This window comes from Peromyscus maniculatus, chromosome 14 (assembly GCF_049852395.1).
Source record: "Peromyscus maniculatus bairdii isolate BWxNUB_F1_BW_parent chromosome 14, HU_Pman_BW_mat_3.1, whole genome shotgun sequence".
NCBI lineage: Eukaryota > Metazoa > Chordata > Mammalia > Rodentia > Cricetidae > Peromyscus > Peromyscus maniculatus.
Window position 1 is genome coordinate 51463192 of NC_134865.1, and position 1153433 is coordinate 52616624.

Genomic DNA, 1153433 nt, shown 5'->3' on the forward strand with positions numbered 1-1153433 from the left:
CTTGAGAACAGGAGGACCAGCAATGTCCAGCCGCATCGTTACAGCCCTGTCTGATTTACAAGGTATCATAAACTTATTTTATAAAATTTATTTCTTGCTTTCATCTCAGTACCCTTTTAGCTTTGATTTAAACAGGTTTCATTTTATTCACTTTCTTACAAATAATTCTTTTTCTATCTCAGAAAATTACATCCATATTTGGGGTTTTGGTAAACGAGCTACCTACATATAAATAGTCAATTTCACAGAGACAGAGAGTCCAGTGGAGGGGTTACCAGGGGGTGGGGGAATTTTTGTGAGTCATTGCCCAGGCCACAGTGGGCTCTTCAGGGATGTGATTGCCAGAGATCTCCCTATGCTTCTCTTAGTAACCCCAGTACACTCACTGATTCACCTAGCTCCACTTCAGTGGAATTATTTCTTTGCTCTGTCCATCAGTACCATAGGCCAGGTGAATATATGTTTTTCCACATCTCCCCCAAGAAAAATAACGCAACATAGGAGAGAGGGTTAGACCAAGAAGAGTCCGTTTCTGCCAGGGTAACGTGACTATTGATATTTACTTGCCTGGGTATTAAGAGTCTAATTGCCTATGATCTACTTTGCCTAAGCCTCTGCCAAAGACATCTGGCAACTTAGCCTGTCTCGGGTTTCTAAACATAGTGCTCATCTGTCTTACATGCAGATGGGATGTTCCAATATTCTTTGTTGTGACATGTCTTTGTGTCACGGCCACAGCAGATGCTCCCAGGTCTCCTTCCACCCTTAGCATTTGTTTGCCGTATTTGATTCCGTTTTGTTTTGAAGGAGAACTCGGATGGGCTCACATGTCTGGGGAAAGATGATAAGAGCAGCGATGGGAACGCCCTCAGCTCAGGTATCATTCTGCAAACATACGACCCAAGGGGAAAGACGAGGAGTTTTAAGCTTGAGTTTTGCTCTTCTCAAATACCATACAGGTAGTTTAAAAAAATCCATAGATCAGTTGATAGTAAAAACATAGTTGGCTATTTTTTTTTTTGTCATGCTAGGAATCACAAAGTTTGAAAAATGGCAATTAGCTTTTAAGAAGGTCTCAGGGTGCCATCTGTCTCCCATCACCTGAGCAAGAATCTATGAACTTGAGACCCTATCTCAAAAACAACAACAAAAATCCACGAAGCTTGTGAATTATTGGGGGGTAAGAATGGTGGGAGTGGGAGGGTGAGCAGACACTCTCCACCCCATTGACGGGAGAGTAAACTGCTATGGAAGGTGGCATTATTTACCAAATGCACCTGTCCTCTGACTCAGCAGCATTCACTGCAGCATAACTTGTTGTGGAAAAATACCCTTGCACCCTTGCCCTGGGACTAAACACTAGACACGGGTAACACTGGTCGCCTCTGGGAGCGACAGAGATGGAAGGACTTTTCATGTTTCTCCTTATACTGTATCACCTATCTCCACCACTTCTCCTAAAGCAGACAGGAAACATACTAAGTTTTCTGGTGGTAAAGGGTACACTGAGAGGATTTTAAATTTGGCTTTATTTTTTTATGGTGGAATTGGGGATTGAACCCAGGACTTTACACATGCCAGGTAACTGCTGTACATTGAACCACATTTGTAGCACATTAATAAAACAATACTTTACAAAAATAATTATTTTTTTTTAATGTATTTGGGTGTTTTGTCTGCATATATGTCTGTACACCATATGTCTGTGCCTGATACCCTTGATGGAGAGGAGAGGGTGTCATATTCCCCGGCTGTGGAATTGTTGGGAGGCCCTCCTGGTTAGAGGTTGCAGTCTGCCATGGCCTGGCAGCTCCCTCCAATCTCAGCAACATGGAGGACTCCCTCTGCCTGGAGGGGGCTTCCTGCTGTCTTTCTGATCGTATTTGGAGAATGTCTCTGGGCCCGGATCCCTGACTTACAGAGGAGGTAAGTGTGACCCTTGACAGTTCCCTGCAGAAGCTGTCCCCTGCTGCCCGTATGGTAATTACACAGAGTGCTGGGAGCACTATGATAGGACTGTGCTTCCACGGGTGATAACTAAGACTTGTACTAGGCGTTTTATGATAGGAACCTGCCGTTTGGTGCAAATTAGGTGATGCTCCGGCCACCGTCCCCATTCTTTATTCCTCACCCTGGAATAAAGCTGCGTGGTCTCACTGAAGCTGTCTTGTGGAAGGCTATTTCCATCATGTTCACAGGCCAGCCAAAGCTTTCTCTTGTTGCTTCTGCCCCTCTGTCCTTGTAGACTGGTGGCCAATGGACCATGAGGGGAAAAAAAAAAAAGGGGACTCCACGTGGAGTTACAGATGGTTGTGAGTCTGTAGGTAGGTGCTGGGATTAAACCCATGTTCTCTGGAAAAACAGCCAATGCTCTTAACCCATCAGCCATCTCTCCAGGCCCAAAGGGAGATGAGCAGAAGCATTCATGCTTTCCTCTTTTTTTTTTTTGAGCAGTGTCTCACTATGCAGCTTTCCTGGAACTATGTAGATGAGGCTGGCCTTGAACTCAGAGATCCTTCCATCTCTGGCTTCCAAGTTCTGGGATTAAAGGTATGTACCACCATGCCCAGCCCCTTCCTAAGGTTTTAAAATTTACTAATATTTATGTGGCTAGTGTGTGTGTGTACGTGTGTACACACACTCATGCCATGGTGTGTATATGGAGGTCAGAAGACAATCTGAAGAGTCAGTTCTTTCTTTCCACCTTTGCATGGGTGTCAGGGACCAAACTCACGTTGTCAGGCCTGTGTGGCAAGCGCTTGACCCACTGAGACACCTCCGTGGCCCACTAGTCATTTTTTTTTTTTTTTTTTAATACATAGGGAATTTGAGAAAATCCTAGCTGAACGAAAAGTCACTAGTCACTACAGGAATTGTTCAAGAGAAAGTCACTCAGCAGAACTTTCGTTCCCTCTCATCTTTTCTTCCAAGGAGCATGGAGGCAAGAGGACCAGGAGTTCTAGATCATTTTCAGCTATACAGCACGTTCAAAGCCATCCTAGCCTACATGAGACCTTGTCTCAAAACAAACAGAAGTCATGGGTTGGAGACATGGTTAGGTGGTTACGAGCACTTGTTCTTACACAGGACTTGGATTCAGTTCCCAGCAACCCTATCAGGCAGCTTACAACCACCTGTAACTCCAGTTCCAGGGGACCCCTGTGACTCTTCTGGCCTCCACAGGAGCCAGGCATGTGTGTGGTACACATATATACACACAGGCGCTCACACCAAACTTTTAAAACCGTGTGTTTATATAAATAAAGCCATGAAGCCGAGGAGTAGGTAGGACAGACAGTTTATTGTGGCTTGGTTGTAGTGGAACACACACAACTCCTTGACGTGTACAATTGTTTGGATGTTACTGTTGCTTTGCTGGAGACCACAGTGTGATGTCTTAGGTCTGCAGTCTTCTGTTAACCTGGTCAATGGTTACCTATTTTACAGTTCAAGTTAGGAAAGTCAGGGAAATCTGGTTGTGACACCCTAAATCAAGGGCTGTGACTTACAACCCAGTTATGTAAAGTGCTTATTCTCAGTGCAAAAAAGGTCAGCCTTGAGTGTAAGCGGACACCAGGCAATGGGGGTTCTTAGGAGCTGGGTGGTGTGTTCTATGACTCAAGTTAGGGAAAGCCACTGTCCGACTGCACCCTTAGGAGATCTAGTATTATACTTCAGCCTTTCTTCTCCAATAGGACCAAAGCTTTGACTCCGACAGATGTCCATGAACAGTTGTTTATTAAGAAAAACTTGGTTCAGAAGAAATGAAGAGGGCTTCTAAGCACCAGAGACACTGAGTTCAGTTTCCAGTTCCTGTTGCCTTGGCAGTAAAGGGGAGACCAACAGGCTGAGGTCTGCCTGTGGGAGACTTGGGGCTCCAAGCCTTTCTTTAGGGCTCTCATTTGCAAATCAATCACTGAATGACAGACCCTTCCTCTCGAGCACTGACTCATCTCAGGTGGGAAGATAAGCAGATGCTTATTAAACCCTCGTCTAGTTCCCCACCATTGGATGGGACTTATTTCTTACCCCCTTGTTCTGACTCATCTACAGACTTAACTGTGATGTGAACCCCATTCTCTTAGTGTACCGCTGCCTCAATGAGCCAGGTCTTTGCATATTCCAGCCCATGGTCCTCAGGAGACTGAAGGGAAGCATAAGGGATAGAGAAATGGTTTCTTAACTAATTCAAGAGGGACAAACAGGAACGGAACTCAAATAGGCAGAGTCCGTCCACTCATTCACCCCCAGGATCCTGGCTACCATCTCTTTCCCTAGACTCTGAAAGAAAAAGTCATGTGTCCTTACCCATCCATCCTGCATCAGGGATACTGATAAGAGCCAGCTTGGCTTTTTCCTCCCCTCTGGATGAAGGGGATGGGGCCTGGCCTCCGCGTCCCCAGATCTGACCATTGATGCCTGTCACCAGAGCTTTCAGATGCCTGCACCTGAAAACCTTGTGCTTGTGAGAGATGCTGCCGGGAAAGCTGTCACACTCCACGGGCACACTCCCAGTGCTGTCTCGGGATTGTGGGAAGGGAGAAGAGGCGATCTTTTTGGCATTGCTTTGTAATTCTCTGTTAAGCCCTCCCGTGAAGAGGGGCTGCTAAAGCGTGTCTGCACAGTAGGGAGGAACTGTGGACAAAAAGAATGACCTGGGCCAAGAACCAAAGACGCAGGGAAGGTTTTCAGACCAGCGGAAAGTAGAAAGTAAAGTGCCTCTCTTCAACAGAGGAGTCTCATTTGTTCAGAAAATGCTTGGGCGTAAACATGAGTGCACACACGCGCACACACACACAGTCACTCTGAGGTAGAAAGATGGCTATCTCCAGACAAACACAGATTCTACAACTTTACACGGCACTTGTGTGAAGGGACCTGCTTTTGCCCACACAGGCAAGTAGGGTCCATCCTGCTCCCTCCAACCTAGGGCAGGGCCAGAAGTTCCACTCCACAGGAAGACGGAGATGGAGGGCATTGTGTGGCATTGCGCCTGTGGCCGTAGCTCCCAGGCTGCGGTCTCTGGGTTCTGCTGCCCAGGGTCACTTCCTGGAGCCTGGGCCATGGGCACCACGGGAGTGGCTTGTCAGAAGCCACTGGGCACAGATGTCCTGCACTACAGAATCTCCACTGCTTTTGGCAGCCTGCTGCACCTGCTGGACGAGGGCGGCGGCCTGTGAGTGTTCTTGCTTCACGGCGATCAGGTAGGCAGACCGCAGTTTGCAACAAGTCAGGTAGGCTCGGACCTAGTGATTGAGTACGAGACAGTTGAGAAGAAATGATCCCCAAAGGAAGATCAACAGACATAGAGAGCACCGGAAAGATCTGGCAGATAAACAATACTTCTCCCTCATCAAACTGATAGCTAGGTCCTCGCTTTTTATTGTTTCCCAACAACTTGAAATGTCCTAGACATCAAGCTATTGCATGGCTGTATGTTCTGATGTAAGGAGCTACCGCAGATAGAACAGGAATTGAAAAACCAAGGTGGACAGGCAGAGTCGGGTCTCTATTCCTCCTGTGTCTTTTTGGAATCAGAACTAGCATTGCCAGTCTCCACAGGTTGTGATTTTATAGTTGTCTGTTGATTAATTGATATTCTTGACTAGACAACAAGGTCCATGAGAGCAAGAACAGTATATTCTTTGTGCCTTGCATGTAGTCAGTGTTCAATAAATGGGCCTCACATGGGTGAATGGATGAGTAAATAATCATACCTTCCTTTTGCAAAGGGGTTACAGATTCCCCCTTTCTGTTTTGAACATGCCGAATTAAAACAAAAACAAAACAAACAAAAAAACCTTTAGGTGGGTGGTCCTGGGGACTGCACCTGGGCCCCATGCATGCTAGGAGGCTATTCTACCATTGAGCTATTTCCAGTCTGGAACTGAAAGCCCACTGACAGATAACATGGGGGGGGGGATGGATACCCACAATTGGAAAAGGTCTAGTTAAGATACCACCCCAGTGAGACTTGAATGGACTCCTCTTGTTTGGGGCCAAGGCAGCTCAGTGTGGGGGATACTATATCTCCACACTCTCCATCTCACGACTCAAGAACCCTTTCTCCTTGGCTCTGGTTTCACCAGGCCTTCATCACTCTGGGCGAGCACTAACAAGGTCTCCAAAAGCTGACCTCTCACGGGCAGCTTCCCTTCTGCTGAAACAGTTATTTCTCAGTCGGAGACATTTTTTGCTGTGTATAAAATGCTTCATCTTTTTGGGATGTGTGTGGGTCTTGCTAACCAGTCTCTCTGGATTGATTTCAGATAATTTCTCAGTACAGAAAATATCTGGTGTGTTGTGAGCTCACTGAAGCAATTGGGTACTGCTGTTGGGGGACAGGTAGGTCACCCTAGGGAGTGAGCCCTCATTTAGCATTCAAGAGAATGCTATTGCTAGAATCTAGAATAAAAAAATGGATCAAACCAGTGTTTGGCAAGACCTGTGCCCTGAGGTCCTGAAAGTACCTTAGAATAGTTGCTTAGAGAAACAACTGTCTCTCTTGACTCCTGGGTTCTCATTCAGATTGTACAAAAGTAACTGTTGTTTTGGAATGTGGGAATTTCATCCTTTCCAAGGACCTCACTGGTATGTTGTACAAATGGTGAAGAAATGTTTAGAAGATGCTCTCCTTAGGATCTAGACTAGAAAAAAAAATGGTCAGCAGGTTCTGCCTGGGGCCTGACGAGGCTACAGTGGAGCAGCGCCGTGGTTGTGGAAGAAGCCATTGCCTGACACTAGTTTTCATCCCAAGGGACTCCACAGCTGGAAAATTTGTCTCCTGATGGCCAGCTGGTCTGGCTTTGGTTTTTCAGGACCCTTCTAGCCCGGAGGCCTTCCTGAAGATGGCAGGATGATGGCTCCCACGGCTAGCCACAGTCAGTGACACTGATGAGGATAAACTGGCTGACACTTCTCACAGAGGTAATGTAGAACAAAAGGTCCAGTCATTGCCCAAACAGGGAAGAGTTCTTGGGCCCCGAGGGAGCGCTGTCCTCCAAAGGGCTGAGTGGATGTTTTGGTTTGAATGTGAAATACACCTCACAGGGTCATGTGGTGGAACAATTGGTTTGTAACTGGTGGTGCCATTTAGAAGGTTGTGGCACCTTTGGAAGGTGGACCCTTGCTGGAGGAAATGGTCACCTGGGGTGGGTATTGCCATTTTAGGATCCCTGGTCTCTCTCTGCTTTCTATCTTTTTTTAAACACAGACAGGGTTTCTCTGTGTAGCTTTGCCTGTCCTGGAACTCGCTCTATAGACCAGGCAGGCCTTGAACTCACAGAGATCCACCTACCTGTCCCTCCTGAGTGCTGGGACTAAAGGTGTGTGCTAAGACCACCCAGCCTTTCTGTTTTCTACCTCTGGGTGCAATGTGAGCAGCCAGCCGCCACCTCTTGCCACTTTTCCTTCCCCAGTACAATGGACTTTATCCCTTAAACTCTAAGTTGGAAGACATCTTTCCTCCTTAAATTGTTTCTTGTTAAGTATACAGTGGGTTTTTCTTATTGCACTCTTTTTCCCTCCAGAATAAGGTTTCCCTCATACAGTCAGACAGCCTGAAGATGGAACTGAGATTGCCTATGGCTATCTGACGAGACGTCAGAATAACACGGAGATTCAAAAATAGTCTCAGGGATAAAGAATTGGGAAGGCAAAGGCTTGGGCAGTCAGTGTTCATCTGCCTCTCTCTATCCCTCTGGAGCTTTTAAAGTACCGTCTAGGTCCTGGATAGCAAAGAAACTGAAGCACAGGACTGTGGGGGGCAAGGGGAGCCTCCGTGCATCCATTCAGTAAATCACCAGGGCAGGAGACACTTGGGGCCAGGAGACACTTCTGCTCACCTTGTTGTCATCGCTGTGTATGGCCTGGATCAGTCCCTCCAGCTCCTGTGTACGACAGAGACATAGATAGCAGCTGTGGAAGGCAGAAGAACCTCCCACCTGGGAGCCTGGGCTCTATCCGGTCCAAGGCGGGGTTGCCTGCTTGATCCTTCTCACTACCTCAATTCCCACTATAAGAATAAGGAGTGAAGGCTAATGACAATACCATGCTTGGGATTGGGGCAGAAGGAACAACATCCTAAGAGGCCCATGCTGAGCTTTCACAAGTGGATGTGGTTCTGTTCACCCCACAAGCATGTCACAGGGAACAGATGTGCAGGCAGCGTGCTTCAAGGGCCACCCTAATCTATCTCATCAGAATGCAGACATTTCCAAGTACACACTATTGGACAAGAGCATGCCGAGGGATGCCTTCTGGAGACAGACATCAAAATCAGGACCTCTACCGAGGGGGAGAGTTGTTAAGAGACCATGAGTGCAGAGAGTCAGAGAGAGAGAAATGGATCTTGCAGTGAGGAGGAGGATGGGATGATCCTGAAGCAGACAGTGGACCCGAGAGGTCCAGGAGTGAGCGCACCTGCGGCGGGATTCTCTTGAAGGCTTCCAGGCAGTTGAGGAGGATGGTGTCGCCGTCGCTTTTGGCTGCCATGCCCGACTCGCTGACACACTTGAGCAGCTGCCGGATCTCGCCGTATTTCTCCCTCTCCACCAGCTGCCTCGCGGCTCTGCAGTAGGTTGCGGCAGCATCCAGCTGGAAGTCCTAGGACAGACAGCACAGGGGATGGTGGGCTCGGGGAGGCGGGAGGCGCCCACAGTGGGAAGTGACCGCGGTCACAGCAGGGAATGCAAACATAACAAAAAGGCGAAAGCAAGAAAGGCTCTTTCTGGAGTCAGGCAAACACTTCAGAAGTGAGTATAAAATCCGCCTCCTCAGTATGCGAAATGGTGCATCCTACTTGCTTCCAGGGGCCTTTCTTTCCTTCAGGACAGGGTCAAGGCTGGACTTCAGTGCCTGATTTTCCTGTCCCCACTTCCCAAACACTGAGATTCCAAGGTGCACCACCATGCCTGGCTCCATGGACTCTCAGAGATGTTCTACTTCCTTCCTAAGACCAGGTCTCTCTCCCTTGACTCAACTTTCTCTGAGAAATGGGGCATGGAGCTGGTGTTTGTCTGTTAAGAGCTGTACAAGTGTTGAAACAGATCATCAAGACTCACTGCTGAAACCTGTCAGATAAATGCCTTAAACCCAGTCTTGATTAGCCCTTATGCCACAGGACTACTCCTTCTGGACATGTTCTGCTGAGCAGATGAGTGACATTTCTGCAGTAAACCAGTTGTGGGGAGCCGTCTTACGTGTGCTCCTTGACACCTTTTGAAATGCTAAGGTTGGCTTTTGGCACAGTGGCACAGACTCTGGCATCTGACCCAGTTCTGATTTCCTCCTTAACGCACATGTAAATCTGCTCTTCCTGGGACAAGAATCAGCCTTTCCCAGAAACGTCAGGTGTGGGTTCCCTTGCCATACTCTTAAATAATACACCATACCTGCAGAACACGGAACGCAATTCCAAATCCATCTTCCACATTTTTCCCTCCCAGCATAACCTGGAGAGACAGGGAGATATGCTTAAAGGAATCATAATTTTTTTAAAAAAGATTTATTTATTTATTTATCTATTTATTTATTTATTTATTTATTTATTTATTTATTTATTTATTTATTTATTATAAATAATAATTCTGTCTGGAAGCATGTCTGCACACCAGAAGAAGGCACCAGATCTCATTACAGATGGTTGTGAGCCACCATGTGGGTGCTGGGAATTGAACTCAGGACCTCTGGAAGAGCAGCCAGTGCTCTCAACCTCTGAGCCATCTCTCCAGCCCCAGGAATCATAATTATTAAAATAACTTCTCAATAAAAAAAATCAGGGTCTCTATTTATCTTTATCATCATCATCATCATCATCACTATTATCATCACCACCACCACCACCACCATCACCATCATCAAGTTTTTGTGGAGACAGGGTCTCCCTACACAGCTCTGGCTGGTTTAGAACTCACTATGTAGATCCACTGTGAATTCAATTCATAGTGATTCTTTTACCTCTGCTTCCCTAGTGCTGGGATTACAGATATGAGCCAACACGCCAATGGATTTATTCAGTTATTAAATACATGTTGAGACTTTACTGAGCATCCAGGCACCAGAGATACAAGTGACCCAATGGACTCTATTTCCCACCCGAGGCACGCATTTCAGTGGGGAGGAAGCCACCAAACAAACAACTGAAAAAATCAGATCATTACAACTGGGCTAGGCATTCTGGAAGATGCGAGCAGTCTGTCAGAGAAACACTACATGTACCTTGCAGGCCACTTCCATTTTCATGGGGTTATTTCCAAAGAGTGTTGGCAGAGGCAAAGCGGTGATCTGAGAAGTCCCAGCACTTTCACACCGATGTAAGAATCTGGTCACTTCCATCTGCAGCTGAAGCGTATTCATATGCCTACGGGGACAGGACGGGCATGGTCTAGCCTCATCAGGCTCTCAGAGGAGTGGGTATCTGGGGCTGGGTGACTGGTTCATAAGAAGATGGCAACGGAAAGACCAAAGAAATGGCATGAAGGGAAGAGGCTTGAAATACCCTCCCTCCAAACAGCTATGGTAGACAGAAAGAAAGACCACCCCCCCCCCAGACATACAATAGTTAGGGCGCATTGTGGGACTGGACAAAGTTCCGGCACTGAATCAACAAATATTAACGGAGCATCTTCGTGGCAGGTACAGGAGTGGGAAGGGAGGCTTGGGCCCTGCTCTCCCAGCTCATGGGCTTGAGGAGAGATGGGCAGACACAGAGGAGGTTTAGTGACCGAGTCGAAGAAGACAACAAAGGAGAGTGGTGGAAGATTTGTTTATATTATTATTATTATTATTATTATTATTATTATTATTATTATTTTGAGACTAGATCTAGCTACACTGATGGCCTAAAATTCCCGACTCTCCTGCTTCAGCGTGTACTACCATGCCTGGCTAAGCATTTACTTTAGACAGTACGTTCTAAACAGACAAGCATAAAAGAAGAAAGCACTTGGGCTAAGGATGCTGGAGGCCAGTGGCTGACGTGTACCAAGGAAGAAAAGAGATCAGAGAGAGAGACTGCGCTGGACCTTTTTTGCTCATTGTAAGGAATGTGGGGTTCAGTCTGGCTGCGGCATGGGATCCTAATCCCTTCCTGCAGTAGCTTTCCAGGCTGTAGCAGACACTATCATCCAAGGCTGATGTCTTTTCATCTCCAGTGACACTCGGCCCCAGCCTTCCTGCCCTGCACGGACCGTCTCCCCAGCCTTGCCATACCTGGACACATGCCCTGCACGGACCGTCTCCCCAGCCTGGCCATACCTGGACACATGCCCTGCACGGACCGTCTCCCCAGCCTGGCCATACCTGGACACATGCCCTGCACGGACCGTCTCCCCAGCCTGGCCATACCTGGACACATGCCCTGCACGGACCGTCTCCCCAGCCTGGCCATACCTGGACACATGCCCTGCACGGACCGTCTCCCCAGCCTGGCCATACCTGGACACATCAGCAGCAGTCATCTTCTTCCGGAAGAAGGTGGCTTTCTTCCTTCCGGAGCTGCGGGATGTTTCTTGGAGGTAGATCTTCAGGTGGTCCTTGGCCTTAAGCAACCACGAGAGCTTCTCTCCCAGCTCTGTGTAGGACTTTGCTTTGTGACTGAAGAACCGAATACAGGTCATGGCAGCCCGGACTTGGTCCTAGGATTGGAAAGTGAATGTTAGGTTTAGGAGAGATCAGAGATGTCGGGGGTGGGATGGTAGGGTGGGTGTCATGAGCATCCTGATCTGATTCTCCCTGTTAAAGCAGACCTTCAGGTTCTGGCCCTGTGATGTCTTCATCCCTGGAGCCTCGCTTCCTCCCTGAGGAAGCACCAGTGCCTACCCTATCACCAGCTGAGCAGCATTTTACGTCAGTGATTACGGGGTCCCAGAGACCCTAAAGTGACTGCCTGTCAAGCTCTCGGGTGGGATATTATCTCACCACTGTGGAGGTCTCAAAGAAGATCCTTCCCATTCTCCATTAAGTACAAATTCAGTCTTAACTTGGCATCAGGTGATCTCATTTCTTTGAGATTACAGTACTGAGAATCTACAGAGAGGGGAAACTTGGTCCTCCTCCTTTCATTCATTTCTTCTAATTTTAGCTTTCCAGAACATCATTCATCTGTATCTTCTTCCTTCCTTTTTTCTTTCTTTTCCTCCTCTTCTAATTCTTGTTCACCTTGAGTTCTTTTTTAAAAATTATTTTTATTTTATTTTATTTTATGTGTATGAGTATTTTGCCTGCATGTATGTCTGTGCACCACATGCATGCCTGGCATCCGAGGAGGTCAGAAGAGTGGATCAGACCTTCAGGGACTGGAGTTATAGATGATTATGAGTCACCATGTGGGGGCTGGGAATTGAACCTGGATCCTCTGGAAGAGCAGGCAGTTCACTTAACCACCGAGCCATCTGTCCAGCCCGATATTTTTTGAATTATGAAGAGTGCTATTATGGACAAGATTAAAGTTTGGCTCTAAGTGTAGGATGAAAGTCTAAATATTTAACAATGTTGAAGAGCATGGTGGATTTATTTGCTCTCTGGGGTCAAATACCAAGGTCAGGGATCAAATGACGGTCCTGTTCCCTCATCTTGCACAGCCTCTCCTGCATGACAAAGCACCGGTGACTGGAATGGAAGGGAGGATGGGCTATTATCACTTACCTTCATAAACTGCTGCAGCTCATACAGAATGTGGTAGTAGTTCTTCTTCTGCAGATGCTGGCAGGCGGCCATCAGGTATGTTCCCCAGCTCTCCAAGGTTGGATCAATGGATTCCAGTAGGTTTTCCAAAGTGTGTAACTTCCCACTTTTATAGCTCGGCTGGAAGATGCCTTCGATGAAGACTTCTGGGGGGCTTTCCTGGAGCAGGAGAGAAGGAAGGTAAAAAGACACAAGTGTGGGACTGGTCCTGGCAGTCTAGGACTTGCTCTGAACCTCAGCATCCTCCTAGGGCAGTGCGTCCTCGCCTCTGCATCACAGGTTCCTGAGAACCCCCTCCAGTGATGCTCCACTCCTCCCTTGAATGGCTCTCTACACTCACTGCTCTTCTTCCTCTCCTAGGATTTATCCCAACATCATTTTTGCCCCCAAATGCAATTGGCGCTGCACGCTAGCTAATAAGGAATCTCTACACTGTTAATTCTATCAGTTTCAGTTCTTTGTGGTGTTGAGGATCAAATCCAGAGCCTCTCAAATGCTAGAAGACTGACTTACTGTTCTTAGTGGGCTCAGCAGCTTTTGACAGAATAAGGACTTCCTCCTCCTTGAAAAATTATAAGCTGAAAATTTTCATTTTTAATTGAGAAAAAATTTTCTTTACTAGAAACCAGCCTCTCGAGGTTTTCTTTTAACATCTCTGGCCACTCAATTTCCTTAGCTGGTTCCTCTCATCCCTGTAGGACGCTTTTTCTATCTCTACTTTCCTAGTGATGTTATCCAGTCTCGTGGCTTTCCATGCTGTGTGTGATGATATCCACACCTTGATCTCCAGCCTGCTCATCTCCCTGGACTTCCTAAACTGCATCTCCTGTGGGACCCAGCTGCCTCTCAACATGACTTCCCACAAAGCCAACAAATCCAACACACAAAAACTGCATTCTTGATTGTTCTCCAAAACCTGCTCCTCCCACACTCTCCCCTTTCTCAGTCATGATGCCATCCTTCCAGGAGCTCAGGTCAAAAGTCTCAGGACCATTTTTCTCCTCAAACTCTGATATAAAATACATCAGCAAGGTCTACCATTGAAGCACACGCAGAAGCTGCCTGGTGATATTTTATTTGTACTGAAATATGATTTTAATTGTATGTTAATAAATAAAGTTGCCCTGGGGTCAGAGCTATTAGAGCCATAGCAAGAGCGTGGTGGTTAGAAGAGCTAGGTAGATTTCTGTGTGTTCAGGGATACAGCCAGTATTGGAGACATACGCCTTTAAGACCTGGAGGGCGGTACTTACAGGCAGTGACGAGGCAGTCATGTGGTTGGGTTTACAACCAATGAGAAGGCAGAACAGAAAGACTATTTAAAGACAGACAAACGGGAAGAAGTTCTCTCTCGGGGAAGCTAGGAGCACTGCAGGAGGTAAGATTTTATCTCTGAGCTCTGACCTCTCGGCTTTCTCTTTTACATTGGCTCTGTGTTTCTTATTTTAATAAGACGATTGGTTACATCTACAGCTGCCCACGTCTCACACCCACAAGGTGACTCACACCACCGTCACGCTCACCTGGATTATCGAAAGAGCCTTCTCCATGCTCTACCATCTCCCACTCTGTCTCTTCCACAGAAAGTCAACAAATGCATTTTGTTGACCCCTGAGTCAGATGAAGTTACTCTTCTGTTCACGATCTCTAGTGATCGTGTTTCTCATGAACTATACAGGCCAGGTCCTCACAGTGTCTACATATACTACATGATTTAGCTATTGTCCTCCCAATGGTACCTGGCGCTACCCTGTCCCCTGGCTTCAGCCACGCTGACCTCTGTATTTGCCACTTCCTCTGCCTAGAGCAGAATTCCTCCAGTTGTTCTTGTGTCTTTCAGCCCTTTACTCAGATGCCACCTCCTCTGGGCACCTCATATAGTATTTTATAACCCTACTCTTCGTCTGCCTCCTCCGCTGCCCTGTCTCCTCTCCACCTTTACGCCTCTGCCCTCTTCTGCCTCCCTCTCTTCTTTCATGCTCTTCCTCCTCTTCCTCTTTTGATACAGGGCCTTTCTACACAGTCCTGACTGTCCTGGAACTTGAAATATAGACCAGGCTGGCCTTGAACTCACAAAACTCTGCCTGACTCTGCCTCCCAAGTGTGTACTCCTGTTCTATGGATGTTTAACCTCTGTTATACTTGAAAGGATGAACAGAATTTCTCCCAAGAAAACAAGGAGGGGCAGGGCATTCTGAATAGATGGAACAGTGCATGAAGACTAATAAAGATAATAATGTTGACATTTTGGTGAGTCTGGAATACGGAGTATCAATAGCATTTGTGATAAAAAAAAATCAGAAACCTGGGAGATGGATCTTGAGGTCCAGCTGCATGCTAAGGAGTTGGCTTTCACCCTAATGATTTGCGAAGGCCCTTTCTTTAGGGAGAGGGTGTGATGTGCAGGAAGTTCACACGGAGGGCAGTGTGACAGGAAAAGGAACACACAGAAACGCTACACACAGTAGGTGCTCAAGTGTCATTTTCGGGGCATTCTTCTTTCTGCACCCCTATTTGCATGAGGACAGAGGTGGGGCTCGTGAACAAGTTCGAGGGTAGCTGATGACGGGGACAAGAGAGGAGGCTTCCTTCCTGGCTTTGTCAACTGCAAAGCAAGGGCAGCGCTGCCGTCAGCTTCCACTCCGGCAACAGATAAGCAGCTTACCTCCGGCTGCACTTATCCAAGGGAACAGGACCTGATACTTTACACTCTCAGTCTGTGCCTGGTAGAAACATCTTTACTTCTCAACTCACGTGGAAAGGGAGGGAAAGGGAATATTAAACTCCAAATAATCAGACTCATTCAATACAGTTCTTAAGACATGCTTAGCAGCTGAGACACAGTAGTAGCCACGCAACAGTCTCCCCTTCACTGTCCTGTAAGGGTCTGATTATGATGCTGGATTTCTCTTGGAGTCATCTAGAAGAAGTGTCTATTTGTAAACTATTGTTGGATGCTGTTTCTGATTTAGTATGGCTGAACAACGTTAGCCTGGTAAGCTCCTTCAGTTTCCTATGGAATTTGGTAAATATCAGTCACCTTGTCAGAAGGTTACCATTGGAATGTTGAGATAAAAAAGGAATTCCAGGGCTGGAGAGATGGCTGAGAGGGTAAGAGGTCTTGTTATGCAACCTGACCACTGACTTTGGTCCTTGGAACCATGCAATAAGCAGGCGCGTGTATCTGTAAGCTCGGGACCCCTAAGGAGAGATGGGAGGCAGACACTGAAAGAAGCTTCTGGGCCAGCTAGCACTGCAGAACAGTACAGAGACAAGACTCCCCGCTTCAAAGGTGGAAACTGACTTCTGGAAGTTATCTTCTGACCACCACATGCACCATGGCCCCTGTGTACAGACTCACTCTCTCCCCCTCCCTTTAGATAAGTAAACAAAAGGGGGATGGCTGAGCAAGTAATGCTCTTGGTGATCTTGCCTCCAGTGGGAGGAGGCAGGGGAGTGAGAGAAAAACAAGGAGAGGCCATGCTGCTTCCTCACGTACACGTGTGGGGGGCTCATCTCTGTAACGGCTCTCGGTACACGCTCTCCTAGGCCAGGCGGAAACCAAGAGGTTCAGCAATGTGCCTGAGATTCCACGAGACTCCCACTGAGTGACCAGGCTGATTGTCTCACTGTGCTCTACGCTGTGGGGGAAGGGATGGATTTGCTATTGCTGGTCAGGAGGGAAACTTGGGATGTAATTTAAGACTTGCAGACCTCATGCGATGACTGTATAGGCCGAGCCTTTTTGACCTGACTCTGCTGGAAATGACCTCGCAGCTGGACACTGAGTTAAGTCTACGGGGCGGTCAAGGCGGGCGGCCACTACCCTTGGACCGCGTCTGGACGACTCACCTTGTTGAGCAGGAACAGCAGGGCTTCCCGAAGGCAGTTGTGCCTCATGTAGAAGCTGATGATGGCCAGGTTGGTGCCATAGTTGTGCAGGTAGAAGAGACACTCTTGGTAGTAGGTGTTGTTCATGATCTTTCCGTCAGGAATTACCTCGAGGGAGAGGCTCTGGGTTCGAAGGGTGGCTTCCAGTTCCCTCAGGGTGGCAAAGTAATCGTCATCCTGCTGGCAGGAAAAGAGGATGTGAGAGAAAAGGTGGAGAGCACTGAGTCTGCGCAGCTGCTAGAAGTGAGGCCCACGTGCCTCTGTGGGAAGCCTGAGGGACACTTAACACATTTAACAGGGTGGAGGAAAAATACTCCGGTTTTAAGAGTAGAAAAATAGGTAGGACACAAAATTCTCTACAATAGGGTACAACTCAAGTTTCATTCAAAAGCATAAACCCAAGAAATTTATTTCCATTTTTGTTGTTTATTGAGACAGTCTTCCTGTGTTATCCCATTTGGCTTTGAACTCCAGGGCTTAAGAAGTTAAGAAGCGGTTCTCCCTCTTCCAACGCCCCCTCGGCCCCCCAGCTTCCAAGCAGTGTGGACTATAGGCGTGCATCAGTAGGCCTGCCTCTCAACAAATCTTATCACTCGATGGGCTTGGCAGTGTACACAAGGCTGAGATCTAGGATTCATGAGTTCAAGGCTGTTCTGGATTATACAAAATAAAGCCAGGCACCGGGAGATGGCTCAGTGGTCAGAGGGCTTGCTGTGTGGCTGTGGACCACAGCACCCATGTCAAAGATGGCCTACTGGTGTGCATTTATCACCCAGTGTTCAGATAGGCAGATTCTAGGGGCTAGGGGCTGACCGGAGAGTTAGTCTACTGGGAACGGTGAGTGCCAGGTTGAGGGACAGACCCTGTTTGGGAAGCAAAGGAAGTGGAGTGCGGCAAGATGGGTCTGCCCGTAAAGGCATCTGAAACCAGCCTGACCTTTGAACTTGATCCTGGGAGCTCACTGGTGGGAGGCAAGAACTGACTCTGCAAGTTGTCCTCTGACCTCCATGAGTGGACGGGCTCACACACATACACACACTCAAAACAAATGTAAAGAGTGATAGAAGAAGGCTGCTAACAGCAGCCTCTGGCCTCCACACATGCACATATAGGTGAGTACATATGCACACACACGCATACACTACAATACACTCAATGCACAAAATGAAAAAATGAGCAGCCACCCGCCCACCTAAATTGAATATTAAAACTAAGTAATCTGGGTATGTGATTTTGACTTTTTTGTACCTCTATAGTTTCTTTTAAAATATTGACTTTGGGTTACTTATCTAACCATATAGTCACTTATTTAACTACACATCACACACACACACACACACACACACACACACACACACACACACACACACACACACATACACACTAGCCTAGCAGCCTCTGAGCCCAGACACTATTAACTGAACTGAAGCCAGTCCTCTGCCTGGATTCTTACTGTTCCTAGCCTCTTACTGGACAGGGCACTATGCCTGCTTTGCTCTTACCAAGGACACGAGGGGCCTCACTGTGGACTCCAGGTATTCAACCACATCCTGGACTAGCCTGGAGCCATGACTCAATTGATTGAGGTCAAGGGGAGGCTTCAGGCAGCGACTGAACTTCTCCCGCGCAGCAGTGAGGTTCCCAGCTTTGAGGCAGGCCATGCCCCAGGCATGCCACGCCCCTGTGGCATCAAGCCCGGTCTTGGTAGAGACCTGGAGGAAAAATTGCTCCATCTGTGAGAAGGGTCTACCTTCAGGTCTAAGAGTCTTCCCAAGCCGTTCTGTTCCTTTGCCCCAACCACCGGGCCACCCTCCACGGGCTGTGATTCCCACACTGGCAAGCTGTTTGTGCCCTGGATGCGTCCATGATCCGGACAATGGAGAGCTGGCGAGGCCCGTTTCCAAGGCTGAGCAAAGGCCATTCGCGACAGTGGGGTAGGGTAGAAGGATGCTTTATCTTTGCCTCACCTCAACGCCCAGTTGGTAGTACTCAGCTTCCAGGAGCTGGTTCCTCAGTCTGGTTACTGCAGCTGGCTGCAAGATCTGGTCTAGAGACGGCACCTGGCGATAGGCAGCAGTGACTAGGATATGCAGGACGTCTACTTTGCTGATGTAACTGCAGGGAGAAAGAGGACACCGCAAATGAGGCCGGGCTGAGTTCTGGAGCAACCGTTGCTTGAAGGTTTTCTATTTCATCTTCAATGTTAACTGTGATCATGAGAACAGGTACTCCGAAGGTTCCAGAGTCAGACTCTTTTAACCCCACTTCAAACTTAATAGCTCTGAGACCTACCTCAACTCACTCATCTGTTAAGTGGATATAAAGCAGAAATTTTTAAGTATAAAATGAAATGTGTCAAATGAAGAGTTTCGGGTAGTGTCTGGAACTTGGGTAGCACTCACATTTTAGTTTATGTTTGAGTAGGGATGTCCTGGGTTTCTGTCTGAGACAAGGCCTCTATATTGAAGACTGGAGCTCACAAGTTACCCATTTGCTTTTGGCTCTTTGGAAACTTGCTTGGTTTCAAGAGGATATGGAACAAGAATCATTGACTCAGGCTGGAGAGATGGCTCACCAGTTAGAAACACTGGCTGCTTTTCCAGAGGACCTGGGTTTGGTTTTTAGCACCCACATGATGGCTCACATCCACCTGTAACTTCAGTTTCAGGGGACCTGACTCCATCTTCTGGATTCTGTACGCACCTGGCACACTTGTGGTACACATACACACACAGACCAAACATTCGTGCATATAAAATAAAAATAATTCTTCAGAAACAAAACACAACACCCAGTGACCCACATTCCTCGTCTGGACAGTGGAGCCGGCACCAGCAGAGGGTCCTTGGCCCCTTCTAGTCTGGGCTCCTGGACTCAGATTTTCTCTCCATGCCAAGAGTGGCCTTTCTTGTATCCCACTGACAATCTTACTCCTTACCCCTTTGGCAACCTTACTCCTGATACCTGAGGACTGGAAAAACCTTATCAATACAGAGCCCGGCGGGCTACACCATTCATTCTGCCAGATGTGGCAAGCTCACACCCACGGTTCCTGGGCTCTCTCTCAGAACTACAGCAGAAAACCTGTGGCTCCTGACTCGTCTGCTTAGCAGTTTTTTTTGATTCCACACCTTTAGTGATACTTAACCTGGTAGAGACAGGGTAGGAGAAAGGACAGTGTGCGAAATCAGATTCGAAGCCATACTTTAACTCTCCATTTGGAAAATGAAAACATTTGAACTAGATGATGTGTTTTTCGTTTGTTGGTTTTGAAATATATTCATTTTTATCTGTTTATCCATCAGAAGGGGGCATAGTTAAAAACACAATAATTTGGTTTGTAGGGTAATAGACAGCAGAGGAGAGTCCTCTCCCATGGATAAAATGACATGAAGTCATCATACGAAAGCATGTGAATGTAGGGTGAGGGAGAAAGAAGGTATGATTTCAAGTCAGTGCTGTAAATCGTCCGGGAATCCCACAACTGCTTGCAGGGGTGAGAACTCTGTTGGAGTGAGGGCTTCCTCGATCTCCGCCACCCATAGGGGCCCATGGGGTTAGCAGCCTTGTCTGAGGTTAGAGTGTTAAGAGGTGATGGAGCGGGCCTGTGCTCTGAGCTTGAGGGGGATATTTATGTTTCAAAGCACTCTCTGTCCCTGGCTCCCGGGTTGGGAACTGGTGCCAGCCTCACTTCATGAGTCATGTCTCTGGGCGGATAAGGAGGAATTAGGAGTTTTCATTGTCAGGTTAATGAATGGAGTCAAAGCAGGTTGCACAGGAATCTGAGGGAGAACAGCGGCCTGAGCACCAGTCACATCTTCCCTATTTCCACAGATGACTCACAATCCTACCATGAATCAGGAGCCCACTGCTTCCCCAATTTAAAAAAAAACAACACACTTCTTTCTTCTCGCGTGCGTGTTAGAGCATGCTGGCGCCACGGCATGTGTGTGGAGGGCACAGGGCGTGTGGGGGTCGGTGCTCTCCTTCCACCGTGTGGGTCCCAGGGATCAGCTTCAGGGAGTGAGGCGCGGCGGCCCCAAGATGTTTTTATAGACGCTTGATCCAGAAGTCCTAGAGGTCACAGTCAAGACTGGGGTGGAGTTCTGTGTAAGGTTAATCACTAAAAACCAGAGAGTTCCACAGACACAAAAGCTACTTCCCGCCAGGCGGTGGTGGTTCACGCCTTTAATCCCAGCACTTGGGAGTCAGAGGCAGGAGAATCTCTGTGAGTTCGAGGCCAGCCTGGTCTACAGAGTGAGATCCAGGACAGGCACCAAAACTACACAGAGAAACCATGTCTCAAAAAAACAAAAAACAACAACAAACAAACAAACAAAAAGCTACTTTCCTAAATGACTTTAATGACAATTTAATGACAAATTATCTAGTTAAGGTCCTTCCTTGCTTTGTGCAGGGAACCCATGTGCTGGCTAGTTTTACGTCAATTGGACAGAAGCTGGATTGATTTGGGAAGAGGGACTCTCAATTGAGAAAATGCCTCCAGAAGATGGGCCTAGACAAGTCTGTAGGGTATTTTCTTGATTAACGATTGATGTAGGTGGGCCCAGCTCCCTGGGGGAGGTGCCACTCCTGGACAGGTAGTCCTGGGTGGTATAAGAAAGGATGTGCAGTGCAGTGCAGTAAGCAGTGTTCCTCCATGGCCTCTGCTTCAGTTCCTGCCTCCAGGTTCCTGCCCTGACTCCCTTCTGGGATGGACTGTGATGTGGAACCGTATGCTGAATAAGCCCTTTCCTCCCAGAATTGCTTTTAGTCATGGTGTTTTGTCATAGTAACAGAACGCAGGTGAACACAATCTGTTTTTGAGGGCTCTGAAAAAGGAAAGGACACAGGCTGACAAAGGGCGAGGACAACCAGGTACTTACATTTCATTAACACCAAAATGTCTTGTTAGAGAGGATGGGAAGATGAAAAGTCATAGTAGGGTCAGAAGAGGAAGCCAGATAAAAACTGCCACCAGGTAAAAGAATGGAGGCTCACCTGGCGGCAGTGGCACTTGCCTTTAATCCCAGCACTCGGGAGGCAGAGCCAGGCGGATCTCTGTGAGTTCGAGGCCAGCCTGGTCTACAGAGCGAGATCCAGGACAGGCACCAAAGCTACACAGAGAAACCCTGTCTCGGAAAAGGAAAGAAATAAAGAAGGAAAGGAGGCTCATTCTTAAGTACCTGTCACAAAGAGCCAAGTCCTGGCTTTGGCCAGCCTTGACGAACATCATCTTGGCGCTGAACAGCAGCTGCTTCATGATGTCAATGAGCAGCCCTGCATCCAGCTCGGGGTTGGTGAGGCCCTTGGACAGCCGGCAGCAGTGCTCGATCAGCTGGTGCCCGCAGGCGATGCTGTCCCGGTGCAGGTGCAGGATGGCGATGCACAGGGAGGCGCTGGGGGCCTGCTCAGGGCAGGGAGGGAGAACAAGACAGTGAGAGCGCTGTTCAAAGGCAGCTGCATGGCAGAAACCACCATTCCCACTTCAAAAGGCTGGAGACCACTGCAGGAGGAAGCCGCACAGTCCACAGCAAAGCAGAAGCAGAGGCCAGCCACATTTCAGATGCTCAAGGTTTCATTGCCGGAGCTCTGGCTGTTAGGTTTTGTCACACCATGGGAAGGCGACAGCTATGTCTACGATTCCTACTTCTTTTTCTTTTTTTTAAAAAGATTTTATTTATTTATTATGTATATTATTCTGTCTGCACATATCCCTGCAGGCCAGAAGAGGGCACCAGATCTCATTACAGATGGTTGTGAGCCACCATGTGGTTGCTGGGAATTGAACTCAGGACCTTTGGAAGAGCAGTCAGTGCTCTTAACCTCTGAGCCATCTCTCCAGCCCCTACTTCTTTTTTTTTTGAGACATGGTCTCTCTACATAGCTATGGCTGTCCAGGAACTTACTTCCTACTTCCTGACAACATCCACAGGTGGCCTCCTTTTTCTGGTCTCCTGTCCCACAATTGCAATCATTCTTATTCTTATCAGTGGCTTAGATGACAGCAGTCAATCACTTAGCTGAAGTCACCGTTTCAAGTCCTGAACACGCTGCTGCCAGATCAATAACTCTAAAGCATTATCTGTGAAATTTCCTCGGTGACTATCAAATAGTCATTTCTTACCTTAGAATTCATAGTTTTATATATATATATAAATAGTCTTTCTCAATCTTACCATATTACCAATACTTCATCAATACTGTCTTCTGATGTCCTAATCATGCCCTGTGATTTTTGACTCAGTGCCTTGGCTCAGATATTTTAGTTTTGTTGTTGTTGTTGTTGTGTGTATGTGTTTGTGTTGTGGTTATACATTTGTGTGAAGGTGTGCATGCACTTGTGTGTGCATGTGTGTGTCAAGGCCAGAGGTTGATATTAGGTATCTTCCTGAATGGCTCTCCATCTTATTTTTTTTGGAGTCAGGGTCTCTCACTGAACCTGGAACTTGTTGATTCAGCTAGAACTTGCTAGGCAGGAAGCCCCAGGGTTCTGCCTGTCTTTGCCTCCTCAGGGCTAGGACTATATAGGCACATGATGTTGCACTTGTTTTTTTTTTTTTTTTTAATGTGGATGCTGGGGATCCAAACTCAGGTTCTCATGCTTGCATGGGAAGCACTTTACCATTGACTGGGCCATCTCCCCATTCCACACACAGCTCAGTTTGTGCCTACCTTCACCCCCTTGCAATTCCAAATTTCTGCTCCCCACATTCTTACCCCTCCTCCTGGTTTCTTCCTGTACATCTCCCGAGATGTTCCTCATCTGCTGCCTAGCTGGTTTACTTGTTGTAGCTCTCATATAATTGTATAATAAGCAAGCAAGGACCAGGCTGTGGTTAGAACCTCTGTATTCCCTGTTATACTGTCGGACATCATAAAGAACCTCAAGTGACCATCACATTTTATCGTCGTTACCTGCTCATAGTAAAATTCACTCCGAACCAGCTCGTTTTCTTCCTCATTCAGACTCAAGATCCATTCCACCTCAGCTGCTTTGGGGACTCTCACCACAGCTGAATATGGAGGGCTTTCATTCTTAGAGCTGTCTGAAACTAAGAAGAGAGCTGTCAATCACATGTTAGTCACTCGGTCATGCAGTCTGACAAGCTGGTGTGTGTCACAGCTAGATATCTCCCTGCTGTCTGAGGGTCCCTTTCTCTCTCCTTGGTCCCTTTTCTGTCCTTTTTAAAAGATTTATTTACTTGTTTGTTTGTGCGCCTGCAGGAATTTATATGTACCATGTGTGTGCTTGTACCCGCAGAGGCCAGAAGAGGGCATCAGATCTCCTGGAATTAAGAGTTACAGGCAGTTGAGTTACTCAGTTTGGGTGCTGGGAACCAAACCTGGGTCCTCTACAAGAACAGTAAATGTTCTTAACTGCTAAGACATTTTTCTAGCACCCTCCCCACTTCTCCTTTGTTTTCTTTAGGAGACACCATTAGCTACTTCAGGTCCTCTTCCCCAGGCATAGGTCTGGGATAAATGTCACAGTATTTGTGACATGACTGATGCTTCACCCAAGAAACCCTGAAAGACATGGCTCAACCGTTGGCTACTCCACAAACTAACCTGCTGTGGAAAGATATTGGCCAAGCTGCTAACAGTGATTATCTGAAGGTAAGAACAGAGAACTGGATGATAGGACAATGGAGGAGGGGAGCAGGGGTGCAGCAGATGGGGTAGCTTACTAAAGATAAGCACCAGATTCATTGGCCCTTGGCCTTCCTGGTGCTGGAAGCTAATGGGCCTTGATTAAGGTTAATGTGAAGAATGTCGAGGGAAACAGTGATAGAGAAGCTACCAAGTGGACTGAAGTGCCGTACGGCTGTCAGCTGAGGCCAGTGCAGTGACAAGGGAGCCAGCCCCTGCCCATACACAGAGCCGCAGAGAATGCCATCGGGCCTTACCTTCCGACTGGCACGGGCTCTCCTCTGGTGCACTAGAAACACAGAAAGAAAAACGAAATGCCTCAACCACTGCTTCTCCCCTTTGGCTTAGTGAACGACAGTGACATTTGCTCTATCGGTCACTGATCAGGGGGTCAATCATGCATTAACTCTTTCTCTCCCCTACTGGTCCCAAGCATCTCTTGCCCTGCTCTGTCCACTTTATCTCTTACATAGCCATTTCAATGTCCCCATCTCTCTGTGTCTGAGGGGGACCTCACCATTTTTTTTTTTTTTTTTCAGTAACTCTCTCTGACTTTGACTACCTAGCCTCTGCTTACCGCTAATAGCAAGAGTTCAAGAATTCAAAATCTGGTCCTATTCTGCTTCTGCTGAAGAATCCTTCAGAGGCTGCTCAGGTTGAAAGGACTCCACATTCACAGCTGAGGAGAAAGGCCCTTGAGACCTGCCCTGACTACCTCTTTAGCGATCTCCTTTCACCCATGACCTGTCCTCAAGCTGTGAAGGTCCCCTCGCTCCACCACCAGCTCTGGTCAGCTTCTATTGGTGCCACCAAGGATCAAGTTTAAAATGAGTACAAGGAACATGCTGGGCAACCCCAGTCCATGATGGCACTAGGGAGCAAGCCCAAGTCTTGTGCCAGTGTTTAGGTCTTCTGGATTCGGCTGCCAGCTTTAATATAGGGTTCGCTGATCAGAACCCCATCCTGTCACCTCCCTGCTCACAGCTCCTCAATTGGTCAATCTCTTCTCCTGGCTCTCTCTGCCTTTGATGTGTCTCTCTGACCTCTGGGCAGAAGGTTTCTTTTCCGTTCTGTTCCTTTTCAGGTTTCTTTCCTACCAACTCCTCATTCTCGAAGACTCATTTCCTGGGGTCCCCTCCAGGAAACTCTGCTGCCTATCTGGCCAATCTGTGTGTACAGTCACCACTGCACTTACCCAACCACTTTGTACTGTGTTTATTGGCTGTCTCTCTAGTAAAACGGGGGCTCCTTTAGGGTAGTTAACTACTGCAGAGTGACCGCTGGTCAAAGAATCCCCATCAATATTGACTGCTCACTTCCATCCCCGTAGGGACGGTGTTTGGGTAATCCCTTTCCTACACCTGACAGAGGAAGGCACAGCGTGGTATGTTAGGGTTTCAGGAACTGTACAATGTGTATGGCATGTCTTCCTTCCTGCGCAATCAATACTCATTATGGCAAATAATGGCCCACACTGCTAATGAGAAGAAAAAAATCTAGTTAAGTCTGCTAAATGAAATAAAACATGAGAATCTAAAGCAATATTGCTTTTTTTTGTATGGATGATTTCCCCCAGGTGCCCTAGGAGCCTTACACTTCACACTCTCATTGAGAAGTAGTAAAAAAATCCAAGTCAGAAAACATTGTCTTCATCTATCTGCCTTGCCAGAAGGAGGGACAGTTTCTGAAATGTATCTGGAGGCTAACCATATGTAAGAAAGTGTAAGGGCTTGTCTATGAGTCACAAGCCAAGACGATCACTCAGTTTAGAGCTGAAGCAAATGAGCCCAAACATTCAGTGGGTGTGGACGTGTCCCGAGTCCAACTGGAGCCAAATGGAGTAACCAGGAAACAGGAGAGGTGACCAAGTGAGATTGTGACCTCAGTGTGTTGAACAGCCAAAGACCAAAGTGTCTTGGTTTCAGAAAAACCAGCCTGTAAGAACTCGGAACACTTCCTTCTCATCCCTACTTCCCATCTAGAAGCTTCTCTGACAAGGTCATTCTGTAAGCATTTCACAGTACCGTTAACAATGCTGCCAGCGTGCATGTTAAAGAACATCTCTGTGAGTGTAACAGGTTCAATACACTGCTCAGTGGGAGTGCCAGGAGTGTAAGGGCCCTGGTGAGATGACAGGACACTCACTCTTTGTTGTAGTAACCGTAGCACTGGTCACACACGCGAGCAGGGTTTTCTCTGCAGCCGTCCACCACCATTTTCTTAGTGGAGCAGGAACCACACACTAGACGCCCGCAGCGGCGGCAGTGATGACGCCTGTTAAACTGAGGACAGCCAATGGAAGGAAAGGGGAGAGATGAAAGTGAGATTACTGCCCAGACATTTATACTTGGTTTTTGTCAACCACGGCTTATTAAGAATACCAGGCACTTGGGCTTTCACTGAAAATGAGCGCACTAGCCCTTGTCCTAGGAAAGGCCACGTTGAGGGGATTGGGGATTTAGCTTAGTGCACAAGGCCCTGGGTTTGATCCTCAATGCCTCCTCCTTCTGTTGGAGGCCAGCTCTGACCTGTGAAGGGTTCTTCGGGGTGGGGGTGGGGGAGAGAAGAATGAGGAAGTAGTAGGTAGAAATATAGATGGAGACGAGAAAGACAGAGACACAGGACAGCTTCGGGAGGGCCCAGGGTTGATATCCAGTCCTCTTGAGATTTATTCTAATGGGCTTTTTATACACTACCAAGGGGAGAGGCAAAAGACCACACCCATTCAAGATCAAAGCACAATGTACAGCCAGGTGTAGACTCTTCCAAACACCTGGTAACCACACCCTGGCCAAATCATCCCATTACACAGCCCTGCTGGGCAAAGCAAGCTCAGACTTTCTGACCTTAAGTAAGGCCTTACTGGGGAGCCTCTGTGGGTCCCCACACCCTTCCCCATACACACACAAGAAAAGGAAAACAAAACAAACAAAAGCCTCCCAAACTGAGGGACAAATGTTCCAAGTCCTGGGCAGTCTGCCGTCAACAGCTCCTGAGAAGGGTGGCTTCTGTGTGGAAGCAACATTTGGAGACATTCCAAAAAGCAACAGGGAAGGTGGGCATGGTGGCTCACTTCTATAATCCCACCACTTGGGAGGCTGAGGCAGGAGGATTGCTGAGAGTCTGAGGCCACCCTGGGCTACACAGTGAGTTCTAAGCCATCCTGAACTACAACAAAACCCAGGAGGGGACCCCGGAGTCCTGCTCTCTCGACCATTTAGCAAAATAACTGCTGAGCCCCTTCTGGATGTGGCCGTAGTGCAGGGGACTGGAGACTGGGGAAACGGGTGCTGAAACAGTGGCCGAAGCTGAGGCCTCCTAGGAGCTCACGGTCTGTGCGGACAGCGGAATCTTCACTGAAAACAGCTAATCTTCATTATTAACAGATTCCGCGTTTAGTAAGCCAAATACAAATTTAAAAATTCAGTAAGGAAGAAGAGCTATGCTTAGCCAGTGAGGACCATGCTTCTGTAGCTGATGACGGTAAAGTGAGGAGGCAGCCTTTACCAAGTGGTTTAGGACATTAAAAGTTTAGCCGGGCGGTGGTGGCGCACGCCTTTAATCCCAGCACTCGGGAGGCAGAGGCAGGAGGATCTCTGTGAGTTCGAGGCCACCCTGGGCTACCAAGTGAGTTCCAGGAAAGGCGCAAAGCTACACAGAGAAAGCCTGTCTCGAAAAACCAACCAACCAAACAAACAAAAAATAAATAAAAATAAAAGTTTAAAGCTTTATTATAGTTTTATTTATGTGTCTCTGTCTTTGTCTTTGTGTGTGTGTGTGTGTGTGAGGGGGTGAGCATGTGAGATTGGTGCCCAAAGAGGCTAGAAGAGGGCACATGATCCCCTAGAACTGGAGTTACAAGAAGTTGTGAGCTGCCTGGTTTAGGTGCTAGGAGCCGAATCTGTAAGAGCAGCAAGCATTCTTAACCACTGAGCCATCTCTCCAGCATCTATCTATCTGTCTGTCTATCTATCTATCTATCTATCTATCTATCTATCTATCTATCTATCTATACATCTATCTATCCAGTGTCTCTTGTAGCTCAGGCTGGCCCCAAACTCACTACATCACTGAGGGTGACCTTGAACTACTGATCCTCCAGCCTCTACCTCCTAAGTATGGGAGTTATAGATGTGGCTCATCACATCCATTTTAAGTGGTATTGGGACTGAACCTGGCTTTGTCTATGGTAGGCCATCACTCTACCAAGAGAGTTGCATACAGAGGCCCCTCCAACTATTTTTGTTTTTAAGGAAGTATTGCTTCATTTAATTTTTGGAGGTTGATAGTCATTCTGTACTCTTCTATAGATGAAGAGATACAGAGATTACATCACTACTGCTGACATCAGTGCTGAACTGATCCTCTAAATAGGCGCTGGTATTAACTGTGCTATCATATGCAATCCTATGTAGTTTTAACAGCTCCATGAGCCAACTCACACGTCATCCGTAGCTTACAATAGGCTTATGAGATAAAAATGTTTATAGTCACATTGCTATTAGGAAGCAGGAATTGAGTCTTCTTTCTTCAAGTTAGTATATATAACCCACTACCAGGTCACTGTCTTATTGTGAAAGACCTAGGAACTAAATACGAAATCTCCAAAGACATGGTGCCTCCTGCCTGTCTTTATTATCCAATGAGAATGTCAACGGTTTTATAATGTAAAGCTATTTGAGGATGCCTACCACATGAGTGGATCCTGAAAACACATTCAGGTCAGGTCAAAGGTAGATCCAGTCGTAGGTTTGGTTATCTGAAAACATCACGGTCCTCTTGGGGACAGGTGACCGTGAACTCAAGCTCACAACCTGGCACTTTGCTTTTCTTTCCCTGGAGTGCGGCTGAGGAGGGACACTGCTTACCATCGTGAAGTGCTCTCTGCAGCAGACCATACATGTACTCTCAGTCTCGTCTGGGACCCACTGATCCCTGGCAGGGGGTGCTTCTGGGGGCACAAACTCCAGCAGCGGCTGAGTCTGAGGGGAAGTCCTCTCCTTGGGGCTGGGGGAATGGACTAAGGCACTTCCTGGAGTAAGAAGTCAGAGAAAAAAATCTCCTAAGTGCAAGGAAAGACTGAATTTTACGATGTTATAAGGCTCTCCTGGAGTGATCGATCCAGGTGATAATCAGTGGCTGCTTGAGTCACAAAAGAGAGACAGGTGTCATTGTGTGTCCCCCACTGGAAATGTACAACAAAATCTATCAAATATGATTAATCAAAACCATTAAGCCTTGGGGGGGGGGGCAGTGACGGTTCAGGCGGTAAAAGGTGCTTGCTGACAAACCTGATGGCCTGAGTTTGATCCCTGGGAACCACACAGGCAGAAGGAGGGAGCTGACAAGTGCTATGGCATGTCATTTAATCATTTAACAATGAAAAGAAATGTAACTTACAAAATACTGAGCCCACATAGAGATAAGCCTTAGATCTAACTACCAGCGCACTCGAAACTTAGGGACACAGACCCTTATTGTCATAAAAGGAAGTCAGCAAAGTCTAGCATGTGGGCCAGGGTGGGTGGCGCACACCTGTGATCCCAGCACTTAGGAGACAGATGCAGACTGAACTCTGAGTGCGAGGCCAGCCTGGTCTACAGAGTGAGTTCCAGGATAGCCAGGGCTGCAAAGAGAAACCCTGTCTCAGAAAAAAAAAAAAAGAAAAAAGAAAAAAAAAAAAGAAAAAAGAAAAAAAAAAAAGAAATCCAGCACTTGGGATAAATGGCCTAGTTTCTTTCATAAAGAGGTGGGGCTGACTAATTAATTAAACAGATGTGAGATACTTTAGCCAAATGCCATGTGTGGATGTTATTTGGAACTGGATTTAGAATAAGAACAACTGTAAACAAACAAACAACAGTATGTGACAACTGAGGATATTTCAATGTCGACTAGATATTTGATAACAATCATTTTTAATTTGAGTTTAGGTCCAATAATAGCATTGTGGTTTGATTTTTTTAAAAGATTTTATTTCACATTATGTGTGTGTCTATGTGTGTGTATACACACATGTGAGTGCAGGTGCCTACAGAATCCAGAAGGGGGTGCTAACTCCCCTGCAGCTGGAGTTACCACCAGTTATGAGTCAGTTATTAGCAGCTCAGCCATCTCTCCAGCTCTCAATGGTTTATACTGTAAAAGCATTTGCCTTTTGGGAATTTATAACAGCATATTTGCAAGTGAAATAATGTATATCTGAGATCTATTTGAAAACAACCCATTAGAAGGATAGGCACACAGATGAAACAAGAACACACACACACACACACACACACACACACACACACACACACCCCAAAGCTGCTCCAGTTGCCTCACACAGATGCACAAAGCTGTTTAGATACCCAGAGTCTGGGCCCTCCCTTCAGGCCTACAGGTTATTGTGAAGCATGGCCAGGAAACGGCAGGGTTTTTGCTTTACGGTATCTAAGATTTCTTATTGTCTAGAAGAGCAATTTCAGCACCCGTAGAAACTGAAGAGAGCTGAAGACAGTGCTTCTTAGCAGTGCCCAGACTCCTGCTCTCCTCACTGTTTGGCAAAACAACTGCTGAGCCTTTTCTGAATAAGGGTCATCATGCAGCAGGCTGGGGACTGGGAAAGAAGGGTGCTGTGGAAAGGTGACAAAGCCTAGTTCAGGCCTCCAAGGAGCTTGTCCTTGCTGTTGTACAGACAACAGAAGTTTCATGAGGGCTAACTATACCTAATCCTCATCAGTAACAGATTCCATATTTATAATGTTTCTGGTCACTAAATGTGCAACCTCAGAATCAATACTCTTGTGCTGGCTGGTTCTGTCAACTCGGCGCAAACTAGAGTCACATGGGAAGAGAGGCCCTCAATTGAAGAACTGCCTCCATTAGACTGCCTGTGGGCATGTCTGTAGGGTCTTTTCGGGATTAATGATGTGTGTGTGTGTGTGTGTGTGTGTGTGTGTGTGTGTGTGTGTGTGTGTGCGCGCGCGTGCAGTCCAGCCCACTGTGCCACCCTTGGGCATATGGTCCCGGACTGTATCAGAGAGCAAGCTGAGTAGGCCATGGGAAGCAAGCCAGTAAGCAGTGTTCCTCCATGGTCTCTGCTTCAGTTCCTGGTCTAACTTCCTTCAGTGATGACCTGTTACCTGGAAGTGTAAGGTAAAGGAAACCCCTTCCTTCCTTCTCAAGCTGCTTTTGGTATTTTATGGTAGTCTCAGAAGCAAACGAAGACAACTCAAAATCAATACTCCCTCAGCGTTTATAGCTACTTGTGGGCATGTCTGGACTGGAGAGAGTTTTCAAGTCACCCAACATTCAGGTTCTCAGTAGAGGCTGACTAAGGTGACATTCTTTCCTCTTGTCTCAGCTCTCACGTGGCGGTGAGAAGATTATGGAAATAGTGTGGGGGGGGGCAGGGTAGGACTGGGCGAGCAACTCTGGTTCCATATAGATGGACAGATTTTGAATTCCGACCTGGGTACTTGTTAGCGAGGCAAGTCACTTCTGAGCCTCTTTTGTGAGACAAAGAATGCAGAATCTTCTAGGATGAGTTACTTTGTTAGATTTTAATAAGATAATCTATGTAAGGTGTGTGTGTGTGTGTGTGTGTGTGTGTGTGTGTGTGTGTGTGTGTGTATACATGCCCATATATAGAGTTTCCTCCTCTTGGAGCAATAGCTCAGGACTCACTGATACAGACTTTTATAGACACATTGTCACAGATAATGAGTCAGCTGTATGCTGAATGTACTGGGAAATTTAAAAGGTGGAGTAAATTATAAAAAAAAAGAAGAAGAAGAATTTCTTAAGTGGGAATGGAGAAAGAGCGAAAGAATGAGGCGGTCAGAATAAGACGTTCTTACCAGGAGCAGCAGCAGCAGAGAACTCAGCTGATGATGATCTAGACAGGGTCTCAGAATCTGAAGTTTGGTGGACAAGTTCCTGGAGGTGAGTCACAGAATCTGTGGAAAGAGAAAGAGTGGGTCTACCACAAGCATCTTTATTCCCATGCTACACATTTAGTGCAAGTCTCTTTCGACTTTGTTGATTGTGGCATCATGATTATATTAAATATAAACAGTCTGGTAAAAGAACTTCTAAGCTGGCTGGGCGCTGGTGGCACACGCCTTTAATCTCAGCACTTGGGAGGCAGAGGCAGGCGGATCTCTGTGAGTTTGAGGACAGCCTGGGCTACAAAGCCAGATCCAGGATAGTCAGGGCTACAAAGAAAAACCCTGTCTTAAAAAAAAATCAAAACCAAAACCAAAGCCAAAAAAAGAACAAACAAAAACCCTTCTAAGCCAAAGATGTATGCTTTTTAAATTCCACAAAAAGCAAACAAAACTATCAAGCCAAGTTTGAGGCACACGTGACAACGGAGCAGATTTTTCAATAAATTTAAAAATGCCCAGAGAGTGGAAGACACTTAAATAAATGATGCCCCTGGGGGATAGGAAGGTGGCCAGGAGCATCATCTAGTTTTTTCTTCTTCATTCTAGAAGAAGTTGAATCAGCTCCCAGACAACTGATGTCTGCTGTGACCCTGGAAATGAAGCATACCCCACTAATGAAAACGATAGCACTTAGGAGCCCACTGTCAAAGCCAGACCAATTTTTCCAGCAACGTCTGGTTTTCCACCCTTTTGTGTTATCATGCATAGTGTTTGAGCCTTCTCCTCAGATCCAGATCTTGCCTAAATATCAAAGAGCTGTAGCTCCCTTTCAGTCAATAAGGAGAGAAGACTGAACCCAAGGGTAGTGTAGCATTTCTTCTGAAGTGAAGAACTGCTGTCTAGCACGCAGCCGGTCACCTGATCGCTTTTCCCTCAGAGGGTACGGGAGGTCCAGGGCTTTCCCTGCATATCTGGAGAGCAAGGAGTCAACCTCGTCCAGGGTGAAGCTGCTCTCCTGTCCGGCCAGCAGCTGGTGCAGAGTCTGCACGGCCACGGTGGCCCAGTCCACCTTCATGTTCATCAGCAGTTGCTCCAGCATGAGCAGGGGGCTGGAGGACAAATGGGCGCAGCTGGCTCGGTGCTGTTCAGGCAGAGTCAGGAGAACCTGTGTGCAGGGTGGAGCGAAGAAAACAGCACACAATTTCAGGAGAGGCCTGCTTGCAGGGAAGTCAAAGGGTTACAGAGACTGAGCCCTATTGCGGCCCCGGCCCCGCTAGCGGTCGTTTGGGAAGCAAGGTTGAACGTCTGAGTCCTCTGGGTGACGTGTCCTAGGACCTTTACCTGGACAAGCGGTTGCTAATCTTTTTCTGTAAGGGGTAAGAGAGTAAATACGTTAGACTTTAGGACTTAAAACCTACTCAGCTCTGCCAATGCGGCATGGAAGCAAGCATAAATGGATATATGAACAGATGTGTCCTGTGTCAACACAACTTGACTTACAAAAACAGGCTGAGGACTAGACCTGGCCTACAGGTGGTAACCTTGGCCTCGACCCTCCAGGCATCGTTGGGCTTTGCCTAACCCATGCTATCAGTCTATGTGAGGTTTTAGTTAGAACGAACAATACAAGGTGATGCTAGTAGGCTGCCCGATCCTGGCAGCTCCAGCGTCCTAATCATGAAAGGTGGATCTAAGTGCCCTTTAGCGGTCAGTCATGAGGCCTGAGATAGGGTCACTGGTTCTGTTCTGCTCACTACCATTTCCCTATTTCCCCCCAACTAATTAAGTGACGTGAATAAAAATGAAGAGCTGAGCATGGTAGATGGCGCCTGACACCCCAGCATATGGAAGGTAGAGGCAGAAGGATAGGGAACAGCTTGGGCTACATGTGACTGGGCCACCAAAAACAAATGGACAGACAGCCAAAACCTAACAACCCAAAAGTTCTCTCTCTCTCTCTCTCTCTCTCTCTCTCTCTCTCTCTCTCTCTCTCTCTCTCTCTCTCTCTCTCTCTCTCTCTCACACACACACACACACACACACACAAAAGAAAAAAGAAAAAAAAAAGGAAAAACAATCTCCCGAGGGCTGTGCCATGGCACTCTTGGCACTTGTTCATTTTGTGGGCCGTATATATGAAAAGTCAGAAGAATTAGAAAAGAGTTGATGGTCCCATTGTCTCTCCAAACCCTGGGTCACTGGACTAATGAGTCTTGTTTGTAATGTCTTCTATTGGTGTCTCTAACCTATCTTCTCATTTAATTATTGAGACAAATAACCCTCTTCTATGAGTATAGACTATCATGCAGTAATTTTAATTTTAAAATTTATGTGTGTGTATGTGTGTGTGTGTGTGTGTGTGTGTGTGTGTGTGTGTATACCTGCTTGTCTATCATGCACCATATGCATGCAGTGCCTGTGGAGGCCAGAAGAGGGTACGCAGTAGTTGTATGCAGCCTTACAGGGATGCTGGGAACTGAACCCAGGTCCTTTGTAAGAGCAGCCAATGCTCTTAACCACTGAGCCATCTCTCCAGCCCCTCAAGTAAATAGTTTTAAATCCTTACATCCAAATTATTTTGGAAGAGAACTAGTCCCTGTCCCATGACCACTTTTAATTGGTCTGGTGTGCATGTCAATTACTAATATTTTTTTTTTAAAAAGGCCAGTGATCCTAATACATGGTCAGGCTTGAGGACACAGTGATACAGCATGTGCCATAGAAAGCCTGAGACGACTGGGCAAATCTCTCCTTGGAGGAAGCGTAGAAAGACTATGACAAGTCCTGGAACACTCACTTAGGACATGGTGAGCTGCCAGGTTAAGTGTTTATACAGCACAGGCCAAGGGTGGCAGGCAGGCGCCTGGCACAAGAGCCTATACATGGTCAGATTCTGAAGCGGAAGTGAGTCCAGCAATCCCCGCTTCAATCATCATTGTCTCCAACCCCTGTCCTCACCTTAGATCCCATGTACAGCGCCTGGATTTCATGGTGTCGGTTGGTGGTCAGCTCTCCGTAGAAGTGGGAGGTGAGGTAGTTGGCCAAGAAGTGTGAAGTGGTTAGGCTAGGGTGCTGGTCAAGGGACCTCTCTGTGACCTCAAGGCACATGGTGCGATCAGGGATGCGTTGCAGGAGCTGCAGCAGAGGGTAGGGAAAGAGGTGAGCCCTGCAGAACTCTCAGGTCAGCCTCTTTTGGTGGGAGAAGATAACATTTAGGTTCCTTTATTTGGGGCTAATTATCTTTCTCCACTCATTTGTTGCCACCCCATACTTAACCAATGTGCTGTGGCTTTGACAGGACCCAGACGCTCCATCTGGCACTAAGGTAGACGTAGGTACCTAGCTCAAAATGAGTGTAAGTGGTTCCTGCAGCATGGAAGGGGCAGGTCTGCCATCGTCAAGACTTTGTATAGGATTCAGGAGGAAAGAGGGCACCTGAGAGGACTAGCCTCGCCCCTCCCCTGATGAAAACTGTAGAGACTCAGAGCTTACTTGAAGAGCCTTTTCATGTTCTCTTCTTTCCAGCAGGTGGAGAAGATGTTTGTGGTGCAGACTGATCAGATGTTCCCTTGGAATGGAGTACAGATGGCCCCACTCCTCACATAGTTCATACTCCTGGAAGGAAACACACGCTGTCAATCAACTCCTTTCAGTTATTAATGGTCGGGGCTGAGAGTTGGCTCAGCAATAAGAGCACTGCTCCTCTTCCAGAGGACTTAGGTTCAACTCCCAGCACTTACGTGGCAGATCACAAGATTCCAGGTACTCTCACACAGACGTACATGAAGGCAAAACATCAATGCACATAAAATAAAAATAAATAAATCTTTAAAATAATTAAATTTTTTTTTTTTGAGATAGAGTTTCTCTGTGTAGCTTTGTAGCCTGTCGTGGAACTTGCTCTGTAGACCAAGCTGGCCTCGAACTCACAGAGATCCAAAAGGTGTGTTCCACTACTGCCCAGCTTAACATTCTTTTTGTTGTTGTTCCTGTTCCTGTTCCTGTTTTTTGAGACAGGGTCTCTCTCTTATGTTGCTCTGGCTGTCCTGGAATTCACTCTGTAGACCAGGCTGGCCTTGAACTCGAATAGAACCACCTGCCTCTGTCTCCGGAGTGATGGGATTAAAGGTGTGTGCCGCCATATCCAGCGTCATAACATTGTCTAGGATCCCTCTCTATGCCTCTGCCCTGGTCTGCCTTCTGGGTCAGGTGCCCTGTCTGACTCTGAGCTAAGCTTTGTCACTTGATATTTTATATCAGAATCACCTCAGATGCACCTTACATTGCCTTTCCCCCTAAAATGTGAGTCACTCAAGGGCAACAACTAAGCTTAATTATCTTTGTCTCATTTAGCACAGTGCCCACCAACATTCTAAATGTTTCCTGAATGACAGTTCGAATGCGCCTCTACGTTTTGAATTATGATGCATCGGCTTCTTAAAAGGCAGATACATTTCTATTAGTGCCAAAATGGTCACTAAACACAGGAAAGAGATTCTCACTAATGAGCAGTCATGGAAATGCAACTTGGATCACACACACACACACACACACACACACACACACACACACACACACACACACACACACTGGACAATATAAAGAGTTGGCAAGGACATGGAGAAATTGGAAATTGAGTGAGAATTGACATCTGATTTGATGAGACTTGATCCTAGTAAAAAGGGATGCTCATGATTGCTGTGGATATCGTTGTATATAAATAAAACACTGATGGCCAGTGACCAGGCAGGAAGTATAGGTGGGACAAAGAGAGAGGAGAATTGGGGAAACAGGAAGAAGAGGGGAGAGACACTGCAGCCACCGCCAGGACAAGCAACATGTGAAGACGCCAGGAAGCCACCAGCCACGTGGCAAGGTATAGATTTATAGAAATGGGTTACTTTAAGATAAAAGAACAGTTAGCAAGAAGCCTGCCACGGCCATACAGTTTATAAGTGATATAAGCGTCTGAGTGATTATTTTATATGTGGATTGTGGGACTGCGGGGCTTGGGGAACCTGGAGAGAAGCCCTCCAGCAACACATGATGAACAGCAATTCCATGTGTAGGAACATTCCACTCACAGTGTAGAAAATCTCACACAAGAATGCCATGGTGATGGCATTATCCTATCTTCCTGTGTTTTGGCAAATCTCACAATTAAAAGAAGGAAAGATGATATTGTAGTTATAAAAACCTGTGGATATTGGTACCTGCAAAGGACTCTATCCACACAACCAGCTAAAGAGCTAATACAGTTCAGGAAGGAAGATAAACCAATGCTGGAAAATGTTACCTGTGCTTCCAGAATCATGTTCATGACAGACAATGGGTCTTCGGTACAGCAGCTCCTCAGGGTCTGCCAGTCACACCACACTGGGGGATCCTGCAAACCTAAGACCTAGGGAAAGACAGGCAAACCCATAAGCCACCTGGCAACTTCTGCCTCCGTGAACATGTCATCCGCACATCCACGGAAGCGCCATCCCCCGAGCTGTCCCAGAGTCAAGCTGTCTGAACGTTCCAGGAAAGTGGGGGAAGAAAGCAGAAGGGGGAAGGTTGTTTGGTGACAATAAACCTCTTCAGAAGTAAAAATGGGGGACAGTCTGACCGGCAGCTAGGACAGAAGTTCTCACTGGTGAGGACAGTTCTCTGAGGCTCAAAGCCTGTCCAGCCTCCTTATGTTCCCTCTCATCTGTCCCAAGTTTCTCCACCTCAGCGCTCTACCCAAGGAGTTCTTCCAGCCTGAATGTTCCGTGAGTCATCTTTCCCACAGCATTTTAGCTTAGTATGAAAACTGTTCAAGAGGCACAGGAAGGAAACCTTTCCCCTCACTGTGCTCACCTTGCCTGGCGAGCCACAGGCTCTGTTCCAGGCCACAGGGGAAGGTTCGCATATGTCGTACACTGGTTAGGCAGCCAGACCTCCCAAGTCTCTCTCCCTGAGCTTCATCAGCTTGCACAGCACACACCCCACAAGAATCTTTCACTGTTGAAAGACTCAAAACGGCTCTAGAAATTTAGCTGAGCTTTAGGATAATCTCTAAGAACAGACACGATGAAAGCAGGATTTACACAGAGCTCTCCCATGCATGGGAAAATACCTTTGTGAACTGTGCAGCAGCATCCCAACGTTCATTTTATTGCTATCCTTCCTCGATGCAAATGTATTTAAAATAGTAAGAGTAATAACGCAGAGCTAGATAAAAGGTCTCCTTTCATTCATTTAAGGACAGAAGCCTGATGCAGAGGAAAAGCCCAGCCTACATTTCCTGTTTCTTACAATACCCCATCCTAAGAGAATGGGCTGCGGGGAAGGCGGGTAAGAGGCGCATCTTCTACCCTTGTCGCCACAGCCTGTACCTTCTGATAGACCCGCAGCTCCGCCAGCTTCCTCTGCAGCTCAGATTTCAGTTCTCCTTGGACAGCCATGTCTGAAACACAGTAGGCCAGGATCTCCAGGCATGACTCCAGGGGCCACCTGTCCACGAACCGCAGGGCCAGCTGACTTCTCAGAGACGCATCCTTCACAGGAAACAGGTATTGCCAACCTTCCTTGTCTGTAAGACAAAACAATGTTCAGCGACCCCGCCCTGAAGGAGCTTAAAGACCCCCAATTACTTAAGAGGGCTTTGTTCTATCTTATGACCCAGGAGCTTGCCGGGGGGGGGGGGGGGGGGGGGGCAATCCTTGTGACTATAACTAGGTCTTATACCTGGAATATTACATGACAGGAAGAAACCCTCTACTCCTAGTACTTCTTTATGCAAACCTATCACAGTCACGGTACTTTCTGAAGGAAGAGAAGGAGGGAAGGACAAAGGAAAGGGGGGGAGGGGAGGGGAGGGGAAGAGAAGAGAGGAGAGATGCTTCCCACATTTTTTTCCTGCTGCGCATTGGTACCCTTGCAAATTCATCTTGTCAGTAAAGCGTGAGTGTTCCCTGCAATTTCCACTCTGCATCCTATATAAAAGTTACTGGAGTAAATGAGCCTCATTCCCTAAATATCCTGTCACTAGGTGGCTCTCTCTCTCTTTCCCACACTCATTCATAAATCTGATCTTGGAGACACAAAAAGATAGAGCCCAAGCAATTAATATCATACAGCTCTTCTACTGGATTTCTTAACCTTCGTGGGGGGCGTTCTCCTTTCAAAGAGCGTCTCTGCCTCTACTACAAAGCTACCCTGTACACACACCTGTCTATTGCTCTCTCTAGTGGAGGAAGATGGCTCATTGATTTTCTATTTTGATTATACATGAAAATCTTGCGTGTGTGTGTGTGTGTGTGTGTGTGTGTGTGTGTGTGTGTGTACATGTGGAGGTCAGAGGTTGATGTTGGGTATCTTCTATTGGTCTCCACCATAGTTTTTATTTTTATTTATTTTATTTTATTATTATTATTTTATTTTCAGAGCTGAGGCCTGAACCCAGGGCCTTGTGCTTGCTAGGCAAGTGCTCTACCACTGAGCTAAATCCTCAACCCCTGATCTCTGCCATAGTTTTTAAACAATCTCATTTATTATTGTGTGTGTGATATGTGTGCATGTTAGTACAGGTGCACACACGCCATGGTGGAGGTCAGCCTTGGGAGTTGGCTCTCTCCTACTTTTCTGTCGGTTCTGGGGATCAAACTGAGATCACCAGGCTTGTGTGGCAAGCACTTTTAGCAGCTGGCCAGTTAGTCCCCAGGATCTACTTGTCTCTGTCTCCTAAGTAAGTACTGGGGTTACAAACGTGTGCTGGACCACAGCTGGCTCTTCCGTGGGTGCTGGGGATCCAAACTCAGGTCCTCGTGCTCCAGCAGCAAGCACTTTGCCCACCCTGCCATCTCCCTAGCCCCTTTTGTTTTGAGACAGGCTGGCCTCCAACTTCCTATCCTCCTGCCTCAGCTTCCCAAGTGCTGGGCTATCAGCACTGACCACCAGGCCAGCTCATGGTTCATTAGCATGTGGATGCTGCAGTCCTTCACGCTGTCCTGGCAGCATGGCGTAGCTGGAACAAAGGTCATGTGACCTATAAAGCACTCTGCAGAAAAAGACTGCTAACTTCTCTTCTTCAGTCACCACTTAATTGAACTCCATCCTGGACCTCTGAAGGCAGGACGTGGGTTGTCATTTATATATCTGACAATCATTCTGATACGCAGGATTGGAAAGGCTGAAACTGGTCCTAGACACCCATTCTAAGTCACACAGGCTTGGGTTCTCGACTCCACTCTATTCACGATCCCGGGTAAATTTTCTAACCCCTCCAATCTTTAGTCTAGTCCCAGGAAAGAGAGATCATGGTGACAGAGTCACTCTCCCTAGAGCCCCTGTGAAGACTAAATGTGCTCCTGACACAGTGAGGGAGGCGGAGCGCCCTGCTTACCACATGCTGTAGCACAGCTCAGCACCGCGTCCCTCACACGGCTCAGGTCGTCCAGGTCTCGCCCATACACTTCAATAAGCTGAAGGGCCCGTGGCCAATCTCTGGCCACCAAAGCTGCCTCAAAGGCCTCGGTTAGTACATCCAGGGCCACAGGAGAGTGCAGGCCCAGAAGTACAGTGGAGAGACTGGCCTGTCCACAGAGACTGGCTGCTAGACTCTGTCCCGGCTCGGAGGCTTGGTGCAGAGGCTCCCAGGCAGCCAGGAGGGCAGCCTCAAACACAGGAAACTGTTCCAGAAGGTGCTCACACTCCTGGACTACCTTCTCTGCAGTCAGAGGTGCCTCCCTGCGACCACGCAATTCCTTCCAAGACAGGCTAGGCTTGCTGACCTTTGTCCCTCGGGAGGCCCGCAGGCAGGCCACTGTGGCCAGAATCTTTGAGCGAGACTTAAGGAAGGCCAAGGCAGAGGAGGTGAAGGCTGGGAGTGATGAGTCCTTGGGGGAGGAACAAGACTTTCTCTCTGACGAGGGATTCTTGCTTGGTCCAGGGGAGTCCAGCACAGAGACGGGCAGGCCGTCCAGAAGGTGAGAGGCGTGCTCCTGAGCCAGCATGCCCAGCTGGGTCAGAAGGGATGAGGCCTGCTGGCTTTGCCGAGAAGGGCAAAGAGTAAGGGGCTCACAGCAGCAGCTGACAATGACCTGGGGCACACTTAGGCTGAGACCTTCCTGGGCAAGAAGGGCTGCCAACCTGGAGGAAAGGAAGCAGAAGGCACGTGAGGCCTGAACACATTGGCATCATTGGCAATCTTACAAATGCATTCATTCATTCATTCTAGACCAGGTCGTGTTGGGTAGTCCTGGCCGGCCTCATCATTCATTCATTCTAGACCAGGTCGTGTTGGGTAGTCCTGGCCGGCCTCAAACTTAGTGCCTTTACTTCCCAAGTGCTGGGCTTCAGGCAGGTGTCCTCACATAGCAAAGAGAAATAAAGGCAGTTGATCAATCCCTCTGAATAATAATATAACAGGCAGTTATTTCACCAGACATACTACTCAGCTCCATATCACTTCATAATCTGAGAGATCTGTCCACAGCCCTCTATAGGGAGGTGATTTTTCTATAAGTATAAAGCATTATATGACATAATTTATCCCATCTCAGCAGATCATGGAGCCTTCTGGTCTATTGCACATGTAACCACTTTTCATCTGTACAACCAAGAGTCAGGATAAATTTCCTACATGGATTGCTAGGTTAAAAGACCTATCAATTTGTTTAATTTTTTTTTTTTTTTTTTGAGACAAGGTTTCTCTGTGAAGCTCTGGCTATGCTAGAACTCGCTCTGTAGCCCAGGCTGGCCTAGAACTCAGAGATCCACCTGCCTCTGCCTCCCAAGCGCTGGGATTAAAGGGGTGCCCCACCTCTGCCTACAAATACCACACAAAATAATAGATTTAATTATGGTGTTTTCATAGTTAGCTTTTGTAGACCATCCTCTTTGACTTGTCTTCTCTATCTGCTGATTCCCAACCCTTTCAACTTTAGTAGGTCCCTCCCTCCTCCTTCTCTCTCTCCTCCTCCTCTTCTTCTTTTGGGTTTTTCAAGACAAGGTTTCTCTGTATATTCCTGGCTGTCCTGGAACTCACTCTGAAGACCAGGTTGGCCTTGAACTCAGAGATCTATCTGCCTCTGACTCCTGAGTGTTAGGATTAAGGGCCCATCACAAAAACCTCTTCTTCCCATCTTGTCCCCTTTCTAGTTTTATGATCTATGATCATACATATATACTATTACCTATAACACTAACACACACACACACACACACACACACACACATTTTAAAAGCTAGGATCTGTACATGGAGAGAATATGTTTTATTTGTCTGAATCTGTTTTGTGTTATTAAATAAGATAATTTGAGATTCATCCATTTTCCTGCAAATTTCATTTTTCTTTACAGAGAATTGGCTTCCATTGTGCACATGTAGCACATTTTCATGGTCCATTCACTTCTTGATGAATACCTCAGCTGATTTCATTTCGCTGTTAACTGTGAATAGGTCAGCAACAAACACCACAGTGTTAAGTCTCTCTGTGGTGGGATAGAGAACGCTCTATGCACGGGAGTGGTGTAGTGAGGTCATATGGCAGTCCCATTTTTAGCTCTTGGAGAAACCTCCACAACTGATTCCCACAGTGGCTGTTCCGGTTTATCCTCCCACCAGGACTGAACAGGCTCCTGTCTTCCCACATGCTCACCAGAATTTGCTGTCATATAGCAGATCTATGATAGTAGACTAGGGTGAGATGGACCCTCAAAGGAGTTCTAATTTGCAATTGCCTGATGGTGAAGGATGTTGACTACTTTTACAAATATTTATTGGTCATTTGTGATCAATTTGTAATCTTAATAGATACTGAGAAGATGATCTGCCATGGTAGTTATAGCAACTTTTATACTTTACCAGCAATGCCTGAGGATGGTTATTTTTCTATAGCCTACATGGCCATTGTTGCTGAACCTCTGGCTTTTGCTCATCTGTGAGTGAAGATTCACCATTAGCCTCCTACCTATAACACACACTAACAGTGGCAAGAGAGTCAAAAGATAGAAGCATGTTGAAATTTTTTTTCTTTTGGTTTTTCGAGACAGGGTTTTGCTGTGTAACTTTGGAGCATGTTGAATTTTTTTTTTTTTTTTTTTTTTAAGATTTATTACATATACAATATTCTGCCTGCATGTATTCCTGCAGGCCAGAAGAGGGCATCAGATCTCACTACAGGTGGTTGTGAGCCACCATGTGGTTGCTGGGAATTGAACTCAGGACCTCTGGAAGAGCAGCCAGTGCTCTTAACCTCTGAGCCATCTCTCCAGCCCCGGAGCATGTTGAATTTTAATATACTATAAAAGAGTAAAAGCACCACAGGTGACACCTACCTGTCTGGAGGAACTTGTCTCTCAAGCAGGAGATGGGACACCAGTTGGGAAGAGCTCTGCTGCAGGAGAACAAAGGGATTTCCAACCTTGGCCTCCACGTTATCTGAGAAAGTAAAGAAAGGGTCTTTTTTGTCCTGCTGGGTTGCAACCGCTCAGGGATCCGTCTCAGAGAACAGATTAGTCACATTGTGAATGGCAACGATGACAACGTGAAGATCCCTTCTGTGGATTCACAGTAGGTTAAAGGTACCTGGATACAAGTTTATTTACATCTTACAGTGCTAAAGACTTCCAATCCAGCAAACTTCAGTGGCCAGTCTAACTACAGACAGCATGCAGCGCTCACTCCAACCTGACTGAAATTGAAGTTGACAGCTTGAGCATCCTGTCTCCGCAACACTTGGGACTAGACGTGTTTCGGCTCCTGGACTGTTTGCATGCACAGATTAGGGTATCGAGGGATAGGATCTAAGTCTAAACACTGATGTTTCATTTACATCTTATATACAGAACCCAAAGGTAAGATTAGACAGTATTTTCATACATCTGTATTTTAACTATGAATTGTCAAATCATTTATGGCATCAGGTTGGTGGTTAAAAAGGTTTGGGATCTGGAAAAATTTAAGATTTCAGATTTTTTATCCATCTACTTGGAACTTGCTAAGAACTCAAAGAATCTGAGACTCAAGTCAAAGGTTTGATTTTTCTGCTGGACTCTCAGATCTATGATGGAGCCCAGGTCTGACAGATTTTTTGTTCTGTTTTGTTACAGGGTATTGCACAGCCCAGGCTGGCCTGGGGCTCCTGATCCTTCTGCCTCTGCCCCGAGTGTGGGGATTATACGTGTGTACCACCGCACCTGGCTTCAAGGACATTTTTTGAGGCACCGATTCCGTGAAACGTTATTGAGGACTTCCATGTGCTGTATAATTTTACTTAACACAAAGATGCAAAATACAGACAGATGAGTAAGAGAATGCTACAAGTCTGGTACCCTTAGTTATTGTGTGCCTAGAGTGAGCTTCTTAAGGAAGCATGCCCCCTCTTCCTTTCCCTAAATAACTGCCCGATGAGTCCGTATGTGTTCTCACTACTTACCAGGGTCAGAGCTCAAACTCCGAAGAAGGACTGCAGCCAGGGTGCTGCAGTAGCTGAAGAAGGCTCCCACATAGTCAGCCTGCCCGCTGCCTGCCAGCACCTGCTTCCCCAGGGTCTTCTGGAGGAGCTGACTTTGGACGTGCACAGGGTGGGCCTCTGCCTCGGGGGCCTTCTGGGCCGCCTGCTCCACTAGGGAAGTGAGTGGGGTACTCTTGGGCTCTGAGAGGAATGGGGGAGGGTGGGGGAAGAGACAGGGCTTTAGACTCTGCTTCTAGCTTTGGGTTCATTTCTAAAATTAAATATTTATTTTATTTTTTATTCTTATATAGGTGCATGTGTATGTGGATTTGGGGTTCCTGCAGAGGCCAGAGGATGCAGGACCCAGTGGAGCTAGAATTATAGTTGTATGTGAGCCACACAATGTGGGTGCCGGGAACTAAATTTGGGTCTCTGGAAGAGCAGCAAGTAGTCTTAACCACTGAGCCATCTCTCCGGCCCCTCAGCTTTGGGTCAGCTTTTGATCCAATGTAGGAACTGAGCTTCCTACAGAGTGCACTGGGTTTCTATGGGACATAGGTGACTATGTGAGCCCCCCACTTAGAAGGTGGATAGACAAAACAAAACAGACAATTCAGCCACGTGGGCAAGCGATCTCAGCCAGGAATAGCCTGGAGTCTAAAGCCATCAGACTATACAGTTGTTTTACCCTGTTCGGGGTGAAGCAGCTTTATGAAGAACACTTTCGGGGAGGGTTGACCAATACCAACTAACTACCAGCTGGGTATGTTTTTCACCAGCAGTGAAAAAAATGTACCTGCTAGCGAGAGTGTTAAGTATCCTTTCAAGTGAGAGTTGGGGAAGAGGGAAGTGCGCTTCTGAATGTGTCTTGTTTAGCTAGAAAGGGCCGACCAAGCCCAGCGCCAGAGTGCAGAGTCTCTGCTCCAAAATGCTCATACATCCTCAGCTGTCTCACCTCCCTCGCTCAGTTCTTCGGTTTATCTGTCCCCGTGCAGGCAGACCTGTACCTGGTAGCTCTAGTGCCTCTCGCAGTGACTGGAGAGCCTGATCCAGTTGCTGGGAAAGGCTGGTCTGGCTGGCCACACAGTCCTCGGTGAGGCTGGGCCAGCATGTCTGAAGCAGCTCGGAGATGCTGCATCGTGGGGCGCCTCCTCCCCTTTCTTCTAGGGTCTCTATGGAAAACATGTGAGAAAGGAAGAGGAAAAAAAGGTCTGTTGATGCACTATTCCAAGTCCAGGAAAAACAAAATTGGAAGACGAGGTGGTGTAGTAAAGCATCTCACCAGGTTTCGCTTGTCCCGTTAAGGTAAGTGGATAATTGAGAATCTTATTAATTTGCTGAAGGACCACAGGAAAACCTCGAATACCATCGGGATGGAGGACAACCTGGTCTAGGCGTCGACCTGAAATTGAAGAAGGCAGAGGGATGCTGGAAGAAATGGATTTCCAGAGGTGGATGCCCAGCTCCTCGTGTAACTTGATCTTTTCTAAGAGTAAGTGTGAGGTACACACTGTGTCACTTTGGGTGACAACGGGCAGAGCTGGTGTACGCCATGCCTGAGCTTCCAGGACTGCCTCGGCCATCAACGGCAGATTCAGAATCTCTGGCATTTCTGTGGCACTTGTTGACCAAAGCCAAGGGACACTTGCTGTGGATTTGCCTTCCGACTGTCTTCAGCCATGGACCTGAGCTGGAATCAGATTTCTATTTTCTAATCGCCCAGGTAGATCATCATACCCGATTCCTCTAGGCCAGTGGTTCCCAACCTTCCTCACGCTGCGACCCTTTAACATAGCTCCTCATGTTGTGGTGACCTCTAACCATAAAACTAATTCATTGCTACGTCATAACTGTAATTTTGCTACTGTTATGAATTATAATGTGAATGTCTGTGTTTTCTGATGGTCTTAGGTGACCCCTGTGAAAAGGTTGTACGATCTCAAAGGGGTTGCGACCCACAGGTTGAGAACCTCAGCTCCTAGGACATTTCCCTTTACCCTGGTTTGCAGAGTCATGGCAGTCCCAGGCGAGGGTCAAGGCCAGGCGAGGGTCAAGGCCTTCACCCAGGAGGGGACTGCAGTATAATGGCACTCATTCACTTGTCCCTTGGTTTTTGTACGCTAACAGATCGAACCCAGGGCTCAAGCATGCTACACCCCCACCCACCCATTTGTAGCATCCTTGAAAGCATGTTTCTTTCCTTCTTCTTCTTCTTCTTTTTTTTTTTCAGAGACAGGATTTCTCTGTGTAGTTTTGGTGCCTGTCCTGGATCTTGCTCTGTAGACCAGGCTGGCCTCGAACTCACAGAGAAGCCTGGCTCTGCCTCCCAAGGGCTGGGATTAAAGGCGTGCGCCACCGCCACCCTGCCCTCTTGGTTGGTGGGTTTCTTTGTAGCGTCTTCCTACCACGTGCCACTGCACTTCTCTCCTAGTGCTCCTCCTCTCTCGACTCCTGTTGTGGAGCCTTCTTCCTCCCTGCCAGCCTAGCTGTCCTGGGACCTCCCTGCTGAGTGTGTGTCTCTTCCTTCAATTTTATGATAAATTAGAAAAGCATTTCCTCGAGTGACTGCAGACTGCTGTCTATGAATATGAGCCGCCCAACATTTGTATTTATGCCATTAGGATGAGGGCATCAATAATGTTTAATTCTTTCTTTTACTCTCTCCACAACTTCTTCAGGTTTGCTGAGCTCATCGCTACAGCTGATATGAATGAGTGAATGGATGGATGGATGGATGGATGGGTAGATGGATGGATGGATAGGAATGGAGAGAGGTGAACGACACCCACTTACCCCGGCTCTCCAGGCTGCTGCTCAGTCGCCGCTCGGCTGTCTCTAGGAGCTGTTTGCAGGTCTTCCAGAGCTGGCACTGGCAGCAAGCCAGGTCAAAGGCAGCCATGGCAGGGGGACTGAGGTCTTCCAGAACTTCTCTAAGAGGAGTGGTGGGCTCCGTCAGAGCAGCATTTATCCAAAAATCTTCCTGGAGTGTGGGGATGAGGTCTTCGGAGGGGCTGAGGAGCTTGTCAGTCACGTCGGAGATGGAGTAAAACACCATTCCTGGACATGGCAGCGGGGAAGAGCAAAAAGCAAGGGTTACGGTGAGTCTAGCTACCACCGTAGTGTGAGGAGTAGTTTGTCTGGGGTTCTTGTGCACAGGATCTCTGCACACACTAACACTTTCACTAGGGCCTGCTCTGACAGAATCAAAACAAAGGTAAGAAAAAAAGGCCACAATAAACCCGGGAGGTAGCAGTGAAGGAGCGCTTCTTCCCAACAGGATCTGATGCAGGCGAGAAAGACGCGGAGAGGGTAGAGCAAGTGGAAACACTCTATAAACAAACACATCGCTAAGAAAGCAGAGTAGACAGCATTACTGCTGTAAGAGCCCCTTTCTAGCAAAGCCATTGAAAAGATGTGCAGGAGTATGTTGTAAAGAGGGGCTGGGGAGAGGCCAGTGTCAGCTCAGTGGGTAATGGCCCCTGCTGAGCAAGCATGAGGACCTGGCTATGTATTTTAAGTAGGCCTGGAAAGTTTCTGGAAGCATTTGTAAGGGGGGACACATGATGGTAACCTGATACATGGGGCCTGGGGGGCAACGGGAGGGGTGAGAACGTGGCACAGAGAAAGAAGAGGAGGCAGCTGTTGGAGTGGGCTGCCGCAGCTGGGAACTGACAGGTGGTCCCCAGGCCACAAACATTAACCAGCGGCTTTTCACTTCAGGAACGGCCAAGTAATAAATACACTTTACCACTGAATAACTGCAAGAGAAAGGAACAACTCATAACAGTCCTCTAATGCCCCAGTGAGGGATCCCAAAATGCACTGGGCCAACACTCTTGCTCTTTAACTTAAGTTGGGTAGGATAAGCAGGATTGGCTTGAGTGACAGGCCTGTGGCCACCTAGTCAGGGAGGCTGGGGACAGCTAGGAGACTGCTTGGAATGTGTCGGGATCGCTGGCTTTGGGGACAGGTGTCCTGCTTTCCGTCTCTGGCGACTTCCCATGACGATTTGGGTGGTTTCTTCCCTTCCGCCACCACCCCAGCCACCTCTCCATCTCTGACGTCAGCGTGGAAGACCGACCTGCCGCTGCGGCGCTGCCAATGGCTTGCAGAGTGGAGCGCCCACTGCCAGTGCGCCGAACGGCGTTGTTACCCGCATCCGAATTCTGGTTTTCAATCTTGTGCTCGACCCGGGCCAGTTCCTGGATCACCTCTTGGTAACGCTCTACAAACATCAGCTCCCCGGCACTCGGGGAGGACTTGAGGTTGAACATGAACACCACCTGTCACGAGAAAGGGAGGGGTGTGGTGGCGGTGGTGGGTCCACATAGTCTGGGAACATCTCGTGATAGGATGCCGGGCCGATTCAGGAGACCATGGTCCCAAGATGGCCATTTTAGAGCATCAGGGAGTTTTTCCTTTAGAGACACAGTTTTTTCGGTGTAGCACTGGCTGTCCTAGAACACACTATGTAAACCAGGGCAGCCTGGATCCACCTGCCTCTGCTTCCCAAGCGCTGGGATTAAAGGAATGCGCCACTCACTACACCCAGCTAGCACTGAATGTTAAGAAGAGACCAACTACAAAACAGCTCATAAAAGTCCATAAATAAATCACCAAAGGTCAGAAGGAAATAGCAAATGTTGCCGGTGACTTCAGAGGAGAAACCTATAGGAAATACACAAACAAGAACATTTTCTTCCTGACCAGGAATTTAAGCAACTGATACTGTTTTAGTTGTTGTGATGAAACACCATGACCAAAGCAGCTTGGGCAGGAAAGGGTTTATTTGGCTTCACTTCCACATCGTATTCCATCACTGAAGGAAGTCAGGGCAGGAACTCACACAGGGCAGGAACCTGGAGGCAGGAGCTGATGCAGACAGAGGCCATGGAGGGGTTCTGCCTACTGGCTTGCTCAGCCTGCTCTCTTATAGAATCCAGGACCACTAGTCCAGGGGTGGTACCACCCACAATGGGCTGGGCCCTCCCCCATCAATCACTAATTTAAAAGCCCTACAGGCTTGCCTACAGCTCGATCCTATGGAGGCATTTTCTCAGTTGAGGCTCCCTCGTCTCTGACGATTCTAACTTGTGTCCAGTTGACACAAACCAGCACAGATGCTATTTAATACCTAACACACTAACAAAGTGTAAGAATAAACCCTCCAGGGGTGTGCCACAACCGCCGGGGATAGTTTGGGAATCTTTTAAATGTTAAAAATGTATTTTTAAAAACATTTTTAAAATAATTACGTTTATTTATTTATTTATTTGGATGGAATGTGTGTGGGTACATGAGTACCACAGTACGCATGTGGAAGTCAGAGAGGAACCTGCAGGAGTTAATTCTCTCCTCCAACCATGTGGGTGCCAGGGGTCAAATTCAGGTTTTCAGGCTGGGTGGCAAGTGCCTGTTCCCACCGAGACATTTTACTTGCCCTAAAATGTGTTTTGATTTAGTAATTTAGGTGAGACCCCTTTTCTTCCCCTCCCATCCTCCCACTCCACCCCTTTGTTGAGGCGGGCTCTTATTCTATAGCCCAGGTTGGCCTCAAATTCACAGCAATCCTCCTGCTTCAGTACTGGGCTTACCAGTGTGAGCCACCATACCCAGCCTATGAGAACTTTCCGTACAGAAATAATTTCAAAGGCTTTACCCATAAGGGTGATCATGTTTCCAGAGCATTATTATAATGCTGAAAATAATCTGTGTGTTGGACAGAAAGAAAATGACTTAAATGTGATGATGATCATTGGAAAGATATTGGCCAAAAATACACATCTCTAACATTGGTTGCTTCTTTTTTTTTTCCATTTTGGTTTTTCAGGACAGGGTTTCTCTGTGCAGCTCTAGCTGTCCTGGATGGAACTCACTCTGTAGACCAGGCTGGCCTTGAACTCAGAGATCCGCCTGCCTCTCTCTCCTAAGTGCTGGGATTAAAAGCATGTGTCACCACCACCTGGCTTACGTAGGTTATTTCTATATGATAGCGTTAAAACTAATTTTATTTTCTTGTTAATACTGTTTGTAATACGTAGAACTTGTTTCGTAACTAGGTTAAAAAAATAAAGCGCGCACACCACACCCACACCAAGGTTTAAGGAAAGGAAGACAAATGCGTGGTGTTTAGGGGAGAAAGGACCATGCAAACTGCTAGTTGTTCAGCTTGAAGAAAGGCTGGGAAGCAGCAGCAGCAGCAATAGAACAATGGGACCGGGATCCGTTTTGGACCCAGGAGTTAACTCACTGTAAAGCCCAGCACATGTGAGAGCCTTGGTTCAGGTCTCAGCACGGCAGAAACAACATCAAAGGAAAGCGTGTGGTGGGGGGATCCCCTGCCTTGTCCAGAGAATCCTCATCATGCAAGCAGGAACTCTAAAGGGAACAGGGGGAGTTAAGGAAAGACCATCTTAGCATGGAGATTTCCCCCAGGTCTACTTAATACCTGGAGTCGCGCCATAGAAAATTCTAACCTAGATGTTCAGGGACCGGCATTAAGTTTCAAAAAACTCTTGGAGCGTTTGAAGCACAGAAGAGTGGTACTTAATGCTATTGAGATTCAACAACACAGGATTCCTGCATTTCTCATGGCTCCTGTATAATCTTCTTAACCTTACTATGAGTGGGGGATGCAAGAATTATACTGAGCTACAACTGTCCACAGAGGATCAAGGCTCAGAGAGCTTGAGACGTTCTGACCGCTATTCCAGGGTTGTTTTCCCTGCATCCTACGGCACTCCAGTTTGCTAGCCCTGATGCTGTATGCTGAACTGAACTGCCGTTCTGTGTACTACCAAGAGCTATCACATTATGATTTTTTTTTTAAAAAAGATTTATTTATTATGTCTACAGCATGTATGACTGCAGGCCAGAAGAGGGCACCAGATCTCATTACAGATGGTTGTGAGCCACCATGTGGTTTCTGGGAATTGAACTCAGGACCTCTGGAGGAGCAGCAAGTACCCTTAACCTCTGAGCCATCTCTCCAGCCCCACATTAGGATTTTTTAACTATATAGAAACACAGATATGATCACAGGAGTATGAAGAAAGAAACAGAAGTTTCCCTGTTTGGAGGTGGTGACATTGTGGTTATTTTATTTTGTTAAAATGCTGCTTGTATTAAGAACACAAATAACGCTGGGCGGTGGTGGCGCACGCCTTTAATCCTAACACTCAGGAGGCAGAGCCAGGCCTCTGTGAGTTCGAGGCCAGCCGGGTCTACAGAGTGCGATCCAGGACAGGCACCAAAACTACACAGAGAAACCCTGTCTCAAAAAAAAAAAAAAAAAAAAAAAACCAAAAAACCAAACAAAACAAACCAAAAAACCAAAAAACCAAAAACCCCACAAATAACTCAATGTCTCTCAACCCGAAGTACCAAGCACTGAGCCTGCACATTTTTTTCTGCTCAGTGTGACCCCCAGCAAGCCCTCTCAAGTACCTTTGGGGTCCCATGCATGTTTAGCTTTCCCGGAGGCCCAATATGCCAGCCCATCAGGGGCTGACTTGGCACACTTTACCACGACAAGTCTCCCTTTACCTGACGGGCTTCTGCCAGGTTCCCCCTGAGGATACAGGACGCCAGCAGGGACTCCGGTGGGGAGAACATCATGGGGATGATTGAACTCTGAGGCTGGGGCTGTGACCGGCTGTCCAGCTCCACCTGCCCGGACACAGCACTCAGACTGCCTTCTGTGGGGTGTAAGAACATTGGACAGTCAGGAGAAAACAGGGAGCTGTCACCTCCCTCCTCACGCCTACGTTTCCTCTGAAAGATCTGTAAATGGGTCTTGGTTTTTGTTTAAACGAAGGGTAGAGATTTATTACCATTACAGGGACCAACTACCTCCCTTGACTAGCCACCTGCTTCTCTCTGCTGCTGCTGGGTAAGTTAACTGAGAGAGAAAAAGCCTTTACTCTTTTCCCGGCTGGCATCCGCTCCGTTGTCTACAGAATGAACCTGGAACAGAGGTTCTGTTCTGGTGTTCACACCGCAGGGGACGGCGAGTCTGGACGGGGCAGAGCTGCCTACAGTCAGTGGCAGGGTGGGACCCACATACCTGAAGTGCTGGTGCTCAGCTCGCTGCTTGTGTTCTCCAGGGACGGTGGGTTGGAGCCTCTTTCCCGGCCATCTAGAGGTACAAGAGTGAAATTCGGTCACCAACTCCTTATAGTGTGTAAACTGCAAAGCCGGCCTACGCGCCGAGATCTGGGTAGACTGAGGATAAAGGGTGACCACGGCAAGGATGGACGGCAGGTACGATGTGGTCCCGGAGCTCTCTGGGTAGCAGTCTATACCAGCGGTTTTTACCATGTGGGGGTCTCAGAGTCCTCAGAGCTAGTGATCACCATCTGCTAAGTATTAGCAATGGCTTCGTAAAATAAAAGCACAACTAATCATGACTAGAAAACAGTAGGGCGCAAAGAGGAGTCATGACGTTTTCTGACATAGGTGGGTGACAAAGGCCACCCTGGTTAAACCCAGGAGAAGCGGTTCAGCATCAGCTTTCCTAATGCTGAGACTTGCCAATGGAGGCTGGGGGTCCCTTAGCGTGGCCTTGTGGAGGCTGTATCACCAGTCAAGGGAGTAGTCCCCTTGGCCTGCTGCTGAGGCTGCTCTGAGGAAAAGGAAATGGAATGCATGTTCTGGGGCTGGATGACTCAGGTGGATGCAAACTCGGCCCGTGTCCCAAACCAATCAACTGGGCGGCTTCACGTAGTTTTCCCAGGTTTCTCTCATGGTGTCCCTCACCTCACCCAGAGTGTTTATAGCGTGCGTGCGTGCGTGCGTGCGTGCGTGCGTGCGTGTGTGTGTGTGTGTGTGTGTGTGCGTGTGGTGTTATTACGCATATGTGAAGGGATATGCATGTTGTGTTGTGTGGGAAACTTCTGGATGGCTAGGTAAGAAACTGTTACGTCCTGACTTGGGAAGGGGTGGGACTAGGAGGACCTTCCACTTTTGTTACGTTGACTGTGTGCTCTGCCTAGAGGGACATTAGACAAGCGCCAGTATGCCTCTTTGCCAGGTGTATGAGGACAAGATTTGAGGAGAGAGAGTTTTGTGGATCACCTGTCCGGGTCCTTCTAGTCCGACGACCTCGGCGGAGACTAGAGTACCTTGTGGCAATGGGCCGGTATCTTCGGGAGGGCTGCTCTTCTGGAATAGCAAACACAGGCACGGTGACCAGCTGTGATGTGGCACCTTGTGGAAACGGGCAGGGGCAGTCTTCACTAAGCTCTGAGAGGTCATAGTCCCTGGATTAGGGTGTGGCTCCCACGTGCCTGCCCCTTGCCCAGGTTGCCAGGACTTTTCTCCTTTCCTACTTTCTAGACCTTCTAGTTCTGTCTTCCTCCTCTCACCTGAGCCCTGGTTGCTTGTTACCACCTTGTACCGCCACTGGGCCTCAGAGAGAACCTTCGAGAACCGGTGCAGGCGGCCCTGCAGTCCATCCCTGCCTGCGGCGGAACAGCTCTGGCCTTCTAGCAGCTTCGTCTCCTCGGGCGTGCTACGGCTGCTGATCTCATCGAGCTGCTCCTGAATAAGGCCGAGGAACGCTCCCATTGCAAACTCGTCAGCCAGGAATCCACTCAGGCCACTAGTAAAGTGCTTTAGGTCCAAGAAGCTGTGCTTAGGAGGCCCTGGCGAACTGTCTTTTGGCTCTGCCTTTGGACAACTTGGCATTGTGTGAACAAGGCTCCTGGGCCCCCCCAGGGAACCCCGCTCTGACCTCCTCTCAGGAGGGGCTATGTGCTGAGGACTCTCTGACGGAGACCTCAAACCCAAGGAGCCTTTCCCCTCAGTGTCCTCCTCCTCGGCATAGTCCTCCGGCAGGTGAGGCTCTGGGTGAAGGTCGGCAGAGGTAACGAGGAGCAAAGAGAAGATGTTTTCGAGAATTTCCAGGCACAGAGAGTCGGGGATACTGCGTAAATACTGTCGGCATCTGGCCAGGTACGTTGGGAAGAGATGGGAAGCACCTAAGGAGGATGAATAGAGAAGAGGCCAGAGGAAGAGAAGAGAGAGGGAAACATTAAAAAGCATAGCCCACTGAACACGCCCTGTGTTTCTGCTCTTCAGTTGTGACATTATTCCTTACCGTATTTCAGTTCTAGGAATGAAGGTAACATGGACTCCTTACCCCTCAATTCTGTTTTCACCTCCTGTTACTATAACAACAACCTCAGGCTACCTAGGTTTCTTAAACATTTGATATTCCACAAGGGTGTGGTAGCACAATTCTGATCCCAGTATTCAGGAGGCTGAGGCAGGAGGATTGCCACAAGTTTAAGGCCAACCTGAGCTACAGAATGAAACTCTGCCATAAAAAAGAAGGTGCTGGGGCGATGGCTTAGCAGTTAAGAGCAATGGCTGCTCGTCCAGAGGACCTGGGTTTGATTCCCAGTGCCCACTTGATGGCTCATAACCTCTGCAACTCCAGTTTTAAGGAGATCTGATGTTGTGTTCTGGCCTCCGTGGAAAGCGGGCATGGACATGGTGCACAGACATACATGCAGGCAAAACACCTACGTGTATTTAAAAAAAAATCTAAAAAATAAATTTAAAAGAAGAGAAGGAGAAGGAGGAAGCAGAATTAAGCATGGTATTTCAGGACTGTTATCCCAGTGTTTGGGAGGCTTAAGAGTTTGAGGCCAAGCCGGGCGGTGGTGGCGCACGCCTTTAATCCCAGCACTCGGGAGGCAGAGCCAGGCGGATCTCTGTGAGTTCGAGGCCAGCCTGGGCTACCAAGTGAGTTCCAGGAAAGGCGCAAAGCTACACAGAGAAACCCTGTCTCGAAAAACCAAAACAAAAAAAAAAAAAAAAAAAAAAAAAAAAAAAAAAAAAAAAAAAAAAGAGTTTGAGGCCAAGCCAGGCTACATCAATTTCTATTTGTATGACACAGTACAACTTGGAAGGAAGGGAAAAGGGAAAAAAAAAATTGTAAGTATTTTCTATTTGGAGTACTGTTTCTCAAAACAAAGCTTCAATTTATATATCACATATATAAATGCACTTATTAATCTATTAACTTATGTATTTCATGAATGTGGGTGTTTTATCTGCATGTACATCTGGACATCAGAAGAGGGCATCAGATTCCATGGGACCACAGTTACAGATGACTATAAACTGCCAGGTAGGTGCTAGATGTTGAACTCAGGACAGGAAGAGCAGACAGGGCTCTCTCTCTTTTTTTTCCCTCTGTGTAGCCCTGGCTGTCCTGGAACTCACTCTGTAGACCAGGCTAGCCTCAAACTCAGAGATCCAGCTGCCTCTGCCTCCTGAGCCAGTGCTCCATCTCTCCAGCCCCCGGAATGCTATTCTTACCATGGTGTCTAGTTACACAAAGGGAAACATTTGGCAAATACTATGCCAGATGATCAGAGTAAGATCCGTTAAGATGTAAGCAGGTCCCTTTGATGCAGAGGATAAGATCAGTCCTGTGTGCTTTCAAATCAAGGGCGCTCCATCCTGGAAGGGAATGGTGACCACACAGAGCGGTCACGGGGGAAGGTGTCTGCATAAGCCAGGGACAGGGAAGCTCTGTACCTGCGGAGGGGAGGCAATCATTGCCTGGTTCCACCACGGCCAGGTCCTCGGAGGCGCCGTCTCTGCAGTCCTGGCATTGAGCGTGCTGATGTGAGTTCACACAGAGGGCGTAGACGGCATACTTCATGGCACAGAAGCCCTGGTAGAGGGTCAGGCTCTGACGCTGGCTCAGGTGCTCAGGGACTGAGGCATCCTGGGTACCTGAAGCCGAGAAACAGGCAGAACGTCACAGTTCACCTTTTCAGGCAGGAGCAGCAAGCATGGCTGAGGGAAAGGGGGTTGATCTGTAGTTCTTGTAGTTCTTAGCGTCCTGTGCGTCTGACCTGCAACTTCCCAGGCCTCTCCCCTAGTCAGTACCAGCTGTCCTCTTTGCTTTTCTGCACCAGTCTGCCTTCTCTATGATGCATGGCCTCCATTACCTGGGCACTAACTTATACTCCATATGGTTTGGACCCCAGCCATGGTCCTGTTACTGTTACATGGCCCTTTTTCAAAGTCAAGTCCCAAGCTCCAGGTATATCTCAATGGATTTAACATGGCCAAATGTCAAATACATCATTGGAAGCCTTTGATACTTGTAGGTGGGAATCAGAATTCTAGTTCTTCTAGGAAATTTGCCAAACAAGTTGCCTATCTTTCTGGAGGTGGGGTGGGGAGAAAAGGAAAAAAAAAAAGAAAGAAAAAGGAATGTGGAAACACCGGTTTGTGGTTTGTCCTTTTGAAAAGCAAATCAAAACAACATCTCCCTACTGGAAACATCTGCTCTCACCTGAGAAAGGTCCCTGACCTGTGGGACACACTGTGAGGACACTATGGCCAACTCACCATGTTCTCGCTGGAGGTCCTTAGCTGGCACCTTCTGTAAGAGCTTGAGGACTTCTTCCTCTCCGAGGGCTGGAAGGTTGGTCAGGTGGTGGAGAGAGTAGAGCACTGAGTGACTGTCTCCGCCATGTAAGTGACATAAGAGCTCTCTCTTTGGTATGAGGCTGCTGAAACAGAAAGTTGGAAGGATGGACAGGAAGGCAGTTTTTATTACTGCCCTGTAAGAGACAACTCTGTTTCCTCTTGTTCTTCTTCTCTGGCCTATAATATTCCACGCTTCACTTTCTCAAACTATATTTTACTAGGTCTAGGATAAAAGGTAACAAGTTAGCTGCTTGTCTAGAAAGGATCTAGGAAGGGCCTTTCTAACCAGTGGAGTCTACGAAGGGCCCGAAGATCCCAAGATCCTAAGGTCTATTCTCTCTGTAGCTCTGAAACAGGCTTTCTACTCACTCCTCCTGCTACTTTCTAAGCACTGGTGAGAAGCAGAAGGAACAAAACGGAAACTCAGATCTAGGCTACGGCAGGTCTCACTACGGAACCTTGGCTGGCCTGGCACTCGCTCTGTAGACCAGGCCGGCTGTCAACTCCCAGAGATCTGCCTGCCTCTGTCCCCCAGGGGCTGAGATTAAAAGTGTGAGCCACCATGAGTGGCCCTTAGCGTCCCACATTCAAAGCAAGAATCGCGTCTGTATCTACTTCACCGGAATGTTGTAAGGGGCTTAGAACAAGGCCTGACCTATAGTACATGCCTAGTGATGGTGAGCTGTTGTTCTTTCAGATGCCAAATTATCCTTTGGCTGTGACGTGATGGTCACAGATGGAAGCTAATCATTACTTGTGTTTCCTCCAATCCCTGGTTTAACGGATGGAACAGTCATTTCAACATTATCAATTTTTTTTTTCTGAAATAGAGCACAGGGTTGAGTGTGCCCCAGGTATGGTATAACGACTTGACAGGGACATACCTGCTTTGCTGTACACACCACTCCAGGACCTCTAAATGAGCCCACAATCCTTCACAGGCGTCCCTGAGAAGCTCGTCATGGCCTTGGTCCTAGTCGGTGTAGAAGAAACAAAAGCTGACTCAGGCATCAGGTACTGTAGCTGACTGTGAGACTCTCAACTCTTCTAGGCCCAAAGCCCCTTGGCATTCGGTTCTGGAGCACCCCGAGGTGCTGAATGAGTTACCTGGGTCCTGTAGAGGGTTTGGAGTAATTGTTTAGCTGATTCAAGGCTCTGGCAGTGTGTCCAGCCCAGGAGTACGAGCAGGTGACTGAGAGGCCTGAATTCTCTATCAAGTAGGTGTCCAAGGCTTGGGAAGTCTTCCTCTTTCAACAGGGTTAGCGCTGTTACCTGTAAGCCAAAGGTCACCTGGTTACCCGAACTTGAAAGAATGAGTTCCAGTTTCCTTAGGGTAGTTGGTTACATAAAAAGAAATGTTCACCAAAGCACAACATTCTAAGCATTTTGAAGTGAGGGACTGGCTTCTGTAGTAATCCGGTCTCTTAGCATAGCACACAACCTACAAGTTGGGATTCACAACTATCTTTTGAAGTAAATGAGGTTCAGTTGCAGTTTGGAAGGCAAGAGTTAGAGTAATTAAATTTCCCTGCCAGTTAGGCCTTGTACTGCTGCCGTGGCCTCTGCTTTCTGCATCCTCCAGAGAGCGGACACATAGCCGGTATTTCCTTCCTACCAAAGGTTCCACATGAGGTGACTGCAGCATCAGTTATGACTGGAACTGGGTGTTCTCACACGTCCCTCTCACCCTAGGGACTTGGGTATGACAACCAGATGATCTGTCACTGATTAGATGGCAGGCGCCGGATACATGAGTGGGAGAGAAACCAGAAAACCGAAACAGCCCAGGGAGGTTCTGGATTCTTCTATGACGGACAGTAGTCAAGCCTGACTTACCAGGATCTGCTCCAGGAAGTGTTTGTTGTTGCTTAGGCAGTAGAAAAAGGCCATTTTCCAAGCATCGGCTGGGTCGGGAGTGGAGAACAGGGCCAGCATTGCCCGCTCAGGATCCCGATGATCTGGGGAGACTGAACAGCCCATCAGGACGGTTACTAGGAAACAAAGAGCTCCTTTTTCTCATGCTACAGTCCACACTGAAAACCAACCAATCTGAGACTAGGCGCTTGTATTTATTTGCTTAAGATTTATTATTGTTATTTTTATATTGTGTGTGTGCCTGTGAATATTATGGGGTCCATTCTTTCCTTCCACTTTTATGTGGGTTACGGGGCTCGAACTCAGATCACTGGGCTGGTGCTATCTTTCTAGCCCAAGAGTAGACTCTTGTAAAAGTTAAACCCAACTGTTTGCACTTTATCTTAAAGATGCTTCATTCCTCTTAGTAGCTTCTGCAAAGCTTTTTTTCTGTTCCTGTTCTTTTCTTAAGCTCTGATGTAAACAAACAACAAACAAACAAACAAACAACACTAACAATAAAACAGGCTATGTGGTTTTGCTTAGCCTCTCCTGTCTTGGACAACAAGCAGGTACAATTCTAGTCCAGAACTTCAGAGGGCACACTGGAATTTACTGAAGCACAAGGAGAAACAGCCAAAGGAACACACCTTTTCCTGGAAGTGTGGCCTTGGGTGGCCTTTCCGCCACCTTCTCTGCATAGGTTTGGCCGTAGAGGGACAGCAGGCTCCGTCCGGCCTTGTGCAACAGGCAACCAAGCAGACGTTCCTCCTGCAGGGGACTGCCCTCAGCCCTGCAGGTCTCCAGCAGTTCCTCACACAGGACACGCCATTCACTCTCCGGGGGCTCAAGAGTACAACACAGAGCCTGCAGGGCTCCACAGACAGCGTCGGCCACCCCAGGCGGCTGAGGGGCGGGGTCCCGGAGGGTCTGCAGTCCCTTTCGAATGAGACCCAGCAGCGTCTTCTGCAGAGGACTGGGACAGAGGCTGGCGCTGTGGTGATCCTCAAGCAGGAGCTCCAGCAGGGCCTGGGCGAGCTGAGGGGCTTGCTTGAGAAGATTCCAGAGCACGGAGACAGCTTCAGGGCTGAGCTGAGGGGCCCCACTCTCCCACCTCTGGCTTCTGTCAGGTGTACTGCCTCCTGGGCTTTGGGCTAAGGTTTCAAACAGCTCCTGGGAGGAGAATGAAGACGGGGATTGTAGTGGCCACCAACATGGCTATGACTGTGTGCTTGACGGCTCGGCAGCAGTAACAAACATTTCTACAGGCATGTGCATAGCTAGTCACTGTTCAAGGCTCTTCACGGAAGAACCAAATCAACCATTATGATAGTCTCCAGAGGAAGATACTATAGTTATTCCCATCTTACTGATGAGACTGAGGTTAAAAACGATTAGCTCAGTTACCCAAGTCCCACCCCACTCTCCTCAAAGTATATATTGGTGACCTAAATTAAGACTATGCATTTATAGACTAGGTGGGTAAGGCATTATGCACACCTAAAAGCAAATCAATTTATCCATTTATCCATTTATCCATTTATTTATTTATTTATTTATTTATTTATTTATTTATTTATTTATTTTTGAGACAGGGTTTCTCTATGTAGGCATTATGCACACTTAAAAGCAAATCAACTTATCTATCTATCTATCTATCTATCTATCTATCTATTTATTTTTGGTTCTTCGAGACAAGGTTTCTCTATGCAGCTTTGGCACCTTTCCTGGAACTCACTCTGTAGCCCAGGCTGGCCTCACAGAGATCTGCCTGCCTCTGCCTCCCGAGTGCTGGGATTAAAAGTGTGTGCCACCACCGCCTGGCAAATCAATTTATTTTTGAAAGAATACTACAGATCAGCTTTTAACTACTGATCTGAATTCTGTCCATGTTTTAAGGTATAGTCCATTTTTTGTCCTCTCATAAAACCCTTCTGCTATGGTGTGACTGTGCACCTTAAAAGTTCACATGTCAGTAGCCAGGCATGTAGCACATACCTGGAATCCCAGCACTTGAGAGGCTGAGACTTTGTGGCCAGACTGGGCTGTGTGACAAGACACTGTCTCAAACAAACAACAACAAAGTAGTTCATGTGCTGGAAACTTAATCCCCAATTTCACATGTTAGTATTTAGAGACTGAGCCTTTGGACGAGAGTTAAGATGAGATGGCATCTAATTTCAAGGCCAATTCCCATGATATGAGCAACTTTGTAAGAAGAGAGACCCCCGGGTTAGCACACCTGTGCGCTCTCCCTTTGTGATGCCCTCTGCCATGTTATGGTGCAGCAAGGAGGCTCTTCCAGATGCCGGGCAATCACCAGTGCTATGTTATTCTTCCCAGTGTCCAAAACATGAACTAAACACATCTGTTTTACAAATTATCCAGCCTGTGGTATTTAGTTTTAGCAACAGACATCAGAGACACTCGCTTAATGTTTTCAATCCACACACCTTCGAACAATTAAATGAGTACCGTATGGTTCATTAAAAATATGTCTCCGATGTATTAGCTCAATTAGGTATGGAGTCTACCTCCTCAACTAGACTGTTAAAAGCATGATTCTCTATAGTCTGCTTGTATGGGGCACGAGGATGTGCACTGTTTCCCACATCTGTAGATGCTGTTCAGGGATGGCTTTTTATTAATTGCTAGTCTATGAGCCCTTAAACGAATGCAAGTCAGTTCTTAGATGAGTCCTATATGTCTTATCTGGTAGCAGGGTCTTAAGAAAACAAATAATGGGCTGGGGTGTGGATCAAGGACAGAGTGACTGTCTAGAATGTGTAAGACCCTGGGTTTGATGCTAACAAGAGTTAAAATAAATAAATGAAGTACTGAGTCTTAAGCACCTAAGAAGCAACTGATACATATGTGTGTGTGTGTGTGTGTGTGTGTGTGTGTGTGTGTATTTCTATATAGATATAGTTATCTATATCTCTCTATAGAAAAAAGCTAGGAATCTGATAGATGATATAGTTTTCTATATCTCTCTATAGATAAAGATATATATCTACAGATATAGATAACTATATCTATATATTATCTATCTATTGATTGCTAACTTTTTTCTGGGGGTGGCAATAGAGACAGGTTTTTACTATGTAGCTCAGGCTGGCCTCAAATTCTTGATTATTGGCATATACAATCATGCTTATCTAGACAAAGACAACATTTAGCTGGAATCTGCCCCTAGAAAGTTGTTGTAATGATTAGCTATAAAACATTAGTGTGTCTGTTATAGAAGACAAGTCCATCAAATATTAGTTCCTTTCTTCCCTCAAACTCTCTATCATCTACTGGTCAACAATTCAAAAATCTTAAACCCAAGCAATGAGTTCCATCTAGGTGAAATGCAAAGAACAATTGAGTGCCTGCTATGATCAGTACTGCTGGGCAATCTGCTTCCAGAATTCCAAAACCAGGCAAGTTATACTCACTCTAAACTCCCCTTGGAGGGGCCTGTCTATTGCTTCTCTGAAAACAAAGGACAGCCAACGTCTTAAGAGACCTGTCTCCTCTATGGCCCTGAAAGTTGACCTTGTTCAGTGACTGCAGATGGCCCTCAGGCTCTCTTACCTTGAGGATGTTCTCTGGAATGTCACCGTGGAGGTCTTCTGACAAAAAAAGAAACTCAAGTTTCCTCCGAAAAACAGCAGAAAGTAATTTCTGGAGGAATAATAAGCAATTATAGAGGTCAGGTATATGCTTTGCTTAACAAATACAGTTCCTCTTTAGTTACTCTTATTTCTGCAATTTCTCTAAGATCAAGTATCTTTAGCCATTATCCCCTGGATACAATTTTTTTTACAAGATTAATGTTTATTTTTATGTATATGGGTGATATATGTATGTCTGTGCACCATGTGCAAGTCTGGTGCCTGCAGAGGCCAGAAAAGGAATCAGATCCCCTGAGACTGGAGATACAGATGGTTGTGAGCTGCCATGTGGGTACTGGGAATTGAACCCAGGTCCCCTGGAAGAATAGCCAGTGCTCTTAATCTCTGAATCATCTCTCCAGCCCTCCTGGCCATGTTTTTAGATGCTTTCCTTTGGAAATAAAGTTGGCTAAACTTGAACATTCTTTAAATTAACATGCAGGGGCTTGGAAAGATGGCTCAGTTCGAAAAGCGATTGCCCTACAAGCATGAAGACCTGAGTTCAGATCCCTAGCACCCACATTTGAAAAAAAAAAAAGGGCTGGGTGTGGTGGTATATACCATTAATCCCAGCACCTGCCTTTAGTCCCAGCACTTGGGAGGCAGAGGCAGGCAGACCTCTGTGAGTTCAAGGCCAGTATGGTCTACATAGTGAGTTCCAGGTCAGGCAGAGCTATAGTGAGACCCTGTCTCACAAAACAAAACAAAACAAAACAACAAAAACCCAATATCTGGACTGGAGAAATGGCTCAGTTGTTAAGATGCACAGACATATGTACACCTATATACATAAACACAAACATCACAACAACACAATAACAAACCAAAGAACAACAATAAATATCTAGGGTTAAATGTGTATAATCTCAGCACAAGAGGGTCCTGTTAGCTTTCTGGCCAGCCAGGGTAGCCAAACTGATGAGTGTCGGGTTCATTGAAAGACTTTGTCTCAAAAAACAACCCCCCCAAAAAACCAAACTGACCAACCTAACAACAACAACAACAACAACAACAACAACAACAACAAAAACCCAAACAAACAAACAAACAAACAAGGAGAGGCAGGAAGAGACCTAACTGACCTGATGTTGATTTTCGACTGCTTTATGTGAGCCGCACACGCATGTGCGTGTGCTTGGGTGCGCGTGTACGTGTATACACACACACACACACACACACACACACACACACACACACACACACGTTAAAGCCTACACTGATTAAACACCAAGGTTTGTTCATTTCATGTGGTCCTTCTTTTCCTCTTTCTCTGTTTGGAGACACGGTCTTGCCTGGTAGCCCAGGCTGGTCCTGTACTTAGGTCCTCTTGCCCTATTTTCCTCCTGCTGGGATGAGACCACACCATAACCTGACTCCTCTCTCTTTTTGAAAAATCACTCATTTTTTTTCATTTTCATCAAGAATTTTTGTTGCTGTGGCAAAACAGCTACAGGAAAGCCTTGGAGGGCATTCCCTCATAATCCTCTTTAATCCAACCGTGCTTCTGGTGTTCATTATCCTTTGTATACCAGTTGTTGAAAAACAAAACAAAACAAAACTAAAGGGAAGGATCCAATGTCTATTTAGCAAGCATGCCTGGCAGAGGGTGCTGTATTTCATTTCCAGTTCAAAGAAACCCATGGCATGAAGCTATGTGGTTTTCTTTTTTGTTTTTGTTTTTTTTTTTTGTTTTTTTTGGAGCTAGGGTTTCTTTGTGTAACAGCTCTGGCTGTCCTGGAACTTACTTTGTAGACCAGGCTGGCCCCAAACTCACGGAGATCCACCTGTCTTTGCCTCCTGTGTGCCACCACTGCCTGGCTGAAGCCATGTTTTAAACAATAATCCTTACTGGAAGTGAAATAATTAAAGAGTATTTTATAATCATTCCAAACATAAAAATTTTAAAAAGATATATTTTCTTTTCTTTTCTTTTTTTTTTTTAGGTTTTTTGTTTTGTTTTGAGACAGGGTTTCTCTAGCTTTTTGGAGCCTGTCTGGAACTCACTCTGTAGACCAGGCTGGCCTTGAACTCACAGAGATCCGCCTGGCTCTGCCTCCCAAGTGCTGGGATTAAAGGTGTACACAACCACTGCCCAGCCTAGTGATATATTTTTAATCTATAAAAATTAAAAAATATAACTATGTAAATTATAATATAAAGTATAATATATAAAACTTAAAATCAACAAAGGAGAAGTATGATTAATGACACTGAAAATTTATTTACCAAGCCGGGCGGTGGTGGCACATGCCTTTAATCCCAGCACTTGGGAGGCAGAGGCAGGCAGATCTCTGTGAGTTTGACGCCAGCCTGGTCTACAGAGCCACATCCAGGACAAGCACCAAAACTACACAGAGAAACCCTGTCTCAAAATACCAGCCAACCAAACAAACAAAAATTCATTTACCACATAATTTTGAACAGCGGCATAGAGTATTGCATATAGATATGCTTCCATTTATTAACCAGGCCTGTGTACCATGGACAGGGTGATTTCTAGCTTTCCTTTCTTAGTAGCGGCTTATCAGCAAACATCTCTGTAGCTAAACCTTTATACACATGCTTACACATGTAGGCCTAAACCACTGCAAGATAAAGAGACAGAAGATAAAAGTGAATGAAGGAAAGGAAAAGAGCAGGACTGCTTCACCTAACAACTAGAAGGCAGCCCTTGGCAGGCGGTGGGAGCCTGTGAGAACAAGCAGCTCTGTGTGTCCAGAGCACGACACCACACCTGTCTCTGTAGTACACTCCCAAGTGCACCCGAAGTCTTGGTCCTCACAAAACAGTTTATGGTTCGCCAAACAACACAACTAGTCCTAGCACTGTTTAAAGAAGCGAATCACTGGAGCTTTAAGGACTACGTAATCTGTCTGATATTGGCCAAAACAAGAACAACTCCCCGTCTGGCCTAAGGAGCCAGGGAAGTGAAATCCACCACCTGATGTTATTGAGCAACCTTCCAGAGAATAAGCAGCCAATGAGGTCACAAGTAAGCAAGCCAGCAGACCTCTCCCCCCAGAGGAAAGGTCAGTTAGTTCAACAGGATTCCTGTTTGTAATAGGGAGATCCTTATTCAGTAACAAAGCCTCTCCATCCTCCTCCCTTCCAAGATGCTAGTGAATCTTCTTTCTCTTTCTTTTCTACTTTACTTCATTTTTGTTACCTTTTTCTCTCTTTTGTGCTGACTCTTATTTATCCTAGGTTTCATTATTTGCTTACTCTTGCTCTTTCTGCAATTTCTCTTCGCTAGACAACCAACTAAATGTCTTTCTAAACAATACAGTAGTGGTGGCACACACCTTTGATCCCAGTACCAGGGAGGCAGAGGCAGGCAGATCTCTGTGAGTTCAAGGCCATCCTGGACTACAAAGTGAGTTCCAGGACAGCTAAGGCTACACAGAGAAACCCCATCTTGAAAAACAACAACAAAAAGATACATTTAGATCAGGAATTTTTGGTAGAGTTATGGGAGGGATAAATGTGCAAAAATTGGAACTAAACAAAAAGTTAATTCTGATGAATGAAAGCAATAAACACAAGGAAAAAATGGTGGACATTTAAAATTTGAATTTCTTACTCTGAAGTCCATGTAGGCTAAATATAATACTGAAGGGGAAAATGGACAGGGTTTGGGGTAGGTCAGATCTTGGTTTCATCTCTGGCTTTGCTGGAGTCATTTTCTTGAGTCAAATATTCCGTGTGTGTGTGCCTCCCACCCCACCCGTCTTGGCATAGTCACTGAACTCCACAAAATTCTCTTCAAGAGCAAGACTTCTAGAGATATTTAACAAAATACTATTACTCCTAATGATATTATATGCTAAGGTACCAGGGTAAATTAATAAGCAAATCATTTCCACAGTCGATACTGAGAAAGACCACAACCAACCACGAAATAAAGGAAGTAACAGGAGGAAAAGCCTAACTCCTAAGTTCTTCTCAGTCCTGACCTCAGGGAAAAATTTAAATGTAAACCCACGTACTTTTTCTTGGTTCCACCATTTTTCCAGTACGAGAAGCCAGAGCCAGGCTAATCTTTGAGGGTTGATATCTGGCCCGCATCTGAAAAGGAAAAGAAAGATTTAGTAAGAGAGGAGTTTCACTTGACCCTTTCTCTTTTGTGATTCGAGATTTTATTTCAGTTTTCAGTTTAGTCTATTTTAAACCTGAACAGGCAAGTCCTCATGAGAAATTCTCAAATGCAAGGAACAGTTCAACAAAACAGAACCCTGTAACTTCCAGCTTCCACTAATGTCTGGACCACCTTATCGAATTGTATTTTATCTTCCCAGCTGGAGTGTTCTTGGGCTGGAACTCCGGGCTCAGGTGATTCTCCTCTGTGTCTGCCTCCAGAGTGTCTGGAGCTACAGCCACAGTCTCAGAATACCTGGCTCAGTCTTATCTGTAGGAATACTCCTACAGAGAAAGTCACAGTCCATTTGAAATACATCCGCCACTCACTGTTTTGAGACAGGGTCTCATACTGCATAGCTCAGGCTGGTCTTGAACTCATAGCAATCCTCCTGCCTCAGTTGGGATGCATGGGTTAAACTACCATACCCAGGCCCTAAGTGTACTTCTGAATACCAAAAATTAACCAAATACAAAAGAATAAAAGGAGTTCATAGAAATTCATTTGTAACTATATAGTTACAGGAATTCATAAGCCTTACTTTGAAGTCAGTCATTAGGGGAGTAACAGCCTGGGACCCAAATTTAAGGGGAAAAAACAACGGAAGAGTGATTTGCTTCTCTGGTTTTTATGTGCTAATCCAATAATTCCACAGGCTTATAACAGAAGGAACAAAATAGCAGTACATTTGGCTGCTATGACACCAGTTCACAGCGCTGCTAAGAATTTAAAGATCTAGAATGGAGAACTGTGGTTACCAAGAGGCAAGGAGGGGCAGTAGTGTAAATAGAGAGCATAAGAGCAAGGAGTGAGAGAATTCATATGTAGTGGTGAGTACTTCTGGATTTATATTACAGTGGGGTTACCTCAAGCCTCGTACGGGTAAAACTGCACAGAATTACAAGTAAAAAGCAAATATAGAGTTAAAAATGGTAAAAAATCAAGTAAGCTCTTTACTGTAGTTAATGAACTGAGGTCAATTTCCTGATTTTGATATTTTACTACAGCAGGATGAGAGGTCACAACTGGGGAAGCTGGAAAAAGGGGGTACCCTGAACGTGATTATTTTTCAACTTTTTGTGGGTCTACACTTATTTCAAAATACAAAGTTTTAAGTTAATGCCCTTTCAGTCCTTTGGTAAAGCAACAGCACATCACTCTTGTAAGCAAGAGGAGAGGGTAGGTTTGTCTTTTGTCATGCGGTTACAGCATCTTCTATTGATAATAAACAAGGAGTGATTTCAGAAACCTTTTCGTAGCCAGACTTAAACTCGGCTCTAGAGGGTAATCCAAGGCCGGTGGAGTGTATTAAATGTAAAATTATTACAGAGATAAAACTAGTCTACTTGTGCTAAATTTCTGTCTCTCCTTTTTTTTTTTTTTTTTTTTTTTTTTTGAGACAGGGTTTCTCTGTGTACCTTTGCTCCTTTCCTGTAACTCACTCTGTAGCCCAGGCTGGCCTCGAACTCACAGAGATCCGCCTGCCTCTGCCTCCCGAGTGCTGGGATTAAAGGCATGCACCACTACCGCCTGGCTAGTTTTGCTAAATTTTTAACTGAGTAGTTGACTGGGGGCATAAAAACCAGAGTACAAATACTGAACATTGTGTCTTCCTCTCTGAGATTCTGGTAAGAAGGGAGGTCGCTTACCTTAGCAGAGCGGGACACTGCACCAGCGCCTGTAGTATGTCTTCCACCTTTTTGGGGATATCCCCTTGTCCCTTGTGTAGCTGAGGTACACATGCCTGTGCCAGCTCCCAGTCGCCCCTCCGCAGACACTCACAGAAAAATTCAAAAAGCTGCTCCTCGGTAGCGGTTTCCTCTTTTCCAAATGGGTAACTCATTTTCCCAGCACAGAGTGCAGGGAGGTAGAAAGAGAGGCCTTAGGCGGAATACATTTTTAATTTTCTCGTGCGAGGAGTACCTCCTAGAAACAAGACACCAGCTGAGAAGAAACGAAACTGTTTGGATAAACCACCAGCTACTAGCCCGAAAGAAAAAGGCAGAACTTACTTTTCTAATTATTGTTTTGGGTTTAATTTGACCTGTTACTAACTCCTCTTGAGATCCGTCTCTTTCTCTAAAGGGGTGGATCCCATCTCCTAACGCGGACCCAGTATATAATAATCTTAATATCTGTGTTAGCCTGGAGCGCAGACACATAAATTTACTTCCGCATTCGCTCCTAAACATTTTGCCAGTCGGATAACAAATTTCTAGGTGGGTGCTTTGTCGGTAAGGATGAGCACTCCTTTGGTTTGAGCCTTCTGTTAAGGCACAGGATTAAAGATCAGGAGATCAATCTGGGACTGAACCGGAGAGCCGGGAGGCTGGGGGACAGGGATGCTCCCCCTAGCGGGGTCGTGGACAGCACCCTTGCCGTCTTCCCTGCGCTTTACACTCACCTGCTCCGGGAGTCAAAAGCATTTTAGCTTCCAGGGCAGCCATGTTTGAGCCCAGTCAGGTGACAGATCTCATTGCGAAGAGTGGTGGAAGGGGCTGGGATGACGAATGAGAGCGCCACTCCTATTGGCTTAGGAGAAGGAAGATGCAAATCAAGTACCGTAGTTATTCGAGTCACGTGACAGCACCGGGTCGCTGTGGTGAAGCTACGTAAGAGTTAAGTCCGCTAGCTGCTGGGCTGAGGACCCTTCTTAATCATGATTGCTTCTCCTTGCAACACCTTTAGTTACGCATTTCGGGGGAATTGAGGCCGGGAATAGCTGTGTTTCACAGCCCCGCCACTATCTCAGTGCCAGCCAGTGACAGATGCTGGGGATGTCTCCAGGAGTCCTGGATCCTCCTGCATCATTATTCCATCTACTTGGGATATATATTCATTTATACATAACTATCATGCATATATTATATATTATAACATATAATTATGTATAAATCAGAAGATCGAGGTCGACACAGAAGAGTTGTGCAATCGAAAGCAAAGCGTGAGCAAAGGCTTTTCACAAATTCAGTAATCAAGACAGTTCTTAAGTTTTTCTTACCGCGAATGCTTTACTATTAAACCTACTTGATTTCCTTTATTTCTTTTTCAACTACACTCAGTGGTTTTTTTTTCAAATGTATATTTTAGTTTGAGAAGCTTCAGTTAGCTTCAAATTGCAAAGCAAAACGAACACTAAGCTCTCTTTCCAAAACTGAAATAGGCAGATAGCCCATCCTTTCTCCAACTCCTCAGCCCCAAAAGACGTTTCTTTGGCCCAGAAAGTAACTTAAAATTCGATTCAATAAGGAAAAGAATTTCCAGGCAAGGTTTTCCCTGCTTCACACTCGTCTTGAGAGGTTCTTCCCCCTCGATTTTGATAATCACTACAACGGTGAAATTTAATTGGATTAAGAGGCTAGGCTGAGAGTATGAACTACAATTCCCAGAGCGCAGCGGGGCCAACCCGAACTTTTGCCTGTTTCTGATTGGATGAGTTGGCACAGGACCGACCAACCAGCACTCCAGTTGTTGCCAAAAGTGCGCGCTTTTCGCGGGTAATTGTGTGAGGGCGGGGGAAAGTTTGAAAGTTCGATGCTGCTGACCTGGTACTGGAGTTTTCCGAGGGGGGCAGTTGTGGGGAAGTGGGTGTGCTCATTATCTCGTACCTTCTCTCCGGGCCTGTGGATGTTGATACCGGGTGGCAGAGAGTCCTGGGTACCGGGCACGCCCTCTGCTTCCCGTCAGGGCTCGTCCCTGGAACCCCGGCTTGGGTCCTGGGCTTCCGACTTTCTCAGGGGTGGGTGATGCTTGGAAGCTGCCCTGTTTTATTAGTGCGTTCTGCATGAGGTTTTCTACCTCTTCATGTCTCTCCCTCCGCTTCGGAGCAGTTAGGGATCTAGGCAAGTTTAGGGACTGCCACGCTTTTGGAATCTAAACTCAGATGTCTGGACCGAATGCGGGCTCCATCCTTGGCTAGTCTGCTTGGTTTTCAGCTTAGTGCCTCAGAGTATCCTTATGTGTAAACCGAAGTAAAAACATCAGAAGCATTTAAAACTAGAGTTTTAAACAAAAGTTTAAAACGCGTATTAAGGGCCCAACAAATAATTAGCCCCCCCAAACCCCCTAAAACAGCTGTTTTTGTTACTTCCCCATTTTTATTGAGCGCCTAACATAAACTCAGTCTGAGTTGCCATCTCTTTCTTCAAGACAGACGGGGGAGGGGCGGGGAGAGAGAGAGAGAGAGAGAGAGAGAGAGAGAGAGAGAGAGAGAGAGAGAGAGAGAGAGAGAGAGAGAAGAAAGGCAAAAGCTATAATAACACACAGATAAGATTAAGGAAGATGTAAGTGACAAGTGTCACAGGAAAGGAAGGGACCGATTGTCAAGGCTTTGTGTGTGGAAGTGGCAGGTTAACCTAACCTTGTGGATGGTCGTGTTAGAAGTACCACATGTTTGTCTATGACGACTGCCTACTTTGAGCATTATGCACTAGCTCTGGAGTAGAAACTAGAATCGCCCTTATTTTACACACGAGGAAAACAGTGCTCTAGGAAATGAAGTAACTTTGCCAGGAAGGCAAATCGGATTGAGCCTTGCAATCTGATATTTGAATGAGAGCTAAGTAAGGGACCCCCCCTTTTCAAGTTTTTTTTTTTTTTTAAATGTGATCCTAAAAGTTTGGAATTGTCATGTGGTCCGGTGGTCCCGTGAGACAGTTTAGGCAATGGAACTGACTTTTAAGCAAGCTACTTCTAGCTGGATTGTGACATTCAACCTACTTTTTTTTTTTCAGGCCAATTTGAGACTTCTCCCTGTCTGCTTCTTCAGCAACTACAACTATACCTGGGGCATAGTTGTAATTATTTGAGTGTGTATCCCTCCACCTTTCATTTGTAAGTATGAAAAAGAGAGGAAATGACTTTAAGGGTTCTTAAAACACTGGGCTCAGCAGAGTATGTGCTTAAGAAATATTGGCGAACAAAACAAACAAATTGAGAACGTTATATTGAGAGAATTTATATTATATTTGGGAGAGTAGGGAAATAACTCGAAGCCATTAACAGTGAGGGCAAGTGATGGGAGTGGTATTATTAAATCAGTGGTTATTGCTAAGGTCTTTGTAATTTTGGCTTGTGTGTGTGTGTGTGTGTGTGTGTTTTGTTTGTTTGTTTGGCTTGAACTTACTCATTAAGTGATGTTATTGCCTAGAACTGCCTTATCTGAAATGCAGTAAATAACCGAATAGCAGATGAATGTTCCTTGGTAAATTTTCTCCTAAGGAAACAATCAGCCATAAGAAATTCCCATTGAGAGAAATAAAGGGAATATGTTTTGTTTCTGTGGAGAAAACAAAAGAGAAGAAAGTAGGAGATGAAGGGAGGGAAGAGAGAGGAGGGGTTTCATGTCATTCAGATGATTTAAGTGTTAAACAGAATTGGGCTATAGTGCTGGTAGTAGATATCATAATTCTTGTATATAGATTTGTTCTTTGACATATAGTTATTGATTGTTATTACTTCATTCCATAGAATAATGAGTTCCTATTCTAGTATTTCTGGAGGACACTTTGCCATATCAATGAGATACACAGCCTCTTCTTTGCAGGCATTATTACAGAGATTACAACAGTTCTAACTCCCCCAAAGACAAGTATTTCATGAGTCTCAGTTGCAAGGTACAAGACCAGACTTTAATTCCACATGAGACAGCAATCAGCTAGTATAATAAGGACACTTTTATTGCTAACACTTATAATAGTAAAGTCTCATTTGATTGAGATTTGTTCTGACTCTTAGAAAAAGCAAGGGTTAAATAAGATTTGTGGTCCTACAATAGCAGTGGTTAAGAGGATTGGTCAGACTGCCTGGGTGGAATTCTAAATCTGCTGTTTATTTTTTTTTCTGATGATAGTGGATAGCTGACATTTGCAGAGTAGCTTTCTCATGTGTAAAAAAGACCACCTACTGTCATCATAATCTGTTGAGAATAGTAATAAATATGTCTATTTATTCTTGTTGAGAGCATGGTTGGTATGTAGCAGATGTCTGTTTGTCCTTGTTACAGTTCAATGCAGAGTTGCTATTTGGAAATGCGTCTTGAAGATTACACAGCCAAATGAAATGTGTAAACAACACTCAATGTCTTAAGATTGTTACAGGTGATGGATCATGTTGGTAGTCAGCTTGACACTTGACACCCCTGAGAAGAGGGAACCTCAGTTGAGGAATTGCCTCCATCAGATTAGCTGTGGGGACATTTTCTTGATTGGTATTGGGTAGAGGAGGGCTCAGCTCACTTTTGAGTGGTCCTACTCCTGAGCCAGAATGCCCGGTGAGCAAGCCAGGGAAGCAAGCCAGTGAGCAGCCTTCCTCTGTGGTCTCAGCTTCTGTTTCTGCCTCAAGCTCTTGCCTTGAGTTCCCGCCCTGGCTTCCACTGACAATGGAATATAGTTTGTTAGCCAAGTAAACCCTTTCTTCCCAAGTTGCTTTTGGTGGGCATTTTATCACAGCCACAGAAGGCAAACTAGCCTGCAGTGTAAATATGAAGTACTGTTACAGTCATGTAATATCAAAGAATTGGATGGAATGTGTTTTCTGAGGTTGCTTTCTTTCTCTGTGTACATGGTCGATAAGCAAGTGTCTCTCCTACTCTTAGTAGCAATCTTTCCGTGTTTTGTTTTGCACATAGAGAAGTTTGAAGGACTTTTTATTTTATAGGGTGTTTTGTATAGTCTGTCCACTATCATTTTTATTACTTTCTGATGTTTTTCAAGATTCTTCTTTGGGAGATCTGGAAAGATGAGCAGCAAGAAACTAAGACGAGTGGGTTTACCACAAGAGCTGTGTGACCGTTTGACCAGACATCAGATCGTTAATTGTCAGGTAAAAATTTATGTATTTGTAATACATTTTACGTACAAATTAATTTTAAGTTTACATTAATAACTGTTAAACTTGGGTCATGAAGACTTAGGGCTGTAGGGGCTGGGGAGATGGCAGAGTCAGTAAAGTTCTTGCCACGAAAACGTGAGGACCTGAGCTCTTATCCCCAACCTGGTCATAAAAGGCCAGGCCTGGCAGTGCACACTTGAACTCCCAACTCCAAGGAGGCAGAGACAGGAGGATCCCTGTGGCTTACCGGGTAGCCGGTGTAGCCAAATTGTGACCTCCACGTGTGTCTCAGAGGTCAGATCTTAAAGAGTGACTGAAAGAGGCATCCAGTGTTGACTTCTCGCCTCTACAACACAAAAATAAAAACGTAGATGTACAAAAACAAGTGAAATAATGGTGCTCCCTGTACATGATTTAGGTTGCATTTGCAGCTGGAATTTTATGCACTGAAGCCCATTGGTTTTGTATTTTTGGGAGAGAATGATCATGGCGTGAGGAAGAATGCCTGTGTCATTAGTTTGGGGTTCCTGAGAAGTTTCACCCACTTAAAATGATTATTTTTATTATTACTTGAGAAATATGACTTAAATGAGATTCCTGCGAGGATGATTTCTCTTAGGAGAGACATTAATATTAGAGTTATTATTATGATTTACTGATGTTAGGCACTGAGCCCCAGGTTTTAGTGTTTGCAGCTGAGTAATCCCCCGCCCAGCAGTAAATTTTTAGGACTGGCTTGATAAATGTATACAACAGAAGTTGCCTTTTTTTCCTTGTTTTCTTTTTCAGATGCTACATCTTTTAAGTACAGTAAAGAAGAATGTCCCTCTTAGGAGGGTAAATTAGGGTTAAAGTTTTATTTTAGGATTTTTGTCTTGAATGAACATATTTTCACAACATATAATTTTTGGGGATTGTTTATTTTCGGGATATCTTTATTCTGTTAATACATTTAATAGTAATGTCTATATTTTAAATGGTTTAAAAGTATGAATTGAACATTTTATTCTGTATTCTAAATTAAACATTAAACATCCCCATTCTCTCAGTAGTCAAATCCTTTTCTCTGAGTTAACTTTCAGCCTAGAAAGCCAACACTTGTAAACCTGATTCTTTCGGGCATACATTTGTACCCAAATTCAAGTGCAGTGCTCATCTGAACTTGGACTGGGTGGTGCTGTGTGTCACATTGCTTGGTGTATCTTCTGATACATGCTGCCTAGACTGTGTAAGAGTGTAAGAATGCCTCACTGAGTTAAGGCATACGTAGGGTGAAACTCAGTGGTAGGATGTAAAAGAAGCATACATCTTCTGTCTGCAACAAATTTCACCTCTGCCTAGAGATGAACAGCAACTGGAAGTTTCTTTTTGTTTTATATCTGCTTTTCTTTTAAAATTAAAAAAACCACGATGAAAATTTCTTTGTAATTCTTAGATCTTGGTTACACATGCATGTTAAATATCTACTTTTCCTTTTTCTCTTCTTAGGACTTTTTAGGTCTCTCCCCACTGGAACTTATGAGAGTGACTGGCCTGAGTTATGGAGCTGTCCATGAGCTTCTGTGTGTGGTCAGCAGGGCCTGTGCCCCACAGATGCAAACGGTGTGTGTAACGTGGACAGCCCCCTCCTGAAAGCAGTGCTCTAGCTCAGATGGGAAGGATGAATAGGGGAGACAGGCGAAGACACCGGGGATGGAGGCGGGGTGGGGAAGTGCCTGGCCGCTGGGATAGCAAATGCACAGGCTATGGGAATGAACGCTTGTTCAGTGATTAGCCTAGGCTGTGCCAGTGGGACACAGTCAAGAAGAGAGTTGCAGAGATGCAGCCAGTGAAAGAAGCAGGAGGCAGCGTGGGGTCTTGCAGACCATGCTACGGATTTGGGACGTTATTCCAAAAGTGGTAAATCATAAGAGGGGACAGTTGGCGCATTTGAAAAAGATAGGTCTTGAACGCACATTGAAAACAAGCAAGAAAACATTCAGAGTCTACTAAAATACCTGTTACTCTGTTCTGGAAATGGTAACGGGCTATTCGTGTGGTATCATAGCAGAGGCTGGAGTGCTGATCACTATGAGGGCAGTTTAGGAGGGTGAATTAATAGGAAAAAAGTCTCAGTCTCACAGATGAGAGACTTAAAATGAAAGAGTAAAACCTAAAAGAAAGAAAAGATGGGGGAGAGAGATGCCCCCTAATGTTTAGTCCCCCAATATAATACCAGTTCACCCCTTCCTGGTTGCCACTCCCCATGACAACCCGGATTTACTACAAAGGGGAATTGTCTGCATGCCACGCAGACTCTTTGTATATCTGATTGTATAATGGCTCAAACTGAAACGTTGGGGTAGATGTATCAGGTGGTTCTGATGGTCACAGAGGATCGATCCACAATTGGAACTGCTGCCTGGCACACAAAAGAACCTTTGTAGATGACGGTTGAGTACAGAGAGTCACTTGGTACAAGTGTTTCGCCATGGCCGTGACTGCGGTGACCTTAAGTGAAGAATCTGGAGGCTCCCTGGAGTCCGGTCAAGCTCCTCTGCTTCCCTCAGGCCGTCTTTCTCTGTTGCCAGTTTGTGAAGCACGGTGTAGCGTGAGTTCCCTCTGTTCGCTCTTTCGTCCTGTTGTGAGCCAAGAGTGTGCGAGTGTGCTTACACTCATTACTTTCTGATGGTGATTTGCAAATTAAAAAAAGAAAAAGAATTTGTCGTATTAAAAACCCTTCAGATTCGTGGTGCGGCACTCAGGAGTACTCTGTTTTATCCCCTCCTCTGTGACTCGCCTGCATGTGGTACCACAGACATACATGCAGGCGAAACACCCATCTACACAAAATAAAAATTAAACAAAAATAGGGTAATTGGTTATGTTTACCACAAATGGGTGGATTTAAGAAGAGAAAGTTGTCTCATAGTCTGGCTCAGGCACAGCCGCACCCTCTCCAGGGTATCTAGGGGAGAATCCCTTCCTCAACTCTTGCAGTTGCTGAAGAATGTTGGCATGCCTTGGCTTGTGGCCACCTCTGCTCCATCTTCACATCATTGTCTTCTACTGAAGCTGCCTTTGCTTCTGTCTTAGAAGAATACTTTTGTTGGCATTTGTGGTCCGCACACATAATCCAGGATTATCTCCTCGTCACACTGTCTTTAAGTGAGTCCCATCTGTAGAGAGCCTTTCACCTTTAAATATAGTGACATTCACAGACAGGCTTTAGGGATTTGGTGTGGATATCTTTTAGGGGCCATTTCTCACCCATCTCTCCAGCCTGCTTTAAGCTGTGCTCCACAAATCAGCCTGAGTTCGAAGTGATCACATGGCCGTGTGGCCTCTGCCCCAGGTCTCCTGGTGTGAGGCTCCTGCTTGCTTCCCCAGCCTTGTCCCAGTCTGTCTGTCAGCCATCCTAAGTGAACTCCGTTGAATTATTTATGGTTTGCAGTTTCCTTTAGCTTCTGCTGCTTCCCCATTTCTCGGTCTTTCTGTGTGTGTCCTCGTCTCTTTGGCAGGAGTGTTCGCTTTCCTTTTGCTCATCTAACAGTGGATTCAGAGTTTTGCACAGATACCCAGCTCTTCCGTGAAGCCCTCCAGACCACCATGTCTGGGTCAGGTGCAATTCGTTTGTAAGTCTAATAAGTTTGTAAGTTAACAATGTTGTAATCACCCAGTGTTTGAATCCCACAGTCCTTTGTTTTCCGATAAGCTTGTGAGCAAGGTAACTGTTTGTTATTGTCCATCCTTATAGTTTAGCATGGTCATCGGCACTGGGTAAATATTCACTAGTCAAATGAGTAATAGAGGAAAGAAGGCTGGGTTATGGTTACAGAGTTGATTTCTAACAGCTGAGTGGAACTTAATGCTTTTCTTGTTCAGGCTTATGAGATGAAGATGCGGAGGTCTGCTGATCTCTCCCCAGCCTTCCTGTCTACTACCCTTTCTGCGTTGGATGACGTCCTGCATGGTGGTGTGGCTTGTGGATCGCTTACAGAGGTAAAGGAAACCCGTACCTTCTTCTGTAAGTGTCAGAGCTAGGAGGAAAGGTTAGTTAAAAAAGACACAAATGACCTCATGAAAACGAATGTGAGCTAAGTTGTAAGAACTTTGCTGGGGTAGTCCTCCAGCCAGGGTCAGCGCAGCTGCTTTATAAGCAGAGGCATTACACAAATCCTGCTGACTGACTAGATGTGGCCCGGCTTTTGTTTCTTTGAATTGCTTCAGAAAGTGGTGAGTATTGGGCTGAGTGGGCAGAGTCCTTCTGCTTGCCTTACAGTCATGAGGGCCCGAGTCGGGGTCACCAGCACCTGTGTAGAAGCCAGGGGTAGTGGTGTTTGTCTGTAATGCCAGTGCACAGGAGAGGAGCCAAGTCTGTCTCAAAACGCAAGATGGAGTGAGTAGAGGAAGATGTGGAGTGTTGATCACAGGTCTCAATCACATGCACACACACCTGCACAGGTACACATGTGCACGAATACACACACACACACACACCACACCACACAATATTATGAAATAGTATTAGGAAACAATTTGCATGAATTAAAAAAATAATCACTACTTAGGATTTCTAGTATGAGTCAATTTTGATAATATTTGAGCAAATAACATATTAAACTATAGGGAGCTATTTTTGTTTCCTGTTATTGATAGCATTTGATTCTAGGAAGCAATAACTTACAGTATTATTTTATGTTGTTGCATACTGAATTGTCCTCAAGCTAAGTGGCTTGAAGCAACAAGAAACACTGACTTCACAGTGTTTTGGGAGTGTCTGAGCGTAGGGACATTGGTAGTGCCTGCAGTCAGCCACAGTTGAAGATGCCCAGAGGAGCTGACTCCCAGGGGCTCATTCACTGGCAGGCTGGTGCTGTGTTCTTCCCTAAGTGGGGGCTTCACAGTCTGTATCTTCTCATGACATCCCTGCTGGTTTCACTCAGGGTGGGTTGGCTAAAAGATAGCAAGGTGGAAGTGGTGGTGTCCTCGGTGATTACGCCGCTGCCTATGACAGGTTCTCTTCATTGTAAGTGAGCTGTAAGCCCAGCTCAGGGTCAGGGAAAGGAAGTTTAGGCTCTGTCCTTTGAATGAAGTTTCAGAAGCAGAGAGCACTTCAGGAGCTCTGTGGCTCTTTTCCTTGAAAGGGGCATTGGTGTGCATGGGTGTGGCATCTGTAGGCTGCTTATCAGCATCCTGAGAATTTCTTGCCTGAAAATTTCAGAAGCAAACTTCAAAGAGCAGACCCATTGTGTGTGTGTGTTTATGTGTGTGTGTGTGTGTTCCTGGGTATCAAACCCAGGACCTTAAGCATATTATGTAATGTCTGACTCACCGAGCTACATCCGCAGTGTTTTTTTTTTTATAGTTCTCATAATCATAATTTAATTGTAATTTTTTCTTAAAGATAGGAATCCTGTTTTAGGGAATGTTTTATTTCCTTTATTCCTAGAGAGATTTAAAGAATGCTGTGTCTAGTAGATATCTATTAAATAAATAGTTGATGAATGAATAAGCTAATTGAAGGGCTTGTTGTTGTCATTGATTGCCACCAGATGGTGCCAGAATTACACTTTACACACAATCCTTTTGAGGGTTGGCTGGACCAGGTCAATTAAGGACTATAGTACTGATGGAGTTATAAATTTACTTATACAGAAAAACAAAACAAAACAAACATAAACAAACAAAAAAACTGAATCTAAAGATGATTAACCAATGCATGTGTTTTATCCTTGAGTTTTATAGTGATTTCCCCCACCTTGTTCCTTTCACTTCACTTGTGAATTATTTGAATTCAAGTGAAGTCACAAGCCTTTTGGGTGTTTTGTTATGATCATAAGGCTGATTAGTAACAAAGTCTCTACTTTCTGCCCTGGTGTAGGTCATTTCTAAAGTCTTTTGGAGGCTTTCAGTTGAATTCAGGGAATAGCTTACCTCCATTTTTACTGTTCTCTGTAGTTTCCTTTTACTTTATAGTTACGTGGGAGGTATAGAGTTTTTGTTTTGCTTATTTTTGAACTTTAAAAACCATGTATCTGTGATTAAGTCATCTCTCATGTCTCCTTATGAATTGCTTTTTTCATTTAACGTTGTTTCTAAGGTTTTTTTTTCATGTTGCTTCAGTTAGCAAGAACATAATTTTTCTGCTGTGTTATTTTTCATTTTGAGACTGTGCCACAGTGTCCTGCTTTTGTTATCAGTGAACGTCTGGGTTGTTTCTCATTTGCTGCTGGTAGGAGTAAGTCCTGTGAAAACTTTTGCACAGGCTGCTGGATAGCGTAGGGAAGTTTCCCTCCGGGTCAGGGATGGGAGAACCACCACCCAGCAGTTAAATTCAGCTCACTGCCTGTTTGTGGAAATAAAGTTTTATGGCCAAGCTCATTTGTTTACATTTTGTGTGTGGTTGTCTTGTGACATAAGGGCAGAGTTTAGTTAGTTGTGACAGAGACCATATGGTATGCAAAGCCTGAAGGATTTTCTGTGTGGCCACTGCCTGGAGTGTCTGGCCTGGAGTGGTTTAGTGGTTGCAGTGTATGCACATGGGGAACCTCACACAGTCAGGACCAGTTGTCCTCCCGAGTGCTGTGCTGGCTCAGAATCCCACCAACCAAGTGCAGACATCCTGCCAGGCTTCTATCTTCTTGCCTTGGTACAGTCAGAATTCTGTCCATCCTTAGATCTTAGTTTTATTTTTCCTACCGACTATTGATCTTTTAGCTGTTGTTTGGAGACGTTGAAAACAACTCTCTCCGGGTATAATTTAAATACCTAGAGTCCAGGCTTTGTCATCGTCCAGCTGTGCAGTCCCCACTGCCGTCCCCTTCAGGAGGCCTCCATCTTCTTTGTTCCACTTGCAGGGAATCCTCACTTCCATCCTAGGCCCAGGCAAACACTGATCTGTTTTCATCCTCTATAATTTGCTTCCTGTAAGCATTTCACATAAATGAACTCATGCAATTCGTAGTCAGTTCTGTTTAGTTTCTTTCACTTGGTATTTTTAAGGTAACTAAATGTTGTAGCACATCTAAGGAATTTGTTCTTTTTAATCATTAATATTCCACTGCACAGATAGGGCATATTTTGTTTACTGTTCATTAGTTGACAGGTATTGGATAGTTTCCAGTTTTTAATCTATCATAAATAATGTAATATTTATGGGTATGTTTGTATAAAATAGGTTTTTGTTAGTCTTGGGTATATACTTACCTAGGAGTGAATGGAAAGACTGGATCGTATAATGTACTTGGCTCTTTGAGAATCTGCCAGACTGGTTTCCAAAGTGACTGTAGCATTCTGCATCCTCACTGGAATACACAGTGTTTTTATTCAATACATTCTCACAAACACTTAGCATTTTTTTTTTTTTTTGATGCCAGGTTTTGAACCTAGGCCCTCACACATGCTAAGTACACAGGCTGCCATACATCTATGTCAGTGTGCACCAATGCCTGTTTGTGTTTTATTTCAGTTCCTCTCATGAATGTATGGGTTATTTCTTTGTGGCTTTGTTTTGTATTTCCTATGTGATTACAGGTGTGCACCATCATACCCAGCTTCTTATTTTCTAAGAATAATCTTTTGCTTTTATTTTTTAAACTTGTTTTTATTTTATGTGTATAGGTGTTTGCCTGCATATGTGTATGTGTACATGCGTGCCTGGGGCCTGCAGAGGCCAGAAGAAGGAGTTCGATTCACTGAAGCTAGAGTTACAGATAGCTGTGAGCCACCATGTGGATGCTGGGAACTGAACTCAGATCCTCTGGAAGAGCAGCAAGTGCTCTTATTTGTTGAGCCATCCCTTCAGCTCCGTATCTGTAACTTTTTTTTTTTTTTTTTGAGACAGGGTTTCTCTGTGTAGCTTTGCCCCTTTCCTGGAACTCACTCTGTAGCCCAGGCTGGCCTCGAACTCACAGAGATCCACCTTCCTCTGCCTCCTGAGTGCTGGGATTAAAGGTGTGCGCCACCACCACCCTGCTCATATCTGTAACTTTTAATTGAATTGTTAATATAGTTGGTTAAAATTGTATTGGGGCCAGTGAGATGGCTCACTGTTTAAAGAAGCTTGTCATTCAGCCTGGTGTTCCAAATGTGATCTCAGGAACCCACATAGAGATGGATGAGAAAGCCATCTTCAGGAAGTCTTCTTTGTACCTCCACATGTGTGCACAGACACAGTAACAATACACAAATTAACTAAAATAATTGCTGTAGATGTATGTAGAATAATTTCACACCCTTCCTGGTTTGAAAAGGATTACTCTTCTCATATTTCATCATTAAAAATGATGGTGAGTCTTACTGAATCAAGTGATAGAAATTAGCAAACTGAACAATGTTAGGTTACTGAAGCTGTTAATTAATTGTACTATGATTATGTAAAAAATATTAGGAAACATACACTAAAATATTTAGTGAATAACTTTGATATATACAGCTAACTCAGATAGTTGAGAGAAATATGTATCTTACACATACATATGTAGACTTGAGAGAGGGCAAAAAAGGATAAAAAAATGGGAAATGAATTCAAATGGCTTCTGATATTCTGTTGTTACTATTACAATTTTCCTATAAGTTTAAATTTCCAGATAGAAAGTGAAAGAAAATCATCCAACCCATAATATTTGCTGTAGGTATTTGAGACTCATCCTTGGTCAGAGTCAAGGAAATTTTCTTCTTTTCCTAGGTACAGTATTAGTTTGGTGTTGACTTGTACCAGGTGCCTTTTTTTTCATGAATTGAAATGAGCATTTTCTGTGTTGATCTAACATGAAGTGAGTAACATTTCCAGGTCCTCTAATAGTAAATCATCATTGTCCTTTGGGACAAGCTCAATCATGACATATTATTATTTTTTAACTCTTGGATTCAGTTTTCTGATATTTGACATTTCTATATCAATACTCATGGTGGATCTTGGGATATAAGTATCCCTTCTAGTAGTGACTGTCTGCGTTAGAATCTATACTAGTTTGGTGTAATGGATTGCGGAATGTTGTCTCCATTTTACATTGAGTGACAGCATTCACACAATTAACATTGTTTGCTCTTCAGAGCCTCAAAGATTGTTTGGTATTGTTATTTTCTTTGTGGGAAGATTAAAGAGAAAAGAATTCAGTTCCTTTAATGATTATAGGACTACTTACGGTTTCTATTTCTTTCTGAGTAGTTTTGGCACATGGTATTTTTAGGATTTGAGTGAGTGAATGAGTGAGTGTGTGTGTTTGAGATAGGGTTTCACTATGTAGTCTTGGCTATCTGTAGACCAGACTGGCCTGAAACCCACAGAGATCGACCTGCCTCGGTATCCTGAGTGCTCAGATAAAAGGTGTATCTACCACTCCTATGGCTAATATGGCTAACATATTTAAGTTTTCAAATTTATTATCATAAAGTTATTAATTTTCCTATGCTTTAAGTGTGATTTTATATTTGGTTTTGTTCTCCTTTCCATTCTCAAGTCTACTTATTTTGTCTTTTCTCTCACACTTTAAAAAAGATATAGTCAGATTTTGAATATTTTATAGTCTTCAGGTTTTTTTGTTATTGTTCTTATTGGACTTCTAATTCCTTTGTCTTCTATTCATTTATTTTTTTGCTTATTTCTTGTTTTCTTCCAACTACCTTTCTCTGTAATTATTGTTCTTTAAAATTTTTCATAAACATTTAATATATTACTGTTCTGTTTTTCTTTGTTTTATACTCTTACATTTAAGTTTGTCTTTTGGGAAATGTGTTGGGCCAGGGAACTACCCTCGCAGTCCAGATGTTCTTTCATGCATAGTGTTTTCATTTTTATCCAGTTTTAAAATGTATCTTATAGTTTCTGTTATGGTTACTTATTTGCCTCATGAGTTTATTTGGAATTTAAAAAATTTAAATTATTTAAAACAATTAGTTAAATTCTTGCCTTGATTGCATTTTTGTCAGATTATGATGTTCAAGTCCCTTGTCAAGATACTTCTCTCTTTTTTCTTAAAATGGAGTCTTCCTATCTGGGGTTCTTCCTATGCTTGGATTATAGGTTTGTGTTCCTGGCCCCTGAGACTTTTTAAAGTCTAAAAATACAGAATACAGATTAGCTTTTGTAGTTGTTCCATATGTACTTAGACAGAATAATTGTTTGCTAATTATTGGTTGCTCTGTATATGATCATTAAATTATGCATGTCCTTAAAAAGTTATTTACAAGGGCTGAAGAGATGGCCCAACAGTTAAGAGCATTGGCTGTTCTTCCAGAGGATTTGGGTTCAATAACCAGTACCCACATGCCACTCACAACCATTTGCAACTCCATTTCCACAGGATCCAACACCCTTTTCTGGCCTCCATGGGTACTACACATACATGGTCCTTAGCCATGCAGGCAAAACACCTATATATGTAAAAGGAAATAATAACAATAAATATTTTAAGTTATTTAAATCTACTTTACTTTATCTTTATTGATCCCTCCCAAGTTGATATACTATCTCTTCAGAGAGAGTTATTTAGCCCATTTCATTTTTGGATAGACAAATTTTGTTTCTTTTGGTTGTACATATTTTGAGCATTTTAAATTAAAGACATTCAGAATTACCATGTACTCCTGGAGAGATGAAGGACATGGCTCTTCTGTGTAGCACTTGTCCCCATTACACTTTTACTATTCATGGGATTAGTTAATGTGTATCCTTTTCACTGCACAGTAAATGTCAAGGGGCAGTGATTGTGTTATTAGTTTCTTCTTAGTCCAGTTACATTATTAACACACATACATGGTACTTAATAAATGCCCATGAATGAAGGCGTTTGGTTTTCTTTCTTAACTTCTTTGTTTTCTTTCTATATGTATCTCTGGCTGGCTTGGAACTGAACTGGCTATGTGGACAAGGCTGGCCTTGAATGCAGAGACCTGCCTGCCTCTGATTCCTGAGTGATGGGATTAAAGGTGTGTGCCAGCATGCTTGGCTTCTTTCTTTATTTTTAACACTTGTCTAGTTCTTGTTTACTCTGATGATTTGGTTCCTGTTGCCTATCCTACACCCTTCCCTTTGATCCTGTAATTAGCAAGGTTTAGGAGGTTTTTTTTTATTGTAAAGATTTTTTAAAAATTCTTTAAAGGTGTGTGTGTGTAGGTAGGAATGTACACATGAGTGCAGGTACCCTCAGAGGCTGGAGGTGTTGGATCCTGTGGCACTGGAGTTAGAGGAGGATGTGTGTGCCAGGAATTGAACTTGGTTCCTTTACAAGAGCAGTATGTGCTCTTAACTGCCAGTCCATCTTTCCAGGCTAGTTTTAGATGGTTTAAATGTTATTACAATTCCAGAGTATAATAGTCTATTTTTAATATTTATTTATATACATTTAATAATAATTTATGTAAATTTGTTTTAAAATTATCGCAATAGTGCACTTAATTTTTTTTCTCGAGACAGGGTTTCTCTGTGTAGTTTTGGTACCTGTCCTGGATCTCACTCTGTAGGCCAGGCTGGCCTCGAACTCACAAAGATCCATCTGCCTCTGCCTCCTAAGTGCTGGCATTAAAAGTGTGTGCCACCACACCTGGCAAAACCCTTAATTTATTAAGATACTAGGTCTCTGTTCTCAGAGACATTATATCAGGCAGAATTTCTGAAGTGGCTTCCTGTGGTGGTTTGAATAAGAATGACTCTCATAGGCTCATGTATTTGAATGCTTAGTCATCAGGGAGTGGCACTATTTGAGAATTTAGAAGGATTAGAAGGTGTGGCCTTGTTGGAGGAAATGTGTCACTGGGGTCAGCTTTGAATTTTCAAAAGTCTGTGCCAGGCCCAGCGTCTCTCTCTGTCTCTCTGTCTCTGTCTCTGTCTCTGTCTCTGTCTCTGTCTCTCTCTCTCTCTCTGCTTGTGGGTCAGGGCGTAGCTCTCACATACTCCTCCAGCACCGCACCTGGCTGTCATCGTGCTCCCTACCATGATAATGGACTAAGCTTCTGAAACTGTGACCAGCCCCCAATTAAATGCTTTCATTTACAAGAGTTGCCATGGTCATGGTGTCTCTTCACAGCAATAGAACAGTGACTAAGACACCTCCCGATGACATTGCATTCTCAGCCCTGGTCCTGGGAGTATGATGAGATGTCATTGCCATGGTGAAGGTATATTTGATGGCACAGTGGCTTTCAGATAGGCTCTCGTCCCGGGAACTCTCCAAAGCAGTGATCATTCTCTCACTGCTACGAAGAGGACAGAATAAAAGCATGGGGAGGACTGATGGTGCTGCTGGCTTGGAGAGGAGTGGGCGCACGTGCAGGAATGCATGTGGCCACCAGGAGCACTAAGGATGTCCCAAGCTCTCGGATGGCAGAGAGAAAGAAACCTCAGACCAGAGCCGCAGCACAGATTTTGCCAACAGCCCGACTGAGCTTGGGAGTTGACACTGATTTTTCCAGACTGGAGTGCAGTGCAGCTGATACCTTGATTTTAGCCTGGTGAGATACTGAGCAGAGAGTTCTGTCAAGCCTGTCAGGACTCTGACCTCCAGACTTTGAGATAATGAACGGGTGTCCTTTCATGCTTTTCAAATCCCTGGTGATTGGGTATGGCAGTGGAAAAGTGGTACAGGTATGGACGGAGGTCCCCGCTTGCATTGTGCAGTCTGTGGTTCTCATTCTGGAGATGATTGAGGGAGTCAATGTGAATCTGGAAACATTCTCTCGCCATTTTTTTTCCCTTTTTTTTGTAGTTGTCCTTTCTTAGCTTTAAATTTACAGTCCCAAAATGTACTTATCATCAACTTTAGCTTACACGAACTCACTGAGTCCTGGTCTGGTTAGTTACATCATCAGTTACGGCACCAGGACAGGAAGTGGAATCAGAGGCGTTCTCATACAGAGGGGGCCTCAGAGACAGCAGTGGTGCTGAACTGCTAAAGGGGTGAGCCAAGGGCTTTGTCTTATTGCTGACCAAAAAAGGATCCCTTGCTTGTGGAATATATAGGCAAGTAATTCTGGATCTCTTATAATGGAAAAGGAACAGTGAAGATAAGTTGGAAGCCTAAGCTTCAGAAGTTTGTGTTATGTCAATGATTATCAACCATTTTTACATTGTCATCCATTAAAGAGCCTTCTAAGTGGTTTTTTTTTTCCTCTCTAACCCTCTTCTATCTTCATTGTCCATGGAAATTTAAATGCTGTAGACACACTGCATTTGTTTCTGTAATTTGTGTCCATCTGTGCTAATGTAAAAGAATAAGCCACTGTTTTCTCAAAACCCAAGTCTCACCCCAGGTCAATATCACCCCTGCTAAAAGTCCACAGGATAGGTGCTATTGTGAGTAGGTAGAACTGGAGTTGTCTTTAAAGGTGTTGCCAGGGGCTTGCAGGATGGCTCAGTGGGTAAAGGTGCTTGCCACCAAGTCTCCTGACCCCAGTTCCATCCCTAGGACCCATATGGTAGATGGAGAGAGCTGACTCCTGCAAGTTGTCCTCAGAGCTCTACACACACACACACACACTTTGATGTACCCGCAATAAATAAATAAACGTAAAAGAAATTTAAAAAAGTGTCACCAAAATAGAGTTTCAGTTTGTTTGTTTGTTTATTTATTTATTTGTTTGGGTTTTGTTTTTTGAGACAGGATTTCTCTGTGCAGCCCTGGCTGTCCTGGAACTCACTTTGTAGACCAGGCTGGTCTCAAACTCAGAAAGATCCATCTGCCTCTGCCTTCTGAGTGCTGGGATTAAAGGCGTGTGTGCCACCACTGCCCAGTTTGGTAGTTTCATTTTATATTCTAGAGATTATAGTCTAGGGAACTGGTCCAAGCTCTTGTCAGTCAAAAGATGGTCACATCTTTGTATTTTGGTTCAAAGAGTACCTCCAGAAGACCAGCCTGTGAGCACTGCTAAATATTTGCAATGTTTGTATTTCCTGGGTTTTATAAGCTTTAGTTCATGATTTGAGATCAGTGCATTCCTTCCATGGGGCAGGTTTGATTTGGGATAGATTCTTCTAATGTTACCAAAAGGAACCAGAGTCCTGATTTGACACCCCATTTTCCCTTGGGTAAAAGTCATATTACAGGGTTTTTCCCCCCTCATTGACAGATTGGTGTGCCCTACATGGTTCCAGGAGATAGTAGAGCAAGGCTTGTAAACCCAGATACCTGCAGGTCCTACAATAGAAAAGGGTAAGGTTTACATGGTCAGTAGATGACTTGGCTGTTGACAGCTGCAGCCGATCTTAATTTTTCTTTCTGTGGACCTCCAGGTCTGTGGAGATGGGTTTTGTCTTGTTCAGTCACAGTTGGGTTCGGGTGGCCCACTTGTGGTTGTAGTGGTGGAAGAAGTAGGGAGCGATTTCAGGTAGGGATCTCTTATGGATGATACACTCATGATTTGTTTGCCCGACTGACTTCTGTGATGGGCTCCAGGCACCACAAGACTTTAGCATGCACTGTTGACTTCTTTGCTCATTCTTATTTTAGAAATATACTTACTTCTAATGGTTTCTTCGGATTGTTCATATAGCGTGTTCAGGAAATGCTGTTCAATGAATGGTTGTTTGTCTTCATGCTGTTTGATTTTTATTGTGCAACTGGCAATATTTGTCATTTCCATATCCTCCTTTTTCCTGCTCTGGTCCTTTCCTCTCTGTGTGTGTGCATGCACGCACACATGCACACACATACACACACACAGTAGCCATCAATATATAATAATGGTGGAGAGAGTCTTGGCTATAAACTTCCACACGCTGGCGTTCTGTAAGTTGAGATCCAGTTTTCTTTCACAAGGCAGAGTGCAGCAGCCTTTCTGAGATTCCTGACTCTTTAATTTTTGGTTTTAGGATTGGGAGAGGTAGTTAAAAAATGAGTTATGTAGGTCTGAAGACCTAATCATATTTTTGCATAATTCTTGAGCAAATACAGACATGTTCCTAGATGTTAGGTCACTAGAGAAAAAGAGAAGTTCCCAGGAGCTGTCTTGTTTCAGGTCAGGGCCGGAAAAGCCTTCATTTTCTTCTACCAAGTAGTGGCTTGGCGGATTGCACCATCTTGCTGCCCCAGTCCTGAATGTGCAGAGTTAACTTGTTTAGATGGGAGATTCCTTATGTCCTCTTCCACCGTGAACTTCAGGTTGAAGTGAGTTGGTTTCTCTCTCTCTCTCTCTTTTCTTTCCTTCCTTTCTTTTTTAAAAAAGATAATTAGATTCTCTTTGTTGGGAGTAACATGCTTCCTCCTCAAGCGAGTCACTGTTTTTGCTGTCTTGCTGATATTTGAATGGTCTTCATAGGGATTTTCCTTCAGACGTGTTTGCATTTCTCATGGAGAGGTGCTAAGGTGTCAGCCTAACTATGTGCAACTGGTTGTATCTTACAGGGTTTCTGTGTGCAAATGTTTCATTCACTCTGAGTTTCCAAGAAGCAAATGACTTTTGGCTGTTCTGGCTTGGCAGGTTTTTTTCTTTCTAACCACCATTGGGTTGAAGCTGGAAACTGAACACAGCTTGAAATCTTGTGGTTTGGATGCTGGAATTCAGGGCTAAACTGTCTACAGCTAAAATTATTAATGTTGAGATATTTTCCCCCAATAAGTAAACCTGAAAAATAATGAAATCTAACTGTTGGCAGTCCATAAAATTGTATATGGGTGTATACACGCACACACGCACACACACACACACACACACACACACACACACAGCTAGCAAGAAGAAAAATATACTAAGAATATATTAGAAATAGTTACTATAGTTTAATTCAAACTTGAAAAAGCCAAAACAAACCTAGATATGATGTTGTGTTTCCCCAGACTGGACGAAGGCAGTTAGTGAGAGAAAAGGACACTTCACTTTTCAGCGTTTTAGGTAGCTAGTTTAGAAGAAGGAATAGTAAAATTAATACTGTCCACTTTCATGGTACCTGATACTTTACTGAATAATTTCATATATGTCATCTAAATTACATTCCACTAAAATCACCAAGCATTTAGCAGTTTTAATCTCATTAAATCAGAGAATATATCCAAGACCTGGCAATAGACAACACTCATAGGAAGACATCCAAACCTCCATTTTTCCATCCATTCACACTCTAGCATGCACACATTCCTTTGGTTTCAAGATTCATGTGTAGCTTTTACCAACTGGAGTTTCTCTTGTGACATATAATGAACTAGTTGATCTGTGTTGCCTTTGGTAATGGTAAAGACCTGTGAAGTTTCAGTGATCAAAACGGATAGTTCAGTTTTGATCAATCAAAGGGAGAACACTATACATTTAAAGTATATTCAAAAAATATTTATGACTAGGTGTGGCACATGCTTTTAATGCCAGCACTTAGGAGACAGAGGGAGTTGGGTTTTTGTGAGTTCAAGGTCAGCCTGGTCTATATCGTGAGTTCTAGGCTAGCCAGGACTACTATAAAGTGAGACCGTGCTTTAAAATAAAAGACTTTAAAGGGGGCCTATTGAAATGGTTGAGAGAGTAAGGTGTTTGCCACGCAAGCCAAAACTTGAGTTCAATCCTCAAATCTGGTGGAAGGAGAGAACCTACTGGCTAAGTTTCCTGTTTGACCTTCTCATGTGGGCTATGCACAATATGTAATAATAATAATAATAATAATAATAATAATAATAATACATGTGGGCTGTGTATAATATGTAAGAATAATAATAATAATAATGATAACAACAATACTAATAACGGTAGAAATAATAAAGATTGTAAAGTATAAATGTTTTTCTAGTATGGTCTAGATTATCTGGTTGGCTAAATTCTGTTTCAAAAAATGAAGTCCGTTAAGAACTACTTTCTTGAGCATATGTCCTTGAGATAAAAATGTTGACCTGGAAGGTATATCCTCAAAGATGAAAGACTTCCTGCACATAGATGGTCTTTGTTTTGTTTTTGCAGCAGTGGACATGCTTAGACAAACACTTGACTGCTGAGCAGCATCCACTGCCTTCCTTTCACACTGCTCATTTTGAGATATAATGTTGCCTAGGCTGGCCTTGAACTCACTCTGTAGTTCAGATATATCTTGATTCTTTCTGTCTCAGCTTCCCAAGTAGCTAGGATTATAAGCCCTTACCATCAGACCTGCTAAGACTTCTTGACTAGAAAATAATGTGTGAGGGCACTTCCTGGGAGTACTAATGTTTAATTTGATAGGAATTTAGATTGCATATATTGGGCTGGAGTTATAGCTCAGCATTAGAATACTTGATTAGCACACATTGCCCCTAAATTCAATCTCCAGTACCATAAGCAAATAATTCATAGGTGGCATATGTGTATGTTTCTTAGTAGTCATCAAGTATTTGCAGTTTTCATTATGAGAAATTCAAAAGGAAAAACACTATACATATTAAACTGTAGAGACTATGTATGCAGAATTGTTTGGAGAAAGCATGTTGATGTCTTTGGCTTACTTTGAAATATAAAAAAAAGCAATCCAAAATGTATTGGTAAACAGGTGGAGAGATGGGCAGACAGATTAATATGGCATAAGATAGCATAGTAAATACAGTAAAAGGGTAATTGTTGAGGGAGGGGGTGGGGTATGGATTCACATGCAACTTTTACCGACTGGAGTTTCTCTTGTTGTGACATGTGAAACAATGCATTTTAGCATTTATTCTTAGGCAGCTGACAACACAGAAGTTAATTTTAGATGGGCAAAAGAGTATTTCAAATGATACCAGTTTTGCTAGATTTTATAAAAATCTGTTTGAGTTTATTACTATACCATTTACCATAACAAAATATTGGAGGTTGGATACTTGTTTATAGTAAAGAGATTTATTTGGCTCATGATGTGGTGGCTAGAAGATCCAAACAACATGGCCATATCCTGTTGGTAAAACTCGCCTGGCTGTGTCACAGTATGGCAGAGAAGCAAGGAGGAAAACACTGTGTGCAGAACGGGCCTGTGAACTAACACATTCCATGAGAGGCACAGTAACCCTCCTGCTCTCCTGTCTGGCCCAGTTGTCTTCCATCAGCCTTCCCGTTAAAGTTTCCACCTTCTCAAACTGAGGACAAAGTTCTAAGGGCGAGAGCCTGGGGGAGAACACTCGGGCTGTGAAACAGAAACCCTAAATCTCTGTGCTACTGTCAGGAGATGAGGACTGGTGGTGAAAATCCACTGAAGCACAATTCATAGCAAAGACTGTGAAAGAGCTGTTGAGCCGACAGGAGGAAGAACTTACACACACACACACACACACACACACACACACGCACACGCACACGCACACGCACACGCACATGCACACGCACATGCACACATATATATGATAAGCAGCTGGAAGTGGTGGCACATTTGTTTAATCTCAGCACTCAGGCAGAGGCAGACAGATTTCTGTGAGTTCTAGGCCAGCCTGGACTACATAGCAAGTTCTGGGCCAGCCAGGGCTATGTAGTGAGACTCTCTTTCAAAAAATAAAATAAAGATAAAAAAAATAAATAAAAAGAGAGAAAGGACAGAGAAGCTATGTGCTATGTCATATCTGCCAACTCTCTTGGAATGACAAATAGCTGTGCCATCTGCTGCCTAGAAGATTAGAAGACCCCACCAAGAAATCAGTCTTCAGTAGTATTTTCCCGGTGTTATTTGTCAACACCAGTGTGTACAGTGAGTGAGTGCGTCTTCTAGCCTTTCTTCATTGTAGCTTCACATCTGGTAACGAAGCACAGAAGATGATAATTGAGCATTTTCTCATTGCCCCCAAAGATATAAATCCCAAAGATACACCAATAAGGCAAAAGTTAGTTTGTTACATACAGTGAGTGTCTTAGGGAAGTAGGACTTAATTCTCTCCTGGAACCCAGGTTCATTGGATTGTTTTTTTTTTTTTTTTTTTTTTTTTTTTCAGCAAATCCTAAAATAATTTTCTTTGGTTAGCTTACAGTGTTTATACAGATTTTATAGATAACATGCACTTTGTTTTTTAGATTACAGGTCCACCAGGTTGTGGAAAAACTCAGTTTTGTATAATGATGAGTGTTTTAGCTACATTACCCACCAGCATGGGAGGATTGGAAGGGGCTGTTGTCTACATTGACACGGAGTCTGCGTTCACTGCTGAAAGGTAGGTTGTTGTGTTTTCCATTCTAATGCTTTGCTTTTATAGCTCCTGTGCACCATGGGACATTGACAAATAGGTCAACGTTTAGTTTTTAAGAACAAAGGGTGCTAGATACTGTTCTTAAAGGTTTTTTTTCTTTTGAAATTGATACAGGAAACAGATTGTTTTCTTCCTCTTCTATCCCCTTCTTATTGGTTTCATTGGGCTTCCTGTGTAAGCTCTGTTTTGTAGAAGGTTGAGAAGCAACAAGATGAAGGGGGGGATGTTAAGTAGAAAATGGGGAAGAGGGAAGACTAAAGAGGAAAGGGTAAGCTGCTTTACACGTTATTTCTAGAAGGAAGTAAAGTCTTGGTGAATGGACATTCATCAAATAGGAGGTTATGCATACGAATATCAATTCTTATTGCTTAGTCAAGATACACTGTACATATTGTTTTTGGACTCTTTGTCATTACATCATTATGAACAATTCTCTTCTTTATTTCTCCCTAAATATTAGTAGATCAAAATGGATCTGATGAGGGGTGATATTTAACATGGATCTTCAGCCTAACAGGATCTGGAATTACCTAGGAGACAAGCTTCCATGTATGCCCATGGGGGATTATCTAGGTTAGGTTAGCCTCTCTGGTCAGGCTTGAGAAGGATTAACTTGATTAGGTTAATTGAGGTGGAAAGATTCACCTTAAAGGAGTGTGGCCAACTGAGTCCTGGACTGAATAAAAAGGAGAAAGCTACCTGTGAGTGTTTATCATGCTGGGCTTCCTGACTGTAGTCAGACTTTCTTGTTGGGACCATCGGCCCCCAAATAATGACATGGAGACTTTATTACTAATTATAATTAATTTATTATGAAAGCTTGGCCTTAGCTTAGGTTTGTTTCCAACTAGCTCTTATAACATAAATTAACTTGTTTTTTTTTTCTACCACATGTCTTTTGACCCCTCTCCCATTCTGTATGTCTGACTTTCTCAGTGTCTCACTGGTGTCTCCTGCTGTGCCAGATTTTTAACCCCGAGTTTCTCTCTCTCCCCAAAAGTCCCATACTTAGCTCTTTATTAAACCAATCACAGTGATACATCTTCACACAGTGTAAATAAAAATTTAAGTAAAAAAGGAAAGGTTTCTAACTCTAACACGTTAAAATTATATACAATAAGAACAATTATTGTAACTTTTATTACCAACCTAAAATATCTTTTTAAACCTTAAAACATTTTTTTAGGTAAAAAACTTAAACTTTTATGTCTATCAACCTTTATAAATTTTACATCTCTTTTTGGAAGCTTCTTTTCTGAATTTGGTAACAAAGAAAATAGCATAACTATCTTTGGTGATATTTTATTTGTGCTGAAATGTGGTGATATTTTATTTGTGCTTTAATAAATAAAGCTTGCCTGGAGATCAGAGAAATAGGAACAGCCATTATAAGTAAACAAAGAAGTCAGGTAATGGTAGCACATGCCTTTAATCCTATCACTTGGCAGGCAGGAATCTGTCAGGATCTCTGTGAGTTCAAGGCCACACACTGGAAACAGAGCCACGTGTGGTGGCACATGCCTTAAATTCCAACACTAGTTAACCATGGAGGTCTGGAGGTCTGTACAGACAGAAAGGATGTGCCAGAGCTGGGCAGGAGGAGGAAGTGATGTAGCTGGACAGAGAGAGCAAATCAGATGGCAGAACAGCAAGGCATATAGGCGTGGGTAGACAGGAAGTAACTCGCATTTGGAAGCTGTGGAGTTGGTAAGGTAAGGTTAAATGCTTTCCCTATTTCCCTGATCTCTCTAAGGCTTTCACCCCTATATCTGGCTCTGTGTTTTTTATTTAATAAGACCGTTTAGAAATTCATCTACAGCTATCTAGTTTTCAACCCCATCAGAGACCTAAGAAGGATAAAATATTACCCGAGTAAACAGGAAGTGCAGATCAAACAACTTCCAAAACTATAGAAATGGTAGAGACATCTGGCTACCTGGACAGTCACCCAAAGTTCCTCTGCAATGTGGGGGCATCCATCTTTGGCCTGCTGGCCACAGACTTCTGTGTGAAACAGAAATTTTGAAGGACTGTCCTACCTTGTCTTGGCAAAGTTTGGCAGTCACCTTCTTTTGTGTCCTGCCTGTCCAATTTGGATAGCATACTGTCAGCCATCCAGGCAAGGGCAGTTTTTTGGCCAGTGGCTAATTTTGCCACATATGAAAGCAAACTCTTTATGGAGGTTCTTTGATGCTCCTCATTTTTTTTTTTTTTTTTTTTTTTAAAGCAGATTGGTGCTTCCAGGAGCAGACCTATCTCACTGTCATGAAAAGCCTTATGTTATTAAAATATCTTAAATGCCGTATTCTGTAAATCTCTGAAGTGTTTGAAGACCACCTATCTATCTAAAATATATCTATTTAACCTTGAAAACATACCTAATGTGACTACAAGTTTGATTGTTATAGATGACTAACAACTAACCTGCATTTCTTAATTATCCTAAATAGTTTGTAATAATAGCTTTTAAGGACTAGAACATTACATTTTAAAATGAGCTGCATAGGTACAATACCTTAAACAAGAGTAGAAACATATATATAGTATGTTAAAACATGGAGCCTACTCTTGAGTGCCTGGGTATGTGTTCTGTGTTCTGTTGCAGGTCCGTTCAACCCTGTTAGAAGTACAGGAGGAGGTTGGTCAGTGAATTGTGTAAGCTTTCTGCTGCAAATAAACGGAACATTCAAAGAATAGTGGCTTTAACAAAATGGGTTCATTTTTCTCACATGTAAAGATCTGATTCAGCTGTTCATTTATGACAGGGACCTAAGGAAGTTAGTGAGAAGAGAAAGGCCTAGCCATACCTTTCATCAGTAAAATATCCTTTAAAAATTTTGGTTATCTATCTATCTATCTATCTATCTATCTATCTATCTATCTATCTATCTACTTTTGAGACAGTGTTTCCACATAGCCCCGGATATCCTAGAACCCTCCTGAGAGCTGGGATTAAAGAGGAGCACCATCATGCCCCCCTCCCCCTTTAAAGGATGCCTGCTTTTCTCATCTTCTTATCTGAAGATGTTTTCTTAGACAGTAAGTCTCCAGGTTTCTCGCTGGACCACTTTTCTGTGGGAGTATGAGAAATCGAGGGCAAAGATTATCTAGCAGTCATGATGAGTTGTGAGGACCTGTTTGTGCCACTGTTTAAATAAAAGTGAGACTCTGAGCATGAGGAGCTGGAAGTGGCTTGGGCCGGTAAGTTGCAATGTTTAACCATAGCTTAGATTCTTTCTAGATTTAGAGAAGAGATGGATCAAGGAATAGGAGGCTCAAAAGGAATTTGAGGAAGTGCAGAGATGCTGAGTTGTGGACACCATCCTCTGGATTATTCAGAAAAATGCCTGTTTCTATTTGTTTTACCTACTAGACATCTGCTTCAAACACAGCATAGTCTTAGATGCAACCGTAGGGTTAGGTACATCTTGACAATATGGGTAAGTAAATAATCCACTGACCCAGATCTGTATCCCAGCCTATGGAAATCTGACAGCTGTGAGAATTCCCGTACCTATGAGTTGAATTAGCATCCTGTTATGTTTATTGACGATGAGTAGGAAAAGACGGAACTGGTAGCAGTGCTCAGAATACAGCTGACTTTAGCCTGCAGAGTTCTCCTCGAGGGACCTTCACTGGCGGTGGCTGGAATTTGACTCAAGCTGCAGAAAGACTTTCACCCAGAGTCAGCAGGTAGCAGGGTTGGGATTCATTAGGGCAAGGAGGTACTGCATTCTTTAGACGTGAGAGGGAGAGGAGAAACCCCCAAGTGTCTTAACAATAGCTGTATGTATGGTTTGTGGCTTGTGGAGTTACATTGCTCAAGGATGTAATTTATAACCAGGGCCAAAGATGAACTCAGTTTAAAAACTAAGTAAAAGGAAAGAGTTGGTTTGCTTATTTCTCTTATCTTAAGGAATTCATTTTGTATGTGGGATTGTGGGGTGGTTGCTGGTGCATTATTCAAGTTCATGGCCGAGGAGGGTTGATGAGGTGAAAGCCGAAGGTCACACATGCTTTGCCTTAAGCGTGGTTCGTTAGTGGTTTGAACGTTCTTGTTTGAGATGTATCTCAGAAACAGTATTATCTCAGTAGGCATCCGTTATAGCTGTTTTGATTTTGTTATTTATTAGTTATTTATTTTAGTTCTTGATTCTGTCAAGAGTATGTGCATGCAGTTGTATGTGAGTACCTGTGCTAGTTTTGTGTGTGTGTGTGTGTGTGTGTGTGTGTTTATCTGCATGTGGACCCCAGATGACGGATAACCTTGGGTACCATTCCTCAGGTGCTATCTACCCCCTTTAAAAAAATTATCTTATGGGTGTTTGCCTGTATGTATGTCTGTCACTTGTGTGCCTGGTGCCCGAGGAGGTCAGAAGAGAGCACTGGATCCCCTGGAACTAGAGTTACAGATGGCTGTGAGCTGCCATGTAGGTACTGGGAATAGAACTTGGGTCCTCTGGAAGAACAGCAAGTGCTCTTAACCATTGAACCACCCCCATTTTTTTTCATTGAGATAAGGTCTCTTACTGGCCTAGTCTGGCTCTCTAGGAAGCCCCAGGGACCTGCCTGACCCTGCCTCCCCACCTCTGAGATTATAAGCCTGTGCTATCACTCCTGGCTTTTTCATATGAGTTCTGAGGATTGAGCCCAGGACCCCACGCTTGCAGTGCGAACACTTTACCAACTGAGTTACCGTCCTAGCTCTTCTTTGTTTTTGACCCAGTCTTGCTGTATAGCTCAGGTTGTCTCCTCTTTCCTTTATAGTGCTGGGATCAAGGCCTCGAGCCACTCTAGCTCTTAGTCTTAAGCTGTAGCTCTTCAGTTCTGCTGTTATAGTGCAAAAGCAGCTGTAATACGAAGTGAACAAATAGGTGTTCTAATAAGACTTTATTAACAAAACCAGGTTATTTTCTGGTTTGGGTCAACAGTACATAGTGTTTGACAACCTCTGTTTACTTATTTAAATAAATTTATGAGATTGCAAATAGCTGTTTCTGAGGGCTTTAATAATGCCATCATCTGTAGATTTTCTGGTCTTTTGTTAGTGATTTACATGCCTAGTAATTAAACATTTTAAATTTTTCTGTGTATGAGTGCTTGCCTGCATGTGTACATCTGTGCAACAGTCCTTGGTGCCCACAGAGGCCAGAAGAGGGCATTGGATCCCCTGGAACTGGAGTTACAGAAAGCTGTGAGCTTTCATGTGGGTTCTGGGTTGAAACTGAGTCCTTTGGTTCAACTCTAGAGCAGACTTTAAAAAAGAGATTTGTTATTTTGTATTTTATGTGTATGAATGTGAGCCCGCATGTGTGCGCTGGGTTGAAACCGAGTCCTTGGGAAGAGCAGCCAGTGCTCTTAACTGCTGAGCCACCTCTCCAGCCCCTTTCTTAATAATTGCTAAATTGGTTGTTAGACATATTATGTTAGATGCTGGACTTAAATATACAGCTTTAGAGTGTTAGATTTTTGTTTTAATATACAGTTAAGATTATTTTGATTATTTTCAAGCTGGCCCTTCACATTTGTTACAGCAGATCCCAAGTGGTCTTTGAGAATGATGGAGCCTCAGTACTGTGAAGCCCTGTGAGGGCTCCGCCGGTTGCTTAGGGTATAATGAGATCTCTGCACTCCTTGTTGACGTGGGAACTTGCACTGTTCTCATTGTGTGTGGGTTCTGGGAAGTGTTTAGTCTCTGTGTTGTCTCCTGGTCCCTCCTGAGTAGTTTCCTTCCATCCATTATGTGTATTAGTTCTGGAGTGTACCGATCCACAAGTCCCCGCCAGACCTCACACCTCCTCTTTTCTGCCCTTGAGTCCTACCAGCTTGGCTTTCCCAAACTCTGATCTCATCTTCACTCAGGTCCCACCAGCCTTGCTTTGGCTTCCCTTTTTTGTTTTGTAGAATGGAAAGTGCCTCTGGTGTGAGCCTGGGACACACTTCAGGTTCCTTTATTAGTTTCCTTTCTCATGAGCGTCAGTTTTGAACTATTGTTCAGTGTGTGAAACGGTGATTTCAGATATTTTGTCTGCTTTTCCAGTTGTTGAGGCTATCAGGGCCATTCCCAAGCCAGTTAATCTTTTGTGCACAGAAGTAAAAATCTCCCTGTTAGTTTGTTTTGAATTCATTCCATCCTGGCTTTATCTCCTAGTCCTAGAGTGAAATTGATTTTCAAAACTTTAACTCAGTGGTATTTAAAACACAGCCATGCGTTGCTTAATGGTGGTGGTATGGTCTGAGAACTCTATGACTGGACAATTCATCCTGTGATTCTGTTACAGTGTCCGTACACTGTACAGTACATAGTGTGTGCTTGTCATGATATGGCCTCTGTATACAGTCAAGAGACATGGTGAGCAGAAATAATATGAAGCTGCTGCACTGTGTTTTACAGAACTTAAAAATGCTACAGTAATGATTGCTAGCGGAGTAAACACAACCAGAATCATAGCTGTCCATTGTCATTACCAAGTGTTGGATACTATGCATAATTGTACATACTGTGCTTTTGCATGGCTGATTAACAAAGTGAGTCTGTGTATAACAATATTACTATAAACCCATGAAAAATGTGTTGTCCGTGGATAGCATGTCAGCTGTGACATCACTAGAAAGTAGGACTTTTTAGTCCGTCATGGAACCAGCATGTGTGTAGTCTTGTACACATGTAGCCCTGTTGATTTCTCCCCTCTTGAGCAGTTGTTCCTTTGGGTGGCTTCTCAGAAGCGGTCAGTCTCTCTTGATTCAATCCCTGTCTTTGGACTACCTCTTTAGTGTGTTGGTGCGTCCTCCTCAGTGTTTCAACTTCTGAGCCTTGGGGAACCCTAGAACTCAGGTTTGGGATCTTGTTCCTCCTCTGTCTGTCCTCAGTCCCTGGTTTCCAATCTCATGATTTTAACAGGATTCTTGATTGGCACAAGGGTCATGGGTTCATGTTCTGAGCTTTCCCTCAACCCCAGATTCATATATATTTGCCACGTGACCTAATAGCATGTTATAGTTATGTTTACATATGTGGATAACTTGATATATCTGAAGATGAATTCTGGATTCCCCCCTAAAAAAAATAGAACACAGGAAGAACACCAATAACTAAACTCCTGACTGAATCCCCATTCTTCTAGATATTCATCCAATCAATCGAGTTCTTCCTGCTCCCCCTTTGAATTATGCTTTAAATCCAGGTACTCTAATTATCTGAGGTATTATTTCCCTAGGTCAGGTCACCATCATTTCTTGTGTGGACTGAAATATTTATTCATTTTGTTTTCCCCCCTACCCTTTCTATAGCCTTTTCTCCTTCTGACATCTAAAGCAATCTCTCTCTCTCTCTCTCTCTCTCTCTCTCTCTCTCTCTCTCTCTCTCTCTCTCTCTCTCTCTGTAGGAGTGTGTGCTTGTGCCTGATTATGGAGGACAGAGGAGGATGTTGGTGTCCTGATGTACCATCCTTTCCCTAATTCCCTTGAGACAGGGTTTCTCCCTGAACTTGGAGCTAGGCTAGCAGCCCTCAAGCCTCAGCCATCCTCCAGTCTCTGCCTCCATAGCGGGGATTTGAACTCAGGGCCTCATGCTTCTACAGAAGCATTCCTGCCTGCTGAACCATCTCCCAGACTCTAGAGCACACTTAAAAACAAAGAGAGATTTATTTATTATTTTGTATCTTGCATGTATCAATGTTTTGCATGTAGGAGCAACGTGTGTGCCTGATGCAGTGGAGGTCAGAAGAGGGTGGCAGCCCCCAGCCCAGATCTGGAGTTAAGGATGGTTTTGAGCCACCACCTGGGCGTTGGGAAATGAATTTCATCTTCTGAGAGAGCAGCAAGTGCTTTCTAGCACTAAGCCACCCCCCCCCAGCAGTCTTTTTATTTTTTTATTTGTATTTTTAAAAATTTTGAAGAAACCTACTGGGATGTGGTGGCTGAATGGTTAACGTAACGGACTGTTAAAAAAGTAAACCTGATGTCAGTTCTGCTCCTAGACTTTTCGTTTTTCTTAATAAACTCCAAACAGATGACCATAGATCTGAGGCTCTGAGGGGACCTTGATCTCTAGCTGCTTCTCTGGCTTTCTTTTAACCTTCCCCTGCTCCTGTGTTCCAACTGCTTTACCTCTTCCTCTGCCGGTGCTGCAGGGGGTCATATCTGCAGCAGTTCTGTTCTTCCAGACAGTGCATGCTTCACTTACTCCTCTCTAATCTTTGTTCAAATGTCTGCACAGCTCTGCACGAAATGCCACTTGTTTTCGCCTTCTGTTTCCTCATTTTACTCCAGTGCTCTTTAGAGTGCTGTAGCTGGCCTCCAACATGTTTATTTGCTTTTCTCTCCTTCCGGAGTGTCTTAGTTAGATGAAACACATGACCAAAAAGCAAGCTGGGGAGGAAAGGGTTAATGGGCTTACACTTCTGCAACACTGGTCATCATCAAAGGAAGTCAGGACAGGAACTCAAACAGGGCAGGAACCTGGAGGCAGGAGCTGGTGCAGAGGCCATGGAGGGTTGCTGCTTACTGGCTTGCCATGGCTTGCTCAGCCTGCTTTCTTATGGAACCCGGGACCTCTAGTCCAGGGATGGCCCCACTCACAATAGGCTGGGCCTTCCCCCATCAATCACTAATTAAGAAAATGCTCTGCAGGCTTGCCCACAGCCCAGTCATTTGGAGGCATTTTCTCAGTCGAGGTTTCCTCCTCTCAGATGACTATAGTTTGTGTCAAGTTGACATAAATCTAGACAGCACACCGAGAATGTAGCTTCTTCCTTTCTCCCTGTGTTCCTCATTTCCTCTTTTGAGATGTTGTAATGCCATATGCTCAGTACTTACAGTAGTGCCTGGCACAGGGTGTAGGTCCTCAGTCAATCTTGAATGAATGAATTGTATTTTCTCTTATTAGTTTTTGGTTTTTTGAGACAGGGTTTCTGTGTGTAGTCCTGGCTGTCCTGGAAGTTACTCTGTAGCCCAGGCTGGCCTCATACTCACAGAGATCCTCCTGTCTCTGCCTCCCGAGTGCTGGGATTAAAGCGTGCACCATCAAGCCTGACTTACTGAATGAATTATAAATGAATCTTTTCAAAGGAATGCGGTTATTAAAAGATCACCAGTAGGTGGCACTGTTTCCAAACTTTCCGTGTCTATGTTGGAGGAAAAGAGATTTTTTTTCTTTTGCCTCCCCTGAAAAACAAGGTCTTGTGAAGATTGTCACAGACCACTGGGAGATTAGTGGGATTAATACCAGGCATGCAGAAAACTTAATTTATATTTAGCTTTGATTTTTATTTTTTAAAAAGTTTCCTAAAATAAAAATTATTTGGGGAAACCTATAGGAAGTTGTAACATTGATTGGTATGTTGCTGACTCTTCAGTATAGTTATTCAGCATGGCAAATGTGAACAACTGTAACTCCTGTCCACACACTGAGTGCTGAGCTTACTGCATAGTTGAATAATAATAACAATAACAACAATAATAATGATAATTACTACGGTTCTGACAAACCTTCCCGACTTGCCCAATGCCATATCATTTCTCTGCTTTCCTTACTTCCTGTCCTTCTTCCTTGCGCCCCTCTGCCTCTGCCAAGCTCTCCTCCCTTGAAAACCTCTTTAAATAGTAGTTGTTCTCTTGAAGCATTTGGAATCTTGTCTTATTGAACCAAATTGTATATTTTTCCTTTCGGTTTACTGAAAATACACTTAAAAGGTCATTGATGGTTTTTATTTTTCTCTTCTTTTTCCTGTTTTAGGTCCCCCACCCTTGCTTCTGATTGTAGCATATTTAAGGGATTTGTTTTGTTTATCTACTTGAAGTTCTCAGCCTCTTCTCAGAACCCTGTAACTGTGTGGACCCTGATCTTTTGTACTTCTGTGTTTCTGACTTGAACGTCGAGTATGGGATGGCCCAGTGTTTACAGTTTCTGTTCCAGGTCCCCTGGGTGACTAAGAAGGGCTGACAAATGTCATTTTAACTGGGATACAGTTATAACCTGAGTTTTGTTTTTGACTTTTAAATCCTATACATTTGTAATTTCTAGTAATGCTTTTATTCCTCGTGTGCCTCATGCTATCATTTCTGTTTTGATTTATCACTCTTCACTTGACCTGCCCCCATATTATATTTAGCCCTGGGGTCTGAATTCAGTATTTAAAAAATAACTTTTTGTTTACTGAGAAGTCACTGAATAACATGTACTTGTTTAAATAATAATTTTCTGTTTTCCAAGGAACTGCTAGATAGCACTAAATTTTAATTGAGAAAACATGTTTTTCTGGAATGAGAAATGCCAACTTAGATAAAAGTTGTCATTAAGATAATATACTATATTTATTGAAATAGACTTTGTTCATTCAAGCAACTGAAAGCTTTTTCTTTTTCTTTTCTTTTTTTTTCTGGAGCTGAGGACTGAACCCAGGGCCTTGTGCTTGCTAGGCAAGCGCTCTACCACTGAGCTAAATCCCCAACCCCTGAAAGCTTTTTCTAATTTCAAATATGTTAATTTAGCTGCTAGACGAAAATGTTCCTGTAAACATATTATTTCCCGAAAATGAAATCTTGGAGACATGTTGCTTGTTGGAAGTTTGGGGAGACCCAGAGCCCTTGTTGGCTTCTGTTGACAGCTGACCTCTGCCGATGCGTGCAGAGGTCACGTGCATTCCAGCCTGGGTTTGCAGCCTACACCTGGCGGGTGGAAAGGCTTAGGGATTTCCCGTGTAGAATGGAGACTTAGCAGTGTGGCTTCAGTATTCACCGTTTTTCTCTTGCATTCTTTTCCCTTTCCTCCATAGACTGGTAGAGATCGCAGAATCCCGTTTTCCACTCTATTTTAACACTGAAGAAAAACTGCTTCTGATGAGCAGTAAAGTTCGTCTTCACCGGGAGCTTACCTGTGAGGGAGTTCTACAGAGGTAGGCAGTTTCAGATTTTGATGTTTTTGTAATGCTTTGAAGGTTTTTTTTCTTCTTCATATTTTCAGTTTCTAAGTAAAGAATTCTTATATAATAGAATTAAGGAAATACTTATTCTGTACTCTTTATTTGTTGTAGTTTTTTGAAATGTTTCTTTAAAATGGAAAAAAAACCATTTAAATGAATATTTTAGAATCTAAGTGGTTTATTAATTATGTGTTGTTTTGTTAGCAAATTACCTCAAAATGTAGCAGCTTAAAACAACAAATACGTATTTTCTGGGGTCTGGGCACCTGGGAGTGGCCGAGCTGGGTGTCCTGCCCTGCAGTTGTCCAGGACTGGAGCCGTCTCATGGCTCAGCGGGCCTGGCACCTGTTTCCAGCCTCACTCCTGGGACGTTGGAAGGCCTGCTTTCTTACATGTGGGAGTTGTGGTCTTTGTGCCTACTGTCTGGAACAAGAGTACCACTGTGTTGTCAAAGCTTTGGTCACACAGCCCAACTCTTGTACCGCGTGGGAGGGCATATACGCACAGGGAGGGTATATTCATTCACACAGAGATGTGACAGGCCAGGACATGGGAAGAAGAGGAGAGGAGGCCATTTTGGAGACTGGCCACCACAAGTAGTTTTACTTTAAAATTACAGCTTTTATAGAATTGTAGGACAACATGAAAACACTCTCTCTGTTTCCATAAGAATGCAATATGAGAGGAGTGCTGGATTTTATGTCACCACTGTAACTTAGGGAAGTGTGTGTGTGTGTGTGTGTGTGTGTGTGTGTGTGTGTAGCATGAATCTTAAAGAGTCTTATTAATAAAAACAAACCTAAGATCAGTTATTGGGGTGAATGCTGGAAGATCAGAGAAGCAGAACAAGCCACAGCTTCCTCACCTTGCCAGTTCCTCAGCTGATCCTGTTTCCTCAGACTGGAAGCCTCTGAGTCCTCATCCAAATGGATCTCAGCTGAACTGCTGCTCAAAAGCCTAAAAGCTTAACCAGCCAAACGCTTCTAATTTCTGGTCTTCACGCCTTATATATCTTTCTGCTATCTGCCACCACTCCCTGGGGTTAAAGGCTCACTTCTTGGGATTAAAGGCTTGAGTCACCATGCCTGGTTGTTTCAAATGTGACCTTGAACTCTCAGAGATCCAGAGGGATTTCTGCCTCTGGAATGCTATGATTAAAGGTGTGAGTGCCACCATTTTCTAGCCTCTGTATCTAGTGGCTGTCTGTTCTCTGACCCCAGATAAGTTTATTAGGGTGCACAATATTTTGGGGAACACAATACCACCGTGTGTGTGTGCACGCACGCGCGCTAGTTACTAGGATTGAACTTAGGGCCCAGTGTGTATCAGGCAAGTGCTTTACCAAAGAGCTCCATCTCAGCCCTTTTTAAATGTTTTATTTTGAGACAGGATCATGCTTACGTTACCCAGTTTGGCTTTGTACTCCCACTGTAGCCCAGTTTAGCCTTGAACTTGCAAACTTCTTTCTTCAGCTTCTTGAGTAGTGAGGCCTACAGATCTGTGTCACCAGGCCTGCCTTATCGTTTTAAAGCTCATTAACCTTTTTAATGTTTTAGTGTTGTTGTTTTAGATTTATTTATTTTATATTTTATGTATATGCATATTTGCCTACATGTTTGTGTGTACACCCTTTGCATGCCTGATGCCCTTGGAAGAGGGGGTAGGACTCCCCTGGAACCACCATGTGGGTGCTGGCAGCCAAACCTGGTCCTCTGTAACAAGTATTCTTAACCATTGAGCCATCTCTCCAGCCTGTTGACTCTTTGTAAAAATGATGTCTTGGCAGTTGCTTACAGATCTTCCATGTTCAGCCTGCTTGCTTTTCTGAGTTCTAATCCAAGAGCATGACTTTCCCTTTCCCCACTTTCTTACTCTTTTCTGGGTACCAACCAACAAACTCCCAGTCATGCTTGTTCTTAGTGTTCTCTCTGACCCTCCCTTGCCCTCACAGATGCTGTAGACCTCCATCACTGACCCTGACTCGAAGGGCATGACGTTCTCTCTTCTGCCCTAGCTCCCTCCCCCCAGAAGCTGCCAGGTTTCACAGCTTGCCCATCCTGTGGTTAGCTTTTCTCTCAAACCCTAGTACAGTGTTCTTCCATCTTCCTTCTAAAAAGAAAGACCAAGAAATAAATCATGTCTTAAATTTGTTCACTATTTTATAAATTCTACTTTCTTAGGCTTGAGTCTTTGGAGGAGGAGATTATTTCCAAAGGAGTTAAGCTTGTGATTGTTGACTCCATTGCTTCTGTGGTCAGAAAGGAGTTCGATTCGCAGCTTCAGGGCAACATCCAGGAAAGGAACAAGTACTTGGCCAAAGAAGCATCCTTACTGAAGTACCTGGCTGAGGAATTTTCACTCCCGGTAAGTGTTTGCTTTTCCTTCTTTTTCTGAAGGTCATGACCTCACAGGATCGAGTAATAAACTTAGAGAAGACTAGCAAGCAGGTGACCTTTTCAAGTTTGATTGCTCTAGCAGATAACTGGTTTCGTAAGTGACTCTGTCTGCTGAGATTATTTCCCCTTTTTATATCGTGACGCTGGGTCACATTGAAGTGTTTTGGACAGTTTCCATGACCACTTTCCTTATTCCTTCTCATTGTGTCCTCATTCTGGATGCTTCGGATCACATCTGTCATGCTGAGGTCACTGTTAAGCAGTGCAGCTCCCAGAGTTGCCTGGATCTGTTTCTGTGAACTCTCTTTGCAGTGGCAGGGTACCCTGTAGATTTTGTCAGCTCCATCGTCAAAATGTTACTGTGTTTAGCGCTGTTCTGGTTTGCTTCTGGTGGGCAGAGGTCAGCCGTGCCTGGAAAGAAAACCTTGAAAGAGCTGTTGGAATGGCTTTCTGTTGTGGGCATTGTGATCGGGACGTCTGCGGGGGAACTGTCTGGGTTTGTGGTGCATAGTTGACAGCAGACAAGTGCAGAGTAAGTTCCTCCCCACTCGGCTGCTGCATGTGGGAGGGCTGAACTGCTTCCCAGCCTCAGGAACACTGAGCACTGTTAGGCTTTCCTTTGCTTTTTCTAGACAGTCTTGCTGTCCATCCCTGGCTGTCCTCCCCAGACCTTCCTGCCTTCCCTTAGTGCTGGGGTTACAGGTGTTGGGTCCACACACTGCAGGGCTTTTCAGTTTCAGCCACGTCCCATCCAGACAAGGCAACTCTTTAACCTGAGATTAAAATTTGCTTGAGACTTTATAATTGTCATTTGTTTGGGGGAGATTAAAACTTTGGGTCTTTGTATCAAAAATAATACATTACAAATTATGTGAGCCACCATGCAGCCTTTTGTTTGCAAAGCCAAGCAGGAAGTCAGGGAGTAGATGTCATACATGTACATTCTACATATTTTAATGCCTCTAAAACTCATAATTTAGGTTAAAATCAGCCACTGCAAAGTTTATCTTGAGAAGTGTTTTCTTTTAAAAATTTACAGCTGCTTAAAATGATATATTTGCATTTCTGTTGTTCCTATTTAAGTAGACTAGAAAAAAAATAAAGAATATTTCAAAGAGATACTTAATTGAATGGAAATTTAAGATTAGTTGCATACTTATTTTATTAATTTAGTATTGCTTGACCTAAGCCCATGTAAAATGTAAAAATTCACTCTTTAAAACTTGCTTTTCTTTTTTTGAATAGCAATTATAGCCTGAATGCTTTGCAATTTACTAAGATAATTCACCTTTCTGAGTAAGAAAAAGGACTCTACTTTTCTTTGTTTTAGCAGAGCTCTCAGAAACAGCAGTTCCTCAGTGTCTGCACTCTGAAAGAACATGAACATGCTTGTGATCTGACGTATGATCGTTATTGTCAGTCCCTAATCTAGATCCTTCTCCCTAGGCCCAGGACTCCAGATCTGATGCTGCGCTAAGCACAACCAGTATCCTATGGAGTTAGGAGGTGCGCATGCCTTTAATTCTAGAAGGCAGAGGCAGGCAGATCTCTTGTGAGTTCAAGGCCAGCCTTGCCTACATAGTGAATTCCAGGCCAGCCAAGGCTGTACAGTGAGACTCTTGTCAAAAAAAAGGGGCGGGTGGAGGGGAGGAAACGTAGAAATCTAATGGTTTCTTGTATTTTCTTGTGTTGCTTCAAGGCACTGACTCCCCCTTTTTCACCATTTAAGGAATTTTTATTAGAGCAAGAATTTTATAATTCAAATTGTGTTTCTGTGCTCAGTTATCAGTTCTGTTACTTAAAACAGAATGGACAGCCTGAGTTACTCCATATTAGAGAATTACAAGCTCAAAGAAAGGGATGCTTTACATTTTTGTACTTTGCCGAAAATTCTTCTTTATAGTCTATAAAACATTAATTTGTTTTTATATTTTACCATTTTTTTTTAAATCAAGTAATCCAGGACTAGCATTGTTTGCTAGACCTGACATTTGCTCAGTACAAAAGGTTCAAGGTTTCCTTTCCTTTCCTTTTAAAATTTATTTTATATTTTGCAATTTTTTTCATAATATTAACGATTTCAATGCTTAGATATTTTTCTTCCACAAAGCATGAGGCTGTTTTTGTGTTTGTTTGTTTCTGTGGTCCCTGATTAAATTAAGCCGTTTGGCGCCCCAGTGGCACTGTCCACTGCCTTCTGGGGACCCTCATTTGCTTGGGGTACTTGTAGTGTCAGCCTTTGAGTAGGGAGACGCTGGACGCTCAACTGTGAAGGAATTCTACAGCCTGCTTGCTGTTCATGGTCAAGGTCAAGAACCTTTGACTGCTTCCATGTTGGCCTCTGCACCCCTTTGAGGGCAACAGCAAATGCTGGGTGAATGGGTGTTTTCTCGTACTCAAGCCATGCACCCTACTCTCGCAGACATTCTCTTGAACCCCCATTGCTGACTGTAGTGTTATTACCACAGGAATATGATGAAATATGAATAATACTTCATAACAAATGATACTTACGAAGTAAATCATCAGCTGTGCTGCATTTGTAATCAATAAAATGCTGTACAAATAATTATGCTAATTTAATGTTATAGATGATAACTTGATAGGTTTATAGGTTTATAATATGCATATATTAACCTATGTTATAGCTTCTTTTGATTTTAACATCCATGAGTTAATGTGATGACTCAATTTTTTGAGCTCCTAGAGAACCTTTTGTTTGTGAAGGGTGACATCATTTGGTCCTCATGTGGACATGCATGTGTTTATATTTTAATTCTGTTATGGCTCTTGTCTGCACTAGTCATCGACCATCAAAGAGGTTCTAAGTGACACCACTTTATTGGAAACACACATATTATTATGTTATAGAGGATTCGAGTTATAAAATTAAACATTCTCAAGAGAATTTTATAGACTTGAATACATGAAGACTGTGGCTTGAGAAGCACAGTTACAGAAGTCTGGTGGAATTTTTCTCTCTGAAGCTTTGGGGAGCTGAGAGGCATGCTGCTGTGGGGAGCATCGTTTTTAAAGCATGTTCACGATGGTAATGGAAGAAGTAGTAGATTCTAAAAGTGTTTATAGATGCTTTGTGGAAATAACATGAGGAAAGGATTTAGATGCTGCCTTCTAAAGTCAGTGGAGACTGTGGTTGTACCACCTGTCTGCTGCTGCTTCTGTCCACCATCTGCAAAGCAGTAATGTCACGTCGTGAGTTGCGTAGGTGGCGTAGGTTAGGGTAATAGGACATTCTTGTGAAAGGTAATGATTAGACCATTCACAGTAGCCCACCTTTCTGTTTTAGGAGGAGTGGCTTTTTCTTCACCTGTAGGTGTTAAAATTCAGATTATTGTAAGACATGACTGTGGCCATGTTTTCTATGGTTGCCCTCTGTGCTCTTGGTTCTGTGCTTTTGGGATTATGCCTAGCTCTAACTTATTGCTTGTCAAGGCTTCTTTTGAAATAATAATATCTGTTTTTATGCTTAAAACTTTAGAAAAATGAATGAAAATATGTGTATTTCTTATTTTGCTATTTAAAGGCATCTAGATTTAGGATCATCAACAAGAAGAAACTTTTTGTTTTAAGTGAAGAAAATACAATAAGATTAAATACTTTATTATTTGAAAAAGGCATAGATTTTTTTTCCCTTCAAATTAATATGACCCAACTTTATATGAGCCAGAATTAGTCTTTTCTTTTACCTTCAGCTGTTTCATCATGCAAGGTAGGTTTAATCTTGAAGATCATACCTTATCATTGACAACTAATAAATGTTAAAAAATTAAATTAGTGGGCAGTTCATTAAATAATTAAGATTTTGTTAATTACAAAATTCTCATATTGTGTTTCTGACTTGTGGCATAGATTTATATGTCCAATTTTGCTGTTTAGTCTTTTTATGAATGTTTGGAGCTTACATTTTTCGAGAGTCTCATGAAATTGCTCTATGAGGTAGAAATCATAAATCCTTGATGTGTTAAAACACTGGAGTCAGAGTTCACACCGTGTGTCTTTTTTATGTGACTTTTCTGGAAATCAGGTCTTTGGGGTTCAATCTGACTGTTCATAGGAATCACTGAGAACAAACACCTCGGACTTGGAGATGAGGAGGGCTCTGTGGACCTTCTGTTTGCTCACACCGAAGACCATGCTATTTCAGCCTTCCACTTGCTGTCCATGGCCTTAAACTCACTGTGTAGTAATTAGCCTTTACTCCATCAGCTAATGGAGTCATGGAAATCTTCACTTTCCTTTGTGTAGCTCTTTCTGATGTGGGAAACTTTGGTTTTATTGTCAGCTAAAGTCAGAAGCTAGAAACAGCGTACAGGTTAATGAGTAGGTGATTGGCGAGGTAGCATTCGTGGTCTGAAGGGTGGCACCTCATGCAGTGGTGGGATGAATCAGGTAGCCCAAGAACACACTCACAGCGAAGGAAGGGCTAACTCAACTGTCTCAAGTTGCTCAAATCTAGCTCATTTCCAGAAAAAAGTCTTCCCGTGGGGCCTGGCCCTTGGCTGGACCCTGGGAGATGAGCTTCAAGCCCTGGGGATATTCTACCTAGTAAGTATTTTTGTGTGTGTGAGGGTTGAGGTCACAGGTACCAGTTTATGCAAGCAATGTGGTTTGTGGTAAGCATTGATTTTGTTCTAGAGACTGGAGTCTGATTAGCTGAGGTCATTTAAGTGGGTGCTGCATACCTCCTGATTGACCCCTAATAAAAATGCTGGACACTAAGGGTTGAGCCAACTTTCCTGATTAAAACCACTTTGCACATGTTGCCCTGCGTCACTGTTGTTGAGACAGTTAAGCACATCCTGTGGCGCCACTGGGAGGGGACACTGGGAGCTTCTACCTGGTTTCCCTGCGCTTTGTCTTGCTTTTCTTTGCTGATTCCACCCCTCTGTCTCTCAAAAGTCATAGCCAAGGGAAGGGAAAAGAAAGGATGGGGAGAGAGAAGGAGCCTTAGCTGTAACATCTTCTCTGAGCTTATGTTTTTAAAACTATTTTTATTATTGTATATTGATATTTTTATAAAATTTTAATTTTATCTATTGATGGGATCCAAAGCGATGTTATGATAGTTTAATGGTAACTGTTTAAGACGGGCAAGATGTAGCTAAAAGTGTTCCAACAAGCTTAATTCACTAGCTTTGATGATGTACTGAGATGTACTAAGTGAGTGAGATGGTAGGAGGAGCTGGGAGAAGAGAACTCTGTATTCTCTTTGCAACTTTATGGTAAATCTAAAATGATTGCAAAATAGGCAGTTTTTAAAAAGGAGGTAAAGTGGGTGGTTTTCTTTGCCTTAGCTGGCCTGCAAACTCATAAAAACACTGTACTGGCTGTGTCTGGAGAAGGGGACGTGCATTTGAGGTACTGGCTCTCCTCCCTTTGACCATCTGCTTCTATAGATACTATCTGATACCTCCTTATTTTTAACACCCTTTTTATCTTTCAGCAAATTCTCCTGGCTCCATTTCCATAATAAATTCAGTGTCTGCCTGCTTCCCCACCTCAGTCCTACCTCCCTGGGTTCTGGTAGAATATAGCACTGGCTGTTTGTAGTCTGACTTTTCTTTGGGCTGCCAGCTCACAGATAATGACATGGAGACTTATTTATTCTGAAAGCTTGGCCTTTACCTTAGGCTTTCCCCCCACTAGCTCTTATAACTTAAATTAACCTGTCTTTATTCATCTACGTTCTAACACGTGGCCCCGTTACCGCTCTTCTTACCATTATGTTTGACTTCTTCAGAGTGTCACGGGTGTCTCTCTACCTCTCTTCCTCCCACAGTTCTCTCTCTCCCCAGAAGTCCTGCAAATCCTCTCCTGCCCATCTATTTGCCATTCTGCTCTTTATTAAACCAATCAGAAGGCAGAGACACATCTCTAGAGCATACAAAAAGATTATCCCACAACAGTTTTGGATTTAGACGTTAGTTTGAGTGATAGTCTACTCTTGCTTATATTAAGACCTTGAGTAAGTGTGTATGCTGGCTCTAACTCTTAGTTTTCCTGTTTGAAAAATGGGTATACTATCTGACTTGTAAAGGTGCGGGGATTAAATGAGATGTCTGTAATGTTCTTCACCCAATACTTGGTCATTCTGTGAAAGGCAGCCATTAATTATTAATTTTAGCAATTACCTCATTTCAGATGCTTTGTATACTTTCTATCCTAATATTTGTACAGTATTAAAATGATAAGGACAAATTGTGCTGTAGTTTTCATTGTTCCCTTCCTCTGTTTTGTTGATAGATACTAATATATAATACTGCCTGAAACCTCTTGTACCCCATATCTCCTACTTCTTTATATTTCATACTTTCTTCTTCTTTTCCTTTTTAATTTCATCCTTAGTAATTGTGTCCAGAGCTCTGTGTGAGGCACAGTGAGGTCACGAAGACAAACATAGTCTCTGTCTTAAGTCTTCTGTAAACAAGTCACCTGCAGAGACAAATAGCTCTCTGTGGTATATCGGAGAATAGAGTGAGGATCTTGTCGACTGCTCTTTTTCTGTTTCTAACTGATATGTAAGAAGCGTGGCACCTCCATTCTGTCATTGGGGCTACAGATTACACAGAAAATAACGGGAGAGTGGGGACCTTCAGTTTCCTGTGAAAGCCTTTCTCGAGACTAACCCTGACCCGTACTGTCTCTCCCTTATTCAGAAAAGGAGTGCTCTTTTGGAGGTCGGCACTTGGTAAACTGAGGAAGAGGGCAGCAATGAAAGGAAATTGCAGCCCTAAGGTTGTCCTGCACGTGTCCCCCAGTCCCCCACGTGCTGTGTGTTTTCCGGTGGAAGATCTTAAGCTGTGGCTGAGTGGCGACCTTTAGTTTTCCAGTGAGAACAGGGATACAGTGAAATGAGGTGACTTACTCTAGACTGCATTATATAATTGAGTACATGTCATTTGCCACTTGTAGCATGGGTTTTTATTCAGTATTTAGTTGGTTTGTTTCTGAGTTTCCTGCTTAGATAATGGTGTGATACACATCAGTGCAATGTAACTTTCTCCAAGTCTATCTCTGACCACATCCTCTGCTCAGAAGCATTGTGTGGTATTATGTATAATTCAAGTACCAGACTGTAAGCACAATAAGGACCAAGAACTTTCACGTCTTTGGTCCGGTATATCCTTCATAACTGGGTCAGAACATTTGTTGATGGATTGCGTTCCTGATAAGGCACTCAGGAAGACCCTTCTTTCTGGCTCCAGCACATTCTTCCTGTCTTGCCTTTTTCTGTGCATGTAGACTGCTGGTCTACCTCTGCTTTCTAACTAGTTCCACTTTCCATTGCAGTACAAACATTGTGAACTTCTCTTTGAAACTTAAAGGATGTATATGCCTTACAGTGTCATTAACTTTTTGTGTGGTTGTGTCTGAGCCCCTGAAAACAGGACTATACACTCGCCATAGCTACCTCTCTTGAAAAGTGTCTCATGTTAAGTAGGTATCCAATACATATTTGTAGGATATTTTATATTTTTAATTATACAATTTCTGAAGTGCATATTTAATTAAATGCTTATTTAATTCCTATGCTGTTTGAAAGGACAGCACTCTAGTAATGCTTCTAAAGTGTGCAAAATCACCTGGAAACTAGGGCTTGGTGTCCATCCTTCTTCTTTACAACTGAACATAGAGGTTGGCTGATGATTGGAAAACTCTGTTCCTCTAATGCTCTGAGCTGCTCAAAGTCCTCTGAGATGCCGTTAGCTACAGTTTTATATCAAAAACTGTAATGTAAGAATTCAGCATCAGTGTTCTGTACAGAGTGCTACGGTAATGCCTCACTCCTAAACCATGGGCAACAAAACACAGTAAAATGGGACTGTATCAGACTTCAAAGCTTCTGCCCAGCAAATGAAATAGCCATCAATGACCTGAGAAACAGACTATGGAATGGGGAAGTATTCAGAAATCATGCATCTGACAAAGAGCTAATATCCACCATGTATAAAGAGATCCTCCAACTCAATAGCAAAGCCTGGGCAACAGCAAAAACAAACTGATTACAAACTGGCTTTAGGACTGAGTAGATCTTCCTCAGAGGACGGACATAGCCCAGTGTGGTGGCTCATGCCTGTAATCCCAGCACTTGGGTGGCTAAAAGCAGGAAGATTGTGAGTTTAAGGCCATCTCAGCAATATCAGGATCTCAAAGCGATGTCTGTGCTCCCAGGTTCATTGTAACATCATTTCCCCAAAGCCAAGCCATGGAAACAGTCTAAATGTTCATTCATAGGTGAACGGATAAGAAAATTTGGTATATACACATGATGGAATATTACTCAACCTTAAAAAAAACTACAGTTAGTGATAACATGGGTGAATGTGGAAGATGCTATGCTAAATTAAATAAGCCAAGTGTAGAATACATACTACGTGATCCCATTTACTTGTGGAATCTAAAATAGTCCAACTCCTAGAAACAGAAAGGTGATTATCAGGGCTAGGGGGACTGGATGACAGGGAAGTATTGGTCAAAGGTGCAAACTTCCAGATATTAGAATGAGTTAGTCTTGGATGTGCGTACATAACACATTGTTTGAGTTAACAACATTGTCTTGTATACTTGAAAATTGGTTAATCTTCTGTTTTTATATACATACACAGCGAATAGTGGGGGGAAATTTTGGAACTAACAAATGTATTGAGTGTAATAATTATGGAAACAGTTTAGTGAAAACACATAACAGCTGTGATTTAAAACCTTTCTTACTGGGGCTGGAGAGATAGCTCAGTGGTTAAGAGCACTGGCTGCTTTTCCAGAAGACCCAAGTTCAGTTCCCAGCACCCACATGGCAGCTCACAACTGTCTGTACCTCCAGTTCCAGGAGATCTGGCACCTTCACACAGACATACATGCAGGCAAAACACCAATGTATAGAAAATAAAAATTAAAAAAGTTTTTCTTCTAGTACTACTTAGACACTTTAAAATAGAGCATATGAAAAGTTACATAGTTCCCATTTGAACAGTTTATTTACTCCCCCTGTGCCTTCTGTTATTAAAATTTGTGTTGTGTATGTGTGAGTGTACAGTGTATGCATTCGTGTGTATATAATGGTTCACACAGCTGTATGTGTGCACAGAGCTCAGAGGAGGATGTGAGCGGTCTTGTTTTATCATTCTCTACCTTACTCCCTTGAGACAGTCGCTAACTAACCCTGTAGCTAGGTTGGCTGGCCAGTAAGCCCCAGCAATTCTCCTATTCCCTCTCTTACTATGTAGTGGGGTTACTGGCAAGTGTATGACCACACCCTGGTTTTATGTGGGTTCTAGGGATTTGAACTCAGGGCATCATGTTGCACAACAACAGCTTTTACCTGCCAAGCCATCTCCCCATCCTTAACTTACTTATTTATTTACTTCTGGTGCTGGGAGTTGAGCCCAGGATACTGTATGTGCTAAATTATTATCTCACTACCGAGCTATATTCCTGTCTCCTGCTCTCTGCTTTTCTTTGATGGTGATAGAGATAACCTTATCAATTTCACATTTCCTTGTTTTCATTTTGATTCTCTTAATGTTGCTTCACTGTCTATTGGGAAATGTTATATTGGGTTTTGGTATTCTTAAAACAGAAATGGCAAATGTTTGTACTAACTTAAATCTTGTGATAAATGTGTTACCTTAAAATAACTTCTAAATTCTTTGACTTTACACCTCTCTTGGAGAACACCTGAGATCTAGATGGCCTCCTAACATCCTGTTTTGAGGTTTCATGAAAACCCAGTATATGCTGTTAGTATGCAGAAGATGTTTCACTTTTATGGTTTGTAGCCAATGAAATGGCCTACTTAGGAATTTATCTTAAAGCTTCTAGGGACTTAAAACATAAGGTAATTTTTATAGTCATCATGACTCAAAGACTTTTTCCTGTACATAAATGCTGTATATGTGAGGAAGGGGTAGTTATGACTTGAGCTGGATAAGTGATATCCATAGTATAGGGATAAAAATATGGTATTGTGTGTGTGTGTGTGTGTGTGTGTGTGTGTGTGTATGTGTGTATGTGTGTGTGAGAGAGAGACAGAGATAGAGAGACACAGAGAGAGACAGAGAGTTGGTGCACCAATGTGAGTATGCATGCGCATGTGTGTGTGTTTGTGCATGAGTGTGAGGTGTGTGTGTGTGTTTGTGTGTGAGAGAGAGAGAGGGAGGGAGGGAGGGAGAGAGAGACAGAGAGAGAGAGCGAGAGAGAGAGCGAGAGCGAGAGCGAGAGAGAGAGAGAGAGAGAGAGAGAGAGAGAGAGAGAGAGAGAGAGAGAGAGAGTGTTCATCCTTCAGTGTTGATCCTCAGGAACCACCCACCTTATTTTCTGAGGCAGGCTCTTTCACTGGCCTGCAGCTTGTTGATTAGGCTGGGCTAAATATGGACTGAGTTATCTCTCCAGCCAAAAGCATATTGTTTTAAAGAAATTATTATCGTATGAAGTTTTTATTCTTCTAGTTAAAGCCATGAAAGTTAGTTCATTTCTTAGACCATATTATAATTATTTGCCTTTGTTACTCTTTATGATCTTTAGCTTAGTCTACTGGAATGTCTGGTAACATGGGATGGACTGCTTGGTGGTTTTGGAAGTAACAGATCTTTGTCCAACAGAACAACTTTCTTTCCAAGTTCCTCTTCCAGTCTTTGGGAACCACATTTTGATGGTTAAGGATTTCATAGCAACAGCATGATGCAGTAGAAGAGACCCAGAATTTTCGGTTAAAAGATAAGCGTTTCAGTAACAAATGTGTTACAACTGGCTGTATGATCCTGCTCTATGATCAGTTCTCTCTTCTGATACTTGGTGTCCTGTTATGTGGGAAGGGATTAAATTCCTCTATTGCAAAGCCTAATATTATTAGTAATAATATTAATAAATGAATAAGAACTTAATATGTTGCTGGATTACTAAATTTATTTTTTTACAATTTATAAATTACTTCATATATAATTTTGCAAGAAGACATGTTTATATATAGTTGTTTTAAAAGAATAAAAATATTATGTGTATATGAGTGTTCTTTCATTGATTTATGCACATCAGGTGTGTGCAGGTACCTATGTAGGCCAGAAGAGGGTGTTAGGTCCTCGGAGCTGGGGTCACAGGGATTGTGAGCTGCCCCATGTGGTTCTGGGAACTGAACTCAGGTCCTTTGTAAGAGCAATGAGCGCTTTAACTGCTGTGCCATCTCTCCAGCTCTTTTTGTCTGTCTGTCTGTCTGTTATTGAGCCCTGGCTGGCCTAGAACTCACCATGTACATGAAACTGTCTTCAGAATTCTGGCAGTCTTCCTGCCCCTGCCTCCTGAGCTCTAGGATTAGAGTCAGGAACCACCAAGGTTGCAACCACTTGGAGCAACTTTTTTTCTTTAAAACTATACTCTGCCTTGGTTATTAATTTTTTTATAGTAATAGATTTGTATGGATTATTTTCAGCTTTAGTTATTTGATTGATGGATTATAGTTTCCTAAACTTAGAGAATGTATTTAATGCATTTTATTTAGAGTTTTGAAATATTATGTGAGTAGTATTAATATTTCTTTAAAAACAACTTCTAATGGTTATGAATGATCAAAAGTAGTAGTTCCTAGTGTCATTTTTGAGGGCTATAACGAAGTTCTCTTTTTACTAAGAATAAGATTGCCATCTAGTAATAACTCAGTGTGGTTATTTAAACATAAATATTTAGCATTTGTGTTTATAGAGTACTCTTCAGTTGTTAATTAGCCTGAAACAGTGTTTATCTCTGTAAATGTCTGGCAAGTGCTTGTGTAAGCCAGCTTTGGGCAGGATTTCCAGTCAGCGTTTGGAGAACTTTTAACTCTGGAGTTAGCTGATATTTGTCTGTATACTATGGAATCTTCAAAGTATATTTGATTTTTTAACTATACCAACATTGTTTTAGAGAAATTTTGAAATATTGCCATTCCAGATGATAAAATCTTTTGTTTCAATGTGCTTTTGTTGCTATAACTGAATGCCACAGAGTAAGTAGTTCATAATGAATAAAGATTTTTTTTCAGCTTGTGGTTCAGGAGGTTGGGAATTCCAAAAGCATGTCTCTAGCAACTGCCGGGGGCCTTCTTGATCCACCACAATGTGCTGGATCCAGAAACTCACACCTTCCAGGACCTAAAAGTTAAGTGTAGTCCAAATATTTCCCTTTATAACTTGGCATTTTTAAGAACATACACCACTGAAGACATTTTGTATTGAAATAACCTGCTTGATGGTTAATAATGGCTGTTGGCAGGGTATAGAATCACGTAGGAGACAGATGACTGGGCATGTCTGTGGAAGTTTCTAGATTGAGTAAATATAGATGACACCTTTCCATGCGCTGAGGTCTCAGACTGAATAAAAAGGATAAAGTGAGCCAAACACTAACATTCATCCAGTACAATCTTTGTTGTTCTTTTTTCCCTTCCTTTCTTCTTCTTCTTTTTTTTTTTTAATATTTAGTTTTTTGAGACAGGGTTTCTCTGTGTAGCCCTGACTTTCCTAGAACTCACTCTGTAGAACAAGCTGGCCTGGAACCTGGAGATCTGCCTACCTCTGCCTCCCAAGTGCTGTGATTAAAGGTGTGTGCCACCACCGCCTGGCTGTTCTTTGTTTTCTCAATGATATACCTATTGTGGAATATTACTTTAACTAGGCAAAGATGTGTTACATTTGTTTATACTGCAGAATATTATTTTAACTGTGTAAAGGTGTGTGATGTTTGTTCCTGCTGCCTTTGTTAATGATGTGAAGATGTGTTTGTTGCATATGTTTATGCTGTATTTGTTTAATTATGTAAAGATGTGTTGCTGTTTCCCCTTGCCTGCCTAAGGCACCTGATTGGTCTAATAAACTGAATGGCCAGTAGCTGGGCAGGAGGGGGATAGGTGGGGCTGGCAGGCAGAAGGAATAAATAGGAGAAAACTAGGAGAGGGGGGGGGAGGGAGGAGAGAACGAGTGAGGGGGGCATGCCAGCCAGACACAAGAAGCAGTGAAAGACAGACAGACGACACAAAGAAAGGTAAAATCCCCAAGGAAAATGTAGCTAAAGAGAAACTAGAGTGAAAAGAGCTAGCCAGAAAAGAGCCTAAGCTAGGCTGAGCATTCAAAACTAATATTGTCTCTGTGTCATGATTTGGGAGCCGGCTGGTGGTCTAAAAGAAAGCCTGCTACAGACACCCATTCCGAATGGGGTGAGATGGAATTTCACTGTAGTTTTGATTTGCATTTCCCCGATGTCTAACCTCTAATTTCTGAGATTTTTTTGAATTAATATTTTGTGGGTCTTAATCTCTTGTTAAATAGCTGGCCAAGATTTTCTTACTTTGCATAGGCTGTTTCTTCATTCTGTTGTTTCTATTCCTGTGCGGGAGTCTTCTGATTCAATGCAGTCCTGATTGTGAGTTCCTGCTATGATTTCCAGAACTCTTGGAGTCCTGTTCAAAACACATTGCCTGTATCTTGATGTATTTTCGCTTTAACACCGTAAATATTGGTAGATACAGACACCGACAGCTCCGCAGACTCCTCAGTGAGTTTTGAAGGACGTAGAAGGTGGAGCTAAAGCGGTCGAGAGCTGCTGCTCCAGAGGATAGGTGGGAGGGTCCGGAGAACCAGAAGTTTGCTACAGTAACCCAGATGTGAGGGACAGGGACTCCAACTAGAGTAACAAGCGACAGGGGCGCGAGAGGCAGAGTCTATAGATGTTGAAGACTGGAGAAGATGATAATATCCAGTGTCGGTTATTGTTTGAGAGGTGGAGACTGCTAGCGAGCATGTGACCTCTCACTCGTCCTCCTGGAGGGCAGCACGGCACAGTTTACTTTAGGCTGTGAAAATGGACCTCTCTGCAACGTATTCTTCCTTTGTAATAAGTGAGGATGCTTTTGCAGTTTTATGGATACAAACTTGAATGGAAGTGTCTGTCAGCAGAGCCTGGCTAAATGTGTTACATTCATTCCTTGGAATGTGTGTATGCAGTAAAAATGGGGCTGATGGAGAGTTAACCATGCACACACTGCATTTAAGAGGTCATTTGCATAATATGGTTTCTCTATTACCAGTTTGGCATGCATTGGTTTAAGGTTTATGCTTAGAAGTACCTCTTTTGTAAAACCTCAGGTCAACCAATAAGTATGATGTTTAGAGAATTATTTTTCCCTCAACCATTCCAGCCTTTGGCCCATTTTTAAATTGTAGGCCAAGTTATTCACAGTAGACATTTTGCTTTTATGAATATGAATATAACATTAAAAGACACTGTGTGACAACCCTTTCAGAAACGATTGTTGCTGCATGTTTGACTAAAGTTTCAGGGTCTGCTTTACTTAGAGAAGCATCATGTTGCAGGGAGGTGATGTGTATCGTACATTAAAAACAATTAGAAAGCGAGTGTCCTGCTTGACTCTGTCATCGCTAGCTTTTCAACATTTATGGTCAAGGTTGATAATCTGTACATTTTCATCTCATTAGATTATGTACCATGTTTGGGCAGTGATCTGGACTAGTTTTCAGTTAAATTCAGGTCGAAAAGCATAGACCCACATCTGAAGAAAGTCTTGTACAGTAATGTATACTGTGTGTCATTCTTTGAAATAAGAATTCTCCCTTTCTTCCCATGGTAGTGCTGAATCCTCGGGGAATGGTGAGCCCAATCTGCTTGCACTCCTTTACATTATAATTACTAGTTCTTGAAGTGTGTCTGGTCAGCGGGCTAATCATGCCTGGGATGTTTGCCTTTATGTTGTGTGAGTGAACAGATTGCTTTTTACTGAGAAGCTCCACTCCGAGCCGCTGTGCTGTAGAGCAGCGTTCTTGAGCATGACTCATTCATTTTTCCTCTTTCCATCTCCCTGCCTTGCCTCCATTTCTTGAGTTTTGGGACTGCAGGGGTGCTCCGTCGCGGCTTATGTGGTTCTGGAGAAAAATCCTGGACTTGGTGTAAATAGGCAAACATTCCCCTGACAGAGTTGCAAACCCATTCCCACAGTCATGTATTTGGTATTTCTTTCAAAGGGGTCTCTGATGTAGTTTATCCGAAACTGTTTCAATTAAACAGATGATATTTGGCATTGACGACATACGTGTCTAAAGTATCTTTTTTCTTTATAAGATGTTCTCCATACAATTCTTGGAGGAAAATAATTTTAAAAACTATCTTTGTTTATTTTGTGGTGCTGGGAATTGAACTCATGGCCTTGTTTATGCTAGACAAGTGTTCTGTCTCTAAGCTACATCCCCCCTTGCCTTTGAGACAGGATAATGTTATGCAGTTTAGGTTGACCTTCTGCCCACTCTGTAGTTTGATGTGGCTTTGATCTTGAGTTCCTCTTTTCCGTGCTTCCCAAATGCTGGAATCCTATGTTGTGTCTGACAAAAAGCAGCCTTACTGAGCTGTAATTTCCCATACCATCAAATCAATTTTAGGAGACCATTTTGCTTCCGTGGGAAAATCAATAGATTTAAGACTACCTCATATATTATTGATCATTTGTTTGTGCTTCTGAAAACAGGCATTTATTTCCTCCTTTATTGTTAGGTAGCTATAATCTTGTTGCTCTTGCTATCGTTATTGTGTTGTAGTTTTAAATATTTTGAAATAAGCTTCCTAAGCAGACAGGACTACAGATACAGCTTTCTCTGCTATTTTGTACTGGCAGAGTATTTTGAAATGACTTTATCAGTTGTACTGTGCATGTTGGCATTATTTGCACTGCTGTGGATGAATCCCAGGGACTCACTTAGGTGGTAGTCAGGCGTCTGTCACTTCAGATGCAGCTCCGGCATACTGTAGCATGAGTTTGAATAGATGGAGGAATGAAAGACTTCTTAGAGAGTTCAGTACACGTCTTAGAGGTGTTCTAGTGAAATGGATTTCAAGAATAGGGAAAGCTGATGCAGTGAGTTCAGAACTAAATGATAATGTTGCTGGATGGGGGAAGGGAGACGAAACAGTCTGTGTCATTGGCTGCTGTTTCTAGCCCGTGAATCATCTGTTCTTTTCTCCTTGTTAGTGCTCTCATGACCTTTCTCCTCTTGGTCCCTTCTCTTCTGTGCACGTGTGTCAGGAAAGCTGACCCCATCCTCATGGTGGGCTGATTGTCCAAAGATCACTTTGACTCTTATCCACCAGCACTTCACATATGAGCATATGATCCAATTCTGGTGAGTGGGATGTCAGAAAATCTTTTAAAAATATTTATTTATCTTATTTTTTAAAAAGATTTTATTTGTTTATTTATTATGTGGACAGTGTTCTGCCTGCATGTATGCCTGTACACCAGAAGAGGGCACCAGATCTCATAATTGATGGTTGTGAGCCACCCTGTGCATGGGAATTGAACTCAGGACATCTGAGAGGAGATCACTGAGAGAGCAGCCAGTGTTCTTAACCTCTGAGCCATCTCTCCGGCCCCATTAGAAAATCTTTTAAGCGTCTGGGGATATTCTTGTTGTTGAGTGAGATCTGTTGGATACCGCTCTCTTTCCCAGGACATGTCCAAGGGTATATGACCACTAAGTCCATGATGACATTAGTGAAAAGTCTTATTTCTAGTTAGCATTTACGTTTTTTAGAGGAAAATTTAAAATATTTAATTTTTGTATGTGTGTATGCACACGTGTGTATGCGGGTGCCCATAGGGGCCTGAAGGGGACACTGGATCTTTTAGAGATGGAATTACAGGCATTTGTGAGCTGCCTGTTGTGGGTGCCGGGATCTGAACTCTGGCCCTCTGAGAGAGGTCAGTGCTCTTCACCACTGAGCCATCTCTCCAGCTCCCATATGTTTGTTAACCTGTGTATTTTCTTGTGCTCTAAGTTCTTGGGATTGAAATTACTGTCCATAGACTATCAGCAGCATCCTCTGAGGGCTTGTAAGAATTTCAGTCCCTCCCTTTGTCCTACTAAATCCGAGTCTCTGGCTGATTCCATGTGCATAAAAGCGTCAGAGGCATAGTTTAAGCCCCCTCAGCTTGGGCTTTTATTTACTGGCAGCTTGGAAACATCCTGTTCTATTTTCATTTCTGTTGCTGTGATAAAATACTCTGACCAAAAGCAACACAAGGGAGTAGAGGGTTTACTTGGCTTATATTCTAGGTTATAATCCATCCTTGGAGGGAAGCCAAGGCAAGGAACTCAAGCAGCTAGTCACATCACATCCACAGTCAAGAACAAAGAGAATAAACATATCCTTGCTGCCTGCTGGCTTGCCTATGCTCAGCTAGCTCTCTTCACTCTTACACAGTTCAGCATTCAGGCTGGGTCCTCTTACATCAATCAACAATCAAGACAATTCGACATAGACATGCCACTGGCCAACCCAACTTCGAATATTCTCCAGGTGAGGCTCTCAGATGATTTTAGGTTGTAGAAAGTCAACGGTTAAAAACTAGCTGGGCACAGTGGCACTAGCCTTTAATTCTAGCATTTGGAGACAGGCATTTGTGAGTTCAAGGCTTGCCTGGTCTACATAGCAAGTTCCAGGACAGCCAAGGCTACACAGAGAGACTTTACCTTAAAAAAGAAAAGAAAAAAAAAAAACCTAGCCATCACACATCCTCTTATAATATTCTAGACTCTCTTCCTCTGAGGAGGCTCCACCTTTCCCATCATGCCACATAGAAGCAGGGTAGGGCACTATTTCCTACTCTAATAGAAACATCAATTATTGGATCATTGTATAAACATACTTTCATCTTACTTTGAATGACATATAGCTTTAAAACCTTTTAATAGTTATTTTTGGTTGAAATATAAAACTGTAGTCCTTACAACTGTGGTCAAAAGGACTTTAATGTTGTTTTTGGCAAGTTAGGGGCTATGAGCTTAGCTCTGCTGGCTGCAAGTCAGCTTGGAGAATCACATTTTACCTCCCTAAGGATTCCTCCTTTCCACAGTCTCCCAGCTCTGTTCCTATTTCAGCTAGACAGGGTTCTGAACTGCATTTCTATTCTAGAATCATACATCTCCAGGGACCAACTCGTGGAAACTGCTGACATGTGCATTTCAGCTGCAGAGGTTTATTCCTGCTGGGACTGTGTCCATTAAGACCAAGAGCAGGGAGGAATGAATCTACCTGCAATCTAGAAATTATATTTAGGTTTTCTTCTGCTCTTTACATAGATGCCATATTTCAAAAAAGCAAAATGCCTTTACAGTTTTTCTTTCTTGTATATCTGTCTGGAGATCTTGAGAGTATCAGGTAGGATACATGGAATTCTTCAGAGATTAGACTGTTATTCTGTAATTAGTAGATGGCAAACCGTCTGTGTTATGCTTCGCAGTGAGAAGTCACTGAGGCTTCTCTGAAGGCAGTACTTTTAAAGAATGTGTGACTATGGCGATTGATTTTATTCTTGTAATGTGCTAGTTTTCCCGTGTGCTGGGTTTTACGGCAGAGGCTGTGAAAATGAAGCTCAACGGCCATCTTAGACACGATCAAATGGAGGCCTGGAAAGGGAAGTAGCTCAGAAGAGCCTGTCAGGAACCTAGAACTACACGCCCCAGCTCATTGGCTCCTCAGGGCTGCAGGGCAGGTGGGTCTTCTGAAGTCTGATTATCGTCAGGAACGCCTTTGCTGCTGTCCGGGTTGTGTATTAATGCTTATTTTCTTGAAACACTGCTTTTATTTGAAAAAAAAAAAAAGCAATCTGGTTATTTAGATTTTGATGTCTGGAGATATTTTTTTAAAAAAAAGAACCAAAATGAAGTTTTCATTGCTAATAATAAAATCTAAATTTTGAAACAAAAGTGGTAATTTGTAAAACACTGAAAAACATTTCTGATGAGACTGATAATGGTTGACACGTGAACATTAGGAAGATCTTCATAACATCTTTCACATGATTGATGTGTGGATTATAAAACATTGGTTAAAGATCTCTTTGGAGTACAAGGTGTAGAACAATAGATTTTAAAATAAGTTCATTTCTCTGCAGAGTTGGTAGGGCAACTACTTTTTAAAAGTTGGCACTTGTTGAGGGTTGCTGTGTTTTCAAGTAAACATTTCTGTAGTTATATGAAAAAGCCATTAAAACACTTCTTTTTCCAACTATGTAGGTAAAGCCGTATTATCTTCCATGACACCAGCCAAAGCAAGGTAGTGCAACAGATTGCAGATGTAAACATGGGAGCATAGTTGTTTTCTATTGTGATTTGCAGACATTTCTTTTAAAAATGTATTTTGGGGCCTGAAGAAATGGCTCAGTGGTGAAGAGTATTGACTATTCTTCCAGAGGAAGTTCCCAACCTACATCATGGGACTTATAAGTCCAGTTCCAGGGATCTGATACCTTCTGGTCTCCAAGGCACCTGCATGCACATGTTCATACACAGACAGAGATAAACATACACATTAATAAAGGTAAAAAATGTATTAGATGTATTAATTAAATTAACGTGCAGTGAGGCTTTAATTAGAATAATTAAACAATGCATTATCATATAAATAATAAAGATTTCAGGTGGGCATAGTTCACATGCTTATGATTCTAGCACTTGGGAGGTGGAGATAAGAAGATCTTATCTTCTGATAAAAGTCAAGGACATTTATTTGAAGCTGTACATGAAGTCTGAGACCAGGCTGGAATATATAGGGCTCTCTGCCTTTAAAAAAGTACATAGCTACTTAATTGGAATTTGCTTTATTTCAAATATGGTAAATATCAGTGTGTATGTAGCCTAGATGTCTGAAAGTTCTTTGGGAACCTTAGTAATTTTTATAAGTATAAAGCAGTCTTGGTGGATGAAGACAATTTTTAGTGTTTATCAGATAAAGCTCCAACTTTTAAGTTGCTTTTAAGGCCTTCTGTAATGTGATCCTAACATACTTTCTCCAGATTTCCTTTTTTTTTTTTTTTTAAATATTTCATTAATTTTTATCATGTACATGAGTATTTTGTCTGCATGTATGTATATCTGTGCACCATGAGCGTGCCTGGCACCTGAGGAGGGCATCAGATCCCCTGGAACTGGACAGATGTGAGCCACCATGTGGATTCTAGGAATCGAACCCGGGTCCCCTGGCTTAACTGCTGAGCCATCTTTCTAGTCAGCAAATTGCATCTTATATTGGCCTAAGTACACCCTCTATAATATTCATTTGAGCGCTCATTCCGTAACACATTTGTTCGTTCATGTTTTCATTCAGCAGAGACAAATCCTTATCCTCACTGTATCTGTATTTGAACACTACAGTGTCTAAAATAGTCCTTAGCCATAGGAAGCTCGTCACCTAAAATTAAATACATTAAATAAAACTGACAATTCTGTTCTCAGTGGCCACATTTCAGGAGCTCATCACATGTTGGTAATGCTGGACAGCATGGAAAGCATACCCGCATTGTGGAAAAGTACTTTCTTATAGTGATCCTCTGTTACGTGTTTGTATGTCTGTGTGCACACATGGAAGAGGTCAGCTTTAGGTGCTGTTCCTTAGGAGGCATTCACTTTGTTTTTCTCTTTTAAAAGGTTTATTTATTTTTATTATACATGTTTGAGTGTTTTTTTTTCTACATGCATGTCTTTGTCCCATATGCATGCAGTGCCCCCAGGGGCCAGAAAAGAGGCATCAGATCCCTTGGAACTGGAGTTACAGATGGTTGTGAGCTACCATGTGGGTGCTGGGAATTGAACTCAGGTCCTCTGGAAGAGAGGTCAGTACTCTTAGCAGCTGATCCATTTCTCTATTACCTTTCCTTGTTCTTGAGACAGTGTTTCCTTGGGAGCTTGCTGAGTATTTTGGGCTGGCTGGCCAGGTAACTCTAAATTCTTCTTGCCTCCCCTCCATAGCCTCTCCTGTACAGAAGTGAACTAGTTCTCCAGCCTTATGTTTTTGTTTTTTTTTAATAAATATATGTGTGTGTGTGTGTGTGTGTGTGTGTGTGTGTGAGTGTGTGTGTGTGTATACACATGTACACATGAGTACAGGTGCCCACGGAGGCCAGAAAAAGACTTTGTATGCCTTGGAGCTGGAGTTTCAGGTGGTTTTGATCTGCTTACATGGGAACTGAGAACTCAGAACGTCTGTCAGAACAGTAAGTGCTCTTTGTCTGATGAGCCACCTCTCTAGCCCCTTGTATTTTTTTTTTATTGGAAATAGATTCTTTTCATATAATATGTTCCAATTACAGCTGCTTCCCCTCCCCTAACTCATTCACAACTCCCTACTTACCCAAATCCACACCCTTTTTTTCTCTTTCTCATTAGAATACGAACAGGCATCTAAAAAATAATAAGATAAGATAAAATTGAAATAAGATGAAATAAAAACAAACAAACCTAAATGAAGCAAACGAACTAACAGACAAAGAGCCAAAGGAAAAGCACAAGAAACACATACTGATGCAGAGACACATTCATACCCACAGAAATCCCATTAAAAACCAACCCAGGAAACCATAATATACATGCAAAAAACCTGTAAGGAAAAAAATGATGAGTAGACAAAACATTATGATACAAGGAATCCCTAAAATGCCATGGAGTTTATTTTGTGTTGGCCATCTACTCCTGGGCATAGGTGTAGTTTTTTTTTTTTTTTTTTTTTTTTTTTACTCTTTTGGGGCCCACCACCCAGCTCCCAAATAATCACACATGGAGATTTATTCTTACTTATGAATGCCTGGCCTTCGCTTGGCTTATTTCTAGCCAGCTTTACTTGATTATTATTTCCTCTACCTTTTGCCTCTGGGCTTTTACCTATTTCTATTTCTGTATGTCTTTCTTCCCTTCTTAGACCATGTCTACCTGTGTGGCTGGGTGGCTGGCCCCTGGCATCCTCTTTTCTCTTGCTCTTCCTCCTTCTTGGTCTCTCCTTCTATTTATCCTCTCTGCCTGCCAGCCCTGCCTATCCTTTCTCCTGCCTTTCTATTGGCCATTCAGCTCTTTATTAGACCAATCAGGTGTTATAGGCAGGCACAGTAACACAGCTTCACAGAGTTAAACAAATGCAACATAGAAAAATGCAACACATCTTTTCGTTATTAAACAAATATTCCACAGCATAAAAGAACGTAACACATCTTTAACTAGTATTCCATAACACATGGGATCTGTCCTTAAGAATAGTTTGTATACCCAGTGAGACACTGTTGAAGAAAACTAATTTTTCCTTTGTGAATGGTTATTAATTGGAGATAGCTTCTGAATTGGTGATGGGGGCTTTTGATTGGGAAAACCCTCTCAGCACTGGGACCCCATCTGGCTTAGACCCATGCAGGCCTTTGCATGCTGCCACAGTTCATATGTGCATTGGTCCTATGTTTAGAAGATCTTGTTTCCTTGGTGTCTTTCATCCCCTCTGACTCTTAGACACTTTTTTGCCTCCTCTTCTGTAGGGTCCCCTGAACCCTGAGGGGAAGGATTTGATGGAGACATCCCATTTTGGACTAAGTGTTCCAAGGTTCTCTGCTGTAGGATGTTCTGTATGCTCTAAATGTGTTGTTCTGATTGGTTGATAAATAAAAAGCTGATTGGCCAGTATCCAGGCAGGAAGTATAGGCGAGATAAACAGACAAGGAGAATTCTGGGAAGAGGAAGGCTGAATCAAGGAGACAGCCCAGTGTCCAGGGAACAGCATGTAATGGCACACAGGTAAAGCCATGGAAAACATTGCAACATGTAGATTAACAAAAATGAGCTGAGTTTAAGTGTAAGAGCTAGTCAGTAGGACGCCTGAGCTAATGGCTGAGAAGTTTTAATTAATATAAGCCTCTGTGTATTTACTTGGGTCTGAGCAGCTACAGGACCAGGCAGGACAGAGGAGAAAATCAGCTACAGTTCTCACTCTCTATACATTGTTCCTTGTAGGTCTCTGTTTTTCTTCCCATCTGCTGCAGGAGGAAATTTCCTGATGTTGCCAAGCAAGACACTGATCTATGAGGATAGCAGAAAGTCATTAGAAGTCATTTTATTTTATTTTATTCTTTAGGTTTTTTTGAGACAGGGTTTCTCTGTGTAGCTTTGCGCCTTTCCTAGAACTCACTCTGTAGCACAGGCTGGCCTTGAACTCACAGAGATCCACCTGCCTCTGCCTCCCGAGTGCTGGGATTAAAGGTGTGTGCCACCACTGCCCGGCTTACATTTACACACACACACACACACACACACACACACACACACACACACACACATATATATGTATATATGTAAATTTATATATATATATGTTAGCAGAATAGTAGATATGTCCCTGACCTATCTGGTCTTAGGTTCTCGGCCACCTAAACAGTGTTGGGTATGGATTCCATCTCATGGAGTAGACTTGAAATCCTATCAGATGGTTGGTTACTTCCACAAGCTTTGTGCCAACATTGCACCTGCATATCTTAGCGGCAAGTCACCATTGTCAATAAAAGGTTTGTATCTGGGTTAGTGCTTACCTTTCTCCTCTGGTAGTATGCAGAGTACTTTGTTTTGGTTTGAGATGGTCTCAAACTTGTGATTCTTTTGTCTCAGGCTCCTGAGTGCTAGGACCACAGGCATTTACCACAATGCCTGACTGATAGTGCTTGTCTTACAGATAGTCTAACTTTGTCATTCCTACCCAGATCACTTTGCATTCTCCCTTTCTTCAGCTCGTCTTAGCCCCTCGCACACCCCATTTTGACTCTCTATCACATACCATTTCTGTCCTCTAATTTTATGGCATTCTTCTTATCTTATTTTTATTAAATACCAAATCTTGACACAATGCTAATTACTCTAGATGGATAAATTTTTATTTCTAGTTTAAAATATTAGTTTCATTCTGTGATATTTTTATCCTGATCTGCCTTTGACCTCTGGCACGGAGGAGGGAAAGTTAGGATGCTGCTTACCAAGTTCACTGAGGGTAGGAATTTTGTGCAGTAGCCGTCTGCTGTGTCCTAGCTGGCAACTGTAAACAGAAGGATGGAAAAAACAAAACGAAGCACAGGTGGACCAGATGAGCAATGAATTTGATGATTTCACAATTTTATTTATACCAAAAAGCTCTCCTAGGCACATCTATCTATAAGATGGTTAGGATTTCCTAGGAATACGAATTTTATTTCTATTGGTTTTCTTCTTTTGGGCCTCTTTGCAGTTTCTGACCCTACCTGAGGTATGTCTTCTCGGATCTCTCATAGACACTTCAGATTCATTATGACTAAAACTGAACTTCAAAGGCATTGATTGACTCTTTTCTGCCATGATCAGGAAGTTTGAGTCTCAAACCAAGAGACAACTGCAAAATGGACAGAACTAGTTGAAACATTTAACTTGTGAGAAGCCACCAAACAAACAAACAAACAAACAAACAACCCCCCCCCAAAACACAACCTGTCATTAGTTACTGAAAGAATGGCAAATTCAAGTAACAAATTAAGCATCTGCTCCGATTATAATATTAACTGGGAAGCTTATATTATTTCAGGGAATCAAGTAGTAAGGAATTTACAGAAAATTCCAGCTGATAAATTTAGAAGACCTATAGAGGTTTTCAGACCATCAGTTTTCACATGCTAAAAAAGTAGTGATTTAGGGAAAAAAACATCAATGGATGAGTATTGAAGGCAAGGTTGGTTGTGATACACATCCTAGTCCTGGCCTAATATGCATAAGGCCTCTTTACCTAAATGGGCATCTAAAATAGTACAATGTACCTGAGCTTGAGTTTGCTCATAAGATGCAAGTCACCCTCTGTTTGGCAGGTATCCTATTGATGTGTGTTCCTTTTAGTGTGTAGCAAAAGACACACAGTCAAAATCTGTCCTGATGTGTGTTCCTTTTAGTGTGTAGCAAAAGACACACAGTCAAAATCTGTCCTGCTGGTGCAATTAACTTGGATGGCTTTGTTTAGGATGTGCCTGTCCAGTTTCTACACTACAAAGTTACTGCCTTCCCGTTTGTTAGGAGACACTCTAAGACTGTGTGTTTATTCTTAATATGTTTTATTAATTTGTTATAAATTCTTAATACGTTTTAGCATTCACTGATACTCCTCATCCAAATCACAGGTTGAGAGTTCCTAATGTCACAGTTCAAAATGTCCTAAAATTCCAAACATTTTGGACACAATGTAAATTAGCTTTCTCACCACCGTGACAAACTCTTGAGAAAATCTAAAGGGAGGATTGGTGTCTTAGGGTTTCTATGGCTGTGAAGAGATACTGTGACCATGGCAACTCTTATAAGGAGAACATTTAATCGTGGTGGCTCGCTTACAGTTGCAGAGGTTTCGTCCACTATCGTCATAGTGCAGAGCATGGCAGCACACCTGCAGACACGGTGCTGGAGAAGGAGCTAAGAGTCTTCCATCTTGTAGGCAACAGCAAGTAGTCTGAGTGTCATACTGAGGGCAGCTTGAGCAAAAGAGACCTCAAAGTCCACCCCCACAGTGACCCACTTCCCCCAACAAGGCCACACCTACTCTAATAAGACCACACCTCCCAATAGTGCCACTCCCTGTGAGATGACGGGGGCCAGTTACGTTTCAACTACCACAGCTGGTGTGTTCTGGCTCGGAGTGCCAGGAGTTTCAGTTCAGGTCAGCTCACTGTTTCTGGGCCGTGTAGAGAATGATGCTGGGTAGGTTGGTAGGGGCAGAGCTGTCCACTTGTGGCCACCACAGAGCAGTGTAGAGAGAGGAACAGGACAAGACATGGATCTTCAAACATGCCCCGCCCCCAGTGACCTACTTCTTCCACGTTGGCCCTGCCAACTCCCAGATTTAGAGACATATTGTTTCTCTTGTGCTTTAAAAATTTTCTGACAGAAGAGAGTGTTTTGTGCTCATCTTGTAGTTTTCCAGTTCTAGCCCTAGAACCAGTCCTTGGTCCTTAAATTGACTAACTGGGCTAGAGGTCTCATGGTGCAGTCACTTATCAGTGATTGAGTCTACAAGCTGTGACCAAGCCTTCAACACATGAGTCTTTGTTAGGGAATGTCACTTCATATCTGAGCTGTATCAAGCACCCATCACACCTCATGTCATGAGGAGTGACATTAGAAACGGCCACACTGGGAATATTTTATAAAATTTTCCTCCCGCTATAAGTTGTAAATGAAACAAGTGAATTTCATATTAGAATTGGGTTTCATCCCCAAGACATCTCATTATAATCTGTAGAGATCCCCAAATTTTAAAAAAATGCTGAAATCTAAAAGCAATTTGGTTTCAAATAAATGCAATAAATAATTTTTTTTTAAAACTCTGTTCTTAGAGCCTCCTTGTTCCTTTTAGGAGACAGTAATGTTCAGGAGCCCAAAGCTGTGCTTGAGCTCACTGATTCTAGGTCGTCTATGGAGATGGGACAGGGACAGTGTTGGGTGTGTGTGTCCATGTATTCCTTTGCACCTGTCTGTCTGTATCTTTACCCATTTCCACGTCTCCCTATATAGTCCTGACCTCGTGCTGACACGTCCATTTCTGATCTAGTATCGCGGCCTGTTTAGTCCTCTCCGCCCCCATGTCTGTAACTCCCTTCCCTGGGACCAAGAGACACACTTGCACTGCTCAAAGTGTATTTACTTATTTTTTCAATTTTAGACTATACAGAAAATAGTTTCAGAATTGCGAATTTATTCCTCTGGGGGAAGAATCCACTGTTTAGATTGTGCAATTTATTTGGAGTTAAAAAACAAACAACTTTGACCCCAGGGAATATATTTCAAAGACTATGGTTAAAAGTTGCTTGGGTTGCCTCTCCCCAGAGCAACCGTCATACATTGGAAATGTAGTGCTATTAGCATCCCATGTTAGGATTGGCTTCCCACTTTTATGTGTTTATGTTAATGTAATCTAAAAGTCAGAATTGTGCAACAGGGTGCATTCGGGCGCCATATACCCTCCTTCTCTTAGTTCCATCTGTTCCATTCTCCTGCATATCATGTCCTGCCAGTCCATTATGTCTGTCTGTCCACCCCTTTACATAAGTTTCTGGGTCATCTTTTCTATATTCTTGCTCTTATTTCTTATAAAGTCAGCATACTAAGGATGCTCTTTTAAAAATTATGTTGAGTTATATAGTTCATACACTGTAGCATTCACTTTTGTACAAACACCACCACAGTTTCATTCTAGAATGTTGCCCCCACTCTGAACAGGACTCCTCCTGGTACCCCTTAGTAGTCATTCTCCACCCTCAGCTCCACCAGTCAGTCTCTGTTGATTTGTCGTTTACAACTATTTTCTATAAGAGGAATCCTACAATATGTAGCTATTCTGTACTTTGATTTATTTGCTTAACTGCAAATAACTTCCCCAGCTCATAGATATCTCCCCCACTAAATCTACTCTCTCATAATCAATTAAATGAGCCAGTTTGAATTCTGTTTATCATATATAGAAATTTCCTGTCCTCACTTTTTAATGTATATGCTAAATAGTTCATATTTAAAAGCATTTTAAAATTACCTCATGGAATCTGATAAAATCTTATTAAAACATGTAAGTGCTCAATGGAAAGCATATCACTGAAAGAATAATAACACTCAACAGATGACTGAGGGGCCAGCTAAGTATTTTCTAGTAAATATGCACAACATGGGCTTGCGAGATGGCTCAGCTTTTAAAGGCACTTGCCTCCAAACCGGGCAGCCTGGATTTGATCCCTGGAACCCACACAGCGGGAGGAGAGAACTAGCATCTGAAAGTTGTCCTGTGACCCACACGTGTGTGCTCATGCCTGTATACACACACACACACACACACACACACACACACACGAATAAACATAAGCAAATATAAAACATTTAAATGTTTACAACTATATAAGTTCTTGCTAAAAGCTTAGGGACGTACTTTGCAAACCATAATTTTCTTAGTACCACCTTTTCTTTTTTCTTCTTTGTGGTTGTGTGCCTGTGTGTGGTGTGTGTGCGTGGTATGTGTATGTGGTCTGTGTGTGGTGTTTGAGGAGTATGTGGTGCATTGTGTAGTGCGTGCTATGGTGTGTGGTGTATGTGGGGGTGTATGTGTGGTGTGTGGTATATGTGTGTAGTGTGTGTGCTGTGGTGTATGTAGTTTGTGTATTGTTTGGGGAGTATAAGGTATATGTGTGTAGTGTGTGGTATATGTGGTGTGTGGTGTGATGTGTCATGCATGTGTGTAGTGTGTGTGCTGCGGTATGTGGTGTGTGTGGTGTAGTGTGTGGTATATGAGGTATGGATTTAAACTCAGGTCCTCGGTAGGTAAGCACTTTTGTCCACCAAGCCATGGCCACAGCCCCATCCTCCTCCCCTTTAGATCCAAATTCTTTCATTAGGTCTCCCTACCCCCCTCCCCCCCCTTTTTTTATTTTTTTGTTTTTTGAGACAGGGTCTAATGGATCCCAAGATGGCCCCCACACTTGGCTTGTATTCAAGTCTGGCCTTTAAACTCCTATTCCCCTGCCTCTGTCTCCTGAGTTTTACTCTTTTCTATCATTCCGATGTAAACATTATAGCTTCATAGCACACACGGCAATGGTAACATTTAAGAGCATAAGCACACACATCTGAAGACTACTCAGTTTTCTTGAGTCTCAGCAAATAAAAAAAATATTTCACTTAGATCTTTGAGAGGAAAAATAGTGTGCTTTGTTTAAAATAAGAATTCCTGTAGTAATATTACATTTCCCAAGTGTTTACAGAATAGATTTTCTTTCTCTCATTAAGATGCTTCTAAAGTTGGGATGATTCCCACACATACCCCTGCTCCTGCAAGATAGCCCTGACCTTGACCAGTCTGCTCCCCTCTCTGCCCTGAGCCCCTAGAGGTAGCCGCGACTGCTTTGGAATTCTCCAGAGGTCGCTGGCATTTCTCTGCTGTTCTCCCGTATCTACAGTCGGAACCTTCTCTCCACCCATGGAGGGCTCAGTTGGGTGCTTGCACTCTGCGCTCGGCCATGCTTCCCTTACAAAGACCTGTCTGTGCTTTTTGGGTAAACTACTAACGTCTTCCATCATTTTCCTTTAGATTTTAAATGTTCTTTCCTCTAATTTTTGCTTGTGGTGTACCTTCGGAAAGGTTTATTTTCAGTTTTATGCACCTGTGTAGGTATGTACATGGGGGTGCTGGTGCCCCTGGAGGCCAGAGGCATTGGTTCCTGTGGAGCTGGAGTTCCAGGCAGTTGCGAATTGCCAGATGTGGGTTCTAGGCAGCAAGTTCAGGCCCTGCCCTGGAGCAATATATACTCCTAACCCCTGAGCCATCTCTCCAGCCCTAGTGGTTTTTTTTTTTTTAATCTATGATGTTTTGTAAACAGTTTCCCTGTTCTTTGCCAGTTTCCCCCTATGCATAAGGTTTTTTTTGTTTAACTTTTTCTTTAAAAAATGATTTATTACTTTGTGTGTGATATTGCAGGGATAGGGGAGGAGGCATGCCATGGCACACATGTGGAGGTCAGAGGACAACGTGTTGAGTCAGCTTTTGCCTTCCACCTTTGTCTGGGTCCTGGGGATTGAACTTGTTGGTTAGGCTTGCATCATTGGGTGGCAGAGGCCTTACCCACAGAAACATCTCACTGGCTCCAGGTTTCTTATTTATATGTAATCAAATGCATCTGTATTTTATTGTGCTGGGTTTGAGTCATACTCATGTTTTCTGCAAGTGTGCATATATAGTTGATCCTCATTGTTTACAGATTCAGTGTTGTGAATTTGCCTCCTCATAATCACCAAATTAACATTCTTGGAACTTTCTGGTCATTTTCAGACATGTACCCTGCCCTCCAAGTGCCTCCAGTGTTGAGCTGGCCAGAGGCTCCCAGCACCCATCTCTTTAGATGAAGACTTCATTATGTAGGCAGATTGATGATGTCACTGGCCATGGAGAATCACTAACTTTCAGGCCTTTTCTCCTCTCTGGAGGTAGAGGCGTGAGTCCCATTCCAGTTAGTTAGCATACCTTAGTCCCCATCTTGAAGCTATCTGGGGCTCCCAGCCATTAGTCCTCTTATCAAACTAAGGGTTTTTTCATCACTGTGAAGAGTCCAAGGGTTTCTGGAGCTTTATCTTAGAAAAAAGGGGCAAACCCCAAATCTGTGTTTCATATTCTCCCGCTTTTGTAGTTTCTGATGATTTGCTGGAGACTAGTGTGTGTCATGTGTCTGCTGTGTCAGTGGGGACTTGTCACCCTTGTTGGACTATTTTGACACTCGACTCCTATTTTCAGGGATGCCATCCCTCCAATAACACATGTCTGCGAGTTGTTTGGGGGTGTTAGACTTCCAAATGGGGTCTGATTCCCAGAAGAAGGGAGTTTAGGTATCAGACAGTCAGGAGCAGCTGTTTACCGAAGTATCTGGGTAAAGCTTATTGGGTAGGCTTGAGTTGAGTTAGTACATGGGTAAATTGTGGTATTTCTGAGAAAGGAAAGGTCCAGAAGGATTGGGGCGGGGGGGGGGGGGGGAGGCGGATTCCTTTCTGCTTGTTTTCCATCGACTTTGGCAGTAGCTGACTGTTTCAGGACTGCTTATTCTAGCTTTATGGGCTTCAGTCATCCTTGCTGGAGGGAAGTGACGTCAAGAAAGGGCTGAGTGTGAGGGAAAGCAAGCAGAGGGCCCTGGTGCCTGCAGCTCTGTCTTGCCTACCAAGACACATAAAAGGCCTTCCTCTTGACTCAGGGGGCAATGTGTCATTCTTACATAACACAGAAAACATGTATCCGATTGCACACTTGTACCACAGGAGTTTGGTTCTTCTTGTTAGTATTTGTCTAAAGTTACAGCATGTAAAAACTCTTTATCCTACTTTCTGAGCTTGCCAATACGGAAAAAAAATATATTAAGGAACATTTCCTTTTGGAGCCTGGAGCGTTTTTCCTCTCTAGCTCTTATTTAAAGAGAATATGTAATTTAGATGTTTGAGTAAGAATAGGGGAAGTGGCCAAAGCCTTTTCAATAGACTGGCTGAAACACACGACTGTTTGCATCAGTGAGAACTCATACAGAGCACAGTAACCTTGGCGTCCCACACGGCTCTCTGGTGGAGTTTGGGCCTCTCAGGATGAGTTCCATCTCCTGGGTATCCTTTTTCTCCCCTCCCCTCTCCTGCGTCAGAAAGGATACAGAACGAATGATATGTCCAAGTCACAGGAGTGTTAGACTCCGCCCATCCTTTTAATGGACTTTTTTCTCCACGTGGGAGCGTTGAAACTGAGCTCGCCCTCTTTGTCCTCCAGTGGCTCTGGGCCTCTCGTCAGACAGAACTCGGCAGAGCTGTGTTGGGCTTTGGACGCTGGGTTTTTCTAGCAGTCAGTTGTCCACCGTTTGCGGTCTTTCTAGACACCGCGCTGGGTGTTACCGTGCTTCCACACCCCGCGGCTCTGCAGCGGCCATCTTGGAACCGAGCCGCTCCTTCCCGTAGACATCTTCACCTCTGAATCTGTCCCCCTGCCCGTGCAGTGCCCATTTCCTTCACAGTGCCAGGACCGCCCGGTGAGCTTCCCCAGCTTCCTCCCGACCTGGTGAATGCCCCCACTGAGCCCAATACTTCACAGCGGACTCGGTGGGAGGCATCGGAGCCTGGCTGGTCGGATCCTTCCACCGCTTCTTGTCTCTCTGTGGGCCCTAGTCACTGTGCTGAGGCAGGGGGACAGCGGCAACCTCGCCTCTTCTTGAACTGTGATCAAGTGCAGGGGACATTATTGCAGGTAGAGGAAAGCGTGCTTAGGTTTTTGTTTCATAGGGTTTAAGTTTCTATTAAGTAAAAGGTCTCTCTATCCTTGGGCTGTTGATGAGAAGAAAGGAACCACTGGTAAGAAGGAAAATCCGACAGGAATCCTTTCTTGCTGCAGCAGCTTTCAGGTTCCTGCACCTTAGGGATAGAAGGGGCTACACCACTAGGGGGCGCTTTTTAACTAGAAAATGTTATGCCTTCCATCCCTGCTACTACTGAGACATTGTGACCTGCTCAGTAGCGAAGCAATCGCCAGTGACAAGAGCTGGTGGCAGGTTCCTGAAACCTAAGAAAGATTTCAAGAGAGGAAGGAAGAAATGAAGGGAAAAGAGAGGAAAGTAGTATGAGGGCAAAAGAAGAGAAAATAGCCAACAGTTGTGCAGGAAGTAATGGCATGTAGTAGTGCCCTCAGGAGTGTGGTATCAGTACCATCTGTGGCCTGCAGCTGGCTTGGCTCTTAGTTTATCGATGCACCTTAGACACCTGTGTAGTGAGAGTCAGGGTTTCTATTGAGATACCGTGGTGGACAGGATGCTGTTCCCAGCCTCTCAGACTTTACAGGTTAAGGGGTTTTAAAAAGCTGAACTTAAAATGTTGATGTCCTTTCTCATCGATTATGTTAAATAATATAGAAGAGAAAACTCCTTTGTTTTGGGTTGCTTCATATTCTCCATTCCATTCTCTTACCAGAAAAGAACAACCATGATATTAAAAAGCAATCTTGTTGACATGCGTGGGATATTGGCTTTCGGAGGGCAGGTATTGTTTTAGACTCTAGAGCATGTAGTCAGATGCCCAGCCCTTACTAAGGAGGTAGTGCATGCATGTGTGTCTAAAAAGCATTCTGTGTTTCTCTGTAGTAGTGAATTATTTTACAGTAATGCCCACTAGTAACTTGAATTATTTATATAACCATGTTTGTAAGACTGTATGTGCTCAATACATTTTGGTTGAGTTAATAAGCGAAACTGACTAGTTACAGTATCCTTGGTGTAAGATAGCTCTCATAGGATCCTTTCCGAAAGGCAGTTTTGAGACATGCCAGAAAAACCTGCCTTTAACATCCCACATATCTGCTCATGTATAGGCAATTGCCTTGAAGTCTAAGGCAGTTCATTTTTAGAGATACCCAGAAGACAGAGTACAGTGTCCATTCTGTAAATACATCTCGTTTCCATTTTAATATGGGTTCTGTTCTTTCCTCATGGATACACAGTCTAGGTGTGGCTTTCGTGTTTCTGAACTAGGGCCTGATGACACTCATGAGGCCTGCTAAAGCCTTCATTACAAAGACAAGATAAGCAAAAGATAGCAGAGGGCAGTTTCCCTGTAGCTGAGCTCAACTATATCGGAGTCCAGTGTCTGTGGATTAGATTTGTTCATCCTCACCTGAGAGGCTGAGGCAGGAAGACTGTGGCAAGTGCAAGGCCAGCTTGGGCTCCAAACAGAAACCCTGTCTGAACCAAACCAGACCACAACTCCAAATACCCATTCATTGAGTGCCAGTGTTTTTATAGTCAAGAATACAGAAACGAACACCAGGTCAGACCTTTAATGCATGCTATTTTCTAAAGAACAAATTTCGGAATCTTTATAGAACAGAAAGTTTAAAAATAGCTAGTGGTGATTTTTCTAGTTTCTTTTCCATCCCAGGCTGGCCTTGAACTCGATGTACTGGTCCTCCCACCTCTCCCTCCCAAGTGCTGAGGCTACAGTTTCTGCCCCACCTGCCCAGTTTATGTGGTGCTGAGGATTGGAACCAGGGCCTCATTCATGCTTGGCAGGAACTAAGTCCCCGCCCCTAGAGTAGTCTATTGAGATATAATTCACGTGCCGTGCCGTATTGCCTCTCTGGGTGTGCCATCCCATTGTTAAGGGTAATCTCAGATTGTGCAGTTGCCACTACTCTCGACTCCCCGAGTTTCTGTCACCGCCAAAAGAAGCCCTGGGCTCAGCAGCAGTTACTCTCCGTTTCTACCTACCCCTCAGCCTTTGCACACAAGTTTTTGTCTCTATAGATTTGTCTATTCTGAAAATTTCACAAAAAATGGACTCAGACAACATCTCTATTGTGACTAGTTTCTTTCATTAAACATCACGTTGACTTAAAATTTGTCTATATTGTAGCATGCTACCAGTACTTTATTCTTTTTCTTTATACAACAATATGCCATTGTATGAACAGACTTCATTTTATTTATCTACTCATCAGTTGATTGACATTTGTTATTTTGGATATTATGACTTACAGAGTTATAAACATCCATGTTCAAGTTTTTGCGTGATCACATGGTTTCATTTCTCTTGATTATATACTCAGAAGTAGAATGGCTGGATTCAACATTTGAGGATCTGCCAAACCATTTTCCAAAGTGGCTTTACAATATTACCAGGACTAAATCAGTGTCCTATCACTGTACATTTTCATTAGCACTTACTACTGCCTAAAAAATTGCAGCCATATCTCATTGGGGGGATGAGGTAGTCATCTCCTTGGGATTTTTCTTTGCATTTCCTAGTGCCTGGTTACACTGGCAGTCATGTCCTTACTGGCCATCTATGTATCTTTTTTTTTTTTCTTGAGAATATGTTTTAAAATTTTGTTCATTTATAATTGGGTTATCTCTATTACTGAGTAAGAACACAGTATATATTAGATACAAGTCCCTTATAAAATAATTGTCTTCCTCCTATCTGTCTTTTTGCTTTTTATTGACGGAAGCATTTTTACATTTATTTATTTATTTTGAGTGTGTGTGCACCTGAGCATGCACACACATGCGTGCATGTACTCACGCATGCCATGTGCGCAGTGGAGCTCAGAGCACCACTTTTTTGTAGTGGATTCTCTCCTTACTGTATGGGTGGCTGGGACTGAACTCAGGTCACCGCTCGGCAGCAGCCCCCGTCCTACCGAGTCATCTCACCAGAACTACTTTCTTTAAAATTTTTAAAAAGCAATTCTTGGACAGTTTCCTACATTTATAGTGTAATTTGATCATATTCACCCCATCTCCTCTCATCTCACCCACTCCCACTGAACCCCGCCTTCTTTCTTGATAGTATTATTTGAAGCAGCAATGTCTTCTATAGATACAGTAAGTGTTTGCTTTAGAAGCGTAGTGTTCTATTAGTAGGTCGTACAGAGAGGTAACAGCTGTCTTTACTGGGACGCTGTGCCCTTGTGCAGGATGCGGAACAATGAGAAGGAGACAGGAAATGGAACCTGCTTAGTGAGGCATAGCCACCTCTAGCACCTCACACTCTATCCCAAATGCAGAGGTTAGGGCAGTAAGAAGAGAACGGCTCTTTTCTCCTTTTGTGGCACAGCAAGAGGTCCTGTCAGAAATGTCTCTCAGAAGTAAAACCACTCTGAAGGGCGCCCTGGTTCCAGCAGGAGTGATGGCCAGCATCCTCTGAGGTGTTCCCTCACAGGTGGTCAGGACACAGCCGCTGCTGTCCTCCTCTCCCATTAGGTACGGAAGAGTAACGGACAGTGGTTCGTACTTCAGTGGACTGGGGTAGGTGGGAAAAGTGGACTGTGTCCCTGGCGTGGTCTGAGTGCAGATGTCCCCCATTGGTAATTGAGAGCTGGATGGCCTTGGGGAGTGTGGATTGCTGAGATGGGTACCAGAGCTTGTCCCCCACTGGCCGTTCTCCCCCAGTACTTCAGGCGGAGGTTCTGAGTCCTTTTCCCCCCGATCTTCAGCTTGACGTCAAACCCAGTGACGATGTGGATAAGGATCGATCATGAGCAGCTAGTTAGAGGCGTGATGAGTGGTTTTCTCTCTTTTGCCTGAGCGGTTTGATTGTTAACAGACCTTAGAAAAAGTTGTTCTTTCTCCTCACGGCTTTCCCCTTGAATTGCCCATCAAGGTGGTGAGTGTGGACTTCTGACTCTGGCTTTTCAGTTGTGTATGTGAACAGATGCAGGTTTTGTGAAGTAGCCTGTTGTGTGTTCTTTACAATGTACATATTTGCAGTCTTGCAGCAGATATGGCGGCGTGCCTGTAATCTCAGCCACTCCAGAGGCTGAGGCAAGAAGACTGTGAATTCAAGACCGGCCTGGGCTACATCACAAGCCCCTGCCTCAAAATCAAATAAGATAAAAGACAGGGAGGGAGGGAAGAAGAGAGGTAGATATCCTTTGACTGGAGTCTTATGACTTGTTTAAACCTTCAGCCGCTTTCTCGAGTGCTGATTCCTCTCCACACCCAGAAAGTGCCTTAGACAGTCTTGTGCTTTGAGCACAATAAAGGGTGAGTCAGAGAAGGTCTTACCCTGACGACGATCTTCGGGAGGGGCTCATGCAGCCTTATTTAGAGTCTGAAATGGCATGAACTGCCACTCTTGCTCCTTTGAGAAGTTCGTAACATGAGAACGTTGCATAAGGCTGACCTAATTGAGGGTGTAGGCTGCCTTCAGAACATAGCCCCCAAGAGACTGCCGAGTACAGAATGTAAAGATGCTAAGACGACTAGGGACCTCTTGGCTGCCAAGTTGCAGGGACGTCTCCTCCAGTCTGTGTATCGTCTGCTTTATAGAGGATGCTGTTCTTCAGAAGGAGGCCTTTTTATTGATTTGCTTCCTTTTGGACCACATGTCCTATTGGTACCTATGATTAAGAATAGTTCAGAGCCTATGAAATGAAACAGTCACGTGAGATTGTGTGCTTGCCCAGACTAAAGGTCAGCCGTGTGTGACTAAGGAAATCATCTGCTTTTTATCAATGGGTGCTGAGGTGATGAGATGAGCACTGTATTGATTACAGTCTGGGGAGGTAACCGGTAAACAAGGATCTGGGGGTAGGAAGAGGCGTGCTAGATAAGAAAAGCAGTCATCAAAGGACCAGTATTTGTTGTTGATCAGCTCTGCCTGTGAAGCCTGTAAGGCACTTGGGCTGAGATGAGCTGAGAGACGCTGACTTCATACTCAGCCAGTTATTGTGAACTCAGAGCCAAGTCACCCGTGATCCCTTGTCCTCGGGCCTTAGACGATGAGAGACAGTGTAGGCCAGTACTTAACCATGCTGGGAGAAAGGCGCTGCACATGCTGTCTCTTAAAATCCCCTTTCCAGTGTGAAATAGACACAAAGGGGAGCACAGGAGGGGTGGCAGCAGACCTATTTTAGGCGCATAGCTGTACCCAGCATGTGCTGTGTGTCACATTGCCCTGGGATATAAGCTTTAGAAAGGGAGGCGCCCATGTGCGTGTCTGCACTGTGGCAGACCCAAGACTGACAGTGTAAGAGGAATACTAAATTCCTTAAACGAAACCCCAAAAGCTGTGGCCCCAAACCATTTTTTTATAAGAGGCAATAATGACATAGATGCATAGTTCAGAATAGCGATGACCGTGGAGAGGCTGCCGTGTGGGAAGATGGCTTTGCTGCTGCGTTGTGACTTGTCAGCTAGAGCCACGGCAGCACCACGGACTGGGTGGAGGAAGCAGCCGGAGAGTGAGACCTGAGTCCCGTGAGGTCAGGTGCTGGGCGGAGGCCGCCTTCTTCCCGGTGTTTTTGCTTCCAGCTTCAAGGCCTGGCCTAACCGGGCCCCTGTCAAAAGCTTCATGGACTCTCACGCCATCACATCAGGGATTAGGGCTTCAGAAGATCATTTTTGGGAGGGATGTAAAAATTTAGTCTACAGCAGATTACCAGATTGGAAATTTCCCCCAGCTCCTGTCCTCCTTTCTCATTGCCGAGGACTGAACCCAGGGTCCTGGGCATGGTAGGCAAATATCCTGCCACTGAGTGACATTCTTAGCCTTTGAGACTGGTGGGCGGGTTCATAGGCGTGTATTCTAATAGCTGTGCTTCGTAACCCACACGGTGTGTGTGTGTGTGTGTGTGTGTGTGTGTGTGTGTGTGTGTGTGTGTGTGTATGTGTTCTTTTGAATTCATCAAATGTTTAGTTTTTTTTAAAAGTCATGATATTTCGGTAGACATTTTCCGATCTGAGTTTTTCCGGAGCTTTTGCTTATGTTAAGTTGCAGGAGAAAATGTTGAAGACACAGACTTAGCCAAACTGTCGTCTCCTGTCTCCCCCTTTATAGATCTGTTCACTTTTCTTTTTTTTCTTACTGTAACTTCGTTGAAGCAAAGTTACAGTCTACTGAGGAGAGGTTTTAACAGAAACTTAAGTGTGGGAAGTGGAGAGAGACAAAGGAAAGGAAAGTTGTTGCTCTCCCTTTAATCCTGGAAACACACCAGTAATGTAGAAATCTTTCACGTGGTCTGTCTCCTGTGTCTCTGCCCCCCAGTTTCCATGCACTGTCCTCAGACCCAGCTTCCAGGTCAACAGCGTTCTGTCTGGGCTCACTGGCCAGACATCTAAGTATTCATTACCTCAGTGAGGGCATGCGTATCTGTATTTAATGATGTTTCTGCTTTGCTTACTTAGGGCTTTTGAAATCTTTGCAGGGTTTCCCCACTGAAAGGCAGTTTTGGAATTAAGGGTCATCCATGGGGGGGCGGGCAACCAAACAGAACAACACTGTTTCCTCTTTCATCTGTGTCCCATATTATACAAATGTTCCCTGAAAATAGCAACAGTTTTCTGGGAAAGGTCCCGACAGAGGCTGTTCTCACCCTTTACCCTCTGCTCTCCGATTCATGTTTCCTTCTTCAGTGTGGTCATGTGCTGGCCCAAGCCTGGCCCATGAACCGTGTAGGATATTCGTGGGGTTTTGTTTTTTAAGCCATACACTGTGCACATGATGCAGTATTTAATTTGGAACGAGCTCCGACTTTAGTCACACGTGCTCCTTGTGGTGTTTATCTTGGAGTCCACAAGTAGGAGGAAAGTATTTTTGCATTTATACATCTGGACACTGTTCATGGTCTTTCTGGGACTTGGGAATTGTGTGTGGGGCAAAATCCAAGGAACAGTATTAAAATAACATGGAGTTATAATGAGATCTGAGTGCCGCCCCTTGAGAGCACCCTTCTGATCCCAGCAGAGTTTGAGTTTTGAGGCGGTGAACTTTTCAGCTGTGTGGTTCACTGGTGGCCCGAGCAGAAGATGGCTGGGATTGTAAGTTACCTGACACCTCCCATGCAGTGCGTGTGCTGCCAGACAGGAAGTCTGCAAGTCTTTGGCAAATTTGGCTCTTTCAGGAGAAGATCTGGACTTGGTTTTATATGGGGCAAGATAGGCCAAGGGAATTCTGCTCACCGCTGCTCTGTCTGCTAGTCTACTGCATCTTAGGAGACCTTTTGGGTCTCTCCAGTACTCATTCCATCCTGCCTCTCAGTTCATGCATCCCAGAACTACCATGGTCCAGAGACTGTCTCAGGCTGTGTGTGAGGGCTGAGGGTGATGGTGGTGTCTGCCGACTTGATCCTTTCATGAGCTCACACAAGAAGTTGTTCTTTGAGATGGGGTCAATATGATGTAGTACAGTACCACCTTCTTCTGGGTGGGGGTCTGCTAGAATGGAAAAGGCGAGGAGGGGTGTTTCCAGTAAGTGAGCCTGCAGAAGGACAGTGTTGCTTTTTTGGCCTCAGCCTAGTTTTCTTTCACTTCCATGTCTCGTCTGAAATGCGACTGCAGAAGCACTCTGGGGGAGCAGAAGGAAGCCCCCCATGAATTTGCACTGGGATAAAAGAGAGCGGTGGTGTTCTTCTGTGTTGTCCATAGTACAGACATTTGGGTGGAACACAGTTTGGGCTTTTACTTTCAATCTAAGGGCTGTTTGCTTTTCCTTCTTTTAATGCAGTAAGGAGAAGAAAATCTAATTAAAGTAATTGGACCTGCTGGTTATAATTCATACAGATTTTTCAAGTGTGTTTACTAGAGGTCTCTCATCCAACTATAAAAAAATAACTAATTGGAGAGAAAAGGTCAAAACTGTGTTCAAGTTTGAGAAGCAGACAAGTCTGAGAGGCAGTTTGAGTGACTGGGTGGACGGCTCATCTGGGAGCTCTTGCTTTGTGCTGCCTTTGGGGTCTTTCTTTGGGGATTTTCCCCCCTTTACCTTTGTAATGCATTTTGCAACTTTCAGTTAAAAAAAAAAGCCATCAAAATGTAAATGTTAACAAATAAACACATTGTAGTTCTGTGGTGGGAATCACTAGGTGGAAGAGAATGGCCTGGCTTCATTTGAAGAGAGAGAGGTTCATGGTGGGAAGTGCAAGAGTTGACACCAGGCTCATGCTTGGTTAGAGTGTTATTTCACGAGTCCCAGAGGAAATGGTGAAATCTGCTGATGACACCAAATTGTTCTGCTTGATCCTAATAGGGCTTTCTGGGAAGCTGCTTTGTAGTATTGGAAATAGTGGATGGGTTGGGCAATGTGGGCAGACGCGCTGAACTTGAAGTGGAGGTTATGTGAATATAAGGAGTACATCAGTGAAGTTTCAGAGCCTCCCCCCTTCCCGAGGAAGACTGGAGTCTCCAGAATGTGAAGACTAGGACAAAGAACATCTCCATAGGAAATGAAAGCTGCTGTGGTGATAGTTAGAAGCTACAGTGATGGAAAAATATGGCAGCTGAGCATCTTTTTGGAGGCCAGAAGTAATATATACGAGTGGATGTTATTTCCCCTTAAAACAACCAGAGCATATTTTATACTTACTTTCTATATGCTTGTTCTTTTGATGGGAGGGTCTAAGCCCTTCATGTATCCTTTTAACTATCTTCTGTAGTTTGTAGATTATTTTTTTTTATTTTCAAAGAGTCAACTGTCATTTAGAATCTGAGTAAGATCAAATTTAATAATAGATTTAAAATGTAAATGAAATATAAAGTAATAAAGTGAATTATTTACTTCCAGGACTTGTTCTGAAGGAAATTACCATGAGATATTGCAAGGGTATTTGTGTAATAGTAGTAGAATAAGTTCTTAATTGAAACAGTTCACAAATGACTCATTTAAATATGTAAATTATAGAGCCATCTTAACATACCCACTTCATTATCTTATAGACTCAATATAATCATGGGATTAAAGCCAGCACATTATGCATGTCAAGAGCATGTTACCACTGAGTCCCAGCCCCAGCTCCACGCATCACATCTCTTCCACAGACTACTTCTCTGTCTTCAGTCATTATTCTTAGAAGTGGGATGTACAGTACCTACAGATTCCCTTAGTTCATCGTGTTTTCTGCCTAGAAATCACTTAAAATGAGAAAATCAGGAGACCCTCTACCCAAAAGTAGAGGAATTCCTTTCTTGAGTAATATCATCCTGAATAGCCTAACCTCCCCCCCTCCAAAAAAAAAAAAATCTCCATGGTTCTAGATGCAAGGCCTCAGCCTGGTTGCCTCAGAATCACTGGAGGCCACTTGTTAAGAACAAAGATCTCCTATTGTAGGGCTGCTGATGTAGCTCAGCGGTGGAACTCTTGGCTAGCATGTGCAAGGCCAGCATTTGACCTCAGCACTATAAAAACTGAAAATGACGAAAGGCAAAAATGACTTCAATTCCAGTTTTGACACCCTGAATTAGAACCTCCGGAATAGGGCTCCTGTGTTTTAATACATTCTCAGCATAAAACAATACTTTCTAAACATAGATGTATATTACACTCCCACCCCAAACCAAAGCAATTGGAAAATAGAAGGGTGCTAAACTGTGTTAAAATAAATATTATGTTGTAGAGCTTATTCTCTGAAGTTCTGGTGACCGGGGTGTGATTAGTAATGATTTTGAATCCACCGATAGCAACAGAAATATTGGTATTGTGGTGAAAACATTTACTCTGAGGCCAGAACATCTCATCACTTGCTGGTTGTGTGACTTCAGCAAAATGCTCAATAACTCCTCAGCAGTTCGTTTTCTTTACTGTAAACTAGAGATTTTTGCATTTGATCCTCAAACCCACAAAGGCGAACACACACACACCAAACAAAATGGATGTTACTTCTGTTCCCCTAGCATATAAAGGAACTATCTGGTCTCTACTGTGATGCCCTTTTTTTTTTTTTTTTTTTTTTTTAATACTGTCAGTCCTATTCAATAGGAAGGTGACAAGAAAAGCCCAAGAATATTATCCAGAAGTATATGCTGGGGGTAGACGGGCCTCTTGTGTCTTTGGAACAAGTCTTTCAGGTGACATCCCGAATGTACTGTGCTTTTCATTTCTGCAGTGGTCTCTGCTCCAGAGACCCGTGATGGAGCAGACACAGCAGATGGCGCTGTAGACTTAGTTTTCAAAGAACCGAGTGTGGGGTAGAGGTGGGGGAGGGACCGCAGCACACTCCAGTAAGCTCCCCCGGCCAAGACCTCCTCTCTGCGTACGTGCCTCCACGAAGTAACTTTTTTGGGGGATAGAGCTAGAGAATAACATCAGCAAAAATAAATCTCTCAGTTGCTATATTTGGGTGAGTTTTGTCACTTGGAAATTATCACTTGTGCTTTGAGCCATTAAAAATATAAAAGAGTTATTTTCTTTCAAAACATTTCCTTATTTATGAGGGTTTCCCCCCAATTGTCTTTGTATTTTAATATTTCTATCCCTTCGTAGGTTTTTCTGGCCTTTTTTTTGTTATTTAATAAAAATGTGATTATGAAGTTAATTTGAGTAACTCCAATTAGTTATGTTTTTTTTTTTTTTTTTTTTTTGGTTTTTTCGAGACAGGGTTTCTCTGTGTAGCTTTGCGCCTTTCCTGGAACTCACTTGGTAGCCCAGGCTGGCCTCGAACTCACAGAGATCCGCCTGCCTCTGCCTCCCGAGTGCTGGGATTAAAGGCGTGCGCCACCACCGCCCGGCTAGTTATGTTTTTAAAAAGCCACACTAAATACCCATTCAAACAGTATATGCCACATTAAGGATAATTTAGTTTTAAATTTTGTTTTGTTATGTGTATAGGTGTTTTGCCTGCGTGTATGTCTGTGCATTGTGTGCCTGCTTGGTGTCCAGAGGAGGGTGCCAGATTCCCTTGAACTGGAGTTACAGCCAACTGAGCTGCCCTGTGGGTCCCCTAGAAGAGCAGCCAGTGCTCTCAACTGCTGAGCCAACTTTCCACCTCCAATATAATTTAAAAAAAACAACAAAAACCAGTTTTCTCGTGTGCTTTATGCAGTTGGTCTTGTTTAATGTTTGTAATAACTCAGAGAACTGTTATCCTCATTTCTAGATAAATTGTCTTGGAAATGCTCAGTAAATTGATAAATTCCCATACTTCATGCTTGAACTGTAGCTGCTGTAGAGTTCTGTCTGTGCATTGAAGTTGCAGCTTTTGAGCACATCTTACTATGTGCCAGGTATGCTGTATGCTAGGCATACAACAGGGACCAAAACTAATGTGGGTGCTACCATGATGGCCCTTACAATCATGAAATGGCCAACAGAGTTCTTTTGAAACCTGATGCCTTGAGAGGGGGTGAAATAAACAAAGGGAGATGGGTCAGTAAAGGGAGGTGACTTGCCGTGCAGTCATGAAGACCTTAATGAAAACTCCAGAACCCACAGGAAAAAACTAGGTGTAATGGCCTGTGATCATACTTTCAGCTCTGGGGAGATGAGGATAAAGGGGTCCATAGAGCTTGCTGGCCAGCTAGCCTAGCCAAATTTACTACGTCTGGGCCAAATGAGAGACCCTGTCTCAAAAAATGAAATGGATGGCACCTGAGGAACATCTGAGATTGACCTATGGCCTCTACACACTTGCATACATACATATGTGTATACTCACACCCACATATGTAACACCACCCTCCACACACACCCACCCACGCACACAAAGATGGGGGGAGATAACACAAAGATATGTTCCAGTCTCTGGTTATTGAGTAGGTCAGGGAGCTGCACGTTCTTCAAAGAGAAAGAATATACCTACCTCGGATGTATGACTATACTAATATTTATTTGGATATACTTCTTTTATCCAAGGAATGAGCAAGACCTTCTTCCTTCCTCAACTCTGACAGTTGGAATATGAAATCAGGGCCCGGGGAGGTTGCATAAGGGAAAGCACTCACTGTGCAAGCCTCAAGACTCAAGTTCTAATCCCCAGACCCCAGTAAAAGCTGGACACCGTCCTCCTGTAATCCCTCTGCTGGGAGGCAGAGACAGGAGGATCCTGGGAGTTTGCTGGTCAGCCAGTCTAGCCAAAATGGTGAGCTTCCGGTTTAGTGAGACCCTGCCTAAAAAGTGAGGTGACATGACTGAGGAGAGACACCCCAAGGTTAACCTCTGGCTTCCCACAGGCATCTGCATAGGTCAGCCACCTGTGTACACACCATATACATGCACACAGAATACTAGTCTAAAAATTAGTAAATCAGGAGTGAGAGAAAAATAAGGTAAAACTGTCTTCTAGATTAGAATCAGGAAGAATAAGTAGAACCAAACGATAATCTTCCTGCTGATTAAATGGCATTATTTAAAGCAAGGTATTAGTAGTGGAAATATACAAGATTGACTTGTGCAGTCTAAAATTATAGAAATGTTTAGATTGTTCCTCCAGGGCTATTTAATGAGACTTTTGGTATCCAGCCAGCCTAGGAGTACCCCACATTGACTCGTACCCCTTTCTTTGATTTTTGGACATTTGACATATTTCTTTCTATTGGCTTTTCTTGAATAAGTGTGAACTTATTTTCTCATATGATACCAGGATTTCTTTCTTTCTTTCTTTCTTTTTTTTTTTTTTAAAGATTTATTTATTTATTATGTATACAGCATATGTGACTGCAGGCCAGAAGAGGGCACCAGATCTCATTACAGATGGTTGTGAGCCACCATGTGGTTGCTGGGAATTGAACTCAGGACCTCTGGAAGAGCAGTCAGTGCTCTTAACCTCTGAGCCATCTCTCCAGCCCCAGGATTTCTTGATATTGAAGGAAACATGGCTGATGAGAAAATGTAGACCAGTCGTTTTTAACTGATATCCTTTGACCGTGCTTTAGGCCTCCTGAAATTATGGAAAGTATTCGGTGTAGACTTCGGAAGGGAAGTTCTGGGAAGGGAATCCACAGCCTTCATGAAGTTCTCTGTGACTTTCATGAACCTCAGAAGGTTAGCAGTTATAATTGTGGCTTTACTGAAGGGGTCTGCATGATTCACTGCTTCAGGGCTGTCTCTTCCCAATTAGACATTGTAGAGAGGACGAAGGCCCTGAGGTTCTGAGTGCATTTGGGGTGTGAAGTGTGTGTGTGATTCCCCAGTCTGCGGATAGCCTGTTTGGAGGTGAGGACTGCCTTGAGTCAGATGAATGGTTACTTTTTGGAAATGAAATATAAAGGGAATAGTAGGAAAATAAACACCTGGAAAAATTAATTCCTAAACCTTAACTTTGCATCACATTGAAACAGTACATCAAAGCACTTTGATGCCAAGCTTGGCTACCTGAGTTCATTCTCTGGGACCCAAGTGGTGGACGGAGAGAACCAGTTGTCTTAAGCTGTCCTCCGATCTGCAGGATACTTATAACTTAAATCTGTAGTTACATCCTTACCTCTGACTAAGTAGTTAACACTGGGTCTAGATAAAAGAAGCAAGAAGTAGAGTTATACTTTATTAGTTGGTCTATTTCAGTTCCTTATTGTGATAGTTTCTTTTTTTTTTCTTTCTTTAGTTTTCCAAGACAGGGTGTCTCTGTGTAACAGCCCTGGCTGCTTCTGAACTCACTCTGTAGGCCAGGTTGGCCTTGAACTCAACACACATCTGCCTGCCTCTGCCTCCCTAGTGCTGGGATTAAAGGCGTATGCCACTGCCACCCAGCATTAATAGAACACTTTTGTTCAGTGGTCTGTTCTGGGAGGATAGCTTGAGTCCAGGAACTGGAGACCAGTGTGGACAATGTGGCAAGACCTGGCCCCATACAAACCAACCAACCCAGTGATATTTTAATACTAAGCTTGTCATACAGATATAAATAGGATTTTGGTGAGGAGTAGATGGGATAACAACTAAATATGTAAAAACTATAAATGGTGCCATGTCAAGAGCTTAACTACCTATTGGTGTTGTCATCAATACCGTTTACATTGTATATTCCCATGACTGAGTGGATGGTGTCAAGCATAAATGATAAAAACCACCCACAGATGTAGAGGAGAGGAAAGGTCAATCTGATGTGCCTCTTGTGACAGGGATTTGAAAAGAGTTTCTTTTTATTTTAAGTTTTTATTTTTATTTGTTGTGTATGAGTGTTTTGCCTACACAGATATTTGTGCACCATGTGACTGCAGTGCCCACTGAAGCCAGAAGGGGGCATTGGATTCTCTGGGACTGGGTTAAAGATGCTTGGGAGCTACCATTTGGATTCTGGTAATCAAACTTGAGTCCTTTATCCGAGCAACCAGTGCCCTTCACACGGAGCTGTTTTTCCAACCCTCTGAACAGAGTTTCTTACAAGACATATCACTTTTGCTCATGGATGAATGGTGATAGAGATAGTTCTTTTGTTGTGCCAAAACTCTAACAATGGGATCATATAAGTTAGAAGCTTCATAAGGACAGGGACAATAGCTGTTTTGTGACCTTATCTCCTTTGCTCCCATTTTAGTCTCCGACTAAGGAAAGTATTGCATTAAATGCTTATTTTCCTCAGTGTTCTTCTTTGTCTTCCTTTTAGCTTTAAAAAATAGTCGATGTTTTTATAACCAACATTTTTGCTGAAAGTCAAATCAGTAATTTAACCACTAGAATTGATGGTTAAAATGGGATCTTTCTTGGAATGAGGTTGTTTTGTTTGAAGCAAATGACTTGGGAAACAAGATTTAATTCAACTTAAGACTATTTAGACTTGCAGTGTTTATGTTAGTATGCTCTCTGTTTTTAGAACAGAATACCTGAGATGGAGCAGTTTATAAAAGAAGTTTATTTTTACTTTGATTTTGGAGGTGGGGGTGTCCAAAAGCATGGTGTTTGTATGTTTTGACTTTTGGTGAATGCTTTGTGCAGCTTTAGCATAATGGTGGGAAGTAATAGGGCAGCTGGGCTGTGTAAAGGAAAAAGAGGGGTTTGACTTCTGTAGTCACTAACCCATTCCCCCAAGAAACCATTAACCCACTCATGGGAGTGTGGCTGACATGGTCTGAGCCCTCTTACTAAGCTCTGCTTTCCAGCAGTTTCACATTTAGGGGAAAAAGCCTTAACAAAAATTAATAAATTTCACATCATTGTAGGTATGTGTGTGTGTGTTGAAAATGTAGTTTTAAAAACAATAGATTTTTATTTAAATTTGAATGAGCATTAGGCAGTACTTAATATCAACCCATAAATTGCTTTGCATTAAAAATACTTATGTGATAATGGAAAAATCTGCCAAACAGTCTGGTTTGTCCCTCTCCCCTCCCCTCCCCTCCCCTCCCCTCCCCTCCCCTCCCCTCCCCTCCCCTCCCCTCTGGGTATTGAACCTAGAGCCTTATATGCACTAGGTAACTGATCTGTCAGTAAGCTGTACCCCAACCCAGCTATGTTTTCAGTAAGGTATCATGCCGCTCTCCCTGCCACCCATTCAAGTCTCATGAAGTGTCAGTGTTTCTAAGCTGGTCAGGAACCCCAGGGTTCAAGTGATCTTTCTCCTCAGCTCCCCAAGAAGCTAGGAGTATGGGTTTGTACCACTGCACCTGGCTAAGAGTGTTTCTCAAGTATTCTAAGTCTGCTACAGCAGTGTGTGTCTGTACTTCCAGGCACTTGGGAGCCTGGTGCAAGAAGGTTTTAAGAGCCCGGGGTCTCAGGGCCAGTCTGGGCTATATAGTGAGATCTACTTGGAGATAAACAAACAAACATTTTACTTAAAAAAAAGTTGATTTTGCAGGGCCAGTCTGGGCTATGTAGTGAGATCCACTTAGAGATAGACAAACAAACAAACAAACAAACAAACATTTTACTTAAAAAAAGTTTATTTTTATTTCAAATGTTTGAGTATTTTGCCAGCATATGTGTATGTGTACAACATGCATGCCTGGTGCCCTCTAAGGCAAGAAGAGTTTGTCGGATCTTCTGGAACTGGAATTACAGTTGGTTGTGAGTTGTCGTGTGGGTGCTGGGAACTGAACCTGGGGTCCTCTGCAAAAGTGGCAAGTGCTTGTAACCCATTGTAGCTAGAGTTTTCCTGCCTGGCCCACAGTCAGGACAAATCTTTGTCACCCGCCAGTCCCACAGCCGCTCAGACCCAACCAAGTAAACACAGAGACTTATATTGCATACAAACTGTATGGCCGTGGCAGGCTTCTTGCTAACTGGTTTTTTATTTTAAATTAACCCATTTTTATAAATCTATACCTTCGTTGGTGGCGCACGCCTTTAATCCCAGCACTCGGGAGGCAGAGCCAGGCGGATCTCTGTGAGTTCGAGGCCAGCCTGGGCTACCAAGTGAGCTCCAGGAAAGGCGCAAAGCTACACAGAGAAACCTTGTCTCGAAAAACCAAAAAAAAAAAAAAAAAAAAAAAATCTATACCTTGCCACGTGGCTGGTGGCTTACTAGAGTCTTCACATGCTGCTGGTCATGGCGGTGACTGCAGTGTCTCTCTCCTCAGCCTTCCACTTCCCAGAATTCTCCTCTCTCCTTGTCCCACCTACTTCCTGCCTGGCCACCTACTTCCTGCCTGGTCACTGGCCATCAGTGTTTTATTTATATAGAACGATATCCACAGCAACCCATGAGATCTTCCCAGGCCCAAATAAACACCCCTGACTCTCCCATCTTAGAGGAAAATTCTACATGGCTCACTTGCCAATATATCTTGGGTATTTCCAACTATAGGAAACAGCCCGCCGTGGCAGAATGTGACCAGAGCTGGTCCTGTTTTAAAAATGCACATTCACGTGGTATAGCTGGTTTGAGGAATACCCAAGACTGACTTGGGATGTGGAGACATTTTGAACTTCTCTGGTCATAGAACCCCTCTTTCCACATTGTCTACAAATATGCGATGAACTTTGGACATGTTGTGGACAGAGTGAAATGGAACCTATCTCAGGCAAATGGAGCCAAAGTCTGGAGATACAAACTACACAGTACTTTCAGTATTTTTGTTTCGATAGTGAATTTTCTTACTGTTTATGCAGTTGGAATCCTGTGATTTATAATCTACTGAAAGGCAATACCATTCATTTGGTCTGGAATCGGGTGAGGGTTGTAATAACAACGCCATCCTCTGCTTATCACAGACGTGGGACCTTTCTTTTTGCTCTGGTAGGTAGGTTGGTAATGTCAAGTGAAATTTTTATAAACCTTTAAAAATAGAGGTTGAGTATTAAGTGGTTTATTTACCAAGGAGAATTACTTTTAGCTTTTGATATAGTATCCATTTTTTACTGATTGAAAGGCTTGGGTAGGGAGGAGTAACAACACAGATAGAAAGGGAAAATAGAGTCTGTTTGCTCTTGATCCTGCAACCCAGGAGTCAGAAGAGTAAGGCAGAGACTCTGAGCATTACTTCACCGGTGGCGATATCCTGGGCTTATCTGGATTTAGAACATACTTTAGCAGCACTAGTGGTAATTCATGTAAATAACAGTTGACGTTATGCTACGCTCTTGTTTTGTGAGGTGACCTCATGTGGTTTCTGAGTTGTTTATGGTCCACCCTGAAGGTTCCCCATTGTCACTGTCATAGGGTCATATTTCATAGCTTACTGCTCATTTGCAAAATGGTGACACTTTTCTCTTGTCTTATTAAACTGATGGAACCACTTTGTAGCATATGGAAACATTTTTTCCCCTCATGTTCTTTTAACAAATAACCCCATGTGACTTACAAATGTTGTGAAAGCAGTAGGTATTTGCAAATGCTTTGTGAGTGATTAAACTAATACATACTTAGGTACTGAAAAGGGCATTCTCAGAAACAAAGAAGGCCAGAGTGAAGTGTGGCCACGCTTTCAAAGAAGCCTAGCTCTTTCCATGCTAATTCCAGAATCTCTTTGACTTTTTTTTTTAATTGTTCCTATCATACCAGTATTTTCACAAAAGATGTAAGAATCATCTTTCCCTATGTGTACAAAATTTTCTCCAGTTTCATTTATTGAAAAAAATGATAACTGGAATTAAACACTTTGGAACTTCTGAAATGAAGTAATATATTTTGAAGTATCATTGTCAATATTAAGTACACAGGAGTATAGTATTTCAAACAGTAATAAAATCTATGCCTAGAAGAGTAAATGAAGAGTGTGTCTGTAATATTAATGAAGGGACATATTGTTGGTTATTTGCGGCGCTCTTACCCTGCGAGGAAACGTCACAAAACACAACAGAATCCACTAACAAGAGTTTTATTAAGATCAGGTAAAGAGACAGAGGTGCACAGGCCTGTGGAAAAGATATGTGAGTAAAGATGGAGTCGGGAATCAGGGCACCGGCTTATAAAGGCCGGGCCGCGCCTGCGCACACAGGCCCATGTGGCTATTCCACGCCCGCGCGTAGATCACATTGTTGTGCTGCGTGCTTATGCAACCACACAAAGCCACGGGGTCCTAGTCACTCAAGTTTGACCCGGAAATGACTAGGCGGAAGTGACTAGGTCCCGCCAGGCATGCGCAACCATGCCCAACTGTGGGGGCGTGTTGTGAATCCATATCACATATAATGAGAGAAGTAATGCTAAATTTTGTTAAACATTTGTCAAGTGTTTACATTTAACAAATGATGTACCTGAACAAAACAAGACTACTTAGAAAGATTAGGAACATTTTATTGAAATTGGGTGCATGTCTTGTGGTTTTAAATGTCTTGACATTTGGCTGTGTCCAAAAATAACTTTTGAAGGACAGATTGTATAGTTGCTGTCTTCAGAGTGGGTGGGTGGGTGGGAGCAACATTCATATTAAACCTAATATAGAGTACGGCGTTCCTCTGAAGAACTGGCAAGAAGGGGGAGCAGAAGAGGAGGATGAGGGAAGAAGCACCTTACTGAACAGAAACTGAAGCAGAGTTGGAAATATCACTGTGTCTAGCATTCAGGATTGGCGGGAGAGTGCCACTTTCTCAGGATTCTGGGAGCAAAAGAATAGCATTTTTTTTTTAATGTGATTTCTGAATCAGATGTTCTTTGACATATTTTTTTTTTTTTTCCTGAGACAGGGTGTCTCTGTGTAGCTTTAGAGCCTGTCCTGGGTCTCGTTCTGTAGACCAGGCTGGCCTCAAACTCACAGAAATCTGCCTGGCTCTGCCTCCTGAGTGCTGGGATTAAAGGCAGCTTTGTATTTTTTTTTTTTTTTTGGTTCTTTGACATTTTGAACAATACCTGTAATTACATCAGCTGTTTTGTGACTTCAGTAATTCTATAGATATCCTAATCCCACCTAGCAAAGAACATTATCCTAAGTGTTGCAGAAAGAGCAAGATTAAGAAGATATTGCATCCACCCTTGGAGAACGTCTTATCTAGCAAAGGGAAAATGAGTGTTCAAGCATCTATGGAGCAGAGAGGACTTCATCATGGGGACGAGACAGGTTTGGCTCTTTCATTATTTCATTTGGCTTTATGGAGCAGGGGTGCGTGAATGGGCAGCATGTGGAGAATGTGGGTGAGGAAGATGGGCTCAGGTTGTGAATGGCACCGACTGAGAAGGAGCTAAGGGAGGAATGTGAGGCTTGATATGGCGGAGGATGCTCAGTTCAGATAGCACAGCACTTTCTTTGTTGTTGCCTCCAGGAATTTTGTTTTGTTGTGTTTTTTTTTTTTTTTTTTTTTTTTGAGACAGGGTTTCTCTGTGTAGGTTTGCGCCTTTCCTGGAACTCACTTGGTAGCCCAGGCTGGCCTCGAACTCACAGAGATCCGCCTGGCTCTGCCTTCCGAGTGCTGGGATTAAAGGCGTGCGCCGCCGCCGCCGCCGCCGCCGCCGCCGCCGCCGCCGCCGCCGCCGCCACCACCACCCGGCTTGTTGTGTTTTTATCCCTTGCTCTTAAACCAAGAAAAAAAAAAAAAACCAGATGGTGTATTATTTCAATCTGAGCCATAAATATCTCCATTCAGCTTAATGGAATGTTAAATATCTTTAAAATGTTAACTATTTGGTATATGCAAGATGATTATGAACAAGATCTAATTCCTGCCCTCGGAATGCACATAATCAGTAATGAGAAATTTCACTTATGAAATAATGTGAATTATATCAGTAAGCTTTGCTTCAAAGTTCAGTATGTATAAAATGTAAGCAAGCCAGGTTGTGTGTAATGTTTTATATTCCCATTGAGACTCTAGAGTTAAATTGTTCAATATGTTCATCACTAACCATATGTGACTAGTGAATGAACATTATATACAGTGAAAAGTTTAGTTGCACAAGTTAGGTTTCAAGTGTTGAGTAGCCTCATGTGGCTAGTGACTAGAGTATCACCCAGCATAAATATTAGATATTACTAGTTTTGCAGAATTCCCCACTTGGAAATAGTGTTCTAGAGGTGTATCAACATTCTAATTCTGTCAGTCATATGAGTGGCCTGTCATTCATCTATGCCACCAAACTTCGCTAAATGCTGCCGTGGTGGCTGGTGCTGTCAACTTGATAGAACTAGAATGACCTGCGAGGTGGGCCTCTAGGTGTGCTTGTGGGCGATTATCTGGGTTATGTTAATTGAGATGGGAAGACCCGCCCACTGTGGGTGTCACCATTCCCTGACTGGCATCCTGGGCTATAAATCAATGGAGGGGAAAGAGCAACATGCATGCACTCATTCTCTTCTTCAGGATGCAGATGCCATGTGACCAGTTGCTTCAAGGTTCTGCTGCCTGGACTTCCCCTCCAGGATGAACTGTACTCAGAATGATGGGCTAAAATAAACTCCTTGATTTTTGTCAGGGTGTTTTACTACAGCAACAGAAAAAGAAACTTAAGACAGAACTTGGTACCAGAAGTGGGGTCATTGCTGAACCTGACTATGCAGTTTTTAGGCCTTTGGAACTGGTTTTCATGAGGAGCTGAAAGACTTTGTAACTCCAGGCTAAAAATGTCCTTGAGTACTGCAAGCAGATCATAGTGGGGCGTTTAAATGGATTAAATTCTTGAAAGACAAGAATGCTGAGAGAACTGTGTGTAGTGGAGGGCTGGCTCGTGAGGTTTGATGGGGAGAACAAGAACACTATCAGGAGCTCTGCTGGGGCCAATAGTGTGATATTTGGGGCCAGAATCTGATTTTATTCTGCCTGTGTCTTGAGAACTTAAGTGAAGTTGATTTTGAAATGAATTGGCTAATTTGTTTGGCAGAGAGGAAGGATTTCAAGACAGTAGAGTGTAGGCCAGTGCTGAGAAAGCAGCTGTCATTGTTAAAATGATCGGTCCTATTAAAAACAAACTTTAGTGAAGGTGTTGTGAGGGCAAAATCCCACTTTTTGGTCATGTCATCTTGTAAAGATCCAGGTTTATTTGAGAGAAGAAAGCCTAAACCGAAGGAATTCCCTGCTCCTCAAAAGCAACTGCCCAGGAACATGTTCCCCAGGGGCAGCACACAGAAACTGATGCATCCTAGGGGACCAGGCTCTCTGCACAGCTGGCGGCCAGCTTGGCCAGATCACATATATCGTACTGGTGTTGAAGGCATGGAAGATGTAAGGCTGAGGGAATCATGGTGAAAAGCTGAGGCTAGGCAATGTGTGTCAGGGTCGGAGTCCCTCCAGAGAGGTCCTGAGAGGAGCTTGTACGAAGGAGGCAGTGACAGCAAAGGCTAAAAGTCATGGAGGCCCCGGGATGTCGGATCTGCCAGAGCCCTGGACCTCTGCCAGGCAAGCTGAATTCTCTGTGGAGCAGTTAACTCCAAAGAGTGGGACGTGCTATAGGCAGCAGAGCTGTAAGGGTGAGGTTTCCTGAGCTCTTTGGAGCTTAGCCAATTTCGTCATGAGTCCTAGGTGCCAGATAAGAAGCTATAGGATTTGGTGTTTGCCCTGCAGGGTTATGGTTTTGCTTTGGTGTGACTCTTTTCTTGCTGTGCCCTGGTTCTTCCATTTTGGAATAGGAATGTTTACTCTGTGCCATTATATTTTTGAAGTGCATAAACTTATTTTTGATTTTATAGGAGCTCACAGTTAAGAGACTTTGGAACGTTAATAACTATGAGTACTTTTAAGGTTGGAATGTATTTTACATTCTGAGATAACATGAGACTGAGGGAAAAGGAATGGAAAGTTATGGCTTAAAAGTGCTGTGTTAAAAAAAAAAAGTGCTGTGTTTTAAGTGTCGAGCTGATAAGGGGTAGAGTTGTGATGGACAGTGTTGTCAACCTGACAGACTCTAGAGTCACCTGGGAGATGGGTCTGGGTGTGCCTGTGGGGGATATCTGAGCTGCTCACTTGGGTACCACATTCCTTGGTTGGCATCCTAGACTGTGTAATTGGAGAAAGTAAACTGAGCAACATTCCTGCATTTATTGTTGTCTTCTTCCGGCTGCAGATGTAAAATGACCAGAGCTGCTTCAAGCTCCTGCTGCCTTGAGCTCCCCACCGTGGAGAACTGTGGGCAGAAACCCCTCTTCCTTCTTGAAGTTGCTTCTCTCAGGGCATTTTATCACAGCAGCCGAGAAAGAAACAAAGACACTATGCGGCTTTCAGTCCTGTGAGAGGTTGAGAGCAGGGAATAGAAGATAAAATGGGATCTGGCAAGCAAGCACCAGCCTAGAAGGGAAAAGAAGGTCTAGAAAGGTCTGAGAAGTACAAAAGCAAAACTCAAAGTCTTGCCCCTAGGGAAAGTTGAGTAAGGTTTGGCTTGGTTACCTTTGGCTTGATTAAGTCGAGGAGTAGAACTCGTGATTAAAGCCATGTAAAGCACCTGGATGTGAAAGCGCATGGCATAGTCGAGGGAGTGAATGATGTTCATTGTGCCTGCAGCCCAGGCAGCCCCAATGTCTCTGCAAAATTTGTCTTTCTTAGGACGCATTTCAAAACCAGAGTCTTTTCCTTCTCCACACCGAAGATAGTCTGCCGTAGGGGAAGCACCCACATTCCCAGCTGCTTGGGAAGCTGTGTCAGGAGGATTACTCGAGCCTCGGCATTGGTCAACTGGCGACAGAGTCAAATGTTGTTTCCTATTAAAAAACAAAAGCATACATCCTTGATGAAAGGACCCTGACTTCTTCCCACTATTTGGGAAGCTTCTTTATTATTTTTGAAAGTGTTTTATTGAGCTGGTGTTCATGTGTGTTCATGTATGTGGGTGTTACTTGCCATGTATGTGTGGAAGTCAGAGGAGTCTGTTCTCTCCTTCTGCCATGTGGGTCACAGCAGTTGAACTCGGGTGAGTCTTGGCAACAGGAACCTTTACCTCCTGAACCAATTTGACGACCCTTGGGGGCCTTTTCATGTTTATTTTATATTTGTAGATCTCACAGTCAAAGAAGGACAAGAAAAACCGAAAAGACAAAATCTAGAGGGGCTGGGCAGTGGTTCTTAACCCCTGGAGGGCTGTGGAATGACCATTTCATAGGGGTCACCTGAGAACCTTGGAAAACACAGGCATTTATATTACAGTTCACAACAGTAGCACAAGTACAGTTATGAAATAACAGTGAAAATGGTTTGATGGTTGGGGGTCCCCACAGCGTGAGGAACTGGATTTAAGGGTTGCAGCTTTAGGAAGGTTGAGGACCACTGGGAGAGAGATGACTCAGTGGTGAAGAGGACTGGAGTTTGGTCCTCAGTTTCCAATCATCTGTAACTCCAGTTCCAGATCTGAAGATCTGATGCCCCTTTCTAGAGTCTACGGGCACCTGCAGTGTGTGTGTGTGTGTGTGTGTGTGTGTGTGTGTGTGTGTGTGTGTGTGTGTGTGTGTGTGTTTTAAAGTTCTACTTGCCAGGCATTTTATTATAGTCAGTTTCTCACGAAAAATATTATTAAACTTTATTGGCTATACTTCCTGGAAGTATATTTGCTGTCTATTCACAGTGTGTTTTGAGTGAATAATCATTTAAAAGTTTAAATACTTTATCTTCGTGTCAGCTTTGGTAGATTTCAAGTAAAATTAGAATTGATTTTTTTTTGAAAAAGTGATTACAGTCTTATCCTAGAAGTAATAAATTTATTTCTGCATCTCCATCTATCTGTGTACACTTGTGAATTTTGTCTGGAATGATTCAGTGATTGCTGGATATTTTCAGTGATGAGATTTTTAGATGGTCTGCTGCATTGTTGGGGATATATTCTATTTGAGTATTTGCAATGAGGGAACTTTAATGAAAATGCTGTAGTGAATTTATTATTGTGAAAAATGAACTTGTGCTTGCACAGTTTAATGCCTCTGTCTTTTAAAATTGACTGTGATTTCCTCTTTCTGTAACTTTTACCAGCAGCATGGTATTTTAGGGTGTGCTGTATTTCTTTCAGTCCGCATCTCAGCTTCTTTATTCGTAATGACAGAGATGGATGTGACTCTTTCTCAGTGGTAGCTGCTCTCTCATAAATAAAACAATTTATAACTCCTGACTGAGCCCCTCCCACAGAATATGGTCAAAAGCTATGCGTATTTAGATAATTGTAACCAGGTTTTGGCCAGATTCCCCATGTCACCCCCACCTTTTTCTGTGGACTAGGCATTGTACCCAGATCTTTTTGCACGTTAGGTCCACCCTGAGCTAAACTCAGTGCTTAGTTAGCATCAGTGTATTGAAGTTAGAGGGGTCTTTGCAAACCACCAGTCTTTTCCCGACATTAAGTTCTTAAGTAACACCCTCCAGCCAAGGGAAGTGAATGAAATTGAGCCTCTCTCGCCTGGCTTCCTATGTTGTTGTTTCTCCAAAGGTAAACATGAATGCGCTCTCTCTCTCTCTCTCTCTCTCTCTCTCTCTCTCTCTCTCTCTCTCTCTCTCTCTCTCTCTCTCTCTCTCTCTCTCAAATACAGAGGGAGTGCTTTAGAGAAGGATCAGTTGGTAAAAGCACTTGCCAAGTAAAGCTGACAACCTGTGTTTGGATCCCCAGTACCCACGTAAAATCTAGACGTGGTAGCACACATCTGTAATCCCATGGCTCCTACAGCAAGGAGGGAGCTGGACAGAAGAATTGCCTGGCAGCTTGTGGACTGCCTAGTTTGGTGTAGAGAGCAGAGCAACAGAAGTGAGAGGAACTCTGCCTCGAAATAAGGTGAATGGCCAAGAACCGACTCCTTGAAGGGGTCCTTTGACTTCCGCGTGCCCATCAAGGTGTGTGAGCATGGGCGTGTGCACACCGATGCAAACAAATGAGCAAATAGAAAAGTAAGAGCGGCAGACAGAGAAGATGAGAACGGTATAGTAGCCCCCTTCACGTGTATAGCCATGTAAATATCCAGGGATGTCCTTAATATATAAGCATTTTCTTCATCACAAAAAGAGACTAGCTGTTTGGCCGTTATTGAACCTTCAAGGTCCAGGAATTAGACAGGAAAGTTAATGGGATTCTGGTGAGGAGGAGAGCAGTCACTTGTAAAACATTTGGAATTTACCGTGGTTACTGAGATTAAATAAAATGAAAGTTTCAGTTGGTAGAGGGTTAAAAACAGAGTTGCTCCCAAGTGTGGCAGTCCTGGAGAAGATGCGTCACTCGTTTCTTCTATGAAGCCGTCACTCAGTCCTTCAGAGTGGTGGGGGCAGGGAATATTGCCTCTTTGTTTCTGGAGCTGATTTATTTAGTTATGATTTCAACATGCCTACAAGGCAAACCCCAGAAAACATTGCACAACAACATTAACCAGAGCAAATGGTGCCTTTTTTTCTATACCTCCCGCAAGGCCTTTAAAATAAAACAGCAGTGAGGTTTCCATCTCACCACTCCTTTTTCCCCCAAGTTGTTTAAATTGCTCGGGTTATGTTTGACCAGTGGGTGTGGAGGCTTTAGAATCCTAAGTGGTAGTACAGGTTCCCGAGCAAGAGAGAGAATGCAAGGTGATGTGACTCCATTGTTGGACCTTGTAGAAAGTGAAGGAGTGAGAGGCACAATGGTCTATGCAGGCTGCTCTTAGCAACAGAACTTCTTACTGAAAGCCCTATTGTTATTGCACATTTATTTTGGAAAGCAAAAGAAATTTGACAGAGAAGTGAAACAGACCCTTTTGTCTCCTCTTTTCTTTCCACACAACCACTTTGAAGAGATACTGTCAGGTTTTGATTCTCCTGGCCCAGGTTAGCATGATTGCCGTTCTCCCAGACTTGACTAAAGCACACATGGCATTTCACTGGGTACATAGCACAGGGGAAATTAGCAAATGAGAGCCTTATCCTTAGGAGCTTGGTAGGAATTCGTATCCAGCAAGCAGTTGAGCAAACTCCAAGCTCATTTTTCCATGCACACGTCATCCATCCACCAGCCCTCTTCCCATATTCTCTGTCTTCATTAATGACTTCCGCATCCTCTCCATGGAAACCTCACATTCATCTTGAGTCCTCATGTTCCCTTCGTCTCCACAACCGATCTATCAACAAAGTCCTCTATCTCAGAAGCTGCCTTTGACCGTGTTCCTTCTCTTGCGCCATTGCCTTGGACAGCCCCTTTTCATCATTCACTGCTGTTCTTTGGCAAGCCTCTTATCTACTTTCCGTCCGTCTAGTTCCCTAAGCTCACTGTTTCCTTGTGCTTAAAAGGTTATGCTGGTCCTTGCCCCATGCACGCAGAGTCCTCCGCCCTGGCTAATACATTGCTGCTAGTATTGGAAGAACTGAGGAAGCCAGGGATTTTAAAGAATACTGTTAGCTGGGAATGAATGGTATATCTGTAGTCCAGCTCTTGGCTTTGGCAGGAAGATGGCCTTGAAATTGAAGCCAGCCTGTACTCCAATGAGTACCAGGCCAGCCTGGGCTATGTAGCAAGACTGTGTCTCAAAAAACCAAAACCAAACGACAATGGCAATAAAAATAAGCCCAGATATGACAAAAGAAACAGCCACTGGGCATCAGAGGCAGGAGTCAGAGCAGGTTCAGACCAGCTTCAGACTTGTGGGGAAATCGAGAGGCAGCTCTTATTTTTGCAGATGGAGCTGAAAGAAAAGAGCCGCCGAAGATTCTTGGGGTGGTGATTGGGTTCAAGAGTGAAGAGAAAACTCATATCTGCACCTACCTACGGTTTCTGCTGTATCTTACTTTTCAAGGGAGACCGAGTAGTTAAGAAGCAAGAGTTTCACATTAATGCATTAAAAACTTAACAGTTTTGGGGGTAGGGGTATAGCTCAGTGGTCAAACACAAGCCTAGCTATGTGTGAGGTCCTGGGTCCTATCTCCAATAAAAACAAAACAAATAAAAACCAAACCTCACAAGCTGGGTGTAGTGGTTCACACCTCTAGTCCCAGTGTTTTGAAGGCTGAGGTGGGAGAATTGCTATAATTTCTGGGCACTAGTGAGTGCTAGTCTAGCCTGGGCTATTGAGTGAGTACCCTGTCTCCAAAGAACCATAGCCAACCAAACAAAACAACAACAACATATCAAAAAGACCCAAATATGGTGACTGTAGAATAGACACAATGAAGGACAAGAGAAGCTTTGACCTGGAGAGGAAGGGGACCATTCTCACACCTGTGCCTAGTCCTGCTGACTCATGCAGAAACACGTTCAACTCTGCCTTTTTATCCACGTCTTTCAAACAAGTTTTATTATAAAAGTAGTGCGCTACTATATACAAATATTCAGAATATCTCAGAAGTTCCCCTGACCTCCATCATGACAACAGTCCCTGTTTTGTCCCCACAGTCGATTGAAATCGGTGCCACTGCCGCTTGGTTTCTGTCCTGTGGACCTTTCCTTGCATCCACTTGGGGAGGATGTGCGAATGGATGAGCAGGCTCATTCAGGCGTGCCATTCTGCCATGTGGGAGTGCTCCTCACAGAAGCATACTCTGGCTCTCCTCCCGAAAACTTGCTTTCTTTGAATCTAGATTATAACGTCACCATGTCCTGTGACTACATACGGATGGTTTAATTGCTTTTTTATTTATTTACTTTTTTTGCTTCTACACAGTAGAGTCTTTGGGGTTTTCTTAATTCTATCTTTTCATAGTAATTGCACATGCACAACTAGAAGGTAAAAATGGAAAAAATTTAGTAAGTCAGTATTAGGTTTGAGGCCAATTAAAATATGAAGAAAGTTATAATTGTTGGCTCAGGGAGACAGTTTTCCTTAAAAATTAGACCATATTAGACACTGTTGGATTAAGTTCAGAGAGATTAACACTGCTAGACCCCCCAGTCCTCAGTTACTGCTGCTGCTAACCATACCTGAGACTTTGGTGGTATGTCTACACCTGCTTTCCCCTTTCCCACATGCGGTGACTTCTCCCCCCTCAATTGCCCTGTTAGCACAACAATTCCCAAATTAATTCAAGAAGTAAACTTGAAATCTGTGAAAAGAGAGGACTTCTGTAATCGTTCACAGCTCTGGGATTCACTTAAGCTATTGGAATATTTTCCGAGAATATAGTTTGCTAAGCAGAAACTTTTTATTGTTGACTTAGGTTGTAGCTAATTGTGAACATAAATGATGAAATTGATGAAACCTTGCCACTTATTGCTACCCTTTCTAGGAGAACATTAGCCACGATCATGGAATGTTCTAAGCAAACCTGCCAAGTTACTTAATAATCGTCAATATTATTTTCAGCAAACTCTTGACTTTTTAAATCAGACTGCTGCTATCTGATTGTTGTTATTATATAAAACTAAGAAATAGAGGAATATGAGTTTCTGAGAAAGTGCTTGTCAAAGGTTTGCACTCAATATGTTTTGACTGTCAGAATCTTTGGAGGCACCATCGGTAACAGAGCAGAGGGTTGGGGGCCTAAAATGGAGACTTATTCCCAGGCCATTACTCTTACTTTGTAGTTGCAAATACTCCTTGTTTATTTGTAGCATGTGGTAAATTATTTTTTTCAAGTATGTTTTGTGAAATGATAAAGACCATCACTTTGAGTTATTTTGTGCTCCCCAAAAAAGATGCAATTGAATGGTGGTAGTGGATAATTGTTACATTGTTTAAGATCCTTTTTTTCCCACCAAGACAAGGTTTCTCTGTGTAGCCTGGCTGTCCTGGAACTCACACTGTAGACCATGCTGGCCTAGAACTCATCGAGATCGGTCTGCCTCTGCCTCTGCCTCTTGAGTGCTGGTATTAAAGGTGTACACCACCACTGCCTGGCTTTTAAGATCATTCTTGAAAGCAAGTACTCAGAGCAGGTCACATCAGTTTTTATCTCTTGGAGGCAAAGTGTGTTCTGTCAAATAGAACTTCCTCATGGAAACCTGCACACATGCTGAGGTCTAAGGCTCCTGCAGCAGCCATTCTGTGATGCATTTAGCTCATGCCAATTCTAACATCTTAGCTGCTCACCTGTTGGCCTTCTATAAAGTTCTATTTGTATGGTTATTTTTGCTAGAATATTCTTCGTGAGTTCTGTCATTTAGGTACCCTCCAAATAGAAAATCATGTAAACTTTCCCTATTTCTCAGTAGAATGTGCTTTGTGTTAGAATTACTGCCAGATTCTCTTTCTAAATTCCATTTTTTATCGTTTCTGATTGGTTGCTTGGTGTTATAAAACCATGAAAAAGACTCTTACCCTGTTAATGAGAAATAACCAGTTTATTTTCTCATAAAGGAAAAACAATTGCACATAAAGGTGGATATTTTTTGTAGGGACCCGTTTAAATAAATTCCTTTTTTTCTTTTTTCACTTTCTTTTTTCCAAGGTCTTTCAGTGTTTGGTGTGGACTTGGGGAACAAAGATGACCCTTGATTGCCCGAAATCCCATAGCCGCTGCTGTGTGTTTTCTGCATCTGGGGTCTATTTTGTTACCATATACAAATATTAAACACTGCAATTTAAAACTGTATGTTTCACAACCAAGTATTTCTAAATACACATGAAACTTGTTGCAAGTATAACCTGTACTGAGATAGGATGCCATGTTTATAGTGTGGAGGTAAATCACTCCGGGATGTTTCAGATCAGGCTCAGTGGCTGCTCGATAGTTGGAACTGATGTTGTAAGAAGGTTTTTTGTTTTGTTTTTCTTATTCAGCCAGGTTACTGTGAACTAAAACTATAGCTTGTATTTGATTAGTTTACAGCTTACGTTTCTTATACTTATTATGTCAATAGAATGTTTCTTTCTGTCTGTAGATTTAGCGTTCTTCATAGACTAGGGTTGTGTGGGTACAAAAAAAAAGGTACTGTTTTGATTTCTCTTCAGCTTAGGAGCCGGTCAGGAAGCAGGGATGCAGCTGGAGAGGAGAGCCACGGGCTTGCCTTGCATCTTTGTTTCTTCTTGGTCTGCAGATGGAAACTGACGAGAAGCTTTATGCTCCCGCACAAGTTATTGTGGCCGAGTGGCTTCAGGGCAATGAGCTGCGGTGGACTGTGCTTGAGTTTGAACTGAGTCTTGAAGAACACCTGGTTCTTGATACTTTCCAGACTGCTCCTGGGACAGGTTTTTTCTTGTGTGGTTGCTAAATGTCATGTGACTGTTTGCGGCATTCTGTCTTGGTGGAAAGACGTGCTGTTTATTTTCTAACTACAGTGGAGTCTTAACACATTGCCATGGGTGAATCAGATCATTTTGCTTTGCCTCAGTTACTCCCTTTGTTAAATGGCTGTGTAATTTGAGATTCATTTAATTTATTGGAACCAAGCTTTTTAAAGCCGTGTAGAACTAGCTTCAGTATGAATGAATTGAAGACGTAGGCTAGTATTGCCTCAGTAGTGCATCCCTCCACTTTTAAGGAGTCTACTGCCTGTTTCTTTATCTGGAATAAACACAACAGTTAGGCATCTAAAATTGTTTGAATGTCCTGTGCATGTCCTTGCTAGTAATAGTAATCTTAACCATTTTGTACTCGGCATCTGATTTCTATGTGAGATGCCTATAATTAACTAGTAGCACTTCTGAATCTTGTTTTTTAGGAAGGTTCATCATATACTTTAGGTGGTGTTAAACCTTAGGCAGAGGATTGAAAAGTCTCTCAGCTAGAAAAATTTTGTCTCCATGATATTGATACTGTTAAAATAAAATGTTTAAAAAATTGCTTTCCCTGCTCATTTGATGGCAATATTGCCTGAACAACCAAAGAAACTGAAGTTTCTTTGGTGTAGTTTTAGAAGTTTAAGACAGATGGGAAAAATTCCGTCTTTACAAGGGTCAGCTTTAAGGTATTCAAGGTATGCAAGGAAAAATTATTGGGTTATCTTCTTTTCATGTGTGTATTTGACAAAGTAAAAAAAAAATTAGAGACCAGAGTTAGTTTTAGTAAAAGTATTCATATTTTATCTTCCCAAGGGCACAATGACTTTGTAATATATGTAAAAACTCAAATACTTTATATGTAATATCAAATAAGGTGAGTCTGTTTCTTGATTAGCATTCAAGTTGGTATACATCCTTTGTGTGTGTGTGTGTGTGTGTGTGTAGCTAGAGAACAAATCTATGCTTGTGCTTGTCAGAAAAGCATTCTACTACTGTGCTCCATCCCCAGCCCTGATACATGTTCTTATTTCTGTGTTTTGTTTAATCCTCATTTACCAGAGAAATGTTGTTAAATACAATTGCCTGAAATGAAACTTGATAATCACATTAGACTCTTTTGGTTGGAATTATTATCACACCATGAAGAAAGAGCTACTTAGTCAACCCGCTCATTTGGAAAACTCTCATCTCACATTTTGCTTGAAACCCATGACTTCTACTGGAGGGAACATGATGAAAGGCAACACTAAATTTCTAGGTTTAACTCTTTTCCTGAAAATCTCAGTGGCCAAATTGCTTTGTTTGGGCCAACATAAGGCTAGAGATTGGTTAATTTCAAGTTTAGCATTCTTCTAGGGCTGGGTCTATGAGAGCTAGACTTGTAGAAAAAATATATTAACATGGTGGTGACAGTGTAACTAGCCGTATCTATCAACAAGAGACAATCAGTCCTAGCTGAGGCCACTGAAATGGCGGTAGTGACAATTCTGGCTCTGCCCATGGGAATGAATGACCTCGAGGGTTTGGGATTCCAACCTACAAGAGGGTTTGAATCTGACCTGGAATCTCCTTTCTACTTGTAAGTAAATAATGTGCTAAGTTATGAAACTAAATCACAGAGAAGCTTACTGATTAAATATGTTGTGAAAGAGTGAGAATTTGGCAGGAAGAAGTTTCAACAGACAAATGTGTGCCACTACCAGACTTAGACAGCAAACAACAACAAACTCTGCACACTGTTGAAGTGGATGTTATGTCAATTATTCATGCTAAACATTCCCTGTATATATCTGTTCCCCTGTACTTCTCATTTGATGAAAATTTCAAACTGTGGTTTGATGGGGGGTGGGGGGTAACCCCAAACCCAAACCGCGTAGGACAAATTGAATTACAAACCTGGTGTGGTCCTTTAACTCATTTACATCTAATTTGTGTTATTTTAGTCATCCTGGGGGGCAGCTGTTTTGTGTAAGAGCCCACAAACATTTTCAATGTAAGAATTTGTCCTGATTACAACTTCTTAAGATTGGTAGTGGCCTATTTATATTTTAAGTGGCAAAATTGTAGATTAATTTGGGACCACTTTAAAAATTAAAATTTTGTTGTTCTTTGAATAAACTTAAAAATTGAGCATTCAGTGTTCACTCTAAGTATCAATTTTTAAACACTCTATTTTCTTATGCTTCTTAAGTGTCTCTTAAAAGCAGTTTTCTAATTACTTCAGGTAGTTATCACTCATAAAAGTCCTTTGATATTTTAACCCCCAATTTAGGATAATTGGGGAAGAAAAACATGCAAGATTATGAATTTTGGATCCTATAGGTCAGTATAATTAAGATGGAGGACTGGGTTAAGATTGGGTATGGGGTGAGGTGAACACTTAAGCCTTCCTGCAAGAGCACAAAGAGTTTCCAGAAAACCCACTCAAACACTGTCTTCAGGGCAGTAATTCTGGTTCCCGCCTGCTTTCTCCATGTCCCCTTGCTGGCTTCAGTCCATATTAGTTATCTATTGGTGTAACAAACTGCTTCAAAGTTAATCTTAAGGAACATTTGTCACCCCCGTCTCTGTGGACCAGGAGTACCCCCTTTGTCTTATGTAGGGCCTTATGATAAAGTTGACAGTTAGTAAATGCCGACTGCTTGCTAAGTGGACACTCTCAGTCTGAAGCGTTTGGTGCTCCACGCGTATGTAGCTTCGACAGCTGCTTTGCTGGCTTCTACTTTTTGTCACATGTGGTTTTTAAAACCATCCTTTCCAAAGAGACTCATGTCGCAGCCTCCCTGGTAATAATCAATTAGGACTCACCGATCTAATCTTCAGGTTTATATCTGCCTCCCTGGCATTCAAATCCTACCATAAGCCAGACTTCCTCCATTTGTTCAATTGTGTTTCTTTTTAAAAAACTATTTATTAAAAATGTATGCCCATGAGTGCTTGCTTCCGTGCGTGTGTGTGTGTGTGTGTGTGTGTGTGTGTGTGTGTGTGTGTGTGTACACCACACATGTGCCTGGTGCCCACAGAGAGAAGAAGAGGGCTTTGATCTCCTGGAAGTGGAGTTATGGACAGTTGGGAGCTACCATGTCGGTGTTAGGAACCAAATCTGGGTTTTCTGCGTGATCATCAGCAAGCTCTTCTAACCATCACTCCAGCTCCTCAGCATTTTTGTTTTTTGTTTTTAAACAGACCCCTCCTTTACTTAATTGCTTCCACCTTAGGCTGACCTCTGTCCTGATCCCCACGAGCACATGCAGCTATCCGACTTTGCTGCTTTTCTCCTTCCTTACACTGTCTGCCCTCCCGTCTTTTCAACTCTTACTGATTCTGTCCACTCAGATCTCATTATGGCTTTCCACTCTTATAAAGCCACTTTAGACAGTTCTGGCCCAGCTCGTTCCTACACTTCAAATTCCTGATGTATTAACATGTCATGCCAAACAGTTGACTTCTTTATTTTTAATTAGTTTAAGTGAGTTAGTTAATTTCTCTTTCCAAAGAGAATTCCAGTTTTCAGAAAGCAATATCCTTTACTTCCTGTGTGCCTTTTGCAGGGTTCTCTGTGTTTATGCCGGTGGATTGAGAAGTTAGGAACCTGGACTTGGCTGTAAAAACTGCTCCTTGTGATGCTGATGAATGATGGATGACTCCCAGAGCCGCTCATGGGGATTAGCTGACTTCAGTACAGTGTGTGGCTACATTTCGTCATTTTCTCAATGAATTGCTATATGAAGGGATTAATTAAAGAAAAACTTTCCCTTCTGGCTAAGGATCAGAATTGGCATTTAGCCTTGAACTGTCAAAGCAAAAGTGTACTCGTTGCCTGGAGCAGGACAGATGCTAACTAGCAAGTAGCTCAGGCCCCTGTCCTGCTTCAGTGTGAGCTGGGCTAGCCCTTTGGCTGAGATAAGCAGAATTTACTTCTGTCTTCTCTTGAAAATTTCATGAATTAGATGTGCGCGCACACACATGCACACACACACATGCACACACACACGTACACACACGCACACAAAGGGCAAATAACTGAAATTTAGTTTCAGCAGCTTCTCATTCTCTGAGAAAAGTTAAAATAATAATAATAATAATAATAATAATAATATGAATTTACAACCTGAAGCATAGCCTATAAATAATTTGGCTGATTGTGTTCCATAGCATTCTTGGCGTTTCTAGTACAGCCCTGTAGAATGAGGCGAGAGAGACAGAGGTGGTGGGGAAGAAGGCCTGGGTTCTTCGGGTGACTTTAAGTTCTATGTTTTTGCTAAGACATAACTCTATTCATGTTATGAGTTCTACTAATATTCTTCAGGTTTTCCTCCTCTTCCCCTTCCCCCTCCCCCTCTCCCTCCTCCTCCTCCATTTTCCATCCTCACTGTCTACTCTTCTGTTCTCCTACTTTTCACCCCTAAAGACAGAGGAAGAATGTTTGGTTAAAGTGAGAATACAGAGGCACATTTGACTGTTTTTAATTGAAAATAGATTTTTTTCATACAATATATTTTGATCATTGTTTTTTCTTTCCCATCTCTTCCCTAATCCTCTCCATCTCTCCACCTATCCAACTCCATGGCTTCTTTCTCTCTTTAGAAAACAAACAGAAAATAAATAAATACCCCCAAACAAACCAGCATTAAATAAAATAAAAAAAAAGGAAAAAGCACATGAAAAGCACAGACACATATCAAACAAAACCCATAAAAACACAAAAATGAGAAACCATAATATAAAAGCAAAAGACCAGATAATAAAAAAATGCCCAAATAAAGCAACATGAGACCAAAAAAAAAAAAAAAAAAAAAAATCTACAAAACTCCTGCTGAAGTCGTTTCGTGTTGACTGTCTGCTGTTGGCCACGGGGCCTAAGTGGGTTATATACCTAGTGAGACTCCACTGGAGAAAACTGATTTTTCCTTTGCAAGCGGTTGCTGTATCCACTGCTTCTTCTCGAGGCTGAGACCCCAATCTGGCTGGAACCCTTGCAAGGCCCCATGCCTGCTGGAGCACTCTCTGGGAGCTCATTTGTGAGTGAGTCCTCTTGTGTCTCCTCAGTGTCCTCTATCCCTTCTGGCTCTTAGTCTTTCTGCCTCCTCTTCTGCAGAGCTCCCTGGGCCCCGAGGGGAGGGCTTTGATAAAGACATCCCCCTTAGGCCTGAGTGCTCCACAGCCCCTCCCTGTGCGCACGGCCCAGCTGCAGATCTTTCCTCCGTAGTAGGGGTAGTCGTTCCCATCGACTTCGTGAGGCCCCTTGTCTGACGATGCCCGAGTGAGACACGGATTCAGCATTTGACTTTTTCCATTCTCGCCATCACATACCCTGTTTAGGCTTGGTTTTAGGATTACTTATAATTTGAGTCTGTGATTCAGATTATTATTTGGACGTTTTTGGTTTCCTTGTGGCTAAATTACTGGTGTTTACACAAAACTAAAAACCAACAAAACAAAACAAAAACCAGTCTCTCCCTGTTATTTGTGCATATGTGTGTTTAAGAAAAAAAAATTCCTTACTTTATTGCGGAAACACTTGAATTAGAGAAACTTAAGGACTAGAAAAGGTTACACCTTTTGAACCCTACCTTTGATCCTTACCGCTCATGACTTTTTGGGGAGCATGTCCTTGGGAAGGCAAGACGCAGCAGATATGCCCTTGCCTGTTTGCTGTCTGATCTCCTCTGTTGGCACCTCCTGCCTGCAGCCAGTCCTCCCATGGAGCACCCTGCTGCTCCCCCCCCTGTGTCCCCCCCCACCCCCCCGCTGCTGCTCTGCGCTCTCTGACATTTCTGGGTTGGTTGTCCTTCATCAGGACTGCACTCCACAGGCACGCATGTGTCCCCCTCCCTGGTGTATGGAAAGGAGGTAAAGAAGGCATGGAGTGTCTCACAGGCATGGAGTGTCAGGAAGGAGCATGGCGAGGCTCTCTGAGGACTCTCCTCAGCCCTCTCTATCTGCTGCCCCATTCAGCCTCATCCCTTTGACCGCCACTTCACTATTTGGATTCAGAATTTAAAATAAAAATTAGCTCATTTACTTGCAAATTTCTAAAAATCTCCCAAGTCCTGAAGGAGTTTTTACTCAGTTTCCATCTCCCTTGATCACTCTGCTGCATTTTAAACGAATTTGAACATTCCCTTCTTCACAAAAGGGAAAGGATTTATTGAATGCAGTGTTTGCCACATGAATCTCTGTCTAATCAAGCTGACTTGAAAGTGTACATTTCACTGAATGGCATTTGCAAATTGTTTTCCTCCCTACCCCGCCAGAGCTGACAATATGAAAATGCTTCCATATGCTGAAAGCTGATGGATTTATCTTGCTAGAAGGGTGTGTGTGTGTGTTTGGGGGTGGGTGGGCAGTGTACTTTACTCCCTAGTTATCATCTATACATGAAACTGCAAAGTGGGCAGAGTTTGCAGTGAAAACCCAGGGAGTTCACTGCAAACATCTCCAGAGCTCCCTACTGTTGAGAAGTGTGGAGAGTGGTTTTTACCCCACAAGAGTGAAATTTGAAAGTGCAATTATGATTTGCATATGGCTTGGAAATCTTTAATTGAGTGCAGTTAGAACAGAGCATTCAACTCTAATGTTGAACAGGCCTGAACATTTCAAGTCAATAAACGCTTTTGCTTGACCACCTCAAGGCTTTCAGAACTGCCACTGGAGGCTCCTTCTCTGTGATCTTCCTAGTGTCAGCTGCTCCCCTCTCCAGTTGCCCTGCCTGGTGTTAGCAGCGTGTTATGCTCTTTCTTCCCATTGAGTCCATTTACCCTGACCTCATCACCGTTCCTCTCCAAACCTGACTTAGTTTCCTTTAGAGAACCTTCATAATAATCCTACCGGGTCTTATTTTCCATAGTGTTTGTGGACCACATATTTCCTCTGTTATTTTTATGTTGATTTACTATTGATCTTTGTGAAGTGAATTTATATCTGTACTTTATTTCTCAAGTGGAGTTCAGTGCAGTAGAAACACTGTCTTCTATTGTCATTGAATGGAGTTTTGCACTCCTTTAAGCATGTAATAGGTGTTACATATGTAGTCTGTCACTTCCTGTTATTAAGTTTAAAATTAGGACTATTTAAATCACAAAAATGATCAGATATAAGCTGAGAGATGGCTTCTGCAAAATGCTTAACACTTTGCAGGAGAGTATTGCCAAAATGTGCACTTTTTGTGCCTTAAAAACTTGTTATTTATGCTTAACATTTAGAATTGAGAATCCATTATTTAATTTCCATTACTGTAGTAACAGACAAAACTTTTTTTTTTTTTTGTGAAGAACACCTTTAAATACAGGTGTGGTGATATATATCCCAGCACTCTGTGAAGGGCTGAGGCAGAAGGATGGCCATTAATTCAACACCAGCCAGGACTCTGTAGAGAGTACCACTCTGTGAAGGGCTGAGGCAGAAGGATGGCCATTAATTCAACACCAGCCAGGACTCTGTAGAGAGTACCAGGTCAGAGAGAGAGAGAGAGAGAGAGAGAGGGGGGGGGGGGGGAGGGGGGGAGGGAGGGAAACAGAGAGAAACTGAGAGAGAACACCAAAGAGAACCAACAAATAAACAGGACTTCCTCTTTCCTGATTGAAAGATGGATGAGGCTAGAGTGACCAAGGCAGAGTCTAGAATTGCTGTAAAGGCGGAGGAACAGATCAATGGAGTGTGGAAAGTCCCGGAAGAGATGCATAAATAGATGGGCAACTTAGTATTGACAAAAGTATGATGACTTTTGTATGGAGAAAGGCTAATCTTTTAAATTTAAAGAGGTGGTGCTGAAATAATTGGATGTTTATGTGAGAGAATTATTCAAATTACTCTTTGTATAATATGTAAAAATTAACTCAAATGGATGATAGATAAAAGTATAAAATTTGTAAAAGGATAAATAACATTTTTGTTGCCTCAGGGCACAGGGCACAACCTATAAAAGAACCAACAGATACCCTGAACATCAAAATTAAATTTTTATCTTTCCAAAAAAGAATGATAAACCATAGTCTGGGGAGAATATTTGCAATTCTTATAATGAATATGAATAGATGAGATGGGGACTTAGAAGCCGAATATACAAATTCTTGCCATTAAAATGGAAAACAAATGAACAACAAAAATTATGCACATTCCTGATGTAAGTAATTTGAGAATATACACAATTTTAGTAGTTGTGCCATTGAATATGTATGGATGACAAACACAAAAAGAAGCTCAGTGTCAGTATCAGAGAAATGTAAATTAAAATCACAGTGAGATGCCACACCTATTTGTAAAGCTAAAATTAAAAAGACTCACCATACAAAGTATTGGTGAGTATGTGAAAGAACGCAACTCCTCTCTTGTAGACAATGTAAATTGGCACAATGACTTTGAAAACCTGTTTGACAATGTTTTAAAAATATTAATTATATACCTACTATGTGATTTAATCATTCTATTTTTTAATACAAGATAATTGAAAACATATTTGCTCTTCCACTCAACCCCTTCCCCAGCTCAACCATCCTGTTCTCTCATGTTCTCACCCCCCATACCCTCCCCTCTATTGCCCCCCCAACCCCAGTTTACTCATGGAGATCTCCTCTGTTTTCCCTTCCCAAGGTGATCTATATGTCCCTCTTAGGGTCCTCTTTATTTCCTTGCTTCTCTGGAGCTGTGAGTTGTAGTCTGGTTATCCTTTACTTTGTATCCAGTATCCACTTATGAGTGAGTACATACTATGTTTGTCTTTCTGAGTCTGGGTTATCTCACTTAGGATGATATTTTCTAGTTTCATCCATCTGCCTGCAAATTTCATGATGTCATTGTTATTTACAGCTGAGTAATACTCCATTGTATATATGTACCACATTTTCTTTATCCATTCTTTGGTTGAGGGGCATCTAGGTTGCTAGAGGGAGACATTATGTGGTAAGGGAGAGACCTGATTCTAGGGAAATTCCCTGGAATCCACAAGGATGACCCCAGCTTAGACTATTAGCAATAGTGGAGAGGGTGCCTGAACTGGCCTACCCTGGTAATCAGATTGGTGAATACCCTAACAGTCATCATAGAGCCTTCATCCAGTAACTGATGGAAGCAGATACAGAGATCTACAACCAAGCACCAGGTCGAGCTCCAGGGGTCCATTTGAAGAGATGGAAGAGGGATTATATGAGTAAGGGGAGTTGAGATCATGATGGGGAAATCTACAGAGACAACTGATCCAAGCTCATAGGAACTCACGAACTTTAAACTGACAGCTGTGGAATCTGCATGGGACCAGACTAGACCCTCTGCATATGGGAGACGGTTGTATAGCTCGGTCTATTTGAGTGTGATCAGGATCTCTCCCCGGTGCATGAGCTGGCTTTCTGGATTCCAATTCTTATGTATGGTCAGATACTTTGCTCACCCTTGATGCAATAGGGAGGGGCTTGGTCCTGCTTCAACTGAATGTACCAGGCTTTGCTGCCCCCCCCCATGGGAGAATTTATCCTTTTGGATAAGGGGTTCGGGGGAGGTTAGGTGGGAATGGGGGAGGTGGAAGGAGGGATGAGAGGGGGATCTGTGGTTGGTTTGTAAAATGAATAAAAAAATTTAAATAAAAAAAGAAGAAAACATACATTTGTTCAGGTCAGTATGTGATTACTGTAGCAGCTCTATTTGGTATAGCCTAAACCTGTGAAGTCATGCAAAGACCCACAAACAGTAAGTGGATGAACACATTATACCATATACATACAATGGAACGCCACTCAACAATTATAGGGAACTATTGTTAAATATAACAACAATATACTTTGAGAGTGAATAGCTCTCAAAATAATGTTGCTGAATGAAAGAAACCAATTAAAAGAGAATATAAACTATGTTTCACATATAAAACTTCTAGAAAATGAAAAATAATCTATACGAATGTCAGATTAATGGTTCCCTTGCAGTGGGAACAGAGAAGAGGAAAAATTACAGAAAGACACAAGGAAACTTTTCGGGGTTAAGGATGTTTTGTCTTAACTGTGACTATAGATTTTTCAGGCATGTACATAACTCAAGATTATCAAATTATACATTTAAATTTGTAAAATGTACAGATTTTTATAATGCAATAAAATTATTCCTTAAATACTGCAAAGAGACAGTTCATCCATAAAAGCAACAGTATTTACCATTTATGTTATTGTTTTATAAGCATGATATAAATATAAAATTAACAACATATATCATGGATGAGGGCTGAGGATTGTTTATGAGCTTTTATTTTATGGTGTTGTTAGAATGTGATTAAAGAAGACAGTTTACAAAATTTACTGTACCCTGGTCATCCATTTTTTTTTATGGAGGATTTGTACTTCTATTTAATATAGAAAGAATTGCATCTATTTTTTATTATGTTAGACTACCTCAATCTTTATGGAAATACATATTCATTTGTACTTTCTTGAAAGCCTTTTATTTTTTCCTTTTCATTGTGGTCTCTTAACAAAAATCCTTACAAAAAGCAGGTGGATCTGTAGGAGCTATGTAATGCTTTTATACCATGAGGTGGTTTGAATGTAATTGGCTCCCATAATCTCATAGGGAGTGGCACTGTTAGGAAATACGGCCTTGTTGGGGAAGTGTGTCACTGTGGGGGCAGTCTTTGAGGTTTCCTATGCTCAGGGTACTTCTCAGTTACCTTCCTGTTGCCTGCAAGATGTAGGACTCTCGGCTACTCCTCCAGCACCATGTCTGCCTGCATGCTTCCGTGCTCCCCACCATTGATGGAACCTCTGAAACTGTAAGCTGCCACCTTGCTGAAATGTCTTCCTTTATAAGAGTTGCTGTGATCATGATATCTCTTCACAGCAATAGTAATCCTAAGTAAGACATACTGTACTGGTTAAGTGACACATTTGTAGTATAATTTGGGGAAAGAAATTTTTGCATTTTACCACAAGTGAGACTCAACCAAAGTAATACAGTAGTTATAATGAGAAATTAAGTCAAGGAGAGTATTATCATTGTATTTCATATATTGTGCTTAATTTAGCCACTAGATGCCATTGGCCTCTTTATATAAAAAGAAAAACAAAAGAGGAAAAAGAATACTATGAAAGCTTCTTGTGCCAGTTTGAATGAGAGGAGATAGTGCATTTATGCCAACAATGACAACACTGGACAGCTCTCCATTATTGTATCACATTATTGGAAAGTCAGGCAATTTTACTCTTGTTGAAGCTATTAGTAATTATTTTATGCATAAAATGGCATTTACTGAATATTTATGGGGGGGCTGGAAATGTATAGCTCAGTGGTATACTGCTTACCTAAGACACACACAGGCATGGGTTTAAACATCATTTTCATCATCATCACCATCATCATCATCTTCGCCATCATCATCACCATCATCATCATCTTCACCACCATCACTATCATCATTATCACCACCATCATCATCTTCACCACTATCATCACCACCATCACCACCATCACCACCATCATCACCATCATCATCATCACCAGCAGCAGCAGCAGCAGCAGCAGCAGCAGCAGCAGCAATACTGTCACCACCAGCACCACCACCACTACCACCGTAAGAACACAAAGTGAGAGTGACTTACACTTACTTAAAAGTTCTGTGATGATTTGTCTAAGATGAGTTGGCAGAGCTAATAGTTCTTAATCTTAAAAAACCAAAACAAAAACAAACCCCCAAAACTCTACCTCAGTTATAGTAACAAGCACCAAAGATGACCTTTAATTTTTTTTTAATATTTTGGGAGAAAGAGTGTGTCAAGCTAAAAATTTTGTTATAAAGTGACATTTACAAACCAAATGGAGTACACTAAAAATTTCTGAGTGTTATCCCTTGATGGAAAAGCACTTTGGTCATTGGTAGATGTGAAATAATTACATAATTTCTGCAAGTAAACTAATAGGCTGAGCTAGGGTTTTTCTTTTTCTTTTGGTGTGAGCGTACGCATGCGCGCATTTGTGTTTGTATAGATTCATGTGAATGTGTACACGTGGAAGCCAGAGGTCAACCTTGGGTGGTGTTGTACATTTGGTGTCTGTCTACCTTCTTTCCTGAGACAGAGTCTCTCACTGGGTCCTGGGACTTGCCAATTAGACTAAACCAGATGGCCAGCGAGCCCCAGGTCTACCTGTCCCCATCTTCCCAGCACTGAGAATACAAGCTTGTAGACTATACCATGCTTTTTACCCTCCATGTAGGGTCTGTGGATTGAACTACGCTCTCATGATTGTGGGGCATGCATTCTTTGAGCTATTTCTCTAGCCAAAGCTAGGTGTTTATTCAAGATTCCATTTGTTCTTAGAGGTCACAGCAGTCTGTTATAAGTAATGGAGTAATAACTTACCCGTCTCTCTGAATTTATTCTGTAAAACATGTCTATGGATTATCCATAAACATTGGCAGTTTCATGACCCATTCTTACTGGAATCCTTTCAAAGTCACTCTTTACCTAAGGAGTTAGTAAACCCTCCTCATTTTATTTATTTTTATTAATGTTTAAGTTAGCATGCGCAGTAGTGTGTTTCTGTATGACATTTTCAGACACATATGTCATTATACATTGTACTTATTCACTCTCTCCCAACATTCCTTGCTTTTGTATTCAAAACTTCTAAAAATCTGTTACTAAGCTATCTTTCTTCTTTTTCCTTCTTTTTGTCCAGAGTGTCTTGATCTTCCTGCCTCAAGGGATCTTCTTAGACCCCTTCTAATGCTTCCTGAGCAGCTGGAACTAGAGGGGTGCACCCCTGTGCCTAGTCTGTGAGGTTTTATTTTAGCTTATATGTTCATGAAGGTAAAAAAAAATTGAAAAGGTGAAAGTTCTAAGTATAATACAATCAAGTCTTATAAGCCATTCACATATTTTTATCAATTGTTAACAGTTTGCTGCCTCTCCCTCCCCCCAGTTTCTTAGATACACATCTACATACAAGCATGCATGTATAGTACTGTACCTTTTCTCCGAGCCAATTGTTGGTAAATTGCAGAGGTTATGATCTTTACTATAAATACTTTAATGTGTATCTCTTAACAAGTGTATTTTCTTATACTATTATGGTATAGTGATCAAATTCAATATATTATTATTATTATTATTATTATTATTATTATTCAATATATAGTTTATGTCCAGTTGTTACTTCTTGACCTAGTATGACCCTTTGTAGCAACATTTCACCAACCTAAGTATTGAGAGAAAAATTTCGTTGTCAGCTCTCTTTAGCTTCCTTTAATAGATCAAATTCTTGGCTTCCCTCACAGATATTTATTCTGAGTATGAATTCTTACTTTTGTATAATGCCTCATTGGGATTTGTGTTACTGTCTTCACTGGATCTTGTTTTCTTTCAGGATTTTCATTCTGTTGTGTGCACCTGTGTGTTACTTTACACTTTTGCTTACGATATGTCTTCCTTTCTAGATTATACATTCTTTGTAGGTGAATGATTCATCCAGTTAGCTTTCACTCTTCATATTTATAAGAACACGTAATGCATAACATCATAAAAATAAATATACCCATGTCAAACATCCTTATTGTTCTGTAGATTGAGGTGTTACTTAAAACAAACAGAGAGTGACATACCAAATTGATAAGCTCTCAGCACTAAAGATGTCAAGAGTTGTCCAGGGAACAATGGAAGTGCGATGGTCTTTTTCTTTTTTTTTCCAGTATGGAAGGACAGTGGATAGTACAAAGTATAATACATGGGATGTGCACAGAACACTGAGAATTCTGAGCTCACTGACCTGTGCTGTTCCTTCTTATTCTTCCTTTGAGGAAACCTTTGCAGTATTGTTTGACTGCCTTCTCATAGGCAGGTTCCAAGAGCATTTCCAGGTGCCCCAGCATTGTAATGGGCAGTGAAATTAGCATGAAAGACTTTTGACTTTTAAAATATCAAGAGTGGAAATATCTTAGGGATAAGGGTTTTTTTAAATTATCCATTTGTTATCAACTTAAGAACTTAAGAAAGTGACTAATTCAAACTTTTAAAGATAATTTCAAGAAATTCAAGAATATCTATTTCCATTTTTCATTTCAGTCAATATCTGAAAAGATAGCTGTGAGAGGCCCTGATTTCCCTACAGCTATTCACTTGCTTGAAAAGGGACACAATGAGCTTACATTTATCGTTTAAGACTATTTAGGATTTTAAGTCTAATTATTCAGAAACCTTTTTAACAGTGTTTTGCCTGTTTGAGTGAGGATTATTGAATAGCCAGATCCTTTTCACTGTTGGTCTTTGCAGCCATCATCTGGGATGATCTTTTCTCAGTTGAAGTTCTGTTGGAACTGTACATCCATCTCTACTGACTGGAGAACTAACTCTTCATTACTCAGCACATACTGGAGCAGAGTCTGAGGAGTAGCGGCTGACATTCTCCATATTGTGGTTTGTCTGTGTGCATGTGCCTGTGGATAACTTGGCAATCGTTTCCCCAGTGAAGTAACAGCCAGTGTGGTTCAGCCAAAGTTTAGAGGAATAAAGTAACTGAAGTGGGAGTCTATTTATTTATTTATTTGAATAATGCCGAGTGACACTACCCTTGACTGTTTTTCATTGAAGTGTGGCGTCTACTTATTTATTTGAATAATTCCAACTGATACTACCATTGGCTGTTTTTCATTGAAGTGCTTAGGAGGTAGGTAGTGTTTCATGGACATGGCAGATATTGAAAACAAAGCAAGCAAAGAAAGAAAGCACTAACAAATGGGGGGGGGGGGAACCAGGCAATTCAGATGTCTACTCTCTTGCCATGAAGCTGAGGACCTTCCTGTAACTCAAACACTCAGATCAGAATCTAATGTGGAAAATGAAAAACAACATACTATCTTTTCCCCAGAGTCAAATTTAATAGAAAACTATTTTTCACAGATGTGACTTGAGAACATTTTATATGCTTGTGATTTTTCTTAAATAGGCTTCTTTGGGGGCTTATTTCAGCTGCAGTAGAGGAGACTCTGTGATTCACCAAATTGTGTGAATTAAAGGCATGATCAAGGAACAGGCCATTGAAAATGATGGCCCCGCAGTAGTAAAAGCACTTTGATCTTTTGTTTTGACACGTTGAATTTATCTTTAATTATATGTGATGACATTTGATTACTGTACACTTAGGCTATTATAATGTGGCTTGTAAAATGTAGTTTATAGTATGTAATAACTTCAGCACTCATTTTTCTATACTTATGAGTTTGCAGAGTGATGTTTTAGTTTTGTGTAAGTGAAAACTATTACTCTTCTGAATTAGCAGACTTTTAATGTAAAATCTTCAGCATCTAGGCAAAGTATGATTCCTGTGTACTAAGGTTTGTGACTTACAGAGGCCACAGAATTATGTGTGGTGGTTTCCTGATGTGTCCACTAATTGCCAGCTTTACTTCAGGAAAAGCACTTAAGTTCCCTGAACTTTAGAAAACGGAAAGCCTTAGACTAGATGATATTCAGAGTTTCAGTTAGGAAATGCTATGATTCTCCTCTGATTTCTTTGGTAGACATACTGTCTCCACATATGATAGGTATTTCAGACACAGTTTCTAGAAGGGTATTTTAGAAATACTGCAGGTTAATGATTTTTTCCTCTGTGTTTGGTAGAGAAATGAGATGCTGGGGGAAAACGGAAAGAGCCTTTTATTGTTCGCTTTGAGGGCGGGGCTCTGCAGTAGGCAGCCCCCATAGGCGCCGCTGTAGAGAACGTTCACTTGGAATTCCCTGTGTTAGGCCAGCACCATCGCCCGAGGTCCGGGTGTTTTTCTTTGAAACCTGCTTTGCTTGCGTTTAGTTGCTCAGCCTGGGGTTTATCCCAGTCCAGGCAGTTCTACGTCCTTTCTGTGATGAGTCTTTTTAAGAGCTTAGGTTTGATCCTAATTAACTAGGGAGAATTACAAAGTTATTCTGTCTTTGCAAATAGCAGTCATCCGAGTGATTTGACTTTTAACATTATTTAATCAATTTGGCTCATTTTCCTTTTTGTTTGTTTTTGTTTTTTGAGATAAGGTCTTTCTACATAGCCCCCACTGTCCTGGAACTTGCTCCCTATGTAGACCCAGATGGTCTTGAACTCACAGAGATCTGCCTGCCTTTGAAAGTGCTGGGATTAAAGATGTGTCTTTGCCCAACTTTCTCATGTTTCTTATACGGAAATCAGACAAAAACAAAACAAAACGAAATGCAACAACAACAACAACAACAACAACAACAAAAAACCCACATTTTTTTTTTATTTTTTTTAAATTTTTTTATTTTTTATTTTTTGGACTACTAAGAATTCTACAAGTCTAGTAGCTTAGTTACTGAATTCTGTCAGCAGGTATGGTTTTTTGTGCTCTTACCCCGAATTTTGCTTTTTTCTTCATATAGCCAATTCTTTTGCTTGCTCAGGGGGTTGTCTCTTAACGTCAAAAGTCTGTTCCACAGCATTATTGAGTGTCATGATTTATTACCTAACGTTAGGCAGCGGTGTTCTCAGTTCTGCACTGTGTCGTCCCAGCATGCTTGTCTGTCATAAGCACTTGTTTGTGATAAGGAGCTGACAGTGTGGAAGGCCCACTCCTGAAGAAGGTGTTGCCCTGCAGCTGCAGATGAAGCTGCTCTTTTGCTTTAGATGATGGCCAAGGTTTGAACATTTAGGTTTTTCTTAGAGAGGGTGAGAAAGGGAATCCTCGCTAGAAACCACTTTCAAGATTGCTAACTCCAGATAATATGCTACGGGAGAAGAAAAGCAGTTCCAAGAAACCAAAGCATTAGATAACTATCGCTCCTCTCGTTCGTTATGAAAACACGGAGAAATGCAGTTGGCAAATAGGAACTGGATGCTTACATCTGGAAAGCCCATTTTTGTTCTGTTTTTATGTTAATTGTGTAAGGTAATGGATTGCATCCTGGCATTTTCATTTTTGTATGTAAGGTACTTTGATAGCATCTAGCCCTTATTATCCTTACTGGCCTGCTCTCCCTACCTCTTGCTGGTCCTTTCTCATTCCTTCACAGTCCTCCCATGCTCATGTCTTTTATTTTTTAAAGATCTAATTTATGAAGGAAAACATTTATATTTGTTTTTCCGAGTCTGGCCTATTTTACTTTAGCATGGTGATATCTAGTTGTATCCATTTTCCTGGCATGATTTCATTCTTTATGGCTGAATAATACTCCCATGTATATATATACATACATATATATATATATATATATATATACATACATACATATACATATATATATATATATATATATATATATATATATATATATATATATCAAATTGCCTGATCTATTCATGGGCCGGTGAACACCTAGGCTCACTTCATGACTTAGCAATTGTGAATAGGGTTGCAGTAAACATGGGTGGACACATACCTCTGTCGAATGTTGCTTTTGATCCTTTAGCTATAGACCAGGAGTAGTAGAGCAGCATAATATGGTTGTTCTGTTTTTAGTATTTCTGAGGACCCTCCATTCTAGTTTCTGTAGTGGCTACACTACATCTCAGCAACAATATGAAGGATTACCTTTTCCTGCATCCTTGACAACATTTGTTAGTTTTAATTTTCTTGATGCTAACTATTCTGACTGGGGTGAGATGAAATCTCAGTGTAGGCTGGGTGTAGTGGCATACACCTTTAATCCCAGTGTTTGGGAGGCAGAGGCAGGTGAATCTCTGTGAGTTTGAGCATTAGACTAGAACATAACAAGTCCCAGGACAGCCAGGGCTATGTAGAAAGACCCTGTCTCAAAAAACATACAAACAAACAAATAAATAGAAGCCTCAGTAGTAGTTTTAAAACATTTGATTGTGTGTGAATACGTATGTATGGATGTATGAGTGTGTGATTATGTATGTGCACATATGTGCACATGCATGTGGATACCAGAGGACCACAGCAGATGTCTTCTATAATTGTTCTCCACCTTATTTGTTGAGATGAAGTCTCTTGCTAGATCTGAAAGATGTTAAATCTTTTTTCTAACCCTACATCTAACTTATCTCTCCCTGACTCCCGAGTCAAGCATTATTTACTACACTATAAACCTGTCCTCAGTACATTTTATCATATTGTTCAAGCCAGGTCTTGTTAAACCTTTCATCTAGAATTGCCTTGGACAGAGTCCCTTGGCCTCCGGTAGACAGGTGGTGGAGAAAAGAAGAGCGGGACAGACACCCAGGCAATAGCCCATGTAGGTTGCTTATCTTGTTCCCTGTTCACCAGGCTGGTGAATCTGAAATGAACCGTCAGTAAGATTCTGATTAGGCAATTTTGCAGAGATCTGTGAAATACTTAGAAGCAGCAAATGATCTCCAGGAATCAACCCGAGTTTAAGAAAAAAGTGTGCTAGATTAGGCTGACAGTATTCTTTTTTTTTTTTTTAAGTTTTTTTGAGATTTATTTATTTGTTTTTATGCATATGAACGTTTTGTCAGCATGTCTGTCTGTGCACCACAGTGCATGTCTGAGTTCACGGAGGCCAGAAGAGGGCTTCAGATCCGTGGATCTCGATTTCCAGATGATTATTAGCTGCCATGTGGGTGCTGAGAATTGAACCTGGGTCCTCTGTGCTCTTAACTGCTGAACCATCTCTCCAGCCTCTGATTTTATTCTTTTAAAAAAAGATTAGTGTGTGTGTGTGTGTGTGTGTGTGTGTGTGTGTGTGTGTGTGTGTGTGTGGTGGGGGATATGCGTGTGTGCACAGGAGCATTCTGGAACTGGAGTTACAGGCTATTGGGAGCTACCAAATGTGGGTGCTGGGACCCAAACTTGGGTCCTCTGCAAGAGCAGTAAGACCCTTAACTGGAGAGCAATCTCTCAGCCCTCTAGGCAATTCTATTCTTCTCTAGATTTGCTCCTAATCTATAACAATCTGACTATTATCAATCTTTTTGACTTGGTCTATTATATAATATCATTGAGACTGATAAAGAGTGAAAGAATAATATCATTTTATTTTATATGTAACTGGTTTAATAACCATATGAAGTGATAATTGATTTATGTTAGCCTAGAAAGAGAACCTTGAGATACTATAGGAATCTCTCTCCTCTTTCCTGTTATATATGAAAAAGTTTAGAAAATATAGCTGGCATTTTGATCAGCTTTGAAGTTGATACTTACTTGGAAGGGATGGCTAAATTATTAGGTAATAGATATGGAAATCAGGAAGAGTAAATCATGCTGAGCTGATGGGCTTGGCCCGTATGATAAAATTAAACGAGGATGGGTTTATGATATAACATATAATGCTGTGTTTTTTGTTTTGCACTTAGGAGAATATGGCTTAGATGTAGAGGTAGAAGAAAAGATCTTATATCATTCACTTAACTACAAACTCAATATAAATAACTTTGTCATGTTCTTTTACAAAAATGCATTATGATCTTGGACTACCTTAACAGAGTGTCTAGAGCAAGATTGATGATAGCCTTTTAAAATTATGAGTCAGATTACTCTGTCACATTTTAAGAGTGTTAAGTCTCAAGCATCTATAAGAAAATGGCTAAGATGATAAGGGCAATTCCCTCATATAACCAAGCTAAGGAATAAAGGACTTGCCTTATAAAGGGTCATAATGACTGCCTCCAAATACTTACTGGGTAATTCTAAAAAGGGAGGCTACAGTGAGATTGTGACATTCCAGAGGCAAAATGATGACCAGCAGAGAGAGATTTTCCTTTTGCTCCATACAAATGTAAATTTTTCTGTTTCATAGTACTCTTAAACAAAAAACAAGAAAACAAAATAAAAATGAAGGAAGAAAGAAAAAGGGGCAGTGGACTAACCTGTGTGCTGGTGTTGGGAATTAAATAGTGTGATCTTCAGGGTGTTTGTTGAACTACCTCTGGGCATGAAGCAATAAAAGAAATCTATGCATCAAATGGCAAATAAAAGTAGGTGAGTTATAAGATTCAGGCTTGTTCATTTTGGCACTATGCTCTCTACTTTTTGGCAGTTAATCTTATTCCCTACCATTTTGCTAAGAAGTAGAGAATGTCTGTGGCCGAGAATTGATCAACAGAAATCATTAGTGTAGTTGCTATTAAAACATGCCCCTCTGCTTTGCAAGAAAGTATTCCTGAATACTCATTTCTAAATACATTCCCGAAGTCAAAAGGAGTTTAGAAGGGAACAAAATTCAGGAGATGTTCTTCAAATTTCCCACAGTTCACCAAATCCAAGACGATCAGATTGCATCAGTGAGATCAAGCAAGCACATGAGAAGAACTGAGCTTGCTGGTTCATCCGTTAGTTGTGTTTGCTCATTCGTTAATGTACAGACGTTGTTGGTTATCTGATGAGCTTCAGTCATTCCTCTGGGCTCTAGGGAAGTAGATATTTACTATATTTTCTTTGAATGTTTAGTTAAAAAGCTTTTACTAGGCTTGTTTCTTACACCCTGTCAAGCATTTTTTTTTTATCAAAATAAAAAAAAAGTACTGCTCTTTATATTTGTACTTTTTTATGTTGTAAAGTATTAAAACAATACCAGAAACCTTGATCTTAGTTCTATATGGTAGCTACTATATGTGTTCATACAAAAATTCACACTCAATGTGTGTCTTCAGTGTTTACATTACTTTTCTTTTTCTTTTCTTTTTTTTTTTAAAGATTTATTTATTTATTATGTGTACAGAAGAGGGCGCCAGATCTCATTACAGATGGTAGTGAGCCACCATGTGGTTGCTGGGAATTGAACTCAGGACCTCATTACAGATCGTAGTGAGCCACCATGTGGTTGCTGGGAATTGAACTCAGGACCTCTGGAAGAGCAGTCAGTGCTCTTAACCGCTGAGCCATCTCTCCAGCCCCTACATTACTTTTCAAACTGAATTTTAAAATAGATCTTAGTCATTTTTGATTGTGAAGGAAAAATAAAATGTTTGTTGAAGGGTTTAAAAGTATACACTAACCACTATTATTTTTAGGACAAAGTAAAGTATTCTTTCTCACTTGGCCAAATATATTTTTAAGCAGATTAAATTTCAGTGTGCATCATTGCTAGGTGGGCAATAAGGATCTTGAAATGAGAAAAGCTTTTGAAGGATTAACAACAACCAGCATTTGCCTGTGGAATGTTAACAGTTGCACACATTCAGTGCTTAAATGGTCAGATTTTTTTAAAGATTTGTTTTTATTTTATATGTAGAGGTCATTTGTCTTCATGTATGCCTGTGTACCATATGTTTGTTTGGTGCCTGTGGAGGCTGGAAGGAGGGCATCAGTGCCCTGGGACTGGAGTTATAGGAGGTTTTCTGCTTCCGTGGGGGTGCTTGGAACAAAAACCCTGGTCCTCTCCAAGAGTAGCAAGTGCTTTTCACCACTGAGCCGTCTTTGCAGGCAGAAAGGTGTGAATTTTAATAAATCACAGGTTACTTTGATGCACACTGACATTTGAGAGTCACTCTTCTGCATATACTGAGGGTTTCCTGTCAGGGTCTGACTTCTGCAGTCTGTGTAATGCTTTAGCTATTGAATGAGGTCTCTGCCTTAATTGACCACATATCCCACAATCTTGTGTGAGCTCTGAAAATTGTTTTGTTTCTAATCAAAATCTGCCATTTGTGGTCCTTTGCATGGCTTTGCCCAGCGTGCTCTGTGAATACACAGTTTAGTTTTCCCCCGCAATCTCCCGTGGGCAGGCTGTGTGAGCCGATCTCTGCACAGCTCCCTGCCCTCTGGTGTTCCGTCCTCAAGATTCCATCCTCCCTGCCCTCTGAACTCTGAACTTTGCCGCCCCAGCATGTCATGACTGCACTCTGGCATTGTTACCATTCTCTGGTATGCTCTAGGTGATTTGGGGCTTAATTTTCATTCTTTTTCAGACCACAATTCTATTCTGACTTTTGTCCAATGTGTGACAATAATTCTTTTCAATATTTTTCCCATTTTGTTGTTTTCAGTAGGATGACAAATAAGTTAGAGTGTTAATGCTGGGATTTTAGGTGCTTTATTTGTGTGTGGGGGGACATGCATATATGTGTGGGCATGTGTGCATGCTTGTGGAGGTCTTAGGTCAGTGTCCTGTGTTTTCCTCAGTCACCTCTCCCTCTTATTATTAGCCGTAGGGATCATCCCATCTCTACTTACCAAGTGTTGTGATTATAGGTATATAGTGCTGTGCCATACTTTTTTATCTGAGTGTTGGAGATCTGAATTTAGGTCCTCATGTCTGTGTAGGAGGTATGCCACGTGAGCCATCTGCCCAGTCCCTTGGGTACTTATCGGCTTTGTGATCATGAAGTTATATAGAAACTAGTTATATGAGGGAATTAACACTGATAATTTCTTCAGATGACTTCTGACATTACAGGGGCACTGACATACTGTTATGACAGGACTATTCAGGCCTAGACAGGGCTTTGCCCTCAAACAGTGTATAACCTACAAGATTAGGCTGGTGTACAAATGCATTCTAGTTGAGTTTATAATATAAGGACGCCAAAGAGGGGCATAATGAAGTTGTGTGATGATCATGGGCTTTGAAATGAGATGGGCTTTATTTAAATCTAAAATCTGTGGCCCTGTTGTTATATAACCTCTCTTCTTTAGTTTCCATCATGTGATATAAATGATAATGATTTATGGAACTATCAAGAAGATTAAGATGAATTTTTTTGTAAAACCTTGGCATCTAGTAGAGATTCACTAATTTGATTACTGGTTTCTTTATCCTTACAGTACATTTAAGATGTAGAAGCAGTTAATTTTATTACTGTAACAATTTTTAGGATAGAATTGACATTTAAATTGTGCCTTGAATGTTGAATAGGACACTGATATACATTACATGAGTTACATGCATATTCACTTTATTTTTTTTAAAGATTGCTTTTTAATTATGTGTATGCATGTACATCTGTGTGTGGGCATGTGCATGTGAATGCAGGTATGTGGGCAGACCAGAACAGGCTGTTGGATCCTCTGGAGCTGGAGCTACAAGCAACTGTGAGCCTCTCCACATGGGTTCTAGGAACTGAACTCATGACCTCTGCAAGAGCAGTACATGCTCTTAACTGCAAAGCCATCTCTCTAATCCCATTCTCTCTCCTTTTAAGAAACATGGGTTTCTTCAATGAACATGGGTTAAAACATGTAACAAGTGGGAATCCTGCATATATATTTATGAAGTTAGCATAGTGTAGAGCTTTAAGAGAGTAATTTTTTGGCTGGGTGTGGTAGTTTGTGCCTCTATTCCCAGCACTTGGGAGGCTGAGGCAAGAGGGTTATCCTGAGTTTCAAAGTATTTGGGGCTACAAAAAAGTGAGACCCTATCTAAACAAACAAATGAACAACAAAAAGAAAACTATATCTTGAAAAAAAATCAAAGTAGTGGGGAAGAAAAACAGAATAGGCATCTAAACCATAATAAAAGTGTACTCACTGGGCCATTCCTCTTGGCTGCCATGACTAACACAGTTGAGAACGCCTGTGGGAAATTCCTGTGAGCTAGTACTTTCTGAGCCACCATTCAAGGCTTCTGTCAGCTGGTGAGCTGAGCTGACGGCTTCATTAATGAGCAGTTTTTCTCTCTTACCCATTTCCTCTCTTGTTCTCTCCCTTTCCTGACGATTGGTTCTCTAGGTTTTCTGAAGGGGAATGTGGAACCTTCCAGAGGCTTTCCTTGACTCTGGCACGTTCACTTAGTGTGAGCGCTGTCATGGGCGTTGTGAAATTGTACCTAACCTGCTTTCTGCGCTTCTTAGAGTATGGGGTTCTAACCTTTGGGATCTGACCTCATTGAAGTTAATACTTGTCTTAAGGGTTATGTGTTTGTTTTTTTTGAGGCTGTAGCTCAGTGGTAGAGCACTTGAGTAGCAAGCACAAGGCCCTGGGTTCAGTATCCAGCTCCGAATAAAGAAGAAAAAAAGAGAAAGATTTCTTTCTTCTTTCAATATTTATTGTACTATTAAGACTCAATGACTTCTTGACCTGTTTGATCTATTTGTTCAGTGGGTAACTCACCTGACCTTTGACTTACTCTTATTTGGTTTGTTTTCTGAAGCTCTGTAGTAATTTAGAAGACATAATAGGGTAAGAATTGTTTTCTCTGATACTGATAAGACCAGAAATGCGATAAATAAACTTCATATATCACCCTTGAAATGTGGGATTTGATGTTTTAAAAAGTTTTTGTCTGTGTCTGGCACTAATCATTTGGGAATCTGTCTATCACCCTCTCTGAAGTGCTCACACTCGAAGTCCTCTTCGAGATGTATTGGAATTACTTTGAAATCATAAGCTGAGAAGATTATGATATTGTCATGAAAATGGTTTATTCTCTACTTCAGAGTATTTTATGGAGAATTCCATCACCAAAGACTTTGTACATTATTTTCTTGTTACATTTTGTCATGATTTTAAATATTCTTTTTTAGCAGGAGTTATTTTTAATTACATAATCAAATTGATGTAGAAAGATTGGTTTTTCTAGGTAGATTTGAAGTCAGAAAACTTAGCTTTCCTAACTTGTTAAAGTGGTTTGTAAACTTCCTTGTGTTTTCCATGGGGAGAATCACATATGCAGTGTAAATTCTTTTCTATTTTGCAAAGGATGAGTCCAGATCTCATACTTTATCATTTTAAGTATGCATAGTGATAATGGGGTCTTATTTTGTCTGGATGTGGAAAAGACCCCTCACATAGAGCTTTTCATGTTAGAAAGTTTTATTGCTGCTAAATTTTTTTTCCTTAAGTAATAAAACAATGTGGGGTTTTATAAATGTCTTCCTAGCTGCAGCGATAAATCACATGGGCTTTTGTTCTTAATCTACTACTGTATGAAATTTATTAATAGATTTTTCTAGCATTGAACCACATTCTCAGATATAATGATTTGTCAGTGGATTTCTGTTGTCATTAGTTTTCAGGAATGGCCTGTAGATTTTTCTCTATAGCACTGTACTTTTTTAGATCATAACTATGATGGTTGATTTCATTTGTCAGCTTGGTAGAATCTGGAGTCACCTGGGAGTGAAGTTTTAATGAGGTTGGTTGGCCTGTGGGTCACTTGTATTGTTGGCTTCATTGGTCTGTGAAGGTCTGTTCTGGTTGTGAGGAGGATTCCGAGCTGTGAGCGGAGAGCTGAGTACTAGCCCGCACTTTCTGCCCTGACTTCTGCCTGGGGATGTAATGTGACCCCTTTTAAGCTCTGGCTTCTGTGACTTCCCTGCCATGATGCACAATAATGAATTTCTCTTGTTCAGGGTATTTTTTTTTTAAATAACATCAAGGGGAAAAGAAACAAATATGGTGTCCTTTGGAACAATTTTCTGTCCTTTCAAAATTTTAATGCAACAGAATTCATCTCTTCTTGAAAATATTGTTAAGCCCATCTTTACAGTCATTCCTGGTGAAGTTTTGAGGTTAACATCCCTTTTCTTCTTAAAAGATGTTTTAGTTGAATATAACACACATAGGGAAAGCATACACAAGTCATAACTGTGCAGATCCACACATTTTCTGGATAAACCAAACAATTCCAGGTGACCAGAATCAGTGTCAACAAAGTGAAAATTGATTGCCCAGAGGCCCCTGTTCTATGACCCTTCAGTCAGTCCCTTCCCCCAAAGTGACCACTATTCCAGTGTCTGAATCATAGATTAAGATTTTTGTTTGTTTTAAAACTACATATAAATAGGGTCCAGCAGGATGAATTTGTATGCGATTGCTCCCTCACAACACTGTCTGTGATCTTTATTGTGTACTTTATTAGCTGTGGTTCTTTTGGTCTGTTGTACATTTTATGTGTGTATTACGCTGTTAATGGAGTCTTGGTGGGTTTTTTTTTATGTTATGCCTAATGAAAATAGGGCTTATAAGGGCCTTTTTGCAAATGTACCATGTATTATCTTCAACCTAGGATTTGAATTATTGGGTCGTTAAGTTTGTGTATGTCTGTAGTCAGGAGGTTTCCCTGGTCCTGCCCTGCCCCGTGGTCCCACAGCCACTTATGAAGTAATCACTCAGAGGCTTATATTAACTATAACTGCTCGGCCATTAGCTCGTGCTTATTACTGACTAGCTCTTGTATTTAAATTAACCCATAATTCTTATCTATGTTTAGCCACGTGGCTTGGTACCTTTTCTCAGTTCTGCCTTGTCATCTTGCTTCCTCTGTCTCTGGCTGGCAACTCCTTGCTCCATGCTTCCTCTTTTCAGAATTCTCCTAATCTGCTTGCCCCGCCTGTACTTCCTGCCTGGATACTGGCCAATCTGCATTTTATTAAACCAGTGTACAAGAGCATTACCCCACAGAATTTCCCCTTTTTTCTTTAATTAAAAAGGAAGGTTTTAACTTTAACATAATAAAATTATATATAACAAACAGTTATCAAGCAACAATTACAGTTATAATGTCTAGTCTATTTGTATTTGGCAAAATTAAAATCGACTATCCTATATTTGTGAATCTAAAGTTTCATGTCTAATTTATCTTGTGTCATAACCAAGGAAAATTATAATTATAACTATCTAGTCTTCAACTATATCAAAGACCCCAGAAGGATATAATGTTACCTAAGTAAACAGGAAGAGCATTGTAAGCAACTTCCAAAAATCTAGAATGACACAGACAGCTGGCTGCCTGGACAGTCACTCTAGGTTCCTCTACAACATTGGGGCATCCACTTTCAGCCTAAAGACCTAGTCTCTCAGTCACTTCTCCCTGTGTCCTGTAGAATGTCTGGAGTCTCCTGTGAAGCAGGAACCTGAAGAAACATCTCATCTTGCAAAGTTCAGTGGTCACCTTCTTATGGGTCCTGCATGTCCAGTTGATACAACATATTATCAGCAGTTCAGGCAAGAGCAGCCTCTTGCCCAAATGGCTATTTTTGCCAAGAAGAAGATAAACTCCATGTGAAGTGTCTTCTATGCCCACCCTCCTCTCTGAAGTAAATTGGTGCTGCCAAGAGCAAATATGTCTCATTGTCCAGAAATTCTAAGGTTTTAAAACATTTTAAATGCCATATTCTATAGGTCTTTGAAGTGTTGAAGATTACCTACCTAATTGAAATATATCTATGTATACATAGAAAACTTAACTAAGATGACTGTAAGTTTGATTATCATGGATGACTATTAATCTGTATTTCTTAATTATACATTACAATTTCAAATGAGTCGCACAAACAATACCTTAAACAAGAGTAGAAATATACATAGTATAACAAAATTAAATTTAAATTTGTATCAATAAACTAAAATCTATAGTATTATAAAACATTTCAGACAAGTTATTGCTCTTTAAAAGTAGATTCAATAATCTACCCTTTCATCCTATCACATCTATATTATCAACCCTTTTCTTCTTTAGAAAGAGATTGTATTAATAATCAATCTGCTTTAAATAAAAATAAACATTCATAAGCAATATTTTTGGAATTTGGGCATAGCTTCTCAGACTACTTCTGACTGGTTGGGGGCACTGCAATCTTATGGGACACAAAGAAAATTTTAGAATTATGGTCAAGTCCTGAATGGAGTAGTCTGTGATGCTGTATTCTCTGAGCCTGTTGCCTTGAAGCTGTTCTGGATGTTGGATCATCTGGAGACCTCTCTGGGGTCTTGGCTGATCAAACCATATTAGCCTAGAAGTAGTCCACAGGTTCTCATCTTCTGTGGAAGCAAAATCAGAACCTCTTTTCCAAAGCAGTGTATCCTTAGACACAAATTTTGAAGTCAAGATACTATATATATATGTTTGATTCAGCAGCCTTTACAATCAAATGTCTTTCTGCAGTTAAAAATCCCAAAGACAATATAATCCAGACTTCCAAAAAATCTAGAATGACAAAGACAGCTGGCTACCTGGACAGTTATCCAAAGTTTCTCTGCAACATTGGGGCATCCTTCTTCAGTCTATAGGCCTAGAGTCTCTCAGCCGCTTCTTTCTGTGTCCAGTTGCTTCTGGGAAGCAGGAACCTGAAGGACCATCTTGCCTTGCAGAGTTCAGTGGTCACCTTCCTATGGGTCCTGCATGTCCAGTTATACAACATCCTGTCAAGCAGTCCAGGCAAGAACAGTGTTTTGCCCAAGTGGCTATTTTTGCCAATAAGTTAAACTCCATATGGAGTGTCTTCGACGCCCATCTTCCTCTTTGAAATAAATCAGTGCTGCCAGGAGCAAATGTGTCTCATTGTCCAGGAAAGTCTAAGTTTTTAAAACATTTTAAATGCCATATTTTGTAGGTCTTTGAAGTGTTTGAAGATTACCTACCTAATTAAAATATATTTATGTATAACTAGAAAACTTAACTAACATGACTGTAAGTTTGATTATCATGGATGACTAATTATTAATCTGTATTTCTTAATTATACATTACAATTTCAAATGAGTTGCACAAACAATACCTTAAACAAGAGTGGAAATATACATACAGTATAACAAAATTAACTTTCAAAGCATTCTTTATAGGAATATTTATAAGATGATGATAGGTATCTCTGAAGTATACTTAAGTCAATGAGGAAAAAATTCTAACTTGTAATAGAAAAATGATCACATGATATATATCTTTTAAAAATGACAGAATATAACTGGAAAATGGGAAAAAAAAATATTACACAAATAAAGTAAATCAAATTAGAGTGATTTGATGTTACATCTCATGTTTGAAGAACTTGATGTCCTTTCTGGGTGAGTATGGGATGACATGCTCAGATAAATTTGGCCGTAGAAATGGAAGTGAGGACATTTGATGCGACCAGCAAAGATTGACACGTAATCTGAATCAACACTTTTACTTTTTGGATATTTATTTTTTTCATAAGCAAAGCCAAGGCCATGTGCATGCCAGGCAAATGCTTGACTTAGTAGTTACTCAGCCCTCTTGTAGCCTATCCCCAGATAATGTTATTTACATGTACTAAGAACAGCAGTGTTCTCCCTCGCCTCTTTGGTAAATCTGGACTCAACAGTGGAGGATGGCTGCTTTTTTATAGTAGAATATTTTGCCTTTATTAAAACTCATATCTTAAGGCAGACAAATTCTTCTCCATTGTTAATTGAAAAATTGTTAAGATATAAGACTTTGTTAAAAGTATAAGTGAGCTGGGGTGATAAACCCCAGAATCTCAGAGGCTGAGGCAGGAGGATCATGATTTCAAAGCCAGCATGGAAAAAATTTTCAAAAAATTTCTGAAGCCATACAAGATTCATCACACACACATATATAGAAATGAATGGAAACAAACATCTGTCGTACTGACAGACATAGCCTTCTGAGGGTGCAGTAAGGTTGATGTATTCTTCTTTCTATAGTTCTGAGTCTTTTTCTCTCTCTCGCCTTTTCTCTTTCTCTTTCTTTTTTTGATAATCAAGAATGGGTATATATCGAGAAAGAATATATATTGCTTTGTAATTAGTAAAAAAGCATAACACTTATGAATAATATATTTTCATACAGATTAAACACATTATTATGGTATGGTGAGCGTTTTTCCCATATGGTTCTGGCATTTTCTTTATTTGCTAATGTGTTGGCAGTTGTGGACTAGATTGCTAAGTGATAGGAAGCAGCTTTGGAATGAACTATTTTAAATCCCAAGAATTGCAACAGAGAAAATGTTGGAGCAGAGAGGACCAGGAAATCCCGATGTGTTTTGCTAACCGGTCACTAGTTCAGTTAATGTCTGTAATGGTGACTTTGTTTTACTTCTTTGTCCCTTGTAGGCCTCATCTTCCCCCTTCCCAACCCCCTCTATATGTTTTTCTGTTGATGGGGTGAGCACTGGATTATTTGAACAGATCTCTTTCGTTCTGTCCTTCTTTGAAAACATCAATTTTTCCAGTAAGTTGTGCATTTTATTTGTTGTTTTTAAACGGGAATTTCCCCCAAATATCTCCTTACCTTTTAATCATGCCTTTTTAATTATAATGGAATTTTTGTGTTTCATCCAGAGTGGATATTTCACTTTCCTCTGTCATTTTCTCCTATACACTGTCATACTGTTTTGAGGGCATTTCAGAGAATTTACCCACAGTCCTTGTCACCCATGGTTCTCTTTGGAGACTTTTTAGTATAAGGAACAGAATGGCATATTAATAAAACAGTGAGATGAAGTATCACTTTGTGTGTTTAAATGTATGTCTTATAATTTAGTAGTTTGTCCTTTAATTTCTCAGTATTTTTATCTGTACAGCAGAGGCAACATCTCTTTACTCTCTTTGTATTTTTCTCTTCTCTTCAGTGAATTTATTGATTTCCTTTTCTTTTTTATATTTGAGACAGGATCTAAATGCAACTCAGGCTGGCCTTGAATTCCTGATCATCCTTTTCCCACCTCCCAAGAGCTGGAATTACAGTCATGTGTGCCACCATGCTGTCTGATTTTTTTTTAATTTGTGAAACATTATGCATTTCATTGAATCATGGTAATGCATTGCTGTGGATATTACTCTATGTAAATAAAACACTGATGGCCAGTGACCAGGCAGGAAGTATAGGCGGGACAAAGAGAGAGGAGAATTGGGGAAACAGGAAGAAGGAGAGAGAGACACTGCAGCCACCGCCAGGAGAAGAGCATGTAAAGAAGCCGGTAAGCTACCAGCCACGTGGCAAGCTATAGATTTATAAAAATGGGTTAATTTAAGATATAAGAACAGTTAGCAAGAAGCCTGCCACGGCCATACAGTTTATAAGTGATACAAGCGTCTGAGTGATTATTTTATAAGTGGATTGTGGGACTGCGGGGCTTGGGGAACCTGGAGAGAAGCTCTCCAGCAACAATGCATAGTCCTTGCGACCCCTAATCTCTTTTGTTCATTTATGTATTTCTTGCATCTTGTATGGGATCTTCAGTATATTGGCTCCCAGCAATTCTATCCCTACACTCTTCCTGCATATAGCCATATAGCTGATCTTTGTGTTATATATAGTTCTCTGCTCAACTATTACATTAATAGAAAGGTTTTGCTATGCAGCCTTTTCTAGAAAATAACATTCTCAATTCTTTCCATCTTGTTTTTTTTTTCATATCACTCAAACTACTTACACCATAGTGTATATATATATATACACACATACATGTATGTAGTTTTCTTGTTTATTTCTGTCTTTCCCTCTCAATTATAAGATCTGCAGTCTCGACGGTTTTGTTTTGTTCAGTCTTTTACCTCCAGTTTCTTACCAGATGTGTATTGGCGCTTTGACTGAATAAATGAATGAAAACCATTACACTTATGAATGAAGAAATAAAGGAATGTCATATCCTTTATAAAGTTGCTATGGAGATCAATGAAATCCTTTCCTTGTTGCCATGACCACCACCTGATGCAAACCACTTGAAGGAGGAACCTTTTGTTTTGACTTGTGGTTTCAGGAGGTTCAGTCCATCATAGTAGGGGAGGCATGGCTGAGCAAACCACATCACGATTGAGAGGAAGCAGAAAGAGCCTTGCTGGTCCTGGCAGAACTTTTTGCTTTTCCCCATTTGATTGAGTCTGGACTCTTAGACCATGGGATGGGTCTACCCATTGTCAGCCTGGGACTTCTCAGCCCATTTACTTCTCTCTGGAAATGCTCCCAACAGACACCCCCAGAGGTGTGCCTCATTGGTCTTCTAGGTGATTCTAAATCTAGTCAAGGTGACAGTGGAGATTAGCCATCGCAACCTTCCATAGTGATTTCTGTAAGTATGTAGCTGAAAGTTTTCCTGTGTCCCACCTGGTCTGCAGCCACTCAGACCCCAGTAAACACACAGAGGCTTATATAAATTAAAACTGTTGAACAGTACACATGTGGAGTGTATCATCACTGTAGAAGTATTGTTTGGAGAGCATTGCTGAAGACAGTCAACACAGACAAGCTAGGAAGACTCTAGCCAACCAATACATAAAATTATAGAGCATCAAAAAAAGGTGTTAATTATGTTTGCTCTTTAAGGGGGCCTGCCACCCAGCTCCCAAATAAATCACTCACAGAGGCTTATTTTTACTTACAAATGCCTGGCCTTAGCTTGGCTTATCTCTTGTCAGCTTTTCTTAACTTAAGGTTTTCCTATTTCTATAAATCTTACTCTTACTCCGTGGCTTGCTGTGTAGCTGGGTGGCTGGCCCCTGGAGTCCTCCTCCTCAGGCTGCTCCTTTTCCTTCTTTTTCTTCCAGAGTTCTTCTATTGATTCTCTCAGCATGCCAGCCCCACGTATTTCTCTTTCCTGCCTCACTATTGGCCATTAAGTTCTTTATTACACCTTCAGCTGTGTTAGACAAGCACAGACACACAGCTTCACAGAGTTAAACTAATGCAACATAAAGAAAAGAACCACACCTGAAAATAACACTCTACAACAAAAAGGAGCTTAAAATTTCCCGAATTATAGACATTCAAAAATGGGGTTGCTCATTGCTGTTCTAAGCTGATTTGGCTTAAAAGACTCACTAGGCTTTTGCTTATGGATGTAAGCTTCAGTGGCCTTGACTTTGACTCGGGATACAAAATCAGAAATCTCAGCAGGCTTGCGGAGTCTATGAATATAGACTAAACAATTATCTACTGTCCTTTTATCTAGGCTCTGAACATTTATATTGATTACCAATTATGTAATAAAGTGATCTTTATGGATCTATAGTCATCTTCAAAAAATATGCTGACATTTATGTACTCTCTCTACTACTAAAACTTCACACAAATCCTCACATCACTCCCCTCCCCAGAGACTGGCTTTGTTTCCTCAGATTCCATCAGCAAGAGTACAGATGGACTTGTCCAGTGTTATGTCATGGCGAAGTGATAGAGCTGGCCTGGAGTCTTAGAGTTTCTGGTGCCGTAAGCTAAGTATTCCGTGGTCTTGACAAGAAGGCCATGTCATCTCTTTAACTAGGGTAGAGTGATTTGAAATTCTTATGACCAAATTTAGAGGAGCTCAGGTGAAAGGTAGGAGAGGCCTTAGAGAAGTGATTGATTTTCAGAGTCGTTGGTGGTCTCTGGGCAGCAAGAGTGGCACAGTGAAAGGTGTCTGGGAAGTCTTTGGAAACTGACCTGATTTACTTGGCTCTCATAGTTTGTTTGATGACGTATCACAGGTGAAAATGCCAGTGCTTAGACTTTGTTAGGACAGAGAGATTTAGGGGTGGATCAAGCTATGTTTTGAAGAGAGAGTACCCTGATTTGGCATAAGTTACTTTCACCATCAATCATCTTGAAATGTTCTGACTTCTACTCAGGATTGATTGTATCATCTTCCAGACCCGTAACATGTTGTTTACATGTATGTGATAATTCCCGCCATTGTCAAACTTCACAATTTTTATGGACTTAGTCTGCCTGATGTGTTATGTGTACCTGGAGAACTAGTTGATTTTATTTTATTTTTTTTAGTGCTTTGGGCAAATTAAGATCTTAAGTCTTTGTTGCACCAAGGTATTTTCAGCCATTCTTTCTTACTCTGTTATTTAGTAAATTATTAATGTTTTTGGTGTTTGTCTATGTGTGGTATGTTGTCTTGTCATTGGCACAGTGGCCGCACCTGAATCTACTGCTGTTTCAGCTACTGACTGAGGCTCCATAATCACTGCCCGGCTGCTCAGGCCGGGGCCCAGGCCTGGCTGGACTTCAGCATCCTAACAGAACCACCTCTGCCTGCAGCCAAATGTTGTTTTTAATTAAGTCTATATCGTTCTATTTTACCAATAAAGACTCAGGAGTCTTACTGGGATGAAAGCCTGCTGAGATTAGCTCAGAGAGGCCAAGAAGCAACCAGCTGACCTCCCTCCTTAGCCAGAGACCCAACAAGAAAGAGTCTCTTCTGCTGTCCCCAACCAAAACCTGCCAAACTCAGAGTCCCTCCCTACTACTTCCTGTGCACTTTTCTATCTCTTCTCTGAACTCCTCTAACTCTCTATGGCTTCTTCCTGTCAACTAGTTGCTGGTTCTGCCTCCTGACCCAAGGTTTTATTTAATTCAAACTCGGGGTTCAAAATGTGATCAAATAGCCCGCAACAGTTGTACATGAGTGCACATGTATCTCTGTGTGTGATCACGTGTGCAGATGTGTATGCACATGTGTTCTTGTGTGTATGGAGGCCTGAGGTCAGGTGTCATTCTCAACTGCTGCCCACACAAATGGTCATTCTTTGACTGCTGATTGTCTGCATATTCTCTCAATCTGTTTGGTTGTTTCTGCTCATTTCTGTTTTTTCCTATTCACTCACAGGTCTGCCATCTCTTTGCAACAACTGGGTAGTGACTATTATAATTTGGCTTTGTTTTTCTTCTAGTTTCTCTAATTCATCATGCCTAAAATATCTGGCGTACTTTCAAATATTGCTGTTGTAATGTCACTGTTTTCCAGTGGCTGGCCTTAGTCCACTGAATCCATTGTCACTAAGGGCTAGTCCATCGTCACCTGAGCCCGTCCTCCTGCAGAGTTAGGAGAGGGATTGTCCATACCTGTGACCTCTCTGTGGGTTTAAAAAGATCTAAGAAACACGGAGAGAATTTTAAAAATGACTTAAAAGTAATAGTCACCTGCTCTACCACGTGACTCAGCCTGTAAGTTCTATGGAAAGATTATTGAGACTTTGGGTCATCTGACGTTGTTATTGTTTAAGTCCCAAATTGTTTATTCATGTTGTTCAGACCAAATAGCTCCCTGTGTTTGTAACACAGCTTAAAATTTAGACTTACAGCCTCGGCTTTGTCATTGTGGGAGTATTGCTCATGCTGGGAGATTCAGGTCTCATATATCCTTGCTTAAATATCATTAGGTCCTTTGCCAGCACTGTGAAAGTATGTCCTTAGAGTGTTTTCTTCCGGGCAGATTTTGCTGTGAGTACTTGGTCTAAAGTCATATTGGATTAATATGAGGAGAAGTAGATTTTGGCAGATTTATAGCACTTAAATATGTATTGTAAAACTTAGGTTTCATCCAAGGGATGGCCCAGCTTAAGCACAACTTATATGTGTAGTTTGTCAGTTAAATAGTAGTGTAAGTTCAGGAAGTGTTAATTATGTGACTGGCTAGATTTTTCTCTATGTTTACTTGCTCCGTTTTTGCCTATATTTCACCGTTAGGATGATCTCCTGGGTAAACAATTGTAGATGTACAAAATAGGAAAAATTCAGATGCCCTAAGGTAATACTTTTAATTTTCTATGTCTTTCTGGTAATGGAAGAAGTATATTAGAAGGTTGTGAATTTTAATTAATGGGTTGTTTATTCTCTGCTGATTAACTAATTATCTGATTATTCTTCAGGACAGCTTATTTTTATTACCATGACATGTCCTGTCTTTCTTACCAATAATCAATTCCTAGCTATTCAAAGTCTATAAAGATGACTATGTTTAAACTTCAGCTTAGGAATTTTTACTTTATTTTTACATTCTTGAGTGAAGTGAATAAATTTGTTTTTATACACATGAGTTCATTTCCTCACTCCCATACTCATTCCAGTTTCTAAGGGCCTTCTGATTTATAGGCTCTCAAAAATTTTTCCCTTCCAATTTAAATTGCAGTAATTAGCTTCTTCCTAATTTGGAACTTCAGTCTGAAAGCAGTTGTGTTTGGTTTGGAATTAGACTGGGCATCTCAGTGAGTGAGGTCACCAGACTCAAGCCTCGATGATCACAGGAGCAGGCCCCGAGCAGCATCCTTGGCACACTGAGGAAACAGAAAACAACTTTGCTCCTTGGGTTGAGTCGCCTTGGCAGTCTTGAAGTGCAGCTATGTTCTGGCTTACCAGTCCCAGTTTAAGTAACTGGACTCTGAACCTGTGTTGGGTATGATTAGAGAGTTTCTGTATATGTTTAAGAAGAGAGACACAATCTGTGAACAGCTGTCAAGGCTGTCGAGTTTGTTAAGTTGTATGTAGACAAATTTCTATTGGTTAATGATTCCCTAAAAATTCCAGTTCACTTACACATGAAAGTAGTCTGGCTTTTTCTTCCCATTTTCTGTAATTTCCTGGCAAGAATAGTAAACATTTTCTTGCAAAGCAGGGACTCTAAAGGCTAGAAGCAGTCAGTGTTTTATCAGTTACAGCAGGCTGTCACAAAGCTCAGTAAACCAACAGACACGTCTGTGTACGCACTTGGAGAAGCAGCTGGAGCCAACAGAGGTGATTTCCTTCAGACAGTATTCTAGTGAGTGTCAACTTCGTGTGTTGTAATGGGCATGATGAATGGTTTGGCCTACATTTTCTTTATCAAAACAATACAGGGAAGTGTGTGCTTTTAGTGTATAATAATAGGCTGAACAGAAGAGAGGGAGAGAGATTAATTTGGTATATGGATTCTGCTATGTAAATTACAATAAGAATGACTCTACTAATTTAATCTTAAATTATTCAGTATCACCTTATCATGGTTTCTTAGATAAATTATGAACTTGGGGGAGGGCAGCATATTTTGTGGAATCTGTAAGGTAAAAATAGTTGTACATTTAAAAAATCCTTGTGACAAATAAAATCCAAGAGGAATAAGCCAAAAAGACTACATAGAGGATAAGCCAGGCATGTTGTTGGTGCAAACCTTTAATCCCAGCACTTGGGAGGCAGAGATAGGTGAGTTCAGGGCCAGCCTGGACTATAGAGCTAGTTCCTAGACAGCCAAGGCTATACAGGGAAACCCTGTCTCAGGGAAAAACAAAACAAAACAAAAACAAGAAAACAAACAAAAGAAACAAAAATGAAATAAAATTAAAAATAAATAAAAGTAAAATAGTATATGGAAGAAATCTTTAAAGCCGAAATTATTTTTTTTTGTCATTTAAGAAAACTCCCCCTCCCCCATTCTAACACTATCATACATTTTTCGTTTTTTGGTGGTTCATAAGTGCATATATATGTGTATATATATATATATGTATATATATACACATATATATATTTGATAGTGAAAGTGTGAAATCCAATGTGAAGCTCTACTCATTCAGAATGCTGTTCTAACTGTAATGAAGTTCATTGAGATGTGTAGATTTTGGCCCTGGTTAATTTCAGTGTTTGATGTTTTCTACTTGCAAGCTTTTTATTATAAAGTTTATAAAAATTAAAAAGAAACACTGGAAAGTTTCTGTTTTTTTATTAGTAATAGTCACGAATATGATTAAATGATAAAGAATACAAAATATGCCATCAATAAAGCAAGGTGAAAATATGTTTTCATAGTGTCAGTGTTAGGGTGGCATTTCTTGTTAGAGTTTTATGTTTCTTATTTGTATGTGGCATAAAGAATTGAGGTAATAATAGTGTCCTTACAGCATTACATCTTGGTTTTTGTGTGTCTTACACCCGAGGAACAGTGTCCATTAACTGAGTTGTTGAAGTGCTCCTCCCGCCTCTTTCATACATACATGACCGCATACAAATAAAAGTTTTCAAAAAGCTTAAGAATTTCTTCATGAAGTGATCCAAATGATTAAGTTGTGAATATTATTTTACTTGACAGTCTTGGACTGACTTATGAAACTTTCGTAATGAATCAATCCTTTGTCCTTTTATGAATGTCTTACAGTGATAGTTACTTCATGGCTGTCCTTTCCTTTGTTGGTATTCAAATCAAACTGCTGATCGTGAAGGTGAGCAATTTGGGTTATAGTTCAGTTTCCATTATCATTAAGCTATTTTGTCAGAGACACAGTTGGCTCTTCCCTCCCCACACCACTGTCAGGTGATGGAGACATGTTACTTTGTATGAATGATTGCTGGGAATATTTAAAAGCTTATTTATTCATTTTTTCATTTGTTGAGTCTGGTAAATTTGGAGTTTTACCCATTTCTGAGCAAGTTGTTTGGAGTTTTTCCAATCTTATTTTTAAACTCAATGTTGTATTTTAGGCATGGGCTGAATGAAGCAACTTCCACCCTGCTCTATTTGTGGCACATTTACACCTGTATCTTCTTGTCTTTGTATGTAACACAGTGCAGCATACACCATCAAGAAAACAGTATTCGTGTTATCTTGTATAGACTCAAGTGAATCATCTAAAACACTTTTAGAATATTTCAGTGGTATTTCCTTTCTAATTAAAAAGCTAAGACTATTCTATAAAAGCCATCTGCATTAGGGGGAAATGGAAAGAAATTCATATAATCAAAACTTGCTAGCTGAGACTCACATTTTACTTTATTTTCTTTACTTTGGGTATCTAAGATAGAGATCTGTGCCCTTTAAATGTGGGGGAGCCAGGCAGGAGGGAGACACAAGCCTGAGGCCTCAGCACTCAAGAGGCAGAGGCAGTCCTCTCCTGAGGTCAAGGTCAGCTGGGGCTACAAGGGGAGGTTTTGTCTCAAAACAAATCATAACAAAATAAATAGAAGTAAAGGAAAATGAGCTCCTGACAGTGACTGGCATACATAATTCAGAAGCACACCATTCATGCAAGAGTGAATTCCTTGAGAACAAGCACAGCTTCTCCGAGTGATGGAAGCTGGAGGGGCAGGTACTTGGTGAGGAGGGTGAGTGTGCAGACCACGAACACACTCCTGAGATGACTGTGTATTGATCTGAATGTAAGGTGTAGCATCTGCCGAGTTTTACATTTAACACTTGTGTTATCCTTTAATTAGAAGAATGAATAAGAAGGACAAACTTTAAAAATTAAAACAAAGAATGAATATTTGTTTCTCGCTAATTAGACTCCCAGTGCTCCACCTGGGGCCTAGCTGTGCATGTCTGCATCCAGATTCCTCAGTACTTGGATGGGGTTTCTGGCACAACTATTAGGGTGTTTGGCCATCCCATCACCAGAGTAGGTCAGTCCCGTCTGTCTCTTGGCCATTGCTAGCAGTCTTTTGTGGGGGTATCTTTGTGGATTTCTGTGGGCCTCTTTAGCACTTTGTTTCTTCCTTTTCTCATGTGGTCTTCGTTTACCATGGTCTCCTATTCCTTGTTCTCCTGGAGGGTTTATATGAGTGAGAATTGTTGAAGCCAAGGTTGGGTAAAGCACAGGGACAAATAGCCAAACAAATGGAAACACATGAACTATGAACCAAAGGCTGAGGGGCCCCTAACTGGATCAGGCCCCCTGAATAGGTGAGACAGTCGATTGGCTTGATCTGTTTGGGAGGCATCTAGGCAGTGGTACCAGGTCCTGGTCTCGTTGCATGAGTTGGCTGTTTGAAACCTGGGACTTATGCAGGGATGCTTGGCTCAATCTGGGAGAAGGAGACTGTACCTGCCTGGACTGAGTCTATCAGGTCGATCTCAGTCCTCGGGGGAGACCTTGATCTGGAGGAGGTGGGAATGGGGGGTAGGCTGGGGGTAAGGGGAGGGGGCCAGGAAGGGGGAGAACAAGGGAATCAGTGGCTGTTATGTAGAACTGAATAGTATTGTAAAATAAAATAAATAAAAGAAAAAAAAGAATGAATATTTGTAAAAGGATATCTGTACTTGGGTACTGAATTGACACTGCTCATTCATTTCTTTTTTTTTTTTTTTTTTTTTTTTTTTTTTTTTGGTTTTTCGAGACAGGGTTTCTCTGTGTAGCTTTGTGCCTTTCCTGGAACTCACTTGGTAGCCCAGGCTGGCCTCGAACTCACAGAGATCCGCCTGCCTCTGCCTCCCGAGTGCTGGGATTAAAGGCGTGCGCCACCACTGCCCGGCTCATTCATTTCTTTTAAGGAATCCAATCCTAACCACTAGCCCTCCATGGACACTACATTTTTTTGAGAGATGGTGTGAGGATCATTTTTTGTCAGTTTGATACAAATGAGTCACCTGAGAGGAAGGAGCCCAACTGAGGACATGCCTCCATCAGACTGGCATGTGAGCACATTTATGTGGCATTTTCTTGATGATTAATTGGTATGGGGTCAGGGTAGGCAACTGTGGGTGGTGTTACCCTTGGGCAGGTGGTCCTGGGTTGTGTGAGAAAGCAAGTTAAGCAAGCCATGGAGAGCAAGCCAGTAAGCAGCAGTTCTCCATGGCCTCTGCTTCAGTTCCTGCCTCCATTTTCCCACCTTGAGTTCCTGCCCTGGCTTCCCTCAGTGATGGAGTGTGACTTGGTAGCTATAAGATCAGATAATCATGTTTCTTCTCCTAAGAGCTTTTGGTCGGCGTTTTCTCTCAGCAACAGAAGCCAAACTAGGCCAAATGGCGTGACCAAGTGGTAAAGACCAGAGGCTCGAGGGAGCCTGGCCGAGCTACCGTCCAGACTGTCAGATTGCTGGGCTGCTGTCTCCTTAATCTTAGTCTCCTTTCTTAGTCACTCTCTGATTTGCTCATCTGCGGAGTGGCTGGGTTTTCCTCTGGATAAAAATATCACGCATGCATGGTGTTATTGGTAAAAATAGTTCAGTTTATGAAAATGCTCGGCATGTCATCAGCCCAGAAACTGAACTCTTGTTCATCAAACTGTTTTCAGTCACTCATTAAAGACACATTTATTGAACGTCCACTCTAATGCAAAGATCAGTGAGTATTTAGGAGAAGAAAGAGGTCTCTTCTAACCAGTGCAGCCTTGGTAGAGGGTGATGTGTGGCAGTGTTTGAAGAGGAACAAGAACTGTTTTTTTCCTCTCCAGAGTCTATACATGCAGGGCCAGCTCTCTACTGCTGACCTACATCCCAACCCCAAGTAGGGAGTTTTTTCTCAGCCTTAAACACTTATTTCACTTTTGGGTGATACCATTTATAACTCTAAAAATTCTTTATTTTATAGACATTTAAAAATTCTTCAACACGATCTATCCTCTTTTCGCATCCTTGCATTATTTTATGGTTTGGCAAGTCTCATTTTCTATCTTCAGTCATCACTTTGGCCTGTCAGAGGCATTTCTGTTTCTAGCAGCTACTCAGCACTCTTCTCTCAGAATGCTTTATGGTGTGACTGAGTGACAGGGAGCCAGGCTGATGAAAACACTTAGATGTCAGCCGCTGCTGCCCTCTCTTTAAAGTTTATTGTAGTCACAGTTCTCCTACAGTATTTTTAAATATTCATTCATCCATGTGGAAGGCACACATGGTGCGGCACATGTGTGGAGCCCGGAGGACAAGCGGCAGGAACTCGTTCTTTCTCTACCACATGGGCTCAAAGGGCTGAACACAGCTTGCTGGTGGCAAGAGCCCTCACCTGCTGAGCCATCTCACCACCCCTGCTCTTGAAAGGTTTTTAAAAGGCATAAATTGGTAGAAAAATATTCGGGTGAGGGTGAAATAAACCAAATGCCGGTATAGTTCACTGTGTGAGCAGTCAGGGCAATTTCCTGGGGTTATATGGGGATGAGAAACCACAGTGAGTAGCATTTTCCACTTTCTAGGATATGAATATTTGACATGGACAGTTCAGGTCATTGGCATGATGTCACTGAATATGTAGTTGGGAAGAGGTGTGCAGCAGGACACTGTTGTATACCGTTCCCATCAAATAGATGCAGCTGGTGCAAATGCCCACCAGCAAAATAAGAGGAAAGTAGAGTTGCGTGAGAAATAAGTGATGAGTTTATAATCTTTGATATCACTTATATAATTGTGCATTTACAGAATTTCATTTTTACTGTTGTCTGTATTTAACAATTAATTTAGAAAAGTTTGAAATAGTAATCATGAACCCCGTATAGCTAACTACCTTCACCTCGTGTGACTGGGTTGAAATTTCAGTACTAGCAATTCTACTAAGGAAATCACCTACACATTGTATAAAGCACAAAGATATTCCAGATGGCGTTATTAATAACAGCCAAGAAACTGGAAGCAACCCAATTATTTAAAGTAAATTGTGGTTAAATAAATTCATTGGAATGCTCCCTATAATTAGAAGTGACTTCTTTGAAGTAACAACAGGAAAATGCCATAAGTCTAAATGACAATGAAAAAAATAAAAAAGAATGTTGAATAGCTGCTTCATATAGAATGGAAGCATTTTACATAAACATGTTAATAGCAGAAGTAAATGTTAGTGTTTAAAGATCATAAGAACATGGCTTTATGCTCTTTATTGTCATCTAAATTTTCAATAATTAGTGTTCCTCATATGTATGATTAAAAAATAGTATCATCTTTTAATCCTAAAATGAACTTCTAATATCCCTAGATTTTTGCTGCATTTAAGGATATTATAAAAACTATATATCTTAATTTTAGAAATTAATTATTTTAATCTAACAGTCAAGAAAATATACACAAAGTGAGTTGACTTTTTAATAGATTAATGTCCAATTCCTTTTCCATAGATTATAGATTTCCATGAGGGTTTTGGAATTTCTATAAAAATGCTACTTAAATTTTTAAAAGTTCGTAAGTGCTATTTTAAAACTGTATTGTAACTAAATAGTTAGTTGTCACTTAAGAAAATTGAAGGTGTATGGTTCTAAAACAGCCTGGGTCCCGTGAATTCTACATCCCTGTCTAATCTGTGTGTGGCTAAAATTTTATTTGCATTTATAGCTTGTCTCAGTTCATGAAGGAATTTCTCAGATCTTTTCAAATTATCTTCAAATACAGATAATCTAATTTCACACACTTCTAGAAAATAGTTTTAACTATGCTCTCTGTCCTTTTTAGTCAATAACGGGTTAATTTTGGCAGACAAGCTAAGCTTCTGTCTAATTTTCCCCTTCAAGATTAAGATGTGATGAAACAAATCCCCGTAGCACATGGCATAGAAGGAAATGCCTTCTTGATGACTTAGTAAAGGCACTAATTTAAACGTCAGAGCAAGCCCCTGAAAGCTTTTCTTCATCCCAAAGTTGGAATATCTCTTCCACTTTATTGACTTGCTGTGGACAGGTTTCAACAGGGATTTGGTTTTAAAAGTAATTCTTAGGGTTTTTATAGAGAAGAAACAGAAGCATTCCGTGATCTCCTGAGTTCAGTGTTCTTCCCTCCTGGGAACTCCTGTCGCTTTTTTTTTTTTTTCATGTACTGCTATTACTTTTTAGAATCATTCAATTTTTTGTTTATCTTGATGATGATCTCTTCCTGAAGCACGGTCATCTTTTTGAGAGACTTGTAAGTCAGGCGGACAGTATGAAAAGTACTTTGGATTTTATTTACTAATAATGCAAGGATCCAAAGTTTGGTCTATCCAGTTACCAGCTGTGAGACCCTGGATAATTATTTGGGCCTTAGACACATCTCTTGAAATTAAGATAATTTCCCCTATCACTGAGAGGCCTGTGGATAAAGCATGTACTAGTCCTGGCATATATAAGTATTTTGTAAAGGGCTAGTTAATTATCAGTCTTTTGTTTATAGTTGAGTGAATAATTGTTTGGGGGCAAAGTTTTATTTTCAAAATAGCCTTTAAACACACACACACACACACACACACACACACACACACACACACGCACGCGCACGCGCACATTCACACAGATACACATGCATATGCACACACATGCACGTGCACACACATGTGTGCACATCAAGACACACACTGTCTTGATCAGCACAGTTTAGAGGGTTGGCTCCAGACGGTCAAGGAGCCTTGCACGGAAACTGAAAAGAAGTGCAGAGAGGTAGGAGAAAACTTGACAGTGGAGTGACGGGTTTTGAAATGTTGTAATGGTTGGCATGGCAGATCCTATAGTCAAGTCAAATAAGGAAAAATTGGTCATCTTTGGATCTGATCATTAATGATTTCTGTTAGCATGTTTATTATATATATATATATATAATTATGTTGTGTATGTGTATGTGGTGTATGCATGTGTACATGTCTCTGGATGTACTTGTCTGTGGAGGCCGGAGGTTGATGTTAGGTGTCTTTTCCTATCACTGTCCACATTTTTTTTTTTATGAGACAGTGCCTGTTACTGAACCCAGAGCTTGAAGATTTGACTAGACCTAGATCAGCTGGCCAGGAAGCCCCCGGGGTCCTCCTGTCCCTGCCTCCCCGGTGCTAGGATTGCAGTTGTGCACCACTGTGCATATTTACAGCTTTTACGTATGTGCTGGGGATCTGAACTCAGGTCCTCATGCTTGAGTGAGAAGCATTTTACTGACTGATTCATTTCCCTAGCTTAGGTCTTTGTAAACTTGTTGATAAAGTAAAGGGATGTAGCACATGCTTGGAAAGAAAATGATTTAGGAGGCAATAGCATCAATTAATATTAGGACAAAATTATAACAAAAATGAGACAATTGTATTATTGCTTCCTTGGCCTTAGAGTTTTACATTGTGGTTCAAGATGGTCGCTAGAACATCCTCTATCTCATCAGTATTACTCCTGGCAGGAAGAGAGGGACAAGAGAGTGCCTCCTGCTTTTCAGAACTTTCTTGGAAATTGTACACAGCACTTGTCTTTGGCTAAAATTTGTCACATGGTAACAACCAGCTTACAATTCAGGGGTCTTGATTGGATGCATTTTCTCTGCCAGTTCGAATTAAAAGGCAGGAAATTTTTCTAGTACAACAGGTAGTAATGGGGGAAATCTCAGACACAGTAGACAGCAGAAGACCAAGAGAATCAGCCAGTCGAGAAAGGCTTTTATTAGAGGTGAAGAAGCACACACAACAAGGCACAGACAGAGAAAGACACAAAGCAGAAGGAGACTCAGGAAGCCTCTCCTGTAGATGGGGCTTTAAGGGTCTTTGAAGGTATCTTCTTCCCCCAACTTAGGGTTGACCAGTTGGAACAAAAACAGAGAGACCAATAGGTCCACATATTTGGGGTAAACATGTTTGCCTATCAGGGACTCTGTCTAACTCCTAGTCCCTCATAACTACTAATGATGATGAGGAAATACTATCTGTAGGGGATTCTCATAACTGGGACGAAGGGGGAAACTCGGCCCCAAGCAACAGTAATTTATGTTGCAGTAATCTCTCTTTTTATTCTTCTCTCATATATTTGGTATAGATTGCAGTTTCTCCTCACTCCCCTTCCCCTATCTCCTCTCCTTCTCCCCCACATTCCCCTCGCCCCTATAAAAGAGCTGGCCCCTCAGGGACGTTAACCAAACATGGCATAACAAGCCACAATAAGACCAAATAGGCATATACCATCACATGAAAGCTGGATGAGGCAACACAGTAGGAGGAAAAGAGTCGTACCACAGGCAAGAGTCAGCTACAGTTCCCGCCCCCCTTGTTAAGAACCCAGTGGGAACACCAAGCTGTGTAGCCACAACATATATGTAGAGGACCTAGGTCAGACCCCTACAGCCTCCCTGTTCTCTGAGAGCCCCCACGAGTCCCAGTTAGTTGATTTTGTGGGCTGTGTTCTCATGGTGTCCCTGAACCCTCTGGTTCCTCTGATCCTTCCTTCTTCCTCCACAGAGCTCCCAGAGCTTTGCCTAGTGTTTGGCTGTGGGAATCTGCATCTTCTCCCATCAACTGGATGAAGTCTCTCTGGTCTGTCTCTTTGATGATGAGCAGTAATCTCTTTTATGGTGTAATAGTATTTATTAGCAATTGGTGTGGCTTTTTTTTTTATTCTATAAACAAATAGGAACGTTGAAGTGCTTGAAATCATTCATAAACTTTCTAGTCCAATTCTAAGTATGATAATGAGTGTGGCTCCTAATCCTCCTTCTCTTTTTCAATTTTCAAACTGCCAGTGTCTAAAAAATCATTTAAAATTAGAAATTTACACTGGGAACATATTTTCTTTTAGGAAAAACTAATCAAGAAATATAGAGGACTAAAAAGTAGGGGGAAAATACCTAAATTGAACTGTCCATTGTTAACATTTTTGGCGTGCATCTTTTTGTATTTAATATTCATAGTATGACGTTGGTACTGGAGATGGATAATGGTGGTGGTCACACAACCATGTAACTGTGTTCCATTTCACTGAACTATACTCGAGAGTTTTAAAATAATATACTTTATGTATATTGAACTATAATAAGAACCAGGCTGGCCACACAGCTCAGTGATAGGTTGTTTGGCCCAGTCACCATCACCACAGAAGACCAAACAAAACCCTGGATTGATTACAAAAACGATACCATACTCAGCATATTGTATTATCTTGTACTGTACCTTTTGTGTTCAAAAATGAGAAGAGAACACCTTTGCATGTGAATAAAAACAATGTGCAGCATGGTTTTGTAGCTGAGTATTTACTTTAACCTTTGGGTGGACCACCTTTATTGAGGGGATGTTGAGCAAATAAAAAGGAGCAATTGTCTCGTCCTTTTAACGTAGATTTACAGAGAGCTTTGTGATGCGTGGAGAAGACTGAGGACATAACCAGATGTGGCAACAGGAACTTGCTTGGGTCCTTAAATGGTGTCTGCTTGTTCAGTCACCTCTAAATAAATCTCTGCTCAGCAGAGGTCAACATGGCACTTTCTATTACTTTAATTGTTTATTTTTTTTATATAAAAGGTGTTCTTTTTTTTTTCTCTCAGACTCAGTTTTCTTGGATCTCTTTCCAACTAAGCTACTGTGATGTTAGAAAAACCAGGGTGGGAGAGAAGCATACATGGGCATCACAGTTGGAGAAACAGTTCCTAGGCACAAGCATCGGATGCCAACTGAGGCAGGCACAGCTCCAGTCTTGGCATTGGCAAGCTACTTTCAGAATCGTCCTCCCTAGGCTGAGGTCTGGCTGTCCCCTGAGATACTGATTTCCTCCAGCTACTCTGAGGGGATGGCTGCTGTCTTCTGTGTTCTTAATTACTGTCGTGGGTTTTCATCCTCCCAAATCCTCCCTGCCACTTTTAGATCATCACTTTCCCCCCACTGCTGGAGACGCTCTGTTGGAGGATGCGTTTGCAGCCCAGCTACACTAGCAGTTACTTCTCTCCCAGCAGTCCTTAACAGTGGACCTCTAGTTCAGCAGCTCCTCTCTGCCCTCTGCCTTCTTGCACCTTCGTTCTCCCATAACTCTTCTAGTACCCTTTGTATCTTTTTTCTTTAAAAAACCACATCTTTCCAGGAAACGTAGAGATCACAGCTACATGCAGAAGCAGAGAGTGGGAAAGGGAAGTGCAGCAAGGCTGTAACTCTCAAAGCCCACCCCTAGTGGTGTACTTCCTCCAGCAAGCCTCCACCCACACCCTCTCCCAAGAGCACCACCAACTAGGGACCAATTGTGAGCCTATGGAAGACATTTCTCACTCAGTCCCGTAGGTAAGGGCTCACAGAGATTTGCAAAAGAAGCAAGATAACTTTATTTAGAGCAGAGCAAAACATTTTTTGGAGCATCCCTCTAGAAAATGGTTACAATTGACAGCAGGTCACCTGAGGGGGAACTCACAGGCCCAGGTTGCACCTTGGGGTCTGTTTTTATTGGGTATAAAGGAAGGTGGGACTAGTTACTAAGGGGTATAGTTCAGGTGGTTCTCTACTGTGATTGACAGATTAGGTCATATGTTGACATTTCATAGTGCACATATCTCTTCCTATATTGTATTTGATTTTAGAAATATGCACACACAGCTATACATAGGCATAAGATGATAAATAGGGGATTCTCCTTAAAACTTTTCTAGATATTTTGCTTAGCTGCACATCATGCAAAACCAGTTTAGACCAGGTCGGCCCTTCTATTCTTCATATCTGAATACATTGGGCACACACTTAAATAGAAACTATCTAAATTTGATTGTTACTATGAGTGGAGAAACCCCTGTTCAGAGATGGGAGTATGTGTAGCCTGATGCAGGCTGGGGGTTGAGGTTTTTAGCTTGCTAGGTCTATTGTTTGGAGAGGGACATGTGTGCATAGAACATACAGGTGAAGGAGCTGGGTGGCAAGTGCATTGTTACAAGAGGATGTATGTGTATATTTATAATCCAAACTCAGATAGGGTCCTAAGCTAAATCATCTCCTGCTCATGGCTGCCTCAGACAGATGGAACTGACTCCTGCAAACTGTCCTCTGACCTCCCCAAGCCCATCATCTCACATGCAGGCCCAAACATATACACCCACATATGTACATGTTTAATTAAATCAATGTAATTAAAAAAAATCCACATCTTTGATACCTTTTCCTTCTCTGACACATTCCTCTTTCTGTCCTCCACCACCTCTTCATCCTGCATGCTTTTGTCTGTGAACGTGTGGGCACGTTTCCCTTTCTGACCGTAACTTCCATATCTTTCCAGTGTATGCAGCAGCTTCATCCTGAAGGGACCTTGTGTTTTCTGCAGAATAAGTTCTGCATGCGCGATCCTTCCCACCCTGGTTTATATGTCACAGGCAGCAACTCTCACTTCTTTCTTGCCAAATATAACTCTTGTGTCCAGTTGCCAGTTATATCTGTCTGGTAAGTTCCTAGCAGTGGAGGACATAGATCTTTCTGCAGTTGCTCCTGAGCTGCTCAGTTCATTGAAGAAAACAATAGTGTGAAATTCATGATCTTATATGTACATGGACACCCACCTCATCTAGCCCCTCAGTGTTAATCAGCTTTCATTAATAATTCTCTTCATGTCTCCATGACAACGTGTTTCCAATGGACATCCGCCAGTCCCAGCTGTGTCTACTTCCTCACACATACTTTCCCATAACACCTTGTGCAAAACAGTTTTCCCTGGATGCTCAGTCCTATTGTCCTTTTCCTTTTCCCCGTATCATACAGGAAAATTATGTGTTTAACTATTCATTCTAGATGGTTCTCTACAAAAAAAAAAAAGATCATGGGAAAGGAACCTTTCCCCTCCTTCCCTTCTCCCCTTTCATCCCTGCTTCCATCTCTCCTCTTTTCCTCTCTCTCTCTCCCCTTCTTTTCTTCCTGTTTTCATTACTGGTATAACCCAATCCTTAGCATAGTATCCATTGTGTAGTAGGTACTCCAGAAGCATTTGTTCAATGAATGAATGAACTTCAATCTTCTGAACATCTCACATGTCAATTTTGTTTTGATGGTCAGCAAGCTACTAAGTCTACATTGATGGAAAGATAGGAAATCATCAGATGGAAAACTCCATCTACTGTCAGGTCTACAAATCTTCACATGGGTATTTTTCTTTAATTCTTTCTTTTCTTTTCCTTTTTTTTTGTGCTTGTGTATGTGTTTTGTTTTTTAGACAGGGGTTTTCTGTGTACTCTGGCTGTCCCAGAACTTGCTCTGTAGACCAGGCTGGTTTTGAACTCAGACATCAGTGTGCCTCTGCCTCCCAAGTGCTGGGATTAAAGGTATGTGCCACTGTGCTCAGTCCCCACTTTGGTTTTAGTTTAAGATCTGCTACTATGAAATATTGGACAAGGTATATGAGATCTCTTAGCCTCAGTTTCCTTGTGTGTCAGATGAAGATAATAATGCCTGTATCAGGGGTTGATGTGAATATTAAAAGGGATAAAATGGATTCTGGGAGATATCTCAGTGGTTAAGAGCATTGACCACTCTTCCAGAGGACTCAGGTTTGGTTCCCAGCACCCACATGGGGCCCCAAAGATATCTATAACTATAGTTCCAGGATCTCTGAGGGCAACAGACATGCAAATCGTGCATGGATACATGCATGCAGGCAAAACAGAGTACAAACTTTTAGAAAAATATAGACAGTGATAAAACACATGAAAACAGTAACTCTGTGGCTGGTTTGTTGAAAGATCTTCTGCTATGATCACCCTTCTTTATATTGTGACCCCACCTTATTCTTTCACACTAAGAAAATTTGTCTTACTTCAACTGGGAACTAACTCTCTCGTAACTTAGCACAGCTACCCCAAGCTCTTTATGTCCTACTCATTTTGGAGTCCACTTCTGTCTGGCTTTGGAGGCATTCCAAAATTTATCCTTAATCTAATTACTTCACCATCCCTCCCCCTTTAAGCCTGTTCTGCCTCCCATGACCTCGGTGGGTTCAGATCAGAAGCCTGTATCTTTTTTCTTTTGGCCTCCCTACATTCCATTATCAAACAAACTTCTATTAATATGATCTTCAGGTAGTTCCCAACATTTTCTCCATCTCCCTTTTGTTTACCATCATTCCAGTCCAAGGCCCTATCTCCTCCACAGCGTTGGGGCAGTAGACTTCTACCATTCATCCCATTGATAAACTATTCCGATACATTGTATGATATTCTCATAAACGCAAAGCTGACCATGTTGGGTCTCCTTTTTAAATAGTCAAGGGACTTCCTTCTGTTCTAAAGGCAGAGCATCTTGACTAGGTCGCATTCACCTCTTAGCTGTCTTCCTGTTGCCCTGTCCATGCATTTGTTCCATCGGGTTTAAGTTCTTTTCATTCCGTCCAGCTGTCAGTTACCTATTGGCTGTCTACACAGTGCTCCTTTGCATCATTCAATGTCCATGTGTTTTGATTCTTACCCAGATTCCTACCCAGTTTATCAACCTAAACTTGATTTTCTCGTGACTTTCTTATAAGCTGCTGTCTCATGGCTAACCCATACTGCCTTATCATCATAGCATTCGTTGACTGTATATTGTTTGTCTCTTCCCAAGATTCTGGAGAGCAGAGGCTGTGTCTTTTTTGGTTGTCAGTGTATCAGCTCTGTTCTCCAGAGTGGCACCTGGCTTTATAGTAAGACACATTGTAAATGGTGACAAATTCTTTAGTCAGGAGAAATCCACCTTATATAATAGCACATGTTAAGATTTAGAGCTATGGATGGTATCCTTGCATTTAGTTTTGAATATTTCTCTAAGCTTAAGTGTGAGAAAAATAATAATGCTTCTTTTCAACACATGCCCTTATTTTTCTATTTTCACACATTCCCTTGCTTTCAAATCTTTTATGTTTGTTTCCATTCTGAATGACAGACACTGACATCTTTTTTCCTACTTGGACACTTTTGAGAGCAAAATGTCTTTTGATTTTCTGCCAGCTTTTAGTCACCTTACTATATTTGGATGATATCTACATGGGTAATTTTGTGAAATTTTTCAATGAAGACTTTGAATTTCTATTGTGCAGTCTTCAGTTCAGCATGTTCTCAAAGAGAATGAAACCACTAAGCTGTCAGATTCTCCAAGAAGCTGAGTAGAAAGCACTTGGGGGCTAGATCTAGGCTGTGGTCTGCTCTGATTTGGCCACCTCACTGCCTCTCTAACGAGCCTCTGTCCTTGTGGGGACTTAGTGGGGTAATGTCACTAGCAATCCATGGAGTCTGCTTAGTGATCAAAGGAATTTATTTGGGGGTTAACTCATGAGACAGATTATAGGAATTTATCACAGGACCTGGAAGGGTGAGGCATGGTTCAATGCTGTTCTCTGGTGAGCTCTGCCCTGGTATGTCTTAGCATCCAAAACCATGAGGTAGTGAAGAGCTGCATATGTGCATCCCAGGTCTGAAGGGTGCCCCCCCGCACCCCCCGCAGCCATGCCCTTGGGGCATGTACCTTAAGGTCATAGTGAGGTGTAAGTAACAGTTACCTGCTACCTCGGTACATCAGGGCATGGCACAAACAGCTACCCACTACATCTCCCCCTTTTGTCTAAATAAGAAAGTTCTAACCTAACACAAAACTATATACAGTAGAAGTGATTATTGAGTATTGTCCAGGAGAAATAATGGGTAGTGACCTAAGCAAAATGGAACTACAACCAACAAGAACAACATCAAACAATAGACATGTAATAAAATCCAGAGATGTCCAGAACATAGGTTAATGGTATGTTAGAGAGATTTTTCCAAAAGCTGTTCTATCCTGAAGAATCTGAATCTAGTACTTAATATGTTCTAGCTAAGATACAAGAAGATTGTAATTGTAATTATTAGTCTTCATCCTCATCAAAGACCTGAGAAGGAATAGAACAATACCTGAGAAAATGAGAAAATACATGCAAGCAATTTTCAAAAATCTTTCGAGAATAGACAGAAACAGTTGGCAGCCTGAACAGTCACCTGAAGTTTCTCAGCACTGTTGGGGCATCCAATTTGGCTACAGGCCTAGAATATCTAACAGACCATTTTCAGAAGCAGGAATTTTAAAAGACCATCTTACTCTGTCTTGGCAAAGTTCAGCAGTTGCTTTTCCTTGTGTCCCGCTCATCCAGAAAGGACAGCATTGTACTGTCAGCAGTCGAGGTAAGGGCAGTTCTTTGCCCAGCAGGCCATCATTCACCAGGAAGAAGACAAACTTCCAAATGGAGTGTCTTAAAAGCCCAACATTCTCTCGGGATCAGATTGGTGCTGCCAGGAGTAATCGTGTCTCAACTCAGCAGAATTCTAAGTTATTTAAATGCCCTATTTTCTAGGTCTATGAAATGTTTGACGATTACCTGTCCATCTGACCTATGTATCTGTAAATCTGGACAACCTAACTAACATAACTATAGAAATGACAAGCATGAGTGACTATAAATCTTTAAGTTTTATCTGCCTAAATAACCTAAGGACTAAGCCTTCATGTAAACAAGGTAAACAGTCTGTAAACAAATGTATAGTATAAGGGCAATGACCTCAAAATTGTGACAATACATTAAATGTCTTAAACAGAGGTAGAAATGTATAGTGCAATATACAATATAACAACAATCCTAAATATGTATCAGTATACAAAATATCTTAAACAGAGGTAGAACATACATACAGTATGACAAATGTGATTTTACATTTGTATCAATATACAAGATATTTCTAATAGGAGTAGAAATATATGTACAATACAAGAAATATAGTTTTGTATTTGTTTTAATATATAAATTATCATAAATAGGAATATAAAAGTAGTTTACATTTGTATCAACATACAAGAATCCATAACCATGCAAATTATCTAAGGCTGATATTTTACCAAATTGCTTTACTAGTATATATAATAATCTACCTTAATATCCTATACCTATCGATTCCCCTTTTTCCTTTTCTCAAGGATATTCCCAACCAACGAGGCACAGTAGTATCTGTCAGTCCAGGAATCTAAGCTGCCGCTGGTGCTTATACCTGCACGCTGGTTGTGCACAAAGTCTGTGGGCGGGGATCCGTGGAAGCTTTCTGGGTTGGTAAAAGGCCACAAATGGCCAACCCATGCTCCCACATGGGGGAATTGAGCGCTAGAAAATGGGATTATATCGCTAGCAACCCATAGAGTCTGCTTAATGATCAAAGGAATTTATTTGGGGTTTTACTCACAAGACAAAAATAAAGAAATTTGCCTCAGGATCCTGGAAGGATGAAGCATGGTCCAATGTTGTCTCTGGTGAGCTCTGCCATGGTCTGTTCCAGCATCCAAAGCCACGAGGTAGCAAAGAGAGAGCCACATATGTGCATCCCAGGTCTTAAGGGACCTCCTCCCCCAGTGGCCATGCCCCAGGGGCATGTACCTCAAGGTCATAGACAGGTGTAATAGTTACCCTACCTCACTAGGGGCAGTGCTTCAGGGCATGGGCCAAACAGCCACCCACTACAGGGACTGTTCAAGGGTGAACATGTTGATGGATTAGCGATTCTTTTCTTCTTACTCACCACTATTCTGGACTAGATTATGGGGCAGACTCATCCCTGACAGGGCCCAGCTCTGGGATGACTTGGGTAATATACACTGTCTTCCCTTGTCTGTGGTGGTGGTTTCTGTGCATTCATTTACTCACGCTCAATTGCAGTATTAAATATCAATGGAAAATTCAAGAAACAAACAATTCATAATCTATTAAAGATTAAAATTTTTTATTTATGTGTCTATGTCTGTGTGAGCATATGCCACAGATATGCAGAAGATGATGCTGGATCCCTGGATCTGGAGCGGTTGTGAGGCACCCATTTTGGGTACTGAGAACCAAGCTCAGGTCCTCTGGAAAAGCACTAAGCCCTTTTAACTGTGGGCCATCTCTCCAGCCCCTATAGTAAGTTTTTAATAACACGTAGAGGATTGATAGCATTGTTCTGTTTACTTGTTAGTTGTTAATCTCTCGCTGTGTCTGGTCTATAAATTAGATCATGATGGGTAGGTTGCATAGGAAGGAACACAGTAAATGTCAAGTTTATTACTCTCCTTAAGTAGCATCCTGGAACACACCCTCAATGGGAGGGATGGGGATTAAAGTAATTTAGCTGAGAAGCTTCGTTTTAGTCCTGGTGTGGTGGCACATTCCAGGATCTCTGGAAGTTCAAGGTTAGCCTGATCTACATCGTGAGCTCCAGGGTAGCCAGAGTTACACAGCAAGACCTTGTCTCAACAACAACACAACATAAAACAAAAAAGAAGCATTTTCTTTATTTTTGAAAAATTGATAGAAAATCATTTACTGATTGAGCTTGATTATGTTGCCTCTTAAAATATCTTTTGTTTTATTTATTTTTGTTTGAGGTACAAAGGAATCACTCTATATTAGTTTTCCTTGACTTTTTGGTGTGATGTCTGATATTTAAGTATCTGGTATGGTACTTTAGGGGAGAGTTGGTACACTTCTTGCTGTACTTTGAATTAAAACGTTAGCAATACCTCTAGTCTCAAAGGTGCTGGAGGGAAGGACCTGTCAGCACTTATTGACCCAAAGATTAAACAGTTTTGCTTTTTTTTCCCATTTACTTTTATTTCTTTATTTTTGTTTCCTGAGAGAGGCTCTTTGTATAGCACAGACTGACTTCCCTTTGGTCTCATTCATCTCTTGCCTCTTCTCCTGAGTCTCAGGAGTGCAAGCCTGGGCCACCATGCCTGGCTGTTTTCAGTAAGGATAGTTTACCTACAAGAATGCTAAGAGTGTATGTATAACCTCATTTGATTCCGAATCAACGTGAAAGAGATAAGTAATGGAAATAATGAATGTGTCCTGTATAGTTTTAGGATAAAGATCGAATTTTTAGCCAAAATGGTAAGTCCTCTTTAAAGTTCCAGGAGGAGTTCCCCAATCCCAGTCCTCCAGGAGGAGTTCCCCAATCCCAGTCCTCCCAGAGGAGTTCCCCAATCCCAGTCCTCCCAGAGGAGTTCCCCAATCCCTGTCCTCCAGGAGGAGCTCCCCAATCTCAGTCCTCCAGGAGGAGTTCCCCAATCCCAGTCCTCCGGGGAAAAGGACAAACCATGCCATTTCCTCACACTCTTCTCTGGTAAGAGTCTACATCTGAAGAACCTAGAGGCCTCACAGCCTCAACAACATGAGGACCTTAAAGACCAATAAGACAAAAAATAAATAAATAAATAAATAAATAAATAAATAAATAAATAAATAAAAGGCCAAAACAAAGCACAATGAAACAAAGCCCACAAATATACCGCCAGTTTGTTCTGGGTTGGCCAACCACACCAGCCCTGCACAGGTTCAAGCCAGACAGGATTCCAGCACTGAGAGGAGGAGGTGGACACAACACACCACCCCTTCCCAAGGTATAACAGCAGTTGGTGCCTGTTCTGTCTACATACTCATATACTCATGAAAATGACTAATAAAGGAATGCTAGTGTCTTTCAAAATGAACACATCTGAGATATAAATATAGAAAAAGCTTTACATGATTCTTCTCTTGTTGAGTACTAATATGCAAGAAGAGACTTTCCTTAGAATTGCTTTACCACGTTAACATTCCAGGAAAGGATCGGAGCTGCCATTTATAATCCTGTTTCTGTGAGAAAAATCTATCCAGAGCTCACCAGGGAATAGGAAGCAATCAGCACATTTCCCCATCTCCCCACTTCCTGACAGTACTGCCCCTTGTCATATAGTAGTTATTAAGTGTCTGGCATTTAAGATGTGTGGAGTATTGTAACTTAAACTTCAGGGAACATAAGAGCTAAGCTGTTGCCATCATTATACCTTCATAGTTAAAAATGGAAATTATATGAATTACAGACCTGAGAGCCTTTGGAGAGAAGATCCAACGGAAAACACTGTGCACCAGCCCTTAATAACTTAAATGCAAATACTGGCAGATGTCCAGAAACTAAGTTTCAATTAAGTGTAATTGTTCCATCTTACAAAGTCTTGTTCCCACCAAGAAATCTTGGCAGACATAGTGATGACTTCTCCTGGAAGAGGCAGGAGGGGGCTGTAGAGAGGCCTGATGGAGTCTTAATAGTAACTTTCTAATTCTTCTTCTAAAGTGAGGAGCGGGGTCTAGGAATCAAGCACCCTGATTTTCCTCTGGTTTTCTAATCACGAGTCTATTTTTTGCGTGTCTCCGGCTTGTTCAGAAGTTGTAATTTGTAGCGAGGGCTTAAGTGGATGTTGTAGAAAGTGGAAATGAGATACAATCTAGATGGCAGTTTGTGGGTTTAGTTTCAAAGACCGTATTTATCTAGAAAATAAGCAAGTCGGGTCGACAGGCATTTTCCCGTGAGCAATATCTGTTCCTGGCATTTTACCTTGGCCACCATTGATGTCCCCACGATCTCTCAAAGCTCTCCTGCTTTGTGTCGGAACACCCCACCAATAGATCAAAGCTTTCATGTGTGTCACTGTAGCCTCACATTGTTCTGGTACCCTGTGACTCTGTTTGTAAAGCCAAGTGCAGACCAGGTAAAGCTCCTCGTTTGGATCATACAGTGAGGCAGATGTAGCGCCAGAAAGACCGCTTAGTCACCCTGGCCCTCAGCCTTCAGGCGCTGCTGACCCGCCTTGCTGGAAACAGACCTTTGGCGTGTAGCATGTGTCAAAGTGTGTGCCCCCGTCCCAGTGCCTGGTACTGTCACAGACTGAAGAAAACAACGCTTGGGCCTCCTGTCAGCAGCACTGAGCTGAGCTTTGGGCAGGGAGGGATTTTATTTTGGGGAGCACTTTTCTTTTTGCTTGATTTGGGATTTTTTCCTCAGGTCACTGCTGATGAAAATTTGGGGAAGTTTGATTTTTTTTTAATTCATATTTCTTTGTGGAAGCCAGACTTTTGAAACAATATATATTTCAAAACTAGGCCCACAATGTAAGAGAATTGTAAGATTATACTTTTTAAAATTAATTTTGAGAATTTCTTACATGAACACTATGTCTACCTACCTCCCTCTCCTTCACCTTCCCCCATCCTAAAATTCTACATTTTAAAGTGAATTTTCATAAACCTTACAATTTAGCAGCTTACTCTTAGTATAAAGTCTGGATTTTATTGGAAATCTAGATTAAATTTTAAGTTTTTAAAAATACTAACCTGTTTGCCTTGTATTTTGTTATAAAATCGTGTTCAGCTATATTCTCTATTCAGAAAGCACTCAACCTTATTTTAAAGTTTCAGTTTTTACTTTTTTGAAATAATTATTTTAGTATTCATAATACTTATTTGGAATTCTTAGTGCAAGAGAGAAACTGCTTTTTTTCCTTTTTTTTTTTTTAAGGTCTATTTCTCATATTGACCCTCTGCTTTACACCAGTGCTGTGTCTGTGTTTGTGAAGCCCAGGTGAGCACTGTGTCTGAGGGGTGCCCTAAAGGTTGCAATTCCCATACACGCTTCCGCCAGCCCAAGCACTTTCAGCTGGTGACTGCTTCTCACTGTCTTGAGCCCCGTTTTTTTCTTCCGCACATTTGTTTTGCAGCGTAATAGCACTCGGCAGCTGTAAATCTTTCCATATGTCCCGTCTTGTAGAGATAAACATGTCCCTCGGCTTTGAACACTTACTTTTGAGATAAACAGCGCCAGCGGACTTTATAGTAGGTTTTGGAAAGTCCTCACATAAGCATGCCCTTCGTGAAATGGAAGGTGGTTGACTCTCCACCCTTGTAGTATACACTGGGTAACTGAACTTTTCCAGGGCACTAGGAGTGCCTTAATAGGTTTTTGTTTTTCAAGGATTTGCCAAAGCAGTGCAGACCCATGTTTGAAAGTTTTTAAAAGTACTAGTTAACACCATAAGTGACTATTTTATGCAATATAAATTCTTTAATTCACTGAGTGATTTACTTTGCCTAAAAGGATTAGTGAAATAGCTTTGGATTTGCTTCTAATTTCCTCTTTTATCTTTTACAAATTAAAAAGTTGGTATTGTATATAATGATGCCATCAAAAGCATATTTTGGAAATCATCTTAGAGAAAACATCTTTATGATGTGTTTTAAGTAACTGCCTCTTTGATTTTTGTTCTCTTAATAAATCAAAATTTTCTGAGAAGAAATATCTTTATTCTTAGCTTGATGACCCCGCTCCCCAGAGCAGTATGTTCATGTGTTACTTCACTACCCAATGTGGATATAGGAACTTTTATTATTTGGGAAGGTAGACATGTTTCATAAGTTTTCCAGTTAACTATAAACTCAAGTACATAAAACATGAATACTTATAGATTTATTTTTTGTTATGATTGTCAGTCATCTCCTTAGCACACAGAATTTATCAGTTTTATTCAAGAGATTTTTTGATTTTAAGAAGTCGGAATTGGCATGTAAATCTGGTGTGTGGAATGTGGTTCACAGGCAATGTGTGCCCAGACTAGGCTCTTCTGGTCTCTGAAAGCTAATGATTAAACTTTCAGAATTTGTATGAGCTGGTTATCATTAGATATTAAAATATAAAACTTACCACTAAATAAATTATTTTGAATAGTACTCAGAAATCAATATTTTGTAATTGTCTTACTACATTTTATTTTTATTTGTTAATTTGAAGTTATTTGTGCCTGTTGTGGGTACAGATCATTGGAAACACTATGTAATGGTATTTAAAACTCTGATTTTCTATGCAGCTTCATATTCACTGACATGTTTGCATTTCAAATCAGTCTTGGTAGAAGTAATTACATTGTGGAAATCAGCAAGCATAACAAATCAGGATTTGTTAGCTTTATTTTCCAGACTTCAGACTGATGGGGGAAATGTTAATAATGTGTATTAAATTTAAAAGAATATCATGTCTATGTGGCAGTTATCTTACAAATATAACAAAAATTGAGCAAACAGTATTTCAGTGTTTGAAAGCTATTTTCTAGTCATGAACAGTGTGGCCGTCTTACGAACAATTGAATGAGTGAAGTTCTGGCACACATTTGTTCTCCTTTCTCATCAGCTAGAACAAGTCTATCAGCCACATAGAAAAGAACTATAGTAAACATGCGTTGTTTCAGGCATTTCAGCTATCAGATGCCAAAGGCACCAGGATACTGTGTAGTTCCTTTTGAGAACAATACTCGTTAAAACATGATGCCTCCTTTTGAAATCTTATATGGCCCCAGATTTCCTCTTTGCTCTAAAGATTGCTATTAAAGGGTACAGTGTTTATAATATGCTCACTCATCTACATGGAGTGGTATTGTAAAACTTTTATGGGAAAAGAGAAACACTGAATATAAGAAACCATTCCTTCCCTTTCCTTGGGAGAATAATTCTGTTATTTGTCTCATTTGGGGGTGGTAGTTTAAATTGCTTACATGTTAGAGGGGAAAATCGTTATATCTAACAGGATTTGTTTTCCTTAATCTTCTGGCTCGATAGTGTAGCTGTGCAGTACGAGACTAAGTATGGGCCATCCATTGGTTGAAATACGGTTCTAAGAGTTAAATGATCAGAAGCCCAGTACTCCAATGCATCCTCTGGGCTTGTTGGTAATGAAAGCCTGGTGCTCCCTCTACTTGCCTTGATCAGAATCTGGGGTTTAATCCCCCAGCTGATTCTCCCACATATGAAAAGCTGAGGATCCCTGACACCTGGGTTCTACCTTCTGTGACAGACAGATGTCCTGGTCCCTGGTTTGGCATACTTTTACTCTCTGTAGTATTATTTTCTTTGTTCTATAATTTTCTGAGTTACAACTATCTTTGAAGAAATTTGGTATTGATGGGATGGTAGGAGATACTATTCCAAGTCATTTTGATTATTTTTCTCCCCTAATGTCATCTTTTGTCCATTTTCTGTAATTGGGGCACTGAGATGAGGCCTAGAGGTCATCCCTGCCATTGTTTCCTTCCCTAGAATGTGTGCCCTTGGCACAGCCTAGTTATCTTCGCCTTCTCCAAACATTGACCCCGAGAATTGTTTGAAGACTAAGTGCTAATTCTTGGTTATTCTTGGAAGGTTTTCTTTTTCAGCTTGGATTATTATCCTGATTGTTTTGAATGCTGGGGGTTAAATACAAGGCCTTGTACAGGTAGGTTAGTGCTCTCCTACTGAGCAAACCCAACTTTCTTGGAAGGTTTTGATAGTACATACGTACATATGTCATCCTGCCTTGGTCTTGTTCTCTGGCACTCAGCTCTCAACGATGTGGCTACCTTTGCATCCATGAGGCCTGCTTTCCTTTTACCATGCATCCTTCTGCTTTTTGCCTTCTCTGCTTCTCTCATAATTGTATGTTTTCTATAATCAGCAGGCTCGGGAGACCCTGTAAATGCAGTCTTCTGGAAATGGTCAAAGTTTGAGGAATTTGATGGTTAGAACCCCGTAATGGTAATCTCCTGGAAGCAGTCATTGTGTTGGAAATTTGAAGGCTGAGTGTCTGTGATGGATGGAGCTGGCTGCTTATTCTAAACTGTTCTGGTACATCATCAGGATTCTATCAGTGTATTGTCTTTGTGGTTTCCTTATATTTTTCCTTTGAATCCTGTATCCACAGGGTTTGTAAACTGTACCAAAAGTTTCTACAGTTAGAGGCCCTCTTTCTTGATGGTTATTTAGTTGTTTGTTCTATCTCAGAAATGATTAGTTATTTGAGACTAGAAATCAGGCGTATTCCTGAGACCAAAGCTTACTTTCTTGGCCGTTGGTGGCCAGATTTATGGTATATATAGTACATAGTGGTCCTATATATTGTATTTCATGTTTTAAAGTTTGAATGGGACTAAAAGGGAGTTAACTCATTTGAATTAAAGAAAGTACTGAAAGAAAACTTGTATTCATTGTCAGAACAGTGGAGGAAAAACCCCACTATTATTCATTACATTTTGTAAAGCAAGAAACGAAGCCTAGTTGTTTCTTACCACAGTCATTTCAGACGCGAGAGGTTTGTTTAGTAGCCAACTCCAGACAAACCCCTCTCCTGAGCCCAGACTTCTTTTAATGGCCTTCGATTTTGCAATCATTTAGAAGTGAGTTTTTCCCTTTTCTGCTGCATGTTTTAGTCCACACCCTCTCCCCCCCTCTCTGCCATATTTCTGTTTCCCTGAGAAAGGAGAGTCCCCCTTGAGAGCACAGAATAAACATGTCTTTGTGAAGTGTGACTTATTTATGCTTCAGGGCTTGTCAGTGTGTACACAATGGAGAAGGCGATGGAGGCTTCTAGGCATGCCAAGTCAGCACTTGGTGCGTGTTGGGGCCAAAGCTCGCTTTAAGAAGGCTGAAAAAAATTTTAACAAGTCAGAACATTTTTACAATTTCCATATTTATCAAACATGTCAGGGAATGGAATCGTAAAGCCTTCCAGGGATTAACTGATTGTAGGTCTTGAGTGGTTTTGTTTAAGATGGAGGAAGCCACCTTCCCAGGACCAGTGATTTGCTCTAATAACCACAAGAGTGAGACTGTAGGTGAGCCCTGTTCGATGAGAGGTAATCCAGAGGCTAAAATGCTCTTTGAATGGGGAAAAAAATCTTTCAACAGACGAACTGTGTGAATCTTTCTGCCAGAGCTCAGCAGATTGACGTGTGTTTACCCAGAGCTCCAGTTTTATTAGCTCTCTGCTTGGTGGTTCTTGACCTTTGACACAGACTACGATGTGAGTAAAAGGAACCAAGAAACATGCAGATGTTCCCAAGCACAGGTCGCCATTGGTTTTTAGGACTTGGCAAAACATGCCAGAGGTCTTATTTGTTTTCAGACGTTTGGGGTTTGGCAGACTCCGGCTTGCATTTTGCCAAGCCCTTTCCTTTGAATTTTAATTCAGGAATATCTTGGGTGGAATTGAATTGGTGATTCGTTTGCATGATACGAGAATGCTGCCTTCAAAAGGATGTGTGAGAAATATTAGGAGCTTTATGTATGGTTTTTGATGCCCCCTTTTCCAAGACTGGGAGAGTCAGTCCTCGAATATTTTCTCTAAGATTTGGAAGTTAGAATCTTTAGCTAAGGAATAGTCTCCAAATCTATGTGGAGATCTTCACAGAGCAAACCAGACTTTACCTCTCTGGCACGGTCTGTGAACCTTTAGAAAAATTGCAGGATTGACCTGCAACCCTGGGCCAATAGTTAATTTGAAAATTCGTGTTTAAAAGGGGTTACAACAGCTAGCTGGGGAAAGCCACCCCCTTCTAGGAAATAAGTACGACTTTTTAAAAAAGGACAAAACCCAAAGTTGTCACAAATGTTTGTGACACCAAAGCCAAGCGGCTGGAGATGACAAAACCCTGACAGCACTGGAGTCACATCCAGTGCCACAAGGTGACCTTTCTATTAGCGCTGGCAGGAAAAGGAGGTGCATGCTGCAAAAACTTTGTGAGTGGGGATTAAGCCCTAAGCTTTAAAAGACAGAAGATAAGGTGTGGTGAAACATGGCGCCCAACTTGTGACTGGCTCTCAGGTTGCAGGGGAGTGTGGTGCCGGAAGCAGGTTTCTCCTTGTCCTCCAGCAGCTTCCTGTCATCTGTAACCCCAGACCAAGCAGCACTAGCATCCCCAGTGACCATGGCAGCCTCCGAGCACGCACTGCGTGATCCCCCAGCAGAAGGAAGTATTGGGGGCAAATTGATGGGGTTATTTTGAAGCCAAGCAGCCGGAAGTATTGGGAAATTGTAGCTCTGCACTGTTCACACGAGAGAGGCACAGACTCTTCGCTTCTCTCAGTGAGGGTCAACTGATGATTGACCACTGTCTGGGTCAAGCTTGATTTTCTTCTCTGTGTCAATGTGTTCTTCAAATGGCTGACAATGTCCCAAAGGCAGAGTCTGGTTTAAGTCCCTGATCTTATCCCAGCACTGATTTAGCTGGTCAGAATATAAAATGATCTACAGAGAACCACACTGGTTTAGGTCTAAGACATTGTCTACATGCATGTGTATTTGATTTTGGCATACAAAAAAAATCTATGGTTTTCTTTTTAAACTTTTGTCATGGTTATATTAAAACAGACAATTCAGAAAATAATGATGACCCCTCCCTTCTCTTTCTTCCCTTAACCTGTGATTTTTTTTCTTTTTTCTTTCTCCCCTTCCTTCCCTCTCCTACTAATTTTAACTTAACGAGGGCATATCACTCACTAGTGGCAACACTTGCGTTTTACACGTTCAACTGTCATCTGTTGCAGTGGGTGCAGCTTGGTGAGGTTGGAAGGCAAGGGCGGGTCTGTGAGTCACATTTTAAAGTGCTGAAGTGGATCGTCACACTGCGAAGGAGCACCTTAGGCTTAGGCTCTGGTAATAGAGACGCCTGGTGACATTTTCTACGAAGCTCTCGCCCTGCGCTTCTTGTCTGCCACAGTGCTGTTGTATAGGAGGGCTCGATTAAATCATTGCTGCTTTTAATTCAGTTAAGTTTTGAGTGTGAAGACGGGTGGTTTAGTTCTGCACCTTGAATATATAATTCAGAATTGAATACTGCTTTATGCCAAAATCCATTCACTTTGTTGGAAATAAAAACTAACGAGGATTGTCTAAGAGTTGGGAGCAATTCAATTTAATTTTTACGTGTTGACTTGTACGTTTTGAAGTCGTCTACTTTTCAATTACAGTGGAGAAGTAGAGCCTTCTCATGAGTGAATATTTAAAAATACCTTAGCTCTGTATTGCCATTCTACAGTGCGCACTAGTGACCCGGCGGAGACAGGCCTTGTGTCACTTAGACCTGGAGAAGCAAGAGCAAGACAGACACACCCTCGGGGTGACGACATGGTGTCTTCATGACACTCAGAAAGATGATTAGTTGAAGGAGCAGGTGAATGTTTTCTCTCCTGGAGCTCGGAAGCAGACTCTCCTGTGTCCTTTCCTTGGTGGTGCCGCAGGGGGAGCCTCACTAGCCCTGCTATGGCTCCTGGGGAAATGCTGGTTTATCTTGTTACGATTTAGCGCACTGCTCTAAAAGTGTTTAAAGCCATCTGTACACTTTCTGTGGTTTTCAGTATAAAAATAGTACTGTTGATACTTCTCAGTGAATCAGACCTGTACACATTCTGTGGCTTTCAGTTTTAAAATGGGCCTAAGTATTGATACTTCTCAGTGAATTGGGTGACATGAGGCTGAGGCTTGGTGTAAGCACAGTATTTGTACTAAGTGTATCGAACCTTTTTGAGGAAAAAAAATAAGGGTAATGGTGTCATCCTTTCTGTGTCTCTTTCTTTTTCTGTCTGTCTCTCTCTGTGTGTCTGTATGTGTAATATTTACAGTTTCCTGTTTACCCGTAATACTAAAAGATTTCATATATTATACTCAGTACAGGAGATTTTATTATAATATATATGTATATAAGTGAAGGCTGTTCTTAGAAGTAAGCCTAAAGTCTGTGTGTATGTGTGTGTGTACAGTTTAAATGATCATTCTCTAAGACTGTAAAGAGTAGCAATTAGGTAACCTTTGAAGAAGGACCCAGTAGTAGAGAAGGAAAGTAAGATTCACAAGGATAGGGGTAACCTCATCCTTGAGGGAGCCAAGGCTTCAAACAGAGAAACTTCTGTCAGTCTGTACTTGCCAGGGCGGGAAATCCCCCTCTGGCTCCTCTTATGTGTAAAGCCCTGCAAAAATCGGTTATTCAAATAGTGATTATAAAAGAAAGGCATTTGCATTGTGGGAAATTTGAAAAGAATAAGGAAAAACAAAGAGCAGCTACCTCTTTCCCACTCCCAATAAGTGACTCCTAACTCTTAGTGTATTGCTTTCCCCTTCCTTTTCTTTAGTTATTATTGTTACATGTATGCACACGTAGAAATAGATAAATACAACTCACCGAGTTCATTTAGTGGTCTTTTCTTTTTAGTTTGTGTAATTCGTCAAAAAGCTGCGTTTAAAATGTCCCTGGGCTTCTGCTGTGTGCGTAGGAAAGTAGAAGGCTTACTACTTAAAAGGCAGCTACGGCAAACAATCAGGTACTCGGGAAAGGGCTTCCTAGGGCCTCACAACCATGAAGGAGTTTAGCCTCGACATAACGGGGTGCCACCGGTGTGGTGGTGCCGACAGACGAACCTGTGTTGCTCACATCCGGGAACCCAAAGCAGCCTCTGCCTTCTGCATGGTGCTGTGAGACTGTCAGGATGTAGTTCTGGTTGGAGTTTCGTTGTTAGTTGTCCTAACACTGTTCCACAGATCACCATAAGGCCTGTGGTTTGACTTGATATGGCTTCATCAGTCTGATGAGCAGGAACAGGCTGATGGTTCGAGCCTGTTGGAAGGCAAACACCTCATACAGAGATTCTCCTTGCCCTGATATGACATTAGGGTGGCCGTGCCCATGCGCAGGTGGCGTAGCTGCTGCTGCTCATCCCTGGTGATGTAGGACATTGACACACTCCTTGGTAGCCCCACTGTCCAGATCCACATAGGTTTTGAAGTCCACTGATGCCACCTCTAGCTCCATTGATGAAGCAAGCCTCGACCAGAATGTCTTTCCTGACTGTAGGGACCTAGGGCCTGTGCCGAGCTGGCTGTTGAACTGATGGACTGTCCTAAAGGTACCCAGGTGGGCTTGGCCTCTCTGCATGCTTGGCCACTCTCAGGCAGGGGCCGGGGACAGCCATCCTTCTGCTGGTGTATTCCTTTCTAATCTTTACAAGGAAATTTTGTTTCATTCATTCATTGATTAGTGTGTGCGCACGCGTGTTGATGTAACCAATCGTCTTATTAAAATAAGAAACACAGAGCCAATGTAAAAGAGAAAGCCGAGAGGTCAGAGCTCAGAGATAAAATCTTACCTCCTGCATTGCTCCTAGCTTCCCCGAGAGAGAGCTACTTCCTGTTTGTCTGTGTTTAAATAGTCTTTCTGTTCTGCCTTCCCATTGGTTGTAAACCCAACCACATGACTGCCTCGTCACTGCCTGTAAGTACCGCCCTCCAGGTCTTAAAGGCGTATGTCTCCAATACTGGCTGTATCCCTGAACACACAGAAATCTACCTAGCTCTTCTAACCACCATGCTCTTGCTATGGCTCTAATAGCTCTGACCCCAGGGCAACTTTATTTATTAACATAAAATTAAAATCACATTTCAGTACAAATAAAATATCACCATACACGTGCATGTGCGTGTTCGAGTGTGTGTGTGTGTGTGTGTGTGTGTGTGTGTGTGTGTGTGTGTACATGCAGCTGTTCCATGCTTGTGTGTGTTTGCCAGAGGACAACTTGCAGAGCCAGTTCTTTCCTTTTACCTCGTGGGTTTAGGGGGTCAAACTGGGGTCATCTGGCCACACGGGCCTTTCCCCGTTGAGCCACCTTGAGGGCCCCCTTTCTAGTCTTTGTCCATGTCACTGTACCACCACTGAAATAATGCTAACTAACTAAACGCTTGCTTGGCCTGCTACGTCTTTATAGTATTTTTGGCTCTCACTCTGAGTAATTACAGTGTGCCATTAAGCAGTTTACAAATACCATCTCTCAAAGTGAGAAGGGCATTGTAAAGTCCTGAGCTTGTGTTTCAGGGAGCATCTGTACATCAGTCTTAAGTGCAGGAAAGAAAGCTAGACATTTTTCATGAGTGTTTGAGGTTTAATATTGAAGGGAAAAGGAACAATCTTCTTTAAAGAATGGGATATTTTCAACTGAACCCTTACCTACAGTGTTTAATATGTCAACCCATTGGATTTTTTAAATCGGAGTAAAAACTGCTTTGAAAATGATAGGGAAATGTTTATTTGGTGTTCACTCCTCCAGTGCCTAGATACCAGGGAGGAAATGAATGTTACAATGTTTAGACAGTGACTAATCAGCACTCTTGAGGTATTTAATAAAGGTTTAAGTTCAGCCTACCTGGAGCTTAGATGGCAGAAGTAGGTCTAGAATCAGTCGCTTGGACACTTGGTAGCTGTTAGAGACCCTGGGCAGCCTTGTGCTCCCCGACAGGAGTGTTGGCCACATCAGAGTGGGTAGAGGTTGCGCTGGTCCAGCTGAGGACCACAGCCCCGACCTCCTCCAGTGCTTCTTTCTCCCTTTCCTATCCCGACTCTACACTTATCATTGAAGATATTTCTTTCCTGTCATTCCTCGGCCAAGAAGGCCTTGGGCATCTGCTTGTCCCTCAAGGCCCTCTGTAAGCAAAATGCATCTTTTTCATTTCTTACTCTGTCTTAAAGCTCCTTTGTGGTCCAGTGGTGTAGATTTTAACTTGTGTGTTTTTCATGGTGTCTGCTGCCTTAGGTCTGGAAAACTTTACATTTTAATCTTCTGGTTCTCTTCCTCTATGAAAACATTTCCTAACTCAGATTGCTTAACTTATTCCATTCTCTGTACATCCCTGAGACAGCATCTCACAGGAAGACACATTTTTTTCTGGAAGTTATCTTCTCTGCTAGATTATGAATTTTATCACTGAAGTGGCAATAGTAGAATCAGGCACCATTTTCAAGCCCTTCCTTTTTTTTTTTTTTTCCCCAAGTATAACTGTTCTTGATTCCTTGTGGATTTTACATCATGCATCTTGATTCTACTCATCTGCCTGTCCCTTCCCATCTGCCCTCTACCCTTGTAACCTTCCGTCCCCCAGGATAAAACAAGATAAAATTTAAAAGGAAAAAAAAAAAAAGAAGACAAGACAGATCTCATTGTGGAAGCTGTAGTGTGACACAGTGAGTCACACAGTCCTTTAGTCTGTATAGTGTTACTTGCAAATGTCCATTACACTGAGTCGTTGGTCTGGTTTGAGGTCTCGGGTTTTTGCTACATTATCAATACTGGGCCCTCGCTGGGGCTCCTCTTGGATATCCTATTGTTGTCCTGTCTCATGGAGATCATGTAATTTTGGATTTTCAGGACCAACCCCTTCACATACTCCAGCAAATCATAGATGGGGCAGATGATGGGATGGGCCAACTCATAGTTCTGGTTCTGGGTCTGGGTGGTTGCTGGGTTGTTTTGCCTACATGTATGTGTGTGTACTGTGTGCATGCCTGGTACCTACAGATTTCAAAAGAGGGCACTGGATCCCCTGGAACTGGAGTTATGGATGAATATGAGCAACGATGCAGGTGCTAAGAATCAAACGTGGGCGCTCTACAAAGGCAACCAGTGCTCTTAACCATTGAGCCATCTGTCTGGCCTGGAATATAGGAAATGCTCACTGTGAACACTTTGGTTACTGTCTATTTACACATGCACACATGCAGTGTACTGAAGTACTGGTCTGCCATGTGATAAGCACCCACTGGATACTCAGCAGTGCCCCATGTTGCTATGATGTGGAGTGGGTTAGGATGGGTTTGTCAGCATACAACACCAAACCAAGTCTGGAGTATCTCTAGTAGCCTTGCTGTCTATGGACCTTACTCAGCATTTTCCCTCCTGATGTACCCACAGGCCACCCTGATCTAGACACTCACTAAGACTCCCTTCCCAAGTGACTCGACTATCAAGTGGACAAAACTAACCATCACGGGGGCTGCAGTGATGGGTCAGTGGTTAAGATCACTTATTGCTATCGCAGAGGACCCAAGTTTGGTTCCCAGCACCCACAGGGTGGCTCACAACCATTCATAACTCCGGTTCCAGAGCCTCTGACGCTCTCTTGTGATCTGTGCAGGCACCAGGCACACTTGTGGTGCACTTACACCATCATGGGATTTCAACAAGAAAGCTATTACTTGTGTTGAGGATAAATTTTTAGTGCAAAAACTATGTTAAAGATATGGGGGGGGGGGCACAACAGGCTGTTGTCTCGATGGATAAAGCACTTTCCCTGCAAACCTGAAACAACCTGAGTTCAGCCCTGGAGCCAACTTCACAGAGGTGTCTTCTGACCTTGACATATGTGCTGCGGCATGCACACTTACAGATTTGCATCTTATGCACACAGGAATAATAAATTTAATTGTTTAAAATTGTACTTGGTTAGTCCTTATTCTCTGCTTTCCCCCTACTGTCTCCCATGTGGTTTTGTTATTTGAAGTAAAAAAATTGGTTCTTTTCTTTCCATTTAGATTTCATTTTACAGTTTATTCTCATCCTTTGATAGCTGTGTGGGTGTGTGGTTGTAAAACATCACCATGTAGGCCGGGCGGTGGTGGCGCACGCCTTTAATCCCAGCATTCGGGAGGCAGAGCCAGGCGGATCTCTGTGAGTTCGAGGTCAGCCTGGGCTACAGAGGGAGATCCAGAACAGGCTCCAAAAATACACAGAGAAACCCTGTCTCGGAAAACAAAACAACAACAACAACAACAACAACAAATCACCACATACTCAAAAGTCTGTGCAGAGAAATGTGCCCAGGGAAGGACCAGCCCCCCTTCCTGCCGCTTTCAACCCCTCTACCCTGTAGCTTCCATTTCGCCTTTACCCTTTCTGTGCTTGCTTTTGCTGGTGGTGTATACAGTTCTTATTTGAGCATGTCCTTGGGTTTGCTGTCTTCTTCCCACGGAATGGTATTCTGTGATTTTACTTAATAATGCATCTTTTCTCTAAATTATTCCATATCAATCCATAGGGATTTCTCTCTCTGGTTCTTCTTTACAACATAACAGTCCTCCACTGTGCAGGGTACCATAGGAAGCTGACAGCTGCTGCACCAGTCTCTGTGTTGAGCTTATGCCCACCCACACCCCCTGTTAAATGACAAGAAATTTGGAAAATTAGTTGGGTCTTAATGAAAGCAGTACAATATTGCAATCCCTCCAAACCCAACAAGTTAGGAATAAACTGCTGTTCCTGTCCAGTGAAAAACGCTTGTCTGAGAGTGTGGAGGCATTGGTTCACGTGATCTGTAGTATCTTTCTCACATTTAATATTAAAAGCTCTATTGGTGGTTCAGGTCTGTAATCCCAGCTTTGGGAGAGGCTGCAGTAGGAGCAGCGTAAGTTCAAGGCTTGCCTGGGCTACTCAGTGTGTTCACAACCCCTTCGTGAAATCCCATCTCAACACAAAAAGAAAAAAGTGTGGTGGGGAGGGGCACTGGGATGTAGCTTGGTGGCAGAGCTCTGGCTGGGTTCAACCCCCAGTTTAAAAACAAAACCAAACTCCTGTCGTGTATCCAATACATTAAACATGAATATATAAACGTATTTTAAACTCTTTTAGGGATAATTTTGCCTTTATTGATAGGTGATTTTCCCCATAATGTATATAGTAAATGATTTAAACTAATGCTGTTTACCTGCAGATCAGTAAGAATGATCAGTTTCTCTAATACTTGTTCATGTGTAAAAAAAACAAGTAAACAGATGCTCTTTCATTCCCAGAAGCATTTCATCAAGAGAAGACATGTAATATAGCCAAAATCAGTAAGATGCTCTAGATGTAGGAATCTTTTTTTTTTATTTTACAATACTATTCAGTTCTACATAACAGCCACAGATTCCCTTGTTCTCTCCCTTCCTGCCCCCCTCCCCTTACCCCCAGCCCACCCCCCATTCCCACCTCCTCCAGATCAAGGTCTCCCCCGAGGACTGAGATCGAACTGATAGACTCAGTCCAGGCAGGTCCAGTCCCCTCCTCCCAGATTGAGCCAAGTGTCCCTGCATAAGCCCCAGGTTTCAAACAGCCAACTCATGTAACGAGCCCAGGACCTGGTCCCACTGCCTAGATGCCTCCCAAACAGATCAAACCAATCGACTGTCTCACCTATTCAGAGGGCCTGATCCAGTTGGGGGCCCCTCAGCCTTTGGTTCATAGTTCATGTGTTTCCATTCGTTTGGCTATTTGTCCCTGTGCTTTATAGATGTAGGAATCTTTAAAAATGTAAGGATTTGATTTTTGACCTTTGTTTGAGTGACCTACTGCTTGCAAGAAATTACCTCACAACATGGTATTTAAACATGATGACAATAGTTAGGAAAGCTCACATTTCTGGCCAGGTGTTTCTGGGGCTGGATCCTTGTTGAATTGTGAGGTGGAGCTCATTTCTGTAAAATCATCCACAGCTTAAAAGATCTGTAGCTGGAAGATTATGACGGCAAGTTGAAGCTATCTGGTGGTACTGGCTCTGAAGACTGGAAATGTTAGAGACCGTGGAAGCTACACACTGTCACTATGACTGTACCTTATTCCTTATATAGATCAGCTCTGACTCTGTGGACTAGGGCTACCTGAGGAGCTGGAGACGACTTTCAATGACCGTTTTTTGTACCTTAAAAATATTACCCAAGTGGCCTCCACTGTGATAGTTCTTTTCAGTTAACAAAGCCTTTTTAAAATTTTTCTTTCAACTCAGTATTAAAGCCTTGTGTTTACTGAGGAAATACTGATTAATGTGGGTGGAGTAGACTCACAAACATGGATGCTCTGAATGGCCCCAGATTCAGGCGGGAACTGTTTAAACTTAGTTTATAACAAAAGAGATAAGCCTGCTGGTTTAAAAGAGAGCCAGGGAAGAAAGAAGAGGGCTTTCAAGAGAAGATGGAAGCCATCACCAGCGACCTTTGCCTCTTCCACCATAATCAGCAGACCTGCCTTTCTGAGTTCTAGAGTGTGTTTATGGAAACTTCAGTAAACATGCTTTCAATGCCAGTTGCTGACTTTTAAACATATGCTTGCAGCTTTAATGAAGTTTAAAGTTGTGTATAATTTTCTGAAAAGCTTTACGAATTAGTTTGGATACAGGAGATGAGATTTGAAATCAAAATCATGTTATGAAGTTGGGCAGTCTTAAAATTTTCATTTAACATATAAAATATGTCAAATACATTTATAACCACTTGAAAAGTAACTCTGAATGTATTTATGGTCCATTTAATATTGAAGTTTTTTCAGAGTCTCACAGATGTGCACTGCATTCTTTTCTCCTTCAGCAGAAACCCTGATGGCTTCTCCTCCTAATAGGTTCAATCATGCTTTCGTAATTAGAAAAACATTAAATGATGATGCATATAAAACCTGCCATCTTCTCAATGATGCAAATAAAACCTACCATCTTCTCAACTTAAAAAATGTATTTTCTTTTAGATTTTGTCAAACAAATAGCTTTTTAGTTTTCTTTTCTTTTTTCCTTTTGAGACAGTCTTGTGTCTTGTATAGCTCTGGCAGGCCTCAGACTTGTAATATTCTACTCCACATCTCAAGTGCTGGGTATTCGACTGTCCAAGCCTGGCTCTTATAGGGGAAAGTGTGTGAAAAGTTGTTATGGGACTAAACAAAACACTTATGTTTGTTTCCAGACATTGCTGTGAAGCCCACGCTGACCTCCAACTTGCAATCCTCCTGCCTCGGCCTCCTGAGTACTGAGAGGTAGAGGCATGAGCCATCATGTTTGGTTTTGAGCAAGAATTTTACTCCTATATTATTGTATGATACTCAGTTTTATTTACAGTACATTGAAGGAAAGGTATTTGTCTCTAAAAAGAGATAATTGGAGCAGGCCAGGCTTTTTCTTTAACCTGTATTTGATAAAAAGTCCATGGCTGGTTGTATGGGTCCATTTTCTTTAATAATAACAGAATTCCCAAGGCCTGGTACTAAATTAAGGAAAAGAGGTTTACTTAGCTAAGGGTTTTAGAGACGGACAGCCTGAGTTTGACTCTGGTGAGCATCTCTGGGTGTGGCATATGTCAGTAGTTGCCATGATGACAAGTGTGTGTGCAAAAAAGAGAGCTCATGTGGTGGGACAGGAATCTAGGGAGCAAGGTAGGGCCAGTCCTGCTGCTTTATAGCAACCCTCCCAGGAGAACTAACCAAGATTTCATGACTTTTTAATCTCTAGTGCTTGGATGGGACATTGCAATTCATACTGCAGAATACAGGCCACTGACCTCTTAGAAATGTGTGTCTTATAAAAGCAGCATAGTCAGTTAAATAATAGATCCATCTTCTCAGAGAATGTCCTTGTGTCTCTGTGCTGCAGTCCCCACCCTGTCCCCAGACAACAGTCAGATCTTCTATCACAATCAAATCGTTTTGTCAGTTTTAGAATTTCATGCAAATGGAATCAATAATATCTATTCTTTTTGTGTCTGTCTTCTTTTGTTCAGGATAATGATTTTGTGGCATGGCTGAGTAGTTTGTTTTTAATCACTGAATAGTACACTGTGTACAAATAGGTGGTCTTTTATCTCCTTAGTGCTAACAGACATTTTGCTCATCTCCATTTTGGCATTACAAATAGAAGGTTCTTAATTTGTGTGCGTCTTTTATAAATACGTGTTTTAATTGGGAGTAAGTTGCTGGATCCTGTGGTGGATTATAGTTAATTTTACCAGCAGCTGATGAACTGTTTCCACAGTGGTCACTCTGCCACTGATTATTACTTTATGTCCTTGCTGCCCTGGCTATCCTGGAACTCACTTTGTAGCCCAGACTGCTCTGGAACTTACATCCACCTGCCTCTGCCTTCCGAGTGCTGGGATTAAAGGTGTGTGCCACCATGCCTGGCTTGTCTTTATTTTCTTGATGGCCTCTGTTGAAGAACACCAGGTTTTAGTTTTTCAGTTTTGATGAAGTCTAATTTATCAGTACCTGTGGTTAAAGGGCATTAATATCATGACATTCATTTTCATCAAGAATAACAGTAAATTGAAAGTTGTGTGTGTGTGTGTGTGTGTGTGTGTGTGTGTGTGTGTGTGTGTGTTTGGGATAATTAGATTATGTAGTCTGAAAACAGTTCCTGCTAATAATGCCTTTTGTTCCATGCTCCTCTAACTTTATTTAAAAAAAAAAACTCTTTCCTAATTATTTTGACCATTTAATATTATTAAAGAGCTTCCCCCTCTTCCTTTTCTATTTTCTGATCTTTCTTTACTTTTCTCTTAGAGTTTACTTTTCACTTCTGCAGTAAAACATTCCTCTGTCTATATTGTTATTCCAAGTACAGTGACATTTGTCTTTGTTTTCTTCTGATGTGACTACAGGAAAAACATTTGAAATCCCCTCAAACTTACATCAGCTTTCACTCTGATGATACTTGTCAGTTTTGAGCACAAATAATTTTATTTAAATTTTTTCTTTATTTTTATGTCTGTGTATTTTGCTTGTATGTATGTTGGTGTGCCATGTGCCCTTGGAGGTCAAAAGAATGTGGATCCCCTGGGGCTGAACTTACAGCTGGTGGTGAGACACCCTCTGGGTACTAGAAACCAACCCAGAACTTCTGGAAGAGCAGCCAGTGTTCTTAGACGTAAGCCGCTCGTTCCAGCCCTGTTGAGCTCATGTGTTTTTAGAAATCAGTGTTGTGTTGCTGTTGAAAATCCCCTGCACAGTGAATGCCTGCAGCAGTGGGAGAGAACTAGGGAAGAACTCCAGTCAGACTGACGCAGTTCCTAATAGAGAGAATTTCCCCAGCCTAAGAGTGTGCCGAAAACAAAGTGAAATTTTAATAGAAATATTGGCTGAAGTGTAACACATTTAAATCCAGAAGTCATTATTTTCAGACGTGAAAGGCGCATTCCAAGTTTACCTTTCAGTATTTTAGCTTGTTTGAAGACAATACCTGACGCTGAGTGTCTGGGTGGAGATGTGAAATGACCAAGTGTGACTCGATGTTGTAACAGCGCAGGCTTAGGGTGCACAGTGGGTTGTTTGACTTCATAGTTTGTTTGGTTTTTTGAGACAGGGTTTCTCTGTGTAGTCCTGGAGCTCACTCTGTAGACCAGGCTGGCCTTGAACTCACAGAGAGCTGCCTGCCTCTGCCTCTCAAGTTTTTTGCTATAAGAAAATATCTCCTTTTTTGTTTTTTTCTTTATTAAGAACTTTTTAATTCATTTTACATACTAACCACAGAAGAAAATATGCCTTAAAGATATGATATTTACGTGCAAATATAATTTACGTGCAAATATAATTTACTTAGATTTGTAGATCTTTGTAAAAAAGGACCAAGCTGTTAGAACTGGCTTCTTCTTCTTCTTTTTTTTTTTTTTCTCCGAGATAGGGTTTCTCTGTGTTGTTTTGGTGCCTGTCCTGGATTTTAGACCAGGCTGGCCTTGAACTCACAGAGATCCTCCTAGCTCTACCCCCTGAGTGCTGGGATTAAAGGCGTGTGCCACCATTGTCTGGCAGAACTGGCTTCTTTAGTTCAAAAATTAGTTATCCTGAGCCACTTTGTAGGGAAGCTACAGAAGTTTTCCCGAGTGGGAGGGATTTGAACTGACAAACTCAAGGGTAATATTTTGCATGCATTTAAATGACTCAGAAGAGAACAGTCTGCTTTTTAATTTATTTTATAAACAAGTGTTGTTGTTGTTTGTTTTTTGAGATAAGGTCTCACTGTGCAGCTGGCTGGCCTGGAACTTGATGTGTAGACCAGGCTCAATCTGTCAGCGATCCCCTGGCCTCAGCCTCTCAAGTACTGGAGTTATAGGTGTGCGCCACCATGTCTAACACTTGCTTTTATTCCTTCCTATTATTTTCTACCTCAAAGTGAAATCTGCATGGGGCCCTCTCAGGATTCAAGGAACTGTTAAAAGAAAGGCCCCTTCTTCACCTGCAAGGGGCTAACACAGCGGTTCTCCACCTTCCTAATGCTTTGACCCTTTAATACAGTTCCTCATGTTGTGGTGACCTCCAACCATAAAATTGTTTCATTGCTACTTCATAAGTGTACTTGTGCTACTGTTATGAATTGTAATGTAAGTATCTGATATGCAGGATACCTAATATGTGACCCCTGTGAAAGGGTTGTTTGACCGCCCCCAAGAGGTCACGACCCACACGTAGAGAACCACTGGGCTAAAATACCTCAAAAAAACTGCAGAACTTTTGCTTTCGTGTCTGCCAGTGAGAGGTTCAGCTTTCACCTGCCTAAGTACCTAAGTAGGAGTTGAGAGTCTCAAGTGTGATGCTCTGGTTTTCTAAGTTTGAGCCATGAGTCTATCTTTCATTTAGCTATGGTCAAAGTGTAGGGCCACGTCATAACAATAGGGCTGAAATGAGGGTAGGGATCAGCTCTTGTCTGAGTATTTGTTAGCATTTCTAAGAGGGGAGATGGAATAAGTTATGGGCTAGACTCCAAAGGAAGTTTCCAAATGCCAGTGGTGGACAGGGCAAGATGTTGGCTTGTATGATTCTGTTTCAGATCACCAGTCTGTCTTATAGACCATAGCATACAAGGTGCCATGCTGAATGATGAGCAGGATGTAGAGGACGACATATACTTTCTGTTCTGTGTTTTCTTACAATCCCTTTGTTAAGTAGAGTGTTCATTTTCTAGTTCCATCTGGCTTGGCTCATATATGGGAAGAATAGCCTACTGATTTTATTGTAAGGCTCCATTTAAACTTCTGGAAAAATTCCAAGTTCAATATTAAACACATTTGCCTTTTTAAAAAAGTATCTACACATGTAATCTTTATACAGGTCATTCCAAAAAGGCAATAAGCTTAAACAACAATTTCATTACCCACCTTTTTTTTTTTTTTTTAAACAAAGTCTCACCAAGTACCCCAGGCTTACCTTGAATCCACAATGTAGCTTAGGCTGGCCTGAAACCCATGGCAATCCTCCTGTCTCAGCCTCCTGCATGCTGCGATCACTGAGGTGTACCATTGCACCCAGCTCCAACTTCCTCTTCTGAAACAAAGAAAAATTTAAATTGTATGTTTTCTTAATTACTTTTGTGTTGCTGTTACAAAATACCCGTGGGAAACAGCTTCTGAGAAGAATCGATTGTTCTGGTTTGAGACGACCTAAGACCATCCTGGCTGGGAAGGCATGGTGGTGCAGGTCAGCCAGTGATGGCAGAGGTGTGTGGCAGAGGCTGATCACATGGCTATGAATCAGGAAGCAGAACAGGTTGGCATCAGGGGCCAGGCAATAAGTTCACAGACCTGCTCCTCCTACATACTTCTGTTAGCCAGTCCCCATCAGTTAAAGATTTCATAGCCTTCCAAAATACCACCACCAGATGGGGACTACGCATTCAGAATATGAGGCTAGGGCCTGGAGAGATGGCCTGGGGGTTAAGAGCACCTACTGCTCTTGCAGAGGACCTAGGGTTAGGTTCCCAGAAACGGCATTAGGCAGCACAGAGCTACCAGTAACTGCTGCTCTAGAAGGTCGATTGCCTCTGGCCTCTCCACAGGTACCTGCGCTCATGTGTACCACCCTGCCCCCACATACGCATAATTAAAAGAAATAAATATTTTTGAAAAACCCAAAAGCATGAACTTATAGGACACATTTCAGACTCAAGCCATTTATCTTGCATTGCTTGGAATGCACCTCATCGAAACATGTGCTTGCACTAACTCATGAATAAGATAAAAGTTAATAATGGTTTTACGCCCATGAGCTACCCACAACCCAAGTATGTCACATGATGTAGAGGTATTCTATGTAGTGTTATGATCATAAAATTTATTGTTAGGATGTGTTCTGATTGAGTAAGTGAGAATTTCTTATTTCTGTATTCATGATATATTTAGGTTTCAAAATGATCATTTCTGACCTGCTTTCAGCTTTAGTTCTTTCTGTCAGTGGGATCCTTTTTCAACAAAAGGCGATAAAGTAAAAATAGTATGACCTGTGTGTTAGGCTTTACATCCCCCACCTTTCTTTACCTTCCCAGATGGGGTGCAGAAACTTGTCTTGTTACAATGTCATGTTAGAACCTTTAAAGATAATTAATAGCTGACTTAGGGTATTGCTGGGATGTTTCCCAAGAGCCTGGCTTTAGCTGTGATGCAAGACATACTTGATCTTGAGTTGAATAGGTCACTGGCTCTAGCAAGGCTATTTAACTATAACTTGGTCTATTTAAAATTCTATATTTGTTTGAAATGGTTATTAAACTTTGGTATCACAAAGGAGTTATGTGCTGTCCTTTTTTGGTTTGGAAATCTCTCTGGTTTTAGGTGTTAATCAGTTTTTGTGACAAGAAGAATCATTTTTTTTTTTTTTTAGAGGCTAATGTTTGGTCACGTTGTTTCCCACTGTTTACATAGTGCTAACTTTCCACTGTGCAGATAGAACTTTAGGAAAGATCAATTCAGGCATGTTTATTCAAAACATTTGTAGGTAAATTATGGCTCATGTACCTTTTTTTAATCTCATGTAATCTTGGCAAATCATTATTAAATTATATTAAAATGTTGCTTTAAAGCAAATTCTCCCATTGGTTTGCATACTGCTTGGTCATTTAAACAAGTGTCTGCCAGTCCCACTGTAATTTCAAGGTCTTCCTGACAGCATTGAACATTTCCTATTTCCTTCTTACACTGATGGGTTTAGGTGCCTCTTTAGCACACAGTAGGTGGTATCTCAGTCATATACTGGTGTGTTTGAGAAAGCAGAGTCACGTGATAGTGTTTTCACCTCCATTGCTTGTTGAAAGATATGATACTGTTAGTTGTATAAGTAAAAATTTAGAATTACCAAATCTATATTTTTAACTAAATATGAATATTTTGTTTTCTCTTATCCTTACTATGCCCAGTGTTATTTAGTCAAAGTATATTGAAAAAATAAAAGGCAAAAGACTTTTTTAAGGCTAGAGAGATGGCTCAGTGATTAAAATCATTTGCAATTGTGCTTTCCTAGAGGACCCAGGTTCAGTTCCTGGCACTGACATGGTGGCTCACAGCTGCCTTGAGCTCTAGTTCCAGGAGATCCATCATTGTCTTCTGGCCTCCACAGCACCAGGTACTCACACACAGCATGGACATGCAGGCTGGCAAAGTCATACACAGAAAATAAAACACATCTTTACATTTTTAAAAAATGTATTTGTTTTTATGTGTATGGATGTTTTGCCTGCATGTAAGTCTGTGCACTCTATGTGTGCAGTGCTATTGAGGTCATAAGAGGGTGTCAGGTCCCCTGGGACTCGAGTTACAGATGGTTGTGTCAAGAACCGCCTTGCGGGTTCTGGGAATTGAACCAGGGCCTTCTGGAAGAGCAATTAATGCTTTTAACCACTGAGCCATCTCTCCAGCCTAAATAAATCTCAAAAATAAGTTTTTCAAGTGTGTATTTTTTTTCTCGAGATTACAGCCGTGCCATCAATTTTGATATTGATTTTATTCATTTTCCTCTATTTCCATAAAGGTGTAGGGTTGTATGTGTTGTCTCCTGCATTCACTTACATGCACTCTTTCTCTCTAACACACAGACCTCCTGAAGTCAGTGATTATGTTTTCTCCCCATTTTGCCTATAAGTTTTAGCCCTGTCCCAAATTATATTCTGCATTCATAAAAGTGAAAATTACTTATAACGTGGGAGTTATTAGGAAGGCCAGAAATGTCCTGACCAAAAATAATAACAGCTAATGGGGTGCGTCTCTGGAACAGGGGGGAATAGTTTTGAACGGCAGCAGGTGATGTGTCCTCACGGTTCCTGTCAATCCTTCCCATGAAAACCTGGAAACCCTGTTGTCCTCTCTTCCCCTTGTATCTGCCTTTCTCATTCATCCAGGAAGATAGAGAGCTGCTTTCTCTTGTACTTCTTGGGGATCTAAAGGACAATGGGGCTGGTATTTCCATCCCCACATGTGTTAACTTAATCTTGTTTATTTTCTGTCTGTACGTCTGATTCCATAATGTCCAATTGTGTATATATATTTCCATTCCTTTATTTACATACTTTTCCTTCTCTGGATTTTTTTTTCAGAATCAAAGTATGTTAATCACATTTCATAATGCACTTGAGTACCTAAGATAATCTGCAGATATGGGCAAATGTTTGAATAGCTGCATTTGCTTTGGAGTGTCTGTAAATCCCAGGCCCAGCCTATCAAAAAGCATGGCAAGAGGGGTGTTCCTAGTCTGAGAGGCAGACTGGTTTGAAGGTGAGTGCTCTCCATAGGTTTACTTTCAGAAAATGCACACCTTTTCTGAAAGCCCCTCTGGCGTCTGCTCAGATGCCTTCTTTTGACCTCCATGCTTGCTTTTGAAGTGGTGCCCTGAATGGTGGCTGAATTTGACCAGTATGGGTTCTCTTTGAGAGCATCAGCTGAAAGTCTGGTGTTGTTCCTTTGGCAACCAGATGTTTTACCACCATCCTCAACAAGCATGTGCCTTGTCTGTCTGCTATTGACCGAGAAAAAGAAAAATAGCTTAGTCGTCTGTATCTGGTATCACCAGCAATCTCATAAAAACTATTAATAGTTCAACCTCAACACCAGAAAGGAGGACATTAAAACTTAGAGACATAGTATTCATTGATAGAAATACCACAGAACCAGAGCCAAAGTAATACATAGCCATTGATAAGGCTGTCTGCAACCCTGATCTGGGGCTTGTCTGCTTTAGTGTGATACAGCAGGGGCTTGGCTGGCGACCCAGAACTTTGTAGCATGGCCTGGAAGGAGTCACCCTCTTGCTGGTTTTAAAGACAGGAGTTAAATGATTATAATTATAAATCAATAATAAGAAATTTGATATGGCTTATAGAATTTGGAAAGTTTTATCTTAGAATAAGATACCTAAAGGACATAGTTGTTTGGTACTGATATTTTGAGTACTAAAGAGCGTTCCATAGATGATAGACTTTGGGTTAGATTACTGATGAGGGGCGTGTGTATGTGTGTGTGCATGTGCGTGCGTGCGTGGGTGCGTGCGTGCGTGCGTGGGTGCGTGCGTGCGTGCGTGCGTGCGTGCGTGCGTGCGTGTGTTTCCCTGTTAGAAGATGAACAGAAACTCAAATGCTTCCTGAGATGCTTCTTAGAATGTTCCATCAGGGCATAGTCCCAATCCAGAAAGGCATCCTCAACTTCTCTTTAGGCCACAGGAAGCATGCCTCGGTCACACTAGTCTGTCATTAAATCATGAAGGAGAAGAGCTATGACTGAGGCTTACTTTATGGGATTTAACTGTGTAACTATGTTTGTCCAAAATGTATATATTTCCTAACATAATAAACATTGAGTTGTAAAGGAGAAGCTTCATTTCCGAAGTTTGTCTTGGACTTTGTGTTGTACCAGGCACACAAGCTTGTGGTGACTTTTGAGTGACAGCTGTCACAGACGCTTTGGGGAGTCTCAGAGGCTACCAATGGACAAATAAGTCAGGGATAGCGCATCTTCAGATTGTTTTCTTCTTTTGAAAGTAGGAAAAATAAACTCTATTAGCAGTCTTAATTGTTTTATATACTCTTTGTTGCTGTGATAAATACTGGGCGGAAGCAACTCAAGGAAGCAGAGGTTTGTTTTGTCTCAATGTTCGGGGAATGCAGTCCATTGTGGCTATGGAGGTGTGGCTAGAGGCCACTGAGGCGGAGCTAGAGTATGGTTACATTGTGGCAGCTGATAGTAGACAGAGACCTGTTGTGGAAGTGGGGCCCGGCTGTAATTCTTAGGCCTACATCTAATGATTCACCTCCGCCAGCCATGCCTCCCATTCCCAAAGCTTAGCAGCTTCCCAGAGAAGTACCACCGCCTGGAGACCAAGTATTCGGTACCTGAACTGACTGTGTGGTGGGTGCTTCCCATTGGAACTGCAACACTGCTCCACCCTACCACCACCTGCTTTTCTTTGTAGATACCACTGTGATTTGTAAAGAGAGTTTGCAAGAGAAGAAATCTGCCATACATACGTTTTTAAAGTCGGTAATGTATGCACTTTTCACATAATTTTAAAAAACAATTTATCTTTAAATTTATAAATGTATTCACCTGGTACAAATTTCAGAGATGTGAAACGAGCCATTTTGCTCACTCTTATTCTTAAGCCGCTCCGTTAGTTTTTCCTTGTAGGTAACTCAAATTACTGGTCTCTTGTATTTCATTTCACACGTACTTCATGTGTGTAGAAGATATGTGTGTTTTCAAATAAATATAAATTTTCCCTCTTTTACACCACTGCTTGGTTACCGCAACCTTGCTTATTTTCCCCTGCACTCTACTGGCTTCATTAAACAGCAGAACTTGGAAATCAAGTGCTTCCTCACTCTTCCTTGAGATGTCTATAATGTGAATGAAGCATTTTGGTTTAATTGGCACCTCCTGATGTGCAGCTACGTTCATTCAGTTATTAACATTTCTTTTTGTTTAGTCTTCCATTTTGAATTCATTTTTCCAGTGTTAGTGAGGGATTACAGTATTAGTACCAAGAAATAGGATATTGGGCTAGAGAGATGGCTCCATGATTAAGAGTGCTCGTTGCTTTTCTATAAGACCCGAATTCAGTTCCCAGAACCCACATGTCCATTCACAACCATCTGTAACTCCAGTTCCAAGGGATCTGATGACCTCTTCTGGTCTCTGGGGCATCAGGCACATATGTGGTACAGAGACATACATGCAGACAAAGCACCTATACACATAAAATGATTCTTTCCAAGGCTATTTATTCTGTTCTAACGCCTCTGAAGGTTGACCTGTCCAGGTCTAGCCCCTTTCCTTGGGAAACTCATCTCAAGTGTTGCTTGTTGTTATGGGTTTCAGCACCTACTGGCAAACTAGGAAGTCTCAACCTCTTACGTGTGATTTTGATTCCTCTCGCGTAGGCCCTTATTTCAGTTGGAAGAAACAACCCTTCCCGGGTGAGGTGCAAATATAACCTGTGTCATTGATTAGGTTGGACTGACAAAACATGAGCCACCTCAGTTTATTGGGAATGCTGACTACAGACTGTCAAAAACAGTGGTACTTTGATTTCACACCTGAGTTTATGATCTCACTTACCTCAAAGAGCCCTGCACAGAACACAGCTGGTATATTTCATGGCCAATGTTCCTAAGGTAGTGATTGAACATAGTAGCCAGACGACACAGTCATGTAATGTGCTGCTGGCCTGTAGCTGAGTGCTCTAATTGTGGATCATATCATATGCAGGAAGCAGAGAAAGGAATATAATCACAGTAATCGAGGGAGCTTGTGATGGTCAGTCACCAGAGTTTGCACTTGTATTGTTAGCTCCTGCTCTCTCAGCCTGCTCTTATTTTACAAAAAGCTTCATTTCTTAAAATGTGGTATTTAGGAATAAAACTAATAGAAAAAAGCTCTTAGGGGAGACTGGGGGGGAGTGGGAGGAGGGATGAGAGGGGGATCTGTGGTTGGTATGTAAAATTAATAAAAAAAAATTCTTAAAGGAAAAAGCTCTTAGACACAAGTTGACATGATACTGGAATGATGGCTGTTGTTTTAAATGGAATATTTCTTCTTTTGTCATGGAGAGAAACATGAAAGAAGAGAATATTGCTTTAGAATTTTTGTTTTTCTTCTGTGTTTGTTTCTCCAGAAAAGCAGAAAGGTCTACATACGTACTTTTAATCTTGGGGAAAGGGAGCCCATGAAGTGTGACAGACAATGAATTTTACTCCCTACCCCTATTGAGGTTTATTAAATAAAAACAATCAATCAGATGGAAGTACCAGAAGAAACAATTTTTTTTGTTACCAAAAGGTATGAGGAGCAATGATAAAATACTGTATGTGCCTTTGGAGGTCTTTGTTACTGTTTACTTGGGTAAAGAGGATGAGTAAGTAGAGAAAGGAGTCATCCACAAGGAATTCGTTATTAGGGGTTCTTGTACCCATCTTTATTCTGATTCTGTGAACTCTAAGTCATTATTTAATTTGTCTTGTCTTCCTTTGACATTGGAGACAGTCACCAGCCTTCACTCTGAAAAGGGGAGTGGTCAGTTCTCCTGCTACAGAGGAAATAAACAAGTTTGTTGTTCCATGATGACAGCCTCACCCTGTAGCATTTTTTTGTTTAATTATTTTAAGATAGAGTCTCACAATGTAGCCCGTTCTGGTCTCAAATTTGTGATTCTTGTGCCCCACTTCCCCAGGCAGCGGCATCATAAGCACGTTGTCACCATACTCAGGTTGAGTGACATTTCAAAGTGCTGCCATGGCAATGCCTTGCCTTCATAACTGCAGACTCTGATGCCTGCCATTGGCATGTTAGACTTGGTCGTTTCTTAGAGGGTCTGTTCTGGTGTTTAGCAGCCTTCCTGGCTTCCACCCACTGGGGGGCAGTAACAGCACCCCACTGGGAGACAAAATCATTTCTACTGGACAACAGCTACACTTAGACCATACCTTGTGGCCCTGCATACTTAGCTGAGAGGTCAAGTGAGGTGAAAACTAAGACGGTGACTTTTACAATTAAAAAATCTTCAGCAACTTTAATACGAGGTTTAAAGGATTTAGTTAATTTGTCTAAGGTTGGGAGTGAATGGGAGGAGCCGAAATGCACAGTGGGTGCAGGCTGTGCTCTGGTGTATTTTGTCTATGGAAGAAGAATGGAGGGTAAGAAGGCAGGGCTTGGGGGGGTGGGGCTTGTGGACCTGAACATATTCAGATGATCATAGGAAGGAGTCAAGGAGACAGAGGTCCATAGAGAGGAGAAAATGGGGATGGGCAAGTTGAGGTAGGATGAATCCGGAACATAGGGAGAAGCATGAATTTTAGGACTGATGCTCTCCAAACCAGAGACTCATTTGTGATGAGGAAGATCTATATTTTACTTCTCTGATTGGCTTCTAATTTGGGGGCCTTCCAAGGGAATAATAAGTCTGAGGTTTTCTCAAGACTTGGGACTGTTGACACAATCTCCATGATTTCTGGATGTTCTGGAATCCATCGATTCCCCAGACCACATGGCTCTGTTCCGGGTATCAGGCCTATGTTAGAATGCTGCACTAGGGCTGTGCATTAGGTTAGGGTTTGGGGCCCAGTCGCAGCCTAGAATTCCAGACTTACCAGGTGTCACAGAATCTACCTGTGGCTCACCTGCAGCCAGCCTGCCTTATATTAACAGAGAGGTCATTCTCATTCCGTTTTCAAACTCTTCATTACATTTGTTCATTTCATTGAGAGGAGAGGGAGGGACCGGATAACCAGAGCAAAGTGGGAGAGATGGGAAGAGAGAGAGAGAGCAGTGTCGAGGGTAATTGTGCTGGTGGCTGTTCTGTTTTGTTTTTCCTTCTTGAGAGAAGTTCAGATGTCTGGCTCTGGTTCAATTGCTCTGTGGGCGTAACTGAAGAAGGGGCCTGAGGAGGGCAAAAGCAATTAAAACCTTGAACATCATAAATGCCCTTCCTAATTAAGTGGTAAGGATGGAAAATCAAGTAGCTTCTTGGGCTGTGTGTCTGTTCTTTTCAAAGTTTGCTGAAAGGCCGGCCAGTTGTTCATGTCTTTTAGAAAGGACAGAACTTTCAGAATAACCCTGAGAAAAAGTTTTAAAGTTCTTTCATTGTCTTACGCTTTTTGATGAACCTTCGCATTTCATTTCCTGGGCCCTTTTACCTGTAACCTCCCGCCCGGCTTCCCCAGTCACTCCAGTGTTGAAGCGCCAGACCCGATTCTCTAGTGTATTAATGGAGACAGTTCAAGTATCTAACTGCTGTTTCCTTTGTTCAAGTTCCTTTTGGTCCTTGCTGGGAACTGCTCTGAAAACTGAACCGGGGACTGAACACAAAAGCCTGCCGATGTCGTCCCTCCCGGTAAACGCACTGTGTGATGTGTTCCCTCCTCCTGTTCACGACTCATTAGTCCCTCAGTACAGAAAAGGTTGCCCCTCCGGAATAAAGGGAATAGACGTAACTCGGAGTCCTTTTTCGCCCTTTCCTGTGTTTTATTTGGGTGCACTCACAGTTCTCCATCTTCATTAGTGACCCGGCAGGGGGCTGGCACAGTGCTGAGACTAGCCTTTGCTCGTTCCCTGGAGTGTATCAGAGACCTCAGAACTCAATACCCCACTATAAAAATAAAATACTGTGCTTCAAACGACCTTTTGATGGAACAAAGCCATACATCCCAATCTGCCTGGGCCTCTGGAATTGCATCCTTGCCAAGCACCTCCTTTATATTTTGCACATGCCTTCCCAGCCCCCACTTCCTTGGGATATGGTGCTTTTGGTGGCCTGTCTGTCGGGAAAATGTGTGTGTGTGTGTGTGTGTGTGTGTGTGTGTGTGTGTGTGTGTGTGTGTAAGACCTGGTGTCTTTCAAGCATGAGCACAGTAGCTTCTTGGGAGAGAGAGCGGCAGCAGGTATTAGTGGGCTTTCACACTGCCAATGAGAGGCCCCTCAGGGCCGCACCTACAGTTCAGGGAAGTAGGTGAAAGCTAGTGAGGCTAAAGTGAGTTACAAGGCTAGAGAGATGGACCAGCAGCTAGGAGTTTCTACTGCTCTTCCCTAGGACCTCGGTGTGCTTCCCTGAGCACACGACCGTAGGTTCACAAACGCCCGGGACTCCAGCTCTAGCAGATGTGACAACTCTGGCCTCCAAGGGTACCTGCCCTCATGTGTACACAAACACATGTACATGTATTAAAAATTAAAACCACGAAATGAGTTACATGTTTCGAATTCAAGTTAAGTTTCTAGATTTTTCATGGTGGCCTAATTCTCCTGGAGTTCCTAGAGACCTTTCCCTGCTCCAGAGCCACATGTGTATGAATTTCATAATCCAGTGTAATGCTGACATGAAAATGATCCTCATTAGACCCTTCCAGGGGGTGTTCGGAGTCCCTAGAGCATTGCATGTTGTTAAATGTTTTGCATTTGTATGTTCCAGCTCTTGGAAACTGCTTGCAATGCTTATTTTAAGGTAGCATGGGAAAGTAAACACAGAGACTGTTTGGGGTTGAATGATCTACCTAACCTGGAATACTCAACTCTTCTACCCTTTGATTGTTATCCCTCTGTAGTTGCCGTAATAGACTCCGATGAATGGACTTGACAAGTTGTTTTAACTTCCTTGAGCAAAGTTTCAAAGTATATTGCTATTGCATTTCAACGATACTTTATTATTGTGTATGTATATATGTATGTATATATTATAAGGGTAGGTAGGTATGTGGGCACACATGTTCCACATGGAGAACAGAAGACAACTTTCAGGAGTCAGTTCTCTTCTTCAGCCATGTGGTTCCAGGCTTGAACTCAGGCTCTTTCTCAGGCTTGAGAGCAAATGCCCCCCTTACCTGTTGAGCTGTCTTACTAACTCCTAAATAGTGTTTTAAAGATTGTTTGGGATATTTAGGGTCTTAGCTTCTATAAATTACTTAAAAATTTAACAAAATACATTCTAATTCTGTAAAAATACAATGCATGCAAATATGAAGTGCTGTTTTCTACATACATTGTATGGTTGACTCTTTGTCTTAGGGATCCAATCCACAGCCTTGCTTGGGCTAAGCAGACATCCCCAGCTCTAGACTCTTTTTAAAGCAGTTTCTGGAGATGAGAGATAATTTCATAGTCTAGCTCTAAATCATTTCATTTTATATTTTAAAATGATTGTCTGGTCTCCGTTATCACAAACAATGGTGTGAAGATAGCCTGCTTTTCTCTGGATATGAACTGAAGAATAGAATTGCAAAGTCCCATTCTGAAGGTCACTAAGTATCACCAGGACTGCCAGATTGCTCCCTGGAGTCGGGGCACGGATAGCATAGGGACATTTCCACTGTTGTACTCGTTAGCCAGCACTTGACTTTCAGACTCTCATTTTCCAGAACTAATTGGTGTAAGATGGTGTTTAAATTTAAGTTCTGTGTTTACTAGTGAAGTTGAGCACTTCTCTCTGTACATTGTTTGCTATTTTAATTTCACCACTGTGACTTATTGGAGATGTATTTGTAGATCTTGATTTTAAGTTAGTTAAACATCTTACCTTTCTAAAAATGAAATTAAAGTTCTTAAGCATTTATTTAGTGTGTGTATATGTTGTATATGTACGTGCAGATATTTGTGTATGTGCCCATGTGTGCCCAAGTGGAGGCCAGAAGTTGATGTCATGTGCTTCTCTATATGTACCTGATTTTTGAAGACAGGCTGTCAGTGAACCTGAGCTCAAACTTGAGGATCTGCATAGCTCCGTCTTTCTGCATTGGGATTGCAGGCTAACCTTTGTGCCCAGTTTTTATGTGCATGCTGGGGACCCAAACTCATGTCCTCCTGCTTACACAGCAGACACTTCCCCCTTACAAACTGTCTCCCCAGCTCTGCACACTACTTCCTTTTAATCTTCTAGTTTATGCTTTTAGGATCCAGGACCCCAGGGTTAATCACATTTATATTTAAGCTTTACTTTACCTATAAGGCACCTTCGAATATAGAGACATTATTTGACATAGGAGAATCATATTTTGGAATAAGATGTAAGTTTAGTGTGAACCAGAGGACCATACTGTATTATGGGTACAATTTGAAGACTTGTTTGAAAAATATAGAAAAGATGGTTCATAGCACATGATTATATGTAAAGTTTAATACACACATATGTGCATGTACACATGTGTACACATGTACCCATGTGCATACATACACACACACACACACACACACACACACACACACACACACACACAGCTTAATATTTTCAGAGAAACAAAGACAGATGCCAGGAAATGAAGCATTTGATTATTTGGTATATAGAGTAGGGAATAATGAAGATGGAGACAAAGATAAAACCCATAAAAATACCTAACAGAGGGGCCTCATTGAGATTGGCAGTAACATGTGCTGGATAAAGGAGGGTCAGCTGTGAATTTGAAATAGGGTCAATAAAATTTAGGAGAGGTGATACAGAAAATACGTCAGTGGTAAGCCAAAAAACTTGGATCGAAGACAAGGTGAAATAAAATATTTTAAGTGTTACAATTCATAAATGAAACTTCTAAAAAGAAGAAAAATGCTCCTAAATGGCTACATCTGGGTGGTTTTTTTTTTTTTTTTTTTGTGGGAGAAATGGTAATTCCTCCTTTCTTGCATAGGTATCTATAAGAAAGAAAGCAGATGTGTCTTCAAGCATGTGTGCACCTGCCATGAAACAAAATGAGTAGTTACTTTGGAAAGCTGGCTCTGGTTGTTTTTTATGTTGCTTGTTAAATTACAATTCTCTTCCTGGCAAGTACAGGTTTATAATTAAGTCATTTATCATACATGTCCTTTTGACTACATTTGAAATTTGATGATATACAGAAGCAATATGTGGGTGGTTTCATAGAAATGAGATGAATGAGTTATTTTATTAGCATTCATCATTGATGTATAGGTTCTTCCTGTTTATACCAAACACGGAATGCTGACTAATTATGTGCAACTGAAGGAAGGTGAAAGGTCTTGGTCCTGAAAATACACTGAGAATTGTATTTTCAACCTACTAACACTCGAGGAATATGGTGTGTAATAGAGCCATATTCTATTGGCAACATGCTAAGGAGTCATCTTTGGAGATAGGGATTCCGTATTTCTTACCTTTAATTTCACAGATGCTTTTTTTTTCTGAATTTTTCTCCTACTACTCATGCTCCTATCCCCATTTATTTTGAAGTTCACACATCCAAAACTATACTCACTTAAAATTATATCTTGTTTGGTACTCTTTACATCCTGCATATTATAGATAAAATAAGCAGGTCTAGAAAGACCAAACAGATTCCTGTGTTCTTACAATTTTGACTAGCAGGACTGGGATTTGGAACCACATCTTACTCCAAATTTTACCATTTATCTACCTGCTCATACCATATTTTTTCATGGGCTATATCCTGAAATTCATATCTGTAATATGGTGTCCTTCATTAGGTGTCTTAATTTTTAAAAAAGGATATCTGAAAGATCCGAAGGATGTGAGCACATTTAAGTTGCATCATAGAAATATATATTTATCTGAGTGTGGTCGTACACGCCTTTAATCTTAGCACTCAGGAGGCAGAGGCAAGCAGAGCTCAATGAGTTCGAGGCCACCCTGGTCTACAGAGTGAGTTCCAGACTTGCCTGGTCTACATAGTGAAACTGTGTTTATAAAGAAAGAAATGACAGAAGAGTGTAAAGGAGGAAGGAGCAAGGGAGGGAGGGGAAAAAAGAACAAAGGAAGGAAGACAGTCTCCATTCAAGATCCTTTTAGATTCTAATGTTGAACCTCTGCTGTTCAGTTGCTGAAAACCCAGCTCATGTCAAATGGTATTATTCTCCATCTATGTCTTTAAATTATCTGCAGTTTAGTTTTAGGCTAGGTTATAACATCAGAAAGCCAGGTACCTGGACTCAGCCACTTACACTTTTTGTGGAAATCCATCTCCTTCCCCCACCTTCCCTCCTCCTTCCCATCCTTCCCTACGTCTTCCTCCTTCCTTTTTTTGTTTTGTTTTGTTTTTTTGTTTTGGTAGTGGGGCACTTAAGTCTTCAATTATGGAGTCTATAGGACAGTTGAGTAAAAATCACTGTTCTCTGTGATTTATTTTTCTCGAGGGGGCCACATAGTATGTTGTACTACACTACACCACACTGCTATTGAAATGGCCTGAAGATGAAATCCTCCCAGATCTGAATTCATGGACTTCCTATGAATCTCCCATGTGGTTGTGTTTCCTCCGTTGCCTTGGCTGGGTAGGAAGACTAGAGCTGTGTTTGCAGGCATCACTTAACAATTGCTCAGGAGTTCAACTGCTGATTTTTTGTCTGTGGGTTTCCTAATTGTTTATGTTATTTGTGTTGGGTGAATTTGTATAAGCTACTGTAGTCATTTTGCTGGTGATGGATATAAATGTGTAAATGACATGTGAAGGACAATTAAATTCTCCTGAGTTGATAGGTAAATCACATTTTCCTGGGTGAGGGGAGGTCATATACTTACATATCTCTTCCTCATTTTCCATTGTTAATTTTGAATTTCTCATTCAGTTAGTCTATTAGTTCAGGGTTGTTGTATTTAAAGAGCTGTTTTCCTAAAAAGAAATTGGTCTTCTATGTTTTTAGTTCATATTTCTTATTAAAGATACATACTTAACTTTTATGAATAAGTCTCATTTCCCCAAAGAAATTTAGCTAAATTGAGTATGTTTTTGAATAACATAGAAATAGGGAAATTTGGAGTCTCAAAGGTATGCCAACCACAGAGGCATATATAACAATAATTTTCAGCATCTGTTGTCTGAGTGTTCACATGGCACTTCAGACCATCTGAAGCTTCAGATACTTTTTTTTTTTTTTTGTACAGGTTAGCCTTTCTCTGCCCCACACCATTTCCTGTTTTGGTGAATGGCACTCCTGGACCTGTTCTTATATGTCATATATGTGACAGTCCTGTCACCCTGTACTAATTGGTCACCTGGTTTTTAAATTCTACCTACATGTGGATTTGTAGTTGACTGTTTTTATTTTTTGCTATTACTTTCCCCCCCGTGCTTTCTATGTGGTCTTTCTTAATAAAGCAAGCACTAAGAATTTTTGGTTGGGTAGAAGAAAAGAATCAATGGATTCAGAGATGGATGTTTTTAGTTTCATTGTTTCTATCTGAACTACTACAAACCCTCCTTTTCTGCCCCCTTCCCGTGTGTGTGTGTGTGTGTGTGTGTGTGTGTGTGTGTGTGTGTGTGTGTGTGTGTGTGTGTATATGTGTGTGTGTGTGTGAGTGTGTAAGCAACTCTAAAGAGGAGACCCTGGAACAGAAACTTGAGTGAAGTGAGGAGCCATGTTCCTGCTCTGGCGTTGGGGAGGGATGGTTCTGTTCAGAGAGCAAAGCATTCCTATGCAGTTGTTCTGGGGCAGACACTGTTCTAAGGGCTCTGGAGACAGCAGTGGACTCAACTGTTCAACATCAGCATTGTTTATTGTTTAACTCTGCCATCTGGTCTTTTTCCACAGTATATACCATGATTCAAACCCTTTGTTTCTTTAATTGCTGATGTTTTTGAAGTTGGAAACCCCAACATGGGAAAGTCCCTTTGTTCCCCCCAACTGCTTATCACTTCATATTCTTTCCTGCTGGTTCACGCTGACACCCTGGGCATGAAGGACACTGCTTCAGGCTATAAACCCTCACTCTACCTGTATTAATCATCATTCTTAAGGATGTGTGGATGGGCGTCTGTTAGATTTTCAGTGTATGGGTTTTGACCCATGCTGTAGATGCATAGAAAATTCCCTCATCATAATTAGATATGGATGCTATTTATTGCTGTTGCTCAGCTGCTCACAGCTGTCTGTACCTATAGTCCTGGAGGATCTGCCTCTCTCTCTGGCTTCCATGGGCACCTGCACACACAAGTTTACAAATACACATGCAGAGAAATAAAATAAATACATCTTTTAAAAAGGACACTCTTAAGCGTGTGTGTCTGTGTGTGTGTGACCCGCCTGTGACCCTTTGTCTTCAACAGTGGAAATGCACACACAGTCATAGTTTGCGATTCTGGTTTTCCCCCTCACCTTCCTACTGCAGTCCAGCGGGCTCTGTGGCGTTTTCAATAGCCAGAAGGGTACTCTTCTCGGTAAGCTGTAAATTCATCTTTAATAAGTCCCCATGCCCTTGACGGGTAAGAGCTCTAGGAATGAAGAGGAGCAAGGAGAGGGGAAAGGGGGGAGAATGAGAGAGAAAGAGCAAGAGACCTGTGCGAATTTGCAAAGCTGCTGTCCTCTGGTGGCAGCTGACAGGTAGAGTGACAGCCTAACCTGTAACACTAGAGCCATTGTGATGTGAGGGAACCCAATACCGCTATTGTTCGTTTAGATGAGACTCACGTGAGGTTACCCTGCTCCCGCACTGATAACGCCCATTTGAGCAGAAGGGGTTTGGTTTCTAAGTTTAGAGCTGCCAGACAACTGAGGGGAACTGATTAAATCTGGAAGGAGGCAGCTCACCCCACAGGCTTCTCCGGGAACCCCAAGGAGAATCAAAGATAAATAAATACTGTTTTATGAGCAGAGTGTGAGGCGAGGGGGGCGGGGGCAGGACAGGAGTTAACATTTCAAAGGAGAGGGAAGTTCTCCAACTCTCTTCCTGATCAGACATTTGTCTTATGATTCTACTTAGGCTTGGAATAGTTTGCCCATGTAAACATGTGTGAGTTTTCTTGGCAAGGGAGAAGACAGAGTCTAGTGTCCTTGTTATAAAGGGAAGCATGATCAAATATAGAGGTTTTTATTATGAAATGAAGCTTTAAAAACCAGCTCACACCTGTAATACCAACACTTGGAAGACTGAGGCAGGAGGATTGCCAGGAACTCAAGGCCAGACTGTGCTACATAGAAAGTTAGCCAGCCAGGGATATATAGGAAGCCTCTGCCTTAAAAATAGAACAAACAACAAAAATGTCCTATTTTATAAATCACAACTGATGTTTACTTGCTTATAGATTTCATAGTATATCACATAGGAAAATTCTGGCCCATTGCACAAATGTTTAATTTTGGAAGACTACAATTTTTTTTAAGGCAGAGTTTATTCTTCTAGTATGGGCCTTCTCTAGAGCTCAGTAAGGTACCCTCTTGTTTCTTGGGTGTAGATCTTGGTCTCATCCTAATATTGTGCCTTGAAAACTCTTTATGTATAGTTTTATTTAATGACTAAAGGTAATCCAGAGGGGCTTAGAGGTAGTTAGCTGGCTAAAAATAATTCATTATTGTCATAGGTTTATAGAGCCTTGGAGCTCTCTCTTCCTGTTGCCCTAGTCATTTCCCCCGTGTTGAGGGTTAACTGAAGCCCTAGGAAGAGTTAATGGCCTGGGGAGGAACTTTCCATCAGAGCATAAGCATTCGGGAACTCCACCCACACTATGACCCCCATACTGTTTTTTCAAAACCAATACGTGTCATCGGAAATGCCAAGAGCTCAATATTATGTACAGTGAAGGAAGCTACAGCAGTTCACTTTATTGACTTATAGAGGCGAGATTAATAATATAGATTAGATTATTGAATTCCCAGTTCAGAACCTCATGAGTCATCAAAATAATTTCAGCCTCTTGCCATCATATCTTTTATAAGAAACTAGGAAATAAATCATCACATCGAGTTCTAATTTGTTGTGGTTTTAGTTCCTGCTGTGGAAAGTAGGATGATAAAAAAATGAAACCAGTGGTCCAAAGTCTGGCAGCCAAAGGTGGAGAACAAAGGCAGAAGGATTAGATTAAGGACCTGTAACTGGAAGACAGGATGACTTGCTGTGACTATGGTTACTGTGCTTTCTGTCTGGCTCCACCCCTACACTAATTTCTCCTTCTCTTTTCTCCCAGCGAACAAAGTCAATTTAAAATGTTAGTATAGAGAAAGGGAGGAGACTATATTACTGATTAATTCATACAGACCAATTCAGATAGGGATCAGTCTTTAAAAATTAGGGAGCTGGAGTGATAGCTCAGTGGTTAAGAGCACTGTTTTTCCAGAGGACCTGGGTTCAATTCCCAGCTCCCGTACAGCAGCTCACAACTGTCTGTAACTGCAAGATTTGGCACCCTCACACAGACATCCCTGCAGGCAAATACACCAATGCACCTAAAAATAAATAAATTTTAAAAAATTAAATGTAAGGGTGTAAGGAGATGACTCCCTTATTAAAGTGCTTGTCATGCAAGTGTCAGGATCTGAGTTCAATCCCACCCTCCACCCTACCTTCATAAAAAACAAGCAAACAAAAAAACTCACTGGCGAACAAAGAGAGTACCAGTATGTAATCCTCGTGCTAGGGAGGCAGAGACAGGAGAGTCCTTGAGGCTAGGTAGCGTAGCCTATTTGGTAAGTTCTAAGTTAATGAAAAGACCCTGTCTCTGAAAAAGAGGCGAGTGGGGAGGGATGAGCTGGTGAGCTATCTCAGTGGGTAAAGGCATTTGTCGTCAGGCCTGGTGATCTGAGTTCAGTCCCTGGAACCCACATGGTAGAAGGAGAACCTGTTCCTGCAGATTGCCCTCTGATTTCCACACGAGCACAGTGGTAACAGCACAGCCACATACTCAAAGGAAATACATGGACCTAAAAAAGTAAATAAAAGCAATGTGGAACATCATTAAGGGAGAAACCCATGTTGTATGATCGCTCCAGATGCATGTGGACACACATGTACCTACACACAAACATGTGCATTAAATTAAAAATGTATTAGGATCATCATTATGTATGAACAATATAATTAATCAGTGCTGTAAAATTATAGGGGGTTTCACAGGTTAGGTATATTTTGTTTTCTGTTAGAAATACTAGTTGGTAAAAAAAAAAAAAAAAAAAAAGGGCCGGGCGGTGGTGGCGCACGCCTTTAATCCCAGCACTCGTGAGGCAGAGGCAGGCGGATCTCTGTGAGTTCGAGGCCAGCCTGGGTTACCAAGTGAGTCCCAGGAAAGGCGCAAAGCTACACAGAGAAACCCTGTCTCGAAAAAAAAAAAAAAAAGAAATACTAGTTGGTGCCTTTAGTCCCAGCACTGGGGAGGCAGAGGCAGGAAGATCTCTGAGTTCAATGCCAGCTTGATCTACAAAGGGAGTTCCAGGATAGGTTCCAAAGTTACACAGAGAAACCCTGTCTTGAAAACAAAACAAAACAAAAGTTAAATAAATTATTTAAAAAAAAAAGAAATACTAGTTGACATTTGTCAGGATTTGCATTGTGACTTGGGGTCTCTCCTTCTGTGTTCGTGTTAAGGAAGAGGGTTCACCTGGTCATTTTTGAGAAGGGTCAAAGTGTCCTCCTTTGGTGTAACTTTAGTGCTGTTTATCTTGGAGAGAGTTCCCAGAAACCCGAGGGAATGGCATACACAGAGGAAGAGTTGTATCTGGGAGATTTTTATTTGGCATTTTTACTGCATACAGTCTACAGAAGTTTCAGTGCAGCATGCCAGGCAGGCTTAAGGGGTCGTTTTCGATTTCTGTATGACTCTGAAAGGTTTAAAGCATCAGCAGACAGTTATGTAACATGGACTGGGGAATGACAACTCTGGCTTCTCTAGAACCTCTCTAGGTTCTGCTTTGAGGTGCATTTGTGCTTGTCTTGAAAGACCTCAGAAAGGAATAGTAGTTCTTTGAACAAAGTCTTTGTCGTATAGACTTGGGAGTACTGCCACTCCAATAAACATGACCATGTCCGATTCAGAAAGCAGGTAAACTGAGCAACGGTACTTGGAAGGTTGTCCTCAGCAGCACTGTGAAGTGCTGTTATCCAACTGCCAGTCACTGCACATTCTACCCTGGCCTCTGAGTCCCTTGTCAGTGTAGAGGGGCCTCAGGAAACTCAGCACCATGTGGGGCCAGGGGCATCTCTAGACACCATTGACATCTTGTCTCTTCTCACATACTGCCTGGGTGAAATCTAGCCCATGGGATTCTTGTAAGTGGATTACAAGAAAGCCATCATGGATTTCATTCACTCCGGATGAATCTGAGAACTTTTTCTTCTTGCTCTTCTTAATGAGACCGTGCTATTCTTTTTATCACACAGGCGGGCAGGTCGGGGCTTGTGAGTGCTCTGCATTCTTAAGATACTGAACTGAGAAAACTAAATCCATGATTTTACTGTGTGTGCTCAGGAATTAGCTAAATTCGTAAGGTTTATATCTGCTTTTTACTTATTAGCTTAAGAATACAGGTGTGAATACATCTGTTAAGTCTTCCCAGGAGGCAGAAGTGTTGTTTTGAAAGAAGCCATATTACTTGCTCCTGCCTCATGCTCCAAGCAAATACATTAAAACAACAGAAAAAAGTTGAACAGTTTGTTACTTCTTCAGTTTAACATCCCCTCCCCCCACCCCATTGAGAAAAGCATTCTGGGTCTATTAATACACAGCAAGATCTTTAAATACATACAAGGAGCAAAGTGCTAGGGCTTCAGTGGTGTTAGTAGAGCTCTAGGAGTGCCTGGCTCTCCACAATTCGCCTCATTACCAGAGCTATGAAACAGGAGCCTGGAAATGGTCTCTGATGTTACGTCAAGCTCTCCGGGTCTCTGATCACTCTTTTAGAGTCCAACAATGATACTAAAATGAGAGATGCACGTTATTTTGTCAATATGAAATTTAAGTTTCTCTGTATATGTTTGAATGGTTAGACTTGCCTATGTGCCGAAAACTTGAAGCTGCTTATAATAAATAGTGGTTTCAGGCCTGGAGAGATGTCTCAGTGGTGAAGAGCGAAGAGTTGGGTTCAATGTTGGCACCCACATGGTGGTTAACAGCCACCTGCGACTCCAGTTCCTGGGTCCCTGACATCCTTTTCAGCACACATGATGCCCAGACATACAAGCAGGCAAAACACTCATAGGCAGAAAATGAATAAACCTTAAAAATAAATATAAATAAATAAATAAATGGTGATTTCTTTGGGGGGTGACTATAGGCCTGAAGATCCAGGAAGGACATTTTTAGATTTGCTTTATGCTTTTGATTGCTTATGTGTGACAGTTTAGAGCATCATCGCCTTGGATTTGCATCCATGAGAAGGAACTAGGAGTGGTAAAAGTGATTTTCAGACCAGTCAGTTAGTAATGAGTAGAGCCAAGGTTAGGGCATTCCAGAGTGTTCCTGCTAGTAGCTCCCCCAATCTTTTTCAAAAGAGAAAATGTCGGGACTTGAAAAAGTGCTCGGTGGAAACATGATAAGGCATTTTCTTCGTCTGCAAATGGTCATCTGGACTTGAACTTTGGTTTGTGCATTGATGGTTCTGTTTCCTTATTTCTAACATTGAACATTTCTGTGAGGTTTTGAGAATTAGAAGACTGCAGGAACTGGATGTGTCTGGTCAATTTTATTTGTGGATTTCTTCTTTTAAATTTTTCTATTTTTCTTTTTATGAACTTAAGAAAATTTGCTAAAAATGACAACCTATAGATAATTTGATTCTCGTTTTGAAAAAAAATTAGCACTTTGCCAGCACTTCTAATGTAATTATGCCATTACCCAGTGTGAAGCCGACATAGTGTTTTGTGTTTTTGAAGTTGCTCTGTGATCACTGGAACATGGTCCTTGTCTGGCACAATATTCTTAGCTTTCCCCATATCGAACAATATCCAGAAAGCTTAACTTAATTTAAAGATGACTACAGTGTTGGTGTCGCAGTGGAGTCCTTCACATTCTCATTTATCTCAGATTTGCATTGTCTCTAGCTAAATTTATGTGTATTTACACACTTGTAGAATTGATGTGTGTGCACAATGGCTCATTTGTGGAGGTCAAAGGACAACTTTTTAGGGTCAGTTTTGCCCTACCATGTGGGTTCCAGGAGTTGAAACTAGGTCATCAACCTTGGCAGTAAGGACCTTTTTGCACTGAGGTATCTGACTGACTCCAGTCTTTTTAGAGTATGGCATCACTGTAGTTCAGTCTCGTTCTTACTTCACCAGAGCAGCACGTTATTGATGCTTGGGAACTCGTTAGACCCTAGGTGTTCATCTAGGAGTTAGAGGGTAGGGATGATAATCATTATTGTGAGAAAGCCTTGGCTCTTACCTAGCTTTGCCATGTTGCTTCTAATCTGTGTAACATCCTCAAGAGTAGGTAGCATTATAATTTTATGGATAAGCAGAGCCTAAAGAAGAACAGTTTTCAGATTCTGTAGCCTGGAACTGACCAACTTTTAGTTTAACCTGTTATCTGATTCCAGTTTGTACTTGACTCTGTTCTGTTGCTTCAGGGTAGACCAGTAGTCTGTCTCTCTTTATTAAGGTGTTTGTTAAAGAATCATCTGGACATGCATGGCCATAGATATGATTGAATTGTCAGGGATATAACATGGGCTACGGCTGGCGGTGGTGGTGCATGCCTTTAATCCCAGCACTTGGGAAGCAGAGGCAGGTGGATCTCTGTGAGTTCGAGGCCAGCCTGGTCTAGAGAGTGAGATCCAGGAAAGACGCAAAGCTACACAGAGAAACCCTGTCTCGAGAAACCAGCGAGAGAGAGAGAGAGAGAGAGAGAGAGAGAGAGAGAGAGAGAGAGAGAGAGAGAGAGAGAGAGAGAGAGAGAGAAAACATAGGCTATGAAGCTCTGAGCTATAAAGAACATTTCTTCTTTAACCTTGGTGCAAGAGAACCAGAAAGGACAGTAGATAGAACTTCTGACTTGGAACAGTGAAAAAATGCAATTCTTAGCAATAAATTAACCCCATATTTGAAATATTTAAGTACTGGAAATGATAAAATATTCTTGAAAAATTTAAAGGTGCTAAAGTGAAAGGAAAGGTATCTCTTATTCACAGAAATACATTCCAAATTGATCTGCAGATTTAGCTGCTGCTAAAATTCACTGAGATCCAGAACATCCCACACAATCATAATACAATCTTCAAAAAGAATAGCATTGGAAGAATTACACATTGCTTTTAAAATCCACTGTAAAGTAATAGTCATCCGACAGCATGGTGCTGACATGCAGAAAAGATGAATTAGAATGGAAAATTGAGAAGTGAACTCCTCTTAAGGCCATTTGATTAAAAGAAAGTTAACAATTTAAGTTTTATGTCTATGGGTATTTTGCCTGAATCTGTGTTTGTGTACCATGTGTATGCCATGTGCACAGAGGTCAGAAGAGGATGATGGATCTCTTGGAACTGGAGTTACAGATGATTGTGAACCACTCTATGGATGTTGGGACCAAACTCAGGTCCTCTGGAAGAACAGCCACTGCTCTTAACCAACCATTGAACCATCTCTCTAGTCTACCACTTGCTTTTTGATAACGAGTCCCAATGTGAGGAAAGAGTCATCTCTTTAAAAGATAACACTGGTAGAATTAGACAACCACATGCCAAAGAATGGAGTTGAGCAACTTCATACCATGCACAAATGGATCGATACTTTAATATGAGGGCTGCAGCTGTTAAACTAGTGGAAGGAAGTATAGATGTAAAATTTATGACTTTGAACTAGGTAATAGCTTCCCAGATATGACCTCTAAAACAACCAACATGAAAACATGACTGCATCAAAATTATTATCTTATATTTCACAGTACCTCATCAAGACACTAGAAGTCAATCCATAGAAGAAAAAGATCACAAATTTACATGTAAAGATTTAATACCCATAAAAATACAAAGAATTCTTATATCAATGCAAAGAAAATAATCAGTTAAAAGCAGGCAAAGTATTTGAATAGATATTTCTCAAAGAAGATACACAAATCACCAGTTAAACACACAAAAATGATACTCAACTGCATTATTCACTGGCAGAATATACATGTAAAACCATAATAAAATAGTAGCTTATTACTAGTATGTGGCTGTAATTTTAAAAGATAGGCAATACTAAGTATTGGCAGGAATGTACAAAAAAACTGGAAATTTATACATTACTGGTGGAAGTGTAAAACAGTGTAGCCATAGAGAAAATTTTGACAGTCTTTTAAAAGTCAGAGTTACCATATGACCCAGCAAGTCCACACCTAATATATGCCCTAGAGAACAGAAAGCATTCCCACACAAAACTTGTACATATTCACTGTAGCATTTATTTGTTACATTCGGAAAGTAGAAACAACCCAGGTATCTATTAACTAACAAATGGATGAACAAGGTGTGGTACATCCATAGTTTAATATTATTTGGTGATGAAAGAAATGATACCTGCTAGATGAACACTGTACTATGTAAGAAAGACCAGTTCCACACAATTACTGTACTGTACACTTGCATGCATATGAAATGTTCAGAATAGGTGAATTTATAGGAACAGAAAAGGCATTAGTCATTGCCGCACTCTGGAGAAAGGGGAGACTGTTGAATGGTCTACTAAGGCGAGTGTTTTGTTTTAATTGGGGCTATGAAAATGTTCTGTAATTGGGCATTAATAATGGTTACAAATCTCTGCATATACTAAAAACACCAAATTGTATACTTTACAATGTTACGTGATTATATATCTTAATAAAACTGATACATAGATACATATATTTAAAAATACCTGTTACTTTGGCTTTGGGAGTTTGGATTCAATCTAGTATTTCAAGTATCTGTTTATAGATGAATTATTTCAATTCAAACTGTAATCTCAATCTTCATTATCAATTAGGAACTCTATTTTTCTTTATTATTTTAATTATTTGTTTATTTTTTGATAGGCTTCACTATTCAGTCCAGGTTGCCCTTGGACTGCCTCTCCCTCCCAGATTCTGGGATTACGGATTTGTGACATTGTGCCTGCCTCTTAATTTTCTTTACGTTTATCTGCATTTTCTGTTCCCTTACTTAATACCTGCTAGCCTTATTGTATACCTGATAGAAAGCAAAACCTGACGGAAGACAATATGATGTCATGTTTCCTTCTTGATCTTTTAAAACCCTAATTGTATAATAATTGCCAAACCAGAGTATCCTATTATGATTACATCATTTGCAAATGTTATTTCCAAGAGTACACATTTGATTTAGAATCTTCTTTTCCTACATTTTTTTCTTTATTCCTGGTGCTTGATGACCACACATTTGAAATATTCCCTGGCTAAAGCCCAGGCATCATAGATGTCAGTGTAGAAATGATTCAGTTTGATAGAACGTAGTCAGGTTGAATATGACTTTTATAATGTGACTGCAAGCCCAGCTTATGATATGAATTTATACATTGCCTTTCTTTTTTAAACATGATATTCAAGTAGGTTTTATTTTTCTTTTTTTTTTTTTTTTTTTTTTTTTTTTTTTTTTTTTTTTTTTTTTTTTTTTTTTGGTTTTTCGAGACAGGGTTTCTCTGTGTAGCTTTGCGCCTTTCCTGGAACTCACTTGGTAGACCAGGCTGGCCTCGAACTCACAGAGATCCACCTGGCTCTGCCTCCCGAGTGCTGGGATTAAAGGCGTGCGCCACCACCGCCCGGCTGGTTTTATTTTTCAAGGGCTTTGGCACAGTGCTAGTGGAGAATAGGAGTGTCCTACCCAAAGCATTATAGAACAGGAAGCAACATTTTCTGAGGGAAATAAGGAACTTAGAAGACAGAAGATAAAATCTCAACTGAAGACAGTTCTTTTCCCTCGGCATTCCTGCATGTTCCCAGGGGTGTGGCTGGGCATCCTCTGCTGTAATGCCTCCTTATTGAGAGTGATTGGATAAAGAAACCAGTTATTTGGGGCCTGGTGTGTAGACAGCAAGGAGCCATGGTTCTGGATGTGGTGTTTGGCCTGGGCATCCTCACTAGTGATGAAAATGTGGGGCTGGAGGGGAAAGACTGAGCAGTAGTACTTGATAACACAAGATGTTGGCACACCACCTTCATTTCTGGTACTCCCTCTTAAAGTAGGTTGTATTTTAGATTCTTGTCAATTGAATGTTGAACATCCCTATAGACAGTGCCTGCGTACTTGGGGAGAGTTCTACACCACAGCCGCAGTTTGTAGCCACATTTCAATTGCTAAGTTTAATCAGCTATTTTGCTTTTCCCAGTGTTTCCTCTTCATGGTCAGTCTTCCTTCCAAACTCAATCGATAGAACCCTCCAATTTAGCTCCCTTAGCTCTTGATTCACCTTTTAGTTGTCGGTTCCAGTGGTTTTAAGTGGAGATGGCATATGTAAGATTGGTTTTACTGTTTATTATTCAAATCAGTTTTGAATCTAGATGAATAGGTAATCCTTTTTACCTACACCAAACTAGATTAATCAGCTTTTGAAGTTGGCAGGAGTGAGAGGTATCCTGGCTAGTCCTTCACGTGAGTTTCTAAAGGATGATCTGGTTTCGGGTTGGAAAGCATTTCATTGTTACACCGTCCTGCTCTTCAGTACAGTCATAAGCTATCATCACCTTGTTCTTAGCAGAATGTTTCATCTGCAAACATCCTAAGATAATAATAGTCTAGTAATTAAAAAAAATTTTTCTTCAAGAGCTAACTCATTCCACTTGCCATTTTTCATACTAGAGAAATTGTGTTTATAAAATTCTTGCATCAATTTCCTCTGACAAGGTTAATTCAGTGTTCTCATTTATGCTTTCTTATTTTATTAGGTAGAAATTAAATATGTGTACTCCCAATATGAAGCAAGTCATTCCTTCATACTTTGTGCTAGATATTTCACCACTAAATACAGAAAATTCTCTTGTACAAGACTATGGTCAAGACTGTATAATGGTACAAGTCTGAGATCCCAGCACTTGGGAGACAGAGGCAGGAGGATAACCACAAGTTTGAGGTCTATATAAAGAATTCTAGGTCATCCAGGGTTATATAACAAGATTCTGTCTCAATAATACAAGCTATTCCATATTTGCCTTCCAGATGTATGTTATTGGAGTTTCAAAGTTGTGCTTGAGTTGGGCATAAGAAGGTCAAAGAGTCTGACATGGGGTTACATGCCTGCAAGCCTGTAGTCCCCAAGGCTGGGCCAGGGAGGTGACAACTTTGAGGATAGCCTGGGTTATATAGCAAGACTGGGGCAAAGCAAAACAGAAGAGTAATGTGAAGGAAAACACATGAGAACTCTAGATTTTATAACCTTGAAAGCCGACATACTATTAAACTTAGGAACTCTAACCATAATTCCACCCAAGTTCCTAACTAGAAATCTGCCATCCTAGGGCTGTCACATGCAGGAGTTACTTAGAAATTATTAAAGTTGAGTAAAAGTAAATTTAGATTTTCTGTGAAGGGTAGAAATTTAGGATAGGGACAGAGCTGTCTGTAAGAGGCACCACCAGCCCTGTTCTTAAGACACCCTGTGCCATTCAAAACTCAGAATCGTGCAATGAGCATAAGAGGGCTCGGGAGCAGTTAAGGACGAGGTGATTAATTATGGAAAGAAACTGGGTGTCACCTTGTTCCCTGGTCTCTGCGTGCTGTGGCTACGTTGGTAAAGGGATGAACAGAACCTGTCAGGTCCATCTCAAGGTTGCCTCTGAATCTTGGGTAAGGGAAGCAATGTTTTCTAGGTCTTTGGATCCAGAATTTTGTTAATGGAAAAATTTTTTTTCTTGACCATAAATAAAATAGTAATTATTAGTATTTATTGAACATAAGAACTGTGCCAAGCTCTTTAATGACATTACTTAATCTATACAACTTTATTGTATAATTTCTCAACTGGTTAAAATATTTAAAGAACTTTGAGTAGTATCTGGAGTATAAGTGTCCAAGAAATAATGTTGATGGAGACATATGAAGAATACCTTCGATCTAATAATTGCACAGTATTATGTTTCTCCTTCAAGAAGCCAGTTGTGGTGTTTGTTTGTTTGTTTGTTTTGGTTTTTCAAGACAGGGTTTTGTAGCACGAATCTTTTTTTTTTTTTTTTTGGTTTTTTTTTTCGAGACAGGGTTTCTCTGTGTAGCTTTGCGCCTTTCCTGGAACTCACTTGGTAGCCCAGGCTGGCCTCGAACTCACTGAGATCCGCCTGCCTCTGCCTCCCGAGTGCTGGGATTAAAGGCGTGCGCCACCACCGCCCGGCATGTAGCACGAATCTTAAAAGGTCTTATTAATAAATTCAAACCTGGAGCCATGTATTGGGGTGAACGCTGGAAGATCAGAGAAGCAGAACAAGCCATAGCTACCTCACCTTGCCAATTCCTGTTTCCTCAGACTGGAAGCCTCTGAGTTCTCATCCAAATGGATCTCAGCTGAACTTAAAGGCTCACTTCGTGGGATTAAAGGCATGAATCACCATGCTTGGCTGTATCCTTGAACACACAGAGATCCAGGTCGATCTCTGCCTCTGGAATGCTAGGATTAAAGGCGTGTGCTATCACTGCCTGTTCTCTATTTTTAATATTGTGGCTGTTCTGTTCTCTGTCCCCCAGATAAGTTTATTAGTGTGCACAATATTTTGGGGAACACAATACCACCACAGGGTTTCTCTGTGTAGCTTTTTACCTTTCCTGGAACTCACTCTGTAGCCCAGGTGGGCCTTGAACTCACAGAAATCCGCCTGCCTCTGCCTCCAGAGTACTGGGATTAAAGGCATGCGCCGCCGCTGCCGCCACCGCCACCACCTTGCTATCCTCTTATACATTCTAGGGTCACACTTGTTTAATTCTATTATCTGACTAGTTCCATTTTGAAACTTGTAAACTCTGTGCTTGCCCCCTCCCATCTTAGGGAAGTTCATTTTTCATATTAACAAGGTCTGGGTCAAATTTATTTATTGAGAATGTGTATTTTTATATTTTTAGACAAGATTTACAAAAGACAAGTAAGATAATTGAATGAAAGGATCTGCTCAGGCTCCTGTGGTGTGGCGGTGCCAGTGACCGTTATGGCTGCGGAGCCAATGGCGGCAGCAGCAGCAGCGTGGTGGTGGCGGCGATGGTGGTGATGAACAACACCACTCTGGCACCACCACTTGCCCAACTCACCATTTTGGCAGGATAGCCAAATTTCAGGCCGAAGTTCAACTTTTTTCTTTTTAATTGTTAAATTCTGCCATGGTCCCCAGGAAACTAGAGAAAATGAATTCTGCACAGTGTGCTCGGGCATGCAACTTGAAACCGCTTGCACACTAAGTGAAATTCAATGAGAGCCAGCTGTTTGGGGAAGAGCTGTCAGGAGCCGGTGGGGTTCTGTGAAAGGAGGATTGTCTAGGAATACATGTTCAGAAACAGGATATCCGCCGTAGAAAAAGCCAGCACATCTCCGTACTCAAACTCTCGTGTGATCACACTGTTGTCTTCTCAGCCCCTCCATCTCTAATTATTATTTGTTCTTGGTGGGTAGGTGTCTGCTTTCAAGGCTTCTCTTCACATGTCAAGTGTGTGGCAGTTCCTCCTTGTCTGAGAAGTAAATAGAGCCCCATCTACTACCGAGTCCTAAGTACTTTGATTTTGGTTAAACTGAAAATGCACATATGTTTACCAAACCATTTCCTTTACCCAGTACCTCTCTGTTCTTGCCAACAACACCCAGGGAAGGACCACCTTGGGCTGCTTGCCAGAGGTGCCATCCAGGTCTCCTGAAATGGTTGCCAGCAAGAAGGGAACAATTATATCCCAGAACAAACTCAAAGCAGATGGCGGTCCGTGATGAGGAATGTCAGTCGCGTCACCAAGCCTTTGTTTTGGGTTGTTCTTTGTGCTTCCTGGGTACTGAAGTTATGTTACCTGTGTGATGTTCCCCCTGCTCCCGGGGTCTTGCTGCCCATTGTATAGGGCCCATCGGCACTAGAAGCCTCACTCAGATCCTTGACCACCGCTCGGATAGTTGTTGGCTCATGACAGGAACTCTGCCAGGCCTTCCAGCAGACCTATTCAGTATACATGGCCCTGCCTTTAAAAGAAATTGTAGAAAGCCTTTTTGGGTTTTATTATTAAAGCATAACCCATCCACTCAGGAAATTCAGTTAGCATCCAGAGTTAGGAATCCTCGGATACTGTTTCACTCATGCGCCTTTTATCTCTGGAGCGTCTCTTTATGTTGCCTTTTTCCATTTTCAACCCCATTTAGTCTTCCGTAAATCATTTGAGCCCCGTCTCAGCTGCCTGCCTTGGAGGTCTTGCTTTTCCCTTAGCATCTTTTTTTTTTTTTTTAAATTTAGAATGCAAACCCACAGCCCCTCTTTGGGCTAAGATTGGAAGTCACATGATCACGGAGTGCTCATTTATAGCTCCTGTTACAGTGTGTATCCCGGGGTATCTGCTCCTGGGTTTCTAGCAAACTGGTAAATGGCACCAAGCACAGGGGTGCATTCAGACGGAGCCGTAGGAACCTCCCAGGATCCCGCAGTTTCCCATTTACAAAGCCGTATTTAGAAATGAGAGCGCGAGGCCAGAGTGTCACTAGGCCTTACTTTAGAGCCAGGCTTTTCTTCACCCAGGAGACAGGCCATCTGGAGTAAATGTGCCTTCGGCATTTCCCCCGCCTCTCCGCTCTGACTGCACTATCAGTGTGAGCGAGCGAACCAAAGGCAGTGTGGTGACTGGGTGGTGGTTGTGTCTCCGCATCTGCTCTCACCCGGCGAATTTCACCCCCATAGAGTGACGGGGTGGGCGCTGGGTCAGAGGTGCCTGAAGGTTTCTGTCTTCCAAAGCAGAGGCATTGACTGAAAGGAAGTTGTGGATTTGCCAGTGTCTAGTAACTTCTGGTAACTTCCGTGAGCGTCTTTCCCTTTTCTCCCAGTTCAACTCCACAGTAGACTGTCAAATAGTCTTCCTAGTAATCAGGGTATCCTGAAGCACCCATTCTCTGTGTGGTGGTTTGAATAAGAATGGCCCCCGTAGGTTCATATGTTTGAATGCTTCGTCATCAGGAGTGGCGCCACTTGGGATGGATTAGGAGGTGTGGCCTTGTTGGAAGAAGTGTGTCAGTGGGGGGTGGGCTTTGAGCCAGGCCCAGTGGCTTTCTCTCTCTCCTTCCTATCTGTGGACCTGGATGTAGAACTCTCAACTACTTCTCCAGCACCATGTCTGCCTGCGTACTGCCATGCTCGCCACCCATGATGACAATGGACTAAACCTCTGAAATTGTAAGCCAGCCCCAAAGAAATGCTTTCATAAGAGTTGCTGTGGTCATGGTGTCTCTTCACAGCAATGAAACACTGACTAAGACAGTGGAAAGGTGAACATTCTACTGATTTCTCTGCATCCCAGAGTTCAGTCCACCTTGCTCCATCATCTCCTAGAGCGCCATTTATATCACTTCCGCTCCTCCATTGCTTATCATTAGAATGCTTTTACTGAGCACGTCTTATGTGCATGATGTTGTGCTAGGACTAATGTCAGAGAACTGATGGGCTATGGCCCCTGTTCTTCAGAAGCCAGTGATCTGGATGACATGGGGGAAGTGGTTTTCTGAATGTCAGTGTCAATATTCCCTTTGCTCTCCACCCGTCTCAGTGTAAGCAGTCCGTTAGGATGAGATGACAAAACGTACGCGGAGGGAGTTATGGCCACCTTAGATGTACTCCCTCAGTCAGAGTCCTTCTGAATTCTTCACATGGTTTACCGTGGTGAGCCTCGGTTGTAGAAATTTGGATTTAATTCTCATGTGCTTCAGTGAGGGTGTTTCTTTTTGGTTCAGCCATAGGAAATCAAAGCCAGCAGCTAGGCTGCAGCTGTGTCTCAGCGGGTTCCATCTGAGTAGAATTCCGAAGGAAAGATGGCGGCGGCCCCTCACTTCAGGCCATTGTCTTTGGTTATAGCAGGCAGGTACATCACAGAGGCTTTTGAAGCCAGTACAGTTAACACTCAGGAAGTGAGACTTCAATAAAAAACGGTTAAGAATATAGGATATAGTATATGTTCAGAGGGTATAATATCATTGTTTTACTATTTATGCTTTTTTAAGGATTTAGTGTATGTTTCTATCTGTCTGTCTGTCTGTCTGTCTGTGTGGGACATGTGCCCTCAAGTCCACATGCCCACTGAGTCCAGAAGAGTCTGGGCCTCCGGGAGCTGGAGTTACTGGCGGTTGTGAGCTGCTCGATCTAGGTGCTGGGGCTCTAGCGTAGGTCCTCTGCAAGAGCAGAGGTGCTGCTGGAGTCCTCTCTGCAGCCCTCTCCAGTCTTAACCAAATGTGGTTGTTAAGTGTTTGGTCTCCTACAAAAGGGGTCCCACATACACTGCGTTAGCCTTCCTCTGCAGAGCAAATCTAATGCATAGTGAACTCAGTTCTGTCTACAGCCTCCCCATGAAGGACCAACAAAGATTTGATCTGGCAAAGAGTTTTTATTTCCTTTCCCATCTTGGGTACATACATACTCTTTCTCCCCTGATGTGCTGGGAGTTATGGCACCTGCTTGTTTGATTGTTTTATCTGGAATATCTGTGATAAATATTAGTGACAAGCATCCACTCCTGAGTGGTGGTGGCTCCTACGCCCGTACCGCACATTTGGTTTGTACCTATGCGTGTGTATAATACCTGAAACTCGTCAGGTAGAGGTGCAGTGTTTTCACTTACGTCATTTAAATTGTTCCAGATTACATGATTAGAAACCATTTGTGGGGCTGGAGAGCTTGCTTAATGGTTAAAAGCACTTGCTGTTCTTCCAGAGGATCCAGGTTCAGTTTCCAGCACCCAAACCACACAAGTACCCTTAACTCCAGTTCCAGGGGACCCCCAGTCCTTTTCAGGCATGCGTGCAGTGCCGCACCCTTGCAAACATGCAGGGAAAACACTCCTCTGACCCATTTGTATAGACATCACACTGTCTAGCCCATAGAATAAAGCCCTTACCATGCAATCTGTGTGGGGCAATTGGATGGCAGTGTTTTTTCATCTGCTCTTTTTATACGATAGTTCGTCATCGGTTATTATTTGTCTGTGTGTGTGTGCCACGGTGCACATGTGGAGGTCAGAGGACAGCACGCAGGAGCTGTTTCTCTCCTTCCACCAGGGGTTCTTGGGGGCTCTAACAGGTTGTCAGGCCTAGTAGCAGGTACCTTCCTCGTGAGTCATCCTGAAGGTCTATGGTGCTCTTCCAGAAGGAGCTTTGGAGGGATACACGCAAGACTTTGGAAAATTTATGCAGTTACCCTTAATGGGGTCTGTGATTTGTTTTCTACCACATCAGCATAATAGCACCACAGCAAGAGCAGTCGTTTTGACAGCTTTATCCCTTCCTGGGGGTTTGTCCTTGTCAAATATGGGTTAAATATTTCCCAGTTTGTGTTTCACAGTCATGCCTCCAATATAGAAGCAGAGATGCTGATATTTGTCAGTCTTCAATAATCAAACATCAAAGGATCTGATAGAATTATTAATTATGTATTTTATGTGCATTACTGCTTTGCTTTCCTTTCTTGTGGGGGGAGGTTTGAGACAGGGTTTCTCTGTGTAGACCCAGCTGTCCTGGAACTATAGACCAGGCTAGCCCCAAACTCACAGAGATCTGCCCACCTCTGCCTCCTGAGTGCTGGGATTAAAGGCGTGTACCACCACCACCCAGTCATGACTGCTTTTCAGTTCCTTTTTTCATTTATTTTTAAGACACCATAAAAATAATGGTTTCTTGCTGTGGGACGGTCTGTATGTCAAATTGCTCTGATTGGTCAATAAATAAAACACTGGTTGGCCAGTGGCAGGAAGTAGGTGGGACAAGGAGAAAGGAGAATTCTGGGAAGTGGAAGGCTGACACGGAGAGACACTGCAGCCACCGCCATGACCAGCAGCATGTGAAGACGCCGGTAAGCCACCAGCCATGTGGCAAGGTATAGATTTATGGAAATGGATTAATTTAAGCTATAAGCACAGTTAGCAAGAAGCCTGCCACGGCCATACAGTTTGTAAGCAATATAAGTCTCTGTGTTTACTTGGTTGGGTCTGAGCGGCTGTGGGACTGGCGGGTGACAGAGATTTGTCCTGACTGTGGGCAAGGCGGAAAACTCTAGCTACAGTTTCTGTCATAGGACACTTACATACTTGGTTTTGCCGACCATTGTCCCCCTCTCTTCCCCTCCCTGTCTGTCTGCAATCCTCCCTCTTCTCCTCTATCGCATACTCCACTTTCACGTCACATGTATCCCAAGTTACTGTTTCTTGATTGCTTATACCTATCAGGTGCTGTGCGGGATATTCCACTTAGGATCTCACTTAATTGTGTAATTTTTGGTATAAAACTAGGCTTTTAACTTCTTAACAGTTTCAGTCTGGCCATGTAAAGGTGGTAATTCATCAAGAAAGTGAATAAAGTTAGAACAATGGAAGCCAAGTCGATTAAATCTTGTTCAGATATAAAATTGTCTTTCATCCTCAGAAGAGTATACACATTGACTAGTGAGAAAATGCAGTCTGATTTTGAAGCAGAACGTTCAGAAACCGAGGCACTTTCCCGAGAGCATTTACATCTATTAGGTCTCTGTTAATTCCTCCATTTCTGTTGAAATTCCCAGCTGGACATGCTGAATGAATGTGTCACCTTGATGCATGTGGCATGTCCACAGGCTCAGAGGTCAGTCAGCACTGGTGGGCTTTGGTTCAGCCCGTATGTGTTTTCCTGGCTCTGCATCCTATTGAATTGGACTCTGCTTATATAAGGAAAAGTCTGTGAAGCCACAGGCAAGAAAAGCTGAGATTTCTTCCTTGGGGAAATCTCAAATGTAGAGTTATAAGCAAATATTAAGGTTCAAAGGAGACAGCATAATGAATACATTCAAGGAAGGAGCAAGCACTTATATATAACATTTTGTGTTTGCAAAATGTTTTACAACTTTATTATTAATTTCCTTAAGTCTCCTGGAAGGTAACAATGTTATTACATACATTTTATATGCAAGGCAGGCAAATTAAGTGGCAAAAAGGAAGAGAACTTCAGATACTGACTTTAAGGTTTGGATTTATATCCTAAACCACACTGCTCATAAGGAAGATAAAGAAATGAAATGATTCTGTTCCATTCTGGACTGGGGAGTGGTGCCCATTTGGGCAGTTGTTTCTGTGTGTTTATAAACAGCGGTTCAGTGACTCCAGTTTGTGTTCCAGTGAATGCTGAGCCGAGTCTTTTAACTAATGGTTATAAGTTCTCAGTGAAATGTGGCATGGCTGACAGATTAGTTCCTAACTAGGGGACACTTGATTTGGTCTAGCTAGAGTCACCACGAGACTGACAAAGGTGTGGCTTGGTAGAGCTGACACTAGTGGCTGTCCACTGGCTGTCCACTGGCTGCCCACTGGCTGTCCACTGGCTGTCCACTGGCTGCCCACTGGCTGTCCACTGGCTGTCCACTGCTTCTCTGTCACCGTGTTTCCTCTTTTTTTCCCTTTCTCCACCCACAGAAAAGCAAATTTATATTAAAAAGCAATAAAAAATTTTCAAAACTCCCAAAGGGTAAAACGTACGGATTTTTCCATAACAGAAGAAATTGAAAATAACTACGACCCCTAGAAGGCAGAGGGAGAACTGATAAATTGTTGCCTTCAGATAGCTTTTCTTTCATTTACAGAGTATCCAGAAACTACTTTCACACCCTGAGGTGTGAGCAGAAGGTAATGAAGAGTGATTTTTAAAAATAAATATTTCATAAGGTGCCCTGGCTTAAATGAGCCCTGTTCTTTAACATAGCCACACTTGAACTGATCCAATGATGTTGTCAGTACAAAAAATATTTTTAGAACTTGTCTTTTGGATGCCTTATATAAGTCATTTATGAACTGTAAAAGAAAACAGTCTTGCATATTTTTTAATTAGCCCCTCCTTTGCAAAGAAATATATTACTCAGATAGATTACTGACTTTCTTTTTAGCCTTTGTTCTACATCAATTTTTCTTTTTTGTTTTGTTTCCAAAATCAAGTCTATTATTTAAAAAAATAGCAATTTTAAACTAGTGAAGAAATTTATTTTAAATTTCTATTTTGAAATACTTTGGACTTAGAAAAAAGTTATGTAATAGTATAGTTTCCATATATCATTCATCCGGCTTCCTCTAATTCCCTACTAAACTTTCCTTCCTTCCTTCCTTCCTTCCTTCCTTCCTTCCTTCCTTCCTTCCTTCCTTCCTTCCTTTCTTTCTTTCTTTCTTTCTTTCTTTCTTTCTTTCATTCTCTCTCTCCCTCCCTCCCTCCTTCCCTCCCTCCCTCTCTTTCTCTCTCCCTCCCTCTCTCTCTCTCTTTCTTTTTCTTTCTTTCTTTCTTTCTTTCTTTCTTTCTTTCTTTCTTTCTTTCTTTCTTTCTTTCTTTCTTTCTTTCTTTCTCTTTCTTTCTCTCTCCCTTTCTCTCTCTCTTTCTCTCTCTCTTTCTCTCTCTCTCTCTTTCTTTCTTTCTTTCTTTCTTTCTTTCTTTCTTTCTTTCTTTCTTTTTTTCCCCCGAGACAGGGTTTCTCTGTGTAGCTTTGCACCTTTCCCAGAACTCACTCTGTAGCCCAGGCTGGCCTTGAACTCACAGAGATCCACCTGCCTCTGCCTCCTGAGTGCTGGAATTAAAGATGTGCATCACCACCACCTGGCCTGAATTTCTTTTAAAAATGTAAATGTCTATGTTGTAGAAGCCTTTAAATGTTTATTTTGAAGTATAAAGTTGCTATCAACTAAATTTATCCTGAGGTGATAGAAAGGTTAATTTACTCATTTAATTTTACACACACACACACACACACACACACACACACACACACACACACACACGTACGCACACACGCACACGTATGCACGCACAAACTCACAACAGCAAACTGTGCTCTGTAAATAAGTACAAATATGACATCAATTAAAAAACCAAAAATGAGACTAGTGAGATGTCTCAGCAGCTAAAAACATGGATTGTTCTTACAGAGGACCCAAGTTTAATTCCCAGCACCCACACTGGGTAGCCTGTTACTTCAGCTTCTGAGGATCTGATGCCCCTGGATCTCCTAGGGCACCTGCACTCTCATACACACACCCTCCAACCCCTGAACACATACTTTAAAAGAATAAAAATTAATGACAAGAAATTAAGAAAGTATCCATGTATATGAATTTAAAAATCTGTACCTTCTCACTCTCAGTTAAATGAGAGATTTGTCAATTTTATTAGTTTCTTCAAGACTAAATTTCTAGCCTTTTGTTTTTATGGCACTATGGATCACATGCAGGGTCGTACACGTGTTAGTGTTCTACTTATGGATTTTTAAATGCTCTCTATTGTACCCCCCCCCCCATTTCATTCATGCTGTTTTCCTTATTTGGGCCTTCCTCGTGTGTGTGTATTACCTTTTGTTCTTCTAACTCTTTTCTTCTTTGCTCATAGTTATTTTTTTGTCTTTTAAAATAATGATGCAAGACTGTACGTTTTCTTCTAAGTACCATTGTAGCCACACTTCCCAAATAAGAATCTACAGCAGTGTCATTAACGTCTGAGTCAAAGCATTTTCTGCTTTTCTTGTGATTTCTTCTTTGTCTTAATCCTCGCAGTGGCCTTGATTGTAGGAACCTTCTGAGAAGTTCTGGAGGCCAGTGTGTAGAGTATATTCTTTCAGGATCTCAAGGGAGGGGAGATTCCTGTTTGCCTCTATCAGGTACTTGTGAACACTGCACCTCAAGAGATGCCAGCAAACCAATACTCTAATGCTAAAGCTTTTATCTGTGCCTGTGCAAGTGTTGTAAATTTCTTACCCTACACCAAATCAGCTAGGCTTTAGTTAGAAATTTTCTTGGGGGAATTTGTTACTTGAGATCTTTATTACCCAGGGGTAGAATGTCTCCTGACACGAAACAGGCACAAGGGGAATATTTGTTGAATGAAGAGTGAATGAATGGAGAGGCCCCCCTTTTCTCTTTGTCAGCCTGGAGCCATCACTAAGAAAGGTAGGTCTCTTCATCAGGCATGTTCCTCCTACCTCCCTGAGGCTTTGGAATCGCAGTCTAAAGTAAGGGTTTACTCTCCTCTTACTTGTTTGGGTCCTGATTCTGTCTTCTGTCCCCCACCTCTGAGTGTACCAGCTGCCCAGTGCAAGCCAGGCTTTAGTTCACTAAGGACTGACAGCTACTCACAGGTGAGAATTCTTCCAAAATTTTTCTTTCTGAGATTTTTTTTTCTCATTGTTTCTGACCTATATTGTGGTGGTATTCTAATTTTACTGAAATGTGATTTTGATTGTATGTTAATAAATAAAGTTGCCCGGGGGTCAGAGCTATTAGAGCCATAGCAAGAGTATGGCGGTGGTGGCACACGCTTTTAATCCCAGCACTTGGTAGAAGAGCTAGGTAGATCTCTGTGTGTTCAGGGATACAGCCAGCATTGGAGACATACGCCTTTAAGACCTGGGGGGCTGTACATACAGACAGTGACGAGGCAGCCACGTGTTTGGGTTTACAACCAATGAGAAGGCAGAACAAAAGACTATGAAAAGACAGACAGACAGGAAATAGGTCTTTTTCGGAGAGCTAGGACCACAGCAGGAGGAAGGGTGAGATTTTAGCTCTGAGCTCTGACCTCTCGGCTTTCTCTTTTACATTGGTTCTGTGTTTCTTATTTAATAAGATGGTTGGTTATATCTAGACTATATTTCATCTCTAGCTGGACCATATTTCTAAAAATTACAATTTGCATTGTAACTGGATGGGTTTTTTTTTTTTTTTTTTGTATTTTAGGTGCAACATTGTCTTCTATTTAATTGTTAAAAGGAATATTCTTTGTAAGAACTCATTTAGAAGAGAAATGATGTAGAAGTAAAGAGTGATTTCCCCATGATAAGAGAGCAGTGATTGAGTTTGTGACATGACCTATGGGTTAGAGGGCCTTTTCCCACTTGTGTGTTGTAAGTTCAGCACTCCTCATAAACTCATAATACCAACTGACACTTATTGTCTCTTGTACTTCAGAAAAATTTCTCATGTTATCACTAGTCCTTAGAAGTAGCTTTGAGCCATGCTTTGTTAGCTTTTCTGTAAGTGAAAAAATAAGTAGGAGCACTCCTCACACTTTTCCAGTGGGTCCAGGCAGAAAAGACTCAGCACGTGCCCTGTGCCATCTGCCTACTTACATACTTTGAAGGCACATTACTTCATCCTGTTGAGGGGTAACAGCCAGAATCTGTGCCATATGAACCCACCCCTATGTATCAGACAAGTAGATGACAGGTACTGACTTCACCTGCAGACCCCCAGTCCATGGGCTGGTCATCCCCTCTCACCAACGTCAAAGCTGATCCGGGCAAATCATATTCTTCCTCTTCTGGTCAAATCGTCTTTAAAAAGCAAGTATTTGCATTGGGAAGGACATATGAATAGTCCTTGAAAACAAAAAAAAAAAATAGCACTGTATTTTTCAGTTACTTCCTTTATAAGTCAAGTATTCAAGTCAAGTATAAATAAGAATTACAGCTTAAGGGAAAGGGCAATAATGTCTTCTGTAAAGCTGTTGTACTGCTTGTTAAACCTTCAATATTTTCATTAATTAAATTTATTCATTTATTTTATAATCTGCAAGTACTTTTAAGACCAGAGGAAGTAGGAATACAGGTAACTGTACATTTAATATTTCCCTGCTCAAAATGATTCAAGTTTAAAGCAGTTGTAGGATATTGACGTGGGTTTTTACTATGTCAGAAAGATCCAAAGTCAATTAATAACACTAAACAAAGATGCATTAATTACTTTCAGTTATTTCTAATTAATATGTTCACTCAGTAAATCAGTATTTGTTAAGCACTTTCTGAACTCAACATTATGCTAATCTCCACAGATAGAGCAATTAACAAAATGTATTTGATTTGTGCCTTTATATACTTCTATTTACCTTGAGAAACAGATGTTGAACAAATAATTACATAGATCATTACTGAATTATAGTAGCAAAAGGACTATCAAAAAGAAATAAGATATCTAATAGAAGGACTAGAGAACAAAGAACTATCCTTAAAAATACATGTTAAATCTCATTTATTATGCATACAAGAGTTTAAGAATGAATATTACAAGCCGGGCGGTGGTGGCGCACGCCTTTAATCCCAGCACTCGGGAGGCAGAGGCAGGCGGATCTCTGTGAGTTCGAGGCCAGCCTGGGCTACCAAGTGAGTTCCAGGAAAAGGCACAAAGCTACACAGAGAAACCCTGTCTCGAAAAACCAAAAAAAAAAAAAAAAAAAAAAAAAAAAGAATGAATATTACAGATAAATCTCACTCATTGTGTGTGAAAAACCAAATAAAATCTTTTTTTTTTTTTTTTTTTGGTTTTTCGAGACAGGGTTTCTCTGTGTAGCTTTGCGCCTTTCCTGGAGCTCACTTGGTAGCCCAGGCAGGCTGGCCTCGAACTCACAGAGATCCGCCTGGCTCTGCCTCCCGAGTGCTGGGATTAAAGGCGTGCGCCACCAATGCCCGGCTTCCAAATAAAATCTTAATGAAATGAATTCAGCACCTTGCAGAGTAAGTAATGTGGCCAGATGAGATTCATTGTAGGAATGAAAGGGTAATTCAATATTAAGAAATCTCAGAATAACTAACCATGTCAAAACATCAAAAGAAAATTTATGTTTTCACCTCTATGATAAAAGATATTTTTTTATTTTTAATTCTTTTACATGTATTCATTTATTCAAGGGAGAGTTCCCAGCTTGAGAGTGAAAGTCAGAGGATAATCTGTGGTTCTCTCCTACCATGAGGGTTTCTAGGGATGGCACTTAGGCCATCATGTTTGGCTATATACCCCCTTCTCACTGAGCCATCTGGAATGCCCATTAAAAAGCATTTTATGAACTTGACCATCTAAGTCATGTATGTGTGATCTGTGTGTATGTTGTATGCATATACACATGGCAGTTCAAATTTGACTTTAGATCTCTCCATTTTATTGGGGCAGGGTCCTTATGAACCCTGAACTTATTGAGTCAAGCTAGTGTAGCTACCCAGCCTGATCTGGCGAATCCCCTCTATCTCAGGACTTAAAGCAGGCACCAACTTGGCTGGCTTAAGATTTATTTTAATTATGTATCTGTGTTTTGGAAGGTGTGCATGTGCAGGTACCCTTTGGATGGCTGAAGAAGACCTTGGGTCCCCTGGAGCTGGAGTTACAGGCAGTTGTGACCCTGATGTGGGTGCTGGGAATTGAACTCAGGTCCTCTGGAAGAGCAGCAACAGCTCTTAACTGCTGAGCTATCTCTCCTCCTCAGGCTCGCTGAGCAAGGGCTGGGCAAGGGCAAGAGCCGTCTCCCTAGCCTACCATTGAAGTCTTGATTAAGATTCTTAATATCCAGGCACCATAGTGCATGCCTCAGTTTCAGGACTTAGATGGTAGAGGCAGGAGGTTCAGGAGTTCCAGGTCATCCTCCACTACGTAGTAAGTTGAAGGCCAGTAGTGGGCTACACGAGATCCTTTCTCAACTCATGATGACAGTATGGGGTTTATTGACTGCATGTTACATTTTAAGTACTTCTCTAAGTACAGTGTGGACTGTACCTCCTCTAAACCTCCAGAAAGCCAGTTTCCGCTTAACTGCAGCAATATTAATACCTTCAGAGTGACCACACAATTTATGTGTAGAACAAGTTCGTTCTGAAGTCTGCTTTTAATCACTGTGTTATGTTGTCTTCCATGTAGGGTACTGACAGATAGCTTTATCCTCAAATAGCAGAGCAGAATAATGATTTAATTGGTAAAAACATAATCAGGTATTTTAGGGGAAAAAAGTCAGACCATTTAAGATAATCTCTGCATGAGAAAGGCTTTTCAATGTATAATACAAAACCTACATACCATAAAATAGACTATAATCAAATACTTAAGAAGATTAATGTATAGCTAGAGAATCCATTGTAAGCCGAGTCAAATGACAAATGAAAATCTGGGGAAAATATCTCCCACCACAGACTTCTTTTTTAAAGCAGAAGAGACTTTACAAATAAGCAAGAAAGTAGTGATCAACAACCGAGACCCAAATTTGGTAAAAAGCAGAGAAAAATCACAGAAAAATAAACATGAATTTTTTTAATTTTTGAAAAAAAGATGCTACCTCCTCTCATAGACATAAAAATTCAAATATTTTATTACAAATCAATACTCATCTATTAGGTTATTGGAGATACTTAAATTTTGCTCTAGACTTGGTTGGCTTATGTTTAGGGCCACACTATTGATGAAGTGCTAAATTGTTTTATCTTTTTGGATCTCTTGTTAACTTTAATTGCATGTATCCTTTCACTAAGTAATTCTACTTTAAGGAATTTTTCTTCATTTTACTCTCACTTGAATGGTATGCTTGACATTAGCATAAATATTACACTATTGCATGGAATAGCAGAGGATTATGGGGGATGGGGGTCGTGGGGTGGGGGTGGTGACAGTCAATGTGTGAGTGACCAAATAGGTTGGGGTATGTCATGGAATAGTACAGAAAATTGTATTACAATAACGTGGGATTTTTTTTTTTACAGTAATGAGGAAACAAAATCCAAGATGCATTGTAAATAAAACAAAACCAAGAAACCTATGTGCTACCATTTTGCGTAAATCACACACTATTTACTTATTTATTTTTCCAACCAGACCTCTTCTCCCAGTCCCTTCCTCCCACCTCCCCTCTGCCCCCCCCATCAACTCCTCCTCCATTTTTATTCAGAGGAGGGTAGGCCTCCCATGGATAGTGACAACACATGGCATACATATCAAGTTGAAGATTGGATGAGGCAATCAAGTATGAGGAAAACGGTCCCAAAAGCTGGCAAAAGAGTGAGAAACAGTCCCAGCTCCCACTGTTAGGAGTCCCACAAGAAAGACCAAGATACACACTGGTGATACATATATGCAGAGGGCCTAGAACAGTTCCATGCAAGCTCCCTGGTTGTTGAGCATACACTTTCTTACAAACAAAGTTCGTTTTTGTTACAAGATTATTTCAGCATGGGGAACTGGTCTCTGGAAGCAAGTGACATCAGGAACTCCCTTTCACTGTCTATCTCTTAATATTTTGTATCATGTTCAGGCATTGCCCATTCCACTAAAATAAAATTAACCATAGACATGTAAAGAATTTAACCTTTTGAAAAGTGGGATTATAATCAATTCATGGTGGAATGTGAAAAGTTTCATTGAAAAGCTCTTTGTGCACAGGAAACAGCGTGGGATTTCATTTATCCTTCTTGGACAGCAAGCTAAGTTGGCCATGTTATGATCTGACTCAGTGTTGCTACAAGTCCTGAGTATTTTGAAATGGTTCATTAGCTCCCTGGGTTCCATGATTAGTGGTCTGTGGGCCGGAGACCTGTTTCATGCTATTTAATGTTCTGGCAGGAGTAGATGTTTGGAGGGTGAAGCACCTTTTCTCACTTTTAGAAGAAGTGTGATTTCAGGGGAGGCACATCTTATAACAAGCATGTATGAAAAGCAGAGCCTTCATTTTGGAAATGTCTTGATGGAAAGAGAAAATTGCAACTGGAAATCCCACCTGACAGTGGGGGTTCAGCCTTGTTTTTCAGTTCTTACCACTGAGCTGTGAGAGGACTGAGTAAGCAGCCTCATCCCATTTAGTCAAGCCCAGTGACAGAGTGGATGTTAGGTAGTATTGTTGTGTTAGTTAGTATTCAGTGGCAGATTAGTAAGATACGGTAACTTCTGGTTTCTAACTAGACAAAGGAGGCCTCTATGTACCAGTAATGTGACGTCGCACTCAGATGGTTCATGTGACGGCTTGGTTCTTTGAGGTCACAGAGATCTTTTTCCTAAGGTGGAAGAGTAGACTAGCTTCTTGGTGTCACGGAGTGTGCAAATGTTTTTGTTCATTTTGAATGATGAGTAGGCCTTGCAAGTCAGTAATAATAATAATGAGGAAAAAAGAAGTCAGGTGTTCTTACTCTTGTTTTAAAGATGAGATAAATGTACAGTTGAAAGGGATTATGCAACTTTCCCAAGCTCTCATGAAAAACAGGTGACAAAGCTAAATTTTCCCACATAATGTCATATTGGGATGAGAAATGTGTCCTTACTTAGAATATTACATCAGTGAATCATATGCCTTACAGAGCACTCAGGCCAGTGCGAACACCGCTGAACCTTATCCCAGGCACACAAGAAAACGGTGTGGCTGTAGGATGGTGAATATAGCATTCATTTACACAGCATGCAAAACGAAATTAATTCTGTATCGTGCGCTTGGCGTCGCAGACCATCAGGGAGTGAGGAATTGATGGTCCTGTGTTTACTTCTTGCTTTATCCCCTCATTTTCTCTGGTTGATGCTCTTCTCAGATGCCAGAGGCCAGTCGTTGCTGCCAGATGACTGGGCTCTGCTGGCTCATCAGGGGGCTGTGGCAGCACTTGTTTCCATGAGAGCTGGAAGAACAGATGCAATGGAAAAAGCACAGGCGGTTGTTTCTAAGTAGCTGGCAGCGTGATTCACAGTGCCCTGTATAATGGGAATGGAATCCGATAGCTCTTGGAGCCGGGCTTCGTGAGTAAAGTTACCATGGCTGGTAAGGCGAGCAGAGGCCGAGCATTTGGTTAACATGTTCACATCCGGGCTTTTAGGAATAATGTGTGCAGTTCAAATTCAGCTCATTTTAGTTGTCCAAGTAAACTAGATATGCCTGGAAGGGGTGTTGCCTAATTTCTAGGGGTATTTCAGAGATGTGATTTTGAAGGCAAAATCCCTTTTTTGGGGTTGAGTAAATCAACGTTAAGTATTCCATAATCTGCCATGAAATTTGATGGTAGCTTGTTCTTAGGATTCTACTTCTAGACAGGCTTGGTGGCTTATGCTTGTAGTCCTACCACTGGGAAGGCTGAGGCAGGAGGGCCCAGGAGTTCACGGTAAGCCTAGGTAACATAGTCAATCCTTGTCTCAACAACGCCAAAACCAAACAATGGTGAACGCTTCCACTGCTACTGAAGCCCATTCTCAGAGTCATTTAAAAGGTGTAAGGCATATAATAGGTCTCGAGGGGCTCATAGGGTCATATGAAAATGAGTTTGCAAAGTAGTTGTTTAACTACCCATGCTGTCAAAACAGCATAATAATTAATAATAATCCATATATTTCCCCAGGGATTTTGTGATGCTAGCTCTGACTTTGACACAATAATTGTAAATAAATGGAGGCTGCATTATATACATCTATGTTTTATAGTCATATGGTTTCTTTATGCTGATGCTGTTGTTCCCTATAGTAACAACAAAAATATTCTCATCAAACTTTAAATATTCATAGCCATATTTAGTCCTTTTCTTGTTTATCTGGTCTTATTTCCTAACACATTCACTGTCTTTTTCTTTTTCTGAATAACCACTTAGCCCTTGTATACAAGGGGAAAAACGCTCTCAGTAATTGCAAAACCACTTGCCGTCTTTATGGACTAATCTGTATTCTGTAGTCCTAACTCATCACAGGCATTATTGTAAGTCACAGTCAGAAGAGTTCTAGGCAATTGAAAATGGGTTTTATGTTGCGACACCTCTGTCAGTCTACAATTGCTGAGCTGAAGAAGAGGCTGTGCAATGACTCTCAGGACAGCTGAGGTGCTTTTTCCTCCCTTAATGCCTAACCTCCAGCATCTGGTCCATACCCAAGAGTGAGCAGCTTGTTTCCCAATCACGGCGGATTCTGCAATTTGACCTGTTTTGGAAATTAGGTACACTTTCCAGCATATATGCTTAGAGGCCCTTGGGTATTCGAACCATTTCCTAGTCTCCTTTCCCAGACATAAAAGATACCATGTGTGAAGTATGTGGAATGGAAATGTTAAGGTGTTTGGGTGGGTTCTTTCTATAGAAAATAGAGTTGCTTATTGCAGTTTCTCTGTGAAGACTTTAAACTCAAGGACGGGTTGAAATCACCTCTGCAGGGCTGAAGTAATTTACGTCTGCTGTATAAATAGAACCTTCTAGAATATAAACTGATGAGCCACCTCAACTACCACCTCCTTTATGAAGCCTGTCTCGGTGCCCTTGTTAGAAAGAGTGCGGTCATCTGCACCGCTTTTCTAAAGCCTGTTGACCTTTCATCCCATATCTCAGTCAGTTCTGTCATCTCTTTCCCATCCACTTTTGAAACTAGAGTAGGAATTTCATCAGGCTTGCTCTTTTAAGTTCCTCCAACTGCACGTCCGAAGTGTTAGATTAGCTTCCCCCGACTCTACCTAGTTTCCTCTCTGAAGGGGTCTACTCACTGCTTCCTCGTTGCTGGGATTGTATGTTCTTTAAAGCACCCTCCATTCACATACTGTGGGATGACTTGTTTATGTAGCTGCCCCTTCTGTTAGACTGTAACTTCCATGGGGGTAGAAGCACACTCTTTCATCTCGGTTTCCCCATGGCCTAGCATAGTGCTGGAACACAGAATATTCATTACATCTAGTGAATGAATGCTGGACTTAATTCAGTGGGCTTGACCTGAAGTATATTCATTTGGAAAGGTACAGGCCTATTTTCCACAGTTAGCTGGACTGCAAAACAGTTAACTTTCAGTTAACCATTTCATCTTATAATATACATGCACCTCTCTGGAGAAATGCCAAAGAACTGTGGTGCTTCACTACAGTCAGTATTTCATGGCAGGAAAGCTATGTTTGTTTCCTTTTACTTCAAAACCCAAAGTTGATAATCTGTCATCTCTCATAGAAGATTAAAAGTTGATGGTTGCAATTTTTTAATTTTTTGAGTTCCCATTATATCTAATGACAGAATTGCCTGTTAAGTGGACTGTTCCTCCCATCTCCTACATAAGAAATATAAGCATCCTGCATGTAGCATCTCACTTTATGCCCAAGTTCTCACCATAGTGCCTAGAATGTGTGGGAGATGATCAGTAAGTATCTACTGAATGAAATGTTAAGTTGAATCTATGAGCAATCAAAAAACAAAAAACTATAGAATTTCTTAACTTAAAAGTAGAAGTTCTTGCCAGGTGTGGTGGTGCATGCCTTTAATCCCAGCATTCCACAGGTAGAGGCAGGTAGCTCTGAGTTCTAGGCAACCTGGTCTACAGAGTGCATTCCAGGACAGCCAGGGCTACACAGAGACTCTGTTTAGAAAAACATAACACACAAAAGTAGAAGTTATTTTTGCTGTTTGGGAAGAGTTGGTAAGGTCTAATGGCTTTGCAGAGAGATGCTGGAATTGTCTGAAGATGGTATTGCAGACCTAGAATGTGAGTCCGGTATTAGCTGTTCCCAGGTTCCTCCCCCAAATGATGCTTTATCCTTCCTTTAGGAACTTAATCTTACTTGTATTCTTATTGCTTAAACATCTCCCCAGTGAAACAGACCTTCAGAAAAGGTAACCCAGGAGAAGCCAACTGGATCCCTGAAGGTCTCCAGCCATTACATCTTCTGTAACTTTCATGTCAGTTCTGATAACTGTGCAGGTTTCCTTGTGAAGGGCTTACTTTTAGTAATTCTCTTATTCTCAGCAGCATGAAGAATGTTAAACTCTCAAGCTGGTTTTAGTAACTCCCTATTTTAAAATGTAGTAAGTAGTTTACCATTGAACTATTTCTTTACTCCAAAGATAACTGCCTAGATATGAAGTCTTCTTCTCTTGGTTGGGATGAACCAAGCCACTCAGAACTGTTGCTACTTTTTACCTTTTTCTTGTGGTCTCAAGGACACTGGCCTGCCTTTGGAGGAAACTACAGAAAGATCTAGTTACAGTAGACATTAGAGATCACCATTTTGGGCTTTTTGTTTTACCAGTGAGCAAACTGAAACCCTCAAGTCTTAAATCTGGAAGATTACACAACCCATCCTTGGCTAGGTCTCTTGAGAGCTAATTCAATACTTGCTTTTCTGTTATGACTCATGGGATTTCTCTATGTAGCGAGGAAGGATGCTCACTTCCAGGCAAACACTGGCTTCTGAAACTGTAAAAATTCTGTGGGTTAAGACTTCAAAGGGACAACACAGAGCTAAAAACCATTTAAATATATTAAATTATTCTTTAGGTAGAAAGCCACATAGTAAGGGGAAACCTACACAGCACAGGTAAACAAGATGTGTGCTTTTCACTAGTGAGGGAAATGATGATTGTGGTTTATTCAGAAGTCAGACGTGCTAAGCCACAGGATATTTTTCAACATTTGTCTTGAAGAGTGTGATCCCAAAAGGACAGAGCTGACTGAAAAGTAAACAGCAGGTATTAACATTCCCAAGGAAAGAGTGCGTCAGTCCGAAAGGATTGTGATTGGCTCGAGCAGCACAGTCCGAGTGCCTCCTCCCCCACGTGGGCTGCAGCACCTTTTATCCAGTGTGCCTTAGAGTCATTGAGAGGGATTGCCGAATACAGAGCTGGAGGCCTTGTTGCCAGATCTTGATGTCCCAGAATTTGCAACTTTTAAAAGTTCCTATGTGAAGGGGCTGGAAAGAGGGCTCAGCAGCTGAGATCCCATGCTGTACTTGCAGAGGACCTGAGTTTGATTTCCAGCACCCATACCGGGTGGCTTACCACCTGTAACTCCAGCTCCAGGGCATCAGATGCCTTCTGGCCTCTTCAGGCGCCCACATGCACATGCACATACCCCTCACACAGGTAAACATACATACCCATAATTCAAACTTAAAATAAATCTTACAAGTTCCCATATGATATGTAGTCTAGTTGGTGAACTATGATTTGGGGGACTAGAAAAATGGCTTTAAAATAAAATAACTGGACATTCAGTTTGAATTAATATGAAGTTTTTCATTTTGATTTTGTTTGTGGTTTTAATTTAAGAACGTCTATGCAGTAGGAAGTGGACAGGTGGGGAAGTAAAGCAACTGACTTCGTTGATAGGTGTGTCCGTTTCTGTCAAAGTGACGTCACAAACCTTGCAGCTTCAAACAGCACTCGTTCACAGCTCACAGCTCTGGGGGTCATGGGTCTGGAGGCGGTGCTGGCCAAGTGCTCTGTTCAGCCTGAAATCCAGGAGGTGGCCAGCAGTTCTCACCCGAGGGGGTTTCTATTATTGGAGTAGTCATTCTCAGGCAGCTGGAAGCGTGAAGTCTTGTCATCTGTCCTTCTATCCTCTGGCGATTGCTTCCTGCTCCTGAACCTTGCTTGGAGATCCACAGAGGATGCCTCTCAAGGGAAAGACATATACCTGTCTGACTGACTCAGGAGTCCCTGGTTCTATAGTAATTGAACTTCTCCCAGGAGATTATTAATGATTTTGCATTGTTACTGTGTTCATTTGCCGCTGTGAATGTATTTGAAGTGGGTCTCCTGTAGCTGTGTTGACAAGATTGGGTTTTAAGACTAAGTTTAGTCTTCAAGATTAAACTCCCTAAGATGAAACACAGTGTTGGGAACCAGTCAAGACAGCTTATCTACCCTCTTAGGCATCATCTCTTTATGGCTTTACCATCATTCTTGTTCTTCCAATATATCAGATTAAAACTAAGATCAACATTAAAAGGGGGGAATTTCTCAGAGATTCAAACTTAGTGTCCAAACTTAGATTTTTTTTTTTTAAATCAGTCTCTTGAAACTTTCTCTGTGTGAGATTTGATTCTTCGGTTTTGAGATCTCCGAGCAATATAAAATTTTTGAACAGAAATAATATCCTGAAAATAAAGTAATTAAATGTGAAACATTGATAAGTTCCTTCTCATTTGAATCCTTGGGCTGCTCAATAGTAGACAGTGATGGAGTGAATCAGAGGTTCTCAACCTGTGGGTCACCATCCCCTCAGGGGCCACACATCAGCTATCAGACATTTACATTATGACTCATAACAGTAGCAAAATTAGTTATGAAGTAGCAATGAAATAATTGTGTGGTTGGAGGTCCTGAGGAACTGTATTCAAGGGCGAGAACCACTGAAGTAAAGGACCTGCCATTTTTAAACACCTAGTCTAAGTGCCTGAATTGTGTGTGACTTTTCTTTGCTGTATCGTTTCTTTAGCCACTTGGAATTTTCTAGCTTTACTTATTTGAATATTAGTGGACCAAGGATTATTCTACATACGTTTACTTAGTTTATTCTTTTTTTTGAGGGGGAGGGTTCGAAACAGGGTTTCTCTGTGTTGTTTTAGTGCCTGTCCTGGATCTCGCTCTGTAGACCAGGCTGGCCTCAAACTCACAGAGATCCGCCTGCCTCTGCCTCCCAAGTGCTGGGATTAAAGGCGTGCACCACCATCGCCTGGCTACTTAGTTGATTTTCTTTAAGGGTTATAAGTGTTACTTTTATTAGTCTTTTAAAATTTTTTTATAATTTTATAATTTAATTTAATTTTACATATTAGCCATGGATTCCCCCTGTCCTCCCTCCTTCCCCTCTCCCCCCAATCCACCCACCCCCATTAGTTGATTCTTATATGTAGTACAGACATCCAAATGTAGAATTCCTTTAGAGAACACTGGTAAATAGTCATTTCTCATACTATCAGAGAATGAAACTGTCAACCTTTGTAGACTTAGCTAAGACTAATGGGCTGAAGTGTTAAGATGTTAGTGTTACAATTTAAGCTGTATTTTAAGATGTAAGTGAGATAATGTAGGGCAGCATTTTTTTTTTTTTTACAAAAGTTAGTGTCAACAAGACTAAAATATTTAGCTGGCTATAAACTAAAAATCTGCCATCATGACATGTGCCATGGACTTCAGAGCTCATTAATAGAAGCATGGCTAGATCAAAGATGAACTTGGTTCTTCCTATCGATGGGAAGGTTGCACCATTTTTCTGTGACTGCTGTGTGTGGACAATGGTTTTTATAAACAAACGATTTAGGTGAAAATAAATGAGATTGCAGATTAGAAATCAAGGCACAAGAAATTGTTTTCAACAGCGTTCTTAGCCCACAAAGAGAGGAGAAATCTTAGGGGATATAAGGAAGTTAGGACTCTGCTGCACAGTGGCGTATCTGATTGGATGCCTGAGTTAGCTTTAGTATTGGAGTAGCCCCATGCTCAGTGACCTTTTTTTAGCCTTTTTTAAAAAATCTTTTCTGAATTCAAAACTGGATACCTTTGTTAATTCTTCCATTGAAGAAAGATAACATCCATTTTTCGCTTGAAGAAAGGCAGGGCACCTTGACTGCAGTTTCAGCAGGCTGCATTCAGTAGGGTAGAGATTCCCAGATTAATGGGCGTCTAGCATATAGAAATAATGGTAAGGAGGATGGTAGGCTGTAGTCCAGGCAGGCTTTCTGTGTTCTGTCATGAGGAAGAGCATTGTAGCAATTAGGGCTGCACCGTAACGTTATGGACTTTCCATCTATCGTAGGTTATTCTTTTGATTACATCTGATAGAAGCATGACCTTAGGGTTGTTCAAAGAGAAAAGATACTATTAAGTACTTATTAGAAAGAGTCTATAAATATCTCCTAATAGAAAGGGTTAGACAGTCAAATTGTGGGAGGGCAGGCATCCTCTGGGCCTCACAAATTACTGGAGGCAGAAACTCAAAAGCAGCTGGCCTTATTCCTCTTTTTTTTTTTTTTTGTCTCTGCTTCTCTAAGAATTGTCTTAGTTTTCTTGCACAGCAGTCTTGATTTTCTGTACATCATGTGGGCCATTCAGAGTGAGTGCCGAGTTTCCCCTCTCACCGCGCTACAGAGAAACACAGTCATATTTAATGAGAAAGGTCTTAAGACCGGTTGAACTTGACTCTGGTGCTCAACTCTGGACAAAGCAGCCAAGGTGCAACTTCAGCAGCCTTGGCTATAGTTTTCATGCCTTCTTAGGACAGACCTGAGGTCACTAGGTCCTTAGTAACCACACTGCTTTTTGTAGGGCAGGAAAGGTACCCCTCATTGAGTTTTTGTTTGGGAGTATCCCAGAGACCTTCAAAAATATATAGGCTTTGCCATTGTTCTTGGTTGTCCACAGGAGTTTAATGGTAAGACCCTGTTGTTGGACATCCTCACACTTTGGTCACAGGACATGGAGAAATCAAGCTGCTACTTACTGGGAAGCTTCCTCTGTAGTGGGTAGCAATTCCAGCTTTGGTCTGGAAGTTCCAACCCCCATTGAGGCTTTGGTAATTATCACGCCTACAAGGCGGTGCCAAGGGAGGGCCCTGAAGACCCAAGATCGGGATGCGCCACACTCTCTTGTTTCCTGGACCTTGGACGCTAGAAGTAGACCGAGGAGAGCCCTTCATTTGTAAGTTACCCACTAAAATAAATATCCCTTTTAACTACATGGAGTGGCCTTAATAATTTCTCCAATATCTGGTGCCCAATGTGGGGCGCCATTTGTAGCTGGAGAATTTCTCTCCAGCTCCAGCGAAGTCCTGCCAGTCCTGGATTTTCTGTACATCCGGAGTCCCACTTATAAAATAAACACACAGACTCTTACATTATTTAAACTGCTTGGCCATTAGCTCAGGCCTATCATTGTCTCGATCTTACTCTTATATTTAGCCCATTTCTATTAATCTATACTTTGCCACGCGGCTCATGGCTTATTGATACCTTACATCTTCTTTGTTCTGGCAGCGGCTCCAGGCAGTCTCCCTCTTTCTTTTTTGCTTTTTTTCCATTCTCCTCTCTGTTAGTCCCACCTATACTTTCTGTCTGGCTATTGGCCAATTAGTGTTTTATTTATATAGAGCGATATCCACAACATTCCTCTCTACTAGCTTACTGGCTAATGTTGTTGAAAATCTTCTCTTGTGCTTACTGTCATCTGTATGTACCTTTGGGGACATGTCTGCTTCTTCTCTAATTGGGTTGTTTCTAATGTTGAGTTTTGAGAGTTCCCTTCATAGTCTAGATGTAAATCTGGCTGAATAAGTGCTTTGCAAATAGTTTCTCCGGATGTATTCTTTTTTTTTTCTTTTACCCTTTAATATGGTTGTTCACAGAGCCAAAGCCTTTGTTAAAGACAGTCTCCATCCTTGAACTTGCTATTTTCTTGCCTTAGTCTCTTGAGTGCTGGATTACAGATGTGCATTGCCAACTTGGCAAGTTTTAACTTTTGATGAAGATGTCTATTTTAAGTAATGAAAAATAGATTTTGCACATTTACGATTGAGCTAAAGAATTTTAGATTTCCACCTTCTTCAGCCTAGAAGTAATGTTACTGATGCAGGTGTAGTTAAACTGGAGATGAGTGGAATCATTTAATTAACAATATTCAAATGCCAAGGAGTTGTGTATCTGTGTCTCTGACTCTGTTGAGACACTGTTTTTCTCTTTTGTGGTGTTTTATTTAAGGAGAAAAGGAAAATTCAGTTCCATTAAGGAAGCAAGATGTCTTTACAGACTAAATGGTTCTGCTTGTACTGCTGACTTATATAAATAGACACCTCACACTAAAGAAATGCAGCTTTGTTTATATGTGCTTTGCTTTTGGGCTCTCCTGAAGGGAGCCTGCTGGCCTGTTCTAAAAATATAGACCATCCTCCAGTGTGTTGGAATTGCACACCCTGGACTGTGATGGTGAACAGAGTAGATGTGGTACTCTGACCACAAGCTTACCACTTCATTCTGCAGCTGCTTCTTTCCCGTAGGTCTGTGATGTCTGTCAATGATTCCCTGATTCAATTGATGATCCTCATTTCCCATCTATCTATCCCAGGATCTTCATTGCTTTTTCCAAATGTAGCCTGTCTTAAATCATAAGTGAATGATATAAATGCTTTCGGGGTGGCTACCTTCTGTGACGATGAAAACCAAGCCAAGCAAGTAACTCTTACAAGAGTGTACATGAGGATATATAATAAGGTGGAAACTGTCACACTAAGTATTCATTCCAGCTGGAGAAATATTTTCGCAAAGCCATATGTTACCTTAGGGTGATGGAAAATTCTAAATATGAGATCCCAAAGCCCATCATTCCCTTTATTATATACCAAGAAGCTTAGCCACTTGAATGGGCCAGATAGTCAAATCCCTCTTTCATAGTTTACATTTTTGTTTCAGATGCTAATCCCATATCATTTATAAAAACTTGATTCCATTTTAGTCCTATAGATTAGATTCTTTTTCCATAAACTGGCTGCCTTATTTATAGTCTGGTTTTGTTATGATTTGCCCAAGTACAAGAAAAGATTCTATGATAGCTTCTCAACTATTAGCTAAAGGTTGACATTAGTTATGAATGAATATTCTGAAGTTGAATGTGGTTCCACATGCCTGCAATCTCAGCAATCTGGAGACTGACAAAGGCGGATGACCCTGAGTTTGAAGCCAGCCTGGGCTACATAATAAGTTTAAGGTCAGCTTGAGTTATGTAGTAAGACTCTATTTAAAAAAAAAAAAAAAAAAAAAAAAAAAAAAAAAAAAGTCAACATTCTAAATGGAAATTTAGTTTAGGGTTAAATTGTTATCTTATTAAATAACAATTTTATTTTTGCCTTTACTTTTTTGTTTTGTTGTAAGCAGGATCATATATAGCAAACATTAGGATTTTCACATTATTGTAGCAAAGATATATTTTGTGGTTTTTGCAAATCAAATTCTCATGATAAACCTGTAAGAAACATGTTATTAGTCCCATTTTGTAGATGATGGAACTGAGGCACTCCAGAGCTAGGAGCATGCTCCAAGTAACACAGTTACTAAGAGCCTGAGTGGGCTCCAAATCTAGTTCCTCTAGTTTCAGACTTTGCTTTTGACATACTCAATAGTCCCAAATTGTGGTTAGTCAGGCATTTTCCCATGGAATATAATAAAGGCATTGAACTAAAGCTTGAATGGCCATATAGAAAAACAAAGTAGATAAAAAATTTTGATAGAAACAAAACTAGACCAAGAGTCAGAACATTTGTACTCTTACATAACCAATCCAGTGAAGGCCACTTTAGTTTCTTATTGGTACCTATCACACATTCCCATAGATTTAATAGTACAAAGCAACATGAATTTTCTCTATTAAAAATTCTGGAGGTGAGAAACTTAAAGGCAAAGTGTTGGCAGGGCTGTGTTCCTGTTGGAAGCTGGAGGGAAGAATTCATTTACTCATCTGCCAGCTTCTAGAGACTGCCTGCGTTTCTTGGCTCCTGGCCCCACCTCTCTAAAGCTTATCACTGCCATCTCTAGCTCCATTGTTACAACTCCTTTCTGTTCTTAACCCATCACACCCTGCCCCCTGATTAGAGATACAGTCTTTTTCCATATCCCAGGCGGTCCTTGAACCCAGTCTGTATCCCAGACTGGCCTTATTCATGGAAATTCTCCTGCTTTACCTCAGAGTACTAGGATTCCAAGCATATGCCTCACCCCCTCCTCCCTCCAATGAGATCTCTAGTAGCATTGGGTCTTTCTGGTTGACCCAAGATGATCGTCCACTTCAAAATCCTTAACATAATCGTGCCGCTTTCTCCATGTAAGATAGCATATTTGGACATGAGGATGTGAACATCTATGTGGGCTGTTTTATTTTTTAATCACTTTATTTTTGTGAACCTCACTTCCCTTAATTGTAAGGTGAAGGCACCGATCTAATTCTGGTCATTGAAGTGTCTTGTTCCCTCCATTGAGTGGAAAGTTTCATGACTAAAATCTTATTTCTAGAATATTTTTTCTTTTTTTCATTTCCAATTTCAAGGTGAAAGTGCTAGGTTAAAAATTAAGAAGAGGAAGAAAGAAAGACAGAATGAAAGAGAGAGAGAAAGAAAGAAAAGAAAAGAAAGAAAGAAAGAAAGAAAGAAAGAAAGAAAGAAAGAAAAAAGAAAGAAAGAAAAAAGGAAAGAAAGAAAGAAAGAAAGAAAGAAAGAAAGAAAGAAAGAAAGAAAGAAAGAAAGAAAGAAAGAAAGAAAGATGCTTATGTCTGTAAGAGTGTGCTGAGATTTGAGAGGAAGATGCTGGGTACTGGAGGGGTCTTAAAGATCTTTTAAACAATATATTGGTGGATTTAGACTTCTTTTTTTAATTTTTTAATAGTGTGTGTGTGTGTGTGTGTGTGTGTGTGTGTGTGTGTGTTTTGCTTGCATGTGTGTATGTACATTATGTGTGCCATAGTTTTGGAGGCCAGAATAGGGCATTGTATCCCTGAGACTTGAGTTTTGGATAGTTATAAGCTACCGTGAGAGTGCTGGGAACCAAACCCGGGTCCTCTGCAAGAGTAGCAAGTGCTCTTAACCACTGAGCTGTGTCTCCAGGCCCTGGAATTCTTTTATTATAGAGTAATAAAAGCTAAAGTTCAGTTATTAGTTTGTATCACATAAAAATTCCATCTCTAAATGTCATAAGCCATAAGGACATTTGCCATCTTATTCTACAATGAAGGTACAGAGTTGGTAATACTTCAGCTCAGTTGTTTCATTCCACACTCATATTTTTTCCATGGCTTACCCATTTTTATGAAGTAGGCTTTGCTAGCTACACCAGCTCCCATAATGCCTCAACATTCTCATCTTGTCCTAAATTGACACTGTCCATTACTGAAGATAGAACAGCTGTCATGTGACTTGTTTGCTTCACTTGATCAAAAACAACTTTTTTGCAAATAGCAGGAATGTTCTTTATTTATACTGTCAACACAGTAAGCCATTAGCCACACATGGCATTTTTTGAGCACTTAAAAGAAAATGGCTACTGTAATTGAGAAACTAATTTTTTCAAAATTCAATTTATAGAGCCATATGTGGCCAGTGGACTGGACTATGTATGACTAGATCAATCATCTGGAGAAGATAGGTGTTCGATAGTCAATTAAAATGTTCATTTGTCTTTAGATTTCATTCTAATTATTGGCCCATACAAAACCAAATAAATAAAACCAATGTATACACATCTAAAGGCTAACAGTGACCCCATCTTCATGGTAAAGGATAAGATGAGAAATGCTGATAGATCAGAAGGTGGAGTCAGCATATGGCACAGTTGAATAGTGGAGATTTTATTGAGGCTCCACTGGATAGGAACCCTGCTGCTAAATGTGCTCTTCTCACTTGGGAAGCTGGTTTTTGTTTGAAGGCTATTCATTGTCCAGGCTGTCTTGAAACACATTCTATGTCCCAGGCTAGCCACTCCAAAGCTGGCTAGCCTTGGAAATCATACAGCTAGGAAAGTACATAGATGACATCTGGGTCCATTCATCCAATTACTGATTACAGTCATTTATTGTGATCTAGGTATTGTTCTAAGTATTGAAAAGATGGCAAATGGGACAAGATCCCTGTTCTTATGGCACTTGGAAGTATTATAAGCAAATGAGTAATACAATTTCAAATTGTGATGAATATTAAGAAGCAAATAAAAACAATGAGACTGAGTGAATGAAATAACCTGTAACGGATGTGTAAATCCATAACTCTCCCAGAAGAACTCAAGTGATTTGGGTTTTTTTCTCCAGGAAGAAGATGTTTAGGCTTATTTACTTTTACATAAAAAAAGGGCTCAAACATTTGCTATTTACTAAAAGAAGGAAAAGTCAAATGAGTTCATGAGAAGGCACTGATTTCCTGTTATGCAAAGTTGAGTTTCACTTGAGATGTTCTGGTGAACCCTGCGTAGCCCAACATAGAGCAAAGCTTATTTCTCGTTTGTGTTCCCATATATCATTTGCTTTGTCTGGAGAACTTTGGCTATCTATAGTGGGTTTCTGGCCTCCAGCTTTCTCACCATAAAGTAGGATTATCATCATAATATTTATGAATCATACAGTTCTGGAAAGATCTGTCATTAATCAAAATAATTATTAAATGTCTCATAAAACTTGTAGGCCAAAGAAAACATTTAACATTTTTATTAAAATTGTGCAAATCATTCAGCAAGGTCAGGTTTTAAATTTTTTTCCAATTTTAAAATAAAGGAGTTATAGGATTGTCAAGAATGATAAGAACTGGATCCTCACAGGAATGGTAGAAGTAGAAACAAGCACAGCCTTTTCTGAAGAGCCAATTGGCAGAACAACAGACAAATCTCCAAACTGTTCAGATTTACATCTTTGCCCCAAGTATAAAATTGAATCAGTGTTCAAAGGCCTATGTTTGGGGGCATTCATCATAATGTTGTCCATGCTGGCAAGAGACAGTATACAGCTTGGCTGTTTAACTATAGGGACAGTTGAGTTGTGTGTTCAGTGTGGAATTTTGTGTAGCTATTAATGTGATGGTGGCATTAACAGGAATTAATGGACTTGGAAAGAAGTTCTCAGTGTACTCGCATTTACAGTGTCTGTACTGCTTCTCTCTGAGAACTGCTGTCAGGAATGGTTGATTGTGATCCCTTGTAAAATCCTGGACATTATTGCATGTTACCGTGGAGTGCTGAAGTGTCCTGGGCAGTCTGCTGAGTTTTGCTCAAAGGTTATCTCAGCAAACTTTCATCCTAGTTCTCTGAGCAGGCAGTTTGGAGTCTTACCTTGTAGATGAGGAAGCCAGCTCTTAGAGCAACATAGTAACTTAGGTAAGGCTTTATACTCAGCAGAGACAGCACTTATACACAAACATTTGTCTCTCGAACCCATATTCTCAAAGTTTACAGAGAAGCTGTCTGGCTTCTTTATAGCCTGGAAGAATATCATGAAAAGCATATTGTAGAGAACTCCTTTATGTCATTTCCTGTAACTGTATCTTTATTTGAGGTCCACATATGTGGCAGGGAAGAGGTGGGTTAATATTTAATAAATACACAGGTCAGCAAATAATAATTCATGGGTCAAAGCCAGTCTGATAGTGGTCTTTGTAAGCCATGTTTTATCTCAGCACCACCATGCTTGGTTATTATATGTCATCGCTTGCTGCCTCTGCACCTTATTGACAGAAATGATTAGTTTCAATAAAGATTTTGTGACATACAGAGCCTAAAATTGTTACTATCAGGTCCTCAAAAGAAATAAATTCCAAGGCCTGCTTTATTTAATACATTGAACCCTGGAAGGATGTCGATCCTGTTGGAATGATTGCTTTTCTGTTTACGAGTTCTTGTTCTGCAGTAGGTGCAGACCATGGGTGTCCAGATAGTTGGTGAAGGTTTTTTGAGAAGGTGAACCCACAGCATATTTCAGAACTTCTGAGCCCCTCTGTGCATGGCTGACTGGCATTCCCTAACTGGGCCCTCTGTGTTGCCCTGACAGACTGTTGCTGCTCCTCTGAGATGGAATGTCTATTCACAAGCGAGGGCTCCATTAGTCACGGTGAATTTCCTGGGCCCTGGAGACATGGCCATGACATCACTAAGAGCCAATGAGAAAGGAGCCTCTATAGTGCCAGCCTTCAATCCTCTTTGGAAGACTGTAGACTATGTGTTCTGTTCCTAGCCCTCAGGGTGTGATTTGAGACTGCCTCCTTCATCCAGCCATATTCTGGGCACCAAAGTCTAGCTTCCAGACCCAAGAGGCAAGGGCAAGCTTGAAAATCTGCAGAGCTGGAGGCAGATTCCCATTGAACATTTTTTTCCAGAGCTCAGGTTTTTCTTCCCAGAGTTTTCCACTCCAAATGACGTTGTTGCTTTATGTGGCGAAGGGTGGGTGGTGAAGGATGAAGTCTGCATTAGATAAAAGATGGTTGGCACTTAAAATTTCTGGATAAGTATAGGTTGGTAGCATAACAAAATCAGAAGCATATTTCGCTGTTTTGTTATATTGCTTTTGTGTGTACTCTAACAGCTTTTAGCAGCAATTGCTCCTAGCAAAATTGGTGTGGCTTAAAAACAGGGCAATTACCCAAGGAGCTTTGCTGAGGGCTTAGGAGTACCTCATTAAATCTTTTATCTTCATGAAGAAAAGAGCCCCCCTTCTCTCTTTTTTTGAGATTTAAATATTTTAGATTTACAAGCCTCTTTCTTTTCCTTCTTTTCTCCCTCCCTTTCTTCTTCCCCTCCTGCCTCCCAATTTATGAAAATAATTTGTAGAATTTAGTTTTAGGTGTAACTTTGTTAACCCTGTGTTCAAGAACATCCAATAAATATGTGTTTCTAATTGGTTCAATATCTTGTTAATAAGCTATAATAGTAAAACACTTTAAAAATTGTTAAAGGCTCATATTTATAATCCTAGCACTTCTGAGGGTGAGGCAGGAGGATCTCAAGTTCAAGGTCAGCCTGAGCAAGACCTTGTCTCAAAATAATAGTCATCATCATCATCATCATCATCATCATCATCATCATCATCATCCTGGAAATTGAAGCTTGGAACCTAAGGCAGGCATGTAACTTGTGCCTATAATACTTAAGAGTCTTAGACTGGAAAATTGACAAAAGTTCAGTGTCAGCCTCGGCTTTAGATAGTGAGATCTTTCCTTAAAACCAAACTGAGACAAACACAAACAATCCCCCAAACAACAAAAGCAACAACCCCCCAAAAAATCCATCAACCAAAACCAGAAAAACTCTTTCTGTGGGCTTCATGCAAACAAAGTTTTATAGTTTACTCCAGTAAATGAAGCCAAAAATTATGCATAGTCAATCTATTTGATCCTCTTTCATGAAATCAAAGATAAAGTGGTAGAGTAGCCTTCATTATTAGTTCACCTGCTGCAACTACTTAACACTGCCTCTGCCATGTTAAATTTGTCCTTGTACCTGCAAGATGAACATAATGATCTTGTGTGATTAGAGGGGTTTTTATTTTAGAAGCATCTTGAAAGCACAAGAATTGATCCTTATTTTCTGAGACATACATAACTCGTCACTAGAAGCACTTAAAAAAAAAAAAAGCCACTGTAGAGTTCTTCCCTTAAAAATCTTCATGTCCAGGACTAGAGAGATGGCTCAGTGGTTAAGAACACCGGCTGCTTTTCCAGAAGACCTGGGTTCAATTCCCAGCCCACATGGTGGCTGAGAACCACCTATAACTCCAGTTCCAGGGGACCTGACACTTTGTTTTAGCTTCTACAGGCACCAACTATTTATGTTGGTGCCTATAGGCAAAATACTCATACACATAAAATAAAAATTAGAAATTAAAAAAAAAAATCTCTGTGCAACTCCAAACATGAATCATTAAAATTTCAAATGCCTGTGATATATTCTAAATGATTTTTGTTTTTATAGGTGAGGAAACTGAGGTATAGGCAGCTTGGCCCTTCTACCAGATGTCACTCACAGAAGTCGATACTGAATGGGAAAATCCCATTGCTTTCTCAAAGCCCTTATGAGAACAGCCTTTGGTGAGATTCCATACATTTGATCCTGTTTTCCTTGGATACCTTAAAGCTTTTCCTTATGAACAAATGCTCATTGTTTACAACCCTCTGATTGGTGTGGTGTAGTCAGAGCTGGGGCAGGCCCGCTAAAATGGTAGACTTTTCTGTGTGCTGGCTGCGCTCTGTCAGCTCTCCCGGGGCCGAGTTCTTAGCCGAGTATACATTCTACTCACCCACACCCCAGTTTTCCCACCTGAGCTAATATTTACCACCTCTTTACTCAGATGGTTGTCATGACTACTGATGACTTGATGTTGATAGCGTGCGTCAAGGCTTTCAGAAGAAAGGTCTTGGCGAAGTGTACAGTCAGCGTTGGCCCCTGAGTGATCGCCAGGTGCTTGCCAATCAGGTCAACCCACTCCTGACTTTGGTGAGGCTAAGACATAGAAGAAATTCTACCTGCTGCTTTGAGAGAACACAGGTCCTCTGGTTGGGATGCTGGAAACCAGGTGAATCCTAGAACAGCCACACAGCGAGGTCTCTTTGCTGCTTTTGTGTTCTGCAAATTTGGGACGCAGCAGATGCCTCCCTCAGAAAACTCCCCCGGAGGGCCAGCCTGCTAGGTCGAGCATCCCAGTAAGCCCTAAACCTTGCTTGCAGAAGAAAAATTCTCCCAAGTTCATTCCAGAATATGGCAGTGAGCGGTCATGACAGACAAGCAGCTGAGTGTAGGAAAGTTAAAGAGAAGCCATGTCACTTTAAAAGGGCCGGCACCGACTTATTCCAAAAAGCAAACACAGGAGGAAGAAAAGCCTTTAGTCTCATTAAGGAATCCAGACAAAAATCCCACTTAATCTGTCTGCTTTTCCTTTTCCTCCAGTTCAGCTGGTGTGCAGGTGTAGGGCAGCCTTGGCAGAGGCTTCGGACACTTGGAAAAAGGAGTCATTACTGAAAGTCACTGACACACACTTCCCTTGGAATGCTGCTGATGTCATGGAAAACCAGGACCTTAGCAGTAACCCCTAACAACCAGAGCTACGGTAAACACTAAATGTTACCTCCACCAAGGCATTGGTTTTTAAAGACTTTTAACAGGCTAGGGCTTGCCAGCCACAACTCGTAAAAATGTTCTTATAATTTTGCCCTCCTTACTAAAAGCCCTGGATAGCTGCTAAGGTTTCTTTGGCACTCGGGGATGCAAAGCCAAATTCCCGTCGGTTTCAAAGTTCACTAATCAGACTTTACAGCACTTCTTTCCCAGTCTTCTTCATACCCCCTGCCGTGCTCCTGGGGTTAGGCCTTGGCAGACTTAATGTTGCTTCAAAGAAGTCCCTTGTCTTACTGTATTGACTCAATTTCTGGTGGCGAGGTGAACTGGTGTGCAGGGTTTTGCCTAATGTTTTGTTAGACTAGTGGTTAACTCAGTCTGTTAATTGGTAGCTTTAATTTACAGGTTACATTTCGACCAGTTTGAGACATTTGAGCAAAGTGACATCCTACCATTCAAACTCTAAGTAAGTAAAGGACAAGCAAACAGCATGGGCTGCTGTAGAGAACTGTTCAGACTGGCAAAAGACACAGAACCTGAGAGATTGGCAGTAGTTTTCTCCCAGTGTTGGTGAAGTATTATTTAAACAAAATCCGGTGTGGCTTCTTTCTGCCTATCCACAGAGTGAAGATACAATACAATACAGTACAATCCTTGTATTGCTTTTAAAGGGCATCTTCAAGGTTACTGTAAAATTTATCACCAAATTAGGATAGTTTTGAGAATTAAGGGGCTCTTTTAATAGATGCCCTGTTTTAAAAAACACCCTGAGACTTCCCAAGCAAGTAAGGCATATGGTCACCCTCTTCATGGGTGCTAAACCCCATTTATCCCAAGCCTTTTGAGAAGGCAATGGTCACAGTGCTAGAGACCAGGCCATTCACACAGCTCAACTTCTCTATTTACAAGATAACTCCAATCTTAGAATTACAAGATGAAGTCACGGACTCTGCTTCCTATGTTAAAGCTGCAAGTAAGTCTGAATCCACACGCCTAGTTTGAATATTCACTTCTATTGCTAGGGGAACCATAGTTCTTTTTTTTTTTATTTTTTTTCTGTTTTTTTTTTTAAATATTTATTTTGTGTGTATATGGATGTTTTGTCTGCATGTATATCTGTTTGCCACACATGTGCCTGGTGCCTGGTGGAGGTCAGAAGAGGGCATCGGATTCCCTAGAACTGGAGTTACTTGTGGGTGTGAGCCACCATATGGATGCTGGGAATTGAACCTTGGTTCTCTGCAAGAGCATCCAGTGCTCTTAACCACTGAACCATCTCTCCAGCCTGGGAACCATGGTTCTTAACATGTGATCTTGGATCCCTGGAGGCCACTGAGATGCTTGCCGGAGGCCTGAGAGGCCAAAGCATTGCTCATTAGCATCAAAAGACATTATCTACCCTTCTCGTTCTTACGCTTCTCCCTGATGCCAAGGCTGATCTTAGAAGCCAGCTGACCTTAAACAGATTTTAAGAATGTAAACGATGTTACTCTTTCACTAAGTCTTGTTTTAGAAAATAGATTTTTCTCAATATAAAACATGTTTTCTCTATTAAGGTGTTATGGGCTTCTTTTATATTATGATTTTAACAGAATAAATGCCTTAAAAGTCATCAGCTATGGTTTCTAATATGGTACACATAGTCTTTAGGAGTAAAATCTCTGCAGAGCTCCAGCAATTTCCACAATGTTTAAGGCCGTGCCTCTGGACCTTTATTTCTCTCCAGGAAGGGATTTGCAGATAAAATAAATTCCATGATGAGAAAGACCAGCCACTCATCATGTGTCTAGCACAATGACTTGTGTATGGCTCATGTTCTCATGTAAATATAGATAGGCCAAGCTTCTCTGGTAGTTGTGAAGTTTCCATGTTCTCTGATGTTTAGGTATTACGATCATTTACATTGTTACGCTCTTGAACTATTGGTGTATGTGTGTATATACATGTATGTGCATTTGCACACGTGTGCATGGGAATTCAGAAACCAGAGGTTGGCACTGAACATTTCCCTTGATCACTCTACCTTATATTTTGAGTCTCTCACTACCGCTGGCACTTAGTGACTGGTCGGTAAGCTCTGGAGAACCGTTGTCTCTGACCCCATGGTACTGTGGTTCCAAACATGCCAGAGGTCCTCCTGCTGCAGACACTTTACTAGCTGGGCCGTCTCCCCAGCTCCTGTCCCGTCTCTTGATATTTAACTTTATAGTACTCCTGTTAGTCTTATTTTTTTTTGGGGGGGGGGGGTGGGTTTCGAGACAGAATTTCTCTGTGTAGCTTTGCGCCTTTTCCTGGAACTCACTCTGTAGACCAGGCTGGCCTCGAACTCACAGAGATCCACCTGGCTCTGCCTCCCGAGCGCTGGGATTAAAGGCGTGCGCCACCGCCGCCGCCGCCGCCGCCGCCACCACCCGGCCCTGTTAGTCTTATTTTTAAGTTAACAATAATGTCATTTTTCCATCAAAAAGGTTTATGGAGTACATCAAATTCTCATGTACAGTAAGTACATTAGATAAGAAAATATGAAAATAACAGGAATGGGGTTCTTTTCTGTGTGAGGCCCTGGAGACTGAAGCTGGGCGCTCCTTGCTTATGCTCAGCATGTGCTGTCCCACCGAGACGCTCAGTCCAGGAAGGCTTGTTGTTTATTTTAACCTACCTCGTTCGAGTCCCCGTCATTTGGGCTGTCCCCTTCTGTTTTCCTTCCTGGACAGGAAGCCAGGCTGACCCAGAGCCCGCCCACTATGTTTCTTAGCCCCCTTTATCACTGTGCCTACTAATCTGCCTTGGCCCACTCACATTTTGGTTTTCCTCAGTTCATTTCACATGCCTTCATGTCAGGAGAGAAACTTTTTTCTATTTTTCCCAGATGTGAATACAGCTGTTCTTCCTTCTCTGCAGGGACTATTTTCCAAGATGTTGCTTGGGTGCCAGAAACCAATGACAGCAGTAAACCTTGCATGTTGTTTATATTTCCCCGTGTGTGTGTGTGTGTGTGTGTGTGTGTGTGTGTGTGTGTGTGTGTGTAAGATTGACTAAAAACTGGGTTAGAAGGGACTGCTCTAGTACATAATAAAATATTAAAGAATATTTGAGTTTAAATACACAGCAAGAAGGAAAACGTGAGTGATTTCACTGCTCTACTAAAGTGTTATTTTTTTAGTGTCACGTGACATGATTCTGTGGTTCTGGAAAATACTCTTCTTTTGGAGTAAAAGAAATCAGACTGAGGAAAGAAGACAAGTTTCATTTTGTATTCAATTTTTGGCGTGCGTGTGTGTGTGTGTGTGTGTGTGTGTGTGTGTGTGTGTGTATTCACACGTGTGGGTGTACATGTGTGAAGATATGTATGCCTATGTGTGCCTACAGAGTCCAGAGACTGACATCCAATGTCTTTCTCTGTTTCTCTCCAGTTTATTTACTGAGGGAAGGTCGCTCTCTGAATCAGGGCTCAGTGATTCCAGTCTTGCCAGCCGCCTTGCTCTAGGGATCCCCTATCTGCCTCCCGAGTGCTGGAATCACAAGTGGGCAGCTACACCTGCCCAGCTTTTATGTGCTAGAGACCCAGTCTCCAGTCATACTTACTTCCTCCACGGAGCCATCTTCCCAGTCCCTCCTCTGATTTTTAAAATTGTTCCTTAAGTTAGAAATTCTCTTCTTCATACCTACTGTGCTGACTAGTGATATGTCTACTTGACACACGCTCAAGTCAGCCAAGAGGAGGGAACCTCAATTAAGAAAATGCCTCTATAAGACTGGACTGCAGGCAAGCCTGTAAGGCCTTTTTAAATTGTGGTTGATGGGGGAGGGTACAGTTCATTGTGAGTTGGGCCATCCCTAGGCTGGTCGCCCCGGGTTCTAGAAGAAAGCAGGCTAAGCAAGCCAGTAAGCAGCACCCCTCCATGGCCTCTGCATCAGCTCCTGCCTCCAGGTTCCTGCCCTGTTTGAGTTCCTGTCCTGACTTCCTTCGATGATCAACAGTGATGTGGAAGCCCAGTAAACCCTTTCTTCCCCAGGTTACCTTTGGTCCTGGTGTTTTGTCACTAAAATACTTAGTTAATTGGAAAGATGTCTCCAAGGCTTGAAATTAACCTGTCACTTTTCAAATCAATAGGACAGGGGAAGCTGAGGCCATAGCTTATTTGAATAGCAACTTTATCTTCATGTGACTGACAATTACATATGATAAATGAAACTCAAAATCATAAGTTTTATCTTGGCAGCTTTTAGTGGACAAGCATTTTTGCGTGGTTTTAGGTTCATTGGCTTCTAGTATTGTGAAATGATATATGTCTCTAGGCTTGTTTGTTCCTTTCTTCTGGGGGAAGTAAAACCAGTGTTAACAAGGAGGATGGAGTAGATTCTCTTGCCTGAAATGAAGCCTGGAAGAAAAGTGATGTTCATGGACAGGTCCCTGGCTCCCTGTAGGGTGGGGGGACTGGGGGTTTCTCCCTTCTTTGCTGCTCTTAAGTATTCGTGTGGTGTTAGCAAGTCCCCCTGTTCCTCCTAACTAGTGTTAATTTGCCCATCTGGAACATGGGGTAGGAGCGACCGCTTTCTGATGTCCCGTACAGAGAAAAACATCTCCTATTATTTGCTTTATAATATGTCATGAGTTCCCACTCTCCAAGTCCTTGGTTGACAGATATGGTGTGTGAGGAAACGATGCACAGTGCAGCCCTGAGTAACCCAAGTGGATTCTGACCACACTGATGTGCTAATCCCCGAAGAAGAAGAAAACACAAAACGGGCCAGGGATTGAACATGAATATGGTGACAGTGAGAAAAACATCGAAGCCGACAGCTGAAAGCTTCATTTCCTGGCCCGTCTGCCATGAGAAAGGCCAAGCCTGCCAAGTCCTTGGGGCCGTCCAGGCCCAACACTTTGGCTAGCCCTTATTTTCAGCTTCCCACACCACATGCCCAAACCACACAGGGAAACTGTCTCTCTCCCTTCGTGCTTGTACCTTCTGGCTCCACTTCTGTTTATGCCAAGCCCTTGCCTGCCTCCCTTCCTTCCAGCTGTCCCTGTGTCCTGGCTGCTGCTTTCTGGGGGCTTCAGGGAGCAACCACAGTCTTCTGGGGCCGGGAACAGGCTGCTGGGGATGGTGACAGGGTGTTGGTAGAGTGTGTGGACTCTAGAACTGCAGTCGTTTCTACCTGGTTTCTAGACGGTCTCAACGGGACTCTCAACGCGTCTTGGCAAATGCTAGCTAGCACTGATGGCTTTCATTTTTTCCCTCTCCCTCCCTCTCGGGGAGTCCCCACCCCCCTGCACATTCTTTGGCAGCTGGGTCTGTGAACATCCTGTGGAAGATTTGGTTTGTCTTATTTTCTTTTGCCAGACTGTTCATCATCTTTTCTTCTTTCACACAAAACGTATTTATCTATTGAGAGACTTTCAGACTGATAAGACTAAGATGGAGCTGCTGGCCTCCCAAGTTTGGAAATGTGACTCCTCCTCCGCCTGGACAGTCCGTCCCACACCGTAAGGTCCCCCAAGGCCCTGCACACTTCCTGGGGCCACTGGTTGTCCATCCAGCCCCAGCTGTTGTGGTGGCCTTTCACCTCTGCCCTGTGATGCTCTCCCACCTGCATCCACCTCCTATAGGCTCTTAGTGATGGCGGCTGAGCAAAGAGGCGCTTTCTCGTTGTTTTAGAAAACCCAGGAAGAATCGGGAAATGTGACTGAAGACTCTTGGCTGCTTAGAAGGAGAAGCCGCGGGTTACCAAAGTTTTTCAATTGTTCTGCCCTGCTTGGTCTTTGTCTGCTGGCTCAATGTGGAGAGCCAAACAAAAGGCCCACACAGTCACTGTCTTCGGTCTCCGAGCATTGTCTTGTGGATGAGTAGAGCTTTCGCAGAAACAATGGATTGTTCTTCTCTTCCACTCTCTAGAGCCTTCATGAGCTGCTCTGCTCTACACCTGCCAACTCCAACCCACACTTGGTTCTAAGGGGAAATCCACAGTTTTCAGAATCTCGTTCAGCAAAAAACAAACTCAAAGTATGTTTGTACTTGGGTTTGTCTGATATTTCCTCATGTCTGTCTGTATTTTGTGTTTTACTTAAATAGTTAAAATATTGCTTGATGTTAAATTGAAGCAGAACAGTGTAGTTGGTAAAACCTTTGGTTATAGGTTTGTTTACTTGGTATGTATTATGTAATGTCTTCTCCATCATCTTGGTAATATAGTCCTACAAAGCATCTCTTCTGTCATTTCTACCTGACCAGTTGGTTTGGCTGTATTGTGTCTTGTACCCAGTTAAATTTTCTTTTATTTGTCTTTCCCCAATGCCATATGTTTGCGTGGTATATAATGCATAGAATCATAGTGTGGTAAAGCTATGAAGAGTTGGAAGGAATTTTAGATGTTAGTTATCGGAATTCCTATTTCACGGATGAGAAAAAGAAAGCCAAGACATAGAAGAGGTTAAGGTCACACACTTGCCAGAGCCTTGCTCTCAAGCTTCACAACCATGATCAAAGGTTTCCCCACTGTGCCACCCAGTCTAATGTGTCAGGAATTTTCCAAGGCACTGATAATAGTTCCTCTAACTGATAGGAGGCCATCCTATGGGAAAGGACACAGGCCCTGGAACCCCACAGATTTGGGCTTGAGTATCTGGTCCTGCCACCAGCTGCCAGGGTGACTTGGGCAGGTCACTCTGGATTGTTTGGGGGAACTTTGTTTCTTCCTTTGTATTCTAGGAATATTAATAACATTAATACTTTGGAGTTACTGTAAATATGAAAGTATATAACTTATAATAATGTACCTGCTATATATATCCTGTTTAACAAATGATTATAAATGTTTCTTGATCATTTAAATAATAACTTGAAGTAGTCATCTTATTATTGAGCAATTTGGGCCTCTTTTGTTCAATAATAGTTTTCTAATTTAGTGTTAATATATGGATGGAGTGAGTTGTCTGGAAATAAATTCCTGAAATTATTTATAGCATAACTGTGTATGCATTTCCTGTTCTTTATGGCTTTCATCTGGATTCAGCCGTAGTGCATCTTGTCCAAATTTTTCTGTACAAGTTAAACTCACCCAAAGAAGACATCTAAAGTATCTTTGGTCTTGGCCTCCCTTTTTCATTTAGCCAAACATTCCATTGTAAACCTGGAACATAATTTGTGTAAAATGTTTCATTTAGGCTTTTGAGAAGTTGGGAAATTTAGTATTGTTCTGATACATATAGAACTCTGTGAGGACTGGTTTCAGTGTAAAATCATCTATACTGGTTTGGAGTATAAGAAGTTGTAATTTATCAAAAAGGTGTCCAAAACTGCTCTGTTAAAAGGAAGTCAACTGAGTTACTGAGTTTGACAGCATTGGTCAGGAGGGTGAGGTACAGAACCAAAGCTGTGAATTAGCCAAGACCGAATGCACCAAGAGGAAGCCCAGGGGATTTCTTCTGAGGACTTCTCGGATGGCCTGAACGATCAGCTGCCTGGAATGGACTTGAGCCTGAATAGAGGGAAAAACTTTGAGAAACTAGATAGAATAACAAAGAGCTCAGTTAACTTTGTTTTCAGAGAGAAATTAAGTGTGACATGCTAGGCAACATAGTGCATGTTTTTGGTTCCAAAAAACTCAAGGAGGCTGAGGCAGGAGGATCCTTGAGCCTGGGAATTCAAGGCCATCCTAGTCATCAATGTAAGACCTTATTTTGTCAGTTAAGTACCACACAAACACCTGTCACCTAGTGGCTCTTTCTTATGGAACTTCTGGCTGCCAAGGGACTCTGAAGCTCATTGCCATGGTTATGAAGGAAGCTGTAATCTCTTCAAGGTTTAGATAGAAGTTTTAGTTAGGGGAAAGAGCACATGTAGCAGGAGAGAGCAGAGAATGTTCCTTGTGCCTGTTTGGAACTCATGCCGTAGTACATTAAGAGCTCTGGCTGGCGATTCCTTCAGGACATAAGCAGGCATGAATTTGGAGGGATATTGGATAATCAAATACAGCTGGAAGTAGATGGTGCTATTTGGCTATATTTTAGGTTCATTCAGATTCCGGATCAGACCAGAGGAATTTGGTAAGCACCAAGACTTACCACTTAAAACCACACTCAAATAGTTGTGGTAGCAAAAGAATTTCTTCAGGAGTCCTACTCCGCTTGAGGCATAACAGCCAGAGGTTTCTGGCCCTAAGTCCAAAGTTGGCAAATTTTAGAAAACTCAACTGAGATCTATAAACCCATGAGAAATGATTCAACCAAACGAGAGTATATGCTTTTGTAATTTTCATAGAGAAGAATATTGTGAGTACCTGTGGTATAGATGCCACACTATGACCAGTTCTTCCTTAATCTCGTGGCCTCCCACTGAGATTTAATGTACTCTAATTTAAAATGAGAACGTCATTAAAAAGATAAACTTTAAGACTCTCTGTTTGACATCTGTATTGTTGAACTTCTGACTTACTAACCTGGCCATGTCTTCCCCTCTTTCTTCTCTCGCCTGCTCCCCTCCTCTTCCTTTTCTTTTCCTCCTTCTTTTCATTCTCTTTTTTGGAACAGGATCTTGCAATGTAGCCCTGGCTAACCCAGAGCTCATTATGTATACTAGACTGGTCTCAAACCTGCTATAATCCTCCTGCATCTGCCTCCCAGGTGCTGACATGACAACAGGTGCTACCATGCCCAGCTGATCTTTCCATGTCCTAAGGCTTTTTGTAAAGAGCGTTCATGATCGTAAACTTGGCCTTCCTGTTCAGTCATCCCTGAGCATTTTTAGACTCTAGAGAAGAAAATGACACCTGCCATTATGCCTCATCGTCATCAGTACTCTTTATCCCTTATGATTTGACAGCATTCCTACAGCATCCAGGGGTTTCCAGTCTACTGGCTTACATGTAATAGATTTTTAATGAGTCCTTTTAATTTAATGATGAATACAGAAATAGTTTGTGTTTTACACAACTGACTATCATGGAGAAAGATAACACAGGAAGTGCTTTATTTAAAATGTGAACATATATATGTGTGTATATGTATATATAAAATATTAATAGTCAAATAAAAGAGGCTATCAATTTAAGAGTGAGGGGGTATCTGGGAAAGATTGGAGGGAGGGGATATGGAAAAGACTGGAGGAAGGAAAAGGAGAAAAGGGAAAGTGATATATTTTAATTAAAATATATTTAAATAAAAATTGAACATAGGCCGGGCGGTGGTGGCGCATGCCTTTAATCCCAGCACTCGGGAGGCAGAGCCAGGCGGATCTCTGTGAGTTCGAGGCCAGCCTGGACTACCAAGTGAGCTCCAAGAAAGGCGCAAAGCTACACAGAGAAACCGTCTCAAAAAACCAAAAAAAAAAAAAAAAAAAAAAAAAAAAAAAAAAATTGAACATAGAACTAACACAGGAAATTCAAAGGACTTTTTAATGTTTTTAAACAATAATACTGAGTCATTATTGGCATCTAATACTCATTTCAAAAAGGATTAGTAAAACTTGGTAAGTTTTGGCGTATGTATGTATATATGCATTAGATCATAACCACAGTGAAGATAATGAATATGTTCATCATCCTCAACAGTTTCTACATGGCTTGCCCATCTGTCACTCCTACCATCCTCTTCAAGTAGATAACTGGCATATTTTTGTTATTCTAAATTATATTTCATCTGCAAGAATTTTATGTAACTGGGATCAGACTGTTTAAGTTTTTTTGGTCTTGATCTTAAACTCAGCTTAATTGTTTTGAGATTTATTTATGCCGTTTGTATCAGAATTTCTTTTTTTTTTCTTTTCTTTTTTTTTTTTTTTTTTTACTGCTAAGTAATGTTTCACCGTGTATACACATCACCTATGCTAGCCATTCTTCTGTTGATGGCTATTTTGGGCTATATTATAAATAAAATCACTTTTACTGTCTGACTATAAATTATTAAATGAAGTAATGCTTCCTTTTCCTGTGGGTAAAATGACTAGATTACGGGATAGGTGTTATGTTTAGCTTTGTAAGAAACTGCCAAACTAGCCATTTTGTATTCTCTCCAACCGTGAATGAGTAGAAGCTCCTGTGACTCCGTGTCCACACCGGCATCGAGAGTGTCGCTGCTTTGATTTTAGCCATTTCTGGTAGATGTGTAGTGGTTTCTCATTCTTTTATTTGCAGTTATCTAGTGTCATATACTTATTTATCCTTAACCAAATTTCTGCTAGTGGGACTGGGAATTTTACCCACTAACCCAGGGTTGTTTAAATGATAAGAAAACAGAAAACCGAGAGAGAGAGAGAGAGAGAGAGAGAGAGAGAGAGAGAGAGAGAGAGAGAGAGAGAAGTTCTTAACTATGGAGCTTTATCCCCAGCTTTTGTTGTTATTTCTGAGTTTTATTCTTCAGTATATTTTGTATATAAATCCAATATCATATTTGCATTTTGAAAAAATACTTCTTCCAATCTTTGGATTATCTGCTCTTCATCTTAACATTATCTTTCTATATGGAAGATGTGTTTAATTTTTTAAAAACTTTTAGTATTTTTTATTTTATTATACTGTGTGTGTGTGTGTATGTGTGTGCCATATGTGTGGGGGTGATGGTGGAGGCCAGAGAGGGAGTTGGAGCTCACCCCCAAAAAGCTGGAGTTACAGGCAGTTGTGAGCCACCTGATGTGGGTGCTAGGAATTGAACTCAGGTCCTCTGGAAGAGCAGCAAGTGCTCTTAACCATTGAGCCATCACTACAGCCCTGAGAAATGTTTAATTTTATTAAGACTCTACCTGTCATTTATTTTTGTGGGTAGTGTTTTTGATGTTCTATCAAAAAGCTCTGTGCCAAGCTCAGGTTACCTATCCTTCCTTTGTTGTTTCTAAACTATTGTTCCTGTGATGAAATACTCTGAGAGACAAGAGGGTTAAGGTTTGAGGTTACAAGTCCCTCAGGGCAGGGAACTCAAAATGTCTGTAGCTTGGAGCTACTGGGAACATTGCCTCCTTAGTCAGGAGGAAGAGAGCAGTGAGTGCTTATGCTCAGTTCACATCCTCCTTTTGATACAGCCCAGGATTCGAACCCAGAGCATGGTGCTGCCCACAGTGAGTGGTCCTTCCCACCTCAGCTAACGTCATCATATACTTACTTACACGTAATTATACGTGAGTTATAAAATCCTACTCTACACTCTTGTTTAGGCAACCAGTTGCTGTTGAAATATATTTAAGTAATAAAGATGTATAGTTATCAAAAGTTACTATTTCCAAGGTTGGAGAAATGGCTCAGTGGTTAAAAGCACTGGCTGTTCTTCCAGAGGTCCTGAGTTCAATTCCCAGCACACACATGGTGGCTCACAACCATCTGTAATGGGATCTGATTCCCTCTTCTGGTATGGATGAAAGCAAAGCACTTATATACATAAAAATAAACAAACACTTAAAAAAAGTTACCATTTCCAGTGATTACCAAACCTTTGTGTACACCCATATTTCCACCACTTTGCTGAATCATAGGCATTTAGCTGAAGGAATTCCTTCCGTTTCTCCTTCTCTTTTTTTTTTTTTTTTTTTTTAATAGAATTTTTTTTTTTTTTTTGGTTTTTCAAGACAGGGTTTCCCTGTGTAGCTTTGCACCTTTTCCTGGAACTCACTCTGTAGCCCAGGCTGGCCTCGAACTCACAGAGATCCGCCTGGCTCTGCCTCCCGAGTGCTGGGATTAAAGGCGTGTGCCACGCCCTGCTCTCCTTCTCTTTCTTTATTTCTTCCTTTTTGTAGTAGGCAGAATTGTCTACCTTTAAGGTGTATCTCTTGCCTTTTTTCCATCTTTTGTTTTGAGATGGTCTAACTGCGTTGTATTTGCTGGCCTTAGACTCAGGCTGTATCCCGGGCTGGCCTTGAACTCATGGTCCTGCTGCCTCAGTCTCCCTAGTAGCTGGCATTATAGGCTTGTGCCACTAGGCCTACAACATCAGGCCTGTCTTATTATCGTCTAGTTTAGGTTCACTCACTGGTGATCATTTTAGCTTTTGTATGTTTTAAAGTGTTTATTTTACTTTAAAATACTTTCATTAATTCTTTGAGAAGTTCATACTATATATTTTGGTCATATTCACCTCTCTCCCCCAACTCCTCTCAGATCTACCCTCTCTACCCTCACCTATCTGCCCATCCAACTTTGAATTTTCTTCTTTTATTTGTTGTTTAAACCCATGGAGTCCATTCTGTGTTGCTGAACTACTCTTGGGAGTACAGCCTGCCCTTCAGGGGTCACACCATTAAAGAAAACTGACTCCCTCTCTCTGAAGCTATCAATTGTCACCTTTGCTTTTGAAAGATATTTTTGTTGGATATAGAACTCTAGGTGAATTTTATTTTCTTCCACTTTTTCAGAATCAATTTTTAGGCGGCTCTTCTTTTTTTCCTCTGTTTTTCTGGGTGAAAATATATGTAGGGGTGTGTGTGTATATACACCCCCACACACATTTGCCAAAAGTGATGAAAGCACACCTGTAATCCCAGCACTTGGGAGGGTGTAGGAGGATCTAGAGTTCAAGTCAGCCTCAGCTACACAGTGAGTGTAAGGCCAGCCTGGACTACATGAGACCTTGTCTCAAAACAACAGCAATATGAGTTTTGATTGTTTTAGATGGTAGATCAGTCTTGTTCCATCCCTGTTGTTCCATCTTGGTCAGAAACTCAAGTTCTGTAGGGTGCTACCTGTAAGTTTTCAGTAGTATAGAAATGACCAGTAACAACAGAGTCAGTAATGGAGAATTAGAAAGGGAATTAATTTCAGGATTATGATAATATATTCTTCCACACACACATCCTCCACATTTACATAACAGATTTCCTTGTCTGCACTGTGAACCACACCAATGGGTAGGTTTTTGGGTTGTGCAGGAAAAACATGCTTAAGCTACTAGAATGGGAAGTTTTCATGGACTGTGTTACATAAAGAGGGAATGATAAAAGGGATCCTCATTGAAGTCATAGTTTAGTGCTCATAACCTTGAAACAGTAAATGGCTCAGAGATTTTTGTTTGTGTTTATTTTATTTTGTTAATTTTGGGTTTTCCTTGGGTAATCAAATGACTTGTGTTGTTGTTTTTGTTTTGGGGTTTTGGTTTGTTTTTGTCTTTGTTTTTTTTTTTTGTTTTTGTTTTTTTTTTTTTAATTTTGTTTTTTGGCAAGGGGGACAGGAAAAAAACCTAAAGAAATGCAAATTATCTTTTTCTTGCTCTTATATCCCCTTGTAATGTCAGCTAAATCAGTGTCTGTAAAATCCAACCTTCTGTATTTTTATAGCTTCAAAGGTAGAGACATTCATATGTAGCACTAACTAATTGCAAAGTGTTAACCCAGATTTTTGCAATTTGCAAGTGTGAGTTTGGGTTTGACTAAGTCCTCAGCGCAGAGATGCCTAAACCTGGCTAGTAACGCATGAAGGTTTGGAGGTCACACTGCCCACTTATGTGACTAATTAGCACACACTCTTTTAGAAACCATTGAAGTAAGAACCAGATAAATGGGAGATTTTTCTCCGTGTCATGTACTGCGTAGAAGAGGGACGCGGGGTGTTGGACTGCAGTGAACAATGAAGCAGACTTTAAAGTTAAGTCCTTAGCATGCTGTTTACTCCCAGGACTGCTCTGTTGTGGCTTCCCCAGGCCCGAAAGAATGCTGTTTCTGTGTATTTGTTTGCCTCTCCCCAATTTCCCGCGTCATCACATTTTTTGTGAACCAAGTGTTTGAGGTGGATGAAGCTGTTGGGGCCCTTACACAGTGGAAGAGGTTCATCTCCACCAGGAAAAGCCTTTGGATTTCAACTTTTACAATTCCAGATCGTTTGGCTGTTAGTGTTCTGTTTTTCTGTGCTCTTTGTGGGGGGAAGTTACACTGCCTTCTGTTAGCCTTTAGGAAGAAGCCTCTTAAGTCAGGGGAGCATTTGAAGAAACCATCTCTAGCCTATATGAAGCTCTTAGTAGCTTCCCTGGCCCCGCTTGGGTCTTATAGTTTGGCAGTTAAGATGTATATGCAGTGTTCTCAAAGACTTATTGTTCTTGGTGTTACCCTTATGATAAGTCATATTTAAATATAATTCTGATGGGCTCATTATATACTGTGTAGTGTTTATTCATGAAGTGTTTGGGGGAAAAGCATATGTTTGAGCTTAATGAATTACAAATGCTCCTTATTGATAATGGTGCCCCCAAGTTGATTCTTGACAGTTTCGAAATGGAAACCTTGATAACATTGATTTTTCCTTCAGAAGCATTTCACACCCCTTTACATGAAAGTGTAAGCCTTTGTCCTTAAGCATTCCTAATCTGACTCTGCAGCATCTCCTGGATTCGAAGTGGTGGTGTGGTTTATACAAGACGCACCTTGTGTGCTGCTGTTGGGAAGGTGAGGAGCAAAAGGGAGAAAGGGAATAGTCAAGTGTTTAGAGCCCACTGTAGGCCAACTCTCCAGAGATGGCTGTTCTGAACCTCTGAAAATGGCCCCCAGTGGGATTTGGAGAACTAGAAAAACCTTGCTTTTCTTCTGATTTCCTTTTTCTACTCATATCCATAAACAAGAGCTGTGTGTCAGTTTTTACACTCTAAGCGGCATTGTGAAAAATGAAGATACTGCATAGAAGTCATATAGTAACAGTTACTGAGTTAGGTAATCTGAGCATTTTGCAGCGAGAAGAAAGCTCCGGTATCTCTCAGACCACTTAATGTAAGTTGCTGGGTGAAAAAGCTGCTGTCCTGAAGTGTTTCAACCTTGCCAACAGAGCTGGTGAGTGCAGCATGAAGATGGGGGTCTGGGCTGTCCGAGTGCCCGCTCACTTCTCTTCCCACCACAGCTTGACTTTCTCTCTTACCCAAAATGCTGGCACCCAGAAATGTTTCAAATTTCAGACTACTTTGAATTGTGGAATATTTGCATCTACAGGATGACATATCCTGGGGATGGGAACCAAATCTAAATGTGCAATTCACCTGTGTCTCATAGAGGCCTCATTCACACAGCCTGGATATATGCCTGACAGCCTGTCACTTGAGGTCAGGTGTGAAATTTTCCACTCGTGGCATCATCCTGGCCTTTAAAAAGTTTCAGGTTTTGGATTTTAGGATTAGGATAGCTGAACCTGTAGATTTTAGTTCCAATGTCTGTTGTGTTTTAGAAAATAACAGTTTACAAGAGCTCCACATCCTAAAGGAAAGCAATCATGTTGATAAACACTAGTTTTTAAATATGTCTTAAGGCTCTTTGTTTTGGACTTTTTAAAAATTTGTTAATTTGCATTTGGTTTGTCAGAAAGCCACGGTATTACTTTCCAAGTTGGCGAGAAGTTCCTGGAGAAGACCCCTCTTATATAACCTTTCAAACTCCTCATCTGAGGGTTTAATAAGCTGTGATTTCTCTATGACAATCCTAGAAGACAGTGCCCAACCACAGCCAGCCCCTCTTGAGATCATAGAAGAAAAAGCCTTCTGCTTTTGGCATATCCCACGAGATGACTAACAGACAGCTTTCAGGGAGACTAGCTCATGACGGACTTCCCACCACACCCTGTGCACGGCTTTCCCCTGCCTCTCCTACCAGATCCCAACGTGCCTTGACTAAACTCAGTGAACAAGACCATTGTATGAATCGGAAGGAAAATGTCTAAAGTATACAAAGTTCTAATGACTTGGTAAAGGCTGTAAAAGCTCCCTGAGCTGGAAGTTGCATCACTTACGCCTGTGGCACTATGGAGTGGGCCCAAGTGGTATAATTCTTCAGTTTAACACTGAGGTAATTTTTGCATCAGCCAAGTAAATGGTTTAAAGTTTCAAGCCTATGAAATGGCAAGCTATAATTGTTCAATTCCAGGGAAGCACAGGTGTGTTTAATTTTCCTCCTTTATTTCTCAGTGTCTTCTTTAGGTGAGCCAAGCCAAGCAAGGAGTGTGCTTGTCTGGATCTACAAAGTGAGCTTTAAAGCCAGTGAATGCATTCGAATGCCCATATATTATATAACACACTTGTCTTTTAACTGTATGAAACTCCTTAGAGTCTATTTCATTTAGAGAAAAGAGTTGTTTTTGCATGGTAACAATACAAACGATGTATAGTGATGATAGAGCACAGAGAATCAGAAAATATGGATTTATTTTGCCTTCACTGTCGATTTTTCTTTTGATATGGATTCAGTGATTCATTTTGTAAAATGCTAAAAGTGAATGCTAATATTTTCAGTGGCCACAAAGAGGTGCTGGGAGAATGAAAAATAAAATTTCCCCAGAACACATTTCTGTTGCCAAGAAGAAAGACCTATTTAAACAACAGTCGATTTCATTTCCCATCTTACTTTATAACAGCCACCTATCACTGAGAGAGCTTTTAAATGCTTGGTCATTTTTCATAACTTCATGTGTAGAGGTTAGAATAATTGCTCGTATTTTGCAAATATGGTAACTAAAGCTCCCAGGACATTTGCGTTTAACTTAATTTGAGTTTAGAATGAACATTCCTTCATGAGTTTAGATAAAGGTACTGCAGTTACATGGAATAATACTGGCCAAGAGTTGATCATTCTTGAAACTTGTGTATCGAATGGACAGCAGCTTCCCCTGCCATATGGACGTTGTCTGTGCTTGACATTTTGCATGTAAATATTGACCTTTTTTAAAAAAGATAATTCCTGTTTTCATTATGACTTTTGTTTTTAAATTGCTGAGCTCACCTATCTCAGTGACGAGTTCTTTACTTTTTAAAGTTCAGCCAAAATAATTGATCAAAGTTTGTATGCATGGAAGCGGAACCCAGATTTTAGTTTTTCCCGTTCAGCCTTTCTGACTCGCAGTACTGAGCCCCCTGCCACTTTTAGCACTTGGGCCTCGACGTCTGAGAAACTGCTTCTCTTTTTTTTTTTTCTTATTCCTGCTCCTGCTTGTCACCCTGCTGTGTAGCTGTTGATCTTAGATTTTCATTTTCCTATCTGGAAATTGTTGGAAATTATAAGCTGTCATTTATTAACCCGGTTGCTTTCTGCTTCAATGGACTTGTCAGTGGGTGGCCTTGTGAATTATTTCAGCTTTTAGAGACACAGATCAACTGTGCCACCCTCTACCCACAACACAAAGCTGCCGCCTTCTCTATTGTAGGACCTTTAATTGAATGGCATTTGAAACATGTATGAGCACTCCCTCCTCTTCCCCCCCAAATAATGCTTAACCTGGGTTTTCTTTTCTTAGTAGACTTGAATAGTTGAAACTTGTCATTCTGTGAGCTCCCTGAGAGCACAAGCGTTGAACAGGAATTACAGCATTACTTGGTGTCATTTATTTCTGGTCATCAAAAGCAATCAATTTTACAGTAGAATTGTAAAGCCTCAGAGCTAGGTGGAACTAATAACCAGGTATAGGCCTTTCAGTTTATTTAAGAAAAATCTCCAGATCAAAAAGGCTAGGTGATTTGATAACACTGCATTCTTTAGTGCTGGTGAAGTTGAGACTTGAACCTGGGTTTCTTCACTTCATTCTTAACTAGGCTACATCTCCCATGCTTCTGAATCCTTGACTCTGCCTTTGAACATTAGATCATGTCTCCACTTGGTACAGTTTAGAAATGTGATTGTATTTGCTATTCCCTGCCAGAGCTATATTGGAGCCTGAGTCCAAAATTAAAGGCTAGCTATCTTGACTCTGTCTTTATCATGGACTTTTTAGCATTAATTTTTAAAATTTTATTAAATAATTATCTTAATTAGTAAATGATTCATTCAAGTCCTGATTCTATTGCTTTACTTTAATTTACAGACTACAAATCCCTTCTTTCAGCCTTCTGAAATAAATGAGGATGTTTGGGGATATTTTCAAGTTTAGTAAGAAGTTGAAGTTAAGTCAGGGGATCTGTTGTTTTCTCCTTCACTGCACTGTGCTTTGAGCCCTGGTGTAGTAGTGTATGTGTGATTTGTGTGGATTCAGAATTGAAGGAAGCTCTTTGTAGGCCCATTACCTTCATTATTATGCCCGGTTCTCTCCACAAATGTTTGAGATAGGTATTATATTGGGTAAGATTTTTTTTTCTAAGTGATTAGGTCTAAATCACACAGACTTACAATGAAAGAAATAAGTCACCCATCACTACTGATGTGTCTGGGCATAGGTCTGACTTACAACATTAAGCATCATTTCTTATTAAAGAAGGTTCTACTTTCTTCTTTCCCCACTTTGAAGCTCCAAGCTTAACACTCTACTAGCTGGGCAGCTGAGCAGAAAGAGAACCTCTCCTGATTGCTCCAGCAAGAGGTTGCAGAATTGAGTCTAATTGGCCCGCCATAACTCACATGCCCATCCCTGAACCAGACATTAAGGCTTGGGGATGCATTTATTTCACTAGTCAAATATGCTTCTTGTGCTCTACCCTGGGGCAGAGTCTTAGGACCAAGAGCAGAACAGATGTAATTCTTCTAAAGAAAGAAAGGATACCATAAACCCCTCCCATATGAGATACTAGAGCTAAGCCTGTTGGTCCCGGCCTGTAATCCTAAGCATTGAGGAGGATCTCTCTGTTTATGTCCAACCTGAGCTACAGAATCCAAGGCCACACTGGACAACTTATAGAGGCTGGCCTCAAAATAAAAAATAAAAAGATAGCTGAGGGATATAGCATGGTAGTAGAATGCTTGCCTGGTGTGATGGCTAGTTTTAATTATCGACTTGACACAGATAGAATTACCTAGGAAAAGACTCTTAATCAGGTTGGCCTGTGGGAGTGTCTGTGGGGAATTGTCTTGACTACAATAATTCATAAGAGAAGACCCCAAATTAAAAATAGGTGGTACCATAACCTGGGGTTGGTTCTTTAATTGTATAAAGTATGTAGATGAATTTCTAAATGGTCTTAATAAATAAATAAAAATCATGGAGCCAGAAATTAAAGCCCTAGAGAAAGATCAGAGGAATAGGACAAACCATGAGCTAACCTTACCTCACTAACTCCACAGCTTCCAAAGAGAGCGACTTCCTGTCTACCCAGGCTTATATGCCTTGCTGTTCTGCCATCTGATTTGCTCTCTATCTAGCTATATCACTTCCTCTTCCTGGCCAGCTCAGTTACTTCCTGACTGTACAGGCCTCCAGAACTCTATGGGTGGTACTGGGATTAAAGGCATGTATCACCATGCTTGTCTCTGTTCCCTAGTGTGGCCTTGAACACACAGAGATCCTGCCTGTTAAGTGATAGGATTAAGGGCATGTGCTACCACTGCCTGACTTCTTTGTTTACTTAAAATGGCTTGCTATTTCCTCTGATCTATGGGCAAACTTTATTTATTAAAGCACAAATAAAATATCACCACATTTCAGCTCAAAAAAATATCACCACAAAAGTAAGCTGAGAAATAAGCATGCATGCATTCATTTTTCTCTGCTCTTGACTGTGGATATGATGTGACCAGTGTTTTCAGTTCTCATTCCCTTGGCTTCCCTGCTATGATGGACTGTAACCTAAATTGTGAGTTGAAATGAGCCTTTTCTCCCCTACGCTGCTCTTTGTCAGGGTAGTTAATCACATCAACAGAAGTGAAACTAGAATACCCAGCATGTGTGAGACCCTCATTTCAGTTCCCAGTACTTCGAAAAGGTTTGGGGGTTGGTATCTGGGCAGGCAAAGAGAAATGTCTACTATAATGTAGTTATTCCCTTTCTCTTCTGAGGAAGTTGGGGGCTCCTTAAAATAAGAAGCCCAAGACCACACAGCTAGTGAGTGATAGGACCCAAATTTCATTTCATAGCTGACTACGTGTAAAGCCATTCTCTTTTCCCAGTGCTTTGTTGTGTCTGTAGACACTCGAGGTTGTGACAATTACCATTCCTTACATCACTCCTTTCCAAGGGAATGGTTTTGCCTCTAGAGGATATTTGGCAGTGTTTGGAGATGGTTTTGGTTGTGGTAAGTATGTATGGAGGTAGTAGGCATGCTGGTGGTAAAGGCCAGAGATGCTTTTAACACACTACAGTGCATAGTTCAACTCCTCCCAAGAAAACCTTTGCCTGGACTGCAATGTTCACAGTGCCAAGGGTAAGAAACCCTGCTTTTTAGGTTCTGTTTCTAGACTAATTACCATTAGCCTAAATTTTGAAAGAAAGAATTAATATTGAACAAGGTTGAAATAATTTTAACATCTAAGTAAAATTAGATGATAGCCTTATAAGTCAATTTTCTTTAAATTTCATAGCATCCAGCTTTAGAATATTGATTCTCACTTAATGAGTAAATTTAAATAGAGCATAAATTACTTTTAAAATTAATTTATACAAGTTAACTACCCAGAAATAATTTTTATTCAAAAATAAGCCATATAATTTTTCCTCAATGTAAATCTAAGCTCAAATGTATTGGATCAGGTCTATAATCCCAGCATTTAGGAGACAGGAGAATTATTGTTCAAGGCTAGCCTGGGCTACAGAATGAAAAGAATGAGGTCTTAAGTATTAACCTTTCTCTCTCTCTCTCTCTCTCTACACACACACACACACACACACACACACACACACACACACACACACACACACACACATATGTGGGGGTATTTTAAATTTAATAATGGATGCTTTTAAACAAATATTTAATTAAAGTTATCTTGGAAAACCTTTAAACATTTTAAATATTCTACACTTGAGGAAAAAATATGACAACTATTTTAAAAACTCTTGGCCAAAGCATTTTTAAAAAATTTTGATGACAATAAGATACTTCGTTACACTAGACAATGGTCAGAATGTTTCTTGCTATGAGTGAGTGCTTTGTCTTGTCTCCAGGACTCCACGTGCTAAAGCTGGCCATGTAGAATCAGGTGCTTTGTGGCATCTCCAGGACTCCAGGAAAGCTGGCCGTGTGAAGGCAAGTGCTTTGTGGAGGAAAGATAGAGGAGTGACTTCAGTGCCTTCTAGCTGTTTAGCTCTTCAGAGAAGTCAACCTCCATATGTAGTGACAAGAAAATAGTTGATACCATTGACCTCCTTGATACTTGATTTGACCAGATATATCCAAATGAAACCTGGGAAGTCAGACCACAGCTGGTTTTCCAGTAAAATAGTTGAATGATTACGGTGATACCACAAATGGCATTCACAGAAGAAAATTTCCACCAGCCAGTAACTCACAGTTATTGTTGGAGTTCGATTTGAGGCTTTTCTAATTCTGCCAGTTTGGGACAAATAATTTCTTAGTGCTACATTCTAAATCCTCAGGGCTGCTCCTGTGTAGAATTATTCACGGAGTCTTCTTGGATTCTTTTAGTCCCTGTTGGGCCCTATCCAGAGCAACTAACATTTTCTCAGACTTCAACCAGCAATTCTTTCTTGCCTTGCTTTTCACATGGCTGCCCTCCCCTCCCCTCCCCTCTTCCCAGCCCTTGATGCTCCTGTGACACCCCGCGCGTGGGGTGGCCTCACTCCTTCACCTGACTGTACCATTTAATCCCAGAATGCTCACTGTTTTTTCTGTTTCTTCTCTTTTTCTTTGGCCTCTATTCCCTCCTTAGTATTAAATTCCCTTCTTGCCTATTATTCCTACCTCCTTCTGTTTCTCAACCCCTAATTACTGGCTCCATATCCTTAGGCTTCCCAGCTTCTTAGTTCATGTCCTCATCCACTAAGGTATCTGGTGTCCACCCACCTAGTGTGTGTTAGTAAGGCTTGTGTGTTCCGGAGAGGCAGTCTATTCATTGTTAATAGAATCCAATTTGCAGTTTCCTTAGAAACAGGGCAGCTGCTGATCTTCAGATTACCACGGTTTTCATGCAAATTCCTCTGTCGAATTAGGAGGAGCAACATTTATCTACAAAACATGTCAGAAAAATACCTTAATAAATGGTGTGTGGTAAAATGACACAATTTATTATTGATTCGAGCTTAGTGAGCTTACTGTTTTTACTTTGAGGGGGAAATAAAAAGGCCTTGAAGAGCTGGCATTCTTATCTCTGATTGGCAAACCCTTTCCCAGCGCTGTCCGAGGGCACTGCTCCTCAGCCCAGTGTTGCAGTGTGGGTTTTATTTTTTACAGAGCCTCGAGATGAGAGGTCACTTGACAAACAAGTGACTTGTTTAGGATTTCACAGCAAGCTAATTGCAGAGGCCTTGAGTTTCCTGCCTCTTAACTCCTGTTACATGAATATAAAAGAACTTATTATGTATTGCTTATTTATATGGATGCCTCAGAGCATTTCCTTTGCTTTAATAAAATTGTGAAAATTATTACCCAGTAAAGGAATTGATAGAATAGGAAACAAATAAATTGGACACAGGGGCACCTGAGTTTATTCCTGGTTTTTCATCTGACTAATGGTGGAAGCTGTTAGTTCCTCGGCTTCTTGAACCTTGAAAACTACACTCATTTTATTCTGCACAGTGAAATTCCTTGAAGTCCCTTAAAAACCACAAAAACAAAATTTCAAGTACAAAATGCTATTATTGATTAACTCAAACTGCTCCTTGTTTGTTTGCAAAGTTCCCAGGACTCCACGGGGCAGGGAATTCCCAGTGGTGAGTTGGTGAGTGTCCTGTGAGAACCAAGCGTGTCTTGGTGATGTGTTTTGGATTTCTGAAAATGTCTTTCTCAGCAGACGCTGGGTTGAGGAACCAGCTTGTGGAAGTGCTCCTGGTGCTGCCAGCAGAGTGTTTGGGACCAGAGCACACATTCCAATAGTATGTCATGGTCAGGAAATCAAACCCTTACCAAAGGTAATGGCTCCCACTAGCATTTTCGGTAATGAGTACCAGATGTGGGTAGTTAATTATTCTCAGATCTGATAGGTACCTGCCAGCCAAGGCTAATTTTATTTTCAGTAAACAGTGGCCAAAGGTCCTAGCTGTTCATTTGATAGGATAGGGCCTGTTTGCACTTATCTATTAATAAATGCACAACACTCCTTTCGTTTTCCTTTCCCAGGGCCAGATAAAACATTTCAGACACTCAAAGTATTTGTCTTAGTAAATCAGACAAAGTAAACAAATCTGGTGATTAACTTGGTAAACAGAAAGTGGCTAAGTGTTACCTTTGGAGTTTAACTCAATGCCAAATAAATAATATTAATCGCATGGCATTTTCAATAACCTTTATGAAGTAAGACAGAGAGGATTTCCCACCCTCTTTTAACCACCAGGGGTGTAAGTGTATCTCTTAAGTGCTTTCAGATGTCTTTTTGTAGGGGGACTGTGAAAATCACTTTAAAATGAGATTTACTCTTATGTACCATGAGTAACTCACTGGGAACATTGTACCAGTTAACATTGTGTCTAAACCTGGGAACCTCTGTGGTTCATCCCAGAGGGAAGACTGCCCAGTGACATGCCGTCTTTCTCATACAGAGGTAATAGCCTTCTAAAGGTTTGATTTGGACGGAGCCCTCAGAAAATGGTCCCTTTTTATGCTAGTAGGGGGGATAGGTAATGGAAATTCATTCTTTACTCATCTAGAATTTTGTCTTTGGAGCAAAGAATTCCTTTAAGAATTGAAGTGTTTGCCGGGCGGTGGTGGCGCACGCCTTTAACCCCAGCACTCGGGAGGCAGAGGCAGGCGGATCTCTGTGAGTTCGAGGCCAGCCTGGTCTACAGAGCGAGATCCAGGAAAGGCACAAAGCTACACAGAGAAACCATGTCTCGAAAACACCAAAAAAAAAAAAAAAAAAAAAAAAGAATTGAAGTGTTTATTTTGTGATGTACATGATTGTCTGGTGAGAACTAGTGAGAAACAGACCAGTTACTTCCTACTTGGTAACACAGCACTATGGTATCAAAGTAACTTCCATTCACTCCAAACCTCAACTGGATTTCACTGGGGACCCGACACCTCTGTTTCCTGCCACCTTTTCTACCATTACACTTTCTTCTTTCCTCTGATCAAAACATGCCTGCTCTGCCAAAGGTAATATCTTTGTGTTGGCTTTGTACTTGATATTGCAAGTAGCTCATGAAATTCTTTGTTGTTTCCCATGATATATCATAATCCTAATTTACTAAACATTGAGCAGGGACACATAGCTGGAATGCCTTAGAGAACAGTACCTTATCTGCATGTCTCCATTTAGAGTATCTCTACCTTGGTGTCTTACTCCATCGGAGTGTGTTCTGGCACACTGCCATGAGTGTAGTGCGGGTACTCGGTGGGAACATCGCAGGAGTGATGGCTGGCACTAATAGCGTCGGGGAGACAGTGCAAACCTGGAGTTTGAAATCTGTTTTGTTTTTCCAGCTTCTCTTTAATGACCTGCTGGGAGACCAGGTGCATTCCTTATACTCTTCTTATGTTTTAGTTTCTGCAGCTGTGCAGAGAAGTTAAACACTCGATCCATTTACCTACCTGACAGGCATGTCCTTAAAACTAATGAGGGAAAGTATCAAGTTCTTGTTGCTTAAAGGTAGAAGTAGAAAAAATAGAAAAATATTACTACTGCTACTATTTACACACTCTGAATTTTTCTTTCATACTACTCATTATTTTCTGTTACACACTCTGAATTTTTCTTCCATACTACTTATTATTTTCTGTTACATTTACTAACATTTTTATATTATATACTAATAATCTTTATATTATATTTAGTAAATAAGCGTCACACTTATTTTATCCAATTATATTTACTTGTATTTAATAATCATTTGTCCTATTTACTTTTTTCTTTCCTTCTTGTTATATATGTATGGGTATGTATTTTAATATGAAGTCTTGCTGTGTGACCCAGACCCCTACCAAGCTCCTGTGCTGAAGGTAGTCTCCTATTTCTGCCCTCTAACTACTGAGACTATTTAAATTAGAACCAGATTGTAGTAAAATCCATAGCATGTCTTTCTGAAGGAGCTCTTTTATTATCTACACTAACTCTTCACTTAAGATCCTTTTAGCTATAAATCTGGTTGCAGCTTCAACATATCTTTGATTATAGATGATTAGATACTACTTATATGGTAGAATAGGCTAACTAAAGTGATGGCGGGGAACTGTTAAAAATGTGGTAAAACTCATAATGCCAATGAGCAGTAACCTGCAACTGATTCCCACATTTGTATTTCTATACCAGATCTTTTTCCTGCTCTCCAGACCTATAAGTCCAACTAACCAGTCAACTTCTATACTTGGTTATGCTGCAACATTTTCTAGTGTCACATATAAATTTAATATCCTGAGTTTACTTTTCTTTTCCGTTAAAATCACCATCCCCCCCCTCTCAAGAGAGCAAACCCTCACCATATTCCCTTAATGTCTGTGCATTTTACCACCTTAATGTTTTATGTCCTTTCTGTCCGTTCTTTGTTTGTTTGTTTGAGACAGAGTTTCTCTGTGTAACAGTTGTAGCCGTCCTGGAAATTGCTTTGTAGACCAGGCCTGCCTCTGCCTCCCGAGTGCTGGGATTAAAGGTGTGTGCCACCACAGCCCAGCAGGCCTCTGCATTTGCAGGCGTCTTTTCCTCCCTAACCCACTGCCTGTTGTTCATTTTTGAATTTCCATGTTGAGATCAGTGGCTGAGATAGAGGTGGTTGATTGATTAAACCAGTGCATTTAAATCCTGTAGCATATCTTCCTACTCATATTTACCTCATTTTCAGTGTTGGATTGAAATGGCTTCAGAAGAATTCAGATTAGGATTCGATGTGGTGGATAGAATAGATCTTTTCTTAATTGGTATGATTGGAGGGTCAGTCATATCAATCCCTATACCTACCCATAGATTTCATAATCTGAAAATTAACCATGTGGACTCATTTATTAAGAAGCTACTTAAACAGCTTGGTGGTGGTGGCTCACACTTTTAATCCCAGCACTGGGGAGGCAGAGGCAGGTGGATCTCTGTGAGTTCAAGGCTAGACTGGTCTACAGAATGAATTCCAGGACAGCCAGAACTACACAGAGAAACCCTGTCTTTGGGGGTAGAAGGGAGCTCCTTAAACCTCATACCTTTTTAGAAAGTCCTTCCATAAGCATTATCTTAATTTTCAAAATAATTATGTTGGATAATTTTTATTAAATATATTTTAGAGATTAAAAAATATAACTTCAGAACAATTCACTGACATCCTGAGGACATGTCATGACAGAGTTTGAGCCTGGATCTACTGATCTTCCTAGCATCCTTTTCGTAGCTTCTTGCCTTAGAGAGACATATCAGTTTGCTGCTACACGCTACGTCAAGTGTACATTAGTGAAACAGGTAGCATTCTTCATGTAAGCTCACCAAGAGCAGAATTCTGAAGAAATTCAAACTTTGACTACTATACCGAGAAGGAAAATTAGTCTAAAGAATAGACAGAAGATAATTTTGGAGCCCAAAGAAGTTTGGCTTTGGTTTTCTGTGACAGTGACCGTAGGGTGGCTCCTAATATGATGTAAATGAGCCAAACTTATATTGCTTCATTAATCACTCTTCTGGGGAGCTCAGTTTAATAAAATAATTCTACCTTTACATTATTGTATAGATTTTATTGAAGTAAAATGCCAAATATTGAAAATAATCTTTTATGTGTATTCTTAGAAGTGTTTGACTGGTTTATTGAGAACATAGATTTTTTTTTTTTTGAGGTAGTTAACACCTTTGTGGTTATGATTTGTTCTTTGTTTTTCATGTTGTAGACTTTCTTCAAAAGTCTGATGATGTCAGGCAACCATTCCACATCCAATAGTAAAGGTCCATGCACACACATAAATTAGAACCCCTGTGTACCAGGCCTTTTCTTTTAGGCCACCAACTAGCTCCCAAATCATGACATGGAGACTTATTAGTTTTGAATGCTTGGCCTTAGCTTAGGCTCATTTCTTGAGAGTTCTTATAATTTACCCTGTTTCCCTTCATTTTTTTTCCCCCTCAGGGCTTTTTCCCTTTTTTCCCTTCTGTATATCTTACTTTCGCTGCTTCTCCTGTGTGGTTGGTGGCTGCCTGGCTTCTGGCCCTGGGTGTGTCTCTCTCTTCCTAGTTCTTCTCTTCCCTCATGAGCCTAGATTTCTCCTCCTATTTATTCTCTCTGCCCAGCCCCACCTATTACTCTCCTGCCCTGCTATTGGCCACTCATCTTTTTATTAGACCAATCAGGTGCCTTAGGCAGGCAAGGTGAAACAAATGCAACACATCTTTACATAGTTAAAGTAATTTTCACAACAGCCCTGGGTGTGGAGACAGGTTTGTTAACTGATAGGATCCTTTTTCAAACTGTCTAGTGAAACTATTGTTTTGTAGGGGACTTCCAAGTATCTGTGTCAGCAGCATGTCATGCCATCTGTTTGTTAGAGAACGTCCTAATTTTCGGTGACTCTAAAACAACTGATTGCCAGAGTTTGGAGGGCTGAGGGCGAGAAAGGGACAAGACGTGAGCACATGTTCTTTCTCAGGATGTAAATGTTCACTTTATCTCATCTCAGTTCAGGTTCAGTGCTCTCTGAGCCCCAACTTCTGCCACATCTAGTGTGTCTGAGTTTGCAGCTCCTTTAGATCCACTTTTCCAGAGGCCAAAGAGCTAAGCACATGTCGGATATAACATCTAAACTTGTGAAATGTGTGTAGGATTTGAACCCAAGGGGATGAGAAAGTCTTTCCGAAAAAGGAATTATGCAAAGAAGGAAGCTGGTGGGGGGAAAAATAACAGGGTAAATAGGAAATTGCAAGTAATGCAGTTTACTTAGAGTGAAGCAAGCCAGAGAGAGGTGTGTTGAGGGGGAAATAGGGCTAGAAACAGAACCCAGAACTTCAAAGACAAAACAAGAAGCCTAGAGTCGTCCGTCCCCCTTCCCCCGCCAGCCCCCAGAGGTGCTAAGTGCCAACCTGTGCACAGTTCTTCACTAAAAAGTGCTCAAGAGTCTAAGTGCCAGGGTCACCAACGGGTCCTTAACACGTGAGGAAAGCTGAGGTGCTGTGACTTTGACATTGTGCAGAATTTTTGCAGTTGAAGTCAGAACAGGAATGTCATATATATATGGAATGTGAGCTTGTAGAGTCTAAGGCTAGCTTATGAAGCATGGTTTGTCCCTCAGTTTGTTCTCTCTCTCTCTCTCTCTCTCTCTCTCTCTCTCTCTCTCTCTCTCTCTCTCTCTCTCTCTCACTTGGAAGTGGTGGCTGTGAGTTTAGTCCGTAGATGTTATTAGAGTGCAAATGTCATCACTGTCATGGGCCAGCAGAGACCCTTGGATGAGAAGAGGTCCAAAGGAAGTACCACTTTGTACCTGGAATGTTATTACTTTTAATAGAAATGCCTCTCTATTGGAATTTTATTCCATCTAATCTGGAACAAACTATAAGGCAGAACTTTTGTTTATTACCCAGCATACTGCTCAGCTGTGTAGAAGTCAGTCATGCTTTCAATGACAATATGAGTGATGATTTAGAAGCCGTCTCTCTTCCCCCCCCCCCCCCCCCCCCCCCGCCCCACCCAGGGTTAAGCAGTTTTCTCCTTTTTCGGTCTAGGAGGAACAGTATTTGTATTGATCTCAGATACAAATTTCTCCCCTTCAGACTATTTGCCTGAGCTAAGAATGTGGCAGGATTACATAAGCACTCTGGAATTTAAATTAAACAGCATTCAATTTGAAAATCTAATCACATCATCTAAATATCATTAAGTTATAATAGGCTGATTGATAGGGACCAAAGCCGTTTCAGCCTGGTCTGCATGCCTTTCACTCAGCCAGGCTTTTCAAACCAAGATGTTGATAAAGGGGTCTATAAATCTTAATAGTTGGAGACAGTTTAAAAGCATAGTTCACTGGGCAAGGTCACACCCACTTAAGTGACCTATTTTGTATACTTTTCAAAAATAGGTTAATTAACTTAATAGAAATAATAGGTCTCCGGTATTGATGTGCAATTACTACAAAAACAGCTTTTTTTTTTTTTTCTTTTTCCTTTCCAAACGAACACAATGTTCATGAAATTGAGGGCTTAATAGCTGTGACAAAAACCAGGTTTAGCTAGGCAAGTCATGTTCAGCAAATACATTTCAGACTTGCCCTCTAAAATCCACCTTTCCCCAGGTCCTAGGACAGGGGCACACCTCCCAGAGCGCTCTGTTCCTGGCACTCTCCTGCTGCAGTTTTTAAGAGGGCTTACTCTAGCAGTTGTTATTTCCCCAATAGCTGTAACAGCAGTTTCTATGGCTTTTGTCCCCTGGAGCCTCAGCAGGCAGAGTGCAGTGAATGTTGGCCTCTTTTCCTTTCAAACCCAGGGCGTTTTCTTTGTCGTTATAACACATGGTTCGTGTGCTGGTGTAGTTTCAGGGAAGGATACAGTGGAGAGGCAAGGGATGCCCAGTCCAGAGTCCTGTTTGGGCCAGGCTACAGCTTCCTCATGTATCCCGCTTTATTCTAATGTTGGTATTGTTTGGTTGTTTTTATTGTTATAATTTGGTACTCAAGTCATTCTGCCAAACTATTTCATGCTTCCCTTAGTTAAAACAGATGTACCCTTTGTTTCTATTATTGGCTACTAAAATGATGCAATTTGATTTCTCTGTTCATGTGTTCCTTAAGACCTAAAACCTTAATGTCTTGTGGAAAGGGATGTTTATTATATTGTTCTTTAGAGCTTTTAAATGCATTTTAATTAGAATATTCTGTTTAGAAAGTTAACTCCAGGCCAGGCACAGTGGCAAAATACGTGGGCTTTATAGGGAGACTTGGTCTCAGAAAAGAAGGAAGAAACGAAGAATGGTGGGATAGAGAAAAAGATAAACTTTCTTTCCTTCTTCTCAGTCCGATATGTGTATCACACACAACTCTCTAAATAGATATTGCTGGGTTCCAGTGGGTTGTTTTTCACTGTGGCCTGTGTATCCTGCAGAGCAGAAGTGATATTAAGTCATGTGAGGCTCTTGCAAGGCGCTTGAGATGGGTACATTTTGTTGATGGGTGTATTTTTAACAGATAGGTACACCAGAATTCAGAACCCTGCTCTAGGAATTCCAGGTAGACTCCTTGGCCACTGTATAGCAATACCACCACTCACTTGCTTGTGCTTTTTCCTACCAGCCCAACCTTTCCTTTTCCAAAAAATACAATATTTTTGTTTATTCTTGGGCAAATTTATACATGCATGCAATGTATTTGTATTCCTTCCCCTAACTCTTCCAAGACATACCTCCAACCCCCTATGTTTCCTTTTTAAAAAATAATCTGCCTTCTGGGTGCTGGTGGCGCATGCCTTTAATCCCAGCACTCAGGAGGCAGAGGCAGGCGGATCTCTGTGAGTTCGAGGCCAGCCTGGTCTACAGAATGAGTTCCAGAACAGCCAGGACTGTTACACAGAGAAACTCTGTCTTGAAAAACAACCAAAAAACCCCAAAAACCAAAAAGTCCCCACCAAGTCCAATTTGTACTGCCCTTTTGCTCATGGGTATGAGGCCTTCCACTAGAGTGTGGTTGACCTATATGGGGCCACATCCTTAAAGGAAACTGAATCTCCACTTCCAGAAGCCTTCAATTTTCATAGCTCCTCAATTAGAGGTAGGGAGTTCAGGATCCTCCTTCCACTTCATGCTGGAATGTTGATTGGCTTGATCTGGTGCAGTCAGTCTTGTGCAGGCAGCCATAACTGCTGGGAGTAAATGAGTATGGTGGTCCTGCCAGGTCCAAAGACACTCACTCTGCTCCTCTCCAGTCTCTGGCTCTTACAGTCTCTCTGTCCCTCTCCTGGTCCCAAGCCTTGGGGAGAGATTGCAGTATACATGTTCCATTTATGGTTTAGCACTCCACTCATGCCCGTCCTCTTCACTTTGACTGTGATTTTCCCTATGAACCACTGTCCACCACATAAAGAAGCTTCTCTGATGAGGTCTGAGAACTGAGAACAAGTTTAGAGAGCAATTTGATACTCTGATCATTTAACAAAATAATAGTAGTCAGTTCACCCCTGAAGTTTAGGAGCTCCCCATCCATGAGTTCTTGGCCAGATTTACAGTACTAGGCATGCTCTTCTTCCTGTAGAGTAGGCCTTAAGTCCGATCAGAAAGTAGCTGGTTACCTCCATAACATTCATGCCACTCTGCAGGCATCCATAGGCATATCTTATCATGCCTGTTGTTATTGTAGCTCACAGGGATGACCGCTGACTAAAACTGTTGGTGGCTTCCCCCATAGCAGTCTATATAACACCCTTTGGTAGAGCCCAACATTTTCTAAACAAGACAAATCTTGTTTGTATAAGTGTGTGTATAAATGTATGATTTTAAAAAAAAGTCACAAATTATATTGTTATGTGGAATCTTAGCTGTGGTAGAAGAGCCTTTAAAATCCCTGCCTTGGTTGGTTCCTCATCGGGAAGATAGGAAGACACCTTCTAACAGGGAATTGTAATGATGCCTTGATGCAGCACAGACAGGTGAGAGAAGACTTTGGTTTTGTGTTGAGTAATGGAGTTGTTCACTCTTCAGTACTGGGGGTGGTTAAGAAGGACCAATTCAACTAGCATTTACTCTTCTATTTTACTCCTGTTTCTGTGTGGTGGTTTTCCCTTCAAAGCAAACCTGCCCCCGCCCCCCAGTTTAGCAGCATCCCTTCTTTTAAAGCAAAGACCACATTTCCTGTTTGTTTGTTTGTTTGTTTGTTTTTTTATCCTCTAATTTGCCCAGTATAGGGTCCAGTTCAGAGCAAACATTCATTAAGAAAGTTTTAGTTAATTAACTACAAAGTACCTGGCTTGAGCTGGGGAAAGAAGGACAGATTGGGTAGAGGAAATACTGACACACGGGGAAATTAAAATAAAGAGAATATTTCCCCTATTAGTTTTTTTTTTTCTGATAATGATAGCCCTATCCATTCCTTATAGAAATGGTGGAAGAACAAAACTTTAAAATAGAGTTACACAGGCACTTCTAAGATAGCCCTAGGAGACCTGAATGAAGTTGTCCAAAAATGTTGGTGGCATTATTCACAATGTCAAAAAATGTTGAAACAACCTAAATGTTCACCAGTGATGAATGAGTAAACAAAATATGGAATACACATGCAATGCTGTGTTGTTCGACAATAGGAAGATAGGAATTATGGGTACATGGTCAAAATGGGTGAACCTTGAAAATAAAGTGCAGAAGTTTATATGATGTCAAGGAAATCTGTAGAACAAAAGTGAAATTAGTGGTTGCTTAGTCCTGGGGAGAGGGATCTGTGGGTAATGGGGAAAGCATATGGACCTCCCTGCTCTGCCCTTCCCCTCCCTTCTCCTTCCCTCTTTCCTGTCCCAAAGTGCTGGGGCCCAAACCTAGGGCTTCCTGCATGCTAAGTAAGGCTTTCATTCCTGACCATGCTTGCAGCCCTGTAATTCTTTTTGACGTGATGACACTGTTGGAAGTAGATGGTGGTAATGATTGCACAGCTCGGTGAATAACTGCAAAACTTTTGAAATGTTTTCAATGGATGAAATGTTGGGAATGTGCATGGTATCTCAATGAAGCTGCTATAAAAATTAATCAAAGCCTCACCCTGAAATCACTACTGTTAATAGCATCTGTCGTATTTCTTTCTAGAAACATTTTATACAAATCTAAAAATTTTATGTAGTTCCGCTCATACTTCACATGTAGTTTTTAGATTTTATTTATTTTATTTTTATGAGTATGGGTATGGGTGTTTTACCTACATCGATGTCTGTGTACCACATGCATGCAGTACCTGTGGAGGCCAGAAAAGGGCATCAGATCCCATCGAGCTGGTGCTAACTCTGGTTGTGAATCACCATGTGGGTGCTGGAACATGAACCTGGATCCTCTGGAAGAGCAGCCAGTGCCCTTAACTACTGAGCCATCTCTCCAGGCCCTTGCATATAATATTTTTTCAAGATAGAATTTTTCTATGTAGCCCTGGCTGTCCTGGAACTTACTCTGTAGACCAGGCTCACCTCGAACTCAGAAATCCACTTGCTTCCATCTCCCAAGTGCTCCCTAAAAATTATATTGCCTGGCTATATAATTTTTAAATAGTAGTTTTCACTTACTATTCTATCATGAATATTTTCTCTTCATAATAGAACCTCCTCCCTTGTAAACATTCTTGTAGAAGGAACATCATAGTTGATCTCATAATTTCTACCACCATTCTTCTGTGGGTTAGACCCTTAGATTACACCTATTTTATCATGGTTGTAAATAGCAAGTTTCAGTTTGGAAGACTGTGAGGCTTGTCTTCTCATTCCTGAACATACAAGTCTGATGTAAGAGAAACAACCAAAATGTATGGGGAGTGGTGTTTTCACTGAATGTTAGACCAGGGCTTGAGGAGATAGAAGCTTCATGTCTTAGTTATGAACTTTGAGCAGAACAAATGAATTTTCATCTGGTGATGCCCATGGGAAAAAGCCTCTGGACAGGGTATCCAGGCCCCTCCTGTACCCACAAGTACAGAAGAGTCTTGGCTTCCATGCGAACAGGGCTCTAACATGTTCTCGGCTTGACGGCGCCATGACTGTATAGCAGAGGTTCTCATTCTCTTGAAGAGGTTTTGAGTTATTGATTCATCATTTTCTCTTACATTGTAAGAGCAAGGATGGATGGGAAGGAAATGAGGTATTTCTCCAGTAAAATCTTCCTTGATGAAAAAAGGTTCAGGACCATAGAATTTTTCACTAGAAAATTAATTTTCTAGAGAAAATATTAAATACCATGGTATAGGTATGAATTATCATTCATCTTATGTACTATAGTTTACATCAGTAATTTAGGCTGATGGAAATATTAAAAACCCAACACTTCTGTTATAGCCACTCAAATCTGTGCATCTACCAGCTAATATTTTTCCTGTTCTCCTTCCCTCTTCCCACCCCCCTCCCCCCCCTCCCCATACATGCTAGGCAATCACTCAACTCACTGAACTCCACCTCAGCCCAGTCACACAGTTTCGGTGTGCTTTCATGGCGTTCTGTTAGGTCTCTGAGGTAAATAGTACCTCCTGAAATTTCCCTCTGTACCTCCTTCCCTCTCCTCTGCAGGCAGAGTTCTCACTTAAAAGAGGTTAGGAAATATATTGTGAGTTTCTGAGAGGAGGATATAAATCCTATAGTTTATAGTTTTCCTGTCCTTACATTCTTAATCAACTACAAATGTGTTCTTCCTGTTCTTATTGACTTGAACCCTGGTCACTTTGCAAAATATAAATATCTTGCTTAAGGAAGGAGAGATAGGGTTTATCTCTTTGCTATCCAGAGCCTAGTTCACAATTACTATTTTCTAACTTGGGGAATAAATGGCTTAACTAGATGAAAGGACTTTTCTAATCAACATAACTGCTTGCAAGCAGTTAAGACCAAGAAAAAGAAGGCTTGCCCAAACTCCTCTACAAAATCCAGAAGCGTGTGGGAGCTCATCCATATGATATGTAAGAAGTTATAGAGGGGAAAATCATAATAATCGAATCTCTATACAGCCCCATTGAACCGGTCTACCACTCCAGGGTGATGGGAGCGCAGTTCCCTCAGTGTCTGGTTATTTCTTTTTAACCATTGATGGTGCTTTGTGCTTAGCTGGGCTCACTTCCAGCTAGTCAAGCCTATGTTATGAAAGAGAAACAAGACACTTAATCCCGAGAATGATTAACCTGCATTGGCTGCCTTCCCCAGTAGCTTGCCCTTCTTTTATTGTAGTCTGTTTACTCATTCTTGAGTCAAATCTCCAACCACTCTTATTACTGAGCCCAGGGACACCTGCATCCCAGGGAGTTGGACCTTTGTTTTAGTCTGAAGGGGAGCTCCTGACATTTTTTCTGTTCCTCTTATTTTATTATTTATTTATTTATTCATTCATTTTTGAGACAGGATCTCATTACATAGCCTGGGCAACCCATGTTGGTCCTGAACTATCTTCCTTCGCCCTCTTAAGTGCTAGGATAAGAACATGTTCCATCACACCCAACTTTACAAGTTTCAAAAGCATTTTCAAGTTCATTGCTTGCAAAATATCATGATTTTAAATTTGATATACAAGGAAGTCAGACTTCAGAAGTTTTCCATGCCAAAGGCTCCACAGCAGAATTCAAACAAATGTACACTCATATATTTATCTCAGTGTCTGACTCAGGGACGATAGTTTTAGTTTTGATTTGTAGGGTCAACTAAGGATGTCTAGAGTCATTTGTAATTAACACATTTTTCTTTTTACAGAAAGCTCTGCAGTGGCGAACTAGAATCATGCTGTTGTACTCTTTGCAAAAGGATGATTGTCATCTTGGTTTTTTGCCTACTGGAGCCTTGACCTTAGAACCCATGACTTATTTCCCCAACAACAATCAGTGTGTGTGGTGACACCTAACTGGGACTTGGCCCTTATGCTGAAGATTTTGAATAGAAAATCCTATTCAGTATTTCAGAGATGACAAGATCAGGGTAATTACTCACTGGATTTAGATCCTTAGATGTAGGAATGTTCTATGGGATTAGAGTCACGTGAAATATGAGTGATTTTGGTAGTACTTGATCCAAGGGCATGAGCAGGGTTAGTCCTTCAGTAAGAGGAACTTGGGAAGCTTCTGAAGAGCAGTAGCAGTATATGAGATGCTATTCATGTTTGCTGGCTTCTTTCCTTGAGCAGTAGACTGCACAGATAAATATTCACTCAAGGAAGAACATAGTGTTGGAAGAGCAAAGCCTTAAAATGGCTAAAATACACAAATCACTCTTACATAGATCCTTATATTGACATCTGTAGCCACAAATTGGTCAGTGAAGGGGAACCCCTAGTCACTGGAACCCCAGCCACTAGAAACATGCTCTGCAGGGCATCTTGTAATTATGTCATTGACTAGCCCCACTCTCAAATTATCCCTTCATGTCCTTTCCAGTTTCACAGTGACTGTATATATTATTAACAGCTGCCTATTAATTCCTGCTTTCCTTGTCTTCCTAATGACCTTCATTTTGCCATTTGCTTTTATTTAGTATATTCTACTTTTACTCTGCATGTTTAGAGTGATGGAGATGCTAGGGAATTGTACTTTCTGGTTGATTTCAGAGTCCATTATGAGTGATGGATAAACATAAGAATAGTGGGAAAGCAAACAGTATCATTTTGACTAAGATAAGGATATGGTCTCAATAGACCTCAGTGTCTCAAGGCTAAGATAAGAGCAGCTTAGGTGTAGTGCCTAAAGCCCTTTAATGAACATTATTTTAAAATAACACAGTATAGGTTATACTGGTAATACTGAACAATGCTGGCGTGGAGCCAACAGCATGTGGGTAGGACTATCCAGTGTGGCCAAGACCAAAGGGCATTTGGTTGGATCAAGATTAGTGACTTAAATATTCCCCCCCTGATATGCACATGACTAGCTCCCTCACCCACTTCAAGTTTCTGCTCAAATGTTACCTTCTCCAGTGAAGCCTGAAAACCTATTCTGATCCACCTATTTAAACTCAGAATAAGTTGAAAGAACTAATTGAAACCTCATGCTGATTAATCCTCTTTTCAGGGCCTGAGCTGCATTACACAAGAATATTCAACATTATAGTTGGTGAACTCAGTGATACAACCCACATAGAAGTTTTTAGCTTTATTCGCCTTTGAAATAATAGTATTAAGTTTATATAAATATTAATGTTTGTCCATGAAAAAGGAACAGAATGTTCTCTCTTTCTGGCTATATTTTGAATCCTGGAGATCAGTATTTCCCAGAAAGATTAAATTTTAAATGAAATGAAGCAAGAAGTTGGTTCAGTTGAAATATTGGTCTTTTGCTATATGAATATATCACATTCTTCCCTGTAATGTTGTTATTTTTGTTTTGTTTTTTCAATCTCATGGCGTATAATGCCAACTCTCCTTTTTTTATCTTTGCTGTTAAGAAGAGGGAAGGAATTCAAGGTTCATTTTCTGATCCTGTAGGACATGAGTATGTTCATAGTAAAAATCAAACATACCAAGGAGATCTAGTATTTGAGTTTCACCAGCCAGGAAGAGTAATTTAAGTATTGAATGTGCCAGAAGGATTATTTTCATTTTATTCGTTGTTGGCGTGGTTTACAAAGGGGTGGTAGGTGCACCTGTCCATGGTCATCCCACCTGCTTTGGGGATGAGTTCCCTAGAGGACCCAAGTGTAGCTGACTGAGAGCAGGTCTTGGGCTGGAGAGGATGACTAAGGAACACCCATTTTCTAATATGTAGATGAGCTTTTGCTGACATCTTCCAGGATGCTTTTCTTTCTCACGGAGTACTGGGCATGCTGCTGAGGGTACCAGTGCCTCAGTAGTTTATGTTCTTGTGTGGTTCCCTAGCCAAATTCAAATTCTACAGTGATGTTGTCTGTTTACATTTCAGGTGGTAACCTTAAGTTAGCTCTCTTATACTTGGAATCACCACTGCATACTAAGTTCAGAATACTGGTAGGAAATATGTGCCTAATTTGACCTTGGTTCAGGCCTGTCTACTCCCTCTGATCATGTGAATTCTCCAGAATGAACCTCTCTGGGCCTTCACTTTCTCATTTGTGAAACCCAGGTGTTCAAGTGAGTGTAGGACTTTTCAACTACATATTAATTTTCTGGAAAAATTGCAATAGAATTTGTAATATCTGTTGTTGAGACATTGCCAGTTTCTCCTTTGCTAGCTCTTCTACCATGATCAGTGGCAGGAAAGCCTGCTTACTCCTTTATTAGTGAGTTTCCAGGCTTGTGAGACAATGGCTGATCCTCCCACTGTGCCTGACTCCATGGAGATGCACTATTCCATTGTCTGGACTCTGAATGTGGGCAGACTTTCTCAACTATCTAATCCTAAAAATATCCCCAGGAGATGAGGTGGAGGCAGGCTTGATCTCAGGCATGACTCTGGGAAAACACACCAATAACACTAATTTACTCTTTGGGGCTTTGGAAATTGAAGCACAGAGAGGTTAAGCTGAGACCCATAAGAGCAGGTAGAACTGGGATTCATACCTTGATCTGGCCAGTTCTAAAACATTAGTCTTAATCAATGCTATTCTCAAAGGATTAGCTTTCAGATCCTTCGTCGTCGTTTCTGGAAATCAGATAATAAAATCTGGTGCTCTGATAGTGAACCAGGAGGTTTAGATTTCCTTCTGAGCTGTGCCGGTGACTTCACCCTTGGCAGCACCAGTTGTCATCTGATTTCTCCATGAGGAAGGGAGGGTCGCAGTGGCTGTCACTTAAGAGTAAGTAAGCATTAGAAAGTAAAACTTAATAGCACCTGTGGAAGTCCTGATCTCCAGAGAGCATGGGGATTGTGTGGACTTACAATCTTAATATTTCATGGTGACAACTTCTCAAGTAGAGGTGATTTGAGCACACAAAGGTAAATTCTGGACCTCGCATTTCCAGATTCAGAGAATTAAGTAGAACCAAGCATAACACATCCAGTCACAGCACTGTGGAAGGAGCTGGATAATGGAACATGATCACCTAGGTAACTTCCAGCGAAGAAGGCCTCTGGCTTGTTTCAATGAACAGAAAGATGACGTATTCCAAGGGCCCAGCACATATTAATCAACCCACAATGCCAACACTGAGTTCTAAGAGATCTGTTCTAAATCTCTCTGTTTGTTATATTGTCATCAAGTTTGCCATCCACAATGGAGGCGCGTCACTGAGTGAGCAAAGGACGTCTCCCAGCCAGAGTATAAGTACCAGGCCAGCCAGCCAAGTAACACAGAGGATTAAGATTTGTTTCTATAAAAGGGTTTTCTTGAAAACTAGAATGCCACCAAGTGTTCGGTGCCACATTGAACTCCAGGGGCAAACAGCATGAAATCCTATTCATAAACACATTCGGTGATGTTTCCCCTTTAAACCTAAGAAGGACCATTTTTTTGTAGGTGCTAAGAAGGAGTTCAGCCTCTCCACAGCTTCCTCTGTCTGCACTCGTCTCACCAGTGGCTTGCATGGGTGTGCACACCCATACCCATGTGGATGTGCACGTGGAGGCACCTCGCCATTTTGTTCTTGTTTTATTAGCATGATCTTTGATGTTGGCCCGTAACCAGAATGCTCTAATTACACACGTCACTGGTTCCTTGTTACCAAACCCATCTTTCGAAAGTAAGTCCATTTCCTCAATGGCCTTTTCTATAAAAACACGCAAGTAGTCCCAAGTGGTTATCTCTTCTCTCACCAGGAAAAACCTCATGTCCATTTACAAGAACATCTGGAAGACTGCTCTAATTGTGGCATATCACAGAGCTTCTCCAAGCTACTTCAATTGATTAGGGCACTAGTGAGGTGAAGAAAGAAGAGGAGACATGGAAACAAAGGGCAATTAAACTTGAAAAAAGTTAAGTTCCTGGCAACACATATAAACAAACAAATAAGCAGTCTTGTAGCCAGGTGTGGTGGGGAGCTCCTGTAATCCAGCACTATGGAGGCAGACATCATGAGTTACTTAGACGTTCTAGGCCAGCCTAGGCAACACAGAAAAACCCTATTCCAAAAAGCCAAAAAGGAAAAAAAAAATCACATTTTAATGCTTAAAATTATTTATATGGTTCAGATCTTCTAGCCTTTGACTAATCATTACACTGTTCTGTTTATTGTTGAGCCACTATTGAGAGGACCAGATGTACAGTGCTTAGAATAATACTACATACCAAGTTACCTTGCCTGGCATCATTTGCATACTCAAGCATCTTAAACTGTTGTGCACCTGGCCTTGGCCTGGCTTAAAGGGAGGCCACTCATTCAAGTAGGTAGACTTGGTCATCTCCACACTGTCTTCCTCATGGCGGTTTCCTAACTTTCCTAAACTGAGAGGGTGACCTTGCTACATTCTGCATGTTTGTGGTAACTTAACTAAAGTTGTCTTCTTCCCTTCCATGCGTCTTCCTGCCTGCCCTGAGGCTGTTTAACAACAGTTTATATGAACTTAAACTCATATTTCTCTTCAGAACTTACATGATAATTAGATGTAACTTTTTATAAAATATGTAGCTCTGGGCCCATTTATCACAATGCTAGTTTTAAATGATTGCTTCTTAGTAACTCAGTTAATCATAATTGTGTCTGTGTTAGGAAGCCTAATGAAGCCTAAGTCTCACCTAGCCACTATAAAGACTGTGCACTATGCACTAGTTACACATAGCTTGCTATACATAAGAGAAGACTAATATGCTTCAGAAAGTTATTGTTAGTTTATCCCTTCTCGCTTTTGCAGTGTTCTGGGCATGCTTCTTTCCTTTCTGTGTTTGTTTTACTAGCCACTTGCATGAACAAAGAAGGGGTTGGCTATCTGTGAATAGCCACGTGAGTAGCTGCCATTGGAAATGGGATAAAGTCTTTGGTTGTTCAAATAATTGGACTATGATTAGTTGGTTGAACTATAGTCCTCTCAAATTTTTCTGGCTTAAAAGTTTGGTGGTAGGGATCTTTTAAGTCTTCCCTTGTTGCAATTAAATTAACAAAGGAATTTGAAGGCTGATTTGGAGGGTGTGACTTCCTGGTGTTGGCTGATAGCTAGCATATTGCATTTTGGCAGAAGGTAAGGTGAAATTACTGCATCAGTTCCATTGCCTGTTTTCATATGGCTCCTGCCTGATATTATTTGAGGTTGTTAAAAAACTACAACCATCTTATCCCACTTGGCGAAGCAGAATTTTTTGAGGGTGGAATTAGCACAGAGCATTCAATGATGTTGAAGAAGCTGAAAACACTTTGATGGAGAGGTGTAGAAACCACTGCTCTGGTCTGAGTCACAGGGAATGCCCAGGATTTGATTGTACAAGGGTTGTGGGAGGGTGTGTGCCTCTTGGCATTTTGACAAAGAACAGGCACAATCAGTGCCACCTTGGTGCAAAGCACTCTAAGATGCCTCCTTCAACTAGTCCTTTAAAGACCCAGGGGCCGATTGGCCTGTATGTTACACATTCCTTTTCCAACTACATCACTGCTGATTGGTGTGTGATTTTCTCCCTGTAAGTGCTATGTGGTAAATGTTTGTTTGGTTTTTTGTTTTTTAATCTAGCTGTAGACTTCAGGCTTGTTTTTAGGATGAAGCTCTGTTAGTGTTCCCCTTTATGGCAAGACTTTCCCCTGATAGGATACATTTTATGCACCAAATTAAAAAGAAATATTTTAAATTCTCTTTCTTATCAAAAACATTCAAAGCACTTGGAGCCGAGGTCATTTGTCTGAGGCCAATTAATTGATTTTACCTCTTACTTGGAGGGAAGATGTCAAGACATAGAATATTAACCATCGTAAATACTCCGACTCTCAGCAGACTCTGAGCCATAGCTCTGTGGGAGAGAGTTTTGTTTGATGGAATTCACGTGGTGTAGGGAGCATCATCTCATTCATTTTCACTTCGATCTAGTGCAATGTTTTGCCCAGATCTGTTTCTCCTACAGCTTACTCACTAGTGACTCAGTTTCCCCTAGGTAATTGTGGTTTGGGAATATGAGATCATCTTGCCTTCTGTTAGATGAGAGGGTGTAAAACACAAAGGCAGAGGAGCGCCCTCACTGAGGGAAGCTGGATTTGGTCATGAAGGTGTCGCCACAACCCTCACCATGTCCCTCTGACCTCTCATTTTGGTCTGCTTTCACTCGGTCTTCCTATTATGTGTCTCTGGCTGTCCTGGAACTCGCTCTGTAGACCAGACTGACCTCAAACTCACAGACATCCACCGCCTCTGCCTCTGGCTTGTGCCACCACACCTCTCGCTCCTGAGACGTTAACATTTCAGTTAACTCATAAGACGATGAGACCCTTGTCTTAGAGTTTCTATTGCTCTGATAAAAACCATAACCCAAAGCAACTTGGGGAGGAAAGGGTTTATTTCAGCTTACAGTTGTAGCTCATCACTGAGGGAAGTCAGGGCAGGAACTAAAGGCAGATGCCTAGAATCAGGACATGAGCAGAAACTGTGGAGAGATGCTGCTTACTGGCTTGCTCCCCATGCCTTGCTCAGCCTGTTTTCTTGTATCATCCAGATCTACCTGCCTTGGGCCCACATCAATCATTCATCAAGACAGTGCTCTACAGGCTTGCTTACAGGCCAATTTTAGAGGACCCTTCTTCTCAGATGAGTCTGTTTGTACCAAGTTGACAGAAACTAACCCCGCCCCCCAATCATCTACTCCATCCTTATAACAAACTGAAGCAGAGTAGCTGTTTGCCTTTTGCACGGCATTGTTAGGCAGTGGACTTCAGAGCCAGAGTGCAAAACCAGAAAGTCTGGCTCTGAAGGCCGGGGCCCTTGTGCTCTACTTCTTCTCTAGGTAGCCATGGGGAGGGCCAGCTTTGTGAGCAGGTGTGTAGTCACAGCCATCACGGTGGCTGGGTGAGTCTGGGGCACAGGGCAGATAAAGAATGCGCGAAGGTGAAGGATTGTCCTGGGCTGGGGCAGCCATTCTGGCCATCATGGAAAGTTGGCACTTGCTGGTGACCGCAGTAAGACTTTTCTGGACTAGTCCTGGCATGAAGTAGGGGCAGTGGCAGGGTGAGAAGCACTAGCATCTCTCAGCATGGTACGTGAGGAATGAGAGCAGACAGCAGAGACACTGCACTTGGGTGAGCATGCTGCTGCTAAAAGGAAAAGCCAGGGCCCCTCCGGAGAGCTGTGAGAATGACTGAATCTAAGGGCGGGTCTCGGACTTGACCCTGTGCCACAGCAAGCAAAATGAACGTCTCCTTGAGCCAAGATAATCAACATGAAAGTGTGTTTATACAGACGAACAGTGGGATTTAGCCAGGATTTGGGGAGGTAATCCCTGGGTTCAACACTCCATGAATAGCATGCCATGTTCCTAAGCTGAGAAATTACTGTGAGCTTTTACGAGAGTGGATTGTGGGAATCATCTAGGTGAAACGTACCCGGTTTCACCTTGAGTCTAAGGCCTCCTAATGCACTCCAGGTGTGCAGGCTCCTCAGCCTCTCTGTTTTGGAAGCTCAAAGAAGAACTCACAGCCCCACAGGGAGGCTTTGAAGAGCACCAGGGACCTTTCTGTCTCTCCTGGTGTTTTGTATTCTTTCAACCCTCATTTGGTAACTGGAGATAGGCGTGGTGTTAAAACCGGACTTGTTCCTTCGGAGCCTGCCCCTTCAACGGTGAAATCCTAAGCCTGTGGCTTCAATTGTGCTGCCGTGCAGTGGTGATCTCGCAGCAATGTCCCTCCAATGTAAGAGGAGAGCAGCTGAAACACTAGAAAGGGGGTTATAGGAAGTCACCCAACAGCAATGTTCCATGTCTATAGACGCTTTCATTTGAGGGCAGGGGAAGCTGGAGGGGGACCCACAAAAGGAGTGGGCACACAATTTAGAATGCTCTGGTTATAGACTAAGAACTAAATCAAAGGGCTGGGTCCTCTGAATTACACAGTGAGTCACTGGAAAAACTGAGTACAAGTCAGGCATCCTGGTCTCTAGTCATGGCTACTAAGTGCAATTGGCTTTTAAGTAGTACCTGTATTTTTTTTTTCACTTAGACCCAATCCCATCCTAAGGAATATAATTATGTGTACATTGTAGATTGCCAAGCCCTAGAGCACTGTGAAGTATTTTGCCATGATAACATGGTGGCTGAGGTAGAAAGGTAATGAGAAGCCACACATCTGATGTGTGGTCCCTGTGTTCCCAGGGGACTGTGACCTTCTGTACAACCGCTAGTCCAGCCATCTCATGGATTCAATTTAGAGGTTCTCCTTTAAGAGAGAATATTTCCAAAGCTAAATTGACAGTGGTAGAGTGTGTAAGCCACTGACTTTCTACAACTTTGCTGTATGTCTCTTCATGTGTTGCCTACTAGTTTATACCAACTCCATCTCGAAAGGTAGTAAACGGTTTAACATATGATAGACAAAGATGTTTGCAGTTAAAAGTGACAAGATTTGCTTGAACAGATAACATATAAGAACTGTAAACGTTTTAATATTCCATTTAAATGGATTTTTTGTATGCCCCCGACACATGCCAGTCTTTGAAAATAGGTGACTGCTTTGAAGACCAGGTGACCCAAAATGAAGATGACTAAAACGTGTGTGCTGTGTGTGTATGTATGTGTGTGTGTGTGTGTGTGTGTGTGTGTGTGTGTGTGTGTGTGTGTGTGTTAAAAGATAGCCATCGAAATCTTCAATCTCCTTCCCACTGGCTGGGAGATGGAAGGGCAGTTCTCAGAAATGAGTTCTCAGGCACCTCCCCCAAGTGAACTGGAAGAGGTCATCTCCTGGGGCAAATATGCTTTGTTTCTTAACTGTGGACTTAGTGAGTACATCCAGAGAAGTAAGACAGAGGGCAGTCAGTACTGGGAACATTCAGGAAGTGTGTTGGGGTCAGGGGAACTTCCTCAGCTCTCTTGGGATGTGTGCAAATACCTAAATAGCAAAAGGACAGCAAATATGAACTCCGAGCTGGCTAGATCAGGGTTTAATGCCGCCCTGCCACTTTGCAGATGAAGAATTCTGAGTTGATCATTTAATTGCTGTGAACCTTCGCTACCTCTTCTACAAAAACTAGGATGGTAGTAACCACATAGGCTTGTTGGGAAGATTAAGTAGAAACACGTATGTAAAAGCTTCAGGGACAGTTAAGGCTCGGTATATGTTAGTTTTGTCTTCTCTCCCTCCCTCCCTTGTTCTCTCTTTTTGTCCCCCATCTCCCCTTTTCTTCCCCTCCCTCCCTCCCTTCCTCTTTCCCTCACTCCCTTTCTTCATGCAGAATTATATGCCATGATTTGTTTTAATTCTGGCCCACTGATATTATCAAAATCTTCTCCAAACTTGAATGGGCATTTGGGTGGTGGTTTATCTTTTATTTTTTAACATAAACACACTTCTGTATGTCAGTTGGTAGTCTGAACCTGGTGAAACTCATGGAGAGGAAGAGTTCGCTGACAGAGGATAATGTGGCATGGGTTGGCATTTGTCTAGCAAAGCTTGACCAGCAGGTACAGCCCTAGACTCATGAAGACAGGCTGATCCGAGACTATATAGAATATGGCTTTGCCCACATGGCTGAGCCATTTGTCATCCATGAAGAAACCTACAATACTTGTCCTTGTAATACATTCCCCTAAATCGCAGTGCCTTAGTACTTACAAAGTTATTTCTTCCTCAGGTGAAGTTTAATCAAATGCCAACGATCATGATTGGTAGGAGACTCCTCGATAAGCAGTAATTCTCAGAGTGGGTTTCTCAAAATGTGACTCTTCTGCTTTAAAAAAATGACCTCCATAGTTGCACTGGAAGAAGAGAGCCTGTGAAGAACGATCCTGTAGAAAGAGCAGATTGGAAGTTTGGAGGGGAGCTGCCTTACACCCTTCCTGTCCACATTGCATTGCTTGGGAGTTACCTAACCAAACTACTGGAGCTAGAAATTGTGGCCTGTCTTTGTGCCTAGGAAGGGGAGGAAGCAGTTTGTGAGCAACCAGCAACCTCTGACCAGGGGCTGTTGGCTCAGCCTCCCTCTTCTGGATCCAGATTCCTTTTCCATCTTTCACTGATTCTCATCCCAGTTTATAATGTTAGGTTATGATTTCAAGTTTAGTTTGGTTCTGGGGCTGGAGAGATGGCTCAGTGATTGAGATTACTTGCTGTTCTCGCAGAAGACCTGACTTTGGTTCCCAGCTCCCACATGGTAGCTCACAACTGCTTGTAACTCCAGTTCCAGGTATCTGATCCTTCTTCTGACCTCTGCGAGCACCAGGCATGCATGTGGTGTGCAGTCATCCATGCAGACAGAACACTCCTACAGATAAAATAAATTACATACATCTATTTTTTAAATTTAGTTTGGTTAACTCTTAATTGGGAGAGGGATGTTTGCTGACTCACCCTCATCTGATAGCCTACTGATCCAAATTCTTGACTTCTTGGACATACTTCTATTCAGAGAAAATTAGAATTATTTCTGAGTTAAAGAAAATCTTAGGGACATTTGAGTTTTGACAATCATTTTCATAGTAAGGTTGCTTCTCCCTAAAGATTATTGTTAGCTTTGCTTATGAATGGAAATAAAATAGAACATGTTAAAAGCTGTATTTGAAGTTTTCTTCTTTATAATACCTGGGCATTTTGAAAGACAGGTGAGTCAGAGGAGGGATTTCCAGGTACAATGAAACAATATTCTTGGCTTTTAGCCCTGATGAGCCATGTAAGTGACTCATCTTGAAACAGTTCTAATAGACTACAGAGACTAATTGGAAATATTGGAAGTCTACATATCCAAGTAAGTAAGAATGTTCCATATGGTTGTAGAACTGTGAATAGTTCCTTGTTTGGTTCCCTTTTTGTTTATAACTGTTTATTTCCCCTCTCATTTCTGACTTTGGATACATTCTCTCTGTATTTTCTTGCCTTCCCCCAATCTTTGTTCAAATGTGAAAACCAAGAACAGAAAGGGCAAGCACGATGTCTAGCCTAGGCTACCTCATGGGGCCAGTGCTCTGTTTAGAATGTCTGAAACAAGGTGGAAGAGCACACATTGAAGGGTGTAGACTCAGTCCAGGATGAAGCATTTCCAGCAGGTTAAGCTTTACCTGAAATCCAGAGTTTCTGTGAGGCAAATAGAACAGCTGGCCCACGGAGTACTTGAAGCTCTTGTATTTGTAGCTTTGCGCTCCTCCAAGAGACTGCAGTCTTGAGGGCCCCACATGCAGATTTAGTTCTCTCAAAGGCAGTAATTCAAGATTGGCTGCCAGTGCGAATTCATCGGCATTAAATGATCCCACTTAAGCTGCAAAGAGAGAACATCTTCGCAAGCTCACACATTGTGTTCTGGGGTAAGCTATCGGGATGGTAGAAGGCGCAGTAGGTGAGCCTCGCCTGCTAACCCTAAACTCCTGTTCGAGGATGTCGTATCGACCACATGGAAATTCGCAGAACCTGCTTGTTAGTGGTGACCGTCACATGGAACCGCTTAGTTAATTTATCTGGCTTCCCACAGCCTTTGTGATTACAGGCCACCATCAAGAGATCTTATTTAAATTAAGGTGACCTTTCGTATGTTTTCCTGTTTGTAAAGTAATACATAATCATAAAATTCCATCCTTTAAGAAATATATTATGGGAAAAGTCGCCCATAATTTTCAACACACTTGCTTTTAGCATGCTTTTGTATATGGTCCTTCAAGTAATTTCAATGGATATGTTAACATTTTACTATTCATTTTCTTAATAATAGTTGGGCTTGTGTGGTCTATATAGTTTCTCATATTTTCCCTATTATTACATCATAGATTATAGCAGGATTTTCTAAGACAGTTTTCCTTTCTCATTTATTCAGGATCCCATAGTCCCATTGGGTGGTATATAGTCTAGAAAATTAAAAAGAAGAGCTCTGGATGGTAATTATTTTCCCCTACCTCCCCTTCCTCCTCTCCTGTAAGAGATTTTTAAAGAAAGGTCACTTGAAAACACTTCTAAAGGCAACAGTATTAGGTTTGTCTATGGATCTTCTTTCCTATTGGCCAGTTATTACTTCTGGTTGTTGTATTGATAGTGTGTTGCATGAATCGATGACTTCAGAAAGACAGAGTTCCCACTCTGACATTCTTCCCAGCAATAGGCTTGTAGAAGCTAATATAATGTAGAGGTGGTGTTCCTGTCTTCTAGAAAGATGAGATGAGTTGTCTATCTAGAGAAAAATCGAGCCCTGTGAAGGATACAATCCCAGTTCATTAGATGGCTTTGCGTGGTTTTCTTGGCCTGATTCTATGAGATCAACTTCCAACACCCCATTCCATGTGCCTGTGCGTTAGACATGTTGTTTCTTACTGTTTGCTGCCTCCGTGTTCTGACTGGCTCTCCCTCTCTTGGGATGGACGCCTTCTGTTCCTTTTGTTCAGTGAAGCTTGCATGCTCACAGCTCTGTGATGAGACATCACTAGACTCCCAGGAAGACTCTTTATTCTTGCTCTCTACTTGTTTTGTGTGGCTCTGATGTTACGTCATATTTTATCTTACCTGTCTTAATTAATTAATAATTAATTTTTGTTTATGTTGTACTAGGGGTATACCACTGAGCTATATCTCCAGCTCTCAGTTAGTTGTATTATGGTGTAATACACACAACGCAAATTTCACAAAGCCTGATCAGGTGACTGATTTATCAGCTCAGAATTTACACCTGAACTTCAGCCATCAGAACATAGAAATATGTTTTCCCATTTTTCTGTTTCCAGAGGTAGCTCAATAAGTTCTCAAATGAATATGACTGATGTAGCATGAATCTTAAAAAGTTCTTATTAATAAGATCAAACCTGAGCTAGGTATTGGAGTGAACTGGAAGATCAGAGAACCAGAACAAGCCACAGCTACCTCACCTCGCCAGATCCTCAGCTGGTCTTGTTTCCTCAGACTAGAGGCCTCTGAGTCCTCATCCAGAATGGGTCTCAGATGAACTGCTGCTCAAAAGCCTGAATGCTTAACCAGGCCAAATGCTTAACCAGGCCAAATGCTTCTAGTTCCTGGTCCTCACGCCTTATATATCTTTCTGCCTTCTACCATCACTCCCTGGGATTAAAGGCGTGAGTCACCATGCTTGGCTATATCCTTGAACAGATGGATTTCTGCCTAGCTCTGCCTCCCAAGTGCTGGGATTAAAGGCGTGTGCTACCACTGCCTATCCTCTATGTTTAATATTGTGGCTGTTCTGTCTCTGACCCCAGATAAGTTTATTAGGGTGCACAATATTTCGGGGAACACAATACCACCACAAACTGATGACTGGTAATTTTGCTCATTCCATCCAGTGTGGATTTCTTATAAAGGGTTTTTTTTTTCTCTTACCAAACTAAACATTTATTGCCATTCATTTCAGTTCTTAAGAGAAACAAAGTAAATTACTGATTTCTCCAGTGGCAGTTATGAGTGACTTATGAATAAAACACAGGTTCCATTTTTCAATTCATTGATAAAGTTTGATGTCTATTTGATGTTTTATTAAGAGATGTTAATCTCAAGATGAGATATTAAACAGAAAGATGTGGTTTATTGTTTATTCCTTATAGAAAAAAATCAATTCTTTCTTCTTTTATATCCCTAAATCTAGATTTTTGAAAAATAGAATGATGTTCTATTTCAGGTTTAATTTTCCCATGAAGAACTGATGATACATTTTTATAAAAGGTACTTATACATTTTTTTAAAGCCAGAAAACAGAACATTTGCTCAGAGTAATTTGATTCAACAGAAGGGCTTAGTGGTCTTCCTGGAAAGATGATCCTGAGATCAATCCCTTTCGTTTACATTAGGCTCAAAGGAGGTAAACACAGTTCCCAGTTCAGAAGGCTGGCTACTTCTGCCTACAGGCGGAGACAGAATTACTTGGTACTGCCTGAGGTTCTCAGCTCTTCTTTGAGAGCTATATATGGAAACACCACCAATGGACCTGGATAGCTGATCTCTTCTCAGCTTGTCCTTGTATGTTTTATACAATTGTCTTTCTGCATTAATTAGTTGATTAATGAGCTCATTCATTCACATAACCTGTCATTATCAGTGCCTTTTATTTCCAGTGTGTTCTTTGTCCTTGGATAGTGTATTAAATTTTGTCGACCATTTTTACAAAGGCAGTTTTATTCCTTGTAAATAATTGACTTAATTAAACAAGTATTCATTTAGAATCTTCCCTGTGCTCAGTTCTGTTCAAGATCATAAACTACAATCTCTCTAGAAGGTAGCATGTTATCCCATTGATTTAAATAATAGCTGAGTTTTAAGTTCTTTGTGTGGTTGGCTTTATAGATTTCATTGGTAATTATGAAATGAAAGATTCAAACATCCCCCCCCCCCGGAACAATATATCTCATTAGTTCTTAGAATTAATTATCTAAATACTCATTACTAGTTAATGCCATATTGCTTCAAGCATTTGTGTGTGTGTGTGTGTTAGTGTGTGTGTGTTATGTACACATGTTTGTATACATGCTCATACTTGTATGCCCAAAGTTGATGTCAGGTGTCTTCCTTGACTGCTATCTACTTTGTTAATTGAGGCAGGGTCACTTGCTGAACCCAGAGACCGATAATTCCAGCTAGTCTAGCCAGGGGACACCTGAGTGATACTATTAGAGGTGGGCACCACACTCCCTAGCCTTACATGTTTTCTGGAGATTGGAACTCTGGTCCTCGTACTTGAGCAATTGAGTAATTTACCCATTGAGCCATCTCTCCAGCCTGCTGCAGGTCTTTTAAAAGGCAATATCCTTGTTTTAAAAGGATATTGTAAATATAGAAAGACTTATTTACATTAAGAACACATTATGTACTTTTGTAGAAAATCCAGAGGATTGTTGACAGGTTTGTGAGAAAAATGCAATTGCTCAGCTCTTAAATTGAGTACTCATACTTAGAAACCCACCTACTATAATGTCAATATCTGAACTAGGGCTAAGCAGGCCAAAATTAAGTGTTTGTACTTGGATCCTGGTTTTGGAGAGGCCATAGATCTGCTGTATGGAAGCTTGAGCTTCTATGTAGTTGCATTTGGAACCACTATATGATCAACGTGTTTAATGGACAATCCAATAAAAGATAACAAGGACCTGTGATAAGAAAGTATGTACTAAGTGGTATTTACTTATCACCTGGAATGAGAAAAGTAAGGCTCTGCCTTTAGTTTCCATCCCAGAAGGACTTGGGAATGATAATAATTAGAATTGGTCCCTCTACCTGCCTAAAACTTGGGGAACTCCGAAGGCTTTCAGAGAATGCTTTCTAAGGACAAAACTTAAGTATGCGCTTGGATCATGGTTTTGGAGAGGCCGTAGACCTTCCATAGTCATGGAAGACCCTTTCCTCTTGTCTTCTGTGGTCTCTTTTTAAAGCCTAAGTCTTACTCAGAAGTAACTTCTCAAACTCAGAAAAAAACTTAGATCACTTTGGTCTTTGCCTGTAAATCAATAGTTGACACTTTTTAATGTGTTCTCCTTTAGAGAGTTTTGCCCTTACTAGAGGGCAGGGAAAGCGTCTATGTCATTAATTAGAGAGAACTGTTTACCACTATAATCTAGAGGGCACTTGCCCATGGCAGGCAGTAAAATTACCTTGGTTGTGTAAGCATGGTTTGCTTAGACTGGCCCCAAATGTTTGGGAATTATTCAAGAGCTGTCTGAGACTGACCAATTAACTTTTTTTCACTGTTCTCTTCAAATTCACCTTTATACCTTCCAATCACATCGACAGGATTGGAGGTTCCAGAAATGGCAACATTACTGACTTCCAGCCATGTGACATAGGATTTCAGACACCAAGTTAAATTTTAAGCCAGACATTTCTCTTCAATTCAGGTCACCTACAGGCCAGACAAAGCCAAGGTCATATGTTGAACTAATATAAGAGTTCTGTTTGTTCCAGTAACTCTCCTGTTGTTCATAGCTTGAAATACTATACCATGGTTAATCATAAGTGTCAGCTGCTGTGTCCTTTTATTTATGAGCCCTTAATCAGGAGGACACAGCAAGAATCACTGTTCACGAGGAGCCTTTCATGGGGCCTTTTGGACACTCCTTCCTCTGTATTCGTGAAGAGAAGAGGACTTGATGTTAACTTGCAAAAAACGTTGAGTGGTATGTATTGGCCTTTCTGAAAGCAACGTTTTCTGTGCTGGGATTGAGTGATCAATCTGTAACCTTTATGTTGCTGCTGTTACAAAACAAACAAGCAAAAATCACTAAGCCATGTCTCCCCATCTCTGTGGTGTAGATACACAGTTTTGTAAAAATTCGAAACAGAAGTTTTGTCTTTGTTCAAAGAGGACCAGGAGTTTAGATAGGATCATTTTATGAGTAAATACCAGAATAGAATTTGTAGTCACATAATTGAGTCATAGTTTATATTTTCATATTTCTATATTTATCAGCTTATTCTCAGATTTATAGCACAAAAATTACTTGCAGTTCCTCTTTTTTGAGGCACTCAGGATGTTTCTAAACTTTAAATTCATGCTTACCTCTTCGAGCTAACATAGTTGTGGATTTCATTCCTGTGGACTTTGTCTCCTCACTCAGTGATCCCATGTGAATCCTCCACTCCAGCCACAAAGGCTGTATGTGGTTACCTGAGAACAGCATGCTTTTACCCATCTCTCTGTTACATGATGCTGTTCCCCCCCCCTCCCCTCTTCCCTCATCGCCTTCCAGACAACATCTCAGTACCTGCTTCCATCATTCCATTTGCTCTATACGTGAAAGGCAGTGCTGCTCCATGTACCACTTCGTCCGCCCTGTTCCCGAAGTCCTCCATTCTACCTGATGGCTTAATCTTCTTTTTGGTTCGTGTTTCCTCGAACAAACAGCAAGCAACAAGGGGCATCCACACTGAGGACCAAGGCCATATTTTCCAAGCAGCATCCAAATGGCTGGCTTGGCACAAAATTACATATTTCTCTTGTTTTCTCATCCATAGATGGGAAACATTAGCATCTGGTTTCTCAGAACTGCTCTGAGGAAGGTCAGAGAAACTGAGAGTGAACTCAGAATTCTCTTAAAAGTAGCTAGTATTTCTTCCAAAAGGATTACCACAAGTGCCCAGTGACAGCTGTGTGACACAGCAGCCTGACTTTTCTACAGTATCTAGAAGTAAAAATGGACAATCAACCACAGTAAAAGGTGATACACTTACCCTTTGCCTCTAGTCTGTTTAACCAAGCCAAGATGAAGCAAGAGTGTCGGGAAGTAAGCTTTTCTGAGTAGTGTATTTGTTTAGGCTGCTTCCAGCTTCTTAACCTCCGCTTCCTCTCCACGGTGTCCACCTTTTCAATGCTCCTTTTGTGTAGGATGGCATGGTAGCTGTTAGAATAATAGGGATCACGCCAGTCATACCAGCCATAGTCTGCCCCAGTGTGCTCCCATTCACGGGACTGCTAACCAGCAGGAGCTCAAGGGGAAAGGACTTGGGACATTAAACAAATAAGTCAGCTAAGAGGGCTGTCTAGGCCCGAGGAGCAGAGTTTCTGGATTTGTTTAAAGAATTAAACTTATGCACTGCACTTTCCCCCTTTGCAACCAAGATAGAAATCTTCGCTGGAGGAACATTTCAACATCCCAGCTGCAAGTCTGACTTGCAATGGAAAATGTTTTTGAGTTTGGAAAGAGGCTATTGATTCTGTAACGAAAGACAAGGACGACTAGGGAGCAAATGTGTTCAAGATTGATGTTGCTTGATGAAGGGAGCAAAGTTCTTGTTAGTCCTTGAAGTTAGGAGATCTCTGTTTTCTTCTTATTGTCAGATTGGCCAGGAGCTAGCCAGTGTCCACTGTGTTGAGAACTGTTAAACATCACGAGCATCACAGTAATAGTAGAGGACACAGTTACTGCCCTTGAGGGAATGCACATTGAAAAGGTAACTGATAGAGAGTAAGACCAGCAACAGAATGATGCAAGTCAGGTAGATGTAATCAGAGAGCCCCAGACAAACTACAGACCAGAAAGGAATGAATGGATTGCTGTGGGCTCTCCTGCTACGTAGCTGTAAGTGTCTTGGATATCCTCCACAAACCATACCTTTTCTTTTAAACAAGATTGTGTGCGCCCTTTACCAAGGACAGTATTTTCAACTGTGAATGTAGAACTTCAAGTCTCTTTCAGGACTGTAAACAGAGTACAGATGAGCTCCACTGGTGTGACAGAAGAGGGCTTTGGAGACCAGCTACTCTCCTGCAAAAGGAGTCGGGGTGCTTAGAACTGCGACTGTCGTAGAGGTGATGTCCTTTTCCACTCTGTAAAATGTGGCTTTTGGTTCCAACTTCAAAGAAAAAAAAAAACTATTCTAGGTTGGTTTACTTTCCTTAATTTAAAAAATAGAGAATTTAATTTCCCCCTAAGTCTGTTTTCATTTTAATTTGCTCCACTTATTGGTTTATCCAGCACATAATTACTCTTGGCAGGCTTCTATCCCTTTCGCCCCATGTGTATAAGGACAGGGACCAGGGCCCTGTCTGGACAAAGCTGGGAAAGTGAAGGGGTGAAGCCCATGCCTGCAATTTTAACTTGTTAGGATATGTGTGCTTTCTGTAGTTAATTTTGAAGAAAACACTAATTTTAGCTAGATTTACCATGTCCTGTTCATTACTTATTTGTTCATGAGCTCATTCATTCGTTTTTTTTTTTCAAGTTAATAATTGCTAGAAATTTAACTTGGAGTCATCATTGACATCCCCTTCTCATCACGTTCTTTCAAATGTCTCTCTCCAGAATGTTCTGACTCTATTTTCAACACCAGCTAGCTGGTCTCCTAATTTCTGTTTGCTTCCCTCTTCCAGTAAGTTTCAAACTTGTTCACTGGGAGTCACTGTAAGAACCGCATTCTGATAGTCACTGGTGGTAGTCATGTGCTACTGTGGATCTGTGAGTCTAAAGCAAAACATTCATGAAATAATATATATCTTTATATGATTCATTCTGTATTGTTTTAAGTTTCATTTTCTTTTTCATGCTTGACATGGTCATCCAAGTTCATTTCATGAATACTAATGGCTTGGGGTGAACTGTTCAGTCCTTTTCATCATAGTATACCTGGTGGCTTTATATCATGTCCTTGTCTGGAGTCTTTTATTGACTTCCAGTTGCACTCAGAGGGTTCAACGGAGAAACTACTACATCATCTATGAGGTCCTACATGGCCCTAACACTGCCTCTCCTCTGCTCTTTCCTTCATCACAGCACCTCTACCCAGGTTCCTTCCTTTTCATGGAGTGATCATTTTCCCTCTAGTTTTCACCCTCTCAACTCCTATTGCCTCTTGCAAATTTTTGCATAGAGATCACTCTCTTAAGAAAATTAGATTACCACTCATAATTTTTGTTTCTCTTCTCTACTTTTTATTCACCGAGGGTTGATGATTAAGTATTTCTTTTATTTCAGTGTTTGTGGGATTTTTCTAAGTTGCCAAGGCTGGCTTTGAACTTATAGTCCCAGCAGGCCTTGAGCTTCTGGTCCTCTGGAGTGGCTGATATTACAGGCCTGTGTTTTGTTTCTCTGTATGTCTTTTTGAGTTTTGTGGAATATCTGTGGCTTCTGCCAGAATGCAGGTTTGGGGGATACAAAGATGGCTCGATTATGTGATGTGATTTAGATATCTTTAGACAAGATATCTAAAAGGCAAAATGGTCATAGTCATATTTGAGAGGTCATTAGAATGTTGTATATCCTAAAAATAATGCATTCTTGAGTTGAAGATTCTAACTTGGGAAGGTTTTCCTTATTTACTCAAAATATGTGCCCAAGACTCTACAGTGTGAATAAAATCTCTACTGATTGGAAAAAGATTTAAGACACTAATTTGTACTTCTTAATGTTATTTCTCTATCATTATGTTGTTCACATGTTCAGAATCTCAAGACATTCCATAATAAAACCAAATTTAAGCAATATTCAACTATAAACCCAGCCGTACAAAGGGTGCTAGAAGGAAAACTCCAACCTAAAGAGGTTAAACTACACCCAAGAAAACATAGGGAATAAATAATCCCAGACCAGCAAATCAAAAGGGAAACACACACATACACACACACACCACCACCACCAACAAAAACAACAGCAACAATAACAACATAACAGGATCCAACAAACACTGTTCATTTATATATTTCAACATCAGTGTTCTCAGTTCCCCAATAAAAAGGCACAGACTAACAGAATGGATGTGAAAATAGGATCAAGCCTTCTGGTGCATTCAAGAAACACACCTCAACATCAAGGATAAACATCACTACTAGATAAAGGGATGGAAAAAGATATTGTAAGCAAATGGATCTAAGAAGCAAACTTGTGTAGCCATTTTACAGTCTAATGAAATAGACTTCAAACCAAATGAATCAGAAGAGATAAGGAAGGGCACTACATACTCATCAAAGGACAAATCCACCAAGAGGACGTTGTAGTTCTTAACATCTGTGCACCAAACATAAGGGCTCCCAATTTCATTTAAAAACAAAACAAAAAAACCCACTACTATAACTTAAATCATATATTGACCCTTACACACTGACAGTAGGAGACTTCAGTACCTGACTTTCACCAATATGTAGGTCATCCAGACAAAAACTAAACAGAAATGCTGGTGCTAACTTATGAACCAAATGGACCTAACATATATGCAGACATTTCACCCAAACACATAAGAATACACCTTCTTCTCGGCACCTCATGGAACTTTCTCCAAAACTGGACATATACTTGAACACACATCAAGTCTCAACAGATACAAGAATATTGAAGCAACACCCTGCGTCCTATCTGACCACCATGGATTAAAACTGGATAGCAACAACAGAAACAACAAAAAGCTTACAAACTCATGGAAACTGAACAACTCGCTACTGAATGAAAGATGAGTCAAGAAAAATTAAAGACTTCTTAGTGTTGAATAAAAATGAATACACAACATGCCCAAACCTGTGGAGCACATTGAAGGCAGTTCTATCAGGCAAGTTCATAGCACCAAGCGCTATTAAAAAAAAAAAAATTAGAGGGATCTCATACCAGTAACTTAACAGCACATCTGAAAGCTCTACAACAAAAGAGAAGAGATCACACCCAAGAGAAGTACATGTCAAGAAGTAATCAAACTCATGGGTAAAATCAATCAAATAGAAACAAACAAAACCCAATAATACAAGGAACCAACGAAGTAAAAAGTTGGTTCTTTGAGAAAATCAGTAAAATTGACAAACCATTATCCACTTAACTAAAAGGCAGAGAGAGAAAGAATATCCAAATTAACAAAATTAGAAATGAAAAGCAATACATAACAACAGACACTGAGGAAATTCAGAAAATCATAAGGATATACTTTAAAAACTTGTACTTCACCAAATTGGATATTTTAAAAGAAATGGGTAATTTTCTTGATACATACCACTTACCAAAGTTTAATCAAGATCAGATAAGCAATTTAAACAGAATTGCAACTCCTCATGAAATAGAAGCAATTGTTAAAAGTCTCCCAACCAAAAAAAAGCCCAGGGTCAGATGGTTTTAGTGCAGAATTTTACCAGACTTCCAAAGAAGAGTTAATGCCAATACTCTGCAAATTATTCCCCAAAATAAAAACAGAAGGAACACTGCCTAGTCATTTTGCAAGGACACACTTACCCTGATACCCAAACCACATAAAGATCCAACAAAGAGAATTACAGACCAGTTTCCCTTATGATATGTGTAAAAATTCTCAATAAAATGCCAAATCCAAAAACACATAAATATCATTCATCATAATCAGGTAGGCCTTGTCCCAGAGATGGAGAGATGGTTCAATATACAAAAATCAATTAATGCAATCTACCATATAAACAAACTGAAAGAAAAAAACACATAATCATCTCATTAGATGCAGAAAAGGCCTTTGCCAAAGTCCAAGATCCCTTCATGATAAAATTCCTGGAGAGATTAGGAATACAAGGGACATCCTCAACATAATAGAGACAGTTTTCAGCAAGCCTAAAGCGAACACCAACTTAAATGGAGAGAAACTAAAAGCAATTCCATTAAGATCAGGAACAAGACAAGGCTGTCCACTATCTTCATACCTATTCAATATAGTACTTAAAGTCTTAGCTAAAGCTATAAGACAACTGAAGGAAATCAAGGAGATACATTGGAAAGGAAGAAGTCAAAATATCTTGATTTACAGATAATATGATAGTATATGTAAGTGAGCCTAAAAATTTCACTGGGAAATTTCCACAGCTGAAACCAGGTGGTGGTAGCACATGCCTTTAATCCCAGCACTCGGGAGGCAGAGGCAGGTGGATCTCCGTGAGTTTGAGGCCAGCCTGGTCTACAGAGCAAGTTCCAGGACAGGCTCCAAAGCTACACAGAGAAACCCTGTCTTGAAAAACAAAAACAAAAACAAAAAAAAAACAAAAAACAAAAAACAAAAAAACAAAAAAAAAACAGAGGAAAGAAATCCCTACAGCTGATAAACATTTACTGCAAAGTAGCTGGTTACAAAATTCAGTCACAAAAATCAGTAGCCCTCCTATATTGATATGAGAAAAGGACTGAGAAAGAAATCAAGGAAACAACACCATTCACAGTAACCTCAGATAATATAGAATGTCTTGGAGTAACTCTAAGCAAGCATGTGAAAGACTTCTATGATAAAAATTTTAAGACATTGAAAAAAGTAATTTGGGGAGACAACAGAAGATGGAAAGATCTCCCATACTTATGTATCTGTAGGATTAATATAGTAAAAATGGTTATCTTCCAAAAGCAATCTGCAGATTTAATACAATTCTTCACAAATCTTGAAAGAATAATTTTCAGCTTTATATGGAAGCAAAAAAGCCCAGGATAGCTAAAACAATCCTGAATAATAAAAGAACTGTAAGAGGTATCACCATCCCTGATACACATCAAATTGTACTACAGAGCTATGGTAATAAAAAACAGCATGGTATTGGCACAAAAACAGACACATTGATCATTGGAATCAAATTGAAGACCAAGACATAAATCCACACACTTATGTGCACCTGATTTTTTTTTTAATAAAGAAGCCAAATATTCCCACTGGTGTTGGTAAATGGTGCTGGTAAAACTGTGTGTCTGCATGCAGAAGAATCCAGATAGATCCATACTTATCACCCTGTGTGAAACTCAGCTCCATATGGATCAAAGACCTCAACATAAAACCACATACACTAAACCTGATAGAAGAGAAAGTGGGGAATAGCCTTGAACTCATTACACAGGAAAAGACTTTCTGAACAGAGCACCATTAGTATAGACACTGAGATCAGCAATTAACAAATGGAACCTCATGGAACTGAAAAGCTTCTGCACAGCAAAAGACACCATCATTTGGACAAAGCAGCAGTCTACAAAATAGGAAAAGATTTTTACCAGCTACACAACTGGTAGTGTTGTAGAATATTATTTTAAGATGTGTTACATTTGTTTGTGCTGTGGAACATTTGTTTAATGATGCAAAGATGTGTTGCGTTTGCTTAACTCTGTGAAGCTGTGTTACTGTGCCTGTTTTTAACACCTGATGGTCTAATAAAGAGCTGGACAGCCAATAGCGAGAGAGGCAGAAGAAAGGATAGGCAGAGCTGGCAGGCAGAGAGAATAAATAGAAGTCTGGGAGGAGCAAGAAGAATGAGCAAGAGAACAAGGAGAGGAGGATGCTAGGAGCCAGCCACCCAGCCACCCAGCCATACAGCCAGCCATGGAGTAGGAGTGAAAGTAAGACACACAGAAGCAAGAATAGAAAAAAGCCCAGAGGCAAAGATAAACAGGATAATTTAAATTAAGAAAAGCTGGCTGGAAATAAGCCAAGCTAAGGCTAGGCATTTATAATTAGGAATAAGCTTCTGTGTGTGATTTATTTGGGAGCTGGGTAGTGGCCCCAATAACCATAGAGGACTAATATCCAATATATATATATATAAAACAAATAACCCAACTTAAAAATGGGGTACAGATTTAAACAGAATTTTTAAAAAGAAGAAACTCAAATGGCTGAGAAGCTCTTAAATGTTCAACATCCTTAGCCACCAGGGAAGTAGAAGTCAAAATGACTTTAAGATTGCATTTCACACCAGTCAGAATGGCTAAGATCAATAAAAAAAAGTGACAGCTCATGCTGGCAAGGATGTGGAGTAAGGGAAACATTCATCTATTGCTGGCTGGAGTGCAAACATGTACAGCCACTATGGAAATCAGTGTGGTAGTTCCTTAGGAAGATGGGAATTGATCTACCTCAAGACCCAACTGTACCACTCTTGGGCATGTACCCAAATGACTGTACAGTATACTAGAGACACCTGCTCCGCCATGTTTGTTCCTGCTCTATTTATAATAGCCAGAAATTGGAAACAACCTAGAGGTCCCTTAACAGAAGCATAGATAAAGAAAATGTGGTACATTTACACAATGAAGTATTATTCGACTGTTAAAAAATAAAATGATGTCATGAAATTTGCAGGCAAATGGATGGAACTAGGAAAAAACATCCTGAGTGAGGTGCCCGGACCCAGAAAGACAAATATAGTATTATTCACTTATATGTGACTATTAGCTGTTAAGTCAATGATAACCAAACTACAATCCAGAGAACCACAGTAAGAGACTAGAGGGTACAGATAGATCTCATTAGGAAAGGGAAATAGAATAGATAATTATGGTTGGATGTGGGGACAGCTAGAATGGGATGATCAAGTAGGGAGTATTTATTGATTAGTTTTGTGTCAACTTCACACAAGCTAGAGTCATCAGCGACTGGGGAACCTCAACTGAGAAAATGCCTCAGAAAGATCCAGCTGCTAACAAGCCTGTAGGGCATTTTCTTAATTGGTGTTGATGAGGGAGGGCCCAGCCCATTGTGGGTGGTTCCATCCTTGGACTGGTGGTCCTGGGTTCTATAAGAAAGCAGGCTGAGCAAACCATGAGGAGCAAGCCAGTAAGCAGCATTCTTCCTTGGCTTCTGCATCAGCTTCTGCCTCCAGGTCCTGCTTGAGTTCCTGTCCTGACTTCCTTTGACAGTGAACTGTGATGTGGAAGTATAAGCTGTATAAACCCTTTCTTCCACAAGTTTCTTTGGTCATGGTGTTTCATAATAGCAATAGTAACCTTAACTAAGAGGGGAAGGGGGGAGGAGGTTTATGGAGGGAATATGGGAGAGACAGCTAAAATTAAGGTGCATTTGATGGGTAGTATGGAAACCTAAAACAGCAGAATCTTCCTAAAACACATACACATATGAAGGTGATCTAAATGAAATCACCAAGTAATGGGGGAGACAGCCCGAGCTGGCCATCTTTTGTCACCAAGTAAAGCTTCAAATACCAGGATTGGGTTATATCTAATTGAGTTGCTGATCAAAGGGGTCCTATGGGAATTCCCAAACAACCCAGCCTGTTGCAAAGACTAGTTTGTTCTCCAAAAAAACTGACAGAAAGACTCCATTGCTGAAGACAACACCTACACAACTCATTGAACATGGAGATGTTGAGCTGGTGCCTACATGGAACCTTCACCCCTACATTCCAGTGTCTTTGGTACAGGAAGGTACTCTATAGGCTACCAAAAGAGAAAGTAAACACCAACCCAGCCACAGACCCTTTGATCTGCAATGCTGTCATGCTTGCAAGATACTAGTACAATGATGGCATGTAGCATTTGGGAATAACCAACCAATATCTGATTTGACTTAAGGCCCACACCACAGGAAGGAATCCATACCCAACACTGGTTGGTTGACCAAGAACCTGAGACTAGATAGCCAAGGGACCTAGGGTAACCCTCTCCTCAAAAAAATAACCTAGCTATAAAATGACTTCTAATGACATTTTGCTATACTCATAGATTAATGCCTTGCTCAGCCATCATCAGAGAAGCTTCTTCCTGAAGTATATGGGAACAAATACAGAGACCCACAGCCAGACAGTATGCAGAGTGAGAGGCCTTGGAACACCCAGTTCTGAATAGGATGTCTCCATCAAATCCTTCCCCTTTAGGGTTCAGGGACCCCTGAGGAAGAGGTGGCAGAAAGAGTATAAGAGCCAGAGAGGATGGAGGACACCAAGAAAATAAGATTCTCTAAATCATCCTGATCAAAGCACATGTGTACCTGCGCCTGTCTGCACCAGGTCCTTTGGTATCTATTATGGCTTCCAGTTTTGTGTTTTTATGAGATTCCTGAGTGTGTGAATGAGTGGGTCTCTGTTTCCTGTGCCTTCTCTTGGGCTCTTTCCCTTCCATTTGTTTTGTCCACTGTGTTAGTTTTTGTTTTCTCTTATATATTTTATTTATTATTATCCCTTAGAAGCCTGTTCGTTTTCTAACGAGAGACAGAAATGGTGTGGATCCAGAAGGGAAGAATAAGTGGGGAGGGACTGGGAAGACTAGAGGGAGGGGAATCCATAATCAGGATAGAGTATATAAGAAAAAAATCTATTTTAAATAAAAGGGGGGAAGTTTAAAAATAAATAAACAAGAGAATCCGATAGCTGCTGAGACCATCTTCTGTATACTGCTGGAGTATTCAGCTGTAACATTACTGAGCTGTGTTCATTAGACCTGAGCACTTCCCATGATGGAGAAGTAACCATTATACAAAACAGTCTATTCCATCTGGGGACAGTTAGAATTACTAGGAAAAAAATGTTCTAAAGTAATTCTTATGGTGATAAGTTTGTTTTTTTCTTCCACGGAATAACTCCTTCTTGTTTATAAATAACTATAGTGTCTAATAAGTTCTTTCTTTCTAGTTGAAGCAGTCCTAATTTCTGCATTTATTCTTCACATGTCATGATTTCCCACACCATTTCTCTTCCTGTGACTCTTGATAAGCTCCAGTTTTTCTGTGTGTGCTTTGAAACTTGACAAGCATCTAGCTGTGTCAGACAGTGCCCAGCACAGTGCGACTGTGTATTTTCCTTACTCTGAACACTGTATTTTTGTTGATCTGGCCTTAAGTCGCAGTGGGGCTTTCGGCAGCCGAGTGACAGTATTGGCATATATAATGTTCGCCATCCAGTGCAGCCCCTAGCCTGTTTCCCATGAACTCTGGTTCAGCCTGTTCCTTCTCCCATCCCAAACAAATGCATCTCCATTTATTCTTATTCAGTCTCATCTTATTAACTTCAGAGCAATCTTGTAGTCAATCTTTTGTGGGGTCTACAAGCTTGGCAGAAGAAGAAGAAGAAAAAAAAAATAACCCACACTCCAGTGAATACCACAAACAGCTATTTGCTTTCGGTTCAGGAAATGAAAAGCTCTGCTGGTTTTAAGTGTCTCAAATGGCCTCCCTCCTCCCACCCAGCCCCCCCCTCTTCAGCTCTTCTCTCTGAGGCCCCATGGAGGATGTCTGCAACAGGACTCCCTTTCGGGAGGGTGCCCCTCCCACCCTCCACATTGCCACTCAATAAAAGCTGTGATATGCCTTGCTTAAGCCGAGGGGCATCTTGAGTCTCTCTGAGCAAACCTTTGCTGCCTCGCCATATACCACTGAATGCAGCAGTAGTATTGTCTGGTAGACTTGGCCTATTGTCTCCCAGAGGAAAACATCTTCCCCACAAAGTCCCCAAGTCCTTTGTCCCACAATCCATCTCTGGAGAATATCTGAAGGCTCCAGAAGTAGGAGGTGCCCTTTGATGTTTATACTGGCCGGCTTCTTTTCCCTTTTTTTTTTTTTTTTTTAATAATCAGGGTAGTAGGAAATGTGGAGAATTAACCGCATGACAGCAGCAGAGGAATTCATTAGGGAAACTGAGATGCAGTCTGCTCAGATTTCAGCCTCTCAGGCAAGAGTCACAAAGGAATAATCGTCTTCTAGTTGTTTTTAATCATTCCTTTTGTGGGACCTTCCTTGTCCAGGAAACCAATCTCAGCGTTCAGCATGGAGGAGCCTGAGAACGAAACCGCCAAACGATGGTTTGGATTCGGGGATTACCGCAGTGACATCTAACAGGTCCCTTTAACCTGTCTCTGATGGGATGGGACTTGTCCAGACAGGGATTGGTCACTACTTTTACTTAAAGTGTTGCCCATCAAAAATTTGTTTTACAAATGTAACATTGTACACAAAATTTTACTATGTAAAGTGATGAAGAACAAACTTTTGTGAATGCCTTCTCACCTAACTTAGTGTCACTGGAGGCCATCCTGTCATGGTCCTCAGAGGCACTTTGTGATTACTTGCCGTGACTTAAGGTATGCATAAAAATTTATTTGAAGGACCTCAGTGAAGTAAAGCAATGATTTCCTCTGTAACTGTATAAAGGCATCAGCTGGGCCTCCAGATACTATTGCTGTTGGCTAATAGATAATAGGTAATAATTTTGTTCTCAGGGTCCAAAGTTGTCCCTGTATCTCGCTATTATAATTCTTTGTGATTTTTTTAAAACTTAGTCACACTAGGAGGCTTTATATTGAAATTATTGAAAAAATCTTTTCACAAATACCTTTATATGCCTTAAAAGTTCATATTCATATATAATCTACTGATCTTATAAATAAATCATTTGTGTAGATTTTTAAAATCAAGTTCTATAAGACCACTGATTAATTATGATTTTTTTAGCCAGTTCTGTATCCAGACATTTCCTATCCCGACTGCTTGGTCCCAAATAACTGACTCAGAGGCTGAATATAAATTATAAATGCTCGGTCGATAGATCAGGCTTGTTACTAGCTAACTCTTATATTTAAATTAACCCATTTCTATTAATCTATGTATTACTATATGGCTCATGGTTTTCCCTGTCCTCTAACGTGTCTTGCTTCCTGAGCGGCTGGTGTCTCTCCTGACTCCCCCCTCCTTCTTCCCATCATTCTCAGTTTGGCTTTCCTGCCCAGCTACCGACCTGTCAGCTTTTTATTAACCAATGAGAGTAATACATATTAATAGTGTAGAAAGGATAATTGTATGAATAAATATACCCATCTGAAAACAATGAAAAGCATTTCAATATTAGTTCTGTTTCTTGAGAAAGAATTCAAAACCAGAAGGACTCCTGCATATAACTGATTTTAAAGCCATTTGGTTCTAACTTCAGACAGGTCCATTCACCTTTTGTTTTCACCACACATTCAGAGAGCCTCACAGAGACAGATCTAGACTTATAAAACATGGGCTGGGGACTACGTTTTCATAGCTCACCCTAGAGATTCAGAGTTAGTCTATTCCATCACCTTGTCCTTGGTGTGCTTCAAATTCCCTTCAAATCGGGGAGACACAGGCACATGCCACCTGCTTGTCAATGACAGAAAACAATCAGGCTTTCTGTGTCAGTGATCAGCAAAGAGTGATAAGAACAAGGCCGGAAGGAATGTATAGGCTATGACCATGTTGTGAGGATCTCTGCTAGAAAAGCATTGAAGATAGTTTGCCTACTTCTGATCTGGATTGACATGAGCCGGTGTGAGAAAGGGACTGAACAGCTTAAAAAGCAAAGAAACTTGCAGTGCGTGTGGTGTACAGCAAATAATGGAAGATGCCACTCAGTTAAACTTTTTTTTTTTTTTTAAATCAGTCATTTTGGTCCTAAGGAAGTCTTTAGGGAGTCACAGATATTTCAAGTGTCACCTCTTAAGTGTTTCATTTGTGCTGCTTGTTAAGATGAAAAACAGAAAAACGAACATCAAGGAGTTGACTAAAGGTATTTGATTCCTTTATGCTGTATAGTTACTAAATATACTGCATAGTTAATAAAAATCATATTGAGTAAAAGTATCTATTCACATGGAGAAATATGATATAGATGGGAGTGGAAAAGGTAGGTTGTAAAACTACTGTGAGCCCATTTAGCAAAATGTATTTATATTTGTGACATTGAGACGAGAGAGTTTTCAGTGAATACATCTACCGGAAATCAATGAAAAGCATTGATTCTTGGAAACAAGGATAGTGCCTCACATTTATTTGAGGCTGAGTTATTTGAGACTGAGATACTTTTATTTTTACCAGGAAAATTCTGTGTTTTGAATCAACTTTTTAAAAGTTCTGTTTTAAAAGTTCACAGTTATCTATTGGTTGATTTAATAATTTCTTTATTTTTTGGAGTTTATTTATTTTAGAGTCTTTGTGAATGAGGGATGAGTAACAGAATTCATATGGCTGGGAAACATTTAGTACATATGTATGAGATGTTGTAGAGAAAGGCTAGTTCAGAAGTGGTGATATAGGTTGTCACAATAATATGTCATGAAATGTTAAGTGTTTCAAATAGGGTGGTGGTGGGAATTCAGAAGGGACAGATCTGAAGTATAAGAAAGATCTCTGTAGTGACTGGCCCCGAGAGTTCAGGCACAAACCAACCTCTAGAACAAGTTTGTTGTTGTTGTTGTTGTTTCTACTTACATACTTGTTTACATTCTTTCTTATCTCTTTACTTGTTATTTTATTTTACTTATTTTTTTGAGAGAATAAATCCATTAAAAGGTAGAAACAGCAAGGGCTAGGAAAAAGATTCATTCCAGGCTGTTGTCTTCGGCTGGTTTTTGTGTGTGTGTTGTTATGATTTTATTTGGCTTCTTTTTTATTTTATTTGGAAGTATAAAATTTATAAAAATAATGATGCACAAAGCATGCATTCCATTACTCATTTGCTTTATAACTTAGTCCTTCTATTATCATGTATCTTTATGCGCGCGCACACACACATACATACACACACACACACACACACACATACACACACACACACGACATTATTCTGAGCTGTTTGGGGATAGATTATCTGCTTTTGATTTTCTTTTAGCCCCCAAATGTTTCAGTATCTAATTCCAAGAAAGAAGATATTCTCTTATATAGCCATTGTAGAGTTATCTGTGTCGGTAAATTTGATAAAATATTTTTTATCTACCATTTGTATTCTAGTTTTATTAACTAACTCAGTAACACAATAGTGCCCTCCATAACATTTCTTCCTTCCAAGATAGATTCACTTTAGGATTACATCTTATAGTTAGTTGGTATAATTTGTTGTCATGTCGATTTAGTTTCCTTTAATCTAGAACTTTCCAATAGCCCTTCTTTGACCTTTATAAATTGAGTTTTTTTTTTTTTTTTTTTTTTTTTTTTTTTAAGAATTTAGGGCCAGCCTTTTCCCAATCCCTAGACTCTTTAAAAGTACATTTGATGTTTCCTTATTATTTGGTTTAGGTTATATATTGCCAGCCAGGTGGTGTTTTGTTTTCAGGTTATTATTTCTGGAGGTACACAATGTCCATCTGCCATTTGTTGGTTATATAAAATTTGACCACTGAGTCAAGGCATGTTTAATTCTCCCTCTATATAGTTACTGGTTTTCCCTTGCAAGCACAAAGCAACCATCCCACTTCTCATCACACACGTGGATCTATTATTCTGTGCTCTGGGCTCGATGGGATGACTGTTAAATTGTGGTTTTCAACTCCAGCTTTCTCTTCATATTTGCCAGTCAGTGCTGTATTTTTTCCTTATAAGCACAAGAGCTCTTTCTTATCTCAGCTATCCACCATTCATTTATCTATCTATCCATCACCCTGTCCATCCATCCATCCATCCATCCACCCGTTCATTTATTTGTCCATCCATCCATCCATCCATCCATCCATCCATCCATCCATCCATCCACCCGTTCATTCATCTGTCCATCCATCCATCCATCTCTTATCTGCTTAGACTCATGGATTTCTATTCTTTTCAGTACTCATGGATTTCTATTCTTTTCAGTGGTCAGTACTATATTGAGTTATTTTAATGTTCATATTATCCCTTTTGTAGCTGGCATGTTCTTGTGTCATAATATCCCTATCATGTTTCAGTGTTGTTTTACTTTTGGACATGATAAGTTATCCTAGGCATATCCTGTACTTGTCTTGCCTCAGCATTCTAGTAATCCATTTTACTAACAATCCGGAGTTCTCTTTCAGTGGAAATAGTATTAGCTCCCAGGTTATAGGGTACTTGTGCTCATTATTATGTGGTATCTGTGCTTCTTGGGCCTTTCAATGTACAGACAGCACTGGAAAAACATGTATTCACAAACACATAAATATATACACAAACATACATATATATGTATTTTAGAAATCATTAATCATACACTGAAACTTCCAATTTCAACCTATTTACAGATTTCTTACTGCTTGATTCAGTTTTATACAGTTTTCAGCTTCAGATAATAAGGCAAACAGTAGAGGAAAACAGAAAATTGAAACTTACATGAGATGATTAAGGTTAGTGGTCAAGACTAGGAAATCAGCCACACAGAGTTTGGAGTCTGCCAGATCCAAAGACAGGAATCTAAGAAAAATACTGAAAGAGAAAATAGCTGAGGGTATCCACTGAATTCTAAGATATATTTAAAACCTACTATAGGAGATGAGGAAAATAAAAAGAATAGCGTGGGAAAGAAATGTAAAAACTTAAGTTCAGAAAGTAGCTAGAGCCAGGGAGGTGGCTCAGTGTAAGGTGCTTGCTGTACAAGTGTGAAAGCCCTGAGCGTAGACCCCAGAACTGTGCAAAGACAGACACAGCAGCATGCATGGAAAATCTCACAGTTCCCGTAGTGAGTGAGGTGGGAAATAGAGGGAGGAGAATGCCCAGAATCTTGCAGGCCAACTAGCCTGGTATGTGTAGCTGTGGATAAGAGACTGTTTCGAACATGGTAGAACTGTGGAGTAGGGATTCACAACTTTAATCTTTGCACTTGAGAGGCAGGGGCAGGCTGATCTTTGTGAGTCTACAGTGAGTTACAGGCTGGCCAGAGCTACGTAGTTAGATCCTGTCTCAAAAAATAAAATCAAGTAAGTAAAGAAAAGGTAGAAAACAAGGACAGACATATGAACTTGTCCTCTGACCTCCTCACGGATGTTGTAGTATTCATATAGCCATACTTACACACATGAACACACATACACCCACAAAGATAAATAATAAAAAATAAACAATAAAAAGCACCTCATCAGTGTGCCTCATGCCTCTAACCCTAACACCCAGGAGGACTGTCTTGAGTTTGAAGTGATCCTGGATTACACAGAGAGTTCTGGGTCATCCTGGGCAGCAGAGTGAGACCATCTCAAAAAAAAAAAAAAAAAAAAAGGAGACTGAGCCAATCGTCTGTAGTGTCCTAATGGTCAAGACTGGAGTAGATTTAAGAAGTAAAAAACTCAGCTGGATGGTGGTGGCGCATACCTTTAATCCCAACGCTCAGGAGGCAGAGGAGCAGAGCTCTTGAGTCCAAGGCCAACCTGGTTTACAGAGCAAGGTCCAGGACAGCCAGGACTACACACAGAAACCCTGACTAAAAAACAAACAAACAAATAAAAACCCAGAAAAAAAAAAAGGAGGAGGAGATGATGATGGTGATGAGGAAGTTAGAAACTCAGTAATGCTCAGAGAGAAGTGAATGCCAAGATTGTATCTTTAGATTTTATATTTGATTATCCGTTTTTTTAAATCTGACATCAGAAAGTCATTTGAGCCACTTTTGAGAGTACAACTTTAAAGTAATAAACCAGCTTACATTAATTACCATTTCTTTAGTCTTTGGAGGATATTTACATACAGTTTTTCTTAACCTTGTAGATATGGTCCACAAATATTATTTTGTTTCTAATTGCATGCTAAGCAAGTTACACTCTGCAGAAAGCACCCAAGTCTGTGAGGCATTGTAGACAGGCTATTTTTAGGGAACTCCTGTTTTTCTTTAAAAGCTTGGTTAGCATTTGGAATCGATACGCAGTATAATATTTAAAAGGAAAACAGCACATTTCCTCCTCCCCCAAGAGGTTTCCTAAAATAGCATGTAATCTTACCTACATTGGGAAAAACCTCAAGTTTTATAAATTGAGTTGGATCTAACCCAGATTACCTGACCAGGAGATCCCCCAAGAAAAACAAGGTGTGGTAAAGGTTATAGTAATGGCAATTAAGACATTTATGTTGTGCCTGCTGGACCTCACTGAAAGCAGTGACCCAGCCTGTGGCTACTGGCATCCTTTCCACTGCTGAGACATGCTGTCTTTTTGGAGAGAAATCCAAACCAAATTTTTGCCCACTTTGAAAGCCAAAATACTCTTCTAATTCCTTTCAGCCACAGGAAAAGCTAAGCTTTTGCTCATAGGATCCACGCTGTGGGACCTGCTGTTTTAACCTGTTTAATGTGCACTGTTTAGGCAATGACTGCTTCGATTTTAGTTGCTTCTCGTCATACTCATGGAATGTGAGAAGACAGAAAATATCTTTGATGTTATCTTCTTGAAACCTCTCACTCTGCAGAGGAAAACACCAAAGGTTCAGGAGAGTAGAATCATGTCTGTAGCTCCGTCGCTGGAAATGGTAGAGCCCCATCTTAGGCCACCTGACCCTCCACCCAGAGCTACAGGGGGCTCATATACTACAGTATCTCTGTTCAACTGCAAAAGCTCTCTAGGGTCATGCGTTCCATCCTAGATGCTGACCATCAGACCTGTGTGATGCTGATAATAAGCTAAAAACAAACTGCTCTCTAAGAGAGGTGTACTATGCTCAGCAACAGGTCAGTAGCCTGCACACAACAGCTAACTCTTTGCACAATGTGAAAGCCAACCCTTCATTGACCTGAATGGAACCTGTGGAGAACTTTGCTAAGCTCCCCTTGTGGTGGAGAGGAAGTTCTTGAGAGAGTGCTTGAAATTGCCTTAGCAACCTGCAAAAGCAAAGACACAGTTTTGTGATTGTTTGGAGGGAGCCCTTTGCCAGAAGCTCATGAGATGGTCCAGAATGAGTAGAGAGGACATGGTCACAAAATTCCCCAACTTGACTTGCCAAAAGCTGAGGGTCCTGAGAAATATCCCTGTCTAAAACACTGATTTTGTTCTCACATCCCATGCTCTACCAACAAAGCTGTTTCCCTTTGTCTCTTATCCCTTTCACTTTCAAATTCTCAGGGTTGTTTTCTTTCAGCAGCCTTCCCAGGCTTAGATATTTGCATTGCCTGGCTTGATTTCTCTAAGTTCATGCTAGAGCCAGAGGAGCGGACTGGCCATGGCAAATTTCTAGGTAGACATATGTAAACTTGAGTGGCCTACCTCAGAACATTCTCTGTGATCTCCTTCTCTGCTGCCTTCCTCCCTAGGGCCTGGTCACTGATTTGTTTGAGGATAGACTCCTTCCACCTCTAGTTCAAGTATGGGAGTCCCTTTACATAGAGAGCTCTCTGGTCACATCGCCCTTCTCTCTACATGAAGATCTCTCTGGTCACAAGGCCCTTCTCTCTACACGGAGATCTCTCTGGTCACAAGGCCCTTTCCCACCCATTGAAACCAATGTGTGGAGAAGGCATAACAATGAGAAAAAGAACTTTATGTTTATTCTACTTTTATGGCTATATTACCCATTTTGGTAGGTACTACCAGTTAAATGTCGATGAAAGTTAAAAAAAAAAAAAAGAAAGAAAAAGAAATTTAAAATGTTAATATGCTGTGTTAGATGCATCAAAGACTTTTTTAGGCCAGAGTTAATTATATTGCAGAGCATAGACTAGACATGAGAGTTGTTTGAGAATTTGCATGGAAAATAACGTAATACATAAAAGTACCAGAGGATATGTTGTATAGATGTATGAAAAGCAACCACATATTGGTGAGAAACTACAACAATGAGATATGGTCCAGAGTGTTGAAGAAGGGCAGGCATCACTCCAGTTTTCAAAAAGTAGGGGAGTAGAAGACAAGTTCTAGAACTTGCAGACCTTTAAAAAATTTAGGATCATTAAATGATTGCTCCTGAGAAAGATATTTGGGGACAATCCAAGCTTTCTAAAAGCAAAGCATTCCTGTTTTATTCCTTCACAGCTTGACTATGGGGCAAAAACATGAATTCTTTTTTCTGGGAGCAATTTGGCTAATACTCTTGTTGTGCTGTTGAGGATGATTAAATGGGTTCAGAGCTGGTTGAACAAATGTGTCTTGGTGACTTTGAGCCAAGTGATGGGTTGATGTCCTACTGAAAAGACATCATGGCAAACCTCAGGAATTTGTTTACTGACCAGTTTTCTCACTTAAATCTTTGATGGCTGCTCAGAAGATGTACTTTCACAACATATGGTTGACTCAAGGTTAGAAGAGGCGACTAATAAATCCAGTGAGACTGGAGTTTTTCAATCTGTGTAGGTTGTTGGACAGATCGGCTAGGAACACGTGTCATTGACATTTGTTGAACACTTGCTGTGTGCTGAGTAGAATCAACGTTCTACTATATGTGTGTGCTATGTAGGGTCTCTCCTTCGGTCCTCACAATGACTTTCTCAGATTCATATCACTAAATATTAGATTGTAGAAGAAAATAAAGAGACAAGGAGATGTTAGTCATTTACTCAGTCCCATAGCTGATTAGAGTTAGAACTAGGGTGACTAGGAGAGAGCTTTGCTTGATGATAAGAAATGGAGAAACCTCTGGGAGTGCAAGTTCATAGGCAACTGAGCATGAAACATGTATGTATTTTGTGAAGAGTAAGAACTAGTGTGAGTCTTGGGTACATTATTATGATGCAGTGCTATGGTTCAGGTGGGGAGAGAGGAGACTGAGTGGAGATTATTGGTTTTTAAGCATGCTAAAAGTCTTGTTTTCTCCCTCCTCTTTCTGTGAAGAAAGAGACTCAGACACCAGAGTGAGTAAGAACATGATGCCAGCATTAGCCCAGGAAAACCATTTTGAGGACATGGCCCTTGATTCTCTTTTCCTTCTCTTTGGTTAAATGTCCCTGGAGTTGGGCAGGCATCTGGGTCCCAATAAGCCTTGTCTTGTGAAGACAGACCAGAGGAGGAGAATTATGCATCCTGAAGCCAGGAGTCTGCTGATGACTCTACTCTGTGTGAGAGAGAAGGAAGCCAAGTCCTCAGCCCCACAAAAATGTAACAGTAATAACTAAAGAGTCATGAGAGTCATTTGAGAGAGACTGGGAGGGAGGACATGGAAGGTGTTGGAGAGAGAGGGGATGGGGTGGAGGTAATATAAATACAGTGTTCATATATGAAATTCTAAAAACAAAATACATAAGATAAATGTAAAAAATCCTTCTTGGACTCATTGGAGAAGACCTCTGAAAAGACTGGGTGCTACTCCAGGAGAAGGGCCTTCGTAGAAACCTTAGAGCAGAGGAATGTGCTACCTCTGGCATTTGTCACCAAGCCCAGGGTAATTTTGTCTTTGAAATGTTAGTCCTCTGTACATAATGGGGTGAAAAAGGCCTCCAGCATGTGGGAGGGAGGCATCTAAATGATCTCTACAACTCCCCCACACAACACACATACACACAATTCTCTAGAGATCCTTTAAGACAGACACTGGTAAACAACAAAAACTCAGTTAAGTCAATAGTAGAGGACTTTGTTTGAGCAATGGAAGATGGTCAATGTTCCGAGTGTTGTGGCTTGTCATGTTCTCAAGTGGCTTGGCTCCAGCTGTTTGTTCACCAGTGTTTTGAGTTAAAGGGAATGACAGTCTACAAATTTATGCATATGGCACTCAAAGAACAGAAGAGGCCAACTTCTGGGCTCTGGTACCCACATGCAACAAATATAGCTGTATCCTTCCCCGAGGACTCAATTTGGAAGGCTCCTTATTACATTGTGCTGCAGGGCCAACTTCTCAGTCTTGTGGACAGTCCATGAAACCAGCCTTCCCTTTGGTTGAGCTTTGTTGTTGTTCTCTTTATACCGTGAATTAAATGAATCCTTAGGGGTTCCAATTATGTGATGGAAAAAAGAACTCAGAGTTCCGAGAACATATAGAACAGTTTGTTTTCAACTGGACCCGAAAACCTTTAGGATTTGATTGCTATTTAATATTTTTTTCAAGAAGATTAGTCCATCACTGTTACTTTTAGTGACAGATAGGAACATTTGATTTGCTCCCAAGTTGTCATCGTGGTAATTATATGTTCTTACATGTTCTTTGCATTTTATAAGGTGCTGTTTTCTACACATCACTTGTTAGAAATGGTGCTGTTTGGAAAGTAAAGCAGGAGAGGCAAGACCAGGGTACTTGTCCCCATTTGGGAAGCAGGGAGCACAGGTCACAGAGGATGCTGGGGCAGCAGTTGCCCACCACCTGCAGTAGGACACTGAACCCCCTGGCACTGTTCCTTCAGGTAGGCACTGTCAGCCCCATTTGGTACAGGGAAACTGTCCCTCAAGAAGTCACTTTAGCCAACATCGTCCAGTGGTGACTAGAAAAACCAGAATCAGGCCCGGAGCTTTCTGATGCTGAGTTCCCCAGTCTCAGTTGCTGGATGATTGCCACTAGGAAGGTCACGAGCCTTTCCAAGGCCCCTGGCTGCCTCCTGGCCTTGGCATTCCAGCGCCTGTGTCTTTATGATGTGCTCAGCATGCCTCCACAGCGTGGGGCTGCTTCCCTGGTCTTCATTAACTGTTTTGTTTTTTTTTCTTCAAAACACAGAAGCAGCAAAAGAAAGATGAGCCAAGGTTTTTCTCATAACATAGAGAAATATTTCCTTATAACCTTTTCAGAACCACAGAGACTCTAAGTTCTCATGGGGTCTTCAAGTGCCCGTGTTCTCTTTATGTTATGGTTCTTCACTATCTCCCATCCTCAGAGTGTACATGGTTCTTGTGTAATAGATTCACATATGAGTTTGAGCTAGCTACCTCTACTTTACTGCTTTTGGCATTGGCAGGAACAGTATGTTTCTCAATATACTTGGGAAAATTAGTTCCCATCTTAACTGCAGTAGATGAAGAAGTAAGAGTGTCAGTGAGGTTGGGTGGAAAGAAGAGCTTGGCCTCTCTCTAGAAGAGGGACCTGAAATGCATGATGAAACCCACTGACAACTCATTTCTGCCTAAGGCGAAGCTGACACTTGACCCACAGACGGGCTAGACGGGGTACATTGCAGAGGTAGTTGTGTGTTTGTTGGGAATGAACTGTGTTGTGGATGCTGTGATGCATTTGCCTCAGCCTCAAGGCAACTCTAGATTATAGGTGTATTAGCGACACTTGACGATTAAGGGAACGGTCTCAAAGAAATTTGATGGCTTCCCTCAAGTGAACTACACCTCAGAGTCTAAAATACATTTTCCAAATGTTATAAAGTACCCTTAAGTTTTCCCAGGTAAGGATGCCATGTCTTCCTATCATCCCAGTGGTTCCTGTGTGTGTGTGTGTGTGTGTGTGTGTGTGTGTGTGTGTGTGTGTGTGTGTGTACTGTGTGTAAGCGTGTGTGTGTGTGTGTGTGTGTGTGTGTGTGTGTGTGTATGTACTCTGTGTGTGCAGTTGCACATGCGTTCATATACATGTCCTTACTCCTCACTGCTGCTTTTCAACCATTCTTTATCCCTCTCTGCTTTGAAAAAAAAAAGTCCTCCACTGGGACCTTGGGTTGTTAGTTATGTGTAGATCTCAGGAGCTTAGTGAATTTCAGCATAAGGAAAGCTGGTTAATACGGAGCTCCTAACTCTTCTTTTCTTCTTATAACTCTTTTAAAGAAACTGGATTGTGGCCCTCTCTTGAGGACATATGTTCTTTGGTACCATGTGACAAGAGTTTGTGCTAGCAGGAAGTGGATTCTGATTCCATCTGTCTGAGAGCTGGGCTCTTAACCCACTCAGAATTAGGGACTGCTGTGGAAACACAGACCCTGGCCTAGTGTGTATTCACAGTGTGGCCATGACAAATGAAATATATGAATATGCCTCAGAGTCTTTGTGAAGGAATGAGACAAGACTGTTGGGCGGAGCTGGGCATTCATGGAAAACAGTATTATTCTAAAAGTGAAGTCATGGAAGACTCAAGGTCAGGGTTCTAGAGTCTGAAGGGTTTGTCTGCTGGATGTTGAAGGACAGCTTTGTATACTTTAGTGAGGCCTTCTTGTTTAAAGGTGGTCTTAAAGCAAGAAGGCCTCAATGGGTTTCTCAGTAACTCACGGTAGTTTCCAGCTCAGAGCTATTCCTTATCTGTAACAGGTCTTTAGATTATAGACCTAATGGGGCTATAACTTTAGTGCTATGTAATTAAGCCAGCTTCACGCTATTTACAAGACATGTCATACAACCCTGAAAGGAAATTGGAGCACGTGGAAAGTCTGCTGCTACAAAGGAACAGCAGAAGGAAAAATTGATTTGAGCCCCTGACTCAGGCAATGGGGCAAAGAATAATTTTAAAACTTGTTCTCTTCTTAACTGTCAAGATTATTTGATGTGGCCCCCACCCACACCCACTTCCAAGTGAGCACCAGAAGTTATGGAAAAGGTTGTAATATTGCTCAGTTAGTTTCTGGTCTAACTTGGTACCTGCCTCAGCAAGGAGAATTGTTCACTTTTGGTGAAATATCATAGGCAGTTGGCATTCTTTTCAAGACAGTTTATGTAACTGCCAATGTTATTTGTGATCCTCTGAGGACAGACACTAGAGAAGTTTGTGCTTATTAGAAAGTCTGATGCTCTTTGAGTGATAATTTCATTGTTGTCTGAATGTGTGTTAATGGATGCTGTATTGTATCAGTTAACATCTATTTAATCAAGTGACAAAAAAATCAGTTTCAAATATGCAACTATGACATCAGTATATTTGTTTATAGCCCAGGTTAGCCTTCAGTTACAGCAATCCTGCAGCTTAATTCTCCTAAGTAGTAGGTACAGGCATGAGCCAAACACCTAACTTGTCTTCTTCAGTGATGGAAGACACAGTTGAGAGTTACAAAAAATATCCATAATTGTATTTTTAAAAAATCCATTCATTTGAAAGAGTAGGACAACTAATCTAGTTTGCATGTAACATCAAAGTTTGAATCTGTGGGATTTTCAGTAGGATGTTTAGATGTGGATGTTTAGATACATCAATGTAACCTGGCGTGATTATACGTGATGGGTGATGCAATCAGAAATGGACACTGAAATGGATCGTGACAGAGGAGCAGTAAAGTGTGGTGACAAGGCAATGGGAACATCTCTACAGTGTGATGGACTGGATAGGCAGAGGAAAGTCTGCCATCAGGGACACCTCAGACTTAGTGGGGGAAACTACAAGATATGAAAAATACTTATAAGGAAAGTGGAACTTCTTCCTAGCGGAAACTCCCAGGACGTGTGTGTGTGTGTGTGTGTGTGTGTGTGTGTGTGTGTGTGTGTGTAGTTGACTCAGCTCCTACATGCTAGATGTGAGGGCCTCTCAGTTCTTTTGAGGCAAGAAAATTAGCAGTGTTTATTTTCTTGTTTGGAGGTTTTTTTTTTTAATTGAACATTAATCTGATTGGACTTTACCTAGTCCATAGCGTGTCTTCCTGTTTATCCCATGGAGACACATGAGTTTTAAAATAAAAAGGTGTCCTTGAGAATGATACAATGACAAGTTCACAAATATGGCTTTGAAAGTATCCTTTTTAAGTTTCTTTTAATTTTTTTAAATTTTACATGATAAGTATGTTATGCATGTGTTTGCACCACATACATATATGTTGGAGCCCCTGGAAGTGGGGTTATGGGTGTTTGTGAGCCACCATATAGGTGCTGGGAATCGAACCCAGGTTCTTTGCGAGAGCAACAAGTGCTCTTAACTGCCAAGCCACCTGTCTAGCCCTTGAATATGTTCTTGAAGTCCTTCAGTGTCCGTGTCCTGGTTTGGAAGACCTTTGGTAACATTGCATTTGTTACACTCTAGGCGTGAGGACACCCTTCCTGTGTCCGTCATAAATCCACTGTATTACCTTGGGAGCCTCCTCTCTCTGCTCTGCCTCTGGAAAAGATGGAAAGCAGCTGCTTGCTATTTTCTGCTTAACAGTCCTTGTATACTTGAAGAAATTTTTAAAATCATCCCCTTTGACTTGGAATTTTCAGATAGAATCATTTCCAGTACTTTAGTCTTCCGTATAAATCCTACTTTCCTAGTCTAATCAGCCTTACAGCTCTCCTTTAAACCATCTGGATTCCAAGATGTAGGGCTACAATCCATAGGGTCAGAATTGTTTTTTAATAATTAAAAAAAAAAAGATTGTTTGTTTCCTAAGTGATCCTCTTTATGAATCCCATCATCCTGTTTGAATTATTAGACTGTATTTTTTTTAACTGACAACCAATTCACAGACTACAACGTGAACTCGTTTTTTAGTATAGTGACTAGCATGAATAACCTTCCTCAGCATCTAATTCCACATCATTTCATCACTGTGAAAAAGGAATCCAATGCCCATTAACAGTCACTTTCAATTTCTTCTTCTCCGGTTCCTGGAAACCACTCGTCTAGTTTTGGGATTTGTATAATTTAGGACATTTCCTGTAAGTGGGGCCGTATACAATGCATCACCCTTTGTCTTTGGCTTTGTTCCTTTAGTGCAATGTTAAGGTTGGTTTTTGTCATTCCCTGAATTAGGATTCCGTTCCTTTTGTCACTGGATGTTAATCTACCTTACAGCCATCCCACATTTTGTTTATTCTTGCTTATTTGTTTTATTTGTCAAATAATCTCCATAATCCCCACAGGAATACTCTATAAATTTTGAGTTTTGAAGTCTTGTTTATTTAGCTCTTTAATTTTTTATTCTGCAATCCAATAAGATCCTTTTTAATCCCTAATCTCATTGCTCAAGGTACTGCTCACAAACTGAGTAAACTAGCCCGGAAACCTGCGCAGAATTGCTACTTACTTCATTTGTAGCTGGTGCAGCCATTAGGTTGTGTATATAACAACTCCTTTTCAGTTGAAGGTTTTCATTCTCAAAAGTTAAGGCAGACACTCCTTTGTCTTAAGGGAGAGAACTTCTTCTCACAACTTGATAACTAGTTTCCTAAGGTGGTCTGGGGGGCGGGCAGTGCTTAATGAAAGAGGCCAAGTTATTATAAAGTTTCCCCACCATCTCTGGTAAGGGAGTGACGTTTCCTGAGGAGGAGGCATGCAGAAACACTTGGAGAACTTGTATGTGCATGGGGTCACTTTTAGAACAGGAAGTAGATGTGAACTTGTGACTTGGTTATGTCATTGCTTACAGTTATACCCAAAACTGTAGGGTCTATAAAGTGAGGTCACAATACCAACTGTGTTGGCTTATCGAGCTATTTAAATAAAATCACCTCTACAAAACAGTTAACAATAATGCCTGATACACGGGATGTGTTCAGTAAGTGGTGATTATCAGTCTTATATAAAGCCTATACATTTTTAAAAATATATATAAATGCTATAGTGGCCCCTGATTTAAAAGTGCTCAATATCTAATAGTAGAGGCAAAATTGATAGTTAGTAAGGCTAAACTTAAGGACAAAAGTCTATGGGGTTGGAGAGATGGCTCAGCAGTTAAGAGCACTGGCTGCTCTTGCAGAGGATCCATGTTTGATTCCCGGCATCCACAGGGCAGTTCACACCATCTATAGCGCCAGTTCCAGGGATCCAGCACTCTCCTGGCCTTTGTAGACACTGAATGTGTGAAGTACACAGGCATACATGCCAGCAAGACAGTATACACAAAATAAAAATAAATAAATCTGAAAACAATTTACAAATTTCAAACTTTGGAAAATGTACTGAACAGGTACACAAAGTATACAGTACTAATTTTCTTACTGTAGCAAGTTTTGTAGAGTAGCTATAGGTAAAGTACTGTTGACATCGAGAAAGAAGTGTTTTTCTTTCTTATATACACATTGGAGTAGAAATCTCTGTGAGGGCTGGAATGCCTCATAGAGTGACTACATAAAGTGGTCACCCAAGACACAGGTCTTAAATTGTCAGTTCCAGCATTCTTGGCTCTCCAGTGATGTCTGCCCATCCTCTGACCAATCCCAAATTCTCTACCTATAGCCCAGACATGGCCAATCCCAGATCTCTACCACTAGCCCAGATGATTCTCCTGAGCTCCAAAGTCCTGTGTTCCAAGAGTCTCCTAGATGTTCACTCTCTTTTATGCAGATTGACTATCTCTCACACATCCCCTATCTTGATTGGTTAAAAAAAGTCTTTATACAGTTCCCTAGGCCACAATGTTGGGGCACATTCTCCTTCCTTTTATCTTTCACAGCCATATATTTATGTTCTCTTTTTAAACCTGATTTGGGATCCCCTCCTATACAGAGATCCTAACTTACTGTTTATTATCTCTGCCTATCCCAAGGCCTGATTTAAAATACATGTTTTCAATAAATTCCTGATGCTTGGGAATGTTTTCTATACTTCTTTATTTTTTATGAAAAGAACATGCATACACTCGCAAACATGTGTGTGCCTGTGAGTACATGCGTATAGTGCTCACACAACCTTTTGAGTCACCAACTCTTGTCCAGTTCTTCAACTTTTGGCTTACTAGTGAGGTTGTTACATGGTCTAAGCCAGCAGGCATGTGTCATTGTTTAGGGGGTATAGAATGAAGACTCCGCTGTAATACATAATCCTTTTCAGCTAGTTAAGCCACATACCCAATCCCACCAAACTCTTCTCAGGCAATTCTCAACCACTTTCTCCTTTGTTATTATTGTTTTTTAATGGAAAAAGAAATCAGGAAATGAACGGAAAGCCTAGCCTATGTTCTTGTCTTGGCCTTGGTGAGAATACACGTTGGATTCCGAGTTGGCCATTTTCCACGCTGTCATTGCATCTGGAGAACAAGCCCCTGAGCCTTCATTGTTCCCATGGTTTCTGTTTCATGCTCTGCTGCTTCCTGGCTGGGAGGAGGCTTAACTGACAAAGCCGTTTTCTATAGCTTTGCTGATATCACCCATGATTCAAAACCACACTGAAAAATGACAAATTAACCTCAGCCACATTTTTATTATTCTTCATATTGAGAAACACCCATGCACAGACCAAGACGTTCATGTTTGCCAAGCAGGGCCAAACAAACCCTGATGCAGAATGAAGAAAACAGTTGTGAACCCACAGAGAGTAAACTTATTGAAAGCAGGGAAAAACCGAGCGACCGTTTCCTTGGGTTTTAAACCACTCCCTCTACGCAATGCCACCCTGCTCATCAACGTTTGACCGTTAGCTCTTTGCTCATCCAGAGGTTGCACTGAAATGGCCTGACTCTCACAGGACTTGGGAGATTCTCAAGAACATGGTTGGAAAAATTATCATAAGAACAGCATCTCCTCCTGATCTGGTTTCACTCCCTCCTAGTCACCTCTTTGTCAACATCATGGTGGCTGGCTCACGTGATGCCACCTTGCCTGCCTCTGCTCTGGTTCCCTTAACTTGGGCACCAATCACAATCCCACTCATCCCTGGAGGTCTGGCTTCCATGTTGCCCCTTTTGAAACGCCTTTCAGGTTCACATTAGACCTCTGCTCATAGCTTGTCCAGCTCTCTGAGCACCTAGTGTGCACAGAACGTACTCAGTATTTTTAAGCTGATGCTAATATCAGGTTCTGAACATTGTTCATGCTCATATTTTTTTTCAACAGAAGCAACAAGAGGATCTGTAAAAGTTATGTTCTTTTAAATGTCAACAGCACATTAGGAAGACACAGGAGAGAAGTATGCTGGTTTAAAAAGATAGGTATGCTGTTCTGCAGCCTGCAGAAACATTTCTGTGGGCATTGTAAATTTAGGGAGAAAATGTGCCAAACCCAGAAAGCACCATTGAATAATGGTATTTATACCATTATTTGCACCAATGGAGGAGCAGTGAACACAACCCAAACCTACTCATGTGTGTACGTACATGTATGTGTGTGTGTGAGCATGCACATGTACATGCTTATGTCACGGCCCGTGTGTGGAGGTCAGGGAAGACAACTTGCAGGAGTTGGTTTTCTCCTTCCATCAAGTCGATCCCAGGTACTGAACTCAGATCATTAGACTTGGCAGCAAGCACACATATCCACTCAGCCAGTCTTCTGATCCTCATGTTTATATGGAATACCCATTTTAGGGTTTCTGATCTGCTGATTTCTTCTTTATTTCTTATGTAGACTCTCATTAAAGTTACTGATTCTTGAAGAAGTAATTAGAAACGTGCTGAGAGTTAAGAGGCAGCCAGTTTATATTTCTGTGCTACAAATAACCTCCTTTCTCGCTAGTCTAAGGTGGCTTCTGCAAGACTGCAAACCCAAGCATGATCACAGGGTGTGAATTTAGAGTACTATTCTGCGGGAATCATGACAAAATCTTCTTGCCAGTTAACATTCAGAGCCGTAGTTGGAAATTTTGCCCAGGTCTGCAGTTTGTAATTAATGTGGAAGAGTTTAGTCTAGAGGTGGTTGAGAGTTCAACCATAAAGGTGATTAAAGGATTGGGAAAGAACTATGAGGGAATTTAAAGAAACCGGATTAGTCAGCATGGCAAGAAAGGAGGATAAAGGGCAATTTAATATCAGTCTTTATGTATACAAAGCCACTTAGTAGAACATAGTGACCAGTGTCTTACATCTCACCCGAGGAAAACACAAGAGGCTTATACTATAGTAAGGATTGAGCATAGACATAGGGCAGTGTCTACTGACAAACAAACTTAGAGTGAACTCTTGAGAAAAATGATCGTATTTCCATCTCATGTTATCCATCCATCCATCCATCCATCCATCCATCCATCCATCCATCCATCCATCTCTATCTCAGTTGTTTTAAGATGAGTCTTGCTGGGCATGCTGGTACATGACAATCTCAGCCCTTTTTTGACATGGGAAAGGGGAAGGGGAAAAATCCGAGTCCAAGGCCAACCTAACTCACAGCAAGGAGAAAGTCCTTGTCTTGGAGGAAAAGGTGGATCTTGCTTAGAGATGATGGCAGATAATTGATGGCTTCATGGACTCCTGTCTGTTATGTGATGGTGATGATGTGGCAATGGAAATTGAACCTGGGCCCCTGTCCATGTTCTTGATCAGCAGACCCTCTGCCACAGTTCTACCCCTAGGTCTGCATTAGGATTCTGAGAAACTTCTTTACGGGTAGCCATGTACACTAATCAAATGAGGAGACAGTGCATTATAGTTTCATGCCATCCTCATTATAAGTGACAGCAATAATTACTACTTGCCTTTATGAAGGGCCTAGTCTGTGTCAGCACTGAGCTAAATGCTTTACATACATTATACCTAATTTTTACAGTAACCCTATATAATGATTTCATCTCCATTTTAGACATGAAAAAAGTTGAGGTTCAGTCAGATCTGAGTCACAAACTAGTAAATAGCAGAGTCAGATTGTAAACTTCAGCCCAGGGGCCTTAACTCCAGTGCCCATTGCCTTTTGCAGTATAAGTTTCTTCTCCCACTTCCAGGTAAGACTGGGCATATCGTCTCTAACCTGGAGACCTGAGTCCAGAACAGTTGACTGGACTTAGTAGTAAGTATTAACATAATGGGAGTGTTCAATAGTTCTGCTAACTATTCAGTATATTGCTTAATCGATTCTAAAACGTTACTGTTACTGAGACTGAACTTGTGCTCCTGCCTTCACCACAGCGTGAAAATGTTGTGCCGTACGTTAGTATCTCTGCCCGTAAACAAACTTGCTTGATAATCTCATGTGGAATGAGATGAATGGAAGAGAACTTAAGACACTTATAAACAGTTTTATTTTAGAGCAATTCGATATGATGAGATGGCTCTGGACACAGTAGTGTAGGCAATCTGGTCAGGGATCAGATGTGGGTTTAGGTTATCACTGCTTCGTGACTGGGTTGCACACAAAACGTGTGCTTTGCAAAATGAGAGAACTTAATGCAAGTGCTTGCCAAGGTCCCCTCTACACTCTGCTTCCATAGCTTTCTGCACACAGTGAACATGGGAATAAAGTATGATTTCTCTGGTCCTGGATCTGGAAACCTAGGAACTAGCAGATTTAGGAAGAAGATCTAATGTTCTCTAAAAAATATTGTAGTAGTTCCAAATTTACAGAGAGAATCTCAGAGTCTTCTTGTTTGTAAGCCCCTAAAGACTTTAATTACAGACTAGCTGATACCACCCTTTGTTGGTGGACAGTGTGGGCAGGCATATTTAGATACAGTGTTTGTTATATTTGTGCTATTATATAAGTTGAAAATTGGTAATAAGCTTATAAATAACTGAGTAGTTTTTTTTGTGTGTGTGTCCCATTGTATAAATCTGAATCTTCTATATTGACTTGTGGTTATCTCACTGGTCGAGCTAACATGATTTATTGACTAGGAACTAGAGAGCTAAGTCACTACTGGCCTAATTGTTTTATTGGCCTGCCTATAGAATTCTTGGCAGCTAGAGTTTCATATAAAACTTTCCTAACAGTGCCTTGTTCCCTAGAGGGAACATTGTACTTTAGGGTAGCATGTGATAAGAACCAAGATGATGAACTAGGTTTTGAGAGTTTTGGACAATTCTCAGTGCAATTGAAACTGTGACGTTAACTGATGTCTATAGCATACACATCTTCATTCTAATTGTCATTTCAGTGTCCATGTGTTGCAGGATGGGGAAGAAATAACTTTAGGGAGCAGACCTTGTCTGTGCACAGCTGCTTTCAGAGTAGTGCTGTATCCAGGGTGCTGGGAAGAACAAAGCTTGGTCTCCAGTTCTAGAATCAGCTGAATTCCTTTGTCATATACTGAACAGTGCTCCTATTTCAGCTGGCCAGTCCCCTTGTCTCCAGACAGGTCATACTGTGCATAGCTCCAGTGTGGCGCTCCCTGTAACCTTTTGGTTAGGCAATTCTTAAATCTGGGCACAGGATCAGAGTTATATCATAGATGTTATCTTAATACCCTATTCAACTCTCAAGACTGCCACATCTAATAACTAATGACTTAGGATTTGAAAAAGCATTCATGACTAGATTCTGGTGCCAACATGGACTAGGCCATCTTCCTCATTCCTTGCTAGGATTTTAACTTTGACTAAATGAAAGAAACTTATATCATTTGTAGCATGCCAGCACATTTGACCTCTCCTAAACTTTTTCAGTTGAATAAACCAGGATGAGAAGGCACAAAGGAGACCTGGCCTACGGTCAGCTGTATCCAACTCTAGGGCAATCTTGTACGGATTCTCTCATTTACTATAACATGGGTTGTGTTCATTCAGGCTTTTTGATTGAAAGTAAGAAACTGACCTTGGCTGACTTGGGGGAAAGAACAATTCTGGATGGCTCTGGAGCAGTTATTGGGATGAATCCACTGCAGATGCTTTCTACCTGAGTCATTCAGATTCCCAAGAAAGCATTTCGGTGGTTGGCTTGGGTAAAAACTTACACCTTAGACAGGAAAAGGCCTCATACCTTCCAAGACAGTATTACCAGCAATGGCCACAGTGAATCTAGGTTTCAAAGCCTACACTAGAATCTTCTCACATGAAGGAAGACTCAAAGACACTTGGTGCCTACTGTGGAGTTTTACATGGGAGCAAATCCAGCCTTTCACTGGATGAAGTGGGTGGTGGTTATGCAGAGGCTTCTGTCTCCTTCGCAGTTCCCTCAAACCTCATCAGCGTAGGAGTTCTTGGCTATGATGTAATGTCTTTTTGCTTCCAGTGTAACTTGACAATATAGATCAGTGATTAACAAGATATATCTTTGGTCATTATTATTTTCCTGGAATGGAATGGATGTCTTAACTTCTCTGACTATGATTAAAAGTCATTATCGTATATAGAGGGCCCAAATCAAGGCCAGTCATTAGAGGGAAAGTATCAGAAGCCCAGCCTTGTTGTTCTCACCTTGGCGCTGTGCAGAATGACATTCTGAGGGCTTTCCCTCAGTGACTAACCTCAGAAGAACCGAGCGAGGAGCTCTCTGCTTCCACAGACTGAAGGATTTGCCAGCAGAAGCTGCTGTGGAGAGCAGGTTCTAATAATAAAGCAGGTACAGAGGTGACACACTGACTTGGAATGCTTTCTCATCTGTGTTTACTTAGGACTGAATGGTCTCTCTCATGCTTCCTTTTCAAGCAGAGGGCCAGCTGTGTGCTACCTTTTTTTCTCTCTTTACCTCTGCTTCTGATTTTTCTTTTCCTTAACCACTCTGCTTTCTTTTCTCTGACTTGTATTTTCTCTCTAGTAAATAATTTCTCTATCATCATCTCATATGACTTTTCCCCCTCGTTTGTTGACCCTCTTTTTTTTTTTTTTTTTTTTAACTGCAAATCTCCAGTGTATTTACTGACCTGTATGCCAAAAGGAAAATTCCCAGGCCACTTCCATGCCAATGCAGTGAAAATCAGCAGCTGCTGTTGCTCAACAAGGTCCTTGTGGCCCATAAATCAATGGATAAGAGCTCTTGCAGTGAACATTGGCATGGGTATGTTTGTATGAATATATGAGATACATGGCAGTGTTTGCTGCATGGGGAAGTACTTGGATCTTTTCTGATAATTAAGAGCATTAAGCAGAGAGTTTGCCTAAAACTTTTGGGTTCTTTTTTTTTTAATTATTATTATTAACTTAGTGGATGAGATCCTAAGAAGCTGTATACGAAATTAATGACATTAAAGAGAGAAACAGACACAGGGGAATGATAAATAATCAAGGACTAGACTATCCTGCTGACACATTATTGATAGCAGACTCGATGCATTATAGATGCAGTGATAGGACAGAGAGCAGAAGCAACGAAAAACGTTCTTGTTTGAAAACCCAAGTGACTTGTTAGTCTAAATGAAAGAGAGGCGAGTCTAGATGATGCAAAGGGGCAAGACAATGGAGGCAGAGACTTAAGAGTAAAGACAAACACATCAGAAAGCCGAGAGCCCCCGTGCATCAGTGGAGCATTACCAGTGATCGAACATAGGAGGAAAACACACTTCTCCCTCTCAGATACACTGTCTGCAGCACTTTAGGGATCTAAGAGTTAAGTGTTACCAGAGTAGGATCTTTAAAGAACAAAACAGACGAACAGAGATCAAGGCCCCAATAAAACAATTGGGAGAATGTGACTAAATGAAACAGGGAACACCAGAAAACAATACAAATCTTCAACTGGAAAAGTGATTTTAAGTTGTGCCTGCAGTCTAACAGCTGATTAAAAAAAGAAAGAAAAGCAAGATGGTGCTGTATTTCCTGAGTTGGGAGACCCACCTGGCCTGACAGAAGAGCAGACCCCCCTGACATTGCCAAGCACTGTGCTGGATGCTTTGTATATACTTCTAATTTCATCCTCGCTGTTAAAAGTGAAGCCAAGGACTGAGATTGCTATCCACTGGGAGGAAAAGGCAGAGGGGGATTTTCTGAGCCAGTTCCAAAATCATAAGGCTCAGGGGGAATTACTTTGATTTTGTCAAGTCAGAGTGAACAGCCAAAGGCAGCAGACATAGGATATTGTCAGAGGTAAATCACCCAGCGAGGTCTGTTCTGTCTTATTGCAGGGTCAGAGGAGCATGGCAAGCCAGCCAAATGTTTCCAACCATGGAAATCCCCTAACTTTCCAACTGCTGCAGCCCCACGGCTCCGAGGCTTTACTCACAAGATGGCTCTGTTCCAGCTTTCAAATCTCTCCAAGTTGATTAATCATTTTCTTGTTCTGACTCATTCAGGCTTCTTCTAGAAAAATAGCTAAAGGTACTAGATGGGCTGGGTGGATCAAGGAGGTCAGATAAATTGGCTTGATGTTAGTCTATAGAAAAACCTAGAAGAAATTGCCAAAAGCCTTTAAGCAAGCATACTGTCCTCAGATGCTATGTATGGTCTGGGGCCAAAGGCCATTGGCTCACTTCATGTGTATAAAGCAGGATATTTCCATGTGCATTAGGAAACTTGGGTACGCAAGGATTCATTTCTTAATGTAAGGCAAATTATTATAGGCTAGTAACTTAGACATTAAGATTCCATTATCACAGCTTATCTTTGTATCTGTATAGATGGACTGTGGACCCATGTATAACCCTCTAACACTGATAATGACAAGCATGTATACAATGTTGATTATTTATCAGGTACTGTGTTCTGTTTTACCGAGAGACGTGTTTACAGCACTCAAAAGTCGATTTTGATTGTCTTAGCCAAGGCCATACATAATGATTATATTATTAGATCTGGTTAATATTCCTCACCATAAAGTTTATATTTTAAAAAATAAATTATTTTAGTTTATGATTATATTGAGTCATACTGGAAAGTCTGCTTCTTTGCTTTTGTGACATATTAATCTCTGGACTTATTCCTTGAGTTCACAGACATTTATTAAGCACCTAAGTGTACTAGTCATCAGAGATACAATTGTAAAACTTGAGCTACCACCCCAGACCTGAAGTCATATACTGTGTTAGTGCTTTTTAACTGAGTGAGCAAAGTACATGGAGAAACACAGAGCACGAAGCAATTGTTTCTGCAAAGGAAAAGAGGAGGAAAGCCTTGAATTGGGAATTCAAGAGTAAATAGAAACTTTTTAGAGTGGCAAGATTGGAAGGCACAGTATCACCATAAAGAACAGTATGTACCAACGCTGAGATGTGTGAAACAGCATAGTACATTTTAAAAATGATATTTTTTGTTGAGTTGTGGTAAGGGGAGCCTGCGTGGGTTTAAGTTGAAGTGAGATTGTGTTGGGCCTTGGCTAGAATACTGTGAGTTCTAGAAGGGCATTTGGGAGTTTTAAAGAAAGAGAGCAACTTCATTTGATTCTGTTTCAGGAAGAGCATTCTGAAGATATTGTGCAGCGAGACTACAGGGTGACAAGGGGGGGGGGGCGGATGAAAAGCTTCTGTGTGCCCTGCGAATGGCGGTATCAGTGAGAGGTGAAGGACAAGATCGCAGACAGATTTCAGAAGTCAGGTGGGCAGACTGGAGGGAGGAGTTAAGAACAGAAGATGCTGTTTGGGTAACCCCTCGGTTAAAGGCTTGGGTGCCCAGGTGAATCTTAATACCTTTCAACAAGGAACCCTGAAGGGAACAGTCAGAGGGGGTGTTGAGATTGCTCTGTTTTGTTTAATGATGGCACAGATTAGAGAAAGGACATTGAGGTCCCCTTGGTAACCACAGTGTGACCAAGAAAGAGAAATACCTAACACACTTGAAGCCAGGACAACTTGGTCTGTGAAGCAGAGGACAAAGCAGAGCGTAGTCTGTTAAGACTGCTGTCAAGGAGTCTTCGTGACGAGGCATAGTTTGAGGAAGTACGAATGGGGATGTGTTTACCTTACATCTGTTTCGCACTTGGGATCCTGTTCTTTCCCTACACATGACTAAACCTTTTTGAAGCGGTTTACAAGTCCCTGTCAAAGGCTGGCAGGACACTGAACCCTTCTAGGCCGTTATCTTTAAAATCTGCTTTAGGGAACTGGTGGGGAGCCGTTCCCTCAAACACGTGATGATGCTTCTCCTCGGCTTTCTCATTGGTCTGTGTGCCCAACTCCTTGGTGCCATATAGATTTGCAGACAGCTGTACCCTTAACTAATTGCAGCAATCTGTTCCGTACCTCCCTGAGAAAGCACACAAATTGATTCCCCAGCAGTGTCCATATCCAAGGACACCTGTATGTCCCTTCGGCAAATCAACTGCCCCTTCACCTTGTGCTCACCTGCTATTTCGATTACGAGAGCAGTAATAGATCAGCCTCAAAAGTCCCTGTCCTGGGAAATATCTTCACAAGAGAATGATTGGAAACAGTATTTTGGCTGTGGAGCCAACTTGCGGCTTTAAATATCTTCCAGCCGGCAGAGCACCTGGACTTAAGTGTCTAGTCCCCTCTGACTCTGAAGAATGAGCTGTACCTTAAACTGAAGCTCATAAGCACATTGAGAAACGATGAGTCTGTTTCCTCCTGCTGTTCGCTGAAGCAATGAAAAGTAAATGAATTCAGAAGGTCCGGAGCCAGTCTGCAGCATCCCAAGCTGGGGCCTTACAGTGTGCAGGGATGCATGCGTTCTGGTTTTAGTACCATGTGCACAATTGCCTTGTGCAGGCTGCTGGAGCTGGCTCCTTCCCCAGTGTATCGCTTGCCTTTAAGATGAATCTCGACTTCTTGTATTTCATGCTGACCCTCGCTTCCAGTACCTTTCATCTAAGAGTTTGATGGTGAATATCTTTTAACTGCTTAGAGGTTGGTTAACAAAGATTTCTGAGCCTCTTGAATTCAAGCAGTCCACTTTCCACTGCATAGGAAAGATGTACAAGGGATTGAGGGTCACATGCTGGCAGCCATGAGGTCCAGTAGCCTATAAATATATTTTACTTGTGTCTATCAATAATGTCTTTAAAAAGTGAATTCAGCATCAGCATTTAAATATTAAGAAACTTCATATAAAATCCAGGCTTCCGGCTTTGTTTCCAAACTGTAAGAACTGACGGCCTTATGTCACGTTCCTGCAGGGTGACAGTTCAAAGGGCTGAGTAGTCGCTGCCTCCTTTAGGATGAGCATGCCACTCACAATTTGCAAAGTCCCTATCACTCCCTGTCTTTCTGACATTTGACCCACCCCACTCACATAATATTATATGCCTTGTGGAATTTTAGGGTATTTTTCCCCCTAAGAAACCTTCATTCTGTTAGCAGTAACTCTGTATTCCCTCCCTTCATTCCCATACCCTCCTCCAGCCTCAGACTTCCAATCTTTTGTCTCTGGGGATGTGAATTATTTCTCTCTACTTCTAGCTAGTAAAAGAATATCACTACTGTGAACATCCGTATACAAGTTTTTGCAGAGATACCTATTTCGACTCCTCTTGAGAATTCAGCTGGATTGGAATTACTGGATCATATGTTGTTAACTCTGTATCCTGACATGTTGAACAACTCCGCCACATTGTTTTTCAAAGTGACCACACCGTTTCAACCACACCAACAATAGATGAAGGTTCCAGTTTCTCCACATCCTTCTCAACAAGTTTTACCGTTAACTTTGTAGCTAATCTGTTTGTTATTGTAAGTTGGTGTTTCATTGTAGGTTCAGTCCAAACATTTATTTTTTTTCTCTTCCTATGCAGAATAGGACTTTATAAGTGTCTTGAGGAAATGTTACTGATAGATTGTGGTGACAGCTACTCATCCCTGGGCCTCAGCCTCATCTCCAACCCTAACGCCAGATAACATAATGCCATGCAATGTAGTATGTCCCTAGGTCGTGGTATGTTTTGCATCTGCAGTGAATTCTTTCAGCTTGGTAGGATGCTTGTTACAAATTCACGTCCCTGGCACTCAAGGATTCACACTATCTGGGGGTAAAATGTGATCTGTAGGAAGTTACATAGCTTTGTAAACCTAAGCAACATATGTAGACCCAAATAATAAGCCTGTGACTTTTCATCTTCTTATTTACATGATGAATTACACCAAAATGGCTATAATGTCTTTGTGAAAGGCCAGGTCCTTTGTGAGTAAAGTCTATTTAAGGGTGCAGGGGGTCGAAATCTTTAAAATGGCCACATGGTCCTTTCCAGCTGTAATGGAGTTGTAGCGTTTTGTAACCAAACAGAAGTTATAACTTTTGCCAGAAAACACTGCTTCTGGAGGAGCTTTGGCTCTTGAACAACAACTGAATGAACACTTACTGAGTAGTCATGACATGTGAGGCATCATGCTGACAAATCTGGGCACAGAGATGACTAAGCTGCATCCCTGACCTTGTGGAATCCGGTCTCCTGAGGAAGACTTGATTGTCCATATAAGATAGAATTCTCAGCTGAAGAAAATGCCTGTAACTCCTCTGCCACGTCCCTTGGAAGCACCTGGCAGGTGTGGGTGAATTTGAACTTTTCCTATGACTTGTCCCATCCGGTCTCTTCTTCCTTGATTTTTTTTTCCTGTGGTTTTCTTTCCCAGGATGCCACAGACAGTGCCACAGCTACTTGGTGGTGTTGAGTCTGTAACCAACTCCCCTATACCTGAAAGGCCACAGTCTGGCCATGAGATCATCCACAAAGGCATCTGGAAGCAGAAAGACCTTTTCCTAAGAGTGACACTGACCTTTTCCAGTAGTCCTGTCTGTCTTTGCCAGCAACGGTGGTCTTTAGGGCCCCCTTATTATTATTGCAGGCACCTTATTGTACAATGATGAAGATGACCTCGGAGAGCAGACCTCATTGTGTATATTTGGGGCCACATCCTGAGGCTGTTGCATCTGTGATAAGTGTGTGACTTAGAAGACACTTTTCACTCCGGGATCTGGAAACCTTTAATGGCTCCAGTTCCACAGAGATCTGCTGGGGAAGGGGCAGACAATAAACAGGAACATCTGGTCATCCATCGTCTGCCCAGGGAGTATGAGAGAAAAAGAAGGGAGCGTTCATGAGCAGCCTGAGCTTTTCTCCTTAGGCAAGTGTGACTCAAAGCCCATGTGAGTGACCAGAGTACTGCAGCACACACCTAATTAATGCTTTTTGCTCACCTATCATGTCATTGGGAGTGCGCATTCACCAGCCGCTCGGAGGTCAAGTGGTAATAAAGGGCAATTATATCTCTAAAAAACTCAAGGACAGACCAGGGTTTCAGCCGGTACAGGACCTTGTTCTTTTGGGTGGGTCACCAGTTCAGGATAAAGTTGAGCTAAGTGTGTAGGTCATTTGGTAGAGTGCTTGACTAGTGTATGTGGTACTCCAGGTGCAACCCCGCGTGTCACAGAAACTGAGTGAGGTAGTTCATGCCTGTTTTCTCGACATTCAGGAGATGGAGACAGGAGTATCAGAAGTTCAAGGACACCCAGGGCTACTTGAGACCCTGACTATCTTCTCAGGGAAACAGACTCTTTTGTCACCCATCTCAACCAACAGGTAATTTCAGACTCAACAGCTTTAGCCCACGGAGCTTTGACGCGAAGGTTTTCTTTCTCAAGAGTTATAGGATTGTTTAATATCTTTCCAGGTTAAACTGTCAGAGAAAGAAAAAGCCCTCCCATCCTTTGTTCATTCCAAGTAGGGAATGAAAAGGAACCAGTACTTATTTTCTCTCAGGCATTGTGCATCAGATTAAATTAAGGGGAAACTAAATTCATACGGATGCATCTTCAGAGACGCTGGAGGGCGCTGCTTGTCATCTGCGCATGCGTGTTCCGTTATCCGTGAACTCGGCCTGTGCTGTCTGGGCTTTAGACCTGGTTACCAACCAACGCCTGACCTGAGACTCTTTTTGCCTTTCATTTTAAATGTTGCCCTGGTACCCTAAGAAACCCAAAACACATGTGTTCTTCCCACTCCGAAGCTACCACGCAGCCTGCTTTTCCTCCTTCCTCTTGGTTCCCTCTCTGTTGAGACAAAAATTCGTGATAATCTGTTCACAGTGTCGGCTGTGGCGTCAAGAGAGGAAGTTTGGTTTTATCCTTTGGTTCAATCTGATGAATGTAGGCACCGTTTATATTTAAGTTCTTCTAGTTCTCAGATTTTTGTTTATTTTTAAAGTGTGTATTTATGTATTTGTGCCTGATGTGTGTACAGGGGTCCAAGGACAGCTTTGTGAAGTAAGATTTCTCCCCCCTCTTTTATTTGGGCTTCCAGGCTTCTCTAGCAAGCACCTTTACTGGCTGAGCCATCTTGCTTGCCCTTAGGTTTTATTTTTCTTTATTTTTAAATTACATTTATTTGTGTGCGCATGTGTGGGGATCAGAGAACAATGTGCAGGAGTCCATTCTCTCTTCCTGCCGTGTAGATCCTGGGGTCGAACTAGGATCCTCAGGCTGGGTGGCAAGCCGCTTTCCTCCCTGAGCCATTCACCAGCCCAGATTTTATTTGTAATGTTGAATTTCTGTTTCAGTTCCCTACCTCTACAGTAGACAAGCTGGCCAGTATGTTTTTCTCCTTCCATTTCAAAGACCGCCACATAACTCCTGATCAATCATGTCCATCCACACAAGTTCATACCCCGCCCTAGCTTTTGGGACTAATGTAACCGTGGGCATGCACTGCCTTAGTTTCCCCATCTGAGGGCACTTGTGAGTTGTCGCGAGGTTTAAAGTCTGACCCCACCCTCCCTGTCTCAGCTCCTCAGTGTGGGTCCGCTGAAACACAGCTGTCAGTTCAGTCTGTCTCCTCCTCATCCCTGCAGCGTCTCTGGTTTGTACCACTTGTGCCTTGACATCTGAGGCCCTTCCAGGCAAGTCCACACTGCTCTTTCGAGACCTGTCACTCACCACACCCCAACACCAACCCCTGTCCTCCAGCCAGCCCAGACTAGTCAGCATTCCTACCAAGGCATTTGCTTTCTTCACTCGGCTCACCCCATCAGCTTGCACATAATTACCTCTCTCCTTTGCCCATCAAAAGCCCAGCGCCCAAGGTACCCACCTTAGCCCTCCTAACCAAGGCTCCTTTGATGCTGTTAGTCACATCTAAACACCTAGATGGTCTTTACTGAAATGGTACTTGTTATGGGTTCTCTGAAAATAGAGGATAATAGTACACTTTGTTTCCTCTTTAGATTGTAAACCTCTTGAAGGCAGGAAGTACACTTTCTCTTATATGTGTGCCCAATAAATATTTTTTGAATAAATGAACAAAGTTCCTTTGTTCCCTCGGTTTGAATCTGACAGCTTCCTCTAATGTCCAAACCAAGGAAGGTAGGTGATGTAATCGCCTGGGTTTAGCACTACATCCATTTGTTCTCTCTCGCTTACTCTCTCACTTTCTGTCTTTGAAATGGGGATCTCACTACACTGCCCAGGCTAGTCTCTAACTCTTGGACTTAAACAGCCCTCTTGCCCCAATTTCCTGGTACTGTACACATGTACCACTCCATCTGGCTGTAGCTACACACATTTTTGAGTACCTGATAGGTATTAGAAACTGTGATAATTGCTGGAGTTAAAAATAATTATGGTCCAATTTACTGATTCCTAGGTGCTAAGCACCATGCTAAGTTAGTGGTTTTATATATATATATATATATATATATATATATATATATATATAATCACAAGTAAGTCTCATGGCAACCACTCGAGGTTATTATTTTATTATCAAAGCATTATTATATATGTGGTAGGTCAAAGAAGTTAATAAATTGCTTAAAGCCACCCAGATAGACATTAATAGAACCTCTTGGGCTGGAGAGATGGCTCAGCAGTTAAGAGTACTGACTGCTCTTCCAAAGGTCCTGAGTTCAATTCCCAGCAACCACATGGTGGCTCACAACCATCCGTAATGAGATATGGTGCCCTCTTCTGGCCTGCAGGGATACACTGTATACATAATAAATAAATAAAATCTTAAAAAAAAAAAAAAAAAAGAACCTCTTAGTTATAGGGTCTATCTACCCTTGAAGGCCCTGACTTTGGGCAAGATGGCTCTCCAAAGCTAAGGTTAACCCTGATGCTAACTATTCCTCATACTTGACATAAAGTCCTTCCTTAAAGGGGTATGGCCAGGCATTATGAAAATGTTCTAAATTTTCAGACAGACTCTCACTATATAGCATTTGCTGGTCTGGAACTTACTGTATAGCCTTGGTTAGCTTCAAACAGACAGTCTTCCTGCCTCCACCTCCCAAGTGCATTTCCGTGCCTATAAGATGTATTCTTCAGAATTGCTTGCAATCTTAAAGCTGAGACTACACCAGACAAATTGGTACTGGTTACTTTCTAGTCATTCAGTGCTTTAAGTAATAGATGATAATGACATTCCTTTCTTTTTTGCTGTAGCCCACTTTCTTAGCATTATACATTTTAATAATCTTATTTTGGGTATGATAATCTCTGTTTCAAAAACATGCCCAGAGTTTTCATTCCTGTTTCTTGCCTAGAGTTGTGTCTTCAGGGTGTTTAAAGCTTTTAACTTAGGAAAGTTTTGAGGAACTGTTTTCTTTTTCTTTTTCTTTCCTTCCATGAATCATTGCGCATGCTTTTGACCACTGTAAGCATCCCTGTATTCTGCAGGCTTTTCTGCATACAGCAGCTTTTCTGCATTGTTTGTTTTGTTTTCTGCTTCATTTTTTTCCTTAGGTCATCCAGCTTGTAAAGCTCATAGCCCAGCATCACTATTAAATCGTCATGGCTGGTGTTGCTTTGTATTTTGTGGGGTCTAAAGCTTGCAGATTTTTTTTTGATCTGGCCCTCTTCTTCCTGAGGGAGTTGAGTTTCCCTTTGTTCACTTATTTATAGCTCTGCTGTGGGTATGGTTTGGAGTCTTGGATTTTATTGCTTCAACTGCTCTGTAGTAATTGACACACTATACACAGTCCAGGTTCCTGCCCCCTTTACATATGGACACACTATTCCATGACTCAGACAGGCTATAATGAATTGCCTTTCTCCTGGGGTATCTGAGATTCTGGGTTGCTGTGTTGGTCTGTTCTTCCTAAACACAGAGCCAACCACAATGCCTAGTGTAAACAGGCAGTGTTTATTTCTGCTGGCATTTCATCACCATGGGTGCCTCTCAATCTAATTCTATGTTGATTTGTAATCAACAGAAGCTTCCTCTCATTTGATTCCATGCTGACTGTATATCCCTCAGGTCCCTACACACACACACACACACACACACACACACACACACACACACACACAACATTTAGAAACCTCCAGGATTATTGTCTCGACTTCAGTTTCGTTAAACAGGTTCCCTTTCATGATGGCCTGCTTTTAATCTATTACTTCTCTGTTCAGTTTCTCTGTCAACCTAGAGGTATCTGTTGTCTATTTAAAAACAAACAACTAAAGCACAGTGATATGTTGGTGGGTTCCATGTGTCCACCTAAACTTTAGATTCTGAAGGATTAGGGAAAACACAGTCATTGTCATGGGTTAGTTCAGGGCTCCTGCTCTACAATACAATACCTGACCTTAGGAAACATAAACATCTCAACCAGAATCCTCAGTGAAGTCTGATTTGGGTACAATGAGAATTCATCAAATGTGTAGAAACTGCATTTCCTCGGAAATCTCGGTTTTCCTGGATTTGGGAGTGGTGAAGAACACGCCCAAGAACTTGGAACAGATACAGAATTGGCAGACAAACAGAAGATCTGTAGAGCAAGACTTCCTTTCTCCCTGCTGAGCTTTTTCTCCCATTATCTCTGAGAAGATGAAGCAAACATGCAAACAGAAGCTGCCCCGGATTGTCTCTTATTGATAGGCTGCTGTGTTCAGTGATTCCTCCAGCCCATAGTGTCTGCTGGGCCGTTGGAAGCTTTTTGAAGCCATTGTATTGTTAGGGAATAATTAGGGTGAATGGAGCAGGGAGTAGGGGTTAACAACAAGTCTTTGTTGTAAGCAATTGCTAGTCTTGGCATCAATATTAGTAACAAGGCCAATCTACTGGAAGGATTCTAAACAAAGGATGGAAAGGTTGCGGTTGGTTTGTCTAATCCATCCAGTAAATCCACCCATGCATGGCCATTGTACCCTGTGAGGTCTCTGGAAATGCCTTTGGTCACACTGCATTCCAAGCCACTGGGTGGGTGATCTCTGTACATGGGTTTCCTAGAATGCTTCCCATATGAAAAGGGGATGCACAGGTGTTGCCTTGGCAATTAATCAGCATACTTCACAAAGAAAGTAGTCTCTTGACATTTGGGTAAATGAATGGGCATCTTATGAAAGGCTCATGATCCTTTCTGGGGCTGGACGAGTTGGAGAATGTCCGGAAGCAAAGGGCTGGATGTGTCTATTGAGACGAAGGCAGAAACACCTAGGTAAACCCTGACCTTGGTGTTCTCATCCCTTCCACCCCCTCCAGGCCAGTTGGGCGCAATCTTAGAGTCATCATCTAGTCCAGCAAACTAAGGTAGCTATAAACTTAGTAATTCAGGGGCAGTCATTCTTGGAGCGAGGGCTCTAGCTTAGACATAGAGCAGTTGCTTAGCATGTGTTTAATCCACTGCACTGAACACAGAACAAAACAAGACAGATAGTAGTTCTTAACACTGAACGTCTGTTTCTCCTCACCCATGCAGGAACCTGGAGCTGACAGTGAATGCCAAGTCCAGTCAACCCACAGCTCTGATTGATCAGATTTTTAATTAATACACAGCAAAACCCCTTGCATAGAGACCCTGGAGTTGCGCTTGGAGCCTGTCAATCTTATTTTTAACAAGTGCATGAGATTATGTACCCTGCTCCCAAATCAGTTTTCTACCAAAGGTCCCCAAGTACAGAAGTTCAAATTGTGCAACCATGCTTACACAAATCTTACTTTCTGTTGTGATTAAAAAAAAAAAAAAAAAAAAGGACAGAGATGCTTGGGAATATAGAATTGGAGATAGAGATGTTCCAAGAAGACTTAGATGCATATCTCTAAAAGGCAAATTCCTGCCTCAAATATTGAATAAGGTTCTAATCTCAGTCTCACTTGGGCCAAGGATGACTGTACAAGATCAACACTGAACACTAAGCACTGAGACCAAGGTAATTTTCCCCTCCATACTGTTTACAGAGCATACCCGACTGTCCTGTCTGTGTGTGAAGAGTCCTGGGTGTAGGGCTTGGGGAAGGGCCGTGTGAGAAGGGAAGAGGCTGGATGGACAGCGGTGTGCTTATTTTCAGTTTCTCAGCTGCTCTGGAAAACAGCCAGAAGGAATGAGACACAACAAGCCTTCGGAGTTATTGTAAGCCACAGAGAGGCAGAGCCCCTCATTTTAAAAAGCTCTGTGGAGTTTAAAGTTTCATGTATATTTGGTCTGGAGCAAGTATGAACCCCTGAACTTTCTCCAGAAAAATGTTTGCTCGCAGGAGCACCCAATGGGCCCTGACTCCCTGGACATTGTGTCTTGGGGAAGATAAAGCAATGTAGCACCCCACTGAGGCTTCTGGCTCTGCTTGGCTGGTGGAGAAAAATCGGTGCAAACCTTGATGAGACCTGTCTTCACGGCCTCTGGCAGATTGTTGGAAAGGCTTGAGAAGAATCCATTTGCCATAGAGGGTGGCTGGCCTCACAGAGGAGGGAAAGCAAAGAGCTAAATTTTCTGAGACCAGTGTGCTTGGGTAATGTACATGACACCCAGGGAGACTGGGCAAAGCTGAACAGGGTTTTGTGAGCTGAAGCCTTGGCATCCTCCCAAAGGTTGGAAAAGCTGGACCTTCAAAATAAGTCACCTGCCAGGCAGAAAGAGCCCATGAGTGTGAGGTGGCTGTGAGTTTTAACGGAAGTCCATGACCGGGCTTTTTATAGATGTGACTTGTGTCCTGTCCTGGCACTCATGTTCCAGGCTCGGTCAGTTTTTGATGTGACTTTGGTCTACAGTCCATGTCAGCAGGCTCTTTTTATCATATTCCCAAGTAGTGTTGACATTTGTAGGGAGGGGAGAACTCTGGATAAATGAAATAATTTTCTTGACATTTTTAAAAAAGCATTATGAAAAATGAGGGTATTTTCAGATCTAAGTGGAAGTAAAGGAATTCGTTGCCAATGTGGAAGCCCAGGTGGTTAGCTTGGTGAGCTGTTTCAGGCCAGAGCCATTTGTGAGCAGCTCTGAGGCGTTCTAATATGGATGCTAACACATCCATACTGCAGTGACCACCTCTATCTCCCTAAGGCTGTCTTTTCTATCATACAGCTTTTAGGACTTTGCTAAAGAATTACATTATACCTGATTTGTGATGAGCTTAAGCTTTCAGAGAAATTCCCATGGATCCTCCAACTGTTTTGTGGAAGGAAAAAGAGTGGATCTCAGAAGCAAAACAACTTTTTATCTCAGAACTGGAAAGAGGTGCTTGTTTAGTCTGCCTCTGACTGTTCTGTGCATTTGGAAACTAAAACTGAAGACAGTCATGTGGCTTTTCCTGAAGTCACCCAAAAAGTTAGCCTGGGAAGAAGACAAGACCTGTCTCCTTGGGTCTGGATTGCCATCACGGTGAGAGACCTGTCTCTAAGAAGGGGATGCAATCTGGACTCCTGTTGCTTTAAGAGATACTGTGATTGTGCAGGTCATAGAGGCAGCTTGTAGGGGTGGGCTCAGCATCCTCCATGAGTCATAATTTTGAAAAGTCATATTTGGAGCACTCTCACTTTGAACTACAATGGTAATTCTGATTGCATAGAATTGTTGTACGAAGTGCCCGCACATACATTTCTAAGGGATCCTCAAGGCAGTTTTGTGGAAGTAGGAAAAATGCATTTAAGTCCAGCTGTTTTCCAGAAAACAGAACTGAAACTGGAAGCTATGTGTGACTTAACCACACTTCTCGAAAGCGGCTGGATGGGGCTCACACCCAGGCCAGAAGCCCAAGCCCACACAGCTTATCTCCTTACCCCACGATGCATTAGTTGCTAAAGTGATAATTTTTTAAAAAGCAGTTCCTTTTCCCAGTCTTCTCCAGGGCAGACACTGCAGTGAGTATGCCTTTTCTGCCTAGTTCCAGATAGTTCTGCTGTATCCATGCTGTTGACCTCGTGTGGAGGGAACAGGACTTTCCGATCACCAAAGTAGAGTTTTAAAGTTATATTCCTTTCGCCTCTGTGTCCTAACTTCAGACCCAATGGTCTCTGTTTCCTCTTCGGTTGAGCGGCTGTTGTAATTACTGGCAGTGCCTCATCAGGCTGCCAGTGTTGAAAGACCTTCATTTTTGGAAAGAAAAGGGGATCTTAGCACAGTCCATGGCTCCCTTTTTGCTGTTCTGCAAGTGCCTTTTGAAGAGCTGCTGTTTGTCTTCGTGTGAACACTAGGGGGCGGAATAGCCACACCACAAGGCCTCATTGCCTTTGTTGCCCACTATTTGGGGGCACAGGGACTGCAGGGCTGAAGCCTAGACCATCTGTGGCTCGGGGAGATTAGACTAACCAACCTGGCTGATATTTTCTTGACAGGGAACTGGCTGCAGTGATTCTAAAACATATGCTTCCAAGATACTGTCTTTACATTTCCTTCTTCCTTTATTCCCTTGGCTTGCTTGCATTTTAATGTTTCTGCCCCATTGCATTCTGGTAGCAGAGGGCAGACACTGCCTGCAGGCAGCTGCTTGGAGAGGCAGATTGGGGTGGATGCACCCAGTGGTGCTGGCACTCTTGCCTTGGCATAGCCAAGAGGGTCGGATGGTAAGTACCTAAGACCTTTCTCTGGGTTAACTGAATACTTCTCAGAGGAACAGCGGGCTGAGCCTAGAGATCACTGTCCACACTAACTTGGGTGCACACCAGAGATCACTGTCCACACTAACTCAGGTGCACACCAGAGATCACTGTCCACACTAACTCAGTGCACACCAGAGATCACTGTCCACACTAACTCAGTGCACACCAGAGATCACTGTCCACACTAACTCAGTGCACACCAGAGATCACTGTCCACACTAACTCAGGTGCACACCAGAGATCACTGTCCACACTAACTCAGGTGTAAGAATAGGTTTTTGTTTTGCTGGCACAACAACATCTTGATTCTGCTGTAGCTCTTCTGGAAATGCTACTGGATGAGGGTGAGACATGGCCTCCAGGGTCCCCCCTCCCTAATAACTTACTAGGGTCTGCTGCCCTGGATGCCTCACACACCACAGGCCACAATAAGCTAAATAAAGCTCCAATACAAGTTGTGTGCTCTCATGTTGTGAAGAGCATGAACTTGGGTTACAGAAGTACTTCTCTGGACCTTTGGGCTTTTGTTGTTGTTTCGAAGAAGGAAGGAACAGCAGTTCAAACAGAACATTACATCCCGGCTGACAATAGCACTCTGGAGGTGCCCACCTTGAGACTCCAGTAAAACCAAGTCTGAATGTAGGAAGTGGATCGAACAGAAACATTTCATTCTAATTACAAAGCACTCTTTACTCACAGCTGATACCACAATCAGATTTCATTAAACAGCGAGTAGTGAGTTCCTGATATGAATTGTAAATGAGTCCATCTATAAAAATGAAAAAAAAAAAAAAAAAAAAAGACTGTTTAAATCCCAACTTTTCAGGAACTCACTTGTTGCATAATACCAAAAACCAAGTGGCTTGTCACTTTGTCCAAATGCTGACATCACGCCCTACACCACTTCCCCACTGGGGATCCCATGGCATTTTTGGGGTCTCAGCTGGGGGTCCTGATAATATCCTAATCTTGCACATACAACACTGATGGCATGAAAGGCCTTGTGCACGTGACCAAGGTGACCCCGACTCTAGAGTAATCCTGTAGATGGAAACTCCACATGTTCTGTTTATTTGGTTGCCTAACAGAGTTGTGACTCTTACATTAAAATCAGCTCTGTGACTTTGGAGAATACCCCAAACAACATACATGATGCAGGCCAGGGGTATTAATTGCATGCCACCACCACAGCGACGCTTTGAAGCTGGGAGACGGTGGGGAGACCTTTTCCTTCCCTAAGAAAGAAATGTCATAAAAATTCCAAAGCAGAGATCAAATTTCCAGGGGAGGGGTCTCTTTATTGTTTCCTCTGATGGCTGCTCTTCATGCACTAGCGTGTGCCACACAGAAGATTCCTGGGCCCAGACTCTCGATGGCAGCCTGGGTTCGCCCCACCTCTGTAGTCTGCATCCATTCTGAATTACTAATTGATGATATTTTTTTTATCTTGTTGGTCACTCCTTAGACTCCCTACACACACACACACACACACACACACACACACACACACACACACACACCCTGAGTGCCCTGTCTTTATTTTCACACTTTTCCAATCAGTTGATTTCTTCTGCTCCTAAGACTGCATGTGAAACTTTCTGTAGATCTTCACGGTGTGGATCATGCTTTCAAGTTTCGGGAATAGAGGGGCAGTGAAAATGAGTCACAGCTTGTTTCTATATTTGTTTCTGTGTCAAGCAGCATAATTTTCTTACTACAATGCCTGAGATGAAGAACTCCATCGCTTACTTTTTTGAGGAAGTAAACCAAAATTCAGTCAATTCCTTTAATTGCATGTTTTCAAATACTCCAGAGTTCTTTGCTTTTGTTTTTCCACACTGAGCAGCACAGTGATGGTGGCTTTAGTATTTTTTCTCCAGAGGAAGAAAAAACATACTCAAAACTGGCATCCCCCAGCCCCACCCCACAAGTCCTCTGGGTCAGGCCTTCTGAGTGTTGTCCAGGCCTGTTCATAGCCTTAGGACACCAGCACCAATTCACTGAAGGCCTCATACCTCCTTCTGAATGACAGCTCAGAACAGGGACTTGAGAGCCTGGGGTCTAACAGTGAGAAAACCCGGAGTGGAGCTGGCGGTCAGGAGGCGTTTTTTGCAGGGGAGATGCTATGGGAAAGACACAATGGCTGCCCCAGCACAGGGCTGCAGCCAGGAGCTCTCACTTCCACGGGAGGAGACACAAGCTGGTCTGCATCAGCTTGCCTCGATTTTCAGCATAAAAAAGCTGTCAGTTTATTGAGCTCTCCAGCACAGCCTCATAACTTACATTAATTGGGAGGGAAAATGTGGCCAGAGCAAAGAGAAAAAATGCTGGGCAAACAACCTTGTCTGTGACAGTTGTCAAGGTCCTGCTGCTTGGAGTCCTCATCAACAAGTCCCTGATTCTTACATGACAGACCCGGGGGGAAGTTCATCCCTGTTGCACTGTTTAAGAAGGAACTACTTTTTTTTTTTCCTCCAAAACACGTTTTGTTTATGGACTTGCCGTCTCTGTAAGGTCTAAATTACTATTGCCCCTTTCCCTAAGTCTGAGCAACCTCAAGGAGACTTGTTAAAATTCCTTCTTAGAAGCATAAGGTAAAAGCGTCCAATGTGGTATTTTCCTAGAGGGGAGTGTAGCTTTAGAAGGGACAGGGCCCAGTCCTTTGCTATTTTAGATGCTGGTAAATAACTTGAAACCTGTTAAAGCTTTTAAAGGAATGCGGAGGCGGGGGTGGGGGTGGGGGGTGTCGCTTTGACTCTAGTGTTCCAGAAAGCAAATAAAGGGGACTGTTTTAAGAAAAGTCAATCTTTGATGGACTCTCTTCTTTGCAAATGTCACATGTGTGCCTATAGTATAGGGATTCACTTCCTCTATGTCTTTTTTGGGGGGAGGGGTTGATTTTTGTTTTTTGAGACATAGTTTCCCTGTGTAGTCCTGGCTCTCCTGGAACTTGCTCTGTAGACCAGGCTGCCCTCACACCACAGAGATCTGCCTGCCTCTGCCTCCCAAATGCTGGGATTAAAGGCGTGCGCCGCCACCCCCGCTGGCTTTGCCTCCATGTCCTAACTGGTTCAACATCCTTGTCCACTCCCCAACTGCAGTTTTCCAGATTTTTATGCTATCCTTGTCTAGCCCATTAGAAAAGGACGAAATACGTTTTTTGAGAGAGAATAGTGTTGTTTAGGGCTGGCGTGCCGATCTGTGTATGTAAAAAGTCTCCATTTTGTAACACCAATGTCTGTTGGCACTGGGTGCCCTTTCTCAGCTCACCATTTTATTAGTCATGCAAATTAAGATAAACCTTCCTAGCCAGCAAGGTGCAAAGGGAACTAACTGGGCTTATTAAGATTTAAAGGAATGCCTGTTATAGCCTCTCCCTTCTTTACTTTTTTGTCAATTAAATTTATTTATTTTATATACCCTCCCCTTCTCCTCCCATTTACTCTCTTCCGACTACCCCCCCCCCCATCCACTCTTCCACCTCTGTTCAGAAAGGGGCAGGCCTCCCATGAGTATCAGCAAAACATGGCATATCAAAATTGCAGTAGGACTAAGCACCTCCCCTTGTACTACGGCTGGCCAAGGCGACCCAGTATGAGGAGTAGGTTCCCAAAAGCCAGCCAAAGCATTGGGGATAGCCCCTGGTCCAACTGTTAGGAGTCCCACAAAGTAGACAAAGCTACACAACTGTCACATATATGTAAAGGGCCTAGGTTGGACCCATGCAGGCTCCCTAGTTATCAGTTCAGACTCTGGGTTCCTATAACCCCGGGTTAGTTGAGTCTGTGGGTTTTCTTGTGGTGTCCTTGACCCCTCTGGCTCATACAGTCCTTCCTCCCACTCTTCAGGAGGATCCCTCCAACTCAGATTAATGTTTGGCTGCATCTGTTTCCATCAGTTGCTGGATGACGCCTCTCTGATGACAACTGGGCTAGGCACCAATCTATGAGTCTAGCAGAACATTGTTAGGCATCATTATGTGACATAATCGCGTTTGGTTCTATGGCCCGGAGTCCCTTCTTTATTTCTGAAGCTCTTGTTTCTAAAGGGTCTCTGTAGCTTCTGCAAAAGGGAAGAAGCTCAGATCGCCGTCTACAGGCGCACAGCGCCAGGACTGAGTGTACCTGTGGCAAACAGTGGAAGCTCAAAGCACCGAGGACGGGATGGTCCGCCACTGCATCTTGGCTTGGGTGACTTTGAGAGCAGCTTGGTCCTGATTTTCCTGGAAGTCTCTAGTGAAACTCACATGTAGGTCTTTTCTGTTATTTACCCCAGTTGCTTGAGAATTGATGTGACTGGAAGAGGAAAAATAGAAGAAATAATGTAGATGTAGCATGGGTATGTGTTTGGGGGTTTATATTTATATCTGTAGCTATATTCTGGAAATTTAATACACCCATTTCAGCCTTAATCTATTTTCCAAGTTCTTCTTCTTCACACACACACACACACACACACACACACACACACACACACACACACTCACTCTCTCTCTCTCTCTCTCTCTCTCTCTCTCTCTCTCTCTCTCTCATAAGAGAGGCTTTGACAAATAATGGAAAACTGCTATTTTTTTTTCTTTTTTTTCCTCTTTTTTTTGAGTTAGGGTTTCACTGTGTATCCCTGTCTGTCCTGGAACTCCCCTAGATCATGCTGGCCTCGAACTCACAGAGATCACCTGTCTTTGCTTCCCAAGTGCTGAGATTAAGTGTGTGCATCACCATATCTGGCTCAATATTTTTAATAGAACTATTTTACAATTTCCCTTTTCATAGCACTATTGCAAAAACAACAAACTTCATTCTTTTTTTAACAGCTCCTATTGTCATATTAAATATAAACTTACTATGTATGTTATTTACTCGTTTGTTATTGATAGACATTTAGGTGGTGTGTTAGTCTTTTTAAATGATCTATTTCTTGCCTGGAGTATTGGCACATGCCTTTAATCCCAGCACTCAGGAGGTAGAGTGCTGTGGAATATTATTTTAATATTGTGTTACATTTGTTCATGCTGCACAATATTTAACTATATAAAGGTGTGTTACATTTGTTTCTGCTGCATTTATTTAACTATGTAAAGATGTGTTGCATCTGTTTCACCTTGCCTGCATAAGGCACCTGATTGGTCTAATGAAAAGCTGAAGGGCCAATAGCAGGGCAGGAAAAAGGATAAGCAGGGCTGTCAGGCAGAGAGAAGAAACAGGAGGAGAAATCTAGGCTCCAGAGAAGAAGGAGGAGAGAACAAGGGACACACCCAGGGCAGGAAGGCAGGCGGATGCCAGACAGACAGACAGACACGGAGAAGCAGTGAAAGTCAGAAATACAAAAGTAAGGAGGGTAATAAGCCTGGAGGCAAAAGGGAAAAGAGAAACAGGCTACTTTAAGTTAAAAGAGCTAGCCAAAAATGTGCCTGAGCGAGGCCCAGCATTCAAAACTAATAATAAGTCTCTGTGTCTTGATTTGGGAGCTGGTGGTGGCCCAAAAGGAAAAGCCTGGTACAACAGAGGCAGCAGGATCTCTGAGTTCGAGGCCAGCCTAGTCTACAGAGTGAGTTCTAGGACAGCCAGGGTTACAGAGAGAAACTCTGTCTCAGGGGTCGAGGGGGGAGATTTATTTTCTTTTTTGAGATTATAATATAATTACATCATTTCCCTTTGCATTCTCCAAACCCTTCCACACTTTTTCAAATTCATGGCCTTTTTTTCTCATTGATTGTGTGTGTGTGTGTGTGTGTGTGTGTGTATTCCTAAGTATATAAGTGTAACCTGCTCAGTCTGTACATTGTTACTTGTATGTATATTGTTAGGACATCACTGATGCTTGAGAGGAGCAATGTAAAAGGACAAATTACTCGCTTTGGCTCACAGTTCGAGATTTCGGTCCATGGTATTCGTGCATGTAGGGCTATGGTAAAGCAGAAATGTCATGGAGAAAGAGCATGGCAGAGGAAGGCCATTCACCTCATGCAGCCAGAAAGCAGAAAAGGAGGAACAGGAACAGGCCAAGGCCAAGTTGCAGCATCCAAAAGCACACAGTCAGCAACCCACTTCCTCCAGCTGGATTCCAGCTTCCACACTCACCAACAGATAAAACCATTGATTGCGTCAGAGCCCTCAAAACTGTCTCTGGAAACACCCTCATAGAAACACAAAGACCAATCAAGTTGACAAGATTAAACTTAACAGGTGGTTTGAAGTTTCCCACTCTTTTAGGTAATACTATACTCATTTTTTTATAAGAGAGAAATATTCTGTATAAATGTGGTCAAATTCTCCACTAAAAAAGGCAGAAACATATGTAAAACAAACAAACAACACCTTTTTATAATCATTATCTTGCCTACTGTGTATGAGGTCCTAAGTTCAAGGCCCATTACTGCCAGACAGAAAGCGTCAAATTCAGACAGCATGACTATGATTATATATATACCTATTATGTTGCTGTGTGTCCTGCAGGCTCAATAACAATCCTACTCTGTCTCAACAATCATTAGAAAACCATTCATCACTTCTTCTAATTTAATAGTTTTATATTTCACTGTTGTTAGTCTGTATTTTGCCTCGCTGTGTGCTGGGAAGTGGGCTCATGTGTAATTCAGTTATTCAGTGTCCCACATATATTGGTACTTCTTTAGGAACTTGGAAACAGCTTACCATCTTCAAAATCGCATAATCAATGCTACCAACTGTTTCCTAGTTTTATTTATTTCCTCAGAGTTCTTGGTTTGATTTCCTTACCTACTTTGGTCTGCATGATTTTGTAGGATCTCGTGTTATTCTTATTTTTAAAAGTTCTTAAACTAAACTAAGGACTAGCTCTTTAAGTTAATTTATATTATTATGCATATACATATATACATATACCTACACACATACCTAAAGTCTTGTTACTCGGGAGGCTAGATCAGGCCAGCTTGGGCTATAAAGTTTCCAAAGGGCTAGCTAGCCTCAGCTATGTAATTAAACCCAGTCTAAAGTATAAGAAGAAGTTCTTAAGCTTCACTTAACATTCTTCATCCCCCAAAATGTAGGTGATATATGAACTTGAAAGATAAAGAGTTATGTCTCCATTTTCAATAAAAGAGCTAAAATTGAGCGTTTTCTTCACTTAAAATACATAATAAACAAATTAGCAGAACCTGAACTTTATTTTGTTTTTTGGGTTTTTTTTGTTTTGTTTTGTTTTGTTTTGGGTTTTTGTTATTGTTGTTGTTTTGGGTTTTTTTGTTTGTTTGTTTGTTTCGAGACAGGGTTTCTCTGTGTAGCTTTGTGCCTTTCCTGGAACTCACTCTGTAGCCCAGGCTGGCCTCAAACTCACAGAGATTTGCCTGGCTCTGCCTCCTGAGTGCTGGGATTAAAGGCATGGGCCACCATCGCCCGGCTCAGAACCTGAACTTTAAACCACAGATACTTAATATTATAGATATGTAATACTTCTAGTGCTTAAGAAACACATCCCTTCATATTTTACATATTTTAAATAATTTTGAAACTATCTCTATGACACTGATCTCATTATATTCCTATGTATTGTATTCTATGCACTTAAAAACGTATTTCTGAGATGGGGTTGGTATACCCAGAGCATTGAAGGAATGGGTGGCATTGGCATTGAGATGGCCCCTCCACACCGGAATGCTGGGCATGCCAGTGGGCTGCATACCCATGGGGGCTGAGAGACCACGCGGGAAGAAGCTAGAGGACAAACAACCCATCCCTCATCATCCTTAGTTGGACCGTTTCTTCTCTCCTTTCCCATCTTTCTCCCACGTCAGCCCTCTCCATCGCTTCTCTTAAGTGTCTTGGTCTCCTCTGTCTGTCTTTCTTCTCGCTGTCTTCCTCACTCTGCTCTTCTTCCTTGCCTCCTTTTTCACTTAAAAACATTAATATTTTAAGGAGTTCCACGTGTTCTTTTTAAAGAAACCTTTTCTCTTTCTGGTGAATGAATTCAAAGACGGAAAAACCGACAAGGTTGCTAGAGTAAATCCTAACAAGGTTTTGGGAGCAAAATTTGCTAAAGATAAGCATATACTAATTACCTGTAGATCACTGGTTTCTCTGGCCCCAGGAAAGCAAGGGACTTTCATTCTGGTCCTTTGACATCAAAGGCTGCCTTTGTCACAGGCCTTTCCAGTTGCCTTTCCAAGTTTTCCCTCCTAAGACAATTATTCACCCTGACTTTCAAAATACTCACAAGGCGGTCCTATTTTGAGAGAATGAGACAATGAGGCCATATTGTTGAGGTGTCGTCATTTCTATGGGATTGTTTCAACAGTGCCTATCTTTTATGGACAAAAGTTATAAAGTTTTCTCACCCCAAGTGGCACGTCTGATGCCTGTAATGAGTTGGTGTTTACTTACTAAGGTGTTTGCACTGTGGTCTTCCCTGTCTGCTGCAACAGAAGAGTCACTGGCTGCAGATGCCATTTATATAATCTGGGTGGCTATAGAATTTTTCTTTCTGAGAGTAATTTCTGTGTCTGGGATAATGCCATTTTTCTACACCAAAAACATTAGCTCGTCTTACAGTTAATATAAGCTGAAAATTCGAGGTGCCTGGGGGAGGGAAATGAGACCCACAGATTGTTTACATGAGTGCTATAGTTTCACTTTTTATGCACCAGTCACCTTGGAAGAATTAATGCCCTGTGCGTGTGCCAATCAGATTGCTCCCATCATCACTAAACATTCCATTCACTTTATTAGAATAATAAATACTGTACAAAAAAAGAAAAGCAAGGTTCATCCGAACCCAGGCTGTGGTCAGTTAAAGAAATACATGCTGCACCTTACCTCTGGCTAGACGGCTAGACCCTGTCAAGGATGGGGGTGGAGAGGCAAATTGGACAGATGGATGCAGATTTCCTAGTGTTGAATTTGATGACTGATCTCCAGTTCTAACCCTTGGAAAGTCTTGTCAGCAGTGCAGGGCTTGTGTTGGTGGCCACCTGGCTGGCTATTCCCATCATGCCCCTCTCCATCTGATGTTTGCTGAGCCGTCTGTTTGGAAAGGATTAAGATGCTTTTCTTTAGCTTGCCAGGTGTGTGTGTAATCACCTCCAAAAAAGTTACCCAAAAGTTGGTTCAGTATTCTTTGTGATTTCATGAATATGATTCTGAACTTTAAGAATCATAAAAAAAAAAAAAAGAAAGAAAGAAAGTTGAATTTTCAGGTCTTCCCAGGATAGATGCATCTTCTTGTTTTATTGAACTCAAAAACAGTTGTAGATCAACTTTCTGGTCTCTACTAGGTTCTTGAATCCCTAACTCATGCCTGTAATCATCCTTTAGAACCCCATTGCCCATTATAGATGATCCATCCAACATCCCAACTTCTCAGGAAGTCTCCTTCGTGGATCTTTTCCCCATCCTACTTCAGAAATTCTCATGGTCATGCCTTGCATCCTGATATTACCAGTTATACCTTCTCCTCTTTAAAGTCATAATTTTAAGTGTCTTTTTCTTTTTGCCCATCAATTCATCTACTCTGTACCTCAAGCCTAGCAACATGTCAACTACATTAAAATCTCGGCAAACTCATGATTATATATTTGTTTGTTTCCTTAATCAAAACAGTCAGTATCCCATTGTTATAATCACTAGAGTGTATAGACCCTCAACGTCTTTCCCTTAATTATAGTCAGTGAGGAAGTTCTCCATACTATTAAACCTAATAATACCACTTTGTGGCTTCACTGGAGAAATACATCCAGTCAAAATCTGTCCTTAAGATCTTACTCGAATACCTTCAGCCCTTCCTAGAATCCATTCTAACATTTCTCTCCAAAGCAAACATCCAACGCCTTTTCCTTTTACCAACTCGAAGGCTTCTCCTTTACTCTCTCATAGCCGTTCCTGATTTCTCTGAGGACTTGGAGGTAATTCCCATATTGTGACTAACAAGTCTTTCAACTCCGCGCATGCACAGGTCCTTCCTCATCTCAGGTGCTCACTTGAACAGTAGTTCCCACCCACTTTCCCCTCCTCAGATCCTTCACAATGATGGTCAATCCCACCCTTTCCTTACTGATTTTCATTAAAACATGCTGGGATAACTTCCATCTTCGAAGTGAACCCTGTATCTCAGATTTCCCCTCTAGATACCCAAGCCAACTCCAAAGACTGTTCTTTCTCATTTACCTCTTCCCCTCCACCCCTCAGGCTTTTGTTTCCAGGGTTTCTCTCTAACTATTTTTGTAGTTTGTCTTGTCAACGCCTCTCATCTGTATGCCAGGCATATTCCCACCTCAAAGACTTTGCCCCGTGGGTTATTCTCTCTGCTTCTCCTGTTTATTTCTCAAACCACTTGTGATCTCACTCACTTAAATTCGTGTGTCTGCTCAAATGTTGCATCACCAAAAATGCTCTTAACTGCCGAGCCATCTCCCCAGCCCCAGTTCTACTGATCTTGATCAAAGGACTAGCTGTGGGAAAATAAAAGGAAGATTGAATGCCCAGTCTCAAAATTCACATTCTAAGACTGGCCCTTTATCACATCTGAGATCCAGTTTTCTCCTGTGTGAAAGCAAGAATAAAAATGGAATTACCTCATTGCAAGAATTAAATATCTCATGTAAAAGTAACTAGAATAACTAAGACACATTAATATCAATATCTGATACATTAGAAAGTATTCTAGAAAAATAGTATTTATCCATTCATCATAGTTTGTTATAATCATGTGTAATCATGTGTTACTGTTGGATATAAGAAAATGTCACTGCGAAGTATAGCATTTTGGCGTGCTAAGTATTTTGAGCTAATGAAGATTGAAAGGTCTCAAAGGAGCCAGGTATGGTGGTGCAGTCCTTTAATCCCAGCACTCAGGAGGCAGAGACAGGTGGATCTCTGTGAGTTCGAGGCCAGCCTGAACTACATAGTGAGTCCAAGACCACCAGGGCTGTGTAGAAAGACCCTGTCTCAAAGAAAGAAGGAAAGGAAGGAGGGGAAGGAAGGAAGGAAGGAAGGAAAGGAAGGAAGGAAGGAAGGAAGGAAGGAAGGAAGGAAGGAAGGAAGGAAGGAAGGAAGGAAGGAAGAAAGAAAGGGAAAAGGAAAGAAAGAAAGAAAGAAAGAAAGAAAGAAAGAAAGAAAGAAAGAAAGAAAGAAAGAAAGAAAGAAAGAAAGGGAAAAGGAAAGAGAGAGAGAATGAGAGAATCTCAAAGGTAGTCAAGCATCTCTTTGCTCTCCTGCCTTCCTGTATCCCTTTGGATCTTTATCATCAGAAGGCCCCATGTCACGTAAAACTTTGACTATGTACATGGGTTGTGCATTTCTCCTGCTAAGCTCTCTTTTGTTACAGGAGACTCTGTTGTGACCCTTAGGATGGCTGAGGGAGGATATCACCTCTTTTTGCCCCAACACTATTCCTTGCTAGCTATCAATGTCTTTCATAGCTCTGTGTATAGGGAGACAGAAACTCATTATGATCGGTTCCCATGACTGTGTATTATCTTTTGAATGGATTGTTAGTCATGGTAATAAATGAATCCTGAAGTCAGTACTCTTTGAGCCTCACCTGCCATTTCCTGTCAGTCATGCTTGTTTCTCTGTTTGCATTAAGTCTCCATCGTTAGGGTGTTTGTGTGGAGCTCACTAATTCTCATCCTGGTGTCTCCCACAGCATTCTGCAGCTTGTGGGTTGTGATGCATGCCTAACAAAGGCCTTTTGAACTGAATTTTGCAGCATCTAGGGGAGGTAATGGATATGCTCTTGCAGGGAATTAGGCATCAATCTAATGATTAAGCTATGGCCATGCTTGCTGCTGCTTCTGGAAAGCCCTGTGGTCTTGGTGAGGTTGACTAGGCCAGACAGGTGCAAGGACCTTAGATTTTAATTAATAGCATGGGTGGGGGGGGATTGGCTCTTTTGGAGGACTCAGAGAAGAATACACCCTGATATTCCTGTCAGGTTATGGCTCTGCATCTCTAATCTTTTTCACTTTTCAGTAAGAAGAAAAGGGGAATGTTATACAGAGAAACCTTAACCCAGTCAGTTCCCTGGTGGTGCTTGGCTTTCTGTAACTTTAGGGTCTGTACACTGGGCTCCTGTTTTTCCTCATGGCCCCTTTTCTTAGTATTTGGAGGAGTGAGGTATGGTATCTTGGCCAGAATACTGAAGTCCAAACCAGAGGAATATGGCTAAACTGCTGTATCTATAGACATGCTTTGCCTCAGAATAATTTCTTCTCTTATTAGATAGTTATTGGCCACCTTCTTTGGGCTGCATATGCTAGCTATTGAAGAGAAGGTGATAATAAAGGCAGAGGTCCTATCTTCAAGGAGCTTGCATCTCAGTAGAAGAGTTCAAATGACAAGCAGAACAAGGTATTGCTAGGTAGTGAGTGAGTGACAGCTACACACTGTCATCCACTGTCTGCTGCACAGTGGATGGTCGGGGAAGCCTAAAGGAGTTGTCTGTGACTTACATCATGTGAGAGTCCTCTAGTCATGGGGAGAACTAAGGAAAACATTCAGACAGGAAGAAAAGCTGGAATGGAGGGAAGTTTGCCTGTGCTGTCCTGTGTATGTGTATAAGCGGACAAGCAGAAGGAGCGTAGGGGAGAAAAGTAATGCGATTCCTTCACCCACTGTGAGGTTCATGATTGGCTCCTATAGCTAAAAACATGACAAATTTAACCAAAGTCTTAGCTGCCTTAGAATGAAGAGCCAGATCCAAGGAAAACGATTTTTGTGGCTAGCTTTGATCAAGTATAGGCACCTATATAGATTTATGGTTGGATAAAAAGAGGGTATGGCCCACTGGGAGTAACTTGAGGGGAACTTGGAAAGGCCAGTTTGTTCAGATTCTTCCTGCCATGTGTGTTTCCCTTTCCTTCCTTCCAGGTAGAGAAGAAGATAGCTGTCACGTCAGCATCTTCAGGATGGAAGGTCATGAGACTTTCTTACTTTCCTAGTTTATTCAGTTCTTTCTGTTCAAAGTGCTCACTCAGTATACCAATATGCCGTGTCTTTAACTGGCATTGCTTGCATCCCATCATATCATAAGGCCATATTCTTACATTTAGGATGGTGTTCAGTGGGCAATGTAAACAACTACCTAATACAATAGATAAGATGGGTGGGAGAGGAGAGAAGGGGAGGGGAGAGGGGAGGGGAGGGGAGGAGAGAAGAGGAGGAACAGGGCCTTGCATGTAGCCCAAACTGTTCTCAAATTCAGATCCTCCTGCCTCCGCCTCCTAAGTGGTGGAACTACAGGTGTGTGTCCACCTACCTGGCCTTATACCCCGTTTAAAGATGTTCTTATTTCTATTTGTTTTTAAGTTTTGTTTCATCTTTTCATTTCTTTTCTTTTTCTAAGAGACAGAGAGAAAGAACATGAAGTTGGATGGGTGGGAAGGTGGGGAAGATCCGGGAGAAGGTGTAGGAGAGGAAAGATTATGATAAAATATATTGTATGAAAAGGTTCAAATAAAAAAATTAAAGGATGTCCTTATGTGAATTCTTAAAAACATTAAGCACATTCACAGAGATTATTAGTCTTCCACTAATTGTTAAGGGTTTTAGCTAACCATTGTTTAACTCCATGTCAGCTAGACTGCTTCTCCACTTTATTTTGAGAAAACTTCCCATCCTTCACAGATTTTAGGCCACCCTGTCATGAAGACCCTCCACCTCTGGGCTTTGTGCTATGAATGTCACAGTTTAAGGAAGCATTTTAAACTTGGCGTGTTCCACAGCCTGGTGCAGAAGTTACTGCCTGCAGTTTTTGCTGGTTTTCTCTTTCAGAATTTTTTTTTTTGTTCCTGCCACAAGGCAAAAACAGGAAAGAGATGTGTGTGAAAGAATGCTCTCTCTTTTCCTTTTGTGGTGATTGTGTATCTTATGAGAAGGCCTCAAAGGTTCCCGGAGCTGTCTGCCTTTTCATGTAAATGGAGCCCGTAAGCCTCTTTAGAAGTGTGTAAAAAGCCTGTGGGAGCTGAGGGGAAAGAGACAGGGGCTGTAGCATCAGCATCTCATTTAGTTTATTCAAGTTCAACTGGGCGCTCTTTCTTCTACATAATTAAATCTACTTCAGGACTGTATTTGACACTTGTCCGTTGCAAATGACGTGCTATGCATATTACTGTATATACATATTACTGTGCAGCATTATAACTGCAAAACCAAGTATCTTGTACCGGGAGGTTTAAGGGCTTTTCCAGGGTAGTATTGACAGTGTTCATTGTGCCTTCTATTGCCAACTTTAGAATCCCTGCTTATTCACTAGTGCAGGAATTAACAGGTCTGGGGGGCGTCATATTCACACCCGACACCTAAAACAGTAGCAGATGTGAATTGGCAAAGGACTTTGTAAGAAGAAAACAGGCAGGGTGGAAGGGATTCTGGTAAAGAGCAGGGATCGAGACCAGAGGTGGGAGACTCCCCGAGAGAGGCTGCCAGGTCAGGGGTGCACTTTTCCCTCCAATGAATGCAGGGTTCAAAGCCACAATAACTTGGGCTTGCTATTATTTAGAAGTGAGAGTAGGCCTTTCTAGATGGGTTCAAGCCCCTTCCCTTGAGACTGTGACCCCTTCTAGGAAGACTTGTTGGTGCGTTTTTCATGTGAACATTCCTGTGGTTTGTGCATCACCTGAGTGTGCAGTGTTACAGGCAGACACAGAGGACAGCAGGAGAAAGAATCTGAGGTTTAGATGAAGTTCTGCCTTCTGCCCTCCTGTGACTGGGGTGGTGTGGAAAGAAGCGAGATAATGGAGTCGTTAGGAAAGTGAAGGTTAAACCTTCCAGCCCACCCAGCACAGGTTGTTCCTTCCCTTCCTCTCTTCCCACCTCCCCACCATCCCAAGGAAGAGGTGGTTTAATCAGATGCAAAAACGCTTCCGAGATCGATCGGGAGAACCGGTAAACAGCTCATATCTCCATTTCAGTGCTATTGAAATTTGTATCCATGGACCCTTGCTGTGGGATTTTCACCTGCCCCCTCTCCCCCTCCACCCATCCCACCCCCAGCCCCTCACAAACCCTTTAGGAGGCTAATAGCTCTCTGAGTCACATCTTCCTGAGTTGGAATCCTTCCCATAACTTAGTGGTGCTAGAGTTAAAGACATCCTGCTCAAAAATTAAAATTAAAATTAAAAAAAGAAAAGGAAAATGGCACCCTGATATTTGCAGAAGCCCGTAGAAGAAGAAAGATCACTCTCTCCCTTCACCCTTCCCTCTGAAGTAGTCATAAGACCTTGCTAGGCAGCTGCCTTCCCCTGACCCAGAGGAAAGGAGCATCTTTTATTCTGAAGAGAAGATCTTGGGACAGAGAAGAGGCCCTGTTAAGCCCTCTCGCCACCCCATTTAACTTCTGTTTCCCCTTGTCCAATCATAGTTCTCCAAATGTCCACTTCTCAGTTAAACCTAAGCATAAAAATACAGCTTATTTCCCAAATCCTCACTTCTGAAAGCTTTGGTGTACATAAAACTTCTACTCCAGGGGCTGGAGAGATGGTTCAGTGGTTCAAATCCCTCAGTACTCTTGCAAAACGTCTGGAGTCAGTTCTCAGCAACCACATGGCAACTCACAACTGGCCTCCTTAGACACCAGGCATGCACGCAGCGCATATGCATGCATGCAAGAAAACACCCATACACATTATAATCAATAAATATGTATATGCTTGTCTATTGTTAATCTGTTGTCAGAGATACTTGATGTTATGATATATTGCTCGGGGGACCCCAAAGGTACCCCACACGTACAGGGAGACAAGGTGGGCAGATGCAGTAGCCGGAGAGACACATGGCAGCGGTGGTGGCGGCAGCAGACATTCATTCACAACCCAGATGCTGCATCCATGAGCAAAGAGTTTATTATAGTAGAAAGATAAAGAGACAGAAAGGAGAGAGAGAAGAGAGGAGAGGGAAAGAGAAGGTGTGCACACCTCATGGCAGGGAGGAGGAAGGGAAGAGCTGAAGAGAGAGAGGAAGGGGAGGGGTTTTCCTTAAAATGAGGCTTTTAGGTCATGACACAGAGTGGCCCCAAGGGGCGGGTCTCAAGGGGCGGGTCTCAAGGGGCGGGTCTCAAGGAGCAGGTCAGAATATTAACACTTAGCCATTGATTTAAAAATTAAATTAATTAAAATTTAAGCCTTCCCCTCCTTTGTAGTAGCTACTAATTTTCAAGCAAGACTCTGAGCCTCAGTTTGCTCACCTAGAGCATAGGGATGGTCCCTCCCTCCCTAGCGCCATACTTCCTTGCGATCTATAGATAGCCTAACAGAAACTGCCCTAGGAAGAAAGTTTGGACACAGATCATCCTAATGCAGCATACATCCTGATGCATCATACAGATCGCAGAAACTCAAATCTAACCAGTGTAACAGGAGCCAGGGGACAGCCATGGAATGGAAAGGAAGCAAAGTTGGAGTCAGCAAGGAGAAGCCATGTGGCCGCGAGGACACACGGGACAGCCGGTCCTAGGGATGGGAACTCACTTTCAACAATTTCAGTATGGCTTCTTAACGTAAATGTTAAGTTAATAAGAATACAGATTCCTCATGAGCACTTATTCCTAAATTTACATTTTTAGACTTACATAGTTTTGCTAACTAAACGTACAACAAAGATTAGCATATTTCATGGTGCCTTCTTGCTTCCTGACACCAATTCTTGTTTGAACACACAGAATTACACTTCAAGCAAAAACAAAAAACAAAACAAAACTGAAAAAAACCAAAACAAAAAAAATCCAAACATGCCAAGCTTTCTGTTCAGAAACCTGAGGAGAGGCAAGTCAGCAGTCTCTAGGAGGAAGAGCATTGTAAGGCCTATGTTCCTTAGTAACGGGTCCAGCCCTTCCCCCTTTATTTGACATTTTCTTGTGGAAAACATCTGGTTTAAATAAGCACCAGTGTCAGCCTTGATCATCAGAAACCAAATGCAGAAATCACAAACAGTGTGTACTCAGTACGGACAACACCAAGAAGCAACATGCAGAGAGAGTCATCAGTGTTACGAGTTTGGGGATAAATTCCACCCATCTAAATGTTTTGCTTTCAACTGCCTTACTTACTGTCTCTCTTTTGGAAGCAACCAAGGACCTCAAAACACAAAGGTGTGTTATTGTCCTACCCTGTCAGACCCTTGGGATGGCTCAGCAAACAAACACACCCTTCACACCCCTCAGGAGACTCAATGACAGCAGTTAGGGTGTTCCTTGTGTTGGAGGTGAAGAAGGGTAGAGTGTATACAAGCTGGTCACTAGGGCTTTATGAGCCTAGAGGTATTTATAAGGTAAGCATGCTGAAGCGGGGATCATTTCAGAGACGTGAGAAGGAGTTGGAAAGTGCTGAATGGTATATCAGAAGTGTTCAGGATCTAAGGAAGTCAGTGGGAGGACAGTAAGAGACAAGTGTCAGCGCTGCATGCAGTCAACCTCCTTTGCCACTTCCCATCTTCCCTCCTGGATGTCACCTGTTCAATCGTAAAGGATAGGTCTCGAAGCGAGGAAATGGAAAAACATGGCCTATCGACTCTGAAAACCTTCCGCTCTTAGGGTTGTGCCTCTAAGTACCGCTCTTAGGGTTGTGCCTCTAAGTACCATATACAACTCATCACAAGGTTCAATGTGAAATAAAAGGGATAATCTGCAGCAAGCAGATTGGGTGGAATATTGGCAAGTGACCAGGCATCTTGGGATGCCTAGGATAGTCTTGCATTTCAGCTTCCCCTCTTGTGTCCAGTTCATTTTACTGTGAGGAATTCCTGTTACTGATGTCTGGAGTGAATATGCTTTTATGAACCTATAATAACAGTTATCAGTGGCCAAAATCGAGTTCCTAAGCTGGGTGCAGATGTAGGATTATAAACGGTCATTATTGTATGTCTGGGAAAATGACTTGGCCTTAGTAAAGTTTATCCCCGAGGCTTGTCACTAGTTTACAAACTAGTATATCGCAGGTATTAGGGACCATAATGAGTCTTCAGCCATCATTTCCTGGGTGCCTACTGTGTTATTCTATACCAATGGCAGTGAATGAGACATGACTATTGTTCAAAAGTACTCCCGGATCAGCAGGACAAATGCATGAGAAAATAACTATGCTAAGGGAGATAGTAAGTGTTATTCTGTTTGTACAAATCAAGAAGCACAGAGGAAGAAAACAGTTCACCCTAGAAAACCAGGAAAGACCTCATAGAGGAGGAAGTAGATGGCTCACATTTAGAAAGGTGAAGAGAAGCATGCTCAGGAAAAACAAATGAACTGTAAATACAGTAGTGTAGGGAACACATGACTGTGAACGGAAGGGCATCAGATCAGATTAAATTCATAGGTAGACGGTCCCATCGTGTGTTTCCTTACTCATGAGTAAGTTCTTATCTGGCAAAGTAATCAGTATTTGTACTGTTGGTAACAGGCTTTAGGTCCCTTGTTCAGTACCAGAAACCAACAGAGAGGAAAGATAATATTCTTTCCTTACTCATTACAAGGTTCATGGCTGACACCCCTGTCACAGAGACAGATTAACAAGAGAAAAAGCAAGCATAACAAATATATTTAACCAAGGTTTATGTGACACAGGAGACTTCAGACACATAAGCCCAAAGACTCATGAAAACTATTTTTATGGACTGTTGGGCAGAATATGATGAGAGGTCAAAGGGTGTGATGGTGTACTAACTCAGGCAGCCTAGCAAAGCCTATTTGTTCCAGTTCTGTTTAGTCTCTAAGATATGGATAGAACTTCTCTAGAATGAAACTTATGGCCTGCTTCTTGAAGAGGTAGGTCAGAAAACAAAATTCAATGGCTTATGTCAGAGGAGACAGGCAGAATCAGGTCACAAAGTGTTCTGCCTGCTTTAAGGGAAATAATATTTTTGTTTTGGTTTCTTTAGCTTAAAATACTCACTCTGACAAGGTGCCATGTTTCATGGACTCATGTTATGAACCCCAACATTTATTTAGAAAAGAAATTGATTTTTGCCCTAAGTGTAGCTAATACAGCAATGTGTTATCAATGAATAAAGGACAGATGATAGGACCAAATGGGCTGTACCATCTAAGAGCCGAATAACTTCGGCTAAGTTAGACATTCTGCTGACTCCGGGATCTTTGTGCTATAGGGCAGATATGCTACCATCCCCATAATGTCATGCCTCCAGGGCAGAAATAAATGTGAGAATAGTTTGTAAAGTGCTTTGAAGATCTGTAAAAGTTATTTTAGCAAAACCATCAGGACAGCATATTGTGTAGCTCTGTGCATTCTGTGAGTCACTCATATTGTGTAGCTCTGTGCATTCTGTAAGTCACTCATATTGTGTAGCTCTGTGCATTCTGTAAGTCACTCATATTGTGTAGCTCTGTGCATTCTGTAAGTCACTCATATTGTGTAGCTCTGTGCATTCTGTAAGTCACTACAGAGACACCGAACCCTTCATCTTCTCAGTCCATTGTATTTAAATACAGGAGACGAAAATAAATTTGAAACGGGGAGAATATTGTGCTTTCATCCAAGGTCATGATTCTGGGGGGAAAGTTTTACCCTTTTGATTGTGAGTTCTGGAGGTGAACAATCCAGTTGACCTAGCTCCCCAAAGTATCCCTAATAATTGAAACACCATGACAACTACAAAGACTGGAGACATACCTCTACTTGGGCACCTTGTGTAAGACAAATACATACAGTATTATACAAAGGTAGAGACATACTTCTACTTGGGCACCTTGTGTAAGACAAACACATACAGTATTATACAAAGGTAGAGACATACCTCTATTTGGGCACCTTGTATAAGACAAACACATACAGTATTAGGTGGAGAAAATCACCTATGCAAGTCCAAGAATGTAATTTAGTGTTGTTACATTTAGCATCAAAAGGGTGATGACCAAGAGACCATGATGAGCATTGGGAAATTCAAATGAAAGAATTGGTTTCTTATACCAAGGTGGTAGAAGGAAAAGCAGATGAATGAGTTCTCTTACTGATGAGAGGAGAACCGGGAAGATTAGATTAACATCAAGTCTTCTAAAATTCTATGTACATCTAGTAAAGTACAGAGCTTAGTGAGTTTTGACATGCATGTGTACCTAATAGAGTTTCTATCGTCCAGAAATGTCCCTTGTGTGTCTTAGTAGCCAATTGTCTCTCTCCTTAGCCTCTGACAAACATGGATTTTCTTATCTTTTGATGATATAGTTTTGCTGAAGTTTAATTTTAATTTATATTCTTCTTGCTCATCAAAATTATAATAGTTGAACATCATTAAAATGTAGGATTCAGATCTTACATCTGGTAAAGAGAACAATTGGAGAAACTTCTGAGCCTCGGTATTTTCATACTCAAGTAGAGATGGTATCTATTTTTCTATCTCATGAATCTATTGTGAAGAATCCAGAGAAGTCATGGATGAAAAATAGTTATGTAAGGCTCAATTGACTATTTGGAAAATATTCATTTCACTTAGAAGAGTGGTACTTTCAGATATTAGCCATGTAGAGGGAAAATACCAGAACTTTCATGGTGTCCATACAAACCACTGAAGGATGGTGCTCAAATATGGAGAGGAAATTATATTTTGAAATATTTGGCCTAAGGGTCCATAATTCAGTCTCAGTCTTCTGTTTCTAGCTGACAATAGAGGTGAGCAGTTCACTTGCCTGGTACATCTCAGTTGACATCAGATTGTTTATTTTACTTCGGATATTAGTATAATATAAAATATCCTCAGTGGTTGCTGATTTTATAATGTTGTCATAACTACGTGATTTTTGTCATGCCTAAGCACCTACTGCCCAATTCTGAGCTTGTCAGTTTTATGTTTCCATTTTCTTCCCATCAGTCTGAAGTTTTCAAGTAATATGCCAAAGGTTTCTCTGTAGTATGTCAGCTGCTTCGATAAATCACTGCTCTTTGAACAATTGACTTCCCTGTCATTTTTATTGGAAACTGAGCAGAGGGACTAACCAAGCTTCTGGTAGAGCTCTACTAGTTTTCCTTGAGCAAAAGAAAAGAATTGCATTTCCTGCCACTTAAAGAATCCAGGTCATCTTAGTCTTCTTTGTCTGGGAGGTATTTCTCCGATGTTTTGTAAGCATAACTAGTATGTTCAGATCTCACTTTTCAAGACTGAGGTATTAGAATATACATGGGGACACACACACACACACACACACACACACACACACACACACACACCAGTGCCTTGCTGCCTCTGTGTACCCATATATATCACTGTGTAGATTGTGCACTTTCAAAACAGACAACTGGCCATCAGCACGTCACTCTCACTTCCTCCTGTGTACATTTTGTAGCTTCCCCACAGAGAAGTGAAACCAGTGCTGGTTAGAAGAGATTGACTGTGTTGAAGTAGATTCTGCCAAGTGGCTGTTTGTGGATGACCTTTGTCGTAGGGTAATACCAGGATCCGCACAATTCCAGCAAGCATCTGAAACAGCCCATCACTATCAGAATCATGAAGCACTGACTTTGTACGTGTGTTCACTTCAGATGGTGATGAACCAGGAATCAGGAGATCCTGGTTGGGCTGTCTCTAAACAGCTGCATATATGTGCAGGTAGCTTTGTGTCGCTGTTGACATCTTCCCTCGTATGGCTAATCTTCTGTGCAGAACTTTCAAATCCTCAAAGGCGCATTGCATTTTTGCAGTATTCACTTTTTCAATTTCATTTTGTAGAGATGAAACAAGTACTTGCTCATTGAAAGAGTTAGACCAGGCCGAGCAGTGGTGGTGCACGCCTTTAATCCCAGCACTCGGGAGGCAGAGCCAGGTGGATCTCTGTGAGTTCAAGGCCAGCCTGGTCTACAGAGTGAGATGCAGGACAGGCACCAAAACTACACAGAGAAACCCTGTCTCAAAAAACAGAAAGAGAGAGAGAGAGAGAGAGAGAGAGAGAGAGAGAGGGAGGAAGGAAGAAAGGAAGAGAAAGGAAGGAAGAGAGAGAGAGAGAGAGAGAGAGAGAGAGAGAGAGAGAGAGAGAGAGAAAGAAAGAAAGAAAGAAAGAAAGAAAGAAAGAAAGAAAGAAAGAAAGAAAGAAAGAAAGAGTTAGACCATACCCTGTCTAAGATGAGCTGGATTCTATTTGGGTGTTTCCAGATGGAAGGATTCTGTCTGTGTTGCCCATACTGTTAGGACTCATCTGGAGCAGATGTGGTATAATCAGACATACTCCTTGGTATCAGCTGTGGGGGAACCCTGAGCTCTAAGAGACCTTTCATGGGCCGTTCTTTACCATGCTCCTCTGACTTGGTTGTCCAGTGCCCCACTCTTTGTATTCCTCTCAACTCTTAGGAGCCTGCAGTCTATTAAACCTGTTAAAAAAAGAAGCAATCTATTAAATGTTTCCTCTTATTTTTCCCATACCAAGGATTGGACACTCATGAATATTTTAAGCAGGTTACACAGGACACAAAAGCCGTACCTTTGTGGGAGGGACTAAATGTTGGAGCTATAACTTTTCATATCAAACATATTTTAAAACATAAGTCAGATAATGCCAGTCTTTTCTTTCAAACCCATCCATGGCTTTTTACCACCCTCAGGCCAAATTCTAAGTCATCGCTGTGGGGTTCACGATGCTGGCTCAACTCCCGCCCATTTCTGTCACCCTGACCCTCAATCACTAACCTGAAACCACACTGGTCTTTCGGTCCCGGGATCCTCTCCAGCTTGTGTCTCCAGGACCCTTATCCTCACCTCTTCTGTCTGGATCTCCGCCATGAACTCTGGGCAAACTCAGGACGGCCCCTTGTATCTCAGCCTAAACGGCTTCTTTTGGCAAGAGCCACCCATCATTTCCCATACCTAGCATCCTGTTTTCTTCCTATCCCTCATCCTATGTGAAATTCTCTTGCCCACCTCCTGGTTTCCTTATTTGTTGTTAGGCCCTGGTTAGGGCACTCACTCCACAAGGCCAGGCTGTTCTTTGACCTGTTCTCTATTGTTGCCTCAGAACCAGGAAGGTTGTCTCATCCCCAATAGATGCTCAGCACCCACGTGTGGACTCATTGAGGGCTTAGGACTGAAGGTATTTACCTTGCCCTTCCCACTCCCCAGTGCTTCCAGTTCCCCCTCACATGTTGTGGGGCCTGCATCGTGAAAATCTGTGATCTAGGACTGAAGCCCATGGCCTTGGATTGAGGTCCTTGGTTCTCTTGTTCCCTTAATCTGAAGCTTCTGGTCCTGCTCAGCTACAGACTGGAAACAGCTATTGCGTCACTCACCTTTCCCCAGGGTTTGGCAGGTCACCCAAGAGTAGAAACGTATCAAATGACCAAGTGATACTGTGTTAATATCCCTGCCAGTAACTTTTCACCCTGTATTTCAATCACCATCTAGATGCCTCTGCTTCTCCAGGGTCCATACTTTGTGTTGCCAGGACAAGAGAGGCCATGTAGATGCATTGTTGGACCTCAAAGGTGCTTATGATCCAGAAGGGAAAGATGGCCGAATCAAGGGCCATTTGTAGGGGAAGCTAGGCACCAAAACTCAGTGTCAGCTCCTAAGTCTTCCGGATTAGAAGGTCTGGAACAGAAGGCTGAGTCCTCGGGATCTTTCCTGAAGAGCCGTTCTCTTCCTGTGTGGATGAGGAGTTACCTCTGCAGCTCCTCTCGGTCCTTGGTGGAAGTCCCTGCGGGTCCTCCCAGGGCGCTGAGCACTTGCTCCAGGATGGCCCAGGCTCTGTGTATGGAGGGTGTGACAGACCTTGCTCTGTTGGTCTTGCTGCAGGTATCAGTTTGGTTGTGGCCAGCCGCTCGCTATACTGGAGTGCAGTTTTATGGGGACCTTTTCTAATGTTCACATCTTCTCTGAGGACTTGATGGGGACATTGCACACAGTGCCTGGGGAAGGCCAATGACACTGGGAGATAATTCTTGGCAGGTCTTTTTTTCTTTCTCACTTCCAGGGACATCTTCCTCACTCTTAATATCTGTAATGACAGATGTGCTGTATATATATATATATATATATATATATATATATATATATATGTGTGTGTGTGTGTGTGTGTGTGTGTGTGTGTGTGTGTGTGTGTGTGTATTTCTTCCCTTGCAGTGTATATTCTTGGCAAGTGAGGGAACAAAACCAATGCCCTTGGCTTTTATTCTTTCCTGCTTCCATGGTTAACATATAAGATATCCCAGGGTTAGAGGATTTCTCTGGAAAGATTTCAGGAAGGTAGTTATAGATCTGACCGGATGTATACCTCCGTGCTGCCCCAACCTCTCCAGACTGTTTTCCTCCAAACCCTCTCTAAAAGTGCACCCCATTCCCAGACCATACTAAACCCACTTCCCTTCATCGGTTGCCCATGACTGTTGGACTTTTCCGACACGTGATTTGTTGTTCTTATTGGCTCCGCCCACAGCTCCACTGTAGACTTCCCTTGGGAAGGACTTGTGTGCTGGATTCCAGTGTGTCTTAAGTGTGTGGGTAGCGCTTGATGCAGAGGGGCTCTTGAGAGGAGCTGGGTAGATGAACCGCCTCGGTGAAAGAGGTCATGTGGTATAGTGAGGGAAAGCATGTGCTTTGAAGAGCAACCACTCTGGATTTGATCCCCGTGGTACCACTGCCTGCCTGTGTGTCTGTAGAGAGTGACTTAGCCTCTGTGAAATCTTGCTTTTCTTATCTATAAAGTGAAGATGTATTGTGGAGATCAACCACAAGAGAGGCACTGTGACACTGGTTAAGAGAGAGGACTTCCAAAAAAAAAAAAAAAAAAAAAAGCCGGGCGGTGGTGGCACACGCCTTTAATCCCAGCACTTGAGAGGCAGAGGCAGGCGGATCTTTGTGAGTTCGAGGCCAGCCTGGGCTACCAAGTGAGTTCCAGGAAAGGTGCAAAGCTACACAAAGAAACCCTGTCTCGAAAAAAAAAAAAAGAGAGAGAGAGAGAGAGAGAGAGGACTTCCTATTCCAGTCGGTCTGGATTCAGGTACTGAGTTCCAGTTCCGACTCCCTTGTTGCCTTGTCTTTATAAACTCATCGGCACACTTTTCTTCCTGTCAAATGGATGTGATAATCCCGATATGATCACTGAAAGTGACCGAGCAGTGATCTATCTCCTCATTATGTAATAAGGAAATGACAGAGGCAAACTGACCATTGAGATGGTACCTGAGGTAATGTGGGATGGGGTGAGGGAAGCTCCAGAGAAGGAAGCTGCCTGCTGGTCAGGAAGTCTGACAGGGCTCTACCTGTTGATCAAGTTTTGACTGAGAGCTGACTGTATTCAGCCACAAAAATAAGCTGATGTGCGCACTGAGAGGCATGCCTGCCTAGGTTCCCCTTGAGGGCAGGTTAGCTGAGAAGCCAAGCTATTGAGTGTTGCACGGTAAAAACAGAACTGAGACGGGGAGTTCAGTGGTCCAGCTGCTCCTGCTTTCAGGTCTTCTTACCCCACTGCCCTCTCCACACAGCAGCTGACCTCTGGGCCCACCTGAGTCACACAAGGCTCCGTGCTGGTACTGGCAGGGTTGGGACCCAGTTCTGCTGTCATCTGCCACTTCAGCTCTTCTCAATATATGATTTGTTAGGTGACCGGTTCCTCCTCACTTCATCCTTAGGTGCACATTAGTTTTAATGGCAGTTTTCTCAAGGTAAAAATATGTATAATCTCTCATGGATTTGGTGAGAGTATGTTGTCTCATGGATTTGGTGAGAGTATGTTGTCTCATGGATTTGGTGAGAGTATGTTGTCTCATGGATTTGGTGAGAGTATACCTCTCACCTGAGGGCAGCAGTTCCCTCCCCCGGTCCTTCTTGCTTCTTCCCCTCTGGGAGCTGCCACAGTTGAGGCCCCTGTGCTGACTACTGCTTGTTTCCATTTCTGACAGGCTCACGTGAGTGCTCTTCATTTTCCTGGTTGAGATGTTATCGCTCGCCTTCACTGAGGGTGGCCCTGAGCTCTCACCCTTTTTCTCTTTCTACTTCACTCTTTTGTTTGTTTGTTACTTTTTGTTTTTCAAGACAAGGTTTCTCTGCATAGCCCTGACTGTCCTGGTGCTTGTTTTGTAGACCAGGCTGGCCTTGAACTCAGAAATCTGCCTGCCTCTGCATCCCAAGTGCCAGGATTAAAGGTGTGCGTCACCATCACCCGGCTTTCAGTGTCACTCTTAATATATCTTTTGTTGTTGTTTGTTTTTACTTTTTGTTTTTAATTTTTTTAGCTGTTTATGTATACTGAATTTTATGTGTATGAGTGTCTTGCCTGCATGTATGTCTGTGTACCACATGCGTGCCTGGTGCCCAAAGAGGCCAGAAGAGGGTGTCAGATCCCCTGGGACTGAAGATATAGTGGTTGTGAGCCACCATGTGGGTGCTGGGAATTGAACCTGAGTCCTCTGGAAAGGAATCCAGTGTTCTTAACTGCCGAGTCATCACTCCAGCCCTCTTAATATTTAATCAAAACCATATTAATATGTATACTATTTATATTATTATGGCAATATAAGTATTCACAGTGAGTTATAAAATATGCAATGATTATATCTCCCTTTCTCTTTTTGTTTTATGGTTTTGGTTTTGGTTTTGGTGTTTTGAGACAGGGTTTCTCTGTGTTACAGCTCTGGCTATTCTGGAACTCACTTTGTAGACCAGGCTGGCCTCAAACTCACAGAGATCTACCTGCCTCTGCCTCCTGAATGCTGGGATTAAAGGTGTGCACTACCACCGCCCAGCTAGATCTCCCTTACTTGACAGTGTTTTAAAATTTCTCTTTGGAATCCAGCACATTCTAGGGCTGGGGAGGTAGCTCGGTTGTATAGTGCTTACCTAACATGTAGGAATCCCTGGATTTGATCCCCAGGCATAAAAGCCAGTGTAGTAGTATGTATCTGTAATCCCAGTAGTCAAGAGGTAGAGACAGGAGTATCAGAAATTCAAACGCATCTTGTCTAAATAGTAAGCTAGAGGCCAGTCTGGGCTACAGGAGACCCTTTCTCAGAAATGAATAGATGATGATGATGATGATGATGATGATGATGATGATGATGATGAACAATATTCTCTACCTGTTCCCCATCTTTAAATTGATAAAGGCCTTTGACACCATATCTGCTATACCTTCAGCACCCCTAACAACATTAGCCACAGGGTATTAATACTGTCTAATACCCAGTCCATATACAGATTTCTCTGGTTGTCTCCAAGATGTCCTTTTACAACTGCTGGTTTGAACAGGGTCTCAAGACAGTCCCATATGTTACTATCGGGGTTTTTCTGCTTTCTTCTGCTCTGTGCCACATCTCTACCTTCCTTTATCCACGGCCTTGAGCTGTTGTCGAGATTGGATGGAGTTTGTCTCACACGAGGTTTGGCTGAGGCTTCTCACTGTTTCCTTTAACTGCTTCTGTATCTCATATTTCCATAAACTAGTGACCGCAGTTAGAGGCTTAGATTCTGATTCAGGGTTTTTTTTTTTAAGGGTAAAAGTATTCACTATGTGCTGCTATGGACCACCTATTTTATCATGTTGCAAGACAAGAATTATGCTCAAACTGACATTAGTAGTGGTTGAACCAGTAGTCAGGCTGGGATGGTGATGGTCTGGTCTTTCCCTGATCGAGTTCACCAGCTGTTTGCCTAATGGTTTTAGTATCTGTTAGTGATTGTGCTCCAGATTCACTATTTTGTGGCACTCCTATTTGGTCCTTGTGCAGTTCTACCTGACCCCATCAGTGACCACTTATTTTACTAATTATAAATCTGTATTAAAGTCAAGGAGTTTCTGTGTGACTCTCATATCCTATATTTATACATCACCACTATATTTATATGAAAGTAACACCTTTACAGTTGCGAGGATTCCACTTTGTATTTGACTCTCTAGTTGAATTTTGCTCTTGGCCTTGAACATATAAACAGAACAGTGGAAAGTGTTCTTGCCTGTCATGTTGAGGAATAACTAGCTGAGCAGACAGGCTTTTAAGCTGCCAGAGTGAGTCAAGGGACTCTGCCTTGTCACACCCCCTTGCACCTGGACAGGGGAACTCTGAGGTCTGATGGAGTCCTTCCTGAGTGGGGGAATTGAAGGGAAGCTGCCAGGATGGCCGGCAATGACACACAGTCTTTGAGGATGTTTTGGTGGTTGGTTTAGTTTTATTGCCTCCATTTTAGCAGAATTTGACTTCTAAATACAGTTTGAAACTTGGAGCACTCCCCTCCCCACCCCATACACACACACACACACACACACACACACACACACACACACACACACACACACACACGAGAGAGAGAGAGAGAGAGAGAGAGAGAGAGAGAGAGAGAGAGAGAGAGAGAGAGACTCATAGCTGCCTTTTTTTTTTCTTTCTGTAAGAACCTGTCCTATGATGGAGAAACCCACAGAGACAACTGACCTGAGCTCATGGGAGCACATGGACTCTGGACTAACAGGGAGCCTGCATGGGACCGACCTAGGCCCTCTGCATGTGTGTGACAGTTGTGTAGTGTGGTCTGTTTATAAGGCTCCTTGCAGTGAGATTAGGATTATCCCTGGTGCTTAGCTGGATTTGGGGAACCTGTTCCCCATGCTAGATTACCTTGCCCAGCCTTTATACAGGGGGAGGAGCTCGGTCCTGCCTCAACTTGCTATGTTCAAGCCCATGGAAGGCCTGAATGGAGACAGAGGAGGAGTGGATGGGAAGGGGGGTAGATGGGAGTCAGGAGGAGAGAACAAGAGAAAAGGGAGAGAAAACTGTGGTCAGTATGTAAAATAAAGGAAAAATGTTCATTTAAAAAAAAAAAAAACAGTAAAGAAAAAAAGAACCTGTCCTGTGAGAACAACCTTCCCTGGCAGGCAGGAGGTTATGGAGCCTCCTCTTCCTGAAAGGCTGAGACACCAGATACAAGTATCTAGTGGAAGAGAAAGTCCATCCTGGTACCTCTCAGCTGAGGTCTTGTTACCATGCTACTCAGTGTTGAGTTCTTTTTGGATACAGATCTACTCCTGTGTACATGTCTGTTCTGTAACTGTACAAAGAGATGGGGCAGTCACTTTATCAATGTCTTCTAGTACTTGGGAGTTTAAGGACCACATCTAAAATACCCTGCAAATCCAAATTCTTTTTTCTTTTTGAGACAGGATTCCTCTGTGTAGCTTTGGCTGTGCTGGAACTTGCTTTGTAGACTGTAGCAAGGTTTCTTGTGGGACTATCTTTGGATTGCCATCCCCTAAATAATGACCCCAAGACTTATTATTATGAAAGTTTGGCCTTTAGCTTAGACTTGTCCCCAAGTAGCTCTTATAACTCAAATTAACCTGTTTCTATTCATCTACATTCTGCCATATGGCTTGGTTACCTTCACTCTATATTGTATGTCCAACTTCTTCAGAGTCTCATTGGAGTTCCTCTGGCATAATCCATATACCTAGGTTCCTCCTTCTCTTCCTCTCTCTCCCCAGAAATCTCACCTACCTCTCCCGTCTAGCTCTTGGCCATTCATCTCTTATTAAACCAATCAGAAGGTGCCTTAGGCAGAGATAGATCTTTACAGTGTAAACAAATATTCCAAAACAGTAGACCAGACTGGCCTCAAACTCAGAGTTCTGCTTGCCTCGGCCTTCCAAGTGCTGGAATTAAAGGTGTGTGTGCCATCACTGCCCAGCTCTAAATTCTTATAACATGAGGTGTTCTGCCATTAAATTACCTTCCACACAATTAAATGCTCTCCTTTCAAGGCCCAGGTCCATTGACACTTTTCCCTGAGCCTCCTGCAGGGACTCATTCTTTCCCAGCCTCTGTGCTCTCATACATCTTGGCACACCTCCCTTACAACAAGGATTATTTGTTCCCTTTCATCATAGTTCCTTCCCAGAAGATACCTCCCTGCTCCATTTTAAGGAAATATAAGATGTTTAATTCTAATAATGAAATGAAATAAATTACTTGAGTAATTTTGTTTTTAATCTGATATTCATTCTATATTACAGCTGTGCTTCAGACATGTTTAGAGGGAGTCTCAGCCAATGTAGAGTCAAAGGCTCAATTTCATAGAGGTGTGAAAAGAACATGCAGGGAGCTAATATGGTTGTAGTCAGAAGCACTGGCTTCCAGACCCAGGTCCAGCACTTCAGAGTTACTGCTGTAGACCGCTTGCTTATTCCTAGGGCCTCGGCGACATAAAGTCCTACAAGCAGAGTCACCTGTAAAACTTAGTTAAGAGGGGGTTCATCAGAACGAGGGAAAAGGAGAAAGGACTACAGGTTTCTGAGTAGTGGTGGATGGCTCGTGGCTGAAGATCACGGGCTGGTCCAAGCTTACTTTGCAAGGAGAGGAGATCTGTAGAGGTGCCACTTTCGATGCTCTGAGAAGGATGGGTTATGACATCCATGAGATGCTCAGGGCAGAGAGCACAGTGGGCTTGGGGGGATGTGGGGGAGAACAATGGGCCGGGACAAGACTGGGTAACTTAAACACACAAGATTTCCTCCTAGCTCCCTTGCAAGCCTAGACTGAGTCTTCCTTTGCTCAGTCTTCCTTGTCTCTCCCCTCTTGCCTCTACTGCCGTCTCGTGGGAACTCTGTGGCTAAGTCAGTTGCGGGGACAGCTTGCGGTAATTTATGACTATCAAGCCTCATATTGGCAATAGAGGACCACCTCAGCAGCAATGTGTATTCTCAAGCTATTCATAATGAGTAACCGTTAGAGAAAACAGGGAAACAGTGACCCAGTTCCCCTAGGAGGATACAGGTCCCAGGTAGCCCATCCTGACATCCAAGACAATGAGATCCCATCCTTGTGGAATTTTTCTGTCTCCGGGAGGTGAGCTCCCCTTTGAGATCAAGGAGTATCGAGAACAGTGGCATACGGTGTCAGTTGGACCCGGGTTTGGTTCCATTTAAATGTTGTAGACTCTAGACAAGTCGCTCTTTCTCTCTTTCTCTCTGATTGTAATGTCTACTTTATTGATGACAATGAGGTTCAGGTAAGAGTTTATATTCATCCACATGTATTATACATTTAAAAATATTCTAAAATAACCTAAAGAATTCTTCCCTGTGGCCACATTGTTTCCAAAGTTGCATCTCACAGGTAAGAAGATGGCCATGTTGTGTTCTAATGGTTCTTCGGCCTACCAGTGCAGTTGGCTCCCTACACCCCTTAGTGCCTTGCCTTTCTACCCTCTGAAATGATTGTCCTGGAGAAAGGAAGCATGGAAAGTATATGCTGATGAGTCACCAGCATGTCATATCCATCACCGCCTGGATTTCCTTTCTTCCGTTGGGATTTAGGGTACAACAGTAGATTTCCTGAATGGGATCATCTAAGTTAGGAAAGGTTGTTTTATAGTCACATGATGTTGCTGCTTGCTACAAGCTCAGCAATTTGTGCTTGCGCGTTTCTCTCTCTCTCTCTCTCTCTCTCTCTCTCTCTCTCTCTCTCTCTCTCTCTCTGTGTGTGTGTGTGTGTGTGTGTGTGTGTACACCTTGGGTGTTGTTCCTTAGGAGATGCCCAATCGTGTTTTGAGACAGTCTCTTCCTGGGACCTCCGGCTTGTCAATTAGGCTAAACTAGCTGGCCAGCAAGCCTTTAGGAGTCTGCCAGTCTCCACGTCCCCGGGGCTGGGGTTACAAGTGGGCATCACCACACTTGGCATTTATGTGGATATGAGGGTTGAACTAAGTCTTACTTTACAACTGAGCTCTTTCTCCAACCTAGTTGCTCATTATTTTTTATCCATAAAATAGAGAGATAATGGCATCTACCTCAGGGCTGCGATGGGTGTTACAGTCGCTCGTTTGTTTATTGCAGCGCCGTGGTTTGCACCAGGGCCTTGTGTGTGCCAGGCAAGCACTTTATCTCTGGGCTCCACCCCAAGGCCTCTGAAGAAGGTTGTTTAAACAGACAGTGGGCACGGTGATTGGCACCCTGTAAATATTGGTTTTCTTCCTCCAGCACTTTTGGGTTTGGGGCTCGTCAAATAGCATTTGTAGGGTGTTCTAAAGAAGGCCTGGGCTCGGGAACTGTAACTCTGAATTGAGATGTGCTAGGGGAAGTCCAGCTTTGAGCAGAGGCTGTGGGGTCAGTGGAGTGAGGTTCAGGTAAGATATTTGCTGGTTTGTTCATTCGTTCATTCTTTGGTTAATAAACAATAGTGGCTTCTCTTCCCCTGGTCTGGGGCGGGCTGAGTCACTCACAGTTCTAGCCCTTGGCTCATGATATCTGCTATGCCTTGTGGGACACAGCAAACACACACACACACACACACACACACACACACACACACACACACACACACACACACCAAACAACAAAACAAAAACAAAAACAAAACCAGCACCAATAAAGGGCAGATGATTTGAGGGACTTTGTTTGCATTCCAGGGCTTGCTCCCCTAGTGAGATAGGAAACCTTTAATAAGACTTTTCCTAAATAATGTTGCATGAGAACGGGGAATTTTCCCCTCCGATCTTCTAACAAATGACCATTTCATGAGGTTTCTTTTCATTTTTTTTTCCTTCATCTTTCCTGCTCTTAGTGCATTCCACAAAGAGCTCATTCCTCTCCTGGTTACTGATTGATGGGTCTGCTCCGTGTGCCCTTTAATTTTGCAATAAACCAACAAGAAGTTGAGACCACAGAGTTAAAGAGAATTGACTTATTCACTTATCCGGATTCACTGGAGCAACAGGTCAATTTAGTCATTTCCCTGTGGTCCTGCGGAGGGCGGGAGTCCACAAGAAGGAGCACTGTTTTGTCAATAACCAGGGAGAAAAGAGCTTGCTTGTCACCCAAATCCAAAGCAGTAGGACATCTGTCCTCAGCAGTGATCCCTTCCAGGAAATCATCTATAGGACTTATTCCCAACACTAGGACTCAGAATTCCATGAGACATCAGCTAAGTAGAAATGGACAGTCACTATCCATGGGTTCCCTGCCACTTTGTTTTTTTTTTTTTTTTTGTTTTTTTTTTTTTTTGGTTTTTCAAGACAGGGTTTCTCTGTGTAGCTTTGTGCCTTTCCTGGAACTCGCTTTGGAGACCAGGCTGGCCTCGAACTCACAGAGATCCGCCTGTCTCTGCCTCCTGAGTGCTGGGATGAAAGGTGTGCGCCACCACCGCCCAGCTCCCTGCCACTTTTTTTTTAAAAAAAAGGGATCATGATATGCCATAAAAGAAAACAGCTATAATCCACCACTGGCGTCTTGATATGAGTGAATTAAAAAGCCAAGGGCAAACCTCTGCCTTGCCACCCCCATCCAAGCTGAATTCTCACCATGAGGCTGAGGGCCCATCAGGGTGCAGAGGTGCTAATATAATATTTCATGATTTGATTTTTTTTTTACATTTTTTAAGATTTATTTATTTATTGTGTAAACAGTGTTCTGTGTGCATGTATGCCCGAGCACCAGAAGAGGGAACCAGATCTCATTTTAGATGGTTGTGAGCTACCATATGGTTGCTGAGAATTGAACTCAGGGCCTCTGGAAGAGCAGCCAGTGCTCTTAACCTCTGAGCCATCTCTCCAGCCCCTCATGACTTGATTTTTAAACATGCTAAGAATCCATCTTTTTTTATTATTTTGCATTGTTACTGTATATAGTAACCAGTCTGAAAAGTACAAACGCCACTTCAAACAAGGAAAGAAGAAGAAATCCAAGAGTCTCAAGTAGATCCTAAGTGAGATACCCTCTACCGGTCAGGGTGAAACTGGAAAGACAAATGCCCACATGGAATTTGCCCCAGCTGTGAACTCCCCCAGCTGTGAACTCCGGCTACAGACCCCCCAGTATTGTGTGAGGTTGTACCACATGGAACCAGCTAACTGCCTGGCTGGCTGCTCTGATGTAGCAGCTTTTCTTCCTAAACTCCCGTCATCACATTTTAGCAGAAGTGAAAATATTAGCAGAGTGGTTAGTGGCTGAGACAGAAATAGAATCCTGGAATCTGTGTCCTTTCCCTTGCCACACCTATCAGTGCATGGTTCCTCCCTAGCCTGCAAATTCAACGTTTCCAGGTCTACTGCAGGGACTACTGACAGGAGCTGACTGACTCCCTTCCTTCCTACTGAAAACTTGTTATATTCTTAAACATCTTGTTTAAAAGTAAATATACCCGCCGGGCGGTGGTGGCGCACGCCTTTAATCCCAGCACTCGGGAGGCAGAGCCAGGCGGATCTCTGCGAGTTCGAGGCCAGCCTGGGCTACCAAGTGAGCCCCAGGAAAGGCGCAAAGCTACGCAGAGAAACCCTGTCTCGAAAAACCAAAAAAAAAAAAAAAAAAAAGTAAATATACCCCTCTCTCTTATGTGCATGCATGTTGTATGTGTATGTGCATGTGTGGAAGCCAGAGGCTGATGTCAGTTCTTCCTCTATCACTTTGCACCTTGCTTTTTCAATCATAAATAAAATGTAATTAAATCATTTCCCCTTTCCCTTTCCTCTCCCCAACCCCTCTTATGCCTTCTTGCATTTTGCTCCCTCTCAAATTCATGACTTCTATTTCTTTGATTATCAGTGTGTGTGTGTGTGTGTGTGTGTGTGTGTGTGTGTGTGTGTGTGTGATTCAGCTGCTGAGTGTGTTTAGTGTTGCTTGTAGGTATATGATTTCAAGGCTGATCACTTGGTATTACATAATTAGTTAGGGATATATTCCTGGGGAAGACTAATTCTCCCTCTCGCAGCAGCAATTAGTTGCCTGTAGTTCTTTGTCTAGGGGGTGAGGCCCCTTGATATTTCCCCTTTCTTTATTAACATGTCTGTATTGCCATTGTTAGGGTCTTGATTAGGTAGCATGTTATTTGGGTGTCCTGGGTGTAGCATCCCTGTCATTTCCAAGAGACACGGTCACAGCAGTTGTGATTTTCTGGGATGGCCCCTGTTGGCTGCAAAGAGGAGCTTCTCTGATGAGAACTACACTTATCTGTGGGTAAAGGGTAAGTATTTAGAATGCAGTTTGGAATTATGCTAGTCTAGTAAAGGGTAACAGTAGGTTCTCCTCTAAGGTCCATGACTTCACTAGCCCCAGGTAGTTAACTAGGCTTCCTGTACCAGACATGATTCCCCTCCTGTTGAGCAGGCCTTCAGTCCAATTACATATCTGTTGGTTACCACTAAGATGTGAGTGTTAAAATTGCACATTTAGGTATCTCATACCATTGCTGATCATTGTTGTGGTTCATGGCTATGGTTCATGTGGTGCTTCTGCCTTATTTTTTGAGACAGGGTCTCTCCCTGAACCTGGAGCTTACTGATTAGCAAGACTGGCTGGAGAGCAAGCCCTCTGGGTCCCTCCTGTCTCAGCCTCCCAGCACTGGGGTTACAGCCTCAAGCCTCCATAACTGGTTTTTACATAGAAGCTGAGGATCTGAATCTAAGTTGTCAGGCGGCTAGGACAGCAGGCACTTTACCCCCTGAGACATCTTCCCAGGGTTTTTTTATTTTGTTTTGTTTTGTTTTTTTATATGATTTTGCATTGAGCAACATGGAACTTGTTTAATCTAATGTTAGCATGCCTTGCTTTGAGGAGCTGGATCAGCAAATGTCCATGAAGCCATGAGTTTTCAAGCAAGGAACTTTTATTTGGCAGAACCAGTGTAGACTAGGACCCAGTAGAGCCATAGAGAACGGATTTGAATCTGACCCATGGTGCTGTTTGATTTCAGAAAACTGCTTGACCACTCTGAACCTCAGTTTCTTCATCTCTAAAACCAGGCTAATAATGTTGACTTCGCTGAGCTCAGAGGATGAAATGAGCTAAATAAATGTGAGACAAGTGTTCAACGTGGAGTCTGTAGGTGGGAAGTACTGAATTAAAGCTAGTTTCTGTTCTCCCTTCCCTCATTTAGAATAGGCTCAGGGACCCAGGAAGGCATCAAATCTCTTCAAGTTTACACTGTAGGCAAGGATTAAGAAAAACAAAGCTTTATGATGAGTACCATCACTGATGGTTGGTATTAACTGACTTCCCTTCCTTGGACTTATCTGAGACCAAGAAATATTTCTGTTAAGTCTTGTTAAAAGAAAAATAACACATGTAACATTGAGACAAATTCTTGTAGTAAGTTACTTAATACTAATGCTGGAGTAGGTATGTTAAGAACTCAGAGATTAGTTGAGGCTAAAATACTTGGGAAATTTTTCATGAAAGAATCAAGAGTTTACCTGGACCCTGACATATGAAAGCTTAAGAGAGGAAGGTGTTTTTCAGACTGGGTGTTTGGGATGGGATGAGTGAGAACCAGAGGAAGTGAACCATGAGACATCAACAGGTTAGAAAAAGAATACCACAACGAAGGTGATATTCATTAGGCACTAGTAAGTGTCAAGCCTTTTTGAAAAGGACTTTACATGCTGTTGGCTGTCTTCACCATAGGGATGATTACACACCCAATTATGCAGTTGAGGAAAATGAGGCATGGACAGAGCGAATAATCTACCTGAGGAAGTGTAGACGTGGTACTCCACTACTGTTAGGAGAAGGAGGCCAGGATGCTGGAGTCCAGAGCCCGCCTACCCCACCCACCCACAATGGCTGCTTGACTTAGTTCCCAGCTTCCCTTAATTGAGACCGGTCTGTGAATGAACCGTGCCAAGTATAAAACACCACGGTGCCATCACTCATGTTAGTGACGTCAGATAGAGGTGACAATAGCTGCCTGAAAATGAGGAGGGAGGGGAAGGTACAAGACATTGGCTCCAATATGTAGCATTGACAAACTGAGCCAGTGGTCATTACAGGCGCCTAGCCCTACTCGCTGGCAACTCTGAGATCTGATCGAGCCTCACATTTCCTCTCAGACGTTGCTCCAGATGGCCATTTCCAAGTCACCAGAGTGAGTATCAGAGAGAAGACACTGGTCTGTTAATTGGCACTGAGGTTTGTGCCCCAAGTGACATGTGCCCTTGCCAGGATACCCACTTCAGTGGGCCTGTAACATACGACTGGCTCTCTAGTGGCCATGATGGAGTGTGCCATACCAAGGGCCACTAGGTAAATAGTTGGCCACTTAATATGGTTGTTCTAGACCTGTTCCTCTTGTGTCTTTCCTTAGTTGACTCTGTTTAATTATGAGTTGTTATTGTTTGTCTATATTGATATCATGTAAATATGGACATAGAAGTATGATGTCATGCCTCCTTAAAAAGTAATAGCTTATACAGTTGTCCATCTTTGAGGACATACAGTTAGTTTTGTGTGAGAGCATCTGACAGAGCTGCTGACTTGGGCATTTCTAGGCAGACCTTTAACCAACCTGTGAACAGATGGTGAATGGAGCTTGTTTCATGGCACAGATTCACTCTGGAGACAGAGACAATTGCATCTGTCCAGTCAGTGCCTTTGGTGAGCCCGTGCTGGCTAGGATGTCACACCATTCTTGTTGGTAGCATAGAGACACCAACAAGGAGGTGAGCACTGGCCTGTTCCCCACAGGAGGTATCTGAGGTTCCTCCGAGCTCAGCTCCTGACTACAATAAGTATAGATGAGGCTGGGGGATCAAAGTTGGTGTTGATAAAGTTGGACTCCCCCAAGAGCTATATTTTCAGTCTCCTGGGGGAGCAAATGACTCAATAGAACTCTTTTCTTGGTCCCAAATGAGTGTAAGGAGGGGAAGTGAGTTAGTCCCACTCGTCTGCGATGGTCCTTATCACAGGGCTGTGTCTTTCTAGTCCTCCTTGCAAACCGAAGGGAGGGGAATCCCCAGCACCAAGGCATACACGTGAATAGAAAGCACCACAAGTCACAGAAACACCTAAAAAGGTCATCAGAAACTCGGGGGGCCTCTGGAAATTCACCTCCCCGCCTTTCTGAAGAGCTCGGTAGGCAGGGACAAGGAAGTGGGCAAAGACAACCCAGCACGCTTCATGCAGAAGTGAGTCTGGGGCAGAAAACGCGCAGCGCAGCTGGTAGGAAAGTTTCTTTCAGATTGTGTGAAGCTCAGAGTCATCTGACCGTCTGCCTGCTTCCTTTCCACACCGAGGTGGCCAGACCGTCCTGGCCCCGTGCTCACTGCAGTATTGCTTATAGTCGGTAAATGCACCATGGAAAGGCACGGCGGCTACCCTGTCACAACTAACCAAGAGAGTGTGTCATTTCCTGCAGCGGGCCCGAGATCACAGATACAACACCGCCGGATTGGGCTAGAGGTGGAAACAGCACACTGGCCTGCTACTTGTGGCTTCCTCGCTGTTGCTACCCCACCCCACACACACGCCAGTCCTAGAACCTAGGCGCTAAGGTCAGCCTATTGGGGCCAGGGAACAACGGTGATATGCAACTAGAGATCGCCATGGCTACGGCTACGGCCACGGCGCCCCAGTTGCTGGCCGCAGGTTCCCCTGGAATGTACACTCTGGGGAAAGTGGGCCAAAGAGAGAGCCTCACCATTGTGCAGTACCGTGTGCTGGGTTTGAACAAACAGCAGGCGCTGTCCTTCCCTCAGTACATCTCCTCTGCACACAGTGGTGGAGGCGATGGACCCAAGATGGTGGGCGTGGGCCTCTTAGCGGTGCCCTCTGTGACTGGACAGGTGTGCATGAAAAGCTGAGGAGAGTCACCCTCCCTCCATGTACCTGCCTCTCATGGAGCTTGTCTTTCCTCCGAGGACTCTGGTGATCAGCAGCTCGCTCACGTCTCCAGTTCGGCTGTGGATGGCTGTGGCCTACCTCCCCCAGGGTAAACACTCCGGGGGAAGCCCGCGGCTAGCCGCCGTGGTGCTGTGACCATAGGCGTGGTGAGCTCCAGGAGCAAGTCACTGTGTTGCTCCCGAGTCTCAATGGGTTGACATTAGCACCTCTTGGTTCTGGGCCTCCAGGAGGACAACAGTTGAGGAAGCCAGTCCACTAGAGAGATTTTTCACTCCCAGGTCAGTGTGAAGAGTGTGAATTTTCTGGAGTGAAAGAATTATCACCATAAATACAAATATGCCCAAGCTGTCTCCCTCACTGGGTCTCCCTCCCCTTTTCCTCAGCCACTGCCAAGTATCTCTGGGCAGAGTGGCTTTCTTAAGGTGGAAGATGGTGAGACTCAGTGACGATCATGGAATTTTGAGTCCAACACCAGAACTGATTCGAACTGAAACATGGTCAACATTTTTCTCTGCAGTCTCCTCACCAACAGTCATCAGAATATATTAATTCTCTTCATAGCATTTGTGGACTCAACACTTTAAAGTACAGAGCAGTTAGGCACATTTCCCAGAACTGCACAGCAGATTAATGTCAGAGCCAAAACTAAATATAGGCAGGCTGCTGGAATCCCACAGTCGTGTTTTCTTCGGGCCAGATTGAAGCTGGATGTTTTATGACAAATATTTCAAAAAGAAAGGTCCTGACAGCATTCACATTTTCCCAGATAACCATTGTCTTACAGTCAGTCTTTCATGATGGGAATAGCAGACCGATATCCTAAAGCCTTATCAGTTCTTTATTCTAGAATAGACAGTTGATACTCACTGAGCTGAAGAAGGAAAATGATCTTTTTTTTTTTTCATGGAATGATTTATAATTTTCCAGAGCTTGGCAAAACTAAGCCAGTGAATAGTAAAACCAGATTTGTTTTTGTGATGCTCAAATTCCAGAATATTTAGTCTGACTTTTTCCTCACAACAAATGCTGGTTATCTCTTTCCAAAGCTGGAGGTGGGTCGGAAGAGAGTGGGAGGGGTAGGAGCCTGTGCCTGGGAACATTAGCCTTTGGACCTGCATGGTGGGCCTACCCTGTTCCTAATCCATTTCCCCTGCTCTTGCGTGTGCATACGTACACATGCATGCGCGCGCGCGCGCCCCCACACACACACACACCTAGAGAGAGACAGACGGACAGACAGACAGAGCTTTCCCTCTTTGCTCTCTCTCTCTCTTTCCTGTCTCCCTCTTGCAGGGCTCTTCTGGGAACAAGAGAGTTGGGACAGACACTGTCATGGTTGGGAACCAAGAGGAGAGTGTGCTGAAACCACTCCAGGGCCTTTCTCAAGCCTTGGCATGATGAAAGGACTCAATGAACCCGAACAGTTTCTCACAGGAGAGTTCCGGCCTCTGTCTTCTTAACAGCAAGGCATTCTGTAAGTTTTAACAGAGCTGGGATCAAAATTCAGTATGTCTGACTCACCCAAGGCTTTGTTTGGATAAAAAAGCCAGGTCACTGTCGTGTCTACAATTTGGATAGTTTAAGGTACAAAAAGTAATATTTCAATAATGTTGCCTGGAGCAGATAGACCATTTTCAGTACAGAAAGAAAGAAAGATGATGCCTTCGGAGCCCGTAAAAGGCAGTGGCCCTTCGTTTTGAAAGCTCTGTGCTTGTGCCTGGCTGATGATGCCCCGTCAAGCTGCTCTTTCTCCCGCTGGCCCTTTCTTCACAGGGCTGCCTATTTACAATCACTGCACGAAGTCCTCCTGGCCCAGTTAGGTGATTTTGAAACTTCACTGATTCTGTGTAGCAGGCTTTGGTCATTTTCTGCCAGGGAGTGGGCGGAGGAGGAAGTGGTGTTCTGGGCATAGAACTCCCCAAGATTCCTGAGGTCACTCTTGGTTTCTCTTGCCAGGCTACACTTGGAACTCTGCTACATATAGACATAAGTCCCATGAAGAGTTTAGTTTCCAAGATACCTGTGGCCTCAGAAATGACTGATCGCACATATTAGAAAGATTGACATAATTTATGTAGACTCTCTTGCATGCTTGACTTTCTGGAAATTGGAGCTATTTGCCTATGTGCCTATGTGACTCAGAGTTATTTATTAGTATGACTAGTAGCTTGTTATCAACTGGCTTTGGACAGTCTTTTAGTGCATGTCTGGACATGAGATCCTATAGTGAGATCCATGACTAACTCTATAGATTGAATTCTCTAAGCCAGCACATCAAGGCATGGAGAAGCCACCTGTTAAGTAGGCCTGGGCTCAGAGACCCCCCTCTCCTCTTCCTACTGTTGCTTTAGGAAAGAGTCAAGTAAACCTACAAGCTCCTCTTGTCCTCTGGACTGTTGAACTCAGCAAGGTGACTACTTCACTCAGTGGAAAATGGAGATGATAAAATCTGTCTCTAACATGCCCACACACGAAGCTAATAATAGCATTGGTCATATTTGTGATTTTTTTTTTTTTTTTTAGAAAAAAGTCTGATTTGTTTGAAAAAGCCATGTGGAACCTACTATTTTATAATCTTTGTGTGTATATGTGGGGTGGGGGGGAGAGATTGGACTTAATGTATGCAAGGGATTATGCTCATCTCAGAAGCCAAATAAAAAGCCCAGAGGATCCCTCCCCTCAAGTTGTTGATCAGAGGTATCCTAGAGACGCCCAGAAGAATACAACCTGTTGCCATTGCTCTTAGCTGTCCACCAGAACTTGATGATAAGACCCTGTTGCTGAAGACACTACACACATTGTTCATAGGATGTAGAGAAATTACGTCAGACCAGGAAGCTTCCTCTGCTGGCTGGCTTTCATAGTGCTGTCAGGTGCTATGTAGGCCACTGAGGGGGGAAACGTCATCAACAGTCTTACCTAGCTGGGAACCCTTGGAACGGCAACTAATGACCCGCATGGTAAGATATGCCCATGGGTGCGATAGTGGCATGAATGTTATAGAGTAACCAACAGTTTCTAATGGATTTAAAGCCCACACCATAGAAGGAAACACATGCAAGGTACTGTAAATCTGGCTAAGAACACATGGTGGGGTACTCACAGGCCACAGAGGTGCACCTACTACTATTTTCTCTCTAAACAGACATAGCATCAAACTGTTTTCTAAACTCATATCTCTCTACCTATAGGTTAGTTCCACTCTCAGGCTTCATCTGAAAAGTTTCCTTGTGCATTCGATGGTGGTTAAGACAGAAATTCACAGCTGGTCAAAGTGTAGAGAGTAAGTGTCAATGGAGTACTCCCCCACAAGTTAGATGTCTGTCTAGATCACACTCCCTTGTCAAGGTTCAGGGACCATTGCAGAAGAGGAGACAGTCTGTAAGAACCAGAGGTCAGGGAAGACCAAAGTGAAATGGTGTCTCCTGGACATGATAGAATGGTCGTGCTCGTGAACTCACAGCAGCTAGAGTTGTCCCTGCAAGACCTGTACAGTATCATGCCAGTCAACATTGTAGCATGGAGGGAGAAGGGAGTCACAAGTCCCCACCCCAACCTGAGGCGCTATGGACAATTGATGACTTACGGGAAAAAGAGAGTCCTTTTTCTTTAAGGGGGTAGCTGGTTACTGGTAGTCAGCTTACTCCAATGGATGACCCACACCCCAGGAGTATATGAGCAGCACAATTGGAGTCAGTTATTAATTTTTTTTTTAAAGGAGGACACAAAGTTGGGGGAGTAGAGAGGTGGAGGTGGGTCAGGGAGGAATGTGTTGGGAGATGAATGTGATCAAAATACATTGTATGAAATTCCCAAAGAATTAAGAACTAGTTCATTGACTTACAAATATTGAGTTACTAGTTTGCTGACCATTACTATTTCTTCTGCTGCTAAACAAGACCAGATACTACATTCTACCTCTTCTACCCTTGCTGAGTACAAGCTTTGTCTTCTTGGTTGTCTTCTAAGAGTCTAGTAGAAGGCACTCCTTCTGTCAAAGGCTCTGCCTTTGGGCCTGGTAACCCTCCATTCTGTTCTCTCCAGTGGATGCTGATACTCATGGTAGGCTATGGTACCCTTGATGGCTACTCCTGGAACTTGCTCTCTGCAGATCTTTACAGTCTGAGACTGCTCCCATCCAGAGACTGCTCTTATGGAGATTAGCTAAATCTGTCCCCTTGATCCAGCTCTACTCCATAAACTGCCTCCTTGTTTATCTGTATGTAATAACCCCACATCCTTGTTCAGCTGTGTATAATAAACACAATGAGATTCTGGGGTGCTATGGTTTCTCCAGCTGAAGCCCAGACTGCCCTATCCCAGTTTTCTGTCCATGTGCCCATCTGTCTGTCTTTTATTCATTTCCTCACCACTCTAGTCAGGTTCATTGCCAGAGCCATGGTGGACGTGGCATGGCGACTTACCTTTGAAGGAAGAAATGTCCCCTTCTTTGTGTGGGGAGAGAATTAGCAGTGGGACTCATGGTCTATGCTCCATTCTATGTGGATGCCTTTTGTATACAAATGTGCTTTTATGCATCCAATAGCCAAGGCAGTGCTAGAAAACAAGTCATTTATCTCTTCATAAAATAATTTGAGTCAAGACAGTAGTTACTCAGTAACTTGCAGGTCTTCTTGTCCCCCTTCTCAGTAGGAGGCTGGTGGTCTCCTAAGGAAACAATGAGCCAGATTCAGTCTCCTCTTGATTCCAGATGAAACCATGATCATTAAAACTCTTATCTTCCCTTTTGTCCAGGAGTCCCCCTCTGGCTTTGTAGTTATAGTTGATGCTGATGTACTTACGTTGTGTTTTCAATTAGCCATGCTTTTAAGGAAATGGTGAAAATAACAGATGCACTTTCAATTGAAGTTTTATTGCTTTTAAAGATATAAATAGCAAATGTATGTTCTTTGTCAACAGCGAACAATATGCTGTACAAAGAAGCCCCTGACTTTTGTTTGTGATTTTTTTTTGTTGAAGATGAGAAACTATTTTTACAATTTTTAACAGATACAAAAAAAAAAACACCCATACATGTGCATACTAACAGGCTACTATGTAAAGTTGGGCGTGAGACTTCTGAACAAGCAAAGCACCATCAGCAAAGGATGGCTAGGGACAGTGACGGGGTACCATTGGCCATAGGTTGGGTACTGTGCTAAAGACTTTAAGTAAATCGTCAAGTCTAATCTTCAAGCTCCTGGGGGTTACTAGCACATCAAGAGAAGTTACACTGGCCAGTGTCTTGTAGACCAGCAGCAGTGGAGCCTAGCTCTGAACTCCAGTCTGCCTAATTCCGAAGCACTGCCCTCGACCTCTGTGCAAACTGCTCTCACACAGATTTGTGTCCCATATCAGAAGCCCCGGTTGCTCCAGCTGAGCAGAGTCGATGCAAAGCCCTCTGAAGTGCAGTCGGAACTCATTTTCAGAAACCAGACAGTGTTAAGGCGCTGTTTATAACTCTGCAGTAGTATTTTATAAGTTATTTTAAGAGCATAGTTTTCACGTCTCCAGATTGCCTCAGAGAAAAACACATCTGTAGGCTTCTGTCCAAGTTGTGATTATTTGTAATTGATGCTTTTGGAAGTGTTTCTGTTCCATCATTTTGCTAAACACAGATTTAGAAAACCGCACAATTCCATCAGATGATGTGATTAGCAAGCCCCAAGTTTCCGGGCAGTGGATGCCTTCAGCGCCTTGGCTTGAAGCCTCATGATAACAAGGGAAAGATAATCGGCAGAGCCACTGAAGAGAGAGGCAAGGTTTTCTTCTCCGTCTGCTTCAGTGGAAATGTGTATTTTTCCTTTCTCCCCTCCCCTACTCCTCCTTCCCCCTCCCCATCCTGCCGTTCTTATGCTGGGAATCCAACCCAGATCCCCTCAGCTGCTTGGCAAGTGCTCTGCCACTGAACTGCAACGCCACTCGGCAGCTCTTTTTGAAGCATCTGTAGCTCGCTGGAGATTTGCAGACTGTTACCCGTTTCCATACAGTAAAAGCATCACCTCAGTTCGTGTTTCCGTTACAAAACCAATGTTGGAAAAGAGAGATGGAACTATTTTAGCTGATGCTGTCTCATTCACTTATATCGTTCTGGAGAAGCCATGCTGTTCCCTTTCCTCTTAATGTCCCCAGTGTATGTGGTGACAGGCTTTCCATGATAGGTACTATATTTGGTGAAATGTTTGTATATATGATATGTATGTGGGGTGTATGTGTGTGTGTGTGCGTGTGTGTGTGTGTGTGTGTGTGTGTGTGTGTGTGTGTGTGTGTGTTTACTGCTACCACATTGTTAGAGTTCTAGTCATTCTCACCAAGCTATCATCTGGAAGAATCCCACAAAAATGAAAGCTCACTTTTTATTATCATATTCCTCATTCCAAACCTAACCAACTAAAAATAACCTTGAAATAATTCAGAGGAAACGACCTTCATGTCCACAGGTAACTCATCCAATAAGCATAATGTAGCAGAGGGGTATGGAGTGTGGTCAGTGATATTCGTGAGTGAACAGGCTGTTATTGGGCTGGTCCTGTGTCACACACTTTAATCCTGGCTCTCAGGAGGCCAGCCTGATCACCATAATGAATTCCAGGACAACCTGAACTACATAATAAGTCTCTCTCTCTCTCTCTCTCTCTCTCTCTCTCTCTCTCTCTCTCTCTCTCTCTCTAAATAAATTTTAAAAAGAAAAATGAAAACGTCATTTTAAAACTTATCACTTTGTACAAAGAATATATGCTTATAAAATTTTTAATAAATAAAATCAAGGCTTATATATCTAGACTTCTCAGAAGTCACAATTAAAAAAAGAAAAAACAAAGGTCACAACTTGAACCCAGCTCTATTAAACTTTGAAGTTTGCAGTATATCTTATGGAGTGAGAGGGCAACATAATTCTTCACTCACTCTCTTTCGCATGAACAGTTGCTATTTTTAGGCATGTTCACTGAAGACGGCCCGTGTGACTCTTAGCAGTCCAGATGAGAAGTAGCAAAGAGAAGGAGTATGAGGTCTGGGAGTGGCCAGTACCGTGTGGGCTCCTAAAAGCCTGGCCAGCACTGCAGAGTCGCTGGAGCCTCCAAGCATGATACTGGTGCCTCTGAGACTTGTCTCTGCTAAGAGGCCCTCATCGCTGAACCTGACCTTGTCACTCTGCTCCCCTCTGTCCCCCGATGAAGCTGCCATTGGTTCAGGATTTGTATGTGCCACTGGCCCATTGAAGAGACAGTCACAGAGGTGTGGTAGAAAAGCTGGTTAATGTGGATGCCCTACAGTGGAACTGGAGGTAGAGTACTTGGCTTGCATTCACGAAGCCCTGGGTTCAATCCCCAGCACCATGAGAAATGTTTAAAAGGAGATGATGCTGTTCATATCAGGATGGCAAACCCATTAGCTAACCCTGTCAACAGACCAAGACAGTTCTGTTCTTTTAGGTACCCGTTCCGAACACTGGCCTGTACACAAGGAGACATTTCCTTCAGTGGTTCCTACTCGTGATGGGAACCTCACTGAGAACTTTGGAAAATGAGTGTGTTCTAGGAATTTGGTAACAGAGTGTCTGCACTTTATTCTCTCTGTAGATTGTTAAACAATAGAATACACTTTACTAATGGAATTTTTGAAGGGAAAGAAAATGTCTTGACTCACCAAATATAAAAGCTTTGTATAGCATTGGGTCATGTGAAGTAAGCGGTTTAGAGTCCTTCCCAGGGATTTTAAGTGCCGTGGACTTTATTTTTAACAAAATTGTGTTAACTGAGGCCTTAAGTGCGTAGTGACACTACACTTCTTTGCTTTCATCAACTAATTTCAAAGATGCCTCTGCTGTTCTTTCAGGGATGAACCTTATTTCTGTTTCATACATTTGAAAATAAAACTGGCTTTGGGGATAACAGGAAGAACCCACTGGCCTCCAAACTTTAAATGATTACTTTAGAATCAGTACCAGCAATGTCTTAGCTTTGGGACCCCAGTTTTCAAAAATTCGATAAACTTTATAAAATGTGCATGTGCATCTTAATTCTGGTTTGTCTTCTGCCTTTAGCTAATATTGTAACACTTCTCAGCCTGCTCAGCCATGCTGGCTCTGAAGAAAGCCCACCTGCTTGTTTTCTGGGTCTTGAATACCGATAGGCCCTGCCTGAAGATAAGCTGGTGAAAGTTAGAGCTGGGGTTTTCCTACCTGGCTTTATCACTCTCCCCCTAAACCACAGTCTGCCTTTTGATAGCTCTAATAATTAATTTGGTCTTCTCTCTTTCTTCTCCCTCCCCGCTCTGTTCTCCCTGTCTGTTCACAGGTTATCTTGACGAATCAAATTACGACCCATCTGAGTGGAGCCCTCCCTTCTCAAGCAGACCTGGTGTCTCCGGCTGATGATTTGTCCCTGTCTGAAGGTAAAGGATCTGTCCTGGAGAGACTGAAACTTGACACTGACATACAGCCTCCTGCCTCCTGCCGAGAGCTGGGAGACATGGCTACTGGACGCTGGTCAGTGCAGCCTGCTGGAGCCTGGTGATTTAGGCTTGGACATCTTGCTGGGCACCTGATCTGTTCTTGTCTTTTGCTGTCTCTGAGTGAGTTCCCTTTGAATCATCTTCACACACATCCATCACTTCCCCCCTGGAGGGAGTCTTGTCAGCCCTCTGTGGTGCCTGGCTAACCAGTCGCCGTTTCTGAGACTGATGGGCCAGCATTGCTTTTACCAGTGGTCCCGTGGCAATCTTGTCCTTTATTTGTCCTGAGCACCCTTGGACCGCCTGTGAGTGTGCAGTGGTTCCCCATGCAAGAGACCTGACATTCCTGCTCAGCTTTACAGCAGAAGCAAGACCAAGTCTCCACAGTTGTAAATCTGCCCGTTTTCTCTACCGCCTCCTACTAGCAAAGGTCAGACTGGCTGGGATTTTGAAGGCAGTGAACCTTGAGTCGTTGGGGGAACTACACAAGCAGCCAGAAGGTGGTTTCTAATTTTGTTGAAAGCCCTCCCTTGACATTTCGGCGCTTTTCTGGTTGCAGTTGAATTTGGGGCACAGTGCTAGGGGCCTGAGCAGACACACAGAGGTTTTCCAGGCCCACCCTCCCTTTCTGCTTTCTGAGAACTGGTCATGATGGAATCCAGGGGACTTTCAGGCCTAGACAGGCTCCTGACTGCCTGACCAGGTCGTCTTCGGGCACCAGCGCCGCTTTAGTCTCAGATTGGAAGCCCCACATGTCCGCTTCCCAGGGTTGCTTTTCACAGTGAAAACTACTGGCGTGTTTAAGAAAGCTGTCACGTGCTCTCTGCCTGTCCCCTCTTTCTCCACTCGGTGCTCTGTGATCCCCCTGCCGCCTCGGCGGAGAGCCTGCACTAGCGGGGACCCCTCCCCTTCAAACCCTGTCGTCAAACAGGCTTTGGCTTTCTTTCCAAATATATCTTTCATGGGTCCCTTCGTTTCCCTTGTGATCGGTGTTATGATCAAGTGATGAATTAAGACTCATAATTGGTTCATTTTAATAAACCCTATAAGACCTTCTGTTTCCATTCTGCTGTTTGGCCTTCTTCCAGGGTGTCTCCCTCCTACTCAAAATGCTGAAGATCGTCTTTTCTGAGGATGTGCTAAAATAAGTGTGCCAATTTGAAAATATCCAAGGGTTTGGGGTTTATTGTAGCAGCCATGCAATACGACGTGGGGGTCAGCAAATGCAGAGACTCCAGTATTTCTCTTTTGAGTGGTCTAGTTTCTGGAACCCCACTAAACAAGGTTGATCCTTCTTAACCCTTCCGGGTCAGCCCCTCCCCTTGCTGGTCAGCCCACTAAGTCCTCGAACCTAACGTCTTGTTAAGTGTGCCGCCTTCCGCTGCCCTTCCTCCTGTCTCTAGAACAGGCTTTCTCTCTGGTCCTCTCACCTCTCACCTCTCTTCCCAAGGCCAGGCCCCCAGGCTCCAAGACTGCCTCTGGCATAAAGCCTCCTGGGTGCAGTGGGCCTTGCCCTCTCTCTCCTCTGGGTCCTCTCTGCCTGCTTGGAGTTGTAAAGAAATGCTCTGAGAAGGTTAACTTTGCATATATTTTAAAACTAAATCGGTAGCTGTGTCTCTCTGGTGCTAGAGATGGAACTGGGGGTCCCATGCAGACTGTGATAGCAAGTGCTTTACTACTGAATACAGAACCAGCCCTGTGCTGTGTTCTTTTCGTGTGCGTGTTTTTACCACAGGGACCAACCAAAGGTGTACACATGATAAACAGTAACGGGACATTAGGTGAGTACTGCAGAAAATAGTGACCAGCACTCTGCCTAGGAATGCCATTAAAAATCTCTATAATTATACACACACACACACACACACACACACACACACACACACACACACAAACACGCATGCACACCATAAACACACTGACATGCCACACATACACACCACACACAGATTTGTTCAGCTCTGAGGAAACCGGAAGAGAGTATCTTGCTCCTTTATTTGAAAATAAGTGGATTTGTTTTTTTTTTTTTTTTTTTTTTTTTTTTTTTTTTTTTTTGTCTCCCAGCTTTATATTAAGCAAAGAAGTGGAACAAAATGGAGGGAAAGGAATGGCTTTGAGCCGGGCAGTGGTGGCGCACGCCTTTAATCCCAGCACTCGGGAGGCAGAGCCAGGCGGATCTCTGTGAGTTCGAGGCCAGCCTGGTCTACAGAGTGAGTTCCAAGACAGGTGCCAAAGCTACACAGAGAAACCCTGTCTCAAAAAACAAACAAACAAACAAACGAAACGGCTTTGAACTCTAGTGTAATGGCAACAGGAAAATGATGAGCTGTTCATAGGAAAGGGCGTTCCTAGCTCATCCTTAGGTAACTAACTGTTCCTAGTGATGAAACTGGAGAGGGAATTGAAGCAGTTAGTTTTTTGTTTTGTTTTGGTTTGTTTTTTTAAGGTATTTTTCTTGTATTGAGGGAACATGTAAATAGGACATGGAAATATTTTTCCCGAAGTTTATAATGGAGTTACTTACCAGTGAGTTAAAATAAACAGATTTTGGCCGAGGGAAAGCACTTGCCTAATACTCATGAGACAGCAATATTCTATCCCCAGAACTTCAGACAAAAAAACAAAAACAAAAAGCACACTGGTGGTGGGGGGAGCATTTCTTAGAACGTGCATTCCTGCTCAGATATATTGCAGTGGTCCCTAAGTTTCTATGAAAGAGATGTGAAATATATAACATAAAATAGAATAAACTACTTGTGGGGTTTAGGCCTTTATTGGTTGGCCTTTGACTATGTGGTGACTATGACCGTGGGCAGATCTTTGGGACCTCAGTTTCTTCTGTCTGGTGTTATTTTGAAGGAGTAAAAGATTGCTCGAGTCGTTTCCAGTGCTGACATGGTGAGGAAGGTCTGCAGCTGGGAAGCACCCAGCCACGGGTGGTTCTTCTGCTCTACAGAGTCCTGTAATGGATTTCAGCTGCAGAGCAGGGGCCCTTGCTTAAACAGTTAGGAGAGCAGGCAGCCAAGAGCAGCCAGCAATAAAATGATCTGGGTTGACCTAAGAGGAGCACCCAGCAGGAGCTGATCCGGGAAATGAAGTCCCTTCTGCTCTGATGCAGAAAAGGGAATACAAGTGACCCGGTCCAACGGAGCCATCTCTTCTGCCCAAGCTGATCCTGTGCTATTAATATCGGCCAGCTGCAGGCCCAGAGCATCCCCTGCTGAGATCAAAGGAGCCCTATCTTAGCTGGAACAAGGTCATCTGCACAGGGCTATAAAAGTAAGTCCTGGCTGCCTACAAGCATGGCTATGGGGGAGGAGAAGGAGGAGATGGGAGGCGTTCTCCTCCTCCTCCTCCTCCTCCTCCTCCTCCTCCTCCTCCTCCTCCTCCTCCTCCTCCTCCTTTCATCTCAGCTGACCAGCTGGTGCCCTCCCAGTGTCTGTAGAGTTGAGAGGTCTTTGTTTGTGTGGTGCTGCCTCTGCCTTAGTCACTTTGTGCCTGGGTTGTTGTCTGGATCAAGCACACCCAAGTGCTCACAGTTTGGGTCCACGGTGTGAGTGCCTGCATTGAGGTTTCCTTCCAGTGCTGAGTTACCAGGCTCCTGGGTGGGAAGGCCGCAGAAGGGAGAAGTGGACCCTATAGGCCAGGGCCTGTCTCAACCTGTTCCTGCCCTGCAGCTTGGGCCTTGAGAAGAATTACGAGGACACATTCAGTGAATTCAGCATTTTGCAGTCTGCCTTTTCACAAACTTTCTCGTTAGTTCAAGAAAATAGAACTTTCGGGACTCATGCCAACTTAGCGGGGTTGCGAAGTCATGCCATCCCAATGTGCCTCTCCATCTCCCTGGGTTCACACTCTTCCATATGTTTGTATGGAAGAGACATAAAGAGAATGAGAGACAGACAAGCCCAGAAACATATATGGAGTGAGAAAAAAGCCATCCGGGGGTGTGACAAGTGTACCAAAGTGTCCCTACGAACTAAAGCAGCCTCAGCAATGAGGGCATTTGCCCCACTCTGTATGCTAGAATTAAAATCCCACCAGTGGGTTGAACTGTAGACCCCCTTACAATGACAACAGGGCTGGAAAAGACTTCAGCAATGTTCTATTTGTCCAACCTGCAGTCTCACAAAAGAGACTGGGTGAAAAGAATGATTTTTATTGTTTTACACTTTCTGTAATCCTAGGCCTGAGTGGGTACAGTCATTCAAAGTCTCCTTTTCAGTTTTTGTTCCGGTGGCAGAAACCCTGACACATAAGTTGTCAATCATTGGTTTTTACAACTTTCCTGTTTCTCCGCTCTTGCTTCTTCCTTGTGGCACTGAAGGGACCCCACGTTGGGTCCCTTCAGTGCTGGGCCTCAGTTACAGGGTCTCTCTTTCTCCATATTGATGACTAGGGAAAGGATCTAGTGATCCAGCTGCCCATACATGCATATCCTATTCCGACCCGGGACATAGTTGTAAATGACACTGGTGTGTTATGGCAGGACTGACACTCTGCTCACCCCACGCCTTTCTCTTGCTTTCTTTTGATGGGTTAGGAGGGCAGCAGTTACTTTCCAGTGGTGACCTGGCCCACTCGAGGAGTCCCAGGTGGCTCCATGGGATGGAAGGCATTACTAGGCTTCTGTCCCGCATTCTGGCATCGGGCATGTTGGTATCTTGGTATCTCCGTTAGCAGTCTCGGGTAGATTGTAGCACATGGAAACTAACACTTAAAAGTGCACGGCAGGGTCAAGGGATAGAACAAAAGACGACTAAACTGCACTTCTTCTAGAACCTAAAGTGTTTTTTAGCTTTAGTGCTGGAACGCCTTTCTATTCCTGTTGCAGTCAGGGGAATTGATGGCTGATTTCATTTGCAAGAGAAAGTATTTTGGGGATTCAAATTCCCCAACAAGCCACCCTTGCAAAAAGCTGGAGTCCATTTGAAAGATTATATGCAAGTGTGTGTGGCTTGTGTGTCTTTTAAAATAAATTTAGCAAGCAAAGGCAGCTCGGAATGGTTGGGGCGAATCAGGGACTCGTGGTTGTGAAAGAAGCAGACTTCAAAGTGTGGTATGAATTTTCTAGTTTTATTTCCACTCTTGCTTTCCAGCTGGATCTGCTCTGGATTTACTGCAGGATGTTTGAAAATGTGGCTCCCTGCTAATCTCAGACAGTTGCTATGATCAATGGTTTCTTTCATTTCCGATAAAAAACACTGGTGTTTCTGCTTAAGTTGTGTGGACTCTCAGCTTTATTATTTCAGTTGTGATTTATTGTTCTGCATTACCCAAATTTGTAATCCATTAACCACAAACTTTTGGGTGGGTTGGTCAAGTTAGCCAACTCTCCACAAGTTAACTCCAAGGCCTTTCAGAGTTCAAGCTCACCCTGAAGTTCATAGGTTTGTGTGGATCACATAGACATGGGTGGAGCAGGTTCATACCCACTCTTCAGAGGTATGGTGTATGTATGGCTCCAGTTGGTGCTTATGGTATAATTGGCATCAGGTATCACCATGTGATTTTGAGGTTAATAGTAACAACTGTTATTAACAGCATTTGTATTAGCATTTCCATAGTACTATAAAATGTCTTAAAATGATCAATCTCTTAGTTTACCTCGAGCAACTCAAACATGAAAGAGAGACGGGAATTACTCAAAGGCCACACAGTGAGTGGAAGGGGTTGTGCCAGGGACAGAAGTCACCATGCTTCCCATGAAACCTTAGATTTGGAGACTGCAGTGCCTTGGGGTTGAGTTTTGGATAAAGATATTTAAAGGACCCAGTGATCTTTCAGTTTTTTCATTCCAAAGCCACAGACATATGTCAACACACAGGGCGTTTCATGGGTTTCTCTTCCTAAGGGCACACACATCTGCCCACATTTCCCATCGCCTGCATTCTAGAACTGTGGTACCTGACTGTGCCTATATTACTGCCAGCAACTGTTTGATGCCATGGAAAGTCTAATTTATAGAGAAAAAGGAGATTAAAAGCATAAGAAATGTGTGGTGTTTGGCTCAAGAATGTCTAAATATTATGTGAGGCAGGAGAAACTGGAGTCGAGAGGAGATGGGCACAGCCTAGAAATGTCAGAAAAGCTGTAAATCTCAAGAGGGAAGGAGCTAGTTGAGGGTTTTCAGCAAGGAGGCCAAGGAGGCAATCTAAGCATGGCTGAGGGATCCAAGGAGAGAGGGAACAGTGAAGTCAAACACCAGGCAGTACCTTTCGTCGGGGAAGGGAGATGCAGGTGGAGCGCAGGGGTGATGTGCAGCCACATTAGATGACAGGCAGAGAGGAAGAACGGTCTTTGCGGTAGTTCTGTGAGACCTGGAGAGATGGTTTGGGTTTGGTCTTGTTTAAATTTTTATGATTCTGTTTCTTTGTGTATGTGAGCATGCATGTGTATGTGTGTGGCACAGTGGCACACACATGCGGGCAGGTCAGAGAAGAACTTGTGGGAATTAGGTCTTTCCCTCTGCCATGTAGGTCCCAGAGATAAAATTCTGAAGCGTTTATCTAATTATTCTTTATCAATAAAAACCTCAGGAGTCAGATATCAGGGTAAGAGCCTGAATGATCAGAGAAGTGGGGGAGAAGCAACCAGTGACCTCCTCTTTCTCTCCTTCCTCGACCCTAAAGAGCCAAGAATCTTTCTAAGCCCCATCGTACTACTTCCTGTGTCTCTCTATATGTTCTCAGACCTCCAAAACCTCTATGACTAATTTTGGTCAGCTAGTAGCTAGCTCTGCCCTCTGGTTCAAAGTCAACTTTATTGTCAGTCTCTGGAGTGCCAGAGTGTGACCAAAATATCCCACAACAAAATTCATCCTCAGGCTTCGTGAGCTGCTTTACTCACTAAACCATCTTACGGACTTTGTTTTGAGTCAGGTTTCCTCTCCATAGTCCAGGTTGGCCTTACATCTGTGATCCTCCTGTCTCTGCCTCCCAGATATTAGGATTACCGTCATCCATCTCAGTGTCCTGCTCTGGGATAGATGATCTGAAAGCAGTCCCCTTTATTCTCAGACCTCTTTGCCATCTAGAACTTACTGTCTGATTTCCCAGATCTGCACATGTTTTTGTTAAGGTCTAAGGGTCAATAAAATCAAAGGGATGCAGCCATCAAAACCTGGCTGTGTCGATTGCCTCAGCTGTTGGGGGTAACAGAGCCAAAGAGAATGATATGATCTTGGAGGCTTTCCAGTTGGGAGGAATCTCTGAGAAGATATCCTTACTGGTCATCACCACAGAGAATTCTATACCAAGCATGGGGGGCCAGTAGGTCAGATTGATCACGAGAAGGGGGAAGTAGCCGATTTGTTTATTTCGTATTGTCACGTGACATGAAGTGCTTTCAGAATGCATTTGTAGAATTGACTGGGATTAGCCGGGGGAGTGTCGCAAGGTCCTGCCAGGTTGTCCATCCTAAGAATAGCCCAGCCAAGATTCTGACCTAGGATTTGTGTCAGTTCCTTCCAGAACCATGTGCCCATTGAAGATGGAGGGCTTCTCCGAGTAGATCTGTTCTTCAGTAAAAAGTACGAAGCACTTACATTTCTCCACCAGAGCCTTCCTTCTGGTGGCTCTTGAACTTTAGCTAGAGGGCTTATTAATACCCACATTCCCAGGCTTCTACTCCTAGAGTTTCTGTTGATCTGGGTAGTGAACAAAGATTGGATTAGTCTCCCAAGTTCTGAGCCGTTGAGGATAGGGTAGTGCCGGTCCAGAGATCCCAGTGTGAGGACCACTGCTTGGTCAGTGAGTCTCTATGGGAAGCATCACAGGTACCAAGAGAGATGTGTTTTCATCTGAATTCTCACTAAATCACCAGTGGCATTTCCTGTAAGCTGTGATAGAGAAGATACTAGAAGGTTTCAGGGCTCTTTTGAAAGCAAGAACAGAAGGCTGCTGAAGTTCACTTTTAAAAGGTCAGCCCATGAAAAAGTGTTACTAGTATTTATGGACCGTGTACTGTGTGCCTGGCATTGTTCCAAGATTATCATATAGAATGCTTACAGCAACTCTATAAAAAGACAGTTTCCATGATCCTGTCTTACAGACAAAGGGCCTAGGGCATATATGGCAGCAGAGTTAGAGGTAGAGCCAGGATTCCAACCCACAGAGGCTGGTTCCAAAGTTTACATTTTAATCTACCAAATTCTTCTGTGAAGATTTCATTGAGATTCTCCTATCTATATGAAAGTAGGAGCTAAAATATAACCAAATCATATGGGAGTCAGACATACTGAAATTTGAATCATTCCATTCATTTTTCTCTCATCTCTCTTGGCTTTCCATTGTGCTCTGTCTTGATTTTAGGAACTAATTGGTCCAGCTGACCTGGTAATTCTATGCATTGCTTACACTTTCACCCAGTCTGTTGGAATCAAGAAGTCTTATGACAAATGAAATGTCCAGTGCTCTTCTCCTTTCATGGGCCCATGAAGTGGGGCAGGCTCCTTTTATACAGGCACAGGATAACATCTACTGAAGGGACTTTGCCCAGGTGAGCAGGTGTTAGGGTAAGTTTGATAACAGGACTATTCTCATTATTTCAGTCCTGTCCATTCTCAGGGTCCTCTTCTTTGAGATTTTAGTATTAGTTACCTCTCACAAGCCCATGTCTTCAATCCAATGTATTGTGATTGTGATTAAAAAAAAAAAAAAAAAAAAAAAAAAACTGGGCGGTGGTGACACACACCTTTAATCCCAGCACTTGGGAAGCAGAGGCAGGCAGATCTCTGAGTTCCAGGCCAGCCTGGTCTATAGAATGAGTTCCAGGACAGCCAGGGCTATAAAGAGAAACCCTGTCTAAAGTTTGTCTTCATGGAGAAGAGAGATCTCTTTTGTTTATCCAGAATTCACTATTTACTCTGACTCATTAATTGTTAGTTTAGATGTGGGGCCTAAACCTAACTCTGAACTTTGCCCCTATGGCAGAAGCACACTAGTACAAACTGTAGTCCTTGCTTAGCCATCATCTGTCAATGCCTTAGTCTACACCCATAAGCTCTATTCCTTGTTGTGATCTGAAATAAGCTGGAGCAAAATTACTATCTTCAGGTGAGACTCTTGAGTTACGAGTTAAGTGCGATTTGTATGTGTGTGTGTGTGTGTGTGTGTGTGTGTGTGTGTGTGTGTGGTGCGCACGTGCGCGCACGTATGCATGCATATATACACATTCACAATGTTTGTGTGTATTGATCTGTAGCTAGAGTTTTCCGGCCTTGCCCACAGTCAGGACAAATCTCTGTCACCCGCCAGTCCCACAGCCGCTCAGACCCAACCAAGTAAACACAGAGACTTATATTGCTTACAAACTGTATGGCCGTGGCAGGCTTCCTGTTAACTGTTCTTATAGCTTAAAGTAACGCATTTCTACAAATCTATACCTTGCCACGCGGCTGGTGGCTTACCGGTGTCTTCACATGCTGCTGGTCATGGCAGCGGCTGCAGAGTCTCTCTCTGCCTTCCTGTTCTTTTATTTCTCCTCTCTGTTAGTCCCGCCTACACTTCCTGCCTAGCCACGACCAATCAGGTTTTATTTATTGACCAATCAGAGCAACTTGACATACAGACCATCCCCCAGTACAGCCAAGTGCAGACCATCTCAGACACCTGCACTCAGGCCCATGGTCCTAATCATCCTCTATGCAAACCTGCTGGGTAACGCCACAAGGAACCCAAGAAGGGCTCCCACAGGACATACATTAACATCCCACAGCATTGATCAGTTGTTGATTTTCTTTATTATATTTCCATCTATTAGGTCCATGAAAAAACAGATAAGAAAATCCATGTTTCCTAGCAATATCACTTCTAGCTATAAAAGATGGATAATAACAAGGTGGTCAGGAAATTAATGGGGCAGACTGTTTTGTTTTGCTTGGATTTTTTGAGACAGGGTTTCTCTCTGTAACAGTCCTGGCTGTCCTGGAACTCACTATGTAGATCAGGCTGGCCTCAAACTCACAGATTCACCTGCCTCTGCCTCCCAAGTTCTGGGGTTAAAGGTGTGCGCCAACACCACCCGGTTTTGTTTTTAAACGTGATATATAAATGAATGAAAAAAAAATCAAAATAAGCTGAGTGTCGGGATGCATGCCTGTAATTCCAACATGAGGAGGCTGAGGCAGGAGGGACAAAAGTTCAAGGCCTTCCTGGGCTACCCCCCAAGACTGTCAAAGTAAACAAACGTAAAAGTGGCATGATAAAATTATTTTGTACAGATAATATATTCCAATAATAACAAATAAATTGACCAGGAGAAGGTGTTCCCCAAAGATATTTCTAACAGAGATACACTTGAAATCTTCAAAGGTAGATAGAGCTCAGGAAACAACTGTCAATGCCCGAGTGGCTTGGATAACCAAAGACAGATACAGAGCCTGGATCCAAGGGGAGAAGTTGCTTGTTCCTTTGGGGATCAAACTGAACCCTGAGAAAATAGCTTTCTCTCTGAGGTGCTAGCACCAAGTTACAGTAAACCAGCAAGAAAATCTTGTCTTTGAGTCATTAAACATGTAAGTTCCATGAGATAGGACTTTGTGCACTCTCAGGTCCCCACAGACAAGAACATTGACGGGAAAAATAAGTTACTCAGCAAGTGTCTGGTGGGTGAATGAGGCACCTCCAGAAGAAGGGGAAGTCTTGCTTAGAGCTTTAGGCCTAAGGCATGACACGACCATTGTAATTTTTAATGACGTCACATACCATGAGTGCCCCCAAAATCCTTCAGTGTGTTACTGGCACTAATTGTAAGTTGAGTGGCAATGAGAATACAGAGACAGTATCAGACCAGAAAGCACAGAAGTCCAGTGACTCAGCTTTTGAAAGAGCACTCACTCACTCACACAAGGGTGGTGACTGTGGAACTTTACTCTGATACTCTAAGGACATTTATTAGACACCTATGATCTATTAGTTCCTGTGTCAGACAGGTACTGAGGAATCTGAGACAGGAAGCTCACAGATAGTGTGATGTGTGTAATGGACAGACTAGTAACAAAGTATATTTGGTACCACAATGGCACAGGTTTTTGGGAGATTCTGAACACATGAAACTCCTGGCTTGGGGACTGGGCTCTGTAGGAAGATTGTACAGTAAGAGGGAACTTCAGTTGGACCCTGAAGGGTACCTGGCTGTAGATGTAACCAACCGTCTTATTAAATAAGAAACACAGAACCAATGCAAAGAAGAAAGCCAAGAGATCAGAGCTAAGAGCCTTATCCTCCTGCTGCAGCTAGCCTCTTAAGCCAAGAGACCTCTCCGAAAGAGACCTACTTCCTGTCTGTTTGTCTTTATATAGACTTTCTGTTCTGCCTTCTCATTGGTTGTAAACCCAACCACATGACTGCTTTGTCATTGCCTGTCTGTACAGACCTCCATGTCTTCTATGGTTGGTATTGAGATTAAAGGCGTGTGTCTCCAATGCTGGCTGTATCCTTGACCACACAGAGATCTACCTAGCTCTGCCTACCAAGTGCTGGGATTAAAGGCATGCGCCACAAACGCCCAACTCTGCTATGGCTTGCTATTAGCTCTGACCCCCAGGCAACTTTATTTATTAACATACAAATAAAATCACATTTCAGGACAATTAAAATATCACCATACCTGACAGTTCCTAAGAAGAAAAGGGTAATGCTTCGAGCAGAGGTTTAAAGGAAGAGAGGGAGGGAGAGAGAAAGGAAGGAGGGAAGGAGGGAGGGAGGGAAGGAGGAACTATGATGGAATAAAGGAAGCTATAAATAGAGGTGGAGGCCCAACTGTGAAAGGCCACCATTATGCTCATCAGTTTGTTTTTTTTTTCATGAGGCTAGTTACCTAGCCATCAAAAAAAAAACAAAACCAAAAAACAGAGAAGTAATGGAGCCATTTTGTAGTTGGTAAATACTTCTCAAGTAGTAATTTACAGACCAGAAGTACTAGGAACGAAACCGGGGAACTCCGATCTTGATCTCTTTGGGGATGGGATAACCCTAACCTTCTGACAATAAGAACTTTGGTGTACTTTAGCCTTTCTTATGTCCTGAGCGGCCAGGTCTACTTTTGACTTCCCATCTCGTTGGCCGAGGAGAGACTTATTCGGTATATTAGACTTCTGAAAAGATATCATGTGAGCCTGGCTTGGTAGCTCATGCTTGTTATCCTAACACTTGGGAGCTGGGAGGGAGGAAGATCAGGAGTTCAAGGTCATCCTGAGCTGCAGAGTGAGTTCGAGGCCAGCCTGGGCTATAGCAGTCCCTGTCTCAAAACAACAGGTCAGCTCTCCATCCATTTATCAAAGCAGCTTATGGTTAGAAATAATACCAGGTTACCTGTAAGTCGTTGTTAGGAGGTAAGAGAAAAATAGCAAATGATTTGAAGTTCTAAATGGCACTGTGGAAATAAATACATGCTTGCCTCATGTTCCTTCTGCTAATGGTTGCAACAGAAATGTCCAGGGACTAGTGTATACCAGACACCGCACCAGTCACCAAGAAAGCTCGGTCAGTTTATGAGGGTCAGTTTGGGTTTGGTTTTTCCGGTACTATGATCAAGCCTAGAATCTTTATGTTGTTGTTTGCACTCTTTTATATTAAGGTTTTTGTTCTCCTTTTCTATTGTTTGATAAATTCACACTCACTTGTAATCAGTGTTTTGATCAGATCCACCCCCATTACCTTCCCTCCAGTTCCTTCCCTCTCCTACCCACCACGATTCCCTCTCAACTTCACGTGCCCTTTTTTTCTTAAACACACTGGATCTCCTTGGCGCTGCCTGTGTGTGCATGGGTTTAGGATAGGTGTTCTCGCAAAGCTTACATCCCTGGAGAAAACATCTGTTGCCAGTGGCGCCTCAGCTAGGAACTGTCTTCGTGAGTCCCTCCTCTTGTCTATACCGGGAACTTTGACTGGCCTGAGCTCCTGCAAGTCACGGCCACTGTGAGTTCAAGTGTGCAACGGTGCTGTCGTGTTCAGCAAATACTCTTTCACTGCAGATGTGCACCACCTCTGCTTCTTATAATCCCCACCCCCTTTTCCTCAGTGATCCCTGAGCTTTGGAGGGAGGAGGTGTGATATAGAAGCCTCGCTTAGGGTTGAATATTCCACAGTCCACTGCATGTTTACCGGTTGTGGGGTTCTGTATTAATCACTATCTACTACAAAAAGAAGCTTCTTTGATGAGGGTTGAGAGATCCACTAATCTATTGGTAAAAAGTTAAGAACTTGGGGCAGTGTATTCTCTGTCCATTTAGCAGATTAATGAATGGTCTTAGGTTCTACCCTATGACCTAGCTAGCCACAGGGTTTTGACCAGAGTCATCTGAAAGGAGGAAACCTCAACTGAGAAAATGCCTCCATAAGATTGGGCTGTAGGCAAGCATATATGGCATTTTCTTAATTAGTGATTAATGGGGGAGGACACAGCCCATTGTGGGTGGTGCCATCCCTAGGCTGGTGGTCCTGGGTTCTATAAGAAAGCAGGCTGACTAAGCCATGAGGAGAAAGTCAGTAAGCAGCACCCCTCCATGGCCTCTGCCTCAGCTCCTGCCTCCAGATTTGAGTTCCTGTCCTGACTTCCTTCGATGATGAATAGTGATGTGGAAGTGTAAACCAAATAAACCCTCTCCTCCCCAAGTTGCTTTTGGTCATGGTGTTTCATCCCAGCAATAGTAACCTAAGACACCCAGTTAACGGTACCAGGCATGAGTTTCATCTTGTAGTTTAGGCTTTCAATATAATCAGAAAGTGGTTGGTTATTCCCATAACATTCATGCCACTATCTTGACAAGGTCATCATTATTGTAGCTCACAGGGTTCACAGCTGTATAGGACTAACTCTTCTCCCCTGGTAGCTGTATTAATAGGACCTTTCAGCACTAAGAAAGCTAAGTATTGGAAGGGGTGTTGACTTCCAGGTTGGTACTAGCTTGATTTCTCTATGTCCTATGACTCAGGTATGTGGTATCTTCAGCAGCAGGGTCTTACCATCAAGTTCCAGGGAGTAACCAAGAGCAATGCCTATAGCTTTTTTCCAGAGGTGGGGGGGGGGGGGATGTTCTACTGAGTTATACTGACCAACATCTAGAAAGGAGATAACCTGTATCCGGCACTGGGCTTATTATTTGATATCCTGTGATGTCTGGGAGACACACTGTCATCCCCCTGCCCCTGTCTTGGGTCATTATAGAGTAACTCCACTGAAACTCCTTTATATATGTATATGCAGCAGTATAAAATTTAAGCTTCTGCCGTAGTACATTTCCATGTGACACTTTTAAAGGTCTTCAGCGTTAGTTATCCCTCAGATACTCACTCCTCTACTCTGCCTGCCCATCCCCCATTTAACCACCCCATTTAACCCTTCCTGTTCCTTTATTCTCCCTTCCCCCTTTATACTACCTATGTTCTGTCCCCCCCCCCCCCCCGCACCTGAAAATTCCCCACTTATGGCTCCTTAGTTTCCTGCCTTCTATGGGTACCACAATTTATATGCACATATCTAGAGATTTAAAGCTAGCATCCATGTATGATAGAGAGCATGTGACATTCGTCTTTCAGGGTCTCGGTTACCTCACTCAGAATAATTATTTCCAGCTCCATTCATTTACCTGCAAATTTCACAATTGAATTTTTTCTTCCAGCTGAGTAATATTCCATTTTCCCTACCGATCACCAGTTGGTAGACGTCTAGTCTGTCTCCTGGATCTTGTGAACAGAGCAGCAATGAACATGGATGAGTCAGCTATCTCCGTAGTAGGAATATGCCCAGGAGTGCTATAGCTTGAGCATACGGTAGATCTATTTCTAGTTTCCTGTGGAGCCTCCCAACTCATTTCTAAGGGACTGACCGCCCTGCCTTGCACTTCCACCCACAGTGAGTGTCTTCCTTTCCCCACATCCATACCAGAAGGTTTTGTCTTTTTTTTTTTTTTAAATCTTAGCCATTCTGACTGAGGTAAGATGTAGTTTTAATTGCATATCCCTGATGTTTAAAATTGCTAAGGAGATTTAAAACTAATAATTATCAGACATTTGTATTTCTTCTACTAAGAACTCTTTCATTCCATGCCCCCAAATTTTCATTGTGTTGTTTGTTTGTTTTTGGTGTTTAGGTTTGGTTTTTTAGTTATTTGCATACTTACTAACCCTCTGTCAGATGGGCAGCTCGTAGATTTTTCTCCCTATTCAGTCGGCTGTCTCTCCACTCTTGAACGGAGACTCTTACAAGACCTTGGGAGGGTCACTTATTCCCCTCATTTGGGAAGCAAAGAACTGAGCATAGAGCGCTTACTTAGCTGGCTGATGATCACATCACAATCAGTAGTCGGGAGTCAAACCTGGAGTCTGGCATCCGAAGCTGTGCATCAGCACACCTTGCTCAGCTCCCAAGGATCTGCTACAGGGATACTTCCGGGTCACGTGTCTGTTGTTGCCAGAGCTGAGTGGACTGGAGGCCACTCCCTAGCATCACCCCACTGCACCCCTGGAATCTCTCCATTGGCAGATATTCAGGAAGAGGTGTACCTTGACAGTGACAAAGCATTGCATTTCAAACAAGGGGACTTGGATCCAAGGATTAAACTGCTGTTTAAGCCAGTCACTTAAACTTCTCTGGCCCTCCTTTCCCTTGGTCACGCTAAGGGCCGCCTGTTGGCCTTTTTCAGAGCATTTGTAGAGTTGCATTCCATCTTTACAAAGTAAGTGTTGTATCCTCCTCTGAGCCTCAGGCAGGCTTCTCTCTATATCCTGTAATGATGAGCAGAGTAAACCCCAGGCAGGAGCAACCCTCTACGGGCATCCTTTTAGGTTTTTATGCTAGTTATCTGAAGCAGCAGTTTTTGCATTTTGAATCTATAATCCATCAGTATTTAGCATATTATCTGTAAAGCCTAGTGCAAACAACTGTGCAATTAAGTTATATAAAACACATTAGGAATAGGAAGTTTTCAAATGAGAAAGATTCTAGTATTTGCTTCCCACATCCCACTGAGTGGGATTTGTATGTCTGGCATTGGGTCTAGTTCAAAAGTCTCCCGTGTTTTTGTTACTGCCTCATGAAGAACAAGACTGTGCCCCAAAATTTATTTACTTATTTAGTTAGTTATTTTGAGGTGTGCATGCCACAGCATATGTATGGAGATCAGAGGACAATTTGCAGGAGTTGGTCATCTCCTTCCACCATATGGATTGCAGGGGTCAAACACAGATCATCAGGCTTGGTAACAGACACCTTTATCCACAGAGTCATCTTACTGGCTCCAAACCCTGAATCTGAGCATCAGCTCCAACCATTCAGTTGTTTGTTGATTAATCCATCCGTTCATTTGGAGTAGAGCACTGGTAATATAAAATTCTTGCTGGCTGCTCAGAGGATAACAAGGGCAGTTTTAGCTTTGGCCCTAATGTCTAGAACATAAAGGCCAGTTCTAATGGTCAGCTTGTCTGAGTGGAGCCTTAGAATCTCTGCATACCATGAGCTAAACCTTACATCTGAGCTGACCAGGTGGTGTGCTTCAGTTGATTAGAGAAAGATAAACAAATACAGAAAGTTCTGATAATGAGGTTCAAATACATACAACAATTTAGGTCTCACTGTTCTACAGCACTTGATGCGTTGCCAAGAATGAGGGAGAAAGGTCAAGTCCAGTAGGATGGCTCAGCAGGTAAATGCACTTGCTGCCAAGCCCGACAACCTGGGGTTGATTCCCAGAACCCCCATGATAAAAGAAAAGAACCAGATGATTCTATGATCTCCACGTGCTTGTCTTGGCACACAGGTGCCCGCCAATAAGTAAATAAGTAGGTGTTATTAAGAGAGGAGTGGAGGGAGACGTTAAGTCTTTGTGATGACATGGTCTCTGTGGTGATGACATGGACCGCCATCACAGGATATCAGAACAAAACTAGAATAGACTCCTTGACCAGTCATCTGAGTCACAGTGTGTGTAGCACCCTGGATGTCATCTGATAGACAGCCTTTGGCACTGGTCACAGCTACCGGTGAAGCGACAGGCAGTGATTCAACTTCATGCTTCACTGGGAATTCATCAGACTGGCCAGCGTAGCTCAATGTAGTCTATACCTGAGGTGGGCAACTCTTTTTCTTGGCTAGCTTTTTACTGAGCACCAAATCAGATAAACTACTGCTTGGTTCCTAGGCTCACTCCAGACACAGTCAACTAAACACTTGCTGGTGCCATGGTTATGTCAGAGACTCTGGCTTTCCTCTGCTGATCTGGCTTTCCTGCCCCTTGGGGCTGGAGTTTGGAGTCACTCTTGAAGCAGTCTTGAGAAAGCTGTTAACCCTTGAAAGTGTAGCTGTTTATCAACACGTATATTCAGAAATGGTTTTCAGCCAGAGCCTCTGTACCAATGGCAGCTTAAGGTAATTTTCAGAATCATAATGTAATTTATTTCCTCCCTCCACTCAGAGAAATAGGAAACTATAATTCACAGGTCATTTCTGGTGTTGTAACCACCTTGTGGTCTCAAATTAGGTTAGTCACCCCCCCCCCTTCCCACCTCTCTTCTCAAGTTGCTCATCCGTTACCTAGGCTATTGCCTCTGATAAAGTGCCCGAGTGAAACCTCACTTTGTTTCAGATTTTTCGAGAAACCATTTCCTTTATGGTGATGTACTTATCAGTTGAGTTTAGTGTGATTTATTCTAGATATGAGTTAGTATGAGTCGAAGCTGCACAATCAGGAAAAGTCATCTAAAATTAGTCATGGCCTTTGTTCGGCTGACATGAAGAGCCATAATAGGAATAGAGAGAGTATGGTCTTGACCCTTCGGCCTACTGGCTAGCATTCTTCCAGTGGCAAGCATAACTGTAGTTTCTGACAAGTGTGTCTTGGGGACATCTTTGTCACACATAGTTGGTAACACATCGCTTTGGGAAGAGGTGCTTCCAGGGCTGAAGTCAGATTGCATTGGGAGTGCTCTGGGAGAGAAAGAGGTAGCAAATGTGTATGGATCCCTGAGGGACAGGGGGCCGGGTGATGGTGTACCAGGTTGTGAGTTCTGCCTTCAGTAAGGGAATCTAGAAGGGTGGGCAGACCCATTTGAAGAGGTGGTTCTGTTGACCAGTCACCCTTGCTCAAACTAAGTGTGGCTGGGAAAGGAACCCAGCTCCCCCTGGATTGGATGAAAATATTGAAATTTTTTTTTTTTTTCTAGCTGGAATTTGACAGGGTCAGTTCATGTCTGGGTTTTCAGCCCTTAAAACAGGGCTCTTTTGTCTTGGGAGGCGGTTGGACTGGTTTTTCCTCCAGGCAGGTGCACAGAGGGCGGTTATTGTAGCCTGAAACACAAACACCGAGTCCCTCCACCCTGCTCCACACACACTCTCCAGCATGGCTCAAGGAAGTAAAATGAACAATGACTCTTGCAACAGGCAAGCACTGTAAATGCCACTCCTGAATGAAATATTTCTTAAAACTTTGTATCCGTAACTTGATCGGCTCTTAAAACTTAATTATATGTCAGGGGAAAGGAAGCCATTGGCTCCTCCAGCTGTCCAGGTTGAACAAGAGCACACAATGGACCATATCCGATTCACGGCCATACTTAGGTAATCAGATTAATATCTCCTGAATTGAATTTACCCTTTTGATACGGACTCTCTCAGCTGCCTTGTTTTCACATCTCAAATCTTGACAAAGCTGCACAGCCTTTGAGAAAGCGCCCTGAAATCTATATGCGGGAAGCCTGTGCTCTTTGGAGCACTTTTTGGGACGTGTACCAATTAAATCTGTTTCTGGCACACTTTCAATGGCATACTTTCCCTCCCAAGTCAACAACTGCTCCAAAACCTGAGGTCATTTATTTAATTTAAAAGCAAAGGTTATGGAACAACCATTGCTGGCTTCACCAGCCAAGTCCCTGTGGCTTTGAAATGAGGGATGAGAAAGGGGGACTAATAAACTAAGATACTTGTACACAAACTAAGTTAAGCACTGTGTCTCTGTTAAATGAGTATCAAACATGGTTTGTCCACACCCACCCTGCCCAACCTCCTTTCCCTTTCTTTTCAAACCAATCCCTTCCTTCTAGAGCTTTCTTACTCCAGAGGGAGTCTCACCCAGTTACTGTTGATCTCTCACAGGACAAACATCTGGACTGGATTTTTGTCAGCTGGAGTTGAGAGAGAACTGTAAATGGTGCCGTGACTTTTTTCATCCTTATTAAATTTATTTATAGCCAGTCCGAAGCCAGGAAGCATGCCTGAGCCCTTGATTGGATGTTCTCGAGGAACGTAAGGCAGATGGCATTTCCCCCCTGTTGTTTTCTAAATAATATCAAAGATAGCGTTACATAATTCCCAGCTCAGGGTTGTTTGTTTGTTACCCCGAAGGACACTTCATTAGGACATTTTGTGCGTCAGAATTCTTCCACTGGATTAGCTTATCCAGTGTGCCTTCCTCTCTGTCCGGGGGAGAAGGAACTGTGCCTGGCACAGCATTTGAAGAACTGCAGTGATAGAGGGTTCGTGTCTGGTTTGAGACATAAACCAGTGTCGTGGGGAGTCTCTTTGCCAAAGGAACTCAGATTGGGCCCCATTCTACCTTTTCCACTTAACAAACCTTCAAAGCTTAACCCTGCCAAATCAAAAAAAAAAAAAGCTCATTCTTTTTTTCATTATTGAAGATAATACAAAGGCTCTACCAGAGATATTTCCAAATATTTTGCTCTGCCCTTAGTCCGTATTACATAACAACGCCTTGGGGGTTATATAATTATTTAAGAAGCAAGCCTCCCGACTTAGTCAAATGAAGATTTCTTGTGGGCCCTTCCCAGTACTACGGTTTGAGATGATCCTTTGGTTTTCTTTCACTGGCATTCACCACTGCATTGTTTGTTTTGTTTCAAGGCTTGGGAATGAGGCTTGCTACCCACAGGCATTTTCTTCTCCAGAGTGGAGACTGCTCAGCTTCCTGCCACCCAAGTCAGCCATCCTCAGCCTGAACAATGGAGCTTAACATTGCTCATCGTGCTGAGGGTTGGTCTCTGTTATAAAAACGAATTGAAACCAAATGCACTGTTATTGGAAAAGTCGCCGCTGATGCCCACTCACAGGCCATCCTCAGAGGGAAGATTCTCAGGAAACGAGATCCTGCTGCAGTATCTCGGCACCCAGCTTCTCACTCTCCAGTCTCCCGACAGGTCTTTGCTGCAACACCACTCCTTTTTATGATGTTCCTGAATCCTGGAAGATGGGTGTTCTTAGACATGTCAGCAGATGCTTCCCTAAGCCGTCTTGCTTGTGGGATAGGGAAGCCATTCCTAGAGCAAACCTCTTGTGAACTCGGGGAGGCCCTGTGTCCAGGTGTGATGGAAAGCTTCATCCAGTGGGGGTGTCTGCTCTCTACTGTTGAGCCAACTCAATGGTGGGACACTGGCCCTGGCCGTGAAATGAGCCACAGGAAGGTCATTATTTATTCTTATCACAGTTTAGACCACTAGGTCATAAAATGGGAGAGCCAAAGGTAAAGAATGCTTGTTATCAAGTAGGAAGAAAAGACAGATACAGAGATGAAGTGCAGAGAAAGTGAAGGGCATGGGGGACCAGAGGGACTCTAAGCAACGCTGCGTCTTTCAAGATCATGAGGCCAAGTAGTTCCTGCTAGATAGCTTCATTGTTTTCAGAGATGAAAGTTACAGGCTGGGTGAAGGGCAGAGAGTTCTCCGTGTATACTTAGAATCATTCACATAATTTTAATACTACAACTGATAATAATAATAATATTAATAATAATAATAATAAATACTTTTATTAAGTCTCCCTGAAGTTTTTTCTTCCTTTTTCTCATTTTCTTTCTCTCTCCCTCCCATCTTCTTCCTTCCTTCCTTCCTTCCTTCCTTCCTTCCTTCCTTCCTTCCTTCCTTCCTTCCTTCCTTCCTTCCTTCCTTCCTTCCTTGTTATTGAAAGAATGGAATTGAAGCCATGGCCTTGGTACACTAAAGGTACACTCTGTTGTAGCTAGGGTTTTCCTGCCTGGCCCACAGTCAGGACAAATCTCTGTCACCCGCCAGTCCCACAGCCGCTCAGACCCAACCAAGTAAACACAGAGACTTATATTGCTTACAAACTGTATGGCCGTGGCAGGCTTCTTGCTAACTGTTCTTATAGCTTAAATTAATCCATTTCCATAAATCTATACCTTGCCTCGTGGCTCGTGGCTTACCGACATGTTCACATGCTTCTTATCATGGCGGCGGCTGGCAGTGTCTCCCCGACTCAGCCTTCAACTTCCCACAATTCTCCTCTCTGTTAGTCCCGCCTATACTTCCTGCCTAGCCACTGCCAATCAGTGTTTTATTTATTGACCAATCAGAGCAATTTAACATACAGAACATCCCACAGCACTCTGTCCAGCCTGAAGTATCCCACCTCAAGCACCAATACTGATAGCACTGAGCTATATCCCACATATCTCTCCCCTCTTCTATTTATTTATTTACTTTATGAGTATTTTGCCTGCATGTGCGTCTGTGCACTCTGAGCATGCCTGATGCCCACAGAAGCCAGAAGAAGGCTTTGGATCCCCTGGCACTGGAATTACAGATGGCACCTCCATGTGGGTGCTGGGAACGGGCCCTAGGTCCTTTGTGGAAATAACAAATGTTATTAACTACTGAACCGTCTCTCCAGCCCTTGCCCCCTTTTGAGGCAGTATCTCACTGAGTTCTTAGGCTGAGCTTGAAGTTCTTATATAACCCAGGTAGGCCCTAAATTTACAATCCCCCTGCCTCAGCCTCCTGACTAGCTGAGATTACAGGCTTGTGTCACCATACCCAGCAAAGCAGCATTTTTAAAATTTTTTTTAAGTGTGTGTGTGTGTGTGTGTGTGTGTGTGTGTGTGTGTGTGTGTGTGTATGTGTGTGTTTATGGAGGTCAGTAGACAGCTTTATGGGGTGGTTTCTCTCCACCCGTCTTTTCATGGGTTGTGGAGATTGAACCATGTCAGCAGACTTGCAAAGCCAGCACTTTAGCCTACGGGCCATCTCACCAGCTTCAAAGGAGCATTTTCAAATGCATCGCTGTTGCTGTAAAAGGTCCCAGGTCATGGCGTTTAGATATCCTTCAAAGATGTGGGCATGACCTAACACAGTGGTATCAGACACTGATAAAATTAGTTCCTCTGCCCAAAGACATGGATGATGATGGGGAGAGTCCAGCTGTGGTGCCTAGTAGAATATGGCGATGTTAAAGAAGGAGGAATTTTAAACATATAGGAGACTGTATGTAAGCTAACTTGACTGGCTATCATGGGGAAACATAATTTGATGAAAACCTAAGGCTGTCTTTAAGGTGATATTTGATGCTATAATATTATGCTAGTTTGGAGCTGTCATGAGGCAAGGGAATTTTTTCATTTATATTCCTGTTTTCTGTGATTTAAAGTAAGTGGGTTTTGCCTGGGTGTGGTGGCACATGCAGGTAATCCCAGCCTTTAGGAGGCTGAGGCAGGAAGATCAAGGAGTTCAAGGGCAGTTTGAGGCCAGCCTGGGCTATATGAGACTCTGTTCCAAAAACAAACTAATGAAAAAGTGAAGTTTCAACCAGCATCCAATTAACTGCCTGACAGATGGCTCCTGGCTTTGTGAAGCCTCATGAGGATGCCCACATCTCTCTGGCTGAAATTCCTCTTCCGCTGGCATCTGCAGCCTCAGGAAGAACAGCTATAATTAAGATGCGACACCCTGTGCCCCTGAGGATGGAAGGGACCACACCAGAGCTCTGTAAACTATTTTCCCCTTAGGTTTCCAAACTCAGCTTCCTCTTGCCACCTGAGGATTTTTCAACTATCCTCTTTCCACCCTTTTTGCTTATATTGTTTGTGAATCAGTGACACCTACAAGCCACGGGACAGATATGGCCAACAACAGCGCTAAATGTTCCATGCTATTGTCAACCATTGTGAGGTTGAGTACTTGAGGTCGGACAAATCAGACTGTATATGATGAGGGCATAGAATAATCTTTAAAAAAATATAAGCAAACAAAGCATATCCCTTTCTCTTAAAGGAGAGATAGTTTGGTCTGAGAGAATATGAAACTGCACAGGGTGGAAGGTGACCTTGTTTCTGTGGACTTGCACTAGAGTATTCTGGCCTGCCCACAAGCTCTTTTGTGAGCATTTTTCCTTCCTCTTCATAGATCTTCCTAAGACACAGGCTGGTGGACGGCCTTTCCTCGTGTAGAGTTTGAACCATGTTGTTCTCCTAGCCCAGAGCTCATGTCAGTCATTGGATGGTTTATTGGAGAGAAACCCGATAAGCCTTCCAGCCATTGCCCTTCCCTTCCCATCCTTCCAGCCTTGTATACCTCATCTTACAGGGTGAGACCTGGTCTCCACTTTCTTGGAGTAAAGAGATGCAGAGTAGATTGTTGATGCCATAGAAATCTTGCTAATGACAACCTAAAAAGAAATCTTTTATCGTTTAGTTTTGTTTAAGAAAAAAGCAATAAAATCATCCTGATAAACTCCCCCCAAATACCTTAATGAGACCTAATAAGACCAGTTGGGAAGTAGGCAATAGCTGTCCCAAAACCTGATGCTTGAACAGCTGTGTATACTGTTTTCTCTCATCTCTTACAAATAGATAATGATTTATATCAGGAGAATGTTCAGTCATTCTGAACATCACTGCCCTCTTTCTCTCAAGGAACTCTGGCCACAGTGTTTTGCTGGGGGATGTCTTTCAGTACACTGTGAATATATGTTGTCCCCATTGGTTAATAAATAAGCTGCTTTTACCTATGGCAAGGCAGCTTAGAGGCAGGTGGGAAATCCAAGGAGAGAGACAGGAAAGAGAAAGGTGGAGTCTGGAGAGACACCAGCCTGGCACCCAAGGAGCAACATGCCAGCAGACTGGTAAAGCCACAGAACACGTGGCAAAGCATAGATTAATAGAAACTGGCTACTTGAAGATATAAGAGCTAGCTAGCAAGAGGCCTGCCCTAGGCCATACAGTTTGTAAACAATATTAAGCCTCTGAGTGATTATTTTATAAGCAGCTGCAGGACTGCAGGGCCAGGCAGGACTGGAAAAAAATTTTGACTACAGTGTTTCTGTTGCCCGTGGTAAATGGAAATGCCAGCAGTCATGACTTAGAATGTCTGAGGAACTCACATTCTGTTTTCATGTGTAGCTGGTTCTTCTGCAGTCCTCGTGGTGTGTCACCTCAAGAGTAGCATCTCCCACTGCTTGGGCATCAGTGCAGTTTCAGTGTTTTCCCCATAGATGTTGTCGTTTAAGAGAGGGCAGAAGTTAAAGAGAAAAGTAAGCAGACACTGGCATCAAACATTGTAATTCAGCAAGTGAACCCACTGAATCTTGACACTGTTATTTCATTGTTGAGCATATCACACATTCATTTGTGGAAGTAACTATTCTGCATCTAAAAAGGCCCAAATCCATATGGGACAGTAGTACAGTGGAGGATCAATATAGTTTTATTTTGCATTTTAGCTAATGAATGGAATTCTACTCAAGAGCAAATTACAAATACTGGTGGTAAGATTACTTAGAATATCTGCGCTATTACTCAGAATATCATGCCAAGTTAGTAAGAAAACCATGGAGGAGCTCCTGGAACCTTCCAGCTGCCTGAGTCCCTGTGTGTTCAAAGCGGAGTAAAAAACTGATCTACTGTTCTTCCTGCTCTCTTCCCACTGAAAACACATTGCAAACCAAAGTCCAGTTGGAAAAGCTCTGTTGCTGTATCTTTGTCCTACCCAGCCATCAAGGCAAGGTAGGAAGGAAAGATCGGTCTTTATGAAGCATGCAGATACACCCCACCCTACCCTATACTCCCTCCATTGTAAACCTGTGGGAGTCTGAGTAGCTGGTATCAGGCACACTTCTTATTTCCAGTGAACAAGACAGTCAGACTTTCAAGGAAGAAGAAAGGAGGGATTGGGGAGGAGAAGGGGGCAGAAAGAAAATAGAGCACAACTCTGGCCATTAGTCAAGTAGTCCTGGCCTCAATTACTTGAGAATGTCTTGATGGCAGTTCCTTTCTACAGGTTATAGATGTTGCCAGCATATCCTCCAGCTTTTAGTGTTTTTCCTTTCTGCATCCTGTTCCATTTGATTTATTTAATGATGTCATAGTTTTTCTATTTTTAGAATTAGTGGAAGATAAACTGTTGCTAAGAGCAACTTGGATGGTACTGAAAGTATTCGGAAAGACATGGAGCAGGCATTGTTAGCAAACAGCCTGACTATAACTAAGCATGAAAAATGACAGTTAAGGCCGGTGGGCTATCTACAATGCCTGTGTTTTGAAAACCACAGAAAAGGTCTCATGGTTGGGATACTTGAACAGTCAGAACCTGGAGTGGCAGAATCAGAGGCTGCTGATTTCTGGCCTTGCACACCAGTTACCAAATGCTTGCTGATCCCTGTCAGAGTTTATGGGGAAAGGGTAAGATGTGAGTCTGAAGGCTTTGCTCATTTCGTGTGTGTGTGTGTGTGTGTGTGTGTGTGTGTGCGCGCGCGCGCGCCTTTGCAGGTACATGTACCATGATGCATGTGTGGATGTTGGAAGCTGACTATGGCGGTGGTTCTTCCCTTACACTTCAAGGATCAAACTCAGGTTGTCAGGCTTGTGTGCTCCCTTTGCCACATTGCCAACCCTTTTGCTGTTTTGTTTTGTTTTGTTTTGTTTTGTTTTGTTTTGTTTTGTTTTGTTTTGTTTTGTTTTGTTTTGTTTTGTTTTGTTTTCTTCAAAGCACTGTTTTCTCTTCCAAGCAGCTGATCCCAGATATGCTTGTTCCTACCTGTTGATGCTGGTGTTCTGCATGGGAACCACGCTGCATGGCCATTGGGGCCTTCCCATCTGCCTCCTTTGTGAATCCCTCCCTCGCCTTTCAGTGCCTCCAACTTGGGCCCCAGAGAGGGATCCAGCAGCTGAATGTCATTCTCTTGGGCCGTGGCCCAGGCACACATCTCTTTGGAAGGATGACTGAATCCCATTCTTCAGGCTGATGTCCCTCTTGATGAGCAGCTCCTTTTGTGTGTTGTTCTTAACAGCATCTCTGTCTCTCCTGGGTAGCTTACAGGGATGTGTTTGAGAGTTCCCAGTTCCAGCTGGGAAACTGCCCAGCTCCCACCAGCTGAGTTGGGGGATGACTTCCCTTTAGTTCCGCTGCCTGTGGACTACAAGGACCCCACTTCCAGCCTGGCCACAGTGGCCCTTTTCTGCTGTGCAAATTTGGCTCTGTATTCCGGTTTTCATTCTCCAGCCATCTGGGCATTTTGAGCACCCCTCTTATCTCAGTACCTTGGCACTCAGGACCACATGTCATCCTACCATAGAGATGGAAACAAAGGAATCCTTCACCTCTGGCTTACAGTTCCCCTGGAGCCATCATAGGTTGAGTGACAGTCGGGGAGATTGTGAGAGCTGCAGAGATCTACAGTGATGTAAATGCTTCTGCTGATAGAAAGCATACAGAGCGGGTGACAATAGCTAGGATTGTTCAGTACCAGGGTTCTTAGTGCCTAGCTTCCCTCCCCCCCCCCCCTTTGGCCAATTTGAAATCTAGGAGAAAGACAAAGACCTGGTGGCCTCTGATTTCCACAGCCTAGTCAGACCTAGAAGACTAAGCTTAGGACTGGGTGTGTCAGACAAGTCAATATAGCTTTCTACTAAGAATTCTGGGGACTTGGTGGGGAGATTCCATTATCTAGAAGGTGATATTCTCAAGGTAAGTCTCCTCCATTGCTTTCAGGGTGTGATTTCCCCAATTGTGGAAACTTGATTTCATGATTTGTGGTAGTGGTGGACTCCATTCTCTCTCCTCTTAATTACTAAAAGAATGAATAAATGAATGAATGAATGGGAGGAAGGAAGGAAGGGAGGGAGAAAGGGAGAAAGGAAAGAAGAAAGAAAGAAAGCCAGTGGTAGAGTTCTTGTCTAGCATGCACAAAGCCCTGGGTTTGAGCCCCAACACCAATTCCATGAGCAGGACTAGCTTTTAAAGCTCCTCTTTCTTCCTCTTCAATGGCTGGTTTGGGAAGGACTGGATCAGAGTCACTCTTCAGAGAAGCATCTGGAAAAATTAGTTCAAGCATACTAATGGCAAGTTCACTATAATTGTCCTAACTAGAGAAAAATAAGCATTTGACACAAAGACGGTTCTGTCCCACTCCCGCCCCCACCCCAGCCTCTGCTGGCTCTCGTGCATTCATTCTGATCCTTCACTCTGCCCAAATATCTCTTGGAGGAGAGGTTAACAAAACAGTCTTAGACTCTTTCTCGGGATTCCTCAGCAGCTGGGGAGGTGGGAAACTCCTTTGCAAGGTACTCTTAGAGTGTGTGTGTCGTTCAGAGAGTCCGATTTCATGTCAGTGGTCGGTCATTTAGTTCCTAGCATTTATGCTTTGCAGAAACCCAACTTCCACATATTTGATGCTTCAGAGCAGTGTGGTATTAAGCTATTACCTTGGTTTGGGGACAAAAGGCAACGTCACCTCATTCCATACCAAATTGCTGGGCCTTATTGGTTTTGATACTGGTTGAGACTACAGAGACAAAGGGATGGCCAAGGATTCATTCATGATTGTCCTGAGTCCAAGTTTCAATCCTCTGGTCTCGTGACGGCCATTGATGGCCCCTTTCCTCTAAAACATGTGACCAATTTAGCCCGAATCATAGGTTCTAAATTTGGCTCCTATTCTCCACCCACTCTGCCACCAGTAGTTGTCAAAAGTCAGTCAGTGTTTTGTAGGAAGCCAGCTAATGACACTTGATGTGGGTTCGCAGACAGCTTCTGGCCTTCATCTTGTTTTACTTGTGTATCTTAGTCATCAAGCAAGGGTCAGCTCTCCACATGTAAAACTGACCTCTTCCCAAGTATCAGACATTGCTCTTCCCTGGTATTGGATTGAACAAGCAATCCTGTTCAGAATACAGAATTGTTGCTCCCACAGTCTAGAGACCGTGCATTGACCTCTATGTATCTGTAAGTGGAGAAGGAACGCATATTCTCTGGCACAAGCTGGTCCTACCACGTGGTTTGAAGTAAAAGGCCAGTCTATTTCCCGTTAGGAAAGGTTTGGAGCAGCTTGGCAGCAGATCTGTGGCTGACTAGTTAATCTAAGAACTATAGCTTTCTTCCACATAGGAGATTAAATGCCTGCTTTGGGTCAGATCAAAGCTGACCTCTTGTACTAGCTCATGGGCCAAAAGGCCCCATGTTGGGCCAGCATGGCAGTCTTTGCACATGTCGCTCCTTCTGTTATAAAAGAGGCCTTCCTGTGTGAGTATAAATAATTTGGATGGCCAGCATTTGTAGATCTTTACTCACAGGAAAGCTTTTTATTCACATTGACTTTATTATTGGTCTTTTACTATTAGAATAAGTCACTGTCTTCCAGACAGTGAAAAATCAAACTGTGGAGTATTTCTGAATGAGAACAGTCACACTGTTCTTTGGGTAGTGTATCTTAAATATAAAGGGCATTTTTTTTTTTGTAGAGTTTATAAGCCTACCCATTGTTTCCTTGAATCTCATTGAGACTGTTTGGGTATCGACTCTATATTCTCCCTCTGTAAAATGGAAAAGCTAGAGCATCATCCTCAGCTTAGATGGATGTCACAAAGAATGCAGGCATTGTCTGAGCCGAGCAGCCACAGACATTTCACATTTTCTAGGTTCTGCCTTCTGCTGCCCACCCAAGGGAGTCTGGACAGGGCACAGGAGGTCGACAGCCAGGCTGAGCTGGACAAACAAATGGAACCGGTTACAGTTTACCAAGCTGGCCCGGATTCTGTGCTGGTCCAGGGGATGCTTTTCCAATCACGGGGAGCCACTAGTGAAAACCCTTTGGAGCTTTGATGGTGGCCTTTGGAGATACTTTCATACTTTGAAACCATTCCCATGGCAGGCCCAGAGAAAGGTCTTCCGTCAGCCAACATGCAACATTAGGCAGAAGAAATAGGGCCTTTCTGGCTGATTTGGCTGTGGGTGGGCCTTTCTCCACATGTTTCTAATTAGGGGATGCAAGAAAAGCGTAGATATTCTGTGGGGACGCTCCCTTCCCTCTTTGCTATGAGACAGAAGAACAACAGTGCCTTTGTGGTGACCTTCATAGAGCTGTTTACATTTGGTGACCTGCCTGCACACTCCCACTAGCGTGGACTCACCTCCCGGCAAACAAGGAGATATCTCGTGCTGTGGTAGGCCGCGGGGTCCAAATGAAAATTAAGAGGATCCTCTGTTGTTCGGACAAGTTTTTACAGATTTATTGAGGTCTAATGTATATGCCACAAAATTCATCCACTGTAAGTATACAATTCGATGATTTTTAGTAAATTGATGGAGCCTCCATCCAATTTTAGAACTTTAGTTGGATTGGTTTCAGAAATAACAACCATCGTCATTGGAGTGCAGAAGAAAGGCTATCTAGGGAGGGGCCACCCAGGAAGTCGCTTGAGACATCTAGTCTCAAACCCAGAGTACACAAAGTCCTGAGATTAGCATTTGCATATAGGAAGATCTTTTCATAATTTTGCTTTCCAAATGACAGGACCTCATTAAAAATACCGAGCAGTTGTTTGCTGCAGAACCTCCCTCACATGTCAGCCTCAGTTCATGGTGCCTGGTTATAAAAAGGACTACAGAAAATGAGAATGGAAGCTCTCCTCAGTAAGCTTATAGGTCACTTTAGACATCTGACCAAACATTTATCCGTGTGCCCACCTGTTCAGGCACCTCTCATCTCAGGCACCGTAGACACTCAATGAGACAAGGCACCTACCATCACGAGCTGGTCTGGTGATTTATGTGGTCATTTCCATATAACATTGTGATTTCTGTGTAGACTATATGGAACTGAAAGGTCATCTGTAAAGACTTCTTAGAGGAGATGTTACCAGAAGAAAAGATGGCTTGGTGGGTAAGGGCACTGGCTGCTCTTACAGAGCAATTGGGTTCAATTCCCAGCACCCATGCTGCAGCCCACAATTCTCTGTGACTCTAGTTCCAAAGGATCCAACACCCTTTCTGGCCTCTTCTGGAACTGCATGCATATCGTGTACTACAGGCAAACCACTTATACATAGTTAAGAAATATAATTATTTAATGAATTAAAAAATAAGATAAAAGGCTTTTCTTTGCGTAGGACGTGACTTATGCCATGTTGGCAAGCTAGACCGGTTCTGTTTGTCCAGTTCAGCCTGGCTGTGAACCTTTGTGCCCTGGAAGTTCACCATGCACAAGACAGCAGTGTCTCCTGCTTGCCTTCTAGAGCTCGATCTCATACTTGAGGAGCTTTAGGAAAAAGTTCTGAGAAGACAAACATACAATTGCAGAAAATGTTTGCTTAAAGGACCAGGGTGAACATTCCTAAATTTAAGATGGTGAGCTGTTTGGAGATATTTGGAAAGTAGGGAATATTCTTGGCTCCTGGTCAGAAAGGGGATGAACTCAGTCGGTTTTGATGTTTGATGTTACCAAACATCATTTTGATGTATCTGTTTGCTTGCTGGTCCTCCTGCTGTGTGGCCTTGTTCATGACATGGCCAACCTCTCTCTGGGATTATTGTGAATGGCCATACCTCAGTTGGAGCTGGAGACAATGGCCAATACCACTGAACAGCCCTCTATTAACCTTTATTAACCAAAGGTTAATAACATAGTTTTTAGTGACACTGAACCTTCCAGAGAAAGTACTGTTTCATTTGGGGGAATGTAATTTGTGTATAGTTTTTTTTTTTTAATAAAGAATAAGGAAGAGAGATTTTCAGAAGAACATGTCTTAGCCTATTGGCCTTTCTAGACAACCAAAAAAGTAAATCTTAAAAATGTCATGTCTTAAATGTCAGCCTACCAATAATTATTTAGATGCCATCAGAGGGGAAATCCCCTGCCATTGTTATTTTTTATCTAGACTGAGATAAAATTTAAAAATTTTTTAAATTAAAAAGATTCCAGTTTGGGTAAATGATTTCTTTTTAAACCAAACACAAGAAAAGTCTATGAATTTAGAGCTGCATTACTGAGAAACAAGAGACCTGGAAATTGTGGGGGGTTTATTTTGGTTTTGTGCTTTATTTTCTAGTGTAGTACTAATTATGGATGGTGAGGGTAGCTTGGCTTTGCCCCTCTGCATGTTAAAAGGGGCAAGCTTTTGGACACTGTTAAGATTTGTCAAATAAAATCCAGGATGCTTAGTGAAATTATAATTTTAGAGAAACCACACGTAATTAGTATAAATACGTCCAAGCTATTATACTGAGATGTACCTATATTAAAAAGTCACTCATTGCCTGTATTTTGTTCATTTGTTTATTTTAGCCAAGGTCTCATGTAACCCAAGCCAACGTCAAACTTGCTATGTAGCCAGGTCTTAAACTCATAGACCTCCTGTCTCCACCTCCCAAGTGCTGAGATTAGAGGTGTGCACTACCAAGCCTAGCATTTTTTGAAATGTTAATTTAATTGAGCTTTACATATTGACTTTTTTTTTTATAAATCTGGCACCTTTATGGAACTTCTACAATTAACACACCAGAAATCGGAGCACTTCAGAATGTTAATCCTGAATGCTTCCTGTTGTATATGAAATTGTTTAAACCACGAGAAATACAAAGCCCCAGGATCTTGATTAGAATTTTGGTTAATGTGTTTTCATCTTGCCATCTGGGATGGTTTGAATAGGAATGGCCCCATAGGCTTGTGTATATGAATGCTTGATCACTGGGAGTGGCACTACTTGACAGGGATTGGGGGTGTGGCCTTGATGGAGTGGAGTGGGTGTGGCCTTGTTGGAAGAAGTGTGTCACTGGAGGTGGGCTTTGGGCTTTCAAATGCCCAAGCTGGGCCCAGTGTCTCGCCCTGCTCCCTGCGGATCCAGATGTGGAACTCTCAGCTCCTCTCCAGCACCATGTCTGCCTGTGTGCCGCCGTGCTTCAGGCCCTGCTGTGACTGTACATCCGCCCCAATTAAATGATTTCCTTTATAAGAGTTTCTATAGTCATGATGTCTCTTCACAGAAATAGGACAATGGTTAACGCCATCCTTAGAGGAGCTGAAGGCTCCATGGAGCAGCGTTCTGTAAAGAGCTCCCAGCTCCCAGATGCGCTGACACAGATACCAGATGAGGAACCAGAAATGGCTGCTGCGCTAATCGCAGCGTGGCTGGACCTCTCAGCCAAGGCAAAGGGCCCCTCCTTGCTGCCTCTGCCACTCTGCGCTCTCACTGTTCTTCTTGATTAAGAATAAAAATAAAAAACCATACCCACCAAACACCGTTTTCTTCTTTGAGCGCCTCCTCCTCTGGTTTACTCCGACGTAAAATGACTAGTCAGCATTTTGGTCTTATTGTGTAAAATGTTTTACTCGCTCCAGCTGGAAAAGTTGATGCAATTAGCCATTCCATCCCATCATCTGCTGTGGCCACAAGTCGTTAAGTGTCAAATATCTGCCTGGGTGTGGTCTACCATGTATCCCAGTGACATTTCTTAAGCTTGTGGGTTATGGACCCAAGGGCCTGGAGGAATTTCTCTCTTCGGGTCACGAGAGAGCCTTGCAAGTTTTCCCAGCCCTTCCCGGACTCGCAGCCCTTCCCTCATCTGGCTCCCCACGCCGTGGTGCGGCCAGCCCCGCCTTCCTTCTTCACCCCCTCCGCACCCCACCCTGCAGCAAGCCCCGCCTTCCCTGGCTCCTGTTATCTCGGGGCTTCAAATCCAGGCCCTGCACTTCTAAAAGGAAACCTAAAGCCAAAGCATGGCGACTGGAGGTAGGGGTGGTGAGGCCGAGCGTTGCAATCCTGTCAGCCTTAGCCCTCCACAGCCGAAAGGAAGCGGTCTCCTCTCTTCTCAAAGCCTACTGCAGCCGTCGCTGCCCCTCCCATCCCCCCCCCCCCCCCCGGCCCTGCTCCACACACCCCTCTGTCTTTTTCTACCCCTCTCCCAGTGCAGGTCTAATTCAGTCACTTTATATACTCTGTGTCCCGCATTTGAGTGCTGGAATGCGGCGAGCGCCGTGGGGGCTTTGGGGGAGCAGTTTAGTAAGTGGTAGTCTTAGAAGATTCCAAACGCGCTCTGGGAAGACACTATTGATCAGTTCTTGCCCTTGGCATTCTGTGGCCTCTTAAGGGGCTCCGCAAACAGCAGGATTTGATCCACAGTCAGCAGGAGAGGCGGCAGCAGTGTAGACCTTTAACGTGATCATTCTGGCTCCCGCGTGACACTGGGAGGAGCCGACGAGTTAACAATCCCCCAAGAACATAGTTTGTACACGGTAAACACTATATTAAGTGTGTAATATAAGCAAAAAATAATGAGAACATTCTCCCTTCAATCCATGCCTAAAACACAAACCAGCCTTGAACGTCTGCCTGATAGCTTATAGGTCCAAACTAGATTTGCAAGGATCAGAATCGCACATTCCATAATTTTGCTCAAGGATTTTGATCGTCAGCCCAGCCTTGGTGCGCTCCTCAGTACATTTTGGTATCGTTCGCATTTCAGCCTTCCTTCCTTCCCCTCCACGGACATCCATTGCTCTGGCTGCTCTTTCCTCACGTGGCCTGTCCACACGAGTGGCCCTGTGCTCTCCGGCTTCTACTTACACACAAAGCTTTCGCCCCTTGAAGTCTTACGTCCTATTGAGGTTTGAGGCCTACACCTCTGATCATCATGTCATTCTGTGAGTTTTGTACATGAAACGATAGAACTCACAAGTGGCGGATTCTAGCCATATGTTTTGATTGTCTGGTTTGAGCTTGAGCAGAGTGGGGAAGGGTGGTGTAGATCTGAGGGGCACCTAATAGCTAGCATCTTGCCTCCAGGTTTCACAGATGCACTCAGTAGAAAGGCAGCCCCTCCTGCTTTGTGCTGTGGTAGCTAAAACCACCAGGATAGGTCTCGGTAGAAAGAGCCACTTTGAGGTTAGTGGTGTGAGGGAATGCACTGGGATTTGAGCAGGAGGGGATGGGCAGTGGTCTGCAAGCAGACAGTCTAAGATGTTAACTTTGCACGATTACCAGGAGCACAGTACCTGGAAAGGTTGGCTAAAATGCACTTTGTATAATGCTGTGAAGGGCTGCCTCTGAAAAGGCTGCCGCTCCGCAGGCTGAGAAGAAAGTAAGTAAACACGGAGCTGCAGGAACCCAGGTAACCGCTTTGCAAAGGCGCACAGTGGAGCCAGATGGGGAGAGCATTGTGTGCATTGGTGGCCTTCTGCAGACAGCCGGGAGTGTGCTCTTTTATAGCCTCTGCAGATCCTTCTGAATAAATTAAATATGGAGGAGAAACTGCTTTTCTCGAAGCCAATTCTGCTCCTGCTATAGCATGACACATACCTCCTCACTGTCATAAATGTATGCATGCAAACCCATGGAGCCTCACCTGAGGAAGATACAGTTGGAAAACACCATTGGGAGAATTAAAAAGTACTGTGCTCATGCCCTGGACTTTGGAGTACTTTTGCTGTTTGTTAGATACATGGTTTTAATGACCTTCACCAGTAGATTGGTCCGTGAGGATTTCAGAAGGAAGGGACTAGGTGAAGAAAACATCTCTTGGTTTTATAGATTAGCAGCTCACGGGCAGAAGCTGCTTTCCCCAGGCAGAGCATGGTGATGCGATAAACAGACATTCTTGACTCAAAGGTAGGGATTCCCAGGGAACCCGTGAGGTTTGGGACAGGGAGCGGACTGGAGGGATGTCCTGTACAGGTGGGACTGGTGCTAGTGTCAGCTGGGGCAGCCTGAGGCAGGTGACCGTTACTGTTGGTGCCACTGATGACAGAGAGATCCAGAATGTTCACTGTGTACCAGATACTGGCCATCGAGTCCAAGATCTAGGCCTGTCAGATGTGAGGCACAGAACAAACAAAAAAAGGTGTCTGGGAAACCTAGCCTGCATCAGAGAAAGTGATGCGCAGATGCTCAACATCCTCCGAGGGAAGCAGGAACAGAGACATCTGAGTATTCAAGCTTGACCTCTAGCCATGAGCGCCACTGCTAAGAGGACGTGCAGAAAGAGCCCAGAAGCTCTGTTGACCGGAGGAAACCACTGTGAGCCCTTAGAAACTACACAGTCAGCCTCACACATCAGGGAGGAAGCCGAGGAAAAGCTAGCACAGGTACGTCCAGTCACCAGTAACTTCTGAAGTTCTCTGAGCTCTAGGGAATTAAAAAAATAGCATGCTTATTGTGATTTGACAAGTAGCCCACATATCAGTAAATTGTGCATGATATGCTTCTAGTACAGTTTTGGTAGTTCTCAAATAACATCTGGTTTTCTACTGTAAAGTCCACTGAGATGGGGTGAGGATGGGTCATCCAAGCCAAGGAAGACTTAGCAAATCCTGTGCTCCCAACTCACATCTCATACACATCTGGGATGTCACTTAATGAACCTGCCAGTTGTCCTCTTACAAATTCTGTTTATCCCTGTTATCATGGAAACCACAGAGTCTTACAGTCAATTTCACAGTAGCTTGTCTTTCTCCAAACCCTATGCTTCTTTTCCTGCTCATTCCTTTATCTCTAATACCTGCCACAGAGTCCAGCACACAGATAGGTCCAGAATGGAGACTGGTCCATTTTGGATGGAATAGCCACGGATAGACCAAAGCTGACCCTGGGCTGAGATGATACTTGCTCTGGTTGTCAAGCTGCATTTTCTGATGATATGAAAGAATATATATATAACTTATGCCTTCATATCATGTAATAAAATATTTAAAAGGGAAACTTTTTTCATATTATACATTAGTGATGACTATCTCTTTTTACTAATTGCTTCACTTTTTCATTTCTCCCCATTAATTTTTCATCTCTGTATTTATATCCAAGTTTCCTTTTCTTATAGATGATCAATCCCTCAGCTGCCTTTGGCCTGTCTATTCATACTTAGTCTCAGTGGACTTTATGGCCCACCACAATTGTTCCCCACCTTTGGAAAGATTCTGCTCCCATGACTGTTTTAGGGAAAACTGTGTGTGATGTCTAGGGGTCTCTCGGGGCAGCTAGCACAGGACCTGATCTGCCACTCGATGTTCATCAAGTGCCTGCTGATGACGGTCCACTCAAGAAATGGGTGTTTAGTGGTGGTAGAAAGGCAGTTACAAGATCGAGCTTTCAAGTGATGCTGTGAAGCTCCGAATCAAGGCTGCTAAAGCTTCCGGCTTCTTCCAATGGAAGGTGATCCAAGTGGAGCACTCCTAATTCAAACTCTGAAAGGCTCCAACTCTGTAACATTTGGATGTCGGCATGATACCAGATGATTCTACTCCTGGCCTCATAGTCAAAATATAGGTACACTAAAAATAGTTATGTACAAAGTCTCCAGGATCTGTGTATAAAGTGTACATGAAGCACAAGTGAGTTCCATGCTTAGTCGATCACCCTTCCCATTCTTATGCAGTCTGGGCTGGCATTAATCTTCAGATTTCCTTTAGAGTACTTTGTGTTCTGTCCTTTTCCACATCAGAACTGGCCGCTCTGGATGACACAGAACATCTCAGTTATTTTTCTAACCTGGAGTCCTTGAGCTATATTTATCTTTTGGTGTGGAGAAGGTACATAGCTTTCATCAGAACGTCAAAGGGGAAGTACATGTTCCAAAAATAGGTCAAAACCCACCGCAGAGATATCACTGGTGTCCTGTGGAGAAGAGCAAAGCTGGGCACGATAGCGTACCCTCATTATCCCAGTACTCAAGAGATAACGGTGGGAAGACTGAGGTCAGCCAGAGATGTATAGCAAGTTTGAGGCCAGCCTGGGCTATGTAGGGAGACTTCATCTCCAAATTAATAAACAAACAAAATAATAGAAGACAAGGGTGAGAGAAAAACCGGCAGACAGTAGACATGCACAGCTGGAGCATGCCTACAGCTCCCCACGGCACCTTTACCATCCCATGGCCCACAGATTTCAGTACCATAATTGATGTCAGCAGGTGTTTTCACAGAGCTCACCAAGTGCTGGGCGTTTTGCTCATTCTGAGGACTAGGTGAGCAAGGCATCATTCTCATGTAGGTATTCAATGAGGTATTGCTCTTCCCCACCTCGTTCAGTGCTAACTGGGTCATTGCTGTAGTCGTTAGTTAACTGATCTTACCAAGTTCTCAGTACTGTCCTGGACAGCATTAGCAAGTGCTGCTTGCTCCACCATCAGTGAAAAGAATGGGTGGCAAGCTGTGAGGACAGGTGGGGATTTGAGGGGGAAGCCGGCCTGGACCACTGTGACGAAAACCAAGCTGTCCAGGTTCCAGGAGTTTGTACCCATGTGGGGTCACGGGTAGATGAAGGCTTTCTTGATCAGAGACTTCCTTGTGCCTGGGCTTGGCCTGCATTCAGTTTTGATAAAAAGACTGACAGATGTCAGAACTAGACATAAAAAGAGGTGCAGGTTGCGATTAGAACATTTTCTATAACATAATGTCTCCTTCTTCAACTTAATGCCTTCCATATTGTATCAGCTAGGATGTCTTCAGGAAAGAGATGGCATAATCTAATTAGGATGGTTCAGAAGACTTGCACAATCGAGGGAGTGTGTTCAAGGAAGGGGTAGGTAAGAAGAAACTTATAGGACTGCACAGTACTTTAGGGGTACTTACACGTGAGCCCCATCAGCATCCCTGACTGAGGGCAACCTCCTCCCTGACTCCTGCTGATGTTCCCCAGGGACTGTGTGCAGGAGAACCCTATTAAGGTGTTCCATAGAGCGCAGGTTCCAAAGGCAAGGCAAGGTGGCAAGGGAACAGGAGTGTTCTGGAGAGACACTCAGTCTGGCCAGTTTGCTTTTATTCTTGATTTTAGAAGTAAATGTATGTGCTTCCATTTTACCTGTTTGGGCAAGCTAAAATTTTATTAGCTTCTGCCATAGTTATTACACTATCAATTTGATGATCTCAAGTATTATTTTACTCACTGTCCGATCAGTTTGGCTTTTATTTTTGTCCAGAGAAACTTGTATGTAAATTAACCTCTTGTCCTCCAAAGCTAACAGTGCATTAAAAAGTTTTTCTCTGGAAATGTTGCTTTTTGCAAAGGGAATCGCCCCGTTTCCCTGTGGGTTTCTCTCCTCTGCTTTCCCCTTCGGTGTTTAGGCTGAGAATATATCAGCTTTGGAGACATCCAGCATGGTGCTTCCCTAGCCCTTCTCAGCCAGTGTCCTGTAGGGATCCTACTAAAATCCCTGCTTCTCTTTAGTTTTCAATACTGAAGGTTGCATTCCCCAGTAAGGTTATTTTTATTATTTACAAATGTTTTTATAATCAGTCTAAGACTCTACATGGAACCAAAGGTAATCAGACTGCAATTATTTCAGTGTCTAAGAACTACAAGTGAATATGAATCTTGAATTATTATTAAAACAAGGTAGAATAATCACAAATTAAATATCAGCTTATAATAGCAAAAGAATATATATATATATCTCACAAAAGGCACAATAAAGTAAAATTTAAAAGCCAGTCAATGTGCCTTAGTAAACATGATTATAGCTCATTTGACATGTTATTTTTATTAGCTTTATGACAGGATTTTTATTCTAATTATTTCCTTGCCCACATTTCTTTTATTATCAATATTTGACAAGAAATCACTTAAAACACTCGAAAAAGATAGTGTTTTCCTGCCTTCCATCTAGATATGTAATGTATTTGCTAACTCTGCCTAGAGCCTCCTCATAGGCACTTACTTGTCCAGTCTTGTTCCATGTCCGCCCTGTCTGTTTTATGGTACTGCTCCAAGTCACTGCAGAATTTTGATCACAATGTTACTGACTCAGGCGACAAAGAAATGTTCGTCATGAGCTCTGAGTGTATCCCCTTCTTAAGGCTATGGAAGTCAATCTCTCTTCAATCTTACGTTTCACTCCCTGATTCAGAGAGGACTTTTGTCTTCTCAAATCATTCCCTGCTCTCCACCCTCCAGCCCAGCCCGACATTTTCTCCTGCTCACTTCTGGATAGCGCTACTGGTGGCCTTAAGTGTTAGAGGTCCTTGTGGTCACAAAGCTAGCGTCGGACACATCCTTCAAACCTTTGCTGATTCTCTACCATAGACTCCTAGAAAGCCGTGAGACACTGAGGGTGTGGATAGAGGAGTGCTCTGTTATCTTCTGCTCGGCTCCATGACTTTTAGAAACAGCAACTCAGTATTCCTTCAGGGAGTTTTCCCACCCTACTCTCCACCCATGTGGTTCACATGAGCTGACATGCAGCCTCCAACGCTCTCGGCTGGCTCTGAACCTAGATCCAACCAAGCAGGGTTTCGGGGATTGGCTTTGGAATGAATTTATGGAGTTTAGTCAGAACCACCAGGAATAAGGAGCGCCTGTCTACCAGTGTACCAGCCTGGCAGAACACAGCGTGTAGCCATGCTTTGGAGGAGCCTGCCTGAGAACATTAGCACCTGCAAAGCAGAGGTGGAAGGTGGAGAAAGGTCCCATATTTATCTGTTCTCACTCAGGTGCTTAGGTGTGAGGCCCCTTAGGTCTGTCCCTCAGCCCTGCTGTTACTTTGCTTACCAAATCAACCTGAGTATGTGCACTGTTGCTTATAACCCAGATTCCTATCTGAGAATTCAAACCTTTCTGAATCCACGGCCCCACCACCGCCATAAACCCCTGTACCAAGACCATTGTGGTGCTTGTTGATGGCTTTGACAAAATACCTAAGCAAAACAATGGGAGAGGAGGATTATTTCTCTTGACTGGTTTTAGGGATTTAGTCTGCAGTCTTTGGCTCTGTTGGTTCTGGGTCCATGGTGAGGTGACATTGTGACAGTGGGAGCTCCGAGGCTACTGAGCTCATGGCTGACAGAGAGACACCTAGAACACGATCCAGCCTCTGAGGACACACCCCGGCAACCTGCTTCCTCAGCTTAGGCTTTATCTCCTAAAATTCTAGAAACATCCTAGAGACACCACCAACTGGGAACCAAGCTTTGAAATCACGAGCTTTGTGAGTGGGAACGAGGGTACATCATACCCAGACCATGACAATCAGTTTGAGCTGGGAATTCCAGAAAGCTACTGAGAGTAGTATTCTTCTTCTTTGATTTCAGAAAGCACAAGGATACACACATGGAATGCAGGAATTCTAGCAGGAAGCTTGGGACTAGTAACACAATTTATCTCCGGCTGTGTGGAGCATCTGTAATTAAATGCAGTTTCCCATGGTGTGGAGGGAGTAAAAAGGACCCACACAAGCCCTACCAGTACCAAACTCATGGATGCTTAGATCTCTTTCAAAAAACGATGCAGTGTTTGCATATAACCTAGGCCCTTCCTCTTGCACGTTTTAAATCACCTCTAGATAACTCATAAATACCTAATAGGATGCAAGTGATATGCACATGGTTGTTCTGCTGTACTGATTAAGGACTAATGACAAGAAAAAGGTCTGTATGCATTCAGTACAGATGTATTTCCCCCAGTATATTTAGTGCACAGTTAGCCAAATCCATGATGTAGAACCAGCAGATACAGAGAACCAACTGGAAGTAAAACCCTGGGTGTCCAGATCTGACTTTCTTCAAACCATTCGAAAGGAGTTGAATACTTTTCAATTTTAAATCAGCTAACATTAAAAAATGTTTTTATGACAGAAACTTGAAGTAAAGAATCAATTGCACCTTTTAAAAACAACACTTTAAAATCAAACTTCATGTTAGGCTAACTTCATGTTAGGCTATGTTCATAGAAGACTGACCTGAAAACCAGGGCCGCCATTTTCATTGTTAGCAGGGTGCTACCCAAGTTTTCATTCGTTCCCCGGCTTGGGCTCCTGAGATTTCAGAGGATGTGGAAAGCAACTGAAGTGATGAAAAGCATAGAAGATTCAGGTCTCTGAAGAGCTATGAAAGTGGGCTATTAACGGAAAGAAACCAAATGATATGTAGGTGCAGAAAGAGTTCTTATAAAGAAGAAGATGGCCAGCTGTCTTCTGCTGCCATTGAGTGTACTAAGAGAAAATGGCCTAAGACACTTCAAGTAGACGAGAGAAATGCATTTTCAAGCAGAACGGAGTCTCAAACTAGGTGAGAGGTTGTAGTGTAGGTTCCTCCTCACTGAGATTCTACAGCAACAGATGCAAGTTTCCTTTCCAGTGGCTCCAGCCTCGTCTTCAGAGCTGAGAGAGGGGGCACTGGCTGCTCTGCTCTGGATGCACTTCTGTCTGGGTTAACTCCCAACACTCAGCACACCTGGGAAGGGGCACCTATAGCGTGCAGACAAACAGACGTCGGAAACAAAACACCAGAAGCACGAAAGGAAAATACTAGTGAGTTTGATTTAAAAAAAAAAAAAAAGTAAAGCTTTCTGTTTTGTACTCTTTCAGTTTCGCTTCTGGGCAACAATTGCCAGTTGCTTTTCTGTTAGCCACTCAAGTGGGGTAAACCATGGCCTAGCTGAGCCATGGTGCCAGTGTTCTGGCATCGTTTAAGTGAATGAGTTCCACATGGAGTCGCGGGCATCTAATGTCAGCTCTAGGAAGGAGTGGCCATATTTCTTTCTGTGACTTAATTAGTCTAACCTGGGCTCCAGAACACTCAGGAAGAGTTTACTTAGGGAATTTATTCTTGTTTTCTAGATAGAAAAATCTTCTTGCCAGTATTATAGCTTGGCTGGATCTAAACTTATTTAAAAGCTAAAGTTAAGAAAAAACTATTAAAGGCTGTATGTTGCTCCATATTTTCCTAGTCAACCATTTCATTAAGTTCTAGCATGTGGTACTCAGCATGCTTTGTACACATACAGCTCCTCTCACTGGAGGGCTTCACGCATCCACATATCCACTAATTAGCTTCATAACTGGGTTCTTCAATATCCTGGGCTGTGAACGGCCCATCCCAGCAGTCAGTTCCCCTTCATCCAGCCCACATGGTCACTTGAAAGTAATGGATCGGGGAGGTTTGCTGGACTTGAAAGGACTAGACTATCACTGACCTCATCATCTGTTATTCTGAGTAGATTCAGGTGATGGTGTGATAGTCTCCGGGTTGGAAGTTTTCAAGTCACAGGGAATAATTGGGAAGAGAAAAGCATATCAATTTTGCAGACTTTTTTTTTTTTTTTTCAATTTTGAAGTGTGAGTGTTTTGCCAGTATATGTATATCTGCACCATGTGTGTGCTTGGTGCAGAGGAGGGCAGAAGCACCGTGTGGGTGCCAAAAAATCAAATCCCGGTCCTCTGTAAGAGTGTGTATATCTATGTGAGGGTATCAGAAGCCCTGGAACTGGGGTTCCAGACGTGTGAGCTGCCACATGGTTGCTAGGAATTGAACCCAGGTCCTCTGAAAGAGCAGCCAGTGCTCCTAACCACCGAGCCATCTCTCCAGCCCTGCAAACTTGTTTTTGAGGGAATTTTGCTGAAGATGGTGATTTTGATGAAAAAGGACTTTATAGGGCTCTATTCATTCCTATTTTCCATTTGAACCATGAAAAAAATTAACTTAGAAACAAAAGCAAACAGGCAAAATAAACAAAAAACCTGACCAAAATGCTTCATCGGATACGCTTACCTTTAAAAACATGTTGGGAACCAAGAAGCCAGTTTCTGAATTTATTTCCCTACTTGCCTTCTGAATCCTGTCTTGCTGAAAATCAAGATATCAAATTCTCTCCCATAATTTCCTTTCAACAGACTCTACCATATTACCCACCTATCCCCCCAGCATAAATGGCTAAAACAGCTGCCTCTTTCATTCTGGTATATACATACAAACACCAATGAGATGCCCCCCATCTGTGTATAATATACATTTCTACATATATAAACACACACACTTTAGTCATTTGTTTTTTAGTCATTAATCAAAATATAATTCATTTTAAGAGTACAGGCTTGACAGGGGATCATTAGTTCAAGAAAACCCAAGGAGACTGGCCTGCTTTTGACAGTCTCATTTCATTTGAACCCTCTGTGGGGTGGCTAGCCTTTCTCCACTGAGAACTGTAAGGGCAGCACCATGGGGCAGCCTGTGTTCACATGTTAAAAGAACCAAGTTCTTCTGGTGAAGGAGCTTATACCGTAGACGGAAGACAAGATGTGATGTCTTTGGGTTTCTAAGTTGAGGCTCTCCCTAGTTAGTCCTGGTGTAGAAAAGCCAACTACATCCTCTACCTTTCAGAGGAAAAATACAGAGATTCGTCAGAATAAAGCTAAGTATTGTCTTCTTACTCCAGGTTAGCTTCTTTTCATCTTAACATTTTGTAAGCTGGGGAGAAAGATTTCCAAGTCATCTATTTCTGAACTTGTAGCTTGAGTTTTCCTGCCTTGCCCACAGTCAGGACAAATCTTTGTCACCTGCCAGTCCCACAGCCACTCAGACCCAACCAAGTAAACACAGAGACTTATATTGCTTACAAACTGTATGGCCATGGCAGGCTTCTTGCTAACTGTTCTTACAGTTTAAATTAATCCATTTCCATAAATCTATACCTTGCCACGTGGCTCGTGGCTTACTGGTGTCTTCACATGCTTCTTGTCATGGTGGCGGCTGGCAGTGACTCCTTCTGCCTTTCTGTTCTTTCTTTTCTCCTCTGTTAGTCCTGCCTATACTTCCTTGCCAAACAGTGTTTTATTTATTGACCAATCAGAGCAACAGATTTGACATACAGACCATCCCACAGCATGAACTCATCCCTGAAAGCTCGAGAATATCCAGACTCCTATCTCCTTCCTCCTAGATCCGAGGATGATGGCAAATGGCTGGTCCAGAGCTCTTCTTCCTACTTACAAGGCACTAGACACATCAAGGAGACTGACCAGGGTGGTGGCTAGGCAAATGAAGGACAGCCAAGGAGGCTGCCCACCCAGATGAGCTGGCAGTGAACAGGCCTCTTCACAGGGTAGCTGCCCTCACCCTTCCTGCTTTTACCCAAAGGTTCTGCCGCCATGAAGCCAGCCACTGAGCTGTCCCCTAGTCACAATCAGGACCAACTAGGGGTTCTTTTGGCCTTAAGAGGTTAAACACAACCAAGGGGCTGATGGTAGGGTTCAGTGGTTAAAGCACTTGCTACAGGAGCTTGAGAATCTTACAGAATCCCCCAAATCTGAATAAATTCAGATGTGCTAGCACACTCTTGTCTCTAGAAGTTTATGTGCTAACTGTCATACTGCCATATGTATCAGGGAAAAAAATCAGTAAGAAACCTTGCTCCAAACAAGGTAGAAGGCTAGGCTCTACACTTGAGGTTGCTTTCTGACCTCCACATGTGAACACATGTGCTTGCATTCACACACAAAGATTTATACTGATGATGACGATGATGATGGAGGAGGAGGAAGAAGTGAGGCACACTTGTATTATAATCTGTAAAAGTAATCCACAAATCAATGACAAAACCCTGTATAAAAGTAGGACCAAGGTAACTTAGGGATTGAGAGATGGCTTATTGGTTAAGAGCACATCCTGCTCTTCCAGAGGACCTGCATTCAGTTCCCAGCACTCATGGTAGGCAACTCACAACCTCTTGTAACTCCAGCTCCGGGGAGAATGTGACACCTTTGACCTTCAAGGGTACCTGCACTCATGTGCACATACCCACCCACAAATACAAACACACGTTCACATAACTTAAAATAATAATTTTTTAAATCTCATAAAAAGAAGCAGAAACCAAAGCGTTCTACTTCATAAGTTGTTAAGAAAATAAAAATTAGCGCAGAAATGAAATACCGCTTTCACCCATCAGTTTGGTAACATGAAACAATTTTCCCCCAACATTCAGGGAAGTTAGAACACACATTGATAATGGGAGGGCAGAGTGGGACAGACACCCAGAACCACCCAGCAGCAGTGGGTTCTACATAAAAAGACAGAAGGGCTGCAGCCCAACCTCAGTGCTGGGGTGCCTGGATGGGTGCCTTGGAGATGCTCTGTGTTTTACATGTCACATGACGTGCAGGGTAAGGTGACTGTAGGGATGGATGCCAATTTCATGAAAGGTGATGTCTCTGGAGAAAACACCAGGATTTTGGTTTTGTCTTGTGACAGGGTCCTCATGGTCAGTTGCCTACAAAGCTATACACCATCACATCTGGAAACTTGATGCGTTGTTTTATAATAGATACTAAAAAAAAAAAAAAATAGTGGCTGAAGAAGACATAGGAGTAGTATTTATGGTACTTCTCTCTGTACTATTCTGCATTCAGGGTTTCGGGGTTGTAAAGCTTTCGCCATTCTGTGTACAGGTAGCTAGCGCATGGCTCTCTGCCATCCTTCATGAGTTTCCGACTTGCACCCTTCTAGTGTGGGAGCAGTTGGCTTTGCCTTAGGACACACATGGGTCTTCTGAGAACTAACTAGTTCCTTTCTCAGTGCTGATTTTAAGCTCTGCAAAGGAGGCCCTTAAAAATCCTGTCAACCTGGGAATTACAGGAGAGATCTAGACTCTTTGCCTGTAGCCTTTCATGGCATTTGACTTGGTCTCAGTGATCTCTGTACCACCTTTATTGCTGTGAGGAAGTCAAGGCCTCCACAGGCTTTAGTCAGTTGACTGACTAAAAGTGGAGCAAGAAACATCATGACTACATATTTTATGTGGCAAAGACTTCTCTCTGTGAGAAATAGTGAAGGGTCTAGGGAGGTTTCACTGTGTCAAGTTACCCTGTAGGAGAATTGGAATTATGAGATTGGCCATTAGGCCAGCAATGCTTCAAGAGAATAAAAGGAGAGAATGAAAAACTTATGTGGTCAATATATTCAAGACGCAGGTTGAATCAGGGGTTAAAAAGTAATATGTCAGTCAGAAGCCGTGCAAAGCTTTGCCCGTGCATCCTGATTTCTGGCTGTTTTCCTGGGCTGAATTCCTCCACCTCTCTGTGCCACTGCTGCCTTCATGGTGAAAGTGAAAATAACGATAGTGTCTGTTTCATTACCAACATAACATGTGAGAACAGCGGTGATATCCAATGTGTCCAGCAAATGTTAGCCGTTATCATTACATCATCTGTAGAACCATTGAAGAAACCAAGGCTTTAATAAAATCCCCTTCATCTATTGCCTTAAACCACATACTTACCTCTCAAAACTGTCGGGATTGTGTTCAACAGGACAAGTGTTGGACTTGGTTGAGTCTCAGTTTTATAGTCAAAAAAGTAAGATCATGTATTTGCCCAAGAACAATGCCAGAAATACACGCCAGTGATTTCAGTTCATGCCACACTTACTCAGCTTTTGGAACATGCAAGGCTATTCGTGACAAGTAAGTTGGCCAAAGAAGTGGAGGACCCAGTCCTTGGGGGTCTGGTTGTCCAAAACTCAGACTACTGTCGCAATGCACTCCGGCTGTAAGTTATAAAGGTTCTGAAGGAAGGTGGTACCCCCACCTCTGCAGTCAATTTAATGGAAATGCCCTGAGCCTTAATATAATAAGATGGTGCAGAGCTCACCTTCTAGACAAATTTGCTTTGTTTTATGGGTGAGGCTTCTCAGTCCCCAGCCACATTCACTTTCCCTGTATCAATGCTATTGCGTGTTAATTCTGACAGGCCTTTCAGACTCCATCCGTGCACTGGGAAGAATTCGTTCCCAGGTTCTGCAAGAAAGCTAATCATATTATTATTTGTTCCTGGTCCCTAAACGATGTAATTCTTAAATAATGAAGTTCTGGGTTAGTGAAATGGCGCGGTGGGTAAAGGCATTTGCTGTCAAGCCGCCTGAATTCATCCCTGAGACTGATGTGGTAGAAAAAGAAAACCAACCCCGAAAGTTCTCCTCTGACCTCCACACCCATGTCAGGCACACGCTCACATAGCACACACACACACACACACACACACACACACACACACACACACACACACGTAAATTAAATAAGTGCAATAAAAATTTTTAAAAATCAAATGTCCTTCATTTAGCTGTTTAAAAAATATTGTTTTTTTTTTTTTAAATGAACATTCCAGTACTTTTTCTCATGTACTTCTAAAAGGATCTATGTTCTAGCCCTGGAATAAATTCCTTTGTCAAAGTAATAAGAGGGTGATTTCACTTGCAGTTTACTTACTAATTCATTCCATAGTTTGGGTGTTAATCTTGCTGTCAGATGAATGCAGAAAGCTTTTGGACTGGATTTCTTCCTGTGCAGGGGGATTTCTACAGCGCATTCCCCTCTAATTGCCTCTTGTACACACCCAATGTCTCATTTTCATGTGGGCCCAGCCAAACCCATCACAACCTATAATTAGCAACTAAATGATATTTTTTAAGATTTGATGCCCTGCACAAAAGTGATGTGAATTAAAATTTTAGTTGATTTCATTTTGCTTTTCTGACACGATCTCACTGTGGAGCACAGATTGGCCTTGGGACTCAGCAGTCCTCCTGCCTCAACTTCCTGAGTGCTTTGATTGCAGGTGTGCATCGGCACACCCAGAAGAAGAGTTGAGTGATAGGTAAGGCAGACAATTATTTCAACTCTTTTGGATGCTCAAGTCTTTTCCAAAGTAGATGGCTGAAGTTGCCTAGTGTGGTCAGTGTGAAAGTAGATGCTGAGATGAATCATGGTGACTCAGCTTACGGAAGAGGGGAACCCTGTGATTCTTCTTCCTGTTTGCCATTATCGTTCCTGATGATTAGTGTGAATCATTGGCTGGACAGGATCTAGAATCCTGGGCCTGTGGGGCATGTCTATGGGGGATTAGCTTCATTAAGTTGTTGATATAGGAAGGTCTGTCTTAATTGGATAGTAGCAATCCTGAACTATATAAATTAAAGGAGGTAAGCTGAACTTAGCATCCATCCCTCCCTGCTTCTTGACCAGCTCCTGCTGCTGTGACTTCTGTGCCACAGTGGGCTGTACCCTTGAACTGTGAGCCCAAGTAGACGCTTTCTCCCTTAAGTTGCTTTTGCTGAGGTATTATCACAGCAATAGGAAAAGAAAGAAAGACGTTATCTTGGTCAGATATGCCCTTCCAGATGCCTAGCAGAAAGCTATCTGCTACTTACCAGTTGCTATTCTGTGTATCATAGATCCTAAAGATTTCACCTTGTCATGGCTGCAAACCAGAACATCTGTGTCTGATTCCTGGAGGCAGGACAGGAAGAGTGGTGGTGTTTTTACAAACCTCTTTAGGTCATTCTGATGCTCAACTTGAATAAAAGAACCACTTTTGTTGCCTAAATTAAAAGTCATTTGTTAGCAGAAATCTACTCAAATTATCTTAACTGGAGGGATTTACCATAGAGGACCATGAGACTCACAATAAAATGGTATAAAATCCAATGGGGTTTCCTAAGACCAGAACTAGAATGGGGCTACCAGGAGGGGCAGTGCCCTCACACAGGTCTCTGCATCCTAAGCCCTTGTGGTGCCAAATAGCCACTTGATTCTGTGTCTAGCATCTTGTTTTCTTTTTCTTGAATGGCCACTTTCACTGCTTGGTGAGCACATAGCCAGATGCAATACATCCCAAGGACCTAAATTCACCTGTTTTTCCTTGGTGAAAACTAACATGGATCCATCTAAATTCCTCAGGGGATCTTATTGGCCTAGCCTGGGTAATATGTCTATCCTTTATCCAATCAGGTAATGTGATATAAACTGGCTTCCAAACCCCTAAGCCCATCCTCTGAATGTGTGGATTCAGATTAAAGGCTATCTAGATATCTCACAGTGTGTCATACTGCTGTTTTGTTTTGTTTTTCTGAGACAGGATCTCACATAGCCTAGGATGACCTCATTATGTGGAAGAGATTGGCTTTGAACTCCTGATCTTCCTTCCTCCACCTCCTGAGTGCTGGGATTACAAGCACAATAACGCACTACCATCCCCAGCCCAAAATGTGTCTTTATATTTTCCATAGTCTCCATCCTACTTCAGAACTGTATCAAATGACTGTTTCTATTTCTGCCATATTGATGATGACATGACTGTGCGACAATCTCGCTATATTAGAGGGATTTTCTTGCAGAGGTTGCTAAGAGGATCTATGAGCTGTAGTCCTCCTTCTGTGCTTCCTTCTCCCTTTTGTGTATATGGCACCATCTATATGAGAAAGTCAGAGCCTTGGGAAGTCTGCCCCTCCTAGACAGCAAAGTTGAAGAGCAGATTAGGGTGAAAATGCTTGAATACACAGGCATAGCATTGTCTGCACTGCGTGCACCTTGAATCACCTCACTGAATCATGTTGAAAGGGACCGAGCTCGTTACCATGGAGATGCAGAGATGGAACTTTATAAAGCTGCTTTTTCTTTTTCCACACAAAGACTCAAAAGAAAAAGAAGAAGAAGAAAAAAAAAAAAAAAGAAAGAAATACTGGGGCCAGCAAGCTGACTCAGCAAATAAGCAAGCAAGGACCTTTACCACCAAGTCTGATAACCTGAGTTTGATCACTCCACATGCACGGTGGTTGGAGAATGTCAACTGTGAGCTGTGTTCTACAAACACACAAATAAATAAATTGTGTTGCTTTAATGTTACCAAGAACCTGGCTTGTAGCTATTGTGCTAGCTAGTGTCATATAAACTTGACACAAGCTAATGTCATCTGAGAAGAGGGAACCTCAATTATGAAAATGCCTCCATGGGACTGGGCTATAGGCAAGCCTGTAGGGCATTTTCTTAGTGATTGATGAGGAGGGCCAGCCCATTGTGGGTATTGCTATCCCCAGGATGCTGGTCCTGGGTTCTATAAGAAAGCAGGCTGAAAAGCCATGAGGAGCAAGCCAGTAAGCGGTTCTCTTCCATGGCCTCTGCATCAGCTCCTGCTTCTGGGTTCCAGCCCTGACTTCGTTTAATGATGAACAGTGATAAAGAAGCATAAGCCGAATAAACCCTTTCCTTCCCAAGTCACTGTGGTCACGATGTTTCATCTCAGCAACAGTAACCCTAACCAAGACAGCTAGTGTTCAGTACAACCCTACAGGTAGTATTTACTAACAATTTTAACAGAAATGACGGGGATTAGACTGATGGAATGAATTTCCAGGGAAAGTAGGTAACCTTTTCCCATCCTCTCCTCTTCCACCCAGCCACTGTCTTCTGTATATGGGATGGCCAAAGAAATTCATGAAACTTGTCTCCCTAAGAGCTCAGATAGGGTAGAGGAATCAGTCATTATTATGCCACAAGGACACATTTTGACATAGACATGGAGGATACAGTCCTCACATGCTCTATCGTATCTCTATATGACAGAGAGGGGAAGCAGGACTCACTATGGGTTAGTCAGTCAGAATACCTAAAAATTCTGATTTTGCTGATACTTAGCCCTTCCAGGAAGGTAGAAAGCAAGGGCTTTCATGAATGGGAGGTGATTTGTTATTGAAGAAGCTGTTGAGATGATCTGGGAAGACAGTGTGAGGGTAAAGCCGTGATCATCATTGTATTAGAATCCAAATGAGTCTGTTGCTTCAAGGACAAAAAAGGGAAGGATAAAATGAATCATAGAGCCGTGAACAGCATGATAGGAGAAGTTCAAGCTACAGCTGACAGTTGGGAGATGCTACTGCATCCGAGAAGCTTCACCAGTAAACAGCACAGATGTCATCCATGGAGGAACTGGCAGTTCTTAGAACCCGTCTTCAAGTATTAACGTAGGAAGTCTCCCTGCGTTCTGTGTACATCTAAAAAAATCTAGTAATAGATTGACCGGACAGTAGACCCAATCCTTGTGTGATGTTTGAAAGTCATTTGTAAGTAGTGGTAAAATCAGGTGCAGATGCAATGGAATTCCTCCCTAGTGTAGGTGAGGAGAGGAGGAGGCTACAGCCAGGTTTCTAGCGTGCGGCCCCTTCCCGCCGCACCCCCTTTCCCCCCCCCCCTGCCCGCCTGCCTTGGTGCCTGTCGGTTTGCTTCTCAGCTGCTACTTTTGCCCAGTGGCAGGACAGCAGCTTCTCCGATTCTTACACTCAGGATCTCAGAAGGCACGAGGACCCGTTTCTCTCTGGCACTGATTCAGCACCCCTTCTCCCCCAAAGGAGTCCTCTTGGCTCGCAGGGTCATTCCCCTGCCCCTGTGTCACGAAGACAGGGCCCCCAAGGGGAGGGAGGGCAGTTCTCCCAAGGAAGGCCTCCACAGTCAGAAACGCGGAAGGGACGTCAGTCAAGTGGAAAAACTGCATGTCTACCCATACGTTACACAAGAGCACACAGGTGCTTTTACATCCTGTGGCAAGGGAGAAAACTTCACTGGTGGAAAAGCACTGAAGGCCTGAAATGCCTATGCGGTGGCAGGCTGGGACGGAAGAGCGGCTCGGTCAGGCCTTGTCCTCCAGCTGGAGCTTACTGATTCAGCTAGACCTCCTGGCTGGCAAGCCCGAGACCCTTCTGTTTCCATTTCCACAGCACTAGAATTATAGATACACGCCCTGTGCCTGGCTTTTTCCGTGGGCTCTGGGCATTGAACTCTGGGCCTCACGTTTACAGAGCAAGCTCTTGCCCTTGACTGACAGTCACCTCCCCAGACCCCCACTTTGATACTTACCGTGCATTGTTTTATTCACTCTGCGCAATCTACCGTTCACCACACTATGCAATCTATCGCAAAGGTTAAAAAAAAAAACAAATGTTGCTCCTCCTGTTGAACTGAAGATCTGGACCTCTGACTCGTCTCTCCACCTGCCTCCTTCCCCGCCTCGGCACAGATCATCTACTCTCCGCTCCTACATACAAGCGAGGTTTCCACATGTGAACATGCCCAATCTGCTTTCCTATGCTTGGCCTGTTTAACATGGCATTTGCCGGCTCTGTATATTTTGTTACAATGACAAAATCCCCTTCTTTCTTTTTTTTAAAAATTCAAACCCAGTTTTACTGCACTCTTCATCTTATTCAGACAACTTGCACATTTCAAATCCCATCAAATCTCTCTCTCCATTGAGATAGAGGGCAATAAGAGAAAATTATGAAGCAATATCCAGTCTTTAAACAGCAGTCCAATATATTGAGGTACATGTGACATTAGATATCTGATTCAGTAGCCCTTCAAACCTCAAGAAAGGGGTGTTGCAAAGATTGTACATTTGTCTCTGGGTATTTTTGGAGAATAGAGTATAATCTAAAAAACATTAGCATTCTGTATATTACTTTTTTATACTTCATCTCTTTCCAAAACAGACTTACAATGGCTTCAGCTTTGACATGGTAATCTCATGCGTGGCATTCAAAAGTCACAGACAGAAAAGGACTCTCCCTGGATCCCTGAAGCATGGTTTCCTAGTCCAGAATATAATCAGGAAGTCACTGTCTCTTTCAAAGTTTTATGTTGTGTCTAAAACAAAAATCCCTATTCTTCTATTCCTGCAGCCTCGAACACGGGGTTGGCTTTGGGGGAAGCGATTCTCCCCACCCAATGGGAACCTGGGAATCAGCTTAACTTCTCTCCTCTGTGGCCTTTCCCCACCTACCCCGCCCCTAAGCGGCCCTTCTTAGTGCCATCCTGCCCTGCCCTCTGTCCAGATTCATGCCTGGAGCTTCTCTCGCCTGACCAGTTTGACAGTCCCCCTCTTAATAGCTTGCCCCCCACCCCTTGCTCCAGGACCAAGTGTCCATTCTGACCTAATAGTGTGATTGTGGCCCTCCACACTCCCCTGATGTCTTTCCACTGTCTCCAGGACTTAGCTGAAATTCTTGCTCGTGCTCCCAGGACCCCGAGGATCTCAGCAGCTGAGCCCTGTAGCCTCATCTCCCTGTATGGCGTCTCCTTAGCCTCGTTCATCTATCGCCTTCCTCCGAAGACCGAGCCAGTGTGTGCGTGCTACTCAGAGTGGCTCCTGTGGTCTACCCGCGTGTGATTTACCTTTTCCTACCTTGACTAGTCCCCTTCCCACAAAGCCGACCCCCTGTTCGAGGCTCAGTGACACCTCCTGGACAAAGCTGTTTTCACAACCCGTCCCTTGAAAGTCAAACATCTTGCTCCTATGTTTCCCTGTGTTTGGGGGCCCAAAAACTGTTTGTCATGGTATTTTCTCTTCATAGGAGTGAATGACCTTGGGGACAAAAGCCACACTGTGCTGTTTCTATTGTCCTTAGCATATAGCATTCTACCTGACACATTTACAGTGTTCTATAAATGTTGACCAAGCCCATGTTCATATGCCTGGATGAATAATTTAGGACTTTTTGGTAGTTAGGACCATTCTTTCTACTTCTATATTGTGGGGGGAACAATCAGCTCTTCCTACACAGTGGTTGGAGGTCCTGTGTGTTGCAGAGATCTGGCTGCAGAAAGCAGGCGTATGAACAGTGGTAGGCTCTCAGCTGCTGATCTGGGCATCAGCTCCTTGTAGGGTTCAGAAAGCTGCTGCTTGCCTCTTCGCTCTTAACTGTAATACACAGAAAGACTGCATGGGAATCCAGTGAGCCTGGGTGATGAGTGAGCCTTGTGTTTCCCACAAGGAACCCTATCCCTTAAGTATTTATTGTTTCCCAGTCAAATGTATGCATGGAAAGGCTAAGTGAAACCTATTGATATCCTAGCTAGAAAGAAAACTATAAAATTACACATACATGCAAGTGTGTGTGTGTGTGTGTGTGTGTGTGTGTGTGTGTGTGTGTGTGTACTGTAGTTCAAAGGCTGAGGATATCTGTGGATTGGGAGGGGACTTCAAAGTTTTAGGAAGCCTCATCCTTCTTGGTCAGTTGAAATATGTACCTTCCCAGGGCACGGATGAGATAAGCAAATCACTCAGTGTTCCATCCTGTCTCTGAAAATTGACAGGGCAAGACAGAAGTGAAGAAGTGGAGAATGCTGTTCAAATCACCAAATACCAAGTGACCATGGCAGAGTCCCACTCTGGGAGGCATAGTCAAAAGCAAGTGAGGACATTCCTGAAACACAAGCCACAGCTATTACTGTCACCGAAACTCATGCGCCTCCTATGACAGCTTCTGATGACAAAGTTATTTCAGAGTAAAAAAATACAGCATACAGCACGGGAAATTTGCTTAAAGCCTGCCACAGTAATAAGTAATGGTTGAAAAATGAAGACATATTCCAGAGTTAAGTATAGCCATGGCCTAACTCAGAGACTGCAACCGGTGCCTGCCAGGGCCAGTATCACAAGATTTTCAAGCTCAGGAAATTGTTAATAAAAATCAGTGTTTCTTACTTGTGGTTCTTTGTGATCTTGGGTGTAAATGGGTCATGTGTGACTTGATGGCCTGATGGGGGCGGGGCAACAAAGGCTCTGTCTGTGCGGATTCTGTGGAAACCCAAGGGCTGGTTAACTCCTTGTGCTCCCCTGGGCAGAGTGCAGGAGCACACTGAAAGTCTAGACTAGAAACTGAAGAGTACCTTTATCTCACAGTAGAGATCTGAGAGGCCAAGACACCTTTCTGTAAAGGTCCTGATATATAGTTTAGGCTTTGCACATCGGATGGTCTTTGAGGCAATTCCTCTGTTCTGCCTTTGTAGCACAAAAGCAGCCACAGACCATGAACAGTTAAGCATGGCTGTGTTCCAGTGAAATCTGAAGGCTGGGAACTTGAATCTCATACAGTCTCCACATGTCACAAATATGTTTCTTTTGTCTTTGTTCAAAAATTTAAAAAAAAAAATCAATAAAACAATTCTTAGCTGGTGGGCCATATAAAAACAGGAGGCAAGCTTCAACACATAGATGAACACTGGATGGCTGTCATAGTCAAGTCTTGATCTTGGTCTACACCCCGCCCCCCTTCAAAACAAAAAAAAAAAAAAAATGAGCCAGGCTGTTTTGTCCTATATGGAAGCAAAGGGAATTCTCTTTTCTCTACTTTTTCCCACTCTGAAGAAGCTGGTCGATACCCTGCATGAACGTGGACAAGCCAAATTGTTCACCTGTGTTTCCCAAACCCTCAGAGACTAGTCTTCATTTCAGACAGCCTGGGTGATGAGTGAGCCTTGTGTTTCCCACAAGGAACCCTATCCCTTCAGCGGCTGGGTCCCAGTCAAATGTATGCATGGAAAGGCTAAGTGAAATCTATTAATATCCTAGCTAGAAAGAAAACTATAAAATTACACATATATGCAAGCGTGTGTGTGTGTGTGTGTGTGTGTGTGTGTGTGTGTGTGTGTGTGTGTGTATTCTGCAGTTCAAAGTGTAGTCAGCAGAAAAAGCTCGCACACTGTTGCATGGGGAGGAAACCGGTGTCTTTGAAATAAAATACCCTGCCATTGGCATATCCAGGCTTGAAACCCGGCTGCAGCTTTTAGCTTCCACCACATGTTTACATTGGAAATCTCTCTGTGCACATATAGAGTTTGTTCTCTTATGAAATCATGTCTCTGGGGGAGGATAATTTAAAGCCATTTCCGTTTGTTATGTCTGAGCTGAACTAGACTATTAGGGCTTGTTAACGCTGGATAAACTTGAGCCCTGTAACTGCCTTCATCTGCAGATTATAGAATCTATCCAACAAATTGCATTCTGATGTTCTCAGAACGATGGCTCAGCAAACAGGGGTCTTTTAATTCATATTCTATCACCACAACTGTCTCAGGAATCACAGTTCTGACTTTTCATCCTTACTCGGTGTAGCAGAGGTGATCTAACTGTCAGAAGGCCAAATGCAGCTGTAATCGAGACACTAAGCTACATCTGCATACTTCGATAGCCGAGCAGGCCACGGCTGGCCGCAGAAAATCGCTGGCGAAGCATCTTTCTTCAGCGTGTCTCCCTCTCCCACCCCCACCCCCACCCCCAGCCCCAGTCCTAGCATAAATCAATGTTAGGTCCCCTGAAATAGCGTGTGTGGTCTGCACTTAGAAATTTCATTTGAAAATTATATTGTGGCAACCATGAGACAGAGGAATAAACTACAATACGTTTCTCTCAGCTCGTGTTTAAGTAAACAGAGCTAAGTGAAGATAGACAGTTGCCCTGATTTAGTGAAGGAGTGGATTTAGTCAGCCCCTCACCTTCATTCATCAGCCCCACTGACAACACGTCCATGATGCTGACACAGAAGGCTACGGCTTGTTACTGCTCTGTTTCACATACCAAGGTGCCCCAGAACAAACTCTGCGTCAGTCTGACTTTGCTTCTGAAAGAACCTACCAGGGTTTCTGGCACCGCTTCAGGAAAGCCGTGGGTGGGGGGGACATAGCAGTGGTGTGCCCATGCAGCATGTCAGCCTCCCGTTCTAGAAAAGGAATCTTTCCCTGATGGCTCTGCAGAATTCAGTTTTGCAATAACCGGGGAAAGGTGCTGTCCTAGGCTCTCCTGTTGGTGGTCTAGCTGGCCGTGGGATAGGGAGGCAGATAAGAGGTGGACCTTGCTGAAAGGCAACTGTGTGTTTAAGGCACCCTGATCTAAACCAGACCCAAAGAGTGTCAGAAATGGGGGATAGACATGAGGTAGTGGCATTTGGAGTGGGCCTAGACTTGAAACTTATGAGGGGAAGAATCTGCTACACGAAGGAAACAAAAGTCCAACCGTTAGAAAAACACAGAATGTGGAGAGGAGTAACTAACTCCTCTGCGTCCTTTGGCCTCTACCCACACAGAGCTTGTAGCCTGAAGGAGAAGAAGTAAACATGAGTCAAAGAAACCTAGTGTCTACCTCAAAAGATATGAGTACATTGAGGGGCCTGAGAGCTCTGTGAGAGCGTCAAACACACTCTCCAGGCCTTCGCTAAGAAAGGGAGTAGACATTGGTGGGCACATGTCATGGAGGAAAGTCATCATGTATGCAGCGTGTGTAAGAGGCTGCAAGGGGGTGAGGACGTGCGCACGCATGGACTGGAGTTGGGACAGCCCACAGTGGAGTTTTGTCTTTACTCAAGAGCAAATGGGAACTGTTGACCAGCTTCACGCAATGAAAGGGATTAGGAGATGAGATCTGCTTGTTGGAAATACACTATTATAGTGTAGAGAAGGGATTAGATAGGTAAATAAGAGACTCCCCTGGGAAGCAGATGTGATTGTCCGGGTGGGTGATGTTAATTGCATTGAGGTGATGCAGGTGAGGTTAAAAAGACAGTATTCATGGGCTTGGAGTATATCTCAGTAGGAGAGCATTTGCCTAGTCTATTCATGGTCCTTTCTTCCAAACTGGGGGAGGAGGGGACTGAGGAGAAGAGCAGGAGGTGAATTTATAATCTGATTGTTATCTTGGCCTTGGAGATATTGTCTGGGGCACCTTTGGGGTAGTATAGTGAAGAGGATGAAGAGGTCCGGGCATTTGAGAGTCATTTCCCTACAGGGGACTACTGAGCCATGAGTATAGATAAGTAAATATTAGCTGAATGCCTGATAAAATCAGTTAATGGAAGAGCCCAGTGTCTCTGGGGCATGTACTTAAATAGTATATATGTTCTATTCAAACCTCCTGTGAAGATAATCAAATGAGTGTGTGATCCTCTCTTATCATCATTTCCATAAAACAAGTAAAATTCAGTGCAGTGGCAATGCTTTCCTGACCATAGATTACTTATAAAAAAAATATTAGGAAAAGGAACTACATCATAATCTCAAAAAGAAAAAAGGAGCCATGGTCCTTACCGTTTGATGGTGTTATATGTATCGGTGATGTCCTATTATAAGAATTTTATATATCACTTAAGTTGGAGGCCAGACCGGGCTAGATAGCAAGTTCCTGCTTTAAATAAAATAGAGAAAGGAGAGAACAGCTCAGTGTTAGTGAATGAGTCCTTCTGGCATGTAAGCGAGAATCCTGGAGAGATGAGCTCTGTGACGAAGGTGGGACCCTGGCGGGCTCAGGGAAGAGCCCGGATGTTATCTTTGTGGGGTATAGGCAGCCATCCAGTGGGCCCTATTCAGGGGTGGTAGAGGTGGCGCTCTGGCTTTGGTGGGCTAGTGCAAATATGTTTTTTATCTTCCTGTATTAGCTACATTTCTCGTTGCTGTGACAAAGTATCTGACCAAAAGCAACTTCAAAGAGGAATTGTTTGGGCTTAGCATCATTAAGGGTACAGTCACCACAGCAGGAGTGACATGCCTTGTCAGCAGGAGCATCAGGCTGCTTGTTCCTATCTCACTGGGCCAGAGATCAGAGAGAAAGAGACCAGGGTTAGAAGTAGGACTTCGCTAACTCCCAGTGACCCACTTCCTCCAGCAAAAACTGACCTTTTTTAAAAAAATTTATTTATTTATTACATATACAGTGTTCTGCCTGCACACCAGAAGAGGGCACCAGATCAAATTATAGGTGGTTGTGAGCCACCATGTGATTGCTGGGAATTGAACTCAGGACCTCTGGAAGAGCACTTGCTCTTAACCTCTAAACCATCTCTCCAGCCCCAAGACTGACCTTCTAAAGGTCCCATCACTTCCAAAATCTTTGAGCACCAGGGACCAAGTGCTCAAAGACAAAATAAGTCTTTAAGGGACGTTTCATATCCAAAACATGACTGACTAGCTCTGGCCCCACAGATTCATGGACATCTCATAATGCAAAATGTGTTCAGTCCAACCTAAAAGATCTCGGTCATCTTACAGTAACAACACTATTCAAATGTCCAAAGTCTCTTCTGAGACTTCACATCTCCTAACTCCTCTTCCCTCCCAACATACAATGATACAGAGTAAATAAACTTGCCCATTTCAAAGGGAGGGAAGAGCTGACCACAACAAGACTGAAACTCAGCAGGGAAAACACTAAATCCTTCAGTTCCATATCCAGGATCTAGTGCTCATGTGACCTCCAGCAAGCTTGGGTAGCCCCACCCCTACAGCCCTAATGCCTGAAGCACACTCAGCCTCTCTTAGGCTGCTTCCACTGGCTACATCCCACATCCCTGGTGATAGGAATTCTAGCCATGCCCCCATGATCACGCATGCGCTGGCGAGACACTGTCACTTCCGGGGGCGTATGTCTCATGTAATCCCTGTACGGCGTAGACATAATTTGCTTGCAGCATGATCATGTAATCTATGTGCAGGCATGGCGTAGCCACGTGGGCCCATGTGCGCATGCGCAGGGGGAGTCCATAAAATGAATTCCATAAAATGGATTCCATGTACCCTCCCCCTCCTCTACACACGTCTCTCAAACAGGCCTGAGCACATCCTTTCCTGTCCATCCCTTCTAATAAACTCTTTTTTTTTTTTTGGTTTTTCGAGACAGGGTTTCTCTGTGTAGCTTTGCGCCTTTCCTGGAGCTCACTTGGTAGCCCAGGCTGGCCTCGAACTCACAGAGATCCGCCTGCCTCTGCCTGCCGAGTGCTGGGATTAAAGGCGTGCACCACCAACGCCTGGCCTAATAAACTCTTATAGTAGGTTTTGTTATGCCTGGTGACCTTTCCTCGCACGGTAGACAGTGCCACATAAAACAAACATTCGGCATCTTCAATATCCCGGAGTGTCTTCCCTGCACCTTAGGTTTCCCCTTTACAGTTTCGTGCACAGCCCACTCAGGGGGTCCATGCAGGGAACTCAACTGTGCTCACACATGCCTGTCTTCAGTGGCTTTCTGCAACATTGGTGTAAGCTCACGTGACCCTGCAACCTTTTCATTTTGCTTTTCTTCAAAACCAGAACTCTGTGGATGGTGCCAAGTTCTGCTTCCAGCTTGAGATGTAGTTGGACCCCATTTACCAGAGGGGCAACAACCTCCAAGTGCCCAGGAGGCCCAACCCGGAAAAACCTTGGGCAGCCCTGTTGGAACAGGATGTCACTGATAGGCCACTCTGTTCAGGCACTTTTCTCTCTCTTTCGGCACTCTCATTTTAAATGAAGTTTTTTTTCAGTCACATTTGCATTGTTACTCCCTGGACCTTTCATAGTGAAGTCTGGTGGTGTCTTTCTCTCAAGGCATCATTCCGATAGTTCCCGTGCACCGGGTTCAGTGTGTGTTCCTCCTTCTCTCCTCTGTGTCTTTGTTTTCTTGAAGTGTATGTGTAGACAGGATGTGCTGTGTGTGTGTCCACATATATGCACATATGAAAGCCTCTGGTGGTGTTGCTCAGGTACAGTCTACCTTGATTTTGTTTTGCTTTCTTTTGAAACAGCCTCTCCCTGGCTGGAGCTCATCAAGTAGACTAGACTGGCTGGCCAGTGAGCCTCAGGGACCCTCCTGTCTCTGCCTCCTCAGTGTTTGGATCTACAAGAGTATACCATCAGGTCTAGCTTTTCTTTTTATGTAGATTGTAGATTCTGGGGATGCAACTCGGATCTTTAAGTTTCTTCTTCTTCATCATCTTCTTTTCCTTCTCCTCCTCCTCCTCCTTCTTCTTCTCCTTCTCCTCCTCCTCCTCCTCCTTCTTCTTCTTCTCATCCTCCTCCCCCCACTTCTGTTTATTGAAACAGGGTTTCTCTGTATAGCCTTGGCTGTCCTAAAATTCACTCTGTAGACCAAGCTGGCCTTGAACTCATAGAGATCCGCCTGCCTCTGCCTCCCGAGTGCTGGGATCAAAGGTGTGCGCCACCACCGCCACTGGCTACATTTCTTCTTAATTGCATTAGTTTCTTAAACAACTCTAGCTGCTTCCTCCACACCTGCCCTTCTGGCAGTTTTAACTGAGCTCACAGTCTTTTCCTCACTAAACCACCCAGGTTTCAGTTTTGTCTCCGCTTTTGCTTTGAGTTCTCACTGTAAGCCTGTCTTAAAGATGGGAACAGCAGCCAGGCCATAGCCAGAATGAGTCACTATCTTAAAACTTCTCCCACCAAACAAGTTAGTCCATTACTTTTGAATCTAGCTTCGTTCAAATTCTCTGAACTTAAGAAAATGTAGTCAGCCTCCTTGTCCGAATATAATGTAAATGGTTTCTAAGCCCATTCCTGGCAGTCTGTGTCCTCTGGAGTTGGATGAGCACATCCTTTGCTGTCCACAGGGCTGTCTGCCTTCTGGTCTTCTGCACTCCCACCAGAATCGCCCTTTCAGCTCCACTTACAGCATTCCGGCACTTGACTAACACCACTGTTGCAAACTTTTCCACATTCTTCCCACATACCAGTTCCAAAGGCCTGAGAACCACGTGGTTAGCTTCCTCACAGCAACATCAGTGACCCCTACCCCCATGTCTGTCTCTGATCCAGTTGTCTGTATTTGCTTTTTTCCTCACCATCATGACCCAAGGGATGAAGAAATTCTTCTGCCTCATGATTTGAGGGGACAGTGTGTCACGGTGGAGAGGGCATAGTTATGAGAATCACCTGTGATGTGGTGGCAGGAGCTTGAGGCTTCTTGTGTTTATCTCAGTGGACTATATATACATCAGAGAGAAGGAGAGGGAGTGAGGAAGGAGGGGAAGAGGGAAGGAGAGGGCTGGAACCAGGACTAGACTAACCCCTAAGGCCCACTCCCAGTGGCCCACTTCTAGCAAGTCTCCCCTTCCCCTAAAGTTCCCATAACTTCCCAAAAGTTCATGGGAACAGTCACACTCAAACCATAACAGCCTCATGTTTTGTATTTCCCATTTTTCAGGACATAGCTCATTTTATTCTTTTAACTCTTTGTGTTATATTTCATAAATAGGACTGCAAATTTATCAAGTTCCCAGTTAGCTTTGGTATCCTCAAAGTAACTTGAACATTTTTAAATTCATCTTAATATTACCCAAAACTCAGACATTTTTCCTAAAAAGCTTAGCCCCTCATTTTGTTACCGGTTTCAAGGTGAATCTGGAAACAGGAGAAGGTCACGTGGAACTTATGCTCGTGGGTCTGCTAGCTGCTCTGATTTCATCTGCTCACCTGCATCCTGGGCACTTCATCTACACTCTTCTTTTCCCGACATTAGCAAACCCCTGATATCAACTGCCCGTGATTGTCTTTCTGCTTCTCAATCTGACAGTTTTGCTGTTGAGATTATTCTAGGAATGTGGGTTTTTTTTAAATCCCAGTGAAAATAGACCAATTGTTACTGTTTTCTAATTAAAAACAAAACAAAACATTGGGAAGGGAGAGAATATGATCAAAATATATTTAAAGCTAAATTTTTCAAATAACAAAAAATTAAATTGAAAGAGAAATGTTAATGGGTTTTAAGTGCTGGGGGAAAACACTAAATGTATAAATGGAAAAGTCAATGAAGGTTATTCTCCTGAGAGAAATAAGAATTTGGTGAGCAGGGACCTCAGCACTTGTGCATATTATATTCACACACACACACACACACACACACACACACACACACACACACATTAGAAAACAGTCATACTCAACTAGCTAATTTGTGACCTTTTTTACTGTGCAAGTCTGTTGTGAGCAAGCTTATGTCTATAGGAAGTAACACCATCAATTCTGTTGGCAAAGCACAATATTCCCCTACATAACTGTGCTGTGTTCCATTTATATTTCCCAATCATTGGTCATTTCATTTTCACCAATTTTTAATAGCATTAAAAATTTATGAGCTGGGTGGCGGCGGCACACGCCTTTAATCCCAGCACTCGGGAGGCAGAGGCAGGTGGATCTCTGTGAGTTTGAGGCCAGCCCGGTCCACAGAGTTCCAGGACAGGCTCCAAAGCTACACAGAGAAACCCTGTGGGGAGGGGGGGAGATTATGACCATTCTTTTATATCCAGATTTGTGCACTTGTCTAACTGTCTCTAGGATGGATCCCTGAGTAGCCTTGGTGGATCCATACATTTTTCCATTCTTGCCATTCTCACATGTCTTCTCAGATGGCCTGTTGGCAGCATGTCATTTGCATGGCGATCAGGAGCTTCTGTGAATTCTCAGTCATGCACACTGTCGCTAAACTGGTGGTTAATTGCTTCTCAACCTCTGTGACTCTTAGACTTAAAAGGGATGTGGCACTGGCTTCAGAATTGCTTTGCTGTGATTGACTACTAGAGGCAATGTGTGTCTTCTTTTTTTAAAAAAAAAATATTTATTGTCCATTTGTATTTTTCTTGTGGTGATGTGCTTGTTTGGATCTGTCTGAACACTCTGTGAGGGTTATAATCTGTTGGTCAATGGGATGCAGAATTGGGGCTCTAAATTATCCTTCAGTTAGATTATATGATGTGCCAACCTATGATGAAGAAAATATTGAAAATCATCAGAAAGTGATTTTGAGAATATTATTTAATGATTAAGTATTCCGTGGAGCTGGAGTGTCCTTACAAATGAAGAGATTTATACCTGTTAAAGATGCACCAATCCTAGACAGGATGGGACTGAGCTGGGTCTTTGCGTTGCAGTCCAAGCCAGTACCATAGAAATGCTAAAACAAACAAACAAAAACTACTCCCCAAACGCATTCTGTCAGGGAGGATATGCTGCGGGTGGTGCAGCCCACCCCACCTGCCTGGGCTGCCTTGGGCCAGCCTCTCCTGGTACAGCCCCCCACCCCACCTGCCTGGGCTGCCTCTCCAGGTTTTACGATGCATCTAAGATGAAATTTTTACTGAATTCTGCTTCCACCTCCCCCAAAACCACAGTGGGGAAGAAAGGAAAACAGACCCCATCGAGAGGAACCGGCAGATCTGTCCGAGGTGGGGATTGGCTACTCCAGAAGGCAGCAGAGAGGAAAATATGAAAGACATAAAGCACACCTCCCTTTAATCCCTTCCGTCTGCCTAAGAGCTCCCAGAGAGCGCATAAAGTCTCCCTTTCTGGGTGACTGGATTCCTTTAGCTCGGGGCAGGCAGGGTTTTGTTGTTCAAGGAGAGGGCGCAGGGAGCTGGGCAAGGAGAAAGGCTACCACTAGGGAACGAAATCTCCCCGCCTAGTTCAAGGTACTGAACTGTAAATACAAACAGCTGTGGAGGGAGGGGCCGGGTTGACCCTCAGGCCTAGGCAGGCACCTCTGGCCAGCCTGGAGAGGTGAGGGTTCACCGTTGTGCCCCGTTGGCAGACTCAAGGGATCATTCTGGACGCTGGTGTGGTGGGTGGCGCGCTTTGGCTCTAGGTGGTGGTTCTGTGCCAGTGTTTAGAAGCGGGGGCTGACCGTTCTTTTTGTTTGAAATAAAGAGTTCAGAGACCAGTCCTTTCAGGCAGTGGAAAAAATGAGAAAGGAAGGGGAAATCTTCTCCAGTCTGCCTTTGGTGTGGGTCCTTTTTTATGTGTTTGCTTTTGACCTTTTGCAGTGTCTGTCGGGTAGGGGAAACTGGGCCCGCTCCATCTGGGCCGCGCTCCTGAGTCCCCCACAGCAGACACTTAAAACAATCAAAACAATTTATTTGGCAGTTTCAAGAAGCATCTCCTGAAGTGTGTCTGGTCTCTGCTGCCTTGGAACTGCTGGCAAAGGCGGACATAGCTTGTTCCTTCCCCCAGCTCTGCCCAACCTCTCCCAGGCTTCCTCCTGCTGCTCACCTCTCCTGGCCCTGCTGTTTCCCCCTTCACCCCTGTAAGAAGACCTTTCCCTCTTCCCCCAGGGAAGCCATCCCCACCATCGTCATCGTCGTCGTCGTCGTCGTCGTCGTCATCTTAGGCCGTTTTGAATGCATGTATCCTCGGAGGAGACACAGTATCTCCATTTGTGTTTCTCCCTCTCGTTGGCTGAAGTCCTGGGAAGTAGAGCCAGGCATGGGTGGCCGGCCCGAGGGGGTGGGCAGCAGCCGTCAGGATGACTCCATTACTTTTCCATGTGTGGGGCACTATGCTCTGGTTTTCTAAGCAGTGTTTGCAGTCCTCCCAACAACCCCACTGCCGTAGGTGGGATCTCCGTTTACAGACGACATCGAAGCGTGACTGTTGGAAATGGAGCTGCTCACCTAGCTAAGCAGTGGCTAGGCCCAGAGCTTGTTCCTCTCCATTTCAGGACCTCGTATGAGATGCTTGAGAAAGACATGCTCAATGGGTGAACTGAAATTGCTTTTGCACGTGGGGAACCTTGGCCAAGAATTTGAGGAGCCACAGTCTTATGCTTGGTCCAGGAGTTTTGTTCCTTAGTGTTTCAGTGCCTCATGTCACACACACACACACACACACACACACACACACACACACACACACACACGCACACGCACACGCACGCACACGCGCACACGCGCACACAACCATCCTCATCCTCATTTGATGGGCATGGGGATGGGGTGGAGAAGAGAGACTGTCCCTGTTTTTTGCCTTCTCTCCTTCATCTCTGGTTCTTGTTCCTTTGTGGTCTTTATAGTTACCTCCAAAGACACTAAGCTGACCAGAATCAAGTCACTGCTTCTGTAAGTCTGCAGCAATCAAATCAGCCTTAAATTAATAGAGAGCTCCTAAGAAAATGCCTACAAATGGATCCCCATGGAATACAGGAAAAAATTAAAACAATCCGAATGTATAGAAAGGGCTACCAGTGCCTGACACATGAGCTTTCCCCCCCAAAAAAATACCAGAAATGTTAACTTTTATCATGCTTATTAATCTATGACTCGAGGACCTAAATTCCTAAATGGGAATAAGTCAAGAGGACTATATTAATATCAGCAATTATTAATATTTCTATTATTAGCCAAGCATTGTTGCAGGATTTTTCATATATCAGTTCATTTACATTAGCTTTCTTTTTCTCCTTTGCAAAATATGCTTTTCTTATTTTATTTTTTGCGAGCCTTATACATGAACTATCTACATCACTTCTACCCACCCTGGGTCATTTTCCTAGCAACCCACTTCAGGTGAGGACGTGGAGGCATGCAGAGCAGGTGCAGGGGGGTTAGGCCCGTGTTTCTGCCGTACATGTGGGAAGCGTGACGGAAATGTAACATCTTAGCCATCCTCACCATCGACTCACGTCTGCTTTTTTGGGGAATGGCTGTCTATCAGGATGGATGCCAGTGGTACTGTGCACTGCCCTGGGCATCGCCAAGGGGAGGGCAAGCAGCCGGGAATTTGTTCTGATAAGCAACTCAAAATGGGCAAAACCTTTTTGTACCAAACCTGACTTCTCTCAAACTAGTATTTCCTAGTTGCCAATTTGTCACAAAAACCTACATTACCACAGTTGAGGCTGTTCCTTAAAACAAAAAAACAAAAAACTTATCACATAACAATTTTTCCTAGTCAACAAACTTAGCACGTTCTTCCATTGAAGAACATCACACCTCCGTGTTTCAGAGAGGCCAAAACAAACTCTATGAATGAAACAAAATTTTCTAACTCTTAATACTTAGGAAACTGGCATCATACATAGAGTAAATGTTCGATGAGGTAACACAAATAATCAATAGTTCGGAAAAATGCATAAACCTGTGCAGTATGCATGTCCACAGAAAACGTGTGTATATAAGAATTTCACATATAAAACCATGCATGTGTTACTATCTAGAAAATGAATGTGTTGTTATTGTTGTTGTTGTTGTTGTTGGCATGTTCTGGATTAGGCCAAGAACAGAACAGAAGTGTCTTCGGGTGGGAGATGGCTGCACTCCCTCAACTGTGTACCCTCTGGCTTCTCCCTAGATTGGTCCTTCACCCAGTGGCTGATGTCACCCTACTGTGGTTCAGGCAGTAGGGGTGGGGCTGGCGTCACCTCTGCAGGTAAAGTGTAACACTCAAGTAGCTTTTCCTCTGGGGAGGGACCCTGAAGTCCAGACGTGTGGGGAATGTGTGCGCCTAAGCCACTGTGTCTCTGCACCCTGATGTGAACTGGGAGTCTCAGGCATTGCTCTGCACACAAAGGGAGAAGACACAAATAGAACACAGTATGTGAGAACCCATGGCAGACCTGTACATGGGAAGGTACACTTCTGACCAGGTTGCATGCTTGCTTTTCCACACATGTTCCATGGGAGAGTAAGGCCACGATGAGCTGCCTGCTCTAGCTTGCAGCCTGTGTGACAAACCTAAAGCCTGCTGAATATTTATCTTAGCTTTGCTTTGCCATGTCCCTTCTCTCTCCTCTCTCCTCTCTCCTCTCTCCTCTCTCCTCTCTCCTCTCTCCTCTCTCCTCTCTCCTCTCTCCTCTCTCCTCTCTCCTCTCTCCTCTCTCCTCTCTCCTCTCTCCTCTCTCCTCTCTCCTCTCTCCTCTCTCCTCTCTCCTCTCTCCTCTCTCCTCTCTCCTCTCTCCTCTCTCCTCTCTCCTCTCTCCTCTCTCCTCTCTCCTCTCTCCTCTCTCCTCTCTCCTCTCTCCTCTCTCCTCTCTCCTCTCTCCTCTCTCTCTCTCTCTCTCTCTCTCTCTCTCTCTCTCTCTCTCTCTCTCTCTCTCTCTCCCCACACCCATCTTCCTGGTCTCAGGATTGCTCTTGTTTATATATCCCCTGTCCCATCCCCAGCCTACCCCCCCCCCATCCTCTCCCATTGCTCACAACCACTCTCCCTGGCCTCAGAAGAAGCCTTCTCCTGCCACAGGACACGCATGAAACAGAGTGCTGCGACACAGGCAGCCACCAGGCATTTTGTGTGTGTGTGTGGGGGGGGGACCAATTAGAGGCCAGAGTGACCAGCGTGAGCAGCAGGACATCCAGAAGGACGCTTTGCTACTGAGGAGTGGAGCCTAATCCCGTCACGGGCGGGATAGAGACTCCTGGGGCCCACAAGCCTCCTTCCCGCTGTGCCTGGAGGGATATCATTGGAGGACTGCCGGGCTGTTGGAGGGTTCTGCTAGGCAGCGGCGCCCTTCCCCCCACCCTCCAGCCCCCTAGATTCTCTTTTCTTTCTGAGTGACACACACTGCAGTGCCTCTGAGGTCATTTGTTTCCCACAGCCTCACAGGGCGCTGTGGTAACAAGGGGGACAATGGTCTCTCACAGGAATGATGGGAGGCCTTGTTTTGCCTTAAATAAGCCCCTTCAAGGGAGCAGTAAGGTCTGTTGTGTGTGTGGTTTGTTTTTTCAGAAAATCCTCTTGCCCATAGTTCCAGTGTGAAGTACTCAGGCAACTTCAATTGAGGACATAAAGACTCCTATGTGTGCGAGAGAGGGTTTAATTTTATTTTTATTGCCGCTTTGAGACCAGAACTGTGTTTTCCTTCTCTTGGTTACCCTTTTTGCACTCATGATCCCTGGACCCCGGCATTCTTTGGATAGTTTTAGGCAGGAATTGGCAGGTGCTGGGGGCAGAGCGTCCATCGATGATGCCCACATCGCCTGTCGGCCTCCAGTTGCCCTCTTTGCTGAGGGAGCTCAGCAGGCATTGAGAAATGTGTTCCTTCGCATTTTCCACCTCATCCTGAGTCCCAAGAAAGTGCTTGAAAGGGGATGTGAGGGGAGGGACTAGGATCCGCAGTACAGGGAATGTAGAAACTGAAGAGAGAGGAAGGCAGGCCCTGTGTGCCACCTCAGAACACACCGGAGCCTCTGGGGAATGCCCAGGAAGGAGGAGGCTTGGGTAGGAAACAGAGAAGTAGGCTTGGGGCCTAGTCCAGCTGTGTGAGGAGGAAAGATAGGGGAGTGCTCTCCCCACACTCTGATAGCCCCACTAAGAAAGAAAGCTGTCCATGTGTCTTCTGGGATTCTGTCCAGTGTTTCAGGCCTTCTGATGGAGCATAGCTTACCCGTGGAGCCTGCATGAATACACATTACTACCTGAAAAGGATTCACACTTGGCTCATCAGGCTGTGCCATGCAATCTGGATATTTCATTTGAAGAAACTGAGGCTAGACAGATCAAAGTTGTTCCCGAGACCATGCAATGAGATCAACTGATGTCACAGCTTTAGATTATAGCTAAGATACCTTACTTTCCAGGCTCTTAACTAACCAGTGTGGTCTAGAAATTCTTTACCCCTGTTGCAAAAAAAAAAAAAGGGCAATTAAGACAATCTCTGATCTGAGCCATCATCTTTTATAGGCTGGGGAGATGGTTCAGCAGTTAAGAGCACTGGCTATTCTTCCAGAGGACCCGGGTTCAGTTCCCAGCACCTACATGGCAGCTCATGACTGTCTGTAACTCCATTTCCAGGGGGATCCGACACACTCATGTAGACATACATGCAGGCAAAACCACCAATGCGCATGAAACAAAACAAAATCGTCTCCTCTTGAACTGCGTTTGTAAGTTCTGCTTTAAGGCCATCTTTTCTTCCTTTGATTTCTACAAATCATATTCCAGTGTATAATGTAAAATTTTATCCCTTCTACCAAGCTCAAAAGTTGTTGGCTTTCTGATCTGGACACTAGGAAATAATATTTTTTTACATTTTATTAATTTCATTAATTACATTTTACTAATGCTTCTTAATTTCGTGACTTCCTTTGAATAACATTTTGAATATTTTTGTGAAATACACAGGAAGATGAGTTTTCCAGATATGTCTATTGATTATGCTCTTATTTTTTTTTTTTTTTTTTTTTGATTTTTCGAGACAGGGTTTCTCTGTGTAGCTTTGCGCCTTTCCTGGGACTCACTTGGTAGCCCAGGCTGACCTCGAACTCACAGAGATCCGCCTGCCTCTGCCTCCCGAGTGCTGGGATTAAAGGCGTGCGCCACCACAGCCCGGCTGATTATGCTCTTATAAACATATAACAATTCAAAGGCTGATAACATTTTGTGGTACATTAAAAATGAGTTATTCTTGAGTTTAATGACCATCTCTAAGATTAATTCTTAACTTCTATATCATTTTAATTCTTCACAGATTCTGAAGTAGATCTCCTGGAAGTTTTGACAAATGGATTGACATACCGTTTTCTTTCTCTGAACTATTGGTTTATTTTTAATGTATTATTTATTTTTATTTTATGTGCATTGGTGTTTTGCTGGCATGTATGTCTGTGTGAGGGTATCATGTCCCCTGAAACTAAAGTTACAGACAGTTGTGAGTTGCCCTGGGGTTGCGGGGGCAGCGGGGTGGTTGAACCCAGGTCCTCTGAAGAGCAGCCAGTGCTCTTAACAGCTGAGCCATGGCTCCAGCCCTTGAACCATCAGTTTAGTGATTATTCTAAACTGAAGTAGTGTCCATCAGCTTCAAGTAATCAACATTCTATAGTCGATTCCAAAAGATAGCCTATGTCTCTTTTAACAGTGATAGGACATGGGTCAGACTGTCTTCTTTCTGGCCATGATGGAGGTAAAAAGACAGACTGACCCGGGCTTTGTAAAGTAATTGTAAAACAAATGACACTCAAATAAGTAAAAAAAAAAATCACCAAAATACTAAGATTTTGTGGCAGATGATAGGTGGTGAAAGAGAAGTCCTAACCTCTACTTCTAGTCAGCTTTGCAAGTGTCTGACTTTAAGGAGGTGCAGGCTGTGCATAATTTGCCTTGGGACCCTGGACTCAAGCAGCCATCCTTTGGGGATCATCTCCCTAGACCCCCAGAGCCTTTTGCCTGTTGACACATCCCACCACAGCGTTCAGATATACAAAAGCCTCATCAAATCCAAAATGGTAACCAAAAATGTCAACTGCAGGCAAATGGCCGTCGTGGCATGAAGAGCTAGTAAATAAATAACAGGCCTGTTGTCCCACACCCCAGTTTAATGCTCTCAAGAGGTTCTTCTGTTGCTCGAATTAGTGGGCATGTAAATGAAACCCCTGTTGGCCCTGGCAGACACTGGCCTCTTCCTTGACCTTGTTTGACTGAAACAAAAAGTCATTGGTGGAACAAAAATTCGGAGCTCTGAACTTCGTTGAAAGAAAAGGGCAATTCTCTGAATTGGGTAATTGGATCACCCTCCCAAGTGCCCTACGGCCTATATCAAACATATAAGAAGGGGATTAATAACTTCAGTGTGTGAGTGAACTCCGGGCAGCTTCTAACTCTAGCATTTCACTCTCAGGAGCTTTGGGACACTAACAGATTTTCTTTAGAGCATGTGAAGTGCTCTTTATAACATACAGGAAGGGTCTACAGACCACTATGGCGTCCTTGTCATTGTGGGCTGTCCTACTTGACGGGCAGGCAACCTGGGAGCCTCTGCAAAACAGCCACTTAATGAAGCTCATGAGCAAAACAATGACAATAGTGGCATTCCGAACCGTGCTTGATAGTCGTCCTCTTAGTCATGGCTTTATAATCCAGACTAAATTAACTGAGTCTGTTACATGGAAAGCTCATCCTAGTCCTGTTTCTTACAGAGAAGTTTGGGGATCTCAAGACTTACCACAGACACATAACGTTATGTGTAAATTGTAAGGGGTCATCTGAAAATTAGAGAACTTTGTATTAATGTATTTGAATTGGCTTATGACGTTCTCAATCAGTATCGAGTGCCTGCTATGTAGCAAGCCTCGGGGTATAAACAGTATGGCATAGAGCAGAGGTAGTTAAAAGGTATCTGAAAAGCAGGTTCGTGAAGGTTGGAGGGACACACACGAAGGGACCTTTGCGTCTGAGGAGTGTGCACATGCAGAGAGAAGCAAAGGAGACCGTAAGTGAGTTTACAGAGCTGCAGAGCAGAAAGGAGCATTCCAGGTAGAGGGCACAGCGCTCGGAAAAAGCACTTTCTTTAGGCAGCCCTGGAGATTGATCAGATAGAAAAATGCAAGCTGAAATCGCCATGTTTTCACAGAGGCCGTTGTACTGGGTCCCGTGACATGGGATCACCGGTGGTAGAGACGCTTTGTTAAATAAAAGGGAGTGGGGAACATTTATGAAACCTGTACAGGACGGGCATTCTAAAACTTCTGGTGGTCACACAGAAGAGCTCTTAAGGAACATTCTAGAAGCAATTCTTATCTTAATGGCTATAGATCATTTCAAAGTTCAAAAAGAGCAGAATCTTACTATTTATTCATTTATTAATAATTTAGTTTACAGATAGTCTTTTCATTACTAATGAAATGTTACTAAAGCTGAGTGGATGTATTAGTCAGAGTTCTCTAGAGTAACAGAACTGGTAGAATGAATCTATATAGATACAGAAAGGGGATTTATTAGAGTAATTTATAGGCTGTGGTCCAGCTAGTTCAAATAATGACTGTCTACCAATGGAAAGTCCAAGAATCCAGTAGTTGTTCAATCCAGGAGGCCACAGTGTCTCAGTTTGTCTTCAGTTTATGCTGGAATCTTAAAGAAGTAGTTTCAAATGCCTGTGAAGGAATGGACTTGCCAGTGAGAGTGAGCAGGCAAAGAGAAAAAGCTTCCTTCTTCCATATCCCTTGTATAGGTTGCCAGCCCAAGATGTGGATTAAAGGTGGATCTTCCTACCCCAAAAGACCCGGATTAAAAGTAGATATTTTCACTCCACATGATTTAATTAAGGAAGGTCCCTCTCAGGTGTGCCCAGCCCCTTGGGGTTTAGTTAATTCCAGATGTAGTCAAGTGGACAACTGAGAACAACCATTATGGTAGAGCTGCTTCTGAGAATTAGAATACCAGAAAACTAGTCAGGAACGGAATTAACTTTAGTCATGAACCAATTACTTATTTTATTTTTTCCCTTTAACTTTTATAGAAAACCTGTGAAGCAAATGTTTTGCCTATATTGTAACAAAAGAATAAACAGTCTCAGAGAAGTTGCTCAGAAGCAGGAACTTGCTAGAGTGAAGGCAGACCGTTTTATTATTATTTTTATTTTTTTTCTTCCACAGTAGTTTCTAGCCAGAGATGACAAAAGATTGCACCGTCCTACATAATGTATTTTAGATGGCTGTGTTAAAATTTTGATACACCTGCCCCCACACGCTCCAGCGTGGGGTGGTAGTAGTATGTGACCTGCGTGTCTCTCATCAAAGAAGCAGCCTTTGAATTTTTACTTCCTGCTGAAAGTAGAAGATGAGAGAAACCGTCTAAAGACCACCACAGGTGGTGCTGTGCCTACGGGCCAAAGCGGGAAACACGCTGTTGTTGCCTGAGTGAAACAGGCCAGTAGATTATGAGAGCTATTTGCTAAGACTTGAGAGGGAAGTTAAGTATAAATAAAGTGGGTTTGTAGCTTCAATGTGTATCTTAAATGTGACAACAAATTCAAGTTTCCTTTGGTGGCTTATTTTGAGGAGAGCTGCTAGAATCTGCTTTGATGGATGCTCCTCCTCTTCTTCTGGGCTATTGTATTTTTCTTCTCTGTATGGAGTAAGATGGGAAACACACAAACACACACACACACACACACACACACACACACACACACACACACACACGTAATAGTCTTGGCTGTAATGTTTCTTGGTTAGGCACTTTAGTCCATACCCAACTCTTTTTTTCCCTACAGCTAGTGCTTTGCTTGTCCTGAAGAGCCCGATGATTCATCTCTCTGGGGAGGTGAGACATGGTTCCATATTGATATCACCCATTGGGCTTACGGCATGAATCCACAGATTGTTCTAGTGTTTGCTGACTTTTTATCTGAAAATAAAGTGATTTAAGTCACCAGTGTAGTACCAGTGGGTCTGGCGACTGGTAAAGCTTAAGAAGCCATTTGGAAAGCCTCCATCAGGATGTTCTTAGCACTGCATCAGCTTGGGAGCAGTGCCCTTTAGCACACAACGTCTTGCATAGATTGGGCCCACTGAATTGAATTACGGAGACCCAACTCTCCCTGAGAAGCCAAGAGCACCCGGGAGGTAGTTTTGGTGCTCCTCAGAGCACCCTTCTCTCTTCACTACACTGTTGTTTATCTCTGGGGTGAGATGGAAACAGTGGTTCTGCCTGTCCCAGGGGTTATTTGTAGCTACTTGGCCTTGAATTTGGGTGTGAGTTAGTTGATGAAATTCCTTTCATAAACTCCTGCTGTTCTTTAAAATGGATACTCTGTCTTTCACTTCCCCTCCTAACACATGTGGTATGCCATTTTTGACAACTAGGTACCATCCAGAGCACCTTTAGGTGACAGATGAAATGTTCATAATGACTAGCTTGTTGCAAGCTGCAGAATTGGCCTGGTCATCTCTCCGGATCACACACAAAAAAAATCACTTCTGAAAAAAAAAATGCTATATACAATGTATAATTTTAAAAATAATCTTTATTCTTTTTGCTGCAAAAACAAACTTTGAGAGGATGATTCTCTCACAGGATATGGAAATGACCTTGGATGAGCTCCAGGGTTAGTGGCACAGCTGCTGTTTCCTGCAAAGGACATCTACACCCAGAAGGGGAAAAGACAAAGTTAAATATATAGCAGGAAAATAATGCCTGAACATATTAACAAGAATGAAAGGATTTGCCTGCAACAGGATCTGTCTGGGAAGATATATAGCCATGGGCAGGAATCACAGTTTATGTTTAGAAGAAATATTTAAAACTCCCTATCAAAGAGTAACTAATCTACCAACAAAAATAGCAATAATAACAGCATCTACTTATGACACCTAACAACTTGAAACCTCCTTTGGATATCTAGTTTTATATTTACAATAGCTTAGCATGGCTGGTAAGTTGATTTTAAAAGGCTCTAGGGCCTGTAGAACCTGAGCTGGGGTATGTAAAGTCAGGGGGAGACTTGGAATTTTATTTTAAACATGGTACAGATTTTAAAACAGAGATAGACGTGACTTTATTTACACTTGTAGAAATTTGCATAGACTTGACTGGGGCTGGAAGCAGACGGAAGCAGCTGGGAAATACAGCAGGAAATAAAGCACCAGTCCTGGAAAAGGATTGCTTGGGTGGCTTTAAGAGGGAGAGAGCTTGAGAGGATGAGACTGGTCCAAACTATCTATGCTTGTCTCTCAGCTATGAAAGAGCTCTTGGCTCTCCCATCTGCATGTACTACAGACCCAACAGTGAGGGCAAGAGAAGAACAGGGTGACTGGAGAACTTCCCAGAACATATTTGGATTCCACCCAAATGTCATTTGTTTGCTGGTGTTTATTAGGATTCTGATATTTTAAGATCCCTGCTTCATATTTAGGAACTAGAAAACAGGGCTTGTGGGTAATTAAGGAGAATAGTGACATTAAGGATGACAACATTTTTTTCCTTCTGTAATCTCTAAAAGAACGGCGATCCAAAGCCAGACTTTCCTCCCCCTTTAAAGCAGTGACGTTGCTTTTTGATGACCCTTTTCACTGCTTCTCAACAGAAATCCCACTGTGATGCTCTGTTCATAGTTCTGACATTCACTTTGTACCTCTGTGAATCTGACAAGTAAATTAAGAAAATAGAAGTGCGGGCTGTAAGAGCTGAGCCGCCCAGCCCCTTTGAGGCAGTACGCCTCTGCCCCCATTGCTCGTTAATGAGCCAGACAGTTGCTGCTGCTTCCTGATTGTCCTAGGCAGGTTGTGTTTGTCTTACTTGATTCTCAAGACTATGAGTTTGTTGACATTTCACAGATGAGGACTCAGAGGCCCAGAGAGGTTTAATAGTCTGTTCGAAGCCTCACATCCAGTACTTAGGAGAGCTAAATTTCTAACTCTGTTCCCACAACTCCTCTACCATGCTGCCTATGGCAGGGAAAGAGGTAACAGTCACTTGGTCATTTGCATTTGTGAAGCATCTTTCATTTGAAGAGCTGAAACAGAGAGCATCGTTTTCTTCCTTTTGTGACTCGGAAAGAGAAGGAAAGAATTAACACGTGTTAAGATACAAGTTAGTCACATTCCCATTCCAAACAGCTTGTGTCTGTTGTCTTCATTCTGCAGATGGAGAAATGAGTTTGCCCAATATCATATCACTCTCAAAGGAGTAAATCTCAGCCCTGGCACTGTCCCTCAGCAAACTCTAGGCTCTGTTAGAGCAGGGAAGAGGTCTATTTTCCCCATGGGTTTGTTTAGTTTTATTCCAGTGAGCTAAATCCCAGATCCCAGGCAGTCTGTTTTCAGAATATTATACCTCTCGTGCCTACAACAGGGTCCGGTTCTGGTACATAGGAGATGTTGACTGGATGGTGAGCGAACATGCTCTGAGGTGCAGTTAGAATGCACGGAGCTTTGAATCATACTTCCTAGTGTCTTCCAGTAGATGTTGAGATGGTACTGTGGGAAGAGTCTGTGACTTCAGCCGTGAAAACCCTGTGTTCCTGATTTACAAATCTCCACTGTCCTCACAGCTGTGCCGTTTAAGCAGTGGAATTGCTTTGCTGTTGTTGGGGAAACTGAGACACTTGGCAGAGGCCTTGCAGGTCAGTGAACAGTTTGTGACCCTAGAATGTTGAGAGTCTCACCTTTACAGCCTTAAACCACTTCACAACCCTGTGGTCCTGGTAGGGCTCTAGCTTTTCAGAAATCTGGTGCCTAATCACTTGAAGAGATGGCAATTTATCTTAAGTATGTGCCTCATTACGGATGGGACACACTTAGCCCAGATGGTCTCGGCGGCAGTTTTTCCTGGCTTCCCTCACCCTAACATATCTAGCACGCTAATGTCAATATTAGCTTTACTGTTTGGGGCAACTTTGGTGTGCTTCTCATTAGCTGGGACCGTAAAGAGCTGAGTTTTACCTGCGCTGGGGGATCGCTAAATTCCTGCTGGCATCTGTGCGCGCAGCCCCATGTCAGAAGTGAGGTCATGTTTCTCCCGGACGGTGCCTGTATCTGATGAGCCTGGGCTGGCCTGAGTCCGAGACAATGAAATAATCACACCCATTAGCTCACCAGGGCCTTATTAAGATGTGGCCTGGCTTTCCATCCATTTCTCCCGCTTGGAAAAGCTGACATAGCCATGGTGTGTAAAGGTTAGCGGGGACGAAGCTGCTTCAGCAAGCAAAAATGAGCACTCCCTGCTTAAAGGTGGGGCAGAGCTGTGGCTGGCGGCAGGAAGCAGCGTGTCAAGAGGCAGGACCTGGGGGGGGGGTGTCTTTTTTTTTTTTTTTTTTTTTTTTTTTTTTGGAGACAGTGTTTTACCATGAAGCCCTAACTAGCCTGAAATTTGCATGATGCTCCTGTCTCTGCTCCAAGAGGAAAATCCGAGGGTATCACTTTGTCTGATTCAGGAGTGTTCTTTGATCTGTGCCTGTGTGATGGTTAACACTGAATGCCCCGCTTCCTACTCCCTTCAGAGCCATATTGGAGCAGTGCTTTCCAAACTTTCATTGTTTATTACATTTCTCTTTGGAGGCCCCCACACACACACACATTTGGAAGGGTTGGCTCTGGCAAGCAAACTGTAATAATTAAATAATGGTTTTGTTTCCTCGTTGACTACTCGTGTCACTGTGCTGAATTCTCTCTCGATCTCCGCCTCCGTCCCTCTCCACAGTGCTTTCTTAGGGACACCTTCCCGAACCTCATGCCTGGCCTTGGGTGTGACCCAGTTATATGTCCAGGATACCCCCCACTTCAGCCACAGGGGCCCTGTCACAGTCACGGCACCCATCACTTGTACACACAGGGCTGCCTCACTCTTGACTGCTTCCATAACCCTTGTGTCTTTGCTTGGCATAGGTAATTGGCACCTGGTAAACATTTGTTGAAGGAATTAAGGACGTAGGTGACAGAACCAAAAGAGAAGTAGAAGAGTCGTGGGCCTTTGTTGACTTAGAGAGTCTTAATGTAGATAAATCTGGTAGGGTTTCTGAAGTGTTGACACCAGCTTAAATGAAAGTCAACCAAGTTGACAATAAAAGTTAGTCTTTGGGTGGGGGGTGAGATGATGCTCCCAGCACATTGGTAAGGTTCCAGTTCTTAATAAGGAGGACTCCTAGCTACGCCTGAACTAGAGAGACATAAACCTGCTCATTTCATGTATACTCATGGCAGAACTAATGGAGACACCTAAGGATTTTACAAACTGTAAGGGTGTTTTACTTTATAGCGCATATGGTTGTTCACCTAAGTATCTTGGCAACACCCCTTTTCCCTGGCCATATCTTTGGGGATACTCAGAACCCCTGCATATCAGCCATCCTACCTCTTTTTTGTGTCTACTACCTCTTAAACCTACCTTACTCCCTAAACCACACAGCGCACAACAGTGTTTGGCTGAGTACCTACTTTGTGCTCTAAGCTGTAATTTGAATACCCGGAGTCTTACACTCAGCTTCCTGAGGTCTTTACCAGTGGATAGCATCATATAACGGAAGAGTCCGGTGTCAGGGCCGGTTTCGGTCTTTCCTAATGCTCTGATGCTCTCTGTTGGGGACACAACCTGAAGAAGTATTCAAGATTTCTTGGAAAAGTCACCACACCTGCCAACACCCTTAGACAGGGAGAGCGTTCAGAGACCACCTATTACCAGAAGGTTTGCCAAACCCAGCTCGTAGGGAGATTCAGCTAACAGCCTCAGCCAGTCCTCTCGTCAGATGGTAATCAAAGGTTGCTTGGTAAATCACTCAAGCTGAAAACATTCCTGGCAGTTTAAACAGTCCGTGGTAAGAACATGCTTTCTTTACTTGCAATGAGTTCATTATCCAAGGGCCGGAAGTGCTCAAAATCATTGATTGGCTAATTATAAGTAACTCAAGGGCCATAATGCTCCAGTCCCTCTGTGGGAATATTTATAAGTGCTCAAGTTCAGCTGAGATAAAAGAGAGGGAACTCACCCAAGGAAACTGCAGGGGGAAAGTCTGGAATGTAGATGGCATAGGATGTTGCCAGTCTGAAATAGAAAGGTTCAATATATCACTGAGTTTTACAAACAAACTTTGGAAAACAAATTCCCTGTGTCCCTCCCAGCTTTCAGATGGGATGTAAAACTAGAGGCTTTAACCTTTACTCGTGGTAGTAAGTCTACCTTATTTTTCTTAGGAAGGGAAGCAGTTGCTTTAACATCCTGGCTAGATTCCCAAAATGAACAGGGTGGCCCGTTTAAAACAGGCCTGTGGATGCTTCTGAGAGAGGGAAGGGTAAGCTGTAAGCACCATGTGTAGGTGGGTGTTTAATGAATGTGAGCTGATTAAATTGGCCACCCTGAATTATAACCTCATACCTCTGGAGCTCCTCTCCAAGCCTTTAGCTCAGGACCTCGTTCTTCAGACTTTCTGTCCAAACTTGTTAGGCAGAAATGCTCCCCTTTAAAGCTGCCTGTGTTTTCCCGCCCAGCTCTTCTTTGTTTCAAAGATGCGCAAAAGAATGTGGCCATGGGAGTCCCTTCCCTTCAAACCCAGGCCCAGCTGCGGGATGGCGGCCACACCCACAGCACTTCCCCTCGAATCTGCTGCCTCCATCTGTTTCCCAGTCTCTGGATGCATACAAAGCCAGTGTCTGTCTGGGACAGATAGTGAGCTATGCTGCAGACAGAGGAGGCCTTGTCTAAAGGAGGAAAAAGTACTGTTCTAGAGACCCGGCGACCTGGCTTTCTGGCTGGATTGTGCCAAGAGCCATCTGTGTGGTTAGGGGAGTCATTTGTTCCTTCACCCATAAAAGGCAAGGGTGGGACAAAAATCAATATTTCTCAAATTGTGGGCATTGGATTCTTGAGGTCTGCAAGTTCTATGAGATTTTTTAAAATTTTTATGCTCTTACCATCAATGACTTTTTTTTTTTAATTATAAAGACAACACAATATGGTTGAAAGTCATTTCAAAAAATAAATATTAAGTTTTCTTAAATTGGTGATTCTGAAACTTATGTAACATTTCCTGGAGGTTTCTGGGTGTATTTGGGGAAACTCAAATAATTATTCAATTTTTAAAAGAACCCCGTGTATCAATCAAATTTGAGATAGAGGCAAAAATCTTAGTTTTAAGTTTTTTTTATTCCCACCACAATATGCTTAAGTATGTTAGTATATGGACTTATTTTCTTTTTTATAACCAAGATACTTCTCTTTCACAAAGACTGTATATTCAATTGCAAAGAGTGTGTTTCTTATACACTCTTTTCTCTTTAAGATTCAGAGCATTGGTCTGGGGGATACCTCAGTGGGTAAAGCACTTGGCACACAGGCCTGAGGAGCCGAGTTCAGACTTCTAGACCATGTAAAGCTGGCACATGTCTGGGATCCCAGTGCTCCCGTAGGACGATGGGAAACAAGAATCCCTGGAAACTGTGGACCACTGAACCTGGTGTTTGAAGCAGAGAAGAGCAGACCCTGCCTCAAACAAGGTGGCAGGCAGCGAAGGACAGATGGTCTTCTGGGCTACACACACACACACACACACACACACACACACACACACACAGAGACACACACACACACAGACACACACACACACACACACACACACACACACACACGCACGCACGCACGCACGCACGCACGCACCACACCTATGAATATATATGTGTGTATGTGCTTGGTCTATGCTTGGGTGTGTGAGGGTACATGTGTATCCTATATATATTTATATATGCATATATATTCTCACACATACATGCATGCGCACACATAAAAATTCAAAGGCTAGAGAGATGGTTCAGTGTTAAGAGCACTGGTTGCTTTCCCAGAGGACCCATGTTCAATTCTTAGTACCCACAAGATAGCTTACAGCCAATTATAATTCCATTTTTGAGGGATCCAATGCCTTCTTCCAGTCTCTTCAGGTACTTTATACACATAAAATATGGACATAAATGCAGGAAAATATCCATGTACACTTAAAAATAATCAGAGCATTGAAGTTATTTTTGACCATGCTTGTTAACTGGGACTACCTTTCTTTTATTTCTCAAACCTTATAAAGGTTCATTAAACCTGAGATTGAATTTATGTTTTATGTATTATGCATTTTACTTCATAGTTTACAAAATGCATTTGTGTTTATTATCTATTTATTTTGTGTATGTCTGTTATCCACTGGACTGCACTGTTCCAGGGGTACAAGCTCCTTGAATGGAGCTTCTCATTCAAGGATGGACTGACATTGCCAGGTGTCAATCATGTGCCTCCAGTACTGACTTAGTCTCAGCCCAGTTCTTGGTATCTAAGGTGTTCAATATTTATTGAATGGCGAGTGAGTGAATGAATGAGTGAATTAGCAAAAAATAAATCCTTCTGGTAGGTATGGTGGTGCATGCCTGTAATCCTGTCACTCAGGAGGCAAGGTCAATGAGACTGTCTCAAAACCTAAACCAACAAAATCTTCCTGATTCAAGTTTATAGACTGGTGGTCATTTTTGCCACCTGGATTTTTCCAAGTACAAAGTCAGCAGGGTTTGCTCAGAGTCTACCAACTGCTTCGAGGGGGAAGGAGGGAACTGAGGAGAGAAATAGTCATCTGACAGGCCAGCAGAAGAAATCCCCTTTCTGGCTTTCTCTACCTGTCTGTGCAGGGCTGATTTCCTAGGCTTCCAAAGGGCCATGGTAGGCAGCATCTTTTTGTTGGGAGATTGACCGAAATTGTCACTCTCCTGGAGAGAGGACAGGTATGACCATATGACTGGGTGTGAAGAGTAAGTAGAAGCAGCCAGGTGTGCCCCATGGGAAGATGGGTCGGAGAGCAGTGTAACTGATGGGGAGACAGAGGCTGTAGCCAGAACATGTCTGCATGGAAAGGGGAGGCTTCGTCTGCTCACATAGTGTGGTTTGGCTGCTTTCCCGTGATTTCCCCAGGAGAACTCTCAGTGGCCAAAGACATCATATTTTAATCAAGACAGTTCTAGCTGGACTCCCCTGGGGACGGTGAAGTTCTAGCAGGGTGAAGAGGGAAGCTGATGCTCACAAATGGCTCCACTCGCTCCCTTCCGCTGTTGGCGGCTGCTGTGGTGTCTGTGAACGTGCAGTGTGTCTTCGCACACTCGTAAACGCTGCTTGCTGCCTTGTGACTGCATTGTCTGTGCAAGTGGCTTGCCTGGAAAAAGTGACTCCATTTCACCTTTCTGTAGTCATTGTTCCTGGAACCACGTCCTGAAATCCCAGGCTTTTATTTTGCTGCCGTTTTCCTAAGTTGCCTTTCTATGGACGCCTGGGGGAGGGGGCGTTCTAGAGGGGTTCTTACGCTTGAATCATGCCTCTGACCTACCTCTGGGAACTCCATAAGAAAGCCTGGTTTTGCTTGGCCAACGAGGAGGTGGCTTTTCCTTTCAATTGACAGGAGCTGTTGGTCATCTTGAAAAGCCAAGAATGTTGGAGGGAACCAAAGTGAACCATCTGCAGAACATATTCACTCAGCCAGAGTGAAACATGCGTGATTAACTGGCCACACACTCAGGCTTAAGATGACATCTCACTCATGGATTGTGGTTAATGCCCCAGCAAAATCCAGATTGTTAAAGCTAATGTACACCCATGCTTCCTGCCAGGTAGTTTTCATCAGATTCCTGGGATGTCAATACGTGTGTATAATTAAGACTATTTGATCATATTAAAATTCCCACAGAGATGAGCCGAGGATGCAGTAGGGTAGCAGTTGGGCACTGTCTTAGTGAGGGTGACTATTGCTGTGATAAATCACCTTGACCAAAGCAACTTGGAGAGGAAAGGACTTATTTGGCTTACACTTCCACATTGTATGGTAGGTATATCATCTAAGGAAGTCAGGAGAGGAATACAGGCAAGAGGCTGGAGCTGATGCAGAGGTCGTGGAGGGGTGCTGCTTCCTGGCTTATTTCTCATGGCTTGCTCAGCCTGCTTTTTTATAGAACCCAGGACCACCGGTCCAGGGGTGGCACCACCCACAGTGGGCTGGGCCCTCCCACATCAGTCACTAATTGAAAATGCCATATAGCCTCATCTTATGGAGGTATTTTCTTAATTGAGGTTCCCTCCTCTCAGATGACTTTAGCTTGTGTCAAGTTGATGTATAACTATCCAGTACAAGAACCAAAATAATACAGCAAAAAGACCAGTCACTGGCTGCATCCATGCAGTAACTCACCCAGAAGTCTACCTTGCAAATTTCTTTATTTTAGTTTTTTAGAGACAGAGGTTCTCTGTGTTACAGACCTGGCTGTCCTAGAACTCTCTCCATAGACCAGACTGCCCTCAAACTCACAGAGCTCCATCTGCCTCTGGCTCTGCCTCCCAAGTTGCCTTGCAAATTTCAACATTCTCACTATTTCGTTCTGTTTGGTTTCATTAACTTCTTTGGTAATTTCTGGGGTTCTACCCAAGGCAAGTGCTTTACTACCTGAGCCCTTCACTGTTTTAGAATCAGGCTCAGCATTTTTATCTCAGAAGGAAGCTCTGTTTTAATTCTACCTCCATCAAGGTTGTAAGTCCTATGCATCCAAACAAAACACCCCTTGGTTTCAAAGAATGATGGACTTCAGTCTTATAAAAACAAATGAGGTTAGCATTCCAACAATCGGGAGTTAGATTTGATCGATGACTACAGGGTAATCGACACCTGTTAATAGACTTCTAAATTAAAAGAACAAAATATCAACCCATCAGTTCAAGCCAAGAAATCATTTTCATGTTTAGTCCAAATCCTTCACTCTTGCCAATTTCTCTGTATATTCTTTTCCTTGTCTCATCAATCATCAAAATTAGGGGCTGGTCATGATCTCTTATTTTGGATGAAGGAAGCAAGTCCAAAAGACAGTGACTTTTTGTAGCCACGTAGCTAGTTAGAAACAAGTCCACCAGAATTCCAGTCTTTCTACTTTACCAAATAGTCTTCTATAAATATGTATGTATGTTTTAACCTATTTCTTGGAAGAATTAAGTAATATGAGCCTGGCCCAAAGCAGTATCATTTATGGTAAACTTCTGCTAAAAGGCTGTAGTTTCCTCCATAATTAATCTCTAACACCACCTATATCCCTGAGTAGTAAGAGTGTCATGATAAATGGACCAGAATAGAGTTGAAGGCATCAGTTGAGCCTCTAACCGTAATCCTTTCAGGCTGCTCTTTATTGAGAGAAGAAACAGCTTGTGTTCTATTTCTGTCCTTCAGGGGACCTTGGTCATTGTTTCCTTCACTCCATCTTATAGTTAACTCAGAGTATCTTTGAAACAATCAGACACAATAACCAAGGGATGAAAATACGTACAATATTTGGCATCAGAAGGCTTGAGAGGGATAGATAAACACAGGAAAGATTGGGCTGGAGAGATGGCTTGGGTTCAGAGCACTTGCTGTTCTTGCAGAGGACCCAGGTTCAATTCCTAGCACCCACATGATGGCTCACAACCATCTGATACCCCAGTTCCAAGGGCTTTGATACCCTCTTCTAGCAGGCAGACATATGATATGCAGACAAAATGCCCATATATACAAAATAAAATAAACATTTTAAAAGAAAGAAAGAAAAGGCCTAGGAAGAACAAAAATGGGGCACAAAGGCCATTGGGAAATATGTCTAGTCCTTTGGCTCTCCAGTGGATTATCTGGCCTGGGATTCCTCAACAGGACCGGTACTGACATTTGGAGCCAGCTACCCCTTGATTGTGGAAGGCTCTCATGTCCATTGTCCTGTGATAGCTGTACTTCTGCCTTTTCCCACTCTGGAGATGCCAGTGGCACCCTCCCTACCATTTGTGACAACCAAAATGCAGACATTACCAAATAGCCATGAGTCAGGGTCAGGGGAGAATTGTTCTCCATGGAGAATCATTCCTCTTCCTTAGATATATTGTCTTTGAAAGCCACATCAGAAGACACTCTGTGAGAGCATAAGAATGGCCTTCCTAATTATAACCTCAAAAATTAGAACTTTAGACATTTCTTATCTGGTACAAATATACATTATTTTGTTGTTGTTCTTCATTCATCCAAAAGGCAGCTATTACAAATGACATGCCAGGCTCTCTGCTAAGTCTAGACACAGAGCAGAACTTCTCTCACAAGATCTTAGAATTTAGTACTATTCAAATGCTGCTTGGTAGAGTTGATTTGCTCACCAGGGCTAATGAAGTTAAAGTCTTGAAGTTGTGTTTCATTATGTGGCTTTAACTTGGATCAGTCACATCATTTATTAGACCAGTACAAAGAACCTCAAACCTACTTTGAATCCTATTGGTGGAATGTTGGAAGGTTCCTGGGATATGGTAACATCATGAAAGCTGAAAGACTCAGAGTCCAATGAAAAATCTTTCGCTAAATCGCTTTCATTAAATGTTTTGTTTGGTTGGCTTTTTCTCTGGTCCAGCTGGACCCAGACCCATGCTCAGACACTGGACTTAGTGGTTTCACCTGCCCTTATGTTGTATTGTATTCCTTTAGTTTCCTCAAACCTTCTTTCTAGATGAGAGTTATACCTGGAAAAGAACCAGAGACTTCTTAATTCACTCTCAGCTTCACCCACATTAGAAGTTCATGCATTTTGTAATTTGTTGCTATTTCCCTTTCAGTGTTTGGTAATGTGTGAGGCCAACTTGTCTGTGAAACCTGGCAAGAGGGGTCAGGAGATGCTCCTGACATGACCCCAAGGATGCCACCAAGAGCCAGTGCAACTGAGTGATTGGTTCAAAGATCTTCTAGCTCACTAGCTGGCATGCTCAACTTTAAAGCAACTGCTCTGTGGTCTGAATGTAGCTAAGAATTCTCTGAACTCATCACTTCTTGTCATTGTCAATTCCGAGGCCCCACTCTAAGAAACTAGATGTGAACAGTTAACTCCTGAGAGGATGGATGGGTAAGGAATTTTGAGGGAGTGGCTGGAGGGGTGAGCAGTCTTTTAGTGTGTAGCTTGTGCATCAGTACCCCTGTTTAGATACCATTCTACTGAATAATTCAGTGACCACTGAAAGTTTCTTCTACTAAAGTCAGCTTTTTGCTTTTCAAAGGCAAAAATCCATTTGTATGAATAAACTTTAACTTACTTTGATTTTTGAGATTACAGTATAATTATGTGATATCTCCCTTCCCTTTCTACCCTCCAAGTTCTCCCATAGATTAATTCTTGTTCTCTTTCAAATGCATGGCCTCCTTTTTCATTAATTGTTGTTGTTGTTGTTGTGTGTATGTGTATTCCTAAATACATAAATACAACCTGCTCAGTCTATATAATGTTACTTTTATGTGTATGTTTTCAGGCTGACCATTTGGTTTGGATAACCAGTTGATGTGCTCTTCCCTGGGGAAGGTTTTCTCCTGCTCTCAGCTCAGTTGCCTATGGTTCTTTGTGTAGGGTCAAGGCCTCTTGAGCCTTCCCTCATCCACACTGGCGTGTCTATTGATACCCTCTTTGTTCAGCTCATGTTTAGGCAGCCATGTTGTTGAGACTTTATAGGTGTAGCTTCTGACACTCTATCTCATAGAAACTCCCCATATCTCTGGCTCTTATAATCTTCCCATCCTCTCTTCTGCAGTGATCCGAGCCTTAGGTACATTTGGGACTGAGCTCCACAACTCTACATTTTGATTGGTTGTGGTTTCTCTAATGGTCTCCATCTGTTGCAAAAAGAAGTTTCCTTGATGAGGGGTGAGGACTGCACTTACCGACCAAGGCCCCTGGAAAAAAATATGTCTTAATTTTTTTTTTTTTTAAGTTTCTGATCACCTCATTGAATGAAATAGCCATAGGGGAGGAATTAATTTTTAAACCTCCCCTTCTTCCAAAAATATTCTTCTGTTGTTTGCATAATGGGAATTGTATCATCACAGAAAATATTTTTAAAGTGAACCAATATTCAAAAGACAAAGATCTTCCAAAATGGCTGTCTTAGCTGGTATCAGCACCAGGCAAGTCTCACAATTGGCAGCTGTCTTTAATTCCAGGTCACCTGGAAATGATGACCATTGGAAAACATGTTTGTTTCGTTTCTTTTCTAGCAAAAACAAAACAACAAAAAACTTTAAAAGATGCGCAGGATGGGCAAATGAACTGACTCATCAGGTAAAGGCATTTGCCACCAAGCCTGACAACCTGGGTTGGATTCCCAGACCCCTCCTGATAGAAAGAGAGAAGCAACTCCCACAGCTTGGCCTCTAACCTCCATAGGTGTGTGTCAGCATGCACCATGAACGCACACTAAAAAGTTTTAGTGGGGGGGGGGGCAGCGGGGGCGGGATAATGGGAGGCGGGGGCAGGCAGAGTTACAGACCACTCTCAGAGCACTCATTTGCTCCACGTGACTCTCCACGTGTCTGGCATCAGCATTACACACTTGCAGGGTTCTCTAGCCAGCGCTCCTCTCCCACCAGCCTGGAAAGGAAGCTGTAGCACGGTCTAGAGGTCTGGCTAAAGGAAATTTGTTTTAGAGTCAGAATAAAAGTCACCCCCAAGTGCTATCACCTCACGTTCCAGTATTTTCTAGTATTCTGTACATACTGTCTACTAGTAAAAAAAAGGAATTATATCTTAAATATAAAATAAGAAGGATTCAATAAAAATTACTTTGTTTCTCCTCTAGAACCAGGGATGTCTTTCCAAGGTCATCAGTCAGAATTCCACTCCACTATGCACCAATCAGGGGCGACAGTTGTGTTTAGAAAGCGGGCTTGTAGCTGTTTTCCATGCAGGATGATTACTCAGTGGCCATGACCTTCTGGGGTGGCTGAAAGAGCTGGGCAGAGTGAGATAGCACAAGGACAGAGGAGGCACCGCTGTGGGAGTGCCTTGCAGACAGAGATGGGCGAGTTAAGTTACTCCGTTGCCATCTGTCTGTTTTGCTAACTCATTAGCTGGGACACCACATTGTCCTAATCCCCACTTCCCCTGCCTCTGAGCTGGAGCCAGATCTCCCAGGAACACAGGGACAGCTCAGCCTGACTCTCCCCTCGGCTGGGTGGCAACTCCTCCACATGGGCAGCATGCCGGATCTGCCACCCTTCCCTGCTACGTCCCATGGAGGTGAAGCGCACCTCATGCACCCCTCACCCCCTCTCCTTTGCAGTTGAAATGGAAGCTCCTAGGTGTAACTGTTCTTCCAGGCAGTGGGGTGAATGTTGACCTTTCGTTTCTTAGCACTCCTGCCCCTTGCCTCAACCCTTCACCACCCTTGATAGACTTAAGCTGACCATCTTGGAAGCTTGACGGCAGTGTGTACCACCAGCCAGCAGACTCTTGCATGCTTTCTGTATCTCTCCAAAGAGCCCATACCACAGGTAAGAGCCAATAAGCAAGGCTGAATTTGTTTCCCAGAACTATCCCCAGAACGTAAGACCCTAATCTAGCATTAGAAGCATCCAATAATTCTGAGACTAATTCTTCAGAAATGTTGGGGGCCAGAGAGATGGATCAGCAGTTAAGAGCATTTATTGCTCTTACAAGGACCTAAGCTTTAGTCCTAACACCCACATGATAGCTCATAACCATCTAAACTCCCAGATACTCATATGGTACACATTCATATACATAAAATAAGTAAAACTAAAAGAAATTTTTTAAAAGAAATGTTGCCTCCCCTAATGAGCCTCTAAGAATACACAAATCATTTTCATTGACTTATTTTTTTAATGTGAAAGGATGTTTTCTAAGCAAGACTAGACATTTTATAGTCTTTTCCAGCTTTAGCACTAAAAGTATGGCGGTGTGTAGTAGCCCACACCTGCAGTCCCAGCCTATGAAAATAAAGAAATAAAAATCGGTCTGAGGATGGAACATGGTTGGTCACATGCTTGCTTAATGTGTGTGAAACCCTGGGCTCTATACCCAGCACTCCATAAACAGAACAAGGTAGTACGTGCTCGTAACCCCAATACTTGGAAGGTGGAGGCAGGAGAATAGAGTTGACATTCATCCTCGGCTGCGTTGAGGATTGGAAGACAGCTTGGGCTAGAGACCATGTCTCTAAGTAAATCCTGAACACATATTGTATGCTGTGGGTAATGGGACTTGCTGATGTTAGTGGTTACCAGATGCCCAAGATACTGAACGTACGTGGCCCCATCTAATGCATGGTTCCCAAAAGGTAATATTGCTGTCTCTATGTGACAGATCAAGAAACCGAAGCATAGAGAGGTTACATCCTTTGTCCAAGGGTAAACAGCTGGTAAGCATCAGGGGCAGATTTGAAACCCAAAGGTTGTCTCCAAAGTCTGTGGCCTTAGCCTTTGGCTCTGGTCATCTACGGGGTCCCTCCGCCACTTTATTGCCCTCTTTCCTGTGTCCTTTCCAGTGTTTTGGGATTCTCCGACGGGAATTCATCAACAGTATCCTTTGGATGTTATCATTTCCTCCTTCCTCCCTACACATGGCACCCTGAGACAAAAGCAGGCACTTTGAAAAGCCACACGCAGGCTAGCAGAAGAACTCAAAGGTCTTGCTTTTGTGCCAGGGTGTGCGTGTGTGTGTGTGTGTGTGTGTGTGTGTCCCACTTACAATTAGGATGAGCAGAGCAGAACATTTGAATGTTAGAGGGTAAGTGTTCTTTGACTCACTTAAGCCTTCCAACCAGGAACTGCTACAGTCTATCTTCATAGGCAAATGCATTAAGTTTCCCACTTAACTGGTGAATGATTTGTGCAAGATAAAGGCATTTACAAGGCCCTGACTCATGCCCATGGAGCAATAGCATGCCATTCCTGGTTCCCTTTTTGGCTGAAAGTCACCCACTGAATTTCTTACACCTCTTTAGATAGCTTGAGTTACAGTAAATTCTATAAGTTCCCTCCCTCACTCAGCACACTGACCCACTGCAGACATTTTATGGGACATAGTGGCAAATTTGTTCTTTTTGTCTCAGCCTTCCTAATGCCTAGTACCTACCCCTGTGCCCTTCCCAAGTCCTCCAAAACCACCGAATTGCACATGCCTTGGCACTCCTGGTCCCAGGAGGATTCTTATCCACCAGTGGGAAGGAGATTGTTTCTGCCTCTCCTTTGGTCTGGCCTTTCAAGTTGTTGACCCTATACCACCAGCAAAGACAACCTAGAACCCAGGGTAGCCTTTACAACCTAAAACACCCAAAGCTTGCTCTGTTTGATGAACTGTAGCTGAGAGGAGACATACTGCCTTCACCTCGTCCATGTGGATCTGGGTCTCTCAGAGGGAAAGGAACACTGGTCCTGAAATAACCACACTTATTCACCATGAAATCACTAAGGATTTGGGTCCAGGTGTCAGGGATGGCTGTGACTTTCCCCACAGGAGACAGCAACCACTGACCCGTTTCCTCTCAGACTCCAGTTCCATGTTTAACTGGAGACACAGAAATAAATGTGTGCTGGCGGGAAGACAAGAGCTGAGATGCAGCGGGAGTGTGCTGGCTGATAGAAAGGCTGTTATTTCAATTTCTTTTACATTGTAGCAGTCTCAGATGGATGGTGTCCAGGTATCTTGTAGGCCTGCACCTTATTAAACTCCTGTTTGATTCAGAATTTACAGCAAGTGCACCTGGAATTCTTCAAATAGGAACTAGACTTTGGTTCATTTGTTCACAAAGGAGACTGACAAATGGATTGTGTAACCTACTGCAAATACCCTAGAAAGCCGAGAATAAAATGGTGGCGCGTTCTTCTTAATAACTCTCTTAGTTTATACATTCAACTGCACTGATTGAGTGTCTGCTGTTTAACAGGCATGCCACCCCTTCAACAGGATGTATCCATGGGCACGCCTTCTCTATCTCCGTCAGGTTTGATTGCCTATGACAGAAACCATACTCAGAGTCGGAAAGCAGAGAGGGAAATTGCCACAAGGACACTGGGTATCTAGAGAAGTGGAGGGTGTGGATGGATGCAGTTGACTGCAGGAGCAGATGGAAACACTGTCAAATACAGAAGCTCATTTTTCTGTATACCCTCGATCACATAGAGGGCACCTCTGCGCCGCGGGCCCCCCCACCCCCACCCAGGGAAGCCTCCTAGACCTGCAGTGCCCTGAACGGCTGCTGAGTACTTGAAACATGTTCTAAGTGTAATGCACACTGGACTTCAGAGACTTCATATGGGGGAAATAGTGTGAAATATATTGACTACACATTGATCTGATAGTGGTTTGGGCATATTGTGCTAACTGAAAGAAAATCTTAGCATTTATGTCATGTGTTTTCACATAGCTGATAAGAATTTTAGATGACGTGTGCCCTGAACTATATTTCTGTTGGATAATGGTGTCCTTCCAGATAGTTTTTCCACATGTGTATAGCCAATTAAAGGCCCCTCATGCCTTGGTTAGTTCCTTAGTTTCCTTGAGGGATGCTGAGTAGATACTCATCAATCCAGTATGTCATTCTAGTATATCCCTTCCCATCCGTAGTAACTTCTACTTGAGTGAGTAATACTTCTGCTATTCCAGTTTTCTTTTTGAGCAGAGATTTAAACATTCACACATGTCAGAAGTATTTCTTGAGCCCCTGTTCTTGCATTAGGGAGGATACAAGGTCCCTGCCTTCTTCTAGAAGATTCAGCCCCTTATTTTCATAAATTCGGGCTTAGTTTTAGAAGTGTGCCTCTTCATGGCATGTGTCTGGTCCAGTATCAGTCTTTCTGGAGAGCCTGCACTGAATGAAAACACAGACTTTCAGAGTCACCATCAATCCTGTGTTGTCAGGAAGATTCAAATGCTGCTAATCTCCTGGTGCCATGACCCCTTGCTGATGTCAGTTCGTGTTTTTCTTCCTGGTTAATGGAAGCAGATTGCAGAGCTTTCTCAGAGCTGCGAAGGTAGAATTGTCTCTTCCTTGTCACGAACACCTCTCAAAGCAAACAACAGCACAATCGAAAGTATGGTTTGAGTTCTCTCTCCCCTGCCCACAAAGAGCCATTCCCTAGACTTCCTAAAAGGATAGTGTGGTGAAACCTCCGGGCTGGCGCCTTCTTTGTTCTAAGTAACTTTTTAAAAGTTTGATATACAACCAGAAATGAGTATGCATTGTACAGTTACAGCACCAGTAACTTTCTCCATGAACACACACGTGCAGCCAACACCCAGGGTATGAAGCAGAGCATCAGTGGTCTCCAGGAGGCTCCCCTTCCTGGCATTATCCTGTCCCACCATCCCCTCTCATCCCCAGAGTGACCACCCACTCATAGGCTTCTGCATCCACAAACTAGTTCATCCATGTTTGAACCCCATGCAGTGCCATGTAATGGGGTCTCTCTCTGGTATCAGTTCTTTCACTCCACGCTGTCTGTGAAGTTTATCCGTGTTGTTTTGTATATTGATGTAAAATATGCTTACAGGAAAACATATATAACTCCGTATAATAAAACATAAGTAAAACAAAAAAAATATAGAAGGCTGAGAAGGAAAACGAAGATTATGATCCCATTTCGGTGACACGTGTGTAATCTGAACACAGGGAAGCTAAGGCAGAAGGATCAGGTGGTCCAGGCCAGCCTGGAAGCAAAGGTCTCTTCTCTGCTTATTGCACAGTCAGGTGCTGACTCAAAACCTGTATGTATGTAAACACTTGTAGTGAGGGTTGGCTTGTTTCTTTAAATTGAGACCGTACAGACTGTCTGTGACTTTCCACTGTGCTTACTCCACCAACATGCTCTAAATATTAGTCATCAGAAAGAGGATGCATTTGGACTTGAACCAAAAGGTAATATAGAAGAGGGGGAAATAATTTAATTTTCTAAGCTAAGAACACAGGTCAGTATTTATATTAATTGTCTTGGAAATTCTAGATCTGGCCTATCCTAGTCAAACTTCCAGAAGGTTCCCAGAGTGACTCCTGAGGCACTAGGGAACTCAGGTACTTCTTTCTCGATGACTTTTCTGAATTGTTGTGTAACTCACTCAGGTATCTGCTAATGTGTTAGAGATTAAGAACTGCATAATTCTGAAAGTGGCCTGTTGGAATCTCTGTTCAAGCCTGGCTTACTCTATAACTTAAGACAAGTCTGTGAAATGCCCCTTACTTCTCAGACGGACAGCTTCTTCCCTACATCTGTTTGGGATCATAGGAAATAATCCTTACATAACATTTTGGAGTCCTTGTATGAAAAGTTCCCTGGAGTTGCTGACTATTCTTAAAACTTCCTCAGTCATCATTGTGGAAACATTGTTATGTATTGAGTTGCTGACCTGGGTTGCTAGGTTGGTTGAGAATGTTGGATGGTGAGCCCATATCTGGCCATTTGTGTTTAAAAAGCTACCTTCTTAACATCCTACATGCTTACTCTGTGAATTTAACCTGCGGGGACATTTGTTCATGTGTGTGTTTCTTGCTAAGCCGTCACATTTGGGGTCTTCATCCTTATGTTTTGGGTTAGACCTCTTGAGTGTCCTTGGTTCCTGAGGTCAGGTGGGTCAGTAGAATCCTGGTCAATTCTGCCTTGTAGGGGTGGGAGAAGCATTTGATTGTATTGGCCAATAAAGCTTCAGGTGGTGAGCTGAGACTCTCCAGACACTGTTAGGCATGGTTGGGGACCAGGATTCAGTGAAACCCAAAAGACAGAGGCTATACTGTAGCCAGAAAGTGCTGGAGCCAACCCTGCAGAGAATCCCTTGCTACAGGGAGTCTTGGAGGGTGGATGGTAAAGGTGCTCTAGTCCTGTCCCTTTGTTTTTCAAACAAGGGAATGAGGCCTGTGGAGGCCACAGAGGGAGCTGTTTTGATGTTTGGTCAACCAGCAGTTGTTTGCAGGATTTAGGAGATGGAGGGAAAGATGATGGCCCTCTATGAGTGTTGTTCCTGGCTGGATTGGAGGGCTAACTTATCAGGGCTAGCACAAAGTACCGATTCATCCCTTTCCAATTGGGATTGTGAGGGGAATCTGGCATTTTATCTAATCAGGACTAGAAACTTGGACTTTTGCTGGAGTGTTCAGAAATTCAGTTAAGAAGAGAGTCACCAGATTTTTCCTCTCAAAATAGGCAGTCCTGGAGGTAAAACGTATGAGATTAACCACTGTTGTTATTAACTTACCACAACCCCCTTTTCTTGTGGTGTTCTTTTTCAAACTTGTTTCTGATGACCTCTTTACCCTGCTTTTCAGGTTTTATTACATTTCAGTTGTCACTGGTATCAGCTGTTGAATCTATAGTATGCAGAAATGCCGAGGCTTGCCCTTCCAAAATTCTTCCGGGGTCAACTCCCATTATAGTCTGCATCCAGGAAATGAGAGTATTTCCAGGTCACTGGGGACCATCTTGGCTTCGAGCAGAAATGGGGTCTGAATCATTACCTAAGAGAGCTGTGTAGATTGTCACAGTTGGCAGCCTCAAGATTTGAGCTAATCCTGGAAATTCCTTAACTTCCCAGAAAGAAGGTTCCACAAGGTCAGGCTGAAGTCCTCAGAGAGAGCAGATGGAGGGGAGCTGGCAGTCAGTGGCCCTTACAGCTGGATGTGGATAGAAATACAATGCACCCCACCCCCCTGGATGCCTCTGACTTTCAGGAGATATTTATTCCTTATTCTTTTTACTCTGTGTGAAGAAGAATGTCCTGCAGTCTCTGCGGGAAAAGCAAGCGAACTTGACTCTGTTCCCATGGAAGACCAGGACAACGGAAACAACCTAATTACTGCAAAATGTGCTGCTTCTGGCGGCCGCACAGTCAGTCCTTTATCTCTGAGCCCCATAATCACGCCATCACCCCAAACCGTTATTCTTTACTATTATCCAAGGTCATTATTCTTATGTCAGGAGCTGCTTCCATAACAAATGTTGATTTTACTGTCTTGCCTCTCCAACTTTGTCGGATGAGCAACCAACAGTGCATCCATTAGGAAAAGTGAGTGTTGAAGACCAGAGAGATGAGATATGGTAGGTTTTTCTAAAGGTCCGGGCTTATGGAGCTCATGCGCCAAATTATAAACTATGAAACCTGTATAATCCAATTTTAATTAACTTGAAGATCAGTGCTTTTTCATTAAAATGAAATTCTGGGTAAATGGAAAACTGCCACTCCAGGGGACAGTGGGCCATTGTTCACATGGTTTAGAGGGGTTGGTAAATCCTCTATCTGGAAAAGCCAAATCCGGTCCTGTTGATCCGGGGCTTCCCGACGCTTTGGGGGACTTACTCTAAGTTCTGTGGAATATAGGGTGTGTCCCTGGTTCCGACGGAGGCTCAGCACACTGTCTAGTTTTTCGCTTCTTCCCTTTGTGGGCCTTTTCAGTATCTCCCTGCTCCCAGCGTGTCTCCATCTCTTTCAGCAGTAATACACCAGGGCCACCTCTCTGCCTTGCCACGCCACCCTGGCTGACCTGATGCTTGCTGTCGTAGGTGGATGGTGGATGGCATGGAGCACTCTATCGAGAGACAAGGGTGCCGCTTCAGATTTACAAAAGGAACGAGGCCTCGTTGGTCGGAGGGACTGGTGAGCTGTAAAAGCAGTCCTCTGAAACTCTTCCCTCACCTATCGTGTCCGGGCAGGAGGGAGCCCCCAGCCTAAGCACCTCCTTTCCTGACGAAGGCCCCGAGACTTCGGTGAAGAGCCTTGTCTGACCTAAGTATTGCTGCCCCCATCTCAACTCCCGCCCTTTCCCTCTCCACCACCGTGCCGAGCCTCCCTCCAGACATGCCGGATTACAAAACCGTGCTTAGGAGAACACCCCACCCTGTCAGCAGATCCGTTTTACAGGCTGACACGGGACATGTGCACATTTGGAGTCGGGAGAGTGGCGGAGTGTACTTTCCAGTCCAGCGTCTGCTCTGCTGGCCTCAGCGAGTCGCTTCTGCTTCCTTTGTCTATTTCCCCTATTGCTAAGGAGAAGATAATGAGCCTTTCCACCTATCAGGCTCGCCCGAGTGCTATAAAGAATAATGAGGTGATATTTGTAAAGTGCTTTGAGCTACTGGGAACGAAGAAGGGGCGAGCGAGCGAGGCAGAGAGCATTAGGAGCTGGGAGCACTTACCAATTGAGCTGCCCAACAATGGCAGGGAAGTAAGAATACTCAGAAATGAATTCCAGGGACTGGCCCTGCTTTGAATTTAGGAGGAGGATTAGTGGGGACCTAATAGGTATCCCACTTCTCCAGTTTCTTTAGTGTACCGTCAGACTAGAGAAGGTAATTACATTCTTGTATGTCCGATTCAGCCTGGAGTTTCAATTGGGATGTCAGAGCATGCTTGTCTTCTATTCTCATACTGCGGCTGTTATGTGGCGATTGTTAAAGCCTTGGGCATCTTCTGTCCCCCAGGGGATTTCACTTAGGAGCTATACAAAGTCATTTCTATGCGGAGGCCAGGCTCTCGGTTATATGGCTGATTAGTGGAACTTCTAAGTCTGAAGTGTCTGCGAAGCGGTTTTGCTGAAGGAGAGAAATAAAAGGCAAGGTCTTTATCATGGCCGATCTTTTTCAGTATGCTGCTTCCTGGGAATTTTCTCAGCAACTCCGATCAGTGTACACACAGTATGAACCGTGGGACTTGACGGCCACTGTGGCATCCTCAGCCATGTCAACATGGGGGCCTAGGTCCAGGTTAAGGTGAGCTTACCAAGTCCCCGAGATAGTCAGAGCCTTCTTTTCATCCCTCCTTCCCCACAGAGGGTCAAAAGAGAAATGTTTCTGAAGCTGACATGTATGGGAATGTTTCCAAATGTTCTGATGAGGGATCGGTTTCTATCTACAAACCCATACTCCGCTACCTCAGGACTCAGGGTCCCCAACAGATTGTTGCCATGTTCAGGGCCAGCAGAAGAGAGAAAATGTAGAACTGGGGAAATGTTTTAAGTTCACGTAGTTCGCTGAGCTGACTGAACATTGAGTGGGAAGAATTCCGCTCACTCCTGGCTGGCAAGAGAAGGACTGAATTTATCATTCCCCTGTAAAGGGTACAAAGAGAGGTCATGGGGGCATTTGGAACAATGATTTTCCTGATCGAAGTAATGCTAAGGAAATTACGCTGATTACATCTTAGTCCCCTGAAGTTTACAAGCCTCTTTGTGATTACTACTTCTACAAACCATCCCTCCCTTCTCCGCTTCTCCAGCCCTCTGTCTGCAGAGGCTGCTGGATTTTCTCCTTCTGGAAGGCTGAGTTCACCAGCCAGCCAGGGCTTCCTGTACTAGCTGTACTTTTGAAAGGACTTGTGAGTTTCCAGGGTCAGTCCCCAGTGGGGTACAACTGCATACCTCAAGCCCACTGGCATCCTGTCCCGATGCCAGACAGGCACGCAGAGACATGTCTGCTCCACCTCTGCCCCATCATTCTGTGCCAGGCAAGTGCGCATCCATGCCTGCACTTCTGCAGGGGCTGACTGGCCCAGGCTCCTTCCTCACCCATGTTTGCGTTTTCCTCAGCAAGTCACTCTTTTGTCCTTTCTCAAAGCCCCAGGTTTCTTGTTTGTTCTTTGAATGGCTCCCTGTTCCTTCCCCTCTCCTAAGGTATATCCATTTGATCCCGGGCATGCCTCCTCCAGCAGGTTCTAAATTCAGGGGAGGAGGCAGCGACTGCAGCCTGGGCTCCTGTCCTGTCCTGTCTGTCTTTCATGTCTGCCAGCACAAAGTCAAGAGCAAGTCTGACCTTCCCTGGCTATGCCTGAAGAGAAGCTGTGGGGCCTGCCGCGGCTGGCAGCTGATGGCCACCCCCTGTCTCTCTCCGTGAGCCTCGCTCGGCGCCCTGCCCCAGTGAGCCGCCGGGAACAGAGCTCTGCCGGCTACTCTGGCCTCAGCTCTCCAACACAGAACATCCAGGCGTCCATGGGAAACAGCAAGATCCGTCAGCCTCGCCCTTTCTTCGGGGGCTTTGAGGGCCACATTCTCCACGGCCATCTGTTCCCTTTCACCTCTCTGGACAATGTTGCTTTTTAAAGCCAGCGATTCTTCCTCTTTATCCCGTCCTCTCCCACCCCCCACCCCCCTTCTCCTCTCTCTCATCCCTCTCCTTCACCAACCACCCTATGAAAGTAGCGTCTCCTACGATAACCCCCCACCCCCCGACCCTCAAAGCAGTTTGTGACCACTGTGGGTTTTTGAGTTTTTATTTAAAAATTCCCTTTTGAAGTGAGAGCTTCTGCTTTTAAAGTTTATGATTATGTTAGGGGCATTCTCTCGAAAAGGGTCGGGAAGGAGGACAGAAAACTTTTCAGTCGTGAAGAAAAACACAGAAGAATGACTTTAGATTCCTTCTGGCGGACACTCGCCTCTTGAAAGAATCGCCCCTTGGTGACCAGTTTAAGGAAAGTTTTATGCCTTTGAGATCTTTGTATCATTTATCATATTATTATTTTGTCCCGCCTGCTGTTATAGTACTACTGTTTGTGTGTGTGTGTGTGTGTGTGTGTGTGTGTGTGTGTGTGTGTGTTTGTGGAGATCAAAGGACAGCTTGCAGGAACCGGTTCTCTCTTTCCACCCTGGGGATCCCAGGGATCAAATTCAGGTCATTAGGCTTGGGGGCAAGCCCCTTTACCCATTGGACCATCTCACCGGCCCTGATGTGCTGTTTTGAATTTAGAGCCAGAGCTGCTGTGGGGTCTTTCATCTTGAACGGAGCCATAGACAGCTAGCTACACAAGTCCCTAGATGCAGCAGTCACCCCGGTTCAAGGGAAGATGTGAAGGGATATCTGCCCCATCCCTGACCATGTGGCTTTCCTAAGGACTAATGCTAAGCATTTCTTTGAAACTATTCCCAACACGACATCTTTGCTTGTGCCATTGCTGTCTTGTAAATACGATGAACCTGTGGTGATATCATGGAAAGTTTATGGACATCATTGCCTCAGAAGCTGTAATGACCCACTGTTAGGATCAAACTCAGCTACCGTGGTAGGAAGTATCCAGGCCCCACTGCTTGACAGAACTGAGCAGAAGGCTGGCACATGGGCCCTGGAGCCAGACAGCAGGAGTCTGAATCCTGGCTCTCCCATTTGCTACAAATAAAAATAAAGTCGTGTCCTCTCTAAAATGGGAACAATGGTAGTATCTACTTCATATTATTGTCAGCATGACTAAGGGCTTTTTACTTCTATAAAAGTTTTTGGTACATACAGATGCTTGCAAGTAAGCATTAGATATGGCTCTTGTCCATCTTCTTATCCCACGAGAACAGTATGGGATAAAGAAGCTTTGCTTCAGAATTCCTATTTTGCAGATGTATCCTGGCTGCCTAGCTTTCCAAATGTTTTTGGGGGTGAGGGTGGGGGTAGGCTGGTGGTAGATGATCATGCCATGGAGTTGGTTTTCTTCTTCTATCACATGGGTTCTGAGGATTCAACTCCGGTTGTCAAGTGCCCTTACCCAAGGGGCTCCCTAGCTGCCTTTTTCCAGGGCTCATACATAACTCTATCACCTGGACCTTCTGCAGCTTTTCAGTGTAGAGGTGATACTGATGAAGAGCAATCCTGAAATCACCAATGGAAACTGAAATGATAACTAACATGGCCCTTCTACTTAGAGATGTCATAAAATACAGGCTGTCCAAAGACAAAGAGATACATAATCACGTAGTTCTGGCAAAGAAGGTGATCCAGATGTGTAGATTATGAACACAGAAAGAAAGCCAGCCATGATTTTAGCAGCTGGGGTTATTTTACATATTCCCAGTTAAAGAAAACCTGGAGGTTTATTTTTCTTTGGTATCAGTTTCTTCACTCAATTCCCCAACAATAGAGAGAGAATATTATTAAAACATGCTTTTCTAGAAAGGCACAGAGGACTCCAAATGAGAAGTTATATATTACAGTTTATTAAGGAAAAGGAGGATATCTGGAGAATGGGGTGGGCTGAGGGTCGGTAACATTTCCCTCCCAGAAGGAAATAATGGAAGGAGAAATAATGAGTTGGACTGTGAGGCTCACACCCTGGTTCTGCCACTTGCCAAGTGGCCTTGGGCAAATAACTCTCTTGGCAGCTCAACTTCCTCCCTCAGAAAATTGGTATGATGGTGGTACCTCCCTCACAGAGACGATATAAGTTGAGGTGTTTAGCTCAGCACCCGGAACACACTCATTATCCTAAAATGTTACCTCGTAAGTCTTTACTGTTATGTCAACCGATGTCTGAGATGTGGGACACATTACACAGGTTGGTGGTCTTGATCATTCTCCTAATGCTGGTCATTTTCTGAAAGCCCAGAGTTCCAGCCCATTTCTGGATGAACAGTGGCTGTAAGGAAGAAGGAAATTGCTTTGCTTAAGAATTCATATTTTGCAGATGTGTCCTGCCTGCCTATTACCCACTAAAACCAGTTCCCCCAGTTAAAATAATCCTGCTGCCCTCAGCGTATTTCCCTTGTCGGTTTCCTTTCTGCCGTGAAGCAGCTTTCTGAAACTATTTGACTAAACCTTGGAGATGGGGACACCTCTAGGGAAGTAGAGAATGTTGAAGCAAGGAGATCTTCATTGCCTAAAACTGCCTTCACCCCTGAGACGTGTGCACACACAAGCGTGTACATACACACACACTCACACTAGCAGTCTACACACTGTTGGGATGCTGCAACTACCATCTAGAGTTCAGTGGGGGTGTTCGTTACAAATGAGAGTTCTCCTCTCTTCTGGGGCCCTCCTTTTTTGTGAGCCTTGTGTTGATATGAGGGAGGCAAGCCTCACATGTATGTGATCCCTCATGTGTGTGCACAACCCTCCAAAAGAGAAGTCTGGCAGCTTCTCCTAGCCTTGGTTCAAGGAAACCTTGTTCCAGATGTTTAAAAACAAACAAACAAAAAAACCCGCAGGCCACACTGAGGGTACTGAGCAGCCTGTATAGACAGGGCTTCATGAGAAGTGAAAATGCCCTGACAAGGACACTGGGGAGCTCTTCATGCACCTCGAATTCTTCATGGACCTCCTTCTACCCATCACCCCCTCTCAGTGCCTTCAGGGGCAGCAGACATGTGTGACGCCCACATTCCATTCTCTCCATGCAAGAGTATATACTGATTCCTATCAGTCCTTCTACTTCCCAAAGGGGCAATTGAGATGGGTGGGAGGAAAGCATAACAATAAATCCTCACATTCATGCTAGGTGATAATTAAAAGCATTCTCCACAGCAGTTTGCTCTCAGATGCCAGAAGGGAGGCAGCTGGCCTAGCAGATCTGCCTGCAGCAAGGTGGGTTCCAGTGGCCGGGTCTCCCCCCACCCTACCCCAACATAGGAGTAACGATTGTGCCTGTGTCTTGAGATCAAAGGAAAGAAACTTCAGTTGACTTTATCAGCTATCCTTAAACCTCAGAGGTAGAGACACTTGGGGGCATCTGTCTCCTGTCCCTTTTCGTTATCCTGACTCTGAGTAACACTGTTCCTTCCTGAGTGACAACAGGGGCTGGACCCTTTGAAAGCTGACCCACTTTGAAAAACTTCAGGCCAAGGCGCATCACTGAGGAAGGACCTTAATGAGGGAAGTGGCCCATCCTAGCCCTGGCCTGTTCTATGCCACTAGCTGTCAGCTGTCCCCCTTCCACTCTTCTGGATGTGTGGGGTGGCGCCTCTGACAGCAGTTCCAGACAGATGAGTTATGGCCACTCTGAAAAGCACTTACATCTCTCCTCTCTTTTCCCCTTGGGAGCTAAGAGGAAGATAAAGTCAGCAGATGACATTTTTAAACTGGGCCAAAGGGCATTCTCCCGAGCTGGGTCTCCAAGATGAAAAGGATACAGAGCCATGTCACAAGACACTGAAGATTTCCCAATGCAAACACACCTGGGCCATGGAAAACAGAAATGCAAACTCCTGTGATGAGGGTGTGTGTGTATGTGTGTGTCTGTGTCTGTGTCTGTGTGTCTGTGTGTGTGTGTCTGTGCACGTGTACACGCATGGGTGTGCACAGTGCCTATAGATATGTGGGTGCCTTAGATTTGGGTAGACCCAGAATTCAACACCTTAGAGAGTTAACCAGGTGATTCTGATGTGAAAAACACATGTCTGATCTAACCCCACATCCCGCTGTTATATGTGACCCAGTCCATCCCTCACAGCTAACTTACATTTTCATACTGGAAAGTTCCAAGAAAACTACAGTGAACTGGAGTACCCGTCTCCTAGGCTGCTAGCAGGCTGCCTCTCCTGGTCTGTCTTTCTTGCTTATTGTCCTTATCCATCTACTTTTTAATATCATTAAGTTGTTATTGTCTTTGTGGCACCACTTGACAGTAAGTCGTAGATGTCATGATCCTCTGTCCCGAGACTTTCATTTGTCACCCAAGAACAACAATTTCTCTTATATAGCCATAATATATTTATTCTTTTGCCCGAGAAATTAGCATTGATACAGTACTGTAATCTAATATGCAGGCAAAATTTAAGCTTTTCCAGGTGCTCCAGTAATGCTCCTGTGGCAGGTTTTTCCAGGGTTGAGTCCAGGATTAGACACTGTGTTTAGTTGAAATGTCATTGTATATTAAAATCTTTTAGTCACTTGAAACCGGTCTCACAGAAATATTTTTCTTCAAGAATATACTTCCTGATGAATCACATTTCTTTTTTCCTCCTGTCCTTGCTTCGTGCAGAGCCAAGAGGCTGATGCAGGCATGAAGCAGGAGCTGCTGACCCAGGTGTGGATCCACAGCAGCTGACCATGAAGGGTCTGGTTCCCTGACCTGGGATTTCCATTTCCTCGGGAGCTGAGTTCCCAAAGCTAAAGCATGGCTTTCAGAGAATCCCCTTGCTTTTCAGTTAAGTCGGTTGTCATGTGGCCCTCTCACTGTCCAAACTCGGTCCTGAAATATGTACAGCTTCCAGATATTCTCCTCTGTGGCTTAAGTCTTCCCCGGAAAGAGAAACTGATAAAGGATGTGCCATTTTTTTTTTTTTTTAACCTTTCCCAGCTCTCTCCAAAGGCAGTTATCTGAATGCACATGTCTGAGGGTGATTTCTCTCACTCTAGCAGTCAGGGTTTTAGAACCAATCTGATGTCAGACCAAACAGCTGTGTTCCTTCTCCATCGCCCAATGTTTCCCCGAAACAAATATCAGACGGTCAAACCTGAGGTGATGACCGTGCATAATACAGATTTACTGAGAATGCAACTCCGGTATCCTTCTGCCCCTTCAGATACGGTGATGGGACCAGAAAAACAAAGCTCAGACCAAGGCAGTTGTTAAGTGCAATCTGAAAAATTTGTAGCATGGGGATAGAAATACATCTGAGGACAAGGGACATTTCATGTAAACATCCTGGCTTATTTTAAATGAGCATGAAAATCTTAAAAATGTGCTTCAGGTTTCTTTAAATAGTTCAGTGTTTGCTTTCTTTTTCTAGTGTTAGCTTAAGGATGGTGTGTGTGTGTGTGTGTGTGTGTGTGTGTGTGTGTGTGTGTGTGTGTTCATTCTCATAAGTGAATTCATTGTTAATTGAAAGTTCTTCTTGGGTCTGGGAAGATGGTTCAGTAGATAAGAACACTTGCTAAGCATGAGGACCTGAGTTCAGATCCCCAGCACCCACATAAAAGCCTGGACACGCCTGGTGGTGGTGGTGGTGGCGGCGGCAGCAGCAGCAGCAGCAGCAGCAGCAGCAGCAGCAGCAGCAGCAGCAGCAGCAGCGGCGCACACCTTTAATCCCAGCACTTGGGAGGCAGAGGCAGGTGGATCTCTGTGAGTTCGAGGCCAGCCTGGTCTACAGAGTGAGTTCCAGGACAGGCTCCAAAACTACACAGAGAACCCCTGTCTTGAAAAAACCAAAAAAAAAAAAAAAAAAAAAAAAAACCAAAACAAAAAAGGCCTGACTCCCTATAACACAACACTGAAGGAGGTGGGGACAGGAGGATCACAGCGGTGGGGGGGGCGGGGCTAGCAGCCAGCTCCAGGTTCACTATAAAAGCCCGTGGCAGTGGAATGGCAGAGTGATACAGTAGGAACCTTCTATACATGTGCATGGATGTGCACACCTGCACACACAAGTTCTTTTCAGAGTCGAGACACTCAGTTGCAGGTCATCCTTGCTGGGTGGTGGTGGTGTACCTCTTTAATCCCAGCACTTGGGAAGCAGAGGCTGGCAGATCTTTGAGTTTGAGGCCAGCCTGGTCTACAGAGGGAGTTCCAGGACAGCCAGGACTACACAGAGAAACCTTGTCTCAAAAATCTACCAAAAAAAAAAAAGTTGGGGAGAGCTTTCCCATATAGAAAGTAACAGGAAGAAAGCAGTACTCCTGAAGGAAAGGTGGTTGGGGAGCCTTCTGGGGATGTTACCAGCTGAACCAGTGAGAGGAGGTTGCTTCTTTCTACTCAGATGCTGGGACTATTCTTCTGCTCTTTTTTCCTAGCTTTATTTAAGGACATGGATGCCTGTCTTTGTAAGCACAGCAGAGAAGCCCTACACAGTCAGAATGGTTTGGATGCCAAATGGGAATGGTTTTCAGACTGACCTTTTCTAAGAGTGAGCCTCCTCCAGCTGATTCCAGGCAGTTCCTACATGGTGTCCCTATAAAATGACCACCTGTGTTCACTCAAAACAGTCCCAATTTATCTCTGCTGTCCCATTATGACTAAAATGACCCCATCTCAATTTCAAAAGTCTCCTGATTGGATAATAACTTACATGGCCATTCCAAGACTCTGGGAAATTATAAGCGTCTTCTCCCCCCACAAAAGGCAGTGGAGCTGTTTGAGTGATTTCAGCCGATGCATCCCAGGCTCTATCCTAGCGATTAGCTCAACCCACCCCCGCTTCTGCTCCACCTGCTGCTATGGGAGATTAATCCACCTCTAAATCTTGCATTCCAAAGGTGCTGATTACCCCCACCTTTTATGGTTCCTGCGTCACATTTCTTAGTTTCCCCAGTAACGAGTGTTACTGAGACTTGAGTCAGCCTGAGTGTGTGCAAACACTGGACACCAGTCATCCCGCTCTCCTCCGGTGAAGAGACCCTGGAGATGAACATTTCCCCTTTCCCTAAGCCGAGCAGCCTGGTCCTCTAGCAGGGCACTGGGCTGTGAGCAGATGGTATTGGGTGAGGCAGTTGTTACATGGTTTTATGCCCCAGAGTCTTTATTTGTAAATCCGAAAGACGAATCGCTTCCAAGTATTTTGAGAATCTCAAAACTCAGAAGATTATAAATAACACGATATTTTTTTTTCTCGTCTAGAATGGCAGCACAGATCCTACAGTTACTTGATAGACAGCATGTGGTTCCTGGGCCAGTCGGTGCAGCTGATGGGTTTTTTCCAGTACTCTGTTTATAGAGCTAGGTCAAAAATGTCACTTCCGTTGGAACTTGACCTACAGACAATTGTCAATTTTAGAGACCCAAGGAAGTAGAGTGCACACTAAATACAGCTGGTTCACAGGTTCAGTTAGTGAACTACAAGCCCCCAAGGAAATTAATTTTGTTGGAGAATAAATGTCTAAGCCTTCCCAATCTCTCTTCATTTGATACTTTTGCCCTGTGGCCTTGTGGAACTTGTGGGTTACCTTGAATCTTTGTTCTAAAACTACTGTCCCAGCCAGTGTTCCATTCATCTTCTTCAACTGTGGCTGGTGAAGTTGTCTTTCTGCATCAGACAGTGAAAACTGAAGAGCCTCCAGCAGATACCATGTAGACTACTTGGAAAACGGAGGGGAAGCAGTCTGAGAAGTCCCCTATTTCCTGCTTGCAATGGGGTAACCAAGATTCTCCAGTTGTTCCCCTAGGTCAAATGGAAGACCCAGTAGGAAAATGCACAGCTCAGCAGCACCCCTGGCCTGCTCAGACACAGGAGAAATGCACCCCAATGGATGGTGGTCCCCTTCTGGTCCCACCCTACCACTCAGACTCGGCGTTTAAGCTTCGTTGATTTGAAGTTGTGTCTGTCAGAAGTCAGTCCTCATGGGTTGTAGTAGGTAGAACAGTCTAAGAAAGAAAAAAAAAAAATCCCTGATCTGGGGAGAAATCTGTTATTAGAAAAGGGATCATACTTTCACACTGTCTTCAGGTGTCAATGGTTGCTGAGTGGGATCTGACGATGATTCAAAGACAGCATGGAAGAGCTGTGTGCACAAACTTCCTAGGATAGATGAGGCCCTGAATAAGACACCAATTTTTGGTTGTCAAAATACCTTAACTCGGGCTTTTTGGGTTTTGTTGTTGTTGTTGTTGTTGTGTTAAGTCAACCCAGGAACTTTTGAAGTCCTTTGGAACAACCCCTTCTGACCATGGGTGAAGGTACTGTGGCTTGGAAAAGTGATCTGGCTGGTCAGTCCTGAAGCTCACTCTTGCGTTCTTTGTTAGAGATGTTCCTTCTTTCTTGTGGTCTCATTGAAAACCTACAGCTGAACCGGAAATAGAACCACAGGGCCAGACCCATCAAGCATGGTAGAGAAAGTTCCCATGGTAACCCACCACCTTCCCTACACCAACTCCAGTCCTGCAGCATTCATAAGTGGTGTTCTTAATTTCCTACTTCTCGTCTCAGTAAGTTGCTTTTTATCCAACAGGACAAGAAGGACTAAGTATTCCAAATATTCAGTCTTTTAAGACCATAAACTTTTCCCTCCCTTCTGTTCCTATTCTGGGAGTCACTGCTTTGTTAGTTTGTTTTTTGGGGGGTTGTTGTTTGTTTGGGAGGTGGTTCACCCTCCCTCCCCCCGATTATTTGTAAGCATGCAAATGTCCATTCTTTTCAAGTTGAGCCCCCTCTGCCACAGGGCAAACATGTTTCTGTCATTCACTAGCAATTTGGTCCGACCTCTCAGAGATGTTTAGCAGAAAGTCGTAAATTCAAATGTTTTCAGAAAAGAAACTTTTTCATCACTCTCCTCTCCCCTACACACACAACATGCCCCTTCTGAACGCTGACACCGCGTGGTACCAGCTGCCCATCATCTTCTAGAAACCAGGCTCCATAGCAACTTGGCTGTCCTCCTCCAGCCTGAAGTCAAGAGGGCTACACCCAGCGTGTACAGCGCAGGGAGACCGTGTGAGAAATGTGTCTTCATATCCAGCTCCCACAGAGGTTGGGAACTGGATCCAAAAGATAGGAGCAGTTCTGGGAGAAGTTTCAGTGTCCACATCCTATGCCTCACCGCCTCATTCCGAAGCTCTGCTATCTTGAATAATGATTAGAAGGAAAACCAGAGAGAGCAGCGGTTAAACTGCTTTTCTTCCTCAACTTTCATCTTCTGTGTTTGATCATCAATGTTCCTGCCATTTATCCATATCAAGTATCTCCATCTAGGGTCACCAAGAACTTTCAATGGCCTGGAGGCAAGAATTATTATTCGAATTTTACAGATGGGTAAGCAATCACAGAAGGAGAACTCTGTTTGCTTTGACTCACCTAAGCGAGTCTCTGAGAGAGTGGGGAGCGAGTATTCCCACAGGCTTTGTAGAGAGCCCTGATTCTGTGGGAATGAGCGAGGCTGTTCTGGGGATCTTTCTCAAACCCTTCTGCAGGCTCAGCCGGTGAGGATGGAAAGTCCCAAACAATGAAAACATTCTCAAATCTCAGTTCATTTATTCGACTTTTTAAAATGTGCTTTGGAATCCACCGGATTTCAGACAATGAAGTCGTACAGCCTTGGCAGGTCTAACTATCACAGTTGTTCAAAAATGGGGGAAAGGGAACATGCCCCAGTTTTTAGAACTTCCGCTTCAAATGAACATAGAGAAGACTCACTTATCAGTTTCCTGACCAATTAGGTCACTGGGCAGGAAATCACCTTTTACAAAGAGCCAGTAAGCAGATTCTTCCTACGTTAAATTTCCCATAAACAGCATTAATGGTCACTTATGACAGCCCTCTCCTGGGAACGCTAGGAGCTCAAAAGACAGGAAGAAAATAAGGCCATGAATATATAGTAACTGACTAGCTTCCCCATCGACCTGTCCCGTGACCCTACCAGCACAATCACCCAGGGTTCTTCTCTTGTGATGTGGTTAGTTTTAAACCTCTAACCAGGGAGGGTCAGTTCTAGGCCACCTGACTTGTGTGACTCCAGCTGCTAGTCCAGTTGAGCAAGGCTAAATAACTTGGCAAGCCAGGGCATGAGCTGTCTGTGGAACCCTCTTGCCCTGGGATACCACTGAACATCAGCACAAAGGAAGAAGCAGAATGTGGACTTGAGTGACATGTGGAGCTCAGATAAGATGGCTTGTCAGTGCCGTTCCTGAGACGGGCGTTTGGACAATCCAGGTCCTTTCTCGGGCCCCTGCGGACAGGACAGTAACTAGATAGTTGATTTTTGAGATATGATGCGAAGGCTAATCAAAGTAGGGTTAACGGCCTAGTTTTGAGCCCCAGCTCTGCCATTAACCAACCAGGTGACTTTGAGGAAGTGACTTAATCTCTCAGAGCTTAAGTCTGTCAATAGGATTGATAGTGTTGCCTGTCTCATAGGCTATTGTGAGGATAAAAAAGGTGTACTGAATTCAAACAGTGTACACCCTCTCTATTTGGGAGGCTTACGTAATGCCTAGCATATAGTTAGTGCCTCCAAAGGCATCGCCTTCATAATATTAATGTTCAAGGTCTTGCTAGGATTACTCTTACACTGGCCTGATACTTGTAAGTGCTTCTGAAACATGCATTCTCAAAAGTTACTTTTTCAGAGTTTTCTCTGGAAGTTTTTCTCTATCGTTTACCCTTGTGACCTTTGACGAGGACCCAGGTTTACCTGTCCAGAGAACAGCCAAGTATCTGGTACCGATCTATCCCATTCTTGTTGGCCTGGTAGTATAGAGTTTTTCTTGGTTTGTTCTATTTTTGTTTTTTAATCATTTGATTATTTATTTCCTTTTATGGAATTTTTAAAATAGTTGCTCCTGCCCTGGATGTGGCTCTGATCTCTAAAAACATCCCTTGCCTTCATTTAGAACTGGGGTACTCCTCCAGTTTTATCACCACCCAAAAAAAAAATGTTTTAAGTTCTTAACCAATTAGTAACTCCTAATTATTCACATGTAGCCTTTTCTTGGCAAACTGTAAACCTCGGCCTCACTTAATCCTCTCACTTAGCAGACGTATAAACAGCTAGCTTCTACAGTTTGCTTGAAAAAATGCAAACCTATTAATTTTAGCTTAAGGTAGAATTAAGAATGTAAATATGCTGTTAAAACAAGTCTATAACATGGCTCAGCATTCAGTGGAAATAACTTATTAGTCATTTAATCAGTGTAAGCATCCTTGTGTTAAGTGATTCAGGCCTGCTGGTACAAACCAGACATGCCTCTGGCTCTTTCATAATGCATATTAATCAAAATCACACAAATAACATACCACAATATAAATGGAGGTAAGTGAGAGAATTTGAAAAAGTATTATTGAACTTTAGAGGAGGAAGACACTGATTATTTCTGTGATGGTAAGAGAAGTTGGCATTTGAGAGGCAGCTTTGGACACAGGGTAGACATGTGGCCATACCACATGGGCAGATAGAAAAACCTGATTGACATGAACCCATCTGGTTCTCAAGTCTTCAAAAACTTAAAATGTAAATACTAAGCCAACTTTTATGTGTAGTGCTGTGGAATTGAACCCAGGACCTTGTCCTTGCTAAGCAAGCGCTCTACCACTAAGCAATATCCTCAGACCACGCAAGCATTTTTAAATCAGGAAAATTAACCCAAAATATTTATTTTGGGGCTTCTCCTTTTAAAAATCAGAAGAGGAGCTGGAAAGATGACATCTCAGCATTTAAGAAGATTTGCTGCTCTTACAGAGGACCTGGATTTAGTTCCCAGCACCTCGTGCTGACTCACAACTGTCCATAACTCCAGTTACAGGGAACCTGATGCCCTCTTCTGGCCTCAGAGGGCACCATGCCCACACATGGTGCACATACATACATGCAGACAAACACATAAAAATAATAACTAAATTATGGAATCAACCTAGGTCCATTAACAGAGGAATGGGTAAAGAAAACATGGTATATATAGACATATGGAATTTTTTTGGCCATGAAGAAAAATAGCTATACCAGTAAAATGATGCAATTGAAGATATTTGTATTAAGTAAATTGAGTCCCCCAAAGGCAAATAATGCATAATTTCTCTTACTCATGGTTCCTAGATTTTATATAGATTCATAAAATCATGTATGTCCATAAGGCATACATACAGAATGAAAGAGTTAAACAATGGTCACCCAATGAAGGAGAAGAAAGAAAGAAAAGGGTAGAGAAATACGGGAGAATGTGCTGAGAATGTGCTGAAAGTACAATGACCTTACGTAACTCAGTACCACAAACAGAGAGCATACACCACTAGAGGGAAAACGGACAGTGGAAGAGAGATTAGGAGGTCGTGTATCTCAAGAAAACTGGAATTGAGTCCATCTCTGATGTGATAAAGACCTGGCCTCTTACTAATGAACATCCATTTCATAGCCACTCGGTGGCTCTTCAGCATTTGGTATTAGATAGGGGAAAAAAAACGACCATGCCCCATTCCCTGGGGTTCACCCAAAGTAAGAAGAGGGAGGTGAAAGGCAGAGAGGGTAAAGAAGCATCATAAAGGTCAACAGAGAAGGCCAGGAGACTCTCTGTCAACTGCTGACAAGAGGTCAAGGATGATGAGGACAGAGGAGTCAAAAGGTCACAGCAAAGCCATTCAGGGAGGGAACTCAGAGAGATGAAGTCGGTGGGGGCGGGGCGGGAGCAGAAGACGGAGCCCCCAGAAGACATTGTTCAGGCATTAGCGTCTGATCCTTAGGCCTGGAGGACTACCAAGGATTAAATCGGGGGAGGTGGCGGCGGGGTGATCAGATTCCCACAGGCCACATTATTTATTTTCACCTTCATCTGTTCACGTTTTGAATTGTGTGCACAATGAGCCAGGGTCACTCTAAATTTTACTCTTTTCTATTCTGTGCTAAATTCTTTAAATCCCCGTACTGAGGCCTGTTGTTGATTTCCATCGAATTCATTCATTATCTAACGTTGGGGTTCCAGAACGGCTGTACTGTGAGGTGGGTAGACCTTTGCCATCGTCCTCTTCTGTTCATTACAGGATGTTCGGCGATGACACTGGCCTCTACCTTCTAGACACCAGTACGCCTCCCACTAGCCATTAGCCGACAAAATCGCTTCCAACTAAGACCCACTGAACATCATTTCTCAGTTGTGGTATTTGGACCCAAGAACTTAGGGCTTTGTGGAGCTGGTACTACATTAAAGTTCGTCTGTCTTGGGAAAGAGGACCAGTTACTGCTTGATCATGAGGGGTGCAGATGAGATAATATGAGGAGAAGCTCCATGCCTCATTTTGTTTCAGCTAATTTATTCAACTTCTATTTCCTCAGTCTCCTCATTGGTATCTCAATGATGGGAGGCAAAGTGTTCACCAGGGCCCCCTCAGGCCAGTATCCCTGCCATGGCCGGGAGTCAAAGAGGGCACAAGATTGGGAAGGAAAACCTCAGGATATGCCAGATGGGATTGGAGGGATCTGGATTCCCTGAAGCAGGACTTTGGCAGCTTGCCTCTCAAGAGAAACAAGGGGGTTGGGGAGCAGGGATGGTTTCTCCTGGTCCTGTCAAAAGGGATCAGCGAAGCTTTCGAGATGTACGATAGCTGCCCACATGCAATTTGGAGTAGTCTTGGAATTCAGATGGAGTCCAGGTCAGATCCTCCTTACAGGAAAGTCTTAGGGGGTAAAGGAATGTTGCTCTTGAAATAGAGCAAGCTAAAGCTGACTGGGTGCAAAAGGCTGAGCTCTTCCAGACTCCCCTTCTGGGTGTGGATGTACATGGGGGAGGGAAGGCAAAGGAATGCTATATGTATATACCACCGGATTGATAAGGAAAACTGAGTTAAGACGATTCCCAATCTAAACCGAAGATCTACTCATTCAACTAAACAAAGACCGCTCATAAACAGTAGAGTAGCGCTGTGCCCTTCTGCCAGGGATGAGTAGAGGGGTGGTTCTTCATCATCAGTAGCTGGGTTGCCTCGTCATGCCTTCGTTTGCCCATTGGTGGTCATCTTCACAAAGGCTGAAGGACCTCTCGCTGGTTCTTATTTGGTCTCCACTTTCTTTACGTCATCCTCCTCTAATTCATCCACTTTTGCGGTGATGGACTGAGCCTTGAGTACTCGCTGAGTATGAAAAATGACTGAGCTTAGCTCCAATGCCATATAAGGAAGGGCCTCTGAAAAGGACTTTTTGCCCTGTCTCCTTTCAGGCACTTCTGGATCCAGCTGTGTGGTAGCTGCACTAGGAAACACATGGAGTCACTGTGTGAACACCCGGCTGATTCTCCAGTACCTTGATTCAGAGAGAAGGCAGGTGAGTGTGTGCTCCCACCGAGTTCTTCAAGTGTGAAGGTCAGAGAAAAAGATGAACTAGAAGGGAGAGTATCTGAAAATGTTTGCGACCATCTCTGTCCTGGGCCAGTACTGGCTGGCAAGGGGATCATAAAGAAACTTTGCTTGTCCTAACAGCAGCTAAAATAAGATAGGGGAGGGTGGGGGAAGAGAGGAGGGGAGCTATCCACACACAGGGCAACAGTCTAAGAGTGGATCCTGCGGAGTTAGCATCTCCTTTACATGTGTGAATGACCAGGGACCACACTTGGGGGAATTTTAACTCCTCCACCTCTAAATGATTATTTCAGTAAATAATTGTTGAAGACGAGCTAGTTTGTGAGCAGATTAAATAATTGTGTTTTAAGTGCATAAGCCCAGATTCTGAATACTTTTACATTACCATATGTGCTAGTGGTTTAAAGTACTAAATGATGTCAGAGTCCTCTGAAAGTTTGATGACTTCCTTGGGGGAGAGTCCCTCCATTCATACTGTCCACTGCCTTCATAATCTTCTCTCCCAACTCCAGAGAAAAGAACGCTATAGTCTGATCTTCTCAAAAATCAGGGAGTTTCTATCTCTTGATGCCCTACCTCAGCTTTATCCCAACTTTTGACCAGACTTAATTGGCATCTCTCACAAAAGAGGGCAAAGGAAAAAGACTGGTTGGATACCCTGATGTTTTGAATGGGGGCAGGATTCAAAGCCAGATTTGATGTCTAAATACATGATGAATCCAGGTTAATAAAGAAGGGGGTGGTACTGGGGGCCCTTTCCAGAGGAGATAGGGCAGGATGGTGTTGCTTTTTACCAGTAGGCAATAAATTGACTCTTTTTAGCAAGGAGACAGGAATCATCTGATACAGATATGAACATTTGCCTTTTCCAGACAGCTTTATGGATGTCCTTGGTTAAAGACCAGAGGATTCTTCTTGATTTTCTTGGGCCTGTGTAAATAACATTCCAGCCTGGTCACTGGGTCAGCCCTGTTCTGAGAAGATAAAACTGATTATTTCCATGCAAGGAAGCATTCTTGTATTTTCAGGCCCTGGCACATCTGTTACCTCAGAGACACCTTTTCACTGGTGATTCCAGTGCCCTGGGTGCTACATCCAATATTTTTCTTGATGGAATGCATCCAGAAGATTTTGTGTCTTATAAGTGGTAAATGTTGATAAATAAACATTGTTAGTAGTTATCAGATATAGCACTGATAATAGCAGCATTCTTTGTGAATTAGTGTATGTGTGTGTGGGGGGAGGGGGGTGTCTCTGTGACCACCAGGGCCAGCAGAGTCATGATCCACATGAGACAAGAAGAAAATCCAGTTCAACATGATTTAGTTAGCTGATGTTAGCTCAAACTTCTAGGGTCTGACACTGGGCAGTTTACTTTAGACATAACTTAAGTACAGTACAACTTTGGAAAAAAGTTTTTTGGTCACAGTTATCTCAATCCCATGTGCACAATAAAGCTTAAGTTGTGACTGCATTGAAACTCTTTTGCAAAATACATGTGACCTCTTCCATAAAAATGGGTGCTGTAGCTTATGGGCCTAGGATCTGGTGTGGTCTTGATCATACAGATAGCATAGAGGTCACCAGGCTATAAAGTACATGTGACATCTTTCCTAAGGATGGGTTCTATTGACTGAGAAACAAAGCTAAAGATAAAGGCCTAGGAGGAAGGGTCTGGAATAAACATTCTGGGGTGTTTGGGTGAGGTTTGGCCTTACAGATAGCACAGGTCACCAGGTTATTAACCACATCCACTCGTAGCCTTCAGGGTAGAAAACAGGTATACATACATCCCTTCCGCTGAAGAGACAAGCCTGTGTGTTTAACATTCCTGGTTTCCCTAGTGCTTGTCTGTAAGCACAAGGGCCTTTGTGTTCCCAAAATCAGTGTGGATTCTTTCGCTTCATGGACCCCAGACCCTACTTGTTGAAAACCCACGGTGTCTCTGCCTTTCATTTGAGATGCCTTTCTTCTTAGAACATCCTGATTCTGTAATCTCTCACATATAGTACTGTGGAATCCAGACTTCCATAGTCTAGTTTTTCTAATTCTAGGTAGAATTTGTAAATAAATAAAGTTAAAACTGAATTTTTTGGTTTCCTTATGATAACATGTTCATTCTTGTCCATTTTATCAGAGCCAACAGGAAATACTTGATAGAACAAATGCTGTTTTTTGTGTCTTTGGTGACTTGAGGATTTGGGTAGCTCTTGGCTGATCGGGTCAAATACAGGCCACTGATCACAAGAAGCACCAGGAACAAAGTGTGGATAGATCAGTGACAGTCTATGAACTCATATCCTATTAGATGGGTCATTGGTGTGAGCTCCAAAGGAAAATGTGTTGCTCTGGTTACTGATCACTCAGCAGCAGGCTTGAATGCCTTCAAGTCTGGTTTTCAAACAAAAATGAACTATTAATGAAAATATGACTGGACTACCAGTCCAGACAAGAGAACATGCATTTGATTTCTTTGTAGAAAGAACGTGTTAAATTTGTGACCTAGTACCTAGGATAATGTTCCCTGTGGGAAACAATGTCTCAATCTGATGACCTTATCTCACCTTAGCAGATAGTGGGTTAGTGATTGTCTCAGTCTTTCCTGTGGTCTTAGTTCATGACAAAGTATTGAAGCCATAAGGCTTTTTGGTGATATGGGCAACCAAACAATCCTTTAAAATTAGTCTAGAAATACCTTCTTATGGTACCTCTGAGCAGGAGAGTGTGTAGGGCCATTCTAGGATAGCCATACCTCTGAGATACCAACTTGAAGATAACAGATAGAGTTTTTTATTTCTTGCTTTTGGTTTTGTTTTCAGTCTGCAAACAGAGACCACTCTACCAAGGAATCAAGCTTATGGAATGAGGATTATGTTTTATCCTGCACCAGGGCTCTTGAATATAAGGCTTAGTCTGGAATCACAGGGGGTCAAGTCAAGCTGAACAGCCCAAGAGTTAAATTGTATTGTCCCAGGGAAGGAGTCCCCCTTGGCGGAATATTTTCTTTACACCCTGGAAACGTTATAAAATTATATAACTAAGAAAGAAAACTCCTTATCAGGGTACAGGCCAAGTTCAATCTCTTGTTCATTCTGCTCAGTGTTTTGCAAGGACCTTCTTAAGATGCTGGGACACATTTTCCTTTGAACTAATTTGGGGCTCTTTTCTACTGGGCTTTTAATTACTCTTTCCCTGTACTGCTCCAATCTACTTCTACCCATTTTACAGTCTTTTTCTCCTAACCAAAAACATGTCTTTAGAGGAGAATTAAAGCGGCCTCTGCTAGGTCTACTGTTGTCTTTGGCATTTTAAATCATCCGAAAATGTGTGTGAGCTCACCATGTGCATGACATAGAGATGCCAGGAAGAAGAGGGCAGTTCTGATCTTGAGTGCCTTCCAGGCAGGGATGGAAGATTTTATATGGGTACATGTATGTGCTCATGAATAATCAAGAGGGAGTTCAGAGTTAGGGATGCTAAAGCACCATCACAAGGCAGTGTCAATCAAGAGGGAGTCCAGAGTAAGGGATGCTGAAGCAACATCACAAGGCAGTGTCAATCAAGAGGGAGTCCAGAGTTAGGGATGCTAAAGCGACATCACAAGGCAGTGTCTGACTTACTCCTGTGGGAATGGCTGAAACAGTAACCACTGTGAATCCAAAGAAAGGTGAAATCATGGAGGGCGTCTTGAGAAGACACCAGGAGAGAGTGGGGCCTGAGTAGTTCCAACCAGTGGTTCTCAAGCCTGACTGCATTGCAGCTTCAGCATGACAGCTTTTGTGAGATACCAGAGCCAGAGCTCCAGGTTGACAAGCTAAAGCAAAATCTCTGCCTGGGAAGGGACAGCAGGAGAGCGCACCTAGGCCTAAGAATTGATTTCATGTGTAAAGCTCACCCAGGTGGTTCTGATGTACTACCAAGGTTGAAAGCCATGTTTTAAATACCAGGTAACCTAGGATAGGCAGGAAGGGGAGATGTGAGGGTGGCGCCCAGCACAGAAGAAAAGCAGGAAGCCACTCATATCTGGTGGCACAGACTGGATTCTGCTTTGTAACTGAGCAGAGGGTTCCTCTCAGCATCTGTTTGACAATTTTTTATTGAATCACCCCCATGTCTGCTCATTCCTATGGAAGATGCTAGAATCAAAGAATTAAAAATGGTAGCCAATACCCCCTCATTGCTTGGTTTACTTGGAAAGACAATCACGGGGATGTATTTTCTACATGCATATCAATAATTAATAAATATAAAGGTGATAGAAGTTCCTACCACTAATAAAGGTTCTGGGATGATTAAGAGGCAGCAGTAGATACAGTGAATTGGCCAAAACCAACATTTGGGAAGTTCTTGAAGTACCAGGTTCCTTGTGATGACTCAGAAAGTTCTAGTGTGGGTGGCTGTGCTTGAAGATGATGCAAGACCTGACGAAACATTCAGAGTATTTTTCGTCAAATCCTCATGAAGTCTGTTCCTACGAACCACATATGGCATTATATAAATTTTGAAGTGCCCTAGAAGGAGTAATGAAATAAATTAATCCCGGCTAAGCCTCTTGATGAAATAAATATTATGACTCTCTTATTTCAACAGATTAGAAGTAGGTGACCTTTTCATATAGGCAGTTTATTTGAATAGACTTTATAATAATATTTTCATCTTCTACTCAGGAGGCGCCCTAAAGTTATTGAACATTCGAGGGAGGAGCCAATATGTTGTTGACAGGACCAATACTATTACTGAAGGCCCTAATCCTGATTTGGGCCTGTGGCTTTTCTCAATGCCATAGGTTATTTGGGATCTGGGGCTGGAGTATCCAGTGTTTCCTTTCTGACGATGGAATTCTCTCAGAATCCATTTTGGACTTTTCAAAGACTCAGACGTCGTCACTGTGAAGACACGAGCCTTCATGGAACCCGCTTCCCTCTGGATCACAGTTGTACCGAGCATCTCCTGCTGTATTCGCAAGCCCTAATGAGGAGCCCACCGAAGATGCAGCTCCAGAGCTAAGGACACTGTCCGACCCACAGGTCCTGAGAGAAGGTGAAAAAGAAAGAGGCAAACACATCCTTCTTAGGATGCTGAGACAACAGGATGCAAGGTCCAGGCCAGCTTGGGCTGACTGGGAGCCAATGTCATAAGACAAATGAAGATCCAAGAAGCAGTCTTTGATGAATATGTGAGCCCGGTCTTGAGTCACTCTTCCCCATATTGAATGTTGCAGCTTAGTAGTTCCTTAAAGCATCCGTAGTCAGCTACAGAGTCTCACTCCAGACCCGGACAACTGCAAGCCGATATCTGAATGGCAGTGGTATCGGACTACTGAACACGATGGCGCTTTAGAAGCCATCTGCTGAGAGCTGTGGAAGAATGGGAACCAGTCTAGTCTGTCCCTAGAATCCTCGCAGGAATTCCTTTCTATAACCAAGCCAGAGCCCTGAACGTGGCGGGCATCCATGCCACATGAGGGAGGGATCCTTCAGAGACAGGTGGCTTGAGCACTTGAAGGTAAACAGAAGTCCTTAAAGTAGATTTGGGGCCTAATGGGAGACTTTAAACCCATAGTCACCCAATGGCTAACATGATGTCTTAGACGCTATAAGCCATAGTTTTGTGCCTCTTGGCTTCCAGATTTCTCTGAAGGTTTCTGCTCCAGAGAGAGCAGACTTCGTTGCCCTAACTCAAACATAAATCCTTCCCATAGACAGCTTCCAATTTTGCTTTTCACTCCAGCACATCTGCTCACCTGCTGTTTTTAGGCAGGCAGGGAGGGAGGGAGAGAGAGACAGAGAGAGACAGAGAGAGACAGAGAGAGAGAAAGGAAAGAGAGAGACAGAGAGAGCACTCACAGCTCACATGTGCAAAAGAGAATTTGGCCATGCTACTGGGTGGGAGGAAATTCTTTTAAGCATAAATATCTGTAGAAATAGCCAAAGGAACATGGAATTCCAGCCAAGTACATTGCCTTGAGTATAAATGTTCCCTCCCTTTTCAGACTCTTCAAGTGTGAAATCTGAAGCCCTGCCCAAACTCTCCAATCAGAAATGCTCTAACAGGTTTTGAACAGAGTAGGAGAATGGTGACTTTTAAAGGATTCTTTTTTTTTTTTTTTTTTCAGGCCACCCAGGTAGGTAGGTAAAGAAAACTCGGACGGAATTCTACTTGAAAGGGTGTTGTGACCACAAATAGTAATGTCGAGTTGTGCCACAGAGAATAGGCATAGGCTTAATGGAGACCAGGACAGCAGTTATCAAACCGACAACTCCTATTACTATCTCCACGCTGAAGTTACAAATATTCATATCCTTCTTACCACCTAAAGGACACCCACATACGCACGCGCGCGCGCGCACACACACACACACATATATGCACACACACACTTGATATGCCTCCTTTGAAAAAAGTCAGTGTCTAGAGACTGGAGAGTTGGCTCAGCTGTTAAAAGCACTGGCTGCTCTTCCAGAGGACCTGAGCTTGGTTCCCAGCACCCGCATGGCAGCTCACAACCATCTATAATTCCAGTTCCAGGGTTCCCACACCCTCTTCTGGCCTCACAGGCACTGCATGCGTGTGGTGCACAGACATGCTTTCAGGCAAAACATACACACAAACAATACTATACAATAGTAAACATTTTAAAAAGGAAAAGAAAAATGTCAGTACAGTCGCCATTGCTATTTCTCAATGGACCCCAGTAAAAGGGGCTCTCTCTGTTAAAAACACAGGTGCGGTTGGTCGCTGGTGCTTCGGCTGAAGATCCCTTATTCAAATCTTCAGCTGTGTCAGGTCATGGACCTTGGCCCTTCACTCGGAGTGGATCTTTCCTGGGAGATTTTGAACACTTTAGGGACTGAGAGTTTAAATAAAACTAAAGCATTTGTGTGTGTGTGTGTGTGTGTGTGTGTGTGTGTGTGTGTGTGTGTGTGAAGTAGAGTTGTAAAACTGGTTGTTACCACCATTTCAAAAAAGTGCAGAAGATATATATGAGAATAAAGAATATATTTATATATTTATTAATGTATTTAAACCACCTGCCTTTATTTTTGTGGCGGGCTCACATGTCCTTGTTTCTCTCTTTGAGGATCCTGGTCCTCAACCATCAGGGGCCCAGTGCTGGGTCTGCTCACAGAGCTCAGGAAGGTGAATCCCCTATAATAAGCCTCTCTCTCCATCATTCTCCTCCAGCTCTGAGAAGTTTTATTTTTACATGCTATTGTCTAGTTCCAAATCCCCTGGTGCAGTGACCTCCCCAGCTCTAACTTGTAAAGGAAACTAGGCCAAATAGCTGGGTAAGATTTTTTTTTAGAGAAATCTGAGCATTTACAGGAAGTGAAAGAGACACAGGGCGTTGGAACCAAACTGAAGACCCTGTTTGTCTAGCTTAAAAAAAAAAAAAAAATGCTTCCAGTTGGGAAGCAACATAGGAAACGGCTACGAGGTCTCTTGGACAAGGCTTGGGAGTCAAGGACGCTGAAATATATTTGGCTCATTTGAGAATGAAGGTTGGGCAGGATGCTGCATTTTAGCCTTGATTCTTTAGTTATGGCCGAAGAAACCATGGAGCAGTTCTTGATTGGCGAAAGCAAAGGGCAAGATGGGCTCCATATCTGCGTGAACTATGAACTGGTGATATTTGAATCAGCATTTCCACTAGAACGTGACAGTGTCTCATCTGAAATACCTCCTGGTTTATCCAGTCACTCTCATTGTAGTCATCACTGGGTAAGCTCAGGTGCCTGTGGTCCATGAGGTCCGGGGCCCTCTCCCCACTGACAGATTCGGTTAAGGCATAGCAGAGATGGGATCTGAGATCTTTAGCAAGCGGTTGATGACTCTCACAGTAGTGACTTTGAGGCTTACAGTCTCTTCTAACCTCTTTTTTTTTTTTTTCACAGTTGGGTAAGTGTCTGGGGCTAAGTGGTTGGTTCATAGTTATGAAGCTAGCAAGTAAAAGAAATGGACATGCAATTCGAATTCACTTCTTCTCATTTCTGGCATATTGCTGTTTTCATTTTCTCTGATGACTCTTTAAGATAGACTCTGAGTTTAAAAAAATAAGTAAATAAAAAGAAGTTCCCAAACCCAGCCAAATTCCTAGGCTGATAGGTGATGTGTTATTTATATCTCCTGTGACTTTCAGTAGTGCAACAACAACAACAACAAAAATCTACAGAATTCTGCAGAAAAATATTCTTCTTAAGAGCACCTTCTCATTCTATGTTGCAATGAATTGTGAAGGTCAGTCTTTGAATCTTGGGCTCAGATTGGGGACTTGGTATCCTTTTCCTAGTTGAACTTCACAGTGAGCCTGAAATTCCCCGTGGAGGATCTGTGCTTCTAGACGATGTTCTGCAAGAGTCATTTGTGAGCCGGGTGGTGGTGCACGCCTTTAATCCCAGCACTCGGGAGGCAGAGGCAGGCGGATCTCTGTGAGTTCGAGGCCAGCCTGGTCTACGGAGTGAGATCCAGGACAGGCACCAAAACTATACAGAGAAATCTTGTCTTGAAAAAACCGAAGGGGGGAAAAGAGAATCATTTGTGCTCTTGGAAGGACACCCTTAAGCCCCATGCTTCTGTTACCAGCCTTCATAGGTTAAAGGCATGCAATCCTTTTTCTGGTATTTTTCTTGGTTTTCCCAATGTGGAAGACACTTGGTGGTTATACCATTTTTGAGTCTTGCATATTACTTGTGAAAAGGCACTGCAGGACAGGAGACCACCTGTGTGTGGCCCATTTTCTGCCATCTCAGGGTATCATGCTTGGTCCCAGAGCTCCAGGCAGAACTAAAAGCTTCTCGCCATCTAGGAGGGAAGGAGTTAGCCTGTGCACAGTACCTGCAGGGTCATAGGCTTCAGGGTGGACTCTTTCATATGCCTGGTTTCTGTCAGTCCCACAACAGACCTTCAGCACAGATCTTGTCTTCCCCAGTCTTACAAAGGAAAGCTGGGTTAGTAAGGTAAGTAAGTTATATTCAATTCAACACGCTTTATTACTCTAGAGCCCATGTTCTTTTTGCCATGTACCATGTTGTCTGAGATATAAGAGGTTTTGTTGGTGTTACTATTGTTTAAATTTTTTTTTCCAAGACAGGGTTTCTCTGTGTAGCTTTGGAGCCTGTCCTGGAACTCACTCTGTAGACCAGGCTGGCCTTGAACTCACAGAGATCCACCTGCCTCTGCCTCCCGAGTGCTGGGATCAAAGGCGTGCGCCACCACCGCTGGGCTTTTTAAATTTTTAAGTGTAGGAATTAAATGAAGGATTGGAAAATGAAGTCTATCTTAATGATTCTTTAGGGTCACAGTTAATAACCCTTATTCTCATTCATTCTCTCTCTCTCTCTCTCTCTCTCTCTCTCTCTCTCTCTCTCTCTCCCCTTCACTCTGATTTTTCCTGAAAGACAGTTGAATCTAGAATGGCATTTAACTTACCTGCAAAGGGTACTGAGTTACCCGTGAGAACAGCACCTCCCACTCAGGAGCAGGGACATGTAGGGATGATAGTCTTTTTGATATCTTCTTCCCTTTTTCTTAGCATTGTTTGGCTTCAAAATGCTCCTGGCAATGGCTAGTGAAGAAGCTCCCTGCTCTGTCTGTCTAGGTGTGTGATTCCACGCAGCTTGCTGCATTGAAGCAGCTTCTGGTCATCACACTGGTCATCACTCCTGGTCTGGCTGCTGTTGCCAGGGAGAATCCACACAGTGGTCTGGCAGGCTACCTGAGCCTGTGGCCTCTGCTGTTGGCCTGAAGGGGCTGGGGCAGAGAGTACTAAGTAAGGTCCAGTGCTCGTTTGCATTTCTCATCCTTCCTGAGCTCACTGACTGGAGCGGTGTCTGGAGTGGGCTTCTTCCAGCATCTGAACAGCCTACAGAGTTGGGGGCAGGGACCGGATGCAGACAGGGAGTTCCATGATGGAAGTGTGAGGGTAAATGAATATGTCTCTGGCATTCGGTTTGAATTTATGCAGTCTTATGTTACCATAACATTTTATGATATGTTACACATTATCAAATGCATGATTGGTTGTCAGGAGCAATATAAGTCATTGGGCTTTCCCAATTTCTGCTGCTTTATATAATTTGGAGTTTTCAGTTGACATACTCCTTTCTTTCCTTCGCCCTCTTGGCCCTCTCCCTGTCCCTAGCTCTCTCTAGATTTTTAAATCAGGCAATGGCTTCTGACAACTGCCTTAGTTTAAATGCTTGAAACAGAGGTTTTTTCCTCTTAAGGTCTCCTCTTGGAAGTCTTCCTTCTGGGCTTGGCAGGGCGTAGGAGGCTTGGCATTTTGGACAAAGACTGTGTGCTTGGCGCTTGGACTCCTTCTTTATTGTTACCATAGGGACTATGATTTTGAGAATACCTTTGGGGAGCCAACCTGTGGTGGTTGTACCCCACTGCCTACTTTCTGAAGCTTCTCTCCAGAACGGGCAGTGAGGCCCTGGGCTGGAATCATGAGGCAACACTCTCCAGCAGAGTTCTTCACTGCCCATCAGAACCACAGAAGATACATCTTTACAAAGCTCACAGAACAGAACTGAGGTCTTGAGTATATTTGGGAGGGATCAGGAGCTGTCCACCCAAGGTCCCCTCAGCCCTGCTTCGGGGTCACTCTGCTTTGTTATCCCAGCTATTTATGGGGTTTCTATTGGGCCAGTTACTCTTCTAAGTTCTTTGTGGGCATTCTATTGTTCAAGCCTCATAGTACCTCTATAGGTTAGACACTTCTAGGTATGATTTATAGGTGAATACACTGAGGTTTATCGAGCTTTAAATTTTGGCTCTAAATCACATGGCTTCTGGCCCAGAATTTCCTTCTCCTTTGTGCCCAGCTCCAATCACACGTATGTACTCCCTCATCTACACTCTGGGTTCTTAACCTTCATCTTACACTACATCCCATGTTAATGTAAGGTTGCTCATGCATGCACTTGGAGTTAATTTCTCTGTTCAACCCCTGTGGGGTGACTACCTGAGATGGTTGTAATAGACAGAATGATTCCTTCAAAGAGCGGGATGATCTATTACCTGGAGAAAGCTATTTTGATCTCTGTCTAGCAACCCTGAGTTATTTCCTGTATTTCTGTGGCTCCGTGTGCTGCCAGAAGAGTTCTGGGAGAGAAGGAGCTCTCAGGCATCACCCCTGAATCTTACCATTCTGTCAGAGAAATGCCCACCCTTTCCTCTCTCAGCTTCCAAGCTATGGTCTTGCTGCTGCAACACCTTTGCCATGGACTGACTTCAGTATCACGTTGTGCCCCTTACTGTCAACAAAGAAAGAAAGGGCATCCCTATGAAGTCTTGCCTCTCTTTCTGACAGACCTTTACTCATCTGCCCAGGATGTTCTCCAGTGAGAATGGGCAGGGACCATGGTAAACCCCACAAATGCAATTTATGGGTGATACAGAATGATAGATAAATTATGCCTAAGACCTTACTTTTGCCCTAAAAAGTTATTTTCCCATAGAGTAAGCAACTTCGTGGTTTACCTTTAAATTCTGAGGTGTCTGTTTTCTGAAAGTCTCATCCCAGCACCCTGCTAAGGATTCAGTCAGTGTTTAGAGGATGAGATGACAGCCATCCAGTGTTCTGTTACTGGTGCTTCCTTGAACATGAAAGGTTTAGCAGATTCAACATGGCCTCCAGCCCTTCAACAGCTATCCTTCCGCCAAGTGCTTTGCTTTTATTAATAGCCATTTATACAATGTTCTCTCTAGACGTACTAGCCTATATTGAGCCATGCTGGGATGTTTGGCTCTTCTTTGTCACTGGCCTCGATTTCCTTGTGTGACTCCATTCTGGCACCGGCCTTGCCCTTGTCTGCCATCCCCACTACCTGCTCTGAGATCCTTGTGACTGGCTCAGCTAACAGCCACCAGCATCCCATCCCGTTGATTTGAAAAGACCAAGGCTTCTAAGACACTCTTCAGAATATTCGTCTCAGGGGAGCCACAGTCTCTGGGGCTTCTTCACAGGAAGGCTCTTGCTCCATGGTGTGACTATTCAGAGGCCAAGTACTTCCTGAGAAAATTCATAGAGATGAGTTAAGTGAGTAACTGCCATAGCATTGGAAGTCCTTGCTCATTTTCCAGCTATTAAAACATATTAAAATGTGATCGCTTCTCCTCAGTTAAAAATATATATATATGCTGCAGTTTGAATGTGCCTCTCCCCAAGCATATGTTGGAAAGTTGATGGTTACTCTAAGTTCCGGTGTTAAGGGGTGGGACAGGGCCATGGTAGGGAGATGGTGCCGTAGGTAAGAGCACTAGACATGAAAGCCTGATAACCCAGGTTTGTCCCTGGAACTCACATAAAAAGCCAGATGCAGAGGTTTGCATCTGCAATCCCAGCACTCCGTCAGCCAGGCGGAAAGGGGAATATCATCCCCCAAGGCTCGAAGGCCAGCGAGCCTGGAGCATGCAGTGCAATAGCCGAAACGAGAGATTCTGCCTGGATGAAGTGGGAGATGAGAATAGACCCTTGAGACAGCTGTCTTCATGGTGTGTGCACACCAGCACACATGCACACTTGCGCACACAAGATACTTTCTTTTAAGAGAAGGTATTTAAGAGGTGGCTGGGCCAGAAGGCTTTGTGACTAGGTTAATGTGTCCCTTATAAAAATGTGAATTTGGCCCCATTTTATTTCTTTCTTGCCTTCTCTTTGTCCTTCCATTGTGTGATGATGTAAGAAAGGCCCTCACTAGATACAGGCCCTCCATCTCAGCTGTCCAAGGCTCTAGAACTGAAATTCATCTCTGCACATTATCGACTACCCAGTCTGTGGTATTCAGATATAGCAGCAACAACCAGACTAAGGTGGTATGCAGTGTCCATAAAGCCTTTGGTAACAAACTTCATTAAAACATTAGTGCTTGTTATAGTAGTCCTGTGTGTATGTCTAGCCATAAACTCAGGTCCTCCCCTAATGCTCTGTCTTTACTTAGACAAGGGATTTAACTGTTCTTGTTGGGCACCTCTGTTTTCTCTCCATCTTCCTTCTGTACTTCATACCTTTTCCAGGTAGATGTAGATGCTTTTGGGAATATGAAGTCAAACAAAGCCCCTTTTCTGGACCAAAGAACTATTTTAGTGAAGGAGAACTGCTAAGAGAAGGAAGTAGACGTGCGTCCAGTAGAAGCAGAGGCTGAGGGATGGACTACAGGAGTTTAGTGCAGGTTCCGTGCTGGGCTGCTTAAACTCGTCAGGAGGGGGTGATCGGAAAAAGATGGAGGGGAAAGTATGCGATTTGAGACAAAACTTGAAAATTGTGTTGGTATTTGCCAAGTACAGAGGAAGCCATGAGTAAAGGCACTGAGATAGGAACTGCAGAGGGCCCTTCTCTCGTGTTCCTGGGGAAGATACGTGTCTGCAGCAGGTCGAAGGGAGGGGAAGGTGGGCCTTAGCTGAGGACAAAGCAAGGATAGGAACCCCCTGGAGGCTGTGACATCGGATTTGTGCTTCACGGGGATTCCTTGGACAAGAGTTTGCCCTTTGGATTTGGAGGGATTGGGAATAGGATGCAAAGAAATGAAGGCCTGAACCCAGGCAGTGGCTATGGGGCTAAAAAGGTGAGAGCTACGAGACAGTGAGCAGGCAGGGTCAACAGCAGCTAAACACAGAAAAAGCCACCTGGAGAAGTATATGTGTGTGTGTGTGTGTGTGCGCGTGCGTGCATGCGTGCGTGCGTGCGTCTGTGTGTGTGTGTCTGTGTCTGTGTGTGTCTGTGTCTGTGTGTGTGCACGTGTGTGCGCGCACGCGGGGAGGGGGCGGTGTTTCTGATGCGTGGGTGAGTGGATGAGGCTACCACCCTCTGAAGTGGGCTAGCACTAGAGAAAGAACAGATTGGAGAGGGTGGGGCAAGAGCTGGCACTGCTTGGGGGATTCGTAGTTCCCTGCTTATGTGACACGGTGCCTGCTTCCATTTCTACCCGGCCTCAGCGACTCCTATCAGGAATTAGTTTAGAGATCCAAAAGGATTTCTTGTATTTGCACAGAATCTTTTTTTTAATATTTATTTATTTATTTATTTATTTATTTATTTATTAGTACACATAAGCACAGTGTTCTGCCTGCATGCCAGAAGAGGGCACCAGATCTCACTATAGATGGTTGTGAGCCGCCATATGGTTGCTGGGAATTGAACTCAGGACCTCTGGAAGAGCAGCCTGCTCTCTCAGGGAGGGGTCTCCTGTGAGTAGGCATGCCTCTTTGCCCCAGGCAATTCTGGCAAATTTCAGGTCAGGAGTATTGGTAAGCAGCAAAATTGGAGAACTTGCAGCTTCCAGGTTTTGGTAAAAAACACCTCTCTGCAGCTTGGCAGTCAGGAATCTGCCCTGCACCTCACTCCAGTCAGTAGCTTATTTCTTCCCCGATGTGTTCCCCAGCCTTCTGGGCTCAGCTTAATAACCACAGGTGAACTGAGCCCTGCGATTCGTATCTCCCAGGCTCCCTTTCTATTCCTCCTGGATAGATGTAGAGAAGCTATGAACTCTTCCTCCCCAAATCCCTGCCTCCAGTAGTATCTCAGGCAGTTGTACGGGCTCCACGTCTCTGATCGCTTTGCTGCCCAAGGTCCAGTTTGGGTGAACTTCTTCAGCCTCTGGGCTCCAGCAACAACAGAGCCTCTTTCTTGATTCCTCCAGTCCTGGCGATGGCGACAGCTTCTTGTCATTGCTATTCTTTTCCTTCCAGTCCTTCCACAGCATGTGTGACCAGTTCCAAAAATTCAGTCTCTCTCCACTCTCCTGAGGATGAGCCCTGTTCCTCTGGTTGACATAGACTGATCTGGCTCTAAAATGTCCGCTCTTGATAAATGGTTTGTGTAAGACTCCAGATCCCCAAAGGACTGCTCTTATCTCCAGCGGTTCCCTCGCCCAACAAGTTGGGCTCCTGAGCTGGCTGTCTTGGAGGGCAAAGATTTTGTGCAGTGCTTCCTGGCTGGCATGAGAAGAGGAGCTCTTTTGGCCTCGTCTCCTTCCTGTAGGATTTTCCAAAACTTTCCAGATGGATCTAAGTTCAGGAAACATTTTAATAACTGGAAATTGTGTCTTGTGGAGGTGGGAGGTGGGGGAGGGGGTTGAAACTAACAGGGCCTCCTCTGAAAAAGGTGCATTGAAGTTTTCCAGGGATCTGTATGTGCAGGTCCAAACTCTGCCCCTCCCTTGGTGAAAGCATGGCAGACTCCCATCCTTTAGTGGGTTCACTGTGGAGGATGCAGTGATGTTCTCTAACTGCCCTGATGACATGAAGAAGAACAATTCCACAGCGTTCTCTGCAGGGACTGTTCTATAGTTTGTTATGGTTTTTGATTCTAACTCAGGGGCAATCTCCTGTTCTATGAGGAGACCTCTGCATTAAATTGAGGGGGGACGGACTATTTGACTCATGTTAATAACTGTAAGATTGGCCTAAATCATAATAAATACTCTCTGAAGCCACAGTTACTAACTCAATGAACTGAGTTAGTTCAAGTGTTCTGAGATTTTTGTGAAGACAGGCATCACCCAGCTGTAAGGCACACTTGGTTTTCTTGAAGCAGGCCATGGCTTTCACTTTGCTACATAACTGACTTCATAACAGCTCTCAGAAGGGACTCTTGAGGAATGCAGATCACCGCTGCTTCAGAGGACCCTTCCCAGGAAGGCTTGGAGGAGCTGTCCTAGCATGCCTGCTCAGATCCTTCAGCACCACACTAAACAAATAAGCACCTTTCTTGGAGGTCAGTGGTTAAGAGTGCTGACCGCTTTTGCAGAGGACCTGGGTTCAGTTTTCAGCACTCACATCAGCTAGCACCAGTCCCAGGAAGTCTAATGCCCTGGCCTCTGTAGGCACCTGCACTCATGTGGTACACAGAAACTCACATAAGCTCACACACATACAACCTTTAAAAAAAAAAATAGGGGTTAGGAAGATAACTTAGCATATAAGAGCACTGGCTGCTCTTCCAGAAGCCCCAGGTTCAATTCCCAGGACCCACATAGTGGCTCACAACCATCTATAACTCCAGTTCCAGAGCATTCAATGCCCTCTTCTGGCCTATGGACACTGCATGTATGTGGTACAGACATGCATGAAGACAAAACACCCATATACATAAAAATAAATAACTTAAAAATATTTTTCAAATTATAAACAAGAAAATCACTATTCTACCCTGGGGATAAAAAGAATTTCAGAAATTTCTAAGAGATTTTCATATTTCTGTCACTACAAGTAATAGCTGAAAACTCCATCTTTTTGAAAATGACCCGAATCCAGTTCCTTACTCATTTATTTAGATTTTATTTAGAAAGTTCACATAATACAGTCACCAGTAACAAGGGTACTTAATGCAATTATTAAAGATCAGAGTCCCAATGAAAAGGAAGCAGGTGAAATGTACAGATAGAACTGTGACTCCTGATTCCTCTGAACTGTGCAGCATCATATGATATTGTGACTTTTTTAACCACACTTTCTTCATCAGCCTGCAAGGAATACTACAGCATGAATCGACTCCAGAAGCATCATGGGAACATTTGAGTATACTGAAAGTTAATGTAGCCTTCCAAATTCTTTCAAAAGTTAAGATGAACTCATTGATTTAAAGTAAAAAAAAAAATACATCTAAAAGGCACTGTCTTCATTTCTAGGTATCATGGGAAAAAAAGATATTTCATTGCTAAAAAGATGATAGTTTAAGATTGATTTCAGGCTTTGACTCTAATGAGATATGTGATCTTGGACAAATAACTCTTCTATAACACAGAGTCAAAGATTCTTCTAAACTTTTAAAGAGTTTGATTTTTTTTTTTTAATTTTCAGTTATGTGTACATGTGTGTCTGTGTATTGTTTATACATCTGTGTGCAGTGCCTGCAGAATCCAGAAGAGGGCATTGGATCCCCTGGAGCAGGAGTTACAGATGGTTGTGAGCTGTCCAGTGTGTGTGCTGGGAACTGAACTCAGGTCCTCTGCAAAAGCAGTGTGCACTCTTCACCACCGAGCCGTCCTTCCAGTCCTGAATTATGCTCTGTAAGAGAAAGAAATGGTCTTGAAGGTGACGGCATTTTCTGGTTCTACAATGAAGCTTCAATGTCACACTCCATCTCCTATCCTGCTTTCTACACTGTTTTATACAAAGAAATTTTTTCACTATCTTCAAGAACTTGCCACACGGCTTATTTGTGCAAAGCCATGTCATGCGATCAGCTGTTTCTGTGGCCGACGACTTCCTCGTGTGATGTTTCTAGACAGGTAATCAAAGGAGTTTTGCTTAGACTCTTTGCACAACATGTGACATTTCACACTCTGGGCCCTGTCCAGGCTAAATCCAGCAAATGTGAAGGTGTGCCCTGCCCCGAAAAAAAAAAAAAAATCTGAGTTTCTCCATTCCTGGGTAGGTTTTGGGTACCCAAAGTCTGAGATCCACTGCCGGCTGATAGCATGTGTATATTCTGCGATGGAAGTAACTTTAGCTCTCTTTACTGTTTGCTTCCCATCTGCAAGCCTTCTGCTACCTGGATGACTTAGCCAGACCTTTTCATCTCTCCAGGACTGCCTCCTCATTTATATGATACAGGAGTTAGAGCATTCTTCTCTAAGGAACCTTTGGGCTCTGGTGGTCTGTGACAATAGTTCTCTAGTGACTTATAAGAGTTACTGAACCTATCTTAGTGAATCACACTTAAGTGCCAACTGTGTGCTAGGCATTGTGTGACTCTGTGTGTGTGTGTGTGTGTGTGTGTGTGTGTGTGTGTGCATATGATGCATATGTACCTGTGGAAGTCAGAGGTCAGTTCCAGATGCCATTCTCAGTCTCTTTCCACCTTAGTGTTTTAGACAAGGTCTCTTGCTGAGCCTGGAACTCACTGGCTGACTAAGTCACACCATGGACTTCTGTCTGTGTTTCCCAGACACTAGACACACACTACTGCATGTGCTAGCTTTTTCTGTCTTTGCTGCAGATATGGACTCAGGTCCTCATGCTGACACAGCGGGCTCTTTATCCACTGAACCGTCTCCCCAGACCCGTAACTTTTTTGTTTGTTTTGTTTTTTTGTTTTTAAGACGGGTTCTCTGTATAGCTTTGTACCTTTCCTGGCTCTCGCTCTGTAGCCCAGGCTGACCTCGAACTCACAGAGATCCAGCTGGCTCTGCCTCCCAAGTGCTGGGATTAAAGGTGTGCGCCACCACTGCTGGGCTGACCCCGTAACTTTGATGTGTATCATCATCATCATCATCATCCCCTCCTCCTTTTCTTCTTGTACTCCAGATCAAACTCAGGCCTTTATGTAAACATTCACCCACCATGGAGCTAAAACGGCTGCCCCACATCTTTAGTAACACATGCTATTGTTAGTAGTCACACTTGATATTAGAACACACGGAGGCTCAGAAAAGTAAGGCAACTTGTCTAAGTCTACTTAGTAAATGGAGCTACAGTGAAGTAGGATCAAACGATAAACAGGTGAAGAATTGCCCGAGTTAGTATTGGCCCAGAGCTGCCCAGGGCCTGGGCCTCACCCAGTGAACTGCTCACTCACCGCCTGTTGTCCTCTCCAGCAGAGGAACCTGGTTTTGGTTTTCTCAGATGTTTACTTGGCCTCTTGCTTAAGCATTTTCCTTTCCTACTCAATAGCAATAAAAGGACAAAAAAAAAATCCCAAGGCTGGAAACATTTTGTTTCCTACAAAAAGAATATTTTTGCAGCCAGCTCTGTGGTTGAAAGCATTTTTTCCTGTGGTCTAGGGTTGGATGGGTTGGATCTCATCTCTCCTTGGCTAGTGACTGAGAACTCAGCCTGTGGCTTCCCAGCAAGTCTGTACATAGCATGCTGTTTTTCAAAGGAGTGTTTAATGGTGTTGGATATGTGCGTGAGTGGACAGATTGGTCTGTTTGGGTGTCTACAAGCCTATACATGGGCCTCTGGATGTTTCGGGGCAGAGAGAACCTGGGAGTGCTTTCCCACATGCTGGACATATCAGCATGGCTTTTAAGTTTTCACCACTTATGTGACGACCAAACAGACTCAGACGCTGACAGAAGGAGAGAGGGGTGATATATGAGCCTCGTGTGGATTTGCAAGGAATCAGAAAGCTAGGGAATGTGAAATTTTGACCTGTCACATTTCTTTCTGTTCTCCAGTGCTCAAAGCCAAGACATGGCACTCGTTTTATTAGATGGCAGGGTGGTCTGATGGTAGTGCATGAAGTGGGAATTCTGAGGTATTGGCCTCCAGCTTGGCCACTTTTAGGATTCAATACAATAATCTTTGCCCAGCTCTGGATAAGTCACTTTGTACAGATTGCATTTCCTTGCCAAAAAAAATTTTAACTTAAAATTAATTTTTAATTTTTGTGCTTCTAAGAATAAATGTGCTTTTAGTAGGATAGATTTAGAACATTCTAGAAATCCATAGACACTCATAATTTGCTCCTTATTTGTAATTTTATGTTCTGACTGAGAATTTGCAGTATGTAGTCTTTCCTAGAACTTTTCAATGTTGAGCCCATGGCCTAGCCTTGGTGATTCTGTTCCCCTACATTCTTGACACCCACCTCAATGCCCCTGTCTTTAAGTGGAATCCCAGTGCCTGACACAGAACAGATGCCCAATAAACATTGGTTGACTTCCATGCAATAGACTAGTCTAGGGATGACAAGCTACTGTCTGTAACTTCAGGATTCCAAGTGGAGGCCCATTTAGAGCACAAAGCATCATGACTGCTAGACAGGAAAGTTGTAGTCACTGGGTTTGGAGTCACCGTTTGAAGAAACAAGCAAATCTCAATGATAGACCCATGAGTGCCTCTGTCTGTGCTCTGAGGTAGAAATAGCACTTGAACCTTAGGACTGTTTCCCTTTACAGACAGATTGAAACAGACCCCACTCCTGGCATGGGACCCAGGGCTATTCCGCACATGGCTATAGAAACTGGTCGGTCCAAGTCAGGCTCATAGGAAAGATGACCGCAAAGAGATCAGGAATCAACCAGTGGGGAAAACTGGTATTTTTTCCATTCTATCACACAAGGCAACAGTCCTGTTCTCACAGAAGGGGGGAGAGTTGGAAGAGCATGGTGGTGATTTTAGTACACTGGTTTATGGATGGGGTTGGTATTTCTGTCTTTACCCTTGACAATGAGACAGCAACCCAAATAATAGATCCCTTGGTATATTAGAATGCCAAGGCTCACTGGACTGGTAGAGCTTTGTGGCTTTGGCTCTTGGCTGACAGGCGTATCCATGCATTAGGGTCATGGCTTGGCAGTAGACAAGCAGCTGTGTGGGTCCCGGGAGAGCTCTCTGGCTCTGTGGGTCTCTTTGATACGCAATTGAACTTTGGCTAATTTTTCTTCTCATGGCTGTTTATGAAGTCCAGGGCTGGGCAAAGAACTCATTATGGAGCCCAGAGGCAACAGCAAAGGAGTACAGGCTGTGTTCCCACAGTTCTGCTCTGCTCATAGCCTGAAAGGAAGGCCCACAGGCCTACCACAAAGGGACACATTGAGGTAAGAGACTGCAGAGTTCTCTTTCCAGATCCCTTTAAAGCTCCCTTCCTTCAGAAAGAATGGATCTCTCACTCGGAAAGGATCAGTAAAATCACTAAATCACTGCTCTCTAGTGCCACAATGCTTAACAACAGCCAAATGTTTGCCGAGTATGTAGACATTTGTGAGGTACTAAAATGATTCCCATGGATAGCCCACCCAATCATCCCATCTCGTGAGGTAAGTACCGTTACCCCTACCTCCCCATTTACACATGAAGAAACTTGGCAGCAAGATTGCTAGTGACTGTGATTCTTAGTACTCCCCAACTTAAGACTCAATTCTACAAATATGTCTGAACGTTAGCTGACTTTCCTGAATCCCTACCTGGTCTGTAACACCAGGCCAGAGATAATAAAGTAATAGAATGGAAGTTAGCCTTCTTCATTACTGACTTTAAGTTATAATGGACAGGGGCCATCTTCAGGCAATATCATTCAAGCTGAAATGAGGCAGCTTTCCTCAGCTCAATGGACAGGTATAGAGAAGGTGACTGACTTAGGACGGGACCATCCATCCTATCAAACGCATGGAGCGGAGCGGAGACAGATGTGCTAGACTAAGAAGGGTTAGAGAACTGGAGACAAGGATGCTGCTCCAGTGCTAGCAGACCCTAGAGCACTGGGCATCAGAGTCCGGGCGCTGCACCTTTTGTCCTGGCCATTTCCACTCTTGCCTTTGTGCTCTCTATTGCTATCCCCAAGACACAGTGATATCCACAATAACAGCTGCCAGTCTTGTGTCAGACATGTAAGAGCTGTGGGAGTAATATACTGTGAGATGGTTTTCACACCAACACTTACAAATGGGTGCCGTGACCCTCAACTTAAAATGGGGAAACAGGCTGCAAGATGAAGCAAAAGTAAACTAATACGTGGTAGAAAAAGGAGTCAAACTCCCAGAAAGGCATCTCGCCTGTAGATTGTCTTGCTCTGTAAACAGTGCCACGGGCACCTGGCATTTTTCTTGCCCTTGATCTCTTGCCCTTTCTTTTAATGCATGCAACCATGGTTTTCCTGTAAGGAAACACCCTTCTTCAATTCTCCACCTGGGTGTCTAGGCAGGGCTATTTGAACCACTGGCTCCACATCTGACCAGCGGAAGGATCACATTCCTTTTCTACAGAGATTGGTTTGCAGTAATTGGTTTGCACAAACTAAGCCAATTAAAGTAACCCCAAGCCTTAGCTGAATAAGGATGATGAGGTTGGTAGAATTATGCGAGCATGGAGCTACTGGGGGCCATCTTTGCCACAATATGCAAAGAATCCCCTTGAGAATGACTAAGAAGTCCATCCAGAAAAAAAGGAAGAAGGAGAGATACAGAGGGACTGCATGTACCCTGGAGAGAAGCATTTCTAAGGTTGTCCACATTGTCCCCCACCACACCCCTGCTCTGGATCTGGATCTGGTATTGGAAACATGATCATTGAATTGATGATCCTATCCTCCCACTGGGCAGAGCCGAGTTCTGACCCTCCAGGTCTGTCATTTCTTTTCCTCTCCTCCCCTCATGTGTTTGCTCTTCTTCCTGCTTTCCTGTTGGCCTTTGCTTTATGTCCCAACCACAGTAGCAAGGGAGAAGGCCGGAAACCTAAATCAGGCAGCCTTGCCGGCCCTCTGCAGAGGTTCAGATGAAGAGTGAGTTAAAAATACTGACTTAAAAGGCTGGAGAGAAGGCTCAGCATGGAGAGCACATGCTGCTCTTGCGGAGGACCCAAGTTTAGTTCCCATACAGGCAGAAACACTCATATACATACATTTGTTAAATAAATAAATCAAGTATTTAAAACCATATTGACTTAAAAGCAATTTAAAAAAAAATTGTCCTGGGATTTTAGTTAGCCATTCTATCCGTGGCTTCTCTGTCACATCTTAAACTTGATGAAAGCCCCTGATGTCATTGCTTCCACTACAGAAATATGGCCTTTTCTGAGCTGGTCTCACTTAATCATCAATGAGTGATGGGGTGTAAAATATTCTTTCCAGTTCAAAAGTAGCATCAAGTAAATAAGATGAATCTAGTAAGGGTTTGGGAAATGAGGTCATACAGCAAGTCGACACTTAGTAGCCATCCACCAGGCTAGGTTACGGAAAAGGCAAAGACAAATAAAATATCATTTTCCCAGTCTGGCCAGATTAAGTCTCAGAGCCACTGACCATAATGCAGTGTGATGGGCAGGGAGATAGCACGAACATGAATGACTACATAGGAAGGGACCGTTCAGAACAGATGCCAGGACTTGGAGAAAGAAGGGTGGATTCTGGTGTCGGTTCACACATACACACTGCTGCTGGATAGTATCAGACAGTCCTAGGACTAAGGCTGTAATGGGGGCATTTATAGACTTGGAGGGAGCAGCGTTTGCCAAATGAAATGGCAGAATTTCAGTGTTATAACTAGAACGGCTCACCTAGTGGAATCAAGCTGAGCAAGAGCCCGCAAACTGTGCTGCAGTCAAGAGCTTCTAAAAGCACATAGCAGAACTCTTACGCCTGAGGCCAAGAGCAGAGCCCCTGAACAGACCACATTCAGAATTCAGAGAGAGCAAACAGGTCAAGTAAAGGTAGCCCCCCTGGTGTTTATCCCACAGGGCCAGATTTAGGGATGATCAGGAGGGGAGGGGGTACTGGGGCAACAAGCCAGCCCCCAAGGGGAAGGTCAATGCAGGGAGCCAGTGCTGGTGCTCAAAACGTTAAAAACATGATAATCGGGCTGGGCATGGTGGTGTGAACACTCTTAATCCCAGCTCTTGGAAAGCAGAAGCTGGCGGATCTTTGTGAGTTCATGGTCAGTCTGGTCTACATAGAGAGTTCCAGGACAGCCAAGGCTACATAGAGAGACCCTGTCTCAAAACAAACAAACAACAAAAAAAAAAATAAACATGGTAATCCATCAACTTTTGCTTTCTCTGCAAGGGCCTTGCTTGTGTGACTTTGATGTTATTTAGCTATATGGTGCATACACACTACCAGAACATCTTTGATATATTGTTCACATTAATCTGAAAAGGCCAGAAGCACAGGCATATAAGCCACTAAATCCCGAGACTGCTGCTCACCCTATGCAAGGAAACAAGAAGCCAGAGCTTTTTTTAAAGCGTGTGTCATCTCTGGATTCCCGAGGCCTTCTGGGTTACTTCAAAGCTGGACCTTTTGACTGCTTATGGTCAGAGGCGGCATCATATTCGTCTTTGTTTTCCCTAATGTCTAGCTCAGTACCTAGGACATAGGAGGTACTCCGTAAATATTTGTTGAATGAATATAACATTAAATAAGTCATTCAGTTCTAAGTAACCATTGCTTATACTTCTTGTAAATATGGGTTTATATAATTGCAAAGTGTGTCTGTCCTTTTTAGGTCTTGTATTTTCATTGTGGCCTGAGAGCTGTCAGTGGCACTCGGCTGGAGTCGGCCTGCTCCACAGGAAAGCTCTGGCAAGAGCAAATTGAGTATCCTGGCTTGACTACTGACCGAATATGGCAGGGTTCTCACTCCCTTCCATTTGCCTTTCCCTACCTGAGGAAGGGAGATGAGGTTTTTATTTGCTTGTTCTGAAGTGGGAAAGAAAATGTGATGCATATAGGGTGTGGAAAGAGAATCAGGCAATATAGAATAACATAGAACAAGAAGGAAACCCTCCCTAGAGATATAATACAGGCTTTCTCTGTTTGTATTAACTATATATAATGTTATGTGGCTTGCTTTTAAAGTAATTTGGATATTGCAGATATCCTTGACATATATATACATATATATATATAGTTATTGATCACTTTTCACAGAAACACGGTATTCTGTGGTATGAACATATAGACATTCAGTCAATTTATACCAGGAAAACTTAAAGTATTTTATTTTTAATTACCAAAAAATCGTTATCAGACTGGGGTCTTAGCTCAGTTGGTAGAGTGCTTGCCTAGTGAGCACAAAATACTAGGTCTGAGCCCCAGCCCTACATAAACTGGGTTTGGTGGGACACACCTATAACCTTAGCTCAAGTCCATCCTCAGTTACATAGTAAATTTGAAGCCAGTCTGTGCTACAAGAGAGCCTGTATCAAACAAGAAAAGAATACCATCATTGACAGCAAAATTTTTATTACAAGAAAAGGAATACTATAGCTTCATTTCAGAAATAGCTCTGTTTCATCTAGCCAAGCCCTTCCACCTTGGGACATTGATAAAAGTATAGTAGGCTTTTATCAATGACTCTATAGCAAGTGTTCTGACCCAACTTGAACGGAACAGGTCTTTATACTGACTGTTTCAAGTGTCTCCTAGTTGGGACCACCTTAATTGAGCCTCTCTCATACAATAGATTTTGAAAGGGGAGATGAGGCTAAGGGGTGCAGCTCAATGGTAGACTGCTTGCCCTGTTGTTGTTGGTTTTTGCTCTTTGTGGGGGGGGGCACCACCCAGCTCCCAAATAAATCACACACAGAGGTTATTCTTAATTTTAAATGTCCAGCCTTAGCTTTGGCTTGTTTCTAGCCAACTTTCCTTAACTTTAACTTACCCTGTCTACCTTTTCCTCTAGGCTTTTCCCATTCTCTTACTTCTGTAAATCTTACTCTTACTCCATGGCTTGCTGTATTGCTGGGTGGCTGGCCCCTGGAGTTCTCCTCCTCCTCTGACTCTTCCTTTTACCTCCCAGATTTCTCCTTCTATTTATCCTCTCTGCCTGCCAGCCCCGCCTATCTTTTCTCCTGCCTCACTATTGGTTGGTCAGCTCTTTATCGAACTATCAGGTGTTTTAGACAGGCACAGTAACACAGCTTCACAGAGTTAAACAAAAGCAACATAAACAAAAGTAACACACCTTAAAATAATATTCTACAACATTGCACAGAGTGTTCATGGTCCAAAATTACACTCACAGTCACACACACAGACACACACACACACATACACACACACACACACACACACACACACACACCAAAGCAAGGATAACTCAGGAAACTGCAGATGACCAAAGAAATCCAAACTCAGAACAATGGTGTGCTTAAAGCCTGGTCCCACCCCTGACCCCTACCCCAGTCTGTCTCCAGGCTCAGGCTCAAACTCCCTTATCTTGTGCTAATGAAAGAGATCCAACAGTCGAGCCTCAAGAAAACTGAGCCGTCCCAGCTCCTTGTTGCTCTTGTTGCCCTTCCATTGTCCTCTTAGGAGCACTGACTGGTTCCCCAGAGACCTGTCTGCCTGCCTGGACCTAGGAATCTGAGGTGTCAATAGGGTCCTTTTCTCCCACACATCCCTCCTCCTCCTATTAGGGAGGCTACCTGAGCAGCAAAGGAAATCCCTGCAGACTCTTGTCTTGTGTAGAATTTTGTCCTGTGCTCATTAGGCAGACCTCTGATTTGCTTCTAACACATGATTCATTGGTTGGGAAAGAGGAAAAATGGAGTTATTTAAGATAGAGGTTCTAGGGAACGAAGCAGGGTTTTTTACCTCTGGGGAACAAAGCAGGATTTTTCACCTCTAGGGAACAAAGCAGGGTTTCTCACCCTGTTGGCCTCCTCTCCTAGGCCAAGCCCCAGGTTGCTGTGCTATACACCATTCCAAGAGGCAAGTGCCTACCTGGAAAGATCCTACCAGGGCATTATAGACTGAGGCTGACCTCAGAAAAACATTCTCTGCCCTCAAGGTCTTTCAAAGATTAGACTGTCTGGGCTAGCCTCACTCCAGGGAGCTCAAGTAAGAGACGTACATACCAACGCTGTGCCACTGGCTTCTTTAGTTTAGACATGAAGTTTTTCCTCACAGATTTGCTGAGAAGGGCCTGGTTTGCTTTGTTCTCCAGCTCTCTATCTTGAACATGTGGTATTTATATAAGTGCAAAGACCTAAAGCTATTTCCATAAGACGAGGAGTCGTATAGTCCTATAGTGTCATCAAGTCAACATTAAATATAGAAATGCTTATAAAATTATGATCTTTAGAAGGTCCCTAACATGGGACACAATAGAAGAACTTTAACCCCTCCCACTCCTCCTTTGAGAGCCGAATGACACACTGCAGAACCCCACTAAAGTCCCTTCTGCACATCCCAGCCCATAGTCATCTTATTTTTATTTATTTACTTATTTATTTTTGGTTTTTCAAGACACGGTTTCTCTGTGTAGCCCTGGCTGTCCTGAAACTCACTTTGTAAACCAGCCTAGCCTCAAACTCAGAGATCTGCCTGCCTTAAAGGTGTATGCCACCATTGTCTGGCTCATTTTAATTCTCAATTTCAAGGCTTCATGTTCCATGTAAGGGAAGCTACTAACTGACTCCAGAGAACATATTCTGCTAGTGGTCCATGTGAATTAACTAGGTGGGATGCCTCTTTGTACAGCTGAAATCCAAATGTAGTATTCTAATGCAAAGTACTAACATCAGAGTCATTGGTGGAGGAGGCGTGTTTGAATAAGATACCTCCTACCACTCCTAAAGTCAGAGCTTATAAGTGGCTGATGGGCTCTATAAGCAAATGTCCTAGGCATGGAGAGCCAGCCAGTCCTTCCCCTCTGTTATCAGTAGACTTGTTTAACCAATGCCAATTTCCTCATTAGTAAAACAAGTATAATAATACTTACCTGTTAAGGTTGATATGAGGATTACATGCCCTAGTCCTGGACACGCAGGAAGAGAGCTTAATGAATTAACATTAGGTCTCATCACTGATTATCCAAACTCTGCCAAGAGTTATGGTGCTCGGAGTAAGCTGCCAGATGGCAATCTGGTGGTTTCCTGGTGTGTTAAATTCCATACCTATCCAGTCAGGTGCTGTGGAGCTCTTCTGAGTTCTTTCTAAGGCCTTCTCATGCAGATCCCCCCTTTCTTGAATTATTTTAGCATGGGGGTCTAGTTCTACGGGCTAAAGGTACTGTGAGTTTCCCAGAATACTTCATGAATGAGTCACCCTGTGTTTGTATATAGTATGAGATTTGGATGCAATCTCATTAAAAATATAAAAGTCTGAACAGATGGGTTTCTGATTCTGCTGACTACATGGGAATAAAGTTGCAGCTCTCCTCCATCTTATAGTCTTTCTCTCTCCCTCCCTCCCTCCCTCCTTTCCTCCCTCTGAACTCTGTTGTTCCCTTCTTGTCCTTTGACCTTTTCTCAGCTAGAGGAGGGCTTTAGGGAAATCATAAGGATGCTGTGGCACCAGGTATTGATCTGAGGAAGGAGCATGTGGACTCCTTACATTGGCGCTCCACCCATCGCAGCAGCACGGCCAGGGATGTGGTACATTACACAAGCCAGTCCCCCTGACCAGCTGTTTCTGGATGCATCCAGCCCCTATTTCAGCCTCTTCACACAGAAACATGTTGCCTTCCTTGACTCCATTCCTGTGAGACTAAAGAAAGTCCCATGTGGCCCAAGCATGATGTAACAGGGATGTGTGCTTCAGAATTCAAGACACGCCCTCTGAGTTCCTGGCATCTTTTTACCGTAATAATCACACCACCACGGCTTTCCTCCGTGACCCTTGACGCCGGAGCTGCCTCGCCTTGGCCTTGTTTTCTAGCAAGCCCGGACTGGAGAATCCAGCTCTGCTTCCTGTGGGTCTGTGGAGGATCTCGGAGGGCAGGCCTGCCTAACTGGGTGTCCAGAGTGCTCCATGGGCTGATGCTCCCGTTTTTTGTGGTGTCTTGTTTATTTGGTCCGTTTTATTCACCTGCTGTAAGGGAGAAAATCTTGGTCGTTGAAGCTGACCCCTACAAAAACATTGCCACAAAGTCCAGTCCCCCACTTCAGATAATGATGAAATAGTTCATACTCACTTGTAAGTTGAAAGTGGTTGTACTTTCAACCTATTTGTGTCTTTGATTCTAAAGGGTGATTCCTATAGACAGACACAAAAAGGTTAGAAGTACAAAGATTAAAAATTATATACTATACTAAAAATTTTTAAAAGAGAGAAAAAAACCATGTGAATATCACAGAAAATAAACTTTAAGCCCCCCCCCCAAAAAAAACCACATATATACACACAAAACTGCTACCAGAAACAAAAGTGGACATGTTGTTGTTGTAATGTAATAGAGACAGGGTCTCTCTATATAGCACAGGCTAGCCTCAAATTCATGAACCTTCTGTTTAGTAAAGGCATGAACCATCACACCTGGCTTAAAGGGGAAGTAGACACAGGGTTCTACCCCTAACCAAGGAGTTATTTGCAATTGATACCCAGGGGCAAAGGGAAAATCAGTGTTCTCCAGTGGAGCATCACATGTATGTCAGCCAGCTCCAGAACAAGCCCCATGTCCAAGGGTGATTGGCCAACACAAAATCCATGGGGTTTTTTTTGTGTTTTTTTGTTTTTTTTTTTTTAAAGAGAGATAACATAAAATTCAATGGGTAGGAAGATGGGGAGGACCTGGGAGGAGCTGAGGGAAGAGGAAAACAATCAAAATATAGTGTATGAAAAAATTAATTAAAAAAGTTCTCTCCATCAGGAATACTTAGTTTTTAGATGCATATATATTAATAACTAAGTCCCAAACTAATATGTGAAACAAAAACAAATTGGAAGGGAGAATTCTATTGCTAATTCAACAGTAATATTAGGAGACTTGCATATCCCCTTTTCAATTATAGAGAGATCAGTTAAGCAGAATTTCAGCAAAGAAACAGAAGGTTTGAAGAATTCTGTGACCTTAGCAAATGCTTGGCAGGTGTCTGTAGATCACTTCCTGAGGCAGCAGCAGATACACTTCCCTCTGGGGTATGAAAGGGGCACTCTCTGGCATAAACTGTATATGGGGGTTAAATGAGTCTCAGGACATTTAAAAGAACTGAAATCATACAAATTTCCCCAGTTACAATGGAATGAAGTTAGTAACCAATAACAGGTAGAAATTAAGAAGATTCTGAAATGCTTACACAGTTTAAAACACATAGAAACACACTCGGAAATAAACAACAGACCAAAGAATAAGTCACAATGGAAATTTGAAAATTGAGAAAATGGAAACAATGTATAATATACCAAAGCTTACATGATATAGCTGAACATCATAGTATTCTGTGACAGAATATGATCTTACAGCCTCAAGCGCAAATCTGCTCGGGCGTTCTTCCTAGAACCTAACATTACATTTCATGGGGATTTAGACCAGTTTACTTCCTGTTACCAAATGCCTATGGAAGAAGAGAAGCTGGCCAACTAGAAATAAACTAAGAAATTCACGATTGCTGAGAAACATTCCATTTTCCACCCTGTTTCCGGCACTGTATGACTGAGGCCTGGGCACCTCTGCTCTGGAAAGACAACTTAGATGCAGGAAACTCATCCCTTGCTCGCCTCTCATGGCTGCCACGTGGGTGCTGAGGCTTCTGTGTTCCATGGAGAGTGGTTTTCCTACGGATGAAGCAGATTCTAATCAGAGTAAGATCCAGATACACTCAGCAGCTGCCCCCACCGCCTTTCCTGTAGTTCCTTCAACACAATGGCAGGGAATTCCTACGAGGATCTCTGGGTATGCTTCAAACCCCCTCATCTTACAGCCTCCTTCAGTCAGGACCTTCCTGTCTGAAGCATTTCCGGCCCTCCTGTCCCTTAGCTCGGAATACTCAGCTCAACCTGGGGAAGGGTCAAGACTCGGAGTTTTCAAAAGACTCTTGGGTTATTTGATGTAAGGCTAAGCAGCTCCCTTCCTGGGCTTCCAAGCATTTGAAGAAAACTTGTTCTATGTCTTCAACAAGGAGGAAAAGTCCTGGCGTGCAGGGTTATTGTCACAGCTACTTGGCCGAGCTAGAAGAAAGGTTTGTTGAACTTAGCCATGGGTTTTATTAGCCCAGACTCCAGATGAAGTGAGATAATCGGGTCCACGGTGAAAGACAGCGTCCGTCCGCGGGTTTCTCCCAAGCTTCTTAGTAGGACCATGCATACAAACGAAAGGATCAGATGTGTCCAACAAGCACACCACAGCTCAAGTCATCAACAACCACAGAATCTTGCTGATCAGCGGAAAGACTGAGAAAATTAAAAAGCTCGCAGGACAGGAAAATGTGGGTGGGTACAAGGTGTGACTGCTGAGCTGGCTCTCAGCTGCTTCTGGCCACTGTTTCCCCAGCTGAACACACTACACTGTCATCCTACAACAGAGAGCAGAAATCCAGCCTAGCCAGCCACCTGCCCCCGCTGAAGGAGAATGCTTTGTGGACACGTTAGCTGGGCCGACCCCTTTCACTCTGGCCTTCACCCTCCACCATTGTGAACTCTGGGGTGTGGGTGGGAAGAGGAAGAAAAGAGAAAAGAGGAAGTGTTCATCACCAGGGTTAAAAGAAGCCTTCCTGGCATGGGAGTTGGGGAAGAGAAAGTAGAAGAGCCGGTGCCAGCCTGCCTCTGTGCGTGGCTGCCTATTCAAACTTGCTTTCCTAGGCCACAAAGACAAGACTCACTGTTTCCTGAGGCTGGGCTGGGCTGTATTGCAGGAACTGATGGGGCCTGCCAGGACCAGATCTCTCCAAAAGCAGCCTCCAGAATAGCCTGTACCCAGCACTCCAAGGTCCTGCTCCCCATTGTCTGCCCTGGCCAACCATGGAGGAAGGCCAGGCTGACCTGCTCCAGATGCTGGTACACCTGTATCACAGTAGAGGACACAGGCATTATTCCTGGAAGGTGTCATCATCCTGGAGAAGGCCTCCTGTGCCCAGCACTTTCTGTTCTGTGGCTCCTTTTCCACTTTTGAGCCTCGTAGGAGTTGGATCAGGCCAGGAAAAACATATGATGCTATAGCAAGCTGGAACCAATGGCTTGACTTTGGGTCCTGCCCAAGCTGAGTCTCTTGGCAGGAATTGATGAGGTAAGACTGCTTTTTTTTCTAAGTCCCCTAACTGGGGGAGAAACTAAATAGATACAAGTCAGTGAAGCTCTGGTAGGTCACCACTTCATACATTTATTCATTCAATCTTTTGCTTCAGAGAACTTGTTTTATATCTAGAGCATACTAGAAGATGTGGGAGCCTGAAGCAGCTGATGATGACCATGGCTGCCATCAAATACTGGAGATTTGGTGCCTGTGATCACAGACTACAACAGACTACAACAGTCATCAGCTGTTCTTCCAGAGGAACCAGATTTAGTTCCCGTTACCCACAGAGAAGCTCACAACTCCAGTCCCAGGGACTCCACCACCCTCTCCTGGGCTCTGCAGGCACCACACACATCGTGGCACACAGACACACATATAGGCAAGACACCCGGACACACCTTTCATTTATTTATTTAAATGACGGTAGGGGGTAAAAAGTTTGGACATTCAAAGATGAAAGGCAGAAGGAAGAATGCCAGTGTGGAAGCCATGAACAACTGAGGCCAACACCGCAAGGATCCCCTACCAGTCCACCACACACACACACACACACACACACACACACACACACTTTTTTTTTTTCTGTCTTGAATCACGCAAAAACCTGACTACAGGGAGGGAATGTCCTTATTTACTATTATGTATTTTACCTCGGCTGGTATTTCATCACCAGAGAAGTAGGTTGGTCTGTATGTTCCTAACTGGGGGTTGCCATTGGGCATTGCAGGTATACTTGGGACCCTCAAAGGCAGAGCCTACTTCACATACTGCACGCAGGACTGCATGTAATCACATTTTTTTTTTCACAAAGGACTCAGGGTTTTATTAGTTTCCAGACCTCCTTGCAGGCATATGTGTTGGAGAAGACACCACAACACTTGACGACAGCCCACATGCACACACTACAGCACTCCAAACACAGGACAGGGTAGGATCTCTGAAACAGAGCAGCCCAACTCAACAACTGTAAAGCCGTGGGCTTCAGAGGATAGTTTCTGCTGAGAAGATGGCCCAGTGAGTAAAGTACTTTGCTGTGGAAATACGACTACCTGAGCTCAGTTCCCTAGAATCTCTGTAGAAAGCCCAGTTCTCAGAGGCAGCCTTCAGAGACAGGAGCATCCTCGGGGCCCGATGACCAGCCGATTGAGCCAAAATGGTGAGCCCCAGATTCCCTTAGAGACACTGTCAAAAAATAGGGTTGAGAGCAATAGTGGAAGACATCCAAAGTCTGTATCACGTACGTACACACACACACACACACACACACACACACACACACACACACACACACAAGCTAGCTTATGATTTGAATGGCCAAAGGAGCAAAGGTATGGGTTATTGGGTCATTTTTTAAGAGAAAGGAATCTTTGCATATTTACAAAGACATACAGCGTGCATCACTATCTTCCCTGACATCTAGGACATGAAAAAAGTGATTTTATATTTCCCCTCACTAGTATGTGTGAAACATATGTATGTGTGAAAACTCAGAAGTAACGCAGGCCTTCACCTCAGCCTCCGACCTTCACGACTGCATCTCAGAGCTCGTGATCATGAATTGCTTTGGACGTTTAACCGCCTGTGTTTTTTCCCCTGTTTGTCAGTTCACCTTTTGGGTCTTGGCCTCTATCCATACACACTGCATTCATTAAGTGTATTTTGCCGACACAACCTCCCATTGTCGATGCCGAGCTTACAACCTGAGAGCACACTAGGTTTTTCAGGAACATCTCACAACTGATTCATTTCACTACCCTTCCTAGTCCATTTTCTGAATGCCAGACCTCTTCTCTCCTACTCTGTAACCCATAACCGGTGCTCTGTTCCCAAAAAGAAGACCTGATGTTTTATTTCAATGAAATTTTACCCTACAAAATGTGTAGGATTCTCTAATTACCTCTTAATATGTAAGTCTTTCACCTTTTACTAAAAGTTATGTAGGATTTGTCTCAACATTTTACCCAAATTGAGATTCCTTTAGATACCGGAGTTGTCTGGTCTAATGTCTAAACTCTCTACCTTTGTCTTTTGTTACCTCCCATCCACTCAGCATCCCTTCAGTGTGTTCAGTTACATGATCCTTAGTCCACGTTAGTGCTCTTCCCCTTAAAGCCGACCATGTCCCTGATCACAAGTCATCTCCTCTGCTCTTTGCTGGGTTTCCCTTCATAGCATACATAATCGCCTGGCATACCACATCCCTTCATCATATCCCCTTTGGCCTCCTTTAGGATGGAAGATGTGTCGAGGCAGTGGTTTTTGTCACTTTCTTTCCTGCTGGGCTCCATGTTTGTGAAAGGGTGTGGTTGAATCCAGCAACATGCTCACCTGTCTCAGTAAAAATGTTGAACCTGACAGGGCCATGGCTCGGTTCAGTACCACCTGCTAGAGGTTGCTAAGGATCATGGGACCACTTACAAACACACTTAATGCTGTCAGCATCCAGCCTAACTCGTCCTCACTTTATCCAGTGGGGTATCAAGAAACTTGATCATGTTTTTGTTTTGTTTGCTACAATTAGATAATTTCATGTTGGAGATAGCCCTCTCATCGATCAGTCCAAAAGTTCCTTTCTCCCCCTCCCCAAAAGGAAATGGGCTCCATCAGACCTGTGTTATCTCAATGCCTCTTGCTAACTGCACTCAGATTATCTTCGTGATGTCTCATCTGAAATTCTGCTCCAAGACAGCGTTTTAACCAGTGGCCTGTCCAAACCCTGTGACTGCCTGTGAGAAAGTCCTTCTAGACACACTGTACCCTCAGCTCAGGCTGGGGACCTTGTTCCTAAGGTGACAGGCATGGTGTCAAGGGTCAGAAAGTTTAGATTCAAAGGCAATGCTTCATTGAGTATTAGACCATTATTTTCTACTTCTCAACTTCTGTAGTCCATAAAAATGATAATATAACGTGCAAAATATGATAGTATTTCTTGCTATTTGATCTTATCCTGTGGGCTTTGCATCTGGTTGCTACACATAGGCCATAAAGATCTTAGTTTACGGTGTTGTTTATTTTCTTTAATTTAGTATAGGTCCACCTCATTCTCATCCCAAACTTACCCCAGTGGCCTCCTAACTGGCTGCAAGCCTCTCACCTCATACTCTCCCAGTTTAGACTCTTCAGTGAGACCACTCCTGCATGATTAGTGGGAGCCTGTGACGATCCATCCAGACTTCTCAGTCCCCTTTCAAATCTACCAAGTCAGAATCCACAGGACCTGCAAGTGATTACATTGGAGTCTGAAGCACATTCTCCTCTCTTAAGTCACGCCACTCCCCACTGAAGGAACGTTCTTACACTTCCCGTGAACCATCCCCAAGCTAATGAACCACCTTAACTTTCAGATGAGATGCTTTTGACGTCATTGGTTCTAAGAACGATGAGCAAGTGTGTCAAATAACTTTAGAGCAGCTACAAAAATGATCAAGATCCAGTTAGAGACTCCCTTCTAGTGAAAGCGAAGTGTGTTGTTTCTCGGTGGTGAGAGGGCACTTGGGAAGCATGTGTGGTGGGCTGAGTTCCTCTTACTCATTTTATGCTTACTCTGTGCTGGATACAGTGACAAGCATTTTTCTTATTTAATTCTTACCATAATCTTTTTAGAGAGGTTTTTTTTTTAATCTTTATTTATATAAGAAAAACTAAGATTCAAAACACTCCGGCCGTCTAGAATCACAACACTGGTCCAGACTGGAGTGCAAATAACATCTGCAATACAGAGGTGAAGACAAGGGGTTCCGTCCTGAGAAGCCAGGGGCCTGGGTGGGAGGCACGGATACTCTCTCAGATGTCTAGTTTCTCCTCACACACGGCACCATCACCCCCAGTGTCCCCGTGGTTGGGACGTGTTCCTGCCCTTGGGAAGCAGGAAGGGAGAAGCGAAAGGCGTTTGATTTCTTACGAAAACACAATCCAAAGTCTTACCTGTCACTTCTGCTTACATTCTGTCGATCAAAGCTTGTGCACATGGCCACATTTAGTTGCAAAAAAAGGCAAAGAAATGTAGGAACTTGGAAGTTACTTACTAGAGAGAAAAATGGGAATTACTAATAAGAGAAACCAGTAGGTTCTGCCCAGGTGCCTAACTGAAGGATGAGGTTCAAACCCTGTCACCAAAACTTGTAATCTTTGTATATAATTGACTGTTGGTAGATGTTGAATTGAGATAGATTGAGAGATACGTGTAAGCTTTTTTATGGTTTGGAATCATTTATTCCTTTTCTTTTCTTCCTTGACCACCAAAGTGATTCTGTGACAAATTGCCACAATTTTTAATGAAGTTATTTTTACTTATAAAACAGGACACATATCTCTGTTGAGCAGAAATATTATAATAAAATAATCTACCAATTATTTTCTAGACTTTTTAATGAAACTTTATTTTTTACATTTAGGGGTGTGTGTGTGTGTGTGTGTGTGTGTGTGTGTGTGTGTGTGTGTGTGTTTGCATGTACATGCTGGGGCATACATGCGAAGGTCAGATGAAGATTTGATTCTTTGTAGTTCTTTTAAAAGTTGATTCTTTCATTTTCACCATCTGGGTCTTGAGGATCAAACTCAGACTGTTACAGGCTTGACAGTAACTGCCTTACCCAGTGAGCCCTCTTGCCATTCTGAAATTGTTATTTTATTCCAAATAAATACATGTTGATTTTTTTGTGTTTCACATAACTAGTTCATGTACCCATTGATAAGCACTTGAAATATATATACATATATGCGTGTGTATATGCATGTAGCACTTTATATTTATATATATATATCCTCCCAGATACATACATATATATGTGTATATAGGCATGCATGCATATTCTGCAAAATGATTTTATAAAAATAATTTTTACCAAATAATCATCTTCTTTATAAGAGACAATTGTCTTAGGAGAATGTCATTGTTCCAAATACTTCTGGAATTTCATTTCTGCAGGAGTACAGGTCAACTCGTGTGCAATAATGCTTCATAACGACACCACCAAACATTCAGAGGCATGCAGCAATATTTAGCTCTCGCACATGTGGGTCCCCTGCTGTGGCCTGGGTGACTAGCTCTGTCCCAGGCATCTCTGACTCTCCTGGGATAGCTGACTAGCTTGAACCTGTTTTCCTCTGCCTATGGCAGGAGGAGAAGAGAACAGATGGAAATACTTGAGGCCTAGACTGGGAACTGGCATAAGCCAAAACACACCATGTAGCCAAACCCACAGTCAAAATCCAACAGAAAGAGCCTGAGAAGGCTTTCAGTGGGAGAAAATAGAGTCACGAGATAAAGTAGAAGCACACTCGGTAAGGAATCCAGGCCAGGGCCAATCAACAGCTTACCTTGGCTTTGCCTTAGCAAGTTATTTTGAATGTTTGCCATGATAGTAACTATTTGACCATGTCACAAACAATAATCTTATTTCTGGAAGAATTTGTTTAAGAATATAGTATTTAGTGCCGTGGCTCTCAGCCTTCCTAATGCTGGGACCCTTTAACACAGTTTCTTCATGTTGTGGGGACCCCCAACCACAGAATTATTTTCATTGCTACTTCATCACTGTACTTTTGCTGCTGTTATGACACATAATGTAAATACTTGTGCTGTTCGATGGTCTTACGTGACCCCTGTGAAAGGGTCGTTCGATCCCCAAAGGGGTCGCTACCCACAGGTTGAGAACCACTGGCTTAATGGCATAGTGGTTGGGATAAATGTCTTTCCTAGTTGACCACTCTGAGATGATTAAGATTCATTCAAACATTTGGTTCTAAAACAAATCTTTGTTGTTATTATTGCTTTTTTGAGACAAAAATCTCTCCTCATAGCCCTGACAGTCCCAGAACTTAACTATGTAGACCAGGTTGGCCTCGAACACATAGAGCTCTGCCTATCTCAGCCTCCTGAGAGATAGGATTAAAGGTGTGCACCGTCGTGCCCAGTTCTCTAAACTATTTATCATAAGAAATCCGATGACGTAGTCATATGCTAGCCAAGGAGAAAGGAGTGAGTAGAGGCCCCCACTAAACGTTTGTCTAACTCTGGAAAATATGCTTTCTGTGCAGATTCTCATTGCCAAATCCCCTCTGGCTCCCTTCACCTCCTTCGTCTACACCATCAGAGGGGAAGGCCTGGTTCTTCAAGGTAAGATTCCATCCTTCTGCTAAATGGGCACTGTGAGCATGTTCTTCTCAGTGCTGCCCTAACCAGTGGCCAGCACTGCTTGGATTCTTTTAGATGCCAGCTCAGGACAATTCAAAGGCCAAGGCGAATTAGCCAGTGGTTTCTTTTTTTAACCCTGATAAGATCAAGAGATTTGGCAAGTTGTAACAAGAATTTGACAGGAAGAAGGAAGAACAACAGGATTTAGTAACAGAATGGAAGGGCTGGGACTCTTGTTTAGTGGATGAATGCTCACTTATGTTGTTGCATTATAACAAACAAAACAAAAAGAAAAACAAACAAAAACCCTCCAAATGGGATAACAATAACAAAAAATTAGGGCTTAATCCGTTGAGATTCTGTAGACCAATATGAAGCACTATGACCATAGATTATATATACATATATACATAAATATGCAAGTGTATATACATATATTTGTATATATATATATATATATATATATATATATATATATGTTATGTATGTGTGTGTTTTCATGTATGTGGTCAGGTGCCGGTGCATATTGAAACCTGAAGTTGACAGGCATCTTCCTCAATTACTGTCTGCCTTATGTCTGAGGCCAGGTCCCTTGCTGAACATGGAGTTCTCCCTTCTGGCTAGTAGGGCCAGCCAGCTTGCTTCAGGGCATCTTCTGTCCCTGCCTCCTGTGCTGGAGTTGTTGGTGGACTGCCACAACCACCAGCTTTTCACATGGGGCCTGGGGTTCTGAACTGCAGTCATCACATTTTCCCAGCAAGCACTTGACCTCTGAGCTGTCTCCCCGGCCCTGTAATGATCTTGTAAGTAAGCAGATGGCCGCCACCTTTACAGCCGGTATTTACCTTAGGCGAATGTCTGGTTGTTGGTGAGAACTTGCCCCCACCATCTCCACAGCAGATCCTATGGTGTGAACCGTGAACGAGTTGTCGGTGCCTGCCTGGCCAAGATCTCCCTCTTAGCCCACAACCTGCAGGGCTGTGTGGGGGGTTCCTGGAACCCCACTTCCCTGTGCTGAAGTCCCCAAGATGCTTCTTCTAGTTTGGACTTTGTGACATCGTGGTCCTTGCCTTTAAAGGAGCTGGGTTCTTGCTCAAAGCAGAACTCCCATCAGGCCACGAACTGGAGCTCACTTGAGTGGAGGTTCAATCCTAGCTTCTGGGCACCCTGGTGAGGAGAGGCTCTGGACATTGCCAGGTCTTTCCAGAAAATAGTTAACATGCAAGGGTAAATTTAAAACTTAGACGGTTCAGCCTCTGGAGTCGCATGTCTAAAATTGCTCCATGGATTAAGGAGTGTTCAGGATACACAATTGTCTCTACTGTCAGGCCAGAGACCCCACCCACAGGGATGCGCAGGTGAGCATCTGCCCCAGCCAGAGAACCTTTATTGCTTTGCATGGGGGAATGTCTGCCCTGCAGGGTTTTATGAACTCGGGTTTTCCCCCAGGTTTGTAAAACAGGGCTGTGGCTTCGGTGTCCCCGAGGAGATCGCTTCATTGCAGAGACCCAGCAGGGGCAGGATGGGGAGTTCCTGCTTCGGGATGGGGACTACGCTGCAGCCCCCCTTCCCATCCCCCTCTAGAATGTCTGCTTCTTAATGGACTCTCAGGCAGCGTTTGTTCCGTGCAGCTGGGCTCCCCAGCGGGAGACTCTCAGGTCCACAGAAAGTTGGGGTAAGAACCACTGACCTTTGGCTCTTACCCTTTGACTTATGCTATCCAAGTTCCTTGGTAAATATTTTTTTTACAATTGCAAATATTGTTTTCTGACAAAGAAGCAGAGATTTTAAGACCAGATTAAGCAAAGCAAACAGCAGGCCCCTTTGTTAGATCCTCTCTAAGGGTGTATAACTAATAAGCGATCAGAAAGCCGGGTTTGTATTTACCTAGTGAACGGTGTGGATTTTGAGCGCTCCATTTTTAGAGGCTGTCTTAGAAGATTAGTGGTCTAGTAAACAGAAAGTTAAGATGAAGATTTCAGAAAGTCTAAGGGAGGCTGCAAGCTAAATTCAGGAAGAAAAGAATCTGTTCTGCCCAGCTAGCTTGGACTGAAGGCCTTGCTGTGAAACATCTCTAAGCTTGTCTAAAGTGGATAACACTGAGAGTGTTTGCAGGGACAAGATCCCCTGCTTTACCTCCCTCATGTCCACTCCTAAGATCATGATTCAGACAGAGAAGAGGGAATTGTGTAGAGAAGAGTAGAAACCGAGCATACACTTGGTGGGCGGAGGTCAAAAACCAACAGTGAGGATCTCAGAAACCCTACAACCTGAGTGAGCCCACATTAAAAACAAACACACAACAACACAACCCAGATGCACTGGCACACACCCGTAATCACAGCAATCCTATGAAGAGATGAGAGGCAGAGGCGGGAGATCCCCCACCCCTGAGCTGGGCTAGCCTGGCATACATAGCATGGCAGACCTAACAAGAGAGAGCCAGCCGCTCAAACACCAGATGGAGAGAATCTGGGAGGATGGCTCTGCAAGGTGACTGTGACTGCTGCTCTGGCGGAGCACCCAAGTGTGATTCCCAGCATTCACTGGCGGCTGCAGGGGATCCCCTGCCTCACCCGATCTCTGTGGGTACCAGGCACACAGGTGGTGCACATACATACATGCAGGCAAAACACTCACACGCGTAAAACAGAATCTAAAAAGAAAGGGGAAAAGCAAGATGGAAGAAGAGAACACGTCTCAGAAATTGTTCCCTGACCTCCACGTGCATACTATGTCAAGGATGTGCGCGGGCGCGTGCATGCACACACAACAACAACAGCAACAGCAGCAACAACAACAATAATAATAATGTAATAGGAAAGCACTACAGAGGAAGCTAGAAACCAGAAAAGAAAGTGTGTTACTGAAGGGGATGGACCCGGAGCCATGTGTCCAGGAAAGAGAAAAACTCAAGAAAATGTCATGATGCTAAGTCCCCAACCAATTAAAAACATGCCGGGGGGGGGGGGGGGGGGGGACTCCAAACCTCCCAGGCTGATTTCTAGGCTGCCATCCTAGAGGGTTTTCTCCCCCCAGAAGCACTTCTCTCTCTAGGGGACCCTGCTTCCCCTGTCAGCAATGGGCCTGAACACAACCTCACAGGCCCGGCTCTCCTGCCATGTGCTCCTGGGTCTTCTGGGGGGGAGTGGGGGGGGCATGACGATGGGAGCTGTTCTCCCCAGAAAGTCAAGAGCCTCAGTTATTAGAAAGAACACTTGGTTTTCAGTTCCAGCTCTGCTGGGATTTTGAGAAAAGTCTCCAGGGCCCCAGCTTTAAGACCTGTACAGTAACCTGTGTAGCGAGCTGTGATGCCGTATAACCAGCACTGAGGAGGGAGGGGAGGAAGGGGAACGGGAAAATACCAGGTTGTATCACACACATTGGCTCCTTCCATGTGATGTTGTGTGTGCATATATGTACATGGTCAGCTTGTGTATGTAGATCATGTGGCCCGTGGCGCGGACTGCAGCAGCAGCCTGGGCGGTCTCTGCAGGCCTCCAGACTTCATTTCCCTGCTTCTCCTGGGAGGCCACATGCTTCCCCGCCTTTACCTCTCTCCTCCCTCAGTACGGTTGTTCCCTTGAGATCACCACAGGCTGAAACACACTAGCTTGCTTCCCCCATTCTTAGCAGATGAGCGTGCCGAAAGATCTGCCTCGTCCGCAGGTTTAAAGCAGAGAGGCCTTGCTGGGTGTGCCATAAACCTGGAGAGATACCAGCAGTGCCGGCCACAGAGCTTTGCTGGTGGGAGGGGCCTGCTCTGACAGCCAAAGTGGGCACGAAGCTCCTGGTAGGAGCTGCAGGGCACAGAGAAGGGTGGCGGGAAGATTAGGCAGGAGGCTGGGGCAGGTCCTGGGCTCCCAAGAGAAGCTGGTGCCGTTGTAGCTCGGTGTCAGTCTCTGGGAGAGAGCCGGGCTGGAGTGGTGGGAAAGTGCAGTTAGCTCCTCGGGGGCTGCCCTGGGGGCGGGGCCGTTAGTGACCGTGGGAATGGCCCCTCGGTGCCTTTCATCCTCTGCAAACCCCAAGACTCCTAATACCTGCAGCCCTCTGAGCGCACAGCAGAGGGAGGGGATGAAAGGTGAGGGCAGAATGTGATTGAGCAGGCTCCACGGGCCTTTCCCCTCACTGGTCCTGAGGATTAGGAGGCCGAGGGCAGCAGCACCCGGGCCTGACACTGGTCCCTCCTCTTTGTTCCCTGCGATGGGACAGACAATGAAAGGGCTGGCTGGAAAGACCCAGGGGCTGGGGAGAGAGTTCTCAAGCTGCTTTTTGAAACACTTGAAGGAGCCAGTCCATGCTATTGTTGCAGTAAAATAGAAAGCGGAACTATTCTCCTTAAAAAAAAAAAAAAAAAAAAAAGAACAGAAAAGAAAAAGTAAAAGAAAGAAAACCACCCTCCCCAGGCATCTTCAGGAGGCTGCTGGACTGAAGCCATTAACATGGTAATACCATCATCCTGTTTGCATCTTCTTTGTCTGCCCAGCGTTTGCCTGGGATTCTGCCTCCTTGCTAGGCCCTAGACCCTGGAAATGCTTAGGCCCCAAAGAAGAGGGAGCCAAGCTCCTGGCCACCAGCTTCCAAGCGGCCTGGCTTCTAGGAGGGGGGTCAGGTGGAGTTAGAGGGAGACTCCAGCCCTTTGTGCAACCGGAATGAGAATGTTGGAAATGGAAAGGGACTGCGAATCTAATTTTCCTTTTCCCCCTCCATGGAAGCCTTGGTACCCACCAAGTGGAAAAGTTTGCAAAGGGCTGAGTGAAGCTGAGAGGTGCCAGGACTGAGGGCCAGGGAAAAGCAGCCGACTTTGGGGGTGGGGTTTAATGGGGGTGCCCCCCACCCAGAGCACCTGGCCGCAGAAGGAAAGGGAGAAGTTGCAGGAAACTCCCACTTGACCTGTCTCTCTGCTCATGCCTCACATCTCAGTGAGCTCCAGATGTGCACCAAGAACAGCCGAGGGTGTTGCTGATGCTGGGGGTGGGGGTACGGGATGGGAGAAGCCATCTGGCCCTCCTGGAGCCAGCCCTGTTTTGCGGGGGCCTATGACTGGGTGAAGGAGCTTCCAAGGAAGAAGCTGGCTCAGAGATTGGATGGCGAGGCACGCTGTTCGTGCTTGGCCTTGCGTTCTCCTTTCCTCAGGAATCCAAGAAGTGGTTGGGAAAACAGAAAACCAAGTTGTTTTAAGCAGGACAGAAGACAGCTTCATTGGCCAGTAAGACTGTGTGTCTTCCATTGTTTTTACAACACCAGCGTCTAGCATGGTATGTTGGCTCTAGGCTCTGGGCTGTCCTGTACTAGTTTAGGTTTGAAGGAGCTGAGATGGGGTAGGGAGCCTGAGAGGAGACTGAGCTACCCCAACACAAGTCCTGAGAAGGTGCTAGATACAAAACTAGCTTCAGCCATTTACTTCACAGACTCAGATGGAACCAGAGACGATGACGCTGTTTTCTTGGGGAGCTGGACAGCTGTGACCCTGCTTTCTTGCTTTTAGCATCGAAGAATGCCTTGTTTGAGCACCTTGGGGAGCTCCTGGAGAAAGACATTAATCTGCTCTGTGTGTTTGTCACACACTTGGGTTACAGTCTCCAAACCCCATTTTCTTAGTCCTGAGCCCTTTGGGAGATCATACTGAAGAATTCTTTCCCCCCAGATACTGTCATGTGGACTCATTACCCTGCAGTTAGAATCCGTAGTCCACCTGACTCACACTCTCTCTCTCTCTCTCTCTCTCTCTCTCTCTCTCTCTCTCTCTCTCTCTCTCTCTCTCTCTCTCTTTTGCCTCCTGGACTCAAAATGACACTGAAAATTCTCACTTTATTTCCATCCCAGTACAGAAGTGTCTGCATGGTAAATCCATCCCACATACCTGGCACAGCCCAGCCTTCATGTGAGACACTGGGCCAAGAGCCCTGGGATTGAGTGGAGCAGACAACACTAATTCCCCTCCCAGAGGTTCTAGAGAGGGAGGCGGAGATGGCCTGTCACTGTGTCCCTGTCCACCCCCCACCCTCCCCACTCCTGGTGACCGTGTCCCGTCTGCTCTGTGCTCTTCTGACATTCGCTTTGCGTCCCCTTCCATGTCGTTCCCACCACCCACCCTCAGCTTGTCCACTTATTCTCCTCTGACCGTCAGCTTCAAGGAGCTCGCTCTCTGCCACTGCAGAGCCCAGTGCCCTGCTCACTGTAGGCAAGCACTCCATTACTGACCTCAGTCGGAAACCGTTTTCAATACGGAACAATAGAGAAGTCATACAACATGAATTTTACACATATGTAGTACCTAGATTGGTTTTTTGTTGTTGTTGTTGTTGTTGTTGTTGTTTTAAATTCCCACTGGTTTCGTTGTTTTTTTTTTTCAATTATGGGACTGAGACTTGGCAAAGCTCGAGTCTCTAAAGCTAGCCCCAAGCCAGCTCCTCTACACATCCCCACCGTTCACAGGGTCACGTCCCTCACCATGTCATGCCTCCTTCCCTGCCATTCTTGACCGCTTTTCTGTCTAGGTGTGAATCCGCATGGAATGAATTCTTCCGGGGCACATTCTAGAAGTTTCCTAAGTGCTCTCTCATACACATTTCACCACTTTTCCTTTGTTATTTATCTTGTTTCTGTGATATGTCTACACTGACACATATAACTCATGTTCTTTCACTTCAGGGAACTATCCACTGACGCCATCCAACTCCTATTTGTGGACCTTTTTGTAAAGGTTTACTTATTTTCATTCTATGTGCCTGTGTATCTGTGTCCTGCGTGCATGCATGTCTGTGCCTGAGGTGGCCAGAAGAGTGGCAGATCCCTTGGAACTGGTTGTGAGTGACCAGATAGGTGCTAGGAACTGAACCTGGGTCCTCTGCAAAAGCAGTAAGCACTCTTAACCACCGACCACTGATCCGTTCCTTCATTCTCCCCGCCCCACCCCACCCTTCTTCTTTTTTTTTTATTTTGATTATTTAGAGCAAAGGATCTCTTTACAGACCTCATGATAGGCAGGTATGAGGCTTCTCTAGGAATTCATGAGAAGTGCAATGGCCTCCAGAGGCTGTGTGCCTCATCTTTACTCTTTCACGTCAACTTCCTCTCCAGAGAGATTTCCCAGTTTCCTCTCCCTCTGGAGAAAGTGAGCCCATTTCTGTGCAGTTGAATACAACTGTGTGGGTCTTGCTGATTCTCCCAGACACTTGGTGTGCCTCTGTCAACCTTGCCTTTCGATTGTAAGCTTTCGTGTCCTCTAGCGAGAGCTACACAGCGAGTGTGCGCTTCTGGCATCCACTTAGGCGGTTACTGATGAGAAGTCCTTCCTGTCCCTAAAGTTAGCTGTGCACACATTTCCTGTAAGGAGCCTGTGGTCTCACCCACCACTTTCCTCTTCAGGTAAGGAAGCAGAGTTGTATTCACTGCCCCCAGGGTGGGTTTGGAGCCCATTCAAAGCATCCAGCCTGGGTCTGAGGTTTAAGAAATTCATGCCTCTGGGCCCCCTCCCCTGCCATGGAATGCCCTAGAACCACTTATTTCTCAGAATTGCTGGGCCTCTGTTGACATACTGTGAGCCAGTCCCGAATCTTGAATCTTGATATTTTAAACTAAAAGATGCATCTGTCATACTGATACAATGATCCCTTGAGAAATTTCCTTAGGGTAATTAGGTTGTAACTTAGCTGGGTATAGCTCCTAGATAAACAGTGTGGCATGGTGCTGAGACCTTCTGCTTTCCCACACAGCACTGTGGAGGAATGCACTCAGAGCTTACCTCCCCTTCACACCTCACATATCCCATTGTGGTCTTAGCCCAGAATGGCTCAGCATCATGTCCTCCGTCCAGGCAGCGGGATTTGTGTTTGATGGAGAATCATGGTGACAGAGAAAGTGTTCCCCTTTTTTTAAGGACCATTACCCAGAAGCTGCACACTTTATTTCTGCTTGTAGGATGATGACAAGTTATAAGTGAAATACATGACAAGAAAAGTTGAAAATGTTACCAATCTGAGTGATCATATACCCAAGTAAACGAAGGGCTCTATTACCATTACAGAAAGGTATTTTAACAACACGTCCCCTTCAGAGGCCAGCTACAGAGATTCTGGGTGCAATAGTACAGACCCTAGGGCTGTTACAGCCTTGAAATGCGGCATAAATATTGAATGTATTAAAAGTTCTCAGTCTCTTTCTCTTTGGTTCCAGAGACTGTACCAGGAGAATAAGGTACACAACAGCAGTTAGTTATTCTACCATGGGTCAACACTCAAAACTCCTGTCCCAACCCCACCCCAGTCCAGAACAGGACCTCTTTTAAGCAGGAACTTCAGTATGGGTTCTACTAGTATGTGGGTTAGGTATGGACTTGGGTCCAAAGTCACAGACTAAGCACATTTTTTTTCTCAAATTTATTTTTTTCCTGCCTACATTTTTGTTTTCTGTAAACATTGAACAAAATATCAGTTGAAATAAGGTTAGAAAGAAAAACCTTCACGGGCGGTGGTGGCACACACCTTTAATCCCAGCACTCAGGAGGCAGAGCCGGGCAGATCTCTGTGAGTCCGAGGCCAGCCTGGTCTACAGAGTAAGATCCAGGACAGGCACTAAAACTACATAGAGAAACCCTGTCTTGAAAAAACCAAAAACAGGGGTTGGGGATTTAGCTCAGTGGTAGAGCGCTTGCCTAGCAAGCACAAGGCCCTGGGTTCGGTCCTCAGCTGCAGAAAAATAAATAAATAAATAAATAAATAAACAGAAAAAAATAACTTTTATTCCAATACCTGGCCTATAGTTAGGCTGGCTCGTCCTATAGAACCTGGAAGCCATTGGCAGAGTTAATAATTTGCATTTGTTAAAATGCCCGTACCAAAAGATGTTAAATCAATCCAGGTTGTCCATTTTCTTTGAAAATCACTTCCAAAAGGACTTGGTGTTCTTTCTAAAATATGATTTAAGCTCCCTGATGGTTAGAACATACTAGTTGAACATCTATTGTTTACAAAGCTAGGTGCTCTGGATTCAGAGGACATAAAGCAGGAAGGGGTCCCTTTTAGCTCAAAAGAAGATGTAGTTAGATAAGTTTAATCAAAAACAAACTGACACCTGTTACAGAAATTGAAAGGGGTAAAGAGAGAGATTCATTCCAGCTCAGGATGGCTAGGCAAGGCGCCTGAGAACATGGGGGACTTGAACTGGATTCAGCTAGTTAATACTGACAAAAACCGCATCCCATTGTCTCTTGACAGCAGCCAATTTCTTTTGCTGTTTGAGGATAGATCTGGGGACCCTGGGGAATGCTGATTAGTTCTATCACTAAGGCTGATTAGTGACAAACGTTGAATCATGCTGACTAATGTGTTCTAAATGGATTGACTCAACAATAAAGGGAACGTTGAGAGTCAAGAGTTCAGGTCGTGAATCTCACCCATGGGATGAAATGCAAATCACTTCGCATCGTTCTCTTCCTCTTTTCTTTTCTTTCTTTCTGTTTTTGTTTGTTTTGTTTTCTTTGTGGTTTTTGGTTTTAGTCAATTAAACTGTGTTCATCCTGAGAATCCAGTAAGTTACCTTGACCAGTAAGTGCTTTACAGACCTCAGGAGTGACAGACATGCTGAGCCACCACCGGCTTAGGCAACCTTAGTTTTTTTTGTAAGCCATGCTGAATGGGACTGTCGTCCATCACACGCTGCTCCCCAACCACGCAAAACCTCCATTCCCCCACATATGCCATGAGAACCAACGAAGAATGAACCGTTCTCACAAAACCTGACACGCAGAGGAGCTTTTGAAAAATCTTCCATCTACCTACTGGGGCGCCTGCGCCTCTGGACAACAAATGTCACCACAAAACTAAGTGCTTGCATTACACACATCGCTCTTTCTCTCTTTTGACATTTCCCCAGCTAGACTGCTTGAGAACCTGGCCTTCCATGTCCAGATGTTTACTGAATTCTGAAGGCCCCCCAAAGGGCCCAAATTCTTTTGTTGCTCTTCAAATCATTTCCCACAGAGACTGACCAATGTCCTGAAGGAGCCCTTCAATAGAGAGGATAAATGAAGGCAGATGAAGACATGACCCCCCGAGGCTTGTCCCCATCCACTCTAACAAAGGGCCTGAGGCACAACCTTGTAAGGAGTGTTTTGGTCAGCAGCGTCCCTATGAGAGGCCAAGTCTCCCCCACAGGGCTGCTTTCAATGGCCATCCTCATAGTGGAAGTCCTGGGCATTTGTTAAGGGTTGTGGTGTGCTAGGTGTAGCATAAAACATCTGAATCATGGCTCCCGGCCTTTGTGAGGGTTTCCTGAGGCTACAGATGGCAGCTGGCTTTCTCAGGGGAGTCTTGGGGATAACAGAAACCCAAAAGGGGGCTCCTGTGTCTTTGGGTGATCCTTTCCCAGGACAGATAGACTTCCCCTTTTGTATGTGGCTCCTGGCAATCAAGCCAGAGTTCCTGGGCCTTAACCCTGACTGGGCCATTTCTGGGTGTCTCAGGGGCAGGCCATGGTTGGCTCTGTGGGAGGGAAATGCTGCTGCAGAAAAAAAGCTTTATTTAGATTACTAATGGGAAGCTAGTACATTTCATGACAGCATTTTCTTTTTAACGTTCCTTTTCTTTCTCTGTCTCTTTTTCCTTTCAGGCCAAGAGAGGCCATAGGGATACTGTGACCTTTGTCTGGAGCTGATGGGGGTGTGATTTGTGAAATGAAACAAGCCCAAGACGGGGGGCTGCTTGGCAAAAGGAACCGGAAGCCAACATAATGAGGATTAATTGGTTGATTGCTGCTTAGATGGTAACTGTGATTTCAGACCCGGAAGGAAAGGTGAAGACGACGAGGAAGCCTTTGTCCAGTCTCTGATGTGGAGGGCTGGGGGCTTTGCCACCATGGGATGTCAGCGGCCAGAATAAGAATTTACACTTACATAGCACCTTTCAGCCATGCACCTCAAAGCGGTTTAGCCACATTAATTAATTAAGCCCCACAATCCCCCTGGGGAGAGGAGGAGGAGGACTAACAAGATTTGTAATTACAGAAGGGAACATTTCCGAATAAAGTATTGTCCGGCAAAGAAAAAGAATAGGTGTGAAAGAATTGGGGTCTCCAAAGAGTAACTGACTCACAAAGAAAACGGTGAAACCATGGGGGAAGCTGGAGGCGGGCATGGATGTGGGGGTCTGCTCTTGTGTCAGAGGGAGGCCGAGGCCCTCAGAACTCCCTGACAGGCTCGAACCTAACTTCGAAGCGGAGCAGGCATGGTATTAGTATTGTCTGGAAGGTCGTTATAACTATTGTAAGCATACATTCACGTTCCACTGGGATAGTGGGGAGCCGTGCAGAACAAAGAGCGAGATTCTCGCGGTACTTGATAAAGGATGAAGTGATTTCTTTGGAGTTGAAGCCCAAAGCTGGACCACTCAATTAGCAAATAAATCAACTGGTGACCCATGGGATAATTCCCTTCTTTGCCTTGGATGCCTGGCCCACCAGGTCCCACCGCCCTGAGGCTCTGAGGCAAAGTATCAGATTGAACTGGTTCAGTGAAGTGTTTGGGGGAGGAAACCCCTTCAGAGTCAAGAACTGAATCTTCCTAGGGCTAGTAAAACGGCTCGCTGGGTAAGGATGCTTGCCACCAAGTCTGATGACCTAGGGTTTGATCCCTAGATCCACATGTCAGAAGAAAAGAACCAGCCCCACAAAGTTGTCCTCTGACCTCTACACATACACATTGCACACACCAAAGAACAGGAGAGGAAGAGGAAGGAGAAAGAATAAATGTAAAGTTGTTTTATTTTTATGGAGACATGGTCTCACTATGCAGCCCTGGCTGGCCTGGAACTTGCTGTACAGACCAGGCTAGTCTTGAGCTCTCCTTCCTAATTATTGGGATTCAAGACACACACCATCATGCCCAACTATAAAGTCATTTTTTAACAACCATCTTTCCAACCCCTGGCAACCTATCCTCAAAATTATTGGTGAGCCAGAGCTTTAGACTCACTGCCGGCTCCCCCTTCAGACTCTAAATGTCATAGGCTGTAGGATAAGCATTATAGCTCATTCCCTGCCTCCGTTGGTACCCAATAGGGTGCTATGCAAACAGGGAGGGGAGGGGACGAGGGACTGGCTCCGCTAATGACTTCGTTCGTAATTATTGAGTATAGACCAATATAAAGCGATAGAGCATAGAATCATGAGAAAACTCATTCCAATGACTATACTACAAAGCAGAACCAAGTCTCGTGGTAGATGACGGTGAGCTCCGCCCCCCCACCCCCACCCCGCGGCAGGGGACAGGGAAGGACATCTTGCTGGGCTAGAAGCGTGTTCCCAGCAGGCATGCCGGGCATGAGGGAGTCGGGAGGACTTGTGTAGGTCTGGCAGAAGCCGCCCAGGCAGCCGCTCCAGTCTGAAGCCCCGTGCTTCCTCTCAGCGAGGGGCATTTTGAGAACTTGTGGTTTTCCATAGAATGCTTATGCAAACCAAGCTGATTAAATGTAAGTTTCTCGTACATTCTTATGACACAAATTAGCTAGCTTAAGACAACCAACGGAGTATTTGAGATGTGATGAAGTTTAGTGGGCACTAGCCCCGTGTGTAAGGAAACAGCAGGAGGAAGATTGATGGCTTCCCCTCTCTCTCCCTTTCCCCTGTTCCCCTGAACAGGTCGTAAAACCTAGCCAGCTTTCCCCTAAAATCAGTCGTAAAGAAGTCCTCCCAGAGGTGCCCTCCCTGGGCCCGGAGGAAAGGAATGCTCTTATCTCTCAAAGGCACTCCGGTGAAGAGAAGACTAGGACTCAGCCGGCCAGCTGTATCTATCTGCCCCTAGCTTGCATTAGATCACACCTGCTTCTCCTCCAGTCAGGCTTCTGCCCACTCTCTTTAAAAAGAAAAAAAATCCACGTTTTCCTGTTTCTTTGGGTCTCTGTGTCATCTAGAGCACATTAGATAAACATCTATGCTTTTCTCTCCTTTTTTTTTTCTCTCATTCTGTCTTTTGTCATAGAGGTCTTGCCATGGGGAAAGACAAAGTACCCATGCTTCTTGCCCACAGTTTCCGGTGCCCAGCACAGGGAGGCTGAGACACTTGACTCCAGCCTGTAGGTAAGATCCTTGGACAACTGTGACAAAAAGCCAGTTTGCGTAGAATTCTTATCGGGCCGGCTCCCCCAGATCTCTCTGCAATGCCTGGTGAGAAGGAGGTAGAGATCTCTTCTCATGCGTCCCCAAATTGGTATTAGCAGGGCAACAACATATGTTTGGACTGACTTTCTGGCCAGAGCTAGCTGGAGCTGCCTATTCGTGATGGCCCTTTCCTTCCCAGCAAAACCTCTCTGCCTGTCTCCTTACCGCCTTTTCCAGTCCACAGTACTTGGCTCCATTTCCGCTTATCAGGGTACCCATGTAAATCAGTTTTGCATATGCAGGCAGCCATCTTCAGCCTGGAGAATCACAAGAACATGACCTAGTGATAGGAGCTCTCAGGAGGGTCTCTCTGTCTTCCCTCCTTCCTTCCTTCTTTTTGCCCTTCTTTGGGGGTGCTCCTGGGTCTTGTCAAGAGCTGCATCTTTTTGTCTCTCTTTTGAGGACACACTTCCTCCAATGTTTATACACACACACACACACACACACACACACACACACACATTCATATATATTGTTTTGGGTTCTGCATCACCTAATAGATATCTTGGTTTGGAAGAAGAAAGGGGTAAGAACATATCTAAACCTTTCTCGTGTCGAGCTGTGCTTTTTTAGAGGAGAGTCAGCCATGAGCATTGTAACAAGTGAGGAAAAGATAGCATTCTGTGCAGTTTAGGAAAACTGTTGTTTATTCTCTGCTGCTCTTACTTGGGTCGCTCTCCACTTTGACTGAATTAAAGGAGAAAAGTGAAGCACTCCATACATTCCAATGGATCACTCAACAGTGCCTGGGAAGATGTTACAAAAGAAGCCATCCCCCTGACCCAAATGTGAATGACTGACCAAGTGACTTCATCCTGGAGACTCCTGTGGACTCCTTTAGTTGGTTGGTTGGTTGGTTGGTTGGTTGGTTGGTTGGTTGGTTGGTTGGTTTTGACCCCAAAAGACTCTGAGAACTCTATACTCAGGGGTTAACAAATCCACACAGTCCTCTCCTGCTCTGAGCGTCCCCCGGACTTTCTGCCACATGCTGCTGGGACAAGCCTGGGCACTGTGACAGCTCACACCAAGCAGTGCATGGTGTGTGACACACTTCCCACACTCAGTCGCAGTGATCCCTTCTGCAGTCTGGTGAGGTGGGTTGTCACAGTGTGTTCCCTCTGTACTAACCAGGGAGGGGGCAGACACAAGAGAGGTCAACCTCTTGATGGAAAGATTGGGTGGGGATTTGAACCCAAGCCCTTTGCCCATGGAGTATTTCTGTTCACAGCTACTACAGCCTCTTATTCCTGCCCAGGTCACTAAAGTACTCGGCACAACACTATACATACAATTCTTTAGAAATAGTTTTCCACATAATTACAGAAGAAACACTGCTCGTTGGATCCTGTGCTCTGAGTAGTGGCTGTGGCGCAAGCCTGGGCCTGGGGCTGAGGAAGATAACAGAAGTATCTCCGTTGCCTTCTTCATGCCCGTCACTGTTCAAATACTAGGAGACACAAGCAGGAAAGACACACAGGAGAAAAGGCGGAGCTGAGAACGTGCCAGGCTGGTGCTACCCAGGATGCGCCAGCAGGACAATCTCGTATTAGTGTTAGTTTTATTGATGATGTCATTCTTTCCTGTATGGATACCTCTCTGTGGGGAGGGGTACTTTTATATGTCCTGTTGAGGTACTTCAGTCCTGGGGAAGATTCAGAAGCTCTAGATTGACCCAGAAATGCTGCACACTGTGCACACTGCCTTTTAATCTGTGTGCTGTGAGCAAAACCAAGTTGCCTTAGTCATCATTGCCAAAGTTTGTCTGCTGGAACCTCAGATGGCTCAAGGATAATTCTAGAAACAGAGGATAAGGGTGGGGAAGAAGCGAGGATAGAGCATCTGATTCTGAGGACTGATCTTGGGTGTTAGCACCACCCGGGAGTATCCATCATTGCGCCTTATGCCAAGAGTGAGAAAAAAACGCAATGTCTGCATCTCTGAATTCTGCCGAAGACAGAGATCAGATGGAACATATATTTTCTATCACCCCATACAGATCTGGGAGGAAAGAAAGTCAACAAGTCACCAAAAGTACAAATCATGAGAGATTTGATTTTGCTGCCCAAATACCAGTGACTTAAAGTCTGTGTGAGCCTGGGAGACTCCGGACATGCTCCCATCCATGTGGTGACTCCATGTTGCACTTCAACATCCATGTGGTGCCTGTCCACGTTGCCACTTTGGTGGGGGATGGGGATTGAAAAGGTCATCGGGAGGTCTAGAAGATGGCTTAGTGACCAAGAGCACTTGCGGCTCTCCCAAAGGGATGCAAGTTCAGATCCCAGGACCCACAGCAGGCAGCTCATACTCACCTGTAACTGTAGCTCCAGGGAATCCCCCAATCTCTCTAACCTCCAAGGGCACGAACACACACACACTCTCTCACACACACACACACACACACACACACACACCACACACACACACACACCACACACACACACACACACACACCAAGCACTGGCCATTATGTTCTCCCCACAAGAGATGACACATCCCACCCACTTTTCCCAGACTTCATGCTCAAGCAGCCGCCCCCGAAGGGAGCACTCTTGGGGACAAACTTCCCCAAGAGAACGCCGCACTAGTGATGGTGCAAACATCTGCTTCCCCGTACTGACAAGGGTTTCCTTCCTCTCAAAGTCACTCTTTATGTAGACCCTCCCCTTGGATGGAGTGGCATACATCAACGATCTCTGGGGAGCAGAGCTGAGGGAGGGAGACCTCTTTGGAAAAAGAGACATAACCAAAGAGGACCAGTTAACTCGGTACTTTTCTCTCTCTGTTTGTAGCTACTAATAGCTCTGGGAAAGAAGAGTGAGTTAAAAGGAGTCATGCCCTGCTCTGCCTGATATTCTGAAGATAAAACAGCTAACTTCGAGCGGCCCCAGACAATCTCACTTCATGTGCAAAGGCTTCTGGAAGGCCTCCATTTCCTCCCTTCTTACCAGACATGATTCAGATCCCCTCTGAGCCCTGTGACTTCCAGAAAGCAGCTCTCCCGGGGGGAGGGTGGATAAAAACTTTCCCTTATTATTCCCAATAATGAATCCCTGCTCTGAGTGGATTCCGACCATGTGTTTTCAGTCAAGTGCCGATGGCAGCCTTGCTGGGGGACATTTCCAAGAGGCTGCGGACATAATAGATGAGGCCTTGTATTGACAAGAGCTGTCCTTAGTTTTCCATCCAGTTCAGCCTTCCTGAGCCCTGAAATCAGAGATGAGAAATGATGAACCCACACAGTTGCCACACCCCTCTGCTTCCTTTGGGTAAAGAGATGGTTTCAGGGCTTCCCTCCACCCCACCCCAGAGTCATGGATCCTAGTAACTTAAGAAAGACTTCTTAGGACCCAACCATTTTTTTGTAGATGCCAAGACTTCCTTTCTTCAGGACCTAAGCGCAGTTTTAGCTTACTCTGACATCCCAAGAACAAAGAGAGAAATTAGGCCCTAACCTTTTCCTAGAGAAAGCCTCGTTTCAAGTACACAAACAGCTTCCAAGTAAGCTACAGTGTTGGCTGTGTTTCTTAAGACAGCCAGCCTATGCATTCTTCTCAAAGCAACCTACCTCCATAGACCGCATACACTCGTTGAGATAAGCTGGGCTCTTTTCATTCGGAAAACAAGTATAAATTCCCTCAGGTAAAAAGTGTACCGTGTGTTGTTAAGGATATGAGTGACCCCTTTGGGATTGGAGGCATCCTGAGAATGCACTGTCCTGCCTGAGTGTCCTGCCGTCTGTAGTTCAGCTTCCCTGGGGCTTCAGTTTACATGTGATTGCTGTACTTCAGCCTTTCAGCTATGTCCCTCCCCTCCAACACCCCCACCCCCACCCCCCACCCTGCAACTTGGTTAACATTCCTAAGAAAGAACTTGATTGCCCAGGCTCCTCTTATTGTGTCTCAGTACCACTGGCCACTAGCTAGCCTCAGTTGTGGGCTGGAGAAGTTAACTGAAAACATGACTGCTTATGCAGCTGACGGGGTGAGCAAGGCCGCTCCCATCAGAGAGGTTGAGAGACGCCAAGGCAGTGATGAACTCTAGTCCATGCTGTATCCTTTAAGGGGATTCTGCAGGGCTACCCTGTGGTGATACACTGTGTACCCCGATAAAGCTTGCCTTGAGGATCAGAGGACAGAGTCGGCCACTAGATTAGACATAGAGGCCAGACGGTGGTGGCACACACCCTTAATCCTATCACTGGGGAGGAGGAGAGCCGTCTGGATCTCTGTGAGTTCAAGGCCACACTGGGCTATATGAGAGAAACAGCCAGGCAGTGGTGGCACACACCTTTAATCCCAGCACTTGAGATCTCATGCCTTTGTTTGGGAAGCACACATGCCTTTACTCCCAGAAAGTAATATGGCAGGGCAGAGAAAGGTATATAAGGCGTGAGGAAACAGGAACTTGATCTCTTTAGACTGGGGATTTGGTAGAGGTAAGAATTTGTGGCTGGCTTGCTCTGCTTCTCTGATCTTTCAGCTTTTACCCCAATATCTGGCTCTGGGTTTTCTATAAGACCTTTTAAGATTCATGTTACACAACCCTTCTCTCAGTCACTTCTTCCTCCCCTTCCTGTCCCTGTAGACCTGTCCCTTATACCCTGTCACAGCCCAAAAATTTTCATCCTTCCTCCATCTCCCAACCCCAGACGTCCATGTTAACACGGACCCTGTTAATATAAGTTATATAAGAATACAAGGAAATGGAGACGAAAATAAAACGCTTTCTGCTGAGGAAAACCCTGTTTCCCTCCTGAGGCCCCGTACCTTTCCCCTCCCAGTCCTTAGAGTGATTTCCAACTCCTCAAAGTCACAAGCAAAAGAGAAGCTTCCACTCAGGAGCCCTGACTGAGCAAATGGGGGATATCCTTGTCTCCATTCATCTCCCAGATACCTAGTGCCAGGTTCTTCACTAAAATCACCCAAACAATTTGCTTTCTGACTGAAGTCTGGAACACAACTGAAGGACTCGTTTTGGATAAAGTTTTTGCCATTTGTGTTCTTCTAAAATGCCCAAAACTCTTTGAAGTTATTCTCACATCTTCATGATTTTGGAAGACTAATCATGTGTGTACCTCTTTCAACTGTTACCAACTGTTCTCTGTGCGAATTCAGAGAGCCAAGAACTAGGGGGAAGTTGAACTGCAAGTCCTCAGTTTTCCCTGTTAGTCTAAGCTAGACAGGATTATCTTTTGGACCTCAGCAGATCGCCGAAAGTCCACTTCAGTCAGCCTTCAAATTCTAGTATTTCTATATACTTGCGGTGTGGCCATGGAGTTAGGAAATAGAAGTCGACCTAACCAAGCCCTGCCCTGGGCCATGGGTATGTCAGCACTGGTCTTCAGTCAACTCTTCATGAGACTGACGCCTTTATCTACCCACTAAAACTGCAGCATTCTCCTCACGGAGTATGATGCCAGCCAAGGGAACTAGCTGTGGGTCAAAAGCTGCTTGCTGCTCTGGGTTTGTAGAACTAGAACCTCTGGACCACTTCCAGATCCCTGCTCATCCCATTTAGAGTCTGGGATTGATGTCTATTGCCATTGGCTGTCCTCCGGGACCCAGGAACCCATCTGGGCTTTGTCCAGCCTCTCATGCCAGAGATGCACCACCATCCAAACTGCACAGTCGTTTCCAATCTGACAGCAGGGAGGCTGATGCAGAGACAAGGCAGAAGCCAGCTTGGCTTTCTCCCAGTCCTCAAGGCCCCTCCGGGGTTAATCAGCAACCACCTATCTTTGTATTGATAGCATAAGCCTAAGTAGAACACCTGGGAAGACCCACAGGAAGCGGGGAGAGGAAATGAGGTGTTGCAGCAATTATCCTGACCATCACTGTTTAAGCTAGACTCTGAATCTCTGGATTAAAAACGATCTGTTCAAGCCAATCAACCAGCTCAGGAGACCCGTAGCTCTGAGTATTCCTTCGATACGTTGGGCTTTGTATCTTCCATGCTCCATAGGCTCCTTATGCTGGGAACTTTAAGCCACGTCTCCCCATCGGCACACAGGGTTTAGTAAGAGGGTCCGATTCATGTTTCTTTATTGGCATCTCAGCCTTTCCGCCATCCTCAGCCCAAACTGGCACAACTGACCATTTCTCTTAGTAGCTTATCCAGATGACCTCGTGCATTGGGGAACTGCTTACAAAGAGAAAGGGGAAAGTGAGAGAGGGAGGGAGGGAGGGAGGGAGGGAGGGAGGGAGGGAGGGAGGGAGGGAGGGGAAAGGATGCGCGCGCGCACACATGGATTGAGAGCACATAAATGGTAGCTCCCTGCTGTAGTTTATTCAGGCTAGCCTGGGCAAGTACCACAGACTGTGTGGTTTAAACATCAGAGATGAACTTTCACAGAACTCTTGAGACTGGTATTCCAAGACGGTGGGGGTCTCCTGAAGCCTATGACCATGGTTTGCAGACAGATGAAGGCATCTCCTGAGGCCTTTAACCTTAGTTTGCAGATACATTGTTTCTCTTTCTGTCTTCAAATGACTCTGCTGTCCGTGAGTTCCCATTGTTTCCTCCATTTAAAAAAGCACTGGTCCTGTTGGATTAGAACCCTACCTTTCTGACACATTTACCTTCTTTTTTAAAAAATATTTTTATTTTATAATTATTTTAATTTTACATATCAGCCACGGATTCCCCCCGTCCTCGTCCTCCCCATCCAAGCCTTCCCTCCCCAATCCACCCCCCATTCCCACCTCCTCCAAGGCAAGGTCTCCCCTGGGGAGTCAGCCCAGCCTGGTAGATTCAGTTGAGGCAGGTCCAGTCCCCTCCTCCCTTCACCAAGGCTGAGCAAAGTGTCCCAGCATAGGCTCTAGGTTCCAAAAAGCCAGCTCATGCACCAAGGACAGGTCCCGGTTCCACTGCCTGGGGGCCTCCTAAACAGTTCAAGCTAATCAACTGTCACACTTATCCAGAGGGCCTGGTCCAGAAAATATCATCCTGAGTGAGGTAACCCAGACTCAGAAAGACAAACATAGTATGTACTCGCTCATAAGTGGATAATAGATGTAAAGCAAAGGATAACCAGACTGCAACTCACAACTCCAGGGAGGCTATCTAGTAAAGAGGACCCTAAGAAAGACATAAGAATCGCCCAACAACAGAGAAATGGATGAGATCTACATGAGCAAACTGGGGGGAGGGGGTAATGGAAGGCAAGGGTCATGAGAAAGAGAGCTTAGGGGAATGGGAGATCCCAGCTGGATCAGGAACAGAGTGGGAGAACAAGGAAAGAGATACCATGATAAATGAAGACTCCATGGGAATAGGAAGAAGCAGAGTGCTAGAGAGGTCTCCAGAAATCCACAAAGATACCTCCACTGTAGACTACTGGCAATGGTCGAGAGAGTGCCTGAGCTGACCTGCTCTGGTGATCGGATGGCCGAACACCCTGGCTGTCATGATAGAACTCTCATCCAGTGACTGATAGAAGCCAAGCCCCAAGTGGAGCTCCAAGAGTCCAATCGGTGAGAGAGAGGAGGGATTATATGAGCGAGAGATATCGAGACCATGATTGGAAAAAGCACAGGGACAAATAGCCAAACTAGCGGAAACACATGAACTGTGAACCAATAGCTGAGGAGTCCCCATGGAACTGGACCAGGCCCTCTGGATACGTGAGACCATTTACCTTCTTTATCTCCTTTAAAAAAAAAAAAATATTTCATTCATTTATTTGAGTGTTGTTTTGTTTTGTTATTTGAGACATGATCTCACCATCCCTGGCAAGCCTCCCACTATATGGCCCACCCAGGCCTCAAACTTGTGGCAATCTTCCTGCCTCGGCCTCCCAAAGTGCTGAGGCCCCCCTCCTAGCTTATTTATCTCCTTTTAAGATGGAAACTCCAACTAGAGCCACACGTGACGTTCGTGTTTCAGCATGTGAATTCTGAGGGGATGTAGTTTGATCTCTAGAACCATTAGTCGCTCTCTTTAACAGATTCTCCTGTCCTTGGACGCTGCCCTTCCCTAAGACGTGAAGGCGGGGCTGTGCAATTGGAAGACTGCTAAGGGGGGGAGGACTGCATGGGCAGGAAGGATGAAAAGATGCATGGTGGATGGCTGGATGAAGGAGGTTGAGTGACATAACACTAGTGGTATATGGATGGGAACGAGGCAGAAGTTCCATGCTGCTGCTTTGGAATTGTAGCTTTCCAAGCACTGTGGCTGAGGTATCTATGGGGTCACGGAGCTGTTGCAGACAGAACGGTGGAGGCTGACAGTGGAGAGAGCATGCCTTGTTCAAGTCTGCGTCAGTACTAACGAAGACTGCCTGACCAAAACCACGTCATGCTCATGTGAGCCTTCTTGGTACCTAGGCCATAAAGGTGGGTTCTGTCCTTGGTCTGATTAGCTGTTTTACTAAGAATAGTTCAGTGTCCATTTATTAGAAGTTCCCTTGCTGGGAAGAGTGGCTCCCAGTTTTTCAGAGGCTGAGACAAGAGGATTGCTGTGCATTTGAGCTCAGACCGGGCTGTATTGTAAGGTCTAGGCTGGCCTGGACTACAGAATAAGACCTTACCTTTTTTTTTTTTTTTTTTTTAAGTTGCACATGGTAATTTTAGTGTTACTCCCTATAGTTCTCAATAAACCTGTTGTATTTCACAAATAAATAAATTAACCCCTACCCTTGCTATCCTGATTATCTAATCAAATTCCTCATTTCCCAGCCTTGTTAGGAATCATATGCCTACTGCTTTCAGTAGGAGTCATATGCATCCCCCACCAAGTCTCTTCTTATTAACTTTTCATCAACTGACCCCACTCCTTGGCTGCAAATTCCCACTTCTCATTCTTACATTTAATCTTTCTCGTCTACTGTAAAAACCTCACTACATTGTCCTTTCTTGAATAAGACCCTCCTTCAAGTTTCTAACAAGTGTGACTAGAGAAGCTTTTAACAGAACAAAAGCCACATACACTTTGTGGAATACTGACTCCGGGTTGCCCAGACATCTGATTTTATGTGAAAATTCTGAGATCTGGATGTAAATATATATTCAGATTAAATAAAATATCTCTTAAGTCTTAAGTAAATTTTGAAATTCAAACATTAGAAGAGACTGTGCAAGCCAGGTAGGGTTGTGCACACCTTTAATCACAACACTCTGGAGGCAGAGGCAGGAGGATCTCTGTGGGTTTAGGACCAGCCTGGCCTATAAATTTGAGTTCCAGGACAGCCAGGGCTACACAGGGAAATCCTGTCTCCAAAAACAAAAACAAAACAAACAAACAAACAAACAAAAAACCATAAAGACAAACAGACCTGTTCTCCTACTGAATGCACCCTGGAGGAAGCCAATTGTCTTCTCTTGGAAGCTCATGTGCCACATTATATGTGAGGATGGATAGATGTGGCTATTCAGGTCCTGGTCCACCACTTACTACTTCTGTCCCCTTGGCCATTATCTACATCACTCAGAGTTGTTGGACGGGTACAATTAATGGATACATGCTGGCACCTGGAACAGAGTCTCTCTGACTAGTAAGAAAGTCAGAACTGACAGTTAGTGTTAGTGGCTAGTACCATAGACTTTTGACGTCCTCATCTATAAAATGAGAACATTGTCTTTCCCACAAGACTGTTGTGAGGGCAAAAGAAGAATGTGTATGAGAAATAATGTTCTCCAGCCATTGCTTCTCTTTGGCAGTAATGGGGATGGGACCCAGGGTCCCACACAGTCTAAGAAAATGCTTTACCACTGAACCATGCACCCACTCCCCACCCCACCCCCAATGTCCCCTCCTCGGTCAGTCATTAGCATTGTTACTGTCCCTGTGAGTGGAGAACGGTCTTCTGTTGTATGGTGTGACTCTCTCCTCTCCCACTGCCTTCCTGCGGCTCTTGCTAACACCTTCTCTAGTGCATGGCTGGGCAGCCCTGGGAAGACAAGGGTTGCATTATAACTGAGACTCTGCCTAGACTGGTCTCTTAGGATGGCTTCTTCAAGGTTGGCGAGGGCCCTGAATGGGGCCACATGCCTTTAATCTTGGAATTTGGGAGGCAGACACGGGTGATCTCTGTAAGGTTGAGGCCAGCTTGGTCTACTTAGAGATAGTTCCAGGACAGCCAGAGCTACATAGAGAGACCCCACAGTTGGTGAGTTTTTCTTTTCTTGCTTTAATTTACTGTGAAAATTATAAAGAGAAAATAGTGTCATGAACACCCAAATATCCTTACCTAGATTTAATTATTGTTAATATTTACCATGTGTGCTTCACTTGGTGAATTCTCCTGGCAGATATATGGGCTAGAATATGGCAGGACATGGTAAGAAGTGCAGCGAGGAGAAGGACAAAGTTATTGAACCAGAGGCTGGGCACTAACTCCCTCAGCTACCCTGGTCTTTTTAAAAGGAAACCGAGAACAAACCAGGAGGGAATAAGAAAGGATTTTTCTTTTTAAAGACTAGTTTGTTAGAAATAATACATTGTTACTGCTTTCAATAAAGTGATATAAACAGGATAACAGAACTGGCTTTATTATTTTTAAGATTTTAGGCTGGACATTGAGGTGCATGCCTATAATTATAGCACTTAGGAGGAAAGAGGCAGGGATATCAGTAGTTCTAGGCCAGCCTCAGCTACATGGGTTAAGGTTAGAGTGGACTATATGAAACCCTGTCTCAAAAAGCACTTAGTATTTTAATTTACTGTTATTTCTAAAGTTTTAATTTTTCACTCATGGAATTTCTGGAGACTTTGGAAGGAAAAAAAATGTCTCTACTGGGAAGATCTCAAACTAATACTGGTGGATTGTGTGGAGTCTGGTAAACTCAAGAGTGAGAGAAATAAAAAAAAAAAAAAAAAGAACAGCTTTAGAAATACAAATACTACTATTCAAAGAAAGTATATGCTCACCGTCAACAACTGCTTCCTGGAAAAGCACTTAAAGGGGTCTCTATTCTAATCCCATGGCCCATTTCTCAACATCAGCTGTCACTGAATGTGAATGTTCCCACTGCTCCCAGGAACCGAGGCTGAGAGCTACTAAACTTAGCTTTAAAACGCTGTTCTTCCGAGTCCTCATTAATTCCAGTGGACATTCCTTCTCAACTGGGGCAGATCATCAAAGCTCTATTGTACTGAGAACCTCAAATCCAGCACAAAGGGTGTGGTACGGAGGAGGGAAACGTGGCATGGGACAGCATGCTCCCAGGGTTGGGAGGGGGCTGGGGAGGAAAGGATGCTGGAAGGACCACAGAGCGAGGCACTAAGGTGTGTGGAGTGAGAAGACAGAGGCAGCGACAGAGTAAGCCTTCCACTGAAGGGAAGGGAGAGGCGAGCCCAGGACCCTTGAGCTGGAAAACCATCCGCCTAAGCCTCATCGAATTAGCCTGGGAGAAACAAAGCCAGGTGACAAGTTTTTCTCCAGAGTAGAACTAATAAAAAAAAAAGCAGCTCGTGAACAGGGAAAGGCAAAGCGTCCTCTCTCTTCCTTCCTGGAGCTGCCTCAGGAATCTCCTTTCCTCTGGCCCTGGCCCTGCCAGGAAGCCCATCCCCCAGGCCCTCTGGCCTGAGCCCCAGACCTGGCTGAGGGTCTGTCTGTGTCTGGTCAGTGTCTGGCCAAGTTGCCACTCTACCCAGAGCCTTTTCAGGTGTATCCTCTTTCCCTGGGTGACTGGATGTGGAATATATGGTGTGGGATGCGCTAAGTGGAAAGCATCAGTCATTGTTGAGGTACAAGGCAGGAAAGGATCTTTTGAAATGTGAGGACGTGGTCTACGTCCACATACTTCACTGACCAGCTATGATTTATAATTGGCACACAGGAAGATTTAGAAAGTGATTTAAGCCTAAGGAAAACTTTTGTTTTCCCTCAATGTATACTCTTTTAATAAAGTATCAATTTCCCAAAGTCTCTCCAGATGGTCTTTTTTGTTTTCCTCCATAAGAATAATCCTCAAGTACACAGGAAAGCTGCACAGCCCTTAGTGTCCAGCCACATATCGGCGACCAAGCGCAGGCGCTCTAAGGACATAATGCGCAGCCTCCTGTGGCCTAGCTCTGGGCCTTCAGATAATACTGTAACCTCCCCAAGGAACAGTTCTCAGTGGCACAGGACAGAAGTCACCTTCCTCATCTGCCAAGAAACCCAAGCAGACCACAGTCCAAAAATTGAAGCTTCTCAGAGTTCCTCCAACCTCCCCTGGAGGTCGGAGCCTGGGTTCTGGGTTCTCGCAGCGACCCAGTCTGTTTTTTGACGTGACTCCAAAGGCCTTGTTCCTCTACCCTAAACACTGAAGTGACTACTTTTATACTCAGTCCCCAAAAGGGCACTCACCAGCACCTTCTTCCTTGTGTGTGTGTGTGTGTGTTTTTTTTCCTGCCCAGACACTCCATGCTTCAGCCAAATAAATGGCTGCTTGTTCTTCCTCTCCTACAGTCTCCCCATCACTCCCGTCCCCTCCCCAAATGCTGGGTGACTCTCTCGCCTCTGTTATCTTCTCTGAGGAGCCCACCCTGCCTACAGCCATTGCTCCGTGTTTATGTTCCGGAAACACTTATGGCACACAAGGTAATAAATAGCTTGCTGTGTTTACCATTCACTGGGCATCTCCCATGCTATTTATTATACAGGCTCTGAAAGCAGCCATCTTTGATCCATTTGCTGATGTGCCCGAGGGTCCTGCAGCCTTATCAGACATGTTAGGAACATTCAGCAAATCAGCTGGCTCTGTCTTAGAATGCAGGATAGAAAGCCCATACAAGAAAGGTTACTCTAGTTGAAGGACAATGTGAGCTCCAGATCCTTCACCCCATCCCTGCATGCTCGCCACAGAATGCCTGTAATTCTGATGAGCAGCTATGAAAACTCCAGATGCTGTCCTGCTGTGTAAAGCCGTTTGTGAGGCTCTGAAGTGCTGTGTGAGATGAGGTCTGAAGGCCTGGAACAAGAGACTGCACACAGTAGGTTCCCAGGTGGCACAGATATGGGTGGGGGGCAGAGACAGACATGTGTTAGCAACTCCGGGGGAGAACTGTCCCCAGTGCATTATATAAGTGACCTCACAAAATTGTCACTGTCTTCCCAATATCTTATACCAGTTACGACAAATATTAGGTGCTAGTCAGTGTGCATTTATCACCCTAGCAAACTTCTTTGAGGCAGGAATTAGCTCCATCTCAGCAGCCCCAAGGTTCAAGTTTAGGCAGCTTGTTCCGTTTTGTTCAAGTTTGTCTGGTTAGTCTCGATTTGGGGAGAAAAGAAAAAGAACCAAGTTAGACCATCTCTTGGCGGTTCCTCCAAGCAGACCTGTCTCTTGGCCTCACAGGACACAAGAAAAACATTCTTCCTCCACCTGGGCTCACTGCCTCCCTTTGTGTGGTTGGCTTACCTGGAGGGCATCTCCTGTCTCCTTTTGATTAATGGCTCTCCCTTTCCCACCCCAACCTGGGCAGGACAACCCTGGAGTTAGAGCGGTTCATCTGGAGTCCTAAATCAAGTTCTAAAAGTCCTCGAAGCTTTGGGCTCAAATGTCCCCAGAGGGGCTGGGAAGATGATTCGGTTGGGGACTGAGTTCAGGCTGCAGAACTTACATTTAAAACAAACAAAAACCTGAGGTGGCTGTAGTAAAGCAAGTTTGTTCCCCGGCCCTGGGAAGGCAGAGACAGGTGAATGATCTCTAAGGCTGGCTTAATGGACAACTTGGCAAGTTCTAGGCCCGTCAGAGACTCTGTCTCGAGAAACAAACAACAAAAAAAGGTGCTGAGAAATGACATCCCTTCACACACATGCTAACGAATATTCACAGGTGAATACACACACACACACACACACACACACACACACACACACACACACACACACACGCAAATCTCCCCCAGACTTCAAAGTTTCTGTGAAGGTTATTTGCTTCATCAGATCTCTCCTTTAAGAAAAATCCAAGCCAGGCGGTGGTGGCGCACGCCTTCAATCCCAGCACTCGGGAGGCAGAGCCAAGCGGATCTCTGTGAGTTCAAGGCGAGCCTGGTCTACAGAGTGAGTCCCAGGACAGACACCAAAACTACACAGAGAAACCCTGTCTTGGAAAAAAAAGAAAAAAGAAAAAAAAGAAAAGAAAAAGAAAAATCCAGATGGCATCTACCCACCCTAAAACCAGAAACTTCAAAGGGTCGATTTAATGTAGTTAGAATTCCTCCAGAGCCTTTACACTGAGTTTACACTCTGGCCATACCCAGGAAGCATCCCACTTCTATTTCATGTTACATGGATTGAAATCATTCATATCCAGCATGCTCACTGTGCTTCCCACACACGCACTGCTAACTATGAGTTTATGTCCTCACTTTTGCTGAAATGTCATATGCCACCTATGTACCATAATAGAGACAAAACAACCTAACACTTGTCCTTGACCCATCCCACAGAGGAAAGGCAACATTTGTAGCTCACCCTCCTAGAACTCCAAGCCCAGGAGAAGAAGGCAGGTCCAAAATTTCATCGTGCAAGATTCAGTTCGCTCATTCGAAATTTAGAGTTTGTTTCAGGGTTACCTTTTAAGTCAAATGATGGTATACAGATGTCACATAAGCTTTCTCTTTGGGGATACTTATTCCGTGTAGAACTGTGTCCTAAACTTTGATTTTCTGCTTGATATTCCTTCCAGAGATTTAATGTTCAAAGACTCTAGATTGGGTCTGGCCAGATGTTTCATCATGTAAAGGAGCTTGTCACCAAGCTTTATGATCTGAGTGATCCCTAGAATCCATGTGGTAGAAGGAGAGAACACACACACACACACACACACACACACACACCAAACACGCAAATAGATTTTTAAAAGACTCTAAGTTAAGATGCTTGAGTTTCAAATGACTAGTTCCATCCAGATTGCCTTATTACTAAAAAGCTGGGGTTGTTCTTCAGTAAATGTGGTTGTCCTGTGTAGGGGAAGACAGCCATCTTTCCAGAAACATTAGGTACACACCCCAGTCACTGTAATAGCCAGAAATGCCAGTAGACAATATTCCAAGTCCCCTTCACTGATAGATGGTGAACTGGGGGCATATAACCCTAAATTCCACCATCAGCAAGAGAGTCAGTCACCCTGGGGACACCTCTCCTCCTCCTGTGAGCTGCTTCCTGTCCTTGGCACCCTCAATGACCTTCGCTTAGTGTCAGTTCTTGTCCTAAGGAATATTCATTTTCATCACTGATTTCTCTCTCATATACAGTGGACAGTGGGAACAGAAGGAGGAATATAGAAATATTCCCTAGGCACATATACTCCTAAGAAGAGTGTTGTTCTCTGAATGACTCTGAACTCTCTCCAGGTCAATGTTTAGGAGGGCTAACTACATATAGATTCCCAAGCCCAGTGATCAAAATTTGGGATAAGAGATAGAAAAGCGCAGAAATGGCAAGGCGTGGTGGCACATGTTTTTATCCCCACTACTCAGGAAGCTTGGACAGGAATATCACAAGTCCAAGGCCAACCTCATGTACATAACAAGTTCCATGCCAACTAGGCCCATGCAGTGAGACCCTGTTTCAAAAGGACAACCAGCAACCAGGAGACTTCTTTTCTACCTTCACGCCATCACTTGGGACATTCCTCTAGAGTGGTGCTCTTCTGTCCTATGAGGCAGAGTGGGTTCTCTGTGATATCTAGAGATGCCACTCTCTCTGAAAGGTAAATGGCCAGAACCCTCACACCAAAGGAGAGCAGGAACCCTCTAGATAGGCTGTTGGCTGAGTCCCTGTGTCTATCTTCTCGTTTCTCGGGGACACAATTGCTACGCGTGCCAACCCCCAGGCTCCCAGGCCCTCCCTCTCTTCAGCCCCGCATCCTGCCTGCTCCTCTTGCCGGAGAGGGCTCTCTGTGGCTCTGGCATCCTGTTTGTTCAAGCCCTTTGTCTTCCATTGGAGCAATGGGAAAGAAGATTCCTCTGCGTCCTTTACTTTTGGCTTTGAAATCAGATCCTGGCCCACCTGATTACTCTCAATAGCTGGAAATGGCAAGGATGTCCGATGGCAGAGTGCTCTTGTTTTAAGCGCTGGGGGCCAGGAAGGCCAGGGGTTGGGTCTCTCCTCCTCCTCCAGGCTGCACCAGAGGGGACAGGATGCTCTAGGCAAAAAAGCAAACTGTGGAGCTGAAGGGAAGTTCACTTGAAAAGGAACCAGAACCAGCTGTCAAAGGGCATAGAAACCATCCCTGGGGACACAAAGCTGGGCCACACTCACACTCCCTCTCGCATACCCCAGAAAGGAACCATTGGGTTCTAGAAAACCTTGTCTAGGAGCTTGTGGGTTCCAGTGTCCTGCCTCTCATTGTGGTAGTTGACTCAACTTTTTGGAACCTCATTGTTCTCATGTGAATGAAAGTGGCTACTGAAAGGACCACAGGAAGCAATGCTTGATAAATATATGGCTGTTGTTCCTATGAAAAGGAAAAAGTCAGCACAAAGAATTAGGTTGAATGCAAGGCCCTTCCCAGCAGGGCCTTGCTGTGTAGTCTCCTCCCTCCGTCTTCCCGCCTCCGGGCTGGTATGGGTGCTGAGATTATCCCCTGTATGGTTGGCCCTCTAAATCTATCTGCTTTCAACATCAAACTTAAACATCCCCAACTCTGAGAGGCCTCTCCCACAGCCAGGATACCTTTGTTTGAAATTGCGGTATGGCCACAATGCCTCTGCCCTGTCTGTTGGCTTTGCACTGAGCTGCCTGAATAGCAAGATGGGATCAGGGCTCTTCTGTAGCTGGCAGGCTCTGTTCAGTAAGTGGATGAAATGGATGAGCGCATTGGTGAATTCAGTTACCAGACTCCGACTTCGAGCCACAGCTGATTCGACAGCCCCCATACCCTAGTTCACATTCTGGGCATTTTGCTCACTGAAGTCCCAAGTCTCCTAACTAAAAGGTCTCAAAACTCCTCAAACGAAGCAGAGATGAGAGCAGAGAGAGCCTAGATATAAACTTTCTTCTCACCAAACTTCCTGCAATAACAATTTCAAAGAAAACCCTGGGTGGTATTATTTCAACACGGTCCTTTCCCCTCTAGGTGTCCTGTTTAGTTGTGTTCAGTTTCTTCTTGAAGCCTGCTAAAATTCTTAAAGGCCTGTGCTTCTTGCCCAGCAAATCTTCTCTACTGCTGCGAGAAGGAAAACGCTGAGAAACAGCGATCTGGCTCAGGTGTTCTCACACACACCCATTGTTCTCTCCTGGGGATGTTGACTTGCCACTGTGAAGACTCATCTTTAGTCACTGGACTTCAGGGAATGGGGCTTAGTGATGCTAATCTTCTGGGTGTGACTGTAATCTTCACTCTGAACTGGTTTGGTGCATGGTATTGAAAATGGTCACACAGGTACCCCAGTTAGAAAATGTGAAAGGCATTGGGATGTCTATAGAGAACACACAAGTCAGATTATTATTATTTCTTTTTGACATTTAAATTGTACCCCCCTTAGAATTCACATATTGTGAAACCAATCATTTGGAAGGGCACAGTTTGATGGCATTTAGTACATTTACATCCTCAATCTACTTCTAGAATATTCTCACCACCCCTAACCATTGCACAGCTAATCCCAGCTCTAAGAAACCAGTCTACTCTGTCTTTTGGGGTTTCCTGTTCTGGAAGTTTCATATAGGTAGAGCAGGTCCAGCAGGTGATATTCTGTGTATGGCTTCTTCTTCCACTAACAAGATTCATCACTAGGGGAGGGACACACAAGCCCCCACCCCTAGTGGAGGAGCTGCTGATGGTCGATGGCTACTAGGAAAGGAGAGAAAATTGTCTCTAGGGGTGTGATCCCTGACCACGTTCCAATGGATTTGCTCACACCCGTGTGGATATGGGCAATGCTAATTGAACTCTGTGGATTAGTTTGAAAGAAAGGAGGGGAGGAAGCAAGGAAAGGGGGAGAAAGGGAAAGATGGAAGAGAGAGGGGGGGAGGGAGGGAGGGAGGGAGGGAGAGAGAGAGAGAGAGAGAGAGAGAGAGAGAGAGAGAGAGAGAGAGAGAGAGAGAGAGATGGCTCAACAGTTAGGAGAGCTTGCTGCTCCTGAAGAGGCCTCAAGTCTGGCTCCACAGCAGGCAGCTCACAACAGCCCATAACACCAGCTCCAGGAACTGGTACCCTTTGAGGTACCAACTCTCATTTGCATGCATGCGTGCATAAAACACACATAGATAATTAAAAATAAAATAAAAATAAAGTTTAAGAGGCCATAAAAATGGGACAGAGATGGGGTTATTTGGAAAGAGTTGGAGGAAGAGTGTGGGATGAATATGATCAAAATATGCTATATGTGTGTATGAAATTCTCCAAGAATAAATTAAAATACTTTAAAAAGACATCCACACTGCAGCATAGATTCATGCAGTATTCCTTTTACAACTGAAAACTATTCCACTGTGAGGTATATTACACTCATCCATTCATCCATGAGTGGACACTGTGGGGCTGTTTCTAGCTTTGGGCTCTTGGGGATAAAGCTGTTATGAGTTTATAGAGGTATATTTATTTGAGCCCCTGTTCTACGTGTTTTTTTTTTTTTGTTTTTTTTTGTTTTTTTTTTTTTTTTGGGTATGTACCTAGGAGTTAGTTGACTTACGAGGTCATGTGGTGATTTGTTTTTTTCAGTTGCTGAGAAACCAGTCGGTATACTATCTTGCACACTGATGGAACCATTCACATTCCCACCAGCAAGATCAGCTCTTCCAGGGGCTACCTCCTAAAGTGACACTCTCCAAAGGGCTGGCTTCCATGCGTGTAGAGCACACAATGTGTATATAAAGACACAAATATGTGTGCAGAAGGGAAAAAAAGAGAATGCGGCCTTCAGCAAGAAGTGTCACAGTGATTCAGAGAGGTAGCAACCTTTCCCATCTCCATTCTCTGCTAAGCAGGGGACAGACCTGAGATGTCATTGTCAATGTATGTGTTAGATGTAGCTATTATGACTCTCCAGTTAGTCACCAATACCACCTGTTCTCAGGACTGTAGGGTCAAAGCAACCTCCTTTCCCTTAGGCAGGTCCCAGTGAACATGGGGAGGCAGAGGGCAGGGGTGGAGGGGTGACTCTCTTAGTGTATGATCCAGAGAGGCCAAATGTGTGTGAAGACTGAATTCTACACAGGATTTGTTGACATCTGCAAGCCAGAAATAGGAGGAATACCAAAAACAAAAACAAACAAACAAACAAAACCACTGGAAAAGAAAATTATTATCTTAGTTAGGGATTGTATTGCTGTAACAAAACACTATGACCAGAGAAACTTGGGGAATGAAACGGTTTATTCAGCTTATGATTTCATATCACAGTTCTTCATCAAAGAAAGTCAGGACAAGAACTCAAGGACAGGAACTTGAGGCAGGAGCTGATGCAGAGGGCATAGAGGGGTGCTGCTTACTGGCTTGCTCCTCAAGGCTTGCTTAGCCTGCTTTCTTATAGAACCCAGGACCACCAGCCCAGAGGTGTCACCACTCACAATGGGCTGGGCTCTCCCCCATCAACCACTAATTAAGGAAATGTCCTACAGGCTTGCCTATAACTCAATCTTACAGAGACATTTTCTCAGTTGAGGCTTCTTCCTCTCTGATGACTCTAGCTTGTGTCAAATTGACATAAAACTAGCCAGCACATTTATTAATAGGAGTTTATTAATTTATTAATAGGAGGATAAAGAAAGGTCACCACCAGAGCACATTGGGTAAGACACATCAGAAGGAAGGGCTTGTTCTTTGAGTCCCTTCCAAAGGCATGGCTTCCATGCACACAGAACACTTTCATGAAACCACCCGTAAGGAACTGAACCCCTTGTTAAAGTTCTGTAGAATAGTATGCGACTGGAAGATTATGATTGTATTATAATCATCTTACATCCTAGCTTGGTAGCTGCAGAATCATCACGGTGTGTGTGTGTTGGGGGGCAGCAGGTCAGGGAAGGGGGAGATGGCTAGTTTTATGTCAACTCGACACAAGCTAGAGTTGCTAGAGGGACTCTCAATAAAGAAAATGCCCTTTTAGCCTGTAGGCAAGTCTATAGAGCATTTCCTTAATGAGTGATAGATGTCGGAGGGTGTAGCTAGAGTTTTCCTGCCTGGCCCACAGTCAGGACAAATCTTTGTCACTTGCCAGTCCCACAGCTGCTCAGACCCAACCAAGTAAACACAGAGACTTATATTGCTTACAAACTGTATGGCCGTGGCAGGCTTCTTGCTAACTGTTCTTTTATCTTAAATTAACCATTTCCATAAATCTATACCTTGCCACGTGGCTGGTGGCTTACCGGCGTCTTCACATGCTGCTGGTCATGGCGGCGGCTGCAGTGTCTCTCCGCCTCAGCCTTCCGCTTCCCAGAATTCTCCTCTCTCCTTGTCCCACCTACTTCCTGCCTGGCCACTGGCCAACCAGTGTTTTATTTATTGACCAATCAGAGCAATTTGACATACAGACCGTCCCACAGCAGGAGGGCCCAGCCCATTTTGCATAGTGCCACCGCTGGACTGGTGGTCCATGGGTTCTATAAGAAAGCATGCTGAGCAAGCCGTGGGAAGCAGTTCAGTAAACAGCTCCAGCTCCTGCCTTGAGTTCCTGCCCCGACTTCCCGCAGCTATGAAGTATGACTTGAAAGCTGAAATCAACCCTTTCCTCCCCAAGTTGTTTATGATCATGGTGTTTATCACAGCAATAGAAACTCCAGCTAAGGCAGGAGGCCTTCTAACAGGGGCCATGGACCCGCTATGAGAAAGTCAGTTCTAGTGCACATGGATCTCTGGGACTGATAGAGGAGACATAAATGATCAGGCCAGAGCATGGGTGGAGAGACATCTGCAAAGAGAGGAATCCTGGGTGTCCAGACCTTTTCTAAGCATAGGGCCTGGGGAGGAGGGCGGATAGTGGAGAGAGGGTAAAGGGTCTGAACACCAGGCAATCGGTGCGTCCTGGGGCCTAGCAAGAAGAGACAGACATAGCAAGTCCTCACAATCTGTTCACCAACCTCAGGGGCAAAGCAGAGTTTGAAACCCCAGTGTATCTGGCTAAGAAAGGAGACTCCAGGATGCACCACCAGCTTCAAACCCACCCTTGGGTGCAAGGGTTCCTGCCCCTCTTCACAGGTTGAGAAACACTTGTCTAATTGACAGTGGATGAAAAGCCAGGTTTCGCCATGAGGGTGATGGGAAACTCCCTTTTTGGAGCCAAGTGGAAGTACAGGGATGTTGTCATGGGGTGAAGAACACTTGCTGTGACTTTTTAGCCTTCATGTACCTGGATATTTTGTAGGGTTAGTGATGCATTCATTTAAAGAGTGATCCCCCTCCCCCAAAAGATGCATCCCCATCTTAACCCTATAACTTGTAAATGTGACCTTTTTGTATAAACGGCCATTGTCCTTGTAATCAAGCTAAGAGTCTTGCAGTTATATCATCCTGATATATGATGTGTCTTTGGTGAAGGACAAGTGCACTTGTAAGAGACACACCAAGAGGAGGAAGAAGCTGGACCACAGAGGCAAACAAAGGCCTCAGTCTCAGGACACCTGGATCCACCAGGACCAGGAAAGACAAGAGTCTCTCACACCTCCAGAGGGAACGTAACCCTGCGGACACCTTGCTTTTGGTCTCTGGCTTCCATAACTGTAGAAGAATACATGTCTACTGGGTTAAAGCCATCTCGCTGGTGCCAGTTTGTCCCCGAAGCCCTCGGAAACCAGCCTAGTGTGCCCATCCTGAGAGGTGACGTGGATGGAGAGAGAAAAAAAAATCTGGTTATGTCCAGATCTGTCCCAGGGTTTTCTGCTGGTGTCCCCAGTGGCCTTTCTTAATCTCTGTGCCGCTGAGTCCGCTTCCCCCCACCCCTGCCCCTGGTGTTTGTTCTTATGTCAGTATAGGGCACATTGTTCCCTGAGGATGCTGCTCAGAACGAAGGAGGTAGGTCGATCAGGTCTGCGTGGCTGTTTGAAAGGGTGGTAATGACCATGGCCACATTGAGGAATGCTTACCACGTGCTAGGTACATCACAGACATGATCTCATTTAGTTCTCAGAACTGTCCTCTGAGGTTTATAGTCTCTTACAGATGTGGAAACCGGGGCTGTTGAGAGGTCAGATCACCTAGTCAAGATCGCTTGGTGAATGCTGGCAGAGCCAGACATTGACCTCAGGTCTTCTTACATTCACTTTGTAGCATTTTCAAAGGCTCAGGCTCCAAAGAGCAGCGGTCCACCATCCCACAGCGCCCAGCTGCTGGATGGGAACTGTTTCCTTTAGCGTCTGAATACTGTCAGCAGCGGCACTGGAGTTTCTCTTCGGCAGTGAGGCCTTGGGGTCTGGATGGAATGACATTAAGAATGCCGACCTAGGGCTGGAGAGATGGCTCAGAGGTTAAGAGCACTGGCTGCTCTTCCAAAGGTTCTGAGTTCAATTCCCAGCAACCACATGGTGGCTCACAACCATCAATAATGAGATCTGGTGCCCTCTTCTGGCCTGCAGGGATGTGTGCAGGCAGAACACTGTGCCGACCTGGAAGGTTGAGGTGATGGCTCAGTGGGTAATAACATTTGCTCTACAAGTGTGAGGACCTCAGTTCAGAACCCGACAGTTAAGTCAAAGCCATGTACGGCCACATATATGTCCAACTATCGAGGTCCGAGACAGGACGATTGTTGGACTTGCTGGCCATCAATCAGCCTAGTCAAAACACTGCAACTCCAAGGTCAATGAGGGACCCTGATTCACAGAGAGCACTACAGTAGGAGATCGGACTTCCTCCTGTGGCCTCGGCATGTGCCCGCAGTCGGCACACACACCTGTACACACAGGTGTGTGTACTTTTGTGCGCATGTACATGCACATGCACACACACACACACACACACACACACACAAACAAACAAACAAACAAATAGCAACGCATGGCGGCAAAACATCTGCTTTCACAGGGAAATAGTCACAACTGGAACCAGCCAAGTTCCTCTTAGCCGCAATGCCTGAGGTTCTTTGTCCTTTCTCAGCCACCTGGGGAAAAAGACAGACTCTCTAGGCAAGTGACCTCTCTGGTGTGAAAAACTGGAGTTTCCACTGCTGTGTCTGTCCCCTGCTTTTCCGCTCACAGACAACACGTCTGACACATCGTCTCTACAAAGCTGTCCCCAGTGACAGGAGTAGAGAGGACCCCAGCTGGGGAGGAAAGCTTAGGTTGGTCTTAGCCTGGGTACACTGACACTCTTTGGAGTGCCCTCCATGCAGGGTTGCACTGGGGGGTGGGGGGGGGACACATTTTCAGAGTCTTGGGAGACAGCTCGAGGTCTCCTTGCCATGGATGAGGCCGGGGTGAGGCCAACTCCAGGGAGAGAGACAAATGCAGCCCTGCCAGATTTCCTCCCACACAGACCTCTGTAGGAGATAAAGTCCGAGAGGGAACTGCGGGGGGACAACCACATGATAAATCCCCGTGGGCCTCCTCCTGGGTCATTGTTCTGTCCTGGTTGTTTTGAGTACAGTCAAAAGGAAGAGCACTGTGCTATCAGGCTGAGGAAAGAGGATGCTCCCCTGCTGCCCTTGGCCACCCTCGTTTTAAATGTGAGGAAACCAAAGGGCACCGCGCAGCCTTCCCCCATCTGCCGGGGAGGAGCAGTCAGCCGGCCTTCCAGGGAAGCAGAGCCTCTCTGCAGACCAGGACAGCACATTGGTGGCCCAGCCCTTGTCCTTTGACTAAACCCTGGGGACCGGTGGATGAAACAGTTTGGGGCAGGAGCTAGAAATAGGCTTTGGAGGGGCCGGGTTAGCTGTTGTCCATGCCCCGGGCTGAGAATTCCTGTTAGAAATAATAGACCAGAAAGGGACATAAAGCCCTGAGTAACGCTGGCCCGCTGCCTGCCTCTCAAGTTAGCAGCTCAAGTTCCCGGGAACGGTAGTCAACTTTAGGAGCCCGGGCTGGGTCCCAGGTTCAAGTGCAGGCACAGGATGAACAGAATGCTGCTCCAGCCGCCATGGCTGAATTTCTCCAAGGAACTGGAGATTTCGTGAAGCTGTGTGCTTCAGAGGTTAAAAGTGACAAAATGTGTGTTCCTCTTGAGTCGCCGGCTCATGCAGATGTCTGCCCTGCCCAATGCCCAGACTCTGACTGGACAGGTGCCTGGCTGCCATTGGCCGGGTCACCTTTGTCTGGGCTAGAAGGCCATGTCTGAGCCATCAAAGGGGCCTCAATGGGAGAAGACGGATGTCAATGTGCTTCCTCAACCAGAAAGGTGATTTCACTTTGGCCGCAGCAGTCCGACCAAACAAGCAAAAGCCTGTCAACTGAAAGATAGGGATTGCCGGGGAGATCACACAACAACAAAATGGGAGCCATTATCAGGCTTGTCCCTGCCCGAAGGGGCAGAGCCTTTGAAGCCACAGACAGGCCGAACAGAACTTTCCACCTGGGAGACGCTGGAGATGGGGAGGTCAGGCTGCACACAGCCCCCACACAAAAATAAAAACTGATCAAAGCCTGCTGCAGAAGGGAGGGGACACACAGCTGCAACCAGCTCCCCCCGCCGCCACGGGGCCGCCCAGGGCTTTCTGAAGGAAACTGGACTGCTTGTGAGGGGCCTGTGGGAAAACCCAACACAGATGCAGTGTGCAGCGGAGCCGCAGAGCACGCTGGGAGAGGGAAAATAAACCCCTCAGTGGTCCCGAAAAGAAAAGCAGGGAATCAAAGCACAAAAAAACTCCCTAGACCACCCACCTGATGTGCGCCTACCTTTCGGAAACAAATAACTCTGGCTTCCAAGGCCCGTTTCTAAAGAACAAACGGGCTGAACGCTCGCCTCAAAGCTCTGTGCGCTGGGGGATTTGGAGGACGCGGAGGCCCCTCCTAAGCTTAAATTAAAGTGGTGCCTATTCAAGGACTTCCTTCCATCAACTCTGCTCTCCTCCCTGGAAACCTGAAGCGGGAGAAGCCTCAGTTAGGGAGGGAAGGGGTCTTATGTGGATACCGGTAACTCGGCTCCTCAGACATCTATCTGTCTAGGTGCACCATCCATGCTCTGGTCCAGGGGAACGAGCCCATCTGTGAAAGGGCCATATCATGGCTAGCTGTGAAGATCTTGCCCCTTCAGCTCTGTGGGAGCCTCCACACACCCTGCTTGCAGGACTAGCCCCCCGCTCCTGCCTGAAGCCCCCTTTGGACTGGCTCTTCACGGAGCAGGCAGTCTGATCTTTTTCTGAAGTGGCTACAACAAAGCCAAGCCACTTGCAATGGCCTTTCTCCTGCTCAAAAGGTGCAAGAGCTCTCTGCTTCTCTCTCTTAGGAGTGGGCTTGAAGGGAGGGTGGAGGCGGGGGGCCATCACTTGGAGGCCCTGGGATTGCTGGGTGGAGTGGGAAGAAGAGGCGGGGCAGGACGGGTTGAGTATTTGGGAGAAGCTGAGATGAGGCCAGCCCAGACCCAACCAAGTGGTATTCTTATCAAAATGGGTTCGAGGCTAGACAGAGGACTTCGGGGAGGAGGAACAGAGGCCAGAAAGAGGTGTCTCCTCTCCCCCATCTGGGGCCAGATCGTAAAGAGAAGAGAAGCCAGAAGCCACCCACTGCTCGCTACTGGCTAAATCTGGATCTTTATGTCACTTGACCTTGTGAGGAGAATAAGGTCACAGGCGACAAAACAGATTCAGAGGGGTGCCAGGGTCTCCAGCAACACGTGGGGCAGACTTAGTTCATAAGCAACCTGACTCCAAGGCTCACAGCCTTTTCTCCAGTCCTGATTGCTCCATTTCTTGGGGTTAAAAAGATATTACTAGATGCTCCATAAATAAAATCAAATGCAACTCATGGGAGTGGCCTCTTCCTCAGAGAGGGGGAATCCTTTCAGGTCTAGCTTCTGGAAAGGAAGTCTCTGAGGCAAGCAAATGAGATTCTGCTCTGAGGTACAAGGAGGCCTTTTTTGAAATGAATACCCAGTAAAATTTATGTAGCCCCACCCACCCACCCAAAGAGAGACAGAGGACGTAGAATAACATAAAAAACATGGTAGGTAGATAGTAAAATGCCACAACTTTGCCTTTCATTCAGGAAATGCAAAGCCTTTGCAGGCTCTAATTACATCTTCATCCCAGCCCTTCTGAAGTTGCTGGTCCACGTAAACAATACCCCTTACGTTAGGCCTGGCACATTCCAGTACCGAAAACTTCGGCAATTCTCCGCAAGGCAACCGTGTTCTGCAGACCAGGTGGGATGCTGCCTCTAGCCTAGGAAGCCGAGGTGTTTATTAAGATGCGTGGGTCCAGGGGTGTCAGAAGACCTAGATAAGAGTGTGGGCAGAAGTGAGAAGTTCACTTTGCACTTTGACCACACACAGTGTAAGTGCCCGCATGTGCATCCTTTGATCTGGGCGTGCTCCTCTGTGTGTGTCAGTGGGTTTGCTTAGGTACACCAGTGCTGACGTTGGGTCCCTCAGTTTACATGATGCGACACTAAACAAGAAGCACCTCTGCTGAAAGCAGCTGGAGGAAGCTGGCTTGGGGGGCGTCCATCATGAAGGTTAAGAGGCCTCGGACCCTGGGATAAGGAGGCTGAGGACGCTGGAGGTGGAAAAGAGAACCAAAACCTTATTTTGCTAGATTCTCATTCGATTTCAGTTATGTCATTTCCTGCTGGGGGCTGGGGAGGGGTGGGGTGGAGGGGAGAGGAAGAAGGAGGGAGGGAGGGAGAGAGAAAGAGAGAGAGAGAATATGAGTATATATATTCTAGTGGTTCTCCATTGCCAGATAACACTGGGGTCCAGCTGTGTTATGGCTCCCCAGTGGGAGCTCAGTTTTGTTTCTTAGCCCTCTCCAGATTTCTCTAGTTATTTTCCATTGGTGAGCGGCAGACCCATGCAAGGCCAGGAGTGGAGTCACCAAGAAATCCATAACTACCTGCCACTCCAACACAAACACAGCCTGAACCAAGAGAAAGCAAAATTCAATATGATTTGAAAGGGTTATCAAGTCTCTAAGCAGGTTTTGTCACCAAAGTTCAGTACCCAAAAAAATACCTTCTGAGTGGTACAGGTTTTCAAACTAGTATCCAAGGGACCTCAGAGATTCCTTAATGTATGAGGGAAGGATTATTGTGGACCAGAAGCACATGGAACTCCCCTACACACACACACACACACACACACACACACACACACACACACACACACACGTATGCACACACACACAGACACACACACAGATATGCACAGACACACACAGAGAGAAACATACACAGACACACACTAGACACATACATAGAGATACACAGACACACACACACAGACGTGTGTGTGTGTGTGTGCGCACATGCAGATAGACACACATAGATATGCACAGACACACACAGAGAAACATACACAGACACACACTAGACACATACACAGAGATACATACACACACACACACACACACACACACACACACACACACACACATTTCCTAACCTTGCTTTTGCCAAGCCTGTACACCACATTTTTTTTTTTTTTTTTTTGCAAGATTTTCTTTGACCTCTGCTGGGGTGGAGAGTAGGGAGAAATTTACAAGCAAAGGCCGAGGGCAGAGTCCATGGACATCCAGCCAGCCTCTTGTCACACACAGCTCAGGGGTGTACGGGGAAGATAATCTGTCAGCAGCCCGGCCCCCTGCACTGTGAGCAAGCTGGGCTGTGTGTGGTACAACGCAAGCTGTTACCTCTTGTCCGGATCGATACTGCAAGAACATGGACACATTAGTTCCATTAGGACCTGGGAGTCAAATCTCGTGCACACGGAAACCCAGCATGTACAGGATCTGCAGCTGTTGGGGAAGGGGCTGGGAGTTCTCTGTGTATCACTTTCCCTGGTGGGTCCAAATTCCCAGGGTGGCAGTTGTCTCTCGGAGCCCATTATAAACTCTTCCAGTTTCTACCCAAACTCATCCTTGTTGTCTGCCTGGTGCCTGCCCACACCCAAGCTTTCAGGAGACAGTTTTCTCCAAGAAGTCTGGACCTATAAAAACGAGAACAGAAAAAGCCCAGGAAGTGTCTGATTGCAGAGGTGCTCTAGCTGAGCCTCTGCCCTCCCAGCCTGGTCTCACAGAGGGCAAAATAAAGAGACCCTCCCAGCAGCCAGAGGGGTGCACGTAGCCTGTGGAGATGGGGTAGGATGCCATGTGACTGTAATCCTGAGCCCAGCTTCAGAAAGCCATCTTCTCAGACTCCAGGGAAGTGCCGCTAGCGAGGTTGACAAACATCTCCTGCCCTCCTCTGGGACTGCAGGCCTGTCATGGCTGTGCAGGAGCCAGATGGGATGTGGATCTGTGGGGATGTGTATATGCGAGTGTGTGCGCGTGCGCGGGTGTGTACGTGCATGTACACACAGGGGGATGTAAACAGCCCTGGCTCCTGTGTGAGTTCCTTTGTACTTGGCGGGGTGTGTTTAGTGGGAGGAGAAATCCCATGTGTCTAAGGAGAAGAGGAGGGTGTGTGCACACTCACTCGTGCAAGTGCACACACGCCATAGCAGTTAGGCATGTGGGAACTACGGGAAGGAAGTTCTGGGGAAAGGAGGTGCGTCCTGGTTAGGGGCAGTGGTCTCTGTTATGGGAAGAGGGGACCAGGGAAATTTTGTGTTTGTGGGTGTGTATGCATGCATGGCACAGTGCCCTACAGGGAAGACACAGAGAAAGGTCTGAGAGCCTGTGAATGTTTTCAGGTAGAGGAGCCTGGCAGCTCCCCATCCCACAGGCTGGTACACACTGAGTGCCGGGTGAAGCTCATTTCCTGTGCTAATTACCAGCCCTGTGTTTACACAGGACCCAAAATGCAGCTGATAGCAGAAACTCCAGGTCTCAGCAGCTAGAGTCTACGGTGACTCAGCAGGGCAGGAGAGTGTGAAGGGAGGTCCCTGCCTTGCTTCTTTTGAAGGGCACATGAAATCAATTTTCAACATGAATCTACAATTCCCACCCATCTGTGCCCTAGGGGGGGAAGCTTGCTTTCTGTGGTGTGGGCCTGGAACTGAGGCTCTGGGCCCCGTCCCCAGCCCTTTTTACAGTCACATCCTCTCCCTTGCTCTGGAGCCATCCAAGCACTCAGACTGCTCCTTCGTGACAGCTTGAGGATTTTGTGGATGCATTTATACGCCTTTCAACTCGCCTGGCTTGCTCTGCTTTGAGTTGGAGTTTGTCAGCCCAGCCCCAGGAAGTGTTTATGAGCTTTTTCTCTGTTTCATCCTGTTTTGCTTCATTTGGTAGGCGCAGAAGGGTAGAGAGAGCTTGGCTAAAGCACCTTGTTCTTTGTGTGAGGGCTCGGGATCCTCAGCCTGGTAGCCCACACTGAGTGAGTAGGGGAGCTTGGCCACATGTGACAGGGACAGAGGACAGGGATTTCTGACCACCTCAACAGGGCGAGAAGCTGCATTCTGTGAACAAACTCATTGGTATATGACCTCTTCAGAGGCTGTCTTGCCGTGTTCATTCAGGTGGTGCCCAGTTCACAGGGCACGTGAGATGACCCCCATTTAGCCACAGTGCACTGCATTCCATGCAAGGGCCATGACTTCGATCCCAGCTGTACACAGTACCCCCACTGTTTTAGGAAAGCTCTGGACCTTGTTAAATCAGGTGGCCCAAATGCCTACTTGGGTCCCTGGTTCTGCCTCTGTTCTTCTTGGTCTAGACTAAAGGAAACAATAGCAAACATTTCCTGGACACTGGGTTCAGTGAAACAGCCTGGAACCAAGTCTAGACAAAGTAACTTTGAAGACTGTACATGACCCTTGGTGTGGCCAGAAGCACAGGTACTAGAGAAGGCCCTGAGGGTCATTCAGATGTGAAAGCTGGAGGTGTTGTGGTTTATTTTCCAACATGCGAAACGCTAACTAACGCCTAACTCGACATAAAGCCACAGCTAAGCAGAGTCCCAAGACGAGGGGGACTCAGATATTCTGATGGGATCATTTTCCAGGTTTTGCCCTGACATGCTACAGAGCCATCATGGTGATGAGGGCTTCCTCAGTCTCTGCCCAGATGGAGTGAGTCCCTCTGTCACCCTTGGGCAGGCAATTCACAGTCACTAGTCACATAGAGACCATCAAACAATAGCAAGACTCTAAAGACTGGGCTTCTTTATTAACTGCTGGAACTCTTCTGAGCTGGTGCCTAAAGAACAAGGAGGAGTTTGCGAGGAACCCCGGGGACCCAGGTGGAAACGGATAGACAGTGAGGTCTAGAATGATGTCCTTTGGAGGAACGTCCAGCTCCTGTTAGCCCAGTTCCCTGAAGAGTCAGCCTGCCATGCTAAGCATTGTAGCACCCTATTATAGATCTACGGTTCCAGGCCCAGGCATGAGCAGGGGACTGAAAACCACTGTAATGACAGCATGTGGTCCAGGCTGGGCTCTACCCTGCAGAAGTGGGCTCCAGGGCAGATCCTTGTGCATGCCAGACAGACTTTTCTTGGTGTCACGTGTCCACCTGCTTGACAAGACCTGGAAGGATGCCAGCTAATTCCTACTTCCCTGCTTGTCCTCAAAATGATCCCATGAATCATTCGGCGCCACAAGCCTTAGAAGATCCTCACTGCCATCTGAACTGGAGTCTCCTCACTGGAGTTTTTGTTTTCAGGAAAGGGTAAGCCTCACCCTCTCTGTCTGTCCCAAGCACCCTCAAGTGTACCTTTGTCTCCATGCCCATCCTAGAATCAAAATCTTCTCCCTGTTACTTAGGGGAAGACAGCTGCTGCTCCCTGAGATCCTGGATGCAGGAAGACCAGCATAGGACCTACAGATCTGAGAAGAGGATGCCCAACACTCACTCGCTGAGGGGCCTTGAGAGAAATGGCTTTCAGGAGTGAGATCTGGCTGGTCTCGTTCTTACCCCTAATCCTGCCCCTCCACCCCACCCCCCATGCAATAGCTGGAGCCATTTTCCTTTGCCTCTGACATGAAGGCATGCTTGCCCAAGGCTGGCACCAGCACCAGGTCATTTGTGAACTGGCGAGTGTGACAGACACATCGGGGCTGTGCACCCTAGTCCTTGCATAATGTCACCTAACAAACAGGAGTGTTGTATGGCTCGGGGACCCAGCTCTTCCTAAGTGCTGTTTGCCACAGAAGCACTAGTCAGAGGTTTAAAGGGTGACTATGTCTCCGAAACTGCCCTTCTATCTGTGGATGCGAGAGGAGGGTTGTGAGGCCAAGGGCTGGGCGTCCTTACCTCAGTGGTACTGTCTTTCATTGCCATTGGTTAAATGAACACAGAGACATTTTCCTGCAGGATAATGTCTGGAAGGACCTGCATGTTGTGGGAACTGGAGGAATTCTAAATCTGTCCTTTGATGTCCTATACGCAGCGTGTCTGCCAGGGAAGAGTCAGCGGAATTCTGTAACTCCGGGTTGGCAAACTTTCACCGCAGCAGGGCGGAGAGTAAACATCTTCAGCTCTCTGCCACAACTATTAAAGCAGCCATAGACAATGCCTAAGGAAATTGGCACTGCTGTGTTCTAATAAAACTTTATTTACCAAGTCAGGTTGGGGGCCTGATCAGACCAGCGGACCGCGGGTTTGCTGCTCACAGCATTAACTTATGGTCGATGCCCAGCAAGAGTGTGGGGAGTTAATTTGTTGAAGGCTGGTGAGTAGAAGCCTCTGCTCATCCAGATCTTGGTTTTAGCTCTGTTTACACAGGCCCAAGTCCTGTGTGCCTGCCACGGGGTCAGCGCAACAAGACCCTTCCTGCCTTTTTGCTCCCTTCCCCCAGCTTTGAGAACTCACAGGCTCATTCAAACTGGCTGCTTAATGGAGAGCAGAGATTCTGTACCTTCCAGGATGCGTTCCCCCGCCCCCGCTCCCCTCCCCCTCCGCACCCAGGGCCTTTCCCCTCCATCCCAACTTTGTGGGACACACAATTTGTAATCTCCTTAAAACCAAAGAAGCGAGGTTTCTGATTCATGTAGATTAAAATCAGCTGCAACCTATTAATGGCCCAGAGCCCAAGACAGATTTTAGGAAACAAAAACACTGGACCAAATTAGACTGAACCAGCCTCTGTCTCCAGGGGAGGGAGGTGGAGTGCGAGGCTGGGGGTGGAGGGAGTGGCCATGTGGTTTTAATTAATTTGGATTCTCTTCCTAAAGCTAATTCCTCCAACACAAAGCATGTGTAGCGAGCGCCATGGCAGCCTCTGGCCTTAGAAGCCTGCTCTCCCTGGTGGAAGAGCCTGGTCCTGTTGGGGAGCTGGGGCCACTTGTGTGTCCGTAATTAACGGGTTTCAAAGTGGTTATTTTGGAAAAGAGAATTTCAGTGGCACGTTAAAGTCCCTTCATCGGCCATCAGCTGGTGTTCCAAGGCCTTCAGCAAGGCCCTTGCCACTTAAGGCTTCAGAGAGCATGAGGTTCCCAGGGTCCCTTTGAGAACATGGAGGCTTTTGCCATGGTTTTCATGCGGCTGGTGGATGCCATGATTTTCTTACGTTGTTCGGTTACTGGGATCATAAAAATGTTTCTCTCTTTCTAGAGTGAGGAAAAAGGAAAGCCCCTGCCTCATATATCCCTGTCATGGGAAAGGGGCCATGAGGCTGTGACAGGCAGTGCTTACATCCCACCTGGGGAAACTGAGGCCACAGGAGTCCTCATCTGAAGTGGTTCTGGAGTCCTGCACCCACTGAGACACCTCAGCAGGTACTGTTTCTCTTCTTGGTGACTCCAGGCTGTGAAAAGTTGATACAAGTGGAAGAGAGGTCTGAATTCTGCTGACCTGGAGCTTTGGGATCCTTCTGTGTGGGAGGAAATGCCGAATTCAGAGGCAGCTTTCAATCAAGTGGCCAGGAGAATGATCCAGACCAGCACAGGTATCTAAAGACCTGGGAGGCAGTGGTCCTCTGGTGCTGGGACCTTTACTTGGTACACAGAGCTCCAAGCTGAGCTATGGAGAGGGAAAAAGTGGACCGAAATCTCTCCACGCTATAGAGGTGATTTCTTCTGGGTTCAGATAAAAGGCGTTTGCTGCAACCCAGTCAAAGACTCACCTGAGGAGTGGCCACAGGAGCTTCTGTTCAGGTGGCATCGTCGGATAAATTGGCCCCAGTCTGGTTTGACTTCCAATTCTGATGATGACTCTCTTCCAGAACCTTCTGCAGTGGAGAATGTGGAAAATATTCTGGGGGAACTGCTGTTCAGTAATGATGCTGTGTCCCAGAGCAGCTGGTCTTACTCCCAGGGAGACACAAGAGCTGGTCCACAACAGAGCTGTGAAGGTACGTCCAGAAAGTTACACAGCATCAGAGCTGGGAGAAGAGTTACAGTCCAGTTGGGCTTTCCTAGTAGGCATGGGGAAACTGAGGCATGCACAGAACCACATAGCTGGCGTAGGGAGTCCTGCCCACAGCTCCTGACCCTCGATGCAGGATTCGCTTATCTACATCATTCCTCCCCAGGTCAACGTTCTCCTTTGGTTTGGCGTTCTCACTGACTCATTCAATATCTACTGCCCCTCCTGTGTGTTAGACACTTCTGGGCATTGCCAACCTTGCTGCCTTGAACTTACTAAAGGGAGAAGGAGGTTAAGTTTCTGCGATGCGCATCGAAGAGGGAAAGAGACCCCTCCACTCCTCAGGAAGGCTTGGCATCTTGGGAAACATTTGCCATCTCTGGTTGTGCTCTTCAGAGGAGTATGGGGTACCATTATAGATGGGACTTAACTGATGTTCCTACCGTTTGCGTCGACCCCCCCCCCCTACTCCGAGCAGCCATCAAGGCAGCATGGCCCAAGGGGTTGTAGAAAGTGGAGGAGATTCTCTGGATGCAAGTTTGAGTGAGGCCGGGTGGGACCCTGGAGGCAAGCACAACCCTCCTCCGTCTGCTTCGCATCACTCTCCTCCCACGCTCGATTGTCAGTCCCTCGCTCTTGTTTACCTCCACGCGAATAGTTCCCTGATTATAAATCAGAGGACTTGGCACTGCGCTCTGGATTATCTGTGATCTTTAACTTTCCCAGGGCAGAAGAAATTTAAGCAGCAGCAAATCCTTTTGTTTCTCGTGGCTCGGGATCCAAATCACGGAAGTGCTGATCTGCACAGAGGGAGCCACATCCAACCTCTGGAGCCTCCACCCCAGTACTCAAGGCAGTCGGTGGGAGGTGCATGCCTCCGTTCCCTCATTTCACAGGTATCCAGTGAGTAGCCGTGTGACCGTTAACTCCATTCTAGATCCTGGACACACAGGGTAAAAATAAAGAAGACCTCTTTCTTCTCTATCCTGTTTACTGCGGGTGACAGATGTAACCAAACAAGCGTAGAGTCATACCTCGTAACCATGGGGAACTGATTCCAGGACACCCACCGATATCAGAACCCACAGGTAGCAGAACAGTGCTCACGCTTAAGCTATGTACAAGCTGTCACATACTGTGTGTCACCTCGACATTGTTTGTGATGCTGAACACAATGCAAACGCACTGCATATAATAGCCACTCTATTGTACTCTTTACAGAATAAAGACAAGGAGAGGGATCTGTGCCTGTTTGTAAGGAAGGGGACTTTCTTACTGAATGTTTTCCATTCACAATTGGTTGGATCCTCAGATTTGTGACCTGCCCATATGGAGAATGACTGTTTGCTAGTGATAAGTGCCTTGGTAAATTAACACAGGCTAAGAGATGGTGGTACACACACACTGTTTCACACACACTGGGACCTACCTCAGAGACCCCTCTGAAGAGAATAAGCCAGGTCCAGAACAGGAAGAATATCCCAGTCAGAAGGGAAGAGCGATGTGTGAAAGCCTGGGCCTGGATGAGTTTGGCTGGTTTGGTGGACATCAGGGAGCTGGCACAGAGTGAAGGGGGCACAAGGTGAAGGGTCAGAGAGGGCAGGACCTGGCCGTGGAAATGGCGACTTCAGATTTGTTCCCAGCATCACCGATATCCTCAGAGGCCTTAGCGCAGGGCTGAGGACGCAGAGATGAACACTGGAAGGTCATGGAAAGACTGGTAAGGCCGTGCCCTGGCTTGGGGTCAACGTTTGCACAGAACACATGATAGCTGTACCTCACGGGCACTGTCTCAAGTGGAAGCCTTAGAGGGAGGCCACGTATTTTGATGGGGGGAGGCTGAGCCTCGGCGCTCACTACCTTACTACCCATTAGTTGATTGGTAGTAAGCCCGGAAAAGGGAAATGCTGTTGTTTAAACAGTGGGAGTGGGAGCTGGGGAGTCACGGAACCCTCAGCCAGCAGGGCCATGACAGGCCCTGGTGCAGGGTCTCACCCTCCACCTCAGGGCCTCCAGCACAAATACAGGCCCACCTTCTAGGAGCTGGCTTTATCTTTGGCCGATTGCATATTGTCTGGTCAGTTTCCTTCCTGTGCCTTTTCCCTTGGCACAATGCCAGGCACTGGCATTTACCCGAGAGGAGACAGGGAAAGGGAAGGTGTGCATTTGGAGCTCAGCCAGGCCTGAGATTGGCTCACCTTGTCACTTCACTAGCTTTCGGGTCAACTGAGCCACGGAGAACTCCACTGACCAATCCAATAGCCATTAGCCATGTGTAACTGTATTTCAATCAAGATGAAATCAAGTTTGAAAAATGGCTCCGTGGGCTCACTCACCACGTGCCGAACACCCAATGGCTACACAGGGCCAGAGGCTCCTAGATTGGACAATGAAAACCCGGAACTTATCCTTCAAGATAAGAACTTGTGTTGACCAGTTTCCACAGGCACTGAACAGGCTGATACAAAGTACAGAGTATGTGCCTAGCTCCTGGAAGGTGCCGAAAAATGGTAGCCTCTGAGACTTCCGTGACTCTCCAAATGTGACCCTGTTACTGGCATGCTGCGTGGTGAGTCACTCACTGTCCTGTGCCTCTGTGTTCTGACATGTGAAATGGGGATAAGAGGCACTCAGGGTGCATTCCCCACAGGACAACATGATCCTTATTTTCCTTAGTAATCCCAGACCCTGGAGAACCTGCCCTGTCAACCCTCTGCTGACTGATCTAAGCCAGAATTCGGGAGCTCTGGTCCTGCTTTATTTAGTGGAAAGGTTAACATATTGTGGTTCAGTAAAGGAGTCTGGAGGTTTCCGTCATTGCTAAGGGCTTGACTATGGTTAGTGGGATAAAGTCCTAATGAAACAGACAGTTCTAATCATGAAAATATGTCTTTTGATGCCAAGCATAATGGCACGGGACTATGAGCCAAACTACTCTGAGGCAGGATTGAAAGTTCAAGGCCTGTTGGAGCAACTTAGTAAGACCTTGTCTCAAAATAAAAAAAAAAAAATTAAAACAACAACAACAACAAAAACACACAAAAAGGGCTGAGAATGCAGCTCGGCAGTGGAGCAGTTGCCTACTATGCACAAGGCCCTGGGTTCGATTCCCAGCGCTGCAAAGACAATAGACTCCTTTTGGCTCTAGCCAGGTGTTCAATCTCTCACAATACTCTGAAAGAAGCCAGGGCTGCGGATACGGGTCAGCTGGTAACACGCTCGCTGTACGTGCATGTGGACCTGAGTTCGATCCCCGGAACCCAGGTAAAAAAAGCCAGGCATGGTGGTATGTGCCACAGGGAGATGGAGACAAAACAGATCCTTCTCTTTTTTTTGCTGGCTGGTCAGCTGATCCTATTTTGTGAGTTCCAGACCTATGAGAGACCCTATATCAAAAAACCAAGGCATCTGAGAAACGCGCACACGCACACACACACACACACACACACACACACACACACACACACGCACACACACCCCAAAACCAAAACCCTGAAGTCCCACCCACCTCTTGTGTCCCTTTGGGGAGCGCCATTCTAGAGAGAGGCTCTCAAGCAGCCTTCTGGTATCTGCAGATCAGCCTCCCTTTTCTCAGGTTGGGGTTTTGTTGTGAGAGCCCCTCTGACTACAGGCATCTGGAGGGTAGAAGGTGGGGTTTGCCTGGGGCTGGGAGGAAGTCATTTGCTGGGCAGGATAATGTGTGGCTTAAGAGCTGGAGCTGAACTTCTCCCCACCTGCTTCATGCATTTCAGGGGAGATTTGTTTTCAACTCCCAATCACCTTCCAGAATTGTTCGGCTGAGATCCTATCTCCACTGCCTGTTTTCTTTCATTTCCGATAAGAAAGACAGGGGAAGAATGAGAGGCCCAAGACTAACATTCTCACACTCCCTGAAATAAAATTTCACACAGTCGGTGGCTGGCTTTGGTTTTCCAAGAAACAGGCAGTAGAGAATCTGACTGGCTGTCCCAGTCTCTGCCCTGGGGAGGCATGGCTGGAACCCGGGAAGCAAATTCCACTGGGGTCTCCGACGGGGTCTCGGAGAAAGCTCAGGGAACAACCTAACTCACCCAGTCCAATGAAAAGCTTTTTTTTTTTTTTCCTGGAGCTGAGGACTGAACCCAGGGCCTTGTGCTTGCTAGGCAAGCGCTCTACCACTGAGCTAAATGCCCAACCCCTCAATGAAAAGGTCTTAAATCTCTCCTTTCAAACTACAGCTTTTTCAATACAATGCCAGACTTTGAGCTGTTCAGATTAACACCTTGGGGTCCTCCTTGATCTCAGTCCTCTCCAGTCTCCCCCACTTCCAAGCTTCCGTTAAGTCCTGTTGGTTCCATTGTCAAAATTACCCAGAATCCAGCCCATCCTCATAGCCCCACTGGCACAGCCTGGCCTCAGCCACCCTAGTTGGTCTTCTCCACCCTAGTTGGCACATCCTGGTCTCTTCCTTAGTTGACTGCTACAGAAGCTCCTAACTGTCTCCCTCCTTCATCTCCCACAGGCTGGTCTCCCTACTTCCAGTTGCTCTAAAATGTGTTCTCAGCATAATAGTGAGATTATTTCCTGTGTCCCTTAAACCCTTCCAAACAGGCTTAAGACACACCCATCGCATTCAGAGTACAAGCTAGTTTCTACCTCGGCCACCAAGACACTAAATCACTCGGCACTGTCAATGCTCAGACCTCTCCCCGGCCTCGGTGATTCTACTCTGGTCACATTGGCCTCCTTGCTTCCTTCAGAAGGCACCAGATGTGTGTCCACCCTAGGCCATTGGCTGCAACTGCTCCCCCTGGCTAGCTTCCTCACTTTTACGTGTCTTCACTCAAATTTCCCTTCTTTGGTGAGGCTGACAGGACCCTGATCATCTGTGTTAACCTCAATACCTTTCCACAGATCTTGCATTTCCCTGTCTTCATTTTCCAATTTTTCTCTCTTGTAACTTCCTAGAAGAGCACAGAGCTTGCTTGTTTGTGATGTCTTTTGCTTCTGTGTCAGCCAGCTTCTAGAACTGTCAACTCTGGAAGGGCAGTGACCTCACTTGGGCTGTTAGTTCTTTGCGCTCGCTCGCTCTCCCTCCCGGTGCCTACAAGCACTTCCCTCACAGCTGCTCTTCTTTGCCCATTAGTGACCCCACTCTTGGAGACCATGAAGGCTAACTATGGCGCAATCCCAGCTATCGATACGGCGGAAACCAAACAAAAACAAAACACAGCAATAAAACAAGTAGGGTAAAGGGAAGAGTTAAAACTCACAAGGGGAGGTCCAGGTAGCTCACTCTGATCGTATGCATGGTGGTTGATATTCTGCATTGTGGCTACAGAAACCCGAGTTTGAAGCAGAGTCATGGCGTTGTGGGAACAATGGTATAGTAGGGAAGTTTCCCTTCTTCGGGGCTGGCGAGTTGTCTCAGCAGTTAAGAGCACATACTGTTATGACAGAGGATCGGGCATTGATTTACAGCAACCACATCTGGCAGCTCACAAACCTATAACTCCAGTTTCAGGAAATCTGATGCCCTCTTCTGGCCTCAGCAGGTACCTGCACTCATATGGTACACATACAACGCACATAGGCACACACACACACATTTAAAAAAAATCTTTGAAGACTCACAAAGGAGTCTTCAATAACCAGCTATTAAGCCAGACATTAAAGAAATTTTCAAAAATGTGCAATGCTGTTGTTCTTTCTCACCGAGTTTTGCTTTGTTTTAGTAAGTGTAAGCAGTTATTTTTACAATAAATGGTTATTTTTCATTCAAAAGAAACAGGGCCTCAGCTAGGGCTTGGGGAGGGCTAAGTGACTGAGACGCTGCCGAAATGATGGCCTAACTGTCAATCATAGGAGACAATCAGTAAGTAAATAGCAAAGACTTTAGGGATATAGACCAATTTCTTCAGGCTAGCGATCTCAAACCACTGCATTGTGCCCTGAAGTTTTATTGAAGACCCCCAAAGAGTCTCCGTTTGTGGGGATTCTATCTATTGGTAAATCCTGGAGCGACAGTCTCTGGATTCTCATCAACTAGAATGCATGCTTGTGTTTGCTCACCCAGAGCCAGTCCATGTCACAAATAAATAGTGACAGGAGTGATGGTGTGCGGTTCAGAAGCAGGGTCATAAAAGGACCTGCGGGTTCTAACCAGTCTCCTATGCTCACTCTGAAGAAGGCCAGTCACGGTGGTTTGAGTAGACTGGGAAATCTCACGGAGAAAAGCCAAGCCCTGCCATCAACAGCCAGCGACTGGCCAGGCTGTGAGTCAGCTGTCTCAGGGCAGATCCTCCAATCCAGTGCTTCCCAAACTTCCCAATGCTGACACCATTCTGATACAGTCCCTCATGTTGTGGTGACCCCCTAACCCAAAAATTATTTGTGCTACCACTTTGTAACTGTAATGTTGCTACTGTTATGAATCGTAATGTAAATATCTGATATGAGACATCAAGGGGTCCTGACCCACAGATTGAGAACTGATGCCTAACCTCTGTACCGCTTTCTGATAGCTACAACCTCCTGGGACCCTGACCCACACAAGGCATACCTGGGTCTCAGCAGCTATGGGAAACAACCAAGGAGTATTGTTTCTTTACTCCAATGGGCTGGGGGGTACTTTGTTATGCAACAATAAATAAATGATTTTTATTATATTATAAATGAAGACAGAAAATAATGTTAGTGCATTTATACTTATTCATTTAAATGAATAAATTTAATATTTAGTCATTTGTTAAAAAATTAATTCATTTAAAAATTAAAATAACCATTCACTGCAAAAAAACCCTGCTTACTAAAACAAAATAAAACTTGGGGAGAAGAGCGGCAGCATTGTACATTTTTTGCAAATCTAATGTCTGGCTTAATAGAAAACAGCTGGGTTCTCGTATCTACTTCTGCAGCCAATCAGTTGTGCCGATGTTGTTTTGGTCGCAGTATGGGAAGGAAACACAGCCTCCCTCCACAGACACATTGTTGGAAAAGAGAGGAACCCTTTAATGGCCCTTTCAGACAATTACAGGTCTTCATTGACATACTGAAGGTTATTTGCGATGTGGACTCTGAAACCGAGGCAGTGAACTCCGTGTACTTGAGTACGTTAAAACCACTGGGTCCGGCTTGTACTTTGAATAGGTCTTTGGGGTATGCTTGGGTCATTTGGAAAATATTGCTTCATTAAACTATGCAGATCTAACCAGTTTGATATATTCCGTGATGAAAACTAAAACTCTGTGTTTGTTAATGACACTGTTGATTTAATCAGAAAGGTCTGTAAGTGTGGGGATGTGGGGAAAGTGCCAAGCTCTCTGGGGCACATAGAAGTTTCCAGAAATCCTAAGTTTAGCTCCAAGCTTCTATGTTGACCTCATAAACTGTCCATTATTTTTGTATGGTAATCTCAGGTAGTTGTTTTGCTGTGCGTTTTTTTTTTTCTTTCCATTTTTCATTCTTCAGAAAATGTCTACCAAATAGTCTGCCGACTGCCCATGGTTATCTGGCCTTTTGCCTTCTGTGAAAGTGGCTCGTTTCACTGACAGCACCCCCTTATTCTTCCCTAAGACAGTCAGTTCACAGCAGGATTTGATAGCTGGGCTCCACACCTCTGTCTCAGCTCATCATACAGAATAGAAAACAAGCGAACTGTGGGCAAGCTTTCATAAATTGCTTCATTTAGAACATTCTGGAGTGAACCTGGCGTCCATGTAACCTACCCCAAAAGTCTATAGCTCCGAAGACTACTATGATGGTCAGAATAGTCTGGCACCAGCAATTTTAACCAAATGTCAGCATGGTAAGAAAGGAAACAGCATCTTGCTTTATTATGAAAGTGTTTGTAGCCTTGCAGACACCCCGGTAGTGTCTCATGGGTTGCAGAGGTCCTTCAGACTCACCACGAGAGCCAGGGCTTTTAGGAATATGTGCCATTGCATTAGGTGTCCCGTTTCAGGTGACTGTGCTATGTGCTAAGTCATGCATGTACCAAGCCTTTGCGCGCAACTGTAGTAGCCGCCTTTCCTATAGCTAGAAAATTTATCACTAAAGAGCAGCCTTTTCCAATGGTTAGATTGGGTATGAAACAGGTTCTTTATTTAAAGTCAATTAGGGTCATCTTCATGCTTTCGTTTGTCCCACTTGTAAGTCTGAGAAATAGAGCAGACGAGGAAGCCAATCCCTGCTCCCTTCCTATGTGGCTCTGATGCTCCTCTTCATCTGAAGTGCGCTGAAGCTCAGCGGATGCAGAAAAGCCCCCTTTTCAAACCAGTAGGTTTCCTTCTTGCTCCAGGCCCGAGCTGGTGAGGCTCTCATGCCAGCAGTACCTGCGAGGTCTACCTAGAGAGCAGCCGGCTGTGTAGAAGGGCCGGGACCTTACCTCTTCCACAGTGCCTACAGACTCCTGCCACAGAGCAGGGAGCTGTTGTTTTCTCATTCTTGCTCAGTTTAGCTGGCAGAAAGGCAGAATAGGCTTGAACCCTACACCTCACTGGTCCATCGGTCTATGGTTAGTGACTGTGTGGCTCTTCTGTCTGAGGGCGGGCCCAGGTCTGTAGGCAGGAGCAGCAGGCAGCCATGTCCTAAGCCCTGGGAACTGGAGACCTTTACACATCTGTTCGCCTGGTTGGGGGGCAGGAGGAAGTCACCAAAACCTTCCAACATGAGACCAGAGCCGGGAAACAAAGGAGACGCCTTAAGAGGCCAGTGACCTTGGGTCCTACAAGCATCCCACGGACCTCCTCCATCCCCTTTTGTACTTTCGGGTCCCCGACACCCAGTCTTTTCATCATCCTCCAGGTCAACAGGATCGGGTTGACGGGAGATGAGCAGAAAGCTTATCGGATGAAGGTGTTTGAGATGCCCTTCCCGCTAGAAACCAGCTGAGTAAGATGAGCAGTGGGGCCAAGGCCAGCATCCCATACTAACTGCACCCTCCCCTTTTTTTTTTTCCTCTTCCTTCTTCCTCTTTTTCTGGTTTGGAGCCACACGGGATCACTGGAAACCAGTCACCGGAGCAAACCATGAGAAGACTTGAGGATTTAGGGAAAGACTTAGAAGACATGCATCCCATACTAAATAGTGACCTTCTGCACTAAGAGCGGGGACCAGCATGCGGAACCTTCCAGAAGCTTCCATGGCATGCCGCCACCCTATGGTATGCTGGAACCGTGGGCTTGCACATACTTTCCCCCATCTTCACAGCTGGGACAAATCTCAGACATGGTAGTTTGAAGTGAGAGCAATGGGCATATTTGCACCCCAGATTTTGGCAAGCTGCAAATCAGACTCCCTTGCTGATTGCCATGCATTTACCGACCCACCAGGGCCTCCACCATAGCAATTATCTATCCTTCTCCATATTATTCCCAGGGGGATTACATTAGAATTCCAGAGAGATGAGATGGAGTGGGAGTGTTGCTGTTTAACATGTAGATTTCCTGGCCATCCTGAACTAAGGAGGTCTGTTTCTCTGGAGGCAGAGCCGGTAGGAAAGCTCCCTTAGCAAACCCCTAAGGCTATTAATAAATTCAATAAAATTTGAGACTTCAGGCTTAGGGAGTGGGAGAGGAGAGTGGGTGTGCATCTGGCTCTGGCATCTGGAATAAACAGCTGGCGTCAGTCCCAGTTGGCTTGAGAAGCGGCAGCTGTTTTACCTCGAGATATAACTTCGTGACAGGAAAAGGAGGTGGGAATTCTGGGGTTCCAGCTACTCACTGACAACACAATTGGCTCTGCGTTGGATCTCAGGATGTCTCCACTTTGCAGCCTTGAGATTTTGACCCAACGCAAGCACGTGCCCAGATAGATACATGCCCCATCAAGAAGAAAGTCCTCCCAGTTCCATCCTGCAGTGTGGCCAGTAGGGCACAGGGAGCCCTCGGCCAGCCTGAGACTAGGAGAGTCGTCCTTTCAGAAGTGTACAGACAGAATCAAGAACTTTCAAACTAGGCTTGCTTTTCAAAGCAAAGACCCATGGACTGCCTCCCATTGAGCCAGGAAGAGAAGGCACATTAAAGCGGGAGGAAAAAAAAATGGAAAATGAGAGACAAGGAGATGGCAAGGTGGTTCAGCCAGTAAGAACACTTTCTGCCAAGCCTGAAGACCTAAATTCAATCTCCCAGACCCATATGGTGGGAAGAGAGAATTGTCTCTGGCACATAGGTACAAATGTATGCATGTATACGCACGCGCGTGCACACACATGTAATAAAAAAATGCTTAAAAAGAAAGAGAAGAAACAAATCTTTTCCCAGTTGTGAAACATAAAATGTGGGGGGGGGGGCGGGGGGAGCCCAGCTCTACTGTAGACTGGTTGTGCATCCGACTGAGCGGGCAGTTCAGATTCTTTCTTTTTTTTTTTTTTTTTTTTTCTAAAAGCTTGACTGTGTTTCGAAACAGTCTTGGATGGTAGATAGTGATGGAAAAAAGCAAAAAACAAAGATAGAGCTGGCACATGGAAGAGCTGGGATCTGGACCCCCAGTTTCTGTGACTGAAAGGTAAATATGCTTCCTTCCCAAGCAAGCACAATGCAGTATTTCTTCTGCATGTACTGGGAGTCCAGGAGAGTCCTTACTAGGCCACCGAAGCCAATCATTGGACAGAGGAGCTCAAATGAATTCTTAAACTATCAGAGCTGCTCACATTCAATGCAAATTCAGAAACATAGTCCAAAACCACATGTAAAACTTTCGGGGCTGTAGGATATTAAATTGTAAACTATTAGATTACTGGCTATTAGATTATGCGCTGGAGTAGATAACTGAGAGTCAAGCATGTTGGTGCCTACATTTCAGGCACGCCCTGTTTCAGGCATTTAAGCTTGCAGTTGTTCACGACTGTGCCTGGTGTGTTTATCCTAACAATTCAGGGCTGTTATTAAACATGAAACTTCATCAACTACAAGGCAGGCAAGGTCAAAAGGCCCACTTGAGGAGAACAAGATGTGATTTCAAGTGTTTTTCAGTCTCTCTTTTGTACCCAGAGACTCTTCTTGACTACAGGAACTGTGTCTGCTCTGGAATCATGAATTCAGGGCTTGAGGATATAGCTTCGTGGTAGAACATTTGCCTAACATGCTCAGACGCCCTGAGTTTGATTCCCAGTACTATAACTACTCAGAGAAGGAGAGAGAGAGAGAGAGAGAGAGAGAGAGAGAGATCATTCATTCAGCAAATATGTGGAAAGAACCTACCAGATCCATATTAGATCACTCAGATATGCATAGACAGAATACAGGAAGTTCACAGGCAAGCAGGTTAGAGTAAAAAGGACAAAGAAACTTCGCCTCATCCACATGAACTTTAGTTTATCGGGAAACAGATATTAAACAAATAAATATACAGATAAGTGTGCGCTTATGCATTGTCTTTAGGGCCCTGAAAGCAGAATGTGTGGCACAAACAGAAAGGCCAGCAGCCTTGAAAGGTCATCTGCTTTGAGAGAACGTCCATGGAGTCCTTGCTGTGATGGGGCTTGATTGGTCAAGGTTAGAGGACATTGAGAGTTCTGAGTAGGACGTCGGAGAGGGAAGTGTCAGCGGCTAGTGACAGCGCCCTCCACCTGGATGAGGTCATTCAGGATGGCGAGTGAGGAAGGGCAAGGGTGAGACCCAGTTCCTCCCTGGATCACCCAGGGCCCCCAGGATACACTTGATACAGTCCTGTCTCCTGCCTTCCCATAAACCAGGACAGCAATTTCTGGGTCTCAGAAATTTGAACAGTCTCTAACTCAATCCAAACCCATTGCTTCTCAGTGCTTCTAAGCGGGGAGGTGCTAAGGGGAACACAGCTAGTTCACATTTCTTGAGATATCCAGCCTGGAGTCTCAGGCAACCGGATGTTTAAGACAGTTCTCTTGGGAGGGAAGACATCTTGGGTTGGGGGTGGGTACCTCTCTCTTCCTGCTTCCTTATGTTGTTCTCACAGTGGCTTCTTTCTCCAAACTGTTCAGACTGGCTCCTTTGGCAGCAAGAAGCCCTCCCCTGGACCAGTTAACGTTAGCTAACATTTATTGAACACTTAGTGTATACAGGTCCCAAACCAGGCACTTCACATGGACCTCTTACACTCTTGGAGGTGGGGTCAACTCCTGCTTGCACTCCATGGGGGAGGTCCTGTGAGTCAGCTGATCTGAGGTAGGCCGTGATTTAAGCAAGGTCCTCCAGGTCCCCACGTGGAGCCTAAGGGAAGTAATACAGAGATTCCCCACATTTGGGTCTACTGTTTTAAAAGCACAAAATGAATCCCTATTCTGATTCTTCGAGGTGGGTCTTAGCCTGGCTGGGTTGAGCCCTGTTCTGAGGTTGGGCAGCCTAGGTCAGTCTATGATTATTCATTTCAAACAAGAAGGGAGTTATGTGTCAGGTCAGCTCCTGTCTCTTGAGAGACAACAAAGCAAAAAAGCAAACCCCAAACGTCCAAAATGGAGTTGAAGTCATAGTCTCTTCAGGCCAAACCTCCCAGGCAGTCTGGAGGGGGACAGCAGAAGAACATGGACGACTCCTCTAGCATTTCTGAGATGCATGGATTCTCCTCTCTCTGGAGCGGAGCCTTTGTGAGCTCTCTCTAATCCTCCTGTAGCTCAGAGGCCTGGCCACCGGCTGTAAAGCAACCCGGAGCCATGTGATTTGCAGCATGTACCAGCTCGCGGATGGAAGACAGTAATTACCTCCAATTCCAGTTTGGAAAGCTGAACCCTGCCTTTTTCGTGCCTCAAACAATTATTGAAGTGCCTTTTGAAGGACTGGCTAGAAGGGAAAGAGCAAAACAAACCAGAGCCAATTAGAGCCTGGGATTTGAGGGTGGCTTAGACTGGTGCAGTGGGACTTGGGAGGAACTGTGGGAGAGGGTCAGAGGTCACCTCAAAGCTCCAGCTGCCAGCCAACTTGGCCTGGGCCAAAAGAGCCATTACTTTGCCTTTAGAATCAAGGCCCTCGCCCCGGCTGGGGAATGTTTTGCAGGAACAGCTCTGCAGGGCTGTTGAAGAAGGCTCCCTGATTAGATAAGGCCTGGAATGTGTTTGATGTTGTGCAAAACAGTCTCTGACAGCTTTCCTAACTCCAAGGCTTTTCCTCAGCAGAAACCCCCGGCAAGGAACCCAATCACAGAGAGCACTCCTGTAGGGGTGTACCTTGGAGGAATCTGTGAATGTGTGTGCCACTGAGAGTCAAGGTCCTTGGACTCTGGAGCTCTTCTGGCATTTGGGAGGCAGCCTGCAGGGTGTGGAAACCAGGACACACTCCGTGAGGGCTGCAAATGGCCTTGGTGTGGGGAGGTATCTGAGGGCAAGCACTTCTTTACAGACCTCAAGGACGGTCCCACGGCATTCAAAGCTGTGACCCAAAGTGCAGACTGGTGAGTTGGGGCACAGAGGGTTGAAAGTTGGGTTAGAGAGGTCTTGGCCAGGATCTGGTCATGAGATGGATTGCCTGGGAGGCATCTTGAGTTAATAAATTCAGATTGCTTGTCAGGGCAAGGTGGCGCCATCCCGGAAGTTCCGGTTTGAATTTGGGTCAGGATCTGGGTAAACAGTGGGCACCAAATAGCCCACAGAGAAACCACTCTGCTGAATGTCCCCAACTCAAGCTGTGCAGAAGGGCTTTATTTTGTCCCTGACATAAGTGCTTCCCTCTCCATCTGTCTATCATCTACTCACTTACTATACCTCCATGTCTGCCCTTTATTATAAGAAACAGTCCTTGAAGGAATAATATTCCTAGAGAAAGAACAAGAGGAGACGTTGCTTTGAAATGTGTTCACTCGGGTGGCTTGAATGTCAATATTCTGGTGATATCAAAAGCTGGCTCCATCCAGCATGGTGGCGCACGCCTTTAGTCTCAGTGCTTGGGAGGCAGAGGCAGGTGGAGCTCTGTGAGTTCGAGGCCAGCCTGGGCCAGCCAAGGCTATATAGTGAATCCCTGTCTCAAAACTAAATTAAACAAAACCAAAACAACAACAACTAAAAAAAAAAAAAAAAAAAAAAAAAGGCTGGTTCTGTGGTTGGGAGGGAAGAGGTTCATACCGCATCTCCTGCTTGGATAAGAATAGCAGCTGAGAGAGTCACAGCTTTTCTGCCCGTGGGCTGTTGCCTGGTGTACCCTTCCCCTCTCCAGCCCTGTTGGGAAGTGCTGTCACTGGCCTTATCGCAGATGGGGGTGGTGGCGCTAGGGAAAGGTCACCAACCCTCTGAGGACCCACAGAGGGAGCAGCTGTCACCATCCGGAAGGGGCGCAGACATACCAAAGTTCTAAAATATGCCCCGGTTTTAAAATGAAACTTGTTCAGGCTCCCACAGGGCAACATAGAGAGATGGCCAAAGCAGAGTAGGAAGAAAACCATACAGAGCCCTGACTGGATGAAGTGGAGGGGTGGGGGTAGGGTGGGGAATCAAGATAAAGCTAGAAAACTGAGGGACTCTCACGGCTCTGGTTTGAAGGTGAATGAGCCCACAGGCTAACGTTGGTTTTAAATAAGGAGTCCCTAACTGATTGAAAACATATGATCAGGGAAATGCTCTAGATTTTAGAACTGGGTTAACAGTGGCGATCGTCCATCTTTCCCTACACACCGTCCCATGCCGTCATTGTTCAGGAGGAATTCAGACTCTCTCAGGCAGGCCACACGGAAGGAAGGCCCTCCCTTCTTCCCTAGGTTCTAACAAGGACCAGACACATTGCAGATCTAGTCCTGGGGCATTTCCAAGACACAAGAGCAGAGACTAGAGACTAGGGCTGACCTCAACAGTGCAGTGCCTGCCTACCAAGCATGAGACCTGGGTTTGATCCCCCCCCCCCCCGACACACACACACACACACACACACACACACACACACACACACACATACACACACACCACACACACATACACACACACACCACACACACATACACACACACCACACACATATACACACACACATACCACACACACATACACACACACCACACACACATACACACACACACCACACACACATATACACACACATACCACACACACACACACACACACACACACACACAGAAAAAAAATGAGGACGGCAGAGACAACAGCAGTAAAGATGAACTAGAAGGAGGAGGGTGTGTCTGTAGCTTTCTGGAACAAATCATGTACCAGGTGTGATGGCACACACCAGTGTAAATACCGGCACTTGGATACTGAGTCGGGAGGGTTATGCGTTGACCACAGTGAGACAGTGCCTGAAACACACTTCCCTGATGTTCTCTCTAAAGCAGGTCCCCACTGTGTGCAGCAGAGACCGCCCGCTGCTTAGCCTACCCTACCCAAGAGTGTCATGACAGAGGACCTTCGCTGCTGCACGTGAGGCCTGTGCAAAACAAAACAATGGCGGCCCCATACTGCTGACACCCGAATCCATGTGTGATGGGAAGGAATCACGGTAGGAGATGGGGTGAAGACCCAAGCTAGTTGACTTGAGACGATCCTGGACTGGGTAAGTGCCTCGTGGACAGCAGAAACGGTCACGTCAGAGTTACGCGATATAAGAAAGACTCCATTAGCCGGGCGGTGGCGGCGCACGCCTTTAATCCCAGCACTCGGGAGGCAGAGCCAGGCGAATCTCTGTGAGTTCGAGGCCAGCCTGAGCTACCAAGTGAGCTCCAGGAAAGGCGCAAAGCTATGCAGAGAAACCCTGTCTCAAAAAAACAAAAAAAAAAAAAGAAAGAAAGAAAGAAAGACTCCATGAGCCATGGCTGGCTTGAAGGCAGAAGGAGCCAGGAGCCAAGGAAGATGGATGGCTTCTAGATGCCGCCAAAGGCAAGACAGTGGATCTAACCCCTGCACCTCCAGAAATAAGTGAGGCCCTGACCGGCTTAATTATAGCCCCCAGACTTTTGACCCCAGAAGTATAAAATAATGTTTGCATTGCCATAAGGCGCTCTCTGGAAACTCACCAGAGCAGTAACGGGAAACCATTTTACGGTATCACAGATTTCTACTCCAAGGTCATGGGACACCCTCCTACAGGTCCTCTGACCTGGAGCTTGAAGCCATGATAACCACCATGGCGTCTTCCTGGTGGAAGGCTGGAAGTCCTGGAGGTCTTCCTGGCCAAGCCACACCTGAGTGTGAGCAGTTCAGCCCCCCAGGGCCTCCCCAGCTGGGGCCTCTTCTTGGGGAGTAACTTCCCTGTCTGGAGAGATGAGCATGTCAGGGCCTCTGTGCAGTTAGATCCCCAGACCCAGCGGCATGACAAGGAGTTGGTCACACTCACCCCAAGTACCAAACAGTGCTGGACCCCGCAGGAGTGGGGAGGACTTTCTCCCCTTCCTGGAAGCCAGCTGTGACTTCTATGGAGTCCGCAAAGCTGAAGGGTGACATGACAAGTGTCAGTCTCTAAGGGGAGCCATCCTTGGGTCTGACAAGCTGTCTGATGGAGAATACATGGGACTTGTGGTTCCTCCCAACCCTATCACTTCCGTCACGCGGACTTTCTAACTGTTAAGAAACGAGAATTCCTGGAGCTCTGTAACGTTGGGGAAGTCATTTAGGACTGGGGATACAGCTCAACGATGGAGTGCTTGCCTAGCACGCATGAGGTCCAAGATTCAACCCTCGGTCCTGAAAGGGAGAGAAAGAATATCATCTAACCTCAGGCCTCAGTTTTCTCACCTGTGTAACGGGTAAATACACGAGCCGTCATAGCCAGGTACGGAGAAGGGTGTTTACCAAACGTTCAGTGCTTTATGTGTTTGCCCTCACTGCGCTTGTTCTCTGTCCTTGAATATTTATTTGTTCGCTGGTTGATCAGTTTGACTCAAGCTCATGGTCCTTCTGCCTCATCCTCCCGAGTGCTGGGATTGCCGCCGCCAGCCAGGGTCATCACAGCCGGCGGCCACTGGGCACACCAGAAAAGCCGTCTTCACCCTTTGCTGTGACTCACACCGCCAGGACTAGAGAGGAAGTACTGTTGCCTACAGGGTGCTGTGGTAGCCTGGGTGCCCACGCTGCTTGGAAAACATTTTTCCCACGCGCACCTCCTTCCGGAAATAGGCTCTGGTGTGCCACCGCCACATGAGTGGTGGTTGGGAAGGCCAAGCCTGTGTTTAGAGTTATGTAAGCACGATGGAGAGAAGGCATTTCGGTCGCTGACTCACCCACCCACCGGCACCCCAGCCTGGCTCACCTCAACGGCGGTGGCAGGTGGCAGAGTGCCTCGCACGGGAAAACATTCGCCTTGTTTCGAGGCCCGTGGGAGTTGGGCCGCTGGACTGCTCAGGACTTAGCTCACAGGGCCCCTAAGTGGTAAAGGATAAGGGGAAAGACACCCTTACTGTCAGCCAGGGGTGGCCCTGACTGCTGGGTGACGCCGGTGCTGAACAGAAGCCATTGACAACAGGCTGTCCCCTTCGGAGGGAGCAGCCAATGTTCCCCCAACCCTTGGGCCTGGATCTGCCTGAGGAAGTGTCTCCCTCAGTGGCTGATCAGGGTGCTCCCATCATGACTTGTCCAAGAGGGAAGTTTCTATGGAGAACAGAGGGCTCGGGAGAGAAGAAACCGTATCTGCACCAAGTTCCAACTGCAAACCACAGTGTGAGCAACAACAACAAAATTCGACACCCTCTCTGGCGCTGCTGGATCTGAGAACAACAGGACCGAGTTTTCCGACCTCCTCTTAATTTGATCCCCCTGGAAAAGGTTTGAGTTACATTATTTTATCAAAGCAAACCCCCAACAGGTCCCTGTGAGCTAACCTGCCGTCTAGCTAGTTCAGCTTCTTGGCTTCTTGCGCGTGGAGAAGGTAGGAAGGAGAAAGGGGCGGAGAGAGCCCCTACCTTCTCTGTCCTCACTGGCTGACGGGGACCCTGGCACTGCTCAGCCCCCATCAGACACTCTTCCTCCAGGGGTCACAGCTGGCCGGAGGGAGGGAGCGGCCTGCGTTTCTGAGAACCGAACATCTGCTGAAGGGAATGTGAGCCCCAGACACACCCAGATTTGTGGGTTTGTTCTTCCTTTAGTGCTGTGTGATTTAGACAAATTACATAACTCCCTGCACACAGGGAAGATGTCTTCCCGCCCGTTGGAAAAGACACAGAAAAACTGAACTAGGAGATGTGCTTCCCGGGGTGGCCGATGGATAGAAGCTATTTTTATTATAAAAAAAATAAAATAAACACCTGAGTCAAAGATCATAAACTTATAGAATCATCTAGATAGACAGATAATTGTAAGAAATGAGCTGATGTAAATTTTACATGACAAAAACCTGGAAATTAACTTATTAATAATCACAATTGTTTCTGAATGGGATTGTTAAGTAGTATAATTTTCTCCTTTATACTCTTCTATGTTTTCCAAATCCTCAATAAATACGTGTTTCAATTTTACTTGTGTGTGTGTGTGTGTGTGTGGTCATGTACGTGTGTGTCTGTATGTGGCACGCCCATTCACGTGCATGTGTACGTGTGAGTATGAGTACATTGTGTGGAGGCCAGAGGATGATATCTAATGTTCTCTTCTATTGATGTCATCTTATTTTTTGAGACAGTTTCTCACTGAACCTGGAGCTTTCCCTTTGGTTGTACGGGATGGCCAGGCAGCTCCGGGATCTACTTGTCTCGGCTCCGTCGATGCTGGGGTTCCAAGCTGATGCCACCACACCTGGCATTTAAATGGATGCCAGGGATGTGAACTAGGTTCTCCGACTAACACAGAAGGCACTTATCGAAGCAAAACCACCAAATGCCTATGAGCTAACCTGCAGTCTAGGCAGTTTAGCTTCTTGGACTCTTGGGGACTGAGCCGTCACGCCAGCCTAAATATGTATTTCATACTTGAACATTTCACAAAAGAGGTTTTCTTAAGATTTTTATCTCATTTTCAACTACGTGTGTCTGTGTGGTGACTGTGTGCATGTGAGTATAGATGCCTGCGGAGGCTAGCAAATGGAATAGGACCCTCTGGAGGTGGAGTTACAGGCAGTCATGAGTTGCCTGCTGTGGGTACTGGGAACCAAACTTGGGTTGTCTGCAAGCACAGTATGTGTTCTGAACTGCTGCGCCATCTCTCCAGCCCCTAAAAGGCGTTTTTATTTAAGTCTTCAATCTGAGTGCTGGGTCCGGTCAGGTTTGCACTGAGCCATTTCAAAGCAAAGTTGTCCAGCTTGTTGCTAAAGTTGGGGAGAAAGAAGGGTGGGACATGGATGGGACACACTGCGGCAATCTGCACAGACTTCCGCCTGCTTTGTGCTCCCAGGATGCAGTGGAAACCAAGGGTTCTCTAGCCCACTGTAGCCTGGTAAAGTAGTTAAGGGCACACTGCAGCCATCGAGTTACCCTTTGCATTTCCTCTTTTTTCCTTTCAGCTGCCAGAAAGCCTTGAACAAATTTAATGCTCAATTACAATAGCAATTAACTCAGGTTTTTGGCATAATTATTTTCCTCTCCTCCCTCTGTGATTTAAATTCTTTCTTACTCAACCAACTTATTGTACATATGTCTTTTATTGTAAACTGTCTAAAGTACACTTTGAAAATTGGATGTAAATCAAAAAGAATAAACAAAATAAGTGGAGTTTTACCTGATTTCTTATAGGAGCTCATGACTGGGCTGTTAAAATTCCTATGACTGAACACCTTGACCAGTAAGTGGAGGGAAGGAGGCATGATGGGCATCTAGAAGAAAACCTCAGAGACAAAGTCCTGTGCTTAGTGGGGAAAATATAAATTAACTATAAATGTTTTCAGAGTCTAAGGATTTTTGGTGAACAAGGCAAGCACACTTACACACCCAATGGACATTACCTCTCCCTTCAGGATCTTTCACTCTTTATGTTAAACTTCAGTTTTGGTTTTGTAGTCTGTTGATGTCACATCTCTGAGCCTACTATCACTTCTGTCCCTTGTCTTGAGACTTGTTTTTCTTCTTGTTATGCAGTTTTTAATGATTCATTTTGTGAAGATTCAAGACTAGTGTTTTTTTTTTTTTACTTGTTTGTTTGTTTTTTTAATCTTTGCCAGGTGGTGGCGGCACACACCTTTAATCCCAGCACTCTGGAGGCAGAGGCAGGTGGATCTCTGTGAGCTTCTGTAGGCCAGCCTGGTCTACAGAGCTCATTCCAGGACAGCCAAAGCTACACAAAGAAACCCTGTCTCGAGAAAAAACAAAAACAAACAAACAAAAAAAAAACTTCATTAAAAAGTTTTAAAGAATGCTCCTGTTTTTAACCTGCTCTTTAGTGCTAGTTTAGCTGGGTATAACACTCTAGATTAGCAGTTTTATATCTTTAGATCTTTGAAGACACTTTCATACTCCTCTGGAATCTATTATAAATGTTTCTTAATATAGCTGTCATTCTAAGTAACTTTTCTGGCTACTTTCTGGGTTTTCTCTCTCTCTCTCTCTCTCTCTCTCTCTCTCTGTATCTCTGTCTCTGTGTATTTGTGTGTGTCTATGTGTGTATATTGTTATGTGTGATATATATATAGAGAAAGACACAGAGAGAGAGAGAAAGAGAGAGAGAGAGAGAGAGAGAGAGAGAGAGAGAGAGAGAGAGAGAGAGAGAAAGAGAGAATGGCTATAGCCACCTGTGTAGAGGCCAGGAGGAGGAGGATGTCCTGTGACTTCTACCACTCTCTGCCTTGTCTCTTTGAGACAGGATCTTTCACTGAACCTAGAGTTAGAATTGTGGCCAGCAAGCGCCAGGGACCCTCCTGTCTCTGCCCTGCTTAGCACAGGTTACTTGCACAACTTGCTTTTTCCACGGATGCTGGCATCCAAACCCAAGGCCACATGCTTATGCACCGAGCTCTCTTACTCACTTAAATATCTCTTCAGATGTTCCCTTTTTAAAAGTTAACTTCTATTGTAGGAGCAAAAGTTACCTTAAAATATCTACTAAATAACATATTTTCTTATAGACTCTTTCCCAGGGGTTGTAAGTCACCTCATCTGCTTCTCACCCTCACCATAAGCTTCATTAATAGTGTCACACAAGCCTCAAGAAAACATAAAGGTTTCTAAATGACTTTCAGAGTTCTACATAGATGCCTTAATTAGTTCAAAGGTCAATAAGAAATAAACTGGTGGGTAAATTAGAAGAGAGAGAAACAGTTAACAGCTGGTTCTAGAATGACAGAAAGGTTTTCTCTATTTGAACCTATTTTTGTTGTTGTTGTTGTTAGTTGCTTAGTGGATATGTTCCTTCCGCCTCTTTATTTGTCTTAGTATATATTCAGTCAGAGAGGCTAAGGAGATGGCTCGTGTGCAAAGCACTTGCTGTGTGTGAGAACTGGAATGGCCTTTTAAAGAGAGGGTTACAGGGCCAACTAGGTGCCAAGAGACTGGATGTCTGGGGCAGGGTTCTCCAGTAGCTGTATATATTCTGAGTCAATGCCCAGTCCATGGTGTTGATTCTCCTATAGTCAGGATTCGCAGGTCCAGGAATCAAAGGATGGAATTAGAAATGGAATCACTTAACATCACCCCTAGTTGCCTGCCACCCAGCTCCCAAATTAATACACAGAGGCTTATTCTTTCTAATGAATGCCCGGCCTTAACTTGGCTTGTTTCTAGCCAGCTTTTCTTAAATTATCCCATCTACCTTTTGCCTCTGGACTTTTTTTCTTTCTCCATTCTGTATACCTTTCTTTACTCTTACTCTGTGGCTTGCTGTGTAGCTGGGTGGCTGGCCCCTGATGTCTTCCTCTCCTCCTTTTCTCACTCCTTGATCTTATCTTTCTCTCCTTCTATTTATTCTCTCTGCCTGCCAGCCCTGCCTATCCTAGCTTCTGCCTTGCTATTGATCGTTCAGCTCTCTATTAGACCAATCAGGTGTTTTAGACAGGCAAAGTAAAACAGCTTCACAGAATTAAACAAATGCAGCATACAAGAATGTAACACATCTTTGTATCATTAAACAAATATATATATATATATAAACAGCATAAACAAATGTAACACATCTTCACCTAATATTTCACAAGTGTGTTTGGTATGTGCATATGTACACATATCCTAAGCAAGTATCTGTTTCCTTTCTTCTATTACTTTATCATGTAATGTAAACTGAGATATATCAATGGCTGAGTGCTATAAATCTATATGATCATATTTAAGTTCTGGGACACTAAAATACTAAGTGCTTCTCAAAAGGCTATTCTGGGAGAAGAAAAGCTTATTTTCAGCTGAGCATGGGATAGTTATATCATGTCAGGAAGAATTGAAACCTTGTTGTCGTCTTCATTAGGAAATCAAGCATGACATAAGGAGATGTGATTGGGTGTCAACTTGACAAGGGGGAACTTGTGATGGTTAATCTTGATGGTTAACTTGACTGGATCTGGAATCAACTTCTTTACATGTCTGGTAGAGTTTAGTAGTGAATCCATCTTTTCAGTTGGGAGACTTTTTTTATTACTTCTTCAAATTCATCGTTTGTTATAAATGTTTAAATTGTTTATCTTATCTTGATTTAATTTTAATAAGTTATATGTCTATAGAAATTCAACCATATCTTGTATATTTAAGGTATATTGTTATGATTTTCTGAATTTCATTGCTATCTGTTGTAATGTATCCCCCTTTTCATCTCCAATTTTATTAAGTCTTTTTTTTTCTTGGTTAGTTTTGCTAAGGGTTTGTGTAAATAGCTTGTCAAAGAATCAACTCTTCATTCCATCGATTCTCTCTTTATATTGTTTGTGTCTGTATGAGGTAATGTATGATTATGTTTGTATGTGTATTCTCATATGCAGGTGATTATAGATCCACACATAAGCAGATATTTGCAGAGGTTGATATCAACCGTTTTCTATATTTATTTACTTAATTAGTTATGATGTATTTTGAGACATGCTCTCTCACTAAACCAGGGGCTCATCAGTTCATCTATACTGGCTGGCCAATGAGCTCTAGGAGCCTGCCCGTCCCTGCCCCTTCCATAGCAATGGGCTTATGTACAACACCATGCCTGAATTTTATGTTCGTTGTGGTGATCCGAATTCAGGTCCCCATGCTTGCACGATAGGTACTTTTATCAGCTGAACCACCTCTCCAGCCCCCTTGCACTGTTTTGTTTGTTTGTTTGTATTTCATTAATTTTTGTCTGAAAAGATTTTGTTTAGGTTTTGGCTTGCTCTTGTTTTTCCAAAACCCCAAGGCACATCATTAGGATTTTTTTTTTTTTTTGAGCTCTCTAATTTTTTAGGCATTTGTAGATATAAACTTTCCTCTTATGTTGGCATTCCATTGTATCCCATAGGTATTAATATGTTGGGTCTGAATTTTTGTTTGATTCTATGAATTTTTTTTTTGCTTGCCCTCATGACTTCTTTCTTCCATGACTCATTTGTTATTTAACAGTTTAATCTCCATGAGTTTGTATTTTTTATAGCTCTCCTTGCTGTTGATTCCTAGTGCAATGGTTCCCATTGGAGATAGAATACAAGAAGTTATTTCATTTTTCCTATGTTCATTGAGGATTGTTTTGTGTCCTAATATATGCTTTGTTTTAGGGGCAAGTCCATGATCTGTTTGATTATGGTGTCATTTAACTCAAACGTTTCTGTTTATTTGTTGTTGTTAGAGTGACCTGTCTATGGGTGAGGGTGTGGTTCTGTAGTCACCAACCACTACTAAGCTGGAGTTAACCTGTGACTTTACGTCTGGTAGTATTTGTTTTATGACACTGGGTGTACTTGTTTGGTGCATATTTGTTTACAATGGGAATTCCCTCTTGATATTTGTTCCCCTAATTAGTGTGACTTGACCTTCTCTATCTCTTCTGCCTAGTTTAGTTTGTCATCTAATACAACGGTGACATCTGGTTGTTTCCTCATCCCGATTGCTTGGAATGTCTTTTCCTAGCCTTTCACATTGAGGTGGATCCATCTTTGATAATCAAATAGATTGCTTGGAAACAACAACTAGACAGATCCTGCTTTGTGATCCAATCTGCCAGTCTATGTCTTTTGACTGTGGGATTGAGGCTATTAATACTCAGAATTATCATTAAAATGCTTTTATTAGTTTCTCTCATGTTGATTTTGTGGTATTTTCTTCTCATTTGTTCAACTAGCATGATTTATTCTCTCCTGGAGCCTCTGGGGTGCATTTATTTTTTTCGTCAGGCTGAAGAATTCTTTCCGCTGTCTTCTGTGGAGTTGGCTGACTGGTCATAAATTCCTTTAGCCTGCTTTTATCACCAACAGTTTTTCTTTCTCCTTCGATTATGACAGTTATCTCTGTTGTGTGTAGTATTCGGGGTCAGCAGACGTGGTTTTCAGAACTTGAAATACATCATCCCAGGCCCTTCTGGCCTTTATCGTTTCTGATGAGAAATCGGCTGCCATCCGGGTCATATGGGATGGTTTGGTGCTTTTCTCTTGCCGTTTCAATAATCTTCCTTTGTTCTGTGTATTTGGTACTTAAACTGTAATATAATGTGGGAGATTCCTTTCCTGGCCTTATGTACTTGGTGTTCTAAATGCCTCTAGAACCTGGATGAGCCTCTCTTTCCTCGGATTTGAGGAGTTCTCTGCTATAATTTTATTGAAAATGTTTTCTATGCCTTTGACATGATCGTTCTCTCCTTCTTCTATCTCCATAATTCAGGAAGTTGGATTTTCATAGTGTGTCCCCCCAAAACTTGCATGTTTCATTTATGTATTTTTATTAATTTATATTTGTCCTTGACTGGCTATTCCAATTCTTCTACCTTGTCTTCAAGCCTTGCTGTTCTACCTACTCCATGGTCCGTTTTATTTGTGAGGTTTTCCATTAAACTTTTTATTTGATTTATTTAAGTTTCATTTGTGAGCCGGGCGTTGGTGGCGCACGCCTTTAATCCCAGCACTCGGGAGGCAGAGGCAGGCGGATCTCTGTGAGTTCGAGGCCAGCCTGGGCTACCAAGTGAGCTCCAGGAAAGGCGCAAAGCTACACAGAGAAACCCTGTCTCGAAAAACCAAAAAAAAAAAAAAAGTTTCATTTGTACGTTCTCAATTTGGCATCTTTCTTTCTCTCTCTTTTTTCTCCTTTTCTTCTTTTTTTCTTTCTTTCTTTCTCTCTCTCTCTCTTCCTTCCTTTCTCTCTCTCTCTCTCTCTCTCTCTCTCTCTCTCTCTCTCTCTCTCTCTCTCTCTTTCTCTTCTTTTTTTTTTTAAAAACAAGATATTGCTATGTAGCCCTAGCTGACCTGGAACTCACTACGTAGACCAAGTTGTCCTGGAAATCGCAGCGCTTCACCTGCTTCTGCCTCTAAAGTCCTGGGATCACAGGTGTGTGCCCCTATACTCAGCCTCGATCTTTGGGATGTCTTCAGTATTCTTTGTTAAATTCCATTTTCATATCCTGTATTGATTGACTTCCTTGATTTATTTAGCTGTTTTGTGTTCTGTTTGAACTCATTCAGGAGAGTTTTGTTTTGGTTTTATTTTTTTTGTCCATTTTTATTCTTTGAACTTATTTATTATCATTATTTTGAACTTTGGTCTAAATTTTGTCTGTCACCCTCACTGAGGTCTTCTAGTACTACAAGGCTGATCATTTGGGAGGAGATATGCTATCTTCGTTTTTCACATTTTTGCACTAGGATTTGTGCATCTGAAGTCAGGTCACTAGTTGAATTTTTAACATTTAAGTCCCTTTTTTTTTCTTTCAGTGGTAGTGTTTGCAATATTCCAGAGGGACCAGGTTGTGGTAGGGTTGAGGTGCTCTCTTCTATTAGACTGGTGTTCAGGGCTCTGGGTTTCATCTACAGTCTTCCCCTGAGAGTAGAATTCTGTCTGCAATGACAGTCTGTACCCACTATGAAATTACTGTAATAGTTAACTAAAACGCCATCGCCCCGTAAACACCATTTGTACTGTGTGTGTTAATATATCAGTTACTGTTTCTATTGCTGTGACGAAACACCGTGACTAAAAGGGCAAGTTGGGGAGGGAAGGGTTTGTTTGGCTTACACTTCTACATTACACAGTTCATCATCAAAGGAACTCAGGACAGGAACTCAAGCAAGGCAGGAGCTGATGCAGAAGCCATGGAGGAGTGCTGCTTACTGGCTTGCTTGCTCCTCATAGCTTGCTCAACCTGCCCTGTTATAAAACCCAGGACCACTAGTCCAGCGATGGCAACACCCACAATGGGCTGGGCTCCCTCCCATTAATCGCTAATTAAGAAAAATGCCCTACGGGCTTGCCTATAGCCTGATCTGATGGAGGCATTTTCTTAATTGAGGTTCCCTTCGCTCAGATGACTTCAGCTTGTGTGAAGTTGACATAAAAGTCTCCAGCACAGAGTGGAAAACACAAGAAAAAAGGAGGGGAAAAAGAATAGTGATTAGTGATGCATCGATAGGAAACAGAAGAGAGGAATGTACTAGAAGGGGAGTGTGGGAACACAAGGTGAGAGAGATGAGGGAACTTTAGCCAAACACAGACTGAAAATAGGTGAAGATAGGCTACCAGGTAATGCAGAAAGTCCCATCTCTCAGGGGACTGAGCCACAGAGACCTGCAAATTAGGCCACTCTGTGCTTCTCAAACAAGAAAAAAAAAATTAAAAAGAAAGAGGAAGCAAAATGGGCCAAAACAGAGCAGGGTAAGCTGGCCTGCTAAAATGGCATGGGCAATTAATTAAACAAAGGAGAACGGGCTGTGGAGGGGAGAGAGTGCCGGGGCGGGGGTGGGGGGGTGGGGGTGGGATACAGGATATGAAAACTGTGCAGCCTGACAGCCGGGTTCAGTATGGCATCTCTCCGTGTTCGTCCCCAGCTCTCCGGAGTCCATCTCACTCCTGGAGTTCCTTTGTGACGGGCAATCTTGTTCTCCCCTCCGGTCTTCCTTTGGTTGGTTGGATGACAGATGTATCCAGTCTGTCCATGGTGTTTCATTGGTAGAGTCTCAGATGCTGGTCACCTCTGTCCATTCCTTCAGGGTTTGTTACAAATGCTGGCCCTGGCGCTACGTTATCCTTTCCAACGTCCCGCGTGCTGCTTGGAGACTGTGTGAATGTTCATTCCCCTGTTGACTTTGGTTCCCACCAGGTTTCCAGCTCTCTGAATGCTGCCCCTTTCAGCATACAGTCCCATGACACTTGCTCAAGTGGCCTAACAGTTCAGAGTCTCAGGCTACCAATGCAGTTGGGGTCCTTTTGAAATGTCTCACTTCTGTTCCATTGCGTGTTGGGAGCCCAGCACCAAAGAGAGTAGTTATATCCCCCCACCTTCTGCTAATGCTGCTGCCGGTCTAGATACGGACTTAGTATCCCCTCCCCTGCTTTTCCTTTTCTTTTTTGGGGGACAGAGTTTCACTATGTAACCCGGGCTGGCCTAGATCTTACAGAGATCAGCCTGCCTGTGCCTCCCAATTGCTGGGTGTAAAGGTGTGTGCCACCACGCCCGGCTTCTGACTTGCTTTGTAAAGTTCATGGTTTTATATTTTTCTAATCAAGGAGAAATATTCAGTCATCAGCTACCCTTCTAATAGCTGTTTTTTTCACTTTCCCTGGAGAATTCCCCAGACTCCAGCAGGCTGGACCCAGTGTCCTCTGCCAGCTTTTACGTTTCTTTTCTTTCTTCATTTTTTGTCTTTGTGTAGCCCATACTGGCCTGAATTGTAGTACAATCCTTCTGCTTCAGCCTTCCAAATGCTGGGATTACAGGTGTGAGCTGCCACACGAGGCTTCTGGTAACTTTCAGTCCCCCTACCCCCAAAACGGTTGAGGTCCATTAAGAGTTTGTTTATCTATCTGTCTGTCTGTCTGTCTGTGATAGGGTTTCCTGTACCTCACGCTGGTCTCAGACTCCCTTAGATCTTCTGCTGGCTCCCATGCCTATATTCTGGTTTATCTGTTCTGGTGGCCCAGGTACTTTCTGACATCAGTTCCTAGATTTTCTTCTTTCTCCTCTACACACACACACACACACACACACACACACACACACACACACACACACATTTACATTATTCTCCTTCCTTTGACACCTGAAACCTTCTACCTTTTCCAGTAACTTCTCTCAAGGAAAGCTGGGAACATTTGGAGCCCATTTACCTTTTCTAAGATTATTTATTTTGTGTGTATGAGTGTTTTTTTTTTTTTTGTTTTGTTTTGTTTTGTTTTTTCGAGGCAGGGTTTCTCCGTGTAGCTTTGCGCCTTTCCTGGAACTCACTTGGTAGACCAGGCTGGCCTCGAACTCACAAAGATCCGCCTGCCTCTGCCTCCCGAGTGCTGGGATTAAAGGCGTGCGCCACCACCGCCCGGCCAAGTGTATGAGTGTTTTGCCTGCATATATGTGGACCACATTCGTGCCTGGTGCCTGGGGTCAGAAGAGTACATTGGATCCCCTGTAACCGGAGTTGCAGATGGCTGTGAACCACCATATGAGTGCTGGGAATCGAACCTGGGTCCTCTGCAAAAGCAACACGTTCTCTAACCGTCTCTCCAGCCCTGGAGTGTGCTTTCCAAACATGTGATATTGATACAAGGACTTGACTGCAGGCCTTGGGAGCGCCAGGCTGACTCACTACAAATTCATCCTGCGAGTGCCCTTTGAAGTGTTGGGATTGTCCTGTTCATTTTTTATGACCAGCTCATAGGATGAAGCCAAGGATGAAATGAATGTCCCAACATTCCAGGAAAATGAAGAAAGGAAATGAATATGTGTGACTGGGTGGAGGAAGCCTGGGATGGTGTCACTGCCTTTGTTAAGACTCTGTGTCCTGTCCCTCAGTGAGATATGCTCACGCTAGGTCCGGATGCATCATCAGTCACCAGCACTTGGTAAGCTACTGGAGGTCAGTAATTGCTCTTAGGAGCCAGTTCTTGGGGTGAGTGCAACAGAAATATCCCCAAAAAGAAGGTGGATAGGATTAAGAGGAGGCTGAAGAATCAGTCTCAGAGATGGGTAACAAGTGGGAACTGGGGGTGTAGCTCAATGATAGACTACTTTATTGGCAGAATTTTCTGTCCCTCCAGCCAGCACCCAAATAACCACATAGAGACACATTATTAATCATAAATGATCAGCCAATAGCTTAGGCTTGTTACTAACTAGCTCTTACAACTTAAATTAATCCATATTTCCTATCTATGTTCTACCACATGGCTTGGTATCTTTCTTTAACATGACATGTTCATCTTCCCCTGTCTCCTGGTGACCCCACCCTCCTTCATCCCAGAGCTCTCTCCCTGTCTGCAAGTCCTGCCTCACCTCTTCCTGCCTAGCTATTGGCCATTTAGCTCTTTATTAAACCAATGAGAGCAACGTGTCTTCACAGTGTACAAAAAGACCATTCCACAACATTACTTACCTAGTACCCATGAGGCTTTGGATTCAATCTCCAACAGTATAAAGAAAGGAATGAAAAGGAGAGGGTAGAAGAGGGGGGAAAAGGAGGAGAGGGGAGTGGAGAGGAGAGAGGGGAGAGGAAGGAAGGGGAGGAGAGGGAAGAAGTGGGAGACAAGCAAACTTTTAGAGGTCAGGAAGTATGAACTCCGATAAGGACCACAGAAGTCTGGTGAGGATAACCCACTGGAGCGTGATGGAATTCTCAATACACCCGTTCCCCTACTCCTCCACTCAGAATTCACTCTCTGTTGAGGGGGCATCTGGACCACAAGCCTTCCAGTTTTCAGCAATGTTCCCATCCCGATGCCCAGTTCCTCACTGGAGATTTAAGGAATTGAAAAAACTCATTTTCAGGCTGGAAGGATGGAGCAGTGGCTAAAAGCTCTGACTGCTCTTCCAGAGGACTCAAATTCAGCTTCCAGAACCCATGTCAGGGAGCTTATAATCACCCTGTAAGTCCCAGCTCCAGGGGTTCAACACCAGCTTTTGGCCTCTGCAAGCACCCACATATGTGCAACATACGCACATACACCTTAAACAAAAGAGGGGGGGCTGGAGAGATAACTCAGCAATTAAGAACACCGGCTGCTCTTTCAGAGGACCCAGGTTTAATTCTCAGCATCCGTATGGTGGCTCACAACCATTTCTACCTCCAGTCCCAGGGGATCCGAAGCCCTCTTCTGACCTCTGTGGGCACTGCATGCCTGTGGTACACAGACATATGTGCAGGCAAAACATGCATGCATGCATGCATGTAAAAATCAAAGTTTCAAAAAATAAACTCAACTTTTAAAAAATCTTTTAAAAACTCATTTTCTATACAGCTTTGCTCTTAGAGTCAGATCTAGATTGGTATTGCTCTAAGGATATCTTTGAGTATCGGGCCAGGCATGCTTATGTAGGATCGTCTATCTCAAACAAGACTCCCTCTGAGGAAACTCTTAAATTCAGTGTTCCGCCAGTTCTTCCGGTAGACCGAGTTTCCCTTCATAAACCGTGCTCTTCCTCTGTGGTGAGGAGCTAATGGTCCTTCCGTCCTGTCATGTCGTTGACTGAGACCTTATGGAAAGTTTTAGTATTTTCCTTCCTCTTTAAATAGATCCCCCTGTTGCTACCTTGACCACTGAACTTCATTCATTTAGAACCCAAGCTAAGCCAAGCAGTGGTGGCGCACGCCTTTAATCCCAGCACTCGGGAGGCAGAGGCAGGTGGATCTCTGTGAGTTCAAGGCCAGCCTGGTCTGTAAATCGAGGTCCAGGACAGCCAAGGCTACAAAGAGAAACCTAGGCCTAACCTTTCTACAGTGACCATCACAATCATAGCCCAGGTCCTTTCTTAATGTTGACTATAGGATATTACCCGTGGAAAAGAGGCACAAATCTCTGAAACCTGTTTCTGGTTTGTGCACATGCGTGTGCATGTATGTGCATATGGAGGCCAGTGCACGACCGCACGCGGCTTCTGCCTTATCTTTTGAGGCAGATTCTCTCACTGATCCGGCCCTCACCCTTTTAGTTGCCTTGACAAACCAGCAACCCCCCAGGGTCTGCCTCACTCTGCCCCTGCCCCGCCCAGTGCTGGGGTTACAGACAAGGACTACCACACCTGGCTTTTTTTTTTTTTTTTTTTTTTTTTTTTTTGTGGGTGCTGGGGGTCTGAACTCAGATTCTCATGTTGGAGCAGCAAGTGTTTTACCCTCTGAGCTACCCCCCCAACCCCCAGCCTTGGCTTTTGCAATAGCCTTTTAAGACCGATTTGACAGAAGACGTAGCCTAAGAAACTGATGGAAGACAGGCAAAATCCTCAGTGAAAGATACTGTTGGGAGTGGAGATGTAGCTTAGTGACAGAGTGCCCGCCTATTGTGTGCAAGGCTGTGGGTTCGATTCCCTCACCAGGAAAGAGGAAAGAAGGGAGGGAGAGAGGCCAGGCAGTTGCCATTCTAGGCTTGGCTCATACCTGGGATTAAAAGAAAGATATATATATGTGTGTGTGTGTGTGTGTGTGTGTGTGTGTGTGTGTGTGTGTGTGTGTATGTATGGATGTATATATATGTATATGTGTATTGAGGAGATAGATACAGTGAGTTCTTCACATGTAGCTCCCTTGATACAATCTGTACCTAGAACAGTTGCTTTCTTGGCCACCCACTTTATTTCTCTGTCAGTATTTTTTTTTTAAGTATTTTCAGAGATATAATTGCATTCCGCTTCTCAGCTGGATTGGTTGAAGAAAGCACCTTACCCCATTTTATCAAGTAGAAATTTGCTCATTTAAAAAAAAAAATTGCACTTATCCCATGATCACACAGTTTAGTCATAACACTAGGCCAAGCCAAGTGTCAAGACGCTGTCACTTCTAGGCATTTAATCAGGGAAATCAGAGATCTGTTCAAGTTGGGGTCAATTATGTACTTAGATCTTGGTGACTTGAAACCTAACCTTAAAAGACCTCAGAGTGGTCCTTTCAGTGCCATGAACCGGAGAGAAATGACCGACCAAGAACACGATCCTCCTTCTGAACACTCCAGAGTCCTCTCACGTGTGGTCAAGTCCATTTGTGTGTTTCTTTCCAGGGCAGCCTGCACGTCTCCCATCAGGCGGCTATTTACAGATGTAAAGGAACGGACAGTGCACGGGGTTTCCACTGGGTGTGCAAGGGAACACAGGATGGAGCTGGGAATGGGGAAAGAAGAGCCGGAGGCCGGGAACTCTGTTCTCAGCACACTACCCGACGTCAGATCCACAATGCCCTCTCTCTTTCAGAACCCCCAAGCTTTTCCAAACTCTGATGTCATGCCTGCCTTCCAAGGTTCTAAGAAGGCATTTTTTTTTCCACTGTAGGTAGACAGGACCTACTTAGCTTAACAGTTCGTGAACTTTGTTTATATCTGTTAAATAGTTAAATGATATTCAGACCTCCCTTTGTCCTGAACAAAAGTTCAGACCCTGCAAATCTCAAGGGTGGGCTTGCAGTGTGCAGAGATTCCGTTTGACTAACACATTGGCCTTCTTGGATTAGTCTCTAATATTAACAACAGGATGATTTCATATAAGGAGGGGAGGAGGAATGGATCTGTGAATCCGAATGAATCCAACACTTCCCGGCCTGCCTACCCAAATGCAGAAAGGGCTGGGTTGGAGCAGCAAATGCCTGCTGTAGCCAGAAGCGGCCTGTTTCCTAATTGGTCACAGTTCCCACCTGTCTCCCTTCACTCATTTGGGTAACCTCTAGCCTCTCTGGCCACTGGGTGGCTTGAGTTTGTCACCTCTGATTTAAGGCCTCCGTTGAGATAGGTCCTTTCTATATAAAGCCACCGAAGGGCCACACTTAACACCTGGTTTGCGCCCTCTTCTCTCCAAAGCAAGCTGGAAGCTGGTTTTCCCATTAGCTAAACTTCAAGATGGGGTAGATGCCTATAATTTTGGCAACTTGGTCGCTAACTTCTGAGTCTTAGGGACTCATTAAAACAACAACCTGGAATTTCAAGAGAGCAGCCTCTCGGCGGGGATCCTGTCCTTTCACCAAGCCATGTGAACTGAAAACCCAGCGGCATGGATGCCTCACGTTGACCCCAGTGAGGGAGGCAGATTCGTGATAACCAACAAAGGGCTTTTGTTCAGGTTTGCGTCAGGAGAGATCAGCTCTCCCCCATCGCGTGGCCCCGTACTTCTAGGCTCATCTCCCCTTTCTGCCCCACCCCCCCAAGAGCCCTCTCAGCCCTTCCTCCATCAGGGCTCTTTTGGTCCAGCCCGCAGCACCCCACGCCCCCGCCTCCACCCCGCCTCTCGGTCTGGAAAACAGCTTTGCACGTTAACCTCCAGGGGCATTCACTGGCTTTCCAGCGGGGTCCCCAGCCCCGCAGACGGCCAAAATAGGCTCTTTACACTCTGTGGATGGGAGAGAAAAATATGCTTGTTCCGTTGCAACTGTCAAGCGAAGGACGTGCTGAGCTCAGATAGAAATAGCAGCAGGGTCAGGGCAGGGCAAGGCCCCAGCATTTCATTAGCTCGGCCTGGCCCAGGGTGATTAAATGCACACAGCGGTCTATGAATGGGGCCATGGAGGGCAGCGCACTGTGCAAGACAGGAAAATCATTCTTTGGGCGCTGTCAGCTGGCTGAATGAGACTTAATCATCGGGATAATGAGAACCCATTTTCATTGTTTTAATTTGAGGGAAGGAGTGAGAAAGAAGGAACTTTTCCCCCTCTGGGTGAAAAGATGTTCAACTGTGGCCTCCGAGTCCCACATCCTCCACGCCGCTGTTGACTAAGCCCCCCGGGTTGGCTGTTTTTTGCCGCTGGATTAGAAGAGTGTGTGAGCTCGGAGTTCTTGTGGGTACTTCCCTCAGGCCCCGTGAGCCTGACGGTGGTATGTGTCCTCGGAACAGCGTGTCTGTGCTGGCATCTGTGCCCGGCAGCTGCACCAAAGCGACATGGACAGAGAGAATCCACGGGGCAAACTTGGCGAGGCTCTGCCCTACAAAGTGCTTCCGGCCGTGAGAGGAAGCATGCTTGTGCCTTTATCTTCCTTCTCTTTTATTTTTAAAAATTGGTGTGTGTGTGGGGGGGGGGATGGGGTGTGTGTGTATACACCAGCACACGTGTGTGTGCATGGACATTTCACAGTGCACATGTGGAGGCCAGCAAATGACTTAGAGAAGTCAGTTCTCTCCTTCCGCCTCGCGCGTTTCAGGGATCAAACTCCGGTCATCAGGCTTGGTGGCAAGTGCCCTTGCCCACTGAACCACCCCTCCAGCTCTCTCTAACTTCTCTCTCTCTCTCTCTCTCTCTCTCTCTCTCTCTCTCTCTCTCTCTCTCTCTCTCTCTCTCTCTCAAAGATTGAATGAATTCAAGTAACCTACTCAGAGGAAACAGAGTTCTGAGTTCCCTGCACCTCATTTGAGGTTCAATCGCCCCAGCGCACCCGCAGACAGAGCCCCAGTGCACCCACAAACAGACAGAGTCCCCGCACACTGCAGACAGAGCGCCCGCACGCACGCTGTGGAGTTTGTCAGAACTTGAACTCTGGGTAGAGTACTTGCCTACCATGCACAAAGGCCTGGGTTCAACCCCCGGCCTCACAATGAAAGAAACAAAACTGCGCAGAACTGGAACCCAGCCAGCTAGTTGGGGTGATCTCTGGCTCCCAAGAAGCAGGAAAGCTAGTCATCGGTTACCACCCATTCAGCTTGCTCCTCTTCCGGCCCAAGATCGTCCACGTCATATGGACACACGAGTTATTTATTCTCCAACTCCATGCCTCACTTGCTTGTTTCTGTGGAAATCCATAACGAGGCATCTTCCCAACAAAGTCGTCGTGGGGGACCTGAAACAGGGACACATACTCAACTTAATGTGACTCTCTGGAGAAGGAAGCTGGAGTGGGGTTGGTAGCACTCAAGGACACTTTAAAAAAAAAAAAAAAAAAGGCACGAAAGTTTGTGAGGGCCAAGGTAGAGAATTTCAACCAAGAACCAGAAAAAAAAAAATGGAATTGGGTGGCGTGTTTGAGTGCGGGCAATGTGGTCAGCATGAAGAATCCATGTGGGGAATAAGATTCCCTCAGAGAGTGAGACCAGATGATGTGGGACTGTGAAAGCCAGGCAGAGCCGCTCACCTCTCCCCTACCCCATCTGTGGTCGTAAAAAGTGATTGTGGTTGCTCTCATTTGTTTTTGTTTTCATCCCCCCCATTCACCCCCCCACCCCACCCCCATGTTCTTCAAAGAGAGAGACAGAAAAGAATAGCCTGCCTGCACTCTTTCCTGGAGCTCACCAAGGGAAGCACCCTTTGATGAGTCCAGGTTTTCAGGCCTGGCCTCCAGACCAGGGCTCGCTCATGTGTTCTGTGGGGGCTTCTCAGCTCTACCCCCCGGAAACTATGCAGACCCTCCTTCTGCTTCATACAGGCTTGCGTCCTCTGTCGCTTAGGGACAGGGTCTCACCGTGTAGCCCAGGCTGGCCGGGAGCACCCCTGAGCGCTAGGATTACAGGCACATCCACCATACCCGGCCTCTTTCCTCGAAGACGTGAAAGAATATATAGGTGAAGCGCTTTACCTCTGACGGTGGGCAAAGAATGAATATCTGAAGAAACGGATGAAACAGGTAAAATGGTCCACCTGGCTCCTTTCCGAAGAGAAATACCAGCCTCCTCCTCGGTCGCCATATTCGGCACAGCCAGTGTTCTGAGACCACGCCGCCCCAGCACACTCAACTACTTAATCTGGCAGGAGCAGGCGTGGTCCCTGTGGCTCCCTCCTTGCTGAAGGCAGACCCCTTTGCTTCAGGAACTCCTGTAGGTCAGAGGGGAAAGCTGAGTCGAGATGGAATGTAGCAGCCCCAGGATGGGTTTTTCTCACCCCTTCAATTGTATTTCACCTAACAAACTGCTGCTGCCTGCAAAGCTCTAATTAGCTTGTCCCAGAGAAGAAAGGGAATGCGGAGTGGAATTTGGAATAACATCTCTTAGTGTCTGTGTTTCTGTCCCAAGAGCTCCAAGTACTTTAAAATGGCTGAAAGTGGGTGCAGTACCGAATCTCTCTCTGGTATTGGGATCTCATTGGCTGTGTACGGTCTATAGACACGGTCTCCACACTTTTTCTTTTCTTCTCAGCAACCTAAACTGGCAGGGGAGCAGAATCCCATCCTCAGCACTCACACCAGACAGCTCACCCCCTCCTATAACTCCAGCTCCAGGGGATCCATCTGACGCCTCTGGCCTCTGTGGGCCCTGGCACGCACATGCACACATCCGCACACAGACACACATAGCACAGCATCACCGAAAATAAAGTCAATCTTTGAAAAGAAACCAAATACACTGTAAATGCAAAGTGCTTCTGGCATGCTTACCTTGCTGCCTGGCACAAGCTCGTTGAGGCCTACGTTGTGAACACACAACCTGCTCGCTTTGCAGCGTGCATGCCACATGCCACCCAGCGCCAACAAGGGAAACACTCAGCTCACACTCAGGACTGTGCAATGAACTGTAGTGTCTTCACTACACATACAGCGTCCTACTTGTGTAGCAACATAATTAATTTAATTACAGAAGACACAATCTTTTTTATTTTCCTCCTACCATCCCTCAGCCTATAAGTATCAAACTAGTATATTAGGATTGTGTTGTGTTAGCATGTTTGTTTATTTTTTGTTTGTTTGTTTGTTTGGTTGGTTTTTCAAGACAAGGTTTCTCTGTGTAGCCCTGGCTGTCCTGGAACTCAATCTGTAGACCAGGCCAGCCTGGAACTCAGAGATCTAACTGCCTCTGCCTCCCTCCCTAGTGTTAGAATTAAAGGCATGTGCCACCACCACCACGCATCTGATGTTTGATTTTGTTTTGTTTTGTTTTGTTTTTGAGATAGAGTTTCTCTGTGTAGTTTTGGTGCCTGTCCTGGATCTCACTCTGTAGACCAGGCTGGCCTTGAACTCACAGAGATCCGCCTGGCTCTGCCTCCTGAGTGCTGGAATTAAAGGCGTGTGCCACCACCACCCAGCAATGTTTGATTTTTTTAAAGTTGCTGTTTGAGTTGCTATCTTGAGTTTCATTTAAACAAATTGTTAAATAAATTTTGGCTTGGGATTAGAACAGAATTTCCCAAAAATTCTGAGAGGACCCTAAATGTACACCTAGAATTTTGTATTATGTATTTATGTAAAGCAGTATTCTTAGCACTGACAATTGTAAAATCAAATTAATCAGCTCTGAAAAATGTTGAAAATGCTGTATGTCCTGCAGGATCAAATACTCAGCCAACACAATGTTTGTGTAAATAAATGTATCCATCTCATTAACATGCAGGTTTGCTGTCATTTTTAATAAATGGTAAAATTACATGTCTATTAAAGAATTTTTAAATGTGTATGTGCTTATGCATATGTGTGCATGTCTATGTGCATGCAAAGGAAGGTCAGAGGATCACTTCAGCCATTCTCAAGAACACTAAGAATACTATCTACCTCCTTTGATACCACGTCTCTGGTTGGTCTGGAGCTCACAAACTGGGTTAGATCATCTGGCTTGCAAGCCCTAGGGATGGATCCTCCTGCTTCTGCCTCCCCGGGGCTGGGAGTCTAAGTGCACCACATGCTGTATCTTTACTCAGTTCCTTTATCAATGGAGCCGTCCCTGGGGTCACCAGAGAATTGTTTTAAAATGAATCTCTTTAGTTTTTTATTATCAGTAAATGTTTGAATTATAGAGCACTTTCATATATACCTGAAGTCACATAAAAATTTCTTGGGTGAAGAAGGGATACCCAATGGGAAAAAAATGAGATTCCCTGCTCTACCAGATGGATTTCTGACGTGTTAGTGTTGGTTTAAAGGGAGCATCCCTTCCCAGTCAGAGCTCATCTTCCATTTTCATCTCCAATTGTTCCTTTTTTTTTTTTTAATAAACAAATTAAACTTCCAGTAGAGTCTTCTTTTGACGTTAGCGGTTTTTAATGAAAACTGTACATGAGATTACTTCATTCTTCTATCTTCTCAGTCCTTTCTGCCTCGTGTTTGCCTTTCCCCACCTCTACCAGTCAAGGTCCGGCTTTCCACTCATGTGTCTGTTGGTGGTCTTTGTCCAGTTTTGACCTGATGATAACCACCTTGCTGGGGTGACTGTCCCCGTAGACGACCATACCATGAGCCTTGGTCCTGCTGTCCTTGCTCAGTGTAGACGTCACGTTTCTCTCTGTGAAGCTGAGTTATTTTGCTAACCTGTCGGCTCTTAGAAAGTACACCATGAACTTCGTCTTCCTTTTGGACGGGCCTGGGTTGAAAACCATGCTTCTGTCTTGATGCCCCATCATCTTGTGAACGAGAGAAGGTAACTTGAAATACCACTGATGGTTCTCGCCTTAGTCAGAAGTCACAGAGATTGAACCTCATCATGGTCACCATCACGTCACCTAGGTCCACGAATGAGAAGACAGTTCATGGTTTCTCATGTAAACCCTCGAAACACTTCCTCCACACTTGCTATTCCAGCGAACTGGGGTGTGTTGTTCCTGTTCTCAACTTTAACCCAAGGGAAACCTTTGTGACACTTGTTTTTCTTAAGCCTGAGCTCAACAGCGTGTTCTTTAAAAAAAACCAGAAAGAAAACGCTTTCAGCTTTGAGAATCATGCTCTCAGTGTGAGATTTCCTGCCGCTGTGACTAAACACCTGACCTGAATGACTTCAGGGAGGAGACGTTTATCTTGCTCATCGTTTGAGAAGTTCCAGTCCATCATGGCACAAAAGACAGGACAATGAAGAGCAGCTTGCCTCGAGGCAGCCAAGAAGCTGAGACAGAGAATTACCTTCCCTGGCCCAAGCTGCTATTTGGGTTTTGTTTGTCTGTTTGTTTGTTTTGCTTTGTTTTTTGAGACAGGGTCTCACAATGTAACTCTGGCTGCCCTGAAATTCACTCTGTAGACCAGGCTGGCTAGGAACTCACAGAGATCCTCCTGTCTCTGCCTCCAAAGTGCTGAGATTAGGGTGTAAGCCACCATGCCCAGACTCTGGTTTAGTTTTTTGAGACAAGGTCTTGCTCTGATTCCCTGGCTGGAACTCAGTGCAAAGCATGTTGTCCTCAAACCCAAGACGACGCTCTTAACCTCTGCCTCCTGCGCCCTACCCTTCTTTTATTGCATGGGAGCACCCAGGCTGAGATGGTGCCACCCACATTCATGGCAAGTCTGCCTCCTCGTCTACTCTTCTCTGGAACCACCCTCACAGAGAGAAGCACCTCGAAGTTTCCTTTACTAATTCCCCAAACCTTTTCAATCCAAACAGCCTGACAGTCAAGATGAGTCCTTCCGCTGTCTCCGTCACTGTGACTCAGTTCTGCCACTGTGGTGCAGAAACAGCCATCGCCGGCACACAGACAAATGAAACAAATGAGCTCGTCTGTGTTCCAATCGATCTTGCTTTACAAAAGTAGAGCGTGAGCTGGATTTGGCCCGAGGACCACATTCTGCCAACCACTGCCCAACCGTGACTCTCCAACTTCCCAGTCTCTTTCTCCATGGCTATCTACTTATAGCTCCTCTGTCCCAAAAGGCTGAATCTCCTGACGTTAACCTTTGCTCCTAGATCTCCCCAGATCTCGAGGACTGAGAAGCTGTTCAATGAAGGCAAATGGTTGAATATCAGGACTGTCACAGAGAAGTGGCTTCCTCTGGACCTGACATGACCATCTCACATGGCAGAGCAGATGATGTGGTAATGTACAGAATACCTTGGCCCTGTGTTCATGGTAAAGAAATGAGTGAAGACTGTGGCAGGTCTATGGAAACAGGAATGAGGCAGTTAAAAATTCCCCACGAGAGGAAGAGACAGGTCACCAGAGCATCTCCTGAGATTCTGTCTAGCACACTCTTCTGTCCCCAACTCCCCGCTTCACATTCCCCCAACTTTGAACGTCTGCTTCAAATCCTCCCCTTTGCACAGAGCCCTCTTCCCACGCTCCTGTAACCCCAGTACACACCTTGGCTCACCAGCCTAGACTTGGATGGAATCATTTCTGTCATCTGTCAGTGCCTGATCATTCCAGAAAAACGTAAGGCAATCAGAATTGTCATTGTGACCCTGGCAGAAAAAATAAAAAGTGGACAAAATTTTTCCACTAGGTATGAGATGGATCAACTTAATTCTATTGTCTAAGATGAACAGTTATATGAAAACCCTGACAGGTGAGCCCAGAGAGTTTGGAGCATCTTTCTAACGGGCCAGTCAGTATCCTGCCTCCCTGCTCACCATGCTGGTCTGCCCATCATGTTTCAGCCCACAGCTTCCACAGAACCCCCAGAATCACTTCACTTTCAATCCATAGCTACAGCTGAGGACAGCCTTCCAGGTATTCACAGAGTGCTTTGTGGTGATCAAAGAGAGCAAATCTTATTTCATAGACAAGGCAATGCGAGCACAGTAAAGGACTCGCTTTGATGGACATTGCCGGGACTTCTGACTCCCACCCAAGGCCTCTTTTCGTTAGACCAGGCAGGCTCCCAGGCAGCAGAATGAAACAGCCCAGTGACACATGAAACCAGGGGCTGCAGAGATGGCTCGTCTGTTAAGAGCACTTGCTGTCCTTCCAGTGACCTAGGTTCAACCCCCCAGCACCCACATGGCAGCTGACCATACCTATAACTCCAGTTCCTGGGGATCCATACTATCTTCTAGCCTCCCTATGCACTTCCTGTGTACCTGGTGACAGACACACATGCGGGCAAAACATCTATCTATACACATACATAAAATTTAAAATTAAAAAGAAGGAGAAACCAAAACAATAAATTAATCCCGTTTGGAATATTCCAAGGAGACCTTGGAATGTATAGGAGAATGTGGGTGGTATTTGCTAGTGTGGCCCAGTAGAAGAATAGACACCTTCACAAACTTTGCCCAAGGTATACACATCTCAAAATCGTATCAACTGGCCTCCATCTATCTTGGAAATACAAAACTCTAGACTAGAACTTGGCTTGAACGAAGAGATTCACACCAAGCTAGGGTCCCTACCACTCTTGTAAAATTGTTTCAGGCTCCCCAGTGAAGACCTCACTGTTTTGCTTGAGACCATGGAGGCCGCCTTCGCACGCTTCTTGCCAGTGGAAGGTTAGCACTGACTTAGAAGCAAGAGAGCCACCGACCCCATCACCACCACTTACGACAGCCTATGCTCTGTGTTCCTTGGAAACCTCCTGCCTCAGTTTGGGCTTGACCCAACCCACTTAGAAAGAGGAGAGCAATTTTACAGCCCTGCATGGAGTGACTCCAAGCCAGTCGGATCTATTTCCAAGTGATCTGACGCAGCAAGCGGATCAGGTTTCCCTTGGAAGCTTGGCTGAGAATAGTCGGGCTGGCAGGACTGAACCAGAGTGAATAAAATGACTGTCAAGAAAAATCCCAAATGGCCTCTAAGGAGGGAGGACTAATGAAATGCTTAGGTCAGAGGTGGGGGGCTTTCTGGGGAGACTGTAAAAAGAAAGGAAGATGAGGTGACCATGTGTGAAATTTGCAAGAGTCAACAATGATGGAGGATGCCAGGCACTCTGGCACACGCCCAGAACTTTCCCAAGAGCAGGCACCCAGCCTGAAATAACTCACAACAAAAATCCAACTCTTAATTTGAATCTTACCTTTAGTCAGAACTTTTATTGGAATTTCTTGTGGTCGGTTACCTGTCCACCTTGCCCCTATCCTGCCAAAGTCAGCCGTGATTCTAAGTGAATTTGCCAAAGACCAACAAAGCCCTGGATTCAATTATTCTTGTCTCGGGGAATAGAAATTAGGGAATTCCAGGAACGGGGTGTGGGAACAACTGAGAAGTTAGGCTTCACTTAAGATCCTTGAAAAGAAATCAATGCCCTGTTGTTGGGATGAAAACAGAATTGCTTCTGCACAGGTCATTTGAAAGGATAAGCCAAGCTATGGAACCAGCTCCCAGCCCATGCCTTTCTGCTCAGAATGGTAAGAGCAGATCTTTGACCACCAGATCCCATGGCGTGTGTCTGGCTCTTTGTTCTCTTCTTTGGCTGTACAGGGATATGTTCAAGGGCAAAGACATAATGACAGTTGTTTTTCTTGAGCAAGAGGTGCCCTTCACGGGTCCTCTTCTTTCCATCCGAACAGTATGGCCATTGGATATGGTGACAGCAATCAGCTGTCAGTTGCCTTTGCCACATGCCCCTGACAGTCAGTGGTCCTGTTTCAGGCCTACTATGTGCCAGCCATTGTCTCAGAATGGAGCCAGACTGTCCTTGCCCTTGGTATCTTGGCTATCCATCTGGAAAGGTGGTGTTACAGGAGGCACCTGGGGCAGAAACGGTGTCAAAAACACTGGAGGAAAGAAGACACCAGAGTAGACATGGGGGTGGAAGAGGCCACGCCTAACATCTTTCTTCTTCACTTAGGAACCCCACACTGATTTCCCAAATATTTGTTATCCATTTGCTAGTCACACAGGCTTGGGGTTCAACACAGTAGAATATGGAATGTAGAAAAAGATATGGGCAGAGGGCTAGTGTAGCTTTGTAGGCAGAGTGCTTGCCTAGTGTGCATGAAGCCTTGGGTTGAATCCTCAGCACTGCATAAGCCATGTGCTGGTGCAAGCACGTGAATACCCCCAGGATTTGGAGGAGGAGAGATGCAAGATGATCTGAAGTTCAAAGGTCATCCTTGGCTATATAGTGGCTCTGAGGTCAGCACCTGGGCTACGTGAAACTCTGTCTCACACCAAAAGCGGAGCTGGAGAGATGGCTCAGAAGTTAAGAGCTCTGTCTGTCTTTCAAGAGGACTCGAGTTCGATTCCTGGTACCCACATGGTGGCTCACAACTGCCTGTGACTCCAGTTCCACGGAATCCAACACCCTCTTCTGGCTTCTGTGAGGACCAGCCAGGCACACTCGTGGTTCACAGACATACGTGCAGACAAAACACCAACCATCCCCCTACACACACACACACACACACACACACACACACACACAGGCAAAGAAGAAGACAAAGAGGAAAGGGATTGTGGGCAGGGAAGCAGCAATGTGGAAGGATGCTGTAAACAGACTGGATCAAGTATGTTACGTTATTAGGCTTTGCTGGTCAAGCCAGGCTTGTCCTCTGTCCTTTAGACAACAGATCCTTTGTGTCATTCTGCAGTGTATAGATAGATGCCCACTCTGCTCCACTCTTCCCTACCCATTTTACTTACACATCTGTTTGTCTCTGTTGGTGCCACAACTGGGGCGTAAACTACTTGAGGACAGGAACTCTTGCGGTCCTAGGCACCTTAAGATGACCAGTTTTGAGCACAAATAGCCTCTGTGTTTAAACAATTGTCTCCAGTGTGTGGAGTGGAGGGGGAACGGAGATGGGGAGATCCCAGAGGAGGGATCTGTCATAGCAGAGAGGCGTGAGAAGCCGAATCCAGGTCTATGGTGACGTACATGAAAAGGACAGATGTTAACGAAGGAGAGCCAGAGTGGCTTTAGGGTTTCCATTCGGGTGTCTGCGGGATGGCGATTTTGTTGACTGGGATAGAAAAGACAGGGGAAGAGCGTGACGAGGAGCCAGCCTGTCATGGGAAGCAAGGGTCAGGCTAGTCAATCTGTTTTGGATGTGGGTGATGTGAGGAAACCACAGAACGTCCAGCTGGAGGTGTCCAGTAGGCATTTGGAACTATACGTGGGAAGTTCGGGAAGACGCCTGGGCCTGAATGGGTCACAGAGTTTGGGTGATAAATGAAGCCAGCAGAGGGTAATTAGGTCACGCAAGAAGAGCAAACACATTTGAAAGAGAAAACAGAAGCCCAAACCTAGAGAAAATACTGATGGGGTAAGAGTACAGGAAGCTGGGGAGGGGAAGGAGGGAGAGGTCTGAGAGGCAGGAGGAGGAGACGGACTTCCAGCTTCTGTTGACAACGGGTCAGAGCAAAGGTCAGCGGGTGTAGGAGGCGCCACCCCGGGTGAGCAGTCTGCCCAGTTCTTAGCATGTCACCGTTACTGGGGAGAACTTAGCAGTTCTGAGCCACGAGACAAACAGAACCCAACTGTGTCGAGTCCATCAGGCCTTGCTCCATCGGCCATGCTTAGATGCAGTTGAGTGCTGAAAATTCTACCTATGTGAGGAAGTCCTCAGCTGGACAGCGCTGACAGCTCCTGTCTCTCCTGGCCTCCTACCATCACGCAAGGACCACGCCGGAGCTTGGGGAACGGCCCATATGTGGAGATCTGGGTCCAGGTTCCCGTAGGAGTGTTAGATGCTTCTGGGGCTGGTCCTCATGTCAGTACCGATCCAGGCCTCTCTTGGGGTTAGTCTCTTTCCTCTGCATCCCCTCCCACATCCAGTCCATCTCCAGAGACAGTTCCGTCTGCCTTTCTTCTTGCTACCTTCCACATCCTGTCCACTCACCACCAGATGAAATGATTTCTACCCTTACTGTGGTCACGGAAATAGACACAGAAATGGCATGAAAACTTACAGTGAAGATGGTACAGAAAACGTACCATCACCAGGGAGATGGGCTAGCTGAAGTGGGGAGAGCTGAAGTCTAGGCACCCACTCACTCCACAGAGCTCTGAAGCCAAGTATCTGTGGTGAACCATGGAGGGAGGGGAAGTAGCCTGATCCCCTAATCTTTTTCCCCCCTTGGTGTATGTAGGTCCGTTCTAGCTGACATTCTCTGAGGGACAGGGGACCGGTCACAAGTGTCATATTCTCCCTCCCTCGGAAAGAACAGGCCAGGCTGGAGCAAAGCATATTGAGACACCCTGACAGAGAACACTCCCCAGCCTCCCTGGTCTCGGTGTCCAAAACTAAATCACTCTGACCTTCAGGCCATTGGTATGGATGGAGCCCTTTCCACTGCCTGGGCTGACCAGGACTACTTAGGGAAAGGGATGCACAAGACACAGTCACTCTGCCAAGCCAATCCAAAGTAAAACCCCAGCAGAGACCCCACCACTAAATACACACAAGAAACTCAACTTAGGGGTCCTGCTTTGGAGGCTCAGTGAGGCTCCTAGAGACAGATGCGGGGAGTCAGTCTCCTAAGCCAGAAGTGTTTTTCTCTCTCCTCATGGCTGCTCTAGGAGGTTTGCTGGCCTGCTCTCCAACTTGCGGTGGCCACTTCTCCAGTGCCTATCACCCCTGCCGGGATGGTCCTGCTCTTCCTCTGGGACCCCCCCCCCCACTTCCCAGCCCAGCCCAGCCCAGCCCAGGCCAGGCCAGTCCAGCCCAGCCCTCCTGCACACTCCCACTCAGGCTCCTGCGTCACTGCTATTCATCTCCTTTAGAGCCGGGCTTGGCCGCAGATGCTGTCAATATGGTAACTTTAGACTCCCTGATTGGGAAGGGTTGCGAGGCCAGCCAGACGGCCCACGGAAAAGAGCGGTTTGATTTACTCCCTGCAGCTTTGAGCTGGTTCTTCTGCCCCTCCCTCTTCTTCCCCAAGCTGTGTTCAGAACTGAGGGGAAGAGAGAGGGACTGAGGTACCGAGTCCTAGGTTGGCTAACACTGCAAGGCCGCCGAGAAGCCAGAGATGCAGGGAAGGGGTGTTGATGGGGCAAGACAATGCTCAGGGCTGGAGACAGCCTGGATTATCCTCCTACCCAGGGCCATGGTGGGGGCATGCTGGGGGTGAAGGGGAGATGCCTGAGACCCCCTGACCCCTCTGAGCTCGCTTCCCTTTCTGTCTTTTCTCTCCTGAGCTCCCCCATAGGGGGCTGTCACCCCCTGGGGGACTTCTGGGAATTCCCAGGGTTGTCAGCTACCCCACCACCACCACACCACCACACCTCTTCCAGTGCTTAAAGACCTCATTTGCAATGTGTTTCAGAGCCCCAGAGCTATCTAAAAATTCAAATCTCTCGGAGAAGCTTCTCAGGCTAAAGATTCAGGTTCTAGGAGTTGGGGGAGCTGGGAAGTTTGAGCTCCAGAGTTATCAGATCAAAGTGCCACCAGAGATGCTGCTGGCCACCTGCACCACATCCTCAGAATCGGTACTCAAGTCAAGGCTCTTGACCCATGACTTGGTTGGACTTGGGACCTGAATACTGGGGAAGGGAAGACTGATTTATTTGAACCCAAACCCTTGTTTGACCAGTGAGAAGTGGTTTGTGCTGAATCACGAGTCCTTATAAAAAGGTTAGTCCATATCTGGGGCTTAATCCATGTGCCAGGAGCATTTTTATAGAAGGATCCGGAAGAAGAAAGAGGTCTAATAGGTATGTCTTTGCTCCCAAGTCTTGGATGAAACTAGGGTGGACCCCTGCCGTTCCCCCTGCCGAGAGATGTTGGGCTCCTCTTCTGTTGCCTCTGACAGGCAGCTTGCCACCAAAAGGCAGCTGAGTCAAACTCTGGCTGGCTCTGACCATTATCCAACAACTCTTTATTGCTGCGCAGTCCCCTGTGGTCACCAGCATCTGTTTCCGACCTGGCGGGGGTGGGGTGGGGGTGGGGGACTAGGGGAACTCAGATAGAATGCAGGGATCAATTGTCCTGCTGCAGGAAGAGACTAGAACTCTCCTGAGGGTGAAGGAGGAGGCTTCAACTCCCTTCACATGTCAGAGTGCTCCAGTCTGTGCAGTTACAGGGTGCTCCTTCCATTCACAGTTACAGAGTGCTCCCTTCCATTCATAGTCACAGGGTGCTCCCTTCCATTCACAGTCATAGGGTGCTCCTTCCATTCACAGTCACAGGATGCTCCCTTCCATTCACAGTCAAAGGGTGCTCCCTTCCATTCACAGTCACAGGGTGCTCCTTCCATTCACAGTCACAGGATGCTCCCTTCCATTCACAGTCACAGGGTGCTCCTTCCATTCACAGTCACAGGATGCTCCCTTCCATTCACAGTCATCGGGTGCTCCCTTCCATTCACAATCATAGGGTGCTCCTTCCATTCACAGTCTCAGGGTGCTCCCTTCCATGCATAGTACAGTCCCTTCCTTGTACAATCACAGGTGCTCCCTTCTGGTCCTAAATGTACCAGGCACCACAGACTTGCTTTTTTTTTTTTTTTTTTTTTTCTTCCTATGGACACAAGGACATTTGACTCACTTTTTAAAATGAGCAACCTTTTCCTATGGCATTAACAGGACTTCAGTGTACGGACCCTTCTGGCAGTTGTCTGAAGCGATTATCTGTAGGGCGAGTGTAAGTGATCATTCCTGGATTCTTTTATGCTAAAGCTGCATGACAGTGAGACTTTGCTCTTAGGACTAATTTGGGTGACATTCTGTGGAACCCAGGCCACTCCAGAAAGATAGTCTTAGCACCTCCACCCTAGAAAGGCCACCAGAATCCCAGCCAATGAAATCTTTCCTAGAAGAGGTGTGCCAGTTCTACTTTTAAAAATGAATGCGCCTTCCAGCATAAACAGCACAGTGAAAATGGATGTTGTTGTAATGCTTGGAGACAGTTTGTTCTTTTAGAGGATTTACAATTTCCCTGGGAAATATTGTTCCTCAGTATTTGCTAAGCACCTCTCTCTATTGTGATATGGGATTCCCGCTCAGCCAGCCCAGATGAGTCAACACTCAGCAAACTTCGTCCATGCTCAATCCATCAATAACCCAGCCGAGATGAGTGCTCTAAAGAGCCAAAGGGAAGGAGGGGGCGGGGTTTCTGGAGAGATGGGAAAATAACAGCAAACTAGCGAAGACATTTTTCAAAACTCATGACAAAGCCGTTGATAATCATGATGCATAGTTGATAGACAATGAAATGGCATTGAGAGTATGCTTGTGGGTGATGGAGAAAGCAGGATGTCATAGAGACTACATACAACAGGAGTTCCAAACCACCTTACCATCTCAACGCATGCACAGTTTCCATGGCCTCCTATACCCACTGCCACCGTTGACCGTGACAGTGAAGGTCTTCCATGTCATCAAGGAAATGTGTGGATCCCTGGAGGATGCTGTTGCTATCTTCCACCTTACAGATATTTGGGGCACATAATGACATAAGTTGATATGATTAAAATAATTGCTTCTCCTAAACAAAGGTTGTTTCTAAGCGTGATCGCTTTTGACAACGCATCCCAGGCTGGAGAGATGGCTCAGCTGTTAAAGGCTAGGCTCACAACCAAAAATATAAGGGGAGTGCACTCCACTACCCTGAACATTTGGCCTGGTAAAATATCTTCCCTGCATCAGCACCCACCCATCCCTAGACCCCCCTCCTGCTGTGTGGGTCTGCCCACAGATCTGCTTCTGCCCGCCCCTCCTTGTTCTTGACCCCAGATCACTGTTTCACCCGGGCCAATCCTTTGTTTTCATTCTTCTACCAACAAATTAAGCACTCACGATCCGGCCTGGCAGTGCCCAGGGCCTGCTTCCCCAAGACCATTCCAGCCTCACACCTTGCATGAAGCTCAGGGAGCAAATCTACCGCTCCACGGAATAATGCTCGGGGAGTTCTTGCCGCCATCATTAATATTTTATCACCTTCCTCCTGGCCTTTGCTCAGGCCATTTCTCCTCCTCCATCTCTGCCTGGCCAGATCCCATACCCCACCTCCTTTACAAGCCTGACTGCCTCAGTTTCCCATGTGTCTGATGACAGACATAGTCTTCTATCCAACCAGTTCATGTTATTTATGTCCAAGATTGATCTCTCTTTCCAGAATGAAAACATCTCCAAGCTAAGAGCTTTCTTTCACACATATTTAATAACCCATGAGCACCTGTATGTATTTAGCAAGTGCTTAGACCAGACTGTGACGTCTTAATAAACATAATGCTAATGGTTATTCTGCTTTGTCAACATCGCCCGTGTGCCAGGCTCATCTTGACAAGCCAATGAGTGCTATCCTTAGTTCCAATTTTATGGAGTGAGAAGTGGGGACTGAAGAATTTTCAGTGGACAGAGACATGGGGAATGAGTAATGGAACCATGATTTGAACCCAGGTCTGCCTGCTCCCGAATTTGAATTCATAAGAGCCCTGTTATACCCCTCATAAAGGCAAGGACTGAGTCTTTTCCTACGTTGGAGTTGTGAATTAGCCACCCGAGGGCCAATTCTGGCCCATGCATATGTTTAGTTTGGCTTGTGCAGTTTTTTTTTTTTTCCTTTTCTTCAGGAAATTGTGCATCACCATCTAGATTTATAGCTTCTTTGGAAAGCCTGAGAGGTCCAGTAACCCTGAATCTCAGCTTGGTGGTGCTGGGCTGCTGCCGAGAAACAGCTGTTGGTTTCACCACAGCCCTTTCTCACGTGGCCAGGAAACAGTGGGAGCCTTGGGGTTCCGTCTTCTCTAGTCTACAGTCCAGATGAGTGCCCTTACCCGGGAGTTGCCATCACACATGCCAATGTGTGACCTGGACTGGGCTCCCGGCGCTGCTAGACACTCCATCCTTTGGTTAAGCCCATGCTTGCATCCTGCAATATGAGCGTGGAACGTTTCTCCAAGCCCCCACATTCCTTGTCCTTGCTCTCAGCACATTGCTGTCTTCAGCTGTACGAGGAAGGGTAAGTTCAACGATTCTTCATTTTCTAGGACTGCCCCACATGTTGCTGAGGAGCTAGCAATCCTGCCCTACACCACCGTCCCGCCCTCATCAATAGCACTGTTCCCCAGTCACCCCGACAATCAAACACACTCCAAACATGCCCCAAGTTCCCAAGTTCTAGGGCACCATTGTATCCACTGTTGAAAGCTGATGGCTGATAACCACTTGTCTCCCCAGTTAAGGCACACAGTAGAGCCTCCATTAAATAGATTCAAAGGACCAGAATGCAACATCCATTGCTGAATGGTTTCTGCTTGTCAAAAGTTCCCAGGAAAACAAAGACAGGAAAATGCAACAATCATAGCACTCTCGAAAATAAATTATCTGAAACAAATTTAGTGCATTCCCTTAAACACCTGTTCCAAATGGGGGGAAGTTGGTAATAATGCGTTCCCTTTGAAGCATTTCCATTCTGCATGCCTCGGTTCCCACTGTGATGTTAATTGGTTGTGGTTTTCTTTACTTCTAGTCCTTAGACATAATGAGAGTTACTGTGTAGATGTCTGCCCAGCAGCACCCCAAGGAAGGCTTCATTTAATGGAACACTGAGAGAAACAGAATCACATGCGGCTTTCCCATGGAGAAATACTGTTACGGTATTTTTTTTTTTCATCTTCATTTTAATTATATATACTACAGTACAACAGTAGGGAATCCCTATGATAGCAAAGGACTAAGAATAAGTAAGAAGATAAAGCATGTTTAATTTGGCTTATTTTTCTCCTTTATAAATGCATATTCCGGATTGTCGTTGCAGATTCTGTTTTGCTCCTAGCAAAATTGGAGTCGTACTGCATCCAAAAATCACCCAGGCCACCTCACAGCTGCTCCCTATTCTATTTAACCAATCGTCTTCTGTTGGAAAAAAAAAAAATGGTTACTTCGCAGTTTATGCTTTTACAGGATGTACAGCGATCAAGTTCCTTATTCATAAATCCTTTTAGGTCATCCTGCTCATTTCTTTAGAAAGTATCATTTAGCAGCCAGCACAGGAAGAAATCATCTCCACTGGGGAGGTGGCATTGGCTCTGATCCTGGAAGAGAAGGGTGGGGTACAGTAGTGAGGTGTGGATAAAGAATGTCCAGGCACAGAGATCTCGTAATAGTTGAACTTACCCTTCCTCGTACAGCTGAAGACAGCAATGTGCTGAGAGCAAGGACGAGGAATGTGGGGGCTTGGAGAGACGTTCCGCGCTCATATTGCAGGATGCAAGCATGGGCTTAACCAAAGGATGGAGTGTCTGGCAGTGCTGTGAGCCCAGTCCAGGTCACACATTGGCACAGGCTCTCTCCTGTGAGGCTGGGAGTCAAAAGCAGAGGTGGATGGAGGCAGGAGAGTAAGATTACTTCAGATTTGAGAAATGGCCTTGACAGAGCCAGCCAAAGGTCAGAGGAACCGGCGTGGATGAGCCTCATGAAATCCTTCCCCACCCAAAATCAGATTACTATAATACATCAGTACAGAGCCTCCATGACCTGCCGGAGAAATTAACTTTGTCCCAGACCTTGGCCTTACAGACACCATGTAAGCAGGATACAGCCCTGAGTTATGTTTCTGCTACCATGAAAAGATGGGTGCTTTCTATAACAAATCAGAGTTCACCAGTGCTTTATGTAAAGTCCGGTTTCCGGGCATAGATGGTACCCAAGCTATCTTTCCATTTTGCTGAAGGGAAAACTAAGGCCCAGAAAGGGTGATTTCTACCCATTGGAGATTTCAGAAGAGCTGCCTCTGCTGACCTGACCTGAGGTTAAGTCCTGAATTCCTTTCCCATCTTAGCATTTACGGTAGGCTCCATTTTCACGTTTCTGCCTTGTTTTCTCCAACAGAGTAAGTGAACAAGGCAAGCTCTGTTTTGCGGGACAGCTCTTAGGGGACCTTTCTCTTCAAATGCATTGCTACAGAGTTATCTATTGGCCCATTCGCTCATTCCCCTGCCCTCACCCCCTTCTCCCACTCCTGATATTTGGTGTGGGAAGTCCACTGGGTGGATGTCTAGTGTTGTGCCCAATGTTCGGATTCACACAGATTTCAAATATAAAATTCTATCCACACTAGAGCCACCTTGGGCACCTCTGATGCCCCCAAAGACTTTCTGCTCCTTACTTAATGTGGTCTCTTCCTCCCTGGGGCTTGCTCTGGCCCTTCCTTGGAGCACAGGCTCTCTTAACCACTCACTGTGATCCCCTCCCCCACCGTGGATCCCTTCTAGATGGTTCCTGAAAGCTATAGTCAGTCCGGAGGATTCCACTTCAGGGTATGTGGCTCATTCCAGGGAGCACACAGGCCGAGCAAGGGGAGGAAGGGGGAGGTACTCTGTGCTGAGTGACAGGTGTCGGGGGAAGGTGTCAGAAAGGAAGGAAGTAAAGGGAGAGCTCTTAGCCACTGCGGGTGGAGAAGAGGGGGTGTCCAGGAAGCAAAAGAGAGGGAAGAAGGGTGTGTGGCAGCTGAAAAGCCAAAGTTCCAGGAGGTCTAGGAGAAAGGTTTTGCTGTGAAGCACTCCATGGGAACCATCCTCTCCCTCCTCCCCCCTCTCCCTCCTCCCCTCTCCCCCATCACCCCTTCTTCTCCCCCCCTGCTCTGCTCCCCCTCCACACTCTCCAAAGTACAGAAGGGCCTGGTGGCTTTTGCAGGCACATGCTATTTTGAATGCAAATCTGACTAGAGGTCATCCTCAAGTTAGGGCTGGCTCCATTTGTGCAGATTACAAGCACATTGTCAATGTCACTGTCCTGTAATGTCCTGAACCACAGTCATGGGCCAGGCTCTAGAGATGTCCTATACAAGGGCTAATCACTTTCAGTCTCGTGGTCACAACCACTGGGCATCTCACTGTCCCCCAGATAAGCTACATACAGGATAGACAGATGGTTTATTGGGCACTTTCTGGCCCTCTAATCTGTGACATTCTCAGATGCCCCTTGATCTGTCCCCCCTCTTCCTCCGAGGTTCCCAAGCATCCACTCAGAGAGCCTTCATTACCTCCAAGAGGTCTTTGCTAGTCTTCTTATCTCTCCCTTGGAACCTTTTCATCCGGTCCCCAGCTAGGGGCATCACCTTGATGTAAGAGATTTTGCTGTAGAATCAACTAGATGTAAATTCCTTTTTAAAATGAGGAGTCGAGATTAAAACTCCTTGAATCTTGCATAGATTACTACAGTTTTGCACACGGAGTTTCTATATGGTTGCTGACTACATAGACTTGCCAGAGCAAGCGCCCCCCCCTCGTCCCTGCCGCCTCCCCCCCCCCCAGGTTGCCCATGAAAAGAGCTGGGAAAGGAAGGGGCAAATCTACATGCCTACTCTTTTGAGCCTACACACCAACTCAAGCAGCCTTGCTGAATTAGTATTGCCCTCAGCGGGCGGGCGCTGCCCCTTCTGATACTTCTTGTTATATGCAAAACAACAGGAAAGGTACCTGGTCGTTCTTTGCATTTCCTGCTTTTCAATTGAGTGAGGACAGACAGATGATTTATTGGGCATTTCCTAGCCTCCCCCTCACCATAGGAAACCAGACTTTAAAAAAAAAAAAAAAGGTGCAAATTTTAAAAAGATGTGCAAATGTTTTAGGGACTGGAGAGGAATTCTTCTGTACCATTAAAGTAAAAGAAAGAAGTCTCTGACAGCGGGACCTCTGATCCAGGGCAGGCTGACCATAAATTAGTGTCTCCCTTTGAGAGCTCAAAGAGCTCAGGGCCTGGCTGAGAAGTTGTCAGGCGAGACTGGTAAAGCTGTGACGTTTTTGGCCTCCCTCTCTGCTCCAGGAGTGCAAGCTCGGGCTGAGATGGTGGCAGCGACCTTCATAACCTATTGGTTTGGGTTGGAAACTGACATCTGCACCCCATTCACCGCCCTTGAGAGAGAGCCAGGGAGAAGGCCACAAAGGGGGCACTGAGCAGCTGGCAAGTCCAACTCTGCAGTGACGCTCCGCTCCGTTCCGCTCCGCAACCAGTTATATTCGTTTCCTAGGGCTGCCCTGGCGAAGGACCACAGAATGGGTGGCTTCATATTTGTTGCATTGTGGATCTATAAATTAAAGATTGGAAATCAAGGTTTCAGAAGAGCTATGCTCCTCCTGGTAGCCTTAGAGAAGAGTTCTCCCAGCTTCTGATGGTTCCCACCATCCTCGGCCATCCTCGGCCATCCTCGGCCATCCTCGGCCATCCTCAGCCATCCTCAGCCATCCTTTCCATGCATATGCACTAGGTCCATCTCAGTCTCCATCATCATGTGGCCTCATCCCTCTCATCACATGGTCTTCCCTCCCTGGGATCTGTCTCTGTGTCTTTTCTCTTCTAAGGACAGCCACTGTTTTGGATTAAGAGCTGATCAACTCTTGCATGTCCTCCTCCTTACTTATATCTTATACATCTACAAAGACTCTATATCAAAACTGAGCCCACACAGAAACCGGAGACAGGATAGCCCAGAGACCTACAGTAGAACCAAATACAACTGGCCTAAAGAAAAACTAAAAATCAATGAAATGACTCCTAATGATATTTTGCTATACTCATAGATCTGTGCCTTGTCCAGTCATCATCAGAGATGGGGGAAGATGGGAGCAGTACAGAGACCTACAGCCAGACATTATGTGGAAGGAGAGTCTAAATTGAAGGTCTCCATCGGGTCCCTCCCCTTGGAGCTCAGAGAATCCCAAAGAAGAGGGAGTGGAAAGATTGCAGGAGTCAGAGGGAGTGGAGGATACCTGGAGAACATGGGCCCACTGAATCACAGGGGCTCACGGAGTGGCAAGCAGGGGCATGAATGGGTCTGCATCAGGTCCTCTGTGTATATGTTGTGGCTGTCAGCTTGATGTCTTTGTGGGACGCCTAACCATAGGAGCGGTCATGTCTTTGACTCTTTGCCTGCTCCTGGGACTCTTTTCCTCCTGTTGGATTGCCTTGTCCAGCCTTGGTGTGAGTGCTTTGCCTTGTCTCATTGTATTTTATTGTGTTGTGTTCGGATGTTTGATTGTTGTCTCTCGGAAGCCCGCTCTTTTCTGAAAGGAGATGAAGGGAGAGTGGATTTGGAGGGAAAGGAAGGTGGGAGGAGCTGGGAGGAGTGGAGGGAGGGGAAACTGTGGTTGGGATGCATTGTATGAGAGAAGAATCTATTTAAAAAAAAAAAAAAAAACTAACTAACCAAAAACCTTAAGGCCATAGCTACATGTAAAAGGAGTTGAGGCTTCAGAATATCTTCTAAGGGGACACAATTCAGCTCACCTCAGGAATCAAATGATTATTAGGTTACTAAGTCAGTTATTTTGTTTATGTGTGTGTATGTACATGTAATCTATTTACCTATGATTTATATAGTGTTTTATATGTGCAAACACAAATATCTATCTACAACTATATAATATTCACACAAAAATCTGCATATAACTATAATATTTATTTAAATACCTATATCAATGTCTACGATTTATATTTATAAGGTATCATGGCATTAAATATATGTTATATTAATAACAGTACACATTATATATACAACATACAAATGAAATATGTTATATAAACATCATAGGACATATTTAATCAGTATACGATGCTATATAATATATGTGTGATAATATAAGTACAAATCACAAAAACAATTCTGACTAATAACAAATTTTATTACTCAAAGGAAGATGGTAGAGTTTTCCCTGTGGTTTTCATGTTGAAAGAGATGGTGAGAGGGGTCTGTCTTTGCCACAGACCCAAGGGCTGGACCTCAGAAGAGGTGTCCAGCGTTAGGCAGAGCCCCTGCCTGCCTGCCTAGGCATCTCCTATACCATGGGGTAGCCATCTTCCTCCCTTACCGTGTGTGTGTGTGTGTGTGTGTGTGTGTGTGTGTGTGTGTGTGTGTGTGCGCGCGCGCGCACGCATTCACATGTGTAGGCGAGTGGACACCCTGAATGTTGTTCCTTGGAAGTCTTTTTTTATTTGTTCATTTTTCTAAGGGTCTCTCAGGGCCTGGAATTTGAGAGGTAAACTAGGCTGGCCGGCCAGCTGGTCCTAGGGATCCATCTGCTTCTGTCTCCCCAGCGTCGGGATTATAAGCACATGCCACCACACCCAGATTTTTCCCCCTAATTATTTTTATTTTATGTGTATGAATGTTTTGCCTGCACGTTTATCTGAGCACCATGGGTGTGCCTGGTGCCCATGGATGCCAGAAAGGATGTTGGACTCCCTGGGACTGGAGTTATAGACAGGAGGCCCCATGTGGGTGCTGGAATCAAACCCAGGTCTTCTGGAAGAGCAGCCGCTGCTCTTAATTACTGAGCCATCTCTACAGGCCCCAGCTTTTTATTTATTTTTTTTTAACATTAATATGTTTTTTGTGGGTTAAATTTAGGACCTCACATTTGCAAGGTGATCACTTACGCCAGACCCCAGTTTTGTTTTGTTTGGTGGGGGTGAGGAGTTTTTGTATTGTTTCGTTTTTGTTTTTGTTGTTTTGAGACAGAAGACTCATTCTATAGTTCAGACAGGCCTGGAACTCACCGTACAGACCAGGCTTATCTTTAACAGAAGGCAGTTCTCATGCCTCGGTCTCCCAGAGGGTTATAGGTATGAATCACCAAGCTCAGCTTCCTGCTTTCTTTAGGATGAGAAATCCTAGTCCCAGAATTCGGAGAGTCTTGTCCAAGTCCAGAGGCCACGTGCAGGTCTTGGTGAGGAAGTCGTGTTTCTGCTCGTCCAGTAAGGCTCTGTCCACTCAAGCTACTTTCCTCCTAGCTCCTCCTGCTCGGTTTTTCCAGTTAATAATCAGATTTTCCCCCGAGTTACTCCGCCAAGCAGATGTCCTAGGCAATCACAAAATGAACAGTAGTTTCCCTTCAGATGAGCTGAGCCATGACTTCTCACGGAGGCCCTGCTGCAGGCCAAGGTCAAAGCACTTTGTGGCCAGTTGTTTTGGAGTTATTGGAAAAGGTGGAGGGAAAAATCTTTCACTTTTCGATTTGAAGGGTTTTGTTTGTTTTGTTCACTCAGCTCCAAGCTGGCGGACCTAAAACTTAACTTCATTTTCTGCATGTAATAGGCTGCGTGGGATATCTTCCAATGATGAATCTGGGGACTCTGAAGTGAACTTTGGAAACTGAAATGGATCCCAACACACACACACAATCCTCTCTCTCTCTCTCTCTCTCTCTCTCTCTCTCTCTCTCTCTCTCTCTCTCTCTCTCTCTCTCTCTCTCTCCTCCCCCATCATCCACGTACCTGGGACTTGACACTTGACTCCCTACCTGGATGCCTCTGCCTGTTTCTTTCTCCATCCTGCTTGCTGGGAACTCCTACAGAAGACAAGAAGGAGTCTGCGTCCCAGCAGGAAATGGACCAGCTTCCTGGATGCTTGAAATAGACGCTGGAGGCCTTGCTTGGAACCTTTTCTGGAGAGTATTCTTGCCAGGGCCTTTGGCCACCCTGCAGCTCCATACCCTTGGCAGAAATATTGCCCACCCTCCTACATCGTTCTCTGATCCTCTCACACTCCTTTGGACCTGCCTCCCTGCCATGGAACACACCAGCGTTGGTGCCCTAGATCTCAGTGAATTCTTACAGGACTCACTCCTACAGCCTCGAAGCCACTGAAGGGCATCTGGTGTCCAAATGACGAGTCTGGCTTGGCCTCAGCATATCAGAATCACTTGAAGAGATGTCCCCCAAAGGCAGACAACCAGTTCCACTGCTGAAGGCCTTAGGGAGGCTTCTGGCCGAACCTGAGAATCTGTATTCATAAAGCAGCTAAAAGGATTCTTATGTGGGTTGTCTAGAGGGAAGAAAACAGGACTTAGATAGGGCCATGCTGACACAGGCCTCAACTCCGCAAAGCCTGCCCAGGGCACTTAGGGGAAATACGTAGGCGGCAGCAAGAGCTAGAAACGTGCAGGTGCAGGCTAAGATACAAATAAAGACAGACAGGCCAGGGAGGGGGTGTGGGCTGGAGGAAGGGCTCACAAGGAGACTCCCGCCGGGGTGTCGGTTCAGCAAACCGAGGTGGTGGGCTCCGGGTGGGCACACCAGCTGATGCCTAAGTCTTCTGTTACAGCTAGGAGAGTCTTCCTGTGGGGATGGGAGAGCCACAGAGAGCAAACAAACCACCCAGTACGAATGTCTTCATCCTGAGGCAGGAACTCCTGCCCGCTGTCAGAGGCAGCACGTGCTGAATACAAACCCCGCTTTTGGCATACATACCACAGCATTAGGCTTAGCTCCCAACTTTACGGGTCCCTCCGAGCGTATGTGAGCAAGCTAAATATTTGCTCGGTGCCTCAGTGTCCTCACCTGGAAAAGGAGGGTGACCCACCACAGAGGGTTCTTACGAGGGTGGCATTCAGCAGAATGTGCAAAGCATCCACCCTGGCCTGGTGGACCGAGGCCCCTTGCACATAAGCTATGGTCTTAGTTATCATGGGTGCTCCCATCCGCCTCACAGACCCACTCCAGAGCTGTCCTTGTACAATTTAAGCACACAAAGAATTTGGTTAAAACATAAATGTCCTCATCCCCTGCTCCCAGAAGGCTTTTGGTTTTCTCTCTCTCTCTCTGTGTTTCTCTACTTGTCTCTCTGTCTATCACTGTCTCTCTGTCTGACTCTCACTGTGTGTCTCTCTGAGTCCCTCTGTGTCTCTCTGTCTCTCTCTCTGTCTGTCTGTCTGTCTGTCTGTCTCTGTGTCTCTGTGTCTCTCTTTCTGTCTCTCTCTCCCTCCCTTCCTCCTCCGAAGGCCCTTGTCAGCCTACCGTTTAGAACAGGCAAGGCTTCTGTAGGCATCATCCTGGTCATTCTTACTCTCCAAGTGACCCCTCCTTGTGGACATTTGTGTCACTCCAGGGACACAGAGAGAGTTGCTGAACAGATGGGAGCCAGACCTTTGCAAATGAAAACTCCCCTTTTAAACTCCAAAGCTCTGTCCCAGGAAGGCTATGCGGCTCTGTGATCTACAAGGTGAGACAGGGAGTTTGAAGGTTGGAATCAAAGGCTTCTGGGCAGATGGAAAAAGAGAAATATAGGCCTGCAGATACCCAGACAGCATCTAGTTAATCCTGCCTTTTCCAAGCCCGCTGTGGGGCTTTATGAATAGAGTCTCAGCTTCGTAATACTTATGCCTCAGTTTCTCCTGCAGGCACATTGTGGTGCATGGTGAACTTAACTCCTTTTCCATGCTATATAATGTCAAATGCATTATTATTATTATTATTATTATTATTATTATTATTATTATTACTGATTTGTATTCCTTTTAATCTTTAACTTTCTTTTGGTACAGGATCTTCCTATGTAGCCCAGGTTAGATTGAAAGTTATAATCCTCCAGCCTCAGCCACCCAAGTATTGAGATTACGGTCATGAGTCATCATTCCCAATTCTGGTTTTCTCCTCTGACCACCAGCTGTGAGTAGCTGGCCAGGAAGAGTTGCCATTGCTCAGCTGGAGAAGTAACTGGGTGAGTTCAGGGGTCTGCACAAAGCCTGACCCCCTGGATTTGACTCACGGGGACCCATGGCGTGGAAGGAGAGAACTGGCTCCTGAGAGCTGTCTTCTGACCTTTGTGTGTGTTCTGTGCCCCATGTGTACCCACACGTACACAGGTGACTAAATAAAAGAGTAATTAAAATTAAACAAGAGTTGTTGCTATTCTATAATGAAAAGATCTTGACTGATCAACGCCACCCGCACACGGGTCACCCCATGCTTTTCTCAACAGTGCATCTCTGAAAGATGTCCTGTTAGTGGCCCGGGGCTCATTTGTGCTCTCTTGGAGAAGGCTACAGATACCACAGGCAAGGTTCCAAGGTAGGAGACAAGGAAAGCCAGCATCCTGGAAGGCAGCAACTGAGAAGCCTTTGGACATCTCCTGCATGGAACCCATCGCCAGCTCATCCATACGCTGTCTCACGACGGAGGAAGAACCTTCCCCGTGTTCTATGGAAGGCCTTGGCTCCTGCCAATCCCTCCAAGGTTCACTGCTGGGAACAGCATGAGCGGCCCCTCTCATCCTGGCTGCCTCACTGGCTGAGGAGCCTTTGTGTGCCTTGCTCACTCTGCTGGGGTCAGGGAGGGCTTCCCAGTGGACTCGGTGAAGGAGAAAGCTTGTTTATTTGCCCAGCCACGAGGTCTGCCAAGCACATGGCCGAGCTGGGCAGTTCAGGGCCCTGGTCTCTCACTCCTACACTGGTACCTGCAGACATCAGTGACCAGCCCCTGCCAGCCAGGCCAGCCAGAATCTGCAGCAAGCTGGCCTGTCTCGCCCTCAGCACAGACTCCTTCCTCCCTGCCAGTTCAGCGAGCCAGGCCGGCCGAGTGACACTCCTGAGCCGGGTTTCTTTCTTTCTTCCTTAAGTCCAGAGCCCAGTTATTTACCCAAAGAAAACAGGGAAGTGACAAGGTAACAGAGTACACATGTTGTGAAAATATGCAGGCTGGGGCTGAAGAAAAGAAAACATTCTTCCATAAGTAGCTGCCTTGTTAATTCATTTTTTTCCCCTCCAGATTAGAACCAGCCCTTGCTTGTGCTCCTTCAAGTACCTTCTGTGGTTTCCTGACAGCTGCCTACAAGGGGCGAGATTTGGCTTGAAAAATGGGCCATCGGTCATGCTTTGGGGGCGGGGGGTGGGGGGGTGGAGGAGGGGAGGGCCGAAAACTTAAAATTCCCAGATTGCTCAGATCCTCCGCTCCCTCTCTAGACTGGACAAAGGAGCGAGAAGCGGTGTGGAGAGGCGGCTGCATGAATGTCTGGGCATAACCTGATTTTCCACAAGAAGCCCCAGCTCGGTAATGAACGGCCTTTTGGAACGATCTTTTCAACCCCCTCTTGAAGTTGGTTTCCGATCCCTGGCAAATCTGGGCTCTGCAGCCTTGAGTAACGGCCATGGGCTGATTCTCCGCAATTAAAAATAATATTGGCCCTGATAGAGGACTCTTGGGCACCCCCCCCCCTCACACACCCTTTTCATTCTGTGCCAAAAATCACTTTTCCCAAACCTGTTTCAGAACAGCTGGCCGCGTTGGAGGAGCGGGCTCAGCACTCGTGGCCTGGAGAGAGGCCGTGGTTATTAATAGCATTTGCTCTGCCTGGTGTTTAGGGCAAGATGAGGGTGACCCGTGTCTGTTTAGAAAGTCAGGCCCTAATCAGTTTGGGGCCTTCTCTTCCTTCTCTGGACTCTCTAAACCAAGCCCTACAGATAGTGGCTGAGAAAGCCCGCAGGGGGCCTGGCTAAGGCCAGATATCCTCCGCTATAAATCTTCGGACTTCTCACTTTTTCCTGCATCCATGTTATCCGTCTTTCAGCCTGTGGGTATGGGCCCAGGGGCTGGCCAGGTTCCTGTCAGGGGAGGTCATACCGCAGAGGTCTGGATGGCCCCTGTTAGCACTTTCTGGTAACAGAGCCTACTGAAGCCTGGTTTTGCAGCTCAGGCCTGTGAAAGACAGTGGCATCTAATCCTCCTTCCTAAAGGCTGACGGGGGCGTGGGCTGGGGAAGCATCTCCACCCCTTACAGCCACAGAGTTCGTCAGCTTCCCACGGTCAGCACCGAGCAGCCTTAACCTCAGAATGGGTGGAAATCCCACTGTCTCCCCACATGACTGACCACAGCCACCACAGAGCTCCTACCCGAGATCCCAGGATGGGGCTGGATTTCAGGCCTGGAATGGTCTTGATTGTCAGGTTGGGTTGCAGCTGAAGTGGAAAACCTTTGAGAACAGGGCAGATTATGGGTCTGAGAATAAGCTCTCTCTCCCAGGTGGATATTTCCCAAGGAGGACACCATGGTGGGTAGAAGTCATCTCCAATCAGAAACCATGTGCTCTCTTGGTTGAGAGACCTTAGAACACCAGTATGAAAGCCCGGTCACCCACCTTTGCTTGTATGCTTCTGGTGGCCGCTGGCTCCAACAGGGAACGCACAGCCTCTCCCACACTGGGCCAGACTCCAGTCTCTGGCCACAGGTGAAAGACTATTTCCGGTGATTGTTTGCAGATATTTTATATCCAGTGTGTGAAAATATAATAGTGGCCGGAAGAACACACACACGCACACACACGCCCTCCACAAAAGGTGGTCCCATCCTTCTCTGGAAAGGTCAGAGGACCCCTTCCTCATCGAAGTCCTTGATGTGGATCCAAGGGAAGCTGTTTCTTTGAAGTCAGCAAAGACCACAGCTGGCCCAGCTGTGAAGGTGTGGCCAGTCAGACAGGATGCGCTGCCTTATCAGGGGCCAGTGTAATTCCCTCCTGTAAGGACCATGCTTCCCCTGGCAAAAGGTGACTTCAGCGCCATTTGTTCAGAAGTCTAAGGAAGACTCATTGTAACCCAGGGAGCGCGGTGATCTTGTTCTGTCCAGGCCTTTCTGGTGCGGAGTTTCTGCACCACTCTCGAGAGTAAACCTCACCCCTCCAACTCCAGGCAAATCTCGCCCTTGAACTATGCCCCTTATTTTCTCATAAATCTTTAAAATGCCTGTAATTTAGCACATGATGGCAAACTAAAAGGCCTGGGGGTGGGGGTGGTGAAGACTCAGAGGACAATGCCAATCAATTTTCAAAATCAGATACGGGGCTCCTGTGATTGTGTGCATGAGGGTGCGACTCAGATTTCTCCTCCTCTTCAGGCCTCTAATAGTAGGATCTGAGAAACGTTGGGGGCCTTGGTCATGAAATCCAACTTCCAGGGGTTGGAGGCTCACTGCTCTATGAACATCTGGGCTGCTGTTGGAAAAATCTGTACCTTCAGCAAGTTCTTTTTCACACTAAGGTGGAGTCCGCCGCTCTAGTTGATCCACTGACTGAGTCCCACAGTATTTCTCACGATCAGCAGCGTGGCGGGAAGGGGGGGGGGTCCAATCACAGGGAGAGCAGGCACATCCAGAGAGTGGCCCCTCCCTTCTGGTCCTACTGCTGTTTACATCTCAAACCCACTCATTCGTGTCTTGCATACGTGTTGGATGGATTAATTCATGCTTCCACCCTATGTGTTTTTTCGTGGTAGTTTAACATGCCTGTGACAGTATTATCTCTTAGAATATTACCAGAAGCCAGGTGTGGTGTGCATGCTTTTAATCTCAGCACTCGGAATGCAGAAACAGGAAGAACTCTGTGAATTAAAACTCAGCCAGGTCTCCATAATGATACCCTGTCTTAAAACAATTTATTTTTTTTACGTTATAAAAATTGCTTAGAAGACACAAGCTATAGGGCCTGGGAGATGGCCCCATGGGTAAGAACTCTTTGAAGACCTGTGACTCCAGCACTTCAGAGAACAGCGATAGAGGCATCACTGGGGATCTAGGTGCGGGCTCAAGCAACAAAGAGTGCGCGCGCGTGCGTGCGCGCACGCGCGCGCGCGCGCGCACACACACACACACACACACACACACACCGATACATATAAACAGGAAGTGGGCCTGGGGCTCTTCCCTCTGGGGGTGTTGGCTGCTCTCACTCTCTTCTAGTATCACTTTGGGCACAAGCCACTGTTACTGACAGAAGTTCTTGCTTCTTTTTCAACATATGTTTCTCATTAGTATCCCCAGTCAACTCATATCTTTTCCATATTTGTTCTTTTGTTTTTCGAGACAGGGTTTCTCTGTGTAGTTTTGGTGCCTGTCCTGGATCTAGCTCTGTAGACCAGGCTGGCCTCGAACTCACAGAGATCCGCCTGCCTCTGCCTCCCGAGTGCTGGGATTAAAGGCGTGCACCACCACCACCACCACCTGGCATACTTTCTCCATGTTATAATAGACTATTTTTTAGAGACTTTTTAGACTCACAGTAAAAATGAACATCAAATAAAGAATTCCCATGCTCCATGTTCTGGTATACCATATCAACATCGGCCACCAAAGTGGTACAATTTTTTAACAATCACTGAGCCTCCATTGGTCCAGCCTTGTCACTTGACATCCACAGTTTACATGGACTTGAAGTTGTGCATTCTGTGGATTTGGACAATGTGTAAGCATCTGTATTCTCCTTTACAGTATCATACAGAGTAGTTTCACTGTCCTAAAAACTCTCTGCGTTCTGCATACTTTTTTTTTTTTTCACCATTTCCACTGTCGATGTCATGGATAGTTCATGCTCTGCCTTCCTCATGCCTCTCCTCATGGCTGTCATCCACACACCTCTCTCTAAGATTCCCGACACATCAACAAGCAGGGCATGCTGGAGATATGTCATTGCTGTGTCTTCTGTGTTGGCTTTGATCCTGGGATTCCACCATTGTGCTTGGCCTTTGATAGGCATTCCATAAGCAGAGCTGTGATGTGGCTTTGCTCCTGGGGTCCTGTTTACATGACGTGAATGGAGTTATGCAATGTGATAGGCTTTAGTGATTGAATAAAACCCAATCCAGGAACTGGAAACAAAATAGTAATAAGAACAATAAAGATGATGATGATGATGATGATGATGATGATAATAATAATAATAAAATCACCCTGACAATGATCAGGTCGGTTCTTTGGGCAATTGTTCAACAGCTAACCACCAATGACATCAAGATTAAACAAGTGGTTGACCCTATACACTAAGACACCATAGTCTTGTGTGGGCAAACAGAGGGCTGAGATGACTCAGTGTGTGTCTGCCACACAAGCATGAGGACTTGAGGTCAGAGCCCCTGCACCCACATAAAAGCCAACATGGTGGACAGGGGCAGAGGCAGAGACTGGTGGATCCCCAGACCTCTCTAAACAGCCAGTCCAGCCAACCAGTGAGGTCTGGGTTCAGTGAAAGACCCTGTTTAAAAAAAACAAAAAACAAAAAAAAAAAAGCAGAGAATGAGAAAAACATCTGATATTGACCTCTGCTTTCTACACGCACTCACACGCATACCACACACACAACATACACACAAAGACTGAGCTTTTTAAATTGTTTAGGTAAACAGATCATCACAACACAGTGAAAAATACTAAGATGTGGATATGTATGATGGCCGTAGCACTTGACATTTAGCTGAAGGAAGGGATCAGTAGGAACTGGTGAGGAGGTGGAGAATATTCCAGCAAGAAGGTTTGGTATTGGCAAAATGAAAGTAGAGTTGTAAGTGATACAGTTTATTTTCTGACGCTAAAAATGAGAAATCCAGGCCGGGCGGTGGTGGCGCATGCCTTTAATCCCAGCACTTGGGAGGCAGAGGCAGGTGGATCTCTGTGAGTTCGAGGCCAACCTGGGCTACAGAGTGAGTTCCAGGAAAGGCACAAAGCTACACAGAGAAACCCTGTCTCGAAAAACCGAGAGAGAGAGAGAGAGAGAGAGAGAGAGAGAGAGAGAGAGAGAGAGAAATCCAACATTAAAAGATTACTTGCTAGTCTCCACTAAACCTATAGCAGATCATTGACACAACAAGATTGTGTGTGTACCTTCAAACACTGTTTCTAGAAGTAGTAACCCATCCTCACAACCATTCCTTCCTCTTCAGAGAGCTGGACCGTGTGTTGTTCTCACATAGAAATACTCTGTCCAGGACTAGAGCTGGGTGTCTCTAGTGCCCTCGTTGGAATGGGCAACCATTCTCCACAGACTCTTTGAAACTTCAGTAGTTGGAAGCTTACCTTATAAAGTAATAATTCTCATTCTTATTCTTCTAAATTTCTTCTTTTTCCAGCCCCTCCCACCCTGCTTTTCTTCTTCTTTTTTTTTTAATCTTCTGATGTTCTGGATATTATAAGTGTGGTTACTTGCAGGGGTGGAGGGTGTAGTGTGAGCAAAATAGTTATTCCCCCCCCCCCCCCCGCCCCTCATGACTTCCTTTCCCTAACCCAGCTGCCAGGAATTGGCTGCCATGTTGGAGCTTGGATGTGGCTGGGTCTCTGCAACACACGGCCCCATCCCAGAGTGTATACAAACAGTGCTTGGGTCTGACTGGATAAGAGGGTGGAGGTCCAGTGTTGTGGTTCTGGGCACCTTTCATTTCCCTTCTGTTTCCCTCTGCGTCATCAGCTGGAGCGTGTTTAAGACTCCGGGAGCATGCCTTTGTTTCACCTGGGAAAGTCCCTGCAGGGAGAGCTAAGATCTCCCAGAGGAAGGGGCTGGAGCCCTGACCTCTGTCACCCGAATTGTTTGCGCCGCGAAGCCCCCATAGGGGTTAGGAGGGTGATCAATTGGCAACCTGAAGAGTAAAGACCTCTCTCTCCCTTCTCCTCTCTGCTCATTGTGCTTGGGAGGGCAGCGGGGTCAGCGGCAGCAAACTGAAGGGCCCAACCGGCTGTGCCTTGAAAGGGGTCCGTTTTGTGTTTCGGTAATGAGCGCTCTTTCTCCCCTTGGATGCACTCAGATTTCACAAGTTACGGGGAACCTGTCAACTGCTGTTTTCATTGTATGAGGCTCACAGGGAACTTGGATATGGGGCGAGCTTGTTTCAAAGAGAGCAGGGAAAGAAAAGTCCTGAATAGCAGCAATGTGCTCTCATATGCAGATCACAGCTCTAGTTGCCATGGGACACCCTCTGCCAGCGGAGAGGGCAAGATGCCGAACGTCCCTTATTGACGTGATTGCCTCCTTGGAGATGGGAATGCCACCGCTGAAAGGCCTTGCCAGCAGCCTCGATGGAGCCTGGCCTGCCAGCATCCTGAATCCTAGCAGCCTCTGCCCCCCACTGGCTGTTTCCTAGGAAGCCCCCTCACCCAGTCTGAGGAAAGAAGCCAAGCTAACCCTGGAGAAGGGAGGGGGCAGGGAGAAAGGATCCCGGGCGTGTGGGGTTCTAGGCCAGGGCTCACAGGTCTGCTGGAACCGTGGCTGAGAACCAGAGTCCTGATGTTTCAAGTCAAGTTTCACCTTTGTTTGCCCTGCCCTCTGAGAACACTTGGCAATAACATTCCTTTCCTGACAGGTTCATTTTGTAGCCCGTAGACATTGTTTTCTTTCCCTTGTTTACCTAAAGAGGCCCCGAGCAACAGGGCAGGCTGTGCCAATGAGAAAGGAGAGCCTGCCCTGGTGGCTGTTGGGTCATCACACCCAGGTCCCTCTGCCCTGGAGTTCCTTGTCCTGACTCTGTTGCCCCACAGGTGAGAACAGCAAGTTTCCAGAGAGTGTCCCGCTTGGAGCAGAGCACAGACGAGGTGGACCTGTGGAGAGGCCGGGATTAGCAGAGGGCTCAGAATGAAGACTCCGAGGGGTCCCTTGACATAGGGCAGGTAGGTCCCTCAAGGCATGGGGAAACTCTTCTTGTCACCTTGTGTAAGGTAGGCCAGTGGAACCATGGGCTGGAAGGATCTAGACGTCATGAGTAACCTAAAAAAAATGCCAAGGTAGGGAACTATGACAAATACGTCTCCAATAATCGCTCACTACACACTGTATTTAAAGGAATAGAGTACGGTCAGGCTCTCCTCAGAGTCAAAGTCTGGGGGCTGTGGGTGATCTGGGCCATGGAGTCAGAGCTCTTGGCAGCCTGTGGTAACCCCCTACCCTCTAGCTTCAGAACCAGTTCCTGTTCTTACCTCCATCTCAGCTTCTCCCTATGGAGGCTAGAAAGATAAATACATAAGTCCACAATCCTTGCCTCAAGGAAGTTTCAACTCCTGTAGGAGAATGGCATTTGAGTACATGAAGCTGTAACTGAAGACTGTGGTCAAGGCCCTAAAAGGAGAAGCCCTGCGGGCATGCAGAGTCCTTGGCCCGAAGTCTAGAGAGCTACCCATGCACATGAGATCACAGACTAGTTCATGTTTCTATAGTTTCCCAGTTTGCAAATCACCGACCTGCTTGGTATAACCTTTGAACATCCCATCCACCCCTCTGCAAGCCCGAGCCTCCTGATAGAGACAGGACCCAATGACCTTTCCGGGAAGCATCTGGAAGATTGACAGGGACTGTCAAAGTAACGGTGACTCTTCTGGTTGTCTAAAACACAGGAGGTAAGCGCGAGAGCTGAAGTTGGACAATAAGGACGAAAACCACGCATAGTGCCACACTGGGCTTTCCACACAGAACACCGATCCAGCTCGGGGTATTCATTTCCTGTCACCTCTGTAACAAACCACCACAGACTTAGTGGATTTGGTGATGCCAATTAAGTCTCCTACAATTTGGAGGTCAGGAGTCCAAATTGGATCTCACTGAGCTAAAAAATCAGTGCCGGCCAGGGTCTGATTTCCTTTCGGAGGCTCCAAGGGAGATGAGTCTCCTTGCCCTTTCCGGTTTCTTGAGGTGGCCCACATCCTTTGACTCCTAGTCCCCTTCCTCTGTCTTCAAGGCCACCGGCACTGTAGCCCTGTGACCAGGTGTCCCCAAGCACATCTTCTGACTGCAATTCCTCTGCTGCTTCTCTTTTCCATTTTTAAAGACTCCTGTGAGAACACTGGGACCAGCTGGATCTATTTCAGGGTCAGCCAACTAGCAACTTTAAATCTCCCTGTAAGGGAGCACACTCACAGGTCCATACACTAGAATCAAACATCTTCAAGGAACGATTACTCTCCTTAATATGTTTGGTTAGATGACTGGTCAACTCTCGGTTATTTGGTTAGCTCTTGATTGGCTGGGTTTTGACACCCTGCTTCCTAGCTCCTCACCCAAGAACAGATAATCAGGTATATTGAAAGAGGAAAAATAAGAGTGAACATCCCCAAACATGAGGAATGGGCCTCTGAAGTGGACATAGGAAGCAGACACAGATCTGGTCTCACTGTCTATCAGAATCAGCGAAAAGTAGCGCCATCACAATGACTGACAAGCATACCACTCTGGGGAGATTGTGGGCCCACATGCTTCACAGGCTCCCGGGGCTCTGCCGTTTCATATTCCACACAAGAACTTGTCCTCAAGTCCTCAATGTCTCTGGCGTAGAAGCAGGGATGTCTGGCCAAATCTTTTGAGATGCTATCTCTAATCCAAATACACTAGTGGGTTTTGCTAAGTATCTCTCAGTCCCTGGAACCTCCCCAGGCTGCGGTGGGTTTTAGCCTCTCCCCCTATGAAGTAGCCCCAGGTCTGCGTCATAAGCCCTGTCCACTGAGTCCCAGACCTCGTAGCTCAAAGCTGGAAAATGCCAGCAGCTGCCCTGCTTTCTGCCTTGTTGGAAGCCAAACAAAATGTGGGCACGGGGTACTTGCTTCAAGCTGTCCTTGCTACTTTCTGAGTTTGATCTCTTGATCCTTGGTCTGCCTGGATTCCAACTCTTTCTTTCCTAGTTTCCTTGCCTGGGGTACTTCATTCTCCCCAGAACCTGCCCACCACCGCTCTCCTGCAGACTGGCCTCCGAATGAGCTCCTACGGTCGCTCTCACCTCGCCCCGGACTACCCACTCATCCAGAAGCATCAGATTTTTCCTGACACCCCCACCCCCACCCCCAATCCCTGCAGTGGTTCCTGGCTTCTATGAGGCTGAGACCTCCGTGGTTTTTTAGTTTTGCTTTTGTTTCAAAACAGGGTCTCCTGTAGTGCAGGCTGGCCTTGAACTTGATGTATAGTTGAAGTTCCTGCCTCTGGCCCGCAAGCACGGGGAATTACAAGTCACCAGTCTTACCATGATGACTTCAGTCTTGATGCTGTTTCCCCCTTGACTGCTCTCCAGTCACTCTGATGGTAGCAACAGCAGCAGAAACAACATAGTGCTTGTCATGGGCCAGGCCCTGTGCGAGCACTCACTCATTTCATCCTATGAGGAGCTCTGCAGACTCATTGTAAGGACACAGAAGCCTAGAGATTCGCTTACTCCGGCGATTCGGGTCCTATGTGACAGAGTATGGACTCAAGCCCGGAAGGTGCCGTTGTGACAACCTGGATTACTGCCTCCGTCACCCTCTTCCTATTTTGTACTGTTTTCAGTTAATTCTTAGCAGCCAGGGTGACTGGGCATACTTCACCACCACCCCTCTCCTGGTTCCGAATCTGCCTCCCATCCCCCAGGAGGCTCTCGTCTTACACACAGGAAGCCAGAGGCTACAGTGATCTTAAGCCCCATGTTCTAGGCCTGCTCATGCTAGGCCTTCACCCCCTGTCTGTCACCTCCCTCTCCCTCTACTCAGGCACATGGAACTCTTCACTGTTCCTCAAGAATCCCAACAGCGCTCCTGACTCAGTGTCCTTGTCTGCCATCTTTCATCTGCCTGGATCACTGTACACTCCTCACTCACTATATCTGGCTGTTTGTCCTGTTCTCTTCTTGGGGATGTGTCACTCAAAATGCCCACCTTTGCTAGTATCCCTACCTAGAAACTCTCTACACTACTGCTATGGTTAATCATGATTTCCAACTTAATGGGATTCAGAATCATCTACAAAACAAACCTCTCAGTGTGTCTGTGAGAGCATCTCCATAGAGGTTTAGTTGAGGTGGGCTGGACCACTGTAAGTACAGACAACACCATTCCATGGGTTGGGGTGTCCCACTGTAAGAAAGAGGAAGTTAGTAGAGGACCGGTATTCATCTCTCTGCTTTTCCATCTGGATGCAATGGGATCAGCTGTCTCATGCTCCTGCCAACACACCTCCCCTGCTGTGGTGGTTGAATAAAAATAACCCCCATAGACCCACATATGTGAATGTGTAGTCATTGGGGAGTGACACTACTTGAAAAGGATTAGGAGGTGTGGCCATCTTGGAGTGGGTGTGAACTTGTTGGAGGAAGTGTATCACTGGAGGTGGACTTTGAGGCATCAAAAGCCCAGGCCAGTGCCTTTCTCTTCCTGCGGCCTGTGGATCCAGATGCACAACTCTCAGCTACTTCTCTAGCACTGTGTCTGCCTGCACACTGCCAAATTCTTTGCCATGCTCCCCACCGTGACGGTAATGGACTAAACCTCTGAAACTGTAAGCAAGTCCCAACTAAATGCTTTTCTTTCCAAGAGCTGCCATAGCTATGGTGTCTCTTCACAGGTGTGTTCCCGCTGGCCAAGACACCTGCCAGACAGACTGAACCAAACTGAGCCCAAACGCACCTTTCCCTTTTCGGGTTGCCTAGTCAGTTTTGTTACAGATACGAGAAAAGTAAACAGTGTGCCTGCTCACCTGGCTGTAATGTTCTCCATCTATGTGTCATCAAATAACCCCTGAGATGTGTTCAAGGTCCTCTCTCCCACTGGGAATAAGGCTCCATGGGGGGGGGGGGGGTAGCGTCTGTATCCTATTTTGCATCCAATCCCTTAAATGCACTTTGGATGCACTTACTAAATGACTAGAGAAGACCTCAGGTCACCTCATGACCTTGAGGTTCTGCGTTGACTCCAGGCTACCACCGCTATGTCTGTTCCTGATCACTCAGGTGGAAGAAGCTGTTGGCTGAGCCTGCAGAAAAGATTTTAGTGTTTTTTGACACTCAGTCACGCCATGTAGAGTGGCAAACCAGAACACACACCACACATCTGTGGACTGAGCTCAGTTTCCATCCTCACCAGCGCTCTGTGTGTGTGTGTGTGTGTGTGTGTGTGTGTGTGTGAGAGAGAGAGAGAGAGAGAGAGAGAGAGAGAGGGAGAGAGAGAGAGAGAGAGAGAGATCCACGTACTGAAGGAGCTCCAGCACTCTCCCCTCCAGCCACTCCAACTCCAGCGAGCTGAGAAGAAGAGGCAGCTGCGTGGCTGCTAACAGTGCTGTGGTCCTCTCAGCCATCAAACCCCCTCCAGCCTTCTCCATGTCATTGTCCCTGCTCTTCGCAGGGCACCCAGGGTCACACCCTGGCCCCTTAAGGGCACTCACACCTGAAGGCAGGGTGAGCTGCCGGTCTGCCTAAGTGCCAGGGAGCCTGGTTGGTGGGTCAGAGCCAATGGAAGCAGTAGCAGCCCTGGGCATGTGTCCCTCGGTCACTACTCCAACAAAGGGTGGTTTGTTCCTGTGTTTTTGTGGCTGTAGCAAGGCAGCACTTGCTACCGGTCCAAGAGCTCCTGGGCCAGGCAAGCCTGATGATGTTTGCCAGAGTTTGTCTCAGGTGTGTGTGGGGAGCAGAGGCTGCCGGGAGATGGGCCAAAGGTGAAGAGATACAAGGAGAAAATGAAGTCTGTTTTTCCAAATCTACTCTGACATTCAAAAAAAAAAGGAAGGAAGGACGAAAAAGGAAGGAAGGAAGGAAGGAAGGAAGGAAGGAAGGAAGGAAGGAAGGAAGGACAGGCACAGGGCACAGTGTCTTTGATCTTCTGGCCACTTTAATAAGATCATTGTTTACCTCAGCTTCCAAGAAAATTCTCAAGAATGACTATTTCTCTAGTAAGAAGCCAAGGAGATGCGTTTAGCTGATACATTGTATCTTCATTAAACATCTGTGATGTGCCCAGCATTGTACCTTCAGAGGCATCTCTTCATCTCTCCATCTCTCCATCATCTCTCCATCTCTCCATCTCTCCACTGGGAGCTGCTCAGCCATGGGTATTCTATCAAAGCACTGAGTCAGCAATCCTGAAGGTCTTTCTTTCTTTCTTTCTTTCTTTCTTTCTTTCTTTCTTTCTTTCTTTCTTTCTTTCTTTCTTTCTTTCTTTCTTTCTTTTCTTTCTTTCTTTCTCTTCCTTCCTTCCTTTCTTCCTTAATTCCCAAGTTTAATAGAAAGATACATCAAGTGAGGTCTCAGCAAGACACAGAATTATTTTCAGAGTGGGGGGAGGACGGTGAGGGGACAGCTTACAGATGGTTGGGAAGTGGCAGGAACGCTGAGCCCCCCCCATCCCCCCACCCCCCAGGGACTGGCAACAGTGGAAAGCTGCCCTCATCTCGTTAAGAGGAGCCAAGGGGAGAAATAATGTGGCTGGGCCGGGGAGAGCTGGGACTCTAGAGGATGTCACCTGGGAGAGCTGCAGAAGGGGGGGGGGGGACGGGGGACGACCCACGGACGTGGCCCCCATCCGGGACAAAGCAGAGCAACAAGGGGATGGCCCTCTAATCGCTGACCTCCTACCCCTGCCTCACCCTGGCCAAGTGAGAAAGGAAGCCAGGGAGCATCGGAAGCAGGTGGCTAGGTTCCTAGCCGTCATCCTCGGGGAGCCCAGAGCAGCAAAGCCAAGTGCGGAGAACGGCCTGAACGGAGAAGCCAGATAGAGAAGGACAGACACAGGGGCATCTGGCCCTGCCCGCCACCCACAGGCCCACATCTCAGCAGACCACAAGAACCTGGGAGCGAAAGTCATGCCCAACACAAGAAGGCTTGGGACACGTGAAATCAAAGCCCTCATTCAAGGCAAGTCTCCGGCATCCACGCTCTCCACGGCCCTCGGCAACGAGCAACCAGCTCTGCTCTCGGCAGTGGGCGTGTCGGGGCCTGAGACAGGCCCGTGTTTCTAGGGGAGGATTCCGGCTTTGGTACTTCAGAGCTTTGAGGGCAGGAGGCTCCTTAGCACTTAGACCAGCAGTCCTTCTCTAGATGCTCTTGTGCTTGTGAGGAGGACTGGCTTAGACTTTGATTTGGGCAAGGGCAGGACTGAGTTCAGCGAAGGGTCAGAAGCGGGCTTGCCTGGGTGTGCCTCCTCTGCTTGTCTTAGAGACCGTGTTCTCGGCTAAGTTTTCTGCTACTGGGGTAGCTGCGAGAGGAGATATTTCAACATCAAGAGAAATAGTTAATTGTCTTGTATTTAAAAAAAACAGTACCCGGTCAAGAAAGAAGAAACAGAGTGATTCTTTTTGTGGTTTGCTGAGATTCCCTGGAAAGCAGCAAGCTTAGGAGGCCAGGGTCTATGTCAGAGCGTGAGAGACCAAGGCTCGCTCCAGGACTTGTATAAACAGAAGTGCTTACCAAGCTGACAGGCGTTATGAGAGGGGAGTGAGATTTTCAGTTTGGTTCCAAGTCTTTTCTAGCCTTGACCTTCAGCCTAGAAGCGGAGCCGAGCTGATCTCTGCGTTTGCTATAACCCACAAGGAGACACAATCAGGCAAAGAGAGAGATGAGGGATATAGACAGGCTGCCTTGGCACCCGTTGCCTCCTCCATCAGGTATCAGCAGCAAGTCCCCTAGGTCCTCCTCGTCCTGGGACCTTGTCCTTGATTCCCATCACTCTGAAGATGAAGGCCCAGCCTCAAAAAGGAATAAAGGAAAGCAAACCTTCTCTTTCTCCTCTAGTCTAGTTGTTCCCGTGGTGAAATAGGAAATGATTGTGGGTGTGATTTTTTATTCCCTGTCCTTCTGATCTTTACCTAAAAAGAAAAAAAGAGGGTCTAGAGACAAGGCATAGGATTCGAGTGCACTTGCTGCTTCTCTCAAAGGGCCTGAGTTCTGTTCCCAGCACCTACATTCAGTGGCTCACAGCTGCCTATAACTCCAACTCTAGGGAGTCCAGTGGCCTCTTCTGGTCTCCGTGGGCACCTGCATGCATGTGTGCACACTCACAGACAGACACATACATGTATATAAGTAGAGAAAAACAAAGTCTTTTAAATTTCAAAAGAAAGTCAAATCCTGGCCAGTCATTGCCATGATGTCCTTGATCTCAGGCACAAACCAGGGCACCTACCTTTTGCATTTCACTGCAAATGGTTCTCACTCTGAAGCCCGGTAGGGGACCTGCTCTCAGCCAGCACAGCGCTGAGATATTTAACTTACTGTGTGATTCAATGACTTAGGGGGTCGAGGCCGTATCTTTCTGATTAACTTTCTTAGTCCTATATTGCAAGGGTCCTTTCTGCCTTCTCACATTCCATCTGCCTGTGTCCTTCCCTACAGTGGCTTCCCATCCACGCGTGGTCAGCCTTTTAGGATCCACTTCCTTCCCCTCACCGCTGGGTTCTAACTGATCACCAGCAAAGGATCATTTCCGTTGTCATGTGTCTGAGGACTCCCACCTAAACCTAGCCTCCATATTGACTGCTTTCCTATGTAGAACCTTAAGATGCCTAACGCAGGTTTTTATTCAGGGCGTAGACACCAAAAGCAGGGGTTCCTCTCACCCCAACCAACTGTCAAACTCTTTGAATACCAGCTGGAACTCTCCTTCCATTATTATCACTATTATTAATATTAATATTTTGTTTGTTTCAAGACAGGGTATCATGCAGTAAAATATTATTTTAAGGTGTGCTACTTTTGCTTATGTTGCATTTGTTTAACTCTGTGAAGCTGTGTGACTGTGCCTGTCTAAAACACCTGATGGTCTCATAAAGAACTGAACAGCCAATAGCAAGGCAGGAGAAAGGATAGGCAGGGCTGGTAGGCAGAGAGGATAAATAGAAGGAGAAAACTGGGAGGGGAGAGCTAGCAGCCAGAAAAGGAGGACATCAGGGACTAGCCACCCAGCTACACAGCAAGCCATGGAGTAAGAGTAAGATTTACAAAAGTAAGAGAACAGGAAAACCCAGAGGCAAAAGGTAGATGGGATAAATTAAGGAAAGCTGGCTAGAAACTAAGCCAAGCTAAGGCTGGGCACTCATAAGTAAAAATAAGGCTCCACATGTGATTTATTATTTGGGAGCTGGGTGGCAGGCCCCCCAAAAGAGACAAAGAGTAAACCCCCCCAACAACAGTCTCATTGTGTAGCTTTGTCTGTCCTAGAACTCACTCTGTAGACCAGACTGGCCCTGCTTCCCAAGTCCTGAGATTAAAGGAGTGCGTCACTATGCCTGGCTCCAGCTGGAAGTCTTAACAACTCAATTCAGTCCTAACACTCACTGTTCAGAATTCCCAGCCGATGCCATGGGTTTAAGGGTTCCAGATCACAGATTCCTCCCACTTCAGATGTCAATTTCACAGCTAGAGATGCCATGAGTACTTCTGACCTCCAAGTTATACATTTGAAAATCCCTACATCTTCTTTTAGGATCTAATAATTCAGACCACCAAAAGCTTAAATTAAGCTTCAAAGGCCTGTCCAGTGACCTGCTTCTGCTGGCCAGGTCCCATCTCCTATAACACCATAGCTTTCCAAATACCACCAGGCCTTCAAAACATGAGCCTGCGGTGGTGGCGCACGCCTTTAATCCCAGCACTCGGGAGGCAGAGGCAGGCGGATCTCTGTGAGTTCGAGGCCAGCCTGGGCTACCAAGTGAGTTCCAGGAAAGGCGCAAAGCTACCGAGAGAAACCCTGTCTCAAAAAAAACAAACAAACAAACAAACAAACAAAAAAAAAAAAAAAAAAAAAAACCATGAGCCTGCTGAGGGCATTTCAGATTCAACTCCTAGCACATCCCCTCGGACTTCCTATCAGCCTCCATTGTGAAGTTACCTACAACCCTCAACCTCACGATTATCTTGGGTTTTAGGAGCTCGGTGCCAACAATCCTGGGCAAATTCTAAATACATATTTGTGGTGGTATTGTGTTCCCCAAAATATTGTGTACTCTAATAAATTTATCTGGGGTCAGAGAACAGACAGCCACTAGATACAAAGGCTAGAAAATGGTGGCACTCACACCTTTAATCCTAGCATTCCAGAGATAGAAATCCCTCTGGATCTCTGTGAGTTCAAGGCCACATTGGAGATAGTCAAACATGGTGACATACGCCTTTAATCCCAGAAAGCCAGCCTTTAATCCCAGGGAATAGTGGTAGAAAGCAGAAAAAGGTTTTGGCTGGTTAAGCATGTGGCTGGTTAAGCTTCAGGCTTTCGAGCAGCAGTTCAGCTGAGACCCATTCCGGATGAGGACTCAGAGGCCTCCAGTCTGAGGAGAAAAGACTAGCTGAGGATCCGGCGAGGTGAGATAGCTGTGGCTTGTTCTGTCTCTCTGATCTACCAGCATTGACCCCAATAACTCGCCTCGGGTTTGATTTTATTAATAAGAACTTTTAAGATTCCTGCTACACATATTTCCTAATACAAAAGAGCACCGAGATCTGCTGTCTCTGATTGTTCTCCTCCAGGGATGTAGAACAGTCCAATGAGTACATCTTTGAACCTATACTTTGAGCCTGTTCCTGGTTTAGGAAGTCTGTGCCCAAAAGGAGCCAGCCTTTGCTGGGGCCACCCAACTCACCCTGAACTCTGGGCATGGCCTTCAACGTTGCTTCTCAAGTGGCAGAAGAGACACTTAAGGTCTCAGCTGAGGATCTCCTCTATCTTCAATCCTGCTGCCAAGTAGCTTTATATGACATCTGCCTTCTGGCTCCTCAATTGAATCTGTGGCTCAGACGGTTCCCCTAAATTGATACCTCACTTGGCCTCATCCTCTCATAGTAGCCCTCCCTTTGCCCCCTTCCATGATTCTAGAAGAGTAAAATACAGAAGACAAAGTCAGGCTCAGGGTGGCTCCTGGCATCAGCTGTCCCTTGTTGGGGAGACAACACCAGCCTCCCTGGGACATGTGCCCTCACTCCTCTGAAATGCAAGGGTCTGAAGACAAGTCACCTCTGTGCCTCCCGCAAGTTCCCTGTCCAGCTGATTCTAAACGGTCAGACTCACCCCACCCCTCCCGCCCCCTACCCCCCTCAAAGAAAGAGGCCCTACCAGAGCAGGCTAAGGAGGGGCCTCTTCACTTTGCAGGCAGTGAACTGAGACAGCTCAGAGACAGCTTTCATTTCTGTTGCTCAGGACTTAGAACAGGCCCTCTGGACCAAAGGAATACCACCTGGCCTGGCTTCTCCTTGACCATGTCTTGGGGACATCAGCTCAAGGCGTTTAATTTGAGGGCAGGGCAAGACCTTCAGATGTCATGAAAACTGAAAACAATTTCAGGCAATGTAGTTTTGGGTTTTTGGTCTTTTTGGCTTTTTTTTTTTTTTTTTTTTTTTTGCTATAAGTATCCTCCATTGCGCACGTGTGTGTGTGTGTGTGTGTGTGTGTGTGTGTGTGTGTGTGTGTGTGTGTTATGTGATTCCTATGATACTTCCCATGTCTGAAGTCCTAATGTCACTGGGTATTCTGTCTTTACTCAACAACCTTATTTGTAAATATACCATGAACTTGCAAGTCAGCCTGCTCTATGTACTCCCTACCTATACTTCTTCTTAGGAAGGCAGCTGGTCCCGCTGTCAGAGCATCCGGGAAAGAAATGGAAGGGAATAAATGCTCCATGTACACAGCAAGGCCTCCAGCTAGGGCCAGTCCTCTTCTCCTCCCTCTGTTCCTCCTCTTCCTCTCTCTCTGTCCCTTCTCTCTTTCTCTCTCTCTCCCTCTCTTTCTCTCTGTTTTTTTGTTTTGTTTTGTTTAATGCAGCACCTCCCTGTCAGTCTCCTGGAAACTGCTTCAATGTAGAAGTCTGAAAGGCACTGTCGCTCTGTCCCACCTTAACTCTACTTCCCCCAGAGCCAGCTGCAGTTTGGCTTGAGTGTGGCAACAGCAGGGCAGGCACAAGAGAACCACAACACGAGGAACGGTATTAAAGGGTCGCAGCACTAGGAAGGTTGAGAACCACTGCCCTAGAGAACCCCAGGCCTCGAGATATAAAGCCCAAAAGACGTATTTGGGAGAATTCAGGGCTCTCATCTGGCCCATTGGGCCTGGCTGGGGGTAAGGGATGGTTTGACGGCATAGGCAGATCTTGGGATTCACTAAGGCCTTAAGTCCATTGGCTTTGCCGCCCATTAAATCTGTCTATCAAACCTGCAGACCTGCCGGAGTGGAGCTCTTCAGAGACAAGACACAGCCTAATGGTGACGTGCGTGGGAGCAAAGCATCAATGGATTAGGGCCTAGAAACCCACTCTGGAATAGTTGGAAGCACAGAGAAGAAGCCAGCATCCACATGTCCAAGTATCTGAAAGTCAGTTATCAAACTACCAAAGTCTTTCATCTCTTCTGCCTTGACAGACATCTTCATGATATCCTGAAGGTTGAGTTTGAATTGAGAATTTGGAGTCACAAGAACTCAGATGGAATGTGGTGGCCTAGGGAAAGCTGATCACAGACTGAGTTCAGCCCCTAGCCCCACATAGTACTAGAGGAGATGTTTACATTTTTTAAATTGTATTCGTATTTGTTTATTGGGGGGGGGGAGTCGGGGAGGGGGGGGCGGTGTATATGCACCATGATACGCATGTAGAGTTCAGAGCATAACTTTAGGGAGCTGCTTCTTCCTTTCTATTATGTGAGTCCTGGGCATAGAACTCAGGTCTTCAGTCTTAGCAGCAGGCTCCCTTACCTGGTAAGCCATCTCATCAGCCCTAAAAGGGGTCTTATGCACAAACATGTAAGTCCTTAGGCTATGAGTCCTAGCCTACCACCACCGACCACACCACCCCTTGGTCACCCTGAAGGCCTGTGGGTGTACATACCAGTGCCATAACCCACCCGCATTGGCAGACCACACTTCAGTGAATTAGAGCCCTACACTGACTGATTTAGGTTCAGAAACTCAGTCAGGGAATTTCAGAATCCAAAAGCACGGTCTAGCAGTGTGCTCTTGTGGAATCTGTTTCTTTATCCCAAGAATACTCTGACTGTGGCTGAAGCAAAACCCTACCATATGGACCACAGTACGGGCCAGTCTTGTAACCAGACCAAGGCCAGAGCCTGACAGGCATGAGGTCAGCCAGTGGGAGATCGGAAGAGGGGTTCTTGAATTTCCTAGAAGGGTCTTCACGGTGCCCTGTGCCTCCTGCCGCTAAGACGGCAAGATGTCTGCCCACGACCTCATGCCTCCACACAGGTCCCACGGGTGTCACGCAGGTGTCAGCATCATCTCAGCTCCCAGCACAGTGGAGCTTATCTTCTTCTCTCAGTCCTTAACTCTGATCTCCTCCAGTCTGTGCTACTTGGCTGACCTCCTTGGCCGAGAGGCGACCAAAGGACGTGTCTCTGGAGGTTCAGATCCCTCAGCCATCGGAACCCAAAGTTTCCTTGAGGCCACCCGAGCGAAAGGACAAGAGTCCTACCCGCCAATCGCTGACCTGGTTTCCTTTCACCTCTTCTGCCTGGGATATTGCAGGATGTCGCTCAAAGTAGGTTCATTCATCTGTGCAGGAGAGGAGCAAGCCTCTCTCCTCTCCTCCACAGATACTCCTCACAGCCTGAGACAGCCTTCACTACAGTTCCCAGCATCCTCCCCAGCCCTCACAAGCTGGCCTCCTCCATGGGCTCTGCCCCTCCCTCCCATACCTGCTTCTTTGCCCCCACTCAATGGTTGTCCGTGTTTCTGTCCAAACCCTTTCATCCTTCAGTTGTGTGTTTGAAGCCTCCCTCCATGAAAGGTTCCTGGCACATCTATGAATCCTCCTCACACTTTATGTCCCATGCTGTCAACCTCTTGCGCCCTACATTTGACCCAGGGATGACATTCACGTGCTTTTTTTTTGTATAGCATTTGTAATCTCTCCTTGCTGAGTAAAACTCACAGAAGAGCCCTTAAGAGAACACCTCCTCTCGTCCTCATTTTCCAAAGACGGGGAGCAAAGTTTCCTAACTTACCCAGGCTGGAGGTCTGAGTCTGGCAAAGCTGGGCACGGCACTCAAATTACACTCAACCTCTCCGATCTAGGACCTGCACACAACCCCCTGCTGCCTCCCTACGTGGAGCTATACCACCCCCAGGGGACCGGGCTGTCACGAAGGGCAACCACATGACATTCTCATCAACTGGGCAAATGGTGCCTTTCCATTTACAAGCAGGACAAAGCCTGCTGCTGCAACCCCGCCTCTGCCCCCCTGCACGCTGCATGTTTCTCAACTTCTTTGCATTTTAATATCCACCAGGCAAAACAAGTCAGGAACAGAGGTCACTTGGATTTTCTCAGACCGGCTTTAATTCCCTGCTGGCTGCATGTGAGGACCGCCCTTTTCTTCAAAGTGAATAAGCCCCATGGCAGGGAGGCCAGCTCCCTTGGCCGGCAGTCCTTTGCGTTTTCAGCTTCCCGACATAACTCTTCCCTCAGAAACTGCCCCAGAGCTCCAGGCAGAGGCTGGTGGGGACAGAGGAAGTAAGCAACCAGGGCACTTCAGGAGTCCATGGGGTGAGCATGTGAGACCCCTGACTTGAAGCCAACACCCTGACTCAAAATCAGCCTAATAGGGCAGAGCAGACATTCCTTCCCTCCCCCCCCCTCCACTCCCCCACACCCCCACCCTGTCCCCTCCATCACTGTCCTACTCATTTGAAGAAGAAAAACAGAATAATGAGCCACGTTGGACAGTGTCATGCGAGCAGCCGGAAAGATGTGGGCAGACGCCTGGCCAGGCCACTGACTTTCTCTGTTTCTGGTAGAGATTTTATAAATATTCGGGGAGTTTGATCTGAGATGGTTGGTGGGGAGGCGAGGGGGAGCTGTGGAGGGGGTGATAACTCAGTCCCTGGGGGTTCTTGGCTCTCTCTGAGGCCTGCTTTTCATTAGTGTTGCCAAGACAACGGCTCCTCTGAGCCTGCAAAGCATCCTCAGCACGGTCTGGTTCCTGTGAAGCGGTGAATCTTCATAGCCAATCCACCTTCCTCCAGGACTCTGCCCTTCACCTCAGCAGTGCCTAGCCTGGGCGAGAGAAGGTCACTAAAGGGGACAGGAAAGCGCTATGGCGGCTTTCTGAGGCAGAGCTGTGACAACGGCCTTGTTACCAGGGTGGTAATTTACCCTAGCATTGTTCAAAACGAGAGGCAGGGGCCTCGAATAAGTACAAGGCCCTGTAGCAACATTCTGGGTCCAGCATCTCCTCCTGTGCGCCCCAATCTTTACTCACCGCCCCCTACAACGAACCTTTCACACACACACACACACACACACACACACACACACACACACACACCTTGATTTGATTTTCTTACTAAGGCAAACACATTGTTCCCAAGGAACAGCCCTTCCTGACGGTTGTATCACTCAGTTCCAGATGTCTATGCCAGTGTGAGTCCATGTGTGGCACCGGTTTGAACCAAGGCATCCAGTGGGTTGTAGAAGGGTAGTGTCCAGGTAGAGGGAGGAGGGACATTGGGGCTAGAAGAAACTCAAGTCAGCAAAGCAATATTTGAATAAGTAAATCTGAAGCCGGTTAGAGAATGTGTGCCCATGTCTTATAACCCCTGTGGACCGCCAGCTCCCGGATGAAAAGCCGGCTCTCTCTACTGTGAGTTCCGCAGGGCCAGCAGCCAGGGAGTCCCACTCACAAGCTGCACGCCAGCATCTAGCAGGGTGCCTCTACCCAGGAGGCCTCCTTAGCATGGGCTGTCAGAAGAGACCCTTCTGCGGGGGCAAAGGAGGGAAGAGAGTCCCCAAGATGCTTCTGGGCCTGGGCCGGAGTGTTCTGGGTCATCCTAGGAGCCTAGCTTTGTGCTTTGGAGAAATTGGACCCCAGGCATCTCCTAGCCTCTCCTTACTGTGGAATGCAGACCACTCCAGCCCTCTCGAAAGACTTGGACTCTGAAACCCAGAGCGAACCCTGGTGAAATGAAAACTCTGGGCTAGAACTAAAAAGCCAGACTATTCTCTCTCTCTCCCTCCATTTCTCTTAAATGGAGCAGAACCAGGAACTTTCATCACTGGGGCTCACAAAGCAGTTCCTTGCCTTAAATATATATATACACACAAAGTACAAAACAGGGGCTCATAATGTAGCCCAGGCTGGCCTCAAACTCTCAGAAATTCTCCTGCCTCAGCCTCCCAAGTGCCGAGCTCACAGTGGACCTCTAAATGCTTTGTTTATTATTCCCACCGAGATTAGAGGGGCAGACTCTTAATTCCTCTGTTAGTCAGGGGTGGGGCGATCCCCTCCCCAAAGCTTGTGGGAGAGGACATCTGAAAGAGATTTCATCACATCCATCCCAAGATACCAAAATCATATCAAAGTCTTATCCAAGCCAGCCCCCAGGGGAGCAGCTGTCTTCAGTCATGGGCTTCTGATCCTCACTGAAGAGGCCCCTGCTGGCCTTTGTGACTCAGTACTGGTGTTGGAGCTAAACAGGCAGCCGAGACAGCCTGTGAGTAGCCGCATAGCGTGGCTTCTTGGTCAACCTTAGCATCCTGGTGGGAAAGCTTTACTCGACAGAGTGACACCAACCGAAATGGCTGTAGGGTCCTCAAGCCTGCAGCATGCATGTTCATTTCATGTAGAACCAACCCCAGGCCCCTACTGAATCAGGGAGTGAGTTTTCATGTGTTCACCGGGTAACACGATGCGCACTAGCGTCCGTGAGACAGTGGAACCCCGGGGAAAGAGCCTTACGGATTCTGACTCCAACTTTGCACTCAGCAATGAGTAGCAGGAGGGAACCAGCCCTCTGTCTGGGGCGCTCTCCTTCTCTTTAGAGTAGATGCGATATTGCCTATCACAAGGGGTTGGTGTGAGGCAGGGGCCCCACACTAGCATCCCCCAACCCCATGATTGATAGCAGCCTAAACATGGCTCAAGGACTATTAATTGCTTTTACTACCCTGATGTTGGGGCTTTGGCTTGTCCTCTAGCTGTTCCATTTTTGCATGGGGGGGGGGGCTATTTTTAACCCCCTCACCATGAATCCTGTTGCCAACAGTGACCACCTTTCATCTCAAGTATATCCACCCGAGTGAAATAAGGGTCCCAGGGCCGTGGGAAGGATGGAGCCATCTAATGTAAACCAGATAGCTATGTCAAGGAAAGTTCCAGGCCTGGCCAGGCTAAAGGAGGAGTTCTTAGAGGAGGAGACAAAACTAGCCTTCACGATGGAGTCTTCCAGAACCTTCCCCATTTCCCACAAGGAAGTAAAACAGGGTCTGTTTTTCATCTCTTTCACTACCTGTGTTTTCTTGAGAGACAGCAGGATTCTGTTGCCATGACAGCGGTTGGGGGTTTTGCCAGTTTCCCTTTCGGGGTGGCATGTTCTGTAGCTGTGGTCCCATCTGCACACCTAGGCTGATGAGATGGAACATAGGGATGAATGAGCCCCCCGAGTAGGGGGGCCCTTGAGGTTTTCATGAATGCTGAGGTGATTTTGCACAGTGCTTGGCTGATTCACATTCATTTTGTGGGAGGAAGGAGACAACTCCTCCGATGGTCCTTGGAGTATACGACCAGGTGACCTGGGTGTCCTTTAGCAGTGTTTGGCCTCAGTTTTCTTCGGGAATGTAAAATTCATGTTAGAACCTTCCTGAAGACAGGCTTCTGTATTTCTACCCAACAGCAAGGATACATTTGCCAGAGAGTTTAAATGAGGGGATACTTAGCAGGAAATGTGGCTCTGAGAGTATTATCTGATTGAGAAATGGGACCTGCCGCTTAGGAGAGCGGGCAAGCCTTGGATAGTTGGTTCAGAGTGGAAGCATACATCAGAGAATGGGCTGCAGTTTGCAGAAAGCAAACAGAGCTCCCAGCTCCCAGCTCCCAGCCCCCAGCCCCCAGCCCCCAGCCCCCAGCTCCCAGGGAGCACAGGTCAGCAGGCCCCACCCCCCCCACCCCCCAACTTCTTTAGCTACAGAAGTTGAGACATGTGGCTCTCCAGGCTACCCCAGTAAGTTAAAGCCTTAAATAAATACACACTCAACACTGCTGTCACGTCCCTGCCCCTTGGCCGCCCCAGGCCCCTCCCTCTTCTTCCCTCTCCTGCCAGGAGCCAGGCCTGGAGGAGCTCTGGAGAAGGTATCCCCTCTACATGCACGTATGCTGTCCCAGGGGTCTGCGCTGGACACCAGGGGCATCCTGATCCAGCGCAGACTCTCCTCTTCCTGGGTTTGTTAGGAGCCTGACTGGCCCTGCGTCTTATGACTTCAACAGATGTTTCTGCTTAAGGAGTCCTGGCATCTTTATGGCCTGTTTTTTCCATTCTTGCTTCTCTTCCTCTGTCCCAGCAACCCTGAACACAATTTAGACTTCATTTTCTTTGTAATGGTTACAGGGATAGCAAAGGCTGGGTTTTAGTTTTGGTCTTTTGTTTGTTTGTTTGTTTTTTTCTTTTCCCCAGTTTTTCCTTCTTTCTTAGCTCTTTAAGTCACACACACACACACACACACACACACACACACACACACACACACACATTTCCATATGCAGTAAGGTCTGTGCTCATGTGTATATTAGTACCGCAGCAACATTTTTGTGTTCCGTTTCAAAGCCTCCTTTCTTACCTCTACCCATACCTCATATTCTCGCCTGTCCATCCCACATAGGTTACCACAGGACTATTGGGGTGGCTGCCATGATGCTGATTTGAAGGTTTATATAGACCTCAGCCCCCAGCCTGTTCCTCTAACAAAGCATAAAGAGCCCCGCAGTCTGTTGGCGTCTGGGGAGGCTTTAGCTGATCGACGGGAGTGACACTTCTCCTCAAACTGTCTAGCCAGCCTGCCTCTCTGAGCTCAAGTGGGGCCAAGCTGACAGTTGTTAAAAATGGAACCAGTTTTCCATGGGCAGGTCGCAGGCTTGAAACCAGTCCGACCACACTTCAGATCACACCTGTAATTCCCTCTTGCTTGCTGGCATGACTGGGTGTTCCCAGTCACCTCCCCTGCAGGCCTTGGGGTGACCTATCCCAGGACCTCGGCTTATGGTTTGTGTATGCCTGGGGTTGAGGCCTGTCTATTACCTGCCAAGACTGATGAGCAGACCAGAATTTCTTGTCTAGGCTCCCACAGGGGTCTAAGCTCATCTACCTGGAGTCCTAAATGTTGACTCACTTGACTGCTTAGCTGGGGTTAGACCTGTGTCTTACTGTATCCTTTGTATAAGATTTGCAACCCAGAATACTGTCTTGTTGAAACTAACTGCCCCGGGCTGTCCAGATCCACCCTGATGTTGGCCATGGGGCTGAAGTGGGGCAAAATCTTTTGGGTGTCCATCTTCAATGCCTTCTCCTGAGGCTGGCCAAGCCCTTTGAAGTGTTTATTAGGTGACTACCCCACCTGAGGAGGCCACACTCCTGTCCTTTGTTCTTTCCCATGGTACCGCCACACTCACCTAACCCGTGACCCTCTCTTATCTCCTTCCTGTGGAAACACATTGTAACTACAGTTCTTGCCTGTCCATGTTTGGAAGCAGACCTATACATCCTTCTTCATGGAGGAATCTGTTTGGTGAAGGCAGCCACAGTAAAATGGATAAGATTCCCCATAGCCTGATGTCACATATAGGGACGGTGGGTAGGGGATGTTGGAACAAGACTCAGAAGCAGGAGAAGCATGATGGTCTACCAGGGATGGTGGATGTGCTGAACAACAGCCATGCCTAGAGTCTCGGCCCTGGCGTTTGGCTCTACTTCATACTTGTCTACCAGTGAAGAGGTAGGAAGGCTACCCCTCAGCTTTTCCATCAGCAAATAAATCCCTTCAAAATCCCCCACCCACAACACAGACACTTCCCCAGAAACCACTATTGATATCATAATCAGAGATCCTATGGATGGCCAAAATCATGTCTGCCCCAGGAGCCCTTAGGGTCTAACACACCTCTTCCCTGGGCATATGCCAGTGCCAGGCCTTGGCACTTAAACCACCAAGTGTTGCTCCTCTTGTTGCTGCCGAATGGTGCTCTGGTTCTACTGAGCACGTCTTTGGAGACCCAGAGTCACTATTGGACTTGCCGTTCTGAGTTAACAGCATATGAAGTGATGCTCCAGCCATCCGCAGGCCCCATGCCATCCTGGTGACAAGCAACACTCTGATGGTCCAGAGCAGCTCTCCTTTTTCTCTGAAGGCCTCAGTTTCCAAGTGACCAGACCATATTCCTCAGTGTTGGGAGTGAAGGAATAGCCAAAGTACCAAAGCCCTCTCTTACCAGGAGATCCTGTAGAAGGATGGCTGACTCAACAGCATTGCTAATGTGAGGGAAAGTATAGAGGTGTGTGTGTGTGTGTGTGTGTGTGTGTGTGTGTGTGTGTGTGTGTGTATTAGAGAGACAGACAGAGTGTGAGACAGAGATAGAGAGACAGACAGACAGACAGACAGTGTGAGACAGGGATAGAGAGACAGACAGAGTGTGAGACAGGGACAGAGAAAGGCAGAGCATGAGACAGAGAGAGAAGGATGAATCTGTCACAGGAGAAGCATGCAATGGCCCATGATGTTTTGAAGATATGTATCCCAGTTTTAAAATAGGAACACTGTGGCTAGAAATATAGGCCAGAGATAGAAAGCTTAACTATATACAAGGTCCTAAGTTCAATCCCCAGAACTGCAAAAGGGAGAGGAGAGGAGATAAGCAGAAAAATGAACCAGGCGAGCTTCTAATCCCGGCATTTGGGAGGCAGAGGCGGTGTGGGGGGGGGGGTATCAAAATGTGAAAGCAGCATGATCTATCTAGTGAGTTCTAGGCCAGTTAGGGCTGTATAAATGAGACCCTATATGAGAAAGAGAGACAGACAGACAGACAGACACACACACACACAGAGAGAGAGAGAGAGAGAGAGAGAGAGAGAGAGAGAGAGAGAGAGAGACTAGTCTTTTTTTTTTTTTTTTTACAAACATTGATTAAGATCTTTTTCCATGCTAGGCACATATTTTTTCATTTAATTCTCAAAAGAACTCTTTGAGCCACAAGTACCAAAACCTAGATCAACCGAGCAGTGAAAGTGCCAGAGCCCAAAGTCTTCCCCCACGAGGCTCTCCTGTCTGTGAGCCCGGTGGTAATAAGGGCACCTACAACATTATCAAGAACTGCCGGCCCGGACTAAGCATGTGCAACGTGCTAGGCCCAATCCTAAATGCCTCACATAGATTCCCTCAGCCATCACAAAGCTCTGTATTTGTTATTGCTACCTCGTCATAGAAATGAGGGCGCTCAACGTGGTAGCATTGACTTCCTGCAGCAAGGCGCACTGGGACTTCACTAGGGCTCTGTGTGGAGACAAGAGTTGAGGAAGGCGGCTGTCGTCATGTGGGATCCTCGCCATGCCCTTTGTGATGAGTCCACGGTGGGCTAGAGATGGGGGTGTGTAATGGTGGCCTAGAGGTGGGAGTATATGTAAAAACAGTGCATCCTGGTAGTAGCTGAGAACATGAGCACCTCAGGCGGTCTCCAGAGAAGGAACACGATAGAATCTTGCCACCAAAGTGAGATCGCAGCCAAGCTAGCAACAAGGCTTGACAAGACTGAAACCATTTCTTTTGTCTACTTACAGTGCAAAGCCAGGCTGCCAGACTCAAATTCTCATTCCAGCGTTCTTTATCTGTGACCTTGGGCAAGTTTATGAACCTACCCTGGATATCAAGACCTTGTCTATAGAGCAGGAATGGCTAGTGCCCACCCTGTGGCACTAAGTAAAATAGTACATCTGATGCCCCCAAACACAGCATTGCTACGGCCAGCTGTCCAGGTGCCTCTCCAGCTCGCATCAGCCTCACATTGCTTCCAAGGTATCACGCTGAAGGACCAGAGCTGCAGCCAGAAGTTAGCTCATCCCTGCAGCAGAGAAAGCTATGGCAGGAATCAGTGAGAGCCTGTCCCTGAGGTTCAGTCGAGAAGGAAAGATGACATCTGATGGGAGAGAGAGGGAATTCACATCCTGGGTGTAAATGTTTGGCAGCCAGGCACAGGCTCTCCCTTCCTCATCATCGGAGGCCAAATGGGAGGTCCTGTGTACCTGGGCTGGTTGAAGGTTGGAATTTCTCCAGTCTGGCTTGATCACAGCATCACCGTCATCCAATTATGGACAAGAAGAGAGGGTTCCTCTGTCTCTGAACAGTTCCTTCTTGTCACTCAGGACAGGAATATTGATCCATTCTCAGCCTCTCTATAAACTTCCCCAATCCCAAACTCAGGCTTGGAAGAGGAGGTGGGGGGTGGGGCTGCAGAAGGCAGCCATGTTCTGGCACAATAAATCTTTCCCGGGGGATGAGACAGTTGAGCTCTTCAGCCAGCTCTGGATCTGCTCAGAATGAATCCTTCCTAACCCCCAGAAGACCCTCAGCGGCTTGGGAAAGGAGCGGTTGGTTCACTTGGGCCCTGGGTTTGTGTATACGGGGCTGTCAGTCTGGGCAGGGGTGTCTGATGACATATGAGGGCAGCGGAGAAGAGAAGACTGTTTGGAGTCGAGACAAAAATGTTGGCCTAAAGGGAAGCTTATGATCCTCTGGCTCTCCCACCCCTGCTTGCTTTGGAGAGCCCGCCCCATGGCTTTTCATGAGCAGCTGAGCCCACGGTTTCCTCTCAGAACTCCATTAAACTGTGAGTGAGCGAAGTGTGCGCGCACACACACGCACGCACGCATGCACGCACGCACGCGCCACCCTGTCTTCCTCGCCCGCTCCTCTTTGCCCTCTGCTATTGTATACATTCTCATGCCAGTCCCCTTGGCTCCTCCCTCCGTTAAACCTTCCCCTCGCCACCTCTTCTGCAGGCTTCCGTGCCTCCGCAAAGGACAAAGCAGAATTTCTTCCTTAGCGGTCTCATCCAGCATCTTGCTAAAGATGTGAACAGAGTCGGGAAGGAGAGGGCAACAGAGTAGGAGGTGACCTCTAAGGCCTCCGCACACAGCCCTTGCCCCGCCGCCACTCCAGAGCACGCTTCCCTGGCTTGCACTGAGCCAAACCATCAACAATGCAGAAACAGGAGGTGTCCTGAGGCTCATCCATCCCGCATGCAGCTAGATTTCTTGCAGGTGAGCTGCACTGGAGACCAACAGCCTGGACTTTGCTCCAGATTCTCTGGTGTGAGTTCGCCCAGTTCTGGAAGCCCACATGCCTTCCCTTCTCGGCCTGGGTGAGCCACGACTTCTGAGCATGCTCAGAGCCTGGACCTTTCATGCCAGCCCCCTTCTGATTGTCTCCTCTGATGGAGCGGAAGAGACACTGAAAATCTTAAACACGTCAGTTTGCAACCCATGCTTGCAGTTGTTTCTCTAAGTGGACCTTGCATTGGGCATTCAGCTTCCATTGCTACCCAGTACTGGGTTTGTGTTTCCTGCCGAAAAGACAGCCAGGGCTTGAGGAGACCAGTCAAGGGGACCAGTCCTGTCCGAACTAACACATCTGTGAATAGAGTTGTGCTGAATTGAGTCCGCTGTCCTTTTGCATTGGGGGGTGTTTCTGTGGGTTTATAAGCACATTCTGGCTGCGCCTGGCTTGAATAGATTAAATTCGTCCTTCTGTTCTGAGAGAGGCCTGTGAAGGGTCTCTGGCCTCCAAAGAGACCAGCGGCTTTTGAGGAAGAAATAAGTGACTTCTGACCAGAACAATAGAGCAGCCTGAGTCAGCCTCCCCAATGTCTACATCAAGTAATTTATAGTGCCAAAGAAAAAGATACACAAACTAAAAACAGACACAAGTATATGGTGTTAGTTAAATTAAACATCTGTGAGATGGAATACTAGGTAGTCATTAAAATTGTATCAGTAGAAAAGCTTAACCCAGTGGGAAAACGTTCACATAACATATCATTAAAGGGGAAAGTGGATTATGAAGTACCCTGCACAAAACAGAACAGTTTTTAAGGAAAGCATTATGTACATTTTTTTTTTAACTGCAAAATCCTGTCGAAAATGGTCACAGTACTGTCTCTGGGTCATAGGTTTCTGCTTTACTTTTATTTCTTTGGAAGTGTTAGCTCCATTTTCCCAGTTTTCTCCCATGAACATGTATTTTCCAAAGTCAGTGGGGGAAATCATTAAAGAAAGATTATGTGAGGGGCCAGCAGATGTGTCCCCTGCTTTTTATCCCACATCTTTCTTGAATTCTCCAGCCCATCCCACTATGAACATCACGCCAACATCTTCAGCATTACTAAGGTGAATGGTCTGCTACGGTCAGGGCCCTGGAAGGTTTGGAGAATTTGACCTGACGCTGGGAATTCATCAGGCCCAAGCCCTGTTTTCTCCCTGCCTGTAATGAGCATCTCCGAGGAATCTTTAAGTGTATTTCCAGGGGTTCCAAGAGGACAATTGCAACCCCTGACAGCTCCTCGGTGGGGTTTCAAATGTGAGTGTGATCCATCCCTTCTCCCAGGTCTTTTCATGCATCTATTCCCCCGAGACCTTTGAAAAAAAAATCTGCCATGGCTGTGAGAAAGAAAGGGGCCGAGGCAGACAATGGCCCTTCTCCTCTTGCAGAGGATGATGAAGGGCTCTAGAGAGAACCAACCAGGGCCCGGGAACAATTCGGCTTTGTCTGTCTAGTTCATAGGACAGGGTTAGCCATAGAGTGGAGCCCGGTAAGCATATGGAATAATGAATGAGTGCATGCAGGGGTACAGTTGGGCCACTGTGAGATCGACTGCAGCACAGCGAGGCCCTGTGCGTGCCATTTCTGTCACAGATTTTAGAGAGTCATCTAGCTTTCAGCTGCTCTTCACCGCCACCTCCTTCCCAAACAGAATCAGCATCACGTCTCTTCTCACCACGGGGAAATGGCACTGAGATGAGCCAGCTGTCTTGAAGTCCCTAATCCCATTGGTGGCAGATCACCAGACACGCCAGAAAGGGGAGGGAACACAGCTTTCCTCCCGGCCAGAGCCAGTCACCTCTTCTACTCCAGGGGGTGCCACGTTACCTAATTCTGGAGCACGGTCAAATGATGGCTTTTCTTGGTCAGCCTGTCCTTGGAAAATCCACTCTCCGGTTGTATTGGAAAATTCCTCTTGTGCCTGTCACTGCCCACATCAGAAGACCAAGATTTCCATTTTCTCAGAAGAAATCAACCAGCTACTGTCACTGAGAGCAAGTCTGCTCCCGGAATATTTTACTCATCCTCTCAGGCCAATCCAGGGAAGGCAGGCCAAGACCAAGGCTGGTATTCCCCAGCTTAGAGACCGACTGGCTAGGCTGGGTCTGTGCAAGGAGACTGGGGTCTGAATCCAGGGGGAGGGGCCTGATGCTGACTTCTTTAGTGTTGTTGGGGTTCACTAAAGTGAAGAAATCAGCTTAAAACAAACAAACACAAACAGAAACAAAAAACAAGTGTCTTTGACTTGGATTCCCATTGTCATATCAGGCAGATTTGAAATCTAAATGATCAAGTGCAGTAGGCTTCTTAGAAGAAGGAATCTCTTCCATCCCAGGTCGGGACTGGTGGGGATTCCTAGGCCTGGCCATTTTATCATCAGTCGTGATGAAGGTGAGGTTTCCTGTTGATGCTTTTTGTCAGACTGAACAAGACCCATCCGCCCAACCATCATTCTCTCAAGCATGTGTTCACTTAACAAATGTCCCTGATCCCTGATCACATCTATGAAACAAATATTGGGAAAGATCAACCACTCAAAAGTGCTAACCGAGTCATAGTGATGAACGCCTTTAATGCCAGTAGTTGGGAAGCAGAGGCAGGGGGAATCTTTGTGAGTTTGAGGCCAGCCTGGTCTACATAGTGAGTTCCAGGACAGCCAGAGCTAAAGAGTGAGACCCTGACTCAAACAAACAAACAAACAAACAAATAAACCAAAAAAGGACATTAGTATTGTTCCCTCTGGGGAGCTCACAGCCCAGGGGTGGGGGTGAGGGTGAGGGTGGGTGTTCAAGAATGGAGCTTAAATCACAGTGCAAAGAATGAGCCATAGAATACGGAGAAGGGCCATTAGTACACCCACGGATTCTGGGGAGGTACACAAAAGGGAGGCTTAGACATTGGGGCTAACGTGAGCCAGTTTTCCAAACACCTGAACTGGCTTTCCATGGTAGGCATGAGTGTGCTGCATGATGCCCTTGAGTTCTAGGGAGTTAAAAACACAGAGGGTGACTAGCTCCTAGGGAATGTGAATTCCATTCACTGGAAACCCTGGCCATATGCCCCTGGGCTACTAGTATGTCCAGTGGGCTAGTGGCCTAAAGCATGTCTGAATGTTTGATGCAGTCAAACATTTTGGCACACAGTTCCAAAGCCAGTAGTAGCATGCTCTTCCAGAGATTTCTCTTTTTGCAAATGAGAAGGTCCAGGTCTGCTTAAAAGATATAAGCAAAAAATCTTGAAGAAATATTAAAGAGAGCCTGTATGATAATGAGTTCAATCTTGCCACTTCTATCTGTCATAAACACCCTAATTTTCCCTGAGCATCTCAGCTCAAATGCCATGTCCTCCAGGGAAAAATGTCAATGCACTCCCCAGAGAAATGGCCATCCCATTCCCTTAGCACAAAACCATCTTATCCTCATGAGAATACTCTGCATTTACCTACTTACCTGTGTGTCTTCCCAAGGGCAGGAAGTGGGTCTTTCTCAAGTCTGACGCCCACCCTACTTGTAAGGGCCCATAAAGCTTTTGTTGACTGGACTGAGGCCACAATGAACAGCACTTTAATTTGCCCTGGTCTTCTAACAGAGCAGGGTCAATTGCAAAGGCCTTCCTGATAAACCAGAATGTCTTCATGCCTTACTCTCACATATAAAGACTCTAAAGAGTGGCCAAGGGAGGCTAGTCCAGGACTGAGCGTATGTCCAGTCCAGAAGTATAACTAGTGCTTGTCAGTCTGGGATAAATCCTACCAAGGCTATGCTGAGACCCCAAATTCCTCACAGTCCACGGGCCACCCCCAAACAGATGGAAGTCTAAAGAAGCCATAGTGCCAAGCTCCAGCATGTTCTGGAAGCCTCTCCAAGGCTGCACCTTGGGGTGGAGAAGAGCCCCATTATTGGCCCAAGACAGTGTCAGGTTCCCCGTTTCTGGTCAACAGGAATGGAAGAGCCTTTAAGAAAACCAAGTATTATTATTTGTTTGTTTTCACGGTGACTCAGACTGTAGTAAGTAGGTTAAAGTCCACTCTGAGAAAAAAGAGAACAAAAGATCTCCTGTTAGTGCTGGAAGCTTGCCTCTTAAGATATCACCGAGGGGAACTGGGAAGAGAAAAAAAAAAGCCAGCAGGGCAGAGGAAGCTGCAGGCCTTCAGGAACACAGGCGCACTTTGGAAAGGAAAACACACCGCCTTTCATCTCCAGGCCTATCTGCACCAGCCGCTCCCTCTGCCGCTGTTTTACAGCCCACTGCAGGACACAGGCCAGTGCTCCATTCCCACACTCCTGGAACACACTGAGACTGCCAGGGGTTAGAGCAGAGCGGACCGTGGTCCACATCGAACCATCCCTAGGTGCAAGAGGAGGGCAGGAGGGGGAATCCCACCCTATGGAACTTGCTATGTGCTGGGTGCTGTTCTGACAGAGCGTCTAGGGCAACCCATCTCCTCCGTGCCCATGAGCTTAGCGTGCTACTTCCCGGGTCCAGGAGAAGGGAGAAGCAAGCAGGCCCCACTCTATTCGGGAAATCTATTTGCTTCGGTCCTGTAGAGGAGCCATGGCCAGTAGACTGAGTGGTCTCTTCCAGGCTACACATTAAAGCCATCAGGCTCCAGCACCCCAGGACTTAATCCCGCCCTCCTCAAGTGAAAAGGGAAGGTCGGGGAAAGACAAAGCAAGAGGAGCTCTCTTTCCACACCCTGCCTGTAGACCATGAAACTTGGGCCTGTGACCATTCTCCATCACCCTATGGAGATGTTCCTCTCCCCTGTGACCCAGATGGTGAGGTGGGTCTGTACTGTGATTGCCCGTCCTGCAATGGATCCACTGGGCCTTGACTGTAAGAAGCTGAATGGAGACAGGAAAGAAAAGACAGATACTCCACGACAGTCTCCATTAAAACTGCTTCTCATCATCTTTCCCTTCCAGGGTCCCCCAGAGATTAGATCTCAGACTACAGTCCCCAGACTCTGCCCTTTAGAGCGTCTGAGCCTTCTGGGTCTCTCAACTCAGTTAGCACTTGTGGTGGTTTGAAAGAAAATGGCCCCCACAGGAAGTGGCACTATTAGGAGGTGTGGCTTGTTGGAGGAAGTGTGTCACTGTGGAGGCAGGCTTTGAAGGCTCATATATGCTCAAGATACTGCCCAGTGTCTTAGACCACTTCCTGTTGCCTGCAAAACCTTAGCTTAGTGCCAATGTGCCAGTGGCCCCCTTGAGTTTTCTAAGTAGCAGGCCTGGAATGTGAACTGCTTGGCCCAACCCAAAGGAGCTAGTCCTCACTAGCTAAGTTCAACAAGACCTGGGAAGAGCTTGTAACTTTACATCAGGTGCCTTTTGCAGACACAGCAGAGGCTCTGAACTGTGGGGCCTTTGACATCCCCTTTCCTTCTTAGCCTAGTAAAGCCCACTCTCAACATCAGAGTGACCAATTATGTCATTGTCTTCATTTTCTCCTCCTCCCCATTTTTCGTGTGTATTTGTGCATTCCCATATATATGCAGTTACACATGTGTTTCCAGACGCATGGTACATGTATGTGGTGCACATGGAGACCAGAGGATAGCCTCAGGAATACTATCCACCTTATTTGGAGACAGGGTTTCTCACTGGCCTGAAGCCTATCAATTAGCCTAAGCTGGTTGTCCAGTGAGCCCCAAGTATCCACCTATCTCTACTTCCCTGGTGTTGGGACTACAAGCATGTGCTACCAGGCCTTGTTTATTTTTTCTGGTGTAGAGGCACAGCTCAGGCCTTAATGATTGCAAGGCAAAACCTTTACATGCTGAGCCATCTCCTTGGTCCCTCAGTCATCTTCTTAGTGGCGTGCCCTGATCTTCTCTGCCTTCAGGAGTTTGACTTCTAAGCACCTGGTTGGGTCATGCACAGCCCAGAGCATAAGGATTGGGATACTACTAAACAGCTCTGGAGAGGTTCTTGTGAAAGGGTTCCCACGGATCACAATCTGAGCAGTCATCTGTTTTCTTGGGCTTGATATTTAGGTTAATCCTTGACCTCAGCATCTGCTTGTGATAAATAAATAATCAGAGCCAGGCACTGGTGACTCACATCTTTAATTCCAGCACTCAGGAGACAGAAGCAGGAAGAGATCTGAGTTTGAGGCCAGCTTGGTCTACAAGTGAGTTCTAGGACAGCCAGGGCTACAGAAAAACCCTGTCTTGAAAAACCAAATAAGAAAATAAATAATCAGAAAGAAGATGCTGGGGTCCCTTTGTAGTCCAACACCAAACATAGGAAAGACCCACAGCTGGCTCCAGGATCCTTCTGCCATGACCCTGTGGTTATCTGCTGATGCATCAGATCCTGTGACTGACCATAGCCAAAGAGGGACAGAAACATCAGGGCAAGCAAGAGTATTAGCAAGCTGTGGGTGATTCAAGAATGGTCCAACAGCCGAGGGAAGGCCAGGTAGATTTCCCTCACTATAGACACCTGGCGACCTTAGTTGACAGTATCATTCTCATCCTTCAACCGTTTTCATGTCTATAAACATAATGTGAGCCACCAACTTTCCGCTAAAGGATCCTGGGAAAGCGAATTATTTAACGTTTAGTGAGCACTTCAAGTTCTTTGGAGAAAGGCCCTTATACATATAAAGCATGATTAAAGGCTACCAGTTGGCTAGCTCTCAGAGGAAATATTTAATGGAATCAAGCCTGACTATCTTGACAATTGAGTTTAATTCCTTACTCAAATATGCACAGGGCTCCCATCTCTCAACTCTGCCGCCCACTCCAGTGGTTATTTTGTTCTTTTTCTGTTTCCATATGATCATAACGGGGGGCTAGCAAGCATTGCCTCCCTCCCCCCTTGCCTACCCACTGTCTCCCCGCCTGGGTTGTTACACCAAATGACTTTTGCTCATTCTTGTTTCTTTTGTCCTTTATGCAACGGGACTCTGGTCATGAGTCAATCTTTGCCCTCAACAGTCTAGTTCTGTGGTTTCCTCAAACTCAAATGTCTTTTTATTTTGGTGGTACTGGGGATTGAATCCAGGGACTTGCAAATTAGGCAAATGCCCTACCACTGGGTACATGCTCAGTTCTTTTTATATTTGTGTGTGTGTGTGTGTGCACGGGCATGAGTGTATTATTTGTGTGTATTCATATGTGCATCTATGTATATACGCATGTGAAAGCCAGAGGTCAACCTCTGGTGTCATTTCTCAGGAGTTATCCACCTTGTTTTTCTGAGTCGGGGTCTCTTACTGGGACTTGGGGCTTGCTGATGAGGCTCATCTGGCCCACCTTGGACAAGCTCCTGGGACCCGTGCATGTCTCCGTCTGCATGAGTATCCTTGTATCCTCGCAGGACCACACCTGGCTTTTCTTGTTTGTTTGGTTTGGTTAGGTTGGGTTGGGTTTTTTTTGAGACAGGGTTTCTCTGTGCAGCCCTGGCTATCCTGGAACTCACCCTGTAGTCCAGGCTGGCCTTGAACTCACAGAGATCCACCTGCCTCTGCCTCCCAAGTGCTGGGTGGGATTAAAGGTGTGCACCACCACTGCCCGGCTCGTACCTGGCTTTTTACATGAGTGCTAGGGACCAAACTCAGGTCTGACTGTACAGCAGGCACCTTCTTGGCTGAGCTGTATCCCTAGCTCCTTTTTAGATGGATCTTGAGATCCATGCTCTTCTCCGGCTGTAGCACTAAGATGCCCAGGATGGCCTTTCACAAGTGGGCCTTCAGTTATCTGTGTATTGATTTGCTGGGGAGGGGGATGTTCATGTACGCATATAAGTCCACGTGTGCATGCACATGGGTACACATGGATGTCAAGTGTCTTCCTCAATATGTCTCCTTCATATGTTTTGAAACAGACTATCTCATTGAACCTGGAGCTCACTGATTGGCTAGACCAGCTGGCCAGCAGGCCTATCCCTTATCCTTCTATTTGTCTCTACCTCCCAAGCAGTGGGGTTACAGGGGCTGGTTACCAGGCCCAGAATTTCACTTCGGTGCTGGGGGCCCAAACTCAAGCCCTCAAGGCCATCCTGGGCATCTTAGTGCTAAAGCCGGAGAAGAGCATGGATCTCAAGATCCATCTAAAAAGGAGCTAGGGATACAGCTCAGCCAAGAAGGTGCCTGCTATACAGTCGGACCTGAGTTCAGTCCCTAGCACTCATGTGGCAAGCACTCTATGAACCAAGGGACCTCTCCATCCACGATTTAATTTTTTTTTTCACTGATACCTGTGTCAAATTTACCTGAGATATTAAGGTCTGAGAACTATGAAATCCTATAAAGTCATGAACTGTGATATTAAAATCTCTTTCCATTTTCAAGTTACGTTTCTTTATATGCATATATGCGTGTGTGCACACCTCTCTCTCCTCTCCCTCTCCCTCTCCCTCTCCCTCTCCCTCTCCCTCTCCCTCTCCCTCTCCCTCTCCCTCTCCCTCTCCCTCTCTCTCTCTCTCTCTCTCTCTCTCTCTCTCTCTCTCTCTCTCTCTCTCTCTGTGTGTGTGTGTGTGTGTGTGTGTGTGTGTGTGTGTGTGTGTTGTGTGGTCAGAGGACAACTTACAAACATCAGTTCTCTCCTATCACCATGAAAGTCGTGGGAATCAATTGAACTCGGCCACCAGGCTCGACAGCAAGCACCTCTACCTGCTGAGCCATCTGGCTAGCTGTCCACTTTTATTTTGAAAGTACAAATGTGGGGAGATTTTCAGAATCAGGAATAGTATTTGGACCTCAAAACATTGATGGCAGTTGGTAGGAGTGGATTGGAGTAGCTTCTATTTTATTTATATACTTTGCTGTGTTTTTATTTTATTTTTTCTTTTTCTTTTTTTTTTTTGGGGGGTGGGGTGGGGTCGAGACAGGGTTTCTCTGTATAGTTTTGGTGCCTGACTTGGATCTTGCACTGTAGACCAGGCTAGACTCTGAACTCACAGAGATCCGCCTGTCTCTGCCTCCTGAGTACTGGGATTAAAGGCGTGCACCACCACCGCCCGGCTATTTTTTATTTTTTATTTTTTAACTTGCTTTCTATGGCCACAAACTACTTTTAAGATCAGAAAAATGCAACCTGTGCTTTTCTTGTTTTCCTTCATCTTTTCACTTCTGAATCTGAAGAGTTCCGGGCCCTCCCCTCAGCATACCTCTCTGCTTCTCTCTGAAAATAAGATGATCTGGGATGGAGGGCTTGCACACATCTGTGAGGTCATAAAAAGGAAAGTTAACTGCAAACCGTTAGGTTTTAATTACATTCGGTGTCAGGTAACTGTAGGGCTTACAATGACAGCATTTGGAGAGTTAATGATGCCACCACTGTAAGCCATCATTAGGAAGGAGCCAGGGATCCAGGGACCCTGCCTCTCCCCTCAGGCCACCCCTTTAGTCCGTCTTGCCCTGCCCACTGGTCCTAGGCTGTCTTTTAGTGTGTTGTCGGGCTCTGTGCGCCAAACACGCCGCCATGGTGGACACGACTGTTCTTTGAACTTTGCCACAGCCCCTGCCCGCTGGGGTCTCTGGAGGGAAGCCGTCACCTCTAGCCCAGATGCAATGGAGCTTCAGAAAAACCACAGCGGCCTCCGGCTCTGAACTTTGTATTTCTTAGACTGCCAGCATCACTCGCCACCGAGTGTCATATAACTCCCAAAAAAATGTGGAGAGGAAACCAAAGAGCCGAGGAACACAGATGTCCTGTGGCTGGAGAGGCCATCTAGAAAGTGGCCTTTCACTGAGACGCCAGGTGTGTGAAAGCAGGAGCAGGAGGCCTGTGGGAACGTGGGGGATCCCAGAACCAGAAGGCCAGAATTCCAGGAAACGTATGCTTCACGTAGCCAAGTTTGTGAAATCCCCGGTGTTCTGGAAAAGGCTCCTACACAAACCGTTGGTGTTTCCAGCCTGATACTTGATAAGCTCGAGTCAGCTGAAACTATTCTGGAGACCTGGGGTTTTATACGGTTAGCGATGGCCAAGGAGGCCCTTTTCACCTCCTACAGTGGCTGCCCGGCCAGGCTCCTGCCTACCTCAGCCCTCCAGTAAAGCATGCCTCATCCTCACGGGGTCTCTTCCTCACTGGCTCATGTCACTGGCAGCCTTGCTTCAGCCCTGACGCTCAACATCTATGACCACAGAAAATGTCCCCCCCCCCCCCCCCCCCGCCACCTCTTCTTTCTTCTTCCAAGTCACTGAATCCCAGAGCTGGAGGAATCCCAGACACATCGACCCAGCCTCTTTAGTGGCCCTCATGGCCCAAGCCCCCTGTGATTGGGACAGGGCCGGCTCTAGCCTTGGGTACATTTGTGTTCTGAGAGTCTGGCTTAGGGTAGGCTCCATAACCCGGTGACGAGTGAATGAATGAATGAGAAATTCCCTTGTTCTTATCTTTTTTCAGAGTGATACCAAATGGGTCACGCCAATTCTCTGCGCTTTTCTAGGGTGTGAAGTCACTAGTGCCGCCGGGCAGAACCGAATAGTGACGCCGGTCCTCAGACGGCTTTGTGGCGTGGCAGGGTCAGGCCACAGTCTCTCTTAGAACTCCAAGGAAAGAGCATCCAAATTCAGGTATACGGAGGACAGTCTTGGGCTGGTTCCCACCAACTTGGTGAACTTGGCTTCAGTAACAGAACTGGCTCCCCCCACAGTTCTGTAGACACGGTGCTGGTAGCAGGGACTCCTTCCAGGCACCCTGAGGAAGGATCTGGTTCAGGCCTTCTTCCTTCTACCTTCTTGTTGTGGGAAATCCCTGGGTACACGTTCGGTGAGTGTGGCGGTTTGAATGAGAAGGCCCCCAATGGGCCCATAACCTGAGACTACAGATGCACACATTGAGTTCTTTACATAGGATCCCGGGTCGGGTCATTAGGCTTGCATGGGCAAGCATTTTAATCTGCTAAGCCATCTCCCCAGCTCTCCCACCTGCCTTTTTCCACGAGTGTTTACCCTCCCTGCCTCCTCAGTTCCTCTCTTCCCACTCTCGTGGTCCTCTTCATTTCACAGCCTAGATCCCCACTCACACCCACATATACACATATATAAACATCAGCGGCTGAGATCTGTGTATGAGAGAGAGCAAACAGTTTTGTCTTCCTGAGTCTGGGTCACCTCATGGAATAGAGTAAATTCCAGGTCCACCCATTTTCCTGCAAGTTTCATAATTTTGTTTCTCTTTACAGCTGAATAAAATCCCACCGCGTGTGTATGTACCACATGTTCACCATCCAGTCCTCTGCTGATGGTCACCTAGACTTGTTCTAGTTCCCTGTTACTGTGAGCGCTGTATCGATAAACACGGACATGCAGGTATCTCTGTGGTAGAACATAGAGTCAGCCCCTGGGTATCTAGCCCAGGAACTATGGTATAGATGGGTAGAACTCCCAGTCCGGCCCTAGCAACAGATCATGGATACGTTTCTCCTGAAGACTTTCTGGTCCTGATCCTAGGGCCGCTTTTCTCGACGGGAGAGTCATGGGAAAGAGAGGCAGACAGCAGCAGTTGCCTGTCTTCCTCCAGGCTCAGCAAGGCCCCAGAAACCTTGCCCCAGCCCTCTCCTCCGGAGGAAGTGCGCCCGTCTCTCCCTGCTGCACTGTCCCAGGCCCTTGGAGGCTCCCCAACCCCGCTGCCCTTTTCTGTTTACACTGGGAGATGAGCCTCTGCCGAGCTTAAGTGCAGTTCTGGCCCTTTTGTTTGTTTTCAAGTCAAGTTACGACTTTGCTCCCGGATTTATTGCAAATTCCATTTATCTCCCGCTGCCCGGGGTCTCAGCACAAACCCTTGAGGGCTTCTCTCCGCACCGAGGACAAATGCCAGTTGACACAGGAAAAGACAGGCGTGCACAGATATGGAGGAGGCACACATAAGGGCCAGAGCCGTCCCGGGACTGGTAGCACGAGAGAACCACAGCTCACCGGGGGAGGACAGGCCTCCGCAGCCCCTGCCTGCCAGCCCCCTCACACCCCTTTTTTCCCAGACCTTAACAGGAGAGGAGAGCCAGGCCCAAAGAAACCCCAGTTCTGAGGGGCTAGGGTAAACAAAGGAGGGCTCTGGTTTGCAGGGAAGAAGGAGCCTGTGGCAGTTTTTAGCAGGAAGTGGTGTGAGGCCAAGGGTCCTGGGAGGCCTGGAAAGGAACCTCCCTGGAGTTGGTGTGACAAGAGCTGAGGGCCTGAGAGTTGGGCCATGGGTTCAGGCCCAGGGCCTTGCTGGACCAGCACAGCCTCTGGCAGCCTCTACCCTCTCCTGGGTCTCCCAGCTTCCTCCCAAACCCCACTGTGTCTGTAAACTGCGGCTGAAGAGCAAAAAACTCCGCAGGACGCTCACCAGGGAAAGAAAGAGTCAAACTGAGCCGAACAAATTAGGAACCGGAAGTCCCACTGTGCTGGTGGCTCCATCCAAGACCTGAGCAGGGCCTGTCCCTTCCTTGCCTAAGTTCTCGGGCTCCGGAGCAGGCAGGGGACATTTGAGGTGTCCTAGCCAGCCTGGTCAGGAGGGGAAAGAGGTTGATATCCACCCACCACACACACACACACACACACACACACACACACACACACACACACACCCCAGCCAGGAGAACGGACTCAGGGTTACATGGCTGGAGCAGGCTGTGGCGGTGAGCAGCAGGTGAGAAGACTCACCTTTCACATCCTCCCCTGGGCCTCACCCAAGACACAAAAACTAGAGCTTTAGCCTCTGGGCCAAGGAGCCCAGGAGATAGGGTGAGTGAGAGAGAGCAGGGCACCCACCCACCCATTGCCTCTGCGAGCACCCTGGTGGCAGAGTAGGTGCCGCCGCCGCCCGTGAGGAGCACTTAGCACTTTCCACGGCCGTTTCACCACAGAAGGCCCTGGACTCCGTCCCCTTTTCTGGGTCCCCTCCCCAGCCTGACCTGTTCCCTAAGTCCCTCTGTCCCTAGCTTTCCCTGGGCTGTCCTGAAGGAGCCACCTAAGTCAACCATTCCCTTCTCTCTGCCCCTGCAGTGGCCCGGCCCTGCAGGGAGAGATTAAGCACCGTGCTGGTGGCAGATTCAGCCACTGGGCCACTGACTGACCCTGAGACTCTCACTCTCTTCAGGTCCCCCAACCTCCACCTGCTTTCTGCAGAACTCCTCACGGCCCTCTTTGCTAGGGCCCTGGTCTTTTCTCAGGCCCTTTCTAATTTCTGCTTCCTCACCTCAAAGTCCCTTCATAGTGCCACCTTTCCCTCATGCCCGGGCAGCGGATGTCCCCATATCCTCTGCATACTAGACCTGGCCTAGTACAGGCCCTGTCCCTTCCAGGCTATGGCGTCGTATCCATCCTCCTTCCCGCATCAGAAGCTGCATGTTCAGGCTCTGCTGAGACTCAAAGGCACATTCATGCCGGAGAAGCAGTAACCCAAAGCATGGCTGACTCTTCTCTCAGGCTGGAATGGCTTCCCCCAGACCTGTTCCTCTCTGCTCACCACCCTTCTCGCCCTTTGTTCAACACTTCCCACAGGGTCCCTCCTGCACACTGTCTGCCTTTGTTTCTTCCCTCAGACCCATCCTACACGCCTTCCTCACTATGGCGGCTCAGTAGTTCCCACAGCTGCCTCCTTGGGGTGCTGGGCCTCAAGACCAACACGGGGACTCTCTCCTTAGGTTCTCCTGGCTTCTCTCTGCCAGGCTTCCGCTTTCTTCCTTGTCCACATGCTCTTCAGCCACCCCTCTGCCAGCTCGGCCTCCTCCCCCACCCTCCCCCCAATTCCCGTCATTCAGAGTCATGTCTCCCGCCACTGCTTCCGTGAACCCCAGATCTCTAGCTACTGAGATACCCGCATGTCTGCCTGCTGTTGGCTACTTCAGCACAGACACCGTGGGGAACTGCACAAAAAACGAATCCAACCATCTCAGACTCAAGTCTCTGCTTGAGACGGCTTGACCATGTTACGGCCCCAGCCTCCCATTGACAAGGCTGAAATCTCACCTTCCTGAAGTTAGTATCTGCGTCCAGAAACCCAAATGATCTTCTTCAATGTGTGTGTGTGTGTATGTATATATGTGTGTATGTATATATGTATATGTATATGTATATGTGTGTTTATCCCACATGCTCCAATTCTATCATCTAAATTTAAGCCTTTCCCATCTTCCTCCTAGACCTTTCTCTCAGCCTTTGAGCATTTCCTCTTATGGTCTACTTGTCTTTGGACACAGGGCCCTTTATAGCAACCTGTCTCCCTCTCGGGAACCCAGATGGACTCCACACTGCACGTGGTTCCCCAGCCAGGGACAGGGCCTTGCCTTGCTGCCAGCCCGGTTCCTACCCCCTGTTGCCAGCATCTGTTGGCTCGGGATCTACTAGGTAACAAGTACCTGGGTCTAGACAAGAGCCGCCTCCTTCCCACTTCCCAAGAGCCCGCCGTTCCCCCACATGCCCAGTTTTCTGTTCACCTGATTTTGTCTGCAGTGGACTGGATGCCTCCTCCTCCTTGTGTGCTGCATATATTTCCCAATCTTGCTTAAGGCCTAGCCCTTCCAAGACACTTGCAGACTTCCAAAGGAACAACCAGCTCCCTCCTTCTTCATCCCCTGTGACAAACATGTCTGACTCTTCTCATCTCCCTGGTTGCACAGCCCTGGCCAACCAGAGAACAGTTCTTTTTTGAGGGATTTTGTTTGGTTGGTTGGTTGGTTTTGGTTTGGGGGGGAGGGTTTGATTTGGTTTGGTTTTTGGCTTTTCGAGACAGGGTTTCTCTGTGTACCACTCTTGGCTGTCCTAGAACTCACTCTGTAGACCAGGCTGAATTTGAACTCACTGAGGTCCACCTGCCTCTGTCTCCCAAGTGCTGGGATTAAAGGCGTGCGCCACCACCGCCCGACCAGAGAACAATTCTCAACGTCGTATGTATCCTACACATATTTAATTAAAGCCAGTTGCTTTTGAATTGGGTCTTATTCTCAGATTTAGCATGACTTCCTAGTTGCTCAAACTGTAGGCAGAGTCAGGAAGGGAGATAGCAACAGCTTCTAATCCCTGATTCAGTACCCAGAAAATTAAGGAATCCCTGACTCAGTGGCCCCGAGTCTGCAGGTACGCTATTTCTTATGATCTTTCTCCTGCCAACCAGGTGGAATCAGATGAGAGAGAGACCTCGGATGTGCAGTGGTGGCTCACTTAGCCTTTTTCCAGTTACCCCCGGGGAGCATGTTCTCGGAACCTCTAGGGCAATTGCTTACTTCTGACTTTCAGCCCCGGATGGATGTCACCCTCTTACAGGCTCTGTGGTGGGCATTCTCTTTCCTGTTCCCTAGACCTTCCTCCTGCCCCTGCAAGCCTTGGTCCTCACTCTCTTTCCCATGCCCTCTAGCTGGGTCTCCTGCAGAGGAAGAGGTTTTCTCACCCTCCTGTCAGCGTCATCTCTAATGGAGAGGATTTCCGAAGCTTATAAAGCCTTGCAACTCCTGGAAAGAAAGAAAGAAAACATCGGTCCACGGCTTTTGTAAAAGGTGAGTAGGACACAACCCACTGTGACTATCCACACAGTATTCTCACACAGAAATTTGAAGAAAGCCAAACTCTATCACTTAGGAGGGCTCCATGTGTCCTCACGCCTGGGTGCACACAATGCGGCTCACTCTCAGCCTTCCCCCACCCCATTTGGCATGGGACATCCCAGGGCCCTCTGAAGCCACCTCTGTTTTCTAGTCTCCTCATTTTCAGCTTTGCTGTGCTCTTATGTCGAATCTAATGGAAGATTCTCTCTCTCTCTCTCTCTCTCTCTCTCTCTCTCTCTCTCTCTCTCTCTCTCTCTCTCTCTCACTCACTCTGGAAGAAGTAATTTGTTTAATCACCTCCACAAAAGCCAGGGGAAGGATGTCTATGAGGCTCAAATCCTGCCATGAATCTCAAAGAACTGGCTAAATAAATAAAAAGATCATGGCAGCCGGGGCTGCAGGAACTGCTGTAAGTAGCTAACCTGCATTTTGAAAAGGCCCCGCGATTTGCTCTCTGCAACTTGGAACAGAAAGCAGCTCAAGCTGTCAAGGAGCCGGTGTTCTCCGTCAAGGGTGAGCTGGAGCGGGCTGACCCAGGAACAGGCAGTCACAGCTGAGTGCATCAGCTTGCGTGGGAAGGCCAGCTGTCTCAGTGGGGCCCGGGAGACAGACTGACTAGGGAAGAATTCCTGTGTTTGGAATTGGGCTTGAAAAGTCCCCTGTTTGTAGCACTCGACTCACAGAAGAGCAGAAAGAATTTCCAGCTGTCATTAGGGCGCAGAAAGTCGTCCTGATTCTGTCTGGGACTCTCTCTCTCTCTCTCTCTCTCTCTCTCTCTCTCTCTCTCTCTCTCTCTCTCTCTCTCTCTCTCTCTCTCTCTGTGTGTGTGTGTGTGTGTGTGTGTGTGTGTGTGTGTGTGTGTGTGTGTGTGTGTGTTTTGCAGGCTCTCCTATTCCTCCTCCTGGTGTGGCTACCACATCAGATTCCCAGAGGGGTCAGCTCCAGGGCCATATGACCCTTTGCTGCCAAGAAAGGCAAGCCAGCCAGGCCTGGGAGCAGGTCTCTAACCACAGCTGCTCAAAAGGCCAAAGCAGGAGAATCTCTAGTTCAAAGCTCGTCTGGACAATTTAGCAGAAGTAAAAAGAGGGTGGGGGAAAAATACATAAACACGCATATATTCCAATGGTGTTATAATACTGTATATGACATAGTATGTATGATACATTATATAGTCCAGTGGTAGAGCACTTACTTGCCTAGGAGGTACAAGGCCCTTCAACTCCCAGTTGTGGAGAGAGAGGGGTAGAGGTAGAAGGAGAGGTAGAAAAGAATCAGTGGCATGTGATTCTTATAAGATGCATTATATTCTTGTAAGATACCTCTTATATGAGGTATCTAGCTTATTCAAATTCATGGAGACAGGGTGTATAATGGTGGTTACTGGGAGTTGGGAGAAAATGATCAGTTTGTGGGAATAGAGGTTCATGTTTTCCAAAAGATGAAAACTTTTGGAGATAAATGGTGGTGTTGGTTGCAAGCCGGTGTGCATGTCCTTAAGGCCACAGAACTGCACACTTTAAAATGGCTGAAACACAGACCAGAGAGATGGTCCATTTAGCTGTTCTCGGTGAGACTCTAATTTTTGGAGCCAGAGAACTTGGGGCCAGAGTTCAGAGCCTGCCATTGTGCAGCCAGTTTAAGTGTTTAAGAACGAGAGTGTGGAGATGCTTTCTGGGAGCCGCAAAGTGCTTTTCCATCATCCTCCGTCCTTTTCATCGCGCCCGCTTATGGAGCAAGTTAGCAGTAGACACTAAAGAGCGAATACCATAGGAAAATAAGCATGGCTGCTACAATACAAAGTTCAGCCTCCACTGCAGACCGTGGTAGCAGCCCGCAGGACCCACGGCTGAGAACCAAGCAGATGTCCTTGAGGCTGAGCCCTGAGAAAAGAGATTCTGCACAGTGGGAGGGTCAACCTGAATCAGGCCAGATGAGGGTGTGACACAGCGTAGACTCTACCAGATTCTGATATTCTTTGAGATGTAATTCACATGTGATTAAAATCCACTATTTTAAAGTATGTGGTCCAGTAGGTTTTAGTACTGTAGGGAAAAAGGAAAAAATGTCCCCTTTGCCCTTTGCCCTCTGGAGGGTCACTGGAGTGAACTAATAGCACAGATTAGCGAGAGAAAACAGCACACACATATTTAACTTGGATGGTGAGGAATCCCATGAGCGTGATTACCAGCAGCCCGGATAGGCAGAGCTGCGTACACATCTGTCTTCATAGAACACAGGAAGGCAGGACTGTAGACAACGTAGTAAATTGTTGCAGGAAATGAACATTTGGGGGAAGGACCTAACTGGTGGAGAGCGCCTGTAACCCCAGGATTTGGGAGGCAGAGGCAGGCAGATCTCTATGAGTTCAAGGCCAGCCTGGTCCACATAAATTCTAGGCCAGTTAGGGCTACAAGGTGAAACCTTGTCTGCAAACAAAACAAAACAAAACAAAACAAAACAAAACAAAACAAAACAAAACAAAAATGAACATTTGGAGGAATGAATGGGTCTAGAGCATAGATAGATGAGTTTAGGATGGAACTGACCTGCCTGTGGTAGATTAATACTGTCTGGGGGATAATGGAAAGAGGAAGAAGAAATTAAATGCTAACAGGTGTGGATACTGGAAATGTTCTAGAATTAAATCGTGGTGATTGCTGTATAACATGGTGAGTAATTAAAACCAGTGAATTTCACACTTTAAAATTATTTATGTCTTAGGCTGGGCATGGTGGCACATGCCTTTAATCCCAGCACTCAGAAGGTAGAGGCAGGTGGATCTCTGTGAGTTCGAGGCCAGCCTGGGCTATGTAGGACAGCCAGGGATACACAGTGAGACTCTGTCTCTAAAAACAAAACAAAAATTGTCTTTATTCCATTCATTTCTAAACAAAAATTCTAAACTATCCTCACATTTACTTAATTTTCTTGCAAATATCTGGGTGTTTTCTAAATATCTTCCTGGTTTTGCTTCTAATTTAATTATCTTGTGATTAAGTTTCAATTTTTAAAAGAAAATGTAGTCTTTTTCCTTTTTTCTTTGCAGGGCTGGACACTGGACCCAGAATTTCACACATGCCAGGTAAGTACTCTACCACTGAGCTCCATCTCCAGCTCAAATGTAGTCTTTTTTTTTTTTTTTTTATGTTTTTCTGCCCCAAACTATAAGCTACCTTGTTGACTGTCTTGTGTAAACTTAAAAAGAAATGGGTGTCCTGTTGTTGAGTGGAAGACTCTATAAGTCTCAGCTCAAGTCAAATGACCACGCTGTCACATCTTCTATATTCTTATTTTTCTATATGTTCTATTGATTCTTGAGAATTTCTTTTAAAGCTATAGTTGTGTGTCTGGTTCATCTTTACATTTCATCCATTTTTCTTTCATGTGCTATAAAATTCTGTTTGTGGATATACAAATGTTGAGTTTTATTATGTCTTCCTATATCTTTCTATCTTTATAAGATTGTCTCTCTATCTTTAGTGATATCCTTTGCTCTGTAGTCTCCTTTTGCAGTAATTAAGTCATTCCAGATTTCTAAAAAGTGCTGCATGGTTCAGCATCTTATTCTTTTACTTGGAGACTATCTTCATTTTTATTCTTAAAGGTGTCTCTTCTATAAGCACATGTAAATAGAATAGTCTACAGTTTGTTTTCCTATTGTCCTGTCTGCCCCTCACTGTTCCCTTCTTTGTGTGGACTGAGCATTCCTTTCTATATTTCATTTTATCTGCATCATTGCCTTTCACGTTCATGTTTGTGTGGCCCTTGTGTTAACCTCTGGCACTTTTCACTCTTTTTGTGTGGATCTAAGCTTCCTGCCTAAAGAACTTCCTTTAGTATTTCTTACAGTGCAGATCTACTTGTAGTGAAACTCTCTAGTTTTGCTTTGAAAAGTCTTTATTATGCCTTTGCCTTTTATAAAGAGCATTTTCACTGGATACAGAATGCTAGGCTGAGTTCTTGTTTTCTTTATGAGAATTCAAGGTATTGTTCCATTGTCTTCTAGCTGGCCTAACTTTGGTCAAAAGTCTGCAATATTTCTTATTCTTTTCTAGAACATAAAATAATAGGTTTTTTTTTTTTGAGTTTACATTTAAGATTTTTCTTAGCCAGGCGGTGGTGGCGCACGCCTTTAATCCCAGCACTCGGGAGGCAGAGCCAGGTGGATCTCTGTGAGTTCAAGGCCAGCCTGGACTACCAGGTGAGTTCCAGGAAAGGCACAAAGCTACACAGAGAAACCCTGTCTCGAAAAACCAAAAAAAAAAAAAAAAAAAAAAAAAAGATTTTTCTTTATCCCTAATTTTTATTTATTTTATTTATTTATTCGCCCCGCCCCCCCAACAGGGTTTCTCTGTGTAACAATCCTGGCTGTCCTGAAACTTGCTTTTGTAGACCAGGCTGGCCTCAAACTCACAGAGACCCACCTGCTTCTGCCTCCCAAGTGTTGGGATTAAAGGCATGCACCATCACCACCCAGCTTTATTTAGTCTTTCGAGACAGGGTTTCTCAGGCTGTAGTCCTGGCTGTCCTGGAACTCTCTTTGTAGACCAGGCTGGCCTCAAGCTCAGAGATCCTCCTGCCTCTGCCTCTCAAATGTTGGAATTAGAGGTGTCTACCATCACATCCAGTTTTATTTAATACTGGGAACTAAGCACAGGCATTCAACATGCTAAGTAAGCACTCTATCAAGCAAGCCAGTAGTTCAATATCAACCACAGCCCCGTAATTTGATTACAATATACCATAATGTGCTTTTGTCTCTGATGGCTGGGATCCACTGTAATTCTTGGATGGGATCAATGGTATTTATCATTCTTATCAACAGATTTGGAAAACTTTTGGCCATCATTTTGTCAAGAATCTATTCATTCTCCCTTCTCTCCACTCACACTTTTATTTCCTGAAGTCTTTCTTCTTGGCCTCCATCTGGATAGTTTCCATTGCTATATGTTTTCAATTTCAGTTCTTTCTATCCTGCAGTTTCCATTTTACTTTTAATCCCATAACTAGAAGTTACATTTGGTTCTTATTTTGTATCTTCGAGTCTTTCCTCATTCCATCCGTGTTTCCCTTTAAACTCTTGAGTGCATTTCACATTGTTATGTTTCTTCCAATGTGCCCGCCTCTTCCCCTAATCAACTCTGTCACTGTCAAGTGCATTTCTATTAGCTGAGGATTCTCTTGGTGTGGGTCACATTCTCCTTTTCCTTGGCAGAGTCTAGTTGTCTTGATTGAATGGTGGATATTTTAAAGGTTCTATTGTTGACCGTTTAGGTATTTCTTTAGAGAGTATAGAGTTTTTATCTGATCACTAGTAACTTCTGAATGTGACTTTTCCCTTTAGGGATTGTTTAAAGCTTTATTAGAATGAAGATTCCAAATTCCCCAGCCATGGGTAGTTTGGAATGACTATTTGCAAGCTGAATGGTATCTGTATGAGTCGTTGTCCTGTATGAACTCTGACTTACTCCTCTTGGAGCTTTTGGTCACTCCTTGCCCACAGTTACAGAGCTACACTATTGGTGTGCACATCTCACTAGGAGACACATTTTCAAGGAGGCACGAATGCAGATTTTTCCATATAGTCCTTTCCTTTCTAGTACTTTGCCCTGACAACTTCCACCTAAAGTCTCTTCGACCTTTTATTTTTGCTTTTGAGACAGAGTCTTGCTATGTAGCCCAAACTGACCTTCAGTTTGTGATCATCCTGCCTTTCCCTCTCAGAGCTGGGAGGACGAGCGTGTGACACCATACCTGGCAATGTCTGTCTTTTCACTCGCCAAGACCAAGGTGTCCTGTTCCAGAATGGGTGATCATAGAGCCCACCTCATTCATCCATTTCCTCACTCACTGATTCACTGCGGTTCTATCCAGCCTTCGGCGCATTATCTGAAGTTATCAGTTGTTACTTAGAGTTACTGTTGCTGTGATGAAACACCATGACCCAAGCAACTTGAGAAGGAGAGGGTTTACTTGGCGCACATTTCTATATAACAGTTCATCATCAAAAGCTGTGAGGGCAGGGACTCAAGTGGGGCAGGAATCTGGAGGCAGGAGCTGATACAGAGGCCGTGGAAGGGTGCTGCTTACTGACTTGCTCCCCATACTTACTGGCTCACGCCTTTCTCCTGTCCATGCTGGATCTCACAGCACCAAAGCCTCCCTGGCCACTTCTCCCAGTCAGCCTCACCACCCTCTCCCACCTCTCACCAACATCTCTCCTTCTCTTCCTTTAGATGCCTTCTAGACTTTTGGTACGGTTGGTGCTTCCTTGGGACTCATACCTCCTCGGCCTTTGTCTTACACAGACTTGAATGCAGCGTTGCATCTTCTTAGAGAAAAGGCCAGTGTTAGCCTGTCCTTTGTTGACCTTAAGGGACTCCTGAGGGGCTGAAGAAATGGCTCAGCAGCTAAGGGCACTGGCTGCTCTTTCGGAAGACTGGAGTTTGGTTCTTGGCTCTGACCTTAGCTGGCTTATAACCATTCTAGCTTCAGGGGCTCCAGTACCTTCTTCTGGCCTCCACAGGTATCTGCACTTAATGTACACTCACACACACACACACACACACACACACACACACACACACACACACACACCTCAAGTGCCTGGAGAAGCATGTCCTCACCGGTTGTGCTCTGGTTATTGCTTTGCCATTCCCACCTCCAGGGCCCACCAGTCCTAGAATCACTGGCCAGCTAGCCCTGACCCTCACTCAGCAACAGAATCTCCACAGAGGCTGGATTTCCATCACAGGGATGTCTTTCTAACTTCTAGTTTGGGCAACAAACTGGTTTAGCCAGCCCACATCAGTGGGGGCAACATGGTGCCAATAAAAGTGCCAGTTCTATAGACCAGTTCTCCCCTCCTGAGCTGGTTTAGTGGAGAAAGCAGAATGCATCAGGCAGCTAAAGTGGATGCTGTTCCTCAAGACGGAATGCACCCAGACTTCAGATCTGATGAGGAGTTGCCGTGGTTAGGAAATATCATTTCAACTGTAGGCAGAGGATCTTTTCTCCCCTTGCTGTTCACCCAGAGCCTGACCCGGGACTGGCACCTGGTAGCTCCTCAGTAAATATCTGGGTGAAGAACGAACAAGGATCTCTGCACTTCCTGGTAGAACCCGGTGCTGGGTCTATTAAGTGTCCTTTTAGAAAACGCTGAGCTAAACCGGAAGTCATCATTCCCCCTGAAGTCTGTACATGTGGGCATGCTGTGTGTGGTTCCTTTGGTTTTAGAGGTGCTTATGCTGGGTCACAGCTGGGGAAGACGATACCCCTGAGATCCTGCAGGGAGCCTTCCAGGCTTGCCCCCTGTGCCCCCAGACCACACCATGAAGAACTCTGTAAATGGATTCATCAAAGCAGGCAAAGTGAGCCTCTTGACAGGTGACTGGATTTAGACCTGAAAGCAGAGCTGTGTTCAAACTCCCTGCGTCCAGATGTCCTAACCACAGGCTGGCTCCTGAGGAGGAAGGGAGGGTGGCACCATGGACCTAACCTCTCTCAAAAGAGGGTGACAGTTCTTGGGAATTCCCTGAAAGCACCCAAATGAGCAAATCCAAAGGTGTTTGCTCTCAAGTTTTTCAGCAGGATTATGGCAGACCGACCAGCTGTTCCATCCCCCGCGATTACCTTAACTTCAAAAAGCTGGCCTTCTGTCCCAGGAAAATTGAGCCTTACCATAAAATGTTTCCAAATTCTCCCAGACCTCAAAACATGCCCACACTAAGGTGTGGGTCTTAGGCCTCCAGAAACCTGTGTTGAGTGTCCACAAAGTCTCCTCTCCAGTAAGTACCTCCCCAAGAAGAGAGGCAAGGGCCAGTGACAGTGTGGAGGCACACCATGTCCTGCCGTACAGGCCGTGTTTGCACAGCGAGCTGATGGAGGCAGGAGTTCATCTAGGCAGGCTGTGTCCTGGCGTGACTATCTCCACACAGAGGGGTACCCCAGATAAATTTAAACATGGATGCCGTATGAGCATGTAGTGACCCTTGGTAGAGAGTCCCAAGGATCACATCTGGAGAGGAAAATAAGCCATCCTTCCCTACACATTTTAACCAGTTGTTCCTCAGTTGATCAGATATGCTAAAAAGGCAGAGTTCTTGGAAGATAATAGCATGGGGTGGGTACATCGGTTGGACCAGTGGGGCTCTGTGCTTTATTTTGGGGTCCTGAGGTTAGCTGACCGTGAAAAGCAAATGACTGGGGTGTATAAGGAAGATTCCAATGCCTTCCTTCTGTTGAACCACTTTAAGGAGAAGGGAGATTTATAACAGGCATGCCTCCTCTGGGTTGGAAACACCAGGGGTTTGGAATGGAGCCCAGACCTGGTGCTGGGGCTTCACTCACCTGGAGCCTGTTGAGCAGGAAATGGGCCCCTGGAAGATGAGGTGAAGGGAACACTTTCTCAAGAAAATGACTCTCCCCACAGAGACCCGAGTGCCTCTGCAGAGAATAAACTCCATCCCAGAGTGAGTGCGCGGTTCTCGGCACCGTCTGGATGCTGGTGTGGTGTGGCCGTGATGCCTGGGAAGGCGCTAAGACTCTATCTAGCTCATGCTTTCCTGTGCAGAGGGAAATGTTCGCTCCATGCACATGGCTTCTTCACCTTGGAGGCTATTCGGCAAAGACATTGAAGATCCATGTGTGGGCCCCCGCTTTCTCTCAGAAGCATGTCTTCAACATGGTGTTGGCTCTCCATCCACCCCGTCTTCCATGAGGGAAAAAAGAACTACATCTATGGGGAGCTGAGAGGAAAGAAGGACGCTGGGCTGCCAATCACAGCTCTCTCGAGGCCTCTGGGACTGTCATAGGCTGGGGCTTGGGGTAGGATTAAGGCAGAGTTGGAATCCTTCCTGAGGCTCTCGGGTCCCTTAACCTAAATTCCCTGCCCTCCTCTTCCTCCATTATCTCTTTTTTTTTTTTCTAAGCATGAGCTGTTGTGATGTCAGAACAAGGCAGACACGAGTCTTCTGTGCTGTGTGGGAAGCCTGAGCAGTTCCTGAGCACTTTAAGTTTCAGGAACCAGGTTACATGATAGCTGGGCAGCAAGATCCTGTGGAATCCCCCTCCAAGGCTGAGTGAAGCGCTGCTTGACCAGAGATGAGAAACTAGAGACCTACAGAGAGAGTAATGTGCCCAAGGCCACACAGTCAACAGTGATGGTGTTGGGACTCTGGTGCCCACATTCATTCTCACTTCACGGCGTAGGGGGTTCTAGTCTAGGTCTTACTGAAGTCAAAAGATGACGTAATGATGGGCTGCCACTCATATGCCTCCCATATTGCTGTCAGTCAAGCTCTGCCTGGGTGCTGACAGATGTGCCAGATACCGAGTGTTTTGCCCAAGAGCAGGATCTTTATCTGCCTCATTCCTCTCGGCCTCTTCCAGCACTCTGGCCAAGTCTGGCTCACAGAATGATTGTTGGAGGGATAAAGGGACTCTTCCTAAGCTACCCCTGGTCTGCTATTCCTTCACTTCCCCTCCCCCAAACTCTGAACATGCCCTGGGACATGGGGCTCCTGAGTGGGCACTGGCTTCTAGCTAGGTCGACCTGTATCCTCACTGCTCACCCCAACATACTCTACCACACACTCCCATAGATGGGCTGTCCAAGGAGACCCTGGACATACGGAAGGATCCTCCACAGGATGTGCTTTTTGGCCGGCCCTAGAAGGTTCATGAAGGCATGCCGGAGCTCACCCCCACATGTGATTTTCTCCCACCCACCCAGTTTCTCCACCCACTCTTCATGTCCCTGAGGTGGCTTGATTGGTGACAAATCTAAACAGATGTGCACTGCCCCCTTGGCCCAGGTCTCTTTCCATGAGTAATATGAAAGCATGTGAACCTCACAGAGTGAGGTTCATGGTGTGGCTGACTCCAGGGTGAGCCCAAGCAGAGACCATCTAACGATAGGTATCAAAACCTCTCCGATCAAAAGCCCAACAGTTCAGACACCTGGAAATGCTGCTGCTGTGGATAATCCCCATGCCGACCCACACTGAGGGAGACACTGAAGAAGGAAGGAAGGAAGGGAGGGAGGGAGGAAAGGAAGGAAGGAAGGAAGGAAGGAAGGAAGGAAGGAAGGAAGGAAGGAAGGAAGGAAAGAAAGAAAGAAGGAAGGCGACACCCTGCACTCTAGTCTTGGTGTTGAAACCCAATTGCACAGAGCACCAGGTGGGCAGGCAAGGTTTTCGTGGGGCTGTGGAAGGTCTAGAATGTCTGTAATAATCAGTCTTTGGGTCAAACATATCACCACGGCTCACCCAGGCTCAATGAGGCGAGAGAGCACACAAGGCTGCCGTCTTGGAGTCTCTCTACAACAACCACCATTGTGACCTGGCGGAGGGAAGACAAAAATGACCTAAGAGAGGGAAGAGGGAGAGGGACGGACTAAGCGTAAGAATGAGACAGAAACAGAAAGAAAGAAACCCAGCCATGGGCTCAGTTCGGGGTATGTTTGGGGCTTAATTTGGGACTCAGTGTGGGGAAGTCAAGACTTTGTCTTTGTGTCTAAAAGAAGAGACTTCTCTCAAGTCCCACCCCACTGTCCCCTTACCTCACATCCCAAGGTACATTCCTAGACTATACCCCAACCCAGGGTTCTGGAGCCAGAATGGGGAAGAGAGCGGAAAAAACCACTTCCCTCATCCTAACTAACCAGCCCACATTTAAGAACGAGCCCGCTACGTGACCATCGCTGTGAAATTGTTTCTCTGCCCTTGATGAAGTGTGGCCTTTAAGGGTCATGATCTGTTGCTTATGACGTCCCAACAGCAGTTGCCCTGGAGATCTGGAAGTCAAGGATGGTAAAAGAGCTTCTTGCCAGGATGATCTCACATAAAAAAATCCCTTTACTGGGGCAGCAGCCCAGCAGCAGAGTGTACACTTATCATGCACAAGGCTTTCTGTTCCATGCCCAGAAACGGGGAAAATACCTCTTCACTTAGTTGTGACCAACCACCTGGCAATTGAGCTATGAAGAGAAAGGAAAGAGCCATGAATTCCTCATGTATGTACATAGGTAGAGCAGGGTGGGCAGAACCCAGCTCTCCTCGGGTCCCTTTGACTCTTTCTACTCCCCCAGACTTGCCCTGTAAGGACTGTGCAGCTAACCTCACTTGGACTTTGGTCCCGGAGCCTTGTTTGGAAAGCTGTAGAACCATCTGGATGTTTGAGACTACTTTTCTCGCAAGTCAAGACTGAAGCTGGCTTCCTCCAGCTTTGTCGGTCTCTCCATTGTATATTGAGACAATCTTCGTGATTGCAAAGCAGAACAGGGTACTTTGCACAGCGTATTTCTTGCACAAAGTCACTTTTAATCCACCCTACTCAGGAGAGCTCTTCAGCCTTCTTCAATAACAACAAAATGTTTTTACCAGCCCCCTCCCTCGAGAATTCCTTAGTTCATGACAAAAATCTCATCTTTTGTACCATGAAAACTCCACTTACTTCTATTTGCCTTTAAAAACAAAATAAATAAATAAACGCTGGCCAGACCACAGCCCCCAAACAAAAGCCAGTGCCTTGACAATAACCATCACCGCTCCCAAATCCCAAGTGACAATAAACAGGAAACCGAAAGAGTGGTCATCCAGCATAAACAAGACAAAAGGGGCCCGTTCCCTCAAAAAGATTTCACTTCTAGCATCCAAAGAAGACGTCTTTTCCAAATGCTTTGGTTTTTACATGACCCAAGTGTCCTATTAGTCCGGGTCATTTAAAACCTGAGTTCCCAATTGGTCTATCATTTTATTTTAATGACCTATATTTCCTACAGAAACATGGAAAATGATTGTTTCTTTTCTTTTCCCTCCCTCCCTCCCTCCCTCCCTCCCTCCCTCCCTCCCTCCCTCCCTCCCTCCCTCCCTCCCTCCCTCCCTCCCTCCCTCCCTCCCTCTCTCTCTCTCTCTCTCTCTCTCTCTCTCTCTCTCTCTCCCTCTCTCTCTCTCTCTCTCAATTAAACTTGTTGTAGCGGGCATATGAAAGGCTTGCAGCCCGACGCGGGGAGCGCGCGGGGAACGCGGGAGAACCGGATCTGGAAAGGAGCGCGCGCCACACATGCGCCCTTGCCCCAGCTAAGCTTAGTGCGCGGCCCCGCTGCTTCAGGTTCCCGGCTCCCGCGCCGCACAAAGGCCTGCTTTGTTCTCTCGGCTCTGTTTTAAATATCTGAGGAATATTGCCCCCTATCCCTGTGCCAAATCCCCCGGCCTGGCTGCAGGCCCGGTACAAGGGTGCATTGTGGGGCCGAGCGAGGCGCGAGAGGAAGGCGGTGGGGATGGGACCTCGGCCATTAGGGTCACCTATCTGGGTTTAGGTGGAGGGAGCTGAGGATAGAGGCGCGGGGAGATGGTGGATGGGGATCTTGTTTTCTTTTTTTTCTAATTCCCAAAGTAAAAATTGGAAAAATGGGGGCCCTGGCAGGGAGCAGATCCTGTAAGGAGACGCGGAAGTTTGCAGGGGGGACGCCACCCCATCCGGAGTCCGGGCAGCTGCGGGCAGTACCAGCAGAGCGTTGACCCGCAAAGTCCCAGGCTTGGTTTCTTATCTGACCATCGCTGTACATATTTAGAAAGTGCTTATCACTCGGACACTTTGAAAAGCGTGGCATTCCAGTGCAAACCAACCCGAATGGGGAAGGGAGCGGCGGCGGTGGAGGGGGAGGTGGCCCTTCCTCCCCTAAGCTTAAGGCTCAAGAGGCCAGGGCTGACTTCCCGCAGCCCTAGGCCCACTGTGTGCCCTTGGGGGGAAACCACACCTTCCGTGGTACAGCCTCTTCCTCTGGAGACATAGAGGGTGATGGGGATGTAGGTCTTACAAAAGTAGGCTTTCAGTGGGCCCAGGAGTTGCCCAGCCTCTCCCCTTCCCCGGTCTGGCTGGCCTGAACCGTGGACCGCAGGTAGTTGCTTCTCAGCTCAGGTGTTTGATTTCCTGCCGCTGAGGGTGAAGGAGTTCTTGGGCTGTCTCTAGGGAGACTTGCCAAACAGGAATCACAAACCCCACCTGTCTACTCCGGCGTCTTATTTTAAGGTCAAGCAAAAGCTGCCTTCCAAACTAGGTCTTGTGAACTCAGACTCGAAATGTGGGCCTTCGAGACTCTGAAAAAAAAGTATGTTTGGTCTTAGATTTAGTTAAAAGGCAGTTTTTATATCCCACCTTGTGAATAAATGCCAGCATCACTTGCAAGTGAAGGAGGAAGGCGTGGCTTGGGACTGTTTGACTTAGAAAATAGCTTGCTCGTTTTGCGATCCTTATTCTAGTCCTGCATGGGCGCCCCAAATCCTCCCTCTCATCATTTCTCATGAACCCCAAGGTCAAACTTACATTGCTTTGGAGGCTGAGAGAGGGCTCGGTTGGTAAAGTGCTTACTGTCCTGGAATGAGGACTCGAGTGTGTACAAAGTGAGGTGGGTGTCTGTAATCCAGGTAATCCAGGTGTTGTGGTAGCCGAGATGGAAGATGGGCGTTCACAGCTCACCAAGCTACCAGAACAGGTGAACCCAGGTTCAGTGACAGTCACTGTTTCACAAAATGTTGTGGAGAGCAACCGAGTAACACATCGAACTTCAAACTCAGGCCTCCACGTGTGTAGCTGCATAACACACCACCACACACATAATGTACAATAAAATAATAAAAGAAATAGTAAAGGATTTAAAAACAAATTTCCCAGCTGGGAAGAACGTAAATATCTTATTACTTTGTTTTGTTTTGTTTTGTTTTAGCATAGTTTGTTTTTCCCATGCCACATATTGTCCTATTTTGCCAATATTTCAATCAATACCTGAATATAGGGGTGATCTGTGAGAGATCAACCCTCTTTAACAATGAGAGAACTTGTCCTGAGTCACTCAGAAAGACGCGACAGAGGCTAGCCTGGAGATTCAGCCTCCTGTGGGTGACAGAGTTCTGTCCCTCTAACATAGCAGCCTATCGCTTCCTCACACGAAGGGGATTCTGTCTCAAGAGTAAAGCTTTGATGAAAGGGTCTTGATAATCAGGGAGCTTTGAGGAGAAAAGATCTCAGTATGTGTTCTGGAACTACAGTTTACAAGGACCATATTGTATGATCCCGGCTTGGATTGCTGAGTGGCAGAGGGTTCCTGGGTATCTGCTTCCGGGCACTTGCTGGTCTCCTGAAGAATGTCTTCAAGGAATACTAAGTGTCCTTTCATCACTCGGTTGGCCCTAAGCCCCCTATCTCTAGAGATGATAGCAACTTGCTCCCTTCCCCTGTCACCCTGTGAGCAGAGCAGCCCGGAGCCACTGTGCTTTAGGAAAAGGCAACCTAGAACTTGGCCAGGTGACTGACCTCCCTGGCAAGCATGCACAGTCTCTCTAGTTGCGTAGCGGGATGGTGGGTCCTAGGACCCTCTCTTTTCACACATCCCCAAATTCAGAAATGCTGGAATGCTTGTGCACACGTCTGTGGAGCACTCTGCTTGGAGAACAGCCTTCACCCACAGCTTCATCGTATGGCTGCATAAGCCCAAGTAGGTGCCGGGATTTACGCCTGCTGAGCTTCGTAGGATGAGATCATTCTGGGTCGCCTTTGGCTTCAACCTTTGACCCTGGCACTACTATGCATTTTCCCTTGACTACACCATCCTAGTTCTTGAGACAACCCCTAGATTCAGGCTGTCCCAAGTTGGCAGGTTAACCAGGGCTTGTGGCACCCACAGGGCTGGATCCTGCCGGGCAACAGTTCCATTTTTGTAACATCACCTGTTAACTGTTCGGTGGTGGGTTGTGCAAGTAATGTGAATCTTTTCTTGCATTTTGACCTTACTTCTTTTATAAGAACGAGTGGAAATGGAACGCTGAAGTGCTGATGTTCGTGATAAGAAGGGCAGGTCTCTCGAACCTAATGTAATTTAAACAAAGATGGAAGTCATTAGGCATGCCGAAAGCGGAGAGTATTGAGCCTGACTCAGATGCTCACTTGATTTAAGCCAGATAACTGTGTGTTCAATTGTGAGGGGTAAGACTACACTTGGAAAGCCCACATGAAATTGTGGACATACACGGTCAAAGATTGTGTCTCCAGGGCCAGTAAAATTAGGCATTTACTGCATTCACTCAATTCTAAGGCTCTGTTGATTTAACAGAAGTTTGGGGGAGCTCAGTGGAAAAGATACTGAGAGCCTGCGATTCAAGAAATGCAGTGGTAATGTTGGTTTATTTCCTAGGAGCAGAGCATCCCCTTCAAACATGCATCTCGGCTGCCTGTTCGCCTCCAGCATGTTAGATGAGTGGACTTTCAGAGGAGCATTGAATATGAGATGAGCAGGGAGCCCAGAGACACAGCCTCTGTGGGACTCAGCCCAGCACCCTAGCAAGGGACAAAGCCTCACGTTAATGTGCTGGGAAGGATGGAACTCAGTTCAAGAGAAGCGCAGAGACTGTGGAGTGTTCACAGTCCCACAGTTAGAAACTCATGAGTCCAAAGCCAAGCGTAAGAGCCAGGTGTGGGAATGCACTCGGTCAACCTCAGCACTCTGGAGACAGAGGCAGGAGAATGAGAGGGTGAGGCCAGCCTGGGCTACAAAAAAAAAAAAGAAAAAAAAAAAAAGACTTGTCTTTTTTTTGCAGAGGACCTGGGTTGGGTTCCCAGCAGCCCCATGGCAGCTCACACCCATCCATGGTTCCAATTCCACAGGATCCTCCTCATCTCCACAAGCACTCATGTGATGTCCATACACATACGCAATCAGAACATTAATACTCATAAAAATTAAAATAAGAAAATATTCTGTCGCCAGCGGTATTTGGTGCAGAAGGAAGGAATATAGCAAAGAATATCGGATGCCCCTTCCTCTTTGGGCACCAGCTCTTTCTCAGTGTCTCAGTGGGTTTGACCTGCTCTCTTGCCTCTGCCTGGGCTAACTGACCACTTCCCTGACGGATCATAGCTGGCTCTTGAAGGCTCAGCTCAGGCTTTTGCCTCACTCACTTGGTCCAGTTTCCACCTGAACACTGCATGTCCCCAGGTCACCTCTCCCTGCTCTTCCTACACCATGTAACCTTCACTACCTTGACTGTAAAGAACGAGGCAGCTAAGATTCCCTACTCACCTTGAATAATCTCTGTAGGTGTGCCCTACGTGCAGCAGGGCAGGAAGGAAGGGAAGGCTCCCAGGATAGACCCTCAGCACTCACTGTTTATCCAGGGCACTGGTTCTCAGCCTTCCTAACGCTGCAACCCTTTAATATAGTTCCTCATGCTGTGGTGACCCCCCCCACACACACACACACCAAAAAATTATTTTCATTGCTACTTCATAACTGTAATTTTGCTATGGTTATGAATCATAATGCAAATATCTGTGTTTTCCAATGGTCTTACGTGACCCCTGTGAAAGGATCGCTTGACCCCCAAAGGGGTTAAGACCCGCAGGTTGAGAACCGCTAATCGAGTCGGCCCTAACAGCCATTTTGAAGCCCTTAGGTGCAAAATCTTTGCTTTTACTCTCCAAAAATTGACCCATTTGTTCTGTTACACCCCCCCCCCCCACTTCGTTACCCACATCCTTCTTGGGAATCTTCTTGCCCATTCTAATCTCTCCAGTCCCAGCTCTTACAACACTGCTCTTCACATCCCCTGGATGGTCCTCCACCAATCCTTTCAGTAAGTAAATCCACTGTCCTCTAACCACAGACTTCTTGCTAAATTCCTCCCCACTCTGCTTCGGCGCAAACAACCCAGAAGTGCTCTCAGATCCCAAACATTGCTCAGGGAGGGTGGTCAAGTGAGTATAAGGACTGGTCACCCTCTTGAGAGTATGATGTGATGTCTGAGCAGCCACTTCAAAAACAGGGCTTGTTCCAGGGATGCCACCCAGACAGGACACTGCTCAAAGTTGCCTCCGGTCCTGGCAACAGAGGCAAAGAGCTCTTGACTAGGACACTTAGCCCTACTGGTATTGATGGTGTCACTGGTCGGCCCCGAATGGTGGTGGTGGTGGTGGTGGTGGTGGTGGTGGTGGTGGTGGTGGTGGTGGTGGTGGTGGTGGTGGCGGCGGCGGTGGTGGGAATCTGAGTTTTGTGTTGTCCTTCTCTGGTCTAATCCTGACACTTTGACTACATACTCTGTCCCTGCTGCCCTGGCCTGACAGTGGGAAGCCACAGTCTCAAGAAGCCTGATCGAGGCCAGCCCAGAGGAGCCACCTTTGGCCCACCTTCTGCCTTAGTGTTAGTTCCAATGGGGTACGTGTGCTACCACCTTCTGGGGGAGCTGCTCTGGCACACACCAGTCACATCTGCTCTGCAGGCCCTTCAGACTCTGGGATCCCTGGGGCTGTGCCCAGAGTCCACTTGATAGAAAGCTGATTCCTATCCTGTGGGGCAAACATCTCTGGTCAGGACACGTCTGTCAGGAGGTGGCCTGCAGAGCTACCACGCCAAGTTATGGGTGTGTGTGTGTGTGTGTGTGTGTGTGTGTGTGTGTGTATGTGTGTGTTGTCTGATTTCCCAGATTCCAGGCAGGAAAACGCGCCTTCCCCTCTGCACAGCCCCAGCTCCCCCACCAACATTTGCATTCCCTGGGTATGAAAGGAGTCCGCAGCAGGCCCCGTGGAGGACAAGGCTGTAATTCAGCCAGGTCCCAGAGACATCCGAACCGTGAGAGTGCAGCTGGGACAGCTTATGAACAGCGCTAGCTCGGGTCCCGGGGGAAGTCAGCCCTGTTCTCCAGCCCACAAGCGCCTATTGTTCACTTTCTTGGGTTTCTCCAAATGCTGAGATGTGCTCAGAGCACAGAGAAGCCTGAAACCAAGATCACCGGCCAGAGCAAGCCTGAAGCAGGGAAACCCGGGGCTGGAATTCTGGGGGCCCTAACCTCCCTCCTCGGTTATTCCCACATCCCCCTGCCATATGTTGGAACAAGGGGTCCAGGAAGTAGCCTCTTCCTGGCCAGGGCTGTTTGGACATTGGTGGGCTTGGGTTGTCCAGCAAGTGTGTGAAGTCCAGCTCTGACTGGCTTGCTTGGCAGCCAGGCAGGACTGCCCACATTAACTTGGGGCTGTCCAACCTGAGGCTGTCTGGGTATGCAGACTCAGGGAACTTCCTTAGCCTCTCCAAACCTCAGTTTCCTCCTTGGTAAAATGTTACTTACTTTGTAGAGCTATGCAGACTTGAGAGAATCAGAGAGCACTGAGATAAAGTAGGCGCTCAGTCTCTATAGGCTGTTCTTCTTCTTCTTCTTCTTCTTCTTCTTCTTCTTCTTCTTCTTCTTCTTCTTCTTCTTCTTCTTCTTCTTTTTTGTTTGTTTGTTTGTTTTTCGAGACAGGGTTTCTCTTTGTAGCTTTGCGCCTTTCCTGGAGCTCACTTGGTAGCCCAGGCTGGCCTCGAACTCACAGAGATCTGCCTGGCTCTGCCTCCCGAGTGCTGGGATTAAAGGCGTGCACCACCACCGCCCGGCTTAGGCTGTTCTTCTTGTTATCGTTGGTACCTTGAGCCCGGTCAGAGGCTGCCCCAGTGTTAGGAGCATTTGCTTGGGTACCTAGACATCCACTGTGGATCAGAACAGCTGTGCAAGGCCAGTGCGTCAGAGGACTAAAGGATGGAGTGCCTGGTGATACCAGGAAAGAGAGAACATGCTGGAAAGCCAGCCTTCCCCCCCTCCTCTCCCTCTCCTCTCTGTCCCAGATCCCTCTCTTGGGAGTTCATATTACCTGCCCTCCCCCATGCCTGGGATTTCAGGCTGCCATGTGTCTGCAGGTCCTAACAGACCCAGAGAAAAACCTCAACCTGGAAAATGCTCCCCACCCCACCCCCAATACCATGCTGGCAAACACTACTAGTCAGAACCAAGAATGGAGGTACAGGTGGGCAGAAGGGAATTGCTAGACCAAGGTGAAGATCCAGGCTGGAGATACTCAGTACAGTATAAATGTTGAGAATACTGAACCTTTGGAAATGAAGGGAGATGGACAGAGGAGGCAGAGGTCCCCACTGACACTGGCGAGCTGGAGTAGCAGGGTCTGCGTTCTAGACTTCTATGTCTGTGGACAATTCACATCCCCACATGGGGGTTTGGGAGCCTCTGCCTTCTCAAGAGAGAGAGGACTTTATGAGGATCCCCCTCAGACTCATCAATCCTTACAGGAATAAGCCCCGGGGAGCCTCCAGTGACAGGGCCATATGGTTTCCTTATCTCCCTTATCTCCTAGCACTCACCTTCCATTTGGAATGTTTATCCCAAGATAAAGATCAGATTCCACTTTGGGTGATTGAATGAGGGCCTCCCTGCAATTTCAGATGAATGGGCGGTCTGATCCAATCATAGCTGAGCAGAACAGGGCTAGCTAATGGATGCGGCTCCTCCTATATCCCGCCCTCTGTGTCCGTCCGTCCATCCGTCCGTCCGTCCCCCGCCCCGTCGTCCCCCCCCCCCCCCCCCCCCCCCCGCCTCAGTGGCCCTTAATATTTCTCCTAGGAAGCTCTTCTTTTGCCTGCTTTACACAGGAGTTCTGGACAGCATGCCCACCACATAGTACAACTGGCTTCACACCATTGTTTCTAAACCAGATTTCTGAGACTCGAGTGGCAGCTATTGATAAAAAACGCAATTTAAAATTTTCTACTCGTCACAGTAAGAAGGGAAAAAAAATAAACAGGTAAAACTAATTTTAAGAATTCATCTCAAGGATCTCGAAGATGGTTCATGATCAGTGCTCACTCAGCATAAGGGCCTGAGTCTGGGTTTCCCAAAAGGAGCATGAAGCCACACATGGCATGGATGATCTGTAATCCCAATGCTGTTGGAGGCAGAGACCAGAGGAGTCCTGGAATTGCCTAGTCAGTTCGTCTAGTTCAATCAGTGAGCTCCAGGTTCAAGGAGAGACCCTGTCTCAAAAATTAACGTCAAGGCGCTAGAGAGATAGGTCCGCAGTTAAGAGCATGTACTGTTTTTCTAGAGGACCTGAGTTCAGTTCAAATGGCCAGAAGACACAATGATCTCTTCTGGCCTCCATGGGCACCTACATGCCTGCACGTACACATGCGTGAATGCGTGCGCACACATACTTATTGTTTTGGTTTGTTTTTGTTTTTTGTTTTTATGTGTATGGATAGTTTGCCTGCATGTGTACACCATGTGCACGCATGGTGTCTTTGGAGACCAGAAGAGGGCATCACATCCCCTGAAATTGTAGTTATAGCCGGTTGTGAGTCACCATGTAGGTGCTGGGAATTGAACTCAGGACCTCTAGAAGAGCATCCAGAGCTCTTAACCACTGAGCCATCTCTCCAGCCCTTACACTTTTTTTTTAACTCAAAAACTATAACATGGAGAGCAACTGAGATAGACAGCAAAGGTTAACTTCTGGTTTCTATACGTGTGCACACATACACACACACACACACACACACACACACGATGTAAAAATCTCTTTAAAATAATACCTTTTTGTAATTCATTTTATATATATCATATATTCACTATAATCAGTAATTAATATATTTTATTTGACCTCAAAGTACCATTTCAACCTGTAACTGAAATTTTTAAAAATTGCAAAATAGTTTATATTCACTTTTTGTACATTTCTGTATGATTTGCTTACATATTGCGCCTATCAGCTCCTTATGGGTAACAATTATTGCCCTGATCAGGGCAGCTCTGCACTAGACCACACTAGGAAACCCGGAGAAAGGACCCTGTGTGGGCAGCTGGCTGCCAGAGCGAGCTCCTGGAGGGAGACGAGACGCTCATGCTTTCTTCTCAGCCTAAACGTCCCCCTGACTGCGTCTTCCTCCTCTTCTGTCCTGTCTCCTCTTTGGAGGAAAGCACACACATACCACATTGTAATTACTACCAATTTCAGGTTAGTTATTTCACCTGCTAATATAATTATCCACGGAAGCCTCCATCACTGGGTGCTTTTTTCTGTCTTGTTTGAAAGTAACCATGGTGCCCATTATCACCAAGAATCCATGGTATGGGTCCTGCTACCCTTTGTAGAAAAAGAGGAGGACCTAGGTGAGTAGACGGAGTCAGCTTTGGTCACCACCGCCTGGAGATGCTCTCAAAGCTAGAGGAGGGAAGACACCAGATGTTGACAGGACCGTCAGGCAGAGTAGCCACTGCTCAGCCATATTTAATCACATGTAAATGACTACTTGTGTTCTGGGTCGAAAGTGGAAGCAGAAAAGGTGTGTGTGCACCTCATTTCTTCCAGCCCTAGGGAGTCTTCAGTGAGTTGAGAATGGAACGGGTCTCCGGCTGAAGCAGAGCTGGGCCACTGCCTCTCTGACCTTACAATCCAGACACACGCAAAAGAAACAAAGAGAAGAAGACGACAGTGCCCTCTGTGCCCGCCCTGAGCCCCCAGAGTGAAGGAAAGCAGAGGGAAGACCCCAAATTTAGAGACCTTCCTAAACTACCCACGGAAGAGTTGCTTGCTGACCCCTCCCTCTCGGCTTCCTTGTTCTTCCAAGCATTTCTGATGCTTGATGCTACAGTTTGGTTTGTGTTTGCCTGCTGCCCTCAGCTCTGGTTCTTGCTGCCTCTCCAGGGCCCGGGAGTGTGCATTTGCTGGCTGAAGAAACCGCACTGGGGACGGGGAGGGCATACGGAAAGGCCCTGTGATGTCAGAGCAGGAAGAGGGTGAGAGAAAAGGACGCCAGGAAGCCAGGAGTCGGGGCGCAGGGAGGCCGTGAAAGATGGCGGACCATGTGTGCCTCCCCTAGTAAGAGGAAGAGAGAAGAATTTGAGAAAGTGGAGGAATGTGATTGCAGCACAAAGGCAGTGAGATTATTTTGTCAGCAACATTTGGATCCCATTGGTGACGAGAGACATGTGGGCCCAGCAAGGAGACAATTGTGGTAGTCAAGACAGGATGTGAATAAGACATAAAGGAGTGTTTCATCAGCGGGGATGGAAAAGAACCAGAGCCGTGGGGCCAAGAGAGGGAGTGGGAAGGGTCGGCCTGGCATTCACACGTGCCTCTTCTCATGCCTCCTCCGAGTGTCTCACACAGGCACACCTGCACACACAGGCCACCCACCGGAGGGAAATGCATTCAAAGCCACAGGTCACATTCTAGGCCAGTGGCAAGTCCCACAGTCTGCTTCAAGCTTTTGACCTTGGTCTTGTTTGCTTCTGACCCTGGAGTGCAGGAGTGAGGGGTACAGGGAGCAGAAACGGGTGGAAGCAGCAGTACCTTCTCTGGTAACGGCTCGGATTCTGGCTCCTGGAGAGAGAAAAGGCCGCAAAGAAGTCACCAAGGCCTCTGGGACCCAAAGGAGAGAACAGACCGATGAAGGGAGACCTGGGGGTCAGAGAAAAACCCTTCCTTGAATTGGGCGGGGATGGGCAACCGTTAGCTGGCATCCCGACTCGCATGCTCACACATGTGTGGGCCACGTGAAGGGTCTGTACTTGAGACACTCCTGTGTGCAGGAGGCAGATGAGCCTCCTGCAAGGAGTGGGTGGGAACATGCTTGAGGATCCAGCTGAAACGGGACTTTATTTTTAAAGAGCCTAAAATTGATGTCTCTGCTAGCCTAAATATAACTGAGCGGCCTTCCTCCCAGCCAGACCAGGCTTCGGAACAAGCTCCAAGACCGTGCGTCTGAAGAGAAAAATGAGAGCGAGCGAGCGAGCGAGCGAGCGAGCGAGAGAGAGAGAGAGAGAGAGAGAGAGAGAGAGATCCACAGATGGAAAAGGTCACACAGCTAGCCCTCTGGGTGTGCTGGGGGAGGGAATGGATGAGCTGGTGGCCGACGTGCTGCATTCGCCCGGGCCTCACACTCAAGAAAGGAAGATTGACGACTGCTAGGCGGTGGAGGCGGAGAGCCAGCACCCACTTTATATCTAGACCATGCCTAGCTTAGTGAGGGATGTGTAAGGACCAGGCTTGCATTCATCCAACAGTCCGGCGGGAGGGGAGGAGGGCTGTGCAAAGCCCGGGTGTTGTATGCAAGGCAACAACTGCTAGGCCCGTATGGCATTCAAATGGAAGGCTGTGAGCAGAGCGGGACCACTCTGTGGGGGTGGAGAGAAAGTGGGTCTTAGTAAAGGAAGAATTCAGATGGACTTAAAAGACAATGGAGAGAGAGAGAGAGAGAGAGAGAGAGAGAGAGAGAGAGAGAGAGAGAGAGAGAGAGAACAGGATGCTGGGGTGGGGGGGACTCTAGTCAGATTACACAGGAGGGCAAGAATGTGAGAGTGAGTAGGAAGTAGAAGCATGGTGCCGCAGGGCTCCACGTCTCTCTAAAGCATGTCTTTGAGTCTGTAGGTAAAGGAAGGGTTAGGGCAGGAGAAGGTGTCTGCACAACCAGATCGACTGAAGAAAGGTTCATTTGGCAATAAGGTATAGGATAGGGCTTCCCACAAGCGTGAAAAAGCCCAAGAATGCACAGGCGAGGGAGAGTGCGTTAAACCCAGTGAGGCTAGCCAGCACACCAGACCCTCAAGCCGCAGGGAGATGGTTCAGTAGACATTTTTTTTCTCTTGATCACCTAAAGCAAATGTGGAATGAAGCTAAGGCAATCTTTCAAGGATCCTGAGAGAAGGAGGCTCTTCCGACTTCAGCTTGAGGAGGTGGGGCCACCCAGGAACCGGCATGCATCTGGCACAGAATTCCTGGACCTCTCAGGAAGGTTTCACGGGATAGGTGTTCCATTGGGAAGACTCACGCGCCTCAGCCACAGGCAGTGAGGGCTGGGTTGATGAAGGCTTGGTCCTTGGCTGTTCTGTACTGTCCAGAGAATGAGCTACAATACCCACACTTTAGGTTTTGAATGAGTGAATCTTTTAAGAATATAGCAAGCCGTTGGGTGGTGGTGACGCACGCCTTCAATCCCAGCACTCGAGAGGCAAAGGCAGGTGGATCTCTGTGAGTTTGAGGCCAGCCTGATCTACAGATCTAGTTCCAGGATAACCAGGGCTACACAGTGAAACCCTGTCTCAAAAAACAAAACAAAACAAAAAATATACGTGTTCATGTTAGAGAGAGCCCTGGCTACAGCAGTGGCCATGAAGTGAGGCTTCCATAGCAACAGATAGAGGTAATACCATCAAATCAAATCAGACCCTCACAGCATCCAACAGGAACTGACTGGGGAAGTTGAGGCAGTCAGCTGGAGTTCTCACTTGAGCTTTCTCCCCATGGATGAGCTTCCTCCCTCTCACACTGCAGGCACTTTTATGTCGTGGAATCAACAATAGAAACCTCTGTTGGAAATGACTTGCCTTCTAGCTGCTTTCAAGGACACAGTGTTTCTAACCTTGGCCTGCTTTGCTGTTCTCTCCCTTCATTGTCACGGAGTTAGAAAGGACAGCCCACCCCAAGACAAAGGCATCGGAGGACACTTTGAGACAAACATGCCTGGGTTCGAAGTGGGATGAGGGACAACAACCTCGCATCCAGAACCAAATAGCTATTTACCAGGATAACGCACCAGTCCATAGCATTATTGGGAGACGGTAGAACGTTTGAGAGGTAGGGCCCAGGGCTGGAATGTAGTTCTGTTGATAGACTGCTTCCGTAGCATATGGATAAAGTGCTGGGTTGGATCCCTAGCATAGCATAAAAGGTGTGGTGGCCCTTCACTGTGATTCCAGCACTCAGGAGGTCGAGACAGGAGGATCATGAGTTCAAGGCCAGCCTTGGCTATAGGAGACCCTGTCTCAAATACAGAGAGAGAGAGAGAGAGAGAGAGAGAGAGAGAGAGAGAGAGAGAGAGAGAGAGAGAGAGAGAGAGAAGGAAAAGGAAAAACAGAAGTGGTAGAGTCTAGCGACAGGAAGCTGGGTAGCCAAGGATATACCCTTGAAAAGAAGATGGGACCTTCTGCATCACTGTCGGGTGTTTCCTCTGTCCTCTCCTGCTGCTTCTGACTACTCTTCCTCTGCTAATTCCATACACACATGGAGACACCACTCCTTACACCTACCTCCGCTTCTGTGACCAGAATACTTCAGAGCTCAGTCCTCTAGGCTCTCATCTTACGGCAGAGATGACCAGAGTGTGTGTATTAGTTTGATGACACTGATTGTATGTAGCCCCGATAATGACCATATATAATTATACCAACTATATACACGTGTGTCCCACATGCCAGCCCTATGCTACTGGGGTTCATTTTAAATCCTCTTGTTTGTTGCTGGTATACAGGAAAGCAGCTGATAATTTTGTAGTAACCTTGTAATCATTTGTGGGTTCCAGTGCTTCGTCAGTTCAGTTGGATTTTCTCTGTGGACGATCATGTTACCTCCAACAAAAACCAGTTCGGTCCTTCCTTCCCAATCTGCATGTGTTTTACTTCCTTTTCTTGTCTTATTACATTCCCTATGACTTCTAGCACACGTTGAAAAACAGCAGGCTGGGATGTCTTTACTTTCTTTGTTCCTTCTTTTGGTCAGAAAGCTTTGAGTTTCTCATCAATAAGTAAGATGTTAGCTACATGGCTTTTTGTGGATATCTTTTTTAAGTTGAGGAAATACCCCTGTGTTCCTAATTTACTGAAATTTGGGGCAGGGGAGGTCAGGAATAGAGTGTTAAATTGTTTGCTCGTTAATTGCTTAGTCGGTTAGTTGGTGGGTTGCTCTTGTATATTCCAGACTGACTTCAAACTTGCTACGCAGTCAAGAATGACTTTGAACTTCTGATTCTCCTGTTCCCACCCCCCAAGTGCTCAGATTGCTGGAGTGGTCCGCCATGACTTGTTTTTATGGGTGCTCGGTATGGAACCCCAGGCTTGAGAATACAAGGCAAGCTGGGGATGTGTCTCCTAACTAAGACACACCCCCAGCCCAAGTGCTGGATTTTGTCAAATATCCTTTATCATCTGTTGATGTGATCATATGATTTTTATTTTTTTCCTAGTTTATTGAAGTGATGGGTTCCATTGATTAAATTTAAAATGCTGAACAGCTTTGCATTGCTGGGAGAAATCCCACTGGGTTGTGATATGTAGTGAGTTTTATATATTGTTAGGTTTGGTTTGACAAAATTGTACTGAATATTTTAGAATCTATATTCACAGGAAATAATCAGACTCCTCTTCCTGTATCATTGTCTGGTTTTAGGTGACATTGGCATCATAGAATCACTTAGGAAATATTACTCACTCCCCCCCCCATCTCCTAAAGATTACTGTAGAGAATTAATGTAATTTCTTTCTCAAATATTTGGTAAAATGTATCAGTGGGCCATTATGAACCTGTTTTGCCCTCTGTTTTGAAAGATCATTAATGATTGATTTAATCTGCTAAATAGCTACCTGTCCATCAGTTTGTATATTTCCTTCCTGTATGAATTATGACTGCTTACAGAAAGTTGAACACTTTCAACCCACAAAGTGTGGTTAAGTTGAATTTCCATTTTCATTGAATTCAGGGTACTTTTAAATTTCTCTCAGGGTTTTTCTTTTGATCTGGTCTTTTTACGGCCCATTATTTAACCCCCAAGTGTCCGAAGATTTCCCAGCTATTTTTTTCACTGTTGATCCTACTTCCATTTTGTGATCTGGGAGCATTGTATAGTTCTCTCCACTGGTTAGCATTTTATTTATTTATTTATTTATTTATTTATTTATTTATTTATTTATTTATTTATTTATTTTTAATTTTCCGGAGCTGAGGACCGAACCCAGGGCCTTGTGCTTGCTAGGCAAGCGCTCTACCACTGAGCTAAATCCCTAGCCCTCGTTTTATCTTTTAACAGCAAGCCTGTAATCTCATCACTTTAGAGACTCAGGTGAGAGGAAGGCAGGTTCAAGACTGGCCTGAATTACGTAGCAAGACTCTGTCTCAGAAACAGGAAAAGAAACCACCACAAAGATTTGTGCATAAATCTTTGCTGGATTCTAGATTATTTCTATAGGAGTAAGGAGTCTATAACTAAACTATTCAGCAAATATTTGTGAAACATCTTCTGTGGGTCAAGTATATGCGAAAGACACCATCCAGCATTAAAATTCCTTTTTAATTTATAAGTTTGTTTGTTTTTTTAAATGTGTGTAATATGTGTGTGCAGGTACCTGAAGAAGCCAGAAAATGGTGCTGGATCCCTTGGAGTTGGAGTTACAGACAGCTGGGGCCTGCCAAACATGGGTGCTGGGACCTGAACTCTGGCCCTCTGCAAGAGCAGCAAGCACTCTTGACCACTGGGCCATCTCTAGAAACTCCCAGCATTCAAAATTCCAAGGCAAGGGCTGTCAGATAAAATACAGAATGCCTAGCTAAATTTGAATTTCAGATAAACAATGAAAATTTTCTTATCAAAAGTAGTCCCAAAGACATTGCCTGGAGTCAATTTAGCCTCTAAAAAAAAAAAAATAAGAAGAACAGTATTCATTGTTTGTATGTGATTCAAATTTAACTGGGGACCTTATCTTCTGTTTGCTAAATCTAACAACCACATCACAGGTACAGTTCCCAGAAGTGAGTCAAAGCCGATGACCATCTTCAAGGTTCTCAGCACATGGCCAAGAGCATTGTGTTCAGAAAAGTAGGGCAGGTCTTCTCTGCTCAAAGAGCAAATGAAAAGGCCCAAATTCCCACAAGAGGGGCAACTCTCAATTATTTCCTTTCAAAATAAACAAAAGGGACGGCAAGATGGCTCTGTGGGCACTGCCAAGCCTGATGACCTGAGTTTGATCCCTAGAACCGGCCTGGTGGAAGGAGAGCATCAACTCCCACAGCTTGACCTCTGACCTCCACACATGCACTGTGACTCACACACACACACACACACACACACACACACACACACACACACACACACGAATTAAATAAATATAAAAAAAGCTTGGATTATCACTAGCAGCCTTTTGCATTTCCATTTGTGAATACTGCGTTTCTATCCTTTGTTCCCTGGCTTTTTTTGTTTTCTTTGCCAAATCACCTGAACACTCGTGTGTTTGCATGTGTACATGTGTTCATGTGGGTGTGTGCACATGTGAGGGTGGGTGTGCACGTACATGTGTGTGCTTATGTGTGCAACGGTCTGAGATTGACGTCAGGGCTCTTCCCCTAATGCCCTCCACCTTATATGTTGAGACGGGGCCCCTCACGGAGGCTGATCTGTACTTTAGATGGAATGGCTGACCGACGAGCTCCGGTGAGCTGCCTGTCTCTGCCTCCCCAGAACTGGTCACACAGATGCATGCCACATCACCTGGCTTTTTACATCCGTGTTAGGGATTTGAACCCATACCCTCATGGCTGTGCGGCAAGCTCTTTTCCGATTAGGCCATCTTCCCAGCTCCTTGTACGAACTCTTAAAGAATATCCCTCTTATGTATTTATTTCTCCAAGTGTTTTTTTAACTCTTGCCTTTTAATTTGGTTTACATTATTTTCCAAAGTAAAGCCATTTAAGCACCTTATGCATTCAATCCCTACGTCTTTCATATGGTTGCCATTGTTTTTAGCCTACAATGGTTTTCTTACAGACTAGCATGGCATTCACTTACATTTTCTTTGAGAATCTGTGTAGGATTTTTTTTAATGTGTTTTGCATTTAACTCATTAAACCCTAAGAGGTCTCTCTGGAAATGGTACACAATAAGATTCTAAATTCCCCTTCCCCTTCAAATCGCTAATGTGGCTCAGCTTTGTTCAAATAAAATCCTTCTCGGCTGGTGGTGGGGCATTCATTCCTTTAATCCCAGCATTTAAGAGGCAGAGGCAGGAAGACTCTGAGTTTGGGGCCAGCCTGGTCTACTGAGAAAGTTCTAGGACACACACACACACAAATTGGTTTTTCAATGATACATGGTATGGTATCTCTTTAATCTTATACATTAAATTGGAAAAAAAAAATTCCAAGCTGGCCATGGTGGCACATGTCTTTAATCCCAGCACTTAGAAGGCAGAGGCAAGTGGATCTCTGTGAGTTCGAGGCCAGCCTTGTCAACACAGTGAGTTCCAGGACAGCCAAAGCTACATAGTAAGACCCTGTCTCAAAAAACCAAAGACCAAAATCTAGTTTATTTTATTTATGACCTTATTTATAATATTTAGTCTCCTATAAAATGAGGATACATTGGGATAATAACAAAATACTATACTTGTGGCTTCATAGTCAAAATTCTGTGGAATAACCGCACATTACTTCTCTTTTGTTTTAAGGGGTTAGGTCTCCTTGCGCTTCCCAGACTGATCCCAAGAATTCTGAACTCAAGCAATCTTCCCGCCTCAGCTTTCTGAACTCTCACAATCATTTCTATCTGCCAGAGGAAAACACAAATAAATGTTTGAATTCGAATACACACAATGCAAAATGCCCTCTGAGGTCAGAAAAAAACACTTCAAATCAGTGAGATTGAGCTCAAAAATAGCAAGAAAGCATTCAGAGAGAGAGAAAAGTAGGGTGCTGGACACATTGCTCAGCTTTGCCGAACCTTGAACAAGTTATGTAGTCTCTCTGGAACTCAGGTTCCTCGTTGCTAAAATGACAGGGTTGGGCTAGTTGACAGCCAAGCCCCTTCCTGCAATGACATTTACTGACAGTCATGCCCCTGTGGGGAATATCAGGTTATGGAAGAAGCGGGTCTGTGTGTCAGTAAGCAGGCAGCTCTGTCATTAGAAAACCAAGCAGAGCACTGTCCTAGGATTGATGACCAGGAAACTGTGAACCAAAGTCAGTCAGTCTGGAGGTCTCCGGGGGCAACCCTGGCATCAGGCATCTCAATGGAACAGGAAGGCGCTGGACCTTTAGCTCAGAGAACAATGGAGGGATTAAAGCCTCAGAAAGAGGGCCCTCGGAGGAAAATGTTAAAGAAATAATTCCTTAGGCTAGAGAAGGATATATCTGATGGATCTAGCCTTGAACTCTGAGGGCTACAGCAACTGCTTTCTAGAGGACATGGCTGCTTTATTGCAGTAGACCCACTCAGGACAGCTCTTAAGTCATTCAGGGCTAAGAACATGAGCGTAAGCGGGGTTCACGGGAGGAGACACGCTGTGGGGGGCCCAGCTCTTGCTCCCACAAGTGGTCCCTCACTAAAACTCTGCTCTGCTCTCCATCCACTATGTCTCCCTGCCAGTTACCACCTCATTGTGAGGTCAGCTTCCAGATGGACCCCACCCCACCCTCCGCATGACTTCCCAGTCGCTGTGTCTGCGGCCCGTTGGCACGTTCCTTCCATTTCAATTCTGGACTCCCCAGAGTGGATTCATTTATCCTAGCTTATTTTTCAATGTCAAGCCACATCAGTCACCAATGATTGCCAGCTAGCCAATGAATGGGTCGTCTTCGAGCATCCTGGCCCAATCAGGGCGAAGAAGAGGAGAGGGCAGACATGTGCCCGAGGTCATGACTGTGTGGGGTATAAGAACAGATTGGGTCAGTATGTGAGCAGACTGGCCATGATGGACACCTTCAGCAAAGAGGCCAGTGTCTTAACATGACACCGTATGAGAACAAAATAAGTCTGACCCTGAACTTTTTATACAGGAACACATTGTAAGAACCACTCAGAACAACCTCTGAAACCCTGTGAGATTCCTGTTTCTCTGAGGCATGCAGATGAAGCTGCCTTGGGCTGGGGCTCAGCTTCAGGGCTTCTTAAAGTTACCTCTTTGTTTCTTAGCCTTGGAGAGTAAAGAGCAATGGTTTTCAACCTGTGGGTCTCAACCCCTTCGGTGGGTCAAATCTCAGATATCCTGCATATCAGATAATTACATTATGATTCACAGCAGTAGCAAAATTACAGTTATGAAGTAGCAATAAAAATAATTTTATGGTTGGGGGTCACCACAACATGAGGAACAGTATCAAAGGGTCGCAGCATTAGGAAGACTGAGAGCCACTGGTAATGAGTATAGCCACTCCCCTCTTACGAGTCTGATTTCTATATCAAAAATGTCTGGCCTTTGCTGAGGGGAGGCTGGCTGATTGAGGACTGTATAAAGCACTGGATCTGATCATTGCTAACCGGAGGACATCAGAAAACAATGCAAATACCTCTGGGCCTCTCTGCATTGGCTTAGCCTATGTTCACCTACCTTGAATATCCAGTTTCTGTCTTTTCTTCTGAGCCAATTTACAACTCAGTACTTTTACCACTGACATGATTAAGTTTGGGAGGAAAAAAAAAAAACCCTCAATGACATCAAATTCAAAGGTTTAATGAGTATAGACTTCAAGTCAGAAGAAAGTTCCCTCTACCCAGAGCACAGGTACCCACATACCTCGCTCTCCGAAACCAGAGCCTGGAGATGAGCCAAGAGCTGTCTAATGCACCCAAGCTAAGCCCATATTGGGGTGCTTAACAAATCATACAACCAAAGCAACTGTGCCCTGGATGGTCTGTGCCCCTTTAAGACTGACTGGGTGAGTCCTGTGGACTAGGGAAGCCTGGGTTCCTTGCTCATGAGGTGTCAGGATCTTTTCGGTCACACAGAAGTTGAACAAGTTTGTGTAGATGGTTTCTCTATCCAGAGCAGACCAGAAGAAGTGTATTAGACTAAAAAGAATGGGTTCGCCAGGTTGCGGCAGGTGATACAATCTTTTCCTTGACATCAAGGGAAAGATTCACTGCTGGCTTGCAAAAGAAGAGATAAGATGATTTTTAAAAAGAAATAAAGAGAGACCTTATACTGTTCTTCCAGAGGACCTAAGTTCAGTTCCCAGCACCCACATTAGATAGGTCACAACTGCCTGTAATTAGTTTCAGGGAATCTGATGCTTCTGGCTTCCACGGGTACCCACACTCTCATAAACACACCCTCACACAGACACACATATTTATACATAATTTAAAATTAAATAAATATATTTTTTCAATATAAAAAAAGACCCATGAATCCCCAAAAGAACATAAATACACATATCTGAAGGTTTGGGTGTGACTGGAATAATAGTATATTGACTAATAGTTATTAAAGTGACCCTAAGAAGAATTTTTAAGTATTAAATTAAAATAAAAATATCCCAGCTGGATATGGTGGCACACACCTGTAGCCCTATCTACTTAGGCGGTTGAGGCAGGATCGACTGCTGGAGCTTATGAGTCCACTCTCAGCCTGGGCAACACAGTGAGACCCTGTCTCAAAACAAAACAGATCCCAGCATATTCTGCACCAAACTCTATGACATGGATGACATTTTAAAAGACAAGCTTTCATCCCAAATGATTGCATTTTGAAAAGTGTGTTACTTACAAGGACAGACTAAGCTGACTGGGGCGTTCTGCCATCTAAATCAGCGTGTGCTGATCTAGATAACTGAGATTTCACCAGCGTTTTGTGCAGACCCCTTAGGAAACTTCCTAAAGGACAGCGAGGCACCTAGTCAGCCAGGAAAATGCGGTGACTTTGACTTATATGCTATTTGGAATCAGTCAACGAGCAGGGCCTTAAGGAGGTTTTACTGTATTTGGTTTGCAGACTCTGCTTGGCACAGTCACTTTAAAAGGCTGCCTGCCTTTGAACTAATCCTCTATTTATAATCCAGCTGGAGAAAGGCCTCTGCAATGTATACACATTCCTAGAATTTACAGAGTGCTGTTCACGTAAGCCCCACATCCAGAGCCCTGCCGGGACCTCTCCCCCACCAGAGAGCACCCCGCACCATCCCGGAAGCATCTGGGTGCTGTGGGAGACAAGCTGCCTGGCATGCCCAAGAATGCACCCCCACATTCTTGGTGGGGAGCACAGGGCACGTCTGAGGCCGAGGCATGAGCTGGATTAGGCTCAGTAAACACCATCCCTCACTCCTGACAGGCTGCCCTGCTCAGACAACCCTCTCCTAGAGGCCAGGGGCCAAGGCCTCATGTACAGCCTGCCCCCTTCCAACCATTCCTTTCTTATAACTCATTCCCTCCCCCAAAACGACAACGCCAACTTCACATTTTCCTCTTTTCCCCGCTCACACAAATTATTGCAAGTCATGGCAGTCTAAATTTAGCCCCCAGTCTGTTTTCCAGATGCTGGCTCGTCAGCCAGCCTCGACATTTTCCTGATGTGGCTCCAGCTGCCTCTTTGCTCTGGCTTTCTTTCCTCTCTCCTCTACCTCACCTTTTTATCCCTCCCTGATACTCTCCCCCCACACCCCTGACTCCCAGAATCGTTAGTCTTTCCGTGCCTTTCCAGTTCAAAGGTAAGTTCTAGAATCAAGATCCAAAGCCTGACGGCCCCATCCCCGGCCCCTCTAATAGTACAGGCAACAGGACAGGGAGATCATCCAGGAAACAGGACCCCTGCCAATCAACTTTCCCAATGTGTGCTCAACCCTACACATACTTACTTGGTCCAGAAGCCAGTGGACCTCCTTGTCTACTTCTGCCTCTTGAGTCCTCAGTGCCAGAGTGGCTAAAAGCTCTCTCCGAGAAGTTGACAGCCGGGTTCCCGGATGACAGTTGTTGGAGCACACTGGAAACCATCACTTCCTTTGGGTTAAGTAATATCAATTCCTTTTGCCTTTCTTCATCAGAAGAGGTGTCCAGAGTTTAATCATGTTCATGATTCTCTCTGTACAGCCTCCAAGTTGGCCACATACCTTGTAGGATGTAGAGCTTGCTCCCTCTCAGCTAATGAGGGTTTGATTCCTGTCGCATGAGTGTATGGGAGCAATTTCCCTGAAACTTTATCAAAGGCCCCTACTTTAAAAAGAAGTGATGTGTGTTCACACCCAACTTGAGGTATACTCTAATGATACATTGGTCTTTTTCTACCCTAAAAGCAAAGCATTCGATTCATGGGCATATTTTATTCCATTGTTTTCAATGTGCTTGTGCATGATAGTCAACTTAAGCCGGGCGGTGGTGGCGCACGCCTTTAATCCCAGCACTCAGGAGGCAGAGGCAGGCGGATCTCTGTGAGTTCAAGGCCAGCCTGGGCTACCAAGTGAGTTCCAGGAAAGGTGCAAAGCTACACAAGAGAAACCCTGTCTCGAAAAACCAAAGAAAAAAAACCAAAAAAAAAAAAAAAAGATAGTCAACTTAAGACCTAATTTGATGGTCTCAAAGAGAACCACTCCTGTGATGAGAAAATATATAACTAAGTCAGACTGAATCTGTCACTTGTTACACCAATACTTATTAGACATCTCTTTAGGCCAAACATTGGAGATTAATTAATAAGGTACCAACAGGAATCCAACGGACCTATTCCAGGGCTTACACTCAATAATTTACATCTGGGGTCACATACTTTCCGGGAGAGATTGCCCCATGCATTTTATAAGTTCAGCAGCACCCATGGCCTCTACTCCCTAGAGGCCAATAATATACACTTGAGCTGTATTGACCAAAAGAATCTACACATATGGTCAGATGTCCCCTGAAGGCAAAGTCACGAGTTGAGAGCTACTAGCCCGGTGGAGTAAATAGCAGAGGCAAGGTGGCAGGCAGCTCTGGAGCCCAAGGCATTTGAATCATGTTCTGAAGGATGGAGACATGTTTCCCACGCAGCGATGATGCTGGAGGGAGAACATTCCAAGTGGAAGAAGGAACAGCGGGAACAAAGGCACTAGGGTGTCAAAGAATGGATCAGCTGCTCAACATGGAGTAGCTGATACAGCAGAGGATGGGTGAGCTAGGGTTAGCCTAGTTTGAATAGGACGCTTATGCGATCCTGAAGTGAAGGAACACTTTAAAGCGGAGGAATGTAAAGAGCATGCGCGTTTTGATCCGTGGACACGGAGGTGGGGAATGTGAAGGGACAATTTAAAAAGAGGCCATACGTGCTTGAACTGAGGGAGAAGGAGACGGTATTTGAAGGCTGGCTTGGAAACAGAAATCACAGCACTTGGGTCCAGGGGAAGTGAGGAAGAGGACAGGATGGCTGGGGGAGACCCCAGGGCCTCAGAATTGAGAGAATCTCAGTGGGTTAGCTTTGACACAAAGGTCTCGTTCTAGAGTCTTATGTAGGAAGACCAGGCTCTGCAGCAGAGTCTACTAGGGAGTGTTTGTCCTCGTCTTGCCTGCTGCTTGCTCTATGATCAGACTCGTGGAGTACACCAGGTTGGCAGAACCCACCCACAGAGAACTTAGTTAGAGAACCAGGCTACTAGTCTTGTTATTGCCGGCCCCCAACAGTTAGGGAGCTCGGAGCCTCCATGTACCCACTTGTGACAGAAGAGAGCCCCGGCTCCCGGCCTAGCAGGATGTGGTAGGAGTGGATATGGCTGTTTTGGTGGGTGGTTCAGACCCTCGTGGGGACTTGGCATGCAAGGCCTGCAGTTGGCGAAGCTCGTGTGTGGTTGTAATCAGGCCTGATGGAAAGGCCCCCTGACTCCACCGCGGCCTTGAGTGGCTGCCAACTTACTCTGCAGCCAGGCCTGCTTCAAAACTTGCCTGCAAGGTTTTTTTTTTTTTTCCAGGATGTCTGCTTCCTGCAAATAGGCTTTCCCAAACCTTCTCAGGCTCCAGCAAAGCCCTCTTGGCTGTGCATCCAACTGTCTTTCAGGGTCCCCAAGCTCAGTGGGAAGTCAGGAGACAAAGCTCCTCCAGTTGGCTGCAAGCAAGGCCTCAGCCCTCCCTCCCTCTCAGCCCCCTCCCAGCCTTCTCAGCTAAGTTAAAGTGAAAGGCAGGCGAGGAGGCCAGAGAAGAGGCTACAGACAGAGGCTGGCCAGGTGGGCCAGTCAATGATTACCTTAGGCTTACTAGAAAATACCTGGGCTCTTGGGGTGGGCAAGGTGGGTAGATGGCATCAGGAGGCAAGCAGTGTTCATGCGTGCGTGCGTGTGTGTCTGTCTGTGTGTGCGTGTGTGTGTGTGAGAGAGAGAGAGAGAGAGACGTTGATGGTGCTCTCGTTCTCCAGGCAAGAACAGGGGCTGCATTGTTAGCAGCCTATCTCTCGGTTTCTCATTCACCCCGGGCCACTGCAGCCCGAGCAGGTTCACAGCTGCTCAGGGATACACTTTCCAACACATTTAGGACTTGGAACGGTCCCAGGTTTGGGGAACACATGGTGGTGGGGGAGGGAGAGGGGCTCAGATAGACGGGGAAGGGGGAAGAAAGCTCCTTCTCTCTTCTTTCAGGCCAATCTCCATTTTCATCATCTGATAGCAGGAACAGCATGTGAGGACCGCGGATGAATCGCCAACCTGTGCAGGTCGGGGGAGAGGGCAGGCAGGGGTGAGGGGAGATGGGCAGATCTCACCCATCCTGACAAGGTCCCCTCTCACTTGCAGTTCTTTCTCTGCTTACAGTTACCACCCAACCTCAGCCTACCAGGAGCACTCCAGCCCACACCAGAAACCACTCACGGAGCGGGCTCCCAACGACCAGGGCCGAGGTGCAGAGAGGAGCCTGGGTCCATCCCTCCAGTGATTTTGAGTGGTTCTGTTCCTTTCTGCTCCTGCTGCTTGATAGGAGACATAGACGACTCCCCCAGCCTCTTCTCTCTCTCTCTCTCTCTCTCTCTCTCTCTCTCTCTCTCTCTCTCTCTCTCTCTCTCTCTCTCTCTCTTCCTTTTTCCTGAGGCAAGTCATTACCTCACCACGGACAGGGGCCCAGTGGTACCACCACCTCTTACATTCTATCCACATCCAACCACAATCATTTATCAATCAGCTAATGAATTTTTCCAAAAGCCAAATATAGTTCAGGTGCTAGAGATTAGCACAAATGGAGTCCCCGCCTTCCAGTTAAAGAGAGAAGCCAAAGGAACGGGCAAGCATTTTTAGCACCATGAGGACTCAGGCACAGCAAAATCAGACCTGAACACCCTGCCTCCTGTGACATCATGCTGCAGGCTGCTCCTTCCCCGGTCACGGTCTAACTGAGTAACCTGGGCAGGTTTCTTTGTGTTCCCTCATTCATCTCAGCCTGGCAAAAGTGGATGGTTGAAAGTGACCCACCTACCTGCCAGGCTGGCTTGAGTCAGACCCCGTGGACACCATCCCTTGGCAAACCAGAAAGCCTATATCAGATTCTCATGTTCCTCTTTTCTCCCTTGCTCCGTGGGTGCCTAAGGATCAGGGATCGTCCCCTGGGAGCCAGGATGAGAACAGGGAGGTTGATGTGCTGATGGAGTTGGCCACCCCTCCCTGCCCAGCCTGCCTGGGCAGTACTGCACAGAGCTGGCCTCTATGTGGGGTTCAGAGAGTCTCCTGGCTCCCACACAGGGCCCTTTTCTCCTGCGCTCCTACACAAAGCTCGCTCACAGTCACCCATTCAGAAAGCTGGGTGATTGAAAGGAGGCTGCAGGCCGGCAGGGTGACCTTCGGGTCTGCCTGGGTGGGAGAGAGAGTTAGACCCTCCCGAAGCCCCCCAGGCGCTAAGAGGACCAGCTGGGCTTTGATTCCTCACAGACACAGCTAGGAAGATACCTTGGGGTGAAGAACGCTGGCCTGAGGTGCTGGCTCCCAGCCCCAGTGAATTACTTACCCTTCTTTTCATTGCTCCCATTCACAAAAAACGGAATAAATAATCACCCCCACCCCACCCCCAACCTCGGAGTCGACTGAAGAAGTGGGGGAGGGGACTCTAGGTGTTTGGCAGATAGATGGATTTGCAGCTGAATAAACGGGTCTAACCAGTGTGTTAAAACAAGTTCAGGCCTCGGTACGTTCTAGTCACCACGCTAATGGCACTTTCTGTGAAGATGGAATGTTCCATGCTGTACTGCCCCACGGGACAGCCACAGTCTGCAGGTGCTGCTACCAAGCAGTGAAATATAGTTAGTGTGACCAAAAAAACAACTAACCTTCCATTTCATTTAGTTAGGTTTAAAGAGCCACATGTGGCTAGTGATAACTGATGAGTGGAAAAGGGTCCCTGAGACTCTGACTCTGCAGCCTATGCTTGCCACACTGTGTGTGTGTGACAAGGACCCATGGCTCAATCTCTTGGGTCTCAGTGGCCAATACCAAGCATGTCGGGGCTGTGGGCAGCTGGCACTACGCCCCTAGACTCCAGGTCCATCCTTCCCGCACTGCCCCCATCGGGCACATTCCCTGCAGAGTTGGTCTGAGGGCCCAGGATGCTATGCTTCCCCGGGCCTTTTCTGCCAGCAGGCCATACTCAGGGGAAATCGCCTCTCTCTGGTACATGGAAGATTTCATATACAAGCCCAGAAGCTGCAGGACAGGCTGTCAGTCAGGCATGGGCCTTCTCTTCTGTGGCCCCCAGATTCATCTTCTGTGAACAGATGTTCCTGGATCCAGTTGGTGATTCTGACAGCTCATGCCAGACAGTGATACAGCGGAAGGAAGTTCCGGCCCCCACTTCTCAGTGGCCAGCTGCCTCCTACCTGAACTGTGGCTCCTGTGCCATCTCTGCCTGAGTCAAAGATTATCTGATGTACATCCCACCTGCAGAGAATCTACTTATTATCTTCCCAAAGGACAGCCGGTTCCCCTACAGTCCCAGGCACCAATGCACTCCTAAGACCTGGCCCCGGTCTTTCTGAGAAGTGCCAGACACCATGACAGAGGAGAGAGGGTGTGGCCAAGTCAGCTGGCTGCTCCCTGGGCTACTAAGAACAGGCACATCCCCTGCTTTGCTCTCCATGGGTTTCAGCAGCCTTCTCAGAGGTAAGTGGTAGCTGCTTGAATTAAAAATCTAGGCCAAGGAAGTCAGCCCCAGCCAGTACCCCCAGGACTGTCATCATGGCATATGGCATAGGGGCTTCATCTGGATGACAAGGGCCTCCTTTCATGAATATGGCCAGACAGAAGAGTTGGTAAGCTCCGGAAAAGCCAACAGGTAAACCAGTGTCCACAGAGCCAAGAATGGGGAAACTTGGTTTTCCCCATGGCTCCTTCATCTCCAGGTCACAGGTATGACCCACCACCCAGCACCCGGGCACAGTCCTTCGACAAGAAGAAGGGGAAGAACTCAGCTCTGCCTCCAGAGGGTAAGCTCTGGGTTCGAAATCTACCTAGAGCTTGTGTGCGAGCTTGGCCCCTCCTTCACTGCACCCTCATCCAATCATCACCGCCACTGCCATCATCACCGCCACATACGCAGCACCGATTTTAATGCAGAACTTGCCTCGGTCTTTACTATTTCTCCCTCGTGACGACTCTACGAACTGAACTCCATGATCCTTATCTCGCAGGTGGAGAAACGAAGAACCAGGGAAGTCATTAGCTGGGATAAAAAAAACTACATAACTCTTTGGAGAGAGGATGCAATGCCTAGGCGGCCACTCGCTGCACCACACAGCTAACCACTCAGGAGAAAGGCAGGAGAGGAAAGGTGTGAGAGACAGGGGCTCCACTGCTGAAGAGGCGGTGAAACCGAGAGCAGCAAGGAGCAGTGGGGGACGGAGCAGGCAGGAAAACCCCCACGGAACCATCTGGGGGCGTAAGGGGATCTCCTTTCCTCCAGGCCAGCCAGTTCTACTGGAAAAACAGCCTCCCTGCCTGGCTTGGCCACCTTCTGGTCTGTCTTCTTTCAGATCTGGTTCTCCCCTCTCTCTGGGGCCAGGGGGTGGGGGGAGGTTTGGTGAGGCCTGCCGTCTTCATCTGGGCCCCTTGAAGCCAAGCAAAGACAAACAGCCCTTTGCCAAGATCTTTCATCTCAGTCATTGACTCTCACAGATGTTTTCTGCAATATAAACAAGAAACAAGGAATGTTGGGGAGGACAGGAGTGTGGGAGGGGGCAGGAGAAGGAGGAGTGAAGGAAGGCCTTTGAAATCAGCTCCTGCAGAGGCCAGGAAACAGGGCCTCCCTCCTGCCCTGAGAGCATGGGCAATCTCAGGATCACTACAGTGGGCCTAGCAGACTATCACTGCCCTGGAAAGAGGTTCTGGAGAAGTAAGCCAGTTGCCGGGCAACCTGGACATGCCTGGGAACTACTGAGGCCTTTGAGATAACCTAGAATAAAGCCCCTGTGGGGCCCACTTGCCTAGCTTAGCACACCTAAAGCTGGGCAAGGCTCTGAGGGAAATTTTGAAGAGCTGTCGGGAAGACCAGTAGGGGGCGTGGCCCTCACAGTGGGCATTGTTAGTAAATAGGCTTTGGTTGTAGCACAGGAAAGAGACGCGGACTGGAGGAAGTTGGAAAAAGCATAAACTTACAGTGAGTCAGGAAATAAATTGAGCAAGTCAAATGTCTCCAAATTCAATGTTCCCTGAGATGATTCCTGTTCATGTCAGAAACTAACAAACCTTGGGCTGCAAGCTCAGATGCCCATGGGAGCTAGCCGGCACCCAAACCAGTGAAGACAGGACCTGTGTGACCCCAAGAAGACAATCCCATCCATAGGTGACAGCCATAACTCAGTTTCTGTTGGATTTTAAAGAGAGCCCAGAAATCCATAGCTTCCCATAAAATCTTCTGTTTTGAACAATTATTTGCAATCACCAAAACAAAAACACAATGTGTTGGCCACATGAGGGGAGCCTGTGGGCAGCTTTCGTTTGTGAACCACAAACAGTTGCGCAATGTTGTTGGTCAGTTGAGTAAATGCTAACTTGATGTTTACTCTTCCTGCTCCTGACGTCACAAAGGGATTTGCGACAAGGTTGAAAGCCTAAACAGCAAGCTTTTATTGGGCGTCTACTCTTTCCTCCAAATGGAGACAAACATTCAGGTGCGTTCAGAGGAGAGCCTTGTCCCAGACCCCCGGCCTGTGTTTGCATCTGTGGTCGGGAGACAGAGCAAGACAGGAAGGAGCACACTGTGATGGAGATCGGTTGTGTGGCACAGAATGTCCAGGGGAAAGAGACACCAGGCTTATCTGAGGAAGCCGTGTGAGGCTGAAGCCTTGGGAATTGGATAGGGAAAGCCGCCATTGCAGCCTAGTAATGAATTCTGAAACTGGGAGGCTTGTCATTGAACTTAAGACATTGACAGGACCTGGGACCTCAGGAAGGAAGCCCTAGCCAGCCTCCTTCCATTTACACACCGTCACTGCCATTGTACTGTATGGAATGTGTCCAATAGGCACTCCTCTGGAGTATTAGGGTGTGGGTGGCACAACCATTATTGGGGGGGCTATCAAAGCAGAGCATCCATTCAGGAGGAACTACCCTGCAGGCCTGGTGTTCAACAATGTAAGCAGTCCCACCAGCAACTCCTAAATGCCTGATAGCTGCTTCCCAAATCACTACACAGAGACATATATTAATTATAAATGCTTGGCTGGTAGCTCAGGCTTATTACTGACTAGCCCTTACACTTAAATTTAACCCATAATTCTTATCTATGTTTAGTCACATGGCTTGGTACCTTTTCTCAGTTCCGCATTCTCATCTTGCTTCCTCTGCGTCTGGCTGGTGACTCCCAACTCCACCCTTCCTCTTCCCAGCATTCTTAGTTTGGTCGCCCCACCTATATACTTCCTGCCTGGCTACTGGCCAATCAGCGTTTTATTAAACCAATCTGAGTGACAAATCTTTCTAGTGTATAAGAGGTTTATTCATAGCACAGTAACCTTAAAGGAAGGAAGAACATATATTTTACACAAAAGTTCATGTAGGTATCTGGTACCCAAGATTTTACATCTATGGCTATCACTTTGAGCTCCATGAATGAGTGTCGATTATGGCTTGGCTCGAGGATTTCCACATATTAATCCACACATTCCTCACCACATGCTGCATGGCAGTCATCACTAGTCACACATCACAGCACAGGAAACAGATCAGCACAGTAAGCTCCCTGGGACAGAAGCCCCTCAGACTCTCCTAGGAGTTGATGACGCTTGATGCAAGGGACCTGTTAGGGTTGCAGTCAAAAGTGGCTAAGAGGAGCTTCACACCCAGGTTTACCTGTGTCCCAAGACCAGGATCATCCTCTATGCTGGAGAAATTTGCATTTTCAAAGATTCCCAAAAGTCCCTTGAAGAAATATGCCCTGCTCTGAGTGCCAGATGACCCAAGTGTTGAAGACAAATTCTTGGGTGTGGTCCAGGACCCCGTCTCGACAGCTGGTGAGCAGGAGTATGAAAGAGGGTACAGAAAGCAGGCATTTCTCATGTATTTGATATGTAGAGTCCACAGAGATTCTTTGGGCCCATGGCCCCCCTATTCACATTATGATACTGTCTCCTCTCTAACAGCTCTTGTCTCTAATACCTCTCAGATAACCTGAGTTACACATCACTGCTGTTCTACTGTCCAAAGAGCATGCTCCAGTCAGCCTCCTTCTGATTGACACCTCTGAGATGGCTCAGAGGTTAAGAGCACTGACTGCTCTTCCAGAGGTCCTGAGTTCAATTCCCACCACCCACATGGTGGCTCACAACCATCTGTAATGAGATCTGGTGCCCTCTTCTGGCCTGCAGGCAAACATGCTGTATACATAATAAATAAATAAATCTTTAAAAAAAAAATCTGGATATGGTGATATGTGTGTAACCCTAGCATGGTAAGGAAGAAACATGTAGATCCCTGGAGCTTGCTGAACAACCGGTTTAGTCCAACTGCCGAGCTCTGTGTTCGGAGAGAAACCCTGTCTCAGAAAATAAGGTGGTGGAAAGTCGTTGAGGAAGACATCTGGCCTCCACATGAATACACATGAACACACACACACACACACACACACAAACACACTAGCCCAGACCAATCTGTTTCTCAGTTAATGTTACCTAAGAATGTCACCTAAGGTCACACCAATCTCCTTGGTAGTTGTGCACAGTGACTTACATCAAGATTACTCTCCAGGAGACAGCATTTGTACATTAGATTATTAATGTAATGTATGTATACAATGTATAATGTAATCTATTAGATTCACTGTCTCCTACCACTAGTCCACACGTTATGAGATCTCTGAGGATTCCAGTTCTGTTATTTAAGGTGTTGGCTACTCCCTGAGCAGCAAGTAGGTAAGCCTAGCCCTGACAATTCTTCACAAGCTTGAGTGAAAGGTCACAGAGACAGGCTGTGAGAGAGCTCAGGGATGCTGCTGGAACCTGTCTAGACTGACGCCATGGGTCTATCAATAGCTTAGGGGCCAGTCACATAGCACATGCCCAGCCACTCTGCTTCCAGACTGTGCTAGCCTCCTTTACTGCATTCAGTGATGGATGCCTTGGGGCCTCCGCTTAAGGGTTCCAGCCAGAATCTAATAAAGGGCAGCAGGCAGGTTGTTTCTCTTCTTGGTGAGTCTATGTTAATTCCTAACAACCAGCATCTTCTCTTGTCTGCAGAAGCCATCCCTGAACCCTAAGGCAAAAGCCTTTCCGTGGTAGGCTGTTCATCTGTTATTTAAACATGCCCGTTTGCCCTCGCTTCCCTTCTCCAGCTTCTCACCATTGCATGGCACCCCAGGAGACTGATGTGGTGGGCACAGCACCCTTGTCTTCTGGCTTTAGTTGTGTTCATCCACAAGATGCCAACGAGAGAAGCAGGGTGAACCAAAGTCGGAAAATGCATCCCCTGTTTCCACTCTACTGGGCTCTGTCCTTGTCTGTGTGTCTTGGCTGTCCCTCCATCTAACGCCACTGTCTCTGGAGTGGCATTCTCCTACAGATGCTTTCTCTCATGCCTTTCTGCCTGGCTCTCGGCCTCCCCACCCTTACCAGCGCGGGAGGACCTCATCTTGCCTGGTGAGTGTCCTTTACCTTGCCCACAACTTGTGAGTAGCCCTTTCTAAGGTCTCCTCAATCACCCTGTTGGAGTGCCATCTCTCTCCTGCCAGGATGAGGACCAGTTTGTTCATATGTTGAGTCACACTTCCTAAACATAAGCTCAACAAGGCTTAGGGATGGAGGGAGCTATGTGGGTGTTGATAAGAACACAGCAGGGCTCAAGGGAAGAAGATCTGTGGTCTCGGTGACCAGAGTTGAAGAAATCTCTACCGCTGTCCAGCTAGGACTATTTAAGTTCCCCAAACTTCTAAGTTTTCTTCTATAAAATGAGAACAACAATCCTTCCTTACAAGTCCATTGTCAGGAACTGATGAGATTATATTTGTGAAGAATGAACTGGCACATTTTTTAAAATTTTGATTTGGTAAAGACATAACACGTATGAGATATCGTAGGTTATTATTAGGAGAAAATCTAACCATGGAGGGAATGGCTTTGGTGCTAGATCACACTAGCAATAAGCAACAAGGTTTGGCTATTTATGGCTGCTAGGAAATTTGGACAGCATGTAATCCCCCCCACACACAGAGACACACTGTAAAAGGAAGGCAAAAACAAGCATTTTTAACATTATTTATAATCAGGTTTATGATTCAGTTTCAATAGAAATTCCTTTTTTACAATATAATAGTTGTGGTGACTGATTTTAAAGCCCCTCCCCCATGCTGGCACCACTATCATGAAACGTGATTCTTACTCACTTAAATCAAAGAAATACAACTCCCTTCGGTTGCCCTAACAGAGCGTCTCCTACCCCATCCTCCCCTCCAAGTGATGTTCTTCACAGAGTAAGATTTAGAGTGGACTCTCTTAACTCAGTCCAAAAGCTAAATCTAAGAGAGGTCAAATGCTCTCCAGCCAGTCACATTTCATCCCACTATTTTTAACCAGTGTATGGCAAAGAAAACAAGATTCCCCCAAAGAGTCAGGTCCTGTGAAAGCTGAAAATTCTGCCAATATGGAGGAATAGAGCCATTTCTAGGGGAAGAGAGATCATTGTCCTCCCTTCATTACTCCAGGGTGTTGGTTGTCCATGAGTGTTCCACCAGCTCTGCCTGGCTTGCTCCTGATCCCATTGGTGGGTCTGCTTGCTTGTGACTCCAGCACCCACCTTTACTTTGGAGACTATACTTGTGAACCTCACTGTGCCCGCTCATTCCCCCGGACCAGCTGTCTCCCGCGGCAGAAGCTTGGTAGGTTCCTGGAGACGCATGATGCAGCATCCTGATGCTCAGCCTGGACAAACTCTTTTCCCAGCCTCTTTACCCATGCTCCCACACAGTGTCTCCTGAGAGCCCAAGCCCAGCCATGTTCCTTCTGTACTTTCTGCTACCCCCTCCTGCTCCCGCTCACATAACAGCGCCAAGGATAAGCATCTTTCTGTCCAGCCATATCTGCCCTTCCACATGCTCCTATGTGGCCCTCAACTCCCTGACCTCTGTTGCCTGAATCCCTTGAGTTACAGAACCAGAGATGTTTCCATGACTTTTAAGGCTCTTTTGGCAGTATGGCCAAGAGAAGAGAGTGAGGGGCCAAGCACTGAGTTTTGAGGCCTGACCCCAGATTGCTGCTGAAGGCAGTGCCATGGGAAGGTGACCTCCCATCAGGCTGGGGGCCATCCTCCTGTTGCTCTGCTCACAGGCGGGACACTGACTGGGTAGAAACTGAGCTTGAGATGAACAGATGTGGCTAGAACTTCACTCCATGATTTATAGCCTAGCCCAGGCTTTTCCAACGCTGTTCTAAGAATTATTCCTGGATCAGATCCTTGCTGGTCACATGTGTGAAATGGAAGCATCGGCTTTCTTACAAATACCCTGCCTCCCCAGTTTCAGTGTCAAAAATCAAGTTCTAGGTGGAAGATCCAAGTAATGGATTAGGGTGCTGGGAGAAGAATCTAGTGAGGGAGACTTGACAGCAGAATTCTGTCACCTAGCATGTGTGGGGAGGACCTGGGCAGTCAGAAAAGGGTGCAGCTCCCGAGATATATTTCTGTTAGTAAACAGATTATAGATACTAAGGGTTTTCTCTTTATCATTTTAGCTTTTCAGCACTCGTCCACCTTCTCCTGGTGCCTAGCCGCCGCTCCTTCTTGGGAAGTCCCACACTCTGTTGCTCTGGGCCCAAAGTTGCTCTACAGCAACCTCACCTACAATCCCGAAACTTAAAGTACACATACGACCCAGGCTTAAGTCAGTCTGGGTGTTACATTCTCTTGAGTGTAGTGATTGGTCAGGCGACAGACAGCAGATCCTTTGGAGCCAATAAGACATCTCGAGTTCTTTTTCCCCCAGGACTCCTGGAGTGGAGACTACTTCCCTTTAACTGAAATTCTGAGAGGTAGAAAGCTTGGGGCTCCTGCCCTTTTACTGTCCCGTGAAACCTGGGTTTGAGGCCAACAGAGAGACGTGTGGAGAGATGGAGAGTCACCAAGTTCTGTAACGCGATTTCAGCTCTGAATCCAGTGTGTCTGACACTAACCCTAATTCTAGATTTTTCCATTGCGTGGGTTTCCCTTTGGCTAAAGGAATTTGAGACGGATTTTCAGTCCTTAATAACCAAAGAGGCCTTGCCTGCAGTCGTTGTTTAAAAGTACCTGGATAGTTAAGTAGACCTGAGGGACTGGCCGCAGTCGGCCTACACCGTGTAAGCTCGGGAGCTCACGCACAGCCATGGTCACGTACCTTCACACCGAAGAGCAGCACCCAAGGTCCCCAGACAGGAAATGGGGGAACTCCAAGCAGGAAGTTCTACTAGCCAGTGTCACCTTTTTAGAACAGAGTTGGTTGAAAGATTAGACTATTTTCTTGAGTTTCATTTCTGTAACACTCCACTTTGTGTACCTAAGAGCGTTGCCGCTCTGGTGAAACTCCCTCCCCCATCACAACCAGATGCTGTGGTGAACTAACTACCTTTTGCTCCCTTTGCCTGTGAGTTAAAGGCCTCCTCTCACAAAATGGCTCCCACTAACGCAATCTAATTTCTCTCCAGTGTGTTCATCTAAGTTCTCCAGAGAAGAGAGCCAACTGGATCTCTGTTTTTGTTTGGATTTGGTGTTTTCAACATTATTTTTAAAGTTTTTGTTACTATACAAAATAACGGATTTCGCTGTGACATTTTCATACACGTGTACTATTGGAGTTTGCTCACATTCACACATTCAAGAGAGAAAGGAAGAGGGAGAGAGAGAGGGAGAGCGAAAGAGAGAGAGAGAACATGGACTCCAATTCTATTCTATCCCTTTTCTGGCAAATGACATTTCATTTTTCTTTTGAGCCAAAATTCCACTGTGTGTGAGGAGCACAGATCCTTTATCCATTCATCTGTTTGTTAGGTTTGAGACATGGTCTCAGCTGCAATTCAGGCTATCCTCAATTCACTATATAGCCCAGGCTGGCCTCCAACTATCCTCTGGCCTTAGCCTCCTGAGTCCTATAATTATTGGCCTATGCCAGGACGTCCAACCTGGGTCTCTGCATCTCTCTATTTTTACATGATCAGGCATCGCCGGAGGTGATCTGGTATCATCAGCCTCCAGCTATGAAGCCCGAAGAGCATCCTCAGGAGAGAGGGGATCCCCCTTTTCCTACAGAGCCTACCATGTGAGTTCATCAAGAACCATGAAAGACAGCAAGGATTTAGGGCCCTCAGCAGTACTGATCGCTTCTTTTTTAGTTGAAATTGAAAAGATGTCTTTACGGTGGGGGGGGGGGTATGTGTCTAGAATCAGAATCGTAACTGTTGGGAATAAGTGAGTGCAACTTAAAACTCCTTCCCACAGAGCCCACCGGGCCTGCTACGCATGACCTGCGACCATGGGTGAGATTGCTTGGTATTTTCATACTCATGGAAATGGTGGCCTGGTTGATCTCAGACTCCCAGATTAAGCTGACTTCTCTATTTTTAATCTCTCCGGAAATAAGCAAAGAAGAGAAGTCTAATTGCAAACAGACTGGACTTTACATCGGAAATATGTAGGTCCCCTGAGGCACCTAGAAGTTGTCTGAAACCCAGCTACCCCATTTGCCTCCCCTTCACCCCTCTCCAGAGCACTAGGCCGCACCTAGGAGGCCTGAGGCTGCAAGAGGGTTTGCAGTCAGGAGTCCAGTCTTGGCCTTAGACTGGCCAAACCAGCCCAGCGTGGGGAAAGAAAGGCATTTGCCTACAGCCTGCACCACGGCTTTAGGAAGGCCCTCCTCTCACCCCCATTGTTTGGGGTTTTTCTGTTTTTCCTCTATTCTGGTGCTTGTCAAATTCCAGGCATGAAAGGATTTCAAGCAGCACCACCAAGCCCAACACACAATTTGTGTGTGCACACTTCCTACCCCACAGCATTCCCATCAGAATCCCATTGCACACAGTTCTGGGATCTGGAGCCAAGTGGGGCCCAGCAAAAGCTTTGAAACCGTTCACATGGCCCCCTTCCTTTCCTAAGGGCTCCACAGTTAAAGTTCCAGCCAGAATCCTGGGCCTCGCTGGCAGCTGTGCTACTGGGTCACTGTGGGAGGCAAGACGAGGCCCTGTGGCCTGCTGTGCCTCAGTTTCCCTGACTGTCAGTTTGGACAACCATGACGACAGCTAATTCTGAACTGTCTGCCTGCTGGTGGGATCAGGCACTGGGGGGTGGGGTGGGGGGGGCTCAGATTTATGGCATGAACGTCTAGGAATGAGCCAAAGTGTAGAGACCAAATTAAGTTGGGTGCCCAACTCCCAGAAAGGCAGCCAGGGAAAATTAGACACGCTGCTGAGAGAACCATCCTGATGACTTAACTGAAGGCTTCTGCTCGGAGACAGCCACTGTGTTATTATAACTTCCATAGCCTGGGCCAACCCTTCCTGGTAACGGGAAGTTTGGGATTGAAGCCGGCCATGTGCCCGGCTGTTATTGAGGTCACCCTGGGAGCTGGGGCTCTTCCAAAGGAAGTCAGCATGGGGCTGCTGGGCTTGGCGGAACGGCTGGACAGATGGACAGTCTTCCAGGGAGAAAGTCACGATTGTGAGGCAGGGAGGTGTAGCAAGCCCCCTGCGGTAGCTCCGTTGGTGGGGGTAAGTCTTTCTTTATGGAGTATCTGTTGCAAAGTCTTTCTTGCCTTGTGTTTGCCTCTTGGTCCCATGAATCTATGCTCACAGCAGTAAGCCCAGAGCACAGATACAGAAAGGGCCCAAGAACTGCCACCGCAGTCCCCCAGCCTCACCCCCAGACCATAAGCCTCCAGTCACACATGATGGCCAGCAATGGCTTTTCTTCTTACCCATCTCTCCCTGTCCCATCAGTGTCCATCTTTGCCCTTCTGGCCATCGGCTCCTTTTAATCTCTCTTTTGTGTAGAAAACGTAAGTGAAGTTTCATTCAACCCTTATCATTCTCCACTGGCGTACTTCAGACAAGTATAGGGAAACTGGGTTCCCATTGACCAGCAAGCCAGTCTAGGCAGTGTTTGTGGGTAAGGGACGGGTGGGTACCCCTGGACTGATGGTTTTCTTCTTCCCTACGACTGCCAGCTCTCAGCCCCTCGCCCATCTCCTGCTCATCTCTGTTGGAAACACTACCAGCCAAGGCCAGCCAAGCCAAACAGGTGTCAGTCAGTGTGTACTCAGGCCCTCCAAGGATGAGGGTCTCTTCTGTGGCTACCAGATTGTACCCTGATGCCGGCCAGCTCCTGGCGTCTGCCACTGGCCCTCCCAAGATGGCAGTCTGTGGGGACATAGTTTGGACACTCGATCCAGTCTTTTCCAAATCTAGTTCCATTGGCAAAATGAAACTCCCTGCCAAGAGAGAGCCAGCCTGTCTTGTCCATGAGGACAAGACAATTCACCCATGCGGAGATGGCCAGGACTCCTGGAGACTTCCACACTCAGTGGGCCAGCGTGAAGAGGAGAACAAGAGGAAGATGCCCAGGGCAAATGTCAGGTTTTTGACAAGATGGTGCTCGAGACACAATCTTATTCTAGAAAACAGCACACAAGGGGGCAAGATGCAAAGACAATCATAAAACAATTGTCACAGCCAAAGGAAGAAAAGGGGGAGAAGGAGGAGATTGTATCTAGGAACTTAAAACAAAAAAGAAGTTTTCAATCTCCCCACCACATAGCTCTCCCTCACCTCTCCAGCCCACCATGCCCTCTACCTCCACATTTGTCAGGCCTAGAAATCCACCTTGCTGCCTACTTTATCCTTCATTGCTTTCACTCATCTTCTGAGAGGTCGGGTTCTAGAATCTCATCCCATCCCTCACTAAACCTTCAGGGGGCCTGGAGATCCACCCCCCCCCCCCGCACATCCCATCTCCTCCCTGCTGTTCCCTTCTGCACTGATGGTCGCCCTGTGTGTGTTCTCTCATGCAGAGGTACAGGGTCTTGACTCTCTGATGCGTCTATGTGTCCCCACCCTGGTCTTAAACTACTTTGTATACCTCAGGAACATCTCCTCTTCAGTGCTCTGAACACTGCCAGGCCTTCGACAATGCTTATAGATTTGACTGGTTATCCAAACCAGATTTTGAGTGAACAAAAGGATTCATAGCCATCAAGAACTATGGAAAAGTTAAGTGAAACTGTAAGCTTGGGACCAGGTGGTCCCTTCTTGGGGCAGTAGTATAATGGGTTTTCCACTCTAGGCAGTCCCCTGATAGCCCTAGACTCCCACAGAGGCCCGAGGAAGGAGGCAGTTGGGTGAACTGTGCTCTGCAATCAAACAAGACCATAAATGCAGATCCAGGCAAGCTAAACAATGTTAGTTTTACAACTCCAGGTGATGAGAGTGGTATTTATAGACTCAGTGACGTGTTTGAAGTGCTGAGTCCCAGAGGCTAATATTTTAAGCTGGACATCCTGAGACCCCGATGTTCTGTTTTTGTTCTCCCCATCCCTCCCCCCCCTGGAGCCCCTGGAACTTTCCATGTAATTCAGATGAAAGCAGAAACCATCTATTGTTTCTCAACCTTACTCATACTAGGGAAGGATTTAGAAACTGCTTCGTAGAAGGGTGGTTTGTGATGAGTAGAAACATTCTAATGCCTCAAAGTGACACTGGCCGTTACATCAAAACCTCCATCAGATAAAAAAAAATCTCAAAATTCTAGGCAGAGACAGAGGCCATCTGTCCTCAGAGACCTCTAGACACAGCAGGGTGAGCCATACCAGTGAAGAGTTCTTATTGGTGGATGAACACATCTTAGACGAGAAGTTCTGGAGAGTCCAGGTTCACCTGCTAAAGAATTTTTATTTGGGGGGTGCTGGAGAGATAAGTTGGTGGTTAAGAGCACTGGCTGCTTTTCAGAGGACCCAGGTTCAATTCCCAGTACCCACATGGCAGCTCACAACTCATGACTATATAGAACTCCAGTTCCAGGGGATCTGACTCCCTCTTTTGGCCTCTGCCGGCATTGCATGCACATAGTGCATATACAAGTACACAGGTAAAGCACTTATACACATAAAATAAAAATAATTTTTTTTAAAAAAGAACTTTCTTTTTCCCTAAGCCTCTATTTTTTTTAATATGTTGGATAATAGAACCCAAGTCAAATCTATGAGCAGGGGAACCCAAACCTCTGCCATTTATGACCCAGAAAAAAATAAGGAAAACACTGTTTTCCTTCAGAGCAATTCAAAAAGGACGAGCCAAAGAAGAAATTACAAACAGCGACACAAGCATCAGGGAAGTCCCACAGATCATAAGGGATGGAAAATAACGATGAGGTCATCGTGCTCATCTCCCCTGGGGCCTGGACAGCCAGGGCACGGCCACACAACCCCCATCCGAGGGGGTCCTGACCATCGATTCCCTGGCTTCGCACCGTGAACAGCACTTCTGATTAATTATCTTCCATGCATTCCCAAAGGCAGGCAGCAACTGCAAAACATGTTCCTTGTGTAAGGGAATTAATCCAGAACATTCTCTAGAGGGCAGGGTTTTTTTTTTTTTTTTCACTGTTTGTAAGCAACTGTAAATATTTATCCACAGCTCACCCAACCATGCTGACCAGCACCCTACACTAGCCAGACCTGGCTAAGCTTTACACATGGACCAATTCTTGCAGTGACTGAGGGCAAACAAACATCTAGAAGCTGTCAATACAAGAAAGTGTTGGGCCTGTTTTCATGGTAAGAAAAGCAGATAGCTAATCTGTACCAAGAAATCCAACAAAAATAACAAGCTGAACTAGAATTTTTTTTCACCAAAGGGAGCATACAGAGTGAAATACATACATACATACATACACACACACACACACACACACACACACACACACACACACTAAAAATATAGTCTGTGCAAAAACTTTGGAAGATACACAAACCACAAGTAGAAAACTGTTGATAATCGTTTGCTGCATTTCTTTCTGGCATGTAATAGCCATTATGATCTATGATCTATGATCCAATGATCTATGTTCTAATGTGTGATCGATATTGTGTTATGTTATTTATCATATGTAGAATTATTTTTCATGTATCCTTGCAAATATATACTTGCATATTTCACTACAAATATCACAGGAAATACACTCATCAGTCTGCCTCCCAGTTTCTTTAAAGGATGCTCTTGAGTGACTCACACACCTCTTCCAAGCAGGCACCGCCTCCTGGTCTCCAACGTTTCCCAGTACTGACATGAGAGTCTAACTGCACCTTCAGATTAGTCCACTCGGAACCCTCGTTAGCCAGCCCATTTCCCAAAGCCCCACCTCTGGACATCGCACTGGGGACTAGACTGCAACAAGGGCCTTTGGAGAGACGTTCAGCCAAACTACAGTAGTGCCGTGAGATGGGCCAGAAGTGACCCAAGGAAGCAGGTCGATGTCTAGGCACACAGGCACAGGACAGCTAACTTCGGTCTGATTCCTTATGGGCTCAATATGGTAACAGAAGTGGTAAGAAAAGGCCTGGCCTGCAGTTAGGACTCAGGGACCACAGTTGCCCTCCAGTTCTCCAAGAATGATTTAATTCAACTCAGTTGAGTTAATTCAAAGATGACGAAGTTTATCCCCAGTGATCTCAAAACCAAAGAGTTTAACTTCTTCAATACCACGGCCGTGCACAGGTTATAAAAATTAGACTTTGCAGATGCTGGGAGAGCCCAAAGACGGGGAAATCCCAGACACCGCCCCACTGTGCTGGACTGTCAGGTTTCGGAGTTAACCCAAGCACTATTCACTCAGCCTTTTTTCTATAACCTTTGTCTTCTCCTTGCCTTATCCACTTCTGCATTCTCCAATCCACCTGCCTCACACACCCTCTCTTCCATACCTTGCTCCTGTGAGCACTGATAACCAGTAGCAAACCTGGGGAGATAAGGTCAGGCTTATGGTAAGAAAGTCCCTTTTTAGAAAGGGATTATTAGAATAATTTGGTGGCGTCTGATAACAATACTAATTATTATCACTATTGTTTATCACTTGTGTTTTTTCCTTACTGGGCCAAGCACTGGGTAAGCACTTTTTATATAAAGTATGAACTTCTAACTCAAATGCACGAGTTCATAGTATGTATGAAATAACCTATGTGATAGGTGCCATTGTGAACCTCTTTGCACAGTGAAAAAAGCTAGATACATGGAGGCTAACGTACTCTCCATCAGATGGAAGTCAGCACCCCCATCCCAGGAGTCTGACTCTCCATCCTCATAGTAGGTAACAGTTAGGTTGCCCAAACACTCCAGAGCTGAACCAAAGTAAGTGACTGCATTGGGTTTGAAAAAGCAGGCTGAGCCGGGTGATGGTGGTGCACGCCTTTAATCCCAGCACTTGGGAGACAGAGGCAGGCAAATCTCTGTGAGTTTGAAGCCAGCCTGGTCTACAGAGTGAGTTCCAGGATAGTTAGAGCTGTTACACAGAGAAACCCTGTCTTGGAGGGGAGGGGGGGAAGGAAAGGAAGGAAGGAAGGAAGGAAGGAAGGAAGGAAGGAAGGAAGGAAGGAAGGAAGGAAGGAAGGAAGGAAGAGCAGGCTGACTTACAGAGGTACCAGAAAATCTAAAACTATGTTTAACAATCTTTAAATGAGGTCTCAGTGGGCAGGGGTCTCAGGGTGCCTATGGCTTCTGCTTTGCTGCTGGGCCTGGGAGATCCAGAGGTAGCTACGGGAGAGTGGAATTTGTAGAAGCGGCACTCTGCCGGGGCGGTGCCCGCATTCAGGAAGGGGTACATGTCTGTACCCGCACAGGCCTACCGAGTCTTCTGCTGAAGAATGCAGCAAGGGAAGGCATCTTTGTCTCGCTCTGGTGGCTCTCAAGTGAAGCGCTTTCTTTGCAGACATTCGTTCATGCGCTTGGCGCCTGAGCTCACTGACTGCGACAAGCCTGTCGGCCCAGCATCCAGGGATTGTGTAGCTACTTGCAGGCGGGGCCAGCGGGAGGGCAGCGCTAACCACTGATGCGGTGTGTTCTTCTCAGGGGCCACACTAGACCGAGGGAGGGGGAGGCCCGGGGTGAGGGTGGGGGCTGTAGAAATGAGAGGCCCTTGAAGAGTAGCTTGGACTCTCCAGAACCATAATCCTCGGAGATGAATAGCAGAGGAGCCTGTGAGGTTTCCTCCTCCCTTCATTTGGCCAGCAGAGCCTTCAGAGATGTTCCCCCTTTTGTGTCACAGTTGAGGGAACTGGGGCTCAAGGTTAAGACTAGAAAGAGATTCTTGGAATCGCATGCCCAATCTCTTAGCCCCTACTCCAGGTCTTCACATATAACACAGTCTTGAGCACCACAGCAGAACGGGGACATTTTTGACCCTAAACTGGGGTCTCCTGGGGAACCTGTCCCTGGACACTCAACCTGTCCCACAGACTGTTTTGTGTGTGATGATGACAGTTCAGAGTCAGTCTGGGCTGTCTGTTTGCACTTCTTCCCCTACTGAACCAGCAGCGGTGATGGATGGACGGACAGGGACCACTGCCGGGAGGGGAGGATTTCCTTTAGCTCGTGATGGGAGACTGCATAGTCCATCATGGCTGGAGTATTGGGAGCAGCTAATTAACTCAAAACCCTAATCAGGAAGCAGAGAGCTGAAGTCAGCGCCAGAACCAGCGGAGGATCCTTAAGCCAGCTCTGCTCCTAAGGCTACTGTCTGCCAGCAAGACCCCATGGTCCAAAGGTTCTACAACTTCCCCAAACAGTGTCACCACGTGGGGACCAAGTGTTTGAGCGTGTGCAGCTGTGGGGGAATTTAACACTTAGACCAGGCCACCTTCCCTGTCCTCTTTAATAGGGGACTGGCAGACTTCTTCCCTCCCAAGTTGCCTTCATGGAAGGGAAATTAGGCAGCCCTCTCTGTGAATCCCACTGTTCCTTGTTGGTTCTATGTCCTATGTCCCATAAATCCTTTATGTCCTTTACTCTTGGTCACAGCTTCAGCCATGCTCGCCTCCCTCTTTCCTACCTTCCTACACCCAGAATACATTTGTGGTCATGGAGCCCAACGGGAGGGGCCTATATGAGATATCACACGTGGACGAAGGCACTGGATCACTCCAGCAACTTCAAGATCCAGTTTGAAGGGCCAAGAAAGCAAGAGCATCAAGCCTCAGGGCCTGGATTTAAATCTGCATGCTATTAACCACTAAACTCAGGTCCCTCTTTTGGGTCCTGTCGGCAGGTCCAGACCATCCTCAAGGACATCTGTGTCTTCAGTGAGTCTACCTTGGGCCTCTGACAATACCCTCACTGCATGGCTCACACTTAAGAGAACTGAGCCAAAACCTTCCTCTGTTGAACTCGAGCAAAGAGTTGATTATTGTTTTTAAATAGAACTTTAAAAGAGGAGGGAGTGGGATAATGCTTCTAATATCTCCTTGGGGTCAATACTTTTGTTACTATATATTAATTACACCAAGTAGGGAGTTCCATTGTGGCATTTTCATACATGTCTACAAGATATCTCTGTCTCAGCACTGGCCTAGATTCCAAATGGAATGGGTAAACAATGGCACATGTCTTTAATCCCAGCACTCAGGAGTCAGAAGCAGGCAGACCTCTATGAGTCTGAGACCAGCGTGGTCTACTGAGTGAGTTTCACAACAGCCATGGCCATAGTGAGACCCTGTCTCAAAAAAACAAAACAAAACACCTCTCCCCTCATGGAACTGACAATCAAGAAAATGACCCAGCCTGCCACATGGTGATGGACATTAAGGAGAAAGATAAATCCAGGAAGAAAAGGAGAGAGAGTCAAGAAATGACCCAAGTCCTTGACTTCCACCCCCTGAGGCAGAGTAGGGGTGAAATTGAGCATTTTAGAGGGCAGAAGTGTTTTGGGGACCCTCGCTTCACTGGTGCTGAGACAGAATTTAGCTGTGACCAGGGGCACCCAGATGGGGTGCTAGCTGCTGTTGTATGGGGTGCCCTGTGTACGGATTCACTGCCATTACCAACAAGGGAAGGAGTGCTGTACATGTTGTCCTGGGTTACTTACTGCCCTTTTCCTGGCCCTCCCTCCTTCCTCCCTGATTTGGCTTCTAGCCCCTCAAAACTATGTGAGTAATTTTATCTAAACTCCTAAAAATACAACTAAAAATGTAAGTATGTTAGGCTAAAGACTCATAACCAATGCAAGTAATTTCAAAAGTCAGCAGGAGGGAAAAAGAAAAGAAACTTTTATGGATGGCTTCCTAAATACTAGCCCTTTACTTCTGTTAACTGCGTTTCCCCCAGCTTCATTGCGAACTTGGGACCGAGGCATGGTCATCTCCATTTTGCATGGTAAAAAGAACTAAGGTGGGGCTGGTAGGGCAGCTCAGCAGGTAAAGGTACTCATAGCCAAGCCTGACCGTCTGAGCCCTATTCCTGGGACCCACGTGGTCGAAAGAGAAAACTGACTCCTGGAAGTTGTTCTCTAACCTCTACAGATGCATCATAGCACACAGGTGGGCATGTGTACACGTGCATGCACGCGCACGCACACGCTCACACGCTCACACTCGTGATAATAAACAAATATAACTTTCAAAACATTTTTTTCACAGAACCAACACTTCACACAGTAATTTTTACCAAAGCTACGTAAATGCCAGGGTTTAGGTTTTTAACCAGATATATCTGTCCCCAAGTCTACAATAACCTTATGTCTCCATCAAGAGTCAGTTTAGGCATTTATGTAGAAAGACTAACCTTGAGGGAACTCTCTAACTTCCCAATACCTCCACTTCCCATCTGTGAAATAGGTTTGGTGCTGTTCTGTAGCTTCATCATTTGCCCCACAGTTCTGGAGAGCACACGAGCTCATGCAGAAGGAAGGCCTTTACAACTTCAAGGCACTGTGGATGCAGTCTCAAACCCTCACTCTGAATTTTAGGAGGGCTTTCGGCTTCTCTGCTGCCTAACCCTATTTCTGTCCAGCGATGCGCTCCGTTTTGCCTGTCTGTCTTATTTCCCACACCCATCCTAAAGGAAGTCTCTGGTGCTGGCTCTAACTTACCTCATCTGTGCTGCTTTCTCCCAACAGTCAGTATCTGCACCCCATAGCTCTCCTTCAAACGCCTTCCTTATTGCTGAGCTATAGGTAATCTACAGTGTTCTTTCATCTAGAACCCGAGGCCGTGGTCCATACATTCCCAGGAGTGTGCGAGTCAATTATTAACAATGAATGTGCATGAGTCAGGCGCAAATGTTGGTTGACAATTCATTAAAACAATGGGTATGGGGAACAGGAACCAGCAAAAACTCATAGTTATATGCCACATAGCAATGTCCGGGCGGAAAACCCTGCACACACACCAGAAGTCCTATAATAGTGTGCTTCCCAGTGACACTGCAGCCATCTTAGTTTACCTGAGCATACCCCATAGTCATACAACAACGCAATTGCCCAACAGGTTTCTCAGAATGTATCCATCATTAGGCTCCATACAACAGTATTTCAAAACCTCATTTCTTCATAGTATACGTGACTCTGCCTAACAGGATAATATTTTTTGAAAACTGGAAGAATGCTGCCTCAGTGTTTCATGTCATTTACATGGTCAGTGGTGTAGACACAGCTCACTTCCACATCAAGTCTACCTTAGTAGTGTTCACTCACTTCCACATTAAGTCTACCTTATTAGTTAGTGTTCCCTCACTTCCTTGAGTCTCGTTTTCTTAACTCTAGATGATTAACAAAGGGAAAACATCAATCTCTTAGTACAGTTTGCCAATTTCTCTGCTATGAATATTCTCACCACAGCTGAGTTAGAACTGCTAGTGATATGAGCCTGAATGTGGAATTGCAGAGGTTCACAGCAGCAGGTCACTCTAAAGTATTGCTCATATGTATAATAATGGCTGTGGAACTCAGGAGGCCTGGAATAAACTGTGGGAAGATGAACCAGGTTGTAGCATTTACAATTTCGGCTTTGAATGTGTTCCTTAATAATGGCTGTCTTAAACAATGAACTTGGAAAATTCCTGAAAATTCAGAAATCAGTTTTCACTAACCAAGCTCTATACACCCTACCCTGTCCCTCTTCCCACGAGCTCCATGAGCCCCAGGTCTCTGACGACCACACCCTTTGTTACACAGGTCCACACGACTGAAGAACATTAGTCAATGCTTGGCGTCTCCGAATAAGCAATGCCGGCAGCTTCAGTCCAGTGGGGTGACTTGGTGATCTGTTTCCTTCGATAAACTGTGATGTCTGAACTCAATTCAGGTACCAGAATGCTGTCCTGAGTGGAGAATGTGGCCTGAGGGCGCTCATGATGTAATGGACCCTGTTTAAACTTGGCAAGTCAGAAATGGATTTTCTTAGGCTGAGTTGAGGAGTTTGGGGTGTTTTTTTTAAGAGTTAAGCCAAGGCAAAAAATAACCCTTGCAACACATCACTTCACAGCTGGTCAGCCTGGGAGAAGCTATTCTGGGATAGCCAGGCTAAGATGTCTCTGTAAACCCCAGGCAAAAGGGGAGTCGGGTTGTAGGGTTCTATTTCTGTCTGTGTCACGGACATGCTCAGAAAGCCTCAATTAATTAGCTTCCCAGCCCCAGCCTCAATTTACCTTCTCCCCCAAATCAAGTCAACTTGACTTTACCAACAACATGAGAACGCAAACTAGGAAGAACTCTTAGGTTTACTGCTGTAGAGTTACTGAAGGGGTCAAGGCGAAGGACAGTATTTCAGAACCTCCTTTCTTCATGGTACAGCCTCCAACTGGAGAAAGTCTGCCAAGAGCCAACTGTGTGTGAAACCTTATTTCTAAAAAAAAAATGGCCAATGAAGGAGGCTTATCAGAGAGGTGGAGGAAAAGGATAGGCGAGGCAGAGAAGAGAGTGTCTGGAGTTCACATCCCGGGACCAAAAGTATCTGCGAAGATGAGTTCATTACAGAACGGGCAGGCTGGGTGGGGTCGGGCAGTGCCTTTTGTCTGGGCTGGACAAGGAGGGGAGTTTCTCAAGTAAGAAAAGATTGTGATCAGTACTGGTTCTGAGAGCTGCATGAATGATGACCAGGGATAGTCAAGTTGGAGACAATCCAGACACCCAGATAAGTAACATGTGCTGGGTCTCTCACTCTGCTTCCTCCTTAGGCATCATGGTCCTCAAGTAGCCAGACACTCTCCTCTGCTGAGAACATGAACCAGACCTTTGGACGAGGGAGGTTGGGAGGTCTATACTTCCCACCATGCAATGCACTACTGCCATCTTCCTCTTGATGCTAGCAAATTGAAGAGAGGATGCTACCCCATTTCAACATCCAAGCAACTGAAACCTACAGCTAGCTGCTCCATGACTAGTTCCACCTAGTTCACAGCTAAAACTCAAAGCCATCACAAAGCCACAGATGCTGTGCTGCGTCTACTCAGGCTCTATCTCCATGAAACCTAACTAGCTGGTCAGCTTTTCTCACCCAGAGGTCAGATACCTTTGAAAATTAGAAAGCCATGATTCTCTAGAAAGCCATTTGGTGGTCTCTCCAAAACCCCAAACTCCGGTTCTAGTTGTCAAACACAACAAGGTAAAGAGAATCTCTTTCAAAGAGTCTCTGGGAAGGCCCAGACTTCCGAATCCCAAAGGCAGCCAGTTGGACTTCCCTGTTGAGAGGAAACCCCTCCCCGACCAGTAGATACCCTTCCTCATTAAGCTAGCTTCATGCTTCCTAATAACTTTGCTTACACCACAAAACTGCCATAGACTGTGGAAACACAAAGGCCTTGTTGGGGGGAGGCCCTGAGCCCCTGGAAGTCATTATTCTTCCCTTTAACAGTTGCTGAATTAAGCATCATAAATATGGTTCCCATCCTGCTCCGTTCTCCACCGCACACACACACACACACACACACACACACACACACACACACACACGGTCTGCTAGACATATGTTCAGAAGAAAGCAGGGATGTGGGGGTGGGAGAGAAGATTCACATGTCCTGAGTCAAGAGCTTGAGTGCTTTAAAGAAGTTGGGAAGAGGGGTGGAGACTTTGCAGTTCTGGAAATGGAATATCCATAGGATTTATAGCCTTTGAGTGTCTCACAAAGCTTTTCTTAACATATAAAAATCTTTTTTTTTTTTCCTTTTTGGTATAGGGCAGTAAACAAGAGCTTTGAAAGGGGAAGGAAGCCAGGAGAAAGCCAGCTCCATTAGTCACGCAGCTGCATATCCTGTCACAGAGGACCCCAGTTGAGTAATCGCCCAAAAATATGCCTGTTATTTTTTTTTCTGTCAGAAAAAAAATGGGGCCTGCCAAAATGTACTGTAAAAAAAAAAAAAGAAGAAGAAGAAGAAATCTGGTCTTTCAGCTCCAGAGGGGGAAAGGAAATAAAGAAGAAACAGGCACGGCTTGGAAGGGTTCTTCCAACCTTCTCCCTACTTGTCTTTGCAAGAAAAATCTCTCAACCCGCTCACAGCGATGGAGCCTACCGGGCTGGAGGGTAGCTGGCTCCTTGGACACCCGGCTCTCCGAGTCCCTGCTGTCACGAGGTGCTCAGATGCTAAGAAGCCCGGAAGAGGCAAGCTGTAATCGAAGAAAGGGAGCCCGGAGAGGGAATCAGTGCCCTGCAGATCCTTATGGGACAGACATGAGGGCTCCACAGTGAACCTGTGGCAGTCCATACCCGTTCCACAAGCCCTGAAGAGCCCTGTAGGGGCCACTGACTTCGGTCCAGCAACCACGCCTGCCTCACTGTTCACAGTCAGTTTTTCTGATGGGCTCAGCAAAACCGGCACTGGCTCAGGTCTGAGCCACACTTGGGATGTTTGGGCTGCAGATGGAATAAGAACTGGCAGAGAAGGATATGACTTGGAGATGGGGGGGCGGGCAGGCTGAGAAATTGGGAGCTCAAAATCCAGCAGGGATTCGTGCGTCTTATCTCAGCTACTGAGGCAGGAGGGTGATTTGAGCCTATGAATTCAAGGTTCAAAAGGGTAGGCGGTCTGCAAGGTGGTTCAGTGAGTAGATGCATATAGCACCAAAGCTGACAAGTTCAATCCCCAGGATCTACATGATGAAAAGAAAGATCCAACTCCCATGCCATCCTCTGACCTCCACACATGCACATACACCGAAACACTTTAAAATGTATGTAATTTTTAAGAGAGAAGAGTTAAAGGGATGGGGGGCAAGCTCTAGAGAAAGGCTGCTCTGATCAGAGCTTCCTTCAACTGTTGCCTGGCTCAGCTCCCCCCCCCCAAAAAAAAAAAAACGCTTACACGCCAAGCACCTGGTGAGGAGACCAAACCACAGCCAGGGTGCTCCTCGGAAACAGCAGCCAGTCACCACCTTGGTTCCATGCTCTTAGTCCATTGTCCTAAGGACTGGGGAAGGGGGGGGGCAGTTCAAGTACAAACAACTCTCCAAAAGTCACGCTTTCCTTCCTGCTAAGACTGATCCGTCAGAGCTGTCCCCAAGAAGTTGAGGGGTGGGGGGCTTCTGCATCCACAGCAGGGAGCGCTCTTCTTAAGGGAAGGATCAAGAAAAATAAAAGTATGTTTGAAAAATGCCATACTAAAATCCACGATTTTGTATGCTAATTAAAACAGAAAGAAAGAAAGAAAGAAAGAAAGAAAGAAAGAAAGAAAGAAAGAAAGAAAGAAAGAAAGAAAGAAAGAAAGAAAGAAAGAGAGGGGGCATGGTCCACACCACAGCAGGAACATGGCAGATGAGTTGTCCCTTTTCTGGGCTTTCTGGACTAATCCTAGAGAAGAAAGCACACACACACACACACACACACACACACACACACACACACACACACACGTACACATACACTCTGCAGGAACAGCCGAGTAGACCTTTGCAGGGACGCCCCCAGGGACCTGAGTCCTAGCATTTGGCTATACAGCTCCTATTGCTCAAGGGAACTCCCTCCTCAGCCCAAAGGCCAAGTCAGGGTCCCCTGCAGACTGTGGTAGGAAAGCTCAGTTTCATCAGAATCAGGGCTTTCTTCAGCCTTTCAATGTCTTGGATCCTGTCCGAGGTATAGTCCCATCCACTTTTGACCTTAAAACTAAAGCCTGCTCTGAGAGAATACATGGGGGATACTTCAGACTTTCGTTACGGCCTCCTGAAGGGGATACATCTGTAGGGTATGAGGCAACACTCTCCTTCCCCTTGTTCACAGATCTGCTGTGGAGGTTCAGACAGTTCACTGGACTCTGTAGCTCTTTTCCCAAATCAAGATTTGTCAGCTAATAGTCATTTGCCATTAACATTAGAGACCAGTCCTGAGGAGTACAACATCGCATGACCTTGTCGCTGCATGGCACAATAGAATGCACTCGTGACGCCCTCGATGGTGGAGGGCAGTCACTTATCTTGGCCTCTTGATGTAATCCAGACACACGGCAAACACAAGCTGTTTGAGGCTGCTGCTAGTGTGAGACGGCATACTATTTCACCACTGACATTTTTTTTTTGTAACTAGGAAAGAGTACGCGTTCAACATCTATAGTGTAATTCAGTAAACACACAACGAGAACAGTTGTTGATCATCATCATCAAACATCATGTACTGTACATAACCAACCATATTGCTATACTTTGACACAACTGGCTGCATAGTTTGTTTACAGCAGTATTACCACACATGTGAGTTAGGCATGCGCTTCAGTCTTAGGATAGTGGCTGTATCACTAGGCAAGAGGAATTGCTCAGCTTCATTACAACTTAACGGGCCCATTGTTAAATAGGCTAACCATGACTGAGCAAAACCTTGTCACACATGATGTGACTATTTTAACTGCAGCCTCTATATGCCTGCCACATACAAGGTCCCAGAATTCAGTGGCAAATGATACAGGCATGCTGCCTTTCTGCATGGGAAGCCAGGGCAGCCTTCTCCGTTCTTCCCACATTCCTTCTTTGTCTCATGAGTTTCCTGATAGCAGCTCCTTGGATGCAGGAGCCAAGGATGGGAAGGGGGTAGAGATGTACCAAAATATCAATATGCACAGGAAAAAAAAAAGAACCCAAACCCTGTGCTATAGTAGTATTTCCTAAATGTTATAAGTAGAGAGTGGTCCCTTAGCAGCCTGATGGTGATGAAAATTCCACCAGGGCATCTGGAATTTCCTTTGCCAGACATTCCAGATGAGCTGGACAGGAAAAGGTCCAAGACGGTCTTTTAATACCCAGACTCTGCTAACATTCATGCTGACACCTGTCACCCAGTTCATGCCAAGGCCCAGTCATGAGACTAATGCATAGGGGCTACTCTTCACCTTGGCTTTCACTGCCTGCAGTACCTGAGGGCCGTTATCGTCCTTTGGTTCAGCCCTTTACACACACACACACACACACACTACACACACACACACACACACACACACACACACACACACACTGAGTTGAAATCAGCAACGTCGCTCCAGCACTTTGACAAACATTCAAGGCACCAGGCCTGGCTCTGCACACCACTGATTCAGGTGAGGAGGTCACCAGGGCATCCACATCCAAGTCAGGACTCACGGAGCCACCGGGCACAGCAGTCCCTTTCCACTCCCTCCCTGGGCCCTGGAGGAGGGCTGGGACAGAGCCTCACCCCAGAGAAGGCCCACTTCATCCAAGACCAAACAAATCTGTCATTCCAGGCCTCCCAGGTACCTGGGTGACAAGGTCTTTCTCAACCCACTCTTTCCCTGTGGCCCTTTGATGTTTTAACACTGACGGGGTCAGCATTTTCCAGGTGCAGGAACATGCCTGTCAGGTACACCTTTCAAGGAGCTGATTAATATGTCATGAATTCCCGTCAAACAAGAGTCTGAGGAGTTGCTGAAATCACCTGCTAGCTTTGCCCCTGGGGGTTTGGGGGAGCTAGCCTGTCAGCAAGAGGCCTTCAACTGGAGTGAGAAGAAGTGGACACAGACGGTGACGTTCTGGCGGTCAACAAACCTCAGTGAAAACAGCCGTGGTGGCCTGGCCACCTCCTAGGACCCCACAGAGCCCGAGTCCCAGGCTTTGCTTAGGACTCGCAACCCTGCAACCATTCTCCTCCCTGATGGCGATAATTCCCACTGGGCCTCCAGAGCCCACTTGCGGGTTTATTTCTGGATACTTCCAGATCCACCCTGCAGGTGGTGTGATGAGGGTCTCTGGCCTGACAAAGCACTTACTGACCAAGGAACATCCACTTTGGGTGCAACGGGAAAGGCCTGCAAGCAAGAATGTCTGGGGTTTTGAGACACTGGAAAAGATTGCCTAACAATGCCATGGGCTCCCTGCCCTGGAAATATCTGGGAATAGGATAAGGACTCTCTGGTACTGGCTGGACCAACAGCGCCAGGTGAGGAGGTAACTATGGCAAGCCAGGGAGAGGGGGCTCGCCAGCAACTCTGCACACAGGAGCAGCACATTTTCATAAGAAGAAAAAGGATGCTTGTTGTGACAAAACACATACAGCACAGACCACATAAAATGTGTCATTTTAAAACGCGAAGTTTGGCAGCATTAAGTAGTATCTACGGTGTTCATCTCCGGAAGGGCTTCGTCTTTCCAAACTGATTCTGTGTCCATTAAAACACTCTGCGTCGCCCCTCACTCCCACCTCTGGCAACCAACGTTTTGCTCTTTGTCTGGATGGTTTTGACCTCTCAGACCATCTCATATGGAGTCGCATAGAATGTGTCCCTTTATGACTGATTTTTTTTCCACTTAGTACATCCTCAAGGTGAATCTCTCTCCTTTTTAAGGCTGAATCACAGTGTGTGTGTGTGTGTGTGTGTGTGTGTGTGTGTGTGTGTGTGTGTGTGTGTGTGTGTGTACCATGCTTGACTAGGTCCAGCCTTCAGCTGACAGACGCTTGGGTTGTTTCTACCTTTCAGGTATTCTGAATAATGCTGCCACGAACTTAGCTGTGCAAATCTCTACCTCTGGTTTCAGTTCTCCTAGAACTGGAGGTTTCCGTAGACACCTAGAAGTCGAATTGCACAAGAAAATGAAATTTAAGAGAAAAGTACTGCCTCAGAATAAAAACCAGCAGCATCCTCGTATCAAGATCGAATGTGGAGACTGGGCATGATACAGTACACCTTTAATCCTAGGTCTGGGGAGACCAAGGCAGGTAGATCTCTGTGAGTTCAAGGCCAGCTCTGGTCTACATAGCAAGTGAGACCCTGTCTTAAGAAAAACTTTTTTTTCTTTTAAGATCTAATATATGGAGTGGTTGAGGTTGGGATGTAGTTCAGCTGACAGAGCGTTTGTCTTGCATACACAAAGCCCTGAATTCAATCCCCAGCAGCCCATAAAGTGGGCATGATGGTGCATGCCTATAATCCCAGCACTCTTGAGTTAGAGGCAAGAGGATCAGAAGTTCAATGTTTTCCTCAGCTACCTGGTGAGCTTGAGGCCCAGCCTGGAATACATGGGACCATCTCAAAAAAATTAACATATAGAACAAACACCTAAAATGTCTGAATTTGGTGCCATTTATAAAAAAGACTAAGGAAATGTGAAACAGAGAATGGGCTGGCTCCTGAATCAGTCAAAGATGTCACAGAAGAGATGAAATCTGGGCTGGAGGGCCAGAGAGAAGGCTCGGTAGTTAAGAACACATACTGCTCTTGTCAAGGACCAGAGTACAGTCCCCAGAACCTACATTTGTGGCTCACAACTGCCTGTAACTCCAGCTCCAGGAGATCCAGTGCCCTCTTCTAGCCTCGACAGCCAGCCAGACAGAGACAGACACACACACACACACACACACACACACACACACACACACACACTTAAAAAATAAAACTTTGTGTTTGTTTATTGTTGAGCAAGGTCTCACTATGTAGCCCTGGCTGGCCTGGAGCTTGCTATATCAGCCAGGCTGCCCCTGAACTCACAGAAATTGGCCTACCTCAGCCTCCTGAGTCCTGGGATAAAAGCCATGCACCACCACATCTGGCTGAAAAAAAAAACCTTTAAAATAAAAAGAAGGAAAAGGAGAAGAAATCACAAGCTACCTCTATGCCCACTGGTCAACTAAACGATGGCACAGTTGTCTTGTAGACTGATACAAAGTCGCCCACAAGAATGATCGGGTCTCCTTGTGTTAAAATGGAAGGATTCTGGGCTGATTTTTAATTATGAGCAACTCATTTCTCTGGGATCACATACAAGAAACTGTAAACAGCCACTGTCTTTAAGAGAAGCAATTGTGCTGGGCATCGTTAATGCCGGCACTTGTGAGGCAGAGGCGGATCTCTGTGAGTTCAAGTCCATCTGGGTCTACATAGTGAGATCCAGGACAGCCAGAGCTACATAATAAAGAGACCTTGTCTCAAAAAGAGAGAGAGAGAAAGGGGAGGGGGCAGCTGTGCAGGGGGGTGGTGGTGACACACTGAAGAGTCATATATCTATAATGGTGTGTGTGTGTGTGTGTGTGTGTGTGTGTGTGTGTGTTCGTGCACTGGGGTGCAGACATACTTGCCCGTGTGGGCACATGTGGGTTGATGCTAAGATGTCGTCTTTATTCTCTCCACCTTATTTATTGAGCTGGTGTCTTTCTCACTGACCATGGAGCTTTCTGTTTCTGCCAGACTGGCTAGCTAGGGCCCCCCACCTCTGGCTTGCCTGTCTCCCCTCACTAGTGCTGGGGTTACCAGTATGTATCACCATACCCGGGTTTTATTTTAAGTGGGTGCTGGGGCTCTGAACTTAAGTCCTGATGACTGCTTCCCGTGAGCCATCTGTCCCGCCCCCCCACCCCATACTTCTTTTAAAAAAGAAATGCCTGTATGGCATTAAAAGAAAATGCTAGTGGGGATCTTTGGGTGATAGGATTATGGGACATTTTTATATTCTTTATGCTTTCCTTATTTAAAATATTTTAAAGGAGAAAGCAATTTTTTTTCTTTCTTTCTGGAATTGTTTAGTCCTGGTCGGCCTTTAACTTCACTTCATTGTTCTGTCGTTAAAGGGCCAGGCTGGAGGACTGTCTCGAAGAAGGATGCCTTTCGAGACAGGATGATGTCCTTGTCTTCTGGCAAGAGACACTGGGGACAGTAATAGGAGAAACAGGCCAAAGGCTTCGTCAAGGGAAGGGAGGTGCCTGGGCTGCCAGAAAGTCTGAGTAACTATTGAGACCTTTACCCCTCCATGGCTTGGACACTTTTCTGAACTCATGGGGACCCACATCTCAGGGACAGAAACCCAGCCACACAGGGTTAACCCTTGTGCTTTGCTTCACTGAGCATGGGGTGGGGGTGAGAGCCGAGGGGGCCCAGCCCAGCCCCAGCTCCAGGCAGCATTAATAAAATGCAGGTGTTTATACAGTTGCTTTAAAAGAGAGCGGGGAAGAAAGGGTCTCAGCAGCAGGAAGTAGAGAGAAATGAGCAGGGTGCAGTAGAGGAGAACATGCAGGCCAGTCGTGAGAAAGCATTTTGCAAAGTGGGCTGGATTTGGGTGATGAGGAATGCAGTGACTGCTGGCACAGGCCTACCCTGTAGCTGGCGTGTGTGTGTGTGTGTGTGTGTGTGTGTGTGTGTGTGTGTGTGTGTGTGTGTGTGTGTGTCCCCGCACGTACGCACACAGACAGGATCCTGTTCTCACACAGACGTATACCATCACCACCAGTCTTTTCCCAGAAACACCTCAGACATCTTGAATTTAGCCTTCACTCATGTGATCCAAGATTGGTTATGAGAGACACCACCTAGGGGCCGCCTTGGCTCTACCTCTTCCTTTCTCTGGACTTTGCACCCGGCCCATCCTTCCCGCCATCATTCCTTTCCCTTGGGGGTGGGGAGCTTTCCAATGACCTCCTGTGTCTTACTCTCCCCCCAAGTTAGCACTTTAGAAGGAAGCCTGGCTCCCTCGGTTTCTATACATAGCTTCCATAGTTCAGCCCCAGCGGTTACTACCCTGCTGCTGCTGCTGTTTTAGTGTTAGGTGAAGGCTCCGGGAACCATCTTCAATTTCTGTGCTGGCTGGTGTAGGAGAACGCAGGTGAGGGAGCTGCTCCTCTTGACCACTCAAGGCAAGGCCCTGAGTGAGGAGGCGCAGAGGCCAAGATCGTACTGTGGCCAGGGTGGTAGCTCCAGAGGCAGCTGGGTTCTGTTCTGGTCCCTCTGCCTTCCTCCTCCCCGGGTCCTAGTGGGAAGTACCAGCCGACTCCTGTCTTGGGGGCGGGGGGGGGGGGGTTGCTCTCAGTTCTCTTGGAACAAAGGAGGTTGAAGCTGGTTACTCCTGTCGTCTGAAGCCCATTGAGGAATACAGTTATAACCATGCTATGACACTGGAAAGGAGCTGGAGGATCCAGGCTGGGTCCCAGATAGCAAGTGAGGAGAAGTCACAGTGTGGGTATATTCTTTCTTCATGTGGAGGTGCGTTCCTGAGTCCATGAGGAGAGAGGACCCGGGACAGGACATGTGCTGAGAAGCTTAGGACTCTCTTGTTGCTGATCCTAAGCTGGCTCTGAGTGTAGGTGTCTATGTGTATGAAACTCCAGTCCACAGAATCAGGGCTCATGCCAGGACAAGACTAATGTGTTCACCAGAATTCAGAGCCCAAAGGTCAGAGGGAGATGGGGGCTGGGGGGTGGGGGTGCTGGCAAAAAGTCATCAGCTACCCTCTCCCCAAGCCTGACTGAAATAAGAGGCCCACTCTGGAGGGTGGGGCTTTTACTTACTCGGCTCCCCTCCTCCACCCTTCCCATCCACCAGAATAAAACTGGAGTCTGCAGAGCTGGAGAGGTGGCAATCAGCTCAGCTCATAGCTGCATAGCCCCCGCCCCAGCCAGCCTCAGGGAGCTATGGTGAGGAGATTTCAGGGCTGGCCGCCAGCACACTCAGCAACTCCCCTATAAAGTTCCTGCAGCTGCTTGTCCCCGATGCGGGCTGAGGCGCCTAAGATTTGTAGGGATAACAGTGGCACACTTTGGAAAATCCAGGATGTGCAGTCCCCACACCAGCACCAAATGGCCTTGAGACTCCCCTCCTGGGAGTCCGGTGGAGGAAAAGCTTTGCATCTTCAGGACCGCACCCCTGTCTGAAAATCTTACAGAGTTCTCCTGGCTTTATTCCCCCTCCACCCTCCCTGTGACAGAGGTCAGCAAGCCACAGATGTTTCTAATGAAGGTCCCAGACCCTGCCCGGAGGTAACAGGCAAGCCACATAGCCCTGGATCCCACAAGGGGCCACAGCCCCCAGACCTCTGAAAACACACGCTGCCCAGTGAATGAGACCCACACTCTCTCGCATTCTCAGCTCTTTTCAGGAAATTGCCAACTTAGCCCTTGGCTTTCTCCTACCCCGAGCCCTCCCCGTTTCCGTAGCAACCACTCCCCATCCTCTGGAGCCCCTCCCCTTGATGCCTGCCGCCCCCCCCCCCTTCTCCACCCTCTGCGTCTCATCTGTCTGGGTGGGAACCAGGATTAGAGTGCTTTAGGACTGGGTCGCTTTTCCCAGGGCCGCTTTGCTTCCCTGACGTCTTTGCAGCCCCAGGCTCCTGCCCCAGGCTTTTCAAGTCCCCAGACTTAATGACTGGCCCTGGGTTTCCTCCTCTTCCCTTTCTCTGCCTCCAATAAAGTGGGAGAATTAACCCAGGTTTTAAGTGCCCGGGTTCCAAGTTGCATATCAAAGGGGCCTTCCCCAAGCTTCTTCTGCATTTCAAAGGGGCTGATTTATGCTTTCACTTAAACCCACACTTTTTGGGGTAAGAGTTTTCCTGAGAGGTCAAACTCTGGAAAAACAAATGGATCCCCCCATTCACCCCCTCCTGGGGTGCGGTGGGCTATTAGTATATAAACTGCCCACAAGGAAGGTGGGGAAACCGGCTGCTCAAACGCCAGGATCCACATCACCCCTGTTTTTGAGGTTTTCGCTGTTAGGAAGTGGGAGGGGCCACCGGGGGTCCTCCCCACTGCTCCTGGCCTATGCGACTGGCACTAGCCAGATCCGAAGGCCTGTCACCACTTCCTTCGACGTCTTCGGGGGCTGTTAGCTGTGCCCCAAGTCATCCCCAAGTCTGTTAGCTTGCGGGGGGGGGGGGTGTGTGGAGGGGGGCAGAGGTGTGGGGGGGGGGGTTCTTGTCCCAGCTACTTTGAGCTTCCTTCGCCTCCTGCTTTATTTGCTTCTAACTGCTAAGCCTCTGGCACTTAATATTCAGCCACCGTAGACCTGAACCAGTCCCTGAACCCCAGCTTCCCCTCACCCTCACAAAGAAACTCCACCACACACACACACATTCTCTCACTCCACAGCCTGGGTCATCATCTCATCCTGTGCGCTCCCGCCCCACCTCAGTTCAGTCCTTACAGGTGATTTTCTGATCCGCCAGGTCCTTCCTCCACCACCCCATCCCAGACCAGATCCTTCCTCTGCGCGGTGTCTTGAGAGATTCTGACCTCACCGCAAACGTGAGGCTCTTAGCGTGATTTAACACAGACCTGATTCTCAAGCTTCCGCAGTCATTAAGTCCCGGCCAAGCATGCAAGTGCTGCTGTCGGCTCCCAGAAAAGCCACAAGCAAGCAGCCCATGAAGCGGTCCTTGGGAGAAGCAGGGCAGATGGTACGGCATCCTTGGGGAACATCTTAACCGTCATTGAGGGGATAGAGAGGGAGACAGAGGGGTAGTTACCCCTTGAGGGTCGCATCTGGGTTTCCTCTTCTCACCTTGCCACTGGGTTCACTTAAGTTGCCACACATAGGGTCAAGCATCTGCAGAACTTCCTAAGTACCTTCTGTATGTGGGGAGAATGAGACCAGAGAGCCAGCGATGAACTACAGTGAAACAAGATAAGAAGCCCACCACCCATAAACAGGCTGGAGGTGTGTAACCACCGTGACTAACCTCTCCATGAGGATCCAGGGAAGACTTCAGGCATCTTAATTTGAACTTGAAAACTGGATGGGAATTTAGCAGGTAGACAAGTGTATTCTGAGTGGAGGAAAACAGTAAGGACAAAGGCTGTCATGGTGGTGTTGCCCAGACCAGCGCGTCTAGCACTCAGGAATGTGGATGGAGGTATTAAGAGAGCAGGCTGGAAGGGCAGGTTATGGGTGAGATTGTAACGCCAAGTCTAGGAACCCACCATTTCTGCCATGCTACCACCCCAGTGTCACCCTGATAAGATCCAAGTTGTACTCCTGAGCTATATAGACCAGGAGCAGTGCTCTGAGTGCCTCCACCAAGGTCACCAAGGTAACCAGTGATAAGCCCGAGGACCACAATGGCACTGACTAGACACAGAATGGACAGGCTGCAGCGAGGTGGCACCTTCTGCCTCTGCGGTGCTCACCAAGCCCTCAAGGAGACACACAAGCAGAAAAGACTAGGGACCGTGGAGACAGAACTCGTCATGGGGTCCTCAGCACTGCCCAACAGATATCTATCTTTAGCCAAAGAACACTCCAGAACCATGAGAGAGGTCCTAGGGGTCTGTCCCCTCCAGAGGCTGCAATGGCGAGCGCACAGCCCCCAAAATGTCACCAGCGACATCAACCACGGGTGGTGGTCGAGTGGCCAGCTAGCTCAGAACTACAGAGAAACTACTCCAGAGAGGAATCATTGAACGGAAACACAGAAAAGGGCGACTGGACTGAAGCAGGTAGGAAATAAAGCAGGGGAAACCGGAAGGGGCACAGGAGACAGGTTGCCAGCCTGTTGGCCTCACATATTCTGTCAGCCACTGTCTCTGCTTACCACCCCTCTCCTCTCAGAGTCCTTGCCACAGGAATCACTCACTTCTCTACCCTACAAGATTAGCAGAGAAGTCTCTCTCTTTGCAGAGAGATGAGGGACCCAAGGAAAGAATGGAGCAGTCACGCGGGTCCTGGCAGTGTTCCCAGGAATACCCCCCTGACTGGCACCTGCGGTTTGTCAAAGGCCTCCCCACTTCTCTTCACTGGCATCTTGGCATGTCCCGAGAGTCGTCCTCGTAATAACTGTCTCCACATGCCCCCTCTTCTGGTTTGGTTTTTTGTTTGCTTTTTGTTTGTTTTATTTTGTGCTCTGAGACAGGGTTTCTCCATGCAACAGCCCTGGCTGTCCTGGAACTCCCTCTGTAGACCAACCAGGCTGGCCTCGAACTCAGGGATCCACCTGCTTCTGCTTCCCATGTGCTGGGATTAAAGGCGTGCGCCGCCGCCGCCGCCGCCGCCGCCGCCGCCGCCGCCGCCGCCGCCGCCGCCGCCGCCCCCACCACCACCACCACCACCACCACCACCCAGCCCTCCTCTTTTGAACAGGTAAAGCTCCAGACACTGGCAGGGGCGTAGGAAGAGAGAGAAGACTCCATGCTGCCTTCAAGAAGATTCCCTGGAGTCCTTTCCAAGCAGCCTCCCCAGGGAATCTGCAGAGCTTTTGGGCCCTGGGAAGCCCCCCGGTTACTGGTAGCCCGTGGACAGACAGCCCTGCACAGACATCCTGCCGTCTGCCAGCCGCAGGCAGTGAGCTCAGCCTGCTCAGGTCTCACTCCAGGTCACTTGCAAGACAACTGTAATGCAGACATCCAGCACCAGCCTTTCCAAAGGCTCCTTTCATGGTTTTGCTTTGCGACCATGCAGCTTGGAGAGGCCCGAGAGAAACCCACCCTCCTCCTGTTTGTATCTTTTCTTTCTACACTGTCTGGGCCTCCACCAAAACTTATTTGCACTTATTAACACTGTATGTTCCCACCTCTTCTTGGGCTCCATAGCTAAGCCCCCTCACCCGGGTGGGCCTCCTCTGTCCCTCTGTCCCACCAGCCCATCTGTAAATCCTCAGTTCCCACAGCACAATCTCATGGGCAGTGAGATTTTTCTCTAACTGGCCTCAGGCTCACCCGTCAAGTCATCATGCTCCACCAAAGCCCCAAGTCAGCAACAGGTATTCTGAGGAATCTGGCTTGGCCCACTGGAAACCAGAGGAAATAACATTGGTCTGATTCAAAGCCTGCAGAGGTGAGTCAGCTCCCAGCCTGTCAATCATTGCTGTCACCTAGTGTCACACCCACGCTGTTCATGAGTTACTGTCCTCCGGTTGCTAGACAGCAGAGCTCCGTCAGAATGGTGGGAGCCTGAGGGTGACTCATGGGCCAGCTGTGGGTGCCTTACCTTGGGAAGTGGTGTACACAGTGTAAGAATGAATCAGAGAGAGGATCATGGCTCAGAGTGTCTTCCCCAATCCTCTGGTCACCTGAAAGGCTGTTCTGCATTTCACACCTCAGGAAGATGTCCCTTAGAAATGCAATGCATGGGGAAACTCTTAGCAATGGGGTCCAAGCCAAGGACCCCAGCCAATATTCTCCCTCCTTACTGTCTGCATGACAAGACCACCGGAACCGCTCCACGATGCTTCCTGGAACAGAACCAGTGCTCCTACTGACCAGGAAGCCTCTAGCAAGACAGAAACACCTGGGGTAATCTGAACCCCAAAAGGCCCAGAGAAGTGGAAATGGACCAAGCTGGGAACCCAGAGTCCATTTATGTTTAATTGCCTTTAAAAAGGAATCCCAAAGCCTATCTGGGTTTTGAGTCAAGAGGCAGGGAGGAGGTCCTGGGGAAGGACGTCCAGGAGGGACCGCCAGGTTGGGAGGGAAGGCTTGCAGGATCAAGCCAAAAGCAAAGATTGGAGGAACTAAGGGCATGTGCCTTCTGTGGGGCACCTAACCTCTGTCCCCAAGTGTCAGGATGAGTAGGCGCCAGGAACCAAACCGAAGGTTTAACTCCCACCCCGCCCTTCTCCAGCCTCCTGGAAAACTGTCTCCCTTCCCATGCCCTCCCCATCTCTCATTCTGCCAGAGAACCCCTCACCTTGACCTGGTGCTCATCCAGGTGTGGCGGACCAGCCGCCACTTTTATGACCCAGGGTACTCTTGAGTAGGGAGAGGTGAGAAATATGAGCTAGAAAGAGATACTTAGACGACGAAAGGAAAGACAGAAACACAGGATAGCCTCGGGAGGGCCTGGGTCTCAACCCACCAGCCCTGAACTTCATTCCAAAGGGCTTTTTAATCACAATGCCAAGGGGAGGAGCAAAGACCTCCCCCTTGGGAGATACAGTCAAGTGCAGACCCTTCCAAGCACCTGGTACTCAGGCCTGTGGTCTAATCACCCTCTTTACGCAGACCTGCTGGGGAAAGCCACCAGGAAACCCAGGCGGGCTCCAACGTCCAGAGCACTTGAAGTTAATTAAAAAAGCCCCACCGAGGGGCTAACTATTACTAGTTCCCTTCTTGGCCGTGGAGAACCACAAACTAGGTTCTGTAGGAGCTGGCTGAGGACTTGGAAACCAAGAGAGGTGATGATCGGGAATGGCTCAGGTGGGTCCCCCCCTCAAAGGTGTCCAGTGGTTTCTCACTGTGATATTAACTTGGAAATTCAATTCAGGGATTAATGATATGAAACTCCTTTTCATGCCTCAAATGTATTTGTATTGTGGGGTGTGTGTATGTGTGTGTGTCTATAAACTCATTTGTTGAGACAGAATTTGCACACACTAAAATTTACTCACTTTTAAACTCTAGTTCTGGGGCTGAAAAGACAGCCTAGTGGTTAAGAACGCACACTGTTCTTGCAGAGGACCTGAGTCAGCTCTTGGAATCCATGTCAGGTGGCTCCCTACCACCTGCAACTCCAGCTTCAGAGGCGTCCAACGCCTTCTTCTGGCCTCCGCAGCACCCAAATGCACATGCACGCATAAACACGTAATTAAAAATAAATCTTAAGCCAATAAATAAGTAAACTCTTGTTCTAAGGGTCTTCACAAATAAATGCATGCAATCATGTGACCATTACAATGGCCTTCACCCCAAGTTCTTCGGTGCTTCTTGTCAGTCAAGGTCTGCTCAGCACAGACCCCCAGACAATTGCTGAGGAATTCCTGTCCAACTAGAGTTTTGTCTGTTCCTAAATGTCCTTTCAATGGAGTTGTGTGGCATTTATTCACCTGGCTGTGTTTGCTTTGCCTAACACACCAATTGCTTGTTTTATTCTACATATCAGGCATGCATTTCATTCACGAGCACTGTTCCACACAAAGGCATTACGGTCTGTTCATTCAGTAACTGGGGGCCTTTGAGCTGTCCTGTTTGGGACCAGTATGATGAAGGCCAGTATCAGCATTTGTTTACAAGGTTTTATGGGGATCTAAGTTTTCACTCCCCTTAGTAAACACCGAAACCGTATTTCTGGTGGTGTGGTAACTTTGCACTTAATTTTATATTAAACTGCCAAGCCATTTTCCAAAGTAGGGGTACTATTTTGGACTCCCAGTGTACAAGAATTCCAGTTGTTTTTTTTTTTATTGTCCCCAGCTCCTGATATATCATGATTTATATTCTTTTTTCTTTTCTTTTTTTTAACATTATTTATGGGGGGAGGGGTCGTGTGTGCCGCAGCACATGTGTGAAGATCAGAGGGCGATTTGCAAGTGTTTCTCTCTCCCACCACTGAGTTCCAGGGATCACATTCAACTGGTCAGCCTCGGAGACAAGGGCCTCTATCTCCTGAGCCATCTCACCAGGCCAGTGAGTGCGTGTGTGCGTGTGCGTGTGCGTGTGCGTGTGTGTGTGTGTGTGTGTGTGTGTGCATACGTGCATGTGTGTGTGTGTATGTGTGTGTACGTGTGTGTGCGTGTTGTTTTGTTTTTAATTTTTTTCCTTCTAGTCACTCCAAAAGATACGTAGTAGCTTTTCACTATGATTTCAATTTTGTGATTAATGACGTTGGACATCTCTTCCTATGTTCGTTTCTTCTTTGGTGAAGGGTTATATTCAATTATCTAATAATTAGACATTTTTTTTTGCAGAGTTTTGAGGTCTTTGTTTATGCACATCCTTGGTCAAGATAGAATTTTTGCAAATATTTCCTCTCAGTCGGTGGCTTATTTTTTTATCTCTTTAATGTGGATTCTAAATTTTGATGAAATCAAATTTATCAAATTTGTAGACTTGTTTTCAGTGTAATATCTAAGAATTCTTGCCTAACTCAAATCACAAGATCATCTCCTGTGTGTGTCCTTCATCTGTACTTTCAGAGGTGGGTTTTTTTTTCTTTTATACTTTCTCTGTGTTTTTTGTCTTTTTATATCAAGTTATCATTTTGATCATTTTTAACTGTAGTCCAGTGTTGATATTGTTACTGACTTCCTCCTCCTCCTGCTCCTGCTCCTCCTCCCCTTCCTCCTCCTGCTTCTCCCCTTCCTCCTCCTCCTGCTCCTCCCCTTCCTCTTTCCTTTTTTCTTCCCCTCCTCCTTTTCTTCATCACGTCTTCCTCACATATAGATATCCAACTTTTCCAATGCTGTTTTTTAAAGTTCTTTCTTCACTGAACTCTCTTTTCTCTTTGTCAAAACTCAACTGAGGGGGTTGGGGGATGACTCAGTTGGTGAAGTGCTTGTCATGAAAGCTTGAGCACCTGAGTTCGAGTCCCGGAACCCATGTTTTTTTTTGTTTTTTTAAAAAAAAAAAAAACCTGGAACAGTGACTCCCAGGGCTGGAGATCTGGAGCTAAGAGGACCTCAGGGGCTTGCTAGCCAGACAGTAGAGCCAAATTAGTCAGCTCCAGGTTCAGTGAGAGACCCTGCCTCAAAAAGTAAGGTGGAGAGAGACTGAAGGAGATTCCAACACCAACCTCTGGTCTACACACACACACACACACACACACACACACACACACACACACACACGCGCACGCACGCACGCACGCACGCACGCACGCACATACACACACATACATGTGTACCTGCACACATGTACACAATACATACACACACAGAGACCTCCCAACCTTGCATGTATAGATGTATTTCACACTCTCCCTTCTGTTCCGTTATCACATTTATCATCATTTTTACTGTCTTGATCACCCAAGCTTTCCAGCAAGTTCTGAAATCAGATGGTTCAGATCTTCCTCCCAGCACTATTTTAAAGGCCTTCCCTCGTCTACAGGTCCATGTTCTCTCCTATGGACGTTCAGGACAAGGGCATAGAATGAACAAAGGCCCTCTAAAACCTTGAAGGCTCTTGTGACGTACGGCTCACCCTCCAGGATTGTCAATGCCCTTACAGTGCTCAACTTCTACCTGGCCTCCATTGCAAGGCTTTGCCTCCCAGGGCCTCCTCAGAAGTCGCCTCACACAAACAGTACAGTATAGCAGCCCTACAGTGAGCCAGGCTGCCCACGCTTCAATTCAGAGAATGGGAACCCACTACTGTGATTACAAGTAGACACTGACTTCCATTCATTGGGCCTTAGTTCCTTGTCTTTGAAGCAGAGATAATCAGTATGTCTTCTTGGGGTTGAGCTGGTATTAAATGGGCCCATCCATGGATTAAAAATCTACTTGCATTTCAATGCATACTACACATAGAATAATATTCAATACGGTTCTGTTACTCTCAGTACTTGGTGATTGAGATAACCTGTGTTGTGCATGGAGAAACCCGTGACCCAAGATGCTTCCCCTCAAATTGCTGCCCTGCTCAAGTAGGAGTCAAGGACACCTGAGACCAAAGCCGTGGTCCTGACTGCACAGTTGCTGCTTCCAAGAGCTTGGTGCTAGGGGACAGGTGGCAGCCAGCAAGTCACAGCACCAGACACAGGTAACTTCTGCCTCTGTGTCCCTGTGTACCATCCAGTGCCCAAGGTAGGGCGCCTGCTGATGCAATCTGAACTGGGGTACACACTTGGATACTCCAGGATCCTTAGCGACTACCAAGGACACTTCAAAACCAGATCAACCAGACACCTACTCTGCAGAGACCAAGTCCACTCATAACAGGGATGTGGAAAGCCCTAAGTCCCCAGGAGAAAGGAGTCCAGAGATGACCAAGAATACCACTGGCTTGATCTGCAGTAGAGAGAAAGACTTTCTAAATGGTGGATTCATTGAGATGTGGAAGGAAGCCCTGGGGAGCATGGTGAAGGGAGAGGGGCACCCAGCCAAGTACCCCCTCACAGGGGAGCTACTTCACTTCTCTGACCTTTAGGCTCCTCAGCTCTCCAGCAAGGATCCAGCAGCCCTCGGAGTGTGGCTTAGCTCCAAGGAGCAAATGGGAGAGGTAGGAAAGAAGCTTGCACTGTTGGCCCCTGCCCAGACCCAGGACATGGAGGGCTGTATGCTCCTCCCAGGTAGGGAAGAATGTTCTGGGGAGTCCCCATCAGTGTGAAATGCTCTCTAGGGAACAAGGAACTGTAGAGGAAAATCAAGTCTGCTCACATCCTGCAGCCCCTCACACCCTTGGCCTGGAGGAGGCCTGACCCATAGCCCTCCAAGGAGGAACTTCCTTCTTCTTGCCCTACAGTTCCCAACTTCCTGGTTCCTTGAACTCCTTCAGGTGGAACTGGGGAAGCCGGTTGAGGGCCAGGGCACATTGGGCTGGGCACATCTCCCAGGGGGCTGGGAGAAGAAGGTGGCCCTGGCTTCGCCAGGGCTTTGGGGAGGAGGCAGGCATTCTTGTGAGTCCATTCATCCGCTCAGCTATTTCCTGCCCTGCTTCAGCATGGAGTGCTCCACCTGCTCCTACTTAACCATTTCCTGTTTACAGGCCTCCTGTGCCTCTAAGCTCCAGGACAGCAGACAGCAGCCCATGGACCGGCCAGACCTACTGGAAGCTTCAGGGGTGGGCACAATGCTCTCTTATAGGGTTCCCATTTTCCCTTTTAGGATGCTTAATTGACCTCAGGGGTGGGATGCTTTGGCAGGTCACCCCAACGTAAGACATAGGAGGAGGGGAGCATTATAGGTTGACTCACTACAGTGATTGTTAAATCACCTCTTCATGAGAAGCAGGTTCCCGTAACACCCCGCTCTCCTAGAGGCTCTGCCCCAACTCTACCTCTCCAGGTAAAGCTTCATCCTATCCTCCCACCCCCACCCCAAACCAGCGCCGTTCAGGCAGACTCAGGAGCTCCTGAGTTACTGGCCATTTAAAGAATCCTCTATGACGCGAACTTCCTGTGTGAGCAACGCTTGCGAGTTTTCTAACTACAGCTCTTGGGGGTGAAAGTCTTGGTTCCAGTCTCAATAAGAAGTACTTATTTCTACCACTGTGACTTAGGCAAATTATATCAGTATCTAAGTCTGGTGTTTCGTTTTGTTTTTCGTTTTGTTTTGTTTTGTTTTGTTTTCAGGGAATAGACTATCTGGCAATATATATATTATATATATTATATACATATATTATATATATAATATATAATATATATATTATTTTATATATATATTGTTTTGTTTTCAGGGAATAGACTATCTGGCAAGATATATATATTATATATATATTATATATATATAATAGACTATCTGGCATATATATATAAACATATATATATGTTTATATATGTTTATATTTATATAATGTATGTGACAACTCCTGGTTCAATATAAGTGACCTATGCTATTATTCTATAACTATGTAAAGAAATAGAATGTTCCATTATACAAAACGTATTTTAAAATAAAGATCACAAATTCCTTGCCTCCCTGTCCCTCTGGAACTGTGAGTTGATCTGGATAAAATAACAGAAAATAGAAGGTGTTTTTTTTTTTTTAATATCTGATATCCCGTCATCACCCTCTCACTCCTCCCTGCCCCCACGGGGGAGCTGGGTGGGAATGGCAAGGGACGGTGAGGAACAAGGTCAATGCAGAGAACTTGGGCACCATGCGAGTGACAAGAAGGTGTATGGAAAGCTGCAGATGTGCCCAGAAAACAATGCTTGCCCTCTGCTTCTAGACCACTTGAGTCTACCTCTCAACATAGAGTGTTACATTCTACCTGACCCCGGCCCTTCGTCTCTCAAGCAGGGATTCTCAACCTCAGGACTTGACACTTTGGGCTGGAAATTTCCTATCGTGGTACCGTCCTGTGCACTCAGAGCCAACCCTAGACGACACAGAATTCCTTCCCCCTGACAGGTATGATCAAAAAACTTTTTTCTATAGACATTAGCAAAGAATGCCTGCCCCTCATTGGGAACCTCTGCTGGGAGCAATTCGTGGGTTCCTTGTTCCCCCTACCCATCTCTTACTTCTCTGCCCTCTCCTGGGCCCTCCTCCCCAGCTCTCTCCATACCGCTGGAACATCTCCCCCAACAGTCACAGGAAGAAGCCACTCCAAGCCGCCCCCACCCCACCCCACCCCGCCGCCTCTGAGGAGGGCAGCCTGGCCAAGCTGCTGGCAAGTCGAAACAGTAGACTGACTGAGCAAGAAAGTCCAGCTCTGGGCCAGGGAGAGCTCCAGAGAGGAGGAAAGAACCTACGGCCTCAGAAAGGATCCAGAGCTGGTCACAGATGGTGCTGTGTGTGCCTTGGCTTGGCCACATTTGGTTGGTCAGCAGCCACTCTTGGGGCAGCTGCAGAGAGACCAGTGAACTGGGTCTCGGCTGCCCGAGAAAGTTCAGGCTCTGGGTAGACTCCGAGTGCTCCAGAGGCCCACGCTGAATAAGGGACTAAATACAAAGCCTCACACAGGGTTTGGGGCATGAGGCTTCCTTGTAAATAGATTATATAAGCACTCCTGAGCAAAGGGAAAGAAGAGAACCCTAAGAAGGTGTCAATGGAGGCAGGCTTCTCGGGGATGGTAACTTTGGAGCACATCTTGTTGATGAGGAGTTTGCCAGGCCAAGAAGCAGATGGAGTTAGAACATTCCTGAGAATGGGCACGTACAGGGGGCATGTGTAGGCAAAGGCCCTGAGGGTTGGGGAACGGCTGGCAGGACTGTGTGGCTGGGATAGGAACTTTAGGGTGATACAGATTTGCCCTTGGGAAATGGTGAGTGAGGATGCAATGGGCCCGTTTCTCGTGGGAAAGGCTGGTGGGCAGATTGAGAATGAATGATAGGTGTGTGGGGCCTCCCCATTCTCACCCCTGAAGTTCAAGTCACCTTGCAGCAGAGGTCAACTAGCAGGTATAAGACTTCCACTAGAGATCAACTAGTGGTCTAAGCCGCCCAGCTGGCTTTCCTGTAAGACACCATGTGCACATTGATCTTGGTCAGTTCCGTAAGTTTCTCTCATTCCCCTGCAAAGTGGCATGAAGAGGTAGCACTCGCCTAGCCCAAGACCTTCATCAACACGGGTTCCAAACCCTTGCTTTCACTAAGGACCCATACCTGCCTGCCGAGGGTCAGTGTGTTCCCGGCTCACAGTGCCTGTACCACCCAGGCATGCCTTCCCTCCAGGCCACTCCAGAAGGTTCCCTGGCTTCCAACCTCACCCTGTTCTCCAGGGCAGGAAGATCAGATGGAGCCAAGAGAACCAGACTCAGCCTGAGGTGGAGGAGACTCCTCCCCTCTGCTGGCCCCACCCCATGGACCTGCCCCATCCCTCCCCGTCCCAGGAGAAGGCTGGACAGTCTCCATTTCCAACATGCCTGGGCGGCACCTTTCTTGTCTGGTGGCTCTGCTGGGAACCCCAGAACAGCTAAGCCAGCTTTTCAGGGTAGTCTAGAACTGGTGAAGGGCTTTTCCCTAGAGGATCTCAAAACTTTTACCAGAAATGGAGGTGACTGAGCTGTGGGAGGACCCAGAGAAATAGAATTCATAGCCAGGAGGACGGCAGCTTTGAATGCCAAGTTAAAAGACAGCTTCCCAGGGGCACAGAGCCGGAAGGCTAAAACGGCAGCTTCAGTGCGCTGTATCTGAATTTGAAACAGGAGCTCAAGTCTAATGGAAACCCCTATAAACTTAGTGGGGGTGAAGCTGCCGTGGGTGAGGGAGCTTCTAACGTGAAGGCCACAGGATGCCTTGACGTCACTGGATGGTTTAAGTCCCGAGTTCTGCCTCCTTTCTGTGCTTTCCATACAGCCTGAGTTCTGGGCTGTCGCACCAAAGACATTGAATGGCTAGATTTAGCAGATGACGTCACCAGACTCCTGATCAAATTTGATTCCAATAAACAGCAAAAAGAAAAAAGGAAAAAAAAGTTATATCCCGTGTGATATTTGGATCATGGGCACATTAAAATTTTGTTGTTTACCTAAAGTTCAGATTTAAATCTCCCTGGCAACCTTAGAGAGAAAACTCATGCTTGTATCTGACATTGTCCACCCATCTGAGGGTCTTATCCGCCGAGGAGTTCCTTGGGACTTATTTTGCTTGCCTGTCGGTCTGTTTTGTGGTGCTAGTATAGAACGCAGAACCTTATGGTGCTGGATAAGCATTCTACCACTCAGCTACATCCAGCTAGCTCTTATCTGCTGAGATCTCCAAAACCCAGAGCACATTTAAATTCCTTTGGTCCACTCCGAACATCCGTTACAAGCTCCTGGCCCATAAATATCTTTTAATGCTCTGTTCTCCCTGCGCATCCATCCATTAGTGGTAGGCAGGCTTCGGACAGTAAACCTGAGCGTTTCTTGCTAACTAAAGAAGGCAGGAGCATTGAAGCCAGGCTGCCCACTTCCAAAGGTCATGCCAACTGCAGAGTTGCTGAACAGCCTCACTTAATTTAGCTCCTCAGTTTCCCCATTTACAAATGGCCGATGATACCTATTCTGTAGGGCTGCTGTGTGAATCACAGAGAGTGACATTGGTGACGAAATTGACTCTTAGCAGAAAGCACTCAGTGAATGAGACGTGATAAGGCCAGTGACGATCTGAAGCTGGCAGTGACTGACGGCATCGACACCGTCTCCTTTGGAAGGTTCTTTCACTGGCTGCTCACCAGTGTGGTGATCATGTGTGCTTTGCACAAAGAACAAAGTTATAGCAACCACAGGGAGGGGTGCCCAGCATGTAGAGACATCACCGGGAGAAGCTCACATCTCTAAGTGACACTGTCAGAAGTCCAGGGGCTTTCTCTAAGGCCACAGTCTCTCCCTACTTCTCCAATTGAATGCGAGTCATTACCTTCCCTTTTCAAGTGCAAAAAGCACATCTTTAAGAGCCTGAACTACCCTTTCCTATGATGAAATGGCTGGCAGGCTCCAGACTTGACTGGTTGGCAACAGAGAAAAATACCATGGGCCTTCCTAGGACCCCATGGATGAACATCCGAGGGAGAGAGATCTATTTGCATCCTTCCAACCCTTCCTCCTCCTCCTGAGCCCCAGCAGGACCGCAATACTTTGGGCTTATTGAGAGGACCCTAGCCAGCTGTGGTAGCACAAGCCTTTAATCCCAGCAATCAGGAGGCAGAACCAGGCAGATCTCTGTGAGTTCGAGGCCAGCCTGATCTACAGAGTGAGATCCAAGACAAGCACCAAAACTACACAGAGAAACCCTGTCTTGAAAAACAAAACAAAACAAAACAAAAAAGGAGGACCCTGGGTCAATTCACCCCCAAAGGAACCATTTACTGAATAGAAATTCTTTGAATCACTAAAACTTACAGTTTCCTAAGTCCTCCATGAACATTTTCAGTGAATGTATTTTGCTGAACAGTCACTGATGGGACATTAAGTTTGACAATAACTCAAAGGCCCAGAACAATTCTATTTTCTTAAATACAGTCTTCTTATGAATATATTCTTTTTCTTTCAAATGTGTTGTTTTAATTAAAATATTTCATTTTCCTTAAGAATGTGTTTACAAAACATCATAAAGAATACATTAGATCAAGTACTAAAACATTCCTAATGCATAGTTACTAACATCTTCAGGCAGATCGCAACCAGATGTTAACAAAGAACATATTCTTTGAGTATATTTCAGAAGATTTGCTTACAACATTTTTTTTTTGGTAAAAATTTTAACATTAGTAAATTTGAAGATTTGGCAACTTGATTTGCCCTCTCGTCTTGTGTTTCCAGGATGTTTCTGAGAACTTCTAGAACACCGGTCCTCAAATATGAATGTGCATCCTGATGTCGGAAGGCTGCTGACTCTTGGGTTGCAGCCCCAGGGATTGTGATGCAAGGGAGGTGAAGTCCAGGAGCCCACACCTTAAATACTGGGGTAAAGCCACTTAGGTGCCTGCAGAACCCCTCCTTCATTTTGAGATCAGGACTTTAGAGTGATGGGAGTATCGTTAACTGTGAAGAGTTATGCTGACGTCTGGAAGGGTTGTTTTCCTCTTGTAGCAGGCTCTAAAATTACAGGCAGTATTATGCTAATTTGGAGGAAGGTTGGGGCTTGTTTACTTGGTTTTCATTTTTCTTTTTATCTTCTTTCCTTCCTTCTTTCTTTTTGTTTGTTTGTTTGTTTATTTATTTGTTTGTTTGTTTTTGAAACAAGATTTCTCTGTGTTGGCCTGGCTGTCCTGGAACTCACTCTGTAGACCAGGCTGGCCTTGAACTCACAGATATCCACCTGCCTCTGCCTCTCAAGTGCTGGAATTAAAGGCGTGCGCCACCACCCGGCCCTCATTTTCTGTTTTATTGTTTATTTACTTAGAGGCAGGCTCTAATTTATCCCCGTGTTGGCCTGCAAATCACTGTTGTAGCCAAGAATGACCTTCAACTTCTGATCCTCCCGCTTCCATGTTCAAATGAAAGCATACATCACCTTGCCGGGGCATGGTGAGGACTAGGCCAGCACCCTACCAATGGAGTTGTATCCCCAGACTGCTAATTTTTAAATAATGAAATGTCCTGCAACCCAGCGTTGTACTGTAATGGCCCTTCTCAGAAAGAACCTTCAGCATTCAACCTTTGCTGATGTGCAAGATGTTCTTATTATTTATATCTACCTCTTCCATTTACAACAATATTAAAAACACTTCCCCATTCTGCAAAAGCACTGTCATTAGCGTTCCTAATGGTTATATAATATGCTGCTGCTCTCCTTTATATGAGGTGAGGTTGGAGCTCTTAAGCAGCAGGGCCTCATGGGACGTCCTTGGAAAAGATTGTGGAGCCTGGGTCTCTCCCGGGCCCTTGTCTGGTGATGTTATCTTTCCTTCCCCCAACACAGTCCCACAGTTCTGATGCCATCCACCATGAGGTCCTCACCAAAGCCGAGCTAATTTATGCTGGCTCCTTGCCCTTGAGTCTCCAGAACAGTAAATTAAATACAGTTTTTCTTTATATGGTAATATGACCCCAGGTATTTTGTTATAGTAACACAAAGTACTAATACAACCACATACAGATATACTCATCTTCTTTTGTAGCTCTCCCCTGTGCTGAGCTAGAAATTGTTTGTTTTTTTTTCATGTGTATAAGGGGTGTGTATGTGCTGCACACATGTTCCCATTTGTGTGGGTGTGCCTGGGTGTGCAACTATGCATGCCCATGTAGAGGCACAAGGTTGATGTCAGGAATCTTCCTCATCACTCTTCCACTTTATTCACTGAGGCAGAGGTCTCTCAACCAAACTCAGAGGTTGAGTATACGGCTCGTCACACTACCCAGCTTGCATTAAAACCCTGCTCCATATATGGACCCTATGCCTGGCACTGTTAATTGGGCCAGAAGCCCAAGGCTGGCTGGGTACTAGACCCCAAGGGAGACCCTAGTACTGTTATTCTGCTAAATGGACCTAGTAATAAACTGTCTCCTGAGTGCTTATCTTTATAGCCACAGATTAGTGCATCTTTAACCCTCATCAGAGAAGCTTCTTATCCGGTAGATGGTAATGACCAACATGCAGAGAATAGGAGATATAGGAGAGTCCTCAGCTGTAAATGAGGCATCTGTATCCCAAGCGTTCCCTCCAAGGCTCAGAGGTCATCACAGAAGAAATGGAAAGATTCTAAAATATAGGGGGATGGATGTCCATAGCAAAGCAGTATTCGCTAGAAATAACAGAGCGGTAGTACACATGGACTCATAACAGCTGTGACTGTGTACACAAGACTTGCACAAGATCTAGCCATCCAGAGTTCCAGAATTAATGAGGGGAGAGTTCATGAAGTCGCGCCCCTAGCTGAGGAGTTATTGGCAGTTGTTAGCTCCTGGGCTAGAAGCGTCACTTTTCTTCAGGGATTCGGTCCTTGAGAGGCTATCCATGCTCCAGTAGATGGTCCCCCTCCCCTGCACATGCAAACAGCAATAAATGGACTCAGTGGGTATAAGAGAGAGAGCACACGAAGTTGGGAGGGAAGAGTGGGGTAGGGATAGGGGAAGAATTGGAGAGGAATGAATGAATTGGAGAGGTAGATTGGATCCAATCATATTAATATTAAATAAATATGAATATCAAATAAAATTTTAATTTAAAAGCTTAAAATAGAACTTAATAAAAGAACAAAAAACACACAAGAATGTAGTTTTCATTTCTATTGAATAATTTCCTTCAAGTTCCTTTCAAATATTGGAATTGGTGGTGTGGTGAACATCTATAGATGTTCCTTACAGTGAGAATAAATAAAAAAAGGACAAAAGGGACGTTCCTGGGTGCTATGAAACACGAGTATTATAATCCTCCACTACGGAATTCTGACAGAACTCTGGTAGAAGAGTCATGTTTGGTTTTACTGATCAATTAAGGTCAAGTCATTGAAGAAGCTTTTAAGTAGGGGTTATGAGCTTCTCTAGAATCGTGATTTTAATGCATCATTTGTGGGGAAGGCCTGAGATCCAGTAGGTGCCTCATGTGTTCCAGTATTTGATGCATAATAAAGATACAGCACTTAGCTCATTAACAGCCCAGAATAATTAGATTGCATCATGAATGCTCCTTGCCACACCGTGAAATATGTCTGGGTCCTGCCCAGAGGTGGCCCATTGAGCCTCAAGACTTTGGAAAGAGCGGCGTTGACTCTCTCAGTTCCCATATTGTTCCTGCTCCAGCTGCTCCACTTGAAGGTGGGAAGTACACCAGGTGGTGGCGCAGGCCTTTGATCCCAGCACTCGGGAGGCAGAGGCAGGTGGAGCTCTGTGAGTTCAAATCCAGCCTGGTCTACAGCGATAATCCCAGGACAGCCAGGACTACACAGAGAAACCCTGTCTTGAAAAAACAACAACAAAAAGAAGGTGGGAAGTGGAGGCAAGGATGTGATGGAGTCCAGTAGCTGAGTCCCACTTCCTAGAGCTGATGTTATGATCATTAAGAACCTAAGTGGTTAGAAACTGACTAAATGAGTGAGTGACAGCCTAGGCTGCTAGACACTGCCCCAGCGACTGCCTGTCCCTGATGCGCTCTACAGGGAGTGTGCTCTTATCCACCTTAGCCACAGCTGGGACACAGTCACTCCCGCTCCACCCCCCACCCCACCCCCCGCTCCCGCGCTCCTGCGCTCCCCCACTCCCCACCCCACCCCTGTCTACGTGTGTCCTTCCCTCCTAAGGCAGTGCTGACTTTGGCTGTATTTATCTCTAAGATCTGACCTCTTGGAAGCTCAGCGGTGTTTCTTCTCTCCCTCTTTGCAGAACCTGACAAAAGGCAGGGTACAGCAAAGCACACACATGCGTGCAGTGTTCCTCCGCAGGTCGGCCTCCCGTAACTAGGAAGTCCCACTGTAGTGTGCACAGTGGAGCATCCTCTGTGGATTCGAAGGCTGGCGCCTGCTCCACGGTCTCCTCCATCTCTCTGTAGCTCGCTCTAATTTGCTCCAAGGCCGTTCTTATTTTGTCTTTTTTTTTTTTTTCCTCCAGAGCTGAGGACCGAACCCAGGGCCTTCAAGTGCTCTACCACTAAGCTAAATCCCCAACCTCCCCCCAAGGCTGTTCTAACAGGTTCCTTCAGGACCCACCCACCCACCTCCATCCCCTGCTTCTGGCTATTCTAGCTAGGCTTCTATTGACAAACCCAGAACCGACCATTTTTCTTTTCTTTTTCTTTTCCCTGTGTTCTCTCTCCTCCCAGCCATAGCACACACACACACCCTCAGCACACATGGACTGCTGAGGACCCCTCTTCTATAGCCCCAGAAGCCCCAGGTCTCATCTTACGACACCCAGTCAGCTCCATATAATGCTAAGGGCAGAGTGTTGATCTCACTAATGGCAGACCAGGCATCCTGGTGGGACAATAGAGGAAGCCACAGTCTCTTCCCTTTCTGCTTGCCCTGCCTGGGATTCTGAATCGCAGGTAAACCATAGAGAGGAAAGCTTCCTGTCCCTGCCCACTGTCAGGTGATGACCTGGGAGGAGGGCCTCAAGCCAGTTGGCCCAGGTTGAGGCCCAGGCAACCAGACACCTCCTAGTTCCCACGGTCGGGCAGCAGGCCTGAAGCAGAAGGGTTTCATAATCCGTAATCTCACCTCTGAGGGTGCTGGTGCGTAATGACCTGCCATTTGGTTCCCACATTACAATCATAGTATTTATCTATGCAAAACAGCACCTCATTAAAAGAAAAAGAAGAAAAAGCACGTCACTATTGGCCCAACCCCTCATTAGAGTTCAACACACAGGCCCTGGGCACACCCAGGGTGGGACTATCATCCCGGTCAGGTTTTAGCCTATCACACTAGCTCTATCTCCACGATGGTCCCACTCCTCCTGAGCAAGCCAAGCGGCTCCGCAAATCTGCGTAGTGGGAAATGACCCCTAGGAGTTCTTTGAGGTTGAAAGATGGATTCAGCTGGGGACCCGCTTCTCCGAGAGTCCTCCCCGAGAACTGTTCCTAGTTCTTCGGAAAACTTTCATAATGTCCTCAGTTTGTACAAACTGAGTTTGTTCAGTCTCCAACATTCATATGATGGATGGAAGGAAAGAAATGACTTCTGAAGTTGTCCTCTGACTGTGCTGTGGGGTGTGTGTGTGTGTGTGTGTGTGTGTGTGTGTGTGTGTGTGTGTGAAAATATTAAACTAAATTAAAAGTAGGAAGACTGAGGAATCCTGTGATTTGGTTCTTTGTCAACTGACTCCCTCTCTCCGGAAGCACACCATCCTTCTGCTGCCCCATGAGCCTCTTCTTACCCCTGATAGCCACGCTCTCCGACGGAGAAGTTAAAATGCCTTAATTATGAACAGCCATCTTATGCTTTTTCTATTGACTGAACCACTCCAGAGACCAGTATTAAAGACGTGTGGGGAAGAGTAGAGAAAAATATGACAACAACCTTCGACTCGCTACCCAACATGGAAAGGGGGAACGAAATCTAAAGCATTATTGCCATGACCACGGAAGCCCCCAGACCAGCCTAACGCCAGAACAGCAAGGCCCCCTTCATGCCCTAGCGGAGAAACCTGTATTCCAAAGGCGGTGCCCCCCTTATTGTTTACTGTCCATCTGTCTATCTGAGGTTTGCCATCAGTATGCCCTGCAAGCTGGGGGCAGACCTGTGTTCTCAGCCTGGGCTCCACCCCCACACTGCACCTGTGGTGTGCCCCAGTTTCTTTATCTGCCAGTGGCAATAATAATGCCCATTGCTTCCCACTTCTGAGTGTGCAGATAAGTGAGATAAACATGAAGTTCTTGGAGCATCAGGGAAACAAGGCAATGTGTAGCCCTAAGCAGCAAAGGGCAGCTACTGTGGGCTTCTTACAGGGAGGAAGGACATGCTCAGAGTGTTCCCTTCCCATGCCCAAAGGCTTCCATCATTGTTTACCGGACCCCAGCATCCCCCCGCCCCCTGGCCCTGGGGAGACTTGTTTCACGCATGAAATGGGCAGTTTCTCCTCAGGCCCTTCCTGTCTCCTTCCCTGACTCTCTGTGAGTCCGAGCCACACTGTCCACAGAGCGAGCCCCTCCACCAGGCTTCCACAGAGCAAGCGCCTCAGAGATCCCAAAGAAAGGAAGTCCATGTGCCAGCATGCTGCCTCAGGGGCACTCAGCTTCCAGGAGCAGCCACCCTGTGCCAACGAAACAGCCAGTGAGATCTGCTGTGGAGACTGCCCGCTCCTGGGAATAAGGAGAGAGGCAAAGCTCAGAACTACAAACTGGGCAGAAAAATAAAAGCAAAAGTAAAAATAATTCCCACATGAGGCCATCTTCCCACGCTCACACCTGGAGACTTCAAGCTTGGAGATCAGGTAGGGCAAAATGGTCACCTCTGTCTACCTTAGCCTGAAGCTGGAGAAGGCATGCAGGGGGGAGGACAGTCAGTGGGCAGAGGGAGCAGGGCCCACGCTTAGCCTGGGACAGTGTCACTTTGCTGGATCAGTGGAGACTTCCAAAGCAGTGTGACATTGGGGCTGAAGAAAACACCAAGCTCAGAAGGTCAAAGAGTTTTTACCAACACAGATATCATCTATGGCAGAGAAGTGACCGTCATCAGAAAGTGTCCCCCATGTGCTGAATGCTTTCCACACTCCTGCCAGAGAGGTGACTCAGCATGCTGGGGAGGGAGCAGGGAGCAGCTGGGAGCGACTCAGCTCCCGTCCTCCATCTCGTGGATTCACTCTTGGCTCCAGATTCTCACCGTTCTGTGCCTAGTGCTCAAGATAGCCCAGGAGGTAGGTGTCCTCCAGAAACCTAACCTCCGAGGAGTGCTGAATTGGAGACCCGGGTCTCTGAAGCAGGATATCAGGAGTCACAGAGCCAAGAACTGAGAGGGTCAGGACTGGAAAACAGAGGAGAGACGGGGAACCTCTCTGGTGGAGGAGACAGAGTTGCAGCTAGTGACCAGAGACACACCTTAACGCCCACTGTCTATATGACCTGGGGTGAATCACGTTCCCTCTTTCTGTTCCCTGGCTTCCTCATCTGTAACATGAATGGGTTGGAGTGAATTACAGTATTTCCCCTTGATCCTCAGGAGAAACTTTACAGGGCCCAATGTGGACTCCTGAAATCATATGTAGCAACGAACTCTACAAATGCTCTTTTTATATGCATACCTGTGATAAGATTTAATTTCTAAATTAGACACAGTAAGATATGACAGCAGTAGCTAATAATAAAACAGACCATTATGAAAGATACTGTAATAAAAGGTACATGGACGTGCTCTGTCTCTCTCATCTATCTTATTATAGTGTTCCAGTACTTCTTGTGATGATGAGAGATAATATAAGGGCGGTGTAATGAAATGAAATGAGGTGATGTCCACGTTGTGACGTAGCATTAGGCTACAACTGGCCTTCCAAGACACATCAGAGGGAGGGTCATCTGCTTTGTTTGGAGCAAGATTTCATCAAACCACTCATTACACCATACAATCTTAAACTCACCGTTTCTGGAATTTTCCATGTCATATTTGCGAAACACAGTTGGCTGGTCCAGGTGGCCAGAGCTGCAGAAAGCAAAATCACAATACCACTTTACATCCCAAGGACAGCCTCATTGGATAGGGAAGGGACCAGGCAGAGATAGCTCTATGCATGACCTTTAGGGCCACCCACGTAAAACAGAATGGAGAATTAGCAATGTCTGGGAAGCATCATTGCAAGGCTTTCTTGTCACCTGTAAGTGTGCTTCCCAGTCACACAGCTTCCCAGCCTCATTGTCCTCTGGACACAGCATAAGCCCGTGAACTACAGGTTGAGCAACCCCATGCGTGGACCGGAGCAAGTCCTGGCTGTATGACTTCAGACATGGTGGTTATCCTATTGCCAAGCCTGTTTCCTCATTTCTAATCATCTCTGCCTCCTCCCTGCACCAGGAGGAAGCTGTGAGAATTCACTGAGTAATGTCTACAAAGCACTTAGCTTGCAAGAGAAGAGTCCCACGTAAACAGAAGCTGACGGTGGCTGTTGTGACAGCTGCCCGGCCCTCTCAGCTCTTCCCCAGCCCTTTATTTGCTGCTGGAAGGATGGAGCCTGTTGTGAGTCACTGTGCTCTTGTTCCCAAGGTTTTGTTAAAAGAATTCCCCTTGAGCACATATCCCCATCTAGCTGCATAGCCAACTGAGGTGACATCAGAAAACAAGGCTAAGAAAATATGCTGTCCCAACAACCTGCCTAGCACCTGCTTCCACTTGGCTTCTTATCTACTAGACTGTAATTTCCCAAGGGCGGGAACATCTAGGCCACAGCGCTGCCCAACTGAAGGGGGCACCGTTTGTCACCATCTAATGGACAACAAACATGTGCTGAATGAATGCATGAACAAAACACAGCCTAGCTCATGTTTAGGCAGAAACTAACAGTTTTGAATGCCCACCATACAAAAAGGGTACTGCATACTCTTTATTTTATTTGTTCCGCTCAACAGCCCCATGAAATCAAAAGCATTTCCGTATTTTATGAGTGAACAAGCTGAGGCAAGCACATGTAAATAATGACCAAGACCTTACACTTCAAGAATTTGAACCCAGAACCAGTCTGATGGGACCCTAGCTGCTGTGCCTTCAATATAAGGAATAGACAAACCCCATGTGCTAACATAAGCTGACCATCTTCAGTAGATGTTTCAGCTCAGCCAACAGGAGGAGAGTACATGAAAGATTCTTGGGAACAATACAGAGATCTCATTAAACCAAACACTTAAGGGCTGGGGGAGATCACTCCGTAGGTAAAGTGCACTTGTATGAACCTGAGGACCTGAGTTCAGATTCCCAACACTCATATAAAAGAGAACAGCAGGACACATCTGTAACCCCAGTCCTGGATGAGGGGAAGAGATAGGTCTCCCAGAACCTGCTGGTGAGCCCCTTGAGCTGAAATAGTAAGCTCCAGTTTCAACGAGAGACCCTGTCTCAAAAACTATGATGGAGAACAACAGAGGTGCCCAGTATCAACTTCCAGCTTCCATGTGCCCAGCACTGGGACACACATATCACAAAGAAAGAGAAAGGGGGAGGGTGGGAAGGAGGAGGAGGGATAAGAGAGTGATGGAGAGGGAGAAGGGGGGATGTCTGGCAGTGGTGGCACACACCTTTAATCTCAGCACTCTGGAGGCAGAGGCAGGCGGATCTCTGTGAGTTCGAGGCCAGCCTGGTCTACAGAGTGAGTTCCAGGACAGCCAAGGCTGCACAGAGAAACCCTGTCTTGAAAAAATAAAGCAAAATTTAGAAAAAAGAGGGAGAGGAAGAAGGAAGGGGAACGAGGGGGGGGGCAGGTGGCAATTACTGGATGAGAAAGAGTTTCAGAATGCAGTAGGTTCTTACAACTTTCTAAAGAGCAGGGCTGCTCCCCACACTGAACCGCCAACCCCACCCCACCCTGGCTTTTTTCTGCCCACCCTTTCTTCCTCCAGCACCCAGCCTGCATCACATACACACATACAAAGTCCCTGCCACAAGGTCTCCCCACAAATATAAATACACAGTCACACAATGTCTATTCATTACTAGTAAGACTCCTCGGCTTCTAGGATACTGGTGAGAATTGCCAGGCAAGACCATGGATAACATAAAGAACCCCGAGTGCTCTTTGCCCCTGCAATGCTGAAACTCAATGATTCAGGAAGTAGGTTTTGATTTTTTTTTTTTTCTACATTCCCTGTTGGGGACATTTTCCTAGTGTGAACCTTATCGATACGGCTCCCCTGGTCCCAAGGACTGACCCACATTCAACCCCTCCATTCATTTTCTGAGCTCTGTTGACCTTCATTAGTCCTTTGATATAGGAACAATAATCTCTGGTCTGAAGGAACTGCGGCTTTCAGAGCCCTACAATAGGCCTTGTTTGAGTAGCAATCTCTAGGAAGGGCCCACACGGAGAAGTACATATTGACTCAGGCCCTTGGCACTGGCAAAGGAATTTTTTGACAGTTGAGAGGCACTTCCAGGTGAATGCAAATCCCAGGGTTCAGTGACTCCCCTCACCTGGGCCCGGATAACTGCAGGGTGACCTGTCTGCCTGCTAACTACTCCTGGCTTCCTTACCCGGTTCCTGGAGGAAGGTGGTGAGATTGAGCTTGTGGGTACCCTAGTCCTTACTATGGATTCACCTCACAGTCCCCAAGAGATGGGGGTCTGCAGGAAAACATACTCAGACTTCAGTCACATTAAAACCTGCCAGGTGACTTCACGGAGGGAGCCCAGGACCAAAGTCTTGTCCTCCTCCTTGGGAGGCTCATCCCTGCTCAGCCTGTCCCTGTTATCTTCCTTTTTAGGACGGTCCTAATCAAATCTCAAAGATCAGGGGGCTCAAACAGGAGACTCATCCTGCCTCACAGTCCCGGAGGCCCAAGATCAAGCTGTCAGCAGCAGGCTTGGTTTATCCTGAGCACTCCCTTCCTGGCGTGTCCTCACGTGATCTTGACTGTATATGCACATGCTAGTGTGTAAGCACACGCTAGTCACATGGGGCCAAAGCCTACTCTAGCCGGCTCGTTTTAACTCAACCAGCTTCTTAAGGGCCCTTTCTCCAAATACAGTCATGGCGTGGGAGGGGCACTACAATTCAACATATTAACCTCGGGGAGACACAGTGTAGCTCGGAGTCCCCTGCCTTGGCCAAATCAGTTCCCATTTCCTGCCTTTTCTTTCCTCACTGGGGCCCACTTTCTGAGTAATACATGTCATGTGGCTTTAAAACAAAAAAAGTCTGTGTAAATGAAATCAATGGCATGTTTTGGAAATGTTTTCATCTCATAATGCTTTGTTTGGGCATTTTTTTTTTGCCTATTTTGTGTTTTTATGGTGTGTGTGTGTGTGTGTGTGTGTGTGTGTGTGTGTGTGTGTGTGTGATATGCTTCTCCTGCTTTTTCTTTGTCTTTTTCTGTTTGTTTTGTTTTATTCTGGTTGTTTGTTTTGTTTTTTGTTTCAAAACAGGGTAGCCTTGGCTGTCCTGGAACTAGCTCTGTAGACCAGGCTGGCTTCGAACTCAGGGAGATCTGCCTGGCTCTGCCTGGAGTGTGCAGTTTACACCACCACCGCCTTGCCTGTGTGTTTTCTGAAGAGGGAGGAAGAAGGTGTGGGGCTGGATGGTTGGAGAGGATCTGGGAGGAGATAAGGAAAGGGGACCGTGATCAGAATATATATTATGAAAAACATTATTTTCAGTGAAAAGAAAAAGGTCTGTGCATGACGAATGTCAAGAGCGAGGAAGAAGCAGTGAGGAGTCCACCTTGAGCTGTCCTTGAAAAGCCAGCTGTGTCTTTAGGAGATCAACAGACACCATCCAACTAGAGACCATCCCCTTAAGAGCTCTCCTTCCTTCCCAAAGCAGATTTGGACTTAGACATATTCAGATCAATTCAGGCCTCTGTCTGTTAAGTACGGGAGACAAATTTCTGACCCCACAAAATACCCAATGGTAGCCAAGCTCAGTGGACACCTTTAATCCCAGTACTTGGGAGTCAGAGGCAGACAGAGCTCTGAGTTTGAGGCCAGTCTGGTCTACATAGTGAGTTCCAAAACAGCCAGAGCTATGTAGAGAGACCCTGTCTCAAAGAGAGAGAGAGAGAGAGAGAGAGAGAGAGAGAGAGAGAGAGAGAGAGAGAGAGAGAGAGAGAGAGAGGAGGGAGGGAGGAAGTCCAGTGCTGCTTTTCTCTCTTCTCCCCCCACCCCCTCCAGTTTATTTCTGGGCCTTGGGGGTAAAGAACTGTAGCAATGCTGTGTCTGATTTAGGACATTGCCATGTGTTCCCCTCGCTCCAAAGGTCACTTCCTGTGTTCTCAGACAGCCTTTAATACGTGTATGTCCTTGTGGGTATGCGATACCATTTCACAGGGCTCTGCCGTTTCAACTTGCAAATGGTGTGCTCTAGACAGCTTTTGCTTTCCTGCTTCATTTTCACTTTGGGTTTGGGTTTCGGTTTCCAGCTGCAAGGCATTGCTATGTTCTGGGAGGCACATGCAACCCCCTGCTTCTAAGAGCTATTTCATAGTGCTCAACCGTTAACTTCCCAGGCACTGGCCATAGACAGCTAGACTGTCCTAAGCCAGGCTGAAGCCACCGCGCTTAGGACCTCTGCAAAACTGCTGTGCTAGCATCCTGAGGTGTGTGTGTGGGGGGGGTGCTTCTGGGCCCTTACAAACTGAACCCTGCCAGATTTCCCTCTGACCAAGTAGATCTGATAAGGAGCATGCTTGATGGACCTTAAGAGCTCTCTCCAGGAGCATTTACCCTGTGGCCAGCTCTGCCATGTCGTGGCTGTGGCTCATAAAAGTCACATCATGGGCCTAGTCTTCTGTCAAATGAGTTTGTCAGTCAAGGTTGGCTCAAGGTCAACCATACCCCCAGCAGGAGAGCATCTGATGAGTAGAGCAGAGTGATGGGGGAGAAATAGCCCTGAATCCCAAGTGCTGGCTTTGAAAGCCTGAAGAAGAGAAGCTCTCACCTTCCCCTTGGGAATGCATTCACTGCTCTGACCGCTCACACTGTGTGTGTGAAGCTTAGAACTTAGAGAGGAGATTCCAGAAACTGTTGGTTCTCTACTCAGGTCCCAAGTATCACTGTAAATGCATGTAGACAGTAAGATACTCTCATTCTTTATTGCCCATAGGTTTGAGATAATCACATACCATAAAATTCATACTCCTCAAGTGTAGGATTCACTAGTTTTTGCTGTACGGCCACTGTGACTATTTAACTTAAGAACATTTGCATCCCTCCACCACCTTTTAGCAGTTGCTCCCCATCTCCTGCTCCCAGGCAACCATTCATCTAGTTTCTGTCCACTATCATGTATATCATACATATATGATAAGTGGATTCATTCGATATCTAGCCTTTTGAGGATAACTCTTTCACTTTGTATATTTCCAAGGTTCACACAGGCCATAGCGTGTATCTGCTCTTCATTCCTTTTACTGATGAATGGAACTCAACTATGGACACACTGCATTTTGTTTACCCTTCATGGTTGATTCGTGTTTAGACTGTTACCACTTAGGGTTTATTATGATTAAAGCTTGTATGGATGTTCATGGTTTTTGTGTTAGCATATGTTTTCTGTTCCCTAGATATATGCCAAGGAATAGCATGTGCTGACCATATTCTTAACTTTGCAAGGAACTGCCAAATTTATTTAAGGAAAAAAAAAAAAAAAACCACTTTACAACCAGATATGAAGGCTCCAGGTTCATCTTTGCAAGTACTTGGTAACAGCTACATTTTCTAATCTAATGGATGTAAAGTGGTGTCTCCTTGTGGTTTTGAAATGCACACAAGATTTTATGCTGAATTTGATGCATTTTTTGCTGATGTATCGACCATGAAACTACCACAGTTGAGATAGAGAACTTTTAGCCAGGCGGTGGTGGTGCACGCCAGCCTGGGCTACCAAGTGAGTCCCAGGAAAGGCGCAAAGCTACACAGAGAAACCCTGTCTCGAAAAACCAAAAAAAAAAAAAAAAAAAAAAAAAAAGAGAGAGAGAGAGAGAAAGAGAGAGAACTTTTCTTCAGTCCACCTCCCTTCCTACCCAAGGGAGTGATGCTCAGCTTTCTCATAAATTAGTTTTCTGTTCTTTTTTTCTTCTGTGTGTGTGTGTGGGGGGGTAATGTGTGTGTACACAAATATACATGTGTGTGCAGGAATGCATCATAGCACACATGTGGAAGTCAGAGGACAGCTTGAGGGAGTCTTTGCTCTCCTTCCTTCCACTATATGGATTCCATGCTCCAGGCATGGTAGCAATTGGCCTCCTGAGACATGTCATGCCCCTTCTCTCCCTGTTCTCCAGTGTAATCAGAGTGTATGCTCTTACACCTAGAGTCTATCACTCAAAAAGAGGAATGCTTTTTCTACTCTTAAAAGCATTGTATCAGTCATATCGGTTTTTTTTTTCTTGTATTCCCATGGAATATCCCATCACACCATAATATAACAATCTAAACATTCATTATCTTAATGATAGACGTTTGAGACATTTGTGTTGACTATAGTTTGAAGTAATCACAAGTAAAGTTGCCGTAACACTCTAGTCTATTTCTTTGGGAAGGCATGTGAACTCGACTCTCTTGGATATATACCAGGATTGCTGGGTATCTGCAGCTTCGGATGTTGTCAGGTTTCCAAAATGACTACACCAGTTTATATCCACACCAGTGTGTTTCATGCCGCCATAGAGCAGCATCCTTAGCACATGAATATGTTCATCTTTTTAAATACTAGTGTTAGGTTCAATCTTATTTGGGGCTGGTAGTGGTGGTTTTGTCTTTATTTTCTGTTTGTTTCATTTTATCTCATTTGATTTATTTTGCAGTTCCAGGATCAAATCCAGGGCCTGTACTTCTTAGGCATTTTATTTTATAGTTACTATACTCCTAGACGTCAGGGTACTTTTCATCAAATATTTCTAGTGACTAATCATGATGAGCGACTTGCTCTTTGATTTCAGTCTGAAACTTAACTGAAGAGATCCTTTAATTTTCTTTACTGAGAAGTTACTGGGCAGTCTGAGGACTGGGGTCCCTACCCCAGGAAGCCTCACCCAGAATCTGGGAATCACACTATGATGGTTGAAAGGAGGTCTAATACAGAATCATTAGGTCTGAGTTTATTTTCAAATTGTTAATGTTCCAACTCCTAGAACACTCTTTCTAACACATTTTTAACCCCTAAAGGGAGAAAGTGTGCTTTTCAAGTAACTATAAAGCAAATGACAGAAAAGCAATCAACCATCCAGGCACAGAGCAACCATCCAGTTAAAAGCTAAAATTAGAGGCCTGGGGAAATGGCAGCATGAAGGGGGTAGAGGGCCTGCTCTGGCAGCATGAAGATCTGAGTTCAAATTCCTCACACTTACATAAAAAGCCAGGTGTGGCCATGCACATGCACGCCTGAAGCCTCCGCATCGGAGAGCTGAGGCCGGAAGAGCCTGCCAGCTCTCTGGATAGCCAGCCTAGCAGAAATGAAGAGTTTCCAGCTCATGGGGAGACCCTGTCTCAAGTAAGTAAGGTAGAGAGTGATAGAAGCTTCTACCTGATGTCCTGCTCTGGTTTATGAATATGCATGCATGGAAGTGGGCATGTCCACATTCCGATGCATGCACCACACATTCAACACACACACACACACACACACACACACACACACACACACACACACACACACACTACACAGTTAAAAGTCAGAGGATATTACAATCTATGCAGTGGTTCTCAACCTTCCTAATACTGTGACCCTTTAATACAATTCCTCACGTTGTGGTGACCCACAACTATAAGATTATTTTCGTTGCTACTCCATAACTGTAATTTTGCTATGGTTATGAATCTTATTGTAAATATTTTTTGGAAATAGAGGTTTGCCAAAGAGGTTGTGGCCCACATGTTGAGAACCACTGATCTAGTGTTTCATGGGTGTGTAAGTTGGAGCTTCTCTCTTTTTTAATAGAAAAGGTTAATAGGAGAGTAAAAAGATAACCAATTGTTCTTCCAAGAACACATGCTCTGCCTTCTATTCAGGGGAAGAGGAGGGGAAAACTGGCAAGTTGCAGAAGACCCCTGGGGCTGACCCCACACGGGAGGGACCCGGTGAGGAGAGGGAACTGTGGGAACTGAGAGGTCACTAGTGAGGGCACAAAGAGGCTCCAGACCCCTGGTGCTGTGTCCACTGTCTACAGCTACAGTAAAATGAAAATGCCCGGGTTTCTTCAGTGCCGTGGCTGTTAGCCCAGCACTTGGGACGGGACCACAAGAGGATCCCAGGCTGTCCCTGCTACATAGCGAGTTCAATACCAGCTTGGGCTACTTGAGACCTTGTCAGGAAACAAAACTAAACTAAAACAAAACAAGCAAAAAAAAAAAAAAAAAAAAAAAAAAAATGCCTGGGACTTTGGGCGGAGGGATTCCAGGCATTAAGGGTAAGGCAAAATGCAGAGTTCCCAGGACAGGTGGCTGGAATTGGCCCCTCTCACCTAGCAGTGAACGTCCATTACCCCTGCCCAATAAATATCACCAATGTGTTTACTTACAAAAACACTGGGGCAAAAGAATAAGCCCCACATTAGAGCAAACAGAAAAAATTATCCCACAGCCTCAATCAAATACTAAAAAAAAAAAAAAAATTCAATGTGGAAAATTTTTTCTTAATAGGAAATGGAAAATTACAGATATAGAATCATATCATCTTAGCTGGAAGGGACCTTGGAGGTCATCAGTGGAACCTCATGCCTACTTCTGCTGTCTTTTGCGTGAACTGTCCTGAGACTGAACCCTTTCTCAGCACCTCCAAGGAAGTTTCCCACCCATGCTTGGGCAGTTGGTAGACAGTTCTTAGGTCAAGCCAAATACTCATTCTGGAAACTTCTAACCTTCAGTCATAGTTTGAAGTTTATTCTCTCTGCTCCATAACCAGTACTGTGAGTGCACTAAGTGTCTAAGTCTGATGGCTGGATCTTCCTCCCAAGCTAAGTATTCCTACTCTCTCCAAACAAAACCAACCATGAGAAGGCTTGGCCACGGACAGCATCCACGGTGACATGGAGTCTTCCCCAAGGTCTTCCTTTTGTCTGGAAAACTAGGACCCCACATCAGGGGTCAGAGAGCAACACTCCTCTTGAGAAAGACCCAAAGGCACACACAGTGCTTTTGAGTCACCTTCGTGAGTTCTCTCAGTTAAGGAGGGAGAGCAGTCACACACGTCAGTGAATAGGAAAATTTTTTTTCTTTTTTAGGGTTTTTAAAAGTTTGAGTATTTTTAGAAAATAAAAGCAACACCGTTGACTCCAATCGTTAATAAGCCTAACTAATCTACCAAGACAGGATTGCTATCCCACTAACTCGGCCATGTATTTTAATTTACTTTATGTATTTTCCAGTCACCAGGGGAGGATGGCAGAGCAATTCATTCAGATAACCTTTGGTGTGACCATAAGTCCTGATTCTATCTACCTGGGCCAAGGGATCCAGACCATCATGGGAAGAAGACAAGAGCTGGCCACAAACAATCACGATCCAACCTTCACTGACATGCTATGATGCTCGCCAGCTCACCATTCCATGCCCTACAGCTCACCACCCAGGGCCATGTGAACACTCATGTGTAGACACACATACACTCAAAAGCACATGTGTATGGACATGCACACATACACACACACTCAAGGTCTTGCCTATTAGTCACTCCATTCATGTTCAGCTACCCATCGGGAACAAGAACTAAAAAACAGGTCTTCACCAGAAGACCTCTGGGTTCTCCTTGCAGGCAGAGCAATTTCATGGTAGAGGCAATTGTGAACAGCCAGCAAAATAGGGCAAAGGCCTTATTTGGTTTGTCGGTCCCAGTTTACACCCATTGTTCAGCCAGTGAAGCAGTGTTAATTGGGGCCAGAAGATTTGAGGAGATGATTTACTAACAAATCTGTGAAGGTATTCTTTCTTCATGGTAGTTACAAGAACTATTTCTGATGGGGAGGAAAAAAAAATCACTAAGACGTTATGCAATAATCTTTCCTTATCTACTAAACAGGCTGATGCCTGCATCAGAGCCACAGAGATATATGTAATTTTTATTTTTATTTTTCTAAGTCAAGGTCTCACCCTATAGCCTAGGCTGGCCCAGAACTCAGCAATACTCTTGCCTCAATTATTAATCCCTTGGAGGGAACTCTATATCATGCTAAAACCAATTGTCAAAAATAATACCGTTGGCAGCCATGTATGGTGGTATACTCCTTTAATCCCAGCATTTGGGAGGCAGAGGCAGGCAGATCTCTGTGAGTTCAAGGCCAGCCTGGTCTACAAAGTGAGTTCTAGGACAGCGACTGTTACAGAGAGAAACTCTGTCTTTAAAAAATTATTATTATTATTATTATTATTATCATTATTATTATTATTATTGTTATAATTAATAGTAATAATATTGGGTCTCTGTGAGAAAAGGCTTAGTCAGTTGAAGTGCCATAGACATTCTTCTTCCCAATTTCTTTTTTATTTGTTTGTTTGTTTGTTTTGTTTGTTGTTTTTCGAGACAGCGTTTCTTTTTATATCCCTGTGCAAATGCACAAAGGATAATTCTGCCAAACTGTCCTACTTCTTTTTAAATCTCACATTAAAATAATCCGAGGCTACAACAGACATCCAATCACACCAGGGGAATGGTTATGAAATGCCAGCAACTGCTGATAAGTCCTCATCCTAGTCAATGAATCATAAACACTAACCTTTGGCCGGAAGCCCCACCGACGGAGAAGGTCCCTGTGAGTGTGATAGAAACCTGGGAACACACCTCTGAAAAAGAGGCTAATACAGAGCCAGGTATCTCTTCAATGAGTGTATCCCCAGAGAAGCCCAGCTCCAGCTGGGCCTGGAAATGATCAACCCTTGCTATGTGGGAAAAAAAAAAAAAAAAAAAAGTTTCTTCCCTGGATGCTCCCAGGTTACAGTGCAGTCCATTCCTCGGGCTCTCCTCCTCCTCCTAGCTGTCATAACAAGGCTGTGGGAGAGGCATTCTCAGGAATGTGTGCTGGCTACCCTGCTAAACAGTGGGGGGAAAGTCCTCCCGAGAGCTCGGAAGATATGAAGGTGTCCTCCACAGCCTTCCCAATACAAACTACATTACAAAGTTCCAAAGGGCCTGCCAGAGAAGGGGCAGGTTACCCAGGTGTGCTGGCAAGATCTGGAATGTGTGGCTCCTTCCGAAAGCTGCCTCTCTGTTTAATTGTGGGCTTCTAGAGGGTGAGGTCAACTCTAAGGATGATTCAACCTAAGCATTCCTTGATACTCTCTTCTGTTAAGGCTCCTACGAAGACAGGTGGGAAATGCTGGCGTCACAGCCCTCAAGAGGGACTGACATCAGCCTACAGCAAAACCTCACACCTCACTAGGCTTCTAATCTCCGCCTTCCTTGTATTTACGAGCTGTGGAATCTGAATGCCCCCAAATCTCGGTTTTCTCATCTCTAAAATGGGGCTGCAACCCACCTTGGGATGATGGCCAGCATTAGTTCAATGAAGTTCCCATTTCATCCTAGTACCTGGCACAGGGTTCCAGGAAACATGGTCTACTGTTGTGTAATCTATGTCTTCTTGCTGATTCATTCTTAAGCCAGGGATTTTGTGTAGAAGAAAGGGTGTCATAAAAACCAGTGATTCTGCAGGTAGGCAGGATTAGATTTCAGAGCATAGGAAGAGCTCAGTGGTAGAGTGCTGGGATCCGTGGGACTCCCGCCTCACTTTCTTCACCAATGCATAATTTCCTTGGATTTTCACGCCTGGATTAGTGGTGCCAGTGGTTGTTATATATCCAGAAATCTTTATCAACTGGCCTGAGTAAAGGCAACCAAATAGATGAGAGGTGTGTGTAAGCTAGCTACAGAAAAAAAACAAAATTGTCTGGTATGCTTAGTGTATTCCTGTTTAGGAGTCCGAATGTCAAACATCAGCCTCCATAGAATTAAAGAGAAAACAAAACGTCAGACAAACAAACAAACATTTCCATTTTCTGAAATGTGTGAGAAGGGGGAAAAGTAAAAACCAACTGTGATGCTGTTCCACACAGAAGACAGTCAACCCTAAAACACTCTACCAAGGTAGTTCCTACAGGCGGGAAATGAAAATAAATTCACAGAGCCTGGCAGCTGGGTGGATAGGAGGGAGGTGTGCCAGACAAGATATGAGGGGACATTCCATTGAATTTTACTGCAGATCAATAAAAGTTCTTACTTGTTCGTAATAAATGCAAGTGCAGTTACTTAATTTTCGACACGAAAACTTTCTCTCCCGGAGCATTGCCCCCCACATTGAGAGAGCTTCATCCGGGTCCCCATCTCCAACCCACAGGCTCCCCAATTGTAGTCCCACAGCACAGGAAAGCACTCTAGGTGACTTTGTGGAATAGACGCTTGCATCAAGCCACCCCCTCAAACAGCCTGGCCCCAGCATTCCTTGAGTATCTCCATTTTCCCGGTAAGGACTCCTTAACCTCCCTTCACCCTACAGCTGCACCCCAGGACTTAATGAATGTGGGGTCTTACAGACAGTGAGGAAGACCACCGCCCAGCCTGCCAGCTTTTCTAGGGCAACAACCATGCCCTCCTGCTTTCAAGAGCTTCTCACCCCCTGCTCAAATTGTGGTTTCATTATCACAGGTTTTCTCCATGGTAGTTCCATGTGAAAAAAAAATCATTTTTAACACATGATTTTATGTTGCAGAATATTCCTTTACACTGTGTGAAGATGTGTCGCTGTGGTTGGCTTAATAAAGAGCTGAATGGTTAATAGCTAAGCAGGAAGACGTTAGGTGAGACTTCTGGGGACAGAGAGGTCTCAGGGAAGAAGAAAGGCGGGGTCGCCAGCCAGATGCAGAAGGAACAAGACATGCAGGAGGAGAGGTCAAGGCCATGAGTCATGTGGCAACACGCAGATGAATAGAAATGGGTTAAATTAAGTTACAAGAGCTAGTGGGACAAGCCTAAGCTATAGGCTGAGGTCTTATAATTAGTAATGAGTCTCCATGTTGATGTGTGTGTGTGTGTGTGTGTGTGTGTGTGTGTGTGTGTGTGTGTGTGTGTGTGTGCTAGAGGTTCCCTCCCACCGCCAAAAAAAATTCCAGCTACAATCCTATGCAGATGGCTAAGCAGGAACATGACCAGCATATACACTAACCCTAGCCCGCATGAGTTGAGGCATCAGATAAATGTTTTAGTCCTGTCCAGGAAGTAGCTGGGTCATGAAATCAGATATGGGGAGGAAGTTGGTCCATGGGAGGGCCCTCACAATTAGGACTGTGAGGAGGCAGGGAGACAGGCCTGCAAGCTGGGCTTGGCGGGGTAGTGTGCAAATGTGGACAGCCAGAGGAAGCCTCAGCCTCCCGGTGTGAGGAGGTCACCATAAGTTCCTTCCAAAGCTTGCTGAATTACTCTGTGAATTTTAAAGAGTAAAGTGACCTGGGGACATTCGTGATAAACTTTTCTTAATGTGTTCATCCCCTAATTAAAAGTATAACAGTTTCTGGGAGAGAACCATGTTGGATTTGGGAAACTTCTACCGATTTCTGGGGAGTGGACTCAACTGCTTTGCCTTTAACCCAGTGTTTTGCTCATGCTAGGTTTCTAGCAAATACTAGCTGGATGTCTGAATGAATACACAAACAAGTGGTTGGGGGATAAACAACCTTTCCTGGGCCTAAGAGCATAGAACCAGAAACTAGGAACCAAGCCCCAGAGCAGACAGAGCTTTACCACACACTGGTCTTGTGATCTATACCCCGTGACCTTCAGCTGCTGTGGCTGTAGATGGGAATAGCTTGCCTTAATAAGCAGTTTGGAGGAGCAAGGGCGATTTCACGTCTGAAAGCCCTTTGTGATTGACAATAGGCTGTTGTACAGATCTAAGATTAATCAGAAAGGATTCCAAACTCAGTTATCCCCACCTTTAGCTTGCTCAAGTTAGTTAACCCACCCAGACTTCTCATCCGCACAAAACAAAAGTTACACGAGGCATGGGCACTGGAGAGAGCCAAGACAACCTTTTTTCTTCCTGTTAATTTCTTTCCCCTAGGATGTCATTCTCTGTGTATTCTCCAAACAGACAAGTACATTAACTAGGTGATATGTGAGCCCTTGACCTTCCTATGATTATTAGTATTTGATGGCAATCACTAAAGCAGGTTGCGGTCTGACTGGCCATAGGTCACGCACATACAGCAGCTGCAGTGGCCTCCCGGGACTGCTTCCTTATCAGGACCCTGCCACCCAGGTGTTTCCTCATCTTAGAATCCACCCTCTAGGTTTCCTCAAATTGTGTCTTTCAACTGGTACCCACCCTGACCTGGTGTGTGAGGGGAAGTACTTCACAGTGATGGCCCCAGCCACCTCTCAGGAAAACACAGTGACCTTCCACACCCAACCTCCACTTCCAGGGCCTCAGATAGAAGTAGAAGCTTCCAGAAGCAGAAGCTTCCAGAAGCGGAAGCTTCCAGAAGCAGCCAGGAGCCCAATGGGTTGTTTGATTTTGGTTTTAACTTTCTTTTTTTTTCTTTTTAAGACAGGTTCTCAGATATCCCAGGCTGGTGTTGAGTCAAGGATGACCCAATGTGCTTCTCCCACCGGAGTACTGGGATCACAGGCTTGTGCTATCATGCCCAGCGCATGTGGTGCTGGAGATCAAATCCAGGGCTTCCTGCTTGCTAGCTAGCACACTCTCGCTCCTAAGCTATGTCCCTGGTCTTAAACAGTGTGCTGATTTACAATGCTCATGCATCCTCTTACAGACTCTGTATCCTTTGTCTCCTTTGGTGGATGCCACCCTTTCAGAGACACGGTAGACGGGGTGGTTGTCGATGCCAGGTCAGGAGCGCCCACAGGAGAAGGTCTCAGAGAAGGTCACACCAAGAGTCCCAGGTACCTCCCTCTGTGTTTTTGATGACGTGCTGGGACTTCATCCCCAAGTCCCAGGACAAACTCTTCTGTCCTTATCTTTTCTTTTCGCTGAGCCTAAATGCGTGCGTTCAGTCTGTGGACAGCTTTTAAGCCGCCTCACAAAGCCTGGTGCTTGAGACAAAGTTAGCCAGGTTCTGCACTTTGTCCACATTTCAACAGCTCTTCTGCCTGAGATTAAAAATAGCTTCGTCTGGTCCAGTGAGATCAGACCAGGAGACAGGCGCCTGCTATTCTAATCTCAGCCTCACAAATAGTTCCTGATGGGCTCGAGCCTCGCTCAACACCTTCAGGGGCTCCGGTTGGAACAGCGGGCCTGCTTGGTTACCTCTGAAGATGAGCTCTGCATTAACTCCTCCAGGCTGTTCCTGGGGTCCACAAAAGATCCTGCACACATCCATTACTGTTATGGGCCACATTGGTGCCTCAGAACTGAGCTGCCGTTGAGGGCATTCTCCATCCTTCGGTATCCTATATTTCCCAGGCCAGAACCTACAAAAGCCTCCCTTGAGAGTCAAACTCAAACATCTATGGTAAACAGGCTGCCTCTCCCTGTCTTACCCCTCCTCCATCCTCCACCCCTAATTCCACCTCCCTTCTTTTCCCCCAAGCCCATCTTGTACTCTGTGAAAAACCATAGACCCTTTGGTTGCCAAGGGAACCAAGCCTTTTATTCTGTTCCAGTGACTGGCTGGTTAGGGCTGAGGAGCAGGACAGCAACTGGTGCCCAGACCTTTGGAGCGCCCCTCCCCACAATGCCCCCCTGTTTCCCAAAGGAGGGGGGTGGGTTGCACCCCAGTTGCCTTTTCGCCCAAGCCCAGCTGGGTGAGACGGGAGCCCTTGGGCTCTCAGGAGTTCCCTGGCTGCCACTTGGGGAGATCAGTGCTCCCCAGCCCTTCTCTGGCCCTGGCCCTTTCCAGAGGACAATAGCCTCCACACAAGGGAAAATTCCATCGCCCAGGGTTCAAGTCTCCAAGGAGTTGCTGGGGCCTCTGTTTAGCCTAGAGTGGGCTCTGAGAAGGCCGCTGCAGCTGTCTGGCTGGCTTCCCCCCTCACTGTGATTTCTGTTTAACCCCTGAGCTGCCAGGGGGCTCTTTCCCCCCTGACACTGCCTGGAACTAAGGAAGGAAAGAAATAAGGCTTTGTCCCCTGGGGGACATAACTGGAAAAGACGGCAGTGTGGGATACAGGGAAGAAAGCTCCCACCCACCTCTGCACCTCTTCACTGAAGCGGGCGTTCAGGAACTAGAAGGAAAGGGCTATAGAAAAGTCTTGCTCCGGAGCCGCCCAAGCAGCCATTTTTCTCAACCTCAGGAGGTGTTGGGGGCGGGGGGGGGGGGGGGTGGAGGGGGGGCGCAGGGCTGGTGTGGAAAGCTACAATGGTCTACATTTTCTCACCTTAAGGCCCTCAGCCAACACCTGCTTTTCTCCCCCTGCTGTTTCTTCCAAGATCTGCACAAGGAAGTCTGGAACAACAATAAGAACTGGGAGGACCAAGGTATCATGTTTCAAAATACTAGGCTGATAAACAGGAACCATCTAGCAATCCCATGTCAAAGCTTACCCTCTAAAAATAGGGGGTTTTGTTCGGTAATTTCATTTCACTGAACATTGGCTATTTGTCTTAAGATAGGATGAGTTCTAAGTACAGATCAATGAGCAACCGAAACATTATTCTGACCCCTTTAGGAACAGAATAGATTCCTAAGCAGCCATCAACCCCTCCACGTACACAGCAAAGCCAGCCAATCATGGCCACTGTCCATCCAGTGCATGCAGATAAGGACTGCTCAGCTATTGTTCAAGAATATTTGAGGGGAAAAAAAGTACTCCTGCATGAAGCTAAGAGTGCAAATATTGTCTGTGCACCTGGGAAACTCTTTGCCCCCGCCCCCTCAACCCCCAGGAGGAGGGTTCTGACCCAGATATGCAGACAGATCCTAACATGGATCCCAAAGGTCCACACTGGCCCTGGGAATACACAGATTGGTACATTCAACGGGGAGTCCTCAGGCCTGTTGAGTTCTTGCAGTCCCATCTCTGGTCCACCCTCAGGTAGCAGCTCCTGCTGAGAGCCACGGCCTGGTCCTGCAGCCGTCCAGCCTTCCTCTGCTGTGGCAAGGCTGCATTTTATCAGGACGCTGTTGTGCAAAATGGAGCAACCCGAAGCACAAAAAAATGCCTGTGAGCCTTGTAGGGTTCATGCTGAAACCCAAGAAATTTCCAAGAAAAGACATTGAGAGGAAAGAAAGAAGTCAGCCTGGCGCCCAGAACTCTTGAATCGGGCTGTGGTCCCTATTCCCAGCATCTCATACTCCCTCCACGCATGTGATCCAAGCAGATGGAGCCCTGGCTCTGGACCCTCCATCCATACTCCCATTAAGAGCTTCAGTGGCCAGAGCAGACACTGAAAAAGTCTTCGAGGAGTGGGTCTTCCACACAACTCTGAGACAGGCCATCCCAGGAGTGGGCTTGCTGCTGCATGTCGTAAGTGAAAAGACCCCCCCACCCCCACCCCCACACAAACACACAAGTGTGGACTCTGAGCTGGAGCATCTACATAATTTCTTTAGCCCAGAAGAAAGAGCTGACTGTTGAGAGACTGGCCAGGGCTAAGGTGGAGCTTCAATGTGCCATTTTCAGAGCAAAGGCAGTGCCTGGTGCCAGATTCTATTCAAGTTGAATAGAATGGAAGAAAGCTAACCAACCCACCAGAATAATAATATCTAACCCTGACAGTGCCACTTCACGGGAAGACTGCTCTCTGGGATTCATGGGCAGTCATTTATTTTCACTTCATAATAACCCTGTGGGATAAATATTAGCATCCTGTTTATGGGAGGAAAGACAGAAAGGAAGAGACAGAGACAGAAACAGGGAGACAGAGAGAGAGAGAGAGAGAGAGAGAGAGAGAGAGAGAGAGAGAGAGAGAGAGAGAGAGAAGGAAGGAAGGAAGGAAGGAAGGAAGGAAGGAAGGAAGGAAGGAAGGAAGGAAGGAAGGAAGGAAGATAAACCAGGAAATCCAAGGGCAGAAACTAGTGTCTTCCAGAGAGGCCCCAACAGGGAACCTTATACTAAACTGCCTAGGATCCTGGCTCCGCTGTCCCAAGAGAAGAAATATGTAGAGACCTTTGTGAATGCTCTAGAAGGAGATTTGGCCAAACTGGGCTTCAGTGGCTGGGAGTCACTTTCCATTCTGGGGAAGCACACCGCCCGATGCTCCAGCTCCTAAGCTCCCCACTGATCAACCATAGGTTTCTCGGATCTCTCGAGTGCCTGCTTGTCTTTGGAGTCTATGAAGAATATGATGACTACAGCAGGAGTTGGCGTGAGAATAGGTCCACAGACAGAGCAAGCCTGACAAGTAACTACTCACTGCGCACATGAGAAGCAGTTTGCATGTTCCAGTGTTTTGGGAAATATGTGCTGTCTTGAAACGTGTCTGTTTGAGCCATGAGTAAGCGCAGGGGGTTGTGGGGACAGATGCTTTTTTCCAGCTAATGAAATGAGGTTTCATGGAGGAAGAAGACTCTTAGTCACACTTCCTGTTTCACACTGACCTTTTAAAAGGAAACCCACAAGTCAACCTGTGCTAAGGCCTGCATACAAAATCTACCCACAGGTGTAATAAAGATGATCTAAATAAAGCCCACAGCAGGCCCCGCTTCACCTGAATCAGTGGAAATAGCAAGATCACTGAGGACAGCTGATGGTCAGAGATAAGGGGCATGGTGGTGTAGTATAAAGACAAATACCAGGGGCATGTGAGAGATGTAGATGACTGATAAACAGGAATCCCAGCAGAGAGGTGGAGTAAGGCCATCAGGGCAATCATGGCCTTGGTCTCTATGTACTTAGGGCTTAGCCTCTAGTTAGGAAAGAGGGGCCCTAAAAATTAGGAGAGATGCTTAGAGTGATTTCAAGAGAAGTCATGATGGCTGGGCTGTAAACGTAATTGTGTCAGTGAGGATTACTGAGCCGCAGAGGAGACCGGATGATAACAAGGAGCTCTAAAGTTTTTGGTAGGGAATTGAGTTTTGTGGAGAACAAACAGAGGTGTGTTTCCATGTCAACTGGCCACAGAATGACAGGCCTCCACAGGTGGGAGATGCTCAAAGTGTCCAGGAGAACACGGCAGGATGCTAACCATCGGAGCTCCTGAAGAATGGGGTGAGAGGTCAAAAACGCCCTTGCCTTGGCCAAGAGAGCTGGGCCAGCAGGCGGGAGAACCTAGGTTCTGACCACCCAGCCGACTCTTCTCCACCCTTGCCCTGCTTCCCTAGCTCCATCTGTAACACCCACAATTTCCCAATAATTCTTCTGAGGTCTTTCTTGTTGGTGTGGTTGTGGAACCCTCTACACTGTCATTAGAGGGCTAGAGTTGACTCCGTCCACATTTGTATCGATGGCTGGAGAGCAGGGTGGATTTCCAGTCATCCACGGCTATGCAATAAATGACGTCGAATCTGGTGCTGTAGAAGACCATCCGCTTTCTCCTACTCATGGATTCCAGAGTCAGAAACGTAGACAGGTCCCTGCAGGGATAGCCTCTCTCCCTCCATGCTGGCAGGGAAGGGTGAAATAACAGCAGAATCTGGACTTATCCATAGACTTCCCCATGCACTGTCTGGTGCCTCCTTAAAATGGGCCAAAAGCTTGGCTCACCCAGGACTGTCACGTGAAGAACTGCTTGTGGCCTGTCCTTGTGGCTCAGGCTTCTTGTTACATCTCATATGGGTTCTCCACATGCATTCCAGGAAAGACAGACAGAAGCTGTGGGGTCTTGTATGACCAGACCCCCAAAGTCACAGAACATCACCTTCTACATGCTTTCCTGATCAAAGCTATACAGTCCCACTCAAGGGGAGGGACTTAGATAGCACCTCTTAATAGAGGGAATGTCCAAGAATTCCCCAGCTGAGTAACACTGGGAGCCTACCGAACCACTTGGACTCCATTAGCCTCTGGCCCAGTTGAGGTGGTGCCCAGCTGGCAGAATAGGCATGGGTGATTAAAAAAAAAAATGGCAGCCTTGGACATTTCCTGCAGAGTCCATGAATGTGGCTGTGGTGACCCCAGATCACTTCTAAAAGAATAGAGATCCAGGGGGATATTACAGACTCCTAGGGAAGGCGGAAGCTGTTATCACAATTGGAGTGTGCCTGAGGTCCGAGCAACAGCATGTGACACGATGATATCGTAGGCATGGCTGGGTCTCGATCCTTCCTCCTGACAGCTTGTCAGTTGTCCTTGCAGGAACATGAATACTGAGCCTATGACACATCCTTGATCTTCCCAATAAGACACTGTTTCTCAAATGTCCCCTATACTGGGGACTGAGCCTCAAGCCTCATACACGCTTGGCAAGGAGGCTACCACTGAGATATCCTTTCACATTTTTATCTGGAAAGAGGGTCTCACTAAGTCACCCAGGCTGGCTCTGAGTCCATCATCTTCCTGCTTTATCCCGCCACTCAGCTGGGATCAGAGGCGTGTACCACTGTGCCCGGCTGCACACACATCTTTGCCTCAGGTGATATTTTTTTCAGTGACCAATGTGAATCTCACCACACTAGGGAAGGGGGGTAGAAACAAATAAAGAAAAGGGAAAAATCAAATGAGAAAATCTTTTAGAATTATTTCTTCCTTCCCTTTAGAGTCCCCAGAAGTGAAGAAATGGAGAAGTGGAGCCCTAGGCCAGGTGGTTCCAAGTGAACCCAGCCTGCAGCAACCTGGCTGTCAAGACTTCATGACTGTCCTGCTCCAAGAAAAGTCCCATTTCATTCAGAAATTAGAAAAAAAAAATGCATTGATCTGGTGTTTCTTGAGACCCTTTGATCTCACAGGCTGGAAATATTTGGGACTTTGGAGCTCAAAGGGGGTGCCACTGAAGGAAAAGAGTTCAGAGACAGTCTGGGAAGGAATGGGAAGATAAAATTGCTATTTAGGAAGGGAAGTAGTCACCTGGGACACTATCACCTGCCTAGGGTCGCCAGCTTCCAACCATGGGGGGGCCCATCTTCAGCCCCACTTCGTTAGGGCTTCAAACAGAAGAGAGCTTGACCCCAAACACAGCAGAAACACATCTCAGAAGAGGGGGTGAAGAGAATGGAAGCCAGAGGCTAAGGCGGTATGCCACAAAAAGGCATCTTTTGGACATGACATGGGTATTGTACTCATGAACTCGCTGCAGATATGGTTACCATACAAGACCTGCCCAACACAGGGCCCATCAACTTTTCTTCATGAAAGCAGAAGGAGCTCAGGAGGCCCCACACCTCAGGGGAGGGACTATTGACAATTAGTGACATCTGGGGGGGGGTGTCACTTTCTTCAGTGATGGGGCCACTGATAACTTGCCCATGCTCCAGTAAATGACCTCTCACCCACACTCATGCAAACTACTCTAATTAAACTCAGTGGGTCACACACAGGCCCAAAAGTAAGAGGGATGTGTTGGGAAGGGGGAGAGGGGGAGAGGGTAAAAACAACTAATTCAGAGAGAGAGAGAGATCCAAAGAGTGAGGAGAGAGCCAAGGAAGAGGCAAGGTGAGATAAGAATCCAAGACCTCACTGCATGAAGCTGGTGGCCCATGCTTTTAGAATAATTTTTGTTTGTTTGTTTGTTTTGTTTTCAAGACAGGGTTTCTCTGTGTAGTCCTGGCTGTCCTGGAACTGCTACAGAATAATCCTCTTGTATACTTGTAAAGACTTGTCACTTGAATTGATTTAATAAAAAGCTGACTGGTCAATAGCTGAACAGGATAAAGTTAGGTGGGAAAGCCAAATTGAGAATGCCGGGAAGGAGAAGGGCAGAGTCAGAGGGGTCACCAGCCAGATGCAGAAGGAGAAGAAGATGAATATACCATGCTAATAAAGGTACCGCCATGTGGCAGAACATAAATAAGAAATATGGGTTAACTTAAAATGTAAGAGTTAGCAAGTAATAAGCCTGAGCTATTGGCCAATCATTTATAATTCATATTCAGCCTCTGAGTCGGTAACTTGGGACTGGGCAGTCGGGACAGGAAATGTCCAATTACATGGAACTCTTTCTCTGTAGACTAGGCTGGCCTCGAACTCACAGAAATCCACCTGCCTCTGCCTCCCAAGTTCTGGGATTAAAGGCGTGCCATGTGCTGCTGCCACCATCTCCTAGCTAGAAAGCTGATATGGTTTTTGGGTTTTGTTTTGGTTTTTTTGGTTTGTTTGTTTGTTGTTTGTTTCGAGACAGGGTTTTTCTGTGTAGTTTTGGTGCTTGTCCTGGATCTCGCTCTGTAGACCAGGCTGGCCTTGAACTCACAGAGATTTGCTGGGATTAAAGGCCACTGCTACCCAGCGCTGTTAAAAGATAATTTCTCTCTTTCCCCTCCACTCTCCAAAAAATGCTAGTTGGTGTAGGCTTCTTCTTCCCCACGGGTTTACTTTATAGAATGTTTATATCAGTACTTCAGTTTTGCCTGGGGAAGTCTCCAGTTGCTCTGAAGATAACTGGAGGCACCTGAGGAGTCACAAGGCTGGGGCTGAGAAACCCCACCCTCAGGTCCCTGGCTGAGCGTCCCCTTGGTTGATTCCTCAGAGGAGCGGCCACTTGTGGTCACAGCCAGACCATCAGCAAGTGAAAAAGCTGCATTGGGCCACACCAAGGCAAGAAGGCTTCTTCTTTAAAAAATCCAAATCACAGCCAGGTTCCTCTTCCTCTTTCACCGGAAAGGGGAAGGGATGGCTGAAGGCCAAGCCAGGGTAAAGGCCAGGATGGGGAGCCAGGCTGTGCTGTCCAAACTGAAACCTCCTCTCCAGGACTCTACACTCCTAGAGAAGTCCAGGCCCTTTCTCGTCTCCAGCCCTGGCCACCCACCTGATCTGAGATGTCACTTCTGACCCCAATCTCCCCCACCTTCCCCTCCTGAGCCTCCACACCTGGCTTCTTCAACCAGGGTTTGGTTTTTTTTTTTTTTTTTGGTTTGTTTTTTTTTTTTTTTTTTTTCCCTCCTGTTTGTCTTTTGGTTTTGTTGGTTGCTTAGGGACCTTTGCTTTTGTGGGGAGTTTTGTCTGTCTGTCTATCTGTTTGTTTTGAGACAGAGTCTCACTGTGTAGCCCTACTTAGCTTGGAACTGACTATGTATGTAGATGAAATTCTAAATGGTCTTATTAAATAAGAAACACAGAGTCAAATGCAGAGTTAAAAGCCCAGAGATCAGAGCAGTAACCAAGAGCTAAGACCAAGACCCCCTTCTTACCCCTCGCTGTCGCTTTCGTCCTTCCCCTGAGAGAGAGAGACCTTCTTCCTGTGACCTGTCTTTCTGCTCTGCCTTCTCATTGGTTCTAAACCCAACCACATGACTTCCTCGTCACTGCCTGTCTATACAGACCTCCAGGGCTCTATGGTTCCTACTGACATTAAAGATTCAGGTCACTGCTTGGCTGTGTCCTTGAACACACAGAGATTCTGCCTGCCATGTGATCAGATTAAGGGCGTGTACCACCCCCACCGGACTTCTGCTAAATGACTTGCTGTTAGCTATGATCCTCAGGCAACTTTACTTATTAGCATACAAATAAAATCACATTTCAGCACAAATAAAATATTACCATATATGTACATCAGGCTGGCCTTGAACTCACAGAGTTCCTCCCACCTCTGTCCTTCCAGGACTGGTGTTCAAGATGTGTGCCACCATGTCCGCCCAGCCTTTCAGTTTGATTTTAAAAGGCATCCACACCAAGGACATTACTGCAATTACTCATCCAGACAGTGAGATTTTAGGTTCAGCCTTAATGACAACCTTAATTATTTGGGGTGGGGGTGGGGGTCTCAGTTTCCTCATCTATATAATGGGAATGATAATGTACCCTGTCCTGCAGGGTGATTATAAGGATTATAGGAAGTAGTTAAAAAAGAACTTGATGGCCGGGCAGTGGTGGCACATGCCTGTAATCCCAGCACTCGGGAGGCAGAGGCAGGTGGATCTCTGTGAGTTTGAGACCAGCCTGGGCTACAGAGTGAGTTCCAGGACAGGCTCCAAAGCTACAGAGAAACCCTGTCTTGAAAAAAACAAAGAAAGAAAGGAAGGAAGGAAGGAAGGAAGGAAGGAAGGAAGAAAGGAAGGAAGGAAGGAAGGAAGGAAAGAAGGAAAGAAAGAAAGAAAGAAAGAAAGAAAGAAAGAAAGAAAGAAAGAAAGAAAGAAAGAAAGAAAGGAAGGAAGGAAGAAAGAAAGAAAGAAAGAAAGAAAGAAAGAAAGAAAGAAAGAAAGAAAAGAACTTGATGAAAGCCCGCTGAACAGCAAAGTTAACAGTCTGTCAATCTAACTCCTAACTCCTTGGGACCACGAATCAGAGTTCACACACACACACACACACACACACACACACACACACACACACCCCTTGCATCAGGCTCTTGTCCTGCAACCTCCCTGTCAGAAGGTCTCAGTATAGGCTGCAAGTTGCCTCTCCACATGGGTCACGTTTTATTGCCAAGTTAGGTTTGGCTCCACAGTGATGGGGAGAGGGGAGAGACCAGGATGTCTTGGATTTCAGACTTGCAGACAAGGTTAAATGTACACTGGTAGCAACTCACGCAATTAAATCATTTTGCCACCTAGAACACCTACTGTGTGTTCTTTGATTCCCTTCTAGAAGGCCCCGACCCTGAAAATCTTCCTTATTTATCTCACCCCTACTCTACATTTCTCCTTGTGGACCAAACACACTCATTTTATACAGATGCACACACTATGTACTTCAGACGGCCCTGAGGACAAGACTCGTATCTCTACTCCAGTCTTTCTAGTGACGAGTGAGTACAAGGCTGAGGACCCCTCCTGAGAGCCGTTCTGATTCTCCTGCTTGGGTCAAGACTAGATGTGAAAGGGCATGCCAGGGCTTCTGGGCATCCTGAAGCCTGAGATGTTAGCCCGCCCAGGCCCTTCCCTGGCTGTGTATGTCTCTAAAGCTCTACTAAGTATCTGCAAGAAGAACACAGTAACTTACATGCCAGGGTCTCTCTGTAAGGAGCTGTGTGTGTAGCATGCAGAGCTTGGACCCTGGGATGGAAGGGGGTAGGGATGTCCTTGCTTCACAGAGAACTCCTCAAAAAGCTATTAAGGGACTTGAGAAAGACACTAGCATGTTGTATGTGCTCTGTACATCTTGTTTGTGCAGTACTTGAGGGTTATGCTTTTTGTTATGTTAAAATAGATATCAGAGTTACTATTTATCCACTTTAAGTGTTCAGCGGCAGTAAGGACAATGCCCACGGTGGTCCACACCTCCCCATCAACTAACAAAATGGTTATGAACCAAAGTCCAGCTATTAACTTAAATATGCTTCACAGAACTTCCATGCACAAAATAGGCCAGTCTGAGCTGCAGATGGAATCTCTCTCTCTCTCTCTCTCTCTCTCTCTCTCTCTCTCTCTCTCTCTCTCTCTCTCTCTCTCTCTCTCCTCTGTTTGGACCCATGAAATGTAGCCCACAACTGGCCTACCCCAGTATGTCTTCAGCCCAGCTGTGTTCAAAGATAAATACACAAATAAAAAGGGGCGAGGAACTAAATTCGGAGGGCTTTGAATATAGAATCAAGGGATTCCCTGTTAAGGAAAAATTCTTTTGATTACCCAAAAAGAATTGGGTAAATGAGGCAGAAACATCAGTGAAAAAAGACAACTAGTGTACCACAAACCTTCTTATGTCATTAACCATTTCCTTATTAAAATGTTTTAAAAAATAATATGCAGGTTTCACGGACCCCGCCTCCCAGGAAAATGGTCAATTTTCCTTTCCCTCAGTTTATTACAGGCGGTCCTAGAATGGTTTTCTTACCAAATGCTAAAATGTAAATGTGGGTTTTAGGTATGCTAATGCTTTAGGCTGGCTGAGCACCAATTCCCAGCCCACTCTGCTGTGGGGGCAGGACTAAAGGAGGATTCCAGAACTGAGTGGGCGGCGGGGAGGACAGCAGGACTCTCTTAACCCGTGTCCTGTATGCTCCAGAGGAGTCTCCCCGACCCAGCTCCCAGCTCTGGGGGAAGAGGACTAACCACGCCCCCTTCTCAGCCTGTACCATCAACCAAGGCTGCGACACCTGGGGGACAGATGCCCCCAGATGTTCTACAACCTAAGCAGTGGGCAGAGAATGTTCCCTGGCTCTCCACAGCTCTGCTGAGATCTCTGCGAAGATGAGGGGCAAGTCCAGCCAGCGGGCTCTGGAGGAAGTGTGCCAGTGCCGTAGCCCTCCTGTGTGGTGAAGCCAGCCTTCCACCGGACCCTAAAGTCCTCTGCCTGGTACAGCCCTGGCTCCCATCCAAAGCACAAAAGCCATTAGAAGTGTAGCGCCCTGCAGCCAACCAGCACCCTGCTCTTCTCCTCCCTTTCAGAATAAAATTGCTCAGATGACTTTGATTCTGTGATTTGCCACACTGTCCCTTCCCAGGTTTCTGTGAAGTCTTTATAACTGGGCCTTGTTCCCATCACTTTGTCCAGGCCCCAGGGATGCCTCCCGGTTCATTCTCCGGTGGTCTCTATCCCCCTGACCTGTCCGATTGGTCACCCCTTCCTTTAGAAGAATTCCCTCCTGTTTCTCAACACCCGGGTGGTTATGGTCTGCCTCCTTGACAAGACTGTCCTGAAGGTGGGGACATCCTGGGGGGTCCCTTCCAGAGGACTCTCCTTTTTGGTCTGATTGCTCTCACCCTGTGGCAAAGGTAAAGTGAGGAGGATCCCCTCCCCGCCCCCTGCTGTAAATATCCTCCATGTGCTGATGAGTCTGCGCTGTAGTTATCACACTCCTACCTGGGTGAACTTGGACAAGCCGTTCGTTCATTCATCTCTCTGTGCCTGGGTTTTGTCTATCGTGTGAGGATGGTAATGGTTTCCGGTTAGAGAGTCTTGAGGACTGAACAAGTTAGCGCTTATGCAGCCCTAAAACAATGGCTAGTCGGCAATACTAAATAGACACCTTCCTCCACTTCTTTTCCCTTCGGGCCTGGCTGTGACCGTGACCTCTAGATTTCTGTGGTGCCTCTCCAGTGAGTCACACTCTTAGAACTGTGGTCATTAGTTGGTGACTGTTGATGTATCTCCCTGCTATCTGGGAGATCAAGGACAAGGCCTGCCTTCATTCCTCTATCCTTAACATGAAGTGATGGAGGAGGGGAAGCCTTGAAGAGTACTCCTAATGAATGAATGAATGAATGAATGAATGAATGAATGAATGAACAATGGTAGCATGAATGGATGAGCTCCGAAGGTGGCTTACTCCGGCCCTAGGGTTCTTGACTAGGGTGTGGCCCCACCTCAGAGCTGCCCACACATTAGAGTCTGGAGATCCTGGAAAGCCTGGGCCATGGGAGGGGGAGGGTCATGGGCCGTGGGAGGGGGAGGGCCGTGAAGTTCACAGCTCCCATGACAAGCACAGAGGCTTCTTTGTCCCTCTGTGCCCACTCCTGGGCTCTAAGTGACAGGCCTTACTTAGCACTGCAATAAATTTTAAAAATGACAGACATATAATCTGGCATGTAAACCAACAGTCACTTTTTAGAGCAGTTTACAAAATCTATCAGTATTTAAAAATGTACAGAAATCCCCTTTGTCCTGGTTATTTCGAAATGCGCATGAAAAATTATTTTGCAGATATCCCTTCACACAAGCTCTCAAAGGTAAATAAGCAGATGCATTCATTGTGGCCATGCTTGTCCCAGTTTGAGAAACAGAAGTAACACAAATACCAGTTAGTGAGAGAATAACTAAGTGATCTACCCACCCTATGTACAGTCTACAGAAATGCCCGCAACTGTTTGAAGCGGTAAGTTCAAGGGCTGGCTAAGTAGCAAGTTTGGGGCCAGTCTGTGATACATAAGAAAGACACGGTCTCAAGAAATAAAATAGGGCTGGGGAGACCGTTCAGAGGCTAAAGGACTTGTCCCACAAGTAAAAGGACACGTGTGGGTCCCTAAAAGCCACATACACACTGGAGGGCACAAGAGTCTCCCTACAATTCCAGTCTCAGAAGGCAGAGCTGGGCTTCCCTGGAGCAAGCCAAGTGGTGAGACCAAACTCATCAGGGAGCTCTGGGATTGATTAAGGTACCTTGTCTCAAAAGAATAAGACAGAGGCTTTGCTGACTCCCCATGGGAGGCCTTACCCATTAGGAGGAGGCAATGACGGGTGGGTGGGAGAGGGGAAGGCTGGTGGGGAGCGAGAGGAGGGATGAGAGGGGGGATCTATGACTGATATGTAAAATGAAGTAAAAAAAAATTCTTAAAGAAAGGTAGAAGAATGACAGAGGAGGTTCTTGACATCAACCTCCATACACACCACACACATAAAAACACACGGAAAGAAGGAAAATGAAAAGAATAAATAATTTTTCGATTTAAAATTTTTTAATTTATTATTTTTTTTATTATTGTGTGTGTTTAAGTGTTTTGCATGCATAGAAGTGTGTGCACCACATGACTGCTTAGTGTCCATGGAGGCCAGAAGCAGGCACTGGATCCCCTGGGGCTGGAGTTACAGATGGTTGTGAGCCACCATGTGAGTGCTGGGAATTGAACCAGGGTCCTCTACAGGAGCAACCAGTGCTCTTAACCACCGAATCACCTCCCCAACCCTAAATAATTTTTTTTCTAAAAAGAGAAATGACACAAAATCCAGTGGTTGTGGGGGTGGGAATGGATCCGGGAGGAGTCAGGCCACAAATACAATCAAAACATATTATCTCCAATAATTAATAAAAACAACATTTTAAGAAGAATAAATAAATATGTTTAAGCACTCTGTGTGTATTGTTTTCTTGTTCCCTTAATCAGTATGGCGTGACTTGTGGTATATATACACAATGAAATGTTTTCAGTCATATAAAGAATGAAGTTATGTGGGAGGCAGAGCCAGGTGGATCTCTGTGAGTTTTTGAGGCCAGTCTGGTCTACAGAGCAAGATCCAGGAAAGGTGCAAAACTACACAGAGAAACCCTGTCTCGAAAAACAAAAACAAAACAAACAAAAAAACAACAACAACAAAAAAGAAGTTATGTAATTGGTAGTAAGAGAAACATATTAAGTCTGATATTTCAGGAACCTAGATGTCTGCATAGCTTTGGGTTCTACCATCTGGTGCTGTAATGTATCATTACAGGGCTAACTAGAGCCCCCCTAATTTATATGTTGAAATCCTGATGCTTATAACCTGAAAACATAACCATATTTAGAGAAGAGGCCTTTTGTGTGTTTGTATGGTATATGCATATACAAGCACATGTGTCGGGGTAAACATGTAGAGGCCAGAGGTCAATGCAAGGTGGATTTTTCCTCATTTCTTCATTCTCTTATTTTTTGACATAGGGACTCTCACTAAATCTGGAACTCACTAATTAACTAGCCTTATTGGCCAGCAAGCCCCAGGATCCTCCTGTTTCTATGCTCCTCTGTGTAGGCAGACTTTTCTGTCCCACCAGCCAATTCCCAAATAACCACACAGAGACTTAATTATAAATGATCAGCCTATAGCTTAGGCTTGTTTCTAGCCAGCTCTTACAACTTTAATTAACCTATTTCTATTCATCTATGTGCTGCCCCAAGGCTCGTTTACCTCATCTATGAACTTCCCACGTTGCTTCTTCCATGTCTGGCTCACGACACCTCAGACTCTGCCCTTTTTCCCAGCAATCTCTTTGCCCTGAAAATCCTGCCTTGCTATAAGCCAATCAGATTTATATTAACAATGAGAGGAACACATTCTCATGGTATACAGGATTGTCCCATAGCATTTCCCCCTTTTTGTCTAAATAAAAAGGAAGGTTTTTAACTTTAACATAATAAAATTATATACAACAAAAACAGTTATCAAGTAAGAATTACAGTTACAATACCCACTCCACTAGTATTTGGCAAATTTAGAGAAAATATTCTATCTTATCTTTGTGAGTCTAAAGTTTTATATCTAATTTACCTTTTTATTTTAACTAAGGAAAACTTTAAGTCTAACTATTTAGTCTTTAATTCCCTCAAAGACCCCAGAAGGGTGTAATGTTACCTAACAACAAGGACATTTGGCTGCTTGGGCAGTCATCCAAAGTTCTTCTGTAATGTTGGGGTAAACAATTTTGGCCTACTGTAGCTGGAGGGCTTCTCTCCAGGTTCCCCAAGCCCCGCAGTCCCACAATCCACTTATAAAATAATCACTCAGACGCTTATATCACTTATAAACTGTATGGCCGTGGCAGGCTTTCTGCTAACTGTTCTTTTATCTTAAATTAACCCATTTTTATAAATCTATACCTAGCCACGTGGCTGGTGGCTTACCGGCGTCTTTACAGGTTGCCTCTCCTGGCCGTGGCTGCAGTGTCTCTCCCCTCAGCCTTCCGCTTCCCAGAATTCTCCTCTCTCCTTGTCCCACCTACTTCCTGCCTCGTCACTGGCCACCAGTGTTTTATTTATATAGAACAATATCCACAGCAGCCTACAGGCCTAGCATATCTGACAGACATTTCTGAGAAGCAGGGAATTTTGAAAGACTGTCCTACCTTGTCTTGGCAAAGTTTGGCAGTCACATTTTTGTGTGTCCTGTTGGTCCAGTTCAGACAGTATACTCTCAGCAATTGAGGAAAGGGCAGTTTCTTTACCCAGTGGCTAGCTTTTGCCACAAAGAAAGCAAACTCCATATGGAAGTTCTTTCATGCCCCTCATCTCTGAAGTAAATTGGTGCTGCCAGGAACAGATGTGTCTCACTGTCAAGAAAAGGCTTATGTTATTAAAACATTTTCAGTGTAATATTCTGTGGGTCTTTGAAGCATTTGAAGACCATCTACCTAAATATATCTGTTTAACCTTGAAAATATTCCTAATATGACAATAAGTTTGATTATTATAGATGACTATTAGCCTGTATTTCTTAATTATACATTACTTTTTTTTTTTTTTGGTTTTTCGAGATAGGGTTTCTCTGTGTAGCTTTGCACCTTTCCTGGAACTCTGTAGACCAGGCTGGCCTCATACTCACAGAGATCAGAGATCTGCCTGCCTCTGCCTCCCGAGTGCTGGGATTAAAGGTGTGCACCACCACCGCCCGGCATACATTACATTTTTAAGTGAGCTGCATAGACACAATATCCCAAACAAGAGTAGAAACATACATATAATATAGCAAAAAATAGGTTTAAATTTGTATCAATAAACCAAAATCCATACCAATATTTTGAGATTGATAGTTGTTTTTTGGGTTAAAGTAGATTTAATAACCTACCCTTTTTTCCTATCATTCCTGTTTTTCCTATCATATCCCCTTTCTTTCCTTTAGAAAGAGATCTTTGAATTTAACTCTTTTGCTTAGCTTTTTTCCTGACTATGACCAATAACAACTTATAACTAACCTCCCTAAACAATGACAAGCATCCATAATCCATTGAATAACCAAAACCCACCCATATCTCATCTCTTGGAAATGTGGGCGTCATTCTCTAGACTACTTCTTGTTGTTTGTGGGTGCTGGTATCTTTGGAGGAACCTTGAGAAAATCAGGATAATTGTTAAGTCTTGATTGGAGTGGTTTGTGAGGTTGGACCAAAATAGCCTTGAAGCTGTTTTGGATGCAGAATTCTGAGGAGACTGCAACAGAGGCATTTTGAGATGCCTGATCACCTGGGTCATCAGTTTTTATTGGTATCTGGTCTTGTTCTGAAAATACATAAACTTTTAAAGGTAACATACATTTTTTTATTAGTACAAGTATAGACTATATGTTCGACCTAAGTTAGCCAAAGATGAATTTTTTGTTTTTTGTTTGAGCATATGAAATATACATTATATGTTTTGTAGTTTTTCTAGGTTTATTTCTTTATGTCTGTAGTCAGGATTTTTAGAGGTCTTCCCCAATCAAACCTGATCCATATCAACCTGGAATGAATCCACAGCCTCTCATTTCCTGTGGAAATAAAAGCATAACCTCTTCCCCAAAGTAACACATCTTTTGACTTCCATTTTGAAGTCAAGACTTTAAAAAAAAAATACAGGCTGGTTTAATCCAGCAGTTTTTGTGGTGATAATCTAATTGTACTGAATTATTATTTTGATTGTATGTTAATAAATAAAGTTGTCTGGGAGTCAGAGCTATTAGAGCCATAGCAAGAGTGTGGCGGTGGTGGCACACGCCTTTAATCCCATAGATATCTGTGTGTTCAGGGTCAGAGCTATTAGAGCCATAGCAAGAGTGTGGCGGTGGTGGCACACGCCTTTAATCCCATAAGATCTCTGTGTGTTCAGGGATACAGCCAGCATTGGAGACATATGCCTTTAAGACCTAGGGGGCTGTACATTCAGACAGTGACGAGGCAGTCATGTGTTTGGGTTTACAACCAATGAGAAGGCAGAACAACATACTTTAAAAAAACGAACCGGGGCTGGAGAGATGGCTCAGAGGTTTAGAGCACTGCCTGCTCTTCCAGAGGTCCTGAGTTCAATTCCCAGCAACCACATGGTGGCTCACTACCATCTGTAATGAGATCTGGCGCCCTCCTCTGTATACATAATAAATAAATAAATCTTTAAAAAAAAAAAAAAAAAAAAAAAAACGAACCGACAGGAAGTAGGTCTCTTTTCGCGAAGCTGGGACAGCAGGAGGAAGGGTGAGATTTTAGCTCTGAGCTCTGACTTCTCAGCTTTCTCTTTTACATTGTTTCTGTGTTTCTTATTTAATAAGACGGTTGGTTACATCTACAAGTTTTCATAATCCAATGTGTTTTAGCAGCTGTCATTCCTTCATTGGCAATCAGAAAATGCAAAGACAGCAAAATTACATACGGAATCCAGACTCCCTGTGTATTTTCCATCTTTGCATAGCTTTTTTCCTTTATAGTATTATATTCTTTCTTTAAAGACTTTATTACTTTTAAACTATTTATTTTCTACAACTGTCTATACCATTTTCTCTCTTCTCTCTCAAGCCTATGTACAGTTTTAAACACACTGTAACCCATTTAGAGGTTTTTTTGTTTTTGTTTTTGTTTTTCTGTCTGGATCTGTCTTTACTGCCTATCTGTAATCTTTTCTGTCTGCATGAACAAAACTTAAACCCACCATGAGGCTTAGCTCATGACGTGTTAGAGGGGCTCGCTCTGGCAGGATTCGCTCTGGTGGCACTGGCTCTGGTAGCCCAAGCCCAAACCAGTGGCTGGGAGATTTGTCTCTGTACTGCAGCCAGCATGAGAGACACAGGACTAGGAAGCTGAGTTTGGCTTCATTTTTATGTGTTTAGAACCTTTTAAAAGCTTTTTTAGGTTTTATGTGAATGCAGGTGCCAGATATTTGGGTGCCATTTGTAGGTGGAGTTTCTCTGTGTCTTGGCAGCTGCTCCCAAATAGCCATTCAGAGACTTACTATTAATTATAAATTCTCAGCCTATAGCTTAGGCTTGTTTCCAGCCAACTCTTACAACTTTAATTAACCCATTTCTATTCATCTACCTGCTGCCCCAAGACTCATTTACCTCATCTATGGACTTCCCATATTGCTTCTTCCTCCTCTAGCCTGAGACTCCTCAGACTCCACCCTTCTTCTTCCCAGCATTCTCTCTGTCCCAAAAATCCTACCTAGCTATTCACCAATCAGCTTTTTATGAACAATGAGAGCAACACATTTTCACAGTGTACAGAAGGATTATTTCGCAGCATCTCTGCCTCTCTCCCCCAGACCTCCTTCCACACCCCGAAGCTAGGATTAATCGCAGACACTTGGCCACCATGACCTAATTTTTATGAGAGTCCTGGAGATCTAAACTCAGGTCCTCATGCTTCCACAGCAGTTTACCGACTGGCAGGATCTTTAATGGGGGTGATCAAGATGACATCAATACAAATAGAACCCTCCTAAGAAGAGATTTAAACATCACCCTGTACAGAGTGAAGACCATTTGAACACAGGCAGAAAACAACCACGCACCAGCCAAGAACAGAGGCCCTCACAGCTAGCTGACAGAGACAAGGCACTGACTTCCCATTTCAGACCTCTGCCCTCCAGTCCAATACAGCTTTTGAAGCCATAGTCAGTCAGAGTGTTATATGGTGGCACCAGCAATCCATGCTTCTTGAAGAAAATGATTTTGTTTTTCCACAAGGTCTCCCTAATCTATACAAGTTGTAATATCTAAAGAATCTCCAAGTGGGGCAATGGTGGCACACGCTTTTAATCCCAACATTCAGGAGATAGAGGCAGACAGATCTCTGAGTTCAAGGCCAGCCTGGTCTACAGTGCAAAATTCCAGGACAGTCAAGGCTACACAGAGAAACCCTGTCTTGAAAAACAAAACAACAACAACAACAAAGAATCTTCAGTATTATGCCTAATCCAACTCTACAAAATGAAAAACACTATTGTCCCAGACTAAGAATATTATCTACTATTCATGTATATATGTATATTATTATTTGTACTTACTCTATTTATTGTTGGTGGAAACTGAACCCAGGGCTTTGTACATACTAAGCTCCCACTTTCTTGCTGAGCTATGACCCTCAGCTGCTTGTTCTTTTTATCTGAGAACTAAAGGGATGATTGTGCCTTCTATAAACCTAGAAAACTTATGAAATGTCTAAGGTGCAGCTGCACGCAGGAGCATTTCCATGGGGACTTGGGGCCCAACTGAAGATGTTCCAGTGCTGGCTAGTTTCAGATTATTTACAAAGAAAATGAAATCCCTCCACACCCCATGCAAATCCAGGAAATAGGGTGACAAAACATCCTTTAATTTGCTTCAAGGACAATATATGTTTTAAAATAACTGGCTTATGACTTTAGTTTTGTTTTGAGACAGGGACTCATGTAGCCCAGGCTGGCTCAAATTTGATTTGTAGCTGAGGATGACCTTGAAGTTCTGTTCCTCCTTCCTCTATTTTCCAAGGGATAACAGGTATTGCCAGTAGGCCTCCTTTATTTTGGGGTGTGTGTGTGTGTGTGTGTGTGTGTGTGCATGCATGTGTGTGTGCATGTATGTGTGTGTGTGTGTGTGTGTGTGTGTGTTGTTGTTGTTGTTGTTGTTGTTTGAGACAGGGTCATTTAGGCTAGGTCAGCTGGCTAGCACATCCCAGGGATACACTTGTCTCCACCTCTGGGCTCACCAGCCTGTACCACCACACCTAGTTGTTTTTTATGTGCCTTCTGGGGGTTGAACTCCTGTCCTCCTGCAAGCACTTCACTGCCCAAGCCATTTCTCCACCCCTATGGATCCTTCTTTTTTAATTTACTTTTGGAAATTTTAGAGAATGTAGAAAGAAATCTCCAATATATCAACCACCCCGAGGCCACCACTGTTTATACTTTCGTTTATTTTTACTTTGCTTTATACAGCTATTTCATAATTGGATACAGAGTAACATATACAATTTTACATACTTTTTTATTTATAAAACATTCTTCCACACTATTGTAATCTTTCTATAAACATCGTTTTAAATGACGGCAAAATCCCATCAAGTTGATCAGTTTTCCAAATGTTGATCTACAGAACATCTGTAGTGGAGTCATGTCTTTACATAGAGCATGTTAAAAATACAGATTTCTGGACCCCATCCCAGACCCATTAAATCAGAATCTCTAGTGGCAGAGGCTGGGAATCTTCATTCTCCTAACTTTTCAAGGCACTCACAAACTTATAAAAGGATGGAAACTGCCAGAACTGACATGTCTATGATTTCACTATAACCTTATCTGAGATGCTAGACACTCCATTGTTCTTGGTGTTTCATAAATAACTGCATTGCAGACATCTTTGTGCAGAAAGCTTTTTTTTTGCAAATTTTACAGCATTTCCTTAGGATGGTTTTCATGAACTGATCTGCCGCTACCCAAGATGTGAACTTTTTGAAGATGCTTGGTTAAACATACAACACACTTCCACATCTAGATGCACCGTCTGCTCGGGTTTCAGGAAGATAACTGCTGCCAATAACCGATCTGTACTTCTATTTACACTATCTCTGTTTTCCATCTTTATGACTGACAGGTCACGGTAAAGTAGTCAAGGAATGAGAAGATGGTCAGTAACAGATCCTTTGTTGATGCATGCTGACTCCGGCCTACCTGCCATGCAAAATGAACGCAGCAGATCGTCATGACAGCCTGAAGCTTCCAGACACTAACCACAACCCAAAACGTCCCAGCCATTCTCCCAGGAGCCTGCGCCTCATCTTCCACAGGAACAGTGCCCTTTTCAACTCGAGGCAATGCCTTTGAAGGCAGATACACAACAAGGATGTGCGTGCAGGTAGGACTGGGCCCACCTGCTTGAGAAGACCTGCCTCTCCAAGAACAGCCACCGCAGCAGACAGGTTTAAGCACCTCTGGACGGGAAACTGTTCAGGGACCCTCATGGACTCAAATCAAGACAGCTTCTTTACATGGAACTTAGGAGCTGTCAAGGGGTCAGGGAGAAGCACAAAATAGAGTGTCGAGTAACACCAACACACTGTCCGTAGACTGCATGCCGAAATGACTCAGGAGAAGGAGGTGACACAGAGGCACCAGGGGCCATCTGCTGTGCTCAGCATCCGCCATGTGCTAGGCATTCATCTAAGAGCTTTAGAAACAGTAACTTCATCCTCAAACCGAACCTAGGGGGCGGCCTCACCTCCATGCTGTGGAGGAAACTGAAGTACAGAGGGTTGATTAAGTAAAGGGTGGGAGGCGGTTCGGTGGGTAAAGTACCTGCCGCACAAGTGTAAGGACCAGGGTTCCGATCCTTAGAACTCATGTAAATGGGCATGACGACCCGTGCTTGGTATACAGAGTCAACCCCCCCCCCCCCGCCACCCCCCCTCCCCGCCCCGGGCTGGCTAGTCAGACTAGCTACAGTCTGTCGGCTCCCTGTTCAACAAGAGATGTTGCATGTACAGAGAGAGAGAGAGAGAGAGAGAGAGAGAGAGAGAGAGAGAGAGAGAGAGAGAGAGAGAGAGAGAGAGAGTGTTGGGGTGGGGTGGGTGGGTGGGTGGACAGAGACAGAGAGACTACACAAACATGAATATGCCAAAGACAGAGAAAGAGAAGTTAGGTCACCCAAATCATACAGCTGGTGAGTGGCAGAGCCAATACTTGAGAATCTAAGTATTGCTGCTCTGGTGTTTCTGCTTTTTAGTTTTGCAAGGACTAAGACATATAAAAACTCTACATTTGGAAAGTAAGATCAATGGATGAATCTGAAGCTGCCAAGTCAACCAAAGTGGTTTTCAGAGCAGAGACACCATAAACGCTCACAACTACCACGTTTTAGTCACATTCGGCTATTCATTACGAGCCCACATTTTAAGCCTCAGTCTGGCCAGCTCTTTGTGTACAGGCCCTTCAGAGCAGTGTGCAAGGGCTGGCTGAGTGTCCTGTGTCTTCCACAGTAACAGATCCATTTCATACATACTCCAGAGGTACATACGAGTATGCACGTCCCAAGATCCTGTCTACCCATAAGACCTGTCCTCCCTTCATGCCACCTCATCAGCTGAGACGCTCCCCCAGAATAGCAGAGGGGACATGTTTGGTGACCCTGCAGCTTCACATTGTAGTGCCTGAGCCCTGGGGAGGGGGGGAGAGAGGCGGGGCTGAGGGATGTCTTGCATCTGAAGGATGCAAAAGTCTCCATCTTCCTCTGGCCCCTAAGGCTTCCCACCACTGCAGCTAACTGTGTCATAAACTTGCATGTGGAAACAATCTCCAGGCTTTCTGTCAGACCTGGAGGACCAGCAGGCAGCTGACACCATACACTAGAGCAAGCCAGACTCCCCCTTTAAAACAAACATATTAAGTTAATAATAATGTCAGCAACATTGGACGGTCACAGCTTACTAATGAATTCTCATTTGTCCCTTCTGTTAGGAACAGGGATAAGTTTGCCTGACTTACAGATGAACGGAAGCTTCAAATCCATCAGTGGCACCGAAAGATATTGGAGGGCCAGCTAGACGGCTCAGTGGCCACGAAGCCTGAGGACTGAGTAAGAGCCTTTGGGCCTGCATGGTGGAAGAACCAATTCTCACAAGCTGTCTTCTGACCTCTATATGTGCCTCACACACATCCAAATAATTAAATGTAATTTTTTAAAGTTATTGAAAAATATGTAACTGGGAACTGGACTCAAGTTTAACCTTGCCCCATCTGGTGTCCCCAGCACCCAAAGGCCATGTTTAGAATAGAGAGGACCCTAGACTCTCCCCCTCTGCCCACTCCAGGTGGTGACCTGTCCGTGTCCCTTGGCTCTTCTCAGACATCCCTTCTGTGCACCTGCCAGCGCAAATGCACTTGGTGTGTGTGGGGGGGTGTCTCGGTGTCGCCTCCTGTCATGCTCACAGCCACTCCTGTCTCCAGCTGAGCAACCGTGGCTCCGGGAGGTCAAGTGACATGTTCAAGTTCACAGGGCTAGAGGTACCACAAGCCTATTGTCTGCAGCTCCACCCTGTACTGGAGACGACTGGTTAAGAAATGTGTTCTGGGACATGTAACCCACAGCTTCCAGGGGAATAGAAATCTCCAGTCCAGGGCTGGGCCGCACTGACCTCAGAAACAGTCCTCTCTCCTCAGCCCTGTCTCCAAGGCCTCTGGGCTCTGGGCATCCACAGCTGAAGAGTTTCCAGGCCCCAAGGGAAGGAAGGCTTATGCCTCTGGGATCCTATTCTTCCTCAGAAACTTCTGTTCTCAAAATGCAAAGAGTACTGTGGTCTGGGCCAGACATGCTGGCCTGATGCCATCGGCCAAGTCGTTGAGTCTATGGTTGGGGGACCTTCACCCCGAGCTGTAATCAGGGAAGATCATGCCATGCCCTCTGTCCTCTTAACCTACCCTCACACCCCATCTTCTCGCCCCTTCGAATCTATACTGTGCATTTACCTGGGTATCGAGCATTGCCCTGAGGCCTTTAACATTCTAGATCGTGTTTAGTCCTTGAAATGATGATACAAAGAAGGCGTTATTACTGTGGCTCTGGTTTGACAGAGAGAGAAACTGAGTCCTTTTATGTCTCTCTTGGGTCACACAGCTGGATTGGCCTTTAGACTCTGTGTTCAATACTTTGGCCTCCAGCTGTGGGGAGCTCCTTTCTCACGCTTCCCCACTTCCGACCCTTCCACCTCAGAGGGCACTAAACTTGGAGAGGAGGTGGGCGGAGCAAATGGCTCCACAGTCACATTTTCAACAACACTTAGGGCCTATGGAAATGTCTAAGGACATTTACCAAGAAAATTCAATGGTCAGAAACCAATGCCCTCGCTAACACCCACCCTGGCTACAGAAGGGATGTGAACTGCCTCTAAGAGCTGGGAACCCTGAGTTTCTGAAAGTGCACTATTTTTTTAAAAAATTAGGTAAAAAGGAAGTCCACTTGTTCCTTTGGCTTCCTGCTCAGTCTGGGCCTGGCTAACCATGTCCCGTCTGGGGTCAACCTAGTGTCTGGGACCTTATGAGTAATATCCCCACCAGGCTCTTCTTAAACCTTAACTATCTACAAGCAAGTAAAGCAGCCGGCATATTCCTGGGGCCTCTCACACAGTGCTGTGGCAGACATGACCTCATCTATCCCAGAAACATCCCCATGAGCTTCAGGGGCAAAGGGCAGCCAGAGGGACCCTTCTCTTCAAGCTGGAGATCTTGAATCACAGGGGGAAACAGAGTCACCAACTGTAAATAGGAAGGATTGAAACAGAGCCACTGATCGGCCAGGAGATGAGACCCTTCACTCCTCCTCGCCCTGGGCCATCGGAGGAAGGGTTAATTTGTGGGTCTCCTGAAGCATGAAGGCTGGAGTTGACTACGCACGCACGCACGCACGCACGCACGCACGCTTGTTTAAAGCAACGCAGTGGCCCAGGCTGGGGAGATAGTTCAGTCAGTCAAGGCCATGGCCCCAGTGGGAAAGAACACAGATCACAGAGGAAATACTTGGGCCACTCTGGCAAGCCGGCTGTCTCCCCCCCCCCCACTTTGTTACTCTACCGCACCACACACTCGGAACACAACTGGCTGCCTGTCTCTTCCATGTTGGGATCCAAACATCAGATAACAAAGATACTGTGGGCTAGGAGAGCTCAGCTTAACCCAGGACAGGTTCTGTTGGCTCCTGGCCTCCACAACAGGACTCCCCTGCCTCAGCAGACCATATGGCCCACAAGTCTGCAAGGCAGGAGGAATAGCCGACCCCAGCCTCCTCAGAGACCAGCCCCAGAGTCATGGGAACCTTTTTTTGTTTGTTTGTTTGTTTGTTTGTTTTTGTTTTTGTTTTTCGAGACAGGGTTTCTCTGTGTAGCTTTGCGCCTTTCCTGGGACTCGCTTTGTAGCCCAGGCTGGCTTTGAACTCACAGAGATCCACCTGGCTCTGCCTCCCGAGTGCTGGGATTAAAGGCATGTGCCACCACCGCCGCCGCCGCCGCCACCACCACCACCCGGCCATGGGAACCTTTTATAAGATAGGCCAGAAGGCAAAGCAAGCCTGACAGGTTAGCCTGGAACACTGATTCCCTCCTCACCAACCCAGGCCCCTACCCCAGCCTACTCTACCAGGGTTCTCCAGACCCTTCCCCTCTGCTGGCCTCTATGGTTGCAGTCTACTCATTGGTCCCTCATTCAGCCCACCCCATCCAGCCCCTTGGCCTCACTTTTCAGAGAACGAGCTGGAAGGTCCCTGAAGATACACATAACAGAGAAGGAGACCGTGACCCAGCAACACAACGGACAGATTCAGTCAGGGCCACTGTTTGGGACTAACAGAGCTGGATGGGTTTCCAGGAATTGGAGAAACGCTTGCTTCATCAGCCTGGACACAGAAAGTCAGCAGAGGTAATTGGAAGGGCAGATAGGGGAAGGTGGAGAACAAATCTCATCCACTTAGGAAGGAGCCAACCAAGGCCCCAGGGATGAAGGAGTCCTCCCAAGGCCCCATGCTCAGTGTTAGCGTGATCTCTGCAGTATAGACCCAAGGGCTGAGAGGCCCCTAATCCTGTTGGTGACAGCTGATGCCCAGACGCCGTGATATCGTAAGCTTCACTTAGTCATCTATTAACAAGCAACTCTAAGCCCGAGGGCACTGTCCTGTGCCCTTCATCCACAGGCTCTGTTTGCACCTCAGCTCTGCCTCAGAGAGGCGCTGGCACCCGCCGGTGCCCTGTCACATGGAAATTCATTTCCCAAGAATGGAAGAGCAAAAGCAGTGGAATAAAGCCCAAAAAGTACTTCTAATTTTACAGCATGTAAGGGAAGCCAGGCATGGTGACCGAAGCCTGTAATCCTAACATTCAGGCAGCTAAGACAGGATGATTGAAGCAAATTCAAGGCTAGGCTGGGCTCCACAGTGAGTTCTAGACCTGCCTAGGCTGTTAAACAAGACTCAAACTCAAAAAACCCAAAGCAAGAAAAAAAAAAAAAAAGATCAAGAGAGGTGGCACACATCACAGACAGGCACAGACAGGTAGTCCCGGCACCCAAGAAGCAGAGGCAAGATGGTCAGAAGTTCAAGGCTAGCCCCAGTTACATAGAGAAATCAAGGCCAGCTAGGCTAACTTGAGAATTGAAATCATAATGGAGAAAAGTTCTAAGTTATTCTAGGGGCCAAATCCCTAGTTTCTGAGGAATGCCCACCCACCCGCCAGCTGAAGGTCCCTGTCATTTCTTGTCCTTTCAATTCTGTTTTGTTCTCTGTAAAACAGCACTATGGCCTCTCTTTGGCTGCCTCCTTATGGGACTGGAATTGGAAAATGGACATTTAAAAATGCCCTGGTTGGGGCTAGAGAGATGGTTCAGCAGTTAAGAGCTGTGGCTGCTCTTCCAGGAGACAGTGCTTAATTCCCAGGACCCACACAAGTCCACAGCTATCTGTAACTCCAGTCCCAGGAGATCTGATACCCACTTCCGGCCTCCATAGACACTGCATACATGTGGTGCACAGATACATGTTCAGGCAAACACCCATGCACATAAAATTAAAATAATTTTTTAAAGCGCCCTGGTCTCTAAACTGCTCTGCAAGCCTAGGCAATTGTTCGTTATTCACCCAAATGCTCCCCGGCATTTGAGAGAAGCAGTCTGGAGGGGTCAGGGAGTGAAGGGAAGTTACTGAGGTAACTCAGGTTAGTCAGGAAGCTCCCACCAACCTGTTTTAATGAGAGTCTCTTAATCATTGCAGCCTCTCCCCCAGTGCCTGGCTCTTTCTGAACTCTTCATGAACCCTGCCGTCCCTGGCTCGCCCTGCCCACAAATACCCACGATCCCTCTCCCCAACAGATGTCGGCCCACCCCAACAACAGAGACCTCAGCGGCTCCCAGGACAGGCTTCCTCTGGCCTCCTCCTGTTCCCATCCTGTGTGAAACTATGGGGGTTCCCACATCCCCTCCTTTCTCACTGAAAAGCCACGGGCTGGCTGACCCCTGTTCACTCACGTGTCCCGGGGGGATCACTGTGGGGAGGCTGGGGGTGGGTGGGCTCGAGCCAGCTTAGGGGCCCCCATCCCTTGGTTCTTCTCTGCACCCCACACCCTAAATCCAAGGGAGAGGCCGGGAACTAGTGTTCCCTGATCCTCTTTGCCCATGTTAGCATTACTGCTCCCATTCAACAGATGAGGAGAAACAGGTTCCCAGATCCCCTGCAGGCAAGACCTAGGAGAGCGAAGTGAAATATAAACCCAGGGCTCTCACCCTCAGCTAAGGTACGACAGTGGGTCCCACATTCATGGTCATTTGCTGAGTCTAGTCACGGCACATTTCCTGGAGTAGATCAAAGGAAACAAAGTTCTCTAGACTTCTGGATTTTAAGATTAGGATCTCATTAAGTACTGGAAATGAGTACACACACACACACACACACACACACACACACACACACACACACACACAGTTGCTATGGGGGTAGGTATCTTTACTATTGTTGCATTATTTTCTCAAAAAAAAAAAATCTCTTCCTAACAATTTCTCTTTCCTTGCCGGGCAGCGGCGGGTGCACGCCTTTAATCCCAGCACTTGGGAGGCAGAGGCAGACGGATCTCTGTTGAGTTCGAGGCCAGCCTGGTCTAGAGAGCGAGTTCCAGGACAGCCAGGGCTACACAGGGAAACCCTGTCTTGAAAAACCAAAATAAAATAAAATTATTTTAAAAAAAAATGAAATAAAATTCTTTTCCCAGAGTAGAAAACGACGAGGCACACGAACAGCAGCAGCTAATACCCACAGACCACTGATTATGTAACAACGCCTTTTACAAGAGTGTTCCCGTCGAATCCACCAACAGCCTGTACAGTGGACGCTGCTATCTGCCTCACAGGTGTGGAAACCAAGATGGAGAGATTTGCTGCAGATCACTGCGCTAGCGGGGAGTTTAACCCCAATAATCTGATATGACACCCACTATTCCTAATGTCTAACCCAGTGAAGGGACCTACTGTGTGCAGGTGTCGGAGGGTCAATCCGTAACTGTTGGATACAGTGGAAAGAGGGAAGGGAGAACGGGAGGGAGGAGAGGTGGAGGCCAGGAAGCCATGAGGATGGCTTGAGGATGATTTATGCACACGGAGGAGTTGAGCTGGTCATTTGTGAGGACCGAATACCTTCTCACCGCACCCTAGAGGGTAAGGCAGGGATTGTGGGCAAATGCAGAGAGCTTCTGTGGAAGCAGGTCCTGCCTCGCATTGCTCAGCCCTCCTGCTCTGGAGATGTAGACCCCACACACACACCCGCAAGGACATCTCCAAGCCGGCATCGTGGTAAAGGCACCCAAACACCTGTCACAGATGAAGCTAAGTTGGATGAGCACCCGACACCATTTGCTAAGCTTTGGCAAGGAAGGACCCCCAGGTGACGTTGACAAGCCCCTGCTCAGGGAGTTCCCACAGGAGAAGGGCTCCCAGATGGCCGCGCTCCCCGCTTCTGTTCGGAGGACAGTCCATCTCCAGGAGTCCCTCTCTTCCTCCCTCCAGGTCCCCTTCCTTCCTTCCTCAGCACCTCACTCTTCTTCCTCTGGGGTCCCCCAGTGACCCATTCTTTTTTTTTTCTTTTCTTGAAGTATTTATTTCCTCTGCTTGGGAGGCTCTTTCACTGGACCCCAGGTGACCGACTGTATGGTAATCCTGTCCACCTTTCAAAATCCTTTTTCCATTTCCGTCCAGCAAAAACAATCTTTCCCAGGGTTAGGACCTTGCCAAGGCTTCCATGGTATACCCTGCCTGGGCCATGAGTCATATAATAACTCACATCGCTGCTTTGAATCTCCACAAGGGACAGCCTGAGTCTGTCTGGCTACGACTCCAGGCTGAGCTCCAGCACACACAGCATAAGGTACTCGCTTTCCCCAACCTTCCAGGTTCTCAGACACAGTACACGGCGAGCTCAGCTGGTTCCAGGGAGGCAAAGGAACGGAGTTCGAAGCTCCTGGAATCCTTGAATTAGCGTAAACATGCTATCTCTGGCTCTCCCGCCGCTGGGAATCCTTTCTCAGTTGCCCTGAGACCCACAGATCCACAACAGACCAGGGAAGAGGCAGTTGCTACGCCAGCCATTTCCTTGGTAAGGATCCCCTCCCCCACTCCAAGGGTGGAGATCCTGGCCTCTCAGTTCAAGGCTCCAGCAAGCCAGCTTTGGGATGGAAGTTTGAGGGCCGAAGTGGGGTGGGTTCTATAAGCCCTGAAGGCCTTGGCTAGCTGAAAGCAAACCTCGTCCAGGAACCCCACACTGCCTTCCGCCCCCACCTCAGGAACCAGCCAACAAGAACCTAAGCTTGTATAAACAAGGCCACAGGAAAACCAGGCGCTTATCTGTTATCAGGCCTCCTTCTCCAGCGCAGCCACTTGGCCAGAACGCCAGGAGGAGGGAGCCACCCAGACTCCTCCCCTCTCCCCTTTATCTTCCCTTGTCGGCTCCTCCTCCCCCAGTGGTGACTGGGCTCCCAGGTCACTGATCCCTACCAGCTGGAGAAGGGAGGCCAAGGCTATCTTAACAAGCCATGTCAAGGCCGAGAGTCGCTGATTGTCAATGCTGGAAAGACTCCTGACCCCCTTCTCCACCTCCCTCTTCCTTCTGCCAGAATGGGGGGGGGGGCATAGATGGGTTTATCTTGCTAGAGAAGGTGGGCAGAAACGGTGGGTAGCAGTCCGTCAGCTGACTGAAAGGTCATGGAGTCGCTCTCTGGGGTCCTAGGCTCTGGCTTAGACATCCAGGCCAGGAGGTTTGCATGTGGGTCCTCCAGACTGCTCTAAAAGTCTGTGTAGAGAGACAGAAGGCTACGAAGGATGTGGCCTGGGTGAGCCGGACCGCCTGCCTGTCTCCAAATGGACTCCAAATTGCACAAGCCTGGTACTGACCCAGAGAGAGGGGGCGGCTGATGAATGCTACCCAGGCTGTCACATTGCCCTGGAGAGATTCCAGACTGAAAATAAATCTGGAAATCTGAGGTGTTGGGTTCCATGAAATAAAAATATCTGAGCCACATCCCTAAGAAAATAAGAGTCCCAAACTTCCCAGAAGAGCTGACGAGTGAGCAGAGGGGCGAGGCATGCTCTCTGTCCCTCACACACCACTGCTCTCCTCTCCTTCCACCAAAACAAAGGTGCTTCCTGGAGAAGGTCAAGGGTGAGGTAGCATTTTTTTTTTAAAGTGTACAGTGCAGCAAGATTTAAAACCTGACCAGGTCAGAGACATGCGGAGGCGGAAATGTTTGTCAAGACTAAAGGAAACACAGACTCTAAATATGTAGCACAGATGCCTGGAGAGTGGCACTATGGGTACTAAGGTACTTAGTTTTATGAAAATGAGAGAAAGAAAAAAAATATGTATGTATCACCCCAAAAGTAGTCCTGAAAGGGGCACTCGGGAAAGAAGGAGCTTCAGCCCTGTGACTGAACTAGAAGGCAAACTACAGTCTGCCGCCCAGTTCTCAGCACCGCCTGGGTTTGGAACGTGGGAGCTTGCATACGTTTCTGGGGTGCTCTCAGGCTGCCGTAGATTTGAATTGTTCTAACAGACTATGACATTCTGTATCTGCACTGAAACAATGGCCAGAAACAGCAATCCCAGGCAAAGGTGAGGTGCAGTCAGCCTGACTCCCATACCGACCGACCCACGGAGAGGTCTGGTATGCGACCATCACCACATCAGGAGGCTTCGGGAGATGGCACACATACTCCTCGCCTGAGGCAGGAAGGATCAAATGACTTCTCAAACCCATTTATAACTTTCCGAAACAAATGTATGTTGAAGGGTATGTTTGGGGCCCTTGGGAGACGCTCATGAACAAAAGAAACCAAGACTCTTCTATTCTTATGTTTATTGGTAAATCTATCCCAAGTTCACCAACTGGTTTCTGGTTTCTGAGGTCTGTCACACAAGAATTGGGAATAGTAACCAAAACAGCATGGTACTAGGAGAAAGAAAGAAAAAAACGGCAACTAGAGTGATGGAACAGACTAGAAGCCCCAGTAATAAACCCACATGTCTGCTACCAGCTGCTTCTCCATAAAGATGCTAAAAAAAAAAGCACACCATAGAGAAAAGAGGGCCCTCCAACTGAGAGTCCTGGGGAACTGGGCCAGTCCTAAGAAGATGGAAGCTTGGGGAACCGGGCTAGTCCTCAGAAGATGGAAGCTTGACCTTTATCTCTCATCTTGCACAAAACTGAACTCAAAATGGACTGGAGACCCCAATATAAGATCTGGAGAAAGTTGGAAGGAAAAATAAGGGAAATGCTTCAAGATGTTGGAACAGGCAATGCTTTTTAAGATATGACCTAAAAGCACAGGAAACAAACGGACAAAAAAATTGACAGATTGGATGACATCAAACCCAGAAGCATCTGCAGACAGTAAGGAGAGACAGCCTGCAGGATGGAGAAAATATTTGCCAACTATGAATCTGCTAAAGGAAGTCCTGAGTCTATAAGGAACTCAAAACAAAAACCACAACAATGCAACCTAAAAACAGAAACGGGCAGATGGAGGCTACAGAGAGAGTGCGGCGGTGAAAAGCACATGCTGCACCTGCAGAAGACCCACATTCAGTTCCCAGCACCCACGCTGGGTGGCCCACAACCACCTGTAACTCCAGCTCCAGGGGATCCGATGCTTCTGTCCTCTTTGGGCACCTGTGCTCACGTGAACATAGCCACACACACACACACACACACACACACACACACACACACACACACACACACTTTTTTAAAAAAATAAAGACCAGGTGTGGTGGCACATGCCCTAAATCCCAGCACCTAGGAAGCAGAGGCAGGTACGTCTCTGTGAGTTCAAGGCCAGCTTCATCTATGTGATGAGTTCCAGAACAGCTGGGGCTACACAAAGAGACCTTGTCTCAAAAAGCCAAATAATAAAAATAAATTTTTCAAAACTGGACTAATGATCTGAACATACACTCCTCAATGACAAATAAATACTGCCAACAAATATATATATACACATATATATACACACATATATATATACATATACATATATATATATGCCAATGTCACCAGCATCAATAGAGTACAAATCATAACTTAAGTGAAAAACCATTTCACCCCAACTAGAATGGGTATGATACATAAACAACAAAAATAACAAATGTTGGCAAGAATATGGAGGCAGGGGAACTCTCATGGAAAGGATGTGAATTGGTCAGCTGTTACAGAGTTCCTCAAAAAATAAGAATACAACTACCACATGATCCAGCTATCCTACTTTTGTGTGTGAATCCAAAGGAAATGAAGTCACACAGAGAGAGCCACCTTTGTATCCATGTTTATCGTGACTCTGCTGTCGTCGTCGACAAGGTATGGCATCAGCCTAGGTGCCCATCAGTGGATGAATGAATAAAGAAATAGTGCTATGCCGTATATACACAATGGAGTATGATTTAGCCATACGGAAGAGTGAAATCATGTCATTTACAGCAAAACCAGATGAAACTGGAGGGCGTTACTTTAAGTAAAATTAAGCAAACACAGGAAGGTAAGTACAGCATGTTCTCATGTGTGACATGGGGGTGTAGATCTGAATGTAGAATAGCAATGAAGAGAGGTTGGAGGGGGTGTTGGAGAAGGTGAATAAAGGGAGGGTGGTTGGATGTGACAAGTTTTTGCTGTACACATGTATAGACATAGAGCCTCGACATCCATCAGTATGTAGAATTAATATTCACTGATTCAGAGTCAAGTCAAACAAATGCCTTTTAAAAATCCATGAGATGGAACCTCACTGTCTAAAGCAGAACTTACTCAAAGACCTTTCACATGGTTGGGCTAGGGGTGTAGTATGTACCCAGCATGCCCAAGACCCTGGGTTGGATCACAAACACTTCTATAGCCCAAGCACTTGGCAGATCAGGAGTTCAAGGTCATCCTCAGCTATATAACAAGTACATAGCAAGACCAGGTTGAACTCAACAACAAAGAAAAGCCTTTCATGTCATAGACTTTATTACTCGTCATTGGAAGAGTATTGGACTCTTTGTCTCAGACAGAATAAATTTGCCCATGTGATATGTTTTGACCAAGGAAGCATGAATAGAAGTGATAGATGTCCCACCTATGGTGACGTCTTAAGTGCTGATGGGTGGTTCAGCTTATCATCCCTTTTTCCCCACTGTTAGGACATTGTATATTCCAAAGAGATGCATCCCATTGTCACCTCACCAATCCACAAGTGAAAACCATTACGTTGGACGGGACAAATGGCTTAGCAGTTAAGAGCACTGGTTGACGCCGGGTGGTGGTGGCACACGCCTTTTATCCCAGCACTCAGGAGACAGAGGCAGGCGGATCTCTGTGACTTTGAAGCCAACCTGGCCCACAGAGTTCCAAGATAGTCAGTACTACACAAAGAAACCCTGTCTCGAAAAAACACACACAAAAGAAGAGCACTGGCTGTTCTTCCAGGGGACCTGGGTTCAATTCCCAGCACCCGCGAGGTGGCTTACAATCATCTGTAGTTCCAGTTCTAGGGGATCCAACACCCTCTTCTGCCCGTCAGCTTGATAATCCTCCTAGGCTAGCATAGCAACTCAGACACAATTGCCATTGGTATTCACTCATTCATCGGGATGCTTTACACGCTTCCTGCGTGGTTGGTGTTTATACCACACCCCCTTTCAGAGTCCAAAGGTGATGTGCTCCAATTCTACAGATAGAAAGTTTGAGGCTCAGAAAAGTTAGATGCCTTGACCAAAGAAACCCACCTTACAGAGACAGAGAGAGCCAAGAGATAAGCTCAGGTCTACCAGTGCCCAAAGCCATGGGGTGCTTCTAGATCAGCTGCATCTGAAACCTCAGGGTACAAGTGACTCCAGAAAACCCTGTCTGGGTCAGGGGCTACAGAGGCCATGCTTACACACACACACACACACACACACACACACACACACACACACACACACACACACACACTTTCCCACCTATCCCACTAGAGAAGCCTGTTTCTTCTAGGACCCAGATAGAGGTCTCAGAGCTCAAGCCTAGAGCTTTCTATTGCCTGTATTGGGAGCATGGGAAGTAGGTGTTTTTCTTCCTCGAGGCCTGGGTGGCTGTTTCCTACTGTGATCTGCCCTGGAGAATGGCCGGAAGGAGTGGCTTCCGGCTGAGGCCGGGAGAAGCCAGTCTCTTCCCACCCTACAGAAAACGGGATTTTTTTTTTTTTTTAATCCAAAGCAGCAACTGTTTTGCTTTGTCCTTGGACAGGGAGAAAGAGTCAGGAAGAGATGAGCTTGGGGGGAGTTATTACGTTTGGTTTTAGTATAATGATTTAACTAATTGTACGATTTCACATTTGTGTGAGTTCGCACTTAGTAATGGCTGACTCACAAAATATCTGGACATTTAGCAATCAGCTCTCATGAGCCAATACAATAAAGAACCAATTACTTCTCAAGGCTGTTGTAAAACTAAATGGGATAATGTCTGTGTCCTCTAGCCCAGGGCTGGAACCAACTGTGCTACCTTGGGCAAATTTCCTAACCGCCCCGTGCTTCAGGTTTGAACCTTCTCTAAAGTGAGGCTGTTGCCAGGGTTATAAGTGGACGCCAGAGGGACCTGGGTACAGCGTGCTCACAGAGGTCCGGGCACAGGCTTGTACAGCCCCTGCCTATACAAGACTGGTATGTGAGGCATTTCCCCTGCCTCCAGCTCACCTGAGCCCGACTCCTATCACACAATATGGCTGCTGATGCTACTCCGGGAGCGTCCAGGAGGGTATAAACATAGCAGTGACAAGCAAGAGAAAAATTACCGGGGAGTATGTGAGCGGAAACGACAGCAAAGCCCGTTGTCGGGGGGCATACGGGAGGTGCCCAGTGAGCCATTCAGATAATGAGAGTTGGATTTCAGCAAATAGCCCCACCGCCTGCTGAGGGGACGGACCCAACTCTAGAAGATCCCGACTGTTTCTGGAAGCAGCTGCTGTAAATGAGTTCTTTGCCCTAATTTGCAAGGTGGAAAAGCGTGGTTCTCCCAGTGGGCTTTCTGCTACTCGGGAGACAGATGCACACGGTAGGGTTGATTATTCTCCCTGCTCCAATTTTCTTTCCTGGAAACAGACAACAGAGAGCGATGGATCTGTCAACCCTGTGGTTGCCCAAACTTCCCACAGTGTTTGTGATGGGGAAACAGGAGATGCTGACACCCTGGTCACAGCAGGTGCCACGTAGGCTGGAGGGGTGGGAAGGTTTCACACGCTGAGGATGTGAGGCAGGGGAATGGAGGCTGCAATGGTCCCTGCAAAGCATGGCTGGAAAAAGGTGCGTGACGCCGAAGAATGACGTCTGTCAAACCTCAAAATCATTTCCTTTCACTGCGCTGCTTGAGCCAAGAGAAGACTAATAAGGAGGTCTGATGATAAGTAATGTGTTGAGTGTACGGCCCTCACCGCCTTCATCACGTTGGGCAAATTCTCCCAGAGCCTCGCTTTCTCCATATGTGAAATGTGGACCATGAGGAGCGGCCACGGCAAGAGAGCCTAGCTAGGAAAGAGCTTCCACACAATGCTCACGATGGCCCTTTGAAGATTTCCAGAAAATGGTACCCAGAACCAGGAAGAACATCTCTTTGGGTTCCCCAGGCAGATCAGGAGCACCACAGGTGGGAACCCCTCAGGCAGACAACCTTTGACCCCTAAACATTTGTACTCTGCCTGCTTAGTTCACACTTGACTTCCCAGGTAGAGATAATCCAAAAATACCTCCTGGCTTGGAAAGGAGGGCCTTTCTTTACCGTGGAAGATAAGGGTGCTGGGGATGGAGTCCAGTAATGGAGTAGCATGCAGGAGGGACCTAGGTTCAGTCAAAACAGCGGCAGCAAATTAAGTTGACCAAACAATTCAACCCAGCTCTTTTCTGCGCTCTGCCCACATGGCCTTGCCTCAGTAAACAGACACACTGCATGTTACCCCTCAGAAACGGCTGCTTTGAGAAAGCAGCCAAAAGAAATAAGATCTAAAAGAAGTCGTGAAGGCGATAACGCAGGACAGAAACTTTCCCATACTGGGGCCCGAAGGCTCCCCACCCCTGCTGTGTCTGAACCTACCAGAACGTACACTGGTTTTGATTGTCCACCCGTGATCTGAAGATGCCGAAGGGCATGGGCCATGGTAGATTATTTGCAAAAAGAAAAAGAAAAAAAAAATATATAGCTGCGTGTGTTCCTCTTCCTGAATGTTCCCTCCTGAACATGACTTTGCAATTGCTCCCATCAGGAAGGAGACTGTGCCCCATGACTCTGGGTTTGCCTTGTGACTTTGGCCAATAGATGTTGATGGAGGAGGCATGCCAGTGCCAAGTCCAGCACTCTAGAGCCTTCGCCTACCCACCCTCATTCTCTGGGAGTGCTGTTGCCACCCGACGAGTCCCAGCTAGCCTGAGAGATCCCGTGAGTGGAGACCGCTGTCCCACCGAGTGAGGCCTTCTTAAATTGGCCAGCTCCCAGCCGCTGGCCCGCTGACCACACAAACACAGATCACCAGCTGAGCCCAGCACCATCCAGCTTAGCCCAGCGCAAGCTGTCCACCCACTGAATGGAAAACGAAATAGATGGTTATTTTCGGGTCCAAATTTGGGGAGATCTTCTATTGCAAAGCAAAAGTGACCCGGCACGGGACAGGGATGGCTCCTTTGCAACAGCCCTGAACCCCAATAGTGAAGGCCAGCCTGTGTTGACACAAGGGGACGCAGATGCAGTCAGACATCCCCAACCCCTTCATTCTCACCATTTGGGCGTACATCTGTCCTATTCTAACTGCCAGTCCCCATGTCTGTCCGTGGGCTCCCACCACCCTCAGAGCTGGCTAAAAGTGCCAAGCAGCCTTCAACCTATGACCGAGGGAGGCGGAGCATCAATTCTGCAGCTCTCTCACCCCTGACCTGTTGTATGTCTAAGTCACACATTCTTCACCAGTTTCTAGATCTTCCCAACAGCACCAAGGCCCAGGGCCACCCTGGTGATGGCTGTCTTGGTAAGGCATTCTTTTATTTATTTATTTATTTATTTTGCATACAGTGTTCTGTCTGCATCCCTGCAGGCCGGAAGAGGGCACCAGATTTTATTACAGAGGGTTGTAAACCATCAGGTGGCTGCTGGGAATTGAACTCGGGACCTCTGAGCCATCTCTCCCTCCTGGTAAGGCATTCTTTATTGGTTACCTTCTCTCTTCTAACTCAGCCCCTCCGAACCTTTTGGTGCTTCCTGGAACCAACTCTCCAATAAACTCACACCCTAGTCCTTATCTTGAGGTTTTCTTCTCAACACCTGGAGCAAGTGGACACCCGAAGGAGGCTCTCACCCACGTCCATCACATCGTCAAGCCCCTCCCCACAGGCTTCCGCTGTTCTGCTCCCTTCTGGAATCAACTGGACCCACACTGTCCACTAGCCACTGGCCACTGCCCCCGGCACAAACTCCTGATACAGGAGTTGATCACATGGTTGAGAGGGTGATTTCCTCGGCCAGCTGGCTTTGTAAGCAATGTTGTTGTTTTCCTTCACTTTCCAACCCACCAACTGTCTCCGCTGGTGCTCCCGGAGGGTGGAGGAGGAAAGACTTGGTAAAAAGGAAGGATCAGACTTGGAACGGAAAGGTGTGTCTCAAACTGGGCTGACACACCTGCAGCTAGCTTTCCTCCTGCTCACACACATAAACCATCCAACCTGAGCCCCGTTCCCCCCCCCCTGCCTGTCCCCCGTTCCCCGTCGTGTCCGTCCGCCCCCCCCCCCCCTCCGCTGACCTACTCAGTGGCCCAAGCTGAGCAACCACAGGCTCCTCCAGCCGGCCAACAGGCACATTCAAAGCTATTTACTGAGGGCTAGTCACAGGCCAAGCTCTCCTTCTGATACTGTCGGTGTGTCAGCAGGGATTAAATGGCCCCAAACCCGCTTCTTGTGTGGCTTATGTTCTAAAGGAGAGACACGGTGCACACCCAAACACTCCAGGTATGTGTCACACTAGGTCAGAGACTTCTATCTCAGAGTCTCATGACACAGAGGTCGCAACAATCAGCATAGCTTGTGGAGTCGTGTAGGCTTGCATTCAAACCCTATCTGGGCCCTCAAGTGGCTGTGTGATCTTGAAGATGTTGGTTAATCTCTCTGTGTCTCTTTTTTTTTTATCTGCAAGGCAGGGAATACTGCAAAGATAATGTTATCTGGCATGTTTTAGCCCTTAGTAAATCTCAGCTATCAGGATTATGCTTAAGGTGGTACTTCTTTCCCAGTTAGACAGTCTATGGTATTACCCACAAAGACAGCAAGCCTAAGAACCTAGCAGAGAACGTGCATGAGAGAGGCTGTAGACTAAACCCCTTGAGCAGACCCACCTCTGACAAATGCATGAAACAATGGACTTTTTCCTGATGACTCTCTTTGATTTTTTATTTTGATTATTTTTTATTATTGTCATCTTTTTCTTTCTTTTTTAATTCATTTATTTTATGTGTATGGGTGTTTGGCCTGCATGTGTATCTGTGCATCTTCTGGCCTGGTGCCCACCGAGGCCAGAAGAGAGTTCTGGATAACCTGGGACTGCAATTACAGAGGGTTGTGAGCCACCATATGGGTGCTGGGAATTAAACCTTGGTCCTCTGGAAGAGCAGCCAATGCTCTTCACCGCTGAGCCATCTCTCCAGCCCTCTCTTTATGCTTTTTTTTTTTTTTTTTTTCAATTTGCTTCTCATTGATTGGCCGATTGATGTGTTTTTGAGGCAGGATTCTCACATGGCCTGGGCTAGCCTTAAACTTCCAAATATGGCTGAGGATAACCTTATTCTCCTGTCCCTCCTACTCCCTCCTCCTGGGATCACAGGCATGCACTACCACACCCAGCTCTATTGCCTGGTCTTCAAAGCACACAGCCCTCTGAAGTACTTACTTTTATTTTGCTAAAGATAAGAGTCCAGAAAGAAACGCTTCTTTATCATTTGAGGAAAAAGCTCAGGAGTTCCTGGGAATTACGGGGAGTGGTGGGGACTGGGGAACCCTGGAAAGCATAGTCCATCTTAAAAGAAACAGAGGTGACCTGGCTCATGTGGCTGATGCCACATGGCAAGATTTTGGGACTAGGTACCTGATTTTTTTTTTTTTAAGAGACAGCAGAAAGTGAAAGCTTTTGAGGAAGTGCAGGGAGTCATAGCCAAAGCTCAGCTCTCCTCCTGTGACTTCCCCAAGTCAGCCTTTTCTGAATCCTTTGTTATTCAAGGGACACTGTGTTGTCTGGTTAATTAATAGTTTCTGTGGGGAGCAAGTGTACCCCCTATGAATGAGTATCCAGGACACAAGCCCTGCCATGTCAAGGATGCCAGTGCCTCAGACCCAAGGGAAAAGCAAGGTCTTCCCCCGTTCAGAGCAGGGATATTAAAACTGTGTGTAGAAAGCTTCAACCACAGCTTTCTCTTCCTTGGTGACCGCCCCTGAGGCTGTTCCTCTAGAGACCCCCTGCCAAGATTAGCTAGCCTGCCTCCTCTTGGAGCTGTGCATAAAAAAGTGCTGAGTGGAGGCCCAGGGTCCCCCTGATCCCAGCCTTTCTGCTCGGGTCTGTGGTTTTCTCACTCCCTATCAACTCCAGTTAGGTCAAGCCCTGAACCAGACTGGGTCTTACTTTCCTAATTAATATGTAAATCCACTATGAGTGAGGATCACCTTCCACGCCTTCTAAAATTAGTTCTTCTTTTTTTTTCATTACTGTGATGACATGCTTGGCCAAAGCAACTTAAGGAAGGAGGTACTTATTCTGCCTCACAGTTTGGGGGTACCGTGTGTCATGGAGGCACGAGCTTCCTAACTGTGGGGCAGGACCAGGAGCCAGCCGGTCACATGACTTCCACAGTCAGAAAGCAAGAGAGATGGACGCTGGTGCCCAGCTCACTTTCTCCTTTTTATTCAGCCCAGAACCTCAGCCACAGGAATGATGCCACCCACATTCAGGATGGGTTTTCCTCCTTCATTAAGCCTTTCTGGAAACATCCTTATAAATATACCCAGTAGACAATGAAGATTCACCACCATGCTTTTTTGTCATGTCTGGTTTTTGTTGTTGTTGTTGTTGTTGTTGTTGTTGTTCTTTTAAGGACAGAGTCTTATTTTGTAGCCGTGTCTGGCATAGTACTCATGATGAAGTCCAGGTTGGCCACAAACTCATGTCAATCCTCCTGCCTCAGATTCCCAAGTGCTAGGCTTACAGACAGATACCACCATGCCCAGCTTCCTATGTGTTTTTAAACCACACAGAGCCTACTCCACTAAATTGAACCCAAATGTCGGTTTATGTGCCGACCCGTTCATCAAAGAAGTGATCCGGCCTTCGTTGCTATTCTGGAGGGCATTTGAGTAACATTTTAGAACACAGACAGGGAGGCCTCTTCCCAAAGACTGCAGAAAGGAGGATAGGAATTGAACAACAAAAGTTATTTGACAATGAGAAAGAGCCCCCTCTGTACACCCCGCATCAGCATGTGCCAGCTGCATTGGACAAGCCTGCAATGACACACGTCTGAATGCTGTCACTACTTGAAATTTCTCACAGAAAATAAAACAGATTCATTCAGACTCCCATCTCCTAGAGTGCCTAGAAAAAAAAAAAAAAGAGTGAAGAGACTCCATTTATAAAGTATACTTCAAATGGAAAAAAAATATATAGTAGGCTGCCCATATTCTTGAGTTCTGAATCCTCGGATTCAACCAATTGTGTATGAAAAAATGTATTTAATTGCCTCTATACTGAACACGAACAGACTCTTTTTGTCGTGACTCCCAAAACAACAGAGTGCAACAACTATTTACTTAGCATGTGTGTTGTATTTGGAATTGGAAGTCATCTAGAGAATATTTAAAGTATGAAAGAGAAGGCTGGAAACAGAGGTCAGCCAGTGGCCAAGTGCTTGCCTAGCACACCCTGGTTCAGGGTTCAGCCCCCTGTAAAACACACACACACACACACACACACACACACACACACACACACACACACACAGAATCAATGAACGAGTACAAATCTATAAGAGGATGTTGTAAGTTGCGTGAGCATTTTCAGATTTTGGTACCCACAACCAGGTCCTGGAAGCAATCTCAGAGTTGTGAGGGATAAGTATTTGACTTTTGCTATGGCTCAGTGTTATGCTAGGTGGCTATTATGTATCAGTTTTAACAATTTGTTGAGCTGGAGATGAAGCTTAGTTGGTAGAAAGCTGGCTTAATGTTCACAAAACTCTGGTTTGCTCCCCCAGCACAGCATAAAGCAGTCCCAGCACTCAGGGGGTAGAGGCAGAAGGATCAGGAGTTCAAGGCTAGCCTGGGTTACATAGCATATTCAAGGCTACCCTGGGCTATATAAGAACTTGTCTCAGGGGGGAAAAAATCTTTAACTGTTAATTTATACCTGAGTTAAAAAATATATATTTATTGCTATTTTTTAAATAGTCAATTTTTCTCCAGGCATGGTGGTGCACGCCTTTAATCAAAGCATTCAGGAGGCAGAGGCAAGTGGATCTCTGTGAGTTTGAAGCCAGCCTGGTCTACATAATGAGTTCAAGGACAGCCAGGGCTCTGTAGAGGGCCTCTCTCAAAACAAACAAAAAGTAGTCCGCTTTCTTAAGCCTAGTTGTAGTCCTTATACTTTGCTATAAAGAATATAGTAATTTGTTTGCACTTGTTTTCACTGTTTGCTTCCCAAGGCTACTCGGTTTTTTGTTTTGTTTTGTTTTGTTTTTCTGTTTTAAGAGGCCTAGAACCCCTAATAAAAGAGAGTTGAGCAAACAGTTTGAGAACAGAGGAGTGAGCGCAAATACGGAGTGCTTGAATCATAAAGTAGTCCGACCGGAAAGGGCAGGAAGACAACTCAATCCAAAACTCCTCTCACAAATGAAGCAATTGAGACCCAGAGAGCTGGAGTGACTCACTCAAGGACACAGGGCCAGCGAGAGGCCACAGACCCCATCCCTTGTGCATGCTCTACAACTCACGAACTTACAATCACTGCAGCTCACACAAACATCCATGGCTAGACATTTAAAGGGCCAAACCCCTGCAAAGGATGGGTTCCTACGGAAGCCTCAGCTAACGGCAAAACATCATTCATCCTGTGTTTGCTGAGGGTCTGCTCAGTGCTGTCTCTGCGGGGGAGACATAGTGGTAAAAGAACCCCAGACACCTGCCTCCCTCAAAGGTTCTGCCTTGTTTCAGTAAGACGACGGAAGAGTGAAGGATGAATACTTTTAAACATATTAAAATACTGTGTGTCCTGTAGCATTAAAGAGTGTAATACTAATATAGTATAATACATTATATATATTTATTATTATACATAATAAATGCATATAAAAATGTGTATTAAATATGTAAGCACAGTATAAGTGTAATATTGAAATACTGTGTAAGTCCCATATGACAGTGAAGAGGAGAAGCTGCTTTGGGCAGACACTGGGAAATCATTCTGCAGAACCCCTGCCTGGACTGGAGTGCTGGCTAGCACCTCGCATTTGTTTAACCGTCACCAACAAGAGGAGCAACAGGCTGCCTCTGACTGCCAGCCTGTTAAAAAGATCTTCTGTAGACCGAACAGCATTCTACCTCCCTGAGGTTTTAGCCTTCAATAACTTATACTTCAAATGTCAGAGAACCCAGTCAGTTCCTAGACAGGATATTCAAATGCACCTAAAAATAAGGCACTGGGCTTCAGTGTTTTAATTTGAAATAGCATGTCTGGGAAAATACAACATGCCAAGGGGATGACTTACATGTTCTCAGTCAACATACAGTTCATAAAAGGGATTCAAACCACCACTTCAAAGGATGTGCACACAGCCGACTTCTAGAATCTCTGACTCTCTCTGTGAGTCAACTGACATCAGCGGGTCACACCAACTCCCTTCCGTCTATAACTCTAGTCAGGATTTAATAACGCCCACACAGCTGGCTTCCTGCCTCTCAGCACGGGCGAAGGAAATTCGGCTTTTCCAAAGAGGAAAATCTGTGTATTTTGCTTTCTAAGATATTCATGGAATCATTGAAATGTTCTTTTTTGGTTCAACCCTAGTCTTTTATAGGCAAGGGCAAGGAGGACTGGAAGCAGGACCTTGTTGTGGGATAGTTGTACACTGTGTGAAAACATATTGCTCTGATTGGTTTAATAAAGAGCTGAACGACCAATAGCTATGCAGGAGGCATAGGTGGGACTTCCGGGCAGAGAGCGAGGAAGTAGGAGACGCCATCAAGAAGTGGAAGAGTCAGAGACACAAACTGGGAGAAAAGTAAAGGCCATGTGGTAGAATGTAGATTAATAAGAATATGGGTTAATTTAAGTTATAAGAGCTAGAGGAACAAGCCTAAGCTAAGGCCAAGCTTTCGTAATTAATAATAAGTCTCCATGCTGTTATTTGGGAGCTGGTGGCCCAAAGAAAAACCCAACTACAGGAAGTGACCATCCAGGACCCAATGTGGTTCCCTGCATGCCCCAAACCAGAGTGTGCATAGTTCAATAGGTACACCCCTGTGTGACCCCCAGATTTGCCTCTATACGGGGGTGGGTCTCCAACTTTCCAGGGGTACTTAGCACATGCATGCGAAGAGAAAACCCAGCTCCTTGGCCCCTTCTCACTGGGACTAAAATAGTGTAAACCTTCCTAGAACAAACACACATCACCCCCTGAAGGAAGCCCCGCGTGAGCTGAGTGTGCGCTGTTGCTACCATAGCTACTACCTTCCATGTAACAAGAGGCAGCTTCTGCTCCCACCCCCACTGGGAGATGCTGCAGGATGAGAGAGAAGCAGGGGTCAAAGGCCACACAGATACCCAAACTATTTCGGCTTTACCTGAGCCCATAAATCTGACTGACCGATTGCTCGGCTGTCCCCATGCCTCCAATCACACCTCATCTGGATCGAGGGAAGTCAAGAAAAGAAAAGAAAAAAAAAATGAAGAAAGTGACTTGAGGGAACTGGACTTCTTTCATCAATTACCAAGCCAGAGCCCTGTCATCCCTGACCCAGCTAGCAGCCTTGGGGGTGAGGGGTAGGGGAGACCTGAGTGGTGGCTTTGGTAGCGGGGCTGACACCAGGGGAAACGCCTTCCTCCCTGAGGGGTGATGTTGGAGGGAGCTCTAAGAACCTGACCTTTCTTCTCCCCCTCTCACCCCAGGACTAGCAAGAACAACTTCTTTTGGTGGAGGAGGACTGTGGGAACTCAGTTTAATCATTATGAACCGTGTCTTCCAGACGGGCACCAGAAGAGAAGACATTAGCTCCATCAGGGGAGCTCCTGGGTTTCAGAGAGCCCGTGACCCTGCTGGCGGATGAGAGGGATCATGATCCGCTTCCAGATCATTCCTCAGGCAAGACAACATCCTCCTGAGAAAGAAAATATGGCACCACCACCACCACCCCACCACCACCCCACCACCACACACGCCATAGTTCAGCTGAGACGTAAGTTTGGCTTTCTGTGGACATAGTTCAGCTGAGATGTAAGTTTGGCTTTCTGTGTGGACCCCTGCTCCTGACACAGCGGCCATCACCGTATCACACCTCAGTGTCCCCATTTGCCAAAGAAGCTGAAATCAAGGCCAGCTTCTACTTACTACACAGCCTCCTGAGCTAGAGAGAGAATGGGGATCAGGAAAGGATGAGTGGGGAGAAGAGACTCCATGACTGTGGGTCCCCAGGGAAGAGCCATTTGACATCTGTCTCTTCTACCATGTGGGGACTGAGAGCCTGGGTGTTGACAGACTGGTGGCATATAGGTGTGCAACTGGGAATACCGATCTCCTTGAGCCTGACGTTCCCCCGCTGTAAATGGGGCAAATGATAAAAGTATTCGAAGATGCTATCAAACATGATCACAGGAGGAGAGGCCTGCAGAGTAAGTCTCCACAGTGCTGGCGCCTGTTCCTTTAAGTATGTAAATTTTAAAGAATCGCCTACAATATACATACCACGTGTGAGTTCAGTGCAGGAAATCCAGTGGATGAGCCCGGATCTGAACTCTCCCGAATCCCTGAAGGAAGGCACTGTCCTAGGACTACACGCACATGCCCGCATTCCACATCCACCCCGTCTGAGACCTTTTCTTTCCCAGAGTACCTCCCTCCATCCTGTCTGCTCTTCATGACAGTTCTGTCATGGAGCCAAGGTAAATATGCTTCCCATCTCAGAGAGATTAAATCACTTGCCCAAGGCCATCCACAGGGTCACAAATCCAGGACTGCCTGGCTCTGTGGAACGAGAGTAAGACAAGTGGCATGCCCAAGGTACAAGATTTAAGGAGCCACTCACTAGCACAGCCCCAAATGGAGACACCTTCTGTTTTTCTGTGCTATCTGTCCCCAGGCCCGGGACCCTTCCCCAAGCACTGAGGTTGAGTCTTGTGACACACTCCACAGAAGGAGTCAGCCCTGTAAGAGCCCATCCCTGAGCCTTGCCGTGGCTGGTCTAGGTCTAGGTATCTATCTCATGATCCAGCCGCAAAGGATGGAAGGGGTAATGAGATTTAATAATCTCAGAAGGCAATTCGGGGAGGGACGTGTGTGTGAAGTCCCATGAACCTTTAAGCCTAAGGGCTGGGGAAGACAGGTCCAAGTCCTACCTAAGCCAGGTAGACTCCTAAGATCCCACAGCCTCACCTGTCCTAGGAAAGGACCGGTCAAGCCCTGCAGGCAAGCAGCCCATATGGATGACCCCTAGGACAATGGCTCCTCAATGCTGGCTCACCCAAGAATGAAAGCTCTCCTCTCCTCATCCCTAGCTTGGCCTCCTTTTGGCCCTCCTATGAATCATGGGAGGTACCAAAGAGCTACAAGAGATTTATTTTGAATCTGCCAAGAGGAAAATTCATTTCAGCTACGGCTGATTGCATTGTCTAGTTAATCAGCTCACTTGCCCCCACAATGCTGTCCAAGTTCCTATAGAAGCAACACATGAGGGGCAGGAGGGATTCAAATCCCCCTCCCGAGCCAGGCCACCTACTCTGAGCCTTTCCTCCCTCCCACGAAAGGAGAACCACAGAGCTACCGACATTTTGTGGTTGTTGCTGTTACAGAAATAGCTACCATTTACTAGTTTCCTATAGGTGGGCACTGAATTTGTTTGTTTTGTTTATTTCCTTGTGTATACTGTTTAACACTCACACCAAGCTTACAGGTTTTTTGTTTTGAAGTATAACCTTTTTTAGATTTATTTTCCTTTATGTGTATGAAGGTTTTGCCTACATGCAGGTATGCATCATGGGCATATCTGTTGGATCCCCCGGAACTGGGTTTGCAGATGGTTATGAGCTACCAAGGGGGTAGTTGTCACCAGTTTGGAACTTGATAGAAATGAACTCATACTACAGCATGCACTTCGTTTTCTCTCCTTTTTTACCATGGGGTCTCTTGCAAGCCCATGCTGACCTCCAACTTGTTACCTGTCCAAGGATGGGATTTCAAGTGTGTCCCACCGGGCCTGGCCTGGTTTCTGCAGGGCCTGGAGGCAAACCCAGGACTTCAGACATGCTCAGCCAGCACTGGACCAGCTGAGCTGGATCCTCAGCCCTGACATGTGCTCAATTGTGTCTGATTTCCTTCCTCAGCTCCGTGCAACTCAGCTGTGTGGTGCACTGTCCTTTGCTCTTTTACACACCTACATGGTGTCCTACGGGGTGACTATACAGTTTGGTGGTCCACTGAAGCAGGGCTGATTAATAACATCATCATCATGATCACCTTATTTTGCAGATGCAGTAAACCGGGGCCTAAATTGCTTTCTAACCTTGTAGCTTAAGGTCACAGACGGACACTGGGACTGAATTGAACCCAGGTCCCTTTGACTCCAGAAGTACTGCCCTTTGCAGTTCTGGGGACAGGAGGAATGAAGTCTGTCCCCTGGGGTCATGCTCTTGCCTCCTGAAGTATGACTGGGAGCGAGAAATAGACCTAGCTCCAGGTGGAGAGAAAACGGCCCTGGGTTTGGCGATTGCCAATATTTATTTTTTGTTGCATGACAAGCTGATAGCACAGGTATGGCCGTCACTCACAGCCCTGTACCTTGAGACCAAGGCTTTGCCAACATTTCACAACAAGTTCAAACAGCCTACACGAGGAAGAGATAATACCCTCGTCCACTGATCAGCAGCAACTCACAGGCAACCCTTTGCTCTGGCTCCCCAGAGAGTAATTTCTCAGGTAGGCCCTCGGATGTGCCGTTCGGAGCCCTTGCAAAAAGCACTGCAGACCCTAAGGCCAGGTTTCTCTGTAACCCAAGCATCACCCATCAAAGAGTGGGGCCCCCAGAGCGGCCCTGACCTCAAGAACAAGCCAAGGTATTTGTCCTCTTCGTAGCTCTCTGAACCTGCAGGCCTTGCTCGCTCGCTCGCTCGCTCGCTCGTCAGGACCATCTGCAAGGCAGCCACAGGGCAGCAGGAGGGAGCCCTGCTGACCTCCTGCCACTCCCCCTGAACTCAGGTAGCATTCCAGTCAGTCCAGCCAGACATGATTAAATGCTTGGCTACATGCAGGGGTGGGAGACCCCGGGGGAAGAAGGGCTCAGAGCCAACTCCCCGAGGCACCCAGGGCACCCTTTGGTCTGTTGATCATTAACAGAAGCCACCTCACAGCAGACAGAAAGGGGAAAGTCCAAGGGGATGGCCCGCTCCCTCTTCCCAGCACCCTCCTCCGAACATGCCAATCCAGAGCTTCGTGGGCCATGAGCTCATGACCCTGGGGGAAGGTGTGTGCAGAATCATCCAATCCAGCTGGTGCCTTTCAGCTTCTGCAGATCACCACCACCAAGGGTGAGGGAGACAGCAACCTGACCCTGGGAGATCTGTAGTTACTGTGTGCCAGGAACTATGTCCAATGGCCTCAGTGTGCCTGCCTATGATACTCCACAGGACAGTGGTAAAATGTCATGATGTTGCTAGTGGGCTAATGGATTCAGGTCCTGAGACTTTCTCACTGTATGGCAAATTGATGAGCTCCTCTGTGTCTCACTTCTTCCATGTAAAGTGGGGGTGCTGTGTATGCTGGTCAGTGTGTCCACTTGATACAACCTAGACTCAGATGGGAAAGAAGTCTCAACGAGGGATTGTCCAGATCGGTTGGCCTCCGGGCATCTCTCTGAGGGATTGTCTGGATTGTCTTAACTGATACTGAAAGACCCAGGCTGAAAGAGGGAGACACCATGCCCTGGTTTGGGGTCCTGGACAGTGGAGTGTAAGCTAGCTGAGCACTAGCCTGCATGCTCTCAGCTCTCTGTGCTCCTGACTGTGGCTCTGATGTGACCAGTGTTTTAAGTACCTGTTGTCTTGACCTTCCCTGCTGCCATGGATTATAACCCAGAACCGTGAGCTGGAACAAACCTTGTCTCCCTACACTGCCTTTTTGGTCAGGGTATCTTATCACAGCAACAGAAAGGAAACTGGGATGCTGTGGACCTTCCTCCACGGCATCATTATGAGCACCCGAGTTAGTACACCGAGGTCTTAAAATACTAACTACCCGGTGTCCTTTGGAAACTGCTGCTACTCAATGTTCCCTCGGTCTTCACGGTAAACCCTTGAGACAGGTTGTCCGGCCTGCGGAGATGGCGCAGTGGGTAAAGGGGCTTGCGGTGAAGCCCGATGAACTGCACTCAGTCGGAAAGACCCACGTGGTGGAGGGAAAGAGCCAGCTCCCACCCTTCATCCTCTGACATCCGTGTGCAAGTTGAGGCACTCGTGCACACATCACACCTTTTTAAAAGAAGAAACCAAGGCCAGGTGTGGTGACACACTCATTAATCCCAGCACTTGGGAGGCAGAGGCAGGCCAGGCCAGCCCGATTTACAGATTTACAGAGTGAGTTCCAAGACAGCTAGGGCTGCACAGAGAAACAATGCCTTGAAAAACAACAACAAAGCCGGGCGTTGGTGGCGCACGCCTTTAATCCCAGCACTCGGGAGGCAGAGCCAGGCGGATCTCTGTGAGTTCGAGGCCAGCCTGGGCTACCAAGTGAGCTCCAGGAAAGGCGCAAAGCTACACGGAGAAACCCTGTCTCGAAAAACCAAAAAAAAAAAAAAAACAACAACAACAAAAACAACACCAAGAGACAGGTTCGTTCCTTCTTGGTGCCATGGCCGTCCTTCTTGCCATGTCACAGACACAAACCTATTCCCTGAAATGCCTGGAGATTTGTGACCCAATTATTGGCAAAACTCAGAGCAACCCTGATCTCTGAGGCCCGGTGGGCCCCTACCCTCCTTCTGATGATGAGGTATCAAGACCAGGAAAGGAGCCGGGCGGTGGTGGCACACGCCTTTAATCCCAGCACTCGGGAGGCAGAGGCAGGCGGATCTCTGTGAGTTCGAGGCCAGCCTGGGTTACAGAGCGAGATCCAGGAAAGGCGCAAAGCTACACAGAGAAACCCTGTCTCAAAAAAAAAAAAAAAAAAAAAAAAAAAAGACCAGGAAAGGTCAGTGGCCCAAGGAGCTCATAGCTTTGAGTTGCTCCAAAGGATGGCCAGCAGGGCAGCCCTGAAGCCTTGACCAGCAAAGGAAATCTTGTACAAGCCACACAAAGATAGCCCAGGGTCCTAGGCAGGGCTAGGGAAGACCTGGTACCCAGGCAAAGCAGGAATAAGTCTTTTGGTCCATGTACCCCCTTGTGTGGGGCCTTATCTTCAGCTCTCACTGCAGGGTTCTTCCTCCATTGCCAGCTGTGAAATCACATTTCCTGGATCTCCTGGTAGCCTAATGGTTAGGGGCACTGCCAAGGCCCTTTCTAATATGCTGGGAAAATAATGGGGCTGTAAGGGCTCTTGCTTCCTTCCCTACATAGTTTCAGGCTCTACCAGTTTGGACCTAGGTAGTAGGAAATCAGGCTAGCAGCCTGGACAAACTGAAGCCCTGAGTTCCTTGTGGAGACACTTAGATGGGATATGTGTGGGGTTAGGGTCTACACACAGCCAGTTCCTTAGGTGACATGGAGCCTCCCTTTGCCTGTCCACCCTTCCAGGGCCTCCTGGATTCAATGCCCACCTTTGTTATCTAACTCTGGAGACCGACTTCAAAGGAGGATGTTCAGGGTGGTTGTGAGACCCCTCTGAACCCAACTTGCAACATCGTGAAAGGAGGAGTTAAATGGGTTCTCTGTGTGTGTGTACAGAGAGTGAACTCAAGATGAACAACTAACCGTCTTTGCTTTTAGTCAGAATGGAAAATCACCACCCACTCAGATGCACAGACAGACAGACAGACACACACACACACACACACACCCCTTAGTGCTCCTCTTAAGGAGTAAGAGGCCTGGGTTCATTCAGATCCCAGGCTCAAGGACTGCATTTTCCCTTCTTGTATCATCAGCCCCTGCCTTGGGAAAGGAAATGGTCCCCATATTTGTGTCTCACACCCCTGACACTCAGTAACATCTTCTAGGAAGGTGACATGTCCAGATACTGTTCCTTCTGGACTGGACAGTGTCTGCAGCAGATTTACGTATGTGGAGGCCACTGGCGTGAAGGCAGAGACTGCTCAACCTTAAAACTTACTAAATGTGAGGAGCCAGTGACTCAAATATTATCTCTACCTACCCAAGACTCAGTCCTCCCAGACCTAACTCTTTACAAAGACCCAACTCCTTTCTCACAAGTGAAGAATCACCTTCCAGTGGTTATCTGATCCCGGCTGGATTTCTCGTGGTCCTCCTGCCTGGATCTCGTTCAGCAAATCCTACACAGCAAATCTTGTACCACTACAACTGGCCTGGCTGGATTTCTAACCAAGGAGACCCTAACCACCTACCTATTTTTCATGGCACTTAAGGTAAGAAGTACTCCAATGGTGGGAATTGTTGACTTCCTGTTAGTCTACATTAATCCCCATGCTTCCTTTACAGCCCTCCAGTCAGATCTAGGTGCAGACTGCCCTTTCGCATCCTTTCTGGTTCCTCTCCAGGTATACGGTCCTTCCATATTCCCTTCAGGGGGTTACTGAGAGCCTTGGACCTTGCTTAATGCCTACCAGAGCATCCAATCCAGGCCTGCCAGTGTGGCATGGGTTACATCCCCTTTATCAGCAGCTCCCTGACCATCCCCCAAAGGAAGACCACATGGGAAAAACTGGAAGTACCTGGGTTACAGCTCCCAAAGTAGCCAAGGCCACATAGGTGAGCAAGGTTACCCCAGACTTGTTCTCTGCAGGCTTCTTCGCCAAAAAAAAAAAAAAAAAAAAAAAAAAAAAAACACCACCACCACCTCCACCCTACCCAAGTTGAGTGAACTTCCAGCATCCATACCCAGAGCTCTGGGCTTTCAGGACGAAAGACCAGCCACCGCACTGCCCACCCTCCACTGAGGGTCCCAGACACACGAGGGAAAAAAGCCTTTAGACAAATCATTTCTTGAAAAACGGGGTTTATTGATTTTTAAACTGCAAATAGTCGTTACAAAAAGTTTTTTTTTCTTTTAAATAAATTCACACAAAGAAAAGAGAAGTAGAAAGCGACGGTAGTGACCAGCAAGAGGATAATAATTACATTCATCTTTATGTGTGTGTGTGCCAGTTGTTTATGTTAGCATTGGAAAACTCCAACCTGGAATCCAGAACCTCGAATCTGCGAGCGGAATGTCTTGAGATGGGCACATGAAGTCAAAGGGTTTCTCTCTCTCTCTCTTTTTTTTTGTTTTCCCTTTTAGAAGCTATACATAAAAGGTGGCTTCCTTCTGTACTGTCACAGAACTGGTACATACATTCTCAGTCCTACCTGTGAAAGGCCTAAGGAGAAGAAACTCAATTTGCAGTCCAACACAAAGGGGAGAATTTCTAAAATAAATAATCCAACAGTTTTTTGCATTTTTTTTAAATTAATTTTTCATTTTTTTAAAATAAAATAACCAAAAAAAAGTGTAAAGTTACAAAAATGTTGTTGAAGAATAATATATTAAAACTGTGGAAAAAAAGGAAAGACACGTCACAAAATTTTAAGATTAATATGAAGATCATAATTTAACATAAAAGAATATATTCTATGGATTTGTCATCCCGATAAATATGAACAAAATTAACAAAAAAAAGCATAGTTTGGCAATAAATACGTTTTGATAAGTTAAATAAGCTTTTTTATATTGATGTGCAGTGACAAGCAAAATTTTTGCTCTCCAATTTCTGAAAGTTAGGTGAAGTTTAAACCCAGGGGAAAAAGCATGGCGTGAGGGCTCTAAGGTAGACCTAAGGTATTCTAGAGCAAAATCCATTAAAGCTACTTCTACAGGAAATCGTTTTACACAGATATTGTATGTGGAATGAATACCATTAACTGCTCACCCCTTACATGTTTTTTTTCCTTAGCTTTTCTCTCATTTTGTTATCATTTTTAAGATGTCACATATGAATTGGGGAACTTTAGCACCAAAATCAAGTCTCTCATAGTCCATCTAGTTTCCCCTTCCTCCCCACTTAAAAAAAAAATAAGAAAAAAAAATTAAATCACAAAGTCCCACTTATGTCAAAACCTTCGTCCAACTAGTTCAACCTTCCTCCCTGAAGACCTACACAACCCGGGCAAGATTATAGTCAACAGGGGGTCGGGCTGGGAAACAAAAAAAAAAAAAAAAAGGTTTTGAATGTCAAAATAGGTTTCCCCCAAACCCCAAGTCCAGCAACAATTCTCTGAGGGAGGCGGGTAACTACAGGGAAGAGGAAGAAGAGTGCGGGAGACTGAAAGGAAGGTGCACTTGTGTCGCCAGCTGGGGGAGCTGCTGGTTGCGGGTCACCCCCCCCCACACACGGGCAGAGGCTCTGGGAGGCCCACGGGTGCCCCCTGGCGTTGAAGAGGTAATGTAGTCACAGTGACAAAGTTAGGTAACAAGGCACTAAGTTGCTTCTGTAAACGGTTACTGCTTTTTCTTTTGTGATTTGGCACTTAAGGCTTAAGCCGAAAAAAAAAAAAGAGGCATCTACTGACAAATATGGGACTCTGTTATGCGTGGTTAAGTGGGCTATGAAATGGAGGGAGGGGGTTTTCAAGCCAGAAGAAGCTACCAACAAATTGACTTGTCCTTATGTTGGGGAGGGGTGGGGGGTGGGGGTGGGCAGGCAAAATACCAAGGTTCTGGGGGAGGGGTTGAGCTTAAATGTATCAATGTAGGGCTTGAGGGGAAACTTAAGAGGGTGGGAAGGTGAAGGTATGGGATAGGGTGCGGGGTGGAGAGGTGGAGGAGGCAGGGTGTTCCTCCCTACCCTGGCTTAGTCATCTGAGATGGAGAGTCTGCTGAAAATGGGCAGGCGTCTTGAGTTGTCCAAGGTAGGGGAATCTGAGCCACTGTGGCTGCTGCTGGAGCTGCTCAGGTAGCCCTCCTGGTCCGAGAGAGAATCCTGAGGGCTGGGGGGAGAGTCAAACATGTGAGGGGACTCGGACATGGGCCGGAAGAGGAAGGTGGTGGGGGAGCCTCCCCCGGGCAGCCCCATGCTAGGAGCAAAGAGGCTCGCCAGTTCCTGGCTGGAAAAGGCGAAGGGATTATTGGTGCCATCAGGCAGGGTAGGCGAGCCCAGGAGGTCATCCGCGCTCAGGATGGGGGGTGGGGTGATGGACGTGGGGCTGTCCAGCAGCCCTGTGGCAGCGGCGGTGGCAGCGGCACTGGGAAATCCAGCAAAGCTAAAGCTATGCTGGAGGCGGGGACGGTCAGCGGAGAGGTCCCGGCCCCCGGCCAGGGCGCGGCGCTCCTCGGCGTTGTGAATGAAGTGGCAGCGGGGCCCGTACGGGCAAAAGCCGATGGTGTGGAAGGTGCGGCACAGCTCCGTCTTGTACTTGGGGTGGCGGGTCAGGCTGCGGAGCTCGTGGATGCCGTGCGCGAACTGGCACTTGTCCCCGTACTTACAGGCACCGTTTTCTTCGAAGGGGCGGCACAGCTCCGTCTTGTAGCGGCTGGAGTTGACCTGGCCGCTCCCGGGCTGCTTCTGGGTGGGCAGCAGCCGCTCGCCCCCTTCGGAGAAAGAGCGGTCTCGAAAGCGGCTGTCGCGGGTGCTCAGGGACGGGGCTGGCTCACCCTTCAGGCTGCTGAGAAGTTGGTTCTGATGGAACTTGGAGCTGGGCAGAGTGACCGAGTGCCTCCGAGGGAAGCCCCCGCCGGCAGGGGTGCCCACTGCCTTCCTGTCCAGCAGGCAGCCCCCAGCACTGGGAGTGCTGTAGTTGAGCATCTTGTTACCCTGGGGGGAGGGAGGGGAGGAGAAAAGGACCGGTGAGTGGCTGAGGACACCCACGAGGCCAAGGCATGGTGTCCACAAAGGACAGTACCCCTTCATCAGATAGGCTAGTCTCTCTCTCTAAAGGGAGCCACCTGGGTTTATTTTGGCACTGCTCATGAGAAACCACAAAATCCTGCCCCTGTGTGTGTGTGGGGGGGGGGGATATGTACGCATCCTGCTCCATACTGACCCCTGATAATGTAGCTTCATATCCTCTCGTCCCTAAAGCTACTTTTTCCCCCTCTAAAATCCAAGTCCTGTTTATACATTCCTCAACTCAAGACTATTTCACACAAGGCAGTCCTCTCCAGCTTCTCTCCCCCTAACAGAACCAGGTAAACCCCTGGAAGAAAACCTAACAGGAGCCAAATCCTCCCAGTCAGTCCCTGCTAGCCCCCCCCTCCCCCACAATCTGGCCCCACACTCTCCACTTCCTCTTCCACAAGTGTACCCTTCCTTTGGCAACAGGTTTTCAAACTGCGCTTTTTTTTTTTTTTCCTTGCTTGAGGAAGGGCCCAGTCTGGGATGTGGGAAGAGGGACATGCATGGCCCCAAGCCCCAAGCTTCTGGAAGAGTACCCGGGAGAGGGGGTTTCCCCCACCATTCCCCACCCCCTTCACTGGGAAGATGCCTTTGCACTTGGATAAGAGCACTGGTGTTTAATCTTGAACCAAAGCTGCAGATGCAAGAGAAAGCGCCAGCTCCCTCCCCACACCCATCCCCATACACCTCGCAGTCAGTGAGGAGGGGGGCTTGAGCAGGGGGGACACAGAGCGGCTCCAAGCCCCGGTCACCTGCTCAAACTACCTAAGATTTAGAAAGCGTGGGGGTGGGAGACTTGCGAGTTATCTCCAGGCCCCTGACACATGTGGGTGTCATTGTGCAAATGCTAAAGTTAGTCCCTTAGGATCAGCAGCGGGGGATCGGGAATCAGTAACCCTGTAACCGCAACCACCCCACCGAGCGGATTACAGGAACCCAGTGGAGAGCCGGTTCCCAACAATGAGGTTCATTTAAAAAGTCCTGCGGGGGGAGGGGGCAAAAGAAAGAGAAATAGATCAAAGAGCGGGGCAGCCAGAAGGAGAAGGATGGAGTTGCCCAGGAGCTCAGGAGCTCAGGCAGCCGCCAGGGCAAATAGACTTGGGGAAGCGCAGGGAGGGGGGAAAAGCTGAAAATTCAAAGTTTTTGATGTTGCTCCTCAGCCCCAGCACGCCCCTGCGCCCCAACCCTGCAGCCTCGGGGCCTTGGCAGCTGCACCCACAGCAGCAGCAAGCTAGGAAGAGAAGAACATGACCCGACGTGTTTAAGGGAAGGCAAAAACAGTTCAGCAATTAAAAGTAGCCTAGCAGCTTCATCCTTTCAAATTGGGGGGGAGGGGGGTTGGGGGGAAGCAGAGTGAGGGGGGAAAATTAACATCCATGGAGTTGTACATTTCAACCGCACTCCTGGAACATTCCGGTTTTATAACTTGTTTTTTTCGAAAACCAGACTGGCAAACTACCCCCCATTTAAGGAGGCAGCCCTCTTAAATCCTAACTGGCGGGAACTTGAGTTCTGGCAACATTTTGTTTCCCTGTCCTTCAATCGGCGAGCTGTAGTGCCTCACAACACAGGTAGGCAGCCACTTGCAACCCCAAAGTTTGCAGCTTGACCGACCAGCGCTCTCGCGGAGGAAGCCCAGCCCAGCTGCGGCGGGCACAAACTCACTCCACTACAAACTCGCCTTGCCTCCATCTCTTTAAACCTTGAATCGGCCCCTCTTAAGTTCTCCATGGCAGACAGGGAAATTCTCCCAGGCAAATATCCTTCTGAGATATTATCGCTTTTCCAGAGACCCTACACCACCGGCTAGCAAAGTTGTCGGGCAGACTCGAACTCCTCCTCCAGCAGGCGCGGAAACCCAGAGCGCACCCCGGGAGCCCACCGAACCCCAGCTCCAGTAGCACACCACGCAGGAAAGAATCCTTCACATTTTGTCCCAATCCAAGCCACTCTTTCCGCACCCCCGGGCCAGCCCTTGCCCGGCAAACTTGAGCAGTCGCCCAGAACTTTGCTCCCAAATTCACATGGAACTCTACCTGGGACCCGAAACTCCCGAGTAGGGAGGACAGGGCCAAATTCCTTCACGGGGGAGGAAAACGCAAACCGTGAAAGCCCTTCGCTCGCTCTACGCGGCTTCTTTCCCCAGACCCGAACTTTTAGGGTTTCTTTTCAGCACACGAGAAACTTTCGAAAAGCAAAAGCTCCGCCCTACCTTACCTTGCATAAAACTTCGCTCAAGTCGAAGATGGTGGCAGACACGAGGGTGGTGGTCATCGTGGGCGTTCGCACGGGGCAAGGGCTAGGATCTGGCGTGTCGTGAAGGTCCCGGTGCGGGGAAGGCGCAGCCTCCGGCTCTCCGGTCTGGAGTCCCACACGCCTGCTCCCGGCGCCCCTCGCCTTTCTGACTCTCCCGGGCTGCGGCGCGCAAAGCCCAATTTATAAGATTTTGTGGGTTAAGTGTGGGGAGGGGAGGAGGGAGGAGCTTTAAACTTATTTAAATGAAGAAGAGGAGGCGGAAAAAAAAGTTGATTGACACTGAGGTTGAATCAGCCATGCGGTCAAGCCGGAGGGAGGGGTAAAGGGGGAGGAAAGAAACTTTCAAAAGGAAGAGGGGGGGGGAGGGGAGAGGAGGAAAGAAGGCGGAAAAAAAAAAAAAAAAAAAAACCACTCGGAGCGGCGCACAACTTTTTTTTCTTAAAGAGGAAAAGTTTCGAGTCCGCGGGCTCCGCTCCCGGGCGCTGGGGGCGCCCCTCCCTGGGGCCGGGCGGGGCGGAGGGGGAGGGGCGCCCACCCTTTGTCAGCCTCGCTGCCCGGCTCTGTGACATCACTCATTCCACCCCCTTCGGAGTTCTGGTGTTGTGTTGTTGGGTGGGGAGGGGGGGGATTGTGGGTGTGTGTGTGTGTGTGTCTCTGTGTGTGTGTGTTTTCGTCGGGCAGAAAGGCGGGCTCGACTTTCTCTCTCTCTTTTTTTTTTTTTTGCTAGCTGGAGCTGAAGCTGGTCCTGCGCGGGCCAGGGCTGCGGTTTCCATCTTGAGCTGGTGTCCCTTGAAACTTCTCCAAGTGTCCGCACGACTTACCTTTCCCTGACTTCCCGAAGGTCCACACCGCAAAACGAGCTGGGCGAGGAGTTTAGGAATTCAGAGCACCCCAAATGTTCGAGCCAAGAGTTTTGTTGGTTTCCCACCAGTGTGCGGAGGAGTGGGGGCGACCAGGAAAACTTTTTTTTTTTTTCCCTCCGGGAGAGCCTGGCCTGGCGGGGGCGAGCGCATCAAGATTTAGCGCGCGGCGCGCGTGTACACGCGTGCTGGGCCGGCAGCCGGCGCTCTCCCGGTAGGGTGGGAGGCATTGCGAAAAAGACCACTGCCGGGGCAGACCTCGTTTAAGCAGACCTAGATGGGGCGCTTCGTTCACACACATCCGATCTTTAACCTTAGGACAGAAAAACCCAGACTTTCATGGGCGCCTCTTCCTCCGGCTCACAAAAATAAAAGAGCAACGAGTCACTTTCCACGCGCGCTTTGAATCTGGGCTACCTCCTCCACACATCCCCGAATGTTAAAAACAAGAAGAAGAAGAAAAAAAAAGTTAACTTTGGTAAGAAGGAAGGTAGAGGTGGGGGAAGCGCCACTTGTAGCTTCTTGCTGCTTGCTCTCCCGCCCCCACGCGAACGGAACATATGGCTTGTCACGATGCCCTGTTTGGGGGTGCCAAGCCATGGGACCCACGGAACCCAAAGGCCTTCAATGAATTATTCCGCCCCTAAAAACCGCGAACTATGTGTTTATTTACTATTAGGTTTGGCTGCCTCCCACCCGCACCCGCTCGCGTGCTGGAGTAGAGACCCGGGCGGAAATCGCCGGCCGCGCCGCCCCGGCCTCGCACGTTTCTTCCCAGCACTCGAGGCCGCCGGGTCTGTTATGAAACCCGGTGAGCCGAGTGGCTAGGAGCGAGTTCCATTGCGATGTAATTAGGTCACCCCATTACGGGTACGTTTCTCTGGAAAGGACGGAGCGGGCGGAGCAGAGCGTTCGAGCCGCACCACCCCTTCTTACACACACGCACACTTTTTTTTAAACTGCATTTATTTATCGCCAACCTCTGGGCAAACCCAGGGAAACTTTCCAAATCACAACTGTTTTAGAAACCATTTTTTTTTTCAACTTTGCGAAACAACACAACTTTTGCTGCGGCCCACGAACCTAACGTAATTCCCTGCGGGGTCTCTGCTTGACTCGTCTCCAACAATTTGAGTTGATGGCCCCCATTTTTAACTCGGCTGCGGCTCCTGACTTCTTCTGCTTGCTGCTGTCCAGCCGCCGGTTGCTTCCCTCCCCCGCTCCCATTTTTCATCTTTTCTTGAAATCTGGCAAGCGCCGGGAAAGGGAAATAACTTCCATCCACCTTAATTTAAATCATTCGGATGTGTAGGTTTCTTTTTAAAGGGAGGTTTGCTCGCTCCCTTCCCCAGCTCCAAGGGGGTTGGGGTGTGTGTGTGCGGATTTCGTGCAGTTTCTCGGTGATGAGGTAATGAGTTCCAGATTTCGGGACAGAACAGGGTGCGTTAAGAACCACAAGGTTAGTCTGAGAGTCCTGATGTGAAGCTATTTCGGCTTTTCATTCCGCACCACCCGCCCGGGCTGTGTTTGCGAAGCTCAGCTGGGGGGGGACCGGGGCCGGGGTGGGGCGTCCTCCTGGGATAGTGCTGTCCCTCGGAGGCGGAGGACAGGGCTTGGGGCACCCCGAGCTGCCTAAAGAATTGGGTTTTTTTTTTGTTTTTGTTTTTTCTCTCCAAAAAGCGATTCCTCGAATTTCCTGCGCCTTCCCAGCTCCCCTGGGCCTCCCCTCCCCCGTTCCCCGGGGCGCTGGCTCCGCGCTCGCTCCCCGGTTGTTTACCCGCCCCGCCGACCGCCCGGGTTTGTTCCTGCTCCCAGAGCCCGTCTCTATAATTAAACTCTTTTTTTTTTCTAATTGTCGGGTTGCAACGTCATTTAGGGGACTTTCCGGGGGAGGGGGGGAGGACCGGGGTGGGGGAGGGAGGGAGGGAGGGAGCGCTCCTTAACCCTTCGCTGACCCTGCGCCTGGGACGCACGGCCAGCGCGGCGCGGCGCGGAGGCAGGCCGCCGAGCCCCGCAGGTGGGCGGCAGGTACCCGGCCAGCCCCGGCCGAGCCGCGAGGCTCCGGGGGACGCGAGCGCAGGCCTCGCGCGCGCCCGCCCGGCCGCCCGCCCAAGGCCGCCGCCTCCACCTGCGTCGCCGCTTCCGCCCGGGAGGGGCGCCGCTCGGCCGCCGACTTCCGGTCCGCGCGCCCGGGGCCGCGCAGGTATTTGGGCTTGGGGTGGGTCCGGGGCCGCGAGGTGTGGAGCCGCGGGTCCAGGGGAGGGTGGATGGTGAAAGTCCTCGGAGGAGGTTGTGTGCGCTCGCCTGGCCCGGGGCGAACCCGTCGACCTCGCTGATAGGGGACTGCGGCGCCGGATTGCGGACCCCCCAGACGGTTGGACCGGTCATCGGCGCCAGGCGACGCCTCCCCGCGCCCAGAGGGGCTGCACTTCCTCCCAGGTTTCAGGTCATTTGCGAAATCTCCCCCAAAAATCTTCGGATTGAAATCTGACCCCTTCCCGGCCCTTTGCTACACCTGAGACCTGAGGGTAGCTTCCATGTCCCTGGGTTAAAGGGTAAAGGGAGATCTGGCCGAGAGAAGCCATCTGGATTACCTGTCGGGTTTGTGGACCCTGCCAGGCGCAGTGATTGAGACCCTCTAGGATGAGCCCAGCAATCTGCATTTTACACACCCCCCCCGTGGGTCCAAGACATGGACGTTGAGCAATTCAGGATTCAAATTTTGATTCTGCTTTTTCTAGCTGCGATTTTTTTGTTTTGTTTTGTGTTTTGTTCTTGTTCTTGTTGGGTTTTTTGTTTGTTTGTTTGTTTGTTTTGTTGTTGTTTCGAGACAGGGTTTCTCTGTGTAGCTTTGGAGCCTGTCCTGGAACTCGCTCTGTAGACCAGGTTGGCCTCGAACTCACACAGAGATCCGCCTGGCTCTGCCTCCTGAGTACTGGGATTAAAGGCGTGCCCCACCACCGCCCGGCCCGATTTGTTTTTATTATTATTGACACAGGTCTCGCTATGTTGCCTAGGCTGGCCTCAAACTTGTGTACTGAAGTGAACCTGGGGAAGACCTGGGTTAGGCTGTGGCATGAGAACCCGTTGTGTAACTTTTCTGAATATTCTCATTATTGCCACAAGTATTTCTGCAAACACTAGATGCGGGGGCGGGGGGGGGGGGGGAGTCTTAGAACAGAGGTCTGCAAGTCCTGAGCACCTCAAAGCACTTAGTGAACATCACTCAGCTGTCGTGTCCCCCAGAACCAGGCAGAGTCATCCCGATCCTACTGTAAAGGTAGCATCACCTGGGGCCTGCGTCCTTCAGAAGAGGTGAAGGTACCTCCTACCAGGACTACCAGAGAGTCCAACCCTGAGTCTGGCAGAGGGAATGCCTTGCTGGCTCCTAAGTGGGCTATTGAAACCTCCATTCTTAGGTTAATTGTTTCAGCAGCCTGAAGAGAAGTTGGAAACTCTCGATTAACCGTAGTTCCCTGGTTGTATCCCCTAGCCTGGGGCTGAGAAGAACAATTAGCCAGAAGAGCGCTGGTCCAGCCTGACCTGCGACCTTGACTTTCACTACAAGCACTTCCACACCCCCAGGGCATTCTCTTGTGCTCTTAAAGCCATCTCCCTCCTACCCCTGGGCCTTTGCACATGCAAATCCTGTCTGAAATCAGTGACCCAAAATTTTTTTATTTTTTAGACAGGGTTTCCCCATGTAGCCCTGGCTGTCCTGGAATTTACTATTTAGACCAGGCTGCCTCAAACTCACAGAGGTCCTACTGCTTACCACCACACCTCACCTGGTTAATTTTTTTTTTTCATTTTTTTAAGAGAGTTTCATGAATTGCAGACTAGCCTAAACTCAATTTATAGAGCTGAGAATGACTTTGAACCAAACCAGGTGCCAGGATTATGCCGAAGAAAGTTCCTAACCATTGTTTAGAACCTAGCTCAAACCACTTCCTATGGAAAATAGTCTTGGCTGCACACCTGCCTCACCAAGACAAAGAACCTGGCTTCTCTCATATTTCACGGACTATTTGTTTCCTTGAGTAGTTTCAATGTGATAGTTCACAGTCCTTCCAGCTTTTACTTTAAAAAAAAAAAAAAAAGATTTATTAATGTATTTTATATATGAGTGCTCTCTGTCTTCATATGGGACTACCATGAGCCTATGGGACATTGGGTTATTTCCAGGTTTGGGCTTGAAATAGAACTGCAATAAATATTCATATGCAAATTTGTGTGTAAGCACAGTTCTTACTTCCCTATTGTAAGTAAATAAGTGAGATTTCTAGGGCCATATGGTAGTTGTACATTAAAATTAAATTTTAAATGACTAAACCTTTTGTTTTGTTTTTGAGACCGTCTCCACACAACCCTGGCTGTCCTGGAACTGACAGAGATCCACCTGCCTCAGCCTCCCAGCTGTAGGGGTTAAAGGCCTGTGCTATCACACCCAACTCTACCAAGCCATTTTGCAGAGTGGTTTTTGCGATTTTGCATCTCTGGCAGGTGTATGTATATGTCTCCAGTTGCTTTGCTGAGGCTGTAAATGAATTTTAATCATCCTAGTAGATGTACAGTGATATACCATCATGCATCTGGTTTGGTTTGGATGAAGACAAGGGCTTACTGTACCCGGACTGGTCTAGATTTCACTAAGCAGCCCTAGCTGGCCTCAGACATTTGAGGCACAGTGCCTGTATTTTTGTTTGTTTGTTTGTTTGTTTTGGGTGTTTTGTTGTGGTGTGGTGTGTGTGTGTGTGTAATTCAATTCACATTTCTCTAATAGCTAACCACACTGGTCCTGGTTAGCTGTCTCCTGTGAAGCCTCCATTAACATCTTTAGCACATTTTCTTTCTGTTGAGATTTGTGGGCTCTTTATATATTGTAGATGCAATTCCTTTGTCAGACATGTGATTTGAAAGTATTTTCTCAGGCCTGAACCTCACCTTTTCATCCTTTTAACAAAGTATCTTTCACAGAAAAAGAACCAAAAACAAAAGGGATTTTTAACTTGAGTGAATTCTGATTTAGCAGTTGAATCTCTAGTGGATCATGAGTTTGGCCTCACAGCTGCGCACTCTCCAACCCATGCCTTTGAGATCCTGTTTTGGCCAGGCCTGATGACACAGGTCTGTAGACCAGCTAATATAGAGGACAAGAAAGGAGGGTCAAATTCCAGGCCTTCCTAGGTAACTTAGGAAGACCCTGTCACAAAAACTGAAAACTAAAGGGCTAGGAATAGAGCTCAGTGGCAGAGGGTATACCCAGCACAGGTGTGAAGCCATAGGTTCAAGCCTTGGTTCTGGTGAAAAAAAATATATATTGTTTTCTTCTAGAAGTTGTATATTTTTAAATTATGTTAACAAATGTTTATCTTATTGCTGTTTTGAATATTTTATTAATATATCCTAGTCTCCTATAATTTATATTATATTATAGACATTATGTTCAAACTATTCAAACACAAGAAACTTCAGTTTTAAATTGTTATTTATTATTTTGTGTGTGTGTGTGTGTGTATGTGTGTGTGTATGTGTGCGCGCACACACACACGTTTGTCAGAGAGAGACTGATTCACGTGTATGTAGAAAACAACCTTCGGGACTGAACTCGGGTCGTCAGTTGGTGAGCCATCTTGCCAGCCCACGTACAGTCTTTTGAAGTCTGTCTGCTCTCTCTTTTTTTTCTTTTTCTGTTGTTTGTTGGTGCTAGACATGGAACCCAGAGCCTCGTGTGTCTTGAGCCCCTGAGGAATCTTTTTCTGTCATTCACTTTCATTCTGTCTGTCTTTGGATCTAAAGTGAGTCCCTTTTAAGGGACATGTAGTTGAGTCTTGGGCTTTCTTATCCATTTTGCTGATCTGTCTTTGGACTGGAGAGTTTACTCCCTTGCATTGAAAATATCAATAGTGAAGGGAGACTTCATTCTGCTATCTTACTGTTTTCTCTTTCCTTCTGTCTTTGTTTCCTGTGCTGGAATGAAACCTACATGCTAGGCCACTCTTGGTTGAGCTACATCCTCAGCGCTCACTGTTTGTTTTCTGGATGTCTGAGCACTACCATCCTTCATTTCCTACATTAACATAGTAGTTACCCCTTGTCTGTAGGAGATGCCTTCTGAGACCCCCAGTGTTGGGTGGGCACGATGATTCAGCAAGTAAAGGTGCTGGCCATCAAGTCTGCTGACTTAGTTCTTTCCCAAGGACCATGTGGTAGAAGGAGAGAGCGGACTACAGGGTGTCCTCTGACATGCTTTCTAGCGCCCTCTTCTGGCCTCTGCCGGCACTTCACACACTTGGTGCACAGACATATGGACGTAGAGCAACCATACACATAAAGTCAATCAGTCTTTTTTTTTTTTTTTTTTTTTTTTGGTTTTTCGAGACAGGGTTTCTCTGCGTAGCTTTGCGCCTTTCCTGGAGCTCACTTGGTAGCCCAGGCTGGCCTCGAACTCACAGAGATCCGCCTGGCTCTGCCTCCCGAGTGCTGGGATTAAAGGCGTGCGCCACCACCGCCCGGCTAAGTCAATCAGTCTTTAAAAAAGGCATGAGACGTATGACGTATGTTGAAGCTCCCTGTTTTGTTTTGCCTGTGGTTGCCCAGTCCCAGCACTGGTGGAAAGAGTTCAATTTCTCTGTGTAATTGTCTTATCTTTCAAAACTCAGATGCTGTACTTTTGAGTCTCTAAATCATCAATACCGACCACTCAATTATAGTAGCTTTTAAAATCAAAGACTATTATTCCTCCCAACGTTTTCTTATTTTTTAACATTATCTTATCCTTATTCCTTTGCCTTCTTACAGATTTCAGAATCATTTTGTCTATCTATGCAGAAATGTCCCACTGGGAAATGGGGGGGTGGTTCAGTGGCAGAACATCCGCTCGCATAGTAACTTTTCTGTTCCTGTGATAAACTACCATGACCAAAAGCAACTTAGGAAAGAAAGTGTTTATTTTGGCTGTGGCTACGGAGGGAGAGTCCATGATGGCGGGGTAGTCATGGCAGCACAGCTGGAGCGAGAAACTGGCTGGTCACACTTCCTCACACATGAAATTGAGAGTGTGAACTGAAAGGGGGTGTGGCGACAGGCTCTCAAAGCTCACGCCCAAGTGGCATATTTTCTCTAGCAAAGCACTACATCCTAAAAGTTCTGTAACCTCCCAAAACAACACCAATAACTTGAGACCAAGTATTCATATATATATGAGCCTATGGGGGTCATTTCTCATTCAAACCACCACATTTCAATACACAGTGTCACCGATTCAATCCCTAGAATAACACGCATTAAATAAAATAACTTCTAAGATTTTCTAACCATGAATATGGTATATGTGTTTATTTAGGCCTTTTTTATTGGGGGGAAATGGAGTAGGAGACGGAGACGGAGTGGGATTGAGCCCAGCATGCCAAACACACACCACCACTGAGCTACACCTCACACACACTTGATTTATTTAATCAGTGTTTTTATGTTTGGTTGGTTGGGGTTTCCTTTCCTGGAATTCAAAGCAATGCTCCTCCAACACTTTCTGAGTTCTAGGACTGCAAGTCTGTACCACATGACAATTTAGTAGTGTTTTATAGCTTTTAATGTAGAGATGCTGTGTTTTTTTTTGTTAGCTTTGTACCTAATAGTTCTCATTTTTGAACTCTTGTAATTAAATCTGTTTCCTGTCATTTATTGATAATTTATAGAAATAGAGTTGAGGTTTGTGTTCTGTCTCCTATGAGCTTATAAACAAATCACTTTGATTATATGAGGAGCTTTTTGGTAGATTCCTTGGGAGATTTTGGGTGGAGTTTTGTTTTTAACGTAGATACCCGTGTTGTCTGCAAATAGAGATGATTATGTCTTCCTTTCCGGTGCATTGCTGGTGTTGAGCAGGTGTGTAAGGATGCCCTCACCTGGTTTCTAATCCTGGGAAGAAAACGTCCATCTTCCTGCATGCATTAAGTATGCTGTTCCTTGCTAGTTGTCCTTAGTCAGTTAACATTTTAACATCTCCCCTCCCAGCAAGATGTGTGTGCCATGAAAGCAGGCTTTCTCTGCTCTCAACTCAGTCCCTAGTGCTGGCGTAGTGCTCAGCACATAGTAGGGCCTCAGTAAGAACTTAGTAAGGGAAAAGTGAAGACCCAGATGTTGTCTGTTTTGCTGTCTTAACCAGCTTACTTCCCTACCTGACAGAGAGCAGGGGCCTTTGCTGAATGTGCTCAGACATCTCAAAAAATAATCCAACAGTAAATACCCAGCAGAGCCACCGAGGCACTGGCCTCAGAGTCGATTGTTTGAAGGTGCAGAGCATTTCCCGACCAGCTCCCTAGCAAGCCTTTCACAGTGTCAAAGCATTTATCTGGGAGAATAGGGGACCGCAGTAAAAGAATGATTCTTAAATCAAAAGCATTCCATTTCCAACACAATTCAAACAAAAAGCTCTGGGCTCTGAAAATGAAGAGCTTTTGGGGTGAAAATCCCACTGCTCTGAACCTTGATCCTCAGATGGGTGTGGTGGTTTCACTGGGTTTATGCCAGCCGCTTATAGAAACAGAAAGGGGGACGGGTGGCTGTGTGCACAGCATCCTGGCTCTGCTGCAGTAATGTCTGCCAGGCCCAGCTTCTGAGTGTTGTTGTACTTCGGGGGCTGGAGACGAAGGCAGCAGAAAAGTCTTGCAGCCTCTGACCTGTAGTCTCCCACCCTCTCTCTAAACATTCCTCTTGGTTAGGCCAAAGCCAGCCCACAGCCCTGCTTCACCTTACGACGCCCAGAGGGTGGTTAACCTGTGCCCTGAGTACCCAGCACTGCTCACACCTGGCACCTTTGGCATCAGCTTTTCTTCCATTCCCAAAGGGGTGGGTGGGGGGTGGGGGATTAAGCTATTTGTTTTTTTTTTCCAATACAAGTGTGGGTGCACGGAGACCCGGCCAGCCTTTGTCCCTGGTCCTCATGCAGTCCAGTGCACCCACCTGCAGTGACTGTACTTAAATTCAGGGTTGATGCATACGAAAGTCCTTTTTCAGCCTGCTAGCACCTTAGCTTCTCCAAAGCATTTGAAACCGCATTCTCCATAGTTCCTGATCCCTCTGCCACATCTCTCCCCCACAACCAGAAACAGAATTTGAAATGAAACTGCCATGCTGATTTTCTAAAACCTGTTTTGAGCTGTTTGAGAGCATTACAGAATACACACCTATTTACCTCTGAAAGAAGGGAGAAACTGAGGTGGGCAGCAGGTGACCTATACCCACTGTGGATGGGAAGATCAGTATCCATCCACGGCTGACTCCAGCTGAACCAGAAAAGGCCAGAGCTTCCCTTCTGTGACTGCCACCATCCAAGGTAGAAAGAGGGAAGCTTTCTGCACAGGGAAGCTCTGAACCTGCTGCCCTCAAGGCCTGACAAGTGCCTGAGAATGTGGGGAAGCACCTTGCATTGGGCCCTGCCTGTGAGAACCCAAATGTCAGCCTGGTGCCCTGGCAAATTCCTGCTCCCCAGGTCACCAGGGAAAATGGGGAAGAGGAGTCCTCTCCTCCTCCTACCACCACCACCACCACCACCACCATCACCACCACCACCCCGTTAGGCATCAGTGGGAGGTAGAATGACCTGGAAAAAGTTAAGAGGTGCCCAATATGGAGATTTGCCAGCAGACTCTTGTCCTGATCTCAGGGTGGTCTTCAGGATGGAGACCATCCCCCATTCACTAGTAAGCTGTGAAGTGTGCAAAGGTAAACCAAGCTACTCTTCTGTCCTGGTGTCAGCCTTTGGGACTGTTACTGTCTAGAAGGCTGGAATGCCACAGATCCCAACCCTGAGAACCACTTCTTCAAGCAGCAGCAGCCTCCCGAGCCAGGCCAGGGGTCCACAGCTCTTGGCAAATTGCCCACGGACAGCTGGGGGGTGGGGGGGGGCGGCTAGAGAAGCCAGCCAACAGGGAGGGTGGCTGGGCCGCAGTCACAGCCCTGTGACCTCTCCAGGGTTGCTTCTGCCAACTGCACTCTACCCCGGGGGGACCATGGGCCCCCACACCAGGGCCTGCCCTTGTCTGACCAAAGGCAACCAGATCTGCTGCAGCTGCTAAGAGAGAGAACAAGCGCGCACAGGGACCAGGGAAGCAGCTGGAGAGAGATTCCTGGGGGTGTAAATATTTATACAACATGGTGCGTGGGAAGAGGCAAGCCGGGGAGGTGGTAGGAAGTGGAGGCAGACAGATGGACAGAGCTTGTACTTGGGCTCCGGCGGGAGAGCCAGAGACTGCGGGATCCTAATCCCACCTATGATCCTACATTAGAGTCCTGGCTGCCTCCAGTTCTCCTGCCCTAGTGAGGGGCACAGCTTAGAAAGCTCATCACGTGTGTCCCGGTCATTCCTCTGTTGAAGCTATACTCTGTATCTGATATGGATAGTGACAGATGCAGACAGAGGAGGAGGGTCAGCCTTGAATCAGATACAAAACAAGTCTACAGAGTCTAGGAATAAGGGCTTATGACTTTAGAGCCTTAAAGGAGTTGGGACCCCAAGAGTTGTACTCCAAGGCTGAAGCTTTCAAAAATCCAAAGATACGAAATGCAAGCAAAGATACGGCTCCAGCCTTTTTATGTGCAGTATGTTCTAGAAGAGGGGTTCTCAACCTTCCTAATGCTGCCACCCTTTAATATAGTTCCTTGTGTCCTGACCCCAACCATAAAATTATTTTTGTTGCTACTTCATAAATGTAATTTTGCTACTGTTATGAATCATAAATATCTGCATTTTCTGATTCTCTTTGGTGACCCCTGTGAAAAGGTCATTGGACCTCCAGAGGGGACATGACCCACAGGTTGAGAATTGCTCTTCTAGAGTCACGGAAAACACTGTGCATGGATGACCATATTAATAATGGGAGGGGCAGGTTCTGGAAAGAGAACAGATATGAGTGGGGTAGCCAGGAGGTCCTAAATGACACTCCTCAGAGAAGCATGTGGCCACCATCACAGAACCTAGAAAGACAAGGTGATCCTAAGGTACCTTTGGCTGCTCCTGGGCACCCCAGACCCAATGCAGCTTAGCTCCAGGTGTGCCTGGGTAGAACCCTGATCTGGCCATGCTTTCTGCTGGTCTTGCTGAGGACTTAGCCAGGACCCAACAACATTGGTGTTCCTGGATGGGAAGTGAGCCTGAGCTTGTGGAGACAGCCAGATGGACTCCAGTCAATTTGCCTTGGACAGCTGGGGAGCAGGGCTCAGGCCACTCCCCTGTCACTCCAGACAAGGAGGGGTGCGGTTGCAACTTCTAGGATTTCTTTGCTACCACACCCGTCAAGAAGAGCCACCTGCCTCCCTCAGTGCCCGGCTGACCCTCAGAGCCCCCACAGAAGGGTCTGAATTGCTCCCTAGTGGCCAATAGCCTTGACCATCACGATCCCCACTGACCAACTGTGGGGCTCTGGGGAGGAAAAGGACCAACCTCCAGTAGAAAACTGCCTCTCTTCTCAGCAGATCAGCCCAGAGGCAAGAACAATATCAGCATGCAGTGGGGGGCGGGGTGGGGGTGGGGTGTCAGAAGGTCCCAGAGTCCCCTGAGAGACAGAACCCTCTGCTTCAAGTTCTTCCTCACCTCCAACATGAGTTCTGCCCATGCTGTCTTCCCCAAAGGATACCGTCCCCTAAGTTCCCACCTCTTCCTGTGAACCCTGTCAACCTTCACCCCTCCACCCAAGCAGCGGGGCCTAGGCCCACACACTGAGCAGGAAATGCCATCTGTCCCCACCCCTGGGCCAGGGCCTGGCAGCTAGCAAGCATTAGCCTGTCTTGAAGGGCTCCTCTTCCAGGGCAGCGGGGCTAAGGAGAGCATCGTCGGGCACCCAAGGCCTCTGGCACCGTGGCCCCTGCCTGCTGGCCGCGGTCCTCCCTGCCAGCTCTGCTCAGACAGATGAGCAGCAGTAGATGCTGTACAGCCCAGGCAACCGGCAGGAGGAAGAGCCGGAGCCCGGGGAAAGAAAACAAAAGAAACCAGAGGGATAAATTCAAGCAACAGGCAAAAGAAGTCATCCAAAACTCCAGGTGTATAAGGCAGGCAGGGCAAGGCCGGGAAATAGGCTAAGAGAGCAGTGTGAGTGGGGAAGGGACCCGAGACTGACAGGCAGTGATAAATACTCTGAAACAAGAGTGTAAACGCACACGGGGTGGGGGAATTCTGATCCTTAACCAAATACTCTCAGGAATGTTCTGGAGTCCTGTTGCTTTTCGGAGGGCTTCCACCCTTCCAAACACTGAGCCAGGGCAGTCCTAGGAAGGCTCACTTCCTTTCCTGTCTCTCCTGCAGCTCTCCCAGGTTGCTCCTGCCGCTGGTCATTTGTAGAGTGAGGGCTTGTCTTCCTAAAGCAAGGCCCGAAATCAGTCCACTCAACCTCGGCAGCTTCTGTCACAGCACCCTGTGGAAGGCTCCGTGGTGCGTCTGAGCAGAGCCCCGTGGCAGACTTGGGACTGTAAGACTCTTGTCTGTGAGCATGGGCTAACCTACCCTACACAAGCACCATGCCAGAAAGTCAGTTTTGGAGGACTGGAATACCACCTCTCTGCAAAGTCAGGGAAATCCGGGCATTTGGAAACAACATAGAGGATTTAAATTGATTTCTAGGCATTCCATAGAATAAATAGAGCCCTGCTTTTCTCCTTGCAAGAGTTGGACAAAGAGTTGTGGAAGTTTACCCTGGATGCTATGTCTGGAGAACCCAGACAGACTCAGAAATCACTGACCTGCTCCCTCTGGTGGCTGGGTCCCCATCCCTCCCCGTGGCCCCTGTTCTGTTCTGTTCTGTTGCTCCTCTCCAGTTTCCTTAACAAACACCCCCACCCCCACCCCCCACCCCCACCCCACCCCACCCACCCCCCGGCCACTATTCCACCTCCTTAGGACACCAAGAGCTGTGAGGAAGCAGAAGCAGAGCAGACAGACCCAAGGGAGCACTGCAGGGCTTCATTTGAGCCCAGCATTGTTAAGCCAGGCTGCCCTTGGTTGGCAGGGCAGGGGTCCAGTAGAAAGATGGCTTCCAGAGCCATGTAAAACTGCCTCTCCAAAGTTCAGCCAAGGGAAAGGCATATGGGCTGAACTTTGATCCACTGGGATAAAGAAGACAGGGCCCAGGCCAACCCTCCTCCAAGAATTCTGAAGTACTTGACCCTGATTCTGTACATGCCAAATGTCACGTTTTCATCTACCTCAAGCTGGGAGATGTGGCAGAAAGTACGGAAGGGATAATGTATAGGCTGTGCCTGTGTAGACTTAATGTCTTCCTATCCCTTCCAACCTTCAAACCTGTCAGTCTTAGGATCTCTGACTCAAACTATTTCTTAATCACACAAAAAAAGACAAACCAGGAAATTAGAGGCTAGGTGACCTGAATGTGTTAATCTCCTAAGCGGTATGTATAAACCTTACTCTCTCCATTCTCAAGATGTGCGCTCAAGGAAAATATACAATGACTACAGACTTCAGCTTTCTGAGATCGGGCCTCAAAAAGTAGTGGACCTGGTCAGAGGTCAAGTTGCCCCACAGTTTCTTAAATGACTCTAAACCTTGGGAATCATCATGTTACAGGCTGTGTTCAAATCCTGGTATTGCAACTTCCTGGGTGGGCAAGGGACCTACCTGCCCTGCCCTAGTCTCCTCCTCGGTGAATGGCAGTAACCATGACACCGATCTCCTGGGGCAGCTGTAAGGTCGGATGAGCAGAGCACTTGACGTGCAGCTGATGAGTGTGACGCCCACAGCCCCCGAGCAAGCCAGTCAAGTTTTGTTTGCACTAAAGTAGCAAGCAACTGACAAGGCCAGGAAGGAGGCTGGAAGCCCCACCAAGGACTCCATGGAGCCACTGGAGCAAAGTCAAGTATCCCAAGCAAGAGAGGCAATCGGGTCCCGGAGGAGGCCCAGGCAGCTGGTTGGTGGAGCACTGGATGGGAAAGCCAAGGACAGCTGCCCAGAGCCAGGGTGTCTGAGTAGGTGGAGGATATAGGCTGCACTCTAGTCTCCTTTCATTAACTCAACATGGCTGCATCCCACCTCTGCGTGTGTTTAGGCTCACATGAAACTCAGCGCACAGCGACCTGGCACTACCGTGCTCTCAAGGCCTGCCATAGTAGAAAACCACAGCTGGGGTGCGCTTAGAGTGGCGTCACTCTTAGAGACTTACTGACCAGGCATTTCTGCAAAACCTGGTCCTTCTGTGAGTGACGACATGAGCAAAAGGTCCAAGTACTTACGTTCTCTTTTATTATTATTAATTATTGCACTTAGTTTCTAGGGGAGGGGTGTGCATATGCTGCAGCACTCACATGGAGGTCAGAAGCCAACTTGAGTTGTTCTCTCCTTCCACCACGTGGGTCCTGAAGACCAAACTCAGATGAGCAGGCTGGGCGGCAAGCGCCTTTGCTCTCTAAGCCATCTTGGTGGCCCAAACTGACATTCTTGGTAGGGCAGATTGATTTATTTTTTTAATGTAGAAGAGGATCTAATACATAAGATTTCTCTCAGTGTTCAGAATGGGGCTAGGGATGTAGCTCAGTGGAAAGGCAGGTGCTTAGCATGTGTGAGGTCTTTCCAACGTTTCAAAACCAAACCCCAAAACCAGCCCAGGGATGAGGTGGCTGGGCTGGAAGTGAACAAGCATGGCTGTGAGCCGGTGATGCTGAAGCTGGATGACGGGCCCATTTGTTTCTGTCTGTTTAGTAGTTCCTTGTCTCCCGTGTGTGTTTGAGATCATCCCAAATAAGATGTCTTAAGTTCATAAAAGCTGGAATGATTTTTTAACTCAATGACTGTCTCATTGGCTCTTGAAACACACTACTTCCTATACACACTGTCTTAAAGATAAGGCCATAGGCAGATGTGAGGTAGAGAAGGGGCAGGATAGCCCTACCCAGCATCAGCCAAGTTCCTAAGCCCCTCGCCCATTCTTATGTGAGAACCACAAACAGTATCCTTACTCTCACAGTCTCTGGGCCATTGCAGGATGGGAGCACACTTCATTTTTATATTGCTTTTAAGTTCCCAGAAATTACTTTTCAATTTTGTTTAATGTATTTTAAGACACGATGACTTTTTTAACCCCCACAGTAAAAGGCAAACTCTTAAGCCTTTTCTTTCAGGAAAATGGGGAGAATCACACATACTCCACCTCACAGAGTGTGAGGGTAAACAGCTTAGTCGATTGTGGTACCTGTCACTGGTAAGTATTGCCAAATGGTGTGGCTCTAAGTTGTTTTCTGCAGATGGCAGCCTTAGCCTCTGAAGCTCTTAGCTGAAGACCCTCATCATCGGCACATCAAGTTACAGATGTACCCCCTTTTCCTCCTCCTTGGTTTTTCAGTATATTTGCTGTCAAAGCAAGCACTTGTTTTTACTTTTCAGACAGGGCCTGTATCTCACTTTGTAACTCACGGTGGCCACAGACTCACAGTGACCTTCCTGCCTCAGTGTTGGGATTATAGGTATGAGCCATGATGCTTGGCTATGGAAGATTTTGTTTTGTTTTGTTTTTGTTTCTTCGAGACAAGGTTTCTCTGTGTAACAGCCCTGGCTATCCTGGAACTCACTCTGTAAACCAGGCTGGCCTCGAACTCACAAAGATCCACCTGTCTCTGCCTTCTAAGTGCTGGGATTAAAGATGTGCACCACCACCACAGCCCAGCCAAAGGTTTTTCTTAAACATCAAAAATAGAAAGGCACACTACTCTCAACTTCCTTGGGTCTGGTATCCTGCCAGGCAATGGAGAAGCCATGGCTACTGTCCTCCCCCCAAAAAGCCTCTAGTCCAGAACATGTCACCTAGAAGGATGGGATCTTTCCCTCTGCTGAATGAACTGGAGGCTGATGAATAGAGAGGGCACTGCTTGCTCTGAGCCATGGCTCTGAATGACTCACACATCCCAACCCCCACATACTCTGATCCATGGCAGATGAACTCAGTCCCAAAGACTGGATTTGGGGTACTGAAAAGGCTGCCCTGGCTGGCAGGCAGGGCAGTACAGCACGGTGGGGGGCAGTACAATGCACCCTCAAGGACAGGAGGGCTCCCCCAAAGGACCTGGTGCCCTGGCCAGAGACAGGCTTCCATGGTCAGTAACCATGGCTGCAGAAAGGCAAGAGGCCTTCATGACCATTTTAAAAGTTTTGCCGCTTGCCCCAGGCCACACAGCAAATGGGATCCTGAAAAGCAAGTTTCCCCTTGTGACTTCAGGTGAGGGACCTGCAGGCGAAAAGATAAGGGACAGAAGCAAAGGCCCTGCAGATAGGCAGCCATGTCTGTTCCCACTCTAGGGCTAATGCCAGTCAAGGGAGGGATGAAGGATGCAAAGCTTGCTGTACAGCCCAGCTCTCCTCAAAAGCACTGTCCAGAGAACCTCGAGAAGGCGACATGGAAGGCCACGGCAGTCCCACCCGCCCTCCCTGTCACCTTCCCTCGGGTGGACAGAAAGTGTGCGGGAGGAATCATAACAAAGCTAGAATGGTCTCAGAAAGTCTCTGGGCTTCGAGACCCATGCAGTGCATTTGTGAAGGATCCTAAGGTCCTAAAGTCCTGGCTCCAGGGAAAGCGATCTCTGACAGACCTTGAGAGCAAGGGCTGAGGCCGCAGGCTTGGGAGCCCGAAAGCTCGACTTCACATCCCATCCCTGCTATTAGCTTTGTGACGCTGGGCAAGGCACTGAACGCTGCTCATTTCTGTAAAATGAGCCTGACCTCTGCCCCTGCAGGTAAAGCTGTTGCCTGGAACCTGTTAGAAAGTTCTCAGGAGGCAGTCCCCAGCCCCGTGGGGATGTCCTGCATGTACACGTAATGTGACTGCGTGGAGTTATGGAAGAAATAAACACACTGAAGACAGTTGAGGTAGAACAATATGCACAGAGTACTGCTTCCAACTCAGACCCAGAACCCCAAAGACTTGTACCCCTATCTGTCAGAATGCAGCTCCCAGAAGCCACCGGGCTAAAGAGGCTGCAGGCAGCTGCAACAGCGGTGGACTTAGCTGCTTCTTTCCATGGAGGGGCAGAAAGGAAAGGGGGCAGTGTGCGTTGTCTGTGGGACAAGCTAAGCTAGGCTAGTTAAGCACATGGCCAGAAGCTGAAAGGCAGGTGCCTATGGGGGACACCCCCACGTGGACATACCTAGAGATGGCCAGCCACCCTTTACTACGGAGGCCATGTCAACCCCGGAGGTTGTGAGGTTCACCTCTGCAGTCTGAGCAGGCTGGGGATTCCCCCAGGCAGGGAGGAAAGAGTTAAGCCGCTCCGGGCTGGGAAGGAGGACTCAGCAGCTATAAACAGTGAGCCCTGAGAGGGAGGGGGCTGACCGGATGTGGCCAGGGCTTGAGCTGTCTGATTATTAACTTCACTTTTATTTAGAGGGGGGATTCATTCTGTTTTACGTCCAGTCCCATCGAGGAAGTGAAAGCCCAGGTCTCAGAGGGGCCTGCCTGGTTTCAAATGGTTTTGTCACAGCTCATTTATTTGTGCCCTTAAATAAATAAACAAAACCACCTCTTTGTTTCCCCCTGTAATGAGCATTCAGCAAATCATCTGCGGCTGAGGCATGAAAGGGGTTTTCAGGAGTCCTTCATGGGAGGACTCTGGACTACAGCTTTTAAAAGGAAAAGGGGGCTCCTTCCTCTGGCATGAGCCTTCTCCAAGCCGCTACAAGCACTTTCTCCCTGCCTCCTCCTATGTAGACCTCTGCCTACATACACCTCAAGTCAGCACTGAGTGCGGTACAACCTTCCTCGCAGGGTGGTGGCCCTTTAAGACAGGTCCTCATGGTGTGGTGACCCCCACCCCCACCCCCAACCATAGAATTATTTTCGTTGTGACTTCATAACTGAGTTTGCTACTGTTGTGAATCATGATGTAAATATTTGTGTTTCCCAGTGGTCTTAGGCAATGGGTCGTGACCCACAGGTTGAGAATCACTGGCTTAGTCTTCAGCTGGTCCCACAGCCCAGCCCACACAGAGGGGCGCTGCAGGTTAAGCCTTCTCAGCCTGGTTCAGACCTACGGTTTTGGTTCCTACAGCACCTTGACATTTCTACTCAAATGAACTTTCAGTAGTCACGCATAAAAGGATTCCATCACAGGGCTTAAGAAAACACCGCTACATTTTCCTTTGCTCCAGGTTCAAAACATCTGTGGACCTTGCCCAAATACTACACCCAAGTCCAGATTAAAACCCAATCCAATCACTTGATAATTCTCCTACAAGGATCCTTTCCTGCAAGGGTTTCGTACCCAGTAACAGAAGCCCAATTTCACGATGGGCCTGACACTCAAGAGTCCTGGGGATTCAGAAGGGGAGGGTGCAGCCACAAAAACTAAGGAGGGCAGTGGAGACCCTGGTGTGACCGTCTGTAGGTGGGCTAGCCAAGGGGAGATGGAGTCACTGGAAACAAAGGGTAATGAATTAAGAAGGCTTCCTGGTGGGTCTCTTTAAGATAGACCTTGAAGAACTGGAAGAAGAAAGAATATTCTAGAAACAAACACCTATGTGTAAAACTAGGCAGACAGGAGGAGCAGTGGGGTCCTCTGCTCCCCAGATGACATCAGAATGATTGAGAAACTGGAAATGGGCGGACCACGTCCAGCCCTGGAGCAGCCGGTCCTTGACCCTGGGTTGGTGTGACCCGAGGGCATCCACTGGAATCCCACCGCGTCTCCGGCCCCGGGCTGCCAGACAACAGCCCCGATGGTCACACTGACCTACTTCAACCACCTGCGACTTCAAGCTCTTTGAATATAGGGCAAAAAGAACGGGGAGGCGACCGGACCGAATCCAATCAGTGACCGAGGCGCTGGCCCGGCCTGCTAAGGGCCATCTGACGGCATTTCCAAACACCCCGAGGAGGGACGGACGTGCCAGGGCCTCGGCTTGTCTTCCCGTTCTCAGAAACTCCTCCCCGCGCCCATGACATTTGGGTGTCCAAACCCCAGGCCCGCCGAGGGGCTCGGTGGCCGGACGCCCCCCCGGGCCGCGCCCGCCCCGGAGCGGCCAGGAGCGGGTTAAGGGCGCCAAGATGGCCGGCTTGTTTTGCTCGGCCCCGGCGTCACGCGGAGGCTGCCCTTTGGCTCCGGGGCCGCGGTCAAGGTTCCGCCGCCCTCTCTGGCTCCCTGCCCGACGGAGCCTCCTCCCCTGCTCCAGCCCGGAGCCTCGCGAACCTTCCAGACCCGGGCGCGGCGCGGCGCGGCGCGGCGAGGCGGCAGCGCGGCCTGCCCGGAGGAGCTTCGGGGCCGCGGCAGGATCTCGGGGCGTCTGCGGGGCCCCGCGGGCTGGTGACGACGCCGCGGGCCGCCACCCCGCGCCGGTGCCCCCCAGCAGGGCTCACCGGGGCCTGTCCCGCCGCCCCGCCGCCGAGGAGGGCCGATGGGCGTGCCAACACTGCCCTCCAGCGGCCAGCGTGCCGAACGGCACACGCGAAGGCCGTCAGAACTGCCTCAGCCCACCCCGCGCTGGGCTCAAACACCCGTGGGGTAGGGCTTTCTAGACGGTTCTCAGACTTGAGCGTGCAGCCGCACACTTTCCTACGCAGCTCATCCGACCCCAGCTGTTGGCCTGGCCTCCACTCAGAGTTTGCAGTTTTACGGTGTTCCAGGGTGAATAGTGCAGCTTGCTGGCCGCTGGTCCAGAACCACCAGCTCCGCTCACTTACCAGTACACAATAGACCCTGACAAAGTTCCCACCCATATTTCACTTAGCAGAGGGGATATAATTGCTTACACAATCTCATAAATCTACGATTGCACTTGAAAACTTTTTAAATTTTATTTTACGTGTATGGGTGTTTGCCTGTATGTATTTCTGTGCGCCATATGTGTACCATGAGGCCAGAAGAGGACTTTGGATCCTCTGGAGCTGGAGTTACAGATGGTTGTAAGCTATCATGTGGGTGTTGGGAATTGAACCTAGATCCTCTGGAAGAGTGGCCAGTGTTCCTAACTGTTGAGCCATCTCTCCAGCCCCTTGGAAAGACTTTAATACATTTATAAAAAATATATATTTATATAGTATTGATATGTGTGACTTTAACACACACACACACACACACACACACACACACACACAGGTGAACACTTGCGTTAAGTCAGGACAGTTTTCAAGACTGGGTACCTTCCTTCCAACATGTGGATTCTGGGAACCAAACTCAGGTCATCAAGCTTGTGAATCACCTTTACCAGCGGAACCATCTCATCAGCCCCAATTTGAAGAAGTTTCCAAATTCTTTTGTTTTGTTCTGTTTGGTTGGTTGTTTGGTTTTGTTTTTCAAGACAGGGTTTCTCTGTGTAGCTTTGGAGCCTGTCCTGTATCTCACTCTGTAGCCCAGGCTGGCCTCGAAGTCACAGAGATCTGCCTGCCTCTGCACAGACTTCCTGAGTGCTGGGATTAAAGGTGTGCATCACCACCGCCTGGCTCCAAATTCTTATGAAGGGAAATATTAAGGCACTCAAAGAAGATGTATAAATAGGGAACTAGAAACAGTCTCTAACTTTTGATGGTTTCACCTTTAAGGTCATACAAAAAATAATAATAATACGAATTCAGTAGAAACCACAGTTGAATTTTTTTATAAAGATTTTATTTATTATGTATACAGTGTTCTGCCTGCATGTATGCCTGCAGGCCAGAAGAGGGCACTAAATTTCATTACAGATGGTTGTGAGCCACCGTGTGGTTGCTGGGAACTGAACTCAGGACCTCTGGAAGAGCAGTCAGTGTTCTTAACCTCTGAGCCATCTCTCCAGCCCCACAGTTGAATTTTTAACTCTGGGTCCCCCTCTCCCCCTGGACTCACAATAAACACAGCACTCTTTTGCAGGAAGTTCCTATAGTCACAAGTGGAAAACAACCGGTGGTCTCTAGCGTGCTGTGTTGCTAAGTGACGACGTTAAAGGCAGCAAGTGCCCTTTCCCCCGCTACCTGGCATGTTCAGCATATCACGACTTACTGGAAATGGTTCGCCATACATCAAGGAGCATCCGCAATTTATACTGGGGGTGAGGAAGCTGTCACCCAAGGGCTTTCTGAGGAAATCCTAAAGTGGCATCTAGAAGGAGGGAGTAGGGAGGGCGGGGGGGGGGGGGGGGGGGGGGGACACACGACCTGAGGATGTACTGGGAACGCAGGCAGAGCAACCGGAGAGGACAAGAGCATCTCCACCCACGCCAAGGCCGAAGGGCCACGCTGTGGGAACAGGAAGAGAGACAAAACGGGCAAGGTCCAGACACCTGGTACCCAGGGACCTCCCTCTTCAGAAGGGATCCTGGATACCGAGATCTCAGCCACACCCAGGCTGATACCTCGCCTTTAGGAACCCCAGCCAAGTGCTCACGGACCACGGACTCCTCCTCACTGACTGAATCCGATTTGCTTAGGCCCTTCCTCAAAGCCTGAAGGAGAACCACATGTGTTAGAGTGTGCTGGGCAGCGATAAGAAGATAGTCAACTACCCGTCCGTGCATCCCGTGCTGTGTCTGGGACCCATTTCTCCAGTGAACGCTGCTAAGCACCTGTTGTATGCCCCGCACTCACGCCACAGTTAGAGCATGTGAGGAGGGCCACAAAGGACGAGCCCACCCTGTCCTTGTCCTGCTGTTCCAAGCACCGTAGAGGGCGGATAGGTTGGCATGCCACCCCCTCGGCAGGCTCACCTGCCACCTCTCCTGTTTATTCACCTCCCTAATCACCCTGGGGTTGGCCAGGTTGGCACAGGACCACCATGAATGCTATTATGAGGATGCTTGTTGCAGGGAACCCGTACCAACTTGGAAAAGCGGATGGGGTAAGCACCAGCCAGAGCCTCTTTGTTGTTCAGGGGGGAGTGGGGAAGGTATTTTCCGTTAGCCCTGTCACCTGGTGGGCGGCACAGTCCCTTTATTTCATCATCAGAGGAATGGAGGATTGGGATAGGAGGAGTATTAGATGCTCCAGCTCACTCAGTCCATCCAGCACACTGTTCTGGAGGGAGTTGAGTTCCTGTCCAGGGCCCCTACCACTCCAGGGTTATACAAAGTAAGGTCTCTGGGGGTCAGTGGACTCCAGGCCTTTTGAGCTGGGGTTGAGAAGAACACATAATAAATTAATTAATTAATTAATTAAATATTTTAGAAAACTGCCCTTTCCGATTCAAACCGGTTCAGTTCAGCTCCTGATTCTGTGTTATCTCCAGCAAGGAGCTTGATCTCTCTCAGCCTCAGTTGCTTCGTCTGGGAAATGGGGAAGCACAGCATTCTGCCTCGTCGGAAGATTCCGGAGATTAGTAATGACAGCCGTCACGTCTCTGGTGCTGACACCAAGCCAGGCACCCGGGGCTTCTCATGAGGTCATGTGTGGAAGCCCTGGCCTCTGGCCAGCCAGGAGTCAAGCCCCATCACGGGAGGCACGGGTGCAGTTTCACAATAGCGCTGGTGCTCAGCGCATGTGGTTAACGTTTAATAGTGGAAGAAGTTTAGCAAGCCCTAGGCACATAGTAAGCGCTCGATAAATGGCCTTCATTATAAGCCAGAGAATGGGGACCTGTGTGTGGAAGTCCCATGACAAAGAATGTGGAGAGGTAGGCGGCCCAAGGTGATGCTTCCCCGTCTATTTCTTTCTCCCCAGGAGGGCCAGCCCTGTGTGTGTGTTAGCCAGCTCCCCAGGCTGGGACGTCAGTTCTTACTCACTCTCCCCAGGGAGAAGCTTAATTAGCCTCCCAGCAGCCAGGAGCACCCCAGATGAAAGGTGCTGAATGTGAGTATAAGGCGTGACCCCCATATTTACAACCAAGGCTCCCTTAGGTGAGGAAGGCCGGGGGCGGAAGAGGCAGGCCAGATCAGGGCCTTGCCTTGTTTATGACAGAGGTTCTCAGGAAAGGGAGCTGGCTGCGGTGGCTGTGTGTCTGAGAAGTCTGCAGGGGGTGGGGGTGGGGGTGGGGCTGCAGAGGGCCTGAGAGGGGAAGGGATTGGGGGGGGGGGGCTGAAGGGGATCAGGAGGCTGAATGGTGTTCCGATGTTCTGCCTCCTGTACCACGAGCTCCACGGCCAGGACACCGGCTTTGATCGGGTGGGTCAGAGTAGGTAAAGCGCTCTGATTCGGGGCTGCCAGGTCTAAATCCCAGCTCCACTGTGGCATTCTGTGTCCTAGAGCCTGGACTCCCTCATTGACTGATGGTGCTTAGCGGGTAGGTGCTGGCACCCACTGTGCCCATAAGGAGCATCTGTGCATTCCATAGGCGCTAACTGAGTGTCTCTCCTGTGCCAGCCATGGGGTGCTGGAAATAGAGCACTTCAGACAGGAGGGGTTCGCTCGGCTGCACGACACACCCCAGGCACAAGAACAAGAGATAAGAACTCCAGTGCCTAGCAGTCTCTGCTCACCATGGCGAGGACGACAGTCACATGTCAGATGCAGAGGTCACATGATACCCTGGACCAAAAAAAAAAAAAAAAAAAAAAGATCAGCTGCTGAGGCAGGGAAAGCTGACATGGGCAGACTCAGAGACAGGGTTGAGGGGCCAGGTCTGTAGCATGGGAATCTTTTTTTTTACCCCCAGAGCTGAGGACTGAACCCAGGGCCTTGCGCTTGCTAGGCAAGCACTCTACCACTGAGCTAAATCCCCAACCCCCAAGCATGGGAATCTTGATCCACATCTGGCAAAGCAGATGTGGCAGTCCCCTCTGCCTCTGGCAGTCTGGTTCAGTGAGGCCAAGAGCTGCGTAACCACCATGTCCCTGCCTAGGGTCTGGGAATTCATTCATTCATTCATTCATTCATTCATTCACTTACTCACTCATTGCCAGTCACTCTCCTGGGCAACAAGGAGAGAAAGATTTAGCGTAATAACAAATCCAGAGTCCCTGTGCTCTAGAGGGCTTAAAATAGAGCAAGGCTGAGGACCTGACTCTGGGAGAGCACTCGACAGCAGTGTGAGAAAGCTGGGTTTGACCCTCGGACTGCCAAAAAGAAATAGCTAAGTATTAAAGTGGCATGAGGGCCAGACCAGCAATGGCCACGTGTCATCAGCAAGGCCAGGGGAAGTACCCAACCTGTGGGCAGTGGTAGCCAGAGGGTGGGGACAGGGTGCGCAGATGCATCCCACAACCCCACCCCACCCTCCGTCTCCATCAGTCTGTCTCCACCAAAGCGGGCTTCCTAGTAAAGCAGGCCAATAACAAGAGCCTGGCACCTCTACCCACACCTGTATCTGGTGCAGGCAAGTGGCGTTGTCCAGCCAAGGAGTCAGAGAAGGGAAGAGGGCATCCCTCCCCTCCCCCCCACTGCATCACCAGGGACCCATGGCGTCATTCCAGGAGACAGTATGGGGTGCTGGGCTGAGCTGAATGGCGGGGGGGGGGGGCTTTCTCGGGACAAAACACTGCCCCCAGCATTGTGCCACCCCCTCATAACAGAGCGCTTCCTAGATTCCAGGCGTGTATTTCTTAAACCACTAAGATGTTACCAAAGACTTTCCCAAGGCCACAGGGCTAGTGTGCAGAGGATTTGTACTGTGCTCTGACTCACCCCAGAATTTACACACACACGGTTCGACATATCCCCCAAGCAAGGCAGCATTTATTTTCCTAGAGGAGCCCACAATGGTCCCCTGTGTACCACGCAGGTTCCTAGTCAGGCAGGCTGCAGAGAAGTGAGGGACGCAATCATCCAACACAGAGTCCCCTCCCCAGCCATGCTCCTTCCAGCCTCTCTCCCTCCCCTGCCTGGTCTCAGCCGGCTGGTCCACAGGCAAGAAGTCCTTCCTGCCTCCGGGAAACCCACAGAGGAGCCGGAGGGAGCTGTCCCCACTAGGTCCAAGTGAGTAGACTGGACCTGGAGAAGGAAGAGAACTGGATGAGAAGTCTAGGTCCTGGTGGTCCATGGGCCTCAGCTAGGAGCGAAATGATCCCTTCAAGCCTGTTCACACCTCCTCCGGCAGCTGTCCTGAGGAACTGCCTTGGTGGAGATCTGAGGGAGCAAGCTAGGTCTTGCTCCAGGTACCTTGACTGACCTGAGGAAGCCCCAGATGCCCTTCAGGGAATCAGGCAGAGGGAAAGGGGTGCATGCGTGGGAAGGTGGCTGATTATCATCTTCCATTTCAGGGGTGGGGCGCGGCCACCTGCCTGGCAAATATAGCCTTGTTGTTTGGCAGGGATGAGCCCCTGCCTGTCTCAGGCTCGCCAAGGGTCAGACAGGGTAACAGGTCTCTGAGAGCCCACCAACCTGAGCTCCATTGTCTGGGTTCCGGCTAAAACACTTCACACGCATCAATTCTGAAGCCAGTCTTGAAATTCACTCTGGGATGAGGACACTGAGGCCCAGAGAGATTTGAGAAATGTGCCCATGGCCGTGTGGTCAATCAGGATGTGTGTTCGGTGCCTCTGACTCCAAAAGTTCTGTCTTTAATGCCCACTTAGGGCTTTTCTGTTGACTGTGCCCAACAGCAGAATCAGCAACAGAGATGTAGTATGAAGGAGGTAGTAGATGCATGAACTTTTTCCCAGTACCCAAGCTGATGAGTAAGTGCATCAGTGAGTGGAGACGTGGATCCGTGAGTGGCTGAGTGGACCCGACACTGGATGAGTGGGTCAATGAGTGGATAGTTATATCAGTGAGTGGCTGAGTGGACCAGTCACCAGATGAGTGGGTCAATGAGTGGATAGTTATATCAATGAGTGGCTGAGTGGACCAGACACTGGATGAGTGGGTCAATGAGTGGATAGTTATATCAGTGAGTGGCTGAGTGGACCAGTCACCGGATGAGTGGGTCAATGAGTGGATAGTTAGTGAGTGGCTGAGTGGACCAGTCACCGGATGAGTGCATCGGTGCACAGATGAGTGGGTCAGTGAATGGATGGGTGTATCGGGACATGCATCAGTGAATGGGCAAGGAGTACGGGGATGGTGATTGAATACGTGAATACGTAGGAGAGCAGAGTGGTAGACAGGTAGCAGGTGGATAAATGGCCTGGCTAGTGGCAGAAACGGTGGCTGTTCTGTCAAATGGCCTTCTGGAGAGATGCAAGAAGGAATGGGGCTTCTGAGAAATAGGGTGGCTCTTTGGGATGCTGGCACAGCAGGAAGAGTACCCCCCAGATCTCCCTCCCTAGAAGGAAGCCTTCAGAAAACCATACTCGGGAGGCCCCAGGACCCTGTCTGCTATGGCCGCCCAGTGACTGGCTAGGTCAATCATTGATGGGTCTTTGAGAGCTGCATTGCTTAAGAGGACCCTGGGATTGACCTGCTGACCCCTGGCAGGGAGGAAAAGAGGAAGGAGAGAGAGGTGGGGACAGGGTGGTCAAGAGGCCCTAGTTGCTGACCTTGGAAGGCAGGGAGGCCTGGTCTGGGTCTTAGGGGGGATTTACTGCCCCAGCCCTGTTTATATAAGAAAGAGGATACAAGATAGTATGGAAATAGTTGACCAAAGGGATCATTGGTGTGACCAGGAAGTGCCACTGGGTCTTTCCCTTCCGGGTTAAGATCTCGCTTAGGATCTAGACTAGGAGGTGAGGTAGACTGGATTGGTCTCAGGTGTGGAGCTACCCTGGCAAATGTGGGTAAGAAGGAGGCTCTTGGTTAGATGTAGTTCTGTGTGTCAGGAACCTGGGAGGAGAGGTAATCAGGGGCCTATGAGTCCATCCTAACACCTTCTGTGAGAAACACAGGGAAAGTCACCTGGCTAACTCAAGGTTGATTATGGGAGTTAAAGTGCACACAGAGAACCCCTCATCCCCCCAGCCAGACCCAGGCAACTCTCTGGAGGAAACTGAGACAAGCCAGGGGAAGGTACTAGCCAGTGGGTCTCTGAAGGGCAAATTCCAAATTCCGTTCAGCCCTGAGACAAAGAATGACAAGAGAATCCTAGAGGGGAGTGAGAATGCCTTCCAAAGACGCTTCGAGATGCTTTAGCTAGGCTACACAGCCAAATACCAGAAGACAGGTTAACAGGAGAAAAATCATATTCAATCTGATGTTTGCACACAGTCACACAAAGCAGGAGACTTGAACAACAAAGTCACATGACTTGAGTTTACATGGCAACCTGAGCTCAGACAGGAATCAGGATACGGGGCATCTGGGAGGCCGCTGGCATACTGCAGAGGACAGAGGCAGACCTGCCATGTGAGTAGTGCTTGTCTTGTTAAAAAGAGAAAGTCTCTCTGGTCAAAAAGGTCCGGAGCAACCCTTCTGGGGTAACTGCAAATGTATTTCTTTTGTGGGCACCAACTTCTTTCATGAAAGAGCAGGCTTTCAGAGCCATCCCTGCGCCTCTGTAGTTTAAAATATGCCAGAGAAATATGTTTGGGGGTGGTAGATTCTGGTCTCCTACCCTCATGCTGTGAGTGAAGTGTCATGACCACAACATCCACAGTCCAGGTTTCTGGCACAGTCCCTCCCAGTTGTGAGTTGTTGGGACACATAATCCAGTGGGGTAACAAAGGGTCTGAAGAGAGATAGAAGTGTGGGGTGCAGAAGTCTGGTCGACAGGTGATACGCTCTCCCATATCCTGAAGATCTGCTTGATCTGCCAATCGTGGAGAAAACCTCTAAAGGAACAGAGGGACAGACACACACTGCCCTCTATCACATTCCTGAGCTGGGTCCAAGGAAGTCACCAATGGCAAATACTCTAGCCACCCTGCCCTGGGACCAACTGAGCAGGCTCATCAGCTTCTGTTCTGGAATGAAGACTTTCTGGTGTCTAGCCTCCTTCCTGGAAAATGCCACAGAGGACGGTTTAGGCTTGAGGTAAGGCAATTCTGCAGAGGCATCTGTAGGGGGGACCTACAGATGTAGGTTGTAGCAGGGACCCTGGGAGGTGGCGCGCACCCTCTAGTGGCCATTTTCCACACAGGCCGAACAGAGCTTCTGTACCCACATTCCAGGTAAGGTCAGAGGCTCTGAAGATCTGAGTCAGGAAAACAAAGAATAGACTCTAGTCAACAATACAAAGAGCAAGGCATCTGACCTCACAGGAGTGTTAGGACAGCTGAGAAACGCAGAAGGCCATGCAGTTCCCTAGCAAGGGAAGATGAAGAAGCCTCACCAGCAAGGCAAACCAGGCAACCCTGGTGGCAGAGAGACACTGAACCTACCCACAGGACAAACCCACAGTTCTCAGAAGCCTCAAGCCAGTGTGGGGTTGGGTGAGAGCGTGACTCCTCAGGCATGATGGGTCAGCAGCGCTGAAATCTGTTTTGTCATCCCCCCGTATCTTGAAGAGCTGTGGCTAGACACAATCTTGAAAGAGAACCTACTATTTAAAAATTGGGCTACGCTAGTTGCTAGGAGCTGATCACATCAGCTGGGAATAACTGCGGAGTCTGATAGCCCCGAGCCGGAGCTCAGAGGGTGGGTCAACCTCCGGAGCCACCGAATGCCGCTCTTCTGTTCGCTGCTGCAGCGACTGAATTCACAGTCTGGTGCTACTCAGCATCCGCAGGCTCCGGTACCACTCAGCATCCGCAGGCTCCAGTACCACTCAGCATCCGCAGGCTCCAGTACCACTCAGCATCCGCAGGCTCCGATGCCACTCAGCATCCGCAGGCTCGTCCCTCACGGGTTGTTGATGATCAGCCTTTGAAGTTATGTACCATCCTCACTGCTGACTCTGCCCCTCCTTTCCCGCCCTCAGGAGTGCCCCTGATGGGAACGGTAGTCAGCCCCGTAGGAGAGTGGGAGAGCCTGCCCAGCTCACAGTCTGCCAAGCTAAGTGTGGCCAGCAAAGGTTCCTGGTTAACAACGCAGGGAAAATACTGAAGTGACGACAGCCCTAGAGGACCCCTGACGTTTGTCAGATGCCTGAACATGTCACGGCGGAGATCAGAGGGTAATTCGTGGGAGTTGTTTCTGGCGTTAAACCATGTGTGTTCCGGGAATCAAATTCAGGTTGTGAAGTTTGGTGAGCACCCTTACCCACTGGGCCATCTCACCAGCTGAATTTATCTTATTTTAGCTTCTGTTTATTTTTCATTGTCCTCCTTAGATTTATCTAGTTCTGTTTACACATTTTTATCAATAAGTAGGTTTTTATTTTATTGTTAAATTGTATGTATTTATTTAATGAATGTGAGTGTTTTTTAAAATAATATATGTATTTTTTATTTTATGTGCATTGGTGTTCTGCCTGTATGCGGGTGTCTGATCTTGTAGTTACAGACAGTTGTTAGCTGCCATGCAGATGCTGGGAATTGAACTCATGACCTCTGGAAGAGCAGTCAATGTTGTTAACCACTGAGCCATCTCTCTAGTCCCGAGTATGAGTGTTTTGCCTGTAATTACATCCGTGTGCTACATGCATGCCTGGTACCTACAGAGGCCAGAGGAGGGCATCAGATCCCCGAAATTGGAGTTACAGAGGGTTGTGAACCACCATGTGGGTGCTGGGAATCAAACCCTAGTCCTCTGGGAGAGCAGCCAGTGCTCTATCACTGCACATCGCTCCAGCCCCCTTGGGAGGTCTTTTTTTAAAAATCTCTTGCTCTTTCCTCTTTCTCTACTTAACATTCTTCTCCACTCTTCCTCTTCCTTGCTTTTATTAAACCCTCTCCCTACCCCGTCCTTTGTCACCTTCATTGGATATTCCTACACACACCCTAAATCATTTCTAGCTTGACAGCCCACTCGCCATACTTTCGGCAGTCCCTGTGGTCACTGTGGTATATTATTGTAATGGTTTTTAAATGTATTTCTTTATCTCGCCCGGTGTCTTTGTTGTCAGAGCAGTTTAATCATCTTCTCTGGGTGGTCCTGACTGGGTCTTCAGTAGAGTGCTCTCTAAGGACATCCCCGAGCAAAACTGGAAGAAATACCGAAACCAACGGATGAACAAATCACAACGCAGAAAGCCAGGCGGTAGTGGCGCACGCCTTTAATCCCAGCACTGGGGAGGCAGAGGCAGGCGGATCTCTGTGAGTTCCAGGTCAGCCTGGGCTACAGAGTGAGATCCAGGACAGCCAAAGGTACACAGAGAAACCCTGTCTTGAGAAACCAAAGTAAGTAAGTAAGTAAGTAAGTAAGTAAGTGAGTAAGTAAGTAAATAAATAAATAAATAAATAAATAAATAATAAATAAATAAAATCACAACACAGAAACATAATAAACAGGACAAAGTAAAGCAACACGACTTCTCTAAAAGGTGGTGACTCCTCAATTACTGAGTACAAAGATACTAAAAGAGTTACAATACCTGTAAAGTGACCAGTGACGTCAAGGAGGACAACACAACCAAGCAGAGGAATGACGTGAGGAAATCTACCGCATCTGTGTGCACATGACTGCACAGATATACCACACATGCACACGTGCAACGGTAATTAATAAATAAAACTTCAAAATAAAAGCTATCAATTAAAGTGCCAACTCACTTATGAAAGTAAACACTTCAGAATAACATCAGGAAGCGGGGAGAGGCTCCCACGCTCCCACGCCTAGCTGAGGAGCTATTCACAGTCGATGGCTGCCGGGGGAGAGTCAGTTCTCCTAAGGATGTGGTCCAGGTAGGTCAACCGTGCTCCAGTGGATGGGTGGCTCCACACCTCTCAGTACACGGGCAGCACATAGTGGACTTTGTAGGGCTTTGTTGTATAAGCTGGGAGAGTATGAAGATTGAGATGTGGATGTTGGAGGAGTTGGGGGAGGGTGAGGGTGAATAGCATCAAAACACATTGTATGCATGTATTAAATTCTCAAAGAATTAATAAAAAAAAATAACATTAGACTTCTCAACAGAAACTCTCAGCCAGGAAAGCATGAAACGGTATATTTCAAGACCTAAAAGTAAATAACCACCAACCAAGATTGCCGTTTCTAGTAAAGTTATGTTTAGACCTGACAGAGAAATAAGACCATTTCAAGACGAGCACAAACCAAAGTGAGTCATGACTGTGAAGTCAGCATTGCAGAAAATACGTCAAGGAACCTTAAACACAGAGAAGGAGTAAAGACAGTCTCAATTATGAAACACAAGAAAGGATAAAGTCTGTGAGGAACAGAGGAACACAGAACTGTGAAAGAACCGGTCATGTACAACACAGCAAACCGGCAAAGCCTAACAGGAACAGGAGAGAAGGAAAATTATCAACAATCCAACCAACCAGAACACAGTCGACAAAAGTCAAACAATGAACAAATCCCTGTCTATAATAATCCTAGAAGTAAAGGACCTTACTCTCTAGTGAAGAGATGCAGACTCACCTGGCGGCGGCGGCGGTGGCGGCGGCGGAGGCGCACGCCTTTAATCCCAGCACTCAGGAGGCAGAGACAGGCGGATCTTTGTGAGTTCAAGGCCAGCCTGGTCTACAGAGTGAGATCCAGGAAAGGCACAAAGCTACACGGAGAAATCCTGTCTCAAAAAACCAAGAGAGAGAGAGAGAGAGAGAGAGAGAGAGAGAGAGAGAGAGAGAGAGAGAGAGAGAGGAGATGCAGTGCAGACTAGCTTAGAGGTTTAAATCCAATACACAGCCTTCCGTTATCTCTAAGAAATACACCTCACTGGCCGATGAAACAGCGTGAGGGGATAGAAGTCAACTCAGCTAGTAAGTGGAAGGCAAAATGATGGCAGAGCCATTCTGTTGCCTGACACACTGCCAGCAAATCCAATTAGTCCAAGGAGACAAAGGCCATTACCTATCAATAAGGAGAACAGTCAACACTGAGACTCCATGTTTCACAAAAACAAACACTAGTAGCCATAAAAAGTACCGATGGATCTTAAAATAATCATAATGGGTGGCCTTAAGTCTTCTTTCCCACCAGCAGATAGTCATCCTGCCTGAAAATCAATAAAGAAATTCAGAGTGAATCTGTACCATACATCAAATGGGCTTACCAGACATTTACAGAATATCATATCAAATAGCAACAGAAAGCACCAAAGCAGAGCACATCTTAGCCGTGAAGCCAGTCTTAATACTGACAAAAGAATTGAAATGATTCCTAGAATAAGAGTCAGTATCAAGAGAAGTCAGAGAAACTATACAAACAACCACTTAGAGATTGAACAATATGCTCTTTCTCCTCTACCCCCTCTTTTTCTTTTTTCTTGGGGGGGGGAATGAGGGGCCGTATGGGAGTTGGTTTTTTGGTTTTCTGAGACAGGGTTCCACTGTGTAGCCCTGGCTGTCCTAAAACTCACTCTGCAGACCAGGCTGGCCTCGAACTCATGGAGATCCGCCTGCCTGCCTCTGTCTCTAACCCTAACCCTGAGTGCTGGGATTAAAGATGTGTGCCACCACCAACAGGCACCTCCACCCCCTCTTTTGACACAGGGTCTCACTGTGTATCCCTCAATGGCCTAGAACTTCAGAGATCTGCCTGCTTCTGCCTCCTGAGTGCTGGGATAAAGATGTGCACACACACACACACACACACACACACACACACACACACACACACTATACTCTTCTTCAATGACCACTGAGTCACTGAAGAAATCAGGGAGATGAATTTTTGAAGAATGTTGGCATCCAAAGTCTCAGCTGTGGACATCCTATGTGCAACAATACCCTCACCAGGTGAGAGGTATCTACTGATGTAATAGTGGCAAGCAAGTGGTAACTATCTGCTTTCTGATTGGATTTGATGCCCACTTTACAGGAGGGAATTCACATATGGTACTATAAACCTAGCCAAAACCCGCAGATGGAGAGACACCCCGTATGGGTCGACAATGCTTCCCCCAGAAGACGTGGGTTATTAAATTAAAATTTCAGTGCTAGGTGTGGGATCCTCCCTACAAGCTACTGGTCAGTGTATTATTTACTTGTTGGTTGTTGTGATACAATAACCACGATGAAAGGCAACTGAGGGAAGAGTTAATTTTGGCTTCCAGTTCTGGAGGCTTGCTATCCATAATGTCAGGGAGGGCATGGTGGCAGAAAGCTGAGAGATCGTATCTCACCATCCACAGGAAGCAGAGGAAACCGAAAACAGGATGAGGCCATAAGCTCTCAAAGCTCCAGCCCATGTGACATACTTCCTCCAGCAAGGTTCCTCTCCTAAAAGTCCCACAACCTCCCTGAAGAGCACTACCAACAGGGGGCCAAGTATTTAAGGACGTGAGCTTATGGGGACCGTTCCCATGGAAACCACCAGTCGGGTAGGCCCCAGTGGACCTGAAAACAACACAGCCTATTATGATTGGTCTTGGATGCTCACCAGAACTAGGTTGTAAGACCATATTGCTGAAGCGGCAATACCTTTGGGTGGCAGGACACAGAGACGTTAAGCTGAACTTGACCTGAAAATGTCCTGCTGGCTAACTTCTGTAAGTGCCAGAAAGTGCCACGGCACTGGGGAAGAAAAGCCACCAATGTTATTAACAGCAACGGACTCTGAATGCTACCACACTCAACTGCCAGGCAAGATGTGCCCACTGGTACAATAGAGGCATGAAAGCTTTGGGGTGGCCAACTGCTTTGGAATTGGGCTTGGGTCCTGCCCTACAGGTGGGGAATTCTGTGCCTGGTATTGCAAATCTGGTTGAAAGCTCAAAGCTTAGAACTGGACAGGCCCAAGGGTGGAACCTACTACTATTGTCCTGCTAAACGGACATATCAAATTGCCTTCTAAATATTTATGTTTATATACATAGATAGAGTAGTGCTGCCCTCAACCTTGGCCAGAGAATCTTCTCTCGGCAGTGGTCAGCAGTTGGTACAAGTGCTAAGACTGAGTGTCTGTTGAGTATTCAGCCCTAAATGGGACATCTGAATCACACACACACACACACACACACACACACACACACACACACACACACGTGCAACTTGGGACGCATTTTGGAAGAGGGAGCAGAAATAATGTAAGAGCCAAAGCACGGGGAAGAGCACTGTGAAATTCTGTCTTCTGGACATGTCATGGCCATTTCACGCTTGAGCTCACTGTAACTCACTGGTTACCCGCACAAGGCCAAGCCAACAAGACCCGTCAACATTCCAACAGGCAACACAAATTGGAATCCGGGGAGCGGGGGCGTGATTGGACCTACAAGTGGTCATGAAAGGGAGAGGGGGGGGATATGTTGGAGATTCCCTTGGAGCAGTGCTGGCGGAGAGTGGAGAAGATATGATCAAGATATATTATTTACATATGTGGAATTGTCACAGAGAGAATAAAAGATACCTTATTAAAATAATTAAGGAGAGGAGGAAGGAAAGGACAGAGACAGAAGATACATTGGAAGGTGATCGTGGCCGTGGCCATGGTAGCACAACTCTAGACTTTTTAACAAAGATTTCTTCTAATAATAGAATCACATCATCATGCAGGCGGCGGCAGTGCCTTTAATCCCGGAGCTCAGGAGGCAGAGGCAGGCAGATCTCTGAGTTTGAGGCCAGCCTGGTCTATAGTGAGTTCCAGGACAGCCAGTGCTACACAGAGAAACGGTCTTGAAAAATTACCACCACCACCACCAAGAACAAAATAATAATAACCACATCATCGACAGGAGTCGGTTATTTCATCCTCACAGTGCTGTTATCTCTGCAAAGGAAAAGAAGGCTTGCTTCAGAGCAGACAATAATGCACAGAATTTGGGTTTCAACTCGGCTGTAATCTGAACTTCATAGTGCTTTCTAGGCACCCTGCTCCTGCTATTCTGATTCTACAAGAGAGGCTCCCTTCAGCCACGGGGCAATCTTCCTCTCCTGTCACCTGTTCCCATAGTTATATAGTATGGGAAATGAGGCAGGAAAATGTGTTGCACGAATCTTAAAAGTTCTTATTAATAAGATCAAACCTGGAGCCAGGTATTTGGGTGAACGCTGGAAGATCAGAGAAGCAGAACAAGCCACAGCTTCCTCACCTTGTCAGTTTCTCAGCTGATCCTGTTTCCTCAGACTGGAAGCCTCTGTGTCCTCATCTGAATGGGTCTCAGCTGAACTGTGCTGCTCCAAAGCCTGAAAGCTAAACCAGCTCTAGTTCCTGGTTTTCACACCTTATATATCTTTCTGCTTTCTGCCATTACTTCCTGGAATTAAAGGCCTTTGTTACCATGCCTGGCTTTTTGTGGGTTTTGTTGTTTGCTTGCTTGAGAAGGGTCTTACTGTGTAGCCCTAGCTTCCCTGGAACTTACTATGTAGCCAGGCCAGCCTTGAACCCACAGATTTGCCTGCCTCTGTCTGTAGAGTGCTGGAACTAAAGGCCTGTGTCACCATACCCAGCAAATGTATTTTTTTTTGCATTTAAAACAATAATTATCATTCTTTAAGCACAACAGGATTGTGGTAGCTATCAATAAGAACTAAAACTGGAAACTTCACAAGTCCATGGAAATTTTAAAAAATAACATCTTAGCTGGGTGGTGGTGGTGGCGTACACCTTTAATCCCAGTACTTGGAAGGCAGAGGCAGAGATCTCTGAGTTCGAGGCCAGCCTGGTCTACAGAGTGAGTTTCAGAACTACACAGAGAAACCCTATGTAGAAAACCAAAACCAAAACAAACAAAAACTTCAAGAAGAGTCAGAAGAAAAATTAGAAAATACTAGAAATTAAGAAGAGAGAATATAACACTGTGAAAAATTGTAAGATATCAAGGGAATTACTGCTATAAATGTATCCATCAACACTACAATAAAATCTCCCTCTGTCTCTAAAGATACACTGGAATCAACAGAGAGTAAATAAAAGAAAAGGAAAATTTATTACGTGTGGGGAGGCAGTCACATGGTGCAATTACCTACGCCCCGACATGGTTCTGAAGCTTATTATACACCCCATTTCTATAGGGGAGGGACAAGAATGGGGACATAGACAATCTTATAAATGGCTTTAGGGGAATTCAAAGGCCTGGGACAAAGTCTGTTTGGCTAACAAAATAGAGGGTCATTTATAAATGATTGTCTTTGGGACGGGAGCAAATAGAAGACAAATGTGTCTGACGACACTCTGTGGAGGGATTGAGTCTGTTCTTTTGCAACTGGTATAGTTAATGGAAAATCGGAGAAAGGACTTCGGGTAATTCTTTTCTCTCTTGGCAGTCTAGAATCCCATCAGACAAGCGACCAGGGAGAAAAGCCACTGCACTCAGGCTTCTTTCATTTTCAGAGCAAGCACCCTGGGGTGCCACATTCTAAAGTGACCATCCCTGGACTCCTTCACTACATTAAAAACGAGAGCAATCTCAAGAGCCCAGCTTTATAACCTAAGGGACCAGAAAGAAAATATTAAGTCCAGCCCAAAGCAGAAGGAAGGAAATAATGAAGGTTGGTGCAGAGGGGAAATGAAATGGAGGGGAGAGGAGAGAAGAAGTGGGAGAGGGAGAAGAAAAAGAGGAGGGACAGGAAGGGAAGGAGGGAGGGAGGGAGGGAGGGAGGGAGGGAGGGAGGGAGGGAGGGGGCTAGAGAGATTGCTCTACTGTTAAAGAACACTTGCTACTCTTGAAGAGGACCCAGGTTCAGTTTGCTGCACAACCATCTGTAACTCCAGATCCAGGGGATCCAGTGCCCTCTCTGGCCTCTCTGGACACCAGAAACATGGGTGGTACATTTAAATGCATGCAGACAAAATGTTCAGACACATAAAATAAAAATAACAAATTTTTTTTTTAAAGAAAGAATGCTGAGCTATGGAATGCTGCCTGTCACATGTTTCCATTCACAGAGAATGACAGAATAGCCTTTAGTAGGAGGGATCGGAACAGCAGCTACCTCGAGACTGGGGAAGAGATTGCTTGTGGGGAGGCAAGGAGAACCTTTGGGGTTGCTGCTGATGTCTTATACCTTGATTGAAGTCCAAATTACATTGGTAGACACATTTGTTAAAACTCAGGAAGGCGTGGCTGGGCGGTGGTAGCACACGCCTTTAATCCCAGCACTCGGGAGGCAGAGCCAGTTCGAGGCCAGCCTGGTCTACATACAGAGTGAGATCCAGGAAAGGCACAAAGCTGCACAGAGAAACCCTGTCTCGGGGGCGGGGGGGGGGGGGGGGGAGAATGAAGACTTGAGTCTGAATCCCCAACACCCATGCTAGTATATGCTCCTGTAATCCCAGTGCGGGGGAAGTGGAGACAGGACGATTGCTGGTGTTTGCTAGTCAGCCAGCCTAGTTGAAAAAATGAAAAGCAGTGAGTTCCAGGTTCAGTGACACTCTTGTCTCCAGGAAATAAAGCCAAGAGCAATGGAAGAAGACATCCAATGTCATCCTCTGCCTACCACAGGGCACCTGAACATACATGTGCACACTCATGCACACACAGAGAGAGACAGAGACAGAGAGAGACAGAGAGACAGACAGACACACACACACACACACACACACACACAGAGAGAGAGAGAGAGAGAGAGAGAGAGAGAGAGAGAGAGAGAGAGAGAGAGAGCAATCAGAATGTATATTCATTGTCTATAAGTTTTACTTCAAAGGGCAATACTGAACACTGATGAGCTGTCTGCACCAGGAGATCTTCAGGAGAGAGTACTGACGGGTCTAATCCCTCTCCACTGTTTTCTCGCTGCATCCTGAGTGGTTCATGACCTTGGGTTCTGGCTGAGAGCTGTGCTTCTCACACTCTCCTGTGCAAGCGGATCACCCGGACAGCTTGACCAGACACAGACTCTGTGTCTGAGCCTGAGACGCTGCATTTGGAACAAGGCTCAGTGACTGCTGCTGGCCTGGGGACCACACTTGGTGTAACAAGGACTTAGACTCTTACCTTCCCACCTCTTCACCCTCATCCCTACTGCTTCTCCAGCTGGGGTTGCCTTCTGTGTACCGTACACTCTTCTCTTTCGGCTCCATCCGGTCTGCCATAGCCCAGGCTCCCTCTGGTGCCTTCCTCCCCTTGCCCACCAGAACTTTAGACCATCAGGGCTGCCTCTTCAGAACATCACATACCACAGGGCCTGGTGTGTAGCTGGAGCATAAGGACGGACTTTCCCTCATACTGGGCTCTAGCTGGGGTTCCCCTCAGTCACCCTAAAAACCGACACTCTCCCCAACTCTGCACATCACAAACCAGGCCCTCCTGTCTGGCTCACCCCTCTCCCAAATCCTTTCTGCCAGTCTATCTCCCATCCCAGGGGTCCTGGGATTCCAAATTGGAAGGAGACCCCACCAGACAGAGGCTCCATTCCCTACCTCAAAGCCCCTCAGCCCTGCTCACTACTGTTCCCACCCGGCAGGCTCTGAGAAGGCAAGCATGGAGGAGGGGCGTCTTGTCAAAGCTGTGTCTCCAGTCACAGCAGGTGGATGGGGTAGGGGTCCCCTTGCCTGGCCTGGACCCCAGAAGGATGGGCAGAGTACCTTCAGCCCACCCAAATGACCTCGTGCCCATTCTGACTGTCACAACCGTCATCTAAAATCAGAACTTGACCTCTTCGGACCCGAAGCATGTCTCAGTCCAAGCCCAAAGCCCTTCTCTGAAGTTCCCAGACCTTCCCTGGCGGCCCCCAACCCCCTTCCTCCCACAAGCTCCGCGGTGGTTTCTCTCCACCCTCCTTAAGACGGCTCTTGGGAGGATATTTTATTTTCCCAGACCAGCTCGGCAAGGCAACTTCTCCTCCTAAGAGGTTAACCTAATTGCTTTTCCCAGAAGAAAACCCTCAGAGGTTTCCCTTGTGGCGGAAGAGGTGGTTTGAAAATCATATGTTCAGGGCATCATCCTGGTTACTATATTCAGTTCCTTTTCCCAGATGGTGGCGCTGGAGAGCACAAGCGCCACCTGCTGGTTCACAGCGGGATTCCAGGAGAGGACGGGGTCCATCAGTGCCATGGAGAGCCAGGAGCACAGCACGCTCCGCACGCACAAATCCTCTGTTGGCTGAGAAGCAAGGCCACAGGTCAAGGGTTCAGCCTGAGGCTCGTTTTTAATGTTTCTCGCTTTCAAAGCCCCGTGACAACTGTGGCAGTCAATGTATTGGCTTTCTCAAACAATGGGGAAGAGTGATGTACAGTATTTGCCTACACGTGTCCAGGATCATGGAATACCCCAGAGTAACTCATCTTGGACCACTTGAACCCTAAGAGTCTGACACCAGCTCAGAAGCATGGCTTCTCTCTGCCCTTCCTGTTCAGTCTCTGTCCTTTCCACTCCCCTAACGACTCCAGAATTCCTCCTCCCCAAAACAAGCCATAAATTCTAGAAACTTCACTGTCTCACCCCATCCCTGGAAGACACCGGCCCCAGGGAGCAGAATGCTACACAGACAGGCCGACAAGCGTCTGGACAGAAAGGCATTGCTGGCTGTCGATCGTGACCTTTGGCTCAGGCACCGGTCGGCACTGCGGCTCATCCCTCACTGCCTCACCGAGGCTTAAAGATCAATCGCTTTCCTTGGGTCTTTATGTCCTGTAAAACTTTGATCAACTCAAACATGTTATGCTTGTCTCTTGTCACAGAGGAGTACTGGTCATGACCCTTATGATGGGTGAGAAGAGACCTTGCCCTCTGTCTCTCTCTCACACACATGCACACACACACATACACACACACACACACACACACACACACACACACACACACACACGCCAGAGAGAGACAGACACGCAGACACACAGTGGTGTGTGCGAGAGGAAATACAGCCCACACACGGCCTGAGGACTCGCCAGCCCTCACAGGAAAGGTGGTGCTATTGAAGCCCTTGGCCTAATCAGCCTGCTTCCTCACTCATGGCCTGGCTCCCCTGCTCCCCTCCCAGGCCCTGATGGACCCAGTTCACTCCACAGCCCTACACGGCTTACAGTGGGATGAAAGACAGCGAAACTGGTGTGCGTCGATCAGCCCGTAGAACAGAGGGCCTGTGGGTGATGCTGTTGACCTCTACTATAGCTCAGTGCTGCCCAGCAGAAGACTCAGAGAGATGGACGACCCTGGCCTGGGAAGGCTTGTTTAGTCACCCATGCTCCAGCATCTACGAAGGGAGCTGGCACAGCATCGACTAGACGCTCAAGCAAGTCTTCTGCCACGTGCAAGGGGCAGTGGCCACTGTAAAAGAACGGAGGGGAGTTCAGGCTCAGACAAGTACAGAAAGACAGAGTATGGCTGCCTCAGGCTTGGCAGTTAGTCCCAGCTGCTAGAGAACCTGAGCAGGAAAGTGACTTGATCTCGGGGGTTTCAGGCCAGCCTGGGCAACCCAGTAAGACCTTTCTTGTCTCAAAACTCAAATGAAGCCCAGGGATGCTGGTGGAGTTGCTCAGTTGGTCAAGTACTTGCTTGTCATGTATGAAGCCCTGGCTTCGATCTCCAGTGCCACACAAACTAGGCATGTCGGCACATGCTTAGAATTCCAGCAAGTGCAAAGAATTCCAGAGAAGTTCAAAGTCATCCTTGGCTACTCAGTGTGTTCGAGACCAGCATGAACTACATGAGATTCTGTCTCCAAAAAATAAATAAATAAATAGAATGAGACCTCCAGCCAACCCCACGGTTCCTTTTATCTTATGAGAACACAGAGGGGAGGTACCATCTGTGAGTCTACAAGCTGGCCTCTCTGTTAGAGTTCCAACTGCTGTGATAAAACACCATGACCAAAAAGCTACCTGGGGAGGAAAGGGTCTTTGTCACCTCTCAATTCTCAGGTCACACTTTCACCAAGTGGAGCCAGGGTAGGAACTCAAAGCAGGAACCTGGAGACAGGAACCAAAGCCGGGATCATGGAGGAGTGCTGTTTACTGGCTTGCTTCCCACGGCTTGCTCAGCCTGCTCTCTTATACCATCTGGGGCAACGTGTCCGGAGGTGGGTACCACTCCCAATGGGCCTCCCACATCAATCATTAATCAAGATAATACCCCAGACTTGCCTACAGATGTACCTTACAGAGACCATTTTCTCAGTTAAGATTCCCTCTTCTCAGAGGTTAAGAGCACTGCTTGCTCTTCCAAAGGTCCTGAGTTCAATTCCCAGCAACCACATGGAGGCTCACAACTATCTGTAATGAGATCTGGCACTCTCTTCTAGCCTGCAGGGATACACGCAGACAGAACACTATACATAATAAATAAATAAATCTTTAAAAAAAAAAAGAAAAAGATTCCCTATTCCCAAACAGGTCTAGATTTGTGTCAAGTTGACAAGAACCAGCACAGGGCCTTCACCAGACATCAAACGAGGCTTGATCTTGGACGTCAACCTCTAGAACTGTGAGCAATATATTTCTATTGTTTGTAAGCCGCCCAGGTGAGGGCGCTTTGTTACAGCAGCAGGAATTACCTTCTTACCATCCAACTGCATGTACAAAAGTTTCCAGGAAGCCCAGGTTCTTGGATGCGGCCCACCTGGTCTTGGAGCTGCTCAGGAACTTGGCCTGGGGGACCTGGTTCTACCTCCCATCCTCCCCAGATCTGGATGTGGTTTCCTGTTGTCTCTCCAGACCCATGGGGTCTTAACCGGCCAGCCTGCTCCTCTATCCACCCCCAGGCCCTTTGTAAAGAGGCCTGACCAAGTTCTTCCCCAAGGTGGCAGTTTAGGGAAATATACTAATGACAAGTTCACGGTCAGACTGGGATTGGCTAGCACCATACCCAAGCCAGGGCTTCCATTTTCAAAACAGCAATGACATGGTAAGGCACTCGGGAAGATCTGTCTACGTGCCAGCCCGGGCCGCAACAGACCAAACCAGAGTCACTGTCCCCAAGGAAGCAGAGGGAGGCTTCTTTTTCTTCCACTGGGCCCAGCAGCCTGTCCCCTGAGGATTTGATTATCCTCCACACAGCATCCTCCACCCCCCAGACACTGGCTCAGGCTTTGGCATGCCCCACATATTCAGTGCCCCCTTGACGGGTGAATTCATGATTGGAGTCTGGAGTCTTGGCTGGGAAGCTTCCTCCAAGCATTAATAGCTCAGCATAGTCTATTCAGGGGCTTCGCTGGGTCCCCATGTCTTTAGAGGCATGGATATTAATGAGGGTAACCTTCCTGCTTCTGTGGGTTTTTTTCAGTTTCCACCAGCTTTAAATGCTCAGCATGTCAAGTCTGTATTCTGGTGACCATGGGGCCAGTCACAGCATGGATGGCAAGCAGAGCGTGGCCCTGAACCACAGGATGCCTGATACTCTCTGGTTGCCATCAACTCTAGCTCTTCCAGGAGCCTCTGTGCTGTGACTCCGTTTGCTCTACCTGCAGAGAAAAACTGTCCACTGAGGAGTCTATTACCACAGCCTTCCTCAAATAGTGTGGAGTATCAAGGAGACCCAGGGTACACAAGTGTCCATCACAGAGAGCCCTCCCAGACTGGAGGCTCAGTCTCTAGCCAGTAAATTCCCCAAGGGCATGCTGGTCCTTTGCTCACTGGGTCCTAGAGACCTTCTAAAGAAATGTACTCAGAAACACTACCCTAGAATGTGGCACCTTGGCATTTGAAAAAAACAGCAAAACCTGGGAAGGTCATCTCTCCCGGCCCTACCCCCAGAGACACTAAGAAGCCCAGTGAGCAAGCCTTGCTAAACCCCGCCCCCAGTGTATGGCCAGTCAATCACTCACCCTCCTGTCGTCCAGTCATGGTCCTGTGACTGTCCATAGGGTCACACAGCTTTCCCGGTCTCTCTGGCTCTTCATCTCGCAAGGGTTCCTGGGTCACTTGAAGCTTCACTTGGAATTGTTACGCTTTTCTATGGTGATATTTTATTTGTACTGAAATGTGATTTTATTTGTATGTTAATAAATAAAGTTGCCTGGGGATCAGAGATAATAGCAAGCCATAGCAGAAGCTGGGCGGTGGTGGTGGCGGCGGCGGCGGCGGCGGCGGCGGCGGCGGCGGCGGCGGCGGCGCATGCCTTTAATCCCAGCACTTGGGAGGAAGAACTAGGCAGATCTCTATGTGTTCAAGGATACAACCAGCATGGAGACACACGCCTTTAATCTCAATACCAACTATAGAAGACCTGGAGGTCTGTATAGATGGGCAGTGATGAGGAGGTCATGTGGTTGGGTTTACAACCAATGAGAAGGCAGAACAGAAAGTCAATAAAAAGGACAAACACACAGGAAGTAGGTCTCCCGCTGAGGAGGACAGCAGCGGCAGTGAAGGGTAAGGTTTTTAGCTCTTAGCTTTTGCTCTGACCTCTTGGGCTTTTAACTTTGCAATTGGCTCTGTGTTTCTTATTTAACAAGACGGTTACAACTACACTTTTCTCTGGCATACCTGTCTTTGCTTATAGGAGTGTAAAGCCATGACCCTGGCGATGGCTGAGAAGAAACCACCGTCTCACCCCTACAAGATCAGAGCCATTTTAAAAACAATGCTAAGACTCTTTACTCGCCCATTCTGAGTGGTCAATGGAATTTTCAGAGGCTGCATGATTCGTAACAGTACAGTAGACCGGATGCAAGAAGAAATACAAAAATCCAACCGTATATGTTCTAGTACGCTCCATAGCAAAAAAGATTTGCTAAAAATTAACGGGCAAAGAGTGTGGCTCAGTGGTAGAGCACTTGGCTAGCCTGTGTGATGCTCTGGGTTGTCTCAGCCTTGCTGCTAAACACGGCTTTGATTTTCTCACTAGTTTTTGTTTGTTTGTTTTGGAAGACACAATTTCAAAAATAAAACTGCAAATATTAAAAATATTTACATTTGTTGACTTTTTTTTTTTTTTTGAGACAGTCTCGCTATGTAGTTCTGGCTGCTGAAAACTGGCCATGTAGACTAGGCTGGCCTTGAGATCTCTGTAATTCTCCTGCCTCAGCCTCTCGCATGTTGGAATTATAGGTGCAGGGCACCATGCCAGACACACTGGTTTGTTCGAAAGGGAGGAGAACATGTTTTACTTGTAAATATTGCTTTAAATGTTTCTTAATTTTTATTTCTAGCATGATTCTCTTTTGAGTTCCCTCAATACATTTTTTAAATTACTTCTTTATGTATATGGATGTTTTGTATGCATGTATGTACGTGTGCCACATTTGTGCCTGATACCCAGGGAGACGAGAAGAGGGTGTCAGGCACCCTTGGAACTAGAGTTATAGACAGTTGTGAGCTGCTAAATGGGTGCTTGGAGTTGAACCCAGGTCCTCTAGAAGGGTAGCCAGTGCTCTTAACCACTGAACCATCTCTCCAGACCCATCTCAATACTTTTTATGGGTATAAAGAAGTCTTTAAAAAACTTTATGTGGGGCTGGAGAGATGGCTCAGAAGTTAAGAGCACTGGCTGTTCTTCCAGAGGTCCTGAATTCAATTCCCAGCAACCACATGATGGCTCACAACCATCTACAATGAGAGATCTGGTGCTCTCTTCTGGCCTGTAGGCAGAACACTAACTGTATACATAATAAATAAATAAATCTTTACAAAAATTTTTATGTGTGTGGATGTTCTGCTTACATGTATGTCTATGTACCATGTTCATGTAGTACCCAAGCAATCCAGAAGAGGGCATCAAATCCCCAGGACTGGAATTACAGATAGTTGTGAGCTACCATGTGGATGGTGAGAATCAAACCTGGGTCCTCTAGAAGAGCAGCCAGTGCTCTCAATCACTGAACTGTCTCTCCAGCCACCTTTAAAGGAGTCTTAAGACCAACATGTTTGTGAGGCAGGGAGTTTATGGTGAAGAGGTGAAAAAACTCTGAGGGATGCTGTTGTGGGGTATCTGTACACTGTGTGAAGATGTGTTGCTGTGATTGGTGTAATAAAGAGCTGAATGGCCAATAGCTAGGCCAGAGGTATAGGCGGTACTTCAGGGACAGAGAGGACTCTGGGAAGAAGAAATGCCAGGAGATGCAGAGCAAGCAGGATGTGCAGAAGAAGAGGTAAAGCCACGAGCCATGTGGCAGAACATAGATTAATATAAATGGGTTAACTTAAGTTATAAGAGCTAGTTAGGAACAAACCTAAGCTATAGGCCAAGCTTTCATAATTAATAAGAAATCTCCGTGTCAATATTTGGGAGCTGGTGGGACAGAGAAGGACTCTTTATGGGTCTTCAGTAAAACTGATGCAACTGGGAATATAGCTCAGTGGTTATGTGCTTGCCCAGCATGTGGAAGTACCTAAGTTTAGTTCCCAGGACGGGGGAGTGGGTGTCTCCTGTAGATACCTTCTTTTTTTCCTTTTTTAGATTTATTTATTTATTATGTATACAGTGTCCTGTCTGCATGTATGTCAGATCTCATTACAGATGGTTGTGAGCCATCATGTGGTTGCTGGGAATTGAACTTGAGACCTCTGGAAGAACAGCCAGTGCTCTTAACCACTGAGCCATCACTCCAGCTCCCTCCTGTAGATACTTTCTAGAGATGCTTAGAGAAGGCACTTTGTGGGGAGTGAGGCCTGGGACAAGAAACATTTGCTAAGTGAGGGAAATTCAGACAATGGCCCAGTTGGGATTTGAACCAGGCCATACTCTAAATCATTATCTGTTGATTAACTATAGAGAGAAATTCTTATCTGTATGCCCTCCTCTACTATTTTGCATTTATTTCTGTGGGAAAGGGATTTTTACATTTTATTTTATTTTTGCAGTGTTGAGAATTGGACCCAGGGATACATACATGCCAGACAAGTGCTCAACAACTGAGCCATATATGTATAAAGAACTTTGACAAAATAAGAAAATGGCCATGAAAAGAAAAATAACACCCGGCAGTGGTAGTGCATACCTTTAATTCCAGTATTCAGGAGGCAGAGGCAGGCAGATCTCTGTGAGTTCGAGGCCAGCCTGGGGTACAGAGCGAGTTCCAGGAACACAGTGAAACCCTGTCTTGAAAGACATTTCAAAACAAAACAGTGGCTGGAGTGAAATGTAGCTAGGTGTTTAAGCCCTTGTCTGGCAAGCACAAGGTCCTGAATTCAGCCCCTCACAAAGAAAAGGCAATTAAGAATAGGAAAAGTCGGCTGGGCGGTGGTGGCACACGCCTTTAATCCCAGTACTTGGGAGGCAGAGGCAGGTGGATCTCTGTGAGTTTGAGGCCAGCCTGGGCTACAGAGTGAGTTCCAGGAAAGGCGCAAAGCTACACAGAGAAACCCTGTCTCAGAAAAACAAACAAACAAACAAATAAATAAATAAAATAATAGGAAACGTCCTTATGATCCTTTATTAAAGAAGTCAGAAACATGATTTAACCGTTAGGGTGGGTGTGGGGCTGGAGAGGTGGCTCAGCAGTTAAGAGCACACAGTGCTCTTGCAGAGGACCTGGGTGCAGTTCCCAGCACCCACTGTGGCTCCTAACTGTCTGTAATGCCAGTTCCAGGGCATCTGGCACCCTCTGCTGGTGTCTATAGCTGCCGCAATGCACACGTTGCACATACATACACGCAGGTAAAATAAATATACACACAAAATAAGAAGAAATGAAATAATTGTGGTGGGAAAGATGGTTCAGTGCGTAAAGGTGCTTGGCTTGCAATCCTGGTGACCTGAGCTTGACCCTGAGGACCCATGTCAAGAAGAAAGGGGAAAACTGAGTCCATGGAGTGTAGCTGAATAGTTTAAGGTGTGTTACTTTTGTTTACATTGCATTTGTTTAGCTCTGTGAAGCTGTGTGACTGTGCCTGTCTAAAACACCTGATGGTCCAATAAGAAGCTGAATGGCCAATAGCAAGGCAGGAGAAAGGGTAGGCGGGGCTGGCAGGCAGAGAGAATATATAGAAGGAGAAAACTGGGAGGAGAGATCTAAAATCTAGCAGCCAGAGGAGGAGGACTCCAGGGGCCAGCCACCCAGCTACACAGCAAGCCACAGAGTGAGAGTAAGATTTACAGAAGTTAGAGAACCGGAAAAGCCCAGAGGCAAAAGGTAGATGGGATAAGTTAAGGAAAGCTGGCAAGAAATAAGCCAAGCTAAGGCCAGGCATTCTTAAGTAAGAATAAGCCTCCATGAGTGATTTTTTTGGGAGCTGGGTGATGGGCCCCCCTAAAAGAGCCAAACACCACCAACAACAACAATAGAGTTGTCCTCTGACCTGTGTCCACATGCTGTGGCACATGCATTGTGATGGTTTGAAAGAAAATGGCACCCAAAGGGAGTGGCATTATTAAGAGGTGTGGCCTTGTTGGAGGGAGTGTGTCACTGTGGGGGTGCAAAAGCTTGGAGGTCTTCTGTGCTCAAGCTACGCCCAGTGTGACACTCAGTTCACTTCCTGTTGCCTGCAGATCAAGATGGAAGACTCTCAGCTTCTTCTCTAGCGCCATGTCTGCCTGCATACCACCCACCATGAAGATAATGGACTAAACCTCTGAACTGTAAGCCACCCCATTTAAATGTTTTCCTTTATAAGAGTTGCTGTGGTCGTTCTCTCCCTCTCTCTCTCTCTCTCTCTCTCTCTCTCTCTCTCTCTCTCTCTCTAATTAATTTATTTGTTTTGTATACAGTTGCAGACCAGAAGAGGGTGCCAGATCTCATTACAGATGGTTGTGATTCACCTTGTGTTGCTGGGAACTGAACTCAGGACCTCTGGAAGAACAGCCAGTGCTCTTAACCACTGTGCTATCTCTCCAGCCCATGGTGTCTCTTTATAGCAATACAAACCTTAAGACTTATATGCATATGCACACACACACACACACACAAATAATTTTCTTGGAAAGCTAAAATCACATGACTGCACCCCCCAGAAGGAGCATTAAACGTGTAAACACAATATTGATATCAAATGTATTTACTTCTACAGTGCACCAGCAGGTGGCGCCTTAAGCATGCTGAGCACACTGAGCTGAAGCTGGGAAGCAAGAAGTGTCCCAAACTTATCCCATCCTCCCCGCTCCTGCCATTTCTCTCTCAAGTCATAGAAAACTGGAAGCCCTTTCCCCTAAAGCAAGTCCTAAGACCCAGAAAGGCCGACCCTGTGCCCTACCTCTCCTGACACTAGGCTATCAGATCCTTATTCCAAGGAATCTTGCTTCGTGCCCGTGGTAGGGCAGAGTGGCCCAGAAGAATCCGAAGAGAGGCCTTGCTAGCCGCCCCCCCACCACCACTTATTACCAATATATTTTGGATCTTGACTGTCCCCCAAAGGGCTTATACATACCATCCATGCAGAGGCCCTTCCCTGAGTCGCTGGCCTTTCCAGAGATCCCAGGTTCCTGAGTTGAAGGCCACTGTTGGCAGGACATTGAGGACCCCTCACAGCCGATCCCTTCCCCACACAGCTGGAAGGGCTTATCCTTGATTTCTAAAGCTTGGGTCTGTTTTCCTCCAGTCCCTAAAGATCCAGACAGAGGCCTCAAAGCCCTGAGCCTGGGAAACCGTCAGGCCCGTGGCCACTGCCCTGGGACTTCCTAGCCTTGTCTTTAATGCCTCGCCCAGCTGAATGGTTCCCCAAATGTGAAATGCAGAAGCATGGAGTAGTTGGCTTCCCTGCTGGGCCCTCCTGTCTCCCCAGTCAGGTGACTGCTGCTCTGACTTCCGAACTCCACCCCTTCACACACACACACACACACACACACACACACACACACACACACACACACACACACCGAGAGAACCTGGTTTACATTCATGGGCTCTTTTCTCTATGGAGAAGGTATCCTAATTGATAGCACTCTGTGGGAACCCCTGAAAAGCAGCCCCATGGCCACCAGGACTTAGCTCCCAAACAGCCAGCCAGAGCTTTTTACCTGCTCCCTGGACTCTCCCCAGGAACCAGCTGCTCTGTTCCCCAGAATTAATGCCAGCCTAGCAGCTCCGTCCACCCACCAGTCCCTCCTACTGGAGTCTATTCATGGCAGATGGCATGCTGTGCTTGGACTGTGACCTTGGTTAGACAGTACGAAGCCCCCTCCCCCTTCCCATATCGTCAAGGTCCTTAATTCCCATGAGGAGACCCACACAAACACATATAGAATGACAGGTGGAGGCAGGCACAGGACCCCAGATAAGAAAAGAGAGAGAGGGGAACTCTCTTACAGAGGCACTCGATCCTGGCACTCATACCTGCAAACTGGAGACACCCACATCAAACGGATCAAGAAAACGAGATGATGTGGAAACACCTATCAAAATGTCTGCATGTCAGTTTCAGTTCAATCAGAATAGATGTGCCCTTGAAGCTGGGTGTGTGGGTTTATGTTTACCACCAGCACTCGGGAGGCTGAGGCAGAGGATTTGTGAGTTGAAGGTCAGTCTAGGCTACAGAGCAAGACCCCATCTGTACCAGCCTTTCCCTCTGGGTCACCAACCAGCTCCCAAATCATGACACAGAGACTTATTAGTTAGGAATGCTCAGCCTTATCTTAGCTCTTATTTTAATCTGTTTCTCTTTATCTACATTTTGCCTCGGGGCTTTTTGCCTTCCTTCCTTTCTGCATATCTTACTTTCCTGCTGTCTCCATGGCTGCTGGCTGGCAGCTGCCTGGCTTCCAGCCCCGGGGAATGTCCCTCTCTTTCTCCCTCATTCTTTTCTCCTTCTTCTCTCTTTCTCTTGAGCCTAGAGTTCTCATCTTATTTATTCTCTCTGCCCATCATCCCCACCTATTGTCTTCTGCCTAGCTATTGGCCATTCAGCTTTTTATTCGACCAATCAGGTGCCTTAGTCAGGTAAGGTGAACCAAATGCAACACATTTTTATATAATTAAACAAATACAGCAGAAATAAATGTAACACACCTTTACATAGTTAAAGTAATATTCCGTAGCATAAACAAATGTAATACATCTTTGTCCAGTTAAAATAATATTCTACAACACCTACCTTTTTTTGTTTGTTTGCTTGTTTGTTTGTTTGTTTATTTTTTGAGCCAAGGTTTCTCTGTGTAGCCCTAGCTGTCCTGGAACTCTCTCTGTAGACCAGGCTGGACTCAGACTCAGAGATCCACCTGCCTCTGCCTCCTCAGTGCTGGGATTAAAGGCGTGCACCACCATTGCCTGGCTAACATCCTGTCTTTTAAAATAGGGATTATAAGACAGGCATAGTGGCACACAACTGTGTGCAAATAATTGTAAAAACAAGTGTAAAAAACTTAAATTAAAAAAAATTAACAAGATGTTGGGTGGTGGCGGCGGCAAGCAGCACCTTTAGTCCCAGAGGCAGGTGGATCTCTGTGAGTTCAAGGCCAGCCTGGTCTACATAGTGAGTTTCAGGACAGCCAGGGCCACATAGAGACCTAGTCTCAAAAATACCAAAAATAAAATAGACATAATACTGAGAAGTGTAAAGATAAAGTGAGTGTAAAATGCTTAAGTCTTAGGCCAACATGAAGTAAGCGCTTAACAGATGTTAGTCATTCTCCTCCTGCCAATGTGCCTAGCTGCTTCTGCTGTCACTCCGTGGTATTGGTATAACTAGTCGCTCACAATTCTGAGACTAACCCATCGAGGAGTTACAGTTGTGGAAGGAGGTAGGATGGCTGGGTTTTCCCATTCCGTCGATGAAATGCTGTAATTTTACATTTTGCCACTAGAGGACAGCGTCTACCTATCTCTTATTTATTTGCTAGCTTCGTTATTTCTTTGTATTTTTAGACAGGGTTTCGCTATGTAGTCCTTGCTGACCCAGAATTCACTAGGTAGTTCAGGCTGGCCTTGAACTTAAAAGAGATCCACCTCCCTCTGTCTTCCCAGGGCTGGAATTAAAGCGGTGTATCACCATGTCCAGTTCTCTTTCTCATTTCCAAAAACACTTCTAACACAGCATCCTTCCCCAGTTGTGCGGAAGGTGAAGGGAAGCTGGCTGGAACGTACCAGACATGGGTTTTTTGCTTTGCCTCAACATTTCACTTCCGCGCACGCTCCCCCAAGAAATCTTCTGTAAGTAGCTGAACTTCAGATAAATTATAGCCCGTACAATTTTATACACAGCTTACTAAAATGCAGTCTGCATAAACATCCTATACATACTTTGCTTAAAAACCTTGTTCCCCCACTGCCTTGAATTATAAAGTAACAATTTTGTTCCTAAGTCTAGGGTCTCCCACAAGTGCCTGGTGATAGTTTTCTGGTTCCTGCAATGCCACACAACTTCACACCAACACACACACACACACACACACACACACACACACACACACACACACACACACACATCCTTGCTTACTCCCTTGGCACACTGCCATTTTCCACCCTTCCAGCTGGGATATACGTGGAGAAACACAGGCACCTGAGGGGAGATGGTAGCTCCTTCTAAGACTGTACGTGTTCCCAACTCAATGTGGCTAAGGGAATGGCTTCCCGGCCCGTGGGACTAACTGTTCTAGCACTTGGAAGGACTGGGTTCCCTCTCCTGGGCTAGATAGCGGTTCCCAATGATAGTCACTCTCCAAGCAGGACCCTGAGAGCGGTCAGTGTATTCATCTGGGCTACCCACATGGCATCCACCACATCACATCCATGTGGCAGACATGGAAAGAGACAGAGGAATGGAAAAAGAGCCAGCAAGAGGGAGCTACGAACTTTCCCACCACAGTAGACAGCTGGACTGGACTGTGAATGGGGACAAGGTGTGAAACCAATTGGTCTCCTATGTAGGAACACTGAGGCACTCAAAGCTCCATCCCTGAAGGAGCCTGCTGGTCCTCAGACTGGTCTTCTGTCGTCCAGGGAGAAGCCCCTAGGGGCAGTTTGTGTATGGCAGGTGGAATTTTGCAGGAGCAAACCAAATGTGAAAGGTAGCGGCCAGGTGGTAACAATGGCAGCTGGAGACTACCTAGGTAACAGTCCACCCGGTTCCAGCTCCCCTTTTTCTCCAGCAACAACCTCTGACCCAGGGCAGGAGTCCCTTCATCCCCCATCCTCGTGGGTGTCTGTGGTGCTTATTGGCCAGCATCCATATCTGGAGAAGCCCAGTGCTTGGGTGAACGTCAGGGAGACAGACGGTTTCAGTTGCTTGCGGAGTACTGAATCCACGCGGCTGGGGTGGGGCTTCCACTGTAGGATAAGCACAGGGCCGAGTCTACAAGAAGCCTTTGCTCTGTTTGAGGGTGCCATATTACATACCCACAGTGGACGCCACTCTTTCTCAAATGCGTCTCTTTGTTAGCCATGGAAAGTTGGGGAAGCGGGTAGGCCGCCATCTTGCCACCTTAGAGGGAGAGGCATTTGAGAACGGAGTCACACCAGAGAGACTCTAGATCCTTCTCTGTTGCTTGACTCCTTCCTGAGCATTATGGGAAACCGGCATTACCCCTGGGCACATCAGTTATTTGAGGCAATGAATGATCCTGGCTTTGCCAGCTTTGGCTGCATCTTACGTCTCCTACACTAAGAAGGGTCCTAACCAATATTTACAAAGACGCTCACAACTGACCCTGGGTTGGGCCATTAATGAGCTATTTTATCATCTCATATGGATCATATAAGAAGTCAAAGACTCTTGCTAGCACCCTTCTATCCTCTTATCCTCTTTGGCTTCAAATTTTGCCATTGTCTGGCACCCTCCAGGTTCTCACTCATCAACAGGAAGGCCCAGGCTATGCTCTCAGGCCTTCCCACACAGTGACATCCTTCCCCTTCATGTTCGTATTTGGTCAGTCACCGACGCCTAAGGAAGCCTCTAACCCTGAGATTCTCAACGTGTGGGTCCTGTCACATGACCCTTCCACAGGGAATCACCTAAGACCATCGGAAAACACCAAGATTTACATTATGATTCGTTACAGAAGCAAAACTACAGTTATGAAGTAGCAATGAAAATAATTTTATGGGGAACTGTATTAAAGGGGTGCAGCCTGAGGAAGGTTGAGAAGCACTGTTCTAACCCTTCTTCCATATTCCTACCACATTCTTTCTGTAGCCATGGCTGCCCCTGCTCCTCTCCCTTTACCCAGTGTAAACTTGCCTTTAGTAGAACCTGGCAGGTGTTCTAGACCGCCTAGAATATTCTGGATGGGCAACGAGAGACCTCCATTCTAATTCCCAAAAGAGTTAACCACAAAAAAGCTGGGCGGTGGTGGTGCACGCCTTTAATCCCAGCACTTGGGAGGCAGAGACAGGCGGATCTCTGTGAGTTCGAGGCCAGCCTGGGCTACAGAGCAAGATCCAGGAAAAGCGCAAAGCTACACAGAGAAACCCTGTCTCGAAAAACAAAAACAACAACAACAAAAAAAAAAAAACCACAAAAAAACTAACCACAAGCCCTGGTTTTTGTGTGGCTGGATGTGTCCCACTTCTTTCTCCCAGCTCCCGTGGCATCGGGTGGGCCTCTGGGGGAGGAGTATTTGAAATCACATAAGACAGCTTGAGTTAGGAGGGGCTTGTGCAGACACGGTGGGGTGCAGAAATGGTGACACCTGTAACTTCTAAGTTCCAGGCCAGGCCCACGGAAGCTGCTTCAGCACACTGTGGACTCATCAAATTCAGACACCTGTCGGACAGTTCTCCACGGGGTCCTTCCACATCTCACTTTGAAGGGCTGGTTTTGGCTTTGTCATTGTTTTGCCAAGTTCCAGGGCTTAACATTTATCCCTCTGAAACATGAAATTTCTGCCATCACTACTGCCCAAGAGCTTTTTAGACTCTAATTCTCTCATTTGCCATACTGGCTTTATCACGACTGTGGGTTTCATGAGTCCAAATCACCAGGGAGCGTGTTGACCAAGAGAGGACCACCCAGATAAGTTGTGATCAGCTGAGCACGCTCACGTAGTCACTTAGGTCTTCAGAGGGATGAGCCATTGACTGCTCTGTCCCCCTGTTCCCTCTGGGATTTGAGAGGAGGATTGAATTTTGGCAAGAGCTGAGGCATCTTTGCACTGTTCCTTCCATAGAAGTTGGTATTCAGGGGCTGGAGAGATGGCACAGAGGTTAAGAGCACTGACTGCTCTTCCAGAGGACCAGGGTTCAATCCCCAGCAATCACATGGTGGATCACAACTGTCTCTAAGTTCAGGATCCAACATCCTCACACAGACATACATACAGGTAAAACACCAATAAAATAAAAATGAATAAATAAGAGGTTGGCATCCAAGCCTTTCCTTCCAGGTAAAAACCAGTGACGTAGCAGCCTTTTCACAGAGCTAAGCTGAGCCTGGGGGCTACTCTATGCCACCTGTTTCCTGAGCTGGGGCTCTGTCAGTGTCTTTTGTTGTGTCTTGAACTCATGACCCTCCCATCTCAGCCTCTGAGTAACTGGGACTACTGGTATGTGCCACCTAACTGGCTTCCTACATAAGTTATATATATATGTATGTATATATATATATGTATATATTCCATTTATAAGTCTTCCAAGCCTTCGGGGAGCGGGTTAGGAATTGGGCTTTTGAAATGATCTCTTGCTATGTAGCCCAGGCTGGTCTCGAACTGGCAATCCTCCTGCTTGTGCCTCCTGAGTAGTGGAACTACAAGTGTGTACTACCACATCTATCACAAATCATCTTTTAAAATTACTTTCAGAAGTCAACCCCCTCCCCTTATTAGCTTGAAAACCTCTCACGTTGTTGGGAAAGCAGAACTCAAGGGGACTTCTAATCAGGACGGCATGACTGGACATGAAAGTTGCCAGAAAGGGATAATGAGAAAGTGTATATTAAGGCTGGTGCGGTAGCATATGCTGTGACCCTAGCATTTGGGAAACAGAGGCAGGAGGATCAGGAGATCAAGGCCATCCTCAGAGTCAATTTGAGGACCGCCTGTGCTGCAGGAGACTCTATCTCAAAAAAGCAAAGTGTTTAATAAATTGTTGAAAGTAATTTGTGGTTAAAAAAAATGTCCTAGGGGCTGGAGAGACGGTTCAGCAGTTAAGAACATTTGCTGCTCTTGCGGAGGACCTGGGGCTCTTCTCAGCACCCACATGGGGGCTCCCGAGCACCTGCAACTCCAGGTCCAGGGAGTTACAACACCCTCTCTGGCTTACACACACACACACACACACACACACACACACACACACACACACACACTCACACACATAAAAGAAAATAAATTTGTTAAAAAAGAATGTTCTATACCAGTGGTTCTCAACCCTTGGGTCACAACCCCTTCAGGGCTGAACGACCCTTTCACAGGGGTCGCGTATCAGATATCCTGCATATCAGATACTTACATTACAATTCATAACAGTAGCACAAGTACAGCACTAGGAAGGTTGAGAACCACTGTTCTATACCGCCATTGTGGGTATCTTGTTAATTTGTGGTTGTTTTTAAATACAGGGTCTCAGTATTCAGCTCTGGCTAGCCTGGAACTGGCTGTGTAGACCAGGCTGGTCTTTTTTTTTTTTTTTTTTTTTTTTTCGAGACAGGGTTTCTTTGTGTAGCTTTGCGCCTTTCCTGGAACTCACTTGGTAGCCCAGACTGGCCTCGAACTCACAAAGATCCGCCTGCCTCTGCCTCCCGAGTGCTGGGATTAAAGGCGTGCGCCACCACCGCCCGGCAACCAGGCTGGTCTTAAAGACCAGGCTGCCTCTGCCTCCTAAGTGCTGGAATTATAGATCTTTCTTAAAATTGGTATTAGGGTTTTTTTTTATTCATTATTATTTTTTTAATTTCATTTTTTATTTATGAGGGAAATCTCCTGTAGAGGTCAGGAGCAACTCCCCCAAGCTGTTAGCAAATTCAAGGCAAGGTAGTCTGGGTCACATGAGACCCTGTCTCGGGAGACAAAAAATAAAGTGTAGTCAGCTAAACTGCAACACAATACTTCCATATTTAGTTTTATTCATGTATTCACCTACGCATACATGATGCTCATCAGCAGGCCTCATTTTGACCTACGTCAGTATTTTTATGAGCTAAATGTATTACTCTCTCATCAAGCTCAGAGCCCAACCTCGTCAGTCTTGAAGGGCTTGTGGCTCACACACCTTCTTCCCAAGAGTGGCTGCGTGTGACAGTCACCAGGCTCTGTCTGGGACCCTATTCTTTCTGGGGGGGGGGGGGGCGCTGCAGGCTTTGGCTGTGCTGCGCGGACTTACCAAAGGCATTTGGTGAGACTCAATTTCAGGGCTGCCAAATGGGAAACCGATGAACTGAAATAGCTCTGACAAGGTCCCCTCAGAGGGTGGCCGAGAGGATGACACTCTACCTCACCAATGAGCCACAGTCCCCAGCTTCATTACTGATGGGCGTTTTGCATCAACTAGAACAGGCCAAGCATGTTCTGGGAATCTGGGATTGGCCACCAGCTGCTGTGTACACCCGGGACACTGTGGGGTGGGCCTCTGCCCCCCAGGGAGTCACAAACACAGAAACTGGGGCCGCAAGGAGAAGAGGGACACCCACAAGATGGGACAGGCCAAGATTTGCCAGAGGAAGCAGGACCTCAGTTGCCATGGGCTTTCCAGATCCCGTGGCTGGTCCCGCCTAGAGTCTACTCCCTTCTAGCTCCTGCATTCTCCGACATCCTGAAGCCTGCCATGTATCTTTGAGCTGGCTAGCTATCACGTCCATGTTATGGACAAAGGGTCCCCTTGTGTTGACACAGTTGTGTTCATATGAGACTTTTTAGACAGTAGCCTTCTTACCTGTGGTTGCAACAAAAAGTGAAACTGACCACACCCCCAATGCCTTTCGACCTCCGAAGTGCAGCCACTCTCCATCCTGGTGCTATGGTTTAGATCAGAAATGTCCCCCAAAAGGTCGTGTATTACTGACAGCCCTGTTATAGCCTGGGGCACCGTGAGGAACTATGGGACTCTTAGGACGCGGGGCTTTGTAGAAGGAAGTCTCTGTTGCCTGGCTGCAGCAAGCAGACATCCTTCAGCATGTGCTCCCCACCGTGATGTGCTGATTAGCTACAGGCCCAGAGGCAACAGGACCAAGTGAGTACGGAATGAAAGCCAATGAGGGTCAAATCTCTCTCTTCTCCTAAAGCGATTACTCTGTGTGTATCTCACCCCAAGGATAGAAAGCTGGCTAACACACTTGGTACTTACTAGACAAGTGACTGCATTCTTCGGGCGCCGAGCTGGTGTGCACAGGAAAGCTTAGAGATGGTCTAGTGACAGACACAGCACTGAGTCGGGCTGGGTGCTCAGAACAGTCATTAGGGTTTGCTAAGGTGTGGGGAGTCAGAGAGGTGCCTGGCCTCATGGGGGCTGTCAACAGTCTCCAGAGAGGTGGGGTCTAAGATGGATAAAGATGTCGAGTTAAAATGTGCCATTCACAGAGGCAGGAAAGAGATGCTAAAGAGAACTAGCTGTCAGCCGGGTGACGGTAGGGAATTCCGTCCACCTGGCATTTAGAGTAAGCTGGCATAGTGACCCCAAATGGGCAAGGATAGAATACAAAAGATGCCCATGGGCAAATGATACAGGTCAGATGAAAGGCCAGGGCTGGACTACCTGGTGCCAGAGCAGACAGCATCTATTAAGAGACGGAGTTCACCTTGAATGACCTTGACTGCAATTGTCCTGAATCATGTGCCATCTTACAAAGCCCAAAGTCATGTGACATATAACAAACTCAAAATCAGAAACAAGTGTCCAGGACTTTGAATCTAAAAAAAGGGGGTGGGGGAGTGGGTGGGTAAGCAGGTGCAGCAGTTGAAGCTTTGGTGGTGTTTCATTTGTCCCAACCACGACAAACTGGCCACGACAAACTGGGTTAAAGTTCACGAACAAGTAAAAAGGGGCTGCCATGCGTGCATCATGTGGCTTTCAGTCTAAAATATGGAACCAAGTGAGGCATGTGACTTTAATTTTGGAAGTGTAAGGAATTCAGTTAGTAAAACAACACTAGACTGCTCACGGGACTTGATTCATTACATTTATAACAATTTCAGTTGTTTTGTGCGGAGCCAGGATGTCACCACTTAATGTGAATACACCAGAGTCTGAAGTTTAGGATCTCGGGGAGGGAGAACCATTGAGACATTTAAGTATGGTTTAAAACGTTCAAAAAAGTTTAATGAAGTTCTCCAATGGGGTTGTTACGAGAGAGGGACGGAATCTGCTAAAACGAACAAATGGTTTAAATAGCACAAGATGTATATAAGGGACCCTAAAAGCCTGTTTTAAGGGCTGGAGAAATTAACTCAGTGGTATAGTGCTAGCCTGACCCACCTAAGGACCTGGGACACATGCTCAGCATTGAAAGAAAACCTAGGTTTAAAATCTGTATCCTCAACAGACTCAAAATTAATTTATGGTGTAATCTGGAGGGCAAACTTTTGTTCAAACGACTTGCGTGACTATTAACACTAAACACTTATGAGGGGCTTGCCACCAGGCTTGGTAATCTGAGTTTGATCCCTGGAACCCACGTGACGGAAGGGAAGAAGTCAACTCTGTCATCCTGTGACCTTCTCATACTCACTGTGGTACATGCATGACAAGTCTGCTAAGGACACAGACTAAGCACACCTTTGGAAACTGGAACATCAAAGTTTGTGTTTCCTGGGTCCGAAAAACTTCCAGTTGGAATGATTTCTTCCTCTGAACACCTACATTTATCTTTAGCTAATTTGCATGTAAATAGCTAAGAACCAGTAAGTCTGCCCTCTCAAGATTTTGAAACCAGGACGAGCTACTTCTATGGCTTTCTCTACATAGATAACACTCATTGAGTATACTGTTCAATGGCAAACCCAGGTTGAGTGCACAAGAATGCCCCCTGAATCAATTCCCTACAATAGACTTCTCTAGCTCAGCCCAGGAAGTTCTGACTTGGCTTTAGTCCCCTTAACTGAGGGGGCACACTATGTTAAAATCGTCCCGTTTAAAACAAAACAAAACTTACATTTATTTACTTAGCATATGCAAGTACATGTGCCCACATCTGTGTGTCAGAGGACAACTTTTGGGAGTTGATTTTCTCCATCATGTGGGTCCAGGGATCGAACTCAGGCTCGGCAGCAGGGGCCTTTACCCACTGGGCCACTCACTGTCCCCACTGGCTTACTTTTAAGTGATTCCTCCAACTCAACGGACTTCTTAAAGCGAAAATTAGATCGACCACAGCCAACATGCATACATACTAGTCTTCTCCGCTCTCTATCTACCACATTTATAATAGCACCACTTAATATGAGGGACGGCAGATCGCCGGTTCACTATTTTTTGGAGGCACAGCTATGCATTTTAAAACTGACTCCAGGCCCAACTCCCAAACACATCTACACAGCTTTACTTACTCAATTATCTTAAACATGATCATTTTCCCCGCTCTGTACTTTGAGTAGAAGCCTCAAAGACATGGGTAAGGAGAAAGAGGGCTCTGGCAACATGGATTCCTCCATTAAACTTAGATGATAAGTTGGAGCTTATCATATCGTCTTAGATACGTGTGTGTGTGTGTGTGTGTGTGTGTGTGTGTGTGTGTAAATGAGCTCCCTGTGAGGCTCAACAGCTGTTATCTGTGGTACATTTTGGGGTTCTAGGGACTAGCATATGCTCATCACATACCTTGCCACCCAGCTACAGCCCCAGCCCTCTCTGTGACCGAGTATGAAAAGTGGAATACAACCCTGACACAATTCCAACTGTCCTCTGTAGCAAAAACAAAATGGCTGGGGGACATGCAGAAGCCACAGAGAACCAAGAACAGTGGAGCTCGCCATCAGGGAGATTCCCCTTATGCATTCATGACCTTTCAACTTCCAGTACACTGAGGAAACCATCTTTCCCTTTCCAAAGTAAATACCAGATTCGCAGTCTAGAGGTGGGTGGGTACAGGTATCCCACCCCATTCTTGACACACCCCACCCTCACTTCTGGAAGTCGGTAAAAGGAGCGAAACGAAGTTGTGTCATGGGAGTGTTGTTTTAATACAGTCTGCCAAGCAACATCATAATCTCCAAGTCTGCCCTATCTTCAATAGGCAATATTCAAATTTTCTTTTCAAAAGTCTGCATTCATAAAACAGGCCAGCCACACTTTGGAGGAGACTTAAAAATGAGAAGCCATGAATTATCTTCTTTGAAAAGCAGCCATTTCAAAAGATTTTCTTTAATATCATAAAATATTCTCATGGACAAGTGAGCTAGCAAACACACACGCACCGCTGTGCCTTTGACAAGAGTGCCCACCTACCCCCACTCCCCAGGTGGACACGAGATCAGAGAAATGAATACAGCAGACGGGACAGGAAGAAGGAAAAAAGTCCGTAAAAAGAATGGCATGTAACTTTGTGCTTGGTTATTTTCCTATGTCACAACAAAAACATCTCGGTGCAAATAGTTAATTTTTCCTCTTTTTCCATTTAAGACTGGTGGAGAAAAAAATACTTTTTTTTTTCTATAATAAAATATGTAGTTTTTTGGTTTTTTTAACTTTTTTTTTTAATGTAACTTTTTTTTTTCCTTTTTTGCAGAAAATAATTTTGTAAACTGTCACTTCGCGGGCAGGGAGGCTTGGGGCCGCCCGGGGGTTGCAGCTAGTTCCCTGGTGGCTGAGCTGAAACCGAACCCGGGCAGCCGGACTGGGCGGAGGAGGAGCGGGCGGGCGGGGCGCACGCGCAGAGGGCCGAGGGGGTGGGGCCGGGGCCCGGTTAGAGGTCACTCTCGCCGTACAGCGCGGTGGAGAAGGACATGTAGTCTAGAGCACCGGGCACGGAGTCGGGGCCCGCGTAGGGGGCCATCCTCGCGATGCAGTATTCGGCCTGGTCGGGGGGCAGCTCGCGGCGCAGCTCGTCCACCGTGATGTAATTCTGCGGAGACAGCATGGTCAGGGGCGCAAAGCTTGGCAGCGGCCGGAAAGCAACGCGGCAGTGCCGCAATTCCTAGGTCGCAAACTTGCCAACAACGTTCGGTACCTGTTTTCTCCCTCCTAGGTCTCCTTGATCCGTACAATACACGCATGCGTACATATAACACAGACATCTGTGTGTATGCACATATATATTTAAGTGCATATGATGTATTTGTATATTACATACCATATGCACATATAATTTTTAAAAACTTCATGTTTTCCATTTTAGTATCCACTTCAACTTTTTTAAAAAAAGATTTTATTTATTTTGTATGCAGCATGTATGACTGCAGGCCAGAAGAGGGCACCAGATCTCATTACAGATGGTTGTGAGCCACCATGTGGTTGCTGGGAATTGAACTCAGGACCTCTGGAAGAGCAGCCAGTGCTCCTAACCTCTGAGCCATCTCTCCAGCCCCTCCTCCCCTTCAACTTGTTTCCAAACTAATTCCGCCCAGATTCTTCTCATTCATCCTACTGGTTTATAGTCACCATGTGCTGGCTGGTTTCAAAGGTTCTCCGGAAGAACAGCCACTCAACTGGCTCTTTAGAGGCCTCCGCCAGTATCCACACTTAAGGAGTGTCCCACAGAGTAAAATGAACGTCCAGTTTAGGAATCACAGCTACAGACAGCTCTCTTAACCAGTCTGCAAGTGTGGGCCTTGCCACACACCTCAGCCAGCTCCCAGCCTGGGCCTCTGAACTTCCGTTCCTTCCCCACCCGATAAATCAACTTGGAAGCTGCTGTTTATAGGAGTTGAAGGGGGGCTGGAGAGATGGCTTAGTGGTTAGGAGCACTGGCTGTTCTTCCAGAGGACAAGAGTTCAATTCCCAGCACCCACATGGCAGCTCACAGCAGTCTGTAACTCCAGTTCCACTGGATCTGATACCTTCATGCATACATAGGAATTGATGGGTCTAGGATGGCAGCTCTCAACCCACGTGATCTCAACCCATGTGTCGTGAACCCTGTGGGGCTGAGTGACCCTTCCACAGAGGTTGCATACTAGATATCCTGCATATGAAGTAGCAACGAAAATAATTTTATAGTTGGGGGGGTCACCCCAACATGGAGAACTGTATTAAAGGGTCACAGCAGCATTAGGAAGGTTGAGAACCACTGCCCTAGGACTTACCAAAGACTTTACAGCTCCAAGTGCTACAACTGTGAGTCCCTTGGGCCCCAGTGTGAGGAAGAGTGGGTGGGGCTGCCCTCTGTTCACTCCAAAAGTCAGGAGACCACTTCCCCCTTCTGGACTGTTTTCGTCCTCTACAAAATTAGTCGTTTCGACTAGACAGCTTCCGGGTCTTACAAAGTGGTTTGACTCCTCCATCTACACATTCCGAGGCACCTGCCTCCTCCACTCAACCCAGTGGTTTTTGGTGACTCGCAGGGTTCCTTGCGATGGCCCTCCTAAGCCAACACCATGTCCCAACAACTTAGCTGAGCCCAAGGCATTATAGATCGGGCCGAGAGGCATAGCAACGAGGCCCTAGGAGGAATGACCGAGGTGCTCATATCCTAGCCATGTGTCCCGACAGACCCGAGTCGAGACAGTGCCTGAACCACAAGAGACCCACCTTATCTCCAGCCAGGATCTTGAAGGAAGCCATGACCTGATCTGCTGTGTCTGTATCAGCTGTCTCTCGGGACATGAAGTCGATGAAGGCCTGGAACGTCACTACCCCCAAGCGGTTGGGGTCTACAATGCTCATGATGCGGGCAAATTCTGCCTCTCCCTGGAGGAAACAGCCAACCCACACCTGTCAGCTAATGGCCTACTGGAGTGTCTCAGGTAGACCTCGAGCCCTGAGTAGCCTATGGAGGGCACGACAGCCCTCTGCTCTGGCTTGGGTTGCCCCAAGGGTGTGACAATGACTTAACAGTTGGAGACTCAGGACTTCCCACCCCCTACAGATCCCTGAATTCCCTTTACAGAAAATAATGGTGGTATTGATTATAATGACAATAACATTAGCAAGGATAACACCTATATAGCATGCACTACATGCCAGTTACTATTCGTTCTAAATGTTTTATATGTTATAATTCATTTTATCATCACCACAACTAAATAAAATGATATTATTTCCACTGTATGGAAGTCCGAGGCCAAGACAGGCTAAGTGACTTGCCCAAGGTCACACAACTAATAAGTAGGAAGCTAGAATTAGAACTCAGGCAGTCTGGCTCAAGAATTTGCTGTTTCCCGCTGGGTGGTGGTAGCGCACACCTTTCATCCCAGCACTCCGGAGGCAGAGCCAGGCGGATCTCTGTGAGTTCGAGGCCAGTCTGGTCTACAAAGCGAGTTCCAGGAAAGGCGCAAAGCTACACAGAGAAACCCTGTCTCAAAAAAACAAACAAACAAAAAAAGAATTTGCTGTTTCCCTCTCACTCCTTATTTCCTAAGTACCAGTCATGTGCACAGTACTCATAATCACTTTATTTAACTCTTACAACTACTATGTGGGGCTTCCTTCACTTCAGATGAGACTACAAGCTGTTGATGGCAAAGTGGGACTTACTGAGTACACATCTGGCCAAGCCCTTAACCTTGCTGGACATCACATGGGTTTTGTATTTGGCTCAATAGGCAGGAACCACCTGTCTATCCAGCTAAGTGTCCTGTCCTGCTCAGAAAGCTGGATGAAGTGAGGACACACTAGAGAGAGGCCTGGGCCAACCAGAGTGGTGGCTGGCCTGGATGGGGGCTGTTATCAGGGCAGAAATATATGCCTCCATGTCTCACGTAAGACAAAGCAGAGTTATCATTCCTATATGCCTTGGGGTTGGCCGCCCACAGTTAGTGTCCACCATGGGAATGAAAAGCCCTTTTTCCACAGTAAGTACCATAAGATGAGCTAGTGCAGAGACGAAGATAAGAAGGCCAAGCCTCTCGGTCACACCCTGGCCCCATGGGTCGTCTGGTTTTCAGGTGCCATCTTCCCCAAGGATGGGGGCAAGGGGCTCCCCTGGGGAGGGCAGTGCTAACCTACGGGCCTCAGGTCCACCATTACTAAGACTTAGCTTCTCCGGTTAGGTGGCTGCCTCCCGGCCAGGGCAACAGAAAGCCTGGCAGGTAGAGGATGGGGTTTACGTTACCATGTTGTAACCCATGGAGATAAGGCAGGCGCGGAAATCATCCGTGTCCATCATGCCTGTCTTCTTCTGTGGGGCAGTGGCACCAAGACACAGGACGGACAGACAGGTGGGAGGAGGAAGGGCCAGCCAGAGGCCAGGAAGACAGCAGAGAGGAAGGGCGGAGTTTATGGTGAAGATTCGGAAGAATGGAGCCGAAGAATGGAGAAGGGACACATCGAAGGAGATCAGAGGAAAGAAATGCAGCGGTCCAGTCCAGAGATGAGACGTGATGAGGGAGGAGAGGCGGATACCCAGGCAGGTAACCAGGAAAGGTAGCCGCGGGCCGAGGACAGAAGTCAGAGGAACCCGACAGGGGACAGGCAGGGAGAGCCGAAGAGGATGAGCCCCACGGCCCACAGGAAGGGGGACAGGGAGAGTCAGACAGAGAGAGAGAAGAGAAAAAAGGAGAAACGCGTTATTTCTCGCCCCAGAGGCCACCCTTGAGCGTGCTCCATGCAGGAGGCAAGTACCTGGGGGTCGTTGCCAATATCATAACCCAAGCTGATGAGGCAGGCTTTGAACTCTTCAGGGCCCAGCGTGCCGGAGTGATCCTGGGGCCGTGGTGCGTCAGGCAGCGAGCCATGCGGTGCCAGGGAAGAGGAGGAGGGCCGTGAGGGGGGTACGGGTGGGGGGTGGGGGGGTGGGCCATGCCCCAGGGCGGGAGGTGGTGTGTGTGGGGAGACACAGGGACAAAGGCATGCGGGTGGAGAGGGTGGAGGGGAAGGGGTGGGGGAGAGGGGAAATAAAAGTGCACACAGTTAGACACACGGACAAGGTTCCAGAGGGGGCCCTGTCCCTGGCACACATAGCCCTGCTTGGGAAAGCAGGGCTGGAGGGGGGGACATGATGAGCCACAAGGGTGAGAAGCTCCCAGAAGTGCCCCAGGTTACCTGAGGTCTCCCGGAACCCTACCCCGCCCCCCCACCTCGCCAGGTACCTGGAGGGCAGTGACGCAGGCAGGGTGGTGGACTGGACAGCACCTGACCTCATGCCTCGCCTCCCTTGTGGCTGTCCCCAGGCTCAGGGCACCAGGAATGTGCAGCCCAGTGACAGTGCAGCCTGTCCTGAAGCTGGCGTGAGAAGCCATGACGGTGGACTCTGACGTCCCCAGTAGCAGCTCCCAAAGGCAGCCTCAGTATGGGCAGTCTCTTTTTGCTCCTTTGTCCCAAGGCGGAGGTAAAGGACAGTCCCCACAGCCAGTAGGCACAGGGCTTTACTTGTGGTTCTGACAGCCTCATTCCCAAAGACTGGTTTCTCACAGGAGAGGAACAAGGATGAACGGTTCTCTCTCACCCACGGCAGCACCGTCTTTAGCTCAGAAAGCCTGGCTCTATGGGGTATACTGAGTCAGGGCAGGCTGTTATCAGTTCCTCCCGCTCTCACCTACCCAAGGACTAGGCTCATGCCCTGGGCAGTGCCCTCCAGGGCTCTGGGTCGGGGGTTGGGGGCCACTCTAGGTGAGCAAGGAGTAGGGCTCTCACCCGGTCGAAGTGATTGAAGGAGGCCCGGAACTCGTTCATCTGCTCCTGGCTGATGCCTTTGGCATCCCGGGTCAAGATCTGGTTCTCCACTTCATTGATGGTCCTGGCAATGGTGGTGAGCAGCTGCTCCCAGCCCACACGGATGTGCTAGGAGCAAGTGACGAGCTTGTCAAAAAGGGACACCAGGCCCGGGCTCCAGGCTGTCTAATTATTCCTCCTTCCAACTCAAAAGTGGTCCAAAGTAGGGGCTAGAGAGATGGCTCAGTGGTTAAGAACATTTGCTGTTCTTCTAGAGGACCCAGGTTTAATTGCCAGCCCCCATATGGTGGCTCACAACCATCTATAACTAGTTCCAGAGAATATATCATGGCACACACATGGTGCACAGACACATACTCAGGCAAAATGCCCATATCCATAAGATAAAATAAATATATATTATTTTTAAAGGCCAAAACAGTTAGCTTGACTATCTATCTGGAGTCACAGTATGACCAGCTGGAGGGACAGAGCACACTCTACCAGGACGGAGGGCCACAAAGGGGCAGGAAGAGCAACAAGAACCAGATTTGCCAGTGAACTTTGTCAGTGAAGGAAGGTAGATTTTGTGGTGGGAAAAACTGAAGGACAAAAAAACAGAGCGATCCCCTCCCAGGAGGTCCTACCCCACAAAAACCAAGATAGCTGGTACCACATAATGGCCTTCTGGTCAAAGACAAGCCAAATACATCGTGGTGGTCTCAGTGATCACACAGTAACACTCTGGCCAGTGTAAGCACTCTCTATGATATCTGAACAATGAGGAAGCAGCTGAACAAGGCAAACCTCAGGACACATCCTACCATGAAGGGACGAACAGCAGCTAACATCATCGAGAAAGCAGGTACCCAGGCTGGTCTTGAGCCCACCAGCATCAAAATCACTGGGAAGTGCTTGTTAAAAATTGAGATTCATTAAGTTCCACCCTAGAACAAATGAACTGAATTCTGGAACTAGGGACCAGATGGGTACACCTGCAACAAGTTCTCTGGGGGCATCCAGAAGGTGAGTGGATTGAAGGTGCCGAGTCTGGGGGTAGAGTGAGTGAGCGTTCCTCCTGCTATACCCAGATTCCTCGGGAGATGATGTTCCAAGTGGAGGACAGGAAGGGCCCCCAGCTTCCTCTCAGAGAAGCAGGACCCAGCCTCTTTACCTCCATGGTGTAGTTGGTGTGCTTATTGTCGAAGATAAGCGCCTCCTGGATGAGCTGGTGGTCACACTCCAGCAGGTCAATCTTTGGCTTATAGTTGACAATGCTCTTTTCATACTGCCGCAGGTGGCTGAGCTGGTCCTCCAGGGTGCCGTGCATCTCAATGGAGATCCTCCCAATCTCCTGCGCATCAGGAAGGAGATAACGTCAGACCAGCCCGCTCTGCACTTAGGTGGCAGGGACCAGTCCCCCATGGTCACCTCTGCTAGCATCCCAGCCCTAGAGAGGCTAGAACTGGCAACATTGAACATAAAAAAGTTTATTTAGCATGGACATCCCTTGGTAAGGAAGCTGCATCCTGTAGTTCGATAATAAGCCTTGGCACTGGGTGACACATCGTCCACCTTAGCCTGAGGAAAGGGTTGGAAGGCAGGGTCAGTGACTGACCTGAGTGCTCATTCCTTTGTTTGCTATTTATTTAAATGCCTTCCAGAGCCTTGCTCGCAGCCATCTCCCAGCTAACTCACGTTGAGCAGAACCCCTCATATTTCTCAGTTCACCTGGTGTGCCTCCTCTCCAGCTATTTTTGTTCCTGCTCTCCCGCCTCTAGGATGGCTGGCCAAGCCCTGCGGAACCCCCCAACTCCATGAGCCAGGCCTAATGTACACTTCCGCCAGCCGCTGACTCATGGAAGTGGCTCTCAGTAAAAGCAGTTTGTGTTCATTCAGTTCGGTCCTGTTAATATTTACCGAGTATTTACAAGTAGAGTCTTGGGGTGTGTGTATGTAAGTGCACATGCGTGCGTGCATGCGTGTGTGCGTGCGTGCGTGTATGCACACCCACATAAACTTGACATGGACTCTCTGCTCAAGATGCTCAGTGATCACTCATCACACACATCCCACAAAACATTCTATACTTGTTATAAGAGGCTCGTCGGCTCTCTTTCTAAAAAGGATCAGGCCCACTGCCTGGGGGCATGGTAATGGAGACAAGGCAACCCAGAGGGACTGAGCTCACCCGGGCATTCAGTTGCTCTTCCTGTGGAACTTTTTTAGGTAGTTCCTTAGTAGTGTCCTACTTTGCCCCAGTGAGACACAGGGATTAAACCATTGGCATCCCCTGCCACTGAACAATCATGAGCTCAGACCTCAGTCCTCATGGTTCTTCCTAGTAACCAGGTGACTTGGCTGGCTGGAATGGTGCCAGGAAGAGGTAAGACATGCCCAGCCTGCTTCCTATGACAAGACTCACCTCCATCTTGGTCTGGATCCAGGGCCCAATGACATTAGCTTGGGCCCCAAACTGCTTGCGTAGCCTCTCATTGTGCTGCTGGCGGGCATGCTCCTCTGTTAGTGCCTGGTCCCTCCGGGGCACCAGTTGCCGTACCTGGGTTAAGAATAACCATGGGACTCTGTAGGTAGGCCAGCCACACATCTCTATACTCCCAGAAGAGGAAATATCCCCCCCCCCCCCCCCGAGGGAAAGGGTCAAGTCAGAATGCAGTAAGAGTGAAGGTGTCAGCTTGGACCAGAAATTCATTCACTAATAAATAAAAACCAGTGAGATACAGATAAAAATATATAAGAAATGTATAATAGTGCTGGGCGGTGGTGGCGCATGCCTTTAATCCCAGCACTCGGGAGATAGAGCCAGGCGGATCTCTGTGAGTTCGAGGCCAGCCTGGGCTACCAAGAGAGTTCCAGAAAAAGGCGCAAAGCTACACAGAGAAACCCTGTCTTGAAAAACCAACCAACCAACCAACCAACCAACCAACCAACAAAAATGTATAATGGCTCAGTCTATGCCCATTAGTCCTTCAACTCACATGGTCCCATTTGCCATTGATCTCCTGAGGCGTGATGGTTGTATAGGGGTTGGTGCCGGCCATGTTGACATGATAGGTCTGGACAATCTTGGACACTTCATTGTGGATGCCCAGGATGGCCAGGCGCTCCTTGTCGGCATCCGGGAGGGTGGCCTTGAACTGCTCATGGGCTGTGGTCAGTCCCTGGATAGACAATGGCAGGGTTAGTCAGTGCTCTCTTCAGACAAGATAAGCAAAGGGAGGGGTTGGGGATTTAGCTCAGTGGTAGAGCGCTTGCCTAGCAAGCGCAAGGCCCTGGGTTCGGTCCTCAGCTCTGGGAAAAAAAAAAAAAAAAGAAAGGAAAAAAAAGATAAGCAAAGGGAACCCAAGAGGTCCCAAATAAAAGGTGGAAGGGCCCTGAACGCCAAGTCCTACACCTATTGAAGATGTGGAGACACCAAACCAAGTTCTGATGGCAGAGAACCGGCGAGGCAGGGTGGCCAGAGGAAGGCAAAGCCACAGCTGTATCCCGAGGGCTGGTACAGTTGGCGGCCACCATTCTGAGGTGTTCAACACCCCACCACCAGATCAGGGACCTGGCTGGGGCAAGCCCCGCTCCCCAGGTATTCTCTTCCAATACTGGCTCCCTCAGCTCCCTGCAAAACCCTTCTTTCTTCCTCTACCTTGGGAGTGCTGTGGTTAAAGACATGCATCAAACATGCTTCATTTTATGCCGAGGTGGGAACTGAACTCAAGGTTTCGAGGGTGCTAGAAAAGCACCCTACCAACTGAGCTACATCCCCAGCCCCTGCAAACGTTCTAATCTAAGATGGGAGCCAATGGGAGCCCCACGATTAATGTTAAAGTCAAGATTTTGATCTGGTATATAATAAAGTCTACATTTTCGTGTGTACAAAGAACACATAAATAAATACATGTCTGTTGGGCAGTGGTGACACACGTCTTTAATCCCAGCACTCAGGAGGCAGAGGCAGGCGGATCTCTGAGTTCAAGGACAGCCTAGTCTACATAGTGAGTTCTAGACTAGCCAGGAATACATAGTGAGACCCTATCTTTAAAAGGGGGTAGAGGGAGCTGGAGAGATGACTCAGAGGTTAAAAGCACCGACTACTCTTCCAGAGGTCTTGAGTTCAATTCCCAGCACCCATATGGTGGCTCACAACCATCTGTAATGAGATCTGGTGCCCTCTTCTGTATACATAATGAATAAATAAATCTTTGAAAAAAAAAAAAAAGCCACACAGCTTTCAGGCTGGAGAGATGGCTCAGGTTAAGAGCATCAACTACTCTTCCACAGGTCCTGAGTTCAATTCCCAGCAACCACATGGTGGCTCACAATCATCTGTAATGAGATCTGGTGTCCTCTTCTGGCCTGCTGTCATATATGCTGTATACAAAATAAAAAAATAAAATCTTGGAAAAAAAATTTAAAAATAAAATAAAAGGGGGTAGGAGGCTAGGAGGCTAGGGAGATAACTTCGCAGTTAAAAGCACTTGCTGCTCTTGCAGAGGACCAGGGTTCCATTCCCAGCATACATAGGACTGCGAACAACCATCTGTCACTCCAGTTCTACAGACATCTGGGCACTGTATCTAGGTGGTGCACATACATACATGCAGACAAAACACCCATATAAACAACATAAAAATAGAACAATCTTTAAAACACACACACACACACACACACACACACACACACACACACAACCTTATATGCTAACACTTTCAATCTATGGAACCCTTGGGATACTGGTCTTCAGTTTATCCTAAAGAGGACCAGCCTCTCTGGGATGCCCACCTGGATCTCCTCAATGGTATGTACAATGAAGGTGTCTTGAAGGTCCTCCATGGCTCCCTCCATCCAGTTGTTGAAGGGTGCAGCCCGCTTAGCATACTCCAAGTAGAGCTGGTCAATGGTCTCCAGCAGCTTCTCTGTTCTCTGGGAGTTTCAAGGGGGGTGGAATGTTTAGCAGAGTCACACTCAAAGGCCAACCCCCTCAAGGCATCTTGGTCTAGAAGCACTGGACCAGATGAGGCAGGAAGAACCCATTCCTGAGTGGCTCTGGGTCCTGGTTGTCAACTGACAGATCACCTCACACTGGAATCACTTGCCCTGGTCCCAAGAGGGTCTGGTTTACAGAACAGGACAACCCTCCAAAGGTCGGAGCTGGACCAACAAGTTCACTGGGACAGGAGCAGCATCTCCATCAAGGCCAAGTTCACACATTCTTAGCTAAAGGGAGTCTTCCCATTAGGCCAGTGACGGGGATGGTCCAGGGAGTCATGGAAACTTAAAAAGCAGAGAACTGAGGAGGAGGAGGAGGAGGTGGAGGAGGAGCAGGAGGAGCAGGAGGAGGAGGAGACACAAGGCACCGCAGGGTCCTCACCTCTAACGCTTCTCTCCGCTTCTGAGTGAGGGCTCCAAGATTGTCCCACTGGTCACAGATCTTTTGGCAACGAGCGTTGACACTGGGTGAGTCATAATAGTCCAGCTCACTGTAGAGTGGGAGGAGGCAGTGGTCAAGCGATGAGCGACACAGGTTGAGGGGGGTGGGTAGGGAGCCTGTCATTCTTGCTCCCGGGGATGCGAGGAGCACTAGCAGCGTTGGGGGGCCCGGGGGTGCTCCCTTCGGCACACCTCCCAGCATCCCTCCCATCCCCGCCTCTTTGGCTTTCAGGAAACGGGGAGCAGGAGACCAAAGGGGACTGCTCCTCTCCACAAACCAAGTTGGGGGTGACTCTAATGACCAATGACGGGAAGCGGCTGGGGCCCAAGGAAAAAAAGCTCAGTCAAGGACTAAGGCTTGGCAGCCGGGCATGGTGGCTCACGCCTCTAATCTGAGCATTCTCCTGGGAGGCTGAGACAGGGGGACTGCCCCGAGTTTGAGGCTAACCTGAGGCACACACTGAGTTCTAGGCCAGTCTGGGCTACAACTGGAATCCCGTCTCAAGAGAAGACAAAACAGAACACAAAAAAAAATAATAAAATAAAATCTGGGCTGGCAAGATGGGCCAGTGGGTGAAGGCACTTGTGCAACCCTGAGGATCTAAGTTCAATTCCTGGAGCTCACAGTAAAAGCAGAGGAAGAACCAACTCCTTCACGTTGACCCCTCATCACCCTCTCTCTGTCTCTGTCTCTCTCTCTCTGTCTCTGTCTCTCTGTCTCTGTCTCTCTCTCGTACACAATTTAGAAAACAAAAAACAGTACAAAAATGTTGTAACAAACACTGTTACTTTTAAGTTAATCTTAAAAAAAATAATTAAAAGGTAAAGTCAAATAAAGCAGGGCTTGAGCATCCCTTGCTCCTATCCTGGTAATCGGTGATGACCAAATGTTTGCACAAGAATGGAATGCATCAGGCTCTCCCCCACCAGGAAGAGTCCTTGCCTTCTGCAATGCCTCCTTGACCACATGGGCATGACTCTTTCCCCCATCAAGCGCCGCCGTCTGTCTGTCCATCTGTCTATCCCCTTCCTTCCCACCGTCACCGATAACAGCTGAGCAAGCAGACCTCAGCTTCACACTGGGGCCCCCAAGGGAAGGAGATCAAAGGGGGCCCTACTTGAGCTCCTGGGCGATGGCGGCGATCTGTTCCACGCGGTCCTGGTGGGCAGCCAGGTCACTCTCGAAGGCTTCGTGTTTCTTGAGCAGAGCCTTGATCTCTGACAAGGTGGCTGTCTCGTAATCCTTCTGCCGCAGCATGGCTTCTTTGCCTGGGGTTGGGGTGAGGGAGGCGGGAGACGGGGATGGGACACAGCTGAGCAAGAGCCAGGCAAGTGTGTTTGGTCTGGGCACTTCCCGTGGAAGTGCTCACTGTACACCAATCTACAGTGTAAGAGAGTGGACATGCAGCAAGAATATCCAACTGTGGGGAGAGACTGGGAAGACCACTGCCCTCCAGGGAGCATTTCCAGGGCATTTAGACTAGTTGTCTAGGAAGGTTATGCAGGAATATGTAGAAATGCATGTGGCCAGACATCCACTTTCTAACAGTAGGAAACACAGCCATATATGTTCTATGGAATAACGGGGGAGCCGGGGGAGTACCTCAGAGGTACTTTTGGATCATAGAATCTCTCTAGTTACTATGGCTAAGTCCTGAAAGCCCTATAGGGATCCCCTTCCCAGATAGTCTCAGCACAGTCAGTGAACCTGTGGCCTCTGCTGCTCACAACCACTGGTGACAAGAGCCTTCTCGGCCCGTCAGTAATGTCCTCACCCTGGGGCAAAGGCGGCACTTGTATTTTTGGCCCTGCTCTTAAAGGAGGAAGGCAAGGATGAGAAATGACCTCCCTAAAAAGCTTCCAAGTTGCCTGAAGAAGGACCCTCTCAGGACGGGCAAACTTAGCCTTGTGCACACGAACATTCTCTGCCTCTGCCATCACAGGACGGCATACCTTCTTGGTCCATAAAGGCCGCCTGTGAGGCTAAGAGCTCTGTCCAGGAGTAAAGCATTTCTTTCTCTCTTCTGGTATTGGGTTGGTTCTTTTGTTTTGTGTTTTGTTTTTTTCCCTTTAAAATCATAACACAGTAAGTTTAGATTGAATTTATAAATAAATGCATTTATCTATTCCTATATAAATGTTTTCTGCTTTAATTTTTGTTGTTTTTGTTTTGCTTTGTCTTTTGAGACAGGGTTTCTCTGTGTAGTTTTGGTGCCTGTCCTGGAACTCCCTCTGTAGACCAGGCTGGCCTTGAACTCACAGAGATCCGCCTGGCTCTGCCTCCCAAGTACTGGGATTAAAGGCGTGCGCCACCACCTCCTGGCTTGCTTTAAAAATATTTAGCAGCACACACTATGAGAATTTCTACTTGGACCTCAGGGTCTTCCTGGGTACAGTGGTCCTTCAAGATATGAAGGAGATTCATTTCAGGGCTCCCTAAGAATACCTAAATCCCCCCGCCCCAAAAAAAAGAAAGAAAGGAAAAAAAAAAAAACACCTAAATCCCAAGATGCTCAGGTCCCTTATATAAGATGACAGAGAGTGAGTGTGTGTGCAAGTGCGTGCGTGCATGTGCGTGTGCGTGCGTGTGCATGTGTGTGTGTGTGTATTCTCATATATTCTCCTATATCACTTTAAACTACTCAGAGGTTGCTTACACTATAAATGCTCTCTATGTAAACAGCTGTTCGTCCATAGTCTTCAGGGAATTATGACAAGAAAATAGCCTGTATGAGCTCAGCATAGACATAATTCCTTTTTGTTCTTAACATTTTGCTTCAAAGTTGGTTGAATCCAGAGACACAGAACCCATGGATATGGATAATTTCTTGGCCAGATTTTTCCAGCAGAGCTTCTCATTGCTCTGTGGGGCCCTGGATCCCACCCCACCCCAGCCTGTACTGTGCCAGATTTCCCACAGATACCCCTGCGCACACAATGTCTTCCATGTTTAGGTTTAATTCCTTAGTCTCAAGAAATGGAATTCCAGTTGGGAGTGGTGGTACATGCCTTTAATCCCAGCACTAGGGAGGCAGAGGCAGGTGGATCTCTTAGTTCCAGGCCAGCCTGGTCTACACTGTGAGTTCTAGGTCAGCTAAGGCTACATGATGAGCTCCTATTTCAAAATAAAACAAAAATAAAATAAAAAAAATACCAGTGGGCGGTCAGAGCCATCTCCACCAATCCCCTTCACACTGTAACTCCGTATGCACTTAGATGGAAACCTAAACCCACTCGCTTCGCTGGGTGTTTTCCTACCAAGCCAGACCACTCCCAGGTGGCTACAGAATATGGTCCTCCCTATTCACTTCCAACCCGAGGCCAAAGGAGCATGAACCAGGGCTGGGTAAGGAGATCTTAGGTACCAGCGGCCAGTGGCTCTGCCTCAGGAGCTCTAGCCACTGTGGCCAGAAGCCAGTCCTCACTCGAACCCTCGCCAGTTTCTGGGGGAAAAAGACCATCTCGCAGACGACTGTTGTTAGCCTTGCGGTCAATAAGCAGAGGCCAGCCACCGGCCTAGGAAATGACACAGTGGGACCTCAACATCCACGTTTCAGAAATCTGGAAATAGACAAACAGACACCGCTTCTCAGGGACAATGCCAGGACTGACAGCCACACACTGAAGGACTTGGAAAAGAACAATGCAGAAAAGAATGATGCAGAACAAGGAAGAAGTAGCACTTTCCCCAAACTGCCTCCGTAATTCTCCGAAGCATGCTCGTGCCCTCGGCCACTTAGTTCTCACACACCGAGGAGTTGGTACTACGGTTCCTACTTGGCAAACACGGAAACCGAACCCAAGGGTGAATGAACCTGTCTGATGCCAGAGAACTATTCAGAGACAAACAAGAAGACACCAACGAGGGCAAAAGAAAAGAGGTGCAGCCGGCAGCGGCTGGGTGGGAGTCGGAAAGCAGAGACCGGGCAGGGAGGCGGGAGCTGGCTCTGGCTCACCATCGGTCCAGGCCTCGTGGATGGAGGCTTTCTGGCGGAACTTCTCTGCCAGGTGATCCAACCTCTCCAGCCTCCGGATCTCATTCAGCAGCCACTCTTCATAGCCCTTTTCTGCCTGCTCCAGGCAACCCCAGGCATTGTTGATATCCTGCAGAGATGGGAGACACGGGCTCAGAGAACCTGGAGGGGTTGCAGCCTTCCAGGCAGAGATGCTCCGGATCTTTGGCCGCCACACACATGGCAGCCCAACATCCCGTCTCGCTCTTCCAGCGCCTATTCGGACTACCCTGCCTCTTGGAGAGGGAGTGGAGCTTGAGCCTACCTCCAGCGATGGCGCCCTCCCCTTCATGGACTAGCTTCCAAACAAACCCTAGCCAGTCTCAGAGGCCCAAGATCAAGCCAGGGGGCCAAACCAATTAAGAACAAAGCAAGCTGACAGTAGGCCTCCAAGATATACACAGTTCTAATAGGCCAAGACTCCCAGATGCTGGCCTTTGGGCTCTGGAGGGTAGCTAGGGAGAGGGAATCGGCCACGATCCTGAGCAGAAAGAAATACACATAACCTTTGTACAAGGCACCCTACAGTTAGCACAGGCACTCAGCTGGAAGAACTAGAGTAAAACCAGTCTGAGGGCCATCCTCCTGGCCATGCACTGGCCATCTGCCCCACATCAGAGGCACGTCCTTCAGCTCTCAGGAGTATCTGTTAGCTATCAGTGATTCTGACAACCCAAGAGCATCTGATTAAGCCCTGAACTTTAAAGAACTGGTGCTCCAAACTGCCTGCATGATACCACAGGCCTGCTTTCTCCCTTCAAGATCACCTTGTTCCTGCCTCCCCCCACCTGGTCCTACCCAATATGCCTGTTTGTTTTTGTTGTGTTACGCTTTGTTTGAAAGGATAAAAGGTTCTGGCCTTGATGAATTTGTCCTGCATTCTCCTGGCCCATAAAGTCCTGGAGACAGGATCAAGGGGAATGAAGGACAAAATGACACAGAAAATTGATCGCAATATTAGGGTTTTGTTTCTATTTTCTAGATAGGACCTAGCTATACTTGCTGTGATCCTCCTGCCTCAGTCTCCCAAGAGCTGGGATTATAGACTTGATTCACACCCAACTTGTTATAGGTGTTTCTGTTTGAAAGAACCTTATTATATAAAACATGCTTTAAGAGTCACTTAAAAATAGATGGTTTTGAGGAAGAGGTCTTGGTGGACTCTTTCATAGAGCAAAGGGAAGCAATGCCTTCTGGGAAATGAGCTAAGTTTTAATCTAGTCTTTAAGATTAGAAGTCAAAAACAAAAATATTAAGGAAAGGAAAACCTAATTGATCTTTGAAGTATTGTTATGTGGAATTGAGTGGGACTTTTGAGGCCTTTCTTCCAGAAAACAAAGACTTGGTTGTCAGGCCTATATTAGGCCTAAACCTTGGTGCCATGTAGTTGTACTTAAATCATTTCAATGGAAAGTGTCTTAGTGATTGGAACTTCTAGTGCAGTTTGGAGTTCTTCCATTTGAAAAATGGGATATTTGCATGGGATTGTTTGAATCTTGTTTTCTAGTCCCTCCCCATCACTACCCTCATAGTCTGAAGGTAGATTTTTCTCTTGATAAAGGAACAAAAAAAGTGAACATCTTGTTTGTAAATAGGTATCTAGTAACTAGCGGTAAACTTGAAATGGTAGAATTCTTTAAAGCCTAATTCTAGGTAGCCTTAAGAAAATGTATCTTAATTATTTTTGAACCTGTATTCACCTTGTTTTTTTCAAATATCTTAAGTTATATTTTCTTTTTCAGAGCTGCTTCTTATTTGGGGCTACTTTTTTTTTTTTTTAAATTGAGGCGTAATTCATAAAAGGGTATATTGTTTTGATGAGACTTTTTACAACTGCGGCTGGATGTCTTTCTTTAGTCTTCCAAGAAGGGCCATTTTACTTTTTTAGAGTTACTTTTTAAAGTCATGAGGTCAACAACTTAGACTACTATGCATGTAAGTGCTAATGCAAATTAAAACCCAAGTTGACCTCCAGCAGCAGTTCATTCTATGTTGACAGTGAGAGAACACTTTGCCTGTTAGGATACTGTTACTTGTGGACTGAAATGCTGAAGAAACCCCTCCCCCTATTTTGTTGTTTGCAAAAATCAAGGTATATTCTAGGGTTTCCTGGTTGACCTCAACAGATAAACTGAGATGATAGTCTTAGTTCAGAAATGATCTGAATGTAGATTTACAGTCTACGTGTACAGCTGGCTAAGTGAGATCGCTTTCACAGTTCTGCATGTATCCCATCGGCTCCCCATTAGTCACTGAACTCTTAAAACTGGTATTGTAACATTATCACAATGTTTTGTGCCAATTTTATAAACTTTACAGTGCAATATGTGTTCCTTTTCTGAGGCAAACCAAAGGTATATTTCTCAAGGTTCTGCTGCTAACAGCAGCGTTGATGGAGGATTTTTTATACATTTGTAATAGATAGAAATAAACCAGAAAAAAAGAAGAAAAAAAAAAGTGGTGGAGGAAAAAGTGAACACTGCAAGAATACTCAAAAGGGCTGAGAGTTGCAAACACCAAGAATGGCTTTGCATAGTAAATGGAATAGAACAGCTCTGAACTATAGCTTACTTTTCCTGGTTTGGTCTGACAGAATGATTGAATGCTTTTGTACAAAAATCAGAGCCTTAAAAACAAGGATTTGGTGAGATTGTAAAATGGTGTGCCACTTTGGCAAAACAGTTTGATGGTTGGTCAAAATGCAAAACATTGTTACTCTGTTACTCAACAATTCTACCCTTAGGAATATATCCTCAAACTACTGAAAATGTGCACCTATGAAACATGTACATGAAGGTTTACAGCAGTGTGTTGCTAATAGTAAAAAAGTTAAAACAACTCAAATAGCTATCAAATACTGGAGAGAAATAAAATGTGGCTTATTCATACAATAGAATATTATTAAGACATAAAAATGAATGAGAAACTGACAGATTAAATGTCTTTGGTGAACCTTCATAATTTCATTTGTAGATCTTTCCATTTCTAATTTATAAATACATTCGGGGTTATAAATTATAAATGTACTGCCTCCTGTCAACATTGTATACTTCTATTTGATGATTTCTGTGTCAAACATTATATGGAAATGTTTCCAAGTATTTTCTGTATTAACTGTGAATGAATAGAACAAAATAAATTGCCTGTGATGGGAAAAAAAAAAAGAGTCATTTAAAATTATATTTATATAGAAAGATTAAAACTGGACTTGGCAATCATAGGCCTGTAATCCTAGCTACTTAGAACGTCAAGGCAGAATCTCAAGTTCAAGGCCTTCATGGTTGAGTCCTAGGCCAGCCTGGATGAGTTGACACCCAGGATGAGTTATCTCACAGAAAAATAATAAAAAGGGTGCTGGGGATGTGATCTTGTATCAGAGCACTTGCCTAACACGCATGAAGACCTAGATTCAAGGCCTAGAGTCATAAATAAATAAATAAATAAAAAGGATCTTTTCAAATTAAAACAAAATCGATGGTAGGTAGTAAGATTATAAATAACTTCTACTTTTTAATACTTTACTTATTTGTATATTAGAAATACTCTACAAAAAATTAGTTATTTAAGATAACCAAAGTTTTGCTTTATTTTTGCGGTTGTTATTTTATTTTGAAAGTACTTAAAGCTATATAAAATTAAAAATTAGCCGGGCAGCAGTGGCGCACGCCTTTAATCCCAGCACTCAGGAGGCAGAGCCAGGCCTGTGAGTTCGAGGCCAGCCTGGGCTACCAAGTGAGTTCCAGGAAAGGCGCAAAGCTACACAGAGAAACCCTGTCTCGAAAAACCAAAAAATAAAAAATAAAATAAAATAAATTAAAAAATTAAAAATTAACATTATTGCTTGGTTCAGTATGACCACACATCCTGTTTAAAACACTATTTTTTTAAGGGGCAGGGGAAGTTTGGAATGCTCAGGGGTTGAGAAGAGCAAGCCTGACCCAGAGCAGTCAGGGGAGAAGGTGGCTATGGCCTCTGCGCCTGAGCTCAAGCCTGGGCAGCGACAAAGTGAAAGAAACGTGGAACATGGCAGGTAGGTAGAAGAAAACCCATCTCCAGGCAGCTGGGGGACGGAGGTGGCCAGGCAGGCCCCAGACCTGCCCCTGGCACTCACCGAGACCATCCTGCCCTCGGAAGGCATGAAGGCGGGCCGGTTGCTGAGGCGCAGCTTGGTCTGCAGCGTGTTGAAGTTGATCTCCAGCTGGCACTTCTCCTGCACCTTGGGCGGCTTGTGCAGGCGCCGGTAGTCTCGGAAGTCCTCCAGCTTCTGCTGCATGGCATGCATGGTGTTCTCAGGCACCCGGTTCTCCAGCCAGGGGATGGTGCGGCGGATCCACTCCAACAGCTGAGGCGAGAGGGCAGAGAGGAGGCATGGGGCGAGGATGCTGGAGGAAGGTGTGGGCAAAGGCCAGCTTGTCCTCGCAGGAAGAGGGCTGGCAAAAAGTCTCTCCTGATGGCACACTCCCTTCCCAACGACCCATTAGGGCCTCACCATGCCACGTAGGAAGGCTTCCGGGTGCTCCCTCCAAGGTGACCAGGATATGGTCAACTCAGAGCCCATGCCCCTCATCTTCTCTGCCCTGATAGGGACAAACCAAAGAACCACAGCCTGCTTTGCAAGGAGACCTGAAGCCTCAGTTTCTCAATCTATACCAAGCAGGGATGTAACAGAACAGGGATCTCCAGCCTCAAAAAAGAAGAGGCTAGATGTAACAGAATAGGGATCTCTGGCCTAGAGGCTAGAATCCGGGACAGCCTAGATTTCTATCCGGGAGCCATGGTGGGTATTATGAAGACGTAGGACTGCGAAGATGGATGACAGGAAGCCTACGGGAACACCTGCATATTGCCAGGCATGACCCACGGGGGTGACTCACAGAAATAATCATAGAAATACTACATGGTCAAGTGCTATCAGCACCCCCATTATGGAGGAGGCACCCAAGGCTCTGCTCTGCCAGGTCACGCAGCTTGCTGTGGTGACTGGCTGAACCGATGAGGCACGGATTAAAGCCTGGGCGTCTGGCTCTCACTAAACTGGAAGGCAGAGCCACCAAAAGGCCAGGGGGAGCAGACCAAAAGGAGCAGTACTTTAACCCAAATGACAGGGGGGCAACCGGCTAACTTCTTGCCATCCTGTCCCCTGCTGGCCTGGACTGAGCCAGCCTGAGCCAGTACTGAGCCCTCCCAGGCGTGTGGCTTCTCAGAACCTGACGTAGCCCTGTACTATCAAGTTTAGACCAAAACTTACAGAGCGTCAGTAGACCAGGCTGCACAGGCCTCTGAGATCCCAGGGCTCAACTCCCACTCAGTAAGCGAAAGAAAAAACAAGAGCCAGAGAGGTGGAGGCATTCTCCCAGGCTCACTGTAAGCCAGACACCTCCTCTTCCTCCTCCTCTGTCTTCACTTCTGCTCCCCCAGAGGCCCAGAACCAAACTGCCCTAGGTTAACTGTGCTTGGCTCATGTACTGCACCAGCCTGGGACTGTGTCCACAGAATGACTGTGCAGGCACCGAGCCTTGTGTGTGTGTGTGTGGGGGGGGCACAGTCTGGAAGAACACAGGGGTACCCACATCACTGGCCAGCTTCTCGTAGTCTTCCATAAGCTGTTCATTCTCTTGATTGACGGCCAAGACTTTGCAGATGCGGTTGGCTGCTGTCTCCGCCTGGCGACGAGATAGAAAAGTCATGACCAGCCTGCCCCAGCAATGGGGGGGGGGGCCCCCACCCTGGACACACCTGTGTCAACAAGCCCCTCCCCTCTGCTACTCCATGTGGTTGGCAAGGAGCCCCTGAGGCCATGTCACACTCCCCTGTCTCCTGCATCATTCTCTTGGCCAGCCCCGGACAAGGGTTGATTCCCGTCATGCATGCTGGGAAGAAATAAACCAAGTAACTGAGGCATTCAAAATCTCAGGCCGGGTGGAGAAAGGAAGAGATTCATGCCCATCCTGGGATTCCAGGGATCACAAGACTTGGGACCTCGGGCTGGATCTGACAGGACTTTGAAGATGGGAGAACTTCAAATGTGAAAGCGTGAGAAGGTGCTGGTTGACAGCGAGGCCTCTCGGGTTCCCTGAAGGATCTCCAGAGGCTCCTGGTTCAAAGCCCTTTAGGGAAAAGCTAAAGGCATGGCAGTGTACGGAGGAGGAGATGTAATGCTCAACCCAGCACAGGTGCCGACGGCTCAGCTAAGATCACACCATGCACCAAGCACTGGACCCGGAGAGACCAGAGACAGAGAAGAATGAGGAGAGATGGAATGGTAACCAGCCACAAGGCCTAGCACCCCACAGAGACCCAGCCTCTGGTGACGGCTAAGGGTCCTGTGTACCCAACATCAGCAGGGACCCTGTGTTCCCAATCCCACTTCACTTCAGTGATTTTGATGTTAGGATCTCACTAGGTAGCCCTGGCTATCCTGAAACTCACTCCTGTTGACCAGGATGGCCTTGAACTAACTCATAGAGAGCTGGCCACCTCTGCCTCCCAAGTGCTGGGTGTGTGTAAAGGTGTCCACTGTCACACCTGGTCCACTTGAGTGGTTCTGAATTGAGTTGTGGCCTCGTACATATACCAACCCTAGTCCAAGGAGAAGTGTGAATGTGAAGCTCTTTGGGGACCACAGGGCAGAAAGGAGACAGCTGAAGGTAGAGAAAACCTTCAGCTGTCCCTATGAGAAGAGACAGATGAACCCTGGGACCCTGGAGACAGGTGACCTATAGATGATCAAGGACACCTGGTATGAGAAAAAGGAAGGCAAAACCCAAATCTGGTTGATGAACAAAAAGAGTTTCTGTTACCACAAAACGAGACTGAGTGTAAAGAATTCCTTGAGAACTGGAAGAAATGACTATGATACATGTGGGGTTTTTTTTCCAAGAAGAATTTTTCAAAGAGGAAATGCCAAGCAAATCACATGCCTTGTGGGGGAGTGAGCTGGGACCCACAGGGGATGATACAGAACAAAACTGTCCCGAAGGTCTCTCAAGTGAACAGTCCAGAGACTGTATCCTACAGTGTGGGTACCGAACAGCTGGGACTCCCAGAAGAGAACGCGAGAACGGCCAGAGAGGGACTCTGGGTCCCCAGCCCAGTCATCATCCCTGCCCTCAAACTCAACCCCGTCCTGGAGATGACGGGGCCCCTTCTCATACAGACGTCCTGCTCGCCTGCCATCTTCTCGAGAACCACTGAGTAACTGTGGCGAATTCCCTGAGGCGCTGAAGAAATGAGTCGCTTCCCAGGAGCCTACCCCTAAGGGGCAGGATCCAGAAAGAATGCAGCCTTTTGAGCACCAGGTCAGTATGCTTCATGAAAACTGGCTGGGATGATGATCCTGCCTGGTGTTACCAAAACTGCTTCCACCAAAGTTAAGGCAGAGAGAGGACCACAGACAACCAGGAGGTGGCTGCAGACACTGCCACAAACAAGTCATGGGTAGCTCCTCATTGCAGATAAACAACAGCTGCAGGCTGGCCAGGAACCTCACAAATCTCCTGCCTCTGACCCCAGAGTACTGGGATTAGAGGCATGCACCACCGTGCCAGCTTGCTGCTATCAATGCCAATGTAAATAAATCCCAACTTAAACTTGCAGTCCTCCAGATGCATCCTGAATCCTGCACTCAGCAGCCGTAAATTTATCTGCCAAGTTGGTAGGCTGGGTGGGGTATGAGTCCATACAATTTTAAGAGCTGTGCTCTTAAAGCCTTGCCGCAGCCTGTAGATAGTTCCATAGCCAAAGAAGAGTCCTTTGGATGAAACCTGGGGAAGACTTCTACATGGGACTCCTGAGGATGTTTTCCCAGGATCTAACGCCTGACCTTTTCAGGCTGGCCTCAGCAGAAGAGAGCTGGAGAACTCTACCAGCATCCCCAAAGGACCAGCTTTGGAGAAAACAGACCCACAGAGCACAAGAGTGCTTTCTTTAAAAAGGTCCCACCTGTGAACACTTGTGGGTCACCTTGAGGGACCTTTGAGAAGCAGGTTCTTGAAAGACAGAGGCTAAAGTCCTCAGAATACTGTCTCCCCGCCTCCCCCCACTTCCTTCCACAGGCTGCAACCCTGAGTAAGCCTGCCAGGGGCATAGGGGACACACGCTTTCAAGTGTCCCGCTTATGAAGACGGATGGACGGACCAGTCACTACCAACCTCAGCCAGAGGGAGACAAGGCAACTTGGCTGGCCTTGCCAACCTCACCCACAGAGTGAAGGGAATCAGGCTGCAGATGGCGAAAGCAGCCCCGTGACAGCCATCCTAAGCATCTGGCTTCTCAGGTTCCCCTCCCCAGAGCTACAAGAAGCCCAGGGCAGGGTGGGAGTGGAGGGGGAAATTAACAGCAGCACAGTGTGTAAGCAATGCTCGCGAGGCTGCTGGAGTTCAGAAACACCAGGGAGGGACTTGGACCAGGAGAGGAAAAAAAAGGGCCCTGGGAGAAAGGCAGAGAGGAAGCCATGCAGAAGAAAACCCAGGTTGGGTTCGGGCTTTGGGTTTTCTATGACGGGACGGGCTGTTCTAAAACCTACGCTAGCGAAGCAGGCTGCCCAAGTCTTTCCAGACGACAGACTGCATGAGATAATGCAAGGAATCATAGACGCCAACGGGCCGAGAATACACTCCAGAGAAAAAGAGGCCAGATGCGTATTCCCACGTTCGCCGTGACCACTTTCAATCGTTACTACTGTTGGTACAACTTTTTCTTTGTTTTGTTTTGACACAGGGTTTCTCTATGTAGCCCTAGCTGTCCTGAAACTTGCTATGGAGACCAGGTTGCCCTTAAACTCAGAGAGCCACCTACCTCTCTGCCTCCTAAGTGCTGGGGTTAAAGGCATGCGTCACCACACCCAGCCACACAACTATATATGTGTGTGTGTGTGTGTGTGTATACATATATATGTGTGTGTGTGTGTGTGTGTGTGTGTGTGTGTGTGTGTGTGTATACATATATATACACATCCATGACCTATTATTCTTAGAGATTTAGCTATCGCTTGCCAGAGTTCCACCCTGATAATCAGAGTGCCAAGTCACCGGAGACAGATCCATCTATAGAGAGGCTGTCATCAGAGTGTCATCAAATATTCAAACCAGGCAAAGTGAAACACCAGGGCTCCACCACCCACAACCCACTGTTTATATGAATGCTACAAAGTGCTCATTGGTCATGTTTTTAGCAAAAATTCCCCGAATCTAGCTAAAATTGCCTTCCCTCCCGCCCAGTGACTGCCATCCTGTCTACCCCCACCCCCCCAAGCCAGGCTTGCTAAGCCCAACAGATCATGGCTTCTAGCCCCAGAATGGAGCTTCCTCAAGACAAGCAGGCTGGGGTGGGTTTGGGGACACACGTCTGTCCCGCCACCTGTGCCTCGATTTCCCCAGAACTCCCCGTCCTATGGTGGCTCGGCAATGCTGCTTTCTTTCTTTCCTCCCCTCTCACGCCTCAAAGCTTCCGCCTGATCCGTGACGACCTTGTCTGTCCCCGCTGTTAGTAGTGAGTGACTCCTTAGTGACGGTCTCTTCGCCCTTCCCTAGTGGTACCCGAGCCTTTCCTGGGGGAATGTTTTCCCACCCCACACCTCCAAGCTCCCAGCTGCTGCTCAGAGAAGGCACCCTGCAGCCCCCAGCTGTCTCCTCTGGACAGAGCCGCAGCACAGAAACCCCGCTGAGGCCGCCTCCTTGTCCTCATTCATGCCTTTCCAGACAGGTATAGCGTCTGTGGATGGGAATACATTTTCTCCCTTAGAAGGCTTACACTCCTGGACCGAGTGATTGATGGACAGGTGGATGGATGCAGACAGCTCCACCTGTCCCTAAACATCCAGAAACACGCACAGCAGATCCAGTTTGCCCCTTCGGGGGGCCAGCTCCTAGAAATAGCTCCCAAGAGACCTCCGAAGTACCAGCTGCATAAACAAAACCCTGATGCTCTCTCCACCCATTCTAAACCCGGGAAGCAGGGAATCAGAATCCAAACCAGCCTGCCAAACAGAAGCTGGTCCTCACCCAATGAGGACAGTCCCTCAACAGCTGTGTCCATCATATGCTTGCGTGGAAATGTACAGAGGCGCTCGCACGTGCCTATTAACTGGGACCTTTCCACTTCTATTATCCATGAGTGGCCAGAGAGAGGCGAGGAGAAGAGGGTGGGCCGTGGATATGGCTTGGCTCTGGAAGATGTCTGTCATGGGGACCAGCCGCAGAGGAAGTCAAGACAAGAGTGCGAGATGCAGAGAGACTCCTTCATCTCCTTGCCCCCCAAACCAGAGGGACACGTCCTTCTGGGGCTGACCACTCTAGGCAGATGCTGTAGAAGTGACTGGGGACAGCTCTGGATCAAGCGAGACACCCCACACCCCGCCACACTGTCTATGCCCCTATCTATCCCGGGATGTAGACAAAAGCATGAAATGGTTGCAACAGGGATGAGAAACGGGAGAGGGCACAGGGAGGGAGGGTTTCGGAGGGAGAGCCACACAAATCCCACACTCCCTACTGCACACTGGATACATACACCATACCACATCTCTTCCATGCCATGCCTGTGTGCACGCGTGCATGCACGCACACACACACACACACACACACACACACACACACACACACACACAGCCCTCCTGAGCGTCATCATCAGCCAGGCCACAGAGAAGTATCAGAGACAGGCAAGGCCAGTGCCAGGAGGCATGAAGCCCAGGGCAGAATCCCTAAAGGCAAAGGACATGAAAAAGAGGAACGGGATAGTCAGACAGAGGGGACAGGCCACCTCAATCAGCCTGGCCAGGACACTCTGTGTGGTTGGTAGGCTGAGCACACATGCCCAACCAAGGCAAGCAGAGAAGCTGCCCATACTCTGGCTAAGAGGTCAGGGACAGGGTTCCGGAAAGGTTGGCAGGAGAGCAGCAGAGGTGAGGGGCAGAGGAAGAGAAGGAGTCAGGAGGCCAGCAGGAGGACTGGGAAGTTGGAGGCTGGCCACCCCTGAGAAAGGCAGGTCTGGGGCACCCATCCAGTGGGTACCAGGGTTACTGCCAGCCCATCTGGTTGTCTTTGGGCAATTTTTTTTAAAGGTACCCTTTATTTTAAAAAAAAAAAAAAAAAAGACTGATTTGGTTAGAAGACATTTTACCGCTGGACCTGAAGCTTGGCCGTAAAATGCTTACCTAGGAAGCACCAGGCCCTGGGTTCAAACCCCAGCACCACTACAAAAAGAAAGAGAGAGTGAAAAGAAAAAGACGTCTTTTGCTGCCATCTGCAGAGTAATTTTAGTAACTAATGTTTGAATCTCCACAGTCTGTGGCACACAGGTGGCACTCTTATGTATAATTTACAGCTATCCACGAGAGGCCTGGCTGGCAAACGGCATGCAGGACTCTGGCCTGGACGTCAGGGAGAAGGCAGAAGACATCTCCCAGCCCTGGCTCCGGCCTAGATTTGAGAAGATGGCCTTGCTCCGGCAGGAAGAAGGGAGGGTCAGCAGGGAAAGGGATTCTGGGTATTTAAGGGAAGGGCTTAGGATCCAGGCTCTGATAGCTTGGCCGCCTTCCCCCTCTGTGGAGTCCACCCAGAGGCTGGGCTTCTCCGGCCTCTGCACGTGGGCATTAACTAACCCTCTCTCCGTCAGGGGGAACTGCTGCTGGTGTCCAGCGAGGAGGACAAGATGGGCCAAGGGCGCGGCGGGGAGAGTGGGCGAGGAGGCCAAGGGCGAGCTCACCTTCTGCGCCCCAGAAGGCGTGGCAGTGACATGAGACACTAGGTCACATGGCCTCCCCCTCCGGCCTTAGCGTGCCTACACATCTGCACAGAGAAGGAGAAGAGGTTGAGGAGAGAAAGCAGAACAGCGTGGAGCAAACCCGAACAGCAGCAGTGGACAGAGAGCACGAGACAGAAGGGGGACGGACGGACGGACGGACAGACGGACAGACGGGCGGGAGGAGAGGAGAGGGCCGGAGGGACGTGAGCAGAGAGGGAAATGAGCAAGGGGCGGAGGGAGGGATGGGAGCGGAGCTTCCACTACGCACTTCAGATAGGGCCACTCAGAGGCCAAGAGGACCGACCCACGGATCCCCCACACCCAGCCCTCCGGCCTGGGCCACGCAGCGGGTTCCAGAGGACTAGCGCTTGCTAAATGTTCTTGGTCCTAATACACGGTGAGAGACCGCAGAGGAGTAGTGTGAGAGAGGAGGCGAGCAAGACCTCTTCATAAACACAGCTGGCTAGCCACGAGACCAGAACCCAGGCCTTCCAGACACCTGCACCGGGACATGGAGGGATGGACGACGGAGGGAAGGGTAGGGGGGCATGGCTGGGATCTGGCATGAGGTGTGCCGGGCAGAGAAGGGGCAGGGGTCCCAGGTACCTTCTGGGCTCCAGAGAAGGCATGGTAGAAACTAGACACATAAGTCATAATGGCTTTCTCATCCGGCCGGGCAGTTCCGACAATGTCTGGAGGGAGAGATAAAAAGAGAGAGAGAGATGCAGTTAAAGCTGCCTACTGAACGTACCGCGCATCTCACAAGGGGGTGGCTGGATGCAGAAGCCTGCCGACTGTGAAGCAACCTTGCCTTTCAAAGGCCCATCCTGAATCTAGCCAGCCTCCGGAGTCAACTTCCACTAACAGGAACATGGACACAGCGGAATGGGGGAGGTGATACCCCAGGAGGCAAGCAAAGAAGCCCACAGGGAATACCCTACTGGTGGCTCTCCTCAACCACAAGGTCAGCGGCATCAATAAAAGGAAGCAGGGGAAGGGCTGAAGATGGAAATGACATATGGAACTCACCAACCAAACACATGCATGAATGCAGCCAACCCATGGACTAAAGCCAGCCCACTCTCAAGGGCAAGTTTCAATAGGGGACTCTGGCTATGAGCAGGACAGGTGATATATCGGGAATTACTGGCACGTTGGCTGGATGTGAAACGGACTTTTTGTGTTTTTGAGAGTCTCACTTAGGTAGCCCAGGTTGGCCTCAAATTCACGATCCTCCTGTCTCAGCCTCCCCAGTGCTGAGATTACAGGCATGTGTCACACATCTGGTCTGTGGACCGTATTTTGATTACATGCAAGATACCCATCTTTCTCCCTTCCCTCCTCCCCAACTTGGTCTTTCAAGATAAAGTTTCTCTGTGTAGCCTTGGCTGTCGTGGAACTCAGAGATGCGCCTGCCTCTGCCTCCCAAGTGCTGGGATTGAAGGTGTGCGCCACCACCGCCCAGCTAATACCCATATCTTCAAGGCACGTACTTGGAAGCAGGTAGCGGTGACTGAGATTGGATTTAATACAGTCCAACAAAGACAGCAAAAGGACGAAGAAGAAAAATAAGGTGTGATGGACTATCAATAACCCTTCTGGCACGGTGGGCAATACACCATCTCATACTTCTGTGCATGTTTGGAATGTTCCTGAATGCCGCTGGTGGGGTTGCCAGGAGCACAGGGCTGGGGGCAATCTTTTTTTTTTTTTTTTTTTTCGAGACAGGGTTTCTCTGTGTAGCTTTGCGCCTTTCCTGGAACTCACTTGGTAGCCCAGGCTGGCCTTGAACTCACAGAGATCCGCCTGCCTCTGCCTCCCGAGTGCTGGGATTAAAGGCGTGCGCCACCAACGCCCGGCTGGCTGGGGGCAATCTTGGACACCCTCCCTACCCAACCCCCACGCACACCCTAGATTCCCTTCAGTTCAACATGGAGCTGCGGCACTGTAAAATGGTATCAGTGTTGAAGGGAGCCCAAGGGACAGTGGCCACGGTTCCTGCTTCTTCCAAGGACAAGGGGCAGAGGAGGAAGGCCTCCCCTCCCCTCCCCAAGAAGCTCGCTCTATGCAGTCTGCGTGCTACCAGCCAGTGCCTCTTCCTCCGAACCACACAGAATCCCTGGCAGGCAAGTGACCCCCAGCTCTTCAAGCTGAGGTCCCAGCAAACAGCCCCTCTTGCCTCAGCTGCCGGGGAGCAACGGGGGAACGCCCTCACCTTCGGCATCCAGCATCTTCGGGATGTCCAAGAACTTCTCCGCCACGTCAAAGGCTGTGTTCAGGTTTGTGAGCGGATCGTCCTAAAGGAGAAAAGGGCAAAGTGATCGATCATACAGAGAGTCACACGTCACGGCCTGTCCCAGCTGGGAGGGGATGGGGGCGGGGTGACGACGCTCCACCAGCGCTTCCCAGGTTCTGGGTAAGGAAGGCTGGCCTCAAGGCCAGGGGCCACTAGCTGGAGGCTTAAAACATTCTCCTTCCCACCTCAAGCTTCAGTAGTGTATCAAGGAAAAGGGGTGCAACGCTTGGGCCTCATGCTAGAGCTGGGGTAGGAAAGAAGGGCTAAGAAACGACGCTGGGCCGGGCGGTGGTGGTGCACACCTTTAATCCCAGCACTTGGGAGGCAGAGCCAGGCGGATCTCTGTGAGTTCGAGGCCAGCCTGGGCTACCAAGTGAGTTCCAGGAAAGGCACAAAGCTACACAGAGAAACCCTGTCTAGAAAAACCAAAAAAAAAAAAGAAAGAAAGAAAGAAAGGAAGGAAGGAAGGAAGGAAGGAAGGAAGGAAGGAAGGAAGGAAGGAAGGAAGGAAGGAAGGAAGAAAGGAAGAAAGAAAGGAAGGATGCTGGGAGCAGGGACCCATCAGTCCTCGCAGAACGCGTGGGTGAGGAACGCAGACGTAGTTTCCTCCCTCCAAACTCAATAGCTGGGCTGTGCGCTCCTAACGCTGAAAGGTTAGTTAGAAGCTGAACCCACCCCCACCCCGCCCACCCACCCCCCACCGCCGCCGTCTTTTTCCCACATGTTGGGTTCTTCTAAGCAGCCATGGCTTTTTGGTAATTCGCACCTCTGCGATCCTCTCCAGAGAGCTAAATGGGGAGAGAGGGGTGCACAAGGCTGTGGGGGATCTTGGGTCCCTGCACCCTGGAATGTACTTCAAACAGGGAGTTAAGGCAAAATGGCGCAGCTGAATGCCTCCCCAGTCCAGCAGGCAGCAAGCACGTCAGTCTCACAGAACGGTGCAGCTGCTGGGGAGGAGGGCCAGGGCAGGGGGGGGGGGGGAGGTCCTCGAAAAATTAAACCCCTAAGGCCCGGGGATCACTGTGAGAGAGGGGGCAAAAAGACTATAAGAGCCAGAGAGTTTGCTAGGGTCTTGTCTCCTACAAATGCCAGAAACTCTCCCCAAGAAGTCTCACCAACAGGGCTGCCTAAATGTGACCTGAACAAAGACGACGTGGACAGACTGGCTAAGGTAGAAAGGAGAAAGCTTCAGCCTACACAAAGAACCACAGGCAACTGAGGAGTGCTGAGGGCTGGAGAAACAGTCCTCTCCACGCCAAGTGGTCATCTAAATGTCATCACATGGTCAGCCCTGAACATACGCAAACAGGTAACGTTATATGGACTGAACAGTTTATGTACTTAGGAACACACACACACTAACAACAATAATAAAGACAACAACAATAAGAAGAAAGAAGAGGCCACAATTTGAAAGAACAACGGGGAGGGGGGATGATGGTTCATGAGAGGGTCTGGAGGGAGGAAGAGGAAAATGATGTCATTTATTTCTCAAAAAAAAAAAAAAAAAAAAAAACTTAAAAAAAAATTCAACACGGAATTCCCATTCCATCTAGTGGTCCACAGGATTCCGAGAGACACCAAAGAACATGGTCTCAGACAGATGTGTCTGCTGGTGTTCACGGCAGGCAGCCTTGTTCACCAGTCAGAAAGCGGAAGTCGGAGCTCACCAATGGGCACATGAAATACGGACTTTCCCCCGCAAAAACAGCCGAGCTAGTAGGCTGGGACTCTCTTCTCCCTTAGAGGTTAGCCTGAGAATGGTGGCCCCAGCCCTGGACCCAGGACCAGGCCTCAGGCTCCTCTCCATTAGCAGACGGGCCCTTGCCGGTGAGCAGGGGGGTGGGAATCTGTCTCTTCGTCCTAGCAAATCTTGGAGGCGGGGGTGGGGTAGGGGTGGGGGAGTGGGGTGGTGTGTGTGTGGGGGGAATTGGTTTTGTTTTGGGCAGCTTGCTCATCTACCTACACCCTTAAAAAAGCTGCCAGGGCAAGAACATCTTGGTGAGCAAGATGCTGTGGGGCACAGGTGTGTCTGTGGAAGGTGGGAAGCTAGACTGAACACTGCCCTCAGGTATCCTGGGGGAAGGGGAGAAACAGGCTTGTATTCCTAAAAAGATCCCTTGCCAAGAGGCCTACACACTGGTGGGTTCCATTTCCATTCCATTCCAGGTCAGTGTGCGGCTGGGGGAGCCCGTGACACCAGCTTCATGGCAGGTAAGAATGGTTCAGGCCAGGCCTCAACCAAGGTCAGGGCCAGCGTCCTTCCTTCCAACAGCTTGGACACCTACAACCACCACGAGCTTACAAAAGGCCAACTCCTCTCCCCCTCAACATACACTTCTCACTCAAGAAAATCATCACTGATACCCAAATATAAATGAAGGTGACATAATGGTACACAACTTCAAGTCCCAGGCTGCGGCAGGAGGATCACTTGAGTCCAGGAGTTGGAGACCGGCCTAAGCAATAGAGTGAAACCCACCACCACCTCAAAAGCATAAATAAAACCAAGTGGCAACATAGGACACCAAACCTACAGCGTCTGCCTACGACTAGACACAGGACAGGGACACTGGGACAGAATGTCTCTCAGGACATCATCCATAAGTACTGTCACCTTATGAAACCAGAAATAATGTAAAGGAGAAATGTCACTCAGCATCCCATCACTCAAACACTGTGGCCTCCGTGCTGGTCGCTTTCTTGGCGGGCTGTGTATGTACACAGGGATCTGTGACATGCGCACTGGGTAATGAATAGAAGAAGCGATTTTTCTGCTCGCTTCCCGAGCTGGCCCAGAAGGCCCGCACCTTTCAGGCTGGGCATTGGGCTCTGAGCGGTGGTCCTGTCCTGTCCTCCCTCCTGACAGGAGGAGACGGCGTGAGATCAGGTGAGCACACACACGTACCTTCCGCAGCTTGCCATAGTCAATCAACTCAGGCCGGTGGCGGTGGATCAAGGCACAGAAACCAAGGCCATCCTTCCAACTGTCCAGGGAGAGAGAGAGTGGGCCAAGGTGATGACTTCTGCCATTCATTATGAAATCCTCTGGAGCAGGATTTAAAAGGCAGGAGAGAAAGGGAGACCTCTGCCTGCCACATTCCCAGGTATCGGGGTCAAGCTTTTCTGAGTGGTTACAAGTGTCGAGAGGAACCTGCCACGTCCACCCTCCCCTTGCTAAGGCCCACACACCTCAAACCGAGCTCTGGAACCCTGGGCCGGGCTTCCTGACATGATCTTTGAGGGGGTCTTGCCAGTATCACAAACATGAACAAAGCTGTACCAGGCAGCAGTCAGGCCCAAGACGCTATGGGGAAGGTTTTTTTCCCTGACTCTTCCCACCCAAGGGATGAGGGGAGATCCTGAGGAGGCCGGCCTCTGTGGGAGCCCCTGGCCCCAGCACTCACCTGATGTGGAAGTTCTGGATGTTGACATTTTTATATGGGGCCGTCTTCCTCTGACACCACAGAAGCAACCCTTCTTTAGCCGATGTCTCTGTGAAGAAGGGGGACGGGGTCAGCGGGGGGAGGGGAACGGGTTCAGTGGGCTGACCTAGGAGAGTGAGGATGCTGCTACTAAGAGGCCCTGTGGGGGCCTCAAGACCCCAACTCTGTTGCTATAAGGAAGAAAGAAGTCCGGGCCATCCTGTCTATTTGTTTGGCAAAGCTGGAAAAAGTTTCCTTAAGAAACAGGAAAGCGGAACTGGAGAGATGGCTCAGTGGTTAAGAGCACTGGCTGCTCCTCCAGAGGTCCTGAGTTCAATTCCCAGCAACCACATGGTGGCTCACAACCGTCAATAATGGGATCTGATGCCCTCTTCTGGCATGTAAGGATACATGCAGAGCACCCATACATTATAAAAACAAAAACAAAAAATAGAAAATCAAGCCACTTGCACCATGGACTAAAATGTCCAGACAGCTGCAGCTTGCCAGGGTATCTGCCCAACTCCCTTTTATTCAAGAAGTGATAGTGATAAACAAAAACTCAGCAGCTGCTTTCTACTTCAAGGACAACTGGAAGAGCCTATGAAATTCATGTGACCAGAAGCCCCTGGACAGGGGATCACGCAACCTGTGGGGCGAACATGGAGGAACAGGAAGAATGGATTCCTTCCTGTCCAGGTTCATCCGAAGTCAGGCTTCCTCCTGTTACTGCACTGATTTGGCTCTGGTGCCCTGTCCCTCTCTGAGGGGATGCGGGAACTCCCAACTCCAAGGTTACAGACTGCACTGCCTCCCTGTGTTCAGACCCGTGAACTGCAGGTGGCGGCATTTAGTAAATAGAACCTGATGGACCTCACGTATTTTTAACTAATAAAATGGACTTTAAAATAATGCTAAAGGATCTATAGATCTAAAGATTATAATTTTTCAAGCACAATCAATTGGTACGGGGAGACAGGTGTATGGTGCATTCCTTTAATCCCAGCACTCTGGAGGCTGAGGCAGGCTGCTCTCTGGGGGTTCAAAGCCAGCCCGGTCTACATAGCAGGTTCCAGGACAGATAGAGGTACATGGTGAAATCCTGTCTCAAAGTAAATTAATTATATTTTTGGTTGTGAGCCTAGCCTTTAACGGCTGAGCCATCTCTCCAGCCCAAAGTAAATTAATTAAATAAATAATCTGTGTATAAATTGGCATGGGGCTGGAGAGATGGCTCAGCAGTTGAGACCACTTAGTGCTCTCCTAGAGGTTTGGTTTGGTTCCTCACGCCCATGTTAGAGTAGCTCACAATCATCTGTAACACCAGCCCCAGGAGCCAATGTCTCTGGCATCTGAGGGCACCGGCACCCACCTGTACCTGACCACATATGGACACACATGCAAATACACAATTAAAAAAAAATAAAATAAATCTTCATGGGACTGGAGAGACGGCTCCGGGGTTAAAAGTACTTGTTGCTCTCCCAGAGGACTCAAGTTCAGTTCTCAGCACTCACACGGGGAAGCTCACAACTGTAATTCAAGTCTCAGGAGAGCCAATGCCCTTTTCTGGACTCTGGGACATGAGGCACACACACAGTACACAGATATACAGGCAGGTAAAAAAAAACACCCACACACATAAAAGAAAACATTTAAATATGCATATTTAAAAGCATTTTAATCTCAATCTCATCGCTTAAGAAGGCGGTTTTTATATGCATGTACCATGCACATAGCAAACCACAAACAGTAAGTGATAAGAGCACCGTATCAGACACAAAACTCAAAAATGGCTGGAGTAAGCAATCATACCAGGGCAACCTGTGCCGAACTGGAAAGTGGCCACCAGGGGGTGCTATGGGAGCAGTGGTGGACAAGGGCCGCTCACTTTGCTATGATTAATCCTTTTCCGCTAAGGGCCCAGTGAGGCTTTAAGACTCAACCACAGTGGCCTTAGCCTTCAGGAAATGAGGAATGCTGCTAGGTCAACATATTTTGGGGGAGTTATTTGAAGTCATGGTCATTGTTGCCCCAGGTGAGGACATTCTAGATGAGCCTAGAGAAGAGGACTAGGTAAGGGGAGGCAAAGGGAGAGGTAAAAGTTCAAGAGGGAACAGAACACAGCAGAAACCCACCTTCCACAGAGATGTCCTGGATGGCAAAGCGAAGGATGATGGTCCAGATCATGCCCAGGGTCATCTTCACATTCCCATCCACAATTTCTATAGGAACGGTGGCCGGACATGTTAGGTGGATCATAACAAGACGGACACACATTCCCAGCAATCCCATGTCACTTCCTGTACCCCTCAGAAGTCAAACATCACAAATCCCCCACTTCCAGAAGGGGGAAAAAGTATTTACTTATTTATTTGTGCTGGAGATTGAACCTACGCACCTCGAACAGAGTTCCCCTGGTCTAAGGCACACCCAGCTCCACATAAGAAGTCTGTGAAAGTGAGTGGATCGACCAGGATGGATACCAAGAGAGAAGCCCATCTGAGCAAGATTCTCTTGGAAGAGTGGGTCCATCAGAAAGGACGCTCTACCTGAACCACAGTCACCCAGTCTGACAGACAGGAGGGGACAGATTTCTAAGCTCTCACAGAGGTTCTAAGGAGGGGCAATGAATGACCTAGGGGTCTGTGGCCAATCACAGCTCTTAAAATAGCCACTCATGCAGAGAGCCAGGATGAACAACAGCAAGTCACACACATCCATTTTAAGAGCTGCCCTCTTAACCAACCCTCTGATTGGTCAGCCTCAAAATGCCCTAAGCATTAAAATAGATTTTTGTTTTTATAAACCCATTCAAGACGACAGCTCAGACAACCTGCTATATTTGGGCCTCACATTTTTCAGACCTTATATGCTACAATTCTATTACATTTCCCTTTCTTATTTTCTCTCTGTCTGTCTGTCTGTCTGTCTGTCTCTGTCTCTCTTTACACACACACACACACACACACACACACACACACACACACACAAATATCTCCTAGAAACAGAGAAGTAAAAATATAAATCAGGGCTAGAGAGATGGCTCAGGAGTTAGAGCAGTGGTTGCTCTTCTAGAGGACCCAGGTTCAATTCCCAGCACCCACACATGGCAGCTCACAACCATCTGTAATTCCAGTTCCAGTGGATCCAACACCCTCTTCTGGCCTCCACAGGCACCAGGCGAGCATGTGACACACAGACATACATGCAGGCGAGCGCATACAAAATAAAAGCAAGTAAAAGTCCATTCCTCTTCCGAGGGCGCTGATTAGTTGGTTATTAATTGTTGGGGAGGGCAGAAAAAGAGCAACTTCCCTTGAGGACTCATATCCCCAAGGAGTAGATAAAATACGCATGTAAACAAGTAAATAGACGTACTACATCAGCCTAGGCCACAGAGCTCTCTTGGTCTTGTGTGGGCTGAAAGGTGAGGTTCAGCTGTGCTCCAGACAGTAAGCTGGCCCATGGCGAGGTGCTCAGTGAAGAGCAAGGTACCCCAGGGATATCTCATATACGCCCCTCTGCAACACTACTGCATCGGGTCTGCACTGGTGTGCTGGGCAAAGGAACACCAGCGTTCACTTGAGACACGAGCCACATTGCTGAGAGAGCCACGGACAGCAATGGGCCACGGGTCCACGTTAAGAGTCACCGAGAGCCTCGGCAGCAGGCAACCGTTTCCCTGATCAGCACGCTCAGCCAGAGCTTTGCAGGAAATTGCTGCTGGGGAGGCGTTTGAATCGGTGTGGAGAGCTGGGATGGGGAGAGGGTCATGTCCTCAGTCTGACCTGTGGATCTTCCCGCTCCACCTCCCAAATGCTGGGATTACAGGTGCGCTGCTACCAAGCCCCACCTCATTATGACTTACTTTTTCTAAAGATGTGCTTTCATCTACAACTTCCCGTTCATCAACATCCGTAACACTGAAAACGTTTAAAAGGACAGACACAGACTCTAAGCTCTCACAGGTAAGCAGGTGAAGAGACATGAGCGAACACAGGACATGAAAACAGGTCTCATTTTCCCAGACGTTAAATTAGTAAACTTTAAAAACAAATTTAAACACATACACATTATTATGACACTGTTAACTAGGAGCACAATCTGGCTTTAAAAAGAAAAAAAAAATCTGGCTGAAAAAGCTGGCAGCGGGAAGTAAGCATCTCAGAGCTGTTCACTTCTGGCAGTGAAATTCTATCTCTGTCCCTGGCCAAAGACCCGCGGTGCGGAGTGAGGTTCCTGTCTAAATACCCTTGTTGTTCAGTTATTCTTCATGGAAACTCTGTTCAAAGGACAAAGAGTGACTTAAGTCCCCAGAGCCCGTCTGCTGCTCAAAGCCATGCATGCCTTTCTACCCCACCCAGAGTCCAGTGGCCAGCGAGGCCCTCTTGGGCTGGTTGAGCATCCTGGACCCCCCTTCCATCCTCGCTGGCATCCTCCTTGTTCCCTCTTCAGGAATATCCACATGGCCTGTCCCTCCCCTCCCTACAGGCCATCCCACAGTAGCCTTCCTTGACCACCCATCTGACTCCTCCCTGTTCTCCACCTGACATCTGCAGGTTCTTCCTGTTGTCCTCCGGATGGGCAAGGGTCAGGACTTGACTTGTCCCGCCATCACTGCTCAGAGCCCAGTACAGGCCTAGCACTGAGGAAGGCCTCCAGGAATGAATGAATGAATGAGTGAGTGAATGAATGAATGAGGCATGAATGACAGTGAGCACACAGGCTTGTCCTTGGCCCTGGAGGACTTAGCAGAGCTTAGCCACTCCCAAGGCAGGCCCAGGTAACAGCTCAGCTGTGCTCACACAGATATTAACGGAACCATTCAACATTGCATTCCTGAGGTTTTAATGACTCAGAGAAAAAAAATCCTTACAATGAAATTTTACGGGCAGCATTTTGACTCTGAGGGGGAATTTTTTTTTTTTTTTTTTTAAAGCTTATAAAAAGATGGACACTGAAGTTCAGCCTTCCTGGAATGGAGGCTCACCTCCCCTCTGCCCGACTCCACGAGAGCCAAACACTACGCCCCGACTGGGGACCTTTTGAGCACTAGCAGGACAGTTCTTTTGGGGTCCTCTGGCCCTTCCCCAGAACTTAGTGAATTCTGAGTCACAGTGAAAAGTCAACATTAACACTAGAGAAAAGGAGAGACGGTGGGGTGTGCTTAGCTAAAGCGTCCCTCCCTGCCTCGGCCCTGTTATTCTGCCTTGGACCCCAGGGGACACAGTGGAGCCCGTCAGGATAGATGAGGGTCGGACCTCAGCCCTGGAGCCTGACCTGGGCCCTGCTATGGAGGCGCAGTCCGGTTTAGAGAAACCTGCCATTCTACTTCTCTGGCGATTTTCCTGAGCCTTCCCCCCCCCCCCCCCCGTCCCCCTAAAAGACGGTCTGTCAAACCCACTCACTTCACCACTGTCCTGAGGAGGCACCCAGGGATGCTTCCTGCTGGGTCAGCTGCAGGCTAGCCCAGGACACTGACGCATCTCCCACCTCTCTCCCTGCCTCTTCAGTTATCCTTGGCCCAATTTTCCTTTCTAAAATTCTGCTTTTTCTGACTTCTTTTTATTTTTAACCAGCCATAGTGGCCCTGCCTTCCCACTCAGCAACAGTTGATGGGGTCTTTGTGAGCCCATTTTTTGGAAGGAAAAGCTCTTTCCAGTTCACTGCAGTCCCCACCCATCCCTCTTGTTCACCCAAGCCCACTTCCCACACTCTCTCCTTTCCTACCCTAGTGGGGACCTGCACTGGTGCCAGACCATTGAGTGGCATTTTTCTTGGCTCTCCCTGCCTGAGAAAACGCTGCCAGGCTTCACCCTTCCCTAGTAGAACAAGATGTTCTTTTCTTTTTAGTAAGAAGCAAAGAATGTTTTTCCAGCCACAAAGTAAGTACCTGCCACACACTCGTGCTTCGAACACACACCCAGTATCAGTAGCTAGAGGCTGGGGCCACAGGCTGAAGAGACTGCAGCCTCTGTCCTTGAGATGCTCAAAGGCACAGGGGTGCCAGGATCCAGAGGTATGGCTGCCACCTTGAGCACCAACCCCAATAGTTAAGAGAAGGGTCAGCCAACTTTCTCAATACAGGGCTTGCCAGGACATAGTTTTGGCTTCACTGGCCACATGGTCTCTGCAGCAATGACTGAACTTGACTGCCCACACCCAAAGCAGTACCAGATGACGGGCAAACAGATATGGTTTTGTGCTCGGCTGTTCACCAAAACCTTTGTCAACCAGACTCAACCTGACACACTGCAGTTTGCTGGCCCTATTAAAGCTGATGAATGGGCATAAAAGCCTCCCGTGTCTAGAGAAAGAAAAAAAAAAGGACTTTTCTCGTTACCCACAGGAGATCGGCTCTCACAGATTTAGGGGGAACAATATCATCCTCACCCTGGTGCATTTCTCTGGTATCATACAGAACTGGACTTGTGCCATGGAAAAATATTTGTACAGGGTAAATATGTATTACTCTCATTGGCTAATAATGAAGCTGACTGGCCAATAGCTGAACTGGATAAGGTTACGTGGGAGAGCCAAACTAAGAATGCTGGGAGGAAGAAGGGCGGAGTCGGAGGAGTCGCCATCCAGACACAGAGGAAGCAGGACGTGTATGAAATGAGGTATCTGGGTTAATTTGTGAGAGCTAGTTAGTAATAAGCCTGCACGATCAGCCGAGCATTTACAATTAATATTGAGTCTCCATATCGGTTATTTGGGAACTGGTGGGCAGGGAAAGAAAAGTCCACCTACAGACTTGGGTTCTGGCTTGGCCACTTACAGAAGATGGGACCAGAGCAAGCATCATGGTCATCTATAAGCATATTTGTCTACAGTGAGGGTAAGCATTAGATACTCCGCCCTATGGGGTCACAGGTTAAAGCATTTCAACGCGGCTTTCCTCACGACAAATGAGCCCTCATCTGCATAACCAAGGCCACGTCTTGGCCCAGTGAGTCAGATGACGTCTTTCAATCCCTTGGCATCCCGCAGCAAGTACCCAGTGAACACATGCTGTGTTCATAGATTATGCCATCAGAGGGACCAGCTAGAATATTCTAGCTGCTCTTCAAGCCGGCACAAGATACACCAGAAGCCCTGCCACATTCTAACTGTGAAAAGCACGCCACAACAATGGCTTCAACAGCTTTTTCTATTAAAAAAAGAAAGTCTTGATGTGATGGGCAAAGAATCAGGGAGAAGCTACTAAGAACGCTGCTTTGTGAACAGCAGTGTCTCCCCAGGGCACTGTCAGCCACAGAGCACTCCTGCAGGACACGGAGGGCAGGGAGGTACTGGGTGAGGTGCTCAGCACTCGGGGTGCAGCTGCCCATCATAAGGACTACAGTGAAAGCTGGGGAAGGGGTGAGTCCTGGTGTGGACCTGGAAGGCCAGTCCTGTCGTTACAGGAGTCAGGGCAGAAAGGACCCAGGAAACACCAACCACACAGCATCATTCTCACCTTCGGCCCCGATGGACACCAGCTTGACTCCTTTGCTGGCTATGAAATCCAGGGCCTTGTTGACGTTGGAGATCTTGTGCACTCGCATCTTGCCCCTCTCTGGCTTGGCCAAGCGTTCGCCTGATCAAGAAGGAAGAACATGAAGGTAAGGTAGGATTGTCCAGGAACCAGGGCCAACCTCACCCGCCTCGTCCAAAAACGCTTCTTAAATGGGCATAGGCATGATTCGCCTATCAGATGTTCAGAGTTATCACTCGGGAATCAAAGAGAAGTTGATTCTATCTTACTTCTCCCTCTTCTACTTCTTAGAGACAAACCTGCATGCATTTGCTCAAAATTTATAGCTGTATTTTAAAAATACTTTTTAAAATATGTGTGTGTGTGTGTGTGTGTGTGTGTGTGTGTGTGTGTGTGTGTGTGTCTATGCATGCCATTTATGTGCAGGTACTTGAGGAGACCAGAAGAGGGCACTAGATCCCCTCGAGCTAGAGTTACAGGCAATTGTGAGTCATAAGCTGTGGGTATTTGATACCAAACCCAGGTCCTCTGGAAGAGCAGCAAGCCTCAGTCTCTCTGGCCTCAACATTTATTTATTATGTTCCTAATAGATGCCAGAGATTGAGGTGCTGGGTATATGAGAGCAAACAGGTTTCTTGCCTTTCATGTAATTGTAGTCCAGTAGGAAAGGACAGGTCTTAAAAGGCAGACAAATTAACATATACAGTAACAAAAACCACAGCCTTCCCACTATGATGTACTTGCAGGCCCAAATGATATTTGAAACAGGTGTATGGAAACCTGTGTATGGAAGAATCAGTAGATGCGGACTAGAGGAGCCCAAGAATGCTATAAACGAAGCTTAATGAGCGCATCTGGTGGGATTTCAGCAACTAGAATAACAACAGAAACAAAGTCAAGTCTGCACTCAGAAGGCTTCAGACAGGAGCAGGCACATGAATGGACTAAAGGCATTCACGTAACATTTTGACAAAGAATTGGCCAATATGTTGTTGGTGTCCTGGAACTCTGTGGGAAGCTGGGTTTAAAGCTAACAGTTGGGTAAAGAAATCTCAAGACAGCATCACACTCAAGCTGAGGCACAGTTACTGACAGGTGTTCTTAGCAAGGTTTACAACAAGAATCAAGGGCAAAGTGCAAAAGAATGGAAAGACCTGGAAAAAGCCTGAAGCCTCGCCCCCAAAAGAACAAACTCAAAGTTGTGGACAGACAGGGTGTGACTGCTGGAGATCAGTGACATTAAAAAGAAGCCAAGACAGCACTGATAGGATCCAGCAGTTTCTTCCTCAATGGTCTTCCCAGCTCTTCCTCTCTCCTCTGTGTTGGAGCTAACAACCTGTGGCTAACAGAAATGATCCGGATTCTATCGACTTAGCACATCACTAGCTTCCATCACCCCAAAGGCTTAGGATGGCATCAGATAGCATCCTGGGCCTACAGAAAAGGCTCCCCCATCTTGCTGTAACTGTCTCTCTGATGTACCCACTACTGTATTTTAAACTTGCCTTGACTCACAATTCCCTTTGTTCTGTAAAACTGTAAAAGTTTCACGAAACTGCTTCCACACTGGAACATGGAATTCAGGGTAACTTAAATCTGTGTTTCTGGGCCATGGTCACTCACAACAGCTCCAGAACAAACTATCTCTTATTCTCTTTTTTAAAAACAAAAACAAAACAAAACAAAAGCCAAGCACTTTACAGTGGGTCAAGAGGAAAAATGCCTTAATAAGAAAGATGCCTCTGACACCTCAGGAACTGGTCATCCGCCACAGGCTCCATAATATAAAACTATAAAATCTTTTGAAAGTGTTCCCCTTCACGGGAGGGCCGCGAGGAAGGATGAATTAGAATGAAGTGTTAGGGCATGGGCATATACAATAAAACCGATTACTCTGTATGGTGATTTTAATAATACAAAAGTAAGTCACCAGTAAAACAACGTTTTCCTTTCAGAAGAGACCTGCTAGGACTTCCTAGGTTCAGCTTCTCAGGCACCCCAGAGGCCACTGCAAGGTGAGGTAGGGAGGGACAGGCGGAAGCCTTGGCTTCATCCATATGAAGCCGATTTTGCAAGCCTGCAGAATTCAGGAGTTACAGCGCTCTGGTGGCTTCTACCCAGAGTTCAAAGGAAGGCCTGGGAGGCCAGGAAATGTATAACACGGTTGAATTACCTACCAAGCGCTCTGTGGGGGTGAAGCCTAAGCTGCAATGGAAACCCCTTGAAGATGCTGGGAACGTGGAATGTCTGCTAATGAAAGCCCCGGGCAGTGGATGCAGCAAGACAAGAGAAAAGCCACGTGGAAGGAAGGGGTACCCAAGCCCGCTGAAGTTGGATCACACCATCATGCCTCCCCAGGACTGGATATGGCTGTACAGGCTGTGATCTTCTGAGTTCTGGTCTGATTTTGGTACTATCCTCCCTCTCCATGCCCCGAGTCCTCTCGTTCGTACCACTGTATGTTAGAGGCACGCAAATTTGATTTACGTATTTATTTATTATGGGGTTCAGAACTAATAGATTGCCTTGCAATTCAGTAGGGACTCTGGATTTAATCTTCAGAACAATGCTGGAATTATTAAGATCATGCGGACTCATGGAGATCGAATGTAGTCTCTTGGGGTTCAGGGGTGGAATGTTAGGGTTGGACATGACGTGTTTGGGTATCAAGTGGATGCTCAGTCTTAAGTGTTGACTTGAATGGATTAAGAGATGCCAAGATTAGTCAAGCGCAGGTCTGGGTGTTCTCAGAGATCATTAGGTCATTAGGGATCTGACCTAATCAACAGATTAATGCCCTGTCAGATTCATAATACGATGGCATTATTAAAAGGTGGTGAAAAGCAGAAGGTGGGGCTTTTGGAGGAAGTCCATCACTGGAAAATGTTCTGGCCTCTTTGTCTACTCCCTTTTTTGGCCTCTTGCTGCCTTGATGTCCACTGATCTGCTCTTCCACATCCTCCCCGCCACAATGGGCTGACATTTGTGAAACCAAGAGCCAAAGTAAGTAATTCCTCACCAAAAAAAGGCTAAAACGGTTATATTTCCCATTGTATATATTTTGCCCTACCCAGGTTTCACTCTAAAGGATATATGAAAAAGCTGTTTTCAAGGAAGCGACCCTGTCAGAAGTCATGCAAAGCACAGGGAATGGGACATGTCATCCGGGGAGCCGGGAGAGCTTCCCAGTGTGGCAGAGGGAGGGCCTGAGCGCTGCTACCTTTTTGGGAATAGTTAGTTGGAGACAAAGCAGGTGCCAGCTCCCAAATGATCCTGAGGGCTCAGCAAAGGAATGTGCACTCCGGCTGGAAGCCCTGGGGAGGCACAAAAGCCTTTGGAGCAGGGAAGAGCGTGGCCATATTTGGGCTGTCAGAGTGCCGGGAAGCAGCACAGAGCTGGGCTGCAGAGAGGAGGGGAAGGGTGGAGACTGGATCAAGGTCTTAATGGTATCCTCTAGGTGGGAGTCACCTAGAGGAATGCAAAAGGTTAAGGGGGGGGGGGTTGAGAAAGAAGGGAACAGAACACAAAGAGTGTAAATTTCTAGTTGGAAAGAATGGCTGAGGCAGAGCAGTCTGCGGTCCTAGGTTTAGGTTTAGGATGACCAGATAAAGTCTGCAGCAGTAAGCAAAGAGGGCCAGCTACTGCTTTGGAGCACCCAAGTGGACATGCACGATGCCATGGTTTGTCCCCTAGTGGTTCAGGCCCTGGAGGCTTGGCTCCAGCATGGTGATATTCCAAGTGGCAAGACTTTTAAAAGACAGGGCCTAATAAGGTCATTGGAGTAATCCCTCCACGGAAATAGAGTAAGTGATGTGGCATCTTGATTGACCCTTTATATATATGTGTGTGTGTGTGTGTGTGTTTTGTATTATATACATACACATATGAGTGTTTTGTATTATATACATACACATATGAGTGTTTTGTATTATATACATACATATATGAGTGTTTTGTATTATATACATACATATATGAGTGTTTTGCCTGTATGTATGTAAATATACCATGTGCTTGCTTGGTGCCCACAGAGGCCAACTATGAATATGGACAGAATACAACCAAGTGTTAGGACAGAGCCCAGAGGGGACCACCATGTCCTGGGCCAGGGCCGGCTCACCTGAGATAACCTCCAGGAGCAGCATGAGCTTCAGGCCATCTCGGAAGTCCTCCTCGATGTTCTCGATCTGTGTCCCTGCCTTCCGCAGGTGGGAGTTGCACCAGGCCGTGAACGTCTGACACGTAAGGGAAGAAAAGCATGCGGTCAGTCTCCTCATGGGCCATTCGGTCTCTGAGGCCCTCACCGTAGGCCTCGATGGTTTCCAGGACCCCCACCCCACATCTTCGTTCCAGCTGTTCTGTGGAAGGCCCTCAGCAGACTCATTGGCATCCTCACTTGATAAGCCACGGGAAGGGAAGAGGGAGGATGGCCACCCACTCAGCAGAATCCACAGAAACTCTCCCCGTGGCTGGTCCACACAGTCGTGTCAACCAATCAGAGGGCCCTTTACAGAAATGCAAGTGAGGCAACCAATCAGAGGGCTCTTCACAGAAATGCAAATGAGACATCCTTTGGGGCCTATGGGGGGTGGGGTGGGAATGAACCCCAGCCCTCCTCAAAAGCATCATTTCTACCCACATCCCGAAGTGCCACAATCTCATTCTTAGCAATCTCCCTTTACAGTTTTAAGAAAGAGTAACAAGCCAGAAGTTACTTGAGAAACCCACATGCACCTCTGGCTAAGTTATCTTATAAAATCCTTTCCCGCTTGGTAGCCAATCGGGGGAAAGGATTCCTTTGGGTTGGGGACGGAGCTCGGAGGCATGGTGTCGGCATGGAGAGAACCCCAAGTCCCCCAGCATGCATATGTGGGTATCTGGGTTAGGATAAGCATGGGGAAGAGTTTCAGGATGGATGGAAGGAAGCTGATGTAAAGACCATCAACTCTGTAGCCACTTCTCTGTGAGATGGGGATGGGGGCGATCAGGCCACCAACGGTAGGCAGGCCACCAACCAAGGGCTTACCTCCTGGTGGTACAGACATAGAATGGGCTGACTCTGCAAACAACAGGGAACAGACGTATGCATTTCAGTTTCTCATGTCCATTCAAAACTTGGTCAAATCCCAACCCATGACATGAGGCTCAAGAGTCTGGTCCTGCTCACCTCACTGTAGGGTCTTTCAGCTCTTCCCACCCACCTGCAAATCCCATGGATGAGCAGCGTGCCGGGAATGTTCTCATTTAGGGGAGGTCACTCATGCCCCACCCTCCCCTTGCTTTGGGAACCTCCAAACTGAAGAGGCAACAGGTGGGCAGAGAGAGAATATCAAACTCCCTGTTATCAGGGGAAAAGAAAACCTGGCTGTCTGGATTTGCGAACAAAGTTTAAGAGCCCATGATAGCGGGGGTGGGTGGGGGTGGGGTGGGGGGTGGAGAGATGGGAGAGAGAGCTGGTAGAGCTTTGGGCTTCAGTTCTCAGATCTCACCAGTAACTTACCAAGCCAGGGCTCCCTCTCCCCTGCAAACACCCACCACCATGACAGGGAGAAGGGGTACGGGCCATATCAAATCTTTGAGAAAACCACATCAGATCAAGGTGGGCAGAGGAAAAATAAACCATTCCTCAGTCTGCTCTGTCCTTTGTACCTTGCTTGGCTAGCACATCTGCCTTTTAGGACTGGGTCCAGACGTCACTTCCTCCAGGAAAAGGTATGCCTGGGTTGGGCACAGAGCCTGCAACACCATGTTGCTTGGACCCAGCAACATGACCACTGTTTGGCCACCGCTCAGCCCGACACCCCAGACTGCAGCTCCTGAAGGCCAGGCCTCAATGCTCACCTGCGTTATCCTAGGGTGCCAAGGGGCAGAATCACAACTGCAGCACCGAGAAAATACAGCAGAAGCCCGGGTCCTGGAGAAGCCGGGCACTGGACAGAACCTGATGCAAACCTCAGGGGGTCCCAAAGAGCCAACAGAGCCTATGGGTGATACTAAGTGGTCAGGGCAGGGAGTGGGTGGGTGGCCATTCTCCCTGGTGCTTAGAGACCCTCTGGCCTCAGGAGAACAGCTCAGGAGAAAGGATTGACAGAGGGTAGTATGTACTGCATACCCTGGCAGGGGATGGTGTGCTTCTCAGCTTTTATTTTCATTTTGTTATAGCTTCTTTCGTTGTCATAAAAAAAAAAATTGCAACCAAAGTATTCTTGTGTTGGCATAAAAACACTGCAAAGCATGTTTAAATCTAAGAGTAAGCACAATTACTCTGGTTCTACCATAATCTCTCCCAACATACTTTGGCCCAGAGCCACCACACTTCACATTCATGGGGGGGGGGCATGGGAGGGTCTTATTCCATGATCAGCATCTCCTATCTCCCAACAGTTTGTGCTTAAACCTCTTCCCAACCCACCCTCCAACTTTCAGCCCCTTCAACCCTCAGCCAAAGGCTTCCTCAGGCCTTGAGGGAAACTGGCTAGTTAGTGCCGGCGCCTGGAAGCTAAGGTTCCCGGTGGGAGTTACCCAGCAGAGGGCTGTGAGTTCTCCCAGTCTATTGACCTGGTCTTGAAGGCAGGCGGGGAGGAGCCGAGGAGCCCAGGGAGGAAGAGGCTGTTGTAAGAGGACCGGGCTTGTGAAAGAGGCTAAGGGCGGTAGAAAGCAGCTGGCCCCATTTCCTGGGGAAGCGGCAGGAGCCAAAACAACACCTGTGTTTGTTCAGGCCTCCAGGACAAAGCCCTGGGGCTAAGCCTGCCAGAAGAGTCAATAAAAGCCCTGGTCCCCAGGGCCCCTCGGCTTAGGGCCCTGAACCCCTCCATAAAGGACCCTACAAGCAGTAGCCACAAAGCTCAGGCATGGGGGACGTGGTGTAATTCAGTGTTAAGAACACACTTCTTCCTGCGGACTGTTCTGAATCCACCGTTCTCTGGCCTTTCCAAAACTCCAGTTCCCTTAGCAGTAAAATGGGGGCCTCACGGCACTTCCAAGTCCACAGGATTTAAAAACGATTTACAAAATGCCTACCGTTATATCCACACAAAGGCCCCAAAACAACAACAAACCCCAAACGTGCTGGTTGGTGTCTGGACCTGGAAAGGCTGGCTCTCTCCACAACCCCTCCCTGCCTCCAGCCACCACACTCTCAAGGTCCCACCTTCCAGGTGCTGCTCTGAGGAACCTTTGGGACCCGCGTTACAGTTCCTGAAAGAACTGACAGAGCAGAGGGTGCAGAAAGGAGATTTTAACAGCAGCCCTCTGCAGCCCAGCAGACAAGCCACAGCCACCATGAACCACGCTACCATGTTCTCTCTTCAGGCTACAAGGTCCCCGCAGAATGACCATCTCCTCAGCAACGGCCCCCAGGATTCAGGGAGGAAGAGCTAGCAGCCAAGGGACACCCACCCATTTCAGACACCCCCGGGGCCCCACACAACACCCAGCAGGGTGGGCAGTGCTACACTCAGAGAAGCCTAATGGTCCAACTTTATTCTAATAAAGGGGCAAGGGACCACACATCTGCCTGCATCCCAGGGGGCCCTGCCTTCTGTAACTTCCACCTCACCCCCAACTTTTCACACCCCTCCTGGAGCCTGCTCATGTCACAGTCTAATAAGGAGACAGATGACAGGTTTCCCGTCACACATGTATTGCGCTCTAGAAATGTGCTCAGGTTGGAGTGTACCACAAGGTCTCGGGAGCCATGCTTAGGCAAGGACCACACTGGGACCTACTCCCAGAGCTGTGGCGGAGTAAGCATCCCTCTCTGCCTCTGCTTACCTCCCCATACCTGTCCATGTCCCCCCATGCACACGTATACACACATACATGCACGTGTGCGCATATGTGTCCAGCTGCCAGGCTCTGCAGATCTTGGACAGGGAGGGGGAAATGGGAGGAACCAGGGTCCCCTCACCCCTCCATGACCTTGGTACCTAATGGTGGCTTGAGGAGGTAAAGAATGTATCGATGTGTCAGGGTTATCTTAGGGTCAAAGGGTGGGGGTCACAAAGGCCAGTGAGAGACAGGCACTTTGCCCCCAGCTCCTAGGGCCTGGGTCTTGCTTCCTTGGTTTCTACCATGTTCTCATTTTGCCATTAACAACCACCACGGCAACATGTCTCCTTTAATATACCTTGAGAATGCCCCTGGCATTTGAAAACGCATCCTTCCTGGCTCAAAGATGTCTATAACCACAACTTTTGAGTGTGGTTATACCACACCCGAGGTGTTATATACCCTTCTCCATATACCTCAGTTTTCAGAACTGTACAATGGGGACAACAGTTGTCTACCAGACATGCCCGAGGCAAGGCTCAAATGAAATAATACTAACAAAGCAGTAGTATTTGTATTAATAATGGCCCCATCACATTAATGTGTCTGAAATACAGCAGGCCTGATGCGGCCACTGCTGATATCACTGCCTACAGCCTCTATCGTAGTTTCTACTAAGATTTCCGAATCGTCACACCCTACAGAGACTGGGGTACAGAAGGTTGTCCCCCGGGCATGAGCCAGGGGCTGAGTTTTTAATGTGTCAGTCTCGGTCTTGACTTTAGTGGAAGGAGGGAAGCAAGAACAGGAAGGCCCACATCCTCCACAGAGCAGGGATCTGCAGGACAGCACAGACAAGGTGGCCACAGAGATGCCCACACAGACCCCACGTCTATCACCGTGGGTGAGTGACCTGTCGCAGCTCCAACAGCAACATCAGAGTAGCAGTGGACACTGTGACCTGTCAACAGAAGCTCTAACGAGAGTCCCCTTAAAACCAAGGGAGGCGGGCATAGGGGTGGCACGCAGCTTTAACCCCTGCAATCGAAAGCAGAGGCAGGTGGATCTCCATGGGTTCAAGACCAGCCTGGTCTACATGTTAAGTTCCAGGACAGCTAGGGCTACAAAGTAAGAGCCTATCTCAAAATGAAAACAAGAAAAACAAAGCATGAAGGGGGGACCTGGCCTGGAGCGGGGGGGTGGGGGGGTGGGGGTGGTTACTCAGTAGCTTCTAAGCACCACTGTCTCCATGGCCAGAGAAAGCTACCGTCATTATAGTACATGCTGTGAGCACCCGCCATTGATGACCTCAGGTAGCACCCAACATCCTCACTGTACAACTGAGGGCACATGGGTCGGGCCACCAAACCGCCACCAACTCTAACCCCCCCTCACAACTTCTGCTATCCAGAAGGACACGGATTTCTGGCTTGGGTATGGGTGGGATGCAAGGGGTGCAGAACCAAGACTGGCATTTGAAGTGGTCAAACCCGTGAGCCAAATTTCATGGCATCCACTGAGAACCTGTCACTGGAAAGTGACAGCACAAGCCAGACAGGTTCAGGGGACCTCACCATGTCGGCAGCACTGGCATGAGAAAGGAGGCTTCTCTGAGCAGCATGGCAGAGAGCCACCGGCGAGGGCGGCAGCACCTGTGGACTGGCTGCCAGGTGACGACCGTCGAGAGAGAGATGGGAGACCACCCAGAAGGGAAGGAGACCAGAAACACATGGGCAGGAGGAACAGGACTCAGGAACTGGGTCTCTGACCAGCTGGAGAGAAGACGTGTTTGAGGAAGTCACCTCACTTCTACAAAGAAGCTGGCCTTGGTGCAGCCCCAGGCAGAAGAGGCAACAGATGAGAGATGTGGATCCTGCAGCTGGATAAGGAGACAGCTGTACCCAAATGACCCTGTACAGGTGACTTCACTTCTTCTTCCATGGCCATATCTGGAAGATCATTGTGACACGGATCCTAGCCAGCTGCTTTCATGAAGATAAAAGCACAGCGCTCAATGGACTGAGGGGACTCAAACCAGACATGCATTATGTCCCGGGAGAGCACCGTGTAAACACTGTTGAAGGGGTTCACACAGCTCCCAGGCTGAGCTGAGCTGAGCTGAGCTGAGGAAGGCCCTTTATAATCGTGATTCTACAAAAGCCCAGGCAGCCCCTGAAAGTGTTATTAAGACCAACGTGAAGGGTTCAGCCACACTAAGAGTGACGTGCATTAGTATATAAGCAGGATGGGGAGATATATATGTTTTTTTTGATACAGAGTTTCTCTATGTAGTTCTGGCTGTCCTGGAACTCGTTCTGTAGACCAGAAATCCGACTGTCTCTGTCTCCCGAGTGCTGGGATTAAAGGTGTGTGCCACTGCTGCCTGGCATATAAGTGGGGTATCTTGACCTTGATACTTTGGGAATCTGGGGTCAGAATATTCCCCGTTGGAAGAGTAGTGTGGTCTTAGACACCATCAGACCATCATGGATCCTACCCACTAGATGTCAATCACAGTCTATCCCAAGCCAGGCGGTGGTGGCACACGCCTTCAATCCCAGCACTCGGGAGGCAGAGGCAGGCGAATCTCTGTGAGTTTGAGGCTAGCCTGGTCTACAGAACAAATTCCAGGACAGCCAGAGTTACACAGAAAAACCCTGCCTGGGGGGGGGGGGACACGACAAACAAACAAACAAACACAATAAGTCTGTTTCAAACTGAGACACCCCAAAATCATGCCCTGTGGAGAATCTGGTCTAACAGAGGCAAACATGTATGCCACAGATGACAGCAGTGTGTTTATTAAGCACGTATGCACTTAGCGTGGGTTGGACCCTCTTCTGAGTGTTTTACCTTATTTAACTCATCACAGTAACACTCAACAAGAAAAGAAGAGACTTCTAAATGGAACCCCTCGATCTTTAAATGCTGCTACAATTGAAAACAGAATACATGCTACAGGGACCCTGTCTGCCTCAAAAGAGTCAACAGCCAAGTCTAAATTAAGTCTCCCTGGGTATTTCTCTGCTCCCACGGTGGAAAACCATGGGACCTTTCTAAGTCTGCTCACAAAATAAATTATACACACACAACGTGCAGTGCACTCAATCAGCACATAGCCGATACCCGTGCCTGTCACAGGTAACACTCCTAAAGACCACTGACGACATTAGCCTTCTTGAGAATCTGGTAGCAAGAACCGAGGGCATTTTTGTCAAAAGTAGAGGGGACATCCTGTGAGGAAGGGAGAAAACTCCACAGGTGGAACCGATCAACCGCCCATGTGTTTCAGGAAGGACTTTAGATGACTACACACATTTTGCCATGCCTCGTGAGTTTAAAACAAAGGGTAAAGCCATCGGTCAACTTGACCCAAGCTAGGGTCATCTGGGAAGAGAAAACCTCAACTGAGGAACCGCCTCCGTCAGATTAACCTGTAGGTAAATCTCTGGGGACATGTTATTAACTATTGATTGATGGCGTGGGAGGGCGGGGCCATCCCCAGGAAGGCGATCCTGGGAAGGCTAAAAAGGTAGTTGACTGTGAGCAGCTATCTTCCACGATTCCTGCTCCCACTCCTGCTGGAGTACCCGCCCTGATTTCCTTCACTGTCGGAGTATGATTAGGACGTGTAAACAAAAATAAATCCTTTCCTCCCCGTTACCCGTGGTCACGATGCTTATCTCGGCAATAGAAAGCAAACCAGGACAGTCATCCATTATAGTTGCAAAATGAATACCTGCTAATTCCTGTTGGTAGAGTGTGTGCAAGGCAATGCCCCATACAACTGTGTGCAGGCTGATGGTTACGACTCCAAAGGAAAGCAGCTTGCCAAAGTGAACCAGAACAGGCCTGAACTATACCCCAATTTGGAGACTCTATCCCCGGTATAAAACGCCAAATAAAGAAAAGGCTGTAGGGGGCTGGAGGGATGGCTCAGCAGTTAAGAGCACTGGCTGTTCTTGCAGAGGATCAAGATCCACTTTCCAGCACACACATCTGTAACTCTAGTGAAGGGATCCAACACCCTCTTCTGGCCTCCATGGGCACCAGGCACGCATGTGGTGCAGAGACATACAAGCAGGCAAAACACCCACACACATAAAATAAAAAATGTTTTAAAAAGAAAAGGCTTTAAGCATGAAAAGGTGTTCCCTAGCCTTAATGAAGTGAAGAAAACCAAAAATACCCCGAATTATATTAACAAGGTATATAGTTGAGTAAATCACCACGTGTTCACTTAGAATAGAAGATGACCAGTATGATGGGTTTTGAAACTACATTATCACAGGAAAATGCTTATATATAATTAACGAAGTCTGAAACAAGCTTGTACGTACTGCCGTTTATAAACACAGGTTTAAAACTGAGTACAGCCACACAAACACAACACAGTGTCTAAGACCAAGGGTATTCAAATGCAAGCACACTTGTGCGCCAGGGAAGCTTCAGGGAAGCTATTGTTCAAAGGACAGGGGTCAGTCAGGAAGCCTGGGCCTGCCCTGGTTCGGGGAGGCATGTGACCTCAGATAAGTTAACCCCTCAGCTCTGAAATCCCATCATCTGGGGCCTCAACAACACAGCTAAATAGGACACTTGGTAATGACCTTTTGTTCCTCTTCAGTTTCTTCCCAATAAACTCCACAGGGACGGGTGGTTTAACCTCAGGGGACTCAAAACAAGCCCAGTGTTTCAGTCTCAAGATTGCAGCTCCTGACCCTCCCAGCCTAACAGATAACTGTTACTAGTCTACTGGATAGGCTAAAGCTTGGGAGCAGGCTGCACTGGTGGTGCACACCTTTAATCCCAGCACTCACCACATAGGGGAAGGAGAATCATCAGTCTGACGTTAACTTGGACTATAATGAAAATTAAAAAAAAAAAAAAAAAAAGCTTGCTGGCAGAATCTCCCTGGCCGATTCAGGAGAACCTGGGAACAGTGGTTGGCTCCAGGGAAGAGGAAGAGAAGCCTGGAACAGGGCAGGGAAAGACATTTGCTTTTCATAGAATATCCTTTTGTTTTCTTTTGACTTTTATGCCACATGTTGTCATTATCTATTTAAAAAGTCATGCAAATGTAAAGAAAGTCTGCCCGAAGTGTGTAAATTTCACCATCATCAGGTCCATGGGATGGGACAGAATAGACTTCCTCTTTCTCTGGGATCAGCTGATAGAAGAGTGTCGATGCTGTTACTGTACTATTGACTGTTTCTATAATAAAGAGGGGGAAAGTATCCCTTACATTTAAAAGAGTGAAGGCTGTGGGTAATGACTCACGCTCATATACCCAGCACTGAAAAGCTGAAGGCAGGAGGATCAGCTCCAGGTCATCCTCGGCCACACAGTAAACTGGAGACCAGCCTAGACTACATGTGATGCTGCTTCATAAATCCATGCATGCATACATACACAGAGTAAGACTATGACAGCACTTGGGAGGCAGAGGCAGGCAGGTCTCTGTTACGTTCAAGGCCAGCCTGGTCTGCTATGGAACATTACTTTAACGGTGTGAAGGTGTGTTACATTTGTTACGCTGCATTTGTTTAATGATATAAAGATGTGTTGCTTTGCCTAAGGCACCTGACTGGTCTAATAAAAAGCTGAATGGTCAATAGCTAGGCAGTAGAGGGATAGGTGGGACTCGTGGACAGAGAGAATAAACAGGAGAAGGAATCTAGGCTCGAGAGAGGAGAGAACAGGGAAGAAAGAGCGGGGAGACACCCACCCCGCCCAGCCAGCCGCCAGCCAGACACAGAGTAGACACACAGAATGAAAGAAAGGCAAAAAGCCCCAAGGTAAAACACAGATGAAGAGAAACAGGTTAGTCTAAGTTATAAGAGTTAAGAGTTATAAGCTAAGGCCAAGCATTTACAACTAATAGTAAGTCTCCGCGTCATGATTTGGGAACTGGCTGTTGAAGATAAACCTGCTACAGGTCTACAGAGAGTTCCTGGACAGCCAGGACTACACAGAGAAATCTTATCTCAAAAGGGGGGGGGGGGGGCTGGAGAGATGTTCCAGTGGTTAAGAGCACTGACTGCCTTTCCAGAGGTCCTGAGTTCAATCCCAACGCCCACATGACGGCTCACAACCATCAATGCCCTCTTCTGGCATGCGGGTGTACATGCAGACAGAACACTCATACATAAAAACACATAAATAAACTTAAAAAAAAAAAAGAATATGAGGGAGATGGAGAGCTCTGAGAAAATCCCCTGGTAAAATCCTACAAGTAAAGGCGTAACTAGAAACAGGGACAGAGGACAATTCGGCATCTGGAACACATTTCCTCCATAGCTAAGTCTATAATGGTGAATTGCGGGGAGAGTCAAAGTATAGCCCCTTGGCCACATGGTCCCAGAACCTCCAAAGGAGCAGCTAAGCTTCTTGAGGGTGGCATTGGACTTTCTATACAAGCTGGAAAGTCTAGGAAGAAAAACAAAATCATTGGATCCTATAGTCTTTCATGCTGGTTGAGATGCCACGGGTACTGGTCAGAGCCAGACCCCAGCTGCATTGTGAAAGCATCAGAGTCCCTGGTGCGCTTGGGTCTAAGTCCCCTACTCCACCTGCCAGAGGGTCACTCCCCAGGGCCACCCTAGAGTCCCTCTGAGTCCCCACACATGCGGCCAGTTTGGCCAGGGCGTGGGCTGTATAGGTAGTCTGTCTAAGCAAAGACCTAACCCAGAAGAGATCTCAAACGCCTGTGTGCTGGTGATGTAAACAGGAGTGTCTGGTTAACTTACCAAGGGCACTCCGCCAGCCTTTCAAAGTGAGCGTCAGCTGCTTCACCCGCAGATAAAAGGCAGAGCTCCACGGAAGATCTCCACCCAGATCTGTTTACTTTCCACCCACCTGGAGTTGCTGTGCAGGAGACCTCAAGCACTGGTTGCTCTCTAAGTCACCCCTCACCCGCCCCCCAGCCCTCTCCCACCCCCGAACGGAAGGATGTTGGGGTCAAGGAAACCCAGAATGCAGGTGGCCAAACAAGCTAAGCTTTGGGGGCCAACAGGCTGGGCTTTAGCCCCGGCCTAACCTCTCACTAGCCCTGACTCCTTGGGCAAGGTTCTCAGCCTGAAGAGCCTCATAGGTAAAATGGGGCTAACTAGACCTATACGTCCACAATGGACAGATACCTAAAAATGCCAACCCAGCTGGTCCAAGTGGTATTACTTAATCCACCTGAGCCTAATTGCCTGGCCTGACAGAGGGAATAAAACAATGTCCCTACTTCGAGGGCTGTTAGGATCAAGACAACGCATGCTAACCAGTGAGCAGACGCCCTGGTCATAGCGGGAGCCCAATAAATGTCCATTGTCGCTTCCTCTCCCTTGTCTGTTTAATCAGAGTTAATCATTCACAGAGTACCAAGTATTAGCAAGAAAGAAGCCCTGTTATTTTTCTCCCACTCCTGAGGAGACCCAAATCAGCCTGTAGCTGAAGGGGAGCTGTGCCTTCTGGTTTGTGTCCATCTAGAGCCCATTTCAGGGGAGGCAGTGCCGGAGACCAGGAGGGTCACCCAGGTCAAAGTGGCTACTGAACCTAAGGAGCATTTCCCTGCTTGTAACGGGCCCACCATGAGGACCTGGCATGGTCTTCCCTGCCCTGTGCAGACTGAACCTGTGCACCCTGGGAGAATTCAGGGCGCTGAGACAGAGAATCCCAGTGAAGAAACAGTCTGTCCTCTGAACCCCTAGTTACTGAGAGTCAACTGCACGTACCTATCTGCCACCGTCATACCCCATCCCACCCCCGTCTTGCTCCTAGAGACTGAACAGTCCACAGCAAATGCCCCAGCTGCTGCAAGCTCTGTCCATCACCAGCTTTATAGTCCCAGGCTTGCTTGGCCTCTCTTTCCAGCACTAGTAAAGGGCAAAAACAACCTCAGTTCCAAAGGACTGTTGTAAGCTAGTGCAATGGGCTCAGTCCAGTGCTAGTTCTACTCGTGTGTGTGTGTGTGTGTGTGTGTGTGTGTGTGTGTGTGTGTGTGTGTGTGTGTTCATTCCATCCCCTTCACAGGGACAGGAAGTATATTAGCAAAGCTAGGCAAAGAGCTCAGGCTGTAATCCCAGCACTTGGGAGACTGAGGCAGGAGGATTATGAGGTGGAAGCCAACCTCTGGGCTATAGAGCAAGACCCTATATCTCAGAAATAAATCAATATGGCCGGGCGGTGGTGGCACACGCCTTTAATAATCCCAGCACTGAGGAGGCAGAGGCAGGCGGATTTCTGTGGGTTTGAGGCCAGCCTGGTCTACTTAGTGTGTTCCAGGCTAGCCAGAAATACACGGTGAGGTTCTGGCTCCAAAATTAATTAACTAATTAAACAGTGGTTGCTTCTGCTGGGGGCAGAAGAGTGATAGCCAAAGGCTATGAAACTTATTTTCCTATGTTCTCAAATTGGTTGCATTTACCTATAAAATACAGTGAAAAGCATTAAGTTATAAAATTCTAACCTCCCCCCCCCCATAAAATGGCTATTTAAGTTTTTCTTAACCCAACAAGTTAAATATTCTAGAATCCCACTAAATCTTCTTTGTCTCTGTCCACTTGGCCCTTTGGAAGAGAGTGGTCTCCAAAGCAGGCCCCGGATCCTTTACTGCCAGAGAAAGGGACTGGGTTCCCTCTACTCCTACCCCTAGGCCTTCAAGCAAGCTGGGATGAGGATTCGAAGGTTGGAGGGGCAGGCCTTCTCTCAGCAGAGTGGCACCCCATTCCAGGAAGCCAGTGGGGCGGGAGGAAGCTATTGTTCCCCGGACTCACATTCAGAGTCAGTGATTCTGGCCCTTGCTGATCTGACAGCACACAGACCTCAGCAAGCTAGGACCCACAGGACTGGCCTGCACATTCCTTCCCCATAGAAGGAAAAGCCACCTACAAGTGAGCTCATTTGGTTTTTCTTTCTGGCACAGATCCTGAGACCTACAGGTCACCCGGTTCCACAGAGCACTCCCACAGATGACAAGCCCGCTAGTCTTGAACTGTGGTCTGGCGGGGTCTAGCCCCTAACACATCTCTTCCATGGTGTTGAAATATGGCACTGACGCACTAATGGTCACACCTGTTCGTGAGAGGATCCATCTACCCCTTCTGGGCTGATGGGAAAACCCTTGATTCATGGTGGGGGCTCAGGAAACAGATTCGGGTTAGCAACCATCTCTTCCTGGGTCATTTCTGTGGAATGCACTGTGCTGACCAGGAGTGAAGAGCTGGACTGGATTCCAGGCCCCTCTGTGGAATCTGCTCTCAGGGGTCAAGGCACAAATCACAATGTGTTTGGATTTGTTTTTGAGACAGTCTCACGTAACCCAGGCTTGGCCTAAAACTCAGAGGCTGACCTTGAACTCCTGATGTTCCTACAGATAGGAGATAGATCCGTTTATGTGATGCATTTTTACCAACTTACCACATCCTCAGCACAAATTCCAAGGAAGGACAAAGTACTGCTCGGGTGAAGAAACTGTCCATGTCTCCCCTCTGTCACTCTGGACCTTCTGCTCCGCCCTCTACCGCAGGCCACATCCAAGCTCATCTAGACCCTTTGGCACAGTGCCCTGGAACTCCAACCTCCAGGCAATGGCTGGAGACAGCTGGAATCCTGTCCTGTCAACAGGTTTCGGGGATTGGAGAGGGGGGCGGTGTTCCTGGAGGTCTCGAGCTCCACAGAGATGTATCTGTCTGTAACACACACACCAAGCACCCTGAAGAGCAGCCTGGGCTCAAAGCCTGGGTTCACACAGACTAACCTGTTGTGGAATAATCTTTTTGTACGCTGTGAAGATACGTCATTCTGGTTTGGTTTAAAAAAAAGCTGAATGTCCAATAGCTAGGCAGGATTTTCAGGCAACACGGGACACTGGGAAGAGGAGGGGAGTCGCCAGCCAGATGCAGAGGAAGCAGTATGGGCAGTACAGAGTAAAGGTAATAAAGCCCCGAGGCAAGAAATAGATTGACAATAGCAGGTTGATTTGAGTTGTAAGAGCTAGTTAACAACAAGCCTAAGCTATCGGCTGAGCCTTTATAATTGTTAAGAGATCTCTGTGTGGTGATTTGGGAGCTGGCGGGCGGGACAGAAAAACCCACCAACACCAACCCAAATGATGGAAAGGTAGGAGGAGGGATGGGAAGACAGAAGGATGGAGGACAGAAAGATGGAGGAGGCAGCTCAGCGGAATGGGCCTCCCACTGCCACTCACAGCAGAGCCACGGGAGCGCTTGTTAGATTACGGACAGACAGACGGACCATGCTCCACCACCAGAGCTCCTGCTTCCAATGCTCTGGGAAGGTGGAGACATTCTCTTTCCCCAGGCGCTGCTGCTCTGAGGACCCCACTGTCTAAAGACCTCAGGCTTGGTGGTTAGGATGTAAGTTGACACACTCTTGGCCTGCCGCTTTACTGACCTTGGGATCTAAATTAATTCCTGGCCCATGTGGACCCCAGTTTCCAGGATACTTTCTTGCTGGGTGTCACAGAGGGCTTTCAAGGAGCTTGTCCATGCAAAACACCTAGCAGGCCACAAAGAAATCGGAAGTAGAAGAAAGGAAAGGGTTAGGATGGCCAGGCAAAAAAATGAGACTATGGGAACCATTCTGGGGCAGTCGTGGGAGACACTGGGTGACAAGTGGGCTCTACAGCACTTCTAGAGAGTGGCCTTGCACCTCAGGAGGGACTTCGATGTGTATTCACTGCATAGCCCAGCAACCCCCGTCCAGGGCATTCTCCCATGGCTGAATCCTGGGGTTGCACTGTTGGTGGGCAAAGAGCTGAGGGGGTCTGAGAGGGTCTGTCGTGGGGAGTGCTGTGGAGGAAATGTGGCAGTCACAGTCAGTCATCTGGCATCGACCCAAAAATGCACAAAGAACCTAATTACCTCAATTCCCTTAACATGGGGTCCAATCACGTTTCTTTTCCTCAAGTACACACAGCACAGATCAGCACCTTAAAAAGCAGTCCAGAGCTGGGCAGTGGTAGTGCATGTCTTGAATCCCCGTTACTCAGGAGGCAGAGGCAGGCAGATCTCTGAGTTTGAAGCCAGGCTAGCTTACAGAGCAAGTTCCAGAACAGCCAGGGCTCCACAGAGAGACCCTGTCTCAACCCTCCCCTCAACTACACACACACACACACACACACACACACACACACACACACACACACACACACACACACAAATAGTCCAGAGGACTGGGGCTATATATAGCTCAGCATTGGAGCACTGACTGGTATGTACAAGGCCTTGGATTCAGTTCCCAGAACTACATACATGCATGTATGTGCACACACAGAAAACAGCATAGACACTCCAAACCCCCTTCAGTAAAGAGAAGCAGGGATCCCTCACCTGTGGTTAGTCCATGGGGCCTGTTACCATCACTGCGCTCCCAGCTTGTCCAGGAGCCCAGCCCAGCAGACCTGCTGCCCTGGCAGCTGGCCAGACCCTCAGCATGACCAGCTGGGCTCCAGGGACAGGGCAGACAGATCTGCAGCAGGCCCCTGAGGCACAGGTACGGTCCTGTGGCAGTGTGGAAATGAAGATCTGGCAGACCATTTCTGACTCTGCTGGGATGCTCAGAGACCTCCAGCTAGCGCTCGCTCGACCAGAGGCCTTATCTGTGCTTCCTCCGAGATCAAAGAGACTCCACCACTCATTATTAGTCCCCTAGGAGGGCTTCTGGGCTTCAGAGACAGTCCCAGGCCTGCTATCATCAGTCCAGCCTCCTCCAAACCTTAGAGGAAAACACAGTGTCACAGTCCCACTTAAAGGATGGACACTGGAGCCGGGCGTTGGTGGCGCACGCCTTTAATCCCAGCACTCGGGAGGCAGAGCCAGGCGGATCTCTGTGAGTTCGAGGCCAGCCTGGGCTACCAAGTGAGCTCCAAGAAAGGCGCAAAGCTACACAGAGAAACCCTGTCTCAAAAAACCAAAAAAAAAAAAAAAAAAAAAAAAAAAAGGATGGACACTGGATGCAAAGAGAGCGGCTTGGAGCCCCGAGGGGAGAGGAAGCAATCAATCAAGCCCTGTAGCTATTCAGTGACTTGGGCTATTAGAACCACCCAGTGAGTGGCTCCCTCAGTAAGTCTCTCCAACTCAGTCACCACCGAGGCAGGCGTCATCTCAGCTGATCTGCTCCACAATCCTCCATGAAAGGAGGAGACGGGGTGGGTGGGAGGCAGCGGCGGCCGAAGGCAGAACTGAGATCTGCGCTGTGGTTCATGGGACCACAGCTAAGGCTCCTCTAGGGGGGGCCACTCAGTCATGAAGACTCCATTTGACTACCCAGATCAGGACACAGAGCCCACGTGGAGACTTTTCCAGATGTCCCCAGACAGTCTGGGACCGAGGAGGGCACAGCTAAAGGGCAGGCCAGGACACAGCCCGGAGACTCACCTCCAATGCTTAGACTGAGCCAGGAGAGGGGCCCTGGCCCTGGGGCTCCCTGGGGATACAGAATGGGTTGGGTCAGGCACGGCTCTCTGCTAAAGCTCAGTTTTTTGGGAGGGTAGAAAGGGGGTTTGAATTCTTGTCTCTTGGCTTCTGAACACAAAGCCCATTGAAAAAGACAATGAATAATTAAAGAGGCAGCCAAGCCGGTGGTGAGGATGCCAGGGTGTGAGCAACCAGCTTGTTTGGGCTTGGGCTGGCCCCCTCACAGCAGCCTCCCTCGCAGCAGGCCAGTGCAGATCCTCCCTGACCTGCCCATGCTCTCTCCACCTCCCTCAGGGAGTTGGAGCTGACTCACTCATTCATTCACTTGTTCATTCATTCATTCATTCTCACGGAGTACTGATACCGTAAGTAAACAAAACCAGTTCCTAGGTCACGGAACCTAGGGTTTCAGAGGGGAGATCAATGACGAGCGATGGGCATCCGGGAAACGTCAGAGAAGCATGAGGTTATGAGTGGCGGGCGGGTTCTGGCCTGACTCCTGCTCCAAAGAGCGCTACTCACGGGGAAGGTTTGCAAACGTGAGGCTCTGATAATAAAAGCTATCCATATTACATCACCAACGAGAACTGAGCCGCACGCACATGCTGGGGTAAGGGGAGCTGCCATCCAAGCCGAGGAAACAAGACAACTAAGGCTGCAGGTAGGTCAGAAGCCTACTCACAAGAAAAAAAAAAAAAATAGCCCCTGTGGCTAGCACCAGAGGTGAGCACAGTACCAGACTCCCAGTAATCTGGGTGCCCACAGAATGTTAAGATTCTTTCCACTGAGAACAATGGAAACCACTGAAGATCTCTGGTCTGATTTCAGCCAAAATAAATGGAGGGGTGACAAGGTGGGCATGAGATATGGGTGGAGGTTAGCACACCACGATGCCTGCATCCTGGACGGAGCCTTCAGACTGCGGCGGCAAGCCGGGGTGGACAAAGGGGCAACCTGAGACAAGAGCATCTCAGCCGCGGGTGGTGAAGGCAGAGAAGTAGGTGGAGATGAGAGACACTCTGGGAGAGCGGGAAGCGAGAGTTCAGAGACCATTACACCACTACCCCACCAGTGCAGACCTGGGCTGAGTCTACCAGGGAGTGAAGCGGAAGGTAGCAGAACCGGGCCCCAACCATCCTCCTCGACTACCTCAGCAGTGGCTCCTGCCGCTCACCCACACTCAGCCAAACCACCCTGGAGTGGAGGGGGCCTCCCCAGTCCACCAGTAGAGCAGGGGTGGAGAGAAGATAAGGAGCATCTTCTCCAAGGCACCGGGCCAGCAAGCCGGCCTGGCTAGCTGCCACAGCTATACACGCTCCCATCTGAACTGGGGAGCCAGCTTTGCCCAGGCTTCTACAAGGCTCTCCGGACCAACCAAGATCGTCCAGGGACACTATCGACTCCTGTGACTTCCCCAGCAGCCTCGGGATGCACTGCAGCCCTGCCCACCCAGCCTGTGGCCCCCGAAAACATGCCTTTCCGATCTTTTTTACATTCCGACACCTGCTGATGCTCAATGGCTCTGGGAAGAAGCTCAAAACCCACCAGGCTCACCTGGGTCCCCACCTCGCCATCGGTCCCTCCGTTAGTCTTTATAGGCCCTTAAGACAGCCTGAGTGAGTCACACCCCCTTCCCATCACCCTCGTTCCATGCCCCACTTCTCCATGCTTTGAAGGAACATTTGCAGGAAAACAGACACACAGCATCGGAAGACCTGAGTTCAGATTCTGGGTCCACCGCTGGAGACAAGCTTCCCATCTACAGTGCCCCCCACTTCCCGAGGAGTCATACCTGCCTCCTATCAATGGGCTACATCCATCTGGTGGAGATCAATTCTACAGGGCGAGTGAGCTAAAGGGGGGAAAAAAATCACGTTTCTCAGTTGGCCCCATTACATCAAATGCTGTCAGAAATCTCACCCTGACCAGCGCCACTCCAGTTCAGGAATCCTAGGGTGGGGCCCGCAAATTGGTATTGTAACAGGCATCCTAGGAGAATCCTGTAATCAGGCAAGCTTGGGCAACTGTGGGCTAGAGAAATGCACAAGAAGTCGAGGCCCCTGGCCTTCGCAAAGAAGGATTTGTGGCTAAAAGCAGAGTTTGGTTCACCCTGCTACATTCACACCTCTCTACACAAGCTCACCGGGTATAAGACACCAGCCCAGGTGGTCTACATCCACCACCTTGTTTAGTTCTGTTGGCGTCCGCACAGGGCACACAACCCTCTCTCCACTGATGAAGACACTGGGGGCCAGGAAGAAGGTCTAGCGGGTAACATGCTGGCTGCACAAGGTGACCCAGAGCCCCTGTAAAAGCCTGGTGTGGTGACACATGGCAGTCACCGCAGTGCTAAGGAAGCAGAGACCAGCGGTACCTTCAAGCTCCCTGGCCAGCCAGCCCAGCTCAATTAGTGAGCTCCAAGTTCAGTTTGAGCAACCAAAGAAGACGCCCGACATCAAGCCCACATGCACACGTGCAACCACATGAACACATACCTCAAAAAAAAAGAAGCGAGGGCAAGGGGGGAAACTGAGGCTCAAAGACACAGCTGCTAAGATGCCTACTCTCTCCCAAACACCCTGCAACTGTTGCAGATCCTCTCTCCTGGAACTTGGGTCGCCTACCCATTCCCCAGAGCCTGGACAAGGTCCCACATGAGAGTGGACAGTCATCCTGCAGGAGGAGGAAGGGACACCCAGAGGCATGCAGATGGAGAACAGAGGCCCTGGAGCTTGCCATCTAGAAAGGAAAGTACAGCCCGTCTATGAAACAGTTACACAGTAACCAGAGAAGCTGGGATTCTCCGTCCAAATGCCTGGAGCAGGAGTGGAGGAAGGACCTACGTGCAAGATGAGGGAGCACAGTGCTTCGGAAGGAAGCCCGAAGCGCCCTGGACCCCTTCTCACCCTCACACATAATCCCAGTCCAGAGCACACAGCCGGCACCTTGCCAAAGTTTAGTAACTCCTCTCGGCCCAGAGAGGAGCAATTTCCTTCGGCAGGAGAATGCCCACCACCTGGCACCCCCTTCTCAGGCAGCCTCTCCAAGGAGCCTGGCCTAGAAAAGACCAAGGAGAAGCAGAGGAAAAGCATAGGGGACCCCCCCACACCAAAGTCCCACCCTCCCACAGTCCTCCACAGGCTTCCCCCAGCTAGTGGAGGGACCCATCAACGGACAGCTGGCCCTTATTCACTCGGCACTTTATACCAAGGGTCACACTTACTCTTCACAGTTTATTACGAGGCAGGTTGCTTTGATCCCCATTTGAGAGATGGAAGCACCCACATTCAGGAGGGGTAAGTAGCAGAGAGCCCCGGGGTGAAGAGATGGCTGGGGTGAAGAGATGGCTGTTAGTAAGGTGCTTAATGTGCCCGAGTTCCATCCCTGAGACCCACACAGTGGAAGGAAATGACTCCTACAAGCTGTCCTCTGACCTCCTCATGAGCACCATGCTCACACCCATACACATACACATACACGCTAAATGTAGTATTTAAAAAAAAAAGAGAGAGAGAGAGAGAGAGCTGTCCCCAAGCCCAAAACCAGAGTTCCCTAACACCAGATCCCTAATTTCCTCTGCCTTCTTGCTGTCTCTGGGTGTCCTCAGTACAGAGGCTCCTGCCTTCCTATGATTGGACTTAATCGTTTGTCCATTTTCTGGAGCTTCTGAAGATGGATTCAGCAGAAACCCTATTGGGATTCTGAACTTTGATCATCCCCCGGGATGGTGATTTTCAGAATAATCTTCCTGTGATCCTGAGCAGTGGCAGTGACCGCCGCTCCCGGATAGCAGTGCATTCACAAGGGGTGGGGGAAGAACTGGGCTGGAGAGATGGCTCAGGAGCAAAGAGCTCATAATTCTCAAATAGGACCCAAGTTCAGCTTCTAGCATCCACGTTGGACAGCTCACAATGACCTGCAACTCCGCCTCCAGGAGATCCAAGGGTCTCTGGCATCCTCGGCCACCTGCACTCACATGCATATACCCACACACAAGTAAACACTTAAATCTTAGGCCGGAGAGATGGCTCAGCAGTTAAGAGTGTATAATGTTCTTGCAGAGGACCTGAGTTCGATTCCCAGCTGCCTGGAACCCCAGCTTGAGAAGATCCAACCCTCCTTGGGCATGTACACAGGCACACGTTTGAACACATAAATAATATTAAGTAAGTAAAATCAACTTTAAGTGGTGGGGGAAGAGAACAAGTGAACCATTGGCTAAGCTACAGCGCTGGGTAAGTTAGCTGTGTTCCCTGCATCTTGAGAGGCAGTTTTATTGGGAATGTGGCCTCATTACAAGAAGCATCTGCACAAGGGTACTGGACCCATCACTACTAGGCCCTGAGAAAGAATAAAAAATGGCCCCACTCTCAGGGAGCTCCGATTAAGGGGCAGGCCCACTGTCAAGGAGGCACATGCTTCATAAGTAGCATAGAGCACCCCGGAGGGGACCACATGCAGATCTCTGCAGGGAGTGGGTCAGGAATGAACACAGGCAGCTTGGAGTGAGTGGAGCCGCACTAGCAGCAGGCAGAGGCCGGTGTGCCCGTCGTGACTGAAAGGGCTGGTATCTGGAGGCTGAAATACAGGGGCCAGCCACCCGCTGGCTACAGCAGCCACTGAGAGCGGGAATCAGGACAGAGGATCCTGCTGTTAAAAACAGATGGCGCTCAGCTCCAGCGGAAGCGAGGAAGCTTTGCATTAGTGTCTCTGCAACTCACTGGCCAAAAATGTGTCGCAGACTAACCCCTTGAGAGAGGAGCCGCTGGGGGTACAAAGGGAATGGAAGGAGGTGAGGACAGCAGCAAACGGGGGTGGGGAGTGGGGGGCACTAATCCCTGGGGTGCCTTCCCCAAGTCTGAGGCTAGAGGAGATGGGGAGGAAGGCAGAGAGGGTGGAGACCTGGCCCCCAAAGCCTCTTTTCTCAGTAGGAGATATTGAAACTTCATATTAGCCCTATATATGGTTCCAGACTTCCCCAGAGCTGTGTGGCAGCCAGGGCTAGACATGGTGCGTCCTTGGGGACCCAGCTGGCTAGCCTAGTGGCCTTTACAGGCAGCTACTGCGGCATGCCCAGTCAGGGGGAGAAGGGAATGGAGTCTGTCTAAGCCTTCTGCTGAGCTGCCAACCCCACCTGGGGGCGCTCCAAGCGCCTCACAAGCACACACACACAGATGCCAAAACTCAAGGATCCACCAAAATTCACAGCAATGGTTTTGGGGAGGTTTTTTTTTTGGGGGGGGCGTTCAAGACAGGGTTTCTCTGTGTAACAGCCCCGGCTGTCCTGGAACTCACTCTGTAGACCAGGCTGGTCTCGAACTCAGAGACCAACCTGCCTCTGCCTCCCGAGTGCTGAGATTAAAGGCATGCGCCACCACCGCTCAGCTTCATAGAAACATTATTCACTATAGTCAAGATGTGAAAGTAACCCAAATGTCTGTTGACCCATAAACAGAGAAATAAAATGTGCTAATACAATAATGGAATATTATTCAGCCTTAAAAAGGAAATTCTGACGAACCCAAAGTGAAACAACCCAATCCCAAAAGGGCACACAAGGTAGGACCACTTCTATGAGGGACCTGGAGTAAGAGTGGTCACCTTCACAGGAAATCTGAATGGCAACCAGAGGCTGGGGCAGAGGGTACAGAGTTCCAGTTTTACAGGGTGAAAAATGTTCTGGAAATGATGGTCATCATGGCTGCACAACAATGTAAGTGTTTAATGTCACTCAATTATAAATTTAATATGGCTAAAAGTGATAAATATATACATACACACATATGCTTACTACAGTAAATATATGAACATATAAATATAGTAAACATATTCATATATACATATGCTTACTACAGTAAATATATGTACATATAATATAGTAAATATATACATACATACACATGCTTATTACAGTAACTATATGTATATATAATATAGTAACTATATATACATACACACATGCTTACTACAGTAAATATATGTACATATAAATATATTCATATACACATATGCTTACTATAGTAAATGTATCTATACATATAATATAGTAAATATATATACATATACACATATGCTGACTACAGTAGCTATATGTATATAAATTAGTATATACACATACACACATATGCTGACTACAGTAAATGTATATACATATAAATATAGTAAACACATATATATACACATGCTTACTACAGTAAATGTATATGTACATATAATAAATAAATATACATACACACACATGCTTACTACAGTAAAGGGTTTAATTTTATACATAGAGTTAAACATTAAATTTTGTATGTGTTATAAAAAAATAGTGTTGAGGCCGGAAAGATAGCTCAATGGTTAAAAGCCCTGGCTGCTCTTGTAGTAGACTGGTTCCCAGCACCCACATGGTGGCTCACAACTGTCTGTAACTCCAGTCCCAGGGGATCTGACTCCTCTGCTAACCTTCTCAGGTACTATATGCACATGATGCACAGAAATACTTATAGGGAGAAAAAAGCAAAACAAAACAAAAAACACTCATACACATAAAAATAAAAATAAATCAATCTTGCTGGGCATGGTGGTTCACGCCTTTAATCCCAGCATCCATGTTGGACATGGAGGCAGAGACATGAAAACTCTGAGTCTGAAGCCAATCTGGTCTACATATCAAATTCCAGGACAGCCAGGGCTATATAGAAATCCTGTCTCAAAAAGCAAATGAACAAACAAACAAAAACAAACCCGGAAGGTTTATATACCAAAATCATTTCAAACGTGTATATTGGGGGCTGGGCAGTGGTGGCGCACGCCTTTGATCCCAGCACTGAGGAGGCAGAGGCAGGCAGATCTCTGTGAGTTCGAGGACAGCTTGGTCTACAGAGCGAGTTCCAGGACGGCCGAGGCTACACAGAGAAACCCTGTCTCAAAACAAGACAAACACACACACAAACCAGAGTATATTGAAGAACTGTGAGTTAGACTGCCACCTGACTCCTCCCCTTCCTGCCAGCTCCAAAAAAGGACTACGGCCTCCCAAGACAATGAAGGCACACTTGAAGTAGAGAAGGGCCCCATCCCACCTCAGACCCTTCCCTGCCCTCTACCCTGGCACACAGGCAGGAGGGAAGTGCCTCTCCCACGGCCAGGGAAGAAGCAACCCGGGGGGGGGGGGGGGCCTCCCCAGGTCCTGACTTCAGGCTGAGTCAGGCTTCAGTTTCTCCAGGAGGAAGTGAGCCAGGCAAGTCTGCCCTTTTCCCCTCTAGGAAGAAGACACAAGGGAATGATTCAACCCAATCCTAGGGGCCCAGATTCCACCTGCACTGGTGATACACACAACCGTCATCCTCCATGACAGGAAGTCACAAAGGACAGGACACGGTCTTCATCTCTACACCCAGTTCCCAGCATCCTACACTCAGCTCCCACCTGAAGTAAGTGCACTGACTGGGAGAAGGGTAAGCAAGGCCTGAGTCCAGCCCACTTCGCTCTGCTTTCGGGGTTCTGGTGGCCTGACTCCTCATCAGTCACATAGAGCAAGGGGTGGGGCAGAGGAAGCCCTGAGCTTCGAGGCTCCTGGAAGAGCCGGGCTGAGAAAGGACAAGAGAAGACAGGATGTGGCCTTGGAACCGGGCAAGCTTTAAGAACACACACTCATGCCTGGCGCCCCTCCAGAAGCACCGGTTCCAACTGGAACACCTGCGTCACCCCTTCCTCAGAGCCAAGCAATCCCATCACTCAGTGTTTTCTGAGCTCCCACGGGCTACTGTGGGTAGGAGCCAATCACAGCCTGATGAACGTCTCTACGGATCTTTAAGACCTGTCCCCCGGGCCTGTGCTTGGGGGCAGGCAGGGCTGAGGGCATGGGTGGGTGATCTGAACAACCAAAGTGAAGGGGAGCCATATGGAACCCCAAGGGACATAAAGGAAGTGGAGAGTCCGGCGTCTGGTTTGAATCCTGCGTCTGCCACTAGCCTCTCTGGCAGAGGGGACAGACTCTGGGGGCCCTCTGACAGTCCACACAGGGATCACAGGAGGAAAGCTTGCTGGAGACACCCCTCAGTCTGCCGCTTCCTGTGGCCCCCGCTGGGTCCCAGCAGGGGCTGGGGACCCCCCCCGGGGGGGGGGCTGCAGACTGCAGACCTAGGAGCTGACAGGCAGCCAGCTCTGGAGAGCACCGAGGCACGAGGAACACACAGCTTCAGCCTGGCAAAGCCCAGCTGCTGGAGGCTGTCTGGAGGCAAACATCCGGCTTTAATGGCAGAGATGAAACGGGATGGCCATTTTCTCAGAGTTGGAAACCAGCTGGCTGAGACGGGGTTAGGGAACAAGACGGTGGCTTCGTGCACTGTCTTGGTGCCGCAAGGCCTGGTGCTGGGAAACCGTATCCCTCTCCCCCTCAGCTCTGCCGGATTTTAACCATAAACACAGCCTTTTTTTTTTTTTTTTTCTAAAGGAAGGGCTTAACACGAACCAGATGCTTGGGGACTTTTCCCCAGCCCCCTCCCTGGCCCTAAAATTAAACGCTCAGTATGGCCTCTGCCAAAATTCACTAGAAGGTCCAGGCCTTAAAGAGCCAGAGCGTCCGGTTCTCACCCTTGCACACTCTCAATAACATCCCCACCTAAACAAAAACGTCAAAGTGTCCCCCAGTGTTGAGGACGGTGGCCCCCCGAGAGCCTGACACCCATGCAGATGGGAACAAACCTGAAAAGAAAGAAGTACTGATTCCCCCATCCCAGGCTGCCACTGGCACAAAGAGACGCAAACAGGGCAACCCTGGGCATGGGAAGACAGGCTGTCCTAGCTAGCAGGGGATTTGCAAAGCCTAGGCAGAGGGAGCCAGCCTGCACACCAGTTCTGTCCAAAGGGCTCTGTAGATGACAAAGAAGAGTTAGTCTGGACGTAGCTCCCGGGGTCTAGAAAACAGGATGAAGGATGGACATCTCACTTAACCCCAAGCTCACAAAGCTGGGACAGTCTGAACGGGTCTATTTCATGCCAACTGGGATCTGTTACCCTTTTGAGGTTTTCTGGATGATGGGCTCACTGCACGGAGTCAGCTAGTCTCTCCCACAAAAGTATCCATCTCCCACCTTTGGGCTTGGTAGCCACATTCCACAGCGCTCACACCTAATGTTCAGGATAAATGGTCAGAGTTTACTCAAGGCCACCAGCTCCACCAGCTCAAAGGCAGAAGCAGAAGACTAGCTGGAGAGGTAGTGATTCCTCAGGTAGGAACTCCCTGACTTGCTATACAATTTAAACACTACATTTTAAATCCTAAATCTTAAAACACAACCATTTTCAACTTTGCGTATTGTCTTTCTTATTTGCTCTTGAAACCAACCCTAACGTACATACTATTCAGCAATGCCCACTTTCAACCATCCTTTGGTATTTTTTTCCTGTATAATCATCCTACTTAGCATCTTTAAAGACTGCCAAAATAGCCGGGCAGTGGTGGCGCATGCCTTTAATCCCAGCACTCGGGAGGCAGAGGCAGGCGGATCGCTGTGAGTTCGAGGCCAGCCTGGGCTACAGAGTGAGTTTCAGGACAGGCTCCAAAGCTACACAGAGAAACCCTGTCTCGAAAAACAAACAAACAAACAAAAAGACTGCAAAAATATCCCACCACCAAGACAGAATGGGATGGTTAGACACACACAGAAGCCCTTTTCCCCTAGTTACATCGCTCTTATCCGCACATAGCACATCGGGACGATGTCTACACACTCCTTTCTTTCAGTTGGTCATGCCGCTCAGACCCAGTCTTGGGGGAAGAATGACGGGGCTAACGATCATGCACACTTGGACTGAATTCCCCCTCCCGTTGCCAGCACTGAAGAATGCTGCATCCTGTACCACCTTAAAAAGGAGTATGCCCAGCTAATCTGTTGTTACCTTGTCCCCTTACAGTTTCCCTTTTAAATGTTTTTGTTACACAGATTTATTTATTGGTGGGGGAAGGGCGTGCCCTGGTGTGTAGCTGGAGGTCAGAGGACAGCGTTCCAGTATGGGTTTTCCCCGTCCATCAAGTAGGTCCCAGGGATTGAACTGGGGCCGTCACGCTTGGCAGTGAGCACCAGTGAGCTATCCTAAGAACCCAGGTTCTCCCTTTTAAAACGGATTCTTAGTTAGGCTGTCTTGACTGAAGATTGCGCCTCCTCTAGACCACTAAATGAAGTGCTCTAGGGTCTCATAATCTAAGCCTTTCCCAATGTCCCAGTCCACAACGATGCTGATGGACCTGCCAGGCTGCCTGATACCCCCAGCCCTCAGCCACCCTATTCAATCTCTCAGTTTCCAGATTCCTTTTCTGTGCTGTGGCCCTCATCTCTCCCGAGAAGCTCCCTGGTCACAGAAGGAGCCAGGGGGTTTCTTCTCATAACTCCCCAGCACGCACCCTAGTCCCTCACAGGGCAGCATCAGGGGGTTTCCTGGTAGACTGCATCCTACAAGTCTCCTGGGCTTCTCTCACCAGGGTTCATCTACAAAGACAGTTTGAGTCTGTGCCAGCAAACACAGCTGTTGCCTGACCCCCAGGTGAAATGACCCAGTCTCATGACAGCGAGGGAGCTAGAGGTTCAGTGCTAACAAAAAGCCCTGCTGTCACACTGCCATATGGAAGCCAGGACCAAGGCACAGACAGACCGACAGAATTCGGCTTACTGGGGACTAGGGGAAACCAAGCAAGATGGGATGCAGAGTCAAGAAGCCCTCACTCCACAGGAAGCCAAGCAACAGACCTGGGCAGGCCAGTGAAAGATGTTGTGGGACATTTGTATACTATGTGAAGATGTGTTTGTTGTGATTGGTGTAATAAAAAGCTGAATGACCAACAAGGCAGGAGGTATATAGGCAGGATTTCCTGGGACAGAGAGGACTCTGGGAAGGAGAAGGCGGAGTTACCAGCTAGAGGCTGAGGAAGCGGCATGGGAAATACAAAGAGATGAGGTTATGAGCCATGCAACAGAACAGAGATTAAAATAAATGGGTTCAGAGTTATAAGAGCTAGTAATTAATAAGAAGTCTCTGTGTTGTTATTAGGAACTGGCGGTACAGAGAAAGACTTGCTACGGAAGGATATAGCTCAGTGGCCAGGGAGGAACAGCACAGGCTGGAAGGGATCCATGGGCAGTGTAGTGTGAGTTATCTGTGTGCCAGGTAAACAGGCCCAAGAATCCCCAGGATGAATGAAATCCATCAAGTCAAACTCCACTGGAGTCAATGCAATAGTGCTTTAAAGTACCGTTGCAGACTCTACCAGCCCGCCAGCTCCAGACCCAACATGACTGACCATAGAGAAGGCAACGACATTTTTCTCTCCTTTCTTTCACTCTTAGGAAGAGGAGGTGGGGCTTGGGGTCCAGAGGGAATACTTCATTCCCATTTGAGGGCAGCTAGAATTCACGATCTCAGTCACAAGGAGAGAAGGCTCCACCGGAATGTCCCGGAGGCAAAGGAAGTTAAGAATGAAGGAGTTGGGCGTGTTAAGCTTAACTGCTCCCACAGTCAGAGAGAAGCAGTAATAGTCCTCTGCCAAATTCTATAGCTTCATCTAAAAGAAATTGCCTAAGATAATTGTTAGAGGCGCACACCTGGGCTCTGACTGGGGCATGTGGTTCTTAGACCTGGATGGTGTCCAGGAAACCCACAGATCATCCCTTAAAAGGAACAGAGTCCTGAAATGAAAGTCCTCTTGTGGGTGACAGAGGATGGTTACAACATACGCAGCAGCACACCTACAGAGAAGCTGTGGTCCCTACGAATGGGTGACTGTGTAGTAAGGACAAGACGGGACCGGGGGATGGACTACGACAGAGGAACTTCTGCATTGGCCACCTCAAAAAAGCCACGGCCTCCTCAAGAGGCCAGCTCTTCTTCATGGCCATCATGATCTTCAGTGGACCCTCCACTGTCTGGGTGCAGAGAAGAAAGGAAGGCCCCGGGCCTACCAAGCAAGACAGAGCAAATCCACTCCCATGGCCCACAGGGCCACAACCCGTAGGCAGGACAAGGCCTCAAGGGGGATTACTTTACAAAGACACTACCAGCAGTGGCATCCTCATCACTAATCCTAAGAAATAGCCCCCTGAATGGGAATCTCTCTGGTGCACCCCATGATTCTGATCATCCACAGCTCCTAGAAACTAGAAATCAGTTTCAGAATGCACGTCACGTGGCTAGCATAGGATACAGGCTATCAAGCATCTTCTACATCCATCGCTGAGAAAGCTGTACATGTGGTACAGGGGTGTGGACAACGGTAAGATACCATCATCCATGTGTTTCCCTCTTCCTCCTTCAAGGGACCCCTGGAGACCTGGTGACAGTCCTGGTTCAGAAGCCATCCTACTCTATGCAACAGCCAGAGCTGCAGGTGTCAGGGACCTTCTGGGTGTCAGTGCCTACGCTTTGAGCAGGCCTCAGCCACCCAGGTGAGTCACTGTGTGTGACACACCAAGTCCATGTTGGCATTTGATACCACCTAAGGGGATTTTAACATTTACTTTTATTATTTTTAAATTTTTTCATGTATATGCTTGTCCGTGTGTATGGCCATCTGAGTGTACGTATCCAAAGGAGAGCATGTGATTTCCCTAGAGCTGGAAATTGGTGAGCCACCCTATGTGGGTGCTGGGAACCAAACCCAGGTCCTCTGTAAGAGCTCTATGTGCTCTTAACTCCTAAGCCATGTCTCCTGCCCCATGCTCTGCCAGTTCTCAGAGCAAACCAAGAAAAGGCTTCCTTCCCTGTTTGAGGACAAACAATTCCTCCAGTAGCCATCTCCTCCTTGTCCCAGCTCCCGGGGAATTCAGAAGACAAAGGCTTGAGTAACAGCAGACTGACCAGAACTCATGCTCTGGGTTAGAAGATCAAGAGCTCAGCCGGCCAGCCAGCACAGAAGAGGTCCCCAGCCCGGAAGCTTCCTCTTGATGATGGGGGAGTAGAGGGTAGCGTGCACCTGAGTCACGGTATGTTAGCTCAGAGAAGTGAGGAGAGGAAGTAAGAAAGCGGGCTCAGGTTCCCTTCCACTTCCCTTCAGTTTTACCCAACACCCTGCCTGGTCAGACGAGCCTGAGACAGGCAGGAACTTAGGGGATGTGGTCAGTGGCCAGATCCCAAGCTTGAACACTTCTCCCACCAAACCTCGTCAGCCCTTGCCCACCACCGAGGTCTCAAAGTATGGAGGGTCTCACCCTGCTGTGCCTGCTACTGAAGAAGTTACCGAGGGGGAACAGGTAGCGTTGACCTCACCTCTCAGCACTGAGAGTTTCCTAAACCACACTCCATGTAGCACCAAACAATTGCTGCTGTGGCCTTCAGAACCTTCCGATGTCAGCCCAAAGTCCGTGGATGAGATACTCTGGGATGGAGGAGCACCCCATTACCCACAAGAAATGGGGTTGTCCCAAGTTCAAAAGGCAAGAGGTTTACTGCAGTAGCATGCCACCCTGGCCCAGGCTCTTGGGATGGTAGAACCTATGATAATCCCCATTTTCTTGTTTCCAGACTATGGTGGCTAACTTTGGTGTCACCTTGACATTCCTGGGAAGAGGAACCTCAATTGAGGAACTGCTTCCATTCCATCAGACCGGTTTGTGGAAATGCCTGTGGGGGGTTTCTTGATTACTAATGGATGTGGGAGGGCCCAGCCCACTGAGGGTGATCCCATCCCCTGGGCCTGGATGGTTAAAAGAAATGCAGCCTGGATGTGAGCTTGGAAGCAAGCCAGTAAACAGTGTTCCTCCATGTTCTCTGCTTCATTTCTTGCCTCCTGGTTCCTACCAGCACTCAGGAGGCTGAAACAGGAGGATTGACATTCAAGACCAGTATTGACTACATAATGAGACTCAGAGAGAGAGAGAGAGAGAGAGAGAGAGAGAGAGAGAGAGAGAGAGAGAGAGAGAGAGAGAGAGAAAGAATGATCATTGCCTGCCATCAATATTCATAGTTCTGAGAATGCCAAGAAAGGAATAGTCATTATCTACAATAATCTAAAGCTGGAAAGGAAAAAAAAAAATATGCCATCATGGGGACATCATTGGACATGTTTGCCAGCTGAGACCCAAGACAGCAGGGAAAGGTGACATGCCCAGGCCCAACTAACCATATGGTTCCTTTCCTGAAACACCTCCGCCCTGGTGTGTGAGGAGGCTGAAGCCAGCAGCACCTGTGGGCAAAAGCAGATGCAAAATGGCCTGCAAGAGACAGTTCTGGCCTCCTCAGAATGCTGCAAAGGTGAGGTGAGGTGGCCGCATTCTCAGGTTCATAACAAAATAGAAGCTCTGGTACCCAGCATGCAAAGCAAACAGCTCTTCTCTTAGTAAAGGCCTTAGAAAAGCCTGTGGACTCCGAGTGGGGACCCCACACAGACTGTCCCCAGCCGAGTCTCCAGGAAATGCTGTGGAGTCTTTCCAAGGACCTGTGTTCCCACGGTTAGGCCTCAAGGAACAGCATCTCTGGCTTTCATGACCTCCACTTCCCACAGCAAAGCCTTCAGACAAGTGCAATTTAACACCACGCCTGGGCTTCTACTGTGAGTTCATCTGAAAACCAAGACTACAGAAGAGGTTTCTGAGTGTTCCGTGAACTGCTGACCGCACGTCCAGCACACCTCTCTCCCAGCAGCTCCTGCCCTCTGCGGCTCGGTGCTCGTAAACAAATGAGCCGATAGACTTCCTCATACTTGGAAACAAACAGTTTATTCCTGTTTCCCCTCCTGTTTTGGAGGCTAGAAGGCTCAGAACGAAGGCGGTGCTGACTTATAGAATCAACCGCTTTTATATTAGGCTAAGCGAAACAAGCCACACAGAAGGGCAATGAATGCCTGCTTGATCACATGTGAGGAGTCTAAAGGGGAACTCAGAAACAAGAGCAAAGACTGGGGCAGAACTAAGCCAGGCTGGGCTATAAAAACCATGCCTTAAAGAAAAAGACACAGACAGACAGACAGACAGACAGACAGACAGACACACACACACACACACACACACACACACACACACACACACACACACGAGACAGAGGGGGGGAGGAGGGAGAGGGAGAGGGAGAGGGAGAGGGAGAGGGAAGAGAGAGAGAGAGAGAGAGAGAGAGAGAGAGAGAGAGAGAGAGAGAGAGAGAGAGAGAGAACCAAAGACATACACAAAATTTTTTAAAATTAATTTTTGGGAGCCAGGCATGATGACACCTGCCTTCAATCTCAGCGCTCAAGAGGCAGAGGCAGGTGGATCTCTGTCATGAGGTCAGCCAGGGCTATAGAGTGAGACCGTATCTCAAAATAAAACAAAATTGAAATTAGTTCTGGGCTGCTGAGATGGCTCAGCAGGTAAAGGTGCTTGCTGAGGGAGAGTTTAATCCCTGGAACTAAGAAAAGGAGGAAGGAGACAACCAACTCCACAAAGTTGTCCTCTGACCCCCACACATGCCCTGTGGTACACACAACCCACACCCCGTATTATTTATTTACGTTATTTTCTCTCCTCAGCTTTTTTCTTTTTTTCTTAAGATATAATTGACAAGCGAAAATTATGTTTGTGAGCCAGGTGGTGGTGTCCCACGCCTTTAATCCCAGCACTGGGAAGGCAGAGGCAGACAGATCTCTGAGTTCAAGGCCAGCCTGGTCTACAGAGTGAGTTCCAGGACAGCCAGGGCTACACAGAGAAACCCTGTGTTGAAAAAAAAAAATTAAAAATAAAAATAAATTATGTTTGCGTGTTTTGGTTTGGTTTTGCTTTAATTTACTTATTTATGTGTATTTGCGCCCACACACACCCATGTGCAAAGGCCAGAGGACATTAGGTGTCCTGCTCTCTTATTCTGCCTTATTCTCTTTACGACAGTCTCTTCCTGAGCCTGCAGTTAGGTTGGCAGCCACGGAGCCCCCAGGACCTCCCTGTCTCCGTGGGTTTATCGTGCTGGTGTTACAGACATGCCTATGACCAGGCCCAGCTTTTTATGTGGGTTCTGGGGATTTGAACTCAGGTTCTTATGACTGCACAGCAAGTGCTCTTACCCACTGAGCTATCTCTCCAACCCTCTTCCTCTTTGGAGATTTAAAAACATTTTTTTTTAGATTATTTATTTTATGTGTGTGAGTGTTATGCCCACATATAGGTATGTGCAGCGTGTGTGTACCCACTGCTATCAAATTCTCTAGAACTGGAGTTCCAGACGGTTGTGAGCCACTCTGTAGGTGCTGGGAATTGAACTCAGGTCCTCTTAACCACCGAGCCATCGCTGCAGGCCCAGTGTGGGGTTTTTGTTAAACCGCGCTCTATTCATTTGGTTTGCATGTTTATGTATGTGTGTGGACACATATGCGTCATGGCACGCAGTGGAGGTTAGAAGACAATCTGTGGGATGTGGAATGAGATCTCTCCTTCCATCATGTGAGCCCTGGGGATTGAACTCAGGTCCTCAGGCTCAGTCGCAGACCGAGTCTTAACCCACTGAGTCGTCTCTACCAACCCCACTACCCTTTTGAAAAGGTTTGAGACAGCGCTCATTTCGTAGCCCACATTGGTCTGGAACGCACCTCTGGCCTCAACCTCTTAGTGTTCTGAAACTACAAGTAAATCAACCTCTTAATTCTTGTTTAACTAGTGTATGCAGTGTAGGGGGCACAGATGCACACAAGTGCAGGTGGCCACAGAGGCCAGCACGGTCAGATTCTCCCTGGAGCTCGGGCTACAGGTGGCTGGAAGCTGCCTGTGGTGGGTACTGGAAATAAAACTTTGGATTTTCTCAAAAAGGAGTAGCACATGCCAGTGACTGCTGAGCCATCTCTCCGGCCTCCTAAACTTCTTTTAGCACTGATTTCTCAACGGCCTCGCCCTGCCCTACCAATGCTCTGGGTCTTATGACTCCACAGCCTGGCTATGCAGAAGCTTGCTCATAAGTCTACCTCGAATGCTTTGGGGGAAAAGAGGCAGGAAATACATAAATAAATATACGTCTATAAAAACAACCTCTAGCCTTGCTTGGATCTCACTTTCTCTGGGGAAGAAACACAGAGGTTGCAAAGATCTGTAAGAAAAATATGTTTCTGGTAAAACGCCAAATAGGAAAATACAAAAGCCAAGCTAAATGTCATATACACTATGATTACTGCTATCCAAATAATATGGGGAAGATTAAGTCACCAAAGGCTTTCTGAAAACATAAGCGGTTTTGTTTAGGTGACATGGCTAGACGGTCTCTTTCCTGCTGAAGTCATTTATCTTCTCCAATGGGGGCGAGGGGGGAGACAGACGGGTGAAGCCACTGAATCAAGAGCCAGGAAAGCACAGCTTTCCCATGTCATCTCACAGGCTGCCACACGAAGGGAGGAACAGCCTCCCTCCCCCCGCCTCCAATGGCAATGGTACAAGTGCCTGGCTCCCTCAAATCATGATCTTTCAGATGCTCACAGTCCATTCCCAGCCAATGATTGACAGGTTCTCATCACTTTCTCACGACTGGGCACATTTCGGATGGGCTATCTGGGAAGGAGCCACGATCCAGGACCCTGGGTATCATCTAAACACGTTGTCAGCAAACCTTAGCTTTCTTCCATCAGATTAGCGCTACCCCCACGGCGATAGGTAGTGATGCTCTCCTCATTCACCCCCAAAAACCCACCCACTACCTGCCAACAGATCCTCACACAGGACTGGAGAGTTGGCTCAGTGGTTGGGAGCACTTGTTCTTGCGAAGGACCTGGGTTCGGTTCTCAGCACCCACACGGGAGTCCCACCATCTCTTCAAGCACCAGATCTTCACAGAACCCCCACTTCTTAAAAAGTTGAGCCCCATACTACAGCCCCCCCCCCTCTCCAGCCCCTGACTGGGAACCCTGGGTGTGGCTGGTGCCCAGTCCACTTCAGCTACGGGACTAGCAGAGGATGTCCGCTATGCAGAGGCCCAAAGTTTGGCTGAGGTGAAAGGAGACTTCCTAGACTCAGAATTTTCGTATTGCCAGAGTGAATGGCTGGCAGCCACTTTCACTGTCTGGTGACCGAAGCGCACATCCGGTGGGGCATCAGGGTGGCCTCTTAGAGCAGGCAAGGGGCAGGAGTCTGCGGGCCAAGTCCCCGGCTGGACTTAAAGAGGCAGTAAGTAGGGTGGGCAGGGCTGACTCATCATCACCTTACAGGTAGGATGAGCTCACTCCCTTCTAGGGCATCCTTGCACATGGAAACACGCAGCAGCACAGAGTTCCCATGGCAACAGGCCAGAGCCTCCTCCACAGCCTTCACTGGAGTGCCTAAGCCCACGGTCACCCTCTCCAGCCTAAATTCTTAGAACAGAAAGTAAAAGATCCTTGAGAGCGCAGAGCCCTCTCCCTGCACACGCCCCACCCCAGCTTCAGCACAGAGTCCATCCAAGCACATGCAGGACCACATCACTCCCACTCCATCCACCCTGTGCCTCTGCCTAGAGCACTATCAGAAACCAGGCTCAGAGCTAGCCTGCACCCCTGCACGGCTCCCACAGAGACCTATTTCTGCTCAGGCCCACCCACCCCTACGCAGCCCCTCCCATTTAACTGGCAGCCTATGGCCTTCTCTAGCCAGCTCAGCTTCCACCAAAATATCCCCCAACGCAGTCTCCACCCTGCCCCGTACACGAGATTAGATCCATCGATGGCACTTTCAACAGGGACAAGTTGGACAGCCATGTACTTCAAAGGTCTCAGAACGAGCCTGGCGACTGCTACTTCATCCCTGAAGATGGCCTTATCCCTCCTACACACACACACACACACACACACACACGCACACGCACACGCACACGCACACGCACACGCACACGCACACGCACATGCACACGCACACGCACACACACCCTGCTACCCAGTCCACTCCTTCACACTCACACGCAGCCTCTCTGTCCCCAGAACTTAATGCTCCTTTTCTCCTGCCCTTGGTCACACTCTGCCAGGCCCAACTCCATACACCCTCTACCACTCCAACACATCTGCCTGACCCACACCCCTCTTCCTTCTCTTCCTGTCTTCTTTTTTTCCTGGGATGGGGGGGAAGGGGGAGGACTGCCTGATCCTCTGTAGCCCGGGCTGTTGCAAAACTCTGTATAATCAAGGCTGGACTCAAACATGCAGTGATCCTCCTGCCTCAGCCTCCCAGTACTAAGATAACAGGTGTGCAGCACCACGCCCAGCTTCGCTTTGGTTTTGTTTTCTTTTCTTTCTCATCCCATGGGGACTTACTATGCAGCCCAGGTTGGTCTCAAACTGGTTCCTGCCTCAGCCTCCCTAGTATTGGGATTATTATATGCGTCCCACTTACTCTGAATTCTTACATATTTGTTCTGCTTTGTTTCCCCTAATACTGGGAACCCAGAGCCTCAGGCATGTTCAGTCAATGCTCTCCCACTGAGCTCTGTCACTGGAGTCCTCTAGGTTAGATTTTGACTCCAAGCATCACTGTTTCCTTACCTGTTGGATTTTAGCTCAGCGCCACCTTCCTGTCCCCTGCAGGTGGGGCAGGGCCTACCTCTGGGCTCCCTTCACTACCTGATGTAGTGGGTAGTTGTTCCAGCTTTGACCTGGAAGTACCACCCCTAGTGAGGCTTCTGGTAACTGCTGTACCCACCTATGACCTGCCCCTGGGGCGGGGCCGAGACAGGAGTCGTTAAGACCTGAGATCCGGATGTGCCGGCCGTCCTGGTTCCTTGTGATCCTGGATGCTGGACGGTAGACCGAGCAGAGTTCTCCAGAGAACACCGCTGGACTGCACTTCACCTCTCCTGAATCCTGTAACCAACCCCTTTACTGGCTGTAAACTACCCCAAAATAAACCTCCTTTTTTAACTACGCGGAGTTGCCTTAACAAATCCCCCCAATAGCCTATGGCTCCTTAGAACACGCCAGCATGTGACTCTCACTCATTTGTCACCTCAGTGGCAGAGATCACACACCTGGCTGCTACCTGGATGGAACAAGGGCTTAACAGAGGTTGGTACCTCAGAGCCACACATGGAACTACGGGGTCCCTATGGGCCCATGGTCCTGGAAGATTCTAACAGAGCAGGAAATTCCTGTTGCTCAGCAGTCATGTTGTAAGCAGCATTGGTTACAGATGTATACTTACATTGTTCTTTTTGGGGGGTTTAAGTTTTTCAAGACAGGGTCTCTCTGTGTAGCCTGGGCTGTCCTAGAACTCGCTCTGTAGATCAGACTGGCCTCGAACTCAGAGATTCTCCTGCCTCTGCCTTCCAAGTGGTGGGATTAAAGGTGTGCGCCACCAGCACCCATTTTCTATTGTTCAGCAATGACAGGATCACCTAAAGACTCAGATCTTAAAATGTGTTCCCGTCATGAACTGACTTCTGTTAAATATGGGTGTGAAGCATGTGACATCTTGTTAAATGATTCTCTGTACTTCATCATGTTTGGAATGCCATTTTAAAAATTAGAATAATAAGGTGGGCTGGGGAGGAAAATGGCTCAGCAAGTAAGGAAAGATGTCTGCTACCAAACCTGAAGACCAGAGTTCGATCCCCAGGACCCACAGTGGAAGGCAAGAAGCAGCTCCGACAAGCTGTCCTTGACCACCCATGCACCTTGTCGCAAACAAAAGAAAATTTAAATTAAAAAAAAAAAAAAAAAAAAAAACGATCCACAGCAAATGTGGGCTGAGCAGAGGAACCAGGCCCAGCTGGCTGGAGTGCTTTTGTCCATTCCCAACATAATGAGTGAGAATCCCATGCACCTGCTAGCCACCCCCTTGACCCCCTTCAGACACGGTCATGTCTGAGCCAGCCAATGATGTACGCTGTTAGTGCCGACCCTTAGGTAACTTTCTGCATGAGGCAAGGGTGAGCGCTCATTTGCACTATGACAGCATCTCCTCTCCCCTTAGCCTTCCCACCCCAGCCACTCCCAGCAGGTCACCCGAGCTCACCCATCTCCGTGCACTACAACAATCGGGACCGTGAACTATTTCAGGCATGTGCTGATGATAATTCACATTCCTCCTTCTGTGTCTACATGCAAATCTCCTGCAAGTTTTAAAGAAAATCCATGCAGGCAACACACAGGCATCATGGATTAAAGGCAGGGGTAGGAAGCAGCCTCCCAGGAGATGACACCTTCTTAAAAGTCTACTTGTTATCCTCACTCAATGCAGAAATGAACTAGCTGGTGGCATTTGTGACAGAGGGCCATGCTGCCGTCCCAAAAGTAAGGAAAAGGGAAGGAGAGGCTTCTGCAAAGCAGGAGCAGAAGCCTTCTGAACCCCACCTACTTACTACACCTAAACTTGAATTCATCCCCCACCCCAAACAGTGACTACAGGAAGCCAGGGGGAGGAACTCTGAGGAGCCTTACATCCCCAGTGGGTACCGTGGCAGGATTCCCTCCAACTGAGAGGCCACTTTTCTTCAAGGCTCAGGGCTCCAAACCCTCCAATCTGTCCTTCCAGCTTTTCCGAGGGTTCACTAGATACCAGGTGCTGTGCCAGCTTTGGGGATATAACCAAAACCTACACAGAGGCCTCTGCAAAAGAACCATGGTCTTAGCCAGAGAGGGTGGCTCACACCTGTAATCCCAGTTGCCAAGGCAGAATGCTGTTAAGTTTGAAGTCTGTTGTATACAGTAAGATACAGGCCAGCCTGGGCTATACAGGATGGGAACCTCTCTCAGAGTTAAAAAAAAAAAAAAAAAGGAAGAATCATAGCCCTTAAGATTCAAATCCTAGCTCTGCCATTTACTATATATACCTCTCTGGACCTCAGTTTCCCCAGCTGTAAAATGGAGGAAACAAGACCTTGCGTAGGTTCCTATGTGGAAAGTACTTGCTGGGGTGCTTTTCTGTTAAAAAAAAAAAAAAGAAGAAGAACAGAGCACAGCCCCATCCTCACACTGTGAGAAGGGTCTACACCCACACCACCCAACATTACTATTAAAATCACCATTCTTGCCATGCATCACTCGGTAATGAGGACATCTCTGGGCCCTGCCTACACAATCAGGAGGCTTTTGTCATTGTGTAAACATGACCGTGCACTCACACAAAGCTAGGTGGCATGGCCTCCTGTCACCTGGATTAGATGCTGTAGCCTATTGTTCTAGAGGACAGTCTATAGAACACACCACTGTACTGTGACAGGCAAGCGTAACACAATGGCAATAGAGAGGTACAGTAGGAACCCTAAGCAAGGGCTGACACCATAGCTCAGTTGGTAGTGTACCCACTTAGCATGCACCAAGCCTCAGGTTTGATCCCCGGCACAGCTTAAATACTGTGTGATACCCCAGCCCAGCACCTGACGGAGGCTGGAGAATCAGAAGTCCAAAGTCATCCTCAGTCACATGGTGCACTTGAGGCCAGCGTGGGCTACCGAAGAGGAAGAGAAAGAGAGGGGGAAGCTGGGAAGAGGAGGCAGAGGCGGCAATGGCAGCAAGATCGTCATCATCATCATCATCATCATCATCATCATCATCGTCAGCAGCAGCAGCAACAGCAAGAATTTTTCAACTTTATCATACTCTTATAGAAGAACCAGGTCCCCCGGTGTCACAATGATACATGCAACCCACCAGGTTCCCATGGTCCCCGTCAACAGATCCACGTGATAGTGGGTGGGTACCTAAAATTTTACTTGAAAAGGAATCACAGAGACAAGGCCGTTGGAGGGACAGCCTCGGACTGGCTTTTGGTTATCTTTATATCATGTGTTCACCTGCCTGGGTTTTCTGCAATGAATGGCCCAGCTCCAAGCCAGCCACACTATAACAAAGGGAGATGTTCCCAGGAGCCTGGTGACCGCTTCTCATTCAGACTCTCACAGGCCCAGGATGCTGTGGGCCAGGCTGGAGAGGCGTGTTGGAGGATCTGGGGATGAGCCACCTACCACTTTCTGTTGACTCTGGTGTTGGGGAGCGGGGGGCCTTTAGTCTTACAGACCCGGTGTGGCTGTCAGTCTGCTCTAACAGCCTCAGTGAGTTCTCAAAGTTGGGATTGGGGCACCTGTGTCCCCTACATTGTTAGGGGGACAAATCAAGGCAGTGTTTGGGAAGCAAGCAGTCAGCAGGGGTTCTGTAAGAGAGGGCCATGACCACAGCAGCTCCAGATAGGGTGGAGGCCTGGAACATCTACAGAGCAGTCTCTACCCAGCCGCCACACCAGGGAGGGAGCTGCTTCGTCAGGGCAGCCTACAGTGGCAGGGTCAGCACCAGGTTCCTAGGAGCTAGAAGAGCGGCCTTGACGGAAGATGTCACCGCCAAGACCATCCTCGGTACTGGGCTGTGGCTACAACTACAGAGCAGACGGGAGGGAGGGAGGGAGGGAGGGAGGGAGGGAGGGAAGGTCTAGAAAAGTAGTGTGGTGGTATGAAAAGCCTCCACATGGCCCCAGGCTACCTCCATTTCCACTACTTGACCCATGTGGGACTTCAGCTTCCGGGACCAGACAGGGTCACCTCCTTGCTCCTTAAGAAGGTGCTGGTCAGGGCTGGAGAGATGGCTCAGTGGTTAAGAGCACTGACTGTTCTCTCAGAGGACCTGGGTTCAATTCCCAGCACCCACATGGCGGCTCACAATTGTGGATAACTCCAGTTCCAGGGGACCTGACACCCAGGGCAAAAACACCCACGTACATAAAACAGAAATAAATCAATAAAAGAATGTTCCAGTCAAGAGAGAGAAGTTCCTGGGACCTGAGGAAGTAGAGATTCAGCTCCATCTCTGAGGGGTTTCCCTGTGGCAGATAGGGCTGGAGCAGGTGCCCATCCCCAGCAGCAAGTATTTCACGTGCTCTGAGCAAGGCCATGTTTAGTCTCCCACAAAGAACTTGTATAAGTCAAGGCAAGTGACTTAACCAAAGCCTAGGACATTTTTGCCAATATCGGACGGAGTGCCATTTCCCTAGAAGGTGGTTACAATGAATGACTCACCCATAGTGCAGGAACTGGACTCAGCACAGGACAGAGCACGTGGTAATGAGTGTGAGCTGTGATCCCCAGGACTGCCGCCACCATGGCCACCACCTCCACATGGCTGTGTCCCGGCTCACCTACACACTCGGGGGCCATGCCAGGAAGACTGGCGCAGAGAAGCTCGCCTGCCCATCACCACCTCTAACTTGCAGGATTCACCAGAAACGGGCCACCCCCATGCTGGCCAGAAGCCCAGCAGCTTTATCTGCCTCAAGAATACGGTGTGTCAGAGCTGGGTGCGTCCACTCCGAGGTTCTTGAGCCCGCTTGCAGGGATGGGAGAAGATGGTTGCCATGTACTCTGAATCCTTCACGAAGCCAGCCTAACGGGGGACAAAATCGGGGCAGTGTGACCCTGGCCAAATCAGACCGCCACAATGGACTTCACTTTCTTCATCCACATAACCTTCAAGGACCCTTGACTTGGCATTCTATGGTTTGCTTTCTTCAAGCTGCTGCAGGGTAAGAAGGGCAGGAGCAGGCTCTAAGAGCAGACAAGTGAGGAACAAGGCCACCTATCACGCACGCACGCACGCCAGGTTCTTAGACCCACGGAGCCCACCGGGCAAGCAGCCCCCCCCCCCCAGGCAATGGCAGCCAAGGTAACACAGGGGCTGATTATGATATCCCTGCCTAGCGAAGGATAGAGATCGTCCCCATTCTTCCTTGACCCTAGATCACGCCTGCCTAGGGCACCCAGGCTAAGGGACAAAGCTAAGGCACCACTCCTAACCCCAAACAAGGCCTCACTCCGATGTCCTGGGGCAACTTGGCTTCCCACCCCGGGCCACACCCTAGCCAGGCATTTCCACGGTCAGAGAAGGCTGGGCCTCTGTAGTGGAGCACTGACTTCTGGGTCTGCCTAGCAGGGAGGGACATTCACCTGGCTCTACCCACCTGGCCCTGCTCACCCTCCAGGTGAGGAGAAACTCCTGAAAACTGAATACAGAAGGTTACACGGGTAAGACTGCAGAATGGTTAGCGTCAGAGACGGGCTGGGAAGCCCAGAGGCCGATTTCAAGGTCACCTGAAGAATCTGCTTCGTAACCCATGGGGGGGGGGGATGGCTCAGTGGTTAAGAGCGCAAACTTCTCAGTTCAATCCTCAGCACCAACGTTAGGTGGCTCGGAACCACCTCTCACTCAAGTTCCATATCTGATGCTCTCTTCTGGCGCAAGTGTGCAAATACTCACACAGACACATGAATAAAAACAAACCTAAAAACACAACGAACCAAGAACCATGGCACACACCTTTAATTCCAGCACTTGGGAGGCAGAGGCAAGAGGTGGTAAGAGATCCAGCGGGCAGTCACCTAGAGAGTTCCAGGCAGCCAGAGCTACACAGGAAGACCCTGTTTCAACAGCAGACAAACAAACAGAAAAAAAGGGGACAGAACCAGAACACTGGCATGGAGATAATTCCCACATGGCGATCGAGTCAAGGCCCTGAGAACCAACCACCAACATGGAGCACCGACCACCATTCTGTGATGCAGGCTCCTGGGTTATGAGCGATGCTCAGATATGGCTGGTCCAGCATGACAAGAGACACACGCAGCACCAGCAAAAGCCCCATGGCCTCCCGACGCCCTGGCACTTCACAGCACCAAGGTTCCTGTGCTGAGAGAACAGGACAGGACTCTGCCAAGCAGCTCTTGGAGCTAATAGTTCAAAGAAGACAGTGTCCCAAATGCCCCTCTCCAAAGTCCCAATGGGGGAAGGTGGTAAGAGAACCAGGCCTTACTGGACACCATGTCCTGGCCAGCTGGAGGCCCCATGGCTCTATCTAGTTCCACACCCCAAGGGTAAGGTTGCTAAAGACAGCAGGCCAAGGTCCGCCCCTCAGGAAAAACACACATTACGCCATCCATGGAAGGAGAAGAAAAACCGAGACCATACATTGACTTCCTGTGGGGGCCCCAGACTCACCACACAAGGGGACCAGAAACTCCCTAAGATTTTCTGAAGCAGGGATCCCAGCCAAATGCAATCATCCCAGCCTCCAGGGAGAAAGGGCAGGGTACTGTGGGAGGGGCCGGCATGCCTAGTTCCTCAGGAGAGGAATCTAGAGTGTGCAGATGGTCAGGAGGAAAACCGCAGCTGGACTATCTCCAAGAGAGCTGGGAGGTCATCAACAGCACCCTACCACCCTGTGACTGAACACAACAGGAGCGTAACGAGAGGCGTGGCAGGTTCTAAACTCGTCCAAGGCTCTGACCCAGTCCAGTGACGAGGATGGCCCCCAGGTACATCTGAATCTGGGGAGCAAAGCAGACCTCTGTCCTGAACCCAGGAAGCAACCTCATGGCTGGAGTGGCACTGGTCACTTGGACCATGACACCCAAGAGTTTCCTGCTGGACCATGGCCACCCAGACACCTGGCGAGAGACACCCTACGAGTTAGGGAACCACTACTACACACAAGCTTTTGTGTGCCTTGTCTTCAGGGAGCTGGGCGCCACCAGTCAGGAAGGCTTCTGAGGACTCACACTTGCTAGGGGACTCGGGAAACATATACTTTCTACTGTCCCAGGCACCTCAGATCATTGATCCTCCAAATGTCCTCAGAGCCACGAGTTTCACGGTGACTCTCTCAGACCGTATAGCAAGGCTGCCAACAGCCTGCCAACACATCTGTCTCTTCCAGACTTCTCGCCAGCCCATCCTGGAGCCCAGGTGCCAACCGGGCAAGGCAACAAACAGCTAGTGGCTGACAGTCAGGAGAGAAGAACGGGGAGCAGAGACGCCAGGCCGGGATGGAGGTGACATGCTTGTCATCCCGCTAGCTGTCCTCAGGGCCTGGGAATGGGACTGACCAAGAGTGGCCCTACCATACCCGTGCCATGACCCAAAACTCTTCTATTCCCCCGAGCCCCACCCCATCGGGAGAGTCTGTCCTACAGGGTACCATTAGATTCTGGGTACTGCACGTCGCCTCGGTGAGGCATGAACGATGAATCCACTTTTAAGTTTGTAGTGACAGATTTGCTTCACCAAGCAGTGATAAATACAGCTAGGGATGTAGCCCAGCAGCAGGTAGAAAGCCAGGGATTCAATCCTCAGTAAGGGCAAGCAGTGAGTATCTGGGGGGCGGGGCAGGGGTGGACACTCAGAACCCCACAGCTCAGAAAGGTGATACAGGAGGATCAAGCTCCACTTCGTAGTATAGTAAGACTCTTCGCAAAAAAAAAAAAGGGGGGGGTGGGGGGGGGGTGGGATGTGGCTCAGTTGGTAGCGAATCAACGCACAAACCCTGCTTTCAATCCCCATCGCTGCAGAAAACCAGGCTTGGAGGAACACACCTATAATTCCAGGGCTTGGAGACAGAAGGAAAAGGATCAGCAGTCCAAGGTCTACTTTGGCTACATAACAAACCTAAGATGCATGAGACCCTATCTTAAGCAAACAAAAACAGTAAGTAAGTAAATAAGACCCTGACCTCAAAGCCCCAGGATGGCAGGCAGGACATGAGAGCAGGTAACCATAAAGGCACAGAAACATGCCTAGGAAGCAAAGAGCACGTTGAGACTGATTTCTGCCCTCCTACCAGAGGCAGGAAGCTAGGTTTACCTGTCACCTGCAAGGAGCCACGGGACTTGGGCAAAGCCTCCAGGCCTCAGTTGGAAATGGGACGCAGCGCTCCAGCACAGATGTGCACAAACAGAGCAACACACATCGAACTGAGGGGCTACGAGCGTGTCTCCAGTTTTAAAACAGGCACAATACACGCCAGCTGCTGGGCAGGGTTGATATGATCATACGCTTTATTAATAAAAACATCGAACTCAGGATGCAGGTTCATGCTAATGGGGGGGGGGGGGGCAATGGGATTCCAGAGAAATCTGGGGCCTCAACTCCAATGTGCCATTTCCTTAAAATAGAACTCTAAAGTCGGCATGCTCTTTGTGAACTAGCTTCAGAAGCAGACGCTCTAGAAATACCTGCAGTCTCACCTGAACCTTCCGGGTCTTCCCAGAAAGGCTTCACCTTCTGCCAGCCATCTCACCACAGGAAGCCTAAATGGAAGGCTGGGAAACACCGAGAATGGGCCCAGGCCAACCCACATGGGTACTGTGGACGGCTCTTGTGCTTTAGTGGACTGGGACACATCCCCAGTCACAGTCACTGGTCTAGTATGGTTAGACCTTAAGTTAGACCTGCTCCTCAACCAGGGGCTTCCATGGAGAGAGGCCTGGGAGGTTTCCCGGTCGGCCAGCCTGGGAGCCTGAGTGACCTTACTGCGCATGCCAAGCGGCCTCAATTTGAGGGCAGTGGTAGACAGACTCAGATGCAAGCACCAAAGTAGCAGTTCTTAATCTTTTTGTTTGTTTGTGTTTGTCTTTTTGAGACAGGGTTTCTCTGTGTAGCTTTGATGCCTGTCCTGGATCTCGCTCTGTAGACCAGGCTGGCCTCGAACTCATAGAGATCCACCTGCCTCTGCCACCAGAGGCTGGGATTAAATCTTAAAAATAAATGTATAAAGCCAGGAGTGGTGGTGCACCTCCTCAATCCCAGCACTCGGGAAGCAGAGGCCAGAGCCCAGGCCAGGCTGTCTACAGAGTCCCAGGACAGCCAGGGATACGTAGACAAACCCTGTCTCAAAAATCCAAACACTGAATGAATGAATGAATGAATGAATAGGTGTATGTCTTGATGTGTGTGTGTGTGTACATATATATTTATTTACACACAAACATATATAAGATAAAGTTAAATACATATTTAACAGGCTATAAATTTCATTTATCAATACTTAACTTTTTAAAACTTTATTCCGTTACACCTGAACTTTTTTTTTTTTTTTTGGTTTTTCGAGACAGGGTTTCTCTGTAGCTTTGTGCCTTTCCTGGGACTCACTTGGTAGTCCAGGCTGGCCTCGAACTCAGAGATCCGCCTGGCTCTGCCTCCCGAGTGCTGGGATTAAAGGCGTGCGCCACCACCGCCCGGCTACACCTGAACTTATTATGTGCACCTGGGCACACACGTGGCGGTCAGAGGACGGCCTCTAGGAACGGGGTCTTTTCTTCCACTCTGTGAGTTCCAGGGACTGAACTCGGGCTGTCAGGAGTGGGCGCAAGTCCGTTTACCTGCTGACAGCCACCTCACCAGTCCCATGTTGCTCGACTTAAATTATTAAAAAAAAAAAAAGGAGAGTGATGATGTCACCCTGGTCTACTATGCACAAGGTCCTAGATCCCGATCCCAGAACCATGGAATTGAACAATTAAGGGGAGAAAGGTATCACAGAATGAAGGGGGTGGGTGAGCAAGCTCGGGGCCGCATGTGTACAAAGACACCTCTAGTCCTGGCCATAGTAACCCAAAGGGCAGGAAACAGGGATCCCAGCCCAGTTCCCGCCTCCAGGAAAACACATTCATGTGCCTCCTCCTCCTCCTCCCAGCTCCCAGAGCTGAGTCTGGAAAAGCACTTTGGGTTCCTGGAAAGAAAGGCCCTTCGGAAATATCGGGAACTCGGCTGGAAGGTGCTGTTATTTATTATCTGGAGGATGTCTGTGGTGTTTGAAGGGAACCACTCCACCTTCAAAGCCAAGGCTACGGCCAAAAATAACAGAGGGGCTGCTGGCAGCCAGAGAGACACAAAGGGGCTGTGCTCGGACAACTTTCTCTTCATCCCCAAACCACAAGCTGTACGCTCAGTCTCTCCATGGGGTACGAGACAGGACCTGGTCCTCACAGCCCTCCACGTTTCCAGACAGGTCCAACATGGAAAGACAAGATACATCCAGACATCTGCCTGAGGGAGGCCACTCACCTCCAGGTTCCTCCCCCTGTGACATTTCACTTACAGAGGACTGGGGGGGGGGGGGGATGGAATCCAGCACCAATCCATCTTTCTCCCATCATATCCACTTCTGCAAATGGCTTTCAAAGAAATTCTTAGGAGGGCAACTTTCCCTGGAGGAGCCCATAGCCACATTTGATCCTGCCCTGCCTCTCTCTGAGATTTCACTTTGAGAAATCCACACCACCCATGCTCTCGGGTGCGTCTTACTTTCTTCTGAGCACCTTTCTTTCTCTTAATCCTCATGTTTCAACCTATACTAAAATATCTTCAGGAGCTGGGCATGGTAGCTCACACCTATAACGTGCCTGTAATTCCAGCACTCAGGAGACTGAGGCAGGAGAATTGTTGCCCATTTGTGGCCAGAGTGGGCTACACAATGAGTTCCAGGTCAGCCCAGGCAAAAAAACCTGTCTCAAACAACTACAAGAAATAAATCTACAAGCCCTGGCCTGGCAACACAATCCTATGGCCTGTAACCCTACCCCAGACAGGCCCACGGGCCCCAACCACCAAGCAGGAGTCATAAGGTAACCGAAGAGACACTCTCCCCGACTGACTGCCTTTCCACCCAGAAGAGACCTGGTTTAAGGCCCTTCCGGGCCCTACAATGTTCAATGCTAGGGCTCAAAATGACACTGGTGGTGTTGTTATCAGCCTGGCCCAGAAAAGTCCAGCACTGTCACGCTAAAAGCCAACCTAAGCCCCCAAACCTTTGTGCACAGTACTCTCAAGGCTTAAAGTATGGACTCCTACACTCAAAATAACCTTAATGAGCCCTGCTGCCTGGAGCAAAGCCTTCCTGGTCCCCCAGGTGAACCCAAACAAAGGGCAGAGCAGGTGAGAGCGGGAAGCAGCGGGGATGAGCTGCTGAACCCCAAAGCAGGGGAGGCCACTCCCTAAAAGCTGGAGTCAGGGCTAGGAGCAGTTTGGGGGTGCACAAGGTGGCCACTGGCACCCCCACTTCCTTTCCAACCAAGAAAAGTCACTTCAGAAGTGTCCGCATCAGCCAGGCTCCGTCAGTCCAAGATTTTCATCAAAATTCACCCTAAACATTCAAGTTGTGTCCAAGACCTAGGTAAAGTCACCTGACTTTCCTGAGCCTCGCTTTCTCTACCCTAAAATGGAGATTCGTCCTCACAGGTTTGCTCATCACCATTAAAGGCAAGAAATCACATCATGATTAATACAAAAGTATAAATGTGAAAAACCATGAATCATAAAATAAGCACTTGATTACACACCACCCCGAGTTGTTATTCACTCACATTTAAGACTAAAGCCTCAGTGAAAACACAAGCCCATTCACAGCCGAGGCTGTGTCTGCACATATGGTTAAAATCAGAATTCTGAAGTTAATCTGCCTAACTTTGTTCATAACCCAGTATACTGACCGGTCAGTCAGCTCCTGGGCAAGTTACCTCTCTTGGGTCTCAATTGCCCCATCTAGCAAAATATACTAACAGTGCCTTCCTCGAAGACTTGTGCAGACCAAGGTCATCTAAATCATTTAGCCTTTAATCATCATGAACCATTGGTCATTTTACTTACTTGGAGAACCAAAATACTGTTAATAAACACTAGTTGGTTGAGTGATGAAAAACAGACCATTCTCCTAGCCAATCTGCCTTCAAGAATCTTCTCTTTCCTCCCCCAGGAGATGGACAGTGTTTAGATTTCCCTCTCGGTATCTTGGCCTTCTGAAACGCTTCAAACCAAAATGAACACCTGGGTCTGCATGTCCAGCCCTTTCTCTGTGTGCCTGGGAGCAGGTCACTCTTTATCTTTAAGTTCAGATCACTCTAGGAAGAATGACCTTCCCACATCCCTGCTCCCTGCTGCTGGGAATGCTAACGGAAGCCACTGATGGAACGTGGCTGACTTATGGTCTGGCATGCAAGGATTCCTCCATGTCCTCCACCCTGGACCTTTTGGGACACAGGCCTGGAGAGGCCTCTGATTCCTCTCAGTGGAGAGCAAATCATAGCCCCACAAGAGGCCCATGGTAGCCAAGGACCAAGCAGGCAGTTTCCAGGGGAACAGCATCCCTGGAAACGCATCTACGCCCAGTTCCCATCCTCACTGCCTTTTATTCTCCTCCCACCTCTGTAGTGGGCTAAGTCACCTACCCACTATTGCTAGGCAACTTCCCAGGGAAGCGCGGCTGCCTCTCCAGCCCATGCCTGCCTCGGACCCTGAGGAAAGCCGCCCTTGCTGCTGACCCTGGGGATGACAGAAGGCAAGAAGTGAGAAGTGACCACAGTCCAACAGGGTTTCATATTTGAACATCCCCAAGCCAGGCAGGGGACTTGGGAAGATAAGAAAAGCCACCTTTCTGCCCCAGCCCTGTTCCCCTGTGCTTATGTGTCCTATATTCTCAAGACAGTTTCCAAGAGCAGAGCCCATCACACTCTACAGAAATGCACACCTTTGATCCCAGCACTCGGGAGGCAGAGCCGGGGGGGGGGGGGGGGGGGGGGGATCTCTGTGAGTTCGAGGCCAGTCTGGTCTATAGAGCAAGATCCAGGACAGGCACCAAAACTACACAGAGAAACCCTGTCTCGAAAAAGAAAAAAAAAAAAAAAAAAAAGAAAGAAAGAAAGAAAAAGAAAGAAAGAAATGCTTCTCTTCCCGATGACTCTTCAGCTCTTCTACCGTGGTTCATGGCTCCAAATCCCAGCTTAGGAGCAGACAGCAAGCAAGGAGGAAGGGGTGAGGGCGGGGCGGGGAGCCGCACAAGTAAGGATAAGTTATGAGGATGGCAGATGCCATCCTAACTCCCGCGACAGCATTCACATTTGGGAGGGTAGGATGACAGGCGTCTGTCAGCGTCTTCCTTCCATTAGTCTTTTCTTGGATTTTTCAAAATTGGGACCTAATTCCCATCACATCGGTGTTACCATTTTTGCTACGCACAATCCAGTAATTCTGAATCTATTCACAAGGCCATGCATCCATCACCACTGTCTAATTCCAGAACATGTCCACCCCTGGGGTTTTATCTGTACACGTCCATCTTTGCTTCACGTTCCTACGCACACAGGCTATTTTATAAGTGGCGCGGCAAAGCAAACACCAGAGCGGGGCGGGTGGAACCACCACCTTCAGATCCTAAAGCCACATCGCCCTGACCTTGAGATCCTGAAAAAATGTCAGAGAGTTCTCCACGTGTGAAATGTCACAGCAGCAGGGCCCAAACTCACAGGAACACATATGCACACAGGCCCTCAGGATAGCTACTGTAGGCTGGACTCCTAGTGCTCCACCCACCAAAGTCCTGTGAAACACCCGCCATCCCCAGTCAATAGAAGGCCATGAGAGAAGGCCTGAGGAACTCTGTTCCCTCATCTTCATGTGCAGGGAAGAAAGGCTGGGAACAGACGGCAAGTCTTGGTGGTACACTGGGACAGGAAAGTGGACCCCCGGGAGGCTCTAAGCTCTGCTCTCCTGGGTCGTCTCGGTCCCTGTCCCCTCAAGGCTCCTTGCCTGGGTCAGGGCCAGGTTGGAGTGAGCAGAAACCTGACCTGAAGGGTAAGTAGGACCACAATGACCCACATGAACAGTACTGGTACATGGGGCTGCAAGGCTTCCTCTGCCTGTGGCCTCTGCGCCACGACCTCTCTGAGGAGCTGCAGACTAGAACCGTTGAAAACCACCTCCAGTGGAAAGGCTGTAGAACCTGCCAAGATTTTCATTTGGGCAGGGTCTCGCTCTGTAGCCTTTTGGATGGCCCGGAACTCACCACAGAGACCAGGCTGACAGATGTACCTGCCTCTGTCTCCTAAGTTAGGTGCTGCGATTAAAGGCACGCGCGTCACACCTGGCCCTGCCAGTATTCTTGCTGAATAAATGAGCCCAGCTCACAGGACTGCTCCCACAGAGCTGTGAGGCCGCTGGCCATCTCAAGAGGAGAAAAGGCAGAGACAGGAGGGCAGGTGATCCCCGGCTGCATGTCAGACTGTGGATCACTGAGGCTGTCTGGCTGGGATGACCCCAACTGTGCCTGAAGAGGTGTGGGCCTTTTAAGAGTCTGACCAGTGACCTGCTTGGACAACCTGGCCTAACCATCACTCTCAGAAAGTGAAGGACAGGGGGGGGGGGACGACACCTGGCTGGGTAGGTTGCCAAGTTGGTAGAATGCTTGCCCACCATGCATGCAACTCTTCTGAGTTCAATTCCCAGCACCACGGTGTATGCTGTTACATATCTATACTCCCAGCACTTAGAACACAGAGGCAGGAGATCATTTTCAGCTATACAGAAAATTCCAGGCCAGCCTGAGCTACATGAGACCCTGTCCCCTCCCCCTCCTGGGGGAAAAAAAAAAAGCAAAGGGGAAGAAAGGAAAGAGAGAAGTAGGGTGAGCCCATGGCTCGACGCTCAGAGAGAAAGAACAGTGAGAGGGTGTCCCTAGTACCTGACTCTTGGTGGCTTGCTCTGCCCCTCCCAAGCCTCGCATCTCACCCTTTCTGAATCCTGCAGCACACTCGGTTTCCCAGCAGAAACCTCTTTCTTTATACCCTTTTACTCAAACTACACATGCAGGACACCGTCTCCACGGTGTGTGCAGACTCCGTCCCTACCACAGCCTCGAGGTCCGTCAGCCACTCACTCCATCAGCTAGAACTGACATCGCCTAGCAGTATGACTGCGGGTCTTTCTGGTCCCCTCTCCACCTCAGCGGTGGTTGTCATGACCCACAGGGCAGCGCACCCAGGGTGGTCTTCACTTAACACTCTGGAACTGGTTCCGGTAGTCATCTCAACAGTCCAACTGCATCAAGGACTGGACTCTCTCCAGGAGCCACACATCAGTACACCTGAGACCAGGTCATAGCTCAGGCTGGGGCTATCCCACTCCAGCTCTAGACCCACAGAGAGTCCCACATCTTGTGTGACAAGCCCTCGAGCCCAATTTCCGGTCTGTGGCCAGGTGGCCAGGTGCCCGGCGCCAAGCCTTTTTAGAGAGGGTGGGGAGGTAGCAGCCTTGAAGCACCTCTCAAAGCCAGCCTCAAGGAAGAGATTCCTCCGGAAGACATTGACCATGTACCCTTCAGGAGCCTACCAGCCTCTTCTTCCTACAAGCTCACCTCCAGTGTCTCATTGTTGGACACTCTGGTTTTCGGGCCCCAAGCCAGGCCTTCTCACACCTGCCTGGTCTAGGGCCAGCTGGCACCTGGGGCCTGATGGCCCAACCCTTCCCTCCCCCACTTCTCCTTCAGGTTTTATCCATTGCTTAACCAGTGGGGCACCTGTTCCCAGCCTACCCATGTGGAGCAGGGTTTGGAGAGGAAAGAGCTACATCCAGTGAGCTTGGGGAAGGTGCTGGAAGGTGTGAGGGCAGAGCAAATCCCTGGGCTAAATGGCTCTTAAAGGACATTCGCTCTCTGTGTGTCCTTCTTGTACTGTAACACAACGACACAAGTTTTGAGTACTTTTTTTCCAGGGAGCGGGAGAAAGAGGGCTTTGAGACAGGGTCTCATTATGTAGACCAAGCTGGCCTAGAATTCACTAAGCAGTTCCAAAATGGCACAGCTAGTCAATGAAGGAACCAACACTTACACACACACATACACACACACACACACACACACACACACACACACAGTGAGCATTTATCTGCAGAAGCTGGAGCCAGGATGCAGGTCTAGGAATTGGGTCTTTATTTAGAAACAGAGCATCCACGTCCTCAAGCAGCAGCCTCAACCAAGCCCTATCCCTGTGCTCAGCACCAGGAATGCAGCAAAGACCAGGACAGCCTGGGTTCTTGCCTGCCCCCCCCCCGCCCCCCGACTGTCACAGGTACTAGGCAGTCAAGAGGACAGAAAAGGATGGCTCCGAGAGTGGCCCTGATTTGGGATGTTAGTCCTTCCCAGGTAAACCCATCCATTCAAGCCCGTTCTTTCCCTTGGGAAATCCCGGGTGAGCTCCCATGAGATGGTCCAGCTACCCAGAAAACAGTGTGAATGAGGAGGCCTGTCTCCCCGAGACCCAGCCTACCACTGGTGCAGCGCTGGGATCTGGGTCTTAGCCACAGCCATTTCCATTCACCTCCCAACGCTGCTCTGTTTCAACAGCTACTCACTCAACAAGTATTGATTAGATGTCTTATTGTGAAAAAGCCCCAGGGCTGACACCTGTGGGACTACACGGTCACCCAGAACCTCCGAGACTTCAGAGAAGAGAATATAGTTGAACAGTAAGACCACCTCCTCACATCTCCAGTTAAAAACGGCATCAGCTAGTTTTCACAACTATGGAGGCCAAAGCTGAAAGGAGCCGGCCCAAGGTCACAGTGAGAGGATAGGTCCGGGACCTAACACCAAGTCAGTATTCTCTTTAGTCCGCTTGACTTCTGTGCACGTACATTTTAGGGTGTGGTGAGATCTCCGTGAGGGAACACAGAAAGGTCATCACGAAAAGAACTGTCTCGGGAGAGAAAGATGGCTTCAGACCTCAGCCTGGAAGTCAGGAAGGCGACCGGAGCTGCATCTCCTCCAGTCCACAGGTTCTGTGCCACGGCGGCATTTGGAAGGATGCGGACCAGCCAAGAACTCTGCCCCAAAGCATTCTTTGGCGAAGGGTTATAAGCACAGCCATCCCACCCCCCTTTGGCTCCTTGAGTCATACCTCCTGCCTGCTCAGGCTTCCACCTGCATCCACCTCCACCAAGGAAGCAGTTCCTACCACATCATTTCATAGGGACGGGTAAGACCTGGAAGGTGGGGAGTCTCGTAGGGCAGAAACACATCTTACTCGGCATTCCACGACCAACACCTAGAACTCAACCAAGCTCACAGTCACTGCTCACAAGCATTTGTGGAACTATATCTAGAAAAAAGCCAGGGTTGGGGAGATGGTTCAGTCACTAAGGGGCTTTCTGCATTAAGTACCTAATCCAATCTCTAGCACCCACATAAAAAGCTGGGTACAGTGGCATATGCCTGTAACCCCAGCAGTGGCAGGGGCAGAGAGACATCCCTGGAGTCTGCTGACCCTCCAGACTGGCTGAATCAAGAGCTCCAGGTTCAGTGAGAGAAACTCTGTTTTCAAAAATAAAGGAGAGTTGGCAACATGTGTTGACAAAGGCATGTAGTCTCTCTGTGAGTTCGAGGCCAGCCTGTTCTACATTGCAGAGTTCCAGGTTAGCCAGGGCAGGACATAGAGAGACCCTATCTCAATAAATAAAGTGGAGAGTAACTCAGGAAGACACCAGACACCAGCCTCTAGCCACCACACAGGCAGACCCACACATAAACCACACAGAGAGAGCCGACAGAAGGAAATGACTTGCCCACGGTCTCACCAACAGCCACGCTGCACCAGGGCTAAGCTAAAAGCAGGCAGGCTCTCCTCTGCCTTCTGTGATGTAACCTTTGACTCCAACTGCACATTGCCCCCCCCCCCGCCCCCAATTCTCCTCTGCCTCCTTCAGCCCTGTTCCGTTATGGGCAATGGTCCCATATAACACCCTCTCCATTCCCAGTCTGTAGAAAGAAAAGCAAAACCTACAAGATGCTGCTCTGCCTTAAGAAATGGCCCCTCTGTGTATCCCTATCATTCATTCTCCTGAGAACTAGGCAGGGCCAAAATTCTGCAGACAGGGAACCTGACGTTCACAAAAGGCTACACAGAGAATGAATGGCCCAGGCCACAACCTTGGACCAGGTTTTCCAAGTCAAAAGCAGAGGGCCTTCTGCGAGGCCCCCACTGTCAACCCAAGCAGATACGGATTCCCAGATACCAAAACCCTCTGGCTCGGGATGTCAGACCTAGCTCCCTTCCCATCCTTCCTCCAGCTACCTCCCGGTCCACCACACACCAGCCCCCAGCCCGGGCTACTTCTCTCTTATCCTGGTCTACTCATCCTTACATGTGTCTGGCTCATAGAGCTGCTGGGATCTACGAGATAGAACAGGTACCACGCTGGCACACATTTGCCAACATCAGCCTACCTGTGTTACACATGCCCAGAGATGACCAAATCCCCTAGATGGTCTGATCCTCCCAGGTCAGAGTTCTCTGAAAATCTATCATTTTTCTCTCCAACCTCACTAAATACATTCATTCAGCCATTCATTCATTCTTTAATAATGAGTGAACACATAGACCCAAGACTCAGTGTCTGGATGCCAGGACCGGAGTCCCACAGCCCTCACTGGGTCTGGCCTCTAACAGCTCCACCACCCCGGTCTCTTCCAGCTCGAAGGTGAACCCCTGAAAGGGACTTCTATTCTCCATGGAAGATCCCAAGATTTCCACCATTGCCATCCCAGCCCTCCTGACCCTCTTGAGAAAGTTTTTGGGTTTTTTTGTTTTGTTTTGCTTTCTGTTTCTTTCTTTTCTTTTTTTTTTGAAAGAGAACCGAGCAGAGGAGCGAGATCCCTTGTCCGCCGTGGGAGTCTCGGATCAGCTCACCGCGTTTTCCTCCTCCCATTCCAGGAAATAAAACTACTCAGTGAGTAAAACAGGGAGAAAGACCCTCAGCCCTCAGCTCCAGAAGAGGGGGAGGGGGCGGACAGGAAGAGGGCGGCGTCTTGAAGCTACCAATACATTACAAAGAACTCAGTTCAAAGCCAAGGGACTCTCTTAAGTCGATGTTGCTGTAGGAGACAGGGGCAGGGCCCCAGGTCGCCTGCTTAAGGGAAGCCCATTGTGGTGTGTTTTAAATTACCTCTGCTTGTCTGATGAACTGAGTGAAAGGGCACCGTTTCAGGGCTTAGGAATCCTGAGTGAGCTAATACAGGATGCCTTTAGTCGAAGGGGAAAAAAAAACTTCAGTCGGCTCTCTAAACTCCCCCCCCCCCTTTTAAGTTTAAAAAAGGGAATGAATGTTACCATTTTTGGACATGAGCATTCTCCCTCAAGCCCAGCCCTAACCGCACTATCCAGAGGGACGCGCCATCCTGTCCCCCCCCATACCCAGATCACGAAGGGAGGGGAGGTATGAAATGGGGAGGAACTGGACGGGAATGGGAGGGGGGTTCAGGGTACGTGGCTGTCTAGGGAAAGGGCTCTCTGCGCAGGCAGGAAGCCGCAGCAGGGTTAATACCCTCCCCACCCCCCCAACTCCCCGGCCAAAAGTGGTTTCTGACCTCTTCCTACCACTAGCCATTACACTCGGGACCCATCGCCAATTCCCCAGCCCAGACCGGGCAGCAGATCCAGGACCTCGCCGGATGGCGTCTAGGACACAGCTCGTGGCTAAGCAGGGATCCTCAGAGAAGGACCTCAAATATCTTCTGAGACTATCCCTCACCCCGGAGCCCCTCAACTAGATCCAAGCTACCCAAACTCGCGTTTCACCAGGAAAAGAGCGAGTCGGTGGGGCAGAACGCAGACGCTAGGCTTGCAGCCACCAGCTCACCGAGTTAAGCAATAAAACGGTTCACCGTCCTGACCCCGCCCCCACAGGGCCCTGGGGAGCCCGCGAACGCCCCCCGATTTTTCTCGGCCCCAGCCGCACTCCAGCACGTCCACTTCCAGGTAGATGTCGAGGTGGCCGCCAAACCCTCCGGCACCCGCTCGGCTGACTGTCTGCCGACCCGGCTAGGGGCGCAGAGTCCAGGGCAGCTCGCCCCTACGGTACAGAGCCCCAGGGGCGGCCCAGGAAGCGCGCTGCCACCGCACGCCATATGGAGGCGCCAGGAAGAAGGGGAGGAAGGGGAAAATCGATCCCGAGTAAGCAGCCATGGAGCCGAAGTCTCAGCCCCAGCCTCTGGAGCACCGCCCCCACGCCCTGCCCACGCCGGCATGGTTTCGGCAGCAGCGGGGTGGCCTAGACCACCCGCCCCGAGGCGACCTGCCCGCCGGCGGGGCCACCTCCCCGAGCTGCGGCTCGCCGTTCGCGGGCTACAGGGCAGGGGTGCTCCCCTCTTCCGCCCGGTGCCTGTAACCCAATACCCCACCTCACAGTGGCCGCGCTGTCCCCGCCTCCGCTCTTGCGCGCCGGGAACTGGTTTCCAGCCGGGAGCCCAGGAGTGCGGCGGGCAGAGGGGATCAGGACCCGGGGATGCGGCGGGTGGGGGTAGCTGCTAACCTTCCTCTGCTGCTTCTCCCAGGCCGGATCCAGGAGCAGGTCCCGGTCCCAGTCCTCTTCGGGCTGCATGTAGTCGTTGGTCTGCTGGGAATCATAATGGTCCATGATGGTGCGCGCGTGCTAGGGGCTGGATTTTTTTTTTTTTTCCTCCACCTTCTCTCCAGGCGACGGCAGCTGCTGCCCGGGCGTGGGGAGGGAGTCGGCAGGGCTGGGCTGGGCTGGGCTGGCGGGGCCGGGCTCGCTCCCCTGAGCCCGCTTCCGCCGCGGCTCTGCTAGCGGAGGCTGCTGCTGCGGCTGCGGCTGACGGCGGCGGCTGGAGCTCGCGGACTGCCTTCCCGGGGCGCGCGCTCCGACCTAATCTCCACGCACACTGCGCTCGGTGAACACTCGCGCTGCCGGAGCCGAGGCGGGCGGGGGCGGGGAGAAGGGGCAGAGCCCTCCCGAGGTTCTCCATTGGCCAGGCCGAGTTGCCCAAACTTCCCCCCAGCGCCTCTCATTGGGAATTCCTGGCATCCGTCAGGCGGGTCCCTGTGCATATAGGTGGACTGGGCGGCCCCCTCCGGGCGTGCACGCCACCGCCCACTCCCTGGGTTCCCACTCCCCCGCAGCTCATGTGACACCACCTTAAGCTGAACCGGAGTGGAGCCGGGGGACGCCTCCCGGAGCTCGGGGACCAAACAGCACTGAGCTTAGGAGTCGCGGGAGTCGCCGAGGATTGGCCCGGTTCCCTGCCGGCGGGAAGGCCTGGAACTTGGGCGCACCGGTGTTCCTGCGGTCCCACGAAAGCTCCGAACCCCAGATCTGCGAGGGGAAACCCGAGGCGTATTTCGTTTTCTTTTTCCCGGGGAACCTGGGTCGGGACAAGTCAGTACCCTGGAAAGGGGTGGCGAGGGCCTACAGTAAAAAGGAATTTCCTGATTCCACCGCCGCTGCTCCGGTCCCGCCCCTTGGGACCAGGCTGATCCCTGCCCTGCCGGAGCCAGGTTTGTGACCAGCCAACGGTTCTCAGGCCACTGAGCGTCCCTACCTCGCCAAGGGTCCTTTGGATACTTCTCTAGGGCCGGGGGCACTGGCCAGCTGCGGGCTTCATGCCCGGCTTCCTAGGCTCCCCCCGGGTGGACTGACACACTGAAGCTGCCTTCTCGAGGCCAGCGTCCTCTTTCCCATCCACTTCTCCAGCTTCCTTACATCTTCCTGAAAACTAGGAAGGGCCCTGAAATCATCTACCTATACCATGATCCTTCCAAATACATATACCTGACAGATGTGGACACAGGCTCAAAGAGCTGAGCTGGGCGAGAGACTTAGCAGACATGGACTCTACAAGTCCATTCTTGATCTAACCTTGTGCCTGACAGAATCTTACTGTCCTCAGAGGAGGACGAAACAGCGCAAGAAACAACTAAACTGCTTGGTGCCTGGCGCTACTCTCTGGGCTCAGTAAAGGAGGGTGGAAATTTGTTGGTCCGGTAGCGTTGCATCCTGGGAAGAGGCTGCCGACTTCCTCGTGGTCTCTTGAAGGATGCTGAGTATGAAAAGCAGTAGCAAGTCAGCCTGCAGTTTGGTTGCCCACTCTGATGTGGACAACAGTATTGATATTCATCAGTAGGGCTTAATTTATACAGCCATCCCTTCATATCCAGGGAAGCTGATTCCAGGACCGCTGCAGATACCAAAATCTGCAAATGCTTAAATCTCATAGATATATCATGGCGCCAGATTGATGTGTAACCTACATACATCCACTGTACACTTTAAATCATTCCCAGATAGCAATGCCATGTGACTACTTACACTGTTGAGGAAACCCCGACAGGATAAAGAAGTCTACACGCTCAGCTATCCCCCACCCTTGGGATACTTTTAATCTGTGGTCAGTTCAATCCAAGTTTCTAACTTGTGAAAATGGAGGCCAAGCTGCATTTGTAGGGTGGGGGGTTAATCCAGAGGCTAGTGTTCTCTAGCAAGTCACACGGAGATGTTTGCTGACAGGGAGAGTTCTAAATTAGAGCACTTGAAAGCCCACAATGGTCAGAGCGGGAGGAAAAACAGCATGCCTCTGGTTGGCAGAGGACACAGAGATGCTGGTGTAAGCAGATGTCAGCTGTACACATGTTCATGCCAGTGTTACCACCAGCGCTGGCTCCTCTCTAAGCCCCTGGCCAAGGAAACAACTGTTTCTGAGCTGAAGACAGCAGATTTATGATCTATTTCATAAGCACTTCTAGACTATCGCTCTAAGACCTAACATAGAGGGCGATGATGGTGCTATATCTGTTCATTCACTCCATAAATTTTTTTTTGAATACCTTCTGTGTGTCGGGAAACATGCTAGACATCATGTATATAATAAAGATGGGGGAAAAAAATCCACAATCCCTTCCCCACACAGTCCATCAGAGACAGACTTGGAAACAAAGATGTGACTGAATGAGACAGAAGCAGGGGGGAGGTCTGATGAGGTTCTGCAGAACCTCGGGGAACACTGAGCCCCATGGGGAAGAAGGCCCCAGGTAGAAATTGAGTAAGCTTTAAGGAATAAGAGTGGGATGAATGCGGGAGATTATTCCAGGGAGAGGGACCAGGGAAGCCAGCACAAAGGGGCAGGAGACGCCATGGCATACAGCTGGATGTCTACCATTTCAAGGCACCTAGACAAGCTATAAGGGGAGTCGGAGCTGGAGAGGAGCCCCCAGTGTGCCCTGTGAAGAAGTCGGAGGGAAATGGCTGGCTGCACACTGCAAGTCCAGTTGCAGAAATCCAGGACAGAATAGGAAAGATATGGATAGATGCAGTACTCGGAACTGCAAAACTGGAAGGCACAGGAGTTTGGATATAAAGAGGAGAGAGAACAGACCATGACCTGTGACAAATATTTAAATTCCATCTAACAGAAAATAAATCAGCCCAGAGAGAGGTAGAACCTTGTCCAAGTCACATATGATACCTAGATGCATGCCTTTTATCGAGTGACTTTCAACCCTAGTTTTTTGTTTGGTTTGTTTTTTTGAGACAGGATTTCTCTGTGTAGAGCTCTGGCTGTCCTAGAACTCACTTTGTAGACCAGGCTAGCCTCAAACTCATAGAGATCCACCTCCCTCTGCACTACAACTGAGGACACCACTACAACCTGGCTGTAACAACCCATTCCTAAGCTGGTGTCCCTGGGACCCCCATGTTTCTGTCCCAAGAAGTTCCTGCCACCCCTCAATCTTTCTCCCCCTTATGTTTTCGGTCCTCTCCTTCAAACTGGATCCATCCTTCAGACTACACGTAACTCGTTTCTATTTTGAAGAAATCTTCCTTTGACTGTAGCCTCCCCCGTCCATCGCCACTGTTTCTTTCTTCTGTGTTCATGATCTTCATTCATTCACCACTTAGTGACTCTTAAGCTCACAGCTATGGCTGCTCCACTGAAAGCCCAGACAAATGAATTGTCAGCTGTGGGATCCAGAGAACGATGTTTTAGGCCTTGTGCCCAGGCTTTTCTGGTATCTGATGTGACCCATTTCCCTCACCTTGAAAACCTATCCCTCCCTGTACTTCCATGGTATGGGGAAGCTCCAAGCTCTCTGCTTCCCCTCTGTCTGGCTGTTTGTAACATCCACCTTTTAAATCAGAGCATAACTCTTTATAAAGTACATTAATCAAGTGTATCGATCCATGTGTCTATATCCCTGTCAGCCAAGTGAAGACACAAGGTGTTCCCAGAACCCAGTCCAGCTCAAATCCCCAAGCCAGCCATTCTTACCATTGTCTCACTATATAGCCTTGGCTGGCCTAGCACTCACCATGTAGACCAGGCTGGCCCAGCACTCACTATGTAGACCAGGCTGGCCCTGAACTCAACGGGATCAGCATGCTTCTGTCTCCAAGAGCTGAAAATAAAGGCATTCACCACCATGCCTGGCTTAGCTATGTTATTGTCTCGTTTTGAGATACTGTTTCCTGTAGCCCAGGCTGGTCTCTAATTTCCTATGTAGCTGAGGATGACCTGAACTTCTTTTTACCATGCCTGATATATGCACTACTGGGAACTGAACCCAGGGCTTTATGAATGCTCGGCTACATTCTATCAAACGAGGTGCATCCCCAGCCCTGTGCCATGAGTGTGTGTGTGTGTGTGCGTGTGGTGTATTTTTCCATTATAAGAGTGTATCCTGAGTAATTGTTCTGTTATCCTGTCCATAGGTATCTTCACTGCGTGCTGGTTGGAACTACCATGACAAAAGCCACCATGAACATTTCGGGGTGTGTTTTTGATGAACGCATGCATTCATTTCTCTTGAATGTATACCTCCAAGTGTAACTGCCCGGTCACAGGGTTGGCATATGTGTCTCTTTAGTAAGTATTGTCAAACAGTTTTTCAAATTGGCCCTAACAACTTACTCTCTAGCAGCAGGAGATGAGGATTTCAGTTGCTGCACATCCTCCGACCACCTGGTATTGTTTAAAGAAAAAAAAAAGCCATTATGGTGGGTAAACAGTGGGTACTTTTTTGGTAAGTCTTTTCGTGTGCTATTGATCATCTGAATGAAAAATAACTCCTATTCCCGCCATCACGGAGTCTAGTAGTAATTCATGCTCTATTTGCCATTTACTTGCATATCTCACTATTTCCCCAAGTTTCATTCATTCATTCATTCATTCATCCACTCACCAGGTATTTATCTATGCCTGACACTGTGCTGGAGGTAGAGAGTGAGGAAAGAGGGGCTGGGTGTAGCAGGCTTTCTTTTGGGCCACCAGCCAGCTCCCCAATCACGACACGGGGACTTATTATTAGTTACAAATACTCGGCCTTATCTTCTCTTTGTCCCACTGGCTCTTTAACTTCACTTAACCTGTTTCTTTTCATCTACCTTTTGCCTCGGGGCCTTTTACCTTTCTTTCTGTATGTCCCACTTTCCTGCTTCCTCTGTGGCTGGCTGGTGTCTGCCTCTCTTCCCCCTCATTCTCCCTTCTCTCTTGAGCCTGATTCCTCCTCCTACTTATTCTCTCTGCCTAGCTATTGGCCATTCAGCTTTTTATTAGACCAATCAGGTGCCTCAGCCACACACAGCAGCGCCTCTTTACATCGTTAAGCGAATGCGGTTTAAACTAACACACCTTTCCATAGTTAAAGTAATAGTCCACGACAGCTGGGCAGGTGTTTCATTCCATAGAGTGCTGTGTGAGCAGGAGGACTTGGTTCTCAGCACCTGCAAAAAAGCTGGGCACAGTAGCACATGCCTGTAATCCCAGCACTAGGAAGACAGAGACAGGAGGATTCCAGGTACTCTCGGGCCGGCCAGTCTAACTGAATTGGCAGGCTTCAGATTCAGGAAGTGAGCTTGTCTCAGAAAGTAAGGTGTAGAGTGAGGAAAATGCCTGACATCAACCTCTGGCCTATAAACACACACACACACACACACACACACACACACACACACACACACACGAGTGAAGAAGCTGAGTGTGATGACACAAGTCTATAATCCCAGCACTTGCGAAACAAAGACAAGATCTTGAGTTCAAGACTTGACTTAGCACCATAGCAACTGCTGTCTCAGATATAAAAATAAGGTGCAAAGCCGGCTGTGGTGGAGCACACCTTCAGTCTCAGCACTTGGGAAGCAGGGGCTGGCTGATCTCTGCAATTGATCTTAGCCAAAAGGCTGAGAAGCGATATGGCCGATCTCTGTGAGTTGGAGGCCAGCCTAGTCTACATGGCAAGTTCCAGGACAGCTAGGGCTATTACACAGAGAAACCCTGTCTCGAAAATAGATGATAGATAGATAGATAGATAGATAGATAGATAGATAGATAGATAGATAGATGGCAGTGAAGCAAAAATGAGAGCCGTGGAGCAGGCCAGCAAGATAGATGTGACTCCGTTACTCTTAAAATACAGTTTATGTTTAGTAATAATTCAGCAGATGATTGTTCACAGGGGACTGTTTGGCCTGGGTAGAATTGAGAAGCTGAATAAAGTCTATTTTATATGACATTTCAATTGACTTTGGTTTTATTTCTTGTTTTCTGAGGGGGGGGTTGTTTTGATTTTTTTTTTTTTTTTTTTTTTTTTTTTTTTTTTTTTTGGTTTTTCGAGACAGGGTTTCTCTGCGTAGCTTTGCGCCTTTCCTGGAGCTCACTTGGTAGCCCAGGCTGGCCTCGAACTCACAGAGATCCGCCTGGCTCTGCCTCCCGAGTGCTGGGATTAAAGGCGTGCGCCACCACCGCCTGGCTGATTTGTTTTTGAGACAAGATCTCAATATAGAACCCTAGCCAGCCTAGAACTTGCTATATACACCAGGCTAACCTTGAACTCACAGAAAGCCATGTGGCCTGTGCCTCCTGAGTGCTGGGATTAAAGTGCCTTCATGCCTCAGCTGACATTTCAAATGAAAGTTTAAAGGAAAAAGTTAATATGTACACACACACACACACACACACACACACACACACACACACACACACAGACACGCACGCACGCGCCCGCGCGCACAACTGGGCACAGTGGCACATACCCATAGTCTAACTATAGTAGAGATAGAGACCAGAGAATCTGTGACGCAAAGCTAAACCAACAGGACAGAACAGAATCCTGGGCTGGAGGTGTAGCTCAGTGGTGGAGGCAAGCTTAGCACGTTTGGAGCCCTGGGTTCAAGCCCCATCACTCCCTGGAGTTCTGTGTGCAGAGGAAATGGAGTGAGGTGAGATGGTGAATGCAGGACAGAGGGGAAGAGTAACCTGAGGGACCACACCGACTCCTCCCAGAAGCTCAGCTGTTTCGGTCCCTTTGCATCCTTTGGATTACTCTGGTTGTAAAAACAAAGGAACCTGGGGGTGTGGGAAGAGTCTTCGCCATTATACACGCTGGTGGGTGGGGACTGAAACTGGAGAAATTTGCTCAGGTGGTGGACAGGAAGAGAACACTAGAGTTGCTTATCCACTAGGTGAGCCTTTTCACCGTGGAGCTGCTCAAGAAAGATGCCTCCACCTCCCACTTTGCCGCAGCCTCCTCCCTCGCCCACGCTCAGGAGAGAGCTGCTTCAGTGAGTCACTGAGAGCCACAGGGGCCCCGTTGTCGAGGGAGCCTTGCTCTAGGTAGAGGAGCAAACCTCCCTGGGAAAGCAGGGGCCATGGAGATGCCTGAGAATTCTGGGAATGTACAGCACGCACCCAGTCCATGCCAGTCACACAGCAGCTAGTTACAGACAGGCACAGTCTGAGAGAAATGGAAACGGACTCATGTTTGTCAAAGCAACAAATCGGTGTTTTCTCTTTCTTTTCTGGCAGGGCTGGAGATTGAACCTAGGCCTTCATGAATGTTAGGCAAGCACTCTTCCCCTGATCTACAGCCCTGGCCGGTGGACAGATATATGAAGACACAAAGACAGAATGCCAGCCCAGGGCCTGGTAGACAGCAGGCTTCTACAACAGTCATTCACTCTCCTTGCCCTACTAGGAGGTGTTAGCCCTGCAGAGCCCTGTACAGAAACACAGACAAGTAGGTTCTATAAGATACTGGAAACTGCCAGGCGATGGTGACCCACACCTTTAATCCCAGCAGAGACAGGCGGATCTCTGAGTTCAAGGCCAGCCTAGTCTCGGCAGCAAGTTCCAGGACAACCAGGGCTACAGAGAGAAACTATCTGAGACCTCCCTCCTCAAAAAAAAAAAAAAAAAAAAAGATTCTGGAAACTTTTTCACTGTGAGATCCCTAGTGCAGCAGTCCAGGGATTTCCTCCTTTGTATCCTGGCTCTCTCCCTTTACAGGGTGAGAGTCATGGATTCCTAAGGGCACAGAGGCACCGTGGTCATTTGAAGACAGAATTGAGTTCATATCCTTAATCTGAACCTCCAAACTTTGTTTGTTTGGTTATTTTTATTTACTTATTTTGTTTTGTTATTTTTTAAGAGCCCAGGCTGGTCTTGAACTCTACATAGCTAAAGATGACCTGAGCTCTGGTCCTCTTTCCTTCTCCTCCCAAGTGCCAGAAAAAAATGTCTACTTTTTTTTTAATTTATTGATATTACGTGTATTGGTGTTTTGTCTGCATGTAATTCTGTGCACCACATGTCCACCTGGTGTCTGAGGAGGCAGAAAAAGGCAATGGATTCCTCCTGGGACTAGAGTTACAGATGGCCATGAGCTGCCATGTGGGTGCTGGTAATTGAATCCAGGTCCTCTAGAAGAGTAGTCGGTGCTCTTAGCCTCTGAACCATCTCTCCAGCTCCCCAGGTGCTGGGATTCCAGGCATGCATCACCATGCCCAGTGAAATTCAAAATGTGAAATGTTCCCTGAATCAAAACTTTTAGCGTGCCAACATAACACCATGGTGGAAAATTCCACACCTCTCCTCACGTGCTAGATTGCAGCCAGCATGCAGATGTACTAAAAATATTGTGTAAAATTACCTTTAGGCTGCATACTTGCAACAGAAATTAATTTTGCATGAAGACTTTCTACTCCATTCCTGAGATAGCACATTATGTATATGCAAATACTCCCAAATCAGGGGTGGGGGCCCTGAAATGTGAAACACGTCTAGGCCTAAACACTTTGAATAGAGGAAATCCTACTTTAAGCCATAGAAGGCTGGAAGGAGGCAGGAAAAAACTCGCTATGCCTCCTAGTTAGCCTCAGCTCTCAACTTAACACAGCCCAGAGTTATCTTAAGAGTCTCAACGTGGGGACCACGTCAATCAGGCTGGTTTGTGGGCATCTCTGTGGGGCATTTTCTTAATTGCGAATTGATGCAAGAGGGCCCAGCCCTCTGTGGGGAGTATCATCCCTAGCCAGGGAGGGTGGGCTGTGTAAGAAAGTCAGCTGAACAGAAGCTAGGGAGAGCAAGCCAGTAAGCAGTATTCTTCGGTGGTCTCTGCTTCAGTGCCTGCCTCCAGGTTCCTGCCCTGACTTCCTTTCCTGATAAACTGTTACCTGGAGGTAGAAGATTAAATAAACCCTTTCTTCCCAGACTTGGTTTTTAATCATGGTGTTTATCATGGTAACACACAGCAAAAGACAACACTGTGGATTCTTGGGTTTCTAGGTCAGAAAGGCAGAAACTTTGTCCTCAGACCCAATAACAAACTCTCACAGCTGTCCTCAGACCCAATAACAAACTCTCACAGCTGATCATCATTCTCTGCTTTATTTGTCCACATTTTCCACCTCCTGTGGTCCTATAAGGCATTTGCTGTAGGAAATATGGCTTTAGTAAAATTCCATGTCCTCTGCCTCAGTTTCCCTATCAAACCTGAGACAGGCCCTGGGAAGCCAGTCCTTTGTCGTGGTCCACACAAGCAGTTCCTCAGTCCTTGAGCCTTCCGGGAAGGTGATGCTGGAGACACTGAGTGGGCTGTGTCCCTTGAGTGCCCCAGTCAACAGCTCCGAGGCCTCGTCTTCTGCTTAGCTGGGACTGTTTCCTGAGAGCCATTCCTTACTCCCACCACAGACTGCAGGGTGTGGGGAACAGTGGGCACATTGCCCTTACAGGATCTCTAAGAAAAGACTGGCCTGGCGCAGGCAAAAGAGTTTCTTTGCTTTCCACGCTGCCCAGCTCTCTGGTCTCGGGACAGAACAGCTGGCTTTCTGGTACCCTGTTTTCCTCAGTGAGCATGCTTCCATCTCTCTCCCAACTTCCTGGGCTTAAAAGCTATCTCCAGCTCCAGCGGCAACTCTGAGGTCAGCTCTGAGAACAAAGATAGCCATGCTTGACAGCTGCCCTGCCTAGGCCTGCTAAGAAAAGCTGGCAAGACCTCCCAGATATCTCTAGTTCCCAGCAAATACCAGCAGGCAACCGCCCAAAGTACAGCTGGGAATTCCTGGTGAGTAATCCCGTCGCCCCCCCCACCAGGGTGCTGGCGGGCAGATTCCTGGGGCTGGGGGAGGCAGAGGCAGGAGTGTTTGCTCTCAGCCCCAGAGGCGGACCAGGTCACTTCCTGGCTTGCGGGGGAGGGGTGAGTTCTTCCTAGGTGGGAGGCAGGAAAGGTCAGGACTAGAGCCCTGGGATCAGCTGCGTAAACCCAGGCTTTACTCAGAGCGGCAGGACTGGCCAGGTGATCTTTAAGCTTCTGACCCTTTTCTTGGTATCTTCTCAGACTCCTCCCTCGAGTGTCAAGGACGAAGAAAGGTTAGACTCTTTCCAAAGTGTTTGGCCACCTTGAGTATTAAGTAAGTTTCTTTATAAGGATACAAGTGTTCACAAACCCATTAGTTTTTGTTTGAATGTTTGAATCAGTTACTTTTGCTAGCATACAAAGTGACAGGTTAACACAGTAACACTGTAACATCGCAGATATCGCCACACTTTGTTATTTTTCTCACTTCCCCTCTTGCCGGTCCGCTTCTGTTTCTTCTTTTTCTTTTCCCTGTTCTTTTTCTCTCTTCTTCCTTTCCCCTTCCTCTCCCTTCTCTTTTCATCCTTCCCTTTCCCCTTCTTTTCCTTTTTTTGAAACAAAGTCTCATTCTGTAGTCCAAGCTAGACTGTGGATCAGACTAGCCTCAAACACACAGCAATCCTCCTGCTTTGGTTTCCTCCGTTCAGGGGGTTACAAGCTGCCATGCCCAGTTTTTAAAATATGTTTCCGGTATGCACAAACATAAAACAGGGTACAAACTCTTTAGGGTTTTCCCTTTAGCAGTAACAATAAAATCAGAACAAATTCTGTTTAAAAGAAGCTATAAAGCCAGTGCGGTTCAAATGAGCCACGTTCGTTTAAATGTGACAGTTGCTATTTGCTGAAACTAAATGACTACGCTCCGCTTGATTCAGGTCTAGCTGGGCTGGAGCAGGTGCGTCCTTAGCGCCTGGGATGTCTGCCTTACCAACAGCCAGCAGATGATGACTCAAGGCTCCTGCTACTTTCTCAGTCTGAATGGCTGCCATCCGGTGTCTTCTAACCTTCCCTTGGTGGGAACACACTATAATGCATGAAGTTCCCCTCTGCTGTTTTCTCATTAACACTCAACAATTAGCGTTTAAAACAACAACTTGAGCAGCTCCTTAATTTTCAAGGCAGGAGCCTGGCCTTCATCTCAGCTACTTCACCGGGTGGTTGTACACACCCATTCCTTCATTTAGCCATTGTGTATAAAGGACCCACTATGTGTTGGACACTGTCCTAGGTAGAAAGATACAGCAGCGACCAGAGTGGACAGAAATCTCTGTCCTGTGGAGCTTGCATTTCAGTGGGAGAGGCTGATAAAATAAAAATTTGTCTCAAGGGAAAAAAAAAAGCCAGAAGGGAAGCCGGGCGGTGGTGGCGCACGCCTTTAATCCCAGCACTCGGGAGGCAGAGGCAGGCGGATCTCTGTGAGTTCGAGGCCAGCCTGGGCTACCAAGTGAGTTCCAGGACAGGCGCAAAGCTACACAGAGAAACCCTGTCTCGAAAAACCAAAAAAAAAAAAAAAAAAAAAAAAAAAGCCAGAAGGGAATCCAGAAGAAAGGATAGGAGAGAAGACACTAACTTCTTAAAAGTAGGTTCCAATCACAGAGATGGCTCAGTGATGAAGAGCACTTGCTGTACAGACATGAGGTCTGAGTTCAAATCCCCAAGTAAAAAAGCCCATGGCTTGGGGGCTGGAGAGATGGCTCAGCAGTTAGGAGCGTTGACTGTTCTTCCAGAGGACCCAGGTTCAATTCCAACACACACACACACACACACACACACACACACCCGCATTGCAGCTCACAACTACCTGTAACTCCAAGATCTGACACCCGCACACAGACATACATGCAGGCAAAAAACCACCAATGCAAATGAATAAATGCCATCCTCCTGCTTCAGTTCCCTCATTGCGTGAGCTACCATACCCAATTTTTAAAATATCCTCTCGATATGCACAAACATAAAACTAGGTATAAACGCTTTAGGTTTTTCCCTTTAGCATTATTTTTCCCCTTAGCACCCATGGCAGTGTGTGTGCCTGTAACCCCAGCGATGAGGGGCGAGAGAGGAGGATCATCGGAGCTTGCTGTTTGCCAGACCTCGCTCCAGGTTCAGGGAGAGACCCTGTCTCAAAGGAACAAGGCAAGGAGCAATCGAGCAGGATATCCGCATCCTCCTGTGGCACCAGTGCGTGCATGTGTGTATATGCCACACACAAACACACCCATGCTCACACACCACAGGCACAGACACATTCACGTACAAAATGGCAAACTTAAGAGTGTTGAAGTCTTGTTGAAGGGTGGCATTCAAGACCAAAATGAGAGGAAGAAACAAGAGCATTCTACAAACAGCCAGGAAGCCAGGTGGCTTGAGAGGGACGGCGCCGAGACCCACAGAAGCACACAGTAAAAACGCAGGGACAATAAATCTCTGTTGTTCGGCTGCTTGGCAACCACTTCTGCTCCCGGCAACTGGGCCTCTATATTCCTCTGGGAAAGCACCGCCCCTGTGCTACAGGTAGAGTTGACCCCGCCCCTTACAAGCCTAACCAATCAGGCATAATAGTTGATTTAGGAATGATCACGACACCCAACCAGAATGGAGGACGAGTGAGAAGCTGCCTTCCCCTGAGATCCCAGCAGTAAGGATCGGCCTACAGCAGTCAGGTGTCTCATGTGAACTGAGGGCGCGGAGGAGAGAGAGGACACCTAAGAAAAGAAAATAAATAAATAAATAAAGTTCCAGGCATCAGAACTCCTGGAACTGGAGTTAAGGATGGTTGTGAGCCACCATGTGGGTGCTGAGAACTGAACCACAGTCCCTAGCAGCAGGTGCTCTGGTAGCCTTCTGGCCCGTATTGAGGACCCGCCCAGCGTCCTGACGTCATCTTACGTAAAGTCTCCTTTAAGAGAAAACCCCTCCCCCTTCTCTCTCTCCGGTCCTCTTTTCCTCTCTCTCCTTCCATGAAGGCTGCACGCACCTCCGCTTTTTCTCTTTCTCTCTCTTTCCCTCTCCCTCCCTCCCCCCTCTCTTATTCTCTCTTCCCTCTCCCCTCCTTCTTTAATAATAAAACTTTCCACGGGGATGCCTTGTCTACGTGGTGTAACTTTCATGCGTGTGCATGGCGTGGCTGTCTTTTCACGTTGGCTCAAATCGGCCAAGGCCACCGCGTGCCATTTTACAACACTTAACTTTAGCCATCTCTCCAGCCCACCATCCCTATTGTTAAAAATTTTGTTGGGACATGATGTCACCCAACCCAGGCAGGCCTCAGGCGCTCTGTGTATCTGAGGATGATCTTGACTCTCTGATCCTCCTGTCTCCACCTCCAAGGGCTGGGATTCTAGATGTGTGCAACCACACCTGGTTTATCCTGCTATCTCGAGCCCTTGAATTCAAGTTTTACCTACTTGAAGGTATCTCACTTGCATGCAGCAAAGCAGCCGCTCCCTGCGTAAGCCAGTGGCTCGTGGTCCTTGCTGCATGATAAGGTACTGCAAAAGCTGTCAGCCTCAAAGGAGAAGAAGTCCGCCGCTGCTGAGGAGCAGAGCTGGGGAGCCCTAAGCTGTGGCTCAGGGTCTCTTTGGTGACTTCAGACTGAAGCCTGAAGGGTGTGCTGTCACAACGGTACCCCACCGTGGCTTGCTCCTTGCCACCCTGGCTGTCTGTAAGGTAAATGTCCTTGTGACAACGGTACTGGGGGACCCAAGAGAGAGCAAGTTCATCACCGTTTTTGACCTCAGCTCTGAAGTATCACGTGGTCGCCTCCACTTGTTTCTGCCCACCTCCAGTCATGAATCCATGGCCCAGCATTTCCGGGCTCCTTACATCGTCCCGTTTTTACAAACAAGAAAGTTCCAGATTCTCTGGAGATGGCAGGGATGCCTGTGGTCACTCAGGTGCTGAGGTGCAGAATGTTAGCTCTTCCTTCCTCTGCTCCTGAGCCATTGTTCAGTGCTTTGTGTTGAGAGGCTGTGACCTTCTTCAGGGCCTGGCTCCCTTCATGGATGGCCGTCTTTCACAGAGCACTCACTGCATGTGGGAAGTGCAATGGTTAATGTCCATTTTCTTTTTTGTTTCCTTTTTCTTTTGGTTTTTTGAGACAGGGTTTCTCCGTGTAGTTTTAATGCCTGTCCTGGATCTTGCTCTGTAGCCCAGGCTGGCCTCGAACTCACAGAGATCTGCTTGGCTCTGCCTCCTGAGTGTTGGGATTAAAGATGTGCACCACCACCACCTGGCTTGTTTCCTTTTTTAAAAAAATAATTATTTAACTTTCTTTTATGTGCATTGGTGTGAAGGTGTCAGATCTCCTGGAACTGGAGTTACAGACCATTGTGAGCTGCCATGCAGGTGCTGAGAATTGAACCCAGGTCCTCTGGAAAAGCAGCCAGTGCTCCTAAACCCTGAGTCATCTCTCCAGCCCCTAATGTCCATTTTCTGAAGAAGAAGAAGAAGAAGAAGAAGAAGAAGAAGAAGAAGAAGAAGAAGAAGAAGAAGAAGAAGAAGCAAGACCACAGAAAGATGTGACCAAAGTCTACCTCCAAATGTCACATCCTAGCCCCCTGCCTGACAGTACAGGATGATGAAGCAAGCGTTCTGAAAGCACATGCTAGAATACATGACATGTGCATCTCCAGCCTCTGGGTGAACTTGGGCAGTTCTTTCTACAGCTAAGGACAGAGCAGTGCTAGGTGGGATTATGAGATGACTCCAGATGGAGAAAGGCATCCTTGGCCTGCCTGGCTCAGCCACACAGGACTCAGAACCCTGCCCCTCCCCACTAGGCACACTGCTTGCCCTGGTAGGGAGGACCTCTGCCTAGCACTAAGAGCCACTTCCTGTGACTGGCCCTCATATATTGACTGGGGTATCACCCTGAGCCCTACCTCTCATAAAAGGATGTTAAAATTAGGCAGGGTGACATGCTTTATTATACCAGCACTCAAGAGGCTGAGGCAAAAGGATTGTAAGTTTCAAGGCCAGCCTAGTCTACTTATGAGTTGCAGGACAGAATGGGCAATATAGAGAGACCCTGTCAGGAAGGGAGGGAGGGAGGGAGGCATGGAGGGAGGGAGGTAAGATGATCAGCACCTCAAGCTTTCCTTGCCTGTATTCAAGCTAAATTTGAGCTGCCACCCTTGCTGGGGCCCAGAGGCCATTAACTCTGCCTTAACCCATCTGGGCTTCTTTGCAGACCTCAGCCAGCCGAAACGTGTTTGGATCAAAGGCAAACTTCATCAGCTCATGTCCGCCTCCAGCCTTCACTATGCACATGAGGCAACCGCAGCCGCAGGTTGGCCTCTGTGGGCACCATTGTCACAGCTGTTGTTACAGACACAAGTGCGAGGCAGGATAATAACTCGGGAATAAATGGTCCTTTAACCAGAGGCCCCGAGAACTCTGGGAACATTACCTCATGCCCACCTGACACACTCCCACATACCTTTTTTCCAAGTCCCTCTTACGTGTTGGAAAGGCCTCCACCATCCCAGTAACTCCATCTTGGCACAGCTTCCGACTCTGTTTATGGGCTTTTTTTGAAGGGCTGCTTTGAGGAGAGAGAGACCTTGAGGAGGCCTTCCTAGCCCCCACCACACCCAGCTCCTCCACAGCTGCCTTCCTATGCTTGAACGGAGAAAGGATTGCTGACATTGTGTGTTGAAGTGTTTTCAAATGCCAAGAATGGAAACCAGTGGATACGTGTCATTTTGTAGCTGGCATGTGGCATGCTGAAATTGTTAGTACCCTCATAGTCAGTGTGCCCGATTTATAGGTTACCTGCAAATACAAGCTGTTCTTACAACATTTTATTTTCTAGACCTGGTTGCTGAGTACTGTTGCCCATTCCTTTCAGGCTTTCTCTCTTCCTTCTTCTTTCTTTTCTTTCTGCCATATAAGAATCAAGATGCTGGCCCAGCAGAACCCAGTTCCTGCCGAAACACAAATAACTCATTCGTTCCTCCTCCAACGAGCTTCTGGGAACCATAGCAGATCAAAATGTGTGGGCCCTCAAAGCACTGATCCTCTCTTGTTTTGGAAATAAACCTGCGGGCAGGCATGGATTATGCAGAATGCAAAAGGAAGTACAAAGAGGTTTGTTGAGAGAGCAGAGCCTTCTTCCAAAGTGATTGACAGCAAAGTGAAATAATGCGGGGTCTGAGATATTTGCAACTGCATAAGGAAGAAGTGACAGCGGGACCAGGGACACAGTCAGTGTCTGTTTCAGTCACTGTGAACATCTGTTGGCCAGTTCCCTGGAAAAAGGCATTATCATAAACTGGGTTGACTGTGGATGAGGGCTGGTGAGGGAGTGTCTGGCTGCACAGGTGAGTTGAACAGACTCAGACTTGGGGAGGAAGGAGGGAGAGAATCAGGGGAGAGGGCCTGCTGTTGGAGGGTAGTGGATGCCTGAGTGGATGCCCATGGTCCATGTCAGGAGAGGAAGTTCTGATCCAGAGCTAAGTGGGGAAGTTCTTGAACACAGAAAAAAAAAAAAAAAAAAAAAAAATCCAGTGTTCTCTGGTTCCTCAGGGGCAGAGGCTGACCCTAAGCCTAGGAGTAGCCCCCTACCCAGGTTCAGGCTCTCTAGGAGGACCCCGTGGTTGAGGAAGGATCATTGGTGGGGGCCCCAGTGTGAAACTGCAGAACTTAATTAAGCTTGCTTCAAGTCCTTGCTCCAGCAGTAACACTGACCATGACACATGACGGACCATCTTCCAGGGTAGCTCCATGGTACAGTCACTGGTGGCTCTGACTCGGAAACATGCTTTCATCTATAAATAGGGGATGTTGCAAGGTGTGTGTGTGTGTGTGTGTGTGTGTGTGTGTGTGTGTGTGTGTGTGTGTGTGTGTTAGGAAGAAACCTCTCTACCATGGGGAGAGTGAAGCTTTCTGTTCTATTCCAGCCTTCAGCAACTGGACAAGGTCCATTCACAATGGGGAACACACTCAGTTTTACTCACTCTAATAGTTCAAATGTGGTCTCGTCCAATAAAATGCCCTCACTGACAAGCAAGAATAATGTTTGGCCAAATTGCTGGCCACCTCTATACCCCTGTACAGCTCACAGTTAAAATTAACCATGACACAAGGTTACTTCAAGCATAAACCAAATGCAATCCTGAGCACGGGGTAAACTGCACAGATGAAAGCCGGGTAGGGAAATCACAGTGGAGTTTGTTGTTGACCTGAAATTCCCACCTGCTCTGACAAAGGGAATATTCTTGAGCTGAGGAAGGGGCAGCCATGGAGGAAAAGGGAAAGGGAGGGACCACTGATCCAAAGGCCTGAGATCACAGCCAGGACCAGAGCATCCATCCATGTAGCTTTGTGCTTGAGAGACTGCCGGACAGGCCAAAATGGACTCTCATACACTTGGTCTCTCTGTTTCTCTGTCTCTGTCTATCTCTCTTTTGTTTGTTTGTTTTGTGAGACAGGGTTTCTCTGTGTAATAGCCCTGGCTGTCCTGGAACTTGCTCTGTAGACCAGGCTGGCCTCGAACTCACAGAGATCCATCTGCCCCTGCCTCCCAAGTGCTGGGATTAAAGGTATACACCACCAGCAGCCAGCTTTCTCTCTCTCGTTTTAGAATGAATTAGATGAGAATTCAGAATCTTTTGGGTTTTTTTTTTTTTTTTTTTTTGGTTTTTCGAGACAGGGTTTCTCTGCGTAGCTTTGCGCCTTTCCTGGAGTTCACTTGGTAGCCCAGGCTGGCCTCGAACTCACAGAGATCTGCCTGGCTCTGCCTCCCGAGTGCTGGGATTAAAGTCGTGTGCCACCACCACCTGGCGGATTCAGAATCTTATTGGGGCTGGAGATGCAGCTCAGCGATGGAGCATTTGCCTAGCACATGAAGGATTGTTCCCCGGACCACTTTCCCTGGCCTAGGACTCACTGATTAGTCCTGGCCAGCAATGCCCAGGTATCTGCCTGTCTTCACTTCCCTGTATGAGGATTACAGGCTTACACCACTACACCCAGCTCTTTTTTTTTTTTTTTTTAACATGGGTTCTGGAAATCTAACCCAGTTCTTCATGTTCACACACTAACCGCTTTACCAACTGAGCCCAGCTCTGCTCTTCTCTATGCTAAATTTACCTTTTTGGTCTTGAGGAAAAACATCATACCTGGGCCTAAGCACATCCCACAGATAGACTGTGTGGGCTGGAACCCAGGGGCTACTGTGTATCTCTGTATTTTCTAACTTGCTGCTTCTAGTCTGCCTGGGCCAGTCAGCAGACAATGAGGCTTGCTAGGAGAGAGTGGGATGGGCTGAGGGCTTTTTGCCTTTGGGTTCAAATTGGAGCCATAGAAGCCCAGTGACAAGGAGGCAGATCGAGGTTCAGGCTGGGCAGACATTCCTCACCACCCCAGAAACAGTTTTTCTGTCGCTGCCTTCATGGCCAGCTAAGAACCACTCAAGATCACCAAACTTGTGCAAGTGTATAGAGAGCGTGCCTCGTTGTGCCAAGATGGATGACTTACTCAGTGTGGCAAATGCCCTCAGCTCTCCCCTGTTTCCAAAATTCAAGCCATTTCTAAGAATTCTTGTAGGGCCACCACTGGCCAGCAAGTCCGTGGCCTCCCCAACCACCATGCTTCACTGTGGTGACAGACACCATGAAAGGCTGTTAATGCCCTATATGTCCTGCTTGTTCCTGGTGGCAGACAGACTCTTACATCTGCAGTGAGTGTCTGAAAGACTGTATTCATTATTCATTCCCAGCTCTGAGAGTCCGTCTATCTGCACGGGATAGGGATGAGGTCAGACAGCCTGAGTTCCACTCCCAGCTTCCTCATTCCACAGGGACATGATTCTCCGGACCTCAGTTTCCCCCTTTGTTATGTCAGGGTTTTGTGGGCTCGTGTCTGTAAAGCCCTGAGCACAGACCCTCATCTCCGCCACATACGCTGTAAACCCTGATGTCCTGTTCTCACTGTGCTCCTTGGAATCAACCCGCTGGCTGCATCGGTACTCTGCTGATTGTTTTGGGATATTCAGATGTCATTACGAAAGCAGCCCCCAAGTCTGTGGCCACAGCTGGCCCAGAGGCTTGCTGACATCTGTTCCCATCCAGGTGCTTGGTTCCAGTCCACCCTCATCCCCCCACCCACCCAGCTCAGCTGGGCATGAAATCAGAAGCCCAGCAAATGCTTGCTTTGGAACAAAGGAGGGACAGAGATGTGTTTCCGGAGGTGTTTGTCATCTCAGAGCATGGAGTCATCTGTTTCTCCTAAGGAGTGTGGAGTGGAACTCACTTGCTGGAACTCTCTGGGATAGCTCATTACCTGTCCCACGGAAGCTCTTGTGGGTCAGGACCAAACCCCAGCACAGCCAGGCTACACTGTGAATGTGAACTTGAATGCACTGGAGTTTTCAAGAATAGGACCATAGACCTCTGCAGAGGCAGGCCTCCTCTCTTTCACAGCTGTGTGTGTATGTGGTGGTGGGGCAGGTCTTCAGGGGAGCAGCTCTCCAGATTGGCTCTCGAAAAGACCACAGGTGAAGGCACTGATAACTACCTGAAGGTTATTTTGTGTGTTTTCTCTCCCATTGTACCAGCTCTTGAAATGTTGCCCCTGCACCCCCCAACCCCCCAGTCTCAAACTCCTAGACTCCTGCTTGTCGTCATTAGGTACCAGTGGCTCAGCTGCTTCACCACATCACTTCCTGTCTGAGTTCCAAGACGTTGCTTTTCTCAGTAGGCTACCAGGATCGGCAGTAGAAAGAAAATCCCAATCAGAGCTCATCTCAGACAAACCCAGTATAGGCCAGTAGAAACCAGGAAAAGGTGTTCTTCTATAGGCTACCTTGCTTTCTCCTCTCTCTCTCTCTCTCTCTCTCTCTCTCTCTCTCTCTCTCTCTCTCTCTCTCTCCCTCCCTCCCTCTCTCTCCCTCCCTCTCCTTTCCCCCACCTTCCTTTCTCTCTCTCCCTGTTGAGGATTCAGTCATGGTTTTCCACCAACATTGCTACCTTTACTTACAAAACACAAAGGCCCTCACAGCTCACTTTTCTTTTTATTGCTGTCCGGGCAAGGGCGAGGTGAGATGCCAGCGCCCTGAATGCTGACATTCCTAAATGTTTCTTTTGCACTCTCGGCCAGATCATGATGGGATAAGAGGACTGCTAGTCCCCAGCAGTCCAGTTGATGGGGGGAGGGGGCGGGGAGTGGCTGGGGAAGGCCGTGTTGTCACAGCTTGTTACAAATGGAAAATGGACGTCAGTGACTGTCAGAGGAGCATCTCTCAACAGTCCCAAATTACTGCCTCAGGATTTATACGAAACAAAATGGGTAGTGTGGAAAGACAGAACTCTATTCCCTGCCTCATGCACAACAGGGATTGTGTGTCAGCTTCAGTGAGGAACTATTGACCTCCAGCTGTATTGTTGTGTTTTTACTCTCGGCTCTTTGCTCTTTGGGGGCGGCCGCCCAGCTCCCACATAAATACACACACATGGGGACTTATTCTTACTTCTAAATGCCCAACCTTAGCTTGGCTTTTTTCTAGCCAGCTTTTCTTAAAGTATCGCGTCTATCTTTTGCCTCTGAGGTTTATATACCTTTCTTTCTTACTCAATTGCTGGTTATGTAGCTGGGTGGGTAGCCCCTGTGTCCTCCTCTCCTTCTCCTTTTCTTGCTCCCTGATCTTTTTCTCTCTTTTTCTCCTTCTATTTATTCTCTCTGCCTGCCAGCCCTGCCTATTCTTTCTCCTGCCTTGCTATTGGCTGTCCAGGTCTTTATTGGACCAATCAGGTGTTTTAGACAGGCAAAGTAACACAGCTTTATATAATTAAACAAATGTAACATAAAAGAATGCAACACATAGCCAGGCAGTGGTGGTGCACGCCTTTAATCCCAGCACTTGGGAGGCAGAGGCAGGCAGACTCTGTGAGTTCAAGGCCAGCCTGGTCTACAGAGCAAGTTGCAGGACGGGATCCATAGTTACACAAAAAAACCCTGTCTCGAAAATAAACAAAAACAACAACAACAAAAAAGATTGCAACATATCTTTGCATCATTAAACAAATGTTCCACAGCATAAACAAATATAACACATTTTAAAATAATATTCTACAACATCCAGCTATGTCCCAGAGGCCTATGGGAAGGTATGATCAGGTGGGCTTACCTCCCTTTGCCATGGAAGGGAAGAATAAGATTCTCCATTGAGCTCAGAGCATGTCATTATACTCCATTACTAAACCTTCACCACAAACCAGGTAGAATAGGTGTTATTCTTTCAAAGAGGGGGAAACTGAGCCTCAGGTTGTATTGGGCAGTATAGACTAGCCTATGCAGCAGTAACAAAGAGTCCCATAACTAATATGTTTTTCCCCATCATGCAGATGCCTCTTAGTGAGACAGCAACCTAGCTGTTTTGTCTGATGTTTCCACCCCTTTGCCAATAAAGAACATAAAGAACATCCTCTATCATTACCAGAGTGGGAAGAAAGTCATGTTACAATATTTTACTCTGCTTAGATGTGGACTTCCTCTTATGTCATTTCTTAAAACAAAATATTTTGTTTATTATTGTGGGGAGACCAGTGCACATATGTGGAGGTCAGAGGCCAACTTTCGGAGCTCTCTCTTTTCACCCATGTGAGTCCTGGAGACGGAACTCAGGTCATTAGGCTCTGCCAGAGGCGCCTTTACCCTCTGAGTCATCTCTCTCTACCCCCTCTCTCATAATTTCATTGGCCAGGACTAATCCTGCCCCACCCCCTGGCAAGAGAGCTAAGAAGCTGGTCAGGGGAAGAGGACTGGAGGCTGGTGAGCCAGGATCTGTCCAAAGTCCATGCTCAGGTTCTGTCCAGTGCTAGCTAGAGGGATCCCTTCCTGTCAGCCACAGGAGGCAAATGGCATGTATGCACATCTCATGTACATATGCATCCTTTGTAGTTATATGCCATGTGTGTGTACATTGTGTGTGTGTGTGTGTGTGTGTGTGTGTGTGTGTGTGTGTGTGTGTATCCTGTGACAATCATTCATAACTCCATTTTACAAATAGCTCAAGAATACGAAGCCAGGAGGGTGAAAAGAACTGTCACACCAGAGCTGGTAACTGGGGCTTACATGTGGTTTGAGTGTCCCCAAGGGTCCCAGCAAAAATTGCTGCAGGAAGCCAAGGGTGGTAGTGCACACTTCTAATCTCAGCACTTGAGAGTTAGAGCCCGGAGGGTCAAGAGTTCAAAGTCATTCTCAGCCACACAATAAGCTTGAGACCAGCCTGGGCTATGTGAGACTCTACCTCAAAAACAAAACAAAACAAAAGTTAATGAGAGCAAGTGGCAAAATCCCTATATTTGTGGCTCCCTGTGTATGTGAACTCATATATTTTATAAAAAGTAGACACATGTCCCAATGTCAGGCCCTCATCCTAGCCACCTGGTTTCCCATGCCTCTTTGGAAGCTGATCAAGTAGTGAGAGCAAGGAGAAGGGGGCCTATAGCCTGTAATAGCCTGTAGCCTGTGTCTATGGTCATCGGGGAACAAAACTTGGGTATATACCACCATAGGAACTGGCTCCCAGGCCCTGATAAATGGGCTAGATCCACAGCTTGTGGCAAGGCCTAGATTTCCCTGATGCCAATTCTATCTGCCACTAAGACATGAAGCCAGAGAACATTCTGGTGACAGATGGTGGGACAGTCGAGCTGGCATTGACCTATCCAGATGATCTATACCTGTGGCTGTTATACTCTGGCCCATGCTCAGGAAGGCCTTCTGCAGTCTCCATACCTGTGGACATGCGAGTCAGTGGCTGTATCTTTGAGATGATGTTCCGCCAAGAGCCTTCTGTACAGACTCCGAAGCTTGAGTTGAGTACAGTCTTGGATCTGATCAGGCTCCCCTTGAGCTCTGCTTTCCCCCAGGGCAGTGATTCTCAACCAGTCATGACACCTTTGGCAAACCTCTATCTCCAAAAATTTTTATATTACAATTCATAGCAGTAGCAAAATCACAGTTACGAAGTAGCAGCAAAAATAATCTTATGATTGGGGGCAGTCACCACAACATGAGGGGTGCGGCATTAAGGAAGGTTGAGGACCACTACCTAGAGCCTCACCCAGAGCAGTCCAGAGTGCTGGAGATGGAGGCATCCAGAGCACTACTGGAAATGCTGATTTCCTTTGTTTGTGACTGTGTGTGTGTGTGCAAGCGAACACATGTGTGTGTAGACGCATGGTCTGTGTGCTTGTCTGTGTTTGGGCCAATGTATGTGTGAGTGCATGTGTGTGTGGTGCCTGTGTACGTGTGGACATGCTTGGGAAGGCCAGAGGACAACGTTAGGAGGTGTTCCTCGGGTGCTTTCACCCACTCTGTTGTTGTTTTAGTTTGTGTGCAGGGTCCCTCACTGGCCTGGAGCTGGCCAAGGGGGCCAAACCGGCTGGACGGGAATCTACCTGTCTCTGCTTCCCTCACACTTGGACAAGCCTGAGACGCCATTCCTGGCTACCGTGTGGGCATTGGGGGGTCAAACTCAGTCCTTGTGCTTGCCCAGCTGACCAGCTGAGCTATCTCCCCAGTGTCCCCCTCCCACACCGTTTTCTGTTTCCTTTTTGGGTTTCTCTGTGTAGTCCCAGCTGCCCTGGAACTCTGTAGCCCAGGCTGGCCTCAAACTTGAAGATCTGCCTGCCTCTGCCACCCAAGTGCTGGGATTAAAGGCCTGTGCCACCACTGCCTGTCCCCTTCCCCCTTTCCATGCAGTGCTGAGAACAGAACCCAGGACCTCATTTTTAGATATAACATTTTTAGTTCACTCTTGGAGAATTTCATGCTTTTTAAAAATCTGAAACAGGGTCCTATTCTGTAGCCCAGGCTAACCTGGAACTTACTATGTGGCCCAGGGTGGCCTTGAACCCAGGATGATTCTCTTGCCTCAGCTTTCTGAGGTTTGAGCCTTCCAGACTTTCTACTTTTTCTAAAAATGACAAATTTCTCCCCACACCAATCTTCCTGTGGCAATTTCCCGTCTGAAACCGTATTGCCCCAGATGGTCATGACAGGACATTATGTTAGTTTCTCATCACTATAATGAAGCACCTATTTGTGTAGAAAAGAGGTTTATTTAACTCAGGGTCTGGAGGTTCAAAGGTCAACAACAGTGACCCCCATTGGTAAAGCCAGCCTGTGACATCCCCTCATGGCAGAGCACAGGCATGAGCAAGTAGTCACAACTGGAACCATGACACAGAGAGAGTAGGAGGGGCCAGGCTTGTTCCTTTTATAGCCATCTTCTCCAGAGAACTACACCAAAGGGTTTTAGGAGTGACCCAGGGACCTCCCACAAGGCCCCACCTCTCAGAGGATCCACTAGCTCCCAATCCTGCCATCCTGGGGACGAAGCCTCCTGGGGCTCTTGGGGACGCTCAAACCACAGGTAAGGCCCAGGAGCTGTTCGGGCAGGTCTTGGCTCCAGTTACAGCCTCCAAGTGCCCACCCCGGGATCCTTGTCTACGCTTGTGTTCTCTCACCACCACCTTTCATTTTACCCAGCATCACTTTCCCCTAACATCTGTCACCCTCTGGAATTGCTTTCTCTATCTGTTGGTTCCTCAGTTGTCTGTCCCCTTCAGCATCCCATCTTAAGACCCTGCCAAGCGAGCCTTTCCACCAGGCAGTGGTGGGGCACACCTTTAATCCAGCACTAGGGAGGCAGAGGCAGGCGGATCTCTGAGTTCGAGGCCAGCCTGGTCTACAAAGTGAGTTCCAGGACAGCCAGGGCTACACAGAGAAACCCTGTCTCGAAAAACAAAACAAAAAACAAGAGGGGAGGGGGTGGTATTTACTGCCAGCTTTGCTCAGTCCCTGGTACAGAGTCACCTGTGTGGTGGCATATGCCTGTAATCCCAGCTCTCTGGAGGCTGAGAGAGGAGGGCCATGAGTTCCAAGCCGCCCTGAGCTACAAAGTGAGACTTGTCTAAAAACTGGAAAGCATCTATCCCAGTCGGGAGGACTAATGTGTGCTTATGAAACTGACATAGCACTGGGGTGCAAGCTGTTCTTCGGACCCCAGACAACAACTGCGGCAGCAAGTGCATTTCTCGTTTCTCCTGGCCAGCCGGAGCCCAGGCCTTTTCTTCCCGCAGAATGGCCGCCATTCAGACGTGGCTACAGAGCCTACCCTCTGCCCTTTCTCTAAACCCTTCCGTCTTGGCTTCTAGCACACAGCAAAGGTGAAGAAAGCCTGGCCAGGCCAGAGGCTCTGTCCAAACAACACTCAAGCCACACGTAATTAAGCGCAGTCATTAGAGGGCCTCTCCAGTCAGACAATGGAAACACTAAGAGTGTCCAGTGAAACATGAACTTGGCGGAGCAGGCTGGACCTCAGGAGCCTCTGTGCACACCCAGAGATGAGAAAGCCTTCTTCCTGTGTGGCCTGGGGGCGGGCGTGGGAGTGGATGAGCAGCAGCTGGGAAAAGGGGAGCCCGGGTCCTCCTCTAGTGACTTTCCCTTTTCTCCCTGGAATAAAATCAAACCTTACCACAGGGAAATACTCTTGGAGGTAAAGGTGGGCGGCAGAGGGCTTTGGCCCTGTCTCACTCTAGTGTTTTTGTTTGGGTTTAGTTTTTGGCATAAATACGCTTTCAACAATGAATGTGATCATACCTGCACTGCCCCGTACTCTTCTCCTCACTTCTCACGCCGTTACATACTATTCAGCACTGGATTTTTATGGTTGTATAGTACTCCACTATGTGTTAGTTATTCCGTCTAACTAGTCCTTGGTCATTAGACATTTGAATTGTATCCAGTGTTCTTCCCAGTTGTTTCCAGTTTTTATGAGCAGCTTGGAATTTGTCCGGGAACAAAAGCAATATTTCTATATTAAGAGGTTTCTATGCAGCTAGTTTGGGCAATGCCTTTTGAGTTTACTTTTATCTATCTATCTATCTATCTATCTATCTATCTATCTACCTACCTACCTACCTACCTACCTACCTACCTACCTATTGGTTTTTTGAGACAGGATTTCTCTGGGTAGCCTTGGCTATCTTGGAACTCACTCTGTAGACCATGATAGCCTCAAAAATCGAAATCAGAGATCTGTGTGCTTCTGCCTCCCGAGTGCTGGGATTGAAGGTGCACAGCACCATGGCAGCTGAAGTGTATTTGTTGTTGTTGTTGTTGTTGTTGTTTGGTTGTTTTGAGTTAGGGTTTCTGTGTAGCCCTGGCTGCCCTGGATCTCGCTCTGTAGACCAGGCTGGCCTTGAACTCAGAGATATCTGCCTGCCTCTGCCTCCTGAGTGCTGGGTTTAAAGGCCTGAGCCACCACTGTCCAGCTTACAGTGCATTTTTAATTTGAAGAGTGTTAATAACTGCAGTCCACTACTTTATTTTTTAATCACTATTTTTTGTTCTGTTTTGTTTTGTTGTTTCTGTTTTTTGTTTGTCTGGAGACAAGATTTCTCTGTGTAACATCTCTGGCTGTCCTGGAACTTTGTAGACCAGGCTGGCCTCGAACTCAGAGATCTGCCTGCCTTTGCCTCCCGAGTCAACAGACTCTTTTAGCCTCCTTCTCCATCTTTGGTTTCCTACTACGGAAGCTAGGAAAAGTCAAAATTCACTTCTTCAAACTATGTTGCAGCGTAGGGTGACCTGCATGTGCTCAGTGAGAGTCAAGAGATCTCTCCTGAAGCGCCTCCGAAAGTATTTTCCTTCTTCATGAAAGGAGAGAAGCCACATAGTATGCTATCTCTTATCACATTTGACCTGTGCCCTCTTCCTGACCTCCGACTCTCATCATGCGAATGCACGATGAGCTCTGACAGCCATCTAGTAACCATGAAGTAAGAAGCCTAAGGAGAAAAAAAACCCGCATCATGGTAAGTCCTTTTTTTTTTTATGTCTTAAGGCTACTGAATCTGCCTGGAGATGCATTACAATCCAACTACCAAAGAGATATCCGTGGTTCCCATAGTCAGTGGTTCAATAAGCCTATAGAACTCCCTGTCACCCAAGCTGCAACACAACTGAGTCAAATCTGACTATCTGAAAAGTGTGGAGATGCCAAGGCATCAGTGATGTACTTTTGGGGGGGCGCAGGGAGACTTGAGACAAAGTCTCACTGAGTACATAGTATTCCTGGCTAGCCTGGAGCTTGCTGTATGGACTAGGCTGGACTTGTAACGATCCTCCCAGGTGCTAGGACTATAGATGTTCTACATCTGGCTTGCTGCAGTTGGTGGTGCTTGTTTTGTTTTTTGTTGAGACAGAGTCTCATTCGGAAACCCACCCTGGCCTGGAACTCACTATGTAGACCAGGTTGTCCTCAAACGCACAGCACGCTGGGAATAAGGGTGTGAGCCACTACGCCTAGCTACTCCTGGGCTTTTTAGAGCTCTGCAGGTGATTCCAAAACGCATCGTCTGAGAGTCCGTGGTGTAGCAGGTGCTCTCAAGCTTTCGTGTGCAGACAGGCCACCCACGCATTTTGTGAAGCTCCACGCCTGACTCCATAGCTACAAAGCCGGACTGGGAAGCTGGCGAGTCAAGGGCTGCCGGTCCAGGGACTGTGGGAGGCGTGGCAGTTCTTGTGCTCACAGATAGTTACTAGGAAAATCAGGAATGTTAAACAGACAGGGCTGTCTCTTCAAAGGGAGAGGTGCACAACCTATTCTCCGCCCAGAAGCCTGGGAGAGGACATGGTTAATAGCCTGGTGACCTTTGCACTAATTGTGCGGCCGAGGCCACACTGGATCCTCCCCCCCCCCCAGACACTTATCATGAGCTCATCAAGATCCAAGAAAGGCTCCATCACTCTCAAAAAATCTCCAGCATGGCTTTCTCTCCCCGCCTTGCCGTGGCCTTCACCTCACCTCAGTTTCACATTTAGCTGTCTGTCAAGGGTAGGCTGTTTAGGTAGCATCTTTTTTCTTTAGTTTCTGTTTCCCATTATTCTAAAAAACCCAGCTTCCAAAAACAGTGCTAGTCAGACTGGGTTTGGTGGCACACTCCTGTGACCCCAGCACTCAGAGGCAGGAAGATCAGGAGTTTAAGGTCAGCCTCTGGTACGTAAGGAATTTGAGACCTTCTGGAATAAGTGTGACACTGTCTCAAAACAAGCAAACATAAAGACGTTTCCCAGGAAGCACAAGCAGGGAGATCATAACTCTCTAGGCCAGCCTCGTCTACATAGTAGTCCCAGCCAACCCGAGTCCCAGAGTAAGATACTGTTTGAAAAAACAAACCACTGGCACTGGTAAGGTGGCCAGCAAAGAAGGGTGCTTGCTGCCAAGACTAGAGACCCAAGTTCTGTCCCTGGGACCCATGTGATAGGAAGAGAGAACTGACCGAAAGCTGTCCTCTGACCTCCACGTGCAGCCTCAGGCTGTGCTGACAGGGGTGTGTGTGTGTGTGTGTGTGTGTGTGTGTGTGTGTGTGTGTGCGCGCGCGCGTGCGCGCGTGCTGTAACTAGTTAAGTGGTTGGGTTGTTGTTGTTTTAAGACAGGGTCTCACGATGTCGCTCTGGATGTCCCTGAACTCACTTTGTAGACCAGGCTAGCCTGGAACTCACAGAGATCCACCTGCTTCTGTCTCCTGAGTGCTGGATTAAAGGTGTGCACTACTATGTTCATTTTAGTTAAGTGTTTTAAAAAAAAATAGGAAGAAAGAAAGGAAGGGAGGAAGGAAAGGAAAGAAAAGAGGTGTTGATGGTACTTCAGGCCACTGAGAAATTCGGGCAGATGCCTGCCATCCCTACACCTGCTCCCACTTCCTCCTGTCCCGGCTCCACCTGTGGGAGCCTGCTCCCACGTTTTGAAGGGGTCTTAGGCGGAGGAGAGAGGAATTAGAGTGATAGACAGAAAGAAAGACCTAGCTGACAAGAAGAAAGACAGAAACACAGGATAGCGTCAGGAGGGCCTGGGTCAATACCCAACAGACCCATCCTTTATTGAAAGGGGATTTTTATAAAATGCCAAGGGGAGAGGCAAAAGATCCCTCCCCCCCCCCCCCCGCAAGATCAAAGCACACCATACAGCCAAGCGTAGATCTTTCCAAACACCTGGTAAACATGCCCGTGGCCAAATCATCACCTTCTGTAGCCCTGCTGGGTAAAGCAAGCCCAGATTCTCTGACCCTGAGTAAGTTCTCACTAGGAAGCCTCTGTGGGTCTCCACATCCACCCACGCCTGACCAACACAGCATCCTCCAGTTCTGAAGCCTCTGCCAGAATGTACCCAATTAGCCTCTCCCTCCCCTACACATCTGCCGGGCTAGTCTATTTTGCTCACTTCCTCTGGTCCCCTTTTCAGCATAATCCCTCAACTAACTTGCAGCTCCTTGATGCTCCATAACATCCCATTCTCTTCTGACCTTGACCTTGAGACTGCCCTGACCTCCGACTCGGGGTTTAAACATTGGGGCTGCTCAATGGCTACTAGTCTTCCTAAATGAGGTTGTAAGGGTGGGGCCCTTGTCCAATAGATTAGAGGAAAACACAGGAGAGCAAGTGTGTGCTCCACCGGTCCCCATCCCTTCTTCCTCCTTCTCTCTTCTCCCCTCTCCCTGTCACAGAAGAGGTACAGGATACCCAGCAAGAAGGCAGCTGTCTGAGGAGAACAGAATTTAGACTGAAAGGTGGCCTGTATGCATCTTGATCTTAGACTTTTCTGCCTTTGAATTATGAGAAAGAAATGTGTGTTAAGGCTCTCGCCTGTGGCATCTTGTTATTGTAGCCGCAACAGACTGCCACATCCACCCAAGAGGCCCGGCAGCCCTAGGGCCAGCAGATGACCCAGGCAGGGGACAGGGGACAGAATCTGTGCCACCTTACTCTCTAGCCAGTCCCTCAAAGCCTACCCAGAGAGCTTGCCCCAAGGAATGTACCAGGCAGCCTCTGGATGACACTCTCCCTATCCCTTCAGAGTGTCACACACACACACACACACACACACACACACACACACACACACACACACACACACTCAGCAAAGTCCCTTCCAGGCACATACATGTGCTCATCCACCCACTGAAGGGTGTCAGTCAGCTGAGCCTATTCGTGTCTCTGTCTGGGTTCCTGTCAGTAGAGATTCCTAAAGTTTACTGGGGAAACAGAAGAAAAAAGTCAATCTCCAGGGAAGGGGGTTAAAGGCTAAATCCTAATGCCCACTCCCAGAGCCCCGTGCATCCTGCCATGTCCTGCCCCTGAGTCTGTAATTTAAACAAAGAGAACTGCAAGGTCAGCTGGCGACAGACCCCGCTTTCTTTGGGCTGGATAGGTATCTCAAGCATCAGAACTTTGCAGCCCTCTCTTGTTCCCCAACTCTGCTGGGCAGTCCCGGTTGAGACCCAGCACTTACTGTGTACTCCAGCAAGTACTGACCTGAGGGTTGCTAGATCGATGATCCGGGCATCATCCTGGGAGGGGTGAGTCATTCCTGCGGGCTGCCAGCTGCGAACAGTTGGGTCTGGCCAGCAGCTCCAGAGCGCTGCTGGTTGCTGAGGAAATACAAAGAGACATTACTGTCTCAGAGTTTCCACCCCCGTGGAAGCCAGTGCTGGGAAGTACTTCACAGCCAGCCTGGGCGCCGGGATGAAGGATAAGGGGGTGTCTGTGGCGCCGGGTGTCCACTCTGTGCCAGAAAAGCTCCAGCCCAGGCTGTGTCTGGACTAGTCCAGTCTTCCCAGCAGACTTGCAAGTTGGGGTGTCACAGGTGAGAAAATGAGGTCCACAAATATGAGGTGGCTGACCATGAAGAAAGGTGGGTGTGACCTGGACCAGGCATCTCTCTAAGCACCGCACGGTACAGAAGCAGGCCCTGGCATCGAGCCCGGCACTTGCCTCTTGTGCACTGTGGGACCTGGGAGTCTGCTGAGCAGGAGGGTTGAGGGGGAGTCACCCCCAGAAATGTCTCATTCCCCCTGCTCTGGCCTGATTGCCCCCCACAGAACATGAATGAGATCCAGGTTGAGCAAGACCCCGTTCCACCCACCATGATTATCCACTTCCTCAGGCCAGAGAGCATTCAGCAAGGTCTGCGAATGGAGGGCAAGTCCTGAGGTGATCCAAGAGCTACAAAGTTGGGGTGGCCAGGGAGGACAGAGAAGCCAGCGTTCCCAAGCAAGGTTACCCAGCCCAGCTGAGTGGCTCTGACTTGTCCCTTAAAATGACTGTGCCTCCGTGTCTTCCTCTACAAATGTAGAGTGTCTCCGTTGCGCATGTGAGGACTGGACACATCACAAGCAATGAATTGTCAAGTTACTGTTCTGACCACCGGTGCCATTATGGTTTGGTTATTGTTGCCTGTTCTCTGGTTGGACGCTGGGCCACTGATCTGAGACTGGACCACAATTCTGGGCCCCCGTCAGTCTCATCTTAGGGATGCTCAGAGCAGGTGACACAGCAAATGGACTTGGCGGACTTGAGAATGGCCCCCAGGAAGCCCGTGAGTGGTGCTTGACCTGGGTTGCATGTTAAAACCACCTGTGGAGCTTTTAGAGATTCTCATACCCCTAAATTAAAACCCCTGGGAGTAGGAGTCAGGCCTGAGTGTTTTTGAAAGTTCCCAGAAGATTCCAGGCAGTGGAGTTGGAAGCAGAATTCCAAGCCACTGACTCATGCACAGGAGAGACAACATTTGTTGATTGTAGCTGGGCCCTGGGAGTCAGAGGAGTTTGGCCTTTGACCTACTGGCAACTTTATCTTGAGAATGTTTAAGGTAGCAAAGCTCAGTTTCTTTATTTGTAAGGTGGGGGGTGACAGCCATTAACAGACAGGTCTTGAAGAACAGATTTAAGTTAAAGATGTTGCCTGACATATAACAGACATTTATCATATATAATTATTATAGTCCATAGCTAAAAATCCCTCAGTGATGGGACCTCTTTCCAACAACCATATAAATTGTTATAACACCACACACACACACACACACACACACACACACACACACACACACACGCACACACACATGCACACATACACTGCACATACTCATGTGCAAACATGTGCATGTGCACACACACACACACACACACATTCACACACATGCTCACACACCACAGGTGAACACTCTCCTGTTCTAAGCCTTGCCAGCTGCCCTCTCCCCTCCCCATTGCTTCCTGAGATTGTAATGTTTATGGGATTGCCCCTGGGAACCATCTCAGATCTCACTTTAGGATCATCCTTGGGTCCCATTTGATGGCACTGCTGCCCCTGGGAGATTCTTCTGGGCAGGGCTTTCTTATTTAGAGCTTTCAAATTCTGGGGTTAGGAATGGGGGAGGGGTTCCCAATGCATCCACCCAGCAAAAGCTGCACACCCTGGCTCCAGAGTTTAGTTTCCTTGCTTTGGGCTAAAATTATCTTACCCCGTGCTGATTGGAGACTCTGGCAACTGAATCCTTTCAATTAATTAAAATGCAGAAATGTCAATTACTACTTATTATGCATGTTCTTTCCCACAAATCTCTCAAGTATGTGATTTCTAGAGAAGCAGCAGAAGGGACCACAGGGGAATGGGATTCTTAGATTGGTCGGCAGGTTGAGGGTCACTGAGACTGGACCCCTCCCTCATAGTCAGAAGCTTGGGAATCCAGAAACTGGAACAACAAGACTCTGAGGACTTGTCAAAAGGATGGAATATGAGTTCTTTTCTTTTTTCTTTTCTTCTCTCTCTCTCTCTCTCTCTCTCTCTCTCTCTCTCTCTCTCTCTCTCTCTTTCTTCCCCGAGACAGGGTTTCTCTGTGTAGTTCCAGCTGTCCTGGAACTCACTCTGTGGACCAGGCTGACCTCAAACTCAGAGATCCGCCTGCCTCTGTTTTCTGAGTGCCAGGACTAAAGGCTTGCGCCAGCACAGCCTGGCTTATGAGTTGAACCTTTGGAATTACAGGATCATTACAAGCTGTAGCAGAAGGCTTGTGGAAATCAGTAGAGACATACCGCTGTCCCTCTGGGAAGAGTTGGTCTAAACAGGGCCTGGGGCTGTAGTTCAGCGGTAGAGCACTTGCCTGGCATGTATGGGGCTTAGGTTCAATCCTCAGTACTGCCAAGAAAGTTAGTTCAAACGAGCCTGTCAACCACTTGGACAGGAAACATGCCTCAGGAAACTCCCAGAAACTTCAAGAAACAGTATAGAGCCTACCCCAAAACGTAGGTCAGCACAGTGCACTCTCAGTCCCGAGAGTGTTTTCCTGTGCAATGGACACTTTGGCCATTGTCCTTTACCTCCCTTCAGAGGGACTGTGATTTTGTAATAAACTCCACCTGTCTTCTTTTTTTTTTTTTTTTTGGTTTTTCGAGACAGGGTTTCTCTGTGTAGCTTTGCGCCTTTCCTGGAGCTCACTTGGTAGCCCAGGCTGGCCTCGAACTCACAGAGATCCTCCTGGCTCTGCCTCCCGAGTGCTGGGATTAAAGGCGTGCGCCACCAACGCCCGGCATAATTTTTTTTTGTTTTGTTTTTCGAGACAGGGATTCTCTGTGTAGCTTTGCGCCTTTTTCCTGGAACTCACTTGGTAGCCCAGGCTGGCCTTGAACTCACAGAGATCTGCCTGCCTCTGCCTCCTGAGTGCTGGGATTAAAGGCATGCGCCACCGCCACCACCACCCCACCTGTCTTCTATACCACACTCAGTGTGTCTTGTTCACTTGACAGAGATTGTAAGGACCATGGAACCAAGCGGAGACCAGAGGGAGATCCTAGTGGTAATATGATCAGGGACCCCATACCGGACAGGACCAATCAGGAAGTGGTTGTGTAACAGACAAGCATAGGAAATAACTTGGTACCCTGGGACCCCATTTGGCTTTGTGATGCACATTCCCTCTTCTTGTAGTGATGCCCTTGGAGGCCTGGTTCCTTCCCCGGCAGATACTATATACATATGCACATCTTCAAACAATGTACCTGAAACCCTCAGAGATTCTGACTCCCCCACCTGCATTGGGATCCACGTCTTCCCACCTCTGAACAACAGTATGAGTTTCCCTGGTAACAATCAAATGTCGACAGTTTCTAATCAAGTCTATTCCCCCTGTATCCAGGTCTGAAGAATAGAAGGGCCAATGCTGCCTGAACTACTTTTGGGTGCATGCGCAGAAGACAAAACAGTGTCCTCTAGTAACCTTTCCGGGAGAACCCCGTAGTTACCATCTTATGCCTATGTATAACTTGGGTGTGTATATAATTAAAATCAGATGCATTATGGGAAGGAATATTTGCAGTAGAGAAATGATTATATAAGCTAACCTATCAATCAAATTAGGAAACCACCCAAACTACAACCCTTCAAAATCAGCTCCCCCCACCCCTGGCTTCCCTTAGACCCCAGGCTGTAGCCATGGACCCTTGAGTATTCTCACTCATGTGGCCTGCTGTCCATCTTGATAGGGCGGCCCTCTCTCATCTGACTGTCACTTTGCTCCAGGTAAAAATCATCTCGCATCTTTTGCAAATCTGTGCAAACCCTATGTTCAGGTCTTTGGATAAGAGGTCAAGAACCTGGAAACACCTAGCCCAGACGGCAACCACTATAAACAATTTATCTTCAGGCATGAGCTCAGGTCAAAAACTCAGCTACTGGGGCCATTCTGGTGGGAAGGGCTGACCTACATACTCTTGAGAAGCAGCAGGAAGTCGCGCCCACTACTTGCCTTCGTCTTAGGCCAGGACTATCATCCAGGAGGTGGGTGAGAACTTAGTCAAGGGAAGCCATTTTTGTAGGTCTTTGCCTTCATAGACAAGAATATCATAGTATTTACCTTTTCTGAAGTCCCACCATATGCCAAGATGTTACATATTCTCTTACTGAATTCTCTCAACAACCTTCAACATTAGGTACTGATGCCTTCGGACAACGGCCTTCATTCAGTTATTTAAAATTTTTATTGAGGGGCTGAGGCAATAGCTTAGTTGGTAAAGTATTTTCTATACAAGTTTGAGGACCTGAGTTTGGGTCCTCTGCGCTCATGTAACACACATGGCAGCATACTCCTCTAATGCCAACGCTGGGGAGGCAGAGACAGGTGGGTTTCTGGGGCTTGCTGGTCAGCCAGCCTAGCTGGATCAACGAGACCCAAGTTAATCTGGAGACCCTGTCTCAAAAAATACGGTGGGGAATGATTGAGGAAGACACTCAAGGTTAACATCTGGCCTCCAGGCAAGTGCACAGCCACACATTTATTGGTATGTTGGCACGTGTCTGTAATGCAAGCATTCAGAAGCCAGAAGCAAGATAACTGCAAGTTTAAGGAAACTTGGACTATAGAGTGAATCCGGGCCAGTGGGACGACACAGCAAGGCTGTCTCAGAAAGACCAAAGACAGTGGATGTGGCTCAGAGATACAGTGTTTGCCTAGCATGCATAAGGTGCTGAGTTTAATCCCCAGGGTTAAGTGTGTGTGTGTGTGTGTGTGTGTGTGTGTGTGTGTGTGTGTGTGTGTGTGTGTGTTCACATATTTAGCCCTAGGGATTAAACACACACACACACACACACACACACACACACACACACACACACACACTCACTCACTGAGATCCCCACCACGTCATCAATTCCTTTCAGAAGGTGGGTACTCCTCAAGGCGTCCTCTCCCTTGGGTTGAGACCATGGACTTCTTCCCTCTGCTTCTTTACCTTGCTGTCCTGGGCCCACAGACTCGAGAGTAATTTCTTCTATTATGTCCATGCTAATCGGAGTCTTAATCTGTGATATCGACGGATCCCTCGGGGACTTGTGCTCTGATGGGCAGTGAGGTCATTGTCCGACTGGAGGAGCGGTTGATCTTATCCGAATGGTTGGAAATTTCCATTCCAGAAGGCTCTCTTTCTGTGATATAGAAATGTTACCAAAAATACATGAAGACACACAGCTGAACTCAAACAAACAAGGAAAAGCCCCAGCTTCCCGAGATGATGGAGGAGCTCCAAACCAGACCGAGAAGGAAATCGGAGCCTGGGGCTGGAGGATTTGATCTAGATAAAGGGCCTCAGTCCTTTGAAAGAAGCAGCTCCAGCTGTTTGATTCAGGATGTAAGAAACTGTTTTGTTTTGTTTTCCACCAATGATGGACAGCCCTCCGATGACCAGTATTCCATAACCGCCCCATCTTGAAACACTTGTGTGGGGGTCTGTATGCTTACACCTGTACATTCCTGAGACTTGCCTCGAGCTTGTTTTCCTCTTTTGCACAGATTATGACTTAGCCAACTCTGTCACGTTGTAAGGTCAAGGACCCATCAATGGGACGAGATACAGTCACCACCATGTTAGAATTGAAGCTAAGTGACCTGTCCACCTCGGTGTTTGGGTCATGACATGCCCTTCTTGTAAAAAAGAATTTGCCTTGCCAGGTTACTGTTGCTCTGTTCACATGTTTCTTTGTGCGACACTGGAAATATTCTCTTCCAGCTAGGAGAGGAACTAATCTCCCTCAATAGAGTTTAGAATCTTAAAGAACATTCTAGGCAGAGAACAAAATCTGGAAAAACTACCAACCAGGCCAGGAGTGGCGGTGCCCATCTTTAATTCCAGAACTCAGGAGGCAGAGGCACGCAGATCTCTGCGAGTTCAAAGTCAGCCTCATCTACATAGTAAGAACCAGTCTCAAGACAAAACAAAAACTTAAAAGAACCCAATTTCCTTGAAGCTCAAATTCTTTATTGTTGTTGTTTTGAGACAGGGTTTCTCTGTATAGCTTTGGTACCTGTCCTGGATCTCACTCTCTAGACCAGGCTGGCCTCAAACTCACAGAGATCTGCTTGGCTCTGCCTCCCGAGTGCTGGGATTAAAGGTGTGCACCACCACCAACTGGCTTGTAGCTCAAATTCTAGTTGGTCTTAATAAAAACCCAGAGTGGGATATTGGGGTAAATGCTGAAAGATCAGAGAAGTAAAGGAGCAGCCAAAGTCACCTCTTACCTCCACGAGGACTCAGACCGAAAAGGCTTGAGCTCCTTTCTCCTCCTGCCTTACATTCCTCTCTCTGTCCAGCCATATCATTTCCTATCTTCACCTCCTTAGTGCTGGGATTAAAGGCGTGTGCCACCACTGGCTGGCTTCTATGATTAACTAGTGGCTAGCTCCGCACTCTGATCTCCAGGCAAGCTTTATTTGTTAGAGCACAAATTATCACCACATCCCCAAACAACAACAACAACAACAAAAACAAACAAACAAACAAAAAAACCCACAACAACCAATCAATTCTGCAGGAGGAGAAACAGAGGCACCTCACTGTCCAGGGCTTGGGTGTGAAAAGTTGCTATAAAAGATGGATGGTCCAGGCCTGTCCTGTATGGAGGAGAGCCAAATGGTCCCCTTTGCGTCCTTCCGTACCCAGCTGCCTTGTGCCCCTGCCTTTGTTTATCAGACTATTGAAACAAAAGACACACCCCACCCCAACACACACCCAAAATCAAATTCTCTCAGGAGCATATTCCCGGAGAAAAGGTTGAAGTTAAAACTTGTCAGGTGATCTTGTAAGGAGACTCTGAGCCGAAACAACAGTGGATGAGGACCACATCTTTACCAGACTGTTTAGTCACACATCTCACTTGCCTTCTGTTAGTCTCCATTTTTTTTTAAAGGCAGGATATCTCTAAAATGTATCTCTGGCTGTCCTGGAACTCTCTATGTAGACCAGGCTAGCCTCGAACTCACAGAGATCTGCCTGCCTCTGCCCCCTGAGTGCTGGGATTAAAGGTGTGTGCCATCGTGCTTGGCCTTCCTGCCTTCTACTAAAACCTTACCCCATGCCAGTGTCTTGAAGATGAACTTGGAATTGTGTGTGGCTCCTATTGTCCTTCTTTCCAATATGACCACATTGGGGGGAAAAACATCCTTTTTCTCCTTTTCACTATTGACTAGGTTCTTTTAGTTTGCTTATTGAGGATGGGATCCACTCTGGGCTAAGGTGGAGCTTCCTGTGGGTATGGTAGATTATTCTGGGCTCCAGGAGTTCGGTAGTTACACAGACATTAGTAGCCTTGGGGGCCATTGAGGACAATCTCTCTCTTATGGTCAGCTTTGGACCCCACCTCCTGTTTTCCTGAAAGCTATTTCCTTCTGACCACAAGAATGGCCCTGGGTAGAGAGAGACATGACATTCTGATTGGTCCCAAAGATTAGGACCCTACATACTATTGTCTCCTCGCTTAAGACTTAATTCAAATGGCAAAACCATTCAGTGGGTCAAGACACCGACAGCCTGAGTTCAGTTCCCTGGATCCACAGGGTAGAAGGAGATAGATAACCAACCCCTGCAAGTTATTCTGTGACTTCCACATGCACACTGTGGCACCATGTGTTGGGTGGGCACACACACACACACACACACACACACACACACACACACACACTCACACACTCACACACACAGCTAATCAAACATAGTGTCTCAAGAAAGCTGATTCACCTGAAGATCTACTAAGGAGATGGGAGGAATAATTATCTGTAGCTAGAGTTTTCTTGCCTGGCCCACAGTCAGGACAAATCTCTCTTACCTGCCAGTCCCACAGCCACTCAGACCCAACCAAGTAAACACAGAGACTTATATTGCTTACAAGCTGTATGGCCATGGCAGGCTTCTTGCTAACTGTTCTTATATCTTAAATTAATCCATTTCTATAAGTCTATACCTTGCCACATGGCTCGTGGCTTACCGGCATCTTCACATGCGACTTGTCCTGGTGACAGCTGGCAGTGACTCCTTCTGCCTTCCTGTTCTTTCTTTTCTCCTCTCTGTTAGTCCTGCCTATACTTCCTGCCTAGCCATGGGCCAATCAGTGTTTTGTTTATTAACCAATCAGAGCAACACATCTGCCATACAGAACATCCCACAGCACTCCCCTCCTTTTTTTTTTTTTTCTTCAAAAAGGAAGGTTTTAACTTTAACAAAGTAAAATTACATATAATTTGGGAATTTGGGCGTAGCTTCTCTTACTACTTCCTGCTGGAGGGGGGCACTGTATCTTATGGGGACACAAAGAAAATTTTAGGATTATGGAATAGTCCATGAGGCTGTATTGTCTGAGCCAGTTGCCTTCAAACCATTCTGGATGTTGGATCATCTGGGCCATGGTGTCATCGGAGACCTTTCAGGGGGTCTTGGCTGGTCAAACCTGATGTATCTTAATCTGGACCAAATCCATAGCCTCTGGCTTTCTGTGGGAACAAAAGCAGAGTCTCCTTTCCAAAGCAACACATCCTTACATCCAAATTTTAAAGTCAACGTATCTTTAATATATACATATTGGTTTAACTCAACATCTTTTATAATCAAGTGTTTTTCTGCAGTTAAAAATCCCAAAGACAACACAACCCAGATTCTCTGTTTAATATTCATTTTTACGTGGCTTACTTTCTATATTAATTTTACTGTCTCTTTAAAGACTTTATTTTTTAAAACTATGTATTTGTTTATATAACTGTATATAACACCTTTTTTATCTACGTATATTTTACACACATTGTAAACTATTATATCTGAATCTGTCTTATTGTGAATCTATTGCTTTAAACTGCAGCATTTGTAAGACTGAAACGGCGCTGTGGCTGCTGGCTCCACCCACCTCAGCTTCCCAACATGGCGGTGGTACTTTTACTGCCAGCTCTGGGAGCTATCGTGGGTCTATGCTTTTATCCAAGCAGTGTGTAGCCCAGAAACCTCTTTTTTGTTTTGTACTAGCAAAGGCTAAATCCACCATGCAGCTTAATGTGCCACTTGCAGAGGCCTCATTCCCACCATACTGCAGGTCAAGCGTGCATACCAGGAACCCACCAGTAACTCAAACCGGCAGCTGCCTCTCATTTGAGAGAAACAATTAGGAAGCTGTTTTTAGCTCCGTTTTAGAATTCTCAGGTTTTAGGTGGAAACTCTTGCCAACTCGTTGGGCACCATTTGTAGCTGGAGTTTGCCCACAGTCAGGACAAATCTCTCTCACCCGCCATTCCCACAGCCGCTCAGAGACTTATATTGCTTACAAACTGTATGGCCATGGCAGGCTTCTTGCTAACTGTTCTTATAGCTTAAATTAATCCATTTCCATAAATCCATAAATCTATACCTTGCCATGTGGCTGGTGGCTTACCGGCGTCTTCACATGGGGCTTGTCATGGCAGCGGCTGGCAGTGACTCCTTCTGCCTTCCTGTTCTTTCTTTTCTCCTCTCTGTTAGTCCCGCCTATACTTCCTGCCTAGCCACTGGCCAATCAGTGTTTTATTTACTAACCAATCAGAGCAACACATTTGCCGTATAGAACATCCCACAGCAATTATCCCCTTAAGGAGATAATGTGTTCACACCTCCCAGAAGTCCTGCCCCCACACAGCTGCTTGTAGAGTATCTGCCTTACAGTGCTGTTAAGTCTAGCCATTTTATGAGTTCTAACTTCTAACTCAAAAAGTGTTCTTCCCTTTTCTCTTGCTTTATTGTTATTGTTATTATTATTATTAATTATTATTATTATTATTATTTCCAAGACAGGATTTCTCTATAGACCATAGACCAGGCTGGCCCCTAATCCAGAGATCTGCCTGCCTCTGCCTCCCAAGTGCTGGGATTAAAGGCCTGTGCCTCCATGTCTGGCCCTTTTTTATCTTTTTTTTTTTTTTTTATACTTTTGTCAATGCTTTGGGACTTCTACCTCTGAGGACACCCTCCTCGCCGATTCTATAGCTGTTTGCACACATCCATTGCTGACCATGCCAACTTTCTTGAACTGTAACTTGGAAGGTGTGACCTTTTCTCTTTTCCATCACCCTCCTCCTCCTGGCAGCTGCCAAGATTTACAACAGGTTGCTCTGTTGTTTTTCTCTCAACTCTGATAAAACTGTCCTCAAGCTTCCTTCCAAGTCTGCTTCTAAATTCTTTTATTAACAAGGCTGGGAACCCATAGAATGGAATCCAGTTTCCTCAGAACATGAGCCAACTGCCCATGGACCAAGATGGCAACCTGGGATGCAAACAGATTGTCTAGCTTCTTAGATGATGTCTCCCAGGAAAGGAGGCCAGGAGTTCTACAAGGAGCTGGATTTTTATCACTCTCTATCACTACGTTGGTGCTGAACACTTAACCCAGAGCATGATGAAGGAGGGAGGTACACAGGAAGGCCACATGTACCTCCAGGAAGCGTGAAGATGCAGATTTCTCTGGGCAAGACTCACACGGAGCTGCAACTCGCCAGAATTGTCTCAATATTGAAAGGCTTCCCTTTGGTCGGTAGTCCTGAGCCACCAAGTCCCCACGGACTCTAGCTGTTCCTGCTCCTCCCAGAGGTCCCTCCACCTCAAGGATTCTGCCCCTGCCCCTCAAACTACAGCCAATTCCAAATAGTCAGGGCCCTCCCCCAGGGGGTCAATGACTATGTGGAATGTCACCAGTGTTCATGGGTCTTCTCTGCTGTGGGAGCAGCTACTTCCTGGCAGAGGGATTTGACATGGCAATGTTCATACAAACCCACTTAGCTGAGACCACAGGGACAGATTCATGTGGGCACAGCATGTCAAGTGACACTGACCTTAATTTTTTTTTCTAGCCCTGGTGGCATTCACTTTTAACCCTAGCTCTCATGAGGCAGGGGCAGGCAGATCTCTGAAAGTCTTCATAGCAACTTCTAAGATAGCCAAGGCTACACAGAGAGACCCTGTCTCAAAAACAAAACAAAACAAAACAAAACAAAAACTTTAAAAAATTTTCTGTTGATTTATGTATTTTGTGTATATGTGTGTGCTTATGTGGGAAAATACATGCCATAGCACACACGTGGATGCCAGAGGACAACTTGTGGGAGTCAGTTCTCTCTTGCTACCATGTAGGACACAGGGATTGAAACTGGGTCATTAGGTTTGGCAGCGGCCCGGGCTACGTCTGCCTTTACCTGCATCTCACCAGCCCATTTAAAACATTTTTTACTTTAACTTATTTTTATTTAATTAAAATTAATTAATTAATTAATTAATTAGAGACAGAGTTTCACTGTGTATGTAGCCCTAGCTGTCCTGGAACTCACTCTGTAGACCAGGTTGGCCTCGAATTCACAGAGACCCACCTGCTTCTGCCTCTGGAGTGCTGAGATTAAAGGTGTGTGCCACTACTGTCCGGCTTATTTTTATTTTTACATTTACGTTTTATTTATTGGTACCTTTATTAATTACTCTTCTCATCCTTGTAACAAACCACTTGACAGAAGCGTCTTAAATGTGGAGGGCTTTATTTGGGCTCGGAGGGTATATAGTGCATCCTGGTGGGAAGATGTAGCCCGGGCCGCAGTGAGTATTGCTTCTCTGGTATTGCCAATCAGGAAATGGAGAGACCTGGGCTGGAAAGGAGAGGCCCAGTCCCAGAGGCAGATGTCCGCCGACTAGGCTTTATATACCAGTGTTTCCACAACCTCCCACGACAGCTGGAAACCAAGCACACAAATACATGAGTCCACGGGGGACATTCTGCATTCAAACCACAGCGGCTCCTCAGCTTGTTCTCACACTCAGGTAGTACCCCCCGCAGTCCCTTTGGGGTGCCATGCTATTTGATCTGTCAGAAAAGCCTTAGAACTAGAAAACCTGGGTCCTGCCCTGGCTCGCAGATGGCAGGCAATACTCAGTATCTCTGAACTCCTGTAAAAACCTCCCTGCGCCAGGTTGCCTAGGGAATAAAGGCATTGAACACAGCTCAGTCCTCTTCTCAAGGTCTTTTGCTAAATCCAGACCTGTAAATAGAGCTGCGAAGGATCTGCCCCCGCTTGCTGGCTCCGGCTGTTCCCAGAAGCCCTCCCAATCTCTGCTGTGGTTGCCAGGAGGCCGTGCATTATAACCAGATGCTCCCTGGACCAACTAGCGTCTTCCCTGCTCTTCAGGCTTGCAGATGACAAAGAGGAGCTCTCCGCATCCGCCTCTGCGCTGCCCTGCGTGGTCCTGGCGAGTGCGAGCGTGGCCGGTTGCTGGAAGGGCTCCCTCCTGCTGTGACTCATCCCTGTGTAGCCAGCTTGGTCTCCACCCCACACTACACCTGCACTGTACACACTCAGCTGGGGAATTCTTTCACACATTCACACACATGCTTGTATATTCCTATTTCCCTCTCCACACCTATACCTACCCATACGGAACGCCCCCTACAGGCGGACCTGTGCAGTGCATATGAAGTCATTTCAGGTATACCACACATTCTTTCAAAAACTTGTTTGGGGGCTGGAGAGATGGCTCGGTGGTTAAAAGCACTTACCACTCTTCCAGAGGACCCAAGATCAGTTCCTAAACCTGCAATCGCTGGCTCACCAACTGTGACTCCAGTTCTTCTGGCCTCCCTGGGCACCTCAGTGCATGTGGTGCACATACAGATGAGTAGACAGACATGTGCATAAAATCAAACAAAAGAACCTTTTAAAAATTCTTTTTTTCTTTCAAGGCACAAAGGACTGACACAGTCATTTTGGGGGTGCCAAGCTATTTGAGCATGGTCTTGCTATGTAGCCCTAACCAACCTGAGGTAGAAGGATCACCCTAACTCGTGATCCTTCTGCCTCAGCTTTCTGCATGCTAAGATGACAAGTGCATGCCACCACATTTGACTTATCACATATATATATATATATTACATATTATATATAATACATATCATATATGTGTGTGTGTATATATATATATATATAGAGAGAGAGAGAGAGAGAGACAGAGAGACAGAGAGAGACAGAGACAGTGAGACAGAGTCTCATGTAGCCCAGACTAATGCTGAACAATTTTTGTTTTTGTTTTTTTTTTCAAGACAGAGTTTTACTGCGTAGCCCTGCCTGTCCTGGAACTACCTCTGTAGACCGGGCTGGCCTCCTGCCTCCACCTCCCAAGTGCTGGGATTAGAGCTATGCATCACCATGACCAGTTTGAGTCACTTTAAAGGGAGAAGTTGGGTAATTTATACAAAAGGCTGTGTGTATGCCACCCGCCCCCCAAGTTCTCTGACTGTGGAATATGGTGAAGGGCCTGGGCACACACACTGCTCCAGTATGGCTCGGGAGTGCTGGAACCTCCCTCCAGGTGCTGCAGGTCTTGTAGCCACAGGAAGATCAGAGACCGGCCTGAGAGAGGGAAGTTAGCGTTATACTCATTGATACTTGGGCTCTGCCTCAGAAATCTGTCTACGTCTGGCTCATACAAACATCCTCTTATGTTTTCCTCTAGAAACTTTAGTATTTTAGTTTTTGGGTGGATAACATTTTCAATTAATTTTTTTGAGCCACTTTCTCACACAGTTTAGGTTGTCCTGGGACCATGCTGTTAGATACCTTTGCCAACACACTGTCTGACTAGGATAAGTTTGCCATGTGTAAGTCCCACACCCCCACCCCTTCCAGATGATTTTGGCTTTCCTTTGTATTTCTCTACAAATTTTGGAATCAGCCCTAGTGATAATATACATTTTTAACAGTCTTAGTATGCTGCCTAGGCTCCTGACCCTCCTGACCCAGCCTCCCGTATACTGGCACTACAGCCATGCTCCCAAGGTTTGTGTCTGTGAGGTATATCTGAATGAGTCCTGGAATAAAGGCTTCCTAGTGCATCCCTGGAAGAGCTTACAATCAAGTCGGAAGAGGGTGGATTTATCTGTGTGTGACTTAGTTGCCTGAGAGAAAAGGTCTATCACTCTGTGAAGGATTATGGACAACATAATCCAGCACTCAACAATATAAAATTCATAATATCTCTAATTGAATTTAAAAGTTAGCATTATAAAGCAGGAAAAGGTGAACAGTTAGGGGAAATGTGACCATAAAACATACCCAGAAATGATAGGATTAAGAAATTAAATATGTAAGAGTGGCCTTTACAAACATGCTCAACATTCTCCTGAAGCTGGTCTTTCAGACATAAAATATCCAAACTGAAAAAGGATCATATGTGATTAACACCACATGGACAGGAGGCCTGTCTCCTGAGGCTTCAGGAAGGACCTCTATTGAGAACTAAGCTAGAGGTCATTTGAAATATATTCTGAAATTTATATGTTGACAACAATCTGGCTGCTTTTGCACATGTCATGAGAACTTGAGTGAGGCTGAATTGAAAAGCAATAGACTAGCTTGTTTGGTGGAGGAAATGTCACCACAAGACAGCATTCGGGCTGTGGCACAGTTACTGCCCACACCTCTACCCAAGTCTACAGCGAGGAGAGGGGGGAAAAAAGTGACGAGATATGAAAAATGTGCAGTTTGGCGAGGAAAGGGAGTGAGTGGATTTCAAGTTGCAGATGAGGCAGCCATCCAGGCTTGTTAAAGAGAAACTTCATGTTCTGTGCATAAGCAACAATATGAGAAGGGTCCCGAGGGCAAGGTCCCATCCATCAAGGGCTCCCACTTGTGAAAATTCAGTAGAAAATAACAAGCCTAAACTGAGGATGCCTCTGAAGGGCTTCCCCGAATGGAAACACTATCTACAGAAATGTGTCCTCAGAGTCACACAGATGCTGCTCCATCCCTGTGGTACCGCTTTTAGGGGCAAGGAAGAGGCAAGAAGGAGGGGGTTGTGGAGGCCTTTGCCAAGGTTCCAGGAACAGCAGTGAAGTCCCACCCCAGTCTGGTACACACACACACACATACACACACACACACACACACACACACACACACACACAACCACAGTCCATTGCATGAAGCTGGGAAGGTGAAGTCTAAGTTTTAATGGAGACCCCAGGATTTTGCAGATGCCAGAACCATACAATGTCTGCTGCTAAACAAAGCTGCAAGCATAGAGTGAGGCTGGCCCAAAAGACAGTCACGTGTGCTGTGTAGGCAGCAGAGCTGGTGTGGTGGTGTGAATGAGAATGACCCCCATAGGCTCACGTATTTGAGAGTTGGTCCCCAGTTGGTGGAACTGTTTGGGAAAGATGAGGAAGTATGATCTTGTGGGAGGAGATGTGTCACTGGAGGTGGGCTTTGAGGTTTCAAAAGCCCACAACATTCTGAGGTAGCTCTCTCTGCCTCGTAGTTATTTCAAGATGTGAGCTCTCGGCTACTGTTTCAGCACTATGCCTGCCTGTCTGCTGCCATGCTTCCCACTAGTGTGTGCGTGTGCGTGCGCGTGCGCGTGCGCGTGCGCGTGCGCGTGCGTGTGCGTGTGTGTGTGTGTGTGTGTGTGTGTGTGTGTGTGTGTTGGTTTTTTGAGATGATTTCTCTGCGTAGCCCTGGCTGTCCTGGAACTCGCTCTGTAGACCAGGCTGGCCTCAGAATCACAGATCTCCACTTGTCTCTGCCTCCAGAGTGCTGAGATTAAAGGCGTGCATGTACCAGCACACCTGGCTAAATGCTTTCTTTTATAAGTTGCCTTGGTCATGGTATTTTCACAATAATAAAATAAGACAGCTGGTAAGGCAGGTCTGCACAGGGTCATTATGGTGGTTTGAATAAGAAATGGCCTCTATAGGCTCATAGATTTGAATGACTGGTCACCAGGGAGTGCCACTGTTAGGAAGTGTTGGCCTTGTTGGAAGAAGTGTGGTCTTGATTGGAGGAAGTGTGTCATTGGAGGTGGGCTTTGGGGTTTCAAATGCTCAAGCCAGGCCCAGTGTCTTTCTCTTCCTGCTGCCTGCTGATCCGGATGTAGAACTCTCAGCTACCTCTCCAGCACCATGCCTGCCTGTGTGCAGCCATGCTTCCCGAGATGACTGTTAGAGATTAACCTCCTGAACCTTAAGACAACCCCAATGAAACGTCTTTCTTTTTAAGAATGGTCTGTGGTCATGGTGCCTCATCACAGCAATTGAGTACTGACTTAGGTGGTCATTTGTAACCCAGATTCCATCACAAGCCCCAGATGCCAAACATGGAGCTCCAGGGTTTGGTGCTTTCCTGGTGGGTTTCAGTCTTGCTTTGGTCTAATCTTTCCTTACCAGGCTCCTCTGCCACACTTCTGGAATTTTGGTTTGTAATGGTTAGTGTTGACTGTCAACTTGACGGGATCAGGAATCAACTTAGAAGTATGCCTCTGGGTGGGTCTGTGAAGGCAGTTCCAGAAAGCATGACCAAGGGAAGAAGATCGTCCTCAGAGTGAAGGGCACGTACCCAAGCTGGCCCAGATAGAAAGAGGCCTGGGGGAAAAGCAGGGTTGCTTGCCTACCGGCCTTCCCTTCTTGCTGGCGAGAGTATCTGTCCTGTTGCTGTCCTTTGCTGACTTCAGACTCCAGTGTCTACGGTCTTCCAACATGGACTGAAGCCAACAACACTCAAGGAATCTTTAAGGTTTTCAGCATTGGATTGGAACTGCTGAGGCATATATAATGGACGGAGATCTACCAAGTTCTCCATGTCTTCAGCATGCAGAAAGCCACTGTTGGACTTCACAGTCCCTATTGTGTAAGTATTTCTTCTGAATCCTCTTTTATAATTTCTATACAGCCTATCTGCTTTGTTCCTCTAGAGAACCCTGCCTAATACAGATGTGATGCGTTTATTTAATTATTCTTTATCAATAAAAAAAATCAGGGGTCAGATATAAGGATAAGAACCTGAAAGATCAGAGAAGCAGGCAAGTAGCCACCAGTAACTTCCTACCTCCTCCAAAAAGCTGGAGATCCTTTCTAAGTCCTGCCTTACTTCTTCCTCAGTCCTCCAAAACCTCTGTGGTTAATTCTGGTCAGCTAGTGGCTAGCTCCACTCTCTGATTCAAAACAAACTTTATTTTCAGAATGCAATCAAAATATCATACAACACAGATGCTTTATTCTACGTACACCATTGCATATTATATGTCACTTTTTGTTTGTTTGTTTCTCGAGACAGGGTTTCTCTGTGTAGCCCTAGCTGTCCTAGAACTGGGTACGTAGACCAGGCTGGCCTGGAACTCAGAGATCCACCTGCCTCTGCAAGTGCTGGGATTAAGGGCGTGTACCACCACTGCCAAGCTGTGACTCCCTACTCCCCAACCCCCAGGGAATCACAATGAAGACACCGGACTTTGGAGTCTTGAATAGTGTTGGCAATGTCGAAACTTTGGGAACTTGTAGAGATAGACTAAATATATTTTGCATTATGAGATAAACATGAGACTTCAGGAGCCAAGGCATGGGGCATTGCCAGTTAGTGATGTGTCTGGGTGTCAAGATGACAAGGGATGGAGTCGTGATGTTCCATGTTCATTGTCCTCTTGACTGCATGTAGAATCACCATGTGTATGTCTATACGGGTGGTTCCAGAAAGACCTAGCTGAGGAGAGACAGTGCACCCTGAATGTGGGAAGAACGGCTCCAAGGACTGTGGTTCCAGACTGAATAAAAAGGAAGGAATGAGTTGAGTGCTAGAATTCAGTCTCTCTTTGCTTCCTGACTGAGAAGAACACGATGTGGCCACCTGCCTCACACTCTCGCCATCGTGTGCACCTCCCTGCTTGATGGCTATACCCTCCAGCCATGACCGCAAATAAACACTTCCTTCCTTCCTTCCTTCCTTCCTTCCTTCCTTCCTTCCTTCAGTTGCTTTTATTATCAGGCATTTTACTGCTGCAGCAGCAACAACAAAATAATTAATACAGTAAGAAAAAACAAACCCTCTAGGATAGAAGCTAGGAGATTTGCAGGACAATATCAAGAGGGCTATTGAGCATGTAACTAGAGCCAGAAATGATGGAGAGTCAGAAAATATTTGAAAAAAAAAATTCACCAAAAATTGATGACAAAAAAGAAAATCTTAAAAACAGCCAAAAAAAAATTTTTTTTGAAAGAGATAATAGAAAGAAACCTAAGAATTAAAGCAGATTTCTTGTGGAAATTATGCAAGCCAAGAGAGAATGGAATGATATTTTTTCAAACGTTGAAGGAAAAAAACTTGAATGTCATGCCCGGTGGAAATACTTTCCAAAAAGGAAGACAAAAAAAAATCCAGGCGTTGCAGAGAAACACATGTTGAAGGAATGTTTCCACAGCGGACCTGCACTGAGGATGTGCAGGAAAGGGATCCGACAGATGAGCCCGGGTTTACTCAAGGGAGCAAAGGGCAAGGGGAGTGTTAAAAACATAGCTTACTATTTTTCCAGATCTTTAAAATTAAAATTTCTTAGCCAGGTGTGGGGTCCCAGGCCTGTAATCCCAGGGCTAGGGAGGTGAAGAGGGGAGGATTGGGAATCTGCTGGTCATCCTATACATACTTGGAACCCCGGCCCCTAAGATGCAGAGACAGGAGGATTGCTGGGACTTGCTGGTTTTCAACCTAGCTGAGAAAGCATTGACAGAATTTTTCCAGGGGCCTGCCCTGAGAAGATTCCTCCCAGAGTCCTGGGGAAGATGCTGGGGGTGGGGGGCAGTTATCTGAGGAAAAGGAATCTGTGTCCACCATGCTCTTTTGTCCGTTTACTTTATTCCTCTATTCCATCCTGACACTCAGTTCCTCTTAGTACCTTGTATTTCTGTTCCTTCATAGCCCTAGTAATAATTAAGCTCCTGTGTTTTTTATTTCAACTGTATCCCCTGTTCCTTCGTCCTCCATCTTTCTTTCCTAGGTCCTTGCTCTTGGCTCTAAGAAAACTCTACAAGAGATCTGCCTTACCATCTACAGAATCTGTCTTTCTTCTCTCTGGCCATGCGACTCCGCCTTACCATCTACAGAAATTCTCCTTGTTCTCTTCTCTCTGGCCACACGGCTCTGCCTCCTCTGGAATTCCACTCCAGTCCTTACTGCACCTGGTTATTGTCCTGAGTCAATAGTTCTGCAATGCTACTTGGCCTGAAGGCAAGGGATGGTCTGAGCTTCATCTGCACAAGAAGCAAAGCTATGCATCTACAGCCCACATGTCTCTTAGGTCCTCTAGGGGATGTCAGTTACCTAGTAGATCAGCAGTAGGTCCAAGAAGCTTAACTATCTGCCAATGGCCTAGTAGTATATGGGCACACAAGAATTTCATAGCAGAAGACAGCTGAAATATTAAAAACTGAGTAACATCAAATATTCCTTGATAAATGGCTTCCTCTAGGAAAATGCCTTGAATGTTCTAGGTATGACTCTAATATACAGCTGAATCTCTATAATATATTCTTGCGGCCCGGCAAGAAAGCATAAGCCCCAGGCTCAAGGAGAGACCCTGGCACAAAGAAAAAATGACATATGATAGAGAAGGAGACCTGTCCTGGCCTCTACACCTACAGCTAGGCATGTGTGCCCACATACATGTGCACACACTCACACATGCGCACACGTGCTCACGCGCACACACACAAATAAAGAAACAAACAAACAAATTTTGTCGAACAGAGAAGGCTTAAAGTAAAACAATGGAAAAGACACACCTTACAAACACTAATAAAGCAAAGCTGGGCTGCAATGGTAATTTCCACAGCTACATACGTATTTCAAAATTTAGCATCAAACTGCATATTCTGAACAAATGTTATTTATCATATTCCATTTATTTATTTATTTATTTATCTATTTATTTATTTATAGATTTTTTTGAGACAGGGTTTCTCTGTGTAGCCCTGGCTGTCCTGGAACTGACTTTGCAAACTAGGCTGGCCTCTAATTCGCAGAGTTCTGCCTGCTTCTGCCTCCAGAGTGCTGGGATCAAAGGTGGGTGCCACCACTTCCTGGCCCAATTAGATTTTAATAAAGCCATTAAATAAGAAGAAATCTTTGAAAAGGAAAGAGCTCTGCTGAGCATAATGGTTCATGCCTGTTGTCCCAGATGCTCAGTCAGCTCAGACAGGAGGATCATTTGGGTTCACAGGTTTGGGGTCAACCTGGACAATATACAGAGCTCTGTATTAAAAGCAAGATTGTGAGCCGGGCATTGGTGGCACATGCCTTTAATCCCAGCACTTGGGAGGCAGAGGCAGGCAGATCTCTGTGAGTTTGAGGCCAGCCTGGGCTACCAAGTGAGTTCCAGGAAAGGTGCAAAGCTACACAGAGAAACCCTGTCTTTAAAAACTAAAAAAAAAAAAAACAAAAAAAAAACAGGATTGTGATTGTAGCTCTGTAGGAGAGTGCTTCTCTTCCATGTTTGCTACCCCAGATCCAATCCTCGGTGTTGAAAGGAGAGAGAGGGAGAGAGAGAGGCTGGTTGGGGGGGTCGTTGTGGAGTGGATAAGTAAACAAAACACTGTAGTAGGCTATTGTACTGTCAAAATAATTTTCAGAATTAACAAGTATTTCCAGGGATGAAACAGGCATATAAAGTTTTTTTGTTTTTTGTTTTTTGTTTTTTTTTTTGAGACAGGGTTTCTCTGGGTAGCTTTATGCCTTTTCCTGGAACTCACTTGGTAGCCAAGGCTAGCCTCTAACTCACACAGATCCACCTGGCTGTGCTTCCCAAGTGCTGGGATTAAAGGCAGGCATCACCACCGCCCTGGCTAAAGTTTTAAGTTATAATCATGGCTGGCTGTGGTGGCACACACCTTTAATCCTAGCACTTGGGAGGAGCAGAGGCAGGCAGATCTCTGTGAGTTTGAGGGCAGCCTGTTCTACACAGTGAGTTCTGGGACAGCCAGGAATATAGAGAGAGACCCTGCTAGACTTAACTTTATAGGCTCAGGAATATGCCATGATAACTCCAACGGATACAGAGCAGTATCCTCCTGCAGACATCCTGTCTGCTGTTTATACAGGAAAGCCTAACAGAATCCAGATACTCCTGTGGACATCCTGTCTGTTGTTTATACAGGAAAGGAAAGCTTAACAGGATGCTGTCTGTGGTTTATGGCCCTTGGAGATATTTAGATAATCCTGCTGAGCAGTCTAGATAATCCTGTTCAGTGGGTTGTGGTTCCCCCACCAAAAGTCTAGACCAATAGTTTAAAAAAAAAAAGTCACCTTGCCCCTTCTACCCAATCCCAAGTTGCAATTCCTGGCTTGTAGTTTTTCCCTATAAAAACCCTCTGCACCTGGGTGCATGACCATCGCCACATTTCCTTCCATCTGCCATGCGGCGGCCCAGGTTGAACCTGAATAAAAGGACCCTTATGTGCTTGCATCAGAAACCGGCTCCTTGGTGGTTTCTGGGGGTTTCTTGAAATGGGTACAACACCTCAAAATAACAAAAGGAAGAGGGGGAGGAGGAGGGTAGAAGGAGAAGGAGGAGGAGGAAGAAGAAGAAAAGAAGAAGAGGAAAAATAATACTTGGGGCTGGGTGGTGGGATGGCTGGGTGGTGGGACGGCTGGGTGGTGGGATGGCTGGATGGTGGGATGGATGGCTGGGTGGTGAGATGGCTTACCTTTAAGCATCTGCAACTCCAGTTCTAGGGTCCAGCATCCTCTTCTGGCTTCTCTGGGCGCCAGGCAGGCATGTGGTTCCAGAAAGACATTCAGGTATTCACACATGAAATGAAATGCAGTAAAGAAAAAAAAAGGGGGGGAGGGGTTGGGAAAGAATGAAAGGGCCGGGGATAGTAGGAGTAGTTTAGTACTTGAATAGTATGCATAAGGCCTTGGGTTCAATCCCCAGGAGAGCAGAGCAAAGAGGGGAGGGAAGAAGAGAAGGAGAGAAGATATACAGTATTAGCATCAGAAATAAAACGAAAGATATTAATGCAGTCCGTACAGACATTGAAAACAGACAAGTCAGATACTCAGCACTAATGCCTTGAACTACACAAACATGAAAGCTTACCCAAGAGGCAGCAGAAAATTTACAGAACTTAGTATCGATTGGAGAAATTGAACATGTGGAACTCTTTCTGTAGAAGTTCAAGCTTGTATTTTATTTATTTGTTTGTTTGTTTGTTTGGTTGGTTGGTTGGTTTGGTTTTTCAAGACAAGATTTCTCTGTGTAGCCCTGGCTGTCCTGGAACTGGCTCTGTAGACCAGGCTGTCTTTGAACTCAGAGATCTACCTGCCTCTGCCTCCTGAATGCTGGGATTAAAGGTGTGTGCCACCTGGTTCAAGCTCATGTTTTCAAATCTGCAAACATTGTTTGAAGAAATTAAAGAATAATTAAATAAGTGGATGGCTTCTTATGGTGATTTGAATAGGTATGGCTCCCATAGACTCATGTGATTGAATGCTTGGCCCATAGGGAGTGGTGTTATTAGGAGGTGTGGCTTTGTTGGAGTAGGTGTGGCCTTGTTGGAGGAAGTGTGTCACTGTGGGGGTGGGCTTTGAGGTCTTACATGCTCAAGCTTTGCCCAGTATGGGACACACTTCACTTCCTGTTGCCTGCAGATCAAGATATAGACCTCTCATCTCCTTCTCCAGCACCATGTCTGCCTGCATGCTGCCATGCTACTCACTATGATGATAATAAACTGAACCTCTGAACTGTAAGTGACTCCCAATTCAATGTTTTCCTTTATGAGAGTTGCCGTGGTCATGGTGTCTCTTCACAGCAATAGAAACTTAAGACACTCTTCCATTTACACTGGGTGAAGAGTTATGGCTATCAAGTTCACGGTGCTCCCAAGTTCGTTTACAGTTTCAGCCCAAGTTACAACAGCCTTTTTTTTTTTTTTACAGGAATTTAAGACAGGTTGATTTTTAAATTCCATATGGAAATGCAAAGGAATCAGAAAAACTGCAGCAACTTTGAGGAAAATGTAAAAAGTTGGAAGTCAACACTTACTGGTTTTTTTTTTTTTTTTTTTTTTGGTTTTTTCGAGACAGGGTTTCTCTGTGTAGCTTTGCGCCTTTCCTGGAACTCACTTGGTAGCCCAGGCTGGCCTCGAACTCACAAAGATCCGCCTGCCTCTGCCTCCCGAGTGCTGGGATTAAAGGCGTGCGCCACCACCGCCCGGCATAACACTTACTGGTTTTAAAACTTGGTCTAGAAGCAACATGGATGAGGTAATGGAGAGTGGCTCTGACTAGATATGTTGTACTCATCCCTGAAATGTTCAAAAATTTTAAATGATCAAAAAGAAAGAGCAAAAGAGAGAATGAGAGAGAGAGAAAAAGGGAGGGAGGGAGGGAGGAAGGAAGGAAAGAAGAAAGGAAGAAAGGAAGGAAGGAAAGGTACATTTACCAAAAAAAAAAAAAAAAAAATAGCCGGGTGTGGTGGTACATTCCTTTTAACCCAGCACTTGGGAGGCCAATACAGGCAGATCTTTGTGAGTTTGAGGCCAGCCTGGTCTACAAAGTGAGTTCTGGGACAGTCAAGGCTGTTACACAGAGAAACCCTGTCTTGGGAAATAATAAAAGAAAAAAGAAAGCTACTGCAGTAAAAAATATGTAGTACTGACTTAAGCATAGCCACACAGATCAACGGGATAGAACCAAAAGTACAGAGTTAAGGTTGGGCCAGCACTCGGGAGGCAGAGGCAGTGGGTCTCTGTGAGTTCAGGGTCAGTACAGTCTACATAGAGTTCCAAGCCAGCCAGAGCAACACAGGGAGACCCGCTCTCAAAACAAAACAAAACAGCAGGAAATGCATACAGATGCAGTCTGTAGCAGGAATCTTAAAAGTTCTTATTAATAAAATCAAACCCGAGGCGAGTTATTGGGGTCCATGCTGGTAGATCAGAGAGACAGAACAAGCCACAGCTAACCTCACCTGGTCAACTTCTCAGCTGGTCTTGTTTCCTCAGACTGGAAGCTTCTGTGTCCTCATCCCAATGGCTCTCAGCTGAACTGCTGCTCGAAAGCCTGAAGCTTAACCAGCCACATGCTTAACCAGCCAAATGCTTCTAGTTTCTGGTCCTCACGCCTTATATATCTTTCTGCTTTCTACCACCACTCTCTGGGATTAAAGGCTGGCTTTCTGGGATTAAAGGTGTGTGTCACCATGCTTGGCTTTTTCCAATGTGGCCTTGAACTCACAGAGATCCAGAGGGATTTCTATCTCTGGAATGCTAGGATTAAAGATGTGTGCTATCACTGCCTAACTAGTGGCTTTTCTGTTCTCTGACCCCAGATAAGTTTATTAAGGTACACGATATTTTGGGGAACACAATATCACCACACCAGTCAGTTGATTGTCAACTGTTATTGTCAACTCAACAGAGGAAAGAATCTGCAAGGTGCCTCATCAGGTGAAAGTACTAGCCACCAAATCCTGCAACCTGAGTTCAATCCACACGGCCCACATGTGGAAGGAGAGAATTAATTCTACACGTTGTCTTCTGCTATCCATATGTGCAGTGTGGCATCCTCACATACCAACACTCACAAAAACAAATAAATGAAATAAATTTTTTAGAAATTTAGATATATAGCTGAACTACCGGATATCTACACACAAAAGATGTCTGTGCCATAGCATATACAAAAGTGAACTCAAAATGGGTCAAATACTTATATGTAAGAACCAGATTTATAAAATTTCATTTTTTTTACATTTTATTCATTCTACTTCATGTGTGGGCATGCAACATGCTACAGTACACATGTGGAAGACAGAGGACCAAGCTTTTTGCCCAACTCAGGTCCTCAGGAATAGCAACAGGTACCTTGACCCACTGAATCCTCATGCTGGCCCATAAATCCATAAAATCCACAGTAGAAAACACAGGCATTTATTTTTGTGAAATTGGGCTACATAACAGGCTTTGTTGTTTTGTTTTAAAACATCTTTTCCTTTCCATTTATTTTATGTATATGAAGATTTTGCCTGCGTGTCTGCCTGTGTACTACACATGTGCCTTGTGCCATTGGAGATCAGAAGAGGGTGTTGGATCCTCTGCAATTAGAGTTCCAGATGGTTGTTGACTGCCAAACCATCTCTCCATCCCTAGTCAACAGTTTTTGGTTTTATTATTTTTTTTATAAGAAAATGGCCCATGTCTTCCATTTATTTATTTATTTGTTTGTTTGTTTATTTTGTAAGGATGTCTTTATTTTATGTATATGGATGTTTTTGTCTGTATGTACATTTGCACACCAGAAGAAGACATCAGATCCTATAGGACTACAGTAATAGATGGTTGTGAGCTCCCATGTGGTTGCTGGGAATCAAACTCAGGACCTCTGGAAGAGCAGCTAGTGCCCTTAACCAATGAGTCATCTCTCCAGCCCTTATTTTTTGTGATTTTTTTTTTTAATAAAACCACAAGAACTGAGCAAAAAACTAAGTACGGGGGAAGTAAAATAAAGCTGGGGACATAGTATTGTACAATGGCACACAGCGGCCTTGGCAGGTTTGAGCCAAGGTGCCTGGTGGGTGAGGGAGACACATCACGTGGGCAGTGGCCAAGGGGGCATGGCGGGAAGTTACACCATGCAGACACGGCACCCATGTGGAAAGTTTTATTAGTAAAGGGGAGGGGAGAGAATAGAGAGAAGGAGAGAGAGAAAGAGGGGGAAAGAGGAAAAGCAGAGGTGTGTACTACCTCATGGAGAGAGAGAGAGAGAGAGAGAGAGAGAGAGAGAGAGAGAGAGAGAGAGAGAGAGAGAGAGAGAGAGAAGAGAGAAGAAGAAGGAAAAAGGTAGTAGAGGGGTTTTCTATTAAAGGGGACTTTGCATAAGATGAGTCAGGAGGCTGAGTGGGTCCCCAAGGGGCGGGTCTGAATGCTAACATTCTTCCGGTTTTGATTATTATATAAAGGTGAGTTATGAATAGCAATTCGGGGGCAGACGAGGGCACCAAATTCTTGAGACTGCTTCCTACTGATTTCAGGGCAAAGTGGGGAGGGGGAAGCTGGGAGTCAGGGTCATGCACAGCGAGAGGTGTGAGTGAAGAAGCATTTAGTTAGCTGTCATTCTGGACACCCCTTGAGGGAGCCGAGAAGGCAAGTTGCTAGAAAAAAATAGATCATTATCATTGGCCTCATGAGCAGGGCTAGCCATGGGAACAGTATTAAGTGCTAGAAAGAATGCGATGGAGAAGTGCCCTGGTTGTACAGAAGAGGCAAGGGTGGATGAGCCAGACAAAAGAGCAGATATGCACTTGAGTGTGGTGATATTTTATTTGTGCAACCCAATAAAGTTTATCTGAGGACCAGAGGAAAAAGCCAGCCACTATAGTAAACACAGAAGTCAGGCAATGGTAGCACATGCCTTTAATACTATCATTCAGGAGGCAGAGGTCTGTCTGGATCTCTGTGAGTTCAAGGCCACATTGGGAACAGAGCCAGGCAGGGTGGCACAAGCCTTAAATTCCAATACTAGTTAACCATGGAGGTATGGAGGTCTGTACAGACAGATAGGAAGTAACAGAGCTGGGCAGGAACAGGAAGTGATGTAGCTGGACAGAGAGCAAATGAGAGAGCAGAACAGAAAGGCACATAGGCATGGGTATACAGGAAGTAGGTCTTTTTGGAGAATGAGGTGTCATGAGGTGAGGTTAGCTTGTGGCTTTTTCCTATTCCTCCGATCTCTCAGTTTTTCACCCCTATATCTGGCTCCGGGTTTTTATTTAATAAGACTGTTTAGCAATTTGTCTACACTTGAGTCTGGAATGGTGGTACCAGCAGTGAAGTACCAGGAGCCTAGGGGAATGGCATGCCAAATCAGGAGCACAGGAGCCACCACATCTATTTCTCTGGAGGTGGGAAATGCCTCTATCTATTCTGTAAAAGTGTCAATGAATTAGGAGATAATGGAGTTTTGTTTTTTTTTTATGAGTGGGCATGTGGGTGAAGTTAACCTGCCAGTATTCCCTGGTCGGTGTCCTCGGTTGGTGCGGTGGCTGGTGGTGTATCTGTAGGGTCTTTAAGGGTCTGGCCTTGGCATGAGTCAGGTGGGTCTGTGCAGGAACCTGTGTCTGTAAAACAACTGGAACAGATTTACATCTTGGTGTCATAGCAAAAGCTATGGCTTTGGGTGAAAAGGCATGAACATTTTCTAGGGCCTAATTTCAGCCCAGTGAAACACATCTTTAAATCTATAACCAGAGGAAATTTACTGAATGGAAGTGATTGAGTAAGTGAAGGAGGAGGAGGGAGGCTTCCCTAACCTCTCTAATGCTAACCTGCCTCTAAAAGCTGGGACCAGTAAAATCCACAGAAATTTAAGGACTTCTAAAAACTGTTTGTAATCAGTGCTCTATCAGCTTATCAAAAACAACATTCATCAATGTTAAAACTCTGAACCTCTGAAGTTACATCTGAAACCAGTTTATCCTGTATCATGAGACATACCTGTCTGTACTTTTAACAGGAAACTTACTAGTGAGCTACCAAGGTGCTTGTAGTCTTGGAGTTGGGGGACAGAGCTGTTAAAACTGACAAACATCATCAGATCTAAGAAAGATAAGTAAGTGAACAGAAGTGAGATAGCTTTCCTATCTTCATATAAAAAACCTTAAAGCATCTTCTTATCTAATTCACCAGGAGATACTGATAGCAGTCATTGCAATGTGAGTTTATCCCTTTTTTTTGAGACTGGTAGCAAGGTGAACTGTGTCTAGACTTAGTATTAGCTCTAAGAGAATGAGGCCCGTGAATTTTACATAGAGAACTGAGAAGGCAGCTGAAGCCTTGGTTGCTGCTGTTAAATTGACAAAGCCTGATTTGCCAAATGGCATCAGAGATCTGAGAAGAATAAATTGTACCCATGTTAGCGATCAAATGTGACAGAGACTTACTTGCTGGCTACCTAGGCAGCCACCCCAGGGTCTTCCATGATTGTTGAGGGCAGAGGTCTCAGGGCAACAACATCAGTTTTCGGCTGCCAGGTCTAGGCCTGCCAGGCCTCAGAAGATCTGACAGTTGTGGGTTAGGGACTTGTGGGGAGGATCAGCCTGCCTTGTCTAGGCAAAAGTGAGGCAATGGATTCCCAGAGTCCTGTAATTCATGGTTTGAAGAAGGCCCTGGCTGCTGTTAAAGCAAAAGGCAGTAGTTGAGGTGAGAGGCAGTTTTTTCTCAGTGGCTGGTGATGCCACTCTGGAGGAAGTTCTGGGCGGAGGTTCTTCTGTGCCCACCTACCTTTGGAGGAAATAAAGGTGCTGCCAGGATCCAGCATGTCTCTCTATCATGAAAAGCTTTTTAGTTAAACATTTTAATTGCCATATTCTGCAGCTCTCTGAGCATTTGAAGACTGTCTGTCTATTAGGTATGAATGACTGATATTAGCTTATATTCCCTAGCATTCTCCAATATGTTAGCAGCTTTCATAAGACTAGGACTTACTGCCTCCTGAGAAGGCATAGAAGAGTGACAGGGGAAAGATCCCAGGGCCAAGTGGGAACAGGAGAAAAGAGGCTTGTGAGTTGGGGTGTGGCCCAACTCTGAGAAAAGGACCCTCTCAGGGAACCAGAAACTCCATTATTGAATATATATCTTGTTTATCAAATTCCTTATTTATCAAACCTATGACATCATTAATTTAAATTCTCTAGAAGCTTGGTGTTGAACATTTGGCAAAGACATAGGTATAGATCTCTAAGTTAGCTTTTGTTAATTTGAATATATCTTTATAACTTTCAATTTCTGTTATCATATGGAGTATATTATAAACCAGAGTTGAATCAAATATAGCTTTACATTTCTATCATCATACAAAAAGTCCATACCAATCCAAAATATTTGAGGCTTGTTTCTCTTTCATAACTGGAGTTTTGTCATTATTGTGAAACTCAATGTAATCATCTGAGATGCAGGTGGTCCTAGGCTAGCTCTGTAAAAAGATTCAAAAGAAGCAAGATCATTAAGGGGCCAGCTAAGGCAGACACCAGGGGGGTTTCCTTGTTGCTGCTGCCTTTCTCTGTCATGGATCCACTTCTTCAGCAGGGCCATGGAGTTTCTAATTATCTCTGAGCAGCTCTGAATGGTTAACATAAAAACAGCATTGCTCTCCTAAGGCCTTGCATAGGCCCCCTTGTTGAAGGAATGATAACCAGGGGAACCAACTGAACAAATTTTAGGTTAAGGTCCCTTCTATCCTGGAGAATTATTTTAGCTAGGGAGGAGAGTGATCCCTCTAAATGTGTAATATATTTTTCTAGGGCAGCAACATCTGCATCTACTGCCACTCTGAAGGCCCTAAAGTTCTAATCTTTGAGTATAGCCAGATTATAATCCTGAATGATTTATATAGAAATACTATTTTAAGGCCATATAATACCTCTTTGGATCTGCATAAAGAATGTCAAGTGTCTTATCACAGAACCATTTCAGTTAATTTATCAATTGACAGCTCTGGGCCCAGTTTCCTAGTATATCAATGGACATTATAGGTGGACATTTTGTCCCCTATGCCAGGGAGTTTCTCTTTCACTTAGCCTTTTTAGCCTGTTTTGGGGGCAGGGATGATGTACTCTCTTCTATAGCTGCTTCAAGCTGAAAAGAGGCATAGATGGTCAGAGCCCAAAAAGACTGAAAGGCTAGTCAAAGGTAAGGAGGGAATTTAGGCAATGGGGCATTTATCAGAAGCATGTGGTTATCTAACCCAGTTTTAGAGACAGGGAACAATCACATTGGCTGGGCTGGTCCACATCAGACTTTAGCAAGTCCAGATGTAAAACAACACTCTGTGGCCTTTGTGGGTTCGAGTCAAGGTGTCCCATGGGTGAAGGAGACATGCCATGCGGGTGGCAGCCAAGGGGGCACAGCAGAAAGTTACTCACACCATGCAGACACAGAATCCACATGGAAAGTTTTATTATTAACGGGGGAGGGGAGACGGAATAGAGAGAGGGGGAGAGAAAGAGGGGGAGAGAGAAAGAGAGGGAAAGTAGAACCATTACCTCATGGCAAGAGACAGTAAAGAAGAGGGAAAAAGAAGGAAAAGAGGAAGGGGTTTTCTTTTAAAGGGGACTTTACATAAGATGAATCAGGATGCTGGGCAGGTCCCCAAGGAGTGGGTCTGAATGCTAACACATAGCTCAGTTGGCAGACAGTTTTTATAGCACACACAGGCTTTCTCAGCACTGTAGACACTCTGGTGATTGTGGATGCCTGCAATCCCAGCTCTTGGGATCAGGAGCTCAATGTCATCTTCAGCTTGATAGAGAGTTTGAGGTTGGCCTGTAATATATGAGACACTGTCTCAAAGAACAATTCTACTCATCAACTTGGACAAAAGTATTTATAAATCATACTCCTATTAAGGGTTTAGTACCCACAATACACAAGGGACTCATACAACTCAACAATAAAAGACAAGCAGCCCATATAAAATGGAGCAGAGAAGGTTGGTAGAGTTGCCTACCTAGTGTACACAAAGCCCCAGGTTCAATTCAGCATCACAGAAACCAGGTAAATCAATGCTGTCTGTGATCCTATCCTAGAACTTGGAAGGTAGAAGCAGGACCACCAGGAGCTCAAGGTCAACAGCTACATAACAAGTTCAAGCTTACATAACAAGCTAGCCTGAGCTACATGAGATGCTGTTTCAAAAACCACCAGCATCACCATCAAAAAAAAAATACCCTATAAACAAAACAAAATAAATTCAGGAAAAGATTTGCATAACGTTACTCTAAAGAAGATAGAAAATAAACACAGTAAGCAATAAGAAAAGACTTAATGACACGGATTGTTAGAGACACACAACTAAAAGCCACAGTGGTATACCAGTCCACACCCAGTAGAATAATTATAGTACATATACATTGGGTCAGAGTTTTGATATAGAGCCTAGCCTGTTCTCACCCTTGGGATCTGCCTGCCTTGGGTTCTCAACTATTGGGATCATTGGTGTGTAAATATAACCAGTTATAATTTATTGAAACAAAGAAAAATGGAGGACTTGAAAAAGTGCCCACGTGGTTAAGAGCACTTCCTGTTCTTGCAGAGAACCTGAGTTTGGATCCCGGCATCCATGTTGGATGGCTCACAACTACTTGCAACTCCAGTTCCAGGGGATCTGACATCCTCCTGTGGCCTCCACAGGCACACACACACACACACACACACACAATGTGCATACATGCACGCACACATATACACATAAACAACAAAATAAAGCTTTTAAGACAAGCAAGTTAAACTCAGAGTTACCATATGTAGAATTCCACTACTTGGTTTACTTCCAGAAGAACCAAAATCACACAGAAAGTTATATATAAACGCTCATGGCAGCATTATTTATAACATGGGAAGAGTTCTAGTTTTCTCCAGCTTATTAATGGAGAAGCAACATGTGGGGATATCACCCACTGAAATGTTAGTCAGTGTTCGGCTGGAACCTCCAGCTCACTCCTGCTTCATCCGGAAAGCCCCATTCCTCTCTCTCTCCAAACCCCGCCCTCTCAGAGAATCTCCAACAAAGGAAAGGTACCAAAAAGCCCAATTCTGCATTCTTGGTGGCTTCAGCAGCTCCTCCTCTGAAGTTGCAGATAGCCCAAGACCCCACATAAATTACAGACCCAGCTTGTGGAGGACATGTGATTACCCCCCTCACCTATAGGGTATATAAGCTCCCTGCTTTAATTTGGTTGTGTGACTTCTTGAGCCCAGATCTCTGGGGCTGGAGGGCTCACCTGGGAGTTGCTTTGCTCAAATAAACCTGTTCTTTTTACTTTATCAATTCGGCTTGATCTGGCTTGCTGTGTTGGAGGGGAAACCTATTATCATATTACAGAAAAACCTATTAGTCAGCAATAAAGGGAATGAGGTATCCATGCAGAGCATAGGGGCCTTGCATAGATATGCAAAGTGAAGGAGACCAGACTCAAAAAGCCCACACACTGTGTGGTTTCCACAGTGGCAGAGTGGTTAACTGAGGGCTGGGGAAGTATGCAGCTTCTTTCTGGAGTGATGGGAATATTCTGGAATGAGATAATAATGATGGACAAACAACACTATGAGTCTAGTTAAACAAACAAAACAAAACTCTGAAATGCTTAAAATGATAGCTTTTGTGTCACGTGAAATTTATTTCAGAAAAAAAAGGGGGTGTGGCTGGGCGGTGGTGGCGCATGCCTTTAATCCCAGCACTGGGGAGGCAGAGGCAGGCGGATCTCTGTGAGTTTGAGGCCAGTCTGGTCTATGGAGAGAGTTCCAGGACAGCTAAAGCTACACAGAGAAACCTTGTCTTGAAAACAATCAATCAAACAAACAAAAAGGTTAAATTAATTAAAGCAAAAAAACAAAAAACTCTTCCCTCAAGGAAAATCCCAGATCCAGCTGGCTTCAGTGATAAATTCCAACTAAACGTATGAAATAGGATCAAAGTCCTTCAGAAAATGGAAGGGAAACGGCACTCGCCAGTTCTTTTTAAAAGCCTGCCTTATGTGAATACCCAAATCAGACAATACATCTGATGATAAGATTATGAGAACACAATGAACCTGCAATGGACACAGACACAGGATACTTAACAACATTTTCGCTAATCAAATCTAGCAACAGAGAGAAGGGAAATGAGGCACCACCAGATCTGGCTGACGTTAGGCAGGAAAACCTGGTTCAGCATGGAGAATCAGTTATCGGAACTTACTATGGCAGCACAAGTCTTGAAAATTGTAGGATCTCATCAGAACGCTATAAAAAAGGATGTGACAAAGTATAAAAGCCACTCAGCAAACTAAATATAGAAGGGGACTTTCTCACTGCAATGTAATACCTATTACTTCCCCCTAAAGACTGAGAAAAGGGAAAAACATGCGCTTTCCCCACTTCTTACCAATATATATACATATACATATATGTGTATATGTACATATATATATATGTACATACATAGTTTTTTTTTGGTTTTGTTTTGTTTTTTAAGATAGGGTTTCTCTTTGTAACAGCCTTGGCTATCATGAAACTTGCTCTGTAGACCAGGCTGGCCTCGAACTCACAGAGATCCACCTGCCTCTGCCTCCCGAGTGCTGGGGTTAAAGGCATGCACCACCTGGCCTGGATCTATATATATAACGTGCATTGGTGTTTTTCCTTGCATGTCTGTCTAGACAGTTGTAAGCTGACATGTGGGTGCTGGGAACTGAACCCAGATCCTCTAAAAGAGCAGCCATCTCTCTAGCCCCTCTTGTCAATATTTTACTGTCATCCCAGACAGCACAAAAGGCACAGAATAGAAACAAAAGGGAGCAGACTGGAAAGGGAGGTGGATGAAGAAACACATGCCTATAATCCCATGACTCTGCCGCCTGAGGCAGGAGGGTTGTGAGCTCAAGGCCAGCTGAGGCCAGGTAGTGGAGAGAGTAGAGTGTGGGAAATAGGGGTTCAAGACAGGGTCTCACTACGTAGCCCTGGCTGGCCTGGAACTAGCTCTGTAGACCAGGCTGTCCTTAAATTCACAGAGATCTGCCTGCCTCTACCAGCCTAATGCTGGCATTGAAGGTGTCATCACCAAGCCCCAGTAGCCTTTTCCATGTTTATTGTATATATTCACAAACCTAGTCAACAAATTACATGGCGGGCGTCATTAATCATCATGTGTTGCTCATGTTTGTCTCTTCCAGGGGTTCAGGCTTGGCAGCAAGGACTCTGGGCCATCTTGCCAGCCCCTTGGTTTTCATTTTGACAGGTTAAGGTTTGAGCAAATACATCACTGAGAAGAAGATCGATGGAAGAGAACTATGTGAAAAGATCCCCAGACTCAGGCGCCACCGGGAAAACAGTGATTTATTAACCACAAGAAGCACCACTACCTACCCGGTAGAGTGGCTAAAACAAGTTTGGGCAAGGATGGGAAGCGAGCAGGCATGTGAAATTGTGTGGCCACTTTCAAAAGCCACTTTGCAGTCTCCTATAAACTTAAATATTGATGTGACTTGGCAATGCTCTTGTGTAATATTAGAGGGACCAGCCTTAACACCATACATCCCAGGGGCTCAGGAGAGAGAACTACCAACGGCAGGGACTATTTTTGGGAAAATAGAATCTCAGCACACCGAGCTCTGTAGTCCATTCACTTTAATTCCTCTGGCATAACATCCTATATACACAGCTTCAGTTCTGTTCTCGTGTCTAGCTCCTTTCTTGCCTGATTTCTCTGTTTATCTACTGCTCCAAGTTCAATCTTAATTCTCTCATCTTAATTCTGCCTCATCTAGGTTCTTTTCATCTCATTCTTACCCAGCTAGTGCTTCCCCATCTGACTCTTCCTCATCTTCCATCTCATCCACACGTTCTCTCTGGTCCAAATCCTCCTTATCCCTCTCCGTTCTCCATTTCTAAGTTCTCCACGTTCCTCCTAAGTCTCCCAGGAATCCAGTTATAAACCAAAGCAATAGCAATCTCCTGGTCGAGCAAGGTCACCAGGCTTGAATTCTATGGGGTCATAAAGGCAGGTAAGAATTTTCCTCCGGCAGTGACCACCAGGCTTTCTTTTACAACCCAAAATGGGAGTGGTGAAAGATGATGTCAACTGAGTGCTAATAACCGGTTAGTGTATGAAAGGGGGGCGGGAATCTGTGTACTCAGTCTGCATTCCGAGAAGTAGTTAGGTAAGAAGTTAGGGGTCTATTAGTAAGGTTGTGTAAGAAAGGAGGGTCTCACCCTAAATTGCACAAGAAATAAAGCTATCTGCCTGACCTAGGAGATAGGTGTTGTTTCGTATGGCCTTGGATGTTTGATAGGCATTTTAGATAGATACACTGTTAGGAGTTCTTTGGAAGCACATAAGAAAATCATTTTAGGAACCAGCTTTTATATATATATGAGCAAAAATATCACCAAGACTTCTTAAGCCATGGCTTGACCTTTGGAGAAGTCCTTGACTTTTCCATGTAGTAGCTTTTGTGATAGTAACTGAATTCCATTACATTTTCCTGTGGCTTGCAGCACAATTCAGTTACAGATTTGTCTCAGAGAAATGGAAACACACGTCTACTTTACATCAGTATTTAGCTTTATTCCTAGGAGCCCAAATTGTAAACAACTGAGGGCTGGGACATGTCCAGATAATGGACTACGACTCCATCACAAGGAAGGAACTGGTGGCAGACGTGACACTGTGTATGCATCTGAAAAAAGTCACAACGAGAGAAAGAAGAGAGGCGGAGAGGGGTTCCCACGTGTGTTCTAGTTCATGTGGAACTCTAGAAAAGACAGGTCTAACCTACATGGTGGCAGAGCTGTAGCCACAGGACAGATCAAGTGAGAGCATGGGACACACTCTGGGTGAGGAGGACTGTGGCTGTGCTGGTAGCATGGGTTTATAGGGCCAGAGTCATGGCACACGTAAGACTGGTGCAACAGGGCTACAGACGCACACCAGGAGCGCGTGCAAGACGTCAGCATTAATCCCTAGCCTGGGAAAAACCCAGCTCAGTGAAACCTGGGAGGAATTTAAAGGACTCACGGCACATGTTTAACAGTGCAAGGCCTTAGGTCCAATCTCCAGTGTATTCACACACACACACACACACACACACACACACACACACACACTCACTCACACACACACTCACTCACACACACACACATACATACACACACATACATACACACACACATACACACACACACACACACATACATACACACACACATACACACACACACACACACACACACGCGCACACACACACATACACACACATTCACATACACACACTCATATACACACACATTCACACACACACATTCACACACACACACATTCACACACACACACACACACACATACACACACACACACACACACACACACACACACACACACACATGCATTAAACCCCCGGAAGTAACACATTATTATTATTATAGACAGCTTCAAAGTTACAGAAACATAAAAGGGAAAAAACAGAGAGAAATATAGTACTCATGTATGAAATTCTCAAAAGTCTTAATTGAAGTCTTAAAAGCTAAGATCTTACGGTTCCGATAAGTACGCTGGGTATTATAATTATCCCACCATTCCGTAGGTTTAGCGTTTAACTGCAAGTGTCTAGGGCAGGCTGGATATGTACGCCTGATAAAGTGCTAAGTGTTTGCACCAGGGAGCCTCTGATCACGCTGTTCTTCATTATCTTCAGCGGAGCCTGGAAGCCATTGAGACATCAGTATCTGTCCTTGCAGATTCACCCACTGCACATATGGTGTAAAGGGAAAACAGCATTACAGACATTAGTACACGTCAGACTCTCTCACACAGTGTTTCAATTACACAAGGCCGCCATTATTTCTCTTTCGTGACAGAAATCATTGGGTCCCTCAGGATAAGCCTGAAGGGAACAGGGACTGGAGAGAGAGAGAGCTCAGTGGTTAAGAGCACTGACTGATCTTCCACAAGACCTGGGTTCAATTCCCAGCATCCTCATGGTGACTCACATTCATTCATAACTCCAGTTCCAGGGCATCTAACACCCTCTTCATACCTCCACATGATGCACATCCATACATGCAAGCCAAGCATACACCTAAAACAAATTTAAAAGTGTTTTTTTTTTTTTAAGACTGAAGGGTATAGAATCATAGTTCTTGGTTCAAACTGTAGGTCTATCACTGACTACATGACTTTGGACATGTTACTTAATCTTCTGTGTATTTGAACAGTAGCAGGCAAGCAGGACCTATGAAGATTTGTTGAGAATTTTTGTTTTTTTCCTGAGAGAGAGCCTCGTGTAGACTTTACTCTATAGTTGATTCTCTGCCTCCGCTTCCCAGCTCTTGGAATTCCAGGCATATACCACCATGCCTGGCCTTGGCATAGTCAATTCCAAGTTCTTCGCTGGGCACACGATGAGCCCTCACCAGTAATAACTGCGATCAAAGTATCGAAGAGGCAATATCAGAGCCTTCCAGGGGTTCCCAGAGGACTTCAGGTCCCTGGCTTTGAAGAAAATGACGGTGCTCTGGGGTCTGTCACCAGCGACCATTTCAACCTACCTAGATTAGCAGTTCCTGGGCTGCAGCCGCTACAGGATTTGGGGTTTATTGCGATAATGGTAATGACTCCTTATGTTTTTATGGCACTTGTGCGTTTATAGAGCACTTTGGGTAGCTTCTGAAAAAGGCTTCATTATAATTCCATTTTACAGAAGGAACTGGGAGGGGCTGGAGCGGGCTGAAGGAGCTTTCACAGCTAGTGGAAGGCTGAAACCCAGGGTAGGAGACTCCAGCCGCATGACATGGAGTTTTCCCAGCTGGTTTTGCCTCTCACTCTCGGTACTGAGTTTCTTTTTTTCTTTTTTCTTTTTCTGGTTTTTCGAGACAGGGTTTTTCTGGGTAGCTTTGTGCCTTTCGCTTTGGAGCCCAGGCTGGCCTCGAACTCACAGAGATCCGCCTGGCTCTGCCTCCCGAGTGCTGGGATTAAAGGCGTGTGCCGCCACCGCCCGGTACTGAGTTTTTATGCTCAGTGTTCAGTTTGTAAGGGAGGGAGGCCTGGTGGGCCAGGCTCAAGGTCAAGGCCTGAGGTCTGTCTCATCAAAATCAGGACAGTGGGGACAGGCCCTGGCCACACTAGTGGTGTCCCTATGAAACTGCTGTCTGTCTGTACAGCAGGTTTTCCTGGGACCGAGTGGCCTTAGAGCACAGGAAAGGAAGAGCCAAGTCCCCTGGAGGCTGTGCGGACATTATCAGTTAGAGACAGGCTGAAGAATTGCTGGCGCTGGACATCGGAGCGGAGCGCCGTTTCCGGCAGGCTGGGGTGGGGTGCAGGGTAGGGACAGGAAAGGACACAGGAAGTGCCTTGAGGTGGCAGGAGTGTTTCATGTCTTGGGCTCCACAGGCATGTAATGTAAAAGCTACCGGCATTTTCCCTGGAATGCACTGGAGATCGGCGCACTTCACTGCATATAGGTTGCAGCTCCATTTTTGAGAATTCCAGAGACAGACACAGGAAGACAGCCGCAAGCTCAAGGCCAATCTGGTCTACATAGGGAGTTGCAGGCCAGCTAGGACTATATAGCAAGATCTTGTCTCAAAAAGGAAAAGAAAAAATTAAAAATGCGGTATTACAAAACCAAAACAAAACCCGCCCTTTCTCCAAAGCATCTTCTTGTTCTTTAACCCCAAAGTAAAAAATAATAATAATAATGTAGCTTTTCTGGGCACTGGTGGTGCATGCCTTTAATCCCTAGACTCTGGAGGCAGAGACAGTCAGGTCTCTGAGGTCAAGGCCAGCCTGGTCTACAGAATGAGTTCCAGGACAGCCCGGGCTATACAGAGAAACCCTGTCTCGAAAAACAAAACAAAAAGCAAACAAACAAAATGTAGCTTATGCTGAAGTGAGGACTTTGGGGGGAAAAGTCACAGCACAGGGAGCCTGGAAGCACCCTGTGTCTCCTGAGTAAGAGGGCATGGGCCCCATGATTGAAGGGAACTATACTGTGAGGCCTGGAAGCTTTGAGGAACCTGGTTTCCCTCTACAGTTGAACTATTGTCCAAGCACCTGGTTGGAGGGTTCAGGCATATAGCGCTCTCCAGCAGAGACTGGGGTAGCATTTTTTCCCTTTCCCCTCCCTCCCTGCTGAGGGCTGGGCGGTTTTCCAAGACCATTGCTGGCCCGGCTGTGTTCTCAGTCTACACATCAATAGGAAGCAGATTTTCACCAGCGGGTCTGAGAATGAAAGAGTCTATCTCTGGTTCTATTTCTGACCTAAGTGTTCAATCAAAACCAGCCCACAAGCATCCGCGAATCCGTGTGCATCAAATAAATCGTGTTTAATAACAGATGGCAAAAACTACTCAAAACGCAAGGCTGGGTGTGGCGGCGTGGGTCTTTCACTGTGAGTTCCAGGTTAGCCTGGTCTACACAGCAAATTCGGGACCAGCAGGGGCAAGATTGCTCAGTGGGTCCAGGCACCTGCTGCTAAACCTTGCAGCCTGAGTTTGATGCCCAGCCCCCACATGGTAGAAAGAGAGGGCTAACTCTTACAGTTGTTCTCTGATATCCGTGTCCTTAGTGTGGTGTGCGTGCCCTTCCCCACAAAATAAATAATAAATGGAAAACCATATCCAAGGGGAAGCTCCTAACAATTAAGGGGCGATGTTTTCATTTATCTCTTGGAATTAACCAGAACTAGTCACGAAAAGCAATTATAAAGAATTTTAGCAATACACTCAAGTGAACACATCATAATTTTTCTTCTGTTGATGAGTTTGTGACCATGAGGTATTTAAAAAAAAATTCTGTTGAGAGATGTTTAAAAATAATAAGAGCAGTAATGAAACAAATTTGGCCATGAACGGGCAACTGTGGGAGGCAGGTGACAGAGGTGTGGACCCTTGTGAACTATCCTGTTTTCATGTACTTCTTCTTTTTTCTTTTTTGGTATAATATGCTTTTTTATTCTTTTCTTTCATGTTTTTGAGACGAGGTCTCACTAGGTCATAACAATCTTGCCTTCCGAGTGAAGTTACAGGTGTGCGCCACCTCACCTGGCTAGAGGAAGCTTTAAAACCATCACGCTTAGGTAAAAAGAAGACTTGATTAAAAATTAAATAGAGAATGAATAGGTTCCGAGCACAACCTATTAAAATCAATCATGAGCACAAGTCAAGGTATTCCTCCTTCAGAGCCTCTCCCATTCTTATATTTTTGGTTGTGAGTCTAGCCTCTAACGGCCGAGCCATCTCTCCAGCCCAACCCATTCTTGAGTTCTCAGGTTTCCTTAATAAATCAGTGTTTGGTTTGCTCAAAATAACACTAAGTCCCCAAATTCTACTTATAGCTATTCCTAAGTGTCCTCCGGGGATTGTTCCATGGCTCTCTAGCACTGCAGATCTGCGGATGCACGAATCCTCAGAAATGATGCTTTTTTTGCAAATGACCTATGATCTACTCTGTCATACTTTACTCTCTAGATCACTTGTGATAGCTGTAGACTAGCCTCTTTTGTCACGGTGACAAAATACCCAAGGAGACAACTCAAGGGAGGAAAGGCTTAGGTTGGCTCATCGCTTCAGAGATTACAGCATGGTTGCCTGGCTGCATTGTTCTGGGGCCTGTGCCTATAGAGAGCATCATGGTGAAAGGGAACGTGGGACAGAGCAGTTCACCCATGATACCCAGGGAGCAGGAAGAAATACGCTAACCCCTGTTGTTCCTCCCTATGGATGGAGCACCCCACAAATCTACATGTCAAGTTTTGTCTTGTTTTTTTTGAGACAGGGTTTCTCTGTGTAGCTCTGGCTGTCCTGGAAATCACTCTGTAGACCAGACTGGCCTGGAACTCACAGAGATCCACCTGCCTCTGCCTCCTGAATGCTGGGATTAACAGCATGCACCACCACTGCCTGACAAGGGTCTTCCTTGCTTATTTGCCTTAGGGAATGCCCTCACAGACACACAGTGAATTGTACTTCGCCTGTTTCTTAAGTGTCTCTCAACTCCCATCAAGACGACAAGATTAACCATGCTGGCCTAACCCAACATCACACTAGGCAACATCTGTTATAGTGTGTTGTTCTGGGAACAATAGCAAGAAAAGATGTTGTAAGGTTCAGTGTAGATGCACTGGCTTTTTCAATCTTCAGTTGGCTCAATTGAAGAATGTGGGACTCTCATGTACAGAGAGATAACTGTATATAGAAATTAAGGCCAAGTGCTTACCTGGCATTCACGAAGCCTTGGGTTTGATTCCCAGCACCAAATAAAAACCGACATAAATGGTCCACACCTGTAATCTCAGCACTCAGGAGGTGGTGGCAGGAAGATTAAAAGCTCAAGGTTATCCCCTGCTACATAGAGAGGTGGAGGTCAGCCTGGGCTACATGAGGCTCTATTTAAAAAAAAAAAAGGAGGAGGAAAGGAAGAAGAAGAGAAAACAAGAAAGAAAGAAAGCAGGAAGAAGCATACTTAACTCTTGGAGAAAAGAGAAAATCAAAACTAAAATAAAAGTTACCTAGAAAAAATGTTACGACGAATGTTTTCATCATTCAATTATTCATCGATTCACTCAGCAGGCTTCACTCAGCAGGCTTGTGTTAAACTCTGTTCCTGGGACTGTGAGAGCTAAAGAGATTCAAAGCCCTGCCCACGAAGCTCTCACAATCTCCTGACATGAATAGACCAGACTAAATGAGCGACCCTACCGAGCATCCCTCAGTACAGCCTCCTAGACCAAACGGGTTAAGGAAGAGGGCCTCAGGATGGAGAGAGAGGCAAGGCCCTGTATAAAGCTGACTGACTCAGCCAGATGCACCGGGTGTCCTCCTGGGAGTGGTGACGTTTGGACAGATGTGGATGAGGCACAGCAGCCAGCACAGGAGAGGAAACCCTGGAGCTCATGAAGAGGGAAGTCAATGTTCGGTCTCTAACCTGACTCCAGGCTCAGAGTATGGGAGGCAGGTGTATGAGCTGAGCTCTGTCTGGCCTGTCCCTTGGAAGCTAATGTAGGTCACAGCTTGGGGCACCCTGGTGGACTCTGGTGCTAGGTAGCTCCCTGGGGAGCCGCTCCCTACTCAGGCATTACATTACCCTAGAAATGTACCTGCTCTTGAAGAGCCAACAGAACTAGCCATCAGCACTGGAGAAGTAGAGGCAGGATCTTGAGTTCAAGGACAGCCTGGGCTACCTAATAAGTTCAAGGCTACCTGGGATACATAATGAGACCTTTTCAAAAATCAGACAAATAGCCCCCCACAAACAAGCAACCAAGCTGCCTGTGATAGTTTGAATGTAATTGCCCCCATAAGCTCCTAGGGAGTGGCACTATTAGGAGGTGTGGCTTGGTTGGAGTGGGTATGGCCTTTTTGGAGGAAGTGTGCCACTGTGGGGACAGACTTTGAGGTTGCCTATGCTCATGGTATGGACCAGTGTCTCAGTCCACTTCCTGTTGCCTTCTGATCAAGATATAGCCAGCACCACATGGGCCTGCACATAGCCATGCTCCTTGGCATGATGATACTCTGCAACTGTAAGCCACCACAATGAAATGTTCTCCTTATACTTATGGTCATGGTGTCTCTTCATAGAAATAGAAACCCTAACTAAGACACTGCCCAAAGTTCTACTCAAGGATATACATCCATTCAAATAGAGGAAGGTTTCTGTGGCAAAAGGGACCCTTGGGCAAGAGGGACAGTCTCATCCACTTAGTTCAGAGCACACCAATGGAGATACTAAGGTCCTCAGCATTCTGTCTGACACACAGTAGGCACTCAGCCATTGGCAGCTACTGTTCTAATAAAGACTTAAGTTGCTTGGGGCCCGGGGAGGCGGAGGAGGTTGCAGCGTTAAGAGCACTGATTGCTCTTCCAGAGGACCTAGATTCGATTCCCAGCACCCACATAGTGGCTCACAACCATATGTAACTCCAGTTCCAGGGGCTCCAATGCCCTCTTCCAGCTTCCACAGGTACCACATGCACATGGCAGACAGATAAACATGCGGGCCAAACACCCATACACATAAACTAAATCTTAAAAAAAAAAAAAAGACTTAACTCATTTATATGGAAATTGAATTGGAAGCTGAATTTCCCTGTAGGCTGAGGCCTGGAGAGCTCCCCAGGGCTGGCCTGTGGGAACCAGAGGAAATCTGTTCCTAATGGGGCTCTGTGCAAGCTCAACCAGTCCTATCCAATTAATAAGCCCAGAGGACATGAGGGAACAGACTTCTTCCTAAGCCTGGACACTGCCATCCCTCATCCCTTGGAAATGAGATTATGGGGAGGGCAGGGCCAGGGAGGAAACTGATCTAACTCAATTATCAGGCCTGGTTTATCCGTTTTAGCCTGGGAAGAGGAAAGCAGGAGGTGAGAGCCGAGCAGGGAGCTGGAGCCTCTCAGGAAATGACAAATCTGAGAACATGGCCAGGACAAGCCCACCTCAGCCCCCTGAGGCCCATCCTGGAATTAATGCGCTCATCTCTGTACTGTCCTTATCCAGCTGCTCCGTGGAGATCAACGGAGTCACTCTTTATATCCACTCTGGCTCAGCCTGCCCAGTGATGGGGTGGTGTCAAGGCCTTCGAGTGACATTATTGCTTCAGAGGCCGATGACTGTACTGTCACCGAGACTGGGGACAGCTGGTCTTGGGTTTGTTATAAACCAGACATTGAACTTGGGGAGGGCTGTGACATCGATCTCACCTGTAAAGGAGATTTACGACCCTGTGGGAGACGTCAGGGGCTGTGCTCTTGGCATCCACTCATCGCCTTCTGGGTGGCAAATCATGATCTCCAGAAGGGTTCTCACCAGCTCCCAGCAGTCTGCCTCTTGCCCTCCTAGCCTTGGGAGCTGCAGGCCTTGTCCTGGCTCTAGTGGTCCAGGCAGAGCCACCCTCAGACTTCCATTATGGGATTTAGCAAGCTTCTCTGTCTTGTTCCCAGAACAAGGCAGAGTGTTGTCCTGAATGATGGTGACAGCTACCTCAACAGCTCAGAAGAAGCCAGCCTGAGACAGCATACGCATACAGAGCCTAGGGAACTGCACAAGAACCAGAGCTCCGCAAAATGTTCGGGCCACTACATTCTGGAACTTTCCAGCAGTACTGGCAGGCGATGACGCTCCATCATTACTTCATGTAGTTTGTAAATGAAAGAAAGAAATAAAACAAGGAGAGGACGTGACTCCTCCCAGGTATGGTGGAAGAGAAGGTTTATTGTAGATAAAAGAGAGGGCATAACCAGAGGCAAAGACACTCGGGAGAGTCCAAAGTGAACATGACCGAGAGCCAGGTCATGTGAGGACAGGAGGGAGGGGGGACAGGGGAGAGCCAGACCAAGAGGCCAGGAGGGTAAAGGGTAGAGGAAACGGCCCAAGGACCAGCAGAGCATGGCTGGATTATATAGGGAAGGGCGGCCCAGCCCCTGGGATGTCAAAGTTTAGGGTAGGGGGCGGGGTATGCCAGCCATACCCTGTAACAGGTAGGGACCGAGGGATGCCGGGAGAACCTGGTGGTCAGGTCCACTTTGATATGTTAATGGGCATCTCAGCCATTTGTCCTGGGTTTGAGAGGCATTTTCTGTCACCACCTGTATCATTACGAGCCAAGAATTTATTCAGACTTCAAAGGCTCCTGGTGGGAAATCGCCTCCTGTTAGCGCTTCCCAATGACTACAGCTGCGCCCTGGGTGGCTCATTGGACACACCCACTCTCTTTCCACAGGAAGGGTGGTCGGGGATCTGTTGGAGATTTTTTTTTCATCTCTACCTATGTCAGTAAGTTGAGAAGAAAGAGCATTATTTTTTTTTTTTCCTAGGCTGGAAAAAATATTTCTGGAAACTCTCAGTGAGCCGCTTCATTTCCTGGCTGGCCACTGTGCTTAAACTGAGTTTCAGTCTCTTGCACCCAGGACAGCTGACTCAGGATCATTTTGTTCATCTTCGTTTCTCAGCACTCAACACTCCCTGGCACACAGGATTTCAACTACAATTATGTATTTACCTCCATCTTAACCTATCAACTTCCCCAAGCTCAAGATTGTATTCTGTGTTTGGCTGCCTGTTTGAGGGGCAGGGTAGGTTTGGGATTTGGCAAACATCCAGCAGGTTCTATCTATGGGACAGGACAGCGCTAGGAGTTTTCACATGTATTTCCTTATTTCCTATGCAAATTGTTCCTGGGATTTCACACCCAACCTCCTAGAAAGAAACTGAGTCACCAAGTCTACCATCACCCAGACCATATTGGTTCTGTCAAGAAGAAAACACACGTCTTCTTCCGGCTACCACTGATGTAGTTCTGGTCAGGTGGCTCTAATGTCCCTTTTCTGTCCCATCATGATGAAGGCCTAGGCAGCTACGGTCGTGAGGTCCTTCCTTAGCCAGCGGAAGTATTCTGAGGGCAGACGACGGAGGTAGCCAATCAGTACCCGCTGTGGTCAGTTCTGACTTCCTTCCAGGGACTCTGAGCCACTCTGGTTTTCCCAAGCCTGAAGTACCAGAGGCAACTGTGTGCCACCAGAGTGCAATGGCCCTTAGGCAGGGTCAAGGTAGGTGAACCTCACCCAGTTCCTGTTGGAAACCAGAAGCAGAAAGAGGAAGTAGCCAAGGCCGATTTGCTGGAGTTTTTCCTCCCCCTTTCAATTTTCCTTTTAAACATTTTTTTTTTTTTTTTTTTTTTTTTTTTTACTGATAGTTTGTGTACCTTAAAATTTATCCACATAAAGTACCCAATTCAGCATTTGGTAGTGCTTTTAAGCAGCTGTGCTCTGGCTATAGTACATTTTAATCACTTATCAGTCACTTCCCATTTGCCCCAGATTTTTCTGTAACATGCAGACTCATACATACAGCATGTGGTCTTTGTGATTGACTTGTCACTTAGCATATTTTTAAAGTCTACTTTGGAAGTCTATATTTTTAAAAACTTCTCCCTTCCTCCCTCTCCACCACCCCTTTCTGAAATGGTCTCATGTAGCTCAGGCTGGACTTGAACTCCCTAGGTTGTTGAGACTGGCTCTAAACTCCTGATCCTGCTTCTGCCTCTCAAGTGCAAGGGCTTCAGGGGTGTACCAGCATACCCAGCTCCAAAGTTTCTTCTTTTGGGGTTGCATAATAACCCATGTGTCAGTTTATCATCAATTGAGGTGTCCACCACTAGCAACACCTTTGTGTGCTTGTGAGGTCCCCTCTTATGTGACCAACCCGGTCTGCCTTCACTTGGCTCTCAGGTCTAGTATGTGGTATAAATGCCCTTTGTTTTATATGGCATGGACAACGTGCACTCTCCCTTTATGTACATGCATTTTCCTTCATTCTTTTTTTTTTAAGTCATCCTTTTTTTTTTTAAGTTTTTCCAGAGAGGGTTTTACTATGTACCCTTTGTTGGCCTGGAATTTGTTCCATAGGTCAGACTGGCTTTGAACTCAATAGAGATTTGCCTGCCTCTGCCTCTGGAGTGCTGGGACCAAAAGCGCACGCTACCCTGCCTGGCCCTGTATAAGCACTTTTCATTTACACACATAGTACCGCCTTGGCTATTATTCTGTACTATTCCCTTCCCTAGTGCTGTGTTTTTAGGAGGACCCATGTTGCCATGAGCATGTCTGGTCATTCCTGGCAGCAGCTGTGTAGCCTCTGGGAAGGGGTTGCTGCCACATCTTGCATATCCATTCCCTATGAGGATGAATACCTCTCGGCCCTAGCTCTCTGCTACTGGTAGAGACAGGCAGTGGACATCCAAGTAGGTGTGTTTCAGGACCGGGTGGGAACATCTATATCACGTGTCCAGGAATGGATTGCTCTCTCAGAGAATGTGTGGTCCCCTCCTTTGAGGTTCTGGATGGTGAGCAGTCTTTCCCCTCCTGGTGGGCAACAAGCCTAGGACCACAGGAAGACAGGACTGTTCTCATGGATGTCCCACCCGGAGACAGCAGCTAGGACACACTCCCTGTGCGCAGGCAGATCTGCAAACCTCGGGTCTCCATGAGGTATGCCCAGTGACAGAAGGACAGTTGCTAGCTCCATCTTTTATTTATTTTTTATTGTGTGTGCAGAGGTGAGGAGGGAGGGGCACATGTGTTACAGTACATGTGTTGAGGTCAACGGACGACGTTGTGGCTCTCTCCCCACCATCTTTATGTGGGTTCCAGGGATGGGACTCACGTCACTAGGCTTGAATGGAAGCACCTTGGCTTGCTGAGCCCAGGTCCATCTTCTGCTTCGTGTCTCACCAATCCCCTTCAATGTCCTGGCCCTGTTAAGTGAGGTCATTCTTTATGCCCCATGGAGTCGAGTTTTCAAGGGAAACTACTAGTCCAAGAACTTGCTTGTGTTCTTATATTAACCCGTAATCATGTCTGTGTTTTGTAACTGGGGAGAAGTCATGGGAAGGAATGATTCTGGAGACCCTTGCTGGCACGTGGATGACCAGAGAAAGGGGAGGAAAGACGTGAAATGATTTGATGGGAATTCTAACCTATGAGGGCTGGAGGCTTCCCAGAGAGACACAAATCCTCCTATGGAGAGGATTCTCTTGAGAATGTTGGAGATGTTGGTTACTTGGGCGAAGCTGAGGGCCATGGGGGTGGGGGGGTCACACCATATGGGTTCCTTTAAGATCCTACTCAAGAGCTGCTGTGCATGCCTCCACCCCACGGTGCCTCTTTAAAGGCAGTGGGGTGTCTGCAGAAGTCTTAGGCAAAGAATCCATTTGTATGTAATGTGAATCCCTTTGTCCTCATTTCGACTTCATGAGTCTGCTTTTCTCATAATAGGCTCTTTTTAAAGTGAAAGCAATAACCCTGCTGGACAGACCACAGCCCTAAACGAACAGTCAGTACCAGCATGTCGCCCGGCAATGTCACTGGGGGCCTGCTGGCAGCTGGGATGGAAAGGAGTAGCTACTGGTACCTTCGGCTCCCCCAAACTGCTGCCATTTCACTCCTTTCAAAGCTTCTGGCTTTCTAGATGCTTCTGTGGCTTACTTTACTCCCAAGCGTTTAGCAAAAGCAGGGGACCCCGGTTTTGCCACCGTGAGCTTCATTTGCATGTGTGCATACATAAATGTTGAGAATGAAGCTTGATTGAGAGATGACATTTTTAGACAAGTCCCCGGGACCCTCTACTTCTCCCTATGTCTTGTTCCCTTTCTGCTGGAACTTAGGGGAAGCAACAGGAAGTGATTGTGGTGGTAATCTAATTGTACTGAAATATTATTTTGATTGTATGTTAATAAATAAAGTTGTCTGGGGGTCAGAGCTATTAGAGCCATAGCAAGAGTGTGGCGGTGGTGGCACACGCCTTTAATCCCATAAGATCTCTGTGTGTTCAGGGATACAGTCAGCATTGGAGACATATGCCTTTAAGACCTAGGGGGCTGTACATTCAGACAGTGACGAGGCAGTCATGTGTTTGGGTTTACAACCAATGAGAAGGCAGAACAACATACTATAAAAAAATGAACCGACAGGAAGTAGGTCTCTTTTTGCGAAGCTGGGACAGCAGGAGGAAGGGTGAGATTTTAGCTCTGAGCTCTGACCTCTTGGCTCTCTCTTTTACATTGTTTCTGTGTTTCTTATTTAATAAGACGGTTGGTTACATCTACATCTGGCGCCCAACGTGACAAGAATCCATTAAAAACCGCTTGGCTTGACGGCAGGTCCGCTTTCCCGCAAGGGCGGCAGGCGGCCCGCGGTGGTGGCGGCGGCGGCGGCACGCGGCGGCCGGCGGCGATCGGCTTCTTAGTCCGAGCAGCGGCTTCTTAGCCTGGGTCTAGTTCTGCTTGACCTCAGGCTGGACTATCGGTGAGCTGCTTGCTTAAATCCTGCTTGCTTAAAGCCGGTGCTACAAACAACTCAGACCTGCCCTGCCGAACAGGGCCCTGCCTGTAAAGCCAACGCACGTGGTCGGAGCTTAAGGAAGTCAGACCCAAGCCTTGACTCGGCACAAGAGGGAACAGGTGGCTGCATTTAAACTTTAGCCAGCTACGCTTTCTTGCTCTCTCTCTCTCTCTCTCTCTCTCTCTCTCTCTCTCTCTCTCTTTCTCTTTCTCTTTGGATTTAAACCTGGGACACTAGGTGGCTGCTTTGAAAATCCCCTCGAATTTCTACTGTTCTACGCAGATTTGGTAAGTCATAATATATCAGATATTTTAAAGGAAACTATCTAAAAGAGAATTTTTTTCCACATTAAAAAACAAATGGGTTTTATGTGTACATTGGAAGAAAATTGGTTTTTGTTGGAAATTTTAGGCAGTCTGGC

The 1153433-nt window shown here is 45.6% G+C and overlaps 4 protein-coding genes and 5 long non-coding RNA genes across 26 annotated transcripts; 4 read left to right on the top strand and 5 right to left on the bottom strand.

Annotated features, from left to right (window-relative positions):
* Positions 1–3282: 3282 nt before the first annotated feature.
* On the bottom strand, positions 3283–69183 carry Zfyve26 (zinc finger FYVE-type containing 26). Of its 12 annotated transcripts, none has more exons than XM_076550948.1 (42): positions 69032–69183; positions 68277–68553; positions 66479–66557; positions 62413–62502; positions 59484–60006; positions 58816–58946; positions 58087–58251; positions 57864–57952; positions 56899–57059; positions 56074–56274; positions 53889–54503; positions 53599–53685; positions 52589–52660; positions 52069–52220; positions 48605–48806; positions 47317–47580; positions 45806–45925; positions 45531–45695; positions 44506–44724; positions 43406–43508; positions 40471–41216; positions 38462–38658; positions 37396–37500; positions 35592–35714; positions 35058–35234; positions 33018–33264; positions 32070–32168; positions 29097–29260; positions 26374–26510; positions 24486–24517; positions 23494–23630; positions 21762–21982; positions 18543–18690; positions 18078–18287; positions 16537–16755; positions 12646–12843; positions 11437–11636; positions 10219–10360; positions 9393–9452; positions 8422–8604; positions 7845–7889; positions 3283–5246 (listed from the first exon to the last, which is right to left on the bottom strand). In XM_076550948.1, the coding sequence occupies exons 2-42, from the start codon at positions 68468–68470 to the stop codon at positions 5043–5045; spliced, it is 7626 nt and encodes a 2541-aa protein (XP_076407063.1). In that variant the 5' UTR covers positions 68471–68553; positions 69032–69183; the 3' UTR covers positions 3283–5042. The 12 variants fall into 12 exon arrangements, with proteins under 12 accessions (XP_076407063.1, XP_076407064.1, XP_076407062.1 ...); XM_076550949.1 differs by having other exon boundaries at positions 16537–16752; positions 56899–57062; XM_076550947.1 differs by having other exon boundaries at positions 56899–57062.
* Positions 69184–70238: 1055 nt separating this feature from the next.
* Positions 70239–612047, top strand: Rad51b (RAD51 paralog B). Of its 2 annotated transcripts, XM_076550950.1 has the most exons (13): positions 70239–70366; positions 71361–71460; positions 73341–73449; positions 74947–75060; positions 77323–77439; positions 92356–92492; positions 103304–103423; positions 105631–105814; positions 452091–452187; positions 563383–563486; positions 600901–600979; positions 606134–606255; positions 611609–612047. In XM_076550950.1, exons 1-12 carry the CDS (start codon positions 70255–70257, stop codon positions 606208–606210), a joined length of 1350 nt encoding a protein of 449 aa, XP_076407065.1. In that variant the 5' UTR covers positions 70239–70254; the 3' UTR covers positions 606211–606255; positions 611609–612047. The 2 variants fall into 2 exon arrangements, with proteins under 2 accessions (XP_076407065.1, XP_042116784.1); XM_042260850.2 differs by lacking the exon at positions 606134–606255 and having other exon boundaries at positions 70243–70366.
* On the bottom strand, positions 334854–358163 carry LOC143268455 (uncharacterized). Of its 3 annotated transcripts, none has more exons than XR_013044398.1 (3): positions 357674–358163; positions 350150–350322; positions 334854–335967 (listed from the first exon to the last, which is right to left on the bottom strand). It is a non-coding gene; the product is annotated as an uncharacterized LOC143268455 (long non-coding RNA). The 3 variants fall into 3 exon arrangements; XR_013044397.1 differs by having other exon boundaries at positions 357237–358162; XR_013044396.1 differs by lacking the exon at positions 357674–358163 and adding an exon at positions 351589–354830.
* LOC143268454 (uncharacterized) lies at positions 590719–594248 on the bottom strand. The gene is made up of 3 exons (XR_013044395.1): positions 592701–594248; positions 591826–591887; positions 590719–591722 (listed from the first exon to the last, which is right to left on the bottom strand). It is a non-coding gene; the product is annotated as an uncharacterized LOC143268454 (long non-coding RNA).
* A 34583-nt stretch (positions 612048–646630) lies between the features above and the next one.
* Positions 646631–647810, top strand: LOC143268456 (uncharacterized). The gene is made up of 3 exons (XR_013044399.1): positions 646631–646770; positions 647217–647345; positions 647526–647810. It is a non-coding gene; the product is annotated as an uncharacterized LOC143268456 (long non-coding RNA).
* Positions 647811–660210: 12400 nt separating this feature from the next.
* On the top strand, positions 660211–665692 carry LOC143268457 (uncharacterized). Its single transcript, XR_013044400.1, has 2 exons — positions 660211–660700; positions 662579–665692. It is a non-coding gene; the product is annotated as an uncharacterized LOC143268457 (long non-coding RNA).
* Positions 665693–908898: 243206 nt separating this feature from the next.
* Positions 908899–914530, bottom strand: Zfp36l1 (ZFP36 ring finger protein like 1). The gene is made up of 2 exons (XM_006973106.4): positions 914005–914530; positions 908899–911706 (listed from the first exon to the last, which is right to left on the bottom strand). The coding sequence occupies exons 1-2, from the start codon at positions 914059–914061 to the stop codon at positions 910747–910749; spliced, it is 1017 nt and encodes a 338-aa protein (XP_006973168.1). The 5' UTR covers positions 914062–914530; the 3' UTR covers positions 908899–910746.
* Positions 914531–914646: 116 nt separating this feature from the next.
* Positions 914647–916751, top strand: LOC143268458 (uncharacterized). The gene is made up of 2 exons (XR_013044401.1): positions 914647–916362; positions 916584–916751. It is a non-coding gene; the product is annotated as an uncharacterized LOC143268458 (long non-coding RNA).
* A 57784-nt stretch (positions 916752–974535) lies between these two features.
* Actn1 (actinin alpha 1) lies at positions 974536–1074977 on the bottom strand. 4 transcript variants are annotated; one of them, XM_006973105.4, is made up of 22 exons: positions 1074331–1074704; positions 1018484–1018598; positions 1014346–1014465; positions 1009019–1009105; positions 1006863–1006950; positions 1006364–1006442; positions 1003375–1003456; positions 1001766–1001851; positions 994988–995080; positions 993529–993759; positions 989361–989508; positions 986523–986673; positions 985346–985454; positions 984757–984897; positions 982959–983141; positions 982385–982519; positions 981134–981313; positions 979942–980088; positions 978931–979011; positions 978422–978487; positions 976900–977058; positions 974536–975274 (listed from the first exon to the last, which is right to left on the bottom strand). In XM_006973105.4, exons 1-22 carry the CDS (start codon positions 1074433–1074435, stop codon positions 975116–975118), a joined length of 2745 nt encoding a protein of 914 aa, XP_006973167.3. In that variant the 5' UTR covers positions 1074436–1074704; the 3' UTR covers positions 974536–975115. The 4 variants fall into 4 exon arrangements, with proteins under 4 accessions (XP_006973167.3, XP_006973164.3, XP_006973165.3 ...); XM_006973102.4 differs by lacking the exon at positions 978422–978487 and having other exon boundaries at positions 1074331–1074977; XM_006973103.4 differs by lacking the exon at positions 978931–979011 and having other exon boundaries at positions 1074331–1074781.
* Positions 1074978–1153433: the final 78456 nt, after the last annotated feature.

Excerpts from the sequence above, each read along its gene's own strand:
- Actn1 (XM_006973105.4), bottom strand. The coding sequence starts at position 1,074,435 with ATGGACCATTATGATTCCCAGCAGACCAACGACTACATGCAGCCCGAA. Across the intron at positions 1,001,852-1,003,374 it reads GAAGATGCTGGATGCCGAAG|ACATTGTCGGAACTGCCCGG; the intron begins GTGAGGGCGTTC and ends CTCTCCCTCCAG. Across the intron at positions 984,898-985,345 it reads AGCGGAGAGAAGCGTTAGAG|AGAACAGAGAAGCTGCTGGA; the intron begins GTGAGGACCCTG and ends TGAAACTCCCAG.
- Zfp36l1 (XM_006973106.4), bottom strand. The coding sequence starts at position 914,061 with ATGACCACCACCCTCGTGTCTGCCACCATCTTCGACTTGAGCGAAGTT. Across the intron at positions 911,707-914,004 it reads TGAGCGAAGTTTTATGCAAG|GGTAACAAGATGCTCAACTA; the intron begins GTAAGGTAGGGC and ends CCCTCCCCCCAG.
- Zfyve26 (XM_076550936.1), bottom strand. The coding sequence starts at position 68,470 with ATGAGTTACCCATTTGGAAAAGAGGAAACCGCTACCGAGGAGCAGCTT. Across the intron at positions 47,581-48,604 it reads TGGCAGCGCCGCAGCGGCAG|GAATGGTGTTTTACTCCATC; the intron begins GTCGGTCTTCCA and ends TGCCATGTCCAG. Across the intron at positions 41,217-43,405 it reads AGACAAGTTCCTCCAGACAG|GTTGGCAGCCCTTCTTGCCC; the intron begins GTAGGTGTCACC and ends CCTTTCCTCCAG.
- Rad51b (XM_076550950.1), top strand. The coding sequence starts at position 70,255 with ATGTTGATACCGGGTGGCAGAGAGTCCTGGGTACCGGGCACGCCCTCT. Across the intron at positions 73,450-74,946 it reads ATCAGATCGTTAATTGTCAG|GACTTTTTAGGTCTCTCCCC; the intron begins GTAAAAATTTAT and ends TTCTCTTCTTAG. Across the intron at positions 563,487-600,900 it reads TTGATTCAGAGAGAAGGCAG|ATTCTCATTGCCAAATCCCC; the intron begins GTGAGTGTGTGC and ends CTTTCTGTGCAG.